This window comes from Rutidosis leptorrhynchoides, chromosome 5 (genome assembly GCF_046630445.1).
Source record: "Rutidosis leptorrhynchoides isolate AG116_Rl617_1_P2 chromosome 5, CSIRO_AGI_Rlap_v1, whole genome shotgun sequence".
In the NCBI taxonomy this organism is placed as follows: domain Eukaryota; kingdom Viridiplantae; phylum Streptophyta; class Magnoliopsida; order Asterales; family Asteraceae; genus Rutidosis; species Rutidosis leptorrhynchoides.
In genome coordinates, this window is record NC_092337.1 from 340,213,427 (window position 1) to 341,366,859 (window position 1,153,433).

The 1,153,433-nt window shown below is 34.3% G+C and overlaps 5 protein-coding genes, 1 long non-coding RNA gene and 1 pseudogene across 9 annotated transcripts; 2 read left to right on the top strand and 5 right to left on the bottom strand.

The window, feature by feature from the left end:
* Positions 1-190,174: 190,174 nt before the first annotated feature.
* LOC139847944 (protein JINGUBANG-like) lies at positions 190,175-191,681 on the bottom strand. Its single transcript, XM_071837680.1, has one exon. It carries the CDS (start codon positions 191,627-191,629, stop codon positions 190,439-190,441), a length of 1,191 nt encoding a protein of 396 aa, XP_071693781.1. The 5' UTR covers positions 191,630-191,681; the 3' UTR covers positions 190,175-190,438.
* Positions 191,682-224,955: 33,274 nt separating this feature from the next.
* On the bottom strand, positions 224,956-226,192 carry LOC139850639 (protein JINGUBANG-like; annotated as a pseudogene).
* A 375,077-nt stretch (positions 226,193-601,269) lies between these two features.
* Positions 601,270-603,189, bottom strand: LOC139849610 (uncharacterized). Its single transcript, XM_071839246.1, has 3 exons — positions 603,019-603,189; positions 601,566-602,595; positions 601,270-601,430 (listed from the first exon to the last, which is right to left on the bottom strand). Exons 1-3 carry the CDS (start codon positions 603,187-603,189, stop codon positions 601,270-601,272), a joined length of 1,362 nt encoding a protein of 453 aa, XP_071695347.1.
* Positions 603,190-713,878: 110,689 nt separating this feature from the next.
* Positions 713,879-719,505, top strand: LOC139848419 (uncharacterized). 4 transcript variants are annotated; one of them, XR_011759949.1, is made up of 5 exons: positions 713,879-714,003; positions 714,170-714,198; positions 717,851-717,877; positions 717,965-718,090; positions 718,211-719,505. XR_011759949.1 is itself a non-coding variant. In XM_071838156.1 (5 exons), exons 1-5 carry the CDS (start codon positions 713,973-713,975, stop codon positions 718,237-718,239), a joined length of 267 nt encoding a protein of 88 aa, XP_071694257.1. In that variant the 5' UTR covers positions 713,879-713,972; the 3' UTR covers positions 718,240-719,505. The 4 variants fall into 4 exon arrangements, 2 of the variants coding, with proteins under 2 accessions (XP_071694257.1, XP_071694256.1); XR_011759950.1 differs by having other exon boundaries at positions 717,968-718,090; XM_071838156.1 differs by having other exon boundaries at positions 717,851-717,902.
* Positions 719,506-721,103: 1,598 nt separating this feature from the next.
* Positions 721,104-725,734, bottom strand: LOC139849611 (uncharacterized). Its single transcript, XM_071839247.1, has 9 exons — positions 725,119-725,734; positions 723,622-724,947; positions 723,447-723,499; positions 723,217-723,358; positions 722,910-723,078; positions 722,259-722,808; positions 721,594-721,704; positions 721,318-721,372; positions 721,104-721,213 (listed from the first exon to the last, which is right to left on the bottom strand). The coding sequence occupies exons 1-9, from the start codon at positions 725,732-725,734 to the stop codon at positions 721,104-721,106; spliced, it is 3,132 nt and encodes a 1,043-aa protein (XP_071695348.1).
* A 26,836-nt stretch (positions 725,735-752,570) lies between these two features.
* LOC139847069 (uncharacterized) lies at positions 752,571-754,455 on the bottom strand. The gene is made up of 3 exons (XR_011759287.1): positions 754,293-754,455; positions 753,461-753,516; positions 752,571-752,923 (listed from the first exon to the last, which is right to left on the bottom strand). It is a non-coding gene; the product is annotated as an uncharacterized lncRNA (long non-coding RNA).
* A 368,449-nt stretch (positions 754,456-1,122,904) lies between these two features.
* LOC139849613 (benzyl alcohol O-benzoyltransferase-like) lies at positions 1,122,905-1,124,716 on the top strand. The gene is made up of 2 exons (XM_071839248.1): positions 1,122,905-1,123,357; positions 1,123,799-1,124,716. The coding sequence occupies exons 1-2, from the start codon at positions 1,122,905-1,122,907 to the stop codon at positions 1,124,714-1,124,716; spliced, it is 1,371 nt and encodes a 456-aa protein (XP_071695349.1).
* Positions 1,124,717-1,153,433: the final 28,717 nt, after the last annotated feature.

Sequence of the window (1,153,433 nt, forward strand, 5' to 3'; positions counted from 1 at the left end):
ATTACACAAATAATTGCAGATTTCTATTAGTATCTACCAATAATAAATACTTCTAGAAGCTGTGTATAATACGGGTAAAAATACCGTATGAATGCGAGTAGAATTCTTGAGGAAATTGAACGAAAATACGAGTATAGCTATCCTTTATATGTATTGGTATATTATAAAGTGTATTCAATAATTGTAAGGATGTATTTACATTCGTAATACATTATATGTAAATACATTTTAACATAAGTAAATTAAGTCGTTTAAATAGTAATATATATATATTGTTTGAAAACTCTTTAAATTAGTAGCATGAAATATATATATATATATATATATATATATATATATATATATATATATATATATATATATATATATATATATATATATAATACTTTGTTAATATACTTAAGGAGATATTTAATTATCGTATTTTCAAGTTAAATATATATAAATCCATATATATACGCAATAATTAAACAATTAAACAATTAAATCAAGTTATGACGTTCGTGAATCGTCGGAATAAAAGGGTGACCAAAAGCTTGTGTAAAACTCTTTTCGGAGGTTCAAGATTTATTAAAATTCATTGCTTATCAAGTCGGAATTATATAAAGATTAAGTTTAAATTTGGTCAAAAATTTCCAGGTCGTCACATTATTATATAATATAAGTATTACATAATTAATGAAATGTAATATTATTTTATTAAATTTAATTACAAGTTAAAATATAGTCATTATATTACTTTCATTATTAATATTGATATTCGTATTATTAATATTATTAATTTAATATAGAAATATGAGATTTAATAAGCATAATTTGTTATATCAATATTATAAGTATTACTCACATTATTATTATTAGTATCATTAAAACTATAATATGAAAGTTGTTACATGTAATCTTTTATATTATTATTAGTATTATTATGATTATTATTATCATTTTTTTTTATTAACAATACTATCATAATGTTATTATCTTTATCAATATTATTATTATTATTATTATTATTATTATTATTATTATTATTATTATTATTATTATTATTATTATTATTATTATTAATATCATTATTATTCTTATAGTTATTATAAAAAAATATAATACATTATCATTATTATTAATATAAGTATTATCATTTTTTTAATTTCTATGAATACTAGTATCATTATTATCTATTATTATTAATATATTTATTAGCATTATTGATAATATTATTATTACTACTACTATTATTATTATTATTATTATTAGTATTTTAATTTTATTGTTATTAATAATATTAACATTATTATTATTATTATTATATTTATTAATTAATAATAATAATATTAATTAAATATAAATTCTAAAGACAAAAATTACGCGTATAATCTGTTTGTGACGACTCCGTCAAAACACTTAACGGCTCCGTCACTTGGTCCCACAGCTTGATCGAAACTCTATATGAATTTAATAAAACAACCTTGCATTCTTTATTTAAAAATGATTTCCTATAAAGGAAATCTACTAAAATGTATAAGTTTAGAAAAACTATACAATAATACTTTAACCAAAAGTTGACCAAAATAAAGTCAACAAACAACCACTTTTTAATGTAACAAAATAGAATGCAAGTTAATGTTTAACAAAAGCTGCCATCATAAATATGCAGACTCTCTAAGCACAGCGGAAGCAATCAATCATGAACCTGAGAATAAAACATGCGAGTAACTGTCAACAAAAATGTTGAGTGAATTATAGGTTTAATATTGCAAACAATATTTAATTTAAACAATAAAAATTTATGTTTGAAAACATAAAACTCCTTTTAAACCACCAAATTATATGCTAGAAAACATATAATAAAACATTATTCCATTTTCCGTGAGCCACCTGGTAACCACTTAACCATTTATTTACCCTTGCCAAACACAATAAATAATATACACCGAACAAGTGTATCTACAACAAAATACGAAGTACTAAACATTCCGATTATAAATTGCTAGCGCGACTAGCTCGAAATGGGGTTGTCAAACCCGATAGATCTATCCATAGGATTCGCGTTCACCAGTAGAAACCAGTGATTACAGTTACCAGACTAGGGAATATTTTTGTTCAACTCACAATGAATAATTTAAACCAACTTCCACATGTGTCCAAAATATAAAATAAATTGCATGTATTCTCATCCCAAAAGATTTAAAATAGAAAAATGGGACTATAACTCACCTTAAATAGCAACTGAAGAAATCTCACAAACAAGCGAACATCACGTAAAGTAAAGTGATCAAGAAAGATCACAACGCCGACCTATAAATAAAGCAGGTCGAAATAAATAACTAACTTAGGCCAAGTCTTAGTATGATAGCTATTGTACATGTTGCAAGTAGGCATAGAACATTACTCAGCAAGCATCGGTTTGATTGGAACAGCATAAGGACACACACTTTCTATTTTTAGAAAGTTTCTATTTTTAGCAGGTTTCCATTTTTGGAAAGTTTTCTATTTTAGGAAAGTTTCTATTTTTGGAAAGTTTCTATTTTTGGAAAGTTTCTATTTTTGGAAAGTTTCTATTTTTGGAAAGTTTTGAAGTTAGGAAAGTTTCCTTATTTAGAAAGTCAACAGAAGTCAACTGAAAGTCAAAGTCAACCGAAAGTCAACTCAAAAGTCAACCTTGGTCAAACATAGTCAACATTAATTTTAAAAGTGTAAGTTATAATAATAACATAGGTTATAATGTTATTTAAAGTCAAAAGTGTATAATACTGTCTTAACATAAGTTTAATTAAATAAAATAAATTATTAAAGTTAATATAAGTTGAAATGTTATAATTAGTATAACATAAGTATTTAATTAATTAATTAAATATCAATCATAATATAAATATTATTAATTTATAATAAATTTTAAATCATATCATAAGTATTATTAATTAATAATGAATTATTAATCATATCATAAGTTTCTAATTAAAATTATTAAATCATAAGTATTTAATAATTAAATCATAATTAAATAATAATTAAGTCTTATAATAATTAAATAATTATTTAATCTTTATTATAAGTCTTATAATAATTTCTCATAATTAAATTTAATACTTATCATAAGTATTTTCCTTTAATAAAAAAAAGTATTACTAATCATAAGTTTAATTAAAATGTTAATTAAATTATAATTAATAATTAAATAATATAATAAATAATTATATTAAAAGTCTTAAAATAAAATAATTACTTCTTTAACATAAGTAATTTATTTAATAATGAAATCCATAAATTTTTATCATAAGTTAAATCATTAACCATAAGTATAAATTTAAAAGTTCGCCGGGTCGTATCTTGAGCCCCGGGTGTCAGTTTCGGGCAAGCCACATATGTAACTTCACCTACTCAAACCACCCGACACATTTATGAACTCAAGAACACTCCAAGAGCAGTCCCTAAGTCGTGCATATCAGCCATGACTTCAATTGGGAAAATCATTTTACTCAAAACGGTAATTCGGGCACAACGGGTGAACCGTGGCTCGGATTTAGGTGACCCGAACATGAATATTCGTCCCACCATCAGTCCTAACCAAATGAGACACCCTAAAGACACCAAGGATGGTCACAAAGTCGGACCCAACCTTGTTCATGCCAAGAACACCTTTCAATCTTTAACAAAAACCAAATTAAGCGTATCTAGGGCTCCGGGAATCGAAACGATATGAATCCGGAGTCTAAAATTAATGTCTTGATGAGAGGAACTCATTTATGTACTTTATTTTAACATTCATATCAGTTATATAGTCAGAATATACGAATCAAACTGCTGTCCAAAATTTACAAACCGAAAACATGAACAAACGAGTAATTCTACGCATTCCAACAACATTACAACAACCTATACATATCATACTAATCATATAACATATAAAATCAGTAATATAATTGAAAAATCAAATAGCTAGGGTTAGGGTTTATACCCTAATCGAGAAACAAAGTAGATGATCGCGTAGAGAACGGAGAGAGGAACACGATTATGCAAACGATTTAATGATCCAAGCTAGCTTTTTGATGAAGATGGTGGTTTATGGTGGTGATGGTGGCGGCACAAAGGAGAGGGGAGAGGAGAGGGTGAGAGCAAAAATTGGATTTTAGGTTTAGGCTTCTTAATTTGTGAAATAAAAATAAAACAAGAAAAATGGAAAAGCAAGGGAGTGCTCCCCCTCCCTAATTCAGCCGAATTCTTTAGTGGGGTGGGCCCCACTTGGTCCATCTCACTTAAATGTAATTTCCTGATGGCCCGAAAGCCCGAACGAAACCCGAAACGCGAAAACACGCTTACGCGATTAAAAATCCGGAAAGATAACAAACGCGCGACGAAAAATAAATATAAATACACCTATTAATAATATGACCTTAAAATATCATATTTAAAATATTTAGGATTTAAAAATCCAGAAAACTCGACCGTTGGTTTAAAAACCGAAAAGATTCGCCGGATAGAAATCCGCGACTCGTAGGAACGTATAATTTAAAATATGAATACAAATATTCATATAACACATAATAATTAATATATTATTACAAAAATAATAATATAGGTCATAGAAATGACGTGGCACGAATAACAATTAACGGTCGTTAAATAGTTAACGGTAAAAGATAACGGAAAAAGTAGGGTCGTTACAGTACCTTCCCGTTACGGAAATTTCGTCCCGAAATTTAAGCAGGTGCAGGGGTTGACTCAGCATTTGGGAACAAATGCGGGTACTTCTTCTTCATCTGATCTTCACGCTCCCAAGTGAACTCGGGACCGCATCCGGTGTTCCCTCTAACTCGAACAATAGGAATTTTACTCTGCTTAAGAGTCTTTACCTCTCGCTCCATAATTTCAACAGGTTCTTCAATAAAATAAAGTTGCTTATCAACATGAAGTTCATCAAAAAGAATAGTTTCATTGGGCTCGGCCAAACACTTCTTTAAATTCGATACATGAAAAACGTCACGAATAGCACTGAGTTCTTGTGGCAATTTCAAACGATAAGCCACTGGTCCAACTCTCTCAATAATCCCAAAAGGTTCAACAAAATGAGGATTCAACTTTCCCCCTTTTACCAAAACGTATCAGCCCTTCCAAGGTGATACCTTCAACATAACACGATCACCGACCTGAAATTCAATATCGTTTCTTCTTTTATTGGCATAGCTCTTTTGCCAACTTCTGGCGATTCTTAATCTTTCCTTAATCTGTGCAATCTTCTAGGTAGTCTCGTGAATGATCTCTGGTCATGTGAGTTGAGCATCCCCAACCTCATTCCAACAGACAGGAGACCTACACTTTCTACCATACAGAGCTTCAAATGGTGCGGCTTTAATACTTGCATGATAACTGCTGTTATAAGAAAACTCATCCAGCGACAAATATTTATCCCACCCATTTCCAAAATCAATAACACACGCTCTTAACATGTTTTCTATGTTTGAATGGTCCTTTCACTCTGACCATCCGTCTGTGGATGATAAGCGGTGCTCATATCCAATTTAGTTCCTAGAGCACCTTGTTAGGACTGCCTCAGTCCAACATAATTGATACGGGAACACCATGTCTCGAAATAATCTCCTTCAAATACAAACGAGTAAACTTCTTCATTGAATATGTTTCCTTAATTGGCAAGAAAAGAGTTGACTTAGCGAGTCGGTAACAATCACCCAAATGGTATCATAACCACCCATAACTCCCGGTAACTTCGTAATAAAGTCCATCTTAATACCTTCCCACTTCCACTCGGGAATTTCAGGTTGCACCAAAAGTCCAGACGGTTTTTGATGTTCAGCTTTAACCTTAGCGCAGGTCAAACACTTAGCCACATACGTAGCCACATCAACTTTCAAATTAGGCCACCAATACAGCTCCTTAAGATCATGATACATCTTTCCTGAACCAGGATGAATAGAGTACCTAGACTTATGAGCCTCATCTAAAACAAGTTTTCGTAGATCACCAAACTTCGGAACCCAAAGGCATCCCGCAAAATACCGAGTACCATCGGTTTGTACCTCTAACTGTTTACTCAAGCCTCGGACCTTCTCGTTACAAAATTTTCCTCCTTCAAGGCTTCTTATTGTGCCTCAAGGATCTGCCTAGCGAGGTTTGTTTGAATTGTCATATTCAAGGCCCTAAACCTGCGAGGTTCAGCCCTTTCTTTACGACTTAATGCATCAGCCACATCATTGGCCTTTCCCGGATGATATAAAAGTTCGCAATCATAATCATTTAACGTCTCAACCCATCTTCGTTGCCTCATATTTAACTGTTTCTGATCAAGAATATGTTGAAGACTTTTGTGATCAGTGTACAATGTACCTTTGACCCCATATAGATAATGTCTGCAAATCTTAAGCGCAAACACAACAGCTCTCAACTCTAAATCATGGGTTACGTAATTCTGCTCGTGAATCTTCAACTGACGTGACGCGTACGCAATAACTTTCTTTCGTTGCATCAAAACACAACCAAAGTCTTGACACGAAGCATCACAATAGATTACCAAATCATCATTACCCTCAGGTGGTGATAATATCGGTGCAGAAGTTAACTTCTTCTTCAGAGTTTGGAAAGCAGACTCTTGTTCACTCTTCCACTCGTACTTCTTCCCCTTATGCGTTAAAGCAGTCAGAGGTTTCGCTACTCGTGAAAAATCTTGAATGAACCTTCTATAATAGCCTGCTAATCCTAGAAACTGGCGAATCTGAGTAGGAGTTTTCGGAACTTCCCACTTTTCAATCGCCTCAATCTTAGCAGAATCAACTTGTATTCCCTATTTACTAACAATATGTCCGAGGAAATTGAATTTCTCTTAACCAGAAAGCACACTTAGAGAACTTAGCGTACAACTCTTCTTTCCTCAACAGATCAAGCACTAACTTCAAATGTTCTTCGCCCTTCATCACTCTTAGAATAAATAAGGATGTGGTCGATGAAAACAGTAACGAATTTGTCCAGATAGGGTCTACACACACGGTTCATGAGGTCCATGAACACAACAGGTGCATTTGTCAATCTGAACGGCATAACAAGAAATTCAAAGTGACTATAACGGGTACAGAAAGCGGTTTTCAGAATATCAGTTTCTTTAGCGCGTAATTGGTGATAACCGGAACGAAGATCAATCTTATAATAAACGGACGAACCTTGAAACAGATCATCAATTCTCGGAAGAGGGTAACGGTTTTTAACAGTAAGCTCGTTCAATTCACGATAATCAATACACAAACGAAATGAACCATCTTTCTTCTCATCGAACAAAACGGGAGCTCCCCAAGGGGACGAACTGGAACGGATGAAATAAAGTTGCAATAATGAAGGAAGAAATAAATATGGAGTAGTCACATCTGTGGCATAGATATTTAAGGCAATTCTCTCAAAGGAGTTAACGAGGATCATGGACTCCAAAGTAAATTTTCATTATATTTCCGAAAGGAAGACGTATGAAAGGTGTGATAATTCAACGAGAGTGAACTTCCGTGTACAATGAGCGAGGAAGTCTAGGATTCATCCATATTCTTAAATTTATGTGCGGATGAAAAGAACGCGAATCATGGGTTATAAAGAATGGCCGACTCCAGGTGAGATGAATCTCCAAAAATAATTTCGTGCACCCTAAAGTATCGAATCCTAGGATTGATGTTTACGAGGGTGTTGCGGTTGACAGCGAAAATTGAGAGTAGAAACTCCTCAAACGGTCTAGAGTAATATATATCCATGATACCCATTATAACAACAGTTGGGGTAGAAACCCACCTAGCGCCTTTTCTACAATAAGGTGACCATCGAGTGTACCCCAGAAACTTGATTTATCGGTCTGCGTTTCGGCCATGTCCAACCATAAGAGGGAAAGTTTTATGAGCGCAAGGACTTTCCAACAATTTTTATAAAACCGAAATCCAAAGTGGTGTAAGAGTTTCTATCAACGAACTTAATGGTAAGTTCCATCCTTAAACGGAGAATAAGAAGAACCGTGATCCAAACACCTTGTAGAGTAATGCGAAAATTCTAATGTAATCAACCAAAGAAGTTTTGAAAAAAAAACTTTAAACGTCTAATGTAACCCCATAAATGGAACGAAGCTCTTAGTAAATTTAGAAGTACGTACAACGTGTACCATTTTACGTAAATCAATTTGAGTTAACCAGACAACTCAATAAGAGTGGTTTTAAAATAATTTTGAAGGTATAAATTAGTGTATACTAGCCAAAATAGGTAAGGGTAAATTTGTCCATTTGAATTCATACGTACATATATGATTTTATAAATAGTATACATGACAAAGTATTTCATTACTTCTATTCGCCCATAAATCTCGTGAGAACCGCCCAATTACACAAATGTGTAAAATTTTTAATGAAAAGCAGGGTATCCGCATCACAGAGGTTATGAGTTGAAGTAAGATCGTTAAAGCTCGGGTGATGGACTTGAATCGTCTCGCGACATCTCTTCAATAAATGCTACGAGGTCATGAAAACCAATGAGTTAAATAATGTCTTGACTTTTATCAGAACACAAGTCCTTGGGTCAAAACTATTCACGTGCGAAGCTGTCACTAACAAGCGAGTTATAAATGATAAAACATGGGGTAGGTAGTTCGGTTAAGATGAGTCTCTCGCATATCAACAAATAAGATAATGAGTATCTTCCTTACTCATGTAATAACGTTAGAATTTCCGAATGAGTGGTGTACAAATTTTCTTTGACTCGCTTTCTATTCCTCATGTCACAATATTGGGACTTCTTTATGAATTAACGTAATATAATCACGTTGGCCTGACGCCATTATATTTCACTAAGTCATAGTTCCATTCCAATAGCACTACATAAGGTCAGGACACGTGGTCAACCTCGAATTTCAACACAATTTCCCTAAAACAATTTCTTAACAATGTGCTAAGGATAGCACAAGAGACAAAGACATCGAAAGTAATGAATAGGAGTAACGATGACATAAAAATGTCTTCGAAGTACCAAGAATCTCTAAAAGTAAGAATGACGTTTTCCGTTTCAACAACCAAAGCACATAGGCACAACGGCACAAATGCACGTAATATAACAAAAATGTTATATACCTAAACATAATAGCTGACATTGAAATGCCGAGCATTTAGAAGTCAAGAATGACATCTCGCGTAATATAACTCAAACGTTATATACATAACCATAATAGATGACATAGAAATGCCGAGAATTCTAGAACACGTAATGTAACTTAAACGTTATATCAATAAACACTAATTATGACATAGAAATGTCGAGAATTCCAGAAGTCAAGAATGACACCCCCTCGGTTTCACTAACCGAGGTGTTCCTTTAAAAGATGAACTCACATGAGTCGGAGAATACGTTTAAATCGGAATGGGAGTTCCTCCCGGATTCAGAACATAATAGAAATGTATGTATGATAACAATATACATACCAACACGACACAAATAATCACATATAATAATATATAATAGGCCGGGCTGTAGACTAGACTCACTAATGCACCCTATTGACCCGGGTAACGACATCAATGCAGCCTAATTCCCTACAACCAGAGCTCTGATACCAACTGTGACGACTCCGTCAAAACACTTAACGGCTCCGTCACTTGGTCCCACAGCTTGATCGAAACTCTATATGAATTTAATAAAACAACCTTGCATTCTTTATTTAAAAATGATTTCCTATAAAGGAAATCTACTAAAATGTATAAGTTTAGAAAAACTATACAATAATACTTTAACCAAAAGTTGACCAAAATAAAGTCAACAAACAACCACTTTTTAATGTAACAAAATAGAATGCAAGTTAATGTTTAACAAAAGCTGCCATCATAAATATGCAGACTCTCTAAGCACAGCGGAAGCAATCAATCATGAACCTGAGAATAAAATATGCGAGTAACTGTCAACAAAAATGTTGAGTGAATTATAGGTTTAATATTGCAAACAATATTTAATTTAAACAATAAAAATTTATGTTTGAAAACATAAAACTCCTTTTAAACCACCAAATTATATGCTAGAAAACATATAATAAAACATTATTCCATTTTCCGTGAGCCACCTGGTAACCACTTAACCATTTATTTACCCTTGCCAAACACAATAAATAATATACACCGAACAAGTGTATCTACAACAAAATACGAAGTACTAAACATTCCGATTATAAATTGCTAGCGCGACTAGCTCGAAATGGGGTTGTCAAACCCGATAGATCTATCCATAGGATTCGCGTTCACCAGTAGAAACCAGTGATTACAGTTACCAGACTAGGGAATATTTTTGTTCAACTCACAATGAATAATTTAAACCAACTTCCACATGTGTCCAAAATATAAAATAAATTGCATGTATTCTCATCCCAAAAGATTTAAAATAGAAAAATGGGACTATAACTCACCTTAAATAGCAACTGAAGAAATCTCACAAACAAGCGAACAGCACGTAAAGTAAAGTGATCAAGAAAGATCACAACGCCGACCTATAAATAAAGCAGGTCGAAATAAATAACTAACTTAGGCCAAGTCTTAGTATGATAGCTATTGTACATGTTGCAAGTAGGCATAGAACATTACTCAGCAAGCATCGGTTTGATTGGAACAGCATAAGGACACACACTTTCTATTTTTAGAAAGTTTCTATTTTTAGCAGGTTTCCATTTTTGGAAAGTTTTCTATTTTAGGAAAGTTTCTATTTTTGGAAAGTTTCTATTTTTGGAAAGTTTCTATTTTTGGAAAGTTTCTATTTTTGGAAAGTTTTGAAGTTAGGAAAGTTTCCTTATTTAGAAAGTCAACAGAAGTCAACTGAAAGTCAAAGTCAACCGAAAGTCAACTCAAAAGTCAACCTTGGTCAAACATAGTCAACATTAATTTTAAAAGTGTAAGTTATAATAATAACATAGGTTATAATGTTATTTAAAGTCAAAAGTGTATAATACTGTCTTAACATAAGTTTAATTAAATAAAATGAATTATTAAAGTTAATATAAGTTGAAATGTTATAATTAGTATAACATAAGTATTTAATTAATTAATTAAATATCAATCATAATATAAATATTATTAATTTATAATAAATTTTAAATCATATCATAAGTATTATTAATTAATAATGAATTATTAATCATATCATAAGTTTCTAATTAAAATTATTAAATCATAAGTATTTAATAATTAAATCATAATTAAATAATAATTAAGTCTTATAATAATTAAATAATTATTTAATCTTTATTATAAGTCTTATAATAATTTCTCATAATTAAATTTAATACTTATCATAAGTATTTTCCTTTAATAAAAAAAAGTATTACTAATCATAAGTTTAATTAAAATGTTAATTAAATTATAATTAATAATTAAATAATATAATAAATAATTATATTAAAAGTATTAAAATAAAATAATTACTTCTTTAACATAAGTAATTTATTTAATAATGAAATCCATAAATTTTTATCATAAGTTAAATCATTAACCATAAGTATAAATTTAAAAGTTCGCCGGGTCGTATCTTGAGCCCCGGGTGTCAGTTTCGGGCAAGCCACATATGTAACTTCACCTACTCAAACCACCCGACACATTTATGAACTCAAGAACACTCCAAGAACAGTCCCTAAGTCGTGCATATCAGCCATGACTTCAATTGGGAAAATCATTTTACTCAAAACGGTAATTCGGGCACAACGGGTGAACCGTGGCTCGGATTTAGGTGACCCGAACATGAATATTCGTCCCACCATCAGTCCTAACCAAATGAGACACCCTAAAGACACCAAGGATGGTCACAAAGTCGGACCCAACCTTGTTCATGCCAAGAACACCTTTCAATCTTTAACAAAAACCAAATTAAGCGTATCTAGGGCTCCGGGAATCGAAACGATATGAATCCGGAGTCTAAAATTAATGTCTTGATGAGAGGAACTCATTTATGTACTTTATTTTAACATTCATATCAGTTATATAGTCAGAATATACGAATCAAACTGCTGTCCAAAATTTACAAACCGAAAACATGAACAAACGAGTAATTCTACGCATTCCAACAACATTACAACAACCTATACATATCATACTAATCATATAACATATAAAATCAGTAATATAATTGAAAAATCAAATAGCTAGGGTTAGGGTTTATACCCTAATCGAGAAACAAAGTAGATGATCGCGTAGAGAACGGAGAGAGGAACACGATTATGCAAACGATTTAATGATCCAAGCTAGCTTTTTGATGAAGATGGTGGTTTATGGTGGTGATGGTGGCGGCACAAAGGAGAGGGGAGAGGAGAGGGTGAGAGCAAAAATTGGATTTTAGGTTTAGGCTTCTTAATTTGTGAAATAAAAATAAAACAAGAAAAATGGAAAAGCAAGGGAGTGCTCCCCCTCCCTAATTCAGCCGAATTCTTTAGTGGGGTGGGCCCCACTTGGTCCATCTCACTTAAATGTAATTTCCTGATGGCCCGAAAGCCCGAACGAAACCCGAAACGCGAAAACACGCTTACGCGATTAAAAATCCGGAAAGATAACAAACGCGCGACGAAAAATAAATATAAATACACCTATTAATAATATGACCTTAAAATATCATATTTAAAATATTTAGGATTTAAAAATCCAGAAAACTCGACCGTTGGTTTAAAAACCGAAAAGATTCGCCGGATAGAAATCCGCGACTCGTAGGAACGTATAATTTAAAATATGAATACAAATATTCATATAACACATAATAATTAATATATTATTACAAAAATAATAATATAGGTCATAGAAATGACGTGGCACGAATAACAATTAACGGTCGTTAAATAGTTAACGGTAAAAGATAACGGAAAAAGTAGGGTCGTTACACTGTTCCCCATCTCTATCAGTTCATTTTTTATTCCTGCCTTCTGTTTGCTCGTGAAAATTTTTGGTCGATTTGTATCATTATAAGATACTCCATGAATCATTCAATCAGTCCACAATTATCATCAATTATTAAATTTCAGTGATTGAATGAATAAAAAAAAAGGGTAGAATACTCTGTACGCGTAAACTCTTTTATCAAAAGCCAGAATTCAAATCAATTTTCAAAATCAAAAATTGCAAAGTTGTTAGGAATCATATGTTCAATCTTTCTGCAAAGTTTCAACTCTCAATTCCTTAAATTGAGTATGAATTTCGAGGTCAAAGTTTTAAAGAAAAAAGTCAACTTTTGTTCTTCAATCGAATTCGAACTTTCTGTGATGATTAAAGTTAAATTAACGATTCCAATAGTTTCTAGGGTTGTTTTGCAATATATTTCGTGTTATAATCATTGTCTAAAACATCCTCAAAAATGAAATCATTTTTTTTCTTCCTTTATGAGCTGCGACAGCAGCACTCTTTTTTTTTTTTTTTTTTATTTCAATCCATTTGATGTTAATTAAATGTTTTTGTTTCGATTATGTTTTAAATAAAACTGCAAATTTTGGTTATGGTTGTTACCTCTTAGATGTCGATCAATCTTTGGAGAAGAAAGGGATTAAGGGAAAATAGAAACGGGTTTTATTATATTAAGTTAGAATAATATCAGAAAAATAAAAGATGGAGGAATGGTTTAGAGGGATTACATATAAGCGGGAGGTCTCGGGTTCGAGCCCGGTTCAGGGCGATTCTTTTTACAAAAAGCTTTTAAAGGGGTATACACTCCTATTTTTATTTCTACCATTATTATTATTAGTTATTATTATGTTATTTATTATTATTATTGTTATGATTATTATTGTTATTGTTATTATTAGTAATATATGAAATGTCCCGTTCATATCGATTTATAAACGTTCCATATTAATTGATTTTGTTGCGAGGTTTTGACCTCTATATGAGACGTTTTTCAAAGACTGCATTCGATTTTAAAACAAACCATAACCTTTATTTTATCAATAAAGGTTTAAAAATATTACGACGATTATCAAATAATGATAATCTAAAATATAGCGTTTTCACACGATTATTACATAATGGTTTACAATAATATTACACGTCAATTTAAGTCTTCGAATGCAGTTTTAAAACAATATTATACAAGCATGCTGACTCCAACTCTTGTCCATAAATTAGCATGCAACAGCGGAAGCTCTTAATAATCACCTGAGAATAAACATGCTTTAAACGTCAACAAAAATGTTGGTGAGTTATAGGTTTAACCTACATATTTATTAAATCGTAATAATAAACCACAAGATTTCATATTTCCATTTCTCATAAACAACATGCAATCTGCATAAAAATCATTCATATGATGAACACCTGGTAACCGACCTTAACAGGATGCATATAGAATATCCCCATCATTCCGGGACTCTCATCGGACATGATAAATCGAAGTACTAAAGCATCCGTAACTCGGATGAGGCTTGTTGGGCCAAATAGATCTATCTTTAAGATTCGCGTCAATTGGTGGCAATTATAATAAACACCAATTCTTAGGCTACCAAGCTAAAAATGGGCATATTCGGTTCGATAATTCAACATAGAATGTAATTTTGATCACTTGTGTCTATTTTGTAAAACATTTATAAAACTGCATGATTCTCATCCCAAAAATAATAGATTTTAAAAGTGGGACTATAACTCACTTTCACAGATTTTTACTTCGTCGGGAAATAAGACTTGGCCACTGGTCGATTCACGAACCTATAACAAATATGTACATATATATCAAAGTATGTTCAAAATATATTTACAACATTTTTAATACATTTTACTGTATTAAGTTTATTAAGTCAGCTGTCCTCGTTAGTAACCTACAACTAGTTGTCCACAGTTAGATGTACAGAAATAAATGGATATATATTATCTTGAATCAATCCACGACCTAGTGTATACACGTCTCAGGCTAGATCACAACTCAAAGTATATATATTTTTGGAATCAACCTCAACCCTGTATAGCTAACTCCAACATTACTGCATATAGAGTGTCTATGGTTGTTCCAAATAATATATATACATGGGTCGATATGATATGTCAAAACATTTGCATACGTGTCTATGGTATCCCAAGATTACATAATATATTAGAATACATGTATAATACTGATGTCGTACGAGGTGTATATAAAATAGTTTATATTTTACTAGGAAAACACTATTAAATACGATACAATTTTACACAAGATATTTATTTATTTATAGAATGGATATACTTAAACCTTGCTACAACACAATAGGCAGTGTACCTAGTCGCGGAGTAGTATAGTTTTTAGTAAGTTCGGTTCGTTCCACAGGGAGACGGGCTTATGAAACACTTATTTTTATATAATTATATTTGTACAAAAATATATAAATATATATATAATAATATATAAAAGTGGGGGTTTTACCGTTTAATGACCGGTTTGTCGATTTATATTTTAAGCGAAGCGTATAGTAAATGACGATATTTAAATAACAATATAAAATAAATAACAATAATTGAAATGACAATAAATAAAAGTACGAGAAAAAATGAAATAAAATATATTATGCTTATTTAAACTTCCGTAACCATGATGGTTGACGTGTTGATTTTAGTTTTATGCCCATGGGTTAATTGTCCTTTGTCCTGGATTATTTAATATGTCCGTCTGGTTTTTGTCCATAACAGTCCATCAGTCATAAATATAAAGTGCGAGTGTCCTCGTCAAATTATTATTATACCCGAAGTTAAATATTCCAACTAATTGGGGATTCGAATTGTAACAAGGTTTTAATACTTTGTTTAATGAATACACCAGGTTATCGACTGCGTGTAAACCAAGGTTTTACTACTTTGTAAACAATTTCACCAATTACCCTTGAATGTAATTTCACCCCTGTTTTAATTATTCTAGTGGCTATTAATCCATTCCCGTGTCCGGTTAAATGAACGATTATTCGTACATATAAATACCCCGCCCATCGTGTCCGATCGAGTGTATATGGTAATTTATAGGGATGCCCAATTGTAAATCTTTATATTAACATTAACAAACTATCATTTAGTTAAACAAATATAAAACCCATTAATAGCTCATAGTCTAATTTCCACAAGTGTCGTTCTTTTGTCCAAACCCCAATTATGGTACAAAGTCCAATTACCCAATTTTAGTAATTAGCCCAACATCATGATTACTTCGGATTAAATAAGCATAATAATAACTTAAGTACGAGACATTAATTTAAAAAGGAGAACATAACTTACATTGAGTATTTATCGCGTAGTGTTACACGGACAGAATTTCGACTTCAAAACCCGTAAAAATAACTTTTACATAACCCAAACTAATCTAATATAACACTAATCTATACTATATTTATTTATATATTATAAATTTATTATTATTATTACATTATTCTTACGGAGTATTATTATGTATATGTGTGTGGTGTGTGTAAAAACGAACGAAAACTGGCAAATTTATAGACCAGGCCTGATTCTGATCCTCATGCGACTCGCATGGGAAATAGCCTTCTGGCCATGCGACTCGCATGGCCACCAGAATCCAGCTCAATCATTTTTGTTTTCTTGTTCGTCGACATAATTTAAAATAAATATAAATATATAAATAATTAATATAATTATTTATATATTATATTTTATTCTTGTGCATAGTAGACTTGATATTTTTGGTCCGTTGCGTCGGGCGTTTCTTCTTGGCTCGGGTCCCGGTTCCGGATTTTCGGACGTCTTCGCGTATTATTTTATATCGTGTACTTTGCGTTCCGCAACTTGTACTCTTGTCATTTTTAGACGTTCTTCATCAATAATTTGAACCACTTTAATTGTATCTTTGTACATTTGAGCATTTTGGACCTTTCCGTCTTCAATTCTTCATTTTCGCCTTTTGTCTTCGCACTTATTAAATATAAACGAATATTACTTGAATATGGAACAATTACAACTAAATAATTTACATATTGGGAGGATATTGCTACTAAATATATGTTCATTTGGAGCACTATCAAATACAATATGAGTTAGCTAGGATATGATTAATATAGATTTGTTACCAATTTTCACGTAGTTACAACAAGCAAAAATATCCAATCTTGTTTTACCCATAACTTTTTCGTTTTAAATCCGTTTTGAGTGATTCAAGTTACTATGGTTTCATATTGAACTTAATTTTATGAATCTAAATAGAAAAAGTATAAGTTTATAGTGGTAAATACATATTACAAGTTATTTTTATAAAGGTAGTCATTTCAGTCGAAAGAACGACGTCTAGATGACCATTTTGGAAAAACATACTTCCACTTTGAGTTTAACCATGATTTTTGGATATAGTTTCATGTTCATAAGAAAAATCATTTTCCCAGAAGAACAACTTTTAAATCAAAGTTTATCATAATTTTTAATTAACTAACCCAAAACAGCCCGCGGTGTTACTACGACGGCGTATATCCGGTTTTACGGTGTTTTTCTTGTTTTCAGGTTTTAAATCATTAAGTTAGCATATCATATACATATATAATATGTGTTTAGTTGATTTTAAAATTCAAGTTAGAAGGATTAACTTTGTTTGCGAACAAGTTTAGAATTAACTAAACTATGTTCTAGTGATTACAAGTTTAAACCTTTGAATAAGGTAGTTTTATATATATGAATTGAATGATGTTATGAACATCATTACTACCTCAAGTTTAGTAGGTAAACCTACTGGAAATGATGAAAATATAACTTGAGCTTCAAAGGATCTTTGATGGCTTGGAAGTTCTTGAAATATAATCATGACACAAAAACAAGTTCAAGTAAGATTATTACTCGAATTAAGATAGTTATAGTTATAGAAATTGAATCAAAGCTTGAATATGAATATTACCTTGATTTAGAAAGATAACCTACTATAAATAACAAAGGTTTCTTGATCTTAGATGATTTCTAGGAATGGATTAGGAAACTTGGAAGTAAACTTGTAAACTTGAAAGTGTTCTTGATGTGTTCTTGAGTAATTATTTTTATGATGATTAAAGGTAATAACCAAAGCTTGTATTTGATGATTTTTGCTGGAAAAATAGTAACTTAGACGTTCATGGAAGAGTGTGTGTGTTTTGAGAGAGATTTGGGAAGAAAATTGGAAGTGAAATGGAGTAGGTGGTGAGTGGTGAAGGTGAGTGGGGTTAAAAGGAGTTCTTGTTTTTGTTTTCTTGCTCATAAGTCATGCTAGATGTTAAATGATGGTTCCCACATGGTTAGGTGACTCACATGGGCTGCTAAGAGCTGATCATTGGAGTGTATATACCAATAGTAAATACATTTAGAAGCTGTGTATTGTACAAGTATAAATACGAGTGCATACGAGTATAATTGTTGATGAAAATGAATGAGGATGTAATTGTAAGCATTTTTGTTAAGTAGAAGTACTTTGATATGTGTCTTGAAGTCTTTCAAAAGTGTACTAATACATCTAAATACACTACATGTATATACATTTTAACTGAGTCGTTAAGTCATCGTTAGTCATTACATGTAAATGTTGTTTTGAAACCTTTAAGTTAACGATCTTGTTAAATGTTGTTAACACATTGTTTATTATATCTAATGAGATGTTAAATTATTACATTATCATGATATAATGATGTATTAATATATCTTAATATGATATATATACAGTTAAATGTCATTACAACGATAATCGTTACATATATGTCTCGTTTCGAAATCCTTAAGTTAGTAGTCTTGTTTTTACATATGTAGTTCATTGTTATTATACTTAATGATATGTTTACTTATCATTTAACATGTTTATATATAGTGTATCAATATCTTAAAATGATTCATATGTAATGAGTAAGACGTTGTTATAACGATAATCGTTATATATACCGTTTTCAAGTTTCTTAAATCAATAGTCTCATTTTTATGTATATAACTCATTGTTAAAATACTTAATGAGGTACATACTTATCATAATATCATGATAACTATATATATATATATATATATATATATATATATATATATATATATATATATATATATATATATATATATATATATATATATATATATATATATATATATATATATATATATATATATATATATATATATATCCATATGTATGTCATCATATAGTTTTTACAAGTTTTAACGTTCGTGAATCGCCGGTCAACTTGGGTGGTCAATTGTCTACATGAAACTCATTTCAAATAATCAAGTCTTAACAAGTTTGATTGCTTAACATGTTGGAAATATTTAATCATGCAAATATAGTTTTCAATTAATATATAATCATGGAAAAGTTCGGGTCACTACAGTACCTACCCATTAAATAAATTTCATCCCGAAATTTTAAGCAGTTGGAGGTGTTGACGTATCTTCCGGAAATAGGTGCAGGTATATCTTCTTCATCTGATCGTCTCGTTCCCAGGTGAACTCGGGTCCTCTACGAGCATTCCATTGAACCTTAACAATTGGTATCTTGTTTTGCTTAAGTCTTTTAACCTCACGATCCATTATTTCGACGGGTTCTTCAATGAATTGTAGTTTTTCTTTAATTGTAATCTCGTCTAATGGAATGGTGAGATCTTCTTTAGCAAAACATTTCTTCAAATTCGAGACATGAAATGTATTATGTACCTGTAACAACCCAACCCGTTATCCATCCAAAAACGTGCCAATAAAAAAAAATCTGGGACAGTTCATCTGGACGGCGTCCAGCTATCTAGACGGCGTCCAGCTATCTGGACGACGTCCAGCTCTGAAGGACTGGACGGCGTCCAGCCATCTGGGACGGCGTCCAAATACACTAAAAAGTTCTGATCAGTTTTTCAAACACACGCGAGCGGAAAACCCGCTTCCGGACACTTTTAAACCAAAGCACTTTCACAATATGTTATAATAATTAAAACTAAGAGTTTTCCATAATAAAACCGAGTTTTACAACCCCGAGCTCACATCGACCCAAATTACGACAAGTGACCATTTCGACCCATTTAGTTAAATTCAAAACATAGACCGAGCATGGGATTGGGGATACGCTACCCAATCCTAATCAAATCCAAAAGCACGTCTTCTAAAGCAACTACGCAAGTCCACTAGTCCCACGCTTACCCGAGCCACCGCATCCATGCAATCTATAAAAATGTAAACAACGAGAGGGTAAGCTAATGCTTAGTGAGTGAAAATATACTACATACATATATATGCACAAAATGGACACACCACATAAATAAACAAATACCGCATACCGGAGCATCCAAGCATAAAGGCAAGCTAGTCTAAGCATACCATACGATCACTAAGCAACGAGCTAAAGATACAACAACAAATATAAGTTCACCAATGACGATGTGAACAACGCCAAATAGCTATACCCGGAGGGTTAGCTACATCACAACAATACAACAATATATAACAATATAAATACGTCAAAGGTTAACCCCTTAACCCAATACCGAGAACCGACTAACACAAAGAAGATTGGCCGAACTACACGAGCCTTAGTAATCCGAAACCACACGAGACTACGATCTTCATTAACACAACATCGAGGTTGGGCGAACTGCACGATCCTTAGTAATCCGAAACCACACGAGATTACCACCTCAATAAGATGACCGAACTACATGCGTCATCGTGAATCCGAACTACACGAGATCCACTTCTCCAACTCAAAACCCACGGTCACGGGATTATAAAATCTACCACATCGGGGTTATCCACATCACAACAATATCAACCCTTCGCCATTGGGGTTATGTACTCCACATCACAAACACGTGTGATAACGTACACACAAAAAGTGTACCTCGCCAAAGGTGGTCAACCAAAACACACAACCGTGCTAATTGGACCTATACCCAAGTCCATCAAATCCACCTACATGTGAAGTGAGCTCTATAACCGAGAACCACTTCACCCGACCCGCACCCATCCTACACATACATATGCACATAGGATATTAACACTCACCTTGTCGCCTTGATGAATGCCGCCGAATAAACCGCCACGCTCCAATGGAAAGTACCTATTCCATTATCACAAATACAACAACACAATTAGGGTGGATATACAAATCGACCCAAATTGACAACTACTGCAATTTCGACCCAAATGCACTTCCAAGCACAAACCGCGCCCAAACTAACCAATATTCATTAACACTAGTGAAAATGGTCCTAACACACCGATTAAACCCGAACACAAGTGTTAAACACGTGTCTCACCCATTTCGACACCAAAACCCTAATTTGACCCATTTCAAGATTAGTCAACAAAACACACCCAAAAGTGTTCCAACACTTCCATAATCACTAAACCTAGTGATTAAACTCAAGATCAAAGCCTAATCAAGGCCAAAACGTTAACCAACCCAAAACCCGCCAAGTGACAAGATTAACTAGTCACCAAGAAGCTACTTCATCATCAAAAGGGTTTTACAACAAACTAGCTAAAAACCCTAACTTGAATATCAAATCTAACAAATGAAATTCGGAGTTTGAGCTTACCAGTACTACCACAACGTAGCTAGGAGCGAGATGAACAACTCTAGAACCCGAGCTTTAGCGAGAATCCGACTCCTTCTTCTCCAAATCAAGCTCTCTCTCTCTAAACCCTTACTCTCTCACTGGAACAAGATGAGAGGGTTTGTGTGGGTGATAATGGAGTAAATGAGGCTCCATGAACTGATCTTGTGGCCTTAACTCGTTCCACATGTGAAAATACCAATTTTCCCCTCTAAATATCTTAAAGTAAAACAGCTGGCCGGTAAGAAAAGTTGGACGGCGTCCAACGCTTCATTACTGGACGGCGTCCCCCAAATCTGGACGGCGTCCCACTTAGCTGAACAAAACAGAAACTGAAACAGGGTGTTATAACTCTCCCCCACTTAGAATCGATCACGTCCTCGTGATCTTCGTCACTTAACCCAAACGGACCACACCCCTCGGTCCACAAACATAAGTCCCAATCTGACTTTCCTAAGCAACTCCTCTCAATGAATCATTTTTAACAACTAAAATCGTCACACACGATTTATCAAATCACAATTTGAGCACTAAAACCATGCTCAATCCCGCACATCGGGAGAACTCAACCAATCTCGAACCGAGATATCAATCCCTTAGCGTACCCTTACCGAGTACAATGCTAAAAGCAACCGAGTCTCAACCTAAGGTCAACAACCCGAAACGATGAAGATCGAACCAAACGAATCCTTACGGATAACACCAATCACTAAACATCCCTTGTAGTGCGCAATACGACCAATACGCAACTACCGTAACATCATAACAAACGGTTAAAACCGATAGCGCCCAAAACGACCATGGAAACGCTAATCTCAAGGTGTACAAAATCGACTATCGTCACACCCGTAATATCATGTGAGCGAAACACGGCTATCGCATCACTAATCCCACAACATGGTCCTCACGACCCCACCATCAGTGTATAAAACAACCGATAGATCACACAACACGGTCCTTACGACCCCACCATCGGTGTATAAAACAACCGATAGATCAACAACATGGTCCTTACGACCCCACCATCGGTGTATAAAACAACCGATAGATCACACAACACGGTCCTTACGACCACACCATCGGTGTATAAAACAACCGATAGATCAACATCATGGTCCGTACGACCCCACCATCGGTGTATAAAACAACCGATAGATCACACAACACGGTCCTTACGACCCCACCATCGGTGTATAAAATAACCAATAGATCAAACAACATGAAGGCTGGCCAAAAACACACGCGCCTTAGTGAATCCGAACTACACACGACTCACTACCTTCCTCGTAACAACAATTGGGATTGGCCGAACTACACGCGCCATAGTGAATTCAAACTACACGAGAGTCACTATCCCAAGGGAATGACCGAACTACACGAGTCATTTGTGAATTCGAACTACACGCGACTCACTTCCACAATAAGATGACCGAAACCACAAGTGTCATCGTGAATCCGAACCACACGAGATTCACAACTCAACACCGGATGAAGTCAGCGGACCCCGCCAATGGTCATGCTTCACCGATATAACACATACGCCCATGATGAAGTCAGCGGACCCCGAAGGTCATGCTTCACTAATCACATATTCTCATGATGAAGTCAGCGGACCCCGAAGGTCATGCTTCACCAATCAATAATCCCATGATGAAGTCAGCGGACCCCGAAGGTCATGCTTCACCAATCAACGCCCTTTTGGCCTCGAACAACGAGTAGCGTAACATCGCGCTCTGCTACGCCATAGTGAATCCTAACGTATACCATTAACCATTCACAGAATTGAGCAAGAACCACCTATATCAAACATAGGTACAAAACAATAATTCCCTAAAAGAGAATCCGATACGCACATCCCTTAACCTAGGGATTTTACCTTGATCGCCAAACACGTTCATCATCTCTCAACGAGATTCACCAAATTACCACCTCGGTGATAATTCAAGTCCAAAATTATAAGTACAATTTAACCGAAATTGTACGACCAAAACTAGGTCCCAACACAAGTTTCGGATCTACCATAAGCATTATCCGAATTCTCACCCTAAGGTCTCCTCTTGCGGGAGAGTAACTCCCCCACTTGGAACTACGTTCCATATCCACATCTTGTACAACCATACAATGCTACCAAAGGTAGACTTTACCAACATTTGGGTTCACACGACCCATCATCACATCTTGATCCAACCTTGAGCATACGAAGGATTTCAACCAATCCTTAAACACTTTGAACGAAAAGTGTACCACAATTACACAAACTCTACTCTCGCAATCATCCAATTGCTTTAGTTTGTCAATTTCCACCTAGTCACTCATGTACCTAAGGGTTTCACTTCGGTACCCTAAGTACAATGTAATCACAATATAGTCGGAGTCGAACACCACGCTAGTAGGTATAAAGGAGGCACCTAATGTCGCGTCACGTAGACTCCTTTACCAACATACATCGAGATCCAAAACACTCGATTTCAAGGGTTTCATCCCACCCGTCGAACCTCATGTTTCATCAACTTCTACACACATTCGAACACGCGCTTAACAATCGAACATCAAAACCCATTCCCATGGCTTGGTAAAAACATTTCCCAAATACTAAGGAATGCTTGTTTGCACCAAGTCTTACTCCCTTCGCCCGACAATCAAATGTCACCATAGGGTACTTCCATTAGGAACGTCACCCATAACAACAATATGCACAACACAAGGCATTTAACAATTCAAATTCGAATGACACTTAATAAATAATCAAAGGACATATTTATTAAAACGAAATGTACCTTAACGTCTCCTTGCCGCACCCGTTCCCGCTAACTTGGGACATTCCGACTTACGATGTCCTTCTCCTTGGCAATGGAAGCACACCATGACATCACCCTTTGGTACCGAACATTCCCAAGACTTGTGACCCCTCGTGCCACAATTGTAACATCTAGACTCACTAGAATTAGGTATACCCGTCCGCGTACCACCTGTGCTCACACTCGGACCCTTAGTCCTCTTACTCGGAGCACCATACGAAACAACCCTTCTCTCACTTGAAGGTTCACCAACCTTCGATCGCGAATAAGACTCGAAACCTCTAGTCAAGGCGAATAACTCTTCAAACGATTTCGCTTGACCCCGGCTAATCTTATTCTTCAAGTCATCGTTCAAGGTTCGATAGAAATCTTGCATTAACAAATTATCATTCCCCAAATACTCCGGGTAAAAACGAGCCTTCGCCATAAAGGTCGTCTTGAGAGTATTCAAGTCCATAGAACCTTGTTTCAAATTTCGCAACTCATTACGCATTTTTGACAAATCGGCTGAAGTTCGAAACTCCTCGAAGAACTCTTTCTTAAACTCGTCCCACGATAACGCCATAAACGGTTCACCACCGACAAGATCAATCTTACCATCCAACCAATCCTTTGCCCTACCCAGCAACAAACTAGTAGCGAGTCTTGTCTTTTTCTCGGGATGGCATTCAATAGTACGAAAACACCCTTCGACAACCGAGATCCAAGTTGTGCTCATCAAAGGATCCAGTTTCCCGTCGTACATCGGGGGTTTAGTCCTCATGAAGCTCTTAAGACAATGCTCCATTTCACCACTACTCCGAGATTCGGAATACTTCCTATCCATTTCTTCTCGAAACGCACGCATTTGCTCCGCAACGGCGGCCGCAACTCTAGCGTTAAACTCTAGATCGTTCGTCTCGATCCTGTTTCCCGTCGCCATTCTAAGGAATGCAAAAGCGATTAGATCACGAACGTATAAAGCACACACAATACCGCCCCCATCTTGCTAAACACTCGTCGTACATCACTTGCTAGACACGATTTGCACCCGTAATAAGGTTTGCAAGTCCTTATTACGCACACATGCCGTATCAACTCGTTAGTACAACGGCCGCCTCGCTTGACGATATAAACAAAAACAAACAAAATTCTACGTGATATAAACACACGCAAGAATTATTATCACAACACAATAATATATTAATAATATCCGCATTACTAATATAAATGTTAGTCTACCTACAAAGAAGGCACTAACTATAACCTATTCCGACCCGTAATCCTACAAGTCCAGCAACAATTAAGCACACACAAAAGTCTAAGTCTAGGCACCTATCTCAAGTCACCTAAATCCCTTAGACCATGCTCTGATACCACTTGTAACAACCCAACCCGTTATCCATCCAAAAACGTGCCAATAAAAAAAAAATTATGGGACAGTTCATCTGGACGGCGTCCAGCTATCTGGACGGGGTCCAGCTATATGGACGGCGTCCAGCTCTGAAGGACTGGATGGTGACCAGCCATCTGGGACGGTGTCCAAATACACTAAAAAGTTCTGATCAGTTTTTCAAACACACGCGAGCGAAAAACCCGCTTCCCGACACTTTTAAACCAAAACACTTTCACAATATGTTATAATAATTAAAACTAAGAGTTTTCCATAATAAAACCTAGTTTTACAACGCCGAGCCCACATCGACCCAAATTACGACAAGTGACCATTTCGACCCATTTAGTTAAATTCAAAACATAGACCGAGCATGGGATTGGGGATATGCTACCCAATCCTAATCAAATCCAAAAGCAAGTCTTCTAAAGTAACTACGCAAGTCCACTAGTCCCACGCTTACCCGAGCCACCGCATCCATGCAATCTATAAAAATGTAAACAACGAGAGGGTAAGCTAACGCTTAGTGAGTGAAAATATACTACATACATATATATGCACAAAATGGACACGCCACATAAATAAACAAATACCGTATACCGGAGCATCCAAGCATAAAGGCAAGCTAGTCTAAGTATACCATACGATCACTAAGCAACAAGCTAAAGATACAACAACAAACATAAGTTCACCAACGACGATGTGAACAATGCCAAATAGCTATACCCTGAGGGTTAGCTACATCACAACAATACAACAATATATAACAATATAAATAGGTCAAAGGTTAACCCCTTAACCCAATACCGAGAACCGACTAACATAAAGAAGATTGGCCAAACTACACGAGGTTTATTAATCTGAAACCACACGAGACTACGATCTTCATTAACACAACATCGAGGTTGGCCGAACTACACGAGCCTTAGTAATCCGAAACCACACAAGATTACTACCTCAATAAGATGACCAAACTACACGCATCATCGTGAATCCGAACTACACGAGATCCACTTCTCCAACTCAAAACCCACGGTCACGGGATTATAAAATCCACCACATCGGGGTTATCCACATCACAACAATATCAACACTTCGCCATTGGGGTTATGTACTCCACATCACAAACACGTGTGATAACGTACACACAAAACGTGTACCTCGCCAAAGGTGGTCAACCAAAACGCACAACTGTGCCAATTGGACCTATACACAAGTCCATCAAATCCACCTACATGTGAAGTGAGCTCTATAACCGAGAACCACTTCACCTGACCCGCACCCATCCTACACATACATATGCACATAGGATATTAACACTCACCTTGTCGCCTTGATGAATGCCACCGAATAAACCGCCACGCGCCAATGGAAAGTACCTATTCCATTATCACAAATACAACAACACAATTAGGGTGGATATACAAATCGACCCAAATTGATAACTAGTGCAATTTCGACCCAAATGCACTTCCAAGCACAAACCGCGCCCAAACTAACCAATATTCACTAACACGAGTGAAAATGGTCCTAACACACCGATTAAACCCGAACACAAGTGTTAAACACGTGTCTCACCCATTTCGACACCAAAACCCTAATTTGACCCATTTCAAGATTAGTCAACAAAACACACCCAAAAGTGTTCCAACACTTCCATAATCACTAAACCTAGTGATTAAACTCAAGATCAAAGCCTAATCAAGGCCAAAACGTCAACCAACCCAAAACCCGCCAAGTGACAAGATTAACTAGTCACCATGAACCTACTTCATCATCAAAATGGTTTTACAACAAACTAGCTCAAAACCCTAACTTGAATATCAAATCTAACAAATGAAATTTGGAGTTTGAGCTTACCAATACTACCACAACGTAGCTAGGAACGAGATGAACAACTCTAGAACCTGAGCTTTAGCGAGAATCCGACTCCTTCTTCTCCAAATCAAGCTCTCTCTCTCTCTCTCTCTAAACCCTTACTCTCTCACTAGAACAAGATGAGAGGGCTTGTGTGGGTGATAATGGAGCAAATGAGGCTCCATGAACTGATCTTATGGCCTTAACTCGTTCTACATGTGAAAATACCAATTTGCCCCTCTAAATATCTTAAAGTAAAACAGCTGGCCCGTCAGACAAGTTGGACGACGTCCAACATTTTGGACGGCGTCCAACACTTCATTACTGGATGGCGTCCCCCAAATCTGGACGACGTCCCACTTAGCTGAACAAAACAGAAACTGAAACTTGGTGTTACAGTACCCCGGCGAGTTGTTGCAGTAAGTCAAGTCGGTAAGCTACTGGTCCGACATGATCTATAATCTTGAATGGTCCAATGTACCTTGGATTTAGTTTCCCCCATTTACCAAATCGAAAAACGCCTTTCCAAGGTGAAACCTTAAGCATGACCATCTCTCCAATCTTAAATTCTATATCTTTTCTTTTAATGTCCGCATAGCTCTTTTGTCGACTTTGGGCAGTTTTCAATCTTTGTTGAATTTGGATGATCTTCTCGATAGTTTCTTGAATTATCTCCGGACCCGTAATATGTCTATCCCCCACTTCACTTCAACAAATCGGAGACCTACACTTTCTACCATAAATTGCTTCAAACGGCGTCATCTCAATACTTGAATGGTAACTGTTGTTGTAGGAAAATTCTGCTAACGGTAGGTGTCAATCCCAACTGTTTCCGAAATCGATAACATATGCTCGTAGCATGTCTTCAAGGGTCTGTATCGTCCTTTCACTTTGCCCATCAGTTTGTGGATGATAAGCAGTACTCATGTCCAGACGAGTCCCCAATGCTTGTTGCAATGTCTGCCAAAATCTTGAAACAAATCTGCCATCCCTATCTGAGATAATAGAGAATGGTATTCCATGTCTGGAGACAACTTTCTTCAAGTATAATCGCGCCAACTTCTCCATTTTATCATCTTCTCTCATTGGCAGAAAGTGTGCTGATTTGGTGAGACGATCAACTATTACCCAAATAGTATCAAAACCACTTGCAGTCCTTGGAAATTTAGTGATGAAATCCATGGTAATGTTTTCCCATTTCCATTTTGGGATTTCAGGTTGTTGAAATAGACCTGATGGTTTCTGATGCTCAGCTTTGACCTTAGAACACGTCAAATATTCTCCTACGTATTTAGCAACATCGACTTTCATACCAGGCCACCAAAAATGTTTCTTGAGATCCTTGTACATCTTCCCCGTTCCAGGATGTATTGAGCATCTGGTTTTTTGAGCTTCTCTAAGTACCATTTCACTCATATCTCCAAATTTTGGTACCCAAATCCTTTCAGCCCTATACCGGGTTCCGTCTTCCCGTATATTAAGATTGTAAGACCCGTGTATTTTTCCTTATACATACGTGTGTTTAAGATTCTTGTAGTGGAAGTTTTGTTGTACATGATTAAAATGTAAAAGAAGCTAAACTGGGCATTTGGCGCACCGCGCGGCCTTATGGCGCGCTGCGCCATCACGGGCTGACAGATTCTTCCTTCTTTTTAAATTAGATATTTTGGGGGCAATTTGGTAAAATCACTTTGGGGTCCGACTTTAAGGCCCCAAATCAGTTGTTGGAGTCTTCTTTACTCCATTTCCATCTACCTTATCACTTTCCATTAAATCCTAGAGAGAGAGGAAGTTCTAGAGTGAGAGAGCTCCATTAAAGGAAGAAGGAAGTTGAATCAGGTCCTAGTGCGAGTTCTAAAGTTGTTCATCTAGTAGCTAGCTACGTGGTGATTGTGTTGGTAAGATATAAAACCTAATTTCTTACTTTAATTGTATTAAGGGTTAGGGTTTGGGTTATTGGCACATAAAAACCCATTTGTTAGTGAATTAGGGGTTTTTGGGTGAATTTGGGTCTTGTAGACTCAAAGTTGACTAACTAGGGTTTTCTAAGTACTAATCTATGTTTATGAGCTTAAATGAGTTAGTTAAATCACTAGCACACTTAAATATATGTAAAGGGGTGTTAAGTGGGTTAGTGGATGACCCGAAATGGGAGTATTGACTTTAAATGGTCAAATGGGTCAAAATGGTCCTAAGTGGGTTAATGTATGTGTTTGATGCATAAAACTTGTATTAGAAAGCGTCTTAGGACTTAACTTGGCTAATGATTACGGTTTTGGGGATGTTAACCCAAATATTAGGGTTAGGGTTGCAAATGGGTCAAAATTGCACCATGGGTCAAGATAACCCTAGAACGGAGTTTTAGTGGGTTAACCAACTTGGCTTTGTTATTGATATTATGTATTATGTAATAGGTGCGTTACATTGAAGTTGAAAGCTCGGTTATCTCTCACCAAGGCGTTGAGGTGAGTGGAATAATTATATATGTATGTATATAGTTTATTTACTTGTGGGGTATGGGTTGAAGTCCGATGTTGACGGTACCATGCCCTAGAGTATATTGTGTTGTTAATGAGGGTTTAAAGTTCATTGTTGACGATACCTCACGTATGGAATTAAAGTTCGATGTTGACGATGCCATATGATTATTGTAGTGACGTTGATGAAGGTTTAAAGTTTGTTGTTGACGATACCTCATATGTGGGTTTAAAGTTCGGTGTTGACGATACCACATTAATGTAGGCGAATGGGATTTAAGTTCGATGTTGACGATACCATTCGTTGGGCTAGCCTTGAGATCTTGAGTACTATGGATGTTGTGAACATCATCGTTATATTTGTGTTGTAGCATAGTGTATTATTGTGTTATATGCTTTTGTTATACTAGCTTTGTGTTCGTGGTTCTTAGCGTTATACATGTGAAAGGTATGCTAAATATGTAGCTAGTATGTATACGGATTTGGTGTAAGTGTTTGTAAGTAAGTAAGTTATATATGTATGTGTATAATTATTGCATTCACTAAGCTTTGCTTACCCTCTCGTTGTTTACCTTTTTATAGGTTCGGTTGTGGACAAGGGTAAGGGCATCATCTTGGATTAGAGATCCCGTCATTGCTAGAGAATGCTTTTGGGCTATTTAGCTTTTGGAGTATTGACTGAGACTTGGGTAGTTTAATCCCAAACACCATACTCGTAGTGTAGTTTGGTACTTAAACTTTTGATGGTCGAAACTCATATTTTGAATTAAACTCGTAAAACGGCCGATGTGGGCCCCGCTTCGTAAAACTCATTTTTATTAATGGAATGTGTTAGTTTTACATATTTGAATATGTTGTTAAAAGCGTTTTGCCTAATTATGTCGGGAAGTGGCCAATCTTTTTAGCATTTCAAGACTTTTTGGACATACCAGAATGGCGCGCCGCGCGGCCTTCTCGTGCTGTTCCAGCAACAAAAAAAAATTATTTGTTATTTTTACGCGGGTTGTTTGTGGTTTGGTTTGGGTTGTTACAAGTGGTATCAGAGCATGGTCTAAGGGATTTATGTGACTTGAGATAGGCGCCTAGACTTAGACTTTTTGTGTATGCGCGTTTTGCGGGACTTGTAGGACTTTGGGTAGGATCGGGTCTTGGTTAGTGCATAGGTTTATGTGAACTAATCATGCGCTATTGTTTTGTGTGGTATTTGAAATCGTCCAGCGAGATAGATGTGGTACTAGTGAGTTAATGCGATGTGCTCGCGTAACAATGATTAGCTACCATTGTTACGGGTTCAAATCGTGTCAAACAAGCGATGTACGACGATTGTTGAGCAAGACGGGGTAGTTTGGTGTATATGTATATACTTATGGGTTAAGTCTTTTCGTTTTGTTGCTTAATTTACTTCGTTTTATAGAATGAAGATGAGAAATGGACACGACACCAATGACGGAGGTACGAGTGAGGACGTTGAACTCACGGCCAAGGTTGAGGCCATCTTTAAAAGGCTAAAGAGGGATTTTCTTGACGACGTTTGAAAGGTTTTCCAAGAGTCGGTCGATGGACAAGTGACCGAAATGATCAATGATCGAATGAAAGCCGCAATAGAGGAGGCTTTAGAGGCTAGAAACATTTATCCTCGAGGCGAAGGGGGTGAAGGTAATGGTGGGGGTGGAAGGCGGGACTTCCACTACAAAAATTTCAAGGATACTCAACATCCGATGTTTAATGGGGTACGAGATCCGTTGAAAAGCACGTGTTGGATTTCCGATATCGAGGGGACTTTCCGCACCGCGGAGTGTCCTCCCGAGAAAAAGACAAGGTATGGGTCTAGCATGTTGCGCGAGGAGGGCAAGTTGTGGTGGGACGATAAAATCAATTTATATGGTGAAGAGCAATGCATGAGCTTGACATGGGAGGAGTTTAAGAAGGAATTTTTCCAAGAATACCGAACTTCTTCCGATCTTGATAGAATCCGTGACGAGTTGCACAATTTGCAACAAGGGTCAATGGACTTGGTCACTCTCAAGTCTACCTTCTTGGCAAAGACTCGTTTTTGCCCGGAATATGTGGGTGATGATCACAAGCTAATGAAGGATTTCTACCGTACTTTGAATGATGAGTTCAAGGGTAAGATTAGTCGGGGTATGGCTAAGTCTTTTGATGAGTTATTCGAATTGGCTCGGGGTTTTGAGCCGGAAGTTCCAAGAAAGAGCGATTTCACGTTTTCCAAAAGAAAGTTTGAAGGTTCTAGTCATTCTAACTTTTCAAACAAGAAGAACAAAAACAAGAAGGGTTCCGAAAGTGTCAATAGTGTGAAGAAGGGCGCTACCGGTGGTTTTGGGAACTTTGTCCCTACTTGCTACAATTGTGGGGTACGTGGACATATGGTTCAAGATTTTCCGAAGCCAATTTCAACAAACAAGCTCACTTGTTTTAATTGCAACAAAGAAGGACACCGAAAGTTGGAGTGTCCCGATTTGCGAAACGATAATGTTAAGCGTCTAGAGAAAGCGGCGGGTACGGCTAGGGGTTGCAACTATTTGATGACCAATGATGAAGCCAAACAATCGAACGAAGTTGTCTCAGGTACTTTCATGGTTAATTCTAATCCGGCAAGGATTCTTTTCGATAACGGTGCAAATTTGTCGTTTGTGACTCCTAAATTTGTGCCTAAACTTAATAGACCGTTAGCTAAGTTAAGTCGTCCGGTAGAAGTTGAAATAGTGGACGGCAAGACGGTGCTAGTGGTCGATGTGTGAAAAAATTATGATGTTGTGTTTGGTGCCAAAAACTTTAAGATTGATCTCATTCCGATGACTTTGGGCGACTTTGATATTGTTGTGGGTATGGATTGGCTCGATCGTAATAGAGCCGATATTGCATGCCATGAAAAATTTATTCGTGTGAAGACCCCAAGTGGGGGAGAGTTATTTATTCACGGTGATAAGCGTAGAAGACTTGTGCCGATATGCACTTTTGCACGGGCACGTCGTTTCCTTGTTAGTGGTGGCATGGATTTTCTTGCCCATGTTTTTGATATTCGTGATGAGCCACCACCCATTCGTGAAATTCCGGTTGTTAGTGAATTCGAAGACGTTTTTTCGAACGAGTTACCGAGTGTTCCGGCGGAAAGACAAGTTGAATTTCGCATTGAGTTGCTTCCGGGAGCTATTCCCATTGCTAAAACTCCTTATCGTTTAACGGCGACGGAAATACAAGAGTTGTTAAATCAAACCCAAGAGTTACTTAAGAAGGGTTTTATTCGACCGAGTGCTTCGCCATGGGGCGCTCCGCTTTTATTCGTGAAAAAGAAAGATGGAAGTATGCGGATGTGCATCGATTATCGGGAGTTGAATAAGGTGACGATCAAGAATCGTTATCCATTGCCTCGGATTGACGATTTGTTTGATCAACTCCAAGGTGCGACGTATTTCTCAAAGATTGACCTACGGTCCGGCTATCACTAAATGCGGGTCCGTGAGGAAGATATCGAGAAAATGGCTTTTCGAACACGTTATGGGCATTTTGAATTCGTAGTTATGCCTTTTGGTCTTACGAATGCACCGGAGGCATTCATGGATCTTATGAACTGAGTGTGCCAACCTATGTTGGACAAGTCGGTAATTGTGTTCATTGACTACATGCTAGTCTACTCGAAAAGTATGAATGAACATGAACGTCATTTGCGTGAAGTATTGAAGACTTTACGAAAGGAGAAGTTGTATGCTAAGTTCTCCAATTGCGAATTTTAGCTAAGGGAGGTTCAATTCCTTGGCCACATTGTGAACAAAGACGACACTCAAGTAGATCTGGGGAAGATAGGGACGGTGAAGAGTTGGAGACAACCGACTACGCCTACGGAGGTCCGAAGTTTTCTCGGATTGACTAGTTATTATCGTCGGTTTATCCAAGAATTTTCTAAGATCGCTTCTTCATTGACGAAGTTGACAAGGAAGAACGCGAGGTTTAATTGGGAGAACGAGCAAGAAATTGCTTTTCAATTGTTAAAAGAGAAGTTGTGTCAAGCTCCGGTGTTAGTGTTGCCGGAAGGAGTGGAAGACATGACGGTTTATTGTGATGCATCGTTAAATGGGCTCAGATGTGTTCTAATGCAAAGGGGTAAAGTCATCGCTTATGCCTCGCGATAATTAAAGGAACACGAGACGATATATCCGACTCATGATCTTGAGTTGGCGGCGGTTGTGCATGCGTTGAAAATTTGGCGCCATTACTTGTATGGTGTCAAGAGTACGATTTATTTGGATCATAAGAGTTTGAAACACCTCTTTAATCAACGAGATTTGAATTATCGTCAACGTAGGTGGATGGATGTGGTGAAAGATTATGATTGTGAAATACTTTATCATCCGGGCAAGGCGAATGTGGCCGCGGATGTGTTAAGTCGAAAGAGTCATCACCCGGTGTTACGATTGGGATTGTTACGTATGATTATTACTAACGATTTTCTTGAAAAACTTGGTATGATTCAAATAGAGGCTTACGTTCACAACAAGCATGCGGAGCGAATTGTGGGGTAATCGGAATTCATCACTATGGGCTTGCGTGGTTTGTTGTCTTTTCAAGGAAGGGAGTGGGTGCCTAAGATGGGTGATTATCGACAAGTGCTTGATGAAGCACATAAGTCAAAGTATTCCATTCATCCGGGCGCGACAAAGATGTATCTTGACTTGAGGAAGGATTATTGGTGGCCGGGCATGAAACGTGATGTTGTGAAGTATGTTGAGCAATGCGTCACGTGTTTACACGTTAAGGCCGAGCACCAAAAGCCGTATGGTAAGTTACAACCGTTAGAAATCCCGAAATGGAAATGGGAGCACATTACCATGGATTTCATCACAAAGTCACCTAAAATGGAGAGAACCCAATTTGATTCGATTTGGGTGATAGTTGATAGATTGACGAAGAGTGCTTTGTTTCTTCCCATTAAAGAAGCGATATCGTCGGAGACTTTGGCTAAGTTGTTTATCAAGGAAGTCATCTCTCGACACGGTGTTCCTATATCTATTATTTCGGATCGAGATACTAGTTTTACATCTCGGTTTTGGGAAAAGTTCATGAAGATATGGGTACGCAATTGAAATTGAGCACGGCGTATCATCCTCAAACGGACGGTCAAACCGAACGTACGAATCAAACTTTGGAGGATATGTTACGGGCATGTATTATTGATTTTGGTGGTAGTTGGGACGAGCACTTACCTTTGGTGGAATTCTCGTACAATAATAGTTATCATACTAGTATCGGGATGCCACCTTATGAGATGCTTTATGGGCGAAGGTGTCGAACTCCAATTTGTTGGGGTGAAGTGGGTCAAAGAGAGATCGGGAGTACCGATTTGGTATTGGAGACGAATAGCAAAATTGATGTGATTCGAGAGCATTTGAAAAAGACTCAAGATAGGCAAAAGTCGTATGCCGACAAACGTAGACGAACGATCGAATTTCATGAAGGTGACATGGTGATGCTTAAGGTTTCGTCATGGAAAGGTATTATTCGATTTCGAAAACGAGGAAAGTTAGCTCCTCGGTTTATTGGGCCATTTAAGGTTTTAATTCGTGTTGGTGAGGTCGCGTATCGTTTGGAATTACCCGAAGAGCTTGCGGGGATTCATAATACATTTCATGTTTTCCATCTCCGTAAGTGTCTTGCGGATGATTCATCTTGGGTGCCATTAGACGAGAGTGAGCTAAACAATAAGTTAGAGTATATTGAGGAGCCGATTGCTATACTCGATGAGAAGGTCAAAAGGTTGAGGCATAAAGAGGTTAGGACCTTTAAAGTTCAATGGCGACGGAGTAAGGGTTCCGAGTTTACCTGGGAGCCCGAAGAGTTTGTGTTGGTTTATCTTCCTTCTTTTCATGCGGCTTGAATCGCGAGGACGCAATCCGAATAAGTGGGGGAGAGTTGTAAGACCCGTATATTTTTCCTTGTACATACGTGTGTTTAAGATTCTTGTAGTGGAAGTTTTGTTATACATGATTAAAATGCAAAAGAAGCTGAACTGGGCATTTGGCGCGCCGCGCGGCCAAATGGCGCGCCGCGCCATTACAGGCTGACAGATTCTTCCTTCTTTTTAAATTAGATATTTTGAGGGCAATTTGGTAAAATCACTTTGGGGTCCGACTTTAAGGCCCCAAATCAGTTATTGGAGTCTCCTTTACTCCATTTCCATCTACCTTATCACTTTCCATTAAATCCTAGAGAGAGAGGAAGTTCTAGAGTGAGAGAGCTCCATTAAAGGAAGAAGGAAGTTGAATCGGGTCCTAGTGCGAGTTCTAAAGTCGTTCATGTAGCGACCCGGGAATTTTCGACCAAATTTAAACTTGATCTTTATATGGATTCGACATGATAAGCAAAGTCTGTAATGTTAAGTCTCAAAAGGTTTGAACTGTTTCATATATCAAATTACCCTTTGACTATTCCAGACGATTCACGAACAGTTGTTTGTAAACAAATAAGTATATATATAAATATATATAATTATAAATGTAAGTAGTAGAAATTATATAAAAAAAAATGTTATTAACTCATTAAAACTGAAAATGTAAAATATTATATAAAATAAGATGTTACTAAAATAAATCAATGTATAGGTGAATTCTATAATAATTATTATCATATGTATATTGAAATATATATATATATATATATATATATATATATATATATATATATATATATATATATATATATATATATAAATAAAAGTTATAAATATTATGTGTCGAAATTATTTTAAAAGAAAATAACATATCAAGTAAATAAATATATAATATTTGTAAATATATGACAATTATATTTAAAGAGAGCAAACACTTATTGTATAATGTAGTTATATTAAAATGAATAAATAATATTCAACATATGTTATATGTGGTACAATTATAATGTATAATATGTTAAATATAACTATACATTAAAAATATGAATTTTTTTATTAACATTACTACTATTACTTTTCTTATTATTCTTATTGTTAATATTAATAATAATATTTGTATCATTTATATTATAATTTCTAATACAAGGGGTATATATATATATATATATATATATATATATATATATATATATATATATATATATATATATATATATATATATCATGAAATGTATAATAGAATTTATATATATATATATATATATATATATATATATATATATATATATATATATATATATATATATATATATAAGATACAAATATTATATGTATTACATGTAATTATTAAATATTACATAATTAGTAATATGTAATATTAATATGTTTATAAATTAAAAGATAGCTGCTATTACCTATTAATAATATTAATATCTATATTATTAATATTATATAATGATCGGTTGTATAATTTAAAATATTATATGAATTAGTTGTTAGGATTAATTAGTTACATTATTATACGATATTATTGTATTTATTATCTAAACTGTAAATATATGTATAACTTGGAACCATATTATAAATTTTGTTGTTAGAATTAATGATGTAGAATAATTTGTGTTATATATAAAAAAAAAAAAAAAAAAAAAAAAAAAAAAAAAAAAACTTGTAATCAAAATGTAATTATATATATTGCATTTTGAAATAGGTATTTATATAACTCACAAACGGTGTTTTCTTTATTTAAAATACTAGTTTTATTAACATTAATTTTATTGTTATCAAGATATTTATTAGTTAGTGATAATTATATGATACAAATATATTAAATGTAAACAGATCGTACAGCTTGAGATTTAGGGGATCTACTTTATTTATTTTTTTATCACCTCCTGCTCATGGAGTTTGTTTCTGTGGATCCCCAATCAATATAAAAAGACAACTTCAAATCTAATCTGATAGTTACTTAAATTATTCAATTGCAAGATATTCAACTCTGCTTTTAAATCGTTAAATACAACTGAATATAGGAAGACAGTATGTCATTTTTTTTTCTTCCTTTTCTATCTCTGTTCTTGTCACTTCAAACCAGTGGATCGAATTCAAATCAAATTTTAAAAAAATCCACAAATTTAGAAGTGTTAGAATTACTCCGTTCAAACTTTCTGTAAAGTTCCAAACTCCAAATCCTCATATCTAATTCTAATTTGATGAGTCAAACTTGAAATTCAAAAGTCAATAAAATTGTAAACTTCCAAATTCAAAATCGTTTTGAGTGTTTTAAGTTAAATTGATGATTTATAATGTTTCTAGGAACAATTTACGATCGAATTCATGTTAAAAATTTTGTTTAAAAACGATCCTAAAACTGAAATCAAATTTTGTTCTTAATTTTTTTCTTCTTTCGGTAACAGCAGCTACGCTGTTCTTCTTCTCTTAAGTAATTACTCATTATTATTTTTTTTCTTTTTCCCTCTACACGTTAGCTGTTGCTTTGTTGTTACGTTCGATTTCATGTTCTAATTTTAAGGTGTTGTAGTGAATGGGTTATAAACTGGGTCGACTGGTTCAGAGAAAGAAGAACAAATAGGAAAAAAATAGAAAATAAGAATAAATAAATACGGGTTACGGAATTTAACAGAAAAGAGGTGATAAAGTCATGGTCTTGGGTGTTAGCGGGTGTGCGAGAGGTCACGGGTTCGAGTCTCGTCTGCAACATTTCTTTTTACTCAAGGATTAAAAGGGTATAATTGTTATTTTATTTCTATTATTATTATTGTTGTTATTATTATTAATGTTATTATTATTAATGTTATTATTAATTATTATTATTAATACTTGTATCAAAATTATTATTATTATTATTATTAAGTATTGGTATTGTTATTATTATTTATTATTATTACAAGTATTATAATTATTATTATTAGTAACGCTAAAAATAAATGTTAGTTATTATTATTATGAACAAAATCACAATTATTAATAATATCAATATTATTATCATTTTGTTACCAAGTAACATCATTAAATATTATTAGGGTTATTATTATTAGTATTAGTAATATTGATATAAGTATTATTATGATTAGGACATTATTATTATTATTATCATTAAGTATAAGAATTATTATTATTATTAAGTATTACGAATATTAGTTATTGCTGTTATTAATACTAAGGTAAGTATAACTACCAATTAATATTATTTCCATAACCCTAGTTACCATTATTATTATTATTGTTATTACTATTTTTTAAAATAAGTATTATTATTAAATAAATAATCTCAAAAACTACCTTTTTAAGCAGATAAATATTTTCCACATAAAATATACTTATTACGTATACTATAATTATATTAAAATTTCACATAACTATATATATAACAAACTTACTAATATTATTTATATAAATACTAACAAATAACAAGCGATTGATTTTTAAATATAACCTTAAACAAGTATGGATATATTAGTTTAATTATATAAATATTAACCATTTTGAACTTAAACACAAAAATTAAATAAATAATATATAAATTAAGATATAATAAATTGTTCGATTATGATTATACGTTTTAATATATATACATACAAATGATATAGGTTCGTGAATCCGAGGCCAACTCTGCTTTGTTCAGTTGTTCAATGACGTCATGTGTATTTTTACTACAAAATACAGTATTGTGAGTTTCATTAATCCCTTTTTAAATGCTTTTGCAATATATATTTTTGGGACTGAGAATACATGCGCTGCTTTTATAAATGCTTTTATGAAATAGACACAAGTGATCGAAACTACATTCTATGGTTGGATTATTAAACCGAATATGCCCTTTTTTATTAAGTCTGGTAATCTAAGAATTAGGAACAGACACCCTAATTGACGCGAACTCTAAAGATAGATCTATCAGGCCCAACAAGCCCCATCGAAAGTACCGGATGCTTTAGTACTTCGAAATTTATATCATGTCCGAAGGAGGATCCCGGAATGATGGGGATATTCTTATATGCATATTGTGAATGTCGGTTACCAGGTGTTCAATCCATATGAATGATATTTTTGTCTCTATGCATGGGACGTATGTTTATGAGAAATGGAAATATAAAATCTTGTGGTCTATTAAAATTATGAACTGATTATTTATATTAAACTAATGAACTAACCAACCTTTTGGTTAACACTTTAAAGCATGTTTATTCTCAGGTACGAAAGAAATCTTCAGACGTGCATTTGCTCATCTTAGAGATATTACTTGGAGTCATTCATGGCATATTTAAAAAAACGTTGCATTCGAGTCGTCGAGTTCACCAAGATTACTATCAAGTCAATTATAGTTAGATATATTATGAAATGGTATGCATGCCTGCCAACTTTTGATGTAATGAAAGTCTGTCTTTTCAAAAACGAATGCAATGTTTGTAAAATGTATCATATAGAGGTCAAGTACCTCGCGATGTAATCAACTGTTGTGAATCGTTTATAATCGATATGGACTTTGTCCAGATGGATTAGGACTGGTCTTCACAGTTGGTATCAGAGCGGTGGTCTTAGCGAACCAGGTCTTGCATTAGTATGTCTAACTGATAGCTGTTTAGATGCATTAGTGAGTCTGGACTTCGACCGTGTCTGAATGTCAAAAGTTTTGCTTATCATTTCGTGTCGAAAATTACCTGCTTATCATTCTTAGAGAATCACTTGCTTATCATTCTTAGTCTAGACACGTTTTACTGCATTGACTGCATGAATAGTGTATAGACAAAATTCATATCTTAGCGTATCTGCTACTTCATATCTTAGCGTATCTGTTACTGTAACTTTGCCTGACAACTTCCGTAGAATTCCTCCGTAACTTATGGGATTTTAGTATTATATATGTATATGTAAACTATGTATTGTAGGGTACTAATCTACATCCTATAACCTATTTCTTATCAAAAATCCTTCATCTGATCGTACGAGATGAATCCTGCAACCAGTTCGAGTCCCTCAGATTCCTATAGCTATTCCGATAGTTATTCCGACAGCTATTCCGACATAGTTGTTCACCTAAGCTCCGAAAACAGCGTCATCGGCATGAATCAACCAATCATTCATTATCAATTCATCTGATGGGTTCGTAGTCAACTTAATTAATGGAAACACCCAGAAGGCAATCCCTTCCACCAACCGAATTCACCTCTTGACAATGAACCTGAAGCGTTTACTGGCGAACCTGTTCGAGACACCATTTTCAGTCTCATTTCCAGGGTAACTCGACAAGATTATATTCTATCCACAATTCTGAACCATATTCATCCGCTCGTTCCGACCGACAATCATCCTGGAGTAATAAGTCAACGAACTTCGTGCTCGAATAATCAATTCGGAGAATATGGTGCAAAATGTACCAGCTTCAGCAACATCACCGGCACCAACAGTACAATCAATAACAGCACCAGTACCATCAACAATCCATGCTACAATATCATCATCTGTACTTTGAGTATGATCTTCGTTCTACGTATCGTTCTACCTCATTTATCTTCGTTCAACATGGCGAATATGTAATCTCTAAAGTTTTAGAGATTATTTATTCTAGTTCCACCCGAAAAGCAAATGAGTTTAATATCATATTAACTCATTAAATCCATGAATACATCTGAAGAAAATATATATGTATATATGTTTTCATAAAGATTGTAATTAAAAATTCTCTTGTACAAACTGTTAATGATGAAAATATTTTAACGGGTAGGTAATACCCGAGGACTAGTTAAATTTCACATTAATAAGTTACATTGTACGTTCTTCGAATCTGTTTCAACAGTCATATACTATCCTACTTACATCCACCGATATAAAAATTCGTTCACCACAGAGTAACCATATTCATCCAATTACATATTTGGATTTTGACCTATCAGAATCCAACAAGTGGCATAATGAAGAAATAATGGACACAATAAAAATTGATTAGATTCAGATTAATTAACAATATGAAATTCTATTAAGAATCCACGCTAACAAAATCCTAGCTAACTGTTCCTAGCTAACTGTTATTTCTGTATTACCATTTAATTATCGTAATTTATTTATCGCAATTTAAGTTATCGTGATTTAATTATCGCAATTTTAATTAGCGTCATTTAATTTCTGTTATTTACTTTACGCATTTTATTTATCGTCATTTAATTTTTGTATTTATTTTACGCACTTTAAATATCGGGACACGTATAAAAGGTTTTGACATATCATATCGACGCATCTATATATATTATTTAGAATCACCATAGACACTCTATATTCAGTAATGATTGAGTTCTCTATACAGGGTTGAGGTTGATTCTCAAATAATATATATAGTTTGAGTTGTGATCGAGTCTGAGACATGTACACGGGTCACGATACGTATTAATTAATTTGAATATTATATATTAAACTGTATATAAATTATTGGGCTGTTAACTGTAGACCATCGACTGTGGACGAATAATATTGGACAATTAAAAATGAATTAAAATACTGATTATAACATATGAAACTAAACAATTCTTCAAATTTGCCACTTGATTTCATTTTAAACCTCATTTGTATCTTGACGATTACAATCTGCGTTCAAACTTCTCATGATTCTTGAAAACACCTCAATCGAGAGGATGAACCAACCGCACTTCATCTACGGAAGGAAAGATTTATGCATATAGTATGCACATGAAAAATTCTCGAAAACTGAGTAAACGTTTAACGCGTAGCTGTGCTAATTCCTTTAGCGTTATTATTATCGAAAATAACTTTGCAATCTCTTTCCAAGTTAGTCAATTTTGTCACAGCTCCAGCAAATCAACTTCGATTTTCGTTCGAAACAACCTTATTATAACCTCGATATATAAGTTTGTCGGTCGTCATCGTTACCGGAGAACCGTTTATGTTTCACCACATTAGCAGTAAAATTACCAGCAACTTCAATGAATTTGGACTTTCCAAAAAATCATTATATTCATTGAAACCCCATCTTGTATTCATCTATACGCTGTAACAATAATTGCCATACCAATTACCGGGAATCAGCAATCAGTATTTCGAATCTCGTAGCATTTCTACATCAATAGTTATATGTATACATATGACAATTATCTCCTAGAATTACGATCTTCAATTCTGAAATTTTGAAAAGGCACCCAGTTTACGAATCGATACTCTGAATGTTGAAAAAGCTGAATGAAGCAGCAGAAATTGTAGGCAACCATAAATGACCTTAGTCGTAGGAAGTTGATGACAAAGAATAATATGTTGGAAAAGCTCAGAAACGTTGGAACTGGAAAACAGATAAAGTTAATCATGAAGGAGACCAAGGACAAATACAAGGACCATACTCTATATTCAAAGAATCCAGATAATTCTGGATCCGTTGAAATCTTTAGAGAATATCATGCTCCGATGTCATGTTAAAATCTTGCGGAAAATCTTTCTCCATCAACCATCGAACTTAGAAATTCCAAAATATCATCATTAATATCTTCGATATTTCTGAGGATATTTTCATAAATATTCTCGTCCGAAATTATATACCTCTTCGTGCTTCCTGTGTATCATTATATTGGAAACATTCAAGAGAAAATTTTGAAATGTCCCGTTCTTATTGATTAAAAACGTTCCATATTAATTGATTTCGTTGCGAGGTTTTGACCTCTATATGAGACGTTTTTCAAAGACTGCATTCATTTTTAAAACAAACCATAACCTTTATTTCATAGATAAAGGTTTTAAAAAGCTTTACGTAGATTATCAAATAATGATAATCTAAAATATCCTGTTTACACACGACCATTACATAATGGTTTACAATACAAATATGTTACAACAAAATAAGTTTCCTGAATGCAGTTTTTACACAATATCATACAAGCATGGACTCCAAATCTCGTCCTTATTTAAGTATGCGACAGCGGAAGCTCTTAATAATCACCTGAGAATAAACATGCTTAAAACGTCAACAAAAATGTTGGTGAGTTATAGGTTTAACCTATATATATCAAATCATAATAATAGACCACAAGATTTCATATTTCAATACACATCCCATACATAGAGATAAAAATCATTCATATGGTGAACACCTGGTAACTGACATTAACAAGATGCATATATAAGAATATCCCCATCATTCCGGGACACCCTTCGGATATGATATAAATTTCGAAGTACTAAAGCATCCGGTACTTTGGATGGGGTTTGTTAGGCCCAATAGATCTATCTTTAGGATTCGCGTCAATTAGGGTGTCTGTTCCCTAATTCTTAGATTACCAGACTTAATAAAAAAGGGCATATTCGATTTCGATAATTCAACCATAGAATGTAGTTTCACGTACTTGTGTCTATTTTGTAACTCATTTATAAAACTGCATGTATTCTCATCCCAAAATATTAGATTTTAAAAGTGGGACTATAACTCACTTTCACAGATTTTTACTTCATCGGGAAGTAAGACTTGGCCACTGGTTGATTCACGAACCTATAACAATATATACATATATATCAAAGTATGTTCAAAATATAATTACAACACTTTTAATATATTTTGATGTTTTAAGTTTATTAAGTCAGCTGTCCTCGTTAGTAACCTACAACTAGTTGTCCACAGTTAGATGTACAGAAATAAATCGATAAATATTATCTTGAATCAATCCACGACCCAGTGTATACGTATCTCAGTATTGATCACAACTCAAACTATATATATTTTGGAATCAACCTCAACCCTGTATAGCTAACTCCAACATTCACATATAGAGTGTCTATGGTTGTTCCGAAATATATATAGATGTGTCGACATGATAGGTCGAAACATTGTATACATGTCTATGGTATCTCAAGATTACATAATATACAATACAATTTGATTAAGTTATGGTTGGAATAGATTTGTTACCAATTTTCACGTAGCTAAAATGAGAAAAATTATCCAATCTTGTTTTACCCATAACTTCTTCATTTTAAATCCGTTTTGAGTGAATCAAATTGCTATGGTTTCATATTGAACTCTATTTTATGAATCTAAACAGAAAAATTATAGTTTTATAGTCGTAAAAATAAGTTACAAGTCGTTTTTGTAAAGGTAGTCATTTCAGTCGAAAGAACGACGTCTAGATGACCATTTTAGAAAACATACTTCCACTTTGAGTTTAACCATAATTTTTGGATATAGTTTCATGTTCATAATAAAAATCATTTTCTCAGAATAACAACTTTTAAATCAAAGTTTATCATAGTTTTTAATTAACTAACCCAAAACAGCCCGCGGTGTTACTACGACGGCGTAAATCCGGTTTTACGGTGTTTTTCGTGTTTCCAGGTTTTAAATCATTAAGTTAGCATATCATATAGATATAGAACATGTGTTTAGTTGATTTTAAAAGTCAAGTTAGATGGATTAACTTTTGTTTGCGAACAAGTTTAGAATTAACTAAACTATGTTCTAGTGATTACAAGTTTAAACCTTCGAATAAGATAGCTTTATATGTATGAATCGAATGATGTTATGAACATCATTACTACCTTAAGTTCCTTGGATAAACCTACTGGAAAAGAGAAAAATGGATCTAGCTTCAACGGATCCTTGGATGGCTCGAAGTTCTTGAAGCAGAATCATGACACGAAAACAAGTTCAAGTAAGATCATCACTTGAAATAAGATTGTTATAGTTATAGAAATTGAACCAAAGTTTGAATATGATTATTACCTTGTATTAGAATGATAACCTACTGTAAGAAACAAAGATTTCTTGAGGTTGGATGATCACCTTACAAGATTGGAAGTGAGCTAGCAAACTTGAAAGTATTCTTGATTTTATGTAACTAGAACTTGTAGAATATATGAAGAACACTTAGAACTTGAAGATAGAACTTGAGAGAGATCAATTAGATGAAGAAAATTTAATAATGAAAGTGGTTGTAGGTGTTTTTGGTCGTTGGTGTATGGATTAGATATAAAGGATATGTAATTTTGTTTTCATGTAAATAAGTCATGAATGATTACTCATATTTTTGTAATTTTATGAGATATTTCATGCTAGTTGCCAAATGATGGTTCCTACATGTGTTAGGTGACTCACATGGGCTGCTAATAGCTGATCATTGGAGTGTATATACCAATAGTACATACATCTAAAAGCTATGTATTGTACGAGTACGAATACGGGTGCATACGAGTAGAATTGTTGATGAAACTGAACGAGGATGTAATTGTAAGAATTTTTGTTAAGTAGAAGTATTTTTATAAATGTATTGAAGTCTTTCAAAAGTGTATAAATACATATTAAAACACTACATGTATATACATTTTAACTGAGTCGTTAAGTCATCGTAAGTCGTTACATGTAAGTGTTGTTTTGAAACCTTTAGGTTAACGATCTTGTTAAATGTTGTTAACCCAATGTTTATAATATCAAATGAGATTTTAAATTATTATATTATTATGATATTATCATGTATGAATATCTCTTAATATGATATATATACATTAAATGTCTTTACAACGATAATCGTTACATATATGTCTCGTTTAAAAATCATTAAGTTAGTAGTCTTGTTTTTACATATGTAGTTCATTGTTAATATACTTAATGATATGTTTACTTATCATAGTATCATGTTAACTATATATATATCCATATATATGTCATCATATAGTTTTTACAAGTTTTAACGTTCGTGAATCACCGGTCAACTTGGGTGGTCAATTGTCTATATGAAACATATTTCAATTAATCAAGTCTTAACAAGTTTGATTGCTTAACATGTTGGAAACATTTAATCATGTAAATATCAATCTCAATTAATATATATAAACATGGAAAAGTTCGGGTCACTACAGTACCTACCCATTAAATAAATTTCGTCCCGAAATTTTAAGCTGTTGAAGGTGTTGACGAATCTTCTGGAAATAGATGCGGGTATTTCTTCTTCATCTGATCTTCACGCTCCCAGGTGAACTCGGGTCCTCTACGAGCATTCCATCGAACCTTAACAATTGGTATCTTGTTTTGCTTAAGTCTTTTAGCCTCACGATCCATTATTTCGACGGGTTCTTCGATGAATTGGAGTTTTTCGTTGATTTGGATTTCATCTAACGGAATAGTGAGATCTTCTTTAGCAAAACATTTCTTCAAATTCGAGACGTGGAAAGTGTTATGTACAGCCGCGAGTTGTTGAGGTAACTCAAGTCGGTAAGCTACTGGTCCGACACGATCAATAATCTTGAATGGTCCAATATACCTTGGATTTAATTTCCCTCGTTTACCAAATCGAACGACGCCTTTCCAAGGTGCAACTTTAAGCATGACCATCTCTCCAATTTCAAATTCTATATCTTTTCTTTTAATGTCAGCGTAGCTCTTTTGTCGACTTTGGGCGGTTTTCAACCGTTGTTGAATTTGGATGATCTTCTCGGTAGTTCCTTGTATAATCTCTGGACCCGTAATCTGTCTATCCCCCACTTCACTCCAACAAATCGGAGACCTACACTTTCTACCATAAAGTGCTTCAAACGGCACCATCTCAATGCTTGAATGGTAGCTGTTGTTGTAGGAAAATTCTACTAACGGTAGATGTCGATCCCAACTGTTTCCGAAATCAATAACACATGCTCGTAGCATGTCTTCAAGCGTTTGTATCGTCCTTTCGCTCTGCCCATCAGTCTGTGGATGATAGGCAGTACTCATGTCTAGACGAGTTCCTAATGGTTGCTGTAATGTCTGCCAGAATCTTGAAATAAATCTGCCATCCCTATCAGAGATAATAGAGATTGGTATTCCATGTCTGGAGACGACTTCCTTCAAATACAGTCGTGCTAACTTCTCCATCTTGTCATCTTCTCTTATTGGCAGGAAGTGTGCTGATTTGGTGAGACGATCAACTATTACCCAAATAGTATCAAAACCACTTGCAGTCCTTGGCAATTTAGTGATAAAATCCATGGTAATGTTTTCCCATTTCCATTATGGGATTTCAGGTTATTGAAGTAGACCTGATGGTTTCTGATGCTCAGCTTTGACCTTAGAACACGTCAAACATTCTCCTACGTATTTAGCAACATCGGCTTTCATACCCGGTCACCAAAAATGTTTCTTGAGATCCTTGTACATCTTCCCCGTTCCAGGATGTATTGAGTATCTAGTTTTATGAGCTTCTCTAAGTACCATTTCTCTCATATCTCCAAATTTTGGTACCCCAATCCTTTCAGCCCTATATCGGGTTCCGTCTTCCCGAATATTAAGATGCTTCTCCGATCCTTTGGGTATTTCATCCTTTAAATTTCCCTTTTTTAAAACTCCTTGTTGCGCCTCCTTTATTTGAGTAGTAAGGTTAGTGTGAATCATTATATTCATAGATTTTACTCGAATGGGTTCTCTGTCCTTTCTGCTCAAGGCGTCGGCTACCACATTTGCCTTCCCCGGGTGGTAACGAATCTCAAAGTCGTAATCATTCAACAATTCAATCCACCTACGCTGCCTCATATTCAGTTGTTTCTGATTAAATATGTGTTGAAGACTTTTGTGGTCGGTATATATAATACTTTTGACCCCATATAAGTAGTGCCTCCAAGTCTTTAATGCAAAAACAACCGCGCATAATTCCAAATCATGCGTTGTATAATTTGTTCGTGAATCTTCAATTGTCTAGACGCATAAGCAATCACCTTCGTTCGTTGCATTAATACACAACCAAGACCTTGCTTTGATGCGTCACAATAAATCACAAAATCATCATTCCCTTCAGGCAATGACAATATAGGTGCCGTAGTTAGCTTTTTCTTCAATAACTGAAACGCTTTCTCTTGTTCATCATTCCATTTAAATTTCTTCCCTTTATGCGTTAATGCAGTCAAGGGTTTTTCTATTCTGGAAAAGTCTTGGATGAACCTTCTGTAGTAACCAGCTAGTCCTAAAAACTGGCGTATGTGTTTCGGAGTTTTCGGGGTTTCCCACTTTTCAACAGTTTCTATCTTTGCCGGATCCACCTTAATACCTTCTTTGTTCACTATGTGACCGAGGAATTGAACTTCTTCCAACCAAAATGCACACTTTGAAAACTTAGCGTACAATTCTTCCTTCCTCAATACTTCTAACACATTTCTCAAATGTTTACCGTGTTCTTGGTCATTCTTTGAGTAAATAAGTATGTCATCAATGAAAACAATGACAAACTTGTCAAGGTATGGTCCACACACTCGGTTCATAAGGTCCATGAACACAGCTGGTGCATTAGTTAAACCAAACGGCATGACCATAAACTCGTAATGACGGTAACGTGTTCTGAAAGCAGTCTTTGGAATATCATCTTCTTTCACCCGCATTTGATGATACCCGGAACGTAAGTCAATCTTTGAATAAACAGACGAGCCTTGTAGTTGATCAAATAAGTCATCGATTCTCGGTAGTGGGTAGCGATTCTTGATGGTAAGTTTGTTCAACTCTCGGTAGTCGATACACAACCTGAATGTACCATCTTTCTTCTTGACAAACAAAACAGGAGCTCCCCACGGTGATGTGCTTGGTCGAATGAAACCACGCTCTAAAAGTTCTTGTAATTGGCTTTGCAGTTCTTTCATCTCGCTGGGTGCGAGTCTGTAAGGAGCACGAGCTATTGGTGTAGCTCCTGATACAAGATCTATTTGAAATTCAACGGATCGATGTGGGGGTAATCCCGGTAATTCTTTCGGAAATACATCGGGAAATTCTTTTGCAATGGGAACATCATTGATGCTCTTTTCTTCAGTTTGTACTTTCTCGACGTGTGCTAGAACATCATAGTAACCTTTTCTTATTAGTTTTTGTGCCTTCAAATTACTAATAAGATGTAGCTTCGTGTTGCCCTTTTCTCCGTACACCATTAAGGGTTTTCCTTTTTCTCGTATAATGCGAATTGCATTTTTGTAACAAACGATCTCTGCTTTCACTTCTTTCAACCAGTCCAGACCGATTATCACATCAAAACTCCCTAACTCTACTGGTATCAAATCAATCTTAAATGTTTCGCTAACCAGTTTAATTTCTCGATTCCGACATATATTATCTGCTGAAATTAATTTACCATTTGCTAATTCGAGTAAAAATTTACTATCCAAAGGCGTCAATGGACAACTTAATTTAGCACAAAAATCTCTACTCATATAGCTTCTATCCGCACCCGAATCAAATAAAACGTAAGCAGATTTATTGTCAATAAGAAATGTACCCGTAACAAGCTCCGGGTCTTCCTGTGCCTCTGCCGCATTAATATTGAAAACTCTTCCGCGGCCTTGTCCATTCGTGTTCTCCTGGTTCGGGCAATTTCTAATAATGTGGCCCGGTTTTCCACATTTATAACAAACTACATTGGCATAACTTGCTCCGACACTACTTGCTCCACCATTACTCGTTCCGACACCATTTGTTCCTTTCGTTCTATTAAGTCCTGGTCCGTAGACCTCACACTTCGCCGCGGTATGACCATTTCTTTTACACTTGTTGCAAAATTTGGTGCAGAACCCCGAGTGATACTTTTCACACCTTTGGCATAGCTGTTTCTGATTGTTGTTGTTATTGCGGTTATTATTGTTGTTGGGATGATTGTTGTAGTTGCTGTTGTTGTTGTTGTTATTGTTGTTGTTGTTGTTGTTGTTGTTGTTGGGCCGTTTGTTGTAGTTGCGATTGATGTTGCGATTGTTGGGATAATTGTTGCGATTATTGTTGTAATTGTTGTTGTTGTTGTATTGGTGATTCTTATCACCGTTTTCCTCCCACTTTCTTTTGACTTGCTTCACATTGGCCTCTTCAACAGTCTGTTCTTTAATTCTTTCTTCAATCTGGTTCACTAGTTTGTGAGCCATTCTACATGCCTGTTGTATGGAGGCGGGCTCATGTGAACTTATATCTTCTTGGATTCTTTCCGGTAATCCTTTCACAAACGCGTCGATCTTCTCTTCCTCATCTTCGAATGCTCCCGGACACAATAGGCACAATTCTGTGAATCGTCTTTCGTACGTGGTAATATCAAATCCTTGGGTTCGTAACCCTCTAAGTTCTGTCTTGAGCTTATTGACCTCGGTTCTGGGACAGTACTTCTCGTTCATCAAGTGCTTGAATGCTGACCACGGTAGTGCGTACGCATCGTCTTGTCCCATTTGCTCTAGATAGGTATTCCACCATGTTAACGCAGAACCTGTGAAGGTATGCGTAGCGTACTTCACTTTGTCCTCTTTAGTACACTTACTTATGGCAAACACCGATTCGACCTTCTCGGTCCACCGTTTCAATCCGATCGGTCCTTCGGTTCCATCAAATTCCAAAGGTTTGCAGGCAGTGAATTCTTTGTAGGTGCATCCTACACGATTTCCTGTACTGCTATATCCAAGGTTATTGTTGGTATGTAGCGCAGCCTGTACTGCGGCTATGTTTGAAGCTAGAAAAGTACGGAATTCCTCTTCATTCATATTCATGGTGTGTCGAGTAGTCGGTGCCATTTCCTTCAAAATAGTCAAATGGAACAAGTTAATCATACAGAATATTAAGAGTAGTTAATAGTATTTTGTAGCATAATATGAACTCATTTATAAAAGCTTTTTCTTCATATTAGCGTTTTATAAGTTTAAATTCGGGTAGTACCTACCCGTTAAGTTCATACTTAGTAGCTAATATACAATTCAACTACTACAATTCTATATGAAAAACTGATTATAATAATATTTCGCGTTCAAACTTTTACACAATATTTTACAAACTTACAATACCGCTTATTTTACATATAGCATGAAATATAGCACACAATAAATTTGATACAAGATGGTTGTGAAGATAATTCTAGCTAGTACACAAGTCGTTCAGCAAAGGCAATAAAGACACGTTATTCATACGTCCAGAAATAAGTCATGCATTCTGGTTTTACTAGGATTACTTCCCATCCTTGGTCTTGTGGAACATAACCGTTATGGCCGTTGATAAGACAGCGTGTTGTAACGTCGTCAAAGGGACGAGGGTTACGTAATGTCCAACAGTCCCGTAACAATCTAAAAACCTCATTTCTTACCCCAATTACCGACTCCGTCACTTGTGGAAACGTTTTGTTTAATAGTTGTAGCCCGATGTTCTTGTTCTCACTTTGGTGAGAAGCGAACATTACTAATCCGTAAGCATAACATGCTTCTTTATGTTGCATGTTAGCCGCTTTTTCTAAATCACGAAGTCCAATATTCGGATATATTGAGTCAAAATAATTTCTTAACCCATTGCGTAAAATAGCATTTGGGTTCCCCGCAATATATGCGTCAAAGTAAACACATCGTAACTTATGGATTTCCCAATGTGATATCCCCCATCTTTCGAACGAAAGCCTTTTATAAACCAAGGCATTCTTGGAATGTTCTTCGAATGTCTTACAAACTGATCTCGCCTTAAATAGTTATGCCGAAGAATTCTGACCGACTCTAGACAAGATTTCATCAATCATGTCTCCGGGTAGGTCTCTTAAAATATTGGGTTGTCTATCCATTTTGTGTTTTTATACTGTAAAATAGACAAGAGTTAGATTCATAAAAAAAAAATACTTATTAATACAAGCAATTTTTACATATATCATAAAGCATAAGCACACTATATTACATATATTACACCATATGAATACAACTATCTTATTCCGACTCGCTCATTTCTTCTTCTTCGGTTTTGGTTCGTTTTGCCAAGTTTCTAGGGATATATGATGTTCCCCTAATACGAGCCGTCATTTTCCACATTGGTTTAGAAAAACCTGGTGGTTTAGAGGTTCCCGGGTCATTGTTACAACTTAAGGACTTCGGGGGTTGACGATACATATAAAGTTCATCGGGGTTGGAATTAGATTTTTCTATTTTTATACCCTTTCCCTTATTATTTTTTTTTGCCTTTTTAAATTCAGTTGGGGTAATTTCTATAACATCATCGGAATTCTCGTCGGAATCCGATTCATCGGAGAATTGGTAATCCTCCCAATATTTTGCTTCCTTGGCGGAAACACCATTGACCATAATTAACCTTGGTCGGTTGGTTGAGGATTTTCTTTTACTTAACCGTTTTATTATTTCCCCCACCGGTTCTATTTCTTCATCTGGTTCCGATTCTTCTTCCGGTTCCGATTCTTCTTCCGGTTCTGACTCTTCTTCCGGTTCCTCTTCGGGAACTTGTGAATCAGTCCACGAATCATTCCAATTTACATTTGACTCTTCATTATTATTAGGTGAGTCAATGGGACTTGTTCTAGAGGTAGACATCTATCACATAATATCAAACGCGTTAAGAGATTAATATATCACATAATATTCACATGTTAAAAATATATAGTTTCCAACAAAATTTGTTAAGCAATCATTTTTCAAGTAAACACGGTCGAAGTCCAGACTCACTAATGCATCCTAACAAACTCGATAAGACACACTAATGCAAAATTCTGGTTCTCTAAGACCAACGCTCGGATGCCAACTGAAATGTCCCGTTCTTATTGATTAAAAACGTTCCATATTAATTGATTTCGTTGCGAGGTTTTGACCTCTATATGAGACGTTTTTCAAAGACTGCATTCATTTTTAAAACAAACCATAACCTTTATTTCATAGATAAAGGTTTTAAAAAGCTTTACGTAGATTATCAAATAATGATAATCTAAAATATCCTGTTTACACACGACCATTACATAATGGTTTACAATACAAATATGTTACAACAAAATAAGTTTCTTGAATGCAGTTTTTACACAATATCATACAAGCATGGACTCCAAATCTCGTACTTATTTAAGTATGCAACAGCGGAAGCTCTTAATAATCACCTGAGAATAAACATGCTTAAAACGTCAATAAAAATGTTGGTGAGTTATAGGTTTAACCTATATATATCAAATCATAATAATAGACCACAAGATTTCATATTTCAATACACATCCCATACATAGAGATAAAAATCATTCATATGGTGAACACCTGGTAACCGACATTAACAAGATGCATATATAAGAATATCCCCATCATTCCGGGACACCCTTCGGATATGATATAAATTTCGAAGTACTAAAGCATCCGGTACTTTGGATGGGGTTTGTTAGGCCCAATAGATCTATCTTTAGGATTCGCGTCAATTAGGGTGTCTGTTCCCTAATTCTTAGATTACCAGACTTAATAAAAAAGGGCATATTTGATTTCGATAATTCAACCATAGAATGTAGTTTCACGTACTTGTGTCTATTTTGTAAATCATTTATAAAACTGCATGTATTCTCATCCCAAAATATTAGATTTTAAAAGTGGGACTATAACTCACTTTCACAGATTTTTACTTCGTCGGGAAGTAAGACTTGGCCACTGGTTGATTCACGAACCTATAATAATATATACATATATATCAAAGTATGTTCAAAATATATTTACAACACTTTTAATATATTTTGATGTTTTAAGTTTATTAAGTCAGCTGTCCTCGTTAGTAACCTACAACTAGTTGTCCACAGTTAGATGTACAGAAATAAATCGATAAATATTATCTTGAATCAATCCACGACCCATTGTATACGTATCTCAGTATTGATCACAACTCAAACTATATATATTTTGGAATCAACCTCAACCCTGTATAGCTAACTCCAACATTCACATATAGAGTGTCTATGGTTGTTCCGAAATATATAGATGTGTCGACATGATAGGTCGAAACATTGTATACGTGTCTATGGTATCTCAAGATTACATAATATACAATACAAGTTGATTAAGTTATGGTTGGAATAGATTTGTTACCAATTTTCACGTAGCTAAAATGAGAAAAATTATCCAATCTTGTTTTACCCATAACTTCTTCATTTTAAATCCGTTTTGAGTGAATCAAATTGCTATGGTTTTATATTGAACTCTATTTTATGAATCTAAATAGAAAAATTATAGGTTTATAGTCAGAAAAATAAGTTACAAGTCGTTTTTGTAAAGGTAGTCATTTCAGTCGAAAGAACGACGTCTAGATGACCATTTTAGAAAACATACTTCCACTTTGAGTTTAACCATAATTTTTGGATATAGTTTCATGTTCATAATAAAAATCATTTTCTCAGAATAACAACTTTTAAATCAAAGTTTATCATAGTTTTTAATTAACTAACCCAAAACAGCCCGCGGTGTTACTACGACGGCGTAAATCCGGTTTTACGGTATTTTTTGTGTTTCCAGGTTTTAAATCATTAAGTTAGCATATCATATAGATATATAACATGTGTTTAGTTGATTTTAAAAGTCAAGTTAGAAGGATTAACTTTTGTTTGCGAACAAGTTTAGAATTAACTAAACTATGTTCTAGTGATTACAAGTTTAAACCTTCGAATAAGATAGCTTTATTTGTATGAATCGAATGATGTTATGAACATCATTACTACCTTAAGTTCCTTGGATAAACCTACTGGAAAAGAGAAAAATGGATCTAGCTTCAATGGATCCTTGGATGGCTCGAAGTTCTTGAAGCAGAATCATGACACGAAAACAAGTTCAAGTAAGATCATCACTTGAAATAAGATTGTTATAGTTATAGAAATTGAACCAAAGTTTGAATATGATTATTACCTTGTATTAGAATGATAACCTACTGTAAGAAACAAATATTTCTTGAGGTTGGATGATCACCTTACAAGATTGGAAGTGAGCTAGCAAACTTGAAAGTATTCTTGATTTTATGTAACCAGAACTTGTAGAATATATGAAGAACACTTAGAACTTGAAGATAGAACTTGAGAGAGATCAATTAGATGAAGAAAATTGAAGAATGAAAGTGTTTGTAGGTGTTTTTGGTAGTTGGTGTATGGATTAGATATAAAGGATATGTAATTTTGTTTTCATGTAAATAAGTCATGAATGATTACTCATATTTTTGTAATTTTATGAGATATTTCATGCTAGTTGCCAAATGATGGTTCCCACATGTGTTAGGTGACTCACATGGGCTGCTAATATCTGATCATTGGAGTGTATATACCAGTAGTACATACATCTAAAAGCTGTGTATTGTACGAGTACGAATACGGGTGCATACGAGTAGAATTGTTGATGAAACTGAACGAGGATGTAATTATAAGCATTTTTGTTAAGTAGAAGTATTTTGATAAGTGTATTGAAGTCTTTCAAAAGTGTATAAATACATTTTAAAACACTACATGTATATACATTTTAACTGAGTCGTTAAGTCATCGTTAGTCGTTACATGTAAGTGTTGTTTTGAAACCTTTAGGTTAACGATCTTGTTAAATGTTGTTAACCCAATGTTTATAATATCAAATGAGATTTTAAATTATTATATTATCATGATATTATCATGTATGAATATCTCTTAATATGATATATATACATTAAATGTCTTTACAACGATAATCGTTACATATATGTCTCGTTAAAAAATCATTAAGTTAGTAGTCTTGTTTTTACATATGTAGTTCATTGTTAATATACTTAATGATATGTTTACTTATCATAGTATCATGTTAACTATATATATATCCATATATATGTCATCATATAGTTTTTACAAGTTTTAACGTTCGTGAATCACAGGTCAACTTGGGTGGTCAATTGTCTATATGAAACATATTTCAATTAATCAAGTCTTAACAAGTTTGATTGCTTAACATGTTGGAAACATTTAATCATGTAAATATCAATCTCAATTAATATATATAAACATGGAAAAGTTCGGGTCACTACAAATTTAGTACCGAAAAGCAGATTATGCGAAACTATGAAGAAAGCCGTGGACAAATCACAAAGAATAAGTTTGACTTCAAAGAATCCAAATGATTCAATGTCTGCTAAAGTCTTTAGTGAATATCTTGCTCCTTACTCTAAACCCTTGCAGACAATAGTTTCTATCATCCGCTGATCTTAGACATTCCGAGATATTATCGTATATTTCATTATAAATATCCTCCATATTTCTGGAGATATTTTTTTATAACTATTCTTATCTGAAATCATTAATCTCTTCGTGCTATCAGTATTACATAATATAGAAACTGTTAGTTTCTATATTCTGTAAACTTTCGAGCTTAAAATATGAATGTTATTCAAGTAATGTTGGGAACTGATGCATGAGTTAGTATAATATAATGACACTTAATCAACGTGATTATATTACAGTAAGTCATGCTGAGTTTTAATGGGACGTGATGATTCACAGATCCTAACGTCATCACGTGCCATGTTACATAACTCTTTCATTATGCTTAACTTCTGAACATATCAAGAAAGTATTTTCTTGATAGTTCTATTCTCAGTGATTCTGGTAATTTGATAAATCAAATCGTGCTAATACATTAGTTCTTATTTAGAACACGATGTTTATTCGAAATTCCATACTTACAAATTATGGACCATTACTCGCTTTACTAGAGGTCGGGAGGATAATAAAAAGGCAAAGAGCTCCAAAGTATAAGAGAAAATATAAAGCCCAACAACAACACCGAAATTACAAACCGTGGATATCAGTGCGTATAGCAATATAAAGACACGGGAGGATTATAAATACAATAATCCCTAAAGCATAGTAGAAATAAACGGATTTCTCCGGTGGAAGTTGGAAAAGGAGAATGATTGTTGCGATAATCAGGATAAGGATAAGGATCAGAACTGGATTAAGCATTTCACGATCTTTTGAATTTGGGAATTTAGTATTGAAGTGGTGAAGATTAAATGGAACGGAAAAGGTAAAATTTATAGTGAAAATATCAGACAGAGGAATCGAGGCAGATCACCGCATTTAATTATAGAAATCTAAATTTCCTTATTCGCAGAAGAATCAAATCTTTTAGATTTCGAAGATTTTCTTCAAATCCCTTAAATTCAGGAATTCAACAAAAACAACGACAAAAGTTAAGACGCATCCTGTTTTCTAAATTCAATCGTGACAACGTCAAAAGTTAAGATACATCTTACTTTTAAAAATTCAACACTGACTCTGTCACAAGTTACGACGAATCTTTACTTATCATATTTCAATCTTTTGTGATAATTACACTCGTACGCTTCGAATAATTGAGTTGTTTTTATTCAAATCACCTGATGGTGATAAAAGTTTAATTATTGACTCATACTCGTCATGAAAACATTTTATTGTTAGCCATGATGACCTCACTCAAATTTCGGGACGAAATTTCTTTAACGGGTAGGTACTGTAGCGACCCGGGAATTTTCGACCAAATTTAAACTTGATCTTTATATGGATTCGACATGATAAGCAAAGTCTGTAATGTTAAGTCTCAAAAGGTTTAAACTGTTTCATATATCAAATTACCCTTTGACTATTCCCGACGATTCACGAACAGTTGTTTGTAAACAAATAAGTATATATATAAATATATATAATTATAAATGTAAGTAGTAGAAATTATATAAAAAAAATGTTATTAACTCATTAAAATTGAAAATGTAAAATATTATATAAAATAAGATGTTACTAAAATAAATCAATGTATAGGTGAATTCTATAATAATTATTATCATATGTATATTGAAATATATATATATATATATATATATATATATATATATATAAAAGTTATAAATATTATGTGTCGAAATTATTTTAAAAGAAAATAACATATCAAGTAAATAAATATATAATATTTGTAAATATATAAGACAATTATATTTAAAGAGAGCAAACACTTATTGTATAATGTAGTTATATTAAAATGAATAAATAATATTCAACATATGTTATATGTGGTACAATTATAATGTATAATATGTTAAATATAACTATACATTAAAAATATGAATTTTTTTATTAACATTACTACTATTACTTTTCTTATTATTCTTATTGTTAATATTAATATTAATATTTGTATCATTTATATTATAATTTCTAATACAAGGGGTATATATATATATATATCATGAAATGTATAATAGAATTTATATATATATATATATATATATATATATATATATATATATATATATATATATATATATATATATATATATATATATATATATATATATATATATATATATATATATATATATATATATATATATATATATATATATATATATATATAAGATACAAATATTATATGTATTACATGTAATTATTAAATATTACATAATTAGTAATATGTAATATTAATATGTTTATAAATTAAAAGATAGTTGCTATTACCTTTTGATAATATTAATATCTATATTATTAATATTATATAATGATCGGTTGTATAATTTAAAATATTATATGAATTAGTTGTTAGGATTAATTAGTAACATTATTATACAATATTATTGTATTTATTATCTAAACTGTAAATATATGTATAACTTGGAACCATATTATAAATTTTGTTGTTAGAATTAATGATGTAGAATAATTTGTGTTATATAAAAAAAAAAAAAAAAAAAAAAAAAAAACTTGTAATCAAAATGTAATTATATATATTGCATTTTGAAATAGGTATTTATATAACTCACAAACGGTGTTTTCTTTATTTAAAATACTAGTTTTATTAACATTAATTTTATTGTTATCAAGATATTTATTAGTTATTGATAATTATATGATACAAATATATTAAATGTAAACAGATCATACAGCTTGAGATTTAGGGGATCTACTTTATTTATTTTTTTATCACCTCCTGCTCATGGAGTTTGTTTCTGTGGATCCCCAATCAATACAAAAAGACAACTTCAAATCTAATCTGATAGTTACTTAAATTATTCAATTGCAAGATATTCAACTCTGCTTTTAAATCGTTAAATACAACTGAATATAGGAAGACAGTATGTCATTTTTTTTCTTCCTTTTCTATCTCTGTTCGTGTCACTTCAAAACAGTGGATTGAATTCAAATCAAATTTTAAAAAATTCCACAAATGTAGAAGTGTTAGAATTACTCCGTTCAAACTTTCTGTAAAGTTCCAAACTCCAAATCCTCATATCTAATTCTAATTTGATGAGTCAAACTTGAAATTCAAAAGTCAATAAAATTGTAAACTTCCAAATTCGAAATCGTTTTGAGTGTTTTAAGTTAAATTGATGATTTATAATGTTTCTAGGAACAATTTACGATCGAATTCATGTTAAAAATTTTGTTTAAAAATGATCCTAAAACTGAAATCAAATTTTATTCTTAATTTTTTTTCTTCTTTCGGTAACAGCAGCTACGCTGTTCTTCTTCTCTTAATTAATTACTCATTATTATTTTTTCCCTCTACACGTTATCTGTTGGTTTGTTGTTACGTTCGATTTCATGTTCTAATTTTAAGGTGTTGTAGTGAATGGGTTATAAACCGACTGGTTTAGAGAAAGAAGAACAAAAAAAAAAAAAAAAGAATAAATAAATACGGGTTACGGAATTTAACAGAAAAGAGGTGATAGAGTCATGGTCTTGGGTGTTAGCGGGTGTGCGAGAGGTCACGGGTTCGAGTCTCGTCTGCAACATTTCTTTTTACTCAAGGATTAAAAGGGTATAATTGTTATTTTATTTCTATTATTATTATTGTTGTTATTATTATTAATGTTATTATTAATTATTGTTATTAATACTTGTATCATAATTATTATTTTTATTATTAAGTATTGGTATTGTTATTATTAGTTATTATTATTACAAGTATTATAATTATTATTATTAGTAACGCTAAAAATAAATGTTAGTTATTATTATTATGACTAAAATCACAATTATTAATAATATCAATATTATTATCATTTTGTTACCAAGTAACATCATTAAATATTATTAGGGTTATTATTATTAGTATTAGTAATATTGATATAAGTATTATTATGATTAGGACATTATTATTATTATCATTAAGTATAAGAATTATTATTATTATTAAGTATTACGAATATTAGTTATTGCTGTTATTAATACTAAGGTAAGTATAACTACCAATTAATATTATTTCCATAACCCTAGTTACCATTATTATTATTATTGTTATTACTATTTTTTAAAATAAGTATTATTATTAAATAAATAATCTCAAAAACTACCTTTTTAAGCAGATAAATATTTTCCACATAAAATATACTTATTACGTATACTATAATTATATTAAAATTTCACATAACTATATATATAACAAACTTACTAATATTATTTATATAAATACTAACAAATAACAAGCGATTGATTTTTAAATATAACCTTAAACAAGTATGGATATATTAGTTTAATTATATAAATATTAACCATTTTGAACTTAAACACAAAAATTAAATAAATAATATATAAATTAAGATATAATAAATTGTTCGATTATGATTATACGTTTTAATATATATATACATACAAATGATATAGGTTCATGAATCTGAGGCCAACTCTGCTTTGTTCAGTTGTTCAATGACGTCATATGTATTTTTACTACAAAATACAGTATTGTGAGTTTCATTAATCCCTTTTTAAATGCTTTTGCAATATATATTTTTGGGACTGAGAATACATGCGCTGCTTTTATAAATGCTTTTACGAAATAGACACAAGTGATCGAAACTACATTCTATGTTTGGATTATTAAACCGAATATGCCCCTTTTTATTAAGTCTGGTAATCTAAGAATTAGGGAACAGACACCCTAATTGACGCGAACTCTAAAGATAGATCTATCGGGCCCAACAAGCCCCATCCAAAGTACCGGATGCTTTAGTACTTCGAAATTTATATCATGTCCGAAGGAGGATCCCGGAATGATGGGGATATTCTTATATGCATATTGTGAATGTCGGTTACCAGGTGTTCAATCCATATGAATGATATTTTTGTCTCTATGCATGGGACGTACGTTTATGAGAAATAGAAATATGAAATCTTGTGGTCTATTAAAATTATGAACTGATTATTTATATTAAACTAATGAACTCACCAACCTTTTGGTTGACACTTTAAAGCATGTTTATTCTCATGTACGAAAGAAATCTTCCGCCGTGCATTTGCTTATCTTAGAGATATTACTTGGAGTCATTCATGGCATATTTCAAAAAACGTTGCATTCGAGTCGTCGAGTTCACCAAGATTACTATCAAGTCAATTATAGTTAGATATATTATGAAATGGTATGCATGCCTGCCAACTTTTGATGTAATGAAAGTCTGTCTTTTCAAAAACGAATGCAATGTTTGTAAAATGTATCATATAGAGGTCAAGTACCTCGCGATGTAATCAACTGTTGTGAATCATTTATAATCGATATGGACTTCGTCCGGATGGATTAGGACGGGTCTTCACAGTTCATCTAGTCGCTAGCTACGTGGTGATTGTGTTGGTAAGATATAAAACCTAATTTCTTAGTTTAATTGTATTAAGGGTTAGGGTTTAGGTTATTGGCACATAAAAACCCATTTATTAGTGAATTAGGGGTTTTTGGGTGAATTTGGGTCTTGTAGACTCAAAGTTGACTAACTAGGGTTTTCTAAGTACTAATCTATGTTTATGAGCTTAAATGAGTTAGTTAAATCACTAGCACACTTAAATATATGTAAAGGGGTGTTAAGTGGGTTAGTGGATGACCCGAAATGGAGTATTGACTTTAAATGGTCAAATGGGTCAAAATGGTCCTAAGTGGGTTAATGTATGTGTGTGATGCATAAACCTTGTATTGGAAAGCGTCTTAGGACTTAACTTGGCTAATGATTAGGGTTTTGGGGATGTTAACCCAAATATTAGGGTTAGGGTTGCAAATGGGTCAAAATTGCACCACGGGTCAAGATAACCCTAGAATGGAGTTTTAGTGGGTTAACCAACTTGTCTTTGTGATTGATATTATGTATTATGTAATAGGTGCATTACATTGAAGTTGAAAGCTCGGTTATCTCTCACCAAGGCGTTGAGGTGAGTGGAATAATTATATATGTATTTATATAGTTTATTTACTTGTGGGGTATGGGTTGAAGTCCGATGTTGACGGTACCATACCCTAGAGTATATTGTGTTGTTGATGAGGGTTTAAAGTTCGTTGTTGACAATGCCTCACGTATGGAATTAAAGTTCGATGTTGACGATGCTATACGATTATTGTAGTGACGTTGATGAGGGTTTAAAGTTCGTTGTTGACGATTCCTCATATGTGGGTTTAAAGTTCGGTGTTGACAATACCACATTAATGTAGGCGAATGGGATTTAAGTTCGATGTTGACGATACCATTCGTTGGGCTAGCCTTGAGATCTTGAGTAGTATGGATGTTGTGAACATCATCGTTATATTTGTGTTGTAGCATAGTGTATTGTTGTGTTATATGCTTTTGTTATACTAGCTTTGTGTTCGTGGTTCTTAGCGTTATACATGTGAAAGGTATGCTAAATATGTAGCTAGTATGTATGCGGATTTGATGTAAGTGTTTGCAAGTAAGTAAGTTATATATGTATGTGTATAATTATTGCATTCACTAAGCTTTGCTTACCCTCTCGATGTTTACCTTTTTATAGGTTCGGTTGTGGACAAGGGTAAGGGCATCATCTTGGATTAGAGATCCCGTTGTTGCTAGAGAATGCTTTTGGGCTATTTAGCTTTTGGAGTATTGACCGAGACTTGGGTAGTTTAATCCCAAACACCATGCTCGTAGTGTAGTTTGGTACTTAAACTTTTGATGGTCGAAACTCATATTTTGAATTAAACTCGTAAAACGACCGATGTGGGCCCCGCTTCGTAAAACTCGTTTTCATTAAAGGAATGTGTTAGTTTTACATATTTGAATATGTTGTTAAAACCGTTTTGCCTAATTATGTCGGGAAGTGGCCAATCTTTTTAGCATTTCAAGACTTTTTGGACAGACCAGAATGGCGCGCCGAGCCATATGCTGTTCCAGCAAAAAAAAATTATTTATTATTTTTACGCGGGTTGTTCGTGGTTTGGTTTGGGTTGTTACAAAGATGCTTCTCCGATCCTTTGGGTATTTCATCCTTTAAATTTCCTTCTTTTAAAACTCCTTGTTGCGTCTCCTTTATTTGAGTAGTAACATTATTGTGAATCATAATATTCATAGCTTTTACTAGAATGGGTTCTCTGTCCTTTCTACTCAAGGCGTCGGTTACCACATTTGCCTTCCCCGGGTGGTAACGAATCTCGAAATCGTAATCATTTAATAACTCAATCCACCTACGCTGTGTCATGTTTAGTTGTTTCTGATTAAATATGTGTTGGAGACTTTTGTGATCGGTATATATAATACTTTTGACCCCATATAAGTAGTGCCTCCAAGTCTTTAATGCAAAAACAACCGCGCCTAATTCCAAATCATGCGTCGTATAATTCTACTCGTGAATCTTCAATTGTCTAGACGCATAAGCAATTACCTTCATTCGTTGCATTAATACACAACCGAGACCTTGCTTTAAGGCGTCACAATATATCACAAAATCATCATTCCCTTCAGGTAATGACAATATAGGTGCCGTAGTTAACTTTTTCTTCAACAATTGAAATGCTTTCTCCTGCTCATCCTTCCATTCAAATTTATTCCCTTTATGCGTTAATGCAGTCAAGGGTTTTGCTATTTTGGAAAAATCTTGGATGAACCTTCTGTAGTAACCAGCCAGTCCTAAAAATTGGCGTATATGCTTCGGAGTTTTCGGGTTTCCCACTTTTCAACGGTTTCAATCTTTGCCGGATCCATTTAAATACCTTCTTTGTTCACTATGTGACCGAGGAATTGAACTTCTTCCAACCAAAATGCACACTTTGAAAACTTAGCGTACATTTTTTCTTTCCTCAACAACTCTAGCACTTTTCTCAAATGTTCTTCGTGCTCTTAATCATTCTTTGAGTAAATAAGTATGTCATCGATGAAAACAATGACAAACTTGTCAAGGTATGGTCCACACACTCGGTTCATGAGGTCCATGAACACAGCTGGTGCGTTAGTCAACCCAAACGGCATAACCATAAACTCATAATGACCCTAACGCGTCCTGAAAGCAGTCTTCAAAATATCATCCTCCTTCACCAGCATTTGATGATACCCGAAAAGTAAATCGATCTTCGAATAAACTGATGAGCCTTGTAGTTGATCAAATAAGTCGTCGATTCTCGGTAGTGGATAACGGTTCTTGATGGTAAGTTTGTTCAACTCTCGGTAGTCGATACACAACCTGAATGTACCATCCTTCTTTTTAACAAACAAAACAGGAGCTCCCCATGGTGATGTACTTGGTTGTATGAAACCACGTTCTAAAAGTTCTTGTAGTTGGCTTTGGAGTTCCTTCATTTTGCTGGGTGCAAGTCTGTATGGAGCACAAGCTATTGGTGCAGCTCCTGGTACAAGATCTATTTGAAATTCAACAGATCGGTGTGGAGGTAGTCCCGGTAATTCTTTCGGAAATACATCGAGAAATTCTTTTGCGACGGGAACATCATTGATGTTCTTTTCTTCGGTTTGTACTTTCTCGACATGTGCTAAAACAGCATAGCAACCTTTTCTTATTAGCTTTTGCGCCTTCAAATTACCAATAAGAGTTAGATTTGCGTTGCTATTTTCTCCATACACCATTAAGGGTTTTCCTTCTTCTCGTACAATACGAATTGCATTTTTGTAACATACGATCTCTGCTCTCTCTTTTTTCAACCAGTCCACGCCAATTATCACATCAAAACTCCCTAACTCTACTGGTATCAAATCAATCTTAAACGTTTCGCTAACCAGTTTAATTTCTCGATTCCGACATATTTTATCTGCTGAAATTAATTTACCGTTTGCTAATTCGAGTAAAAATTTATTATTCATAGACATCAATGGACCACTTAATTTAGCACAAAAATCTCTACTCATATAGCTTCTATCCGCACCCGAATCAAATAAAACATAAGCAGGTTTTTCATCAATAAGAAACGTACCCGTAACAAGCTCCGGGTCTTCCTGCGCTTCTTCCGCATTAATGTTAAAAACTCTCCCACGGCTTTGCCCATTATTATTTCCCTAGTTTGAGCACGTTGTTTTGTAGTGGCCCTTCTTTCAGCATCCGAAACAAATAATGTGGGCAGTATTTGTTCTTTTAGTCACTGGTCCGAATGCTTCACACTTCGTTGCAGCATGACCCTTCCTATTACATTTGGTACATACTACTTCATAAAATTTACCCGGATGATATCCTTCACACCTATAGCATGGAATTTTCTGATCGTTGTTGTCATTGTTGTTATTGAGATTACTATTGGGATTGATGTGGTTGTTATTGTTGTTGGGATGTTTGGTGAAGTTATTGTTGTTGGGACGCTTGTTGTAATTGTTGTTGGGATTGCGATTGTTGTTGTTGCGATTGATGTTGCGGTTGTTGGGGTAGTTGTTGCAATTGTGGTTGTGATTGTTGTTGTTGTTGTATGGGTAACTCTTGTCATTGTTTTCCTCCCACTTTCTCTTGACTTGTTTTGTGTTGGCCTCTTCGGCCGCCTATTCTTTAATCCTTCCCTCAATCTGATTTATGAGTTTGTGAGCCATTCAACTTGCCTTTTGTATGGAGGCGGGCTCGTGTGAACTCACATCTTCTTGAATCCTTTATGGTAACCCTTTTAAAAATGCGTCAATCTTCTCCTCTTCATATGCGAACGCTCTTGGACACAATAGGCTCAATTCTGTGAATCGTCGTTCGTACGTGGTGATGTCAAAATCTTGCGTTCGTAATCCTCTAAGCTCTACCTTAAGCTTATTGACCTCGTTTCTGGGACGATACTGCTCGTTCATCAAGTGCTTGAATGCTGACCACGGTAGTGCGTAAGCAGCATCTTGTCCCACCTGCTCGAGATAGGTGTTCCACCATGTTAACGCAGTACCTGTGAAGGTATGCGTAGCGTACTTTACTTTGTCTTCTTCAGTACATTTACTTATGGTAAACACCGATTCAACCTTTTCATTCCACCGTTTCATTCCGATTGGACCCTCGGTTCTATTGAATTCCAAAGGTTTACATGCAGTGAATTCTTTGTAGGAACATCCTACACGAGTTCTTGTGGAATTTGTTCCACTGCTAGAACTAGAGTTATTGTTGTTATTTTGCATTGCAGCTTGCACCGCAGCTATGTTCGCAGGAAGGAAAACACGGAAGTATTCCTCGCTCATGTTCAAGTTCTGACGAGTAGTCGATGCCATTTCCTTCAAAAATAGCCAAAAGAATTAAGTTAATCATATAGAATATTAAGTGTAGTCAATAGTATTTCGTAGCATAATATGAACTTATTTATAAAAGATTTTTCTTCATATTAGCGTTTTATAGTTTTAATTTGGGTAGTACCTACCCGTTAAGTTCATACTTAGTAGCTAATATACAATTCAACTACTACAATTCTATATGAAAAACTGATTACAATAATATTTCATATTCAAACTTATATACAATATTTTGCAAACTTACAATACCGCTATTTTACATATAGCATGAAATATAGCACATAAAAACTTTGCTACTCAGCAGCTATAAAGGTAATTCTAGTTAATACGCAAGTTGTTTAGCAAAAGAAATAAAGACACGTAATTCATAAGTCCAGAAACAAGTCATGCATTCTGGTTTTACTAAGACGACTTCCCATCCTTGGTCTTGTGGAAAGTAACCGTTATGACCATTGGCTAGGTAGCATGTTGTAATGTCGTCAAAAGGATGAGGGTTTCATAATGTCCAATAGCCCCGTAATAATCTAAAAACCTTGTTTCTCACCCCAACTACTGAATCCGTCACCTGTGGGAATATTTCATTTAATAGTTGTAATCCGATGTTCTTTTTCTCACTTTGGTGAGAAGCAAACATCACTAATCCGTAAGTATAACATGCTTCTTTATGTTGCATGTTAGAAGCTCTTTCTAACTCATGAAATCCTATGTTGGGATATGTTGAGTCAAAATAGGTTCTTAACCCGTAGCGTAAAATTGCATTTGGGTTCCCCGCATTTAACGCTTTAAAGAAAACACGGCGTAACTTACGGTCTCCCCAATGCGATATACCCCACCTATCAAAGGAAAGCCTTTTATATAAACTAAGGCATTTCTGGAAAGTCTTTCAAATGTTTGACAAGTTAATTTCGCCATAACTAAATGTGCTGATGAATTCTGACCGACTCTAGACAAGATTTTCTCAATCATATCCTCTGGTAGGTCTTCTAAAATATTCGGTTGTCTACCCTTAACGTCCATTTTGTTTTTATACTGTAAAATAGACAAGGATTAGATTCATAAAAGATAATTAACAAATAATACAAACAATTTTTACATAGAACATAAAGTACAAGCACACTACAATACATATAATACACAACATAATTACAACCCTCTAATCTGAATCACTGGTTTCTTCTTCTTCGGACTTGGTTCGTTTTCCTAATTTTCTAGGGATATATGGTATTCCTCAAATACGAGCCATTGTTTTCCACAATGGTTTAGAAAAACCTGGTGGTTTAGAGGTTTCCGGGTTATTGTTACATTTTAGGAAATATGGATGTTGCCGATACATATAAAGTTCATCGGGGTTGGAATCAGGTTTCTCTATTTTTATACCTTTTCCCCTATTATTTTCTTTTGCTTTATTAAATTGGGTCGAGGTAATTTCTATAACATCATCGGAATCCTCATCGGGATCCGATTCATCAGAAAATTGGTAATCTTCCCAATATTTTGCTTCCTTGGCGGAAACCCCATTGACCATTTTTAACTTTGGTCCGTTGGTTGAGGATTTTCTTTTATTTAATCGATTTACTGTAGGTTTCAAAATTTCTTCCTCCGGAACCTCTTCTTCTTCCGGTTCCTCCTCTTCCGGTTCCTCTTCTTCCGGTTCCTCCTCTTCCGGTTCCTCTTCGGGAATTTGCGAATCTTCCCAAAGTATATTCGACTCTTCATTATTATTAGGTGAGTCGATGGGATTTGTACTAGAGGTAGACATCTATCACACAATATCAAACACGTTAAGAGATTAATATATTTACATGTTAATAATATATAGTTTCCAACAAAAAATGTTAAGCAATCGTTTTTGAAGAAAAATACGGTCGAAGTCCAGACTCACTAATGCATCCTAACAAACTCGGTAAGACACACTAATGCAAAAATTCTGGTTCTCTAAGACCAACGCTCTGATACCAACTGAAATGTCCCGTTCATATCGATTTATAAACGTTCCATATTAATTGATTTCGTTGCGAGGTTTTGACCTCTATATGAGAAGTTTTTCAAAGACTGCATTCGATTTTAAAACAAACCATAACCTTTATTTTATCGATAAAGGTTTAAAAATATTACGACGATTATCAAATAATGATAATCTAAAATATAGCGTTTTCACACGATTATTACATAATGGTTTACAATAATATCACACATCAATTTAAGTCTTCGAATGCAGTTTTTAAACAATATTATACAAGCATGCTGACTCCAACTCTTGTCTATAAAGTAGCATGCAACAGCGGAAGCTCTTAATAATCACCTGAGAATAAACATGCTTTAAACGTCAACAAAAATGTTGGTGAGTTATAGGTTTAACCTACATACTTATCAAATCGTAATAATAGACCACAAGATTTCATATTTCCATTTCTCATAAACAACATGCAATCTGCATAAAAATCATTCATATGATGAACACCTGGTAACCGACCTTAACAGGATGCATATAGAATATCCCCATCATTCCGAGACTCTCATCGGACATGATAAATCGAAGTATTAAAGCATCCGTAACTCGGATGAGGCTTGTTGGGCCAAATAGATCTATCTTTAGGATTCGCGTCAATTGGTGGCAATTATAATAAATACCAATTCTTAAGCTACCAAGCTAAAAAGGGGCGTATTCGGTTCGATAATTCAACATAGAATGTAATTTTGATCACTTGTGTCTATTTTGTAAAACATTTATAAAACTGCATGTATTCTCATCCCAAAAATAATAGATTTTAAAAGTGAGACTATAACTCACTTTCACAGATTTTTTACTTCGTTGGGAAGTAAGACTTGGCCACTGTTCGATTCACGAACCTATAACAAATATGTACATATATATATCAAAGTATGTTCAAAATATATTTACAACATTTTTAATACGTTTTACTGTATTAAGTTTATTAAGTCAGTTGTCCTCGTTAGTAACCTACAAATAGTTATCCACAGTTAGATGTACATAAATAAATTGATATATATATTATCTAGAATCAATCCATGACCCAGTGTATACACGTCTCACGCTAGATCACAACTCAAAGTATATATATTTTTGGAAACAACCTCAACCCTGTATAGCTAACACCAACATTACTGCATATAGAGTGTCTATGGTTGTTCCAAATAATATAAATACATGGGACGATATGATATGTCAAAACATTTGCATACGTGTCTATGGTATCTCAAGATTACATAATATATTAGAATACATGTATAATACAATATGAGTTAGCTAGGATATGATTAATATAGATTTGTTACCAATTTTCACGTAGTTACAACAAGCAAAAATATCCAATCTTGTTTTACCCATAACTTCTTCGTTTTAAATCCGTTTTGAGTGATTCAAGTTGCTATGGTTTCATATTGAACTTAAGTTTATGAATCTAAACAGAAAGACTATAAGTTTATAGTAAGAAATACAGGTTACAAGTCATTTTTGTAAAGGTAGTCATTTCAGTCGAAAGAACGACGTCTAGATGACCATTTTGGAAAATATACTTCCACTTTGAGTTTAACCATGATTTTTGAATATAGTTTCATGCTCATAAGAAAAATACTTTTCCCAGAAGAACAACTTTTAAATCAAATTTTATCATAGTTTTTAATTAACTAACCCAAAACAGCCCGCGGTGTTACTACGACGGCGTATATCCGGTTTTACGGTGTTTTTCGTGTTTTCAGGTTTTAAATCATTAAGTTAGCATATCATATAGATATAGAACATGTGTTTAGTTGATTTTAAAAGTCAAGTTAGAAGGATTAATTTTTGTTTGCGAACAAGTTTAGAATTAACTAAACTATGTTCTAGTGATTACAAGTTTAAACCTTCGAATAAGGTAGTTTTATATATATATGAATCGAATGATGTTATGAACATCATTACTACCTCAATTTTAGTAGGTAAACCTACTGGAAATGATGAAAATATAACTTGAGCTTCAAAGGATCTTTGATGGCTTGGAAGTTCTTGAAATAGAATCATGACACAAAAACAAGTTCAAGTAAGATTATTACTCGAATTAAGATAGTTATAGTTATAGAAATTGAATCAAAGCTTGAATATGAATATTACCTTGATTTAGAAGGATAACCTACTGTAAATAACAAAGGTTTCTTGATCTTAGATGATTGCTTGGAATGGATTAGGAAACTTGGAAGTAAACTTGTAAACTTGGAAGTGTTCTTAATGTGTTCTTGAGTAATTGTTTTTATGATGATTATAGGTAATAACCAAAGCTTGTATTTGATTATTTTTTCTGGAAAAATAGTAACTTAGACGTTCATAGAAGAGTGTGTGTGTTTTGAGAGAGAATTGGGAAGAAAATTGGAAGTGAAATGGAGTAGGTTGTGAGTGGTGAAGGTGAGTGGGGTTAAAAGGAGTTCTTGTTTTTGTTTCCTTGCTCATAAGTCATGATAGATGTTATATGATGGTTTCCACATAGTTAGGTGACTCACATGGGCTGCTAAGAGCTGATCATTGGAGTGTATATACCAATAGTAAATACATTTAGAAGCTGTGTATTGTACAAGTACAAATACGAGTACATACGAGTAGAATTGTTGATGAAAATGAATGAGGATGTAATCGTAAGCATTTTTGTTAAGTAGAAGTACTTTGATATGTGTCTTGAAGTCTTTCAAAAGTGTACTAATACATCTAAATACACTACATGTATATACATTTTAACTGAGTCGTTAAGTCATCGTTAGTCGTTACATGTAAATGTTGTTTTGAAACCTTTAAGTTAACGATCTTGTTAAATATTGTTAACACATTGTTTATTATATATAATGAGATGTTAAATTATTACATTATCATGATATAATGATGTATTAATATATCTTAATATGATATATATATATATATATATATATATATATATATATATATATATACAGTTAAATGTCGTTACAACGATAATCGTTTCATATATGTCTCGTTTCGAAATCCTTAAGTTAGTAGTCTTGTTTTTACACATGTAGTTCATTGTTATTATACTTAATGATATGTTTACTTATCATTTAACATGTTTATATATAGTGTATCAATATCTTAAAATGATTCATATGTAATTAGTAAGACGTTGTTATAACGATAATCGTTATATATACCGTTTTCAAGTTTCTTAATTCAATAGTCTCATTTTTATGTATATAACTCATTGTTAAAATACTTAATGAGGTACATAATTATCATAATATCATGATAACTATATATATAAATCCATATGTGTAGTGACCCGAACTTTTCCATGTTTATATATATTAATTGAGATTGATATTTACATGATTAAATGTTTCTAACATGTTAAGCAATCAAACTTGTTAAGACTTGATTAATTGAAATATGTTTCATATAGACAATTGACCACCCAAGTTGACCGGTAATTCACGAACGTTAAAACTTGTAAAAACTATATGATGACATATATATGGATATATATATATAGTTAACATGATACTATGATAAGTAAACATATCATTAAGTATATTAACAATGAACTACATATGTAAAAACAAGACTACTAACTTAATGATTTTTTAAACGAGACATATATGTAACGATTATCGTTGTAAAGACATTTAATGGATATATATCATATTAAGAGATATTCATACATGATAATATCATGATAATATAATAATTTAAAATCTCATTTGATATTATAAACATTGGGTTAACAACATTTAACCAGATCGTTAACCTAAAGGTTTCAAAACAACACTTACATGTAACGACTAACGATGACTTAACGACTCAGTTAAAATGTATATACATGTAGTGTTTTAATATGTATTTATACACTTTTGAAAGACTTAAATACACTTATCAAAATACTTCTACTTAACAAAAATGCTTACAATTACATCCTCGTTCAGTTTCATCAACAATTTTACTCGTGTGCACCCGTATTCGTACTCGTACAATACACAGCTTTTAGATGTATGTACTATTGGTATATACACTCCAATGATCAGATCTTAGCAGCTCATGTGAGTCACCTAACACATGTGGGAACCATCATTTGGCAACTAGCATGAAATATCTCATAAAATTACAAAAATATGAGTAATCATTCATGACTTATTTACATGAAAACAAAATTACATATCCTTTATATCTAATCCATACACCAATGACCAAAAACACCTAAAAACACTTTAATTCTTCAATTTTCTTCATCTAATTGATCTCTCTCAAGTTCTATCTTCAAGTTCTAAGTGTTCTTCATATATTCTACAAGTTCTAGTTACATAAAATCAAGAATACTTTCAAGTTTGCTAGCTCACTTCCAATCTTGTAAGGTGATCATCCAACCTCAAGAAATCTTTGTTTCTTACAATAGGTTATCATTCTAATACAAGGTAATAATCATATTCAAACTTTGGTTCAATTTCTATAACTATAACAATCTTATTTCAAGTGATGATCTTACTTGAACTTGTTTTCGTGTCATGATTCTGCTACAAGAACTTCGAGCCATCCAAGGATCTGTTGAAGCTAGATCCATTTTTATCTTTTCCAGTAGGTTTATCCAAGGAACTTAAGGTAGTAATGATGTTCATAACATCATTCGATTCATACATATAAAGCTATCTTATTCGAAGGTTTAAACTTGTAATCACTAGAACAAAGTTTAGTTAATTCTAAACTTGCTCGCAAACAAAAGTTAATCCTTCTAACTTGACTTTTAAAATCAACTAAACACATATTCTATATCTATATGATATGCTAACTTAATGATTTAAAACCTGGAAACACGAAAAACACCGTAAAATCGGATTTACGCCGTCGTAGTAACACCGCGGGCTGTTTTGGGTTAGTTAATTAAAAACTATGATAAACTTTGATTTAAAAGTTGTTATTCTGAGAAAATGATTTTTATTATGAACATGAAACTATATCCAAAAATTATGGTTAAACTCAAAGTGGAAGTATGTTTTCTAAAATGGTCATCTAGACGTCGTTCTTTCGACTGAAATGACTACCTTTACAAAAACGACTTGTAACTTATTTTTCCGACTATAAACCTATACTTTTTCTATTTAGATTCATAAAATAGAGTTCAATATGAAACCATAGCAATTTGATTCACTCAAAACGGATTTAAAATGAAGAAGTTATGGGTAAAACAAGATTGGATAATTTTTCTCATTTTAGCTACATGAAAATTGGTAACAAATCTATTCCAACCATAACTTAATCAACTTGTATTATATATTATGTAATCTTGAGATACCATAGACACGTATACAATGTTTCGACCTATCATGTCGACACATCTATATATATTTCGGAACAACCATAGACACTCTATATGTGAATGTTGGAGTTAGCTATACAGGGTTGAGGTTGATTCCAAAATATATATAGTTTGAGTTGTGATCAATACTGAGATACGTATACACTGGGTCGTGGATTGATTCAAGATAATATTTATCAATTTATTTCTGTACATCTAACTGTCGACAACTAGTTGTAGGTTACTAACGAGGACAGCTGACTTAATAAACTTAAAACATCAAAATATATTAAAAGTGTTGTAAATATATTTTGAACATACTTTGATATATATGTATATGTTGTTATAGGTTCGTGAATCAACCAGTGGCCAAGTCTTACTTCCCGACGAAGTAAAAATCTGTGAAAGTGAGTTATAGTCCCACTTTTAAAATCTAATATTTTTGGGATGAGAATACATGCAGGTTTTATAAATGATTTACAAAATAGACACAAGTACGTGAAACTACATTCTATGGTTGAATTATTGAAATCGAATATGCCCCTTTTTATTAAGTCTGGTAATCTAAGAATTAGGGAACAGACACCCTAATTGACGCGAATCCTAAAGATAGATCTATTGGGCTTAACAAACCCCATCCAAAGTACCGGATGCTTTAGTACTTTGAAATTTATATCATATCCGAAGGGTGTCCCGGAATGATGGGGATATTCTTATATATGCATCTTGTTAATGTCGGTTACCAGGTGTTCACCATATGAATGATTTTTATCTCTATGTATGGGATGTGTATTGAAATATGAAATCTTGTGGTCTATTATTATGATTTGATATATATAGGTTAAACCTATAACTCACCAACATTTTTGTTGACGTTTTAAGCATGTTTATTCTCAGGTGATTATTAAGAGCTTCCGCTGTCGCATACTTAAATAAGGACGATATTTGGAGTCCATGCTTGTATGATATTGTATAAAAACTGCATTCAAGAAACTTATTTTGTTGTAACATATTTGTATTGTAAACCATTATGTAATGGTCGTGTGTAAACAGGATATTTTAGATTATCATTATTTGATAATCTACGTAAAGCTTTTTAAACCTTTATTGATGAAATAAAGGTTATGGTTTATTTTAAAATAAATGCAGTCTTTGAAAAACGTCTCATATAGAGGTCAAAACCTCGCAACGAAATCAATTAATATGGAACGTTTTTAATCAATAAGAACGGGACATTTCAGTTGGTATCCGAGCGTTGGTCTTAGAGAACTAGAATTTTGCATTAGTGTGTCTTATCGAGTTTGTTAGGATGCATTAGTGAGTCTGGACTTCGACCGTGTTTACTTGAAAAATGATTGCTTAACAAATTTTGTTGGAAACTATATATTTTTAACATGTGAATATTATGTGATATATTAATCTCTTAACGCGTTTGATATTATGTGATAGATGTCTACCTCTAGAACAAGTCCCATTGACTCACCTAATAATAATGAAGAGTCAAATGTAAATTGGAATGATTCGTGGACTGATTCACAAGTTCCCGAAGAGGAACCGGAAGAAGAGTCGGAACCGGAAGAAGAATCGGAACCGGAAGAAGAATCGGAACCGGAAGAAGAATCGGAACCGGATGAAGAAATAGAACCGGTGGGGGAAATAATAAAACGGTTAAGTAAAAGAAAATCCTCAACCAACCGACCAAGGTTAATTATGGTCAATGGTGTTTCCGGCTAGGAAGCAAAATATTGGGAGGACTACCAATTCTCCGATGAATCGGATTCTGACGAGAATTCCGATGATGTTATAGAAATTACCCCAACTGAATTTAAAAAGGCAAAAGAAAATAATAAGGGAAAGGGCATAAAAATAGAGAAATCTAATTCCAACCCCGATGAACTTTATATGTATCGTCAACCTCCGAAGTCCTTAAGTTGTAACAATGACCCGGGAACCTCTAAACCACCAGGTTTTTCTAAACCAATGTGGAAAACGACGGTTCGTATTAGGGGAACATCATATATCCCTAGAAACTTGGCAAAACGAACCAAAACCGAAGAAGAAGAAACAAGCGAGTCGGAATAAGATAGTTGTATTCGTGTGGTGTAATATATGTAATATAGTATGCTTATGCTTTATGATATATGTAAAAATTGCTTGTATTAATAAGTATTTTTTTTATGAATCTAACTCTTGTCTATTTTACAGTATAAAAACACAAAATGGATAGACAACCCAATATTTTAAGAGACCTACCCGGAGACATGATTGATGAAATCTTGTCTAGAGTCGGTCAGAATTCTTCGGCACAACTATTTAAGGCGAGATCAGTTTGTAAGACATTCGAAGAACGTTCCAAGAATGCCTTGGTTTATAAAAGGCTTTCATTCGAAAGATGGGGGATATCACATTGGGAAATCCATAAGTTACGATGTGTTTACTTTGACGCATATATTGCGGGGAACCCAAATGCTATTTTACGCAATGGGTTAAGAAATTATTTTGACTCAATATATCCGAATATTGGACTTCGTGATTTAGAAAAAGCGGCTAACATGCAACATAAAGAAGCATGTTATGCTTACGGATTAGTAATGTTCGCTTCTCACCAAAGTGAGAACAAGAACATCGGGCTACAACTATTAAACAAAACGTTTCCACAAGTGACGGAGTCGGTAATTGGGGTAAGAAATGAGGTTTTTAGATTGTTACGGGACTGTTGGACATTACGTAACCCTCGTCCCTTTGACGACGTTACAACACGCTGTCTTATCAACGGCCATAACGGTTATGTTCCACAAAACCGAGGATGGGAAGTAATCCTAGTAAAACCAGAATGCATGACTTGTTTCTGGACGTATGAATTACGTGTCTTTATTGCCTTTGCTGAACGACTTGCGTACTAGCTAGAATTATCTTCACATCCATCTTGTATCAAATTTATTGTGTGCTATATTTCATGCTATATGTAAAATAAGCGGTATTGTAAGTTTGTAAAATATTGTGTAAAAGTTTGAACGCGAAATATTATTATAATCAGTTTTTCATATAGAATTGTAGTAGTTGAATTGTATATTAGCTACTAAGTATGAACTTAACGGGTAGGTACTACCCGAATTTAAACTTATAAAACGCTAATATGAAGAAAAAGCTTTTATAAATGAGTTCATATTATGCTACGAAATACTATTAACTACTCTTAATATTCTGTATGATTAACTTGTTCCATTTGACTATTTTGAAGGAAATGGCACCGACTACTCGACACACCGTGAATATGAATGAAGAGGAATTCCGTACTTTTCTAGCTTCAAACATAGCCGCAGTACAGGCTGCGCTACATACCAACAATAACCTTGGATCTAGCAGTACAGGAAATCGTGTAGGATGCACCTACAAAGAATTCACTTCCTGCAAACCTTTGGAATTTGATGGAACCGAAGGACCGATCGGATTGAAACGGTGGACCGAGAAGGTCGAATCGGTGTTTGCCATAAGTAAGTGTACTGAAGAGGACAAAGTGAAGTACGCTACGCATACCTTCACAGGTTCTGCGTTAACATGGTGGAATACCTATCTAGAGCAAGTGGGACAAGACGATGCGTACGCACTACCGTGGTCAGCATTCAAGCACTCGATGAACGAGAAGTACCGTCCCAGAACCGAGGTCAATAAGCTCAAGACAGAACTTAGAGGGTTACGAACCCAAGGATTTGATATTACCACGTACGAAAGACGATTCACAGAATTGTGCCTATTGTGTCCGGGAGCATTCGAAGATGAGGAAGAGAAGATCGACGCGTTTGTGAAAGGATTACCGGAAAGAATCCAAGAAGATATAAGTTCACACGAGCCCGCCTCCATACAACAGGCATGTAGAATGTCTCACAAACTAGTGAACCAGATTGAAGAAAGAATTAAAGAACAGACTGCTGAAGAGGCCAATGTAAAGCAAGTCAAAAGAAAGTGGGAGGAAAACGGTGATAAGAATCACCAATACAACAACAACAACAATTACAACAATAATCGCAATAATTATCCCAACAATCGCAACATCAATCGCAACTACAACAAACGGCCCAACAACAACAACAACAACAACAACAACAATAACAACAGCAACTACAACAATCATCCCAACAACAATAATAACCACAACAATAACAACAATCAGAAGCAGCTATGCCAAAGGTGTGAAAAGTATCACTCGGGGTTCTGCACCAAATTTTGCAACAAGTGTAAAAGAAATGGTCATACCGCGGCTAAGTGTGAGGTCTACGGACCAGGGGTTAATAGAATGAAAGGAACAAATGGTGTCGGAACGAGTAATGGCGGAGCAAGTAGTGTCGGAGCAAGTTATGCCAATGTAGTTTGTTATAAATGTGGAAAACCGAGCCACATTATTAGAAATTGCCCGAACCAGGAGAACACGAATGGACAAGGCCGCGGAAGAGTTTTTAATATTAATGCGGCAGAGGCACAGGAAGACCCAGAGCTTGTTACGGGTACGTTTCTTATTGACAATAAATCTGCTTACGTTTTATTTGATTCGGGTGCGGATAGAAGCTATATGAGTAGAGATTTTTGTGCTAAATTAAGTTGTCCATTGACGCCTTTGGATAGTAAATTTTTACTCGAATTAGCAAATGGTAAATTAATTTCAGCAGATAATATATGTCGGAATCGAGAAATTAAACTGGTTAGCGAAACATTTAAGATTGATTTGATACCAGTAGAGTTAGGGAGTTTTGATGTGATAATCGGTATGGACTGGTTGAAAGAAGTGAAAGCAGAGATCGTTTGTTACAAAAATGCAATTCGCATTATACGAGAAAAAGGAAAACCCTTAATGGTGTACGGAGAAAAGGGCAACACGAAGCTACATCTTATTAGTAATTTGAAGGCACAAAAACTAATAAGAAAAGGTTGTTATGCTGTTCTAGCACACATCGAGAAAGTACAAACTGAAGAAAAGAGCATCAATGATGTTCCCATTGCAAAAGAATTTCCCGATGTATTTCCGAAAGAATTACCGGGATTACCCCCACATCGATCCGTTGAATTTCAAATAGATCTTGTACCAGGAGCTGCACCAATAGCTCGTGCTCCTTACAGACTCGCACCCAGCGAGATGAAAGAACTGCAAAGCCAATTACAAGAACTTTTAGAGCGTGGTTTCATTCGACCAAGCACATCACCGTGGGGAGCTCCTGTTTTGTTTGTCAAGAAGAAAGATGGTACATTCAGGTTGTGTATCGACTACCGAGATTTGAACAAACTTACCATCAAGAACCGCTACCCACTACCGAGAATCGACGACTTATTTGATCAACTACAAGGCTCGTCTTGTAGTGACCCGAACTTTTCCATGTTTATATATATTAATTGAGATTGATATTTACATGATTAAATGTTTCCAACATGTTAAGCAATCAAACTTGTTAAGACTTGATTAATTGAAATATGTTTCATATAGACAATTGACCACCCAAGTTGACCGGTGATTCACGAACGTTAAAACTTGTAAAAACTATACGATGACATATATATGGTTATATATATAGTTAACATGTTTTTATTATAAGTATGTATCTCATTAGGTATTTTAACAATGAGTTATATACATAAAAATGAGACTATTAATTTAAGAAACTCGAAAACGATATATATAACGATTATCGTTATAACAACGTCTTACTAGGTACATATGAATCATATTAAGATATTGATACACTTGGTTAATTATGTTAAATGATAAGTAAATATATTATTAAGTGTATTAACAATGAAATACATATGTAAAAATAAGACTACTAACTTAATGATTTCGAAACGAGACACATATGTAACGATTATCGTTGTAACGACATTTAACTGTATATACATCATACTGAGATATATTATATATCATAATATCATGATAATATAACAATTTAACATCTCATTTGTTATAATAAACAATGGGTTAACAACATTCAACAAGATCATTAACCTAAAGGCTTCAAAACAACATTTACATGTAACGACTAACGATGACTTAACGACTCAGTTAAAATGTATATACATGTAGTGTTTTAATATGTATTCATACACTTTTGAAAGACTTCAAGACACTTATCAAAATACTTCTACTTAACAAAAATGCTTATAATTACATCCTCGTTCAGTTTCATCAACAATTCTACTCGTATGCACCCGTATTCGTACTCGTACAATACACAGCTTTTAGATGTATGTACTATTGGTATATACACTCCAATGATCAGCTCTTAGCAGCCCATGTGAGTCACCTAACACATGTGGGAACCATCATTTGGCAACTAGCATGAAATATCTCATAAAATTACAAAAATATGAGTAATCATTCATGACTTATTTACATGAAAACAAAATTACATATCCTTTATATCTAATCCATACACCAACGACCAAAAACACCTACAAACACTTTCATTCTTCAATTTTCTTCATCTAATTGATCTCTCTCAAGTTCTATCTTCAAGTTCTAAGTGTTCTTCATATATTTTACAAGTTCTAGTTACATAAAATCAAGAATACTTTCAAGTTTGCTAGCTCACTTCCAATCTTGTAAGGTGATCATCCAACCTCAAGAAATCTTTGTTTCTTACAGTAGGTTATCATTCTAATACAAGGTAATAATCATATTCAAACTTTGGTTCAATTTCTATAACTATAACAATCTTATTTCAAGTGATGATCTTACTTGAACTTGTTTTCGTGTCATGATTTTGCTTCAAGAACTTCGAGCCATCCAAAGATCCATTGAAGCTAGATCCATTTTTCTCTTTTCCAGTAGGTTTATCCAAGGAACTTAAGGTAGTAATGATGTTCATAACATCATTCGATTCATACATATAAAGCTATCTTATTCGAAGGTTTAAACTTGTAATCACTAGAACATAGTTTAGTTAATTCTAAACTTGTTCGCAAACAAAAGTTAATCCTTCTAACTTGACTTTTAAAATCAACTAACCACATGTTCTATATCTATATGATATGCTAACTTAATGATTTAAAACCTGGAAACACGAAAAACACCGTAAAACCGGATTTACGCCGTCGTAGTAACACCGCGGGCTGTTTTGGGTTAGTTAATTAAAAACTATGATAAACTTTGATTTAAAAGTTGTTATTCTGAGAAAATGATTTTTATTATGAATATGAAACTATATCCAAAAATTATGGTTAAACTCAAAGTGGAAGTATGTTTTCTAAAATGGTCATCTAGACGTCGTTCTTTCGACTGAAATGACTACCTTTACAAAAACGACTTGTAACTTATTTTTCTGACTATAAACCTATACTTTTCTATTTAGATTCATAAAATAGAGTTCAATATGAAACCATAGCAATTTGATTCACTCAAAACGGATTTAAAATGAAGAAGTTATGGGTAAAACAAGATTGGATAATTTTTCTCATTTTAGCTACGTGAAAATTGGTAACAAATCTATTCCAACCATAACTTAATCAACTTGTATTGTATATTATGTAATCTTGAGATACCATAGACACGTATACAATGTTTCGACCTATCATGTCGACACATCTATATATATTTCGGAACAACCATAGACACTCTATATGTGAATGTTGGAGTTAGCTATACAGGGTTGAGGTTGATTCCAAAATATATATAGTTTGAGTTGTGATCAATACTGAGATACGTATACACTGGGTCATGGATTGATTCAAGATAATATTTATCGATTTATTTCTGTACATCTAACTGTGGACAACTAGTTGTAGGTTACTAACGAGGACAGCTGACTTAATAAACTTAACACATCAAAATATATTAAAAGTGTTGTAAATATATTTTGAACATACTTTGATATATATGTATATATTGTTATAGGTTCGTGAATCAACCAGTGGCCAAGTCTTACTTCCCGACGAAGTAAAAATCTGTGAAAGTGAGTTATAGTCCCACTTTTAAAATCTAATATTTTTGGGATGAGAATACATGCAGGTTTTATAAATGATTTACAAAATAGACACAAGTACGTGAAACTACATTCTATGGTTGAATTATCGAAATCGAATATGCCCCTTTTTATTAAGTCTGGTAATCTAAGAATTAGGGAACAGACACCCTAATTGACGCGAATCCTAAAGATAGATCTATTGGGCCTAACAAACCCCATCCAAAGTACCGGATGCTTTAGTACTTCGAAATTTATATCATATCCGAAGGGTGTCCCGGAATGATGGGGATATTCTTATATATGCATCTTGTTAATGTCGGTTACCGGGTGTTCACCATATGAATGATTTTTATCTCTATGTATGGGATGTGTATTGAAATATGAAATCTTGTGGTCTATTATTATGATTTGATATATATAGGTTAAACCTATAACTCACCAACATTTTTGTTGACGTTTTAAGCATGTTTATTCTCAGGTGATTATTAAGAGCTTCCGCTGTCGCATACTTAAATAAGGACGAGATTTGGAGTCCATGCTTGTATGATATTGTGTAAAAACTGCATTCAAGAAACTTATTTTGTTGTAACATATTTGTATTGTAAACCATTATGTAATGGTCGTGTGTAAACAGGATATTTTAGATTATCATTATTTGATAATCTACGTAAAGTTTTTAAAACCTTTATCTATGAAATAAAGGTTATGGTTTGTTTTAAAAATGAATGCAGTCTTTGAAAAATGTCTCATATAGAGGTCAAAACCTCGCAACGAAATCAATTAATATGGAACGTTTTTAATCAATAAGAACGGGACATTTCAGTTGGTATCCGAGCGTTGGTCTTAGAGAACCAGAAAATTTGTATTAGTGTGTCTTATCGAGTTTGTTAGGATGCATTAGTGATTCTGGACTTCGACCGTGTTTTCTTTAAAAATGATTGCTTAACATTTTTGTTGGAAACTATATATTTTTAACATATGAATATTATGTGATATATTAATCTCTTAACGTGTTTGATATTATGTGATAGATGTCTACCTCTAGAACAAGTCCCATTGACACACCTAATAATAATGAAGAGTCAAATGTAAATTGGAATGATTCATGGACTGATTCACAAGTTCCCGAAGAGGAACCGGAAGTAGAGTCGGAACCGGAAGAAGAGTCGGAACCGGAAGAAGAATCGGAACCAGACGAAGAATCGGAACCGGAAGAAGAATCGGAACCGGTGGGGGAAATAATAAAACGGTTAAGTAAAAGAGAATCCTCAACCAACCGACCAAGGTTAATTATGGTCAATGGTGTTTCCGCCAAGGAAGCAAAATATTGGGAGGATTACCAATTCTCCGATGAATCGGATTCCGACGAGAATTCCAATGATGTTATAGAAATTACTCCAACTGAATTTAAAAAGGCAAAAGAAAATAATAAGGGAAAGGGCATAAAAATAGAGAAATCTAATTTCAACCCCGATGAACTTTATATGTATCGTCAACCCCCGAAGTTCTTAAGTTGTAACAATGACCCGGGAACCTCTAAACCACCAGGTTTTTCTAAACCAATGTGGACAACGACGGCTCGTATTAGGGGAACATCATATATCCCTAGAAACTTGGCAAAACGAACCAAAACCGAAGAAGAAGAAACGAGCGAGTCGGAATAAGATAGTTGTATTCGTGTGGTGTAATATATGTAATATAGTGTTCTTATGCTTTATGATATATGTAAAAATTGCTTGTATTAATAAGTATTTTTTTATGAATCTAACTCTTGTCTATTTTACAGTTTAAAAACACAAAATGGATAGAAAACCCAATATTTTAAGAGACCTACCCGGAGACATGATTGATGAAATCTTGTCTAGAGTCGGCCAGAATTCCTCGGCACAACTATTTAAGGCGAGATCGGTTTGTAAGACATTCGAAGAACGTTCCAAGAATGTCTTGGTTTATAAGAGACTTTCGTTTGAAAGATGGGGGATATCACATTGGGAAACCCATAAGTTACGATGTGTTTACTTTGACGCATATATTGCGGGGAACCCAAATGCTATTTTACGCAACGGGATAAGAAATTATTTTGACTCAATATATCTGAATATTGGACTTCGTGATTTAGAAAAAGCGGCAAACATGCAACATAAAGAAGCATGTTATGCTTACGGATTAGTAATGTTCGCTTCTCACCAAAGTGAGAACAAGAACATCGGGCTACAACTATTAAACAAAACGTTTCCACAAGTGACGGAGTCGGTAATTGGGGTAAGAAATGAGGTTTTTAGATTATTACGGGACTGTTGGACATTACGTAACCCTCGTCCCTTTGACGACGTTACAACACGCTGTCTTATCAACGGCCATAACGGTTATGTTGCACAAGACCAAGGATGGGAAGTAGTCCTAGTAAAACCAGAATGCATGACTTGTTTCTGGACGTATGAATTACGTGTCTTTATTGCCTTTGCTGAACGACTTGTGTACTAGCTAGAATTATCTTCACAACTATCTTGTATCAAAGTTATTGTGTGCTATATTTCATGCTTTATGTAAAATAAGCGGTATTGTAAGTTTGTAAAATATTGTATAAAAGTTTGAACGCGAAATATTATTATAATCAGTTTTTCATATAGAATTGTAGTAGTTGAATTGTATATTAGCTATTAAGTATGAACTTAACGGGTAGGTACTACCCGAATTTAAACTTATAAAACGCTAATATGAAGAAAAAGCTTTTATAAATGAGTTCATATTATGCTAAGAAATACTATTAACTACTCTTAATATTCTGTATGATTAACTTGTTCCATTTGACTATTTTGAAGGAAATGGCACCGACTACTCGACACACCGTGAATATGAATGAAGAGGAATTCCGTACTTTTCTAGCTTCAAACATAGCCGCAGTACAGGCTGCGCTACATACCAACAATAACCTTGGATCTAGCAGTATAGGAAATCGTGTAGGATGCACCTACAAAGAATTCACTGCCTGCAAACCTTTGGAATTTGATGGAACCGAAGGACCGATCGGATTGAAACGGTGGACCGAGAAGGTCGAATTGGTGTTTGCCATAAGTAAGTGTACTGAAGAGGACAAAGTGAAGTACGCTACGCATACCTTCACAGGTTCTGCATTAACATGGTGGAATACCTATCTAGAGCAAGTGGGACAAGACGATGCGTACGCACTACCGTGGTCAGCATTCAAGCACTTGATGAACGAGAAGTACCGTCCCAGAACCGAGGTCAATAAGCTCAAGACAGAACTTAGAGGGTTACGAACCCAAGGATTTGATATTACCACGTACGAAAGACGATTCACAGAATTGTGCCTATTGTGTCCGGGAGCATTCGAAGATGAGGAAGAGAAGATCGACGCATTTGTGAAAGGATTACCGGAAAGAATCCAAGAAGATATAAGTTCACACGAGCCCGCCTCTATACAACAGGCATGTAGAATGGCTCACAAACTAGTGAACCAGATTGAAGAAAGAATTAAAGAACAGACTGCTGAAGAGGCCAATGTGAAGCAAGTCAAAAGAAAGTGGGAGGAAAACGGTGATAAGAATCACCAATACAACAATAACAGCAATTACAACAATAATCGCAACAATTATCCCAACAATCGCAACATCAATCGCAACTACAACAAACGGCCCAACAATAACAACAACAACAACAACAGCAACAGCAACTACAACAATCATCCCAACAACAATAATAACCGCAACAACAACAACAATCAGAAGCAGCTATGTCAAAGGTGTGAAAAGTATCACTCGGGGTTCTGCACCAAATTTTGCAACAAGTGTAAAAGAAATGGTCATAGCGCGGTGAAGTGTGAGGTCTACGGACCAGGGGTTAATAGAACGAAAGGAACAAATGGTGTCGGAATGAGTAATGGCGGAGTAAGTAGTGTCGGAGCAAGTTATGCCAATGTAGTTTGTTATAAATGTGGAAAACCGGGCCACATTATTAGAAATTGCCCGAACCAGGAGAACACGAATGGACAAGGCCGCGGAAGAGTTTTCAATATTAATGCGGCAGAGGCACAAGAAGACCCGGAGCTTGTTACGGGTACGTTTCTTATTGACAATAAATCTGCTTACGTTTTATTTGATTCGGGTGCGGATAGAAGCTATATGAGTAGAGATTTTTGTGCTAAATTAAGTTGTCCATTGACGCCTTTGGATAGTAAATTTTTACTCGAATTAGCAAATGGTAAATTAATTTCAGCAGATAATATATGTCGGAATCGAGAAATTAAACTGGTTAGCGAAACATTTAAGATTGATTTGATACCAGTAGAGTTAGGGAGTTTTGATGTGATAATCGGTATGGACTGGTTGAAAGAGGTGAAAGCAGAGATCGTTTGTTACAAAAATGCAATTCGCATTATACGAGAAAAAGGAAAACCCTTAATGGTGTACGGAGAAAAGGGCAACACGAAGCTACATCTTATTAGTAATTTGAAGGCACAAAAACTAATAAGAAAAGGTTGCTATGCTGTTCTAGCACACGTTGAGAAAGTACAAACTGAAGAAAAGAGCATCAATGATGTTCCCATTGCAAAAGAATTTCCCGATGTATTTCCGAAAGAATTACCGGGATTACCCCCACATCGATCCGTTGAATTTCAAATAGATCTTGTACCAGGAGCTGCACCAATAGCTCGTGCTCCTTACAGACTCGCACCCAGCGAGATGAAAGAACTGCAAAGCCAATTACAAGAACTTTTAGAGCGTGATTTCATTCGACCAAGCACATCACCGTGGGGAGCTCCTGTTTTGTTTGTCAAGAAGAAAGATGGTACATTCAGGTTGTGTATCGACTACCGAGAGTTGAACAAACTTACCATCAAGAACCGCTACCCACTACCGAGAATCGACGACTTATTGATCAACTACAAGGCTCGTCTGTTTATTCAAAGATTGACTTACGTTCCGGGTACCATCAAATGCGGGTGAAAGAAGATGATATTCCAAAGACTGCTTTCAGAACACGTTACGGTCATTACGAGTTTATGGTCATGCCGTTTGGTTTAACTAATGCACCAGCTGTGTTCATGGACCTTATGAACCGAGTGTGTGGACCATACCTTGACAAGTTTGTCATTGTTTTCATTGATGACATACTTATTTACTCAAAGAATGACCAAGAACACGGTGAACATTTGAAAAAGGTGTTAGAAGTATTGAGGAAGGAAGAATTGTACGCTAAGTTTTCAAAGTGTGCATTTTGGTTGGAAGAAGTTCAATTCCTCGGTCACATAGTGAACAAAGAAGGTATTAAGGTGGATCCGGCAAAGATAGAAACTGTTGAAAAGTGGGAAACCCCGAAAACTCCGAAACACATACGCCAGTTTTTAGGACTAGCCGGTTACTACAGAAGGTTCATCCAAGACTTTTCCAGAATAGCAAAACCCTTGACTGTATTAACGCATAAAGGGAAGAAATTTGTATGGAATGATGAACAAGAGAAAGCGTTTCAGTTATTGAAGAAAAAGCTAACTACGGCACCTATATTGTCATTGCCTGAAGGGAATGATGATTTTGTGATTTATTGTGACGCATCAAAGCAAGGTCTCGGTTGTGTATTAATGCAACGAACGAAGGTGATTGCTTATGCGTCTAGACAATTGAAGATTCACGAACAAAATTATACGACGCATGATTTGGAATTAGGCGCGGTTGTTTTTGCATTAAAGACTTGGAGGCACTACTTATATGGGGTCAAAAGTATTATATATACCGACCACAAAAGTCTTCAACACATATTTAATCAGAAACAACTGAATATGAGGCAGCGTAGGTGGATTGAATTATTGAATGATTACGACTTTGAGATTCGTTACCACCCGGGGAAGGCAAATGTGGTAGCCGATGCCTTGAGCAGGAAGGACAGAGAACCCATTCGAGTAAAATCTATGAATATAATGATTCATAATAACCTTACTACTCAAATAAAGGAGGCGCAACAAGGAGTTTTAAAAGAGGGAAATTTAAAGGATGAAATACCCAAAGGATCGGAGAAGCATCTTAATATTCGGGAAGATGGAACCCGGTATAGGGCTGAAAGGATTTGGGTACCAAAATTTGGAGATATGAGAGAAATGGTACTTAGAGAAGCTCATAAAACCAGATACTCAATACATCCTAGAACGGGGAAGATGTACAAGGATCTCAAGAAACATTTTTGGTGGCCGGGTATGAAAGCCGATGTTGCTAAATACGTAGGAGAATGTTTGACGTGTTCTAAGGTCAAAGCTGAGCATCAGAAACCATCAGGTCTACTTCAACAACCCGAAATCCCGGAATGGAAATGGGAAAACATTACCATGGATTTCATCACTAAATTGCCAAGGACTGCAAGTGGTTTTGATACTATTTGGGTAATAGTTGATCGTCTCACCAAATCAGAACATTTCCTGCCAATAAGAGAAGATGACAAGATGGAGAAGTTAGCACGACTGTATTTGAAGGAAGTCGTCTCTAGACATGGAATACCAATCTCTATTATCTCTGATAGGGATGGCAGATTTATTTCAAGATTCTGGCAGACATTACAGCAAGCATTAGGAACTCGTCTAGACATGAGTACTGCCTATCATCCACAAACTGATGGGCAGAGCAAAAGGACGATACAAACGCTTGAAGATATGCTACGAGCATGTGTTATTGATTTCGGAAACAGTTGGGATCGACATCTACCGTTAGCAGAATTTTCCTACAACAACAGCTACCATTCAAGCATTGAGATGGCGCCGTTTGAAGCACTTTATGGTAGAAAGTGCAGGTCTCCGATTTTTTGGAGTGAAGTGGGGGATAGACAGATTACGGGTCCGGAGATTATACAAGAAACTACCGAGAAGATCATCCAAATTCAACAACGGTTGAAAACCGCCCAAAGTCGACAAAAGAGCTACGCTGACATTAAAAGAAAAGATATAGAATTTGAAATTGGAGAGATGGTCATGCTTAAAGTTGCACCTTGGAAAGGCGTTGTTCGATTTGGTAAACGAGGGAAATTAAATCCAAGGTATATTGGACCATTCAAGATTATTGATCGTGTCGGACCAGTAGCTTACCGACTTGAGTTACCTCAACAACTCGCGGATGTACATAACACTTTCCACGTCTCGAATTTGAAGAAATGTTTTGCTAAAGAAGATCTCACTATTCCGTTAGATGAAATCCAAATCAACGAAAAACTTCAATTCATCGAAGAACCCGTCGAAATAATGGATCGTGAGGTTAAAAGACTTAAGCAAAACAAGATACCAATTGTTAAGGTTCGATGGAATGCTCGTAGAGGACCCGAGTTCACTTGGGAGCATGAAGATCAGATGAAGAAGAAATACCCGCATCTATTTCCAGAAGATTCATCAACACCTTCAACAGCTTAAAATTTCGGGACGAAATTTATTTAACGGGTAGGTACTGTAGTGACCCGAACTTTTCCATGTTTATATATATTAATTGAGATTGATATTTACATAATTAAATGTTTCCAACATGTTAAGCAATCAAACTTGTTAAGACTTGATTAATTGAAATATGTTTCATATAGACAATTGACCACCCAAGTTGACCGGTAATTCACGAACGTTAAAACTTGTAAAAACTATACGATGACATATATATGGTTATATATATAGTTAACATGTTTTTATTATAAGTATGTATCTCATTAGGTATTTTAACAATGAGTTATATACATAAAAATGAGACTATTAATTTAAGAAACTCGAAAACGATATATATAACGATTATCGTTATAACAACGTCTTACTAGGTACATATGAATCATATTAAGATATTGATACACTTGGTTAATTATGTTAAATGATAAGTAAATATATTATTAAGTGTATTAACAATGAAATACATATGTAAAAATAAGACTACTAACTTAATGATTTCGAAACGAGACACATATGTAACGATTATCGTTGTAACGACATTTAACTGTATATACATCATACTGAGATATATTATATATCATAATATCATGATAATATAACAATTTAACATCTCATTTGTTATAATAAACAATGGGTTAACAACATTCAACAAGATCATTAACCTAAAGGTTTCAAAACAACATTTACATGTAACGACTAACGATGACTTAACGACTCAGTTAAAATGTATATACATGTAGTGTTTTAATATGTATTCATACACTTTTGAAAGACTTCAAGACACTTATCAAAATACTTCTACTTAACAAAAATGCTTATAATTACATCCTCGTTCAGTTTCATCAACAATTCTACTCGTATGCACCCGTATTCGTACTCGTACAATACACAGCTTTTAGATGTATGTACTATTGGTATATACACTCCAATGATCAGCTCTTAGCAGCCCATGTGAGTCACCTAACACATGTGGGAACCATCATTTGGCAACTAGCATGAAATATCTCATAAAATTACAAAAATATGAGTAATCATTCATGACTTATTTACATGAAAACAAAATTACATATCCTTTATATCTAATCCATACACCAACGACCAAAAACACCTACAAACACTTTCATTCTTCAATTTTCTTCATCTAATTGATCTCTCTCAAGTTCTATCTTCAAGTTCTAAGTGTTCTTCATATATTTTACAAGTTCTAGTTACATAAAATCAAGAATACTTTCAAGTTTGCTAGCTCACTTCCAATCTTGTAAGGTGATCATCCAACCTCAAGAAATCTTTGTTTATTACAGTAGGTTATCATTCTAATACAAGGTAATAATCATATTCAAACTTTGGTTCAATTTCTATAACTATAACAATCTTATTTCAAGTGATGATCTTACTTGAACTTGTTTTCGTGTCATGATTTTGCTTCAAGAACTTCGAGCCATCCAAGGATCCATTGAAGCTAGATCCATTTTTCTCTTTTCCAGTAGGTTTATCCAAGGAACTTAAGATAGTAATGATGTTCATAACATCATTCGATTCATACATATAAAGCTATCTTATTCGAAGGTTTAAACTTGTAATCACTAGAACATAGTTTAGTTAATTCTAAACTTGTTCGCAAACAAAAGTTAATCCTTCTAAATTGACTTTTAAAATCAACTAAACACATGTTCTATATCTATATGATATGCTAACTTAATGATTTAAAACCTGGAAACACGAAAAACACCGTAAAACCGGATTTACGCCGTCGTAGTAACACCGCGGGCTGTTTTGGGTTAGTTAATTAAAAACTATGATAAACTTTGATTTAAAAGTTGTTATTCTGAGAAAATGATTTTTATTATGAACATGAAACTATATCCAAAAATTATGGTTAAACTCAAAGTGGAAGTATGTTTTCTAAAATGGTCATCTAGCCGTCGTTCTTTCGACTGAAATGACTACCTTTACAAAAATGACTTGTAACTTATTTTTCCGACTATAAACCTATAATTTTCTATTTAGATTCATAAAATAGAGTTCAATATGAAACCATAGCAATTTGATTCACTCAAAACGGATTTAAAATGAAGAAGTTATGGGTAAAACAAGATTGGATAATTTTTCTCATTTTAGCTACGTGAAAATTGGTAACAAATCTATTCCAACCATAACTTAATCAACTTGTATTGTATATTATGTAATCTTGAGATACCATAGACACGTATACAATGTTTTGACCTATCATGTCGACACATCTATATATATTTCGGAACAACCATAGACACTCTATATGTGAATGTTGGAGTTAGCTATACAGGGTTGAGGTTGATTCCAAAATATATATAGTTTGAGTTGTGATCAATACTGAGATACGTATACACTGGGTCGTGGATTGATTCAAGATAATATTTATCGATTTATTTCTGTACATCTAACTGTGGACAACTAGTTGTAGGTTACTAACGAGGACAGCTGACTTAATAAACTTAAAACATCAAAATATATTAAAAGTGTTGTAAATATATTTTGAACATACTTTGATATATATGTATATATTGTTATAGGTTCGTGAATCAACCAGTGGCCAAGTCTTACTTCCCGACGAAGTAAAAATCTGTGAAAGTGAGTTATAGTCCCACTTTTAAAATCTAATATTTTTGGGATGAGAATACATGCAGGTTTTATAAATGATTTACAAAATAGACACAAGTACGTGAAACTACATTCTATGGTTGAATTATCGAAATCGAATATGCCCCTTTTTATTAAGTCTGGTAATCTAAGAATTAGGGAACAGACACCCTAATTGACGCGAATCCTAAAGATAGATCTATTGGGCCTAACAAACCCCATCCAAAGTACCGGATGCTTTAGTACTTCGAAATTTATATCATATCCGAAGGGTGTCCCGGAATGATGGGGATATTCTTATATATGCATCTTGTTAATGTCGGTTACCAGGTGTTCACCATATGAATGATTTTTATCTCTATGTATGGGATGTGTATTGAAATATGAAATCTTGTGGTCTATTATTATGATTTGATATATATAGGTTAAACCTATAACTCACCAACATTTTTGTTGACGTTTTAAGCATGTTTATTCTCAGGTGATTATTAAGAGCTTCCGCTCTCGCATACTTAAATAAGGACGAGATTTGGAGTCCATGCTTGTATGATATTGTGTAAAAACTGCATTCAAGAAACTTATTTTGTTGTAACATATTTGTATTGTAAACCATTATGTAATGGTCGTGTGTAAACAGGATATTTTAGATTATCATTATTTGATAATCTACGTAAAGTTTTTAAAACCTTTATCTATGAAATAAAGGTTATGGATTGTTTTAAAAATGAATGCAATCTTTGAAAAATGTCTCATATAGAGGTCAAAACCTCGCAACGAAATCAATTAATATGGAACGTTTTTAATCAATAAGAACGGGACATTTCACGTCTGTTTATTCAAAGATTGACTTACGTTCCGGGTATCATCAAATGCGGGTGAAAGAAGATGATATTCCAAAGACTGCTTTCAGAACACGTTACGGTCATTACGAGTTTATGGTCATGCCGTTTGGTTTAACTAATGCACCAGCTGTGTTCATGGACCTTATGAACCGAGTGTGTGGACCATACCTTGACAAGTTTGTCATTGTTTTCATTGATGACATACTTATTTACTCAAAGAATGACCAAGAACACGGTGAACATTTGAGAAAGGTGTTAGAAGTATTGAGGAAGGAAGAATTGTACGCTAAGTTTTCAAAGTGTGCATTTTGGTTGGAAGAAGTTCAATTCCTTGGTCACATAGTGAACAAAGAAGGTATTAAGGTGGATCCGGCAAAGATAGAAACTGTTGAAAAGTGGGAAACCCCGAAAACTCCGAAACACATACGCCAGTTTTTAGGACTAGCTGGTTACTACAGAAGGTTCATCCAAGACTTTTCCAGAATAGCAAAACCCTTGACTGCATTAACGCATAAAGGGAAGAAATTTGAATGGAATGATGAACAAGAGAAAGCGTTTCAGTTATTGAAGAAAAAGCTAACTACGGCACCTATATTGTCATTGCCTGAAGGGAATGATGATTTTGTGATTTATTATGACGCATCAAAGCAAGGTCTCGGTTGTGTATTAATGCAACGAACGAAGGTGATTGCTTATGCGTCTAGACAATTGAAGATTCACGAACTAAATTATACGACGCATGATTTGGAATTAGGCGCGGTTGTTTTTGCATTAAAGACTTGGAGGCACTACTTATATGGGGTCAAAAGTATTATATATACCGACCACAAAAGTCTTCAACACATATTTAATCAGAAACAACTGAATATGAGGCAGCGTAGGTGGATTGAATTATTGAATGATTACGACTTTGAGATTCGTTACCACCCGGGGAAGGCAAATGTGGTAGCCGATGCCTTGAGCAGGAAGGACAGAGAACCCATTCGAGTAAAATCTATGAATATAATGATTCATAATAACCTTACCACTCAAATAAAGGAGGCGCAACAAGGAGTTTTAAAAGAGAGAAATTTAAAGGATGAAATACCCAAAGGATCGGAGAAGCATCTTAATATTCGGGAAGAAGGAACCCGGTATAGGGCTGAAAGGATTTGGGTACCAAAATTTGGAGATATGAGAGAAATGGTACTTAGAGAAGCTCATAAAACCAGATACTCAATACATCCTGGAACGGGGAAGATGTACAAGGATCTCAAGAAATATTTTTGGTGGCCGGGTATGAAAGCCGATGTTGCTAAATATGTAGGAGAATGTTTGACGTGTTCTAAGGTCAAAGCTGAGCATCAGAAACCATCAGGTCTACTTCAACAACCTGAAATCCCGGAATGGAAATGGGAAAACATTACCATGGATTTCATCACTAAATTGCCAAGGACTGCAAGTGGTTTTGATACTATTTGGGTAATAGTTGATCGTCTCACCAAATTAGCACACTTCCTGCCAATAAGAGAAGATGACAAGATGGAGAAGTTAGCATGACTGTATTTGAAGGAAGTCATCTCCAGACATGGAATACCAATCTCTATTATCTCTGATAGGGATGGCAGATTTATTTCAAGATTCTGGCAGACATTACAGCAAGCATTAGAAACTCGTCTAGACATGAGTACTGCCTATCATCCACAAACTGATGGGCAAAGCGAAAGGACGATACAAACGCTTGAAGACATGCTACGAGCATGTGTTATTGATTTCGGAAACAGTTGGGATCGACATCTACCGTTAGCAGAATTTTCCTACAACAACAGCTACCATTCAAGCATTGAGATGGCGCTGTTTGAAGCACTTTATGGTAGAAAGTGCAGGTCTCCGATTTTTTGGAGTGAAGTGGGGGATAGACAGATTACGGGTCCAAAGATTATACAAGAAACTACCGAGAAGATCATCCAAATTCAACAACGGTTGAAAACCGCCCAAAGTCGACAAAAGAGCTACGCTGACATTAAAAGAAAAGATATAGAATTTGCAATTGGAGAGATGGTCATGCTTAAAGTTGCACCTTGGAAAGGTGTTGTTCGATTTGGTAAATGAGGGAAATTAAATCCAAGATATATTGGACCATTCAAGATTATTGATCGTGTCGGACCAGTAACTTACCGACTTGAGTGACCTCAATAACTCGCGGCTGTACATAACACTTTCCACGTCTCGAATTTGAAGAAATGTTTTGCTAAAGAAGATCTCACTATTTCGTTAGATGAAATCCAAATCAACGAAAAACTTCAATTCATCGAAGAACCCGTCGAAATAATGGATCGTGAGGTTAAAAGACTTAAGCAAAACAAGATACCAATTGTTAAGGTTCGATGGAATGCTCGTAGAGGACCCGAGTTCACCTGGGAGCGTGAAGATCAGATGAAGAAGAAATATCCGCATCTATTTCCAGAAGATTCGTCAACACCTTCAACAGCTTAAAATTTCGGGACGAAATTTATTTAACGGGTAGGTACTGTAGTGACCCGAACTTTTCCATGTTTATATATATTAATTGAGATTGATATTTACATGATTAAATGTTTCTAACATGTTAAGCAATCAAACTTGTTAAGACTTGATTAATTGAAATATGTTTCATATAGACAATTGACCACCCAAGTTGACCGGTAATTCACGAACGTTAAAACTTGTAAAAACTATATGATGACATATATATGGATATATATATAGTTAACATGATACTATGATAAGTAAACATATCATTAAGTATATTAACAATGAACTACATATGTAAAAACAAGACTACTAACTTAATGATTTTTTAAACGAGACATATATGTAACGATTATCGTTGTAAAGACATTTAATGGATATATATCATATTAAGAGATATTCATACATGATAATATCATGATAATATAATAATTTAAAATCTCATTTGATATTATAAACATTGGGTTAACAACATTTAACAAGATCGTTAACCTAAAGGTTTCAAAACAACACTTACATGTAACGACTAACGATGACTTAACGACTCAGTTAAAATGTATATACATGTAGTGTTTTAATATGTATTTATACACTTTTGAAAGACTTCAATACACTTATCAAAATACTTCTACTTAACAAAAATGCTTACAATTACATCCTAGTTCAGTTTCATCAACAATTCTACTCGTGTGCACCCGTATTCGTACTCGTACAATACACAGCTTTTAGATGTATGTACTATTGGTATATACACTCCAATGATCAGCTCTTAGCAGCCCATGTGAGTCACCTAACACATGTGGGAACCATCATTTGGCAACTAGCATGAAATATCTCATAAAATTACAAAAATATGAGTAATCATTCATGACTTATTTACATGAAAACAAAATTACATATCCTTTATATCTAATCCATACACCAATGACCAAAAACACCTACAAACACTTTCATTCTTCAATTTTCTTCATCTAATTGATCTCTCTCAAGTTCTATCTTCAAGTTCTAAGTGTTCTTCATATATTCTACAAGTTCTAGTTACATAAAATCAAGAATACTTTCAAGTTTGCTAGCTCACTTCCAATCTTGTAAGGTGATCATCCAACCTCAAGAAATCTTTGTTTCTTACAGTAGGTTATCATTCTAATACAAGGTAATAATCATATTCAAACTTTGGTTCAATTTCTATAACTATAACAATCTTATTTCAAGTGATGATCTTACTTGAACTTGTTTTCGTGTCATGATTCTGCTTCAAGAACTTCGAGCCATCCAAGGATCCGTTGAAGCTAGATCTATTTTTCTCTTTTCCAGTAGTTTTATCCAAGGAACTTAAGGTAGTAATGATGTTCATAACATCATTCGATTCATACATATAAAGCTATCTTATTCGAAGGTTTAAACTTGTAATCACTAGAACAAAGTTTAGTTAATTCTAAACTTGTTCGCAAACAAAAGTTAATCCTTCTAACTTGAATTTTAAAATCAACTAAACACATATTATATATCTATATGATATGCTAACTTAATGATTTAAAACCTGGAAACACTAAAAACACCGTAAAACCGGATTTACGCCGTCGTAGTAACACCGCGGGCTGTTTTGGGTTAGTTAATTAAAAACTATGATAAACTTTAATTTAAAAGTTGTTATTCTGAGAAAATGATTTTTATTATGAACATGAAACTATATCCAAAAATTATGGTTAAACTCAAAGTGGAAGTATGTTTTCTAAAATGGTCATCTAGACGTCGTTCTTTCGACTGAAATGACTACCTTTACAAAAATGACTTGTAACTTATTTTTCCGACTATAAACCTATACTTTTTCTGTTTAGATTCATAAAATACAGTTCAATATGAAACCATAGCAATTTGATTCACTCAAAACGGATTTAAAATGAAGAAGTTATGGGTAAAACAAGATTGGATAATTTTTCTCATTTTAGCTACGTGAAAATTGGTAACAAATCTATTCCAACCATAACTTAATCAACTTGTATTGTATATTATGTAATCTTGAGATACCATAGACACGTATACAATGTTTCGACCTATCATGTCGACACATCTATATATATTTCGGAACAACCATAGACACTCTATATGTGAATGTTGGAGTTAGCTATACAGGGTTGAGGTTGATTCCAAAATATATATAGTTTGAGTTGTGATCAATACTGAGATACGTATACACTGGGTCGTGGATTGATTCAAGATAATATTTATCGATTTATTTCTGTACATCTAACTGTGGACAACTAGTTGTAGGTTACTAACGAGGACAGCTGACTTAATAAACTTAAAACATCAAAATATATTAAAAGTGTTGTAAATATATTTTGAACATACTTTGATATATATGTATATATTGTTATAGGTTCCTGAATCAACCAGTGGCCAAGTCTTACTTCCCGACGAAGTAAAAATCTGTGAAAGTGAGTTATAGTCCCACTTTTAAAATCTAATATTTTTGGGATGAGAATAAATGCAGGTTTTATAAATGATTTACAAAATAGACACAAGTACGTGAAACTACATTCTATGGTTGAATTATAGAAATCGAATATGCCCCTTTTTATTAAGATAGATCTATTGGGCTTAACAAACCCCATCCAAAGTACCGGATGCTTTAGTACTTCGAAATTTATATCATATCCGAAGGGTGTCCCGGAATGATGGGGATATTCTTATATATGCATCTTGTTAATGTCGGTTACCAGGTGTTCACCATATGAATGATTTTTATCTCTATGTATGGGATGTGTATTGAAATATGAAATCTTGTGGTCTATTATTATGATTTGATATATATAGGTTAAACCTGTAACTCACCAACATTTTTGTTGACGTTTTAAGCATGTTTATTCTCAGGTGATTATTAAGAGCTTCCGCTGTCGCATACTTAAATAAGGACGAGATTTGGAGTCCATGCTTATATGATATTGTGTAAAAACTGCATTCAAGAAACTTATTTTGTTGTAACATATTTGTATTGTAAACCATTATGTAATGGTCGTGTGTAAACAGGATATTTTAGATTATCATTATTTGATAATCTACGTAAAGCTTTTTAAACCTTTATTGATGAAATAAAGGTTATGGTTTGTTTTAAAATGAATGCAGTGTTTGAAAAACGTCTCATATAGAGGTCAAAACCTCGCAACGAAATCAATTAATATGGAACATTTTTAATTAATAAGAACGGGACATTTCAATATGTATGTCATCATATAGTTTTTACAAGTTTTAACGTTCGTGAATCGCCGGTCAACTTGGGTGGTCAATTGTCTACATGAAACTCATTTCAAATAATCAAGTCTTAACAAGTTTGATTGCTTAACATGTTGGAAATATTTAATCATGCAAATATAGTTTTTAATTAATATATAATCATGGAAAAGTTCGGGTCACTACATTATAATCATTATTATAAGTATCAAAATTGTTATTATTATTATTATTATTATTATCATAAATATAAGTATTATATCTATTATTGTTATTACTATGAGTATTACTTATGATATTATTATTAATTTTAAAAACTTTAATATTATTATCATTTTGATGAGAAGGTTTATTATTGTTATTGATATGGCCGAAACGGACGGTTTTTAATTGCGCGGTGTCTTCAAGCCGCGGCTTGCCAGGATCAGCCACTCGTGGGAGAGGGTAATATTTTAAATTTATATTTAGCAGGGCCTAAATCTTACTATTCCTTATAAGTAAGGGAAGTATAACCTAGAGTTGTATTTTTGAGATATCAGTAACATCGAACCTATATTTTAGCCTAAGATAGTTAGGGAGTAGTGAATGTTTATTTTGGGATTTTCTAGTTTATAAGACAGGTAAAGTAAATGCGATAAAATTTGTAATCCAGATAAGGTTAAAGTAAGTGCACACTATGATTTCATCATAACTTTGTTTGAAGTTAATGATGTCATTTTTCAGCTTGGTTTGTTCAGAAGGGGGAAATATGTGGTTAGGAATTTAGTAGCCATCTCCGTCCATGACGTGATGGAATCTTTTTTCAGTCCTTCGAACCAAGTTTGAGCATAATGAGTGAGAGAATAGGGGAACAGGTATAGCCGGACTATATCTTGTCCTATCCCTGGCTGTTTGTAGGAGTTCGAAGGAGATATGAATTTATCAAGGTGAGAATTAGGATCGTCATTCGGTAATCCTTGAAACTGACAGCTATTCTGAATGAGCTGGATGATGTGATGTTTTAACTCGAACGAGTGTCCTTGAATCTCTGGAAATCTGATTGGTCCTCCTCGACCTTCAATCGAGGGTTTGGTATTTTCTGCTAAAGTAACGCGTAACGCCATTTGGTTTCTGATTCGTGCTTCCTTGCGTGTTTTAGAGATTATTGCGTCTGGATCAGGTACGAATAACAATGGCCCTGGTCTAGATCGGGTTTGGGTCATACACTGGGTATGCCTATTTGTTTTTAATTTTTCGCAGATAAGCTAAATTATAATAAGCTAAACTAAACTAATTTAATTCTACGGTAATCTAATTTGATCTAATTGTAACCTAAGTTAATCTAAGGTAATCTAATCTAAGGTAGTCTAAGGTAATCTAAGGTAATCTAATCTAAGGTAGTCTAAGGTAATCTAGAGTGATCTAAAGTTCTTTAACTAATTAACTAACTATCCTACGGTGGAATATGTTTTTGGTTCTGGCTACTAATTCCTGGTATTTCGGTGATAGAGCTCCTCACGAACTATTCAACAAACCAAGTGGCCAGGCCGACTACGGAGAAGCAGGATCCTTTTGGTCCTAATATAATTGGCGACTGTTCGGAAAATCCAATAACCAAGTCCATGTATAATTGTCTTTCTTAGACACCACTAAATGCTTGTGAATAAGTTAGATAGAGAGCAGTATTGCCTGATACCAGTTCCCCAGCACCGGCGCCAAAAACTAGCAACTCTCCTAATATGGCCGAAACGGACGGTTTTTAATTGCGCGGTGTCGTCCGACCGCGGCTCACCAGGATCATTCCCTCGTGGGAGAGGGTACTGTTTTAAATTTATATTTAGCAGGGCCTAAATCTTACTCCTCCTTATAAGTAAGGGAAGTATGACCTAGAGTCGTATTTTTGAGATATCAGTAACATCGAACCTATATTTTAGCCTAAGATAGTTAGGGAGTAGTGAATGTTTATTTTGGGATTTTCTAGTTTATAAGACAGGTAAAGTAAATGCGATAAAATTTTTAATCCAGATAAGGTTAAATTAACTGCACACTATGACTTCGTCAGTTATGTTGCCGAGAGTATGGAATGCTGGCTCATGAATTGGCAGAGGCCTTGTATTCATTACACTAGTCCTAAACGCCCCTGTCATAAGACATGTCACTGGGTACTACGTTAGGCTTGAAGATTCTGAATAGACAGCAACGTCCCTTACCCCCGACGCCCGTGCAGTCTGACTACAGGCATACACGTTCAGACGGCTCATCCAATTGAGCGACTCGGTTGGGTGACGTATTAACATTCCAAAATGTTCTAAACTTTCTTAAGCATAATAGAATACATGGTTTACCATATCCGAGAGACGTGATGTGTTTCAATGCTTTCGTTAATGATTGGTAAAAGATAGTTAGGCCCTTAAAAAGAGTTCAACCATAAAGAACACCATGGCCAAGTCAAGTTGACTTTCATGAACACGTTCGGTTATCCTAACGGTCCAATCCTTTATGTGTCTAAACAAACAATTCCTTAATTAACTAAGAATCCCTCAAGCGGGGTGCAATGCTTGAGACCGCGTTATGGTGCAGTGTACTAGTCAACACTAACCGTGTTCCATGGCCTTACTTAGCAGAGGTACAGCTTACAACAACCGCTGTGCTTCAGCGTGCACGTACGGAGTTTATATGCTCGGTGACTACACTAGCATGGTCTAGGATCGACAATGTACTAAGGGTCTAGTCAGATGTTTCACTACAAAAGAGTCCTCAGTCGGAATCCAAAGCTTGATAGATTTACTACAACCATTGTGCCTCGATCGATCGTACGCTGTATCCGATAGACTTCTCTTACCAAGGGGTGACACAGATAGTGTACTTTGAATCGGGGTTCGCGACTTCCTAATAATAGAGCCTATAACTACGTTCTATTAGTTGGAAAAGCAATTGAGTTTAAAGCATAATCGGAAAGCATTTCGACAGCATACACAAACCATAATATTAATTCGACATTATAACTGCTTACATCATAGCATACACTAAAGATAACTACTCGCTAATCATGGCAACAGTATCATAAAACATTATATAAGATAAAGGATAGAAGAGCCAGTAGATTAAATGAGTTCCGATTATAAAAGTGACAACTTCAAGAATCCAGACCGCTCCTAATACAATCTTCGGCGTTCTTCTCCGGGTACTAGGTTTCCTACACGGAGTCGAAGGCTTTGAGAGTATGACTAATATTGTACAAGAGAGAGAAAGAAGTGAATTGAAGTGTGTATTGGAATGAATGACAAAGACCCTTTAAATAGACTTGGAATTTGCCAGAATACGCCTAGCAGGCCGCATGGCAGGCCGTATGGTGGGGCGTATTTGGCAGGCCGTATTGCTGGCAGACCGCATGGTAGGCTGTGTGTTGGGGCGTATTTGGCAGGCCGTATCCATACAGTCAATTCATATGGCAGCCCGTATGGCAGGCCGGATTTGATGCTGGTCAGCCTTGATTCCCTGGATCGTAACTTGATTTCTTGTCTTTCACCATTTTTGCTCTAGAATCTTCGTTTTAGCTCCGATTCTCTTGATTCTTTTTACACCGCCTTCGTAATTACTTGTTCTTCAATTCTAAACGACGAAGTGGGTATTTTGCCGACAAATTTCGAATCTTTCTTGTTTTTGGGCCTTAATATCGGGGTGAAAATGTGACGTTTTACCCGATATCAAATATCCCACACTTAGACTTTGCTTGTCCTCAAGCAAACTCTCATTTTTTAAGAATCTTTTCGGTGTTTCTTTTCTAATAGCCTAAGCATTTTGCTTTTATTATAAGAGCAAAAAGATAAGGTGAGTCATCTATGTTAGGATTGAAATTATCTCTGCAAGCATGCGAGGAGGTTACATGACATAGGCTAGCTTTCACGGGTCACTCAAATCACTCAAGTGTTTAGGGTTCCCTATAGATCTAAGAAATGAATACACTAATCGCCAGTCATGCTGCACCCATCGTCATAGGCTTGATAAAGACTCAAATCCTTGCTGCTAATGCGAGAATGGTAGTAATCTCAGCTTAATAGGTCATTTGTCAATGATGGGAAAGGAATTTTGGAGTGGTAGTGAAGTTGTTTTTGAAGGGTGAGATAAAAGGGTAATGTAGTCTTTACACAGAGTTTTATTCGGATAGATAGGAGTGCTAAAGTATTTTGAGAAACACTTTTGAACTTTTTCTTCATTTGATAATCATTTTCGATCGAGTTCTCTTCGGCATTTCTCTTATTTAGTTCTGCTCCTTTTTTCAGAACTTGAAAATATCATCATTTTTTTTTTGGAGACTTCATCTCGAGAAACTTTTTTTGCCGGTAAACTTTTTCAAGACCTTTGCCATGATATTTGAGAGGTTTATAACATCGGGTTTTCGGAATGAATCTCATTTTCTAGATTTTTCGAGAGATGGTAAAGGTGATATGGATGTGGTGGTGGAGTAGAAGTAGTGGAGGTGCGGAAGGTTTATGTTTGACAAATGGCTAGCTATTTTGAGTACAACCGAATCGCTTTCTCTGCTTGGAGATGTAGATCTAAAGCAAGTTCTGATTCTGAGCACAGACATCGGCACTCTCAACGGAAAATAGTGAAGCATTAAAGATGAATGCTGGTCTTATTTGGGGTGCCTCACCATAATCAATTTAGGTCGATAATACCTTAGTCATGCAATGCTTTATTAGAAATTTCAATCTAACAAGATTTCCACCCTACTTAAGCCTTATTTTTATTGACAAACGTTTTAGGTTTTCAAAAATACTCTTTCGAAAAGGGTTTCTTTTTGCAAAAAATTTTTAAATTTGGCTTAAGGACTTGGAATCTTCGTAATGGTTTATTATAATACAGCATAAAAAGATACCAACATCCCACACTTAGACGAACATTGTCCTCAATGTTCCTAGTGTATCCCACACTTAGGAGTTTAAGTTGAAGATTTAGGAGTATTTGTCTAGTGTTTTAGTTGGGTGTTATCCCACACTTAGTGAAAAGCTAGGATGTGGCATAGTTTGAATCTTGAGCTAGTAGCGAAAAGAAAGAAATACCCCTAGCAGATGCGGCTGGTTTCCTTGCTTCTTTATCGGCTCATTTATCATCCTTTATTCTTCTACTCTACTTTATTGCACGGGTTACCTCTCGAGAAGCGCTTTTGTTTAAGGTCGTTGGCTCGACCGTAGTGATGCTTCAAAAAGCAAACATTCTCGCTGATGGTTGTGATCTTGGTCTTCTCAAGGGAATGTGAGTCTTGGTGGATAAATCCTGAGAAAGTGTCGGGCCAATAGTGGTAACAGGTCCGGTACTTCTCTTGAACATCTTATGAAATACAAGTAATGCGCAGTTTCGGCTCTTGATAAGTCTTGAAGTCCGATGAGAATATGATCTACAGCCCTGCTGGTTGACCCATGAATGTCAATCATAGAAGCAGTGCTGGTGTTGATGATTTCTCTGATGGGATGCTCATTTCGGAGGTCTTCAAATAATGTCAGAAACTGTATCTTTAGAATTTCGAAGTCTTCAGAATGGTGATCTCCACAGTAGGAGTCGGTTGCTTTGCACAGATTAGTTAAGAGATGAAGCTGGAAAGAAGTGAACAACAATCCTGATCCAAGTATTAATTTCACCGTCTTTGAGTATATCTCCTGACATCCAGCTTTAAATGTGAAACTAGGATCTGTAGACTCGTGGAAGATAGGTGATAGCTGCTTTGTAACATAGGTGGCAATGTTGACTCGATCTGGTTTAAGATGAGAGAACGGATTGTTTCGCCTTGCTTCCTCCATAACAGTGTCTTGTAACTCTTTGATAATCAGATCAGCATGGTGATCAATTGTTACGTAAATCACTAGTCTGTCTGGTGTGCTTTCGAAATTATCTCTATCCAGAAGAGCGAAAAGACTGTGAATATACTCGACCATTTGCAAATCAGAGTGATAAGTCGGGCGTCCGGTGGAAAGATCCATATGCTTCCGGATGAGAGTCAGTAGTGCTCGTTGGTTTCGTGAGAACGGAAGTGCAGATCCGACTAAGGCGTTATAAACCCTAGAGTAAATGATCTTCTGATCTCGACAGAATCTTGTTTCGAGAATAGTGCGAACCACTGAATTATGCTCTCGTTGCCTTTCTTCATGATAGATCTAATCGTGAAGAGAATTAATAAAGTCTTGAATGCGTTCTTCTAGGATTTCAACATCATTGTCTTCTCTTCGGAGATAGAGGTGGTGTTCTTCTCTGATAGCCATAATTCGTTCTATTAAGCGTAGCGAAAAATCAATGGTTGACTTTCGGATGGCTTCGAGAATGTCTTTAAATTCATCAGTATCATTGATGAAGGTGATCATGTCTGCATGTGTAGATATAACCGGAATTCGATCTGAAGAAGAGTCCGGCTCCCTTTGATCTGGTTCAGTTGGAGAGTGTGAGTTATTCAGAATGTCTTCATGTTGCTCTTCTTCGTTATCATCGGTATCTGGTTCCTCTGAGGATGCGTCTGATGAACGAGTTCCTTCAGTATTCTGATTCTTCACTTTGATACTTACAGGATCAATTTCTATATCCTTAACCTCAGCCTTGTCGGTCTTCTTCTTGAAGCGAATGATTAAATTGTGATCTTCCATCTCAAGCCTCATTATTTCTTCATGACGCTCAGTGCTTGGAACGGGTATTGTCGCAGTTTCTTTTACGTCTTCCATTTCCTCTTCCTCCTCAGATTCCTCCTCTTCCTCTATTTCTTCGCTGGGATCCTCTTCTTCCTTTTCTGGGTCGTTTACAGACTGTGATTCGACACCCATCTCGACATCATCGGCTGATGGTAAAGACTCGTCATCGGAAGTGATCCGTCTGGTGGAAATAGCAAACATTTCTGCCTGTTCAGAAAGATCTGTTGGTCGGTCAATTTTGAAGGTAACGCTCTCCCCATGTGATCGTAAGATCAAGGTTTGATTGTACACATCAATGACAGTCCTAGCAGTATTCATAAAAGGCCTTCCAAATACTACTGGGGTGTGTAGGTCTTCCTTGATATCCATTAATATGAAATTTGTAGGGTAAAAGAATTTGTCGACTTTCACCAAGACGTTCTCAACTATGCCCTTAGGATACCGAATTGTATGATCAGCAAGTTGGATTGTCATTTTGGTTGGTGACAAGTCTCCTAACTCTAATCTCTTGTAGAGAGAGTAGGGGATTAGGTTGATACTTTCTCCTAAATCTGCTAGCGCATGAATGGTTCCAGATTGGTAGATTGAACATGGGAAAATGAATCGTCCCGTATCTCCTAGCGTAGGTGGTAGAGAGTTTCTGAGTAATGCAGAGCATTCTTCATTCAGTGGAATTTTGTTAGAGTCTGGTATCCTCTCCTTTGCAGAAAGAAGCCTTCGGATGTATCTCTTCTTGTAGCCTTTGGACATGGTGTCCAGGAATCTTCCATCCAGTTTAAAGGAATCAAGCTTGGATGGTTCTCCTTGTAGCCTTCCAGGATAAGGTACGCGAACTGGAGTTTCAGGGGTCAACTTCTGAGTATATGTCGATTTGTTCTTGAGCCTAGTTGACCTTCTCCGTGGTTCTTCCTCTAGGATTACGGAATCCATTTGCTTTGCCTCTTCTATGTGGGGATTTTGGATAGTATTACTTGGCAATCTTCCCTGCGGTCGGGTTTCAAGGCGTTGTGATAACTTCCCGAGCTGCGTTTCTAAACTTTTGAGTAGAGCCAATTGATTTCTCATTAGTATCTTCGTCTGATCTTGCCTAGCTGCAGTTTTCTGATTTAGCTGTTGTTGTCCTTGGATGAACTGAGTTAACTGATCATCAGCTCCGAGAGTGGGGTTAGCTGCTTTTGTAATCTGGGTGGTAGGGGAATTTTCCTCAACTGGGGGACCAGTGAGTGAAAGTGGTTGATCGTAGGTCAATTGAGATTGTTGGGCTGGGTAAGGTGGATAGCAATAGCGGAAAGGTTGATTGCTTCGCTGAAATTGATTAACACTAGGTGGTTGATTGAATCCGGGATTTGGTGGACGAGCTGGGTATTGGACGTAACAGACTGAACCGTCGGGGTTTTCGTACTCAACTTGATAATCTTCAGTGGGTTACGGGTTGGTACAATTAACACAAGCCTGAGCTTGGTTAACCTGCTGCGGCTGCGTCTTCAATTCTTCGAGTTGTTTAGCAAGAGATTCCATCTTATCCGTGAGGGATTTGATGGCCTCCATTTGATTGTTAAGTGCAGAGAGTGGGGCAGATGATGAAGTTGTTTCACCACTGTTCCAGTCATGATGATGCATCGTCATATTTTCGAGCAATTCCCATGCTTCGCCTGCGGTTTGGTTCATCAGATTCCCTTGAGCTGCTGCATCGATCGCCATCCTATGATTTACCGTAAGACCATTGTAGAAGGTGCAGATTTGGGCTGACCGTTCTAGCTGGTGATTAGGGCATTTCTTCAGCAGGGTTTTGAAACGCTCCCATGCAGTGTAAAGAGATTCATCATAACTTTGTTTGAAGTTAATGATGTCATTATTTGGCTTGGTTTGTTTAGAAGGGGGGAAATATGTAGTTAGGAATTTAGTAGCCATCTCCGTCCATGACGTGATGGAATCTTTTTCCTGTCCTTCGAACCAAGTTTGAGCATGATGAGTGAGAGAATAGGGGAACAGGTATAGCCGGACTATATCTTGTCCTATCCCTGGCTGTTTGTAGGAGTTCGAAAGAGATATGAATTTATCAAGGTGAGAATTAGGATCGTCATTCGGTAATCCATGAAACTGACAGCTATTCTGAATGAGCTGGATGATGTGATGTTTTAACTCGAATGAGTGTCCTTGAATCTCTGGAAATCTGATTGGTCTTCATCGACCTTCAATCGAGGGTTTGGTATTTTCTGCTAAAGTAACGCGTAACGCCATTTGGTTTCTGATTCATGCTTCCTTGCATGCTTTAGAGATTATTGCGTCTGGATCAGGTACGAAAAACAATGGTCCTGGTCTAGATCGAGTTTGGGTCATACACTGGGTATGCCTATTTGTTTTTAATTTTTCGCAGATAAGCTAAATTATAATAAGCTAAACTAAACTAATTTAATTCTACAGTGATCTAATTTGATCTAATTGTAACCTAAGTTAATCTAAGGTAATCTAATCTAAGGTAGTCTAAGGTAATCTAAGGTAATCTAATCTAAGGTAGTCTAAGGTAATCTAGAGTAATCTAGAGTAATCTAAAGTTCTTTAACTAATTAACTAACTATCCTACGGTGGAATATGTTTTTGGTTCTGGCTACTGATTCCCTGGTATTTCGGTGACAGAGCTCCGCACGAACTATTCAACAAAGCAAGTGGCCAGGCCGACTACGGAGAGGCAGGATCCTTTTGGTCCCAATATAATTGGCGACTGTTCGAAAAATCCAATAACCAAGTCCGTGTATAATTTTCTTTCTTAGACACCACTAAATGCTTATGAATAAGTTTGATAGAGAGCACTATTGCCTGATACCAGTTCCCCGGCAGCGGTGCCAAAAACTAGCAATTCTCCTGATATGGCCGAAACGGACGGTTTTTAATTGCGCGGTGTCGTCAGGCCGCGGCTCGCCAGGATCATCCACTCGTGGGAGAGGGTACTGTTTTAAATTTATATTTAGCGGGGCCTAAATCTTACTACTCCTTATAAGTAAGGGAAGTATGACCTAGAGTCGTATTTTTGAGATATCAGTAACATCGAACCTATATTTTAGCCTAAGATAGTTAGGGAGTAGTGAATGTTTATTTTGGGATTTTCTAGTTTATAAGACAGGTAAAGTAAATGCGATAAAATTTGTAATCCAGATAAGGTTAAAGTAAGTGCACACTATGATTTTGTCAGTTATGTTACCGAGAGTATGGAATGCGGGCTCATGAATAGGCAGAGGCCTTATATTCATTACACTAGTCCTAAACGCCCCTGTCATAAGACAAGTCACTGGGTACTGCATTAGGCTTGAAGATTCTGAATAGACAGCAACGTCCCTTACCCCCGATGCCGTGCAGTCTGACTACAGGCATACACGTTCAGACGGCTCATCCAATTGAGCGACTCGATTGGGTGACGTATTAACATTCCAAAATGGTCTAAACTTTCTTAAGCATAATAGAATACATGGTTTACCATATTCGAGAGACGTGATGTGTTTCAATGTTTTCATTAATGATTGGTAAAAGATAGTTAGGCTCTTAAAAAGAGTTCAACCATAAAGAACACCATGGCCAAGTCAAGTTGACTTCCATGAACACGTTCGGTTATCTTAACGGTCCAATCCTTTATGTATCTAAACAAACATTTCCTTAATTAACTAAGAATCCCTCAAGCGAGGTGCAATGCTTGAGACCGTGTTATGGTGCAGTGTACTGGTCAACACTAATCGTGTTCCATGGCCTTACTTAGCAGAGGTACAGCTTACAACAACCGCTGTGCTTCAGCGTGCACGTATGAAGTTTATACGCTTGGTGACTACACTAGCATGGTCTAGGACCAACAATGTACTAAGGGTCTAGTCAGATGTTTCACAACGAAAGAGTCCTCAGTCGGAATCCAAAGCTCGATAGACTTACTACAACCGGTGTGCCTCGATCGATCTTACGTTGTATCCGATAGACTTCTCTTACCAAGGGGTGACACAGATAGTGTACTCTGAATCGGGGTTCGCGAATTCTCAATAACAGAGCCTATAACTACGTTCTATTAGTTGGAAAAGCGATTGAGTTTAAAGCATAATCGGAAAGCATTTTGACAGCATACACAAACCATAATATTAATTCGGCATTATAACTGCTTACATCATAGCATACACTAAAGATAACTACTCGCTAATCATGGCAATAATATCATAAAACATTATATAAGATAAAGGATAGAAGTACCAGTATATTAAACGAGTTCCGAATACAAAAGTGACAACTTCAAGACTCCAGACCGCTCCTAATACAATCTTCGGTGTTCTTCTCCGGGTACTAGGTTTCCTGCACGGGATCGAAGGCTTTGAGAGTATGATTAATATTGTACAAGAGAGATAAAGAAGTGAATTGAAGTGTGTGTTGGAATGAATGACAAAGACCCTTTAGATAGACTTGGAATTTGCCAGAATACGTCTGGCAGGCCGCATGGCAGGCCGTATGGTGGGCCGTATTTGGCAGGCCGTATTGCTGGCAGACCTCATGGTGGGCCGTGTGTTGGGGCTTATTTGGAAGGCCGTATCCATACAGGCAGGCTGTATGGCAGCCCATATGGCAGGCCGGAGTTGATGCTGGTCAGCCTTGATTCCCTGGATCGTAACTTGATTTCTTGTCTTTCACCGTTTTTGCTCTAGAATCTTCGTTTTAGCTCAGATTCTCTTGATTCTTTTTGCACCGCCTTCGTAATTACTTGTTCTTCAATTCTAACTGACAAAATGGGTATTTTGCCAAAAAATTCGAATCTTTCTTGTTTTTGGGCCTTAATACCGGGGTAAAAACGTGACTTTTTACCCGATATCAGTTATCATTATGAAAATAATACAAATTATTATTATGTTCGTAAATATTAGTATTAGTATCTTTTTATAAATAATAGAATTGTTAATATTAACATAAGTATTATTATTTGTATTATCACGAGTATTATTATTATGTAATTACTAAAATCGGTATCATAACTATCATTAACCGTAAAATTAATATTTTTACAATTATAATTATTAATATCATTATTATTATCATTAATAGAATTGTTAACATTATTATCTTATTAGTAATATTAAGTATTATAATTATTATCATTTTTACCACTATTAATATTATTTTAATACATGTAACATAACGAAGATTAATATTTTTATATAACAAAATGAATATAAGAAACATATACATATTATTAATATAAAAAGGATATAACTAATAAATTTATATATATATATATATATATATATATATATATATATATATATATATATATATATATATATATATATATATATATTTGTTCGATTATAACTATGTATATTAATAAATATACAAATGATATAGGTTCGTGAATCCAAGGCCAACTCTGCATTGTTCAGTATCGTCGTATGAATATTTTTACTACAAAATATTGGATAGTGAGTTTCATTTACTCCCTTTTACTCTTTACATTTTTGGGACTGAGAATACATGCGCTGTTTTTATAACTATTTTACTAAATGCTTTGAGATATATTTTTGAACTGAGAATACATGAACTGCTTTTATAAACGTTTGACGAAATAGACACAAATATTCAAAACTACATTCTATGATAGAATTATTTGGATTCAGAGGTTTGATTTCTATAAAGACTGTATTATCGACCATCGGCGAGATGATTTTGTCATTGCACGAACGCATTAGCTCCCGATGTATTGTATTGTATTGTATTGTATTGTATTGTATTGTATTGTATTGTATTGTATTGTATTGTATTGTATTGTATTGTATTGTATTGTATTGTATTGTATTGTATTGTATTGTATTGCATTGTATTCAATTTTTTAGTTAGTAATGGAGAGATGATTTTGTCATTGCACGCACGCATTAGCTCCCGTTTTAGCTACCCTCGGAGAGATGATTTTGCATTGTACGCACGCATTAGCTCCCGTTGTAAAATTATGTTGTATTAACTACCACGGTGAGATAATTTTGCATTGCACTCACACATTAGCTACCGTTGGTGAGTTGTTTTGAAAGGTTCCGGTGTTCTTCATATGAATGATTTTATAGCAGGAATAGACCTGCACAGATTATTTTCCAAATATGAGTATCTTGTGGTCTATTATCTAATTGGAAATGATTGATTATGATAAACTAATGAACTCACCAACCTTTTCGTTGACACTTTAAAGCATGTTTATTCTCAGGTATTAAGGAAATCTTTCGCTGTGCATTTGCTCATTTTAAATATATTACTTGGAGTCATTCATGACCTATTTCAAAAGACGTTGCATTCGAGTCGTTGAGTTCATCAAGATTATTATTAAGTCATTTATAGTTAGATGTATTATGAAATGGTATGCATGTCGTCAACTTTCGATATAATAAAAGTTTGTCTTTTAAAAAAGAATACAATGTTTGTAAAATGTATCATTTAGAGGTCAAGTACCTCATGATGTAACCAAATGTAATGTATTCGTCCAGATGGATTAGGACGGGTCACTACAAATTTTTCGGGTCGTGACACTTATGATGCGGACTAACATGGAAATAGATTGATAAATTATATAAACTATTAAACATCAAGTAGATCAACTCAAGTTACTAGCTGAAAGTTAATTATTACTTGGTTCTCATGCAATCATTAATCAAACACATCCAAACAGAGGATCTTCGACTAAGCCTAACAATATTAAACTCTATTATATAAGCGTAATTCAAATTCAACAAATTTATCACTAACCATGTTGTTTAACTTAATTGCATGCAATCCAATTTAATAAGTTTGATTGATTAGATCTAAACAAGTAGCATGAATCGAATAACAGATCGTTGGATTAAGTACTAATCAATCCTAAAATCAAGTTATCTAATCATTAAGCATGGCAAACAAGCGTATTAAAACATAGCAGATTCAAAACAATTTAAATAATCATTACAAAAAGATAATCATACAGGTCTAGAAACGAACCAGAAACTGCACGAATTGAGCATGAAAGCCGGCGGCTTTGTTTCAGTCAAGCCGGCGGCTTGGTCTAGTGAAGCCGGCAGCTTCATCTTAAATCCCAGATTTTTACAGTTTTCGTCCAAGTAGCCACTATGAACTTTTAGTTCATAGATGGATACGAACAGAAGCAGATAACAGTAAATAAAGACATAATTAAAGAGATACGGGAATAATAAAGTAAAGATACCTTGATTAAATGAAAGAAACTTGAATTCCAATGCAAAATTACAATGTTACATTGAAAAGAAACCCTAAAATACATAATTTCATAACTAGAGAGAGATATAATGAAAAGCTACAATGAAAACTGTAAAATTCGCTCAGTATTTATAGACCTCAAAAACCGTGCCAAGTCGGCGGCTTCGTACGAAGATCCCGGCTTTCCTTGACGGTGACGTTTTCTCCACTCAAAACTTGATCGTTACGCTCAAGAAAACATGTTTTAGGTTCAAGCAGGTGGCTTCGGATGCCAAGCCGGTGGCTTCACTTCAAATCTGAGCTTGGAGGCCAAGAAAAACTTGTACGGCAAAATGTTGACTTTTTTACCGAAGCTGGCGGCTTCCTTGGCCAAGCCGATGGCTTCCATTTAACCAAACCAACGGCTTCCTCCATTTTTTTGTAGATTTTTGTCTTACGGTCGTTTTGACAGATGGCTCGTTGAAAACGGAGTCCGGATGCTCAAGATATGACCAAAACGGTGACAGCACGCAGATTTTCAGCATTTCTTCAATACTTAGTTCCTTTTCCCTGTTTTTAGTCCTGTTTTAACAAATTTCTCAAACAAAACACTAAAAATACATTTTTTCCCGTTTTTACCCATTTTTATATGTTAAAGTACTTAAAATGACTTTAAAATGCCAAAATAACTCCTCAAAATGTATTCAAAAATATGTATATTTTAGGAGTTATCAAATCCTCCACACTTGTTTGTCCTCAAGAAAATAAAGATTTAAACATTTAAAAATATACTTCCTTAGGCATTTTTATCAAACATAATATTTAATGTGATGTTTGAACAATGCTTTTGTTAATCTTGTGTTTTCAGCTGAAAATTATCTTCAAATTTTTTCGAAAGACGAACATTTATTTATGAATTTCACCTAGGTAACGTATCAAAAGAAATATTAAATGGGTAGTTTATATCGGAATTTGGTTTATCGGGGTGGTCATGACACGAGATATAAAATAGGTATAAAAGTGGAAGCAAAATGCAAAGTCAAAAAGATGTCTAATTATTAAAATTTAGTTATTATTATAAGAACTTGTCTGAACCAGACCAAAGAGTACAAGTGGTCCTAATGTTCATTAATCTAGATTTATACAACAGTTGGTCATCATTGGACTCTTTTGTTTTCTAACTAGAGCTGTTTTTTTTTTAAAGTGTGTGGTTCTCATTGGAACTATTTTCTCTCGCTCTCGTCACTCCTTTTGGACTTCATTGGGCTCTTTTGCTTTTCATTTCTTTTGCTTTCATGCTTAGCATTAGCTTTACATTTGGCAATTTTTTTTTGTTGGGCCACATTGGGACTCTTTTGCTGCCTCAGTGGTCCATGCTTATTATGCCATATGGTAGTGGCTATAAGTTTGTAATCGTTTCATAATATTTGACGTTTACTTCCTATCTTAAACAAGTAGTCCGATCTCGAAGTTGAGAGTAGTTCTATTAGCTTTTAAGATTAGATTAATGAAAAGACATATGTTTGACTACGAATTTATACTTTCAAAAATACAGGGTTAGGAATGGGTATTTCGTTTAATTGGGTTATTCCTAAAAAGGTTTAGGTTTCTAATACTATTTGTATCTAGCACACATACGGGGTGCTAACGACCTGGGTAAACTGGCTTAAAAAGGTGTAAAATTAAAAAGGCTAATTTAAAATTCTAAATATTTCCTTATCATTTACATTACCTTAAATTTAGGTGTTTTATATTGCTTTTATAATTTATTCCATCTCAAAATTAAAAAAATTTACCATATAGGGAGTTTTTTTAAAAAAAAAAACTAATTACTTTTAAAGGTTATGAATTATTAATCAAAAAGCAACAATTTTTTTATAATGTAGGACAAAAAAAATCAAGTGTGATTTTTAAATCATAAAAACCTCATTTTATTTAGTATTTCCTTAATAATTTTTAAAAAAAATATCTTAGGTTTTTAATTAAGTGAAGAATTCTCCCCTCCCCCACACTTAAAATCATGCAATGTCCTCACTTGCATGAATTTATACTACAACAATAAAATAAAGGAAGACAAAAATGTAAAAGTAAAAGGGAGCGAAAACATCACCAGGTTTTATGAGCTGTAAGCGAACAAGTGAAAGGATGAGCGTGAAGATCAGCATGCACCGGTCAACTTCGAACACTACTCACAGATGGCCAACATACGAAACATAACACAAAAACATGCTTATTTAATGAGTCTTAAGCTTGACTCAACCCCATGTAAATTTTTCCTTAGTGGGGTTTAACTTTTCCCACACTTATCGGGTGACATGTAAAATCGGTGGAAAATGTTCCACGAGTTAGTAACGTTAACCAATCATTAACACTTCAGGATGTAAAGATATATTTGATTTGCTGTTTGTTCAAAATTTTGAAATTAACCTAAGTGTCAATAAATAGTTTTCCATTTTGTAGGTCTCGCGGCAATAAATTTGTTTTTGTTGCGGGTTCTTGCCAAACCACATCTTTAAATACCATTTAACATCTAATAATTTCTTGAAAATACACGAAGTCTATCGAAGGTATACATATTCCAAGTGGTGTTTCCGGTATAAGTTCTTTCTTAATAAATATTTCAAACAGTTCATTCTTGGATTCATCATTGATGTTGACCTTCATAAACTCGTCAAACTCGGCATCTAGATCTTTATCCTTAATACTTATATGTGTGAAATTCCCCGTGTCTACATCCATTAATTCCCAAAAGTCTTCCTCAAGAGAAGAATCAATATCATCTAACCTTAAAATTGGAGCAGTTTCCACTAACCTAATGTTTTCTAGCAACATATCCTCCTCGAATAACATAGTTGGTGAAATGGTAAGTTGTGGTATTGAAATAGATTTTGTCATTTTCAAACGTTTTAGGAAGTGAATTAAGAGTTTAGGGAATTAAGATTCCAAATTAATATGTAAGGAATAAAGTAATATATGCTAAGATTTAATTAATTATTAAATAATTATAATGAATTTTAATATATATATATATATATATATATATATATATATATATATATATGAATATTTTATAAAACAACTTTTATCGCTTAACAACAAATAATCAAATATAAATCGGCATATTGAATCTTTCAATACTTAAGTGACTGTCAGCGTCTAGGTTCGAGCAGGATCCTTTAAATCGGAACCCCAGCAACCCTCCCGTAAAGGAAGAGCGTCATCACTTATTTTCAAGAAATATCAATAACCAAAATATATCCAATTTCTGTATTTACCGCACTCCCCGACAGCGGCGCCAAAAAGTTGATGTGTCAAAAGTAGGTGTGCAGTAGTGCTTAATTTGCTTTTCAACTTTTAAATTTATAAAAACTTTATTTTACTTTTAACACCCTAACGAGCAACAAGACCCGGTCAGATGTAGTATTTTAGGTTATCGTCCCAAGAGAGCGTGGAAGCATATAAGAGTTGTTGTGTTATTCTTTAGTCCAATTCTTATTAAAGAATTAGAAATATATGTTATGTTTTTTGTTGTTGTTTAAGTTTGAATTATTATCTCTTAGGGAAGAGACAATACGAGGTACGATATGGAAAACTTTTAATAAACTATTAAGGAAAGATAAAATAAAGATTCAAATTAAATAAACAATATTAAAGAGAAGTGATTACAAGGACGTGTGAATCATAAGGGACTTATATTTGATATTTCATTACTTATATTAATTAACAAATAGTAAGATAACATTCATAGACCAATCATTATCCCTAAAAGGTTAAGCTAAATGTCGCATATCATTCAATATGTAGGACTTAAAGCATATGCTAGACACGTGATGTGCATGGCTAACATCTCAATTCTTAGTGTTCAATTCAACTACATGATACATATTAATCTTATGATGCGGACTAACATGCAAATAGATTGACAAATTATATAAACTATTAAATATCAAGTAGATCAACTCAGGTTACTTGCTGAAAGTTAATTATTACTTGGTTCTCATGCAATCATTAATCAAACACATTCAAACAGAGGATCTTCAACTAAGCCTAACAATATTAAACTCTATTATATAAGCGTAATTCAAATTCAACAAATTTATCACTGACCATGTTGTTTAACTTAATTGCATGCAATCCAATTTAACAAGTTTGATTGACTAGATCTAAACAAGTAGCATGAATCGAATAACAGATCATTGGATTAAGTACTAATCAATCTTAAAATCAAATTATCTAATCATTAAGCATGGCAAACAAGCATATTAAAACATAGCAGATTCAAAACAGTTTAAATAATCATTACAGAAACATAATCATACAGATATAGAAACGAACCAGAAACTGCACGAATTGAGCATGAAAGCCGGCGGCTTTGTTCCAATCAAGCCGGTGGCTTGGTCTGGTGAAGCCGGTAGCTTCATCTTAAATCCCAGATTTTCACAGTTTTCGTCCAAGTAGCCACTATGAACGTTTAGTTCATAGATGGAGACGAACAGAAGCAGATAACAGTAAATAAAGACATAATTAAAGAGATACGGGAATAATAAAGTAAAGATACCTTGATTAAATGAAAGAAACTTGAATTCCAATGCAAAATTACAATGTTACATTGAAAAGAAACCCTAAACTAAAGCCTAAACTACAGAATTTCGTAACTAGAGAGAGATATAATGAAAAGGTACAATGAAAACTGTAAAATTCGGCCAGTATTTATAGACCTCAAAATCCGTGCCAAGCCGGCTGCTTCGTACGAAGATCCCGGCTTCCCTTGACGGTGACTTTTTCTCGACTCAAAACTTGATCGTTACGCTCAAGAAAACACGTTTTAGGTCCAAGTCGGTGGCTTCCTCCATTTTGTTGTAGATTTTTGTCTTGCGGACGTTTTGACAGGTGGCTCTTCGAAAATGGAGTCCGGATGCTCAAGATATGGCAAAAACGGTGACAACACGCAGATTTTTAGCATTTCTTCAATACTTAGTTCCTTTTCCCTGTTTTTAGTCCTGTTTTAACACATTTCTCAAACAAAACATTAAAAATACTTTTTTCCCGTTTTTACCCATTTTCATATGTTAAAGTACTTAAAATGACTTTAAAATGCCAAAATAAATCCTCAAAATGAATTCAAAAACATGTATAAATTAGGAGTTATCATCAATGTTTGACTTTTTAAGTCTTTCTTTAATAAATTTAACTTATAATATATTTGTTTCTGTTATGTATTACTTGATGAAATTTATATGAATGTATTGGGCTTTAAATGTGTCTTCATATATATTAATTTTATTAAATAATACATAATACAAACAAATAGATTTTAAGTCAAAGTTAGTAGAAAAAGACTTGAAAGGACAAACAAGGACTATTAGAATGAGACGGAGGGAGTAACATTTATTACAAACTGTCTTTTTTAAATATTCATATTTTTATGTGATCTTAATACTTGAAAAATAAATTTTTAAAAAAAGGAAAAAAAATTACTTCCTCCAAAAAAGTGTTTCCCTCTTGATTAAAACACTATATATATATATATATACATATATATATATGTATATATATATATATACATATATATATATATATACATATATATATATACATATATATATATATATATATATATATATATATATATATATGTATATGTATATATATAGTGTATATATATATATGTATATGTATATATATAGTGTATATATATATATATATATTTATATATCTCTCTATATATATATATATATATATATATATATCACGCAGAAATAAACTTTCACAAACATGATTTTATTCATTCAACTTTTTCACCATACACTAAATAAAATATGATTATGCACACATATACACAACTAGTTTGGTATTTATTAACCAGTTACCAAATGACCATTAATTAACATTATTAACATATATACTAATATCCATGACAAATTTGATAGTTTTAACCAAATTTAAACAGCCAAACGACAATGAAAAAGAAAAACAAAATGTCCCCCAAAACTTTAAACACTATGCAATTTCAACCACCCCAAAATAGGGGTGTAAAACGTAAAATTGTTATTTAAATTAATAAACTCCACCCAAATTTTAAACGGGACATATCTTCTGGCTCGCCATGCATTAAATTTTTCCGGTGCCACTGTGACGATCACTCCAAATCCATATGGACGAATACGTCATTCATTGATTTCATTGCGAGGTATTTGACCTCTATATGATACGTTTTGTAAACATTGTATTCTTTTGAAAAGACACACCATAAATGTATATTTAAATCAAAGGTTTTCGACATCTGATGATTTCTACATATAGACAATCACCGTAATAATAGTTTACAATAGTACTTCCGTTGACAATGCGGTCAAAATAAGATACATGGTGATGATTTGGTGAATGCAACGTTTCCTCAAAAAATATGCCATGTAAGACTCCATGCACATAGCTTGTATAACATATAAGCAAACAGCGGAAGACTTCTAGGAACCTGAGAATAAACATGCTAACAAGTGTCAACACAAAGGTTGGTGAGTTCATAGTTTTAGTGTTTCACATAATCTGTATATAAAAGTGGATCACAAGATTTCAGTTGTTCCATCCAGAAACGTTTATCAAAATATTCTACAAGATTGAGCACCATGGTAGCTAAACTTTAACGTTATAATAAGTACCCCTGTTTTAACATACATGCAACCAACATGTACAATACACGCAAACCAACGTGTACTAAACTCAAATAGCATACTTCTGTTTTATAGTTCAGGCTAGAATTTCTATACCTGGAACAGACGGGGATGTCAAGCCCTATGGATCCATATACTACTACTCGCACCCACCAGTTCTTATAACTGGCAGTTACTAGTTACCAAAGCTAAGGGATTTTCGGTTCAAACTCAGTGTAGAATTTAGTATGTACTTGTATCCATTGCGTTTAAAATAAAGTGCATGTATTCTCAGCCCAAAAATATATTACAAAAGCAATTAAAAAGGGATCAATGAAACTCACCTTAGCAGCACATAAAGTTGTTCATCATAATGTGACCGAAACTCGGATTACCAAATAATCGTAGATCTCAACCTAGAGAACATATGTTGATCAATAAATGTCTATCAAGCTAGGTCAGGTCATAGTGTATCACAATCCTAATGCTCGAGATCGACATACAAAAGTTATCCAAAGTCGTTTCAAAAAGTCAATTTTGACAGTAGTTCAACAAAACGAGATGTACCTTATATAAGGATTCATTTACTCGGTTGGTAATATTCAAAAATCCATTTTATCAATCTCGTAAACAAGTTGTTTAAATCTTAATTGCAGATTCAAAAGCAATTTCAATTAACGTCAATCATAATTCAGTTGATCATATCTTTTAATCCGTTTATCGAAACTATTCGGTGTCTAAAAGAAAAGTTATTGATTTTTCGCCAGCTTTTCAAAAACATGTATATCATATACCTTTTACCAGTAATATATGTATTTAATTCGGAATTCATCATTAACTATTTAATGACGAAATTTAGCATACAAGCTTGTATAAATATATATACTCGAGCACTAGACATGGATACACTATTAGTATATAAAAGATAAAATATAAATGCTTACGTATCAATATTGTGATTCAATATTTTAGAAAAGTACGTAGACGTAACGGAGATGATAAACACTAGGTTTGATTCATAAATATACCCCCGAACATTACCCATAATTTCCTTAGCTCTATCCCGCTTGAAAACCCATTTTGAAAGTGACACGCTCATAACCTCGTCGTAATATTTTATGTATAATACTAATACTACTAATTAAGATTAATAATAATAATAATATTAATCTTAATAATAATAATAATAATAATAATAAGATTAATAATAATAATATTAATCTTAATAATAATAATAATAATAATAATAATAATAATAATAATAATAATAATAATAATAATAATAATAATAATAATAATAATAATAATAATAATAAATAATAATAATAAATATAATACGGAGTAATATAGATAAATATGAGTGTGTAAGAATTAAGCCAGTACTCGATCAATTTATAGAACCTTTTCTGAAAAAGTACCCCATGCGATCGCATGGGATTTGTGCTTCAAGGCCATGCGATCGCATGGCCCTCTGATCCAGCTCACAAACTTTTAACTTTTTGTTTGTCGACATAATTTTATATAATATATATAATATATTTAATTCAAATAATTAATTATATATTATATTAAATTCATGTGCATAGTTGACTTGTAATTTTCATTCCGATGACTCGTACGTTGTCACTCGACTTATGTCCCGGTTCCAGTTTCTCGAACGCATTTTCGTACACTTAGAAAACTCGCAATTTACGTTTTGTGACTCGTACCTTTGTCAAAATATAGTCTTAAATTATCAATAAATTATATCATTCAAAGTGTATCTTAAATTTTCGAGTGTTTTGGTCATTTACTTCTATAAATCATTGTCTCGCTATTTGTTAATATATATATAATAACAAATCATTTTATGACCAAGTTAATATATATTTTCAACATTCATAAACACGTTTTAAATATACATCGCAAGTTATTCATATAATTAATATTCCAACTTATCATATATATTCAAATAAATATTTAAACCAAAAAGTTTAATGTACGGTATAAAACAATTAATACATTGTTACATTTTCAAGTTATAGTATATATATATATATGTATCTATATACATATAATTATTCGCGAATCGTCAAGAACAACCGAAAGGTATTTGAATATATGAAAGTAGTTCAAAAATTTTGAGATTCAGTTTTACAGACTTTGCTTATCGTGTCAAAAATGTTAATCATACAAAGATTAAGTTTAAATTTGGTCAGAAATTTCCGGGTCATCACAGTACCTACCCGTTAAAGAAATTTCGTCCCGAAATTTGAGTGAGGTCGTCATGACTAACAATAAAAATGTTTTCATGACGTATATGTGTTGATAAATAGGGTTTTATCACCGTTGAATAATATGGATAAAACAATCCGATTATTCGAAGCGTATGAGAGAAGTTATCGTAATAGAGTGAAATGGAGACTAGAGATTCGTAGTAACGATTGATTTTCGGAATTTAAGGAATAGAAAATCTTCATAATTTAAATAAGATTTGATTCTTCGGAATTTAAGGAAATTAGGATTTCCTTGATTAAATGCGTAATCTGCCTCGATTGCTATGTCTGATATTTCGCTATAAATTGACCTCTTCTGTTTCATTTATTTTCACCACTCCTATAATCTTCTTCCTTATTTCATACTTCCAAAAGATTGTGAAAATGCTTCATCCAGTTCTGATTCTTGATATACTCCTAACTTTCATATCTGTCATTCTTCTTTTTCATCTACCACCAGAGGAAGTTATTTTCTTCTATCATTACCTTGGGGTTATAGTGTTTTTCATTCTCCCGTGTCTTTATATTGCTATATGCATTGATATACACGGTTTGTAAATTTCGAGTTTGTTATCGGGCTTATATTCTCCTTTATATTTCAGAGCTCCATGTTTTTGATTTCTCTTCTCGACTTTAAGTCAAGCGAATAATGGTCCAGAATTCGTAGGTATGGATTTTGAAATGAACGTGGTTAATGTTCTAAGAAAAAAATTGTAATGACACGATCTTGATTTGTTAAATTAACAGAATATCTTGAAAAGACCGAATCATCAAGAAATATATTTTCTTGATATATTTAGAGATTATATAGAATGAAAGAGTTATGTAACATGGTTCATGATGAGGGTGGGATCTGTGAACCTTTATCACGTTCCATTAGAAACTCAGTATGACTTACTATAATATAATCACGTTGATCAAGTGTTATTATATTATACTAATTCATGCTTCAGTTCCCAACACTACTTCAAAACATTCATATTTTAAACTTGAAGGTTTCAGAATTTAGAAACTAAAATAGTTTCTTTTATGATGTAATACAGATAGCGCAAAGAGATGAATGATTTCAGATAAGAATGGTTATGAAGATATCTCCAGAAATATCGAGGACATTTATAATGAAAGATACGATGATATCTTAGAATTTCTAATATCAGAGGATGATGCGAAAATCTGTCTGTGAAGGTTTAGAATAAGAAGTAAGGTTCTTACTAATGGTTTCAGCAGACACTGAATCATTTGGATTCTTTGAAGGTAGATTTCGTCCTTGTGATTTGTCCACAGCCTCCTTCATAGTCTGCTCAATCTGTTTTCCAGTTCCAAACCTTCTCTTTTTCTCAGCTTTACCACCATACTATTCTTTATCATCAAACTTTTGATTGTTAAGGTCGTTTACAGTTTTTGCTGCTTCATCAGCATTGTTCCAATTTCAGAGAACTAGTTCATAGTTTGGGATGTTTTTCAGAAACTTCACATTCAAAGTATGTAAGTCTAGAAGATAGATGTTATCTATATATAACTTTTGTCGTAGAAAATGTTGCGACATTAAAAATACTGATTGCTAATTCCCGGTAGTTGGTATGACAATTATTGTTAGAAGATGTAGACGAGTACATGATAGGGTTTCAATGAACAATTATAATAGTTTTTCGGAGAGACTTTAAGTCACAGATTAATGAATTTGCTGGTACATTTACTGTTAATGTGGTGGAACATGAAAGGTTCCCCAGTAACAAAAATGTATATGCCAAAGTTACAAGTCTGAAAGGTCGTCGTTGACTGGTTGAACGGTTGATAATACTGGATACTTTTGAAAAGGAATTGCAAGGTTATTTTCGGTAAAAACAATGCTAATGGATCGTGCACAGATTTAAAGTCAAAGTATAGCTTTGAAAGATGTAGAGATCTAAGAATGATGTCACTGGTTCAGAGTTATGACTTGGATTCTGATCCGTTAATAACAGAATATGTAATTGATTTGTATGAAAATGATTGTATATCGTTGTGAGCATTGTTAATAATTTTTGAATCAAAGTTGAAGAATGTATAGTGTAACATATTAATTGCGAACTTATATATTTCCCGGGTATTACCTACCCGTTAAAGATTTCACAATTAATACTTTATACAAAAGAATTTTTTATTACCGTCTTTATGAAAATATATGTATGTATATTTTCTTCAGATGTAACACAGATTTAATGAGTTAATATCATATTAAGCTCATTTAATTTTCGGCTTGACTTAGAAATGATTAATCTCTAAAACATTAAAGATTACATAATCTTTGCGGAGTATTTCGCTAATGTAATCGATACTTCATTATTTATTCTTATTCCTCGATGAAGGATGTTAATGCTCCTGGAATTTTTGTGAACCTTACAAGGCACAGATGATGTTTTCTGGAAAGTTTCGAGTATATCGAAAATGAAAATGTAAAATCAATTATGTAATTGAATAATACACTTGGTTTATTATGAAATGGAATTCATTAAGTTGAAACAGAGATTGTAGTTAACAATGGTTAAGTTGTTAAGGAAGGATGTACATCATTGCATATTAGTAATATGAACTATCCGAGTAGTACCTACCAGTTAAGATTCACACGTAATAGCTTAGTACGAAAAGATTTATTTTTATTTCAAAATTCATTTATATTAAATATACATAAAATTTCTTCAGGGGAAATGAGTTAATACTTCATCGGTTATTGTTGCTGGTATTTCTTGGTAACTACGGTGCGTATGACATTGATGCTCGTGGAACAGATTGTGAAGTTGAGGTTTGCGATGCGAATGTTGTTGGTGGTGGTAATGTTACTGTTGGTGTTGTTGTTGGTGGTACTGTTGCTGCCAGTGATGCTGCTGGTGCTTGTAACCTTTGCACCATATTCTCTAAAGCTACTACCCGAGCGCGAAGCTCGTTGACTTCTTCTACTACACCGGGATGATTGGAAGTTCAGACGAGTGGATGAATAAGATCCAGAATTTGAGATAGTATATTATCGTGACGAGATACTCTAGAAATGAGAGAGAAAATGGTGTCTCGAACAGGTTCGCCAGTAAGTGATTCAGATTCTTCGCCAAGAGGGCAATGTGGTGGATGGAAGGGATCGCCTTCTTCTTGTCTCCAATAATTAAGTAGGCTACGAACCCATCCCCAATTCATCCAGAATAGATGATGGCTAATTGGTTGATCCATTCCGGTTATACTGTCTTCGGAATTCAGGTGAATATCCATATCGGAATAGCTGTCAGAGTTTAAGGAATTTGAACTAGATACGGGATCCATCTTGTATAATTAGGGAGATGATTTTTGATATGAATTAGATTATAGAATTTAGTTTGGTATTCTTCAATACATAATTTACATATGTATATATAATACCAAATTCCATAAATCACGGAGAAATTTTCGGAAGATGTCAGAAAAATTTTACAGTAACAGATACGCTAAGATATAAATTTTGTCTATACACTATTCATGCAATCAATGCAGTAAAACGTGTCTAGACTAGGAATGATAAGCAGGTAATTTCCGACAAGAAATGATAAGCAAAACTTTTGACATGCAGACACGGTCGAAGTCCAGACTTACTAATGCATCCTAAAAACTATCAGTTAGACACACTCATGCAAGACCTGTTTCGCTAGGACCAACGCTCCGATACCAACTGTGACGATCACTCCAAATCCATATGGACGAATACGTCATTCATCGATTTCATTGCGAGGTATTTGACCTCTATATGATACATTTTGTAAACATTGCATTCTTTTGAAAAGGCACACCATAAATGTATATTTAAATCAAAGGTTTTCGACATCTGATGATTTCTACATATAGACAATCACCGTAATAATAGTTTACAATAGTACTTCCGTTGACAATGCGGTCAAAATAAGATACATGGTGATGATTTGGTGAATGCAACGTTTCCTCAAAAAATATGCCATGTAAGACTCCATCCACATAGCTTGTATAACATATAAACAAACAGCGGAAGACTTCTAGGAACCTGAGAATAAACATGCTAACAAGTGTCAACACAAAGGTTGGTGAGTTCATAGTTTTAGTGTTTCGCATAATCTGTATATAAAAGTGGATCACAAGATTTCAGTTGTTCCATCCAAAAACGTTTATCAAAATATTCTACAAGATTGAGCACCCTGGTAGCTAAACTTTAACTTTATAATAAGTACCCCTGTTTTAACATACATGCAACCAACATGTACAATACACGCAAACCAACGTGTACTAAACTCAAATAGCATACGTCTGTTTTATAGTTCAGGCTAGGATTTCTATACCTGGAATAGACGGGGATGTCAAGCCCTATGGATCCATATACTACTACTCGCGCCCACCAGTTCTTATAACTGGCAGTTACTAGTTACCAAAGCTAAGGGATTTTCGGTTCAAACTCAGTGTAGATTTTAGTATGTACTTGTATCCATTGCGTTTAAAATAAAGTGCATGTATTCTCAGTCCAAAAATATATTGAAAAAGCAATTAAAAAGGGATCATTGAAACTCACCTTAGCAGCACATAAAGTTGTTCATCATAATGTGACCGAAACTCGGATTACCAAATAATCGTAGATCTCAACCTAGAGAACATATGTTGATCAATAAATGTCTATCAAGCTAGGTCAGGTCATAGTGTATCACAATCCTAATGCTCGAGATCGACATACAAAAGTTATCCAAAGTCGTTTCAAAAAGTCAATTTTGACAGTAGTTCAACAAAACGAGACGTACCTTATATAAGGATTCATTTACTCGGTTGGTAATATTCAAAAATCCATTTTATCAATCTCGTAAACAAGTTGTTTAAATCTTAATTGCAGATTCAAAAACAATTTCAATTAACGTCAATCATAATTCAGTTGATCATATCTTTTAATCCGTTTATCGAAACTATTCGGTGTCTAAAAGAAAAGTTATTGATTTTTCGCCAGCTTTCCAAAAACATGTATATCATATACCTTTTACCAGTAATATATGTATTTAATTCATAATTCATCATAAACTGTTTAACGACGAAATTTAGCATACAAGCTTGTATAAATATATATACTCGAGCACTAGACATGGATACACTATTAGTATATAAAAGATAAAATATAAATGCTTACGTATCAATATTGTGATTCAATATTTCAGAAAAGTACGTAGACGTAACGGAGATGATAAACACTAGGTTTGATTCATAAATATACCCCCGAACATTACCCATAATTTCCTTAGCTCTATCCCGCTTGAAAACCCATTTTGAAAGTGACGCTCATAACCTCGTCATAATATTTTATGTATAATACTAATACTACTAATTAAGATTAATAATAATAATAATATTAATCTTAATAATAATAATAATAATAAGATTAATAATAATAATATTAATCTTAATAATAATAATAATAATAATAATAATAATAATAATAATAATAATAATAATAATAATAATAATAATAATAATAATAATAATAATAATAATAATAATAATAATAATAAATATAATACGGAGTAATATAGATAAATATGAGTGTGTAAGAATTAAGCCAGTACTCGATCAATTTATAGAATCTTTTCTTAAAAAGTACCTCATCCGATCGCATGGGATTTATGCTTCAAGGCCATGCGATCACATGGCCCTCTGATCCAGCTCACAAACTTTTAACTTTTTGTTTGTCGACATAATTTTATATAATATATATAATATATTTAATTTAAATAATTAATTATATATTATATCAAATTCATGTGCATAGTTGACTTGTAATTTTCATTCCGATGACTCGTACGTTGTCACTCGACTTATGTCCCGGTTTCGGTTTCTCGAACGCATTTTTGTACACTTAGAAAACTCGCAATTTACGTTTTGTGATTCGTACCTTTGTCAAAATATAGTCTTAAATTATCAATAAACTATATCATTCAAAGTGTATCTTAAACTTTCGAGTGTTTTGGTCATTTACTTCTATAAATCATTGTCTCGCTATTTGTTAATATATATATATATATAATAACAAATCGTTTTATGACCAAGTTAATATATATTTTCAACATTCATAAACACGTTTTAAATATACTTCGCAAGTTATTCATATAATTAATATTCCAACTTATCATATATATTCAAATAAATATTTAAACCAATAAGTTTAATGTACGGTATCAAACAATTAATACATTGTTACGTTTTCAAGTTATAGTATATATATGTATCTATATACATATAATTATTCGCGAATCGTCAAGAACAACCGAAAGGTATTTGAATATATGAAAGTAGTTCAAAAATTTTGAGATTCAGTTTTACAGACTTTGCTTATCGTGTCGGAAATGTTAATCATACAAAGATTAAGTTTAAATTTGGTCAGAAATTTCTGGGATCACAGCCACCGTTCAACTCGAAATAATTTTACGAACCCAACACAACTAACTATACGCGAAAAGGATGTTTTTCAGATAACGATAAATATTTAAGGCTATCTTCCATACATATATATACACGTATAATAAACAAACCAAACTAGCTACATCATATCGATGATTATGTTTCCCTTTTTTACGCAATCTTCCCGGCGTTAAAAACGCATAGACCATTATGTATACTAGGTACTAACTTCGTGTATCCAAACACAACCGTAGAAAAGCGTTTTTAATTCGGTAAATACTTAACGCTACGTCAACTATGATATGCAACCCGAAACACCCCGCGACATCGCGCAGGTCACTTTTACTAGTTTCAACCTAAAAAGAACACAATTTCACAAATTACAAGTCAAAGAAGTTTAAAGTCTTTAAAAGTCCAAAAAAAGAACCCAGATTCACAAATTACAAATAGGAAATCATACAACAGGCTTAGATCCATGAATTGATTCTTGAAACCATATCCAACTTGATCTTTTGGACCAATTGCCTGTACAGAACCAGTAGCTACCAAGATAACATCAGGCTTAGTTTTCATATAGCTTACATGTTTGTTAACTTCTTGTTGAGGGTGACTTTTTTTTAAATTTATTAGTTTCAGTTCTTGAAAATGAAAATGAGGAAGTACAAAAATGAAAATATTACCAACCATAACCCACTCTACCATACGAATTATAATCTGCAAGAAAACAAATAAACAGAACAAGAAAACATATATTAGAATTTTAAACAAACCACTATAAACAATAATTAAGACATTAAATTATAATTATTAAAACATTAACCATTTATTAAAATTTCCATCTTGCAGTTACAACAACGATTTAAGTACTCTTTACATATGGATGAAGTAACAGAAATGAAAAACGGGTCAGAAAAACAAACTTCAGGTCAGAAAAACACTTTTTACGTTGAAGCAAACCGAAAGGAATTCGTCATCCTGGTTATGAGGCATTTCGCAAGTGACAACCCCTAATGGCATCTTTAAATTAGGTCAATCAGTTAGTGACTATAGTATGAACATATCAGTTAGTGACTATAGTATGAACATATCAGTTAGTGCACATATGCTCCATGAAGACATACCATAATATTCTTAGATATATCTTTAACATGTGCTCCATCTTTCGATTTATGAACAATATCAAAAAACTCAAGAGGATATGGTTCTCTATTGTTTTTCATCATCTGTAATTAAGGAGACAATTATCAGGGATCAGTAACATATCAGTTAGTGACTATAGTATGAACATGAAGCTTCTCATCTCATCATCAAAACCCATGTATGCAAAGATTTGTAAGTACCCACAACACATATCAGTAACATACCCGAAATTGTAAACCCGGTTTCATTTAGTTACCAAGAATAATGTTTGAGTTGAACAAAAATATAAGCCAAATAGACACTTGTAGTGGGACCAAGAATAATAAATGGTTAATTCAAATGTAACGGAGTACATCATCTAATAATAAAGGCATACCATGGGATAAGGTGCAACATATGGAAATTCTTAAACTCCGTAATGTAATCTATTCATGATAAAAACTAAAGAATTCAATGGATGGATTAGCTAGCTAGGTAGCTAGCACTCATAAAAAAAAGTCATCTGAACACATCAAAAAAGGCTTAAGAGATAGTATATTCACCATATAATAAAATAATACAGTAGTTAAGACGAAAAGGGTCTATGCTATATACTATATCAAGTCCTTAGAAAATAGTGTTGCTTGGCTATTGCAGCCTAAGAAACACTGGTTACAAAACCAATCGGCAAAACATGTAAACGAAGAGACTAGTCAAAACCATTTATTTGGAATTGAACTACCTGATGAACCATTAGAGGTGCATTTAATGTGTGGGCGTAAAAGCTTCGCCAAAGTTTACTCCATTTTTATTGAGGTTATCAGAGTGTTGAGAAAACAAACTTGTCAAGTTCACAATGACTTTAACAACTTACCATTAACACCAAGTATCTCCATTTGAAACTGAACTAGCAATCAATTTAATGCCAAAAATAAAACTAAGTTACTTCCACCAACACAACACATGGCAACTGAAAACAATTCCCTAGCTTCCAGTGATATCCCACACAAACATACAGGTTCTGTTCCATTGTAGATTGCAACATAAAAAATACATAATTTCTAGCACAAATGGTAAACTGGTAGATGCAAAATTACTTAAGCTGAGACCAGAATTAATATTGCAAACTTGTAGATATGTGCAGGTATGCAAAACAATTATTTGATTACTAAAGAGACGATGATTATGCAAATACATATGACATAAAAGATGGTTATAACAAGATAAATATGATATACAGTCCCTCGGTCCCATTATAAGTGCATTTATGCTAAAGTTTGAGCTGAACCTGATTAGCGGCGATTGGTGTGTTGGTTGGGTTGTCGGAGCCCCACACAGCAAGACCACAAGCTACATTCCTTAAACATAAAAACATAATTATTAGTTACAGTTGCCACCAAATTAACTATCGAGTTATTAGATAATGCTAGAATCTTACCAATTGAAACAACCTTCGCACTCTTAATGATTTCTGAAGAACGGCAAATAAGTGAACCTCGAGTATTCCCTACACCATTAATTAAACATGAATTATATCAAAAACTAGCATGTCTTAACTCCCTATCGATGTCAAGCCCATTCCCAACATGAATAATGTCCTCATAAAATTAGGAACTTGTGATCTAGAAAACACAAAAAAATGTTGGGTTTATTTATGTTTCCATTTATGAGGAAGCCCAAACCCAACAAAATAGGCCCAAGATAAAGTTTGACCTGGTCAAAATCTGGGGGCATTAATATCTCAATTGTTTGCAGCTGTATTTATTAAGAGAGATCAGAGAGATAGATCAAGAAAAAGAGTGAAACCCCATTTCCGTCTACAGTGACACTAGACCAGTAAATCGACGATCCCCGGAGATCCGACCGTTGAATCTTCTTCATTTTTAGGCTGTGTCTTCCTGACATCAGTGCCAACATTTTTAACCAATGAATTTGTCTAAAGAGGTCTGTAGGTCGTGATTTTGCTGCTGGAACAGAGGGCAGTTTATTGGTAGTGTTGTTCATCTTTTGTCTTTAATTTCTTCATATACTTGTTGATTATTGTTGTTCAAGAGTATGATGATGTTGTATACCTCCAGTTGAGCTAGAGCAGGATTATTGTATTGCTCTCTTGTTGATGATAGTGAAATTTAAGTGACTTACGAGTCCCGTGATTTTTACTCTCAATTTTGAGAGGTTTTCCACGTAAAAAGTCTCGTGTGTATTGTGTGTGCTTGATTATATTTATTTGCTAATTTGCTACTGATTTGGGGACATATTTGGGTTGGTTTTGGAATAGCTTATTTGTTAGCATCCTCACGGTTTCATACGGGTCGAGAAATGCTTGTCAAACGTGTTTGTTTTCGCTTTGTAGTTTGCCCGTTGTGACCATTTTCCCATCAAAAAACACATAGTAAAAGTACATATTACAGATTATTTGAGTTAGATGTATGTTCAATGAAACCTCAGACCTCATTAATATCATCAAGAACGGGAAAACTATAAGGTATACACTAACATCATTTTCAAGTCTTGATTCACTTACTTCTTCACTATTCAATTGAAAAGAGTTTACATCTATAGCTGATCCGTAAAAGAATTCGAGAAAGAAGCAACGAATTTGGATTGAAGTCTAATTTAAATTAAGCAAGGAATTCGGATTGAAGTCTGATTTAAATTGGAGTTAAATTAAATATGGATTAGTCCTAGTGGAAGGAATTAAATAATATAGTCCTAATTATATATATCCATGTAACCAAGTATAGGATTCAGGCCTCTGTTTTATGTTAGGCAAAAGAATCATAAATATAGAGAGAAACAAATAAACAAATAGCTTCTTCCACATCTGCATTCTATTATCTTCTTATTATATTATTTCACATTATGTTGCTATTCCCCTATTACGTAGAACAACAAAAAATAAACCATACAATTACAAATCGCAATAATCCTTATGATTATCGTTGCGTGTTCAATCTCGTAACTGATCAATAGCATCTCGAATTAGGCCTCTTATGTCATCTTCAATACATAAAGTTTTTTATAGACTAGTAGAATGAGATAGCAGTCAACATCCCTAACAACGTAAACTATTCATCAGCTTAGACTCACACAGATGATTCAACATCCTCATGGAAGCCATCACATAATAAGTTGTAAAATAAAATGTTAGAAAGAACGATGAAGCTAAAGGAATGATATGTAATCCAAAAAATGTTATTCATAAGCATTTGAATAAAATTAAAACGCTGACAACACAAAATCAAAACAAATACCTAAGGGAATGAACATATTGAAGCTAAGAACACTTACAGACCGTGAATGAGCTTGAATGACGACAAAAAATGAAGAACTCTCCTGTAGATATTGTTCTGAAGCCAAAGAAATAAGATTTAGATAAAATCTCAAAAATATTATTCATAAGCAATTGAATCAAATTAAAATGCTAACAACACAAAATCAAAACAAATACATAAAGGAATGAACATAATAAAGCTAGAAACACTTATCGTTGTGAATAGAGCTTTAATGGAAACTACAAATGAAGAAGTATCCTTTAGATATTGTAAACTGAAGCTAAAGGAATCAGATATAAATAATATCTCAAAAATATTATTCATAAGCATTTGATTCGAATGACAATGATGAAATCACAAAATCAAAACAAATACACACGTGAATGAACATATTGAAGCTAAAAACATTTACATATCGTAGTGAATTAAGCTTGAATGGCGAAGAGGAATGAAGAACATGAATAACTGGCTTGAAACTAGGGCACATCCAGTTCATCCCTAACACTACGTCAAATCTAGGAATAGGCAGCACTAAACAGGACATAGCAAGCGGTCTACCATCAATTTCCATACTAGCTCTAGACACATACGTTTTAACTGGAACCGTATTACCATCATCTACCTCTACTCTAACAGGCTCAGGCAACACAGTAGCAGATAACCCTAGCTTAGTACATAAATCTACAGACATAAATGTCCTATTTGCGCCCGAATCAAACAATACTCAAGCAGGTATTGAGTTGATAAAGAACATTGATAATGCTAAAAACGAACATATATTTTATAGCATTATCCTTCAAAGAAGACAAGCTTTTAGTTGCAATTGTTCTATTTACAAGTGATATTCGTTTAAATAATAAAAGGTGAAGACAAAAGACATATTCGACGATTTGAAGACGCAAACGACCAAAAAGCTAAAATGTGCAAAATACAATTCAAGTGGTTTAATTTATTGATAAGAAATGTCTAAAAGTTACAAGAGTACGAGCCGCGAAACGCAAAGTACAAGATATTAAATCGTACGAAAGGTCGTTCGAAAATCCGAAACCGGGACATGATCTAACTATCAACGCGCGACGCAACGGAGCTAAAATGACAAGTCAACTATGCACATGAATATAATATAATATATAAATAATTTTTAAAATTATATATATTATATTATATATTAAAAACCGTCGGCAAACTAGCAAACAAGTGAATGTGGTCTGATCCAGCTGGCCATGCGATCGCATGGCCTGGAAGAGCAATTTCCATGCGATCGCATGGCTGTAATAGTGTGGCCACATCTATAAATTGAAGCATTTTTCGGACGAATGATGGACACAATATAATTCAATCTCTCTCACTCTCTGATATATATTTATATTTATTTTATAATTTTAATTTTAATTTAAGATTAATAATAATAAGGTTATGGTAGCGAATGTTGTAAGTTTGTAAGTCGAAATTCTGTCCGTGTAACACTACGCGATTAATACTCATTGTAAGTTATGTTCAACCTTTTTAAATTAATGTCTTGTAGCTAAGTTATTATTATGCTTATTTAAATCGAAGTAATCGTGATGTTGGGCTAAATATTAAAGATGGGGTAATTGGGCTTTGTACTATAATTGGGGTTTGGACAAAAGACCGACACTTGTGGAAATTGGACTATGGGCTATTAATGGGCTTTATATTTATTTAACTGAATGATAGTTCGTAAATTTAATATAGAGATTTACAATTTGACGTATCTATAAATAACCACATACACTCGATCGGACACGATGGGCGGGATATCTATAAATACCAATAATTGTTCATTTTACCGGACACGGGGATAGATTAATAGTCAATGGACTCGTTGAAACAGGGGTGGATTACATTCAAGGGTAATTGGTGTAATTGATAATAAAGTATTAAAACCTTGGATTGCACACAGTCGATAACCTGGTGTAATCATTAACAATGTATTAAACCTTATTACAGTTTAAGTTCCCAATTAGTTGGAATATTTGACTTCGGGTATAAGGATAATTTGACGAGGACACTCGCACTTTATATTTATGACTGATGGACTGTTATGGACAAAAACCGTATGGACATATCGAATAATTCAGGACAAAGGACAATTAACCCATGGTAATAAACTAAAATCAACACGTCGAACATCATGATTATGGAAGTTTAAATAAACATAATTCCTTTATTTTATATTTCATCGCAATTTTATTTACCGTCATTTTATTTATCGCACTTTTAATTATCGTACTTTTATTTATCGTCATTTACTTTACGCTTTAAATTAAGTTATATTTATTTTTAATATTTTACTTTAGGTTTTAATTGTGACTTAAGACATAAAATCGACAAACCGGTCACTAAACGGTAAAAACCCCCTTTTTATAATAATAATAATACTACTTATATATATATATATATATATATATATATATATATATATATATATATATATATATATATATATATATATATATATATAATATATATTCAAATATAGTTTAAAAATATAGCGTTAAACTTGGCTAGCTCCCTGTGGACGAACCGGACTTAGTAAAAACTACACTACTGTACGATTAGGTACACTGCCTATAGTGTTGTAGCAAGGTTTAGGTATATCCACTCTATAAATAAATAAATAACTTGTGTAAAATTGTATCGTATGTAATAGTATTTCGTAGTAAAAATATAACTATTTCGTATACACCTCGCATAACATCAAGCATTTTTGGCGCCGCTGCCGGGGACTTCAACAACGCCGAAAGCGAAACGCTATAAAAAATTTATTAAGTTTTTTTTTAAAAACTATTTTTGTAAAAATATAAAAAGTTTTAAATATTAAAATTTAAAAACATAAAAAGAAAAATATATTTCTATATTTTTTAGTGTTTAAATAAAAAAGTTTATATTTTTTATATCTTTTGTTAAAAATTAAAACTAATAAGTAATTGTTTTTTTAGTTTTTATTACATTTTATTTTCTATAAAATATAAAACAGAAAAAAAAAGTAAAAAGTATTCAGGCCTACACCGTAGCAGCCCAATATTTGATCTGGAATTCAGGCCCATGCGACCGCATGGATCGGACGACTAAAACTCATGCGATCGCATGAGTTAGTCTGACAGCAAACCTAGTACGCAATAATTACACAGTTAGGGTTTAAATTAATTATTATTATTATTATTAACCTAATTAGGGTTATTTAGTTTATTATTTAGTTTTAGTTTTATTATTTAGTTTTAGTTTTATTATTTAGTTTGTAATTTAAGTTTTATCTAGTTTTATTAATTATATAAAAATTGATATTTTATAAAATAAATAATATAAAAATAATATTTTTATAAAAATAAGTAATTTTATCTTTTTATTAATTGTATATTTTAATAATTTATTTCGTAATTTGTATTTTTATCATTCTTAACTAGTTTTAAGATATAGTTTTTATCGTAGTTATTTTTATTTCTAGATTTTTAGGCTTTGCCGTAAAATCTCTTAAGTACTTTTTCTTTAGACTAAGATTTAGGCGCTTTAGAAATTTACGACATCACTTATCGCTTTAGTTTTAATAGATTTTAGTGCCTTTTAAGTTATTGCCGTTTTGGATATAGAATTCCTTTTAAGTTTTAATACCTTTCGACGTAAGTTTTAATTCTTAGTTTTTAGGCTTTTAAGTTTTGACGCTGCATTTTATTATTATTATTTTTCGACTTTTATTTTTCGACGCTTATTTGTTGACCTTTTATTTTTCGACGTTTTTCGACGCATTCTTTTTCTTTCTTATTTCTCGACGCTCTAGTTTTTAGGACATAGATTTTTTTTCTTCAAAACTTCGACGAAAAAATTATTTTAAGTGGTTAAATTGATAGACATCCAAAATTTTTTGGTTCGTAGTAATAGTTGGATTTGTTAGTGGCGAGTTGTGGGCTTCCGATTTAAAGGGTCCTGGCTACCTGCTGCATCTATTGGCTATTCGAAACGTGGGCAAACTCAGAATAGTCTATTAATTTGATAACTTATATAATTTTTATTTTTATAACTAATAGGATATTCAGTGAATGCACCGATCAAAACGTTCACCACCTTTTATACGTTCACCACCTGTAACTCGATCAAGACATCTAGCCAATATCGTCGCCGTTGATTTTTCTTTAGAATCGTCATCTAGTCGACCAAGTACTCCAATTCAAATTTCCTATAATCCATTTTTTGAACCCGACATCACAATTGAGAATTCGGAGGATATTCATGGACGATTCAGAGATCCTGAACCACTAATTATTCCTCCCGAACCACAAATTACTCATCCAGAGATTGTCGAGGAAGAAACCATTAAATCAGAATCCTCTAGTGATTCAGATTCAACAAATTCTATTATGGAAAATCTGGAACCTCTAAGTATGGAAGACCGAATGAGGGCTAAATGCACTGGCCAAGGTCACGCAATTACTCAACCAGACATTAATACGCCAGATTATGAAATCAAAGAACAAATCCTACACATGGTAACTAATCAATTCCAATTTAGTGGTGCGCCGAAGGAAGATCCAAACGAACATCTTCGAACCTTTAATAGGATTTGTACTCTATTTAAGATCAGAGAAGTTGAGGATGAACAGATATATCTCATGTTATTTCCCTGGACTTTAAAGGTAGAAGCCAAAGATTGGTTAGAATCATTACCTGATGGGGCAATTGATACATGGGATGTCTTAGTTGAAAATTTTCTTAAACAATTCTTTCCGGCATCTAAAGCTGTGAGACTTCAAGGAGAAATAGTTACGTTCACACAAAAGCCAAATGAAACTCTATATGAGGCGTTGACAAGATTTGAAAAGTTGTTGAGAGGATGTCCGCAACATGGTTTAGACACTTATCAAATAGTACAAATATTCTACCAAGGATGCGACATTACTACACGAAAAGACATCGACATAGCAGCTGGTGGTTCCATTATGAAGAAAACCACAACTGAAGCTTACAAAATTATTGATAACACTGCTTCCCACTCACATGATGTGACAACCCGAGAATTTCTAACTAAATTTAAACTTAATCTTTATATGATTTTGATACGATAAGCAAAGTATGTAATGTTGAGTCTCAAAATTTTTGAACTGTTTATATGGATACATTTAACCTTTGACTAATCCCGACTATTCACGAACAATTATTTAGAAATAAATATGTATATGTATTATAAATATAATTGGAATGTATATGTATTATTTAGAAATAAATATGTATATGTATATGCATAATATTTTGATTTAATAAAATGTACATTAATTAATTGGAATTTAAGAAGTATATATAATGTTTTGAAATAATAAAATACAAATTATCATATGAATTAATAATATACAAAATAATCAAGTTGTTATAAAAATGAGTCTATATATGATTCCTGTATACAATATATATATATATATATATATATATATATATATATATATATATATTAAATTACAAGTTATAGATATTATATGTCAAAATTTATATTAATAAAAGAAAATAACAGATCAAGTAAATATATATATATATAATACTTATAAATATATAAGACAATCATATTTAATATATAAACATAAATTGAATAATGTATTTATATTAAAATGAATAAATAATATTCAACATATGTTATATGTGGTACAACTATAATATATACAATTAATATGTTAAATATAATTATACATTAAAAATACAATTTGTTATATTAATATCACTATTATTATTTTCATTAATATTATTAATATTAATATCTGTATCATTAATATTATTATTTCTAATACAAGATATAAATACATATATATATATATATATATATATATATATATATATATATATATATATATGAAATTGGGTATGAATAAGTTGGTATATATAAATTGATATGTTATTATTATTATTAATATTATTGTTATTATTAATGATATTAGTATAATTAGTATTATTGTTATTAACAATATTATTGTTATATATTTATGGTAATTGTTATCATTATAATTAGTAATATTATTTTTACTATTATATTATTATAAATTTATATTATTATTATGTATATTATTAAGAGCATTATTATAGTTATATATATTAATAATATTAATTAAATCTATAAAAATAGATATATAAAGAGATACACATATATAGTGATATATAAATATAAATAGATATATACAGATATATATATATATATATAATGTTATATATAAATATATTTATTAGAAAATCATTATTATTAATCAGTATTATTATTATTATTATTTCTTATCATTATTATTTATGTAATTATTATAAATACTAATATATTTATATTAATTATATAATCTATAAAGAAAAATCGTACGAATTAGGTTAAAAGCATCCATCGAACTGTATTGAAATTTTGTTTTGGTCTTCAATCAGTTACATGTCCATATCAAATTCTCAATATAATCCAAAATCCAGTACAAGCAATATCATTCTTTATTTCTTTTATTTATTTTCTGTGTACGATCGATTCTTTATGTCAATGAATCTTGCTATAAAACAAGGAGCTACACAAAGTTATTACTTCATTCAATCAACATAACATCCTCGCTATCAATTATCAATTTACAGCTTGCAAATGTCGAAATTAAATAAAAATTTAGAAAAAGAAACAGGTATCTGCTCTGTTTCTACTTCGTTTAATTAAGAATACGAATTCGAATTAAAATGCAAAATTTTAAATTGCAGTCATGTTAAGAATCTTCTACTTAAACTATCTGGAAAATCCCAAGGTTCAATTTTATTAATCGAGTTCCAATTTTAGAGTCAAACATCGAATTCAAAAAGTCAAACTATTTAATCATCGCGAAATTTGATTTCCAGTTGATGTTTTAAGTTTAATTGATAGTACAGATAGTTTCTAAAAGAGTTTTTCAATCTACTTTGTGTTATAATCTTAGTCTAAAAACGACTTAATGATTGATCAAGTTTTAAGTATGTTTATTATTCGCGAAGGCTGTACAGCAGGCCTTTTTTCATTTTTTTTATTTAAATCAGCATTCTTTACAGATCAATTCCAACTAAATTTCAAATTCTATTTCAAAGATTTATTAGTTATTTGATTGGGAGATTGGATTCCTGGTCAGTTTAATCGATGAAGATGAAGAAGAAAATAGACAAATAATAAATACGGGTTAAATTTAAAACGAGTGGGCTTAAATCAGAAAAAACGGAAATGGTGTAATGGTTAAGGGGTGTTGCGGGTGAATGGGAGGTCGCAAGTTCGATTCCGGGCAATGGCACTTTTTTTTAGAAAAGGCTTGTAAGGTAGTTCTCATTTGTATTTATTATTATTATTATTGTTATTATTATTATTATTATTACTATTATTATTATTACTATTATTATTATTAATCTGATTATTGTTATTGTTGTATTATTATTTGAATTAAGGTTATTATTATTGCCATCATTATTACTAATAGAAGTAATAAATATTATTTACTTATAATTACAAAAAATGTGTAATCTAGTAAAATAAGTATTAGTATTAACTAATAGTATTATTAGTATTATTATTAGTTCAATTATTATTATTATCATCACAATTATAAGTATCATAATCATTAGTATTATTATTGATATTATGATCATTATTAATTATTGTTATTGTTATAACATGAATTTTATCATTTTAGTTATTATTAAGTAATATGATTATTAATATTACCATTATTAATGAGATTTCTAATATTATTATTATAAGTATTAGTATTAACACTATCATTACTAGTATTATTATTATTTTTATTAAGGTTATTATTATTATTAGTAAAACATTATTATTATCAAAATTATCTTTTTAAGCAGATAAATATTTTGTACATAAAAATATACTTATTACATATACTATAATTATATTAAAATTTCACATAACTATATACATCAAACATACTAATATTATTGATATAAATACTTACATATAACAAACTTTCGGTTTTTAAACATAAATATATTGATATAACTAAAAGAATAAATATTAATTATTTTAAATGTATATATACAAAGTAAATATATATAACATTTAATTTAGGAAATAATATATAAAAACAAAGTATATATTTTAAAATGGAATTTAGTAAATTCTATATAACTACGAATATATAAATAATATATAAATGAAATTATGTAATTTCCATTATATGTTTTAATAGATATACAAATTGATATAGGTTCGTGAATCCGAGACCAACCTTGCATTGTTCAGTATCGTCGTATGAATATTTTTACTACAAAATATTGTAGAGTGAGTTTCATTTGCTCCCTTTTTAAATGATTTTGCAATATATATTTTTGGGACTGAGAATACATGCGCTGTTTTATAACTGTTTTACAAAATAGACACAAGTAATTGAAACTACATTATATGGTTGAATGATCGAAATCGAATATGCCCCTTTTAGCTTGGTAGCCTAAGAATTTGGGAACAGACCCCCAAATTGACGCGAATCCTAAAGATAGATCTATCGGACCCAACAAGCCCCATTCTGGAATTTGGAATGATTTAGTACTTCGATTTTATCATGTCCGATGGGTGTCCTGGAATGATGGGGATATTCTATATGCATCTTGTTAATGTCGGTTACCAGGTGTTCACCATATGAATGATTTTTATCTCTATGCAGTTTGCGAAATGCCTGATAAGAGATGTATATTTATGGAAAAATGAAATCTTGTGATCTATTAAAATTATAGAAATGATTATTATGATAAAACTAATGAACTCACCAACCTTTTGGTTGACACTTTAAAGCATGTTTATTCTCAGGTATGAAAGAAATCTTCCGCTGTGCATTTGCTCATTTTAAAGATATTACTTGGAGTCATTCATGGCATATTTCAAAAGACGTTGCATTCAAGTAGTTGAGTTCAACAAGATTATTATTAAGTCATTGATAGTTTGATATATTATGAAATGGTTTGCATGCCGTCAACTTTTGATGTAATGAAAGTTTGTCTTTTAAAAACGAATGCAATGTTTGTAAAATGTATCATATAGAGGTCAAGTACCTCGTGATGTAACCAAATGTAATGTATTCGTCCTGATGGATTAGGACGGGTCATTAGAGTTGGTATCAGAGTGGTGGTCTTAGCGAACCAGGTCTTGCATTAGTGTGTCTAACTGATGGTTGTTTAGATGCATTAGTGAGTCTGGACTTCGACCGTGTCTGCATGTCAAAAGATTTGCTTATCATTCCTAGTCGGAAATCATCTACTTATCATCCTTAAAAAAATTACCTACTTATCATTTTTAGTCTAGACACGTCTTACTGCAGTTAGTACATCGATAGTGTATAGACAAAATTCATATCTTAGCGTATCTGTTACTATAGACTTCACCTAACAGCTTCCGTAGATTCCTCCGTAACTTATGGGATTTTAGTATTATATATGCATATGTAAATTATGTATTGCAGAGTAATAATCTGCATCCTATAATCTATTTCTTATCGAAAATCCTTCATCTGATCGTACGAGATGAATCCCTTAACCAGTTCGAGTCCCCCATATTCCGATAGCTAGAATAGCTATTCCGACAGCTATTCCAACATGGATATTCACCTAAGCTCCGGAAGCAGCGTCACCAGAATGAATCAACCAATCAGCCATCCTCAATTCATCTGATGGGTTCGTAGTCTACTTGGTTATTGGAGACAAGAAGAAAGTGATCCCTTTCATCCACCACATTGCCCTCTTGGCGATGAACCTGAAGCACTTACCGGTGAACCAGTCCGAAACACCATTTTCACCCTCATTTCTCGAATATCTCACCACGATTATATTCTATCTAAAATTCTAAACCTTATTCATCCGCTCGTTTCGACCGACAATCATCCCGAAATAATAGAATAAGTCAACGAACTTCGTGCTCAAGTAATCAATTTGGAGAATATGGTGCAAAATTTACCAGCTTCTACAACATCACCGGCACCAAAAGTACCATCAATAACTGCACCAGTACCATCAACAATCCATGCCTCAATATCTCATTCTGTACCTCTAGTATAATCATCGTTCTACGTATCGTTCTACATCATTTATCTTCGTTCGACATGGCGATTATGTAATCTTGAATGTTTTAGAGATTATATATTTTGTTCTAACGGCAAATCAAATAAGTTTAATATCATGTTGACTCATTAAATCCATAATTATATCTGAAGAAAATATATATGTATATATGTTTTCATGAAGATAGTAATTAAAAATTCTTTTGTACAAACTGTTAATGGTGAAAATATTTTAACGGGTAGGTAATACCCGAGGAATATTTAGATTTCACATTAATAAGTTACACTGTACATTCTTCGAATCTGATTCAACAGTCATTTACTATCCTACTTACAACCACAGAAGTACGAATCCGTTCATCACAGAATAACCATTTTCATTCAATTTCATATTTGGATTTTGACCTATCAGAATCCAACAAGTGGCATAATGAAGAAAACATTGGACAAAAATAAAACTTGTTAGAAATAAATAATTCAATTATGAGAAGAATTTTGATAAGAATTCACACTAACTGTTCCTAGTTAACTGTTCCTAGCTAACTGATTAATTCCATATTACATTTTATTTATCGCAATTTATTTATCGCAATTTAATTATCGTAATTTATTTCTCGCAATTTAAATTCTCGGAATTTTATTTATCGTCATTTAATTTCTGTTATTTATTTTACGCACTTTAAATATCGGGACACGTAAACAAGGTTTTGACATATCATATCGACGCATCTATATATATTATTTGGAATAACCATAGACACTCTATATGCAGTAATGCTGGAGTTAGCTATACAGGGTTGAGGTTTATTCTATAATAATATATATACTTTGAGTTGTGATCGAGTCTGAGACACGTACATGGGTCACGATACGTATTAATTAATTCGTATATTATATATTAAACTATATATGAATTATTGGACTGATAACTGTGGACTATCGACTGTGGACTAATAACATTGGACAATTAAAATGAATTAAAATATTGATTATAACATATGAAACTAAACAATTCTTCAAGTTTGCCACTTGATTTCATCTTAAACCTCATTTGTATCTCGATGATTACAATCTGCGTTCAAACCTTTCATGATTCTTGAAAAACACCTCAATCGAGAGGATGAACCAACCGCACTTCATCTACGGAAGAAAAGATTGATGCATATAGTTATACACCTGAAAACACTCAGAACCTGAGTAAACGTTAAACACGTATCTGTGTTAGCTCCTTTGGCGTTTTTATTACCGAAAATAACTTTACAATCTCTCTTCAAATTAGCCAATTTTGTCACAGCTCCAGCAAGTCAACTTCGACTTTTCGTCCAAAATAACCTTATTATAACCTTGATATATACGTTGTCTTTTCGCCTTCTTTACCAGAGAACCTTTTATATTCCATCATATTACCATCAGCGTTAACCATCTAAAAACACAATTCTCCTGAAACACCTCGGATTGATAACCGATGATTCAGATATCGTAGCATTAAATGCAGAGGAAACAGAAAAATTGTAGATGGTCTAAACGCCCAAAAGTTTGATGATAAAGAAGGGAGTGTTAGGAACGCTCGATAGAAAATTTGGTACTGAAAAACAAATTGAGCAAACCATGAAGAAGACCAAGGACAAATACAAGGACCAAACCCTGTATTTAAAGAATCCTGATGAATCTGTTTCTGATGAGATCTTTAGCGAATACCTTTCTCCTTAATCGCTCTAAATCATCATGAATGAATTTCTTCATCACAATTTGATTATGAAATTCTAAGATATCATCGTATCTTTCTTTATTAATACCCTCAATATTCTGAAGATATCTTCATAAATATTCTTGTCCGATATTAATTATCTCTCCGCTCTATCTGTGTTATATCATAAAAGAAACGGTTTTAGTTTCTAAATTCTGAAATACTCGAATCTTAATATGAATGTTATTGAAGTAGTGTTGGGGACTGATGCATGAGTTAGTATAATATAATGACACTTGATCAATGTGATTATATTACTGTAAGTCATGCTGAGTTTCTAAATGAAACGTGATGATTCACAGACCATAACATCATCATGTGCCATGTTACATAACTCTTTCATTCTACTTAACTTCTGAACTTATCAAGAACGTATATTCTTGATAGTTCTATTCTCAGTAATTCAGGTAATTTGACAAATTAAATCGTGCGATTACATTCTTTCTTGTTAGAACATTAAGTTCATTCGAAACTCCATACCTATGAATTCTGGACCATTACTTGCGCAAAGAAAACAAAAGCATGAAGCTCCGAAATGGAAAGGGGGTATAAATCGTAGCAAATAAGAGAGAGCTTTAACTGTGAATGACAATGATTATAGAAGACGAAAACAGGGACTCCAAAATATAAGGGAGAATATAAAGCTCGATAACAATACATAAATTACAAATCGTGGATATTAATACGAATAGCAATATAAAGACGCGATATAATTAAGAATAGTATCACCTAAGGTAATATTAGAAGTAAACAGATTTTTCTGGTGGAAGATTGAAAAGAAAGATGACAGAAATGATAACTAAGAAAATATCAAGGATTAGAACTGGATTAAGCATTTTCACAATCTTTTGGATGTATGAACTAAGAAGGAAAGTATAGGAATGGTAAGAATAATAGAAAGGAAGAGTTTAATTTATAATGAAAATATCCGACAGGGCAATCAGGGCTGTTAATCGCATTTAATTATAGAGATCTTAATTTCCTTATTCACCGAAGAATCAAATCTTTTAGATTTCTAAAACTTTCTTTAAATCCCTTGAATTCCGGAATTCAACCAAGACAACGTCAAAAGTTAAGACGCACCTTAAATTCTAAAATCAACCGTGACTACGTCACTGGTTAAGACGAATCTCATTTATTCATTTCACACTTTTGTGATAGCTTCATTCGTGCTCTTCGAATAATCAAATTGTTTTATCCATATTACTCAATGATGATGAAACTCTATTCATCAAATCATATTCGTCATGAAAACATTTTTATTGTTAACCATGATGATCCCACTCAAATTTCGGGACGAAATTTATTTAACGGGTAGGTACTGTGATAACCCGAGAATTTCTGACTAAATTTAAACTTAATCTTTATATGATTTCGATACGATAAGCAAAGTATGTAATGTTGAGTCTCAAAATTTTTGAACTGTTTACATGGATACATTTAACCTTTGACTAATACCGACGATTCACTAACAATCATTTAGAAATAAATATGTATATGTATTATAAATATAATAATGTATAATATTTTGATTTAATAAAATGTACATTAATTAATTGGAATTTAAGAAGTATATATAATGTTTTGAAATAATAAAATACAAATTATCATTTGAATTAATAATATATAAAATAATCAAGTTGTTATAAAAATGAGTCTATATATGATTCCTGTATACAATAAATATTATATCATGATATATATAAATATTAAATAAGTTATTATATAACATAAGTATTACGTAGTTAATAATGTGTAATATATATATATATATATATATATATATATATATATATATATATATATATATATATATTAAATAACAAGTTATAGATATTATATGTCAAAATTTATATTAATAAAAGAAAATAACAGATCAAGTAATATATATATATATATATATATATATATATATATATATATATATATATATATATATATATATATATAATACTTATAAATATATAAGACAATCATATTTAATATATAAACACAAATTGAATAATGTATTTATATTAAAATGAATAAATAATATTCAACATATGTTATATGTGGTACAACTATAATATATACTATTAATATGTTAAATATAATTATACATTAAAAATACTATTTGTTATATTAATATCACTATTAGTATTTTCATTATTATTATTAATGTTAATATTAATATTTATATCATTAATATTATTATTTCGAATACAAGATATAAATACATATATATATATATATATATATATATATATATATATATATATATATATATATATATATATATGGTATGAATAAGTTGGTATATATAAATTGATATGTTATTATTATTATTATTAATATTATTGTTATTATTAATGATATTAGTATAATTAGTATTATTGTTATTAACAATATTATTTTTATATATTTATGGTAATTATTATCATTATAATTAGTAATATTATTATTACTATTATATTATTATAAATTTGTATTATTATTATGTATATTATTAAGAGCATTATTATAGTTATATATATTAATAATATTAATTATAATCTATAAAAATAAATATATAAAGAGATACACATATATGGTGATATATAAATATAAATAGATATATACAGATATATATATATATATATATATATATATATATATATATATATATATATATATATATATATATATATATATATATATATATATATAACGTTATATATAAATATATTTATTAGAAAATCAGTATTATTAATCATTATTATTATTATTATTATTATTTCTTATCATTATTATTTATGTAATTATTATAAATACTATTTTATTTATATTAATTATATAATCTATAAAGAAAAATCGTTCGAATTAGGTTAAAAGCATCCATCAAACTGTATTGAAATTTTGTTTTGGTCTTCAATCAGTTACATGTCCATATCAAATTCTCAATATAATCCAAAATCCAGTACAAGCAATATCATTCTTTATTTCTTTTATTTATTTTCTGTGTACGATCGATTCTTTATGTCAATGAATCTTGCTATAAAACAAGGAGCTACACTGAGTTATTACTTCATTCAATCAACATTAAATCCTCGCTATCAATTATCAATTTACAGCTTGCAAATGTCGAAATTAAATAAAAATTTAGAAAAAGAAACAGGTATCTGCTCTGTTTCTACTTCGTTTAATTAAGAATACGAATTCGAATTAAAATGCAAAATGTAAAATTGCAGTCTTGTTAAGAATCTTCTACTTAAACTATCTGGAAAATCCCAAGGTTCAATTTTATCAATCGAGTTCCAATTTTAGAGTCAAACCTCGAATTCAAAAAGTCAAACTATTTGTTCATCGCAAAATTTGATTTCCAGTTGATGTTTTAAGTTCAATTAATAGTACAGATAATTTCTAAAAGAGTTTTTCAATCTACTTTGTGTTATAATCTTAGTCTAAAGACGACTTAATGATTGAATCAAGTTTTGAGTATGTTTGTTATTCGCGAAGGCTGTACTACAGACCTTTTTTCATTTTTTTATTTAAATCAGCATTCTTTACAGATCAATTCCAACTAAATTTCAAATTCTATTTCAAAGATTTATTAGTTATTTGATTGGGAGATTGGATTCCTGGTCAGTTTAATCGATGAAGATGAAGAAGAAAATAGACAAATAATAAATACGGGTTAAATTTAAAACGAGTGGGCTTAAATTAGAAAAAAAGAAAATGGTGTAATGGTTAAGGGGTGTTGCGGGTGAATGGGAGGTCGCGAGTTCGAGTTTGGGCAATGGCAATTTTTTTTAGAAAAGGCTTGTAAGGTAGTTCTCATTTGTATTTATTATTATTATTGTTATTATTATTATTATTACTATTGTTATTATTAATTTGATTATTGTTATTGTTGTATTATTATATGAATTAAGGTTATTATTATTGCCATCATTATTACTAATAGAAGTAATAAATATTATTTACTTATAATTACAAAAAATGTGTAATCTAGTAAAATAAGTATTAGTATTAAGTAATAGTATTATTAGTATTATTATTAGTTCAATTATTATTATTATCATCACAATTATAAGTATCATAATCATTAGTATTATTATTGATATTATGATCATTATTAATTATTGTTATTGTTATAACATGAATTTTATCATTTTAGTTATTATTAAGTAATATGATTATTAATATTACCATTATTAATGAGATTTCTAATATTATTATTATAAGTATTAGTATTAACACTATCATTACTAGTATTATTATTATTAAGGTTATTATTATTATTATTATTAGTAAAACATTATTATTATCAAAACTATCTTTTTAAGCAAATAAATATTTTGTACATAAAAATATACTTATTACATATACTACAATTATATTAAAATTTCACATAACTATATACATCAAACCTACTAATAGTATTGATATAAATACTTACATATAACAAACTTTCGGTTTTTAAACATAAATATATTAATATAACTAAATGAATAAATATTAATTATTTTAAACGTATATATACAAAGTAAATATATATAACATTTAATTTAGGAAATAATATATAAAAATAAAGTATATGTTTTAAAATGGAATTTAGTAAATTCTATATAACTACGAATATATAAATAATATATAAATGAAATTATGTAATTTTCATTATATGTTTTAATAGATATACAAATTGATATAGGTTCGTGAATTCGAGGCTAACCTTGCATTGTTCAGTATCGTCGTATGAATATTTTTACTACAAAATATTGTAGAGTGAGTTTCATTTGCTTCCTTTTTAAATGCTTTTTCAATATATATTTTTGGGACTGAGAATACATGCGCTGTTTTATAACTATTTTATGAAATAGACGCAAGTAATTGAAACTACATTATATGGTTGAATGATCAAAATTGAATATGCCCCTTTTAGCTTGGTAGCCTAAGAATTTGGGAACAGACCCCCAAATTGACGCGAATCCTAAAGATAGATCTATCGGGCCCAATAAGCCCCATTCTGGAATTTAGAATGCTTTAGTACTTCTATTTTATCATGTCCGATGGGTGTCCCGGAATGATGGAGATATTCTATATGCATCTTGTTAATGTCGGTTACCAGGTGTTCACCATATAAATGATTTTTATCTCTATGCAGTTTGCTAAATGCCTGATATGAGATGTATATTTATGGAAAAATGAAATCTTGTGGTCTATTAAAATTATGGAAATGATTATTATGATAAACTAATGAATTCACCAACCTTTTGGTTGACACTTTAAAGCATGTTTATTCTCAGGCATGAAAGAAATCTTCCGCTGTGCATTTGCTCATTTTAAAGATATTACTTGGAGTCATTCATGGCATATTTCAAAAGACGTTGCATTCGAGTCGTTGAGTTCAACAAGATTATTATTAAGTCATCGATAGTTTGATATATTATGAAATGGTATGCATGCCGTCAACTTTCGATGTAATGAAAGTTTGTCTTTTAAAAATGAATGCAATGTTTGTAAAATGTATCATATATAGGTCAAGTACCTCGCGATGAAACCAAATGTAATGTATTCGTCCTGATGGATTAGGGCGGGTAATTAGACATGAGTGGCATCAAGAAAAAAATATCGTTAGATTATCTAAAGCGGCTAGAGCCGATTCTAGCCATGACTTTGATTCCATTTCCGCAAAGATAGATGCTTTCGAAAGACCAATGGAAAAGATGACTAAGGATATTCACGCAATACGAATTAGTTGTGAACAGTGTGGAGGACCACATTTGAAAAAAAAGATTGTCTCAATATTAAACAAACAATGGAACAAAGAAGGAATGTTTCATACATGAACCAAAGGCCTGGAAATAATTATCAGAATAATTATCAACCGCCAAGACCAATCTACAATCAAAATCAGAATTATAACCTAAATGTTCCATACAACAACCAACAAGGTCCTTGCAATCAACAAGTATCTAACAATACTTACAATCAACAAAGACCTATTTTTCCAATTAAACCACCACAAACCGATGATAAAAAGCCAAATTTAGAAGATATGATGTCGAAGCTAGTTGAATCTTAAACGCAGTTTTTCACATCTCAGAAACAAACAAATGAACAAAATGCTCAAGCGTTTAGAAATCAACAAGCTTCTATCCAAAATTTGGAACAAGAAGTGAGTAACCTAGCAAGGTTAATAGGTAAAAGAAAACCGGGAAGTCTACCTAGCGATACAAATGCTAACCCCCAGAATGAAACAGCTAAAGCCTTTACCACGAGAAGAGGTATTACACTTAAACCACCTGAAATATCTGTAATTTCTGATGACTCTATTCCTACTCCACAAGAACCACAATCTGAGCAAGAAAAGGAAAAAGAACCGGTAGTTGAAAAGGTTAATGAAGATAACACAGTTAAGGCAAAACCTTATGTTAAACCATACCAACCACCACTTCCTTACCCAAGTAAAATGAGAAAAGAAAGACTTGAAGCTGACTAATCCAAATTCTTGGATATGTTTAAACAAATAAATGTAAATCTTCCTTTCATTGATGTGATATCAGGAATGCCAAGATATGCTAAATTTCTGAAAGATCTAATCACAAATAGAAAGAAAATGGAAGAACTCTCGACTGTTACTATGAATGCTAATTGTTCTGCAGTGATGTTGTGAAAGGACTCGTTCATATACATTATAAACGATTCACAATAGTTGATTACATCGCGAGGTACTTGACCTCTATATGATACTTTTTACAAACATTGCATTCGTTTTTAAAAGACAAACCTTCATTTCATCAAAAGTTGACAGGCATGTATACCATTTCATAATATATCTAAACTATAATTGACTTGATAATATTCTTGATGAACTCAATGCCTCGAATGCAACGTCTTTTGAAATATGTCATGAATGACTCCAAGTAATATCTCTAAGATAAGCAAATGCACAGCGAAAGATTTCTTTGATACCTGAGAATAAACATGCTTTCAAGTGTCAACTAAAAAGTTGGTGAGTTCATTAGTTTATTATAAACAATTATTTCTATTAATTTAATAGATCACAAGATTTTTATTTCCATTTCTCATAAATTTACATCCTATGCATAGAGACAAAAATCATTCATATGGTGAACACCTGGTAACCAACATTAACAAATTTGATATAGAATATCCTCATCATTCCAGGACAACCTCGGACATGATAAATTTACCATCATCCCGGGAAAACTTCGGACATGATAAATTCGCCATCATTCCGGGAAAACATCGGACATGATAAATTCGCCATCATTCCGGGAAAACATCGGACATGATAAATTCGCCATCATTCCGGGAAAACACCAGACATGATAAATTCACCATCATTCTGGGAAAACATCGGACATGATAAATTCACCATCATTCCGGGAAAACATCGGACATGATAAATTCGCCATCATTCCGGGAAAACATCGGACATGATAAAAGGGCACATTCGATTTCGATAATTCAACCATAGAATGTAGTTTCAATTACTTGTGTCTATTTCGTAAAACAGTTATAAAAGTATTTCATGTATTCGCAGTTCAAAATATATTTCAAAACCATTTAACAAAACAGTTATAAAAATAGCGCATGTATTCTCCGTCCCAAAAATGTAAAGAGTAAAAGGGAATCAAATGAACTCACCTAATGTATTTTGTAGTAAAAATACATATGAAGACATTGAACAAGTATAGAGTTGGCCTCGGATTCACGAACCTATATCAAGTATATATATTAACACATAAAATCAAATAATTCTATATATATAGTATTTATATATTAGTGTTGTATTTATAAATAAAATTTATACTAATTCTTAATTAAAGTGTATATATTTTATTTACATTTTATATCTTAAATTATATGTTGTCTATATTTATCTTGTATACTTTAAATAAATAATTTATAAAAATATTAGTATAGTTTTATTACATATATTTTATATGACTAACTTTTATTTTATTAATAATAATATAGTGATAATATTAATAATAATAATAATAATAATAATAATAATAATAATAATAATAATAATAATAATAATAATAATAATAATAATAGTGATACAAGTAGTAAAAATGATGATGATAATAATAATAATAATGTGAATTCTAATAATAATAATAATAATAATAATAATAATAATAATAATAATAATAATAATAATAATAATAATAATAATAATAATAATAATAATAATAATAAAATTAATAATAGATTACAACCTTTGAAGACAAGCTTAAAAAAAATAAACGCCTTAGCCTGAGTTCGAACCCGTGACCTCTCGTCCAATAGACACCCTCCTAAACCAATGCTCTGTTTATCATTTTCTGTTTTAATCACTCTTAAAATTCTTTTAATTCATCCCAGTTTATTCATAGCCCAACAACACACAATTACGGCCCAACATAGGAAACATCACTCGGCCCAAAATAAACTTGGCCCAACTGTAAAACAAACACAGCCCGACGAATGATAATGGCCTGCATAGATTAACATTGGGTGCTTTTGCTGCTATAACCCGATCGACAAACTGCAGCCTTTGTTTACCAACATACTATCACATCTATGATTATTATATAAAATCACACGTCATTTTTCCATAAACCATATTCAAAATTGCTAGTTAATTGGCTCCCATCATAATCAATCACGCGTATTGGCTCCCATCATAAACAATCATGCGTGTTATTTTAATGAGTGGCCATTGAGAAAAAGTAAAATCTCGACTCCATATTGATTATAAAACTCTAGTCCATTAATTATAAGTTTCATTGGCTAATTAACACGATAAAAAAAATAAAGGAAAAATTACTTGTTCCTTTTTGGTGTCCAATTGGTCGGCCATAATGTGTTTGTTTATTCCAACTTGATAGTGCTCTCATATAACCTTATTCTACACCCAAGTTGACAGTACTTTTAAATGTGAATATATATTTCGTTCAGTTGTTTCGATCAGTAGGAGAATATAGATACAATAGTAGGTATAGTGGCTCGTAGGGTTTGAGAAAAAAAGGAAGACAAAAGGTGGTGGGTTTATGGGTGGTGTTTGGGTTCTTGGTTTGTTTAATGAAACATATATAAGAAGTATTTGTGTGGCATTCAGTGGATTCGAGCAAAACAAAAGAAACAAGAAGACTCACGATGGTGGTTTGTGTTGGGTTGATCACGATGAAAATGGAACACATTAGTGATGATTGTTTGTGCAAGTGGGTGTGGTGTTCTTTCGTTTCAAACAGACAAGTATAACCCGTTGTGGCGATGGGTTTTTATTGTAGTTGTTTACGGGGTTAAACAAGGATGGTGATGATCGTGGTTTAACACAGAAGAGGGTGAAAGAGACGTAGAGAGATAAGTATTAATCAAGGAAGTAGAAGATGGTGTTGTCGTGATTATGGTATTGTTGATTATGTGGTGTTTCTTGGCGGCTCGATGACGGATGAAGAATGAATTGAGGGTGTTGGTTCGGGTACTTATCAGAAGAAGAGAGAAGAATATGAAAAAGGAAAGGGTTTAGTGTGGTGTCTAATTCTAGTTGCGTATACATTTCTACATATTTAGAAGTATAGGTACTAGAGGATAGATAGATATTAGCACAGATTCTTCAATCAAGAACAGAACATAAGTAAAAATTTCAAACTGTAATAGATTGGTACTATGAAAATGATGTGTAACAACTTGTGAGGATTCGTTTGGTTATATCAGATTGGGAATTGACAGAATAATTGGAGCAGGTAAAAAAATAGAATAAAGACTTGATAGTAATTTGTAACAAACTCATACTGTTAATTGATATTGATGTTAAACGAATTTTGTTTGTGCATGTGACTGAGTCGACAACTTTACAATCAGGAATAAAAGTTTTAGAGATGAAAAGGACGTTAAACTGAATCCAGCTTTATTCATGATTTATATAAAAATTAATTTTAATAATAATAATTCTATTAATACTAAATAATAATACTGAATTTTATTAATAATAATAACATAATAATAAATCTATTAATAATAATTATCCTAAAAATAACAATTTTTAAGAATAATAACACTAATAATTATAATAATGTTCATAATGTTATTGTTATTAATAATATTAATAAGTTGTATTATTTTTATGATAATAATAATAATAATAATAATAATAATAATAATAATAATTATATTAGTATATGATAATAATGATTCTTGATAATTTAAATGGTAATATTAATAATTTTAATGGTTTAGTAATAATACTGAAGATATAATAAGTTACATGTTTCTATAGTAATATTAATATTACTTGTACATATTAAATTTCATATATTTATACATATTTTATATCAAAAATAATAGTACAAATATTAATGTTAATATTAATAGTTATACTGAAAGTAATAATAACATTATTAATATAATATTTATGTTTTATCTTATAATTAAATATAATATAATAATATTACAGTTTATTATTGATGTAATATTTACTAATCATGTAATAACATATAATTACCAATTATATGGAAATCTTATTCATATATGTATCCATTTCAACAACATTATTATCTTGTATATTATTTTACTTATTTATTATTATTTATTATATATACCTACATTATGTAACTATATATATTTGATTGCAACCCATAATTCGTGAATCGTCGGTAATAGTCGAAGGTCAATTGAATATATGAAACAGTTCAAAGTTTTTGAGACTTCAGCATTATAGAATTTGCTTATCGTGTTGAAATTATATAAAGTTAAGTTTAAATTTGGTTGGAAATTTCCGGGTCGTCACAGTACCTACCCGTTAAAGAAATTTCGTCCCGAAATTTGAGTGAGATGGTCATGGCTAACAACAAAAATGTTTTCATGACGAATATGAGTTGATAACTAGAGTTTGATCATTATTGATTAATATGGATAAAATAATTCGGTTATTCGAAGAGTATGAGTGAAGCTATTACAAAATATTGAACTGGGAAAATAAGGTTCTCCTTGACTTTTGACGTAGTCAGGGTTGAATTCCGGAATTCAAGGGATTAAAGAAAATCTTCGAAATCTAAAAGATTTGATTCTTCGGCGAACAAGAAAATTAAGATCTCTATAATTAAATATGATGATCTGCCTTGATTACTCTGTTGGATATTTCCATTATAAATTAAGCTCTTCCGTTCCATTATTCTCACCATTCCTATACTTTCTTTCTTAGTTCATACATCCAAAAGATTGTGAAAATGTTTAATCCAATTCTAATCCTTGATGTTTTCCTAATTATCATTTCTGTCATCCTTCTTTTCAATCTTCCACCAGAAAAATCAGTTTACTTCTACTATTACCTTGGGGTGATACTATTCTTAATTATACCGTGTCTTTATATTGCTATTCGTATTAATATCCACGATTTGTAATTTCTGTGTTGTTGTTGGATTTTATATCTTCCCTTATATTTCGATGTCTCTGCTTCTGTCTCCTATAATCATTGTCATCCACAGTTAATGCTCTCTCCTATTTGCTGCGATTTATACCCCTATTTCTATTTCGGAGCTTCATGCTCTGTTTTCTCTTCTATCCATTAAGTACCACATGTAATGGTCCAAAATTCGCAGGTATGGAGTTTCGAATGAACTTAATGTTCTAAACAAGAAAGAACGTAACAACACGATTTGATTTGTCAAATTACCAGAAGCACTGAGAATAGAACTATCAAGAATATATTTTCTTGATATGTTCAGAAGTTAAGCAGAATGAAAGAGTTATGTAACATGGCACATGATGACGTTATGATCTGTGAATCATCACGTCCCATTAGAAACTCAACATGGCTTACTGTAATATAATCACGTTGATCAAGTGTCATTATATTATACTAACTCTTGCATCAATTTCCATCATTACTTCAAAATCATTCATAATTCAAACTTAAATTTTTAAGAAATTTAGAAACTAAAGTAGTTTCCTTTATGATGTAATATAGATAGCACGAAGAGATAAATAATTTCTGACGAGAATATTTATGAAAATATCTTCAGAAATATCGAAGATATTTATAATGATATTTTGGAATTTCTAAGTTCGATGGTTGATGAAGAAAGATTTTCCGCAAGATTTTAGAGTCAGAAGCAAGGTATTCGTTAATGACTTCAGCAGGTACCGAATCATTTTGATTCTTTGAGGGCAGGTTTAGTCTTTATGATTTGTCCACAGCCTCCTTCATGTTTTGCTTAATCCATTTTCTAGTTCCAACTTTTCTCATATTTTGAGCTTCTTCAGAAATTCAGAATTGAAAATCATAATTCTAGGAGGTGAATGTTATATGTATACTTATAACTGTTGGTGTAGGCATGCTGCGAGATTTCAAAATACTGATTGCTGATTCCCGATAATTGGTATGGTAGTTCTTGTTATAAGATGTGGATGAGTATATGGTAAGGTTTTAATGAAAAATTATAATGGTTCTTCGGAGAGACTTAAGCCAATGAGTAATGAAGTTGTTGGTAAGTTTAATGCTAGTGTGGTGGAATATAAACGGTTTTCTCGGTAACGATGACGAAGGGGCAAACGTATATATCAAAGTTATAATAAGACTTATTCGAATGAAAATCGAAGTTGTCTTGTTGGAGCTGTGACAAAATTGGATAATTTTGAAAAGGAATTGCAAAGTTATTTTCAGTAATAACAACGCCAAAGGAGCTAGCACAAATACGTGTTAAACGTTTACTCAGATTCTGAGTGTTTTCAGGTGTATAACTATATGTATCAATCTTTTCTTCTGTAGATGAAGTGCGGTTGGTTCATCCTCTCGATTGAGATGTTTTCAAGAATTATGAAAGGTTTGAACGCAGATTGTAATCGTCAGGATATAAATGAGGTTTAAGATGAAATCAAGTGGCAACTTGAAGAAATGTTTAGTTTCATATGTTATAATCAATATTTTAATTCATTTTAACTGTCCAATGTTATTAGTCCATAGTCGATAGTCCACAGTTAACTGTCCAATAATTCATATGTAGATTAATATATAATATTCAAATTAATTAATACGTATCGTGACCCATGTACGTGTCTCAGACTCGATCACAACTCAAAGTATATATATTATTATAGAATAAACCTCAACCCTGTATAGCTAACTCGATCATTACTGCATATAGAGTGTCTATGGTTATTCCAAATAATATATATAGATACGTTGATATGATATGTCAAAATCTTGTATACGTGTCCCGATATTTAAAGTGCGAAAAATAAATGACAGAATTCAAATGTCGATAAATGAAATTACGAGAATATAAATTGCGATAATTAAATTGTGATAAGTAAAATGTAATCAGTTAGCTAGGAATAGTTAGCGTGGATTCTTAACAAAATTTTTCATAGTTAATTTGTTTGTTTCTAACAAATTTTGTTTTGTCCAATGTTTTCTTCATTATGCCACTTGTTGGATTCTGATAGATCAAAATCCAAATATGAAATTTGAATGAAAATGGTTATTTTGCGGTGATCGGATACGTATATCTGTGGATGTAAGTAGGATAGTAAATGATTGTTGAATTAGATTCGAAGAATGTACAGTGTAACTTATTAATGTGAAATCTAAATATTCCTCGGGTATTACCTACCCGTTAAAATATTTTCACCATTAACAGTATGTACAAAAGAATTTTTAATTACAATCTTTATGAAAATATACTTTTATATATATATTTTCTTCAGATGTAATATAGATTTAATGAGTTAATATGATATTAATCTCATTTGGTTTACCGTTAGAACAAGAATATATAATCTCTAAAATATTAGAGATTACATAATCGCCATGTCGAACGAAGATAAATGATGTAGAACGTCACGTAGAACGATAATTATACTCGAGGTACAGAATGAGATGTTGAGACATGTGATGTTGAAACTTGGGTTGTTGATGGTACTATTGGTGCCGGTGATGTTGCTGAAGCTGGTAAGTTTTGCACCATGTTTTCTAAATTGATTACTTGAGCGCGAAGCTTGTTGACTTCTTCCATTATTCCGGGATGATTGTCGGTCGGAACGAACGGATGAATAAGGTTTAGAATTTTTGATAGAATATAATCGTGACGAGATACTCTGGAAATGAGTGTGAAAATGGTGTTTCGAATGGGTTCGCCGGTTAATGCTTCAGGTTCTTCACCAAGAGATGAATTCGGTTGGTGGAAGGGATCGCCTTCTTCGCGTCTCCATTGATTAAGTCAACTACGAACCCATCAGATGAATTGGAGATGGCTGATTGGTTGATTCATTCTGGTGACGCTGCTTCCGGAGCTTAGGTGAACATCCATGTCGGAATAGCTGTCGGATTCCGAAGAACTTGAACTAGTGGCGAGTTCCATTTCGTACGATTGAGTAAAGGGTTTTCGATATGTAATGATCTTCGGATATCAGATGATATTCTAATTACATAGAATATCTATATTTAGTACAGAAGATCCCGTAGATTACGGAGGAATTTACAGAATATGCCAGGCAAAGCTACAGTAACAGATACGCTAAGATATGAATTAGCAGATACGCTAAGATATGAATTTTGTCTATACACTATTCATGCAATCAATGCAATAGGATGTGTCTAGACTAAGAATGATAAGCAGATGAGTTCCGACTAGAAATGATAAGCAAAACTTTTTGACATGCAGACACGGTCGAAGTCCAGACTCACTAATGCATCCTAACGACTTATCAGTTAGACACACTAATGCAAGACCTGGTTCGCTAAGACCACTGCTCTGATACCAACTGAAAGGATCCGTTCATATACATTATAAACGATTCACAATAGTTGATTACATCGCGAGGTACTTGACCTCTATATGATAATTTTTACAAACATTGCATTCGTTTTTAAAAGACAAACCTTCATTTCATCAAAAGTTGACAGGCATGTATACCATTTCATATTATATCTAAATTATAATTGACTTGATAATATTCTTGATGAACTCAATGACTCGAATGCAACGTCTTTTGAAATATGTCATGAATGACTCCAAGTAATATCTCTAAGATGAGCAAATGCACAGCGGAAGATTTCTTTCGTACCTGAGAATAAACATGCTTTCAAGTGTCAACCAAAAAGTTGGTGAGTTCATTAGTTTATTATAAACAATTATTTCCATTAATTTAATAGACCACAAGACTTTCATTTCCATTTCTCATAAATTTACGTCCCATGGATAGAGACAAAAATCATTCATATGGTGAACACCTGGTAACCGACATTAACAAATTTCATATAGAATATCCTCATCATTCCGGGACAACCTCAGACATGATAAATTTTCCATCATTCCGGGAAAACTTCGGACATGATAAATTCGCCATCATTCCGGGAAAACGTCGGACATGATAAATTCGCCATCATTCCGGGAAAACATCGGACATGATAAATTCGCCATCATTCCGGGAAAACATCGGACATGATAAATTCGCCATCATTCCGGGAAAACATCAGACATGATAAATTCGCCATCATTCCGGGAAAACATCGGACATGATAAATTAGCCATCATTCCGGGAAAACATCGAACATGATAAAAGGGCACATTTGATTTCGATAATTCAACCATAGAATGTAGTTTCAATTACTTGTGTCTATTTCGTAAAACAGTTATAAAAGTATTTCATTTATTCGCAGTTCAAAATATATTTCAAAAGCATTTAACAAAAGAGTTATAAAAACAGCGCATGTATTCTCAGTCCCAAAAATGTAAAGAGTAAAAAGGAATCAAATGAACTCACCTAATGTATTTTGTAGTAAAACTACATATGATGACATTGAACAAGTATAGGGTTGGCCTCGGATTCACGAACCAATATCAAGTATATATATTAACACATAAAATCAAATAATTCTATATATATAGTATTTATATATTAGTGTTGTATTTATAAATAAAATTTATACTAATTCTTAATTAAAGTGTATATATTTTATTTACATTTTATATCTTAAATTATATGTTGTCTATATTTATCTTGTATACTTTAAATAAATAATTTATAAAAATATTAGTATAGTTTTATTACATATATTTTATATGACTAACTTTTATTGTATTAATAATAATATAGTGATAATATTAATAATAATAATAATAATAATAATAATAATAATAATAATAATAATAGTGATACAAGTAGTAAAAATGATGATGATAATAATAATAATGTTAATTCTAATACTAATAATAATAATAATAATAATAATAATAATAATAATAATAATAATAATAATAATAATAATAATAATAATAATAATAATAATAATAATAATAATAATAAAATTAATAATAGATTACAACCTTTGAAGACAAGCTTAAAAAAAAATAAACGCCTTAGCCCGAGTTCGAACCCGTGACCTCTCGTCCAATAGACACCCTCCTAAACCAATGCTCTGTTTATCATTTTCTGTTTTAATCACTCTTAAAATTCTTTTAATTCGTCCCAGTTTATTCATAGCCCAACAACACACAATTACGGCCCAACATAGGAAACATCACTCGGCCCAAAATAAACTTGGCCCAACTGTAAAACAAACACAGCCTGACGAATGATAATGGCCTGCATAGATTAACGTTGGGTGCTTTTGCTGCTATAACCCGATCGACAAACTGCAGCCTTTGTTTACCAACATACTATCACATCTATGATTATTATATAAAATCACACGTCATTTTTCCATAAACCATATTCAAAATTGCTAGTTAATTGGCTCCCATCATAATCAGTCACGCGTATTGGCTCCCATCATAAACAATCATGCGTGTTATTTTAATGAGTGGCCATTGAGAAAAAGTAAAATCTCAACTCCATATTGATTATAAAACTCTAGTCCATTAATTATAAGTTTCATTGGCTAATTAACACGATAAAAAAAATAAAGGAAAAATTACACGTTCCTTTTTGGTGTCCAATTGGTCGGCCATAATGTGTTTGTTTATTCCAACTTGATAGTGCTCTCATATAACCTTATTCTACACCCAAGTTGACAGTACTTTTAAATGTGAATATATATTTCGTTCAGTTGTTTCGATCAGTAGGAGAATATAGATACAATAGTAGGTATAGTGGCTCGTAGGGTTTGAGAAAAAAAGGAAGACAAAAGGTGGTGGGTTTATGGGTGGTGTTTGGGTTCTTGGTTTGTTTAATGAAACATATATAAGAAGTATTTGTGTGGCATTCAGTGGATTCGAGCAAAACAAAAGAAACAAGAAGACTCACGATGGTGGTTTGTGTTGGTTTGATCACGATGAAAATGGAACACATTAGTGATGATTGTTCGTGCAAGTGGGTGTGGTGTTCGTTCGTTTCAAACAGACAAGTATAACCCGTTGTGGCGATGGGTTTTGATTGTAGTTGTTTACGGGGTTAAACAAGGATGGTGATGATCGTGGTTTAACACAGAAGAGGGTGAAAGAGACGTAGAGAGATAAGTATTAATCAAGGAAGTAGAAGATGGTGTTGTCGTGATTATGGTATTGTTGATTATGTGGTGTTTCTTGGTGGCTCGATGACGGATGAGGAATGAATTGAGGGTGTTGGTTCGGGTACTTATCAGAAGAGGAGAGAAGAATATGAAAAAGGAAAGGGTTTAGTGTGGAGTCTAATTCTAGTTGCGTATACATTTCTACATATTTAGAAGTATAGGTACTAGAGGATAGATAGATATTAGCACAGATTCTTCAATCAAGAACAGAACTTAAGTAAAAATTTCAAACTGTAATAGATTGGTACTATGAAAATGATGTGTAACAACTTGTGAGGATTCGTTTGGTTATATCAGATTGTGAATTGACAAAATAATTGGAGCAGGTAAAAAAAATAGAATAAAGACTTGATAGTAATTTGTAACAAACTCATACTGTTAATTGATATTGATTTTAAACGAATTTTGTTGGTGCCTGTGACTGAGTCGACAACTTTACAATCAGGAATAAAAGTTTTAGAGATAAAAATGACGTTAAACTGAATCCAGCTTTATTCATGATTTATATAAAAATTAATTTTAATAATAATAATTCTATTAATACTAAATAATAATACTGAATTTTATTAATAATAATAACATAATAATAAATCTATTAATAATAATTATCCTAAAAATAACAATTTTTAAGAATAATAACACTAATAATTATAATAATGTTCATAATGATATTGTTATTAATAATATTAATAAGTTGTATTATTTTTATGATAATAATAATAATTATTATATTAGTATATGATAATAATGATTCTTGATAATTTAAATGGTAATATTAATAATTTTAATGGTTTAGTAATAATATTGAAGATATAATAAGTTACATGTTTCTATAGTAATATTAATATTACTTGTACATATTAAATTTCATATATTTATACATATTTTATATCAAAAATAATAGTACAAATATTAATGTTAATATTAATAGTTATACTGAAAGTAATAATAACATTATTAATATAATATTTAAGTTTTTATCTTGTAATTAAATTTAATATAATAATATTACAGTTTATTATTGATGTAATATTTACGAATCATGTAATAACATATAATTACCAATTATATGGAAATCTTATTCATATATGTATCCATTTCAACAACATTATTATCTTGTATATTATTTTACTTATTTATTATTATTTATTATATATACCTACATTATGTAACTATATATATTTGATTGCAACCCATAGTTCGTGAATCGTCGGTAATAGTCGAAGGTCAATTGAATATATGAAACAGTTCAAATTTTTTGAGACTTCAGCATTACAGACTTTGCTTATTGTGTCGAAATCATATAAAGTTAAGTTTAAATTTGGTTGGAAATTTCCGGGTCGTCACATGTTGAATAAGATATCAGAAAAATTATCAGATCCAGGAAGTTTAACAATTCCATGTTTTCTGGGTAGTCTTAGTTCAATAGAAGCATTGGCAGATTTAGGTGCTAGTATAAATTTAATACCATATTCACTATACGCTAAACTAGACCTTGAAGAATTGAAACCAACACGAATAAGGATACAACTAGCCGATCGATTAGTAAAATATCCTAGAGGGATAATGGGGAACATGCTAGTTAAAGTTGGTACTTTAGTATTTCTAGTAGATTTTATTTTTCTGTACATGGAGGAAGATTCTCGAGTTCCTCTTATATTAGGAAGACCATTCTTAAACACGGCTAAAGCAATAATAGACGTGTTTGGTAAGAAATTGACCCTAAGTATAGAGGGCGAGAGTGTTACCTTTTCTATTGATAGAGCCATGCAACAACCACAATCTGCAGATGATACATGTTATTACATTCAAACTATAGATTCACATGCAGAATCGTTAGAAGAATTTCCAGAATTACAAGGAACGGGAGAATGTTATTTAGGAGAAGGAACTGAACCAATTGATGAAGCTGAAATGTTAGCCACACTTATGGCTAATGATTACGAACCAACAACAGAAGAACTTCAAATGCTAAAACAGGAAGATAGATATCGATACAAATCATCGATAGAAGAACTACCGATATTATAGTTAAAGCAACTTCCAAACCATTTGGAATACGCTTATTTACATGGTGAATCTGAATTACCTGTAATAATATCGTCTTCTCTTACGGAAAATGAAAAATCTCAACTCATTTCTGTGCTAAAAGCTCATAAACCAGCTATTGCATGGAAGATTCATGACATTAAAGGTATAAGTCCTTCGTATTGCACACATAAAATCCTTATGGAAGAAGGTCATAAAACGTATGTGCAACGCCAACGAAGACTAAATCTTAATATGCAAGATGTTGTTAAGAAAGAAATTATTAAACTACTAGATGCAGGTTTAATTTATCCAATCTCTGATAGTCCATGGGTAAGCCCATTTCAATGCGTACCTAAAAAGGGTGGCATGACTGTCATCACAAATGAACAAAATGAGCTTATTCCTACTAGGACTGTAACAGGATGGCGTGTTTGTATTGATTATAGAAAATTAAATGACGCCACCAGAAAAGATCACTTTCCCTTACCTTTCATTGATCAAATGTTGGAAAGATTAGCCGGGAATAGTTACTATTGTTTTCTTGACGGTTTTTTCGGATATTTTCAAATTCCAATAGCACCCGAGGACCAAGAGAAAACCACGTTCACGTGCCCTTATGGTACTTTTGCTTACAAACGCATGCCATTTGGACTTTGCAACGCCCCTGCAATCTTTCAAAGGTGCATGATGGCGATTTTTCACGACATGATAGAAGAATGCATGGAAGTTTTCATGGATGACTTTTCAGTCTTCGGTGATACTTTTGAATCATGTCTAGTTAATCTTGAACGAATGCTTATTAGATGCGAACAATCAAATCTAGTTCTTAATTGGGAGAAATGTCATTTCATGGTTAGAGAAGGCATCGTTCTTGGTCATAAAATTTCAAAGGAAGGAATTAAATTGGATAGAGCAAAAGTAGATGTAATTGCTAAACTTCCACATCCCACCAATGTTAGAGGAGTTAGAAGTTTTCTAGGGCATGCCGGTTTTTATCGACGTTTCATAAAAGATTTTTCTAAAATTACCACTCCTATGAATAAACTCCTAGAAAAGGATGCTCCATTCATCTTTTCAGATGAATGCATCAAATCTTTTAATATTCTTAAAGAAAAACTCACTAATGCGTCGATCATGATAACTCCAAATTGGAATCTACCATTTGAACTCATGTGCGATGCAAGTGATTTTGCAATGGGAGCCGTTTTAGGACAAAGGATTGAAAAACGATTTCAACCTATTTATTACGCTAGTAAGACATTACAAGGAGCACAAACGAATTACACAACTACTGAAAAAGAACTCCTTGCTATTGTCTTTGCTTTTGACAAATTTCGTTCATATCTCGTTCTAGCTAAAACGGTGGTCTATACCGACCATTCTGCTCTTAGATACTTATTTTCGAAACAATATGCTAAACTACGATTAATCCGTTGGATCTTACTCTTACAAGAGTTCGATATTGAAATCCGAGACAAAAAGGGAGCAGAAAATCTCGCCGCTGATCATCTTTCTCGTCTTGAAGATCCCGAATTAGAAGGTCTAAATGAATCGGCTATACAAGACAACTTTCCTGATGAATATCTTTTGAAGATCGATTATAATAAAATTCCATGGTTTGCAGACTAAGCAAACTACTTAGTATGTGGATTCCTTGAAAAGGGGTTGTCATACCATAAACGAAAGAAATTCTTTAGTGATATAAAACACTATTTTTGGGAAGATCCACATTTGTTTAAAAGTTGTTCCGATGGAATAATACGCCGATGCGTATTCGGGGATGAAGCCAGTCAAATCTTAAACCATTGTCACACAGGACCAACAGGAGGGCATTATGGGCCTCAACTCACAGCAAGGAAAGTTTACGACGCTGGATTCTATTGGCCTACAATTTTCAAAGACGCATACCTTCTTTGTAGTCAACTTCTTAAAACGTCTTTTTGCTAGGTCGGAACACCGAAAGCTTTAATAAGTGATCGGGGTACTCATTTTTGTAATAATCAACTTGAGAAAGTTCTCAAAAGATATGGAGTAACTCATAAAATCTCAACCGCTTATCATCTACAAACAAGTGGACAAATTGAAAATACCAACCGAGCATTAAAACGTATTCTAGAGAAAACCGTAGGATCAAATCCGAAGGAATGGTCCATGAAATTGGAGGATGCACTTTGGGCTTTTCGAACATCCTACAAAACTCCAATTGGAACCACACCTTTTAAACTTGTTTACGGAAAAGCATGTCACCTTCCAGTAGAAATTGAGCACAAAGCATTTTGGGCTTTGAAGACATGTAATCTTGATTTACATGAAGCCGGACGTCTACGGTTAAGTCAACTAAACGAATTAGAAGAATTAAGACATGAAGCATACGAAAATTCGTTAATATATAAGGAAAAAACGAAGAAATGGCATGATAAAAGAATCAGAAGTTCAAAAGAATTTAAAGAAGGAGACAGAGTTATTCTTTTCAATTCACGATTCAAGCTATTTCCTGGAAAATTGAAATCAAGATGGTCTGGACCATTCATAGTCAAAAGAGTTTTCCCATACGGAACAATAGAGTTAATAAATTCAAATGGGATTGAATTTAAAGTTAATGGTCACAGAGTTAAACATTACATAGATAATCCAATAGAAGTTGAAGATGAAGTTAATCACAATTTCGACACTACAGCTAACTAAGTGTGGAAAGATTCGAATCTTTTAAGGGTAATATGTATTTCTGTTAGAGTTAGATATTCTGTTTTCGTGTAGTTTTCGAAAATGGAATCCGAATGGTCTTTTCCTAGCAGACCCTAAAGAACTAGTCTTCTCCCTTCATTCTGAATTTTTATTTCTTTTAGGTTTTACGAGATGAAGAATTCCTTTGATCTGAACCATGGTCTATTACTACACGCTTTGATTACTAAACGTAATAATAACATCTTACCGAGTGAACTGGTATCATTCATAAGAGGCAAAATGGATGAAGTGAGAAAAGAACTCAGGAAAGATCATCATAAGACACATTTTGGTAAAGGAAAATCAAAATCCGCAACAAAAAGAAGAGCACGACACCTTGAAATATGTCATAAATGCGGAAAATGGTCACATGAAGGTAAATGTTCGAACAATCAAACATATTCAAATACCGAATTTGTTACTCTATGCAGAGAATGACCGTTCATTTGTTTAGAAGAAAAGTTATTGAAGAATCGAGGTTACGCTTATGTAGCTATGGAAAACCAAATCACACGACTCTCCTACGAGTCGGCTAAGGCAAGTCTCTGAGAATTCTATCTCACAGGTAAGTATGTACAGTTTTTATTTTTTTTATGTTATTTTTATTGCTTTTAACCTTTTGATAATAAACACTGAATCGTTTGCTATAAAGTATTAAACTGATATTCAATAAAATTAGGTATGCAAAATCGAAATTATTGATATCATACAAAAATTTATTACATCACTGCAAAATTTACCGTTTATTCTTAAGGTATAAATATCTTTAATCAATCAATTCAAAATATTTCACAAATTCGTCAGGAGTAAAACTAGGTAATATAGCCGAAATTACTTTACCCAAAAGAGGGGCATATATTTTTGATAATATTTGATTGATTAAAGTGGGATAAAAGACCAAAAAGATTTTTATTTTTACCTTGTTTTTAAAATTAATATATAAGTATTAAATTATTATTGTAAATTTTTAAAACCAATATATTTAAGTTTTTTTATATTTTAAAAAATTAATATTTTCAATATAAAGTTTGTAAAATTAATGTATAAAAATATTAATAATATTAATATGAATTTTTAATTTTATGCATTTTAAATTTAAGTTTGGTGTGAATTTAAAAACAAAAATTTACTTTATTTCATTAAGTTAAAAATATAATTTCTAAAATTCGTCCTAAGTTGAAGACTAGGTCGTGAAACCGAAATTGCTTTACCCAGGGGAGGGACGAGAAATTTTATTATCATTATTTTTAATTTTATTGATCTAAAGTATGCCAAAAACATTTAAAAAAACCCAAAAATCTTTGCTTTTAAAACAATCGCTTTAAAATGATAAATTTTAAAATTTTGTCGAGGGACGAACTAGGACAACGATCCGAAACGCCCTCATTCTAAAAGAAAACAAATTTTTAAAATTAATTAATTGTTTCATAAGTAAATGATTTTATAAAAAAAAAAAAAAAAAAACAATTACACCCCATGCGATCGCATGGGGTTTACCTTGCAAAACCATGCGGTCGTATGGCCTTAGAAAACTGGTCAGGCATCAAAAGCAGCACGAGCTTCTCTCTACTCCTCAACACACACATACACACGAACATATACACACATAATCACCAAAAATCATCAATTTTCAACCAAAATTCACGAAATTCGTCACAATAATCCGCTATAATCATGCCTTTCTTCAGATTGGGAAGCAAAAAGGTAGAAATTTCACCCCTAAACTCATAAATTTCCTATTTTTTATGATAATTACAAATATTTTACCTAATTTAATTTTGTTAATTTCTACTGTAATTAGAGTTAAATTTTAGTATATTATGCATGTATAACCTAGATTGATGCTATTTGTCATGATTTGAAGTCAAAAACTTCAAATTTTTTAGAAATCTAGGGTTTGTGTTCTTGAGCAATTTGGGGCTTTTTGATATAAACAGGTTATGGCCGATTTTTGTCATGAATTATTGCTAAATTGAGTAGTGTAACATATTTAGGTTGCTAAATGATCCAAACATTGATCCTAAACATGATTTTTGAGAATTAAAGTGGACTTTTTAAGTCTAAAATTCATGAACTTGATTAATTTGATATAAATGTCATTTGAAACTTGTTTAATTGCTAGTAATGATTATTTTGACATGTTATTTGAGATAAAAGCTTATGAACTTTGTAAACATTTTCATATATGCTTATTTGAAAAATTGTAGAATTAATAAAAATATGAAAATGAGTATAAGTTTAATATGGATTAAACATGTTATTGTAATTGTTTTAATTTGTTATTTTTCTAACACTAATGCATATTTAGATGCACAAATTTTGTGTTTAATGTGTTTTGTAGAGAAATACAGATACGGACGGTGCATCATCGTCTAGGCAACCTGATCCGGAACCACAGCCAGAAATGCAATAACATGAACCGGAACACCAACCTGAACAACAACAACATTATGATCAACACGTACCATACTAAGAGCCGGAGCTACAATTTTTTATTGCCTACGTAGTATTTCCCGTTCACCATATAATAGAACACCCAACAATTCATGAAGAACAGTTGCATCCCAATTTAAGAATTGATAGAAGTTGGAGAGATTACCCGTCGTACCAAAGTAACAAATTTAAGCTTTGGACCAAAAATGTAGAAGTACCCAGGGTAATAGATTGGGAGCCTTTGGAAAGGGTCCACCTAGCTAACCCAGTTAGGCAGCATCTAATCTAAAGGTATGGTAGCTCTTCTTTTACTGATTGAGAACGTTTATTTACCACTCGTAGGCCTGTATATAAAGAGTGGTGTGTTGAGCTAATGAGTACTATAGCTTTTAATAAGGATGTAGATAGGTTAGACGATAAGAGTTTTCTTAGATTTTTTACTTGGCCGTAGGATGTACAGGATGTCCATGCTGGACATGGCCAGGGCTTTACAGATTTACACTCCCGCTGAATTACTATCACCTGATTGTACAAATTTGATTTATCATGGTGAGCGGGTAGATAGGAATTTTGAGCTAACGCCATCTGGAGGCGTATGTCAAATTTTAATGTGTTTACGCGGGGAGGAAGACACTCCTATTTAGATATTAATAAAGCCGAGCTTCGTATAATACATAGATTCTTAGCAAACTCGATTACACAAAGAGGTAACAACAAGGAGAAAATGACCTTACACGATTTATTTTACCTTAAGTGCATTCGAAACACTATAAGCTTTGTTAATATCCCCTACTGTGTTGGTTTTTATCTGTCCAAAATGGTGGAAGGTATACAGGAAGGGGGAATAATAGGAGGATGTATTTTTGTTACTCTCATTGGAGAGTATTTAGGTGTAGATAGGGATCAAGGGGGTCCGATGATGGTATGTAGGGAACATGACGAGACTTTAGGTTTGCAAGTCTATCAAGGTGCAAAGGTATTGACTAGGAGACGCAATCAGGCAGTACAATATTAGGGCTGCCATCCACAAGTAGAGAGAGGTTCGGATGATGAGATGGAGGAAGCAGATGACATCAGGGATGTCAATAGGGATAGTGCTACTGACGTTTTCCAGCGTATAGATGAGGTAGAAATGACTAACGAGGCTAGGCATCGTCGGTATGAGCAGTGGCAAGCCGCGAATGAGTATGAGACTTCCAGACGACGCCAACACGATAGCTGGCAAGTTCATTAGTACCAAATCATGAGCCAGCTATCATATCAGGTACCAAATAACTACATCCCGACTCGACCTGCTTACTATCAACCGTATCAGCCCGACATGCGACCACCCTATGACTTGTACGACCCCAATCAAGCATACCAGAACACATATCACCAACCATGGAACCCAAACGATGATACGAACTGGAACCCCTATCCAAATCAATAGTGTTCCATTGGTGATGTCTTCTTTTTTATTATTTTTATCTATTTATGCTAAACATTTAACATATTGATACTTTAATGTAATGTTTAATATTTTTATTATTTTGTACTAATATTTCATTTTTGTAATTTGAAAGTGGGATATTAAGTCACATTTCAAATTACCATGCATATTTATATTTGTATTGTATGTATTTTATCTCATGTACACAACAGAGTAAAACAACGCATTTTCAAAGACTTGCATTAAGTTCAGCAAAAGCTATTAATTTTGACGACAAAATGAAAAACAAGTGTGATGTAACAACAGACAGAATGAACAAATGATGTGCACCATTTATCATTCAACATAAACAACAATATGTTTGGAAACTTTGGTAAAATTTAATCATTTTTCTACGCTAATCACCCTCAATAATTTAAATTGTTACTGATTTCTTGCAAATGAGGGCATTGCAAGATCTTAAGTGTGGGAAGGGTTAAATTCTTTCGGGTTTTAAAATTTTAATTTAAACACTTGGTTACCATTAAAAATACTAGTAATGCAGTAGTTGTATTAGAATCTAGTGCTCTCTGTTAATAAAGAACAGCCCTACTCTTATATACTGACTACCCAATTCTAGTATATTTTTTAAAATTTTTTCAAATAAATGAATTCAAAATCATGTTTATACATATTTATGAACGATAAAACTAGGTGTTAACACCGAAATTATTGTTACCTCGGAAAGGGCATAAATTGAGAAACAACCCAAAACGCTTGAATTCATTTAAAATGGAATAGAGGAGAATAAAAAGGCAAAGAAAGAAAAATAAAAGCCAAGTGTGGGAAAAATTTACCAAGTTATTTAGAACATATATCACATATTTTTGTACAAATAATTGAAGATACTTTTGTTTTGGACAATTTTAATCAAGTTTTACCCAGTTTATTGTAATAGAATTTAAAAGGAAGTAAAGTCTTCCGAGAATAAGACACGCGCTTCTTGATTAAATACAGGAAGTTGTCGTCCAGACCAGTTGTAGAGTCTAAGAAAAACCTTGAAAAGTTTTCTCGAAAATCAGCTGGAAATCCACGGACCTCAGCATCAAACAGGGTCGCCAAGTGATCAGACTTATCCTAACCATGAGAGGATCTGTCTCGTACAATGGGGACACCGTGCAAATTAGCTTATAAAACTAATGAATCAGATCCCCAGAAAGGATAATCGCCTTAAAAGATAAAAAAATCAGCTTTTTAGACTGATATTACTCAATCCTTGAGATTGACCTTAAAGATTGAGAATTCAAACTCATGAAATTCGATGATATCTAAACTTGAGCTTGAACGAGAAAATATTTTGATCAAATTACAAACCGATTTGTTTTCTGAAAACCCTATTTTCAATACGTTCATTACCATTAAACGTAAAATTCTAAGAATTCACCGTAATTCATTAGGTCACCTGAACCAAATCGGGTGTCAACCGTAAGAACGGTGGTTGCATAGCATGGTCGAAGACAGGACCTTGTGCCAGACCGAAAAACTATAGGGTGATCTTTACTATTGCTCCTACAAAGGATAGTAATTGCATCCGACATGATATAGACCATAATCAAAAGCATATCACGGGACATTGCCTTAACAGTTGCTTGTTCAACGCTTTCCTTTACAACCGGACGGTAGTTTACCGAAAGGTAATATACGGAGCAAGTAAACTGGACGTGTTGCTTTCCCAATACAAGGTTAGCAAGTGGGTGACACAAAATCATAAGTTTTGAGCTAAAATTTTCAAATATGAAACCCACAAAAACAATTTGCAAACACCGGTGAAGGGTTATTCCGGAAAACTTATCTAGGGTAAAAGCTAGATTGAATTTTCAAAAAGATCAAATGTTTTCATAAAGATCCAATTTCCTTAAAGGATCTAAATTTTTATAGTCATGTGGGACTGTAAACCACAACGTTACTATCATTGTTCATACCGCCGTATTAAAATCACTGATGTACAAAGTGTGAAGAATAAAGAAATGATTCTAGTAAAGTTATATTCAAGTTCTATATTGCTTGAGGACAAGCAACGCTCAAGTGTGGGAATATTTGATAATGCTAAAAACGAACATATATTTCATAGCATTATCCTTCAAATAAGACAAGGTTTTAGTTGCAATTGTTCTATTTACAAGTGATATTCGTTTAAATAATAAAAGGTGAAGACAAAAGACAGATTCGACGATTTGAAGACGCAAATGACCAAAAAGCTAAAATGTGCAAAATACAATTCAAGTGGTTCAATTTATTGATAAGAAACGTCTAAAAGTTACAAGAGTACGACCCGCGAAACGCAAAGTACAAGATATTAAATCGTACAAAAGGACGTTCAAAAATTCGGAATCGGGACATGAACCAACTATCAACGCGTGACGCAACGGAGCTAAAATGACAAGTCAACTATGCACATGAATATAATATAATATATAAATAATTCTTAAAATTATATATATTATATTATATATTAAAAACCGTCGGAAAACTAGCAAACAAGTGAATGTGGTCTGATCCAGCTGGCCATGCGATCGCATGGCCTGGAAGAGCAATTTCCATGCGATCGCATGGCTGTAACAGTGTGGCCACATCTATAAATTGAAGCGTTTTTCGGACGAATGATGGACACAATATAATTCAATCTCTCTCACTCTCTGATATATATTTATATTTATTTTATAATTTTAATTTTAATTTAAGATTAATAATAATAAGGTTATGGTAGCGAATGTTGTAAGTTTGTAAGTCGAAATTCTGTCCGTGTAACACTACGCGATTAATACTCATTGTAAGTTATGTTCAACCTTTTTAAATTAATGTCTTGTAGCTAAGTTTTTATTATACTTATTTAAATCGAAGTAATCGTGATGTTGGGCTAAATATTAAAGACGGGGTAATTGGGCTTTGTACTATAATTGGAGTTTGGACAAAAGACCGACACTTGTGGAAATTGGACTATGGGCTATTAATGGGCTTTATATTTGTTTAAATGAATGATAGTTCTACGAATAGCAAGCATGAATAAATGTATGTGACCCTTAGGTCGTTACAAAACATAGTTTCATATGTAATTTAGTTTGAATGCAAGATAAACAGTTCATTCGGTGATAACACTAGAGCAGCGGGTGTCTACGGCAAGACTAGCACGACAGCGGAAGCAAATAACCTTAAGCACCTGAGAAAAACATGCTTAAAAACGTCAATACAAAGGTTGGTGAGCTATAGTTTAAGTATAACAGTATGTAAGGTAGGCCACGAGATTTCACTGCTACAAAGAGCGTTTCAAAACAGTATGATAGAGTATATGTTAACCGTGGGCACTTGGTAACTAACTTAACGTTTATACCCCCTGAAAGTACACTTGGCAAGTGCGTATGTTTACGAAGTATTAAACACTCGTTAAATGCTAGCGCTACTAGCCCGAGTGGGGATGTCAAACCCTATGGATCCATATCTAAGATTCGCGTTCACCGGTTCAAAAACCAATGACTAAACATTACCGAACTAAAGGGAATGTTTATGCCGTTGTATAACCCACACATATATAAGTTTAAGTACTTGTGCCTAGTATGCAAAACATAAAATCCGCATGTATTCTTACTTCCCAAAATAAGTTAAAGTAAAAAGGGAATGCTATAACTCACAATGATAAAGTAGCGATAAAGTATGACTCGGAAAGTAAACAAGTAATGAAGGTTGTCCAAACGGGTCCTCAACCTAAGTCAAATAGTGCTAAGTCAGTAAATCGTCTGAATAGTTTTAAAAGTATGTAAATAAGGTCTTAAGGGTCATCATCATTCATCATCAAACAAAAGGCGTAAAGTAAATTTCGTTCATGAAAGTAGTTTAAAACAAAATCTGATTTCGATCAGTCACCATGGCCTCTACCCTTACTGAAATAAGGTGAGACGAGTGGCCATGGCTCCGTATATGAGTCCTTTAAGTGTGGTAAAATTTACAGAAGCAAAATCGTCTTCGTTTGACCGTGGCGACGGTATAAGTGCGAGTAGGTCAGAAATTTCTGCACAACGTTAAAAGGACATAGTGACGATCGGAGGGCCATAAATCCTAAACCGTAACTCGGATTAAGACGAGTCCTATATGAAAAATTATCTACTCGAAAAGATCTATCTGAAAATCAAGGTTACAATAGCCCAGGTGTACTAGTAAGTTACAGAACCCAGAAAACAGTAGGCAGAAGACAGAAAACAGAAAAATAGGGGGTTCCGGTGGTCTTGGTGCTTGATGCTTATCACGGTTCTCATCCTTGATGCATATAGCTTCAAGTGTAAAACTCTTGATGTGTTTGCATCATCTTAACCAAGGTTTCACCATCATAACACTTGTGCAAGCCCAAGACATGTAGCACAACTCACTTAAGAGTTGTATGAAGTTTGATGAACCAAAGTTACATCAAGGTCTTAGATCTAACACTTACATGAACTTTAAAACTAATAATAAGTTACAAACTTAAAAGTAAACTTATGAAATCAAGATCTTGAGTTGTAGAACATAGTTCTTAGTTTGATCTTGAAGATCCAAGACTCAAAAGTCTAGATCTAACATAAGTGTATAAAGTTATAATTAAAGAAGCTTACTTACATGTTCTTGAACTTTTAAAGTTAACTTTAGTTCAAGATTAATGAGATCAAAGTTAACTAGTAACATTTGACCAATATTAACCAACAAAAAATGAATTTAAAGTGCATAATATGAAGTAATAAACTAAGTAAACAAGTAAATAAGTTCATGGGTTGCATACTTTAAAGATTCAAATCAAAGTTTGATCTTTAAGAAAGTAAACTTTAAAGTTTACTAACATGAATTACAAGTATGATTTACAACACATGAACCTTAAATCTTTTGAAACAATAAATGAAGAACATAAGCTAGAAACTTTATGTTCTTGTATGCCTTGTAAGAACAAGTTAGATGAAGAATCAAACTAACAAGTTTGCTTCTTAGAAAATAGTAAGTAAACAACAACAAAGTTCAAGTAACTTAAATAATAACCAAGTACAAGTAACAAACAAACAACGATGATGATATGAGAGTGATATGGATTGGTTTTACAAAGAAAAGAAGAAGAGAAAAAGTTCAAGTTGCTTACAAGAATGGAGAGAAAAATGAGAGAAAAGTGAGAGAAATGGAAGTATGAAATGAAGAGTATGTGAGAGTGAAGTGTTACTAGTGAATCAAGTAGTAAAAAAAAAAAAATTGAACCCTCCCATTGATCAATGTAGGCCGACGGTTTTTCCACACATGGGGGGGGAGAGGAAAGTCCACAAGATCTTCATGTGTTTGGCTCCAAAAAGATGGTTAATAGGTGTAAGTTCATGGGGACATGGTGTGACTAGATTCCAAGCAAAGTTAACTATCTAGTTTAGTTCTAAATAATACTTACATGAAGTAATGGGCTAATGAATCCATTAAAGTGTAGGGTGGGCTTATAAGCCCAATATCATGAGTTCATAACATTAATAAAAGCCCAAGTTCAATTAATTAACAAATAAATCCAATTAAAGCCCAAGTAACTAACTAATAACCATAGTTAATCAAAATGATTAATAAAACTTAATCATGAATGTAAATAATACTTGAAAATATTATTCGTGTAAGTTTCGTGTGTCACAAAGACGTTTCGGGCAATTAAAATCAAGTACGGTCAATCATGGCAACATGTAAATGTAATAACATACATTCGTTAAATCACACGTATTAATAATAAACATTATTAATAAATAAACGTTGGAAAATCCAGGGTCGTTACATTACCCTGGAATTAATGCTCGAGTGATAACTGTTGTTGTACGAGAATTCGGCGAGTAGCAAATGCCTTTCCCAGGCCTTTCCGAAATCAATGACACATGCGCGCAACATGTCTTCCAATGTCTGAATCGTTCGTTCACTTTGCCCGTCAGTCTGAGGGTGATAAGCAGTACTCATGTCAAGACGAGTTCCCATGGCTTCTTGCAAGGAACGCCAAAATCTAGAAGCAAAACGGGGGTCGCGATCTGAGATGATCGATAAAGGTACACCATGACGAGATACAACCTCTTTGATGTATAATTGAGCAAGTCTCTCCATTGTATCCGTTTCCTTCATCGCTAGGAAGTGTGCAGATTTGGTAAGGAGGTCAACAATAACCCAAATAGTATCGTATCCGCCCACCGTCTTTGGTAGCTTGGTGATGAAATCCATTGTGATCCTTTCCCACTTCCATTGTGGGATTTCCGGCTGTTGAAGTAACCCAGAAGGTCTCTGATGCTCGACTTTTAACCTTCGAGCAAGTCAAACACTTCCCAACATAAGTTGCAACGTCTTTCTTAAGATTCAGCCGCCAATACTGTTCCTTAAGGTCGTGGTACATTTTGCCCGCTCCAGGATGAATCGAATATCTCGATTTGTGTGCTTCATCAAGTATAAGGTTCCGTAGATCTCCATAAAGAGGTACCCAAATTCTTCCGGCATAACATCGGAGTTCAGACTCCCTAACCTAGAATCGAGAGACAAGTATGTTCAAATGTTCATGAGTTATATTCTCCTTCTTGAGAGCCTCATCTTGGGCTACTCTGATCTGGCTATTGAGGTTCGAATGGATGGTGATGTTCAGAGCCCTAACACGAAGAGGTGCCGTCCTCTCCTTTCGGCTCAATGCGTCAGCTACAACATTGGCCTTGCCAGGATGATAACGGAGTTCACAATCGTAGTCTTTGAGCGTCTCGATCCATCGATGCTGTCTCATATTCAGTTGCTTCTGATCAAAGATGTGTTGGAGGCTTTTGTGATCGGTGAAGATAGTGCTCTTAGTTCCATACAAATAGTGTCTCCACAATTTGAGCGCAAAGACAACGGCTCCAAGTTCAAGATCGTGAGTAGTGTAGTTCCGCTCGTGAATCTTCAATTGGCGGGAGGCATAGGCAATAACTTTTGATCGTTGCATCAGTACACAACCAAAACCACTCTTCGATGCATCACAATAAACAACAAAGTCGTCACTGCCCTCAGGAAGTGATAGGATAGGTGCGGTGGTTAACTTCTTCTTCAAAGTTTGGAATGCTGATTCGTGTGCGGGTTCCCAAATGAACTTCTTGCCCTTGTGAGTCAGCGCGGTCAAGGGACGCGCAATCAGAGAAAATCCTTCAATGAACCTTCGGTAGTAACCGGCGAGACCTAGGAATTGGCGAATATGAGTCGGAGTAGTGGAGGTCTCCCACTTGCTGATAGCTTCAATCTTGGCGGGGTCAACTTTGATACCCTGGTCGCTCACAACATGACCCAGAAACTGGACTTCTTTCAACCAAAATTCACACTTGGAGAATTTGGCGTAAAGTTGCTCTTGTCTCAGGAGTTCAAGTACTAATCGGAGGTGTTGCTCATGCTCTTCTTCGCTCTTAGAGTAGATGAGGATATCATCTATGAAGACAATAACGAACTTATCCAAGTATGGCTTGCAGACACGATTCATGAGGTCCATGAACATGGCAGGTGCATTTGTCAACCCGAATGACATCACGAGAAACTCATAATGACCATAACGGGTTCTGAATGTAGTCTTCATCACATCACTTTCCTTCACCCTCAACTGGTGATAATCGGATAGTAAATCGATCTTTGAGTAAACGCTCGATCCTTGTAGTTGATCAAAAAGATCATCAATTCGTGGAAGAGGATACCGATTCTTGATTGTCAATTTGTTGAGTTCACGGTAGTCGATACACATATAGAAGGATCCATCCTTCTTCTTTACAAACAACACATGTGCGCCCCAAGGCGAGAAACTTGGTTGGATAAATCCACAGTCAAGTAGTTCTTGTAGTTGACTCTGTAATTCTTTCATCTTGGATGGTGCGAGTCTATAAGGTGCGCGAGCTACAGGTGCAGCTCCTGGCACTAAGTCGATCTGAAACTCTACTGCTCTCGGCGGCGGTAATCCAGGCAATTCTTCAGGGAAGACATCGGAAAATTCGTTCACAATTCGAACGTCGTTCACGCTCTTCACCTCAGTTTCTACTGTTTTCACATGCGCTAGGACAGCAAGACGTCCCTTCTTCATAATCTTTTGCGCTATCACGCAACTAATGAGGTTCAACTTCGAGGTACATCTCTCTCCATAGATAACCAGTGGCTCACCATCTCCTTGTGGTATACGAAGTGCTTTATCTCCACAGATAATATCAGCCCTTATCTTACTCAACCAATCCATACCGACGATCATGTCAAAACTTCCCAATTTGATGGGTATCAAATCAATTTCGAAATCTGCACCAGCTATGTTAATAATAGCTCCTCGACTAATATGGTCAACTTTCTCAAGTTTTCCTTTGGCGACCTCGACAAGCATACTCTCTTTTAACGGGACTAATGACCAATTAATCTTATCGCAAAAATGTCTACATACATAACTTCTATCCGCACTAGTATCAAACAAGACAGAAGCTAAAAGATTGTTGATTTTGAATATACCTGTCACCAAGTCGGGGTTTTTGCGTGCGTCCCTTGCATTAACATTGAAAGCTCTAGCGCGCGGTGGTCCGCCATCTTTTCTCTTATTTGGACACGTATTTCTGAAATGGCCTGTCTGCCCGCATTTGTAACACTTCCTTGGCCCTGTGGGGTTCGGCTTCCCATTCAAAGTGGTGACTTTGCAGTCTTTTCCAACATGCCCAGACCGTTGGCACCTCTCGCAGACAACATTGCAATACCCAGTGTGGTGTTTGTAACACCTCTTGCATTGAGGTAGGGTTCCCTTATAGTTCGGGCTGGAGTTGGTGTTGTTGTTGGGGTTGGGGTTTCCACCGTTGTTGTTTCCTCTGAAACCCTCATGTCATTTCGCCGGGTTCTGTTCATAGTTTCTTCCCCTGTTGTTGTTGTTGTTGTGGTTATCCCATTTGCGCTTCTCGCTAGTACCCGCTTCAGACTTAGTTTTCTCCGGTTCATCGATGGTTATTTGATTCATTAAAGTGTGCGCCATGCGCATCGCCTCGGGAACATTTGGTGGTTTGGATGCGGTGACGTTTCCCTTAATGCTCTTAGGGAGTCCCCAGAAGTATCTCTCCATTCGCTTGAATTCTGGGGTGACCATTGTCCGACACATCAGGGCTAGTTCCAAAAATCTCCTGTTGTAACCATCAAAGTCGTTCCCAACGGCCTTTAACTGCATGAATTCCATTTCCATCTTTTGGATTTCGGTTCTCAGACAATACTCCTCAATCATGGCACATTTAAATTCTTCCCATGGCGTAGCATACGCCTCATCAATGCCTTGTGCCTGTGCCATTGTGTTCCACCACGTGAGCGCGCTGTCAGATAGCGTGCAAGAAGCAAATTTGGTTTTGCTGTCCTCCGAACAGTTGCTAACTCGGAATACTGATTCAAGTTTCTCGAACCATCTGGTGAGACCAACCCGTCCCTCAGTGCCGCTGAAGTTATGTGGTTTACAGCTCTGGAATTCCTTGTAAGTACACCCATTTCGAACGGGTTGAATAACCGGTGGTGGTGGCGGTGGCGGTGGAGCTTGGGGTTGCATTTCCGCAATGGCTGCGGCTACACGTTCTTGGATCATCTCTTCAATTTGAGCAGCAGTAGGTGTGGATCGACCATTAGCCATGGTGTTCTGTACAAACATTTTGGCTCAAGTCAAAATCCATCATTCAATATATAATAATATAGTATATAACAACCAACATGCAAACAGCACAACACATGTTAATTAAGTAACGCAAGTTGATACAAGTACCGCAAAACACCATACAGTAAAGTAAATAGAACACTTGTGCAAAAAGTAACGTCACAAAGTTTCCATTCATTAATAATAAGTTTCATACATCATGATAGATTCGTACAATACATAAGTGAAATATGAAACTACAACTAGATTACATCATGAAATCTAATACAAAAGGTCCTACGGTGAAGGTGGGTGTAGGATGTCTAAAACCTGAGCCAACTGCTCCTCGAGCTCAGTAATCCGAGTTCGGAGGATTCCCACCTCCCTCCTCAGTTCCTCGTTAGAGGGAGATGGTGGGGCAGGCGGTGCAGGTGGTGCGGGTAGTGTGGGTGGTGCGGGTGGTGCGGACCGCACGAAACGGGGCGCAGACGTTCCGGCTCCAGAAATAGTCAGTACGTAACGGGGTGTCTTACGAACTTGTGGGTCGGCAGGGTACGGCACAAGCGGAATGACGGTGCCATCAAAACGGTACCGCTTCTTCGGCGGGGTGGAGGGTGCCTGTATAGGTACATCAGCAGGGTCCTCATCATCACTGGAGTCGTCTGAGGAAGAGTCATCTAATGAAGAATCGGCAGATGATGAGTCATCTGAATCATGTGGTGGCTGTACGGGTGGCTGAACTGGCCATCCGTGGGCGGCTATCATCTGTCTGTATCTGCCTGGAGGAATCGGCACTAAACGTCCATTTGGAGCGCGTCGGCACGGCATGCGCATATGGTTACGGAATGGCCCTTCCCTGAACTTCACGGGAATCACAACACCACCGATGCGGGCCTGTGGCTCCGAGGGTCCGGGAGCAGATGGAGCTGGAATCTCCGTAGGGTCCACGTGTCCGTCAATAGTAGCCACTGGTGCCGGCGCACTACTACTAGCTCCGGAAGACGAAGCGCCGGGGTCACTCGTGCGTATCGGGATCGGTGTGTTGGCTGCAACAGCAGGTGGGGTGGCTGACGAGTCTAAACTGCCCAAAACAATAGCAGGTGGAACATCCGACATCTGAACAAGGAAAAATAAATTTTCCATGTCAGTAAGTCATAAAGCAAGCACGTATTAGGCCAACAGTTTAAATCATGTATAACAATAAGTAGCATGGCAATAATAACGAATCGTACAGAAGTAGCATGCAATCGAAAGCAAGTAATATCATACAGTAGTGAAATCATGTAATATCATACGGCATATAGCAGTAAAAGTAAGCAGCAGCATGCAGTAAGTTCAGCGGAAACAAGTAAACTAGCAAGTTGTAGATTAGTCCTATTAGTGAATCCTACTCGGGTCGGTCTTAGACTCACTAATGCATCCTAATTCGCTACAACCAATGCTCTGATACCAAATGTGATGCCCCGTACAAAACTATCGTTTACGAATCATCAACAACAGGATCATTACAAGGTTAAGTACTATATGCTGTAATAAAAGAAGTTGCATTCACGATAAAAAGATGACGTCATAACCGACGTCAATTGTTTTACACCAACAGTATGTTTCTACGAATAGCAAGCATGAATAAATGTATGTGACCCTTAGGTCGTTACAAAACATAGTTTCAAATGTAATTAAGTTTGAATGCAAGATAAACAGTTCATGCGGTGATAACACTAGAGCAGCGGGTGTCTACGGCAAGTCTAGCACGACAGCGGAAGAAAATAACCTTAAGCACCTGAGAAAAACATGCTTAAAAACGTCAACACAAAGGTTGGTGAGCTATAGTTTAAGTATAATAGTATGTAAGGTAGGCCACGAGATTTCAGTGCTACAAAGAGCGTTTCAAAACAGTATGATAGAGTATATGTTAACCGTGGGCACTTGGTAACTAACTTAACGTTTATACCCCCTGAAAGTACACTTGGCAAGTGCGTATGTTTACGAAGTATTAAACACTCGTTAAATGCTAGCGCTACTAGCCCGAGTGGGGATGTCAAACCCTATGGATCCATATCTAAGATTCGCGTTCACCGGTTCAAAAACCAATGACTAAACGTTACCGAGCTAAAGGGAATGTTTATGCCGTTGTATAACCCACACATATATAAGTTTAAGTACTCGTGCCTAGTATGTAAAACATAAAATCCGCATGTATTCTCAGTTCCCAAAATAAGTTAAAGTAAAAAGGGAATGCTATAAGTCACAATGATAAAGTAGCGGTAAAGTATGACTCTGAAAGTAAGCAAGTAATGAAGGTTGTCCAAACGGGTCCTCAACCTAAGTCAAATAGTACTAAGTCAGTAAATCATCCAAATAGTTTTAAAAGTATGTAAATAAGGTCTTAAGGATCATCATCATTCATCATCAAACAAAAGGCGTAAAGTAAATTTCGTTCATGAAAGTAGTTTAAAACAAAAGCTGACTTCGATCAGTCACCAAGGCCTCTACCCTTACTGAAATAAGGTGAGACCAGTGTCCATGGCTCCGTATATGAGTCCTTTAAGTGTGGTAAAATTTACAGAAGCAAACTCGTCTTCGTTTGACCGTGGCGATAGTCTAAGTGTGAGTAGGTCAGAAATTTCTGCACAACGTTAAAAGGACATAGTGACGATCGGAGGGCCATAAATCCTAAACCGTAACTCGGATTAAGACGAGTCCTATATGAAAAATTATCTACTCGAAAAGATTTATCTGAAAATCATGGTTACAGTATCCCAGGTGTATTGGTCTGTTACAGAACCCAGAAAACAGTAGGCATAAGACAGAAAACAGAAAAATAGTGGGTTCCGGTGGTCTTGGTGCTCGATGCTTATCACGGTTCTCATCCTTGATGCATATAGCTTCAAGTGTACAACTCTTGATGTGTTTGCATCATCTTAACCAAGGTTTCACCATCATAACACTTGTGCAAGTCCAAGACATGTAGCACAACTCACTTAAGAGTTGTATGAAGTTTGATGAACCAAAGTTACATCAAGGTCTTAGATCTAACACTTACGAACTTTAAAACTAATAATAAGTTACAAACTTGAAAGTAAACATATGAAATCAAGATCTTGAGTTGTAGAACGTAGTTCTTAGTTTGATCTTGAAGATCCAAGACTCAAAAGTCTAGATCTAACATAAGTGTATAAAGTTATAATTAAAGAAGCTTACTTACATGTTCTTGAACTTTTAAAGTTAACTTTAGTTCAAGATTAATGAGATCAAAGTTAACTAGTAATATTTGACCAATATTAACCAACAAAAATGAATTTAAAGTGCATAATATGAAGTAATAAACTAAGTAAACAAGTAAATAAGTTCATGGGTTGCAAACTTTAAAGATTCAAACCAAAGTTTGATCTTTAAGAAAGTAAACTTTAAAGTTTACTAACATGAATTACAAGTATGATTTACAACACATGAACCTTAAATCTTTTGAAACAATAAATGAAGAACATAAGCTAGAAACTTTATGTTCTTGTATGCCTTGTAAGAACATGTTAGATGAAGAATCAAACTAACAAGTTTGCTTCTTAGAAAATAGTAAGTAAACAACAACAAAGTTCAAGTAACTTAAATAACAACCAAGTACAAGTAACAAACAAACAATGATGATGATATGAGAGTGATATGGATTGGTTTTACAAAGAAAAGAAGAAGAGAAAAAGTTCAAGTTGCTTACAAGAATGGAGAGAAAAATGAGAGAAAAGTGAGAGAAATGGAAGTATGAAATGAAGAGTATGTGAGAGTGAAGTGTTACTAGTGAATCAAGTAGAAAAAAAAAATTTGAACCCTCCCATTGATCAATGTAGGCCGACGTTTTTTCCACACATGGGGGGGAGAGGAAAGTCCACAAGATCTTCATGTGTTTGGCTCTAAAAAGATGGTTAATAGGTGTAAGTTCATGGGGACATTGTGTGACTAGATTCCAAGCAAAGTTAACCATGTAGTTTAGTTCTAAATAATACTTACATGAAGTAATGGGCTAATGAATCCATTAAAATGTAGGGTGGGCTTATAAGCCCAATATCATGAGTTCATAACATTTTAAAAGCCCAAGTTCAATTAATTAACAAATAAATCCAATTAAAGCCCAAGTAACTAACTAATAACCATAGTTAATCAAAATGATTAATAAAACTTAATCATGAATGTAAATAATACTTGAAAATATTATTCGTGTAAGTTTCGTGTGTCACAAAGACGTTTCGGGCAATTAAAATCAAGTACGGGCAATCATGGCAACATGTAAATGTAATAACATACATTCGTTAAATCACACGTATTAATAATAAACATTATTAATAAATAACCGTTGGAAAATCCAGGGTCGTTACAATTACATTCAAGGGTAATTGGTGTAATTGATAATAAAGTATTAAAACCTTGGATTGCACGCAGTCGATAACCTGGTGTAATCATTAACAATGTATTAAACCTTATTACAGTTTAAGTCCCCAATTAGTTGGAATATTTGACTTCGGGTATAAGGATAATTTGACAAGGACACTCGCACTTTATATTTATGACTGATGGACTGTTATGGACAAAAACCGTATGGACATATCGAATAATCCAGGACAAAGGACAATTAACCCATGGCAATAAACTAAAATCAACACGTCGAACATCATGATTACGGAAGTTTAAATAAGCATAATTCCTTTATTTTATATCTCATCGTAATTTTATTTACCGTCATTAATTATCGTACTTTTATTTATCGTCATTTACTTTACGCTTTAAATTAAGTTATATTTATTTTTAATATTTTACATTAGGTTTTAATTGTGACTTAAGACATAAAATCGACAAACCGGTCACTAAACGGTAAAAACCCCCTTTTTATAATAATAATAATACTTCTTATATATATATATATATATATATATATATATATATATATATATATATATATATATATATATAGTTTCAAAATATAGCGTTAAACTTGGCTAGCTCCCTGTGGACGAACCGGACTTACTAAAAACTACACTACTGTACGATTAGGTACACTGCCTATAGTGTTGTAGCAAGGTTTAGGTATATCCACTCTATAAATAAATAAATAACTTGTGTAAAATTGTATCGTATTTAATAGTATTTCGTAGTAAAAATATAACTATTTCGTATACACCTTGCATAACATCAAACATACCGGTTATGAGTCATTGGTAGTAGTAGCGGCCTCAATTGTCATCCGAAAGGCCCCTATGCAGTCAGCGGATTCTTTCTCTTCTGTCCACTTGAGGCTGTGGAACCCCTGACAGATGTCAAACGCGCCCCTGACCCTGCCCCAGCCCTGGAACTTACGCCCTTTGACGTCTAACAACTTGTTGTACGGTGACTCGGCTGGTGAAAACTCCAACACACATTCTCTCTTAACGAACACCCCTGGGACTCATGAACCACCATACCACATCTTAAACATCTCCTCGTTACCTCAAAACACGGGCCACTATGAGAAGACTTTCAACCTTTACACAATTCTCTCTTTTTCCAGAACTTCCTTGATTACCCTTACCTTTTCGTTTAAACCCAAACGATTTCTTAGACTTCGAACCTGACTGACTAGTAGCTACTACCTTGTGATACTATGTTCCCCAAACTCATACCCCTTACCACTCTTACGTCACTTTCCACCATCTTTTCCATCACAAAAGCCTGAGATAACGTTGGTGTTGACCTCACAAAAGTCCTGTACTCAGGAAAGATCATGTTCACAAAATACTGGGCCGGCACCCATTATTGCACAAACCTCAACTTCGCCATATATTTCTCAATCACCTCATCAATAGACATTTGTGGCGTCATTCGCATTTCTAAGAACTCCATCTTAATTCTGTTCATGTTGAATTTGGTGCAGTACTTTTCACATACCTTAGAGTGAAACTGCTCCCATGTGATCATTTTAACTTGCTCTTGAGGAATACTAGCTATCAAAGAATCTCACCACACCATTTCTCTATCCTCCAACAATCTGCTGACATAAGTCACCTTCAATTCTGACTCACACTAACATGCCTCGAATGCCCTTTCAACCTCTTGTAACTAATTGAGAGTCACGGTTGGGTCAGAACTTCCTGAGTAGGGAGACAGTCCACAATCTATGAATTATTTAAAAGTGAATTTTTTTTGTGGTTTTTGTTGGAATTGTTGTTGTAGATATGGTTGTTGGTACATGGGTGGCTGAAATTGGTTTATCCTCATTGGACTAAGATACTGGTAGTTAAACTGTGGTGGCATAAAGTACTATGAAATTTGGTTCTGCATTGGGTATTGGGACTGATTTTGGTACATTTGTGGGAGGGTGTGTGAAACAACAGTGGGGACGCATCCCACTCAGTGCCTTCCCAGCTAACCGCCTGGTGACCACTGAGCGTACCTCAGACACTGATTTTACGGCCCGCCTCTCGGCAGTACAGCCAACCCTAATAGGGACCGCGAGGAGTAAGAGCCAATGCTTCATCACAGGTAACACTGTGAGAACCCCCTCTACCATTAACCCGCTAATAAACGGCATTAAACCAGCTCTGATACCAACTGAAAGGATCGCTTCCTAACCATCCGGACGACGTCCATATTGATTATAAACGAATCACAATAGTTGATTACATTGCGAGGTACTTGACCTCTAAATGATACATGTATAAGCATTATAGATTATAAGTATATATATCAAAGAATGTTACGTATAGTTATCGTTTTGAAAACTTAAGTGAGTAGTTTCAAAATATACTTATAACTCATTGTCATTAGTACACAATGAGATGTTAAACCATCCTTAAATCATGTTAAATATATATAAATACATATATATACACAAACGTATAATTATCGTATGTTATATAGTTTGTGATATCATCGGTCATATTGGACGGTCAAACGTTGTGTAAAACTCTTTTCAAAAACACAAGTCTCAACAATTTGGATTGCTTATCATGTTGGTATGGTTTACTTTATGTAAATATTAATCTCACAAGTATAATTTGGTCGAAAAATTCCGGGTCATTACAGTGTGTGACTGATCAGTGGCAAAACGTGGAAATGTTTCCTCATTACCCGACTGCCTTGCTAATTCAAGCTTAGAAAACCCGTCCTGAGCTTCCTTGAGTTTACTTTCAAGCTCATGCAAATATTCCGTCTGGTCAACCTCTACCTCTTCCTACACATTTGGAGCTCTGTATGTTCCGGGGTGGATCGAGTCTGAAACTTTTTCATCTCTATTATCTGCCATCTTTGGTACAAAACACTCGCACAAAAGCTTAGTGGATAACTATTAGCTTACTAAACACTAACATGCACAACATTCTACATTCACTTAGCCCCATCCCACGAACATGTTTGACTTAACTCAGGGTTTAGGAACACATACACGCACGTACTTGCTACTAAACCACGCTCTAAAACCAACTTGTATCACCCTGATTTTTTTTATCCACAACGGAAGTAAAGATAATTACCGAAATAGTCCTAGTTAACGTTTACAAAACCACAACTTATAAAATAACATTGTTAACATACATTACAACGCTACACAAAGACGGTGTTACATAAAAATAGTACAAAACTCTGGTCACAACCAGTTTTAAAACAAAGTAAGAAAACATCATAGTTAAGCTCTCAGTCAAACATGTCTTTTAACCCAACTACAACACATGTCTGACCAGAAGTACCTTAATCTGCAATGGGTGGAAGTGTGGGGAATTAGCACAACTGCTAAGTGAATGGATACTATATAACATATCAAGCATAAGCAAAATGAACATGAAAGGGTCACAATTATGAAAACGTCCTGAACTAGCATACAACAGCCACAAATGACAATATGAGGATCGGCGGCTTGTACGAGCACACGACTTAGCTGATCAGGCTACAGTAACACTATGACCCGACCAAGCTACCACGGTCGACCTAACACAAACCATACCTTGGCGCCTCGGTGGGTTCCCAACCTTGCCGCCTCGGTTGGTGTCTAAACATACAGTGTGCACATAAGATTACAGATAATCAGTCATGCAATCACCCTAACTAGCATAGTAATATCTAAATACGCATGGAAATCATACTGAACATTGCTATAATAAGTAAACATGATAATAAAGAGTCTGAACAAGTAGCGTTCCAGCTACTTAATACTCTATCCGGAGATAAACCTACTCATTGAATACCGAAAACTAGCTCAGATAATCTATTACTGAGCTGCTTCATTTTCCTTATCACCTGAGCATAAGGCAATTCAAGTTATTATAGTGTTCTAATCAAAATTAGACACACGGACAGCATAACGACTAGGCATCAACACTTAGTAAAATTTCAACTGCCAAAGACCCTCGTTCAACTGTCAGAGACAGTCGGCCGACTGTCAACACACACTCGGCCGAGTATCTAGTCACCTGGTCGATGGTCACTTGCAGACACAGTCGTTCAATGGTCGAGACTGTCGGTCGAGTGTCAAGAGACACTCGGTCGACCGTGTTCATCTGCAGATGAAGATGAACACAGTTATGGGTTTCACACAAAATTCAGCAATTCTTGCTCTAGAGCTCGTTTCTTACCCCAAAACTAACCAAATCAAGTATACTAAACATTCAGAAACATAAATCCACAAGGTTTTGACACAAACAACACCTAAATCAAACCATTTTGACCCATTACACTTTTAACAAACTAACACAAAGTCTTCATTTTCTCAATGACTAAAGCTTAAAACACTTGAATTCTTACATCAAAAGCCTCGGTAAATCATAAGGAACAAGATGATATAAATAATTTGTGCTCTAGAATACAGATTAGGAATCTAGAATTTGATGTTAGGAGATGGTGAAGGTACGGGGTGTTGGTGAAATGAAATTGGGTTATGGAACCCTCCCAACACTGTCTTAAGTGTTTTATTAAGTTAAAACACAATACCCCACAATACACGGGTATTTATCAGTAATCTAGCCTCAAACGCACTCGTTTGGCGGCCCAAACAGGATCTAAAACAAATAAACTTAACTGTTCTGGAACCCTGGTCACAAAGTGAATCTAACACCGCTATAAAATAAATACTCATGATAATTAATTAAAAGCACAATTAACGGGGCCTAAGGGCAAAATCACCAACTTATGGCTAGGCCCTGTATGAGGATGTTACACCATATGCGTGAAGAAATTTGCGTGAAGAATCGCCTTATTTGTTGTAGTTGCAACATGGTTTTGTTCAATTCACAAGATGTAGAAAAGAGTTTGCTTTTCGACTCAATTCGTTTATTTCGTTTATTTGGATAAGAAATAGAAGCAGCTTAAATATATAATGGGACGATTGACTTATAAAGTCTTTGTATATTAATTATCTTTTACATTTTATGTTAATGTTATTTCCTAATTAATTAAATATACTCCGTTATCATAACCGTACTACATCTTCTTCGTCAAATTTATCAATATGATTATTTCTCATATTCACATTTTCCCCACCACATGAATCATCTTCGAAACCAAAAGTCCTAATTGGATGTAGCAGTTTAGTTTCAGTGTTTTATCAGTTTATGGCATGATTATGATTGTTTGTTTAGCTACTCTATACCACCAACTAAGGCATTTTATCTTCCATTGATTTTTCATTTGAACGGCAAGATTGCATCAGCGTATCATTTATTTCAACGACACTCATCATTTGCACACACACGCGCGTTCGGGAGGAAACCCGAATCGCATTACAGGAACCCGATCCTTTAGCCATCCCGAGGGGCAGGCGGACCGAGTTTGAATCCTGAATGGATCTGGGGGAAAATCCCCTGGGGTCAATCTGGATATCCATATTTCAGGCAGATTAATTAATAGGATGGGCAGAGCGAGACTCGAACCCATGACCTAACCCCCAGTCCCAACACACAAGGTGAGGGGATGCCGTTGACGCAATGCTTCGTTAGCAATATCTTTCATTGATGGTCTGTATCTTTTCGATATTTCTTAGCACTTTTGTGTTTTTTAAGTGTTTGACTCTTGGTTACTTTTCTTTATAAAATTGTGGATTCAGTTAGACATATTTGTCATATTTGTGGAGGAAAAGACTACTTCTTAAGATAAATTGAAGTCTTTAGTTACTTACACAAACAACATATAGCAATATGTTTCTTTCACATGTGTAACAATTTTAAATATTGAATTATCAATTGTAATTTTCTAACTTTTTATAGTTCATGTCAGATGTGAATTTGGAAACACAGTTTCTTTGGCCTCAATACGTTCATGGGTCAGAAAGAGTCTGGAAAATATAATCAATTGTTTTGGAAAATATAATCAATTTAAAAGTGGAGATAATAATCATAAATAAGTACCGAAATAATAGTGAGTTGTTACTAGCAAGTGGTCCTAGTCATATTGCCATGTCACCGAGTGAATTTATTTGTGTAAAAAAAGTGTGGTTGTAGAATTTCTCTTTACTCAAATTTAACATTTCATACTCAGTATCATTTACATTTACATCCCAAATAAAACAGACTCCCCAAAAACAACTAAAGATCAAAGAAAGGGTACCCAAACTCTCCACACTTTAACATCACAATCCAAACTCCCACTATAAACAACATAAGATGTACCACCATTTCCACCATCCGTACAACTATCCACTGCAGCCATCAAACATTTAACCGGCCCATTATGCCCTTCCAACAACCCAACCCGACTATACTTTTTTCCTTCAATTCCCCATCTCCATATTCTAACCGTTTTATCCGCTGACCCACTTATCACCAAATCACCCACAACCCCAATACACAAAATCGCCATACTATGCCCTCTTAATGCACCCGCTACAACCATATGGGCCCCACCTTTTTCCCACACAATTATGGACCGGTCACACGCGCCCGAATACAAAACCGACCCGTCCGGACTCAACGCCAACGCATTCACTGCTGATTTGTGTTTTTCTAAAGTGTCAACTAATTCATGCTTTTTCTCTACATTTAATTTCCATACTTTTATTTTCTTATCCGCGGAACCCGTGTATACAACCCCATCTGGGCCCACCACGATGGCGTTTATCGCGTCATCGTGTGCATTTTGGACGGATTCCAGACACTTAAAATCAGATGTCCGCCAAACCTTAAACGTCCGATCCCACGAACCGGAGTATATCAAACTCCCGTCACGTGACACCGCCAATGCTGACACGGCATCCACGTGATTCACCCACGTGCTTCTCTTATGCCGTCGTATTTTAACGTAGTTTTTTGCTGACAACATTTTTGTTACGCGATCATTTAACGTCGGTAACGTTGCTACGTATCTCGATTTTATCGTTTTATTATCGTTATCGTTATCGATCTTCCACACGCATATTTTATGATCTTGGTGACCGGTGAACAATTTGTCACCGGAAACCACCATTGATTTCACAGCGGATTCTCCATACGCTATTAAATTTTTTGTTGTTGACTGTACCGGGTCGCGAGGCCAGACCCGGATTTGGTTATCGGAGGAACCGGAAATGAGGTGTTTTCCGGCGAGGGTTAGGGATGATATGGATGATGTGTGTGCTTTATAAGTGGTGATGAGTTGGTGGTTACCAGTGATTGATGACTGATTTGTAGTTAATGAAGAAACTGAAGCTAAACTTTGTTGTGAAGAAAGTGAATTTGATTCCGGTTGATATTCCGGCCAGATTTCGTGATCTTTTGACCAATGACGGTGGCATTGAAGAAGACCCATTTGTTTTTTGTTTTTGTATTTGTTTGCTTGATTGATATTAAAAGAAGTGGATTGTAAGTGTGAGCAACAGGAGTTTGGGTTGAAAGTATATAAATAGCATTTACAAGGGAAGGAGCGTACGGCATATAATATACGGGACTACTAAGTAACATTGTGAAAACTTCATACCATAAATAAAAAATAAAAATTGCTAATATAATTTAAATTATAATTTCTTATATATATATATATATTTCTTATCATATTTTTTATATATAAATATATATAACGAATTCAATCAATAATCAATAACATATATTAAACTGAAAGTAAATGTTTAAGGAAAAAAAAATTACTATTAAAATTAAATTTTTTTTTTTTTTTTGAAAAGCAGAAATTTTATATCACTAAAATAAATTAGATACAGACACGACAACCCAAAAAACGGGAGGGTTGTAAAGGAGACACGAAAGCAGTGGTTGCAAAGGCAGCAAACCAAACTACAGTTACAGACCAACTACAATTACAATCTAATCAATTAAGAGATCCTCAAGTATACGCTTGGATCGTTTAACCATGACAACCACTCGATCTTCTTCTTTTTTAAACGCAGCGAGATCCACTCGAATGATTTAATTTGGATCTCATTGAAAGCCACCGAGACGTTCCAACACTTCCCACGAAACACTTTGTTGTTCCTATTCTTCCATATCAAATAAGCACAAACCCATTCTACCGCTTGCAAAATCTTTTTATCCAAACCCGAGGATGGAGCCAAAGTGTTGCCACGAAGAATCTCGGACATGCTAAGATTAGAAACATGACCGAGACCCCACCATGAATACACTTTACTCCAAAGATCAAAAGCATGCTTACAAAACACCAACGTATGTTCAATCGATTCAATGTCATCGTCACACAACGGGCATCTAATACTATTCAAATCAATTCCCTTTTTGTCAAGCTCGGTCAATGTCGGGAGGCGTCTTTTAACCGACCTCCAAACAAAAACCTCAAGCTTCTTAGGGACTAAGTTGTTACGTAAAGTTTCCGTAGTACTAGAATTACCCGACCCGACTTGGTTCTCAATAATATTGCAAAGATCCTTGACCGAAAAGGCACCATTTGAAAGTGCCCATGAGACCGAAACCTGACCAGAAGCAGCAAAGGAATAATTGGATACCAGATTTTGCAGATTACGGAGCTCATCATCAGTCCTACCCGAGGGTAATCGCGACCAGGAACCAGCGAATGTTACAGCAGCCGTTACCGAATTTTGTCCAGCAGCAGACCTCAAACCGTGACCAGCAGCAACATCAAAAGATAACCTGTCTCTTACAGCCACATCCTTGTCGTTTTTGAGTTGAAACAGTCTTGGAAACAGCAGCCTGAGTTTGGTACCGTTGAACCAAGCATCGTTCCAAAACGAAACCGTTGAGTCAACACTAATCCTTTTCACGAACGAGTTTACAAATTGAACACCAAGATCTTGAATATCATGACCTGCAAGGATAATAGAACGCCAAGTGCTTGGCTTTAAGGCTTGAATTTCTTCGATCCCTAAATCCAAACCTCCATTCGAACCATATATACTTTTAATAACGCTAGCCCAAAGGGAATCGGCTTCGGAGAAAAATCTCCACCACCATTTCCCTAACAAGGCTAAATTCTTGAATTTTAATGAGCCAATATCTAAACCCCCAAGATCATAAGAAGAAATCACATCTTCCCATTTAACCCAAGAAACTTTAGAACCCGAATCGGACCCGCCCCAAAAAAACACTCGCCTCACACCCTCGATTAATTTAATCACACACGACGGGGCACGGAAGAGTGAGAAATAATACAATGGCAAACTCGAGAGGATCGATTTAATAAGAACTAAACGTCCAGCAAATGACAACTTTCTCATTTTCCAACTAGACAACCGGGCCTTTATCTTATCAATTACCGGGTTCCGACTAATTAATTTGCTCATATCCGCACCAATCGGAAGGCCCAAATAGGTGAACGGGAAAGAGCCAACTTGACAATTAAGGGAAAGAGCCATGTTTTGCACATTACTTTCACCAACACCAATCCCGTAAAGGAAGCTCTTGTGAAAATTAACTTTCAAACCCGACACCAATTCGAAACATTTTAGAAGATTTTGAAGACTAAAGGCATTATCCCGATTCCATGTGTAGTGACCCGAACTTTTCCATGTTTATATATATTAATTGAGATTGATATTTACATGATTAAATGTTTCCAACATGTTAAGCAATCAAACTTGTTAAGACTTGATTAATTGAAATAGGTTTCATATAGACAATTGACCACCCAAGTTGACCGGTGATTCACGAACGTTAAAACTTGTAAAAATTATATGATGACATATATATGGTTATATATATAGTTAACATTATATTATGATAAGTAAACATATCATTAAGTATATTAACAATGAACTACATATGTAAAAACAAGACTACTAACTTAATGATTTTGAAACGAGACATATATGTAACGATTATCGTTGTAACGATATTTAATGTATATATATCATATTAAGAGATATTCGTACATCATAATATCATGATAATATAATAATTTAAAATCTCTTTTGATATTATAAACATTGGGTTAACAACATTTAACAAGATCGTTAACCTAAAGGTTTCAAAACAACATTTACATGTAACGACTAACGATGACTTAACGACTCAGTTAAAATGTATATACATGTAGTGTTTTAATATGTATTTATACACTTTTGAAAGACTTCAATACACTTATCAAAATACTTCTACTTAACAAAAATGCTTACAATTACATCCTCGTTCAGTTTCATCAACAATTCTACTCGTATGCACCCGTATTCGTACTCGTACAATACACAGCTTTTAGATGTATGTACTATTGGTATATACACTCCAATGATCAGCTCTTAGCAGCCCATGTGAGTCACCTAACACATGTGGGAACCATCATTTGGCAACTAGCATGAAATATCTCATAAAATTACAAAAATATGAGTAATCATTCATGACTTATTTACATGAAAACAAAATTACATATCCTTTATATCTAATCCATACACCAACGACCAAAAACACCTACAAACACTTTCATTCTTCAATTTTATTCATCTAATTGATCTCTCTCAAGTTCTATCTTCAAGTTCTAAGTGTTCTTCATAAATTCCAAAAGTTCTAGTTTCATAAAATCAAGAATACTTTCAAGTTTGCTAGCTCACTTCCAATCTTGTAAGGTGATCATCCAACCTCAAGAAATCTTTGTTTCTTACAGTAGGTTATCATTCTAATACAAGGTAATAATCATATTCAAACTTTGGTTCAATTTCTATAACTATAACAATCTTATTTCAAGTGATGATCTTACTTGAACTTGTTTTCGTGTCATGATTCTGCTTCAAGAACTTCGAGCCATCCAAGGATACATTGAAGCTAGATCCATTTTTCTCTCTTCCAGTAGGTTTATCCAAGGAAATTAAGGTAGTAATGATGTTCATAACATCATTCAATTCATACATATAAAGCTATTTTATTCGAAGGTTTAAACTTGTAATCACTAGAACATAGTTTAGTTAATTCTAAACTTGTTCGCAAACAAAAGTTAATCCTTCTAACTTGACTTTTAAAATCAACTAAACACATGTTATATATCTATATGATATGCTAACTTAATGATTTAAAACCTGGAAACACGAAAAACACCGTAAAACCGGATTTACGCCGTCGTAGTAACACCGCGGGCTGTTTTGGGTTAGTTAATTAAAAACTATGATAAACTTTGATTTAAAAGTTGTTATTCTGAGAAAATGATTTTTATTATAAACATGAAACTATATCCAAAAATTATGGTTAAACTCAAAGTGAAAGTATGTTTTCTAAAATGGTCATCTAGACGTCGTTCTTTCGACTGAAATGACTACCTTTACAAAAACGACTTGTAACTTATTTTTACGACTATAAACCTATACTTTTTCTGTTTAGATTCATAAAATATAGTTCAATATGAAACCATAGCAATTTGATTCACTCAAAACGGATTTAAAATGAAGAAGTTATGGGTAAAACAAGATTGGATAATTTTTCTCATTTTAGCTACGTGAAAATTGGTAACAAATCTATTCCAACCATAACTTAATAAACTTGTATTGTATATTATGTAATCTTGAGATACCATAGACACGTATACAATGTTTCGACCTATCATGTCGACACATCTATATATATTTCGGAACAACCATAGACACTCTATATGTGAATGTTGGAGTTAGCTATACAGGGTTGAGGTTGATTCCAAAATATATATAGTTTGAGTTGTGATCAATACTGAGATACGTATACACTGGGTCGTGGATTGATTCAAGATAATATTTATCGATTTATTTCTGTACATCTAACTGTGGACAACTAGTTGTAGGTTACTAACGAGGACAGCTGACTTAATAAACTTAAAACATCAAAATATATTAAAAGTGTTGTAAATATATTTTGAACATATTTTGATATATATGTATATATTGTTATAGGTTCGTGAATCAACCAGTGGCCAAGTCTTACTTCCCGACGAAGTAAAAATCTGTGAAAGTGAGTTATAGTCCCACTTTTAAAATCTAATATTTTTGGGATGAGAATACATGCAGGTTTTATAAATGATTTACAAAATAGACACAAGTACGTGAAACTACATTCTATGGTTGAATTATCGAAATCGAATATGCCCCTTCTTATTAAGTCTGGTAATCTAAGAATTAGGGAACAGACACCCTAATTGACGCGAATCCTAAAGATAGATCTATTGGGCCTAACAAACCCCATCCAAAGTACCGGATGCTTTAGTACTTCGAAATTTATATCATATCCGAAGGGTGTCCCGGAATGATGGGGATATTCTTATATATATGCATCTTGTTAATGTCGATTACCAGGTTTTCACCATATGAATGATTTTTATCTCTATGTATGGGATGTGTATTGAAATATGAAATCTTGTGGTCTATTATTATGATTTGATATATATAGGTTAAACCTATAACTCACCAACATTTTTGTTGACGTTTTAAGCATGTTTATTCTCAGGTGATTATTAAGAGCTTCCGCTGTCGCATACTTAAATAAGGACGAGATTTGGAGTCCATGCTTGTATGATATTGTGTAAAAACTGCATTCAAGAAACTTATTTTGTTGTAACATATTTGTATTGTAAACCATTATGTAATGGTCGTGTGTAAACAGGATAATTTAGATTATCATTATTTGATAATCTACGTAAAGCTTTTTAAACCTTTATTGATGAAATAAAGGTTATGGTTTGTTTTAAAATGAATGCAGTCTTTGAAAAACGTCTCATATAGAGGTCAAAACCTCGCAACGAAATCAATTAATATGGAACGTTTTTAATCAATAAGAACGGGACATTTCAGTTGGTATCCGAGCGTTGGTCTTAGAGAACCAGAATTTTGCATTAGTGTGTCTTATCGAGTTTGTTAGAATGCATTAGTGAGTCTGGACTTCGACCGTGTTTAGTTGAAAAATGATTGCTTAACAAATTTTGTTGGAAACTATATATTTTTAACATGTGAATATTATGTGATATATTAATCTCTTAACGCGTTTGATATTATGTGATAGATGTCTACCTCTAGAACAAGTCCCATTGACTCACCTAATAATAATGAAGAGTCAAATGTAAATTGGAATGATTCGTGGACTGATTCACAAGTTCCCGAAGAGGAACCGGAAGAAGAGTCGGAACCGGAAGAAGAATCGGAACCGGAAGAAGAATCGGAACCGGATGAAGAAATAGAACCGGTGGGGGAAATAATAAAACGGTTAAGTAAAAGAAAATCCTCAACCAACCGACCAAGGTTAATTATGGTCAATGGTGTTTCCGCCAAGGAAGCAAAATATTGGGAGGATTACCAATTCTCCGATGAATCGGATTCCGACGAGAATTCCGATGATGTTATAGAAATTACCCCAACTGAATTTAAAAAGGCAAAAGAAAATAATAAGGGAAAGGGCATAAAAATAGAGAAATCTAATTCCAACCCCGATGAACTTTATATGTATCGTCAACCCCCGAAGTCCTTAAGTTGTAACAATGACCCGGGAACCTCTAAACCACCAGGTTTTTCTAAACCAATGTGGAAAATTAAGGCTCGTATTAGGGGAACATCATATATCCCTAGAAACTTGGCAAAACGAACCAAAACCGAAGAAGAAGAAACGAGCGAGTCAGAATAAGATAGTTGTATTCGTGTGGTGTAATATATGTAATATAGTGTGCTTATGCTTTATGATATATGTAAAAATTGCTTGTATTAATAAGTATTTTTTTTATGAATCTAACTCTTGTCTATTTTACAGTTTAAAAACACAAAATGGATAGACAACCCAATATTTTAAGAGACCTACCCGGAGACATGATTGATGAAATCTTGTCTAGAGTCGGTCAGAATTTCTCGGCACAACTATTTAAGGCGAGATCAGTTTGTAAGACATTCGAAGAACATTCCAAGAATGTCTTGGTTTATAAGAGACTTTCGTTTGAAAGATGGGGGATATCACATTGGGAAACCCATAAGTTACGATGTGTTTACTTTGACGCATATATTGCGGGGAACCCAAATGCTATTTTACGCAACGGGTTAAGAAATTATTTTGACTCAATATATCCGAATATTGGACTTCGTGATTTAGAAAAAGCGGCTAACATGCAACATAAAGAAGCATGTTATGCTTACGGATTAGTAATGTTCGCTTCTCACCAAAGTGAGAACAAGAACATCGGGCTACAACTATTAAACAAAACGTTTCCACAAGTGACGGAGTCGGTAATTGGGGTAAGAAATGAGGTTTTTAGATTGTTACGGGACTGTTGGACATTACGTAACCCTCGTCCTTTTGACGACGTTACAACACGCTGTCTTATCAACGGCCATAACGGTTATGTTCCACAAGACCAAGGATGGGAAGTAATCCTAGTAAAACCAGAATGCATGACTTGTTTCTGGACGTATGAATTACGTGTCTTTATTGCCTTTGCTGAACGACTTGTGTACTAGCTAGAATTATCTTCACAACTATCTTGTATCAAAGTTATTGTGTGCTATATTTCATGCTTTATGTAAAATAAGCGGTATTGTAAGTTTGTAAAATATTGTATAAAAGTTTGAACGCGAAATATTATTATAATCAGTTTTTCATATAGAATTGTAGTAGTTGAATTGTATATTAGCTACTAAGTATGAACTTAACGGGTAGGTACTACCCGAATTTAAACTTATAAAACGCTAATATGAAGAAAAAGCTTTTATAAATGAGTTCATATTATGCTACGAAATACTATTAACTACTCTTAATATTCTGTATGATTAACTTGTTCCATTTGACTATTTTGAAGGCAATGGCACCGACTACTCGACACACCGTGAATATGAATGAAGAGAAATTCCGTACTTTTCTAGCTTCAAACATAGCCGCAGTACAGGCTGCGCTACATACCAACAATAACCTTGGATCTAGCAGTACAGGAAATCGTGTAGGATGCACCTACAAAGAATTCACTGCCTGCAAACCTTTGGAATTTGATGGAACCGAAGGACCGATCGGATTGAAACGGTGGACCGAGAAGGTCGAATCGGTGTTTGCCATAAGTAAGTGTACTGAAGAGGACAAAGTGAAGTATGCTACGCATACCTTCACAGGTTCTGCGTTAACATGGTGGAATACCTATCTAGAGCAAGTGGGACAAGACGATGCGTACGCACTACCGTGGTCAGCATTCAAGCACTTGATGAACGAGAAGTACCGTCCCAGAACCGAGGTTAATAAGCTCAAGACAGAACTTAGAGGGTTACGAACCCAAGGATTTGATATTACCACGTACGAAAGACGATTCACAGAATTGTGCCTATTGTGTCCGGGAGCATTCGAAGATGAGGAAGAGAAGATCGACGCGTTTGTGAAAGGATTACCGGAAAGAATCCAAGAAGATATAAGTTCACACGAGCCCGCCTCCATACAACAGGCATGTAGAATGGCTCACAAACTAGTGAACCAGATTGAAGAAAGAATTAAAGAACAGACTGCTGAAGAGGCCAATGTGAAGCAAGTCAAAAGAAAGTGGGAGGAAAACGGTGATAAGAATCACCAATACAACAACAACAGCAATCGCAACAATTATCCCAACAATCGCAACATCAATCGCAACTACAACAAACGGCCCAACAACAACAACAACAACAACAACAACAACAACAACAACAACAACAACAACAACAGCAACTACAACAATCATCTCAACAACAATAACCGCAACAACAACAACAATCAGAAGCAGCTATGCCAAAGGTGTGAAAAGTATCACTCGGGGTTCTGCACCAAATTTTGCAACAAGTGTAAAAGAAATGGTCATAGCGCGGCGAAGTGTGAGGTCTACGGACCAGGGGTTAATAAAACGAAAGGAACAAATGGTGTCAGAACGAGTAATGGCGGAGCAAGTAGTGTCGGAGCAAGTTATGCCAATGTAGTTTGTTATAAATGTGGAAAACCGGGCCACATTATTAGAAATTGCCCGAACCAGGAGAACACGAATGGACAAGGCCGCGGAAGAGTTTTCAATATTAATGCGGCAGAGGCACAAGAAGACCCGGAGCTTGTTACGGGTACGTTTCTTATTGACAATAAATCTACTTACGTTTTATTTGATTCGGGTGCGGATAGAAGCTATATGAGTAGAGATTTTTGTGCTAAATTAAGTTGTCCATTGACGCCTTTGGATAGTAAATTTTTACTCGAATTAGCAAATGGTAAATTAATTTCAGCAGATAATATATGTCGGAATCGAGAAATTAAACTGGTTAGCGAAACATTTAAGATTGATTTGATACCAGTAGAGTTAGGGAGTTTTGATGTGATAATCGGTATGGACTGGTTGAAAGAAGTGAAAGCAGAGATCGTTTGTTACAAAAATGCAATTCGCATTATACGAGAAAAAGGAAAACCCTTAATGGTGTACGGAGAAAAGGGCAACACGAAGCTACATCTTATTAGTAATTTGAAGGCACAAAAACTAATAAGAAAAGGTTGCTATGCTATTCTAGCACACGTCGAGAAAGTACAAACTGAAGAAAAGAGCATCAATGATGTTCCCATTGCAAAAGAATTTCCCGATGTATTTCCGAAAGAATTACCGGGATTACCCCCACATCGATCCGTTGAATTTCAAATAGATCTTGTACCGGGAGCTGCACCAATAGCTCGTGCTCCTTACAGACTCGCACCCAGCGAGATGAAAGAACTGCAAAGCCAATTACAAGAACTTTTAGAGCGTGGTTTCATTCGACCAAGCACATCACCGTGGGGAGCTCCTGTTTTGTTTGTCAAGAAGAAAGATGGTACATTCAGGTTGTGTATCGACTACCGAGAGTTGAACAAACTTACCATCAAGAACCGCTACCCACTACCGAGAATCGACGACTTATTTGATCAACTACAAGGCTCGTCTGTTTATTCAAAGATTGACTTACGTTCCGGGTATCATCAAATGCGGGTGAAAGAAGATGATATTCCAAAGACTGCTTTCAGAACACGTTACGGTCATTACGAGTTTATGGTCATGCCGTTTGGTTTAACTAATGCACCAGCTGTGTTCATGGACCTTATGAACCGAGTGTGTGGACCATACCTTGACAAGTTTGTCATTGTTTTCATTGATGACATACTTATTTACTCAAAGAATGACCAAGAACACGGTGAACATTTGAGAAAGGTGTTAGAAGTATTGAGGAAGGAAGAATTGTACGCTAAGTTTTCAAAGTGTGCATTTTGGTTGGAAGAAGTTCAATTCCTCGGTCACATAGTGAACAAAGAAGGTATTAAGGTGGATCCGGCAAAGATAGAAACTGTTGAAAAGTGGGAAACCCCGAAAACTCCGAAACACATACGCCAGTTTTTAGGACTAGCTGGTTACTACAGAAGGTTCATCCAAGACTTTTCCAGAATAGCAAAACCCTTGACTGCATTAACGCATAAAGGGAAGAAATTTGAATGGAATGATGAACAAGAGAAAGCGTTTCAGTTATTGAAGAAAAAGCTAACTACGGCACCTATATTGTCATTGCCTGAAGGGAATGATGATTTTGTGATTTATTGTGACGCATCAAAGCAAGGTCTCGGTTGTGTATTAATGCAACGAACGAAGGTGATTGCTTATGCGTCTAGACAATTAAAGATTCACGAACAAAATTATACGACGCATGATTTGGAATTAGGCGCGGTTTTTTTTTGCATTAAAGACTTGGAGGCACTACTTATATGGGGTCAAAAGTATTATATATACCGACCACAAAAGTCTTCAACACATATTTAATCAAAAACAACTGAATATGAGGCAGCGTAGGTGGATTGAATTATTGAATGATTACGACTTTGAGATTCGTTACCACCCGGGGAAGGCAAATGTGGTAGCCGATGCCTTGAGCAGGAAGGACAGAGAACCCATTCGAGTAAAATCTATGAATATAATGATTCATAATAACCTTACTACTCAAATAAAGGAGGCGCAACAAGGAGTTTTAAAAGAGGGAAATTTAAAGGATGAAATACCTAAAGGATCGGAGAAGCATCTTAATATTCGGGAAGACGGAACCCGGTATAGGGCTGAAAGGATTTGGGTACCAAAATTTGGAGATATGAGAGAAATGGTACTTAGAGAAGCTCATAAAACCAGATACTCAATACATCCTGGAACGGGGAAGATGTACAAGGATCTCAAGAAACATTTTTGGTGGCCGGGTATGAAAGCCAATGTTGCTAAATACGTAGGAGAATGTTTGACGTGTTCTAAGGTCAAAGCTGAGCATCAGAAACCATCAGGTCTACTTCAACAACCCGAAATCCAGGAATGGAAATGGGAAAACATTACCATGGATTTCATCACTAAATTGCCAAGGACTGCAAGTGGTTTTGATACTATTTGGGTAATAGTTGATCGTCTCACCAAATTAGCACACTTCCTGCCAATAAGAGAAGATGACAAGATGGAGAAGTTAGCACGACTGTATTTGAAGGAAGTCGTCTCCAGACATGGAATACCAATTTCTATTATCTCTGATAGGGATGGCAGATTTATTTCAAGATTCTGGCAGACATTACAGCAAGCATTAGGAACTCGTCTAGATATGAGTACTGCCTATCATCCACAAACTGATGGGCAGAGTGAAAGGACGATACAAACGCTTGAAGACATGCTACGAGCATGTGTTATTGATTTCGGAAACAGTTGGGATCGACATCTACCGTTAGCAGAATTTTCCTACAACAACAGCTACCATTCAAGCATTGAGATGGCGCCGTTTGAAGCACTTTATGGTAGAAAGTGCAGGTCTCCGATTTGTTGGAGTGAAGTGGCGGATAGACAGATTACGGGTCCGAAGATTATACAAGAAACTACCGAGAAGATCATCCAAATTCAACAACGGTTGAAAACCGCCCAAAGTCGACAAAAGAGCTACGCTGACATTAAAAGAAAAGATATAGAATTTGAAATTGGAGAGATGGTCATGCTTAAAGTTGCACCTTGGAAAGGCGTTGTTCGATTTGGTAAACGAGGGAAATTAAATCCAAGGTATATTGGACCATTCAAGATTATTGATCGTGTCGGACCAGTAGCTTACCGACTTGAGTTACCTCAACAACTCGCGGCTGTACATAACACTTTCCACGTCTCGAATTTGAAGAAATGTTTTGCTAAAGAAGATCTCACTATTCTGTTAGATGAAATCCAAATCAACGAAAAACTTCAATTCATCGAAGAACCCGTCGAAATAATGGATCGTGAGGTTAAAAGACTTAAGCAAAACAAGATACCAATTGTTAAGGTTCGATGGAATGCTCGTAGAGGACCCGAGTTCACCTGGGAGCGTGAAGATCAGATGAAGAAGAAATACCCGCATCTATTTCCAGAAGATTCGTCAACACCTTCAACACCTTAAAATTTCGGGACGAAATTTATTTAACGGGTAGGTACTGTAGTGACCCGAACTTTTCCATGTTTATATATATTAATTGAGATTGATATTTACATGATTAAATGTTTCCAACATGTTAAGCAATCAAACTTGTTAAGACTTGATTAATTGAAATAGGTTTCATATAGACAATTGACCACCCAAGTTGACCGGTGATTCACGAACGTTAAAACTTGTAAAAATTATATGATGACATATATATGGTTATATATATAGTTAACATTATATTATGATAAGTAAACATATCATTAAGTATATTAACAATGAACTACATATGTAAAAACAAGACTACTAACTTAATGATTTTGAAACGAGACATATATGTAACGATTATCGTTGTAACGACATTTAATGTATATATATCATATTAAGAGATATTCGTACATCATAATATCATGATAATATAATAATTTAAAATCTCTTTTGATATTATAAACATTGGGTTAACAACATTTAACAAGATCGTTAACCTAAAGGTTTCAAAACAACATTTACATGTAACGACTAACGATGACTTAACGACTCAGTTAAAATGTATATACATGTAGTGTTTTAATATGTATTTATACACTTTTGAAAGACTTCAATACACTTATCAAAATACTTCTACTTAACAAAAATGCTTACAATTACATCCTCGTTCAGTTTCATCAACAATTCTACTCGTATGCACCCGTATTCGTACTCGTACAATACACAGCTTTTAGATGTATGTACTATTGGTATATACACTCCAATGATCAGCTCTTAGCAGCCCATGTGAGTCACCTAACACATGTGGGAACCATCATTTGGCAACTAGCATGAAATATCTCATAAAATTACAAAAATATGAGTAATCATTCATGACTTATTTACATGAAAACAAAATTACATATCCTTTATATCTAATCCATACACCAACGACCAAAAACACCTACAAACACTTTCATTCTTCAATTTTATTCATCTAATTGATCTCTCTCAAGTTATATCTTCAAGTTCTAAGTGTTCTTCATAAATTCCAAAAGTTCTAGTTTCATAAAATCAAGAATACTTTCAAGTTTGCTAGCTCACTTAAAATCTTGTAAGGTGATCATCCAACCTCAAGAAATCTTTGTTTCTTACAGTAGGTTATCATTCTAATACAAGGTAATAATCATATTCAAACTTTGGTTCAATTTCTATAACTATAACAATCTTATTTCAAGTGATGATCTTACTTGAACTTGTTTTCGTGTCATGATTCTGCTTCAAGAACTTCGAGCCATCCAAGGATCCATTGAAGCTAGATCCATTTTTCTCTCTTCCAGTAGGTTTATCCAAGGAAATTACGGTAGTAATGATGTTCATAACATCATTCAATTCATACATATAAAGCTATTTTATTCGAAGGTTTAAACTTGTAATCACTAGAACATAGTTTAGTTAATTCTAAACTTGTTCGCAAACAAAAGTTAATCCTTCTAACTTGACTTTTAAAATCAACTAAACACATGTTCTATATCTATATGATATGCTAACTTAATGATTTAAAACCTGGAAACACGAAAAACACCGTAAAACCGGATTTACGCCGTCGTAGTAACACCGCGGGCTGTTTTGGGTTAGTTAATTAAAAACTATGATAAACTTTGATTTAAAAGTTGTTATTCTGAGAAAATGATTTTTATTATAAACATGAAACTATATCCAAAAATTATGGTTAAACTCAAAGTGGAAGTATGTTTTCTAAAATGGTCATCTAGACGTCGTTCTTTCGACTGAAATGACTACCTTTACAAAAATGACTTGTAACTTATTTTTCCGACTATAAACCTATACTTTTTCTGTTTAGATTCATAAAATATAGTTCAATATGAAACCATAGCAATTTGATTCACTCAAAACGGATTTAAAATGAAGAAGTTATGGGTAAAACAAGATTGGATAATTTTTCTCATTTTAGCTACGTGAAAATTGGTAACAAATCTATTCCAACCATAACTTAATAAACTTGTATTGTATATTATGTAATCTTGAGATACCATAGACACGTATACAATGTTTCGACCTATCATGTCGACACATCTATATATATTTCGGAACAACCATAGACACTCTATATGTGAATGTTGGAGTTAGCTATACAGGGTTGAGGTTGATTCCAAAATATATATAGTTTGAGTTGTGATCAATACTGAGATACGTATACACTGGGTCGTGGATTGATTCAAGATAATATTTATCGATTTATTTCTGTACATCTAACTGTGGACAACTAGTTGTAGGTTACTAACGAGGACAGCTGACTTAATAAACTTAAAACATCAAAATATATTAAAAGTGTTGTAAATATATTTTGAACATACTTTGATATATATGTATATATTGTTATAGGTTCGTGAATCAACCAGTGGCCAAGTCTTACTTCCCGACGAAGTAAAGATCTGTGAAAGTGAGTTATAGTCCCACTTTTAAAATCTAATATTTTTGGGATGAGAATACATGCAGGTTTTATAAATGATTTACAAAATAGACACAAGTACGTGAAACTACATTCTATGGTTGAATTATCGAAATCGAATATGCCCCTTCTTATTAAGTCTGGTAATCTAAGAATTAGGGAACAGACACCCTAATTGACGCGAATCCTAAACATAGATCTATTGGGCCTAACAAACCCCATCCAAAGTACCGGATGCTTTAGTACTTCGAAATTTATATCATATCCGAAGGGTGTCCCGGAATGATGGGGATATTCTTATATATATGCATCTTGTTAATGTCGATTACCAGGTTTTCACCATATGAATGATTTTTATCTCTATGTATGGGATGTGTATTGAAATATGAAATCTTGTGGTCTATTATTATGATTTGATGTATATAGGTTAAACCTATAACTCACCAACATTTTTGTTGACGTTTTAAGCATGTTTATTCTCAGGTGATTATTAAGAGCTTCCGCTGTCGCATACTTAAATAAGGACGAGATTTGGAGTCCATGCTTGTATGATATTGTGTAAAAACTGCATTCAAGAAACTTATTTTGTTGTAACATATTTGTATTGTAAACCATTATGTAATGGTCGTGTGTAAACAGGATAATTTAGATTATCATTATTTGATAATCTACGTAAAGCTTTTTAAACCTTTATTGATGAAATAAAGGTTATGGTTTGTTTTAAAATGAATGCAGTCTTTGAAAAACGTATCATATAGAGGTCAAAACCTCGCAACGAAATCAATTAATATGGAACGTTTTTAATCAATAAGAACGGGACATTGCACCATGCACCAAGGAAAATAGTGTCGTCGGCATATTGGAGGTGAGAGACGACAACATTGTCCTTACCCACCTTGACACCCTTAAAAAGACCCCTTTCGGTAGCCGATTTCGTTAAGATGTTCAAACCTTCCGCCGCAAGAATAAAGAGGAATGGAGACAACGGGTCGCCTTGTCGAATGCCACGACCCAAGGAAAAATTCTTAGTCGGTGAACCATTAACAAGGACCGAGATAGAGGTCGAGCTTAGACACGACAAAATTCACTTTCTCCATTTTTCACCGAACCCCATGCACTTCATTACATCCATTAGAAAATTCCAATTGATGCAATCGAAGGCCTTTTCGAAATCAACTTTAAAAAGTAGACCTTGTTGTTTTGAAGCTTTTAGGAACCGAATTGTTTCATTAACTATTAAAGCACCATCAAGGATAAAATTTAATTTATATTTTGTGTTCACATATGTAGATTGATTTTCGAACATATAAACATTTCACAAACTTAGTTAGGATAGGAAGAGGCTCTAACAACCCAACAAAAAAGAAATTTATAACTCGTGGCGTCCAAATTTTTGAATCAACTAAATTAGAGTTCGTATAAAAGAATATAATGAAAACCGTGACAACATAAAGATTCAATGAGTCTTCACTTTTATGGTCATATCCTTTTCTTGTGAACTCCGATTTAACTAATTTAAAAGTCAAAGTGTTCGTAACTTAAAGAACTATTATATTAATATTCAATTATTCATATATACATTTAAATAACTTAGATAATTATAATTGTGATCTTGAACTCCAAAACAAATATGTTCAACCTTTAATTATAATATAATATAGTTATTCTGGCTCTTCCAGTGAACAAGTTCAAACTCCGTTATTGTATTTGTCAATTTAATAACAACTACGAGTACTATATAATTTGGTGTATTTTCATATATAGAAACATTATTCAGAAGTTATCATGTTTTTTTATATTTCATTTATTTATTATTTATTTTTCTAGAATTAACTAATTGTATATGGAAAGTGGGTAGAGGGACCTACAAGTAGAGTTGAGATTTACTAGTGATGTACGGGTGGATAAAGGTTGGCGAGCTGTGTAGCCGCGTGATAAGGGGTTGGGTCCGGTTCTTGTTCCGGCGCTTTTGGGATTTCCTGGCTTCTTCCTCATACTACACTAATATTTTATATACAGAAATAAATGTATTCCCCGGTCCCATATTTAGTGTTTTCAGATAAAAAAATACATAGTTTAAGAAAAATTGATTGACGCATATATTTTTTCATTTACTTTTTAGCTTTACCCTTACTTTTTACTTATCTTTTTATTTTATATTATAAAATAGAGGCACCAAAAACTTTAACACATTATTCTTTTCTATTTATAGAAGTAGACAATTAATTTGGTGTATCCTAAAAAGGAATACTGGACAATAGAACAGGAACATATGAAGTATATATCATTAGAACGAACATATTGATTTTACCATTTTCATTGCGTCTCTATTTTATTTTATTTTATTTTTATTCAATTTTATTTAATTTCTTTATTTAATTTAATTTTTTAATTCTTTTTTATTTCTTAAAATAAAAATTTTCTACTTTTTGGCCGGAGGTCCACTCGGAAGCAATCTCTCTATTCGTTAAAGGAAGGATTGTCTACATCTCACCTCCCCCATACACCACCTATGTGGTATTGGATTTTGTTGTTGTTGTTGTTGTTGTTGTTGTGTGTGTGTGTGTGTGTGTATATATATATATATATATATATATATATATATATATATATATATATATATATATATATATATATATATATATATATATATATGGGCAGGATCAATGGGGAAGTAACCAATCGGGAGGAAGCGGGGGTAGCAAATTTTATTTTTTTTTCCCTTTTTTTTGAATTTTTTTTCCGGCATCAAGATTACACGAAAATATGAACATTTAGAAGAGACACTTTGTAATGAATGTTATTATTTAGGCGGAAAAACGATCGACAAAAATAACATTCAAGATAATATTGTTCGTGAAGAATATGAACGTTTTTTTTCTTCATGTTTTGTGAAGTAAAATTTATCCCGATTTAGAGTTTAGGATTTAGGGTTTAGGGTTTGGTGTTTTGGATTTATTCCATAAACCCAAAACACCAAACCCTAAACCCTAAACTCTAAACCGTTCGTGTTAAAAACTCAATCTAAATCCTAAATCTAAACCCTAAATTTAAACCCTAAACCCTAAATTTCTAAACCCTAATATTTAAACCCTATAAACCCTAATATCTAAACCCTAATATCTAAACCCCAATAGCTAAAACCTCAAAATACGCTCGAAAAACACGATAATTGTTATATATTACTTCTTCGGGCGTTTTCCCGCCAAAATAAAAACATTTCTCACAAAGTGTCTCTACTAAATGTTCATATTTTCATCTCATCTATAATGTTCGTGAACAAAGTTTTTTCAAAAAATGAAAAAAAGAAGATGTTTTTGCTTCCCCCCGAATGGTTACTTCCCTCTTGATCCTACCACTATATATATATATATATATATAACTTTTTAAGGGGAAGTAATTGTAGCGACCCGACCAAATCATGTTTGACGGCGCCGTCTACGTAGGTCCCATTACATGGTCATAAGTCTTTAAGACAAAGTTTGACCGAAAATATGTCGCATTCATTTCATAAGTGTGGATGTTTCAAAGTTTACAAAAGTAGTTTCCATAACTAGTACATAACGATATTTAAAGTACAAATGAAACATGTGCGACACAGTTTAAAGTAGTCAAAAGACGCTCCACATATGCAAGTATACTCGACATCCAAAGCAAGTATCAAAAAGAATGTGCGGAAGCATGTATCACCTAATGATCAAGGACCTGAGAAAAACATAGGAAATCTGTCAACGAAAACGTTGGTGAAATCATAGGTTTAAATAAGTAAGTGAGTAAATGTAAGTCGAACCACAAGATTTGCAACATTGATGAAATAGTAGTACATTCTAAAAGTTAATATTCACGAGCACCCAATTATCAAGGCTTAACATTCCGTCCGTTGAAACCCATTAATAGTGCTAGAACAACACTGTTTCTCGAAAATATATTTCATCCGTAGACGGTAGCGAACCGTCCGAGATGAGGGTTTGTCAAACCCATATGGCCATACAACATAAGTTCACGCCTACACTTACACACTGCAAGAGTAACTAATGATAATCGAATTGAGGATTTTGTTCTAAACTCGTATGTAGAATGTTTGTTTTCCTCTACTTGTGTTCACTTGGTTAAAAAGAAATGTTTATGTTTTCTCATCCCAAATGTAAGTTCAAAAGAGTAAAAGTGGGACTATGATCTCACCTTGAGTGCACGTATGAAAAGTACTTCACAAAGTAACGTGTGCAATGGATAATGATAATCTTGACCTAAACAAACAGGTCGTATCAATAACGGTAAACACGATAGGTCAAAGATGTTCAATTAGTCCTATGGCTCGTTACGACTCGATTATGTAGCATGTGAATCAATTTGTCAAGTTTCATGCAAGATACAAGTATAGAAACAAGTTAGGAAGGTTGCATAATCATTTGGTTAAGTTTGACAAAAAGTCAAACTTTGGTCGGTCAAAGTCAACGAAAAAGTCAACACGTTTAGGTCGGGTCCCGAACTATTTATCTGAGGTTTTTATTCATATATAAGCATGTTAGAACAAGTCTCATGTGAATCGGAGGTCCATAGCGTGCCAAACATTTTTCTTATTTTGACCAAGGAGGTCAGAACCTGGACACAGCTTAGGTCGCGACGCGACCCAGGATTGCCGCGCCGCGGCATTGGTCGTGTGCTGGTACCTGGTCAGTCTCAATTGTTCAAGTCCCAAATCAAAACTCTTTCAAGCATATTTTACAAACCGCTAACACTTAGAACTCGCACCTTATATCGTTAGAAAGCTAATTTGACAAGGAACCCAACTAAACACATTTCACCAACCGAAAACATTATTTGCAATAATCGACTTTTCAAATCAAATGATCAATCAATGCACACATTTAATGCTTCAAATTTTACAAGTGCACATTTATGATTCGGGCATTTAATGCATACATAAAACACGCCGTTTTGTAGATAATCAAGCATACAATACAACTAACTACTTACTAACAATAATTCATGGCTTTCAATGCATTAAATGTTCACATTCAATTCTATCAAACTCTAACCAACAACATCATAATCACTAATCATGTTTATGAAGTTTTCTAAAACAACCTACGCATCAAATTGAAGCTAGTGATGTTAGGAACACATTTAATACATGCATTTATAACATTTAACATCATTCAAACAACCAAATCACCAAATCAAACACACCAAAGTTTATGTTCATGCTAGTTACTTCAAATAACAAAATCGAACATATAAATCATATATTCATGTTAGACTTGAGCCATAGACACTAATTAACAACTTTATAAGTTAAAAACATCAAGAACACAAAATCTAGTAATTTTAGAAAGTTACCCAAACTTGATGAAATCGGTATGGAATCGATGAGGAAGTTGCAAGGATTCCAAATATGTAATTTGTTTTGTGAGACACCCGCTAGCTTGGATTTAGATGATGATTCTTTTGTTTGGAGAATTGAAAGAAAAATGGAAAGTATGAAGAGAAAAGGAAAAATGAAAATGAAAAAGATGAATGGATGGGAGTGGTTTGACCACTTTGACCTAGTCAAAAGTTTGGTCACATGGCAAGATTGGTCCCTCAAGTTTTAATCGGGTGCGTGAATTACCTAAACGAGATAATTTAAAACGCGTATTAACGGGAGGTGTTATAAACATATAACGGACTTTAAATAATTAAACGGAAAAGTAAACGGAAAAAGGCGGGATGTTACATTACCTACTCCTTAAAAGAAATTTCGTCCCGAAATTTAAGTAGGCGTAGTAGTCGTTGTTTCTTCCTCGGAATCTTGCGTTTCCGGAACTGGGAATAGATGAGGGTATTTCCTTTGCATTTGATCTTGCCTTTCCCAAGTAAACTCGGGTCCTCTTTTGGCGTTCCAACGGACTTTAACAATCGGAATTCGGCTTTGTTTCAATGTCTTGACGGAGGTGTCCACAATTTCAACCGGTTCCTCCACAAAATGAAGTTTGTCATCAATAGTAAGTTCCTCGAGAGGGATGACGATATCGGGTTCGGCAAGACACTTTTTCAAGTTAGATACATGGAAGGTAGGATGAACGGAGCTCAATTGAGGTGGAAGATCTAAACGATAAGCAACGGTTCCAATACGCTCCAAGATTTCGAAAGGACCAATATACCTTGGATTTAGCTTCCCGCGTTTCCCAAAACGGATTACACCTTTCCAAGGCGCGAATTTTAACATTACTCGGTCATCGACTTGAAATTCGAGGTCGTTGCGTCGTTTGTCGGTATAGCTCTTTTGACGACTTCGGGCCGTCCTAAGCCTATCTCGGATTTGAACGATTTTCTCGGTAGTTTAGTGAATGAGTTCGGGTCCGGTGATTTACACGTCGTCTACCTCGGCCCAACAAAGAGGAGAGCGACACTTTCGGCCATATAACGCTTCAAAAGGTGCGGCTTTTATACTCACGTGATAACTATTGTTGTAGGAGAATTCGGCGAGAGGTAAGTGCTTGTCCCAAGCTTTTCCAAAATCGACAACACAAGCTCGTTACATATCCTCCAAGGTTTGTATTATACGTTCACTTTGCCCATCGGTTTGTGGATGATAGGCGGTGCTAATGTCTAAACGCGTTCCCAACGCTTCTTGCAAGGTACGCCAAAATCTAGAAACAAAACGGCCATCTCGGTCGGAGATAATCGATAAAGGTATACCGTGTCGGGCTACGATCTCCTTAATGTAAAGTTGTGCAAGTTTCTCCATTTTGTCCGTTTCTTTCATGGCAAGGAAGTGTGCGGATTTGGTGAGACATTCAACAATAACCCAAATAGTATCATAACCGCCCGTCGTTTTTGGTAGTTTGGTGATAAAATCCATCGTTATCCTTTCCCACTTCCATTGCGGGATCTCGGATTGTTGAAGTAGTCCGGATGGTCTTTAGTGTTCGGCTTTAACTTTGGAACATGTCAAACACTTGGCAACATAAGTAGCTACGTCCCTTTTGATGTTCGGCCACCAATATTGTTCTTTAAGGTCGTGGTACATCTTATTGGCACCGGGGTGAATCGAGTATCGTGACTTATGGGATTCATCTAAAATAAGACTTCGTAGGTCCCCATATCTAGGCACCCAAATCCTTCCGGCGAAATATCGAAGTTCGGTCTCCCTAACTTCGAATCGAGAGATGAGAATATTCAAGAGCTATTGTGAAACGTTTTCATCCTTGAGAGCCTCATCTTGGGCTACTCGAATTTGGCTATTAAGGTTTGTGTGGATGGTGATGTTTAAGGCTCGGACATGAAGAGGCACCGCTCTTTCTTTTCGACTTAAGTCATCGGCTACTACATTTGCCTTTCCGGGATGGTAACGAAGCTCGCAATCGTAATCGTTTAAGGTTTCAATCCACCTTCGTTGTCTCATGTTTAGTTGCTTTTGATCGAAGATGTGTTGGAGACTTTTGTGATCGGTAAAGATAGTACTCTTGGTTCCATAAAGATAGTGTCTCCACATTTTAAGTGCAAAGACAACGGCTCCGAGTTCGAGATCATGTGTCGTGTAGTTTCGTTCATGAATTTTGAGTTGTCGGGAAGCATAAGAAATGACTTTCGTTCGTTGCATCAACACACACCCAAAACCATGTTTCGAGGCGTCGCAATACACAACAAAATCATCGTTGCCTTCAGGAAGTGACAAGATAGGAGCGGTGGTTAGCTTCGTTTTCAAGATTTGAAATGCGGATTCTTGTTCGGGTGCCCAAACGAATTTTCTTCCCTTATGAGTTAACACGGTTAGAGGACGAGCGACCAAAGAGAAATCTTTGATGAATCTACGATAGTATCCGGCGAGACTCAAGAATTGATGAATGTGAGTAGGAGTAGTAGGAGTTTCCCATTTACTAATGGCTTCGATTTTTGATGGATCGACTTTAATACCTTGATCACTTACAACATGACCAAGAAATTGAACTTCCTTCAACCAAAATTCACACTTGGAGAATTTGGCATAGAGTCGTTCTTGTCTTAAAAGTTCAAGCACAAGTCGGAGATGTTCCTCGTGTTCTTCTTCGTTTTTAGAATAGACCAAAATATCATCGATGAATACGATAACGAATTTGTCGAGATACGGTTTGCACACGCGGTTCATAAGATCCATGAACACCGCCGGTGCGTTAGTGAGACCAAATGTCATGACAAGGAATTCATAACTACCATAACGAGTTCGGAAAGCGGTTTTGGAGACATCTTCCCCCTTAACCCTTAATTGATGATAACCCGAGCGAAGATCGATTTTCGAATATACACAAGACCCTTGTAGTTGATCAAAGAGGTAATCGATGCGAGGAAGAGGATATCGGTTTTTAACCGTCAATTTGTTTAGTTCACGATAATCAATGCACATTCGTAGGGATCCGTCTTTCTTTTTACCAAACAAAATCGGAGCGCCCCAAGGTGAATGGCTAGGTTGGATAAAATCACGATCAAGTAGTTCTTGGATTTGACTTTGCAATTCTTGTATTTTAGATGGAGCGAGTCTATATGGTGCACGTGCTACGGGTGCAGCTCCCGGAATAAGATCGATTTGGAATTCAACCGGTCGATGAGGTGGAAGACCCGGCAATTCGTCGGGAAATACATCGGAAAAGTCACTAACAATTGGCACATCATCGATATGCTTCTCATCGGACTCGACTTTCTTAACGTGAGCAAGGATCGCAAAACAACCCTTACGGAGTAGTTTTCTAACTTTAATGTACGAAACGAGGTTGAGTCCGGTGCAACTCTTATCGCCATAAACAATCAAAGGTTCACCATTCTCGATAGGAATTCGGATTGCGTTAAGATCACAAAGAATGTGAGATTTCGTTTTGGCTAGCCAATTCATACCGATTATTACATCGAAGCTTCCTAGTTCCATGGGTATCAAGTCAATTTCAAACTCATTACCCAAAATGTTTAACGTATACCCCCGGTAATATGTGTCGGCACTCAATAGTTTCCCGTTGGCCACTTCAATGGTATAAGTGGTATCTAGTGGAAGTGGTGGAGTGCTAAAAGAATGAGTCAAAGTCTTGGATACAAAACTCTTATCGGCACCCGAATCGAATAAACAAGTAACATAATTGTTGTTGAGAAGAAACGTACCCGTGACTAGTTCATTGTTATCCCGAGCTTCCTCGGTGTTAATGTTGAAGGCTCAGCCGCGTGTGTTGGGGTTGGCCTTCTTCTTCGGGCATTCGTTCCTATAATGGCCCGTTTGGCCACATTCATAACAAGTGACCGTTTTTGGAGGATTGGGCCCCTTTCGAGCGACGGGGGCAACACCTGTGCAATTGTTGGCCTTATGACCAACTCCTTGGCACCGGTGGCAAATTAGCTTGCCGCATTCACCCGAGTGGTGCTTGTGACATTTGTTGCAAAAAGGTTGAGTTCCGGCATAACCTTTCTTGCCGTCGTTGGTGAAAGGCTTTTTGGTGAAGGTGTTGTTGTTGTAGTTGCTTGATGGAGTGGCTTCCCATTTCCTTTTGTTGCCACCAGATTTGTCCCCGACCTTAGAAGCCGGCACTACGATTTCATCAACCGTTTCAATCAATTGGCTGGCCATGTTCAAAGCGGCTTGGTGATTAGCGGGTTTGGAGGACATCACACCTTGTTTGATACTCTTTGGAAGACCATCCATATAGAGTTCAACCCTTTGAGATTCGGGGTTCACGAGGTTGGGACACATCAAGGATAGCTCGGCGAATCGTTGATTGTAGGCCTTGAGATCGTTTCCAACCGCCTTCAAAGTTCTTAGCTCTTGTTCGAGCTTTCGGGTTTCTTCGTGAGGGAAATATTCAACAATCATCTTTTCCCTTAAATTGGCCCAAGAGAGGGCATGAGCTTCATCGGTACCCACCAATTGTACATAGGTGTTCCACCATGTAAGAGCCACACCGGTGAGAGTGTGGGTGGAGTAATTGACCTTATCTTGGTCCCGACAACCGCTTATGCTAAATACGGCCTCCGTTTGTTCGAACCATCGAGTGAGTGTAACCGGTCCCCCGGTTCCATCATAAGTGTGAGGTTTGCACCCCATAAAAGCTTTGTAGGAGCATCCTTCGCTTGAGTTACCGGCTCCTTGATTGTTGTTGTTGTTATTGTTATTGTTGTTGTTGGAGGAGTGACCGGCCATGGCCGCCTCTACGGCGGTGGCCACCATTCGTTGTAGTGCTTGTTCGGGAGTTTCACAGCGTGGCACATGGCGAGGAGGCATTGTTCCTTCAAAACAAAAGAATACCGTTGGTTAGTATTCTAAATAATACTAACCGTGATATGGAATAAAGATAGAGAGAAAATTTTCCTTGACTCGCCTTAAATTCTTTATGTCATAATGTCGGAACGTTCATATGAGTCACCGTAATATAATCCCGGAAATTATATTACCCTAATTCATATGTGCATTCAACATTACTTCATATAGTCAAGGTGGAGTGTCAATCAAATTAGTCAATGTGAGATTAAGGTAGAATAAGAATAGATATGAGTAGGAGAGTTCGAGTATAAATGCACAAGTAGTCAAGTAATTCCTGCGTCAAGTCTATATGTCGGTTGTAGTCTAGACTCACCAATGTACCCTATAACTCGGGGTCGACACCAATGAACTCTAAATCCCTACAACCAATGCTCTGATACCATCTGTAGCGACCCGAACAAATCATGTTTAACGGCGCCGTCTACGTAGGTCCTATTACATGGTCATAAGTCTTTAAGACAAAGTTTGACCAAAAATATGTCGCATTCATTTCATAAGTGTGGATGTTTCAAAGTTTACAAAAGTAGTTTCCATAACTAGTACATAACGATGTTTAAAGTACAAATGAAACACGTGCGACACAGTTTAAAGTAGTCAAAAGACGCTCCACATATGCAAGTATACTCGACATCCAAAGCAAGTATAAAAAAGAATGTGCGGAAGCATGTATCACCTAATGATCAAGGACCTGAGAAAAACATAGGAAATCTGTCAACGAAAACGTTGGTGAAATCATTGGTTTAAATAAGTAAGTGAGTAAATGTAAGTCGAACCACAAGATTTGCAACATTGATGAAATAGTAGTACATTCTAAAAGTTAATATTCACGAGCACCCAATTATCAAGGCTTAACATTCCGTCCGTTGAACCCCATTAATAGTGCTAGAACAACACTGTTTCCCGAAAATATATTTCGTCCGTAGACGGTAGCGAACCGTCCGAGATGAGGGTTTGTCAAACCCATATGGCCATACAACATAAGTTCACGTCTACACTTACACACTGCAAGAGTAACTAATGATAATCGAATTGAGGATTTTGTTCTAAACTCGTATGTAGAATGTTTGTTTTCCTCTACTTGTGTTCACTTGGTTAAAAAGAAATGTTTATGTTTTCTCATCCCAAATGTAAGTTCAAAAGTGTAAAAGTGAGACTATGATCTCACCTTGAGTGCACGTATGAAAAGTACTTCACAAAGTAATGTGTGCAAAGGATAATGCTAGTCTTAACCTAAACAAATAGGTCGTATCAATAACGGTAAACACGATAGGTCAAAGATGTTCAATTAGTCCTATGACTCGTTACGACTCGACTATGTAGCATGTGAATCAATTTGTCAAGTTTCATTCAAGATACAAGTATAGAAACAAGTTAGGAAGGTTGCATAATCATTTGGTTAAGTTTGACAAAAAGTCAAACTTTGGTCGGTCAAAGTCAACGAAAAAGTCAACACATTCGGGTCGGGTCCTGAACTATTTTTCTGAGGTTTTTATTCATATATAAGCATGTTAGAACAAGTCTCATGTGAATCGGAGGTCCATAGCGTGCCAAACATTTTTCTTATTTTGACTAAGGAGGTCAGAACCTGGACACGGCTTAGGTCGCGACGCGACCCAGGATTGCCGCGGCGCGGCATTGGTCGTGTGCTGGTACCTGGTCAGTCTCAATTGTTCAAGTCCCAAATCAAAACTCTTTCAAGCATATTTTACAAACCGCTAACACTTAGAACTCGCACCTTATATCGTTAGAAAGCTAATTTGACAAGGAACCCAACTAAACACATTTCACCAACCGAAAACATTATTTGTAATAATCGACTTTTCAAATCAAATGATCAATCAATGCACACATTTAATGCTTCAAATTTTACAAGTGAACATTTATGATTTGGGCATTTAATGCATACATAAAACACACCGTTTTGTAGATAATCAAGCATACAATACAACTAACTACTTACTAACAATAATTCATGGCTTTCAATGCATTAAATGTTCACATTCAATTCTATCAAACTCTAACCAACAACATCAAAATCACTAATCATGTTTATGAAGTTTTCTAAAACAACCTACGCATCAAATTGAAGCTAGTGATGTTAGGAACACTTTTAATACATGCATTTATAACATTTAACATCATTCAAACAACCAAATCACCAAATCAAACACACCAAAGTTTATGTTCATGCTAGTTACTTCAAATAACAAAATCGAACATATAAATCATATATTCATGTTAGACTTGAGCCATAGACACTAATTAACAACTTTATAAGTTAAAAATATCAAGAACACAAAATCTAGTGATTTTAGAAAGTTACCCAAACTTGATGAAATCGGTATGAAATCGAAGAGGAAGTTGCAAGGATTCCAAATATGTAATTTGTTTTGTGAGACACCCGCTAGCTTGGATTTAGATGATGATTCTTTTGTTTGGAGAATTGAAAGAAAAATGGAAAGTATGAAGAGAAAAGGAAAAATGAAAATGAAAAAGATGAATGGATGGGAGTGGTTTGACCACTTTAACCTAGTCAAAAGTTTGGTCACATGGCAAGATTGGTCCCTCAAGTTTTAATCGGGTGCGTGAATTACCTAAACGAGATAATTTAAAACGCGTATTAACGGGAGGTGTTATAAACATATAACGGACTTTAAATAATTAAACAGAAAAGTAAACGGAAAAAGGCGGGATGTTACAGTAATATACGATATCTTTTTAAGGGGAAGTAATATATATATATATATATATATATATATATATATATATATATATATATATATATATATATATATATATATATATATATATATATATATTACTTCCCCTTAAAAAGTGTTTCACTATTGATTAAAACAATATATATATATATATATATATATATATATATATATATATATATATATATATATATTAAGGGGAAGTAAAATTTTTCCTTTTTTAGAATTTTTTTTATAGTCATGGGTGTTTTACAATAAGGTTACATATTGCTTCAAATATTGTACATATGATCATGAGAGTATTTTATTATAAGATTATACATATTGTTTCATATATTTTATACCTATATACTAAAACTCCCCCAAAAAATCGTAGTTTCACTTCTATCGGATTGTCGTTTTGAGTTTGCGTTCACACTACAAACGGTCCCTTCCGTTCGGGCCAATTTACAAAACGGCCCCTCAAGTTTACACTTTTACAGGGATAGAAAGCGTAAATATATAATTTTATTAAAATAAAAGAAACTAATTCCACCCGAATTTTTAACGGGCCCTATCTTCTCACTCGGTGTGAGTTAAATTTTTCCGAGACCACCGTTCAACTCGAAAAAAATCAGGCGAACTCAACGGGACTAACTATACGCAAAACGGACATCGTTAAAAAAACACTAGATAATGAGCCCTATATTCTCGCTCGGTGCGAGTTAAATTTTTTCGAGACCACCGTTTAACTCGAAATAATTTTACGAACACAACGTGACTAACTATACGGAAACGGACATCGTTAAACAAATATTAAATATTTCGGTCTATATTATATACATATACATACACGTCCAACAAACAACACAACCTACTAGATATATTAGGTACCAAACAACGTATATCCAAATTCGACCGCGCGTCGAATAAAACCGCAGCAACGCGCGGTCGAATTTTTTTTCTAGTTATACAATTAACATGTTATTATTTTTATTAAATATAATTAATTATTTTAATAAAATTATCATGGTGCTTAAAATTTTAATAATATATTTTTGAAATTTTTAAAGTTTGGATAATCATTATCTATAACATAGTCATTATAGAGATTTGTTATATATTATAGATTCAAATGTTGTGGTTGTTTCTATATTTATTGCTTTTGAATTTGAAATTTTATTCCTATTATGTATGTAGCTGTATGTCATTTCCTTATTACATTTTTTTTCTTTATTTTAGAATAATATATACTCTCTCCGTCCCAAATTTATCTTCCATTATTTCATTTTGAGATGTCCTAAATTAATTGTCTAGATTCTTTTTCAATCAATCAAAAGAGGTTATTCTAGAGAGAGAAGATATATTATTGGTGGAGAATGAAGTTAGTGAAATTTCCTAAAACTGCGTATTTTTTGTTTGGAGACAATAGATTTGGAACGGAGATAGTAATAATTATGATTACATAATTAGATTATAACCTTTGTTTGTGAAATTGTAACAGATGTCCTTATTAAGGGGAATTAAAGATCTATTAGGGAAAAAGTTGCATCATAATTTTAAAGCTTTATATATATATATATATATATATATATATATATATATATATATATATATATATATATACACACTAGGTTTTAAAGTTCGTGTGTTGCACGGGTGTGTAAATAATCATGCAAAAATCGTAACAGATTATATCATTCAAGTATGTAAATAGCGAAAGTAAATAAAATGTTATACGCACAGGTGGGTAAGATAATCGTACAAAATTAATTAATTTTTTCAAACCCTAAACCCTAAACCTTAAACCGCTCGTGTTAAAAATTCAATCTAAACCCTAATTTCTAAACCCTAAACCCCAATTTCTAAACCCTAATAGCTAACTTCTAATTTTTGAACCATAATTTCTAAACCCTAATTACTAAACTCTAATTTTTAAACCCTAAAAAAAAACTTAGAAGAATAATATTACTCATGATCCATGTTTTCATTTTTTTTCTTCGAGCGTTTTTCCGCCAAAATAATAACATTTATCACAAAGTGTCTTTTTTAAATATGCATACTTTCACCTAAACTTGATGTCTGAAAAAAATTTCGAAAAAAAAGAAAAAAAATTCACTTCCCCCAAAGAAGTGATTCCCTCTTAATTAAATCAATATATATATATATATATATATATATATATATATATATATATATATATATATATATATATATATATATATATATATATATATATATATATATATATATATATATATATATATATATATATATATATATATATCCTTAAATAACTTTTAATTAGGAGGCGACACGTCAGCTTAACTTTCTCTGAGCCCGTGCGTTGCACGGGTGTGTAAAAATCCGTTCAAAGAATATAATTTGCAGTTCATATTGGTATGTAAATAGCGATACTAACAAAATAGAAAAAAGTATAAGAATTATTTATGAGCCTGTGGTGTTGACAAATTAAAAAATATACGTTGCACGGTGGGTAAAATAATCGTGCAAAATTAATTGATTTTTTCAAACAATTATTATTTAGAGTTTAAGAGCCTGTGGTGTTTACAAATTTTAAAAGTTCTTTTGAGTTTAAGAGCCCGTGATATTAACAAATTTTATAAGTGGTTTTGGATGGAGTTAGTAACTTAATGTCTACAATTTTTTTATCATTATTAAAATCTTTTTAATTATATATAAATTATATACTATGTAATATTTAGAGAAAATATGAGTACATTGAAAATTTATCATGGAACGTAACGTTAATAAAGTCTAAGTTATATTATTTTATAATCATTATATATAATTATTTTTTGAATAAATATGTAACCTGCGAATTTAATTTTGGAAAAATTGTTAGTCATTTCAGCAAAATAATAGTATTTTGGGGAGTCGTCATTTACAATTAATATTATAATAGTTATATTTACGTGTTCATACATATTTTAAGAATTTTAACTATAAATTCAAATCACTTTCATATTTATTGCTAAAAAGAAATGCTCCGTTAGTAGTGCATCGAAGCTTCGTGCCCAATACAGTTATTGCGTTTAATTCGTAAAATTATTTTGAGTTGAACTGTGATGACGGTGGAACCTAACTCGTGGCGAACAGAAAGATAAATTCGTTAAAATTTTTTGATGAGTTTTAATTAGTATATTAATATTAAATAGTTAATTTAAGATCTCCATAATTTCCTTTAAATATTCTCCATCTCTCCCTCATTTATATTTCTACTAGTTTAATACCCGCAACCTTGCGGGTTTCTAATAAGAATTTTATCTATATGTAATGTTTTATGTGATTGATATTACATTTTTTATAGGTTTGAATATTATGCTTTGTATATATATAAAATATATGGTTTTAGAAGGTCACGTATTTTAAATATTACATGAAAGTTAACCCAACCCACTTTTTTAACCAATAGAAGCCATAACTGAGTTTTTTTTTTTTTTTTTTACCTCGAATTAGATATCATTAAATTGTTGTTGATTTTCAGAAAGAAGTAACAACAATTTGGCATTAGTAAAATTTTTGGAATTTAACATGGCCAATCACTTGAGAAAAAAACAAGAAATTTAGCCATATTTTTAACTTCTTATTTTCAGACGGCATAGTCTTCTATTCTGTAACTCGTAATCATCTTTCTTTATATTCAAAAGTTGGAAGGCAACATATTGAGTGTATACTGTATAAGATTTACATGGTGACTGCTTCCCAATAGGTGCCCTTGTTATATGATCTAGTAAATCATATGCATCAACAAGTTCTTTAGCAATGTTTGTCACCTGAAAACTTAAATAATCTACCAGATTGTGGTGCTTCTACACGTACAAACAAAAACAAGGGTGTTTTAAAATTCGAGGTCAACCTAACTCCAAAGGTCATGTTTTAAAATGAACCCATTGTGGCCCGTTACCCAATCCATATGACCTGTCAATTTAGCTACCGTAATGTACAACTCAAAAAGGATGCATACAACTATTTATTTAGATACCTCTTAACGACTTCAATAAAGTCTTCAAGAATAATTGTTTCAATGTAGGATTCTACAAGCTTCAAAAGATGATTCAAACATTCGTTCCATGCACCAAAGCTCCCATGTGTCTTTGTATGTATCTGTAGTCGGACTGCTGCACTTTGAAGCAAACACGGCGTTTAGTACTGCACATGTTAACGCCGTAGGTGTATTTAGTTTGTTTACTTTTGGAATCAATGTGTTGACTTAGAAATTAGTACATGTAAAATGTTTAACTATTTGAATGTTACTTCCTAAAACTACCGTCTACGAAGAACAACCACTAACAAAATTTAAATACAAAAGCCTCCAATATAAAACTCGGCAGTCAAACATGGACTTTTCTGGAGGAGGAAGTATCAACGGTATTATTTAAAATTCATTACCTCCCATGTCGTAAGGCAACCTTTTTCATGTCTAATCACAAACAACGAAAAGAAATGCAATGTTTTCCTTGTTGGAAATTTCAGTCCAGATTTATCAATTTGCCTCTTAAATGATATTTCTATTAATTAAATACGCTACATATATTTAATAGAATAATCGAATGTCAAAGAGCATAAATCATTTGTAACTTAAATCGAATAATATGAGTATAGTAGAAATCTTCAAAGTTAATAGGAGTTTTTTTCTTTATGATCTTTTAACACCACTACTCAGAATTAATGAAAGGGAGAATGTTCGTTGAATTGCGTGAAAGTGACTTACTTTAGGGGCTTGTTGATTATGTTCATCTACTTGAGGGTTCAGTAACTTCGAAGATTTCACAAGAAGTTGAAAAAATGGTCACCTAGCCTTGTACTTTTAGCCTTCTTAAATGCCTGCATTTGTGAATTGTGTGATAACAAATGTGCCAATAAATAAGAAGGTTAATGAAACTACAGTAGATGATGCTAAAATGGTATAAACTTGTAAAGTGTAGTGACCCGAACTTTTTCATGATTACATATTATATGATATCTATATTTACATGATTAAATGTTTTCAACATGTTAAGCAATCAAACTTTTTAAGACTTGAATAATTGAAATGAGTTTTATACAAACGTTTAACCACCCAGTTTGTCTGATGATTCACGAACGTCATAACTTGTGATAATTATATAATCGTTTTATTTTTATGATGTAAGTTTATATATATATATATATATATATATATATATATATATATATATATATATATATATATATATATATATATATATATAAAAGAAGAAACACAATTAAATCAAAGATGTACAAGTAAAACACTATTTGCTACAGTAAAACACTATTTACTACAGTAAAACACTATTTGCTAAATTTTTACTTTGCTACAGTAAAACACTATTTGTTACAATAAAACACTATTTACTACAGTAAACACTATTTTCAACAGTAACACACTATTTACTCGTATTCATTCGGTATTTGTACCCGTATAATACCCAGCTCCTAGATGTACATACTATTGGTATATACACTTCAATGATCAGCTCTTAGCAGCTCTTAATGAGTCATCAAATATGTGGGAACCATCATTTGACAACTAGCATGAAATATCTAACAAAAATACAAACTAATGGAGCCTATATCTTGACCATATTTCACGTGAACTTGCACAACCACAAAAACATTTCCATTTTAATTTTCATGCATCAAATTGATCTCTCTTGTTCTCTCATATTGTTCTAAGTCTGGAAAATATAATCAATTGTTTTGGAAAATATAATCAATTTAAAAGTGGAGATAATAATCATAAATAAGTACCGAAATAATAGGGAGTTGTTACTAGCAAGTGGTCCCAGTCATATTGCCATGTCACAGAGTGAATTTATTTGTGTAAAAAAAGTGTGGTTGTAGAATTTCTCTTTACTCAATTTTAACATTTCATACTCAGTATTATTTATTTACATTTACATCCCAAATAAAACAGACTCCCCAAAAACAACTAAAGATCAAAGAAAGGGTACCCAAACTCTCCACACTTTAACATCACAATCCAAACTCCCACTATAAACAACATAAGATGTACCACCATTTCCACCATCCGTACAACTATCCACTGCAGCTGTCAAACATTTAACCGGCCCATTATGCCCTTCCAACAACCCAACCCGACTATACTTTTTTCCTTCAATTCCCCTTCTCCATATTCTAACCGTTTTATCCGCTGACCCACTTATCACCAAATCACCCACAACCCCAATACACAAAATCGCCATACTATGCCCTCTTAATGCACCCGCTACCACCATATGGGCCCCACCTTTTTCCCACACAATTATGGACCGGTCACACGCGCCCGAATACAAAATCGACCCGTCCGGACTCAACGCCAACGCATTCATAGCTGATTTGTGTTTTTCTAAAGTGTCAACTAATTCATGCTTTTTCTTTACTTCATTTAATTTCCATACTTTTATTTTTTTGTCGGCGAAACCTGTATACAAGAATCCGTCTGGGCACACCACGATGGCATTTATCGCGTCATCATGTGCATTCTGGACGGATTCCAGACACTTAAAATCGGATGTCCGCCAAACCTTAAATGCCCTGTCTCACGAACCGGAGTATATCAAACTCCCGTCACGTGACACCGCCAATGCTGACACGACATCCACGTGATTCACCCACGTGCTTCTCTTATGCCGTCGTATTTTAACGTAGTTTTTCGCTGAGAACATTTTTGTCACGCGATCATTTAACGTCGGTAACATCGCTACGTATGTGGATTTTATCATTTTCTTATCGTTATCGTTATCAATTTTCCACACGCATATTTTATGATCTTGGTGACCGGTGAATAATTTGTCACCGAAAACCACCATTGATTTAACGGCGGATTCTCCATACGCTATTAAATTTTTTGTTGTTGACTGTACCGGGTCGCGAGACCAGACCCGGATTTGGTTATCGGAGGAACCGGAAATGAGGTGTTTTCCGGCGAGGGTTAGGGATGATATGGATGATGTGTGTGCTTTATAAGTGGTGATGAGTTGGTGGTTACCAGTGGTTGATGACTGATTTGTTGTTAATGAAGAAACTAAAGCTAAATTTGTTGTGAAGAAAGAGAATTTGATTCCGGTTGATATTCCGGCGAGATTTCGTGATCTTTTGACCAATGACGGTGGCATTGAAGAAGACCCATTTGTTTTTGTTTTTGTATGTGTTTGATTGATATTGATATTAATGATGTAACGACCCGGCTTTTTCGACTTGCTTCTATGCTTTGTGCTTTCACGAAACTGCGTATTTGTGCGTACTAAGCTAGCTTATGCTCTGGGATCTCTAATCATGGTTAATTACTTTCGTTAATATCTTACAACGTGCTATTAAGTGTGTAATCACTTAACTTGATTCTCGAATGCTTTTACGACCGTTGGTGTCACTTATCGTTTTAAACGAAATACGTACTTGGTACACGTTAAACTTTTGTCGTAATTGGAATATTATGACTGCGTAAACTTGATTGTTATTTATTATAACAATTACTTGGCTTGAGGGCTTATTTAATTAAGCTTAGTGTTTATTAATGCTTACTAGTTACCTTAATGGACTTAACACCGTAATTGACTTTCCATGGCCCGACTTGTCTTTGTGACACATGCTTTTCACGAATAATATTTCGGATATTATTTACATTCATGATTAATTATTATTAATCATTTTTAATTAACTAATGTAACTAGTTAATTACTTGGGCTTTATTTATTTAATTGTTACACACTTGGACTTGGGCCTTTATTAATGGACATGGACTTGGAAGCCCACCCTACTTTCTTAATGGACTTGAAAGCCCACTTTTATGCTAGTAATTTATTAAGACTAAACTAGATTAATTAAGCTAAGTTGGAGACAAAAATGTTTCAAGCATGCAAGACCTCTTTCCCAAACATTTAACTTTAATCCATTTTAAGCTTACACCATCTCCCAATACTTGAAAGATCATTTTTGACTTACACTTTTTAGACTCTAAAACCGTAGTTTTGAATGGGGAGGGAGGTTCCATTTTTCATTTTTTTTGTTACTTATTTACTAGTCTTCATTTCATTTTCCACACACACATACTTGCACTACTCTTTTCTCTCATTTTTTTCTCTCAAACTTTGTAAGTAATAAACTTATTTTCTTTCTTTTCTTTCTTTTGAATTTGAGTTTCATCATCATCATTTACTAGTTACTTGTTGTTTGTTGTTGTTAAAGATCAAGTTCCCTAACTTGTATCTTCTTGTAATCTTGTTACTTCCATCTTTGTTTGATGAGAAAATAAGAACAAGGATCTAAGTTCTATAACTTATGGTTCTACAATTAAGATGTTATAAAGATCAAAAACTCATAAGCCTTGAGAGCTTACTTGTGTTCATGTTTTGTAGACTTGAAGTTTATTTCCTTAAGATCCAAACTTTGATTTGAATCTTCTCAAGTATGAAACAAACATGAACATAATACTTGTAAATTTAGTTTATTTCTTTCTTTTGTAAGTATTTTAATTATTACTTTGGTCAAGTATTACTAGTTAAACTTGATCTCATATTTCTTGAAACTAAAATTTAACTTTGTAAGTTCAAGAACATGGAAGTATAACTTTCTAGTTATAACTTCATTAACTTATGTTGGATCTAAGTTTCTATAGCTTATGGTCTTCCAATTTTATTGTAAACAAGAGCTTATAAGCTTATATACATTTTTCAAGATAAAAATCTAAGTTTCATAATTTATGGTTTTATTAGAGTGAGGATCCAAGTTCTATAATTTAGGATCTAACTTAAGAACACTAGATCTAGACTTTCTAGTCTAGGATCTTTAAGATCTAATTAAGATCTAAGTTCTACAACTTAACATCTTGTTTATTTAGTTTACTTTCAAGTTTGTAGCTTAATATTACTATTAGAACTCATGTATGTGTCGGATCTAAGATTTTGATGTAACTTTGGTACATCAAACTACTTACAACTCTTAAGTGAGTTGTGCTACATATCTTAGACTTACATTAGTGTTATGATGGTCAAAACTTGGTAAAAATGATGCAAACACATCAACGAGTTGTACACTTGAAGCTATACGCATCAAGGATGAGAACCGTGATGAGCATCAAGCACCAAGAACCCACCGGAGCACCTTACCTACTGTTTTCCGGCTCTGATTAATAACCTGGGCTACTGGAAAAGTTGATTTCCAGCTATTTCAGTTCGAGTAGATGATTTTTTGTTTAGACCTCATCTTAATCCGAGTTACGTTTTAGGATTTATGGCCATCCGAAAGTCACTACACCCTTTTAACGTTGTGCTGAAATTTCTGACCTACTCGCACTTATACCGCCGCCACGGTCAAATGAAGACGAGTTTGGTTCTGGAAATTGTTCAGCCTCTAGGGGACTCATATACGGAGCCATGGCCACTGGTCTCACCTCATTTCAGTTTGTATAGAGGTCGTGGCAACTGAACGAAGTCAGCCTTTATTTTAAACTCTATTCTTGATTGAAACTTACTTTACACTTTTTGATTAATGATGAATGATGATGATACTTAAGACATAATTTACATACTTTTAAACCTTTGGGAACAATTTACTGACTTAGTAACTTTTGACTTAGGTTGAGGAGCTTTCGGACCAACCACTTGATTACCTACCGCGTATCGATTTTACTACTTTCCACTGTGAGTTATAGCATCCCTTTTTACTTTAACTATTTTGGGACTGAGAATACATGCGCATTTTACATTTTACATACTAGGCACGAGTACTTAAACTTTATATATGTGTGGGTTATACAACGGCATAAACTTTCCCCTTAGCTCGGTAACGTTTAGTCATTAGTCTTTGAACCGGTGAACGCGAATCTTAGATATGGATCCATAGGGTTTGACATCCCCACTCGGGCTAGTCGCGCTAGCATTTAACGGGTGTTTAATACTTCGTAAACATACGCACTCGCCAAGTGTACTTTTAGGGGGTGATATTTACGTTAAGTTAGTTACCAAGTGCCCACGGTTGAACATATACTTTATCATACTGATTTGAATTACTGATTTGAAACGCTGGTTTGAAGCACTGAATTCTCGTGGCCTACATTACATTACTGATTACAAACAACTATAGCTCACCAACATTCGTGTTGACTTTTTAAGAATGTATTTCTCAGGTGCTTAGACATTGTTGCTTCCGCTGTTAGACTTGCTATCTTGGTGTTACAGACTTGTTGTGTTAGACTTCCGCTGCACTACTTAGAGATGTCTCAATCATGGAACTTTTATTTGCATTCGTAACTTACGTTATTTTCAAACAATGGCTTTGTAACGACCTTTGGGTCACGTACTTATGTTTATGCTTCTATTCATAGGAAGCACGTTATCTTTTTTAAAACGCTATATTTTTCATGAATGCAAAACTGGTTTTCAAACAGCATATAGTGTATGACCTTGTAATGATCCTGTTGTTGATGATCCGTACACGATGGTTTTGTACGGGGCGTCACATTTGGTATCAGAGCGGACCGAGTAGGATTCACTAATAGGACTAATCTATAACTTGCTAGTTTACATGTTTCTGCGGAACTTGCTGCATGTTGCTGCTTACTTTTACTGCTATATGTTGTATACTGCTACTTGTTTTCACTACTGCATGATACTATCTGCTTTCGATTGCATGCTACTTCTGTAGGATTCGTTATTACTGCCATGCTATTTACTGCTGTAGATAATCTAGGCTGCTGTAGTTACTATGCCTGATTACGCTCTTGCTACATGTCTGCCATTCGCTGTACCGACTTGGAGAACTTATCCTACCCAGTTCAGATATTTTTCTGAACTACTATCCCACTCGTCTAACCCTAAGAACTAGTAATGTAATCCACCTGTTACTACTGTTCCACAGTTCCAGAGATCGAAACATTACTTCACGCAATCTAGAAGGAGTACCCCTCGGATTTCGCACCCAATAAAGTTGATCCTCAGAGGAGGAGATATTGGAGGACTTGTTGGAGTAACCGCACCCCGAGCTCACTCTAATTAGCCACATACAACGTATGAATAATAGAAGGTTGTTCAGTTGACATATATCCTGTCCCAAACACTCTTAGGCATTGGAGAAGTCAGGAGGACATCTCTTTTCACATGGACAGAGTACCTTCTATAGATTCTCAACCATACCCAAAGACTTGGGAGTCACCTCGAAACATATCGTATTACTACTTGCTACACGTACAACTCGACGCGAGACCCATATTGAATTTCTAGAAAGGAACCTAACGACATTACCTGAACCAGAACATTTTGAAGAAATTTGGGACATTTAGGCATTGATGCATGATCTACGGAATTTACGCACCCACACCGAAAAACCGTGAGATTAATTATGTAGATTTTGTTTTGAGACAACACAGATGAAGCACTATTAGATGAAATTGAGTAGAACTTAAAGTGATCACATTACATTGACCATATGAAGTGATATTGGAATGAACATACGATTTAGTACAATATAATGATGCCAGGCCAGCGTGATTATATTGAAGTAAATTGTGACGCCCCGTACTAAATCATCAAGTACGGACCATCAACAACAGGATCATTACAAGGTTAAGTACTATATGCGTTTTCAAAATAGAGTTTACATTCATAAATAAAAGTGACGTCATAACATACGTCAATTGTTTTACAAATCAAAAGTATGCTTCGCTAAGTAGAAGCATTAAATAAGTGTACGTGACCATAATGGTCGTTACATAACATAAGTTCATAAGTAAAAAGTTTGAATGCAAGGTAAGTAGTCATGCGATAACAACTCTAGGCAGCGGGTTCTACAGCACGACTAGTAAGATAGCGGAAGCGACTTCAAACACCTGAGAAAATACATGCTTAAAAAGGTCAACACAAAGGTTGGTGAGCTATAGTTTAAGTATAACAGTAATGTAAGTAGGCCACGAGATTTCAGTGCTACAACGAGCGATTCAAAAGTATGTAAAAGTATATGCTTAACCGTGGGCACCCGGTAACTAACTTAACGTTTAATGTACCCCCTTAAAGTGCACTTGGCAAGTGCGTATAACCTCGAAGTATTAAACACTCGTTAAATGCTAGCGCTACTAGCCCGAGTGGGGATGTCAAACCCTATGGATCCATATCTAAGATTCGCGTTCACGGTTCAAAAACCAATGATTAAACGTTACCGAGCTAAAGGGAATGTTTCTGCCGTTATATAACCCACACATATATAAAGTTTAAGTACTCGTGCCTAGTATGTAAAACATAAAATCCGCATGTATTCTCAGTTCCCAAAATAAGTTAAAGTAAAAAGGGAATGCTATAACTCACAATGATTAGTAGTAAAGGTAAGGTAGTAGTCGGAAAGTGGTGTGCAAGTAACGGTCCAAACATCCTCAACCTAAGTCAAATAGCACTAAGTCAATAAGTCGTCTCAAAAGTTTATAAGTACGTAATTAAGGTCATAAGGGTCATCATCAATCATCGTTAAACAAAAGGTAACAAGTAAGACTCGTTTATGAAAGTCGTTTAAAACAAAGGCTGACTTCGGTCAGTCACCACGGCCTCTACCCTTACTGAATTAAGGTGAGACCAGTGGTCATGGCTCCGTCTATGAGTCCCTTAAGTGTGGTAAAATTTACAGAAGCAAACTCGTCTTGGTTTGACCGTGGCGACGGTCTAAGTGCGAGTAGGTCAGAAATTTCTGCACAACGTTAAAGGACATGGTAACGATCAGAGGGCCATAAATCCTAAACCGTAACTCGGATTAAGATGAGTCCTATATGAAAAGTTATCTACTCGAAAAGTTCTATCTAAAAATCAAGGTTAGAACAGCCCAGGTCTACTGGTCTGTTCCAGAAGCAGTAGGTCAGAAACTTTTGGACAGAACAGTGGGTTTTGGAGAGTTCCGGTCGTCTCGGTGCTTGATGTTCATCACGGTTCTCATCCTTGATGCGTATAGCTTCAAGTGTACAACTCGTTGATATGTTAACATCATTTTGACCAAGGTTTGTCCATCATAACTCAAGTGCAAGTGTTGTAAGTGTTTGATGAACCAAGGTTACATGTAAGTTTAGGAACAAGTTCATGAACACTAAGAAAGATCACAACCAAGTGTTGGATCCATGATACTTGCACCAAAGTGTAAGCTCTTGTTGGTTTCATGTCCTTGTTCAAATGTGTAGTAAGCAACTAACAATAAGAAATAAAGAAAATGAATGATAAGCCTAAACCAACCATGAAGGTGGTATTCTAATATCATACAACAACCAAGAACACAAGTAACAATTATAAAGATTATAAACTTTAAATCTTTGAAATAAATAAAGTAGAAAGCTAATCTAAACAAGAAGATGATTCATAGTTGCTCTTACTTTTAAAGATTCAACCCAAGTTGATCTTTAAGTGAAGTAACTTCAAAGTTACTTCAAGAACTACAAGTAAAGAGTTTATACAACTATGAACTTTGATTCTTTGAAACAAAATATGTAGAACATAACTAGAGAGATTATGTTCTTGATGTTCTTGTTAAATACAAGATATAAATGAAGAATCAAAACTAGAAAGTTTGATCTTGTAACTTGGTAAAGAAAGACAAGTAAGTAAGTAAATAATAACTAGTAATCAAGACAAGTAATTAATCTTTAACAAGAACAAGTAATAACAACAAAGATTGATGATGATTGAGAGGTGTTTGAAATCGGTTTTTACAAGGAGAGGAGAAGAGAAAAAGTTCATCATACTTACAAGTATATGAGAGAAAAAGAGAGTAAAGTTTGAGAGAAGTTTCAAGTATTTAGTGTGTGTGTATTTTGAGAGAAGACTTCAAGTGAGTATGTAATGCAAAAAAAATCAATTCACCACTATATGGCCATAAAAATCTCGGCATTCTGCAGCAAAAAGAGGGGAAGAGGAAGTCTTATGGTTACTTGTATGTAAAGCTTGAAAAAGTTGGGTAAAAGGGTGGTGTTCATGGGGATAATGAGCCAACTATATTCCATTTGCAAGTTAACTACTTAGTTTGAGTTCAAGTATTACTTACACTTAAAAGAATGGGCTAAAGGTCCACTAATATAAGTAGGGTGGGCTTGGAAGCCCAAGTCAAGAGTCCACTTCATTAATTAAAGCCCAATTTCAATAAATCCCAAGTTAAACCAAATAAAGCCCAAGTAACTAACTAAAAGCCTTAGTTAATTAAAATGATTAATAAAATTAATCATGAATGTAAATAATATCTTAAAATATTATTCGTGCAAGTTCCGGGTGTCACAAAGACGTTTCGGGCATTTAAAGTTCAAGTACGGGCAATTAAAGCAACATGTAAATGTAATAACATACATTCTTTTAATCAAGCGTATTAATAATAATAATTATTAATAAATAACGTTGGAAAAACCAGGGTCGTTACATTACCCACCTGTTAAAGAAAATTTCGTCCCGAAATTTAAGCTGAAGTAGATGGAGGAGTCGGGAAAAGATGAGGATATTTCCGCATCATTTGATCCTCTCGTTCCCAAGTAAACTCAGGTCCTCGTTTGGCATTCCATCGTACTCGTACAATCGGAATCTTGTTGCGTTTCAAAGTTTTGATCTCACGATCCATAATCTCAACAGGTTCCTCCACAAAGTGGAGTTTGTCATCAATAGTAAGTTCTTCCAAAGGTATGATGAGTTCGGGTGCAGCAAGACACTTCTTCAAGTTTGACACATGGAAGGTAGGATGAACTGAGCTCAATTGTGCTGGTAGATCCAAACGGTAAGCAACTGGTCCAACACGTTCCAAGATCTCGAAAGGACCAATGTATCGTGGGTTCAACTTTCCACGTTTTCCAAAACGGATCACACCTTTCCAAGGTGCAACCTTCAACATTACACGATCACCAACATTAAATTCAAAGTCTTTCCGTTTAAGATCGGCATAGCTCTTTTGACGATCACGGGCAGTCTTAAGTCTAGCTTGAATCTGAGCAATCTTCTCCGTGGTTTCGTGAACTACCTCGGGTCCGGTGATTTGCTTTTCGCCTACTTCGGCCCAACAAATAGGAGATCGGCACTTACGACCATACAATGCTTCAAAAGGTGCAGCATTAATGCTAGAGTGATAACTGTTGTTGTACGAGAATTCGGCGAGTGGCAAATGCCTTTCCCAGGCCTTTCCAAAATCAATGACACATGCACGCAGCATGTCCTCCAAGGTCTGAATCGTTCGTTCACTTTGCCCGTCAGTCTGAGGATGATAAGCAGTACTCATGTCAAGACGAGTTCCCATGGCTTCTTGCAAAGAACGCCAAAATCTGGAAGCAAAACGGGGATCGCGATCGGAGATGATTGATAAAGGTACACCATGACGAGATACAACCTCTTTGATGTACAGCTGAGCAAGTCTTTCCATTGTATCAGTTTCCTTCATCGCTAGGAAGTGTGCAGATTTGGTGAGGCGGTCAACAATAACCCAAATAGTATCGCATCCGCCCACCGTCTTCGGCAGCTTAGTAATGAAATCCATTGTGATCCTTTCCCACTTCCATTGTGGGATTTCCGGCTGTTGAAGTAACCCAGAAGGTCTCTGATGTTCGGCTTTAACCTTCGAGCAAGTCAAACACTTACCAACATAAGTCGCAACGTCCTTCTTAAGATTCGGCCACCAATACTGTTCTTTAAGGTCGTGGTACATCTTACCTGCACCGGGGTGAATCGAATATCTCGATTTGTGTGCTTCATCAAGTATCAGGCTTCGTAGATCTCCATAGTAAGGTACCCAAATTCTTCCGGCATAACATCGGAGTCCAGACTCTCTAACCTCGAATCGAGAGACAAGTATGTTCAAATGCTCGTGAGATACGTTCTCCTCCTTGAGAGCCTCAACTTGGGCTACTCTGATCTGGTTGTTGAGGTTCGAATGGATGGTGATGTTCAGAGCCCTAACACGGAGAGGTGCCGTCCTCTCCTTTCGGCTTAAAGCGTCAGCTACAACATTGGCCTTGCCAGGGTGATAACGGAGTTCACAATCGTAGTCGTTGAGCGTCTCGATCCATCGACGCTGTCTCATATTCAATTGCTTCTGATCGAAGATGTGCTGGAGACTCTTGTGATCGGTGAAGATAGTGCTCTTAGTTCCATACAAATAATGTCTCCACAATTTGAGTGCAAAGACAACGGCTCCAAGTTCAAGATCATGTGTAGTGTAGTTCCGCTCGTGAATCTTCAATTGGCGGGAGGCATAGGCAATAACCTTTGATCGTTGCATCAGTACACAACCAAAACCACTCTTCGATGCATCGCAATAAACAACAAAGTCGTCACTGCCTTCAGGAAGTGATAGGATAGGTGCGGAGGTTAACTTCTTCTTCAAAGTTTGGAATGCTGATTCGTGTGTGGGCTCCCAAAGGAACTTCTTGCCCTTGTGAGTCAGTGCGGTCAAAGGACGCGCAATCAGAGAAAATCCTTCGATAAACCTTCGATAATAACCGGCAAGACCTAGAAATTGGCGAATATGCGTTGGAGTAGTGGGGGTCTCCCACTTGCTGATGGCTTCAATCTTGGCGGGATCAACTTTGATACCCTGGTCGCTCACAACATGACCCAAAAACTGTACTTCCTTCAACCAAAATTCGCACTTGGAGAATTTGGCGTAAAGTTGCTCTTGTCTTAAGAGTTCAAGCACTAGCCGAAGGTGTTGCTCATGTTCTTCTTCGCTCTTAGAGTAGATGAGGATATCATCTATGAAGACGATAACAAACTTATCCAAGTAAGGCTTGCAGACACGATTCATGAGATCCATGAACACGGCAGGTGCATTTGTCAAACCGAATGGCATCACGAGGAACTCATAATGACCATAACGGGTCCTGAATGCAGTTTTCATCACGTCACTTTCCTTCACCCTCAGCTGGTGATATCCGGATCGCAAATCGATCTTTGAATAAACGCTCGATCCTTGTAGTTGATCAAAAAGATCATCGATTCGAGGAAGAGGATATCGATTCTTGATAGTCAATTTGTTGAGTTCACGGTAGTCGATACACATACGGAAGGATCCATCCTTCTTCTTTACAAACAACACAGGTGCGCCCCAAGGCGAGAAGCTTGGTTGGATAAACCCTCGATCTAATAGCTCTTGTAGTTGACTCTGTAATTCTTGCATCTCGGAAGGTGCGAGTCTATAAGGTGCGCGAGCTACAGGTGCAGCTCCTGGCACTAAGTCAATCTGAAACTCTACTGCTCTCTGCGGTGGTAATCCAGGCAATTCCTCTGGGAAGACATCAGAAAATTCGTTCACAATTCGAACGTCGTTCACGTTCTTCATCTCAGTTTCTACCGCTTTCACATGTGCTAGGACAGCAAAGCGTCCCTTCTTCATAATCTTTTGCGCTTTCACGCAACTAATGAGGTTCAACTTCGAGGTACATCTCTCTCCATAGATAACCAGTGGTTCGCCATCTCCTTGTGGTATGCGAAGTGCTTTATCTCCACAGATAACATCGGCCTTTATCTTGCTCAACCAATCCATACCGACGATCGCGTCGAAACTTCCCAGTTTGATAGGTATCAAATCAATTTTGAAATCTGCACCAGCTATGTTGATAATAGCTCCACGACTAATATGGTCAACCTTTTCAAGTTTTCCATTGGCGACCTCGACAAGCATACTTTCCTTCAAAGGAACTAACGACCAATCTAACTTATCACAAAAATGTCTACACACATAGCTCCTATCGGCACCAGTATCAAATAGGACAGAAGCTAAAAGATTGTTGATCTTGAATATACCTGTCACCAAGTCGGGGTTGTCGCGAGCGTCCCTTGCATTAACATTGAAGGCTCTAGCACGTGGTGGTCCGCCATCCTTACGCTTGTTAGGACACTCGTTTCTGAAATGGCCCGTCTTTCCACATTCATAACACTTCTTAGGCCCATTGTTGTTGTGGTTTGGCTTTACATTCAAAGTGGTAACCTTGCAATCCTTGCCAACATGTCCAGATCGTTGGCACTTCTCACAGATAACATTGCAATACCCAGTGTGGTGCTTGTAGCACCTATTGCATTGTGGTAAGGTTCCTTTGTAGTTCGGATTGGTGCGGTTGTTGTTGTTGGGGTTGGTGTTGTTGTTGTGCATGTTGTTGTTTTGCCTAAACCCTTCATGTCGCTTTGCCGGGTTTTGATCATAGTTCCTACCCCTGTTGTTGTTGTGGTTGTTGTCCCATTTCCTCTTTTCACCGCTAACAGTTTCAAACTTAGCCTTCTCCGGCTCGTCAAGGATGATTTGATTCAAGAGAGTATGCGCCATGCGCATAGCTTCGGGAACACTTGGTGGCTTGGATGAGGTAACATTACCCTTGATGGACTTAGGAAGTCCCGAGAAGTATTTCTCCAAACGCTTAAATTCGGGGGTGACCATGGTTGGACACATAAGAGCCAATTCCAAAAACCTACGGTTGTAGCTGTTAAGGTCGTTCCCTACGGTTTTCAATTGCATAAATTCGATTTCCATCTTTTGAATCTCGGTTCTCGGACAGTATTCCTCGATCATAGCACATTTAAATTCTTCCCAAGGCGTAGCATACGCCTCATCAATTAATTTCGCTTGGGCCATGGTATTCCACCATGTGAGCGCGCCATCAGACAGCGTGCAAGATGCAAATTTCGTTTTGTTAGCCTCAGAACAATTGCTAACCCTGAATACCGATTCCAACTTTTCGAACCATCTGGTGAGACCGACGGGTCCCTCAGTGCCACTGAAGTAGTGTGGCTTGCAGTTTTGAAATTCCTTGTAAGTACACCCATCTCGGACGACAGGTGGATTGACAGGCGGTGGTGGTGGAACTTGGGGTTGTCTTTCAGCTAGTGCAGCAGCGACTCGCTCGTTAATCATTTCCTCAATTTGTGCCGCGGTGGGGATAGATCTCCCGTTGGCCATGATGTTCTATACAAACATTTTGACTCAAGTCAAAATCCATGATGCAAATAATAATAGTACATTATATAACAACCAACATGAAAACAGCACAACACATGTTGATTACATAACGCAAGCAGATATAGGTACCACAAAACCATGAGATGATAACGTAAATAGAACACTTGCGCGAGAAGTAAGCAACACAAATTCCATTCATTAATGATAATAAGTTCATACATTACAATAAGTTCGTACATTACATAAGTGAAATATGAAATTACAAAAGAGATTACAATACAGAATCTAGTACAAAGTCCTACGGCGATGGTGGGTACAAGATGTCCAAAACATGAGCCAACTGCTCCTCGAGCTCAGTAACTCGAGTCTGGAGAATCTCAATCTCCCGCCTCATTTCCTCATTAGAGGAAGATGGTGGGGCAGGTGGTGCTGGCGGTGCAGGTGGAGCCGGTGGTGCTGAAGTGGATGGTCCGGCTCTGGGTGGAGACGGTAATATCAGTGGGTCGGCGGGGTACGGCACCAGTCGTTTACGAGCAGTGATCCTACGACGCCGACCATAAGCGTCAGTGACAGTACGACCAGGAATTATGCCAGCGAAGCGATACCGCTTCTTCGGCGGGGTAGAAGGTGCCTGAATCGGTCGGTCAGCGGGATCCTCCTCATCACTGGAGTCGTCAGATGAGGTGTCGTCTGAAGAAGCATCGGTGGAAGAACCGTCGTCTGAATCATGCGGTGGTGGTGCGGGTGGCTCAACGTATCCGAAAGCGGCCAACATCTGTCGGTGTCGGCCTGGCGTAATCACGGCTAAGCGGCCGTCGGCAGTGCGTCGGCAAGGTGTGCGCCAGTGATTACGGAAGGGTCCTTCCCCGAACTCCGCGGGGATCTCCATGCCACCAATGCGAGCCAGTTGCCTCAGGGGTCTGGAAGAAAACGCCGGGATAGGCACACTAGAGCTAGCTCCAGAACTAGAGGCGCCGGGGTCGCCAGTGGGTGTCGGGGCCGGAATGTCGGCAGCAGCAGCAGCAGCAACAGGTGCAGCAGTGGGAGGAACAACGGGGCCTGAGCCGCTCGGGATGTCAGTAGGTGGAACGTCCGACATCTGAACAAGGAAAAATAAATTTTCCATGTCAGTATGTCATAAAGCAAGCAAATAATAGGCCAACAGTTTAAATCATGTATAACAATAAGTAGCATGGCAATATCAGTAATCGTACGAAACTAGCATGCAATCGAAAGCAAGTAATAGCATGCAGTAGTGAAATCACGTAGTAGCATACGGCATATAGCAGTAACAGTAAGCAGCAGCATGCAGTAAGTTTAGCGGAAACAAGTAAACTAACAAGTTGTAGATTAGTCCTATTAGTGAATCCTACTCGGGTCGGTCTTAGACTCACTAATGCATCCTAATTCCCTACAACCAATGCTCTGATACCAAATGTGACGCCCCGTACTAAATCATCAAGTACGGACCATCAACAACAGGATCATTACAAGGTTAAGTACTATATGCGTTTTCAAAATAGAGTTTACATTCATAAATAAAAGTGACGTCATAACATACGTCAATTGTTTTACAAATCAAAAGTATGCTTCGCTAAGTAGAAGCATTAAATAAGTGTACGTGACCATAATGGTCGTTACATAACATAAGTTCATAAGTAAAAAGTTTGAATGCAAGGTAAGTAGTCATGCGATAACAACTCTAGGCAGCGGGTTCTACAGCACGACTAGTAAGATAGCGGAAGCGACTTCAAACACCTGAGAAAATACATGCTTAAAAAGGTCAACACAAAGGTTGGTGAGCTATAGTTTAAGTATAACAGTAATGTAAGTAGGCCACGAGATTTCAGTGCTACAACGAGCGATTCAAAAGTATGTAAAAGTATATGCTTAACCGTGGGCACCCGGTAACTAACTTAACGTTTAATGTACCCCCTTAAAGTGCACTTGGCAAGTGCGTATAACCTCGAAGTATTAAACACTCGTTAAATGCTAGCGCTACTAGCCCGAGTGGGGATGTCAAACCCTATGGATCCATATCTAAGATTCGCGTTCACGGTTCAAAAACCAATGATTAAACGTTACCGAGCTAAAGGGAATGTTTCTGCCGTTATATAACCCACACATATATAAAGTTTAAGTACTCGTGCCTAGTATGTAAAACATAAAATCCGCATGTATTCTCAGTTCCCAAAATAAGTTAAAGTAAAAAGGGAATGCTATAACTCACAATGATTAGTAGTAAAGGTAAGGTAGTAGTCGGAAAGTGGTGTGCAAGTAACGGTCCAAACATCCTCAACCTAAGTCAAATAGCACTAAGTCAATAAGTCGTCTCAAAAGTTTATAAGTACGTAATTAAGGTCATAAGGGTCATCATCAATCATCGTTAAACAAAAGGTAACAAGTAAGACTCGTTTATGAAAGTCGTTTAAAACAAAGGCTGACTTCGGTCAGTCACCACGGCCTCTACCCTTACTGAATTAAGGTGAGACCAGTGGTCATGGCTCCGTCTATGAGTCCCTTAAGTGTGGTAAAATTTACAGAAGCAAACTCGTCTTGGTTTGACCGTGGCGACGGTCTAAGTGCGAGTAGGTCAGAAATTTCTGCACAACGTTAAAGGACATGGTAACGATCAGAGGGCCATAAATCCTAAACCGTAACTCGGATTAAGATGAGTCCTATATGAAAAGTTATCTACTCGAAAAGTTCTATCTAAAAATCAAGGTTAGAACAGCCCAGGTCTACTGGTCTGTTCCAGAAGCAGTAGGTCAGAAACTTTTGGACAGAACAGTGGGTTTTGGAGAGTTCCGGTCGTCTCGGTGCTTGATGTTCATCACGGTTCTCATCCTTGATGCGTATAGCTTCAAGTGTACAACTCGTTGATATGTTAACATCATTTTGACCAAGGTTTGTCCATCATAACTCAAGTGCAAGTGTTGTAAGTGTTTGATGAACCAAGGTTACATGTAAGTTTAGGAACAAGTTCATGAACACTAAGAAAGATCACAACCAAGTGTTGGATCCATGATACTTGCACCAAAGTGTAAGCTCTTGTTGGTTTCATGTCCTTGTTCAAATGTGTAGTAAGCAACTAACAATAAGAAATAAAGAAAATGAATGATAAGCCTAAACCAACCATGAAGGTGGTATTCTAATATCATACAACAACCAAGAACACAAGTAACAATTATAAAGATTATAAACTTTAAATCTTTGAAATAAATAAAGTAGAAAGCTAATCTAAACAAGAAGATGATTCATAGTTGCTCTTACTTTTAAAGATTCAACCCAAGTTGATCTTTAAGTGAAGTAACTTCAAAGTTACTTCAAGAACTACAAGTAAAGAGTTTATACAACTATGAACTTTGATTCTTTGAAACAAAATATGTAGAACATAACTAGAGAGATTATGTTCTTGATGTTCTTGTTAAATACAAGATATAAATGAAGAATCAAAACTAGAAAGTTTGATCTTGTAACTTGGTAAAGAAAGACAAGTAAGTAAGTAAATAATAACTAGTAATCAAGACAAGTAATTAATCTTTAACAAGAACAAGTAATAACAACAAAGATTGATGATGATTGAGAGGTGTTTGAAATCGGTTTTTACAAGGAGAGGAGAAGAGAAAAAGTTCATCATACTTACAAGTATATGAGAGAAAAAGAGAGTAAAGTTTGAGAGAAGTTTCAAGTATTTAGTGTGTGTGTATTTTGAGAGAAGACTTCAAGTGAGTATGTAATGCAAAAAAAATCAATTCACCACTATATGGCCATAAAAATCTCGGCATTCTGCAGCAAAAAGAGGGGAAGAGGAAGTCTTATGGTTACTTGTATGTAAAGCTTGAAAAAGTTGGGTAAAAGGGTGGTGTTCATGGGGATAATGAGCCAACTATATTCCATTTGCAAGTTAACTACTTAGTTTGAGTTCAAGTATTACTTACACTTAAAAGAATGGGCTAAAGGTCCACTAATATAAGTAGGGTGGGCTTGGAAGCCCAAGTCAAGAGTCCACTTCATTAATTAAAGCCCAAGTTCAATAAATCCCAAGTTAAACCAAATAAAGCCCAAGTAACTAACTAAAAGCCTTAGTTAATTAAAATGATTAATAAAATTAATCATGAATGTAAATAATATCTTAAAATATTATTCGTGCAAGTTCCGGGTGTCACAAAGACGTTTCGGGCATTTAAAGTTCAAGTACGGGCAATTAAAGCAACATGTAAATGTAATAACATACATTCTTTTAATCAAGCGTATTAATAATAATAATTATTAATAAATAACGTTGGAAAAACCAGGGTCGTTACATAAATCATGCAGAAGTTCCAATGTTACTACATGAGGAATATGAGGTGATCCAGGGAAAATTTTGGCAGGGATCACTTGAGCATACGCATTATAGTGTGTTAAAGGTAGGGAAGGAATAACCACGTAGCCCAGATACTGTACAAGAAGGGCCTTGATTGCAGAATTGATAACCCGAAAATTTGTTATAGATATCAACACCCTGGACAATTAAGGAAAAAGTTCGCAAATAGGAAAAACTTTGTACTGACTTGCGGTAGAGCAATCGTTATCTTAGTTATGGAAACTCGCATGGATCCTGATTTTAGTTAGGGTACGTTTCATCACAACGTTTTATTGTCCCAAGGTTGTTTAATACTGGAGCGATAGAAACCTTATATCTAAGAATCTTAGTGTTATGACTAATAAGCCATTAACAACCATGAGAGTTAAGTATTCTATAGGATAAGCTAATGGTAAGCTGGCAGAAATAGAGGAATGATTTAAGGTAGTACATTACAAATAACAGGTGGGTCATTTGGAGATGACCTCATGTCAACAAAACTTGGAAGTTTTAATGTAGTAGTTGGAATGGACTTTATGATTAACCTAATACTCATCAGGTTGGGAAGCTTTGAGGAAATAGTTGGAACGGACTGACTTTCAAGGATGAAAGCGAAGGATATTTATAGTAAGAAAATTTTTCATATACCTCGCGAGAATGGTAAGCTAAAATCCATCTGGGTTATTGTTGACCGCTTCACCAAATCTGCTCACTTTCTACCCACAAGAGAAACTGATACAATGGACAAACTTGCGTAACGATACATAAAGGAAATTGTACCCCGTCACTTCAGCGATTCAAATTCTATAGTAAGGACTACCCAAGAATGTTATTTGATACTCATTCTTACGCGACTCTGAATCCTAACTTATTCCGAGAGATTTCTTATTTGATGATAAGCACAACATCATCCTTCTCACTTCGATATTAGTCATACCAGTTCGAAATTTTTCCAAAATCAATGGGTGATTAATTCGCATCCTCGTACTCTCCCATTCGTACCTCACTTATAAGTAACAGCTTCACACTTAAGCATTTTTGGTCAAAGGACTTGTACCCTACTAATAGTCATCAACCACATTTAAATAGTTTTCATTACCTCGTAACATTGTTGCTCAAATATCACCTGAAGTTTTCAAAAATCTTTTACTCGATCCTCATCAATCTTTTTCCAACTTGTAAACTCCGAAATATGAAAATTTTGTTTGCCAAAAATTTTACTCACGCTATTTTACTATGCGATCCCCTCGAAGTTTACGAAAATAAATTTCTTTTATTGCCATTCATACAAATTTTAGAAACTGTATATGTTAAAGTAAATAATTACTTATTTTGACTAGTACACATGAAATTTTACTTTCACTTTTACAAATCAATTCTTTTATTCAAAAGATATTTTTACTTAGAATAGTACATGTTGTACATAACTCTAGTTTACTAAGAACTTCGTTTCTTTTCTTACATTGTCACCTTAAACGATTTCTATAAAATTTTCGTTGCTTGTTATATAAATTTTTTATTTTTTTTCGTTGCTATTCGTATCCAAGTCATCATGAAGACTTTACAACCGTCAAAATCGAGAGATTCATGTGTGTATGTGTTGATGACACTTACTGCCACGTCATTCAGAGCCTTTGGGCATCCACTAACACTTAAACCATTTAAAGTTATTACGTTACCCCAGGGATCTTATTCGCCACACCTGTTGGAACAATGCTCTTTCTTACATAACTCTAAGTCCTGACTTATTCCAAGAGACTCTCATTTAGTGATACTACCACCATCAGTATTCCGACTTAATTATTAGTCATAACCTGTTTGGCATTTTGCAAAGTTAAGAAGCGATTAACTTCTCGTCCTCATGCTCTATCCTTAATACCTCACTTTTTAGCAATGGCTTCGCACGTGAACATTTTTGGCCCAAAGATTTATGTCCTAATAATTATCAAAACTACATTTAATTCATTAGTTTTCATTACCTAGTAACTTGTCACCCGATGATTTAAAGATTCTCCACTCAATCTTTTTCAAACCGCAACCTCTGAAATACGAAAAGCTATGTTTATCAAAATTTTTACACGTTGATTATTCGTTCGGTTCTCATGGGATTTATGGACAAATGAAAAGTAATAAAATTTTTCTGACACTCATGCGATTTATAAAATCATATATGTATGTATAATTAAGTTAATAAAATTACCCTTACTTATTTTGGTTAGTACATACTAAGTTATATCTTCAAATTATTTAAAAATCGCTCCTTTATCGAGTTATTCAACTTAAGTCAAATAGTTTTGTGCAAAATGGTACACGTTGTACCTACTTCTAAATTTACTAAGAAATTCGTTCCGTTTATGTTGTCGCATCAAACGTTTAAAAGTTTTTCAAAACTTTCTTGGTCGATTTTATTAAAGGTTTTCGTATTAGTCTACACCATATATGGATCACACTTCTTCTCGCCCTCCGTTAGGGATGAAGCTTACTATTACGATCTTTGTTAAAAACTCTCGAGCCACTTTGAATGGCAGTTTTATAAAATTTGTTAGAAAATCCTTGTACCCATAAAATGTTCCTTTTAAGGTTAGACATGACAAAAACGCGGGTCACTAAATCAGTTTTCTGAGGTACAATCAGTGGTCACCCTATTGTAGAAAAGGCGCTAGGTGGGTTTCTGTTCTCAACACTTCGAGGAGAATCGTAACACCCTCGTAAACCTCATCTCTGTGAATCTGTATGTAGAGGTACAATAAATCATTTTTGAGATTCTTTTCACTCGGAGTAAACCATTCTTTAGGACCAAGAGTTCACGTATCTTCTCATTCGCACATCCCCCTAAGTATAAGGATAAATTCAAAACGAACCGCTCGAAGAGTTCACTCTCGTTCAAAGATCACACCTTTCGTGCGATTCTCTTTCGAAAATGTAATATAAGATACTTTGAGAATCTATGAATCATGTTATCCTCTTGGGAAGGGACTGCTTAAAACATTTACGACACTGATGTGGATACTCTACATATTCCTTCCTTCGTTGGTTGAAACTATCTGTTATCCTAGTTAATGTTAACCCTAACTTCAACATGTAACTGAAAGGATGAAATTACATTACGGAACTGTGCTTTTATTTCATCCAAAGATAAGTTCACATGCAGTATGGTAAATTGGGTGATATCCTTCATTTTTCGTTCAGACCGTCCTGAAGACACTATAAATAATTATGGCTTGCAAGACCGATTGGTCACTTTCAGCTAAAATTCCAATTCATATATTCAAATGAAATGTTCTTAAATATCGAGTTCTTTATGCCTATGGCCTCCTTCCGAAATCAAGGGGTTAGTAAAATTCGCGGCTAACACTATCCAGACATCAAATCGCATGGTTGTGATCACCATGTTTTCCATTATACCTGTCAGCTTTGTATTGCGACATAAGCGCTCAATGTTTTAGATGAGTTTAGAAACATTCATGATGCATTTCACACATCCAGCTTACTGAAGATGCCCGTAAGGCTAAAAATACCATCTTTCCTTTTGTGGATATATATTCAGATAACATACTCATGTTAAACAGAAACGAAATCAATTTTTCGATCTCTTAGGACAAGAGACTTAATTAATGGCAGGTACCTATTCTTACTTTCATACACCGAAGTACCTTTCAAGGTAAATAACTCACTTCTTAGCCCACGAGTCTCACAGAACTTTGATACGATCCTTCTTATTCAAATACGATACCATTGTTGGTCACTCCTCAAAATTTTGGGATGAAATTTTCTTTAACAGGTGGGTAATGTAACGACCCAACTTTTTCGACTTGCTTTTGTGCTTTGTGCTTTCACGAAACTGCGTATTTGTGCGTACTAAGCTAGCTTATGCTCTGGGATCTCTAATCATGGTTAATTACTTTCGTTAATATCCTACAACGTGCTATTAAGTATGTAATCACTTAACTTGTTCCTCGAATGCTTTTACGACCGTTGGTGTCACTTATCGTTTTAAACGAAATACGTACTTGGTACACGTTAAACTTTTATCGTAATTGGAATATTATGACTGCGTAAACTTGATTGTTATTTATTATAACAATTACTTGGCTTGAGGGCTTATTTAATTAAGCTTAGTGTTTACTAATGCTTACTAGTTACCTTAATGGACTTAACACCGTAATTGACTTTTCATGGCCCGACTTGTCTTTGTGACACACGCTTTTCATGAATAATATTTCGGATATTATTTACATTCATGATTAATTATTATTAATCATTTTTAATTAACTAATGTAACTAGTTAATTACTTGGGCTTTATTTATTTAATTGTTACACACTTGGACTTGGGCCTTTATTAATGGACATGGACTTGGAAGTCCACCCTACTTTCTTAATGGACTAGTAAGCCCACTTTTATGCTAGTAATTTATTAAGACTAAACTAGATTAATTAAGCTAAGTTGGAGACAAAAATGTTTCAAGCATGCAAGACCTCTTTCCCATACATTTAACTTTAATCCATTTTAAGCTTACACCATCTCCCAATACTTGAAAGATCACTTTTGACTTACCCTTTTTGAACTCCAAAACCGTAGGTTTTGAATGGGGAGGGAGGTTCCATTTTTCATTTTTTTGTTACTTATTTACTAGTCTTCATTTCATTTTCCACACACACATACTTTCACTACTCTTTTCTCTCATCTTTTTCTCTCAAAAATTGTAAGTAATAAACTTATTTTCTTTCTTTTCTTTCTTTTGAATTCGAGTTCTTTAACAACCCGTCCTAATTCTCCTGGACGAAGTCATCAACATTTGGTTCCATTGCGATGATCCACGCCAAGTAATGTCCTTATCATGAGCAAATGCACAGCGGAAGACTTAATTCGTACCTGAGAATAACATGCTTTAAAACGTCAACATAAAGTTGGTGAGATATAGGTTTAAGTGCTAGCAGCGTTATAAATATAGACCACAAGATTTCATATATATAATCGTTTTAATAAAAATATTCTAAGTTGTTGAGCACTTGATAACCATACTTAACATTTAATCAATGTCGCATATTCCCTTTATTATGAAATCTTACTACACCGTACCAAGTGTAGTCACCGAAACGAAGTACTGTGCAACCGTTGAATACTGGTCGTCCAGTCCGGTTGGGGTTGTCAGGCCCGATAGATCTATCAACAGGATTCGCGTTTACAATACCACATGTAAATAGTAGTTACCAAGCTACAGGGAAGTATGCCAGTGGTACAACTCAACGTAGAATATTTTTTTTTTATCACTTGCGTCCATAACGTAAATCACAAAATGCATGTATTCTCATCCCGAAATATTTAGAGTTTAAAAGTGGGACTATATACTCACCATATTGTATTTTGTAGTAAAAATACATATAACATCATTGAACATGTGTAGGGTTGGCCTTGGATTCACGAACCTATATTAAATATATATATTAACACTTATACTTATAATCGAACAACTAAAGTTTTAAGTTATGTTAATTATTGATTTGAATATATTTTATTTTATTTTACATAATGTACTACAATGTATAAAGGTTTTCATACATAATTATATTAATATCTTATTATATATATATATATATATATATATATATATATATATATATATATATATATATATATATATATATATATATATATATATATATATATATATATATATATATATATATATATATATATATATATATATATATATATATATATATATATATATATATATATATATTCCTAGAGATGCTTATTTGTTATGATAACATAAAAATAATAATAATAAAGATGCCAATATTAAAAAAATAATGGTACTACTAATAATGATAATAATGATAATAGCAATTTTTAATAAAAATACTAATTTTAGCAAAAATGATAATTTTTAATAGTAATACATTACTTTTTAATAAATATGATAATTTTAATGATGCCTTTTTAAAATAATTTTTAATGTTAAAATAATAATGATAATGATGATAAAAATGACAATACTAATAATATTAATAATAATAGTAATAATAATAATAATAATAATAATAATAATAACAATAATAATAATAAATAAGATTTTTGAAATTAATAACTACCTCAAAAATGCCTTAAAAAAATAGTTGCCACATGTAAAGCTCGAACCCAAGACCACTCGCTAATCAACACACTCCTTAACCATCTGGGCTATGCCTGTTTTCTGATCTATAACCGAATCTGTATCCTTTTAACCCGTTAAAATCCCTATTAACAGTCTGGCCCAACTTAAACTTAGTAAGCCCAAGATACATCGATCCAACAATTAAATTATCTATGTCCAAGACACCAAATCCAATAACATTTAATTTAAATTGGTCCGATGGATTTGTGGAATTCGTCTGGTGATCACAGCATACTATCATCTCGTTCAATCATTAACATCGAGTATTATAAACATCATGGTCCCCTAGAATTTAACCTTATATGTAAACCCCACCCTAGTTTTACATTCCACTAGTTATAATTTAATTGATTATCACCCATCTTTATCTTTATCATCTAAATAAAAAAATATATGTGAAGTTGGTAAAATCCCACTTTGGTGTTGTTTAAATAGATGAAGAATGAAGAATGATGGTGTTATTTTCTTGTGGGTTTGTAAAGAAGAGGACATGGAGAGTGGTTTGTGTTGTTTTTGTTGAGTGTTGGTGGGATGATCGAGTGAGGTGGGTTTGGTTGATGGTTAGATGGTGTATGTTGTTATTTGCAGTTGTTGTACACAGGGCGAAGAAATAAGCATAGAAAATCTTACGTAATAAGATTTGGATTCTTCGGCGATCAGGATCTTCTTTGATTTAATATGGCAATCTGTTTCGATTTCTCTGTCGGATATTTCACTATAAATCTACCCCTTCGTTTCCTTATTTTCCACAACTCACATCTTCTACTCTTTCTCCCTCTACTCATTCCTTAATATGCTCCATCCGATCCTGATTCTTGATATACTCTTAATCTTCACATCTTTCATCCTTCTCTTTCATCTACCACCAGAAGAATCTATTTACTTCTACTATACTCTTGGGTTAATTGTGTTTCTAATTCTCCCGTGTCTTTATATTGCTATATGCATTGATATACACGGTTTGTAATTTCTGAGTGGTTGTTGGGTTTTATATCTTCCCTTATACTTCGATGTTCCTGCTTCTGTCTTCTATAATCATTGTCATCCACAGTTAATGTTCTTCCCTATTTGCTGCGATTTTTACTACAATTTTTATTTCGGAGCTTCATTCTTTTTCTTTTCCTCCTTTTTAACTAAGCATCTCTTGTAATGGTCCGGAATTCACGCCTATGCATTTTGGAATGAACATTGTTAATGCTCTAAGATAGAAATGGTAATGGAACAAATTTTGATTTGTCAAATTACCAGAATATCCTGGAAAAGACCGAATCATTAAGAAATATTTTCTTGATATCTTTAGAAATTGAATAGAATGTAAGAGTCGTGTAACATGATACATGATGATGGTACTGTGAATCATCACATTTCATTAGAAATTCAACATGACTTACTGTAATATAATGACGTTGACAAAGTGTCATTATATTATACTAATTCATGTATCAGTTCCCAACACTACTTCAAAACATTCGTATTTTAAACTCGGAGGTTTCAGATTTTAGAAACTAACACAGTTTCTTTTATATTGTAATGCAGATATTGCGGAGAGATAAATGATCTCAGATAAGAATAGTTGTGAAAATATCTCCAGAAATATGGAGAATATGTTTAACGGAAGATATGAAGATATCTTATAATATCTAAGATAAGATGATGATGAAGAATATCATCTGGAAAGGTTTAGAATAAGGAGTAGAGTTCTTACTAACGGTTTCAGCAGGCACTGAATCAATTGGATTATTTGAAGGCAGATTCAGTCCTTGTGATTTATCCACAACATCTTTCATACTTTGCTCAATCCGTTTTCCAGTTCCAAACCTTCTCTTTTTCTAAGCTTTACCAACACACCGTACTTTATTATCAAACTTTTGACTGCTAAAGTCGTTTATAGTTTTTGCTGCTTCATCAGCATTTCAAGAACTAATCCGTAATTCGGGGTGTTTTTCAGAAACTTCACATTCGGAGTATGAAATTCTTTAGGGATAGACGTCATAGGTATAACTGGAGAATTTCTGCGAGATTTTCAAAATACTAATTGCGGGTTACGCCAAAGAGACAACGAGCTGCTGGTACATCTGTTGATGATGTCGTGGAATATAAAAGGTTCTCCGGTAATGATGGTGAAAAGACAATGTATATATATATATATCGAGGTTTTAATAAGACTAGTCTTACTGAGGAGTCGAAGTTAACTTGCTGGAGCTGTGACAAAATTGGCTACTTTGAAAAGGGAATTGTAGGGTTGTTTTTGCTAATAAATGGTAAAGGATTCAACATAGGTACGTGTTAAGCTACGACTTTGGGTTCAAGAGTTTTTCAAGTGCATAAATATACGCATAAATCCTTCCTTCTGTAGATGAAGTGCGGTTGGTTTAACCTCTCGATTGAGGTATTTCCAAGAATCATGAAAGGTTTGAACGCGGATTGTAATTGTCGAGATACAAATGAGATTTAAGATGAAATCAAGTGGCAAACTTGAAGAATTGTTTAGTTTCATATGTTATAATCAATATTTTAATTCATTTTAATTGTCCAAAGTTAGCAGTCCAATTGTCCAATAGTCCAATAAATTCGTATATAATTTGATATATAATATTCGAATTAATTAATACGTATCGTGACCCTTGTACCGGTTTCAGTATTGATCACAACTCAAACCATATATATATTTTGGAATCAACCTCAACCCTGTATAGCCAACTCCAACATTCACATATAGAGTGTCTATGGTTGTTCCGAAATATATATATAGATGGGTCGATATGATAGGTCGAAACCTTGTATACGTGTCCCGTTATTTAAAGTGCGTAAAAATAAATAACAGAAATTAAATGACGATAAATAAAATTGCGAGAATGTAAGTTGCGATAATATAAATTGCGATAAAATGTAATCAGTTAGCTGGGAACAGTTAGCTAGGAACAGTTAGCGTGGATTCCTAATAGATTTTTTTTTTAATTAATTTGTTTGTTTCTAACAAATTTTTATCATGTCCAATGTTTTCTTCATTATGCCACTTGTTGGATTCTGATAAGTCAAAATCCAAATATGAAATTGAATGAAATTAGTTATTCTACGGTGAACGAATTTGTATCTTTGTGGATGTAAGTAGGATAGTAAATAGCTGTTGAATCAGATTCAAAGGATGTACAATGTAACTTATTAATGTGAAATCTAAATATTCCTCGGGTATTACCTACCCGTTAAAATATTTTCATCATTAATAGTTTGTAAGAAAGAAATTTTTAATTACAATCTTTATGAAAATATATTTGCATATATATTTTCTTCGGATGTAATCATGGATTTAATGAGTTAGTATGATATCAAACTCATCTGATTTACCGTTAGAACAAGAATATTTAATCTCTAAAACATTAGAGATTACATAATTGCCCTGTCGAACGAAGATAAATCAGGTAGAACAATATGTAAAGAGAAGGTAATCGATGTAGAACGATATGAAGAATGAAGATCATACTCAAAGTACAGATGGTGATATTGAGGCGGGTGATATTGATATCCGAGATACAGATTACGATGTTGAGGTTTACGACGCGGTTGTGGTTGAGGGTGTAATGGGTACTGTCGGTGTTGATGATGGTGGTACGGATTATGCTGCTGGTGCTGCTGCCGGTGTTTGTAACCTTCGCACCATATTCTCCAAAGCCGTCACGCGAGCGCAAAGTTCGTTAACTTCTGCTAGTACACCGGGATGATTGGTGGTTGGAGTGAGCGAATGAACAAGATCTGAAATATGGGATAGTATATAATCGTGACAAGATACTCTAGAAATGAGAGAGAAAATGGTTTCTTGAACAGGTTCGCCGGTAAGTGCTTCAGGTTCATCGCCAAGAGGGCAATTTGGTGGATGGAAGGGATCACCCTCTTCTTGTCTCCAATAATTTAGTATATTACGAACCCATCCCCAATTCATCCAGAATAGATGATGGGAGATTGGTTGATTCATTCCGGTGACGCTGCTCTCGGAACCCGAATGGAAATCCATATCGGCGTAGCTGTCGGAGTCGGAGGAATTCGAACTAGATGCGGATTCCATCTTGTATAGTCGGGGAAATGAATTTTTGGTATAGAATAGATTATAGGAGTTAGATTTGGTATTCTTCAATACGTAATTTACATATGTATATATAATACCAAAATCCCGTGAATTGCGGAGAATCTTTGAAAAGATGACAGCCAAAGTTAACAGTAACAGATACGCTATGATATGAATTTTGTCTATACACTTTCGATGCACTAAATATAGTAAGACGTGTCTAGACTTATGAATGATAAGCAGGCAATTCCCTAAGGATGATAAGTAGATGATTTCTGACTAGATATGATAAGCAAAACTTTTGACATGTAGACACGGTCAAAGTCCAGACTCATTAATGTATCCTAACAACTACTGGTCAGACACACTAATGCAAGACCTGGTTCGCTAAGACCACCGCTCTGATACCAACTTTAACAACCCGTCCTAATCCTCCTGGACGAAGTCATCAACATTTGGTTCCATTGCGATGATTCACGCCAAGTAATGTCCTTATCATGAGCAAATGCACAGCGGAAGACTTAATTCGTACCTGAGAATAACATGCTTTAAAACGTCAACATAAAGTTGGTGAGATATAGGTTTAAGTGCTAGCAGCGTTATAAATATAGACCACAAGATTTCATATATATAATCGTTTTAATAAAAATATTCTAAGTTGTTGAGCACTTGATAACCATACTTAACATTTAATCAATGTCGCATATTCCCTTTATTATGAAATCTTACTACACCGTACCAAGTGTAGTCACCGAAACGAAGTACTGTGCAACCGTTGAATACTGGTCGTCCAGTCCGGTTGGGGTTGTCAGGCCCGATAGATCTATCAACAGGATTCGTGTTTACAATACCACATGTAAATAGTAGTTACCAAGCTACAGGGAAGTATGCCAGTGGTACAACTCAACGTAGAATATTTTTTTTTTATCACTTGCGTCCATAACGTAAATCACAAAATGCATGTATTCTCATCCCGAAATATTTAGAGTTTAAAAGTGGGACTATATACTCACCATATTGTATTTTGTAGTAAAAATACATATAACATCATTGAACATGTGTAGGGTTGGCCTTGGATTCACGAACCTATATTAAATATATATATTAACACTTATACTTATAATCGAACAACTAAAGTTTTAAGTTATGTTAATTATTGATTTGAATATATTTTATTTTATTTTACATAATGTACTACAATGTATAAAGGTTTTCATACATAATTATATTAATATCTTATTATATATATATATATATATATATATATATATATATATATATATATATATATATATATATATATATATATATATTCCTAGAGATGCTTATTTGTTATGATAACATAAAAATAATAATAATAAAGATGCTAATATTAAAAAAATAATGGTACTACTAATAATGATAATAATGATAATAGCAATTTTTAATAAAAATACTAATTTTAGCAAAAATGATAATTTTTAATAGTAATACATTACTTTTTAATAAATATGATAATTTTAATGATGCCTTTTTAAAATTATTTTTAATGTTAAAATAATAATGATAATGATGATAAAAATGACAATACTAATAATATTAATAATAATAGTAATAATAATAATAATAATAATAATAACAATAATAATAATAAATAAGATTTTTGAAATTAATAACTACCTCAAAAATGCCTTAAAAAAATAGTTGCCACATGTAAAGCTCGAACCCAAGACCACTCGCTAATCAACACACTCCTTAACCATCTGGGCTATGCCCGTTTTCTGATCTATAACCGAATCTGTATCCTTTTAACCCGTTAAAATCCCTATTAACAGTCTGGCCCAACTTAAACTTAGTAAGCCCAAGATACATCGATCCAACAATTAAATTATCTATGTCCAAGACACCAAATCCAATAACATTTAATTTAAATTGGTCCGATGGATTTGTGGAATTCGTCTGGTGATCACAGCATACTATCATCTCGTTCAATCATTAACATCGAGTATTATAAACATCATGGTCCCCTAGAATTTAACCTTATATGTAAACCCCACCCTAGTTTTACATTCCACTAGTTATAATTTAATTGATTATCACCCATCTTTATCTTTATCATCTAAATAAAAAAATATATGTGAAGTTGGTAAAATCCCACTTTGGTGTTGTTTAAATAGATGAAGAATGAAGAATGATGGTGTTATTTTCTTGTGGGTTTGTAAAGAAGAGGACATGGAGAGTGGTTTGTGTTGTTTTTGTTGAGTGTTGGTGGGATGATCGAGTGAGGTGGGTTTGGTTGATGGTTAGATGGTGTATGTTGTTATTTGCAGTTGTTGTACACAGGGCGAAGAAATAAGCATAGCAGCTGCAAAAACAAACAATAGTAGAAATACTTGTGGTATTGTTTGCAACAGAAATACGATGGTAGCGATGGATGGTAGCATTTAACCGTAAATGGTGGCGGTTATGGAGACTGTGAAGTGGTGTCATGGTGGTGATGATTTCTTTGTTCGAACCATGATCAACACGAGAGAGGAATAGCGAGTAAACAAGGTGGTGTGGATATATAGTAGCACAACCGTAACATTAAACGGGTGTTGTAAGTGATGGGTTATGGTTTGATTGTAATCGTGGGTTCAAGAAGGTGATTATCTGGATTTTAAATCATTCGAAATAAAACATTAAAGTGGAGGTAGTAGTAAACGACTAGTAACAAGTTCAATGAATTTGGGTATGTGTCCCGTAAGCCAAAATAGAAGATGATAGTTGATTTAAAGGTGGTGTTGATGTGGTGATGTTCAAGTGGTTTTTAATAGACATAAGTGGTTTTTCATGATCAACTTTAAAAGAGAGAGGGGTGAAAAAAAAAGTGGCAGTTTTGGTGATATTGGGTGGTATCCGGTGGTGGATTGAATGACGGTTTGTAGAGTGATTCCTGGTGGAGACGGTGGTTGTGATTGCAAGGTGATAATTAAAGTGGTGTTGTGGTAGTTCATTGGTGGGGATCAATAATAAGATGGTGAAGGTGGTGGCTTGTAAAATTTATATGTGTATTAATGTAGCCTATATGCATATGCATATCTATATAAATGAAAAGAAAAGTGTCACGGGTTCAATAGCTAGATAGGAAAAATGAGAAAAGTAGATAATGACTTGTATTAATAATTAATCTTAAATATGTCACATTTAATTTTAACGGTAAATAATAATAATAGATCATATTTATTAATAACAATAATAACATAATTGTTAAAGATATAACAAAAATATTTTCCTAAACATGTGTCCAATAATAATTAACTCTAATGTTAAATAAATTTCTTATGTATATATATATATATATATATAGATTTATAATATATATATATATATATATATATATATATTTATAATATATATATATATATATATATATATATATATATATATATATATATATATAATATTTTTTTTTGTATATATAGATTTATAATAAAAAAAATTTTATTATCTCTTTTATCATCTTATTATTTAAATTATATATTATATCAAACTATATTTCAAAGTATTATATATATATATAATAGTTCATGAATCGTCGGAAATGGTCAGAGGGTAATTGATTATCAGAATATAGATTTTAAACTTTCTAGACTCAACATTACAGATTTTGCTTATCGTGTCGGAAACATATAAAGGTTAAGGTTTAAATTTGGTCGGAAATTTCCGGGTCGTTACAAGTTCCATCATCATCATTTACTAGTTACTTGTTGTTTGTTGTTATTAAAGATCAAGTTCTCTAACTTGTATCTTCATGTAATCTTGTTACTTCCATCTTTGTTTGATGAGAAAATAAGAACAAGGATGTAAGTTCTATAACTTATGGTTCTACAATTAAGATGTTATAAAGATCTAAAACTCATAAGCCTTGAGAGCTTACTTGTGTTCATGTTTTATAGACTTGAAGTTTATTTCCTTAAGATCCAAACTTTGATTTGAATCTTCTCAAGTATGAAACAAACATGAACATAATACTTGTAAATTTAGTTTATTTCTTTCTTTTGTAAGTATTTTAATTATTACTTTGGTCAAGTATTACTAGTTAAACTTGATCTCATATTTCTTGAAACTAAAATTTAACTTTGTAAGTTCAAGAACATGGAAGTATAACTTTCTAGTTATAACTTCATTAACTTATGTTGGATCTAAGTTTATATAGCTTATGGTCTTTCAATTTTGTTGTAAACAAGAGCTTATAAGCTTATATACATTTTTCAAGATAAAAATCTAAGTTTCATAACTTATGGTTTTATTAGAGTGAGGATCCAAGTTCTATAATTTAGGATCTAACTTAAGAACACTAGATCTAGACTTTCTAGTCTAGGAACTTCAAGATCTAATTAAGATCTAAGTTCTACAACTTAACATCTTGTTTATTTAGTTTACTTTCAAGTTTGTAGCGTAATATTACTATTAGAACTCATGTATGTGTCGGATCTAAGATCTTGATGTAACTTTGGTTCATCAAACTACTTACAACTCTTAAGTGAGTTGTGCTACATATCTTAGATTTACATTAGTGTTATGATGGTCAAAACTTGGTAAAAATGATGCAAACACATCAACGAGTTGTACACTTGAAGCTATACGCATCGAGGATGAGAACCGTGATGAGCATCAAGCACCAAGAACCCACCGGAGCACTTTACCTACTGTTTTACGGGTCTGATCAGTAACCTGGGCTACTGTAAAAGTTGATTTCCAGCTATTTCAGTTCGAGTATATGATTTTCCATTTAGACCTCGTCTTAATCCGAGTTACGGTTTAGGATTTATGGCCATCCGAAAGTCACTACACCCTTTTAACGTTGTGCTGAAATTTCTGACCTACTCGCACTTATACCGTCGCCACGGCCAAACGAAGACTAGTTTGGTTCTGGAAATTGGTCAGCCTCTAGGAGACTCATATACGGAGCCATGGCCACTGTTCTCACCTCATTTCACTTTGTATAGAGGTCGTGGCTACTGAACGAAGTCAGCCTTTATTTTAAACTCTATTCTTGATTGAAACTTACTTTACACTTTTTGATTAATGATGAATGATGATGATACTTAAGACCTAATTTACATACTTTTAAACCTTTGGGAACAATTTACAGACTTAGTAACTTTTGACTTAGGTTGATGACCTTTCGGACCAACCACTTGATTACCTACCGCGTATCGACTTTACTACTTTCCACTGTGAGTTATAGCATCCCTTTTTTACTTTAACTATTTTGGGACTGACAATACATGCGCATTTTACATTTTACATACTAGGCATGAGTACTTAAACTTTATATATGTGTGGGTTATACAACGGCATAAACTTTCCCCTTAGCTCGGTAACGTTTAGTCATTGGTCTTTGAACCGGTGAACGCGAATCTTAGATATGGATCCATAGGGTTTGACATCCCCACTCGGGCTAGTCGCGCTAGCATTTAACGGGTGTTTAATACTTCATAAACATATACTTTAGGGGGTGATATTTACGTTAAGTTAGTTACCAAGTGCCCACGGTTGAACATATACTTTATCATACTGATTTGAATTACTGATTTGAAACACTGGTTTGAAGCACTGAAATCTCGTGGCCTACATTACATTACTGATTACAAACAACTATAGCTCACCAACATTCATGTTGACTTTTTAAGCATGTATTTCTCAGGTGCTTAGACATTGTTGCTTCCGCTGTTAGACTTGCTGTCTTGGTGTTACAGACTTGCTGTGTTAGACTTCCGCTGCACTACTTAGAGATGTCTCAATCATGGAACTTTTATTTGCATTCGTAACTTACGTTATTTTCAAACAATGGCTTTGTAACGACCTTTGGTTCACGTACTTATGTTTATGCTTCTATTCATAGGAAGCACATTATCTTTTGTAAAACGCTATATTTTTCATGAATGCAAAACTGGTTTTCAAACAGCATATAGTGTATGGCCTTGTAATGATCCTGTTGTTGATGATCCGTACACGATAATTTTGTACGGGGCGTCACAAAAGAAGTGGATTGTAAGTGTGAGGAACAGGAGTTTAGGTTGGAAGTTTATAAATAGCTTGTACAACAGTACAAGGGAAGTACTTTCTAAGATAAATAAAAAATAAAAAATTGAGAAGATAATTTAAATTATACTGAGTAATTTCTTTTATACTTCGTATATATTACTCTCTCCGTCTCATTTTAATAGTTCATTTTTCCTTTTTCGTCAGTCTCAAATTAATAGTCCATTTCCATAAATGAAAAAGAATAATTGGTTAAAGTACTTTTATACACTTGCCTTATTTAAGTAAGACAAAAGTATATGTAAAAGTAAATGGTAAAACTAGAAAGTAGAAAAAAAGTAGACAAAAAGTACATGTGACAGTTACTTTATCTTAAACTGTGTGTTTTTTGTCTGTAGACTATTAAATTGAGACGGAGGGAGTAGCATATTAGCCCGTCCGCTAGACCGAAGTTCTAAATATACATTTTATCAATGTTGAGTATATAACAATAGCGTAACTACATATTACGGTGAAGTTCTTTAAAGATAGAAATATTGAGTTTTATGAGCTCGTCCATTCACATTTAAAAATTTTAATATGCGTCTCATTCAAGCAGCCCATTTGCTATCACTACTTTTGATTTATAAGCATAAATTAGTTGTTCAGTTGGGTTGTAAAAAATAAAATTAAAGAAAAATATTATAACTTATATGTAAGATTTCATTTTGTGTGTTAATAAAAGTTTACGTTGATCCGCCCGTTAAACGAAAGTCTTTAAAATATGTTTCTAATATATAATAATAGTATAGTATTATACTAATACTATTATTTTCATTTTTAATAAAGATTTTTAGCTCTGAAAAAATAGTAAAACTGAGCAAATTTAATATAAATAACAACAATAATAGATTGAATGATTCATGACACATGGTTTTGACATTCATCAAAAACTTAAGTTATTTGTTTTATGTTGCTTGAAATTTTTTTAATTTTGATTTTGCATATGTTTAATCCGATAATTTAAATATATCTAAATTATATTTATTTTAATTATGAAAACTCTAAATGATATGAAAACTAAAACGACCCTCGAATTGGCCTAAATAGATGCACGAGCCGAGTGCCTGTCAATCCAAGAGACAATCGCCCCTCATAAGCTAAAGCAGTGGACTAACCGGGTATCTTCAGGTTAACAACTAAAACATGGTAAGAGATACTAATTAGCCACAACTCTAAGCTTATAAGAGACCAATACTTTCAATATGTAGCCGATGTGGGACGAGTTGTTACAAATAATTTTGTAATATAAGAAATTTTGAATCCCTTATAAGGTAATTTCCATCTTTATCAAACACAACGCGTTTTGAAGCTACAAGCACAACATATCTCGTTAGAATTTTGCAGTTAAGTGTGCTCGAGCGAGAGTAGTACTAGGATGGGTGACCTCCTTGGAAGACTTCGTGTGGTCACTAAGAAAAAGTCATACGTCAGTGGATAAAGCGGACAATATTGTGATCGTGGTAAGGCGGGATGTTACAGATGGTATCAGAACACTAGCCTCTCGGAGTGTGACGAACACCCGACTCGTGCATCTCCCGAGGTATAGATCCTGGATTCAATTTGTTTCGGCCTGACAAAGACGTCAGGATTCTAAGGGGGAGTTTGTAATACCCCGTCCCACGTCGATTTGTGTAAGAAAGTTTGAATCCCTTATAAGGTAACTTCCATCCTTAGTAGACACAACGCGTTTTGAGGCTACAAGCACAACATGTAAAGACCCGTCCTAATCCATAAGAATGAATACAATAATATATGATTACATCGCGAGGTAATTGACCTCTATATGATACATTTTACAAACATTTGCATTCGTTTTTAAAAGACAAACTTTCTTTACAATGAAAGGTGACGGCATGCATACCATTTCATAATACATTCAACTATAATTGACCTAATAATAATCTTGATGAACTCAATGACTCGAATGCAACGTCTTTCGAAATATGCCATGAATGACTCCCAATAATATCCTTAAAATGAGCTAATGCACAGCGGAAGATTTCTTTCATACCTGAGAATAAACATTCTTTCAAGTGTCAACCAAAAGGTTGGTGAGTTCATTAGTTTATCATAATCGATCATTTTCATCATTTTAATATACCACAAGAATTTCATTTCCATTTCTCATAAATATACGTCCCATGCATAGAGACAAAAATCATTCATATGGATTGAACACCTGGTAACCGACATTAACAAGATGCATATAAGAATATCCCCTATCATTCCGAGAAATCCTTCGGACATGATAAAAACGAATTCGAAGTACTAAAGCATCCGGTACTTTGGATGGGGTTCGTTAGGCCCAATAGATCTATCTTTAGGATTCGCGTCAATTAGTAGATCGGTTTACTAATTCTTAGGTTACCAAGCAAAAAGGGGCATATTCGGCTTCGATCATTCACCCATATAATGTAGTTTCATTTACTTGTGTCTATTTCGTAAAACATTTATAAAATTGCATGTATTCTCATCCCAAAATATTAGATTTTAAAAGTGGGACTATAACTCACCATACTATATTTTGTAGTAAAAATACATATGACATTGAACAACTGAACAATGCAGAGTTGGCCTCGGATTCACGAACCTATATCATTTGTATATATATATATATATTAAAACATATAATCGTAACTGAACAAATTTATATTTTATTATTAGTGATATAATTTTTATATTATTAACTTATATATTTTTCATTATTAAATGTACTCATTTTGTATATAAAGGTATTAATATTGTTAAATTATATATGTTAAGTATATATATATATATATATATATATATATATATATATATATATATATATATATATATATATATATATATATATATATATATATATATATATATATATATATATATATATATATATATATCATTCTTTTGTTGAAACTAAAATTTATAATAATACTGTAATAATATTTGTAATGGTAAAAATGATAATATTGTTAATACTTAATATTACTTAATAAAAATAATAATACTAATAATCTTATTAGTGATAATATAATGATGTTAATAATATTAACTATAAAAATATTAGATTTACTGTAAATGATAGTTTTAAATAATAAATCTTATAATAATGATAATAATAGTAGTTTTTAATAAAATGAAAACTTTAGTATTGATGGTAATGAAAATAATCATGTTAATGATAATAATACTATAATGATAATATTAATAATAATAATAATATTAATAATACTTATAACAATTTAATGATAATAGTAATAATAATAATACTTAAGGATAATACTAAAATGGTAATAATAATATTCATGATACATGATATTGCTCAAAATGAACATATTTTTAGTCGCAATATAAATTCAAAACTAGAGAATTTTAATTATAATTGTGTAATTTCGAGTTGTAATTTGTATAAAATTCTTAAAGTGTTTACGAAGCGTTAAATTGAAGAATTTATCAAGAAATCGTTAAAATGCGAAGAGGTACAAGAAATGGAGCTCAAGGTACAAGATAACAAAGAATGCGAAGTGACTGTCGACCAGATCATTTTTCTAAGTGCATCTCACAAATATGCCACTCATGTTATTATATGATATATTGTTAGGTAAATGTCTATTTTCTAGTTTAATAATGGTGAAATGGATAATGCTGGGAGCAATAATTCAAGAAAGGAGTAAGCAAATTAAAATGTTAGTCAAAGAATTATCTGACACCATTTGCAAATGAATAAACAAAGGAAATAAATAAATAAAAAGCAAAAGAAGGAGTATATTTATAAGACGGAGGGTGGTTACCAAGAAAGGAGAACACACAAGTCGAAATTGTAATACTCCGTAATAGTAATATTTAGTACTTTATTATTTACTCCATAGTACAAAGGGTGAAGGTTTCTAATATTGTTATTATTCAAGTATTGTACGGGTGTTGAATTTGAAGTTTTCTACCACGTTGAATTAATGGAAGCTAAGAACTTTTGTGTAAGTTTTATTTATCTTTTTACCATGTCTAGTAACTAATTTGTTATTATGCTTATTTAACCCAAGTAGTTATGATGTTTGACTAAAAATAGGAAATGAGTTAATTTAATTTGTACAACGGTTAATATTTAGATAAAGAACGACCTTAAGGGAGATTGGGGTTTTAACTATTAATGGATATGGTAAAATAATTAAGTGACAACTTGTTAAATTACCACTATTTATAATTTACTATATGTATAAATAATCACATACGTTGACCGGACACGGAAGACGGGTTATTTATATATATGATAAATTATTCATTGAAACGGACATGTGAATGGATTAATGGTTAAAAGACTAGTTAAAATTAAGGTGGGTTACATTCAGTGACAACTGGTGTAATTATTGACATACGTGACAACCGCGTCAAACCATCTAAATAGTAATTAGTTAGAATATTTAACTGTGGTTACAAGATAAAATGACAAGGACACTCGCATTTGATGCTTGTAATTATAGGACTGCGCTGGACAACTCCAAGTGGACATATTAAATATTCTACGGGTACAAATGAAAATTAACCCAGGGTAAAAAGTAAAAAATAAAAGTCAAACATCATAACTACGGAAGTTAAATAAGCATAATACTCTTTTTATTGTATTTTCATCTCGTTTAGTTAAAGTAATTTTTATTTACCGTAGTAATTTAATTTACTTTATTGCAATAGTCTAGTTTAAATTTATTATCTTGTTGTTTAAATTAAAAAGAAAAGCTAAAAAGACAAACCGGTCGTTAAACGGTAAATCCCCCAAAGTTACTAAAATTAATATATTACTAACTCTAACTTAAATACTTAATTTACTAATTTACCTTAGTAGAGCACCCAATAAAAGTGTCCACGGATCGACCTCCCGGACTTTACCCTAGCTATATTACTATACGATAGGTATACTTGCCTATTGTGTTTTAGTTTAACTTAGGTGATTTCCTGTAGTAAATAATATAAAACTGATCAACCATTTCAAGGAGAAATTGTTACGTTCGCGCAAAAGCAAAATGAAACATTATATGAGGCGTGGACAAGATTTGGAAAGTTGTTGAGAGGATGTCCTAAGCACGGTTTAGACACTTATCAAATAGTGCAAATATTCTACCAAGGATGCGACGTTGCTACACGAAAAGACATCGACACAGCAGCTGGTGGTTCCATTATAAAGAAAACCGCAACTGAAGCTCACAAAATTATTGATAATACAGCATCCCACGCACATGAGTGGCACCAGGAAAAAGATATCTTTCATTCATCTAAAGCGGCTAGAGCCGATTCTAGCCATAACTTTGATTCCATTTCCGCAAAGTTAGATGCTGTCGATAGATGAATGGAAAAAATGATTAAAGATATTCACGCGATACGAATCAAGTGTGAGCAGTGTGGGGGTCCACATTTGACGAAAGATTGTTTCGGTGTTGAGCAAACGATGGAAAAACGTGAGAATGTTTCCTACATGAACCAAAGGCCTGGAAATAATTATCAAAATAATTATCAACCACCAAGGAATAATTTCAACCGACCTTACAACACCCCATGCAATCCAAATGGGCCCAACAATAACTCGTATAACCAACAAGGTCCTAGCAATCAGCAAAGACCCGATTTTCTTAATAAGCCACCACAAACCGACGAGAAAAAGCCAAACCTGGAGGAAATGATGACAAAGCTCATGGAATCCCAAGCACAGTTTGTTGCATCTCAAAAACAAACTAATGAACAAAACTCGCAATCATTCAGACACCAACAAGCTTCTATCCAAAACTTGGAACAAGAAGTAAGTAACCTAGCAAGGTTAATTGGTGAAAGAAAGCCAGGGAGTTTACCGAGTGACACAAATACCAACCCTCGAAATGAAGCAGCCAAAGCAATTACCACCCGAAGTGGTTTGACGCTTACGCCACCTGTTATACCAGTCATTTCCAATTATCCTGTTCCACCACCACAACCAGAACCAGAACCAGAACCAGTAGTTGAGAAAGCCAATGAACAACAAGCTGAAATCCCAGAAGGTTCAGTACGAGCTAAACCATACGTTAAACCATATCAACCACCGCTTCCTTACCCGAGCAAACAAAGAAAAGAAAGACTCGAAGTCGAACAGTCAAAGTTTCTTGACATGTTCAAACAAATAAACGTCAATCTTCCTTTCATCGATGTAATTTCAGGAATGCCAAGATATGCGAAGTTTTTGAAACACCTGATCACAAACAGAAAGAAAATGGAAGAACTTTCAGCTGTCATAATGAATGATGCATGTTCGGCAGTATTATTGAACAAGATACCCGAAAAACTCTCCGACCCCGGAAGTTTCACAATTCCATGTTTAATGGGTAGTCTTGATTCAAAAAGAGCATTGGCAGACTTATGTGCTAGTATTAACTTAATACCTTATTCATTATACGTTAAACTAGGCCTTGAAGAGTTAAAACCAACACGAATAACTCTTATATGTGTCGGATCTAAGATCTTGATGTAACTTTGGTTCATCAAACTACTTGCAACACTTAAATGAGTTGTGCTACTTATCTTAGACTTGCACTAGTGTTATGATGGTCAAAACTTGGTAAAGATGATGTAAACCCATCAACGAGTTGTACACTTGAAGCTATACGCATCAATGATGAGAACCGTGATGAGCATCAAGCACCAAGAACCCACCAGAACACACTTCTTACTGTTTTCTGGAATTGATCATACTACCTGGGCTACTGTAAAGTTGATTTTCAGTTATTTCGGTTCGATTAGATTATTTTCCATTTAGACCTTGTCTTAATCCGAGTTACGGTTTAGGATCTATGGCCTCCCGAAAGTCACTACACCCTATTAACGTTGTGCTGAAATTTCTGACCTACTCGCACTTAAACCTTCACCACGGTTAAACGAAGACGAGTTTGGTTTTGGAAATTGGTCAGTACCTAGGGGACTCATATGCGGAGCCATGGCCACTGGTCTTACCTCATTTCAGTTTGTATAGAGGTCGTAGTAACAGAACGAAGTCAGCCCTTGTTTCAAACCCTAGTCTTGACTTAAAACTTACTTTACACTTTTTGTTTAATGATTAATGATGATGGTACTTAAGACCTAATTTACATACTTTTAAAACTTTGGGAACAATTTACTGACTTAGTAACTTTTGACTTAGGTTGAGGACTTTTCAAACCAACCACTTTGCTTACCTTTCCGCGTATCGACTTTTACTACTTTCCCCTGTGAGTTATAGCATCCCTTTTTACTTTAACTATTTTGGGAACTAAGAATACATGTGCATTTTACGTTTTACATACTAGACACGAGTACTTAAACTTTATATATGTGTGGGTTATACAACGGCATAAACTTTCCCCTTAGCTTGGTAACGTTTAGTCATTGGTCTTTGAACCGGTGAACGCGAATCTTAGATATGGATCCATAGGGTTTGACATCCCCACTCAGGCTAGTAGCGCTAGCATTTAACGGGTGTTTAATACTTCGTAAATATACGTACTCGCCAAGTGTACTATCAGGGGGTTATAAACGTTAAGTTAGTTACCAAGTGCCCACGGTTATACATATACTTTTCATACTATTTTGAAACGTTGTTGAAGCACTGAAATCTCATGGCCTACCTTACATTACTATTATACTTAAACTATAGCTCACCAACCTTTGTGTTGACGTTTTTAAGCATGTTTTTCTCATGTGCTTAAGGTTTGCTTGCTTCCGCTGTACTAATCATGCCTTGTAGACTTCCGCTGTACTTACTAGAGATGTCACCGCATGAAACATTTTTTTATTGCATTCAAACTATGTTACCTTTTGAAACAATGATTTGTAACAACCATTGGTGTCACGTACTATTACAAATTGCTTCTGTGCATTAAAGCATACTTCTGTTGTAAAACATTTGATGTTGGTTAAGACATCACCTTTTATTATGAATGCAAACTTCTTTTGAAACAGCATATAGCATTTGACCTTGTAATGATCCTGTTGTTGATGATTCGTACATGATGGTTTTGTACGGGCCATCGCAATGCATGGAAGTTTTCATGGATGACTTTTTAGTCTTCGGTGACTCTTTTGAGTCGTGTCTTTTAAATCTTGAACGAATGCTTATTAGATGCGAGAAATCAAATCTTGTTCTTAATTGGGAGAAATGCAATTTCATGGTTAAAGAAGGCATCGTTCTAGGTCGTAAAATCTTAAGCGAAGGAATTGAAGTGGATAAAGCAAAAGTTGATGTAATTGCTAAACTTCCACATCCTACCAATGTCAAAGGAGTTAGGAGTTTTCTAGGGCATGCAGATTTTTACCGACGATTCATTAAAGATTTTTCTAAAATTGCCACTCCAATGAACAAACTCCTTGAAAAAGATAATCCATTTGTCTTCTCGGACGAATGTATTAAATCTTTCAACATTCTCAAAGAAAAGCTCACCAATGCGCCAATTATGATAGCTCCAAACTGGGCCCTTCCATTTGAGCTCATGTGCGATGCAAGTGATTTTACAATAGGAGCCGTTTTAGGTCAAAGGATAGAAAAACGATTTAAACCCATTTACTATGCTAGTAAGACTTTACAAGGAGCACAAACGAACTACACAACCACTGAAAAGGAACTCCTTGCTATAGTCTTTTCTTTTGATAAATTTCGATCATATCTTGTTCTAGCAAAAACGGTAGTCTATACCGATCATTCTGATCTTAAGTACTTGTTTTCAAAACAAGATGCTAAACCACGCTTAATTCGTTGGATCTTGCTCCTGCAAGAGTTTGACATCGAAATCCGAGATAAAAAGGGAGCAGAAAATCTTGCCGCCGATCATCTTTCACGCCTTGAGAACCCTGAGCTAGAAACTCTCGATGAATCCGCGATACAGGATGACTTTCCTGATGAACATCTCATGAAGATTGAGATTGAAGAACCATCATGGTTCACGCCAATTGCGAACTATTTGGTATGTGGATTTCTTGAAATGGGACTGTCGTATCAAAAACGAAAGAAATTCTTTAGCGCCATTAAATACTACTTTTGGGAGGATCCACATCTGTTTAAAAATTATCTCGATGGAGTAATACGCAGGTGCGTATTCGGGAATGAAGCTAGAAAAATCTTACTCCATTGTCACACAGTGTAACGACCCGCATTTTTTCGATCATACTATACTTATAAGATTAATATTTACATAAATTAAACCTTGCCAACATGATAAGCAATCCAAATTGTCGAGATTTATATTTCCGAAAAGAGTTTTACGCAACGTTTGACCGTCTAGTTTGACCGATGATATCACGAACTATACAATATATGATAATTATACGTTTGTGTATATATATGTATACATACATATTTAACATGATTAATAAATGTTTTAATATCTCATTTTGTATTAATAACAACAAGTTATAAGTATATTTTGAAACTACTAACTTAAGTTTTCAAAACAATAACTATACGTAATGTTATTTGACATGAATACTTAAGACATATAATGTTTATACATATATCGTATAAGTAATGTATTTAATCACTTTTAAAGACTTAAATACATAAAACCATATAAGTGTATTCACAAAAGATAGCTATATTTGAATCCTCATTCCATTTTTCACAAAATTTCTATACGTATACCTAGAGTATTTGTACTCGTATCATACCAAGCTCCTATACGTATTTACTAATAGTAAATACACATCAAAATCACCACCTAACCAGCCATTATTCATGCCATGAGGGCTAGGTAATTGAACTTGGAAGCAATTAGGACTAGATACATAAAATGATCACTTGAAATTTTTGTCCATATACATCATGAAACACCTTTTTTTGTAGTATATATACAAGAGCATTTTGATTCATTTTTACTACCATTTTCTTATCAAAAACACACACTCTTTCTTACTCTCTAAACTCCATAACAATCCAGCAAATAACCAAGAAGATCTAGCCATAAAAACCATACTAAAACACCATAAGAAAACTCTTACAACAACACTTCAAGAAAACCTTCCAAGAACACCAACTTACTTTCAATCTTTCATCCACTTCTATCACCCTTTTGATTCTAGCTTCTTACTTCTCTCTTACAGCAACTTCATCCAAGGAACTTGAGGTAGAATTTATGTTCATAACCTTATTCGATTCATATATATATAGCTATCTTATTTTGTGGTACAAAAGTTTAACAACAAGAACATAGTTTGAATGTTTTCAAACTTGTTTGCAAACTAAATAGATCCTTCTAACTTAACTTTTAAAATACTTCAAGACATGTAACATAACTTATTTATATGTTAATTTAACAAGGTAAAACTTGGTTTTTCAAAGTATAAGTATTTTTGGAAAAATGGTCATTAAATGATTTTGTTGTAACAAAAATGTTTAACTTCATAAGTTTCACTAAAGTTTGACCTATGCCGTGTGATTTTGAATACAAACTAAGGTATTTACAGTTCATAGTCTTAAAGAGGGACTCGATCCAAGGAGATGGCAAGTTGAATCAACGAAAACGGACTTGTAACGAAGAAACTATGACCGAAACAAAATTGGTTATCCAAGGCTTAAATGACTTCGGGATTCATTGGAAAAATTTACATAAAAACACATACTTTTAAGATAACATGATATTTTATATATATGTACTTATAATTCAATTTTATATGGTTCAGGATCACCCGTAAGCAACACGAGAAGATTAATCATAAGATCCCATGATTGTACGCAACACGTCATTTGACAACACCGGTACCATGGGTCAAGATTAATCTCGACCAATACATATACGATGGGATTTTATTTATTTCGTTGGGGGTTTTATTTATTTCATTGCGGGTATATTAAACATCTAAAAATGAACCATTAAAATTGAATTACTAACATCGGACTGCTAACTACGGACTAAGGAATTATTCAAAGTATTAAAAGTATAACAAGTATATATTTATAACGTTTGTTTAAAAATGAAAACATATTGATATATTATATATGGATAGGTTCGTGATATCAACCGGAAGACCGAGTCAAATTATTTATATCATCAAGACAAGAGTGAGTATATAGTCCCACTTTTAAACTCTAAATATTTCGGGATGAGAATACATGTATTTTATGTTTTACGATATGGACACAAGTAACTGAAAAATATATTCTACGTTGAGTTGTACCACTGGCATACTTCCCTGTAGCTTGGTAACTAATATTTACAGCGGTATTGTAAACGCGAATCCTGTTGATAGATCTATCGGGCCTGACAACCCCAACCGGACTGGACGACCAGTATTCAACGGTTGCACAGTACTTCGTTTTTGTGACTACACTTGGTACGGTGTAGTAAGATTTCATATTAAAGGGAATATGCGACGTGAAAATGTTAAGTATGGTTACCGAGTGCTCAACCACTTAGAATACTTTTATTAAACTGATTATATACGAAATCTTGTGGTCTATATATATATTGCAGCCGGCATTAAACCTATATCTCACCAACTTTATGTTGACCTTTTTAAACATGTCTATTCTCAGGTGATTTCTAAAGCTTCCGCTGCATCATGTTGGATCTAACCAGGATCTTGCGTACGCATGTTTGTGTCAAAAATAAAACTGCATATCCAAGATGTTGTACTGTAAAATATGCTAGAAACCGTGTTGTTGTCATCATTTGTAAAGTTTGTAAGTCGAAGATTATCGCTAAACGTTAATCTTCTTTTTATTGTCTTAAGTTTGTAACAAAAATAATGGTTATGGTTTGTAATGTATAATATATGCAGTTTTCTTTCAAAAATGTCTCATATAGAGGTCAATACCTCGCAATGAAATCATACGTTATCTAACGCGTTCTTATGGTTAAGGACGGGTTATGACATGTGGTATCAGAGCGTTGGTCTTAGCGAACCAGGTTTGCATTAGTGTGTCTAATCGAGAAGTCGTTAGGATACATTAGTAAAGTCTGGACTTTGACCGGGTTTGATTTTAAAAAAAAAAAACCATTGCTTATCAATGTTGGTTAAAATTTATATGTAAATATTATGTAGTACTAATGGGTTAGTTGTTGTGTGATAGATGTCGGGCTCGAAACTTATTATCACATTCAGCGACTCCGAATCAGAACCTTCAGATTGTGTTTCAGTCATTAACATATCCGATGACGAAAGTGGTATTTTTGGGGAAGACTCACAATTTCCGGATGAACCAACTATAGAAATATCGGAAAGTGAACCCGAAGAAGAAAGTGAACCCGAGGAGGAAAGTGAACCCGAAGAGGAAAGTGAACCCGAAGAAGAAAGTGAACCCGAGGAAGAAATACTAGAAATTACGAAAGAAAAATTCGATCAAGGAAAGAAACGAAAAGCGAATGAATTAGAAAATTCAAATCCCGAACTTAGTGAGAATGACGTAGCACCAATTCCACTCAACACTACCACCCCTATTCCCGCTATTCCTATTAGTGCTATCCCCGCATCTAGTTCTTCGGCTCCTCAGCCAAAACGTAGGCAGACAGCTAGGATAAGCGTTAGGCCATTCATTGGAACTAAACGCCCTAGAAAATAGACCGAACGATGCACTGCCGTATTAAGCCATGGAATCATATAATGTTTTGTATAATATTATTAGTGTGGTTTGCTTAAAGTTTGATGTAAGATAAGCATATGTAAAATAGCGAAGTATGAAATGCAATAATTTTCCATGGTTAAGTATTATTTAGATTGTAGTAATTGATTCTGTACTAAGCTATTAAGTATGAACATTAACGGGTAGGTACTACCCAAGATATAATTATAAAACGCTAATAAGAAGAAAAGGCTTTTATAATAATACCTGGTTCATATTATTAACAAGCTATAAATGTACTATAAATATACACTACATCTATAATAATCCATGTGAATAATTATTTTCTTTCATTAGGAAATGGCGCGATTGAACCGAATGACGGAACAAGAAGTCGAGAACTTCATCAACCAGCGAGTCAACGATAGAATGCTATGGGTCGAAGCTGCAAGAGCTACTGCAGTTAATCCAAATCCTCGTGTAGGATGCTCCTACAAGACGTTTCAAGCTTGCAAACCTTCATCATTCAGTGGAACGGAAGGACCTATCGGTTTAACCCGATGGATAGAAAAGATGGAGACGGTGTTCAAAATCAGCGGTTGTGATGAAAAAGACATGACCAAGTATGCATCGTGCACTTTACAAGATAGTGCACTCACATGGTGGAAGAATTATGTGAAGGCGGTAGGAGGAGATGTAGCTTATGATACTCCATGGGAAGAATTCAAAGCAATGATAATCACCGAGTATTGTCCAAGGAATGAGGTTATTAAGTTAGAAGATGAGTTACGAAGTTTGAAGGTGGTTGGTACTGAAATCACCAACTACAACCAGCGATTCATGGAATTAGTTTTACTATGTCCTGAATTGGTCCCAACCGAAGCACGGAAGATTGAAATGTACAAAGGTGGTTTGCCCAAAAAGGTCAAGGCAAACGTTACGGCGTCGAAACCTAAGACAATTCATGAAGCTATAACCATGGCGAACGAGCTAATGGATCAGGTCATTTTGGACAAGAAAGCATTCAATACTGAGGTGAAGGTATTGGGGAACAAGAAAAAGTGGAATGGAGGTTATGATCGAGGTAACCAACAACAACCTTATAAGAAACAAGAAACCACGAAAGGTGCGGGTAGCGGTTCAGGCTTTGGTTACAAAGGACAAAGTCCTTTATGCAACCGTTGTCACAAACATCATTTTGGTTACTGTAGTGTGTTGTGCACCAAATGCAATCGACAGGGACATCTTGCTGAAGATTGTAAGGCTCTCGTTACAAATGGTAACAAGACTCCTGCCACCAACGCAAATAGAACTGCTTTGGCTAACATTACTTGTTTTGGGTGTGGAAAACAAGGTCACTATAAGAGCCAGTGCCCGAATCAGAATGACGGACCTGCACGTGGAAGAGCGTTTGTTATTAATGCTAGAGAGGCACGAGAAGACCCGGAGCTTGTTACGGGTACGTTTACCATTAATAACTTATCAGCATCTATTTTATTTGATACTGGCGCCGATAGAAGTTATGTGTGTAGAAATTTTTACACTAAATTGAATTGTTCATCATTACCTCTGGATGCTAAGTACTTGATTGAGTTAGCTAATGGTAAACTAATTAAAGCCGATAAAATTTGTCGTGGTTGTGAAATAAATCTAGCCGGAGAAACGTTTAAAATCGACTTAATACCCGTAGAATTAGGAGGTTTTGATGTAATAGTTGGCATGGACTGGATGTCCAAAATAGGAGCGGAAGTTGTTTGTGCTAAGAAGGCAATTCGTATTCCTGGTAAGGATAAAATACCGGTGATGATTTATGGAGAGAAGGGTAATTCAAAGCTAAAACTCATTAGCTGTTTGAAAGCCAAGAAGTGTTTAGAAAAGGGATGTTACGCTATTTTAGCACATGTTAATAAAGTCGAAAAGAAAGAAAAGTGCATCAACGACGTGCCTGTGGCAAGAGATTTTCCTGAAGTTTTTCCGGAAGAATTGCCGGGATTACCTCCATTTAGATCGGTAGAATTTCAAATAGATTTAGTACCAGGAGCTGCACCAGTGGCTCGTGCGCCATATAGACTTGCACCGTCCGAATTAAAAGAACTTCAAAGTCAGTTAAAAGAATTATTGGACCGTGGATTCATACGACCAAGTACATCACCGTGGGGAGCTCCAATTTTGTTTGTTAAGAAGAAAGATGGATCTTTTAGGATGTGCATAGATTATCGTGAATTAAATAAGTTAACTATCAAAAATCGGTATCCACTACCGAGAATTGACGACTTATTTGATCAACTCCAGGGATCATGTGTTTATTCGAAAATCGACCTAAGATCGGGCTATCATCAACTACGTGTCAAAGAAGAGGACATTCCGAAAACTGCTTTTCGAACACGTTATGGTCATTACGAATTTTTGGTTATGCCGTTTGGATTGACGAATGCGCCAGCTGTATTCATGGACCTCATGAATCGAGTTTGTAGTCCGTATTTAGATAAGTTTGTTATCGTTTTCATTGATGATATTCTTATCTATTCCAAGAGTGAGCAAGAGCATGAGCAGCATTTAAGGTTGATATTAGAGTTGTTGAGAAAAGAACAGCTATACGCTAAATTTTCTAAGTGTGCTTTCTGGTTGAAAGAAGTGCAATTTCTTGGTCACGTTGTTAATAGCAAAGGAATTCAGGTCGATCCAGCAAAAACTGAAGCTATTGAAAAATGGGAGACTCCTAAGACACCAACACAGATACGCCAATTTTTGGGTTTAGCCGGTTATTATAGAAGGTTTATTCAAGATTTTTCCCGAATAGCTAAGCCGTTGACAGCATTAACACAAAAAGGGAAGAAATACGAATGGACCTCGGAGCAGGAGAACGCATTTCAATTACTGAAGAAGAAGTTAACTACGGCGCCTATTTTATCGTTACCAGAAGGGAACGATGATTTTGAAATATATTGTGACGTTTCGCGACAAGGTTTTGGTTGTGTTCTTATGCAACGAAAGAAAGTAATTGCATTTGCATCCCGACAATTGAAGATTCACGAGCGAAATTATACGACGCATGATCTAGAATTGGGAGCAGTCGTGTTTGCATTGAAGATGTGGAGACACTACTTGTATGGGGTTAAATTCACTGTGTTTACTGATCATAAAAGCCTTCAACATATTTTTGATCAGAAACAATTGAACATGAGGCAACGTAGGTGGGTTGAGTTAATAAACGACTATGATTGTGAAATTCGTTATCATCCCGGAAAGGCGAACGTGGTGGCTGATGCTTTAAGCAGAAAGGAACGAGAACCGATTCGAGTTCGAGCAATGAACATAAAAATTCGTATGAATCTCAACTCACAAATCAAAGAAGTTCAACGAGAAGCACTTACTAAAGAAAATGTAGGAAATGAAATAATGAAGAAGTATGAGAAGCAACTCATTATGCGGGAAGATGGAATTCGATATTTTGCAAATCGTATTTGGGTACCGAAGTTGGGTGGATTAAGGAAGTTGATATTGAACGAGGCACATAAGACAAGATACTCGATACATCCTGGAGTTGGAAAAATGTATCAAGATCTTAAGACACGTTATTGGTGGCCTAATTTAAAGACCGATGTTGCAACATATGTTGGGGAGTGTTTAACTTGTTCTAAGGTCAAAGCAGAACACCAGAAGCCGTCAGGGTTACTTCAACAACCAGAAATCCCAGAATGGAAATGGGATGGTATTACCATGGATTTCATCACGAAGTTACCAAAGACTGCTTGGGGATACGACACCATTTGGGTAATTGTTGATCGTCTCACCAAGTCTGCACATTTCTTGCCTATAAAGGAAACGGATAGAATGGAGAAACTATTACGATTGTATATAAAGGAAGTTGTTTCAAGGCATGGAATACCTATTTCCATTATATCCGATCGTGATAGTAGATTTACCTCAAAATTCTGGCAATCACTACAGGAGGCACTAGGAACTCGGTTGGATATGAGTACCGCATATCATCCACAAACCGATGGACAGAGTGAGAGAACGATTCAGACTCTCGAAGACATGCTCAGGGCATGTGTGATCGATTTTGGAAACGGATGGGATAAATATCTACCGTTAGCAGAATTCTCGTATAATAATAGTTATCATGCGAGCATTGGAGCTGCGCCATTCGAAGCATTGTACGGAAGGAAGTGTAGATCTCCTATCTGTTGGAATGAAGTAGGAGATCGACATTTAACTGGTCCCGAGATCATACACGAAACGACCGAGAAGATAGTACAAATCAAGGAGAGATTGAAAACAGCCCGTAGTCGCCAAAAGAGCTACGCCGATGTTCGAAGGAAACCATTAGAGTTTCAGGTCGGGGACATGGTTATGCTAAAGGTGTCACCTTGGAAAGGTGTAATACGTTTCGGCAAAAGGGGTAAACTGAACCCAAGGTACGTAGGCCCGTTTAAGATCATCGAACGCATTGGACCGGTAGCTTATCGACTCGAGTTACCGCAACAACTCGCCGGAGTACATAATACCTTTCACGTCTCAAACCTTAAGAAGTGTCTTGCAAAGGAAGACCTCACCATTCCTCTTGAAGAAATCCATGTCGACAAGAAACTACAATTCGTCGAAGAACCAATTGAAATCATGGACCGTGAAGTTAAACAGCTCAAACAGAGCAATATACCGATTGTTAAGGTTCGTTGGAATGCTAGAAGAGGTCCTGAGTTTACTTGGGAACGAGAGGATCAGATGAAGCAAAAGTATCCACACTTGTTTCTTGATGACGCAAAATAGGTACAATTTTAAAATTTCGGGACGAAATTTATTTAACGGGGAGGTAATGTAACGACCCGCATTTTTTCGATCATACTATACTTATAAGATTAATATTTACATAAATTAAACCTTGCCAACATGATAAGCAATCCAAATTGTCGAGATTTATATTTCCGAAAAGAGTTTTACGCAACGTTTGACCGTCTAGTTTGACCGATGATATCACGAACTATACAATATATGATAATTATACGTTTGTGTATATATATGTATACATACATATTTAACATGATTAATAAATGTTTTAATATCTCATTTTGTATTAATAACAACAAGTTATAAGTATATTTTGAAACTACTAACTTAAGTTTTCAAAACAATAACTATACGTAATGTTATTTGACATGAATACTTAAGACATATAATGTTTATACATATATCGTATAAGTAATGTATTTAATCACTTTTAAAGACTTAAATACATAAAACCATATAAGTGTATTCACAAAAGATAGCTATATTTGAATCCTCATTCCATTTTTCACAAAATTTCTATACGTATACCTAGAGTATTTGTACTCGTATCATACCAAGCTCCTATACGTATTTACTAATAGTAAATACACATCAAAATCACCACCTAACCAGCCATTATTCATGCCATGAGGGCTAGGTAATTGAACTTGGAAGCAATTAGGACTAGATACATAAAATGATCACTTGAAATTTTTGTCCATATACATCATGGAACACCTTTTTTTGTAGTATATATACAAGAGCATTTTGATTCATTTTTACTACCATTTTCTTATCAAAAACACACACTCTTTCTTACTCTCTAAACTCCATAACAATCCAGCAAATAACCAAGAAGATCTAGCCATAAAAACCATACTAAAACACCATAAGAAAACTCTTACAACAACACTTCAAGAAAACCTTCCAAGAACACCAACTTACTTTCAATCTTTCATCCACTTCTATCACCCTTTTGATTCTAGCTTCTTACTTCTCTCTTACAGCAACTTCATCCAAGGAACTTGAGGTAGAATTTATGTTCATAACCTTATTCGATTCATATATATATAGCTATCTTATTTTGTGGTACAAAAGTTTAACAACAAGAACATAGTTTGAATGTTTTCAAACTTGTTTGCAAACTAAATAGATCCTTCTAACTTAACTTTTAAAATACTTCAAGACATGTAACATAACTTATTTATATGTTAATTTAACAAGGTAAAACTTGGTTTTTCAAAGTATAAGTATTTTTGGAAAAATGGTCATTAAATGATTTTGTTGTAACAAAAATGTTTAACTTCATAAGTTTCACTAAAGTTTGACCTATGCCGTGTGATTTTGAATACAAACTAAGGTATTTACAGTTCATAGTCTTAAAGAGGGACTCGATCCAAGGAGATGGCAAGTTGAATCAACGAAAACGGACTTGTAACGAAGAAACTATGACCGAAACAAAATTGGTTATCCAAGGCTTAAATGACTTCGGGATTCATTGGAAAAATTTACATAAAAACACATACTTTTAAGATAACATGATATTTTATATATATGTACTTATAATTCAATTTTATATGGTTCAGGATCACCCGTAAGCAACACGAGAAGATTAATCATAAGATCCCATGATTGTACGCAACACGTCATTTGACAACACCGGTACCATGGGTCAAGATTAATCTCGACCAATACATATACGATGGGATTTTATTTATTTCGTTGGGGGTTTTATTTATTTCATTGCGGGTATATTAAACATCTAAAAATGAACCATTAAAATTGAATTACTAACATCGGACTGCTAACTACGGACTAAGGAATTATTCAAAGTATTAAAAGTATAACAAGTATATATTTATAACGTTTGTTTAAAAATGAAAACATATTGATATATTATATATGGATAGGTTCGTGATATCAACCGGAAGACCGAGTCAAATTATTTATATCATCAAGACAAGAGTGAGTATATAGTCCCACTTTTAAACTCTAAATATTTCGGGATGAGAATACATGTATTTTATGTTTTACGATATGGACACAAGTAACTGAAAAATATATTCTACGTTGAGTTGTACCACTGGCATACTTCCCTGTAGCTTGGTAACTAATATTTACAGCGGTATTGTAAACGCGAATCCTGTTGATAGATCTATCGGGCCTGACAACCCCAACCGGACTGGACGACCAGTATTCAACGGTTGCACAGTACTTCGTTTTTGTGACTACACTTGGTACGGTGTAGTAAGATTTCATATTAAAGGGAATATGCGACGTGAAAATGTTAAGTATGGTTACCGAGTGCTCAACCACTTAGAATACTTTTATTAAACTGATTATATACGAAATCTTGTGGTCTATATATATATTGCAGCCGGCATTAAACCTATATCTCACCAACTTTATGTTGACCTTTTTAAACATGTCTATTCTCAGGTGATTTCTAAAGCTTCCGCTGCATCATGTTGGATCTAACCAGGATCTTGCGTACGCATGTTTGTGTCAAAAATAAAACTGCATATCCAAGATGTTGTACTGTAAAATATGCTAGAAACCGTGTTGTTGTCATCATTTGTAAAGTTTGTAAGTCGAAGATTATCGCTAAACGTTAATCTTCTTTTTATTGTCTTAAGTTTGTAACAAAAATAATGGTTATGGTTTGTAATGTATAATATATGCAGTTTTCTTTCAAAAATGTCTCATATAGAGGTCAATACCTCGCAATGAAATCATACGTTATCTAACGCGTTCTTATGGTTAAGGACGGGTTATGACACACAGGACCTACAGGAGGGCATTACGTACCTCAACTCACGGGAAGAAAGGTCTACGAGGCTGGATTCTATTGGCCTTCTATTTTCAAGGATGCCCATATTCTCTGTAAATCCTGTGATACATGTTAAAGGATCGGGAGAATAAGTCAATGCGATGAGATGCCACAAAATGTCATTCAAGTTTGCGAAGTTTTCGACATTTGGGGCATTGACTTCATGGGCCCTTTTCCAAAATCTCATAATAATCTCTACATATTCGTTGCTATTGATTATGTGTCTAAATGGGCAGAAGCGCAAGCTCTCCCAACAAATGATGCACGAGTTGTAGTCAACTTTTTGAAACATCTTTTTGCACGGTTCGGAACCCCGAAAGCTTTGATAAGTGATCGGGGTACACATTTTTGCAACGCTCAACTTGAGAAAGTTCTTAAAAGATATGGGGTAACTCATAAGATATCAACAACTTATCATCCACAAACAAGTGGACAAGTTGAGAACACTAATCGAGCATTAAAACGTATTCTGGAGAAAACTGTGGGTGCAAATCCGAAAGAGTGGTCAACAAAATTGGAGGATGCTCTATGGGCCTTTCGACAGGCCTATAAAACTCCAATTGGAACCATCCCTTTTCAACTCGTTTACGGAAAAGCATGTCATCTCCCGGTTGAGATTGAGCATAAAGCATTTTGGGCTCTTAAGACATGCAATCTTGATTTGCATGAAGCAGGACGATTACGTTTAAGCCAGCTGAACGAATTAGATGAGTTAAGGCATGATGCATATGAAAACTCACTCATATACAAAGAAAAAACAAAGAAATGGCACGATAAACGTTTAAACAAAAAAGTGTTTCATGAAGGAGACCGTGTCCTTCTATTCAATTCTAGATTTAAACTATTTTCTGGAAAGTTAAAATCTAGATGGTCAGGATAGTTCAGAGTTACAAGAGTTTTACCTTATGGAACAGTCGAAATAGTGGACTCAAATGATAAACCATTCAAAGTAAATGGACACAGGCTGAAACACTATTTTGATGGACCACGAGAGACTGAAAATGATCTTAATCGTAAGTTCAACACCACAGCTAACTAAGTGTGGGGAGAGTCGAATGTTCTAAGAAAGAGAAAGATCCCGTGTTTGAAATTCTATTCTTGTGTAGTTTTTCAAGAATGGAATCCGATTGGTCTTTCCCTAGCAGACCCTAAAGAACTAGTCTTCTCCCCCCATTCTAAATTTTTATTTTTCTTTCGTGTGTTTTATTTTTGTTTCTATTTGTTTTCAGATGCATAAGTCGCGCACTTCGTTCGATCAAAACCATTCTCTTCTCATATACGCACTGATCTACACCTTACCAATTGATATGGTGTTGGAGATTAGAGAGTAAATGACTGCTATTATAAAAGAGAAAAGGGTAGAACATAACAAAGTTAATTTCGCACAAGGTACATCTAAATCTACTGCAAAACGAAGGGCAAAACAACTCGAGAAATGTTACAAGTGCGGAAAGTGGTCCCACGAAGGAGAATGCCCGAAGAATCAAACACATTCTAATTTCGAGTTCGTAACTTTATGCCGAGAAGGGCCAGTCAGGTGTTTCCAAGAAAAATTACTAAACCCGAGAGGGTACACATATGAAGCTATGGAAATCAACTTGTTCGGCTCGCTTTTAAAGCAATTCGCTCAGGTCATTTTCAAGATGATAATTATGTGAGATTCTGAAATTCTCATAAGTGTGCGAGTGTGCGAGTGTGCAAGTGTGCGAGTGTAATAGTTTGTTGTGTGATTTATTTTAGTGTGTTATTGTGTGATAAACATGTATGATTGTTTGTAAAGAATAATGTATTTGTATTTTAAGTTTGTTTGTTTGTTTAAATGCATTTAATCTTCGGCTTTCAAGCGATAAATCTTCTAATTTAAGTGTTTTGATTGGTAGTCGGTAAAATTAAGTACCTAAAATTGAAATTACTGTTATCAAACAAAAGTTTAAATTTTGAATTAGGGAATATCGTTTATTGAGAAGATATAAATATCTTAAGTCAAATACTTAATATAACGATTTCAAAATATTCATGAGTGAAATTAAGTTCCTGCTGAAATCACGCTAGAACGGAAAATTTTGTTATTATTATTAAAGATAATTTGACTTAAGTGGGATAAAAATTTACTTTTAATTAATAACTTTAAAATGGCGATTGCTACAAATTGGTCGCGAGTTAAGATTAAGTGTTTACACTGAAATTACTTTACCCAAGGGTGGGGCGAGAATTTTGTTATCGTTATTTTATCTTTATTAATTTATAGTATACCAAAAATAAATTTAATTCTTTTGTGTGATTTTATTTTCTATGTATCGACTTGAAATGATAATTATAACAATTTGTCACGGGTAAGAATAGGTGATAAAACCGAAATTACCCTACAAAAGGACGGGGCGCAAATTTTATTATTATTGCAAGTTATTAATTTTAAGTATTGTAAAATAATAAACTAAAAAAATAAAAATAAAAATAATAATATAAAAAAAAATGTGTGTCTTTGTGTGCATTTTGTTTGTTTTGTTTGTTGTGTGAAAATAGGTAAAACAAGACATGTTCATAGACTGACAGTAAGTTCAGCAAAAGTAACTAATTTTTGACGAAACATGTTAACAAGAGAAGATATTGGTAATAAAGAACAATTCAACTCCAAACAGCGCAAGTTAGGGCTTTCTAGCTCTAAGAGGTTTTAACTCCCTTTCTATACTATTTGCCCTCGTGAATTCTAATTTTTGTCTGATTTCATTGCAAATGAGGGCATTGCATGATCTCAAGTGTGGGGAGGGGTTATAATTCTCTCGGTTTATACACTTGGCTTATTCTTTAATTTGTGTGAAAAAATTTAAAGATTTCTAGCTAAATAAATTCAAATCATGTTTATATATATTTATAAACGGTAAAATTAAGTAAAATTTACTGAAACTATCGTCACCTAAAATGGACATAAATTGAGAAACAACACAAATGTTAAATTTATTTAATAGAATAGAGGAGAATAAAAAGGCAAAGAAAAAGCCAAGTGTGGGCAGATTTACCAATCTATTTGTTTAAAACTGCATATCACATGTTTGTGCGAAGTTTTGCAGGTACTTTTGTTGTAATCCATAAAGAACAGTGATTGAAACTGAGACATGGGCCAATTGGAGAACTAAAAGGGCGATCTACACTATAAGGCATAGTGTTGCACCCAAATGACCCTTCGTACAAAATGTTTTTAAAAGATCAAAATGTGTTCATAAAATCTTATTTTCCTTAAGAAAAACATTAATCTTTTAATACACGAGGTCTTCAGGATGAATCAATTCCATCCTTAGAGGAAGTAAAGTCTTCCAAAAAAGAAACGCGCTTCTTGATTTAGGTCAAGAAGTTGTCTTCCAGACCAGCTGTAGGTTGATGAAAAATCTAGAAAAGTCATCTCGAAAATCAGCAGGAAATCCACGGACCTCAGCATCAAACAGGGTCGCCAAGTGGTCAGACTTATCCTATCCATGAGAGGATCTGTCTCGTAGAATGGGGAGGATGCCTTGCAAATCAGCTGGATAAGACTGATGAACCAGATCCCAGAAAGGATAATCTCCTTAAAGATTAAAAATCAGCATTTAAGCCTGATATTACTCAATCCTAGAGATTGACCTTAAAGATTGAGAATTACAAACTCATGGAATTCGATGATATCTATACTCAAACTTGATCGAGAAAATGTTTTGAAAAATAAAAACCGATTTGTTTTCAAAGAAATTATTTTCAGTACGTTCATTACTGTTGAACGTAAAATCCTAGGAATTCACCGGAATTTTTTTAGGTCACCTGAACCAAATCGGGTGTCAACCGTACGAACGGTGGTTGCATAGCATGGTCGAAGATAGGACCTTGTGTCAGACTAAAAACTTCTAGGGTGATCTTTACTATTCCTCCTACAAAGGATAGTAATTGCATCCGACACGATATTGACCATGATTTTATGCAATGTCTTAAAAGACATCGCCTTAACAGTTTCTTGTTCATCGCTCTCCTTTGCAACTGGACGGTAGTTTTCTGTAAGGTAATATACGGAAAAAGTAAACTGGACGTGTGCTTTCCAAACACAGGGATAGCAAGTGGGTACACAAAACAGAAAGTTTTTAGCTTAAAATCAAAAGAATATACGAAACCCACAACCCAAAAAAATATTTATGAAAACTTATACAGGTAATGGGTTAAACCGGAAAACATGTCTAGTATAAAAACTAGCATGCATTTTCAAAACACAAAACGTTTTCATCAGGTTCCTATTTTTCCCTAAGGATCCAAATTTTTCTAAGTCACGTAGGACTTTAACTACGACCCTTAAGTTTCATTAAATTGAAACTTGATTGTTGTTATGAATTGAATTGATGGAACACGCCTCTAGATTAATATCTAGATGTAGTATGAAATTTGTACCGTGGCTTGAAAAATAAAATTATCATTGTATATAGTGTGAAAAATAGAGTGTGAAAAATAAAGGAGTAAATTGTGTGAAGTGTGATTTCTATTACTTCAGAGTATTTTTAGTTCAAGAATTGCTTGAGGGCAAGCAATGTTCAAGTGTGGGGATTTGATATTGCTCAAAATGAACATATATTTAATCGCAATATAAATTCAAAACTAGAGAATTTTAATTATAATTGTGTAATTTGGAGTTGTAATTTGTATAAAATTCTTAAAGTGTTTACGAAGCGTTAAATTGAAGAATTAATCAAGAAATCATTAAAATGCGAAGAGGTACAAGAAATGGAGCTCAAGGTACAAGATAACAAAGAATGCGAAGTGACTGTCGACCAGATCATTTTTCTAAGTGCATCTCACAAATATGCCACTCAGGTTATTATATGATATATTGTTAGATAAATGTCTATTTTATAGTTTAATAATGGTGAAATGGATAATGCTGGGAGCAATAATTCAAGAAAGGAGTAAGCAAATGAAAAAGTTAGTCAAAGAATTATCTGACACCATTTGCAAACGAATAAACAAAGGAAATAAATAAATAAAAAGCAAAAGAAGGAGTATATTTATAAGACGGATGGAGGTTACCAAGAAAGGAGAACACACAAGTCAAAATTGTAATACTCCGTAATAGTAATATTTAGTAGTTTATTATTTACTCCATAGTACAAAGGGTGAAGGTTTCTAATATTGTTATTATTCAAGTATTGTACGGGTGTTGAATTTGAAGTTTTCTACCGCGTTGAATTAATGGAAGCTAAGAACTTTTGTGTAAGTTTTATTTATCTTTTTATCATGTCTAGTAATTAATTTGTTATTATGCTTATTTAACCCAAGTAGTTATGATGTTTGACTAAAAATAGGAAATGAGTTAATTTAATTTGTACAACAGTTAATATTTAGATAAAGAAGACCTTAAGGGAGATTGGGGTTTTAACTATTAATGGATATGGTAAAATAATTAAGTGATAACTTGTTAAATTACCACTATTTATAATTTACTATATGTATAAATAATCACATACGTTGACCGGATACGGAAGACGGGTTATTTATATATATGATAAATTATTCATTGAAACGGACATGTGAATGGATTAATGGTTAAAAGACTAGTTAAAATTAAGGTGGGTTACATTCAGGGACAACTGGTGTAATTATTGACATACGTGACAACCGCGTCAAACCATCTAAATAGTAATTAGTTAGAATATTTAACTGTGGTTACAAGATAAAATGACAAGGACACTCGCATTTGATGCTTGTAATTATATGTGACGACCCGGAAATTTCCGACTAAATTTAAACTTTATCTTTATATTATTCTAACACGATAAGCAATGTTTGTTAAGTTAAATCTCAAGGATTTTAAACTATGTTTATACATTCATTTAAACCTCGACCAAATTCCAATGATTCACGAACCATTAAACAAACATATATGAATATGTATGTATATGTGTATATGTTATAAATTGAAAATATCAACAAAGTATTTAAACGTATAATGCTTTATATGAACGTATTTGTTTCAATATGATTATCGATGAAAAAAAAATATATTAAATGATTGAATTATCAGAAACATTGAATTATGATTACAAATCTCTGTTGAGAGGTCCACTATGATTTGAGAAAATCTATTCCTCATAACGATATTCGGAATAATTTGTAAAGTTATTTATAAATAAAATTAAAAAGTGTCATTTACGAAAGTTAGACAAAAGCTAGTGGAGAATTGGTTTCCATAATATATTAATAATCTATTTTCAAACGTACAAAAACGTTTTCAGTTTAAAAAGAACTTTATTATTAAAACGTATATAACTTTTATAAATATCTAGAATCACTTTTGACAGCTCATTACTTAACCAGTATAATAAATATAACGATATTTATATTTTATTTCATTAAATATATATAACGATTTAAATTAATATTATATATATTTATACGAGTATTATACATACATAGTTTTTATAATTTTAGTATACTTTAACTTTACCTTTACTTTACTTTTACTTTGCTTTAACTTTAATAATTCACTTTAATAATTCATACTTTAATAATTCACTTTAATAATTCATACTTTAATAATTCACTTTAATAATTCATACTTTAATAATTTACTTTAATAATTCATACTTTAATAATTCACTTTAATAATTCATACTTTAATAATTCACTTTAATAATTCATACTTTAATAATTCACTTTAATAATTCATACTTTAATAATTCATACTTCAATAATTCACTTTAATAATTCAAAAATCTATTATAAATAGAATTCAATAGGTTTCATTATTTCATAGAAACTTGAAAATATATTTCTCTAAACTCTCTCAAACAATTTATATATATATATATATATATATATATATATATATATATATATATATATATATATATATATATATATATATATATATATATATATATATATATATATTTGCTCTGTATTATTTCAAGATATTATTAGTATACATAAAATATTACGACGGAGTGATGTCCGAGTGATTTCAAAATAGTTTTTTGAATGAGTCGAAGCTAAGGAAATTATGGGTTATAGCTATGGAGGTGATGTGTATGGTTCATGGGTATGCTCGTGAGGTCAATCTAGTATTTATCATCTCCGTTGCGTCTACGTACTTTCTTGCAATATTGAATCTCAATATTGATACGTGAGCACTCATAACTTAACTTTTATATATCAATAGTGTATCCCTGACTAGTGCTCGAGTATACAGGATTATGCATGCTTGTACATTCGATATTGTCCTTAGATAGGTTTGTTGAATCCTGAATTAGATACATATGCTACTGAGATATGGTATATGATATGCATGTCATTGGAAAGCTAGCGAAAAATTAAGAACTTTTCATTTAGATATCGAATGGTTTCGATGAACGGATTAGAAGTTATAGTCAACTGAATTTTAGTATTATTGTTAAAATGATTATTATTACTATCGTTGTTATTATTTTAATAGAAATATCATTGTTATTATAAAATATCATTATTACTATTATGTTAGTATTATCATTTTATCATAATACCATTTTTAGTAAATATAAATATTGTTATTTTTTTATAGAATAATAATAATTATTATTACAAAATAATACAACTTTTACTTATTATTATTGTGATCAATATTATTTTATCAAATAAAAAGGGGATATAAAGATATTTTTCACCACGCGTAATATAATTACATTAATAATACTTACCACTATAGTTTTACGATATTAAGTGAACTTTATAAATTTTACTACTTAAGATATATAAAAGTATATTTTATCATATATAAACGTTAATATAAATTTTTATTAATAAATGACTTTTATTATTATAAAATCTAATAAATATATTTAAATATATAAAATGACTGTAGTTAAGTTATATAATAAACACGTATAAATTTTAGAAGTCATTTTGGGCCAAGTTGACTTTTGTTGACTTTTGTATATTAGTCTCGAGCATTAGGATTGTGGTACACTATGACTTGACCAAAAATTGTTAGACAAATATTGACCAACATATAAATATATATAATTAATATAGGTTCGTGAATCCGAGGCCAACCTTGCACTTGTTAAATGACGTTATATGTATTTTTACTACGAAATACAGTATGGTGAGTTTCATTACTCCCTTTTTATATATATTTTTGGACTGAGAATACATGCGCTGTTTTATAAATGTTTTACGAAATAGGCACAAGTACTAAAACTAATTCTATATGGGTTTAAACCAGAAATATACCCTTAGCTTGGTAACATTAAACTACTTGACTATGTACGGTAGGCGCGAATCCTAAAGATAGATCTATTGGGCCTGACAAACCCCATCCTGACTATGGGATGCTTTAGTACATCGAGGTTATTTTAAACATACCTGATCTGGTGTACTTCAGAGGGTAAAACATGAACGTTAAGGCTTGTTACCGGGTGCCTATAGCTTATAGAATACTTTTATACACTTGCGAGTGTACATATATATATAAACGGAAATCTTGTGGTCTATTAATATATTGAAATGATTGTTATGATAAACCTATGAACTCACCAACCTTTTGGTTGACACTTTAAAGCATGTTTATTCTCAGGTATTAAAGAAATCTTCCGTTGTGCATTAGCTCATTTTAAGGATATTACTTGGAGTCATTCATGGCATATTTTGAAAGACGTTGCATTCGAGTCATTGAGTTCATCAAGATTATTATTATTTCAATTATAGTTGGATGTATTATGAAATGGTGTGCATGCCGTCAACTTTCGTTGTAAAGAAAGTTTGTCTTTTAAAAACGAATGCAATGTTTGTAAAATGTATCATATAGAGGTCAAATACCTCGCGATGTAATCAACTATTGTGAATCGTTTATAATGTATATGAACGGGTCCTTTCAGTTGGTATCAGAGCGGTGGTCTTAGCGAACCAGGTCTGCATTAGTGTGTCTAACTGATAGTCGTTAGGATGCATTAGTGAGCCTGGACTTCGACCGTGTCTGCATGTCAAAAGTTTTGCTTATCATTTTTGTCGGAAATTGCCTGCTTATCATTCTTAGTCTAGACACGTCTTACTGCATTGATTGCATGAATAGTGTATAGACAAAATTCATATCTTAGCATATCTGCTAATCCATATCTTAGCGTATCTGTTACTGTAAACTTTGCCTGACATATCCCGTAAATTCCTCCGTAATCTACGAAATCTTTTGCGCTATATATATATAGATATTCTATGTAATTAGAATACCACCCGATAGCCGAAAAATCATTTCATATCGAAAAATCCTTTATTCAATCAAACGAAATGGAATTCGTCATTAGTTCAAGTCCTTCGAATTTCGATATGGAATCCCACTCAAGCTCCAAAAGCAGTGTGACCGGAATGGATCAACCAATTAGCCATCATCTATTCTGGATGAATTGGGGATAGGTTCGTAGCCTCCTCAATAATTGGAGACAAGAAGAAGGTGATCCCTTCCATCCACCACATTGCCCTCTTGGCGATGAACCTGAAGCACTTACCGGCGAACCGGTCCGAAACACCATTTTCTCTCTCATTTCCAGAGTATCTCGTCACGATTATATACTACATCAAATTCTAGATTTTATTTATCCGCTCGTCCGAACCGACAATCACCCCGGTGTAATAGAAGAAGTCAACGCGCTTCGCGCTCGAGTAGTGGCTTTAGAGAATATGGTGCAAGGGTTACAAACACCAACAAATAACGAAGTATTAATTTATAATTTCAATTTTATTGAATAAATACTCCGTAAAAGTTATGTAATTTCTAAAGTCTTTAGGGATTATTCAGTTCTAGTTTCAACCGTAAATCAAATGAGTTTAATTTAATATTAACTCATTAAATCTATGTTACATCTGAAGAAAATATGCACATATATATTTTCATAAAGACTGTAATAAAATTCTGTTGTACAAAATATTAATTGTGAAAAAAAAATTTAACGGGTAGGTAATACCCGAGAGATATATAAATTCACAATTAATATGTTACATTTTTCGAATCTGATTAAGCAAATCATCAACTATACTCCCAAAATCTCACAACAATATACATTCTTGTATAGAAATCAAAACAACCATTCTCACTCAAATTTGATTACGCATTCTGATTTTGACAAATCAAAATCCAAGTCATGATTTAACAGAAGACATCACTCTTAGATTCCTACATCTTTCAAAGCTATACTTTGACTTCAAAACTGTGTTAGAACATCATATGTATATTAACGATTACAAACTGTGTTCAAACTCTCCGAAGTTTTCGAAGACACTTCAAACAATGAACAATCGAGATGATGATCCAACCACATATTACCCACATTTATGTACCTAAAAAGCTCTCGAAGCCAAAGTCATAGTTCGACGCGTATCCGTGTCAGACCCTTTGGCATTTATTAGCTAAAATGACTTTTCAATTCCTTTTCAAAGTAGACAGTTTTGTCACAGCTCCAGCAAGTCAACTTCAACTTTTCAGTCGAACTAGTCTTATTATAACCTTGATAGATACGTTGCCCTTTCGTCATCGTTACTGGGGACCTTTCATATCTCGCCACCTTAGCAATAAACTTACCAACAACTTCAATTATCTTTGACTTTTCAAAAAATCATTATATTTATTGAAATCACATCATTTACTCATTCGCATCTTGTAACGAGAATTGTCATACGAATCATCGGAAAACAGTAACCAGTATTTTGAAATCTCGCAGCATGTCTACGACAACAGTTATATGTGTACGTAAAACGTCTATCTCCTGGACTTACATACTTTGAATGTGAAGTTCTGAAAAATATTTTGAACTGCAAACTAGTTCTTGAAATGCTGACAAAGCATCAAAAACTGTAAACGATCTTAACAGTAAAAAGTTTGATGACAAAGAATAGTAAGGTGGTAAAGCTGAGAAAAAGAGAAGGTTTGGAACTGGAAAACGGATTGAACAGACTATGAAGGAGGCTGTGGACAAATCACAAAGACTAAATCTGCCTTTAAAGAATATAAATGATTCAGTGCCTGCTAAAGTCATTAACGAATACCTTACTCTTTATTCTAAACCTTTACAGACAAATCTTCAACATCATCCATCAATATTAGAAATTCTAAGATATTATCATATCTTTCATTATAAATATCCGCGATATTTCTGAAGATATTTTCACAACTAATCTTATCTGAAGTCATTTATCTCTTTGTGCTATCAGTGTTACATCATATATGAAACTATTAGTTTCTATATTCTATAAACTTTCGAGTTTAAATTATGAATGTTTTGAAGTAGTGTTGGGAACTGAAGCATGAGTTAGTATAATATAATGACACTTGATCAATGTGATTATATTACAGTAAGTCATGCTGAGTTTCTAATGGGACATGAAGATTCACAGACCATGCCGTCATCATGTTCCATGTTACACGACTCTTGTATTCTATTTAATCTCTAAAAATATCAAGAATATATTTTCTTGATGATTCGGTCTTTTCAAGGTATTCTGGTAAATTAACAAATCAAGATCGTGCCATTGCCATTTCCTTCTTAGAACATTAACTATGTTCATTCTGAAATTCATATCTGCGAATACTGGACCATTACAAATTTTGCTTAATCGCAAGAAGAAGAAACGAAAGGACAAAACTCCAAAATAGAAATTGGAGTATAAATCGTAGCAAATAGAAGGGAGCATTAACTGTGGATGTCAATGATTATAGAAGACAAAAGCAGGGGCTTTGAAATATAAGGGAAGATATAAAACTCAACAACCACCCAAAAATTATAAACCGTATATATCGATGCATATAGCAATATAAAGACACGGAAGAACTAAAAACACTATAAAACCGAAAGTATACTAGAAGTAAATAGATTCTTCCGGAGGCAGATGAAAAAGAAGAACGACAGATATGAAAGTGAGGAGTATATCGAGAATCAGTACTGGATGAAGCATATTGACAAATACTTTAAAATATGAGTTGAGGGAGAAAGAATAGAAGGTGTGAGTTGTAAGGAAACGAAGGAGGTGGATTTATAGTGAAATAACCGACAGAGAAATCAAGATGGATTATCGTATTAATTCGAAGAGAATCATAATCTCCTTAATCACCGAAGCATCAAATCCAACATAGATTACAAAGATTTTCTTTAAATTCGGAGATCAATTGTGATGACGTCAAAAGATATGACGAATCACTATAATCTTATTTCCTTCATTTACGATAACTTCCCTTATACGCTTCGAGTAATCGAATTATTTTATCCATACTTCTTAGACATGATAAAACTTCATAATTGTCATAATAACATTCTCATTGTTAGCCATAACGACCTCTATCAAATTTTGGGGACGAAATTTCTTTAACGGGTAGGTACTGTGACGACCCGGAAATTTTTGACTAAATTTAAACTTTATATTTATATTATTCTGACACGATAAGCAATGTTTGTTAAGTTAAATCTCAAGGATTTTAAACTATGTTTATACATTCATTTAAACCTCGACCAAATTCCAATGATTCACGAACCATTAAATGAACATATATTAATATGTATGTATATGTGTATATGTTATAAATTGAAAATGTCAATAAAGTATTTAAATGTATAATGCTTTATATGAACGTATTTGTTTCAATATGATTATCGACGAAAAAAAATATATTAAATGATTGAATTATCAGAAACATTGAATTATGATTACAAGTCTCTGTTGAGAGGTCCACTATGATTTGAGAAAATCTATTCCTCTTAACGATATTCGGAATAATTTGTAAAGCTATTTATAAATAAAAATAAAAAGTGTCATTTACGAAAGTTAGACAAAAGCTAGTGGAGAATTGGTTTCCATAATATTCTAATAATCTATTTTTAAACGTACAAAAACGTTTTCAGTTTAAAAAGAACTTTATTATTAAAATGTACATAACTTTTATAAATATTTAGAATCACTTTTGACAACTCATTACTTAACCATTATAATAAATATAACGATATTTATATTTTATTTCATTAAATATATATAACGATTTAAATTAATATTTTATATATTTATACGCGTATTATACATACATAGTTTTTATACTTTTACTATACTTTACCTTTACCTTTACTTTACTTTAACTTTAATAATTCATACTTTAATAATTCACTTTAATAATTCATACTTTAATAATTTACTTTAATAATTTACTCTAATAAGTCATACTTTAATAATTCATACTTTAATAATTCATACTTTAATAATTCACTTTAATAATTCATACTTTAATAATTCACTTTAATAATTCATACTTTAATAATTTACTTTAATAATTCATACTTTAATAATTCACTTTAATAATTCAAAAATCTATTATAAATAGAATTCAATAGGTTTCATTATTTCATAGAAACTTGAAAATATATTTCTCTAAACTCTCTCAATGGATATATATATATATATATATATATATATATATATATATATATATATATATATATATATATATATATATATATATATATATATATATATATATATATATATATATATATATATATATATATATTTGCTCTGTATTATTTCAAGATATTATTAGTATATATTTACGACGGAGTGATATCCGAGTGATTTCAAAATAGTTTTTTGAATGAGTCGAAGCTAAGGAAATTATGGGTTATAGCTATGGAGGTGATGGGTATGGTTCATGGGTATGCTCGTGAGGTCAATCTAGTGTGTATCATCTCCGTTGCGTCTACGTACTTTCCTGCAATATTGAATCTCAATATTGATACGTGAGCACTCATAACTTAACTTTTATATATCAATAGTGTATCCCTGACTAGTGCTCGGGTATATAGGATTATGCATGCTTGTACATTCGATATTGTCCTTAGATAGGTTTGTTGAATCCTGAATTAGATACATATGCTACTGAGATAGGGTATATGATATGCATGTCATTGGAAAGCTAGCGAAAAATTAACAACTTTTCATTTAGATATTGAATGGTTTCGATGAACGGATTAGAAGTTATAGTCAACTGAATTTTAGTATTATTGTTAAAATGATTATTATTACTATCGTCGTTATTATTTTAATAGAAATATCATTGTTATTATAAAATATCATTATTACTATTATATTAGTATTATCATTTTATCATAATACCATTTTTAGTAAATATAAATATTTTTTTTATAGAATAATAATAATTATTATTACAAAATAATACAACTTTTACTTATTATTATTATGATCAATATTATTTTATCAAATAAATAGGGGATACAAAGATATTTTTCACCAGGCGTAATATAATTAAATTAATAATACTTACCACTATAGTTTTACGATATTAAGTGAACTTTATAAATTTTACTACTTAAGATATATAAAAGTATATTTTATCATATATAAACGTTAATATAAATTTTTATTAATAAATGACTTTTATTATTATAAAATCTAATAAATATATTTAAATATATAAAACGACTATAGTTAAGTTATATAATAAACACGTATAAATTTTAGAAGTCATTTTGGGTCAAGTTGACTTTTGTTGACTTTTGCATATTAGTCTCGAGCATTAGGATTGTGGTACACTATGACTTGACCAAAAATTGTTAGACAAATATTGACCAACATATAAATATATACAATTAATATAGGTTCGTGAATCCGAGGCCAACCTTGCACTTGTTAAATGACGTTATATGTATTTTTACTACGAAATACAGTATGGTGAGTTTCATTACTCCCTTTTTATATATATTTTTGGGCTGAGAATACATGCGCTATTTTATAAATGTTTTACGAAATAGGCACAAGTACTAAAACTAATTCTATGTGGGTTTAAACCAGAAATATACCCTTAGCTTGGTAACATTAAACTACTTATCTATGTACGGTAGGCGCGAATCCTAAAGATAGATCTATTGGGCCTGACAAACCCCATCCTGACTATGGGATGCTTTAGTACTTCGAGGTTATTTTAAACACACCTGATCTGGTGTACTTCAGAGGGTAAAACATGAACGTTAAGGCTTGTTACCGGGTACCTACAGCTTATAGAATACTTTTATACACTTGCGAGTGTACATATATTTATAAACGAAAATCTTGTGTTCTATTAATATATTGAAATGATTGTTATGATAAACCTATGAACTCACCAACCTTTTGGTTGACACTTTAAAGCATGTTTATTCTCAGGTATTAAAGAAATCTTCCGCTGTGCGTTAGCTCATTTTAAGGATATTACTTGGAGTCATTCATGGCATATTTTGAAAGACGTTGCATTCGAGTCATTGAGTTCATCAAGATTATTATTATGTCAATTATAGTTGGATGTATTATGAAATGGTGTGCATGCCGTCAACTTTCATTGTAAAGAAAGTTTGTCTTTTAAAAACGAATGTAATGTTTGTAAAATGTATCATATAGAGGTCAAATACCTCGCGATGTAATCAACTATTGTGAATCGTTTATAATATATATTAACGGGTCCTTTCATTATAGGACTGCGCTGGACAACTCCAGGTGGACATATTAAATATTCTACGGGTACAAAGGAAAATTAACCCAGGGTAAAAAGTAAAAAAGTAAAAGTCAAACATCGTAACTACGGAAGTTAAATAAGCATAATACTTTTTTTTATTGTATTTTCATCTCGTTTTGTTAAAGTAATTTGTATTTACCGCAGTAATTTAATTTACTTTATTGCTATAATCTAGTTTAAATTTATTATCTTGTTGTTTAAATTAAAAAGAAAAGCTAAAAAGACAAACCGGTCGTTAAACGGTAAATCCCCCAAAGTTACTAAAATTAATATATTACTAACTCTAACTTAAATACTTAATTTACTAATTTACCTTAGTAGAGTACCCAATAAAAGTGTCCACAGATAGACCTCCCGGACTTTACCCTAGCTATATTACTATACGATAGGTATACTTGCCTATTGTGTTTTAGTTTAACTTAGGTGATTTCCTGTAGTAAATAATATAAAACTGATCAACCATTTCGTACACCCCTAAAACGACATCAAGTTTTTGGCACCGCTGCCGGGGACACTTTTTGTGTCTTTACAGAGTACATCAGTAGTTAAGTTAGAATTTGTAAAAAAAAACAAAAAACTAGCCGGCATTGGAACCAAAAATTAGTGTGTTCGTAAACTAGTTAGATAAAAAAAAAAAAAAACTCCTAACTTTTGTTATTAAAAAATTAGTGTAGGGTAATTTCGATAAAGCAAAAGATAACTTGATAAAGCTTGATAAAGCAAAAGATAACTTGATAAAGCTTGATAAAGCAAAAGATAAAATTAGTTTATTGTAACGAAAAAAAATAAAAAATAAAAAAAAATATATTAAGTAAGATTTTGTCTATAAAATTAAAAAGTGTTTTTAATTTAAGTTTTATTACCTTTAGATTTTTAGATTTTAGTCGCAACTTTTAGTTGTAAGTTTGTAGACGCTAAGCTTTAGACATAAAACTTTAATTTGTAAGTTTATTTTGTTTTTCAACGATTATTTTTTGACCTCTTATTTTTCGACGCGCTTTTTCTTTTTCATTTCTACGCTCTAGTTTTTAGGACATATATTTTTATCTTCTTTAAATTTCGACGAAAAATTATTTTAAGCGATTAAATTGATAGACATTCAAAATTTTCTGGTTCGTAGTAATAGTTGGATTTGTTAGTGGCGAGTTGTGGGTTTCCGATTTAAAGGGTCCTGGCTACCTGCTGCATCTATTGGCTATTCGAAACGTGGGCAAAATCAGAAAAGTCTATTAATTTGATAACTTTAATAATTTTTATCTTTATAACTAATAGGATATTCAGTGAATGCACCGAGCAAAACGTTCACCACCTTTAATACGTTCACCTCCAGTAACTCAATCAAGACATCTAGTCAATATTGTCGCCGTTGATTTTTCTTTAGAATCATCATCCAGTCAAACAAGTACTCCAATTCAAATTTCCGATAATCCATTTTTTGAACCCGACCTCACAATTGAGAACCCGAAGGATATTCAAGGACAATTCAGAGATCCTGAACCACTAATATTTCCTCTGGAACCACCAATCATTCAACCAGAGGTTGTCAAGGAAGAAACCATTAAATTAGAATCCTCTAGTGATTCAGATTCAACAAATTCAATAATGGAAAATCAGGAACCTCTAAGTATGGAAGATCGAATGAGAGCCACACGCACAGGCCAAGGTCACGCCATTGCTCAACCAGACATTAATGCGCAGATTACGAAATCAAAGGACAAATCCTACACATGGTAACAAATCAGTGCCAATTTAGTGGTACGCCAAAAGAAGATCCAAACGAACATCTTCGAACCTTTAACAGGATTTGTACTCTAATTAAAATCAAAGAAATTGAGGATGAACAGATCTATCTCATGTTGTTTCCCTGGACTTTAAAGGGAGAAGCCAAAGATTGGTTAGAATCATTACCTGAAGGAGCGATTGACACATGGGATGTTTTAGTTGAGAAATTTCTTAAACAATTCTTTTCGACATCTAAAGACGTGAGACTTCAAGGAGAAATTGTTACGTTCGCGCAAAAGTGAAATGAAACATTATATGAGGCGTGGACAAGATTTGGAAAGTTGTTGAGAGGATGTCCTAAGCACGGTTTAGACACTTATCAAATAGTGCAAATATTCTACCAAGGATGCGACGTTGCTACACGAAAAGATATCGACACAGCAGCTGGTGGTTCCATTATGAAGAAAACCGCAACTGAAGCTCACAAAATTATTGATAATACAACATCCCACTCACATGAGTGGCACCAGGAAAAAGATATCTTTCGTTCATCTAAAGCGGCTAGAGCCGATTCTAGCCATGACTTTGATTCCATTTCCGCAAAGTTAGATGCTGTCGATAGACGAATGTAAAAAATGACTAAAGATATTCACGCGATACGAATCAGTTGTGAGCAGTGTGGGTGACCAGATTTGACGAAAGATTGTTTCGGTGTTGAGCAAACGATGGAACAACGTGAGAATGTTTCCTACATGAACCAAACGCCGGGAAATAATTATCAAAATAATTATCAACCGCCAAGGAATAATTTCAACCGACCTTACAACACCCCATACAATCCAAATGGGCCCAACAATAACTCGTATAACTAACAAGGTCCTAGCAATCAGAAAAGACCCGGTTTTCTTAATAAGCCACCACAAACCGATGAGAAAAAGCCAAACCTGGAGAAAATGATGACAAAGCTCATGGAATACCAAGCACAGTTTGTTGCATCTCAAAAACAAGCTAATGAGCAAAACTCGCAATCATTCAGACACCAACAAGCTTCTATCCAAAACTTGGAACAAGAAGTAAGTAACCTTGCAAGGTTAATTGGTGAAAGAAAGCCAGGGAGTTTACCGAGCGACACAAATACCAACCCTCGAAATGAAGCAGCCAAAGCAATTACCACCCGAAGTGGTTTGACGCTTACGCCACCTGTTATACCAGTCATTTCCGATTATCCTGTTCCACCACCACAACCAGAACCAGAACCAGTAGTTGAGAAAGCCAATGAGCAACAAGATGAAATCCCAGAAGGTTTAGTACGACCTAAACTATACGTTAAACCATATCAACCACCGCTTCCTTACCCGAGCAAACAAAAAAAAGAAAGACTCGAAGCCTAACAGTCAAAGTTTCTAGACATGTTCAAACAAATAAACATCAATCTTCCTTTCATCGATATAATTTCAGGAATGCCAAGATATGCGAAGTTTTTAAAAGACCTGATCACAAACAGAAAGAAAATTGAAGAACTTTCAGCTATCACAATGAATGATGCATGTTCGGCAGTATTATTGAACAAGATACCTGAAAAACTCTCCGACCCCAGAAGTTTCACAATTCCATGTTTAATGGGTAGTCTTAATTCAATAAGAGCATTGACAAACTTAGGTTCTAGTATTAACTTAATGCCTTATTCATTATACGTTAAACTAGGCCTTGAAGAGTTAAAACTAACACGAATGAGCATACAACTAGCTGATCGATCAATCAAATATCCTAGAGGGATAATGGAGAATATGCTAGTTAAAGTTGGTACTTTAGTATTCCCAGCAGATTTTGTGATTCTGGATATGGAAGAAGATTCTCGAGTTCCTCTTATCTTAGGAAGACCATTATTAAACACAGCTAGAGCAATAATAGACGTGTTTGGTAAGAAATTGACCCTAAGTATAGATGACGAGAGTGTGACCTTTTCTGTTGATAAGGCCATGCAACAACCTCAATCTGCAGATGATGCGTGCTATTATATGCAAACTATAAATGGACATCAAGAATTGTTACAAGAATTTCCAGAATTACAAGGAACGGGCGAATGTTCTTTAGGAGAAGGAATAGAACCAATTGATGAAGTTGAATTATTAGCTACACTCATGGCTAATGAATACGAACCAACAACAAAAGAACTTCAAGTTCTGAAAGAGGAAGACAGATACAGGTACAAATCATCGATTGAAGAACCACCAACATTGGAATTAAAGCTACTACCAAACCATTTGGAATACGCATATTTGCATGGTGAATCTCAATTACCTGTAATCATCTCCTCCTCCCTTTCTGAAAACGAAAAATCTCAATTGATTTCCATGTTAAAAGCCCATAAACCAGCTATTGCATGGAAGATCCAAGATATCAAGGGTATAAGTCCTTCATATTGTACACACAAAATTCTCATGGAAGATGATTTTAAACCTTGTGTGCAACGTCAACGAAGAATAAACCCTAACATGCAAGATGTGGTGAAGAAAGAGATAATTAAACTACTTGATGCAGGTTTAATTTATCCCATCTCTGATAGTCCATGGGTTAGCCCGGTGCAATGCGTACCTAAGAAAGGTGGCATTACCATGATCACAAATGAAAAAGATGAGCTTATTCCTACTCGGACTGTAACTGGATGGCGTGTTTGCATTGATTATAGAAAATTAAATGACGCCACCAGAAAAAATCATTTTCCCTTACCTTTCATCGATCAAATGTTGGAAAGGTTAGCAGGAAACAGTTACTATTGTTTCCTTGATGGTTTTTCAGGGTATTTTCAAATCCCAATCGCACCCGAAGACCAAGAGAAAACCACCTTCACATGCCCATATGGCACTTTTGCGTACAAACGCATGCCATTCGGACTTTGCAATGCCCCTGCAACCTTTCAAAGGTGCATGATGACGATTTTCCATGATATGATATAAGAATGCATGTAACGACCTTGGTTTTTCCATCTTTTATTAATAATGTTTATTATTAATGTTTGCGTTTTAATAAACGTATTCTTATACGTGTTACTTGTTACTGTATTTAACTTTACATGCCCGATTCGTCTTTGTGACACACGAACTTTCCACGAATAATATTTTCGAATATTATTTACATTCATGATTAATTAATATTAATCATTTTTAATTAACGAATGTTAGTAGTTAATTACTTGGGCTTTGTTTATTTATTTGTTACATACTTACATACTTGGGGTTTACAAATGTACATGGACTTGGAAGCCCACCCTACTTCTCTTAATGGATTAATTTGGAGCCCATTTTGTTACTAGTAACCCATTAAGACAAAACTAAATTAGTTAGTGACATGTAAAGACTAGTTACTTGTAAACTTACACCTTATTCCCACACCACTTAACTTTATTACCATTTTGAGCTTCACCTTCTCCCCATACATGAAAGCTAGCTTTTGACCCTCCCTCTTTTGATCTAAAACCAACGGCCAAGCAAGGATAAAGGGAGATCCATTTTTCAATTTTCTTGTTACTTATTTGGTAGTTTCATTTCACTTTTACACACACTTCAAACTTACTTCTCTTTTCTCTATCTTTTTTTTCTCTCTCAAATATTGTAAGTAACAAGCTTTACTTTCTTTCTTTTTCTTCCATTAAAACCACCATCCATCATCATCATTTACTAGTTGTAGTTTGTTGTTACTTGTTGTTGTTTCTTGCTTATGATTAAAGCTCAAGTTTTCTAACTTGTATCTTCATGAAATCTTGTTACTTCCATCTTTATTTGATGAAGTCAAGAACAAGGAATCTAAACTTTCTAGTTTATGGTTTTACACTTAAATGTTTTCAAGATTTAAAGTTCATAAGTTTCATATTCATACTTGTGTTCATGTTTGTAGACTTAAATCCTAAGATTCAAACTTTGATTTGAATCATCCTAAGTATGAAACAAAACATGAACATAATACTTGTACTTTAATTTATTTCCTTCTTTTGTAAGTACTTTAAAGTTTGTGATGTGGTTATTTTGGTCAAGTGTTACTAGTTAATCTTGATCTCATTTTTCTTGAACCAAAGTTAACTTTGTAAGTTCAAGAACATGGAAGTATAACTTTCTAGTAATAACTTCATATACTTGTGTTGGATCTAAGTTTCTATAGCTTATGGTCTTCTAATTTTGTTATAAACAAGAGCTTATGAGCTTACATACACTTTTCAAGATGAAAATCTAAGTTTCATAACTTATGGTTTCATTAAAGTAAAGATCAAGTATTATAACTTAGGATCTAACTTAAGAACTTTAGATCTAGACTTTTGGGTCTAGGATCTTCAAGATCTAACTAAGAACTATGTTCTACAACTTAAGATCTTGTTTATTTAGTTTACTTTCAAGTTTGTAGCTTAATATTACTTTTATAACTCTTGTATGTGTCGGATCTAAGATCTTGATGTAACTTTGGTTCATCAAACTACTTGCAACACTTAAATGAGTTGTGCTACTTATCTTAGGCTTGCACTAGTGTTATGATGGTCAAAACTTGGTAAAGATGATGTAAACCCATCAACGAGTTGTACACTTGAACCTATACGCATCAAGGATGAGAACCGTGATGAGCATCAAGCACCAAGAACCCACCGGAACACCTTTCTTACTGTTTTTTGGAACTGATCAGACTACCTGGGCTAATATAAAGTTTTTTTTTTAGTTAGCTCGGTTCGAGTAGATGATTTTCCGTTTAGACTTATCTTAATCCGAGTTACGGTTTAGGATCTATGGCCTCCCGAAAGTCACTACACCCTATTAACGTTGTGCTGAAATTTCTGACCTACTCGCACTTAAACCGTCACCACGGTCAAAGGAAGACGAGTTTGGTTCTGGAAATTGGTCAGTACCTAGGGGACTCATATACGGAGCCATGGAAACTGGTCTTACCTCATTTCAGTTTGTATAGAGGTCGTAGTAACTGAACGAAGTCAGCCCTTGTTTCAAACCCTAGTCTTCACTTAAAACTTACTTTACACTTTTTGTTTAATGATGAATGATGACGGTACTTAAGACCTAATTTACATACTTTTAAACCTTTGGGAATAATTTACTGACTTAGTAACTTTTGACTTAGGTTGAGGACTTTTCAGACCAACCACTTTGCTTACCTTTCCGCGTATCCACTTTTACTACTTTCCACTGTGAGTTATAGCATCCCTTTTTACTTTAACTATTTTGGGAACTGAGAATACATGCACATTTTACGTTTTACATACTAGGCACGAGTACTTAAACTTTATATATGTGTGGGTTATACAATGGCATAAACTTTCCCCTTAGCTCGGTAACGTTTAGTTATTGGTCTTTGAACCGGCGAACACGAATCTTAGATATGGATCCATAGGGTTTGACATCCCCACTTGGGCTAGTAGCGCTAGCATTTAACGGGTGTTTAATACTTCGTAAACATACGCACTCGCCAAGTGTACTATCAGGGGGTTATAAACGTTAAGTTAGTTACCAAGTGCCCACGGTTATACATATACTTTTCATACTATTTCGAAACGCTGTTGAAGCACTGAAATCTCGTGGCCTACCTTACATTACTGTTATACTTAAACTATAGCTCACCAACCTTTGTGTTGACGTTTTTAAGCATGTTTTTCTCAGGTGCTTAAGGTTTGCTTGCTTCCGCTGTACTAGTCATGCCTTGTAGACTTCCGCTGTGCTTACTAGAGATGTCACCGCATGAAACATTTTTTTATTGCATTCAAACTATGTTACCTTTTGAAACAATGATTTATAACGACCATTGGGGTCACGTACTATTACTAATTGCTTCTGTTCATTGAAGCATACTTCTGTTGTAAAACATTTGATGTTGGTTAAGACATCACCTTTTATTATGAATGCAAACTTCTTTTAAAACAGCATATAGTATTTGACCTTGTAATGATCTTGTTGTTGATGATTCGTACACAATGGTTTTGTACGGGGCATCGCATTTGGTATCAGAGCCAGGTTGTAGGGAATTAGGTTGCATTAGTGAGTCTGGACCGACCCGAGTAGAATTCACTAATAGGACTAATCTACAACTTGCTAGTTTACTTGTTTCTGCGGAACTTACTGCATGCTGCTGCTTACTTTTACTACTATATGCCGTATGCTACTACATGATTTCACTACTGCATGCTATTATCTGCTTTCGATTGCATGATACTTGTCATTATTGCCATGCTACTTACTGCTATACATGATCTAGATTGTCATAATTACCTTGCGTAATACATGCTTGTTTTATGACTTACTGTAACAACCCAAACCAAACCACGAACAACCCGTGTAAAAATACAAAACAAAACAAAAATTTGCTCGTTCAGCAAATGGCGCGGCGCGCCATATGGCCGCGCGGCGGGCCAAACTGGTCTGTCCCAAAAAGTTTGGAATGCGAAAAAGATCGACTAGTTCCCGACATTTTTAGACGAAACGCTTTTAACCACACATTCAAATATGTAAAACTACCACGATTCAAACATAAAAATGATGTTTTACAAGCAGGGCCCACACGACCCAAAATACAAGTTTAATACAATTTATGAGTTTCGACCACCAAAAAGTTTAAGTACCAAACTACACTATGAGCATGGCGTTTGGGATTAAACTACCCACGTCTCGGTCAAACTCCCAAAAGTCAACACATCCAAAAGCGTCCCCTACAATAAAGCGGGATCTCTAGTCCAAGGTAATGCCCTTACCCTTGTCCACAACCGAACCTATAAAAATAGTAAACAACGAGAGGGTAAGCAAAGCTTAGTGAATGCAATAATTATACGAATACATATATAATTATACCTACTTGCATACACTTACACAAACCGCAAACATGCTAACAAACACAATTAGCTTATCGTCACAATAACAAGCTATAAACCTCCAATACCACAAGCTAGCATAACAACCGCATATAAATATAACTCGAATAATATAAAATGCTTACCACACAAATAACCATGGTTAACCAATAGTACAAGGGAACGGCGCTCGCGAAAACGCCATCGGTGTTCACAACATCCGTTAGGGCACTTAACACCTCGCACCACTAACCCCTAGGGTGGCACCTTAACACCTCGGCACATCACCCCGAGTGGCATCTTAACACCTCGATGCATCACTCATAAATTTACGGAGTGGCGTCTTAACACCTCGACACTACACTCCTAGGTGGCATCTTAACACCTCGATGCTACACCCGAGTGGCATCTTAACACCTCGATGCTACACTCTTCACGTGAAACATGGTGTCTTAGCACCTCGACACTACACATTTTGTAGTGACCCGAACTTTTCCATGTTTATATATATTAATTGAGATTGATATTTACATGATTAAATGTTTCCAACATGTTAAGCAATCAAACTTGTTAAGACTTGATTAATTGAAATATGTTTCATATAGACAATTGACCACCCAAGTTGACCGGTGATTCACGAACGTTAAAACTTGTAAAAACTATATGATGACATATATATGGATATATATATAGTTAACATGATACTATGATAAGTAAACATATCATTAAGTATATTAACAATGAACTACATATGTAAAAACAAGACTACTAACTTAATGATTTTTAAACGAGACATATATGTAACGATTATCGTTGTAAAGACATTTAATGTATATATATCATATTAAGAGATATTCATACATGATAATATCATGATAATATAATAATTTAAAATCTCATTTGATATTATAAACATTGGGTTAACAACATTTAACAAGATCGTTAACCTAAAGGTTTCAAAACAACACTTACATGTAACGACTAACGATGACTTAACGACTCAGTTAAAATGTATATACATGTAGTATTTTAATATGTATTTATACACTTTTGAAAGACTTCAATACACTTATCAAAATACTTCTACTTAACAAAAATGCTTACAATTACATCCTCGTTCAGTTTCATCAACAATTCTACTCGTATGCACCCGTATTCGTACTCGTACAATACACAGCTTTTAGATGTATGTACTATAAGTATATACACTCCAATGATCAGCTCTTAGCAGCCCATGTGAGTCACCTAACACATGTGGGAACAATCATTTGGCAACTAGCATGAAATATCTCATAAAATTAGAAAAATATGAGTAATCATTCATGACTTATTTACATGAAAACAAAAATTACATATCCTTTATATCTAATCCATACACCAACGACCAAAAACACCTACAAACACTTTCATTCTTCAATTTTCTTCATCTAATTGATCTCTCTCAAGTTCTATCTTCAAGTTCTAAGTGTTCTTCATAAATTCCAAAAGTTCTAGTTTCATAAAATCAAGAATACTTTCAAGTTTGCTAGCTCACTTCCAATCTTGTAAGGTGATCATCCAACCTCAAGAAATCTTTGTTTCTTACAGTAGGTTATCATTCTAATACAAGGTAATAATCATATTCAAACTTTGGTTCAATTTCTATAACTATAACAATCTTATTTCAAGTGATGATCTTACTTGAACTTGTTTTCGTGTCATGATTCTGCTTCAAGAACTTCGAGCCATCCAAGGATCCATTGAAGCTAGATCCATTTTTCTCTTTTCCAGTAGGTTTATCCAAGGAACTTAAGGTAGTAATGATGTTCATAACATCATTCGATTCATACATATAAAGCTATCTTATTCGAAGGTTTAAACTTGTAATCACTAGAACATAGTTTAGTTAATTCTAAACTTGTTCGCAAACAAAAGTTAATCCTTCTAACTTGACTTTTAAAATCAACTAAACACATGTTCTATATCTATATGATATGCTAACTTAATGATTTAAAACCTGGAAACACGAAAAACACCGTAAAACCGGATTTACGCCGTCGTAGTAACACCGCGGGCTGTTTTGGGTTAGTTAATTAAAAACTATGATAAACTTTGATTTTAAAGTTGTTATTCTGAGAAATTGATTTTTATTATGAACATGAAACTATATCCAAAAATTATGATTAAACTCAAAGTGGAAGTATGTTTTCTAAAATGGTCATCTAGACGTCGTTCTTTCGACTGAAATGACTACCTTTACAAAAACGACTTGTAACTTATTTTTCCGACTATAAACCTATACTTTTCTGTTTAGATTCATAAAATAGAGTTCAATATGAAACCATAGCAATTTGATTCACTCAAAACGGATTTAAAATGAAGAAGTTATGGGTAAAACAAGATTGGATAATTTTTCTCATTTTAGCTACGTGAAAATTGGTAACAAATCTATTCCAACCATAACTTAATCAACTTGTATTGTATATTATGTAATCTTGAGATACCATAGACACGTATACAATGTTTCGACCTATCATGTCGACACATCTATATATATTTCGGAACAACCATAGACACTCTATATGTGAATGTTGGAGTTAGCTATACAGGGTTGAGGTTGATTCCAAAATATATATAGTTTGAGTTGTGATCAATACTGAGATACGTATACACTGGGTCGTGGATTGATTCAAGATAATATTTATCGATTTATTTCTGTACATCTAACTGTGGACAACTAGTTGTAGGTTACTAACGAGGACAGCTGACTTAATAAACTTAAAACATCAAAATATATTAAAAGTGTTGTAAATATATTTTGAACATACTTTGATATATATGTATATATTGTTATAGGTTCGTGAATCAACCAGTGGCCAAGTCTTACTTCCCGACGAAGTAAAAATCTGTGAAAGTGATTTATAGTCCCACTTTTGAAATCTAATATTTTTGGGATGAGAATACATGCAGGTTTTATAAATGATTTACAAAATAGACACAAGTACGTGAAACTACATTCTATGGTTGAATTATCGAAATCGAATATGCCCCTTTTTATTAAGTCTGGTAATCTAAGAATTAGGGAACAGACACCCTAATTAACGCGAATCCTAAAGATAGATCTATCGGGCCCAACAAGCCCCATCCAAAGTACCGGATGCTTTAGTACTTCAAAATTTATATCATATCCGAAGGGTGTCCCGGAATGATGGGGATATTATTATATATGCATCTTGTTAATGTCGGTTACCAGGTGTTCACCATATGAATGATTTTTATCTCTATGTATGGGATGTGTATTGAAATATGAAATCTTGTGGTCTATTGTTACGATTTGATATATATAGGTTAAACCTATAACTCACCAACATTTTTGTTGACGTTTAAAGCATGTTTATTCTCAGGTGAATATTAAGAGCTTCCGCTGTTGCATACTAAAATAAGGACAAGATTTGGAGTCCATGTTTGTATGATATTGTGTAAAAACTGCATTCAAGAAACTGATTTCGATGTAACATATTTGTATTGTAAACCATTATGTAATGGTCGTGTGTAAACAGGATATTTTAGATTATCATTATTTGATAATCTACGTAAAGCTTTTTAAATCTTTATTTATGAAATAAAGGTTATGGTTTGTTTTAAAAATGAATGCAGTCTTTGAAAAACGTCTCATATAGAGGTCAAAACCTCGCAACGAAATCAATTAATATGGAACGTTTTTAATCAATAAGAACGGGACATTTCAGTTGGTATCCGAGCGTTGGTCTTAGAGAACCAGAATTTTTCATTAGTGTGTCTTATTGAGTTTGTTAGGATGCATTAGTGAGTCTGGACTTCGACCGTGTTTACTTGAAAAATGATTGCTTAACAAATTTTGTTGGAAACTATATATTTTTAACATGTGAATATTATGTGATATATTAATCTCTTAACGCGTTTGATATTATGTGATAGATGTCTACCTCTAGAACAAGTCCCATTGACTCACCTAATAATAATGAAGAGTCAAATGTAAATTGGAATGATTCGTGGACTGATTCACAAGTTCCCGAAGAGGAACCGGAAGAAGAGTCGGAATCGGAAGAAGAATCGGAACCGGAAGAAGAATCGGAACCGGATGAAGAAATAGAACCGGTGGGGGAAATAATAAAACGGTTAAGTAAAATAAAATCCTCAACCAACCGACCAAGGTTAATTATGGTCAATGGTGTTTCCGCCAAGGAAGCAAAATATTGGGAGGATTACCAATTCTCCGATGAATCGGATTCCGACGAGAATTCCGATGATGTTATAGAAATTACCCCAACTGAATTTAAAAAGGCAAAAGAAAATAATAAGGGAAAGGGCATAAAAATAGAGAAATCTAATTCCAACCCCGATGAACTTTATATGTATCGTCAACGCCCGAAGTCCTTAAGTTGTAACAATGACCCGGGAACCTCTAAACCACCAGGTTTTTCTAAACCAATGTGGACAACGACGGCTCGTATTAGGGGAACATCATATATCCCTAGAAACTTGGCAAAACGAACCAAAACCGAAGAAGAAGAAACGAGCGAGTCGGAATAAGATAGTTGTATTCGTGTGGTGTAATATATGTAATATAGTGTTCGTATGCTTTATGATATATGTAAAAATTGCTTGTATTAATAAGTATTTTTTTATGAATCTAACTCTTGTCTATTTTACAGTTTAAAAACACAAAATGGATAGACAACCCAATATTTTAAGAGACCTACCCGGAGACATGATTGATGAAATCTTGTCTAGAGTCGGCCAGAATTCCTCGGCACAACTATTTAAGGCGAGATCAGTTTGTAAGACATTCGAAGAACGTTCCAAGAATGTCTTGGTTTATAAGAGACTTTCGTTTGAAAGATGGGGGATATCACATTGGGAAACCCATAAGTTACGATGTGTTTACTTTGACGCATATATTGCGGGGAACCCAAATGCTATTTTACGCAACGGGTTAAGAAATTATTTTGACTCAATATATCCGAATATTGGACTTCGTGATTTAGAAAAAGCGGCTAACATGCAACATAAAGAAGCATGTTATGCTTACGGATTAGTAATGTTCGCTTCTCACCAAAGTGAGAACAAGAACATCGGGCTACAACTATTAAACAAAACGTTTCCACAAGTGACGGAGTCGGTAATTGGGGTAAGAAATGAGGTTTTTAGATTATTACGGGACTGTTGGACATTACATAACCCTCGTCCCTTTGACGACGTTACAACACGCTGTCTTATCAACGGCCATAACGGTTATGTTGCACAAGACCAAGGATGGGAAGTAGTCCTAGTAAAACCAGAATGCATGACTTGTTTCTGGACGTATGAATTACGTGTCTTTATTGCCTTTGCTGAACGACTTGTGTACTAGCTAGAATTATCTTCACAACTATCTTGTATCAAAGTTATTGTGTGCTATATTTCATGCTTTATGTAAAATAAGCGGTATTGTAAGTTTGTAAAATATTGTATAAAAGTTTGAACGCGAAATATTATTATAATCAGTTTTTCATATAGAATTGTAGTAGTTGAATTGTATATTAGCTACTAAGTATGAACTTAACGGGTAGGTACTACCCGAATTTAAACTTATAAAACGCTAATATGAAGAAAAAGCTTTTATAAATGAGTTCATATTATGCTACGAAATACTATTAACTACTCTTAATATTCTGTATGATTAACTTGTTCCATTTAACTATTTTGAAGGAAATGGCACCGACTACTCGACACACCGTGAATATGAATGAAGAGGAATTCCGTACTTTTCTAGCTTCAAACATAGCCGCAGTACAGGCTGCGCTACATACCAACAATAACCTTGGATCTAGCAGTACAGGAAATCGTGTAGGATGCACCTACAAAGAATTCACTGCCTGCAAACCTTTGGAATTTGATGGAACCGAAGGACCGATCGGATTGAAACGGTGGACCGAGAAGGTCGAATCGGTGTTTGCCATAAGTAAGTGTACTGAAGAGGACAAAGTAAAGTACGCTACGCATACCTTCACAGGTTCTGCGTTAACATGGTGGAATACCTATCTAGAGCAAGTGGGACAAGACGATGCGTACGCACTACCGTGGTCAGCATTCAAGCACTTGATGAACGAGAAGTACCGTCCCAGAACCGAGGTCAATAAGCTCAAGACAGAACTTAGAGGGTTACGAACCCAAGGATTTGATATTACCACGTACGAAAGACGATTCACAGAATTGTGCCTATTGTGTCCGGGAGCATTCGAAGATGAGGAAGAGAAGATCGACGCGTTTGTGAAAGGATTACCGGAAAGAATCCAAGAAGATATAAGTTCACACGAGCCCGCCTCCATACAGCAGGCATGTAGAATGGCTCACAAACTTGTGAACCAAATTGAAGAAAGAATTAAAGAACAGACTGCTGAAGAGGCCAATGTGAAGCAAGTCAAAAGAAAGTGGGAGGAAAACGGTGATAAGAATCACCAATACAACAACAACAGCAATTACAACAATAATCGCAACAATTATCCCAACAATCGCAACATCAATCGCAACTACAACAAACGGCCCAACAACAACAACAACAACAACAACAACAGCAACTACAACAATCATCCCAACAACAATAATAACCGCAACAACAACAACAATCAGAAGCAGCTATGCCAAAGGTGTGAAAAGAATCACTCGGGGTTCTGCACCAAATTTTGCAACAAGTGTAAAAGAAATGGTCATAGCGCGGCGAAGTGTGAGGTCTACGGACCAGGGGTTAATAGAACGAAAGGAACAAATGGTGTCGGAACGAGTAATGGCGGAGCAAGTAGTGTCGGAGCAAGTTATGCCAATGTAGTTTGTTATAAATGTGGAAAACCGGGCCACATTATTAGAAATTGCCCGAACCAGGAGAACACGAATGGACAAGGCCGTGGAAGAGTTTTCAATATTAATGCGGCAGAGGCACAGGAAGACCCGGAGCTTGTTACGGGTACGTTTCTTATTGACAATAAATCTGCTTACGTTTTATTTGATTCGGGTGCGGATAGAAGCTATATGAGTAGAGATTTTTGTGCTAAATTAAGTTGTCCATTGACGCCTTTGGATAGTAAATTTTTACTCGAATTAGCAAATGGTAAATTAATTTCAGCAGATAATATATGTCGGAATCGAGAAATTAAACTGGTTAGCGAAACATTTAAGATTGATTTGATACCAGTAGAGTTAGGGAGTTTTGATGTGATAATCGGTATGGACTGGTTGAAAGAAGTGAAAGCGGAGATCGTTTGTTACAAAAATGCAATTCGCATTATACGAGAAAAAGGAAAACCCCTTAATGGTGTACGGAGAAAAGGGCAACACGAAGCTACATCTTATTAGTAATTTGAAGGCACAAAAACTAAAAAGAAAAGGTTGCTATGCTATTCTAGCACACGTCGAGAAAGTACAAACTGAAGAAAAGAGCATCAATGATGTTCCCGTCGCAAAAGAATTTCCTGATGTATTTCCGAAAGAATTACCGGGATTACCCCCACATCGATCCGTTGAATTTCAAATAGATCTTGTACCCGGAGCTGCACCAATAGCTCGTGCTCCTTACAGACTCGCACCCAGCGAGATGAAAGAACTACAAAGCCAATTACAAGAACTTTTAGAGCGTGGTTTCATTCGACCAAGCACATCACCGTGGGGAGCTCCTGTTTTGTTTGTCAAGAAGAAAGATGGTACATTCAGGTTGTGTATCGACTACCGAGAGTTAAACAAACTTACCATCAAGAACCGCTACCCACTACCGAGAATCGACGACTTATTTGATCAACTACAAGGCTCGTCTGTTTATTCAAAGATTGACTTACGTTCCGGGTATCATCAAATGCGGGTGAAAGAAGATGATATTCCAAAGACTGCTTTCAGAACACGTTACGGTCATTACGAGTTTATGGTCATGCCGTTTGGTTTAACTAATGCACCAGCTGTGTTCATGGACCTTATGAACCGAGTGTGTGGACCATACCTTGACAAGTTTGTCATTGTTTTCATTGATGACATACTTATTTACTCAAAGAATGACCAAGAACACGGTGAACATTTGAGAAAGGTGTTAGAACTATTGAGGAAGGAAGAATTGTACGCTAAGTTTTCAAAGTGTGCATTTTGGTTGGAAGAAGTTCAATTCCTCGGTCACATAGTGAACAAAGAAGGTATTAAGGTGGATCCGGCAAAGATAGAAACTGTTGAAAAGTGGGAAACCCCGAAAACTCCGAAACACATACGCCAGTTTTTAGGACTAGCTGGTTACTACAGAAGGTTCATCCAAGACTTTTCCAGAATAGCAAAACCCTTGACTGCATTAACGCATAAAGGGAAGAAATTTGAATGGAATGATGAACAAGAGAAAGCGTTTCAGTTATTGAAGAAAAAGCTAACTACGGCACCTATATTGTCATTGCCTGAAGGGAATGATGATTTTGTGATTTATTGTGATGCATCAAAGCAAGGTCTCAGTTGTGTATTAATGCAACGAACGAAGGTGATTGCTTATACGTCTAGACAATTGAAGATTCACGAACAAAATTATACGACGCATGATTTGGAATTAGGCGCGGTTGTTTTTGCATTAAAGACTTGGAGGCACTACTTATATGGGGTCAAAAGTATTATATATACCGACCACAAAAGTCTTCAACACATATTTAATCAGAAACAACTGAATATGAGGCAGCGTAGGTGGATTGAATTATTGAATGATTACGACTTTGAGATTCGTTACCACCCGGGGAAGGCAAATGTGGTAGCCGATGCCTTGAGCAGGAAGGACAGAGAACCCATTCGAGTAAAATCTATGAATATAATGATTCATAATAACATTACTACTCAAATAAAGGAGGCGCAACAAGGAGTTTTAAAAGAGGGAAATTTAAAGGATGAAATACCCAAAGGATCGGAGAAGCATCTTAATATTCGGGAAGACGGAACCCGGTATAGGGCTGAAAGGATTTGGGTACCAAAATTTGGAGATATGAGAGAAATGGTACTTAGAGAAGCTCATAAAACCAGATACTCAATACATCCTGGAACGGGGAAGATGTACAAGGATCTCAAGAAACATTTTTGGTGGCCGGGTATGAAAGCCGATGTTGCTAAATACGTAGGAGAATGTTTGACGTGTTCTAAGGTCAAAGCTGAGCATCAGAAACCATCAGGTCTACTTCAACAACCCGAAATCCCGGAATGGAAATGGGAAAACATTACCATGGATTTCATCACTAAATTGCCAAGGACTGCAAGTGGTTTTGATACTATTTGGGTAATAGTTGACCGTCTCACCAAATCAGCACACTTCTTGCCAATAAGAGAAGATGACAAGATAGAGAAGTTAGCACGACTGTATTTGAAGGAAGTCATCTCCAGACATGGAATACCAATCTCTATTATCTCTGATAGGGATGGCAGATTTATTTCAAGATTCTGGCAGACATTACAGCAAGCATTAGGAACTCGTCTAGACATGAGTACTGCCTATCATCCACAAACTGATGGGCAGAGCGAAAGGACGATACAAACGCTTGAAGACATGCTACGAGCATGTGTTATTGATTTCGGAAACAGTTGGGATCGACATCTACCGTTAGCAGAATTTTCCTACAACAACAGCTACCATTCAAGCATTGAGATGGCGCCGTTTGAAGCACTTTATGGTAGAAAGTGCAGGTCTCCGATTTGTTGGAGTGAAGTGGGGGATAGACAGATTACGGGTCCGGAGATTATACAAGAAATTACCGAGAAGATCATCCAAATTCAACAACGGTTGAAAACCGCCCAAAGTCGACAAAAGAGCTACGCTGACATTAAAAGAAAAGATATAGAATTTGAAATTGGAGAGATGGTCATGCTTAAAGTTGCACCTTGGAAAGGCGTTGTTCGATTTGGTAAACGAGGGAAATTAAATCCAAGGTATATTGGACCATTCAAGATTATTGATCGTATCGGACCAGTAGCTTACCGACTAGAGTTACCTCAACAACTCGCGGCTGTACATAACACTTTCCACGTCTCGAATTTAAAGAAATGTTTTGCTAAAGAAGATCTCACTATTCCGTTAGATGAAATCCAAATCAACGAAAAACTTCAATTCATCGAAGAACCCGTCGAAATAATGGATCGTGAGGTTAAAAGACTTAAGCAAAACAAGATACCAATTGTTAAGGTTCGATGGAATGCTCGTAGAGGACCCGAGTTCACCTGGGAGCGTGAAGATCAGATGAAGAAGAAATACCCGCATCTATTTCCAGAAGATTCGTCAACACCTTCAACAGCTTAAAATTTCAGGACGAAATTTATTTAACGGGTAGGTACTGTAGTGACCCGAACTTTTCCATGTTTATATATATTAATTGAGATTGATATTTACATGATTAAATGATTCCAACATGTTAAGCAATCAAACTTGTTAAGACTTGATTAATTGAAATATGTTTCATATAGACAATTGACCACCCAAGTTGACCGGTGATTCACGAACGTTAAAACTTGTAAAAACTATATGATGACATATATATGGATATATATATATAGTTAACATGATACTATGATAAGTAAACATATCATTAAGTATATTAACAATGAACTACATATGTAAAAACAAGACTACTAACTTAATGATTTTTAAACGAGACATATATGTAACGATTATCGTTGTAAAGACATTTAATGTATATATATCATATTAAGAGATATTCATACATGATAATATCATGATAATATAATAATTTAAAATCTCATTTGATATTATAAACATTGGGTTAACAACATTTAACAAGATCGTTAACCTAAAGGTTTCAAAACAACACTTACATGTAACGACTAACGATGACTTAACGACTCAGTTAAAATGTATATACATGTAGTGTTTTAATATGTATTTATACACTTTTGAAAGACTTCAATACACTTATCAAAATACTTCTACTTAACAAAAATGCTTACAATTACATCCTCGTTCAGTTTCATCAACAATTCTACTCGTATGCACCCGTATTCGTACTCGTACAATACACAGCTTTTAGATGTATGTACTATAAGTATATACACTCCAATGATCAGCTCTTAGCAGCCCATGTGAGTCACTTAACACATGTGGGAACCATCATTTGGCAACTAGCATGAAATATCTCATAAAATTACAAAAATATGAGTAATCATTCATGACTTATTTACATGAAAACAAAAATTACATATCCTTTATATCTAATCCATACACCAACGACCAAAAACACCTACAAACACTTTCATTCTTCAATTTTCTTCATCTAATTGATCTCTCTCAAGTTCTATCTTCAAGTTCTAAGTGTTCTTCATAAATTCCAAAAGTTCTAGTTTCATAAAATCAAGAATACTTTCAAGTTTGCTAGCTCACTTCCAATCTTGTAAGGTGATCATCCAACCTCAAGAAATCTTTGTTTCTTACAGTAGGTTATCATTCTAATACAAGGTAATAATCATATTCAAACTTTGGTTCAATTTCTATAACTATAACAATCTTATTTCAAGTGATGATCTTACTTGAACTTGTTTTCGTGTCATGATTCTGCTTCAAGAACTTCGAGCCATCCAAGGATCCATTGAACCTAGATCCATTTTTCTCTTTTCCAGTAGGTTTATCCAAGGAACTTAAGGTAGTAATGATGTTCATAACATCATTCGATTCATACATATAAAGCTATCTTATTCGAAGGTTTAAACTTGTAATCACTAGAACATAGTTTAGTTAATTCTAAACTTGTTCGCAAACAAAAGTTAATCCTTCTAACTTGACTTTTAAAATCAACTAAACACATGTTCTATATCTATATGATATGCTAACTTAATGATTTAAAACCTGGAAACACGAAAAACACCGTAAAACCGGATTTACGCCGTCGTAGTAACACCGCGGGCTGTTTTGGGTTAGTTAATTAAAAACTATGATAAACTTTGATTTTAAAGTTGTTATTCTGAGAAAATGATTTTTATTATGAACATGAAACTATATCCAAAAATTATGATTAAACTCAAAGTGGAAGTATGTTTTCTAAAATGGTCATCTAGACGTCGTTCTTTCGACTGAAATGACTACCTTTACAAAAACGACTTGTAACTTATTTTTCCGACTATAAACCTATACTTTTCTGTTTAGATTCATAAAATAGAGTTCAATATGAAACCATAGCAATTTGATTCACTCAAAACGGATTTAAAATGAAGAAGTTATGGGTAAAACAAGATTGGATAATTTTTCTCATTTTAGCTACGTGAAAATTGGTAACAAATCTATTCCAACCATAACTTAATCAACTTGTATTGTATATTATGTAATCTTGAGATACCATAGACACGTATACAATGTTTCGACCTATCATGTCGACACATCTATATATATTTCGGAACAACCATAGACACTCTATATGTGAATGTTGGAGTTAGCTATACAGGGTTGAGGTTGATTCCAAAATATATATAGTTTGAGTTGTGATCAATACTGAGATACGTATACACTGGGTCGTGGATTGATTCAAGATAATATTTATCGATTTATTTCTGTACATCTAACTGTGGACAACTAGTTGTAGGTTACTAACGAGGACAGCTGACTTAATAAACTTAAAACATCAAAATATATTAAAAGTGTTGTAAATATATTTTGAACATACTTTGATATATATGTATATATTGTTATAGGTTCGTGAATCAACCAGTGGCCAAGTCTTACTTCCCGACGAAGTAAAAATCTGTGAAAGTGAGTTATAGTCCCACTTTTAAAATCTAATATTTTTGGGATGAGAATACATGCAGGTTTTATAAATGATTTACAAAATAGACACAAGTACGTGAAACTACATTCTATGGTTGAATTATCGAAATTGAATATGCCCCTTTTTATTAAGTCTGGTAATCTAAGAATTAGGGAACAGACACCCTAATTGACGCGAATCCTAAAGATAGATCTATCGGGCCCAACAAGCCCCATCCAAAGTACCGGATGCTTTAGTACTTCGAAATTTATATCATATCCGAAGGGTGTCCCGGAATGATGGGGATATTCTTATATATGCATCTTGTTAATGTCGGTTACCAGGTGTTCACCATATGAATAATTTTTATCTCTATGTATGGGATGTGTATTGAAATATGAAATCTTGTGGTCTATTGTTACGATTTGATATATATAGGTTAAACCTATAACTCACCAACATTTTTGTTGACGTTTAAAGCATGTTTATTCTCAGGTGAATATTAAGAGCTTCCGCTGTTGCATACTAAAATAAGGACAAGATTTGGAGTCCATGTTTGTATGATATTGTGTAAAAACTGCATTCAAGAAACTGATTTCGATGTAACATATTTGTATTGTAAACCATTATGTAATGATCGTGTGCAAACAGGATATTTTAGATTATCATTATTTGATAATCTACGTAAAGCTTTTTAAACCTTTATTTATGAAATAAAGGTTATGGTTTGTTTTAAAAATGAATGCAGTCTTTGAAAAACGTCTCATATAGAGGTCAAAACCTCGCAACGAAATCAATTAATATGGAACGTTTTTAATCAATAAGAACGGGACATTTCACATTTCACGCTACAACAAATAGATACATTATATACATACGCATATAATTATTCCACTCACCTCAAAGTCTTGTGAAAAGATACCCGAGCTTGCGAAACCTCAAAGTAACGTACCTATCACATTATACATATAATCAAACGCAAACTCAAGTCGGTCAACCAAACCCTTTCACCATTCTAAGCCATTTTGACCCAAGGTGCAATTTCAACCCATTTGCACCCTTAACCCTAAATTGGGTCAACACACACCAAAACCCTAATCATTCATCAAGATGGGTTTAAAACACACATAGGTCACAAGGCTAACTCGTTTTCATACTTGCTAGGCCGCTTAGGTCATTAAAGACTCATTTGACCCATTTCAAAGTCAACACACCCATTTGGGTCATCCATACCCAATAACACCCATTTACATATCATTAAAGTGTTCTAGTACATTAACTAACCAATTAAGTTCATAATCATCAATCTAACACTTGAAAACCCTAGTTAGTCATCTTTGAGTCTTCATGACCCAAATTCATCCAAAAACACCCCATTCACCCACAAATGGGTTTTAAGTTCATCATTAACCCTAACTCTAACCCTTTCACAAATTAAACAAGGAAATCAAGATTAGAGCATACCACTATGATCAAAACGTAGCTAGAGGAAAGACGAACAACTTTAATACCCGCACTTTGATCCGAAATCGCCTCCTTCTTCCTTGATTCAAGCTTTCCCTCACTAAGAATCTCCCTCTCTCTAGAAACTAAATTGGAAGAAGTGAAGTAGATGAAAATGGAGTTATGAGGCTCTCCAAAACTGATCTAGGGCCTTAAGGTCGGCCCTCAAGTGAATTTACCCAATTGCCCTCAAAATATCTAATTAAAAACAAAGTGAGCTGTCAGCCCGTAATGGCGCGGCACGCCAAATGCCCAGTTCAGCTTCTTTTGCCTTTTAATTAAATACAACCTAAACCTCACAACTTGAATAACTTATACATACATAAGTACAATAAAATATTCGGGTCTTACAACTCTCCCCCACTTAGATTGGATCACGTCCTCGTGATCCGCACCAAATACTAGAAGTTAAGCACTCTACCTTGAACATTTCCGTCTCCAATGCGGAATTACACTTGTAGCAATCACTCATCCGGGTTCTCACTTCGTACACTAACGCATCATAATACAACAACCGTACTTCACACTTCCATTCGATCAAAATTCTCACCACTCACTCGGAAATACACCGTGAAAACATCATAATATATCTTTCCAAAAGCCATAGCACACCATCATTTCACGATATCGGGTAATCAACCCACGAGACCCAATAACTACAACTGTTTGCTCTTACGCCGAGTATCCAAACTCGTACCCTACACTCCACAATCGTCCTAAAAGTAGTACAATACACCGACAATCATTGTCGTCACGCCTATCAATCGTGGAATATTCGGGAATCATCCCGACACTTTTCGAAAATCTCTCGTATCCCTCTATCGGGAACTTCGCCATACTGTCTCACGTCGCTAACTACCTTCGCAATTAACTCCAAAGTCCAACTTGGGACTTTTTCGAAGACCATCGAAGCTTTCCTTTCCTAAATGTGCGACACCCGTTCGCTCATCACGTCTACTAGATAGGAACTTTTCCGCATTCTCCGGCGTTGGTCATACTAAATAATCCTTCCAAGGACTCGCTATAAGATATTCGAACCTCGGTTTTTCAAATCATTTGAGTGTCAACGCTCGCTAAACATCACACTATACCACCGTTGTAAATTCGAGTTTCTCACCGGTACCCAAAATCAAAGCAATCACATCATCGGGGTCAAAAGTTACACTAGTAGGTATAAGGAGGCACCTGACGTTGTGTTATCCAACTCCGATTACTAACACCGAGTCTCCCAGACTCGACCCTTACGGGGTCTACTCCTGATGTCACACGTCACCTAACTACACGCGGTCACACAAATCTAACGAACCTTACGGCTCGACACCCATGACTTCCTAGCGGCACCTGCTAGTCACTATCCACCTAGGCCGCATAGCTAGTCTACGTATATTCCATCTCAACACTAAGGAGGCGCTTGGAACACCAAGGCTTACACCTTTCCAACTTGGTCCTAACCATTAACCCGGTTACCTACATACATAAGGATAGTTAACCACCAAGACTCTACTCGCACACGAACGCGATTAACGGAAATGCCTCTAGAACGGCACACCGCGTACACCCCCAAAATCATAAAAGAAAAGAGTGGCCGTCAAGAGCGTACAACACTCGCCACACAATCACAAAACCGCCATTGAAATCGAATCGTCAATTAATCATTAATTCGAAGATTATTCCAATAACTAAATACACACTTGCACGCATTCTGAAATGTGCAATACACACAACATCCGAAGTCTATAATGATCACTTAGAATACGTGAAGTCGTCACGTATTCTTCCAACTTCTCTAGGCAATCATTCTCTAAGAGTCAACATTAATAACCAAATTGTCACCCGCAATTTACTAAAGTCCACAATTCCGAGTGCAAAGTTTGCTCAATCCCTTATATCGGGAAGAACTTAACCGATCTCGTGCCAAGATATCAATCCCCTAGCGTACCCTTACCAAGTACAATGCTAAAAACCACCAAGTCTCAACCTAATGTCAACAACCCAAAAGATGAAGGCCAAGTAAAAATGAATCCTTACTGATAACACCTTCCACCTAACACCCCTCTTAGTACGCATACACGGCTAATACGCATCTACCACAAGTATTTGATCAGAACACGGCTATTGTATCACTAGTCACACAACATGGTCCTCATGACCGAACCACCGGCGTATACAACCAGTAGTTTTCAATACTAACAATAAGAAGGTTATTCAATACAAAACTCAAGGTGTACAAAAACGGCTATCGTGATATATCCGTAGTGCGCAAAAATGGCTATTGCAACACTACCAACAATATGTGTGTGAAACACGGCTACCGCACTATTAATACCAATGTGTGAGTAAAACCGACTATTACTCACAACCATGTGCACAAAACGGCTATGTGCACAATTCCTACGGGCAATTAAAATTGTAAATATACAAGTAACGGTTCTTCCCGAGAGCCGCTTGCCATCCATCACAACCAAGGGTGGTAACGAAGAGTTAATCCTTCCGGATATCCCTCATCACCTATCACAAGTCAAACGCGGTCAACAGAGAGATGACCCCAAATAAACACATATATCTAATTTCCTCGTAGTACACAAAATGGCTATTTTGTAACTACTACCCAAAGTATACGACAATGAGGCATCGTACCCTTTCTCAAATCCCATTACGCTTCCTCGGTAGGAATATAAATCCTAATAAAGTCGACACAATTTCTTTGATGTAACACTACCAACTTCCCAACGTAGAACCTCGTTCCTAAATCAAATCGTCAAGATTACAAAGTCAAACGATTTCGCCATTTACCGTCGTACACGACCATACTTGGCGTCGGTCCCTCTTCCTGAATTCTCGAGAGCTCAATTCGATAATAATAAATACTAACGTCTACCGTCACCCGATTGCGCCACTAAAGTGATGACACAATGTCAACATAACACGTATCCTTTTAGAACGAAATTACCGCTACCCGCAAGGTAGACTTTTCCAACTATCAAATCCTTTCTACCCATTACCACTACGAAAGCATCCGGTCAACGATACACACATGCTCTCAAGGGTTTCACCCCTTTCACTACAAAAGCGAACCCGCGCTCACAACCTAATATCAAAGTCCGTTCTCATGGCCTAGTAGAATCATTTACTCCATCACTAAGAAATGCTTGGTTGCACCAAGTCTTACACCCTTGTCCATCAATACAAACGTCATCATAGGGTGTTTCCATTAGGAATGCCACCCATACTAATACTACGTATTACCGCCATGCATTCGTCCTAAGGGCGCATTTCCACGAGTCAACGACTCTAAAGCTAACCCGGTGCACTATCATCAAAATCGCTAACAAACCGAATCTTCACCGAGTTCACTAATCCCGCACCCTTATGGGTACCTTTGAAACATACACTCACTTGAGACTAATTAGACCACGAAACAAAGTTTAAGTCTCTAATACATACATGAATCCATCGGCACACAATAAACAATAATAAGTCATATTTGTACCAAAGACGAAAATACCTGAAACATCATCGTTGGACCCTTGCGCTTCACTGACCCTCAGATAGTCACGCTCTAACCTCCTAACCCGATCGATAAACGATTCGGAGCACTCCGACTTACAGTGTCCCTTCTTTTGGCAAATAAAGCACTTGATTGTGCTTAAAGGTACACTCGTACAATCCCGTTCCAAATGACCTCGTCCTCCACACCTAAAGCACGTATGCCCATAACCTCCCTTAATCCTCTTCTTCACTTTTTCAACACCTTCGGGCGTACTTCTCGCCCTCTTACTAGGAGCACCTCTTGATTCCAACTTTCTCTTACCCAAAGAGTGATCCGCAAATTTTGGAGCATGAGATTTAATCTCCATAGTTGCTCCTTTGTCACCGACACCTTGAGGTTTAGGAAACCTCTTTTCTAACTCTCCCTTCACGACCTTAGGCACTTGGTCTCGGACCATCTCGGTCACTATTCCCTCGAACGACTCTTGGAGAACTTGTTTAACCTTGTTGGCGAAAATCGAAATATAGCGTTCGAACTCGGCCTCAATCCTTAACGTTAACTCATCCTTCCCTTCGTGAATAGGCTCACTCGTTCCACATCCATCTTCCGTTTTCATTCTAAGGAATGCAAACGATTAGATCACGAGCGTGTAAACCATGCGCATAACACCGTTCCATCTTGCTAAACACTCGTCGTACATAACTTGTTAAACATGATTTGCACCCGTAATAAGGTTTGCAAGTCCTTATAACGCATACACGCCGTATCAACTTGTTAGTACAATGACCGCCCCGCTCGATGATATAAACAAACACAAACAAATTCTACACGACAAATCACACGCGAGAATTATTATCACAACACAATAATATATTAATAATATCCGCATTACTAATATAAACGTTAGTCCACTTACAAACGAGGCACTAACTATAACCCGTTCCGACCCGTAATCCTACAAGTCCCGCAACAAATTAAGCACACACAAAAGTCTAAGTCTAGGCACCTATCTCAAGTCACCTAAATCCCTTAGACCATGCTCTGATACCACTTGTAACAACCCAAACCAAACCACGAACAACCCGTGTAAAAATACAAAACAAAACAAAATTTTGCTCGTTCAGCAAATGGCGCGGCGCGCCAAACTGGTCTGTCCTAAAAAGATTGGAATGCGAAAAAGATAGACTAGTTCCCGACATTTTTAGACGAAACACTTTTAACCACACATTCAAATATGTAAAACTACCACGATTCAAACATAAAAATGATGTTTTACAAGCGGGGCCCACACGACCCAAAATACAAGTTTAATACAAGTTTAATACAATTTATGAGTTTCAACCACCAAAAAGTTTAAGTACCAAACTACACTATGAGCATGGCGTTTGGGATTAAACTACCCACGTCTCGGTCAAACTCCCAAAAGTCAACACATCCAAAAGCGTCCCCTACAATAAAGCGGGATCTCTAGTCCAAGGTAATGCCCTTACCCTTGTCCACAACCGAACCTATAAAAATAGTAAACAACGAGAGGGTAAGCAAAGCTTAGTGAATGCAATAATTATACGAATACATATATAATTATACCTACTTGCATACACTTACACAAACCGCAAACATGCTAACAAACACAATTAGCTTATCGTCGCAATAACAAGCTATAAACCTCCAATACCACAAGTTAGCATAACAACCGCATATAAATATAACTCGAATAATATAATATGCTTACCACACAAATAACCATGGTTAACCAATAGTACAAGGGAACGGCGCTCGCGAAAACGCCATCGGTGTTCACAACATCCGTTAGGGCACTTAACACCTCGCACCACTAACCCCTAGGGTGACACCTTAACACCTCGGCACATCACCCCGAGTGGCATCTTAACACCTCGATGCATCACTCATAAATTTACGGAGTGGCGTCTTAACACCTCGACACTACACTCCTAGGTGGCATCTTAACACCTCGATGCTACACCCGAGTGGCATCTTAACACCTCGATGCTACACTCTTGACGTGAAACATGGTGTCTTAGCACCTCGACACTACACATTTCACGCTACAACAAGTAGATACATTATATACATATGCATATAATTATTCCACTCACCTCAAAGTCTTGTGAAAAGATTCCCGAGCTTGCGAAACCTCAAAGTAACGTACCTATCACATTATGCATATAATCAAACGCAAACTCAAGTCGGTCAACCAAACCCTTTCACCATTCTAAGCCATTTTGACCCAAGGTGCAATTTCAACCCATTTGCACCCTTAACCCTAAATTGGGTCAACACACACCAAAACCCTAATCATTCGTCAAGATGGGTTTAAAACACACTTAGGTCACAAGGCTAACTCGTTTTCATACTTGCTAGGCCGCTTAGGTCATTAAAGACTCATTTGACCCATTTCAAAGTCAACACACCCATTTGGGTCATCCATACCCAATAACACCCATTTACATATCATTAAAGTGTTCTAGTACGTTAACTAACCAATTAAGTTCATAATCATCAATCTAACACTTGAAAACCCTAGTTAGTCATCTTTGAGTCTTCATGACCCAAATTCATCCAAAAACACCCCATTCACCCACAAATGGGTTTTAAGTTCATCATTAACCCTAACTCTAACCCTTTCACAAATTAAACAAGGAAATCAAGATTAGAGCATACTACTATGATCAAAACGTAGCTAGAAGAAAGATGAACAACTTTAATACCCGCACTTTGATCCGAAATCGCCTCCTTCTTCCTTGATTCAAGCTTTCCCTCACTAAGAATCTCTCTCTCTTTAGAAACTAAATTGGAAGAAGTGAAGTAGATGAAAATGGAGTTATGAGGCTCCCCAAAACTGATCTAGGGCCTTAAGGTCGGCCCTTAAGTGAATTTACCCAATTGCCCTCAAAATATCTAATTAAAAACAAAGTGAGCTGTCAGCCCGTAATGGCGCGGCGCGCCATAAGGCCGCGCGGCGCGCCAAATGCCCAGTTCAGCTTCTTTTGCCTTTTAATTAAATACAACCTAAACCCCACAACTTGAATAACTTATACATACATAAGTACAATAAAATATTTGGGTCTTACACTTACTGACATGGAAAAAGTTATTTTTCCTTGTTCAAATGTTGGATATTCCACTTGTCATTATTTTGGACAGTGACACAGACTCATCAGCCACCTCACCTGCCATCGTTGCCGATTCTCAGATCCCGTCGCCGACACCCTCCAGTGACTCAGGCGCTTCGTTCTCCAGAGCTAGTAGCCATGCACCCGGCCCAGTGATTACCTCAGACGGAGCCGAGGACCCACCGGAGATTCCAGCTCCACTTGCCCCAGGACCTCTGGAGCCACAGCACCATTCAGGTGATGCTGTGATTCCCGCGGAACTTGGGGAAGGTCCAGTCCGTAATGAGCATAACCATTGGTGCCGACGCTTCCTGATGGACGTCTCATGTCGATCCTGCCTTTCAGATACCGACTGATGATGGCGCCCGAGGAGAGCCACCCGTGCAGCCACCCCCAGATGATTTCGACGACTCATCATCCGATGACCCATCCTCTAATGACTCTAGTGACGAGGATTCCGATGAGGACCCTGATGAGGCACTCGTGGAGCCACCCTCTACCCCGCCGAAGAAGCGGTATCGTTTTGACGGTACTGTTATTCCTGGGGTTAACGGATGGAGATCATCCGTTAACGCACATGGACTGAGGACTAGAGTCACCGCCCGTAAGCGGATTGTGTCGTATCCTGCTGATCCCTTCATCCGTAAGCCTTACCGCTATGCACTACCGACTTCTGGAGCCGGACCATCTGCACCACCAGCACCAACCGTACAGACTGCACCGCCTGCCCCACCATCTCCCTCTGTCAAGGAACTGACAAGGGAAGTGGAGACCCTCCATTCTCGAGTAACTGAGCTCGAGGACCAGATGTCCCACGTATTGGACATGCTACACCCACCATCACCATAGGACATTTGTAGTAGATTTCATTATGTAATCTCATTTGTAGTTTTATGTTTTACTTATGTATTGTACGAACATATGCGGATGTATGCAACTTTTTATTAATGAAAGGAACTTTGGGTTGTTTAACTTTTGTACGGTGTTCCATTTACGTTACTGTGTGATGACTTTGTGGTATCTGAATCTATTTGCGTTACTTAATTAGCATGTGTTGTGTTGATTCCATGCTAGTTACCATATACTGTATTATTACTATTTGAATACTGGATTTTGACTTGAGTCAAAATTTTGTTTAGAACATCAATGGCCGACGGAAGATCAACATCCACCGCAACCCAAATCGAGGAAATGATCAATGAACGAGTCGCCGCAGCTTTAGCGGAAATGAACTCCCAAGCTCCACCGCCACCGGTTATCTAGCCCATTCGTAATGGGTGTACATACAAAGAGTTTCAAAGCTGCAAGCCCCACAACTTTAGTGGAACTGAGGGGCCAGTTTGTAACACCCCAAACCCGTTATACAAACGATCACGCAGAAATATCGATTAAAAAAAAATTCTTTGTGCAGGGACTTGCGCGGCGCGCCAAGCCATTGCGCGGCGCGCAGAATGGCCTGGACAGGCTGCTGTCCCAAAAAGTCAATTACGCGAAAAAGATTGACCACTTCCCAACATTTTTAGACGAAACGCTTTACACCACATATTCAAATATGTAAAACTAACACGTTCCATTAATAAAAAGGGTTTTACGACACCGCACCCACATATGCCCAAATTACCCCTTTAAGTACAAATACAAGTTTTCGACCACAAGACTTTTAATACAAAATAAAACCGAGCATGGCGATTGGGGATACGCTACCCAATCCTAATCAATCCAAAAGCAAGCCTTCTAAAGCAACTATGCAAGCCACTAGTTCCCACGCTTACCCGAGCCACCGCATCCAAGCGAATCTATAAAAAGGTAAACAACGAGAGGGTAAGCTAACGCTTAGTGAGTGATAATATACTACATACATATATATGTATAAAATGAACACGCCACACAAATATCAAATACCGCATACCGAAGCATCCATGAATAAGGCAACTACACTAAGCATACCGTACGATCTCTAAGCAACAAGCTAAAGATATCAACAAAATATAAGTTCACCAACAACGACGTGAACAACGCCAAATAAGCTACACCCGGAGGGTTAGCTACATCACAACAATACGTCAATATATATATAACCCGAATAATATAATATACTACAATACAACGCGTAATTATGGTTAACCAATAACACAAGGGAATGGTACTTCGAATTTCCCATCGGTGTTCATAACAACAGTTAGTGTACAACGAAATATATCACTAACCCCTAGGCAACACGAACAACGAAATATCCGTTCAAGCAATCATTAGTGTACAACGAAATATATCACTAACTCTTGGGCAATTTGGACAACGAAATATCCATCGTTAGTGTACAACGAAATATATAACTAACTCTTGGTCAATTTGGACAACGAAATATCCATCATTAGTGTACAACAAAATATATCACTAACTCTTGGTCAATTTGGACAACGAAATATCCATCGTTAGTGTACAACGAAATATATCACTAACTCTTGGGCAATTTGGACAACGAAATATCCATCGTTAGTGTACAACAAAATATATCACTAACTCTTGGTGGTATAGACACGTATACCCGGCCCCATCCCCCGCCCTACAAATAGATACATTATATACACACATGTATAATCATTCCACTCACAACCACGTGTGATAACGTACACTGATAATGCTAAAAACGAACATATATTTCATAGCATTATTCCTCAAGAAAGACAAGCTTTTAGTTGCAATTGTTCTATTTACAAGAGATATTCGTTTAAAAATAAAAGATGAAGACAAAAGGCAGATTCGACAAATTGAAGACAAAAAGGTCCAAAGAGCTAAAAAGTACAAGATACAATTAAAAAGGTTCAAAATATTGATGAGGAACGTCTCAAAATGACAAGAGTACAAGTTACAAGACGCAAAGTACGCGATTTAAAATAATACGCGAGGACGTCCGAAAATCCGGAACCGGGACCTGAGCCAAGAAGAAACGCCCGACGCAACGGACCAAAAATATCTAGTCTACTATGCACAAGAATATAATATAATATATATATAATTATATATAATTATATATTATATATATTATTATTATTATATTACGTCGGCAAGAAGAAAACAAATCCATTTGGCTGGATCCAGGGTGGCCATGCGACTCGCATGGCCAGAAGCACAAATCCATGCGAGTCGCATGGAGTGAGATTGCTGGTCAGGTCCTATATAAAGCCAGTTTTCTGCCGAGTTTTTATCATCTTTTTCCTTCCTCTTCATACGTAAATATATTTATATTTATAATTTATATTTTAATTTTAATTATAATTCTAATAATAAGGGTATGTTAGCGAATGTTGTAAGGGTGTAAGTCGAAATTCTGTCCGTGTAACGCTACGCTATTTTTAATCATTGTAAGTTATGTTCAACCTTTTTACATTAATGTCTCGTAGCTAAGTTATTATTATGCTTATTTAAAACGAAGTAATCATGATGTTGGGCTAATTACTAAAATTGGGTAATTGGGCTTTGTACCATAATTGGGGTTTGGACAAAAGAACGACACTTGTGGAAACTAGACTATGGGCTATTAATGGGCTTTATATTTGTTTAACTAAATGAAAGTTTGTTAATGTTAATATAAAGATTTACAATTGGGCGTCCCTATAAACTACCATATACACTCAATCGGACACGATGGGCGGGGTATTTATATGTACGAATAATCGTTCATTTAACCGGACACGGGAATGGATTAATAGCCACTAGAATAATTAAAACAGGGGTGAAATTACATTCAAGGGTAATTGGTGTAATTGTTAACAAAGTAGTAAAACCTTGGTTTACACGCAGTCGATAACCTGGTGTACTCATTAAACAAAGTATTAAAACCTTGTTACAATTCGAATCCCCAATTAGTTGGAATATTTAACTTCGGGTATAATAATAATTTGACAAGGACACTTGCAATTTATATTTATGACTGATGGACTGTTATGGACAAAAACCAGACGGACATATTGAATAATCCAGGACAAAGGACAATTAACCCATGGGCATAAAACTAAAATCAACACGTCAAACATCATGATTACGGAAGTTTAAATAAGCATAATTCTTTTATTTCATATTTAATTTCCTTTATTTTATATTTAATTGCACTTCTAATTATCGCACTTTTATTTATTGTTATTTTATTTAATCGCACTTTTAATTATCGTACTTTTAATTATCGCAATTTAATTTTATCGCATTTTTATTATTCGCAATTTCATTATCGTTATTTACTTTACGCTTTAATTTAAAGTCTTGTATTTATTTTATATTTTACATTAGGTTTTAACTGCGACTAAAGTTTTAAAATCGACAAGCCGGTCATTAAACGGTAAAAACCCCCCTTTATAATAATAATATCACTTATATATATATTTGTATTTTTATAAAAGTAAACTAATATAGCGTTGAGCTTTGTTTAAAGATTTCCCTGTGGAACGAACCGGACTTACTAAAAACTACACTACTGTACGATTAGGTACACTGCCTATAAGTGTTGTAGCAAGGTTTAAGTATATCCATTCTATAAATAAATAAATATCTTGTGTAAAATTGTATCGTATTTAATAGTTTTTCCTAGTAAAATATAAGCTATTTTATATACTACCCCGCTGCACACCAAGTATTTTTGGCGCCGCTGCCGGGGAACGCCGAAGCGAAACGCCATATTTTTAATTTTTAAGTTATAATTAGTTTTGGTAAAATTTATATTTTTAAAAAATTAAAAAAAAAAATATATAGAAAAAAAAAAAAGAGCTTTTAAAATCGAAAAAAAAAAATATATATATTTTAAGTATATTTTTAAGTTTTTCTTTTATTTTACAAAATTATAAAGTATTTTAAGTTTATTTTTAGTTTTTAAAAATTAAGTTTTATTTTAATTATATATATATTTATATTTTAAATATAAAACAGAAAAAAGAAAATAAATATTAAATATTACGTGACCTGTCAAATTGAACCTGTCAATTGAAGCGGTCCAGTTCAGTCATGCGACTCGCATGACCCACCCTCTTAAATCATGCGACTCGCATGAGGGGTCTGACAGGGCCACAACCAAACCCTAAAAACGCATTTATTACGGAGTATAATATATTATTATTATAATTAAACCCTAATTTGATTATTATTAATTAAGTTTTTAGTTTAATTAATTTTAACTACTTTTAATTAGTTTTATTATATTTAAAACTTAATACTTTAATATAATTAATATAAAAATAATATTTTAATAAAAATTGTATTTTTTTTTATCACTTTTTATTTCTTTTAATATTTTGTCCCTTTTTAATCGTTGTAGCGTAATATTTGTATTTTTAGCTCATATTTAATTTTAAACTTAGTTTTTGCTATAGTTATTTTTACTCCTAGATTTTTAGGCTTTGCCGTAGAATTCCTTAAGTGCTTTTTCTTTAGACTAAGATTTAGGTGCTTTAGAATTTTGCGACGCCTTTTTAAGTTTTAGTTTCTTTTTAAGTTATTTCCATTTGGGATTTAGTTTTTCCTGTAAGCTTTAATATTTTTAGACACCTTTTACTATGTACCAATTATCATTCCAATTAGTAATTTCAATTTGCGATTATAATTTTAAGTTAGTTGTAGTAATAAGGTTAGGTTAGTTAAGTATTTTTAAGTTTTTATAAGTTTCTTTTATTTTTCCGTCGTCTTTTATTTTTCAACCATTTTTTCTTTTTCAACCTTTATCGACAAACTCTTTTTCTCTCTTATTTCTCGCTATTCTAGTTTTTAGGACTTAGAATTTTTTTTTTCTACTTCTTATCTAAATTTCTTAAAATTATGAAAATTTATTTTGAGTGGTTAAATTAATAGACATCAAAATTTTCTGGTTCGTAGTAATAGTTGGATTTGTACGTGGACCGGGTTATTGGAGCCAAACAGTCCTCAATTATATTGAGACCAAACGAATCCTGCCCCTCTGCTGCATCTTTTGGCTATTCGAAACGTGGGCAAAATCAGAAAAGTCTATTGATTGGATAACTTATTATAATTTTTCTTTCCTTTTTAAAACTAATAGGATATTCAGTGAATGCACCGAGCAAGACGTTCATCACCTTTTGTACGTTCACCACCTGTAACTAGATCAAGACATCGTTTAACAAATATAACCGCCGTTGATTTTTCTTTAGAATCGTCATCCAGTCGACCAAGTACTTCAGTTCAAATTTCCGATAATCCAGTTTTTGAAACAAACCTCACAATTGAGAATCCAGAAAATATTCAGGAACGGTTCGTAGATCCTGAACCATTAAACTTTCCTCCGGAACCACCAATCATTCAAACAGAGATTGTTGGGGAACGAACTATTAAATCAGAATCATCTAGTGATACCGAGTCAACAAATTCAATTATGGAGAATCTGGAACCTTTAAGTATGGAAGACCGAATGAGAGCTAAACGCACTGGCCAAGGTCACGCAATTACTCATCCAGACATTAATGCGCCAGATTATGAAATTAAAGGACAAATTCTACACATGGTGACTAATCAATGCCAATTTAGTGGTGCGCCGAAGGAAGATCCAAATGAACATCTACGTACCTTTAATAGGATCTGCACACTATTTAAAATCCGAGAAGTGGAGGATGAACAGATATATCTCATGTTATTTCCCTGGACTTTAAAGGGAGAAGCCAAAGATTGGTTGGAATCGTTACCTGAAGGGGCGATTGATACATGGGACGTTTTAGTTGACAAATTTCTTAAACAATTCTTTCCTGCATCTAAAGCCGTAAGACTTCAAGCAGAAATTGTTACGTTCACACAGAAGCCAAATGAAACTCTATATGAGGCGTGGACAAGATATGGAAAGTTATTAAGAGGATGTCCGCAACATGGTTTAGACACCTGTCAAATAGTACAAATATTCTACCGAGGATGCGACATCACTACAAGAAAAGACATAGATATAGCAGCTGGTGGTTCTATTATGAAGAAAACCGAAACTGATGCTTACAAAATTATTGATAATACTGCTTCCCACTCACATGAGTGGCACCAAGAAAAAGATATCATTAGATCATCTAAAGCAGCTAGAGCCGATTCTAGCCATGACTTAGATTCCATTTCCGCAAAGATAGATGCTTTCGAGAGACGAATGGAAAAGATGACTAAAGATATTCACTCAATACGAATTAGTTGTGAGCAGTGTGGAGGACCACATTTGACAAAAGATTGTCTCAGTATTGAATTAACAATGGAACAAAGAGAGAATATTTCATACATAAACCAAAGGCCTGGAAATAATTATCAGAATAATTATCAACCGCCAAGACCGATTTACAATCAAAACCAGAATTATAACCGAAATATTCCATACAATAACCAACAAGGTCCTAGCAATCAACAAGTATCCAATAATACTTATAATCAGCAAAGACCGAATTTTCAAAACAAACCACCACAACAAACCGATGATAAAAAGCCAAATTTAGAAGATATGATGACGAAGCTAGTTGAAACTCAAACGCAGTTTTTCACATCTCAGAAACAAACCAATGAACAAAATGCTCAAGCATTTAGAAATCAACAAGCTTCTATTCAAAATCTGGAACAAGAAGTAAGTAACCTAGCAAGGTTAATAGGTGAAAGAAAACCGGGAAGTTTACCTAGTGATACAAATGCTAACCCCCGGAATGAAACAGCTAAAGCTATTACCACAAGAAGTGGTACAACACTTAAACCACCTGAAATACCTGTAACTTCTGATGAAACTATTCCTACTACACAAGAACCACAACCAGATCAAGATAAGGAAAAAGAACCGGTAGTTGAAAAGGTTAATGAAGATAACACAGTTAAGGATAAACCTTATGTTAAACCATACCAACCACCACTTCCTTATCCGAGTAAAATGAAGAAAGAGAAACTTGAAGCCGAGCAATCCAAATTCTTGGATATGTTTAAACAGATAAATGTAAATCTTCCTTTCATTGATGTGATTTCAGGAATGCCAAGATATGCTAAATTCTTGAAAGATCTAATCACGAATAGAAAGAAAATGGAAGAACTCTCGACTGTTACTATGAATGCTAATTGTTCAGCAGTGCTGTTGAATAAGATACCAGAAAAACTATCTGATCCAGGAAGTTTCACAATTCCATGTTTTCTGGGTAGTCTTAGTTCAATAGAAGCATTGGCAGACTTAGGTGGTAGTATAAATCTAATGCCGTATTCACTATACGCTAAACTAGACCTTGGAGAATTGAAACCAACCAGAATAAGCATACAACTAGCCGATAGATCAATAAAATATCCTAGAGGGATAATGGAGAACATGCTAGTTAAAGTTGGTACTTTAGTATTTCCAGTAGATTTTGTTGTTTTGGACATGGAAGAAGATTCTCAAGTTCCTCTCATATTAGGAAGACCATTCTTAAACACGGCTAAAGCAATGATAGACGTGTTCGGTAAGAAACTGACCCTAAGTATAGAGGATGAGAGTGTTACCTTTTCAGTTGATAGAGCAATGCAACAACCACAATCTGCAGATGATACATGTTATTATATTCAAACTATAGATGCACATGCAGAATTATTAGAAGAATTTCCAGAATTACAAGGAACGGGAGAATGTTCTTTAGGAGAAGGAAATGAACCAATTGATGAAGCTGAAATGTTAGCTACACTTATAGCTAATGGATATGAACCAACAACAGAAGAAATTCAAATGCTAAAAGAAGAAGACAGATATCGATATAAATCATCGATAGAAGAACCTCCGAAATTAGAGTTAAAGCCACTTCCAAACCATTTGGAATACGCTTATTTACATGGTGAATCTGAATTACCTGTAATAATATCGTCTTCTCTTACTGAAAATGAGAAATCACAACTCATTTCTGTGTTGAAAGCTCATAAACCAGCCATTGCATGGAAGATTCATGATATTAAAGGAATAAGTCCTTCGTATTGCACACATAAAATCCTTATGGAAGAAGGTCATAAAACGTATGTGCAACGCCAACGAAGACTAAATCCTAATATGCAAGATGTAGTTAAGAAAGAGATTATTAAACTGCTAGATGCAGGTTTGATATATCCAATTTCTGATAGTCCATGGGTAAGCCCAGTTCAATGCGTGCCTAAGAAGGGTGGCATGACTGTAATTACAAATGAGAAAAATGAGCTTATTCCTACTAGGACTGTAACAGGATGGCGTGTATGTATTGATTATAGAAAATTAAATGACGCCACCAGAAAAGATCACTTTCCCTTACCTTTCATTGATCAAATGTTGGAAAGATTAGCCGGAAATAGTTACTATTGTTTTCTAGATGGATTTTCCGGATATTTTCAAATTCCAATAGCACCCGAGGACCAAGAGAAAACCACATTCACGTGCCCTTATGGTACTTTTGCTTACAAACGCATGCCATTTGGACTTTGTAACGCCCCTGCAACCTTTCAAAGGTGCATGATGGCGATTTTTCACGACATGATAGAAGAATGCATGGAAGTATTCATGGATGACTTTTCAGTCTTCGGTGATACATTTAAATCATGTCTAGTTAATCTGGAACGAATGCTAATTAGATGCGAAAAATCAAATCTAGTGCTTAATTGGGAGAAATGCCATTTTATGGTTAAAGAAGGCATCGTTCTTGGACATAAAATTTCAAAAGAAGGAATCGAAGTGGATAGAGCTAAAGTAGATGTAATTGCTAAACTTCCACATCCCACAAATGTTAGAGGAGTTAGGAGTTTTCTAGGGCATGCCGGTTTTTACCGACGTTTTATAAAAGATTTTTCAAAAATTGCCACTCCTATGAATAAACTCCTAGAAAAGGATGCGCCATTCATCTTTTCAGATGAGTGTATCAAATCTTTTAATATTCTTAAAGAAAAACTCACTAATGCGCCGATCATGATAACACCAAATTGGAATCTACCATTTGAACTAATGTGCGATGCAAGTGATTTTGCAATGGGAGCCGTTTTAGGACAAAGGATTGAAAAACGATTTCAACCTATATATTATGCTAGTAAGACATTACAAGGAGCACAAACGAACTATACAACTACTGAAAAAGAACTCCTTGCTATTGTCTTTGCTTTTGACAAATTTCGATCATATCTCGTTCTAGCAAAAACGGTGGTCTATACCGACCATTCTGCTCTTAGATACCTATTTTCAAAACAAGATGCTAAACCAAGATTAATCCGTTGGATCTTACTCTTACAAGAGTTTGATATTGAAATCCGAGATAAAAAAGGAGCAGAAAATCTCGCCGCTGATCATCTTTCTCGTCTTGAAAATCCCGAATTAGAAGTTCTGAATGAATCGGCCATACAAGACAACTTTCCTGATGAATATCTATTGAAGATAGATTATAAAGAAATCCCATGGTTTGCAGACTATGCAAACTACTTAGTTTGTGGATTCCTTGAAAAAGGATTATCGTACCAAAGACGAAAGAAATTCTTCAGTGATATAAAACACTATTTCTGGGAAGATCCACATCTGTTTAAAAGTTGTCCCGATGGAATAATACGCCGATGTGTATTTGGAGATGAAGCTAGTAAAATTTTAAACCATTGTCACACAGGACCAACAGGAGGGCATTATGGGCCTCAACTAACAGCAAGAAAAGTTTATGAAGCTGGATTCTATTGGCCTACAATTTACAAAGACGCACACCTTCTTTGCAAATCCTGTGATGCATGTCAAAGGGCCGGAAAAATAAGTCAACGTGATGAAATGCCACAAAATGTCATCCAAGTATGTGAAGTATTTGACATTTGGGGTATTGACTTTATGGGTCCATTTCCAAAATCTCATAATAATCTATATATACTCGTAGCCATTGATTATGTATCTAAATGGGCGGAAGCACAAGCTCTCCCAACTAACGATGCACGAGTTGTAGTCAACTTTTTAAAACGTCTTTTTGCAAGGTTTGGAACACCGAAAGCTTTAATAAGTGATCGGGGTACTCATTTCTGTAACAATCAACTTGAGAAAGTTCTTAAAAGATATGGAGTAACTCATAAAATCTCCACCGCATATCATCCACAAACAAGTGGACAAGTTGAAAATACCAACCGAGCTTTAAAACGTATTCTAGAGAAAACCGTAGGATCAAATCCGAAGGAATGGTCCATTAAATTGGAGGATGCACTCTGGGCTTTTAGAACAGCCTACAAAACTCCAATTAGAACCACACCTTTTAGACTTGTTTATGGAAAAGCATGTCATCTTCCAGTAGAAATTGAACACAAAGCATTTTGGGCTTTGAAGACATGTAATCTTGATTTACATGAAGCTGGACGTCTACGATTAAGTCAACTAAACGAATTAGAAGAATTAAGACATGAAGCATACGAAAATTCGTTAATCTATAAAGAAAGAACGAAGAAATGGCATGATAAAAGAATCAGAAGTTCAAAAGAATTCAAAGAAGGAGACAGAGTTCTTCTTTTCAATTCACGATTCAAGCTATTTCCTGGAAAATTGAAATCAAGATGGTCTGGACCATTCATAGTCAAAAGAGTTTTCCCATACGGAACGATAGAATTAATAAATTCAAATGGGATTGAATTTAAAGTTAATGGTCACAGAGTTAAACATTACATACATGGTCCGATGGAAGTCGACAACGAAGTTAATCACAATTTCGACACCACAGCTAACTAAGTGTGGGGAGAATCAAGTCTTTAAAGGATAATATGTATTTCTGTTAGAGTTAGATTGTCTGTTTTCGTGTAGTTCTCGAAAATGGAACACGTATGGTCTTTCCCTAGCAGACCCTAAAGAACTAGTCTTCTCCCCCCATTCTGAATTTTTATTTTTTTTAGGTTTTTACAAAATGAAGACTGCCTGTGAACTAAACCATGGTCTAATGCTACACGCTTTGATCACTAAAAGAAATAATGACATACTACCGAGTGAATTAGTATCAGTAATCAGAGAAAGAATGGACGGAGTTAGAAAAGGATCCAGATGCGAAGATAATAAGTTACAATTTGGTAAAGGAAAATCAAAATCCGCAGCGAAAAGAAGAGCACGACACCTAGAACGATGTCACAAATGCGGAAAATGGTCACATGGAGGTAAATGTTCAAATAATCAAACCTATTCAAATACCGAATTTGTTACTTTATGCAGAGACGGACCGTTCATATGTTTAGAAGAAAAGACAATGAATGCTCGAGGTTACGCCTATGCAGCCATGGAAAATCAATTAAACCGACTATCTTATGAATATAATAGATCATATAACTAAGAAATCTATTTCACAGGTATGTCTGTACAGTTTTTATTTTTATTTTTATTTTTAACCTTTTGATAATAAACGCTAATTTGTTCGCTAAAAAGTATTAAATTGGTATTGAATAAAATTAGGTTTGGCGACCGAAATTATTGATATCATTCAAAAATTTATTACATCACTGCGAAATTTAACGTTTATTCTTAAGGTATAAATATCTTTAATCAATCAACACAAAATATTTCAAAAATTCGTCATGAGTTAAATTAGGTCTTGGAACCGAAATTACTTTACCGAAAAGAGGGGCGCATATTTTTGATAATATTTGATTGATAAAAGTGGGATAAAAAGACAAAAAGATTTTTAAATTTATTTTTACCATGTTTTTAAAATTAATATTTAAATCTTAAGTTAATATTGTAAACTTTGTAAAAACAATATATTTAAAATTGTAAATATTTGAAAATTTTATATAAGTTTGGTGTGAATTTATAATATGAATTTTTAAATTAAGTCTGGTGTGAATTTTTAAAATATGAATTTTTAATTTTATGCATTTCAAATTTTAAGTTTGGTGTGAATTTTTAATATTAATTTTGAATTTTATATTTAAGTTGTGTGAATTTAAAAACAAAAATTTACTTTATCTCATTAAGTTAAGAATATGATTTTTAAAATTCATCGTAAGTTGAAGACTAGGTCTTTGAACCGAAATTGCTTTACCCGAGGGAGGGACGAGAACTTTTATTATCATTATTTTTAATCTTTTTGATTTAAAGTATGCCAAAAAAAAATTAAAAAATCCAAAAATCTAAGCTTTTAAAACAATCGCTTGAAAATGACAAAATTTTAAAATTTTGTCGAGGGACGGACTAGGGCATCGTCCCGAAACGACCTCGTCCTAAAAAGAAACAAAATTTTTAAAATTTTATTTATTTATGTTTTAAAAGTATAAGATTTTATAAAAAAAAAAAAAAAAAAAAAAAAAAAAAAAATAACTGGAATTTAACCCCATGCGACTCGCATGGGGGAAAGGCATAATCCATGCGAGTCGCATGGCCATAAAAAACTGGACAGGATCAAAATTTCCAGCCGAGCTGCTCTTTTTCACAACACACACACATATACACGAACCATCTCCAAAACCCTCTCAAAAATTCATCATTTTTCATCAAAATTCTTGCAAAACTTCACAATAATCATGCCTAGATTCAGTAGTCTCAACCCCTTCAGGAGAAAGGTAAAGATTTCACCCCTAATCTCTTTAAATTCGAATTTTTGTGTTCTTGAGCTAGAAAATTTATATTTTGATTTTGTTAAATTTAGGTGTAATTAGAGCTAAATTGTTGTTATATTATGCATGTATATCCTAGATAGAAGCTATTTAACATGAATTGAAGCTAAAAACTTCAAATTTTTAAGAATCTAGGGTTTGTGTTCTTGAGCAATTTGGGGCTTTTTGATATAAACAGGTTATGGCCGATTTTTGTCATGAATTGTTGCTAAATTAAGTAGTGTAACATGTTTAGGTAGTTAATTGATCCAAACTTTGAGCCTGAACATGTTTTTGAGAATTAAAGTGGACTTTTTAAGTCTAAAAATTCATGAACTTGGATAATTTGATATAAAGGCCATTTGAAACTTGTTTCATTGCTAGTAGTGATTATTTTGGCATGTTATTTGAGATAAATGCTTATGAACTTGATGTACATTTTTCGTATATGCTTATTTGACAAAGTGTAGACTTGACAAAAATATGAAAATGAGCACTAGTTTGATTTGAATGCCATGTAACAAGTGTTTAATTGTTATAATAATTATTGTTGACATGTTTAAGAGTTTAAATGTGATAAAACATTGTACACATTTTCGTATGTAAAAGTATATAATTGTTATTTTTAGGAAAATATGTATAAAATATGTTATGAATTGAACATGTCATCATAATTGTTTCAAGTTATTATCTTGCTAACACTAATGCATATTTGGATGCACAAATTTTGTGTTTAATATGTTTTGCAGAGAGCCGATACTGGAGGTTCAGGAGCATCATCATCCAGGCAACCAGAGCCCGAACCGGAAATGTTTCATGAACAAGAACAACATATGCAACAAGAAGAAGAAGAACAGGAGGAGCAACATATTCCATATCACGATCAAGATCAATTATTCATGAATCAGTTTCGTCAATTCGCTCCACATCAAAGGATTCTGAGCTTAGACATTAATGAAGATCAGTTACACCCAAATCTGAGATTTGATCGATGTTGGATAGAGTATCCAGATTATCAAAAGAACATGCACATTCTCTACTTTAAGGTTGTTGAAATGCCAAGGGCAATTGACTGGGTACCTTTGGAAACAGTTGACCTTGCCGAACCGATTCGGGAATTATTGGTGCAAAGGTATGGTAATTCTCAGTTTAACGATTGGATGCGCCTATTTTCCATTCGTAGAACCATATATAGGGAATGGTGTATAGAATTACTTAGTACTATTAAGTTAAACAGTGATGTTAGGAGGATAGATGATAGAAGCTTTATTAGATTTCTGTTAGGTGGACGCATGTACAGAATGTCCATGATAGATTTAGCTAGGGCCTTACAGATTTACACCCCTGCTGAACTTTTGAGCCCCGACTGTAATAGCCTGATTGCCCAAGGAGAAAGGGTAGATAGGGAATTTGATATTAACGCCGTCTGGAGGCGTATGTCCCACTTTAATGAATTTCACGCCAGTGGAAATCATACATACTTAGATATAGACAGAGCTGAACTCCGGGTGATTCATAGATTCTTAGCAAACACAATTACACAAAGGGGTAGGAATAAGGAGAAATTGACCGTAAACGATTTGTTCTACCTCAAGTGTATTAGAGACCCGAGGAGTTTCGTTAACATTCCCTATTGTGTTGGTTATTATCTCGCTAATGTAGTTTCGGGGATGAAATCGGGGAGTATTATAGGTGGTGGTATTTTCATTACTCTCATTGGAGAGTATTTAGGTGTAGATAAGCACCAAGGGGGTCCAATGAACGAAATAGAGGACGGAGGTGAATCTATAAGTTCAAACCTTTATCACGGTGCAAGGGTATTATTGATGAGACGTGGTCGGGTATATCGATACGAGGGACCTCAGCGACAGGTAGAGAGAGGTTCGGATGACGAGATGGAAGAGGCGAACAACATTATAGGAGTTGTTCGGGAGACTGCTCTTGATTTAGGCGTTCGTATGGAGGATGAATACATGACGAACTATGATAGGCATATACAGTACGAGGCATGGCAACGTCGGAATGACTACGAGCATTCCCGGCAACGAGAGCATGGCCGATGGGATTATCATCAGCGCCAAATTATAAGCCAGTTGCAGCCTGGCGAGATGTATTATCCGACCCGACCCGCATACTATCCCGCACATCAGCCAGAAATGAGACCACCCTATGATTCATATGATTATGACGCAGCATACCAGTTCACCTATAATCAGCCATGGAACCCGGACGCGAACATGAATTGGGATCCATATCCTAATTTTCCTCCTAACCAACCTCCTGATCAGTAGAGATAAGTTGGTAATTTTTATTTTTTTTTTTAAACACTTGACATTTTTATTACGTTTATGTAATATTTGATATTTCTATTATTATTGTGTACTAATATTTTTCTTATAATTTGAAAGTGGGATGCCAAAGTTCCATTTCAAATTGCATGTATGATTATATTTGTATTGTATGTATTTTATGTTATGTCCACAACAGGGTAAAAACAACGCATTTTCAAAGACTGGCATTAAGTTCAGCAAAAGCAAGTAATTTTGACGACAATGATGCAAAATGTATGTGAAATAACAACAAGACGGAATGAACAAATGACGTGCACCATTTATCATTCAGCAAACAAACGCCAATATATTTGGAAACTTTGGTAAAAATTTAATCATTTTCACACAAATCACCCTCAATAATTTAAATTGTTACTGATTTCTTGCAAATGAGGGCATTGCAAGATCTTAAGTGTGGGAAGGGGTTAAATTCTTTCGGATTTTAAAATTTTTACTTTATACACTTGGTTACCATTAAAAATACTAGTAAAGCAGTAGTTGTATTAGAATCTAGTGCTCTCTGATAAAAAAGAACAGCCCTAGTCTTATATACTGACTACCCAATTCTAGTAAAATTTTTCAAAATTTTCAATTAAATGAATTCAAATCATGTTTATACATATTTATGAACGATAAAACTAGGTTTTAACACCGAAATTATTGTTACCTCGGAAAAGACATAAATTGAGAAACAAACTAAAATGTTAAAATTCATTTAAAATGGAATAGAGGACGATAAAAAGAAAAATAAAAAGCCAAGTGTGGGAAAATTTACCAAGTTATTTTAAACATATGTCACATATATCTGTAACAAATAACTGAAAATACTTTTGCTTTGGACTAAACTAAACTGTTTTACCCGATGAAAGAAAAGAAGAGATGGATCTACACGATGAATCAATTCCATCATTAGAAGGAAGTAAAGTCTTCCGAAAAAGACACGCGCTTCTTGATTTAGGTCATGAAGTTGTCGTCCAGACCAGCTGTAGGTTGACGAAAAATCTAGAAAAGTCATCACTAAAATCAGCAGGAAATCCACGGACCTCAGCATTAAACAGGGTCGCCAAGTGGTAAGATTTATCCTAACCATGAGAAGGATTTATCTCGTACAATGGGGGGGCACCATGCAAATTAGCTTGATAAGACTAATGAATCAGATCCCCAGAAAGGATAATCTCCTTAAAGATTAAAAATCAGCTTTTAAGACTGATATTACTCAATCCTAGAGATTGACCTTAAAGATTGAGAATTACAAACTCATGGAATTCGATGATATCTAAACTCGAGCTTGAACGAGAAAATATTTTGATCAAAAATACAAACCGATTTGTTTTCTGAAAACCCTATTTTCAATGCGTTCATTACCATTGAACGTAAAATCCTAGGAATTCACCTGGAATTCATTAGGTCACCTGAACTAAATCGGGTGTCAACCGTAAGAACGGTGGTTGCATAGTGGTCAAAGACAGGACCTTGTGCCAGACCGAAAAAATTATAAGGGTGAGCTTTACTATTGCTCCTACCAAGGATAGTAATTGCGTCCGACACGTTATAGACCATAATCAAAAGCATGTCACGGGACATTGCCTTAACAGTTGCTTGTTCAACGCTTTCCTTTACAACCGGACGGTAGTTTACCGAAAGGTAATATACGGGACAAGTAAACTGGACGTGTTGCTTTCCAAATACAAGGTTAGCAAGTGGGTGACACAAAACCGCAAGTTTTGAGCTAAAATTTTCAAATCTGAAACCCACCAAACCCACAAAAATATTTTGCAAACACCGGTAAAGGGTTATTCCGGAAAACTTATCTAGGGTAAAAACTAGATTTCGAAAGATCAAATGTTTTCATAAAGATCCAATTTCCTTAATGGATCTAAATTTTTATAGTCATGTGGGACTGTAAACCATATCGTTACTTCCATTGTTTATACCGCCGTATAGAAATCACTGATGTACAAAGTGTGAAGAATAAAGAAGTGATTCTAGTATTTCAAGACAATATTGCTTGAGGACAAGCAACGCTCAAGTGTGGGAATATTTGATAATGCTAAAAACGAACATATATTTCATAGCATTATTCCTCAAGAAAGACAAGCTTTTAGTTGCAATTGTTCTATTTACAAGAGATATTCGTTTAAAAATAAAAGATGAAGACAAAAGGCAGATTCGACAAATTGAAGACAAAAAGGTCCAAAGAGCTAAAAAGTACAAGATACAATTAAAAAGGTTCAAAATATTGATGAGGAACGTCTCAAAATGACAAGAGTACAAGTTACAAGACGCAAAGTACGCGATTTAAAATAATACGCGAGGACGTCCGAAAATCCGGAACCGGGACCTGAGCCAAGAAGAAACGCCCGACGCAACGGACCAAAAATATCTAGTCTACTATGCACAAGAATATAATATAATATATATATAATTATATATAATTATATATTATATATATTATTATTATTATATTACGTCGGCAAGAAGAAAACAAATCCATTTGGCTGGATCCAGGGTGGCCATGCGACTCGCATGGCCAGAAGCACAAATCCATGCGAGTCGCATGGAGTGAGATTGCTGGTCAGGTCCTATATAAAGCCAGTTTTCTGCCGAGTTTTTATCATCTTTTTCCTTCCTCTTCATACGTAAATATATTTATATTTATAATTTATATTTTAATTTTAATTATAATTCTAATAATAAGGGTATGTTAGCGAATGTTGTAAGGGTGTAAGTCGAAATTCTGTCCATGTAACGCTACGCTATTTTTAATCATTGTAAGTTATGTTCAACCTTTTTACATTAATGTCTCGTAGCTAAGTTATTATTATGCTTATTTAAGATGAAGTAATCATGATGTTGGGCTAATTACTAAAATTGGGTAATTGGGCTTTGTACCATAATTGGGGTTTGGACAAAAGAACGACACTTGTGGAAACTAGACTATGGGCTATTAATGGGCTTTATATTTGTTTAACTAAATGAAAGTTTGTTAATGTTAATATAAAGATTTACAATTGGGCGTCCCTATAAACTACCATATACACTCAATCGGACACGATGGGCGGGGTATTTATATGTACGAATAATCGTTCATTTAACCGGACACGGGAATGGATTAATAGCCACTAGAATAATTAAAACAGGGGTGAAATTACATTCAAGGGTAATTGGTGTAATTGTTAACAAAGTAGTAAAACCTTGGTTTACACGCAGTCGATAACCTGGTGTACTCATTAAACAAAGTATTAAAACCTTGTTACAATTCGAATCCCCAATTAGTTGGAATATTTAACTTCGGGTATAATAATAATTTGACAAGGACACTTGCAATTTATATTTATGACTGATGGACTGTTATGGACAAAAACCAGACGGACATATTGAATAATCCAGGACAAAGGACAATTAACCCATGGGCATAAAACTAAAATCAACACGTCAAACATCATGATTACGGAAGTTTAAATAAGCATAATTCTTTTATTTCATATTTAATTTCCTTTATTTTATATTTAATTGCACTTCTAATTATCGCACTTTTATTTATTGTTATTTTATTTAATCGCACTTTTAATTATCGTACTTTTAATTATCGCAATTTAATTTTATCGCATTTTTATTATTCGCAATTTCATTATCGTTATTTACTTTACGCTTTAATTTAAAGTCTTGTATTTATTTTATATTTTACATTAGGTTTTAACTGCGACTAAAGTTTTAAAATCGACAAGCCGGTCATTAAACGGTAAAAACCCCCCTTTATAATAATAAAAACCCCCCTTTATTTAAACTTCCGTAATCATGATGTTTGACGTGTTGATTTTAGTTTTATGCCCATGGGTTAATTGTCCTTTGTCCTGGATTATTCAATATGTCCGTCTTGTTTTTGTCCATAACAGTCCATCAGTCATAAATATAAATTGCAAGTGTCCTTGTCAAATTATTATTATACCCGAAGTTAAATATTCCAACTAATTGGGGATTCGAATTGTAACAAGGTTTTAATACTTTGTTTAATGAGTACACCAGGTTATCGACTGCGTGTAAACCAAGGTTTTACTACTTTGTTAACAATTACACCAATTACCCTTGAATGTAATTTCTGTAGTGACCCGAACTTTTCCATGTTTATATATATTAATTGAGATTGATATTTACATGATTAAATGTTTCCAACATGTTAAGCAATCAAACTTGTTAAGACTTGATTAATTGAAATAGGTTTCATATAGACAATTGACCACCCAAGTTGACCGATGATTCACGAACGTTAAAAATTGTAAAAAAACTATATGATGACATATATATGGTTATATATATAGTTAACATGATATTATGATAAGTAAACATATCATTAATTATATTAACAATGAACTACATATGTAAAAACAAGACTACTAACTTAATGATTTTGAAACGAGACATATATGTAACGTTTATCGTTGTAACGACATTTAATGTATATATATCATATTAAGAGATATTCGTACATCATAATATCATGATAATATAATAATTTAAAATCTCTTTTGATATTATAAACATTGGGTTAACAACATTTAACAAGATCGTTAACCTAAAGGTTTCAAAACAACACTTACATGTAACGACTAACGATGACTTAACGACTCAGTTAAAATGTATATACATGTAGTGTTTTAATATGTATTTATACACTTTTGAAAGACTTCAATACACTTATCAAAATACTTCTACTTAACAAAAATGCTTACAATTACATCCTCATTCAGTTTCATCAACAATTCTACTCGTATGCACCCGTATTCGTACTCGTACAATACACAGCTTTTAGATGTATGTACTATTGGTATATACACTCCAATGATCAGCTCTTAGCAGCCCATGTGAGTCACCTAACACATGTGGGAACCATCATTTGGCAACTAGCATGAAATATCTCATAAAATTACAAAAATATGAGTAATCATTCATGACTTATTTACATGAAAACAAAATTACATATCCTTTATATCTAATCCATACACCAACGACCAAAAACACCTACAAACACTTTCATTCTTCAATTTTCTTCATCTAATTGATCTCTCTCAAGTTCTATCTTCAAGTTCTAAGTGTTCTTCATAAATTCCAAAAGTTCTAGTTTCATAAAATCAAGAATACTTTCAAGTTTGCTAGCTCACTTCCAATCTTGTAAGGTGATCATCCAACCTCAAGAAATCTTTGTTTCTTACAGTAGGTTATCATTCTAATACAAGGTAATAATCATATTCAAACTTTGGTTCAATTTCTATAACTATAACAATCTTATTTCAAGTGATGATCTTACTTGAACTTGTTTTCGTGTCATGATTCTGCTTCAAGAACTTCGAGCCATCCAAGGATCCATTGAAGCTAGATCCATTTTTCTCTTTTCCAGTAGGTTTATCCAAGGAACTTAAGGTAGTAATGATGTTAATAACATCATTCGATTCATACATATAAAGCTATCTTATTCGAAGGTTTAAACTTGTAATCACTAGAACATAGTTTAGTTAATTCTAAACTTGTTCGCAAACAAAAGTTAATCCTTCTAACTTGACTTTTAAAATCAACTAAACACATGTTCTATATCTATATGATATGCTAACTTAATGATTTAAAACCTGGAAACACGAAAAACACCGTAAAACCGGATTTACGCCGTCGTAGTAACACCGCGGGCTGTTTTGGGTTAGTTAATTAAAAACTATGATAAACTTTGATTTAAAAGTTGTTATTCTGAGAAAATGATTTTTATTATGAACATGAAACTATATCCAAAAATTATGATTAAACTCAAAGTGGAAGTATGTTTTCTAAAATGGTCATCTAGACGTCGTTCTTTCGACTAAAATGACTACCTTTACAAAAACGACTTGTAACTTATTTTTCCGACTATAAACCTATACTTTTCTGTTTAGATTCATAAAATAGAGTTCAATATGAAACCATAGCAATTTGATTCACTCAAAACGGATTTAAAATGAAGAAGTTATGGGTAAAACAAGATTGGATAATTTTTCTCATTTTAGCTACGTGAAAATTGGTAACAAATCTATTCCAACCATAACTTAATCAACTTGTATTGTATATTATGTAATCTTGAGATACCATAGACACGTATACAATGTTTCGACCTATCATGTCGACACATCTATATATATTTCGGAACAACCATAGACACTCTATATGTGAATGTTGGAGTTAGCTATACAGGGTTGAGGTTGATTCCAAAATATATATAGTTTGAGTTGTGATCAATACTGAGATACGTATACACTGGGTCGTGGATTGATTCAAGATAATATTTATCGATTTATTTCTGTACATCTAACTGTGGACAACTAGTTGTAGGTTACTAACGAGGACAGCTGACTTAATAAACTTAAAACATCAAAATATATTAAAAGTGTTGTAAATATATTTTGAACATACTTTGATATATATGTATATATTGTTATAGGTTCGTGAATCAACCAGTGGCCAAGTCTTACTTCACGACGAAGTAAAAATCTGTGAAAGTGAGTTATAGTCCCACTTTTAAAATCTAATATTTTTGGGATGAGAATACATGCAGGTTTTATAAATGATTTACAAAATAGACACAAGTACGTGAAACTACATTCTATGGTTGAATTATCGAAATCGAATATGCCCCTTTTTATTAAGTCTGGTAATCTAAGAATTAGGGAACAGACACCCTAATTGACGCGAATCCTAAAGATAGATCTATTGGGCTTAACAAACCCCATCCAAAGTACCGGATGCTTTAGTACTTCGAAATTTATATCATATCCGAAGGGTGTCCCGGAATGATGGGGATATTCTTATATATGCATCTTGTTAATGTCGGTTACCAGGTGTTCACCATATGAATGATTTTTATCTCTATGTATGGGATGTGTATTGAAATATGAAATCTTGTGGTCTATTATTATGATTTGATATATATAGGTTAAACCTATAACTCACCAACATTTTTGTTGACGTTTTAAGCATGTTTATTCTCAGGTGATTATTAAGAGCTTCCGCTGTCGCATACTTAAATAAGGACAAGATTTGGAGTCCATGCTTGTATGATATTGTGTAAAAACTGTATTTAAGAAACTTATTTTGTTGTAACATATTTGTATTGTAAACCATTATGTAATGGTCGTGTGTAAACAGGATATTTTAGATTATCATTATTTGATAATCTACGTAAAGCTTTTTAAACCTTTATTGATGAAATAAAGGTTATGGTTTGTTTAAAAATGAATGCAGTCTTTGAAAAACGTCTCATATAGAGGTCAAAACCTCGCAACGAAATCAATTAATATGGAACGTTTTTAATCAATAAGAACGGGACATTTCAGTTGGTATCAGAGCGTTGGTCTTAGAGAACCAGAAAATTTGCATTAGTGTGTCTTATCGAGTTTGTTAGGATGCATTAGTGAGTCTGGACTTCGACCGTGTTTTCTTTAAAAATGATTGCTTAACATTTTTGTTGGAAACTATATATTTTTAACATATGAATATTATGTGATATATTAATCTCTTAACGTGTTTGATATTCTGTGATAGATGTCTACCTCTAGAACAAGTCCCATTGACTCACCTAATAATAATGAAGAGTCAAATGTAAATTGGAATGATTTGTGGACTGATTCACAAGTTCCCGAAGAGGAACCGGAAGAAGAGTCGGAACCGGAAGAAGAATCGGAACCGGAAGAAGAATCGGAACCGGATGAAGAAATAGAACCGGTGGGGGAAATAATAAAACGGTTAAGTAAAAGAAAATCCTCAACCAACCGACCAAAGTTAATTATGGTCAATGGTGTTTCCGCCAAGGAAGCAAAATATTGGGAGGATTACCAATTCTCTGATGAATCGGATTCCGACGAGAATTCCGATGATGTTATAGAAATTACCCCAACTGAATTTAAAAAGGCAAAAGAAAATAATAAGGGAAAGGGCATAAAAATAGAGAAATCTAATTCCAACCCCGATGAACTTTATATGTATCGTCAACCCCCGAAGTCCTTAAGTTGTAACAATGACCCGGGAACCTCTAAACCACCAGGTTTTTCTAAACCAATGTGGACAACGACGGCTCGTATTAGGGGAACATCATATATCCCTAGAAACTTGGCAAAACGAACCAAAACCGAAGAAGAAGAAACGAGCGAGTCGGAATAAGATAGTTGTATTCGTGTGGTGTAATATATGTAATATAGTGTTCTTATGCTTTATGATATATGTAAAAATTGCTTGTATTAATAAGTATTTTTTTATGAAACTAACTCTTGTCTATTTTACAGTTTAAAAACACAAAATGGATAGACAACCCAATATTTTAAGAGACCTACCCGGAGACATGATTGATGAAATCTTGTCTAGAGTTGGCCAGAATTCTTCGGCACAACTATTTAAGGCGAGATCAGTTTGTAAGACATTCGAAGAATGTTCCAAGAATGTCTTGGTTTATAAGAGACTTTCGTTTGAAAGATGGGGGATATCACATTGGGAAACCCATAAGTTACGATGTGTTTACTTTGACGCATATATTGCGGGGAACCCAAATGCTATTTTACGCAACGGGTTAAGAAATTATTTTGACTCAATATATCCGAATATTGGACTTCGTGATTTAGAAAAAGCGGCTAACATGCAACATAAAGAAACATGTTATGCTTACGGATTAGTAATGTTCGCTTCTCACCAAAGTGAGAACAAGAACATCGGGCTACAACTATTAAACAAAACGTTTCCACAAGTGACGGAGTCGGTAATTGGGGTAAGAAATGAGGTTTTTAGATTATTACGGGACTGTTGGACATTACGTAACCCTCGTCCCTTTGATGACGTTACAACACGCTGTCTTATCAACGGCCATAACGGTTATGTTGCACAAGACCAAGGATGGGAAGTAGTCCTAGTAAAACCAGAATGCATGACTTGTTTCTGGACGTATGAATTACGTGTCTTTATTGCCTTTGCTGAACGACTTGTGTACTAGCTAGAATTATCTTCACAACTATCTTGTATCAAAGTTATTGTGTGCTATATTTCATGCTTTATGTAAAATAAGCGGTATTGTAAGTTTGTAAAATATTGTATAAAAGTTTGAACGCGAAATATTATTATAATCAGTTTTTCATATAGAATTGTAGTAGTTGAATTGTATATTAGCTACTAAGTATGAACTTAACGGGTAGGTACTACCCGAATTTAAACTTATAAAACGCTAATATGAAGAAAAAGCTTTTATAAATGAGTTCATATTATGCTACGAAATACTATTAACTACTCTTAATATTCTGTATGATTAACTTGTTCCATTTAACTATTTTGAAGGAAATGGCACCGACTACTCGACACACCGTGAATATGAATGAAGAGGAATTCCGTACTTTTCTAGCTTCAAACATAGCCGCAGTACAGGCTGCGCTACATACCAACAATAACCTTGGATCTAGCAGTACAGGAAATCGTGTAGGATGCACCTACAAAGAATTCACTGCCTGCAAACCTTTGGAATTTGATGGAACCGAAGGACCAATCGGATTGAAACGGTGGACCGAGAAGGTTGAATCGGTGTTTGCCATAAGTAAGTGTACTGAAGAGGACAAAGTGAAGTACGCTACGCATACCTTCACAGGTTCTGCGTTAACATGGTGGAATACCTATCAAGAGCAAGTGGGACAAGATGATGCGTACGCACTACCGTGGTCAGCATTCAAGCACTTGATGAACGAGAAGTACCGTCCCAGAACCGAGGTCAATAAGCTCAAGACAGAACTTAGAGGGTTACGAACCCAAGGATTTGATATTACCACGTACGAAAGACGATTCACAGAATTGTGCCTATTGTGTCCGGGAGCATTCGAAGATGAGGAAGAGAAGATCGACGCGTTTGTGAAAGGATTACCGGAAAGAATCCAAGAAGATATAAGTTCACACGAGCCCGCCTCCATACAACAGGCATGTAGAATGGCTCACAAACTAGTGAACCAGATTGAAGAAAGAATTAAAGAACAGACTGCTGAAGAGGCCAATGTGAAGCAAGTCAAAAGAAAGTGGGAGGAAAACGGTGATAAGAATCACCAATACAACAACAACAGCAATTACAACAATAATCGCAACAATTATCCCAACAATCGCAACATCAATCGCAACTACAACAAACGGCCCAACAACAACAACAACAACAACAACAACAATAACTACAACAATCATCCCAACAACAATAATAACCGCAATAACAACAACAATCAGAAGCAGCTATGCCAAAGGTGTGAAAAGAATCACTCGGGGTTCTGCACCAAATTTTGCAACAAGTGTAAAAGAAATGGTCATAGCGCGGCGAAGTGTGATGTCTACGGACCAGGGGTTAACAGAACGAAAGGAACAAATGGTGTCGGAACGAGTAATGGCGGAGCAAGTAGTGTCGGAGCAAGTTATGCCAATGTAGTTTGTTATAAATGTGGAAAACCGGGCCACATTATTAGAAATTGCCCGAACCAGGAGAACACGAATGGACAAGGCCGCGGAAGAGTTTTCAATATTAATGTGGCAGAGGCACAGGAAGACCCGGAGCTTGTTACGGGTACGTTTCTTATTGACAATAAATCTGCTTACGTTTTATTTGATTCGGGTGCGGATAGAAGCTATATGAGTAGAGATTTTTGTGCTAAATTAAGTTGTCCATTGACGCCTTTGGATAGTAAATTTTTACTCGAATTAGCAAATGGTAAATTAATTTCAGCAGATAATATATGTCGGAATCGAGAAATTAAACTGGTTAGCGAAACATTTAAGATTGATTTGATACCAGTAGAGTTAGGGAGTTTTGATGTGATAATCGGTATGGACTGGTTGAAAGAAGTGAAAGCGGAGATCGTTTGTTACAAAAATGCAATTCACATTATACGAGAAAAAGGAAAACCCTTAATGGTGTACGGAGAAAAGGGCAACACGAAGCTACATCTTATTAGTAATTTGAAGGCACAAAAACTAATAAGAAAAGGTTGCTATGCTGTTCTAGCACACGTCGAGAAAGTACAAACTGAAGAAAAGAGCATCAATGATGTTCCCATTGCAAAAGAATTTCCCGATGTATTTCCGAAAGAATTACCGGGATTACCCCCACATCGATCCGTTGAATTTCAAATAGATCTTGTACCAGGAGCTGCACCAATAGCTCGTGCTCCTTACAGACTCGCACCCAGCGAGATGAAAGAACTGCAAAGCCAATTACAAGAACTTTTAGAGCGTGGTTTCATTCGACCAAGCACATCACCGTGGGGAGCTCCTGTTTTGTTTGTCAAGAAGAAAGATGGTACATTCAGGTTGTGTATCGACTACCGAGAGTTGAACAAACTTACCATCAAGAACCGCTACCCACTACCGAGAATCGACGACTTATTTGATCAACTACAAGGCTCGTCTGTTTATTCAAAGATTGACTTACGTTCCGGGTATCATCAAATGCGGGTGAAAGAAGATGATATTCCAAAGACTGCTTTCAGAACACGTTACGGTCATTACGAGTTTATGGTCATGCCGTTTGGTTTAACTAATGCACCAGCTGTGTTCATGGACCTTATGAACCGAGTGTGTGGACCATACCTTGACAAGTTTGTCATTGTTTTCATTGATGACATACTTATTTACTCAAAGAATGACCAAGAACACGGTGAACATTTGAGAAAGGTGTTAGAAGTATTGAGGAAGGAAGAATTGTACGCTAAGTTTTCAAAGTGTGCATTTTGGTTGGAAGAAGTTCAATTCCTCGGTCACATAGTGAACAAAGAAGGTATTAAGGTGGATCCGGCAAAGATAGAAACTGTTGAAAAGTGGGAAACCCCGAAAACTCCGAAACACATACGCCAGTTTTTAGGACTAGCTGGTTACTACAGAAGGTTCATCCAAGACTTTTCCAGAATAGCAAAACCCTTGACTGCATTAACGCATAAAGGGAAGAAATTTGAATGGAATGATGAACAAGAGAAAGCGTTTCAGTTATTGAAGAAAAAGCTAACTACGGCACCTATATTATCATTGCCTGAAGGGAATGATGATTTTGTGATTTATTGTGACGCATCAAAGCAAGGTCTCGGTTGTGTATTAATGCAACGAACGAAGGTGATTGCTTATGCGTCTAGACAATTGAAGATTCACGAACAAAATTATACGACGCATGATTTGGAATTAGGCGCGGTTGTTTTTGCATTAAAGACTTGGAGGCACTACTTATATGGGGTCAAAAGTATTATATATACCGACCACAAAAGTCTTCAACACATATTTAATCAGAAACAACTGAATATGAGGCAGCGTAGGTGGATTGAATTATTGAATGATTACGACTTTGAGATTCGTTACCACCCGGGGAAGGCAAATGTGGTAGCCGATGCCTTGAGCAGGAAGGACAGAGAACTCATTCGAGTAAAATCTATGAATATAATGATTCATAATAACCTTACTACTCAAATAAAGGAGGCGCAACAAGGAGTTTTAAAAGAGGGAAATTTAAAGGATGAAATACCCAAAGGATCGGAGAAGCATCTTAATATTCGGGAAGACGGAACCCGGTATAGGGCTGAAAGGATTTGGGTACCAAAATTTGGAGATATGAGAGAAATGGTACTTAGAGAAGCTCATAAAACCAGATACTCAATACATCCTGGAACGGGGAAGATGTACATGGATCTCAAGAAACATTTTTGGTGGCCGGGTATGAAAGCCGATGTTGCTAAATACGTAGGAGAATGTTTGACATGTTCTAAGGTCAAAGCTGAGCATCAGAAACCATCAGGTCTACTTCAACAACCCGAAATCCCGGAATGGAAATGGGAAAACATTACCATGGATTTCATCACTAAATTGCCAAGGACTGCAAGTGGTTTTGATACTATTTGGGTAATAGTTGACCGTCTCACCAAATCAGCACACTTCTTGCCAATAAGAGAAGATGACAAGATGGAGAAGTTAGCACGACTGTATTTGAAGGAAGTCATCTCCAGACATGGAATACCAATCTCTATTATCTCTGATAGGGATGGCAGATTTATTTCAAGATTCTGGCAGACATTACAGCAAGCATTAGGAACTCGTCTAGACATGAGTACTGCCTATCATCCACAAACTGATGGGCAGAGCGAAAGGACGATACAAACGCTTGAAGACATGCTACGAGCATGTGTTATTGATTTCGGAAACAGTTGGGATCGACATCTACCGTTAGCAGAATTTTCCTACAACAACAGCTACCATTCAAGCATTGAGATGGCGCCGTTTGAAGCACTTTATGGTAGAAAGTGCAGGTCTCCGATTTGTTGGAGTGAAGTGGGGGATAGACAGATTACGGGTCCGGAGATTATACAAGAAACTACCGAGAAGATCATCCAAATTCAACAACGGTTGAAAACCGCCCAAAGTCGACAAAAGAGCTACGCTGACATTAAAAGAAAAGATATAGAATTTGAAATTGGAGAGATGGTCATGCTTAAAGTTGCACCTTGGAAAGGCGTTGTTCGATTTGGTAAACGAGGGAAATTAAATCCAAGGTATATTGGACCATTCAAGATTATTGATCGTGTCGGACCAGTAGCTTACCGACTAGAGTTACCTCAACAACTCGCGGCTGTACATAACACTTTCCACGTTTCGAATTTAAAGAAATGTTTTGCTAAAGAAGATCTCACTATTACGTTAGATGAAATCCAAATCAACGAAAAACTTCAATTCATCGAAGAACCCGTCGAAATAATGGATCGTGAGGTTAAAAGACTTAAGCAAAACAAGATACCAATTGTTAAGGTTCGATGGAATGCTCGTAGAGGACCCGAGTTCACCTGGGAGCGTGAAGATCAGATGAAGAAGAAATACCCGCATCTATTTCCAGAAGATTCGTCAACACCTTCAACAGCTTAAAATTTCGGGACGAAATTTATTTAACGGGTAGGTACTGTAGTGACCCGAACTTTTCCATGTTTATATATATTAATTGAGATTGATATTTACATGATTAAATGTTTCCAACATGTTAAGCAATCAAACTTGTTAAGACTTGATTAATTGAAATAGGTTTCATATAGACAATTGACCACCCAAGTTGACCGATGATTCACGAACGTTAAAACTTGTAAAAAAACTATATGATGACATATATATGGTTATATATATAGTTAACATGATATTATGATAAGTAAACATATCATTAATTATATTAACAATGAACTACATATGTAAAAACAAGACTACTAACTTAATGATTTTGAAACGAGACATATATGTAACGTTTATCGTTGTAACGACATTTAATGTATATATATCATATTAAGAGATATTCGTACATCATAATATCATGATAATATAATAATTTAAAATCTCTTTTGATATTATAAACATTGGGTTAACAACATTTAACAAGATCGTTAACCTAAAGGTTTCAAAACAACACTTACATGTAACGACTAACGATGACTTAACGACTCAGTTAAAATGTATATACATGTAGTGTTTTAATATGTATTTATACACTTTTGAAAGACTTCAATACACTTATCAAAATACTTCTACTTAACAAAAATGCTTACAATTACATCCTCATTCAGTTTCATCAACAATTCTACTCGTATGCACCCGTATTCGTACTCGTACAATACACAGCTTTTAGATGTATGTACTATTGGTATATACACTCCAATGATCAGCTCTTAGCAGCCCATGTGAGTCACCTAACACATGTGGGAACCATCATTTGGCAACTAGCATGAAATATCTCATAAAATTACAAAAATATGAGTAATCATTCATGACTTATTTACATGAAAACAAAATTACATATCCTTTATATCTAATCCATACACCAACGACCAAAAACACCTACAAACACTTTCATTCTTCAATTTTCTTCATCTAATTGATCTCTCTCAAGTTCTATCTTCAAGTTCTAAGTGTTCTTCATAAATTCCAAAAGTTCTAGTTTCATAAAATCAAGAATACTTTCAAGTTTGCTAGCTCACTTCCAATCTTGTAAGGTGATCATCCAACCTCAAGAAATCTTTGTTTCTTACAGTAGGTTATCATTCTAATACAAGGTAATAATCATATTCAAACTTTGGTTCAATTTCTATAACTATAACAATCTTATTTCAAGTGATGATCTTACTTGAACTTGTTTTCGTGTCATGATTCTGCTTCAAGAACTTCGAGCCATCCAAGGATCCATTGAAGCTAGATCCATTTTTCTCTTTTCCAGTAGGTTTATCCAAGGAACTTAAGGTAGTAATGATGTTAATAACATCATTCGATTCATACATATAAAGCTATCTTATTCGAAGGTTTAAACTTGTAATCACTAGAATATAGTTTAGTTAATTCTAAACTTGTTCGCAAACAAAAGTTAATCCTTCTAACTTGACTTTTAAAATCAACTAAACACATGTTCTATATCTATATGATATGCTAACTTAATGATTTAAAACCTGGAAACACGAAAAACACCGTAAAACCGGATTTACGCCGTCGTAGTAACACCGCGGGCTGTTTTGGGTTAGTTAATTAAAAACTATGATAAACTTTGATTTAAAAGTTGTTATTCTGAGAAAATGATTTTTATTATGAACATGAAACTATATCCAAAAATTATGATTAAACTCAAAGTGGAAGTATGTTTTCTAAAATGGTCATCTAGACGTCGTTCTTTCGACTAAAATGACTACCTTTACAAAAACGACTTGTAACTTATTTTTCCGACTATAAACCTATACTTTTCTGTTTAGATTCATAAAATAGAGTTCAATATGAAACCATAGCAATTTGATTCACTCAAAACGGATTTAAAATGAAGAAGTTATGGGTAAAACAAGATTGGATAATTTTTCTCATTTTAGCTACGTGAAAATTGGTAACAAATCTATTCCAACCATAACTTAATCAACTTGTATTGTATATTATGTAATCTTGAGATACCATAGACACGTATACAATGTTTCGACCTATCATGTCGACACATCTATATATATTTCGGAACAACCATAGACACTCTATATGTGAATGTTGGAGTTAGCTATACAGGGTTGAGGTTGATTCCAAAATATATATAGTTTGAGTTGTGATCAATACTGAGATACGTATACACTGGGTCGTGGATTGATTCAAGATAATATTTATCGATTTATTTCTGTACATCTAACTGTGGACAACTAGTTGTAGGTTACTAACGAGGACAGCTGACTTAATAAACTTAAAACATCAAAATATATTAAAAGTGTTGTAAATATATTTTGAACATACTTTGATATATATGTATATATTGTTATAGGTTCGTGAATCAACCAGTGGCCAAGTCTTACTTCACGACGAAGTAAAAATCTGTGAAAGTGAGTTATAGTCCCACTTTTAAAATCTAATATTTTTGGGATGAGAATACATGCAGGTTTTATAAATGATTTACAAAATAGACACAAGTACGTGAAACTACATTCTATGGTTGAATTATCGAAATCGAATATGCCCCTTTTTATTAAGTCTGGTAATCTAAGAATTAGGGAACAGACACCCTAATTGACGCGAATCCTAAAGATAGATCTATTGGGCTTAACAAACCCCATCCAAAGTACCGGATGCTTTAGTACTTCGAAATTTATATCATATCCGAAGGGTGTCCCGGAATGATGGGGATATTCTTATATATGCATCTTATTAATGTCGGTTACCAGGTGTTCACCATATGAATGATTTTTATCTCTATGTATGGGATGTGTATTGAAATATGAAATCTTGTGGTCTATTATTATGATTTGATATATATAGGTTAAACCTATAACTCACCAACATTTTTGTTGACGTTTTAAGCATGTTTATTCTCAGGTGATTATTAAGAGCTTCCGCTGTCGCATACTTAAATAAGGACAAGATTTGGAGTCCATGCTTGTATGATATTGTGTAAAAACTGCATTTAAGAAACTTATTTTGTTGTAACATATTTGTATTGTAAACCATTATGTAATGGTCGTGTGTAAACAGGATATTTTAGATTATCATTATTTGATAATCTACGTAAAGCTTTTTAAACCTTTATTGATGAAATAAAGGTTATGGTTTGTTTAAAAATGAATGCAGTCTTTGAAAAACGTCTCATATAGAGGTCAAAACCTCGCAACGAAATCAATTAATATGGAACGTTTTTAATCAATAAGAACGGGACATTTCAATTTCACCCCTGTTTTAATTATTCTAGTGGCTATTAATCCATTCCCGTGTCCGGTTAAATGAACGATTATTCGTACATATAAATACCCCGCCCATCGTGTCCGATTGAGTGTATATGGTAGTTTATTGGGACGCCCAATTGTAAATCTTTATATTAACATTAACAAACTTTCATTTAGTTAAACAAATATAAAGCCCATTAATAGCCCATAGTCTAGTTTCCACAAGTGTCGTTCTTTTGTCCAAACCCCAATTATGGTACAAAGCCCAATTACCCAATTTTAGTAATTAGCCCAACATCATGATTACTTCGTTTTAAATAAGCATAATAATAACTTAGCTACGAGACATTAATGTAAAAAGGTTGAACATAACTTACAATGATTAAAAATAGCGTAGCGTTACACGGACAGAATTTCGACTTACACCCTTACAACATTCGCTAACATACCCTTATTATTAGAATTATAATTAAAATTAAAATATAAATTATAAATATAAATATATTTACGTATGAAGAGGAAGGAAAAAGATGATAAAAACTCGGCAGAAAACTGGCTTTATATAGGACCTGACCAGCAATCTCACTCCATGCGACTCGCATGGATTTGTGCTTCTGGCCATGCGAGTCGCATGGCCACCCTGGATCCAGCCAAATGGATTTGTTTTCTTCTTGCCGACGTAATATAATAATAATAATATATATAATATATAATTATATATAATTATATATATATTATATTATATTCTTGTGCATAGTAGACTAGATATTTTTGGTCCGTTGCGTCGGGCGTTTCTTCTTGGCTCAGGTCCCGGTTCCGGATTTTCGGACGTCCTCGCGTATTATTTTAAATCGCGTACTTTGCGTCTTGTAACTTGTACTCTTGTCATTTTGAGACGTTCCTCATCAATATTTTGAACCTTTTTAATTGTATCTTGTACTTTTTAGCTCTTTGGACCTTTTTGTCTTCAATTTGTCGAATCTGCCTTTTGTCTTCACCTTTTATTATTTAAACGAATATCTCTTGTAAATAGAACAATTGCAACTAAAAGCTTGTCTTTCTTGAGGAATAATGCTATGAAATATATGTTCGTTTTTAGCATTATCAAATATTCTCACACTTGAGCGTTGCTTGTCCTCAAGCAATATTGTCTTGAAATACTAGAATCACTTCTTTATTCTTCACACTTTGTACATCAGTGATTTCTATACGGCGGTATAAACAATGGAAGTAACGATATGGTTTACAGTCCCACATGACTATAAAAATTTAGATCCATTAAGGAAATTGGATCTTTATGAAAACATTTGATCTTTCGAAATCTAGTTTTTACCCTAGATAAGTTTTCCGGAATAACCCTTTACCGGTGTTTGCAAAATATTTTTGTGGGTTTGGTGGGTTTCAGATTTGAAAATTTTAGCTCAAAACTTGCGGTTTTGTGTCACCCACTTGCTAACCTTGTATTTGGAAAGCAACACGTCCAGTTTACTTGTCCCGTATATTACCTTTCGGTAAACTACCGTCCGGTTGTAAAGGAAAGCGTTGAACAAGCAACTGTTAAGGCAATGTCCCGTGACATGCTTTTGATTATGGTCTATAACGTGTCGGACGCAATTACTATCCTTGGTAGGAGCAATAGTAAAGCTCACCCTTATAATTTTTTCGGTCTGGCACAAGGTCCTGTCTTTGACCACTATGCAACCACCGTTCTTACGGTTGACACCCGATTTAGTTCAGGTGACCTAATGAATTCCAGGTGAATTCCTAGGATTTTACGTTCAATGGTAATGAACGCATTGAAAATAGGGTTTTCAGAAAACAAATCGGTTTGTATTTTTGATCAAAATATTTTCTCGTTCAAGCTCGAGTTTAGATATCATCGAATTCCATGAGTTTGTAATTCTCAATCTTTAAGGTCAATCTCTAGGATTGAGTAATATCAGTCTTAAAAGCTGATTTTTAATCTTTAAGGAGATTATCCTTTCTGGGGATCTGATTCATTAGTCTTATCAAGCTAATTTGCATGGTGCCCCCCCATTGTACGAGATAAATCCTTCTCATGGTTAGGATAAATCTGACCACTTGGCGACCCTGTTTAATGCTGAGGTCCGTGGATTTCCTGCTGATTTTAGTGATGACTTTTCTAGATTTTTCGTCAACCTACAGCTGGTCTGGACGACAACTTCATGACCTAAATCAAGAAGCGCGTGTCTTTTTCGGAAGACTTTACTTCCTTCTAATGATGGAATTGATTCATCGTGTAGATCCATCTCTTCTTTTCTTTCATCGGGTAAAACAGTTTAGTTTAGTCCAAAGCAAAAGTATTTTCAGTTATTTGTTACAGATATATGTGACATATGTTTAAAATAACTTGGTAAATTTTCCCACACTTGGCTTTTTATTTTTCTTTTTATCGTCCTCTATTCCATTTTAAATGAATTTTAACATTTTAGTTTGTTTCTCAATTTATGTCTTTTCCGAGGTAACAATAATTTCGGTGTTAAAACCTAGTTTTATCGTTCATAAATATGTATAAACATGATTTGAATTCATTTAATTGAAAATTTTGAAAAATTTTACTAGAATTGGGTAGTCAGTATATAAGACTAGGGCTGTTCTTTTTTATCAGAGAGCACTAGATTCTAATACAACTACTGCTTTACTAGTATTTTTAATGGTAACCAAGTGTATAAAGTAAAAATTTTAAAATCCGAAAGAATTTAACCCCTTCCCACACTTAAGATCTTGCAATGCCCTAATTTGCAAGAAATCAGTAACAATTTAAATTATTGAGGGTGATTTGTGTGAAAATGATTAAATTTTTACCAAAGTTTCCAAATATATTGGCGTTTGTTTGCTGAATGATAAATGGTGCACGTCATTTGTTCATTCCGTCTTGTTGTTATTTCACATACATTTTGCATCATTGTCGTCAAAATTACTTGCTTTTGCTGAACTTAATGCCAGTCTTTGAAAATGCGTTGTTTTTACCCTGTTGTGGACATAACATAAAATACATACAATACAAATATAATCATACATGCAATTTGAAATGGAACTTTGGCATCCCACTTTCAAATTATAAGAAAAATATTAGTACACAATAATAATAGAAATATCAAATATTACATAAACGTAATAAAAATGTCAAGTGTTTAAAAAAAAAAAAAAAATTACCAACTTATCTCTACTGATCAGGAGGTTGGTTAGGAGGAAAATTAGGATATGGATCCCAATTCATGTTCGCGTCCGGGTTCCATGGCTGATTATAGGTGAACTGGTATGCTGCGTCATAATCATATGAATCATAGGGTGGTCTCATTTCTGGCTGATGTGCGGGATAGTATGCGGGTCGGGTCAGATAATACATCTCGCCAGGCTGCAACTGGCTTATAATTTGGCGCTGATGATAATCCCATCGGCCATGCTCTCGTTGCCGGGAATGCTCGTAGTCATTCCGACGTTGCCATGCCTCGTACTGTATATGCCTATCATAGTTCGTCATGTATTCATCCTCCATACGAACGCCTAAATCAAGAGCAGTCTCCCGAACAACTCCTATAATGTTGTTCGCCTCTTCCATCTCGTCATCCGAACCTCTCTCTACCTGTCGCTGAGGTCCCTCGTATCGATATACCCGACCACGTCTCATCAATAATACCCTTGCACCGTGATAAAGGTTTGAACTTATAGTTTCACCTCCGTCCTCTATTTCGTTCATTGGACCCCCTTGGTGCTTATCTACACCTAAATACTCTCCAATGAGAGTAATGAAAATACCACCACCTATAATACTCCCCGATTTCATCCCCGAAACTACATTAGCGAGATAATAACCAACACAATAGGGAATGTTAACGAAACTCCTCGGGTCTCTAATACACTTGAGGTAGAACAAATCGTTTACGGTCAATTTCTCCTTATTCCTACCCCTTTGTGTAATTGTGTTTGCTAAGAATCTATGAATCACCCGGAGTTCAGCTCTGTCTATATCTAAGTATGTATCATTTCCACTGGCGTGAAATTCATTAAAGTGGGACATACGCCTCCAGACGGCGTTAATATCAAATTCCCTATCTACCCTTTCTCCTTGGGCAATCAGGCTATTACAGTCGGGGCTCAAAAGTTCAGCAGGGGTGTAAATCTGTAAGGCCCTAGCTAAATCTATCATGGACATTCTGTACATGCGTCCACCTAACAGAAATCTAATAAAGCTTCTATCATCTATCCTCCTAACATCACTGTTTAACTTAATAGTACTAAGTAATTCTATACACCATTCCCTATATATGGTTCTACGAATGGAAAATAGGCGCATCCAATCGTTAAACTGAGAATTACCATACCTTTGCACCAATAATTCCCGAATCGGTTCGGCAAGGTCAACTGTTTCCAAAGGTACCCAGTCAATTGCCCTTGGCATTTCAACAACCTTAAAGTAGAGAATGTGCATGTTCTTTTGATAATCTGGATACTCTATCCAACATCGATCAAATCTCAGATTTGGGTGTAACTGATCTTCATTAATGTCTAAGCTCAGAATCCTTTGATGTGGAGCGAATTGACGAAACTGATTCATGAATAATTGATCTTGATCGTGATATGGAATATGTTGCTCCTCCTGTTCTTCTTCTTCTTGTTGCATATGTTGTTCTTGTTCATGAAACATTTCCGGTTCGGGCTCTGGTTGCCTGGATGATGATGCTCCTGAACCTCCAGTATCGGCTCTCTGCAAAACATATTAAACACAAAATTTGTGCATCCAAATATGCATTAGTGTTAGCAAGATAATAACTTGAAACAATTATGATGACATGTTCAATTCATAACATATTTTATACATATTTTCCTAAAAATAACAATTATATACTTTTACATACGAAAATGTGTACAATGTTTTATCACATTTAAACTCTTAAACATGTCAACAATAATTATTATAACAATTAAACACTTGTTACATGGCATTCAAATCAAACTAGTGCTCATTTTCATATTTTTGTCAAGTCTACACTTTGTCAAATAAGCATATACGAAAAATGTACATCAAGTTCATAAGCATTTATCTCAAATAACATGCCAAAATAATCACTACTAGCAATGAAACAAGTTTCAAATGGCCTTTATATCAAATTATCCAAGTTCATGAATTTTTAGACTTAAAAAGTCCACTTTAATTCTCAAAAACATGTTCAGGCTCAAAGTTTGGATCAATTAACTACCTAAACATGTTACACTACTTAATTTAGCAACAATTCATGACAAAAATCGGCCATAACCTGTTTATATCAAAAAGCCCCAAATTGCTCAAGAACACAAACCCTAGATTCTTAAAAATTTGAAGTTTTTAGCTTCAATTCATGTTAAATAGCTTCTATCTAGGATATACATGCATAATATAACAACAATTTAGCTCTAATTACACCTAAATTTAACAAAATCAAAATATAAATTTTCTAGCTCAAGAACACAAAAATTCGAATTTAAAGAGATTAGGGGTGAAATCTTTACCTTTCTCCTGAAGGGGTTGAGACTACTGAATCTAGGCATGATTATTGTGAAGTTTTGCAAGAATTTTGATGAAAAATGATGAATTTTTGAGAGGGTTTTGGAGATGGTTCGTGTATATGTGTGTGTGTTGTGAAAAAGAGCAGCTCGGCTGGAAATTTTGATCCTGTCCAGTTTTTTATGGCCATGCGACTCGCATGGATTATGCCTTTCCCCCATGCGAGTCGCATGGGGTTAAATTCCAGTTATTTTTTTTTTTTTTTTTTTTTTTTTTTTTTTATAAAATCTTATACTTTTAAAACATAAATAAATAAAATTTTAAAAATTTTGTTTCTTTTTAGGACGAGGTCGTTTCGGGACGATGCCCTAGTCCGTCCCTCGACAAAATTTTAAAATTTTGTCATTTTCAAGCGATTGTTTTAAAAGCTTAGATTTTTGGATTTTTTAATTTTTTTTTGGCATACTTTAAATCAAAAAGATTAAAAATAATGATAATAAAAGTTCTCGTCCCTCCCTCGGGTAAAGCAATTTCGGTTCAAAGACCTAGTCTTCAACATACGATGAATTTTAAAAATCATATTCTTAACTTAATGAGATAAAGTAAATTTTTGTTTTTAAATTCACACAACTTAAATATAAAATTCAAAATTAATATTAAAAATTCACACCAAACTTAAAATTTGAAATGCATAAAATTAAAAATTCATATTTTAAAAATTCACACCAGACTTAATTTAAAAATTCATATTATAAATTCACACCAAACTTATATAAATTTTTCAAATATTTACAATTTTAAATATATTGTTTTTACAAAGTTTACAATATTAACTTAAGATTTAAATATTAATTTTAAAAACATGGTAAAAATAAATTTAAAAATCTTTTTGTCTTTTTATCCCACTTTTATCAATCAAATATTATCAAAAATATGCGCCCCTCTTTTCGGTAAAGTAATTTCGGTTCCAAGACCTAATTTAACTCATGACGAATTTTTGAAATATTTTGGGTTGATTGATTAAAGATATTTATACCTTAAGAATAAACGTTAAATTTCGCAGTGATGTAATAAATTTTTGAATGATATCAATAATTTCGGTCGCCAAACCTAATTTTATTCAATACCAATTTAATACTTTTTAGCGAACAAATTAGCGTTTATTATCAAAAGGTTAAAAATAAAAATAAAAATAAAAACTGTACAGACATACCTGTGAAATAGATTTCTTAGTTATATGATCTATTATATTCATAAGATAGTCGGTTTAATTGATTTTCCATGGCTGCATAGGCGTAACCTCGAGCATTCATTGTCTTTTCTTCTAAACATATGAACGGTCCGTCTCTGCATAAAGTAACAAATTCGGTATTTGAATAGGTTTGATTATTTGAACATTTACCTCCATGTGACCATTTTCCGCATTTGTGACATCGTTCTAGGTGTCGTGCTCTTCTTTTCGCTGCGGATTTTGATTTTCCTTTACCAAATTGTAACTTATTATCTTCGCATCTGGATCCTTTTCTAACTCCGTCCATTCTTTCTCTGATTACTGATACTAATTCACTCGGTAGTATGTCATTATTTCTTTTAGTGATCAAAGCGTGTAGCATTAGACCATGGTTTAGTTCACAGGCAGTCTTCATTTTGTAAAAACCTAAAAAAAATAAAAATTCAGAATGGGGGGAGAAGACTAGTTCTTTAGGGTCTGCTAGGGAAAGACCATACGTGTTCCATTTTCGAGAACTACACGAAAACAGACAATCTAACTCTAACAGAAATACATATTATCCTTTAAAGACTTGATTCTCCCCACACTTAGTTAGCTGTGGTGTCGAAATTGTGATTAACTTCGTTGTCGACTTCCATCGGACCATGTATGTAATGTTTAACTCTGTGACCATTAACTTTAAATTCAATCCCATTTGAATTTATTAATTCTATCGTTCCGTATGGGAAAACTCTTTTGACTATGAATGGTCCAGACCATCTTGATTTCAATTTTCCAGGAAATAGCTTGAATCGTGAATTGAAAAGAAGAACTCTGTCTCCTTCTTTGAATTCTTTTGAACTTCTGATTCTTTTATCATGCCATTTCTTCGTTCTTTCTTTATAGATTAACGAATTTTCGTATGCTTCATGTCTTAATTCTTCTAATTCGTTTAGTTGACTTAATCGTAGACGTCCAGCTTCATGTAAATCAAGATTACATGTCTTCAAAGCCCAAAATGCTTTGTGTTCAATTTCTACTGGAAGATGACATGCTTTTCCATAAACAAGTCTAAAAGGTGTGGTTCCAATTGGAGTTTTGTAGGCTGTTCTAAAAGCCCAGAGTGCATCCTCCAATTTAATGGACCATTCCTTCGGATTTGATCCTACGGTTTTCTCTAGAATACGTTTTAAAGCTCGGTTTGTATTTTCAACTTGTCCACTTGTTTGTGGATGATATGCGGTGGAGATTTTATGAGTTACTCCATATCTTTTAAGAACTTTCTCAAGTTGATTGTTACAGAAATGAGTACCCCGATCACTTATTAAAGCTTTCGGTGTTCCAAACCTTGCAAAAAGACGTTTTAAAAAGTTGACTACAACTCGTGCATCGTTAGTTGGGAGAGCTTGTGCTTCCGCCCATTTAGATACATAATCAATGGCTACGAGTATATATAGATTATTATGAGATTTTGGAAATGGACCCATAAAGTCAATACCCCAAATGTCAAATACTTCACATACTTGGATGACATTTTGTGGCATTTCATCACGTTGACTTATTTTTCCGGCCCTTTGACATGCATCACAGGATTTGCAAAGAAGGTGTGCGTCTTTGTAAATTGTAGGCCAATAGAATCCAGCTTCATAAACTTTTCTTGCTGTTAGTTGAGGCCCATAATGCCCTCCTGTTGGTCCTGTGTGACAATGGTTTAAAATTTTACTAGCTTCATCTCCAAATACACATCGGCGTATTATTCCATCGGGACAACTTTTAAACAGATGTGGATCTTCCCAGAAATAGTGTTTTATATCACTGAAGAATTTCTTTCGTCTTTGGTACGATAATCCTTTTTCAAGGAATCCACAAACTAAGTAGTTTGCATAGTCTGCAAACCATGGGATTTCTTTATAATCTATCTTCAATAGATATTCATCAGGAAAGTTGTCTTGTATGGCCGATTCATTCAGAACTTCTAATTCGGGATTTTCAAGACGAGAAAGATGATCAGCGGCGAGATTTTCTGCTCCTTTTTTATCTCGGATTTCAATATCAAACTCTTGTAAGAGTAAGATCCAACGGATTAATCTTGGTTTAGCATCTTGTTTTGAAAATAGGTATCTAAGAGCAGAATGGTCGGTATAGACCACCGTTTTTGCTAGAACGAGATATGATCGAAATTTGTCAAAAGCAAAGACAATAGCAAGGAGTTCTTTTTCAGTAGTTGTATAGTTCGTTTGTGCTCCTTGTAATGTCTTACTAGCATAATATATAGGTTGAAATCGTTTTTCAATCCTTTGTCCTAAAACGGCTCCCATTGCAAAATCACTTGCATCGCACATTAGTTCAAATGGTAGATTCCAATTTGGTGTTATCATGATCGGCGCATTAGTGAGTTTTTCTTTAAGAATATTAAAAGATTTGATACACTCATCTGAAAAGATGAATGGCGCATCCTTTTCTAGGAGTTTATTCATAGGAGTGGCAATTTTTGAAAAATCTTTTATAAAACGTCGGTAAAAACCGGCATGCCCTAGAAAACTCCTAACTCCTCTAACATTTGTGGGATGTGGAAGTTTAGCAATTACATCTACTTTAGCTCTATCCACTTCGATTCCTTCTTTTGAAATTTTATGTCCAAGAACGATGCCTTCTTTAACCATAAAATGGCATTTCTCCCAATTAAGCACTAGATTTGATTTTTCGCATCTAATTAGCATTCGTTCCAGATTAACTAGACATGATTTAAATGTATCACCGAAGACTGAAAAGTCATCCATGAATACTTCCATGCATTCTTCTATCATGTCGTGAAAAATCGCCATCATACACCTTTGAAAGGTTGCAGGGGCGTTACAAAGTCCAAATGGCATGCGTTTGTAAGCAAAAGTACCATAAGGGCACGTGAATGTGGTTTTCTCTTGGTCCTCGGGTGCTATTGGAATTTGAAAATATCCGGAAAATCCATCTAGAAAACAATAGTAACTATTTCCGGCTAATCTTTCCAACATTTGATCAATGAAAGGTAAGGGAAAGTGATCTTTTCTGGTGGCGTCATTTAATTTTCTATAATAAATACATACACGCCATCCTGTTACAGTCCTAGTAGGAATAAGCTCATTTTTCTCATTTGTAATTACAGTCATGCCACCCTTCTTAGGCACGCATTGAACTGGGCTTACCCATGGACTATCAGAAATTGGATATATCAAACCTGCATCTAGCAGTTTAATAATCTCTTTCTTAACTACATCTTGCATATTAAGATTTAGTCTTCGTTGGCGTTGCACATACGTTTTATGACCTTCTTCCATAAGGATTTTATGTGTGCAATACGAAGGACTTATTCCTTTAATATCATGAATCTTCCATGCAATGGCTGGTTTATGAGCTTTCAACACAGAAATGAGTTGTGATTTCTCATTTTCAGTAAGAGAAGACGATATTATTACAGGTAATTCAGATTCACCATGTAAATAAGCGTATTCCAAATGGTTTGGAAGTGGCTTTAACTCTAATTTCGGAGGTTCTTCTATCGATGATTTATATCGATATCTGTCTTCTTCTTTTAGCATTTGAATTTCTTCTGTTGTTGGTTCATATCCATTAGCTATAAGTGTAGCTACCATTTCAGCTTCATCAATTGGTTCATTTCCTTCTCCTAAAGAACATTCTCCCGTTCCTTGTAATTCTGGAAATTCTTCTAATAATTCTGCATGTGCATCTATAGTTTGAATATAATAACATGTATCATCTGCAGATTGTGGTTGTTGCATTGCTCTATCAACTGAAAAGGTAACACTCTCATCCTCTATACTTAGGGTCAGTTTCTTACCGAACACGTCTATCATTGCTTTAGCCGTGTTTAAGAATGGTCTTCCTAATATGAGAGGAACTTGAGAATCTTCTTCCATGTCCAAAACAACAAAATCTACTGGAAATACTAAAGTACCAACTTTAACTAGCATGTTCTCCATTATCCCTCTAGGATATTTTATTGATCTATCGGCTAGTTGTATGCTTATTCTGGTTGGTTTCAATTCTCCAAGGTCTAGTTTAGCGTATAGTGAATACGGCATTAGATTTATACTAGCACCTAAGTCTGCCAATGCTTCTATTGAACTAAGACTACCCAGAAAACATGGAATTGTGAAACTTCCTGGATCAGATAGTTTTTCTGGTATCTTATTCAACAGCACTGCTGAACAATTAGCATTCATAGTAACAGCCGAGAGTTCTTCCATTTTCTTTCTATTCGTGATTAGATCTTTCAAGAATTTAGCATATCTTGGCATTCCTGAAATCACATCAATGAAAGGAAGATTTACATTTATCTGTTTAAACATATCCAAGAATTTGGATTGCTCGGCTTCAAGTTTCTCTTTCTTCATTTTACTCGGATAAGGAAGTGGTGGTTGGCATGGTTTAACATAAGGTTTATCCTTAACTGTGTTATCTTCATTAACCTTTTCAACTACCGGTTCTTTTTCCTTATCTTGATCTGGTTGTGGTTCTTGTGTAGTAGGAATAGTTTCATCAGAAGTTACAGGTATTTCAGGTGGTTTAAGTGTTGTACCACTTCTTGTGGTAATAGCTTTAGCTGTTTCATTCCGGGGGTTAGCATTTGTATCACTAGGTAAACTTCCCGGTTTTCTTTCACCTATTAACCTTGCTAGGTTACTTACTTCTTGTTCCAGATTTTGAATAGAAGCTTGTTGATTTCTAAATGCTTGAGCATTTTGTTCATTGGTTTGTTTCTGAGATGTGAAAAACTGCGTTTGAGTTTCAACTAGCTTCGTCATCATATCTTCTAAATTTGGCTTTTTATCATCGGTTTGTTGTGGTGGTTTGTTTTGAAAATTCGGTCTTTGCTGATTATAAGTATTATTGGATACTTGTTGATTGCTAGGACCTTGTTGGTTATTGTATGGAATATTTCGGTTATAATTCTGGTTTTGATTGTAAATCGGTCTTGGCGGTTGATAATTATTCTGATAATTATTTCCAGGCCTTTGGTTTATGTATGAAATATTCTCTCTTTGTTCCATTGTTAATTCAATACTGAGACAATCTTTTGTCAAATGTGGTCCTCCACACTGCTCACAACTAATTCGTATTGAGTGAATATCTTTAGTCATCTTTTCCATTCGTCTCTCGAAAGCATCTATCTTTGCGGAAATGGAATCTAAGTCATGGCTAGAATCGGCTCTAGCTGCTTTAGATGATCTAATGATATCTTTTTCTTGGTGCCACTCATGTGAGTGGGAAGCAGTATTATCAATAATTTTGTACGCATCAGTTTCGGTCTTCTTCATAATAGAACCACCAGCTGCTATATCTATATCTTTCCTTGTAGTGATGTCGCATCCTTGGTAGAATATTTGTACTATTTGACAGGTGTCTAAACCATGTTGCGGACATCCTCTTAATAACTTTCCATATCTTGTCCACGCCTCATATAGAGTTTCATTTGGTTTTTGTGTGAATGTAACAATTTCTGCTTGAAGTCTTACGACTTTAGATGCAGGAAAGAATTGTTTAAGAAATTTGTCAACTAAAACGTCCCATGTATCAATCGCCCCTTCAGGTAACGATTCCAACCAATCTTTGGCTTCTCCCTTTAAAGTCCAGGGAAATAACATGAGATATATCTGTTCATCCTCCACTTCTCGGATTTTAAATAGTGTGCAGATCCTATTAAAGGTACGTAGATGTTCATTTGGATCTTCCTTCGGCGCACCACTAAATTGGCATTGATTAGTCACCATGTGTAGAATTTGTCCTTTGATTTCATAATCTGGCGCATTAATGTCTGGATGAGTAATTGCGTGACCTTGGCCAGTGCGTTTAGCTCTCATTCGGTCTTCCATACTTAAAGGTTCCAGATTCTCCATAATTGAATTTGTTGACTCGGTATCACTAGATGATTCTGATTTAATAGTTCGTTCCTCAACAATCTCTGTTTGAATGATTGGTGGTTCCGGAGGAAAGTTTAATGGTTCAGGATCTACGAACCGTTCCTGAATATTTTCTGGATTCTCAATTGTGAGGTTTGTTTCAAAAACTGGATTATCGGAAATTTGAACTGAAGTACTTGGTCGACTGGATGACGATTCTAAAGAAAAATCAACGGCGGTTATATTTGTTAAACGATGTCTTGATCTAGTTACAGGTGGTGAACGTACAAAAGGTGATGAACGTCTTGCTCGGTGCATTCACTGAATATCCTATTAGTTTTAAAAAGGAAAGAAAAATTATAATAAGTTATCCAATCAATAGACTTTTCTGATTTTGCCCACGTTTCGAATAGCCAAAAGATGCAGCAGAGGGGCAGGATTCGTTTGGTCTCAATATAATTGAGGACTGTTTGGCTCCAATAACCCGGTCCACGTACAAATCCAACTATTACTACGAACCAGAAAATTTTGATGTCTATTAATTTAACCACTCAAAATAAATTTTCATAATTTTAAGAAATTTAGATAAGAAGTAGAAAAAAAAAAAAAAAAAATTCTAAGTCCTAAAAACTAGAATAGCGAGAAATAAGAGAGAAAAAGAGTTTGTCGATAAAGGTTGAAAAAGAAAAAATGGTTGAAAAATAAAAGACGACGGAAAAATAAAAGAAACTTATAAAAACTTAAAAATACTTAACTAACCTAACCTTATTACTACAACTAACTTAAAATTATAATCGCAAATTGAAATTACTAATTGGAATGATAATTGGTACATAGTAAAAGGTGTCTAAAAATATTAAAGCTTACAGGAAAAACTAAATCCCAAATGGAAATAACTTAAAAAGAAACTAAAACTTAAAAAGGCGTCGCAAAATTCTAAAGCACCTAAATCTTAGTCTAAAGAAAAAGCACTTAAGGAATTCTACGGCAAAGCCTAAAAATCTAGGAGTAAAAATAACTATAGCAAAAACTAAGTTTAAAATTAAATATGAGCTAAAAATACAAATATTACGCTACAACGATTAAAAAGGGACAAAATATTAAAAGAAATAAAAAGTGATAAAAAAAAATACAATTTTTATTAAAATATTATTTTTATATTAATTATATTAAAGTATTAAGTTTTAAATATAATAAAACTAATTAAAAGTAGTTAAAATTAATTAAACTAAAAACTTAATTAATAATAATCAAATTAGGGTTTAATTATAATAATAATATATTATACTCCGTAATAAATGCGTTTTTAGGGTTTGGTTGTGGCCCTGTCAGACCCCTCATGCGAGTCGCATGATTTAAGAGGGTGGGTCATGCGAGTCGCATGACTGAACTGGACCGGTTCAATTGACAGGTTCAATTTGACAGGTCACGTAATATTTAATATTTATTTTCTTTTTTCTGTTTTATATTTAAAATATAAATATATATATAATTAAAATAAAACTTAATTTTTAAAAACTAAAAATAAACTTAAAATACTTTATAATTTTGTAAAAATAAAAGAAAAACTTAAAAATATACTTAAAATATATTTTTTTTTTTTTTCGATTTTAAAAGCTCTTTTTTTTTTCTATATATTTTTTTTTTAATTTTTTAAAAATATAAATTTTACCAAAACTAATTATAACTTAAAAATTAAAAATATGGCGTTTCGCTTCGGCGTTCCCCGGCAGCGGCGCCAAAAATACTTGGTGTGCAGCGGGGTAGTATATAAAATAGCTTATATTTTACTAGGAAAAACTATTAAATACGATACAATTTTACACAAGATATTTATTTATTTATAGAATGGATATACTTAAACCTTGCTACAACACTTATAGGCAGTGTACCTAATCGTACAGTAGTGTAGTTTTTAGTAAGTCCGGTTCGTTCCACAGGGAAATCTTTAAACAAAGCTCAACGCTATATTAGTTTACTTTTATAAAAATACAAATATATATATAAGTGATATTATTATTATAAAGGGGGGTTTTTACCGTTTAATGACCGGCTTGTCGATTTTAAAACTTTAGTCGCAGTTAAAACCTAATGTAAAATATAAAATAAATACAAGACTTTAAATTAAAGCGTAAAGTAAATAACGATAATGAAATTGCGAATAATAAAAATGCGATAAAATTAAATTGCGATAATTAAAAGTACGATAATTAAAAGTGCGATTAAATAAAATAACAATAAATAAAAGTGCGATAATTAGAAGTGCAATTAAATATAAAATAAAGGAAATTAAATATGAAATAAAAGAATTATGCTTATTTAAACTTCCGTAATCATGATGTTTGACGTGTTGATTTTAGTTTTATGCCCATGGGTTAATTGTCCTTTGTCCTGGATTATTCAATATGTCCGTCTGGTTTTTGTCCATAACAGTCCATCAGTCATAAATATAAATTGCAAGTGTCCTTGTCAAATTATTATTATACCCGAAGTTAAATATTCCAACTAATTGGGGATTCGAATTGTAACAAGGTTTTAATACTTTGTTTAATGAGTACACCAGGTTATCGACTGCGTGTAAACCAAGGTTTTACTACTTTGTTAACAATTACACCAATTACCCTTGAATGTAATTTCACCCCTGTTTTAATTATTCTAGTGGCTATTAATCCATTCCCGTGTCCGGTTAAATGAACGATTATTCGTACATATAAATACCCCGCCCATCGTGTCCGATTGAGTGTATATGGTAGTTTATAGGGACGCCCAATTGTAAATCTTTATATTAACATTAACAAACTTTCATTTAGTTAAACAAATATAAAGCCCATTAATAGCCCATAGTCTAGTTTCCACAAGTGTCGTTCTTTTGTCCAAACCCCAATTATGGTACAAAGCCCAATTACCCAATTTTAGTAATTAGCCCAACATCATGATTACTTCGTTTTAAATAAGCATAATAATAACTTAGCTACGAGACATTAATGTAAAAAGGTTGAACATAACTTACAATGATTAAAAATAGCGTAGCGTTACACGGACAGAATTTCGACTTACACCCTTACAACATTCGCTAACATACCCTTATTATTAGAATTATAATTAAAATTAAAATATAAATTATAAATATAAATATATTTACGTATGAAGAGGAAGGAAAAAGATGATAAAAACTCGGCAGAAAACTGGCTTTATATAGGACCTGACCAGCAATCTCACTCCATGCGACTCGCATGGATTTGTGCTTCTGGCCATGCGAGTCGCATGGCCACCCTGGATCCAGCCAAATGGATTTGTTTTCTTCTTGCCGACGTAATATAATAATAATAATATATATAATATATAATTATATATAATTATATATATATTATATTATATTCTTGTGCATAGTAGACTAGATATTTTTGGTCCGTTGCGTCGGGCGTTTCTTCTTGGCTCAGGTCCCGGTTCCGGATTTTCGGACGTCCTCGCGTATTATTTTAAATCGCGTACTTTGCGTCTTGTAACTTGTACTCTTGTCATTTTGAGACGTTCCTCATCAATATTTTGAACCTTTTTAATTGTATCTTGTACTTTTTAGCTCTTTGGACCTTTTTGTCTTCAATTTGTCGAATCTGCCTTTTGTCTTCACCTTTTATTATTTAAACGAATATCTCTTGTAAATAGAACAATTGCAACTAAAAGCTTGTCTTTCTTGAGGAATAATGCTATGAAATATATGTTCGTTTTTAGCATTATCAAATACTTTTAACTACTTTTAATTAGTTTTATTATATTTAAAACTTAATACTTTAATATAATTAATATAAAAATAATATTTTAATAAAAATTGTATTTTTTTTTATCACTTTTTATTTCTTTTAATATTTTGTCCCTTTTTAATCGTTGTAGCGTAATATTTATATTTTTAGCTCAAATTTAATTTTAAACTTAGTTTTTGCTATAGTTATTTTTACTCCTATATTTTTAGGCTTTGCCGTAGAATTCCTTAAGTGCTTTTTCTTTAGACTAAGATTTAGGTGCTTTAGAATTTTGCGACGCCTTTTTAAGTTTTAGTTTCTTTTTAAGTTATTTTCATTTGGGATTTAGTTTTTCCTGTAAGCTTTAATATTTTTAGACCTTTTACTATGTATCAATTATCATTCCAATTAGTAATTTCAATTTGCGATTATAATTTTAAGTTAGTTGTAGTAATAAGGTTAGGTTAGTTAAGTATTTTTAAGTTTTTATAAGTTTCTTTTATTTTTCCGTCGTCTTTTATTTTTCAACCATTTTTTCTTTTTCAACCTTTATCGACAAACTCTTTTTCTCTCTTATTTCTCGCTATTCTAGTTTTAGGACTTAGAATTTTTTCTACTTCTTATCTAAATTTCTAAAAATTACGAAAATTTATTTTAAGTGGTTAAATTGATAGACATCAAAATTTTCTGGTTCGTAGTAATAGTTGGATTTGTACGTGGACCGGGTTATTGGAGCCAAACAGTCCTCAATTATATTGAGACCAAACGAATCCTGCCCCTCTGCTGCATCTTTTGGCTATTCGAAACGTGGGCAAAATCAGAAAAGTCTATTGATTGGATAACTTATTATAACTTTTCTTTCCTTTTAAAAACTAATAGGATATTCTGTGAATGCACCGAGCAAGACGTTCATCACCTTTTGTACGTTCACCACCTGTAACTCGATCAAGACATCGTTTAACAAATATAACCGCCGTTGATTTTTCTTTAGAATCGTCATCCAGTCGACCAAGTACTTCAGTTCAAATTTCCGATAATCCATTTTTTGAACCCAACCTCACAATTGAGAATCCAGAAAATATTCAGGAACGGTTCATAGATCCTGAACCATTAAACTTTCCTCCGGAACCACCAATCATTCAAACAGAGATTGTTGAGGAACGAACTATTAAATCAGAACCATCTAGTGATACCGATTCAACAAATTCAATTATGGAGAATCTGGAACCTTTAAGTATGGAAGACCGAATGAGAGCTAAACGCACTGGCCAAGGTCACGCAATTACTCATCCAGACATTAATGCGCCAGATTATGAAATCAAAGGACAAATTCTACACATGGTGACTAATCAATGCCAATTTAGTGGTGCGCCGAAGGAAGATCCAAATGAACATCTACGTACCTTTAATAGGATCTGCACACTATTTAAAATCCGAGAAGTGGAGGATGAACAGATATATCTCATGTTATTTCCCTGGACTTTAAAGGGAGAAGCCAAAGATTGGTTGGAATCGTTACCTGAAGGGGCGATCGATACATGGGACGTTTTAATTGACAAATTTCTTAAACAATTCTTTCCTGCATCTAAAGCCGTAAGACTTCAAGCAGAAATTGTTACGTTCACACAGAAGCCAAATGAAACTCTATATGAGGCGTGGACAAGATATGGAAAGTTATTAAGAGGATGTCCGCAACATGGTTTAGACACCTGTCAAATAGTACAAATATTCTACCGAGGATGCGACATCACTACAAGAAAAGACATAGATATAGCAGCTGGTGGTTCTATTATGAAGAAAACCGAAACTGATGCTTACAAAATTATTGATAATACTGCTTCCCACTCACATGAGTGGCACCAAGAAAAAGATATCATTAGATCATCTAAAGCAGCTAGAGCCGATTCTAGCCATGACTTAGATTCCATTTCCGCAAAGATAGATGCTTTCGAGAGACGAATGGAAAAGATGACTAAAGATATTCACTCAATACGAATTAGTTGTGAGCAGTGTGGAGGACCACATTTGACAAAAGATTGTCTCAGTATTGAATTAACAATGGAACAAAGAGAGAATATTTCATACATAAACCAAAGGCCTGGAAATAAGTATCAGAATAATTATCAACCGCCAAGACCGATTTACAATCAAAACCAGAATTATAACCGAAATATTCCATACAATAACCAACAAGGTCCTAGCAATCAACAAGTATCCAATAATACTTATAATCAGCAAAGACCGAATTTTCAAAACAAACCACCACAACAAACCGATGATAAAAAGCCAAATTTAGAAGATATGATGACGAAGCTAGTTGAAACTCAAACGCAGTTTTTCACATCTCAGAAACAAACCAATGAACAAAATGCTCAAGCATTTAGAAATCAACAAGCTTCTATTCAAAATCTGGAACAAGAAGTAAGTAACCTAGCAAGGTTAATAGGTGAAAGAAAACCGGGAAGTTTACCTAGTGATACAAATGCTAACCCCCGGAATGAAACAGTTAAAGCTATTACCACAAGAAGTGGTACAACACTTAAACCACCTGAAATACCTGTAACTTCTGATGAAACTATTCCTACTACACAAGAACCACAACCAGATCAAGATAAGGAAAAAGAACCGGTAGTTGAAAAGGTTAATGAAGATAACACAGTTAAGGATAAACCTTATGTTAAACCATACCAACCACCACTTCCTTATCCGAGTAAAATGAAGAAAGAGAAACTTGAAGCCGAGCAATCCAAATTCTTGGATATGTTTAAACAGATAAATGTAAATCTTCCTTTCATTGATGTGATTTCAGGAATGCCAAGATATGCTAAATTCTTGAAAGATCTAATCACGAATAGAAAGAAAATGGAAGAACTCTCGGCTGTTACTATGAATGCTAATTGTTCAGCAGTGCTGTTGAATAAGATACCAGAAAAACTATCTGATCCAGGAAGTTTCACAATTCCATGTTTTCTGGGTAGTCTTAGTTCAATAGAAGCATTGGCAGACTTAGGTGCTAGTATAAATCTAATGCCGTATTCACTATACGCTAAACTAGACCTTGGAGAATTGAAACCAACCAGAATAAGCATACAACTAGCCGATAGATCAATAAAATATCCTAGAGGGATAATGGAGAACATGCTAGTTAAAGTTGGTACTTTAGTATTTCCAGTAGATTTTGTTGTTTTGGACATGGAAGAAGATTCTCAAGTTCCTCTCATATTAGGAAGACCATTCTTAAACACGGCTAAAGCAATGATAGACGTGTTCGGTAAGAAACTGACCCTAAGTATAGAGGATGAGAGTGTTACCTTTTCAGTTGATAGAGCAATGCAACAACCACAATCTGCAGATGATACATGTTATTATATTCAAACTATAGATGCACATGCAGAATTATTAGAAGAATTTCCAGAATTACAAGGAACGGGAGAATGTTCTTTAGGAGAAGGAAATGAACCAATTGATGAAGCTGAAATGTTAGCTACACTTATAGCTAATGGATATGAACCAACAACAGAAGAAATTCAAATGCTAAAAGAAGAAGACAGATATCGATATAAATCATCGATAGAAGAACCTCCGAAATTAGAGTTAAAGCCACTTCCAAACCATTTGGAATACGCTTATTTACATGGTGAATCTGAATTACCTATAATAATATCGTCTTCTCTTACTGAAAATGAGAAATCACAACTCATTTCTGTGTTGAAAGCTCATAAACCAGCCATTGCATGGAAGATTCATGATATTAAAGGAATAAGTCCTTCGTATTGCACACATAAAATCCTTATGGAAGAAGGTCATAAAACGTATGTGCAACGCCAACGAAGACTAAATCCTAATATGCAAGATGTAGTTAAGAAAGAGATTATTAAACTGCTAGATGCAGGTTTGATATATCCAATTTCTGATAGTCCATGGGTAAGCCCAGTTCAATGCGTGCCTAAGAAGGGTGGCATGACTGTAATTACAAATGAGAAAAATGAGCTTATTCCTACTAGGACTGTAACAGGATGGCGTGTATGTATTGATTATAGAAAATTAAATGACGCCACCAGAAAAGATCACTTTCCCTTACCTTTCATAGATCAAATGTTGGAAAGATTAGCCGGAAATAGTTACTATTGTTTCCTAGATGGATTTTCCGGATATTTTCAAATTCCAATAGCACCCGAGGATCAAGAGAAAACCACATTCACGTGCCCTTATGGTAATTTTGCTTACAAACGCATGCCATTTGGACTTTGTAACGCCCCTGCAACCTTTCAAAGGTGTATGATGGCGATTTTTCACGACATGATAGAAGAATGCATGGAAGTATTCATGGATGACTTTTCAGTCTTCGGTGATACATTTAAATCATGTCTAGTTAATCTGGAACGAATGCTAATTAGATGCGAAAAATCAAATCTAGTGCTTAATTGGGAGAAATGCCATTTTATGGTTAAAGAAGGCATCGTTCTTGGACATAAAATTTCAAAAGAAGGAATCGAAGTGGATAGAGCTAAAGTAGATGTAATTGCTAAACTTCCACATCCCACAAATGTTAGAGGAGTTAGGAGTTTTCTAGGGCATGCCGGTTTTTACCGACGTTTTATAAAAGATTTTTCAAAAATTGCCACTCCTATGAATAAACTCCTAGAAAAGGATGCGCCATTCATCTTTTCAGATGAGTGTATCAAATCTTTTAATATTCTTAAAGAAAAACTCACTAATGCGCCGATCATGATAACACCAAATTGGAATCTACCATTTGAACTAATGTGCGATGCAAGTGATTTTGCAATGGGAGCCGTTTTAGGACAAAGGATTGAAAAACGATTTCAACCTATATATTATGCTAGTAAGACATTACAAGGAGCACAAACGAACTATACAACTACTGAAAAAGAACTCCTTGCTATTGTCTTTGCTTTTGACAAATTTCGATCATATCTCGTTCTAGCAAAAACGGTGGTCTATACCGACCATTCTGCTCTTAGATACCTATTTTCAAAACAAGATGCTAAACCAAGATTAATCCGTTGGATCTTACTCTTACAAGAGTTTGATATTGAAATCCGAGATAAAAAAGGAGCAGAAAATCTCGCCGCTGATCATCTTTCTCGTCTTGAAAATCCCGAATTAGAAGTTCTGAATGAATCGGCCATACAAGACAACTTTCCTGATGAATATCTATTGAAGATAGATTATAAAGAAATCCCATGGTTTGCAGACTATGCAAACTACTTAGTTTGTGGATTCCTTGAAAAAGGATTATCGTACCAAAGACGAAAGAAATTCTTCAGTGATATAAAACACTATTTCTGGGAAGATCCACATCTGTTTAAAAGTTGTCCCGATGGAATAATACGCCGATGTGTATTTGGAGATGAAGCTAGTAAAATTTTAAACCATTGTCACACAGGACCAACAGGAGGGCATTATGGGCCTCAACTAACAGCAAGAAAAGTTTATGAAGCTGGATTCTATTGGCCTACAATTTACAAAGACGCACACCTTCTTTGCAAATCCTGTGATGCATGTCAAAGGGCCGGAAAAATAAGTCAACGTGATGAAATGCCACAAAATGTCATCCAAGTATGTGAAGTATTTGACATTTGGGGTATTGACTTTATGGGTCCATTTCCAAAATCTCATAATAATCTATATATACTCGTAGCCATTGATTATGTATCTAAATGGGCGGAAGCACAAGCTCTCCCAACTAACGATGCACGAGTTGTAGTCAACTTTTTAAAACGTCTTTTTGCAAGGTTTGGAACACCGAAAGCTTTAATAAGTGATCGGGGTACTCATTTCTGTAATAATCAACTTGAGAAAGTTCTTAAAAGATATGGAGTAACTCATAAAATCTCCACCGCATATCATCCACAAACAAGTGGACAAGTTGAAAATACAAACCGAGCTTTAAAACGTATTCTAGAGAAAACCGTAGGATCAAATCCGAAGGAATGGTCCATTAAATTGGAGGATGCACTCTGGGCTTTTAGAACAGCCTACAAAACTCCAATTGGAACCACACCTTTTAGACTTGTTTATGGAAAAGCATGTCATCTTCCAGTAGAAATTGAACACAAAGCATTTTGGGCTTTGAAGACATGTAATCTTGATTTACATGAAGCTGGACGTCTACGATTAAGTCAACTAAACGAATTAGAAGAATTAAGACATGAAGCATACGAAAATTCGTTAATCTATAAAGAAAGAACGAAGAAATGGCATGATAAAAGAATCAGAAGTTCAAAAGAATTCAAAGAAGGAGACAGAGTTCTTCTTTTCAATTCACGATTCAAGCTATTTCCTGGAAAATTGAAATCAAGATGGTCTGGACCATTCATAGTCAAAAGAGTTTTCCCATACGGAACGATAGAATTAATAAATTCAAATGGGATTGAATTTAAAGTTAATGGTCACAGAGTTAAACATTACATACATGGTCCGATGGAAGTCGACAACGAAGTTAATCACAATTTCGACACCACAGCTAACTAAGTGTGGGGAGAATCAAGTCTTTAAAGGATAATATGTATTTCTGTTAGAGTTAGATTGTCTGTTTTCGTGTAGTTCTCGAAAATGGAACACGTATGGTCTTTCCCTAGCAGACCCTAAAGAACTAGTCTTCTCCCCCCATTCTGAATTTTTATTTTTTTTAGGTTTTTACAAAATGAAGACTGCCTGTGAACTAAACCATGGTCTAATGCTACACGCTTTGATCACTAAAAGAAATAATGACATACTACCGAGTGAATTAGTATCAGTAATCAGAGAAAGAATGGACGGAGTTAGAAAAGGATCCAGATGCGAAGATAATAAGTTACAATTTGGTAAAGGAAAATCAAAATCCGCAGCGAAAAGAAGAGCACGACACCTAGAACGATGTCACAAATGCGGAAAATGGTCACATGGAGGTAAATGTTCAAATAATCAAACCTATTCAAATACCGAATTTGTTACTTTATGCAGAGACGGACCGTTCATATGTTTAGAAGAAAAGACAATGAATGCTCGAGGTTACGCCTATGCAGCCATGGAAAATCAATTAAACCGACTATCTTATGAATATAATAGATCATATAACTAAGAAATCTATTTCACAGGTATGTCTGTACAGTTTTTATTTTTATTTTTATTTTTAACCTTTTGATAATAAACGCTAATTTGTTCGCTAAAAAGTATTAAATTGGTATTGAATAAAATTAGGTTTGGCGACCGAAATTATTGATATCATTCAAAAATTTATTACATCACTGCGAAATTTAACGTTTATTCTTAAGGTATAAATATCTTTAATCAATCAACCCAAAATATTTCAAAAATTCGTCATGAGTTAAATTAGGTCTTGGAACCGAAATTACTTTACCGAAAAGAGGGGCGCATATTTTTGATAATATTTGATTGATAAAAGTGGGATAAAAAGACAAAAAGATTTTTAAATTTATTTTTACCATGTTTTTAAAATTAATATTTAAATCTTAAGTTAATATTGTAAACTTTGTAAAAACAATATATTTAAAATTGTAAATATTTGAAAATTTTATATAAGTTTGGTGTGAATTTATAATATGAATTTTTAAATTAAGTCTGGTGTGAATTTTTAAAATATGAATTTTTAATTTTATGCATTTCAAATTTTAAGTTTGGTGTGAATTTTTAATATTAATTTTGAATTTTATATTTAAGTTGTGTGAATTTAAAAACAAAAATTTACTTTATCTCATTAAGTTAAGAATATGATTTTTAAAATTCATCGTAAGTTGAAGACTAGGTCTTTGAACCGAAATTGCTTTACCCGAGGGAGGGACGAGAACTTTTATTATCATTATTTTTAATCTTTTTGATTTAAAGTATGCCAAAAAAAAATTAAAAAATCCAAAAATCTAAGCTTTTAAAACAATCGCTTGAAAATGACAAAATTTTAAAATTTTGTCGAGGGACGGACTAGGGCATCGTCCCGAAACGACCTCGTCCTAAAAAGAAACAAAATTTTTAAAATTTTATTTATTTATGTTTTAAAAGTATAAGATTTTATAAAAAAAAAAAAAAAAAAAAAAAAAAAAAAAAATAACTGGAATTTAACCCCATGCGACTCGCATGGGGGAAAGGCATAATCCATGCGAGTCGCATGGCCATAAAAAACTGGACAGGATCAAAATTTCCAGCCGAGCTGCTCTTTTTCACAACACACACACATATACACGAACCATCTCCAAAACCCTCTCAAAAATTCATCATTTTTCATCAAAATTCTTGCAAAACTTCACAATAATCATGCCTAGATTCAGTAGTCTCAACCCCTTCAGGAGAAAGGTAAAGATTTCACCCCTAATGTCATAACCCGTCCTTAACCATAAGAACGCGTTAGATAACGTATGATTTCATTGCGGGGTATTGACCTCTATATGAGACATTTTTGAAAGAAAACTGCATATATTATACATTACAAACCATAACCATTATTTTTGTTACAAACTTAAGACAATAAAAAGAAGATTAACGTTTAGCGATAATCTTCGACTTACAAACTTTACAAATGATGACAACAACACGGTTTCTAGCATATTTTACAGTACAACATCTTGGATATGCAGTTTTATTTTTGACACAAACATGCGTACGCAAGATCCTGGTTAGATCCAACATGATGCAGCGGAAGCTTTAGAAATCACCTGAGAATAGACATGTTTAAAAAGGTCAACATAAAGTTGGTGAGATATAGGTTTAATGCCGGCTGCAATATATATATAGACCACAAGATTTCGTATATAATCAGTTTAATAAAAGTATTCTAAGTGGTTGAGCACTCGGTAACCATACTTAACATTTTCACGTCGCATATTCCCTTTAATATGAAATCTTACTACACCGTACCAAGTGTAGTCACAAAAACGAAGTACTGTGCAACCGTTGAATACTGGTCGTCCAGTCCGGTTGGGGTTGTCAGGCCCGATAGATCTATCAACAGGATTCGCGTTTACAATACCGCTGTAAATATTAGTTACCAAGCTACAGGGAAGTATGCCAGTGGTACAACTCAACGTAGAATATATTTTTCAGTTACTTGTGTCCATATCGTAAAACATAAAATACATGTATTCTCATCCCGAAATATTTAGAGTTTAAAAGTGGGACTATATACTCACTCTTGTCTTGATGATATAAATAATTTGACTCGGTCTTCCGGTTGATATCACGAACCTATCCATATATAATATATCAATATGTTTTCATTTTTAAACAAACGTTATAAATATATACTTGTTATACTTTTAATACTTTGAATAATTCCTTAGTCCGTAGTTAGCAGTCCGATGTTAGTAATTCAATTTTAATGGTTCATTTTTAGATGTTTAATATACCCGCAATGAAATAAATAAAACCCCCAACGAAATAAATAAAATCCCATCGTATATGTATTGGTCGAGATTAATCTTGACCCATGGTACCGGTGTTGTAACGACCCGCATTTTTTCGATCATACTATACTTATAAGATTAATATTTACATAAATTAAACCTTGCCAACATGATAAGCAATCCAAATTGTCGAGATTTATATTTCCGAAAAGAGTTTTACGCAACGTTTGACCGTCTAGTTTGACCGATGATATCACGAACTATACAATATATGATAATTATACGTTTGTGTATATATATGTATACATACATATTTAACATGATTAATAAATGTTTTAATATCTCATTTTGTATTAATAACAACAAGTTATAAGTATATTTTGAAACTACTAACTTAAGTTTTCAAAACAATAACTATACGTAATGTTATTTGACATGAATACTTAAGACATATAATGTTTATACATATATCGTATAAGTAATGTATTTAATCACTTTTAAAGACTTAAATACATAAAACCATATAAGTGTATTCACAAAAGATAGCTATATTTGAATCCTCATTCCATTTTTCACAAAATTTCTATACGTATACCTAGAGTATTTGTACTCGTATCATACCAAGCTCCTATACGTATTTACTAATAGTAAATACACATCAAAATCACCACCTAACCAGCCATTATTCATGCCATGAGGGCTAGGTAATTGAACTTGGAAGCAATTAGGACTAGATACATAAAATGATCACTTGAAATTTTTGTCCATATACATCATGGAACACCTTTTTTTGTAGTATATATACAAGAGCATTTTGATTCATTTTTACTACCATTTTCTTATCAAAAACACACACTCTTTCTTACTCTCTAAACTCCATAACAATCCAGCAAATAACCAAGAAGATCTAGCCATAAAAACCATACTAAAACACCATAAGAAAACTCTTACAACAACACTTCAAGAAAACCTTCCAAGAACACCAACTTACTTTCAATCTTTCATCCACTTCTATCACCCTTTTGATTCTAGCTTCTTACTTCTCTCTTACAGCAACTTCATCCAAGGAACTTGAGGTAGAATTTATGTTCATAACCTTATTCGATTCATATATATATAGCTATCTTATTTTGTGGTACAAAAGTTTAACAACAAGAACATAGTTTGAATGTTTTCAAACTTGTTTGCAAACTAAATAGATCCTTCTAACTTAACTTTTAAAATACTTCAAGACATGTAACATAACTTATTTATATGTTAATTTAACAAGGTAAAACTTGGTTTTTCAAAGTATAAGTATTTTTGGAAAAATGGTCATTAAATGATTTTGTTGTAACAAAAATGTTTAACTTCATAAGTTTCACTAAAGTTTGACCTATGCCGTGTGATTTTGAATACAAACTAAGGTATTTACAGTTCATAGTCTTAAAGAGGGACTCGATCCAAGGAGATGGCAAGTTGAATCAACGAAAACGGACTTGTAACGAAGAAACTATGACCGAAACAAAATTGGTTATCCAAGGCTTAAATGACTTCGGGATTCATTGGAAAAATTTACATAAAAACACATACTTTTAAGATAACATGATATTTTATATATATGTACTTATAATTCAATTTTATATGGTTCAGGATCACCCGTAAGCAACACGAGAAGATTAATCATAAGATCCCATGATTGTACGCAACACGTCATTTGACAACACCGGTACCATGGGTCAAGATTAATCTCGACCAATACATATACGATGGGATTTTATTTATTTCGTTGGGGGTTTTATTTATTTCATTGCGGGTATATTAAACATCTAAAAATGAACCATTAAAATTGAATTACTAACATCGGACTGCTAACTACGGACTAAGGAATTATTCAAAGTATTAAAAGTATAACAAGTATATATTTATAACGTTTGTTTAAAAATGAAAACATATTGATATATTATATATGGATAGGTTCGTGATATCAACCGGAAGACCGAGTCAAATTATTTATATCATCAAGACAAGAGTGAGTATATAGTCCCACTTTTAAACTCTAAATATTTCGGGATGAGAATACATGTATTTTATGTTTTACGATATGGACACAAGTAACTGAAAAATATATTCTACGTTGAGTTGTACCACTGGCATACTTCCCTGTAGCTTGGTAACTAATATTTACAGCGGTATTGTAAACGCGAATCCTGTTGATAGATCTATCGGGCCTGACAACCCCAACCGGACTGGACGACCAGTATTCAACGGTTGCACAGTACTTCGTTTTTGTGACTACACTTGGTACGGTGTAGTAAGATTTCATATTAAAGGGAATATGCGACGTGAAAATGTTAAGTATGGTTACCGAGTGCTCAACCACTTAGAATACTTTTATTAAACTGATTATATACGAAATCTTGTGGTCTATATATATATTGCAGCCGGCATTAAACCTATATCTCACCAACTTTATGTTGACCTTTTTAAACATGTCTATTCTCAGGTGATTTCTAAAGCTTCCGCTGCATCATGTTGGATCTAACCAGGATCTTGCGTACGCATGTTTGTGTCAAAAATAAAACTGCATATCCAAGATGTTGTACTGTAAAATATGCTAGAAACCGTGTTGTTGTCATCATTTGTAAAGTTTGTAAGTCGAAGATTATCGCTAAACGTTAATCTTCTTTTTATTGTCTTAAGTTTGTAACAAAAATAATGGTTATGGTTTGTAATGTATAATATATGCAGTTTTCTTTCAAAAATGTCTCATATAGAGGTCAATACCTCGCAATGAAATCATACGTTATCTAACGCGTTCTTATGGTTAAGGACGGGTTATGACATGTGGTATCAGAGCGTTGGTCTTAGCGAACCAGGTTTGCATTAGTGTGTCTAATCGAGAAGTCGTTAGGATACATTAGTAAAGTCTGGACTTTGACCGGGTTTGATTTTAAAAAAAAAAAACCATTGCTTATCAATGTTGGTTAAAATTTATATGTAAATATTATGTAGTACTAATGGGTTAGTTGTTGTGTGATAGATGTCGGGCTCGAAACTTATTATCACATTCAGCGACTCCGAATCAGAACCTTCAGATTGTGTTTCAGTCATTAACATATCCGATGACGAAAGTGGTATTTTTGGGGAAGACTCACAATTTCCGGATGAACCAACTATAGAAATATCGGAAAGTGAACCCGAAGAAGAAAGTGAACCCGAGGAGGAAAGTGAACCCGAAGAGGAAAGTGAACCCGAAGAAGAAAGTGAACCCGAGGAAGAAATACTAGAAATTACGAAAGAAAAATTCGATCAAGGAAAGAAACGAAAAGCGAATGAATTAGAAAATTCAAATCCCGAACTTAGTGAGAATGACGTAGCACCAATTCCACTCAACACTACCACCCCTATTCCCGCTATTCCTATTAGTGCTATCCCCGCATCTAGTTCTTCGGCTCCTCAGCCAAAACGTAGGCAGACAGCTAGGATAAGCGTTAGGCCATTCATTGGAACTAAACGCCCTAGAAAATAGACCGAACGATGCACTGCCGTATTAAGCCATGGAATCATATAATGTTTTGTATAATATTATTAGTGTGGTTTGCTTAAAGTTTGATGTAAGATAAGCATATGTAAAATAGCGAAGTATGAAATGCAATAATTTTCCATGGTTAAGTATTATTTAGATTGTAGTAATTGATTCTGTACTAAGCTATTAAGTATGAACATTAACGGGTAGGTACTACCCAAGATATAATTATAAAACGCTAATAAGAAGAAAAGGCTTTTATAATAATACCTGGTTCATATTATTAACAAGCTATAAATGTACTATAAATATACACTACATCTATAATAATCCATGTGAATAATTATTTTCTTTCATTAGGAAATGGCGCGATTGAACCGAATGACGGAACAAGAAGTCGAGAACTTCATCAACCAGCGAGTCAACGATAGAATGCTATGGGTCGAAGCTGCAAGAGCTACTGCAGTTAATCCAAATCCTCGTGTAGGATGCTCCTACAAGACGTTTCAAGCTTGCAAACCTTCATCATTCAGTGGAACGGAAGGACCTATCGGTTTAACCCGATGGATAGAAAAGATGGAGACGGTGTTCAAAATCAGCGGTTGTGATGAAAAAGACATGACCAAGTATGCATCGTGCACTTTACAAGATAGTGCACTCACATGGTGGAAGAATTATGTGAAGGCGGTAGGAGGAGATGTAGCTTATGATACTCCATGGGAAGAATTCAAAGCAATGATAATCACCGAGTATTGTCCAAGGAATGAGGTTATTAAGTTAGAAGATGAGTTACGAAGTTTGAAGGTGGTTGGTACTGAAATCACCAACTACAACCAGCGATTCATGGAATTAGTTTTACTATGTCCTGAATTGGTCCCAACCGAAGCACGGAAGATTGAAATGTACAAAGGTGGTTTGCCCAAAAAGGTCAAGGCAAACGTTACGGCGTCGAAACCTAAGACAATTCATGAAGCTATAACCATGGCGAACGAGCTAATGGATCAGGTCATTTTGGACAAGAAAGCATTCAATACTGAGGTGAAGGTATTGGGGAACAAGAAAAAGTGGAATGGAGGTTATGATCGAGGTAACCAACAACAACCTTATAAGAAACAAGAAACCACGAAAGGTGCGGGTAGCGGTTCAGGCTTTGGTTACAAAGGACAAAGTCCTTTATGCAACCGTTGTCACAAACATCATTTTGGTTACTGTAGTGTGTTGTGCACCAAATGCAATCGACAGGGACATCTTGCTGAAGATTGTAAGGCTCTCGTTACAAATGGTAACAAGACTCCTGCCACCAACGCAAATAGAACTGCTTTGGCTAACATTACTTGTTTTGGGTGTGGAAAACAAGGTCACTATAAGAGCCAGTGCCCGAATCAGAATGACGGACCTGCACGTGGAAGAGCGTTTGTTATTAATGCTAGAGAGGCACGAGAAGACCCGGAGCTTGTTACGGGTACGTTTACCATTAATAACTTATCAGCATCTATTTTATTTGATACTGGCGCCGATAGAAGTTATGTGTGTAGAAATTTTTACACTAAATTGAATTGTTCATCATTACCTCTGGATGCTAAGTACTTGATTGAGTTAGCTAATGGTAAACTAATTAAAGCCGATAAAATTTGTCGTGGTTGTGAAATAAATCTAGCCGGAGAAACGTTTAAAATCGACTTAATACCCGTAGAATTAGGAGGTTTTGATGTAATAGTTGGCATGGACTGGATGTCCAAAATAGGAGCGGAAGTTGTTTGTGCTAAGAAGGCAATTCGTATTCCTGGTAAGGATAAAATACCGGTGATGATTTATGGAGAGAAGGGTAATTCAAAGCTAAAACTCATTAGCTGTTTGAAAGCCAAGAAGTGTTTAGAAAAGGGATGTTACGCTATTTTAGCACATGTTAATAAAGTCGAAAAGAAAGAAAAGTGCATCAACGACGTGCCTGTGGCAAGAGATTTTCCTGAAGTTTTTCCGGAAGAATTGCCGGGATTACCTCCATTTAGATCGGTAGAATTTCAAATAGATTTAGTACCAGGAGCTGCACCAGTGGCTCGTGCGCCATATAGACTTGCACCGTCCGAATTAAAAGAACTTCAAAGTCAGTTAAAAGAATTATTGGACCGTGGATTCATACGACCAAGTACATCACCGTGGGGAGCTCCAATTTTGTTTGTTAAGAAGAAAGATGGATCTTTTAGGATGTGCATAGATTATCGTGAATTAAATAAGTTAACTATCAAAAATCGGTATCCACTACCGAGAATTGACGACTTATTTGATCAACTCCAGGGATCATGTGTTTATTCGAAAATCGACCTAAGATCGGGCTATCATCAACTACGTGTCAAAGAAGAGGACATTCCGAAAACTGCTTTTCGAACACGTTATGGTCATTACGAATTTTTGGTTATGCCGTTTGGATTGACGAATGCGCCAGCTGTATTCATGGACCTCATGAATCGAGTTTGTAGTCCGTATTTAGATAAGTTTGTTATCGTTTTCATTGATGATATTCTTATCTATTCCAAGAGTGAGCAAGAGCATGAGCAGCATTTAAGGTTGATATTAGAGTTGTTGAGAAAAGAACAGCTATACGCTAAATTTTCTAAGTGTGCTTTCTGGTTGAAAGAAGTGCAATTTCTTGGTCACGTTGTTAATAGCAAAGGAATTCAGGTCGATCCAGCAAAAACTGAAGCTATTGAAAAATGGGAGACTCCTAAGACACCAACACAGATACGCCAATTTTTGGGTTTAGCCGGTTATTATAGAAGGTTTATTCAAGATTTTTCCCGAATAGCTAAGCCGTTGACAGCATTAACACAAAAAGGGAAGAAATACGAATGGACCTCGGAGCAGGAGAACGCATTTCAATTACTGAAGAAGAAGTTAACTACGGCGCCTATTTTATCGTTACCAGAAGGGAACGATGATTTTGAAATATATTGTGACGCTTCGCGACAAGGTTTTGGTTGTGTTCTTATGCAACGAAAGAAAGTAATTGCATTTGCATCCCGACAATTGAAGATTCACGAGCGAAATTATACGACGCATGATCTAGAATTGGGAGCAGTCGTGTTTGCATTGAAGATGTGGAGACACTACTTGTATGGGGTTAAATTCACTGTGTTTACTGATCATAAAAGCCTTCAACATATTTTTGATCAGAAACAATTGAACATGAGGCAACGTAGGTGGGTTGAGTTAATAAACGACTATGATTGTGAAATTCGTTATCATCCCGGAAAGGCGAACGTGGTGGCTGATGCTTTAAGCAGAAAGGAACGAGAACCGATTCGAGTTCGAGCAATGAACATAAAAATTCGTATGAATCTCAACTCACAAATCAAAGAAGTTCAACGAGAAGCACTTACTAAAGAAAATGTAGGAAATGAAATAATGAAGAAGTATGAGAAGCAACTCATTATGCGGGAAGATGGAATTCGATATTTTGCAAATCGTATTTGGGTACCGAAGTTGGGTGGATTAAGGAAGTTGATATTGAACGAGGCACATAAGACAAGATACTCGATACATCCTGGAGTTGGAAAAATGTATCAAGATCTTAAGACACGTTATTGGTGGCCTAATTTAAAGACCGATGTTGCAACATATGTTGGGGAGTGTTTAACTTGTTCTAAGGTCAAAGCAGAACACCAGAAGCCGTCAGGGTTACTTCAATAACCAGAAATCCCAGAATGGAAATGGGATGGTATTACCATGGATTTCATCACGAAGTTACCAAAGACTGCTTGGGGATACGACACCATTTGGGTAATTGTTGATCGTCTCACCAAGTCTGCACATTTCTTGCCTATAAAGGAAACGGATAGAATGGAGAAACTATTACGATTGTATATAAAGGAAGTTGTTTCAAGGCATGGAATACCTATTTCCATTATATCCGATCGTGATAGTAGATTTACCTCAAAATTCTGGCAATCACTACAGGAGGCACTAGGAACTCGGTTGGATATGAGTACCGCATATCATCCACAAACCGATGGACAGAGTGAGAGAACGATTCAGACTCTCGAAGACATGCTCAGGGCATGTGTGATCGATTTTGGAAACGGATGGGATAAATATCTACCGTTAGCAGAATTCTCGTATAATAATAGTTATCATGCGAGCATTGGAGCTGCGCCATTCGAAGCATTGTACGGAAGGAAGTGTAGATCTCCTATCTGTTGGAATGAAGTAGGAGATCGACATTTAACTGGTCCCGAGATCATACACGAAACGACCGAGAAGATAGTACAAATCAAGGAGAGATTGAAAACAGCCCGTAGTCGCCAAAAGAGCTACGCCGATGTTCGAAGGAAACCATTAGAGTTTCAGGTCGGGGACATGGTTATGCTAAAGGTGTCACCTTGGAAAGGTGTAATACGTTTCGGCAAAAGGGTTAAACTGAACCCAAGGTACGTAGGCCCGTTTAAGATCATCGAACGCATTGGACCGGTAGCTTATCGACTCGAGTTACCGCAACAACTCGCCGGAGTACATAATACCTTTCACGTCTCAAACCTTAAGAAGTGTCTTGCAAAGGAAGACCTCACCATTCCTCTTGAAGAAATCCATGTCGACAAGAAACTACAATTCGTCGAAGAACCAATTGAAATCATGGACCGTGAAGTTAAACAGCTCAAACAGAGCAATATACCGATTGTTAAGGTTCGTTGGAATGCTAGAAGAGGTCCTGAGTTTACTTGGGAACGAGAGGATCAGATGAAGCAAAAGTATCCACACTTGTTTCTTGATGACGCAAAATAGGTACAATTTTAAAATTTCGGGACGAAATTTATTTAACGGGGAGGTAATGTAACGACCCGCATTTTTTCGATCATACTATACTTATAAGATTAATATTTACATAAATTAAACCTTGCCAACATGATAAGCAATCCAAATTGTCGAGATTTATATTTCCGAAAAGAGTTTTACGCAACGTTTGACCGTCTAGTTTGACCGATGATATCACGAACTATACAATATATGATAATTATACGTTTGTGTATATATATGTATACATACATATTTAACATGATTAATAAATGTTTTAATATCTCATTTTGTATTAATAACAACAAGTTATAAGTATATTTTGAAACTACTAACTTAAGTTTTCAAAACAATAACTATACGTAATGTTATTTGACATGAATACTTAAGACATATAATGTTTATACATATATCGTATAAGTAATGTATTTAATCACTTTTAAAGACTTAAATACATAAAACCATATAAGTGTATTCACAAAAGATAGCTATATTTGAATCCTCATTCCATTTTTCACAAAATTTCTATACGTATACCTAGAGTATTTGTACTCGTATCATACCAAGCTCCTATACGTATTTACTAATAGTAAATACACATCAAAATCACCACCTAACCAGCCATTATTCATGCCATGAGGGCTAGGTAATTGAACTTGGAAGCAATTAGGACTAGATACATAAAATGATCACTTGAAATTTTTGTCCATATACATCATGGAACACCTTTTTTTGTAGTATATATATACAAGAGCATTTTGATTCATTTTTACTACCATTTTCTTATCAAAAACACACACTCTTTCTTACTCTCTAAACTCCATAACAATCCAGCAAATAACCAAGAAGATCTAGCCATAAAAACCATACTAAAACACCATAAGAAAACTCTTACAACAACACTTCAAGAAAACCTTCCAAGAACACCAACTTACTTTCAAACTTTCATCCACTTCTATCACCCTTTTGATTCTAGCTTCTTACTTCTCTCTTACAGCAACTTCATCCAAGGAACTTGAGGTAGAATTTATGTTCATAACCTTATTCGATTCATATATATATAGCTATCTTATTTTGTGGTACAAAAGTTTAACAACAAGAACATAGTTTGAATGTTTTCAAACTTGTTTGCAAACTAAATAGATCCTTCTAACTTAACTTTTAAAATACTTCAAGACATGTAACATAACTTATTTATATGTTAATTTAACAAGGTAAAACTTGGTTTTTCAAAGTATAAGTATTTTTGGAAAAATGGTCATTAAATGATTTTGTTGTAACAAAAATGTTTAACTTCATAAGTTTCACTAAAGTTTGACCTATGCCGTGTGATTTTGAATACAAACTAAGGTATTTACAGTTCATAGTCTTAAAGAGGGACTCGATCCAAGGAGATGGCAAGTTGAATCAACGAAAACGGACTTGTAACGAAGAAACTATGACCGAAACAAAATTGGTTATCCAAGGCTTAAATGACTTCGGGATTCATTGGAAAAATTTACATAAAAACACATACTTTTAAGATAACATGATATTTTATATATATGTACTTATAATTCAATTTTATATGGTTCAGGATCACCCGTAAGCAACACGAGAAGATTAATCATAAGATCCCATGATTGTACGCAACACGTCATTTGACAACACCGGTACCATATGTATTCTCATCCCGAAATATTTAGAGTTTAAAAGTGGGACTATATACTCACTCTTGTCTTGATGATATAAATAATTTGACTCGGTCTTCCGGTTGATATCACGAACCTATCCATATATAATATATCAATATGTTTTCATTTTTAAACAAACGTTATAAATATATACTTGTTATACTTTTAATACTTTGAATAATTCCTTAGTCCGTAGTTAGCAGTCCGATGTTAGTAATTCAATTTTAATGGTTCATTTTTAGATGTTTAATATACCCGCAATGAAATAAATAAAACCCCCAACGAAATAAATAAAATCCCATCGTATATGTATTGGTCGAGATTAATCTTGACCCATGGTACCGGTGTTGTCAAATGACGTGTTGCGTACAATCATGGGATCTTATGATTAATCTTCTCGTGTTGCTTACGGGTGATCCTGAACCATATAAAATTGAATTATAAGTACATATATATAAAATATCATGTTATCTTAAAAGTATGTGTTTTTATGTAAATTTTTCCAATGAATCCCGAAGTCATTTAAGCCTTGGATAACCAATTTTGTTTCGGTCATAGTTTCTTCGTTACAAGTCCGTTTTCGTTGATTCAACTTGCCATCTCCTTGGATCGAGTCCCTCTTTAAGACTATGAACTGTAAATACCTTAGTTTGTATTCAAAATCACACGGCATAGGTCAAACTTTAGTGAAACTTATGAAGTTAAACATTTTTGTTACAACAAAATCATTTAATGACCATTTTTCCAAAAATACTTATACTTTGAAAAACCAAGTTTTACCTTGTTAAATTAACATATAAATAAGTTATGTTACATGTCTTGAAGTATTTTAAAAGTTAAGTTAGAAGGATCTATTTAGTTTGCAAACAAGTTTGAAAACATTCAAACTATGTTCTTGTTGTTAAACTTTTGTACCACAAAATAAGATAGCTATATATATATGAATCGAATAAGGTTATGAACATAAATTCTACCTCAAGTTCCTTGGATGAAGTTGCTGTAAGAGAGAAGTAAGAAGCTAGAATCAAAAGGGTGATAGAAGTGGATGAAAGATTGAAAGTAAGTTGGTGTTCTTGGAAGGTTTTCTTGAAGTGTTGTTGTAAGAGTTTTCTTATGGTGTTTTAGTATGGTTTTTATGGCTAGATCTTCTTGGTTATTTGCTGGATTGTTATGGAGTTTAGAGAGTAAGAAAGAGTGTGTGTTTTTGATAAGAAAATGGTAGTAAAAATGAATCAAAATGCTCTTGTATATATACTACAAAAAAAGGTGTTCCATGATGTATATGGACAAAAATTTCAAGTGATCATTTTATGTATCTAGTCCTAATTGCTTCCAAGTTCAATTACCTAGCCCTCATGGCATGAATAATGGCTGGTTAGGTGGTGATTTTGATGTGTATTTACTATTAGTAAATACGTATAGGAGCTTGGTATGATACGAGTACAAATACTCTAGGTATACGTATAGAAATTTTGTGAAAAATGGAATGAGGATTCAAATATAGCTATCTTTTGTGAATACACTTATATGGTTTTATGTATTTAAGTCTTTAAAAGTGATTAAATACATTACTTATACGATATATGTATAAACATTATATGTCTTAAGTATTCATGTCAAATAACATTACGTATAGTTATTGTTTTGAAAACTTAAGTTAGTAGTTTCAAAATATACTTATAACTTGTTGTTATTAATACAAAATGAGATATTAAAACATTTATTAATCATGTTAAATATGTATGTATACATATATATACACAAACGTATAATTATCATATATTGTATAGTTCGTGATATCATCGGTCAAACTAGACGGTCAAACGTTGCGTAAAACTCTTTTCGGAAATATAAATCTCGACAATTTGGATTGCTTATCATGTTGGCAAGGTTTAATTTATGTAAATATTAATCTTATAAGTATAGTATGATCGAAAAAATGCGGGTCGTTACATTACCTCCCCGTTAAATAAATTTCGTCCCGAAATTTTAAAATTGTACCTATTTTGCGTCATCAAGAAACAAGTGTGGATACTTTTGCTTCATCTGATCCTCTCGTTCCCAAGTAAACTCAGGACCTCTTCTAGCATTCCAACGAACCTTAACAATCGGTATATTGCTCTGTTTGAGCTGTTTAACTTCACGGTCCATGATTTCAATTGGTTCTTCGACGAATTGTAGTTTCTTGTCGACATGGATTTCTTCAAGAGGAATGGTGAGGTCTTCCTTTGCAAGACACTTCTTAAGGTTTGAGACGTGAAAGGTATTATGTACTCCGGCGAGTTGTTGCGGTAACTCGAGTCGATAAGCTACCGGTCCAATGCGTTCGATGATCTTAAACGGGCCTACGTACCTTGGGTTCAGTTTACCCCTTTTGCCGAAACGTATTACACCTTTCCAAGGTGACACCTTTAGCATAACCATGTCCCCGACCTGAAACTCTAATGGTTTCCTTCGAACATCGGCGTAGCTCTTTTGGCGACTACGGGCTGTTTTCAATCTCTCCTTGATTTGTACTATCTTCTCGGTCGTTTCGTGTATGATCTCGGGACCAGTTAAATGTCGATCTCCTACTTCATTCCAACAGATAGGAGATCTACACTTCCTTCCGTACAATGCTTCGAATGGCGCAGCTCCAATGCTCGCATGATAACTATTATTATACGAGAATTCTGCTAACGGTAGATATTTATCCCATCCGTTTCCAAAATCGATCACACATGCCCTGAGCATGTCTTCGAGAGTCTGAATCGTTCTCTCACTCTGTCCATCGGTTTGTGGATGATATGCGGTACTCATATCCAACCGAGTTCCTAGTGCCTCCTGTAGTGATTGCCAGAATTTTGAGGTAAATCTACTATCACGATCGGATATAATGGAAATAGGTATTCCATGCCTTGAAACAACTTCCTTTATATACAATCGTAATAGTTTCTCCATTCTATCCGTTTCCTTTATAGGCAAGAAATGTGCAGACTTGGTGAGACGATCAACAATTACCCAAATGGTGTCGTATCCCCAAGCAGTCTTTGGTAACTTCGTGATGAAATCCATGGTAATACCATCCCATTTCCATTCTGGGATTTCTGGTTGTTGAAGTAACCCTGACGGCTTCTGGTGTTCTGCTTTGACCTTAGAACAAGTTAAACACTCCCCAACATATGTTGCAACATCGGTCTTTAAATTAGGCCACCAATAACGTGTCTTAAGATCTTGATACATTTTTCCAACTCCAGGATGTATCGAGTATCTTGTCTTATGTGCCTCGTTCAATATCAACTTCCTTAATCCACCCAACTTCGGTACCCAAATACGATTTGCAAAATATCGAATTCCATCTTCCCGCATAATGAGTTGGTTCTCATACTTCTTCATTATTTCATTTCCTACATTTTCTTTAGTAAGTGCTTCTCGTTGAACTTCTTTGATTTGTGAGTTGAGATTCATACGAATTTTTATGTTCATTGCTCGAACTCGAATCGGTTCTCGTTCCTTTCTGCTTAAAGCATCAGCCACCACGTTCGCCTTTCCGGGATGATAACGAATTTCACAATCATAGTCGTTTATTAACTCAACCCACCTACGTTGCCTCATGTTCAATTGTTTCTGATCAAAAATATGTTGAAGGCTTTTATGATCAGTAAACACAGTGAATTTAACCCCATACAAGTAGTGTCTCCACATCTTCAATGCAAACACGACTGCTCCCAATTCTAGATCATGCGTCGTATAATTTCGCTCGTGAATCTTCAATTGTCGGGATGCAAATGCAATTACTTTCTTTCGTTGCATAAGAACACAACCAAAACCTTGTCGCGAAGCGTCACAATATATTTCAAAATCATCGTTCCCTTCTGGTAACGATAAAATAGGCGCCGTAGTTAACTTCTTCTTCAGTAATTGAAATGCGTTCTCCTGCTCCGAGGTCCATTCGTATTTCTTCCCTTTTTGTGTTAATGCTGTCAACGGCTTAGCTATTCGGGAAAAATCTTGAATAAACCTTCTATAATAACCGGCTAAACCCAAAAATTGGCGTATCTGTGTTGGTGTCTTAGGAGTCTCCCATTTTTCAATAGCTTCAGTTTTTGCTGGATCGACCTGAATTCCTTTGCTATTAACAACGTGACCAAGAAATTGCACTTCTTTCAACCAGAAAGCACACTTAGAAAATTTAGCGTATAGCTGTTCTTTTCTCAACAACTCTAATATCAACCTTAAATGCTGCTCATGCTCTTGCTCACTCTTGGAATAGATAAGAATATCATCAATGAAAACGATAACAAACTTATCTAAATACGGACTACAAACTCGATTCATGAGGTCCATGAATACAGCTGGCGCATTCGTCAATCCAAACGGCATAACCAAAAATTCGTAATGACCATAACGTGTTCGAAAAGCAGTTTTCGGAATGTCCTCTTCTTTGACACGTAGTTGATGATAGCCCGATCTTAGGTCGATTTTCGAATAAACACATGATCCCTGGAGTTGATCAAATAAGTCGTCAATTCTCGGTAGTGGATACCGATTTTTGATAGTTAACTTATTTAATTCACGATAATCTATGCACATCCTAAAAGATCCATCTTTCTTCTTAACAAACAAAATTGGAGCTCCCCACGGTGATGTACTTGGTCGTATGAATCCACGGTCCAATAATTCTTTTAACTGACTTTGAAGTTCTTTTAATTCGGACGGTGCAAGTCTATATGGCGCACGAGCCACTGGTGCAGCTCCTGGTACTAAATCTATTTGAAATTCTACCGATCTAAATGGAGGTAATCCCGGCAATTCTTCCGGAAAAACTTCAGGAAAATCTCTTGCCACAGGCACGTCGTTGATGCACTTTTCTTTCTTTTCGACTTTATTAACATGTGCTAAAATAGCGTAACATCCCTTTTCTAAACACTTCTTGGCTTTCAAACAGCTAATGAGTTTTAGCTTTGAATTACCCTTCTCTCCATAAATCATCACCGGTATTTTATCCTTACCAGGAATACGAATTGCCTTCTTAGCACAAACAACTTCCGCTCCTATTTTGGACATCCAGTCCATGCCAACTATTACATCAAAACCTCCTAATTCTACGGGTATTAAGTCGATTTTAAACGTTTCTCCGGCTAGATTTATTTCACAACCACGACAAATTTTATCGGCTTTAATTAGTTTACCATTAGCTAACTCAATCAAGTACTTAGCATCCAGAGGTAATGATGAACAATTCAATTTAGTGTAAAAATTTCTACACACATAACTTCTATCGGCGCCAGTATCAAATAAAATAGATGCTGATAAGTTATTAATGGTAAACGTACCCGTAACAAGCTCCGGGTCTTCTCGTGCCTCTCTAGCATTAATAACAAACGCTCTTCCACGTGCAGGTCCGTCATTCTGATTCGGGCACTGGCTCTTATAGTGACCTTGTTTTCCACACCCAAAACAAGTAATGTTAGCCAAAGCAGTTCTATTTGCGTTGGTGGCAGGAGTCTTGTTACCATTTGTAACGAGAGCCTTACAATCTTCAGCAAGATGTCCCTGTCGATTGCATTTGGTGCACAACACACTACAGTAACCAAAATGATGTTTGTGACAACGGTTGCATAAAGGACTTTGTCCTTTGTAACCAAAGCCTGAACCGCTACCCGCACCTTTCGTGGTTTCTTGTTTCTTATAAGGTTGTTGTTGGTTACCTCGATCATAACCTCCATTCCACTTTTTCTTGTTCCCCAATACCTTCACCTCAGTATTGAATGCTTTCTTGTCCAAAATGACCTGATCCATTAGCTCGTTCGCCATGGTTATAGCTTCATGAATTGTCTTAGGTTTCGACGCCGTAACGTTTGCCTTGACCTTTTTGGGCAAACCACCTTTGTACATTTCAATCTTCCGTGCTTCGGTTGGGACCAATTCAGGACATAGTAAAACTAATTCCATGAATCGCTGGTTGTAGTTGGTGATTTCAGTACCAACCACCTTCAAACTTCGTAACTCATCTTCTAACTTAATAACCTCATTCCTTGGACAATACTCGGTGATTATCATTGCTTTGAATTCTTCCCATGGAGTATCATAAGCTACATCTCCTCCTACCGCCTTCACATAATTCTTCCACCATGTGAGTGCACTATCTTGTAAAGTGCACGATGCATACTTGGTCATGTCTTTTTCATCACAACCGCTGATTTTGAACACCGTCTCCATCTTTTCTATCCATCGGGTTAAACCGATAGGTCCTTCCGTTCCACTGAATGATGAAGGTTTGCAAGCTTGAAACGTCTTGTAGGAGCATCCTACACGAGGATTTGGATTAACTGCAGTAGCTCTTGCAGCTTCGACCCATAGCATTCTATCGTTGACTCGCTGGTTGATGAAGTTCTCGACTTCTTGTTCCGTCATTCGGTTCAATCGCGCCATTTCCTAATGAAAGAAAATAATTATTCACATGGATTATTATAGATGTAGTGTATATTTATAGTACATTTATAGCTTGTTAATAATATGAACCAGGTATTATTATAAAAGCCTTTTCTTCTTATTAGCGTTTTATAATTATATCTTGGGTAGTACCTACCCGTTAATGTTCATACTTAATAGCTTAGTACAGAATCAATTACTACAATCTAAATAATACTTAACCATGGAAAATTATTGCATTTCATACTTCGCTATTTTACATATGCTTATCTTACATCAAACTTTAAGCAAACCACACTAATAATATTATACAAAACATTATATGATTCCATGGCTTAATACGGCAGTGCATCGTTCGGTCTATTTTCTAGGGCGTTTAGTTCCAATGAATGGCCTAACGCTTATCCTAGCTGTCTGCCTACGTTTTGGCTGAGGAGCCGAAGAACTAGATGCGGGGATAGCACTAATAGGAATAGCGGGAATAGGGGTGGTAGTGTTGAGTGGAATTGGTGCTACGTCATTCTCACTAAGTTCGGGATTTGAATTTTCTAATTCATTCGCTTTTCGTTTCTTTCCTTGATCGAATTTTTCTTTCGTAATTTCTAGTATTTCTTCCTCGGGTTCACTTTCTTCTTCGGGTTCACTTTCCTCTTCGGGTTCACTTTCCTCCTCGGGTTCACTTTCTTCTTCGGGTTCACTTTCCGATATTTCTATAGTTGGTTCATCCGGAAATTGTGAGTCTTCCCCAAAAATACCACTTTCGTCATCGGATATGTTAATGACTGAAACACAATCTGAAGGTTCTGATTCGGAGTCGCTGAATGTGATAATAAGTTTCGAGCCCGACATCTATCACACAACAACTAACCCATTAGTACTACATAATATTTACATATAAATTTTAACCAACATTGATAAGCAATGGTTTTTTTTTTTTAAAATCAAACCCGGTCAAAGTCCAGACTTTACTAATGTATCCTAACGACTTCTCGATTAGACACACTAATGCAAACCTGGTTCGCTAAGACCAACGCTCTGATACCACATGTCATAACCCGTCCTTAACCATAAGAACGCGTTAGATAACGTATGATTTCATTGCGAGGTATTGACCTCTATATGAGACATTTTTGAAAGAAAACTGCATATATTATACATTACAAACCATAACCATTATTTTTGTTACAAACTTAAGACAATAAAAAGAAGATTAACGTTTAGCGATAATCTTCGACTTACAAACTTTACAAATGATGACAACAACACGGTTTCTAGCATATTTTACAGTACAACATCTTGGATATGCAGTTTTATTTTTGACACAAACATGCGTACGCAAGATCCTGGTTAGATCCAACATGATGCAGCGGAAGCTTTAGAAATCACCTGAGAATAGACATGTTTAAAAAGGTCAACATAAAGTTGGTGAGATATAGGTTTAATGCCGGCTGCAATATATATATAGACCACAAGATTTCGTATATAATCAGTTTAATAAAAGTATTCTAAGTGGTTGAGCACTCGGTAACCATACTTAACATTTTCACGTCGCATATTCCCTTTAATATGAAATCTTACTACACCGTACCAAGTGTAGTCACAAAAACGAAGTACTGTGCAACCGTTGAATACTGGTCGTCCAGTCCGGTTGGGGTTGTCAGGCCCGATAGATCTATCAACAGGATTCGCGTTTACAATACCGCTGTAAATATTAGTTACCAAGCTACAGGGAAATATGCCAGTGGTACAACTCAACGTAGAATATATTTTTCAGTTACTTGTGTCCATATCGTAAAACATAAAATACATGTATTCTCATCCCGAAATATTTAGAGTTTAAAAGTGGGACTATATACTCACTCTTGTCTTGATGATATAAATAATTTGACTCGGTCTTCCGGTTGATATCACGAACCTATCCATATATAATATATCAATATGTTTTCATTTTTAAACAAACGTTATAAATATATACTTGTTATACTTTTAATACTTTGAATAATTCCTTAGTCCGTAGTTAGCAGTCCGATGTTAGTAATTCAATTTTAATGGTTCATTTTTAGATGTTTAATATACCCGCAATGAAATAAATAAAACCCCCAACGAAATAAATAAAATCCCATCGTATATGTATTGGTCGAGATTAATCTTGACCCATGGTACCGGTGTTGTCAAATGACGTGTTGCGTACAATCATGGGATCTTATGATTAATCTTCTCGTGTTGCTTACGGGTGATCCTGAACCATATAAAATTGAATTATAAGTACATATATATAAAATATCATGTTATCTTAAAAGTATGTGTTTTTATGTAAATTTTTCCAATGAATCCCGAAGTCATTTAAGCCTTGGATAACCAATTTTGTTTCGGTCATAGTTTCTTCGTTACAAGTCCGTTTTCGTTGATTCAACTTGCCATCTCCTTGGATCGAGTCCCTCTTTAAGACTATGAACTGTAAATACCTTAGTTTGTATTCAAAATCACACGGCATAGGTCAAACTTTAGTGAAACTTATGAAGTTAAACATTTTTGTTACAACAAAATCATTTAATGACCATTTTTCCAAAAATACTTATACTTTGAAAAACCAAGTTTTACCTTGTTAAATTAACATATAAATAAGTTATGTTACATGTCTTGAAGTATTTTAAAAGTTAAGTTAGAAGGATCTATTTAGTTTGCAAACAAGTTTGAAAACATTCAAACTATGTTCTTGTTGTTAAACTTTTGTACCACAAAATAAGATAGCTATATATATATGAATCGAATAAGGTTATGAACATAAATTCTACCTCAAGTTCCTTGGATGAAGTTGCTGTAAGAGAGAAGTAAGAAGCTAGAATCAAAAGGGTGATAGAAGTGGATGAAAGATTGAAAGTAAGTTGGTGTTCTTGGAAGGTTTTCTTGAAGTGTTGTTGTAAGAGTTTTCTTATGGTGTTTTAGTATGGTTTTTATGGCTAGATCTTCTTGGTTATTTGCTGGATTGTTATGGAGTTTAGAGAGTAAGAAAGAGTGTGTGTTTTTGATAAGAAAATGGTAGTAAAAATGAATCAAAATGCTCTTGTATATATACTACAAAAAAAGGTGTTCCATGATGTATATGGACAAAAATTTCAAGTGATCATTTTATGTATCTAGTCCTAATTGCTTCCAAGTTCAATTACCTAGCCCTCATGGCATGAATAATGGCTGGTTAGGTGGTGATTTTGATGTGTATTTACTATTAGTAAATACGTATAGGAGCTTGGTATGATACGAGTACAAATACTCTAGGTATACGTATAGAAATTTTGTGAAAAATGGAATGAGGATTCAAATATAGCTATCTTTTGTGAATACACTTATATGGTTTTATGTATTTAAGTCTTTAAAAGTGATTAAATACATTACTTATACGATATATGTATAAACATTATATGTCTTAAGTATTCATGTCAAATAACATTACGTATAGTTATTGTTTTGAAAACTTAAGTTAGTAGTTTCAAAATATACTTATAACTTGTTGTTATTAATACAAAATGAGATATTAAAACATTTATTAATCATGTTAAATATGTATGTATACATATATATACACAAACGTATAATTATCATATATTGTATAGTTCGTGATATCATCGGTCAAACTAGACGGTCAAACGTTGCGTAAAACTCTTTTCGGAAATATAAATCTCGACAATTTGGATTGCTTATCATGTTGGCAAGGTTTAATTTATGTAAATATTAATCTTATAAGTATAGTATGATCGAAAAAATGCGGGTCGTTACATTAATGTAACGACCCGCATTTTTTCGATCATACTATACTTATAAGATTAATATTTACATAAATTAAACCTTGCCAACATGATAAGCAATCCAAATTGTCGAGATTTATATTTCCGAAAAGAGTTTTACGCAACGTTTGACCGTCTAGTTTGACCGATGATATCACGAACTATACAATATATGATAATTATACGTTTGTGTATATATATGTATACATACATATTTAACATGATTAATAAATGTTTTAATATCTCATTTTGTATTAATAACAACAAGTTATAAGTATATTTTGAAACTACTAACTTAAGTTTTCAAAACAATAACTATACGTAATGTTATTTGACATGAATACTTAAGACATATAATGTTTATACATATATCGTATAAGTAATGTATTTAATCACTTTTAAAGACTTAAATACATAAAACCATATAAGTGTATTCACAAAAGATAGCTATATTTGAATCCTCATTCCATTTTTCACAAAATTTCTATACGTATACCTAGAGTATTTGTACTCGTATCATACCAAGCTCCTATACGTATTTACTAATAGTAAATACACATCAAAATCACCACCTAACCAGCCATTATTCATGCCATGAGGGCTAGGTAATTGAACTTGGAAGCAATTAGGACTAGATACATAAAATGATCACTTGAAATTTTTGTCCATATACATCATGGAACACCTTTTTTTGTAGTATATATACAAGAGCATTTTGATTCATTTTTACTACCATTTTCTTATCAAAAACACACACTCTTTCTTACTCTCTAAACTCCATAACAATCCAGCAAATAACCAAGAAGATCTAGCCATAAAAACCATACTAAAACACCATAAGAAAACTCTTACAACAACACTTCAAGAAAACCTTCCAAGAACACCAACTTACTTTCAATCTTTCATCCACTTCTATCACCCTTTTGATTCTAGCTTCTTACTTCTCTCTTACAGCAACTTTATCCAAGGAACTTGAGGTAGAATTTATGTTCATAACCTTATTCGATTCATATATATATAGCTATCTTATTTTGTGGTACAAAAGTTTAACAACAAGAACATAGTTTGAATGTTTTCAAACTTGTTTGCAAACTAAATAGATCCTTCTAACTTAACTTTTAAAATACTTCAAGACATGTAACATAACTTATTTATATGTTAATTTAACAAGGTAAAACTTGGTTTTTCAAAGTATAAGTATTTTTGGAAAAATGGTCATTAAATGATTTTGTTGTAACAAAAATGTTTAACTTCATAAGTTTCACTAAAGTTTGACCTATGCCGTGTGATTTTGAATACAAACTAAGGTATTTACAGTTCATAGTCTTAAAGAGGGACTCGATCCAAGGAGATGGCAAGTTGAATCAACGAAAACGGACTTGTAACGAAGAAACTATGACCGAAACAAAATTGGTTATCCAAGGCTTAAATGACTTCGGGATTCATTGGAAAAATTTACATAAAAACACATACTTTTAAGATAACATGATATTTTATATATATGTACTTATAATTCAATTTTATATGGTTCAGGATCACCCGTAAGCAACACGAGAAGATTAATCATAAGATCCCATGATTGTACGCAACACGTCATTTGACAACACCGGTACCATGGGTCAAGATTAATCTCGACCAATACATATACGATGGGATTTTATTTATTTCGTTGGGGGTTTTATTTATTTCATTGCGGGTATATTAAACATCTAAAAATGAACCATTAAAATTGAATTACTAACATCGGACTGCTAACTACGGACTAAGGAATTATTCAAAGTATTAAAAGTATAACAAGTATATATTTATAACGTTTGTTTAAAAATGAAAACATATTGATATATTATATATGGATAGGTTCGTGATATCAACCGGAAGACCGAGTCAAATTATTTATATCATCAAGACAAGAGTGAGTATATAGTCCCACTTTTAAACTCTAAATATTTCGGGATGAGAATACATGTATTTTATGTTTTACGATATGGACACAAGTAACTGAAAAATATATTCTACGTTGAGTTGTACCACTGGCATACTTCCCTGTAGCTTGGTAACTAATATTTACAGCGGTATTGTAAACGCGAATCCTGTTGATAGATCTATCGGGCCTGACAACCCCAACCGGACTGGACGACCAGTATTCAACGGTTGCACAGTACTTCGTTTTTGTGACTACACTTGGTACGGTGTAGTAAGATTTCATATTAAAGGGAATATGCGACGTGAAAATGTTAAGTATGGTTACCGAGTGCTCAACCACTTAGAATACTTTTATTAAACTGATTATATACGAAATCTTGTGGTCTATATATATATTGCAGCCGGCATTAAACCTATATCTCACCAACTTTATGTTGACCTTTTTAAACATGTCTATTCTCAGGTGATTTCTAAAGCTTCCGCTGCATCATGTTGGATCTAACCAGGATCTTGCGTACGCATGTTTGTGTCAAAAATAAAACTGCATATCCAAGATGTTGTACTGTAAAATATGCTAGAAACCGTGTTGTTGTCATCATTTGTAAAGTTTGTAAGTCGAAGATTATCGCTAAACGTTAATCTTCTTTTTATTGTCTTAAGTTTGTAACAAAAATAATGGTTATGGTTTGTAATGTATAATATATGCAGTTTTCTTTCAAAAATGTCTCATATAGAGGTCAATACCTCGCAATGAAATCATACGTTATCTAACGCGTTCTTATGGTTAAGGACGGGTTATGACATGTGGTATCAGAGCGTTGGTCTTAGCGAACCAGGTTTGCATTAGTGTGTCTAATCGAGAAGTCGTTAGGATACATTAGTAAAGTCTGGACTTTGACCGGGTTTGATTTTAAAAAAAAAAAACCATTGCTTATCAATGTTGGTTAAAATTTATATGTAAATATTATGTAGTACTAATGGGTTAGTTGTTGTGTGATAGATGTCGGGCTCGAAACTTATTATCACATTCAGCGACTCCGAATCAGAACCTTCAGATTGTGTTTCAGTCATTAACATATCCGATGACGAAAGTGGTATTTTTGGGGAAGACTCACAATTTCCGGATGAACCAACTATAGAAATATCGGAAAGTGAACCCGAAGAAGAAAGTGAACCCGAGGAGGAAAGTGAACCCGAAGAGGAAAGTGAACCCGAAGAAGAAAGTGAACCCGAGGAAGAAATACTAGAAATTACGAAAGAAAAATTCGATCAAGGAAAGAAACGAAAAGCGAATGAATTAGAAAATTCAAATCCCGAACTTAGTGAGAATGACGTAGCACCAATTCCACTCAACACTACCACCCCTATTCCCGCTATTCCTATTAGTGCTATCCCCGCATCTAGTTCTTCGGCTCCTCAGCCAAAACGTAGGCAGACAGCTAGGATAAGCGTTAGGCCATTCATTGGAACTAAACGCCCTAGAAAATAGACCGAACGATGCACTGCCGTATTAAGCCATGGAATCATATAATGTTTTGTATAATATTATTAGTGTGGTTTGCTTAAAGTTTGATGTAAGATAAGCATATGTAAAATAGCGAAGTATGAAATGCAATAATTTTCCATGGTTAAGTATTATTTAGATTGTAGTAATTGATTCTGTACTAAGCTATTAAGTATGAACATTAACGGGTAGGTACTACCCAAGATATAATTATAAAACGCTAATAAGAAGAAAAGGCTTTTATAATAATACCTGGTTCATATTATTAACAAGCTATAAATGTACTATAAATATACACTACATCTATAATAATCCATGTGAATAATTATTTTCTTTCATTAGGAAATGGCGCGATTGAACCGAATGACGGAACAAGAAGTCGAGAACTTCATCAACCAGCGAGTCAACGATAGAATGCTATGGGTCGAAGCTGCAAGAGCTACTGCAGTTAATCCAAATCCTCGTGTAGGATGCTCCTACAAGACGTTTCAAGCTTGCAAACCTTCATCATTCAGTGGAACGGAAGGACCTATCGGTTTAACCCGATGGATAGAAAAGATGGAGACGGTGTTCAAAATCAGCGGTTGTGATGAAAAAGACATGACCAAGTATGCATCGTGCACTTTACAAGATAGTGCACCCACATGGTGGAAGAATTATGTGAAGGCGGTAGGAGGAGATGTAGCTTATGATACTCCATGGGAAGAATTCAAAGCAATGATAATCACCGAGTATTGTCCAAGGAATGAGGTTATTAAGTTAGAAGATGAGTTACGAAGTTTGAAGGTGGTTGGTACTGAAATCACCAACTACAACCAGCGATTCATGGAATTAGTTTTACTATGTCCTGAATTGGTCCCAACCGAAGCACGGAAGATTGAAATGTACAAAGGTGGTTTGCCCAAAAAGGTCAAGGCAAACGTTACGGCGTCGAAACCTAAGACAATTCATGAAGCTATAACCATGGCGAACGAGCTAATGGATCAGGTCATTTTGGACAAGAAAGCATTCAATACTGAGGTGAAGGTATTGGGGAACAAGAAAAAGTGGAATGGAGGTTATGATCGAGTTACCGCAACAACTCGCCGGAGTACATAATACCTTTCACGTCTCAAACCTTAAGAAGTGTCTTGCAAAGGAAGACCTCACCATTCCTCTTGAAGAAATCCATGTCGACAAGAAACTACAATTCGTCGAAGAACCAATTGAAATCATGGACCGTGAAGTTAAACAGCTCAAACAGAGCAATATACCGATTGTTAAGGTTCGTTGGAATGCTAGAAGAGGTCCTGAGTTTACTTGGGAACGAGAGGATCAGATGAAGCAAAAGTATCCACACTTGTTTCTTGATGACGCAAAATAGGTACAATTTTAAAATTTCGGGACGAAATTTATTTAACGGGGAGGTAATGTAACGACCCGCATTTTTTCGATCATACTATACTTATAAGATTAATATTTACATAAATTAAACCTTGCCAACATGATAAGCAATCCAAATTGTCGAGATTTATATTTCCGAAAAGAGTTTTACGCAACGTTTGACCGTCTAGTTTGACCGATGATATCACGAACTATACAATATATGATAATTATACGTTTGTGTATATATATATATACATACATATTTAACATGATTAATAAATGTTTTAATATCTCATTTTGTATTAATAACAACAAGTTATAAGTATATTTTGAAACTACTAACTTAAGTTTTCAAAACAATAACTATACGTAATGTTATTTGACATGAATACTTAAGACATATAATGTTTATACATATATCGTATAAGTAATGTATTTAATCACTTTTAAAGACTTAAATACATAAAACCATATAAGTGTATTCACAAAAGATAGCTATATTTGAATCCTCATTCCATTTTTCACAAAATTTCTATACGTATACCTAGAGTATTTGTACTCGTATCATACCAAGCTCCTATACGTATTTACTAATAGTAAATACACATCAAAATCACCACCTAACCAGCCATTATTCATGCCATGAGGGCTAGGTAATTGAACTTGGAAGCAATTAGGACTAGATACATAAAATGATCACTTGAAATTTTTGTCCATATACATCATGGAACACCTTTTTTTGTAGTATATATACAAGAGCATTTTGATTCATTTTTACTACCATTTTCTTATCAAAAACACACACTCTTTCTTACTCTCTAAACTCCATAACAATCCAGCAAATAACCAAGAAGATCTAGCCATAAAAACCATACTAAAACACCATAAGAAAACTCTTACAACAACACTTCAAGAAAACCTTCCAAGAACACCAACTTACTTTCAATCTTTCATCCACTTCTATCACCCTTTTGATTCTAGCTTCTTACTTCTCTCTTACAGCAACTTCATCCAAGGAACTTGAGGTAGAATTTATGTTCATAACCTTATTCGATTCATATATATATAGCTATCTTATTTTGTGGTACAAAAGTTTAACAACAAGAACATAGTTTGAATGTTTTCAAACTTGTTTGCAAACTAAATAGATCCTTCTAACTTAACTTTTAAAATACTTCAAGACATGTAACATAACTTATTTATATGTTAATTTAACAAGGTAAAACTTGGTTTTTCAAAGTATAAGTATTTTTGGAAAAATGGTCATTAAATGATTTTGTTGTAACAAAAATGTTTAACTTCATAAGTTTCACTAAAGTTTGACCTATGCCGTGTGATTTTGAATACAAACTAAGGTATTTACAGTTCATAGTCTTAAAGAGGGACTCGATCCAAGGAGATGGCAAGTTGAATCAACGAAAACGGACTTGTAACGAAGAAACTATGACCGAAACAAAATTGGTTATCCAAGGCTTAAATGACTTCGGGATTCATTGGAAAAATTTACATAAAAACACATACTTTTAAGATAACATGATATTTTATATATATGTACTTATAATTCAATTTTATATGGTTCAGGATCACCCGTAAGCAACACGAGAAGATTAATCATAAGATCCCATGATTGTACGCAACACGTCATTTGACAACACCGGTACCATGGGTCAAGATTAATCTCGACCAATACATATACGATGGGATTTTATTTATTTCGTTGGGGGTTTTATTTATTTCATTGCGGGTATATTAAACATCTAAAAATGAACCATTAAAATTGAATTACTAACATCGGACTGCCAACTACGGACTAAGGAATTATTCAAAGTATTAAAAGTATAACAAGTATATATTTATAACGTTTGTTTAAAAATGAAAACATATTGATATATTATATATGGATAGGTTCGTGATATCAACCGGAAGACCGAGTCAAATTATTTATATCATCAAGACAAGAGTGAGTATATAGTCCCACTTTTAAACTCTAAATATTTCGGGATGAGAATACATGTATTTTATGTTTTACGATATGGACACAAGTAACTGAAAAATATATTCTACGTTGAGTTGTACCACTGGCATACTTCCCTGTAGCTTGGTAACTAATATTTACAGCGGTATTGTAAACGCGAATCCTGTTGATAGATCTATCGGGCCTGACAACCCCAACCGGACTGGACGACCAGTATTCAACGGTTGCACAGTACTTCGTTTTTGTGACTACACTTGGTACGGTGTAGTAAGATTTCATATTAAAGGGAATATGCGACGTGAAAATGTTAAGTATGGTTACCGAGTGCTCAACCACTTAGAATACTTTTATTAAACTGATTATATACGAAATCTTGTGGTCTATATATATATTGCAGCCGGCATTAAACCTATATCTCACCAACTTTATGTTGACCTTTTTAAACATGTCTATTCTCAGGTGATTTCTAAAGCTTCCGCTGCATCATGTTGGATCTAACCAGGATCTTGCGTACGCATGTTTGTGTCAAAAATAAAACTGCATATCCAAGATGTTGTACTGTAAAATATGCTAGAAACCGTGTTGTTGTCATCATTTGTAAAGTTTGTAAGTCGAAGATTATCGCTAAACGTTAATCTTCTTTTTATTGTCTTAAGTTTGTAACAAAAATAATGGTTATGGTTTGTAATGTATAATATATGCAGTTTTCTTTCAAAAATGTCTCATATAGAGGTCAATACCTCGCAATGAAATCATACGTTATCTAACGCGTTCTTATGGTTAAGGACGGGTTATGACATGGAAAAACCAAGTTTTACCTTGTTAAATTAACATATAAATAAGTTATGTTACATGTCTTGAAGTATTTTAAAAGTTAAGTTAGAAGGATCTATTTAGTTTGCAAACAAGTTTGAAAACATTCAAACTATGTTCTTGTTGTTAAACTTTTGTACCACAAAATAAGATAGCTATATATATATGAATCGAATAAGGTTATGAACATAAATTCTACCTCAAGTTCCTTGGATGAAGTTGCTGTAAGAGAGAAGTAAGAAGCTAGAATCAAAAGGGTGATAGAAGTGGATGAAAGATTGAAAGTAAGTTGGTGTTCTTGGAAGGTTTTCTTGAAGTGTTGTTGTAAGAGTTTTCTTATGGTGTTTTAGTATGGTTTTTATGGCTAGATCTTCTTGGTTATTTGCTGGATTGTTATGGAGTTTAGAGAGTAAGAAAGAGTGTGTGTTTTTGATAAGAAAATGGTAGTAAAAATGAATCAAAATGCTCTTGTATATATACTACAAAAAAAGGTGTTCCATGATGTATATGGACAAAAATTTCAAGTGATCATTTTATGTATCTAGTCCTAATTGCTTCCAAGTTCAATTACCTAGCCCTCATGGCATGAATAATGGCTGGTTAGGTGGTGATTTTGATGTGTATTTACTATTAGTAAATACGTATAGGAGCTTGGTATGATACGAGTACAAATACTCTAGGTATACGTATAGAAATTTTGTGAAAAATGGAATGAGGATTCAAATATAGCTATCTTTTGTGAATACACTTATATGGTTTTATGTATTTAAGTCTTTAAAAGTGATTAAATACATTACTTATACGATATATGTATAAACATTATATGTCTTAAGTATTCATGTCAAATAACATTACGTATAGTTATTGTTTTGAAAACTTAAGTTAGTAGTTTCAAAATATACTTATAACTTGTTGTTATTAATACAAAATGAGATATTAAAACATTTATTAATCATGTTAAATATGTATGTATACATATATATACACAAACGTATAATTATCATATATTGTATAGTTCGTGATATCATCGGTCAAACTAGACGGTCAAACGTTGCGTAAAACTCTTTTCGGAAATATAAATCTCGACAATTTGGATTGCTTATCATGTTGGCAAGGTTTAATTTATGTAAATATTAATCTTATAAGTATAGTATGATCGAAAAAATGCGGGTCGTTACATTACCTCCCCGTTAAATAAATTTCGTCCCGAAATTTTAAAATTGTACCTATTTTGCGTCATCAAGAAACAAGTGTGGATACTTTTGCTTCATCTGATCCTCTCGTTCCCAAGTAAACTCAGGACCTCTTCTAGCATTCCAACGAACCTTAACAATCGGTATATTGCTCTGTTTGAGCTGTTTAACTTCACGGTCCATGATTTCAATTGGTTCTTCGACGAATTGTAGTTTCTTGTCGACATGGATTTCTTCAAGAGGAATGGTGAGGTCTTCCTTTGCAAGACACTTCTTAAGGTTTGAGACGTGAAAGGTATTATGTACTCCGGCGAGTTGTTGCGGTAACTCGAGTCGATAAGCTACCGGTCCAATGCGTTCGATGATCTTAAACGGGCCTACGTACCTTGGGTTCAGTTTACCCCTTTTGCCGAAACGTATTACACCTTTCCAAGGTGACACCTTTAGCATAACCATGTCCCCGACCTGAAACTCTAATGGTTTCCTTCGAACATCGGCGTAGCTCTTTTGGCGACTACGGGCTGTTTTCAATCTCTCCTTGATTTGTACTATCTTCTCGGTCGTTTCGTGTATGATCTCGGGACCAGTTAAATGTCGATCTCCTACTTCATTCCAACAGATAGGAGATCTACACTTCCTTCCGTACAATGCTTCGAATGGCGCAGCTCCAATGCTCGCATGATAACTATTATTATACGAGAATTCTGCTAACGGTAGATATTTATCCCATCCGTTTCCAAAATCGATCACACATGCCCTGAGCATGTCTTCGAGAGTCTGAATCGTTCTCTCACTCTGTCCATCGGTTTGTGGATGATATGCGGTACTCATATCCAACCGAGTTCCTAGTGCCTCCTGTAGTGATTGCCAGAATTTTGAGGTAAATCTACTATCACGATCGGATATAATGGAAATAGGTATTCCATGCCTTGAAACAACTTCCTTTATATACAATCGTAATAGTTTCTCCATTCTATCCGTTTCCTTTATAGGCAAGAAATGTGCAGACTTGGTGAGACGATCAACAATTACCCAAATGGTGTCGTATCCCCAAGCAGTCTTTGGTAACTTCGTGATGAAATCCATGGTAATACCATCCCATTTCCATTCTGGGATTTCTGGTTGTTGAAGTAACCCTGACGGCTTCTGGTGTTCTGCTTTGACCTTAGAACAAGTTAAACACTCCCCAACATATGTTGCAACATCGGTCTTTAAATTAGGCCACCAATAACGTGTCTTAAGATCTTGATACATTTTTCCAACTCCAGGATGTATCGAGTATCTTGTCTTATGTGCCTCGTTCAATATCAACTTCCTTAATCCACCCAACTTCGGTACCCAAATACGATTTGCAAAATATCGAATTCCATCTTCCCGCATAATGAGTTGCTTCTCATACTTCTTCATTATTTCATTTCCTACATTTTCTTTAGTAAGTGCTTCTCGTTGAACTTCTTTGATTTGTGAGTTGAGATTCATACGAATTTTTATGTTCATTGCTCGAACTCGAATCGGTTCTCGTTCCTTTCTGCTTAAAGCATCAGCCACCACGTTCGCCTTTCCGGGATGATAACGAATTTCACAATCATAGTCGTTTATTAACTCAACCCACCTACGTTGCCTCATGTTCAATTGTTTCTGATCAAAAATATGTTGAAGGCTTTTATGATCAGTAAACACAGTGAATTTAACCCCATACAAGTAGTGTCTCCACATCTTCAATGCAAACACGACTGCTCCCAATTCTAGATCATGCGTCGTATAATTTCGCTCGTGAATCTTCAATTGTCGGGATGCAAATGCAATTACTTTCTTTCGTTGCATAAGAACACAACCAAAACCTTGTCGCGAAGCGTCACAATATATTTCAAAATCATCGTTCCCTTCTGGTAACGATAAAATAGGCGCCGTAGTTAACTTCTTCTTCAGTAATTGAAATGCGTTCTCCTGCTCCGAGGTCCATTCGTATTTCTTCCCTTTTTGTGTTAATGCTGTCAACGGCTTAGCTATTCGGGAAAAATCTTGAATAAACCTTCTATAATAACCGGCTAAACCCAAAAATTGGCGTATCTGTGTTGGTGTCTTAGGAGTCTCCCATTTTTCAATAGCTTCAGTTTTTGCTGGATCGACCTGAATTCCTTTGCTATTAACAACGTGACCAAGAAATTGCACTTCTTTCAACCAGAAAGCACACTTAGAAAATTTAGCGTATAGCTGTTCTTTTCTCAACAACTCTAATATCAACCTTAAATGCTGCTCATGCTCTTGCTCACTCTTGGAATAGATAAGAATATCATCAATGAAAACGATAACAAACTTATCTAAATACGGACTACAAACTCGATTCATGAGGTCCATGAATACAGCTGGCGCATTCGTCAATCCAAACGGCATAACCAAAAATTCGTAATGACCATAACGTGTTCGAAAAGCAGTTTTCGGAATGTCCTCTTCTTTGACACGTAGTTGATGATAGCCCGATCTTAGGTCGATTTTCGAATAAACACATGATCCCTGGAGTTGATCAAATAAGTCGTCAATTCTCGGTAGTGGATACCGATTTTTGATAGTTAACTTATTTAATTCACGATAATCTATGCACATCCTAAAAGATCCATCTTTCTTCTTAACAAACAAAATTGGAGCTCCCCACGGTGATGTACTTGGTCGTATGAATCCACGGTCCAATAATTCTTTTAACTGACTTTGAAGTTCTTTTAATTCGGACGGTGCAAGTCTATATGGCGCACGAGCCACTGGTGCAGCTCCTGGTACTAAATCTATTTGAAATTCTACCGATCTAAATGGAGGTAATCCCGGCAATTCTTCCGGAAAAACTTCAGGAAAATCTCTTGCCACAGGCACGTCGTTGATGCACTTTTCTTTCTTTTCGACTTTATTAACATGTGCTAAAATAGCGTAACATCCCTTTTCTAAACACTTCTTGGCTTTCAAACAGCTAATGAGTTTTAGCTTTGAATTACCCTTCTCTCCATAAATCATCACCGGTATTTTATCCTTACCAGGAATACGAATTGCCTTCTTAGCACAAACAACTTCCGCTCCTATTTTGGACATCCAGTCCATGCCAACTATTACATCAAAACCTCCTAATTCTACGGGTATTAAGTCGATTTTAAACGTTTCTCCGGCTAGATTTATTTCACAACCACGACAAATTTTATCGGCTTTAATTAGTTTACCATTAGCTAACTCAATCAAGTACTTAGCATCCAGAGGTAATGATGAACAATTCAATTTAGTGTAAAAATTTCTACACACATAACTTCTATCGGCGCCAGTATCAAATAAAATAGATGCTGATAAGTTATTAATGGTAAACGTACCCGTAACAAGCTCCGGGTCTTCTCGTGCCTCTCTAGCATTAATAACAAACGCTCTTCCACGTGCAGGTCCGTCATTCTGATTCGGGCACTGGCTCTTATAGTGACCTTGTTTTCCACACCCAAAACAAGTAATGTTAGCCAAAGCAGTTCTATTTGCGTTGGTGGCAGGAGTCTTGTTACCATTTGTAACGAGAGCCTTACAATCTTCAGCAAGATGTCCCTGTCGATTGCATTTGGTGCACAACACACTACAGTAACCAAAATGATGTTTGTGACAACGGTTGCATAAAGGACTTTGTCCTTTGTAACCAAAGCCTGAACCGCTACCCGCACCTTTCGTGGTTTCTTGTTTCTTATAAGGTTGTTGTTGGTTACCTCGATCATAACCTCCATTCCACTTTTTCTTGTTCCCCAATACCTTCACCTCAGTATTGAATGCTTTCTTGTCCAAAATGACCTGATCCATTAGCTCGTTCGCCATGGTTATAGCTTCATGAATTGTCTTAGGTTTCGACGCCGTAACGTTTGCCTTGACCTTTTTGGGCAAACCACCTTTGTACATTTCAATCTTCCGTGCTTCGGTTGGGACCAATTCAGGACATAGTAAAACTAATTCCATGAATCGCTGGTTGTAGTTGGTGATTTCAGTACCAACCACCTTCAAACTTCGTAACTCATCTTCTAACTTAATAACCTCATTCCTTGGACAATACTCGGTGATTATCATTGCTTTGAATTCTTCCCATGGAGTATCATAAGCTACATCTCCTCCTACCGCCTTCACATAATTCTTCCACCATGTGAGTGCACTATCTTGTAAAGTGCACGATGCATACTTGGTCATGTCTTTTTCATCACAACCGCTGATTTTGAACACCGTCTCCATCTTTTCTATCCATCGGGTTAAACCGATAGGTCCTTCCGTTCCACTGAATGATGAAGGTTTGCAAGCTTGAAACGTCTTGTAGGAGCATCCTACACGAGGATTTGGATTAACTGCAGTAGCTCTTGCAGCTTCGACCCATAGCATTCTATCGTTGACTCGCTGGTTGATGAAGTTCTCGACTTCTTGTTCCGTCATTCGGTTCAATCGCGCCATTTCCTAATGAAAGAAAATAATTATTCACATGGATTATTATAGATGTAGTGTATATTTATAGTACATTTATAGCTTGTTAATAATATGAACCAGGTATTATTATAAAAGCCTTTTCTTCTTATTAGCGTTTTATAATTATATCTTGGGTAGTACCTACCCGTTAATGTTCATACTTAATAGCTTAGTACAGAATCAATTACTACAATCTAAATAATACTTAACCATGGAAAATTATTGCATTTCATACTTCGCTATTTTACATATGCTTATCTTACATCAAACTTTAAGCAAACCACACTAATAATATTATACAAAACATTATATGATTCCATGGCTTAATACGGCAGTGCATCGTTCGGTCTATTTTCTAGGGCGTTTAGTTCCAATGAATGGCCTAACGCTTATCCTAGCTGTCTGCCTACGTTTTGGCTGAGGAGCCGAAGAACTAGATGCGGGGATAGCACTAATAGGAATAGCGGGAATAGGGGTGGTAGTGTTGAGTGGAATTGGTGCTACGTCATTCTCACTAAGTTCGGGATTTGAATTTTCTAATTCATTCGCTTTTCGTTTCTTTCCTTGATCGAATTTTTCTTTCGTAATTTCTAGTATTTCTTCCTCGGGTTCACTTTCTTCTTCGGGTTCACTTTCCTCTTCGGGTTCACTTTCCTCCTCGGGTTCACTTTCTTCTTCGGGTTCACTTTCCGATATTTCTATAGTTGGTTCATCCGGAAATTGTGAGTCTTCCCCAAAAATACCACTTTCGTCATCGGATATGTTAATGACTGAAACACAATCTGAAGGTTCTGATTCGGAGTCGCTGAATGTGATAATAAGTTTCGAGCCCGACATCTATCACACAACAACTAACCCATTAGTACTACATAATATTTACATATAAATTTTAACCAACATTGATAAGCAATGGTTTTTTTTTTTTAAAATCAAACCCGGTCAAAGTCCAGACTTTACTAATGTATCCTAACGACTTCTCGATTAGACACACTAATGCAAACCTGGTTCGCTAAGACCAACGCTCTGATACCACATGTCATAACCCGTCCTTAACCATAAGAACGCGTTAGATAACGTATGATTTCATTGCGGGGTATTGACCTCTATATGAGACATTTTTGAAAGAAAACTGCATATATTATACATTACAAACCATAACCATTATTTTTGTTACAAACTTAAGACAATAAAAAGAAGATTAACGTTTAGCGATAATCTTCGACTTACAAACTTTACAAATGATGACAACAACACGGTTTCTAGCATATTTTACAGTACAACATCTTGGATATGCAGTTTTATTTTTGACACAAACATGCGTACGCAAGATCCTGGTTAGATCCAACATGATGCAGCGGAAGCTTTAGAAATCACCTGAGAATAGACATGTTTAAAAAGGTCAACATAAAGTTGGTGAGATATAGGTTTAATGCCGGCTGCAATATATATATATAGACCACAAGATTTCGTATATAATCAGTTTAATAAAAGTATTCTAAGTGGTTGAGCACTCGGTAACCATACTTAACATTTTCACGTCGCATATTCCCTTTAATATGAAATCTTACTACACCGTACCAAGTGTAGTCACAAAAACGAAGTACTGTGCAACCGTTGAATACTGGTCGTCCAGTCCGGTTGGGGTTGTCAGGCCCGATAGATCTATCAACAGGATTCGCGTTTACAATACCGCTGTAAATATTAGTTACCAAGCTACAGGGAAGTATGCCAGTGGTACAACTCAACGTAGAATATATTTTTCAGTTACTTGTGTCCATATCGTAAAACATAAAATACATGTATTCTCATCCCGAAATATTTAGAGTTTAAAAGTGGGACTATATACTCACTCTTGTCTTGATGATATAAATAATTTGACTCGGTCTTCCGGTTGATATCACGAACCTATCCATATATAATATATCAATATGTTTTCATTTTTAAACAAACGTTATAAATATATACTTGTTATACTTTTAATACTTTGAATAATTCCTTAGTCCGTAGTTAGCAGTCCGATGTTAGTAATTCAATTTTAATGGTTCATTTTTAGATGTTTAATATACCCGCAATGAAATAAATAAAACCCCCAACGAAATAAATAAAATCCCATCGTATATGTATTGGTCGAGATTAATCTTGACCCATGGTACCGGTGTTGTCAAATGACGTGTTGCGTACAATCATGGGATCTTATGATTAATCTTCTCGTGTTGCTTACGGGTGATCCTGAACCATATAAAATTGAATTATAAGTACATATATATAAAATATCATGTTATCTTAAAAGTATGTGTTTTTATGTAAATTTTTCCAATGAATCCCGAAGTCATTTAAGCCTTGGATAACCAATTTTGTTTCGGTCATAGTTTCTTCGTTACAAGTCCGTTTTCGTTGATTCAACTTGCCATCTCCTTGGATCGAGTCCCTCTTTAAGACTATGAACTGTAAATACCTTAGTTTGTATTCAAAATCACACGGCATAGGTCAAACTTTAGTGAAACTTATGAAGTTAAACATTTTTGTTACAACAAAATCATTTAATGACCATTTTTCCAAAAATACTTATACTTTGAAAAACCAAGTTTTACCTTGTTAAATTAACATATAAATAAGTTATGTTACATGTCTTGAAGTATTTTAAAAGTTAAGTTAGAAGGATCTATTTAGTTTGCAAACAAGTTTGAAAACATTCAAACTATGTTCTTGTTGTTAAACTTTTGTACCACAAAATAAGATAGCTATATATATATGAATCGAATAAGGTTATGAACATAAATTCTACCTCAAGTTCCTTGGATGAAGTTGCTGTAAGAGAGAAGTAAGAAGCTAGAATCAAAAGGGTGATAGAAGTGGATGAAAGATTGAAAGTAAGTTGGTGTTCTTGGAAGGTTTTCTTGAAGTGTTGTTGTAAGAGTTTTCTTATGGTGTTTTAGTATGGTTTTTATGGCTAGATCTTCTTGGTTATTTGCTGGATTGTTATGGAGTTTAGAGAGTAAGAAAGAGTGTGTGTTTTTGATAAGAAAATGGTAGTAAAAATGAATCAAAATGCTCTTGTATATATACTACAAAAAAAGGTGTTCCATGATGTATATGGACAAAAATTTCAAGTGATCATTTTATGTATCTAGTCCTAATTGCTTCCAAGTTCAATTACCTAGCCCTCATGGCATGAATAATGGCTGGTTAGGTGGTGATTTTGATGTGTATTTACTATTAGTAAATACGTATAGGAGCTTGGTATGATACGAGTACAAATACTCTAGGTATACGTATAGAAATTTTGTGAAAAATGGAATGAGGATTCAAATATAGCTATCTTTTGTGAATACACTTATATGGTTTTATGTATTTAAGTCTTTAAAAGTGATTAAATACATTACTTATACGATATATGTATAAACATTATATGTCTTAAGTATTCATGTCAAATAACATTACGTATAGTTATTGTTTTGAAAACTTAAGTTAGTAGTTTCAAAATATACTTATAACTTGTTGTTATTAATACAAAATGAGATATTAAAACATTTATTAATCATGTTAAATATGTATGTATACATATATATACACAAACGTATAATTATCATATATTGTATAGTTCGTGATATCATCGGTCAAACTAGACGGTCAAACGTTGCGTAAAACTCTTTTCGGAAATATAAATCTCGACAATTTGGATTGCTTATCATGTTGGCAAGGTTTAATTTATGTAAATATTAATCTTATAAGTATAGTATGATCGAAAAAATGCGGGTCGTTACACCTAATCTCTTTAAATTCGAATTTTTGTGTTCTTGAGCTAGAAAATTTATATTTTGATTTTGTTAAATTTAGGTGTAATTAGAGCTAAATTGTTGTTATATTATGCATGTATATCCTAGATAGAAGCTATTTAACATGAATTGAAGCTAAAAACTTCAAATTTTTAAGAATCTAGGGTTTGTGTTCTTGAGCAATTTGGGGCTTTTTGATATAAACAGGTTATGGCCGATTTTTGTCATGAATTGTTGCTAAATTAAGTAGTGTAACATGTTTAGGTAGTTAATTGATCCAAACTTTGAGCCTGAACATGTTTTTGAGAATTAAAGTGGACTTTTTAAGTCTAAAAATTCATGAACTTGGATAATTTGATATAAAGGCCATTTGAAACTTGTTTCATTGCTAGTAGTGATTATTTTGGCATGTTATTTGAGATAAATGCTTATGAACTTGATGTACATTTTTCGTATATGCTTATTTGACAAAGTGTAGACTTGACAAAAATATGAAAATGAGCACTAGTTTGATTTGAATGCCATGTAACAAGTGTTTAATTGTTATAATAATTATTGTTGACATGTTTAAGAGTTTAAATGTGATAAAACATTGTACACATTTTCGTATGTAAAAGTATATAATTGTTATTTTTAGGAAAATATGTATAAAATATGTTATGAATTGAACATGTCATCATAATTGTTTCAAGTTATTATCTTGCTAACACTAATGCATATTTGGATGCACAAATTTTGTGTTTAATATGTTTTGCAGAGAGCCGATACTGGAGGTTCAGGAGCATCATCATCCAGGCAACCAGAGCCCGAACCGGAAATGTTTCATGAACAAGAACAACATATGCAACAAGAAGAAGAAGAACAGGAGGAGCAACATATTCCATATCACGATCAAGATCAATTATTCATGAATCAGTTTCGTCAATTCGCTCCACATCAAAGGATTCTGAGCTTAGACATTAATGAAGATCAGTTACACCCAAATCTGAGATTTGATCGATGTTGGATAGAGTATCCAGATTATCAAAAGAACATGCACATTCTCTACTTTAAGGTTGTTGAAATGCCAAGGGCAATTGACTGGGTACCTTTGGAAACAGTTGACCTTGCCGAACCGATTCGGGAATTATTGGTGCAAAGGTATGGTAATTCTCAGTTTAACGATTGGATGCGCCTATTTTCCATTCGTAGAACCATATATAGGGAATGGTGTATAGAATTACTTAGTACTATTAAGTTAAACAGTGATGTTAGGAGGATAGATGATAGAAGCTTTATTAGATTTCTGTTAGGTGGACGCATGTACAGAATGTCCATGATAGATTTAGCTAGGGCCTTACAGATTTACACCCCTGCTGAACTTTTGAGCCCCGACTGTAATAGCCTGATTGCCCAAGGAGAAAGGGTAGATAGGGAATTTGATATTAACGCCGTCTGGAGGCGTATGTCCCACTTTAATGAATTTCACGCCAGTGGAAATCATACATACTTAGATATAGACAGAGCTGAACTCCGGGTGATTCATAGATTCTTAGCAAACACAATTACACAAAGGGGTAGGAATAAGGAGAAATTGACCGTAAACGATTTGTTCTACCTCAAGTGTATTAGAGACCCGAGGAGTTTCGTTAACATTCCCTATTGTGTTGGTTATTATCTCGCTAATGTAGTTTCGGGGATGAAATCGGGGAGTATTATAGGTGGTGGTATTTTCATTACTCTCATTGGAGAGTATTTAGGTGTAGATAAGCACCAAGGGGGTCCAATGAACGAAATAGAGGACGGAGGTGAAACTATAAGTTCAAACCTTTATCACGGTGCAAGGGTATTATTGATGAGACGTGGTCGGGTATATCGATACGAGGGACCTCAGCGACAGGTAGAGAGAGGTTCGGATGACGAGATGGAAGAGGCGAACAACATTATAGGAGTTGTTCGGGAGACTGCTCTTGATTTAGGCGTTCGTATGGAGGATGAATACATGACGAACTATGATAGGCATATACAGTACGAGGCATGGCAACGTCGGAATGACTACGAGCATTCCCGGCAACGAGAGCATGGCCGATGGGATTATCATCAGCGCCAAATTATAAGCCAGTTGCAGCCTGGCGAGATGTATTATCCGACCCGACCCGCATACTATCCCGCACATCAGCCAGAAATGAGACCACCCTATGATTCATATGATTATGACGCAGCATACCAGTTCACCTATAATCAGCCATGGAACCCGGACGCGAACATGAATGGGGATCCATATCCTAATTTTCCTCCTAACCAACCTCCTGATCAGTAGAGATAAGTTGGTAATTTTTATTTTTTTTTTTTTTAAACACTTGACATTTTTATTACGTTTATGTAATATTTGATATTTCTATTATTATTGTGTACTAATATTTTTCTTATAATTTGAAAGTGGGATGCCAAAGTTCCATTTCAAATTGCATGTATGATTATATTTGTATTGTATGTATTTTATGTTATGTCCACAACAGGGTAAAAACAACGCATTTTCAAAGACTGGCATTAAGTTCAGCAAAAGCAAGTAATTTTGACGACAATGATGCAAAATGTATGTGAAATAACAACAAGACGGAATGAACAAATGACGTGCACCATTTATCATTCAGCAAACAAACGCCAATATATTTGGAAACTTTGGTAAAAATTTAATCATTTTCACACAAATCACCCTCAATAATTTAAATTGTTACTGATTTCTTGCAAATGAGGGCATTGCAAGATCTTAAGTGTGGGAAGGGGTTAAATTCTTTCGGATTTTAAAATTTTTACTTTATACACTTGGTTACCATTAAAAATACTAGTAAAGCAGTAGTTGTATTAGAATCTAGTGCTCTCTGATAAAAAAGAACAGCCCTAGTCTTATATACTGACTACCCAATTCTAGTAAAATTTTTCAAAATTTTCAATTAAATGAATTCAAATCATGTTTATACATATTTATGAACGATAAAACTAGGTTTTAACACCGAAATTATTGTTACCTCGGAAAAGACATAAATTGAGAAACAAACTAAAATGTTAAAATTCATTTAAAATGGAATAGAGGACGATAAAAAGAAAAATAAAAAGCCAAGTGTGGGAAAATTTACCAAGTTATTTTAAACATATGTCACATATATCTGTAACAAATAACTGAAAATACTTTTGCTTTGGACTAAACTAAACTGTTTTACCCGATGAAAGAAAAGAAGAGATGGATCTACACGATGAATCAATTCCATCATTAGAAGGAAGTAAAGTCTTCCGAAAAAGACACGCGCTTCTTGATTTAGGTCATGAAGTTGTCGTCCAGACCAGCTGTAGGTTGACGAAAAATCTAGAAAAGTCATCACTAAAATCAGCAGGAAATCCACGGACCTCAGCATTAAACAGGGTCGCCAAGTGGTCAGATTTATCCTAACCATGAGAAGGATTTATCTCGTACAATGGGGGGGGCACCATGCAAATTAGCTTGATAAGACTAATGAATCAGATCCCCAGAAAGGATAATCTCCTTAAAGATTAAAAATCAGCTTTTAAGACTGATATTACTCAATCCTAGAGATTGACCTTAAAGATTGAGAATTACAAACTCATGGAATTCGATGATATCTAAACTCGAGCTTGAACGAGAAAATATTTTGATCAAAAATACAAACCGATTTGTTTTCTGAAAACCCTATTTTCAATGCGTTCATTACCATTGAACGTAAAATCCTAGGAATTCACCTGGAATTCATTAGGTCACCTGAACTAAATCGGGTGTCAACCGTAAGAACGGTGGTTGCATAGTGGTCAAAGACAGGACCTTGTGCCAGACCGAAAAAATTATAAGGGTGAGCTTTACTATTGCTCCTACCAAGGATAGTAATTGCGTCCGACACGTTATAGACCATAATCAAAAGCATGTCACGGGACATTGCCTTAACAGTTGCTTGTTCAACGCTTTCCTTTACAACCGGACGGTAGTTTACCGAAAGGTAATATACGGAACAAGTAAACTGGACGTGTTGCTTTCCAAATACAAGGTTAGCAAGTGGGTGACACAAAACCGCAAGTTTTGAGCTAAAATTTTCAAATCTGAAACCCACCAAACCCACAAAAATATTTTGCAAACACCGGTAAAGGGTTATTCCGGAAAACTTATCTAGGGTAAAAACTAGATTTCGAAAGATCAAATGTTTTCATAAAGATCCAATTTCCTTAATGGATCTAAATTTTTATAGTCATGTGGGACTGTAAACCATATCGTTACTTCCATTGTTTATACCGCCGTATAGAAATCACTGATGTACAAAGTGTGAAGAATAAAGAAGTGATTCTAGTATTTCAAGACAATATTGCTTGAGGACAAGCAACGCTCAAGTGTGGGAATATTTGATAATGCTAAAAACGAACATATATTTCATAGCATTATTCCTCAAGAAAGACAAGCTTTTAGTTGCAATTGTTCTATTTACAAGAGATATTCGTTTAAAAATAAAAGATGAAGACAAAAGGCAGATTCGACAAATTGAAGACAAAAAGGTCCAAAGAGCTAAAAAGTACAAGATACAATTAAAAAGGTTCAAAATATTGATGAGGAACGTCTCAAAATGACAAGAGTACAAGTTACAAGACGCAAAGTACGCGATTTAAAATAATACGCGAGGACGTCCGAAAATCCGGAACCGGGACCTGAGCCAAGAAGAAACGCCCGACGCAACGGACCAAAAATATCTAGTCTACTATGCACAAGAATATAATATAATATATATATAATTATATATAATTATATATTATATATATTATTATTATTATATTACGTCGGCAAGAAGAAAACAAATCCATTTGGCTGGATCCAGGGTGGCCATGCGACTCGCATGGCCAGAAGCACAAATCCATGCGAGTCGCATGGAGTGAGATTGCTGGTCAGGTCCTATATAAAGCCAGTTTTCTGCCGAGTTTTTATCATCTTTTTTCTCTTCCTCTTCATACGTAAATATATTTATATTTATAATTTATATTTTAATTTTAATTATAATTCTAATAATAAGGGTATGTTAGCGAATGTTGTAAGGGTGTAAGTCGAAATTCTGTCCGTGTAACGCTACGCTATTTTTAATCATTGTAAGTTATGTTCAACCTTTTTACATTAATGTCTCGTATCTAAGTTATTATTATGCTTATTTAAAACGAAGTAATCATGATGTTGGGCTAATTACTAAAATTGGGTAATTGGGCTTTGTACCATAATTGGGGTTTGGACAAAAGAACGACACTTGTGGAAACTAGACTATGGGCTATTAATGGGCTTTATATTTGTTTAACTAAATGAAAGTTTGTTAATGTTAATATAAAGATTTACAATTGGGCGTCCCTATAAACTACCATATACACTCAATCGGACACGATGGGCGGGGTATTTATATGTACGAATAATCGTTCATTTAACCAGACACGGGAATGGATTAATAGCCACTAGAATAATTAAAACAGGGGTGAAATTACATTCAAGGGTAATTGGTGTAATTGTTAACAAAGTAGTAAAACCTTGGTTTACACGCAGTCGATAACCTGGTGTACTCATTAAACAAAGTATTAAAACCTTGTTACAATTCGAATCCCCAATTAGTTGGAATATTTAACTTCGGGTATAATAATAATTTGACAAGGACACTTGCAATTTATATTTATGACTGATGGACTGTTATGGACAAAAACCAGACGGACATATTGAATAATCCAGGACAAAGGACAATTAACCCATGGGCATAAAACTAAAATCAACACGTCAAACATCATGATTACGGAAGTTTAAATAAGCATAATTCTTTTATTTCATATTTAATTTCCTTTATTTTATATTTAATTGCACTTCTAATTATCGCACTTTTATTTATTGTTATTTTATTTAATCGCACTTTTAATTATCGTACTTTTAATTATCGCAATTTAATTTTATCGCATTTTTATTATTCGCAATTTCATTATCGTTATTTACTTTACGCTTTAATTTAAAGTCTTGTATTTATTTTATATTTTACATTAGGTTTTAACTGCGACTAAAGTCTTAAAATCGACAAACCGGTCATTAAACGGTAAAAACTCCCCTTTATAATAATAATATCACTTATATATATATTTGTATTTTTATAAAAATAAACTAATATAGCGTTGAGCTTTGTTTAAAGATTTCCCTGTGGAATGAAAAAAATTACTTGATGTCGAACGAGGTGTATATAAAATAGCTTATATTTTACTAGGAAAAACTATTAAATACGATACAATTTTACACAAGATATTTATTTATTTATAGAATGGATATACTTAAACCTTGCTACAACACTTATAGGCAGTGTACCTAATCGTACAGTAGTGTAGTTTTTAGTAAGTCCGGTTCGTTCCACAGGGAAATCTTTAAACAAAGCTCAACGCTATATTAGTTTATTTTTATAAAAATACAAATATATATATAGGCAATATTATTATTATAAAGGGGGGTTTTTACCGTTTAATGACCGGTTTGTCGATTTTAAGACTTTAGTCGCAGTTAAAACCTAATGTAAAATATAAAATAAATACAAGACTTAAATTAAAGCGTAAAGTAAATAACGATAATGAAATTGCGAATAATAAAAATGCGATAAAATAAAATTGCGATAATTAAAAAGTACGATAATTAAAAGTGCGATTAAATAACAATAAATAAAAGTGCGATAATTAGAAGTGCAATTAAATATAAAATAAAGGAAATTAAATATGAAATAAAAGAATTATGCTTATTTAAACTTCCGTAATCATGATGTTTGACGTGTTGATTTTAGTTTTATGCCCATGGGTTAATTGTCCTTTGTCCTGGATTATTCAATATGTCCGTCTGGTTTTTGTCCATAACAGTCCATCAGTCATAAATATAAATTGCAAGTGTCCTTGTCAAATTATTATTATACCCGAAGATAAATATTCCAACTAATTGGGGATTCGAATTGTAACAAGGTTTTAATACTTTGTTTAATGAATACACCAGGTTATCGACTGCGTGTAAACCAAGGTTTTACTACTTTGTTAACAATTACACCAATTACCCTTGAATGTAATTTCACCCCTGTTTTAATTATTCTAGTGGCTATTAATCCATTCCCGTGTCCGGTTAAATGAACGATTATTCGTACATATAAATACCCCGCCCATCGTGTCCGATTGAGTGTATATGGTAGTTTATAGGGACGCCCAATTGTAAATCTTTATATTAACATTAACAAACTTTCATTTAGTTAAACAAATATAAAGCCCATTAATAGCCCATAGTCTAGTTTCCACAAGTGTCGTTCTTTTTTCCAAACCCCAATTATGGTACAAAGCCCAATTACCCAATTTTAGTAATTAGCCCAACATCATGATTACTTCGTTTTAAATAAGCATAATAATAACTTAGCTACGAGACATTAATGTAAAAAGGTTGAACATAACTTACAATGATTAAAAATAGCGTAGCGTTACACGGACAGAATTTCGACTTACACCCTTACAACATTCGCTAACATACCCTTATTATTAGAATTATAATTAAAATTAAAATATAAATTATAAATATAAATATATTTACGTATGAAGAGGAAGAGAAAAAAGATGATAAAAACTCGGCAGAAAACTGGCTTTATATAGGACCTGACCAGCAATCTCACTCCATGCGACTCGCATGGATTTGTGCTTCTGGCCATGCGAGTCGCATGGCCACCCTGGATCCAGCCAAATGGATTTGTTTTCTTCTTGCCGACGTAATATAATAATAATAATATATATAATATATAATTATATATAATTATATATATATTATATTATATTCTTGTGCATAGTAGACTAGATATTTTTGGTCCGTTGCGTCGGGCGTTTCTTCTTGGCTCAGGTCCCGGTTCCGGATTTTCGGACGTCCTCGCGTATTATTTTAAATCGCGTACTTTGCGTCTTGTAACTTGTACTCTTGTCATTTTGAGACGTTCCTCATCAATATTTTGAACCTTTTTAATTGTATCTTGTACTTTTTAGCTCTTTGGACCTTTTTGTCTTCAATTTGTCGAATCTGCCTTTTGTCTTCACCTTTTATTATTTAAACGAATATCTCTTGTAAATAGAACAATTGCAACTAAAAGCTTGTCTTTCTTGAGGAATAATGCTATGAAATATATGTTCGTTTTTAGCATTATCAAATATTCCCACACTTGAGCGTTGCTTGTCCTCAAGCAATATTGTCTTGAAATACTAGAATCACTTCTTTATTCTTCACACTTTGTACATCAGTGATTTCTATACGGCGGTATAAACAATGGAAGTAACGATATGGTTTACAGTCCCACATGACTATAAAAATTTAGATCCATTAAGGAAATTGGATCTTTATGAAAACATTTGATCTTTCGAAATCTAGTTTTTACCCTAGATAAGTTTTCCGGAATAACCCTTTACCGGTGTTTGCAAAATATTTTTGTGGGTTTGGTGGGTTTCAGATTTGAAAATTTTAGCTCAAAACTTGCGGTTTTGTGTCACCCACTTGCTAACCTTGTATTTGGAAAGCAACACGTCCAGTTTACTTGTCCCGTATTGTAACAACCCAAACCGTAACCGACCAAACACGACGAAATTGCAAACAAAAAAAAATTTCTGGTGCAGACCATCTGCGCGGCGCGCCATATTGCCGCGCGGCGCGCCAAATCCCCTGGACAGCCCGCTGTCCCCGGAAGTCTATTTAACGAAAATGTTTGACTAGTTCCCGACATTTTTAGCCAAAACGCTTTTAACCATACATTCATATATGTAAAACTAGCACATAACTAAGGTTTGAGCGAGTTTTACAAAGTGGGGCCCACACGTGCCCAAAACGCCACTAAGTTCAAAATACAATGTTTAATACAAATTAGAGTTTCGACCACAAAAGTTTAATTGTCAAACGACACAACGAGCATGGTGTTTGGGGTTAAACTACCCAAGTCTCGGTCAAACTCCAAAATCATCACATCCCAAAAGCGTCACTAAACAAGACGGGATCTCTAATCCAACCGGATGCCCTTACCCTTGTCCACACCGGAACCTATAAAAATAGTAAACAACGAGAGGGTAAGCAAAGCTTAGTGAGTAGAACATATATATACATGCATATACAACTTACCCACACGCATCCACGATATCAAATAACACATAACAAATCTCGATAAGCAAGCTAGTATCACCAAACGTATCACTAGCAATAATCATAGCATAAATACTCATAACAATAATCAAATGCTAGTATGAACAACAATAAATCATGGTTAACCAATCTCTTCGCTAGGGAACGACTTCGCGAAATAAGTCATCGATGTTCATAACATTCGTTAGCTTCCAAAAACGGCTATGGCATGCTAACCCCCCGAGGTGTTCCAAAAACGGCTATGGCATCACCCCTCAAGTGTTCCAAAAACGGCTATGGCATCACTTGCTCAATGTGAGTAGAACACGGCTATTACTCACGCTTTCGTACACCAACACGGCTATGTGTACGGGTAACTCAAATAACAACGTGGGAGTAAAACACGGCTATTACTCGCCTCTAAATGCACAAACACGGCTATGTGCCTTAGTACAAAACATGGACTAATACGGCTAAGTCCCACAACCTTGGTCACAAAACGGCTATGTGACACCATCAACACGGTACATAAATCATATACATACATACATAGATATTCCACTCACCTTATGCCGTCGGTGATTACTAAACCAAGCTTGAATTCCGAGGTAACGTACCTATTTCACAAGCACATAATCAATCAATCGACTTGGCCTAAACTCATAACACACATCATCCTAGGTCATCTTGACCCATTTTGACACTTAACCCTAATTTGGGTCATTCTTACCAAAAACCCTAACTCTTGGCACTCAAGGCCTTCATACACTTTAAATCACTAGATTTTAACACAAAACACTAACGTTAACCAATCTTGGTCCATTTTGACCCGTTTGACTCAATAAAAGTCAATACCCCCATTTTGGGTCATTTATACCCAAATCACACCCATTTACACTTCCCTAAGGTGTTCTAGCAAATTATTAGCCAATTAGGGTTTCATAACAACAATTAACACTTCCAAAACCCTAGTTAACTCAATATTGAGTCTATATGACCCAAATTACCCAAGAATACCCAAATTAACCAAAAGTGGGTTTTATGTCCACCTTTGACTCAAACCCTAGCCCTAAATCGAATTAAACAAAGGAATTAAGATTAGAGCATACCACAACTACCAAAACGAAGATAATGACGAGATGAACAACTTTAGAACTTGGGCTTTAGCAAGAAACCCTCTCCTTCCTCTTCAAAGTGAGCTTTCCCTCTCTAAAACTCACTCACTCACTAAAATAAATTGGGAGGTGATAAGGTTGGTGAACAAGGGAGTAAATGAGCTCCCAAACTACTGAACCAAGCATTAAACTCGGCCTTGATGTGAATTTACCAAAATACCCCCAAAATATCTAATTTAAAAAGAGAAAGGGATCTGTCACAGACAGTTGGCGCGGCGCGCCACAAGGCCGCGCGGCGCGCAACCCTGCCAGTTCAGCTCTTTTTGTATTTTAAATACACGCAACAGAACCCCGTTTCAAGTACCGTACATTACACTTATATACACTTATGTACACTATAAATAATCGGGTCTTACAACTCTTCCCCACTTATTCGGATTGCGACCTCGCAATCCATGCCGCATGACAAGCGGGAAGATAAACCAACACAAACTCTTCAGGTTCCCAAGTGAACTCGGAACCCTTATTCCGCCGCCATTGAACTTTAAAAGTCCTAACCTCCTTATGCCTCAACCTCTTGACCTTTTCATCAAGTATTGCAATTGGCTCTTCAACATACTCCAACTTATTGTTTAGCTCAATTTCGTCTAAAGGCATCCATGAAGAATCATCCGCAAGGCACTTACGGAGGTGAGAAACATGAAACGTGTTATGGATCCCCGCAAGCTCTTCGGGCAATTCCAATCGATATGCAACTTCACCAACACGAGCTAAAACTTTAAACGGTCCAATAAACCGAGGACCTAACTTTCCCCGTTTTCGAAATCGAATAATACCCTTCCATGGCGAAACCTTAAGCATAACCATGTCGCCCTCTTGGAATTCGATCGTTCGTCTACGTTTATCGGCATACGACTTTTGCCTATCTTGAGCCTTTTTCAAATGCTCCCGGATAATATCAATCTTGTTATTCGTCTCTAGAACCAAATCGGTACTCCCGATTTCCCTTTGTCCCACTTCTCCCCAACAAATGGGAGTTCGACATCTTCGACCATAAAGCATCTCGTACGGTGGCATCCCAATACTAGTATGAAAACTATTATTGTACGAAAATTCCACCAAAGGTAGATGCTCATCCCAACTACCACCGAAATCGATAATGCACGCCCGTAACATATCTTCCAAAGTTTGGTTCGTACGTTCGGTTTGACCGTCCGTTTGAGGATGATACGCCGTGCTCAACTTTAACTGTGTACCCATATCTTCGTGAAACTTTTCCCAAAATCGAGATGTAAAACGGGTATCTCGATCCGAAATAATAGATATAGGAACGCCATGTCGCGAGACCACTTCCTTGATAAACAACTTAGCCAAGGCCTCCGACGATATTGCTTCTTTAATGGGAAGAAACAAAGCACTTTTCGTCAACCGATCCACTATAACCCAAATCGAATCATATTGAGTTCTCGCCGTCTTAGGTAATTTAGTGATGAAGTCCATGGTAATGTGCTCCCATTTCCATTTCGGGATCTCTAACGGTTGCAACTTACCATACGGCTTTTGATGTTCGGCTTTAACTTGCAAACAAGTAACACATCGTTCAACGTATTTTACAACATCACGTTTCATGCCCGGCCACCAATAATCTTTCTTCAAGTCATGATACATTTTCGTCGCGCCCGGATGAATGGAATATTTCGACTTATGTGCTTCATCGAGTAGCACCCGTCGGTAATCACCCGTCTTAGGCACCCACACCCTTCCTTGAAAGGACAACAAACCCCGCGGACCCATAGTAATAAACTCCGATTGGCCCACAATTCGTTCCGTGTGCTTATCGTGAACATAAGCCTCTATTTGGTCTTCACCCATCTTTTCAAGAAAGTCGTTAGTGATAATCAAACGTAACGATGTTATACGTATCGCCGGATGTTGAGTCTTTCGACTTAACGCATCCGCGACCACATTCGCCTTACCCGGATGGTAAAGTATCTCACAATCATAATCTTTCACCACATCCATCCATCTACGTTGACGATAATTCAAATCCCTTTGAGTAAAAAGGTGTTTCAAATTCTTATGATCCGAATATATCGTACACTTGACACCATACAAGTAGTGGCGCCAAATTTTCAACGCATGCACAACCGCCGCCATTTCAAGATCATGAGTCGGGTACCTCGTTTCGTGTTCCTTTAATTGTCGAGAGGCATAAGCAATGACTTTACCCCTTTGCATAAGAACGCACCCGAGCCCATTTAAGGAAGCATCACAATAAACCACCATGTCTTCGACGCCTTCCGGTAACACTAACACCGGAGCTTGACACAACTTCTCTTTCAATAATTGAAAAGCAATTTCTTGCTCGTTTTCCCAATTGAACTTAGCACTCTTCCTCGTCAACTTTGTTAATGGAGAGGCGATCTTAGAAAAGTCTTGGATAAACCGACGATAATAACCGGCCAATCCGAGAAAACTCCGGATTTCCGTAGGCGTAGTCGGTCGTCCCCAACTCTTCACCGTCTCAATCTTCCCCGGATCCACTTGGATACCGCCTTCGTTCACAATGTGGCCAAGAAATTGGACCTCTCTTAGCCAAAATTCACATTTAGAGAATTTTGCATACAACTTCTCCTTTCTTAATGTCTTCAAAACTTCGCGCAAGTGACGTTCATGTTCGTGCATACTTTTCGAGTAGACTAGTATGTCGTCAATGAACACAATAACCGACTTGTCCAACATAGGTTGGCACACCCGGTTCATAAGATCCATGAATGCCGCCGGTGCATTCGTAAGACCAAAAGGCATAACCACAAACTCATAATGCCCATAACGCGTTCGGAAAGCCGTTTTCTCAATGTCTTCCTCACGGACCCGCATTTGATGATAGCCGGACCGTAGATCGATCTTGGAGAAATACGTCACGCCTTGAAGTTGATCAAACAAATCGTCAATCCTAGGTAACGGATAACGATTCTTGATCGTCACTTTATTTAGCTCACGGTAATCGATGCACATGCGCATACTACCGTCTTTCTTTTTCACGAATAAGACCGGAGCGCCCCACGGCGAAGCACTCGGTCGGATAAAACCCTTCTCTAGCAACTCTTGAATTTGATTCAATAGCTCTTGCATTTCCGTTGGTGCTAAACGATAAGGAGTTTTAGCAATGGGAGTAGCCCCCGGAACCAACTCAATGCGAAACTCGACTTGTCTTTCCGCCGGAACACCCGGTAACTCATCCGGAAAAACGTCTTCAAACTCATTAACTACCGGAATTTCACGAATGGGTGGTGGCTCATTACGAGTATCAACAACATAAGCAAGGAAAGCCATGCCACCGGTAACAACGGAACGACGTGCCCGTGCAAAAGTGCATATCGGCACCGGTCTCCTTCTCTTATCGCCATGAATAATCATTTCTCCCCCACTTGGGGTCTTCACACGAATACACTTATCATGGCATGCAATATTGGCTCTATAACGATCGAGCCAATCCATACCAACAACGATATCAAAGTCGCCCAAGGTCATTGGAATTAGATCAATTTTAAAAGTTTCGGCACCAAAAACAACATCACAATTTTTACACACATCAACCACTAGCACCGTCTTGCCGTCCGCTATTTCGACTTCTACCGGACGACTTAACTTAGCTAGCGGACTATCAAGTTTAGGCACAAATGTAGGAGACACAAACGACAAATTTGCACCGCTATCAAAAAGAATCCTTGCCGGATTAGAATTAACCATGAAAGTACCTGAAACAACTTCGTTGGATTGTTTGGCTTCATCGTTCGTCATCAAGTAGTTTCGCCCTCTAGCCGACCCCGCCGCCTTCTCAATCTTCTTAACATGATCATTATTCAACTCGGGGCATTCCGGCCTCTTGTGCCCCACTTTACCGCAATTAAAACACGTAACCGTCTTGACCGTGCATTCACGGGCGTAATGACCCGACTTCCCACAATTAAAACAAGTGGGCGCAAAAGTACCCGTGCCACCTTTCTTCACACTATTAACGCTCTCGGTGCCTTTCTTAGACTTCTTGTTTGAAAAATTCGAATAGCTCGAACCTTCAAACTTCCTTTTCGAGAAAACAAAATCACTCTTCCTAGGCACCTCCGGCTCAAAACCCCGAGCCAACTCAAACAATTCATCGAAAGTCTTAGCCATACCCCGGCTAATCTTGCTCTTGTAGTCGGCATTCAAAGTACGATAAAAATCTTTCATAAGCTTATGATCATCACCCACATACTCCGGGCAAAAACGAGTCTTTGCCAAGAATGTAGACTTGAGGGTAACTAAATCCATGGAACCTTGTTGCAAATGATGCAACTCGTCCCGAATTCGATCAAGATCGGATGAAGTTCGGTATTCCTTGAAAAACTCTTTCTTGAACTCCTCCCACGTCAAGCCCATGCATTGCTCCTCGCCATACAAATTGATTTTATCATCCCACCACAACTTGCCTTCTTCACGTAACATGCTAGACCCAAACCTCGCCTTCTTCTCGGGAGGACACTCCGCGGTACGGAAGGCCCCCTCGATGTCCGAAATCCAACAAGTACTTTTCAACGGATCCCTCACCCCATTAAACGTCGGAGGTTGAGTATCCTTAAAATTTTTGTAGTGGAAGTCTCTCTTTCCATCACCCCCTTCACCTCGAGGATAAACGTTTCTAGCATCAAGGGCCTCTTCAATAGTGGCCTTCAATCGTTCATTTATCATTTCGGTCACTTGCCCATCGACCGACTCTTGGAAGACCCTTCGGACATCCGCAAGAAAATCCGATTTCAACTTCTTAAAGACGGCCTCGACCTTGGTCGAGAACTCGGCGTCTTCACTTGTACTCCCGTTCTCATGATCAGGACCGTTTCTCGTCTTCATTCTATAAAACGAATTAGGTTAAACTATGAAACGAAAGGACAATTATACCCAATTACATACGTATACACCACACTACCCCATCTTGCTCAACAATCGTCGTACATTGCTTGTTTGACCCGATTTGCACCCGTAGTAATGGTAGCTAGTCATTACCACGCAAGCACGTCGCGCTAACTCGCTAGTACAACGTCCATCTCGCTTGATGATTGCTAAACACAACACAAACAAATAGCGCATGATTAGTTCACATAAACCTATGCACTAATCATACCGATCCGACCCAAAGTCCTACAAGTCCCGCATAAACACGCACACAAAGTCTAAGTCTAGGCGCCTATCTCAAGTCACCTAAATCCCTTAGACCATGCTCTGATACCACTTGTAACAACCCAAACCGTAACCGACCAAACACGACGAAATTGCAAACAAAAAAAAATTTCTGGTGCAGACCATCTGCGCGGCGCGCCATATTGCCGCGCGGCGCGCCAAATCCCCTGGACAGCCCGCTGTCCCCGGAAGTCTATTTAACGAAAATGTTTGACTAGTTCCCGACATTTTTAGCCAAAACGCTTTTAACCATACATTCATATATGTAAAACTAGCACATAACTAAGGTTTGAGCGAGTTTTACAAAGTGGGGCCCACACGTGCCCAAAACGCCACTAAGTTCAAAATACAATGTTTAATACAAATTAGAGTTTCGACCACAAAAGTTTAATTGTCAAACGACACAACGAGCATGGTGTTTGGGGTTAAACTACCCAAGTCTCGGTCAAACTCCAAAATCATCACATCCCAAAAGCGTCACTAAACAAGACGGGATCTCTAATCCAACCGGATGCCCTTACCCTTGTCCACACCGGAACCTATAAAAATAGTAAACAACGAGAGGGTAAGCAAAGCTTAGTGAGTAGAACATATATATACATGCATATACAACTTACCCACACGCATCCACGATATCAAATAACACATAACAAATCTCGATAAGCAAGCTAGTATCACCAAACGTATCACTAGCAATAATCATAGCATAAATACTCATAACAATAATCAAATGCTAGTATGAACAACAATAAATCATGGTTAACCAATCTCTTCGCTAGGGAACGACTTCGCGAAATAAGTCATCGATGTTCATAACATTCGTTAGCTTCCAAAAACGGCTATGGCATGCTAACCCCCCGAGGTGTTCCAAAAACGGCTATGGCATCACCCCTCAAGTGTTCCAAAAACGGCTATGGCATCACTTGCTCAATGTGAGTAGAACACGGCTATTACTCACGCTTTCGTACACCAACACGGCTATGTGTACGGGTAACTCAAATAACAACGTGGGAGTAAAACACGGCTATTACTCGCCTCTAAATGCACAAACACGGCTATGTGCCTTAGTACAAAACATGGACTAATACGGCTAAGTCCCACAACCTTGGTCACAAAACGGCTATGTGACACCATCAACACGGTACATAAATCATATACATACATACATAGATATTCCACTCACCTTATGCCGTCGGTGATTACTAAACCAAGCTTGAATTCCGAGGTAACGTACCTATTTCACAAGCACATAATCAATCAATCGACTTGGCCTAAACTCATAACACACATCATCCTAGGTCATCTTGACCCATTTTGACACTTAACCCTAATTTGGGTCATTCTTACCAAAAACCCTAACTCTTGGCACTCAAGGCCTTCATACACTTTAAATCACTAGATTTTAACACAAAACACTAACGTTAACCAATCTTGGTCCATTTTGACCCGTTTGACTCAATAAAAGTCAATACCCCCATTTTGGGTCATTTATACCCAAATCACACCCATTTACACTTCCCTAAGGTGTTCTAGCAAATTATTAGCCAATTAGGGTTTCATAACAACAATTAACACTTCCAAAACCCTAGTTAACTCAATATTGAGTCTATATGACCCAAATTACCCAAGAATACCCAAATTAACCAAAAGTGGGTTTTATGTCCACCTTTGACTCAAACCCTAGCCCTAAATCGAATTAAACAAAGGAATTAAGATTAGAGCATACCACAACTACCAAAACGAAGATAATGACGAGATGAACAACTTTAGAACTTGGGCTTTAGCAAGAAACCCTCTCCTTCCTCTTCAAAGTGAGCTTTCCCTCTCTAAAACTCACTCTCTCACTAAAATAAATTGGGAGGTGATAAGGTTGGTGAACAAGGGAGTAAATGAGCTCCCAAACTACTGAACCAAGCATTAAACTCGGCCTTGATGTGAATTTACCAAAATACCCCCAAAATATCTAATTTAAAAAGAGAAAGGGATCTGTCACAGACAGTTGGCGCGGCGCGCCACAAGGCCGCGCGGCGCGCAACCCTGCCAGTTCAGCTCTTTTTGTATTTTAAATACACGCAACAGAACCCCGTTTCAAGTACCGTACATTACACTTATATACACTTATGTACACTATAAATAATCGGGTCTTACACGTATATTACCTTTCGGTAAACTACCGTCCGGTTGTAAAGGAAAGTGTTGAACAAGCAACTGTTAAGGCAATGTCCCGTGACATGCTTTTGATTATGGTCTATAACGTGTCGGACGCAATTACTATCCTTGGTAGGAGCAATAGTAAAGCTCACCCTTATAATTTTTCGGTCTGGCACAAGGTCCTGTCTTTGACCATGTTATGCAACCACCGTTCTTACGGTTGACACCTGATTTAGTTCAGGTGACCTAATGAATTCCAGGTGAATTCCTAGGATTTTACGTTCAATGGTAATGAACGCATTGAAAATAGGGTTTTTAGAAAACAAATCGGTTTGTAATTTTTTTTTTTTTTTTTTTTTTTCAAAATATTTTCTTGTTTAAGCTCGAGTTTAGATATCATCGAATTCCATGAGTTTGTAATTCTCAATCTTTAAGGTCAATCTCTAGGATTGAGTAATATCAGTCTTAAAAGCTGATTTTTAATCTTTAAGGAGATTATCCTTTCTGGGGATCTGATTCATTAGTCTTATCCAGCTAATTTGCACGGTGCCTCCCCATTGTACGAGATAAATCCTTCTCATGGTTAGGATAAATCTGACCACTTGGCGACCCTGTTTAATGCTGAGGTCCGTGGATTTCCAGCTGATTTTAGTGATGACTTTTCTAGATTTTTCGTCAACCTACAGCTGGTCTGAACGACAACTTCATGACCTAAATCAAGAAGCGCGTGTCTTTTTCGGAAGACTTTACTTCCTTTTAATGATGGAATTGATTCATCGTGTAGATCCATCTCTTCTTTTCTTTCATTGGGTAAAACAGTTTAGTTTAGTCCAAAGCAAAAGTATTTTCAGTTATTTGTTACAAATATATGTGGCATATGTTTAAAATAACTTGGTAAATTTTCCCACACTTGGCTTTTTATTTTTCTTTTTATCGTCCTCTATTCCATTTTAAATGAATTTTGACATTTTAGTTTGTTTCTCAATTTATGTCCTTTCCGAGGTAACAATAATTTCGGTGTTAAAACCTAGTTTTATCGTTCATAAATATGTATAAACATGCTTTTAAATTCATTTAATTGAAAATTTTGAAAAATTTTACTAGAATTGGGTAGTCAGTATATAAGACTAGGGCTGTTCTTTTTTTATCAGAGAGCACTAGATTCTAATACAACTACTGCTTTACTAGTATTTTTAATGGTAACCAAGTGTATAAAGTAAAAATTTTAAAATCCGAAAGAATAACCAAGTGTATAAAGTAAAAATTTTAAAATCCGAAAGAATTTAACCCCTTCCCACACTTAAGATCTTGCAATGCCCTCATTTGCAAGAAATCAGTAACAATTTAAATTATTGGGGGTGATTTGTGTGAAAATGATTAAATTTTTACCAAAGTTTCCGAATATATTGGCGTTTGTTTGCTGAATGATAAATGGTGCACGTCATTTGTTCATTCCGTCTTGTTGTTATTTCACATACATTTTGCATCATTGTCGTCAAAATTACTTGCTTTTGCTGAACTTAATGCCAGTCTCTGAAAACGCGTTGTTTTACCCTGTTTTGTGCATAAAAGAGAATACATACAATACAAATATAATCATACATGCAATTTGAAATGGAACTTTGGCATCCCACTTTCAAACTATAAGAAAAATATTAGTACACAATAATAATAAGAATATCAAACATTACATAAACGTAATAAAATGTTAAGTGTTTAAAATAAAAATAAAATTACCAACTTATCTCTACTGATCAGGAGGTGGGTTAGGAGGAAAATTAGGATATGGATCCCAATTCATGTTCGCGTCCGGGTTCCATGGCTGATTATAGGTGAACTGGTATGCTGCGTCATAATCATATGAATCATAGGGTGGTCTCATTTCTGGCTGATGTGCGGGATAGTATGCGGGTCGGGTCGGATAATACATCTCGCCAGGCTGCAACTGGCTTATAATTTGGCGCTGATGATAATCCCATCGGCCATGCTCTCGTTGCCGGGAATGCTCGTAGTCATTCCGACGTTGCCATGCCTCGTACTGCATATGCCTATCATAGTTCGTCATGTATTCATCCTCCATACGAACGCCTAAATCAAGAGCAGTCTCCCGAACAACTCCTATAATGTTGTTCGCCTCTTCCATTTCATCATCCGAACCTCTTTCTACCTGTCGCTGAGGTCCCTCGTATCGATATACCCGACCACGTCTCATCAATAATACCCTTGCACCGTGATAAAGGTTTGAACTTATAGTTTCACCTCCGTCCTCTATTTCGTTCATTGGACCCCCTTGGTGCTTATCTACACCTAAATACTCTCCAATGAGAGTAATGAAAATACCACCACCTATAATACTCCCCGATTTCATCCCCGAAACTACATTAGCGAGATAATAACCAACACAATAGGGAATGTTAACGAAACTCCTCGGGTCTCTAATACACTTGAGGTAGAACAAATCGTTTACGGTCAATTTCTCCTTATTCCTACCCCTTTGTGTAATTGTGTTTGCTAAGAATCTATGAATCACCCGGAGTTCAGCTCTGTCTATATCTAAGTATGTATGATTTCCACTGGCGTGAAATTCATTAAAGTGGGACATACGCCTCCAGATGGCGTTAATATCAAATTCCCTATCTACCCTTTCTCCTTGGGCAATCAGGCTATTACAGTCGGGGCTCAAAAGTTCAGCAGGGGTGTAAATCTGTAAGGCCCTAGCTAAATCTATCATGGACATTCTGTACATTCGTCCACCTAACAGAAATCTAATAAAGCTTCTATCATCTATCCTCCTAACATCACTGTTTAACTTAATAGTACTAAGTAATTCTATACACCATTCCCTATATATGGTTCTACGAATGGAAAATAGACGCATCCAATCGTTAAACTGAGAATTACCATACCTTTGCACCAATAATTCCCGAATCGGTTCGGCAAGGTTAACTGTTTCCAAAGGTACCCAGTCAATTGCCCTTGGCATTTCAACAACCTTAAAGTAGAGAATGTGCATGTTCTTTTGATAATCTGGATACTCTATCCAACATCGATCAAATCTCAGATTTGGGTGTAACTGATCTTCATTAATGTCTAAACTCAGAATCCTTTGATGTGGAGCGAATTGACGAAACTGATTCATGAATAATTGATCTTGATCGTGATATGGAATATGTTGCTCCTCCTGTTCTTCTTCTTCTTGTTGCATATGTTGTTCTTGTTCATGAAACATTTCCGGTTCGGGCTCTGGTTGCCTGGATGATGATGCTCCTGAACCTCCAGTATCGGCTCTCTGCAAAACACATTAAACACAAAATTTGTGCATCCAAATATGCATTAGTGTTAGCAAAATAATAACTTGAAACAATTATGATGACATGTTCAATTCATAACACATTTTATACACATTTTCTTAACAATAACAATTCTACACTTTTACATACGAAAATGTGTACAATGTTTTATCACATTTAAACTCTTAAACATGTCAACAATAATCATTATAGCAATTAAACACTTGTTACATGGCATTCAAATCAAACTAGTGCTCATTTTCATATTTTTGTCAAGTCTACACTTTGTCAAATAAGCATATACGAAAAATGTACATCAAGTTCATAAGCATTTATCTCAAATAACATGCCAAAATAATCACTACTAGCAATGAAACAAGTTTCAAATGGCCTTTATATCAAATTATCCAAGTTCATGAATTTTTAGACTTAAAAAGTCCACTTTAATTCTCAAAAACATGTTTAGGCTCAAAGTTTGGATCAATTAACTACCTAAACATGTTACACTACTCAATTTAGCAACAATTCATGACAAAAATCGGCCATAACCTGTTTATATCAAAAAGCCCCAAATTGCTCAAGAACACAAACCCTAGATTCTTAAAAATTTGAAGTTTTTAGCTTCAATTCATGCTAAATAGCTTCTATCTAGGATATACATGCATAATATAACAACAATTTAGCTCTAATTACACCTAAATTTAACAAAATCAAAATATAAAATTTCTAGCTCAAGAACACAAAAATTCGAATTTAAAGAGATTAGGGGTGAAATCTTTACCTTTCTCCTGAAGGGGTTGAGACTACTGAACCTAGGCATGATTATTGTGAAATTTTTGCAAGAAATTTGGTGAAAATTGGTGAAAAATTGAGAGAGTTTGGGAGGTTTTCGTGTATATGTGTGTGTATTGTGAGAAAGAGCAGCTCGGCTGGAATTTTGTATCTGACCAGTTTTTATTATCCATGCGAGTCGCATGGTTTCCTGCCCATCCCCATGCGACTCGCATGGGGTTAATTTCCAGTTATTTTTTTTTTTTTTTTCTATAAAATCTTATACTTTTAAAACATAAATAAATAAAATTTTAAAAAAATTTTGTTTCTTTTTAGGACGAGGTCGTTTCGGGACGATGCCCTAGTCCGTCCCTCGACAAAATTTTAAAATTTTGTCATTTTCAAGCGATTGTTTTAAAAGCTTAGATTTTTGGATTTTCTAATGTTTTTGGCATACTTTAAATCAATAAGATTAAAAATAATGATAATAAGAGTTCTCGTCCCTCCCTCGGGTAAAGCAATTTCGGTTCAAAGACCTAGTCTTCAACTTACGACGAATTTTTAAAAATCATATTCTTAACTTAATGAGATAAAGTAAATTTTTTTTGTTTTTAAATTCACACAACTTAAATATAAAATTCAAAATTAATATTAAAAATTCACACCAAACTTAAAATTTGAAATGCATAAAATTAAAAATTCATATTTTTTTTTAAAAATTAAAAATTCACACCAAACTTAATTTAAAAATTTATAAATCATATCAAACTTATATTAATTTTTTCAAATATTTACAATTTTAAAAATATTGTTTATATAAAGTTTACAATATTAATTTAAGGTTTAAATATTAATTTTAAAAACATGGTAAAAATAAAATTAAAAATCTTTTTGTCTTTTTATCCCACTTTAATCAATCAAATATTATCAAAAATATGCGCCCCTCTTTTCGGTAAAGTAATTTCGGTTCCAAGACCTAATTTAACTCATGACGAATTTTTGAAATATTTTGGGTTGATTGATTAAAGATATTTATACCTTAAGAATAAACGTTAAATTTCGCAGTGATGTAATAAATTTTTGAACGATATCAATAATTTCGGTCGCCAAACCTAATTTTATTCAATACCAATTTAATACTTTTTAGCGAACAAATTAGCGTTTATTATAAAAAGGTTAAAAATAAAAATAAAAATAAAAACTGTACAGACATACCTGTGAAATAGATTTCTTAGTTATATGATCTATTATATTCATAAGATAGTCGGTTTAATTGGTTTTCCATGGCTGCATAGGCGTAACCTCGAGCATTCATTGTCTTTTCTTCTAAACATATGAACGGTCCGTCTCTGCATAAAGTAACAAATTCGGTATTTGAATAGGTTTGATTATTTGAACATTTACCTCCATGTGACCATTTTCCGCATTTGTGACATCGTTCTAAGTGTCGTGCTCTTCTTTTCGCTGCGAATTTTGATTTTCCTTTACCAAATTGTAACTTATTATCTTCGCATCTGGATCCTTTTCTAACTCCGTCCATTCTTTCTCTGATTACTGATACTAATTCACTCGGTAGTATGTCATTATTACGTTTAGTGATCAAAGCGTGTAGCATTAGACCATGGTTTAGTTCACAGGCAGTCTTCATTTCGTAAAAACCTAAAAAAAATAAAAATTCAGAATGGGGGGAGAAGACTAGTTCTTTAGGGTCTGCTAGGGAAAGACCATTCGGGTTCCATTTTCGAAAACTACACGAAAACAGACAATCTAACTCTAACAGAAATACATATTATCCTTTAAAGACTTGATTCTCCTCACACTTAGTTAGCTGTGGTATCGAAATTGTGATTAACTTCGTTGTCGACTTCCATCGGACCATGTATGTAATGTTTAACTCTGTGACCATTAACTTTAAATTCAATCCCATTTGAATTTATTAATTCTATCGTTCCGTATGGGAAAACTCTTTTGACTATGAATGGTCCAGACCATCTTGATTTCAATTTTCCAGGAAATAGCTTGAATCGTGAATTGAAAAGAAGAACTCTGTCTCCTTCTTTGAATTCTTTTGAACTTCTGATTCTTTTATCATGCCATTTCTTCGTTCTTTCTTTATAGATTAACGAATTTTCGTATGCTTCATGTCTTAATTCTTCTAATTCGTTTAGTTGACTTAATCGTAGACGTCCGGCTTCATGTAAATCAAGATTACATGTCTTCAAAGCCCAAAATGCTTTGTGTTCAATTTCTACTGGAAGATGACATGCTTTTCCATAAACAAGTCTAAAAGGTGTGGTTCCAATTGGAGTTTTGTAGGCTGTTCTAAAAGCCCAGAGTGCATCCTCCAATTTAATGGACCATTCCTTCGGATTTGATCCTACGGTTTTCTCTAGAATACGTTTTAAAGCTCGGTTTGTATTTTCAACTTGTCCACTTGTTTGTGGATGATATGCGGTGGAGATTTTATGAGTTACTCCATATCTTTTAAGAACTTTCTCAAGTTGATTATTACAGAAATGAGTACCCCGATCACTTATTAAAGCTTTCGGTGTTCCAAACCTTGCAAAAAGACGTTTTAAAAAGTTGACTACAACTCGTGCATCGTTAGTTGGGAGAGCTTGTGCTTCCGCCCATTTAGATACATAATCAATGGCTACGAGTATATATAGATTATTATGAGATTTTGGAAATGGACCCATAAAGTCAATACCCCAAATGTCAAATACTTCACATACTTGGATGACATTTTGTGTCATTTCATCACGTTGACTTATTTTTCCGGCCCTTTGACATGCATCACAGGATTTGCAAAGAAGGTGTGCGTCTTTGTAAATTGTAGGCCAATAGAATCCAGCTTCATAAACTTTTCTTGCTGTTAGTTGAGGCCCATAATGCCCTCCTGTTGGTCCTGTGTGACAATGGTTTAAAATTTTACTAGCTTCATCTCCAAATACACATCGGCGTATTATTCCATCGGGACAACTTTTAAACAGATGTGGATCTTCCCAGAAATAGTGTTTTATATCACTGAAGAATTTCTTTCGTCTTTGGTACGATAATCCTTTTTCAAGGAATCCACAAACTAAGTAGTTTGCATAGTCTGCAAACCATGGGATTTCTTTATAATCTATCTTCAATAGATATTCATCAGGAAAGTTGTCTTGTATGGCCGATTCATTCAGAACTTCTAATTCGGGATTTTCAAGACGAGAAAGATGATCAGCGGCGAGATTTTCTGCTCCTTTTTTATCTCGGATTTCAATATCAAACTCTTGTAAGAGTAAGATCCAACGGATTAATCTTGGTTTAGCATCTTGTTTTGAAAATAGGTATCTAAGAGCAGAATGGTCGGTATAGACCACCGTTTTTGCTAGAACGAGATATGATCGAAATTTGTCAAAAGCAAAGACAATAGCAAGGAGTTCTTTTTCAGTAGTTGTATAGTTCGTTTGTGCTCCTTGTAACGTCTTACTAGCATAATATATAGGTTGAAATCGTTTTTCAATCCTTTGTCGTAAAACGGCTCCCATTGCAAAATCACTTGCATCGCACATTAGTTCAAATGGTAGATTCCAATTTGGTGTTATCATGATCGGCGCATTAGTGAGTTTTTCTTTAAGAATATTAAAAGATTTTGAGACGTTCCTCATCAATATTTTGAACCTTTTTAATTGTATCTTGTACTTTTTAGCTCTTTGGACCTTTTTGTCTTCAATTTGTCGAATCTGCCTTTTGTCTTCACCTTTTATTATTTAAACGAATATCTCTTGTAAATAGAACAATTGCAACTAAAAGCTTGTCTTTCTTGAGGAATAATGCTATGAAATATATGTTTGTTTTTAGCATTATCAAATATTCCCACACTTGAGCGTTGCTTGTCCTCAAGCAATATTGTCTTGAAATACTAGAATCACTTCTTTATTCTTCACACTTTGTACATAAGTGATTTCTATACGGCGGTATAAACAATGGAAGTAACGATATGGTTTACAGTCCCACATGACTATAAAAATTTAGATCCATTAAGGAAATTGGATCTTTATGAAAACATTTGATCTTTCGAAATCTAGTTTTTACCCTAGATAAGTTTTCCGGAATAACCCTTTACCGGTGTTTGCAAAATATTTTTGTGGGTTTGGTGGGTTTCAGATTTGAAAATTTTAGCTCAAAACTTGCGGTTTTGTGTCACCCACTTGCTAACCTTGTATTTGGAAAGCAACACGTCCAGTTTACTTGTCCCGTATATTACCTTTCGGTAAACTACCGTCCGGTTGTAAAGGAAAGCGTTGAACAAGCAACTGTTAAGGCAATGTCCCGTGACATGCTTTTGATTATGGTCTATAACGTGTCGGACGCAATTACTATCCTTGGTAGGAGCAATAGTAAAGCTCACCCTTATAATTTTTTCGGTCTGGCACAAGGTCCTGTCTTTGACCACTATGCAACCACCGTTCTTACGGTTGACACCCGATTTAGTTCAGGTGACCTAATGAATTCCAGGTGAATTCCTAGGATTTTACGTTCAATGGTAATGAACGCATTGAAAATAGGGTTTTCAGAAAACAAATCGGTTTGTATTTTTGATCAAAATATTTTCTCGTTCAAGCTCGAGTTTAGATATCATCGAATTCCATGAGTTTGTAATTCTCAATCTTTAAGGTCAATCTCTAGGATTGAGTAATATCAGTCTTAAAAGCTGATTTTTAATCTTTAAGGAGATTATCCTTTCTGGGGATCTGATTCATTAGTCTTATCAAGCTAATTTGCATGGTGCCCCCCCATTGTACGAGATAAATCCTTCTCATGGTTAGGATAAATCTGACCACTTGGCGACCCTGTTTAATGCTGAGGTCCGTGGATTTCCTGCTGATTTTAGTGATGACTTTTCTAGATTTTTCGTCAACCTACAGCTGGTCTGGACGACAACTTCATGACCTAAATCAAGAAGCGCGTGTCTTTTTCGGAAGACTTTACTTCCTTCTAATGATGGAATTGATTCATCGTGTAGATCCATCTCTTCTTTTCTTTCATCGGGTAAAACAGTTTAGTTTAGTCCAAAGCAAAAGTATTTTCAGTTATTTGTTACAGATATATGTGACATATGTTTAAAATAACTTGGTAAATTTTCCCACACTTGGCTTTTTATTTTTCTTTTTATCGTCCTCTATTCCATTTTAAATGAATTTTAACATTTTAGTTTGTTTCTCAATTTATGTCTTTTCCGAGGTAACAATAATTTCGGTGTTAAAACCTAGTTTTATCGTTCATAAATATGTATAAACATGATTTGAATTCATTTAATTGAAAATTTTGAAAAATTTTACTAGAATTGGGTAGTCAGTATATAAGACTAGGGCTGTTCTTTTTTATCAGAGAGCACTAGATTCTAATACAACTACTGCTTTACTAGTATTTTTAATCGTAACCAAGTGTATAAAGTAAAAATTTTAAAATCCGAAAGAATTTAACCCCTTCCCACACTTAAGATCTTGCAATGCCCTCATTTGCAAGAAATCAGTAACAATTTAAATTATTGAGGGTGATTTGTGTGAAAATGATTAAATTTTTACCAAAGTTTCCAAATATATTGGCGTTTGTTTGCTGAATGATAAATGGTGCACGTCATTTGTTCATTCCGTCTTGTTGTTATTTCACATACATTTTGCATCATTGTCGTCAAAATTACTTGCTTTTGCTGAACTTAATGCCAGTCTTTGAAAATGCGTTGTTTTTACCCTGTTGTGGACATAACATAAAATACATACAATACAAATATAATCATACATGCAATTTGAAATGGAACTTTGGCATCCCACTTTCAAATTATAAGAAAAATATTAGTACACAATAATAATAGAAATATCAAATATTACATAAACGTAATAAAAATGTCAAGTGTTTAAAAAAAAAAAAAAAAAAAATTACCAACTTATCTCTACTGATCAGGAGGTTGGTTAGGAGGAAAATTAGGATATGGATCCCAATTCATGTTCGCGTCCGGGTTCCATGGCTGATTATAGGTGAACTGGTATGCTGCGTCATAATCATATGAATCATAGGGTGGTCTCATTTCTGGCTGATGTGCGGGATAGTATGCGGGTCGGGTCGGATAATACATCTCGCCAGGCTGCAACTGGCTTATAATTTGGCGCTGATGATAATCCCATCGGCCATGCTCTCGTTGCCGGGAATGCTCGTAGTCATTCCGACGTTGCCATGCCTCGTACTGTATATGCCTATCATAGTTCGTCATGTATTCATCCTCCATACGAACGCCTAAATCAAGAGCAGTCTCCCGAACAACTCCTATAATGTTGTTCGCCTCTTCCATCTCGTCATCCGAACCTCTCTCTACCTGTCGCTGAGGTCCCTCGTATCGATATACCCAACCACGTCTCATCAATAATACCCTTGCACCGTGATAAAGGTTTGAACTTATAGTTTCACCTCCGTCCTCTATTTCGTTCATTGGACCCCCTTGGTGCTTATCTACACCTAAATACTCTCCAATGAGAGTAATGAAAATACCACCACCTATAATACTCCCCGATTTCATCCCCGAAACTACATTAGCGAGATAATAACCAACACAATAGGGAATGTTAACGAAACTCCTCGGGTCTCTAATACACTTGAGGTAGAACAAATCGTTTACGGTCAATTTCTCCTTATTCCTACCCCTTTGTGTAATTGTGTTTGCTAAGAATCTATGAATCACCCGGAGTTCAGCTCTGTCTATATCTAAGTATGTATGATTTCCACTGGCGTGAAATTCATTAAAGTGGGACATACGCCTCCAGACGGCGTTAATATCAAATTCCCTATCTACCCTTTCTCCTTGGGCAATCAGGCTATTACAGTCGGGGCTCAAAAGTTCAGCAGGGGTGTAAATCTGTAAGGCCCTAGCTAAATCTATCATGGACATTCTGTACATGCGTCCACCTAACAGAAATCTAATAAAGCTTCTATCATCTATCCTCCTAACATCACTGTTTAACTTAATAGTACTAAGTAATTCTATACACCATTCCCTATATATGGTTCTACGAATGGAAAATAGGCGCATCCAATCGTTAAACTGAGAATTACCATACCTTTGCACCAATAATTCCCGAATCGGTTCGGCAAGGTCAACTGTTTCCAAAGGTACCCAGTCAATTGCCCTTGGCATTTCAACAACCTTAAAGTAGAGAATGTGCATGTTCTTTTGATAATCTGGATACTCTATCCAACATCGATCAAATCTCAGATTTGGGTGTAACTGATCTTCATTAATGTCTAAGCTCAGAATCCTTTGATGTGGAGCGAATTGACGAAACTGATTCATGAATAATTGATCTTGATCGTGATATGGAATATGTTGCTCCTCCTGTTCTTCTTCTTCTTGTTGCATATGTTGTTCTTGTTCATGAAACATTTCCGGTTCGGGCTCTGGTTGCCTGGATGATGATGCTCCTGAACCTCCAGTATCGGCTCTCTGCAAAACATATTAAACACAAAATTTGTGCATCCAAATATGCATTAGTGTTAGCAAGATAATAACTTGAAACAATTATGATGACATGTTCAATTCATAACATATTTTATACATATTTTCCTAAAAATAACAATTATATACTTTTACATACGAAAATGTGTACAATGTTTTATCACATTTAAACTCTTAAACATGTCAACAATAATTATTATAACAATTAAACACTTGTTACATGGCATTCAAATCAAACTAGTGCTCATTTTCATATTTTTGTCAAGTCTACACTTTGTCAAATAAGCATATACGAAAAATGTACATCAAGTTCATAAGCATTTATCTCAAATAACATGCCAAAATAATCACTACTAGCAATGAAACAAGTTTCAAATGGCCTTTATATCAAATTATCCAAGTTCATGAATTTTTAGACTTAAAAAGTCCACTTTAATTCTCAAAAACATGTTCAGGCTCAAAGTTTGGATCAATTAACTACCTAAACATGTTACACTACTTAATTTAGCAACAATTCATGACAAAAATCGGCCATAACCTGTTTATATCAAAAAGCCCCAAATTGCTCAAGAACACAAACCCTAGATTCTTAAAAATTTGAAGTTTTTAGCTTCAATTCATGTTAAATAGCTTCTATCTAGGATATACATGCATAATATAACAACAATTTAGCTCTAATTACACCTAAATTTAACAAAATCAAAATATAAATTTTCTAGCTCAAGAACACAAAAATTCGAATTTAAAGAGATTAGGGGTGAAATCTTTACCTTTCTCCTGAAGGGGTTGAGACTACTGAATCTAGGCATGATTATTGTGAAGTTTTGCAAGAATTTTGATGAAAAATGATGAATTTTTGAGAGGGTTTTGGAGATGGTTCGTGTATATGTGTGTGTGTTGTGAAAAAGAGCAGCTCGGCTGGAAATTTTGATCCTGTCCAGTTTTTTATGGCCATGCGACTCGCATGGATTTGTGCATACCCCCATGCGAGTCGCGTGGGGTGAAAATCCAGGATTTAAATTTTTTTTTTTTTTTTTTTTTTTTTTTTTTTTTTTTTTTTTATAAAACCTTATACTTTTAAAACATAGAATTAATAAAATTTTAAAAATTTTGTTTCTTTTTAAGACGAGGTCGTTTCGGGACGATGCCCTAGTCCGTCCCTCGACAAAATTTTAAAATTTTGTCATTTTCAAGCGATTGTTTTAAAAGCTTAGATTTTTGGATTTTTTAATTTTTTTTTTGGCATACTTTAAATCAAAAAGATTAAAAATAATGATAATAAAAGTTCTCGTCCCTCCCTCGGGTAAAGCAATTTCGGTTCAAAGACCTAGTCTTCAACTTACGATGAATTTTAAAAATCATATTCTTAACTTAATGAGATAAAGTAAATTTTTGTTTTTAAATTCACACAACTTAAATATAAAATTCAAAATTAATATTAAAAATTCACACCAAACTTAAAATTTGAAATGCATAAAATTAAAAATTCATATTTTAAAAATTCACACCAGACTTAATTTAAAAATTCATATTATAAATTCACACCAAACTTATATAAATTTTTCAAATATTTACAATTTTAAATATATTGTTTTTACAAAGTTTACAATATTAACTTAAGATTTAAATATTAATTTTAAAAACATGGTAAAAATAAATTTAAAAATCTTTTTGTCTTTTTATCCCACTTTTATCAATCAAATATTATCAAAAATATGCGCCCCTCTTTTCGGTAAAGTAATTTCGGTTCCAAGACCTAATTTAACTCATGACGAATTTTTGAAATATTTTGGGTTGATTGATTAAAGATATTTATACCTTAAGAATAAACGTTAAATTTCGCAGTGATGTAATAAATTTTTGAATGATATCAATAATTTCGGTCGCCAAACCTAATTTTATTCAATACCAATTTAATACTTTTTAGCGAACAAATTAGCGTTTATTATCAAAAGGTTAAAAATAAAAATAAAAATAAAAACTGTACAGACATACCTGTGAAATAGATTTCTTAGTTATATGATCTATTATATTCATAAGATAGTCGGTTTAATTGATTTTCCATGGCTGCATAGGCGTAACCTCGAGCATTCATTGTCTTTTCTTCTAAACATATGAACGGTCCGTCTCTGCATAAAGTAACAAATTCGGTATTTGAATAGGTTTGATTATTTGAACATTTACCTCCATGTGACCATTTTCCGCATTTGTGACATCGTTCTAGGTGTCGTGCTCTTCTTTTCGCTGCGGATTTTGATTTTCCTTTACCAAATTGTAACTTATTATCTTCGCATCTGGATCCTTTTCTAACTCCGTCCATTCTTTCTCTGATTACTGATACTAATTCACTCGGTAGTATGTCATTATTTCTTTTAGTGATCAAAGCGTGTAGCATTAGACCATGGTTTAGTTCACAGGCAGTCTTCATTTTGTAAAAACCTAAAAAAAATAAAAATTCAGAATGGGGGGAGAAGACTAGTTCTTTAGGGTCTGCTAGGGAAAGACCATACGTGTTCCATTTTCGAGAACTACACGAAAACAGACAATCTAACTCTAACAGAAATACATATTATCCTTTAAAGACTTGATTCTCCCCACACTTAGTTAGCTGTGGTGTCGAAATTGTGATTAACTTCGTTGTCGACTTCCATCGGACCATGTATGTAATGTTTAACTCTGTGACCATTAACTTTAAATTCAATCCCATTTGAATTTATTAATTCTATCGTTCCGTATGGGAAAACTCTTTTGACTATGAATGGTCCAGACCATCTTGATTTCAATTTTCCAGGAAATAGCTTGAATCGTGAATTGAAAAGAAGAACTCTGTCTCCTTCTTTGAATTCTTTTGAACTTCTGATTCTTTTATCATGCCATTTCTTCGTTCTTTCTTTATAGATTAACGAATTTTCGTATGCTTCATGTCTTAATTCTTCTAATTCGTTTAGTTGACTTAATCGTAGACGTCCAGCTTCATGTAAATCAAGATTACATGTCTTCAAAGCCCAAAATGCTTTGTGTTCAATTTCTACTGGAAGATGACATGCTTTTCCATAAACAAGTCTAAAAGGTGTGGTTCCAATTGGAGTTTTGTAGGCTGTTCTAAAAGCCCAGAGTGCATCCTCCAATTTAATGGACCATTCCTTCGGATTTGATCCTACGGTTTTCTCTAGAATACGTTTTAAAGCTCGGTTTGTATTTTCAACTTGTCCACTTGTTTATGGATGATATGCGGTGGAGATTTTATGAGTTACTCCATATCTTTTAAGAACTTTCTCAAGTTGATTATTACAGAAATGAGTACCCCGATCACTTATTAAAGCTTTCGGTGTTCCAAACCTTGCAAAAAGACGTTTTAAAAAGTTGACTACAACTCGTGCATCGTTAGTTGGGAGAGCTTGTGCTTCCGCCCATTTAGATACATAATCAATGGCTACGAGTATATATAGATTATTATGAGATTTTGGAAATGGACCCATAAAGTCAATACCCCAAATGTCAAATACTTCACATACTTGGATGACATTTTGTGGCATTTCATCACGTTGACTTATTTTTCCGGCCCTTTGACATGCATCACAGGATTTGCAAAGAAGGTGTGCGTCTTTGTAAATTGTAGGCCAATAGAATCCAGCTTCATAAACTTTTCTTGCTGTTAGTTGAGGCCCATAATGCCCTCCTGTTGGTCCTGTGTGACAATGGTTTAAAATTTTACTAGCTTCATCTCCAAATACACATCGGCGTATTATTCCATCGGGACAACTTTTAAACAGATGTGGATCTTCCCAGAAATAGTGTTTTATATCACTGAAGAATTTCTTTCGTCTTTGGTACGATAATCCTTTTTCAAGGAATCCACAAACTAAGTAGTTTGCATAGTCTGCAAACCATGGGATTTCTTTATAATCTATCTTCAATAGATATTCATCAGGAAAGTTGTCTTGTATGGCCGATTCATTCAGAACTTCTAATTCGGGATTTTCAAGACGAGAAAGATGATCAGCGGCGAGATTTTCTGCTCCTTTTTTATCTCGGATTTCAATATCAAACTCTTGTAAGAGTAAGATCCAACGGATTAATCTTGGTTTAGCATCTTGTTTTGAAAATAGGTATCTAAGAGCAGAATGGTCGGTATAGACCACCGTTTTTGCTAGAACGAGATATGATCGAAATTTGTCAAAAGCAAAGACAATAGCAAGGAGTTCTTTTTCAGTAGTTGTATAGTTCGTTTGTGCTCCTTGTAATGTCTTACTAGCATAATATATAGGTTGAAATCGTTTTTCAATCCTTTGTCCTAAAACGGCTCCCATTGCAAAATCACTTGCATCGCACATTAGTTCAAATGGTAGATTCCAATTTGGTGTTATCATGATCGGCGCATTAGTGAGTTTTTCTTTAAGAATATTAAAAGATTTGATACACTCATCTGAAAAGATGAATGGCGCATCCTTTTCTAGGAGTTTATTCATAGGAGTGGCAATTTTTGAAAAATCTTTTATAAAACGTCGGTAAAAACCGGCATGCCCTAGAAAACTCCTAACTCCTCTAACATTTGTGGGATGTGGAAGTTTAGCAATTACATCTACTTTAGCTCTATCCACTTCGATTCCTTCTTTTGAAATTTTATGTCCAAGAACGATGCCTTCTTTAACCATAAAATGGCATTTCTCCCAATTAAGCACTAGATTTGATTTTTCGCATCTAATTAGCATTCGTTCCAGATTAACTAGACATGATTTAAATGTATCACCGAAGACTGAAAAGTCATCCATGAATACTTCCATGCATTCTTCTATCATGTCGTGAAAAATCGCCATCATGCACCTTTGAAAGGTTGCAGGGGCGTTACAAAGTCCAAATGGCATGCGTTTGTAAGCAAAAGTACCATAAGGGCACGTGAATGTGGTTTTCTCTTGGTCCTCGGGTGCTATTGGAATTTGAAAATATCCGGAAAATCCATCTAGAAAACAATAGTAACTATTTCCGGCTAATCTTTCCAACATTTGATCAATGAAAGGTAAGGGAAAGTGATCTTTTCTGGTGGCGTCATTTAATTTTCTATAATCAATACATACACGCCATCCTGTTACAGTCCTAGTAGGAATAAGCTCATTTTTCTCATTTGTAATTACAGTCATGCCACCCTTCTTAGGCACGCATTGAACTGGGCTTACCCATGGACTATCAGAAATTGGATATATCAAACCTGCATCTAGCAGTTTAATAATCTCTTTCTTAACTACATCTTGCATATTAGGATTTAGTTTTCGTTGGCGTTGCACATACGTTTTATGACCTTCTTCCATAAGGATTTTATGTGTGCAATACGAAGGACTTATTCCTTTAATATCATGAATCTTCCATGCAATGGCTGGTTTATGAGCTTTCAACACAGAAATGAGTTGTGATTTCTCATTTTCAGTAAGAGAAGACGATATTATTACAGGTAATTCAGATTCACCATGTAAATAAGCGTATTCCAAATGGTTTGGAAGTGGCTTTAACTCTAATTTCGGAGGTTCTTCTATCGATGATTTATATCGATATCTGTCTTCTTCTTTTAGCATTTGAATTTCTTCTGTTGTTGGTTCATATCCATTAGCTATAAGTGTAGCTAACATTTCAGCTTCATCAATTGGTTCATTTCCTTCTCCTAAAGAACATTCTCCCGTTCCTTGTAATTCTGGAAATTCTTCTAATAATTCTGCATGTGCATCTATAGTTTGAATATAATAACATGTATCATCTGCAGATTGTGGTTGTTGCATTGCTCTATCAACTGAAAAGGTAACACTCTCATCCTCTATACTTAGGGTCAGTTTCTTACCGAACACGTCTATCATTGCTTTAGCCGTGTTTAAGAATGGTCTTCCTAATATGAGAGGAACTTGAGAATCTTCTTCCATGTCCAAAACAACAAAATCTACTGGAAATACTAAAGTACCAACTTTAACTAGCATGTTCTCCATTATCCCTCTAGGATATTTTATTGATCTATCGGCTAGTTGTATGCTTATTCTGGTTGGTTTCAATTCTCCAAGGTCTAGTTTAGCGTATAGTGAATACGGCATTAGATTTATACTAGCACCTAAGTCTGCCAATGCTTCTATTGAACTAAGACTACCCAGAAAACATGGAATTGTGAAACTTCCTGGATCAGATAGTTTTTCTGGTATCTTATTCAACAGCACTGCTGAACAATTAGCATTCATAGTAACAGCTGAGAGTTCTTCCATTTTCTTTCTATTCGTGATTAGATCTTTCAAGAATTTAGCATATCTTGGCATTCCTGAAATCACATCAATGAAAGGAAGATTTACATTTATCTGTTTAAACATATCCAAGAATTTGGATTGCTCGGCTTCAAGTTTCTCTTTCTTCATTTTACTCGGATAAGGAAGTGGTGGTTGATATGGTTTAACATAAGGTTTATCCTTCACTTACTTATAGCAAACACCGATTCAACCTTCTCGGTCCAGGTCTCCGATTTGTTGGAGTGAAGTGGGGGATAGACAGATTACGGGTCCGGAGATTATACAAGAAACTACCGAGAAGATCATCCAAATTCAACAACGGTTGAAAACCGCCCAAAGTCGACAAAAGAGCTACGCTGACAGATGTTCCCCTAATACGAGCCGTAATTTTCCACATTGGTTTAGAAAAACCTGGTGGTTTAGAGGTTCCTGGGTCATTGTTACAACTTAAGGACTTCGGGGGTTGATTTCGTACACGAGAAAGGTGTACTGTACTTAAAAGATATTGCATGTACATTACAGGTGGGTATAGGATTCGGGCCCATTTGTACCATGCAGCATTTAAATCTTGTGGTCTATCAAAATGATGAATTTTATTGTTTATGATAAACTTATGAACTCACCAATATTTTAGTTGACACTTGAAAGCATATTTATTCTCAGGTATGAAAGAAATCTTCCAATTTACATTTAACTCTCCATTATTATTAGGTGAGTCAATGGGACTTGTTCTAGAGGTAGACATCTATCACATAATTATTATTATTATATTACGTCGGCAAGAAGAAAACAAATCCATTTGGCTGGATCCAGGGTGGCCATGCGACTCGCATGGCCAGAAGCACAAATCCATGCGAGTCGCATGGAGTGAGATTGCTGGTCAGGTCCTATACAACACTTTTAATATATTTTGATGTTTTAAGTTTATTAAGTCAGCTGTCCTCGTTAGTAACCTACAACTAGTTGTCCACAGTTAGATGTACAGAAATAAATCAATAAATATTATCTTGAATCAATCCACGACCCAGTGTATACGTATCCTCGTTAGTAACCTATAACTAGTTGTCCACAGTTAGATGTACAGAAATAAATCGATAAATATTATCTTGAATCAATCCACGACCCAGTGTATACGTATCTCAGTATTACAAAAATATGAGTAATCATTCATGACTTATTTACATGAAAACAAAATTACATATCCTTTATATCTAATCCATACACCAACGACCAAAAACACCTACAAACACTTTAATTCTTCAATTTTCTTCATCTAATCTTGTTTTACCCATAACTTCTTCATTTTAAATCCGTTTTGAGTGAATCAAATTGCTATGGTTTCATATTGAACTCTATTTTATGAATCTAAACAGAAAAGTATAGGTTTATAGTCGGAAAAATAAGTTACAAGTCCTTTGTCCTGGATTATTCAATATGTCCGTCTGGTTTTTGTCCATAACAGTCCATCAGTCATAAATATAAATTGCAAGTGTCCTTGTCAAATTATTATTATACCCGAAGTTAAATATTCCAACTAATTGGGGATTATTATATTTCTCATCGTATCTTTATTTACTGTCATTTTATTACTCGCAATTTTATTTACTGTCATTTTATTTATTGTCATTATTTTACGCACTTTCGTAACTAAGTTATTATTATGCTTATTTGAGCCGAAGTAATCGTGATGTTAGGCTAAAATATTAAGATGGGGTTATTGAACTTTGGACCATAATTAAGGTTTGGGCAAAAGACCGACACTTGTGGAAATTGAACTATTGACTATTAATAGATGGGGGGTATTGTCTAATTGAGTGACAACTCATTGGAGTCTGTCGAACCTATCTTCAAATTAATTAACCTAATAATTAATAATGATTATGGTTGTCCTATTTAGTGATGTTCATATGGAATCTGTTATAATCATTTAATTAATCAATTGGGTTGGGTAATTGATTATTCATTCTGATCAAGTGGATGAATTAATATTCATAAACTAATTAAAACAGGGGTGGATTACATACAGTGATAACTGGTGTAATTGTTGACAGAAGTGATAACTGCGTCACAGTTTAAATTCTTAATCAGTTGGAATATTTGACTTCGGGTATAAGAGTAATTTGACGAGGATACTCGCACTTTATATTTATGATCGATGGACTATTATGGACAAAAACCAGATAGACGTATCAAATAAACCAGGACAAAGGACAATTAACCCATGGTAATAAATTAAAATCAACACGTCAAACATCATGATTACGGAAGTTTAAATAAGCATAATTCTTTTATTATATTTCTCATCGTATCTTTATTTACTGTCATTTTATTACTCGCAATTTTATTTTCTGTCATTTTATTTATCGCAATTTATTTTACGCACTTTAATTTTTGTCATTTATTTTTACGCTTAAAATCGACAAACCGGTCATTAAACGGTAAAACCCCCATTTTATAATAATACTACTACTTATTTATATATATATTTTTACAAATAAACTTAATAATATAGCGTTAACTTCACCAGCTCCCTGTGGAACGAACCGGACTTACTAAAAACTACACTACTCTACGATTAGGTACACTGCCTATAGTGTTGTAGCAAGGTTTAGGTATATCCCATCCGTAAATTAATAAAACTTGTGTCATATTTTGTAGTATTTTGTATTAAAAATAATACTACGAGCATTCCCGGCAACGAGAGCATGGCCGATGGGATTATCATCAGCGCCAAATTATAAGCCAGTTGCAGCCTGGCGAGATGTATTATCCGACCCGACCCGCATACTATCCCGCACATCAGCCAGAAATGAGACCACCCTATGATTCATATGATTATGACGCAGCATACCAGTTCACCTATAATCAGCCATGGAACCCGGACGCGAACATGAATTGGGATCCATATCCTAATTTTCCTCCTAACCAACCTCCTGATCAGTAGAGATAAGTTGGTAATTTTTATTTTTTTTTTTTAAACACTTGACATTTTTATTACGTTTATGTAATATTTGATATTTCTATTATTATTGTGTACTAATATTTTTCTTATAATTTGAAAGTGGGATGCCAAAGTTCCATTTCAAATTGCATGTATGATTATATTTGTATTGTATGTATTTTATGTTATGTCCACAACAGGGTAAAAACAACGCATTTTCAAAGACTGGCATTAAGTTCAGCAAAAGCAAGTAATTTTGACGACAATGATGCAAAATGTATGTGAAATAACAACAAGACGGAATGAACAAATGACGTGCACCATTTATCATTCAGCAAACAAACGCCAATATATTTGGAAACTTTGGTAAAAATTTAATCATTTTCACACAAATCACCCTCAATAATTTAAATTGTTACTGATTTCTTGCAAATGAGGGCATTGCAAGATCTTAAGTGTGGGAAGGGGTTAAATTCTTTCGGATTTTAAAATTTTTACTTTATACACTTGGTTACCATTAAAAATACTAGTAAAGCAGTAGTTGTATTAGAATCTAGTGCTCTCTGATAAAAAAGAACAGCCCTAGTCTTATATACTGACTACCCAATTCTAGTAAAATTTTTCAAAATTTTCAATTAAATGAATTCAAATCATGTTTATACATATTTATGAACGATAAAACTAGGTTTTAACACCGAAATTATTGTTACCTCGGAAAAGACATAAATTGAGAAACAAACTAAAATGTTAAAATTCATTTAAAATGGAATAGAGGACGATAAAAAGAAAAATAAAAAGCCAAGTGTGGGAAAATTTACCAAGTTATTTTAAACATATGTCACATATATCTGTAACAAATAACTGAAAATACTTTTGCTTTGGACTAAACTAAACTGTTTTACCCGATGAAAGAAAAGAAGAGATGGATCTACACGATGAATCAATTCCATCATTAGAAGGAAGTAAAGTCTTCCGAAAAAGACACGCGCTTCTTGATTTAGGTCATGAAGTTGTCGTCCAGACCAGCTGTAGGTTGACGAAAAATCTAGAAAAGTCATCACTAAAATCAGCAGGAAATCCACGGACCTCAGCATTAAACAGGGTCGCCAAGTGGTCAGATTTATCCTAACCATGAGAAGGATTTATCTCGTACAATGGGGGGGCACCATGCAAATTAGCTTGATAAGACTAATGAATCAGATCCCCAGAAAGGATAATCTCCTTAAAGATTAAAAATCAGCTTTTAAGACTGATATTACTCAATCCTAGAGATTGACCTTAAAGATTGAGAATTACAAACTCATGGAATTCGATGATATCTAAACTCGAGCTTGAACGAGAAAATATTTTGATCAAAAATACAAACCGATTTGTTTTCTGAAAACCCTATTTTCAATGCGTTCATTACCATTGAACGTAAAATCCTAGGAATTCACCTGGAATTCATTAGGTCACCTGAACTAAATCGGGTGTCAACCGTAAGAACGGTGGTTGCATAGTGGTCAAAGACAGGACCTTGTGCCAGACCGAAAAAATTATAAGGGTGAGCTTTACTATTGCTCCTACCAAGGATAGTAATTGCGTCCGACACGTTATAGACCATAATCAAAAGCATGTCACGGGACATTGCCTTAACAGTTGCTTGTTCAACGCTTTCCTTTACAACCGGACGGTAGTTTACCGAAAGGTAATATACGGAACAAGTAAACTGGACGTGTTGCTTTCCAAATACAAGGTTAGCAAGTGGGTGACACAAAACCGCAAGTTTTGAGCTAAAATTTTCAAATCTGAAACCCACCAAACCCACAAAAATATTTTGCAAACACCGGTAAAGGGTTATTCCGGAAAACTTATCTAGGGTAAAAACTAGATTTCGAAAGATCAAATGTTTTCATAAAGATCCAATTTCCTTAATGGATCTAAATTTTTATAGTCATGTGGGACTGTAAACCATATCGTTACTTCCATTGTTTATACCGCCGTATAGAAATCACTGATGTACAAAGTGTGAAGAATAAAGAAGTGATTCTAGTATTTCAAGACAATATTGCTTGAGGACAAGCAACGCTCAAGTGTGGGAATATTTGATAATGCTAAAAACGAACATATATTTCATAGCATTATTCCTCAAGAAAGACAAGCTTTTAGTTGCAATTGTTCTATTTACAAGAGATATTCGTTTAAAAATAAAAGATGAAGACAAAAGGCAGATTCGACAAATTGAAGACAAAAAGGTCCAAAGAGCTAAAAAGTACAAGATACAATTAAAAAGGTTCAAAATATTGATAAGGAACGTCTCAAAATGACAAGAGTACAAGTTACAAGACGCAAAGTACGCGATTTAAAATAATACGCGAGGACGTCCGAAAATCCGGAACCGGGACCTGAGCCAAGAAGAAACGCCCGACGCAACGGACCAAAAATATCTAGTCTACTATGCACAAGAATATAATATAATATATATATAATTATATATAATTATATATTATATATATTATTATTATTATATTACGTCGGCAAGAAGAAAACAAATCCATTTGGCTGGATCCAGGGTGGCCATGCGACTCGCATGGCCAGAAGCACAAATCCATGCGAGTCGCATGGAGTGAGATTGCTGGTCAGGTCCTATATAAAGCCAGTTTTCTGCCGAGTTTTTATCATCTTTTTCCTTCCTCTTCATACGTAAATATATTTATATTTATAATTTATATTTTAATTTTAATTATAATTCTAATAATAAGGGTATGTTAGCGAATGTTGTAAGGGTGTAAGTCGAAATTCTGTCCGTGTAACGCTACGCTATTTTTAATCATTGTAAGTTATGTTCAACCTTTTTACATTAATGTCTCGTAGCTAAGTTATTATTATGCTTATTTAAAACGAAGTAATCATGATGTTGGGCTAATTACTAAAATTGGGTAATTGGGCTTTGTACCATAATTGGGGTTTGGACAAAAGAACGACACTTGTGGAAACTAGACTATGGGCTATTAATGGGCTTTATATTTGTTTAACTAAATGAAAGTTTGTTAATGTTAATATAAAGATTTACAATTGGGCGTCCCTATAAACTACCATATACACTCAATCGGACACGATGGGCGGGGTATTTATATGTACGAATAATCGTTCATTTAACCGGACACGGGAATGGATTAATAGCCACTAGAATAATTAAAACAGGGGTGAAATTACATTCAAGGGTAATTGGTGTAATTGTTAACAAAGTAGTAAAACCTTGGTTTACACGCAGTCGATAACCTGGTGTACTCATTAAACAAAGTATTAAAACCTTGTTACAATTCGAATCCCCAATTAGTTGGAATATTTAACTTCGGGTATAATAATAATTTGACAAGGACACTTGCAATTTATATTTATGACTGATGGACTGTTATGGACAAAAACCAGACGGACATATTGAATAATCCAGGACAAAGGACAATTAACCCATGGGCATAAAACTAAAATCAACACGTCAAACATCATGATTACGGAAGTTTAAATAAGCATAATTCTTTTATTTCATATTTAATTTCCTTTATTTTATATTTAATTGCACTTCTAATTATCGCACTTTTATTTATTGTTATTTTATTTAATCGCACTTTTAATTATCGTACTTTTAATTATCGCAATTTAATTTTATCGCATTTTTATTATTCGCAATTTCATTATCGTTATTTACTTTACGCTTTAATTTAAAGTCTTGTATTTATTTTATATTTTACATTAGGTTTTAACTGCGACTAAAGTTTTAAAATCGACAAGCCGGTCATTAAACGGTAAAAACCCCCCTTTATAATAATAATATCACTTATAAATATATTTGTATTTTTATAAAAGTAAACTAATATAGCGTTGAGCTTTGTTTAAAGATTTCCCTGTGGAACGAACCGGACTTACTAAAAACTACACTACTGTACGATTAGGTACACTGCCTATAAGTGTTGTAGCAAGGTTTAAGTATATCCATTCTATAAATAAATAAATATCTTGTGTAAAATTGTATCGTATTTAATAGTTTTTCCTAGTAAAATATAAGCTATTTTATATACTACCCCGCTGCACATCATACACCCAAAGTGTGTACTTCGCCAAAGGTGGTCAACCAAAACGCACAACCGTGCCAATTGGACCCATACACAAGTCCATCAAATCCACCTACATGTGAAGTGAGCTCTATAGCCAAGAATCACTTCACCCGACCTGCACCCATCCTACACATACATATGCATATAGGATATTAACACTCACCTTGTCGCCTTGATGAATGCTTCCAAATAATCCGCAACTCGTCAATGGAAAGTACCTATTGCATTATCACAATTACAACAACACACTTAGAGTGGATTTACAAATCAACCCAAATTGACTACTAGTGCAATTTCGACCCAAATGCACTTCCAAGCACAAATCGAGCCCCAACTAACCAATAATCACTAACACAAGTGAGAATGGTCCTAATATGTCAATCAAACCCAAACATAGGTATTAAACACCTATCTTGCCCAAAATGACACTTAAACCCTAATTTTGACCCAAAGGAGTCAACATCGCGCCATTAGCGAGTTTTGCACCAAAACATATTTAACTCGGTTTTATACTTCAACTTAATCCAATTTAAGTTTATAAACCTTATTAAATCGACAATTGGGTCATAATCATCACCAAACCCTAATTTTGACTCAAGTCAAAATTAGTCAACCCAAATTCACCTAAAGTGATTCCAACACTTCCATAATCACTAAACCTAGTGATTAAACTTAAGATTAAAGCCTAATCAAGGCTAAATTGTCAACCAACCCAAAACTCGCCAAGTGACAAGAATAACTAGTCACCATAAACCCATTTCATCATCTAAGAGGGTTTCACTACAAATCAAACTCAAACCCTAACTTGAATATCAAATCTAACAAATGTAATTCGGAGTTTGAACTTACCAATACCACCAAAATGATGCCGTTGACGAGTAGAACAACTTTAAAACCCGAGCTTTGGTGAGAATCCAACTCCTTCTTCTCCAATTCAAGCTCTCTCACTCTAGAACCCTTCCTCTCTCTAGATATGGATGAGAGTGTTTGTGTGGGTGAGAAATGAGCTCCAATGGAGTTCTAGATCAGTTTTGGTGACCCTAAACCGACCCTAAATGAAAAGACCAAAGTACCCCTCATTTAAACCTTTTAAAAAGGCTGAAAATTGCATCAGACGGGATCGGCGTGCCGCGCTAAAGGGTAGAGCGGCGCTCCAACCTACAGGTCAGTTTTCAGAAACTTGTTTTGGCCATAACTTTTTGAACGTAGCTCCGTTTTCGATGAATCAAATATCGTTGGAAACGTAATAAGATTTTCTTTCCAATGGTAAGGCTTTGAAACATCAACACAAACTTTATTTGGGGTTGAAAAGATACGTACACACCTTGTCACTTCAGACAACATCCAGTTTCCTTCGACGTTCGAGCAAGCAACACGTACGTGCTTCGTACACTTCATACATGCATCGTACACCATAAATACATTATGTACAATAAATATTTGGGTCTTACACAGTTGGTCTTACTAGGTGGTTTGAGAAATTAGAATCTGTGTTTCGAGTTAGTAACTGCTCAGAGGCAAATAAAACCAAGTATGCTTCATGTACGCTGTCAGACGGCGCACTAACTTGGTGGAACACATTGGCTCAAGCAAAGGGTATTGATGAGGCGTATGCTATGCCATGGGAAGAATTCAAAGGGGCCATGATTGAGGAATATTGCCCTAGGGCCGAGATCCAGAAAATGGAGATTGAGTTTATGCAGTTGAAGGTTGTGGGAAACGATCTCGATAGTTACAACCGTAGGTATCTAGAATTAGCCCTGATGTGTCCTACCATGGTTACCCCGGAGTTTAAGCGTATGAAAAGGTATTTGTGGGGACTTCCTAAGTCCATTATGAAATGTCCCGTTCTTATTGATTAAAAATGTTCCATATTAATTGATTTCGTTGCGAGGTTTTGACCTCTATATGAGACGTTTTTCAAAGACTGCATTCATTTTAAAACAAACCATAACCTTTATTTCATCAATAAAGGTTTAAAAAGCTTTACGTAGATTATCAAATAATGATAATCTAAAATATCCTGTTTACACACGACCATTACATAATAGTTTACAATACAAATATGTTACAACAAAATAAGTTTCTTGAATGCAGTTTTTACACAATATCATACAAGCATGGACTTCAAATCTCGTCCTTATTTAAGTATGCGACAGCGAAAGCTCTTAATAATCACCTGAGAATAAACATGCTTAAAACGTCAACAAAAATGTTGGTGAGTTATAGGTTTAACCTATATATATCAAATCATAATAATAGACCACAAGATTTCATATTTCAATACACATCCCATACATAGAGATAAAAATCATTCATATGGTGAATACCTGGTAACCGACATTAACAAGATGCATATATAAGAATATCCCCATCATTCCGGGACACCCTTCGGATATGATATAAATTTTGAAGTACTAAAGCATCCGGTACTTTGGATGGGGTTTGTTAGGCCCAATAGATCTATCTTTAGGATTCGCGTCAATTAGGGTGTCTGTTCCCTAATTCTTAGATTACCAGACTTAATAAAAAGGGGCATATTCGATTTCGATAATTCAACCATAGAATGTAGTTTCACGTACTTGTGTCTATTTTGTAAATCATTTATAAAACCTGCATGTATTCTCATCCCAAAAATATTAGATTTTAAAAGTGGGACTATAACTCACTTTCACAGATTTTTACTTCGTCGGGAAGTAAGACTTGGCCACTGGTTGATTCACGAACCTATAACAATATATACATATATATCAAAGTATGTTCAAAATATATTTACAACACTTTTAATATATTTTGATGTTTTAAATTTATTAAGTTAGCTGTCCTCGTTAGTAACCTACAACTAGTTGTCCACAGTTAGATGTACAGAAATAAATCGATAAATATTATCTTGAATCAATCCACGACCCAGTGTATACGTATCTCAGTATTGATCACAACTCAAACTATATATATTTTAGAATCAACCTCAACCCTGTATAGCTAACTCCAACATTCACATATAGAGTGTCTATGGTTGTTCCGAAATATATATAGATGTGTCGACATGATAGGTCGAAACATTGTATACGTGTCTATGGTATCTCAATATTACATAATATACAATACAAGTTGATTAAGTTACGGTTGGAATAGATTTGTTACCAATTTTCACGTAGCTAAAATGAGAAAAATTATCCAATCTTGTTTTACCCATAACTTCTTCATTTTAAATCCGTTTTGAGTGAATCAAATTGCTATGGTTTCATATTGAACTCTATTTTATGAATCTAAACAGAAAAAGTATAGGTTTATAGTAGGAAAAATAAGTTACAAGTCATTTTTGTAAAGGTAGTCATTTCAGTCGAAAGAACGACGTCTAGATGACCATTTTAGAAAACATACTTCCACTTTGAGTTTAACCATAATTTTTGGATATAGTTTCATGTTCATAATAAAAATCATTTTCTCAGAATAACAACTTTTAAATCAAAGTTTATCATAGTTTTTAATTAACTAACCCAAAACAGCCCGCGGTGTTACTACGACGGCGTAAATCCGGTTTTACGGTGTTTTTCGTGTTTCCAGATTTTAAATCATTAAGTTAGCATATCATATAGATATAGAACATGTGTTTAGTTGATTTTAAAAGTCAAGTTAGAAGGATTAACTTTTGTTTGCGAACAAGTTTAGAATTAACTAAACTATGCTCTAGTGATTACAAGTTTAAACCTTCGAATAAGATAGCTTTATATGTATGAATCGAATGATGTTATGAACATCATTACTACCTTAAGTTCCTTGGATAAACCTACTGGAAAAGAGAAAAATGGATCTAGCTTCAACGGATCCTTGGATGGCTCAAAGTTCTTGAAGCAGAATCATGACACGAAAACAAGTTCAAGTAAGATCATCACTTGAAATAAGATTGTTATAGTTATAGAAATTGAACCAAAGTTTGAATATGATTATTACCTTGTATTAGAATGATAACCTACTGTAAGAAACAAAGATTTCTTGAGGTTGGATGATCACCTTACAAGATTGGAAGTGAGCTAGCAAACTTGAAAGTATTCTTGATTTTATGTAACTAGAACTTGTAGAATATATGAAGAACACTTAGAACTTGAAGATAGAACTTGAGAGAGATCAATTAGATGAAGAAAATTGAAGAATGAAAGTGTTTGTAGGTGTTTTTGGTCGTTGGTGTATGGATTAGATATAAAGGATATGTAATTTTGTTTTCATGTAAATAAGTCATGAATGATTACTCATATTTTTGTAATTTTATGAGATATTTCATGCTAGTTGCCAAATGATGGTTCCCACATGTGTTAGGTGACTCACATAGGCTGCTAAGAGCTGATCATTGGAGTGTATATACCAATAGTACATACATCTAAAAGCTGTGTATTATACGAGTACGAATACGGGTGCATACGAGTAGAATTGTTGATGAAAATGAACGAGGATGTAATTGTAAGCATTTTTGTTAAGTAGAAGTATTTTGATAAGTGTATTGAAGTCTTTCAAAAGTGTATAAATACATATTAAAACACTACATGTATATACATTTTAACTGAGTCGTTAAGTCATCGTTAGTCGTTACATGTAAGTGTTGTTTTGAAACCTTTAGGTTAACGATCTTGTTAAATGTTGTTAACCCAATGTTTATAATATCAAATGAGATTTTAAATTATTATATTATCATGATATTATCATGTATGAATATCTCTTAATATGATATATATATGCATTAAATGTCTTTACAACGATAATCGTTACATATATCTCTCGTTTAAAAATCATTAAGTTAGTAGTCTTGTTTTTACATATGTAGTTCATTGTTAATATACTTAATGATATGTTTACTTATCATAATATCATGTTAACTATGTATATATCCATATATATGTCATCATATAGTTTTTACAAGTTTTAACGTTCGTGAATCACCGGTCAACTTGGGTGGTCAATTGTCTATATGAAACATATTTCAATTAATCAAGTCTTAACAAGTTTGATTGCTTAACATGTTGGAAACATTTAATCATGTAAATATCAATCTCAATTAATATATATAAACATGGAAAAATTCGGTTCACTACAGTACCTACCCGTTAAATAAATTTCGTCCCGAAATTTTAAGCTGTTGAAGGTGTTGACGAATCTTCTGGAAATAGATGCGGGTATTTCTTCTTCATCTGATCTTCATGCTCCCAGGTGAACTCGGGTCCTCTACGAGCATTCCATCGAACCTTAACAATTGGTATCTTGTTTTGCTTAAGTCTTTTAACCTCACGATCCATTATTTCGACGGGTTCTTCGATGAATTGAAGTTTTTCGTTGATTTGGATTTCATCTAACGGAATAGTGAGATCTTCTTTAGCAAAACATTTCTTCAAATTCGAGACATGGAAAGTGTTATGTACAGCCGCAAGTTGTTGAGGTAACTCAAGTCGGTAAGCTACTGGTCCGACACGATCAATAATCTTGAATGGTCCAATATACCTTGGATTTAATTTCCCTCGTTTACCAAATCGAACAACGCCTTTCCAAGGTGCAACTTTAAGCATGACCATCTCTCCAATTTCAAATTCTATAACTTTTCTTTTAATGTCAGCGTAGCTCTTTTGTCGACTTTGGGCGGTTTTCAACCGTTGTTGAATTTGGATAATCTTCTCGGTAGTTTCTTGTATAATCTCCGGACCCGTAATCTGTCTATCCCCCACTTCACTCCAACAAATCGGAGACCTGCACTTTCTACCATAAAGTGCTTCAAACGGCGCCATCTCAATGCTTGAATGGTAGCTGTTGTTGTAGGAAAATTCTGCTAACGGTAGATGTCGATCCCAACTGTTTCCGAAATCAATAACACATGCTCGTAGCATGTCTTCAAGCATTTGTATCGTCCTTTCGCTCTACCCATCAGTTTGTGGATGATAGGCAGTACTCATGTCTAGACGAGTTCCTAATGCTTGTTGTAATGTCTGCCAGAATCTTGAAATAAATCTGCCATCCCTATCAGAGATAATAGAGATTGGTATTCCATGTCTGGAGACGACTTCCTTCAAATACAGTCGTGCTAACTTCTCCATCTTGTCATCTTCTCTTATTGGCAGGAAGTGTGCTGATTTGGTGAGACGATCAACTATTACCCAAATAGTATCAAAACCACTTGCAGTCCTTGGCAATTTAGTGATGAAATCCATGGTAATGTTTTCCCATTTCCATTCCCGGATTTCGGGTTGTTGAAGTAGACCTGATGGTTTCTGATGCTCAGCTTTGACCTTAGAACACGTCAAACATTCTCCTACGTATTTAGCAACATCGGCTTTCATACCCGGCCACCAAAAATGTTTCTTGAGATCCTTGTACATCTTCCCCGTTCCAGGATGTATTGAGTATCTGGTTTTATGAGCTTCTCTAAGTACCATTTCTCTCATATCTCCAAATTTTGGTACCCAAATCCTTTCAGCCCTATACCGGGTTCCGTCTTCCCAAATATTAAGATGCTTCTCCGATCCTTTGGGTATTTCATCCTTTAAATTTCCCTCTTTTAAAACTCCTTGTTGCGCCTCCTTTATTTGAGTAGTAAGGTTATTATGAATCATTATATTTATAGATTTTACTCGAATGGGTTCTCTGTCCTTTCTGCTCAAGGCGTCGGCTACCACATTTGCCTTCCCCGGGTGGTAACGAATCTCAAAGTCGTAATCATTCAACAATTCAATCCACCTACGCTGCCTCATATTTAGTTGTTTCTGATTAAATATGTGTTGAAGACTTTTGTGGTCGGTATATATAATACTTTTGACCCCATATAAGTAGTGCCTCTAAGTATTTAATGCAAAAACAACCGCGCCTAATTCCAAATCATGCGTCGTATAATTTTGCTCGTGAATCTTCAATTGTCTAGACGCATAAGCAATCACCTTCGTTCGTTGCATTAATACACAACCGAGACCTTGCTTTGATGCGTCACAATAAATCACAAAATCATCATTCCCTTCAGGCAATGACAATATAGGTGCCGTAGTTAGCTTTTTCTTCAATAACTGAAACGCTTTCTCTTGTTCATCATTCCATTCAAATTTCTTCCCTTTATGCGTTAATGCAGTCAAGGGTTTTGCTATTCTGGAAAAGTCTTGGATGAACCTTCTGTAGTAACCAGCTAGTCCTAAAAACTGGCGTATGTGTTTCGGAGTTTTCGGGGTTTCCCACTTTTCAACAGTTTCTATCTTTGCCGGATCTACCTTAATACCTTCTTTGTTCACTATGTGACCGAGGAATTGAACTTCTTCCAACCAAAATGCACACTTTGAAAACTTAGCGTACAATTCTTCCTTCCTCAATACTTCTAACACCTTTCTCAAATGTTCACCGTGTTCTTGGTCATTCTTTGAGTAAATAAGTATGTCATCAATGAAAACAATGACAAACTTGTCAAGGTATGGTCCACACACTCGGTTCATAAGGTCCATGAACACAACTGGTGCATTAGTTAAACCAAACGGCATGACCATAAACTCGTAATGACCGTAACGTGTTCTGAAAGCAGTCTTTGGAATATCATCTTCTTTCACCCGCATTTGATGATACCCGGAACGTAAGTCAATCTTTGAATAAATAGACGAGCCTTGTAGTTGATCAAATAAGTCATCGATTCTCGGTAGTGGGTAGCGGTTCTTAATGGTAAGTTTGTTCAACTCTCGGTAGTCGATACACAACCTGAATGTACCATCTTTCTTCTTGACAAACAAAACAGGAGCTCCCCACGGTGATGTGCTTGGTCGAATGAAACCACGCTCTAAAAGTTCTTGTAATTGGCTTTGCAGTTCTTTCATCTCGCTGGGTGCGAGTCTGTAAGGAGCACGAGCTATTGGTGCAGCTCCTGGTACAAGATCTATTTGAAATTCAACGGATCGATGTGGGGGTAATCCCGGTAATTCTTTCGGAAATACATCAGGAAATTCTTTTGCAATGGGAACATCATTGATGCTCTTTTCTTTAGTTTGTACTTTCTCGACGTGTGCTAGAACAGCATAGTAACCTTTTCTTATTAGTTTTTGTGCCTTCAAATTACTAATAAGATGTAGCTTCGTGTTGCTCTTTTCTCCGTACACCATTAAGGGTTTTCCTTTTTCTCGCATAATGCGAATTGCATTTTTGTAACAAACGATCTCTGCTTTCACTTCTTTCAACCAGTCCATACCGATTATCACATCAAAACTATCTAACTCTACTAGTATCAAATCAATCTTAAATGTTTCGCTAACCAGTTTAATTTCTCGATTCCGACATATATTATCTGCTGAAATTAATTTACCATTTGCTAATTCGAGTAAAAATTTACTATCCAAAGGCGTCAATGGACAACTTAATTTAGCACAAAAATCTCTACTCATATAGCTTCTATCCACACCCGAATCAAATAAAACGTAAGCAGATTTATTGTCAATAAGAAACGTACCCGTAACAAGCTCCGGGTCTTCCTGTGCCTCTGCCGCATTAATATTGAAAACTCTTCCACGGCCTTGTCCATTCGTGTTCTCCTAGTTCGGGCAATTTCTAATAATGTGGCCCGATTTTCCACATTTATAACAAACTACATTGGCATAACTTGCTCCGACACTACTTGCTCCACCATTACTCGTTCCGACACCATTTGTTCCTTTCGTTCTATTAACCCCTGGTCCGTAGACCTCACACTTCGCCGCGATATGACCATTTCTTTTACACTTGTTGCAAAATTTGGTGCAGAACCCTGAGTGATACTTTTCACACCTTTGGCATAGCTGCTTCTGATTGTTGTTGTTGTTGCAGTTGTTATTGTTGTTGGGATGATTGTTGTAGTTGTTGTTGTAGTTGTTTTTGTTGTTGTTGTTGTTGGGCCGTTTGTTGTAGTTGCGATTGATGTTGCGATTGTTGGGATAATTGTTGCGATTATTGTTGTAATTGCTGCTGTTGTTGTATTGGTGATTCTTATCACCGTTTTCCTCCCACTTTCTTTTGACTTGCTTCACATTGGCCTCTTCAGTCGTCTGTTCTTTAATTCTTTCCTCAATCTGGTTCACTAGTTTGTGAGCCATTCTACATGCCTGTTGTATGGAGGCGGGCTCGTGTGAACTTATATCTTCTTGGATTCTTTCCGATAATCCTTTCACAAACGCGTCGATCTTCTCTTCCTCATCTTCGAACGCTCCCGGACACAATAGGCACAATTCTGTGAATCGTCTTTCGTACGTGGTAATATCAAATCCTTGGGTTCGTAACCCTCTAAGTTCTGTCTTGAGCCTATTGACCTCGGTTCTGGGACGGTACTTCTCGTTCATCAAGTGCTTGAATGCTGACCACGGTAGTGCGTACGCATCATCTTATCCCACTTGCTCTAGATAGGTATTTTACCATGTTAACGCAGAACCTGTGAAGGTATGCGTAGCGTACTTCACTTTGTCCTCTTCAGTACACTTACTTATGGCAAACACTGATTCGACCTTCTCGGTCCACTGTTTCAATCCGATCGGTCCTTCGGTTCCATCAAATTCCAAAGGTTTGCAGGCAGTGAATTCTTTGTAGGTGCATCCTACACGATTTCCTGTACTGCTAGATCCAAGGTTATTGTTGGTATGTAGCGCAGCCTGTACTGCGGCTATGTTTGAAGCTAGAAAAGTACGGAATTCCTCTTCATTCATATTCACGGTGTGTCGAGTAGTCGGTGCCATTTCCTTCAAAATAGTCAAATGGAACAAGTTAATCATATAGAATATTAAGAGTAGTTAATAGTATTTCGTAGCATAATATGAACTCATTTATAAAAGCTTTTTCTTCATATTAGCGTTTTATAAGTTTAAATTCGGGTAGTACCTACCCGTTAAGTTCATACTTAGTAGCTAATATACAATTCAACTACTACAATTCTATATGAAAAACTGATTATAATAATATTTCGCGTTCAAACTTTTATACAATATTTTACAAACTTACAATACCGCTTATTTTACATAAAGCATGAAATATAGCACACAATAAATTTGATACAAGTAGTTGTGAAGATAATTCTAGCTAGTACACAAGTCGTTCAGCAAAAGCAATAAAGACACGTAATTCATACGTCCAGAAACAAGTCATGCATTCTGGTTTTACTAGGACTACTTCCCATCCTTGGTCTTGTGGAACATAACCGTTATGGCCGTTGATAAGACAGCGTGTTGTAACGTCGTCAAAGGGACGAGGGTTACGTAATGACCAACAGTCTCGTAATAACCTAAAAACCTCATTTCTTACCCCAATTACCGACTCCGTCACTTGTGGGAACGTTTTGTTTAATAGTTGTAGCCCGATGTTCTTTTTCTCACTTTGGTGAGAAGCGAACATTACTAACCCGTAAGCATAGCATGCTTCTTTATGTTGCATGTTAGTCACTTTTTCTAAATCATGAAGTCCTATATTCGGATACATTGAGTCAAAATAATTTCTTAACCCGTTGCGTAAAATAGCATTTGGGTTCCCCGCAATATATGCGTCAAAGTAAACACATCGTAACTTATGGGTTTCCCAATGTGATATCCGCCATCTTTCAAACGAAAGTCTCTTATAAACCAAGACATTCTTGGAACGTTCTTCGAATGTCTTACAAACTGATTTCGCCGTAAATAGTTGTGCCGAAGAATTCTGACCGACTCTAGACAAGATTTCATCAATCATGTCTCCGGGTAGGTCTCTTAAAATATTAGGTTGTCTATCCATTTTGTGTTTTTATACTGTAAAATAGACAAGAGTTAGATTCATAAAAAAAAAAATACTTATTAATACAAGCAATTTTTACATATATCATAAAGCATAAGCACACTATATTACATATATTACACCACACGAATACAACTATCATATTCTGACTCGCTCATTTCTTCTTCTTCGGTTTTGGTTCATTTTGCCAAGTTTCTAGGTATATATGATGTTCCCCTAATACGAGCTGTCGTTTTCCACAACGGTTTAGAAAAACCTGGTGGTTTAGAGGTTCCCGGGTCATTGTTACAACTTAAGGGCTTCGGGGGTTGACGATACATATAAAGTTCATCGGGGTTGGAATTAGATTTCTCTATTTTTATGCCCTTTCCCTTATTATTTTCTTTTGCCTTTTTAAATTCAGTTGGGGTAATTTCTATAACATCATCGGAATTCTCGTCGGAATCCGATTCATCGGAGAATTGGTAATCCTCCCAATATTTTGCTTCCTTGGCGGAAACACCATTGACCATAATTAACCTTGGTCGGTTGGTTGAGGATTTTATTTTACTTAACCGTTTTATTATTTCCCCCACCGGTTCTATTTCTTCATCCGGTTCCGATTCTTCTTCCGGTTCCGATTCTTCTTCCGGTTCCGACTCTTCTTCCGGTTCCTCTTCGGGAACTTGTGAATCAGTCCACGAATCATTCCAATTTACATTTGACTCTTCATTATCATTAGGTGAGTCAATGGGACTTGTTCTAGAGGTAGACATCTATCACATAATATCAAACGCGTTAAAAGATTAATATATCACATAATATTCACATGTTAAAAATATATAGTTTCCAACAAAATTTGTTAAGCAATCATTTTTCAAGTAAACACGGTCGAAGTACAGACTCACTAATACATCCTAACAAACTCGATAAGACACACTAATTCAAAATTCTGGTTCTCTAAGACCAACGCTCGGATACCAACTGAAATGTCCCGTTCTTATTGATTAAAAACGTTCCATATTAATTGATTTCGTTACGAGGTTTTGACCTCTATATGAGACTTTTTTCAAAGACTGCATTCATTTTAAAACAAACCATAACCTTTATTTCATCAATAAAGGTTTAAAAAGCTTTACGTAGATTATCAAATAATGATAATCTAAAATATCCTGTTTACACACGACCATTACATAATAGTTTACAATACAAATATGTTACAACAAAATAAGTTTCTTGAATGCAGTTTTTACACAATATCATACAAGCATGGACTTCAAATCTCGTCCTTATTTAAGTATGCGACAGCGAAAGCTCTTAATAATCACCTAAGAATAAACATGCTTAAAACGTCAACAAAAATGTTGGTGAGTTATAGGTTTAACCTATATATATCAAATCATAATAATAGACCACAAGATTTCATATTTCAATACACATCCCATACATAGAGATAAAAATCATTCATATGGTGAACACCTGGTAACCGACATTAACAAGATGCATATATAAGAATATCCCCATCATTCCGGGACACCCTTCGGATATGATATAAATTTCGAAGTACTAAAGCATCCGGTACTTTGGATGGGGTTTGTTAGGCCCAATAGATCTATCTTTAGGATTCGCGTCAATTAGGGTGCCTGTTCCCTAATTCTTAGATTACCAGACTTAATAAAAAGGGGCATATTCGATTTCGATAATTCAACCATAGAATGTAGTTTCACGTACTTGTGTCTATTTTGTAAATCATTTATAAAACCTGCATGTATTCTCATCCCAAAAATATTAGATTTTAAAAGTGGGACTATAACTCACTTTCACAGATTTTTACTTCGTCGGGAAGTAAGACTTGGCCACTGGTTGATTCACGAACCTATAACAATATATACATATATATCAAAGTATGTTCAAAATATATTTACAACACTTTTAATATATTTTGATGTTTTAAATTTATTAAGTTAGCTGTCCTCGTTAGTAACCTACAACTAGTTGTCCACAGTTAGATGTACAGAAATAAATCGATAAATATTATCTTGAATCAATCCACGACCCAGTGTATACGTATCTCAGTATTGATCACAACTCAAACTATATATATTTTGGAATCAACCTCAACCCTGTATAGCTAACTCCAACATTCACATATAGAGTGTCTATGGTTGTTCCGAAATATATATAGATGTATCGACATGATAGGTCGAAACATTGTATACGTGTCTATGGTATCTCAAGATTACATAATATACAATACAAGTTGATTAAGTTACGGTTGGAATAGATTTGTTACCAATTTTCACGTAGCTAAAATGAGAAAAATTATCCAATCTTGTTTTACCCATAACTTCTTCATTTTAAATCCATTTTGAGTGAATCAAATTGCTATGGTTTCATATTGAACTCTATTTTATTAATCTAAACAGAAAAAGTATAGGTTTATAGTCGGAAAAATAAGTTACAAGTCATTTTTGTAAAGGTAGTCATTTCAGTCGAAAGAACGACGTCTAGATGACCATTTTAGAAAACATACTTCCACTTTGAGTTTAACCATAATTTTTGGATATAGTTTCATGTTCATAATAAAAATCATTTTCTCAGAATAACAACTTTTAAATCAAAGTTTATCATAGTTTTTAATTAACTAACCCAAAACAGTCCGCGGTGTTACTACGACGGCGTAAATCCGGTTTTACGGTGTTTTTCGTGTTTCCAGATTTTAAATCATTAAGTTAGCATATCATATAGATATAGAACATGTGTTTAGTTGATTTTAAAAGTCAAGTTAGAAGGATTAACTTTTGTTTGCGAACAAGTTTAGAATTAACTAAACTATGTTCTAGTGATTGCAAGTTTAAACCTTCGAATAAGATAGCTTTATATGTATGAATCGAATGATGTTATGAACATCATTACTACCTTAAGTTCCTTGGATAAACCTACTGGAAAAGAGAAAAATGGATCTAGCTTCAACGGATACTTGGATGGCTCAAAGTTCTTGAAGCAGAATCATGACACGAAAACAAGTTCAAGTAAGATCATCACTTGAAATAAGATTGTTATAGTTATAGAAATTGAACCAAAGTTTGAATATGATAATTACCTTGTATTAGAATGATAACCTACTGTAAGAAACAAAGATTTCTTGAGGTTGGATGATCACCTTACAAGATTGGAAGTGAGCTAGCAAACTTGAAAGTATTCTTGATTTTATGTAACTAGAACTTGTAGAATATATGAAGAACACTTAGAACTTGAAGATAGAACTTGAGAGAGATCAATTAGATGAAGAAAATTGAAGAATGAAAGTGTTTGTAGGTGTTTTTGGTCGTTGGTGTATGGATTAGATATAAAGGATATGTAATTTTATTTTCATGTAAATAAGTCATGAATGATTACTCATATTTTTGTAATTTTATGAGATATTTCATGCTAGTTGCCAAATGATGGTTCTCACATGTGTTAAGTGACTCAAATAGGCTGCTAAGAGCTGATCATTGGAGTGTATATACCAATAGTACATACATCTAAAAGCTGTGTATTGTACGAGTACGAATACGGGTGCATACGAGTAGAATTGTTGATGAAACTGAACGAGGATGTAATTGTAAGCATTTTTGTTAAGTAGAAGTATTTTGATAAGTGTATTGAAGTCTTTCAAAAGTGTATAAATACATATTAAAACACTACATGTATATACATTTTAACTGAGTCGTTAAGTCATCGTTAGTCGTTACATGTAAGTGTTGTTTTGAAACCTTTAGGTTAACGATCTTGTTAAATGTTGTTAACCCAATGTTTATAATATCAAATGAGATTTTAAATTATTATATTATCATGATATTATCATGTATGAATATCTCTTAATATGATATATATATACATTAAATGTCTTTACAACGATAATCGTTACATATATCTCTCGTTTAAAAATCATTAAGTTAGTAGTCTTGTTTTTACATATGTAGTTCATTGTTAATATACTTAATGATATGTTTACTTATCATAATATCATGTTAACTATGTATATATCCATATATATGTCATCATATAGTTTTTACAAGTTTTAACGTTCGTGAATCACCGGTCAACTTGGGTGGTCAATTGTCTATATGAAACATATTTCAATTAATCAAGTCTTAACAAGTTTGATTGCTTAACATGTTGGAAACATTTAATCATGTAAATATCAATCTCAATTAATATATATAAACATGGAAAAATTCGGGTCACTACACATTAAGGGAAATGTCACCTCGTCTAAGCCACCCAATGTCCCGAAAGCAATGCGCATGGTGCATACCTTAATGAACCAAATCATCATCGATGAACCGAAAAAGGCAAAATTCGAAGCGGGTAGTAGTGATAAGCGTAAGTGGGATAACAACAAGGGGAGAGCCTGTGATCAAACCCCCGCTAAGAGGCACAACAACGGTGGAAATCCCAATTCGAACACCAACTCGAACCCCAACTACAAGGGCAGTCTACCACAGTGCAAGAGGTGCTACAAGCACCATACCGGGTACCGTAACGTTGTTTGTGAAAAATGCAAAAAGACCGGGCATATTGGCAGAGACTGCAAGATCACCACCATGGCTGGGAAGCCGAACCCCAATAGACTGAGAAAGTGCTATGAATGCGGACAAATGGGTCACTTCAGAAATGAGTGTCCCAACAAGCGAAAGGACGGCGGGCCATCGCGTGGATGGGCTTTCAATGTAAATGCAAGGGATGCTCGTGAGAACCCTGACTTGGTGACAGGTATATTCACTATCAACAATCTATTAGCTTCTGTCCTATTTGATACTGGTGCCGATAGAAGTTATGTAAGTAGACACTTTTGCTCTAAGATAAATTGGTCATTAGTTCCTTTAAAGAAGAGTATGCTTGTAGAGGTAGCCAATGGAAAACTTGAGAAAGTTGAACAAATTAGCCGAGGAGCTATTATCAACATAGCTGGTGTGGATTTCGAGATTGACTTAATACCCATTAAGTTGGGAAGCTTTGATGTTATTGTCGGTATGGACTGGTTGACCAAGATAAGGGCCGACATTATCTGTGAAGATAAAGCTCTTCATATACCACACGGAGAAGGTGAGCCACTGATTATTTACGAAGAGAGATGTAGCTCGAAACTGAATCTCATTAGTTGCATGAAAGCGCAAAAGATTATGAAAAAAGGACGTCTTGCTGTTTTAGCACATGTGAAAACGTTAGAAATTGAGGTGACGAGCGTGGATGACGTACGAATTGTGAACGAATTTTCTGATGTCTTTCCAGAGGAATTGCCTGGATTACCTCCGCCGAGAGCAGTAGAGTTTCAGATCGATTTAGTACTAGGAGCTGCACCTGTAGCTCGCGCACCTTCCGAAATGCAAGAGTTGTAGAGCTAATTACAAGAACTGTTGGACCGTGGATTTATCCAACCAAGTTTCTCGCCTTGGGGCGCACCTGTTTTATTTGTAAAGAAGAAGGACATATCATTCCGCATGTGTATCGACTACCGTGAACTCAACAAATTGACAATCAAGAATCGGTATCCTCTTCCCCGAATTGACGATCTTTTCGATCAACTACAAGGATCGAGCGTTTACTCTAAGATCGATTTGCGATCCGGTTATCACCAGTTGAGGGTGAAAGAGAGTGATGTGATGAAGACTGCATTCAGAACTCGTTATGGTCATTATGAGTTTCTCGTGATGCCATTCGGTTTAACCAATGCACCTGCCGTGTTTATGGACCTCATGAATCGCGTCTACAAGCCATACCTGAATAAGTTTGTTATCGTCTTCAAAAATGATATCCTCATCTACTCCAAAAGCAAAGAAGAACATGAATAACATCTTCGTCTAGTGTTGGAACTCTTGAGACAAGAGCAACTTTATGCAAAATTCTCCAAGTGTGAATTTTGGTTGAAGGAAGTCCAATTTCTAGGTCATGTTGTGAGTGATCAAGGTATCAAAGTTGATCCCGTGAAGATTGAAGCTATCAGCAAGTGGGAAACCCCAACTACTCTGACTCACATTCGTCAATTTTTAGGTCTCGCCGGTTACTACCGAAGATTTATTGAAGGTTTCTCTCTGATTATGCGTCCTTTGACCGCGCTGACTCACAAAGGGAAGAAGTTCATTTGGGAACCCGCACACGAATCTGCATTTCAAACCTTGAAAAAGAAGTTAACCACCGCACCTATCTTATCACTTCTTGAAGGCAGTGACGATTTCATCATTTATTGCGATGCTTCGAAAAGTGGTTTTGGTTGTGTACTGATGCAACCTACAAAGGTTATTGCTTATGCCTCCCGATAACTGAAGATTCATGAGCGAAACTACACTACGCATGATCTCGAGCTTGGAGCCGTTGTCTTTGCATTAAAACTGTGGAGACACTATCTTTATGGAACAAAGAGCACTATTTTCACCGATCATAAAAGCCTCCAACACATCTTCGATCAGAAGCAACTGAATATGAGACAATGTCAATGGATTGAGACGCTGAATGACTATGATTGTGAACTTCGTTATCACCCTGAAAAGGCCAATGTTGTAGCTGACACTTTGAGCCGAAAGGAGAGGATGGCACCTCTTCATGTTCGGGCACTGAACATCACCATTCATTCGAACCTCAATAGCCAGATCCGAGCAGCCCAAGATGAGGCTCTCAAGGAAGAGAATATATCGCATGAATACTTGAACATCCTCGTTTCTCGATTTGAAGTTAAGGAAACTGGACCCCGATGCTATGCCGGAAGAATTTGGGTACCCCGTTATGGAGATCTACGAAACCTTATATTAGATGAAGCCCACAAGTCGAGATATTCGATTCACCCAGGAGCCGGTAAAATGTATCACGATCTCAAGGAACAGTATTGGTGGCCTAATCTTAAGAAGGACGTTGCAACTTATGTTGGTAAGTATTTGAGTTGTTCGAAAGTTAAGGCCGAACATCAGAGGCCTTCTGGGTTACTTCAACAACCGGAAATCCTCTAATGTAAGTGGGAAAGGATAACAATGGATTTCATTACAAAGTTACCAAAGACGGTGGGCGGATACGATACCATCTGGGTTATTGTTGACCGTCTTACCAAATCTGCACACTTTTTAGCCATGAAGGAAATGGATACGATGGAAAGACTCGTTCAACTATACATAAAAGAGGTTGTATCTCGTCATGGTGTGCCCTTATCGATCATCTCAGATCGCGATCCCTGCTTTGCTTCCAGATTTTGGCGTTCTTTGCAAGAAGCCTTGGGAACCCGTCTCGACATGAGTACTGCGTATCACTCACAGACCGACGGGCAAAGCGAACGCACGATTCAAACTTTAGAAGACATGTTGCGTGCATGTGTCATTGATTTTGGAAAGGCTTGGGAAAGGCATTTACCGCTAGCCAAATTCTCTTACAACAACAGTTATCATTCGAGTATTAATGCCGCACCTTTTGAAGCGTTGTATGGCCGCAAGTGCCGATCTCCTATTTGTTGGGCCGATGTAGGCGAAACACAAATCACCGGACCCGAGATAGTCCATGAAACAACTGAGAAGATTGTCTAAATTCAAGCGAGACTTAAGACAGCCCTTGATCGTCAAAAGAGTTATGCCGACCTTAAACGTAAGGACTTTGAATTCAACGTGGGTGACCATGTAATGTTGAAGGCCGCGCCTTGGAAAGGTATGATCCATTTTGGAAAACGTGGGAAGTTAAACCCACGATACATTGGTCCTTTTGAAATCTTGGAGCGTGTTGGACCCGTTGCTTACCGTCTGGATCTTCCGACTCAATTGAGCCCGGTTCATCCTACCTTTCATGTGTTGAATTTGAAGAAGTGTCTTGCTGAACCAGAACATGTCATACCATTGGAGGAACTTACGATCGACGACAAACTCCACTTTGTGGAAGAGCCTGTCGAAATTATGGTCCGTGAGGTCAAAACTTTGAAACACAACAAGATTCCGATCGCCCGAGTACGATGGAATGCCAAACGAGGACCTGAGTTTACCTGGGAACGAGAGGATCAAATGATGCAGAAGTATCCTCACATTTTCCCAACTCCTCCATCTACCTCAGCTTAAAATTTCGGGACGAAATTTTCTTTAACAGGTGGGTAATGTAACGACTCTGGTTTTTCCATCTTTTATTAATAATGTTTATTATTAATGCTTGCGTTTTAATAAACGTATTCTTATATGTGTTACTTGTTACCGTATTTAACTTTACATGCCCGATTCGTCTTTGTGACACACGAACTTTCCACGAATAATATTTTTGAATATTATTTACATTCATGATTAATTAATATTAATCATTTTTAATTAACGAATGTTAGTAGTTAATTACTTGGGCTTTGTTTATTTATTTGTTACATACTTACATACTTGGGCTTTACAAATGTACATGGACTTGGAAGCCCACCCTACTTCTCTTAATGGATTAATTAGGAGCCCATTTTGTTACTAGTAACCCATTAAGACAAAACTAAATTAGTTAGTGACATGTAAAGACTAGTTACTTGTAAACTTACACCTTATTCCCACACCACTTAACTTTATTACCATTTTGAGCTTCACCTTCTCCCCATACATGAAAGCTAGCTTTTGACCCTCCCTCTTTTGATCTAAAACTGATGGCTAAGCAAGGAAAAAGGGAGATCCATTTTTCAATTTTCTTGTTACTTATTTGGTAGTTTCATTTCACTTTTACACACACTTCAAACTTACTTCTCTTTTCTCTCTTTTTTTCCTCTCAAATATTGTAAGTAACAATCTTTACTTACTTTCTTTTTCTTCCATTAAAACCACCATCCATCATCATCATTTACTAGTTGTAGCTTGTTGTTACTTGTTGTTGTTTCTTGTTTATGATTAAAGATCAAGTTTTCTAACTTATATCTTCATGAAATCTTGTTACTTCCATCTTTATTTGATGAAGTCAAGAACAAGGAATCTAAACTTTCTAGTTTATGGTTCTACACTTAAATGTTTTCAAGATTTAAAGTTCATAAGTTTCATATTCATACTTTTGTTCATTTTTGTAGACTTAAGTCCTAAGATTCAAACTTTGATTTGAATTGTAGTGACCCGAACTTTTCCATGTTTATATATATTAATTGAGATTGATATTTACATGATTAAATGTTTCCAACATGTTAAGTAATCAAACTTGTTAAGACTTGATTAATTGAAATATGTTTCATATAGACAATTGACCACCCAAGTTGATCGGTGATTCACGAACGTTAAAACTTGTAAAAACTATATGATGACATATATATGGATATATATATATATATAGTTAACATGATACTATGATAAGAAAACATATCATAAAGTATATTAACAATGAACTACATATGTAAAAACAAGACTACTAACTTAATGATTTTTAAACGAGACATATATGTAACGATTATCGTTGTAAAGACATTTAATGTATATATATCATATTAAGAGATATTCATACATGATAATATCATGATAATATAATAATTTAAAATCTCATTTGATATTATAAACATTGGGTTAACAACATTTAACAAGATCGTTAACCTAAAGGTTTCAAAACAACACTTACATGTAACGACTAACGATGACTTAACGACTCAGTTAAAATGTATATACATGTAGTGTTTTAATATGTATTTATACACTTTTGAAAGACTTCAATACACTTATCAAAATACTTCTACTTAACAAAAATGCTTACAATTACATCCTCGTTCAGTTTCATCAACAATTCTACTCGTATGCACCCGTATTCGTACTCGTACAATACACAGCTTTTAGATGTATGTACTATTGGTATATACACTCCAATGATCAGCTCTTAGCAGCCCATGTGAGTCACCTAACACATGTGGGAACCATCATTTGGCAACTAGCATGAAATATCTCATAAAATTACAAAAATATGAGTAATCATTCATGACTTATTTACATGAAAACAAAATTACATATCCTTTATATCTAATCCATACACCAACGACCAAAAACACCTACAAACACTTTCATTCTTCAATTTTCTTCATCTAATTGATCTCTCTCAAGTTCTATCTTCAAGTTCTAAGTGTTCTTCATAAATTCCAAAAGTTCTAGTTTCATAAAATCAAGAATACTTTCAAGTTTGCTAGCTCACTTCCAATCTTGTAAGGTGATCATCCAACCTCAAGAAATCTTTGTTTCTTACAGTAGGTTATCATTCTAATACAAGGTAATAATCATATTCAAACTTTGGTTCAATTTCTATAACTATAACAATCTTATTTCAAGTGATGATCTTACTTGAACTTGTTTTCGTGTCATGATTCTGCTTCAAGAACTTCGAGCCATCCAAGGATCCATTGAAGCTAGATCCATTTTTCTCTTTTCCAGTAGGTTTATCCAAGGAAATTAAGGTAGTAATGATGTTCATAACATCATTCGATTCATACATATAAAGCTATCTTATTCGAATGTTTAAACTTGTAATCACTAGAACATAGTTTAGTTAATTCTAAACTTGTTCGCAAACAAAAGTTAATCCTTCTAACTTGACTTTTAAAATCAACTAAACACATGTTCTATATCTATATGATATGCTAACTTAATGATTTAAAACCTGGAAACACGAAAAACACCGTAAAACCGGATTTACGCCGTCGTAGTAACACCGCGGGCTGTTTTGGGTTAGTTAATTAAAAACTATGATAAACTTTGATTTAAAAGTTGTTATTCTGAGAAAATGATTTTTATTATGAACATGAAACTATATCCAAAAATTATGGTTAAACTCAAAGTGGAAGTATGTTTTCTAAAATGGTCATCTAGACGTCGTTCTTTCGACTGAAATGACTACCTTTACAAAAACGACTTGTAACTTATTTTTCCGACTATAAACCTATACTTTTTCTGTTTAGATTCATAAAATAGAGTTCAATATGAAATCATAGCAATTTGATTCACTCAAAACGGATTTAAAATGAAGAAGTTATGGGTAAAACAAGATTGGATAATTTTTCTCATTTTAGCTACGTGAAAATTGGTAACAAATCTATTTCAACCATAACTTAATCAACTTGTATTGTATATTATGTAATCTTGAGATACCATAGACACGTATACAATGTTTCGACCTATCATGTCGACACATCTATATATATTTCGGAACAACCATAGACACTCTATATGTGAATGTTGGAGTTAGCTATACAGGGTTGAGGTTGATTCCAAAATATATATAGTTTGAGTTGTGATCAATACTGAGATACGTATACACTGGGTCGTGGATTGATTCAAGATAATATTTATCGATTTATTTCTGTACATCTAACTGTGGACAACTAGTTATAGGTTACTAACGAGGACAGCTGACTTAATAAACTTAAAACATCAAAATATATTAAAAGTGTTGTAAATATATTTTGAACATACTTTAATATATATGTATATATTATTATAGGTTCGTGAATCAACAGTGGCCAAGTCTTACTTCCCGACGAAGTAAAAATCTGTGAAAGTGAGTTATAGTCCCACTTTTAAAATCTAATATTTTTGGGATGAGAATACATGCAGGTTTTATAAATGATTTACAAAATAGACACAAGTACGTGAAACTACATTCTATGGTTGAATTATCAAAATCGAATATGCCCCTTTTTATTAAGTCTGGTAATCTAAGAATTAGGGAACAGACACCCTAATTGACGCGAATCCTAAAGATAGATCTATTGGGCCTAACAAACCCCATCCAAAGTACCGGATGCTTTAGTACTTCGAAATTTATATCATATCCGAAGGGTGTCCCGGAATGATGGGGATATTCTTATATATGCATCTTGTTAATGTCGGTTACCAGGTGTTCACCATATGAATGATTTTTATCTCTATGTATGGGATGTGTATTGAAATATGAAATCTTGTGGTCTATTGTTACGATTTGATATATATAGGTTAAACCTATAACTCACCAACATTTTTGTTGACGTTTAAAGCATGTTTATTCTCAGGTGAATATTAAGAGCTTCCGCTGTTGCATACTAAAATAAGGACAAGATTTGGAGTCCATGTTTGTATGATATTGTGTAAAAACTGCATTCAAGAAACTGATTTCGATGTAACATATTTGTATTGTAAACCATTATGTAATGGTCGTGTGTAAACAGGATATTTTAGATTATCATTATTTGATAATCTACGTAAAGCTTTTTAAACCTTTATTTATGAAATAAAGGTTATGGTTTGTTTTAAAAATGAATGCAGTCTTTGAAAAACGTCTCATATAGAGGTCAAAACCTCGCAACGAAATCAATTAATATGGAACGTTTTTAATCAATAAGAACGGGACATTTCATGAATCTTCCAAAGTATGAAACAAAACATGAACATAATACTTGTACTTTAGTTTATTTTCTTCTTTTGTAAGTACTTTAAAGTTTGTGATGTTGTTATTTTGGTCAAGTGTTACTAGTTAATCTTGATCTCATTTTTCTTGAACCAAAGTTAACTTTGTAAGTTCAAGAACATGGAAGTATAACTTTCTAGTTATAACTTCATATACTTGTGTTGGATCTAAGTTTCTATAGCTTATGGTCTTCTAATTTTTTTATAAACAAGAGCTTATGAGCTTACATATACTTTTCAAGATGAAAATCTAAGTTTCATAACTTATGGTTTCATTAAAGTAAAGATCCAAGTATTATAACTTAGGATCTAACTTAAGAACTTTAGATCTAGACTTTTGGGTCTAGGATCTTCAAGATCTAACTAAGAACTATGTTCTACAACTTAAGATCTTGTTTATTTAGTTTACTTTTAAGTTTGTAGCTTAATATTACTTTTATAACTCTTGTATGTGTCGGATCTAAGATCTTGATGTAACTTTGGTTCATCAAACTACTTTCAACACTTAAATGAGTTGTGCTACTTATCTTAGACTTGCACTAGTGTTATGATGGTCAAAATTTGGTAAATATAATGTAAACCCATCAACGAGTTGTACACTTGAAGCTATACGTATCAAGGATGAGAACCGTGATGAGCATCAAGCACCAAGAACCCACCGGAACACCTTTCTTACTATTTTATGGAAATGATCCGACTACCTAGGCTACTGTAAAGTTTATTTTTAGTTAGTTCGGTTCGAGTAGATGATTTTCCATTTAGGCCTTGTCTTAATCCGAGTTACGGTTTAGGATCTATGGCCTCCCGAAAGTCACTACACACTATTAACGTTGTGCTAAAATTTCTGACCTACTCGCACTTAAACCGTCACCACGGTCAAACGAAGACAAGTTTGGTTCTGGAAATTGGTCAGTACCTAGGGGACTCATATACAGAGCTACGGCCACTGGTCTTACCTCATTTCAGTTTCTATAGAGGTCGTAGTGACTGAACTAATCAGCCCTTGTTTCAAACCCTAGTCTTGACTTAAAACTTACTTTACACTTTTTGTTTAATGATGAATGATGATGGTACTTAAGACCTAATTTACATACTTTTAAACCTTTGGGAATGATTTACTAACTTAGTAACTTTTGACTTAGGTTGAGGACTTTTCAGACCAACCATTTTGCTTACCTTTCCGCGTATCCACTTTTACTACTTTCCATTGTGAGTTATAGCATCCCTTTTTACTTTAACTATTTTGAGAACTGAGAATACATGCGCATTTTATGTTTTACATACTAAGCACGAGTACTTAAACTTTATATATGTGTGGGTTATACAACGGCATAAAATTTTCCCTTAGCTCGGTAACGTTTAGTCATTGGTCTTTCAATCGGTGAACGCGAATCTTAGATATGGATCCATAGGGTTTGACATCCCCACTCGGGCTAGTAGCGATAGCATTTAACAGGTGTTTAATACTTCATAAACATACGCACTCAGCAAGTGTACTATCAGGGGGTTATAAACGTTAAGTTAGTTACCAAGTGCCCACGGTTATACATATACTTTTCATACTATTTTGAAACGCTGTTGAAGCACTGAAATCTCATGGCCTACCTTACATTACTGTTATACTTAAACTATAGCTCACCAACCTTTGTGTTGACGTTCTTAAGCATGTTTTTCTCAGGTGCTTAAGGTTTGCTTGCTTCCGCTGTACTAGTCATGCCTTGTAGACTTCCGCTGTGCTTACTAGAGATGTCACCGTATGAAACATTTTTTATTGCATTCAAACTATGTTACCTTTTGAAATAATGATTTGTAATGACCATTGGGGTCACGTACTATTACTAATTGCTTCTGTTCATTGAAGCATACTTCTGTTGTAAAACATTTGATGTTGGTTAAGACATCACCTTTTATTATGAATGCAAACTTCTTTTGAAACAGCATATAGTATTTGACCTTGTAATGATCCTGTTGTTGATGATTCGTACACGATGGTTTTGTACGGGGCATCGCAATACATGGAAGTTTTCATGGATGACTTTTCAGTCTTCGGTGACTCTTTTGAGTCGTGTCTTTTAAATCTTGAACGAATGCTTATTAGATGCGAGAAATCAAATCTTGTTCTTAATTGGGAGAAATGCCATTTCATGGTTAAAGAAGGCATCGTTCTAGGTCATAAAATCTCAAGCGAAGGAATTGAAGTGGATAAAGCAAAAGTTGATGTAATTGCTAAACTTCCACATCCTACCAATGTCAAAGGAGTTAGAAGTTTTCTAGGGCATGCCGGTTTTTACCGACGATTCATTAAAGATTTTTCTAAAATTACCACTCCAATGAACAAACTCCTCGAAAAAGATAATCCATTTGTCTTCTCGGACGAATGTATTAAATCTTTCAACATTCTCAAAGAAAAGCTCATTAATGCGCCAATCATGATAGCTCCAAACTGGGCCCTTCCATTTGAGCTCATGTGCGATGCAAGTGATTTTGCAATAGGAGCCGTTTTAGGTCAAAGGATAGAAAAACGATTTAAACCCATTTACTATGCTAGTAAGACTTTACAAGGAGCACAAACAAACTGCACAACCACTGAAAAGGAACTCCTTGCTATAGTCTTTTCTTTTGATAAATTTCGATCATATCTTGTTCTAGTAAAAACGGTAGTCTATACCGATCATTCTGCTCTTAAGTATTTGTTTTCAAAACAAGATGCTAAACCACGCTTAATTCATTGGATCTTGCTCTTGAAAGAGTTTGACATCGAAATCCGAGATAAAAAGGGAGCAGAAAATCTTGCCGCCGATCATCTTTCACGCCTTGAGAACCCTGAGCTAGAAACTCTCGATGAATCCGCGATACAGGATGACTTTCCTGATGAACATCTCATGAAGATTGAGATTGAAGAACCACCATGGTTCGCACCAATTGCGAACTATTTGGTATGTGGATTTCTTGAAAAGGGACTGTCTTATCAAAAACGAAAGAAATTCTTTAGCAACATTAAATACTACTTTTGTGAGGATCCACATCTGTTTAAAAATTGTCTCGATGGAGTAATACGCAGGTGCGTATTCGGAAATGAAGCTAGAAAAACTTACTCCATTGTCACACAGGACCTACAGGAGGGCATTACGGACCTCAACTCACGGGAAGAAAGGTCTACGAGGCTGGATTCTATTGGCATTATATTTTCAAGGATGCCCATATTCTCTGTAAATCCTGTGATGCATGTCAAAGGGTCGGGAGAATAAGTCAACGCGATGAGATGCCACAAAATGTCATTCAAGTTTGCGAAGTTTTTGACATTTGGGGCATTGACTTCATGGGCCCTTTTCCAAAATCTCATAATAATCTCTACATACTCGTTGCTATTGATTATGTGTCTAAATGGGCGGAAGCGCAAGCTCTCCCAACAAATGATGCACGAGTTGTAGTCAACTTTTTGAAACGTCTTTTTGCACGGTTCGGAACCCCGAAAGCTTTGATAAGTGATCGGGGTACACATTTTTGCAACGCTCAACTTGAGAAAGTTCTTAAAAGATATGGGGTAACTCATAAGATATCGACAGCTTATCATCCACAAACAAGTGGACAAGTTGAGAACACTAACCGAGCATTAAAACGTATTCTGGAGAAAACTGTAGGTGTAAATCCAAAAGAGTGGTCAACAAAATTGGAGGATGCTCTATGGGCCTTTCAAACGGCCTATAAAACTCCAATTGGAACCACCCCTTTTCGACTCGTTTACGGAAAAGCATGTCATCTCCCGGTTGAGATTGAGCATAAAGCATTTTGGGCTCTTAAGACATGCAATCTTGATTTGCATGAAGCAGGACGATTACGTTTAAGCCAGCTAAATGAATTAGATGAGTTAAGGCATGATGCATATGAAAACTCACTCATATACAAAGAAAAAACAAAGAAATGACACGATAAACGTTTAAACAAAAAAGTGTTTCATGAAGGAGACTGTATCCTTCTATTCAATTCTAGATTTAAACTATTTCCTGGAAAGTTAAAATCTAGATGGTCAGGACCGTTCATAGTTACAAGAGTTTTACCTTATGGAACGGTCGAAATAGTGGACTCAAATGATAAACCATTCAAAGTAAATGGACACAGGTTGAAACACTATTTTGATGGACCACGAGAGATTGAAAATGATCTTAATCATAAGTTCGACACCACAGCTAACTAAGTGTAGGGAGAGTCGAATGTTCCAAGAAAGAGAAAGATCTTGTGTTTGAAATTCTATTCTTGTGTAGTTTTTCAAGAATGGAATCCGATTGGTCTTTCCCTAGCAGACCCTAAAGAACTAGTCTTCTCCCCCCATTCTAAATTTTTCTTTTTCTTTCGTGTGTTTTATTTTTGTTTCTATTTGTTTTCAGATGCATAAGTCGCGCACTTCATTCGATCAAAACCATTCTCTTCTCATATACGCACTGATCTACACCTTACCAATTGATATGGTGTTGGAGATTAGAGAGAAAATGACTGCTATTAGAAAAGAGAAAAGGGCAGAACATAACAAAGTTAATTTCGCACAAGGTACATCTAAATCTGCTGCAAAACGAAGGGCAAAACAACTCGAGAAATGTTACAAGTGCGGAAAGTTGTCCCACGAAGGAGAATTCCCGAAGAATCAAACACATTCTAATTTCGAGTTCGTAACTTTATGCCGAGAAGGGCCAGTCAGGTGTTTCCAAGAAAAATTACTAAACGCGAGAGGGTACGCATATGAAGCTATGGATAATCAACTTGGTCGGCTCGCTTTCGAAGCAATTCGCTCAGGTCATTTTCAAGATGATAATTCTGTGAGATTCTGAAATTCTCATAAGTGTGCGAGTGTAATAGTTTGTTGTGTGATTTATTTTAGTGTGTTATTGTGTGATAAACATGTATGATTGTTTGTAAAGAATAATGTATTTGTATTTTAAGTTTGTTTGTTTGTTTAAATGCATTTAATCTTCGGCTTTCAAGCGATAAATCTTCTAATTTAAGTGTTTAGATTGGTAGTCGGTAAAATTAAGTACCTAAAACTGAAATTACTGTTATCAAACAAAAGTTTAAATTTTGAATTAGGGAATATCGTTTATTGAGAAGATATAAATATCTTAAGTCAAATACTTAATATAACGATTTCAAAATATTCATGAGTGAAATTAAGTTCCTACTGAAATCACGCTAGAACGGAAAATTTTGTTATTATTATTAAAGATAATTTGACTTAAGTGGGATAAAAATTTACTTTTGATTAATAACTTTAAAATGGCGATTGCTATAAATTGGTCGCGAGTTAAGATTAAGTGTTTACACTGAAATTACTTTACCCAAGGGTGGGGCGAGAATTTTGTTATCGTTATTTTATCTTTATTAATTTAAAGTATACCAAAAATAAATTTAATTCTTTTGTGTGATTTTATTTTCTATGTATCGACTTGAAATGATAATTATAACAATTTGTCGCGGGTAAGAATAGGTGATAAAACCAAAATTACCCTACCTAAGGACGGGGCGCAAAATTTATTATTATTGCAAGTTATTAATTTTAAGTATTGTAAAATAATAAAATAAAAAAATAATAAAAAATAATAATAATATAAAAAAAATGTGTGTCTTTGTGTGCATGTTTGTTTGTTTTGTTTGTTGTGTGAAAATAGGTAAAACAAGGCATGTTCATAGACTGAGAGTAAGTTCAGCAAAAGTAACTAATTTTTGACGAAACATGTGAACAAGAGAAGATATTGGTAATAAAGAACAATTCAACTCCAAACAGCGCAAGTTAGGGCTTTCTAGCTCTAAGAGGTTTTAACTCCCTTTCTATACTATTTGCCCTCGTGAATTCTAATTTTTGTCTGATTTCATTGCAAATGAGGGCATTGCATGATCTCAAGTGTGGGGAGGGGTTATAATTCTCTCGGTTTATACACTTGGCTTATTCTTTAAATTGTGTGAAAAAATTTAAAGATTTCTAGCTAAATAAATTCAAATCATGTTTATATATATATTTATGAACGGTAAAATTAAGTAAAATTTACTGAAACTATCGTCACCTAAAATGGACATAAATTGAGAAACAACACAAATGTTGAATTTATTTAATAGAATAGAGGAGAATAAAAAGGCAAAGAAAAAGCCAAGTGTGGGGAGATTTACCAATCTATTTGTTTAAAACTGCATATCACATGTTTGTGCGAAGTTTTGCATGTACTTTTGTTGTAATCCATAAAGAACAGTGATTGAAACCGAGACATGGGCCAATTGGAGAACTAAAAGGGCGATCTACACTATAAGGCATAGTGTTGCACCCAAATGAACCTTCGTACTAAATGTTTTTAAAAGATCAAAATGTGTTCATAAAATCTTATTTTCCTTAAGAAAAACATTAATCTTTTAATACACGAGGTCTTCAGGATGAATCAATTCCATCCTTAGAGGAAGTAAAGTCTTCCGAAAAAGAAACGCGCTTCTTGATTTAGGTCAAGAAGTTGTCGTCCAGACCAGCTGTAGGTTGACGAAAAATCTAGAAAAGTCATCTCGAAAATCAGCAGGAAATCCACGAACCTCGGCATCAAACAGGGTCACCAAGTGGTCAGACTTATCCTATCCATGAGAGGATCTATCTCGTAGAATGGGAAGGACGCCTTGCAAATTAGCTGGATAAGACTGATGAACCAGATCCCCAGAAAGGATAATCTCCTTAAAGATTAAAAATTAGCATTTAAGCCTGATATTACTCAATCCTAGAGATTGACCTTAAAGATTGAGAATTACAAACTCATGGAATTCGATGATATCTATACTCGAACTTGATCGAGAAAATGTTTTGAAAAATAAAAACCGATTTGTTTTCAAAGAAATTATTTTCAGTACGTTCATTACTGTTGAACGTAAAATCCTAGGAATTCACCGGGATTTTTTTAGGTCACCTGAACCAAATCGGGTGTCAACCGTACGAACGGTGGTTGCATAGCATGGTCGAAGACAGGACCTTGTGCCAGACCAAAAACTTCTAGGGTGATCTTTACTATTTCTCCTACAAAGGATAGTAATTGCATCCGACACGATATTGACCATGATTTTATGCAATGTCTTAAAAGACATCGCCTTAACAGTTTCTTGTTCATCGCTCTCTTTTGCAACCGGATGGTAGTTTGCCGTAAGGTAATATACGGAACAAGTAAACTGGATGTGTGCTTTCCAAACACAGGGATAGCAAGTGGGTACACAAAACCGAAAGTTTTTAGCTTAAAATCAAAAGAATATACGAAACCCACAACCCACAAAAATGTTTATGAAAACTTATACCGGTAATGGGTTAAACCGAAAAACATGTCTAGTATAAAAACTAGCATGCATTTTCAAAACACAAAACGTTTTCATCAGGTTCCTATTTTTCCCTAAGGATCCAAATTTTTCTAAGTCACGTAGGACTTTAACTACGACCCTTAAGTTTCATTAAATTGAAACTTGATTGTTGTTATGAATTGAATTGACGGAACACGCTTCTAGATTAATATCTAGAGGTAGTATGAAATTTGTACCGTGGCTTGAAAAAGAAAATTATCATTGTATATAGTGTGAAAAATAGAGTGTGAAAAATAAAGGAGTAAATTGTGTGAAATGTGATTTCTATTACTTCGGAGTATTTTTAGTTCAAGAATTGCTTGAGGGCAAGCAATGTTCAAGTGTGGGGATTTGATATTACTCAAAATGAACATATTTTTAGTCGCAATATAAATTCAAAACTATAGAATTTTAATTATAATTGTGTAATTTCGAGTTGTAATTTGTATAAAATTCTTAAAGTATTTACGAAGCGTTAAATTGAAGAATTTATCAAGAAATCGTTAAAATGCGAAGAGGTACAAGAAATGGAGCTCAAGGTACAAGATAACAAAGAATGCGAAGTACTGTCGACCAGATCATTTTTCTAAGTGCATCTCACAAATATGCCACTCATGTTATTATATGATATATTGTTAGGTAAATGTCTATTTTCTAGTTTAATAATGGTGAAATGGATAATGCTGGGAGCAATAATTCAAGAAAGGAGTAAGCAAATGAAAACGTTAGTCAAAGAATTATCTGACACCATTTACAAATGAATAAACAAAGGAAATAAATAAATAAAAAGCAAAAGAAGGTGTATATTTATAAGACGGAGGGAGGTTACCAAGAAAGGAGAACACACAAGTCACAATTGTAATACTCCGTAATAGTAATATTTAGTAGTTTATTACTGACAAAATTGCACGGGGGGTCCCTGTGGTTTGTTCGAAATACCAAGTGGAGTCCAAAAGAATTTTTTCACCTTGAGGGGTCACTATGGTTTGCAATAGTTTCATGGGGGGTCCAACAGCCTAACGTCTGTTAATTTTATCAGTTAAATCCATCATGTGCAGTGCATATGAGGGTAAAATGGTCATTACATATGTTTATCATTCATTTCTCTTTTATTTGTTTTCATCTCTTCAGTAACACTCCTGCAACTTTTGCTCTTTAATGTTGAAATCTAATTCTCTTTTTTACTTTAAACATCAAATCCTCTAATCAAATTTATTATACAAATATATATATATATACAAAAACACACACACAAATAATTTATCAAGTATATACATACTGCAGTAATAGGTAGATTCGATTGAACCCACACATACAAATATAAATTTATACAAATATATAAAAACACACACATAAATTATTTATCAAAGTATATACATGATAAATTTAATTTCACAAATTTAAGAACCTGCAAAACTTCAATTCACAAATTTAAATCTAAAAATCAATTCTAATAGCTACTTGATGATTCCTGAATCACAATCAACATAAAATCAGCAAAATCACTCAATTAAAAATTGATTAATATGAACAAAATATAACGAACAGTGATGAACATCAAAATTTATTTCCACGTGGACTAATTAGGTTGTATAGAGATGTATTGCACAGTCTGTTGTTTTTTGATATGAGTACATAACCACAGCATGATATGAGTACAACCACAGCATGATAATCACAACTATATACATATGATGTGCAATCGAATCATATCGATTAATTATTCTAATACATAACCACAGCAAACATCTCTATTTAATTAATCACATAAACTCTCAATCCGTACCTGAAAATCGAAATCAACACATAAATCTAACCACACTCACAAAGAGCAACAATTTCAGCTACAAATCAAATAAAAAACAAATCAGAATCGTTATTAGTACCGTGTCCGACCCAAATGTAAGAAGTTAATTTCGCGACCGGCGGTGGTTGTTCACGGCGGAGATCGGAAGAGGTTTAAGGAAGAGACGGTGGTGGAAGAACACAGAAATCGTGCTTTTATTGAAGTTTATTCCACAAATTGAGAGATGCCTAATTTCGTTGAAGAACACAGAAAATAAGGATGAAGATGAGATCTGGATATGATTTTTGTTTCTGTTTTGTTTAACTTTTATAAACGAAAGTAGATCTATCAGATTTGTTTTGGATTTCCCGTTTTAAGAAATTTTTTAGAGGTTGAAGATGATAGATGATGATGATGACGATGATGATGATGATGATGACTATACGATGGTGAAGCTTTTATGAGGTGAGATAAGGATATGAATCTATTAGGTGAGATAAGGATATGAATGTATGATATTTTGTGAATTTTAATTTTTGATCTGAAAAAGGATTTGGTGGTGACAGTTGTGGATGGTGGGTTTAAATTGAGTTTATGATTTTGTTGGGTATTAAATTAGGGTTAATAATTTGTTGGGTGGATGAAAAATTAGAGTAAAAGAAAAAGAGTTAGGATAAGGTATGAGCTCAGTAAATTTCAAAAAGACTAAAATACCCTCGTGTGCAATCATGTGAAGCTCAAAAACGTTAAATGTTAACAGACGTTAGGCCGTTGGACACCCCATGAAACTATTGCAAACCACAGTGACCCCTCAAGATGAAAAAATTATTTTGGACTCCACTTGTTATTTCGAACAAACAACAGGGACCCCCGTGCAATTTTGTCTTTATTATTTACTCCATAGTACAAAGGGTGAAGGTTTCTAATATTGTTATTATTCAAGTATTGTACGGGTGTTGAATTTGAAGTTTTCTACCGCGTTGAATTAATGGAAGCTAAGAACTTTTGTGTAAGTTTTATTTATCTTTTTACCATGTCTAGTAACTAATTTGTTATTATGCTTATTTAACCCAAGTAGTTATGATGTTTGACTAAAAATAGGAAATGAGTTAATTTAATTTGTACAACGGTTAATATTTAGATAAAGAACGACCTTAAGGGAGATTGGGGTTTTAACTATTAATGGATATGGTAAAATAATTAAGTGACAACTTGTTAAATTACCACTATTTATAATTTACTATATGTATAAATAATCACATACGTTGACCGGACACGGAAGACGGGTTATTTATATATATGGTAAATTATTCATTGAAACGGACACGTGAATGGATTAATGGTTAAAAGTCTAGTTAAAATTAAGGTGGGTTACATTCAGTGACAACTGGTGTAATTATTGACATACGTGACAACCGCGTCAAACCATCTAAATAGTAATTAGTTAGAATATTTAACTGTGGTTACAAGATAAAATGACAAGGACACTCGCATTTGATGCTTGTAATTATAGGACTGCGCTGGACAACTCCAGGTGGACATATTAAATATTCTACGGGTACAAAGGAAAATTAACCCAGGGTAAAAAGTAAAAAGTAAAAGTCAAACATCGTAACTACGGAAGTTAAATAAGCATAATACTCTTTTTATTGTATTTTCATCTCGTTTAGTTAAAGTAATTTTTATTTACCGTAGTAATTTAATTTACTTTATTGCTATAATCTAGTTTAAATTTATTATCTTGTTGTTTAAATTAAAAAGAAAAGCTAAAAAGACAAACCGGTCGTTAAACGGTAAATCCCCCCAAAGTTACTAAAATTAATATATTACTAACTCTAACTTAAATACTTAATTTACTAATTTACCTTAGTAGAGCACCCAATAAAAGTGTCCACGGATCGACCTCCCGGATTTTACCCTAGCTATATTACTATACGATAGGTATACTTGCCTATTGTGTTTTAGTTTAACTTAGGTGATTTCCTATAGTAAATAATATAAAACTGATCAACCATTTCGTACACCCCTAAAACGACATCAATACATATGCTAATACTAATGATAACAATAATTATAATATTTATAAATGTAAATATGATAATAATTATTATAATACTAATAATAACAATAATAATAATAACAATAACAACAACAACAACAATAATAATAATAATAATAATAATAATAATAATAATAATAATAATTATAATAATAATAATAATAATAATAATAATAATAATAATAATAATAATAATAATAATAATAATGCTAGTAATAATAACAATTACTAACAATAAACATAACAATAATAATCATACTAATAATAAAAATGATAATATTAATAATAATAATAATAATAATAATAATAATAATAATAATAATAATAATAATAATAATAATAATAATAATAATAATAATAATAATAATAATAATAATAATAATAATAATAATAATAAGGAGGCTACCTTAAATGTTTTTCCAAAAAGAATGGCTACAACCGGACTCGAACCCATGACCTCCCGCTTAACTCGAAACACCCTAACCACTGATCTGTCACCTGTTTATCTGATAAATCCTATGACCCAATAGATCTATCTTTAGGATTCGCGTCAATTAGTAGATCGGTTTACTAATTCTTAGGCTACCAAGCAAAAAGGGGCATATTCGGCTTCGATCATTCACCAATATAATGTAATTTCATTTACTTGTGTCTATTTCGTAAAATATTTATAAAATTGCATGTATTCTCATCCCAAAATATTAGATTTCAAAAGTAGGACTATAACTCACCATACTGTATTTTGTAGTAAAAATACATATGACATTGAACAACTGAACAATGAAGAGTTGGCCTCGGATTCACAAACCTATATCATTTGTATATATATATTAAAACATATAATCGTAACTGAACAAATTTATAATTTATTATTAGTGATATAATTTTTATATTATTAACTTATATATTTTTCATTATTAAATGTACCCATTTTGTATATAAAGGTATTAATATTGTTAAATTATATATGTTAAGTATATATATATGTATGTATATATATATATATATATATATATATATATATATATATATATATATATATATATATATATATATATATATCATTCTTTTGTTGAAACTAAAATTTATAATAATACTGTTATAATATTTGTAATGGTAAAAATGATAATATTGTTAATACTTAATATTACTTAATAAAAATAATAATACTAATAATCTTATTAGTGATAATATAATGATGTTAATTATATTAACTATAAAAATATTAGATTTACTGTAAATGATAGTTTTAAATAATAAATCTTATAATAATGATAATAATAGTAGTTTTTAATAAAATGAAAACTTTAGTATTGATGGTAATGAAAATAATCATGTTAATGATAATAATACTATAATGATAATATTAATAATAATATTAATAATACTTGTAACAATTTAATGATAATAGTAATAATAATAATACTTAAGGATAATACTAAAATGGTAATAATAATATTCATGATACATATGCTAATACTAATGATAACAATAATTATAATATTTGTAAATGTAAATATGATAATAATTATTATAATACTAATAATAACAATAATAACAATAATAATAATAATAATAATAATAATAATAATAATAATAATAATAATAATAATAATAATAATAATAATAATAATAATAATAATAATAATGATAATAATACTAGTAATAATAACAATTACTAACAATAAACATAACAATAATAATCATAATAATAATAAAAATGATAATAATAATAATAATAATAATAATAATAATAATAATAATAATAATAATAATAATAATAATAATAAGGAGGCTACCTTAAATGGTTTTCCCAAAAAGAATGGCTACAACCGGACTCGAACCCATGACCTCCCGCTTAACTCGAAACACCCTAACCACTGATCTGTCACCTGTTAATCTGATAAATCCTACGACCCAATTATATTTATCCTATGTTACACAGCTTCCCCTTTTCTACTTCATCTTCTCCAAAAATTACATCGACCAGAGTTCAATGATTAATCAAAATAGCGAGTACAAACTTTGGTTTACAATGTGAAATTTAAACAGAACGTCCTGTTGTGTTTGTTTTTGAATCAACAGAAAATAAAAGAAATTAAAATTAAGCAGCAGCAGCAGCTTGAAAACGCGAAGAACAAGCTCAAATCATGATTCAATTATTAAAACGTTTTTAGACTAAGACATCTGAATGAAAGAGGTTGAAAATTTTCTTTATAAACTACCTGAATCATCAATTGATCCAATAATATCAAAACGCCTGTGAATTTTATGATGAACAAAGTAGTTGCCTTTTTTTAAATAAGAGCTTTGACTCTAAAATTCTCACTCGATAGATAAAATTGGGGAATACAACTTTGCAGAAATACTCACTAGAGGATTCCTAACAGACTGCAATTCTACATTTTGAAGTTTGATTCGTTATCAAGGTATTTGAAAATGGAAGCAATAACAGAGCAGGATGCATTTTATTTTTTATATTTTTCTGTTCTAAGTAACGAATTTCAGTGGACTATATATATGGAGTGTTTGAATATATCTTGTAGCTATTATAACTAATCACAATTGTATTACAGTGACAGAGTTGAACGTATAACAGATTAGAGACAAGATTTTGACAGAAAACAAAATATATTGTAAAATAATTAAAGTGTGATCGTGATTAATAGCGAATTTCCCTTAATTTATGGATTGAAATCTGGCTCAAAACACTTTATAGATAGAAACAAATATATCAAAAGTGGATCACGATATTAGACTGATTTGGAATCATCTGTATAATATATTTTATACTTAATATTTATTATTAATTACTATATTAATAATAAATAATAATAATAATAATAATAATTAATAAATCTGGTTTTATCTAATTTAGGAATGCTGATATATAAATATAATTAAATTAATAATAATATGATGTAATCTTGTTATTAATTATTATTAATAATAATAATATCGAATAATTCTACTAATTATAATAATAATGGTCAAAATAATACTGAGAATAAAATGAGAAATTTTAGTAATCTTAAAAATGATAATTTTAATAATAATGATAATATTGATAATGATAATTTGATAATATGATAATTTTATCAATAACAATAATGATAAACATAATAATACTAATAACTAATGGTAATAATATGAGATGATAACAATAATATTATTATTGATAATGCTACTAGTGATTGTTAATTATAAAGAAAATTTTAATATCTAATATTAATACAAATAATAATTAAGATATAACAAGTTATATGTATTTATGTATATATCTGTATCCGTATATCGAATATATAATTATAGTTATATATTAATTATATAAAGAAACATAATAATATAAATATAAATATTTAATATTAATTTTATTATTAATAATGAAACTAATAATAATGATAGAATTATTAATGATTATAATATTAATAACAATACTTGTACATTTCAAGCTTCATACATCTTATATATTTAAATAATAATATTAACAATACAAATGTTAATATTAACAGTTATAATGAAAGTTAGGTTAATAGTATAACTTTTACATTTTTAACATACACCTAATAATAAACATGTACAGAATTCATTTGTTATATTTAATAACAACTATATTTTAATTTGTATTATATATTATTAATTATGTAATATAATCATATATAATATGATAACCTTTATTAAATATTTATTATTTATGAATTATATATATATATATTACAATATACATGTAATAATAATTAGTCATAGCAATCATATTTATTTATATATAGATTCATTTTAAATTTACACTTAACTATTTTTTTAATCCTATTTTACATATTTAATTTTAATGCTTAAATTATATTTAATATACATATACTTACATTTATATATACATACAGACATATCTATTTACAATTAATTGTTCGTGAATCGTCGAAAGCAGTCGAAGGTCAATTGAATATATGAAACAGTTCAAACTTTATGAGACTCAACCTTACAGACTTTGCTTACCGTGTCGGAATTATATAAAGATTAAGTTTAAATTTGGTCGGAAATTTTCGGGTCGTCACACAACAGATCTCGTCAGAAGTCTGCAGTTAAGCGCGCTCGAACGAGTGTAGTAGTAATAGGATGAGTGACCTCTTTAGAAGACCTCGTGTGGTCACCAAGTAAAGGCGTGCCCCAGTGGATAAAGTGGACAATATTGTAATCTACTTTATTATTATCTTATATTAAATTTATAGATATAAATAATAATAGTATTTTGGATAGGATGTAAGTAAAGGAGGTAATGACATGTGACAAATTTAATATAGTGATGGTACGTCATCATATTGTCACGCGCTTTATATAATGTATAGATAGATATTATTATATATATTATATTTATATATTATACATATAAAGCGTATTCAATCAATAATTAACAAGTTTAAACATAAAAATAAAAAAACAAAACAAAATTACCATTAAAATTTAACTTTATTTTGTGTTCGCATAGGTATATTTGTTCGAAACATATAAATATTTTATATTCATGTATAATTACCTTGCAATATGTAAATTTGTAGTAACTTTTACTGTAAGGACAGAGCTTAGTAAGGATTTAGGGAGAGGATTTGACTACCCAACAAAAAAGAAATTTGTAACTTATAGGGTACCAATTTTTGATTCAACTAAATCAGATTCTGTATAAAGAATATATAATGAAAACCGTGACAACACGCAGATTCAGCGAGCCTTCACCTCTTTTGTCATCTATTTTTCTTGTGAACTGCGATCTAGCTAATTTAAAGGTTAAAGTGTTTGTAACTTAAAAAGCTTTTATATTCACGTTCATCTATCTATTCTTTTAAAAGAACTTGGTTAGATATAATCATATAATAGTTATCTTGACCTTCAAAATGAAAATGTCCAAACCTTTGATTATAATATAGTTATTTCGACCATTTCAGTGAACAAGTTCAAGCTCTATCGTTTTTTTTTATGTAAAATTAATTACAACTGGAGTATATAATGTGTTGCAGTGTTGTAAAAAACCCGATTGCTCGCCGATTAATCTCCGATTAATCATTTTTAAGAGCAATCCGTTCCGATTTCTAAAAATCCGTTTAGTTAAACGGTCAACGTCAATTGATGGGTCAAAATCGAATTTGGTAATCAAAGTCGGTCAAATTTAAAAATGGTTAACACTTTAACATGAATTTACACTATAACTTTATAGTTTTTGAGGAAAATGAATAATTTTAGACTATTATTTTAAAGTTTATTTGTATATTTATGGTTCTTTTCTATATTTTCACATATAATTTTTAAAATTCAATATTTATCTGTATAAAGTACAATCCGATTAATCTTCGATTAAACCCCGAATTATCGATTAATCCTTCTAACGTTCCGACCGATTAATCCCCGAATAGTGAATTTTGCAACCTGTGTTGTACATATATAGAAACAGTTTAATTCAAAAGTGTTCATGTTTTTTTATATTTTATTTATTTATTTTTAAAGAATTAACTAACAAAGAAAGTGGGTGGAGGGACCTACAAGTAGAGTTAAGATTTACTAGTGATGTACGGGTGGATAGAGGTTGGCAATCTGTGTAGCCGCGTGATAAGGGGTTGGGTCCGCTTATTGTTCCGGCGCTTTTGGGATTTTCTGGCTTCTTCCTCATACTATACTAATTTTTTATATACAGAAATGAATTTATATCCTTAGAGAACACACACAGACAACTGCTCGTGAGGTAATCGAGTTCGACTCGTTAAAAACTCGATTCGAGCCGAGCCTAAACGAGCTCGAGCCTAAGTTAGAGATCGTTTAAATAACGAGCTCGAAATCGAGCATTAGATGTCGAACTCGATTAGGCTCGCGAGCCTAAACGAGTTTATATATATTTATATATATTTTAATTTATATTATTACATTAAAAATAGGGCAAATAGCGTGAAAAATTAACATATGTTGTCAAATTTGACAATTAAGTTAATTCCCAATTCGCTAATGTCCGAAAGGAATTTTAATTTTAAAAATTCGGAGAAAAGGTAATCATCGTCAAATCCAATAACGATCGTTAGGAAAAGTCATCCCTCTCTTTATTCGGCGGATAGAGAGATTGCTTTCGAGTGAAACTCTGGCCAATAATTAGATAAAAAAATTTAAGAAAATAAAATAAAATTGAGACGCCTTGAAAATAGTAAAATCAAATTTTAATGGGTTTGAAATCATGTCTGAAATTTAATTTAGGCTCTAAGAGTCCGTTAAGTCACCAATAAATCGAAACAAGATGTCGACTCAATAACTAGAGACGTAGTTTGTATATATATATATATATATATATATATACTCATATAATTTATCAAAAATGTTTCTTCTTTTAGAAAAAAAAAAACCTCCATTTTGAATATAATTAGTTGCATTTTGTTCGTAAAATTATTTCGATTTGAATGGTAATGACGGAGAAACTTAACTAATGACGAAAAATAGATAAACCTCTATAAAAATTAGGTGGGTTTTATTTAGTGAATATTATATTAAATAGAAAAGTTACGTTTTAGCCTTCATAAGTTAACCATCATACAAGTTTTACCCCTAAAAAGACACATCATTTACCCCTTATCTATAGATCACTTGACTCAAATTCTCCATAGTCAAAACTACAATTAGCAGGGCATAAAATGACCAAATATAGTCAAAACTACAATTAGCAGGGCATAAAATGACCAAATATTTTGTGACTATTATTTATAGTAGTATATATATAAATATGCAATTTTATATTCAAGCCTTAATAAACTTTTTAAATAACAAGATATGATTGCAAGTTGCCAACTAGGTATTATTCTTCCAATTTCTTGGAATATAATGTGCCTATGGGCTTCGGTACTATCTTCTTCCTACCTTCAATTTGCCACTTGTGGATATAGACATATACAAACATATATGTAAAGGTTTAAAAGGTACTTGGTCCCCTAGTCTAAACCAATAAATTATAAATGTCACAATTAGACCACTTACATTAGTCTTACTCTACTCTAAAGGTGTAGTTTCTGGTCCTGAAAGTAACATTATTATCGAGTATCAGACGTGCTTAGTTGGTCTAAAATTAACTTGAATATTACGTAATGCAGCGATTATAATCAATTTAATTACTTCTATTATGTACGATAGTATATATTTGTTGAATAACATGTTACAATGAACTACTCCGTATTACAGTTAATTACTATATACAAACAACAATCATGAATGATATAAAGATTTTCTCATTATTAAAAAAAAAAAAATAAATAAATTATTACTTGTATCTTAGTTCACAAAGTGATGAGTCCAGTGGCGGAACTTCATATTTTTAATCGAAGGGGCAAAACTAAGAATTCCTAAAATTTAAACTATGCTAGAGTATAATTTGAGAAACATTTGATTTTTTTTTGGGTTAAATAGTGTAATTTTTGTGTTTTTAGTTGGTTGGGTGGGGCAACCTCCCCCCCTAAAGAAGCTTATCTTCCGCCACTAGATAAGTCCAAGTAAATTAGCGTTCGTTGTAGGTAGGTCAATCATTGATGGTGTCCTCATTGCTAACGGGATTGTTGATGCATACAAAAGGAGGAGAAACTTATAATATTTAAACAAGACTTCGGAAAGGCGTTTGACTGCATAGACTAGAATTTTCTTGATGAAGTAATGCCCCAAATGAACTTCTGGTCGATCAACATGGAGAAGATGATTTAGAGGGTGTCCAGAATCGGGGTGGGAACCTTGTCCCATTACTATCTATATTGACAATATAACCACGCATGCTTGCTGATCAATCCTAGATTATCCAATTATGGCTAATCAAGGATTGAGTGCAATGAGGGGGTACAATGGATGTCGATTATGATTTTGGGACCTTATTGTCATATTTCGTTAAGTGCTAAACGATCAACAACCATGTCCCGGTCTTCGTAAATTACCTTAACCAACAAAGATCAAGTCTCGGGCAAAGTCACGAGAGAGATCAATATGGCTAGAGCAATTCTTCCAGAATCAACAACCTAAAATGAGAGGCTACGCTCCCTATTTATAGGTTCAGAACTTACGCGGAAGTAAGATGTGCGGGCACTTAGGCATTCCGCACAAGTACTGCGAGAATCCTTCGCACTCTTTAGTATTCTGCGTAATCCTACCGCATTCATTAAGGTTTACCGCGGTTTAAGTGCGTTGTCCCTTTTCCTTTGAGTGACTTTTCGCACTAAGAATATACATATACATATGTATGTATATGATCAAGTCCCCCCAGTTTATTGTGTTATATTTATGCAGAAAATATAATACAATAAACTCTAAAAAATAAAATTTGTAGTTTGTATGAGATTTAAAAACCATTCGCATATGTACGCAATTTCACATATCATCCAAATGATCCACCCGCATTGTAGTTTTGCACTAAACGGCTATATTTTTATCCGTTGCAATCCCTTCGCAATTTATTAGCCGTTGTTTTATCATCATTACTTGTAAACGGCCTTTTTTTGTAATCTTGTGAGTATAAATATAGGAGGTAGCCGCATATTTCCAGGTTCACTTTCTCTTACTAGTTTCTCTTTCTAAAAAAGTGCATTCATAAATTTCATCGCATTCACCCATTGATAATGCTAAAAACGAACATATATTTCATAGCATTATTCCTCAAGAAAGACAAGCTTTTAGTTGCAATTGTTCTATTTAAAAAGGATATTCGTTTAAATAATAAAAGGTGAAGATAAAAGACAGATTCGACGAATTGAAGACGCAAACGACCAAAAAGCTCAAAAGTACAAAATACAATCAAAGAGGTTCCAATTATTGATAAGAAACGTCTCGAAATTACAATAGTACAAGATTCAAAACGCAAAGTACAAGATATTAAATTGTACGCAAGGACGTTCGAAAATCCGGAACCGGGACCAGAGTCAACTCTCAACGCTCGACGCAACGGACTAAAAATTACAAGTCAACTATGCACATAAATATAATATAATATTTAAATAATTCTTATAATTATTTAATATATTATATTTATTTATAAAACCGTCGGTAAACAAAGAGCCAAACTTGTGTGAGCTGTATTTACAAACTCCGCGACTCGCGGAGTTTGAAGGCAAAAAATGCCGCGAGTCGCGGAGCCCCAATTTCTGAAAATCCCTATAAAGCCAACCGAATTCTGATCGCAAAAATCATTTTTTTTCCTTCTTCTCTCAATATATACGTAATATATATTTATAATTTATATTTTAATTTTAATTTTAATTTTAAATCCTAATAATAAGGATATGTTAGCGAATATTGTAAGGGTGTAAGTCGAAATTCTGTCCGTGTAACGCTACGCTATTTTTAATCATTGTAAGTTATGTTCAACCTTTTTAATTTAATGTCTCGTAGCTAAGTTATTATTATGCTTATTTAATCCGAAGTAATCATGATGTTGGGCTAATTACTAAAATTGGGTAATTGGGCTTTGTATCATAATTGCGGTTTGGATAAAAGAACGACATTTGTGAAAATTAGACTATGGGCTATTAATGGGTTTTATATTAACTAAACAATACCTTGTTAATTTAATATACAAACTTATAATTCGACGTATTTATATATAACCACATACGCTTGACTGGGTACGGTGGGCGGGATATCTATAAATACCAATAATTATTCATTTTACCGGATACGGAACTGGATTAATAGTTAATAGACTTGTTGAAACAGGGGTGAATTACATTCAAGGGTAATTGGTGCAATTGTTAACAAAGTAGTAAAACCTTGGTTTACACGCAGTAGATAACCTGGTGTATTCATTAAACAAAGTATTAAAACCTTGTTACAATTCGAATCCCCAATTAGTTGGAAAATTTTTAACTTCGGGTATAAGGATAATTTGACGAGGACACTCGCACTTTATATTTATGACTGATGGACTGTTATGGACAAAAACCAGACGGACATATTAAATAATCCAGGACAAAGGACAATTAACCTAAGGGCATAAAACTAAAATCAACACGTCAAACATCATGATTACGGAAGTTTAAATAAGCATAATTCTTTTATTTCATATTTAATTTCCTTTATTTTATATTTAATTGCACTTCTAATTATCGCATTTTTATTGTTATTGTATTTAATTGCACTTTTAATTATCGTACTTTTTAATTATCGCAAGTTTATTTTATCGCATTTTTATTAATCGCAATTTCATTATCGTTATTTACTTTATGCTTTAAATTAAGTCTTTTATTTATTATTTTACATTTGGTTTTAACTGCGACTAAAGTTTTAAAATCGACAAACCGGTCATTAAACGGTAAAAACCCCCCTTTATAATAATAATATTACTTATATATATATATTTGTATTTTTATAAAAGTAAACTAATATAGCGTTAAGCTTTGTTTAAAGATTTTCCCTGTGGAACGAACCGGACTTACTAATAACTACACTACTGTACGATTAGGTACACTGCCTATAAGTGTTGTAGCAAGGTTTAAGTATATCCATTCTATAAATAAATAAATATCTTGTGTAAAATTGTATCGTATTTAATAGTATTTCCTTGTAAAATTTAATAGTATTTCGTATACCCCGCTGCACACATCAAGTATTTTTGGCGCCGCTGCCGGGGAACTCTTAAAAGCCGGAAGCGCAACGCTAATATAAAAAAAAAAAATTTAGTTTACTTTTATAAAATTCGTTTTTATAAAAGTACGTTTTAAATATTCGAAAATATAAAAAGAAAAACAAAAATTTATATATTTTTAAGAGTTTGTTAAAAGTTTTATAAGTTTCTTTATTTTTATTTTAGTTTATAAAAATATAAGTTTTATTTAAATATCTTTTATTTATATAAAAACAGAAAATTAGAAAACACAAAAAAAAAAAAGTCAAGTTTTAAACTGTACCAAAGTTGAATTTTGGAACCCCGCGACTCGCGGGATTTGCTGCATCAAATACCGCGACTCGCGGAGCTAACCTGACACGCTGACAGAAGCCCTAATCAGGCATTAATTACGGTGTAATTATTATTATTATTATTATTTAATTAAAAACCCTAAATAGGTTTTATTTATTTATTAATTAGTTTAGTTTATTTATTTAATTTGTTTTATTTAGTTTTAATTAGTTTAATTAGTTTATAAAAGTAATACTTTTATAAAATAAATAATATAAAAATAATATTTTTATAAAAATTGTATTTTTACAACTTTTTGTATATTTTTATATTTTATTCCTTTTTAATCGTTTTAGCGTAATATTTGTAATTTTAGCTCATATTTAGTTTTAAACTTAGTTTTTGCCATAGTTATTTTTACTTCTAGATTTTTAGGCTTTGTCGTAGAATTCCTTAAGTGCTCTTTCTTTAGACTAAGATTTAGGTTCTTTAGAATTTTGCGACGCCTTTTTAAGTTTTAGTTTCTTTTTAAGTTATTTCCATTTGGGATTTAGTTTTTCCTGTAAGCTTTAATATTTTTAGACACCTTTTACCTATGTATCAATTATCATTCCAATTAGTAATCTCAATTTGCGATTATAATTTTAAGTTAGTTGTAGTAATAAGGTTAGGTTAGTCAAGTGTTTTTAAGTTTTATAAGTTTCTTTTATTTTTCCGTCACCTTTTATTTTTCAACCATTTTTCTTTTTCGACCTTTTTCGACGAACTCTTTTTCTTTCTTATTTCTCGCTATTCTAGTTTTAGGACATAGATTTTTATTCTACTTCTTATCTAAATTTCTTAAAATTACGAAAATTTATTTTAAGTGGTTAAATTGATAGACATCAAAATTTTCTGGTTCGTAGTAATAGTTGGATTTGTACGTGGACCGGGTTATTGTAGCCAAACAGTCCTCAATTATATTGAGACCAAACGAATCCTACCCCTCTGCTGCATCTTTTGGCTATTCGAAATGTGGGCAAAATCAGAAAAGTCTATTGATTGGATAACTTATTATAATTTTTCTTTCCCTTTAAAAACTAATAGGATATTCAGTGAATGCACCGAGTAAGACGTTCACCACCTTTTGTACGTTCACCACCTGTAACTAGATCAAGACATTTAGCAAATATTACTGCCGTTGATTTTTCTTTAGAATCGTCATCCAGTCGACCAATTACTCCAGTTCAAATTTTCGATAATCCATTTTTTGAACCCGACCTCACAATTGAGAATCTGGAGAATATTCAGGAACGATTCGTAGATCCTGAACCATTAAACTTTCCTCCGGAACCACCAATCATTCAAACAGAGATTGTTGAGGAACGAACCATTAAATCAGAATCCTCTAGTGATTCCGATTCAACAAATTCAATTATGGAGAATTTGGAACCTTTAAGTATGGAAGACCGAATGAGAGCTAAACGCACTGGCCAAGGTCACGCAATTACTCATCCAGACATTAATGCGCCAGATTATGAAATCAAAGGAAAAATTCTACACATGGTGACTAATCAATGCCAATTTAGTGGTGCGCCGAAGGAAGATCCAAATGAACATCTACGTACCTTTAATAGGATCTGCACACTATTTAAAATCCGAGAAGTGGAGGATGAACAGATATATCTCATGTTATTTCCCTGGACTTTAAAGGGAGAAGCCAAAGATTGGTTGGAATCGTTACCTGAAGGGGCGATTGATACATGGGATGTTTTAGTTGAAAAATTTCTTAAACAATTCTTTCCTGCATCTAAAGCCGTAAGACTTCAAGGAGAAATTGTTACGTTCACACAGAAGCCGAATGAAACTCTATATGAGGCGTGGACTAGATATGGAAAGTTATTAAGAGGATGTCCGCAACATGGTTTAGACACCTGTCAAATAGTACAAATATTCTACCAAGGATGCGACATCACTACAAGGAAAGACATAGATATAGCAGCTGGTGGTTCTATTATGAAGAAAACTGAAACTGATGCTTACAAAATTATTGATAACACTGCTTCCCACTCACATGAGTGGCACCAAGAAAAAGATATCGTTAGATCATCTAAAGCAGCTAGAGCCGATTCTAGCCATGACTTAGATTCCATTTCCGCAAAGATAGATGCTGTGGAGAGACGAATGGAAAAGATGACTAAGGATATACACTCAATACGAATTAGTTGTGAGCAGTGTGGAGGACCACATTTGACAAAAGATTGTCTCAGTATTGAATTAACAATGGAACAAAGAGAGAATATTTCATACATAAACCAAAGGCCTGGAAATAATTATCAGAATAATTATCAACCGCCAAGACCGATTTACAATCAAAACCAGAATTATAACCGAAATATTCCATACAACAACCAACAAGGTCCTAACAATCAACAAGTATCCAATAATAATTACAATCAGCAAAGACCTAATTTTCAAAACAAACCACCACAACAAACCGATGATAAAAAGCCAAATTTAGAAGATATGATGACGAAGCTAGTTGAAACTCAAACTCAGTTTTTCACATCTCAAAAACAAACTAATGAATAAAATGCTCAAGCATTTAGAAATCAACAAGCTTCTATTCAAAACTTGGAACAAGAAGTAAGTAACCTAGCAAGGTTAATAGGTGAAAGAAAATCAGGAAGTCTACCTAGTGATACAAATGATAACCCCCGGAATGAAACAGCTAAAGCTATTACCACAAGAAGTGGTACAACGCTTAAACCACCTGAAATACCTGTAACTTCTGATGAAGCTATTCCTACTCCACAAGAACCACAACCTAATCAAGATAAGGAAAAAGAACCGGTAGTTGAAAAGGTTAATGAAGATAACACAGTTAAGGCTAAACCTTATGTTAAACCATACCAACCACCACTTCCTTACCCGAGTAAAATGAAGAAAGAGAAACTTGAAGCCGAGCAATCCAAATTCTTGGATATGTTTAAACAGATAAATGTAAATCTTCCTTTCATTGATGTGATTTCAGGAATGCCTAGATATGCTAAATTCTTGAAAGATCTAATTTCAAATAGAAAGAAAATGGAAGAACTCTCGGCTGTTACCATGAATGCTAATTGTTCAGCAGTGCTGTTGAATAAGATACCAGAAAAACTATCTGATCCAGGAAGTTTCACAATTCCATGTTTTCTGGGTAGTCTTAGTTCAATAGAAGCATTGGCAGATTTAGGTGCTAGTATAAATTTAATGCCGTATTCACTATACACTAAACTAGACCTTGGAGAATTGAAACCAACCAGAATAAGCATACAACTAGCCGATAGATCAATAAAATATCCTAGAGGGATAATGGAGAACATGCTAGTTAAAGTTGGTACTTTAGTATTTCCAGTAGATTTTGTTGTTCTGGACATGGAAGAAGATTCTCAAGTTCCTCTCATATTAGGAAGACCATTCTTAAACACGGCTAAAACAATGATAGACGTGTTCGGTAAGAAATTGACCCTAAGTATAGAGGACGAGAGTGTTACCTTTTCAGTCGATAGAGCAATGCAAAACCACAATCTGCAGATGATACATGTTATTATATTCAAACTATAGATGCACATGCAGAATTATTAGAAGAATTTCCAGAATTACAAGGAACAGGAGAATGTTCTTTAGGAGAAGGTAATGAACCAATTGATGAAGCTGAAATGTTAGCTACACTTATAGCTAATGGATATGAACCAACAACAGAAGAAATTCAAATGCTAAAAGAAGAAGACAGATATCGATACAAATCATCGATAGAAGAACCTCCGAAATTAGAGTTAAAGCCACTTCCAAACCATTTGGAATACGCTTATTTACATGGTGAATCTGAATTACCTGTAATAATATCGTCTTCTCTTACTGAAAATGAGAAATCACAACTCATTTCTGTGTTGAAAGCTCATAAACCAGCCATTGCATGGAAGATTCATGATATTAAAGGAATAAGTCCTTCGTATTGCACACATAAAATCCTTATGGAAGAAGGTCATAAAACGTATGTGCAACGCCAACGAAGACTAAATCCTAATATGCAATATGTAGTTAAGAAAGAGATTATTAAACTGCTAGATGCAGGTTTGATATATCCAATTTCTGATAGTCCATGGGTAAGCCCAGTTCAATGCGTGCCTAAGAAGGGTGGCATGACTGTCATTACAAATGAGAAAAATGAGCTTATTCCTACTAGGACTGTAACAGGATGGCGTGTGTGTATTGATTATAGAAAATTAAATGACGCCACCAGAAAAGATCACTTTCCCTTACCTTTCATAGATCAAATGTTGGAAAGATTAGCCGGAAATAGTTACTATTGTTTTCTAGATGGATTTTTCGGATATTTTCAAATTCCAATAGCACCCGAAGATCAAGAGAAAACCACATTCACGTGCCCTTATGGTACTTTTCCTTACAAACGCATGCCATTTGGACTTTGCAACGCCCCTGCAACCTTTCAAAGGTGTATGATGGCGATTTTTCACGACATGATAGAAGAATGCATTGAAGTTTTCATGGATGACTTTTCAGTCTTCGGTGATACATTTGAAACATGTCTAGCTAATCTTGAACGAATGCTTATTAGATGCGAACAATCAAATCTAGTTCTTAATTGGGAGAAATGCCATTTCATGGTTAAAGAAGGCATCGTTCTTGGACATAAAATTTCAAAAGAAGGAATTGAAGTGGATAGAGCTAAAGTAGATGTAATTGCTAAACTTCCACATCCCACCAATGTTAGAGGAGTTAGGAGTTTTCTAGGGCATGCCGGTTTTTACCGACGTTTCATAAAAGATTTTTCTAAAATTGCCACTCCTATGAATAAACTCCTAGAAAAAGATGCTCCATTCATCTTTTCAGATGAGTGTATCAAATCTTTTAATATTCTTAAAGAAAAACTCACTAATGCGCCGATCATGATAACACCAAATTGGAATCTACCATTTGAACTAATGTGCGATGCAAGTGATTTTGCAATGGGAGCCGTTTTAGGACAAAGGATTGAAAAACTATTTCAACCTATATATTATGCTAGTAAGACGTTACAAGGAGCACAAACGAACTATACAACTACTGAAAAAGAACTCCTTGCTATTGTCTTTGCTTTTGACAAATTTCGATCATATCTCGTTCTAGCAAAAACGGTGGTTTATACCGACCACTCTGCTCTTAGATACCTATTTTCGAAACAAGATGCTAAACCAAGATTAATCGTTTGGATCTTACTCTTACAAGAGTTTGATATTGAAATCCGAGATAAAAGAGGAGCAGAAAATCTCGCCGCTGATCATCTTTCTCGTCTTGAAAATCCCGAATTAGAAGTTCTAAATGAATCGGCCATACAAGACAACTTTCCTGATGAATATCTATTGAAGATAGATTATAAAGAAATTCCATGGTTTGCAGACTATGCAAACTACTTAGTTTGTGGATTCCTTGAAAAAGGATTATCGTAACAAAAACGAAAGAAATTCTTCAGTGATATAAAACACTATTTTTGGGAAGATCCACATCTGTTTAAAAGTTGTCCCGATGGAATAATACGCCGATGTGTATTTGGAGATGAAGCTAGTAAAATATTAAACCATTGTCACACAGGACCAACAGGAGGGCATTATGGGCCTCAACTAATAGCAAGAAAAGTTTATGATGCTGGATTCTATTAGCCTACAATTTACAAAGACGCACACCTTCTTTGCAAATCCTGTGATGCATGTCAAAGGGCCGGAAAAATAAGTCAACGTGATGAAATGCCACAAAATGTCATCCAAGTATGTGAAGTATTTGACATTTGGGGTATTGACTTTATGGGTCCATTTCCAAAATCTCATAATAATCTATATATACTCGTAGCCATTGATTATGTATCTAAATGGGCGGAAGCACAAGCTCTCCCAACTAACGATGCACGAGTTGTAATCAACTTTTTAAAACGTCTTTTTGCAAGGTTTGGAACACCGAAAGCTTTAATAAGTGATCGGGGTACTCATTTCTTTAATAATCAACTTGAGAAAGTTCTTAAAAGATATGGAGTAACTCATAAAATCTCCACCGCATATCATCCACAAACAAGTGGACAAGTTGAAAATACCAACCAAGCTTTAAAACGTATTCTAGAGAAAACCGTAGGATCAAATCCGAAGGAATGGTCCATTAAATTGGAGGATGCACTCTGGGCTTTTAGAACAGCCTACAAAACTCCAATTGGAACCACACCTTTTAGACTTGTTTATGGAAAAGCATGTCATCTTCCAGTAGAAATTGAACACAAAGCATTTTGGGCTTTGAAGACATGTAATCTTGATTTACATGAAGCCGGACGTCTACGATTAAGTCAACTAAACGAATTAGAAGAATTAAGACATGAAGCATACGAAAATTCATTAATCTATAAAGAAAGAACGAAGAAATGGCATGATAAAAGAATCAGAAGTTCAAAAGAATTCAAAGAAGGAGACAGAGTTCTTCTTTTCAATTCACGATTCAAGCTATTTCCTAGAAAATTGAAATCAAGATGGTCTGGACCATTCATAGTCAAAAGAGTTTTCCCATACGGAACGATAGAATTAATAAATTCAAATGGGATTGAATTTAAAGTTAATGGTCACAGAGTTAAACATTACATACATGGTCCGATGGAAGTCGACAACGAAGTTAATCACAATTTCGACACCACAGCTAACTAAGTGTGGGGAGAATCAAGTCTTTAAAGGGGTTTATGTATTTCTGTTAGAGTTAGATTGTCTGTTTTCGTGTAGTTCTCGAAACTGGAACCCGAATGGTCTTTCCCTAGCAGACCCTAAAGAACTAGTCTTCTCCCCCCATTCTGAATTTTTATTTTTTTAGGAAATGAAGACTGCCTGTGAACTAAACCATGGTCTAATGCTACACGCTTTGATCACTAAATGTAATAATGACACACTTCCGAGTGAAATAGTATCAGTAATCAGAGAAAGAATGGACGGAGTTAGAAAAGAATCCAGATGCGAAGATAATAAGTTACAATTTGGTAAAGGAAAATCAAAATCCGCAGCGAAAAGAAGAGCACGACACCTAGAAAGATGTCACAAATGCGGAAAATGGTCACATGGAGGTAAATGTTCAAATAATCAAACCTATTCAAACACCGAATTTGTTACTTTATGCAGAGACGGACCGTTCATATGTTTAGAAGAAAAGACACTGAATGCTCGAGGTTACGCCTATGTAGCCATGGAAAACCAATTAAACCGACTATCTTATGAATGGGATAGATCATATAACTAAAAAATCTATTTCACAGGTATGTTTGTACAGTTTTTATTTTATTTTTTTTATTTTTAACCTTTTGATAATAAACGCTAATTTGTTCGCTATAAAGTATTAAATTGGTATTGAATAAAATTAGGTTTGGCGACCGAAATTATTGATATCATTCAAAAATTTATTACATCACTACAAAATTTAACGTTTATTCTTAAGGTATAAATATCTTTAATCGATCAACCCAAAATATTTCAAAAATTCGTCATGAGTTAAATTAGGTCTTGGAACCGAAATTACTTTACCGAAAAGAGGGGCGCATATTTTTGATAATATTTGATTGATTAAAGTGGGATAAAAAGCCAAAAAGATTTTTAATTTTATTTTTACCATGTTTTTAAAATTAATATATAAATCTTAAATTAATATTGTAAACTTTGTAAAAACAATATATTTAAAATTGTAAATATTTGAAAAATTAATATAAGTTTGGTGTGAATTTATAATATGAATTTTTAAAATTAAGTTTGGTGTGAATTTTTAATTTTTAAAATATGAATATTATTTTTATGCATTTCAAATTTTAAGTTTGGTGTGAATTTAATATTAATTTTGAATTTTATATTTAAATTGTGTGAATTTAAAAACAAAAATTTACTTTATCTCATTAAGTTAAAAATATGATTTTTAAAATTCGTCGTAAGTTGAAGACTAGGTCTTTGAACCGAAATTTCTTTACCCGAGGGAGGGACGAGAACTTTTATTATCATTATTTTTAATCTTATTGAATTAAAGTATGCCAAAAACATTAAAAAACCCAAAAAATCTTAGCTTTTAAAACAATCGCTACAAAAAGACAAATTTTAAAATTTTGTCGAAGGACGGACTAGGACATCGATCCGAAACGACCTCGTCCTAAATAACAAGGGAAACAAAATTTTAAAATTAATTACTTAATTGTTTTAATTAATATAAGATGTTATATAAAAAATAAAAAATAAAAAACTCCGCGACTCGCGGAGTTTGAAGGGGAAATCCCCGCGACTCGCGGAGGATGCAAAATCCAGAAAAAAAAAATATAAACTGATCGAACTGATCAGTCCACACACCACAAAACCAAACCTGCGAAATAAACCCGAAAATACTGCGAAAATACACGAGAAAACACCCCCAAAATCACAATTTTTAACCGTTAATCATCAAATCTTTTACTAAAATCATGTTGAGAAGGATGCTATCTAGGAATTACTCAAGAAAAACGGTAAATTTCTACACCTAAATACCATTTAATCCGAAATTAGTGTTCTTGAGCAATTTTTTCCCCAATTTGATTTTGATGCTTTTTAGTGTAATTAGGCTTAAACTGTTTATGTATTATGCTTGTATAACCTAGATTGATGCTGTTTAACATGATTAGAAGCCTTAAACTTCAAATTTTGAGTAATCTAGGGTTTGTGTTCTTGAGCAAATTTGGGGCTTTTTGATATAAACAGGTTATGGCCGATTTTTGTCATGAATTGTTGCTAAATTAAGTAGTGTAACATGTTTAGTTAGTTAAATGATCCAAACTTTGAGCCTAAACATGATTTTGAGAATTAAAGTGGACTTTTTCAAGTCTAAAATTCATGAACTTGCTTTTTGAGAGATAATGCCATTTGAAACTTGTTTAATTGCTAGTAATGATTATTGTGACATGTTATTTGAGTTGAATACTTATGAACTTGGCGAACATTTTCGTATATGCTTATTTGAAAAAGTATAGATTTGATAAAAATATGAAAATGAGCTTAAGTTTGATATAAATTGATCAAGTCATTGTAATTATTTTGATTGATGATTTTGCTGAAACTAATGCATATTTGGATGCACAAAAATTGTGTTTGATGTGTTTTGCAGACTGAAAGGGGTGAATCTTCATCCCAAGCTCGCAATGCTCCTGCTGAGAATGCGGAACAACAGGAGGTGGATAACTACTACAAGCAAGATATACCGCATCCAGTCATGACATTTTCTGATATGCACTTGGAAGATTTGCATCCGAACCTGAGATATACCGCATCAAGTATCAAAGGGGGTTGCATACTCTTCATTCTAAAGTTGTTGAGGTACCGAGGGTCATAGAATGGGGACCATTAGAAGCTGTAGAATTGGCCGGGCCAATTAGGGAATTACTTGCACAGAGGTATGGTAATTCTACTTTTAACGACTGGGTACGTTTATTCACCATGCGTAGACCTGTATATAAAGTATGGTGTGAAGAATTGTTGTGTAGTATAGAATTAAATGATCGGGTAGCTAGTTTAACCGATCGATCTTTTATTAGATTTTTGTTAGGAGGTTCGATGCGCCACATGTCTTTACTAGACATGGCTCAGGCTTTACGTATATATACGCCTGAGGAGTTAGCATCTGCCGATTGTAGAGGGTTGATACTAAATGGTAGAAAGATAGATGAAAATTTTGATACACACGGTGTATGGAGTCAAATGACAAGCCATCACCGATTCAAAGGCGGAAATTACTCTTATTTGGATATAGATAGAGCTGAATTAAGAGTGATTCATAGGTTTTTAGCTAATTCGATTACACAAAGAGGTAAGAACAAGGAAAAGGTAAATGAACAGGATTTGTTTTACCATATGTGTATTCGAGACCCACAAAGCGCTGTAAGTATACCTTATTGTGTGGGTTATTATTTATCAGCTATGGTTAGGGGGATGAGACCGCATAGCATAATCGGAGGTGGTATTTTTATTACTTTGATTGGTGAATATCTCGGTGTGGATATAAGTCGGGGGGGATTATTAGTAGAAGAACCAGAACCCCGCGATACTATAGGTTTAAATGTATACCATGGTGCGAAAGTTTTGAAGAGGCGAAATAACGCCGCAGTACAATACCATGGTAGACTTCCACAGGTTGAGAGAAACCAACAGCAAGGTAATGTAGGAGGGGGAAATGAGATGCAAGAAATGCAAAGGTTTATAGCTGCACAGGAGTACGAAAATGCTAGACAGAGAGCATTTGAAGATTGGCAAGTTCATCAAAACCAAATCATAGCTTATTGCCAACATATAGGTAGAAACTATATTCCTACTCCGAAACCCATATTCCCTCCCTGGTCTATAGAGATGCAACCACCGTATCCTACGTATAACCCTGCCGAAGCATTCTATAGCACCTATGGTTATGCTTGGAACCCCTATTGGTATCAGTATCATCCCTAGTCTACTTAGTTTTATTTATTTTGTAATTTGTAATGTTAATACGTTTAATACTTATGTTAATATTGTAATAGTTTTTATAATTGTCTAACTTTTGTTCTTAGATTTTAATAATTTTTGAATGTGGGGTAATATACCAAACTTCAAAAATATGTATATATGTTTGCAGTTTATCTTATATACACAACAGGGTAAAACAACGCATTTTCAAAGACTGGCATTAAGTTCAGCAAAAGCAACTAATTTTGACGACAAGATGCAAAATATATGTGAAATAACAACAAGACGTAATGAACAAATGATGTGCACCATTTATCATTCAGCAAACAAACGCCAATATATTTGGAAACTTTGATAAAAATTTAATCATTTTCACACAAATCACCCTCAATAATTTAAATTGTTACTGCTTTCTTGCAAATGAGGGCATTGCAAGATCTTAAGTGTGGGTAGGGGTTAAATTCTTTCGGATTTTAAAATTTTTATCTTAAACACTGGGTTACCATTAAAAATACTAGTAAAGCAGTAGTTGTATTAGAATCTAGTGCTCTCTGATAATAAAGAACAGCCCTAGTCTTATATACTGACTACCCAATTCTAGTAAAATTTTTCAAAATTTTCAATTAAATGAACTCAAAATCATGTTTATACATATTTATGAACGATAAAACTAGGTTTTAACACCGAAATTATTGTAACCTCGGAAAGGACATAAATTGAGAAACAAACCAAAATGTTAAAATTCATTTAAAATGGAATAGAGGACAATAAAAAGGAAAATAAAAGCCAAGTGTGGGAAAATTCTCCAAGTTATTCAAAACATATATCACATATTTTTGTACAAATAACTAAAAATACTTTTGCTTTGGACTAAACTAAAAAGTTTTACCTGATTTACTGTAAGAAAGATGGATCTACACGATGAATCAATTCCATCATTAAAAGGAAGTAAAGTCTTCCGAAAAAGAAACGCGCTTCTTGAGTTAGGTCATGAAGTTGTCATCCAGACCAGCTGTAGGTTGACGAAAAATCTAGAAAAGTCATCATTAAAATCAGCAGGAAATCCACGGACCTCAGCATCAAACAGGGTCGCCAAGTGGTCAGATTTATCCTAACCATGAGAAGGATTTATCTCGTACAATGGGGGGCACCATGCAAATTAGCTGGATAAGACTAATGAATCAGATCCCCAGAAAGGATAATCTCCTTAAAGATTAAAAATCAGCTTTTAAGCCTGATATTACTCAATCCTAGAGATTGAACTTAAAGATTGAGAATTCAAACTCATGGAATTCAATGATATCTAAACTCGAGCTTGAACGAGAAAATATTTTGATCAAAAATTACAAACCGATTTGTTTTCTGAAAACCCTATTTTCAATGCGTTCATTACCATTGAACGTAAAATCCTAGGAATTCACCTGGAATTCATTAGGTCACCTGAACCAAATCGGGTGTCTACCGTAAGAACGGTGCTTGCATAGTGGTCAAAGACAGGACCTTGTGCCAGACCGAAAAATCATAAGGGTGAGCTTTACTATTGCTCCTACCAAGGATAGTAATTGCGTCCGACACGTTATAGACCATAATTAAAAGCATGTCAGGGGACATTGCCTTAACAGTTGCTTGTTCAACGCTTTCCTTTACAACCGGACGGTAGTTTACCGAAAGGTAATATACGGGACAAGTAAACTGGACGTGTTGCTTTCCAAATACAAGGTTAGCAAGTGGGTGACACAAAACCGCAAGTTTTGAGCTAAAATTTTCAAATCTGAAACCCACCAAACCCACAAAAAAATATTTTGCAAACACCGGTAAAGGGTTATTCCGGAAAACTTATCTAGGGTAAAAGCTAGATTTAATTTTCAAAAGATCAAATGTTTTCATAAAGATCCAATTTCCTTAATGGATCTAAATTTTTATAGTCATGTGGGACTGTAAACCATATCGTTACTACCATTGTTTATACCGCCGTATAGAAATCACTGATGTACAAAGTGTGAAGAATAAAGAAGTGATTCTAGTATTTCAAGACGATATTGCTTGAGGACAAGCAACGCTCAAGTGTGGGAATATTTGATAATGCTAAAAATGAACATATATTTCATAGCATTATTCCTCAAGAAAGACAAGCTTTTAGTTGCAATTGTTCTATTTAAAAAGGATATTCGTTTAACTAATAAAAGGTGAAGACAAAAGACAGATTCGACGAATTGAAGACGCAAACGACCAAAAAGCTCAAAAGTACAAAATACAATCAAAGAGGTTCCAATTATTGATAAGAAACGTCTCGAAATTACAATAGTACAAGATTCAAAACGCAAAGTACAAGATATTAAACTGTACGCAAGGACGTTCGAAAATCCGAAACCAGGACCAGAGTCAACTCTCAACGCTCGACGCAACGGACTAAAAATTACAAGTCAACTATGCACATAAATATAATATAATATTTAAATAATTCTTATAATTATTTAATATATTATATTTATTTATAAAACCGTCGGTAAACAAAGAGCCAAACTTGTGTGAGCTGTATTTACAAACTCCGCGACTCGCGGAGTTTGAAGGCAAAAAATGCCGCGAGTCGCGGAGCCCCAATTTCTGAAAATCCCTATAAAGCCAACCGAATTCTGATCGCAAAAATCATTTTTTTTCCTTCTTCTCTCAATATATACGTAATATATATTTATAATTTATATTTTAATTTTAATTTTAATTTTAAATCCTAATAATAAGGATATGTTAGCGAATATTGTAAGGGTGTAAGTCGAAATTCTGTCCGTGTAACGCTACGCTATTTTTAATCATTGTAAGTTATGTTCAACCTTTTTAATTTAATGTCTCGTAGCTAAGTTATTATTATGCTTATTTAATTCGAAGTAATCATGATGTTGGGCTAATTACTAAAATTGGGTAATTGGGCTTTGTATCATAATTGGGGTTTGGATAAAAGAACGACATTTGTGGAAATTAGACTATGGGCTATTAATGGGTCTTATATTAACTAAACAATACCTTGTTAATTTAATATACAAACTTATAATTCGACGTATTTATATATAACCACATACGCTTGACTGGGTACGGTGGGCGGGATATCTATAAATACCAATAATTATTCATTTTACCGGATACGGAACTGAATTAATAGTTAATAGACTTGTTGAAACAAGGGTGAATTACATTCAAGGGTAATTGGTGTAATTGTTAACAAAGTAGTAAAACCTTGGGTTACACGCAGTCGATAACCTGGTGTATTCATTAAACAAAGTATTAAAACCTTGTTACAATTCGAATCCCCAATTAGTTGGAATATTTAACTTCGGGCATAAGGATAATTTGACGAGGACACTCGCACTTTATATTTATGACTGATGGACTGTTATGGACAAAAACCAGACGGACATATTAAATAATCCAAGACAAAGGACAATTAACCCAAGGGCATAAAACTAAAATCAACACGTCAAACATCATGATTACGGAAGTTTAAATAAGCATAATTCTTTTATTTCATATTTAATTTCCTTTATTTTATATTTAATTGCACTTCTAATTATCGCATTTTTATTGTTATTGTATTTAATTGCACTTTTAATTATCGTACTTTTTAATTATCGCAAGTTTATTTTATCGCATTTTTATTAATCGCAATTTCATTATCGTTATTTACTTTATGCTTTAAATTAAGTCTTTTATTTATTATTTTACATTTGGTTTTAACTGTGACTAAAGTTTTAAAATCGACAAACCGGTCATTAAACGGTAAAAACCCCCCTTTATAATAATAATATTACTTATATATATATTTGTATTTTTATAAAAGTAAACTAATATAGCGTTAAGCTTTGTTTAAAGATTTTGCCTGTGGAACGAACCGGACTTACTAATAACTACACTACTGTACGATTAGGTACACTGCCTATAAGTGTTGTAGCAAGGTTTAAGTATATCCATTCTATAAATAAATAAATATCTTGTGTAAAATTGTATCGTATTTAATAGTATTTTCTGCTAAAATATAAAGCTATTTTATATACACCTCGCGAGACATCACCCATCTTTCTGCGGTTGCTTTACACATCCTTAATCACTTTTCTAAACTTTAATTTACTGATCATTATGTCAACATCACGTTCTACAGTCCCTTCAAGTCCATCCGTAAGTGACTTTGATTCGCTGATTACAGATGAAACACTTGTACAGATCAAGCTCAACTATCCAATGCTTGAATTATTCGAGCCCATTGCACCTGCATCAGGTGTTACTGCTAATAATCCACCGAAGGATTATACTGCCATATATGAAACCTCTTTATATTTAGGTGAAAGGACCCGTTCATATACATTATAAATGATTCACAATAGTTGATTACATCGCGAGGTATTTGACCTCTATATGATACATTTTACAAACATTGCATTCGTTTTTAAAAGACAAACTTTCTTTACAACGAAAGTTGACGTCATGCACACCATTTCATAATACATCCAACTATAATTGGCTTAATAATAATCTTGATGAACTCAATGACTCGAATGCAACGTCTTTCAAAATATGCCATGAATGACTCCAAGTAATATCCTTAAAATGAGCTAATGCACAGCGGAAGATTTCTTTAATACCTGAGAATAAACATGCTTTAAAGTGTCAACCAAAAGGTTGGTGAGTTCATTAGTTTATCATAATCCATCATTTCCGTAATAGTAATAGACCACAAGATTTCAGTTTCTATAAATATCCGTACACTCGCAAGTGTATAAAAGTATTCTATAAGTTGTAGGCACCCGGTAACAAGCTTTAACGTTCATGTTTTACCCTCTGAAGTACACCAGATCGGGTGTGTTTAAAATAACCTCGAAGTACTAAAGCATCCCATAGTCAGGATGGGGTTTGTCAGACCCAATAGATCTATCTTTAGGATTCGCGCCTACCGTACATAGACAAGTAGTTTAATGTTACCAAGCTAAGGGTATATTTCTGGTTTAAACCCACATAGAATTAGTTTTAGTACTTGTGTCTATTTCGTAAAACATTTATAAATCAGCGCATGTATTCTCAGCCCAAAAATATATATAAAAAGGGAGCAAATGAAACTCACAATACTGTATTTTGTAGCAATTATGTATATGACGGCACTGAACAAGTGCAGGGTTTGTCTCGGATTCACGAACCTATATTAAGTATATATATTTATATGTTGGTCAATATCTGTCTAACAATTTAGGTCAAGTCGTAGTGTATCACAATCCTAATGCTCGAGACCGACATGCAAAAGTCAACAAAAGTCAACTTGACCCAAAATGACTTTCAAAATCTATACATGTTTAGTATATAACTTATATATAGTAGTTTTATATATTTAAATATATTTATCAGATCTTATTATACTAAATAATACAAGTCATTTATTAATAAATAAAAATTTATATTAAAATTCATATATGATAAAAATATACTTTTATATATCTCAAGTAATAAAATTTATAAAATTCACTTAATATCATAAAAATATAGTGGTATGTATTATTAATGTAATTACATTACGTGTGGTAAAAATATCTTTGTACGCATATTTATTTGATAAAATAATATTGATAATAATAATAATGATAAAAATAATAAAATGATAGTTTCAATAAAAATATTAATTTTTAGTAATAAAGATAATTTTAGTAATAACATCAACTGATAACAGTTATAATAATCGTTTTAATAATAATATTAAAATTAATGATAATTCAGTTGACCATATCTTTTAATCCGTTCATCGAAACCACACGATTTCTAAATGAAAAGTTATTAATTTTTTTTTCTTCAGCTTTTCAACGACATGCATATCATATAACTTATCTCAGTAGCATATGTATCAAATTCGTGATTTATCATAAACTATTTAACGACGAAACTAAGCATACAAACATGCATAATCATATATACTCGAGCACTAGTCAGGGATACACTATTAATATATAAAAGATAAGATATGAATGCTCACGTATCAATATTGTGATTCAATATTGCAGGAAAGTACGTAGACGCAACGAAAATGATAAACGTTAGGTTGACCTCACGAGCAATACCCTCGATCAATACCCATAACCTTCATAGCTATAATCCATAATTTACTTAGCTATATCCCATTTGAAAACTTATTTTGAAATCGTCTGAATATAACTCCGTCGTAGTATTTTATGTATACTAATAATATCTTGAAATAGTACTAAGTAAATATATATATATATATATATGTAATTCGATTGAGAGAGTTTAGAGAAATATATTTTCAAGTTTCTATGAAATAATGAAACCTATTGAATTCTATTTATAATAGATTTTTGAATTATTAAAGTGAATTATTAAAGTATGAATTATTAAAGTGAATTATTAAAGTATGAATTATTAAAGTTAAAGTAAAGTAAAAGTAAAGTAAAGGTAAAGTTAAAGTATAGTAAAAGTATAAAACTATGTACGTATAATACGCGTATAAAAATATATAATATTAATTTAAATCGTTATATATATTTAATAAAATAAAATATAAATATCGTTATCTTTATCATACTGGTTAAGTAATGAGTTGTCAAAAAGAATAGATTTCTTAAATCACAGTGGACCTCATAACATAGGCCCGTAATCATATCATAATGTATCTGATAATTCAATCATTTGATATTATCTCTTAATTCTGTCGATAAATATATCGAAACAAATATGTTCATGTAAAGTATCATATATCTAATACTTTGTTAATGTTTTCAGTTAATATTATATATTATATATACATATCTATATACACATAATTGTTCGTGAATCGTCAAACACGGTCAAAGGGTAATTGATTACATGAATGTAGTTCCAAACTTTTTAAGATTCAACATTACAAATTCTGCTTATCGTGTCGGAAACATATAAAGGTTAAGTTTAAATTTGGTCGGAAATTTCCGGGTCGTTACAGTACCTACCCGTTAAAGAAATTTCGTCCCGAAATTTGATCGAGGTCGTCATGGCTAACTATAAAAATGTTTTCATGATGAATATGAGTTGATAAATAGAGTTTTATCATTATTGAGTAATATAGATAAAATAATTTGATTACGCGAAGAGTATAAGTGAAGCTATCGCAAGAGAGTGAAATGAGTAAACGTATATTCGTTTTAACCGATGACGTAGTTATGATTGATTTTCGGAATTCATGGGATTTAAAGAAAATCTTTGCAATAAGATTTGGTTCTTCGGCGATTAAGGAAATCAGGATCTTCTTTGATTAAATGCGATAATCTGTCTCGATTTCTCTGTCTGATATTTTACTATAATTCCACCCCCTTCGTTTCTTTATTTCCACATCTCACACCTTCTAGTCTTTCTCCCCAATTCATACTTTAAAGCATTCGTTAATATGCTTCATCCAGTATTGATTCTTGATATACTCTTAACTTTCATATATGTCATTCTTCTTTTTCATCTACCACCGGAGGAAGTTATTTTCTTCTACCATTACCTTGGGGTTATTGTGTTTTTCATTCTCCCGTGTCTTTATATTGCTATACGCATTGATATACAAGGTTTGTAATTTCGGGGTTGTTATCGGGCTTTATATTCTCCATTATATTTCGGAGCTTCATGCTTTCGTTTTCTCTTTCCGACCTTAAGTCAAGCGGATAATGGTCCAGAATTCGTAGATATGAATTTTTGGATGAACATAGTTAATATTCCAAGAAGAAAATCGTAATGGCACGATCTTGATTTGGCAAATTACCAGAATATCCGAAAATATAGAGCTATCAAGATGATATGTTCTTAATATATTTGGAAATTGGGTAGAATGTAAGAGTCGTGTAAACAGTACATGATGACAGTATGTTCTGTGAATCATCACGTTCCATTAGAAACTCAGCATGACTTACTGTAATATAATCACATTGATCAAGTGTCATTATATTATACTAATTCATGCTTCAGTTCCCAACACTACTTCAAAAACATTTCTATTTTAAATTCAAATTTTTTTTTTTTTAGAATTTAGAAACAAACACAGTTTCTTTTTATGTTGTAACGCAGATATTGCGAAGAGATAAAAGATTTCAGATAAGAATAGTTGTGAAAATATCTTCAGGAATATCGAAGATATTATAATAAAAGATACGATAATATGGATGATGAAGAAGATTTGTCTGTGAAGGTTTAGAATAAGAAGTAAGTTGTTTGCTAACGATTTCAGTAGACACTGAATCATTTGGATCCTTTGAAGGCAGGTTTAGTCTTTGTGATTTGTCCACAGCCTCCTTCATGGTATGCTCAATCCGTTTTCCAGTTTCAAACCTTCTCTTTTTCTCAACTTTACCACCATACTATTCTTTATCATCAAACTTTTGACGGTTAAAGTCGTTTACAGTTTTTGCTGCTTCATCAGCATTTTTCCAATTTCGGAGAACTAGTTCATGGTTTGGGATGTTTTTCAGAAAATTCACATTCGAAGTATGTAAGTCTAGGAGATAGACGTTATATGTATAACTTTTGACGTAAAATTGTCGCGAAATTCAAAATACTGATTGCTAATTCCCAGTAGTTGGTGTGACAATTATTGTTACAGGATGTAGGTGAGTACATGATGGGGTTTTAATGAATAAATATAGTGGCTTTTCGGAGAGGCTTAAGTCGAAGGTTAATGAAGTTGTTGATAAGTTTACTGCTAATGTGGCGAGATATGAAAGGTTCTCCGGTAACAATGATGAAGGGGTAATTGTTATAATAAGGTTTATTCGTATAAACAAATGAAGGTGATTTGCTGGAGCTGTGACAAAACTGTCTATTTTGGAAAGAGATTGAAAAATTATATTTGGTAATAAATATCAAAGGATCTGACATGGATACGTGTTAAACTATAACTTTGGTTTCGAGAGCTTTTCAGATGCATGACAGTGGGTAATATGTGGTTGGATCATCATCTCGCATGTCTTTAGGAATTTCGAAGTGTTTGAATACATATTGTAATTGTTAATATACATATGATGTTCTAAGATTTTGAATGATATAAATATTTTTGTGAGTTCCATGAATAGAAATGAGGTTCTAGGACAGTTTTGAAGTCAAAGTATAGTTTTAAAAGATGTAGGAATCTAAGAGTGACGATTTTGGTTATATCTTGAATCGAATTATGAGATTTCAAAATCATAATATGTAATTAGATTTTGAATGAGTATGGTTGTTTTGATTTTTATAAAAGAATGTATATTGTTGTGAAAGTAGGGAGTATAATGGATGATTTGCTGAATCAGATTCGAAGAATGTAACATAATAATTATGAATTTATATATCTCTCGGGTATTACCTACCCATTAAAAAAAATTCACAATTAATATTTTGTACAAAAGAATTTTATTACAGTCTTTATGGAAATATATATGTGTATATTTCTTCAGATGTAATATTGATTTAATGAGTTAATATTAAATTAAACTCATTTGATTTATGGTTAAGGCGAGGATAGATAATGTCTAAACTTTAGAAATTACATAATCGCCGTAGAATGTTTCCCCAGTGAAGTTATGAATCAATACTTCATCGTTGTGGTATTCCTTGGTATCTACATGGCGTATGATGTCGATGCTCGTGGGACAGATTGTGAAGTTGAGGTTTGCGATGCGGTTGTTGTTGGTGGTGGTAATGGTACTGTTGATGGCGGTACTGGTTATGCTGTTGGTGCTGCTGCTGGTGTTTGTAATCTTTGCACCATATTCTCCAAAGCCACTACCCGAGCGCGAAGCTCGTTGACTTCTTCTATTACACCGGGGTAATTGTCGGTTCGGGCGAGCGGATAAATAAGATCTAGAATTTGGTGTAGTATACAATCATGACAAGATACTCTGGAAATGAGAGAGAAAATGGTGTTTCGGACAGGTTCGCCGGTAAGTGCTTCAGGTTCATTGCCAAGAGGGCAATGTGGTGGATGAAAGGGATCGCCTTCTTCTTGTCTCCAATGGTTAAGTAGATTACGAACCCATCCCCAATTCATCCAGAATAGATGATGGCTAATTGGTTGATTCATTCCGGTCACGCTGCTTTCGGAGCTCATGTGGAAATCCATATCGGCATAGCTGTCGGAATCCGAGGAACTCGAACTGGTTGAGGGATCCATCTTGTATGGTCAGGGAAAGAATTTTTTTGGTATGAAATAGATTGTAGAATTTAGATTTGGTATTCTTCAATACATAATTTACATATGTATATATAATACCAAAATCCCATAAATTACGGAGGAATCTTTGAAAGATGTCAGTCAAAGTTCACAGTAACAGATATGCTAAGATAAGAATTCGTCTATACACTATTATGAAATAAATGTAGGAAAACGCGTCTAGACTTAAGAATGATAAGCAGGTAATTTCCTAAGGATGGTAAGTAGATGATTTCCGACTAAAAATGATAAGCAAAAATTTTGACATGCAAACACGGTCGAAGTCCAGACTCACTAATGCATCTTAACAACTATCAGTTAGACACACTAATGCAAGACCTGGTTCGCTAAGGCCACCGCTCTGATACCAACTGAAAGGACCCGTTCATATACATTATAAACGATTCACAATAGTTGATTACATCGCGAGGTATTTGACCTCTATATGATACATTTTACAAACATTGCATTCGTTTTTAAAAGACAAACTTTCTTTACAACGAAAGTTGACGGCATGCACACCATTTCATAATACATCCAACTATAATTGGCTTAATAATAATCTTGATGAACTCAATGACTCGAATGCAACGTCTTTCAAAATATGCCATGAATGACTCCAAGTAATATCCTTAAAATGAGCTAATGCACAGCGGAAGATTTCTTTAATACCTGAGAATAAACATGCTTTAAAGTGTCAACCAAAAGGTTGGTGAGTTCATTAGTTTATCATAATCCATCATTTCCGTAATAGTAATAGACCACAAGATTTCAATTTCTATAAATATCCGTACACTCGCAAGTGTATAAAAGTATTCTATAAGTTGTAGGCACCCGGTAACAAGCTTTAACGTTCATGTTTTACCCTCTGAAGTACACCAGATCGGGTGTGTTTAAAATAACCTCGAAGTACTAAAGCATCCCATAGTCAGGATGGGGTTTGTCAGACCCAATAGATCTATCTTTAGGATTCGCGCCTACCGTACATAGACAAGTAGTTTAATGTTACCAAGCTAAGGGTATATTTCTGGTTTAAACCCACATAGAATTAGTTTTAGTACTTGTGTCTATTTCGTAAAACATTTATAAATCAGCGCATGTATTCTCAGCCCAAAAATATATATAAAAAGGGAGCAAATGAAACTCACAATACTGTATTTTGTAGCAATTATGTATATGACGGCACTGAACAAGTGCAGGGTTTGTCTCGGATTCACGAACCTATATTAAGTATATATATTTATATGTTGGTCAATATCTGTCTAACAATTTAGGTCAAGTCGTAGTGTATCACAATCCTAATGCTCAAGACCGACATGCAAAAGTCAACAAAAGTCAACTTGACCCAAAATGACTTTCAAAATCTATACATGTTTAGTATATAACTTATATATAGTAGTTTTATATATTTAAATATATTTATCAGATCTTATTATACTAAATAATACAAGTCATTTATTAATAAATAAAAATTTATATTAAAATTCATATATGATAAAAATATACTTTTATATATCTCAAGTAATAAAATTTATAAAATTCACTTAATATCATAAAAATATAGTGGTATGTATTATTAATGTAATTACATTACGTGTGGTAAAAATATCTTTGTACGCATATTTATTTGATAAAATAATATTGATAATAATAATAATGATAAAAATAATAAAATGATAGTTTCAATAAAAATATTAATTTTTAGTAATAAAGATAATTTTAGTAATAACATCAACTGATAACAGTTATAATAATCGTTTTAATAATAATATTAAAATTAATGATAATTCAGTTGACCATATCTTTTAATCCGTTCATCGAAACCACACGATTTCTAAATGAAAAGTTATTAATTTTTTTTTCTTCAGCTTTTCAACGACATGCATATCATATAACTTATCTCAGTAGCATATGTATCAAATTCGTGATTTATCATAAACTATTTAACGACGAAACTAAGCATACAAACATGTATAATCATATATACTCGAGCACTAGTCAGGGATACACTATTAATATATAAAAGATAAGATATGAATGCTCACGTATCAATATTGTGATTCAATATTGCAGGAAAGTACGTAGACGCAATGAAAATGATAAACGTTAGGTTGACCTCACGAGCAATACCCTCGATCAATACCCATAACCTTCATAGCTATAATCCATAATTTCCTTAGCTATATCCCATTTGAAAACTTATTTTGAAATCGTCTGAATATAACTCCGTCGTAGTATTTTATGTATACTAATAATATCTTAAAATAGTACTAAGTAAATATATATATATATATGTAATTCGATTGAGAGAGTTTAGAGAAATATATTTTCAAGTTTCTATGAAATAATGAAACCTATTGAATTCTATTTATAATAGATTTTTGAATTATTAAAGTGAATTATTAAAGTATGAATTATTAAAGTGAATTATTAAAGTATGAATTATTAAAGTTAAAGTAAAGTAAAAGTAAAGTAAAGGTAAAGTTAAAGTATAGTAAAAGTATAAAACTATGTACGTATAATACGCGTATAAAAATATATAATATTAATTTAAATCGTTATATATATTTAATAAAATAAAATATAAATATCGTTATCTTTATCATACTGGTTAAGTAATGAGTTGTCAAAAAGAATAGATTTCTTAAATCACAGTGGACCTCATAACATAGGCCCGTAATCATATCATAATGTATCTGATAATTCAATCATTTGATATTATCTCTTAATTCTGTCGATAAATATATCGAAACAAATATGTTCATGTAAAGTATCATATATCTAATACTTTGTTAATGTTTTCAGTTAATATTATATATTATATATACATATCTATATACACATAATTGTTCGTGAATCGTCAAACACGGTCAAAGGGTAATTGATTACATGAATGTAGTTCCAAACTTTTTAAGATTCAACATTACAAATTCTGCTTATCGTGTCGGAAACATATAAAGGTTAAGTTTAAATTTGGTCGGAAATTTTCGGGTCGTTACATTAGGCAATCTTAGATTCCCCTTTACAGATTTTTTTCTGAGTGCGTGTCAATTCTACGCCGTAAGTCTTGGCCAATTCCATCCTAACGCTGTAAGATCCTGAATTTTGTGCATCAGAAAATGTTCCAGAAAATGTGTGCACCAGAAAGCACCACAAAAGGTCTACCTAACACTTATGCATTTTCAGAATTTACATCAGAATCAGGATTAGTCAGAATCAGTCCCTGAACTTCAGAATCGGTTTAAATTCTTGTGCACGTCGCGCACATTCAAGGGTGCGCGCCGCGCACCCCACCTGAGACAGTTTTTCTGTCTTTTCTATTTTTGAGTTAAATGAGGGGCTTTTTGGTCTTTTCACTTGAGGACGGATCTGTGGACATATTGGCAGTTTTAGATCCATTTTTGGATCACTTTCACATCCACAAACACTCTCATCTATCTTAGAGAGAGAGAGAGAGAGAATTCTAGAGAGAGATTTGGGGTTTTGGAGATGAAGAAGCTTGAATCGATCAAAAGCTCGGGTGTTATCGTTGTTCATCTCGTTCTTGGCTACGTTTTGGTAGTGTTGGTAAGCCCTAACTCCGAATTTAATTGTAAGATTCTTGTTTATGTTTAGGGTTTGAGCTTGTAAGGGTTCTAAACCCCATTTCTCATGAAATTGGGGGTTTTTTGTATTGCTAGTGTAAGTGAACCCGATTATTGTGGGTTTAGGGTTAGATGACAAATTTGAAAGTATTTGTCATTGGTTTGGGTGTTAATCACTAGATTGTATATGTATTGGTGACTTAGATGTTCATAAGAACACGTTAGTTGGTTAAAATGAGTGTTAACCTTGATTTGGAGTCAAACTAAGATATGAGGTCAAGATTTGATGAACCAACTATATAAATGTTTGATTTAGGTGTTAATTGGTGTTTTGAAATTATAATCACTAGTCGTTAGTGATTTTGGGCGTTTTCGGGACTTATGTCAAAACGGGTGAAATGAGATGGGTCAAATTTGGTAATGACTTTAATTTTGGATTAATTGGTTAATAAGAAATTTTGTAAAGACCTATATTGGCTTAAATGGAGTCAAGTATAATTTTGGTTAAATTGTACTTGTTTGAATGGGTCAGAATTACCACCCGTTGTGGTAATTGGTGAAGTCCATTTTAGGTGACTAAATGGGCAGGTTGTTGTGTTAGATAGAAACACTCGGTTAAGGGTGTTGGCGTCGAATTCTCTTGCAGAGAATGTATGTTGATTGTGTGTATATCTATATGCGTATTATAGGTAAAGCTTGCTCGTTTGCGTTTGGATGTGAATTACATACATGACTTGTGCGGGCAATCCAAGGTGAGTGGAATAATTATATGCATATGTATATAATGTATTTATTTGTATGCTATGGTATGAACCAAAGAGCCGGTAGTGCCATAGTATGTGCGGGCGTGCTATGATGTGAACCAAAGAGCCGGTAGCGTCATAGTACGTGTGTTGTAGTGTGAACCAAAGAGCCGGTAGCACTATAGCATGATTTGTTAGGGTGTGAACCAAAGAGCCGGTAGCACCTTAGCGTTGTTAGAGTGTGAACCAAAGAGCCGGTAGCACTCTAGCGTGAGTATGACTCGAGTTGTGATGTGAACCAAAGAGCCGGTAGCATCATGACAAATGCGTATGGTGTGAACCAAAGAGCCGGTAGCACCATGACGCGAGAATGGTTAACCATATTGTGTGTGTTGTTTATTTAGCATTTAATATTGTGATGAATATATGCTATTTGTTATGCTAGCTTACAGTATGGGAGATTATTAGGTTTATACTTGCGATGGTATGCTAATTAGATTGCTAGCATGTATGCGGTATTTGTGTAAGTGTTTGCAAGTAAGTAGATTATATATGTATATGTATAATTATTGCATTCACTAAGCTTTATGCTTACCCCTCTCGTTGTTTACCTTTTTCAGGTATTTTGTTATGAGGCTAGCTAGTTGTTAGACTAGTTGCGTAGGAGCGTTTGGGCTCGATGGGGTAGCTTTTGGATATGCGGACGCGGATTGGGGATTTGGTAGTCCCCGGGATTATGCTCTTGGTATCGGGTTGGGTTATAGAGTCCTAACTCGTCTAAGTGTAAATTGGGATTGAAACTTGTATTTTGTACGAAAGTCGTAAAACGGCCGACGTGGGCCCGTGTCGTAAAACTCGTTTTATTATTGGAACGCGTTAGTCTTGTTTATTATAATGTGTTGTGAAAAGCGTTTCGTCTAAAAGTGTCGGGAAGTGGGAGATCTTTAATCAAAATTTGGAAAATCCGGACAGAGGCTGTCAGGCCTTGTGCGCGCCGCGCACCTAAAGGGTTGCGCGCCGCGCACCCTTCTGAAAAAAAAAAAAAATATTTTGATGCGTATTCGATTGGATAACGGGTTGAGTCGTTACAAGTGGTATCAGAGCATAGTCTAAGGGAATTAGGTGACCTTGGAATAGGTGCTTAGTCTTAGACTTATTGGCGGTTATGTATTATTTGCGAGACTTGTAGGAATACGGGTCGGATTGAGATTTGTTAGTGCCTTAGAGTAGGTGACTAACTAGGACTTGTGTTTGTCCAAAGTGTGATTATATGGGGCCTTATTTCGCGAGTAAATTAGTGCCTTAGATAGCTAGTGCCTAATGTAAGCAGGCGAACTTGGACATTGTTTTAGTGATAGTCACCTAGGATGTAGGTTGACTTGTGGCTGCGGTGTACTTGTGTACAATTATTATTATAATGTATATAGGTGTATATATACAGGTACCTTTTGTGCGGTATCCTAGGGATGAATCTATTGGAGAGATTCGTATGTTTGGCGGTTTTGAGTGATCAAGTTCACGATAAGGACTTTGGTCATTCGGGTACTAGGAGTTATCACGTGTTATTTGTGTGAATGTTGCGTCAGTCCGAGTAAAGTACTTTGCGTGACCATGTGGAAATGGTAAGGTACGCATTTGTAATAATGACCGATCACCATTATTACGGAAGTGTATCTTGACACTAAGCATGACATGACAAGTACCGAACGGAGGAAAAGTGGCATGGTTGGGGTAGAACGGGACGGATTAGGAATCTTTTATTGGTTCCTAGGATATAGTAGTCACGTGCGATGTGCTTGTTGTCACAACAGGTTCTTTGTGAGTCGGGAAGTGTACGATGGATCCGGTTAGTTAAGTGAGTGAGCCAACTCACGAGTTCGGCGCATATTTAGTCACCCTACGTAGTGGGTGCATTTTGAGATCGTCATTGGTTGTAGTTACCCATCGTAACTAGGATGACCGATTAGTGTGTATGTGTGTACGACAAGGACTTGAATCCCGTAATGGGATGTAGCAAGTCTAATGATTGTAGAACGAGGTTACACTCGGTAGAGTGTGTGGTTAGAGAATCGTGTTAGGATTCTAATTGTGAGTCGCCTTGGAATTGGCGAATCGAGTAGTCTTAGGGTCATTAAACTCATGGGAGTGGGACCCGTACGACGGTAATTGCGTTAGTGTGTTAGCGTGTTGTGGATTATAGAGTAACATTCCTAACGGAATATCCCTTGTAGTGGTGGATGTGTCGATGTGCGAAAGGGTGTAAGACTTGGTGTTTTCAAGCATCTCTTTAGTGTTAGATGAAAGGTTTCGCGAGGCTATATCGTTTGGCCTTGTGGAAATTGCGGGTAGCGTGTGATCGCTAGGAACTTTAGATAAGATAATAAACCGTAAGGTTGTCGGGTAGGTATGACTTCGAGTCATTATTATAGAGAGATGGGTGACATCGGATGTATGGAACCTAAAGATTTAGATTCTAAAATTCGGTTGATGGTGGTGGGAGTTTGCATGACACTGCGTCAGGTGCCTCTTTATACCTACTAGTGTAATCTTCAACTCCGGTAGTGGTGTGATCACTTTGTGCTTAGGGTGACCGTGAAATACCCTTGGAAGCATCGGAGATTATAATAGTGATCGATGGGTGATAGTAATTCGACGGTTGTGAAAGTCGAAGTTTAAGAGCATTGTGATAAATACTTCTTATGAAGTGACGGATGAGCGAATCTTGTTGCTCTTAAGTGATGGATGGGTAAAGATGACCTGTGAGCCGGTGATGTACTTAATCTTCGGTTAGGCCCAAGATTATGATGAATTGTTGATATTGCGGCCGACGCAATTATTGTGTCGGATTGGTCACTCTTCACCATGAGAGTGAGCCATTGTTGATAAAGGTTCGTTGAGTGGAAGGTCGGGTGATCTTGACTGGGATGCACGACTGATTAAGCGGAGTGGCATATGCCTAGTCGTAGAGGCGTATGTGAGACCTTAGTGGAGTTCGCTATACGAACGATTAAGGACTGTTAATAGTAATTATGGTATGAAGGTGCGATGTTATCGCGTGTACGTCACTTCAAGCGAATGTGTATGTCAGCTCTGAGAGCCCGTAGTGAATTCGTGGTGATTTGGAGTGGATGACCAGTGATGAGAATGGTCATGTGTTTCGTGGAATGCTAATTCCCCAGGATGTTATCATCTTGGCGGTGAGAATGTGGAGCCACATTTCTAAGTGGGGGAGTTTTTACTGCCGCCCAAGGAAGCTCCGGTGGTGTTATAAATAGCGAAGTGTCGGAGTGTACTGTGCTAAGCCTTAATAGGTATTCAGAGTTCCTAACGAGGAAGAGTGACATGTTGTTGATGTCGACTCGAGATCGTGCACTACGACTGTGAGTTACAATTCCGGAATGTTTTCCGTGAAGATTCTGGTGATGAGGTGAAAGGAAGTGTAAGACTCTTATGTAGGGTGGTCGTGTAGTACCAATGTGCGGTACGAGACCAAATGTGAAGTTTGAGATTTCAGAGTGAGAGAGTGAAGCTGTCATTGCGGGTGCTCTCATAGTGGAAATCTAGGTTGTCGTGAACTCAGATAGTATTATTGGGTCGGTACGAGTTCGTTATCGCGAAGGATACTGTATTTTCCCAGTCGGGAAACGTAATCGTGGAGATCGTCAGTGGACTATTCCACTTTATGGACGATTGTGAGGTGGAAAGTTTAGACTCCGATTGTCTCACGTAGAGACACACGGATGTTGTGAAAGTGTGTACCCCAGTGATGTGACCCATAGGTTGCATTGGAATGTCAAGGCCATCCTTAATGGACAGTCTAGGCAGGAGGATTCACCCGGCGTTGGTGAATATTTTGTGGGCCGTGTGGCGAATTGCGAATTTGTTGTGAAAATAATTTGTTGTTGATAGGATTCTAGTACCCGAATAGTTTTCATGCTAGTACTAGGGGGGCCGTCTTGTGTGATCGTGTGGTAGGGTTTGGAGGAGAAACCATGTGTCGAGTGTTGATGTATTGTTTAGCATGTGGTGTATTATTGTCATCCTGGATTAATCCAGCGATGGATGGTCATGTGCGGATCGATTGATGGGAAAGTGGTGTTCCTAAACGGATTATTTTGGGGTACCAAGATTTATTCGTTGAAGGAATAACCAGGTTGTGGAGACGGGGGAAGTTGGTTCTTGAAATAGAGAACATACATGAATAAACGGTCGAGTGGTGCGTTTATGAAACGATAAAGTACTGAGTTTTGACGCGGAATGAATCCTTCTCGATTTGGATTAATGCAAGACTTGGTTCACGGCGTAGTAGACCTAGTAGATCGCGTTGGGTGATATGGTTATGGATGTAGCTTGTTGCGAGTTGTAGCCGAGAGAACTTAAAGGAATATATGGTGTTTTCCGTATTTCCTAATTGGGCATTTTGGACATTGAGCGTATGAGATGCCGCTGGTTGCGGTAATGCATGCTAGCAATTGTTAGCGTGTGGTGAGATATTCGGGTTAATGGAAATTATATGGACATCGAGTTTGGATGTGTGTCGGAGGACCATAGTGTGAGTTTTCGGTGGGTTAAGTGACGGAGATCACGGGGACGTGATCCAGTTTAAGTGGGGGAGAGTTGTAAGATCCTGAATTTTGTGCATCAGAAAATGTTCCTGAAAGTGTCAGAAAATGTGTGCACCAGAAAGCGCCACAAAAGGTCTACCTAACACTTATGCATTTTCAGAATTTACATCAGAATCAGGATTAGTCAGAATCAGTCCCTGAACTTCAGAATCGGTTTAAACCCTTGTGCGCGCCGCGCACCCCACCTGAGACAGTTTTTCTGCCTTTTCTATTTTTGAGTTAAATGAGGGGCTTTTTGGTCTTTTCACTTGAGGACGGATCTGTGGACATATTGGCAGTATTAGATCCACTTTTGGATCACTTTCACATCCACAAACACTCTCATCTATCTTAGAGAGAGAGAGAGAATTCTAGAGAGAGATTTGGGGTTTTGGAGATGAAGAAGCTTGAATCGATCAAAAGCTCAGGTGTTATCGTTGTTCATCTCGTTTTTGGCTACGTTTTGGTAGTGTTGGTAAGCCCTAACTCCGAATTTAATTGTAAGATTCTTGTTTATGTTTAGGGTTTGAGCTTGTAAGGGTTCTAAACCCCATTTCTCATGAAATTGGGGGTTTTGTTGTATTTCTAGTGTAAGTGAACCCGATTATTGTGGGTTTAGGGTTAGATGACAAATTTGAAAGTATTTGTCATTGGTTTGGGTGTTAATCACGAGATTGTATATGTATTGGTGACTTAGATGTTCATAAGAACATGTTAGTTGGTTAAAATGAGTGTTAACCTTGATTTGGAGTCAAACTAAGATATGAGGTCAAGATTTGATGAACCAAGTATATAAATGTTTGATTTAGGTGTTAATTGGTGTTTTGAAATTATAATCACTAGTCGTTAGTGATTTTGGGTGTTTTCGTGACTTATGTCAAAACGGGTGAAATGAGATGGGTCAAATTTGGTAATGACTTTAATTTTGGATTAATTGGTTAATAAGCAATTTTGTTAAGACCTATATTGGCTTAAATGGTGTCAAGTATAATTTTGGTTAAATTGTACTTGTTTGAATGGGTCAGAATTACCGCCCGTAGTGGTAATTGGTGAAGTCCATTTTAGGTGACTAAATGGGCGGGTCGTTGTGTTAGATAGAAACACTCGGTTAAGGGTGTTGGCGTCGAATTCTCTTGTAGAGAAGATATGTTGATTGTGTGTATATCTATATGCGTATTATAGGTAAAGCTTGCTCGTTTGCGTTTGGATGTGAATTACATACATGACTTGTGCGGGCAATCCAAGGTGAGTGGAATAATTATATGCATATGTATATAATGTATTTATTTGTATGCTATGGTATGAACCAAAGAGCCGGTAGTGCCATAGTATGTGCGGGCGTGCTATGATGTGAACCAAAGAGCCGGTAGCATCATAGTACGTGTGTTGTAGTGTGAACCAAAGAGACGGTAGCACTATAGCATGATTTGTTAGGGTGTGAACCAAAGAGCCGGTAGCACCTTAGTGTTGTTAGAGTGTGAACCAAAGAGCCGGTAGCACTCTAGCGTGAGTATGACTCGAGTTGTGATGTGAACCAAAGAGCCGGTAGCATCATGACAAATGCGTATGGTGTGAACCAAAGAGCCGGTAGCACCATGACGCGAGAATGGTTAACCATATTGTGTGTGTTGTTTATTTAGCATTTAATATTGTGATGAATATATGCTATTTGTTATGCTAGCTTACGGTATGGGAGATTATTAGCTTTATACTTGCGATGGTATGCTAATTAGATTGCTAGTATGTATGCGGTATTTGTGTAAGTGTTTGCAAGTAAGTAGGTTATATATGTATATGTATAATTATTGCATTCACTAAGCTTTATGCTTACCCCTCTCGTTGTTTACCTTTTTCAGGTATTTTGTTATGAGGCTAGCTAGTTGTTAGACTAGTTGCGTAGGAGCGCTTGGGCTCGATGGGGTAGCTTTTGGATATACGGACGCGGATTGGGGATTTGGTAGTCCCCGGGATTATGCTCTTGGTATCGGGTTGGGTTATAGAGTCCTAACTCCTCTAAGTGTAAATTGGGATTGAAACTTGTATTTTGTACGAAATTCGTAAAACGACCGACGTGGACCCGGTGTCGTAAAACTCGTTTTATTATTGGAACGCGTTAGTCTTGTTTATTATAATGTGTTGTGAAAAGCGTTTTGTCTAAAAGTGTCGGGAAGTGGGAGATCTTTAATCAAAATTTGGAAAATCCGGACAGAGGCTGTCAGGCCTTGTGCGCGCCGCGCACCTAAAGGGTTGCGCGCCGCGCACCCTTCTGAAATAAAATAAAAAATCTTTTGCTACGTATTCGATTGGATAACGGGTTGAGTCGTTACAAACGCGGTTGCAAAACTCATTTTATTTGAGATGTACTGCAACGCAATCAACAGGCCAGCCTCATTAGACGTTTTCCGCAAATTTTCTAGCTTTCTGACACATGATGCCAGTTGGTTTACGCTTAAATGCCGCAATGGTGTAATGGATACACCAAAAGAAAATGTTGGAAATTGGTAACAATTTTATTTCTTTGTGAAAACCACCGTCCTTCGCGGATATCATAATGTTGACACCTGGGTAACTACATGCTCAGAGAACAGCAAAAACCGTGTTACCCTTGATGAATTTCAAACAGAAACGTTTCAACAAATCACCAACGCGCGCTTACAGATTCGTCCCTATGGGATCGTGCCTCTGCATGTAGGCAGAGTTTCGACGCATTGGTTATGGACTAACCAAATTGGCATTATTAGGGATGCAAATGGTAACGGTATGCGCTTATTATTTTTAGAATTTCAATATAACAAACGCGCACTTTTGCATATTCATTATTATTAACATTTTCGTTATTTTCGCTGAGATTTCACTCGCACAACTTATGCGCGAGAAGGATATCAAGGGATTCACTTCATACCGTCGTTCATTGGAGAGTGACGAAATTACTGACATCGAAGAACCTCTGATTAATGAGAATATTATCGCAGATACGCAAGAGCTCCACAACCAATCCAGCCACATCAGGAAAGAAACGCGCTAAACGCATTGTTCAAGAAGAGTCTGAGGAAGGTATGCGAAATACTTATTGCGAGTATTCTATTTAATATTTACTGCATTCATACTGCGATTATTGTGCATTCATACTGCGTTTGCTTAATAACATTACTTTTAATCTTTCTTATGCAGAACCCACCGACCTTACTAAAAGCTCCCAAGAGGGTCCTCAATTCAACATTTCACAAGAAATTCCGCATAATGTTTTTGACAAGGACTTTACCCTAGCAAGTCCAATAATGTCTGTCAGATTTGATCATCTCCACGAACACGTGGACATTGAACGAGAGACAGCTGCAGACCAATTGAAACAACTTGGATATGCGGTTCCAGAAGATGTTCGTGCAGAGTTTGAGAAAATTGATGACGAAACCATGGAAAGTGCCAGAGTACAGAATCTATACTCTGTAGTATGCTTTCTAGTTGACGATATTCCTCACAGAGACAGATTAGTCACAGAGGTTATGAATCAAACTAAAGCGTTAAAGAAAGCTGACAACAAAATTGCTTGTCTGGAGAAAGAGAACGCAAAGCTGAAAAAATGGCTTGAGACCACGCAGATCGCACTCCAATCAGCCGAAGCTCAAGTTACTATACTTACTACCGCTCTAGAGTCTCAACAGCAATTTGCCGCCACAGATGATCAATTCAAACAGCTCGTCACATATCTACCTGATCTTGGTCATAAGATTATGGATTCCAAACCAGTTTCGCAAATATTCCAAGCTTATCTTAACGCGGTTAACTCCGCGAACGCTGTGAATTTTTATCATTAATCTCAACCGCTTATGGTATTGGGCCGCCATATCCAGAGGTTATTGAGAAGGAAGTATGCGACATGGAGATTGCTAATGATGTGTATACAGAAACCAGTAAGGGTATAGAGCATATTGATATTCCAGATCTTATGGCACTTAGTCAAAAAGAAAATGTCACTGTTAAGGACATTGTAGATCTTAAATTGTAAATTCGCAGTAAATCCGCAATTAAGATTGCGTTCATTTTTTGTAACTCATGACCGCGTTGTTACGCGGTTCTATTAATAGTAAAATGTTTATATCAGTTGCAACTGTCTAATTTTATAGCGCTTTAAGTACTTTATCAATATTCATAATAACTAGCATTGTCCTTTGCAATTTCATTGTTTATTATTGTGCACATAACAAACAATTACTTTATGCGAAACAACCTGTATACGTGTGCTTTTCTGCACATTATGAATCTTCTAAGTCCACCGAAATGATCCTTAGGTAAATATGTGTTTTATGCGAAGCATCCAAGTATTGCCATGTTAAATACTTTGGGAAAATTACAAGTATCTATCCTTTCGCATACACTTTTTATTTATGTATATTAAAAAATAAGTGGGCTTTACCATCACTTATACAATTGCGAGTTTATTACTTTTACAATGTCTCGAACCAATATTTTACACACAAAGTTACACCTTGTATTGTCACTTTTTCCGTACAAAACTATGAACGCGGTTTTACAATGACGATCAACTGAAACAGCTTTATTGTCACAAGATGAATTTCATCATAAATATAAATACCATTGTGCATAAAGTGGTCTTTTCCATCACTTTAATGCTATATTTATTAAGAATTTTCCATTGTTGATGAAATTCTCATGCAGAATTTGTCATATTATATATATGTGTTTCATAATTTCACTCTCATATAATGACGCGTTAACAGAAACTAAAACACTTTATTTATTTACATTGTGTTGCTTCCAAAAAACAACATACAGTGTCTAAACGCATTTGCCACATTCACTTCTAAACAACAACCTGCGCATCTACACCCATACTACCAACATTCACATTAAAACGTCTCAGCGAAATTTCAAAATATCAAACTATTACCATAACTTATGTGTTTGTAACCACTACATGGCCTTCTGTTCCAACATTATCATTCACCATTATAGATGTACATAATGGCTCTTGAACCGTGGATGTAACCGTCGCAATGCCATTAGAAGTTGCAAACTTTACCATCCCATGAATTGGTGATGAAACAATACCCAGCTTACAAACAGCTGTGCGTCCCAGAAGAATGTTATAGCGCGAAACAGTATTCATCACATACAGATCCAGTAGTGTTTTACACGTAAGCACTGCATTATGCTCATCAACAATTTCAATTTCTAATTCTAACTGCCCTATAGGCCACGCAGATTCACCATAAAAGCCTGATAAAGACATTGCGGTTGACTTGAGCTAGGATTGAATATCCTTTGGCAGTTTGCGAAAACACTGATTATACATAACATTAACACTACTACCAGTGTCTACGTGTACTTTCATCACTTGAATACCAAGTCCCGCAATCTTGCATGATATCACAATTAGTTCTTCTAGAAATCCGTAACCTCTTTCTGTTGTGAAAGTTATAGGCTCAAGGTGCCATTTTTCATTACTTTCAAACGATTTGTGCTTCTGTATATCACCATTAGTAGTCACCATATTGATGACTTGAATTTGCTGCAAACTATCTTTTTTGCTAACTACTTTTGCACCTAAGTTTTTAACCGCAGGTGCTTTGTGTTCTTGTTGCACCACTGTATTAACATTTGGCGTTTTTGGAGTAGTTGCCAATGCGGGTACCACCATTGCATCAGTGATGCTTGTTTCTTTATTAATCAAGAGATGATTTAACTTTCCCTGCCCAACCGCATCCGCAATTAACTCAACAAGGTCGCGACATCTATTTGTATCATGCCCATAATCATCATGAAAGATACAAAATTTAAATTTGTCACGCCTATTGTTGTCACTCAACTGCGGTAGGTCTGGAAATGCCCTAGCAACACGTTCCTGCAAAAGTATCTCCTTTGGCGATTTTGACAAGGTTTGGATTACGGCAAAGGAATCATTATTCCATTTTCGCGTATGATTCCTGTCACGGTTATTAAAACCTTGATTACCACCATCTCCATTATTGCGCTGTCGATCATTGCGCCAATTACCACCATTGTTATTCCTTCTTTGCTGACCAGATCTGCGGTTATAATCGCGGTATCCATCCCCGTTACCATCACGATATGTGTCATTATCATCACGCCAACCTCTGTCCTTGCCCCATCCACAATTTTGCACTATATTACTGTCCTCACCACAGAGAATATAATCATATGCTTCTTGCATAACTTTAGCAAAATTACGGCGAACATCTCTGCGAAGGCGTCGCACAAGTGTTGGGTGCCTCTGCGGATTTATCGCATGCACAAAACCAGAAATTTTCTGATCCTCATTGAGATTTGGGATTTTTTGACATTCATAAATGTATCTTGGTAATAAACTTCCCAATGTTTCTTTAAAGCCCTGTTTAATATCATGACACTCGATGTGCGTCTTTTTCTGCGGTAACAAGTTTTGAAACTGCAAAAGAAATTTTTCTCTCAAATCAACAAACCCTGCAATGCTTCTTGCGCTTTGATTATGAAACCATTCACGCGCTAAGCCCTGCAAGACCATTGGGAAAACGCGACAAGCAACCGCCTCATCCCAGTTGTATGTGCTTACAACACCTTCAAATCTTTGCAAAAAATCAAGTGGATCTGTTAGCCCCGAATATACACCCAAAGTTGCAGGCACAATGGGTGGTGTAGTGATTGGATAATCAGATATGTGCTCAACAAATTTGTCTATTGCGAACGTTATTTCAGTTGTCTTTTTAGGCCGCACTTCCTTATTTCTGCGCAATATTCTCAATCATTTGTTGAATAACATCTGGATGCTCAAACTTGTGTTGCATATCTTTTGGTGCCAACTTCTTGAACATATCCGCCAAAAATGTTTGTGCGTTCTCCATTTTCGCAGCCTGAGATGTTTCTCCTTCTTCATAATATCGCGGAACAGGCGTGGAAGGCCTTTTGCGTTTTAACTTCGTAACTTCAACCACTTCAGGATCACTTTCAGAATTTTCAGAATTATCAGAGAAAACTTTAGCACTTCGTGCTTTCTTTAAAATTAACACTGGTGAACCAAAAGCCCTTTGGTCTTGAATTTCATCCCGTATATCCTCATCATGTTGTATTGTTAACCCTTGCGCACTTGGTGATGTTTCATTGAGTGGCCATTCGAAATTACTTGGAATGCGGAGGTCAAAACCTCTTTCCTTTAACAATTGCTTTGCCTCCAAAGGTGTAAGCACTTTTTTTGCAGTCTTTTTTGGCATTCCCTTTTCCGCGGTTTCAGCGCCATTATGCGCATTACCTTCATTATACGAAACTCTATCCTTTTTTGAATGCACACTTGTAGAGGCTGATTTTTACCTCGTTTCTTCCGTATTTTGCTCTTCACCCGTTTGCGCAATATTTCACCTTGCCGCGTTCACTTTTTCAGCCAAAACATTTGATTGTGCGTCTTCAAATGTTTTAGCATTTGCAGATGCTTTTTCAAGCAATTCTTTAGTTTGCAGGCTAACTTCAGGACTTGACTGAAAGTCAAAATTCATAGCATTTTTTGGATCCGACGCACCTATAGTGCTTGTATTCTTCTTTTTATTACACGTAGTCATGTTAATTCAAGAATAACTTGCAGTTTTCACAACTTTTATTAGAGAAATTATGTTTTCCTGCAATATAATAAAGAAAATAACACGATTAGAATTGAAAAATGAGTTTAATAGCTCGATTATAATGAACGCAGATTTCTCATTTCAATTCTATTCGTGTCCCACGGATGGCGCAAATTGATCAATCCTAGATTATCCAATTATGGCTAATCAAGGATTGAGTGCAATGAGGGGGTACAATGGATGTCGTTTATGGTTTTGGGACCTTATTGTCATATTTCGTTAAGTGCTAAACGATAAACAACCATGTTCCGGTCTTCGTAAATTACCTTAACCAACAAAGATCAAGTCTCGGGCAAAGACACGAGAGAGATCAATATGGCTAGAGCAATTCTTCCAGAATCAACAATCTAAAATGAGAGGCCACGCTCCCTATTTATAGGTTCAGAACTTACGCGGAAGTAAGATGTGCGGGCACTTAGGCATTCCGCACAAGTACTGCGAGAATCCTTCGCACTCTTTAGTATTCTGCATAATTCTACCGCATTCATTAAGGTTTACCGCGGTTTAAGTGCGTTGTCCCTTTTCCTTTGAGTGACTTTTCGCACTAAAAATATACATATACATATGTATGTATATGATCACTTGCCTGAGTGGTCACCGAGTTGCCAATGAAGCACATCACCCGAGTAGACCTATGCTGGCTGCACATTACAATTAGTATTATTAATAATTTTTTATCATTATAAAATTCTTAATTACTTAGAGGAGTCAACAGTAATTTTAAACAAAGACGTTCCAGTACATATGAAGGTCTTAACTCACTTATGGTTTTACAAAAAAAAGGTGCAAAGATTCTTTCTGAATGTGATACTTGGCGACAAAATCCCAGAATCTTAACAAGATAGTCAATTTGTTTAGAAGCAGGTGATGATCATTGTACATACTTGAATTGTTGGCGTTTTATTTGTACTAATAGGGCTCGTCCCTTATGAGCCTCGGGTGTTTGTGTGGCAATTGCTTTAGGTGATTTAATAAAAGTCTGACTTAAAAAAACTATTATTTTAAGGTATATTATACATGTATCCATATTATTTGATGTTCGATATAAATATGTCTATTCATTTTTATTTTATTAAATAACATTAGTAAACTAATTATTTTAATTACCTTATGAATTGTTAATACATGTGAAGATGATCTATAAATATTAAAATTATCGGATAAGCTATAAAAAGTAATATAAATAATATTAGCTAACTGATAATGAATTAACTTCTAGATGAGGATATGTATGTAGAAGTTGAGGACGAAGGTTAGTAATGGACAAGGGAAAAGCGAAAATTATTAAGGGGGTAAGTACTCCCGTAACTACTGTTCTAATGAATAGTTTTTCTATCTGGGATATAAGAGGTATGAACTAAATTCTTTAGCAAAATGAGGTTTGTGAATATGTGACGGAGAATAGTTATGTTTAAGTGCTATATTAAGGTCTCATCTGAATGTGAATAGGTTAAACAGCATATGCAATTATGTGTTTTCTAACTGGATGTGTCCCTCGAATCAATCGTGCTACTAGAATATTTTGGTTTGGGATACAGGAATTGTGGACGTGATGGTTATAGCTTCAGAAGAGCAGGTTATGCATTATCGTATAATTAGTGAGAATAAGCACATCTTCATGTCTTTTGTTTATGCCGCTAATACGTATATTCAAAGATGTGTTCTTTAGAGTGAACTATCCTTATATGATAACTTTGTTAGGAGTCATCCGTGGGTAATCATGAGGGACTTTGACGTGTACCTTAATGTTAATATATAAGGATTGCAAAATTCTTGTTGAAAAAGTGAAGAACATGATTATTGATTTGATAAATAAATTTCTTTCTTTTGCTTGGGGAATTTAATTAATCTCTTCAGTTCTTTCATCATTGCTGGTGTATTGCTCCTTAGTTTTTATTGAGACACCGGCCAATTTTTTTTAATAAAAAGCGAAAGTAATTAAACGTTATTAATAAACAAACACAGCCATTTAATTTATTCAAGTAATACAGAAATTCAAGTGTTACTTACTACTTTTACAAACTACAAGGTTTTACAAAATTTAGATCAGAGTTGATTTCATGATAAACATGACACCATCACGCCCGTCAACTCCCTAAAACATGCAACCAGATAAGATAATAAGCTTCAGGGAGAAGATTGAGGGGTTAGCACGAAGCTAAGTGAATTGAATGACATTAAATATCAACACTAGTATATAGCACTGTCATACAACTAAAGCGCACAAACCACTAGTGTTATCACAAGATACTCCAGAGGCCTGGGCAAGCCATTAACCACAGTTGATCAGACTGGGTTTACCGGAAGTTCCTTTGTAACATCCCAAGTTTTCGCTCCTAGCTATGAGCCGCGCCGCGCAGGAAAGGGGCGCGTCGCACCTCAGAACTAGAGCAGAAGGATGATTGTTTGGAAAATGACTGAAGTGAATTCATGCTTTAGGCCGCGCCGCGGGAACACAGGGTCGGGTGCTGATGTCTTTTTTCTAAAATAAATAAATGAAGGGTGTTTTGGACTTTTCACATTGGGAACGAGTTTTAAACCATAAATCTGGTCCCCAAACCTTATCCCTATCCCATTTTTACCTACTTAAACATTTACTTCTAGTGAGAGAGAGAGTTAGAAACCCTAGAGAGAGAAAGCTTGTTTCAAGTGAAGAGGAAGCTAGTTCTCACCATTTGGAGCTTGGATCTTGTTGCATCCATTTTATAGCCATCTTTTGTAAGACCCAAATATTTATTGTACATAATGTATTTATGGTGTACGATGCGTGTATGAAGTGTACGAGACATGTACGTGTTGCTTGCTCGAACGTCGAAGAAAACTGGTCGTTGTTTGGAGTCACAAGGTGTGTACGTACCTTTTCGACCCCAAATAAAGTTTGAGTTGATATTTCAAAACCTTACCATTAGAAAGGAAATCTTATTACGTTTCCAACGATATTTGATTCATCGAAAACGGAGCTACGGTCAAAAAGTTATGGCCAAAACAAGTTGCTGAAAACTGACCTGAAGGTTGGAGCGGCGCTCCACCCTTTGGAGCGGCGCTCCGATCGCGTCTGATGCAATTTTCAGCATTTTTAAAGGGTTAAATGAGGGGTACTTTGGTCCTTTCACTTGTGGACGAATTTGTGACACTTAGAGCAGTTTTAGATCCACTTTTGGATCATTTTGGCATCCACACATCTCTCTCATCTTATCTTAGAGAGAGAGAGAGATTTTTAGGGAGAGATTTGGGGTTTTGAAGAAGAAGAAGCTTGAATCAATCGAAAGCTCGAGTGTTAAAGTTGTTCCTTTCGTTCTCGGCTACGTTTTGATTGTTATGGTAAATTCTAAATCCGAATTTCATTGTTAAGATTATTGTTTGAGTTAGGGTTTGTGTTAGTTAGTGTTATAAACCTATTTTATTGTGAAATTTGGGGGTTTTGGGTAAGATTCAAGTAAGTAAGCCTAAATGGGTGACTTAGGGTTTCGAGTGATGAAATTATGAGTTTGGGTCTTGCGTATGTTGGTTAAACGTTAGAACACTTGTGTTGACTTGGTTTTTGGGTGTAAACCCTAATTTAGGTCAAAACGGGTCAAATGGGTATTTCGGGACAAGTAAGCTTGATTCGGTGTCAAATTAAGTTTTAAGTCAAGTTTTGGTAAATCAAGTAGGTAAATACTTGATTTAAGTGTTAGTGGTTGTCTTGGAAATATAATCACTAGTCGTTAGTGATTTTGGGGCGTTTTATGACTTTGGTCAAAATGTGCAATTTGAATTGGGTCAAAATTGAGGATGACACTAATTTGGATTAATTGGATGTTAAACGCTTTTGTTAAGTGTTAAATGATGCTTTTGATGTAATTACTCGCGAGAAGTGATTTTAGGTTAAAATTTGGTGTTTTAGCAATAAAGTCAAACTTGGTCAACCATGGAATGGGTTTTGTGCAAAATACGAGCTAGTATGCGTTTAAAGGTTAAAGTTGAAATATTTGAGTAATTCGAGAACGCGGGAACTAGTCTCGTTAGTTTTGGACCTTCGGGTAGCGTTAAAAGTGCAAAAGGGTATATACTGAAAGGACCCGTTCATATACATTATAAACGATTCACAATAGTTGATTACTTCGCGAGGTATTTGACCTCTTATGATACATTTTACAAACATTGCATTCGTTTTTAAAAGACAAACTTTCTTTACATCAAAAATTGACAGTCATGCATACCATTTCATAATATCCACTATCCAACTATAAATTGACTTAATAATAATCTTTGATGAACTCAAAGACTCGAATGCAACGTTCTTCGAAATATGTCATGAAAGACTCCAAGTAATATCTTTAAAATGAGCAAATGCACAGCGGAAGATTTCTTTAATACCTGAGAATAAACATGCTTTAAAGTATCAACCAAAAGGTTGGTGAGTTCATTAGTTTATCATAGTCATTCATTTCCATCATTTTAACAGACCACAAGAATTTCATTTTCATTTCTCATAAATATACGTCCCATGCATAGAGACAAAAATCATTCATATGGTGAACACCTGGTAACCTACATTAACATGATGCATATAAGAATATCCCCTATCATTCCGGGAAATCCTTCGGTCATGATAAAAACGAATTCGAAGTACTAAAGCATCCAGTACTTTGGATGGGGTTCATTAGGCCCAATAGATCTATCTTTAGGATTCGCGTCAATTAGTAGACCGGTTTACTAATTCTTAGGTTACCAAGCAAAATGGGCATATTCGGCTTCGATCATTCACCCATATAATGTAGTTTCAATTACTTGTGTCTATTTCGTAAAACATTTATAAAAATTACGCATGTATTCTCAGCCCAAAAATATAAAGGGTAAAAAGGCAAATGAAACTCACCATACTGTATTTCGTAGTAAAAATACATATAACATCATTGAACAAGTGCAAGGTTGGCCTCGGATTCACGAACCTATATTAATTATATATTTATATGTAGGTCAATATTTGTCTAACAATTAAGATCAAGTCATAGTGTACCACATTCCTAATGCTCGAGACTAATATGCAAAAGTCAACAAAAGTCAATTTGACTCAAAATGATTTCCAAAATCTATACATGATTAATATATAGTTTAAATGTCGTCATTTTATATTTTTAAATATATTTAAAAGATTTATTAGAGTAAATAATATAATTCATTTATTAATAAATAAAACTTTAAAAAAATATACTTTTATATATCTTAAGTAATAAAATTTATAAAGTTCATTTAATATCATAAAGATAATATGATAGGTATTATTAAAGAAATTTTATTACACGTAGTAAAAATATGTTTGTATCTCATATGTATTTGATAAAATAATATCTATAATAATAGTAAGTAAAAGTTGCATTATTTTGTAATAATAATTATTATTATTCTATTAATTAAAATAACAATATTCATATTTACTAAAATAAAATGATAATTCTAATTATGATAACATAAATATTTATGATACTTTTTAATATTATCTTTTAAAATGATAATAATAATGATATTTTATAGTAACAATGACATTTCTATTAAAATGGTAATTTTTGTTAAAATGATAGTTTTAATATAACGATACTTTTAATAATAATAGTAATGATAAAAAAATAATAAGAACGATAATTTTATCTAAATTATTATCTTACAATATTTATTTTTCATCATGATAATCATACTCATTATTTCTTAATTGATTCGTTTAATAGCTTTTAATCATCTTTTATATCGTTTTCATGTTAATGATAATAATAGTAATCATAATAATTAAGTGTTACTAATATAAGTTTTAATCATAATAATACTAATGATAATAAATATTATGAATATATTAATGATAATACTAATTATAACTTTAACGATAATAACGATAGTAATAATAATAAAAATAACAATTTTTAATGATAATACTTTTTATAGATAATAATAATAATAATAATAATAATAATAATAATAATAATAATAATAATAATAATAATAATAATTGAATAAAAATTAGGATGACGATAGTAACGAAGATAATAATAATCATTTTTAATAATAATACAAAAATTCAATTGATTATAACTTCTAATCCGTTCATCGAAACCATTCGATATCTAAATGAAAAGTTCTTAATTTTTCGCTAGCTTTCCAACGACATGCATATCTTATACCTTATCTCAACCGCATACGTAACTAATTCAGGATTCAACGTATCCTATCTAATGTCAATATCAAAAGTACAAGCATGCATAATCCTATATTCTTGAGCACTAGTCAGGGATACACTATTAATATATAAAAATTAAATTATGGGTACTCACGTATCAATATTGAGATTCAATATTGCAGGAAAAGTACGTAGACGCAACGGAGATGATAAACACTAGTTTGACTTACGAGCAATACTCCCGAACCATACCCATAACCTCCATAGCCAAAACCCATAATTTCCTTAGCTATATCCCGCTCGAAAAACAATTTTGAAATCACTCCGACAGCACTCCGTCGTAATATTTTATGTATACTAATAATATCTTGAAATAATACGGAGTAAATATATATATGTAAATCGATTGAGAGAGTTTAGAGAAAATATTTTCAAGTTTCTATGAAATAATGAAACGTATTGAATTCTATTTATAATAGATTTTTGAATTATTAAAGTGAATTATTAAAGTATGAATTATTAAAGTGAATTATTAAAGTATGAATTATTAAAGTGAATTATTAAAGTGAATTATTAAAGTATGAATTATTAAAGTGAATTATTAAAGTTAAAGTAAAGTAAAGTAAAAATAAAGTAAAGGTAAAGTTTAAGTATAGTAAAAGTATAAAACTATGTACGTATAATATGCGTATAAATATATATAATATTAATTTAAATCGTTATATATATTTAATAAAATAAAATATAAATATAGATATCTTTATCATACTGGTTAAGTAATGAGTTGTCAAAAGTGGTTCTAGATATTTATAAAAGTTATATACGTTTTAATAATAAAGTTCTTTTTAAACTGAAAACGTTTTTGTACGTTTGAAACTAAATCAAATAAATATGATAATTTTGTTTTCCAAAAATAAATATATTTAAGAATTATTTTGTTTAAAGGTTAAAATAATGAAAATCGTTATATCATAAAACGTTTTAGAAAAGTAGAATCATATATATTTATAATAGGTTTCAAGCTTTTAAATTACAGTCTGTTGGTGAAGCATGGGATAAAGTCCAAAGGTTAAATAAACGTATGAGATCATCTTAATGAAAAATGTCGAGTTACTTAACTTTTTGATATCTATTTCCTAAGTTATCTATATTCCCAAATTTCACTTTCACCCTAAATAATATGAAAGTTAACACATATATAGGAAATTGAACAGTAAACTCCACTAACCCTTGTCTAGTTCTCGTTAATTGACACATTTGTTCTTACTAATAAATCACTTTACCAATTATTCCGAATACCGTTAAAAAGAAATGTTTTCCAAATCAAAGTGGACCTCCTTACAGAGACTCGTAATCGTAATTCAATGCATCTAATAATTCAATCATTTGATATCATCTTTTAATTTCATTGATAACTATTAGAATATATTTTGAAACAAATACGTTTATATAAAGTATTATACGTCTAATACTTTGTTAATGTTTTCAAGTTATAATATATACACATACACATATATAATCATGTTCGTTCATATAATGGTTCGTGAATCATAGAAATTTGGTCGAGGTTTAAATGAATGTATGAACACAGTTTAAAAATCTTTGAGATTCAACTTACAACTTTGCTTATCGTGTCAGGAATATATAAAGATTAAAGTTTAAACTTGGTCGGAAATTTCAGGGTTGTCATAGTACCTATCCGTTAAAGAAATTTCGTCCTGAAATTTGAGTGGAAAGGTCGTGAATGATAATAAGTATGTTTTCATGATGCATACGGGCTGAAAATTAGAGTTTTATCATTAGCGAATAATTTGAATAAACAATCCATTTATATGAAGAGTACGAATGAAGCTAACATAGAAGAGTGAAATGAGTAAGTGTAGATTCTTCTTATCATTTGACGTAGATATGATTGATTTCCAAATTTCAAGGGATTTGAAGAAAATCTTCGTAATAAGATTTGATTCTCCGGTAACCAAGGGAATTAGGATCAACTTTAAATTCGATCATCCATTTTAATTTTTCTATCGGAGATTTTCTTATAAATTCACCTCCTTCGTTCCCTTACAACTCACACCTTCTGTTGATGCATTTTATGCAAGTCCCTAGACATCTACCCACATCCATTGCAGGTACAACAGTTTACAGGCCACCATGATCGCTCGTTATTATCCTATCCGTGTTTGTATGTGGTTGCAGGAACTGCAGGAATGAGATTTGGATGTTTGACTATGTTAGACTTAGTCAGATGTACGAGTAAAGCCTCATTCGTACGGCTGATAGGCTCATACGCACGGTTGATGCTGAGCTAAGTCACAATTACAACCTAAATGAGAAGACACGAGTGAGTGATCACCCGTACGGCTGATGAAGCCAACTCGTACGTGTGATGGATGAATCGTACGGGTGAGTCAACAGCAGGGGTATATAAAGTCTTATGTTCCTCATTTTAGGTTAAGCCTCTCATTTGTTACACACACTCAGATCTGGTGAGCTCCTCCGATTCCCTCTCAACCAAAATCACCCAGGTGGTGAATAATAGCTCTAGGTGTTGATCTAAACACACTTGATTTAGTTGTGGTTTGACTAAATTAATCCCAAAAAGCTTAACCTGTTCACTAGAGGGATTGATTCACTTATTCCGTCATTGTGTGAGTTAAATCTGTTGATTTCTGTGTTCCTAGTCATGTTTCATCACCTTCTATTCTTTCTCCCACAACTTATATTTTAAAGTATTCATCAATATGCTCCATCCAGTTCTGATTCTCGATATATTTCTAACTTTCATATCGGTCATTTTTCTTTTTCACCTACCGCCAGAAGAATCTATTTACTTCTACTATACTCTTGGGTTTATAGTGTTTCTAGTTCTCCCGTGTCTTTATATTGCTATATGCATCGATATATATGGTTTATAATTTCTGGTTTGTTGTTGGGCTTTATATCTTCCCTTATATTTCAAAGTCTCTGCTTCTGTCTTCTATAATCATTGTCATCCACAGTTAATGCTCTCTTTTATTTGCTGCAATTTATACCCCAATTTCTATTTCGGAGTTTTGTCCTTTCGTTTCTTCTTCTTGCGATTAAACACCGCTTGTAATGGTTCAAAATTCGCAGATATGAATTTCGGAATGAACATTGTTAATGTTCTAGAAAGAAAATTGTGATGGCACGATCTTGACTTGTCAAATTACCAGAATACCTTGGAAAAGGCCGAATCATCAAGAAATATTTTCTTGATATTTTAGAGGTTAAATAGAATACAAGAGTCGTATAACATGGCACATGATGATGTTATGATCTGTGAATCATCACGTTCTATTTAGGAACTCAGCCTGACTTACTGTAATATAATCACGTTGATCAAGTGTCATTATATTATATTAACTCATGCTTCAGCTCTCAACACTTCTTCTAAAATATTCCTATTTTAAACTCGAATGTTTCAGAATTTAGAAACTAAAATAGTTTCTTTTATGATGTAATACAGATAGCGCGAAGAGGTAAATAATTTCAGATAAGAATAATTATGAAAATATCTTCAGAAATATGGAGGATATTTATAATGAAAGATACGATGATATCTTAGAATTTCTAATATCAGAGGATGATGAAGGATATTGTCCGCAGGAGTTTAGAGTCAGAAGCAAGGTATTCGTTAATGACTTCAGCAGATACTGAATCATTTGGATTCTTTGAAGTCAGGTTCAGTCTTTGTGATTTGTCCACAGCCTCCTTCATACTTTGCTCAATCCTGTTTCCAGTTCCAAGACTTCTCTTTTTCTGCGCTTTGCTAGCACAATATTCATTATCATCAAACTTTTTACTGTTAAGGTCGTTTTATAGTTTTTGCTGCTTCATCAACATTTCGAGAACTATTCCGCAGTTCAGGATGTTTTTCAGAAACTTCACATCCGAAGTATGTAAGTCCGTTATATGTACACATATAACTATTGGTGTAGACATGCTGCGAGATTTCAAAATACTAATTGCTAATTCCCAATGATTCGTATGGCAATTCTCGTTACAAGATGAGAATGAGTAAATGATGGGGTTTCAATGAATAATTATAATGACTTTTTGGAGAGGCTAAAGTCAAAGGGTAATGAAGTTGTTGGTACATATGCTAATAATGTGGTAGAATGTAAAAGGTTCCCCAGTAAAGATGGTGTATATCTCAAGGTTATAATAAGGTTAGTCTGACTGAAAAGTCGAAGTTGACTTGCTGGAGCTGTGACAAAACTGGCTACTTTGAAAAGGAATCGCAAAGTTATTTTTTGCTAATAAATGCCAAAGAATCTGACGCGGATACGTTGTTTAAACTTTTACTTTGGTTTCAAGAGTTTTTCGGGTACATATCTGTGGGTAACATGTTGTTGGATCATCATCTCGATTGCTCATCATTCGAAGTGTCTTCAGAAATTTTTGAAGGGTTTGAACACAGATTGTAATTGTTAACATACATTTGATGTTCTAACACAGTTTTGAAGTCAAAATATAGCTTTGAAAGATGTAGGAATCTAAAGGTGATGGTAACCAGTTATATCTCGAATTTAATTCTCAGGTTTCAAAATCAGAATATGTAATTGAGTTTGAATGAGTATGGTTGTTTTGATATGAAAGAATGTATATTATTGTGAAAGTAGGAAGTATGGTTGATAATTTGCTTAATCAGATTCGAAGAATGTAACATATTAATTGTGAATATATATATATATATATATATATATATATATATATATATATATATATATATATATATATATATATATATATCTCGGGTATTACCTACCCGTTAAAAAAAAAGTTCACAATTAATATCTTAAAAAAATTTTTTTTACAGTCTTTATGAAAATATATATGTATATATTCTCTTCAGATGTAACATAGATTTTAATGAGTTAATACTAAATTAAACTCATTCGATTTACAGTTGGAACTAGAATTGAATAATCCCTTGAAGGCTTTAGAAATTACATAAGTATTTCTTCAATAATATTGAAATTATGAATCAATACTTCGTTATTTGTTGAGATGTGATGTTGGTTTTCGTTAAATTCTTGTGAACTTCATAAAGTACGAATGATGTTATCTGAAAAGTTTCGGTTACATCAATGATGAAGTGTAAAATCAAATATATACTTGATTTATTAGGAATTGGAATTTGTTGAATTGAGACAGAGATTGTAGTTAAGGCTGGTTAAGTTGCGGCCGAAGGACATACATTATTGCATATTTGTAATAATTAATCGATTAGTTAAGATTCACACACAATAGCTTAGCACGGAAAGATTTATTTTTATTTCAAAATATATATATATATATATATATATATATATATATATATATATATATATATATATATATATATATATATATATATATATATATATATATATATATATATATATATATATATATATATATATATAATTTCTTTAGAAGGAATGAGTTAATTCTTCATAACTCGTTGACACAATATACGCGTTACTGATTCGTAATGATGTCCACAGTGATTCTTGAACTGACGGAGTTTGTGATGTTATAGGTGTTGTTGATTCTGATGTTGACTGTACTGACGATGCTGGTGATGTTGACGGTACTGTTGATGTTGTTGGTAAAATAAGTTTAACTTGTTAATCACACACCATTTTTGTCAGGGTTTCTACTCTTCCTTCTATCATTTTGGTTCGCTTAACTGATTTATGGTTAGGGCTAGATTAGATAATCTCTAAGACTTTAGAGATTATATAATCGTCTCGGAATGTTTCTCCAATGAAGTTATGAATTAATATTTTGTCAATTATTGTTGTTGGTACTCCTTGGTATCTATGGTGCGTATGACGTTGATGCTCGTGGGACAGATTGTGAAGTTTAGGTTTACGACGCGGTTGTGGTTGGAGGTGGTAATGGTACTGTTGGCGTTGATGATGGTGGTACTGGTTATGCTGCTGGTGTTTGTAATCTCTGTACCATATTCTCCAAAGCCACTACCCGAGCGCGAAGCTCGTTGAATTCTTCTATTACACCGGGGTGATTGTCGGTTTGGACGAGTGGATAAATAAAATCTAGAATTTGATGTAGTATATAATCGTGACGAGATACTCTGGAAATGAGAGAGAAAATGGTGTTTCGGACAGGTTCACCGGTAAGTGCTTCAGGTTCTTCGCCAAGAGGGCAATGTGATGGATGGAAGGGATCACCTTCTTCTTGTCTCTAATGATTGAGAAGGCTACGAACCCATCCCCAATTCATCCAAAATAGATGATGGCTGATTGGTTGATCCATTCCGGTCACAATGCTTTCGGAGCTTGAATGGGATTCCATTTCGGAATCCGAGTGACTTGAACTGATGACGAATTTCATTTCGTACGATTGGATAAAGGATTTTTCGATATGAAATGATTTTGGCTAACTGATGGTATTCTAATTACATAGAATATCCATATATATAGAACAAAATATTTCGTAATTTACGGAATATATCAGGCAACGTTTACAGTAATAGATACTATAAGATATGATTTAGCAAATACGCTAAGATATGAATTTTTGTCTATACACTATTCATGCAATCAATGCAGCAAGACGTGTCTAGACTGAGCAGGAAATTTTTCTAAGGGTGATAAGCAGATGATTTTCGGCTAGACATGATAAGCAAAACTTTTGACATGTAAACATGGTCGAAGTCCAGACTCACTAATGCATCCTAACAACTTATCAGTTAGACACACTAATGCAGACCTAGTTCGCTAAGACCACCGCTCTGATACCAACTAAAAGGACCCGTTCATATACATTATAAACGATTCACAATAGTTGATTACATCGCGAGGTATTTGACCTCTATATGATACATTTTACAAACATTGCATTTGTTTTTAAAAGACAAACTTTCTTTACATTGAAAATTGACAGGCATGCATACCATTTCATAATATCCACTATCCAACTATAAATTGACTTAATAATAATCTTTGATGAACTCAAAGACTCGAATGCAACGTTCTTCGAAATATGTCATGAAAGACTACAAGTAATATCTTTATAATGAGCAAATGCACAGCGGAAGATTTCTTTAATACCTAAGAATAAACATGCTTTAAAGTGACAACCAAAAGGTTGGTGAGTTCATTAGTTTATCATAATCATTCATTTCCATCATTTTAACAGACCACAAGAATTTTATTTCCATTTCTCATAAATATACGTCCCATGCATAGAGACAAAAATCATTCATATGGTGAACACCTGGTAACCGACATTAACATGATGCATATAAGAATATCCCCTATCATTCCGGAAAATCCTTCGGTCATGATAAAAACGAATTCGAAGTACTAAAGCATCCGGTACTTTGGATGGGGTTCGTTAGGCCCAATAGATCTATCTTTAGGATTCGCGTCAATTAGTAGATCGGTTTACTAATTCTTAGGTTACCAAGCAAAATGGGCATATTCGGATTCAATCATTCACCCATATAATGTAGTTTCAATTACTTGTGTCTATTTCGTAAAACATTTATAAAAATTGCGCATGTATTCTCAGCCCAAAAATATAAAGGGTAAAAAGGCAAATGAAACTCACCATACTGTATTTCGTAGTAAAAATACATATAACATCATTGAACAAGTGCAAGGTTGGCCTCGGATTCACGAACCTATATTAATTATATATTTATATGTTGGTCAATATTTGTCTAACAATTAAGGTCAAGTCATAGTGTACCACATTCCTAATGCTCGAGACTAATATGCAAAAGTCAACAAAAGTCAATTTGACTCAAAATGATTTCCAAAATCTATACATGATTAATATATAGTTTAAATGTCGTCATTTTATATTTTTAAATATCTTTAAAAGATTTATTAGAGTAAATAATATAATTCATTTATTAATAAATAAAACCTTAAAAAAATATACTTTTATATATCTTAAGTAATAAAATTTATAAAGTTCATTTAATATCATAAAGATAATATGATAGGTATTATTAAAGAAATTTTATTACACGTAGTAAAAATATGTTTGTATCTCATATGTATTTGATAAAATAATATCTATAATAATAGTAAGTAAAAGTTGCATTATTTTGTAATAATAATTATTATTATTCTATTAATTAAAATATCAATATTCATATTTACTAAAATAAAATGATAATTCTAATTATGATAACATAATTATTTATGATACTTTTTAATATTATCTTTTAAAATAATAATTCTATTTAAAATGATAATAATAATGATATTTTATAGTAACAATGACATTTCTATTAAAATGGTAATTTTTGTTAAAAAGATAGTTTTAATATAACGATACTTTTAATAATAATAGTAATGATAAAAAAATAATAAGAACGATAATTTTATCTAAATCATTATCTTACAATATTTAATTTTCATCATGATACTCATACTCATTATTTCTTAATTGATTCGTTTAATAGCTTTTAATCGTCTTTTATGTCGTTTTCATGTTAATGATAATAATAGTAATCATAATAATTAAGTGTTACTAATATAAGTTTTAATCATAATAATACTAATGATAATAAATATTATGAATATATTAATGATAATACTAATTATAACTTTAACGATAATAACGATAGTAATAATAATAAAAATAACAATTTTTAATGATAATACTTTTTATAGATAATGATGATGATGATAATAATAATAATAATAATAATAATAATAATAATAATAATTAAATAAAAATTAGGACGACGATAGTAACGACGATAATAATAATCATTTTTAATAATAATACAAAAATTCAATTGATTATAACTTCTAATCCGTTCATCGAAACCATTCGATATCTAAATGAAAAGTTCTTAATTTTTCGCTAGCTTTCCAACGACATGCATATCTTATATCTTATCTCAACCGCATACGTAACTAATTCAGGATTCAACGTATCCTATCTAATGGCAATATCAAAAGTACAAGCACGCATAATCCTATATTCTCGAGCACTAGTCAGGGATACACTATTAATATATAAAAATTAAATTATGAGTACTCACGTATCAATATTGAGATTCAATATTGCAGGAAAAGTACGTAGACGCAACGGAGATGATAAACACTAGTTTGACTTACGAGCAATATTCCCGAACCATACCCATAACCTCCATAGCTATAACCCATAATTTCCTTAGCTCTATTCCGCTCGAAAAACAATTTTGAAATCACTCGGACAGCACTCCGTCGTAATATTTTATGTATACTAATAATATCTTGAAATAATACGGAGTAAATATATATATGTAAATCGATTGAGAGAGTTTAGAGAAAATATTTTCAAGTTTCTATGAAATAATGAAACGTATTGAATTCTATTTATAATATATTTTTGAATTATTAAAGTGAATTATTAAAGTATGAATTATTAAAGTGAATTATTAAAGTATGAATTATTAAAGTGAATTATTAAAGTATGTATTATTAAAGTGAATTATTAAAGTTAAAGTAAAGTAAAAATAAAGTAAAGGTAAAGTTTAAATATAGTAAAAGTATAAAACTATGTACGTATAATATGCGTATAAATATATATAATATTAATTTAAATCGTTATATATATTTAATAAAATAAAATATAAATATCGATATCTTTATCATACTGGTTAAGTAATGAGTTGTCAAAAGTGGTTCTAGATATTTATAAAAGTTATATACGTTTTAATAATAAAGTTCTTTTTAAACTGAAAACGTTTTTGTACGTTTGAAACTAAATCAAATAAATATGATAATTTTATTTTCCAAAACTAAATATATTTAAGAATTATTTTGTTTAAAGGTTAAAATAATGAAATCGTTATATCATAAAACGTTTTAGAAAAGTAGAATCATATATATTTATAATAGGTTTCAAGTCTTTAAATTACAGTCTGTTGGTGAAGCATGGGATAAAGTTCAAAGGTTAAATAAACGTATGAAATCATCTTAATGAAAAATGTCGAGTTACTTAACTTTTCGATATCTATTTCCTAAGTTATCTATATTCCCAAATTTCACTTTCACCCTAAATAATATGAAAGTTAACTAGTTAACACCTATATAGGAAATTGAACAGTAAACTCCACTAACCCTTGTCTAGTTCTCGTTAATTGACACATTTGTTCTTACTAATAAATCACTTTACCAATTATTCCGAATACCGTTAAAAAGAAATGTTTTCCAAATCAAAGTGGACCTTCTTACAGAGACTCGTAATCGTAATTCAATGTATCTAATAATTCAATCATTTGATATCATCTTTTAATTTAATTGATAACTATTAGAATATATTTTGAAACAAATACGTTTATATAAAGTATTATACGTCTAATACTTTGTTAATGTTTTTAAATTATAATATATACACATACACGTATATAATCATGTTCGTTCATATAATGGTTCGTGAATCATAGAAACTTGGTCGAGGTTTAAATGAATGTATGAACACAGTTTAAAAATCTTTGAGATTCAACTTACAACTTTGCTTATCGTGTCGGGAATATATAAAGATTAAAGTTTAAATTTGGTCGGAAATTTTCGGGTTGTCACATATTTTTCACTTTTTGTTCATTCGGGCGGGTCGAGAGTCCAAATGAGGTTGTATGTTGATTATGTGTATACCTATATGCGTATTATAGGAAAAATCTTGCTCGATCGCGTGTGGTGGGGATTTCGCGCATGGTTTGTAATGCTCGAGTTCACGAGGTGAGTGGAATAATTATATGCGTAGATATATAATGTATTTATTTGTGTAGCGTGAGATGTGAAGTGTCGATGTGCTAAGACACCACGTTCACGTGACGAGTGAAGTGTCGATGTGCTAAGACACCACTCAAAGTGATATGGCGGGTGAAGTGTCGATGTGTTAAGATGCCACCCGGGGTGAAGTGTCGATGTGTTAAGACACCACTCGGAGTGAAGTATCGATGTGCTAAGAATTTTAACGGGTGAAGTGCCGATGTGTTAAGGTGCCACTCGAGGTAAAGTATCAACGTGTTAAGATGCCACCTCAAGTAAAATGAAGAGTGAAGTGTCGAAGTATTAAGACACCACTCGGGGTGAAGTGTCAACGTGTTAAGACGCCACCCAGGGTGAAGTATCGACGTGTTAAGATGCCACCCGTGGGGTTAGTGTACGAAGTGTTAAGTGCACTAATGGTTGTTACGAACTCCGACGGTCTTTAAACACCATTCCCTAGTTCGATTGGTTAACCATGGTTATGTGTTGTAGTTTTAGCATATTAAATTGTGAACTATATGCTTTTGGAGGTGCTAGCTTATGTAAATTGCGAATATTTTAGTATGCATTGTGATTGCATGTTTGTTGAGTTGCTAGCTCGTATGCGGTATTTGTGTAAGTGTTTGCAAGTAAGTAGATTATATATGTATGTGTATAATTATTGCATTCACTAAGCTTTCATCGCTTACCCTCTCGTTGTTTACATTTTTATAGATTCGCGTGGAGGTGATGGCTCGGGTAAGCGTAAGAACTATTGGATTGTGTAGGTTGCTTTAGAGGACGTGCTTTGGATTGATTAGGATTGGGTAGCGTATCCCCAATCGCCATGCTCGGTCTAAGTTTTGTATTAAACTAAAATGGGTCGAAATGGTCACTTGTTGTAAATTGGGTCGATGTGGGCCCGGTGTTGTAAAACTTGTTTTATTATGAAAACTTGTTAGTTTTACTTACTTTATCGTGCTGTGAAAACCGTTTCGTCTAAAAGTGCCCGAAAGTGGACGATCTTTTTGTCAAAAAAGGAAAGAGTGGACAGACCACTTTGGAGCGCCGCTCCACAGTGGGGCGCGCCGCGCCGAATGCTGAACTGGCCAGATTTGATAAAAAAAAATTTAAGCGTTGTCGGTTGGGTAACGGGTTGGGTTGTTACAAGTGGTATCAGAGCATGGTCTAAGGGAATTAGGTGACCTTGGAATAGGTGCCTAGTCTTAGACTTATTGACAGTGGTGTGTTAATTGCGGGACTTGTAGGATTACGGGTCAGATTGAGATTTGTTAGTGCCTTAGAGTAGATGACTAACTAGGACTTGTGCATGTCCAATGTGGAGTTTTGTGGGAACCTATTTCATGTGTAAATTAGTGCCTTAGATCGCTAGTGCCTAATGTAAGTAGGCGAACTTGGACGTTGTTTTAGTGATAGTCACCTAGGTTGTAGGTTGACTTGTTGTTGTGGTATACTTGTGTACGTTTATTATTATTGTATATTGGTGTATATATACAGGTATCTTTTGGTGTGGTGTCCTAGGGACGAATCTATTGGAGAGATTCGCATGTTTGGCGGTTGAGTGATCAAGTTCACGGTAAGGACTTGGGTCATTCGGGTACTTGGAGTTATCGCGTGTTATTTTGTGTGAATGTTGCGTCAGTCCGGGAAAGTACTTTGCATGTCCATGTGGAAATGGTAAGGTACGCATTTGTAATAGTGACTGATCACCATTATTATGAAAGTGTATTTTGACACCAAGCATGACATGACAAGTACAGAACGGAGGAAACGTGGCATGGTTAGGGTAGAACGAAACGAATTAGGAATCTTTTATTGGTTCCTAGGATATAGTGGTCTCGAGTGATGTGCTTGTTGTCACATCGAGTTCTTTACGAGTCAGGAAGTGTTACGGTGGATTCGGTTAGCTAAGTTGAGTGAGCAACTCACGAGTTTGGTGCGTGCTTAGTCACCCTAAGTAGTGGGTGCACTGTTGAGATTGTTATTGGTTTTAGTTACCCATCGTAACTAGGATGACCGATTTACGTGTGCGTGTGTGCGGTGAAGACTTGAATTCCGTAATGGAATGCAATAAGTCTAATGATTGTAGTTTTTAGTTACACTCGGTAGAGTGTGTGGTTAGAGAATCGTGTTAGGATTCTTGTTGTGAGTCTCCTTGGAATTGGCGAGATCGAGGAGTCTTCGGGTCATTAAACTCGTGGGAGTAAGACCCCTATAATGTTGTTTGTGTTAGTGTGTTGTGGGTTATAGGGTAACATTCCTAATGGAATATCCCTTGTAGTAGTGGTTTTATTGAGGTGTGGAAGGATGTAAGACTTGGTGTTGCCAAGCATCTCCTTAGTGTAGGATGAAAAGTTTCGTTAGGCTATATCGATTGGGCTTGTGGAAATTTGCGGGTAGCGTGTGATCGCTAGGAACTTTCGATAAGACGATAAACCGTAAGGTTTGTCGGGTAGGTATGACTTCGGGTCATTATTATAGAGAGATAGGTGACATCGGGTGTATGGAACCTAAAGATCAAGTTTCTAAAAATTCGGTTGATTGTGGTGGGAGTCAGCATGACACGGCGTCAGGTGCCTTCTTATACATGCTAGTGTAATGTTCAACTCCGGTGATGGTGTGATCACCTTGTGCTTAGGGTTCCTATGAGATACCCTTGGAAGCATCGAAGATTTTAAATAGTGATCGATGGGTGATAGTAATTCAACGGTTGCGAAAGTCGAAGTTTAGGAGCATTGCAGTAAATACTTCTTATGAAGTGGCGGATGAGCGAACCTTGTTACTCTTATGTGATAGACGAGTAAGGATGACCGGTGAGCCGGTGATGGACTTAATGGTCGATTAGGTCGAAGGTTATGATGAAGCGTTGATATTGCGGTCGATGCAATTATTGTGACAGATTGGTCACTCTTCTCCATGAGAGTGAGCAATTGTTGATAAAGATTCGTTGCGTAGAAGGTCGGGTGATCTCGACTGTGATGCACGACTGATTAAGCAGTGTGGCATATGCCTAGTCATAGAAGCGTATGTGGGACATTGGTGGAGTTCGCTTTGCGAACGATGAAGAGCTGTTAATTATGATATGTGGTATGACGGTGCGATGTCGTCGCGTGTACGACATCTCAAGTGATTGTACATGTCGGCTCTGTGAGCCTAAAGTGAATTTGCGGTGATTTGATGTTTATGACCAACTGTGAGAATGGTCAGGTGTGACGTGGAATTACAATTCCGCGGGATGTTATCATCTTGGCGGTGAGAATGGAGAGATAAATCCTAAGTGGGGGAGTTTTTACTGCCGCCCGAGGAATCTCCGGTGGTGTTAGATCAAGTGAAGCGTAAGCCTTCTTGTATAAGGTGGTCGTGCAGTACCAAGTGCGGTATGAGACCAAGTGTGAAGTTTGAGATCACGGACGTGAGAGAATGTAACTGTCGTTGCGGGTGCTCTCGTGATGTAAAATTGGGTTGGTGCGAAACCCGGATAATGCTGTTGTGTAGGTACGAGTTCGATTTCGGTATGGATACTTTATTTTCCCTTTCGGGAAACGTGATTGTGGATATTGTCAGTGGATTATTCCACTTTATGGATGATTGTGAGGCGGGGAGTTCTATTTCCGATTGTCTCACATAGAGACACGCGGTTTTTGTTTGTTTGCGAGGGTGCATTCCCTAGTGATGCGACCCGTTAGCCGCATTGAAATGTCGAAACCATCCTTAACGGACGGTCTAGGTTGGAGGATTCACCTGACATTGGTGAATACTTTTGAAGGTCGCGTGACGAATTGCAAATTGTTGGGATGATAATTCGCTATTGACAGGATTCTATTACACAAATAGTTTCCATGCTAGTGCTAGGAAGACGCATTGTATGGATGTGTTGCAGGCTTTAGGGGAGAAACCTTGTGTCGAGTATTAGTGAGTTGTTTGGCACGTGGTGTATTATTGTCGTCCTGGATTAATTCAGAGACTGATGGTTGTGTGTGGATTAATTGATGGGAAAGTTGTGTCCCTAGTGTGATTATTTGGCGATACCAAAATTTCTTCGTCGAAGAAATGACCCGGTGGTGCAGACAGGGGGAAGTAGGTTCTTGATTCATAGAACATTCTTAATTGGTTGGTTTACGAGTCGTTGAAGTCTGGAGGTTTAACGCGACATAAATCCTTCTCGATTTGGATTAATGCAAGACTTGGTTCACGGCGTAGTGGACCTAGTAGATCGCATTGGGTGATCTAGTTAAGGATGTAGCTTGTTTCGAGTTACAGCCGAGAGAACTTGAAGGGATGTTAAGTGGTAAGTGTTATCCGTAAGGATTTACTTTTACTCGGTCTTCGTCGTTTTAGATGTTGACCTTATTGTGGGACGTGGTTACTATTGGCATTGTACTTGTTAAGGGTACACTAAAGGGGTGATATCTCGGTACGAGATTGGTTGAGTTCTTCCCAATGTGAGGGATTGAGCAAGTTTCTAGTGCTCGGATTCGTGGATTTGGTAAATCGCGGATGGAGATTTAAGTTGAAAGGGGGTGATTCATCGGAAGGGTCGCTTAAGTGCGGTGTGAGATCTTCGGGTTGCGGGAAATTTCGTAGACTTCGAGTTCGAAAGTACGTCGATGGACCATAGGGTGTAGGTCCGGATGGGTTGAGTGACGAAGATCACGAGGACGTGATCGAGTTTAAGTGGGGGAGAGTTGTAAGACCCAAATATTTACTGTACATAATGTATTTATGGTGTACGATGCGTGTATGAAGTGTACGAGACATGTACGTGTTGCTTGCTCGAACGTCGAAGAAAACTGGACGTTGTTTGGAGTCACAAGGTGTGTACGTACCTTTTTGACCCCAAATAAAGTTTGAGTTGATATTTCAAAACCTTACCATTAGAAAGGAAATCTTATTACGTTTCCAACGATATTTGATTCATTGAAAACGGAGCTACGGTCAAAAAGTTATGGCCAAAACAAGTTGCTGAAAACTGACCTGAAGGTTGGAGCGGCGCTCCACCCTTTGGAGCGGCGCTCCGATCGCGTCTGATGCAATTTTCAGCATTTTTAAAGGGTTAAATGAGGGGTACTTTGATCCTTTCACTTGTGGACGGATTTGTGGCACTTAGAGCAGTTTTAGATCCACTTTTGGATCATTTTGGCATCCACACATCTCTCTCATCTTATCTTAGGGAGAGAGAGATTTCTAGGGAGAGATTTGGGGTTTTGAAGAAGAAGAAGCTTCAATCGATCGAAAGCTCGAGTGTTAAAGTTGTTCCTTTCGTTCTCGGCTACGTTTTGATTGTTATGGTAAATTCTAAATTCGAATTTCATTGTTAAGATTATTGTTTGAGTTAGGGTTTGTGTTAGTTAGTGTTATAAACCCATTTTATTGTGAAATTTGGGGGTTTTGGGTAAGATTCAAGTAAGTAAGCCTAAATGGGTGACTTAGGGTTTCGAGTGATGAAATTATGAGTTTGGGTCTTGCGTGTGTTGGTTAAACGTTAGAACACTTGTGTTGACTTGGTTTTTGGGTGTAAACCCTAATTTAGGTCAAAACGGGTCAAATGGGTATTTCGGGACAAGTATGCTTGATTCGGTGTCAAATTAAGTTTTAAGTCAAGTTTTGGTAAATCAAGTAGGTAAATACTTGATTTAAGTGTTAGTGGTTGTCTTGGAAATATAATCACTAGTCGTTAGTGATTTTGGGGCGTTTTATGACTTTGGTCAAAATGAGCAATTTGAATTGGGTCAAAATTGAGGATGACACTAATTTGGATTAATTGGACGTTAAACGCTTTTGTTAAGTGTTAAATGATGCTTTTGATGTAATTACTCACGAGAAGTGATTTTAGGTTAAAATTTGGTGTTTTAGCAATAAAGTCAAACTTGGTCAACCATGGAATGGGTTTTGTGTAAAATACGAGCAAGTATGCGTTTAAAGGTTAAAGTTGACATATTTGGGTAATTCGAGAATGCGGGAACTAGTCTCGTTAGTTTTGGACCTTCGGGTAGCGTTAAAAGTGCAAAAGGGTATATTTTGCACTTGTTGTTCATTCGGGCGGGTCGAGAGTCCAAATGAGGTTGTATGTTGATTATGTGTATACCTATATGCGTATTATAGGTAAAATCTTGCTCGGTCGCGTGTGGTGGGGATTTCGCGCATGGTTTGTAATGCTCGAGTTCACGAGGTGAGTGGAATAATTATATGCGTAGATATATAATGTATTTATTTGTGTAGCGTGAGATGTGAAGTGTCGATGTGCTAAGACACCACGTTCACGTGACGAGTGAAGTGTTGATGTGCTAAGACACCACTCAAATTGATATGGCGGGTGAAATGTCGATGTGTTAAGATGCCACCCGGGGTGAAGTGTCGATGTGTTAAGACACCACCCGGAGTGAAGTATCGATGTGCTAAGATGCCACTCCAAGAGATTAACGGGTGAAGTGCCGATGTGTTAAGGTGCCACTCGAGGTGAAGTATCGACGTGTTAAGATGCCACCTCAAGTAAAATGAAGAGTGAAGTGTCGAAGTGTTAAGACACCACTCGGGGTGAAGTGTCGACGTGTTAAGACGCCACCCAGGGTGAAGTATCGACGTGTTAAGATGCCACTCGTGGGGTTAGTGTACGAAGTGTTAAGTGCACTAATGGTTGTTACGAACTCCGACGGTCTTTAAACACCGTTCCCTCGTTCGATTGGTTAACCATGGTTATGTGTTGTAGTTTTAGCATATTAAATTGTGAACTATATGCTTTTGGCGGTGCTAGCTTATGTGAATTACGGATATTTTAGTATGCATTGTGATTGCATGTTTGTTGAGTTGCTAGTTCGTATGCTGTGATGACCCGGGAATTTCCGACCAAATTTAAACTTGAATCTTATTTGGTTTCGGCATGATAAGCAAAGTCTGTATTGATGAGTCTCGAAAACTTTGGAATTATAATCATGTAATCCAATACCCTTTAACTTTGCTTGACGATTCACGAACATTTATGGGTATATAAATATGTATATATATAAATGTATGTATATTTAATAATTCGAAATTATAAAATAAACATTAGAATTAAATATGTAAAATAGGATACAAAATAATTAGGTGTAAATTTAAAATGAATTTACATATAATCATATATGATTTTTTTTATTGATTATTATTATATGTTTAATATATAAATTTATAAACAATAAATATTCAATAAAGGTTATCATATTATATAGAATTATTAAATATTACATAATTAATGATATATGATACAAGTTAAAATATAGTTGTTATATTAATATTAATATCAGAATTATTAATCATATTATATGAAAGTTGATGCATTTGATTTTATTACATCATTATCTATATTATTATCACTGATAATAACAGTATTATAATTAGTAGTGAAATTTTAATTTTAGTTATTAGGAATTATAGATATATTACTCATTAGGATATAATACATATTATATAGTGATAATACATTTAAGTGCAAGATTTAAAATAATTGATATATTAATATTATTATCATTACTTATATAGATATTAAAATTTGTACAAATATTAATATAACTAATAAGATTATATTATCATTTTAAAATTTTTATTATTAATAATATTAATGTTATTATTATTATTATTATTAATTTGGAAGCATTATTATTTCAATTACCATTAACAAAATATTATTAATAATTATTATTTGTATTATTATTATTTAGTATTAATATAATTATTATATTAGTTATTAATATTAATTATATAAAAATTATAAATTTGTACGAATTGGTTACAGGTTCCAATCAAGCTTTATCTAAATTTGTTTTTGGTCTGTAAAGTGGTACGATTTAGTTCCAAAAAGTCACATTAACATCCAAAATCTGTTAGATGTTGTTATCCTGTTTTTATTTATTTATTTATTTATTTTTTTCTTTTGTTCTTGACAGAAAAATTTGTCGACCTACAATCTATATATAATCTAACCAACATCAGTGTTATTCAAGGAATACGACCTACTATCATCCATTAAAAGTTATACATTTAAATTAATTGCTTTCATTTGGGTGAATTTAATCAGGAAACCAAGTCAGAGTTCAAGAAAACAGACCCGGTACCCTGCTTTCTTTTTTTTTTTTTTGCCAAACATCGAATTTGAGATTTATTTTAAAATCTATTAATGTAGTTATGATAGTAATCTCTATTGAAAACTAACTGCAAAAGCTCAAATCTCAACTTTATCTATTGAGTAAGAATTTTCGAGTCAAAGTTTTGGTTTCGAAAAGTCAAACATTTTTCTTGAACAAAATTCGAAGTTTATGTTATGATTCAGGTTAAATTAAAGAATCATATAGTTTACATAAACGATTTACAAACTTTTTCATGTAGAACTCCTGATCTAAAACATCCTAAAAACCCGAAATTGATTTCAAGTTCATACAAGTTTTAAGTCGACAGTTTCAGTAATTTTTTTATATTTTAAATTCTGTTTTAAATGATGTAATTCGTTACAAGTCGTGTTCTGTGACTAAAGGAATCCTAAAAATCCAAAATTTAAATGGTTGTGTCGATTGATTAATCACTGGGTCGATTAGGTTAAAGAGAAGGAGAAGAAGAAATAGAATATAGAAATATTGGGTTAGATAAATTAAAACCTAATACAAAACAGATATACAAGTACAGCTGAACGGTTAAGAGGTAATTCGAGTATGCGAGAGGTCGGGGGTTCGAGTCCCGGCAGGGACAATCTTTTTGTTGTTTTTCTTAAAGGTAGTCTCTTTAATTATTATTATTATTATTATTATTATTATTATTATTATTATTATTATTATTATTATTATTATTATTATTATTATTATTATTATTATTATTATTATGAAGTATTAGTATTATTATTATTGATATGTTAGTATTAACTATTAGTATTAATATTATTAGATATTATGACTATTATGATTTTTATTATTATTAGCATTATTATTATTATTATTAGTAATATCACCATTATTATTATTAGTATTAGAATTAAAATTATCGTTTTGTTATTATTATTACTAATACAAGCAGTAACTATTATTTTTATTATCATTATGATTATAATTAAAAAAAAAAGAATATTATTATTATCATTGTCAAGTTAAGTAATATTATAACCATCGTACTACAATTTATTTTTATCATCATTAGATACAAGTATTATAATTATTGTTAGTATTGTTATTAAGTATTATAGGATTATTATTTTTGTTATGAGAATAACACTGGTTATCATTATTTTCATTACTATTAGTATTAATATTCCTTTTGTAACTATTAGTATCATTAATCTTATAATTAGATAAAGGTATCATTTTTAACAATATCATTATTATTATTAATAGTATTATCACTACTAATTAGGTTATTATTATTATTATTATTATTATTATTATTATTATTATTATTATTATTATTATTATTATTATTAGTAAATCATTATTATCAAAACTTCATTTTATTACAAATAGTTATTTTGTACCTAAAATATACTTTATACATATATTATAGTTATATTAATAGTTGATATACCTACATATCAAACATAATAACGATATTTATATAAGTGCTTTTACATAACAAACTAATGATATTTTTTTTCTATAATACTAACCATATATATATGCAGATATGTTAATATAACTAAAAATATAGATATTAAACATTTTGAAAATATATACAAACTAAATAAGCATAATATATAATTCAAAATAATATATATATATATATATATATATATATATATATATATATATATATATATATATATATATATATATATATATATATATATATATATATGTTCGATTACAATTACGTGTGTTAATATATACACAAATGATATAGGTTCGTGAATCCGAGGTCAACCCTGCATTGTTCTGTTGTTCAATATAGTCATATGTATTTTTACTACAAAATACATTAGGTGAGTTTCATTTACCCTTTTTAATCTTTACGTTTTTGGGCTGAGAATACATGCAAATGCTTTATTAACTGTTTTACAATATTTATATGCGTGAGTTTCATTTACCCTTTTTACTCTTTACGTTTTTGGGCTGAGAATACATGCAAATGCTTTATTAACTGTTTTACAATATTTATATGCGTGAGTTTCATTTACCCTTTTTACTCTTTACGTTTTTGGGCTGAGAATACATGCAAATGCTTTATTAACTATTTTACAATATTTATATGCGTGAGTTTTCATTTACCTTTTTACCCTTTATATTTTTGGGCTGAGAATAAATGCGCAATTTTTATAAATGTTTTACGAAATAGACACAAGTAATCGAAACTACATTATATGGTTGAATTATCGAAATCGAATATGCCCCTTTTTATTTAGTCTGGTAATCTAAGAATTAGGGAACAGACACCCTAATTGACGCGAATCCTAAAGATAGATCTATCGGGCCCAACAAGCCCCATCCAAAGTACCGGATGCTTTAGTACTTCGAAATTTATATCATGTCCGAAGGAGGATCCCGGAATGATGGGGATATTCTTATATGCATATTGTGAATGTCGGTTACCAGGTGTTCAATCCATATGAATGATATTTTTGTCTCTATGCATGGGACGTATGTTTATGAGAAATGGAAATATGAATTCTTGTGGTCTATTAAAATTATGAAATGATTATTTATGATAAACTAATGAACTCACCAACCTTTTGGTGGACACTTGAAAGCATGTTTATTCTCAGGTACGAAAGAAATCTTCCGCTGTGCATTTGCTCATTTTAGAGATATTATTTGGAGTCATTCATGACATATTTCAAAAGACGTTGCATTCGAGTCATTAAGTTCATCAAGAATATTATCAAGTCATTTATAGTTTAGATATATTATGAAATGGTATGCATGTCTGTCAACATACGATGAAATGAAAGTTGTCTTTTAAAAATGAATGCAATGTTTGTAAAATGTATCATATAGAGGTCAAGTACCTCGCGATGTAATCAACTGTTGTGAATCGTTTATAATCGATGTGGACTTCATCCGTATGGATTAGGACGGGTCCTTTCATATGCGGTATTTGTGTAAGTGTTTGCAAGTAAGTAGATTATATATGTATGTGTATAATTATTGCATTCACTAAGCTTTCATACCTTACCCTCTCGTTATTTACATTTTTATAGATTCGCGTGGAGGTGATGGCTCGGGTAAGCGTGAGAACTATTGGATTGTGTAGGTTGCTTTAGAGGGCGTGCTTTGGATTGATTAGGATTGGGTAGCGTATCCCCAATCGCCATGATCGGTCTAAGTTTTGTATTAAACTAAAATGGGTCGAATGGTCACTTGTTGTAAATTGGGTCGATGTGGGCCCGGTGTTATAAAACTTGTTTTATTATGAAAACGTGTTAGTTTTACTTACTTTATCGTGTTGTGAAAACCGTTTCGTCTAAAAGTGCCCGGAAGTGGACGATCTTTTTGTCAAAAAAGGAAAGAGTGGACAGACCACTTTGGAGCGCTGCTCCACAGTGGCGTGCGCCGCACCGAATGCTGAACTGGCCAGATTTGATAAAAAAAAAATTAAGCGTTGTCTATTGGATAACGGGTTGGGTTGTTACATCTTTTGGTGTTGTGGTAAGTTTCAATTTCAAGTTCTAGTATTTAATTTGAGTTATGGCTAAGGTTTTGTTCATGTGTTGGGTGTATGCCCCATTTCTATGATAAAGGGGTGATTTTGGGTATGATTCATGTAAATAAAACTAGAGATTCATAAGCCAGGGTTTATGTTGTGATTTGGGGTTGGTGAGTCTTAAATGTTGATTGAATCACTAGCACACTTTGTGTTAGCGAAATGAGTGTCATTAGGGTTCATGGGTGACCCAAATGCAAGTATTGACCTTGAAATGAGTCAAATGGGTATTGTGTGATCTAACTAGCAAGATGAGGATTTAATTACTTAAAATTTGTGTTAGTTAGTGTATTTAGACTTTAAATCACTAGCCATTAGTGATTTGTAATAGTCTTGACCTAGTGTGGGTGTCATTAATGGCAATAGGTCATAATTGCACCTTGAGTCATTAATGCACTAGGGTTGTGAGTTGGTAGGTAGTCCAACTTAGTTATGTATTAATTGTGCAATTAATGTAATACGTACATTTCGTTGAAGCTTGCGGGATTTTGGTTTTAATTGCACCAAAGTGATAAAGTGAGTGGAATGATTATACGTATATTTATAAAGTGTATTTATTTGTGTGTTATGGTATTATTTTCCATAACATGTGCGATTGGGTGCTATGATTTGAACCAAAGAGCCGGTAGCATCACGGCATGTGTGTTGTAGTGTGAACCAAAGAGCCGGTAGACTATAGCATGAGTTGTTAGGGTGTGAACCAAAGAGCCGGTAGCACCTTAGCGTGAGTATGACTCAAGTTATGATGTGAACTGAAGAGCTGGTAGCATCATGAAAAATACGTATGGTGTGAACCAAAGATCCGGTAGCACCATAGCATGAGTATGGGTAACCATATTATGTGTGCGTAGGTTACATTATCATTATTTTTATTATGTGCTATTGCTTATTGGTTATGCTAGTTTGTGACGTGTTGAGGACTTTAGCTCGTACATTTGAGATTGTATGCTAATTAAATTGCTAGCATGTATGCGGTATGTGTGTAAGTGTTTGCAAGTAAGTCGATGTATAATTATTGCATTCACTAAGCGTTATGCTTACCCTCTCTTTGTTTATTCTTTTTAGAATCGGGCATGGACAAGGTGATAGTGCTCCAAATGAACATATATTTTGGCTCAATATCCTTCCAATATGTAAAGCTTTTAGTTGCAAATTGTTCTATTTTCAAGTAATAATCGTTTAAATAAATAAGTGCGAAGACAAAAGAAGAAAACGATGATTTGAAGACGTAAATGATCAAAAAGCTCAAATGTACAAAATACAATTCAAGTGGTTCCATTTATTGATAAGAAAAGTCTAAAAATTACAAAAGTCCAAGTCGCGAAACGCAAAGTACAAGATATCTACGCGTACGAAAGGACGTTCGAAAATCCGGAACCAAGACATAAACCGAGCATCAACGCGCGAGACAACGAACCTAAAATTACGAGTCAACTATGCACAAGAATATAATATAATATATATAATTATATAAAATTATATATATTATATTATATATTAAAATAAAATGTCGGCAAACTAGAAAACAAAAGCAAGTGTGCTGATCCAGGCTGGACATGTGATCACATGGCCTGGCTGCCTTAATCCTATGCGATCGCATGGCAGGGAAAAGGTGGCCAGGTCCTATAAATTGGCCAGTTTTCTGCGAATTATATACACCTCAATTTTCTTTCTTCCTCTGTAAAGAATTATACTACGTATATATTTATATTTATAATTTAAAGTTTAAATTAAGTTTAATAATAATTGGGTTAATGTAAGAAATGTTTTAAGGTTTTGTAAGACGGAACTCTGTCCGGGTAACGCTACGCGATAAATAATCACTGTAAGCTATGTTCTTCCTTTTTAAATTAATGTCTCGTAACTAAGTTATTATTATGCTTATTTGAGCCGAAGTAATTGTGATGTTGAGCTAAATATTAAGATGGGGTTATTGGATTTTGTACCATAATTAGGGTTTGGACAAAAGACCGACACTTGTGAACATTGGACTATTGACTATTAATAGGTAGGGGGTATTGTCTAATTGAATGACAACTCATTGGAACATGTCGAACCTATCTTCAAATTAGTTAATCTAATAATTATTAAATTAATTACGAATGTCCTATTTAGTGACGTTTATACGACATCGTTTGCAATCATTTAATTAATCAATTGGATTGGGTAATTGATTATTCATTATGGCCAAGTGAATAAATTAATATATCATGGACTAATTAAAACAGGGGTGGATTACATACAAGGGTAATTGGTGTAATTGTTAACAAAGTATTAAAACCTTGAATTATACGCAGTCGATAACCTGGTGTAATTATTAACAAAGTATTAAAACCATGTTACAGTTCGAGTCCCTAATTAGTTGGAATATTTGACTTCGGAAATAAGGTTAATTTGACGAGGATTTTATAATTATGACCGATGGACTATTATGGACAAAAACCAGATAGGTATCAAATAAACCAGGACAAAGGACAATTAACCCGGGTAACAATTAATTAAAATTTAAACGTCAAACATCATGATTACGGAAGTTTAAATAAGCATAATACTTTTATTTCATATTTCATCGTACCTTTATTTACTATCATTTTAATTAATGCAATTAACTTTATCGCAATTTAAATTTTGTCATTTATATTATCGTCATTTATTTTTACGCTTTATTTAAAATCGACAAACCGGTCATTAAACGGTAAAACTCCCCTTTTATAATAATATTACTATATATAATTATATATATTTTATATAAATATAGTTGTTAAAAATATAGCGTTAAACTAAGCTAGCTCTCTGTGGAACGAACCGGACTTACTAAAACTACACTACTCTACGATTAGGTACACTGCCTATAAGTGTTGTAGCAAGGTTTAAGTATATCCCATCTATATAAATAAATAAAACTTCTGTAAATTGTATCATATTTAATAGTATTTCGTAATAAAATATAAAGTATTTCGTATGCACCGCTGCACACATCAAGTTTTTGGCACCGCTACCGGAGACTCGGTGAAAAACGCTATATTAATATATTACTTCTTATTTCGTAAAAATATTTTGTATTTATAATAAGTGTTAAAAATAAAAAAATATATATATAAAAAAAAGAGTTATATTTTTAAGATTTTGTTTATAAAAGTATTTTTATTTTAAGTTTTTAAAATACAAGTTTATTTTTATTTTATAAAATTTAGCTATCTATTATTTTTTTTTTTTTGAAATCAAAATAATTAATAAAATTTGTAATTGGGCCGAGTCAGTTCGAAGCCCGAATAAATTCTGGAAAATTGGGCCATGCGATCGCATGACCCAGAAGACCAATATTCATGCGATCGCATGATGGTCTGACAGGAAAGATACCTCGGACGAAATTAATACCGAAATAGGGTTAAATTTTAATATTATTATTAATATCAATTAGGGTTTTAATTAATTATTTAGTTTTTAATTTTAGTTTTAATATATAATTTGTATTATTAAGTTTTAATATTATTATTAAATTTATAGATTAATATTTTTATAAAATAATAATATAAATATAATATTTTTATATAAAACTTTATTTTTATATCTCTTTATTAATTGTATCTTTTAATCGTATCGTTCGTAAATATAGTTTTAAGTTTAGTATTTTGCCGTAGTAATTCTAGATTTTTAGGCTTTGCCGTAAAATCCCTTAAGTGTTTTTTCTTTAGATTAAGATTTAGGCGCTTTAGAATTTTGCGACGTAGTTTATAGATTTTAGTACTTTTTAAGTAATTGCCGTTTTCCGTTTAGAATTCCTTTTAAGCTTTAATACCTTTAGGTGCAACTTTTTAGATTTAATTTTTAGACTATTAAGTTTCGACGTTTTTCTTTCTTATTTTTTATTTTTCGACGTTTTTCGACGCGTTTCTTTTTCTTTCTCATTTCTACGCTCTAGTTTTTAGGACATAGATTTTTATTTCAAAATTTCGACTAAAAATTATTTTAAGCGATTGAATTGATAGGCATTCAAATTTTCTGGTTCGTAGTAATAGTTGGATTTGTTAGTGGCGAGTTGTGGGCTTCCGATTTAAAGGGTCATGGCTTCCTGCTGCATCTACTGGCTATTCGAAACGTGGGCAAAATCAGAAAAGTCTATTAATTTGATAACTTATATAATTTTTATCTTTATAACTAATAGGATATTCAGTGAATGCACCGAGTAAAACTTTCACCACCTTTCATACGTTCACCACCTGTAACTCGATCAAGACATCTAGCCAATATTGTCGCCGTTGATTTTTCTTTAGAATCATTATCTAGTCGAACAAGTACTCCAACTCAAATTTCCGATAATCCATCTTTTGAACCCGATTTCACAATTGAGAACCCGGAGGATATTCAAGGACAATTCCGAGATCCTTAACCACTAATCATTCCTCCTGAACCACAAACCGTTAAATCAGAATCTTCTAGTGATTCGTATTCAACAAATTCAATTATGGAAGTACCTGAACCTCTAAGTATAGAAGACCGAATGAGAGCCACACACGCGGGCCAAGGTCACGCCATTATTAAGCCAGATGTTAATGCGCCAGATTATGAAATCAAAGGACAAATCCTACACATGGTAACAAATCAATGCCAATATAGTGGTACGCCAAAAGAAGATCCAAACGAACATCTTCGAACCTTTAATAGGATCTGTACTCTATTCAAAATCAGAGAAGTTGAGGATGAACAAATCTATCTCATGTTGTTTTCGTGGACTTTAAAGGGAGAAGTTAAAGATTGGTTAGAATCGTTACCTGAAGGGGCGATTGACACATGGGATGTCTTAGTTGAAAAATTTCTTAAAAGATTCTTTCTGGCATCTAAAGCCGTGAGACTTCAAGGAGAAATTGTTACGTTCGCGCAAAATCCAAATGAAACATTATATGAGGCGTGGACAAGATTCAGAAAGTTGTTGAGAGGATGTCCTCAGCACGGTTTAGACACTTATCAAATAGTACAAATATTCTACCAAGGTGTTGAGGTTGCTACAAGAAAAGACATCGACACAGCAGCTGGTGGTTCCATTATGAAGAAAACCGCAACTGAAGCTCACAAAATCATTGATAACACAGCCTCCCACTCGCATGAGTGGCACCAGAAAAAAGATATTTTTCGTTCATCTAAAGCGACTAGAGCATTTTAGCCATGACTTTGATTCTGTTTCCGCAAAAATAGATGCTTTCGAAAGACGAATGGAAAAGATGAATAAAGATATTCACGCATTACGAATCAGTTGTGAGCAATACGGTGGACCACACTTAACGAAAGATTATCACATCGAGCAAACGATGGAACAACGTGAGAATGTTTCCTATATGAACCAAAGGCAGGGAAATAATTATCAAAATAATTATCAACCGCCAAGGCCAAATTTCAATCGAAATCAAAACATTCTTTACAATCCAAATGGACCCAACAATAACTCGTATAACCAACAAGGTCCGAATAACCAACCAACTCAAAACAACACTTTCAATCAACAAAGACCTAGCTTGTATAAACCACTACAACAAACCGAAGAGAAAAAGTCAAATCTGGAAGAAATGATGGCAAAGCTAATGGAATCCCAAACACAATTTATTACATCTCAAACCCAAACAAATGAGAGGTTTGATCAGTCATTAAGAACCTAACAAGCTTTCATTTTGAATCTAGAAAAACACGTAGGTATTCTTGCTAGTTTAATGACCCGTCCTAATTCATCTGGACGAATACATTACATTTGGTTACATCGCGAGGTACTTGACCTCTATATGATACATTTTACAAACATTGCATTCGTTTTTAAAAGACAAACTTTTATTACATCGAAAGTTGATGGCATGCATACCATTTCATAATATATCCAACTATAATTGATTTAATAATAATCTTGATGAACTCAACGACTCGAATGCAACGTCTTTTGAAATATGTCATGAATGACTCCAAGTAATATCTCTAAATGAGCAAATGCACATCGGAAGATTCCTTTCAAACCTGAGAATAAACATGCTTTCAAGTGTCAACCAAAAGGTTGGTGAGTTCATTAGTTTATCATAAACATTCATTTCCATCATTTTAATAGACCACAAGATTTCAGATATATAATTGTACACGTAACCCGAGTACAAAATAGTACGCATAACCTGCGAATTAAAGGTCATTCATATGGTGAACACCTGGTAACCAACATTAAAAAAAGCATCTAGAATATCCCCAAATATACAGGTACACTCATCTGCATATAAAATCGAAGTACTAAAGCATCCATAACCTGGATGGGGTTTGTTAGGCCCAATAGATCTATCTTTAGGATTCGCGTCAATTAAGGGGTCCGTTCCCTAATTCTTAGGCTACCAAGCTAAAAGGGTAATATCCGGTATAATGATTCAACCATAGAATGTAGTTTCAGTACTTGTGTCTATTTCGTAAAACAGTTATAAAAGCAGCGCATGTATTCTCAGTCCCAAAAAATTATATTGCAAAAGCATTTAAAAAGGGAGCAAATGAAACTCACAATACGATATTTTGTAGTAAAAATATGCATACGACGATACTGAACAATGCATGGTTGGCCTCGGATTCACGAACCTATATTCAATTATATATATTAACATATGTAATTGAAATCGGACAAATTTATATATATATTTATTAATGATATCATTTTTATATTAATAACTTATATGTTTCATTAATAAATTAATTAAATATATTCATTATATATATGTTTAAAAAAATATTAATATAGCTATGTTAAGTATATTATTATATGACTAATTTTTATTGTAATAATAATAATAATATTAATAGTAATATTGATAATAATAATAATAATTATATAGTTATTATAATAATAATGATGATAAAAATAATAATAATATTGATAATAATATTAAAAATGATACTTTTTATAATAATGACAATTTTAATAAAAATGATGATAATAACACTTTTATTCATAATAATATTAATTATAATATTAGTAATAATAACGATTATAGTTTCTGATTATACCTTATAAACATCCTTTTTAACATGTTTTTTTTCCTAATACCAATATCGTTCTTAATACTTAATATTTTAATCGTATCATTAAGCATAATCATAAACATATTTATTATTCATATTAACAATGATAATATTAATAATTAATAATAATAACAATTATGTTAATTTTAAAAATACTTAATAATAATAATAATAATAATAATAATAATAATAATAATTCTAATAATATCAATAATAATAATCACATTAATAATAATAATAATAATAATAATAATAATAATAATAATAATAATAATAATAATAATAATAATATTAATAATAATAATAATAATAATAATAATAATAATAATAATAATAATAATAATCTTAATAATTACTAATAATAATAAGGATAGAAATAAAAGAAAAGAGTGTATACCCTTTACAAGCATTTTATAAAAAGAATGCCCCAAACGGGACTCGAACCCGAGACCTCCTGGATACCCGCTAACACCTCAGACCATCCTGCTATTGCTACTTTTATGTTATTATACCCCATACTAAAATATTTATTCTATATCAATCTGTTTCTCTCTTTCTTCTTCTTTAAATTTTTAGAAATCGACCAAAAATCAAGCTAAAGTATTATCAAGTTTTAAAGTTCAAATTATATCAAAAATTGAAACAGAAACGTCACTTGGTGAATGATTGAATTTATTTAAAACAGAAAAATAAAAAAAATCGAGCTGTAAAATAAAAAAAACTCGATGAACAACTCACCATGTGATTTTGAATTGCAGAAGGTTTTAGCTTTGAATTTCTACATGAACTAGGTCTTAAATCATCTTTAGAAACTTTAGGGACCATCAATTTAATTCAAATCGAAATAGAAAGTTCGAATTTGGCTGAAGAACATTCGTTGAGTTTTTGAAACGTAAACTTTGACTCACAAATTCGAATCCGATATGATAAATTGACATTTGAAACTTTGCAGAAAGTTTAAATGAAGGATTTATAACAACTTTTCATTTATATATTTTTAAATGAGTTTTGAATTCGAGGTTTTGCTAAAAAGGTTCAAGAACGTAGTTAAGGTTTCTGTTTTCTCTCAAATTTACGTTTTTAATTCCTTAATTTCAGAAGTGGATAGCTGTATATAAAGATAGTACTCGAATATTTGCTACAGTATCATGAAGTGATCGATTCTTATTTGTATTGAAAAATTTGATTATGATGGGTAACGAAATCAGACAGGGAGAATAAAAATAAAATAAAAAATTAAATGGATAGTGATGTCTAACGATTCAGTATCCTTTATCTGATATTTTACTATCTAATAATCTGATTTAAATATTAATTTTCATAGTTTTACTAATAAGAATATTAATAACAATAATAACAAATAAATAATAATAATACTGATAATAATATTTATTAATAATAATAATAATTTTGATAATGTTATAAAAATATTAATACTAATAATAACATTAGTAGGATTAATAATAATAATAATTCTATTAATAATAATCATCGTAATAATAGTATTTGAAATAATAATACTAATAATTATAATAATGTTTATAAGGATATTATTAATAATAATATTAATAAATTGCATTATTTTTATAATAATAATAATAATGATAATGTATAATAATAATATTGATTCTCAAAGATAATACTTAATAATAATACTAGTAATATCAATTTACATCTTTAAATTTTTATATCTATAATATTAATATTACTATTAATAATGATAATAAAATTGATATAACTAATTATGCTTATCAATCCCATATATATATATATATATATATATATATATATATATATATATATATATATATATATATATATATATATATATATATATATATATATATATATATATATATATATATATATATTAAATTGATAATATTAATAATTCTAAAATCAATAGTAATAATAAAAGTAATATAATAACTATATTTTAATTTGTAATTAATTTTAACATAATATTATTAGATATTATTAATTATGTAATACTTATTATTATATGATAATATTACTTAATATTTGTATATATTATAGATATATTTGAACATACATGTAATATTAATTGTATACAGGATTCATATATATATTTATATATATTTATCTAATAACATCTTATTTATTTTGTATATTACTTTACACATTTAATTTAAATGATTAAATCGTATAATATTCATTTCAATTAATATATACACTTATATTTTATTTACATATTTATTTACACACAATTGTTCGTGAATCGTCGGGAATAGTAAAAGGTTAAATGAATACATGAACAAAGTTCAAAGTTTTTAAGACTTCAACATTTCAGACTTTGCTTATCGTGTCGAAAACATATAAAGATTAAGTTTAAATTTGGTCGGAAATTTCCGGGTCATCACAGTACCTACTCGTTAAAGAAATTTCGTCCCAAAATTTGATTGGGATCGTCATGGCTGACAATAAGTATGTTTTAAAAATGAAAATGAGTTGATAAATAGAGATTCATTGAGTAATAAGAATAAGATAATTCGATAATTCGAAGAGTACGAATGAAGCTATCACAAAAGAGTGAAATGAATAAATACATGTTTGACTTAGCAGGTGACGTAGTCACGGGTGATATCCGGAATCTAAGGGATTTAAAGAAAATCTTCGAAATCTAAAAGATTTGATTCCTCAGTGAATAAGAAAATTAAGATCTCTATAATTAAATACGGTGATCTGCTTTGATTACTCTGTCTGATATTTCCATTATAAATTAAACTTTTTACGTTCCATTATTTTCACCATTCCTATACTTTCCTTATTAGTTTATACATTTAAAAGATTGTGAAAATGCTTAATCCAGTTCTAATCCTTGATATTTTCCTAATTATCATTTCTGTCATCCTTCTTTTCAATCTTACACCATAAAAATCTGTTTACTTCTACTTTGGGGTGATATTATTCTTAATTCTACCGTGTTTTTATATTGCTATTCGTATTAATATCCACGGTGTGTAACCTCCGTGTTGTTATTGGGCTTTATATTTTCTCTTATATTTTGGAGCTCTTTGCCTTTTTATTCTCTTCTCGACCTCTAGCAAGGCGAGTAATGATCCAGAATTCGTAAGTATGGAGTTTCGAATGAACTTCATGTCCTAAACAAGAAAGAACGTAATAGCTCGATTTGATTTGTCAAATTACCAGAATTTAAGAGAAAAGATAGAACTATCAAGAAATTATGTTCTTAATATGCTTATATATTAGATAGAATGTAAGAGTCGTGTAACATGGTACATGATAACGTTATGATCTGTGAATCATCACGTTCCATTAGAAACTCAGCATAAATTACTGGAATATAATCACGTTGATCAAGTGTCATTATATTATACTAACTCATGCTTCAGTTAGTGTCAAAAACATTCATTATATATATGTTTAAAAAAATATATTAATATAGATATGTTAAGTATATTATTATATGACTAATTTTTATTGTAATAATAATAATAATATTAATAGTAATATTGATAATAATAATAATAATAATAATAATAATAATAATAATAATAATAATAATAATAATAATATAGTTATTATAATAATAATGATGATAAAAATAATAATAATATTGATAATAATATTAAAAATGATACTTTTTATAATAATGACAATTTTAATAAAAATGATGATAATAACACTTTTATTCATAATAATATTAATAATAATATTAGTAATAATAACGATTATAGTTTTTGATTATACCTTATAATATCCTCTTTAACATGTTTATTTCCTAATACCAATATTGTTCTTAATACTTAATATTTTAATCGTATCGTTAAGCATAATCATAAACATATTTATTATTCATATTAACAATGATAATATTAATAATTAATAATAATAATAATTATGTTAATTTTAATAATACTTAATAATAATAATATAATAATAATTCTAATAATATAATATCAATAATAATAATAATCACATTAATAATAATAATAATAATAATAATAATAATAATAATAATAATAATAATAATAATAATAATAATAATAATAATAATAATAATAATAATAATAATAATCTTAATAATTACTAATAATAATAAGGATAGAAATGAAAGAAAAGAGTGTATACCCTTTACAAGCTTTTTATAAAAAGAATGCCCCAAATGGGACTCGAACCCGAGACCTCCTGGATACCCGCTAACACCTCAGACCATCCTGCTGTTACTACTTTTCTGTTATTATACCCCGTACTAAAATATTTATTCTATATTAATCTGTTTCTCTCTTTCTTATTCTTTAAATTTTTAGAAATCGACCAAAAATCAAGCTAAAGTATTATCAAGTTTTAAAGTTCGAATTATATCAGAAATTGAAACAGAAATGTCACTTGGTGAATGATTGAATTTATTTAAAACAGAAAAAAATCGAGCTGTAAAATAAAAAAAACCCGATGAACAACTCACCATCTGATTTTGAATTGCAGAAGGTTATAGCTTTGAATTTCTACATGAACTAGGTCTTAAATCATCTTTAGAAACTTTAGGGACCATCAATTTAATTCAAATCAAAACAGAAAGTTCGAATTTGGCTGAAGAACATTCGTTGAGTTTTTGAAACGTAAACTTTGACTCACAAATTCGAATCAGATATGATAAATTAACATTTGAAACTTTGCAGAAAGTTTAAATGAAGGATTTATAACAACTTTTCATTTATAGATTTTTAAATGAGTTTTGAATTCGAGGTTTTGCTAAAAAGGTTCAAGAACATAGTTAAGGTTTCTGTTTTCTCTCAAATTTACGTTTTTAATTCCCTAATTTCAGAAGTGGATAGCTGTATATAAAGATAGTACTCGAATATTTGCTGTAGTATCATGAAGTGGTCGATTCTTGTTTGTATTGAAAATTTGATTCTGATGGGTAACGAAATCAGACAGGGAGAATAAAAATAAAATATAAAAATTAAATGGATAGTGATGTCTAACGATTCAGTATCCTTTATCTGATATTTTACTATCTAATAATCTGATTTAAATATTAATTTTCATAGTTTTAGTAATAAAAATATTAATAACAATAATAACAAATAAATAATAATAATACTGATAATAATATTTATTAATAATAATAATTTTAATAATGTTATAAAAATATTAATACTAATAATAACATTAGTAGGATTAATAATAATAATAATTCTATTAATAATAATCATCGTAATAATAGTATTTGAAATAATAATACTAATAATTATAATAATGTTTATAAAGATATTATTAATAATAATATTAATAAATTGCATTATTTTTAAAATAATAATAATAATGATAATGTATAATAATAATATTGATTCTCAAAGATAATAATTAATAATAATACTAGTAATATCAATTTACATGTTTAAATTTTTATATCTATAATATTAATATTACTATTAATAATGATAATAAGATTGATATAACTAATTATGCTTATCAATCCCATATATATATATATATATATATATATATATATATATATATATATATATATATATATATATATATATATATATATATATATATATATTATATTGATAATATTAATAATTCTGAAATCAATAGTAATAATAAAAGTAATATAATAACCATATTTAACATAATATTATTAGATATTATTAATTATGTAATACTTATTATTATATGATAACATTACTTAATATTTTATATATTATAGATATATTAGAACATACAAGTAATATTAATTGTATACATGATTCATATATATATTTATACATATTTATTTAATAACATCTTATTTATTTTGTGTATTACTTTACACATTTAATTCAAATGATTAAATCGTATAATATTCATTTCAATTAATATATACACTTATATGTTATTTACATATTTATTTACACACAATTGTTCGTGAATCGTCGGGAATAGTAAAAGGTTAAATGAATACATGAACACAGTTCAAAGTTTTTAAGACTTCAACATTTCAAACTTTGCTTATCGTGTTGAAAACATATAAAGATTAAGTTTAAATTTGGTCGGAAGTTTTCGGGTCATCACAGTACCTACCCGTTAAAGAAATTTCATCCCGAAATTTGATTGGGATCGTCATGGCTGACAATAAGTATGTTTTCATGATGAAAATGAGTTGATAAATAGAGATTCATTGAGTAATAAGAATAAGATAATTCAATTATTCGAAGAGTACGAATGAAGCTATCACAAAAGAGCGAAATGAATAAATACAGGTTTGACTTAACCGGTGACGTAGTCACGGGTGATCTCCGGAATCTAAGGAATTTAAAGAAAATCTTCGAAATCTAAAAGATTTGATTCCTCGGCGAATAAGGAAATTAAGATCTCTATAATTAAATACAGTGATCTGCCTTGATTACTCTGTCTGATATTTACATTATAAATTAAACTTTTTACGTTCCATTATTTTCACCATTCCTATACTTTCTTTCTTAGTTCATACATCCAAAAGATTGTGAAAATGCTTAATCCAGTTCTAATCCTTGATATTTTCCTAATTATCATTTCTGTCATCCTTCTTTTCAATCTTCCACCATAAAAATCTGTTTACTTCTACTTTGGGGTGATACTATTCTTAATTCTACCGTGTTTTTATATTGCTATTCGTATTAATATCCACGGTTTGTAACCTCCGTGTTGTTATTGGGCTTTATATTTTCTCTTATATTTTGGAGCTCTTTGCCTTTTTATCCTCTTCTCGACCTCTAGTAAGGCGAGTAATGGTCCAGAATTCGTAAGTATGGAGTTTCGAATGAACTTCATGTCCTAAACAAGAAAGAACGTAATAGCACGATTTGATTTGTCAAATTACCATAATTTAAGAGAAGAGATAGAACTATCAAGAAATTATGTTCTTGATATGCTTGTATATTAGATAGAATGTAAGAGTCGTGTAACATGGTACATGATGACGTTATGATCTGTGAATCATCACGTTCCATTAGAAACTCAGCAAGTCTTACTGTAATATAATCATGTTGATCAAGTGTCATTATATTATAATAACTCATGCTTCAGTTCCCATCACTACTTCAAAAACATTCATATTTAAATTCGAATTTTTCAGAATTTAGAAACTAAAACAGTTTCCTTTCTGATGTAACTCCGATATCGTGGAAAGATAAATGATTTCAGATAAGAATAGTTATGAATATCTTCAAAAGTATCGAGGATATTTAAAATGAAAGATATGATGATATCTTAGAATTTCTAATATCGAAGGATGATGATGAAGATTTGTCCGTAAAGGTTTAGAGTCAGAAGCAAGGTATTCGATAATAACTTCAGCAGACACTGAATCATTTAGATTCTTTGAAGGCAGGTTTAGTCTTTGTGATTTGTCCACGATTTCCTTCATGGTTTGCTCAATCCGTTTTCCAGTTTCAACTTTTCTAAGCTTTGCCAACATACTATTCTTTCTCATCACTTTCGACTGTTAAGGTTGTTTACGGTTTTTGTTGCTTCATACAACTTTTTCAAAATTCAGAGTATTGATTCGTAGACCGGGTGCTTTTCAGACTTTTAGAATGGAAGATCATAATCCTTAGAGATAATTGTTATATATATACATATAACTGTTGATGTAGACATGCTGCGAGATTTCAAAATACTGATTGCTGATTCCCTGTAATTGGTATGGCAATTCTTGTTACAAGATGCGGAGGAGTATATGATGAGGTTTCAATGAATATATGATTTTTTTCGGAAATTCAAAGATCAATGATGTTACTGGTAAGTTTACTGCTAATGTCATGAGATATAAATGGTTTCTCGGTAATGATGATGAAAGGCAAGCTTATATATTAAAGTTATAATAAAGTTTATTCGAATGAAAAATTGAAGTTGATTTGTTGGAGCTGTGACAAAATTGGCTAATTTGAAAAAGAATTGAAATGTTATTTTTTGGTAATAGCAATGCCAAAGGAGCTAACACAGATACGTGTTAAACGTTTACTCAGGTTCCGAGTGTTTTCAGGTGCATAACTATATGCATCAGTCTTTTCTTCCGTAGATGAGATGCAGTTTGTTCATTCTCTCGATTTAGGTGTCTTCAAGAATTATGAAAGGTTTGAACGCAGATTGTAATCGTCAAGATACAAATGAGGTTTAAGATGAAATCAAGTGGCAAACTTGAATAAATGTTTAGTTTCATATGTTATAATCAATATTTTAATTCATTTTAATTGTCTAATGTCGGTAGTCCACAGTTAGTAGTCCACAGTTAGTAATTTAATAATTCATATATATAATATTCAAATTAATTATTACTTATCGTGACCCATTGTATACATGTCTCAGACTCGATCACAACTCAAAGTATATATATTATTGTAGAATCAACCTCAACCTTGTATAGCTAACTCGAGCATTACTGCACATAGAGTGTCTATGGTTATTTCAAATAATATATATAGATGCGTCGATATGATATGTCAAAACTTTGTATACGTGTCCCGATATTTAAAGTGCGTAAAATAAATAACAGAAATTAAATGACGATGAATAAAATTGCGAGAATTAAAATTGCGATAAATAAATTGCGATAAATAAAATGTAATCAGTTAGCTAGGAACAGTTAGCTAGGAACAGTTAGCGTAGATTCTTAACAAAATTTCTCATAGTTAATTTGTTTGTTTCTAACAAATTTTATTTTTGTCCAATGTTTTCTTCATTATGCCACTTGTTGAATTCTGATAAGTCAAAATCCAAATATTAAATTGAATGAAAATAGTTATTCTGCTATGAACGGATTCGTATATCTGTAGATGTATGCAAGATAGTAACAGACTGTTGAATCTGACTTGAAGAATGTACAGTGTAACTTATTAATGTGAAATCTAAATATTCCTCAGGTATTACCTACCCGTTAAAATATTTTCACCATTAATAGTTTGTACAAAAGAATTTTTAATTACAATCTTTATGAAAACATATATACATATATATTTTCTTCAGATATAATCATGGATTTAATGAGTCAATATGATATTAGACTCATTTGATTTACCGTTAGAACAAGAATATATAATCTCTAAAACATTAGAGATTACATAATCGCCATGTCAAACAAAGATAAATAATGTAGAACGTCATGTAGAACGATGATTATGTTCGAGGTACAGATTGTGATGTTGAGGCTTGTGTTGTTGATGGTACGGGTGCTGTTGTTGGTGGTTCTGTTGACATCGGTGATGTTGCTGAAGCTGGTAAGTTTTGCACCATATTCTCCAAAGCTATTACTCGAGCGCGAAGCTCGTTGACTTCTTCTATTACTCTGGGATGATTGGCGGTTGGAGCAAATGGATGAATAAGGTTTAGAATTGTGGATAGAATATAATCGTGTCGAGCTACTCTGGAAATGAGAGAGAAAATAGTGTCTCGAAAAGGTTCGCCGGTAAGTGCTTCAGGTTCATCACCAAGAGGGCAATGTAGTGGATGGAAGGGATCACCTTCTTCGCGTCTCCATTGATTAAGTCGATTACGAACCCATCCCCCAATTCATCTAGAATAGATGATGAATGATTTGTTGATCCATTCCGGTTATACTGCTTTCGGAGCTCGAGTGAAACTCCATTTCGGAATCTGAGGGACTTGAACTAGTGGCAAATTCCATTTCGTACGATTGAATAAAGGATTTTTCGATATGAAATAATTTCTGGCTATCGGATGGTATTCTAATTATATAGAATATCTATATATATAGAACCAAAGATATCGTAGATTACGGAGGAATTTACGGAATATATCAGGCAAAGTTTACAGTAACAGATACGCTAAGATATGAATTTTGTCTATACACTATTCATGCAATCCAGGCAGTAAGATATGTCTAGATTAAGAACAATAACCAAGTGATCCCCTAAGAATGATAAGTACGTGATTCTCGACACGAAATGATAAGCAAAACTTTTGACATGCAGACACGGTCGAAGTCCAGACCCACTAATGCATCTAAACAACTATCAGTTAGACACACTAATGCAAGACCTGGTTCGCTAAGACCATGCTCTGATACCAACTTTAATGACCCATCCTAATCCATCTGGATGAATATATTACATTTGGTTACATCGCGAGGTACTTGACCTCTATATGATACATTTTACAAACATTGCATTCGTTTTTAAAAGACAAACTTTCATTACATAGAAAGTTAACGGCATGCATACCATTTCATAATATATCCAACTATAATTGACTTAATAATAATCTTGATGAACTCAATGACTCGAATGCAACGTCTTTTGAAATATGTTATGAATAACTCCAAGTAATATCTCTAAATGAGCAAATGCATAGCGGAAGATTCCTTTCAAACCAGAGAATAAACATGCTTTCAAGTGTCAACCAAAAGGTTGGTGAGTTCATTAGTTTATCATAAACATTCATTTCCATCATTTTAATAGACCACAAGATTTCAGATATATAATTGTACACATAACCCGAGTACAAAATAGTACGCATAACCTGCGAATTAAAATTCATTCATATGGTGAACACCTGGTAATCGAGATTAACTAATGCATCTAGAATATCCCCAAATATACAGGTATACTCATCTGTATATAAAATTGAAGTACTAAAGCATCCATAACCTGGATGGGGTTTGTTAGGCCCAATAGATCTATCTTTAGGATTCGCGTCAATTAGGGGGTATGTTCCCTAATTCTTAGGCTACCAAGTTAAAAGGGTGATATCCGGTATAATGATTCAACCATAGAATGTAGTTTCAGTACTAGTGTCTATTTCGTAAAACAGTTATAAAAGCAGCGCATTTATTCTCAGTCCCAAAAAAATATATTGCAAAAGCATTTAAAAAGGGAGCAAATGAAACTCACAATACGATATTTTGTATTAAAAATATGCATACGACGATACTGAACAATGCATGGTTGGCCTCGGATTCATGAACCTATATTCAATTATATATATTAACATATGTAATTGAAATCGGACAATTTATATATATATATTTTGTGACGACCCGAGAATTTCCGATCAAATTTAAACTTAATCTTAATATGATTTCGACACGATAAGCAAAGTCTGTTAAACTGAATCTCAAAAGTTTTGAACTGTTTCATGAAATCATTTAACCTTTGACTATGCCCGACGATTCACGAACCTTTAATCGTAAATAGAAATATATATATATATATATATATATATATATATATATATATATATATATATATATATATATATATATATATATATATATATATATATATATATATATATATATATAGTACTATACATGTAAATAAGTATATGGTAAATTAAATAGATTAATAAACTATTAGGTGATTAGATATTATGAAAGAAAACTTAAACTTAATAATTAAAACATAATTAAAAATAAAGTCATTACATTAATATTATTATTACTTTCATTATTACTATTAATATAAATATCAATATCAGTATTATTAAAATTAAAGTTATAATTATTGTTATAATTACTACTAAGATGATTACTAAAAATTATTAATTTTTATTTAAAATTATTATTACATTTATCATTATTACACTTATCATGATTAATGTTAATAATAATATTATTACATATTATATCATTAACAATATTAGAATCCCTTTTATTATTATTAGTATTTCTATTATTAAAAATCAGTATTATTATTTATTATTATTATTATTATTAATATATTCACATTTAGTTAATATTAAGAAATACACAAATTTTATCATTTGATTCAGTTGCTATCACACTGTTATTCATTTTGTTTTGTGTCTTTAAATTAGTACGATCAAGATTCCAATCCAAGCATCAGACAAATTCAGTTAGGGATCAAATCAAACTTTTCATTTCTTTTTATTTTATTTTCTTTCTTGCCTGTACGATTAAATAATTCTGTGATTTTCCTCCTACTACAATACAACCATTAATCGAATTTTGATACAGAACCAATTCCTTTACTTACATTCTATAAAGACTATGATGCAATTCAAGAAGAAAGGAAAAATAAAAACACCACCATCTACTTCTCCTGAATTATTACTTCAGCAACATTCATCACCTTCAAATATCTCTTTCTTCTTCATTAGTCAACCATTGCAAAAACTTGATCATAAACCATCATCATAATCACTTCAAAATTTCTATTGTTGCTCCCTTTTATTTTTGCTCAAACAAACAGCCTTGACTACCATTTTAAAACTCGTTTTCCTGTTTTCCAATTGTAAAGAACCCACTTGTTCAACCAATCATAACTACCACCATTTTTTTTTAGGTTCGAACCATGAACCACACCATCACCACGACACCATCTCACTCTCTCTCTAAAAACCTTGTTTCATTGAAACCCACTTCATTACCACTACTTCTAACCTCTATTCTTTTAACAACTACCAAACACCACCACTTACCATGATGATAACCGCCACAGACCACTCGGGTTCTACCACCTACATCCACGTAAAAATTACTGCTCGAATGCTATTCTGTTTCTGTTCAAAGCCTAAACCAAAACCTTTAAACCTATATCGACCATCGTATCAAACTACTACACTACTACTCTATTCTGTTGTTGCTGTTTTGATCAAAAACCGCCACTACAATCCACAAGAAGATCATGTACAACCACCTACTATTACACTACCTCTTATTCATTTTTTTCTTTTCTTTTTCCTGTTCAAAAGCCCCACACCACCATGGAACACCACCTATTGCTACTAGTACGTTTTTTTAATTTCTTAAAGATCAAACACAAACCTTGATATTGATATTGATGGACTTTGATGAGGATAATGAAAATAGAAATATGATAATGTACACATACGTAAACCTTTAGGATTATAAAGTGAAGCATGGATTATATTTTCAAAACCCATGACCCACCCTAAAGTTAAAGCTACCGACACCTTGTCTTTCATCTAGGCTAGTGGAGCGATTTTTTTTTAATTGAAGGGCCAAGACCCACTTCCTACAACAACTCCATAATTGAAAACAAACATGAAATTTTTTTTTTGACTTCTCAAAGCTTTGATTGATATGGATTTCGATGACAAGAAATTCAAATTAGACTTAGGTTTACAACTTTTTGATGAAATAATAAGAGTTAAGAAAATTATTGGTAATGACAAAAGATGAGTGTCGGTGATGATGCGAATAAAGACGATGATAAATAGATGAGGTTGTAGACGATTAAGATAGGAAATAGGTAATGAAATGAAGAAGAGTATTGTTATGATTTTATGTGATACATAAAATGATAAAGAAAGTGATAGATGATTTCATGGTGATGATAAATTTAGGATGAAGATGATGAACTATTTGTAATGGATAAATGATTAGAGACGCGAATTATAACCAAAACATACTAACGATTCAGTGGTTTAGTGGGTGCTTTGTAGGCTCTCGTCTTGAGTTCGAATCCAGGCTGCTGTGTTTTAGTATTTATTTTTTCCCCCTAATAACTATACAAGTTGGGCCGAGATCTAATACTAAATTTCAGATGGGCCGAGTGATAAATTCCAGATGGGCCGAGTGATAAATTCCAGTTGGGCTGAGTACTAAATTACGGTTGGTCCGAAATATATGGGCCGAGAGAAGTTGGGGCCAGATGAGTTATAAAAACTAGATGGGGTTATAATTCAGAAAAAGAGTGACAGTGAAATGGTTAGGCATGTTAGGTATAAACGAGAGGTCTTGAGTTCGAGCCTTGCCTGAGGCATTTTCTTTTTAGAAAAAAAAACTTGAAGGTAGTTTTCAACATTATTATTATTGTTATTATTATTATTATTACTATTATTATTATTATTATTATTATTATTATTATTATTATTATTATTATTATTATTATTATTATTATTATTATTATTATTATTATTATTATTATTATTATTATCATTATTATTATTACTACTATTATATTAATATAAATATTATACTTATTATTATTATTATCATTAAAATGAGTATTAGGATTATCATTACTATTATTATTATTATCGTTTATATGATTATTAGTATTATCATTATTATTAAAAGTATTATCATTTTTATTTTTATCATTACTATTATTATTTTAGTATTATTACAATTATTTTCTTTACAAACAAATGTTATCTATATAAAAAATATATTACAAGTCAATTAAGATTACATACTAATATGTTTTAATATACTAACTAATATATTACCATTTATGTTGATATAATATTAATTAAATTATATATCATATATTTATTATAAGTATAATTACATATAAAGATAGCAATTATAATAAAATATAAGTAAACTTAGATGATTAAATGGGATACGTGTTAATATATATGTAATTGATATAGATTCGTGAATCCGAGGCCAACCCTGCATTGTGCAGTATCGTATGAATATTTTTACTACAAAATATTGCATCGTGAGTTTTATTTGCTCGCTTTTTAAATGCTTTTGCAATATATATTTTTGGGACTGAGAATACATGCGCTTCTTTTATAAATGTTTGACGAAATAGACACAAGTAATCAAAACTACATTATATGGTTGGATTATTAAACTGAATATCGCCCCTTCAAGTCTGGTAACCTAAGAATTTAGGGAAATGGCCCCTGATTGACGCGAATCCTAAAGATAGATCTATGGACCTTGACAAGTCCCATTCGGGGTACGAATGCTTTAGTACTTCGAGATTATTATACAGATGAGAGGTTCTGTCACACCCCCAAATAGGGCCGGGGTTATTTGTGACCAATTATATCAAAACAAGTATTGTACATAAACGAGAACGACTCTATATGAGATGTTTTATAAAAGTAAACTTCTTTATTTGCAGCGGAAGTAAATATTGTCTTTACATTGAAATAACAATGTAATAAATGAAACTAAAATAAATGATGATATTATGCAGACTCCATGTAAAGCTAGCAATCCACATTTTCAGCATCTTAATTACCTGAGACAAAACATGCTTTAAAAAGTGAACACAAAGGTTGAGTGATATCATAGGTTTATAATTATTCATGAATTGTTAAGACCATAAGATTTCAATAAAATAGACTGACATTCATCATATCAATCTTTAAAATATATGCCGAATTGTAATATCGAGACTAAACGGTAACCCCAAGGCTCTTTCTGGCCCCAAATCATTATTATGTGTCCACAACCATATGTTAATGGACAGAGGCGTTACCCTCAACAGCGATATTCATAATAAGTAAGCTCACTAAACATAGCAATTAACGATATTACTCTAAGGGGAATTTAATATGACTTAAGCATATAACATGGCATTTTAAGATTTTGTACTTGTGTCTAACATGTAAAACATTTAAAAGATAGCATGTGTCTCACCCCAATATATATAAAAATAGTAAAAGAAAATGGGGCTATGAAATCACCTTAAATAGCACAGAAGAGATATTCCACAAATGAGAGGATTGAACGGACGAACGTGATCGAGATCTCAACCTAGAGATAGAATGCACGATCAGATATTGTCTAATGGACATAAGTATGGTAACTATACTAATGATAATGGTTTTCTAAAAGAGTTCTATTTTTGAAAAGTTACTATTTTTTGGAAAGTTTCCATTTATAGTAAGTTTTCAAATTTAGGAAGTTCGGGTTATAATCTTTCTTAAGATGTTGTACAACTTTACTCAAACTTCGTTGCTATCAAATAACTCAGGAATGACCAGATGTAACCGGGAGCCCAGGACTCTTGACCAGAATCTAAGTCATGGCATTCGAGATCCACAAGCTTACCCATAAATGGCAACCTAGACATCATTCACTTACGACCGTAAGTAGCGGTGAAATTCTCATGACTTGTACGTTATCTTTTGATTAACCTTCACTTTTGGTTTAAGTCATATTATTATATTATAAGTTATATTATACTTATTTATTAATGACTTATTATTCATTTTTAAAATCATACTTATAATAAAGTATTAATAGTTACATTATAATTATTCATTATTAATGTATTACAATGGTTAGTATTATTAATTATTATTAAATTTTAATTATTATATAATATCTAAAGTTTATTAATAAGTTATAATATAATTATTTATTAATAATGTATTATTATTATTATTAACTTATATTATAACATTATACTTATTATTTATTTCCTTAAATTCATTTTTAATTACAATAAATACCAAATAAATATAAATAAAATTTTTATAAGTTTATTTAAGTATTATAAACTGTGTAAAATTTTATAAATATAAATATAGCTCATTTTTATATTTCTTTCATATTTTCTTTATATATACATATTCGATTCATTTTAATTAAGGTTAATTAGTTATTAATTATTAATTCGACCTAAATAAATAATTTTATATTTTTTATAGGTTCTATATTCTGTAAATATGTTATAAAAATTATAATTTCGAATTTTATATACATATATTATTTATTTAATATTTTCTTATCATTTAACCATTAAATTCGGCTTATAAATGATTAAATAAGGTAAATTAATTTAAAATTAATTGTTATAATTTTTAGAGTACCTACACATCCTAATGATTATATAAAAATTTTATATTCTCGGATTTAATACACTTTGGTATTTATTTTGTATTTCTTTTTCTTTTCCTTCTCGGTTTACAATTAAGCACAAACAAATTCGTATTAAATACTAATCGACCTATTTATTTATTTTTTATAATTTTCCCAGATTTATACAGTTATAATAATCTCAGAAAAAAAATTTATAATTATTTTTATTTCTGTTTAATATTTATTACGAATTTCGTATAGTTTTGTATTTAATTAATAAGTAATTCGTATTTAAATATGGGTAATATTCCAAAACTTGTTATAATTATTTTTATGAATAAATCTACTGTTATAAATTATTTCTATTTGAAAATTACTGTTGTGAATATTTTTATTCAATTTAAATTTGTTTTATTCTTTAAACTAATTCGGTAACTATTTAAATATAGGATAAATATATAAATTGTTATTTTAATTAATTTTTCGTATTAAATAATTTTTATATGACTGATAACTTCTGTAAAAAATTATCATAATGAATTACAAGTTTTTATAACAATTACTTTTAATTTTTGCATGTTATACGATGTATATATTCCAATATTACTTAATAATTTGTTTTAAATATTTATAAATTCTATAAATTATTTCTGATCACTAACATGTCATACTATAGTTAAGAAATCTGTAAAAATTATTTTTCTCGATTTTTTATAATTATTGCATATTTACTTCAATTATTCAATCATATATATTATAAATTCGTTTTTAAATGTATTATAAATATAAATCCGAATATATAATTTTGCCACATTCCATATTACTTAAAATTAATTATAGTATGTTCACATGAGTTTTAACATTGTATTTAATTTATTAAAAATATAAAGATGCTATCGGCTAAAAAAAATAAAAAATAAACAGATATGTATAAAAAAAAATTACGAAAATGGGATAGGATAATACCTCAAAGTCTCCTTTGAATTTTGAGAGAATTTTAGTAAGTTGTGAATGATAAATTTTAAAGTGATCTAGTGTTTATTTATAGGTTAAATTTGTTAAAATAAATTAACTAAAAAAAATAAAAAATAAAAGGCAGTAGAAGATGACGAGATTTTGTGGATGGAAGTTTGAATTGTGTTGAACAATTAATTAGTCAAATCCTTTTAAAGTTTTATCCCTTTATGAAAGCTAAAAAAAAAGTTTAAATGCATTCTATCCTCTTTTTTTTACTCGGCCGAACTATATACATATATTTTTTTTTTTTTTAGATTATGAGATGATCATTCTAGAATTTTGATTAATCCATTTTTATTTTTATTTAATTTTTAATTACGAATTTATATTTATTTATTTATATTTTTGGTAATTAACAATATTAAAATTTTATTTTTAAATTGACAACTTATAGTTTTTATTATTTATAGTTGTGTCACATTACATATCATATAATTTTTTTTTTTTTTGTTATTAAGTTAGTTATTAGTACTTTAGTTATTAACAACACTAATATGAGTTACATATATATACATAATATTCATGTACTTAATTAATACAAGAATTAGGGTTTATATTATTAATTACTATTTAGGTTAGGGTTTGAATAATTAGGGTTTATAGTATTAGGGTTCGAGTTATGATTATTAAATGGGTTAGAGTTTTATATTATTAATTAGGGTTAGGGTTTATTTATTACGAGAAATTAATATCTCTTGTCATTTATTATCCGGATAACAACCCTAATGATACAAGACACTGGAACCCTAAGGGTAATTTAGTAAATTCAAAATGAAAAAGTGAGGGTTGTTATAGTACCTCCCCGTTAATTTAAACTTCGTCCCGAAGTTTCAGGAAGACTCCTCCGATGCATCAGCGGTTGGAAAAAGATGAGGATATTTCCGCTTCATCTGGTCTTCACGTTCCCTGGTATACTCGGGGCCTCTTCGTGAATTCCAGCGGATCTTAACAATAGGAATAGTACTTTGTTTCAAGCCTTTAACCTCACGATCCATAACCTCAATCGGTTCTTCAACGAAATGCATTTTATCATCAATGCGGATATCATCCAATGGAATAACAAGTGTGTCATCAGCAAGACACTTTTTAAGATTTGAGACATGAAATACATCATGTACATTATTAAGCTCAGAGGGTAATTCTAATCGATACGCCACAGGACCAATTCTTTCAGTAATCTTGAAAGGTCCAACAAATCGTGGGCTAAGTTTACTTCTCTTGCCAAAACGGACAACGCCCTTCCAAGGAGATACTTTCAACATGACTTTATCACCGACTTAGAATTCTATATCTTTCCGATGAATATTAGCATAGCTTTTCTGTCGGCTACGGGCAGTTTCTAATCGTTTCTTAATCTGAAAAATATTTTCTGTAGTTTCATGTATGATTTCAGGACCAGTTAACTGTCTATCTTCAAGTTCATCCCAGCACAGTGGAGATCTACATTTTTGCCCGTATAAAGCCTCAAATGGTGTAGCCTTAATACTTGAGTGATAGCTGTTATTGTAAGAAAATTCAGCCAAAGGCAAATGTCTATCCTATCCTTTGCCAAAATCGATAACACAAGCACGTAGCATATCTTTCAATGTTTGGATGGTTCGTTCACTTTGACCGTCGGTTTGCGGATGATAAGCAGTACTCATGTCGAGTTGAGTTCCAAGTGCAAATTGTAGAGATTTCCAGAATCTAGAAATGAATCGACTGTCACGGTCAGAAATGATAGAGATAGGTACTCCATGATGGGAGACGACCTCTTTAATGTATAGTTGTGACAATCTCTCCATCTTGTCAGTTTCCTTCATTGGTAAGAAATGTGCAGATTTAGTAAGACGATCCACTATGACCCAAATAGTATCATAGTGATAAAATCCATAGTGATGCATTCCCACTTCCACTGCGGAATATCCGGTTGTTGAAGTAAACCAGACGGCTTCTGATGCTCGGCTTTGACTTTCAAACAAGTCAGACACTTACTAACATACGTAGCAATGTGTGATTTCAGGTTAGGCCACCAATAAAACTCTTTAACATCATGATGCATTTTACTAGAGCCTGGGTGAATAGAATATCTAGTCTTATGTGCTTCATCCAAGACTAGTTCTCGTATGTTTCCAAAAACTGGGACCCAGATTCGGCCACTGAAATAACGTGTTCCGTTTCCCTTGGTTTCAAATTTCTTTTCGAGACCTTTAAGTCCCTCGAGTTGGACATTCTCCTCCTTCAATGCCTCAAGTTGTGCCTCATGGATTTGAGATGTAATATTAGTACGAATACGCACATTCAAAGCTCGAACTCGGATTGGTTTGGCACGATCCTTTCTACTAAGGGCATCGGCTACTACATTTGCCTTTCCAGGATGATATTTAAGCTCACAGTCGTAGTCATTGAACAACTCGATCCAACGCCTTTGCCTCATGTTTAGCTGCTTCGGGTCAAAAATATGTTGAAGACTTTTATGATCGGTAAACACCGTGATTCTAACCCCATAGAGGTAATGTCTCCACATCTTTAATGCAAATACCACAGCTCCTAACTCCAAGTCGTGTGTGGTATAGTTCTTCTCATGTTTCTTCAACTGTCTAGATGCATAGGCGATAACCTTTTTACGTTGCATCAGAACACATCCGAAACCTTGATTTGAGGCATCGCAATAGACTACAAAATCGTCAGTGCCCTCGGGTAATGATAGAATCGGGGTTGTGGTTAATTTATCCTTTAGAATCTTGAAAGCAGATTCCTGTTCCTCGGACCACTCGAATTTCTTCCCCTTGTGAGTTAGCTTGGTGAGAGGTTTGGCTATAAGAGAAAAGTCTTTGATAAACCTTCGGTAATAACCAGCAAGTCCCAAAAATTGACGAATATGCTTCGCACTTCTAGGTACTTCCCAGTTCTGGATAGCGGTGATTTTTGCAGGATCGACATGTATTCCATTACTATCAACTACATGCCCGAGGAATTGTACGGTTCTCAACCAAAATTCACACTTGGAGAATTTGGCGTACAGCTGTTCCTTCTTTAAGAGTTCTAGAATTAATCGCAGATGTTGCTCATGCTCTTTCTCGCTCTTGGAATAGATTAAGATATCATCGATGAAAACGATCACAAATTTGTCAAGATAAGGTTTGCATACACGGTTCATAAGATCTATGAATACAGCAGGAGCATTGGTTAATCCAAAAGGCATGACAAGAAACTCATAGTGTCCATAATGAGTTCGAAAAGCAGTCTTAGAAACATCAGCTTCCTTGACCCTCAATTGATGATAACCCGACCTAAGATCAATCTTCGAATAGACACTTGAACCCTGTAATTGGTCAAACAGATCATTAATACATGGAAGTGGGTAACGGTTCTTAATGGTCAGCTTATTGAGTTCACGGTAATTGATACACATTCTCAACGTGCCATCTTTCTTTTTAACAAAGAGAACGGGTGCTCCTCACGGAGACGAACTAGGACGAATGAAACCTTTGTCTAAGAGTTCCTGGAGTTGGTTGGATAATTCCTTCATCTCCGATGGAGCTAACCGGTATGGTGCCTTTGCAATAGGTGCAGCACCGGGAGTCAAGTCAATCTGAAACTCAACTTGTCTTTGGGGTGGAAGACCAGGGAGTTCCTCAGGAAAAACTTCAGGAAAGTCTCTAACTATCGGTACATCTTTAACTTGTTTCTCATCCGGCTTGACTTCCTTTACATGAGCTAGAATGACTTGGTACCCTTTCATTAGGTACTTCCGGGTTTTGATACATGAAATGAGGTTAAGTTTGGAACCACTCTTTTCTCATTGAATGATTAAGGTTTCATCATTCTTAAGGGGAATGTTAATGGTTTTATCGAAGCACATAATTCCCGCCTTTATTGGGGATAACCAATCCATCCCTACAACTACATCAAAGCTTCCCAACTCGACTGGCAATAAGTCTATCTTAAAGTGTTTGTCGGCTAGAATCAGATCACAATTTTTATAAACACTGTATACTTTCATAAGTTTACCATTTGCTACTTCTACAAGACGCTAAATTTCTAAGGCTTGCGGTTTTTCAGTGAATAAGGCACAAAATTCAGTAGACACATAACTTCTATCAGCACCAGAATCAAATAGAACAGTAGCGTAGAAGTTGTTAACAACGAACGTACCCGTTATCACTTCATCATCATCACGGGCTTCTTCAGTAGTCATGACAAAAGCCCTGCCTTTAGCATTACCAGCATCAGTTTTCTTCTTTGGACAGTTAGGCTTGATATGACCTTTTTCCCCACAACCATAGCAGGTAGGGACATAGGCCTTTGCAGCAGAAGTTATAGCAGCAGGAAGTCTACAGTTTTTGGCAAGATGACCTGTTTTCTTGCAGTTAGTGCATGGTACCATACATCTCCCATAGTGATTTTTCTCACATCGGTTACATCTAGGTTTCCCATCAGCTGGCTTCTTACCTGAGTTCTGGCTGGGACTATTACTCTGATTGTCAAACTTTCTTTTGTTATCCCCTGTCTTTACCTCAGCTGGTTTACTAATTGCCTTCTTTCTTCTAGCAGCCATAACTAAATCTTGGGCTAACAGCATAGCACCCTCAATAGTTTCCTTACCAGCAGATATAACATTCCCCTGGATATCAGAAGGTAGACCCTCAACATACTTTTCTATCATCTTGTATAAGGGGGTGACCATAGATGGACACAAGGATGCTAGTTCCAGAAAACGATGATTGTATGACTCTATGTCGTCATTCTTTACCACGTGTCCATAGAATTCGGCCTCCAATTTCTGGACCTGATTCCTATGACAGTACTTATCGGTCATCATTCTTTTGACGGTATCCCATGGAGTAGCGTTAACAACATCAATCCCCACAGTTTGGCAATGGGCATTCCACCAGGTCAGAGCACTCCTAGAAAGGGTGTGGGTGGCATACTTAACACGATCAGCTTCTAAACAGTTGCTGATGCGAAACACGGATTCAAGTTTCTCGAACCAACGAATCAATTCTATTGGTCCTTCAGTTCCGTTGTAAGATGTAGGCTTGCAATCCATAAAATTTTTGTAGGAGCAAGTAACATTGTGGGGCGGAGCTTGAGCAGCACCACCACCTTGAGCTGCAGCGAGTAGCTGCTAAAATTGTTATGAAGTTAAGGTATAAGTTGGAGTAGCTGGAGCTCGTGGGCGAACTATTTCCTTCAAGAGACATAGACAAATCGAGTTAGATGAATAGAGTGGTAACGTCTAAACATTTTATGACAGGTGATCATTAAGTTCATATAACCCTTGTAGTAATAAATTCAAGGCAAGTCATTAAACACATAACAACTTTTATTAATAAGTTCTAGAGGAAAATCCTCTTTATTACACTGAACAGGAAAAGGAAAATACGCGGGCAAAGCCGTTACAATCAACTATGAATTTAAAATTAACAACTAAGGAATGGAAAAACATGGATAGATATCCTAGTAGACATGACTCCTACTTAGGATCGGGACCCTTCTTCTTTTTGTCCATGAGAGTGTTTTGGGCATCTTTCATGAACTTCTCTACTTTTTCATTCTTTTCCTTCTGCTTATCATCAAGGTACTCAAGGTTGTTATAGAAGTTATCAACCCTGCCCCCGAGCACGTTGAGATGGTAGTCCATCATAGAAAATCGATTATCAACACCGGTTCTCTCCACTTTCATTTTAGCCTCCATGTCCTTTTCAAAATAAGCCATGGACTATTTTCCCCATCGTGTACCACGTTCCTCATTAGCCTTCACCTTCAAGATCTCTTCTCTCAACCCCTTCAAGTTGTTTTGAACAAGCTTCTCTAGTCTCTCAATTTGAGTGGCAAAGGAGTCTATTACGATCTCTTTCAAGACCTTGTTCTCTATCTCCAAACTGTTCAAACGCACTTCAATTCGAGCAACATGGCGACATAAAGCTTTCTTACACTTTTCATTACTGCGCTGAAGGTTTATGAGATCACATTTGTTCAGCACATGCTCCATGTTATTACAGAATGGTGAGCTAGCCCTTTTTGATGGACCGGCTTGATCAGCAGTAGCAGTTTCTGGTTGCTTTCTTTTTAGAGATGCCTCCTTAGGAGTGGGCTCTTCTTCAGGCTCATAGTCTGAGAAGTCACTGTCGTAGTTTGGGAGACTTTTGTAAGCTTCCCACTCAGGAGTACTCATTGGCTTATACTTTGGTGAATCAGCAGAGACTACGGAGTCATTGGAGTGTGGTGGAGTAGCTGGAGAGTACTTAGGAGAGTTAACTGAGTTTCCTGACTGGCTCGACATTCTAAGAAAGAAATAAAGGACGTAAGTATAAGCAGATAACACGTAAATGTGTTAATTAAAAGCACTAAGGTCAAGGAGAGGTATAGTCCTACATTGCTAAGGCACCTATTTGTATAAGGCACACATAAAATGCAATTCTGGTTCTCTATACTCAACCTGGCTCTGATACCAATCTGTCACACCCCCAAATAGGGCCGGGGGTATTTGTGACCAATTATATCAAAACAAGTATTGTACATAAACGAGAACGACTCTATATGAGACGTTTTATAAAAGTAAACTTCTTTATTTGCAGCGAAAGTAAATATTGTCTTTACATTGAAATAACAATGTAATAAATGAAACTAAAATAAATGATGATATTATGCAGACTCCATGTAAAGCTAGCAATCCACATTTTTAGCATCTTAATTACCTGAGACAAAACATGCTTTAAAAAGTCAACACAAAAGTTGAGTGATATCATAGGTTTATAATTATTCATGAATTGTTAAGACCACAAGATTTCAATAAAATAGACTGACATTCATCATATCAATCTTTAAAATATATGCCAAATTGTAATATCGAGACTAAACGGTAACCCCAAGGCTCTTTCTGGCCCCAAATCATTATTATGTGTCCACAATCATAGGTTAATGGACAGAGGCATTACCCTCAACAGCGCTATTCATAATAAGTAAGCTCACTAAACATAGCAATTAACGATATTACTCTAAGGGGAATTTAATATGACTTAAGCATATAACATGGCATTTTAAGATTTTGTACTTGTGTCTAACATGTAAAACATTTAAAAGATAACATGTGTCTCACCCCAATATATATAAAAATAGTAAAAGAAAATGGGGCTATGAAATCACCTTAAATAGCACAGAAGAGATATTCCATAAATGAGAGGATTGAACGGACGAACGTGATCGAGATCTCAACCTAGAGATAGAATGCACGATCAGATATTGTCTAATGGACATAAGTATGGTAACTATACTAATGATAATGGTTTTCTAAAAGAGTTCTATTTTCGAAAAGTTACTATTTTTGGAAAGTTTCCATTTATAGTAAGTTTTCAAATTTAGGAAGTTCGGGTTATAATCTTTCTTAAGATGTTGTACAACTTTACTCAAACTTTGTTGCTATCAAATAAGTCAGGAATGACCAGATGTAACCGGGAGCCCAGGACTCTTGACCAGAATCTAAGTCATGGCATTCGAGATCCACAAGCTTACCCATAAATGGCAACCTAGACATCATTCACTTACGACCGTAAGTAGCGGTGAAATTCTCATGACTTGTACGTTATCTTTTGATTAACCTTCACTTTAGGTTTAAGTCATATTATTATATTATAAGTTATATTATACTTATTTATTAATGACTTATTATTCATTTTTAAAATCATACTTATAATAAAGTATTAATAGTTACATTATAATTATTCATTATTAATGTATTACAATGGTTAGTATTATTAATTATTATTAACTTTTAATTATTATATAATATCTAAAGTATTTTAATAAGTTATAATATAATTATTTATTAATAATGTATTATTATTATTATTAACTTATATTATAACATTATACTTATTATTTATTTCCTTAAATTCATTTTTAATTACAATAAATACCAAATAAATATAAATAAAATTTTTATAAGTTTATTTAAGTATTATAAACTGTGTAAAATTTTATAAATATAAATATAGCTCATTTTTATATTTCTTTCGTATTTTCTTTATATATACATATTCAATTCATTTTAATCAAGGTTAATTAGTTATTAATTATTAATTCGACCTAACTAAATAATTTTATATTTTTTATAGGTTCTATATTCTGTAGATATTTTATAAAAATTATAATTTCGAATTTTATATACATATATTATTTATTTAATATTTTCTTATCATTTAACCATTAAATTCGGCTTATAATTGATTAAATAAGGTAAATTAATTTAAAATTAATTGTTATAATTTTTAGAGTACCTACACATCCTAATGATTATATAAAAATTTTATATTCTCAGATTTAATACACTTTGGTATTTATTTTGTATTTCTTTTTCTTTTCCTTCTCGGTTTACAATTAAACACAAACAAATTCATATTAAATACTAATCGACCTATTTATTTATTTTTTATAATTTTCGCAGCTTTATACAGTTATAATAATCTCAGAAAAAAAATTTATAATTATTTTTATTTCTGTTTAATATTTATTACGAATTTCGTATAGTTTTGTATTTAATTAATAAGTAATTCATATTTAAATATGGGTAATATTCCAAAACTTGTTATAATTATTTTTATGAATAAATCTACTGTTATAAATAATTTCTATTCAAAAATTACTATTGTGAATATTTTTATTCAATTTAAATTTGTTTTATTCTTTAAACTAATTCGGTAACTATTTAAATATAGGATAAATATATAAAATGTTATTTTAATTAATTTTTCGTATTAAATAATTTTTATATGGCTGATAACTTCTTTAAAAAATTATCATAATGAATTATAAGTATTTATAACAATTACTTTTAATTTTTGCATGTTATACGATGTATATATTCCAATATTAATTAATAATTCGTTTTAAATATTTATAAATTCTATAAAAATTATTTCTAATCACTAACATGTCATACTATAGTTAAGAAATCTGTAAAAATTATTTTTCTCGATTTTTTATAATTATTGCATATTTACTTCAATTATTCAATCATATATATTATAAATTTGTTTTTAAATGTATTATAAATATAAATCCGAATATATAATTACCAAAAATGATTTTGTCACATTCCATATTACTTAAAATTAATTATAGTATGTTCACATGAGTTTTAACATTGTATTTAATTTATTAAAAATATAAAGATGCTATCGGCTAAAAAATAAAAAATAAACCGATATGTATAAAAAAAAATTACGAAAATGGGATAGGATAATACCTCAAAGTCTCCTTTGAATTTTGAGAGAATTTTAGTAAATTGTGAGTGATAAATTTTAAAGTGATCTAGTGTTTATTTATAGGTTAAATTTGTTAAAATAAATTAACTAAAAAAAATAAAAAATAAAAGGCAGCAGAAGATGCCGAGATTTTGTGGATGGAAGTTTGAATTGTGTTGAACAATTAATTAGTCAAATCCTTTTAAAGTTTTATCCCTTTATGAAAGCTAAAAAAAAAGTTTAAAAGCATTCTATCCTCTTTTTTTTTTACTCGGCCGAACTATATACATTTTTTTTTTGTAGATAATGAGATGATCATTCTAGAATTTTGATTAATCCATTTTTATTTAATTTTTAATTACGAATTTATATTTATTTATTTATATTTTTGGTAATTAACAATATTAAAATTTTATTTTTTAAATTGACAACTTATAGTTTTTATTATTTATAGTTATGTCACATTACATATCATATAATTATTTTTTTTTTTTGTTACTAAGTTAGTTATTAGTACTTTAGTTATTAACAACATTAATATGAGTTACATATATATACATAATATTCATGTATTTAATTAATACTAGAATTAGGGTTTATATTATTAATTACTATTTAGGTTAAGGTTTGAATAATTAGGGTTTATAATATTAGGGTTCGAGTTATGATTATTAAATGTGTTAGGGTTTTATATTATTAATTAGGGTTAGGGTTTATTTATTACGAGAAATTAATATCTCTTGTCATTTATTATCCGGATAACAACCCTAATGATACAAGACACTGGAACCCTAAGGGTAATTTAGTAAATTCAGAATGGAAAAGTGAGGGTTGTTATAGGTTCTGTTTTGGGGATATTCTATGCATTAAGTTAACGTCGGTTACCAGGTGTTCAATCCATATGAATGATTTTTTTATCTCTATGCAGTTTGCGAAATGCCTGATATGAGAATGATGTTTATGAAATATGAAAATCTTGTGGTCTATTAAAATGATGGAAATGATTATTTATGTTAAACTAATGAACTCACCAACCTTTTGGTTGACACTTTAAAGCATGTTTATTCTCAGGTATGAAAGAAATCTTTCGCTGTGTATTTGCTCATTTTAGAGATATTACTTGGAGTCATTCATGACATATTTCAAAAGACGCTGCATTCGAGTCATTGAGTTCATTAAGATTATTATTAAGCCAATTATAGTTGGATATATTATGAAATGATATGCATGCCGTCAACTTTCGATGTAAAGCAAGTTTTTCTTTTAAAATCGAATGCAAAGTTTGTAAAATGTATCATATAGAGGTCAAGTACCTCGCGATGTAATCAACTATTACGAATCGTCTATAATCAATATGGACTTCGTCCGGATGGATTAGGACGGGTTGTGAAAGTTGGTATCAGAGCGGTGGTCTTAGCGAACCAGGTCTGCATTAGTGTGTCTAACTAATAAGTTGATAGGATGCATTAGTGAGTCTGGACTTCGACCGTGTCTGCATGTCAAAAGTTTTGCTTATCATTTCTAGTCGGAAATCATCTGCTTATCATTCTTAGAAAATTACCTACTTATCATTATTAGTCTAGACACGTCTTGCTACATTAATTACATGAGTAGTGTATAGACAAAATTCATATCTTAGCGTATCTGCTAAATCATATCTTATCGTATCTGTTAATTTAAACTTTGCCTGACATATCCCGCAAATTCCTCCGTAATCTACGAAATCTTTTGATATATATATATATATATATATATATATATATATATATATATATATATATATATATATATATATATATATATATATATATATATATATATATATATATAGAATATCACCCGATAGCCGGAAAATCATTTTATATCGAAAAATCCTTTATCCAATCGTACGAAATGGAATTTGTCATCAGTTCAAGTCCCTCGGATTCCGAAATGGAATCCCACTCAAGCTCCGAAAGCAGTGTGCAGAATGGATCAACCAATCAATCATCATCTATTCTGGATGAATTGGGGATGGGTTCGTAGCCTCCTCAATCATTGGAGACAAGAAGAAAGTGATCCTTTCCATCCACCACATTGCCCTCTTGACGAAGAACCTGAAGCACTTACCGGCGAACCTGTCTGAAACACCATTTTCTCTCTCATTTCCAGGGTATCTCGTCACGATTATATACTATACCAAATTCTAGATCATATTTATCCGCTCGTCCGAACCGACAATCACCCTGGTGTAATAGAAGAAGTCAACGAGCTTCACGCTCGGGTAGTGGCTTTGGAGAATATGGTGCAAAGGTTACAAACACGAGCAGCAGCACCATCAGCATAACCATTATCACCACCACCAACAACAACCGCATCGCAAACCTTAACTTCACAATCTGTCACACGAACATCAACGTCATACGCACCATAGATACCAAGGAGTACCAACAACAATGAACGATGAAGTATTAATTCATAACTTCATTGAAGAAATATTCTGCGAAGAATATGTGGTTTCTAAAAGTTTTAGAGATTACTTATTCTAGCTCAAACCGAAAAACAAATGAGATTAATATCATGTTAACTCATTAAATCCATGATTACATCTGAAGAAAATATATATGTATATATATATTTTCATAACGATTGTAATTAAAAATTCTTTTGTACAAACTGTTAATGATGAAAATATTTTAACGGGTAGGTAATACCCGAGAAATATTTAGATTTCACATTAATAAGTTACACTGTACATTCTTCGAATCAGATTTAATAGTCATTTACTATCCTACTTACATCCACCGATATACAAATCCGTTCACCACAGAATAACCATATTCATCCAATTTCATATTGGAATTTTGATTTATCAGAATCCAACAAGTGGCATAATGAAGAAAACATTTGACAAATTAAAATTTGTTAGAAACAAACAAATTAACTATGAGAAATTTTGTTAAGAATCCACGCTAACTGTTCCTAGCTAATTGTTCCTAGCTAACTGATTACATTTTATTTATCGCAATTTAATTATCGCAATTTATATTCTTGCAATTTAATTTATTGTCATTTAATTTCTGTTATTTACTTTACGCACTTTATTTATCGTTATTTAATTTCTGTTATTTATTTTACGCACTTTAAATATCGGGACACGTATACAAGGTTTTGACATATCATATCGACGCATTTATATATATTATTTGGAATAACCATAGACACTCTATATGCAGTAATGAACGAGTTCTCTATACGGGGTTGAGGTTGATTCTACAATAATATATATAATTTGAGTTGTGATCGAGTCTGAGACATGTACACGGGTTACGATACGTATTAATTAATTTGAATATTATATATTAAACTATATATGAATTATTGGACTGTTACTGTGGACTATCGACTGTGGACTAATAGCATTGGACAATTAAAATGAATTAAAATATTGATTATAACATATGAAACTAAACATTTCTTCAAGTTTGCCACTTGATTTCATCTTAAACCTCATTTGTATCTTGACGATTACAATCTGCGTTCAAACCTGTCATAATTCCTGAAAACACCTCAATCGAGAGGATGAACCAACCGCACTTCATCTACGGAAGAAAAGATTTATGCATATAGTTATGCACCTGAAAAATACTCTGAATCTGATTAAACATTTAATACATATCTGTGCTAGCTCCTTTAGCGTTGTTATTACCGAAGATAACCTTACAATCCCTTTCCAAAGTAGCCAATTTTGTCACAGCTTCAGCAAGTCAACTCCGACTTTTCGTTCGGAACAACCTTATCATCAACTTGATATATATGCATACTCTTTTATTGTTACCAGGGAACCTTTTATATTCTACCATATTACCATCAGTGTTTAATCATCTAAAAACAAAAGTCTCATGAAACCACCTCGGATTAATAACCGATGATTCAGATATCATATCATAGCATTAAATGTAGAGGAAACAGAAAAATTGTAGATGGTCTAAACGGCTAAAAGTTTGATGATAAAGAAGGGAGTGTTAGGAACGCTCGATAGAAAATTTGGTACTGAAAAACAGATTGAGCAAATCATGAAGGAGACCAAGGCCAAATACACGGACCATACCATATATTCAAAGAATCCAAGTAATTCTGGATCTGATGAAACCTTCAACGAATATCTTGCTCCGTACACATGTTAAAATCTTGCGAAAAAATCTTTCTTCATCAACCATCGAACTTAGAAATTCCAAAATATCATCATAAATATCTTCGATATTTCTGAAGATATTTTCATAAATATTCTAGTCCGAAATTATTTATCAATTCGTGCTATCTATATTACATTATAAAGGAAACTACTTTAGTTTCTAAATTTCTTTGGAATTTGAGTTTGAATTATGAATGATTTTCAAGTAGTGTTGGAAATTGATGCATGAGTTAGTATAATATAATGACACTTGATCAACGTGATTATATTACAGTAAGTCATGCTGAGTTTCTAAATGAAACGTGATGATTCACAGATCAAAACATCATCAGCTGTCATGGTACACGACTCTTACATTCTATCTGATCCCTAAACATATCAATAACGTATTTTCTTAATAGTTCTATCTTTTCTCTTGAATTCTGATAATTTAACCAATCAAGATCGTGTTGTTTCAATCTCACTCTTAGAACATTAAACATGTTCATTCGAAACTTCATACTTACGAATTATGGTCCATTATTCGTTTGACTTAAAGTCAGGAAGAGAAAACAAAAGTATGGAACTCCAAAATATAAAGGAAACGAAGAGGGTGGATTTATAGCGAAATATCCGACAAAGCAATCGAAACAGATTATCGCATTTAATCAAAGAAGATCCTAATTTTTAATTACCGAAGAATCAAATCTTATTGCGAAGATTTTCTCCAAATCCCTTAAATGCCAGAAATCAACTGTGACTATGTCACCGGTTAAGACGAACTTGCATTTACTCATTTCATTCTTTTGTGATAGCTTCACTCGTACTCTTCGAATAATCGAATTATCTTATCCATATTACTCAACAGTAATAAATTCTATTTAACAGCTCATATTCGTCAGGAAAACATTCTTATTGTTAGACATGATGATCCCACTCAAATTTCGGGACGAAATTTCTTTAACGGGTAGGTACTGTGATGATCCGAGAATTTCCGATCAAATTTAAACTTAATCTTAATATGATTTCGACACGATAAGCAAAGTCTGTTAAACTGAATCTCAAAAGTTTTGAACTGTTTCATGAAATCATTTAACCTTTGACTATGCCCGACGATTCACGAACCTTTAATCGTAAATAGAAATATTTATATATATATATAGTACTATACATGTAAATAAGTATATGGTAAATTAAATAGATTAATAAACTATTAGGTGATTAGATATTATGAAAGAAAACTTAAACTTAATAATTAAAACATAATTAAAAATAAAGTCATTACAGTAATATTATTATTACTTTCATTATTACTATTAATATAAATATCATTATCAGTATTATTAAAATTATTGTTATAATTACAACTAAGATGATTACTAAATATTATTAATTTTTATTTAAAATTATTATTACATTTATCATTATTACACTTATCATGATTAATGTTAATAATAATATTATTACATATTATATCATTAACAATATTAGAATCCCTTTTATTATTATTAGTATTTCTATTATTAAAAATCAGTATTATTATTTATTATTACTATTATTATTATTATTATTATTATTATATTCACATTTAGTTAATATTAAGAAATACACAAATTTTATCATTTGATTCAGTTGCTATCACACTGTTATTCATTTTGTTTTGTGTCTTTAAATTAGTACGATCAAGATTCCAATCCAAGCATCAGACAAATTCAGTTAGGGATCAAATCAAACTTTTCATTTCTTTTTATTTTATTTTCTTTCTTGCCTGTACGATTAAATAATTCTGTGATTTTCCTCCTACTACAATACAACCATTAATCGAATCTTGATATAGAACCAATTCCTTTACTTACATTCTATAAAGACTATGATGCAATTCAAGAAGAAAGGAAAAATAAAAACACCACCATCTACTTCTCCTTAACTATTACTTCAGCAATATTCATCACCTTCAAATATCTCTTTCTTCTTCATTAGTCAACCATTGCAAAAACTTGATCACAAACCATCATCATAATCACTTCAAAATTTCTATTGTTGCTCCCTTTTATTTTTGCTCAAACAAACAGCCTTGACTACCATTTTAAAACTCGTTTTCCTGTTTTCCAATTGTAAAGAACCCACTTGTTCAACCAATCATAATTACCACCATTTTTTTAGGTTCGAACCATGAACCACACCATCACCACGACACCATCTCACACTCTCTCTAAAAACCTTGTTTCATTGAAACCCACTTCATTACCACTACTTCTAACCTCTATTCTTTTAACAACTGCCAAACACCACCACTTACCATGATGATAACCGCTACAGACCACTCAGGTTCTACCACCAACATCCACGTAAAAATTACTGCTCGAATGCTATTATGTTTCTGTTCAAAGCCTAAACCAAAACCTTTAAACCTATATCGACCATCGTATCAAACTACTACACTACTACTCTCTTCTGTTGTTGCTGTTTTGATCAAAAATCGCCACCACAATCCACAAGAAGATCATGTACAACCACCTACTGTTACACTACCTCTTATTCATTTTTTTCTTTTCTTTTTCCTGTTCGAAAGCCCCACACCACCATGGAACACCACCTATTGCTACTAGTACATTTTTTTTTCCGTTAAAGATCAAACACAAACCTTGATATTGATATTGATGGACTTTGATGAGGATAATGAAAATAGAAATATGATAATGTACACATACGTAAACCTTTAGGATTATAAAGTGAAGCATGGATTATCTTTTCAAAACCCATGACCCACCCTATAGTTAAAGCTACCGACACCTTGTCTTTCATATAGGCTAGTGGAGCAATTTTTTTTTAATTGAAGGGCCAAGGTGCCGACCCACTTCCTACAACAACTCCATAATTGAAAACAAACATGAATTTTTTTTTTGACTTCTCAAAGCTTTGATTGATATGGATTTCGATGACAGGAAATTCAAATTAGACTTAGGTTTACAACTTTTTGATGAAATAATAAGAGTTAAGAAAATTATTGGTAATCACCAAAGATGAGTGTCAGTGATGATGCGAATAAAGACGATGATAAATAGATGAGGTTGTAGACGATTAAGATAGGAAATAGGTAATGAAATGAAGAAGATTGTTGTTATGATTTTATGTGATACATAAAATGATAAAGAAAGTGATAGATGATTTCATGGTGATGATAAATTTAGGATGAAGATGATGAACTGTTTGTAATGGATAAATGATTAGAGACGCGAATTATAACCAAAACATACTAACGTTTCAGTGGTTTAGTGGGTGCTTTGTAGGTGAGAGGTCTTGAGTTCGAATCTAGGCTGCTGCGTTTTAGTATTTATTTTTTTCCCTAATAACTATACAAGTTGGGCCGAGATCTAATACTAAATTTCAGATGGGCCGAGTGATAAATTCCAGATGGGCCTAGTGATAAATTCCAGTTGGGCTGAGTACTAAATTACGGTTGGGCCGAAATATATGGGCCGAGAGAAGTTGGGGCCAGATGAGTTATAAAAACTAGATGGGGTTATAATTCAGAAAAAGAGTGACAGTGAAATGGTTAGGCATGTTAGGTATAAACAAGAGGTCTTGAGTTCGAGCCTTGCCTGAGGCATTTTCTTTTTAGAAAAAAAAACTTGAAGGTAGTTTTCAACATTATTATTATTATTATTATTATTATTATTATTATTATTATTATTATTATTATTATTATTATTATTATTATTATTATTATTATTATTATTATTATTATTATTATTATTATTATTACTACTACTATTATATTAATATAAATATTATACTTATTATTATTATTATCATTAAAATGAGTATTAGGATTATCATTACTATTATTATTATTATCGTTTATATGATTATTAGTATTATCATTATTATTAAAAGTATTATCATTTTTATTTTTATCATTACTATTATTATTTTAGTATTATTACAATTATTTTCTTTACAAACAAATGTTATCTATATAAAAAATATATTACAAGTCAATTAAGATTGCATACTAATATGTTTTAATATACTAACTAATATATTACCATTTATGTTGATATAATATTAATTAAATTATATATCATATATTTATTATAAGTATAATTACATATAAAGATATCAATTATAATAAAATATAAGTAAACTTTGTTGATTAAATGGGATACGTATTAATATATATGCAATTGATATAGGTTCATGAATCCGAGGCCAACCCTGCATTGTTCAGTATCGTATGAATATTTTTACTACAAAATATTGCATCGTGAGTTTTATTTGCTCCCTTTTTAAATGCTTTTGCAATATATATTTTTAGGACTGAGAATACATGCGCTTCTTTTATAAATGTTTGACGAAATAGACACAAGTAATCAAAACTACATTATATGGTTGGATTATTAAACCGAATATCACCCCTTCAAGTCTGGTAACCTAAGAATTTAGGGAAATGGCCCCTGATTGATGCGAATCCTAAAGATAGATCTATGGACCTTGACAAGTCCCATTCGGGGTACGAATGCTTTAGTACTTCGAGATTATTATACAGACGAGAGGTTCTGTTTTGGGGATATTCTATGCATTAAGTTAACGTCGGTTACCAGGTGTTCAATCCATATAAATGATTTTTTATCTCTATGCAGTTTGTGAAATGCCTGATATGAGAATGATGTTTATGAAATATGAAAATCTTGTAATCTATTAAAATGATGGAAATGATTATTTATGTTAAACTAATGAACTCACCAACCTTTTGGTTGACACTTTAAAGCATGTTTATTCTCAGGTATGAAAGAAATCTTTCGCTGTGCATTTGCTCATTTTAGAGATATTACTTGGAGTCATTCATGACATATTTCAAAAGACGTTGCATTCGAGTCATTGAGTTCATCAAGATTATTATTAAGTCAATTATAGTTGGATATATTATGAAATGATATGCATGCCGTCAACTTTCGATGTAAAGCAAGTTTGTCTTTTAAAATCGAATGCAATGTTTGTAAAATGTATCATATAGAGGTCAAGTACCTCGCGATGTAATCAACTATTACGAATCGTCTATAATCAATATGGACTTCGTCCGGATGGATTAGGACGGGTTGTGAAATATTTATTAATGATATCATTTTTATATTAATAACTTATATGTTTCATTAATAAATTAATTAAATATATTCATTATATATATGTTTAAAAAAATATATTAATATAGCTATGTTAAGTATATTATTATATGACTAATTTTTATTGTAATAATAATAATAATATTAGTAGTAGTATTGATAATAATAATAATAATATAGTTATTATAATAATAATGATGATGAAAATAATGATAATATTGATAATAATATTAAAAATGATAATTTTTATTATAATGACAATTTTAATAAAAATGATGATAATAACACTTTTATTCATAATAATATTAATAATAATATTAGTAATAATAACGATTATAGTTTCTGATTATACCTTATAACATCCCCTTTAACATGTTTATTTCCTAATACCAATATCGTTCTTAATACTTAATATTTTAATCGTATCGTTAAGCATAATCATAAACATATTTATTATTCATATTAACAATGATAATATTAATAATTAATAATAATAACAATTATGTTAATTTTAATAATACTTAATAATAATAATAATAATAATAATAATAATAATAATATCAATAATAATAATAATAATCACATTAATAATAATAATAATAATAATAATAATAATAATAATAATAATAATAATAATAATAATAATAATAATAATAATAATAATAATAATAATAATAATAATAATAATAATAATAATAATAATAATAATAATAATAATAATAATAATCTTAATAATTACTAATAATAATAATGATAGAAATAAAAGAAAAGAGTGTATACCCTTTACAAGGTTTTTATAAAAAGAATGCCCCAAATGGGACTCGAACCCGAGACCTCCTGGATACCCGCTAACACCTCAGACCATCCTGCTGTTACTACTTTTCTGTTATTATACCCTGTACTAAAATATTTATTCTATATCAATCTGTTTCTCTCTTTCTTCTTCTTTAAATTTTTCGAAATCGACCAAAAATCAAGCTAAAGTATTATCAAGTTTTAAAGTTCGAATTATATCAGAAATTGAAACCGAAACGTCACTTAGTGAATGATTGAATTTATTTAAAACAGAAAAAAATTGAGCTGTAAAATAAAAAAAAACTCGATGAACAACTCACCATGTGATTTTGAATTGCAGAAGGTTTTAGCTTTGAGTTTCTACATGAACTAGGTCTTAAATCATCTTTAGAAACTTTAGGGGCCATCAATTTAATTCAAATCGAAACAGAATGTTCGAATTTGGCTGAAGAACATTCGTTGACTTTTTGAAACGTAAACTTTGACTCACAAATTCGAATCCGATACGATAAATTGACATTTGAAACTTTGCAGAAAGTTTAAATGAAGGATTTATAACAAATTTTCATTTATAGATTTTTAAATGAGTTTTGAATTCAAGGTTTTGCTACAAAGGTTCAAGAACATAGTTAAGGTTTCTGTTTTCTCTCAAATTTACGTTTTTAATTCCCTAATTTCAGAAGTGGATAGCTGTATATAAAGATAGTTGATGTTATACGAGGTGTATATAAATAGCTTTATTTTTACTAGGAAAAACTATTAAATACGATACAATTTTACACAAGATATTTATTTATTTATAGAATGGATATACTTAAACCTTGCTACAACACTTATAGGCAGTGTACCTAATCGTACAGTAGTGTAGTTTTTAGTAAGTCCGGTTCGTTCCACAGGGAAAATCTTTAAACAAAGCTTAACGCTATATTAGTTTTAATTTATAAAAAATACAAATATATATAAGTAATATTATTATTATAAAGGGGGGTTTTTACCGTTTAATGACCGGTTTGTTAATTTTAAAACTTAGTCGCAGTTAAAACCTAATGTAAAATATTAAAAATAAATATAACTTAATTTAAAGCGTAAAGTAAATAACGATAATGAAATTGCGATAAAATAAAAGTGCGATAAAATAAAATTGCGATAATTAAAAAGTACGATAATTAAAAGTGCAATTAAATACAATAACAATAAATAAAAGTGTGATAATTAGAAGTGCAATTAAATATAAAATAAAGGAAATAAAATATGAAATAAAATAATTATGCTTATTTAAACTTCCGTAATCATGATGTTTGACGTGTTGATTTTAGTTTTATGCCCATGGGTTAATTGTCCTTTGTCCTGGATTATTCAATATGTCCGTATGGTTTTTGTCCATAACAGTCCATCAGTCATAAATATAAAGTGCGAGTATCCTCGTCAAATTATCCTTATACCCAAAGTTAAATATTCTAACTAATTGGGGACTTAAACTGTAACAAGGTTTTAATACTTTGTTTAATAATTACACCAGGTTATCGACTGCGTGTAACCCAAGGTTTTAATACTTTGTTATCAATTATGCCAAGTGTCATTGTACATAATTTCACCCCTGTTTTAATAATTCTAGTGACTATTAATCCATTCCCGTGTCCGGTTAAATGAACGATTATTCGTACATATAAATATCCCGCTCATCGTGTCCGATCGAGTGTATATGGTTATTTATAGGTACATCCAATTGTAAATCTTTATATTAAAATTAACAAACTATCATTTAGTTAAACAAATATAAAGCTCATTAATAGCCCATAGTCTAATTTCCACAAGTGTCGTTCTTTTGTCCAAACCCCAATTATGGTACAAAGCCCAATTACCCAATTTTAATATTTTTAGCCCAACATCATGATTACTTCGTCTTAAATAAGCATAATAATAATTTAGCTACGAGACATTAATGTAAAAAGGTTGAACATAACTTACAATGATTAAAATAGCGTAGCGTTACACGTACAGAATTTCGACTTACACCCTTACAACATTCGCTAACATACCCTTATTATTAGGATTTAAAATTAAAATTAAATTTAATATATATATATATATATATATATATATATATATATATATATATATATATATATACGTTTACATATAGATAGAGAGATTGATATATGGATATATAAAACATTCAGAATGCGCGAGCTTTTATAGGCATTTTTGTCCAGGACAGCTCCGCGAGTTGTGGCATTTTTGCACTACAAACTCCGCGAGTCGCGGAGTTCGTAAATCCAGCTCACAGAAGTTTGGATCCTAGTCTGCCGACGGTTTTAATATATAAATATAATATATATATAATTTATATAATTAATTATATATTATATTATATTTATATACATAGTTAACTTGTAATTTTTAGTCCGTTGCGTCGAGCGTTGAGAGTTGACTCTGGTCCCGGTTCCAGATTTTCGAACGTTCTTGCGTACAATTTAATATCTTGTACTTTGCGTTTTGAATCTTGTACTCTTGTAATTCTGAGACGTTTCTTATCAATAATTGGAACCTCTTTGATTGTATTTTATACTTTTGAGCTTTTTGGTCGTTTGCGTCTTCAATTCGTCGAATCTATCTTTTGTCTTCACCTTTTATTATTTAACCGAATATCACTTGTAAATAGGACAATTGCAACTAAAAGCTTGTCTTTCTTGAGGAATAATGCTATGAAATATATGTTCGTTTTTAGCATTATCAAATATTCCCACACTTGAGCGTTGCTTGTCCTCAAGAAATATAGTCTTGAAATATACTAGAATCACTTCTTTATTCTTCACACTTTGTACATCCGTGATTTCTATACGGTGGTATAAACAATGGTAGTAACGATGTGGTTTACAGTCCCACATGACTATAAAATTTAGATCCATTAAGGAAATTGGATCTTTATGAAAATATTTGATCTTTTGAAAATTAAATCTAGTTTTTACCCTAGATAAGTTTTCCGGAATAACCCTTCACCGGTATTTGCAAATTCTTTTTGTGGGTTTGGTGGGTTTCATCTTTAAAATTTTTAGCTCAAAACTTGAGGTTTTGTGTTACCCACTTGCTAACCTTGTATTGGGAAAGCAACACATCCAGTATACTTGCTCCGTATATTACCTTTCGATAAACTACTATCCGGTTGTAAAGGAAAGCGTTGAACAAGCAACTGTTAAGGCAATGTCCCCTGACATGCTTTTAATTATGGTCTATAATGTGTCGGACGTAATTACTATCCTTGGTAGGAGCAATAGTAAAGCTCACCCTTATAATTTTTCGATCTTAGCACAAGGTCCTGTCTTTGACCATGCTATGCAACCACCGTTCTTAAGATTGACACCCGATTTGGTTCAGGTGACCTAATGAATTCCAGGTGAATTCCTAGGATTTTACGTTCAATGGTAATGAACGCATTGAAAATAGGTTTTCAGAAAACAAATCGGTTTTAATTTTGATCAAAATATTTTCTCGTTCAAGCTCGAGTTTAGATATCATCGAATTCCATGAGTTTGTAATTCTCAATCTTTAAGGTCAATCTCTAGGATTGAGTAATATCAGGCTTAAAAGCTGATTTTTGATCTTTTAAGGAGATTATCCTTTCTGGGGATCTGATTCATTAGTCTTATCTAGCTAATTTGCACGGCGTCCTCCCCATTTTACAAGACAGATCCTCTCATGGTTAGGATAAGTCTGACCACTTGGTGACCCTGTTTGATGCTGAGGTCCGTGGATTTCCTGCTGATTTTAGTGATGACTTTTCTAGATTTTTCGTCAACCTACAGCTGGTCTGAACGACAACTTCATGACCTAAATCAAGAAGCGCGTTTCTTTTTCGGAAGACTTTACTTCCTTTTAATGATGGAATTGATTTATCGTGTAGATCCATCTTTCTTACAGTAAATCGGGTAAAACTTTTTAGTTTAGTCCAAAGCAAAAGTATTTTCAGTTATTTGTTACAGAAATATATGACATATGTTTAAAATAACTTGGTAAATTTTCCCACACTTGGCTTTTATTTTCCTTTTTATTATCATCTATTCCATTTTAAATGAATTCTAACATTTTGGTTTGTTTCTCAATTTATGTCCTTTCCGAGGTAACAATAATTTCGGTGTTAACACCTAATTTTATCGTTCATAAATATGTATAAACATGATTTTGAGTTCATTTAATTGAAAATTTTGAAAATTTTTACTAGAATTGGGTAGTCAGTATATAAGACTAGGGCTGTTCTTTATTATCAGAGAGCACTAGATTCTAATACAACTACTGCTTTACTAGTATTTCTAATGGTAACCAAGTGTATAAAGTAAAAATTTTAAAATCCGAAAGAATTTAACCCCTTCCCACACTTAAGATCTTGCAATGCCCTCATTTGCAAGAAATCAGTAACAATTTAAATTATTGAGGGTGATTAGCGTAGAAAAATGATTAAATTTTACCAAAGTTTTCAAACATATTGGATTTTTTTTTCTTTAACTTATAAAACAAATAATTAATTAATTTTAAAATTTTGTTTCTTTTGTTATTTAGAACGAGGTCGTTTCGGATCGATGTCCTAGTCCGTTCCTCGACAAAATTTTAAAATTTGTCTTTTTGTAGCAATTGTTTTAAAAGCTAAGATTTATGGGTTTTTTTTTTAATGTTTTTGGCATACTTTAATTCAATAAGATTAAAAATAATGATAATAAAAGTTCTCGTCCCTCCCTCGGGTAAAGCAATTTCGGTTCAAAGACCTAGTCTTCAACTCACGACGAATTTTAAAAATCATATTTTTAACGTAGCGAAATAAAGTAAATTTTTGTTTTTAAATTCACACCAAACTTAAATTTAAAATGCATAAAATTAAAAATTCATATTTTTTTAAAAAAATTAAAAATTCACACCAAACTTATATTATATTTTTGTTTTTATACATACAAACTTATATTAATTTTTCAAATATTTACAATTTTAAATATATTGATTTAATTTTAACAAGTTTACAATATTATTTTAATACTAATTTATTAATTTTAAAAACATGGTAAAAATAAAATTAAAAATCTTTTTGGCTTTTATCCCACTTTAATCAATCAAATATTATCAAAAATATACGCTCCTCTTTTCGGTAAAGTAATTTCGGTTCCATGACCTAATTTAACTCATGACGAATTTTTGAAATATTTTGAGTTGATTGATTAAAGATATTTATACCTTAAGAATAAACGTTAAATTTCGCAGTGATGTAATAAATTTTTGTATGATATCAATAATTTCGGTCGCAAGACCTAATTTTATTGAATACCAATTTAATACTTTATAGCGAACAAATTAGCGTTTATTATCAAAAGGTTAAAAATAAAAATAAAAACTGTACAAACTTACCTGTGAAATAGTATTTTTAGTGATATGCTCTAGCCCACTCATAAGATAGTCGGACTAATTGATTTTCCATGGCTACATAGGCGTAACCTCGAGCATTCAATGTTTTTTCTTCTAAACATATGAACGGTCCATCTCTGCATAAAGTAACAAATTCGGTATTTGAATAGGTTTGATTATTTGAACATTTACCTTCGTGTGACCATTTTCTGCATTTGTGACATCTTTCAAGGTGTCGTGCTCTTCTTTTCGCTGCGGATTTTGATTTTCCTTTACCAAATTTTAACTTATTATCTTCGCATCTGGATTATTTTCTTACTCCGTCCAATTTACTTCTGATTAATGATACTAGTTCACTCGGAAGTGTGTCATTATTACGTTTAGTAATCAAAGCGTGTAGCATTAGACCATGGTTTAGTTCACATGAAGTCTTCATTTCGTAAAAACCTAAAAAAAAATAAAAATTCAGAATGGGGGGAGAAGACTAGTTCTTTAGGGTCTGCTAGGGAAAGACCATTCGGGTTCCATTTTCGAGAACTACACGAAAATAGAAAATCTAACTCTAACAGAAATACATATTATCCTTTAAAGACTTGATTCTCCCCACACTTAGTTAGCTGTTGTATTGAAATTGTGATTAACTTCGTTGTCAACTTCCATCGGACTATCTATGTAGTGTTTAACTCTGTGACCATTAACTTTAAATTTAATCCCATTTGAATTTATTAACTCTACTGTTCCGTATGGGAAAACTCTTTTGACTATGAATGGTCCAGACCATCTTGATTTCAATTTTCCAGGAAATAGCTTGAATCGTGAATTGAAAAGAAGAACTCTGTCTCCTTCTTTAAATTCTTTTGAACTTCTGATTCTTTTATCATGCCATTTATTTGTTCTTTCTTTATAGATTAACGAATTTTCATATGCTTCATGTCTTAATTCTTCTAATTCATTTAGTTGATTTAACCGTAGACGTCCGGCTTCATGTAAATCAAGATTACATGTCTTCAAAGCCCAAAATGCTTTGTGTTCAATTTCTACTGGAAGATGACATGCTTTTCCATAAACGAGTTTAAAAGGTGTGGTTCCAATTGGAGTTTTGTAGGCTGTTCTAAAAGCCCAGAGTGCATCCTCCAATTTAATGGACCATTCCTTCGGATTTGTTCCTACGATTTTCTCTAGAATACGTTTTAAAGCTCGGTTGGTATTTTCAACTTGTCCACTTGTTTGTGGATGATATGCGATGGAGATTTTATGAGTTACTCCATATCTTTTGAGAACTTTCTCAAGTTGATTATTACAGAAATGAGTTCCCCGATCACTTATTAAAGCTTTCGGTGTTCCAAACCTTGCAAAAAGACGTTTTAAGAAGTTGACTACAACTCGTGCATCGTTAGTTGGGAGAGCTTGTGCTTCCGCCCATTTAGATACATAATCAATGGCTACGAGAATATAGAGATTATTATGAGATTTTGGAAATGGACCCATAAAGTCAATACCCCAAATGTCAAATACTTCACATACTTGAATGACATTTTGTGGCATTTCATCACGTTGACTTATTTTTCCGGCCCTTTGACAAGCATCACAGGATTTGCAAAGCAGGTGCGCGTCTTTGTAAATTGTAGGCCAATAGAATCCAGTATCATAAACTTTTCTTGCTGTTAGTTGTGGCCCATAATGCCCTCCTGTTGGTCCTGTGTGACAATGGTTTAAGATTTTACTAGCTTCATCTCCGAATTTACATCGGCGTATTATTCCATCTGGACAACTTTTAAACAAATGTGGATCTTCCCAGAAATAGTGTTTTATATCACTGAAGAATTTCTTTCGTTTTTGGAACGACAATCCTTTCTCAAGGAATCCACATACTAAGTAGTTTGCATAGTCTGCAAACCATGGAATTTCATTATAATCTATCTTCAATAGATATTCATCAGGAAAGTTGTCTTGTATGACCGATTCATTTAGAACTTCTAATTCGGGATTTTCAAGACGAGAAAGATGATCAGCGGCGAGATTTTCTGCTCCTCTTTTATCTCGGATTTCAATATCAAACTCTTGTAAGAGTAAGATCCAACGGATTAATCGTGGTTTGGCATCTTGTTTTGAAAATAGGTATCTAAGAGTAGAATGGTCGGTATAGACCACCGTTTTTGCTAGAACGAGATATGAACGAAATTTGTCAAAAGCAAAGACAATAGCAAGGAGTTCTTTTTCAGTAGTTGTGTAATTCGTTTGTGCTCCTTGTAACGTCTTACTAGCATAATATATAGGTTGAAATCGTTTTTCAATCCTTTGTCCTAAAACGGCTCCCATTGTAAAATCACTTGCATCGCACATAAGTTCAAATGGTAAATTCCAATTTGGTGTTATCATGATCGGCGCATTAGTGAGTTTCTCTTTAAGAATATTAAAAGATTTGATGCATTCATCTGAAAAGATGAATGGAGCATCCTTTTCTAGGAGTTTATTCATAGGAGTGGCAATTTTAGAAAAATCTTTTATGAAACGTCGGTAAAAATCGGCATGCCCTAGAAAACTCCTAACTCCTCTAACATTGGTGGGATGTGGAAGTTTAGCAATTACATCTACTTTAGCTCTATCCACTTCAATTCCTTCTTTTGAGATTTTATGACCAAGAACGATGCCTTCTTTAACCATGAAATGGCATTTCTCCCAATTAAGTACTAGATTTGATTGTTCGCATCTAATAAGCATTCGTTCCAGATTAACTAGACATGATTCAAATGTATCACCGAAGACTGAAAAGTCATCCATGAAAACTTCCATGTATTCTTCTATCATGTTATGAAAAATCGCCATCATGCACCTTTGGAAGGTTGTAGGGCGTTGCAAAGTCCAAATGGCATGCGTTTGTAAGCAAAAGTACCATAAGGGCACGTGAACGTGGTTTTCTCTTGATCTTCGGGTGCTATTGGAATTTGAAAATATCTGGAAAAACCATCAAGAAAACAATAGTAACTATTTCCGGCTAATCTTTCCAACATTCGATCAATAAAAGGTAAGGGAAAGTGATCTTTTCTGGTGGTGTCATTTAATTTTCTATAATCAATACATACACGCCATCCTGTTACAGTCCTAGTAGGAATAAGCTCATTTTTCTCATTTGTGATGACAGTCATGCCACCCTTCTTAGGTACGTATTGAACTGGGCTTACCCATGGACTATCAGAAATTGGATAAATTAAACTTGCATCAAGTAGTTTAATAATTTCTTTCTTAACTACATCTTGCATATTAGGATTTAGTCTTCGTTGGCGTTGCACATACGTTTTATGACATTCAGTTCCTTCTCCTAAAGAACATTCTCCTATTCCTTGTAATTCTGGAAATTCTTCTAACAATTCTGCATGTGAATCTATAGTTTGAATATAATAACATGTATCATCTGCAGATTGTGGTTGTTGCATTGCTCTATCAACTGAAAAGGTAACACTCTCGTCCTCTATACTTAGGGTCAGTTTCTTTCCGAACACGTCTATCATTGCTTTAGCCGTGTTTAAGAATGGTCTTCCTAATATTAGAGGAACTTGAGAATCTTCTTCCATGTCCAGAACAACAAAATCTACTGGAAATACTAAAGTACCAACTTTAATTAGCATGTTCTCCATTATCCCTCTAGGATATTTTATTGATCGATCGGCTAGTTGTATACTTATTCGTGTTGGTTTCAATTCTCCAAGGTCTAGTTTAGTGTATAGTAAATACGGCATTAAATTTATACTAGCACCTAAGTCTGCCAATGCTTCTATTGAACTAAGACTACCCAGAAAACATGGAATTGTGAAACTTCCTGGATCAGATAGTTTTTCTGGTATCTTATTCAACAGCACTGCTGAATAATTAGCATTCATAGTAACAGCCGAGAGTTCTTCCATTTTCTTTCTATTTGAGATTAGATCTTTCAGAAATTTAGCATATCTAGGCATTCCTGAAATCACATCAATGAAAGGAAGATTTACATTTATCTGTTTAAACATATCCAAGAATTTGGATTGCTTGGCTTCAAGTCTCTCTTTTTTCATCTTACTCGGGTAAGGAAGTGGTGGTTGGTATGGTTTAACATAAGGTTTAGCCTTAACTGTGTTATCTTCATTAACCTTTTCAACTACCGGTTCTTTTTCCTTATCTTGTTCAGGTTGTGGTTCTTGTGGAGTAGGAATAGCTTCATCAAAAATTACAGGTATTTCAGGTGGTTTAAGTGTTGTACCACTTCTTGTGGTAATGGCTTTAGCGGTTTCATTCCGGGGGTTAGCATTTGTATCACTAGGTAGACTTCCCGATTTTCTTTCACCTATTAACCTTGCTAGGTTACTTACTTCTTGTTCCAAATTTTGAATAGAAGCTTGTTGATTTCTAAATGCTTGAGCATTTTGTTCATTCGTTTGTTTCTGAGATGTGAAAAATTGCGTTTGAGTTTCAACTAGCTTCGTCATCATATCTTCTAAATTTGGCTTTTTATCATCGGTTTGTGGTGGTTTGTTTTGAAAATTAGGCCTTTGCTGATTGTAAGTATTGTTGGATACTTGTTGATTACTAGGACCTTGTTGGTTGGTGTATGGAATATTTCGGTTATAATTCTGGTTTTGATTGTAAATTAGTCTTGGCGGTTGATAATTATTCTGATAATTATTTCCAGGCCTTTGGTTTATGTATGAAATATTCTCTCTTTGTTCCATTGTTAGTTCAATACTGAGACAATCTTTTGTCAAATGTGGTCCTCCACACTGCTCACAACTAATTTGTATTGAGTGTATATCCTTAGTCATCTTTTCCATTCGTCTCTAGACAGCATCTATCTTTGCGGAAATGGAATCTAAATCATGGATAGAATCGGCTCTAGCTGCTTTAGATGATCTAACGATATCTTTTTCTTGGTGCCACTCATGTGAGTGGGAAGCAGTGTTATCAATAATTTTATAAGCATCAGTTTCGGTTTTCTTCATAATAGAACCACCAGATGCTATATCGATGTCTTTCCTTGTAGTGATGTCGCATCCTTGGTAGAATATTTGTACTATTTGACAAGTGTCTAAACCATGTTGCGGACATCCTCTTAATAACTTTCCAAATCTAGTCCACGCCTCATATAGAGTTTCATTCAGTTTGTGTGTGAACGTAACAATTTCTCCTTGAAGTCTTACGGCTTTAGATGCCGGAAAGAATTGTTTAAGAAATTTTTCAACTAAAACGTCCCATGTATCAATCGCCCCTTCAGGTAACGATTCCAACCAATCTTTGGCTTCTCCCTTTAAAGTCCAGGGAAATAACATGAGATATATCTGTTCATCTTCAACTTCTCTTATTTTAAATAGTGTGCAGATCTTATTAAAGGTATGAAGATGTTCATTTGGATCTTCCTTCGGCGCACCACTAAATTGGCATTGATTAGTCACCATGTGTAGAATTTGTCCTTTGATTTCATAATCTGGTGCATTAATGTCTGGATGAGTAATTGCGTGACCTTGGCCAGTGCGTTTAGCTCGCATTCGGTCTTCCATACTTAAAGGTTCTAGATTCTCCATAATTGAATTTGTTGAATCTGAATCACTAGAGGATTCTGATTTAATGGTTCGTTCCTCAACAATCTCTGTTTGAATGATTGGTGGTTCCGGAGGAAAAATTAATGGTTCAGGATCTATGAATCGTCCCTGAATATTCTCCGGATTCTCAATTGTGAGATCGGGTTCAAAAAATGGATTATCAGAAATTTGAATTGGAGTACTTGGTCGACTGGATGACGATTCTAAAGAAAAATCAACGGTGACAATATTAGCTAGATGTCTTGATCGAGTTACAGGTGGTGAACGTATAAAAGGTGGTGAACGTCTTGCTCGGTGCATTCACTGAATATCCTATTAGTTTTTAAAAGGAAAGAAAAATTATATAAGTTATCCAATTAATAGACTTTTTTGATTTTGCCCACGTTTCGAATAGCCTAAAGATGCATCAGAGGGGCAGGATTCGTTTGGTCTCAATATAATTGAGTACTGTTTGGCTCCAATAACCCGGTCCACGTACAAATCCAACTATTACTACGAACCAGAAAATTTTGATGTCTATCAATTTAACCACTTAAAATAAATTTTCGTAATTTTAAGAAATTTAGAGAAGAAGTAGAAAAAAATTCTATGTCCTAAAAACTAGAATGACGAGAAATAAGAAAGTAGCGCGAAAAACGGCGTCGCAAAATTCTAAAGCACCTAAATCTTAGTCTAAGGAATAAGCACTTAAGGGATTTTACGGCAAAGCCTAAAAAGATAGAAATAAAAATAAGCTACGGCAAAAACTAAATTTAACACTAACTACAAACAATAAAAATACAAATATTACGATTAAATAATTAAAAAGAAACAAATATAAAAAGAAGCTAAAAATGATAAGATTACAATTTTTATAGAAATATTATTTTTATATTTATTTTATAAAAGCCTTAATTTTTATATATATTAAAACTAATTATAATTAATTATACCAATTTAATTATAACTTAAACTAATTAATATTAATTAAAAACTTAAACTAAATTATAATAATAATAAAACTAATTAGGGTTTAAATAATAATAATAATTAATTACTCCGTATTAAATGCGAAATTAGGTTTCTGGTTTGGCCTGCCAGGGCGGCTCCGCGAGTCGCGGTTGGCCCGGTTCAATATCTCCGCAAGTCGCGGAGATTGCTGGTTCAAAAGAGACAGGTCAAGTTTCGACAGGTTCAACGTAATTATTTTTTATTTTTTTTATTTTTCTGTTTTTAATTTAATTAATATATTTATATTAATTTTATAAAACTTATATTTTAAAAAATAAAATAAAAATAAAGATACTTATAATTTTATAAATAAAAATCTTAAAAATAAATTTATAAATATTTTTTTTTCGGTTTTTGATTTTATATATATATATATTTTTTTTATATTTAAAAAGTATATATTTTACAAAAACTAATTAAAACTTAATAAGAAAATTTTTTTTTATGTGGCATTTCGCTTCGGCGTTCCCCGGCAACGGCGCCAAAAATACTTGGTGTTATGCGAGGTGTATATAAAATAGCTTTATTTTTACTAGGAAAAACTATTAAATACGATACAATTTTACACAAGATATTTATTTATTTATAGAATGGATATACTTAAACCTTGCTACAACACTTATAGGCAGTGTACCTAATCGTACAGTAGTGTAGTTTTTAGCAAGTCCGGTTCGTTCCACAGGGAAAATCTTTAAACAAAGCTTAACGCTATATTAGTTTTAATTTATAAAAAATACAAATATATATAAGTAATATTATTATTATAAAGGGGGGTTTTTACCGTTTAATGACCGGTTTGTCGATTTTAAAACTTAGTCGCAGTTAAAACTTAATGTAAAATATTAAACATAAATATAACTTAATTTAAAGCGTAAAGTAAATAACGATAATGAAATTGCGATAAATAAAAGTGCGATAAAATAAAATTGCGATAATTAAAAAGTACGATAATTAAGAGTGCAATTAAATACAATAACAATAAATAAAAGTGTGATAATTAGAAGTGCAATTAAATATAAAATAAAGGAAATTAAATATGAAATAAAATAATTATGCTTATTTAAACTTCCGTAATCATGATGTTTGACGTGTTGATTTTAGTTTTATGCACATGGGTTAATTGTCCTTTGTCCTGGATTATTCAATATGTCCGTCTGGTTTTTGTCCATAACAGTCCATCAGTCATAAATATAAAGTGCGAGTATCCTCGTCAAATTATCCTTATACCTGAAGTTAAATATTCCAACTAATTGGGGACTTAAACTGTAACAAGGTTTTAATACTTTGTTTAATAATTACACCAGGTTATCGACTGCGTGTAACCCAAGGTTTTAATACTTTGTTATCAATTATGCCAAGTGTCCTTGTACATAATGTCATAACCCGACCTTAACCATAAGGACGAATACAATAACATATGATTTCATCGCGAGGTATTGACCTCTATATGCGACATTCTTCAAAAACTGCATTCGTTTTTACAATACAAACCATAGCTTTTATTACAAATCAAGGTTTAAACAACTTAATAATGATTATCGTTTAGCGATAATCTTAGACTTACAAACTTTACATGTGATAATAACAATATGACCTCCAACATATTTTACATTACAAATCCTCCGATATGCAGTTTTATTTTTGACACAAATATGCATACTCAAGATCTTGCTTAAATTTAACATGTTGCAGCGGAAGCTTTTAGTTATCACCTGAGAATAAACATGCTTAAAACGTCAACATAAAGTTGGTGAGATATAGGTTTAATACCGGCAGCGTTATAAATATAGACCACAAGATTTCATATATAAACGTTTTAATAAAAATATTCTAAGTTGTTGAGCACTTGATAACCATACTTAACATTTAATCAACGTCGCATATTCCCTTTATTATGAAATCTTACTACACCGTACCAAGTGTAGTCACCGAAACGGAGTACCGTGCAACCGTTGAATACTGGTCGTCCAGTTCGGTTGGGGTTGTCAGGCCCGATAGATCTCTCAACAGGATTCGCGTTTACAATACCTCATGTAAATAATAGTTACCAAGCTACAGGGAAGTATGCCAGTGGTACAACTCAACGTAGAATATATATTTTTAATCACTTGTGTCCATAACGTAAATCATAAAATGCATGTATTCTCATCCCGAAATATTTAGAGTTTAAAAGTGGGACTATATACTCACTATTGCCTTGAAGGTAATAAACACGACTTGGTCTCCGATTGATATCACAAACCTAACCATATATATAATATATCAACATATTTTCTTTTCAAGTAATCGTTACATATATATATATATATATATATATATATATATATATATATATATATATATATATATATATATATATATATATATATATATATATATATATATATAATTTTAATACTTTTAATATTTTCTTAGTCCGTAGTTAGCAGTCCGATGTTAGTGGTCCACAATTAGTTGCTTAAATAAAATAAATAAAGACCCCATCGTATTCGTATTGATCAGAATTAATCTCGACCCATGGTACCATGTTGTCAAGTGACGTGTTGCGTACATAAAGTACCGTGTTGTCAAATGACGTGTTGCGTACAATTATGAGGTCTTATGATTAATCTTCTCGTGTTGTTTACGGGTGGTCCTGAAATATATAAAATCAAATCATAAGTAAATATATATTAAATATTATGTTAATTAGCCAAGATATGATTAATCCGATTTTTTCATAATATAATATATTACAGGTCTTGAAGTGTTTTTAAAAATCAAATTAGAAGGATCTATTTAGTTTGCGAACAAGTTTGAAATCACTCAAACTATGTTCTTGTTGTTAAAATTTTACAACACAAAATAAGATAGCTATATAAATATGAATCGAATAAGGTTATGAATAAGGTTACTACCTCAAATTACTTGGACAAAGCTACTGAAAAAGGTAAGAAAAATCTTAGATTCAAAAGAGTGGTGGAGTGGGATTGAAAGATTGGAAGTAATCTCCTTGAAATCGAATGACTATATTGATACGTTCTTGAGTGGGTAAATGAAGAGAGATTAGGGAGTGAATTAACTTGAAAGAAAATTGGAAATGAAATTGTATGTGTGTTTGTGCAAAATGGCATGATTATGGGATGGATATATAGGAGATTTAGTTTGTTTTCTTGCACAAAAGTCACACATGAGGTTAAATGGCTGGTTCCCACATGTAACATCATGTCTAGTGGCTGATCATTGAAGTTTATTGTTAGTATATACCAATAGTAAATACATATAGAAGCTGGGTATGATACGGTTACATATACCCTAGATATACTTGTAGAAATTTTGAGGAATCGGAACAAGAATTCAAATATGGACGGGTTTATAACTGTAAAAGAGGCTCAAAAACTGGGCTTTTATTTTTTGGGTCAAACCGGGCCAAAATAAAATTTTAAGACATTTTTAATAAAGCAATGTTAGCCCAAAAAAAAATTCGACCCCAGCCAGGGGCTCTGCCCCTTGGACCCCGCCAGGGGTTGCCACCCCTTGGACCCCGCTTATCGGGGGCGCTGCCCCCGAACCCCCGTCATAATCAAGATAAGTTCAAACAAGTGTGCACTCCACACTTCCCCAAACTTGTTCGATATTTATCAAGATTATTTTGGTTACAAATTAATCCCATTACACTTAAATCATATTGGTGACATAGATCACCAACACATTATAGATTGTAAGTATATATGTCAAAGAACGTTACATATAGTTATCGTTTTGAAAACTTAAGTTTGTGGTCTCAAATTATACTTATAACTCATTGTTGTTAGTTCACAATGAAATGTTAAACCATCCTTAAATCATGTTAAATATGTATAGATATGTACATATACATAATCGTATAATTATCGTGTGTTATATAGTTCGTGATATCATCGGTCAAATTGGACGGTCAAACGTTGTGTGAAACTCTTTTCAAAAACATAAGTCTCAACAGTTTGGATTGCTTATCATGTTGGTAAGGTTTATTTTATGTAAATATTAATCTCATAAGTATAAAACGATCAGAAAATCCGGGTCATTACAGTACCTACCCGTTAAATAAATTTCGTCCCGAAATTTTAAAGTTGTACCTATTTTGCGTTGTCGGGAAACAAATGTGGATACTTTTGTTTCATCTGATCCTCTCGTTCCCAAGTAAACTAGGGACCCCTTCGAGCATTCCAACAAACCTTGACGATTGGTATGTTACTCTGCTTGAGTTGTTTAACTTCACGGTCCATGATTTCGACTGGTTCTTCTATGAATTGTAGTTTCTCGTCGACTTGGATATCTTCAAGAGGAATGGTGAGATCTTCCTTTGCAAGACATTTCTTGAGGTTTGAGACGTGAAATGAATTATGTACCCCGACGAGTTGTTGTGGTAACTCGAGTCGATAAGCTACCGGTCCGATGCGTTCGATGATCTTGAACGGGCCTACATACCTTGGGTTCAGTTTACCCCTTTTTCCAAAACGTATTACACCTTTCCAAGGTGACACCTTTAGCATAACCATGTCACCGATCTGAAACTCTAATGGTTTCCTTCGGACATCGGCGTAGCTCTTTTGGCGACTACGGGCTGTTTTCAATCTCTCCTTGATTTGCACTATCTTCTCAGTAGTTTCATGGATGATCTCGGGACCAGTTAATTGTTGATCTCCTACTTCATTCCAACAGATAGGGGATCTACACTTCCTTCCATACAGTGCTTCGAATGGTGCAGCTTTAATGCTCGCATGATAACTATTATTATACGAGAATTCTGCTAATGGTAGATATTTATCCCATCCGTTTCCAAAATCGATCACACATGCCCTGAGCATGTCTTCAAGAGTCTGAATTGTTCTTTCACTATGCCCTTCAGTTTGCGGATGATATGCGGTGCTCATATCCAAACGGGTTCCCAGGGCCTCCTGTAGTGATTGCCAAAACTTTGATGTAAATCTACTATCACAATCGGATATAATGGAAATAGGTATTCCATGCATTGAAACAATTTCCTTTATGTATAATCGTAATAGTTTCTCCATTCTATCCGTTTCCTTTATAGGCAAGAAATGTGCAGATTTGGTGAGACGATCAACTATTACCCAAATGGTGTCATAACCCCAGGCAGTCTTAGGTAACTTTGTGATGAAATCCATGGTAATACCATCCCATTTCCATTCTGGGATTTCTGGTTGTTGAAGTAACCCTGAAGGCTTCTGGTGTTCTGCTTTGACTTTGGAACAAGTTAAACATTCCCCAACATATGTTGCAACATCTGTCTTTAAATTAGGCCACCAATAATGCGTCTTAAGATCTTGATACATCTTTCCAACTCCAGGATGTATCGAGTATCTTGTCTTATGTGCCTCATTCAATATCAACTTCCTTAATCCACCCAACTTCGGTACCCAAATACGGTTTGCGAAATATCGAATTCCGTCTTCCCGTATAACGAGTTGCTTCTCATACTTCTTCATTATTTCATTTCCTATGTTTTCTTTAGTAAGAACTTCTCGTTGAGCCTCTTTGATTTGTGAGTTGAGATTCATGCGAATTTTTATGTTCATTGCTCGTACTCGAATTGGTTTCCGTTCCTTTCTGCTTAGAGCGTCGGCCACTACATTCGCTTTCCCGGGATGATAGCGAATCTCACAATCATAGTCGTTTATCAGCTCGACCCACCTATGTTGCCTCATGTTCAGCTGTTTCTGATCAAAAATATGTTGAAGGCTTTTATGATCAGTAAACACAGTGCATTTAACCCCGTATAAATAGTGTCTCCATATCTTCAATGCAAACACTACTGCTCCCAATTCTAAATCATGCGTCGTATAATTCCGCTCGTGAATCTTCAATTGTCGGGATGCGTATGCTATAAATTTCTTCCGTTGCATAAGGACGCAACCAAAACCTTGTCGCGAAGCGTCACAATATATCTCAAAATCATCGTTCCCTTCAGGTAACGATAAAATAGGTGCTGTAGTCAACTTCTTCTTCAGTAATTGAAATGCACTCTCTTGCTCAGAAGTCCATTCGTACTTCTTCCCTTTTTGCGTTAACGCTGTTAATGATTTAGCTATTCGGGAAAAATCTTGAATAAACCTTCTATAATAACCAGCTAAACCCAAAAATTGGCGTATCTGCGTTGGTGTCTTAGGAGTCTCCCATTTTTCAATGGCCTCAATTTTAGCTGGATCAACCTGAATTCCTTTGCTACTAACAACGTGGCCAAGAAATTGCACTTCTTTCAACCAAAATGCACACTTAGAAAATTTGGCGTATAACTGTTCTTTTCTTAACAATTCTAATACCAACCTTAAATGCTGCTCATGCTCTTGCTCACTCTTGGAATAGATAAGAATATCGTCAATGAAAACGATAACAAACTTATCTAAATACGGACTACAAACTCGATTCATGAGGTCCATGAATACAGCTGGCGCATTAGTCAACCCAAACGGCATGACCAAAAATTCATAATGACCGTAGCGTGTCCGAAAAGCAGTTTTCGGAATATCTTCTTCTTTGACGTTTGATATTAGTTTAAATAATAAAAGGTGAAGACAAAAGATAGATTCGACGAATTGAAGACGCAAACGACCAAAAAGCTCAAAAGTACAAAATACAATCAAAGAGGTTCCAATTATTGATGAGAAACGTCTCGAAATTACAAGAGTACAAGATTCAAAACGCAAAGTACAAGATATTAAATTGTACGCAAGGACGTTCGAAAATCCTGAACCGGGACCAGAGTCAACTCTCAACGCTCGACGCAACGGACTAAAAATTACAAGTTAACTATGTATATAAATATAATATAATATATAATTAATTATATAAATTATATATATATTATATTTATATATTAAAACCGTCGGCAAAGAAGATCCAAAAAGGGATGAGCTGTAAAAGCAAATTCCGCGACTCGCGGAGTTTGAAAGGGAAATATGCCGCGACTCGAGGAGCCCCAAATTACAAAAATGCCTATAAAAGCTCGTGCATACTGAACGTAAAACATATCCTTTTTCTTCTTCTTACATCAAACGTATTATATATATATATTATAATTTTAATTTTAATTTTAATTTTAATTTTAATTTTAATTTTAATTTTAATTCTAATAATAAGGGTATGTTAGCGAATGTTATAAGGGTGTAAGTCGAAATTATGTCTGTGTAACGCTACGCTATTTTTAATCATTGTAAGTTATGTTCAACCTTTTTACATTAATGTCTCGTAGCTAAATTATTATTATGCTTATTTAATACCGAAGTAATCATGATGTTGGGCTAATTACTAAAATTGGGCTTTGTACCATAATTGGGGTTTGGACAAAAGAACGACACTTGTGGAAATTAGATTATGGGCTATTAATGGGCTTTATTTTTGTTTAACTAAATGATAGTTTGTTAATTTTAATATAAAGATTACAATTGGACGTCCCTATAAATAACCATATACACTCGATCGGACACGATGGGTGGGATATTTATATGTACGAATAATCGTTCATTTAACCGGACACGGGAATGGATTAATAGTCACTAGAATTATTAAAACAGGGGTAAAATTATGTACAAGGACACTTGGCATAATTGATAACAAAGTATTAAACCTTGGGTTACACACAGTCGATAACCTGGTGTAATTATTAAACAAAGTATTAAAACCTTGTTACAGTTTAAGTCCCCAATTAGTTGGAATATTTGACTTCGGGTATAAGGATAATTTGACGAGGATACTCGCACTTTATATTTATGACTGATGGACTGTTATGGACAAAAACCAGACGAACATATTAAATAATCCAGGACAAAGGACAATTAACCCATGGGCATAACACTAAAATCAACACGTCAAACATCATGATTACGGAAGTTTAAATAAGCATAATTCTTTTATTTCATATTTAATTTCCTTTATTTTATATTTAATTGCACTTCTAATTATCGTACTTTTATTTTTTGTTATTGTATTTAATTGCACTTTTAATTAACGTACTTTTTAATTATCGCAATTTTATTTTATCGCACTTTTATTTATCGCAATTTCATTATCGTTATTTACTTTACGCTTTAAATTAAGTCTTTTATTTATTTAATATTTTACATTAGGTTTTAACTGCGACTAAGTTTTAAAATCGACAAACTGGTCATTAAACGGTAAAAACCCCCCTTTATAATAATAATATTACTTATATATATATTTGTATTTTTATAAATTAAAACTAATATAGCGTTAAGCTTTGTTTAAAAGATTCCCTGTGGAACGAACCGGACTTACTAAAAACTACACTACTGTACGATTAGGTACACTGCCTATAAGTGTTGTAGCAAGGTTTAAGTATATCCATTCTATAAATAAATAAATATCTTGTGTAAAATTGTATGGTATTTAATAGTTTTTCCAAGTAAAATATAAGCTATTTCATATACACCTCGCATAACATCAAGTATTTTTGGCGCCGCTGCTGGGGACTCAATTTCTTGCTTAAACGCCGGAAGCGCAACGCGATATAAAAAAAATTTATTTTTAGTTTACTTTTATAAAAAAATACGTTTTTATAAAAATACGTTTTAAATATTCGAAAATATAAAAACAAAAACAAAAATATAAATATTTTTAAGAGTTTGTTAAATATTTAAGTTTTATAAAGTTTCTTTATTTTTATTTTATAAAAATATAAGTTTTATTTAAATATTTTGTGTTTATTTAAAACATAAAATCAAAACCGAAAAAAAATATAAATATATAAATCTAGTTTTAAGATTTTTATTTATAAAATTATAAAATATTTCTATTTTTATTTTAGTTTTTAAAATATAAGTTTTATTAAATTTATATAAATATATTAATTAAAAACAGAAAAAAAAAATATATAATTACGAAACCTGTCAAACGAAACCACCTAATCTGAAATTTCATACCCCGCGACTCGCGGAGTTTGTTGCCAGGTGTACCGCGACTCGCGGAGCCACCCTGACACGCGTACACAGAAACCCTAACCAGCATCATTACGGTGTAATTATTATTATTATTATTTTATTTAAAACCCTAATTAGGTTTTTAATTTTTAATTAGTTAATTTAAGTTATTATTTTGTTTAATTAGTTTAATTAGTTTAAATAATTTATAAAATTAATACTTTTATAAAATAAATAATATAAAAATAATATTTTTATAAAAATTGTACTTTTTACAACTTTTAGTATATTTTTATATTTTGTCCCTTTTTAATTGTTTTAGCGTAATTTTTTGTATTTTTCGCTCGTATTTAGTTTTAAATATAGTTTTTGCCATAGTTATTTTTACTTCTAGATTTTTAGGATTTGCCGTAAAATCCCTTAAGTGCTTTTTCTTTAGACTAAGATCTAAGTGCTTTAGAATTTTGCGACGCCTTTTTAAGTTTTAACGCACTACTTTCTTATTTTTATTTTTCGACGCCTTTTACCTATGTATCAATTATCACTCCAATTAGTAATCTCAATTTGCAATTTTAATTTTAAGTTAGTGATAGTAATAAGGTTGGGTTAGTCGAGTGTTTTAAAGTTTTATAGTCATTTTTTTTTCTTTTTCGACGCCTTTTATTTTTCAACCCTTTTCTTTTTCGACCTTTTTCGATGCGCTCTTTTTCTTTCTTATTTCTCGACATCCTAGTTTTTAGGACATATATTTTTATTCCACTTCTTATCTAAATTTCTTAAAATTACGAAAATTTGTATTTTTATAAATTAAAACTAATATAGCGTTAAGCTTTGTTTAAAAGATTCCCTGTAGAACGAACCGGACTTACTAAAAACTACACTACTGTACGATTAGATACACTGCCTATAAGTGTTGTAGCAAGGTTTAAGTATATCCATTCTATAAATAAATAAATATCTTGTGTAAAATTGTATCGTATTTAATAGTTTTTCCTAGTAAAATATAAGCTATTTCATATACACCTCGCATAACATCAACTATAAACACTCTATATGCAGTAATGTTTGAGTTAGCTATACAGGGTTGAGGTTGATTCCAAAATAATATATATACTTTGAGTTGTGATCGAGTCTGAGACTTGTAGACACTGGGTCGTGGATTGATTCGAGATAATATATATTGCTTTATTTCTGTACATCTAACTGTGGACAACTAGTTGTAAGTTACTAACGAGGACTGCTTACTTAACAAACTCAAATCATTAAAACGTAATAAAAATGTTGTAAATATATTTTAAACATACTTTGATATACATGTACATATTTGTTATAGGTTCGTGAATCGACCAGTGGCCAAGTCTTACTTCCCGACGAAGTAAAAATCTGTGAAAGTGAGTTATAGTCCCACTTTTAAAATCTGATATTTTTGGGATGAGAATACATGCAGTTTTATAAATGTTTTACGAAATAGACACAAGTAATTGAAACTACATTCTATGGTTGAATTATTAAACCGAATATGCCCCTTTTAGTTTGGTAGCCTAAGAATTAGGGAACTGGCCCCTAATTGACGCGAATCCTAAAGGTAGATCTACGGTAACTAACAACCCCCATTCTGAAATTTAGCTTGGTAGCCTAAGAATTAGGGAACTGGCCCCTAATTGACGCGAATCCTAAAGGTAGATCTACGGTAACTAACAACCCCCATTCTGAAATTTGGAATGCTTTAGTACTTCGAGTTTATCATGTTTGATGGGTGTTCCGGAATGATAGGGATATTCTATATGTATCTTGTTAATGTCGGTTGCCAGGTGTTCACCATATGAATGATTTTTATCTCTATGCAGTTTGCGAAATGCTTGATATGAGATGTGTTATAAAAATGAAATCTTGTGGTCAATTATTATGATTTGATAATATATAGGTTAAACCTATAACTCACCAACATTTTTGTTGACGTTTTAAGCATGTTTATTCTCAGGTGATTATTAAGAGCTTCCGTTGTTGCATACTAAAATAAGGACCGGATTTGGAGTCCATGCTTGTATGATATTGTGTAAAAACTGCATTCAAGAAACTTATTTCGATGTAATATATTTTTATTGTAAACCATTATGTAATGGTCGTGTGTAAACGGTATATTTTAGATTATCATTATTTGATAATCTACGTAATGTTTTTTTAAACCTTTATCGATAAAATAGAAGTTATGGTTGTTTTAAAAATGAATGCAGTCTTAGAAAAACGTCTCATATAGAGGTCAAAACCTCGCGACAAAATCAATTAATATAGAACGTTTATATTCTATATGAACGGGACATTTCAAGAGAGGATAGAATGACACTTAGTGATGGTGACAAATCAGTCACCTTTGTGAGTCGAAAGGGTAAATCTCCACCAAACAAAACCGTTGAACCAAAAACGATTGGTAAAAACCATATTGTTTTACTAACTCCAACGGTAATGCTTAATAATAATAAAACGCCTAAGTGTGGGGAAAATGAAGTAACACCTAATGATGACTTGATAACAAAGAACCCCGTTGTTGATACGAAATTAAATGACCCCGTTATTAACACTTCAATGAAGAAACTTATTAAACGGATTCGCGATGCTAGAACCAAGGGGAACTTTAAGTTATGTAACCGGTTAGTATCCAATCTATCGCCTAAAGAAAAGGCGAAACTATTTGAATTTGTGGATATTACACAAGAATTCGACCAATGGCTTAAACCTAAAGTCACAGATATGCAAGTTGATTATGGTCCAAGAGAAATTGACGATGAAGTTAATCACAATTTCGACACCACAGCCACCTAAGTGTGGGGAGATTCAAATGTTCTAAAAAGAAAATGCTGTCTAGATTTAATTGTTATGTTCTCGTGTAGTTCCGAGAATGGAATCCGATTGGTCTTTTCCACTAGCAGACACTAAAGAACTAGTTTTCTTCCCCCATTCTGAATTTTTGTTTTGTAGGTTTTGTATAAAATTAATATGCTTTTTAAATTTATGTTTTGTGTGAATTTGAAAACAAAATTTTCTTTATTTCATTAAGTTTAAAAAAATGATTTCTAAAATTCTTCGTGAGTTAAAGACTAGATCATAGAATCGAAATTGCTTTACCCAAAGACGGGGTGAAAAATTTTGTTATCATTATTTTTAATATTACTGATCTAAAGTTTAAAAATAAAAAATTTAAAAAAACCCGAAAATCTTTGTTTTTAAAACAATCTCTTTAAAACGACAATTTTTAAATTTTGTCAAGGGATGAACTAGGTAAACGTACCGAAACTACCTCTGCCTAAAGTAAAAGGAAACAAAATTTTAAAAAATTATTCATTTAAATTGTTTTAATAAATAAAGGTTTTATAAAAAAAAATATTATGTATATATATGTTTGTATTTCATGTTATGTACAAACAGGGTAAAACAGCGCACTTTCAAAGACTGGCATTAAAGTTCAGCAAAAGCTACAAATTTTGACGACAAGACGCAAAATATCAAATGTGATATAAAATAATATGTTTGCAAACTCGGTATTTTTAATCATTTTTCTACGCTAATCACCCTCATGAATTTAAATTTTTACTGATTTCTTGCAAATGAGGGCATTGCAATATATCAAGTGTGGGGAAGGGTTATAAATTCTCTCGGGTTTACACTTAGTTTAATTGCCAAATTTTGTGAAAATTTGAAAAATTTTCAACTAAATGAATTCAAAATCATGTTTATACATATTTATGAACGATAAAACTAGGTGTTAATACCGAAATTATTGTTACCTTGGAGAGAACATAAATGGAGAAACAACCCAAAAAGCTTGAATTCATTTAAAATGGAATAGAAGAGAATAAAAACGCAAAGAAAAGAATAAATAAAAGCTAAGTGTGGGAAGAATTTACCAAGTTCTTTAAAACACATATCACATATTTGGTATAGATTATTGCAGGTACTTTTGCTTTGGACTAAACTAATCAGTTTTACCCGATTTATTGTAATACCTTTGAAAGAATATATGGATCTACACGATGAATCAATTCCATCATTAAAAGGAAGTAAAGTCTTCTGAAAAAGACACGCGCTTCTTGATTTAGGTCAGGAAGTTGTCGTCCAGACCAGTTGTAGGTTGACGAAAAATCTAGAAAAGTCATTTCTAAAATCAGCAGGAAATCCACGGACCTCAGCATCAAACATGGTCGCCAAGTGGTCAGACTTATCCTAACCATGAGAGGATCTGTCTCGTAAAATGGGGAGGGCACTGTGCAAATTAGCTTGATAAGACTAATGAATTAGACCCTCAGAAAGGATAATCTCCTTAAAGATTAAAAAATCAGCTTTTAAGCCTGATATTACTCAATCCTTGAGATTGACTTTAAAGATTGAGAATTACAAACTCATGAAATTCAATGATATCTAAACTCGAGCTTGAACGAGAAAATATTTTGATCAAATTAAAACCGATTTGTTTTCTGAAAACCTATTTTTAATGCGTTCATTACCATTGAGCGTAAAATCCTGAGAATTCACCGAAATTCATTAGGTCACCTGAACCAAATCGGGTGTCAACCGTAAGAACGGTGGTTGCATAGCATGGTCGAAGACAGGACCTTGTGCCAGATCGAAAAATTATAGGGTGATCTTTACTATTTCTCCTACAAAGGATAGTAATTGCATCCGACACGATGTGGACCATAATCAAAAGCATGTCATTAGACATTGCCTTAACAGTTGCTTGTTCAACGCTTTCCTTTATAACCGGACGGTAGTTTACCAAAAGGTAATATACGGAGCAAGTATACTGGACGTGTGCTTTCCTAATACAAGGATTAGCAAGTGGGTGACACAAAACCGTAAAGTTTTGAGCTAAAATTTTAAAATATGAAACCCACGCAACCCACAAAAATATTTTGCAAACACCGGTGAAGGGTTAGTCCGGAAAACTTATCTAGGGTAAAATCTAGCTTAAATTTTCAAAAGATCAAATGTTTTCATAAAGATCCAATTTTCTTAAGGATCTAAATTTTCATAGTCACGTGGGACTTTAAACCGCCATTCAAATGTGCACTTTGCTTTAGAAACCGAAAGTAAATCGGCTATTTGATTGCAAGTGTCGTTGACCTAAACCCGAGGCAACTGTGGATGGCACACCCACCTTTAACCATGGTTCTATTGTTACTATCATTGTTCATACCGTTGTATCAAAATCACTGATGTATAAAGTGTGAGAATAAAAAAGTGATTCGAGTGAAGTGTGATTTTATTTCAAGTTCTGTATTGCTTGAGGACAAGCAATGTTCAAGTGTGGCGATATTTGATGGTGCTCCAAATGAACATATATTTAGGCTCAATATCCTTCCAATATGTAAAGCTTTTAGTTGCAATTGTTCTATTTTCAAGTAATAATCGTTTAAATAAATAAGTACGAAGATAAAAGAAGAAAATGATGATTTGGAGACGCAAATGACCAAAAAGCTCAAATGTACAAAATATAATTCAAGTGGTTCCATTTATTGATAAGAAAAGTCTAAAAATTACAAAATTCCAAGTCGCGGAACACAAAGTACAAGATATCTACGCGTACGAACAAGACATAAACCGAGCATCAACGCGCGAGACAACGAACCTAAAATTACGAGTCAACTATGCACAAGAATATAATATATATATATATATATAATTATATATATTATATTATATATTAAAATAAAACGTCGGCAAACTAGAAAACAAAAGCAAGTGTGCTGATCCAGGCTGGCCATGCGATCGCATGGCCTGGCTGCCTTAATCCCATGCGATCGTATGGCAGGGAAAAGGTGGCCAGGTCCTATAAATTGGCCAGTTTTCTGCGAATTATATACACCTCAATTTTCTTTCTTCCTCTGTAAAGAATTATATATATTTATATTTATAATTTAAAGTTTAAATTAAGTTTAATAATAATTGGGTTAATGTAAGAAATGTTTTAAGGTTTTATAAGACGGAACTCTGTCCGGGTAACGCTACGCGATAAATAATCACTGTAAGCTATGTTCTTCCTTTTTAAATTAATGTCTCGTAACTAAGTTATTATTATGCTTATTCGAGCTGAAGTAATTGTGATGTTGGGCTAAATATTAAGATGGGGTTATTGGATTTTGTACCATAATTAGGGTTTGGACAAAAGACCGACACTTGTGAACATTAGACTATTGACTATTAATAGGTAGGGGGTATTGTCTAATTGAATGACAACTCATTGGAACCTGTCGAACCTATCTTCAAATTAGTTAATCTAATAATTATTAAATTGATTACGAATGTCCTATTTAGTGACGTTTATACGACATCGTTTACAATCATTTAATTAATCAATTGGATTGGGTAATTGATTATTCATTATGGCCAAGTGAATAAATTAATGTATCATGGACTAATTAAAATAGGGGTGGATTACATACAAGGTTAATTGGTGTAATTGTTAACAAAGTATTAAAACCTTGGATTACACGCAGTCGATAACCTGGTGTAATTATTAACAAAGTATTAAAACCTTGTTACAGTTCGAGTCCCTAATTAGTTGGAATATTTGACTTCGGGAATAAGGTTAATTTGACGAGCATTTTATAATTAAGACCAATGGACTATTATGGACAAAAGCCAAATAGGTATCAAATAAACCAGGACAAAGGACAATTAACCCGAGTAACAATTAATTAAAATTAAAACGTCAAATATCATGATTACGGAAGTTTAAATAAGTATAATACTTTTATTTCATATTTCATCGTACCTTTATTTACTGTCATTTTAATTACTGTAATTTACTTTATCGCAATTTAAATTCTGTCATTTATATTATCGTCATTTATCTTTACGCTTTATTTAAAATCGACAAACCGGTCATTAAACGGTAAAACCCACTTTTATAATAATATTACTATATATAATTATATATATTTTATATAAATATAGTTGTTAAAAATATAGCGTTAAACTCAGCTAGCTCCCTGTGGAACGAACTGGACTTACTAAAAACTACATTACTCTACGATTAGGTACACTGCCTATAAGTGTTGTAGCAAGGTTTAAGTATATCCCATCTATATAAATAAATAAAACTTGTGTAAATTGTATCATATTTAATAGTACTTCGTAATAAAATATAAAGTATTTCGTATACACCGCTGCACACATCGCAAGGGCAAGGGAAAGCTTGTGGATTAGAGACCTCCATCTAGTGGGCTGTTAGAGGATATTTTTGGACTCGACCTTTGTTGGGTAGTTTAACCCCAAACGTCATGCTCGTGTTTTGTTTGGAACTTAGACTCTTGGGTCGATGTTATATTTTGGATTGTATTAAACTTTTAATACGCAATGTATTGTACAAAACATTTTAATGATATTAAACTAGTATGGTGGTTGTTTATGTTCCGGAAATGTAACGTGGTGTTGTATAACATTATTAATGTTAAAAAAAATTTGTTCGGGTTAATGACGGGTTGAGTCATTACAAGTGGTATCAGAGCATGGTCTAAAGGATTTAGGCGACTTGAGATAGGTGCTCCAACTTAGACTTTGTTGTGCATGCATTTTTTACGGGACGTGTAGGATACCGGTCGGACCGGGATTGGTTAGTACCTTAGTGTAGGTGAACTAACTATGTGGTGATTATATTGAATTTGTGTTTGCAATTATCGAGCAAGATAGTCGTTGTATTAGCGAGTTGATGCGATGTGCTCACGTAACAATGATTATCTACCATTGTTACAGGTTCAAATCATGTCGAATGAGTGAGGTACGGTGAGTGTTGAGAAAGATGGGGCGGTGTGGTGTGTGTGTGGTTTTTGTTTGCTTCGTTGCTTAACTTATTTCATTTTATAGAATGAAGACAAGAAACGTGTGATGCCCCGTACAAAACCACCGTGTACGAATCATCAACAACAGGATCATTACAATGTCAAACATTATATGCTATTTCAAAATACGTTTGCATTCATGGTAAAAGGTGATGTCTTAACCAACATCAATGTTTAACAACCAAAAGTATGCTTCAATGAATAGAAGCAAGGATAATAGTATGTGACCCATAGTCATTACAAATTATAGTTTCAAAAGTAATAATATTTATGAATGCAAGATAAACGTTCATGCAATGACATCTCTAAAGCAGCGGGTGTCTACAGCAAGACTAGTACAACAGCGGAAGCGGCTAACCTTAAGCACCTGAGAAAAACATGCTTAAAAACGTCAACACAAAGGTTGGTGAGCTATAGTTTAAGTATAACAGTAATGTAAGGTAGGCCACGAGATTTCAGTGCTACAAAGAGCGTTTCAAAACAGTATGATAAATTATATGTTTAACCGTGGGCACTTGGTAACTAACTTAACGTTTATAACCCCCTGAAAGTACACTTGGCAAGTGCGTATGTTTACGAAGTATTAAACACCCGTTAAATGCTAGCGCTACTAGCCCAATTGGAGATGTCAAACCCTATGGATCCATATCTAAGATTCGCGTTCACCGGTTCAAAGACCAATGACTAAACGTTACCGAGCTAAGGGGAAAGTTTATGCCGTTGTATAACCCACACATATATAAAGTTTAAGTACTCGTGCCTAGTATGTAAAACGTAAAATGCGCATGTATTCTCAGTTCCCAAAATAGTTAAAGTAAAAAGGGATGCTATAACTCACAGTGGTAAAGTAGTAGTAAAGTTGAGTCGGGAAGTAAGCAAGTATGTAGGTCCGGAAAGTCCTCAACCTAAGTCAAATATTACTAAATCAGTAAATCGTCCCAATAGGTTTAAATGTATGTAAATTAGGTCTTAAGGGTCATCATCATTCATCATCAAACAAAAGGTGTAAAGTAAGTTTCGTTCATGAAAAGAATTTAAAACAAAGGCTGACTTCGATCAGTCACCACGGCCTCTATACTTACTGAAATAAGGTGAGACCAGTGGCCATGGCTCCGTATATGAGTTCTTTAGTGGTGGTAAAAATTCCAGGATCAAACTCGTCTTTGTTTGACCGTGGCGACGGTCTAAATGCGAGTAGGTCAGAATTTTCAGCACAACGTTAAAAGACATAGTGACACTCGGAGGGCCATAAATCCTAAACCGTAACTCGGATTAAGACGAGTCTTAAATGAAAAGTTATATAAATGACCTGAGAAAACTGAAAATCATCTTTACAGCAGCCCAGGTGGTCTGACCAGTTACAGAAAACAGTAGACAGTGGGTTCCGGTGGGTTCTTGGTGCTCGATGCTTATCACGGTTCGCATCCTTGATGCATATAGCTTCAAGTGTACAACTCGTTGATGTGTTTACATCATCTTTACCAAGTTTTGACCATCATAATACAAGTGTAAGTCTAAGATAAGTAGCACAACTCAATTAAGTATTGCAAGTAGTTTGATGAACCAAAGTTACATCAAGATCTTAGATCCGACACATACATGAACTATAAAAGTAATATTGAACTACAAACTTGAAAGTAAACTAACTAATCAAGATCTTAAGTTGTAGAACATAGTTCTTAGTTAGATCTTGAAGATCCAAGACCCAAAAGTCTAGATCTAAAGTTATTAAGTTAAATCCTAAGTAATAGCACTTGAATCTTTACTTAAATGAAACCATAAGCTATAAAACTTAGATTTTCATCTTGCAAAGTGTATGTAAGCTTACAAGCTTTTGTTTATGACAAAATAAGTAGACCATAAGCTATAGAAGCTTAGATCTTTCATAAGTATTTGAAGTTATAACTAGAAAGTTATACTTCCATGTTCTTGAAATTATAAAGTTAACTTTAGTTTCAAGAAATATGAGATCAAGATTAACTTGTAATACTTGACCATTAAACCAACATACACGAAATTAAACAAGTACAAAATGAAGAAATAAACTAAGTAAACAAGTAACAAGTTCATGGTTGTTCATACTTTAAAGATTCAAGCCAAGGCTTGATCCTTAAGAAAGTAAACTTTAAGTTTACATACATGAATTCAAGTAATGATTTTACAACACATGAACCTTCAATCTTTCAAGACATTAAATGTAGAACATAAACTAGAAAGTTTTGTTCTTGTATGTTCTTGAATAAACAAGATAATATGAAGAATTAAACTAGGTAGTTTGATTCTTGTAACTAGTAAGTAACAACTAACAAAGACAAGTAACTAAACAACAACCAAAGAACAAGTGATAAAACAAACAAATGACGATGATATGAGATGTTTAGCTTCGGTTTTTATTCAAGGAAAAGAAGAGAGAAAATGTTCATATTACTTACAATCTTGAGAGAAAAATGAGATGAGAGGAAAAAGTGTAAGTAAGTGTGTGTTTGGAATGAATGAAGTATGAGTGAATACTAGAAGATAAGTTAACAAAATTTGAAACAAAAAAACACTCTCCAAGGCCATCTAGGCCGACGGTCATCAAAGGGAAAGGGGGAAGGAAAAATCCACAAGGTTCTTACATGTATTTGACTCAAAAGTTGGTAATTAGGGGTGTTTGCATGGGAAAGATGTGTAAGTAACATGTAACAAGATTCTATATGCACAAAACAATCTAGTTTAATCTCAAAGTAATACTTACATAAGTGGTGGGCTAATAAGTCCATTAAGGTGAGTAGAGTGGGCTTCTAAGTCCGCTAACACTAATGAAAGCCCAAGTTCAAGTATTTAACAATTTAAATCCAACAAAGCCCAAGTAATTAACTAGTAACTTTAGTTAATTAAAAATGATTAATAAAAATCAATCATGAATGTAAATAATATCTGAAAATATTATTCATGAAATGTTCGTGTGTCACAAAGACGTGTCGGGCAATTAAAAGGCAATCATGGTAACAAGTAAATGTATAACAATACATTCATTAAATCACAAGTATTAATAATAAATATTAATAAGTAAACATTAGAAAATCCAGGGACGTTACATTACCCACCTGTTAAAGAAAATTTCGTCCCGGAATTTTAAGTTGAGGTAGATGGAGGAGTCGGGAAAAGGTGAGGATACTTCTGCATCATTTGATCCTCTCGCTCCCAAGTAAACTCAGGTCCTCGTTTGGCATTCCATCATACTCGGACGATCGGAATCTTGTTGCGTTTCAAAGTTTTGACCTCACGGTCCATAATTTCAACAGGCTCTTCCATGAAGTGGAGTTTATCGTCAATGGTAAGTTCTTCTGGTGGTATGATGAGTTCGGGTGCAGCAAGACACTTCTTCAAGTTTGACACGTGGAAGGTAGGATGAACTGAGCTCAATTGTGCTGGTAGATCCAAACGGTAAGCAACGGGTCCAACACGCTCCAAAATTTTGAAAGGACCAATGTATCGCGGGTTTAACTTTCCACGTTTTCCAAAACGGATCACACCTTTCCAAGGTGCAACCTTCAACATTACACGGTCACCCACGTTGAATTCAAAGTCTTTACGTTTAAGATTGGCATAACTCTTTTGACGATCGTGGGTAGTCTTAAGTCTCGTTTGAATCTGAGCAATCTTCTCCGTTGTTTCTTGTACTACCTCGGGTCCGGCGATTTACTTTTCGCCTACTTCTGCCCAAAAAATAGGAGATCGACACTTGCGGCCATACAACACTTCAAAAGGTGTGGCATTAATACTCGAGTGATAACTGTTGTTGTAAGAAAATTCGGCGAGTGGCAAATGCCTTTCCTAGGCCTTTTCGAAATCAATAACACATGCACGCAGCATGTCTTCCAGGGTCTGAATCGTTCTTTCACTTTGCCCGTCGGTCTGTGGGTGATAAGCAGTACTCATGTCGAGACAGGTTCCCATGGCTTCTTGTAAAGAATGCCAAAATCTAGAAGCAAAAAGGGGATCGCGATCTGAGATGATCGATAAAGGTACACCATAACGAGATACAACCTCTTTGATGTATAGTTGAGCAAGTCTCTCCATCGTATCCGTTTCCTTCATGGCTAGGAAGTGTGCAGATTTGGTAAGACGATCAACGATAACCCATATGGTATCGTATCCGCCCACCGTCTTTGGTAGCTTGGTGATGAAATCCATTGTTATCCTTTCCCACTTCCATTGTGGGATTTCCGGTTGTTGAAGTAAGCCAGAGGGCCTCTGATGCTCGGCCTTAACTTTCGAGCAAGTCAAACACTTACCAACATAAGTTGCAACGTCTTTCTTAAGGTTCGGCCACCAATACTGTTCTTTAAGATCGTGGTACATTTTTCCTGCTCCGGGATGAATCGAATATCTCGACTTGTGGGCTTCATCAAGTATAAGGTTTCGTAGATCTCCATAACAAGGTACCCAAATTCTTCCGGCATAACATCGGAGTCCGGTTTCCCTAACCTCGAGTCGAGAAACGAGGATGTTCAAGTGTTCGTGAGATATATTCTCCTCCTTGAGAGCCTCATATTGGGCTACTCGGATTTGGCTGTTGAGATTTGAATGGATGGTGATGTTCAGTGCCCGAACAAGAAGAGGTGCCATCCTATCCTTTTAGCTCAAAGCGTCAGCTACAACATTTGCCTTACCAGGATGATAACGGAGTTCACAATCATAGTCGTTCAGCGTCTCGATCCATCGACGCTGTCTCATATTTAGTTGCTTCTGATCGAAGATGTACTGGAGACTCTTGTGATCGGTGAAGATAGTACTCTTAGTTCCATAAAGATAGTGTCTCCACAATTTGAGCGCAAAGACAACGGCTCCAAGTTTGAGATCGTGAGTAGTGTAGTTCCGCTCATGAATCTTCAGTTGACGGGAAGCATAGGCAATAACCTTTGATCTTTGCATCAGTACACAAACAAAACCACTTTTCGAAGCATCGCAATAAATGACGAAATTGTCACTGCCTTTAGGAAGAGATAAGATAGGTGTGGTGGTCAACTTCTTCTTCAAGGTTTGAAATGCTGATTCGTGTGTGGGTTCCCAAATGAACTTCTTCCCTTTGTGAGTCAACGCGGTCAAAGGAAGCGCAATCAAAGAGAAACCTTCGATAAATCTTCAGTAGTAACCGGCGAGACCTAAAAATTGGCGCATATGAGTCGGAGTAGTGGGGGTCTCCCACTTGCTGATAGCTTTAATCTTGGTGGGATCAACTTTGATACCCTGGTCGCTCACAACATGACCCAGAAATTGGACTTCCTTCAACCAAAATTCACACTTGGAGAATTTTGCATAAAGTTGCTCTTGTCTCAAGAGTTCAAGCACTAATCGAAGATGTTGCTCATGCTCTTCTTCGCTCTTGGAATAGATGAGGATATCATCTATGAAGACGATAACGAACTTATTCAGGCATGGCTTGCATACACGATTCATGAGATCCATGAACACGACAGGGGCATTGGTTAAACCGAATGGCATTACGAGAAACTCATAATGACCATAGCGAGTTCTGAATGCAGTCTTCATCACATCGCTTTCTTTCACCCTCAACTGGTGATATCCGAATCGTAAATCAATCTTGGAATAAACACTCGATCCTTGTAGTTGGTCAAAAAGATCGTCAATACGGGGAAGGGGATACCGATTCTTGATTGTCAATTTGTTGATTTCACGGTAGTCGATACACATACGGAAGGATCCATCCTTCTTCTTCACAAATAAAATAGGTGCACCCCAAGGCGAGAAACTTGGTTGGATAAATCCTCGATCTAAAAGCTCTTGTAGTTGACTCTGTAATTCTTGCATCTCGGAAGGTGCTAGTCTATAAGGTGCGCGAGCTACAGGTGCAGCTCCTGGAACTAAGTCGATCTGAAACTCTACTGCTCTCAGTGGCGGTAATCCAGGCAATTCTTCCGGAAAGACATCGGAAAACTCGTTCACAATTCGAACATCGTTCACATTCTTCACCTTGGTTTCTAATGTTTTCACATGTGCTAGCACGGCAAGACGTCCTTTCTTCATGATCTTTTGCGCTTTCACGCAACTAATGAGGTTCAGCTTCGAGGTACATCTCTCTCCGTAAATGATCAGTGGCTCACCATCTCCTTGCGGTATACGAAGAGCTTTATCTCCACAGATAATGTCGGCCCTTATCTTGGTCAACCAATCCATACTGACAATAACATCAAAGCTTCCCAACTTAATGGGTATCAAGTCAATCTCGAAATCTACACCAGCTATGTTGATAATAGCTCCTCGACTAATATGGTCAACTTTCTCAAGTTTTCCATTGGCAACCTCGACAAGCATACTCTCTTTTAAAGGGACTAACGACCAATTAATCTTATCCTAAAAGTGTCTACATACATAACTTCTATCGGCACCAGTATTAAATAGGACAGAAGCTAAAAGATTGTTGATAGTGAATATACCTGTCACCAAGTCGGGGTTCTCGCGTGCATCCCTTGCATTAACGTTGAAAGCTCTATATTATTTGAATGGTTGTCAGTAATGAGACCAAATCATACAATAATGTTGTATAGTTGTTGACAAAATCAAAATAAATAAAATCATAAACACAAATAACATCATGGTTTATACTTTCTTCTTAAACTTTAAGTTTTGTTTCCCATATAAATATATATGCAATCATATATACCACGTAGGATAGTTTTTAGTGAACCTCTCAAACTCAATGCAAAAATTAATATTGTTACATCCATACCTTAAGCTAAATAATACTTACACTTTGAATCTAAACAATATACATATCCATATCACTAATACATTTAAAATAATAATAATACTTGCAAACTCTATCCTCCATTCTCTTCACATTGTTGTATTCCTCTAATCCCCATAACAAATGTTTCAATAAGCCTATATTGTGTCCTTTAACAAATCTTTCGGCCCAATATTCACAACCATTACAGTTCGGGGTGGTCCGCCGTCCTTTCGCTTGTTGGGACACGCATTTCTGAAGTGGCCCGTTTGTCCGCATTCATAACACTTTCTCGGTCCATTGGGGTTTGCCTTCACATCAGGGTGGTGACCTTGCAGTCCTTACCGATATGTCCAGTCCGCTGGCACTTTTCACAAACATTGTTACAATACCCATTATGGAGCTTGTAGCACCTCTTGCATTGTGGTAGGGTACCATTGTAGTTGGGGTTTGAGTTGGTGTTCGGATTGGGGTTTCCACCGTTGTTGTTTCCTCTGAAACCCTCATGTCGTTTCGCCGGGTTTTGATCATAGGTCCTTCCCCTGTTGTTATCCCATTTGCGCTTCTCACTACTTCCCGCTTCAGACTTAGCCTTCTCCGGTTCATCGATGATAATTTGGTTCATTAAAGTATGCGCCATGCGCATCGCTTCCGGGACATTGGGTGACTTGGATGAGATGACGTTTCCCTTAATGGACTTAGGAAGTCCCCACAAATATCTTTCCATACGCTTGAAATCCAGGGTAACCATGGTAGGACACATCAGGGCTAGTTCCAAATACCTACGATTCTAACCATCGAGGTCGTTTCCCGCAACCTTCAACTGCATATACTCAATCTCTATCTTCTGGATTTCGGTCCTAGGGCAATATTCCTCAATCAGGGCCCCTTTGAATTCCTCCCATGGGGTACCAAACACCTCATCAATTCCCTTTGCTTGAGCCAACGTGTTCCACCACGCTAGTGCGCCGTCAGACAGCGTACATGAAGCAAACTTGGTTTTATTCGCCTCTGAGCAGTTACTAACTCGAAACACGGATTCTAATTTCTCAAACCATCTAGTGAGACCAACCGGCCCCTCTGTTCCACTGAAGTTGTGAGGTTTGCAGCTTTGAAACTCTTTGTACGTGCACCCATTATGAATGGGCTGGATAACCGGTAGCGGTGGACCTTGGAGGTTCCTTTCCGCTAAAGCTGCGGTGACTCGTTCGTTGATCATCTTCTCGATTTGGGCTGCGGTAGGTGTTGATTGTCCGTTGGCCATGATGTTCTAAACAAAATTTTGACTCAAGTCAAAATCCAGTATGCAAATAGTAATAATACAGTATATGGTAACCAACATGGGATCAATACATCACATGTTTATTAAGTAATGCAATCCATGTACAAATACCACAGAATCATACAGTAACATAAATAGAACACCGTGCAAGAATTAAATAAAAAGTTCCATTCATTAATAATAATAAGTTGCATACATTCGCATAATTTCGTACAATACATGAGCGAAACATAAAACTACAACTAGATTACATAATGAAATCTACTACAAAGGTCCTATGGTGATGGCGGGTGTAGGATGTCCAATACGTGAGACATCTGGTCCTCGAGCTCAGTTACCCGAGAACGGAGGATCTCCACCTCCCTTGTCAGTTCCTCGATAGTGGGAGATGGTGGGGCAGGCGATGCAGTCGGTACGGGTGGTGCTGGTGGAGCTGGTGGTACAGACGGTCCGGCTCCAGAAGTAGAGGCTGCGAAGCGGTAAGGCTTACGGATAAAGGGATCAGCAGGATACGGCACAAGCCGCTTTCGGGCGGTAACCCTACGACGCTGACCATATGCGTCAGTGAATGCTCGACCTCCATTGATCCCTGAAATGACGGTACCATCGAAATGGTACCGCTTCTTCGACGGGGTGGAGGGTGGCTGTACAGGTGCATCATCAGGGTCCTCCTCATCGGAGTCATCGTCACTAGAGTCGTCTGTGGATGAGTCATCGGATGATGGGTCATCTGAATCATGTGGAGGTGGCTGCACGGGTGACTGTACTGGCTCTCCTCGGGCGGCCATCATCTGTCGGTATCGGGAGGGTCCGATCGGCACGAGATGTCCATCAGGAGCGCGTCGGAACCAATGACGATACTGATTACGGAATGAACCTTCCCCAAATCCTGCGGGAATCACAACACCACTAGGATGGTGCTGTGGCTCCTGAGGTACTGGGGCTAGTGGAGCTGGAATCTCCGGGAGGTCCTGGGCTCCGTCGGCAGTACCCACTGGGGCAGGCGCATGACTACTAGCTCCGGAGGACGAAGCGCCTGGATCACTAGAGTGTGTCGCCGACGGGATCAGGGGATCGGCAACAGTGGCAGGTGAAGTGGCTGAAGTGGCTGAATCGCTGCCCAAAATGATAGCAGGTGGAATATCCGACATCTGAATAAGGAAAAATAACTTTTTCCATGTCAGTAAGTCATAAAGCAAGCATGTATTAGGCAAAGTAACTATGATAGTCTAAATCATGTGTAACAGTAAGTAGCATGGCAATAACGACAAGTATCATGCAATCGAAAGCAGATAATAGCATGCAGTAGTGAAATCATGTAATAGCATACGGCATATAGTAGTAAAAGTAAGCAGCAGCATGCAGCAAGTTCCGCAGAAACAAGTAAACTATCAAGTTGTAGATTAGTCCTATTAGTGAATCCTACTCGGGTCGGTCTTAGACTCACTAATGCAATCAAATTCCCTACAACCAATGCTCTGATACCAAATGTGATGCCCCGTACAAAACCATCGTGTACGAATCATCAACAACAGGATCATTACAAGGTCAAACACTATATGCTCTTTCAAAATACATTTGCATTCATGGTAAAAGGTGATGTCTTAACCAACATCAATGTTTAACAACCAAAAGTATGCTTCAATGAATAGAAGCAAGGATAATAGTATGTGACCCATAGTCGTTACAAATCATAGTTTCAAAAGTAATAATGTTTATGAATGCAAGATAAACGTTCATGCGGTGATATCTCTAAAGCAGCGGGTGTCTACAGCAAGACTAGTACAACAGCGAAAGCGGCTAACCTTAAGCACCTGAGAAAAACATGCTTAAAAACATCAACACAAAGGTTGGTGAGCTATAGTTTAAGTATAACAGTAATGTAAGGTAGGTCACGAGATTTCAGTGCTACAAAGAGCGTTTCAAAACAGTATGATAAAGTATATGTTTAACCGTGGGCACTTGGTAACTTAACGTTTATAACCCCCTAAAAGTACACTTGGCAAGTGCATATGTTTACGAAGTATTAAACACCCGTTAAATGCTAGTGCTACTAGCCCGAGTGGGGATGTCAAACCCTATGGATCCATATCTAAGATTCGCGTTCACCGGTTCAAAGACCAATGACTAAACGTTTCCGAGCTAAAGGGAAAGTTTATGCCGTTGTATAACCCACACATATATAAAGTTTAAGTACTCGTGCCTAGTATGTAAAACGTAAAATGCGCATGTATTCTCAGTTCTCAAAATAGTTAAAGTAAAAAGGGATGCTATAACTCACAGTGGTAAAGTAGTAGTAAAGTTGAGTCGGGAAGTAAGCAAGTATGTAGGTCCGGAAAGTCCTCAACCTAAGTCAAATATTACTAAGTCAGTAAATCGTCCCAATAGGTTTAAACGTATGTAAATTAGGTCTTAAGGGTCATCATCATTCATCATCAAACAAAAGGTGTAAAATTAAGTTTCGTTCATGAAAAGAATTGAAAACAAAGGCTGAATTCGATCAGTCACCACTGCCTCTATAATTACTGAAATAAGGTGAGACCAGTGGCCATGGCTCCGTATATGAGTTCTTTAGTTGTGGTAAAAATTCCAGAAGCAAACTCGTCTTTGTTTGACCGTGGCGACGGTTTAAGTGCGAGTAGGTCAGAATTTTCAGCACAACGTTAAAAGACATAGTGACACTCGGAGGGCCATAAATCCTAAACCGTAACTCGGATTAAGACGAGTATTAAATGAAAAGTTATCTACACGACCTGAGAAAACTGAAAATCATCTTTACAGCAGCCCAGGTGGTCTGACCAGTTACAGAAAACAGTAAACAGTGGGTTCCGGTGGGTTTTTGGTACTCGATGCTTATCACGGTTCTCATCCTTGATGCATATAGCTTCAAGTGTACAACTCGTTGATGTGTTTACATCATCTTTACCAGGTTTTGACCATCATAACACAAGTGTAAGTCTAAGATAAGTAGCACAACTCGATTAAGTGTTGCAAGTAGTTCGATGAACCAAAGTTACATCAAGATCTTAGATCCGACACATACATGAACTATAAAAGTAATATTGAACTGCAAACTTGAAAGTAAACTAACTAATCAAGATCTTAAGTTGTAGAACATAGTTCTTAGTTAGATCTTGAAGATCCAAGACAAGTCTATATCTAAAGTTATTAATTTAAATCCTAAGTAATAGCACTTGAATCTTTACTTTAATGAAACCATAAGCTATAAAACTTAGATTTTCATCTTGCAAAGTGTATGTAAGCTTACAAGCTTTTGTTTATGACAAAATAAGTAGACCATAAGCTATAGAAGCTTAGATCTTTCATAAGTATTTGAAGTTATAACTAGAAAGTTATACTTTCATGTTCTTGAAATTATAAAGTTAACTTTAGTTTCAAAAAGTATGAGATCAAGATTAACTTGTAATACTTGACCATTAAACCAACATACACGAAATTAAACAAGTACAAAATGAAGAAATAAACTAAGTAAACAAGTAACAAGTTCATGGTTGTTCATACTTTAAAGATTCAAGCCAAGGATTGATCCTTAAGAAAGTAAACTTTAAGTTTACATACATGAATTCAAGTAATGATTTTACAACACATGAACCTTCAATCTTTCAAGACATTAAATGTAGAACATAAACTAGAAAGTCTTGTTCTTGTATGTTCTTGAATAAACAAGATAATATGTAGAATTAAACTAGGTAGTTTGATTCTTGTAACTAGTAAGTAACAACTAACAAAGACAAGTAACTAAACAACAACCAAAGAACAAGTGATAAAACAAACAAATCCGTCAGCTCTCTGAAAACCGGAAAAGAACTTCTAGATGAAATCACCCGTCAACAGGAAGGATACAGTCAATCCGATCAGACAAAGCTCGACATAGCGCTCGCAATGTATGAGGACTACTTTCAGAAACCCGATGAACCTCTAAAGGACTGCTATAGACGTTTCTGTAAAGTCATTAATGAGCTAAAGAAGGTTGGAGTGAAAAAGGAAAATCAAGAGCTGAACATGAAATTTCTGAAGAAACTAAATGCCACCTGGACACCATATGGAAACAACTTCCGTGCCTCTAAAAACACCAAGAAGTACAACATCCATGAAGTTGTAGGGAAACTAATGAATCATCAACCTGATGTTCTAGCCGCCCAAAACCCTAATCCAATCTCGCTGAAACCAGTGATCCAATGGCTTTGTTTGTTAACAAAAGCTCCACCAAAACCCCTTCCAACTGCTCCAACTCACTCAAAGCAAAACAAACCATTTCCTCTGATGAGGACACATACTCTGATGTTGATGAAGAACATCGAGATCTCGTCAAGGCTGCCGTAATGTTCAGCAAGCAATTAAATCTCAGGAGATCATCTGGAGGCTTTAGAAAAAACAACAACAATCGAACCTCATCCAGCTCTTCTTACTACAAAAAACCCGAAACATCTACCACTCAATACCGGGCCCCTGACAGCAAGGACCCCGATAATGTTTGTTTCAACTGTGGTAAAACAGGTCACTTTGCACGAGAATGCAGACTACCCAAACGAAAGGATGCCGAGTACTACAAGAAAAAGATGTTGCTCGCCCAAGATGCCGAAAAGGGGAAGGTCCTCAAAGCCTCAGATGATGTTTGGCTAAACTGGTCAGACAGTGAACAGGAGCCCGAACGTGGTAATGTAGTGAAACTCACCAACATGAGCCATGCTCCTGACAGTGTTTCTTCCGATGATGAGGAAGAGGTACAACTTTACACCGACATAATTCATGAATACTATAACTCTGTAAATAATAGTTCAGAATGTGTTTCTGATGTATTGCAAGCAACCTCTAAGAGACCCAATGACCCTTCTATCCAAATTAATGTGCCCATTAGAAATGAACCTGCTTCCCATAATCATGATAAAATGCTCCCTGAATTGCCTGATATATATGTTGACAACTTTGCTAAAATGAGTAAGGACCTTAGATCACTTGCTAGTCAAGTTAGTAGACTACAAAATGAGAACCATAGGTTAAAAGCTGAATTGAAAATCAAAGTGTCAAACAATGCATGCCTAACACTTCAGAAGGATCTAGCTGATAAAGTAACACAATTGAAGGAGCTAGAATCTAGTGTGAGACCGTTACGAATAGAAAGGACAGACTTTAGATTAAGAAATGAAGTTCTTAGTGAGAAAGTAGACAATGTTGAGAAAGAAATTAAGAAACTCACCGCTTCTAAGAAAACTCTCCTAGATACCTTAGAAGAAAAGATAAGAGAACCCCTCTTCCATCTTGCTAAGAAAACCTCTGAATGTTCTAAACTTACTGCATATAATCTAGAGCTTCAAACTCATCCAGGACAATTTGAAGAAAAGATCTACAGGACCGAACAGTCTAAGGTTGTTTTAGCAGGACACATCTCGAATCAAACCCTTTTCATGAATCGACCAAAAGACTCCTTCCGTGAGAACAAAGGCCTAGGCTTTAAAAATCCTCTCACCTTGTCCAAAATGGCCAAAGCTGAGCCCTGTTTGTATGATAATTGATACTTGATGATTGGCCTACCTGCACGACTCACATTTGCATCCAACAGTGAGGTTGAGGAAGCATTGGCTAAAAGATCAACTAAAATGAAACGAGAAATTGCTCTAATCTATGATAAAATCAACGCTCTTTATTTGAAAAAGAAAAACTCATTTTCATATGAAAGCTTACCTGATTTGTTTAATGAAAGTGAGAATTCGGAAGGTCAAAAACGTGTTGTCTATTTACCAACTCTGGTATTAGAAATACATCATCAGTTTAGAAAAGGAACTTTTCGAAAATAATACGAATTCTTTTGACAATGAACGAAAATTTCTGATGATCATAAAAGCCATGCAACACCAAATCTCACTCCATGAGACCACAAATGATCAACTTACTCATGATGTGCATAAACTTCAAAAACAGATTGCTAGTCAAGCGACTACTTTCTGTGAAATGATCTCAAAGTCCAAAGCCCCTCAGGAACCGTCACCCTGCCACCGTATCGAACCCTCAAATGTTCTTGCTGATTCTCTCAGAAAAGAAATCGTTGACTTAAAACTTGAACTAAAAAGATATAAGAAACATGTTGCTCTTATTGAAAAGGACAACATCGATTTGCAAGTAAAAGTTTTAATGAATCGTGATTTTGAAAAAGCCGAAAATAATTTTGGTCCAACATTGTCACAAAACTATTCTCAACAAAAGGAATCAAATTCAACGAAAGAGAAATTTGTACCATGGGTACCCACCTATTCTCAATGAGTTCTCTCCCCACATCACCAAGGCGTTCCTTACACTACTGTAGTGAACTCAAGGAAACCTATCATTCCAGCTGTCACCATACTAAAAAACCCTATTCATGGCTCTCGTTTGGAGATGATTGTCACTAAAAGGGGTGCTGATCCCAAACCACCACATTCCGTAACCTTGATAGGAAGGCGAAACAACCCTGTTTGAAGAATAATCCAAGAACATGGTGTGTATGACCACTCGGCAAGAAAAGCCCACAACCACCCTGCACCGTCTATTCTAGACAGGAGGGGTGGTCCAAGCAGCCACCACGTCCACTAAAATATCAACCACTCTAACTCCTTCCAGAGCAACAGTGGTAGATCATTGAAATACAACCCCGAATCCATCAAACATCCGCAACTACCAAATCTCAACCATGCTGCAAAGCGGATATCTGATGGATTAACCAAGACTCAAAAGCGAAACCGTCGCAAAAGAGCACAAAGGGCTAGACAGTCATTACTTAAAGACATGAATCATTTTCAAACTAGGTCTAAATTTGGTGTTTTAAATTTCACAGGACCTAAAACAAAACAAACCAATTTGAAAGCATGGAAACCCAAGACTGAAACAGTCCAAGCATCCTCAAGTCTTGCTTCTCAGTCCGGGTCATTAAGTTGTAATAGAAGTAAAAGACGTCTATATTTTAGTCATCAAAACCATGATTCGTGTGTTGTAATGAATGTTCAGACCTTGTTGAATGTTTCATCTAATGAACCTAATGCTCTAAATTCTCTGAATGTATCTGCTTACAAGGAACCCGAGATAACTGGGGTCCCTAAACTTGTGCTTAACTCTGTTTTGCAGGTTATCCCAGCATGTGTTTGGTATCTGGATTCTGGTTGTTCCAGAGACATGACTGGTGATAAATCAATGTTGACAAACTATGTCAACAAGTTCCTAGGTACTGTTCGCTTTGGAAATGACGAAATTGCAATAATCGAGGGGTATGGAGATTATGTGTTCAACGGTGTGACCATCAAACGTGTGTCCTACGTTCGTGGACTTGGGTGCTGTCTCTTCAGTGTCAGCCAATTTTGTGACAGTGATCTTCGTGTGATCTTTGAAAGATATATGTGCTGTGTTCAAACCATGGAGGGAGACAACCTACTCGAAGGAAAACGTGAATCCACTCTTTACTCTCTTGCCATGAAAAACATGTCTTCAAACTTACAACCACTCTGCCTGGTTTCCAAAGCTTCCTCTGAAACCTCATGGTTATGGCATCACCGAATGTCACATCTTCACTCTCAGAACCTCAACAAACTTGTCTCCAACAACCTTGTTGATGGTGTTCCACTCATCTCATTCGATACTTCACACGTTTGGCCTTCATGTGCTTTGGGAAATATTCATAAATCCTCCCACAAACAAAAACCGAATTCAACACCTCCAGTCCACTTCATATGCTTCATATGGACCTTTGTAGACCAATGCGTGTTTCCAGTCTTGGTGGAAGAAAGTACATCCTGGTGATAGTTGATGACTATTCACGATACACATGGGTCAGATTTCTGAAAAGTAAGTCTGAAACTCCGAAAATAATCATTGATTTTCTGAAAAGAATCCAATTATCCACCAATATGCTTGTACATACTCTAAGAACTGATAACGGCACGGAATTTCAAAATTCTGTTCTTAACTCTTATCTAGATCATGCCGGTATCACCCATCAAAACTCTACCGCTCGTACTCCACAACAAAATGGAGTTGTTGAAAGATGTAATCGCACCCTTGTTGAAGCAGCAAGAACAATGCTTGTTTATTCCAAGCTACCCCTGTCCCTCTGGGCTGAAGCTGTTAACACTGCGTGCTTCACCCAAAATCGGTCCATTATTAATCGTCGGTTCGACAAAACTCCATATGAACTTCTTTTCAAACGTCGACCCAACGTGAAGTACTTTCGCATATTTGGATGCGTGTGCAATGTTCTAAACGACGAGGACAACCTTGGAAAGTTTGATGTTCGCGGTGATGAAGCAATATTTATTGGCTACTCTCAAGATCGTGTGGCATATCATGTCTATAATTGTCGAACTCGAATCATTAAAGAAAGCACCAATGTCAAGTTTGATGAGATGTCTGGAATGGTGCTCGGTCATAACGGCGCTCACCCTGGACTCAATTCTGATCCTCACTTCCGACATGTTCCACTGGCCACCTCTGATGATCTAGATGTGTTGTTTGAACCCATCATCCCTCCAATGTCGTCAAACCCCACGGTACCCTCTAAACCGGCTCTCCCCGAATCAATCACAATCAGTTCCTCTACTCCAGCGATCGTGGGCGAATCACCATCCAACGAAAGTAATTCCTCCGAATTTCTTCTTCTAGATGACCTTGACACTGGAGTGTCTTCCTCAAACAACGCTCCCGTTTTCAACTCTCATCCTCCAGCTATTGAATCGTCTCCTCTCGAATCTAGTGAAGATACTCCTTCAAATGAAACAGATACTAGGTCTCTAGACACTGCAACCCCTCCCATACTTTCCACCGAACAAAATGCAGATACCCTTGTTCCTCTGTGAGAAGAAAATGCCACCTACCCCACTGATAATGCTAAAAACGAACATATATTTCATAGCATTATCCCTCAAGAAAGACAAGCTTTTAGTTGCAATTGTTCTATTTACAAGTGATATTCGTTTAAATAATAAAAGGTGAAGACAAAAGAGAGATTCGACGAATTGAAGACGCAAACGACCAAAAAGCTAGAAAGTATAAAGTACAATCAAAGTGGTTCAAATTATTGATGAGAAACGTCTCAAAATTACAAGAGTACAAGATGCAAAACGCAAAGTACAAGATATTAAATTGTACGCAAGGACGTTCGAAAATCCGGAACCGGGACCAGAGTCAACTCTCAACGCTCGACGGAACGGACTAAAAATTACAAGTCAACTATGCACATAAATATAATATAATATTTAAATAATTCTTAAAATTATTTATATATTATATTATTATTTAAAACTGTCGGCAAACAAGAAAACAAACGAAGTTGAGCTGGAATCCCAGGCCATGCGATCGCATGGCCAGGAAGTAGAAAAACCATGCGATCGCATGAGCAACTGTACATGGCCATACCCCTATAAAAAGCAGTTTTGGTGATCGAATATCAACATCTTTTTCTTTCCTCTCTTACTCTCAACGTGTGTGTGTGTATATATATATATATATATATATATATATATATATATATATATATATATATATATATATATATATATATATATATTAATTTTAATTTTAATAATAAGGGTATGTTAGCGAATGTTGTAAGGGTGTAAGTCGAAATTCTGTCTGTGTAACGCTACGCTATTATTAATCATTGTAAGTTATGTTCAACCTTTTTAAATTAATGTCTCGTAGCTAAGTTATTATTATGCTTATTTAAGCCGAAGTAATCGTGATGTTGGGCTAAAATATTAAAGACGGGGTAATTGGGCTTTGTACCATAATTGGGGTTTGGACAAAATAATGACACTTGTGAAAATTAGACTATGGGCTATTAATGGGCTTTATATTTGTTTAATTAAATGATAGTTTGTTAATTTAATATAAAGATTTACAATTGGACGTACCTATAAATAACCATATACACTCGATCGGACACGATGGGCGGGATATTTATATGTACTAATAATCGTTCATTTAACCAGACACGGGAATGGATTAATAGTCAATGGACTTATTAAAACAAGGGTGAATTATGTACAAGGACACTTGGCGTAATTGTTAACAAAGTATTAAAACCTTGGGTTACACGCAGTCGATATCCTGGTGTAATTATTAAACAAAGTATTAAGACCTTGTTACAGTTTAAGTCCCCAATTAGTTGGAATATTTGACTTCGGATATAAGGATAATTTGACGACGACACTCGCACTTTATATTTATGACTGATGGACTATTATGGACAAAAACCAGACGGACATATTGAATAATCCAGGACAAAGGACAATTAACCCATGGTAATAAACTAAAATCAACACGTCAAACATCATGATTATGGAAGTTTAAATAAGCATAATTTATTTATTTCATATTTAATTGCACTTTTAATTATCGCAATTTTATTTATTGTCATTTTATTTATCGCACTTTAATTTATCGCACTTTAATTATTGTTATTTACTTTACGCTTTAAATTAAGTCTTTTATATATTCAATATTTTACATTAGGTTTTAACTGCGACTAAAGTTTTAAAATTGACAAACCGGTCATTAAACGGTAAAATCCCCCTTTTATAATAATAATACTACTTATATATATATATATATATATATATATATATATATATATATATATATATATATATATATATTTATACAAATATAGTTTTAAAAAAAAATATAGCGTTAAACTTCGCGAGTTCCCTGTGGACGAACCGGACTTACTAAAAACTACATTACTGTACGATTAGGTACACTGCCTATAAGTGTTGTAGCAAGGTTTAGGTATATCCACTCTATAAATAAATAAATAACTTGTATAAAATTGTATCGTATTTAATAGTATTTTGTAGTAAAAATATAACTATTTTGTACACACCTCGCATAACATCAAGTATTCTTGGCGCCGCTGTCGCGGAATCCTAAACGCCGAAAGCGCAACGCTATAAAAAAAAGATTTTTTTTAGTTTACTTTTACAAAAATACGCTTTTGTAAAAATACGTTTTAAATATTAAAAATACAAAAATAGAAAAAAGAAAAACAAAATATATATATATATATATATAAATATATATATTTAAGAGTTTGTTTAAAATATATAAAGTTAAAAAGTATTTTTATTTCTATTTTAGTTTTTAATATAAGTATTTTATTATTTTATATAAATATTTATTTATACTAAAAACAGAAAACAGAAAAAAAAAAGTAATCGGGCCACTACACTGTAGCAGCCCAACAACTGAACTGGATCTGAGGCCCATGCGATCGCATGGCTGTATAACTAAGATTTCATGCGATCGCATGATAAGAAAAGACAGGTCAGAAACATAGGATCCGACAAAATTAGGGTTTTAATATTAATAATTATTATTAATCAACCCTAATTAGGGTTTTAATATTAATAATTATTATTAATCAACCCTAATTAAGTGATAATTAGTTTTAATAAATATATAAAATTAATACTTTTATAAATAAATAATATAAAAATAATATTTTTATAAAAATTGTATTTTTACAACTTTAAGTTTATTTTTTTATATTTTGTATCTTTTTATTTATTTTAGCATAATATTTGTATTTTTCGTTCGTATTTAGTTTTAAGTCATAGTTTTTGCCATAGTTATTTTTATTTCTAGATTTTTAGGCTTTGCCGTAAAATCCCTTAAGTGCTTTTTCTTTAGACTAAGATTTAGGTGCTTTAGAATTTTGCGACGCCGTTTTAATATTTTAGTACCTTTTTAAGTAATTGCCGTTTTGAATATAGAATTTCTTTTAAGCTTTAATACCTTTAGACGCAACCTTTAATTCTTAGTTTTAGACTTTTAAGTTTCGACGCGCTACGTTCTTTTTATTATTTTTTTACCTTTTATTTTTCGACGTTTTTCGACGCGATCTTTTTCTTTCTTATTTCTCGCCGCTCAAGTTTTTAGGACATAGAATTTTCTATTTCTTCTCTAAAATTTCTTTAAATTTCAACTAAAAATTATTTTAAGTGGTTAAATTGATAGACATCCAAATTTTCTGCTTCGTAGTAATAGTTGGATTTGTTAGTGGCTGAGTTGTGAGCTTCCGATTTAAAGGGTTCTGGCTCCCTGCTACATCTTTTGGCTATTCGAAACGTGGGCAAAAGCAGAAAAGTCTATTAATTTGATAACTTATATAATTTTTTTTATCTTTTATAACTAATAGGATATTCAGTGAATGCACCGAGCAAAACGTTCACCACCTTTTATACGTTCACCACCTGTAACTCGATCAAGACATTTAGCCAATATTGTTGCCGTTAATTTTTCTTTAGAATCGTCATCCAGTCGACCAAGTACTCCAATTCAAATTTCCGATAATCCATTTTTTGAACCCGACCTCACAATTGAGAATCCGGAGGATATTCAGGGACAATTCAGAGATCCTGAACCACTAATCTTTCCTCCGGAACCACCAATCATTCAAACAGAGATTGTTGAGGAACAACCCATTAAATCAGAATCCTTTAGTGATTCAGATTCAACAAATTCAATCATGAAAAATCTAGAACCTCTAAGTATGGAAGACCGAATGAGAGCTAAACGCACTGGCCAAAGTCACGTAATTACTCAACCAGACATTAATGCGCCAGATTATGAAATCAAAGGACAAATCCTACACATGGTAACTAATCAATGCCAATTTAGTGGTGCGCCGAAGGAAGATCGAAACGAACATCTTCGTACCTTTAATAGGATCTGTACTTTATTCAAAATTCGAGAAGTTGAGGATGAACAGATATATCTCATGTTATTTCCCTGGACTTTAAAGGGAGAAGCCAAAGATTGGTTAGAATCCTTACCAGAAGGGGCGATTGATACATGGGACGTTTTAGTTGAAAATTTTCTTAAACAATTCTTTCCGGCATCTAAAGCCATAAGACTTCAAGGAGAAATTGTTACGTTCACGCAAAAGCCAAATGAAACTCTATATGAGGCGTGGACAAGATTTAGAAAGTTATTAAGAGGATGTTCGCAACATGGTTTAGAAACCTGTCAAATAGTACAAATATTCTACCAAGGATGCGACATCACTACAAGAAAAGACATAGATATAGCAGCTGGTGGTTCCATTATGAAGAAAACCGCAACTGACGCTTATAAAATTATTGATAACACTGCTTCCCACTCACATGAGTGGCATCAAGAAAAAGATATCGGTAGATCATCTAAAGCGGCTAGAGCCGATTCTAGCCATGACTTGGTTTCCATTTCTGCAAAGATAGATGCTGTCGAGAGACGAATGGAGAAGATGACTAAAGATATCCACTCAATACGAATTAGTTGTGAGCAGTGTGGAGGACCACATTTGACAAAAGATTGTCTCAGTATTCAACCAACAATGGAACAAAGAGAGAATGTTTCATACATGAACCAAAGGCCTGGAAATAATTATCAGAATAATTATCAACCGCCAAGACCAATCTACAATCAAAACCAGAATTATAACCGAAATGTTCCATACAATAACCAACAAGGTCCTAGCAATCAACAAGTATCCAATAATACTTACAATCAGCAAAGACCTATTTTTCAAAATAAACCACCACAAATCGATGATAAAAAGCCAAATTTAGAAGATATGATGTCGAAGCTAGTTGAATCTCAAACTCAATTTTTCACATCTCAGAAACAAACCAATGAACAAAATGCTCAAGCATTTAGAAATCAACAAGCTTCTATTCAAAATTTGGAACAAGAAGTGAGTAACCTAGCAAGGTTGATAGGTGAAAGAAAACCGGGAAGTCTACCTAGTGATACACTTAAACCACAAGAAGTGGTATTACACTTAAACCACCTGAAATGCCTGTAATTTCTGATGAAGCTATTCCTACTCCACAAGAACCACAATCTGAGCAAGATAAGGAAACAGAACCGGTAGTTGAAAAGGTTAATGAAGATAACATAGTTAAGGCTAAACCTTATGTTAAACCATACCAACCACCACTTCCTTACCTGAGTAAAATGAGAAAAGAAAGACTTGAAGTCGAGCAATCTAAATTCTTGGATATGTTTAAACAAATAAATGTCAATCTTCCTTTCATTGATGTGATTTCAGGAATGACTAGATATGCTAAATTCTTGAAAGATCTAATCACAAATAGAAAGAAAATAGAAGAACTCTCAGCTGTTACTATGAATGCAAATTGTTCTGCAGTGCTGTTGAATAAGATACCAGAAAAATTATCAGATCCAGGAAGTTTCACAATTCCATGTTTTCTGGGTAGTCTTAGTTCAATAGAAGCATTGGCAGACTTAGGTGCTAGTATAAATTTAATGCCATATTCACTATACGCTAAACTAGACCTCGGAGAATTGAAACCAACACGAATAAGCATACAACTAGCCGATCGATCAGTAAATTATTCTAGAGGAATAATGGAGAACATGCTAGTTAAAGTTGGTACTTTAGTATTTCCAGTAGATTTTGTTATTCTGAACATGGAAGAAGATTCTCGAGTTCCTCTCATATTAGGAAGACCATTCTTAAACACGGCTAAAGCAATAATAGACGTGTTCGGTAAGAAACTAACCCTAAGTATAGAGGACGAGAGTGTTACCTTTTCAGTTGATAGAGCTATGCAACAACCGCAATCTGCAGATGATACATGCTATTATATTCTAACTATAGATTCACATACAGAATTGTTAGAAGAATTTCCAGAATTACAAGGAACAAGAGAATGTTCTTTAGGAGAAGGAACTGAACCAATTGATGAAGCTGAAATGTTAGTTGCACTTATGGCTAATGGATATGAACCAACAACAGAAGAAATTCAAATGTTAAAAGAAGAAGACAGATATCGATACAAATCATCGATAGAAGAACCACCAACATTAGAGTTAAAACCACTTCCAAACCATTTGGAATATGCTTATTTACATGGTGAATCTGAATTACCTGTAATAATATCGTCTTCTCTTACAAAAAATGAAAAATCTCAACTCATTTCTGTGCTAAAAGCTCATAAACCAGCTATTGCATGGAAGATTCATGACATTAAAGGTATAAGTCCTTCGTATTGCACACATAAAATCCTTAAGGAAGAAGGTCATAAAACGTATGTGCAACGCCAACGAAGACTAAATCCTAATATGCAAGATGTTGTTAAGAAAGAAATTATTAAACTGCTTGATGCAGGTTTAATTTATCCAATCTCTGATAGTCCATGAGTAAGCCCAGTTCAATGTGTACCTAAGAAGGGTGGCATGACTGTCATCACAAATGAGAAAAATGAGCTTATTCCTACTAGGACTGTAACAGGATGGCGTGTTTGTATTGATTATAGAAAATTAAATGACGCCACCAGAAAAGATCACTTTCCCTTACCTTTTATTGATCAAATGTTAGAAAGATTAGCCGGAAATAGTTACTATTGTTTTCTTGACGGTTTTTCCGGATATTTTCAAATTCCAATAGCACCCGAGGACCAAGAGAAAACCACATTCACGTGCCCTTATGGTACTTTTGCTTATAAACGCATGCCATTTGGACTTTGCAATGCCCCTGCAACCTTTCAAAGGTGCATGATGACGATTTTTCACGACATGATAGAAGAATGCATGAAAGTTTTCATGGATGACTTTTCACTCTTCAGTGATACATTTGAATCATGTCTAGTTAATCTTGAACGAATGCTTATTAGATGCGAACAATGAAATCTAGTACTAAATTGGGAGAAATGCCATTTCATGGTTAAAGAAGGCATCGTTCTTGGTCATAAAATTTTAAAGGAAGGAATTGAAGTGGATAGAGCTAAAGTAGATGTAATTGCGTTCTTGGTCATAAAATTTTAAAGGAAGGAATTGAAGTGGATAGAGCTAAAGTAGATGTAATTGCTAAACTTCCACAACCCACTAATGTTAGAGAGTTAGGAGTTTTCTAGGGCATGCCAGTTTTTACCGACGTTTCATAAAAGATTTTTCTAAAATTGTCACTCCTATGAATAAACTCCTAGAAAAGGATGCTCCATTCATCTTTTCGGATGAATGCATCAAATCTTTTAATATTCTTAAAGAAAAACTCACTAATGCTCCGATCATGATAACTGCAAATTGAAATCTACCATTTGAACTCATGTGCGATGCAAGTGATTTTGCAATGGGACCCGTTTTAGGACAAAGGATTGAAAAGCGATTTCAACCTATTTATTATGCTAGTAAGACGTTACAAGGAGCACAAACAAATTACATAACTACTGAAAAAGAACTCCTTGCTATCGTCTTTGCTTTTGAAAAATTTCGTTCATATCTCGTTCGAGCTAAAACGGTGGTCTATACTGACCATTCTGCTCTTAGATACCTATTTTTGAAACAAGATGCTAAACCAAGATTAATCCGTTGGATCTTACTCTTACAAGAATTCGATATTGAAATCTGAGATAAAAAGGGAGCAGAAAATCTCGCCGCTGATCATCTTTCTCGTCTTGAAAATCCTGAATTAGAAGTTCTAAATGAATAAGCCATACAAGATAACTTCCCTGATGAATATCTATTAAAGATCGATTATAGTGAAATTCCATGGTTTGCAGACTATGCAAACTACTTATTATGTGGATTCCTTGAAAAAGGGTTGTCGTACCAAAAACGAAAGAAATTCTTTAGTGATATAAAATACTATTTCTGGGAAGATCCACATTTCTTTAAAAGTTATCCCGATGGAATAATACGCCGATGTGTATTCGGAAATGAAGCCAGCCAAATCTTAAACCATTGTCACACAGGACCAACAGGAGGGCATTATGGGCCTCAACTCACAGCAAGAAAAGTTTACGATGCTGGATTCTATTGGCCTACAATTTTCAAAGACGCACACCTTCTTTGCAAATCCTGTGATGCTTGTCAAAGGGCAGAAAAAATAAGTCAACGTGATAAAATGCCACAAAATGTCATTCAAGTATGTGAAGTATTTGACATTTAGGGTATTGACTTTATGGGTCCATTTCCAAAATCTCATAATAATCTCTACATTCTCGTTGCCATTGATTATGTATCTAAATGGGTGGAAGCACAAGCTCTCCCAACTAATGATGTACGAGTTGTAGTCAATTTTTTAAAACATCTTTTTGCTAGGTTCGGAACACCGAAAGCTTTAATAAGTGATCGGGGTACTCATTTCTGTAATAATCAACTTGAGAAAGTTCTCAAAAGATATGGAGTAACTCATAAAATCTCTACTGCTTATCATCCACAGACAAGTGGACAAGTTGAAAATACCAACCGAGCTTTAAAACGTATTCTAGAGAAAACCATAGGATCAAATCCGAATGAATGGTCCATGAAATTGGAGGATGCACTCTGAGCTTTTAGAACAGCCTACAAAACTCCAATTGGAACCACACCTTTTAGACTCGTTTACGGAAAAGCATGTCATCTTCCAGTAGAAATTGAACACAAAGCATTTTGAACTTTGAAGACATGTAATCTTGATCTACATGAAGCTGGACGTCTACGGTTAGGTCAACTTAACGAATTAGAAGAATTAAGACATGAAGCATATGAAAATTCGTTAATCTATAAGGAAAGAACAAAGAAATGGCATGATAAAAGAATCAGAATTTCAAAAGAATTTAAAAAAGGAGACAGAGTTCTTCTTTTCAATTCATGATTCAAGCTATTTCCTGGAAAATTGAAATCAAGATGGTCTGGACCATTCATAGTCAAAAGAGTTTTCCTGTACGGAACAGTAGAATTAATAAATTCAAATGGGGTTGAATTTAAGGTTAATGGTCATAGAGTTAAACATTACATAGATAATCTAATGGAAGTAGAAGATGAAGTTAATCACAATTTCGACACCACAGCTAACTAAGTGTGGGAAGGTTCGAATCTTTTTAGGGTAATATGTATTCCTGTTAGAGTTAGATATTTTGTTTTCGTGTAGTTCTCGAGAATGGAATCCGAATGGTCTTTCCCTAGCAGACCCTAAAGAACTAGTCTTCTCCCCCCATTCTGAATTTTTATTTTTTTTAGGTTTTACGAGATGAAGAATTCCTTTGATCTGAACCATGGTCTAATGCTACATGCTATGATTACTAAACGTAATAATGACACACTTCCGAGTGAACTGGTATCATTCATAAGAGAAAAAATGGAGGAGTAAGAAAAGAACTCAGAAAAGATCATCATAAGATACATTTTGGTAAAGGAAAATCAAAATCCGCAACAAAAAGAAGAGCACGACACCTTGAAAGATGTTATAAATGCAGAAAATGGTCACACGAAGGTAAATGTTCAAATAATCAAACATATTCAAATATCGAATTTGTTACTCTATGCAGAGAAGGACCGTTTATATGTTTAGAAGAAAAGATATTGAAGATTCGAGGTTATGCTTACGTAGCTATGGAAAACTAAATCACACGACTCTCCTATGAGTCAGCTAAAGCAGGTCTCTGAGAATTCTTTCTCACAGGTAAGTATGTACAGTTTTTTATTTTTATTTATTGCTTTTAACCTTTTAATAATAAACGCTGAATCGTTCGCTATAAAGTATTAAATTGGTATTCAATAAAATTAGGTAGGCGTAACCGAAATTATTGATATCATACAAAAATTTATTACATCACTGCGAAATTTACCGTTTATTCTTAAGGTATAAATATCTTTAATCAATCAAACCAAAATATTTCAGAAATTTGTCAGGAGTAAAACTAGGTTATGGAACCAAAATTACTTTACCAAAAAGAGGGGCGTATATTTTTGATAATATTTGATTGATTAAAGTGGGATAAAAGACCAAAAAGATTTTTAATTTTTACCTTGTTTTTTTTAAAAAAATTAATATATAAATATTAAATTAATATTGTAATCTTTTTAAAATCAATATAATTAAGTTTGTAAATATTTGAAAAATTAATATTTTTAATATAAGTTTGTATGTATAAAAACAAAAATATAATATAAGTTTGGTGTGAATTTTTAATTTTAATAATATGAATTTTTAATTTTATGCATTTTAAATTTAAGTTTGGTGTGAATTTAAAAACAAAAATATACTTTAATTCACTAAGTTAAAAATTTGATTTTTAAAATTCGTCGTGAGTTGAAAACTAGGTCGTTGAACCGAAATTGCTCTACCCAAGGGAGGGACGAGAACTTTTATTATCATTATTTTTAATCTTATTGAATTAAAGTATGCCAAAAACATTTAAAAAACCCAAAAATCTTTACTTTTAAAACTGCGCTTAAAAATGACAAATTTTAAAATTTTGTCGAGGGACGGACTAGGACAATGATCTGAAACGCCCTCACTCCTAAAAAGGGACAAATTTTTAAAATTTATTAATCTATATTTTAAAAGTATAAAGTTTTTATTAAAAAAAAAAAAACCCTGAGACCCATGCGATCGCATGGGATTTACACTACACCTCCATGCGATCGTATGGAGGCAAAATACTGGACAGAAACAAATACCTAGCGAGCTTGCTCTCTATCTCCACTTCACACACACATAAACACACGAACTCACACACACAAATCACTCTAAATTCATCATTTTAACACCAAAATTCACCAAATTTCTTACTACAATCCGCTCTAATCATGAATTTAATAAGAAGTTTATCAAGAAGGGTAACAATTTCACCCCTAAACCTCTTTAAATTTGATTTTTAGTGTTCTTAAGCTATAATTTTCCTAATTTGATTTTGTTAATTTCTAGTGTAATTAGAGAAAAAATTTTAGTATATTATGCATGTATAACCTAGATTGATGCTATTTAACATGATTTGAAGCCAAAAACTTCAAAAATTTTAGGAATCTAGGGTTTGTGTTCTTGAGCAATTTGGGGCTTTTTGATATAAACAGGTTATGGCCAAATTTTTTCATGAATTATTGCTAAATTAAGTAGTGTAACATGTTTAGGTAGCTAAATGATCCAAACTTTGATCCTAAACATGATTTTTGAGAATTAAAGTGGACTTTTTAGGTATAAAATTCATGAACTTGATTAAATTGATGAAAATGCCATTTGAAACTTGTTTAATTACTAGTAATGGTTATTTTAACATGTTATTTGAGTTGAATGCTTATGAACTTTGTAAACATTTTCATATATGCTTATTTGAAAAAGTGTAGAATTGTTAAAATTGTGAAAATGTGTATAAGTTTAATTTTGATTAAACATGTTATTGTAATTGTTTCAAGTTATTATTTTGCTAACACTAATGCATATTTGGATGCACAAATTTTGTGTTTAATGTGTTTTGTAGAGATTTACTAATACTGATGGTGCATCATCATCATCTAGACAACCTGCTCCAGAACCTGAACCAGAAATGCAATATGAACCAGAGCAACAACAGGAACAACAACAACAACCTAATCAACACGTACCTTATTATGATCCACATCAAGAATATGTTGATGCTTACGTAGTATTTCCGATGCATCCAATAGTACAACACCCAACGATTCATGAAGAACAGTTGCATCCTAATTTGAGATTTGATCAAAGCTGGAAAGATTACCCAACATATCAAAGTAACAAATTCTAACTGGTACCAAAAAATGTAGAAGTGCCAAGGGTAATCGATTGGGAGCCTTTGGAAAGGGTTCAACTAGTTAACTCAGTTAGACAGCATTTGATCCAAAGGTATGTCAGCTCTTCTTTTCCCAATTGGAAACGTTTATTCACCATTCGTAGGCCTGTATATAAGGAATGGTGCGTTGAGCTTATGAGTACTATAACGTTAAATGAGGATGTAGATAGGTTAGATGATAGAAGTTTTCTTAGATTTATACTTGGCCGTAGGATGTACAGGATGTCCATGCTGGACATGGCCAGGGCTTTACAGATATATACGCCCACTGAATTACTACTACCCGATTGTATGAATTTGATTTGTCATGGTGAAAGGGTAGATAGGAATTTTGATGCTAACGCCGTCTAGAGGCGTATGTCAGATTTTAATGTTTTTGGGCGGGCAGGAACACACACCTACTTACATATTCATAGAGCCGAGCTTCGTATATTTCATAGATTTCTGGCTAACTCGATTACACAGAGAGGTCATAACAAGGAGAAAATGACCTTACATGATTTATTCTACCTTAAGTGTATTCGAGACCCAAGAGGCTTTGTTAATATCCCTTACTGTGTTAGTTTTTATTTGTCTAAGATGGTGGAAGGAATACAGGAAGGGAGAATAATAGGAGGAGGTATTTTTGTTACTCTCATTGGAGAGTATTTGGGTGTAGATAGGGATCAAGGAGGTCCACTTTTGGTATGTAGGGAACAGGTTGAGCCTTTAGGATTGAGGGTCTATCAGGGTGCTAAGGTATTAAAGAGCAGACGAAATCAGGCAATACCATATGTTGGTAATCATCCTCAGGTAGAGAGAGGTTCAGATGAGGAAATGGAGGAAGCAGATGACATTAGGGATGTCATTAGGGAGGCTATGACTGACGTCTACCAGCGTGTAGATGAGGTAGAAATGACAAACGAGGAGAGACATAGACGGTACGAGCAGTGGTAAGCCCGGAATGAGTACTAGCATTCCAGGCAACGACAGCATGATAGATGAGACTATCATCAGCGTCAGATCATGAGCCAGCTATTACCTCAGGATCACTACGTACCGGCCCGACCCGCTTACTATCCTCCACACCAGCCCGAGATGAGACCACCATATACTCTCTACGACCCTAACCAGGCCTACCAGTACACCTATCACCAACCATGGAACCCGACCGACGACATGAACTGGAACCCCTATCCAGATTGATATAGTTCCGTTGGTGATTTATATGATTTTTAACTTTTTATTATTTTTATTTATTTATGTTTAAACATACAAATATTGATACTTTTATGTAAGTTTAATATTTTTATTATGTTGTACTAATATTTCATATTTAATTTGAAAGTGAGATTTTAAGTTCCATTTCAAATTACCGTGCATGTTATTATTTGTATGTATGTATATTGTCAATTATACACAACAGGGTAAAACAGCGCATTTTCAAAGACTGGCATTAAGTTCAGCAAAAGCTACTAATTTTGACGACAAAACGAAAAACAAATGTGATGTATCAACAAGACGGAATGAACAAATGATGTGCACCATTTATCATTTAACAAACAAACGCCAATATGTTTGCAAACTTTGGTGAAATTTAATCATTTTTCTACGCTAATCACCCTCAATAATTTAAATTGTTACTGATTTCTTGCAAATGAGGGCATTACAAGATCTTAAGTGTGGGGAGGGGTTAAATTCTTTCGGATTTTTAAAATTTTAACTTATACACTTGGTTACCATTAAAAATACTAATAACGCAGTAGTTGTATTAGAATCTAGTGCTCTCTGATAATAAAGAACAGCCCTAGTCTTATATACTGACTACCCAATTCTAGTAAAATTTTTCAAAATTTTCAAATAAATGAATTCATAATCATGTTTATACAAATTTATGAACGATAAAACTAGGTGTTAACACCGAAATTATTGTTACCTCGGAAAGGACATAAATTGAGAAACAATCCAAAATGTTAGAATTCATTTAAAATGGAATAGAGGACAATAAAAAGGTAAAGAAAGGAAAATAAAAGCCAAGTGTGGAAAAAATTTACCAAGTTATTTAAAACATATATCACATATTTTTGTACAAATAACTGAAGATACTTTTGTTTTGGACAATTTTATCCGTTTTACCCGGTAAATTGTAATATATTTGAAAGAAAAGATGGATCTACACGATGAATCAACTCCATCATTAAAAGGAAGTAAAGTCTTCCGAAAAAGAAATGCGCTTCTTGATTTAGGTCAGGAAGTTGTCGTCCAGACCAGTTGTAGAGTCTACGAAAAACCTTGAAAAGTTTTCTCAAAAATCAGCTAGAAATCCACGGACCTCAGCATCAAACAGGGTCGCCAAGTGGTCAGACTTATCCTAACTATGAGAGGATCTGTCTAGTAAAATGGGGAGGGCGCCATGCAAATTAGCTTGATAAGACTAATGAATCAGATCCCCAGAAAGGATAATCTCCTTAAAAGATCAAAAATCAGCTTTTAAGACTGATAATACTCAATTCTTGAGATTGACTTTAAAGATTGAGAATTACAAACTCATGGAATTCGATGATATCTAAACTCCAGCTTGAACGAGAAAATATTTTGATCAAATTACAAACCGATTTGTTTTCTGAAAATCCATTTTTAATGCGTTCATTACCATTGAACGTAAAATCCTAGGAATTCACCTGGAATTCATTAGGTCACCTGAACCAAATCGGGTGTCAACCGTAAGAACGTTGGTTGCATAGCATGGTCGAAGATAGGACCTTGTGCCAGACCGAAAAACCATAAGGGTGAGCTTTACTATTGCTCCTACCAAGGATAGTAATTGCATCCGACACATTATAGACCATAATCAAAAGCATGTCACGGGATATTGCCTTAACAGTTGCTTCTTCAACGCATTCCTTTACAACCGGACGGTAGTTTACCAAAAGGTAATATACGGAGCAAGTAAACTGGATGTGTTGCTTTCCCAATACAAGGTTAGTAAGTGGGTGACACAAAACCGCAAGTTTTGAGCTAAAATTTTCAAATCTGAAACCCAACAAACCCACAAAAAGATTTTGCAAACACCGGTGATGGGTTATTCCGGAAAACTTATCTAGGGTAAAAGCTAGATTGAATTTTAAAAAGATCAAATGTTTTCATAAAGATCCAATTTCCTTAAGGATCTAAATTTTCATAGTCATGTGGGACTGTAAACCACAACATTACTACCATTGTTCATACCGCCGTATAGAAATCACTGATGTACAAAGTTTGAAGAATAAAGAAGTGATTCTAGTATTTTTATTTCAAGACTATATTGCTTAAGGACAAGCAACGCTCAAGTGTGGGAATATTTGATAATGCTAAAAACGAACATATATTTCATAGCATTATCCCTCAAGAAAGACAAGCTTTTAGTTGCAATTGTTCTATTTACAAGTGATATTCGTTTAAATAATAAAAGGTGAAGACAAAAGACAGATTCGACGAATTGAAGACCCAAACGACCAAAAAGCTAAAAAGTACAATGTACAATCAAAGTGGTTCAAATTATTGATGAGAAATGTCTCAAAATTACAAGAGTACAAGACGCAAAACGCAAAGTACAAGATATTAAATTGTACGCAAGGACGTTTGAAAATCCAGAACCGGGACCAGAGTCAACTCTCAACGCTCGACGCAACGAACTAAAAATTACAAGTCAACTATGCACATAAATATAATATAATATTTAAATAATTCTTAAAATTATTTATATATTATATTATTATTTAAAACTGTCGGCAAACAAGAAAACAAACGAAGTTGAGCTGGAATCCCAGGCCATGCGATCACATGGCCAGGAAGTAGAAAAACCATGCGATCGCATGAGCAACTGTACATGGCCACACCCCTATAAAAAGCAGTTTTGGTGATCGAATATCAACATCTTTTTCTTTCCTCTCTTACTCTCAACGTGTATATATATATATATATATATATATATATATATATATATATATATTTTAATTTTAATTTTAATTTTAATTTTAATAATAAGGGTATGTTAGCGAATGTTGTAAGGGTGTAAGTCGAAATTATGTCCGTGTAACGCTACGCTATTATTAATCATTGTAAGTTATGTTCAACCTTTTTAAATTAATGTCTCGTAGCTAAGTTATTATTATGCTTATTTAAGCTGAAGTAATCGTGATGTTGGGCTAAAATATTAAAGACGGGGTAATTGGGCTTTGTACCATAATTGGGGTTTGGACAAAAGAACGACACTTGTGGAAATTAGACTATGGGCTATTAATGGGCTTTATATTTGTTTAATTAAATTATAGTTTGTTAATTTAATATAAAGATTTACAATTGGACGTACCTATAAATAACCATATACAATCGATCGGACACGATGGGCGGGATATTTATATGTACTAATAATCGTTCATTTAACCGGACACGAGAATGGATTAATAGTCAATGGACTTATTAAAACAAGGTTGAATTATGTACAAGGACACTTGGCATAATTGTTAACAAAGTTTTAAAACCTTGGGTTATACGCAGTCGATATCCTGGTGTAATTATTAAACAAAGTATTAAGACCTTGTTACAGTTTAAGTCCCCAATTAGTTGGAATATTTGACTTCGGATATAAGGATAATTTGACGAGGACACTCGCACTTTATATTTATGACTGATGGACTATTATGGACAAAAACCAGACGGACATATTGAATAATCCAGGACAAAGGACAATTAACCCATGGTAATAAACTAAAATCAACACGTCAAACATCATGATTACGGAAGTTTAAATAAGCATAATTTATTTATTTCACATTTAATTGCACTTTTAATTATCGCAATTTTATTTATTGTCATTTTATTTATCGCACTTTAATTTATCGCACTTTAATTATTGTTATTTACTATACGCTTTAAATTAAGTCTTTTATATATTCAATATTTTACATTAGGTTTTAATTGCGACTAAAGTTTTAAAATCGACAAACCGGTCATTAAACGGTAAAATCCCCCTTTTATAATAATAATACTACTTATATATATATATATATATATATATATATATATTTATATTTATACAAATATAGTTTTAAAAAAATATAGCGTTAAACTTGGCGAGTTCCCTGTGGACGAACCGGAATTACTAAAAACTACATTACTGTACGATTAGGTACACTGCCTATAAGTGTTGTAGCAAGGTTTAGGTATATCCACTCTATAAATAAATAAATAACTTGTGTAAAATTGTATCGTATTTAATAGTATTTTGTAGTAAAAATATAACTATTTTGTACACACCTCGCATAATATCACCCACTGACAACAATGAACGTTTTGGATCCTCATCTTCCTACCGTCTCCTCTCTTAATGATGAATCTACTACACCTCTTCCACATTCCACAAAATGGACTGCGGATCATCCAATTCATCAAATCATTGGTGATCCAGAAGCTCCCGTCCGCACTCGCAAGGCTTCCAACAATGAATGCCTCTTCGCTGCCTTTCTGAGCACGATCGAACCTAAAACTGCCTTTGAGGCCCTCCAAGATCCCGATTGGTCTATAGCCATGCAAGAAGAAATTCATCAATTTGATCGGCTTGAAGTATGGGAACTTATTCCTCGTCCATCTGGAAAAACCATTATTGATACCAAGTGGATTTTCAAAAATAAGAAGGATCCTCACGGCATCATCATTCGTAACAAAGCACGTCTTGTAGCAAAAAGATAGACAACAAGAAGGGATTGAATACGACGAAACATTTGCTCATGTGGCTCGATTAGAAGCCATCCGTCTATTTCTTTCATATGCTGCTCATAAGCGATTCACCGTTTATCAAATGGACGTAAAAACTGCCTTTCTGAACATCATTCTTCAAGAAGAGGTCTATGTCAGTCAACCGGAAGGTTTCGTAGACTCTAAAAACCCCAACCACGTGTATCTCCTTTCCAAGGCTCTTTATGGTCTAAAACAAGTGCCCAAGGCGTGGTATGAAACCCTAACCGCTTTTCTTCTCAAGAACGGCTTCTCACGTGGAACCATTGACACGACTCTATTCATCAGAAAACAGAAAGAACACATCTTGTTAATTCAAGTATATGTTGATGACATCATCTTCGGTTCCACTTCCCTCGCTCTCTGCTATGAGTTTTCTGAACTCATGAAGAACAAGTTTGAAATGAGCATGCTCGAAGAACTCCACTTCTTTCTAGGATTAGAAGTTAAACAACTTCCAAAGGGGATTTTCATTGGTCAATCAAAATACATTTCTGACATGTTCAAAAAGTTTAACTTTCCTGAGATGAAAATCAGCCCCACTCCAATGTCAATCAACATATCATTACATGCTGATCTGGATGGTCAATCTTTCGATCAAACACTCTATAGGAGCCTCATTGGCTCATTGATGTATCTCACTGCTAGTAGACCCGACATCATGTTTGTTGTATGTCTGTGTGCCCGTTTTCAGGCCAACCCTAGGTATTCTCACTACAAGGCTGTAATGAGAATCTTTAGCTATCTCAAAGGCACGTCCAATCTCAGACTCTGGTATCCCTTCGGGACTGGCTTCAACCTTATAGCATTCACGGATGCTGATCATGGTGGTGACCAAGTAAACCGGAAAAGCACCTCTAGTGGTCTCCAATTCCTAGGTAACAAGTTAGTCAGCTGGTCCTCTCACAAGCAGAACTGTATCTCTCTTTCCACTGCTGAATCTGAGTACATTGTAGTTGCAAGCTATTGCTCCCAAGTACTGTGGATGCAGTCCCAACTACTTGACTATGGATTCAGATTCCACAAAATCCCGATCTACTGCAACTCTCAGAGTGCCATTGCTATCTCTAGCAATCCTGTCCACCACTCTCGAACCAAACACATTGACATTCGCTATCACTTTATTAAAGATCATGTTTAGAAAGGGAATGTTGAATTGTATTTTGTATCCACCAAAAGTCAACTTGCTGACTTACTGACCAAGGCACTAGATGAACCCACATTTAAAAATCTAGTTTGTAAAATTGGCATGGTTGATTTCCTTTCCATTTCGGAACCTGGCAAGTGCCTAGGGGGAGTGATGCACTTGCCTAGGGGGAGTATTGGGTTTTTTCAAAATCTGATGCATCACATTTTGAGGGGGAGATGAGAACAATGGCTCTCACATAAATTACAGTGTGAGACCCGGTTTCATAAGTTGATTTTCAAAATCTAAAATAACTTTTACACAAATAACAATGTAAAACTCGCTCTTACGAAACTAACTCTCCTGAAACCGACAACTGTCTAGGGGGAGTCAACATCAAAATGTCAACAAATGACGGAGGATGAGTCTCTGTGACTGCCTCAAAAGGATGTGACTAAATGACTGCCTTAAAACCTCAGTCAACAAATGATGGAGGATGAGTCTCTGTGACTGCCTCAAGAGGATGTGTCTAAATGACTGCCTCAAAATTCTCAGTCAACAAATGACGGAGGATGAGTCTCTGTGACCGTCTCAAGAGGATGTGTCTAAATGACCATCTCAAATTCACAGTCAACAAATGACGAAGGATGTGTCCTTGTGACTGCCTTAAGAGGATGTGTCTATATGACTGCCTCATGGTTCCTGGTCTCAATAATTGTTAAAACCTGAGAAAATTAAATTTTGAAAAATAATTGAAGTTTAAACTATAACTTGATTATTTCACAGAATTTCTTAAAATTCTTAAAGGTCATCATGATGCACCAAAATCCCTTAAAATCCAAATCTGTGTAATGTTTTCGAGCAAAACTCATAGACTGAAGGTTTTCGAGCAACTGTGCATAAAGTGTAACTTCTCGTATAATGCATCTTAACTTATGGGTTCTCGAGCAAAACTGACTAAAAATTAATTTTTCAGTCATCTTGTGTCTATATAAGGTTGAAAGTTCACTTTTTAACCCATCACTTTCAAATCTCTTTAAAAAAAACTACTTTATTCAAGGCCCACTTGCTCTCAGGAACACCCTCGTCACCACCACTGTTCACCTTCTTCAATCTTAAACCAAATCGGTATTTTCTGTTAAATTTCATGTGTTTGTGATTAAATTGCTACTTAGTAGAAGCTTTATAGTTTTTGTAATCACCTAAATACATAAAAATGCCATGTTTTGTATGATTTCGTGATGAATCCCTGATTTGTGTGAATAGGGGTTTCGAACCCTAAGAAATTGTCTGACTAATTTCACCTATCATGCACATCTGTTAGGATAAATTAACTTAGGGTTCATATATGTGATGCTTAGAACATGATTTATTACTCTAATCCATTGTTAGATGCTTGTGCAACTTCGATTTCGAAAAAGGGAGAATTTTAGGGTTCATGTCCAACTATGATCATATCTGATGTTTTGCCTTAATTCATGTTGTTGATTAAGTTAGGATTACCATAGATTTCACTCGTTAAAACTTAATTTGGCCTAATCTGTTGATTTTTCTGCTAAGTGATGAACTTGTATTCAAACAGACAAAGTGCTCGAAAATCTCATGATTTCGAGCGCTCGAAAACATTGCTCGAAAAAGTCTTGACTGAAAATCTTATGTGCTCGAAAAATTAACTGTATGAAAAATTCTCTTGTACCTGAAAAAGTCCTTGACTGAAAAACTTGTGTGCTCGAAAAGTTTTAACTGAAAACCTTACGTGCTCGAAAAACTAACTGTATGAAAAATTCTCTTGTGCTCGAAAAGGTCTGTCTGAAAAACTCTCTCCTGCTCGAAAACGTTGTCTGTCTGAAAACCTTTAACTGCTCGAAAAAGTGTTGTGACTGAAATTCTTTGTTGTATGAAATGCTCAAAATGGTTGCACGAAAACCTTCATGCTCTAAAACCTTTTATTACTCAAAATTGACAAATGCTCGAAAAACAATTCTGTTCAAAATTGCTAAGTGTTGGTACTGTTTCAAATGAACTTTGATAAATCTTAAAATTGAAACAATTGATGCTTTGTCACCATTTTCACAAAAACACCAAATGAACTGTCTTTTCACTAACCATGCTCATGATGTAACAGCGATGTCGAACAATGCCTTTTTCGATGAAGATGTCCCTACCCCATGTGATTACTGGATCCCCATATTACTAAACCACCCAATGCGCAATGTATTCACTGAGTACGAGCATGCTACTGAGAGGCAGCTTCTCTTGATGTGGGACACCATGACTTATCATCCATCCGTTGATGACACCTCTGCCACCTTTTCTTTCCTAGTCACTCGAAACCCTGATCAGAGGGTCTCATTCACTCTAACTGACGTGAGAAGATTCTTAGGCATCCCTGTAAGAGCTGAATATGATGCATTCCCCTTCGAGAATGAGATGTTAGCAGCCGTACAACAACTTGGATATGATGGAGAGGTCACAAAGATAAGAGATTTCAAAAAACAACGTATGGCACCACGATGGGCAGTGCTGTATACATTCGTTAACCAATGTTTCAACCCGATGCAGACTGGATCCGACCACATCACCATTTTCTTGTTAAAGATCTTCTATGGGATCGTGTTCCTGCCAACTGCTGATTTTGGCCGAGTTATCTGGGATCACATGATAGAAATACACTCAGCGCCGCTCCCATCGTACATTCAATTTCAGAGATTCTACGCAAACATTCTCTCAGGCATCGTTGATAACAGTGCCAGAACGCCAGAACCTATACCTATAGATCAAGTTGAACCATTTGTGGAGCAGGAATATATCAAATATATTCAAAAGAAAATAGGGTCCAAGAACGTTCAAGCTCAACTTATACCTGCTCATTTACTAAATCTCGGACAGTGAGACGATCCAAGAATAATGAGATATTTAAGAGAGATAGGAGCTCTTATGGATCCCCTACCACCCGAGGAACCTGCCCAAGGAGCTGATAGGACACCTGGTGAGGGGTCTAGTAAGCGAGGGTCCAAGAAAAGAAAAATTGAGGGGAAAAGAATTGAGGGTGAAAATAGGCCTAACAGAAAATCAAAACCAAAGCAGGTAACCTCTGAACAACTCCAGAAGGTTCTTCACGATATTGATCGGAGTGATAAGGATGGAAATGAGGGTGGGGTTAAAAAATCAAGAGAGATGTGCGGACCGGGAGTGAGATGGGGCAAAAATAAAACGTTAGCCTCCCCCCCCCCAAACATTAGGAAGCCACTCAGATGCACAAACATCTGTTTCATATGAGTTAGAATCGGCATCTCTAGATGAGATTCGTCAAAAATAATTTGAAAATGTGTCAAGTGCTCATAAGGATTTGGTGCAGTCCTATACCGAACGTTCAGTGTCTATAGCTCAGACTGCAACAACAAGCGTAGAGCTTAGAATATCTCCGGAAATTGCTTCTCTAAGATTGCTTGGAAGTCCTGTTTCAGCAGGCCTCACTGCTTAGCTCTCCAGCTCAACAGTGGTGACAACTGAGTTTCTTCAAGAATCTCAGGTTGCTTTCACTAACATTTATTTGCAGGGCTCCATCACATCCTCACCAATTATCTTCATGGCTCTCTCACCACCACGATTAACATCACCACCACCTGATCTCAATGCTTCACCACCACTGTCATCACCTCCAATCATGACATCATCTCCTATCATCTAGACGGTCACCCATCAACCAAATTTCACATACATTCAACAGGAAAACGAATTCCACGTTTATCTTCTCTCAGTTAATCTTTCTGATGGTGACTACATCAGGAAAGCTATCCTTGGTCTTCTCAATTCTCTTCAGCTCATCCCGAATTATCCACCAGTACATGAACCAATCCTGTGTCATACTGATCAACCATCTTCCTCCAGGTGACATGATGACCCCAATTCCGGCGGCCAACAAGAGGGGGAGAATATCGGAGGAAGATCCATTGTGCATTTTACTCAATCTTTTAGTCAAACACAAACTCCACCTGGCTCTTCCAGGAAAGGGAAAAAAATTGTTGATGGCTCTGACATGTCTGAAGGAATAGTCGAAGGGGTTGACTACACAGTAGAAGAAGATGATGTTGCCCCCAAAGGACATGACGTAATCACATTCAACTCTAATGATGAAGATGATTTCGATGAAGTTATGTTTGTTGATGTCAAAGAAGAAGTTGAAACCGAAATTGAAATGTCTGAAGCAGTGGTTACCTCAGCCGAAACCTCCCTTGCAATAGTGGTGTACACAAATCCTGGCGTCGAACCCATCACCTCTCAGTCTGAAACAATCATATCATCCGCACCACAGCTTATCATCCCAAAATCTGAAGAAGAGGAAGAATTTGTCACTAACTTGAAACCCCAACCTACTACGGTCATTGAAGGAGCATTCACCAAAGAAAATTACATAAACTTAGAAGCTCCGGACTAGGAAGAGTTGAATTAATTTGATCGATTTGTCACTCAGGAATACACCGGTGAACCTGCACCAAGGTTTCCCAAACCAACCGCTCCACCACCTCCTGATCAATCCACGTCATCCGATCCTCAACATGGAGAATTCAACAAACACAGATCACTTCCGATCAAACTTGGTGAACCTCAATCTGAAGAAGTATTACAGGGCTGTTGGCTAGAGGAACAAGCTTATAGGATCTTCGTAAGTGAAGATAAACTCAAAAACATGCCAGTAGCTGAAAGGTTCAAACCAATCAGGTGTTATGATTTTCTCAATGACAAAGAAAAGTTGATTATGTACCGTTACCAAATGAGGGTTTTTAAGAACTGGGATGAGTTTGAAATGGAAGACCAGAAAGAGAATCCTATCATCGTCATAAACAGTATGTTCTGCAGATCATTATCTAATAGAGTGTATACTCTATTTTTTAGAGTAATTCGTTTAAACGACCATGAATACATGTTCTCGGAGTATGATCTGATTGAACTCAATCCGGTTGATGTATTGTTTCTGTACAATTGGTTGAGAAACAAAATAAGAAAGACTTGGGTTATTGAAACGGCAATCGAAAGGGTGAGAAGGTTCATGAAAGACAGAATTAAACTGGCTTCTCAATATGATCTGCAGCTAGGTGTCGAATCTATTCGTAAGAAGATTCTGCTCTCCGCACCAAATCAAACCATCGGCGATCTGGATTTGTCTTCTTTTAGGATTTGCTATTGCTTAGACGCCCCTGAAGAAGGTTTCATATTTCGCAACAAGATCAAAAAGCCAATTTTCATCCACAGATCCAAGCTGCCAAAATACTCTGACGGGACTCTCAAGCGTGCACTAAAGTTTTTCGGCATATGCAAGCGAACGGAAAACATTGGGAACTATCAAAAGCTGATGACAAATGAGATATCAAATCACATCAATGAACTTCTTGAATTCAGGCTGTACATGAGGTAGTTTGACACTTCGCTGGGAATCAACAGAAATAAAAACTACTTCACAGGCTCACAATATGTTCCAAGGTTCGAATACAAAATCACCAGCCTCAAAGAGTTCATCATTCCCAAACACTATGAAAGGAATTACACACCGGGAAGTGACGTGATCAAGGCGATGAAAGCTGAGGAAGAAGCAAAGAAAAAGGCCTCAGAAGGTGCCAGTCAAAGCTGATGATTCGGTGATGATATTTTTTGAAAACCGCACACCAAGGGGGAGATTGTTGACATATGTTTATGTAATAGATTAGTGGCGCACGGTTTTATTCTTATTATGTTATGTATTTACGGTTTTTACCATGGTAACAATGTATATTTTGTAACTTAGGAGGTTGTCATATATAAACAACCTCCTCACTCCTTATTCAACTAGTTATCCATTTTACATTAAGTCTCATTAACCTTTCTCTCATGTGTTCTTGATAACTAATACTTCCAACCCACTAATCCACTCACAAAACCGTCAATCTAGGCTTCTTTAGGGACTAACAAAAAGAACGATCGTTATGAGAAGTTTATGAAAGAGTCCCTCGATTCTCAAACCGAAAGGCTAGAGAAACTTGTGAAGGATAACATGGAGAAAGTGATGAAGTAGTTTGAGGATGAGAAGAAGAGATATGAAGACTACTTCAATTTTGACATTTCCTAGTTTATTTTCCTATTTTTCCATCTATGTAAAGGCAATGCCTTAAACTATTCCTATTCCCGAATCGTGTATTAAAAGGCTTATTTTAACACCTCGTTCCTTAATAATATAAAGTGTTTTATTTATATCATGTGATATCAATACTTTATCTTATTCATACTTGTAATTGCTCAACCCTATAACTTGTTAACTTATCCGACTTATGTTCACTTATGTAGCAACATTATGGTTCGTCCAGCTGCACCTACTGTTAACAATATCGTATTGACTACCGAGAAATTCCAACAACTACTCACCACCTCACAAGGCAACAATCACGCTAATAATGTTAATCCTTAACCGAAACCTTGTTCATACAAGGATTTCACAAACTGTAATCCTCCTATTTTTAAGGGAAATGAAGAAGCAGTTGAACTAGTTCGCTGGTTCGAGAATGTGACAACCCAGAAATTTCCAACCAAATTTACACTTTAATCTTTATATGTTTCCGACACGATAAGCAATATTTGTTAAGTTAAATTTCAAGAATTTTAAACTATGTTCATACATTCATTCAACCTCGACCAAGTTCCAACGATTCACGAACCATTAAACGAATATGATTATATATGTATATGTGTATATATGTTATAACTTGAAACGTAAACAAAATATTAGATTAAATACTTTATATGATTGTATCTGTTTCAAAATGTTTATCAATGGAATTAGAAGATAAGATCAAATGATTGAATTATCAGATATATTGAATTATGATTACAAGTCTCTGTTGAAAGGCCCACGTTGATTTGAGAAATCTTTCTATTTTAACAATATTCGGAAAATGGTAAAGTGATTTATAAATAAGAACAAATTGTCAATCATTGAGAACTAGACAAAGGATAGTGGAAGATTGAATCTCATAAAGACTCGATCGATCTATTTAGTTTCAAACGTACAAAAACGTTTTCAGTTTAAAAAGAACTTTTTTATTAAAACGTATATAACTTTTATAAATATCTAGAACCACTTTTGACAACTCATTACTTAACTAGTATGATAAAGATAACGATATTTATATTTTATTTTATTAAATATATATATAATGATTTAAATTAATATTATATATATTTATACGCATATTATACGTACATAGTTTTATACTTTTACTATACTTAAACTTTACCTTTACTTTATTTTTACTTTACTTTAACTTTAATAATTCACTTTAATAATTCATACTTTAATAATTCACTTTAATAATTCACTTTAATAATTCATACTTTAATAATTCACTTTAATAATTCATACTTTAATAATTCACTTTAATAATTCAAAAATCTATTATAAATAGAATTCAATAGGTTTCATTATTTCATAGAAACTTGAAAATATTTTTCTCTAAACTCTCTCAATCGATTTACATATATATATTTACTCCGTATTATTTCAAGATATTATTAGTATACATAAAATATTACGACGGAGTGCTGTCCGAGTGATTTCGAAATTGTTTTTCGAGTAGGATAGGATTAAGGAAATTATGGGTTATAGCTATGGAGGTGATTGAGTATGGTTCATGGGTATTCTCGTGAGGTCAATATAGTGTTTATCATTTCCGTTGCGTCTACGTACCTTTCCTGCAATATTGAATCTCAATATTGATACGTGAGTACTCATAATTTAACTTTTACATACTAATAGTGTATCCCTGACTAGTGCTCGAGTATTTAGGATTATGCATGCTTGTACTTTTGATATTGCCCTTAGACAGGTTAGGTTGAATCTTGAATTAGTTACACTTGCGGTTGAGATAAGGTATAAGATATGCATGTCCTTGGAAAGCTAGCGAAAAATTAAGAACTTTTCCTTTAGATATCGAATGGTTTCGATGAATGGATTAGAAGTTATAATCAATTGAATTTTCGATATTTTTATTAAAAATGATTATTATTATTATTATTGTCGTTTTTATCGTCGTTCTAGTTTTATCTTATTATTATCATTATTATTATCTTTATCAAAAAAAGGGATTTATCATTAAAAATTGTTATTTTTTTTACTATCGTTATTATCGTTAAAGTTATAATTAGTATTATTATTATTATCCAATTATTATTATTATTATTATTATTATTATTATTATTATTATTATTATTATTGGTATTATTATTATTATTATTATCGTTATTAATATATATATATATATATATATCATTATTTAAAAATAGTCATTGTTATTGTTATTATTATTATTACTATATTATCATTAAGATAATTATTAGTATTATCGTTAATAATGTTATAGTAACTATCATTATTAATATTAGTGTGATTAAAACAAATATTTGTAACACCTAATTATTTTGATTACTATTATTATCATTATTATCAACACGATATAAAAGACGTTTACAAGCTATTAAACGAAACGATTAGGAAATAATGGGTAAGAGTTTCATGATGAAATTAAAATATTATAAGATATTTATTTAGATAAAATTATCGTTATTATTATTGTTATCATTACTATTATTATTAAAAATATCGTTAGTATTAAAACTATCATTTTAACAAAAATTATCATTTTAATAGAAATGTCATTGTTACTATAAAATATCAGTATTATTATTATTTTAAATAGAATTATTATTTTAAAGATAATATTAAAAATTATCGTAAATATTAAAGTTATCATAATTAGAATTATCGTTTTATCATAATGTCATCTTAGTAATTATAAATATTGATATTTTTATAATAATAATTATTATTACAAAATAATACAACTTTTACTTACTATCATTATAGATATTATTTTATCAAATAAATATGTGATACAAACATATTTTACTACGTGTAATAACTTACTTTAATAATACCTATCATATTATCTTTATGATATTAAATGAACCCTATAAATTCTATTACTTAAATATATATAAAAGTATATTTTATTATATAAATTGTAATGACCCGGACTTTTTCGATCAATTTATACTTATAAGATTAATATTTACCTAAATTAAACCTTACCAACATGATAAGCAATCCAAATTGTTGAGATTTATGTTTTTGAAATGAGTTTTACACAACGTTTGACCGTCTAGTTTGACCGATGATATCACGAACTATATAATATATGATAATTATACGTTTGTGTATATATATGTATATATACATATTTAACATGATCTAAGGATGTTTTAATATCTTATTTTGTATTAATAACAATAAGTTATAAGTATATTTTGAAACTACTAACTTAAGTTTTCAAAACGATAACCATACGTAACGTTATTTGACATAAATACTTATAACCTATAATGTTTATACATATATCGTATATGTAATGTATTTAATCACTTTTTAAGGACTTAAATACATAAAACAATATAAGTATATTCACAAAAGATAGCTATATTTGAATTCTCATTCCATTTTTCACAAAATTTCTATACGTATATCTAGAGTACATGTACTCGTATCATACCTAGCTTCTATACGTATTTACTATTGGTATATACACATCAAATCACCACCAACCAGCCCTTGTTCATGCCTTATGTATAAGGTAACTCTCTTGTTCATGCCTTATGTATAAGGTAACTACTTTTGATGTTTAGTATGACTAATTACATAAAAATACAACATGAAATTTTGTCCATGTTTTTCCATTAATCATGTTTTTATGGCCTTAAATACATCTTCCATTTACAAATTTTACTACCTCATTTCTTTAACCAAAAACACACTCTTAAGAAACTCCATAACCATTCAGCTAAAATCCATGAAGATCTAGCCATAAAAACATCACTTAATCACCATAAGAAAACTCTTACAAAAACACTTCAAGAATCCTTCCAAGAACACAAGTTTACTTTCAATCTTTCATCCAATTCCATCACCCTTTTGGTTCTAGGTCTTTACTCCTCTTTTACAGCAATCTTGTCCAAGTAACTTGAGGTAGTAACTATGTTCATAACCTTATTCGATTCATATATGTATAGCTATCTTATTTTATGGTATAAAATTTTAACAACAAGAACATAGTTTGAATGTTTTCAAACTTGTTTGCAAACTAAATAGATCCTTCTAACTTAACTTTTAAAATACTTCAAGACCTGTAATATATCATAAATATATTCTAATTTAACAAGGTATAACTTGGTTTTTCAAAGAACACCTTAAAAACTGTTTTTACGACGTCGGAGTGCAACCGGGGGCTGTTTTGGGTTGGATAATTAAAAACTATCTTGAACCTTGAATTGGAGGTTTATTTTCTGGAAAAATGATATTTACTATGAATATGATAACACATAAAAATTTCATGATTTAACTCAAAGTATAAGTATTTTTAGAAAAATAATCATTTAAGGTTGTTTACATGATGGAAAATGATTAACTTCATAAGTTTCACCAAAGTTTGACCTATGACCTGTGATTTCGAATACAAACTAAGGTATTTACAGTTCATATTCTTAAAGAAGGACTCGATCCAAGGAAGTGGCAAGTTGAACCAACGAAAACGGAGTTGTAACGAAGAAACTATGACCAAAACAAAATCGGATATCCAAGACTAGTTTAGCCACGAAAATAATTGGAGAAAATTAAAAAAAATCACATCTTTCTAAAATAACATGATATTTTATATATATGTACTCATAATTTAATTTTATATGGTTCAGGATCACCCGTAAACAATACGAGAAGATTAATCATAAGATCTCATGATTGTACGCAACACGTCATTTGACAACACCGGTACTTTATGTACGCAACACGTCATTTGACAACACCGGTACCGTGGGTCAAGATTAATCTCGACCAATACATATACGATGGGGGTTTTATTTATTTCATTGGGGGTTTATTAAACACCTAAAAATGAACCATTAAAATTGAATTACTAACATCGGACTGCTAACTACGGACTAAGAAATTATTAAAAGTATTAAAAGTATAATAAGTATATATATGTGACGATTGTTTTAAAAAGAAAAGGTATTGATATATTATATATGGATAGGTTCGTGATATCAACCGGAGACCAAGTCAAAATATATATATCTTCAAGGCAAAAGTGAGTATATAGTCCCACTTTTAAACTCTAAATATTTCGGGATGAGAATACATGTATTTTATGTTTTACGTTATGGACACAAGTAACTGAAAAATATATTCTACGTTGAGTTGTACCACTGGCATACTTCCCTGTAGCTTGGTAACTATTATTTACAGCGGTATTGTAAACGCGAATCCTGTTGATAGATCTATCGGGCCTGACAACCCCAACCGGACTGGACGACCAGTATTCAACGGTTGCACAGTACTTCGTTTCGTGACTACACTTGGTACGGTGTAGTAAGATTTCATAATAAAGGGAATATGCGACGTGATTAAATGTTAAGTATGGTTACCAAGTGCTCAACCACTTAGAATATTCTTATTAAAATGTTTACATATGAAATCTTGTGGTCTATATTTATATCGCTGCCGGCATTAAACCTATATCTCACCAACTTTATGTTGACGTTTTAAACATGTCTATTCTCAGGTGATAACTAAAAGCTTCCGCTGCAACATGTTGAATTTAAGCAAGATCTTGAGTATGCATATTTGTGTCAAAAATAAAACTGCATATCTGAGGAATTGTAATGTAAAATATGCTAGAAATCGTATTGTTATCATCACATGTAAAGTTTGTAAGTCTAAGATTATCGCTAAACGATAATCATCTTTATATTGTCTAAAACTTGTATTAAAATAAGAGTTATGGTTTGTAATGTAAAATAAATGCAGTTGTTCTTTTAAAAATGTCGCATATAGAGGTCAATACCTCGCAATGAAATCATACGTTATTTAACTCGTTCTTATGGTTAAGGACGGGTTATGACATAAATTTAATATAAAATTTTATTTATTAATAAATAGATTTTATTATTTACTCTAATAAATCTTTTAAAAATATTTAAAAATATAAAACGACGATATTTAAACTATATATTAATCATGTATAGATTTTTGGAAATTATTTTGAGTCAAATTTACTTTTGTTGACTTTTGCATATTAGTCTCGAGCATTAGGATTGTGGTACACTAAGACTTGACCTAATTTGTTAGACAAATACTGACCAACACATAAATATATATAATTAATTTAGGTTCGTGAATCCGAGGCCAACCTTGCACTTGTTCAATGACGTTATATGTATTTTTACTACGAAATACAGTATGGTGAGTTTCATTAATCCCTTTTTAAATGCTTTTGCAATATATATTTTTGGGACTGAGAATACATGCGCTGCTTTTATAAATGTTTGACGAAATAGACACAAGTAATCGAAACTACATTCTATGGTTGAATTATCGAAATCGAATATGCCCCTTTTTATTAAGTCTGGTAATCTAAGAATTAGGGAACAGACACCCTAATTGACGCGAACTCTAAAGATAGATCTATCGGGCCCAACAAGCCCCATCCAAAGTACCGGATGCTTTAGTACTTCGAAATTTATATCATGTCCGAAGGAGGATCCCTGAATGATGGGGATATTCTTATATGTATCTAGTTAATGTCGGTTACCAGGTGTTCACCATATGAATGATTATTTTTGTCTCTATGCATGGGACGTATATTTATGAGAACTGGAAATGAAATTCTTGTGGTCTATTAAAATGATGGAAATAAATGATTATGATAAACTAATGAACTCACCAACCTTTTGGTTGACACTTTAAAGCATGTTTATTCTCAGGTGTTAAAGAAATTTTCCGCTGTGCATTTGCTCATTTTAAAGATATTACTTGGAGTCTTTCATAGCATATTTCGAAGAACGTTGCATTCGAGTCATTGAGTTCATCAAAGATTATTATTAAATCAATTTATAGTTGGATAGTGGATATTATGAAATGGTATGCATGCCTGTCAATTTTTGATGTAAAGAAAGATTGTCTTTTAAAAACGAATGCAATGTTTGTAAAATGTATCATATAGAGGTCAAATACCTCGCAATGTAATCAACTATTGTGAATCATTTATAATGTATATGAACGGGTCCTTTCAGTTGGTATCAGAGCGATGGTCTTAGCGAACCATGTCTGCGTTAGTGTGTCTAACTGATAAGTCGTTAGGATGCATTAGTAAGTCTGGACTTCGACCGTGTCTACATGTCAAAAGTTTTGCTTATCATTTCTAGTCGGAAATCATCTGCTTATCATCCTTAGGAAATTACTTACTTATCATTATTAGTCTAAACATGTCTTGCTACATTAATTGCATGAGTAGTGTATAGACAAAATTCATATCTTAGCGTATCTGTTAAATCATATCTTATCGTATCTGTTACTTTAAACTTTGTCTGACATATTCCGTAAATTCCTCCGTAATCAACGAAATCTTTTTCTCTATATATATAGATATTCTATGTAATTAGAATACCATTCGATAACCGAAAAATCATTTCATATCGAAAAATCCTTTATTCAATTGTACGAAATGGAATTCGTCATTAGTTCAAGTTCCTCAGATTATGAAATGGAATCCCACTCAAGCTCCAAAAGCAGTGTGACCGGAATGGATCAACCAATCAGTCATCACCTATTCTGGATGAATTGGGGATGGGTTCGTAGCCTCCTAAATCATTGGAGACAAGAAGAAGGTGATCCCTTCCATCCACCACATTGTCCTTTTGACGAAGAACCTGAAGCACTTACCGGCGAACCTGTCCGAAACACTATTTTCTCTCTCATTTCCAGAGTATCTCGTCACGATTATATACTACATCAAATTCTAGATTTTATTTATCCACTTGTCCGAACCGACAATCATCCCGGTGTAATAGAAGAAGTCAACGAGCTTCGCGTTCGGGTAGTGGCTTTGGAGAATATGGTGCAAAGGTTACAAACACCAGCAGCAGCACCAGCAGCATAATCAGTATCACCAACATCAACGTCAACAGTACTATTACCACCCCCAACCACAACCGCGTCGTAAACCTCAACTCCACAATCTGGCCCACGAGTATCAAGGTCATACGTCCTATAAATAACATGGAAGACCAACAACAACAAACGATGAAGTATTAATTCATGACTTCATCGGAGAAATATTTTACGGTGATTATGTAATCTCTAAAATTTTAGAGATTACTTATTCTAGATCTAACCATAAATCAGATGAGTGGACCGAAATGATAAAAGAAATCCTGACCAGAATGGTGCACGATTTACAAACTAGACTTGTTTTACCAACAGCATCAACAGTACCGCCAGCATCACCAGCATCGTCAGTGTTGTCAGCATCAGCATTAGCAGCACCTATAACCTCACAAGCTCCGTCAGTTCAAGAATCACCGCGGACATCATTATGAATCAACAACGAGTATATTGTATCAACGAGTTATGAAGAATTAACTCATTTCCACTGAAGGATTTATATGTATATCTTATATATAAATCTTTAAACCATAATAAATCTTTCCGTACTAAGCTATTATATGTGAATCTTAACTACTCGGTTAATTCATATTACTAATATGCAATAATGCACGTCCTTCGTCCGCAACTTAACTATCGTTAACTACAACCTCTGTCTCAATTCAATAAATTCCAATTCATAATAAAACAAGTGTATTATTCAAATATATGTTGATTTTACACTTTCGTCATCAATGTACTCGAAACTTTTCAGATAACATCATTCGTACTTTGCGAAGTTCACAAGAATTTAATGAAAACCAACATCATGCCCCAACAAATAACGAAGTATTGATTCATAATTTCAATATTATTGAAGTAATACTTATGTAATCTCTAAAGCCTTTAAGGGATTATTCAATTCTAGTTTCAACCGTAAATTAAATGAGTTTAATTTAATATTAACTCATTAAATCGATGTTACATCTGAAGAAAAAATACATATATATATATATATATATATATATATATATATATATATATATATATATATATATATTTTCAAAAAGACTGTAATAAAAATTCTTTTGTACAAAATATTAATTGAGAAATATTTTTTTAACGGGTAGGTAATACCCGAGAGATATATAAATTCACAATTAATATGTTACATTCTTCGAATCTGATTCAGCAATCATCAACTATACTCACTATTTTCTCAAACAATATATATTCTTTTATAGAAATCAAAACAACCATACTCATTCAAAATTTAATTGCATATTCTGATTTTGAAATCTCAGAATTCAACTCGAGATATGATCGAAATCATCACTCTTAGATCCTTACATCTTTCACAAGCTGTACTTTGACTTCAAAACTGTGTTAGAACATCATATGTATATTAACGATTACAATCTGTGTTCAAAACCCTTCGAAATTCCTGAAGACATTTCAAATAATAAACAATCGAGATGATGATCCAACCACATATTAACCACAGTCTTGCATCTGAAAAGCTCTCGAAACCAGAGTCATAATTTAACACGTATCCGTGTCAGACCCTTTGGCATTTATTAGCAAAAATAACTTTGCGATTCCTTTTCAAATTAGTCAGTTTTGTCACAGCTTTAGCAAGTCAACTTCGACTTTTCAGTTGAAACAGTCTTATTATAACCTTGATTTAGACGTTGCCCATTCGTCATCGTTACCGGAGAACCTTTTATGACTCACCACATTAAAAATAAACTTACCAACAACTTCACTGATCTTTGACTTTCCGAAAAGTCATTATATTTATCGAAACCCCATCATTTACTCATCCGCATCTTGTAACAAGAATTGTCATGCCAATTACTGGGAATCAGCAATTAGTATTTTGAAATCTTGCAGCATGTCTCTGCCAACAGTTATAGGTGTATATATAACGTCTATCTCTTAGACTTATATACTTTGAATGTGAAGTTTCTGAAAAACACCCTAAACTGCGAACTAGTTCTCCGAAGTTTGGAAAATGCTGATGAAGCAGCAAAAACTGTAAACGACCTTAACAGTCAAAATTTTGATAATAAAGGATAGTGTGTTGGAAAAGCTTAGAAAAAGAGAAGGTTTGGAACTGAAAAATGGATTAAACAAACCATGAAGGAGGCTATGGACAAATCACAAAGACTAAACCTGCCTTCAAAGAGTCCAAATGATTCAGTGTCTGCTGAAATTATTATCAAATACCTTACTCCTGACTCTAAACCCTTGTGAATAATATTCTTCATCATCCTCTGATCTTAGATATTCTAAAATATCATCATATCTTTCATTATAAATATCCTCCATATTTCTGAAGATATTTTCTTAATTTTTCTTATTTGAAATCATTTACCTCTTCACGCTATCTGTATTACATCATAAAAGAAACTATTTTAGTTTCTAAATTCTGAAACATTCAAGATTAAAATAGGAATATTTTGAAGTAGTGTTGGGAACTGAAGCATGAATTAGTATAATATAATGACACTTGATCAACGTGATTATATTACAGTAAGTCATGCTGAGTTTCTAAATGGAACGTGATAATTCACAGATCATAACATCATCATGTGCCATGTTATACGACTCTTGTATTCTATTTAACCTCTAAAATATCAAGAAAATATTTCTTGATGATTCGGCATTTTCCAAGGTATTCTAGTAATTTGACAAGTCAAGATCGTGCCATCACAATTTCCTTCCTAGAACATTAACAATGTTCATTCCGAAATTCATATCTGTGAATTCTGGACCATTACAAGCGGTGCTTAATCGCAAGAAGAAGAAACGAAAGGACAAAACTCCGAAATAGAAATTGGGGTATAAATTGCAGCAAATAAAAGAGAGCATTAACTGTGAATGATAATGATTATAGAAGACAGAAGCAAAGACTTTGAAATATAAGGGAACATATAAAGCCCAACGATAAACCAAAAATTATAAACCATATATATCGATGCATATAGCAATATAAAGACACGGGAGAACCAGAAACACTATAAACCCAAGAGTATAGTAGAAGTAAATAGATTCTTCAGGCGGTAGATGAAAAAAAGAAAAATGACCGATATGAAAGTTAGAAGTATATCGAGAATCAGAACTGGATGGAGCATATTGATGAATACTTTAAAATATGAGTTGAGGGGGAAAGAATAGAAGGTGATGAAACATGACTAGGAACTTAGAAATTAACAGATTTAACTCACACAATGGCGGAATAAGTGAATCAAACCCTCTAGTGAATAGGTTAAGTTTTTTTTTTTTATTAATTTAGTCAAACCACAGCTAAATCAAGTGTGATTAGATCAACACCTAGAGCTATTATTCACCACCTGGGTGATTTGGATTGAGAGAGAATCGGAGGAGCTCACTAGATCTGAGTGTGTGTAACAAATGAGAGGCTTAACCTAAAATGAAGAATATAAGACTTTATATACCCCTGCTGTTGACTCACCCATACGATTCATTCATCACACGTACGAGTTGGCTTCATCAGCCGTACGGGTGATCACTCACTCGTGTCTTCTCATTTAGGTTGTAATTGTGACTTAGCTTAGCATCAACCATGTGTATGAGCCTGTCAGCCATACTAGTGAGGCTTCACTCGTATGTCTAACTAAGTCTAACATAGTCAAACATCTAAATCTCGTTCCTGCAGTTCCTGTAACCACATACAAACACGGATAGTATAATAACGAGCAATCATGGTGGCCTATAAACTGTTGTACCTGCAATGGACGTGGGTAGATGTCTAGGGACTTGCATAAAATGCATCAACAGAAGGTGTGAGTTGTAAGAAAAGAGGTGAATTTATAAGAAAATCTATGACAGAACAATTAAAATAGACGATCACATTTAAAGCGGATCCTAATTCCCTTGATTACCGGAGAGTCAAATCTTATTAAGAAGATTTTCTTCAAATCCCTTGAAATCTGGGAATCAATCATATCTACGTCAAATGATAAGATGAATCTACACTTACTCATTTCACTCTTCTATGTTAGCTTCATTCGTACTCTTCATATAAATGGATTGTTTATCCAAATTATTCGCTGATAATAAAACTCTAATTTTCAGCCCGTATGCATCATGAAAACATACTTATTATCATTCACGACCTTTCCACTCAAATTTCGGGACGAAATTTCTTTAACGGGTAGGTACTGTGACAACCCAGAAATTTCCAACCAAATTTACACTTTAATCTTTATATGTTTCCGACACGATAAGCAATATTTGTTAAGTTAAATTTCAAGAATTTTAAACTATGTTCATACATTCATTCAACCTCGACCAAGTTCCAACGATTCACGAACCATTAAACGAATATGATTATATATGTATATGTGTATATATGTTATAACTTGAAACGTAAACAAAATATTAGATTAAATACTTTATATGATTGTATCTGTTTCAAAATGTTTATCAATGGAATTAGAAGATAAGATCAAATGATTGAATTATCAGATATATTGAATTATGATTACAAGTCTCTGTTGAAAGGCCCACGTTGATTTGAGAAATCTTTCTATTTTAACAATATTCGGAAAATGGTAAAGTGATTTATAAATAAGAACAAATTGTCAATCATTGAGAACTAGACAAAGGATAGTGGAAGATTGAATCTCATAAAGACTCGATTAATCTATTTAGTTTTAAACGTACAAAAACGTTTTCAGTTTAAAAAGAACTTTTTTATTAAAACGTATATAACTTTTATAAATATCTAGAACCACTTTTGACAACTCATTACTTAACTAGTATGATAAAGATAACGATATTTATATTTTATTTTATTAAATATATATATAATGATTTAAATTAATATTATATATATTTATACGCATATTATACGTACATAGTTTTATACTTTTACTATACTTAAACTTTACCTTTACTTTATTTTTACTTTACTTTAACTTTAATAATTCACTTTAATAATTCATACTTTAATAATTCACTTTAATAATTCATACTTTAATAATTCACTTTAATAATTCATACTTTAATAATTCACTTTAATAATTCATACTTTAATAATTCACTTTAATAATTCAAAAATCTATTATAAATAGAATTCAATAGGTTTCATTATTTCATAGAAACTTGAAAATATTTTTCTCTAAACTCTCTCAATCGATTTACATATATATATTTACTCCGTATTATTTCAAGATATTATTAGTATACATAAAATATTACGACGGAGTGCTGTCCGAGTGATTTCGAAATTGTTTTTCGAGTATGATAGGATTAAGGAAATTATGGGTTATAGCTATGGAGGTGATTGAGTATGGTTCACGGGTATTCTCGTGAGGTCAATATAGTGTTTATCATTTTCGTTGCGTCTACGTACCTTTCCTGCAATATTGAACCTCAATATTGATACGTGAGTACTCATAATTTAACTTTTACATACTAATAGTGTATCCCTGACTAGTGCTCGAGTATTTAGGATTATGCATGCTTGTACTTTTGATATTGCCCTTAGACAGGTTAGGTTGAATCTTGAATTAGTTACACTTGCAGTTGAGATAAGGTATAAGATATGCATGTCCTTGGAAAGCTAGCGAAAAATTAAGAACTTTTCCTTTAGATATCGAATGGTTTCGATGAACGGATTAGAAGTTATAATCAATTGAATTTTCGATATTTTTATTAAAAATGATTATTATTATTATTATTATTGTCGTTTTTATCGTCGTTCTAGTTTTATCTTATTATTATCATTATTATTATCTTTATCAATAAAAGGGATTTATCATTAAAAATTGTTATTTTTTTTACTATCGTTATTATCGTTAAAGTTATAATTAGTATTATTATTATTATCCAATTATTATTATTATTATTATTATTATTATTATTGGTATTATTATTATTATTATTATCGTTATTAATATATATATATATATATATATATCATTATTTAAAAATAGTCATTGTTATTGTTATTATTATTATTACTATATTATCATTAAGATAATTATTAGTATTATCGTTAATAATGTTATAGTAACTATCATTATTAATATTAGTGTGATTAAAACAAATATTTGTAACACCTAATTATTTTGATTACTATTATTATCATTATTATCAACACGATATAAAAGACGATTACAAGCTATTAAACGAAACGATTAGGAAATAATGGGTAAGAGTTTCATGATGAAATTAAAATATTATAAGATATTTATTTAGATAAAATTATCGTTCTTATTATTGTTATCATTACTATTATTATTAAAAGTATCGTTAGTATTAAAACTATCATTTTAACAAAAATTATCATTTTAATAGAAATGTCATTGTTACTATAAAATATCAGTATTATTATTATTTTAAATAGAATTATTATTTTAAAGATAATATTAAAAATTATCGTAAATATTAAAGTTATCATAATTAGAATTATCGTTTTATCATAATGTCATCTTAGTAAATATAAATATTGATATTTTTATAATAATAATTATTATTACAAAATAATACAACTTTTACTTACTATCATTATAGATATTATTTTATCAAATAAATATGTGATACAAACATATTTTACTACGTGTAATAACTTACTTTAATAATACCTATCATATTATCTTTATGATATTAAATGAACCCTATAAATTTTATTACTTAAATATATATAAAAGTATATTTTATTATATAAATTTAATATAAAATTTTATTTATTAATAAATAGATTATATTATTTACTCTAATAAATCTTTTAAAAATATTTAAAAATATAAAACGACGATATTTAAACTATATATTAATCATGTATAGATTTTTGGAAATTATTTTGAGTCAAATTTACTTTTGTTGACTTTTGCATATTAGTCTCGAGCATTAGGATTGTGGTACACTAAGACTTGACCTAATTTGTTAGACAAATACTGACCAACACATAAATATATATAATTAATTTAGGTTCGTGAATCCGAGGCCAACCTTGCACTTGTTCAATGACGTTATATGTATTTTTACTACGAAATGCAGTATGGTGAGTTTCATTAATCCCTTTTTAAATGCTTTTGCAATATATATTTTTGGGACTGAGAATACATGCGCTGCTTTTATAAATGTTTGACGAAATAGACACAAGTAATCGAAACTACATTCTATGGTTGAATTATCGAAATCGAATATGCCCCTTTTTATTAAGTCTGGTAATCTAAGAATTAGGGAACAAACACCCTAATTGACGCGAACTCTAAAGATAGATCTATCGGGCCCAACAAGCCCCATCCAAAGTACCGGATGCTTTAGTACTTCGAAATTTATATCATGTCCGAAGGAGGATCCCGGAATGATGGGGATATTCTTATATGTATCTAGTTAATGTCGGTTACCAGGTGTTCACCATATGAATGATTATTTTTGTCTCTATGCATGGGACGTATATTTATGAGAACTGGAAATGAAATTCTTGTGGTCTATTAAAATGATGGAAATAAATGATTATGATAAACTAATGAACTCACCAACCTTTTGGTTGACACTTTAAAGTATGTTTATTCTCAGGTGTTAAAGAAATCTTCCGCTGTGCATTTGCTCATTTTAAAGATATTACTTGGAGTCTTTCATAGCATATTTCGAAGAACGTTGCATTCGAGTCATTGAGTTCATCAAAGATTATTATTAAATCAATTTATAGTTGGATAGTGGATATTATGAAATGGTATGCATGCCTGTCAATTTTTGATGTAAAGAAAGATTGTCTTTTAAAAACGAATGCAATGTTTGTAAAATGTATCATATAGAGGTCAAATACCTCGCAATGTAATCAACTATTGTGAATCGTTTATAATGTATATGAACGGGTCCTTTTAGAGAAGATGGAGTCCATCTTCCGCATTTGCAACTGTGGTGATAACGATCGAGTAAAGTATGCCACTAGCTCATTAGGTGGTAATGCTTTAACTTGGTGGTCTGCTCATGCCAAGTTCGTAAGAATTGATAATGCTAATGCAATTCCATGGGACGAACTCAAAAGCATGATGATCAACAAATTCTGCCCAAGGAGTCAAGTTCAGAAACTTGAAGCTGAGTTCTGGGAACTCAAGGTGAAGGGTACTGATATTGAGAACTACACCAACCGATTTCTTGAACTCTCTACTCTGTATCCTAAGATATTTCCTACCGAAGCAAGGAAGATAGAACGATATATTGAAGGTCTCCCCAAAGATGTTCAGGGGAATGTTATTGCTGCCAAAAAGGTTACTCTGGATGCTGTGATTCTCATGGCACAAAATCTAATGTTGGCCAAGAGAAGAAGAGCATCGGCCATTAAGCCTGTTGACACTAAGGGTAATGAAGGAAAAAGGAAGTTTGAGCCGTCTCAAGGTTCAACTCAGAATGACAGTAAGAAGCTTGCGGATAGTACGAGGACGAATTATAAGGGTACCTATCCTTTTTGTATTCGTTGTGAGAGACATCACCCGGGGCGGTGCACTGCTACATGTGCGTTATGTAAGAAAGTGAGACACGTAGCTAAGACGTGTAAGACTCCTCCAAAGGTTAAGGTGACTGTTCCTGCTAAAGCTCCTCCAACTTGCTATACTTGTGGAGAAAAGGGACACATTAGTCCAAATTTTCCTAAGAAGAAGGATAATCCCGCTCCTGAAATTAATACTACTGCTGCGAAGGGTCGTACATTTATTCTTACTGCTGTGGAAGCTTGAGATGAGGATGAGGTCATCACGGGTATGTATCTTGTCAATAATTGTTATGCCACTATTTTATTCAATACTGGTGCCGACAGAAGTTACATGTCTAGTGAATTTTGTACCCTATTTACTGAAAAGCCTTAACCCTTAGAAACTAAACGGTTAGTAGAAGTAGCTAATGGGAAGATCATGCAAGTTGATAAAATCTATAAAAACTGCAACCTAATCTTAGCCAATAAAGAATTTAAGATAGACCTTTTGCCGGTCGAGCTCGAAAGTTTTGACGTCGTAGTTGGAATGGATTCGTTATGTCCATTACATGCTGCTATCATGTGTTACGATAAAACTGTTCATGTTCCGTTGAGAAATGGAGAGACTCTCATCATCCAAGGTGAAAAGAGTGGTTCCAATCTCAATATTATCTCATGTATCAAAACCCGCAAATACCTTATGAAAGGTTATCCAGCTATTCTAGCCCACGTTAAGATGATTGAATCGAAAGAGAAGAGTATTGAAGATGTACCAGTGGTTAATGACTTTCCCGATGTATTTCCCGAAGATCTTCCTGGTCTTCCACCTCCTCAAAAAGTTGATTTTCAAATTGATTTAACTCCCGGTGCTGCACCTATTGCTAAAGCTCCATACCGATTAGCACCCTCCGAGATGAAGGAATTATCCAACCAACTCCAAGAACTATTGGATAAAGGTTTCATTCGTCCAAGCTCGTCCTCATGGGGAGCTCCTATTCTGTTTGTTAAGAAGAAAGATAGTACGTTAAGGATGTGCATTGATTATCGCAAACTAAACAAGCTTACTATTAAGAATCGTTATCCATTTCCGCGTATTGATGATCTATTCGACCAACTCCAAGGGTCAAGTGTTTATTCAAAGATTGATTTGAGGTCCGGTTATCACCAACTCCAAGTCAAGGAATCCGATATTCCTAAGACTGCTTTTCGCACTCGCTATGGACACTATGAGTTTTGTGTCATGCCTTTTGGTTTGACCAATGCTCCTGCTGTATTCATGGATCTTATGAACCATGTTTTTAAACCTTATCTCGACAAATTCATCATTGTTTTCATTGATGACATTTTGATCTACTCCAAGAGTGAGGAAGAACATGAGCAACATTTGCGCATGATTCTTGAACTCTTACGAAAGGAATAACTCTATGCTAAATTTTCTAAGTGCGAGTTTTGGCTCAAAATCGTACAATTCCTCGGATATTTTGTTGATAGTGACGGCATACATGTCGATCCAGCTAAGATTACCGCTATTCAGAACTGGGAGATACCAAAGACTGCGAAGCATATTCGTCAATTTTGGGACTTTCCGGTTACTATCGAAGGTTTATAAAAGATTTTTCCCTGCTTGCTAAACCTCTTACGAAGCTAACTTAAAAAGGGAAGAAGTTTGAGTGGTCCGAAGAACAGGAATCTGCTTTCAAGATTCTGAAGGAGAAATTGACCACAGCCCCGATTCTATCTTTACCCGAAGGTACTGACGACTTTGTTGTTTACTGCGATGCTTCGAAGTAAGGATTTGGTTGTGTTTTAATGCAATGTGAAAAGGTTATTGCCTACGCATCTAGACAGTTGAAGAAACATGAAGAGAACTGTACCACACATGACCTTGAGTTAGGTGCTGTGGTATTTGCATTAAAGATATGGAGACATTATCTGTATGGTACCCATTTTACGGTGTACACTGACCATAAAAGTCATCGACACATCTTTAATCAAAAACAGCTGAACATGAGGCAAAGCCGATGGCTCGAGTTATTGAACGATTATCACTGTGAGCTGAAATATCATCCCTGCAAGGCGAATGTGGTTGCCGATGCCCTTAGTCGAAAAGATGACGTTAAACATGTGCGTGCTTTAAACCTGAAAATCAAATCAAATCTTATATCACAAATCTGTGAAGCTCAATCAGAAGCTATTAAACCGACACTTATCGAAGGTGAAGGACCTATTATTTTCGAGAACCAACTTCAAGTGAAAGCCAATGGTACACGGTACTTTGGCAACAGAATTTGGGTCCCTCGCTTCAGTAATCTCTGTGAACTAGTCTTGGATGAAGCACATAAGACTAGATACTCTATTCATCCAGTTCCAGTAAGATGTATCACGATGTGAAGGAATTCTACTGGTGGCCTAACCTAAAAGCCGACATTGCTACTTATGTTAGTAAGTGTCTCACTTGTCTGAAAGTCAAGGCTGAACATCAAAAGCCTTCTGGTCTATTGACTCAACCCGATATTCCGCAGTGGAAGTAGGAATGTATCACTATGGACTTCGTTACTAAGTTACCTAAGACTTCAAACGGTAACGATACTATTTGGGTCGTAGTTGATCGCCATACTAAATCTGCACATTTTATACAAATCAAGGAAATGGACAAGATGGAGAAATTATCACAGCTTTATATTAAAGAAATTGTCTCACGTCATGGTGTTCCTATCTAGATTATTTCTGATCGCGACAGTCGATTCATTTCTAGATTCTTGAAGACTTTACAATCTGCTTTTGGAACTCAACTCGACATGAGTACAGCCTATCATCCGCAAACTGATGGTCAAAGTGAACGAACTATTCAAACCATGGAAGATATGCTACGTGCTTGTGCAATTGATTTCGGCAAAGGTTGGGATAGACACCTACCTTTGGTTGAATTTTCTTACAACAACAGTTATCACTCCAGTATTAAAGCTGCACCTTTTGAAGCTTTATATGGCCGGAAGTGTAGATCCCCTTTGTGTTGGGATGAACTCGAGGACGGACATTTAACTGGTCCTGAAATCATTCACGAAACTATCGAAAAGATCGCTCAGATTAAGCAATGATTAGAAACTGCCCGTAGCCGACAAAAGAGCTATGCCAATAAGAAACGAAAAGACATCGAATACCAAGTTGGAGATAAAGTCATGTTGAAAGTATCCCCTTGGAAAGGTGTTGTCCACTTCGGTAAAAGAAATAAACTCAGTCCACGATACGTTGGACCTTTCACAGTTACTCAAATAGTCGGTCCCGTGGCATACCAATTAGAACTACCAACTGAACTTAGCCAAGTACATGATGTGTTTCATGTCTCAAATCTTAAATGGTGTCTTGCTGATGACACACTCGTTATTCCTTTGGATGATGTCCGCATTGATGAGAAAATGCACTTCATTGAAGAACCTATAGAAATCATGGAAGGAGAGGTCAAACAAACGCGTAAAAGCAATATACCTATCGTTAAAGTCCGTTGGAATTCGCGTAGAGGCCCCGAATATACATGGGAACGCAAAGACCACATGAAACGGAAATATCCCCATCTCTTCTCAACTGCTGATGCAAATGAGGAATCTACCTAAAAACTTCGGGACGAAGTTTTCAATAACGGGGATGTACTATAACGACCCTCATTTTTCCATTCTATATTTCTGATTTTTTCATTCTATATTTTTCCATATTAAATGCCCAACAATATAATTAAACTTAATAGTTAAACTTTAATCGATAATGATTAAGCATTAAGAATTATAAAATATACTAATTAACTTTGTACATTAATTGACAAGTTAATAAAAATAATAAGTTAATTAACTTTTGTGAACAAATAAATAACTTTAAAACTTGTGTACTTAAAATATTTAAACTTGAATAATTAAGGAACCATTTAAGCTAAATTAAAGTTCAAGGTCTAAAGTGAAAAAGTTAAACCCTAACCCTAATAAACTCTAGCCGATTTTAGGGAGGGTAAAATTACCCTTCTACCCCTAAAATTTTCGGCCAATACACCCCTTAATCACCTCCTCATTTGTTTAACTTGTTCCCTAAGTAATTCCTAATTAAACCCTAATTCTAGAATAATCCTAACACTCCTATAAATAGAGGCCTAACCTAAACCTTTTCATTGTACAAAATCACAATTACAACTCTCTCCCAATTCTCTCCCTCTCTCTTATTTTCTGCCCCAAAACCGAAAATACCACCACCACCCCATCGAAAATCATCATCAATCTTCAAGGGTTTTCCAAGTGATCTTCAAGAGTTCTTCGTGTTCTTCAAGAATCTTGGTGTTCTTCAAGTTTTTCAAGGCTTTGATCTTCAATCTTCATCGTGTTCATCTTTTCTTTGTTAGTCATCTTCGAATCTTCAAAGGTATAAACATAAACCCTAAACTATTTACCTAATCTTTGATTTTATTCAATTCATATTCATGATTATAACTCATTCATAAACATAAACATAAACATAAACACACCTAGATCTATATATACATGAAAAAGAAAAAAAGAAAAAAAATATGTATGTATGTATGTCGACTAGAAAAAAAAAGGGGAAAAGGAAAGTTTGATCTTTAAAACCTAGAAGATTAGATAAAGATTTTTTTGTGTTTAATTAAGGAAACAAAATAAATCTACATATATACATATACATATCGACATATATATATATATATATATATATATATATATATATATATATATACATGTAAAAAAAATATTATATATATATATATATATACATATACACGGTTACATATATAAAAAATAAAAATAAAAAAACTATATATATATATATATATATACACATATACGCATATACAATATATATATATATATATATATATATATATATATATATATATATATATACATAAAACCCTAATACTACTTTAATTATTAAAACCCTAATCATTACCTAATAATTACTACATTAGTTAAAACCCTAAACCTAACCCTAATTATTAAAACTCTAATTTATTAAACCCTAATTTACTAAACTCTAAGACATTAATTAAACCCTAGTCATTTATTAGAAACCCTAATCATTTAAAATACTACTTTAATTAACTAACCCTAATTAATGAAACCCTAATACTACTTATACTATTCATTAACATGTATATACTATTACTGTTACTAACACCTATAACCTACTACTTATATTATAACACATAAAAACATTTTGGGATATGTATTAGAGATGTATAGATCTTCGAACTTTCTTGACGAATGGTTTCTACGAAACTCTGGTCGGAAGGGTTTGGATTTTCTGATTTAAAGGATCCTATAGCTCAAGCCCCTAGACCTGAAATGGCCATTCGAAGGGAAAGGGGTGGTTGAAAGCTTATCTAATACGGCAAGTATCCTAAAATGGAAAACACTCTTAAAGTAGAAACTTTCTAGTTATAGAAACTTACTAAAATAAGGAACCTACTAAAAGTGAAAACTTTCTAAAAATATAAACTTACTAGGAAAGGAAAACGAACTATACTTAAAACACTATCATACTTAAACATCTACTTAAACTTGGGCAAAAACACTTACTACTCTTAAATGTCAATAGGTTGACTTTCTGTTCGTTCCAACTTTCTATTCCAAGGAATAATCGTCATCTCTCTCTGCTTACTAAGGTGAATTTCATAGGCCCACTTTATGTTGTGCACAACTTATTTAACTTTTTTGGGGTGAGACACATGCTACTTTTACTTTTTACAATTTAGATACAAGTACCAACTGTTAAACTATGCTATACCCGGCTATGTCCGACTAAGTCCCTACAGTGATATTTTTAATTGCTCGTTGATTGAATGCTTAATTATTGGGGGTAGGCCTATCGGGAGTAACGTCCCCGATACATTTGACTAAGTCATTGTATTACTTAATAATGAAATTAAACCGACAAGTATAAACTACAACTTGTCTTTGGGGCAAACTTGAACGTTTAGTCTAAATATTATGCACTGGCATAACTTTTTGATCTGCGAGATCAACTTTACAAACTAAATCCTGTGGTCTAAAACAACGGTCAAACTTATTTGTTAAACCTATGATTTCACTCAACCTTTTTGGTTGACACTTTAGCATGTTTTGTCTCAGGTGTTGTTTGATTCAAGCTTTCTTTCTTACTGCTTATGTGATGCTACTTGAACATAGGAACAAGAGATATCGCATTATTTACCTTTGCATTGAAACATTTACGTTATTATTATTTCCGACATTGTAACGACATTTCATTTTCCACTGCGTACTCTCAATAAAGTATAATTTTATCATTTAGTATTGTTCTCATATATTATAATATGTTGGTTTATTTGATATTAAGTCACATTCCGCCCAGGCCCTAACTGGGGTTGTGATAATAAGTGTCATTAATACCAATGGGTCATAATTGCACCTTGAGTCATTAATGCACTAGAGTTGTGAGTTGGTAAGTAGTCCAACTTGGTTATGTGTTAATTGTGTAATTAATGTAATAGGTACATTTCGTTGAAGATTACGGGATTTTGGTTTCACTTGCACCAAAGTGATAAGGTGAGTGGAATGATTATACGTGTATGTATATAGTGTATTTATTTGTGTGTTATGGTATGAACCAAAGAGCCGGTAGTGAAATAGCATGTGCGATTGGGTGCTATGATGTGAACCAAAGAGCCGGTAGCATCATGGCATGTGTGTTATAGTGTGAACCAAAGAGCCGGTAACACTATAGCATGAGTTGTTAGGTTGTGAACCAAAGAGCCAGTAGCACCTTAGCGTGACTATGACTCAAGTTATGATGTGAACCAAAGAGCCGGTAGCATCATGACAAATGAGTATGGTGTGAACCAAAGAGCCGGTAGCACCATAGCGTGAGTATGGTTAACTATATTATGTGTGTGTGGGTTACATTAGCATTATTTATATTATGTGCTATTGGTTATGCTAGTTTGTGACTTGTTGAGGAATTTAGCTCGTACATTTGAGATTGTATGCTAGTTAAATTGCTAGCATGTATGCGGTATGTGTGTAAGTGTTTGCAAGTAAGTAGATTATATATGTATATGTATAATTATTGCATTCACTGAGAGTTATGCTTACCCTCTCGTTGTTTATTCTTTTTAGAATCAGGTGTGGACAAGGGCAATGGAAAGCTTGTGGATTAGAGACCTCCATCAAGTGGGCTATTGGAGGATATTTTTGGACTCGACCTTTGTTGGGTAGTTTAACCTCAAACGCCATGCTCGTGTTTTGTTTGGAACTTAAAATCTTGGCTCGATGTTATATTTTGGACTGTATTAAACTTTTAATACTCGATGTATTGTACAAAACGTTTTAATGACATTAAACTAGTATGGTGGTTGTTAATGTTCTGGAAACGTAACGTGGTGTTGTATAACATTATTAATGTTTTAAAAAAATTTTTGGTTGGGTTAATGACGGGTTGGGTCATTACATCCTTCCACATAGCGAATCGTATAAGTCCTCCATACGCAACGAATGCGTCATTCAAACCTATACCGATCCTTCTGCCATAAGGAACCCAACCCCTGAACCTGGTTGATCTCTACCTACCGCTAACTTGATAGGGACGTACTAGGGTTATAACACAGAAAGCAAACACGTATCCACACATAAGTTAGCATTCAATATCCAAGAACAAGAGTAGCATGACAATCCTAACTAGCATGGCACAAGGATAACTAGCTACTCTATACTATGCATTAATGGCTAGTTCCACTCACCGTTTACCAGCAACAACTCGCTTATCTAACTCTGAGCTTCCTCCTTGTTCTTATCACCTGAGAACAATATAAACCAAATTAGTATAGTGCTCTAATCATAATTAGACACACGGGTAACATAACAGCTAGAAAACAACCATTAAACAACAAGTCATGCACTAGTCTACATCTGTATGGTTGCAGATGCACCCGCACGGTTACAGTCTTATTTTACACGGATACAACATGTATCCGTCCGGTTGCAGGTTAAAGCCCGGTTGCACAACACCACTGCATCCGTATGGTTGCAGATGCATTCGGACGGTTGCACAGTGTACCCGCACGATTGCAAGCTGCATTCGTACGGTTGTGTTCTTCAGCAACATCATCAGTTAACTTCGGGTTTTGAGCCAAAATTATCTCAATCTCGTTTTCAGACTTGTTTTGACACGAAATCCACACGCTACAAGTTAGGATAATATTTTGGGACTCAAACCCACAAGATTTACACCAAAACAACTCACGAATTAAACAATTTTGATACCAAAACCCCATTTAACAAACCTAACTAAAAACCACATAAACCCACTGATTTGGACCTGAAAATCATGGATTGTTACCTTGAAATGACCACGAAATCAGTAGTAACACAATTGCAAATCTAAAAAACGAGATTAAAGGATTATGGCTTTCAAGAGGGATGGAGGTGTTAGGTACGAGTGAGTGAAAAGATAAGAAAGAATGAGAGAATCAGCTGGATCACTAACACATATTGAGTTAAAACACAATAACCCTTAACACACGGGTATTTATCAGTTATCTAATATCTTTCATACATAGTTTGACAACCCTAAAGGAGTTCAAATTAAATACACGAACCTGTTCTGAGACCCTTGTCACAAACTGATGTCAACAAAATATTTAAATAATAGAAAGCATTTAATTAAATAAAAGCACAAAGACATAAACTCTAAGGGCAAATTAGTAATCGTACAACTAGGCCCGGTCCGAGGGTATTACATTTATATTACTGTATAAGGTTATCTACGAGATAGAATTACTGTTGTGTTGGTTCATGTTGTTTTAAGGCGATTTGAAATGGGGTAAGGCTAAAGTGAAATGGATGGAGGTTTGTATTTCTAAACACAAAGGAGGGTTAGGGATTAAAAGTTAAAATCATGAAATATACAACTTATGTATTACCATGTTTGGTGTTTGATTACTCAAAAGAAATTGCTTTAGGTAAACTGGATACAACATGTGTGGGAACTCCAACTCGTAAATGATTCAAGCTGGGGATGGAGGAAAATTATTGGCATAAGGGACGGTATTCGTAACCACTTTGTACATCAACCAGGAAATGGGCAAAAAAATATAATGCTTAGTTTGATTCCTGGTGTGATTACGGACCAACAGAATCTCTTATTACGGCTAAAGATAAGTGACTACCTGGTTTTATGCTTGGACTTCAGTCTCTAAGCTTTGCAGTTCTTCAGGCTGATTATGGCCGGATTCTTAGGCCTTAAATTATCTAATGATTCCTAACACCTGACCTCCGAATAACAGTAAGCAAGATGTGATTATGTGACTTCATTTTAATGGAAACTTGCATGAGTTCTCGGTTAAGGAAGTGTGGGTAATGACTAGACTAAGATCTAATTACCAAGTTAATTAGTTTTCGCTGGTTTGATTTTCTCATGGCAGTCTACATCAGTCTTTCTTAGTTTAGTTGTTGATTAAAGAGAAGTTAAAGGCGCAAGATAGCTTATTCCATGAGAGTTTAAAGTATTTATTTCAGTTTTTATTGTTCGCTATGCGGTCTGCGCAACCAGATTCTCAACTTTTTTTTGTAATTGCTCATATGCGAAGCAGGTTTGGAGTAAAGCGATGTCCCCGATTCAGTTTTTAATTAGAATGTTCGACAAAGTCCCTGATTTAGTTTTCAATTAGAATGATCGAATGGAAAGAGATAGTTAGGCATGCTTGTCCTAGTTGCACATAGAAGAGTTTGTCAGGTGGTTATTGCAAAACTTGTTTTTGCTGCTACTATTTATTTATTATATATGGCGGGAACAAATTAATCGCTTATTCAAAGGAAAGTAGATAGCTTCGTATCAGCTATATCAGATTATTTTCCAGGGCAGATTCAGTACGTTGTCACCGGTAGCACATGCTATCAGTAAAAAAAACTCATATAGTGTAATTTTTTGGGGTCTTCAATTAATGATACCTTTCAATTTTGTTAAAAACCCATTTGAGAGTTGCAGGTCTTGAAATGAGAATTGGGGAAGAAGACCTTTCTCATTTCTCACTCATGTACGGAGTATTAAACTAATTTTTTCTTTTGATATCTCATTTTATAGTAAGAGTTACAATTCACTCCTTTCTCATTTTATTTAATGGCCCTCTATTATTATCAAAGTAGGCAGTGTAGCCCTCCATGTTATATCCACATCTCAATCTAAAATCAAAATTTAAATAACACGTGTCCTTTTAATTTATACATATACATATACATATAGATATATATCTCTTTATCTTATAATAATAAAGTTAAAAATAAATTATCTTAAATTCAAATCACTAATCCTAAATTATCTTTAAAAATAAATTATCTTAAATTCAAATCATTAATCCTAGCCTTTCATTGTCATTAACAAGAACATTCAAATTTTCTAATCAAACATTTTATTTTATTTGATGACTAAATTACCTTCTAATAACCAAAAATAGATACTCCGTAATACTAAAATTCACATAAATAATTGCAGATCCAGTCGTAAGGTCACAAATCAATCGTACAAATCAATTGCAGAAATCATCATCTACAATTGTTACCGGTCGATTTGCCCAATCACTATCCGATGTCGAATAATCTTCATTTGCAGATCGCGGGTTAGTAATGCTAAATTTTTGTTTTGATTTTAAGGTTTTACGATTCTCATGTCTGATGTATTGTGTTAAATTATGTATTCTACTGCATCTCATCTTCGATTTAACAATCATACTTATGTGGATTGTATTGTCTTTGTCACAAATCAATCGTACAAATCAATTGCAGAAATCATCATCTACAATTGTTATTCAAAGGTACGTTTATCATTGATTATTTCAATTATGGTTTAGAAACATGTTAAGATATCATAATCGTATGGGTAGCGCACCTGTTAATCCTGCATTTTCTGCTGTTAGGAGTGCTTCAACCTCTTCGTGCTTACTTGACTCTTCCCAACCGCTGGATCAGGGGCCGTCCACGTCTGCTGCATTAAACAGTTCAAACGGTAATTTCATTGCAATATTTTTTTATTATTCCTGTTATAATTAAAATGAGAGATTTGGACTAATCTTTAGGGTATATAAGTGTTGCAATATATTGTTAGGGTCTGTGTTGGTCTACAATGTTATGGATCTACATTCACACTGTGAGGTTAATTTTAATTAATTCATGAAATTGTTATTAAGATCAAGATCAAGATGTTAGTTATTTATTATTTATTAATGATGTCTATAGTGTAGTAATTGATGTGTTAAATTGTAGAGCGACGCACATCGTTCGCCATGGGCTGCAATAGTATATTCTTCAGGCTATGTTCAAGCTTTTTTTCTAGGGCTCGATATACATCAAAGGTGAGGAAATTAAGATTAGTAGAATAAATGTACAGTTACATAATGTTAAAGTTGATCCAATTGCTAGACTTATACGAAGTAAATAATTTTTTTACATTATATTTTATTAATTACTTTTTCACATATAATTACCAGAAGTAAAAGGTCAAGTACGTTTCTTGGATCGATAATTCCAGATTCAGTTGGCGATGCACTTGATGCAACTCATCATCATGTTCTTCATAATGTTGTTGCACCTGGAGTAAAGAGGTAACATTTTTTTTTTTTTTTTTTTTTTTTTTTTTTTTTTTTTGTATTTTAGATGGATCTTAAGAAAACTTTTTAAACTGCTCCATGTTTCCAGATATGATAATTATTTTCTTAGACATCCAAATTTTTTTCATGTGAAATGACTCTATACTATAATCTTTGACTTGTATCTTTGTCTTTCTATGGATCAATTGTACCCAATTAGCTATTTATACTTCATACCGGGTGTATGCAAAGTACCAATTGTTATTATATTTACTTGACTTGTTATTTTTATTAGTAACACATGTAGATTTTATTATAAGTGATTCTTATTACAGTTATGCGGTGATTCGTAAGTTCGCCACATCCGCCTCTGAATCTACTACAATTTACAGGTGAGGATCACCAAACGATCAATTAAATACACCTCCAACAGCTTCGAATGTTGTAAATAACCAAGGAGCATTGATGCAGGTATATAGTATTGTTATCCTTATATACTCTTAGGTCATTAATCATCATTGCTGCTATTATACATAGCATTAAAGAAATATAGCTTCCGCGTCACAATTGGATTCCGCCTTGGCAATAACCTAAATAAGGACTCCAAGAAAATGAGTTGACATAATGTCGATGCACATCCATATGCAGACCATGACACAATCAAAAACTTCTTGGCTCATCAGGTTAGCGTATAACTTTTTTCCCATAGCTAGTGTCATTTTTCTTATATGAACATACATACGGAGATATAGAGATAGATATAGAGAGGTAACTGATGACATAAAATACAAATAGAAATAACTTGAAGTGGTGGAATGTTGGGTGGGTTAAAACTGTTCAATATTAGTATATCAATATGGGTTAGGGTGAGTTGATCCCAAACTTAACCTGATGGGCATTTGCCTAAATTTTTTTAATGATACCTGAGTGCATATTTGGATTCTATACATTAGAAACACACCTCGGGCAACTTTCCGCCAATTTGGGATGATTTATTAAAATGGACATGTTTTATTAAAAGTGGGTCAAATGGGTATGTTTTGTTGATAAAAAGTCAAATGGGTATGTTTTACTTATAATAAGTCAAATGGGTATGTTTTATTGAAACCAAGCTTCACAACAGGTATGTTTTATTATAAATAGGCCAACCAATATTGTTAAATTATAATGATAAAAAAAAAATCTCAAATGGGTTATCTTTATTCTCAAAAAAAGTATAGAATATTTTGTTGTTAAACCATATAGAGCTTAAATTTGGTTAGGTTAAATACACTTATATATATTTACTGTAACTAATGAATATGTCCAGAGTGCTCGCGAATAAGGTGTGCCTTGTGGGTGAACCATGCTACCAATGTGTACGAATTCGTTTCAAACCACATGACCACTACTGATTATGTTTTGGTTCTCATTCATATTTGAAAACTTAGGAACTGAGAGTGTAATACCATTCTTCTTATATATGTTTTTACTCATTTATATTTCAAAATGCTAATTTATATACTACCAAAATATTGTAAATGATAGTAAATTAAATGACAATAGTAATAGTAATATTCACCTACTGTTTTCATGCAGACGAGCTACAAGTCAGCAAACAACAATGAAATTGCAGTGTATACTTGAACGAGGACGTGACCCCCATCAATCACAGCCTAAGTCTTTTATAAGACAATCACTAGCATAGACTTTATTAATTTTGCTATTCATCTTTTTTGACATAACGAAAGTGAGACTGCATCTCATAACGTGAAGTGCTTTTGTTAATGTTGCCTATTCACTAACGGGTAAGTTCATCTTTGTTTTCAAATGTTGATTATATCTAAATGCAAATATTTTCAATTAAAATTTTTGTTTCATACATCGGAGATTGATTATAGGAACAAATCATACGGGATGCTTTTATGTTGATGTTGTAAAGACTCATGTACCTTTCTAATCTCTTTTTTATTTTTGTTGCCATCTATAATTTGACTGGTTACCCTCTTACTTATAATAGAGTATAGGGTATTTTATTAATTTCATATAAGTTAACTCACAAATCACTACACAAATGGGCTCGATCATTATAGCTGAATATCTGAACGGGTTGAAGTTGCTACCTATCAAAATTGCACATAGAAAGTCACGTGTCCATGTTTTATTCATAAGGTATGGTACATACTGGAGCTCTTAAATGCACTCATTGGATTCATTCTCTCATTCAAGAAGGAAATGTTCATCAACTCCTGCTCTTCTCATCGCCAAACTTGAATTCAAGAAACATGGTTGAGAAATGATTCACCCTTATCAAACAATTGTTTAACATCACTTTTCTAACCACTATAATTGTATCATACTTATAGTTGATAGTTGATGGTAAAAGGTAAATTTGAGTCTAACGCTTAGTTGTGTGTTGATCCGTTGATTTTGTCATACTTGCTAAAGCGGTCAGTGAGTGGTAGTGGTACCATGAGAGGGTACATCTCAGCAGATAGACTCCACATACCCATGCATTTTTTAGAATTACATCTATAATTGAATATTACTGACTTAAACCCGCGAATTCGCGGGTCTTAAGCTAGTATATATATATATATATATATATATATACATATTATTTTAATTTGATGATGCTAAATAGGAGTACTAATGAATTAAAAAATATAGAATACTAATTTTATTGCAAAGTATTATGAAGTATTATATTAACTATACTCAATTTATTGTAAAGTATAAACGAGTACGGAGTATTCTTTTAATTTTTTTACAGGGTACTTCATCTGTTCCGTTATAAATGTTCACTATTGACTTTGAAAGTCTTTTTTTCAAAGTTGACTATAATTTTTGTTTGTACTACACAAGACTTGATGAACTACGTTGTTCTGTTGGTTTATTGCAGATTCTGACGTCGTCTACTGATTCTGTGGTAATTATGTTGCTGATCATAATACGTAAGGTAATAATAATTATTATATTTTCTTGTTGATGAGTGAAAGGCTATCGGATAATGCAGTAGACATGGAAGATCATGTTAGTATCCATAAGGTAGTGGAATATTTGGAATATGAAGATGTAAACCCTATGTCTGTTCCACCTCAAGCGCATCGTCTGGAATCTCTCATGCAAAGGTCTCCTACAGGTATTAATTCATCTCCTCTAGGATGTTCTGTGAAAACAAAATCTTATTTGAACGTTGTGTTAGACCTAAAGTTAATAAAAGAGTGAAGTTAACATATTGATTAATAACCTTGTTTTGTAGCTCATGTGATAGTGGCGTGTTTCTTTTAGCGTGAGTTCAGGAGTTCGACTCCCGGGGGTGCAGAAGTGCACACAAGGTTGCCCCCTTAATCCTTGGATTCCACCCAATGGTGCCTTTCGCACATCGCGTTGCGAGGGCAGTGGGGGAGGGGGGTTTTGTTGGTCCTGATTTAAGAACGGAAAGTTTGTAGAGGAGGTGAATACAACTCTTTTTGTTATTTATGATTATTTAACAGTTGAAGCATATAATTAACAATCAATTAAATCAAATTCATAAGTAATATTCAACGTTATTCTTTTATTGAAATAATTTCAAAGAATCGGGGTTATCCTTTGACAGAATAGATAACCGGTTGATACAGATTACACCTAGATAGCTTTCGAACGAATAAAGCTTATACAAGGTTTAGACTCTATCGATCTAATATCCACACTACTAATTATACAATAGTGGATTCCACTATTTATGGAAGCCCTGAAAATCGTGTAATAGATCTATTGTCCACTGGTACAAAGGATGTTTGTACTCGGCCAAAAACTGTGGCAGGAAGCACGTGAACTACGCATGGGTTAAACTTCTGTATTACATTATTGTATTGTAAGGTCACTTGTGAGCCGCCGACACGTGTCCTTTTCTGGTCAACTTCGTATTCTATGTCATTTGAATAGTACCCTTTGATGTAGACAACACATGAAACGATTATGCATGTAATGGAGCGTAATTTGTCATGTTGCGTGCTGCCTCAGACTGTGCTGGTTCTTATGCTGCTGGTTCATCATGTGATATTCTTGGTAGTTCAGCAAGCATAATATACTGGCCGTGAAGAAACCTTGAATCTTTAGCTTTCTTGCGCTGATAGTGTAGGAACCACCAACTCACTTAAACACAACATTCAATGTTGTTGTACATAAATAAACTTATGCTGACATTCACATTACAACTAGTATTTATAATCATGTTTTGCCATAATTAAATCCTTAATTATGTAAGGGACTCAACAGGTTTTACCATCCATGCCCTTGGATTAGGTTGGATTTCCTTCTGGCAACAGTTGGGGGCGGGTTATGAAACCGCGAGAGATGAACGCGTGGATGGTTTAGTCCGCCCTGGTTATTCCAAACTACTGTTAATAAAAACAATTTTTTTTTTTTTGAAAGGCTAATAATAAAAACAATTATTGATTAGTCTTTAAAGTTGGAAGAAGGTATTGACGTGGAAATCCCGCTGGAGACGATGAATGAAGCATCAGATAGGTATCACAATACTCTTTATTCGAAATGGAATGACGTTTTATGTTGTGAAGATTATGCTGTTAATGTTGGTAAAAAAATAGGGAATAGAAAAAATTATTGGAAATGCAATTCTAAATACTTTTTCTTCTTCCAATTTGTTGTAAAAAGTGAGATGTTGGACGTATTGGAAATTGGGCCATGGATGATTCACACTATTCCTATTATTTTGAATAGATGGTATTTGAAAGTTTCACTGATGAAAGAGAATCAATCATACTAATGTGCCAGTCTGAGCAAAGATGCATGATGTTCCGTTAGTTGGTTACACGGGAGTAGGTTTAAGTGTTATTTCTTCTAAATTGGAAAGAACAATAATGCTAGACTCTTTTACTAGCATGGTGTGTATTGAAGCACGGGACGTCCAACCTTTGCACAAACTTTGATTGAGATATCTGTTGAGGCATATTTGAGGGAAACGTTAAAGGTCTCAACTCCAAGTTTGAAGGGTTGTCATAAAAGTGTCGATGAGCTTCGTGTCGAATATGATTGAAATCCACCAAGGTGTTCTTGTTGTGAAGTCTTTGGGCATAAGGATGCTCACTGCTCAAAGACATTCTAAAATCTGTAAGATAAAGAGGTTGTGTTAGAAGATGGTTTCAAGCAGGTGACTCGTAAGAAAGTAAAGGGTATGGTCATTGGAAATCATCGCCAATCGCAACATTTGGACATGCAAGTTGGTAAGGTTGAACCTCAATGGGTGTATAGACCAAAGACAAAGGAAAATGTTGGTAACACTAATTCATAAATGAGTCAAGTTGGGACGAGTAAGGATAAACAACTGAAGATTAATTCATAATTCGTTCGAAGCACTCATTAGTGATGATGATGGGACGCGTACATTTAACCTAGTGGATGAGGCGAGCGATATAGAACATGATGAATATGAAACAACCACATTTATGGCTGAAAAAGATGCTAATAAGGATACAACCGTTCTAAGCGATCCTGGATCGAAGGTCCTTGATGTTTAATCTAGCTTCTTAACTTTGTCTAGTTGTCTAGTTGGTTGTTTTGGTTTTTGTAGTCCTGTTTGTTTCAGATTATAGATTCTAACTTAGTGTGTGGTTGCAAGACTCGCTTGTGGTTGTTCTTTTTTTTCTCTTTTTTCGATTACTAGAAATTTTCATAAATAATATTTTTGTAACTTGGTTTATATAAGTGATGCGAAAGACGATATATACATTGTTACATTGTGTGGGCGTTTTCTTAGCTGAAGATGACGAAACTAGACTATACTCGCATAGGTAAAAAGTTAGTCTCTAAGCTAGTAGTCAAAGGCGTTTTCAAGGCATGTGCAAAGTGTATGGTCAAACACAATCCAAAAATTTTAAAGGTGAAAGACTTATATATTAATCCATCTATTTATACATTGTGACAAAATATCATTAAGATGATGATTTTAAATTATAACGAGGTGCATTGCCCGTGCGTTGCACGAATAACGTTATGGGATGTGGTGACGAAGTCGTTTGACAATGACTAAGGTTGTTGCAGGCTATATAAACTGCATAATAAACATGAAGGATAGGATGCAAAATTTGGTAACCAAAATTGTAGTAGCATTGAAATGTTCAAAAAAAACAACAAAGAACATGTGAATGCTAAAGAGCCGGTGAAGTAGTAGATTTGTTGTAGTTTCCATGCGAATTCTGTACAGCAGGGTCCATAGCTGCTGCTGTGAAGCGTACCTTGACAACAGCCTTAATGCAACCTGTGGGCAATACTTTGCACATTAATTACGCCATCATGAAAGCGGGGTGATATAGTGATTACAATTAGAAATAGTGTTCGAAAAACATGAGATTCAGATAAAACAGTAAAAGCTCATAAGATGATGAGTGTCTACCTCCTGCCCATTCATACTAAAAAACTGTTGGTGTTGCAATAAATAAAACGGGAAAACAAATTATATAGTTAACATAATTATGTGCATACATAAAGTTTATAAATCTCTCTTTTGTAACTAAAAATGCTGAATACAAATTGTCTATCCCTGTTAAAATCTTCGACACTAAAACTTGTGTAAGTCAATTGTTAAAATTCTCAGTTAAAAAATTTCAAACATCAAAGTGTAGAATAAGTTGATTTTACCTGAACATAAAGAAAGGGATGGGAAACCAAATTAGGTGGTAATTCAGAGTCAGCACCTGAGCCTCGGGTCACCACAGGGTTAGCAGCACTTTTATTCTCCCAAATATGTATCTGTAACAAAATCGCATAAACAGAAACCTGGGTATTTTTTATATGTATAGAATATGTAAGGTTATCAAATGGAAAAATATGGTTAGGGTTTAGTAGTACCTTTATAATCTGTGGTTCAAGTTGAAGAAGGTTTCTTTGTAGACGACATTTCTTGTGTGGCCCTTCAAAGTTCGATCATCGTCATCGACCATTACTATTTTCAGGCCGCTCGGGTCAGTGACTCTTGAAAGGTCTACGTACAGTTGACCGTGGCTGAAGACAGGTTTTGGGAGATATAGGCCAACAAATCTTAACGACTGCCCTTGGCTTCTGTTTATCGTCATTGCGTAACATGGTCTGACCGGAAACTGTATTCGTTGCATGATAAAGGGCCACTTTGTTTGGGTTGAAGTCAGGACAATTCTCGGTATGATAACTGATTTCCCTACATGGGAGCCAGTGATTATTCTAGCCTGGAGGACAAATTTTTGGAAGTCGGTTATGATTAGACGCGTTCCATTACACATGCCTGAACTCGGGGATAGGTTTCGTAATAGCATAATGGGTTGGCCTACTTTTAGCTTTAGCTTGTGAGGAGGAACTCCTGGGAAATTTAATTTATTTAAGAATTCTACCGGGTAGGCGTGGTGTTGCTCGATGTTGTCTGTTGAACCCTTGCAAATCTCGTCAGAGATTTTAAACGTCATTGTTGCACCGTTGAGTTTCTTAAACATGTGTTTGTTAATCTGGTCAGCGTCATCATTCCGGGGTGTCAAGATCGCGCGTTCACGCAAATATTCTTCATCTTCTTGTCTTACAGTGTAATATGGGAATATTGTGTCAACAATTGTTTCAATGGGTGATTTTTCGGATCGGACAATGTATTCATCGGGTATCTTTATCCACGTTGGTTCGTCTTCTCCATCTTTACACCTTGCTTGAACTTTACCTTCTCCTACATCCAGCACCCATTTATTGAAGGCGTGCTTTCGGGTATCATGGTGACCGTCAGAATTGTATTCGTTGACGCGCATGATGCGGGAAAGGGTATGCAGCTGGCAGTGTTGCCATAGATCCGTCTCTTGCCTTTTGGTATCACGGGTAGGATTTGCCGGAAGTCTCCTCCTAATAGGATAGGCATACCCCCAAATAGCTTTGACCTGTTTGCGTCATCCTTAGCGCCCAAAATGTCTCGCAAGGTTTTGTCTAACGCCTCGAAAGCAAACCTTTGAGTCATTGGGGCTTCGTCCCAGATGATTAATCTGACTTCCTGAATAAGGGCTGCGAGGTGTGTTTTTTGTTTTATACCACACGTACTGTTTTCCATCAATTCGAGAGGGATTACGAAGCGGCTATGGGCTGTTCGGCCGCCTGGTAACAGAAGGGAAGCGATACCTGCATTTTTTTTGTTAGTGTTCTAAGGGCTTCAATTTATAAATGGATTGAAAGAGTTGAAGTGAGTGTGTTGGGAACATGCCATAACGGAATCTAAGTACAAAATTAACAAAATGAAAAAGAGAAATACAAATATACCCGATGATGCGACCGCAAGGACAATCATTCGTTCAGCTCGTAATTTTGCAAGTACAGCGGTATATAGGAATGTCTTGCCGGTGCCACCTGGACCATATAAGAAGAAAATCCCTCCTTTTTTCTGTGTGACGGCTCCTATGACCTGTTGATAGCAGTTTACAAATGGTCAAGTATTCGTTTTAAAAAAAAGAAAAGGGCATCGGGGTTGAGGAAGGGTTCCCGACCCCCACCAGGAACAGAAAAGGGAAAAATGCCCAAGTTCCTGTGTTGTGGATACCATAACCTGTAGGTAGTATTTTTTTTTAAAAAGTGTATTTAAAAATTTTAAGCAAAGGATGACAACCTGTCTGCAAACGATGACAGATACCTGGTGATAAATAGCAAGTTGTTATGGGTTGAGAGAACTGAAGAGGGTTTCATGTAAAATATGCATGTCCTTTATGTTGTAGTTTAACTCTTCTCGAATCAGCCGGTTGTCCATTTGCGTAAGCATAGATGGGTCGGGTTGTGGGAGGTCAGGGTAATCATCTAATGATTTTCCATTTTTATTTAATATGCCCTGTATTTCGACCAAGCAATAATTCTTAAGCTGTGCGTCGATGAGGATTAGATCGGGAAAGTTGAACAATTTTCTTTTGTTACGAAGAATGTCGTCCGATAACGCCTGCCAATGTGACTCCCATAGTTGTAATGGCTTACTGAAATTGCAAAGCAGTGGCAGCGTGACAAATAATTCGCGAAGTTGGACGCCCGAAGCCCATAATGTCGCCTCTAAGATAGCATGTGACCATTCTCTGTCATCATTTACCAAACCATATGCAAAGCACGCGTCCTTAAAGGTTGGATGTAAGAAACCATCTACTGTGCGTATTTCACCAAATGAACGGGGACCTTTTACTATGTTAAGCAGCATACGTAAATAATAACGTTCACCGGAGGCAGGGTTTGAGTAAACTATACGGCTAATGCTGGTTCTGAGCTTTCTTGGGGTCCACATTTTGGCATCCTGATTCCATACGTAATGTTTAGTGAGTTTGGCGTACGTAAGTGTTCGGGAAAAGTCATCCTGTTTGTTGAGTTCAAACCACTGTGTGAACATTGTTTCCTTAATACTTTCCCTTTTTAATAGGGCAGGGAGTTTTTGTGAATCGCGGAGCGTGATCGATTGCTGATTTGGCAAGTGAAACGACAATTTTATGACCGACGGCTTCGAGTAGTGGATGTCGTACGAAAACAACCTCCAAACTGCCTCACATGGCGATAAATAACGACAATCCAAATAATTCTTTATCTCGTCAACCTCAAATATGTTTTCTGCTCGAGTATCCCCGCCGCTGGGTACCATGTTTTCTTGTATGACAATTGTTGCGCAGTCCGGGCCCTTGTTCAAGTATTTGAATAAATATTTGATTGCCCGAGATCTATTACACCACTCCACATTTATATGTGCATTGTATTTTAGAAGTAGGTATCGGTTGTATGGTACCACAAAACTGTTATCTAGTGGGGTGTTGTTCTTTTTAAATTTGATCCCGTTGTTTCGGCGCCTATAGTTAGCATATCCTTCTTCGTCAATTGTTGTTTCTGCGTAGTAGGGTTTTGGGAAATGTTTAGAACACTGTTTGTCAACAATGCAAGGTGCATCCATGTGCGTTCCACCGCAAGGCCCATGTAACATGTATTCGGTTACAGCCCTAAACCCTTCGGGATCATTTATCTGTGATGGTATTTCTGCTGATATAAGGTCATCGATGTCAGACGGTACTCTGCACTTGTGAGCAGATGTTAACCATATTAACTAATCGTTCGGTTGCAGGCGTGGTGGTATACAGGGTAAAATATATAATAAGCAAAGCCTGCATTTCATCAAGATTGAATATAAATAAATTTTGTTAAAATTACCTGCTTGGGTTGCTCCGAAGATTTGGTTCTTCATTATATCAGTCATCAAGGCATCTAGTTTTTGCTTGAAAACCCTAGATACAATTTCGGGGCGGTCCGTTGATCGCTGACCCTCAATATAGCAGAGCATAGTGTCTATTTCAGGCCATCTAGGGTTAGATGTAAAAGTTATGAATAAATCTGGGTTGTCGTATTCCCGACACAAAGCCATCGCGTCTTGATAGTTTTGCACCATATATCGGGGGCTACCTGTATGGGATGACGGTAAAATTATGCGCTTTCCAATAGAAGCAGCAGATGTGTCGCCCCTGGTTACCGCGTCGCAGACATTACTGTATAGGTCAATGCGTAGCTCGTTTTGGTGGTGCCACATCCACTTTAACCGTTGTTCTTCGACAGCCGTATAAGCATCCACCAAGTACTGTTGGAATAATCGGCCACCCCTTAGGATAGTAGTGGCCTCGCTTTCACGTTGCTGGATGCGGTAACAATAGAATTCTCTCATGGTAACGTGATCCCGGTTTGTTTGTCGCCTTCCACTATTATTGTGGTATGGAATTTCTTCATGATAGTCGGTTTCTCCATAGGGAAACAGTAACGGGTACTGCAATGTCATGTATAACTGGTGCAGTTCCGAAATTCTCTGTGGTGTGCCATTTTTTTTTAGGACAACGATATCCCTTGTTGAATTACAGTGGCCAAAGTCGGTAGTGATGAGTGCAGCCACTTCAACGACAGTGGGTGAATTATATTGGCGGGAGGTGGTTGCCTTCGCGAGCAGGCGGAGCCCGCACTCAGAGCTGGTATTATTAGCTGACCAATCTGGCCATACGAAACGCCTGGGCAACGGCGCTTGATTGATCAAGCATGCTAATGAGATCGTTGGTTAATGCCTCATCGAGTGACCCTATTGAGTCCGTGCCCAGAAATGAAGACAATCGGTTTTTTGCCTCATTTTGGGTGTCGTAGAAATACAATTGTGCATATCGTGGCTGAGCCCCTTCCTCGGGTAGAAGAGAGCCGATTCTATGGTATGTCTGACCACTTATTCGAAAAGTGTATGGACCTCGACCCCGGTTTACAGAATGATCTATCCGAGCCCCGAAAGATGTGAAGGAAAACATGCTGTTATAAATCCGGATCTGTTCTCTAAATTTCGCAGTTCCAGGTTCGTTGTAGTCAAGTAGCATTTTCAGAAGCGGAGGGGGATCCTTCAATTTTGGGCGCAGGACCTTCCCATTTTGGCAACACATGGAGAATAGGGGATTGGAAGTGTTTTTAGGTTTGTTGTTCCTCTCTTCATACCACATCGTTGCGTTACAGTTGCGACATTTGTGAGCTGGAGGGCCGAGATTATGATAAGAGACGGTTGAACCTGGAAAAGTAATCAAACATAATTTTAGATGGGTAGGGTAAATATATAGTTAAACTTGTATGTGTGCTCCAATTGTAGCTAATCAGTTATAATCAGGGTCTCACTGTACAGGGTTTAGCAGCGTAAGCATATAAATATGAGCACGGGGACGAAGCCTGTTTCGTGGTGAGGGAAAACGGGGGGAAATAAATAGAACAGGTAAACTAACCTGATGACTTTGAGGCGATCTTCACAGCAATTTTCCCGCGACATGCCTTCCGTGTAGATGCTAGAGCTCACAAATAAAAATGGAAATGGTTAAACATAGTTCATATTTTAATAAGGCAGGCTTTTAAGTTGTGCAATTCATGGTGAATCTGAATTCAAATCTGGTCAACAATGTTACTTATAAACTTTATATGTACAGTTTATATTGGAAGTGATAGCCAATTATTGGGCACAAATTTGTAGAGTGGTAACATTACCAAAGCCGGAAGACGAAGGTGCAAATTTATAATCTTAGATCAAAGCATAGGTTTCGTTTATCATAACGTGTATGCTTGTAAGTGAATATTGATAACATTAAAATTAAGCTGTATATTTCAATGTAACAGTGATTTGTATAACTAATGACAAAAGGGAAAGTAACCTGATGAGTTTGATGAGTTGTTTGTGACACATGGATGGGTGCTTAACATTAGGCCGGATCTGATGCAGGGTGTATCATTTAATTTCAGAACGCAATATGTCTGGACTTTCCCATTAGCTATAGTTGCTGTTGATGTGTAAATTGTTATAGGACCATTTAATAGGTCTGCGAAGCCTGCGTGTTCTATAGTACCTGCTAATTACAAATTTGTAAAGAGAGGATGCGAAAAGGTAACTAATTATATGAAGTTATAAGGGCCAAACAACATACCTTTGGAGATGCTGCAGATGTTGATGGAATATCAGGTGGGAGGATGTTATAGGTAGGGTGTGAATGTTGCAGGAGCAGGAACTCTTGGTTATAACATGATGGGAACATGAAGGGATGCTACAATAAATGAAAGGAACATCAAGGAATTTGTTTAGAATGTCAAAAGATGTGTATATATATATAGGAATGCACAAATACACACACACACACATACATACATATATATATATATATATATATATATATATATATATATATATATATATATATATATATATATATATATATATATATGTATATGTATGTATATATGTGTGTGTGTGTGTGTATGTATGCATTGTATGACACCATCAGTAAATAAACAGAAATATATATATATATATATATATATATATATATATATATATATACATATGTGTGTATATAGATGTGTGTGTATGTGTATGTCTGGAGTATATATATATATATATATATATGTGTGTGTGTGTGTGTGTGTGTGTGTGTATATAGATGTTTGCGTATGTATACGTATGGAGTGTATGACATCAACAGCAAATAAGCACAAAACTACTCTATTTTATTTTATTAACAAATGACCCATTCCTGACCCACATGGCTGAAAGAAGTTTTTTAAAAAAACCCTACAAAGTTGTATGGCCCAAGGCTGTGTACATGTGGGAAACGACAAACTGGGCTTAAAGTATATTTATACGTATTTGTGTCTGCGTATGAGCGGATAGGCTGTACATGTATATTAAAAAGCCGCGTATCTGTGTGCACGTAAACATGTCAAGGGAAGTATGTATATACATGTATGCTTGCGTGTGTCCGTGGTGGTAGAAAAGTGGACAGCCATTTAAACAGGGTCTAGCGATAAGTAGAAGACGGCTAAAGTGAAGGTAACAAATGCAATAAGTCAGACCGATACTTGGCAAGAATAATTGGGAGAAACTGCTGAGCCCTTTAGAAAATTAGAAAAACTAACCTGAGCATAAACCACCATTTTACAACTACTCTAGATATGTATGTATATGTACAATTGCTTAATAATAATATCCATCCATTTACACATATATGTTGCAAGGGAAAAGAGGGGGCTTGTAATAGCTCTAATATAGATGAACATCATGGTAACGCAAGACTTATTCGCAAAAACTGGTGCAATTTTATTAAACGTGCAGCACATACACATGGAAAACAGAATGCAAACAAACCATGTTTGGAAAGCTAACACGACAAAAGCAACAACTCAACAGGGTGAGTAGTTTATTCATGAACAAAGCAAAACCTAATTTTCGGCGACACACTCTCATTCACATTCTGGTCCTCTTCTCCAATAGCACTTTCATCATCTGAGTCGCTTGTAACCACAAACCTAAACAGCAGCATAAATGAGGTAAGTAAGAATTATATATGTATATATATATATATATATATATATATATATATATATATATATATACACACATATATATACACATATTTATACACATATTTATACACACATATATATACATAAATAAAAACATGCATAAATTAGTTCGTACATACATACAGGCATACACAACCACACACACACACACACACACACACATACACATACATATATATATATATATATATATATATATATATATACACACACACACACATGAGTGTGTTGTTGGGACATAGGAGGGCAGAAATAGATAATAAAGTGGCTAGTTTACTTTTGCCGACGGGAACGCTCCAAATGTTTCGCGGGTGTTGGGACCTTGATGGTTCGCTTCTGCCCTTTGGGGGTCGAGGACGCCGGAGCAAGGGTGACGATTGATGGAGAGGGCTTAGTAGGTATATTTGGTTCCGAAGAAGGTGGCAGGGGGTGGTCGGCTGGATCAGAGTCTGGCGCATAAACTTTTATACAGTTGAAACTCTCATATGTGCCTTGATCATAGTAGGACGTTGCTTTCAAAAGGACCATTCTTGTGGTGCCTACCAAGTTAGCCAGTGCATTAGGCAGGACGGTGTTGCAGGTTTCCTGCACAAAGTCAGACATGTAAGTCGGTTTGTTAGATACGGACTAAATTTGTAAATAGAGGTTCATACCGCATCAACCTCAGCTAGCAGAGCCTTTGCAGTGGTTTGGGTTACAGCCTCAGCAGTCTCATCAAAGAGGACCATGACCGTTGTGGCTGTATCGTCTCTCACGTCGCATATCACGCGGAACCTTTGAAAGTGGTTTGTGTGGAAAATTTAGTGGCAAAAGAGCTACTATGTAACGGAAAACCACATTTTCATAGGCATTTATATGAGAGGGTTATGGCTCAAGTACCCGGTGATTGGTTCGGGGACGTTGTCATTACAGGATTCGCACCAATGTTGGCCAAACCTCCTATCAAGACCCTTTCTCCCTTTGTAGACGCTGCAAGTGTTGTAGTACCAATAGTTTTTCATGCGGATGTTTTGAATCTCCACTGTGCATCTAAATACATCGACCGTCTAAGTGGGGAAGGAAAACAATGGGACGCGAGTTAGTGGGATATGATGCAACGGAGAGTAAGATGGGCACAAATGGCAGGCTACACTTACAATGTTTTTTTTTCCCCTTTACGCGCCATATCCAGGAGTTCACGAAGAGTTCCATCCTTTGGTGGGGGGAGTTGCCAACCGGGAGCAGAAGGCTCGACGGCTATGGGCAATTGAACGCCACTGCCAAAACAGGACAGGTACGCATGACAACCCATAATTAAACATGAAAAATGTATGTAATAAACCTTAGCATAGAATGAAATATAGAAAGAGTGACTATGTAGAAAACCTCATTCTTTCCTTGAAGTCGATAAGGGCGGGGACTTCAGCATTGTCGATAATAAGCGTCGCTGACGTGCTGGAGAGTGAGAGGATGCCTGCCAAGCACATTGTTTAAAATTAGTCACATATAAAGCAGATAGCTAGCAGGCCCAATTGGTAACTGGTACGCATACCGTTGAACCCCTTTTTCACCGACACGGAAGTCAAGACGATGTAGTAATAGGCGGGGGCTGCAGGTTGTCTTTTAAGGAAAGAGTCACCTAAGTCGCCCCATAGTGTCGTCCTAATCGTTTTACCCCTGGAGACGCAAAGAAGGTTAGCACACTAACCATGCGGAAAAACAGACGTATACATAAAACTTAAATGCACGTAGATAGTCGGATAAGATATTTACCGCTCATTTCCCAGGTCAAACTCTAGGATTGCTCTGGCAGATTCCCCCGCGGGGGGGGGGGGGGGGGGGGTGGGGGGGTCGAGTGGCGTTCACAGCATACCCGACAACGTCTAAGGAAATAATGATGCATTAGCTAATCAGGTCAAAGTAATTAGGAGATGCAAATAAATAACACAAACAATTGCAGGAAATCAGACCTACAACAAATTTTCCCAAAGTAGGCTGCAAGTCTTCTATTTGAATACAGTTGAAGGGATGTCGGGCGAACGTGCTCACATCAGCATTTGGCTGTTTCTTCAATAATGTGGACCCATTAAGCTCAATCATCAGGGCATTGTCTTTGAAAATACGATAGTCATCTCTATTCGATATGACATCAAAGTTGTTTAGCAAGTAAACAAAGCCGTCCTTAAGCCGTGGAATGAAGTGGTGGGCCACATTACTTTTAGCAGTTAATTGTATCACATTCCCCTGAGGTATATGTTTGACCAAGATCATACACATGACAAAGAATAAGGCAATTAATATGTGATACATAATGAATATGAAATACATAATGACAAATAAGATTTAAGAAAAGAATTTAATTCTCGAGTTTATTTAAACATATTTAGTCATTGCACCATTTTTTTGTTTAGATTTCGTGATTTAGACAAATCAGACTAATCAAAACTATTCAAGCAATATTTGGCTAGCTATCCTAAATTTGAATTAATGAGAAAATGAGTTTATAATTGTATACCTTTTCATCTGAAGCTATGAATTCGGTCCCCAAATACTTGCCATAAATTGTATGTGTATCCCAACTCCTGCATATCATAACATGCACCTGGGATTGCTTACCTAATTCAAGCTCATTCAGAAACACATATCTTTTGGTTTCAACAGCAGATGTGGATGGTGTCTTGTTCTGAGCCATTGTAAGGAAATCTGATTTTCTGGTTGATACACATAACAATAACACAAGATACCTGAATTTATAATCATCAATGCATGCACCCTATACGGAATCTGTACCATCCCTCCAATTGGGTGATTGAATTGAAATGGGAGTTACAAAACCGAAAACTTTTCTTGCAGCCTGGAATGGGAAGGTGAAGGAAAGCAATTGAATTTCATGAATATGAATTTAATTGTAGTGTACAGCAAACAATTAAAGATCCAGTAATTGGGTAAATTGAAAAGTTTTAGCAACCGCCAGTTACCTAAATCGACAAACAGAGGGAAAAGGGTAGAGAATGAGGGTAACATGTGGGATGAGAGGATGGGAATTAGGGTTGGGGTGAGTCGCGAGAAGAGGAAAGGGGAAGGATAGCGACGATTGAACTAAGGAGGGTAGGCGGTTAGAATCAAAAACATAAATACGGATCATATACGGATAAAATAAGTGGACCCCACTCCAGATCCATGTACGTTAGCGTTCATCAATTTAACTGGGGTTTTTTTTTTTTGGTTTTTTTTAATTATATACAGAGAACTGGATTATTTAATTACCAAAAAAATATTTTTTTTTTTTTACTTTAAAATCAGAATTAACAATTTATATTTGCCTCATTTATGAAGATGGGAGTCAGTTTTTAATTATATATAGATTAGCTAGTTTAAGACCGTGAGATCCAAAAAATTAGTTTATATATATTAAAAAGTATATGTTTGTGAGAGCCATTTTTTATGTCTCGAACATAGACTTTTAAATTAATGGGGCGACCCTGCTTGCAATCATGTGAACAGCGGAAAAAAAAAATGCACGCCACATATGATACTTGACATGTTGCATCAAGAAGCATTAAGCCAAGTAGCAATCCACATTAATCACCACCTTGTAGTATATGAGTGTCTAGGCAACGAGACACGTTGGTTAAAAATAAACCAAAGATAAGTTTATGATATTATTTGGAGCGATTCCAATGAAATAGAAATGTATGGAATGGTACACATGAATTATTACAAGAAGTCAAAGCTCGTAAAGTTCAATTGGAAGACATGGATAAGGTAAAGTATGGGAGATCTTGAAGAAGTACATCATGACAAAGGTAATGTGAATAAAGTAGGACTTTGGTGAGACTCTCGTGGCCTTTAGACTTTCAACACTGAATGTCATATAGCATTCATCTACTTGGGCCGATGTAGTTGAATATTCCGTAACGGCTTTATCATGTACCGTGAAGGTTTCTTTTCTTTTGTACGCCATGACTTACTTTGGTTAAGGATGAAATAGTAATTTGATACACAACTTTTGTCAACGATAATGATCTACGCCGCAAGACATATGACTCATTTCCACGCCGATTAGGATTGCATGAGGTTGGCCGAAATCAAGAATAATTGAAAAAAAGATATATGGAATACAATGTAGGAAATACACAATTTTGTTAATAGAGAACAAAAAGAAAAACAAGAAGATTGTTGCATATAAGCCGAGAAGAAGTGGTATTAAACATGCCTTCTTTCTTTGGGGATTCGGATCATAGAGGCAGCATGTCACTAGGTCGGGAACATACCCGCTCTGTTACTATATTGAAGGATAAAATCATATGGGGGATAATTGTTAAGGATATAAATTTGTGAGGATTATTGTTTTATTAACACGGTATTTATACACAACATGAGAACACTAAAACTTAACTAAACCGTAACGGGACTTTAATCTCACAATCGAACTTATGCAGATTATTGTTTTATTAACACAATATTATACATACAATACATGAGCGGCCCTAAAACTTAAGTAAACCGTAACGGGACTTTAATCTCACAATCGAACTTAGGCCAAAACCTTGTGCGGATTATTGTTTTATTAACATCGTATTTATACACTACATGAGAAACCTCAAAGCTTAATTAACCCTAACATGACTTAAATCTCACAATCGAACTTAAGCCAACCTAAATGAAACGACTCTGACCCGTTATCAGAAAACGAAAAAAATATATTTTTTTTTATACAACATACCGTGCGGCGCGCAGATGCACTGCACCAGACTTCAGCTCATTTTTAATAATATTTTGACTCATGTCAGCACTTCTCAGAAGTTACTATATAACCAACAAAACATGTTTTTAGTCACTAGTTGCATCAGAGTAACACTACAAAACGTTTGACCAACTTACACATCACTCGGGTAATTCACGACCTGTTTCATAACAACAATGTGTAATTTTGACCAAAATTACCTTACAAATGGTTTAAGACTCAACAACCCAAACCGATATCAAGAGCATGATCCCGGGGACTATCTATCCCCGACCCGATTCCAATAAGCCACGAACAATCCCGCCGTAAGCTCAGGCAACATCTAAATATCTAGTCTAGCAACTAAATATTTACGCATCGTCAAACCGGTACCTATAAAAAGTTAACAACGAGAGGAGTAAGCAAAGCTTAGTAAATGCAATAATTATACATATACATATATGATTCACTTACTTGCACCCACTTACACATACAACGCATAATAACGCATATCGACGCATACACCAAGCTAGCATCACCGTTAGCATATAATCAACAAGTAACATGCTATAACACAAACACACACACACACACACACACACACACACACACACAAAAGCAATATGGATCCATATTCACACAACCCGGGAATGGTACTCGCATTTCCCACCGGTACTCGCATTTCCCGATAACGTTATACCGCGCAAATACAACGTTACTCCCAAGGTGAAGTTAGTGGACCGAGTCAACGGCCACAACCAACCCATCGCACATGTCATGACGAAGTAGTAAAACTACCAACACCATGACACACATGTGGCCCCCATCGTACAAAGGGTAGTGAAATCCTCACTCACGGATAACACTATAGTGCAACCTCACGCACGGATACACTAACCACACCCCACACACAAGCAAATAAACTATATACACATACATATAATTATTCCACTCACCTCGGAATCTCTAGCAACATAATATCTATAATTCCACGAGTCGCCATTGTAATCCACCTATTACATTATATCACGAATAATAAGCTAAATATTTCTATTTAGCTAATTATCACACATATAAACACAAATCCCGCCCATAAAGCCAATAAGCACCATAAGTGACTACTAGCTTAATTTCAACCCAATTAAGATTTCGACCAATTTGACTCAAGAAAGACTCGACCCATTACCACTATGAGTGGCAATTCAGGCCCAAACAACAACCTAACAATATAGACACTAATACCAAGCCCAAAATCCCAAACCATAATACTTTGTATAAATTTTACCCATTTTGACATTTGAAACAGCCCTATATTCACAGCAGGTTTTGACCCCAGCTAATTTCCTATTCAGTCCTCAAAAACTTATTCATTGGATAGGATATTCAAAGCCCTTTTCGAGCCCCAAACGAAGCCACGGTTTACAAGATATGACCTCTACAAAATCGAGTTTTGTGCAGTTTTTCCCCACCTACGGGTTTAACACAAAATAACCAATTTTTGACTCACAAATACAACTACAACACCAATTCACTAGTTCTGAGTTATCATTACCAAAATAGACACTTTCCAACAAGATTCATGTTTTAAGACTTTAACAGACAAACCATTTACTTACAAGTTTCATTTTACAAGTTCATCATTAACTAGCTTTTAATCTATAAACCTTAATTTACTAAAAATTCGATTTGAGATTGAAATGAAGTTAAAAACCTCATTTAGACACTAACCCAACCAAATAATTACATAAATTCGGAATTAAAAACTCATAAGTTCATACCTTAGGTTTAGGGTTACAAAATCCCCAAAATCACCAAGATGAAGAAGATAATTTCTCTAGAAATCCTTATACCCAAGGATTTAGACTTCTACTAATTGCACAATTTTATTAGTTACTAGCTCCAATATTGAAGAAAATCAGACCCCTCTTTTCTTCCTTTTCTTTCCTGCTTGACACCTCCCTATGCTCTCTCTTTTCTCTTTTAATTTTTTATGCCTAAATGAGATAAGAAGACTAGATTCTAGATTTTATGTGTTAGGTTTTGAAACTTAACACCTTTAGTCCCTAATCTTTTATAAACTTACACTTTTGATCCCTCCTAAATATCAAGGATGCTACAACTCTCGCCCACTTATATTGGATCACGTCCCAGTGATCTGCACCACTATCATAAAGTAGGTATTACAACGCTAATTCTTCAGCTAACGCACTAACTCTGCATCCCTTTTTATGTTTACACATAACAAACAAATCTCAAATCACACCTCGAATACTCCACTTAGAGTGTACTTATCATCTAACGACATATGAAATGTCCCGTTCATATTGATTATAAACGTTCAATATTAATTGATTTCGTCGCGAGGTTTTGACCTCTATATGAGACATTTTTCAAAGAATGCATTCATTTTTAAAACAACCATAACCTTTATTTTATCGATAAAGGTTTAAAAAGCATTACGTAGATTATCAAATAATGATAATCTAAAATATACCGTTTACACACGACCATTACATAATGGTTTACAATAAGAATATATTACATCAAAAATAAGTTTCTTGAATGCAGTTTTTACACAATATCATACAAGCATGGACTCCAAATCTTGTCCTTATTTTAGTATGCAACAGCGGAATCTCTTAATAATAACATGAGAATAAACATGCTTAAAACGTCAACAAAAAATGTTGGTGAGTTATAGGTTTAACCTATATATTATCAAATCATAATAATAGACCACAAGATTTCATTTTTATAACACATCTCATATCAGGCATTTCGCAAACTGCATAGAGATAAAAATCATTCATATGTTGAACACCTGGTAACCGACGTTAACTTAATGCATAGAATATCCCCAAAACAGAACCTATCGTCTGTATAATAATCTCGAAGTACTAAACCATCCATAACCTGAATGGGGGTTGTTAAGCCCAATAGATCTATCTTTAGGATTCGCGTCAATTATGGGCCATTTCCCTAATTCTTAGGTTACCAGACTTGAAGGAGATATTCGGTTTAATAATCCAACCATAGAATGTAGTTTTGCGTACTTGTGTCAATTTTGTAAAACATTTATAAAGCTGCATGTATTCTCATCCCCAAAAAAAAATATTAGATTGTAAAAGTGGGACTCTAACTCACTTTCACAGATTTTTACTTTGCCGGAAGTAAGACTTGACCACTGGTCGATTCACGAACCTATAACAAATATGTACATATATATCTAAGTATGATTTAAATATATTCACAACATTTTTATTACGTTTTTATGATTTAAGTTTGTTAAGTTAGTAGTCCTCGTTAGTAACCTACAACTAGTTGTCCACAGTTAGATGTATTGAAATAAATCAATATATATTATCTCAAATCAATCCACGACCCAGTGTATACAAGTCTCAGGCTAGATCACAACTCAAAGTATATATATTATTTTGGAATCAACCTCAACCCTGTATAACTAACTCAAACATTACTGCATATAGAGTGTCTATGGTTGTTCTGAAATATATATATAGATGGGTCGATATGATATGTCAAAACATTGTATACGTGTCTATGGTATCTCAAGATTACATAATATGTATCATACAATATAAATTAGTTAGGATATGTTTAGTCTAGATTTGTTAAAAAAATTTCGTAGCTAAAACTAGCAAATTTATCCAATTTTGTTTTACCCGTCATTTCATCGTTTCAAATCCGTTTTGAGTTATTCAAGTTGCTATGGTTTCATAATGAACTGAAATTTATGAAACTAAACAGAAAAAGTATAAGTTTATAGTCGGAAATACAAGTTACAAGTCATTTTTAAAGAGGTAGTCATTTCCGTCGAAAGAACGACATCTTGATGATCATTTTGAAAAACATACTTTCACTTTGAGTTTAACCATGATTTTTGGATATAGTTTCATGTTCATAAGAAAAATCATTTTCCCAGAAGAACAACTTTTAAATCAAAGTTTATCATAGTCTTTAATTATCAAACCCAAAACAGCCCGCGGTGTTACTACGACGGCGTATGTCCGGTTTTACGGTGTTCTTCGTGTTTCCGGGTTTTAAATCATTAAGTTAGCATATCATATAGATATAGAACATGTGTTTAGTTGATTTTAAAATTCAAGTTAGAAGGATTAACTTTATTTGCGAACAAGTTTAGAATTAACTAAACTATGTTCTAGTGATTACAAGTTTAAATTTTCGAATAAGATAGCTTTATATGTATGAATCGAATGATGTTATGAACATCATTACTACCTTAAGTTTAGTAGGTAAACCTACTGGAAGTGACAAGAAATGATCTAGCTTCAAAAGATTCTTGGATGGCTTGAAAGTTCTTGAAGTAGAATCATGACACGAAAACAAGTTCAAGTAAGATTTCTGCTCGAATTAAGATTGTTATAGTTATAGAAATTGAATCAAAGTTTGAATATGAGTATTACCTTGAATTAGAGAGATAACTTATTGTAAGTAACAAAGGTTTCTTGATCTTGGATGATTACTTGGAATGGATTAGAAAGCTTGGAAGTAATCATGCAAACTTGAAAGTATTCTTGGTTTTATGAAACTATAACTTATAGAATATATGAAGAACACTTAGAACTTGAAGATAGAACTTGAGAGAGATCAATTATATGAAGAAAATTGAAGAATGAAAGTGTTTGTAGGTGTTTTTGGTCGTTGGTATATGGATTAAATATAAAGGATGTGTAAGTTTGTTTTCATGTAAATAATTCATGAATGATTTATAATATTTTTTGTAATTTTTATGAGATATTTCATGCTGGTTGCCAAATGATGGTTCCCACATGTTTAATGACTCACATAGGCTACTAAGGAGCTGATCATTGAAGTGTATATACCAATAGTATATACATCTAGAAGCTGTGTATTGTACGAGTACGAATACGGGTGCATACGAGTAGAATTGTTGATGAAAATGAATGATGATGTAATTGTAAGCATTTTTGTTAAGTAGAAGTACTTTGATATGTGTCTTGAAGTCTTTCAAAAGTGCACAAATACATCTTAATACACTACATGTATATACATTTTAACGGAGTTTAAGTCATCGTTAGTCGTTACATGTAAGTGTTGTTTTGAAACCTTTAAGTTAACAATCTCATTTAATGTTGTTAACCCATTGTTTATTATATCTAATGAGATGTTAAATTATTACATTATAATGATATTATGATGTATGAATATATCTTAATATGATATATATACATTAAAATGTCGTTACAACGATAATCGTTACATACATGTCTCGTTTCGAAATCCTTAAGTTAGTAGTCTTGTTTTACATATGTAGTTCATTGTTAATATACTTAATCATATATATAATTATCATTTTATCATGTTAAATATAGTGTAACAATATCTTAATATGATACATATGTATTTAGTAAGACGTTGTTATAACGATAATCGTTATATATATCGTTTCGAGTTTCTTAACTTAGTAGTCGCATTTTTATGTATATAACTCATTGTTAATATACCTAGTGATATACTTACTTATCATAATATCAAGTCTTAACAAGTTTGATTGCTTAACATGTTAGAAACATTTAATCATGTAAATATCAATTTCATTTAATATATATAAACATGGAAAAGTTCGGGTCACTACAGTACCTACCCGTTAAATAAATTTCGTCCCGAAATTTTAAGCTGTAGAAGGTGTTGACGAATCTTATGGAAATACGTGCGGGTATTTCTTCTTCATCTGATCACGCTCCCAGGTGAACTCGGGTCCTCTACGAGCATTCCATCAAACCTTAACAATTGGTATCTTGTTTTGCTCAAGTCTTTTAACCTCACGATCCATTATTTCGACGGGTTCTTCAACAAATTGAAGTTTTTCGTTGATTTGGATTTCGTCTAATGGAATAGTGAGATCTTCTTTAGCAAAACATTTCTTCAAATTCGAGACGTGGAAAGTGTTATGTATAGCCGCGAGTTGTTTAGGTAACTCAAGTTGGTAAGCTACTGGTCCGACACGATCTATAATCTTGAATGGTCCAATGTACCTTGGATTTAGTTTCCCCTGTTTACCAAATCGAACAACGCCTTTGCAAGGTGAAACCTTAAGCATGACCATCTCTCCAATCTCAAATTCTATATCTTTTCTTTTACTGTCCGTGTAGCTCTTTTGTCGACTCTGGGCGGTTTTAATCGTTGTTGAATTTGGATGATTTTCTCGGTAGTTTCTTGTATTATCTCTGGACCCGTAATCTGTCTATCCCCCACTTCACTCCAACAAATTGGAGACCTGCACTTTCTACCATAAAGTGATTCAAACGGCGCCATCTCAATACTCAAATGGTAACTGTTGTTGTAGGAAAATTCTGCTAAAGGTAGGTGTCAATCCCAACTGTTTCCGAAATCGATAACACATGCTCGTAGCATGTCTTCAAGGGTCTGTATTGTCCTTTCACTTTGCCCATCAGTTTGTGAATGATAAGCAGTACTCATGTCTACACGAGTCCCCAATGCTTGTTGCAGTGTCTGCCAAAACCTTGAATCAAATCTGCCATCCCTATCAGAGATAATAGAGATTGGTATTCCATGTCTGGAGACAACTTCCTTTAAATATAATCGCGCCAACTTCTCCATTTTATCATCTTCTCTCATTGGCAGAAAGTGTGCTGATTTGGTAAGACGATCGACTATTACCCAAATAGTATCATAACCACTTGCAGTTCTTGGCAATTTAGTAATGAAATCCATGGTAATGTTTTCCCATTTTCATTCCGGGATTTCAGGTTGTTGAAGTAGACCTGATGGCTTCTGATGTTCAGCTTTGACCTTAGAACACGTCAAACATTCTCCTACATATCTCGCAATATCGGCTTTCATACCTGGCCACCAAAAATATTTCTTGAGATCCTTGTACATCTTTCCCGCTCCGGGATGTATTGAGTATCTGGTTTTATGTGCTTCCCCAAGTACCATTTTTCTCACATCTCCAAACTTTGGTACCCAAATTCTTTCGGCTCTATACCGGGTTCCGTCTTCTTGAATATTAAGGTGTTTCTCCAATCCTTTGGGTATTTCATTATTCAAATTCCCTTCTTTTACGACACCCTGCTGCGCCTCCTTTATTTGAGTAGTAAAGTTAGTACGAATAATTATATTCATAGCTTTTACCTGCATAGGTTCTCTGTCCTTTCTACTCAAAGCGTCTGCTACCACATTCGCCTTCCCCGGATGGTAACGAATCTCGAAATCGTAATCATTCAATAACTCAATCCACCTACGCTGCCTCATGTTTAGTTGTTTCTGATTAAATATGTGTTGGAGACTTTTGTGATTGGTATATATAATACTTTTGACCCCATATAAGTAGTGCCTCCAAGTCTTTAATGCAAAAACAACCGCGCCTAATTCCAAATCATGCGTCATATAATTCTGCTCGTGAATCTTCAATTGTCTAGATGCATAATCAATTACTTTCGTTCGTTGAATTAATACACAACCGAGACCTTGCTTTGAGGCGTCACAATATATCACAAAATCATCATTCCCTTCAGGCAATGACAATATAGGTGCTGTAGTTAACTTTTCCTTCAACAATTGAAATGCTTTCTCCTGCTCATCATTCCATTCAAACTTCTTCCCTTTATGCGGTAATGCAGTCAAGGGTTTTGCTATTTTGGAAAAATCTTGGATGAATCTTCTGTAGTAACCAGCCAGTCCTAAAAATTAGCGTATATGCTTCGGGGTTTTCGGGACTTCCCACTTTTCAAAGATTCAATCTTTGCCGGATCCACCTGAATACCTTCTTTGTTCACTATGTGACCGAGGAATTGAACTTCTTCCAACCAAAATGCACACTTTGAAAACTTAGCGTACAGTTTTTCTTTCCTCAACAACTCTAGCACTTTTCTCAAATGTTCTTCGTGCTCTTGATCATTCTTTGAGTAGATAAGTATGTCATCGATGAAGACAATGACAAACTTTTCAAGATATGGACCACACACTCGGTTCATGAGGTCCATGAACACAGCCGGTGCGTTAGTTAAACCAAACGGCATAACCATAAACTCGTAATGACCGTAACGCGTCCTAAAAGCAGTCTTCGGAATATCATCCTCCTTCACCCGCATTTGATGATATCCAGAACGTAAATCAATCTTCGAATAAACTGACGAACCTTGTAGTTGATCAAATAAGTCGTCGATTCTCGGTAGTGGGTAACAGTTCTTGATGGTAAGTTTGTTCAACTCTCGGTAGTTGATACACAACTTGAATGTACCATCTTTCTTCTTGAAAAACAAAACAGGAGCTCCCTATGGTGATGTGCTTGGTCGAATGAAACCACGCTCTAAGGGTTCTTGTAATTGGCTTTGGAGTACCTTCATTTCGCTAGGTGCAAGTCTGTATTGAGCACAAGCTATTGGTACAGCTCCTGGTACGAGATCTATTTGAAATTCAACAGATCGGTGTGGATGTAGTCCCTGTAATTCTTTCGAAAATACATCGGGAAATTCTTTTGCGACGGGAACATCATTGATGTTCTTTTCTTCGGGTTTGACTTCTTCGATGTGTGCTAGAACGGCATAGAAACCTTTTCTTATTAGTTTTTGCGCCTTCAGATTACTAATAAAATTTAGCTTCGCGTTGCTCTTTCCTCCGTACACCATTAAGGGTTTTCCTTTTTCTCTTACAATGTGAATCGCATTTTGTAACATACGATTTTCGCTCTCTCGTTTTTCAACCAGTCCATGCCGATTATCACATCAAAACTCCCTAACTCTACTGGTATCAAATCAATCTTAAACGTTTCGCTAACCAGTTTAATTTCTCGATTCTGACATATCTTATCTGCTGTAATTAATTTACCGTTTGCTAATTCGAGTAAAAATTTATTATCCAAAGGCGTCAATGGACAACTTATTTTAGCACAGAAATCCTTACTCATATAGCTTCTATCCGCACCCGAATCAAATAAAACATAAGCAGATGTATTGTCAATAAGAAACGTACCCGTAACAAGCTCCGGGTTTTCCTGCGCTTCAACCGCATTAATGTTGAATACTCTTCCTCGGCCTTGCCCATTATTATCCCCTGATTTGGACACACATTTTTGTAATGGCCCTTCTTCCCGCATCCGAAACAGGTAATGTCGGCATAACTTGTTCCGACATTATTTGTTCCCTTAGTCATTGATCCGTAGATTTCGCACTTTGTCGCACCATGGCCCTTTCTTTTACACTTAGTACACACTGTCGTACAGAGCCCCGTCGGATGGCATCCTTCACACATCTGACATGGTTTCTGCCTCTTGTTATTGTTGCGATTGTTGTTGTTGCGATTGTTATTGTTGTTGAAACGGTTGTTGTATTTGTTGCTGGGGTGGTTATTGTTGTTGCGTTTGTTGTTGCTAAAATTGGTGCGATTGTAGTTGTGATTGTTAAAATTGTGACCCTTGTCACTGGTTTCTTCCAACTTTCTCTTGATTTGTTTCGTGTTGGCTTCTTCGGCCGCCTGCTCTTTAACTCTTTCCTCAATCTGATTTATGAGTTTATGAGCCATTCGACTCGCCTTTTGTATGGAGGCGGGCTCGTGTGAACTTATATCTTCTTGGATCCTTTCTAGTAACCCTTTTACAAATGCGTCGATTTTCTCCTCTTCATCTTCGAACGCTCTTGGGCACAATAAACACAACTCCGTGAATCGTCGTTCGTATGTGGTAATGTCGAAACCTTGTGTTCGTAATCCTTTAAGCTCTACTTTGAGCTTATTGACCTCGTTTCTGGGACGATACTGCTCAGTCATCAGATGTTTGAATGCTAACCACGGTAGTGCGTACGCAACATCTTGTCTCACTTGCTCTAGGTAGGTATTCCACCATGTTAACACAGTACCTGTGAAGGTATGCGTAGCGTACTTTACTTTGTCTTCTTCAGTACACTTACTTATGACAAACACTGATTCAACCTTTTCGGTCCACCGTTTCAATCCGATTGGACCCTCGGTTCCATCGAATTTCAAAGATTTACAGGCAATGAATTCTTTGTAGGAGCATTCTACACGATTTCTTGTGGCGTTATTTGTATTGCTAGATTCAGAGTTATTGTTGTTGTTTTGCATTGCAGCCTGTACCGCGGCTATGTTTGCTGCAAGGAAAACACGGAAGTCTTCCTCGCTCATGTTCAAATTCCGACGAGTCGTCGGTGCCATTTCCTTCAAAAATAGCTCAAAAGAATTAAGTTAATCATATAGAATATTAAGAGTAGTTAATAGTATTTCGTAGCATAATATGAACTCATTTATAAAAGTTTTTTCTTTATATTAGCGTTTTATAGTTTTAATTCGGGTAGTACCTACCCGTTAAGTTCATAATTAGTAGCTAATATACAATTCAACTACTACAAATTCTATATGAAAAACTGATTATAATAATATTTCGCGTTCAAACTTTTATACAATATTTTACAAACTTACAATACCGCTATTATACATATAGTATGAAATATAGCACACAATAACTTTGATACAAAACAGTTGTGACAACAATCCTAGTTAATACGCAAGTCGTTCAGCAAAGGCAATAAAAACACGTAATTCATAAGTCCAGAAACAAGTCATGCATTCTGGTTTTACTAAGACTACTTCCCATCCTTGGTCTTGTGGAACATAACCGTTGTGGCCGTTGACAAGACAGCATATTGTAACGTCTTCAAAGGGACGAGGGTTTCGTAATGTCCAACAGCCCCGTAATAATCTAAAAACCTTGTTTCTCACCCCAACTACTGAATCCGTCACTTGTGGGAAGGTTTTATTTAAAAGTTGTAATCCGATGTTCTTTTTCTCACTTTGGTGAGAAGCGAACATCAATAACCCGTAAGCATAACATGCTTCTTTATGTTGCATGTTAGAAGCTCTTTCTAACTCACGAAGTCCTACGTTGGAATATGTTGAGTCAAAATAGATTTTTAACCCGGAGCGTAAAATTGCATTTGGGTTCCCCGCATTTAACGCTTTAAAGAAAACACGGCGTAACTTACGGTGTTCCCAATGTGATATACCCCATCTTTCAAATGAAAGCCTTTTATAAACTAAGGCATGCCTGGAATGTTCTTCAAATGTTCTACAAACTAATTTTGCCATAAATAATTGTGCCGACGAATTCTGACCGACTTTAGACAAGATTTCATCAATCATGTCTCCGGATAGGTCTTCTAAAATTTTTGGTTGTCTATCCTTAACATCCATTTTTGTTTTAATACTGTAAAAATAGACGAGGGTTAGATTCGTAAAAGATAATTATCAAATAATACAAGCAATTTTCACATATAACAAGAAAAGTACAAGCACACTTATTTTACATATTTTCACCTCATGATTACAACTCTTTATTCCGACTCACTAGTTTCTTCCTCTTCGGACCTGTTTCGTTTTGCTAATTTTCTAGGGATATATGATGTTCCTCTAATACGAGCTGTTGTTTTCACAAATGGTTTAGAAAAACCTGGTGGCTTAGAGGTTCCCGGGTTATTGTTACAACTTAAGAAATACGGGTGTTGACGATACATATAAAGTTCATCGGGGTTGGAATCAGGTTTCTCTATTTTGATGCCCTTTCCCTTATTATTTTCTTTTGCCTTTTCAAATTGGGTCGAGGTAATTTCTATAACATCATCGGAATCCTCATCGGGATCCGATTCATCGGAAAATTGGTAATCTTCCCAATATTTTTCTTCCTCGGCGGAAACACCATTGATCATTTTTAACTTTGGTCCATTGTTTGAGGATTTTCTTTTATTTATCTGTTTTTCTATGGTTCCTAATATTTCCTCCTCCGGAACCTCTTCTTCAGGTTCCTCTTCTTCCGGTTCCTCCTCTTCCGGTTCCTCCTCTTCCGGTTCCTCTTCGGGAATTTGTGAATCTTCTCAAACTATATTCGACTCTTCATTATTATTAGGTGAGTCAATGGGATTTGTACTAGAGGTAGACATCTAACACATAATATCAAACACGTTAAGAGATTAATATATCACATAATATTTACATGTTAACAATATATATTCCAACAAAAATGTTAAGCAATCGTTTTCCAAGTAAACACGGTCGAAGTCCAGACTCACTAATGCATCCTAACGAACTCGATAAGACACACTAATGCAAATTTCTGGTTCTCTAAGACCAACGTTCTGATACCAACTGAAATGTCCCATTCATATTGATTATAAACGTTCCATATTAATTGATTTCGTCGCGAGGTTTTGACCTCTATATGAGACGTTTTTTCAAAGACTGCATTCATTTTTAAAACAACCATAACCTTTATCTTATCGATAAAGGTTTAAAAAGCATTACGTAGATTATCAAATAATGATAATCTAAAATATACTGTTTACACACGACCATTACATAATGGTTTACAATAAGAGTATATTACATTAAAAATAAGTTTCTTGAATGCAGTTTTTACACAATATCATACAAGCATGGACTCCAAATCTTGTCCTTATTTTACTATGCAACAGCGAAAGCTCTTAATAATCACCTGAGAATAAACATGCTTAAAACGTCAACAAAAAATGTTGGTGAGTTATAGGTTTAACCTATATATTATCAAATCATAATAATAGACCACAAGATTTCATTTTTATAACACATCTCATATCAGGCATTTCGCAAACTGCATAGAGATAAAAATCATTCATATGTTGAACACCTGGTAACCGACATTAACTTAATGCATAGAATATCCCCAAAACAGAACCTCTCGTCTGTATGATAATCTCGAAGTACTAAACCATCCATAACCTTAATGGGGGTTGTTAAGCCCAATAGATCTATCTTTAGGATTCGCGTCAATTAGGGGCCATTTCCCTAATTCTTAGGTTACTAGACTTGAATGGCGATATTCGGTTTAATAATCCAACCATAGAATGTAGTTTTGCGTACTTGTGTCTATTTTGTAAAACAATTATAAAGCTGCATGTATTCTCATCCCAAAAAAAATAATATTAGATTGTAAAAGTGGGACTATAACTCACTTTCACAGATTTTTACTTTGCCGGAAGTAAGACTTGGCCACTGGTCGATTCACGAACCTATAACAAATATGTACATATATATCAAAGTATGATTTAAATATATTCATAACATTTTTATTACGTTTTTATGATTTAAGTTTGTTAAGTTATCAGTCCTCGTTAGTAACCTACAACTAGTTGTCCACAGTTAGATGTATTGAAATAAATCAATATATATTATCTCGAATCAATCCACGACCCAGTGTATACAAGTCTCAGGCTAGATCACAACTCAAAGTATATATATTATTTTGGAATCAACCTCAACCCTTTATAACTAACTCAAACATTACTGCATATATAGTGTCTATGGTTGTTCCGAAATATATATATAGATGGGTCGATATGATATGTCAAAACATTGTATACGTGTCTATGGTATCTCAAGATTACATAATATGTATAATACAATATAAATTAGTTAGGATATGTTTAGTCTAGATTTGTTACAAAATTTTCGTATCTAAAACTAGCAAATTTACCCAATTTTGTTTTACCCGTCATTTCTTCGTTTCAAATCCGTTTTGAGTGATTCAAGTTTCTATGGTTTCATAATGAACTGAAATTTATGAAACTAAACAGAAAAAGTATAAGTTTATAGTCAGAAATACAGGTTAAAAGTCATTTTTAAAGAGGTAGTCATTTCCGCCGAAAGAACATCTTGATGACCATTTTGAAAAACATACTTTCACTTTGAGTTTAACCATGATTTTTGGATATATTTCATGTTCATAAGAAAAATTATTTTCCCAGAAGAACAACTTTTAAATCAAAGTTTATCATAATCTTTAATTATCAAACCCAAAACAGCCCGCGGTGTTACTACGACGGCGTATGTCCGGTTTTACGGTGTTTTTCGTGTTTCCAGGTTTTAAATCATTAAGTTAGCATATCATATAGATATAGAACATGTGTTTAGTTGATTTTAAAAGTCAAGTTAGAAGGACTAACTTTATTTGCGAACAAGTTTAGAATTAACTAAACTATGTTCTAGTGATTACAAGTTTAAATCTTCGAATAAGATAGCTTTATATGTATGAAACGAATGATGTTATGAACATCATTACTACCTTAAGTTTAGTAGGTAAACCTACTGGAAGTGACAAGAAATGATCTAGCTTCAAAAGATATTCTTGGATAGCTTGAAAGTTCTTGAAGTAGAATCATGACACGAAAACAAGTTCAAGTAAGATTTCTGCTCGAATTAATATTTTTATAGTTATAGAAATTGAATCAAAGTTTGAATATGAGTATTACCATGAATTATAGAGATAACCTACTATAAGTAACAAAGGTTTCTTGATCTTGGATGATTACTTGGAATGGATTAGAAAGCTTGAAAGTAATCTTGCAAACTTGAAAGTGTTCTTGGTTTTATGAAACTATAACTTATAGAATATATGAAGAACACTTAGAACTTGAAGATAGAACTTGAGAGAGATCAATTATATGAAGAAAATTGAAGAATGAAAGTGTTTGTAGGTGTTTTTGGTCGTTGGTATATGGATTAGATATAAAGGATGTGTAAGTTTGTTTTCATGTAAATAATTCATGAATGATTTATAATATTTTTTGTAATTTTTGTGAGATATTTCATGCTAGTTGCCAAATGATGGTTCTCACATGTTTAATGACTCACATGGGCTGCTAAGGAGCTGATCATTGAAGTGTATATACCAATAGTATATACATCTAGAAGTTGTATATTGTAAGAGTACGAATACGGGTGCATACGAGTAGAATTGTTGATGAAAATGAATGAGGATGTAATTGTAAGCATTTTTGTTAAGTAGAAGTACTTTGATATGTGTCTTGAAGTCTTTCAAAAGTGTACAAATACATCTTAATACACTACATGTATATACATTTTAACTGAGTCGTTAAGTCATCGTTAGTCGTTACATGTAAGTGTTGTTTTGAAACCTTTAAGTTAACAATCTCATTTAATGTTGTTAACCCATTGTTTATTATATCTAATGAGATGTTAAATTATTACATTATAATGATATTATGATGTATGAATATATCTTAATATGATATATATACATTAAAATGTCTTTACAACGATAATCGTTACATATATGTCTCGTTTCGAAATCCTTAAGTTAGTAGTCTTGTTTTACATATGTAGTTCATTGTTAATATACTTAATCATATATATAATTATCATTTTATCATGTTAAATATAGTGTAACAATATCTTAATATGATACATATGTATTTAGTAAGACGTTGTTATAACGATAATCGTTATATATATCGTTTCGAGTTTCTTAACTTAGTAATCGCATTTTTATGTATATAACTCATTGTTAATATACCTAGTGATATACTTACTTATCATAATATCATGTTAACTATATATATATATATATATATATGTATATATATATATATATATATATATATATATATATATATATATATATATATATATATATATATATATATATATATATATGTATATATATATATATCATCATATAGTTTTTATAAGTTTTAACGTTCGTGAATCGCCGGTCAACTTGGGTGGTCAATTGTCTACATGACACTCATTTCAAATAATCAAGTCTTAACAAGTTTGATTGCTTAACATGTTGAAAACATTTAATCATGTAAATATCAATTTCATTTAATATATATAAACATGAAAAAGTTCGGGTCACTACAACATACACATTTACTTATTTGGAAAAACACTTATAATAGGGGGACATAGGAGATATTATGGGTCCCCGCAAGTTCCTCTATAACTTCAACTTACACAACATCATCATTAATGATTTCACTACACTATAATTTCCGAAGTCGCAATCCTATGTCAAACTCATATTATCAATTATATGCCAACAGAACAGTCGTCACTTTCCTCCAATAAGAATTTCTTACAAAAATGCTCTGATACAATATAAGACTATGGTTATATTGGAACTTTACTGATGACAATATATCAATCCTGTTCAATCTTAAATGATCTCTAAATCAAGGACAAACTTTCTCTGTAATCACAATCAGGTTACACCTATTCACGGTGGAATCTCGAACATCACCATACAATCCTTATAAGAACACTTACGGTCCCTTCAATCTTGCATACATTTTGTCCCTCCTCGAATTATTTTAGGACAACATCCTACACTACGCTCTGGTCAATACATCACCCCATCACACAACTCACAACATGCCCACCACACCGGACGAGCCTCTCGCCTCGACCGTGCATTAAGGATAGTCTTAGCATTCCATCACTCTAGGGTTCTCATAACTCTAATAACCATATACTCGATATCAAGCAGTAACCGACGGTCTCTATATGAGGCAATCGGAATAGGAACTTCTCGCCTAACAGTCATCCTCACTCATACTGGAGTAATCCACTAATGAGTCTAACGAACACGTTCCTCAAACAGGGGAAAAGATGTAAATTCCTCAACACCACTCATAATCATCTATTTATCACCATAAGGGATTCACGACATCTCAAATCACGAAACAAAGTTACTCCTAATGATATGGTCACACCTCTATTACGGAATTCCAAATGATCACAATATCATATATGGCCTCCTTCCACCTACTGAACTTACGAGGGCTTGTACTTCAATCAAGCCCACTACAACTATCTCCATGCCTAACACTCTCCAAATCGTATCCTAATAATCAAAGCATCCGACCTCGAGTTCAATATTAATTGTCCATCACCATACCTCAATAAGATTTAGGGTCCAACTGAGGTCTAGAACGGTATACTTTAACATTTCTCCTGATATAACATTACTAAAACTTCGGCATTAAAAACTTCCCCACTTAGGATTCAACTTCAGATTCACATCACCAATATGATAACATCTCACGAATTTATAAATTTTCAACTAACTTAACTATTCTCACAGTTAGTCACAAGTGTCAAATTTCCAATAATGCACTTCAGGCCCCTAAAAATGACATACTCAATGACCTTAGTCGTCATACACATTAGTCGAGCTTACTCGATATTCTACTCACTTGACCGTTTAATCACTAATAGTTATTTACTCTCTCTCTCTCTCACTCTCTCACTCTCTCTCACACACACAGGAAAGAGTGACTAATCTAATCAGCGAATGCATCACCCACAATGTCAATACATTATTAGATTATTCGACCTAACTAATCGTCAAGTCCGATATTGCCTCACCATTTAACCTTACACTCCAAGCACATAAGAGCAACGAAGTTTACTCGTCTCATACGCTCCCGAATCTGTGTCAATCATCATCGCTCAGCGGTTGTTCATGGTAATAACCGTAAAATATATTATTGTTCATCCATTCTACACAAGGAATTTATCTCAATGTTTACAAACTCGATCTTCACAACAATCAAATCATTAACACCGATCATTCCACACAATCATTCATCGCTAGTCTTAAAGGTCTCTCACAGGCAAAAACCTAAACAGAACAGTAACTACAAATGAACACAAGCACACCCTTACGGGTTCAATATTGTCCGTGAAAATTACTTCACCGAACCTATCTGTTACACCTAACACTCTACCAATTCTTATACCACCAAGATTATCATTACACAGAATGTTCTGGGAAGGCTCACAAGAATGCCTTAGGCTACTCCGTCACGCGCCGTCGCGAACATCCACACTACTTATATCCCCCAATCCACTTGGTGTATACAAACACCACTCTTAACTACACCACTCGCTTACACGAATGATGATCCAACCTTCAAAACTTACCACTCAACATACCTTACGGTTCACTAGCTTAACAATATTTATAGCGAACGTCATTCCTCACAAGTTTACCAAAGCCAAGATATTTAGCCTTGCTACACTTTCATATACTAATAACGAGATGCTTGGTGACACCAAGTCTTATACCTCTCCGCTCACTGATAACATAATTAACAGAAGGGAATCCCTTAAGGAACATTACCCTATATGCCCCACAACATACTAACGCCTACCAAAATCCACCATCATACGAGTCTTACTCCCGTGAGTTTACAACCCGTAAACACCCCGGTACCCAACCTCTCAAGTTGATTCACGATTGGAATCACTACACGTTTCCCTACCCACACACTCTACCGGGTCGTAACACATTACTACAATCACTAGACTTATTAAATTCCTGTTAAGAAATCTAAGTCTCCACTACACACCCGTATCGGTTATCCTAGTTACGGTAGAAGACTACACTCATATCAATCTCGATGATGCACCCACTACTTAGGGTGACCACACACGCCCAAATCTCACGAGTCCACGTACTCGTCTTAGGTGTCTATATCTACCATAACTCTCAACGTCCCACAATGCACTCAAGATGACGACAAACACATCACCCTAGAGTACCACAATCTAGGAACCTTTACACGGTTCCCTAATCACTGAACATTTCCTAACCATGTCGTGTTCCTCCGCTCGGTACTCAATATGTCATGTTTGGTGTCAAGTTACACTGTTGTAATGATGTTAATCAGGCATTATTACAATCGTGTACTTTACCGCTTTCACATGGCCATATAAAGTACTTTACCCGGACTAGCACAACATTCACACAATACAAGACACATAAAACTCCTAGTACCTCCCGATGATCAAAGTCCCGCCAGTGGGCTTGACCATTCATTCCCTCCAAACAACAAAGTCCCAATTACCGGGTTCGTCCCAAAAACACCGCATACAACATAGATATTATAATATAATATACATATCGCACCCACTAGCCTACCTACTTGCCATAGGCGACTATCTATCTAAGGAACAACATTAAGCAGAAATGAAGGCCCCACAAAATTACACATTGACCACAATCCATACAGTTTAAGTCTAGGGAATCACACTCTACAAGTAAGAACCTATATCCCTTAAACCATGCTCTGATACCACTTGAAACGACTCTGACCCGTTATCAGAAAAAGAAAAAAAAAATTACACAACATACCGTACGGCGCGCAGATGCACTGCACCAGACTTCAGCTCATTTTAGTAATATTTTGACTCATGTCAGCACTTCTCAGAAGTTACTATATAACCAACAAAGCCTGTTTTTAATCACTAGTTGCATCAAAGTAACACTACAAAACGTTTGACCAACTTACACATCACTCGGGTAAGTCACGACCCGTTTCATAACAACAATGTGTAATTTTGACCCAAATTACCTTACAAATGGTTTAAGACTCAACAACCCAAACCGATATCAAGAGCATGATCCCGGGGACTATCTATCCCCGACCCGAGTCCAATAAGCCACGAACAATCCCGCCGTAAGCTCAGGCAACATCTAAATATCTAGTCTAGCAACTAGATATTTACGCATCATCAAACCGGTACCTATAAAAAGGTAAACAACGAGAGGGGTAAGCAAAGCTTAGTGAATGCAATAATTATACATATACATATATAATTCACTTACATGCACCCATTTACACATACAACGCATAATAACACATATCGACGCATACACCAAGCTAGCATCACCGTTAGCATATAATCAACAAGTAACATGCTATAACACAAACACACACACACAAGCAATATGGATCCATATTCACACAACCCGGGAATGGTACTCGCATTTCCCACCGGTACTCGCATTTTCCGATAACGTTATACCGCGCAAATACAACATTACTCCCAAGGTGAAGTTAGTGGACCGAGTCAACGGCCACAACCCACCCATCGCACATGTCATGACGAAGTAGTAAAACTACCAACACCATGACACACATGTGGCCCCCATCGTACAAAGGGTAGTGAAGTTCCCACGCACGGATAAACTATAGTGCAACCTCACGCACGGATACACTAACCACACCCCACACACAAGCAAATAAATTATATACACATACATATACTTATTCCACTCACCTCGGAATCTCTAGCAACATAATATCCGAATTCCACGAGTCGCCAATGTAATCCACCTATTACATTATATCACAAATAATAAGCTAAATATTTCTATTTAGCTAATTATCATACATATAAACACAAATCCCGCCCATAAAGCCAATAGGCACCATAAGTGACTACTAGCTTAATATCGACCCAATTAAGATTTCGACCAATTTGACTCAAGAAAGACTCGTCCCATTACCACTATGAGTGGAAATTCAGGCCCAAACAACAACCTAACAATATAGACACTAATACCAAGCCCAAAATCCCAAACCATAATACTTTGTATAAATTTTACCCATTTTGACATTTGAAACAGCCCTATATTCACAGCAGGTTTTGACCCAGCTAATTCCTATTCAGTCCTCAAAAACTTATTCATTGGATAGGATATTCAAAGCCCTTTCCGAAAAGTTCTCACACGCCCCAAACGGAGCCACGGTTTACAAGATATGACCTCTACAAAATCGAGTTTTGTGCAGTTTTTCTTCACCTACGGGTTTAACACAAAATAACCAATTTTTGACTCACAAATACAACTACAACACCAATTCACTAGTTCTAAGTTATCAATACCAAAATAGACACTTTCCAACAAGATTCATGTTTTAAGACTTTAACATACAAACCATTTACTTACAAGTTTCATTTTACAAGTTCATCATTAACTAGCTTTTAATCCATAAACCCTAATTTATTAAAAATTCGATTTGGGATTGAAATGAAGTTAAAAACCTCATTTAGACACTAACCCAACCAAACAATTACATAAATTCGGAATTAAAAGCTCATAAGTTCATACCTTAGGTTTAGGATTACAAAACCGCCAAAATCACCAAGATGAAGAAGATGATTTCTCTAGAAATCCTTATAACCAAGGATTTAGACTTCTACTAATTGCACAATTTTATTAGTTACTAGCTCCAATATTGAAGAAAATCAAACCCCTCTTTTCTTCCTTTTCTTTCCTGCTCGACACCTCCCTATGCTCTCTCTTTTTTTCTCTTTTAATTTTTTTATGCCTAAATGAGATAAGAAGACTAGATTCTAGATTTTATGTGTTAGGTTTTGAAACTTAACATCTTTAGTCCCTAATCTTTTATAAACTTACAATTTTGATCCCTCCTAAATATCAAGTCAAGGATGTTACACTAAACCATATTGTAATATTATTAAAACAAGCCGCACGCTCCAAAATTTTAGGGCGATTAGGGTTCTCTAATTCCCAATCGTCTTTTCGTCATTCCAGCGTCAAATTCCGACCTGATTATGGGAGGGATATCTGTTTTTCTTCAGCGAGAAGATGGTTGGTTTTATAAGGTACATAATGGTAACCCCAAATCAATCCCTAACCCTTATAAATCTGGTCCATCTTCAACGTCAACCTCTTTTTACGTCACTAACTTACCGGATCGAATGGACCGTAAGGGTCTTTTTTGGATGTTATGCGAATCCTATGGTCAAATCACGGACTCGTGTGTAGCATACAAGAAATCGAAACGAGGCACTAGGTTCGGGTTAGTTAGCCCCACTTTTTTAACTATTTTTATATATTTATTTTGGACTTTTGGGGTGAGAAACATGCTTGCTTTCAAACTGTTTTACGCTTAGACACAAGTACTCGAAAGCTATTTAACTGTGCTGACATGCTTTGTTTCATGCTAAATCCCTGCCATGATATCGTTAATTGCTACTTTGAAACGTAAACTTGGTTATTGTGAGTAGGCCTATTGAGAGCGACGTCTCTAACCAGTTGACCATTGGTCTTTGGTTACATAATAATGATTAAACGACACTGACAGTTCAAGGTATCATGGGGTAACTTTGTTTAGTTCGATATCATAACTTCAGCACTACTTTTGATAACTAAAATCTTGTGGTCTAAAACTATATTAAACCTGTGTTGTTCACTCAACCATTTTTAGTTGACACTTTAAGCATGTTTTGTCTCAGGTGAAGATTGCTAGAGATTTGTTTGCTATTTGGACTTTGCTGCTTTTGGAGTCCACATTTTACATTTACATTATTGCATTAAAACATTTAAGTTTACATTCACATTTTGGATTTACATTTGTAATGACTTATTACTTTTTGCTGCTTTAAATACATTGGTTTTTAATAAAAACGTCTCATTTAGAGTCGTTCTCGCTTTACGCTTGCGTTATGATATTGGTTAGTCACATATGACCCCTGATCCCATTTAGGGGGTGTGACAGATTGGTATCATATCCAAGTTGTTATAGAGAACCAGGATTGCATTTTATGTGTGCCATATGTGTTAGTTAGGGTGCCTTAGCGATCTTTAGGTCTATAACCTTTCCTGTTTTAGTTTTCTAGTGTTTTTCCCTTACATTGTATTTCATGCCTTTACGTCTTCCTTAGAACCTACCTAACTTCGTTCTTTCGTGTCTTTTAGGATGTCTTGCCTTAGCCCGATCATCATCTTCGACAACGAGTCTGAAGGATCCGTTAACTCACCGGTCTATGCACCCGCTACTCCACCCGCATCACCGGTCTATGCACCCGCTACTCCACCCGCATCACCTGTTTACATGCCCTCTACTCCACCATACTCCCCTCCTATGGAAGAATCCCACACAAATTTCAACTATGATGGGGATGACGAGGAGGAAGAGTTTGTGGAAGAGATGATTGAGGAAGAAGTGGAGGAGGGGCCTTCCGAGGAAGAACACGAGGAAGAATCCAAATCCGAGCCCTCTGTTATCTTACCTCCCTCTTTAAAGAGGAAGGAGCCCAAGACCCCCACTAATGATGTCTTACCTCCATCTAAGAAGCAAGACACCACCGACTTGGCAATGATCATTGAATGCCAAGAAAGGTTGGCAAAGGAGCAAGAGAGCATATTTGATGTTATGTCTATTTTTATCAAGGACCAAAAGCAAAAGAACAAAGTGATTGAAGGTTTTATGAAGTTTGTTCAAGATCTCCTATGGGATAAGGAGCAAGCATCTGTTCATGCCCAATTGGCTAAGGTTGAGGAGAGTCAAGACCAATTGGGGAAGATGGTGGCCGACATGAAGGCGCTTCAAGATAAGAAAAATAAAGACTTTGAAGAGTTCATTGAAGAGTATCTTTAGATATTTGTTCTCCTAGCATATGTTTTCCTTTTTCGTATTAGTGTTTCCATTTATTGTAAAGGCTTTGCCTAAAACTACTATCCTAGTTTCATTTTGTGTTTATTCTAGTTTCGTTTAGTGGGTAATAAAAGATGTTAGTTATCTTTGTGATGTTTAATAAAATTTAAGTGTTTTAATACATCTCATTATTTCTCTTATTCCCTATTACATGTTGTGTGAAATTTGTGCATTTACTAAACAAACTTATAATTTACTAGCACCATAACTCTTCAACTAATACTGTTTTGTGTATTGAATATCAATGGATCAATCAACTCGTGGTGCTAACGCTCTTCCAAATATTACTTTGACTCCCGCACAATTTCAACAACTGCTTGCTGCCGCCCAAGGCAACATTAATCAAGGGAAAAACCAAGGAAATCCACCTACATCATGCACCTACAAGCAGTTTATGAACTGTAAGTCTCCATCCTTCAATGGAAATGAGGAAGCAGTCGAGTTGACTCATTGGTTCGAAAAACTCGAATCAATCTTTCGCATCTGTAAATGTGCGGAGGTCGACCGAGTGAAGTATGCCACTCACACACTAGGTGGCCTTGCTTTAACTTGGTGGAACGCCTATGTCCAAATTGTGGGGCTAGATGCTGCTAATGCTATTCCATGGGCCGTTGTGAAAAGAATGATGACTGATAAGTTTTACCCAAGGAACCAAATCCAAAAGCTAGAAGTAGAGTTTTGGGAATTGAAGGTCAATGGTACAAAAATTGAAGCTTATACCAACAGGTTTATAGAGTTGGTTTCATTGTTCCCAGACATGGTACCCACTAAACAAAAGAAGATTGAGCGGTACATGGAAGGTCTTCCTGACGAGATTCAAGGAAATGTTATTGCTGCTAGTAAAGAGACCTTAGATACAGTGATACTTATGGCTCAAAACTTGATGATGGCTAAAAGGATAAATGTCGCGGCTAATAAATAAGCCGAGACTAAGTCTAGTGAGGGAAAGAGGAAGTTTGAACCATCTCAAGGTTCAAACCAAGGTTCAAACAAGAAAGCTGCTGATAGTTCTAGAAGTGGTTATGCTGGGACAAGACCACAATGTAATCGTTGTGATAGACATCATTATGGGAAGTGTATGGCTGAATGCACCAAGTGCAAAAAGGTGGGTCATATAGCTAAGTATTGTAGAGTTTCCGTTACTCCTGCTACAAAGTCAAACGCGATTGTTCCAACTTGTTATGGTTGTGGAGAAGTAGGACATTTCCGCAATCAGTGTCCAAAGAACAAGGGTAATAATGGTAATGCTAAGAGCCGTGCCTTTGTGATGACTGCTGAAGAAGCCCGTGAGGATGATGAAGTGATAACGGGTACGTTTCTTGTTAACAACTTCTATGCTACTGTTTTATTCGATTCTGGTGCTGATAGAAGTTATGTGTCTACTGAATTATGTGCCTTATTCACCAAAAAACACAAGCCTTAGAAATTAAACGTCGTGTAGAAGTAGCAAATGGTAAGTTTATGAAAGTAGACAACGTGTATAAAAACTGTGATCTGATTCTAGCTGACAAACACTTTAAGATCGACCTATTTCCAGTCGAGTTAGGAAGCTTTGATGTAGTCATAGGGATGGATTGGTTACGTCCATTCAGATCTGCAATCATGTGCTACGAGAAAACCATTAACATTCCTTTTGAAAATGGTGAAACCCTAATCGTTCAAGGAGAGACGAGTGGTTGTAAACTTAATATCATCTCTTGTATCAAAACCCGCAAGTATCTAATGAAGGGATATCAAGCCATTTTGGCTCATGTTAAGAAAGTCGAATCAGAAGAGAAAAGTATTGAAGATGTACCGGTGGTTAGAGACTTTCCCGAAGTATTTCCCGAAGAACTCCCTTGTCTCCCTCCCCAACGACATGTTGAGTTTCAAATAGATTTAACTCCCGGTGCTGCACCTATTGCAAAAGCACCATACTGCTTAGCTCCATCCGAAATGAAGGAATTATCTAGCCAACTCCAAGAAATTTTGGAGAAAGGTTTCATTCGTCCTAGTTCGTCTCTGTGGGGAGCACCCGTTCTATTTTTTAAGAAGAAAGATGGCACGTTGATGATGTGTATTGATTACCGTGAACTCAACAAGCTAACCATCAAAAATCGTTATCCACTCCCGCGTATTGATGACCTGTTTGACCAACTGCAAGGGTCAAGTATCTATTTGAAGACTGATCTTAGGTCGGGGTATCATCAATTGAGAGTCAAGGAAGCTGATGTTTCTAAGACTGCTTTTCGAACACGTTATGGACACTATGAGTTTCTTGTCATGCCTTTTGGTTTAACCAATGCTCCTGCTGTATTCATGGATCTTATGAATCGTGTATGCAAACCTTATCTTGATAAGTTCGTGATCGTTTTCATCGATGATATTCTAATCTATTCCAAAACGAGAAAGAGCATGAGCAACATCTGCGATTGATTCTAGAGCTCTTAAAGAAGGAACAACTATATGCCAAGTTTTCCAAGTGTGAATTTTGGCTGCGAACCGTACAATTTCTTGGACATGTAGTTGATAGTGAAGGAATACATGTCGATCCGGCGAAAATCACTGCTATTCGAAACTGGGAAATGCCTAAGAGTGAGAAACATATTCGTCAATTTTTGGGACTTGCTGGTTATTACCAAAGGTTTATCAAAGATTTTTCTATTCTAGTCAAACCCCTCACCAAGCTAACTCATAAGAGGAAGAAGTTTGAGTGGTCCGAAGAACAGGAATCTGCTTTTAAGGTTCTTAATGGTGTATCCTATCGTATACACGCATAAAGGCATAATATTCGCATGAAATTAGCATCAGAAACACTGAGAACAATGGTTTTGTGAAACTGTCCGTCAAGCGTTCTCCGCTATGCAGGCTGCTTCCGTCATGCATAAGCCCTGAAGGTCGCCTAGCGCTTAAGCCCTGACCGGAGAACGTCACATCCAGTGCATATTTCGGATCACGAATAATAGAACGTATCATCATCTGACACGTGTCCCTGAACAGTCCGGTGGATCTATCACTATAAATAGACCCCTTGGGTCGTCATTTTACACATTCAGACACTCTAACAACTTGTGAGCAGAGACTTCATCTCTCTCTCTCTCTCTCTCTCTCTCTCTCTTTCACAGTACTTTCTCTCACTAGAAGTCATCCGACAAACAGCTTAACGCTCAACGGACAAGGATTGATTAAGCCACCCCACAAGTTTCTATACTTGTGAACCGGGTCTGCAGGGATTATTTCTCGAGGGTAAACATCAATTGGAAACACTCCCCCACTTTTAGCTAGATACTTCTAGTATTGTGTTGATACACTAAGCCTTACCTCATAAGGAAATAGGTGTTAAGAATGGCGCCATCCACTAATGTCAAGAACACGCGGAACGGAAAAGGAACGAAAATAACTGAAGCTCCGTCCACAAACGTACTTGAAGCAGTCAACAATCCACTAACTGAAGGCGTGATAACTTATCCGTTAATGCCTTAAGAAGATGTACCAGTTCCACCACCGGAAGGTACGATTGAAGAAACAATAGCTGAAACTGCAGAAAGGCTTAAGCATTTGGCCACTAATCCAGGGAAAAGGTCAATAATTGAAGACACAGCAACCAAAAGTGCAGAAAAGCTTCAAAGTTTCGTTACTAATCCAGAGAAGCGACCATTGATGCAACCACGACGATGTATACCATTTACATCTATTCGACGGACCACGGATGGCAAAAACAAGCAAATCATGAAGAAGCAGTCTATGTCAAAATACAAGTTATCAAGAATACTGGACAAGTTGGGTAGTTTTATTTATGACTCTGAAGATGATAATGAGTTCAGCTATATTGGCATTGATTCTGAAGAAGAGAATGGTGAGAAGGAGGAGTTCATGTCTGAGAAGAAGGCAGCATTACTTTTAAACGGAATCCTTAAGCAAACAGCTCCAGCAAAGTATAAGCAACACTTAGCGTAGCTCGCCATCCGCGCTGTGGCTGTAGATAATTTTTTTTCGTTAATCACTGGAGAGCAAGCTACAAAGCCACCAGCTATGGCAGAGTCTACTCAATGCTTCATTGATCGAATTACTAACTATCCGTTGCCTAGAAATCTTGGCATACCGGCAATTGGAGTTTATGATGGCACTACAGATCCTCCTGAAGATTTTCTTACCATGTTTGAAGGTACAATGAGGTTGCAGCATTGGGATGACAAGGTAGCTTGTCATATGTTTCCAATGGTGTTGCAGAAAATAGCAAGGGAATGGTTTGCTAGCTTACTGTCAAGGAGTATTACAAGTTATTTGGATCTTCGTGCAAAGTTTGTTATGCAGTATCAAAATCTTCGTAGATGTACCTTGACACATCTTGATGCACATGAGATAACGATGCATCATAATGAGTCCTTGAGTAATTTCATGAAGAGATACACGCTTGAAGCGCAAAAAATACCTGATTGTCCAGAGTCACAGCTAGTATCTGGTTTCATTTTCTGTTTGGATCAGCGAAGGTTTAGTGCACTTGTTCATACGTTGAGGTATGACCTGCCAAAAACTCTACACCAGACATTGGAAGTTGCACAAAAGCATGTTCGAGCTGGCAAACGAGGCCCAAGCAAGTTTGATGGTAGCAGCAGTAGTACCAAACCGAACAATGAAGGATGGTACTTTGATCGAAACCAAAGGAGAAATGACAATTCCAATGGCGGATAGAGAGGCAATAATCATCCCAATAATTTTCATCACAACAGGAGGCCCCTAGAGAGACATCCATTGATAATGGTGTTAACCAAAACTCCCAAGGAGATTCTTTTTACTGAACCCATCTGGACTGCTTTCAATCCTCCAGCACCTATGGAGGAAAGAGATGGTCCAAGGAGTGAGTTATGGTGTGACTTTCATGAGGCATGGGGTCATGACATAGATAATTTCAAATCTTTGATGAGAGAAATCATCGCAAAGATCAAGGCAGGGGAGTTAAATCAGTTACTGCCAGGGAAGCAATACAGGAGAAATGATCCTCGTAAGAAATTTGCATGGCAGAAAAATGATGGTGGAAGAGGTCGTCGGGGTGAGAACAGAAGAAGGGAAGAGCATGGCGGAAGAGACAACAGAAACCAGTACGGAGACCGGATAGCGGAGCGTGAACCAACTCCAGATATGGTAATTAAGATGGTGTGGTTTAATGACAGTTGTTGTGAAGATGGTGAGCAGTCAAACAACAATGTGGACAGCTGGAGACATGCTCCAATCATCTTTTAACCAATTCAAAATTGGACTTTATCCATCCAGCCAGTGGTCATATCAGCAGAAATTGCTAATAAGTTCATCAGCCGTATCTACACAGATACAGGCAGTGAGGCTGACATCATTTATTGGCATTGTTTGAGAACTTTCCCAAGGCACATGCAGGATAGGGCTAGGCGGACAAGTCTGAAGGTTTCAGGATTGACAGGAGCACCGGTGAACGCCATGGGGAGAATTCGTTTGGAGGTTGTCATGGGAACATACCCATTGCTGAGGACTAAAATAATTGATTTCACTATTTTGGAAGGCACTTCTCGATTTAATGTCCTTTTTGGAAGGACAGCATTGGCTAAATTTGGAGCAATTACATCCACCGCTCATGCAGAGATCAGATTTCCAACTCCTAATGGAGTAGATGCCATACATTCACAGTATGTGGCACCAACTAGGGAACGATCCAAATTTGAAAATTTGCCAGAAGACAGAGCAAATCGTAGAAGGCGTAATCGATTGTTCAGAGATGATGAAGTTCAGGAGTTTTTTATACCATGATCAAGTGTTCAGGCCAGACAGCGCTAGGCGTATGAAGAACAAATTTCAGCATTTTATGAAGAGCAAAGTTTATTATTTCACTCTATGTTATTGTAGTTATGCTACAATGCCTATGTTTACAACGGCATACATCAAACTGTCATAATATACTAATTAGGCCTGATCCACCTAAATTCATCATGATTTGTTTATGTACTGCTAACTATCAGTTAATAAAATTTTATCTTTTTCTTATGCAAAGTGCTGCCTGTGACAAATGTAAAACATTGCATTTATATCCTGCCCACAGAAGGAGAGTATTTTTATACCTCTGATGGCGGATGCTCTTGTGCCGGCCAGCAAAAGGCATAAGGGATCGGCTAGAAAACGTTAAAGTTTTACTAGAACGCACCGAGGCAAAATAAAAAACTAGATACTTGTCACGACAAACATTATAAAAACTTAATTCACATAATGAATGAAGTTCTTACAATATATGAAGGCTAAAATATTTCACAACTCTTCCTCATAAACTTTATGATGGAAGGCGTATGGCAGAAAGGTTATTCATTCATAACCACTCTTCAAAAATACTTCATAACTATTCCTCATTAATTTTATGACGAAAAGCATATAATGGACTTTAATGTCCTGCAAATTATTTGAGGGCATGATACTTGTAAAAGTAAAATTTCAATATTCAATATGTTATTAATTCAGAAGAAGTTAACAATGCAAAGCATCTTGATAAGAATTACATCAAACACTTTTCAATATGTCTTATTCAGTTATGCAGTATGCAATTATACATGGAAAATATATCATATGCTTAGTGCACAGCAGACTTATTTTAGCAAGAAAACATCAAAATATTTGTAATAAGCATAAAGACAAATATTATCATAAAAGTAGCATGTGTTATTAGCATAAAAAGTAGAAAGGTTTATTACAGACACTGTTCAGAAATTATTACAAAATTCATGTAAAATTCACATCAAGGACATCCTTGGCGGATGATTCTTCCCTACTGCACACATCATCAAACACATCAATCTTGAGGTTTATCAGTTTGTCCTTTGTCTCATTAACTCTCTCCAGAGTTCCAGGACGCATCAGATTAGCAATGGCAGGTGGAAGAGACTGGTTTGGGGTAAGGCATTTGGTCACCTTGTTGGTAACATCAGAAATAGAATGGGTGATAACAGCATCAACATAGTCATTATAAGGAGTCCCAACAAGATGGGATCCAAGAACCTTAGCTATCAACCCTGGTATACCCTTTTTCAACTCAGAAAAGTTACCCTCACCAGCCTCCGCCCTGCGGAGAAGATCAGCAGACTTTTCCTTTTCAGCATTCAGCTGATTCACCAGATCACTAAGCTTCAATCGCTCATCCTCAACCTTTTTCCTCTCAGCTTCAACCATTCTATCCTTCTCCTCTTGCAGAGTAACAATAGCATCTTGAGCACTTTTCAACTCAACTTCTCTAGACTTTAACGCTTTTTGAGTGCCGGTCAAGGCACGTTCAGCCTCAATAGCTCTTTTGCGAGCATTTGCACCTTCAGCCATTTCAGTATAGGCTAATGCAAGAATAGACTCTTGATGTTGTTGCAATTGAAGAGCATTCCTTAGATGATTCATGAACAACATAGCAGATGCAGCAGTTGACTGCCTAAGTTGTTCAGAACGGAGAGCAGCAAAATGGGGATTTAGCTCAGGGATAGCACAACCCTGTAAAAGAAGAATGTTATGATCAAAATCAGCAATTCACATAAATAAATTGTTAGCACAAGTTGTTTTATCATTGGTATCTGAAGAAGAGTCAAAAGATCATTGCACTTAGTGGTAGGGTTATCAATAAATGCCTGCAGCATGCCCAAATGAGCAGGAATTGGTGGTTCAGGAACATTTGATGATGTGACAGCAGGGATAGTGGTACTGGGAGGTGGAGAATGATAAGAAAAGTCGACTTCTGGCCTCAGCTCCTGGAATTCAGCTTCATCAAATGGGGTGAAATTCCGGTCAGGAGTTTTCAAAATTTCATCCTATTGACTTTCGAGGTTCTCCACCGTCCTCTGCTCACCACCTTCAGCAGCCTTTCCTTGGCTATCATCAGAATCTGCTAAAACCACTAACGTAAATAAGTTAGCAAACATAACAGTTATGAACAAAGATATATGCAATATCAAGAAAGGGCAATGTTGACATACTTCTTCTGCGGTTTAGCTTAGGGCTTCCCTCAGTATCTTTTGCTCTCTTAGAGCCTATACTTTTCTTGCGTGTCTTTTTGGTTGCAGGAGGGCCGGAAAGCGTTTCACCAGTAATATCAACCGAGCCTGTTGTTTCCTACTCGATGGTGGTGTCCTCCGCCGTCCGTTCAGTATCGGTCCGTTCAGACTCAGACTCACTATCTGAGCTACTATCGCTGCCTTCTCCATCTTTTTCAGCGTTAGCAGCAGCAGCAGCAGCCTTAGTTTCAGCATCAACCCTTTCTGCCTCTATCTCGGCAGGGGTTTTATCACGAGCAGTGATCTCCACATCATCCTCAATGTCGAGGGATAAGATATCAGAACGAACAAGCATCTCGGAATTTTCTGCAAAAATTAAACAAGAGCAAAAATAGCAACATAAGCAATAATGACAAAAAAAAAGATAGACATATATATATATATATATATATATATATATATATATATATATATATATATATATATATATATATATATATATATATATATATATATATATATATATATATATATATATATATATATATATATATATATATATATATATTAGGATGATCATATCACATCCTACCCCGATTTTTCTGGAGGAGTACTGGCACAGAAGTACTTGGCCATTCTTGGATCACTTTACATAGAACAAGAATCCCCTCATACTTCTCATATGATCTGGGCGGAAGGCGGAGAGCTTTAAGATGACTCACTATTTGCTTCTCCGCAGCAGTTACCTTAACGGCCTTTGCTACGCCAGCATCTATGAATTTCCATTTACGGACAACGGCAAATTCTTCCGGAATAACTCCTTCGTCAACAAAGAAAAATGGACTCTTCTAGTCCTTCAAGTTTGAAACTTTATTTTTCCCAACAAAATATGTATTTCGTTTATAGTCAATGGTAAGCCAGCAATGGTTAATCGTTCAAATTCTAAAAAGAAAGATAAAAATTTAAGGCAAGGCTTAATATTGCTGGCATTTCAATACATTTCAAAAAGGATAATTTTTTGAAGGCCGTGGGGATGGATTTGGCTCAGGCAGGCTCTATAGTATCTAAGGATGTGGAGAAGAAATTTAGTAAGAGGAACACAGAGGTTGCCGTGAGTAAGTTGTAAAGCATACAAAGTAATTTTTCCGGCAGGAGGTTTGTTGGCCGTTTGCCTATTAGTAGGAAGAATAGGGTTGTATTGGTTTAAATGATGAAAGGCAATCTTCAAGCTGTCAAAATGACTCTCAGATAACGATGACGCTATCGTGCTAACCTCAGGAAGGTCGGTTGTTTCTGAAGAAGAAAGCTCAACGTTCTCTTGGCCAGTACTCGACACAGAAGCCATGGTAATAATATGAACAGAAAAAGTGAAAAAGAAACAACAGCGAGGTAAAGTGCAACTGACCTTGAAAGATGAAAAACCTTAAATAGTTGAAAGTAAAGCTTGAAGAAAGCGATGAAGATTTGTGCAGAAATGTGCTTTTTGGATCTTGAGCAAAAGTAAAAAAGTGAAGGTAAAAGGTTATGACGGTTTATATAGAGATTCATCAATGTATTTTTTATGGACACTATAGTGACACGTGTATGGGCAAGTTTAAAAGTGGGGTATGAAGAAACGCTTTTTACAGCTGGTGGCGCGTGAAGAATATCAACCATTTAAAAGTAATCATCACAAAGTCAGTAAAATTCGTCTGTAATTAATGCCTGTAATGTTTTCCCCGATGCAAATGGGAAATGTGATGACTTGTTTGGGATGCGTTAGTAGAAGTTTAACAACTTAACCATTTTTCAAATGCTTAAGTCATTAAACTGGGGGGACTCAATGGTGTATCCTATCGCATACACACATAAAGGCATAATATTTGCATGAAATTAGCATCAGAAACACTGAGAACAATGGTTTTGTGAAACTGTCCGTCAAGCGTTCTTCGCTGTGCAGGCTGCTTCCGTCATGCATAAGCCCTGAAGGCCGCCTAGCGCTTAAGCCCTGACCGAAGAACGTCACATCCAGCGCATATTTCGGATCATGAATACAGAATGTATCATCATCTGACACGTGTCCCAGAACAATCCGATGGATCTATCACTATAAATAGACCCCTTGGGTCGTCATTTTACACATTCAGACACTCTGACAACTGGTGAGCAGAGACTTCATCTCTCTCTCTCTCTCTCTATCACAGTACTTTCTCTCACTAGAAGTCATCCGGCAAACAGCTTAACGCTCAGCGAACACAGATTGATTAAGCCACCCCACAAGTTTCTATACTTGTGAACCGGGTCTGCAGGGATTATTTCCTGAGGGTAAACATCAAACGGCAACACTCCCCCACTTTTAGCTAGATACTTCTAGTATTGTGTTGATACACTAAGTCTTACCTCATAAGGAAATAGGTGTTAACAGTTCTAAAGGATAAATTAACCACAGCCCTGATTCTATCATTACCCAATGGCACCGATGATTTTGTAGTCCATTGTGATGCCTCGAACCAAGGTTTCGGATGTGTCTTAATGCAATGTATCAAAGTTATAACTTATGCATCTAGACAATTGAAGAAACATGAAAAGAACTATACCACGCATGACCTGGAGTTAGGAGCTGTGGTATTCGCATTGAAGATGTGGAGACATTATCTCTACGGGATAAAATTTACGGTGTTTACCGATCATAAAAGTCTTCAACATATATTTGACCAGAAGCAACTGAACATGAGACAAAGGCATTGGGTCGAGTTATTAAATGACTACGACTGTGAGCTTAGATATCATCATGGTAAGGCGAATGTAGTTGCCGATGCCCTTAGTAGAAAGCATCGTGCTATACCGATCCGAGTCCGAGCTTTAAATATACGTATTCGTACGAATCTTACATCTCAAATCCGTGAAGCACAACTTGAGGCATTGAAGGAAGAGAATGTACAACTCGAGGGACTAAATGGTCTCGTAAAGCAACTTGAACTTAAGGGAAACTGAATAAGGTATTTCAATAACCGAATCTGGGTCCCAATCTTTGGAAATCTTCAAGAACTAGTCTTGGATGAAGCACATAAGACTAGGTATTCTATTCACCCGAGCTCTAGTAAAATGTATCACGATGTGAAAGAGTTTTATTGGTGGCCTAATCTTGAATATGATATTGCTGATTATGTGAGCAAGTGCCTTACTTGTTTGAAAGTTAAAGCCGAGCATCAAAAGCCGTCTGGTTTACTTCAATAGCCGGATATTCCGCAGTGGAAGTAGGAATGTATCACTATGGATTTCAATACTAAGTTGCCCAAGACTTCAAACGGCAATGATACTATTTGGGTCATAGTGGATCGTCTTACTAGATCTGCACACTTCTTACCGATTAAAGAAACTGACAATATGGACAAATTATCACAACTTTATATCAAAGAGATTGTCTCACGTCATGGAGTCCCTATTTCAATCATTTCAGATCGCGACAGTTGATTCATTTCTAGATTTTGGAAAACTTTACAATCTGCTCTTGGAAATCAACTCAACATGAGTACTGCCTATCATCCACAAACCGATGGTCAAAGTGAAAAAAACCATTCAAACATTGGAAGATATGCTTCGTGCTTGTTTTATCGATTTCGGCAAAGGTTGGGTTTGACACTTGCCTTTAGCTGAATTTTCTTACAACAACAGCTATCACTCAAGTATTAAGGCTGCACCTTTTAAAGCCTTGTACGGATAATGTAACGACCCGGCTTTTTCGACTTGCTTTTGTGCCTTGTGTTTTTGTGAAACTGCGTATTTGTGCGTACTGTGTTACTTTATACTCTGGAAACTTGATTTACGTGGTTTACTTCCATTTATATGTTAAAACATGCCTTAGAGTACGTAGGATACATAACTTGATCATTGGAAGCCTTTATAACCGTTAGTGTTATTTGACGTTTCGAATAAACCGCGAACTTGCGCGCACGTTTAACTTTTGTCATAATCGGAATATTATGACTGCGAAATATTAATTATTATCTTATAATAATAATTACCTGGGTTTTTGGATGCTTAATTACGCGTAGTAATTTAATTATGCACAATAGTTAGTCTTGTTGGACTTTCTACCTTGTTGGGCTCAAGCCCACCCTACTCTAGCTAGTGACCCAATTAATTAGCCCTTGTCCATGTCATCAATCCTTGTCAAATTCCTTGCTTATAAATACTAGCCCTTGTCCATGTCATCAATCCTTGTCAAATTCCTTGCTTATAAATACTAGCCCTTGTCCATGTCATCAATCCTTGTCAAATTCCTTGCTTATAAATACTAGACCTTGTCCATGTCATCAATCCTTGTCAATTTCCTTGCTTATAAATACTAGCTATTTACCTCTCATTCAAATCACTTGCTCATTTGGTTTTCACACACACTTGTTCTTTTTTTCTTCCCTTTCTAGTATTGCTTGTAAGTCTTCTTTTTCTTCTTCTTTTCCTTTCATTTTTGTGGCCATCATCATCATATTATGGAGATCAAAGTTCCTTTTAGCTTTGATCTTGCTTATATCTTGTTGATTCAAGCATGAATCTTTCAAGAACATGGAAGATTCAAGCTTTCTAGCTTTGAATCTTCACCAACTTTGTAGATTCATCTTTCTTTTACTTTAATCTTGTTATTTTGTGATAAAGATTCAAACTTTTGTTTGTTATCTTCATATATCTTAAAGATCCAAGCTTTATGCTTCAAGATCTTCAAGAACACTAAAGGTTCAAGCTTTCTAGCTTTGTGACCTTATAAATTGTGTGAAAGGGATCCAAGCTCTCTAGCTTAGGGTTCCATCACCTCTTTTGACTTGGATCATGTTCATACTTGTTTGATTGATGTAAAGTTTGTAACTTTGTTTGTAAATAGGACTTGTAATTGTGTTAAGACTAAGGATATGATGTAACCTTGGTTCATCATCCATCTAAGACTCTTAAATGAGTTGTGTTACCACTTGGTCTTAACATATTGTGTATTGATGGTAGAATCTTGGTCAAAAGTGATGCTAAACCATCAACGAGTTGTACACTTGAAGCTACAAGCATCAAGGATGAGAACCGTGATGAGCATCAAGCACCAAGAACCTCACCGGAGCACTTGTCCACTGATTTTCGTATCTTATCAGACCACCTGGGCTACTGGAAAGCTGATTTTCAGATATTTCGGTTCGATTATATGATTTTCCGTTTAGGCCTCGTCTTAATCCGAGTTACGGTTTAGGATTTATGGCCCTCCGAGAGTCACTACACCCTATTAACGTTGTGCTGAAATTTCTGACCTACTCGCACTTAAACCGTCGTCACAGTCAAACGAAGACGAGTTAGGTTCTGAAAATTGGTCATCGGTTAGGGGACTCACATACGGATCCATAGCCACTGACTATGCATCTTTTCGATTTACGTAGAGGTCACAGCAGCTGACTGAAGTCAGCCTATTGTTTCGATCTCTATTCTTGTCGAACTTACTTAGCTTTTATGATGATGAATGATGACACTTAAACTTATTTTATGCACTATTAGAATTTATAAAAACAACCTACTGACCTAGTAACCCTTGATTTAGGTTGACGACCTTTCGGACCGACTTACTACTTGCGTACTTTCATTACCGACTTTACCGCTTTTATCACTGTGAGTTATAGCATTCCCTTTGTACTTTAACTATTTTGGAAACTGAGAATACATGCGCATTTTATATTTTTACATACTAGGCACGAGTACTTAAACTTATATATGTGTGGGTTATACAACGGCATAAACTTTCCCTTTAGCTCGGTAACGTTTAATCATTGGTTTTTGAACCGTGAACGCGAATCTTAGATATAGATCCATAGGGTTTGACATCCCCACTCGGGCTAGTCGCGCTAGCATTTAATGAGTGTTTAATACTTCGTAGACATACGCACTTGCCAAGTGTACTTTCAGGGGGTATAAACGTTAAGTTAGTTACCGAGTGCCCACGGTTATACATATACTTTATCATACTGATTTGAATTACTGATTTGAAATGCTTGTTTGAAGCACTGAAATCTCGTGGCCTACATTACATTACTGAATACAAACAAACTATAGCTCACCAACATTCGTGTTGACTTTTTAAGCATGTATTTCTCAGGTGTTTAGACGTTGTTGCTTCTGCTGTTAGCCTTGCTGTTCTAGTCTCGGTGTATAGACTTGCTGTGTTAGACTTCCGCTGCATTACTTAGAGATGTCTCAAGCATGAAACTTTTACTTTGCATTCCCAACTTATGTTATTTTCAAAACAATAGCTTTGTAATGACCTTAGTATCATGTACTCATGTTAATGTTTCCTATTCATCTTTTGTAAAACGTTATCTGTTCATGAATGCAAAACTGGTTTTCAAACAGCATATAGTGTTTGACCTTGTAAAGATCCTGTTGTTGATGTACCGTACACGATGATTTTGTACGGGGCATCACAGTTGGTATCAGAGCATTGGTTGTAGGGAATTAGGTTGCATTAGTGAGTCTAGGACCGACCCAAGTAGGATTCACTAATAGGACTAATCTACAACTTGCTAGTTTACTTGTTTCTGCGGAACCTGCTGCATGCTACTATGTTATATTACTAAATGTTACTGCTTACTACTACTGCATGCCACTGCTTACTTTTACTACCATATGAACTTACTGCATGCTACCGTTTCCTTTTACTGCTATGTAAACTCGCTGCATGCTTTTGCTTATTCTAGCTACTGCATGCTACTATCTGCTTTCGATTGCATGTTACTTCTGTTTAGTACTGTTAATATTGCCATGCTATATACTTCTGTAAACGAGCTAGGTTGCTGATAAGGCTAAAAAGGAACATATATTTTATAGCAATATCCCTCCTAAATAATAGGTTTTCATATGTAATTGTATTATATTTTCATTGTAATTGTTTAAATAAATAAGTGCGAAGACAAAAGGCGAAAATGAAGATTTGAAGACACAAACTTCCAAAAAGCTCAAATGTACAAAATACAATTCAAAAGGTTCAATTTATTGATGAGAAACGTCTCAAAATGACAAGAGTACAAGTTACAAAACGCAAAGTACAAGATATTAAATTGTACGCAAGGACGTTCGAAAATCCGGAACCGGGACATGAGTCAACTATCAACGCCCGACGCAATGGACCAAAAATTATGAGTCAACTATGCACAAGAATAAAATATAATATATAAATAATTATATAAATTATTTATATATTATAAATATATATATAATCATGTCGACAAGCTATGAGACAAAGGATCCTGAGCTGGATTTTCAAACTCCACGACTCGCGGAGTTTGAAGGCCAAAAACTCCACGACTCGCGGAGCTGCCAAATTCCAAAATGGCTATAAAAGGTCACGAATTCTGCGAGTAAATATATAATAAATAATAATAATAATACTCTGTAATAAATAAATAAATAAATATATATATAATATATATAGTATAGGGTAGTTTTATATTAGATTAGTTCGGGTTATGTAAAGGTTATTTTACGGGTTTTTGAAGTCGAAATTCTGTCCGTGTAACGCTACGCTATTTTTAATCATTGTAAGTTATGTTCAACCTTTTTAATTTAATGTCTCGTAGCTAAGTTATTATTATGCTTATTTAATCCGAAGTAATCATGATGTTGGGCTAATTACTAAAATTGGGTAATTGGGCTTTGTACCATAATTGGGGTTTGGACAAAAGAACGACACTTGTGGAAATTAGACTATGAGCTATTAATGGGCTTTATATTTGTTTAACTAAATGATAGTTTGTTAATGTTAATATAAAGATTTACAATTGGGCGTCCCTATAAATAACCATATACACTCGATCGGACACGATGGGCGGGGTATTTATATGTACGAATAATCGTTCATTTAACCGGACACGGGAATGGATTAATAGTCACTAGAATTATTAAAACAGGGGTGAAATTATGTACAAGGACACTTGGCATAATTGATAACAAAGTATTAAAACCTTGGATTACACGCAGTTGATATCCTGATGTAATTATTAAACAAAGTATTAAAACCTTGTTACAGTTTAAGTCCCCAATTAGTTGGAATATTTGACTTCGGGTATAAGGATAATTTGACGAGGATACTCGCACTTTATATTTATGACTGATGGACTGTTATGGACAAAAACCAGATGGACTTATCAAATAATCCATGACAAAGGACAATTAACCCAGGGTAATAAATAATCAAAACGTCAAACATCATGGTTACGGAAGCTTAAATAAGCATAATATATTTTATTTCATTTTTCCTCGTACTTTTATTTATTGTCATTTTATTTATTGTTATTTATTTTATATTGTTAGTTAAATATCGTCATTTACTTTACGCTTCGCTTAAAATATAAATCGACAAACCGGTCATTAAACGGTAAACCCCCTTTTATATATTATTATATATATATATATTTATATATTTTGTACAAATATAGTTGTTTAAAAATATAGTGTGCAATAAGCCCGCTCCTTGTGGAACGAACCGGACTTACTAAAAACTATACTACTCTACGATTAGGTACACTACCTATAGTGTTGTAGCAAGGTTTAGGTATATCCATTTTGTAAATAAATAATTAAAACTTGTGTAGTTTGTATCACTTTTCGTATAAAAAATATATAGTATTTCACGTACACCTCGCACGACATCAAGTTTTTGGCGCCGCTGCCGGGGAAGTTGGCGAAACTCTATATTTTTAATTTATTTTTGTATAAATATATATATTTTTAGAAAAACAATATAAAACTTAAGTTAAAAAAAAAAAAAAAAAACCGAAAATGCAAACTCCACGACTCGCGGAGTTTGCAGGCTTAAAATGCCGCAACTCGCGGAGCTGCTCTGACGCGCTGACAGAAACCCTATTTTCGATTTAATTACGGAGTAATATTATTTATTATTATTTTTAAACCCTAATTAGTTTATTAATTTAATATAATTAGTTTTAATTTTTAATTAAATTGTATTTTAAATTTTAATTAGTTTTATTTATATATAAATTAATACTTTTATAAAATAAAAATATAAAAATAATATTTTTATAAAAATTGTACTTTTTACAACTTTAAGATTATTTTTATATTTTGTATCTTTTTAGTTATCAAAAGTATGTTTTGTCTCAGGTGAAGATTGCTAGAGATTTGTTTGCTATTTGGACTTTGTTGCTTTTGGAGTCCGCATTTTACAGTTACATTATTGCATTAAAACATTTAAGTTTACATTCACATTTTGGATTTACATTTGTAATGACTTATTACTTTCCGCTGCTTTAAATACATTGGTTTTTAATAAAAATGTCTCATTTAGAGTTGTTCTCGCTTTACGCTTGTGTTATGATATTGGTTTGTCACATATGACCCCCGGTCCCATTTAGGGGGTGTGACAAACATGCCAATGTCTGCAAGGTGACCAAGCTTATCAAAGCTAAGGAAGCAATGAGAACTATGACTCAACATCTGATGATGATTAGGTACAATTTACTGAAATCCCAACTGATTTTGTGAACATTCAAAATACATTGATAAAGAATTTAGTCTTGATCACTCAAAAGGTTAAAGGTTTGAAAACTGAAAACAAAGCTTTAAAAGATAAAATCAAACAACATGAGACTAAATCTTCATCATCATCCAATTCACAATCGAAAGTGAATCATTTGAGAACCCAACTCAGCTCAATGGATACTGAGTTGGAAGAATTTAAGAAGTCAATTATTCCGATTAAAATTGAAAGAACGGATTATCGTTTGAAATCTGAACGTCTTCCGGAGAAAGTTCAATTTTTTAAAAAAGATCTTTCCGACCTAAAAGAACAACATGAACCTACGATTTCCAAGTTAAACAAGAAGATTATTTGATTGGAAGAAATCTTAATTAAAAAGAAAGCAGAAATGTCACTATTCAATAAAGATGCTCTTCAGATGAAAGCTCAACTTGTTCGATATGAGGAAAAACTATATCGAACAGAGCAATCAAAAGATATAATTAACATGGAACTTTCAAAGCAAACAATCTTTATGAATAGACCAAAAATAATTCATGGTGATAAGTAGGGGGGTTGGTTATGAAGATCCCAAGATGTTGGATGATATTTCAAAAAATATTCCAGGCTTATATCATTCTGATTATTTTCAAGATGGTTTACCCTATCATTTTGTTCATGCTTCTGATGCTGATTTTGATGATATTATTGTTAATCGTTCATCTAAGAAATATTATAAAATTAGCTTGATGTATGAAAAGATTAATGCAAAAATGGGAAAACCTAATCCTAGTTTCTTACAAGAGCTAGTTGAACATGAACATAATATGCAAAATGCTGATTATGTGCGTACACGTAGATTGGTTTACATTCCAACACTCATGCTAGAAAAGTACATTTTAATGCTTGAGAATGAATTTTTTGGTAAACCTAGTTCTAGCATTACCATATATGAGGTGTTTGATCAACCTGCTATTGAAGCAAGACAAGTTCTACCGGCCTTAACTGCATGTCCTGTTTTAAAAGTCAAAATCAGTGAAGACCTAGCACATGAACTAAATGACTTAACCAACAAGTTTGCAACTAAATTAGATAACATGGAAAAGAAGTTGAAACTTTCTAAGTCAAAATCACTAGGTCACAAGGCTTTAGATGAAAAGGTAGAACCTAAGATAGAACCAAAAGTTAAACCTAAGGTAGAACTAACTGAAGCAAAGCCTGAAAAGATAGATTTGAATCATCTAGTTGACACACTTGAGAAAGAAATGTTGAATTGCAACTTAGATGTCAATCTTTGAAAAAAATGCTTAAAATGTGTGATAAACTGCCTCCACTTTCTAAGAAAGAATGTACTTATGCTTTTAGGGAAAGTGAAGTCGTAGTTTCTGCTGAGGACTTATGTCTTGAGATTAAGAGCTTAAATCGTAAGATAGTTCTACTAAAGCAGGCTAACACACATAAGAAAGATTCTCCAAAAGCACACACAACACACATTGCATCTGTTTGTGTGACAAAGCTTTTGAATGTGCTGGTGAGATTGATAAGAAAGTTAAGGGGACCACCCAATCTAATGCTTCTAAACCCATTACTATTTTTAAAATCCTTTACGCTCTAACTTGGGGAAAAGTGTTTCGAATGATTCACCTTCGAAGAAATTTATTGTTAAGAAGGTTCATTATCCAGATGGTTCTTATTATATTAAACAACTTCTTATGATGCTAATGTCAAATCATACAAAGGAAAGTCTTTTAAAGAAACTGGTGAAGTCTTTAAAACAACTCACGAGTCCAAAAATCTGATTTGGGTGAGTATGATGCAAAGGAATGTAAAATTAAAATGGAAATTATGGAAAGACAATCATCTCACATGTCAACTGAAAAGTTTGGACGTCTAACTAATAAAGGTGTTTTCCGTGTCACGGGTTATAATCCATACTTGAATTACAAGTCTAAATGGGTACCTAAGTAATGCTATAAGCAAGTAGCAAACACCAACCAAGAAATCTGCTAGATGACCTAGGAAACCATCTCATGTATTTCATTTTACTTCTGTGAACAAAACATCTTCTTGGAATAAGTTGTGTGTTAAGACTTCTGATAATCGTGTAAAACTTAAGATGTCATATGATGATGCTACATGTAATGTGCTTTTGAATGATGCTTTAAAGTCTACATTGCATAATGCTTTACGTGTTACATATATATGTGATCAAAAGTTTGTTGCTGGTACTAACCGTAGACAACCCAAGCAACTTTGGGTACCAAAAATGTTTACAGGGTTTCGACATTTATGTGTGGTACATCGACTTCGGTTGTTCTCGACACAGGACAGGTGATAAATCCTCGCTTGTCAATTTTGTTGACAAATTCTTAGGAACAGTTACTTTTGGGAATGATGAAATTACGGCGATAAAGGTTTATGGAGATTATGTGAAAAATGGCATAACGATCAAACGGGTCTCATACGTTGAAGGCCTGGGTTGTAATTTGTTTAGTTTAAGTCAATTCTGTGATGCAAATCTCAAAGTCTTATTCAAACGTCTTTAGTGTTCTGTACAATTAACCGATAAAAATGATCTCCTTATTGGAAAACGTTGTGCTTCACTATATACTATTGACCTTAGTGATGGCCCAACACATGGTAATTTGTGTTTGGTTGCACGTTCGACAAAAGAAAATTTGTAGTTATGGCATCACTGGATGTCATACCTGAATTACAAGGGAATTAATCGACTAGTCTCTAAGGACTTAGTTGATGGTATTCCTAGCTTTCATTATGATAAGCATCATGTATTCATGTGTGTCCATCATGTGCAATGGGTAAACTTATCCGGGCTAATCATCCGCTTAAGCAAGTTCCTAGTACTTCAACTTCTTTGCAATTATTGCATATGGACTTATGTGAACCCATGAGGGTTTCTAGCATCGGTGGTCGAAAACATGTGCTTGTCATTGTAGATTACTATACACGGTTTACATGGATTTTTCTTTTGAGAACTAAATCTGAGACACTCACCATTATCATTGAGTTCATCAAGAAAACTCAACACTCTTTTAACAACATGTTAAGAGCATCAGACCTGATAATGGGACAAAATTTAAGAATGAATCGCGTGATAGTTGCTTAAGAGACCAAGGCATTGAACATCAGTTCTCTGCTGCATGAACCCCCCTCAACAGAATGGAGTAGTAGAACAATGTAATAGTAAGTTGTGCGAGGCAGCACGAACGATGCTTGCCTACTCCAAACTACCTCCGAAAATATGGGGTGAGGCCATTTCAACTGCATGTTATACCTAAAATCGTTGTATCATAAAAAAAAGTTTTGATAAAACTTGTTATGAGTTGTTATATGGTAGACACCCGAACGTTAAATATTTCCATTTATTTGGTTGTATAGGATATGTTCTTAAAAACTTTGATAGCCTCGGAAAGTTTGATGCTCATGGCGATCAGGCCATATTTCTCGGATACTCGTCAAACAAAGTTGCGTATCGTGTTTATCACAAAAGAACAAGGATGATAAAGGAAAGTATTAATGTTCGTTTTGATGAGTTATCAGGAATGGCTTTTGAACAACTCAGTTCAAAACCCGATCCGAACCTGGTTACTACTTCTTCTATACGTAACTCAATTTTCTCGAAAAAGGGTGTTCCTACGATAACTACAGAGGAACTTGATATCTTGTTTGATACTCCTTACTCTCCTCCACGGAACTCTGAAGTTCATGTTGTACCAGTTACAGCAACTCAATCAATTACCATGGGGATACAACCTAGTCTCTATGATGAAGATACAACACCAACTAATTCACTTGTTGTTTCTTCATCCTCCCTCCCACCTCCTGATGTTACTCTTGATCCGGTTCAAGATACATCACTTGATTCTATTCATGTTGTTTCTCCAGAAACTCAAACAGACCCATTAGACAATGTTACATCAGAACAAGGGGCTCGTGGCTCAAATTCAACAACGATTGATCTTTTACTTGACAATACTGATCCTGAACCTCTTCCACATACCAACCGATGGACTAAAAGTCATCTGATTGATCTTATCATTGGTGATTCTACTGCTCCAGTCACAACTAAAAGGGCTACTCGGAACATGTGTTTGTATAGTGTGACACCCCATACAAAATTAATGTGTACGGATCATCAACAACAGGATCATTACAAGGTCAAACACTATATGCTGTTTTAAAATGAGTTTGCATTCATAAAAAGGGGTAACATCTTTACCGACGTCAAATGTTTTACAAATGATAGTGTGCTTCTACGAGTAGGAAGGAATAACATAAGTACGAGACTCAAAGGTCATTACAAATTCATTGTTCAAAAGTAACATAGATTGTGAATGCAAAGTAAATGTTTCATGCATAGACATCTCTAAACAAGCAGCGGGAGTCTACACAGCAAGTCTAACAGCAAGACTACTACAGCGGAAGCATCAAACGTCTAAGCACCTGAGAAATAACATGCTTAAAATTCAACACGAATGTTGGTGAGCTATAGTTTAATTGTAATAGTAATGTGAGGTAGGCCACGAGATTTCGTATTTCAAAACAGTATGAAAAGTATATGTTTATCCTTGGGCACTTGGTAACTAACTTAACGTAATATCACCCCCTAAAAGTACACTTGGCGAGTGCGTAAGTCTACGAAGTTTTAAACACCCGTTAAATGCTAGCGCGACTAGCCCGAGTGGGGATGTCAAACCCTATGGATCCATATCTAAGATTCGCGTTCACCGGTTCAAAAACCAATGACTAAACGTTACCGAGCTAAGGGGAAAGTTTATGCTGTTATATAACCCACACATATATAAAGTTTAAGTACTCGTGCCTAATAAGTAAAACATAAAAAGCGCATGTATTCTCAGTCCCAAAAATAGTATACGTAAAAAGGGAAGCTATAACTCACAGTGAAAGTGCGGTAAAAGTCGATACGAGATAAGTAAGCAAGTAAGTCGGTTCGAAAGGTCCTCAACCTAGGTCAAAAGTTACTAAGTCCGTAAATTGTTCCCAAAGGTTTAAAAGTACGTAAGTTAAGTCTTAAGTATCATCATCATCATCAACATCATACGTAAAAAGTAAAGTAAGTTTTCAATCAAGGATAGAGACCGAAACAAAGGCTGACCTCGTTCAGCGGCTACGACCTCTATACAAACTGAAATGACGTGAGGCCAGTGATCATGGCTCCGTATGTGAGTCCTCTAACCGCTGACCAATTTTCAGAACCTAACTCGTCTTATTTTGACCATGGCAACGGTTTAAGTGCGAGTAGGTCAGAAATTTAAGCACAACGTTACAAGGGTGTAGTGACTTTCGGAAGGCTATAAATCCTAAACCGTACATCGGATTTAGGCGAGGCCTAAACGAAAAGTCATCTACTCAAACCGAACTATCTGGAAATCAGCTTTTTCTAGTAGCCTAGGTGAAATGTCCCATTCATATTGATTATAAACTTTCCATATTAATTGATTTCGTCGCAAGGTTTTGACCTCTATATGAGACGTTTTTCAAAGACTGCATTCATTTTAAAAAAAAAGCATAACCTTTATTTTATCGATAAAGGTTTAAGAAGCATTACGTAGATTATCAAATAATGATAATCTAAAATATACTATTTACACACGACCATTACATAATGGTTTATAATAAGAATATATTACATCAAAAATAAGTTTCTTGAATGCAGTTTTTACACAATATCATACAAGCATGGACTCCAAATCTTTTCCTTATTTTAGTATGCAACAGCGGAAGCTCTTAATAATCACCTGAGAATAAACATGCTTAAAATGTCAACAAAAATGTTGGTGAGTTATAGGTTTAACCTATATATTTATCAAATCACAATAATAGACCACAAGATTTCATATATCAATATACATCCCATACATAGAGATAAAAATCATTCATATGGTGAACACCTGGTAACCGACATTAACAAGATGCATATAAGAATATCCCCTATCATTCCGGGAAATCCTTCGGACATGATATAAACGAATTCGAAGTACTAAAGCATCCGGTACTTTGGATGGGGTTCGTTAGGCCCAATAGATCTATCTTTAGGATTCACGTCAATTAGTAGATCGGTTTACTAATTCTTAGGTTACCAAGCAAAAGGGGCATATTCGGCTTCGATCATTCAATCATATAATGTAGTTTCATTTATTTGTGTCTATTTCGTAAAACATTTATAAAACTGCATGTATTCTCATCCCAAAATATTAGATTTTAAAAGTGGGACTATAACTCACTTTCACAGATTTTTACTTCGTCGGGAAGTAAGACTTGGCCACTGGTCGATTCACGAACCTATACAAATATGTACATATATATCAAAGTATGCTCAAAATATATTTACAAATTTTTTAATACGTTATAATGTTTTAAGCTTATTAAGTCAGCTGTCCTCGTTAATAACCTACAACTAGTTGTCCATAGTTAGATGTACAGAAATAAATATAAATTATCTTAGATCAATCCACGACCTAGTGTATACAAGCCTCGGGCTAGATCACAACTCAAACTATATATATTATTTTGGAATCAACCTCAACCCTGTATAGCTAACTCTAACATTACTACATATAGAGTGTCTATGGTTGTTCCAAAATATATTATATAGATGGGTCGATATGATATGTCAAAACATTGTATACGTGTCTATGGTATCCCAAGATTACATAATATATATTAGAATACATGAATAATACAATATAAGTTTGTTAAGTTATGATTTGTATAGAATTGTTACAATATTTCCCGTAGCTACAACAATAAAAAAATATCCAATCTTGTTTTACCCATAACTTCTTCGTTTTAAATCCATTTTGAGTGAATAAAATTGCTATGGTTTCATATTGAACTCTATTTTATGAATATATACAGAAAAAGTATAGGTTTATAGTCAAAAATATAAGTTACAAGTCGTTTTTGTAAGAGGTAGTCATTTCAGTCAAAAGAACGACGTCTTGATGACCATTTTGAAAAACATACTTCCACTTTGAGTTTAACCATGATTTTTGGATATAGTTTCATGTTCATAAGAAAATCATTTTCCCAGAAGAACAACTTTTAAATCAAAGTTTATCATAGTTTTTAATTATCAAACCCAAAACAGCCCGCGGTGTTACTACGACGGCGTATGTCCAGTTTTACGGTGTTTTTCGTGTTTCCAGGTTTTAAATCATTAAGTTAGCATATCATATAGATATAGAACATGTGTTTAGTTGATTTTAAAAGTCAATTTAGAATGATTAACTTTATTTGCGAACAAGTTTAGAATTAACTAAACTATGTTCTAGTGATTACAAGTTTAAATCTTCGAATAAGATAGTTTTATATGTATGAATCTAATGATGTTATGAACATCATTATATGTATGAATCGAATGATGTTATGAACATCATTACTACCTTAAGTTTAGTAGGTAAACCTAATGGAAGTGACAAGAAATGATCTAGCTTCAAAGGATCTTGGATGACTTAAAAGTTCTTGAAGTAGGATCATGACACAAAAACAAGTTCAAGTAAGATTTTTACTCGAATTAAGATAGTTTATAGTTATAGAAATTGAATCAAAGTTTGAATATGATTATGACCTTGAATAAGAAAGATAACCTACTATAAATAACAAAGGTTTCTTGATCTTAGATGATTACTTGGAATGGATTAGAAAGCTTGGATGTAAACTAGTAAACTTGAAAGGATTTTCGAAGTGTTCTTGAATTTTCTTCCTAAGATGATTATAGCTTGATTCTTGAAGTAATTTTTGATGAATACGATGATTAGCTACTGGAAAAATTCGTTCATAAGTGTGTGTGTGTGTGTGTGTGTGTGTGTTGAGAGAGAATTAGAAAGAGAATTGGAAGTGAAATGGAGTGAATGATGAGTGGTGAGTGGTGAGTGGGGTTAAAAGGAGTTCTAGTTAGTTGACTAGTTCATGGTAGAAGTTAAAATTGATTAGTCATACATGACATAATCAAGAGTGGAATCCCATGCTAGTTCCTATTGGTATATACCTACAGTAAATACGTCTAGAAGCTGTGTATAATACGGGTATGAATGCGACTAGAATTCTTGATGAAAAAAGAATGGGAATGTAACTGTACCCATTTTCATTAAGTATTAGTGTTTTGATATATGTCTTGAAGTCTTCCAAAAGTATATTAATACATCTAAATACACTACATGTATATACATTTTAACTGAGTCGTTAAGTCATCGTTAGTCGTTACATGTAAGTGTTGTTTTGAAACCTTTAAGTTAACAATCTCATTTAATGTTGACCCATTGTTTATTATATCTAATGAGATGTTAAATTATTATCTTATCATGATATTATGATATATTAATATATCTTAATATGATATATATACATTTAAATGTCGTTACAACGATAATCGTTACATATATGTCTCGTTTCGAAATCCTTAAGTTAGTAGTCTTATTTTTATGTATATAACTCATTGTTAATATACTTATGGAGATACTCACTTATCATAATCTTATTTTAACTATATGTGTATCCATATATATATCGTCATGTCATTTTTACAAGTTTTAACGTTCGTGAATCGCCGGTCAACTTGGGTGGTCAATTGTCTACATGAAACTCATTTCAAATAATCAAGTCTTAACAAGTTTGATTGCTTAACATGCTGGAAACATTTAATCATGTAAAAATTAATTTCATTTAATATATATAAACATGGAAAAGTTCGAGTCACTACAGTACCTACCCGTTAAATAAATTTCGTCCCGAAATTTTAAGCAGTTGGAGGTGTTGTCGTATCTTCTGGAAATAAGTGCGGGTATTTCTTCTTCATCTGATCTTCTCATTCCCAGGTGAACTCGGATCCGCTACGAGCATTCCATCGAACCTTAATAATTGGTATCTTGTTTTGCTTAAGTCTTTTAACCTCACGATCCATTATTTCGACGGGTTTCTCGATGAATTGAAGTTTTTCGTTGATTTGAATTTCGTCTAACGGAATAGTGAGATCTTCTTTAGCAAAACATTTCTTCAAATTCGAGACGTGGAAAGTATTATGTACATCCACGAGTTGTTGAGGTAACTCAATTCGTTAAGCTACTGGTCCGACACGATCAATAATCTTGAATGATCCAATATACCTTAGATTTAATTTCCCTCGTTTACCAAATCGAACAACGCCTTTCCAAGGTGCAACCTTAAGCATGACCATCTCTCCAATTTCAAATTCTATATCTTTTCTTTTAATGTCGGCGTAGCTCTTTTGTCGACTTTGGGCGGTTTTTAACCGTTGTTGAATTTGGATAATCTTCTTGGTAGTTTCTTGTATTATCTCCGGACCCGTAATCTGTCTATCCCCCACTTCACTCCAACAAATCGGAGACCTGCACTTTCTACCATAAAGTGCTTCAAACGGCGCCATCTCAATGCTTGAATGGTAGCTGTTGTTGTAGGAAAATTCTGCTAACGGTAGATGTCGATCCCAACTGTTTTCGAAATCAATAACACATGCTCGTAGCATGTCTTCAAGCATTTGTATCGTCCTTTTGCTCTGCCCATCAGTTTGTGGATGATAGGCAGTACTTATGTATAGACGAGTTCCTAATGCTTGCTGTAATGTCTGCCAGAATCTTGAAATAAACCTGCCATCCCTATCAGAGATAATAGAGATTGGTATTCCATGTCTGGAGATGACTTCCTTCAAATACAGTCGTGCTAACTTCTCCATCTTGTCATCTTCTCTTATTGGCAGGAAGTGTGCTGATTTGGTGAGACGATCAACTATTACCCAAATAGTATCAAAACCACTTGCAGTCCTTGGCAATTTAGTGATGAAATCCATGGTAATGTTTTCCCATTTCCATTCTGGGATTTGGGGTTGTTGAAGTAGACCTGATGTATTGAGATCCTTGTACATCTTCCCCGTTCCAGGATGTATTGAGTATCTGGTTTTATGAGCTTCTCTAAGTACCATTTCTCTCATATCTCCAAATTTTGGTACCCAAATTCTTTCAGCCCTATACCGGGTTCCGTCTTCCCGAATATTAAGATGTTTCTTCGATCCTTTGGGTATTTCATCCTTTAAGTTTCCCTCTTTTAAAACTCCTTGTTGCGCCTCTTTTATTTGAGTAGGAAGGTTAGTGTGAATCATTATATTCATAGATTTTACACGAATGGGTTCTCTGTCCTTTCTGCTCAAGGCGTCGGCTACCACATTTGCCTTCCCTGGGTGGTAACGAATCTCAAAGTCGTAATCATTCAACAATTCAATCCACCTGCGCTGCCTCATGTTCAGTTGTTTCTGATTAAATATGTGTTGAAGACTTTTGTGGTCGATATATATAATACTTTTGACCCCATATAAGTAGTGCCTCCAAGTCTTTAATGCAAAAATAACCGCGCCTAATTCCAAATCATGCGTCGTATAATTCTGTTCGTGAATCTTCAATTGTCTAGATGCATATGCAATTACTTTTGTTCATTGCATTAATACACAACCGAGACCTTGCTTTTAGGCATCACAATATATCACAAAATCATCATTCCCTTCAGATAATGACAATATAGGTGCTGTAGTTAACTTTTTCTTCAACAATTGAAACGCTTTTTCTTGTTCATCCTTCCATTCAAATTTCCTCCCTTTATGCGTTAATGCAGTTAAGGGTTTTGCTATTCTGGAAAAGTCTTGGATGAACCTTCTATAGTAACAAGCTAGTCCTAAAAACTGGCGTATGTGTTTCGGAGTTTTCGAGGTTTCCCACTTTTCAACGGTTTCAATCTTTGATGGATCCACCTGAATACCTTCTTTGTTCACTATGTGACCGAGGAATTGAACTTCTTCCAACCAAAATGCACACTTTGAAAACTTAGCGTACAGTTTTTCCTTTCTTAACAACTCTAGCACTTTTCTCAAATGTTCTTCGTGCTCTTGGTCATTCTTTGAGTAAATAAATATGTCATCAATGAAAACAATGACAAACTTGTCAAGGTATGGCCCACACACTCGGTTCATGAGGTCCATGAACACAGCTGGTGCATTAGTTAAACCAAACGGCATAACCATAAACTCATAATGACCGTAACGTGTCATAAAAGCAGTCTTCGGAATATCATCCTCCTTCACCCGCATTTGATGATACCCGGAACGTAAATCGATCTTCGAATAAACCGACGAGCCTTGTAGTTGATCAAATAAGTCATCGATTCTCGGTAGTGGGTAGCGGTTCTTAATGATAAGTTTGTTCAACTCTCGGTAGTCGATACACAACCTAAATGTACCATCCTTCTTCTTGACAAACAAAACAGGAGCTCCCCACGGTGATGTGCTTGGTCGAATGAAACCACGCTCTAAAAGTTCTTGTAATTGGCTTTAGAGTTCCTTCATCTCACTGGGTGCAAGTCTGTATGGAGCACGAGCTATTGGTGCAGCTCCTGGTACAAGATCTATCTGAAATTCAACATATCGGTGCGGAGGTAGTCCCGGTAATTCTTTCGAAAATACATCGGGAAATTCTTTTGCGACGGGAACATCATTGATGTTCTTTTCTTTAGGTTTAACTTCCTCGATGTGTGCTAGAATGAAGTAACAACCTTTTCTTATTAGTTTTTGCGCCTTAAAACTACTAATAAGATTTAACTTCGCGTTGCTCTTTTCTCCGTACACCATTAAAGGTTTTCCTTTTTCACGCATAATGCGAATCGCATTTTTGTAACAAACGATCTCTGCTCTCACCTTTTTCAACCAGTCCATGCCAATTATTACATCAAAACTCCCTAACTCGACTGGTATTAAATCAATTTTAAACGTTTCATCCCCCAGTTTAATTTCTCTCTCCCGACATATATTATCTGCTGAAATTAATCTACCGTTTGCTAATTCGAGTAAAAATTTACTATCCAAAGGCGTCAATGGGCAACTTAATTTAGCACAAAATTCTCTACTCATATAGCTTTTATCCGCACCCGAATCAAATAAAACATAAGCAGATTTATCATCAATAAGAAACGTACCCGTAACAAGCTCCGGGTCTTGCTGTGCTTCTGCCGCATTCATGTTGAAAACTCTTCCATGGCCCTGCCCATTAGTATTCCCCTGATTCGGGCAATTTCTAATAATGTGGCCCGGTTTTCCACATTTATAACAAACAGCGTTGGTATTACTTGCTCCGACACTATTCGTTTCGGCATTACTTGTTCCGACATTATTTTTTCCTTTAGTTCTGTTAAACTTTGGTCCGTAGACCTCACACTTTGTCGGCTATGACCATTTCTTTTACACCTGTTGCAAAATGTCGTGCAAAACCCCTGATGATTTTCTTCACACCTATGACATGGCTGTTTTTGGTTTTTGTTGCCGTTGTTATTATTGAGGTTATTGTTGGGATTGTTATTGTTGTTGAAATGGTTGTTGTAGTTGTTGTTGTTGTTGGGATATTTTTTGTAGTTATTGTTAGGATTGCGGTTATTGTTGCGATTGTTGTTGCGGTTGTTGGGATAGTTGTTGCGATTGTTGTTGTAATTGTTGTTGTTGTTGTACTGGTGACTCTTATTACCGTTTTCCTCCCACTTCCTCTTGAGTTTTTTCGTGTTGGCTTCTTCGGCCGCCTGCTCTTTAATTCTTCCCTCAATCTAATTTATGAGTTTATGAGCCATTCGACTTGCCTTCTGTATAGAAGCGGGCTAGTGTGAACACACATCTTCTTGAATCCTTACTAGTAACCCTTTTACAAACACGTCGATCTCCTCTTCTTCATCTTCGAATGCTCCCAGACACAATAGGCACAACTCTGTGAATCGTCGTTCATATGTGGTAACGTCGAACCCTTATGTTCGTAACTCTCTAAGTTATGCCTTGAGTTTATTGACTTCGTTTCTAGGACGGTACTGCTCGTTCATTAATTGCTTGAATGCCGACCACGGTAGTGCGTAAGTAGCATTTTGTCCTACCTGTTCAAGATAGGTGTTCCACCACGTTAATGCAGTACCTGTGAAGGTATGCGTAGCGTACTTAACTTTGTCCTCTTCAGTACACTTACTTTTGGCAAACACCGATTCGACTTTCTCGATCCACCGTTTCAATCCAATTGGTCCTTCGGTTCCATCAAATTCCAAAGGTTTACAGGCATTGAATTCTTTGTAGGTGCATCCTACACGATTTTTTGCGCCGTTAGCTACATTGCTAGATTCAGAGTTATTGTTGGTATGTAGCGCAGCTTGTGTAGAGACCCGTCCTAATCCATCTGGATGAAGTCCATATCGATTACAAACAATTCACAATAGTTAATTACATCGCGAGGTACTTGACCTCTATATGATATATTTTACAAACATTGCATTCATTTTTAAAAGACAAACTTACTTTACATCGAAAATTGACGACACGCATACCATTGCATAATATGTTCAACTATAATTGACTTAATAATAATCTTGATGAACTCAACGACTCGAATGCAACGTCTTTTGAAATATGTCATGAATGACTCCAAGTAATATCTCTAATATGAGCAAATGCACAGAGGAAGATTTCTTTCGTACCTGAGAATAAACATGCTTTCAAGTGTCAACCAAAAGTTTGGTGAGTTCATTAGTTTAACATAAAAAATCATTTCCATCATTTTAATAGACCACAAGATTTTCATATTTCCATTTCTCATAAACATACGTCCCATGCATAGAGACAAAAATATCATTCATATGGATTGAACACCTGGTAACCGACATTCACAATATGCATATAAGAATATCCCCATCATTCCGGGATCCTCCTTCAGAAATGATATAAATTTCAAAGTACTAAAGCATCAGGTACTTTGGATGAGGCTTGTTGGGCCCGATAGATCTATCTTTAGAGTTCACGTCAATTAGGGTGTCTGTTCCCTAATTCTTAGATTACCAGACTTAATAAAAAGGGCATATTCGATTAGATAATCCAACCATAGAATGTAGTTTCGATTACTTGTGTCTATTTCGTAAAGCATTTATAAAAGCAGCGCATGTATTCTCAGTCCCAAAAATATATATTGGAAAAGCATTTAAAAAGGGAGCAAATGAAACTCACGCATATAAATATTGTAAAATAGTTATTAAAACATTTCATGTATTCTCAGCCCAAAAATGTAATGAGTAAAAGGGAGCAAATGAAACTCACCTAATATATTTTGTAGTAAAAATACATATGACAACATTAGACAAACTGAACAATGCAGGGTTGGCCTCGGATTCACGAACCTATATCATTTGTATATATATTAAAATGTATAATCGCATTCGAACAAGTTTATATATGATAACTTGAATTATATTTTATACTTATTTAGTTTGTGTATATATTTTAAATGTTTAATATCTATATATTTGGTTATATTAATATATCTATGTACATATATATGACCAGTATTATATGAAAATAATCTTAATTCGTTATATATAATTATTTATATAAATAATGTTATTATAATTGGTAGGTGATATATAAACTATTAATATGATTACAATATATGTATTAAGTATATTTTAGGTACAAAATATTTATTTGTAACGAAAATGATAGTTTTGATAATAATGATTTACTAATAATAATAATTTTCTTAATATTGATAATACTAATATAAATAACGATATTGTTAAAAATTGATACATATGTTAATAATAATATTAGTAAAACTAATAATTACGAAAATGATATTTATACTAATATTAGTGAGAGTAATAATAACTTGTATTGTTTTATAACAATAATAATAATCCTAAACATATTCATAATAATAATAGTACTAAAAAAATGATACAATTACCAATATTTACAAAAAAATAATAATAATAAGTAGCATTATTTTGTCACTAATTATAATGTTTATAATGAAAGTTTTATTATGTTCCTAATAATGATAATAATAATAATAATAATCCTAATACTTAATAATAATAATAATAATAATAATAATAATAATAATACTGAGTAGTTATAATAACATTAGTAATAATAACAATTATAACAATAATAATTAGTACTAACAATAACAATAACAATAATAATAATAACAATAACAATAGCAATAACAATAACAATAACAATAATAATAATAATAATAATAATAATAATAATAATAATAATAATAATAATAATAATAATAATAATAATAATAATAATAATAATAATAATAATAATAATAATAATAATAATAATAATAATAATAATAATAATAATAATAATAATAATAATAAGTCATAAAAAGAAACTACCTTCAAGTAAACCGCCCAAAAAATAATTTTCTGCCTCACCAGGGTCTCGAACCCGTGACCACCCTTTAACCAACACACATCACGACCACTGGGCTATGACCGTTTTTCTGATATGTGAGGACCCTTCCTAATCCACCTGGACGAAGTCATCAACGTCTGGTCCCATTGCGAGGTACTGACCTAAATATGACATGAAGGACTCCAAGTAATGTCTTTAAAATGAGCGAATGCACAGCGGAAGATTTCTTTCATACCTGAGAATAAACATGCTTTAAAGTGTCAACCAAAAAGGTTGGTGAGTTCATAGGTTTATCATAACAATCATTTCAGTGTATTAATAGACAACAAGAATTCATAAACACAAACGATTTAATAAAAATATTCTAAGTGGTTGAGCACTTGGTAACCATACTTAACATTTAATCAACGTCGCATATTTCCTTTATTATGAAATCTCACTACACTGTACCAAGTGTAGTCACGAAATGAAGTACTGTGTAACCGTTGAATACTGGTCGTCCAGTCAGGTTGGGGTTGTCAGGCCCGATAGATCTATCAACGGGATTCGCGTTTACAATACGACATATAAATAATAGTTACCAAGCTATTAGGGAAGATATGCAGGGTGGTACAACTCAACGTAGAATATATTTTAAGTACTTGTGTCTATTTCGTAAACATTTGTAAAAGCAGCGCATGTATTCTCAGCCCAAAAATATATTGTAAAAGGGAGCAAATGAAACTCACCATACTGTATTTTATAGTAAAAATACATATGACGTCATTTAACAAGTGTAGGGTTGACCTCGGATTCACGAAATATATCATGTATATATATTAACACATATATTTATAATCAACTAAATTTATATCGTATTAGGACTAATGTCCTTATATATTTTCGTATTACTACTTATAATCTGTTATAGTATGTACATAATATAAATAATATTATTTTAGTTAAAAACATGACTTATGTAATATTAGTATTTTTATGATATAGGTAATGACTATATTTTTGTATAAAAATATTTGTTGTACTAATAATAATGATATTAGTTATTATAATAATAATCTTTAATAATGAAAAGAATTAGTTTGAATAATGATAATGATAATTTCAAAAATGATAATAATAATGATAATAATAATAATAATAATAATAATAATAGTAATAATAATAATAATAATATGTATACCTAACATAAGTCCATTAAGATAGTAGTCCAAGTATGTTTGAAAGGAGCCCAAGTTAATGGCCCATATGGATGTTTAATTGGATCCAGCAGCCCACCACCAGACTCAAGCTTTCACACTAGCCCAGCCAGCTTTTTAGAAAAAAAATGTTTATATGCAATCGCCCAGTTTCGAACCCTCAACCTCCCGTTAAACACCAACACCCTGAACCATTGCTCTGTTGCTTAATTTCCATTATAATATCGATTTTAATATCTTTTATCCCATATTTTCTGTTTTCCTCTCCACCTTACTTTCGCTTACGATATCATTAACATAATCATCTTAATCCAACTATCATCGTAAATCATTTATCATCTAATCATCATACCATTCTGATCATCATCGTGAAATTACTAACTCCATTAGTCTTCATCTTGATTTTATAGAAATCATTATCATTATCAACCTCAAAAAAATAAAAAAAATATACATATATAAATAAATGTCACTCTCATATTTGTCCATGAAGTTGTGGATTGTCCCACTTGGATAAATTTAACTGTTAAATTAACGATCCCTTTTTGTTACTTTAATTGCTTGACCCATATTATAATCACAGGTTGCACATTTTATAAAGAGTTGGTATTTTCCCTTGTCCCACTAATGAATATGATAGCCCATGTGTACCCTTTTGCTTTAAGAAAAGTGTCAGCCATGGTTATGGTTTGTCCCACAAATGATTCGCCTAATGTTCTGTTGGAAATTCGAACACATAAAAAAATATACGCATATATATGCTATCAACAAAAGAACAGAAGTAGTGGTTTGCAAACATTTTGGGTTTTAAAATGGAATACAGAAAAATATAAGGTAGCAGTTGCAGTGAAGACGTTATAATAGTAGCAGGTTACCATTTAATGGTAATGATCTGTGGCTGTTAAATTTGATCACGACATAAAAAAATGGAACAGGTTCGATGATGACTATAGTGACGACTTTATTTCCAACAGAAAACATATATGCGGTATGTTGTGGTTGATTGGGTTGAGAAAGATGATGAGGGTGGTTTGTTTACATCGACATAACAGAAAGTAAACAAATGGGTTTCAAATAAATAAAGGTGGTGATTGGTAACCGAAATAGAAGAGGAGAAGATATGGGTGATTATTTGATGTTCTTGGCTGGTGGAGGTGATGATTAAGAAAAGAAAGAAAAAAAAATGATAAAAGTGATGGTTGCTCTGTAGCATATATAGGGTTGTTGATTTGCATATTAGTTGAATTGATCAATTATGAAGAGAATGTGTTCTTCGAATTTTTCTCAATCAGACAAGTTAGAACATGAAATTTTATATAAAGAAAATTAAATCGTACACCACCTTTCTCTGATTGGTACTTTGATAAAGATAGGGAAAATCAATCTAATACAGTGTGACAACGATCTAAAACTAATTTTGGATCCTTATGTGTATATTTGTGAATATATGATCATATTTATGTGTAGTTATACAAGTATACATTATCGTGTATATATATGTATATCTGTATATACATCTATATATGAATTTATATTATTATTTTTTTGACTGTATTATATAAATATCCATAATTATTTATATATCTATTTTATATATGTATATATACATATGCCTATATTATATTAAGTTTTGTAATATTTCTTAATAATATAAATCTATAATAAATTTGAGAATGTTTTATTTTACATAGATAAATTTTGGTAACAATAACATACAATATTTCGAAATTAGATTTTTAATTATTATATATATATATATATATATATATATATATACACACACACATATCAAGTTACAATTAATTGTTCGAGAATCGTCGGAACTGGTCAAATGTTAAATGATTTCATAACGTAGTTCAAAATTTTTGAAATTTAATTTACTAGACTTTGCTTATCATGTCGAATCAAATAAAAATTAAGTTTAAATTTGGTCGGAAATTCCCGGGTCGTTACAGTACCTACCCGTTAAATAAATTTTGTCCCGAAATTTGAGTGAGGTGGTCATGGCTAACAATAAAAATATTTTTCATGACGAATATGAGTTGATAAATAGAGTTTTATCATTATTGAGTAATATGAATAAAACAATTCGATTATTTGAAGGGTACGAATGAAGTTATCACAAAAGAGTGAAATGAGGAAAATAAGTTTCGTCATAACTTTTGACGTAGTCATGGTTGATTTCCGGAATTCAAGGGATTAAAGAAATCTTCGAAATCTGACTGAGATTTGATTCTTCGGTAAATGAGCAAATTAGGACCTCTTTAATTAAATGCGATGATCTACCTCGATTGTTCCGTCTGATATTTCACTATAAATTTACCTTCTTCTGACAATAGCTTCTATCTTCCTCCTTTTTCATTTATCACCGGAGGAATCTGTTAACTTCTACCATTACCTTGGGGTTATAGTGTTTCTCATTCTCCCGTGTATTTATGTTGCTATCCATATTGATATACACGGTGTAGTGACCCGAACTTTTCCATGTTTATATATATTAATTGAGATTGAAATGTACATGATTAAATGTTTCCAACATGTTAAGCAATCAAACTTGTTAAGACTTGATTAATTGAAATATGTTTCATATAGACAATTGACCACCCAAGTTGACCGGTGATTCACGAATGTTAAAACTTGTAAAAACTATATGATGACATATATATGGATATATATATAGTTAACATGATACTATGATAAGTAAACATATCATTAAGTATATTAACAATGAACTACATATGTAAAAACAAGACTACTAACTTAATGATTTTTAAACGAGACATATATGTAACGATTATCGTTGTAAAGACATTTAATGTATATATATCATATTAAGAGATATTCATACATGATAATATCATGATAATATAATAATTTAAAATCTCATTTGATATTATAAATATTGGGTTAACAACATTTAACAAGATCGTTAACCTAAAGGTTTCAAAACAACACTTACATGTAACGACTAACGATGACTTAACGACTCAGTTAAAATGTATATACATGTAGTGTTTTAATATGTATTTATACACTTTTGAAAGACTTCAATACACTTATCAAAATACTTCTACTTAACAAAAATGCTTACAATTACATCCTCGTTCAGTTTCATCAACAATTCTACTCGTATACACCCGTATTCGTACTCGTACAATACACAGCTTTTAGATGTATGTACTATTGGTATATACACTCCAATGATCAGCTCTTAGCAGCCCATGTGAGTCACCTAACATATGTGGGAACCATCATTTGGCAACTAGCATGAAATATCTCATAAAATTACAAAAATATGAGTAATCATTCATGACTTATTTACATGAAAACAAAATTTCATATCCTTTATATCTAATCCATACACCAACGACTAAAAACACCTACAAACACTTTCATTCTTCAATTTTCTTCATCTAATTGATCTCTCTCAAGTTCTATCTTCAAGTTCTAAGTGTTCTTCATATATACTACAAGTTCTAGTTACATAAAATCAAGAATACTTTCAAGTTTGCTAGCTCACTTCCAATCTTGTAAGGTGATCATCCAACCTCAAGAAATCTTTGTTTCTTACAGTAGGTTATCATTCTAATACAAGGTAATAATCATATTCAAACTTTGGTTCAATTTCTATAACTATAACAATCTTATTTCAAGTGATGATCTTACTTGAACTTGTTTTCGTGTCATGATTCTGCTTCAAGAACTTCGAGCCATCCAAGGATCCGTTGAAGCTAGATCCATTTTTCACTTTTCCAGTAGGTTTATTCAAGGAACTTAAGGTAGTAATGATGTTCATAACATCATTCAATTCATACATATAAAGCTATCTTATTCGAAGGTTTAAACTTGTAATCACTAGAACATAGTTTAGTTAATTCTAAACTTGTTCGCAAACAAAAGTTAATCCTTCTAACTTGACTTTTAAAATCAACTAAACACATGTTCTATATCTATATGATATGCTAACTTAATGATTTAAAACCTGGAGACACGAAAAACACCGTAAAACCGGATTTACGCCGTCGTAGTAACACCGCGGGCTGTTTTGGGTTAGTTAATTAAAAACTATGATAAACTTTGATTTAAAAGTTGTTATTCTGAGAAAATGATTTTTATTATGAACATGAAACTATATCCAAAAATTATGGTTAAACTCAAAGTGGAAGTATGTTTTCTAAAATGGTCATCTAGACGTCGTTCTTTCGACTGAAATGACTACCTTTACAAAAACGACTTGTAACTTATTTTTCTGACTATAAACCTATAATTTTTCTGTTTAGATTCATAAAATAGAGTTCAATATGAAACCATAGCAATTTGATTCACTCAAAACGGATTTAAAATGAAGAAGTTATGGGTAAAACAAGATTGGATAATTTTTCTCATTTTAGCTACGTGAAAATTTGTAACAAATCTATTCCAACCATAACTTAATCAACTTGTATTGTATATTATGTAATCTTGAGATACCATAGACACGTATAAAATGTTTTGACCTATCATGTCGACACATCTATATATATTTCGGAACAACCATAGACACTCTATATGTGAATGTTGGAGTTAGCTATACAGGGTTGAGGTTGATTCCAAAATATATATAGTTTGAGTTGTGATCAATACTGAGATACGTATACACTGGGTCGTGGATTGATTCAAGATAATATTTATCGATTTATTTCTGTACATCTAACTGTGGACAACTAGTTGTAGGTTACTAACGAGGACAGCTAACTTAATAAACTTAAAACATCAAAATATATTAAAAGTGTTGTAAATATATTTTGAACATACTTTAATATACATGTATATATTGTTATAGGTTCGTGAATCAACAGTGGCCAAGTCTTACTTCCCGACGAAGTAAAAATCTGTGAAAGTGAGTTATAGTCCCACTTTTTTAAATCTAATATTTTTGGGATGAGAATACATGCAGGTTTTATAAATGATTTACAAAATAGACACAAGTACGTGAAACTACATTCTATGGTTGAATTATCGAAATCGAATATGCCCCTTTCTATTAAGTCTGGTAATCTAAGAATTAGGGAACAGACACCCTAATTGACGCGAATCCTAAAGATAGATCTATTGGGCCTAACAAACCCCATCCAAAGTACCGGATGCTTTAGTACTTCGAAATTTATATCATATCCGAAGGGTGTCCCGGAATGATGGGGATATTCTTATATATGCATCTTGTTAATGTCGGTTACCAGGTGTTCACCATATGAATGATTTTTATCTCTATGTATGGGATGTGTATTGAAATATGAAATCTTGTGGTCTATTATTATGATTTGATATATATAGGTTAAACCTATAACTCACCAACATTTTTGTTGACGTTTTAAGCATGTTTATTCTCAGGTGATTATTAAGAGCTTCCGCTGTCGCATACTTAAATAAGGATGAGATTTGGAGTCTATGCTTGTATGATATTGTGTAAAAACTGCATTCAAGAAACTTATTTTGTTGTAACATATTTGTATTGTAAACCATTATGTAATGGTCGTGTGTAAACAGGATATTTTAGATTATCATTATTTGATAATCTACGTAAAGCTTTTTAAACCTTTATTGATGAAATAAAGGTTATGGTTTGTTTTAAAATGAATGCAGTCTTTGAAAAACGTCTCATATAGAGGTCAAAACCTCGCAACGAAATCAATTAATATGGAACGTTTTTAATCAATAAGAACGGGACATTTCACACGGTTTGTAATTTATGTGTTTGTGATCGGCTTTGTATTTTCCTTTATATTTTGGAACTCCATGCTCTTGTTTTCTCTTCCCGTCTTCAGGTCAAGCAAATAATGGTCCAGAATTCGTAGGTATGAAGTTTCGATTGATCATAATATTCTAAGCAGGAAGGAACGTAATAGCACGATTTGATTTGGTTAATTACCAGAATTACAGAAGATAGAACTATCAAGAATATATTTTCTTGATATGTTCGGAGGTTAAGTTATAATAAAAGAGCAGTGTAACATGGTACATGATGAGGGTGTGATCTACTGTGAACCATCATCACGTTCCATTAGAAATTTAGCATGACTTACTGTAATATAATCACGTTGGCCGAGCGTCATTATATTATACTAATTCATGCTTCAATTCCCAACACTACTCCAGATACATTCATAATTCATACTTAGATTTTACAGAAGTTTCCAATATAATGAAATACAGAAAGGCATGAAGAGATATATAATTTCGGACAAGAATATTTATGAAAATATCCTCAGAAATATCGAAGATATTTTATGATGATATCTTGGAATTTCTAAGTTCGAAGGTTGATAAAGAAAAATTTTTCGCAAGATTTTAACATGACTCTGGAGCAACATATTCTCTAAAGATTTCATAGGATCTATAATTACCTGAATTCTTTGAATATAGGGTTTAGTCCTCGTATTTATCCTTGGTCTTCTTCATGGTGTGCTCAATCCGATTTTCAGTACCAAATTTTCTATCGAGCGTTCCTAACACTTCCTTCTTTATCATCATCGTTTGGCCATTAAGACCATCTACAACATGCTGCTTCGTCAGCATTTTCAAAGTTAGCAGATCTGGGTCATCGGTTATCAAACCGAGGTGGTTTCAGGAGAATTGTGTTTTTAGATGATTAAAAGCTGATGGTAATATGGTGGAATATAAAAGGTTCCCCAGTAACAATAAAAAGTACGCATATATATCAAGGTTATACTAAGGTTGTTTCGGATGAAAAGTCGGAGTTGACTTGTTGGAGCTGTGATAAAAGTTTCTATTTTGAAAAAGAACTGCAAAATTATTTTGGGTAATAATAACACTAAAGGAATTAGCACAGCTACGTGTTAACGTTTACTCAGTTTCCGAGAGTTTTTCAGGTGCATAACTATATGCATAAATCTTTTCTTTAGTGGATGAAGTGCGATTGGTTCATCCTCTCGATTGAGATGTTTTCAAGAATCATGAAAGGTTTGAACGCAGATTGTAATCGTCAAGATACAATGAGGTTTAGGATGAAATCAAGTAGCAATCTTGAAGAATTGTATAGTTTCATATATTATAATCACTATTTTAATTCATTTTTAATTGTCCAATCTTGATAGTCCACAGTCGATAGTCCACAGTAACATCCAATAATTCATATATAGTTTAATATATAATACTCGAATTAATTAATACGTGTCGTGACCCGTATACGTCTCAGACTCGATCACAACTCAAATTATATATATTATTGTAGAATCAACCTCAACCCTGTATAGCTAACTCCAGCATTACTGCATATAGAGTGTCTATGGTTATTCTAAATAATATATATAGATGCGTCGATATGATATGTCAAAACCTTGTATACGTGTCCCGATATTTAAAGTGCGTAAAATAAATAACAGAAATTAAATGACGATAAATAAAGTGTGTAAAGTAAATAACAGGAATTAAATGACGATAAATAAAATTGCAATAATTAAATTGCGATAAATAAACTGCGATAAATAAAATGTAATCAGTTAGCTATGAACAGTTAGCTAGGAATAGTTAGCGTGAATTCTTAACAAAATTTCTCATAATTAATTTGTTTGTTTCTAACAAGTTTTATTTTGTCCAATGTTTTCTTCATTATGCCACTTGTTAGATTCTGATAGGTCAAAATCCAAACATGATATTGAATGAAAATGGTTATTCTGCGGTGAACAGATACGTATATCGGTGGTTATAAGTAGAATAGTAAACGACTGTTGAATCAGATTTGAAGAATGTACAGTGTAACTTATTAATGTGAAACCCAAATATTCCTCGGGTATTACCTACCCGTTAAAATATTTTCATCATTAACAGTTGGTACAAAAGAAGTTTTAATTACAATCTTTATGAAAATATACATACATATATATTTTCTTCAAATTTAATCATGGATTTAATGAGTCAATAAGATATTAAACTCATTTGATTTATCGTTCATACTAGATTACATAATCTCTAAAACTTTAGAAATTACATAATCGCCATGTCGAGCTAAGATAATCGATGTAGAACGATATGTAGAATGAAGATAAAGTAGATAGAATGATACGTAGAACAATGATTATGCTCGAGGTACAGAATGAGATGTTGAGACATGTGATGTTGAAACTTGGGTTATTGGTGGTACTGGTGTTGATGTTGGTGGTGTTGTGGGTGCCAATGATGTTGCTAAAGCTGGTAGGTTTTGCACCATATTTTCCAAAGCTACAACTCGAGCGCGAAGTTCGTTGACTTCTTCTATTATTCCGGGATGATTGTCGATTGAGACGAGCGGATGAATAAGGTTTTGAATTGTAGATATTATGTAATCGTTGCTAGTTATCCTGGAAGTGAGAGTGAAAATGGTGTTTCGAACTGGTTCGCCGGTAGTGCTTCAGGTTCTTCATCAAGAGGTGAATTCGGTTGGTGGAAAGGATCGTCTTCTTCTCATCTTCATTGATTAAGTCGACTACGAACACATCAGATGAATTGGGAATGGCTGATTGGTTGATTCATTCTGGTGATGCTGCTTCCAGAGCTTAGGTGAACATCCATGCCGGAATAGCTGTCGGGTTCCAAAGAATTTGAACTAGTGACGAGTTCCATTTCGTACGATCAGATGAAGGATTTTCGATAAGAAATAGATTATAGGATGTAGATTAGTACCCTGCAATACATAATTTACTTATGTATATATAATACTAAAATCCTATATGTTACGGAGGAATCTACGGAAGCTGTCAGGCAAAGGTAACAGTAACAGATACGCTAAGATATGAATTAGCAGATACGCTAAGATATGAATTAGCAGATACGCTATCTATCAGATAAGTGCAGGAAGTTGTGTCTAGACTTAGGAATGCTATGCAGGAAATTTTCCACTAGGAACGATAAACAATACTTATAATATGCAGCTAAGGTCAAAGTCCAGACTTGCTAATGAATCCTAACAACTATTAGTTAGACACACTAATGCAAGACCTGATTCACTAGGACCAACGCTCTGATACCACCTGTGAGGACCCGTCCTAATCCACATGGACGAAGTCATCAACGTCTGGTCCCATTGCGAGGTACTGACCTAAATATGACATGAAGGACTCCAAGTAATGTCTTTAAAATGAGCGAATGCACAGCAGAAGATTTCTTTCATACCTGAGAATAAACATGCTTTAAAGTGTCAACCAAAAAGGTTGGTGAGTTCATAGGTTTATCATAACAATCATTTCAGTATATTAATAGACCACAAGAATTCATATACACAAACGATTTAATAAAAATATTCTAAGTGGTTGAGCACTTGGTAACCATACTTAACATTTAATCAACGTCACATATTCCCTTTATTATGAAATCTCACTACACTGTACCAAGTGTAGTCACGAAACGAAGTACTGTGCAACCGTTGAATACTGGTCGTCCAGTCCGGTTGGGGTTGTCAGGCCCGATAGATCTATCAACAGGATTCACGTTTACAATACCATATATAAATAATAGTTACCAAGCTATTAGAATATATTTTAAGTACTTGTGTCTATTTCGTAAACATTTGTAAAAGCAGCGCATGTATTCTCAGCCCAAAAATATATTGTAAAAGGGAGCAAATGAAACTCACCATACTGTATTTTCTAGTAAAAATACATATGACCTCATTTAACAAGTGTAGGGTTGACCTCAGATTCACGAACCTATATCATGTATATATATTAACACATATATTTATAATCAACTAAATTTATATCGTATTAGGACTAATGTCCTTATATATTTTCGTATTACTACTTATAAGCTGTTATAATATGTACATAATATAAATAATATTATTTTAGTTAAAAACATGACTTATGTAATATTAGTATTTTTATGATATAGGTAATGACTATATTTTTGTATAAAAATATTTGTTGTACTAATAATAATGATATTAGTTATTATAATAATAATCTTTAATAATGAAAAGAATTAGTTTGAAAAATGATAATGATAATTTCAAAAATGATAATAATAATGATAATAATAATAATAATAAAAATAGTAATAATAATAATAATAATATGTATACCTAACATAAGTCCATTAAGATAGTAGTCCAAGTATGTTTGAAAGGAGCCCAAGTTAATGGCCCATATGGATGTTTAATTGGATCCAGTAGCCCACCACCAGACTCAAGCTTTCACACTAGCCCAGCCAGCTTTTTAGAAAAAAATGTTTATATGCAATCGCCCAGTTCGAACCCTCAACCTCCCGTTAAACACCAACACCCTGAACCATTGCTCTGTTGCTTAATTTCCGTTTTAATATCGATTTTAATATCTTTTATCCCATATTTTCTGTTTTCCTCTCCACCTTACTTTCGCTTACGATATCATTAACATAATCATCTTAATCCAACTATCATCGTAAACCATTTATCATCTAATCATCATACCATTCTGATCATCATCGTTAAATTACTAACTCCATTAGTCTTCATCTTGATTTTATAGAAATCATTATCATTATCAACCTCAAAAAAAAAAAATATACTTATATAAATAAACGTCACTCTCATATTTGTCCATGAATTTGTGGATTGTCCCACTTGGATAAATTTAACTGTTAAATTAACGATCCCTTTTTGTTACTTTAATTGCTTGACCCATATTATAATCACAGGTTGCACATTTTATAAAGAGTTGGTATTTTCCCTTGTCCCACTAATGAATATGATAGCCCATGTGTACCCTTTTGCTTTAAGAAAAGTATCGGCCCTGGTTATGGTTTGTCCCACAAATGATTCGCCTAATGTTCTGTTGGAAATTCGAACACATAAAAAAAAATATACGCATATATATGCTATCAACAAAAGAACAGAAGTAGTGGTTTGCAAAAATTTTGGGTTTTAAAATGGAATACAGAAAAATATAAGGTAGCAGTTGCAGTGAAGACGTTATAATAGTAGTAGGTTACCATTTAGTGGTAATGATCTGTGGCTGTTAAATTTGATCACGACATAAAAAAAATGGAACAGGTTCGATGATGACTATAGTGACGACTTTATTTCCAACAGAAAACATATATGCGGTATGTTGTGGTTGATTGGGTTGAGAAAGATGACGAGGGTGGTTTGTTTACATCGACATAACAGAAAGTAAACAAATGGGTTTCAAATATATAAAGGTGGTGAGTGGTAACCGAAATAGAAGAGGAGAAGATATGGGTGATTATTTGATGTTCTTGGGTGGTGGAGGTGATGATTAAGAAAAGAAAGAAAAAAAAATGATAAAAGTGATGGTTGATCTGTAGCATATATAGGGTTGTTGATTTGCATATTAGTTGAATTGATCAATTATGAAGAGAATGTGTTCTTCGAATTTTTCTCAATCAGACAAGTTAGAACAGGAAATTTTATATAAAGAAAATTAAATCGTACACCACCTTTCTCTAATTGGTACTTTGATAAAGATAGGGAAAATCAATCTAATACGGTGTGACAACGATCTAAAACTAATTTTGGATCCTTATGTGTATGTTTGTGAATATATGATCATATTTATGTGTAGTTATACAAGTATACATTATCGTGTATATATATGTATATCTGTATATACATCTATATATGAATTTATATTATTATTATTTTTTTAACTGTATTATATAAATATCCATAATTATTTATATATCTGTTTTATATATGTATATATACATATGGCTATATTATATTAAGTTTTGTAATATTTCTTAATAATATAAATCTATAATAAATTTAAGAATGTTTTATTTTACATAGATAAATTTTGGTAACAATAACATACAATATTTCAAAATTAGATTTTTAATTATTATATATATATATATATATATATATATATATATATATATATATATATATATATATATATATATATATATACACACATACACACATATCAAGTTACAATTAATTGTTCGAGAATCGTCGGAACTGGTCAAATGTCAAATGATTTCATAACGTAGTTCAAAATTTTTGAAATTGAATTTACTAGACGTTGCTTATCATGTCGAATCAAATAAAAATTAAGTTTAAATTTAGTCGGAAATTCCCGGGTCGTTACATGATATAACCTCAATCTATTTAATTATATCCCCTCACTCCTGTTCTTATTTCATCTTCTACATATATATGATTCAATCGATCAGAGTAACTCAAATCCTTACAATAACGATTTTTTTTATACACCAGATAAATTAATAACAATCACTAACCATGTATGAATTAAAAGAAAAAAAATATATTTTAAATAAAAAAAAGAACCTGCTGTATCGTAAAAAAAAAATAAACTCAAAGCATGAATTCGATTTTTATAACGTTTTAGAAAAAGGTTTCAACATGAAAAAGGTTCCAAGTAGTTATTAGAAACTATCTGGATTATCAATTTTACTTAAATCAAAACAGCAAACTCGAATTTTGCTATTGAACAATCTTTGACTTTTAAATACATAAACTTTGACTTCAAAATTCTCGATTAATATGAAGAATTGGAACTTTATACTTTGCAGAAAGATTTTTTAGAGTAATCCTAACAAAAATGCATCAATAGTTTCTGAAATAGAATTGAATTCGAGTTTTTCATTTAAATGAGGCAAGAACAGAGAATGGCTACGGTTTAAATTTGTACAACTTGCAGATAGAAAATGAAATTTTATACAGTTTGATGGTTACATTAAACGGATTTGATTCCATTCTTTGATTTTTAAATATATAATATATAAATAATATTAGTAATTAGTAAATATAATTTTATAAATAATAATAATAATAATAATACTAATAATAATATATATAAAAATTAAATGATTTCTGTTAAATAAAAATAATAATAATAGAAGTAATGATAATATTTATAATAATAATATTAATATCAAAATAATACTAAGAATGATACTAATAATAATATTAATTATAATTGATAACACTAATAATATTAATAATAATATAACAACTTATATATATAAAATTTCCTATATATAATAATAGTATTAAAAATATTAATATAAATATTAGCATTAATAATAATAATGATAATAATGATAATAATCTTAATATAACATTTATATTTTTGCCTGTAATTACATGTATTAGTATTTATTGATTATGTAATATTTACTCATATAATTTATATTATGTAATAACTTATACTAAATTCTTATATATATATACATAGATTTATTTTAATAATAACTTGTTTATCTTGTTTATTATTTTATGTATTTAATTCTTATGATTAAATAATATTATATCAATTCAAATTAATATATATATATATATATATATATATATATATATATATATACATACATATATATATATATACATATATATATATACATATACATACGTATATACATATATATATATATATATACATACTTATATTTACATATATATATATATATTTATTCACATATTTATTTGTACAAAATTGTTCGTGAATTGCCGGGAACAGTCAAATGGTAATTGAATATATGAACATAGTTTCAAAGTTTTCGAGACTCAACATTATAGACTTTGCTTATCGTGTCAGAATCATAGTAAGGTTAAGTTTGAAATTTGGTCGGAAATTCCCGGGTCATCACAGTACGTACCCGTTAAAGAAATTTCGTCCCGAAATTTGAGTGAGGTTGTCATGGCTAACAATAAAAATGTTTTCCTGACGAACATGAGTTGATAAATAGAGTTTTATCATCATTGAGTAATATGGATAAAACAATTCGATTATTCGAAGCGCACGAATGAAGCTATCATCAAAGAGTGAATTGTAGAAATAAAGTTTCGTCTTAACTTTTGACGTTGTCTTGGTTGAATTTAGAAATTAAGGTGCGTCTTAACTTTTGACGTAGAGGGTTGAATTCCGGAATTCAAGGGATTAAAGAAAATCTTCAAAATCTAAAAGATTTGATTCTTCAGCGAATAAGGAAATTAAGATCTCTATAATTAAATACGGTGATCTGCCTCGATTACTCTGTCTGATATTTCCATTATAAATTAAACTTTTTCTGTTCTATTATTCTCACAATCCTATACTTTCTTTCTCAATTCATACATCCAAAAGATTGTGAAAATGCTTAATCCCATTCTAATCCTTGATATTTTCCTAATTATTATTTCTGTCATCTTTCTTTTAAATCTTCCATCAGAAGAATCTATTTACTTCTACTATTACCTTGGGGTGATACTATTCTTAATTATACCGTGTCTTTATATTGTTATTTGTATTAATATCCATGGTTTGTAACCTCCGTGTTTTTATTGGGCTTTATATTTTCTCTTATATTTCGATGTCCTTGCTTCTGTCTCCTATAATCATTGTCATCCACAGTTAATGATCTCTCCTATTTGCTGCGATTTATACCCCCTTTCTATTTTGGAGCTTCATGCTTTTGTTTTTTTTTCGCAAGTAACGGTCCAGAATTCATAGGTGTGGAGTTTCGAATGAGCTTAATGTTCTAAAAAAAACGTAATAGCATGATTTGATTTGTCAAATTACCAGACTCACTGAGAATAGAACTATCAAGAATATATTTTCTTGATGTGTTCAGAAGTTAATCAGAATGAAAGAGTTATGTAACATGACACATGATGATGTTATAATCTGTAAATCATCATGTTCCATTTAGAAACTCAGCATGACTTTTTGTAATATAATCACGTTGATCAAGTGTCATTATATTATACTAACTCATGCATCAGTTCCCAACATTACTTCAATAACTTTCATATTTTAAGCTTGAAAGTTTACAGAATATAGAAACTAACAGTTTCTATATGATGTAACACTGATAGTACGAAGAGATTAATAATTTCAGATAAGAATAGTTATAAAATATATCCAGAAATATGGAGGATATTTATAATGAAAGATACGATAATATCTCGGAATATTTAAGATCAGAGGATGATAGAAACTATTGTCTGCAAGGGTTTAGAGTAAAGAGCAAGATATTCACTAAAGACCTTAGCAGACATTGAATCATTTGGATTCTTTGAAGTCAAACTTATTCTTTGTGATTTGTCCACGGCTTTCTTCATAGTTTCGCATAATCTACTTTTCGGTACTAAATTTTCTATTGAATGTTTCCAATATAATGATACACAGGAAGCACGAAGAGGTATATAATTTCGGACGAGAATATTTATGAAAATATCCTCAGAAATATCGAAGATATTGATGATGATATTTTGGAATTTCTAAGTTCGATGGTTGATGGAGAAAGATTGTCCGTAAGATTTTAACATGACTTCGGAGCAAGATATTCTCTAAAGATTTCGACGGATCCAGAATTATCTGGATTCTTTGAATATAGGGTATGGTCCTTGTATTTGTCCTTGGTCTCCTTCATGGTTAACTCTATCCGTTTTCCAGTTCCAACGTTTCTGAGCTTTTCCAACATATTATTATTTATCATCAAACTTCCGACGACTAAGGTCGTTTACGGTTGCCTACAATTTCTGCTGCTTCATTCAGCTTTTTCAACATTCAGAGTATCAATTCGTAAACTGGGTGCCTTTTCAAAATTTCAGAATTGAAGATCGTAATAGGAGATAATTGTTATATGTATACATATAACTATTGATGTTGAAATTCTACGAGATTCGAAATACTGATTGCTGATTCCCGGTAATTGGTATGGAAATTATTGTTACAGGGTATAGATGAATACAAGATGGGGTTTCAATGAATATAATGATTTTTTGGAAAGTCCAAATTCATTGAAGTTGCTGGTAATTTTACTGCTGATGTGGTGAAATATAAACGGTTCTCCGGTAATGATGACGACGGGAAAACTTATATATCGAGGTTATAATAAGGCTAATTCAAATGGAAGTTGAAGTTGATTTGTTGAAGCTGTGATAAAATTGGCTAATTTGAAAAAGAGTTGCAATGTTATTTTTGCTAATAAATGCCAAAGGATCTGACGCGGCTACGTGTTAAACTTTTACTCAGTTGCCGAGAGTTTCTCAGGTGCATAACTATATGCATAAATCTTTTCTTCCGTAGATGAAGAGAGGTTGATTCATCCTATCAATTGAGGTGTTTTCAAGAATCATGAAAGGTTTGAACGCAGATTGTAATCGTGATGATTCGAATGGGGTTTAAAAATGAAATCAAGTGGTAAACTTGAAGATTTGTTTAGTTTCATATGTTATAATCAATATTTTGATTCATTTTGATTGTCCAATGTTGATAGTCCTCGATTGATAGTCCTCAGTTAGCAATTCAACAATTCATATATAATTTAATATATAATATTCGAATTAATTAATACGTATTGTGACCCGTGTACATGTCTCAGACTCGATCACAACTCAAATTATATATATTATTGTAGAATCAACCTCAACCCTGTATAGAGAACTAGATCATTACTACATATAGAGTGTCTATGGTTATTCCAAATAATATATATAGATGCGTCGATATAATATGTCAAAACTTTGTATACGTATCCCAATATTTAAAGTGCGTAAAAATAAATAACAGAAATTAAATGATGATAAATAAAATTGCAAGAATGTAAATTGCGATAATTAAATTGCAATAAATAAAATGTAATCAGTTTGCTAGGAACAATTAGCGTGGATTCTTAAACAAATTCTTCTCATAGTTAATTTGTTTGTTTCTAACAAATTTTATTTTGTCCAATGTTTTCTTCATTATGCCACTTTTTGAATTCTGATAAATCAAAATCCAAATATGAAATTGAATAAAAATGGTTATTCTGTGGTGAATGGATTCGTATAACTGTGGTTGTAAATAGGATAGTAAATGACAGTTGAATCAGATTCGAAGAATGTACAGTGTAACTTATTATTATGAAATCTAAATATTCTTCGGGTATTACCTACCCGTTAAAATATTTTCACCATTAACAGTTGTACAAAAGAATTTTTAGTTACAATCTTTATGAAAATATACTTGCATATATATTTTCTTCGGACGTAATCATGGATTTAATGAGTCAATGTGATATTAAACTCATCAGATTTACGGCTAGAACTAGAGTACATAATCTCTAAAACATTAGAGATTACATAATTACCATGAAGGATGAAGATAGTTTATGTAGAACGATTCGTAGAACGATGATTATGCTTGGGGTATAGATTGCGTGGTTGAGATGTGTAATGATGTTGTTGTTATTGGTACTGATTTATGCTGCTAGTGCTGCTGATGGTGGTACTGTTGCTGTCGGTGCTGCAAGTGTTGTCGGTGCTGAGGTTGATGATGATGTTGGTGATACTGTTGGTGTCGTTGATGTTGTTGAAGCTGGTACATTTTGCACCATATTTTACAAGGCTACAACTCGGGCGCGAAACTCATTGACTTTATTACTCCGGGATGATTATAGGTATGAACGAGCGAATGAATAAGGTTATGAATCTGACTTGTGATATAGTCGTGGCAAGATACTCTGGAAATGAGAGAGAAAATGGTGTTTCGGATTGGTTCGCCGGTAAGTGCTTCAGGTTCATCGCCAAGAGGTAAATTCGGTTGGTGGAAGGGATCGCCTTCTTCGCTTCTCAATTGATTAAGTCGATGTAGCGACCCGACCAAATCATGTTTGACGGCGCCGACTACTTCGGTCCCGTTGCGTGGATATAAGTCTTTATCATGACGTTTGACCAAAATATGTCGCATCTATTTCATAAGTAAAAGGATGTTTCAAGTTTACAAATGTAGTTCAAAGACTAGTTACATTACAATGTTTAACGTACGAATGAAACCTATGCGACACAATTTAAAGTAGTCAAAAGACGCTCCAACTATGCATGTATACTCGACATCCAAGCAAGTATCAAAAAGAGTGCGGAAGCATGTATCAAGTAGCTTTCAAGGACCTGAGAAAACATATAGAAAACTGTCAACGAAAACATTGGTGAAATCATAGGTGTTTTAGTAAACGTTGCATTTGAACCACAAGATTTAATATAATATGATTATCAAAATCATTTGCATTCCAAAGTTCTTATTTGTTTCACGGGCACCCAATTATCAAACTTAACTGTTTTGCACCCTTTGCGTAGTGTTAGAACATACACTAGACCCGAAAATATATTTCATCCGCTAACGGTAGCGAACCGTCCGAATGAGGCTCGTCAAGCCCATGTGATCACATAATATAAGTTCACATTTACACCCTGCAAGTGTAACTAATGATAATTGAATTGAGGATTTTTGTTCAAACCCGTACGTGGAATGTTCGTTTTCGTACTTGTGTTCAATGGATAAAAGTATGATACGTATGTTTCTCATCCCATAGTTTAAAGCATAAAAGTTGTTTGAAAGATGGGACTATGATCTCACCTTGAGTGCACGTACGAAAAGTACTTCACAAAATAACGTGTGCGAAGGATAGTGCTAGTCTTGACCTAAACAAATAGGTCGTATCAATAACGGTAAACACGATAGGTCAAAGATGTTCAATTAGTCCTATGGCTCGTTACAACTCGATTATGTAGCATGTGAAATCAAATTGTCAAGTTTCATGCAAGATACAAGTATAGAAACAAGTTAGGAAGGTTGCATAATCATTTGGTTAAGTTTGACAAAAAGTCAAACTTTGGTCGGTCAAAGTCAATGAAAAAGTCAACACATTCGGGTCGGGTCCCGAACTATTTTTCTGAGGTTTTTAATCATGTATGAGCATGTTAGAACAAGTTATGTGTGAATCGGAGGTGCGTAGCATAGCAAACATTATTCAAAAATCGACAAAGTTGGACAGACCCCTTTGGCGCGCCGCGCGGGTATATGGCGCGCCGCGCCATTACCTGTGCAGAGAATTCTGGCAGTTTTTATGTTTTATGCACGAACCTAACTTCAACCAATCACCATTTATGACCCGCAAACAACCAAATCATGTATCTTATATCATCGGAAAGGTATTTTGACAAGGAAAACAACTAAACACATTTCACCCATCACATTTACTTTTACAACAACCAAAACCACATTCAAAGCTCCTCATTAAATGCACTCAAGTTGATAAATGAAATTCGATGATTCAGCAACCAATTTACATGAATGATATGCCATTTCGAAGGTGATCAAGCATACAATACAACCTAACACTTACAAATAACATTTCATGTCATTCAAAGCATCAAAAGTTCATTTCAAGTTCATCAAACCCTAACCCAAATCCACCAAAACCAATAATCAAGTTTATGAAGTTTTCTAAAACAAATTACACATCAAATTGAAGCTAGTGCTACTAGTAACACATTTAATACTTGCATTTTACCATAACAACAACATTTAAGTAACCAAATTACCAAATCAAACACACCAAAGTTTATGTTCATGCTAGTTACTTCAATTAATAAAGTCGAACATATAAATCATATATTCATGTTAGAATTGAGCCATAGACACTAATTAACAACTTTATAAGTTAAAAACATCAAGAACACAAAATCTAGTGATTTTAGAAAGTTACCCAAATTTGATGAAATCGGTATGGAATCGAAGAGGAAGATGAGAGGATTCCGAATATGCAATTTGTTTAGATGGATGCTTGCTCGATTTGATTTGGATGATGAATCCTTGAAGTGGTGTTTGAGAGATTGGATTAAAGTATTAGAGAAAATGGAAAAAGAAAAGGAAATAAATGAATGGATGAGGGTGAAGGGTTGACTACTTGACCTAGTCACCTCTTTGCTCTCTTGGCAACAATGGTCCCTCTAGTTCGGTTGCGGGTGCGTGAATTACCTAAACGAGATATTTTAAAACGCGTATTAACGAGGGATGTCATAAACATATAACGGACTTTAAATAGTTAAACGGAAAAGTAAACGGAAAAAGGCGGGATGTTACATTACCTACTCCTTAAAAGAAATTTTGTCCCGAAATTTAAGTAGGCGTAGTAGTCGTTGTTTCTTCCTCGGGATCTTGCGTTTCTGGAGCCGGGAATAAATGAGGGTATTTCTTTTGCATTTGATCTTGCCTTTCCCAAGTAAACTTGGGCCCCCTTTTGGCGTTCCAACGGACTTTAACAATCGGGATTCGGCTTTGTTTCAATGTCTTGACGGAGGTGTCCACAATTTCAACCGGTTCCTCCACAAAATGAAGTTTGTCATCAATAGTAAGTTCCTCGAGAGGGATGACGATATCGGGTTCGGCAAGACACTTTTTCAAGTTAGATACATGGAAGGTAGGATGAACAGAGTTAACGATAAGCAACGGTTCCAATACGCTCCAAGATTTCGAAAAGACCAATATATCGCGGATTTAGCTTCCCACGTTTCCCAAAACGGATTACACCCTTCCAAGGTGTGACTTTTAACATGACGCGGTCACCGACTTGAAATTCAAGGTCGTTGCGTCTTTTGTCGGTATAACTCTTTTGACGGCTCCGGGCCGTCCGAAGCCTATCTCGGATTTGTACGATCTTCTCGGTGGTTTCGTGAATGAGTTCGGGTCCGGTGATTTGCACGTCGCCTACCTCGGCCCAACAAAGAGGTGAACGACATTTTCGGCCATATAGCGCTTCAAAAGATGCGGCTTTAATACTCGCGTGTTAACTATTGTTGTAAGAGAACTCGGTGAGAGGTAAGTGCTTGTCCCAAGCTTTTCCGAAATCAACCACGCAAGCTCGTAACATGTCCTCTAAGGTTTGAATTGTACGTTCGCTTTGTCCATCGGTTTGAGGATGATATGCGGTGCTCATGTCTAAACGCGTTCCTAACGCTTCTTGCAAGGTACGCCAAAATCTAGAAACAAAACGGCCATCTCGGTCGGAGATAATCAATAAGGGTACACCGTGTCGGGCTACGATCTCCTTGATATAAAGTCGTGCAAGTTTCTCCATTTTGTCAGTCTCCTTCATGGCGAGAAAGTGTGCGGATTTGGTGAGACGGTCAATGTAGTGACCCGAACTTTTCCATGTTTATATATATTAATTGAGATTGATATTTACATGATTAAATGTTTCCAACATGTTAAGCAATCAAACTTGTTAAGACTTGATTAATTGAAATATGTTTCATATAGACAATTGACCACCCAAGTTGACCGGCGATTCACGAACGTTAAAACTTGTAAAAACGACATGATGATATATATATGGATATACATATGGTTAACATGAGATTATGATAAGTAAGTATCTCCATAAGTATATTAACAATGAGTTATATACATATAAACAAGACTACTAACTTAAGGATTTCGAAACGAGACATATATGTAACGATTATCGTTGTAACGACATTTAAATGTATATATATCATATTAAGTTATATTAATATATCATAATATCATGATAATATAATAATTTAACATCTCATTAGATATAATAAACAATGGGTTAACAACATTAATTGAGATCGTTAACTTAAAGGTTTCAAAACAACACTTACATGTAACGACTAACGATGACTTAACGACTCAGTTAAAATGTATATACATGTAGTGTATTTAGATGTATTAAAATACTTTTGAAAGACTTCAATACACTTATCAAAATACTTCTACTTAACAAAAATGCTTACAATTACATCCTCGTTCAGTTTCATCAACAATTCTACTCGTATGCACCCGTATTCGTACTCGTACAATACACAGCTTTTAGATATATGTACTATTGGTATATACACTCCAATAATCAGCTCTTAGCAGCCCATGTGAGTCACCTAACACATGTGGGAACCATCATTTGTCAACTAGCATGAAATATCTCATAAAATTACAAAAATATGAGTAATCATTCATGACTTATTTACATGAAAACAAAATTACATATCCTTTATATCTAATCCATACACCAACGACCAAAAACACCTAAAAACACTTTCATTCTTCAATTTTCTTCATCTAATTGATCTCTCTCAAGTTCTATCTTCAAGTTCTAAGTGTTCTTCATAAATTCTACAAGTTCTAGTTACATAAAATCAAGAATACTTTCAAGTTTGCTAGCTCACTTCCAATCTTGTAAGGTGATCATCCAACCTCAAGAAATCTTTGTTTCTTACAGTAGGTTATCATTCTAATACAAGGTAATAATCATATTCAAACTTTGGTTCAATTTCTATAACTATAACAATCTTATTTCAAGTGATGATCTTACTTGAACTTGTTTTCGTGTCATGATCCTACTTCAAGAACTTTCAAGCCATCCAAGATCCTTTGAAGCTAGATCATTTCTTGTCACTTCCAGTAGGTTTACCTACTAAACTTAAGGTAGTAATGATGTTCATAACATCATTCAATTCATACATATAAAGCTATCTTATTCGAAGGTTTAAACTTGTAATCACTAGAACATAGTTTAGTTAATTCTAAACTTATTCGCAAACAAAAGTTAATCCTTCTAACTTGACTTTTAAAATCAACTAAACACATGTTCTATATCTATATGATATGCTAACTTAATGATTTAAAACCTGGAGACACGAAAAACACCGTAAAACCGGATTTACGCCGTCGTAGTAACACCGCGGGCTGTTTTGGGTTAGTTAATTAAAAACTATGATAAACTTTGATTTAAAAGTTTTTATTCTGAGAAAATGATTTTTATTATGAACATGAAACTATATCCAAAAATTATGGTTAAACTCAAAGTGGAAGTATGTTTTCTAAAATGGTCATCTAGACGTCGTTCTTTCGACTGAAATGACTACCTTTACAAAAACGACTTGTAACTTATTTTTCCGACTATAAACCTATAATTTTTCTGTTTAGATTCATAAAATAGAGTTCAATATGAAACCATAGCAATTTGATTCACTCAAAACGGATTTAAAATGAAGAAGTTATGGGTAAAACAAGATTGGATAATTTTTCTCATTTTAGCTACGTGAAAATTGGTAACAAATCTATTTCAACCATAACTTAATCAACTTGTATTGTATATTATGTAATATTGAGATACCATAGACACGTATACAATGTTTCGACCTATCATGTCGACACATCTATATATATTTCGGAACAACCATAGACACTCTATATGTGAATGTTAGAGTTAGCTATACAGGGTTGAGGTTGATTCCAAAATATATATAGTTTGAGTTGTGATCAATACTGAGATACGTATACACTGGGTCGTGGATTGATTCAAGATAATATTTATCAATTTATTTCTGTACATCTAGCTGTGGACAACTAGTTGTAGGTTACTAACGAGGACAGCTAACTTAATAAACTTAAAACATCAAAATATATTAAAAGTGTTGTAAATATATTTTGAACATACTTTAATATACATGTATATATTGTTATAGGTTCGTGAATCAACAGTGGCCAAGTCTTACTTCCCGACGAAGTAAAAATCTGTGAAAGTGAGTTATAGTCCCACTTTTTTAAATCTAATATTTTTGGGATGAGAATACATGCAGGTTTTATAAATGATTTACAAAATAGACACAAGTACGTGAAACTACATTCTATGGTTGAATTATCGAAATCGAATATGCCCCTTTCTATTAAGTCTGGTAATCTAAGAATTAGGGAACAGACACCCTAATTGACGCGAATCCTAAAGATAGATCTATTGGGCCTAACAAACCCCATCCAAAGTACCGGATGCTTTAGTACTTCGAAATTTATATCATATCCGAAGGGTGTCCCGGAATGATGGGGATATTCTTATATATGCATCTTGTTAATGTCGGTTACCAGGTGTTCACCATATGAATGATTTTTATCTCTGTGTATGGGATGTGTATTGAAATATGAAATCTTGTGGTCTATTATTATGATTTGATATATATATAGGTTAAACCTATAACTCACCAACATTTTTGTTGATGTTTAAAGCATGTTTATTCTCAGGTGAATACTAAGAGCTTCCGCTGTTGCATACTAAAATAAGGACAAGATTTGGAGTCCATGTTTGTATGATATTGTGTAAAAACTGCATTCAAGAAACTGATTTCGATGTAACATATTGGTATTGTAAACCATTATGTAATGGTCGTGTGTAAACAGGATATTTTAGATTATCATTATTTGATAATCTACGTAAAGCTTTTTAAACCTTTATTTATGAAATAAAGGTTATGGTTTGTTTTAAAAATGAATGCAGTCTTTGAAAAATGTCTCATATAGAGGTCAAAACCTCGCAACGAAATCAATTAATATGGAACGTTTTTAATCAATAAGAACGGGACATTTCAGTTGGTATCAGAGCGTTGGTCTTAGAGAACCAGAATTTTGCATTAATGTGTCTTATCGAGTTTGTTAGGATGCATTAGTGAGTCTGGACTTCGACCGTGTTTACTTGAAAAATGATTGCTTAACAAATTTTGTTGGAAACTATATATTTTTAACATGTGAATATTATGTGATATATTAATCTCTTAACGCGTTTAATATTATGTGATAGATGTCTACCTCTAGAACAAGTCCCATTGACTCACCTAATAATAATGAAGAGTCAAATGTAAATTGGAATGATTCGTGGACTGATTCACAAGTTCCCGAAGAGGAACCGGAAGAAGAATCGGAACCGGAAGAAGAATCGGAACCGGATGAAGAAATAGAACTGGTGGGGGAAATAATAAAACGGTTAAGTAAAAGAAAATCCTCAACCAACCGACCAAGGTTAATTATGGTCAATGGTGTTTCCGCCAAGGAAGCAAAATATTGGGAGGATTACCAATTCTCCGATGAATCGGATTCCGATGATGTTATAGAAATTACCCCAACTGAATTTAAAAAGGCAAAAGAAAATAATAAGGGAAAGGGCATAAAAATAGAGAAATCTAATTCCAACCCCGATGAACTTTATATGTATCGTCAACCCCCGAAGTCCTTAAGTTGTAACAATGACCCGGGAACCTCTAAACCACCAGGTTTTTCTAAACCAATGTGGAAAACGACGGCTCGTATTAGGGGAACATCATATATCCCTAGAAACTTGGCAAAACGAACCAAAACCGAAGAAGAAGAAACAAGCGAGTCGGAATAAGATAGTTATATTCGTGTGGTGTAATATATGTAATATAGTGTGCTTATGCTTTATGATATATGTAAAAATTGCTTGTATTAATAAGTACTTTTATTTTATGAATCTAACTCTTGTCTATTTTACAGTATAAAAACACAAAATGGATAGACAACCCAATATTTTAAGAGACCTATCTGGAGACATGATTGATGAAATCTTGTCTAGAGTCGGTCAGAATTCTTCGGCACAACTATTTAAGGCTAGATCAGTTTGTAATACATTCGAAGAACGTTCCAAGAATGCCTTGGTTTATAAAAGGCTTTCGTTCGAAAGATGGGGGATATCACATTGGGAAATCCATAAGTTACGATGTGTTTACTTTGACGCATATATTGCGGGGAACCCAAATGCTATTTTACGCAATGGGTTAAGAAATTATTTTGACTCAATATATCCGAATATTGGACTTCGTGATTTAGAAAAAGCGACTAACATGCAACATAAAGAAGCATGTTATGCTTACGGATTAGTAATGTTCGCTTCTCACCAAAGTGAGAACAAGAACATCGGGCTACAACTATTAAACAAAACGTTCCCACAAGTGACGGAGTCGGTAATTGGGGTAAGAAATGAGGTTTTTAGATTGTTACGGGACTGTTGGACATTACGTAACCCTCGTCCCTTTGACGACGTTACAACACGCTGTCTTATCAACGGCCATAACGGTTATGTTCCACAAGACCAAGGATGGGAAGTAGTCCTAGTAAAACCAGAATGCATGACTTGTTTCTGGACGTATGAATTACGTGTCTTTATTGCTTTTGCTGAACGACTTGTGTACTAGCTAGAATTATCTTCACAACCATCTTGTATCAAATTTATTGTGTGCTATATTTCATGCTATATGTAAAATAAGCGGTATTGTAAGTTTGTAAAATATTGTGTAAAAGTTTGAACGCGAAATATTATTATAATCAGTTTTTCATATAGAATTGTAGTAGTTGAATTGTATATTAGCTACTAAGTATGAACTTAACGGGTAGGTACTACCCGAATTTAAACTTATAAAACGCTAATATGAAGAAAAAGCTTTTATAAATGAGTTCATATTATGCTACGAAATACTATTAACTACTCTTAATATTCTGTATGATTAACTTGTTCCATTTGACTATTTTGAAGGAAATGGCACCGACTACTCGACACACCGTGAATATGAATGAAGAGGAATTCCGTACTTTTCTAGCTTCAAACATAGCCGCAGTACAGGCTGCGCTACATACCAACAATAACCTTGGATCTAGCAGTACAGAAAATCGTGTAGGATGCACCTACAAAGAATTCACTGCCTGCAAACCTTTGGAATTTGATGGAACCGAAGGACCGATAGGATTGAAACGGTGGACCGAGAAGGTCGAATCGGTGTTTGCCATAAGTAAGTGTACTGAAGAGGACAAAGTGAAGTACGCTACGCATACCTTCACAGGTTCTGCGTTAACATGGTGGAATACCTATCTAGAGCAAGTGGGACAAGACGATGCGTACGCACTACCGTGGTCAGCATTCAAGCACTTGATGAACGAGAAGTACCGTCCCAGAACCGAGGTCAATAAGGTCAAGACAGAACTTAAAGGGTTACGAACCCAAGGATTTGATATTACCACGTACGAAAGACGATTCACAGAATTATGCCTATTGTGTCCGGGAGCATTCGAAGATGAGGAAGAGAAGATCGACGCGTTTGTGAAAGGATTACCGGAAAGAATCCAAGAAGATATAAGTTCACATGAGCCCACCTCCATACAACAGGCATGTAGAATGGCTCATAAACTAGTGAACCAGATTGAAGAAAGAATTAAAGAACAGACTGCTGAAGAGGCCAATGTGAAGTAAGTTAAAAGAAAGTGGGAGGAAAACGGTGATAAGAATCACCAATACAACAACAACAGCAATTACAACAATAATCGCAACAATTATCCCAACAATCGCAACTACAACAAACGGCCCAATAACAACAACAACAACAACAACAACAACTACAACAATCATCCCAACAACATTAATAACCGCAACAACAACAACAATCAGAAGCAGCTATGCCAAAGGTGTGAAAAGTATCACTCGGGGTTCTGCACCAAATTTTGCAACAAGTGTAAAAGAAATGGTCATAGCGCGGCGAAGTGTGAGGTGTATGGACCAGGGGTTAATAGAACGAAAGGAACAAATGGTGTCGGAACGAGTAATGGCGGAGCAAGTAGTGTCGGAGCAAGTTATGCCAATGTAGTTTGTTATAAATGTGGAAAACCGGGCCACATTATTAGAAATTGCCCGAACCAGGAGAACACGAATGGACAAGGCCGCGGAAGAGTTTTCAATATTAATGCGGCAGAGGCACAGGAAGACCCGGAGCTTGTTACGGGTACGTTTCTTATTGACAATAAATCTGCTTACGTTTTATTTGATTCGGGTGCGGATAGAAGCTATATGAGTAGAGATTTTTGTGCCAAATTAAGTTGTCCATTGACGCCTTTGGATAGTAAATTTTTACTCGAATTAGCAAATGGTAAATTAATTTCAGCAGATAATATATGTCGAAATCGAGAAATTAAACTGGTTAGCGAAACATTTAAGATTGATTTGATACCAGTAGAGTTAGGGAGTTTTGATGTGATAATCGGTATGGACTGGTTGAAAGAAGTGAAAGCAGAGATCGTTTGTTACAAAAATGCAATTCGCATTATACGAGAAAAAGGAAAACCCTTAATGGTGTACGGAGAAAAGGCCAACACGAAGCTACATCTTATTAGTAATTTGAAGGCACAAAAACTAATAAGAAAAGGTTGCTATGCTGTTCTAGCACACGTCGAGAAAGTATAAACTGAAGAAAAGAGTATCAATGATGTACCCATTGCAAAAGAATTTCCCGATGTATTTCCGAAAGAATTACCGGGATTACCCCCACATCGATTCGTTGAATTTCAAATAGATCTTGTACCAGGAGCTGCACCAATAGCTCGTGCTCCTTACAGACTCGCACCTAGCGAGATGAAAGAACTGCAAAGCCAATTACAAGAACTTTTAGAGCGTGGTTTCATTCGACCAAGCACATCACCGTTGGGAGCTCCTGTTTTGTTTGTCAAGAAGAAAGATGGTACATTCAGGTTGTGTATCGACTACCGAGAGTTGAACAAACTTACCATCAAGAACCGCTACCCACTACCGAGAATCGACGACTTATTTGATCAACTACAAGGCTCGTCTGTTTATTCAAAGATTGACTTACGTTCCGGGTATCATCAAATGCGGGTGAAAGAAGATGATATTCCAAAGACTGCTTTCAGAACACGTTACGGTCATTACGAGTTTATGGTCATGCCGTTTGGTTTAACTAATGCACCAGCTGTGTTCATGGACCTTATGAACCGAGTGTGTGGACCATACCTTGACAAGTTTGTCATTGTTTTCATTGATGACATACTTATTTACTCAAAGAATGACCAAGAACACGGTGAACATTTGAGAAAGGTGTTAGAAGTATTGAGGAAGGAAGAATTGTACGCTAAGTTTTCAAAGTGTGCATTTTGGTTGGAAGAAGTTCAATTCATCGGTCACATAGTGAACAAAAAAGGTATTAAGGTGGATCCGGCAAAGATAGAAACTGTTGAAAAGTGGGAAACCCCGAAAACTCCGAAACACATACGCCAGTTTTTAGGACTAGCTGGTTACTACAGAAGGTTCATCCAAGACTTTTCCAGAATAGCAAAACCCTTGACTGTATTAACGCATAAAGGGAAGAAATTTGAATGGAATGATGAACAAGAGAAAGCGTTTCAGTTATTGAAGAAAAAGCTAACTACGGCACCTATATTGTCATTGCCTGAAGGGAATGATGATTTTGTGATTTATTGTGACGCATCAAAGCAAGGTCTCGGTTGTGTATTAATGCAACGAACGAAGGTGATTGCTTATGCGTCTAGACAATTGAAGATTCACGAACAAAATTATACGACGCATGATTTGGAATTAGGCGCGGTTGTTTTTGCATTAAAGACTTGGAGGCACTACTTATATGGGGTCAGAAGTATTATATATACCGACCACAAAAGTCTTCAACACATATTTAATCAGAAACAACTGAATATGAGGCAGCGTAGGTGGATTGAATTATTGAATGATTACGACTTTGAGATTCGTTACCACCCGGGGAAGGCAAATGTGGTAGCCGATGCCTTGAGCAGGAAGGACAGAGAACCCATTCGAGTAAAATCTATGAATATAATGATTCATAATAACCTTACTACTCAAATAAAGGAGGCGCAACAAGGAGTTTTAAAAGAGGGAAATTTAAAGGATGAAATACCCAAATGATCGGAGAAGCATCTTAATATTCGGGAAGACGGAACCCGGTATAGGGCTGAAAGGATTTGGGTACCAAAATTTGGAGATATGAGAGAAATGGTACTTAGAGAAGCTCATAAAACCAGATACTCAATACATCATGGAACGGGGAAGATGTACAAGGATCTCAAGAAACATTTTTGTTGGCCGGGTATGAAAGTCGATGTTGCTAAATACGTAGGAGAATGTTTGACGTGTTCTAAGGTCAAAGCTAAGCATCAGAAACCATCAGGTCTACTTCAACAACCCGAAATCTCGGAATGGAAATGGGAAAACATTACCATGGATTTCATCACTAAATTGCCAAGGACTGCAAGTGGTTTTGATACTATTTGGGTAATTGTTGATCGTCTCACCAAATCAGCACATTTCCTGCCAATAAGAGAAGATGATAAGATGGAGAAGTTAGCACGACTGTATTTGAAGGAAGTCATCTCCAGACATGGAATACCAATCTCTATTATCTCTGATAGGGATGGCAGATTTATTTCAAGATTCTGGCAGACATTACAGTAAGCATTAGGAACTCGTCTAGACATGAGTACTGCCTATCATCCACAAACAGATGGGCAGAGTGAAAGGACGATACAAACGCTTGAAGACATGCTACGAGCATGTGTTATTGATTTCGGAAACAGTTGGGATCGACATCTACCGTTAGCAGAATTTTCCTACAACAACAGCTACCATTCAAGCATTGAGATGGCGCCGTTTAAAGCACTTTATGGTAGAAAGTGCAGGTCTCCGATTTGTTGGAGTGAAGTGGGGGATAGACAGATTACGAGTCCGGAGATTATACAAGAAACTACCGATAAGATCATCCAAATTCAACAACGGTTGAAAACCGCCGAAAGTCGACAAAAGAGCTACGCTGACATTAAAAGAAAAGATATAGAATTTGAAATTGGAGAGATGGTCATGCTTAAAGTTGCACCTTGGAAAGGCGTTGTTCGATTTGGTAAACGAGGGAAATTAAATCCAAGGTATATTGGACCATTCAAGATTATCGATCGTGTTGGACCAGTAGCTTACCGACTTGAGTTACCTCAACAACTCGCGGCTGTACATAACACTTTCCACGTCTCGAATTTGAAGAAATGTTTTGCTAAAGAAGATCTCACTATTCCGTTAGATGAAATCCAAATCAACAAAAAACTTCAATTCACCAAAGAACCCGTCGAAATAATGGATCGTGAGGTTAAAAGACTTAAGCAAAACAAGATACCAATTGTTAAGGTTTGATGGAATGCTCGTAGAGGACCCGAGTTCACCTGGGAGCGTGAAGATCAGATGAAGAAGAAATACCCGCATCTATTTCCAGAAGATTCGTCAACACCTTCAACAGCTTAAAATTTCGGGACGAAATTTATTTAACGGGTAGGTACTGTAGTGACCCGAACTTTTCCATGTTTATATATATTAATTGAGATTGATATTTACATGATTAAATGTTTCCAACATGTTAAGAAATCAAACTTGTTAAGACTTGATTAATTGAAATATGTTTCATATAGACAATTGACCACCCAAGTTGACCGGCGATTCACGAACGTTAAAACTTGTAAAAACGACATGACAATATATATATGGATATACATATGGTTAACATGAGATTATGATAAGTAAGTATCTCCATAAGTATATTAACAATGAGTTATATACATATAAACAAGACTACTAACTTAAGGATTTCGAAACGAGACATATATGTAACGATTATCGTTGTAACGACATTTAAATGTATATATATCATATTAAGTTATATTAATATATCATAATATCATGATAATATAATAATTTAACATCTCATTAGATATAATAAACAATGGGTTAACAACATTAATTGAGATCGTTAACTTAAAGGTTTCAAAACAACACTTACATGTAACGACTAACGATGACTTAACGACTCAGTTAAAATGTATATACATGTAGTGTATTTAGATGTATTAAAATACTTTTGAAAGACTTCAATACACTTATTAAAATACTTCTACTTAACAAAAATGCTTACAATTACATCCTCGTTCAGTTTCATCAACAATTCTACTCGTATGCACCCGTATTCGTACTCGTACAATACACAGCTTTTAGATATATGTACTATTGGTATATACACTCCAATAATCAGCTCTTAGCAGCCCATGTGAGTCACCTAACACATGTGGGAACCATCATTTGTCAACTAGCATGAAATATCTCATAAAATTACAAAAATATGAGTAATCATTCATGACTTATTTACATGAAAACAAAATTACATATCCTTTATATCTAATCCATACACCAACGACCAAAAACACCTACAAACACTTTCATTCTTCAATTTTATTCATCTAATTGATCTCTCTCAAGTTCTATCTTCAAGTTCTAAGTGTTCTTCATAAATTCTACAAGTTCTAGTTACATAAAATCAAGAATACTTTCAAGTTTGCTAGCTCACTTCCAATCTTGTAAGGTGATCATCCAACCTCAAGAAATCTTTGTTTCTTACAGTAGGTTATCATTCTAATACAAGGTAATAATCATATTCAAACTTTGGTTCAATTTCTATAACTATAACAATCTTATTTCAAGTGATGATCTTACTTGAACTTGTTTTCGTGTCATGATCCTACTTCAAGAACTTTCAAGCCATCCAAGATTCTTTGAAGCTAGATCATTTCTTGTCACTTCCAGTAGGTTTACCTACTAAACTTAAGGTAGTAATGATGTTCATAACATCATTCGATTCATATATATAAAACTATCTTATTCAAAGGTTTAAACTTGTAATCACTAGAACATAGTTTAGTTAATTCTAAATTTGTTCGCAAACAAAAGTTAATCCTTATAACTTGACTTTTAAAATCAACTAAACACATGTTCTATATCTATATGATATGCTAACTTAATGATTTAAAACCTGGAAACACGAAAAACACCGTAAAACTGGATTTACGCCGTCGTAGTAACACCGCGGGCTGTTTTGGGTTAGTTAATTAAAAACTATGATAAACTTTGATTTAAAAGTTGTTATTCTGAGAAAATGATTTTTATTATGAACATGAAACTATATCCAAAAATTATGGTTAAACTCAAAGTGGAAGTATGTTTTCTAAAATGGTCATCTAGACGTCGTTCTTTCGACTTAAATAACTACCTTTACAAAAACGACTTGTAACTTATTTTTCCGACTATAAACCTATACTTCTTCTGTTTAGATTCATAAAATAGAGTTCAATATGAAACCATAGCAATTTGATTCACTCAAAACGGATTTAAAATGAAGAAGTTATGGGTAAAACAAGATTGGATAATTTTTCTCATTTTAGCTACGTGAAAATTGGTAACAAATCTATTCCAACCATAACTTAATCAACTTGTATTGTATATTATGTAATCTTGAGATACCATAGACACGTATACAATGTTTCGACCTATCATGTCGACACATCTATATATATTTCGGAACAACCATAGACACTCTATATGTGAATGTTAGAGTTAGCTATACAGGGTTGAGGTTGATTCCAAAATATATATAGTTTGAGTTGTGATCAATACTGAGATACGTATACACTGGGTCGTGGATTGATTCAAGATAATATTTATCGATTTATTTCTGTACATCTAACTGTGGACAACTAGTTGTAGGTTACTAACGAGGACAGCTAACTTAATAAACTTAAAACATCAAAATATATTAAAAGTGTTGTAAATATATTTTGAACATACTTTAATATACATGTATATATTGTTATAGGTTCGTGAATCAACAGTGGCCAAGTCTTACTTCCCGACGAAGTAAAAATCTGTGAAAGTGAGTTATAGTCCCACTTTTTTAAATCTAATATTTTTGGGATGAGAATACATGCAGGTTTTATAAATGATTTACAAAATAGACACAAGTACGTGAAACTACATTCTATGGTTGAATTATCGAAATCGAATATGCCCCTTTCTATTAAGTCTGGTAATCTAAGAATTAGGGAACAGACACCCTAATTGACGCGAATCCTAAAGATAGATCTATTGGGCCTAACAAACCCCATCCAAAGTACCGGATGCTTTAGTACTTCGAAATTTATATCATATCCGAAGGGTGTCCCGGAATGATGGGGATATTCTTATATATGCATCTTGTTAATGTCGGTTACCAGGTGTTCACCATATGAATGATTTTTATCTCTGTGTATGGGATGTGTATTGAAATATGAAATCTTGTGGTCTATTATTATGATTTGATATATATAGGTTAAACCTATAACTCACCAACATTTTTGTTGATGTTTAAAGCTTGTTTATTCTCAAGTGAATACTAAGAGCTTCCGCTATTGCATACTAAAATAAGGACAAGATTTGGAGTCCATGTTTGTATGATATTGTGTAAAAACTGCATTCAAGAAACTAATTTCGATGTAACATATTGGTATTGTAAACCATTATGTAATGGTCGTGTGTAAACAGGATATTTTAGATTATCATTATTTGATAATCTACGTAAAGCTTTTTAAACCTTTATTTATGAAATAAAGGTTATGGTTTGTTTTAAAAATGAATGCAGTCTTTGAAAAACGTCTCATATAGAGGTCAAAACCTCGCAACGAAATCAATTAATATGGAACGTTTTTAATCAATAAGAACGGGACATTTCAGTCAACAATAACCCAAATGGTATCATAACCGCCCGTCGTTTTTGGTAGTTTGGTGATAAAATCCATTGTTATTCTTTCCCACTTCCATTGCGGGATTTCGGGTTGTTGAAGTAATCCGGACGGTCTTTGGTGTTCGGCTTTGACTTTGGAACATGTCAAACACTTGGAAACATAAGTAGCTACGTCCCTTTTGATGTTCGGCCACCAATATAGTTGTTTAAGGTCGTGGTACATCTTATTGGCACCGGGGTGAATCGAGTATCGTGACTTATGGGCTTCATCTAAAATAAGGCTTCGTAGGTCCCCATAACTAGGCACCCAAATCCTTCCGGCGTAATATCGGAGTCCGGTCTCCCTAATTTCGAATTGAGAGACGAGAATGTTCAAGAGCTCGTGTGAAAGGTTTTCATCCTTGAGAGCCTCATCTTGGGCTACCCGAATTTGGCTATTAAGGTTGGTGTGAATTGTGATGTTTAAAGCTCAGACACGAAGAGGCACCGCTCTTTCTTTTCGACTTAAGGCATCGGCTACTACATTTGCCTTCCCGGGATGGTAACGGAGCTCGCAATCGTAATCGTTTAAGGTTTCAATCCACCTTCGTTTTCTCATGTTTAGTTGCTTTTGGTCGAAGATGTGTTGGAGACTTTTGTGATCGGTAAAGATAGTACTCTTGGTTCCATAAAGATAGTGTCTCCACATTTTAAGTGCAAAGACAACGACTCCGAGTTCGAGATCATGTGTCGTGTAGTTTTGTTCATGAATTTTGAGTTGTCGAGAAGCATAAGCAATGACTTTCGTTCGTTGCATCAATACACACCCAAAACCAAGTTTCGAGGCATCGCAATATACAACAAAGTCATCATTGCCTTCGGGAAGTGACAAGATAGGAGCGGTGGTTAGCTTCGTTTTCAAGATTTGAAATGCGGATTCTTGTTCGGTCGCCCAATTGAATTTCTTTCCCTTGTGAGTTAAAGCGGTTAGAGGACGAGCAACCAAAGAAAAATCCTTGATGAATCTACAGTAGTATCCGGCGAGACCCAAGAATTGACGAATGTGAGTAGGAGTAGTGGGAGTCTCCCATTTACTAATGGCTTCGATTTTCGTTGGATCGACTTTAATACCTTGGTCACTTACAACATGACCAAGAAATTGAACTTCCTTTAACCAAAATTCACACTTGGAGAATTTGGCATAGAGTTGTTCTTGTCTTAAAAGTTCAAGCACAAGTCGGAGGTGTTCCTCGTGTTCTTCTTCGCTTTTTGAATAGACCAAAATATCATCGATGAACACGATAACGAATTTGTCAAGAAACGGTTTGCACACGCGGTTCATAAGATCCATGAACACCGCCGGTGCGTTAGTGAGACCAAATGGCATTACAAGAAATTCATAACTACCATAACGAGTTCGGAAAGCGGTTTTGGAGACATCTTCCCCCTTAACCCTCAATTGATGATAACCCGAGCGGAGATCGATTTTTGAATATACACAAGACCCTTGTAGTTGATCAAAGAGGTCATCGATGTGAGGAAGAGGATATCGGTTTTAACCGTCAATTTGTTTAGTTCACGATAATCAATGCACATTCGTAGGGATCCGTCTTTCTTTTTAACAAACAAAATCGGAGCGCCCCAAGGTGAATGGCTAGGTTGGATAAAACCACGATCAAGTAGCTCTTGGATTTGACTTTGCAATTCTTGCATTTCGGATGGAGCGAGTCTATGTGGTGCACGTGCTACGGGTGCGGCTCCCGGAATAAGATCGATTTGGAATTCAACAGGTCGATGAGGTGGAAGGCCCGGCAATTCGTCGGGAAATACATCGGAATAGTCACTAACAATTGGCACATCATCGATGTGCTTCTCATCGGACTCGACTTTCTTAACATGAGCAAGGATCGCAAAACAACCCTTACGAAGTAGTTTTCTAACTTTAATACACGAAACGAGGTTGAGTCCGGTGCAACTCTTATCGCCATAGACGATCAAAGGTTCACCATTCTCGATAGGGATTCGGATTGCGTTAAGATCACAAAGGATGTGAGATTTCGTTTTGGCTAGCCAATTCATACCGATTATTACATCGAAGCTCCCTAGTTCCATGGGTATCAAGTCAATTTCAAACTCGTTACCCAAAATGTTTAACGTACACCCCCGGTAATATGTGTCGGCACTCAATAGTTTTTCGTTGGCCACTTCAATGGTATAAGTGGTATCTAGTGGACGTGGTGGAGTATTAAAAGAATGAGTCAAAGTCTTGGATACAAAACTCTTATCGGCACCCGAATCGAATAAACAAGTAACATAAGTGTTGTTGAGGAGAAACGTACCCGTGACTAATTCATTGTCATCTCGGGCTTCCTCGGTGTTGATGTTGAAAGCTCGTCCGTGCGTGTTGGTGTTGGCTTTCTTCTTCGGACACGCATTTCTAAAATGACCCGTTTGGCCACATTCATAACAAGTACCCGATTTTGGTGCATTGGGCACCTTTTGAGCGACGGGGGCGGCACTTCTACAATCGTTGGCCACATGACCACCCCTTTGGCACCGGTGGCAAAATATATTGCTACATTCACCATAGTGGTGTTTGTTGTAGTGACCCGAACTTTTCCATGTTTATATATATTAATTGAGATTGATATTTACATGATTAAATGTTTCCAACATGTTAAGCAATCAAACTTGTTAAGACTTGATTAATTGAAATATGTTTCATATAGACAATTGACCACCCAAGTTGACCGGTGATTCACGAACGTTAAAACTTGTAAAAACTATATGATGACATATATATGGATATATATATAGTTAACATGATACTATGATAAGTAAACATATCATTAAGTATATTAACAATGAACTACATATGTAAAAACAAGACTACTAACTTAATGATTTTTAAACGAGACATATATGTAACGATTATCGTTGTAAAGACATTTAATGTATATATATCATATTAAGAGATATTAATACATGATAATATCATGATAATATAATAATTTAAAATCTCATTTGATATTATAAACATTGGGTTAACAACATTTAACAAGATCGTTAACCTAAAGGTTTCAAAACAACACTTACATGTAACGACTAACGATGACTTAACGACTCAGTTAAAATGTATATACATGTAGTGTTTTAATATGTATTTATACACTTTTGAAAGACTTCAATACACTTATCAAAATACTTCTACTTAACAAAAATGCTTACAATTACATTCTCGTTCAGTTTCATCAACAATTCTACTCGTATGCACCCGTATTCGTACTCGTACAATACACAGCTTTTAGATATATGTACTATTGGTATATACACTCCAATGATCAGCTCTTAGCAGCCCATGTGAGTCACCTAACACATGTGGGAACCATCATTTGGCAACTAGCATGAAATATCTCATAAGATTACAAAAATATGAGTAATCATTCATGACTTATTTACATGAAAACAAAATTACATATCCTTTATATCTAATCCATACACCAACGACCAAAAACACCTACAAACACTTTCATTCTTCAATTTTCTTCATCTAATTGAACTCTCTCAAGTTCTATCTTCAAGTTCTAAGTGTTCTTCATAAATTCCAAAAGTTCTAGTTTCATAAAATCAAGAATACTTTCAAGTTTGCTAGCTCACTTCCAATCTTGTAAGGTGATCATCCAACCTCAAGAAATCTTTGTTTCTTACAGTAGGTTATCATTCTAATACAAGGTAATAATCATATTCAAACTTTGGTTCAATTTCTATAACTATAACAATCTTATTTCAAGTGATGATCTTACTTGAACTTGTTTTCGTGTCATGATTTTGCTTCAAGAACTTTGAGCCATCCAAGGATCCATTGAAGCTAGATCCATTTTTCTCTTTTCCAGTAGGTTCATCCAAGGAACTTAAGGTAGTAATGATGTTCATAACATCATTCGATTCATACATATAAAGCTATCTTATTCGAAGGTTTAAACTTGTAATCACTAGAACATAGTTTAGTTAATTCTAAACTTGTTCGCAAACAAAAGTTAATCCTTCTAACTTGACTTTTAAAATCAAATAAACACATGTTCTATATCTATATGATATGCTAACTTAATGATTTAAAACCTGGAAACACGAAAAACACCGTAAAACCGGATTTACGCCGTCGTAGTAACACCGCGGGCTGTTTTGGGTTAGTTAATTAAAAACTATGATAAACTTTGATTTAAAAGTTGTTATTCTGAGAAAATGATTTTTATTATGAACATGAAACTATATCCAAAAATTATGGTTAAACTCAAAGTGGAAGTATGTTTTCTAAAATGGTCATCTAGACGTCGTTCTTTCGACTGAAATGACTACCTTTACAAAAACGACTTGTAACTTATTTTTCCGACCAGAAACCTATACTTTTTTTGTTTAGATTCATAAAATAGAGTTCAATATGAAACCATGGCAATTTGATTCACTCAAAATGGATTTAAAATGAAGAAGTTATGGGTAAAACAAGATTGGATAATTTTTCTCATTTTAGCTACGTGAAAATTGGTAACAAATCTATTCCAACCATAACTTAATCAACTTGTATTATATATGATGTAATCTTGAGATACCATAGACACGTATACAATATTTCGACCTATCATGTCGACACATCTATATATATTTCGGAACAACCATAGACACTCTATATGTGAATGTTGGAGTTAGCTATACAGGGTTGAGGTTGATTCCAAAATATATATAGTTTGAGTTGTGATCAATACTGAGATACGTATACACTGGGTCGTGGATTGATTCAAGATAATATTTATCGATTTATTTCTGTACATCTAACTGTGGACAACTAGTTGTAGGTTACTAACGAGGACAGCTGACTTAATAAACTTAAAACATCAAAATATATTAAAAGTGTTGTAAATATATTTTGAACATACTTTGATATATATGTATATATTGTTATAGGTTCGTGAATCAACCAGTGGCCAAGTCTTACTTCCCGACGAAGTAAAAATCTGTGAAAGTGAGTTATAGTCCCACTTTTAAAATCTAATATTTTTGGGATGAGAATACATGCAGGTTTTATAAATGATTTACAAAATAGACACAAGTACGTGAAACTACATTCTATGGTTGAATTATCGAAATCGAATATGCCCCTTTTTATTAAGTCTGGTAATCTAAGAATTAGGGAACAGACACCCTAATTGACGCGAATCCTAAAGATAGATCTATTGGGCCTAACAAACCCCATCCAAAGTACCGGATGCTTTAGTACTTCGAAATTTATATCATATCCGAAGGGTGTCCCGGAATGATGGGGATATTCTTATATATGCATCTTGTTATTGTCGGTTACCAGGTGTTCACCATATGAATGATTTTTATCTCTATGTATGGGATGTGTATTGAAATATGAAATCTTGTGGTCTATTGTTACGATTTGATATATATAGGTTAAACCTATAACTCACCAACATTTTTGTTGACGTTTTAAGCATGTTTATTCTCAGGTGATTATTAAGAGCTTCCGCTGTCGCATACTTAAATAAGGACAAGATTTGGAGTCCATGCTTGTATGATATTGTGTAAAAACTGCATTCAAGAAACTTATTTTGTTGTAACATATTTGTATTGTAAACCATTATGTAATGGTCGTGTGTAAACAGGATATTTTAGATTATCATTATTTGATAATCTACGTAAAGCTTTTTAAACCTTTATTGATGAAATAAAGGTTATGGTTTGTTTAAAAACGAATGCAGTCTTTGAAAAACGTCTCATATAGAGGTCAAAACCTCGCAACGAAATCAATTAATATGGAACGTTTTTAATCAATAAGAACGGGACATTTCAGTTGGTATCCGAGCGTTGGTCTTAGAGAACCAGAAAATTTGCATTAGTGTGTCTTATCGAGTTTGTTAGGATGCATTAGTGAGTCTGGACTTCGACCGTGTTTTCTTTAAAAATGATTGCTTAACATTTTTGTTGGAAACTATATATTTTTAACATATGAATATTATGTGATATATTAATCTCTTAACGTGTTTGATATTATGTGATAGATGTCTACCTCTAGAACAAGTCCCATTGACTCACCTAATAATAATGAAGAGTCAAATGTAAATTGGAATGATTTGTGGACTGATTCACAAGTTCCCGAAGAGGAACCGGAAGAAGAGTCGGAACCGGAAGAAGAATCGGAACCGGAAGAAGAATCGGAACCGGATGAAGAAATAGAACCGGTGGGGGAAATAATAAAACGGTTAAGTAAAAGAAAATCCTCAACCAACCGACCAAAGTTAATTATGGTCAATGGTGTTTCCGCCGAGGAAGCAAAATATTGGGAGGATTACCAATTCTCCGATGAATCGGATTCCGACGAGAATTCCGATGATGTTATAGAAATTACCCCAACTGAATTTAAAAAGGCAAAAGAAAATAATAAGGGAAAGGGCATAAAAATAGAGAAATCTAATTCCAACCCCGATGAACTTTATATGTATCGTCAACCCCCGAAGTCCTTAAGTTGTAACAATGACCCGGGAACCTCTAAACCACCAGGTTTTTCTAAACCAATGTGGACAACGACGGCTCGTATTAGGGGAACATCATATATCCCTAGAAACTTGGCAAAACGAACCAAAACCGAAGAAGAAGAAACGAGCGAGTCGGAATAAGATAGTTGTATTCGTGTCGTGTAATATATGGAATATAGTGTTCTTATGCTTTATGATATATGTAAAAATTGCTTGTATTAATAAGTATTTTTTTTTATGAATCTAACTCTTGTCTATTTTACAGTTTAAAAACACAAAATGGATAGACAACCCAATATTTTAAGAGACCTACCCGGAGACATGATTGATGAAATCTTGTCTAGAGTCGGCCAGAATTCTTCGGCACAACTATTTAAGGCGAGATCAGTTTGTAAGACATTCGAAGAACGTTCCAAGAATGTCTTGGTTTATAAGAGACTTTCGTTTGAAAGATGGGGGATATCACATTGGGAAACCCATAAGTTACGATGTGTTTACTTTGACGCATATATTGCGGGGAACCCAAATGCTATTTTACGCAACGGGTTAAGAAATTATTTTGACTCAATATATCCGAATATTGGACTTCGTGATTTAGAAAAAGCGGCTAACATGCAACATAAAGAAGCATGTTATGCTTACGGATTAGTAATGTTCGCTTCTCACCAAAGTGAGAACAAGAACATCGGGCTACAACTATTAAACAAAACGTTTCCACAAGTGACGGAGTCGGTAATTGGGGTAAGAAATGAGGTTTTTAGATTATTACGGGACTGTTGGACATTACGTAACCCTCGTCCCTTTGATGACGTTACAACACGCTGTCTTATCAACGGCCATAACGGTTATGTTGCACAAGACCAAGGATGGGAAGTAGTCCTAGTAAAACCAGAATGCATGACTTGTTTCTGGATGTATGAATTACGTGTCTTTATTGCCTTTGCTGAACGACTTGTGTACTAGCTAGAATTGTCTTCACAACTATCTTGTATCAAAGTTATTGTGTGCTATATTTCATGCTTTATGTAAAATAAGCGGTATTGTAAGTTTGTAAAATATTGTATAAAAGTTTGAACGCGAAATATTATTATAATCAGTTTTTCATATAGAATTGTAGTAGTTGAATTGTATATTAGCTACTAAGTATGAACTTAACGGGTAGGTACTACCCGAATTTAAACTTATAAAACGCTAATATGAAGAAAAAGCTTTTATAAATGAGTTCATATTATGCTACGAAATACTATTAACTACTCTTAATATTCTGTATGATTAACTTGTTCCATTTAACTATTTTGAAGGAAATGGCACCGACTACTCGACACACCGTGAATATGAATGAAGAGGAATTCCGTACTTTTCTAGCTTCAAACATAGCCGCAGTACAGGCTGCGCTACATACCAACAATAACCTTGGATCTAGCAGTACAGGAAATCGTGTAGGATGCACCTACAAAGAATTCACTGCCTGCAAACCTTTGGAATTTGATGGAACCGAAGGACCGATCGGATTGAAACGGTGGACCGAGAAGGTTGAATCGGTGTTTGCCATAAGTAAGTGTACTGAAGAGGACAAAGTGAAGTACGCTACGCATACCTTCACAGGTTCTGCGTTAACATGGTGGAATACCTATCTAGAGCAAGTGGGACAAGACGATGCGTACGCACTACCGTGGTCAGCATTCAAGCACTTGATGAACGAGAAGTACCGTCCCAGAACCGAGGTCAATAAGCTTAAGACAGAACTTAGAGGGTTACGAACCCAAGGATTTGATATTACCACGTACGAAAGACGATTCACAGAATTGTGCCTATTGTGTCCGGGAGCATTCGAAGATGAGGAAGAGAAGATCGACGCATTTGTGAAAGGATTACCGGAAAGAATCCAAGAAGATATAAGTTCACACGAGCCCGCCTCCATACAACAGGCATGTAGAATGGCTCACAAACTCGTGAACCAAATTGAAGAAAGAATTAAAGAACAGACTGCTGAAGAGGCCAATGTGAAGCAAGTCAAAAGAAAGTGGGAGGAAAACGGTGATAAGAATCACCAATACAACAACAACAGCAATTACAACAATAATCGCAACAATTATCCCAACAATCGCAACATCAATCGCAACTACAACAAACGGCCCAACAACAACAACAACAACAACAGCAACTACAACAATCATCGCAACAACAATAATAACCGCAACAACAACAACAATCAGAAGCAACTATGCCAAAGGTGTGAAAATAATCACTCGGGGTTCTGCACCAAATTTTGCAACAAGTGTAAAAGAAATGGTCATAGCGCGGTGAAGTGTGAGGTCTACGGACCAGGGGTTAATAGAACGAAAGGAACAAATGGTGTCGGAACGAGTAATGGCGGAGCAAGTAGTGTCGGAGCAAGTTATGCCAATGTAGTTTGTTATAAATGTGGAAAACCGGGCCACATTATTAGAAATTTCCCGAACCAGGAGAACACGAATGGACAAGGCCGTGGAAGAGTTTTCAATATTAATGCGGCAGAGGCACAGGAAGACCCGGAGCTTGTTACGGGTACGTTTCTTATTGACAATAAATCTGCTTACGTTTTATTTGATTCGGGTGCGGATAGAAGCTATATGAGTAGAGATTTTTGTGCTAAATTAAGTTGTCCATTGACGCCTTTGGATAGTAAATTTTTACTCGAATTAGCAAATGGTAAATTAATTTCAGCAGATAATATATGTCGGAATCGAGAAATTAAACTGGTTAGCGAAACATTTAAGATTGATTTGATACCAGTAGAGTTAGGGAGTTTTGATGTGATAATCGGTATGGACTGGTTGAAAGAAGTGAAAGCGGAGATCGTTTGTTATAAAAATGCAATTCGCATTATACGAGAAAAAGGAAAACCCTTAATGGTGTACGGAGAAAAGGGCAACACGAAGCTACATCTTATTAGTAATTTGAAGGCACAAAAACTAATAAGAAAAGGTTGCTATGCTGTTCTAGCACACGTCGAGGAAGTACAAACTGAAGAAAAGAGCATCAATGATGTTCCCGTCGCAAAAGAATTTCCTGATGTATTTCCGAAAGAATTACCGGGATTACCCCCACATCGATCCGTTGAATTTCAAATAGATCTTGTACCAGGAGCTGCACCAATAGCTCGTGCTCCTTACAGACTCACACCCAGCGAGATGAAAGAATTACAAAGCCAATTACAAGAACTTTTAGAGCGTGGTTTCATTCGACCAAGCACATCACCGTGGGGAGCTCCTGTTTTGTTTGTCAAGAAGAAAGATGGTACATTCAAGTTGTGTATCGACTACCGAGAGTTGAACAAACTTACCATCAAGAACCGCTACCCACTACCGAGAATCGATGACTTATTTGATCAACTACAAGGCTCGTCTGTTTATTCAAAGATTGACTTACGTTCCGGGTATCAACAAATGCGGGTGAAAGAAGATGATATTCCAAAGACTGCTTTCAGAACACGTTACGGTCATTACGAGTTTATGGTCATGCCGTTTGGTTTAACTAATGCACCAGCTGTGTTCATGGACCTTATGAACCGAGGGTGTGGACCATACCTTGACAAGTTTGTCATTGTTTTCATTGATGACATACTTATTTACTCAAAGAATGACCAAGAACACGGTGAACATTTGAGAAAGGTGTTAGAAGTATTGAGGAAGGAAGAATTGTACGCTAAGTTTTCAAAGTGTGCATTTTGGTTGGAAGAAGTTCAATTCCTCGGTCACATAGTGAACAAAGAAGGTATTAAAGTGGATCCGGCAAAGATAGAAACTGTTGAAAAGTGGGAAACCCCGAAAACTCCGAAACACATACGCCAGTTTTTAGGACTAGCTGGTTACTACAGAAGGTTCATCCAAGACTTTTCCAGAATAGCAAAACCCTTGACTGCATTAACGCATAAAGGGAAGAAATTTGAATGGAATGATGAACAAGAGAAAGCGTTTCAGTTATTGAAGAAAAAGCTAACTACGGCACCTATATTGTCATTGCCTGAAGGGAATGATGATTTTGTGATTTATTGTGATGCATCAAAGCAAGGTCTCGGTTGTGTATTAATGCAACGAACGAAGGTGATTGCTTATGCGTCTAGACAATTGAAGATTCACGAACAAAATTATACGACGCATGATTTGGAATTAGGCGCGGTTGTTTTTGCATTAAAGACTTGGAGGCACTACTTATATGGGGTCAAAAGTATTATATATACCGACCACAAAAGTCTTCAACACATATTTAATCAGAAACAACTGAATATGAGGCAGCGTAGGTGGATTGAATTATTGAATGATTACGATTTTGAGATTCGTTACCACCCGGGGAAGGCAAATGTGGTAGCCGATGCCTTGAGCAGGAAGGATAGAGAACCCATTCGAGTAAAATCTATGAATATAATGATTCATAATAACATTACTACTCAAATAAAGGAGGCGCAACAAGGAGTTTTAAAAGAGGGAAATTTAAAGGATGAAATACCCAAAGGATCGGAGAAGCATCTTAATATTCGGGAAGACGGAACCCGGTATAGGGCTGAAAGGATTTGGGTACCAAAATTTGGAGATATGAGAGAAATGGTACTTAGAGAAGCTCATAAAACCAGATACTCAATACATCCTGGAACGGGGAAGATGTACAAGGATCTCAAGAAACATTTTTGGTGGCCGGGTATGAAAGCCGATGTTGCTAAATACGTAGGAGAATGTTTGACGTGTTCTAAGGTCAAAGCTGAGCATCAGAAACCATCAGGTCTACTTCAACAACCCGAAATCCCGGAATGGAAATGGGAAAACATTACCATGGATTTCATCACTAAATTGCCAAGGACTGCAAGTGGTTTTGATACTATTTAGGTAATAGTTGATCGTCTCACCAAATCAGCACACTTCCTACCAATAAGAGAAGATGACAAGATGGAGAAGTTAGCACGACTGTATTTGAAGGAAGTCGTCTCCAGACATGGAATACCAATCTCTATTATCTCTGATAGGGATGGCAGATTTATTTCAAGATTCTGGCAGACATTACAGCAAGCATTAGGAACTCGTCTAGACATGAGTACTGCCTATCATCCACAAACTGATGGGCAGAGCGAAAGGACGATACAAACGCTTGAAGACATGCTACGAGCATGTGTTATTGATTTCGGAAACAGTTGGGATCGACATCTACCGTTAGCAGAATTTTCCTACAACAACAGCTACCATTCAAGCATTGAGATGGCGCCGTTTGAAGCACTTTATGGTAGAAAGTGCAGGTCTCCGATTTGTTGGAGTGAGGTGGGGGATAGACAGATTACGGGTCCGGAGATTATACAAGAAACTACCGAGAAGATCATCCAAATTCAACAACGGTTGAAAACCGCCCAAAGTCGACAAAAGAGCTACGCTGACATTAAAAGAAAAGATATAGAATTTGAAATTGGAGAGATGGTCATGCTTAAAGTTTCACCTTGGAAAGGCGTTGTTCGATTTGGTAAACGAGGGAAATTAAATCCAAGGTATATTGGACCATTCAAGATTATTGATCGTGTCGGACCAGTAGCTTACCGACTTGAGTTACCTCAACAACTCGCGGCTGTACATAACACTTTCCACGTCTCGAATTTGAAGAAATGTTTTGCTAAAGAAGATCTCACTATTCCGTTAGATGAAATCCAAATCAACGAAAAACTCCAATTCATCGAAGAACCCGTCGAAATAATGGATCGTGAGGTTAAAAGACTTAAGCAAAACAAGATACCAATTGTTAAGGTTCGATGGAATGCTTGTAGAGGACCCGAGTTCACCTGGAAGCGTGAAGATCAGATGAAGAAGAAATACCCGCATCTATTTCCAGAAGATTCGTCAACACCTTCAACAGATTAAAATTTCGGGACGAAATTTATTTAACGGGTAGGTACTGTTGTGACCCGAACTTTTCCATGTTTATATATATTAATTGAGATTGATATTTACATGATTAAATGTTTCCAACATGTTAAGCAATCAAACTTGTTAAGACTTGATTAATTGAAATATGTTTCATATAGACAATTGACCACCCAAGTTGACCGGTGATTCACGAACGTTAAAACTTGTAAAAACTATATGATGACATATATATGGATATATATATAGTTAACATGATACTATGATAAGTAAACATATCATCAAGTATATTAACAATGAACTACATATGTAAAAACAAGACTACTAACTTAATGATTTTTAAACGAGACATATATGTAACGATTATCGTTGTAAAGACATTTAATGTATATATATCATATTAAGAGATATTAATACATGATAATATCATGATAATATAATAATTTAAAATCTCATTTGATATTATAAACATTGGGTTAACAACATTTAACAAGATCGTTAACCTAAAGGTTTCAAAACAACACTTACATGTAACGACTAACGATGACTTAACGACTCAGTTAAAATGTATATACATGTAGTGTTTTAATATGTATTTATACACTTTTGAAAGACTTCAATACACTTATCAAAATACTTCTACTTAACAAAAATGCTTACAATTACATTCTCGTTCAGTTTCATCAACAATTCTACTCGTATGCACCCGTATTCGTACTCGTACAATACACAGCTTTTAGATATATGTACTATTGGTATATACACTCCAATGATCAGCTCTTAGCAGCCCATGTGAGTCACCTAACACATGTGGGAACCATCATTTGGCAACTAGCATGAAATATCTCATAAGATTACAAAAATATGAGTAATCATTCATGACTTATTTACATGAAAACAAAATTACATATCCTTTATATCTAATCCATACACCAACGACCAAAAACACCTACAAACACTTTCATTCTTCAATTTTCTTCATCTAATTGAACTCTCTCAAGTTCTATCTTCAAGTTCTAAGTGTTCTTCATAAATTCCAAAAGTTCTAGTTTCATAAAATCAAGAATACTTTCAAGTTTGCTAGCTCACTTCCAATCTTGTAAGGTGATCATCCAACCTCAAGAAATCTTTGTTTCTTACAGTAGGTTATCATTCTAATACAAGGTAATAATCATATTCAAACTTTGGTTCAATTTCTATAACTATAACAATCTTATTTCAAGTGATGATCTTACTTGAACTTGTTTTCGTGTCATGATTTTGCTTCAAGAACTTTGAGCCATCCAAGGATCCATTGAAGCTAGATCCATTTTTCTCTTTTCCAGTAGGTTCATCCAAGGAACTTAAGGTAGTAATGATGTTCATAACATCATTCGATTCATACATATAAAGCTATCTTATTCGAAGGTTTAAACTTGTAATCACTAGAACATAGTTTAGTTAATTCTAAACTTGTTCGCAAACAAAAGTTAATCCTTCTAACTTGACTTTTAAAATCAAATAAACACATGTTCTATATCTATATGATATGCTAACTTAATGATTTAAAACCTGGAAACACGAAAAACACCGTAAAACCGGATTTACGCCGTCGTAGTAACACCGCGGGCTGTTTTGGGTTAGTTAATTAAAAACTATGATAAACTTTGATTTAAAAGTTGTTATTCTGAGAAAATGATTTTTATTATGAACATGAAACTATATCCAAAAATTATGGTTAAACTCAAAGTGGAAGTATGTTTTCTAAAATGGTCATCTAGACGTCGTTCTTTCGACTGAAATGACTACCTTTACAAAAACGACTTGTAACTTATTTTTCCGACCAGAAACCTATACTTTTTTTGTTTAGATTCATAAAATAGAGTTCAATATGAAACCATGGCAATTTGATTCACTCAAAATGGATTTAAAATGAAGAAGTTATGGGTAAAACAAGATTGGATAATTTTTCTCATTTTAGCTACGTGAAAATTGGTAACAAATCTATTCCAACCATAACTTAATCAACTTGTATTATATATGATGTAATCTTGAGATACCATAGACACGTATACAATATTTCGACCTATCATGTCGACACATCTATATATATTTCGGAACAACCATAGACACTCTATATGTGAATGTTGGAGTTAGCTATACAGGGTTGAGGTTGATTCCAAAATATATATAGTTTGAGTTGTGATCAATACTGAGATACGTATACACTGGGTCGTGGATTGATTCAAGATAATATTTATCGATTTATTTCTGTACATCTAACTGTGGACAACTAGTTGTAGGTTACTAACGAGGACAGCTGACTTAATAAACTTAAAACATCAAAATATATTAAAAGTGTTGTAAATATATTTTGAACATACTTTGATATATATGTATATATTGTTATAGGTTCGTGAATCAACCAGTGGCCAAGTCTTACTTCCCGACGAAGTAAAAATCTGTGAAAGTGAGTTATAGTCCCACTTTTAAAATCTAATATTTTTGGGATGAGAATACATGCAGGTTTTATAAATGATTTACAAAATAGACACAAGTACGTGAAACTACATTCTATGGTTGAATTATCGAAATCGAATATGCCCCTTTTTATTAAGTCTGGTAATCTAAGAATTAGGGAACAGACACCCTAATTGACGCGAATCCTAAAGATAGATCTATTGGGCCTAACAAACCCCATCCAAAGTACCGGATGCTTTAGTACTTCGAAATTTATATCATATCCGAAGGGTGTCCCGGAATGATGGGGATATTCTTATATATGCATCTTGTTATTGTCGGTTACCAGGTGTTCACCATATGAATGATTTTTATCTCTATGTATGGGATGTGTATTGAAATATGAAATCTTGTGGTCTATTGTTACGATTTGATATATATAGGTTAAACCTATAACTCACCAACATTTTTGTTGACGTTTTAAGCATGTTTATTCTCAGGTGATTATTAAGAGCTTCCGCTGTCGCATACTTAAATAAGGACAAGATTTGGAGTCCATGCTTGTATGATATTGTGTAAAAACTGCATTCAAGAAACTTATTTTGTTGTAACATATTTGTATTGTAAACCATTATGTAATGGTCGTGTGTAAACAGGATATTTTAGATTATCATTATTTGATAATCTACGTAAAGCTTTTTAAACCTTTATTGATGAAATAAAGGTTATGGTTTGTTTAAAAACGAATGCAGTCTTTGAAAAACGTCTCATATAGAGGTCAAAACCTCGCAACGAAATCAATTAATATGGAACGTTTTTAATCAATAAGAACGGGACATTTCATTTGTGGCATTTGTTGCAAAAGGGTTTATTTCCGCCATAACTTTTCTTGGCGTCGGAGGTGAAAGGCTTTTTGGTGAAGTTGTTGTTGTAGTTGTTGCTTGATTGGGGGGCTTCCCATTTTCTTTTGTTGCCGCCCGATTTATCCTCGGCCTTAGGTGCCGGAACTACGATTTCGTCAACCGTTTCGATCAATTGGCGGGCCATGTTCAATGCTTGTTGTAGGTTAGCGGGTTTGGATGACATCACCCCTTGTTTGATGCTCTTTGGAAGACCATACATATAAAGTTCGACCCTTTGAGATTCGGGGTTCACGAGGTTGGGACACATCAAGGATAGTTCGGCGAATCGTTGATTATAGGCCTTGAGATCGTTTCCGACCGCCTCTAAGGTTCTTAGCTCTTGTTCGAGCTTTCGGGTTTCTTCGCGAGGGAAATATTCGATGACCATCTTTTCCCTTAAATCGGCCCAAGAGAGGGCGTGAGCTTCATCGGTACCCACCGATTGTACATAAGTATTCCACCATGTAAGAGCGACACCGGCGAAGGTGTGAGTGGAGTATTTGACCTTGTCTTGGTCTCGACAACCGCTTATGCTAAAGACAGCTTCCGTTTGCTCAAACCATCGGGTGAGCACGACCGGTCCCCCGGTTCCATCAAAAGTGTGAGGTTTGCACCCCATGAAGGATTTGTAGGAGCACCCTTCGTTTGAGTTACCGGCTCCATTGTTGTTGTTGTTGTGGTTGTTGTTATTGTTGGAGGAGTGATCGGCCATGGCCGCTTCCACGGCGGTGGCTATAATTCTTTGTAGAGCTTGTTCGGGAGTCTCATGGCGTGGCACACGACGAGGAGGCATTGTTCCTTCAAAACACAAGAATACCGTTGATTAGTATTCTTAATAATACTAACCATGATATGGAATAAGGATAGAGAAAAATTTTCCTTGACTCGCCTTAAATTCTTTATGTCATAATGTCGGAATGTTCATATGAGTCACCGTAATATAATCCCGGAAATTATATTACCCTAATTCATATGTGCATTCGACACTAATTCATATAGTCAAGGTGGCGCGTCAATTAAATTAAGTAACGTGATATTAAGATTGAATAAGAATTTGATGTGATAGACGAGTTCGAGTATAATGCACAAGTAGTCAAGTAATTCCTACTTCAAGTCTATATGCCGGTTGTAGTCTAGACTCACCAATGTACCCTATGACTCGGGGTTGACACCAATGAACTCTAAATCCCAACAACCAATGCTCTGATACCATCTGTAGCGACCCGACCAAATCATGTTTGACGGCGCCGACTACTTCGGTCCCGTTGCGTGGTCATAAGTCTTTATCATGACGTTTGACCAAAATATGTCGCATCTATTTCATAAGTAAAAGGATGTTTCAAGTTTACAAATGTAGTTCAAAGACTAGTTACATTACAATGTTTAACGTACGAATGAAACCTATGCGACACAATTTAAAGTAGTCAAAAGACGCTTCAACTATGCATGTATACTCGACATCCAAGCAAGTATCAAAAAGAGTGCGGAAGCATGTATCAAGTAGCTTTCAAGGACCTGAGAAAACATATAGAAAACTGTCAACGAAAACGTTGGTGAAATCATAGGTGTTTTAGTAAACGTTGCATTTGAACCACAAGATTTAATATAATATGATTATCAAAATCATTTGCATTCCAAAGTTGTTATTTGTTTCGCGGGCACCCAATTATCAAACTTAACTGTTTTGCACCCTTTGCGTAATGTTAGAACATACACTAGACCCGAAAATATATTTCATCCGCTAACGGTAGCGAACCGTCCGAATGAGGCTCGTCAAGCCCACGTGATCACATAATATAAGTTCACGTTTACACCCTGCAAGTGTAACTAATGATAATTGAATTGAGGATTTTTGTTCAAACCCGTACGTGGAATGTTCGTTTTCGTACTTGTGTTCAATGGATAAAAGTATGATACGTATGTTTCTCATCCCATAGTTTAAAGCATAAAAGTTGTTTGAAAGATGGGACTATGATCTCACCTTGAGTGCACGTACGAAAAGTACTTCACAAAATAACGTGTGCGAAGGATAGTGCTAGTCTTGACCTAAACAAATAGGTCGTATCAATAACGGTAAACACGATAGGTCAAAGATGTTTAATTAGTCCTATGGCTCGTTACGACTCGATTATGTAGCATGTGAAATCAAATTGTCAAGTTTCATGCAAGATACAAGTATAGAAACAAGTTAGGAAGGTTGCATAATCATTTGGTTAAGTTTGACAAAAAGTCAAACTTTGGTCGGTCAAAGTCAACGAAAAAGTCAACACGTTCGGGTCAGGTCCCGAACTATTTTTCTGAGGTTTTTAATCATGTATGAGCATGTTAGAACAAGTTACGTGTGAATCGGAGGTGCGTAGCATAGCAAACATTATTCAAAAATCGACAAAGTTGGACAGACCACTTTGGCGCGCCGCCCGGGTATATGGCGCGCCGCGCCATTACCTGTGCAGAGAATTCTGGCAGTTTTTATGTTTTATGCACGAACCTAACTTCAACCAATCACCATTTATGACCCGCAAACAACCAAATCATGTATCTTATATCATCGGAAAGGTATTTTGATAAGGAAAACAACTAAACACATTTCACCCATCACATTTACTTTTACAACAACCAAAACCACATTCAAAGCTCCTCATTAAATGCACTCAAGTTTATAAATGAAATTCGATGATTCGGCAACCAATTTACATGAATGATATGCCGTTTCGAAGGTGATCAAGCATACAATACAACCTAACACTTACAAATAACATTTCATGTCATTCAAAGCATCAAAAGTTCATTTCAAGTTCATCAAACCCTAACCTAAATCCACCAAAACCAATAATCAAGTTTATGAAGTTTTCTAAAACAAATTACACATCAAATTGAAGCTAGTGCTACTAGTAACACATTTAATACTTGCATTTTACCATAACAACAACATTTAAGCAACCAAATTACCAAATCAAACACACCAAAGTTTATGTTCATGCTAGTTACTTCAAATAACAAAGTCGAACATATAAATCATATATTCATGTTAGAATTGAGCCATAGACACTAATTAACAACTTTTTAAGTTAAAAACATCAAGAACACAAAATCTAGTGATTTTAGAAAGTTACCCAAACTTGATGAAATCGGTATGGAATCGAAGAGGAAGATGAGAGGATTCCGAATATGTAATTTGTTTAGATGGATGCTTGCTCGATTTAATTTGGATGATGAATCCTTGAAGTGGTGTTTGAGAGATTGGATGAAAGTATTAGAGAAAATGGAAAAAGAAAAGGAAATAAATGAATGGATGAGGGTGAAGGGTTGACTAGTTGACCTAGTCACCTCTTTGCTCTCTTGGCAACAATGGTCCCTCTAGTTCGGTTGCGGGTGCGTGAATTACCTAAACGAGATATTTTAAAACGCGTATTAACGAGGGATGTCATAAACATATAACGGACTTTAAATAGTTAAACAGAAAAGTAAATGGAAAAAGGCGGGATGTTACAGTCGACTACGAACCCATCAGATGAATTGAGGATGACTGATTGGTTGATTCATTCTGGTTATACTGCTTTCGGAGTTCGAGTGGAAATCTATATCGGAATAGCTGTCGGAATAACTATCAGAATAGCTATCGGAATCTGAGGGACTCGAACTGGTTGAGGGATTCATCTCGTACGATTAGCTAAAGGATTTTCGATAAGAAACAGATTATAGGATGTAGATTAGTACCCTGCAATACATAAGTTACATATGCATATATAATACTAAAATCCCATAAGTTACGGAGGAATATACAGAACATATCAGGCAGAGTTTACAGTAATAGATATGCTAAGATATGAATTAGCGGATACGCTAAGATATGAGTTTTGTCTCTACACTATTTATGCAATCAATGCAGTAAGATGTGTCTAGACTAAGAATGATAAGCAGGTAATTTCCTAAGGAGGATAAGCAGATGATTTCCGACTAGAAATGATAAGCAAAACTTTTGACATGCAGACACGGTCGAAGTCCAGACTCACTAATGCATCCTACCGACTTATCAGTTATACACACTAATGCAGACCTGGTTCGCTAAGACCACCGCTCTGATACCAACTGTAGAGACCCGTCCTAATCCATCTGGACGAAGTCTATATCGATTACAAACGATTCACAATAGTTGATTACATCGCGAGGTACTTGACCTCTATATGATATATTTTACAAACATTGCATTCGTTTTTAAAAGACAAACTTACTTTACATCGAAAATTGACGACACGCATACCATTGCATAATATGTTCAACTATAATTGACTTAATAATAATCTTGATGAACTCAACGACTCGAATGCAACGTCTTTTGAAATATGTCATGAATGACTCCAAGTAATATCTCTAATATGAGCAAATGCACAGCGGAAGATTTCTTTCGTACCTGAGAATAAACATGCTTTCAAGTGTCAACCAAAAGGTTGGTGAGTTCATTAGTTTAACATAAAAAATCATTTCCATCATTTTAATAGACCACAAGATTTTCATATTTCCATTTCTCATAAACATACGTCCCATGCATAGAGACAAAAATATCATTCATATGGATTGAACACCTGGTAACCGACATTCACAATATGCATATAGGAATATCCCCATCATTCCGGGATCCTCCTTCGGACATGATAAAAATTTCGAAGTACTAAAGCATCCGGTACTTTGGATGAGGCTTGTTGGGCCCGATAGATCTATCTTTAGAGTTCGCGTCAATTAGGGTGTCTGTTCCTTAATTCTTAGATTACCAGACTTAATAAAAAGGGAATATTCGATTAGATAATCCAACCATAGAATGTAGTTTCGATTACTTGTGTCTATTTCGTAAAGCATTTATAAAAGCAGCGCATGTATTCTCAGTCCCAAAAATATATATTGCAAAAGCATTTAAAAAGGGAGCAAATGAAACTCACGCATATAAATATTGTAAAACCGTTATTAAAACATTTCATGTATTCTCAACCCAAAAATGTAATGAGTAAAAGGGAGCAAATGAAACTCACCTAATGTATTTTGTAGTAAAAATACATATGACAACATTAGACAAACTGAACAATGCAGGGTTGGCCTCGGATTCACGAACCTATATCATTTGTATATATATTAAAATGTATAATCGCATTCGAACAAGTTTATATATTATAACTTGAATTATATTTTATACTTATTTAGTTTGTGTATATATTTTAAATGTTTAATATCTATATATTTGGTTATATTAATATATCTATGTATATATATAAGACTAGTATTATATGAAAATAATCTTAATTCGTTATATATAATTATTTATATAAATAATGTTATTATAATTGGTAGGTGATATATAAACTATTAATATGATTACAATATATGTATTAAGTATATTTTAGGTACAAAATATTTATTTGTAACGAAAATGATAGTTTTGATAATAATGATTTACTAATAATAATAATTTTCTTAATATTGATAATACTAATATAAATAACGATATTGTTAAAAATTGATACATATGTTAATAATAATAATAAAAGTAAACTAATAATTACAAAAATATTATTTATACTAATATTAATGAGAGTAATAATAACTTGTATTGTTTTATAACAATAATAATAATCCTAAACATATTCATAATAATAATAGTACTAAAAAAATGGTACAATTACCAATATTTACAAAAAAAAAAATAATAATAATAAGTAGCATTATTTTGTCACTAATTATAATGTTTATAATGAAAGTTTTATTATGTTCCTAATAATGATAATAATAATAATAATAATAATACTGAGTAGTTATAATAACATTACTAATAATAACAATTATAACAATAATAATTAGTACTAACAATAACATTAACAATAATAATAATAACAATAACAATAACAATAACAATAACAATAACAATAACAATAACAATAACAATAACAATAATAATAATAATAATAATAATAATAATAATAATAATAATAATAATAATAATAATAATAATAATAATAATAATAATAATAATAATAATAATAATAATAATAATAATAATAATAATAATAATAATAATAATAATAATAATAATAATAAAAGTCATAAAAAGAAACTACCTTCAAGTAAACCGCCCAAAAAATAATTTTCTGCCTCACCAGGGTCTCGAACCCGTGACCACCCTTTAACCAACACACATCACGACCACTGGGCTATGCCCGTTTTTCTGATATAACCTCAATCTATTTAATTATATCCCCTCACTCCAGTTCTTATTTCATCTTCTACATATATATGATTCAATCGACTAGAGTAACTCAAATCCTTACAATAACGATTTTTTTTATACACCAGATAAATTAATAACAATCACTAACCATGTATGAATTAAAAGAAAAACAAATATTTTAAATAAAAAAAAGAACCTGCTGTATCGTAAAAAAAAAATAAACTCAAAGCATGAATTCGATTTTTATAACGTTTTAGAAAAAAAGTTTCAACATGAAAAAGGTTCCAAGTAGTTATTAGAAACTATCTGGATTATCAATTTTACTTAAATCAAAACAGCAAACTCGAATTTTGCTATTGAACAATCTATGATTTTTAAATACATAAACTTTAACTTCAAAATTCTCGATTAATATGAAGAATTGGAACTTTATACTTTGCAGAAAGATTGTTTAGAGTAATCCTAACAAAAATACATTAATAGTTTTTGAAATAGAATCGAATTCGAGTTTTTGATTTAAATGAGGCAAGAACAGAGAATGGCTACGGTTTAAAAAAAAAACTTTCTGTTTTTCAGTTTTAATTTGACAGGATACAGATTGATAGAGTGGTTGATACATAGTGTAGTAGATTTTATTGTTTTAGTGTTGTTTTATAGCAATTTCAGTCGACATCTTAATTTCAATCAGATAGAAAATTGAATGAATTAAAAATCACGATTGACTCTGATTTGTACTGGTTTTGTTTGTTAATGTAATTGATTGGAATCATTTGTACAACTTGCAGATAGAAAACGAAATTTTATACAGTTTGATGGTTACATTAAACGGATTTGATTCCATTCTTTGATTTTTAAATATATAATATATAAATAATATTAGTAATTAGTAAATATAATTTTATAAATAATAATAATAATACTAATAATAAAATATATAAAAATTAAATGATTTTTGTTAAATAAAAATAATAATAATAATAATAGAAGTAATGATAATATTTATAATAATAAAAATAATAATATCAAAAATAATACTAAGAATGATACTAATAATAATATTAATTATAATTGATAACACTAATAATATTAATAATAATATAACAACTTATATATATCAAATTTCCTATATATAATAATAGTATTAAAATATTAATATAAATATTACCATTAATAATAATAATGATAATAATCTTAATATAACATTTATATTTTTGCCTGTAATTACATGTATTAGTATTTATTGATTATGTAATATTTACTCATATAATTTATATTATGTAATAACTTATACTAAATTCTATATATATATATATATATATATATATATATATATATATATATATATATACATATATTTATTTTAATAATAACTTGTTTATCTTGTTTATTATTTTATGTATTTAATTCTTATGATTAAATAATATTATATTAATTCAAATTAATATATATATATATATATATATATATATATATATATATATATATATATATATATATATACTTATACTTATATATATATATATATATATATATATATATATATATATATATATATATATATATATATATATATATATATATATATATATATATATATATATATATATATATATATATATATATATTTATTCACATATTTATTTGTACAAAATTGTTCGTGAATTGTCGGGAACAGTCAAATGGTAATTGAATATATGAACATAGTTTCAAAGTTTTCGAGACTCAACATTATAGACTTTGCTTATCGTTTCAGAATCATAGTAAGGTTAAGTTTGAAATTTGGTCGGAAATTCCCGAGTCGTCACATACAAATATTCTTCAAACTTACAACTTCGCTATATTACATATAACATTAAATATATTACACTTTGATACCTGACAATTTTGAAGATAAATCTAGTTAATATGCAAGTTGTTCAGCAAAGGAAATAAAGACACGTAATTCATAAGTCCAGAAACAAGTCATGCATTCTATTTTTACTAAGACGACTTCCCATCCTTGGTCTTGTGGAAAATAACCGTTATGACCATTGGCTAGGCAGCATGTTGTAATGTCGTCAAAAGGACGAGGGTTTCGTAATGTCCAACAGCCCCGTAATAATCTAAAAACCTTGTTTCTCACCCCAACTACTGAATCCGTCACTTGTGGAAAGGTTTTATTTAAAAGTTGTAACCCGATATTATTTTTTTCACTTTGGAAAGAAGCGAACATCACTAACCCGTAAGTATAACATGCTTCTTTATGTTGCATGTTAGAAGGTCTTTCTAACTCGCGAAATCCTATGTTGGGATATGTTGATTCAAAATAGTTTCTTAACCCGTAGCGTAAAATTGCATTTGGGTTCCCTGCATTTAATGCTTTAAAGAAAACACGGCGTAACTTACGGTCTCCCCAATGTGATATACCCCACCTATCAAAGGAAAGCCTTTTATAAACTAAGGCATTTCTGGAAAGTCTTTCAAATGTTTGACAAGTTAATTTCGCCATAACTAAATGTGCTGATGAACTCTAACCGACTCTAGACAAGATTTCCTCAATCATATCCTCTGGTAGGTCTTCTAAAATATTCGGTTGTCAACCCTTAACATCCATTTTGTTTTTATACTATAAAATAGACAAGGATTAGATTCATAAAAGATAATTAACAAACAATACAAGCAATTTTTACATAGAACATAAAAGTACAAGCACACTATAATACATAATATACACAACATGATTACAACTCCCTAATCTGAATCACTGGTTTCTTCTTCTTCGGACTTGGTTCGCTTTTCTAATTTTCCAGGGATATATGGTGTTCCTCTAATACGAGGCGTCGTTTTCCACAATGGTTTAGAAAAACCTGGTGGTTTAGAGGTTCCCGGGTTATTGTTACACTTTAGGAAATACGGATGTTGCCGATACATATAAAGCTTATCGGGGTTGGAATCGGGTTTCTCTATTTTTATACCTTTTCCCTTATTATTTTCTTTTGCTATATTAAATTGGGTCGAGGTGATTTCTATAACCTCATCGTAATTCTCATCGGGATCCGATTCATCGAAAAATTGGTAATCTTCCCAATATTTTGCTTCCTCGGCAGAAACACCATTGACCATTTTTAACTTTGGTCCGTTAGTTGAGGATTTTCTTTTATTTAAACGATTTACTATAGGTATCACTATTTCTTCCTCCGGAACCTCTTCTTCTTCTGGTTCCTCCTCTTCCGATTCATCCTCTTCTGGTTCCTCTTCTTCTAGTTCCTCCTCTTCCGGTTCCTCTTCCGAAATTTGTGAATCTTCCCAAAATATATTCGACTCTTCATTATTATTAGGTGAATCAATGGGATTTGTACTAGAGGTAGACATCTATCACATAATATCAAACACATTAAGAGGTTAATATATCACATAATATTTACATGTTAATAGTATATAGTTTCCAACAAAAGTGTTAAGCAATCGTTTTTTTAAAGAAAACACGGTCGAAGTCCAGACTCACTAATGTATCCTAACAAACTCGATAAGACACATTAATACAAATTTCTGGTTCTCTAAGACCAACGCTCGGATACCAACTGAAATGTCCCGTTCATATTGATTATAAACGTTCCATATTAATTGATTTCGTCGCGAGGTTTTGACCTCTATATGAGACATTTTTCAAAGACTGCATTCATTTTTTAAAACAAGCATAACCTTTATTTTATCGATAAAAGTTTAAAAAGCATTACGTAGATTATTAAATACTGATAATCTAAAATATACTGTTTACACACGACCATTACATAATAGTTTACAATAAGAATATATTACATCAAAAATAAGTTTCTTGAATGCAGTTTTTACACAATATCATACAAGCATGGACTCCAAATATTGTCCTTATTTTAGTATGCAACAGCGGAAGCTCTTAATAATCACCTGAGAATAAACATGCTTAAAACGTCAACAAAAATGTTGGTGAGTTATAGGTTTAACCTATATATTTATCAAATCGCAATAATAGACCACAAGATTTCATATTTCAATATACATCCCATACATAGAGATAAAAATCATTCATATGGTGAACACCTGGTAACCGACATTAACAAGATGCATATAAGAATATCCCCTATCATTCCGGGAAATCCTTCGGACATGATATAAACAAATTCGAAGTACTAAAGCATCCGGTACTTTGGATGGGGTTCGTTAGGCCCAATAGATCTATCTTTAGGATTCGCGTCAATTAGTAGATTGGTTTACTAATTCTTAGGTTACCAAGCAAAAGGGGCATATTCGGCTTCGATCATTCAACCATATAATTTAGTTTCATTTACTTGTGTCTATTTCATAAAACATTTATAAAACTGCATGTATTCTCATCCCAAAATATTAAATTTTAAAAGTGGGACTATAACTCACTTTCACAGATTTTTACTTCGTCGGAAAGTAAGACTTGGCCACGGGTCAATTCACGAACCTATACAAATATGTACATATATATCAAAGTATGCTCAAAATATATTTACAACATTTTTTAATACGTTATAATGTTTTAAGCTTATTAAGTCAGCTGTCCTCGTTAATAACCTACAACTAGTTGTCCATAGTTAGATGTACAGAAATAAATATAAATTATCTTGGATCAATCCATGACCCAGTGTATACAAGCCTCAGGCTAGATCACAACTCAAACTATATATATTATTTTGGAATCAACCTTAACCCTGTATAGCTAACTCCAACATTACTGCATATAGAGTGTCTATGGTTGTTCCAAAATATATTATATAGATGGGTCGATATGATATGTCAAAACATTGTATACGTGTCTATGGTATCCCAAGATTACATAATATATATTAGAATACATGAATAATACAATATAAGTTTGTTAAGTTATGATTTGTATAGAATTGTTACAATATTTCCCGTAGCTACAACAATAAAAAAATATCCAATCTTGTTTTACCCATAACTTCTTCGTTTTAAATCCGTTTTGAGTGAATCAAATTGCTATGGTTTCATATTGAACTCTATTTTATGAATCTATACACAAAAATTATAGGTTTATAGTCAGAAATATAAGTTACAAGTAGTTTTTGTAAGAGGTAGTCATTTCAGTCAAAAGAACGACGTCTTGATGACTATTTTGAAAAACATACTTCCACTTTGGGTTTAACCATGATTTTTGGATATAGTTTCATGTTCATAAGGAAAATCATTTTCCCAGAAGAACAACTTTTAAATCAAAGTTTATCATAGTTTTTAATTATCAAACCCAAAACAGCCCGCGGTGTTACTACGACGGCGTATGTCCGGTTTTACGGTGTTTTTCGTGTTTCCAGGTTTTAAATCATTAAGTTAGCATATCATATAGATATAGAACATGTGTTTAGTTTATTTTAAAAGTCAAGTTAGAAGGATTAACTTTATTTGCGAACAAGTTTAGAATTAACTAAACTATGTTCTAGTGATTACAAGTTTAAATCTTCGAATAAGATAGTTTTATATGTATGAATCAAATGATGTTATGAACATCATTACTACCTTAAGTTTAGTAAGTAAATCTACTGGAAGTGACAAGAAATGATCTAGCTTCAAAGGATCTTGGATGGCTTGAAAGTTCTTGAAGTAGGATCATGACACAAAAACAAGTTCAAGTAAGATTTTTACTCGAATTAAGATAGTTTATAGTTATAGAAATTGAATAAAAGTTTGAATATGATTATTACCTTGAATAAGAAAGATAACCTACTGTAAATAACAAAGGTTTCTTGATCTTAGATGATTACTTGGAATGGATTAGAAAGCTTGGATGTAAACTAGTAAACTTGAAAGGATTTTTGAAGTGTTCTTGAACTGTTCTTCCTAAGATGATTATAACTTGATTCTTGAAGTAATTTTTAATGAAGATGATGATTAGCTACTGGAAAAATTCGTTCATAAGTGTGTGTATGTGTGTGTGTGTTGAGAGAGAATTAGAAAGAGAATTGGAAGTGAAATGGAGTGAATGATGAGTGCTAAGTGGTGAGTGGTGAGTGGGGTTAAAAGAAGTTCTAGCTAGTTGACTAGTTCATGGTAGAAGTTAAAATTGATTAGTCATACATGACATAATCAAGAGTGGAATCCCATGCTAGTTCCTATTGGTATATACCCACAGTAAGTACGTCTAGAAGCTGTGTATAATACGGGTATGAATACGACTAGAATTCTTGATGAAAAAAGAATGGGAATGTAACTGTACCCATTTTCGTTAAGTATTAGTGTTTTGATATATGTCTTGAAGTCTTCCAAAAGTATATTAATACATCTAAATACACTACATGTATATACATTTTAACTGAGTCGTTAAGTCATCGTTAGTCGTTACATGTAAGTGTTGTTTTGAAACCTTTAAGTTAACAATCTCATTTAATGTTGTTAACCCATTGTTTATTATATCTAATGAGATGTTAAATTATTATCTTATCATGATATTATGATATATTAATATATCTTAATATGATATATATACATTTAAATGTAGTTACAACGACAATCGTTACATATATGTCTCGTTTCGAAATCCTTAAGTTAGTAGTCTTGTTTTTATGTATATAACTCATTGTTAATATACTTATGGAGATACTCACTTATCATAATCTCATGTTAACTATATGTATGTGACGACCCGGAAATTTCCGACCAAATTTAAACTTTAATCTTTATATTATTCTGACAAGATAAGCAAAGTTTGTTAAGTTAAATCTCAAGAATTTTAAACTGTGTTCATACATTCATTATAACCTCGACCAAATTCCGACGATTCACGAACCTTTATATATAAATAGATATGTATATGTATATATATATATTATAACTTGAGAATATTAATAAAGTATTAAACGTATAATACTTTACACGAACGTATTTGTTTCAATATGATTTTCGACGAAATAAAAAAATATATTAAATGATTGAATTATCAGAAATATTGAATTATGATTACAAGTCTCTGTTGAGAGGTCCACTATGATTTGATAAAATCTATTCCTCTTAACGATATTCAGAATAATTTGTAAAGCTATTTATAAATAAAAACAAAAAGTGTCATTTACGAAAGTTAGACAAAAGTTAGTGGAGAATTGGTTTTCATAATATTCTATTAATCTATTTTCAAACGTACAAAGACGTTTTCAGTTTAAAAAGAACTTTATTATTAAAATGTATATAACTTTTATAAATATCTAGAATCACTTTTGACAACTCATTACTTAACCAGTATAATAAATATAACGATATTTATATTTTATTTCATTAAATATATATAACGATTTAAATTAATATTATATATATTTATACGCGTATTATACATACATAGTTTTTATACTTTTACTATACTTTAACTTTACTTTTACTTTACTTTTACTTTACTTTAACTTTAATAATTCACTTTAATAATTCATACTTTAATAATTCACTTTAATAATTCATACTTTAATAATTCACTTTAATAATTCATATTTTAATAATTCACTTTAATAATTCATACTTTAATAATTCATACTTTAATAATTCACTTTAATATTTCATACTTTAATAATTCACTTTAATAATTCAAAAATCTATTATAAATAGAATTCAATAGGTTTCATTATTTCAGAGAAACTTGAAAATATATTTCTCTAAACTCTCTCAATCGATATATATATATATATATATATATATATATATATATATATATATATATATATATATATATATATATATATATATATTTGCTCTGTATTATTTCAAGATATTATTAGTATACATAAAATATTACGACGGAGTGCTGTCCGAGTGATTTCAAAATAGTTTTTTTGAATGAGTCGAAGCTAAGGAAATTATGGGTTATAGCTATGGAGGTGATGGGTATGGTTCATGTGTATGCCCGCGAGGTCAATCTAGTGTTTATCATCTCCGTTGCGTCTACGTACTTTCCTGCAATATTGAATCTCAATATTGATACGTTCGTGAATACGAGGCCAACCTTGCACTTGTTAAATGACGTTATATGTATTTTTACTACGAAATACAGTATTGTGAGTTTCATTTGCTCCCTTTTATATATATTTTTGGGACTGAGAATACATGCGCTGTTTTTATAAATGTTTTACGAAATAGGCACAAGTACTAAAACTAATTCTACGTGGGTTTAAACCAGAAATATACCCTTAGCTTGGTAACATTAAACTACTTGTCTATGTACGGTAGGCGCGAATCCTAAAGATAGATCTATTGGGCCTGACAAACCCCATCCTGACTATGGAATGCTTTAGTACTTCGAGGTTATTTTAAACACACCTGATCTGGTGTACTTCAGAGGGTAAAACATGAACGTTAAGGCTTGTTACCGGGTGCCTACAACTTATAGAATACTTTTATACACTTGCGAGTGTACATATATTTATAAACGGAAATCTTGTGGTCTATTAATATATTGAAATGATTGTTATGATAAACCTATGAACTCACCAACCTTTTGGTTGACACTTTAAAGCATGTTCATTCTCAGGTATTAAAGAAATCTTCCGCTGTGCATTAGCTCATTTTAAGGATATTACTTGGAGTCATTCATGGCATATTTTGAAAGACGTTGCATTCGAGTCATTGAGTTCATCAAGATTATTATTAAGCCAATTATAGTTGGATGTATTATGAAATGGTGTGCATGCCGTCAACTTTCGTTGTAAAGAAAGTTTGTCTTTTAAAAACGAATGCAATGTTTGTAAAACGTATCATATAGAGGTCAAATACCTCGCGATGTAATCAACTATTGTGAATCGTTTATAATCGATATGAATGGGTCCTTTCAGTTGGTATCAGAGCGGTGGTCTTAGCGAACCAGGTCTGCATTAGTGTGTCTAACTGATAGTCGTTATGATGCATTAGTGAGTCTGGACTTCGACCGTGTCTGCATGTCAAAAGTTTTGCTCATCATTTTTGTCGGAAATTACCTGCTTATCATTCTTAGTCTAGACACATCTTATTGCATTAATTGCATGAATAGTGTATAGACAAAATTCATATCTTAGCGTATCTGCTAATTCATATCTTAGCGTATCTGTTACTGTAAACTTTGCCTGACATATTCCGTAAATTCCTCCGTAATCTTTGAAACCTTTTGCTCTATATAATTAGAATACCACCCGATAGCTGGAAAATCATTTCATATCAAAAAAATTCTTTATTCAATCGTACGAAATGGAATTCATCATTAGTTCAAGTCCCTCGAATTCCGAAATGGAATCCCACTCAAGTTCCGAAAGCAGTGTGACCGGAATGGATCAACCAATTAGTCATCATCTATTCTGGATGAATTGGGGATGGGTTCGTAGCCTCCTAAATCATTGAAGACAAGAAGAAGGTGATCCCTTCCATCCACCACATTGCCCTCTTGGCGAAGAACCTGAAGCACTTACCAGCGAACCTATCCGAAACACCATTTTCTCTCTTATTTCTAGAGTATCTCGTCACGATTACATACTACACCAAATTCTATATTTTATTTATCCGCTCGTCCGAACCGACAATCACCCCGGTGTAATAGAAGAAGTCAACGAGCTTCGCGCTCGGGTAGTAGCTTTGGAGAATATTGTGCAAAGGTTACAAACACCAGCAGCAGCACCAGCAGCATAAACAGTACCACCATCAGCAACACCAACAGTACCATCACCACCACCAACAACAACATCCACATCCCACACCGCAACATCACAATCTGTATCTCAAACATCAACGTCATACGCCCTGTAAATATCCAGGAAAATCAACAACAACAAACGATGAAGTATTAATTCATAAACTTCATTGAAGAGATATCTCTGCGGCAGTTATGTAATCTCCAAAATCTTAGAGATTATTTAATTCTGACCGTAAATCGGATGAGTGAACGAAGATGGTAGAGTAGAAACTTTGATCGAAAATGGTGTACGATTTACAAGCTAGAATTGTTTTACCAACAGCATCAACAGGACCGTAGCATCATCAACACAGTCAGTGCCGTCAGTATCGTCAGAATCAACAGCACCTGTAACATCACAAAATCTGTCAGTTCAAGAATCATTGTGGACATCATTACGAATCAACAACAAATATAGTGTATCAACGAGTTATGAAGTATTAACTCATTTCCAATCGGAAGATTTATATGTATATTTTATATGTATAAATTTTTAAACCATAATAAATCTTCCCGTACTAAGCTATTATGTGTGAATCTTAACTACTCAGTTAATTCATATTACAAATATGCAATGATGTACGCCCTTCGTCCACAACTTAACCATCGTTAATTACAATCTCTATCTCAATTCAATAAAAAAAATCTAATTCATAATAAATCAAGTGTATTATTCGAATATATGTTTGATTTTACACTTTCATCATCGATGTACTCGAAACTTTTCAAATAACATCATTCGTACCTTGCGAAGTTCACAAGAATTTCACGAAAACCAACAAATAACAAAGTAATGATTCATAATTTCAATATTATTGAAGAAATACTTATGCAATTTATAAAGTTTTAGGGATTACTCAATTTTAGTTCTAACCATAAAACAAATGAGTTTAATTTAATATTAACTCATTAAATCTATGTTACATCTAAAGAAAATATACACATATATTTTCATAAAGACTGTAATAAACTTCTTTTGTACAAAATATTAATTGTGAAAATTTTTTTAACGGGTAGGTAATACCCGAGAGATATATAAATTCACAATTAATATATTACATTTTTCGAAACTGATTCAGCAATCATCAACTATACTCCCTACTTTCACAACAATATCCATTCTTTCATATAAATCAAAACAATCATACTCATTCAAATTCAATTACATATTCTGATTTTGAAATCGCATAATTCAATTCGAAATATAACCAGTATCATCACTCTTAGATTCCTATATCTTTCAAAGCTATACTTTGACTTCAAAATTGTGTTAGAACATCATATGTATTAACGGTTACAATATGTGCTCAAACCCTTCGAAATTCCTGAAGACACTTCAACTAAGGAACAATCGAGATGATGATCCAACCACATGTTACCCACAGTTATACACCTGAAAAAAAAAAAACTCTCAAAACTCAAGTCATAGTTCGACACGTATCCGTGTTAGACCCTTTGGCATTTACTAGCTAAAATAACTTTTCAATTCCGTTTCAAAATGGACATTTTTGTCACAGCTCCAGCAAGTCACCTTCGACTTCTCAATCAAAACAGTCTTATTATAACCTCGATAGATACGTTGCCCTTTCGCCAACGTTACCGGGGAATCGTTTATATTCACCACATTAGCAATAAACTTACCAACAACTTCACTGATCTTTGACTTTCCAAAAAAAAAAAAATATTATAATTATCGAAACCCTATCATATACTCATTCGTACCTTATAACAAGAATTGTCATACCAATTATTGAGAATCAGCAATCAGTATTTTGAAACCTCGCAGCATGTCTACATCAACAATTACATATACACACAACGTCTACCTCCAAGACTTACATTCTTTGAATGAGAAATTTCTGAAAAACACCCTAAATTGCGAACCAGTTCTCGAAATTTTGAAAAATGCTGATGAAGCAGCAAAAACTGTAAACGACCTTAACAGTAAAAAGTTGGATAATAAAGGATAGTATATTGGCAAAGCTCAGAAAAAGAGAAGCTTTGGAACTGGAAAACGGATTGAGCAAAGTATGAAGGAGGCTGTGGACAAATCACAAAGGCTGAACCTGCCTTCAAAGAATCCAAATGATTCAGTACTTGCTGAAGTCATTAACGAATACCTTACTCCTGACTCTAAACCCCTGCGGACAATATCCTTCATCATCCTCTGATATTAGACATTCAAAGATATCATCGTATCTTTCATTATAAATATCATCCATACTTCTGAAGATATTTTTATAATTATTCTTATCTGAAATCATTTACCTCTTCGCGCTATCTGTATTATATCATAAAAGAAACTATTTTAGTTTCTAAATTCTGAAACATTCGAGTTTAAAATAAGAATATTCTTGAAGAAGTGTTGGGAGCTGAAGCATGAGTTAGTATAATATAATGACACTTGATCAACGTGATTATATTACAGTAATTCATGCTGAGTTTCTAAATGGAACATGATGATTCACAGATCATAACGTCATCATGTGCTATGTTACACGACTCTTGTATTCTTTTTGATCTCTAAATATCATGAAAATATTTCTTGATGATTCGGCCTTTTCCGAGGTATTCTGGTAATTTGACAAGTCAAAATCGTGCCATTACAATTTTCTTCCTAGAACATTAACAATGTTCAATCAAAATTTATATCTGCGAATTCTAGACCATTACAAGCGGTGCTTAATCGCAAGAAGAAGAAACGAAAGGACAAAGCTCCGAACTAGAAATGGGAGTATAAATCATAGCAAATAGAAGATAGCATTAACTGTGGATGACAATGATTATAGAAGAAGCAAGGACTTTGAAATATAAGGGAAGATATAAAACCCAACAACAACCCAGAAATCACAAACCGTATATATCAATGCATATAGCAATATAAAGACACGGGAGAACTAAAAACACTATAAAACCAAGAGTATAGTAGAAGTAAATAGATTCTTCTGGAGGTAGACGAAAAAGAAGAACGACAGATATGAAAGTGAGGAGTATATCGAGAATCAGCACTGGATGAAGCATATTGACGAATAATTTTAAAGTAAGAATTGAGGGAGAAAGAATAGAAGGTGTGAATTAAAAGGAAATGAAGGAGGTGGATTTATAGTGAAATATCCGACAGAAAAATCGAGATGAATCATCGCATTAAATCGAAGAGGATCATAATTTCCTTAATCACCGAAGAATCAAATCCTATATAGATTACAAAGATTTTCTTTAATCCGGAGATCAACCGTGATGACGTCAAAAGATAAGATGTATCCCTATTTTCTCATTTCATTCATTTACGATAACTTCACTCACACGCTTCGAGTAATCGAATTATTTTATCCATGCTTCTTGAACATGATAAAACTCTATAATCATTATAATAACATTCTCATTGTTAGTCATGACGACCTCTATCAAATTTCGGGGACGAAATTTCTTTAACGGGTAGGTACTGTAACGACCCGGAAATTTCCGACCAAATTTAAACTTTAATCTTTATATTATTCTGACAAGATAAGCAAAGTTTGTTAAGTTAAATCTCAAGAATTTTAAACTGTGTTCATACATTCATTATAACCTCGACCAAATTCCGACGATTCACGAACCGTTATATATAAATACATATGTATATGTATATATATATATATATATTATAACTTGAGAATATTAATAAAGTATTAAACGTATAATACTTTACACGAACGTATTTGTTTCAATATGATTTTCGACGAAATTAAAAAAAAATATATTAAATGATTGAATTATCAGAAATATTGAATTATGATTACAAGTCTCTGTTGAGAGGTCCACTATGATTTGATAAAATCTATTCCTCTTAACGATATTCAGAATAATTTGTAAAGCTATTTATAAATAAAAACAAAAAGTGTCATTTACGAAAGTTAGACAAAAGTTAGTGGAGAATTGGTTTTCATAATATTCTATTAATCTATTTTCAAACGTACAAAGACGTTTTCAGTTTAAAAAGAACTTTATTATTAAAATGTATATAACTTTTATAAATATCTAGAATCACTTTTGACAACTCATTACTTAACCAGTATAATAAATATAACGATATTTATATTTTATTTCATTAAATATATATAACGATTTAAATTAATATTATATATATTTATACGCGTATTATACATACATAGTTTTTATACTTTTACTATACTTTAACTTTACTTTTACTTTACTTTAACTTTAATAATTCACTTTAATAATTCATACTTTAATAATTTACTTTAATAATTCATACTTTAATAATTCACTTTAATAATTCATACTTTAATAATTCACTTTAATAATTCATACTTTAATAATTCACTTTAATAATTCATACTTTAATAATTCATACTTTAATAATTCACTTTAATATTTCATACTTTAATAATTCACTTTAAAAATTCAAAAATCTATTATAAATAGAATTCAATAGGTTTCATTATTTCAGAGAAACTTGAAAATATATTTCTCTAAACTCTCTCAATCGATTTATATATATATATATATATATATATATATATATATATATATATATATATATATATATATATATATATATATATATATATATATATATATATATATATATATATATATATATATATATATATATATATATATATATATATATATATATTTGCTCTGTATTATTTCAAGATATTATTAGTATACATAAAATATTACGACGGAGTGCTGTCCGAGTGATTTCAAAATAGTTTTTTTGAATGAGTCGAAGCTAAGGAAATTATGGGTTATAGCTATGGAGGTGATGGGTATGGTTCATGTGTATGCCAGTGAGGTCAATCTAGTGTTTATCATCTCCGTTGTGTCTACGTACTTTCCTGCAATATTGAATCTCAATATTGATACGTTCGTGAATACGAGGCCAACCTTGCACTTGTTAAATGACGTTATATGTATTTTTACTACGAAATACAGTATTGTGAGTTTCATTTGCTCCCTTTTATATATATTTTTGGGACTGAGAATACATGCGCTGTTTTTATAAATGTTTTACGAAATAGGCACAAGTACTAAAACTAATTCTACGTGAGTTTAAACCAGAAATATACCCTTAGCTTGGCAACATTAAACTACTTGTCTATGTACGGTAGGCGCGAATCCTAAAGATAGATCTATTGGGCCTGACAAACCCCATCCTGACTATGGGATGCTTTAGTACTTCGAGGTTATTTTAAACACACCTGATCTGGTGTACTTCAGAGGGTAAAACATGAACGTTAAGGCTTGTTACCGGGTGCCTACAACTTATAGAATACTTTTATACACTTGCGAGTGTACATATATTTATAAACGGAAATCTTGTGGTCTATTAATATATTGAAATGATTGTTATGATAAACCTATGAACTCACCAACCTTTTGGTTGACACTTTAAAGCATGTTTATTCTCAGGTATTAAAGAAATCTTCCGCTGTGCATTAGCTCATTTTAAGGATATTACTTGGAGTCATTCATGGCATATTTTGAAAGACGTTGCATTCGAGTCATTGAGTTCATCAAGATTATTATTAAGCCAATTATAGTTGGATGTATTATGAAATGGTGTGCATGCCGTCAACTTTCGTTGTAAAGAAAGTTTGTCTTTTAAAAACGAATGCAATGTTTGTAAAACGTATCATATAGAGGTCAAATACCTCGCGATGTAATCAACTATTGTGAATCGTTTATAATCGATATGAATGGGTCCTTTCAGTTGGTATCAGAGCGGTGGTCTTAGCGAACCAGGTCTGCATTAGTGTGTCTAACTGATAGTCGTTATGATGCATTAGTGAGTCTGGACTTCGACCGTGTCTGCATGTCAAAAGTTTTGCTCATCATTTTTGTCGAAAATTACCTGCTTATCATTCTTAGTCTAGACACATCTTATTGCATTGATTGCATGAATAGTGTATAGACAAAATTCATATCTTAGCGTATCTGCTAATTCATATCTTAGCGTATCTGTTACTGTAAACTTTGCCTGACATATTCCGTAAATTCCTCCGTAATCTATGAAACCTTTTGCTCTATATAATTAGAATACCACCCGATAGCTGGAAAATCATTTCATATCAAAAAAATTCTTTATTCAATCGTACGAAATGGAATTCGTCATTAGTTCAAGTCCCTCGAATTCCAAAATGGAATCCCACTCAAGTTCCGAAAGCAGTGTGACCGGAATGGATCAACCAATTAGTCATCATCTATTCTGGATGAATTGGGGATGGGTTCGTAGCCTCCTAAATCATTGAAGACAAGAAGAAGGTGATCCATTCCATCCACCACATTGCCCTTTTGGCGAAGAACCTGAAGCACTTACCAGCGAACCTATCCGAAACACCATTTTCTCTCTTATTTCTAGAGTATCTCGTCACGATTACATACTACACCAAATTCTAGATTTTATTTATCCGCTCGTCCGAACCGACAATCACCCCGGTGTAATAGAAGAAGTCAACGAGCTTCGCGCTCGGGTAGTGGCTTTGGAGAATATGGTGCAAAGGTTACAAACACCAGCAGCAGCAGCACCAGCAGCATAAACAGTACCACCATCAGCAACACCAACAGTACCATCACCACCACCAACAACAACATCCACATCCCACACCGCAACATCACAATCTGTATCTCAAACATCAACGTCATACGCCCTGTAAATATCCAGGAATATCAACAACAACAAACGATGAAGTATTAATTCATAAACTTCATTGAAGAGATATCTCTGCGGCAGTTATGTAATCTCCAAAATCTTAGAGATTATTTAATTCTGACCGTAAATCGGATGAGTGAACGGAGATGGTAGAGTAGAAACTTTGATCGAAAATGGTGTACGATTTACAAGCTAGAATTGTTTTACCAACAGCATCAACAGGACCGTAGCATCATCAACACAGTCAGTGCCTTCAGTATCGTCAGAATCAACAGCACATGTAACATCACAAACTCTGTCAGTTCAAGAATCATTGTGGACATCATTACGAATCAACAACAAATATAGTGTATCAACGAGTTATGAAGTATTAACTCATTTCCAATCGGAAGATTTATATGTATATTTTATATGTATATATTTTTAAACCATAATAAATCTTCCCGTACTAAGCTATTATGTGTGAATCTTAACTACTCAGTTAATTCATATTACAAATATGCAATGATGTACGTCCTTCGTCCGCAACTTAACCATCGTTAATTACAATCTCTATCTCAATTCAATAAAAAAAATCTAATTCATAATAAATCAAGTGTATTATTCGAATATATGTTTGATTTTACACTTTCATCATCGATGTACTCGAAAATTTTCAAATAACATCATTCGTACCTTGCGAAGTTCACAAGAATTTCACGAAAACCAACAAATAATCCCCATAATACATCAATTTCCAAATAATACACACGTGACGTAACAGTCGAATATAATACATGACAAAAGTTTTATTGAATGCAACACTTCATTTAAAAAAAACATGTGACTCTATGCACAACTTGCTCAGATAATGCAACAGTGGAAGACTTTCTTAAGGACCCGAGAATAAACATGCTTAAACAGTCAACACAAAGGTTGGTGAGATATGTAGGTTTAGCATCGATATAAATATAGACCACAAGATTTCATAGTTATAAATATTTCAATAAAGATATTCTATAAGTTGTTGAGCGCTTCGGTAACCATACTTAACCATAAATGTCGCATATTCCCTTTATTATGAAATCTCCCTACACTATACCAAGTGTAGTAAAAACGAAGTACTATGCAACCGTTTACGATACTAGAGCGACTAGCCCGGTTGGGGTTGTCAAACCCGATAGATCTATCAATAGGATTTGTGCTTACATGTTCTTACAACATGTAAATATTAGTTACCAAGCTATTAGGGAAGATATACAAGGTGGTACCTGTGACGACCGGGAAATTTCTGACCAAATTTAAACTTAATCTTTATATAATTCCGACTTGATAAGCAATGAATTTTAATAAATCTTGAACCTTCGAAAAGAGTTTTACACAAGCTTTTGGTCACCCTTTTATTCCGATGATTCACGAACGTCATAACCTGATTTAATTGTTTAATTATTTAATTATTGTGTATATATATGGATTTATATATATTTAACTTGAAAATATGATAATTAAATATCTCATTAAGTATATTAACAAAGTATTATATATATATTTTCATACTACTAATTTAAAGAGTTTTCAAACAATATACATGTTACTATTTAAACGACGTAATTAACTTATGTTAAAATGTATTTACATATAATGTATTTAGAGTGTAAATACATCCTTACAAGTATTGAATACACTTTATAATATACCAATACATATAAAGGATAGCTATACTCGTATTTCCGTTCCATTTTCTCAAGAATTCTACTCGCATTCATACGGTATTTTTACCCGTATTATACACAGCATCTAGAAGTATTTACTATTGGTATATATCAATAGAAATCTGCAATTATTTGTGTAATATGTCATCCATGACCTAATAAATTTAATATGTCATGCATGACTTAATACAATTTAACTTATCTTAGATATTTTCACTAAAAGCCAAAATTATAAGCTTATAAATAAGGACCATTTTAACTCATTTTTACTCCACATTTTCTTAAACTAAAAATACACACTTGAATGCTCTCATATCATACTTAAATCTCAGCAACTTTCCTCTTCATAATCAAGGTAAAATACTTCTCAAAATCCTTATTCAATTCCTTGTATAGTTGCTATCTTATTATACTTATAAAACTTGTAAAAACTAGAACTTGTTTTGATGAACACCAAGCTTGTTTGAAAAATTAATCTAATCTTTCTAACTTAAATCTAATAACACTTATTTATATGTATTTTGATGTTATATTAAGTTAATATAAAAACTTATAACTTGTACATATGAAGAACACCTTGAAACTTAACATATATCCTTTAATCTCCATTCGGTAAAAAGCGGGCTGTTTTGGGTTGGAAATTAAAAACCTATCTTAGAATTTGAGTTCGAGACTAAGACTTTGGAAATATGTTAATATATGTAAATAAGACTTCCGGTATTTTTTCATAATTTTAGACAAAGTGGAAGTATTTTATCAAAAATCATATATTGGGTGGATGCCGAGATTTTTTCAAATCTGTCCACCGACACAAAAAGAGGGTAAAGCTCTAAAAATTACTACTTTGAATGAACTTTTCAAATTTGTTTTGTAAAATTTACTTCATAATGAATCCGTAGAAATTTGATTAATTTTAAACGGAGTTGTAATGAATATTTGGCGAGCAAAACAAATCTGCTAAAATTAACGTTGTATGGACGAAATTTATATTATAAAAACTATATTAACCATATCCTTGTTAACTTTTCCTATATCCTATATATATTTGGACATTTTATCAGTAGTATAACAAAATATTATAATCTTGGTTAATTCTGTGATTGTATATATGTATAATAATATTCTTGGTACGTCCTAACACAATAAGTATACAATATGTTTTGATAAATCCTAAGACAATACGTACACAATACGTCTTAGTTAATTCTAAGACAATACGTATATAATACTTCTCTGGGTTGATACAAAGACAATACGTATAAAATACGTCGTGGGGGTAATTCTAAGATTATATATATATATATATATATATATATATATATATATATATATATATATATATATATATATATATATACCGATTATTGGACTGTTGGACTTTTTGAACTATTTTGGACTACTAAAAAAGGACTACTAACAATGGACTACTAACATAAAATGTTAAAAATTATTATATAAGTATTCTATGAACTTGCTTTATTTTATTCATATGTCGTATTATTATCTGAATCGTTATTATTGTTATAGGTTCATGAATCCAAGGACGACGGTCATATTTTTAATAAGTTGAAAACTTATTATTAATATACTTTTACTACTGTGAGTATATAGTCCCATTTTTAAACTCTAAAAATATTTTGGGATGAGAATACATGCATTTTATGTTTTACGCTATGCACACAAGTACTTAAAATATATTCTACGTTGAGTTGTACCACCTTGCATATCTTTCCTAATAGCTTGGTAACTAATATTTACATGTTGTAAGAACATGTAAGCGCGAATTCTAATGATAGATCTATCGGGTTTGACAACCCCAACTGGGCTAGTCGCTCTACTATCGTAAACGGTTGCATAGTACTTCGTTTTTACTACACTTGGTACAGTGTAGGGAGATTTCATAATAAAGGGAATATGCCACATTAATGGTTAAGTATGGTTACCGAAGCGCTCAACAACTTATAGAATACTTTTATACACTTGCGAGTGTACATATATTTATAACTATGAAATCTTGGGGTCTATATTTATATCGATGCCAAACCTGTATATCTCACCAACCTTTGTGTTGACTGTTTAAGCATGTTTATTCTCAGGTCCTTAAGAAAGTCTTCCGCTGTTGCATTATCTGAGCAAGCTATGCATGGAGTCTCATGCTTTTGTTTAAATGAAATGTTGCATTCAATAAAACATTTGTCATGTATTAGATTCTACTGTTATATCACGTGTGTAGTATTTGGAAACCGATGTATTATGGGGATTATTTCTTAAATAATCGCCCACTTGTTTAAAACATGCATTGTGTATAATAAAGTGTACTTTTTATGAAACGAATGCAATATTTTCTAAAATGTATCATATAGAGGTCAAATACCTCGCTATGGGACCAATGAATAACGTACCACGTTTATAGTAATATGGACGAGTCATTTCAGTTGGTATCAGAGCGGTGGTCTTAGCGAACCATGTCTTGCATTAGTGTGTCTAACGGATAGTTATTAAGATGCATTAGTGAGTCTGGACTTCGGCCTTAACTGCATGTCAAAAGTTTTGCTTATCATTTCTAGTCGGAAATCATCTGCTTATCACCCTTAGAAAATTACATGCTTATCATTCTTAGTCTAGACACATCTTACTGCATTGATTGCATAAATAGTGTATAGACAAAGTTCATATTTTAGCATATATGCTAATTCATATCTTAGCGTATCTGTTACTGTAAACTTTGCCTAACATATTCCGTAAATTCCTCCGTAATCTATGAAATCTTTTGCTCTATATATATAGATATTCTATGTAATTAGAATACCATCTGATAGCCAGAAATCATTTCACCTCAAAAAATCCTTTATTCAATCGTACGAAATGGAACTCTCCACTAGTTCAAGTCCCTCGAATTCTGATATGAAGTTTCACTCGAGCTCCGAAAGCAGTGTGTCCGGAATGAACCAACCAATTAGTCATCACCTCTTCTGGATGAATTGGGGGTGTGTTCGGTGACGAATTAATCAATTTAGACAATAAGAAGGCGATCTGTTTCATGAATCTAATTCGCCTCTCGGTGGAGAACATGAGGCACTTACCGGCGAACCCGTTCGCAACTCCGTTTTCTCTCTCCTTTCCAGGATATGCCGCAACGAGTATAATATTACTAATATTATTGAGGCTATCCGACCTTTACTCCGTATCTTGCATGGTGAATTATTTAGTAAAAAAAATAATTTACTGTTATGAAAAGCAAAACTTCATTAGAAAGTGCATCCTACATCATTTCATTCCCTTTATAAAGCTCTTGACCTCTCTTTTTATTCAAGAAACTTTAAACATCTTCTTTCACAATACAAAACAAAACAAATTCTCATCATCTATACTCACATCAAACCACTACCAGCACCAGCAGTACCAACAACATCACAAGCCTCAACATCGCAAGCCGCATTACGAGCATCAACATCATACGCATCGCAGGCACTGAGGGATACCAACAATAATGAGTGATGAAGTATTAATTCATTATTTCATTTACGTTGAAGAAATATTCCGCGGCGATTATGTAATCTCTAAAGTTTTAGGGATTATTCATTTCTAGTTTCAACCGTAAACCAAATGAGATTAATATAATATTAACTCATTAAATCCATATTAGATCTGAAGAAAATATACATACATATATTTTCATAAAGACTGTAATAAAAATTCTTTTGTACAAAATATTACTTGTGAAATTTTATTTTAACGGGTAGGTAATACCCGAGAAATACTTAAGTTCACATTAATATGTTACACTGTACATTTTCAATGATGTTTCGACAATCGTTAATTATACTCTCTCCTTTCATAGCAATATACATCATTTCACAAAATTCAAGACAACCATTTTCCATACCAATTCAATTACATATTCTGATTTTGACAGATCAAAATCCAAGTCAAGATTTAAGAAGTGCCATCAATCTTAAATTCCTACATCCTTCAAAATCATACTTTAAATTCAAACTATACTAGAACATCACTTTCATTCACAGAACTCATAAAGATATTCGTATCATTCAAGATTCACGACGAATTCATTATACAGATATTGACGATGACAACCTGCGTCTAAACCCTTCAAAATTCTTGAAAACATCTCAACTAAGGAACAATCGAGAGAATGAACCAATCATACGATACATACGAAGAATATATGCATATAGATATGCATTCGGAGGACACTTGAACCTAAGCAAAGGTTCAACACGTATCCGTGTCAGATCCTTTAGCATTATTATTACCCAAAATAACTTTACAATCCCTTTTCAAAATAGCGAATTTTATCACAGCTCTAAAAAGACAACTTCGACTTTTCATCCGGAGTAGCCTTATTATAACCTTGATATATACGTTGTCTTTTTGCCATCGTTACTGGGGAACCTTTTATATTCCACCACATTAGTAGTAAGCTTACCAGCAACTTTATTGCTCTTTGACTTAAATCTCTATGAAAGATCACTATAAAACCTTGTCATGTACCCATCTACATCTTGTAACAATAATTGTCATACCAAACCCCAGGAAGCATCAATAATTATTCTTGAATCTCACATCATTTCTGCATATACATATAACGTTATTTCCTGGAATTATAATTCTAAAATCCGGAATAGCACTTCAGCCTACGAATCAGTACTATGAAGTTTTGAAAAAGCTGAATGAAGCAGCAGAAACTGTAGACAACCGTAATAGTTAAAAGTTGATGATAAAGAATATTGTGTTAGCAAAGCACAAAAACAGAGAAGGTTTAGAACTAGAAAATAGATTGACCAAACCCTGAAGGAGGCTGTGGAAAAATCACAAGGATGAAATCTACCTTCAAAGAATCCAAATGATTCGGTGTCTGCTAAAATCCTTAGCAAATACCTTGCTCCTTACTCTAAAACACTTGCGAACAATATTCTTCATCCTCCTCTTATCTTAAATATTGTAAGATATCATCGTATCTTCCATTATAAATATCCTTCATATTTCTGAAGATATTTTCATAACCATTCTTATCAGAAATCATTTATTCCTTCGCGTTATCTGTATCACATCATAAAGAAAACTGTTTTAGTTTCTAAATATCTGAAACCTCTGAGTGTAAAGTATGAATGTTTTTGAAGTAATATTGGGAACTGAAGCATGAGTTAGTATAATATAATGATACTTTATCAATGTGATTATATTACAGTAAGTCATGCTGAGTTTCTAAATGGAACGTAATGATTCACAGACCATAACGTCATCATGTGCCATGTTACATGACTCTTACATTCAATCTAATCTCTAAACATATCAAGAACATATTCTATTGATAGTTCTATCATTTCCTTTGGATTTTGGTAATTTCACAAGTCAAATTGTGCTATTACAATTTCTCTCTTAGAGCATTAGCTATGTTCATTCCGAATTTCATATCTATGAATTCTAGACCATTATTCGCTTGACTTGAAGTCGGGAAAAGAAGACGGAAGCATGAAACTCCAAAATATAAGGAAAAATATAAGCACGAAGACAACGCAAAAATTACAAACCGTGTATATCGATGCGTATAGCAATATAAAGACACGGGAAAACTAAGAACACTATATGTAACGACCCTGGATTTTCCAATGTTTATTTATTAATAATTGTTATTATTAATACTTGTGATTAAACGAATGTATATTATTACATTTACTTGTTGCCATGATTAACCGTACTTGACTTTGAATGCCCGAAACGTCTTTGTGACACACGAAACTTTCACGAATAATATTTTTAGAATATTATTTACATTCATGATTAAGTTTTATTAATCATTTTAATTAACTAAGGTTATTAGTTAATTACTTGGGCTTTGTTGGATTAACTTGTTAAATACTTGGATTTGGGCTTGATTAATGTAATGGACGCTTAAATATGGGCTTATAAGCCCACCCTACTTCTTAGTTGGACTATTTAGCCCATTCTCACATGTAAGTACTATTTTAGAATGAAACTAGATGGTTAAACACTTAAGGAATCTAGTTCCACCATAATCCTCATGCAAGCACACCTAATAACCAAACTTTTAAGGCTTTTCATGCAAGTGACCATTAAACATTTCCCTTCCCTTTTTCTTGCTGCAGGCCGTCGGCCAATATGGGAGGCAAGGGAGTCTATTTTTTTAAACCTTGTTATTTGTTACTTGTATTTCTCTCCCATTTTACACACACTTTTACTTGCATCTTGTTTTCTCTCTTTATTCTCTCTAATTCTTGTAAGTAACAAGCTTCTTCCTCCCTTCTTTTCTTTGACCAAACCGAAACCAAACACCCTTAATCATCATCATCATCATTTGTTATTTGATACTTGCTCTTGTTGTGATTAATTACTTGTTCTTGTTTATGGTTACATACTTGTAATAGTTGTTGTTCCTTACTAGTTTCAAGAATCAAACTTACTAGTTTCATTCTTCTTTTATCTTGTATTACAAGAACACTCAAGAACATAAACTTACTAGTTTATGATTCTACCTTTATTGTTTCAAAGATTGTAAGTTCGTGGTTGTAAATCATACTTGAAGTTCATGAAGTAAACTTTAAAGTTTACTTTCTAAAGATCAAGACTTAGGCTTGAATCTTTAAAGTATGCAACCCATGAACTTATTAACTTGTTTATTTAGTTTATTACTTCATTCTTGCACTTTAATTTCATGTTTGTTAGTTTAAATGCTCAAGTATTACAAGTTAGTCTTGATCTCATTCTTTCTTGAACTAAAATTAACTTTAAAAGTTCAAGAACATGTAAGTAAGCTTTCTTTATTTATAACTTGGTACACTTATGTTAGATCTAGACTTTTGGGTCTAGGATCTTCAAGATCTAACTAAGAACTATGTTCTACAACTTAAGATCTTGATTTTATAAGTTTATTTTCAAGTTGAAACTTAATATTAGTTTTAAAGTTCATGTATGTGTTGGATCTAAGACTTTGATGTAACTTTGATTCATCAAACTTCATACAACTCTTAAGTGAGTTGTGCTACATGTCTTAGACCTACACTTGTGTCATAATAGTCAAAACTTGGTTAATATTACTTTTATAGTTCATGTATGTGTTAAATCTAAGACTTTGATGTAACTTTGGTTCATCAAAACACTTGCAACACTTAATTGAGTTGTGCTACTTATCTTAGACTTACACTTGGGTTATGATGGTCAAAACTTGGTAAAGATGATGTAAACACATCAACGAGTTGTACACTTGAAGCTATATGCATCAAGGATGAGAATCGTGATAAGCATCGAGTACCAAGAAACCCCGGAACCTACTGTTTTACTGTTTTTGTGTCTGACCCGTACGACCTACGCTACTGTAATTATAATTTTCAGATATCTCTGTTCGAGTAAATAACTTTTCATATAGGACTCGTCTTAATCCGAGTTACGGTTTAGGATTTATGGCCCTCCGATCGTCACTATGTCCATTTAACGTTGTGCTGAAAATTCTGACCTACTCGCACTTAGACCGTCGCCACGGTCAAACGAAGACGAGTTTGCTTTCGTAATTTTTACCACAACTAAAGGACTCATATACAGAGCCATTGCCACTGGTCTCACCTTATTTCAGTAGGTATAGAGGCTGTGGTGACTGACCGAACTCAGCCTTTGTTTTAAACTCTTTTCATGAACGAAACTTACTTTACACCTTTTGTTAGATGATGAATGATGATGACCTTTAAGACCTTATTTACATAAATTTAAACCTATTGGGATGATTTACTGACTTAGTACTATTTGACTTAGGTTGAGGACTTTTCGGACCTACACACTTGCTTATTTCCCGACTCGACTTTACCGCTACGTTATCATTGTGAGTTATAGCATTCCCTTTTTACTTTAACTTATTTTGGGAACTGAGAATACATGCACATTTTACGTTTTACATACTAGGCACGAGTACTTAAACTTATATATGTGTGGGTTATACAACGGCATAAACATTCCCTTTAGCTCGGTAACGTTTAGTCATTGGTTTTTGAACCGGTGAACGCGAATCTTAGATATGGATCCATAGGGTTTGACATCCCCACTCGGGCTAGTCGCGCTAGCATTTAACGAGTGTTTAATACTTTGTAAACATACGCACTTGCCAAGTGTACATTCAGGGGGTATAAACATTAAGTTAGTAACCAAGTGCCCACGGTTAAACATATACTTTATCATACTGTTTTGAAACGCTCTTTGTAGCACTGAAATCTCGTGGCCTATCTTACATACTGTTATACTTAAACTATAGCTCACCAACCTTTGTGTTGATGTTTTTAAGCATGTTTTTCTCAGGTGCTTAAGGTTGCTTTCGCTGTGTTACTAGACTTGTTGTAGACACCCGCTGCTTTAGAGATGTCAACTGCATGAAACACTTTATCTTGCATTAAAACTTTAATACTTTTGAACTATGATTTGTAACGACCTGAGGGTCATGTACTATTATCTTTGCTTCCGTTCATAGAAGCAGACTTTTGATGTAAACATTCGACGTTAGTTATGACGTCACCTTCTATCTTGAATGCAAACTTGTTTTGAAAACACATATAGTGTTCGACCTTGTAATGATCCTGTTGTTGATGATTCGTACACGATGGTTTTATACGAGGCATCACATTTGGTATCAGAGTATTGGTTGTAGGGAATTAGGTTGCATTAGTGAGTCTAAGACCGACTCGAGTAGGATTCACTAATAGGACTAATCTACAACTTGCTAGTTTACTTGTTTCCGCTGAACTTACTGCATGCTGCTGCTTACTTTTACTACTACATGCCGTATGCTACTACATGATTTCACTACCGTATGATATTACTTGCTTCCGATTGCATGCTACTTCTGTATGATTCGTTATTATTGACATGCTACTTATTGTTATACATGATTTAAACTGTTGGCCTAATACGTGCTTGCTTTATGACTTACTGACATGGAAAAATTTATTTTTTTCCTTGTTCAGATGTCGGATACTCCACCTGCTATCATTTTGGGCAGTTCAGACTCGTCAGCCACCCCACCTGCTGCTTCTGCCGACACACCGATCCCGCTACCCACGAGTGACCCTGGCGCTTCATCTTCCGGGACTAGTAGCCAGGCGCCTGCCCCAGTGGTTACTGCTAGCGGAGCCTAGGACCCTTTGGAGATTCCATCTCCATCTGCCCCCGAACCCTCAGGATCACAGCCCCGCTCCGGTGAGATTGTGATTCCCGCGGAGTTCAGGGAAGGTCCGTTCCGTAACCGGTATCGCCAATGGTGCCGACGCGCCCCTGATGGACGTCTCATTCCGATCGGACCCGCTAGGTACAGACAGATGATGGCCACTCGAGGAGAGCCAGTTCAGCCACCAGTGCAGCCACCACCGCATGATTCAGATGATTCTTCATCTGATGATTCATCTACAGGCGGCTCTAGTGATGATGACTCCGACGAGGAGGACCCCGATGCACCTGTTCAGCCACCCTCCACCCCGCCGAAGAAGCGGTATCGCTTCGACGGTACCATAATTCCGAGGATCAACGGAGGACGAGCCTTCACTGATGCGTTTGGTCGGCGTCGTAGGGTTACTGCCCGTAAGCGGCTTGTGCCGTATCCTGCCGACCCACTCGTGCGTAAGGCACCCCGTTACGTACTGACTATTTTTGGAGCCGGACCATCTACATTGGCACCACCTGCACCGCCAGCACCGCCTGCCCCACCATCTCCTACTGTCAAGGAATTGACAAGGGAGGTGGAGATCCTCCGAGCTTGAGTTGCTGAGCTAGAGGACCAGATGGCCCATGTTATGGACATCCTTCACCCACCTTCACCGTAGGGCTTTTGTATTTAGATTTCGTTATGTAATCTAGTTGTAGTTTTATGTTTCACTTATGTATTGTACGGACTTATTCAGATGTATGCAACTTATTATTATTAATGGAACTTTGCGTTATTTAATTCTTGCACGATGTTCTATTTACGTTACTGTATGATTCTGTGGTATTTGTACCTAGATGCATAATTTAATAAACATGTGATGTGTTGATTCCGTGTTAGTTACATATACTGTATTATTATATATTGAGTGCTGGATTTTGACTTGAGTCAAAAATTTTGTTTAGAAAACCATGGCCAACGGACGATCAACACCTACCACCACCCAAATCGAAGAGATGATTGCCGAAAGGGTAGTCGCAGCCATTGCGGAAATGCAACCCCAAGCTCCACCGCCACCGCCACCACCACCGGTTATTCAACCCATTCGTAATGGGTGTACTTACAAGGAATTCCAGAGCTGTAAACCACATAACTTCAGTGGCACTGAGGGACCGTTTGGTCTCACTAGATGGTTCGAAAAGCTAGAATCAGTATTCTGAGTTAGCAACTGTTCGGAGGACAGCAAAACCAAATTTACTTCTTGCACGCTGTCTGACGGCGCGCTCACGTGGTGGAACACAATGGCACAGGCACAAGGCATTGATGGGGCGTATGCTACGCCATGGGAAGAATTTAAGTGTTCCATGATTGAGGAGTATTGTCCGAGAACCGAGACACAAAAGATGGAAATGGAGTTCATGCAGTTAAAGGCCGTTGGGAACGACCTTGATGGTTACAACAGGAGATTTTTGGAATTAGCCCTGATGTGTCCGACAATGGTCACCCCAGAATTCAAGCGAATGGAAAGGTACTTCTGAGGACTTCCTAAGAGCATTAAAGGAAACGTCACCTCGTCCAAGCCACCAAATGTCCCGGAAGCGATGCGCATGGTGCATACTTTAATGAATCAAATAACCATCGATGAACCGGAGAAAACTAAGTCTGAAGCGGGTACTAGTGAGAAGCGCAAATGGGATAACAACATGGGACAGACCTATGAACAGAACCCGGCGAAACGACATGAGGGTTTCAGGGGTAACAACAACGGTGGAAACCCCAATCCGAACACCAACTCAAACCCGAACTACAAGGGAACCTTACCACAATGCAAGAGGTGCTATAAGCACCATACTGGATATTGTAACGTTGTTTGTGAAAAGTGCCAACGGACTGGGCATATCGGGAAAGACTGCAAGGTCACCACTTTGAATGGGAAGCCGAATACCAATGGACCTAAAAAGTGCTACGAATGCGGACAAACAGGCCATTTCAAAAATGCATGCCCCAACAAAAGAAAAGATGGCGGACCACCCCGTGGTAGAGCTTTCAACGTTAATGCAAGGGATGCACGCGAGAATCCCGACTTGGTGACAGGTATATTCACTATCAACAACCTTTTAGCTTCTGTCCTATTTGATACTGGTGCCGATAGAAGTTATGTATGTAGACATTTTTGAGATAAGATTAATTGGTCATTAGTCCCATTAAAAGAGAGTATGCTTGTCGAGGTCGCCAATGGAAAACTTGAGAAAGTTGACCATATTAGTCGAGGAGCTATTATCAACATAGCTGATGCAGATTTCGAAATTGATTTGATACCCATCAAATTGGGAAGTTTTAATGTGATCGTCGGTATGGATTAGTTGAGTAAGATAAGGGCCGATATTATCTGTGGAGATAAAGCTCTTCGTATACCATAAGGAAACGGTGAGCCACTTATCATCTACGGAGAGAGATGTACCTCGAAGCTGAACCTCATTAGTTGCGTGAAAGCGTAAAAGATCATGAAGAAGGGACGTCTTGCTGTCCTAGCGCATGTGAAAACGGTAGAAACCGAGGTGAAGAATGTGAACGACGTTCGAGTTGTGAACGAATTTTCTGATGTCTTCCCTGAAGAATTGCCTGGATTACCGCCGCCAAGAGCCGTAGAGTTTCAGATCGACTTAGTGCCAGGAGCTGCACCTGTAGCTCCCGCACCTTATAGACTCGCACCTTCCGAGATGCAAGAATTACAGAGTCAACTACAAGAGCTGTTAGACCGTGGATTTATCCAACCAAGTTTCTCGCCTTGGGCCGCACCTGTTCTGTTTGTGGAGAAGAAAGATGGATCCTTCCGTATGTGTATCGACTACAGAGAACTCAACAAATTTACGATCAAGAATCGGTATCCTCTTCCCCGCATTGATGATCTTTTTGACCAACTACAAGGATCGAGCATTTACTCCAAGATCGATTTGCGATCCGGCTATCACCAGTTGAGGGTGAAAGAAAGCGATGTAATGAAGACTGCATTTAGAACTCGTTATGGTCATTATGAGTTTCTCGTGATGTCATTCGGATTAACCAATGCACCTGCCGTGTTCATGGATCTCATGAATCGTGTCTGCAAGCCGTACTTGGATAAGTTTATTATCTTCTTCATAGATGATATCCTAATCTACTCTAAGAGCGAAGAAGAGCATGAGCAACATCTTCGATTAGTACTTGAACTCTTGAGACAAGAACAACTTTACGCCAAATTCTGCAAGTGTGAATTTTGGTTGAAGGAAGTTCAATTTGTGGGTCATGTTGTGAGCGACCAGGGTATCAAAGTTGATCCTGCCAAGATTGAAGCTATCAGCAAGTGGGAGACCCCCACTACTCCGACGCATATTCGCCAATTCCTAGGTCTTGCCGATTATTACCGAAGGTTTATCTAAGGTTTCTCTCTGATTGCGCGTCTTTTGACCGCACTGACTCACAAAGGCAAGAAGTTTATTTGGGAACCCGCACACGAATTAGCATTCCAAACTCTGAAGAAGAAGTTAACCACAGCACCTATCCTAACTCTTCCTGAAGGCAGTGACGATTTCGTCATTTATTGTGATGCATCGAAGAGTGGTTTTGGTTGTGTACTAATGTAACGATCAAAGGTTATCGCTTATACCTCCCAACAATTGAAGATTCACGAGCGGAGCTACACTACTCACAATCTTGAACTTGGATCCGTTGTCTTTGCGCTCAAATTGTGGAGACATTATTTGTATGGAACTAAGAGCACTATTTTCACCGACCACACGAGCCTCCAGCACATCTTTGATCAGAAGCAACTGAATATGAGATAGCGTTGATGGATCGAGACGCTCAACAACTACGATTGTGAACTTCGTTATCATCCTGGCAAGGCCAATGTTGTAGCTGACGCTTTGAGCCGAAAGGAGAGGACGGCACCTCTTCGTGTTAGGGCTCTAAACATCACCATTCATTCGAACCTCAACAGCCAGATCAGAGTAGCCCAAGATGAGGCTCTCAAGAAGGAGAATATAACTCATGAACATTTGAACATACTTGTCTCTCGATTCGAGGTTAGGGAATCTGGACTCCGATGTTATGCCGGAAGAATTTGGGTACCTCTTTATGGAGATCTACGGAACCTTATACTTGATGAAGCACACAAATCGAGATATTCAATTCACCCCGAAGCGGGCAATATGTACCACGACCTTAAAGAACAGTATTGGTGGCCGAATCTTAAGAAGGACGTTGCGACTTATGTTGGTAAGTGTTTGACTTGCTCGAAGGTTAAAGCCGAGCATCAGAGACCTTCTGGGTTACTCTAACAACCGGAAATCCCACAATGGAAGTGGGAAAGGATCACAATGGATTTCATTACCAAGCTGCCAAAGACGGTGGGCGGATACGATACCATTTGGGTTATTGTTGACCGCCTTACTAAATCTGCACATTTCTTAGCGATGAAAGAAATAGATACGATGGAGAGACTTGCTCAACTTTACATTAAAGAGGTTGTATCTCGTCACGGTGTACCTTTATCGATCATCTCCGATCGCGATCCTCGTTTTGCTTCTAGATTTTGGCGTTCTTTGCAAGAAGCCATGGGAACTCGTCTTGACATGAGTATTGCTTATCACCCTCAAACTGACGGGCAAAGTGAACGCACAATTCAGACTTTGGAGGACATGCTGCGTGCATGTGTCATTGATTTTGGAAAGGCTTGGGAAAGGCATTTGCCGTTAGCCGAATTCTCATACAACAACAGTTATCACTCAAGCATTAATGTTGTAACATCCCGCGTTTTTTTCCGTTAAATTTATTTTTAACACCGTCTTTTTCTTTTAAATAATACCTTTCGTTATTTAAATTCGTAGTTTCCGTTGACTAACGTTCATAATAATTCCGTCATTTAATTATAACATCTCTCGTTAACTTGCGTTTTAAAAATATTCGATCGGTTAAATCCCGCACCCGCTTTGAAACTCGAGGGACCGGAGTTGCCAAATGGGCAAACTAGTTGACTAGGTCAACTAGTCAACCCATTTCATCCATTCCATCATCTCCCTCATCCCTTTTCTCTCCATCTCAAGAACACACACACAAACCCATTCCATTCATTCATCATCTAAATTCAACCTTGGAAGCTCACAACAAATCCGATTACATATTTGGAATCCTCTCTTCATCCTCTACAATTTGATACCAACTTCATCTCGTTTGGGTAACATTTCTAAAACTCTAGATTTCTCTAAATTCGTGTTTTTGATTTGAAATGGTGTTAGTTAGTGTCTATGGCTCGAGTCTAACATGAATATATGTTTGGTTTGCTCGATTTGTTGTTTTTGGAGTATCTAGCATGAACTTGAAATGGGTGTGCTTAATCCTTGATTTTGGATGAGTTAATGTTGTTAGATTGTTAAAGTGCATGTTTTGATTGTGTTGCTAGTATCACTAGCTTCGTTTTGATGCGTAGGTTGATTAAGAAAACTTCAAAAACATGAATATTGATTTTGTGATGTTTGACTAGGGTTTGATAGTTCTTGACATGAACTTTTGATGCTTGAATGCCATGGAATGTTAATTGTTAGTGATTAGTTGTAATGTATGCTTAATTACCTTCGAAACGGCATATCGTATGTGTAAATTGGATTCCCGAATCATAAAATACGTTTTACGAACTTGAAACTTTGAAAATAAACCTTTCTTGATCAATTGACGAGTTTTCGGTTATTGTAAATGAGGTTTTTGATTGATGAGATGTGGTTAGTTGTATTCCTCGTCAAAATACCTTTCCGACGATATATAGTATGCATTTTGGATGTTTTCGGTTCATAAAATAGGTTAATTTGAGTTTTGGTTCGTGACTTGGTCTTTTTCTGCAAACTGCATGTTTCCCAGGTATTGCGCGCCGCGCATATGCCCGCGCGCCGCGCAAAATTAGCAATCCCAGATGTTTGCCTTTGTGGTTAAGTTCTGACCAGGATTTACACTTGGGTGCGCGCCGCGCAACCCTTTGCGCGCCGCGCATATGCCCAGCTCATTTTAGTTTTTATTTTTCCTTTCACAAAATGTTTCCCGCTTAACCGTAACTCTGATTAACATGAAACTTGGCCATTCTGCTCATAAATGATTTCTCATCATGAGAAAATTGTCGGACACCCGATCCGACCCCGTTGACTTTGACTTTGACCAAGTTTGACTTTTAGTCAAACTTAACCAAACAATTATACGATCGTTCTAACATGCTTAGTTACTTGTATCGTGCATGAAACTTGACTAGTTGATTCACATGCTACATAATCGAGTCGTAACGAGCCATAGGACTAATTGAACACCTTTGACCTATCGTGTTTACCGTTATTGATACAAACCTATTGTTTAGGTCAAGACTAGCATTGTTCTTTGCACACGTTTACTTGTCGAAGTACTTTACTACTCGTGCACTCAAGGTGAGATCATAGTCCCACTTTTAATCACTTTTATTCTTTACATCGTGGGCTGAGAAACACATACATTTCACACTTATTTACTTTTCATGCTTTTACATTGTGAACAAATACGAATACAAGGATGCATACGAGTTTGAACAAAAGTCCTCAATCCAATTATCATTAATTCCACTTGCAGGGTGTAAGTGTAAGCGTGTAATTATGTTGTGTGGCCATACGGGTTTAACAAACCCTCATTCAGACAGTTCGCTACCGTTAGTGAATGAAATATAATTTCAACAATGTATAGTGTAAGTTCTAACACTAAATTCAAAATTCAGAGGGAAGATTCAGTTAAGCCTTGATAATTGGGTGCTCGTGATACAAATACTATTTTGGAATGTGAATGATTCTGGTTGAGCAATTCTTAAAGAACCTTGTGGTTCAATACAATTTATTTACTAAACCTATGATTTCACCAACGTTTTCGTTGACAGACTTCTATGTTTTTCTCAGGTCTTGCACGATATGTGAAACATGCTTCCGCTCATTATTTGATACTTGCTTTGGATGTCGAGTATACATGCTTTTCATGGAGCGTCTTTTGACTTTACTTTAAACCGTGTCGCCTAGATTTCATTTGTACTTATAACCTTGTAACTTAACTTTTGGTTGAACAATTCTTGTAAACTTTGAAACAATCTTTATTTTGAAATGAAGGCGACATATTTTGGTCAAACGTTATCTTAAAGACTTATAATCAGGTAATGGGACCCACGTAGCCGACGCCATCACTTGACGATTTGTCGGGGTCGCTACAAGTGGTATCAGAGCTTTGGTTGTAGGGATTTAGAGTTCATTTGTGTCCACCCCGAGTCATAGGGTACATAGGTGAATCTAGACTACAACCGGCATATAGACTGAAGTAGGAATTACTTGACTATTTGTGCATTTATACTCGAACTCTTCTATCATATCTAGCTCGTATTCGATCTTGATCTTACGTTAATAAATTTTGTTGACGCGCCACCTTGACTTTATGAAGTAATGTTAAATGCACATGAGAATCAGGGTAATATAATTTCCGGGATTATATTACGGTGATTCACATGGACGTTCCGACATTATGACATAAAGAATTTAGGGCGAGTCAAGGAAAATTTTCTCTCTATCCTTATTCCATACTCCGGTTAGTATTGTTGAAAATACTAACCAACGATATTCTTGTGTCATGAAGGAACAATGGCTCGTCGACGCGCTCCTCCCGAAACTCCCGAACAAGCCCTCCAACGTATGATAGCCACTGCCGTGGATGCGGCCATGGCCGGTCACTCCTCCAACAACAACAATAACAACCACAACCACAACAACCATGGAGCCGGTAATTCAAACGAGGGTTGCTCCTACAAAACTTTCATGGGGTGCAAACCTCACACCTTCGATGGGACCGGAGGACCGGTCGTGCTCACCCGATGGTTTGAGCAAACAGAAGCCGTTTTTAGCATAAGCGGTTGTCGGGACCAAGACAAAGTCAAATATTCCACCCATACTTTTGCCGGTATCGCCCTCACATGGTGGAATACGTATGTGCTGTCGGTGGGTATCGATGAAGCCCACACACTCTCATGGGCCGACTTAAAGAAAAAGATGATCACCGAATACTTCCCGCGCGAAGAGACCCGTAAGCTCGAACACGAACTAAGAACTTTAAAAGCGGTCGGGAATGACCTAAAGGCATATAATCAACGATTCTCCGAACTTGCTTTGATGTGCCCAAATCTTGTAAACCCCGAATCTTTAAGGGTTGAACTTTACATGGATGGTCTCCCCAAGAGCATCAAACAAGGAGTAATGTCATCCAAACCCGCAAACCACCAAGAGGCTTTGAATATGGCCCGTCAATTGATTGAAACAGTGGACGAGATTGAAGTGCCGGCACCTAAAGCCGAGGATAAGTCGGGTGACAACAAAAGAAAATGGGAAGCCCCCCAATCAAGCAATTACAACAACCTCGCCAAGAAGCCCTTCATCCCCAACGGCAAGAAAGGTTATACCGGACATCTACCGTATTGTAACGAGTGCTACAAACATCATTTAGGCGAATGTGGCAAACCATTTTGCTTGAAGTGTCAAAGAAGTGGCCATGTAGCCCACGATTGTAGGAATACCGCTTCCGTCGCTCAAAAGGAGCACAATGCACCCAAGACGGGTGTTTGTTTTGAATGTGGCCAACCGGGTCATTTTAGGAGTGCGTGCCCAAACAAGAAAATCAACCCCAACGCACGCCGTTGAACTTTCAACATCGACACCTAGGATGCCCGAGACGATGATGGACTAGTCACGGGTACGTTTCTTCACAACAAACCGTATATTTCATACTTATTCGATTCGAGTACCGTTAGACGTTTTATAACCACGGATTTGACTCGTGCTCTTTATATTCCACCTTTTTCCGCTAGACACTACTTAGGCAATTTAAGTGACCAACGGAAAATATTGTGTGCCTATAAATTTTATTGGAGGATATACGTTAAGACTTTTGACTTGACACCTATAGAACTAGGGAGCTCGGAACCTATTCGTTTAAAAAAAAAAAAAAAAAAAAAAAAAAATGTTTCCCCATCATCTTGTATAGGTTATTGTGAACTGAGTAATTTTCGGTTGGAAACCGATACCCTCTCCCTCGCATCCATGACCTCATGATTATTTGCACGAATCCCGTATGTTCCAAATCGACCTCCGTTTCGGTTATCATCAATTGGGGGTTAAGTGAGACGATGTCTCCTAAGCCACTTTCCGAACTCGCAACGTTAGTTGTAAAACTCTCTTAGTACCGTTTGATTTATTTAGGGCTCGCCCGTATCCATAAACCTCTTGAACCGCGTATGCAAATTCATATAGACTAATCTGTTATCGTATTTATAGATGACATCTTAACTTATTTAAGTAAAGAAGGAAAACGAACAACATCACCATCTTACGCTCGAACTTTTGAGAAAAGAGCAACTCTATACCAAATTCTCCGAGTGAGAATTTCTGTTGAACGAAGTCCAATTTTCTAGACCATGATGTCAATGGTCAAGGCATTACAATCAATCTCGAAATCAAGCCACATGTAATCAGGAAACTCTACCAACTCGGACTTGTATTCGTAAAAATCTTAGATCTCGTCTGTTATTACCGAAGATTCATTTCTGACTTTTCTCGTGTTACACTACTTTTAAACTCGTTAACTCACTAAGGAAAACTCTAAACCTCTCCGTGTTCGAACCTTGAGCGTGATTCTTCACACCAACATTTCTAGTTAAAATCGTATAGCAACAGAGGGAACTCGAACATGGAAATATTTTCATTTGAACGCCGAAAGGCATACTCTCTCAAAAAAAAAAAAAAAAAAAAAAAAAAAAAAAAAAAAAAACTAAAATTCGTTATTTTACACGAAGAATTCGAATACTAAATTGTGGATCCGAGCAAACTTCTCGTCATCACGTACCACACTACATACCTCTATTATTTCACCGTTACCGTCTGATATTACTGGAAATTAAGATAACACGCAATCCAACGATACTTCACTCTTCTTTGACTTAACGCCCTTGTGTTTCTGATAATCGGTCAACTATTATTCAACCCCGAACTATACAACTACGTGTACTACCTCGTTTCTCTTTTAGACTTTGACTTTTGACAACTAGAGGCACGTTATGGCAACCTCGAGATGTAAACTCATCCTATTCTAAGTCCTCATTTCATTACTATCTTTACCGTTCGCATTTCCGTTTAAAGAAACTCCTTGTAACATTTCTCCATGGATAGAGAAACTCCTCATATTACATAAGTATTCGCCACGAGGGTGAATAGTCCTAACGAACATTTTTCGAACCCTAACTAACTTGTTCAAACGTATCTTAAGAGATTCTATTCCAACACGGTGTATCTTTGTCAATTATTCCGTATCGAAATACTCGTTTCACTTCTAGTTTTACAAGAAACCTTGGGAACCCGCTTAGACATGAGTACCGCGTACCACCCACAAACTGACGAACCGAGCAGACGAACGATTTACGTTTTGGAAATGACATGTCACAAACTCGTATTGTCACCTTTAGTAGATCACTCTTACAACAGTAGTTACCACTCGTGTGTTCACGCGCACTTTCCGAAACCTTATATGACCGCTAATGTCATACCTCTGTTCATTTAACCAAAGCATCAACCACCGAAATCTGAACTCCATCAAGAAACAACAATTGAGATCGTTCAAGTCCGAGAGGGGCTCGAGACAACCCATTGTCGCCAGAAGAGTTATACCAAACTTAGAGGAGAACCTCACCAAACCCAGTGTGTAACCGCGTAATATTGGGAAACCGCACCTTGGAAGGGTGTAATCCATTTTGGGAAATCGAGAAAGACTATATCCGCAATATTGAACCTTCTGAAACCTTGGGGCGTATTGGAACCGCTTCCTACCGTTTAGAACTCCCGACTCAATTAAGTTTCCGTTTACCCTACATTTCGTGTAACAAACTTAGAAACGTGTCCTGCGGAATAGGAGCGTGCAATCCTGCTAGATACATCAACTATCGATGACAACTTCTCTTCATAGGAAAACCAGTTGAAATCGGGGATCGTAAAACCAAACCTTAATACAACGTAAAACCCTGACTATCCAGATTCATGAGAACACTCAAGGACGTACCTACACTTATTCATATTATGAACAACGTAAAGTCTCGAGTAAGAGATATCGACTACTACTTCCAATTAAATTTCGGGACGAAATTTCTTTTGAGTTGTGGATAATGTAACATCCCGCGTTTTTTTCCGTTAAATTTATTTTTAACACCGTCTTTTTCTTTTAAATAATACCTTTCGTTATTTAAATTCGTAGTTTCCGTTGACTAACGTTCATAATAATTCCGTCATTTAATTATAACATCTCTCGTTAACTTGCGTTTTAAAAATATTCGATCGGTTAAATCCCGCACCCGCTTTGAAACTCGAGGGACCGGAGTTGCCAAATGGGCAAACTAGTTGACTAGGTCAACTAGTCAACCCATTTCATCCATTCCATCATCTCCCTCATCCCTTTTCTCTCCATCTCAAGAACACACACACAAACCCATTCCATTCATTCATCATCTAAATTCAACCTTGGAAGCTCACAACAAATCCGATTACATATTTGGAATCCTCTCTTCATCCTCTACAATTTGATACCAACTTCATCTCGTTTGGGTAACATTTCTAAAACTCTAGATTTCTCTAAATTCGTGTTTTTGATTTGAAATGGTGTTAGTTAGTGTCTATGGCTCGAGTCTAACATGAATATATGTTTGGTTTGCTCGATTTGTTGTTTTTGGAGTATCTAGCATGAACTTGAAATGGGTGTGCTTAATCCTTGATTTTGGATGAGTTAATGTTGTTAGATTGTTAAAGTGCATGTTTTGATTGTGTTGCTAGTATCACTAGCTTCGTTTTGATGCGTAGGTTGATTAAGAAAACTTCAAAAACATGAATATTGATTTTGTGATGTTTGACTAGGGTTTGATAGTTCTTGACATGAACTTTTGATGCTTGAATGCCATGGAATGTTAATTGTTAGTGATTAGTTGTAATGTATGCTTAATTACCTTCGAAACGGCATATCGTATGTGTAAATTGGATTCCCGAATCATAAAATACGTTTTACGAACTTGAAACTTTGAAAATAAACCTTTCTTGATCAATTGACGAGTTTTCGGTTATTGTAAATGAGGTTTTTGATTGATGAGATGTGGTTAGTTGTATTCCTCGTCAAAATACCTTTCCGACGATATATAGTATGCATTTTGGATGTTTTCGGTTCATAAAATAGGTTAATTTGAGTTTTGGTTCGTGACTTGGTCTTTTTCTGCAAACTGCATGTTTCCCAGGTATTGCGCGCCGCGCATATGCCCGCGCGCCGCGCAAAATTAGCAATCCCAGATGTTTGCCTTCGTGGTTAAGTTCTGACCAGGATTTACACTTGGGTGCGCGCCGCGCAACCCTTTGCGCGCCGCGCATATGCCCAGCTCATTTTAGTTTTTATTTTTCCTTTCACAAAATGTTTCCCGCTTAACCGTAACTCCGATTAACATGAAACTTGGCCATTCTGCTCATAAATGATTTCTCATCATGAGAAAATTGTCGGACACCCGATCCGACCCCGTTGACTTTGACTTTGACCAAGTTTGACTTTTAGTCAAACTTAACCAAACAATTATACGATCGTTCTAACATGCTTAGTTACTTGTATCGTGCATGAAACTTGACTAGTTGATTCACATGCTACATAATCGAGTCGTAACGAGCCATAGGACTAATTGAACACCTTTGACCTATCGTGTTTACCGTTATTGATACAAACCTATTGTTTAGGTCAAGACTAGCATTGTTCTTTGCACACGTTTACTTGTCGAAGTACTTTACTACTCGTGCACTCAAGGTGAGATCATAGTCCCACTTTTAATCACTTTTATTCTTTACATCGTGGGCTGAGAAACACATACATTTCACACTTATTTACTTTTCATGCTTTTACATTGTGAACAAATACGAATACAAGGATGCATACGAGTTTGAACAAAAGTCCTCAATCCAATTATCATTAATTCCACTTGCAGGGTGTAAGTGTAAGCGTGTAATTATGTTGTGTGGCCATACGGGTTTAACAAACCCTCATTCAGACGGTTCGCTACCGTTAGTGAATGAAATATAATTTCAACAATGTATAGTGTAAGTTCTAACACTAAATTCAAAATTCAGAGGGAAGATTCGGTTAAGCCTTGATAATTGGGTGCTCGTGATACAAATACTATTTTGGAATGTGAATGATTCTGGTTGAGCAATTCTTAAAGAACCTTGTGGTTCAATACAATTTATTTACTAAACCTATGATTTCACCAACGTTTTCGTTGACAGACTTCTATGTTTTTCTCAGGTCTTGCACGATATGTGAAACATGCTTCCGCTCATTATTTGATACTTGCTTTGGATGTCGAGTATACATGCTTTTCATGGAGCGTCTTTTGACTTTACTTTAAACCGTGTCGCCTAGATTTCATTTGTACTTATAACCTTGTAACTTAACTTTTGGTTGAACAATTCTTGTAAACTTTGAAACAATCTTTATTTTGAAATGAAGGCGACATATTTTAGTCAAACGTTATCTTAAAGACTTATAATCAGGTAATGGGACCCACGTAGCCGACGCCGTCACTTGACGATTTGTCGGGGTCACTACAAATGTCGCACCTTTTGAAGCATTGTATGGCCGTAAGTGCCGATCTCCTATTTGTTGGGCCGAAGTAGGCGAAAAGCAAATCACCGGACCCGAGGTAGTCCATGAAACCACTGAGAAGATTGCTCAGATTCAATCTAGACTTAAGACAGCCCGCGATCATCAAAAGAGTTATGCCGATCTCAAATGTAAAGACTTTGAATTCAACGTTGGTGACCATGTAATGTTGAAGGTTGCACCTTGGAAAGGTGTGATCCGTTTTGGAAAACGTGAAAATTTAAACCCACGATACATTGGCCCTTTTGAAATCTTGGAACGTGTTGGACCCGTTGCATACCGTTTGGATCTACCAGCACAATTGAGCTCAGTTCATCCTACCTTCCACGTGTCAAACTTGAAGAAGTGTCTTGCTGCACCCGAACTCATCATACCACTTGAAGAACTTACAATTGATGACAAACTCCACTTTGTGGAAGAACCTGTTGAAATTATGGATCGTGAGATCAAAACTTTGAAACGCAACAAGATTTCGATCGTCCAAGTACGATGGAATGCCAAACGAGGACCTGAGTTTACCTGGGAGCGAGAGGATCAAATGATGCGGAAGTATCCTCACCTTTTTCCGACTCCTCCATCTACCTCAGCTTAAAATTTCGGGACGAAATTTTCTTTAACAGGTGGGTAATGTAACGACCCTGGATTTTCCAATGTTTATTTATTAATAATTGTTATTATTAATACTTGTGATTAAACGAATGTATGTTATTACATTTACTTGTTGCCATGATTAACCGTACTTGACTTTGAATGCCCGAAACGTCTTTGTGACACACGAAACTTTCACGAATAATATTTTTAGAATATTATTTACATTCATGATTAAGTTTTATTAATCATTTTAATTAACTAAGGTTATTAGTTAATTACTTGGGATTTGTTGGATTAACTTGTTAAATACTTGGACTTGGGCTTGATTAATGTAATGGACTCTTGAATATGGGCTTATAAGCCCACCCTACTTCTTAGTTGGACTATTTAGCCCATTCTCACATGTAAGTACTATTTTAGAATGAAACTAGATGGTTAAACACTTAAGGAATCTAGTTCCACCATAATCCCCATGCAAGCACACCTAATAACCAAACTTTTAAGGCTTTTCATGCAAGTGACCATTAAACATTTCCCTTCCCTTTTTCTTGCTGTAGGCTGTCGGCCAATATGGGAGGCCAGGGAGTCTTTTTTTTCAAACCTTGTTATTTGTTACTTGTATTTCTCTCCCATTTTACACACACTTTTACTTGCATCTTATTTTCTCTCTTTATTCTCTCTAATTCTTGTAAGTAACAAGATTCTTCCTCCCTTCTTTTCTTTGACCAAACCGAAACCAAACACCCTTAATCATCGTCATCATTTGTTGTTTGATACTTGCTCTTGTTGTGATTAATTACTTGTTCTTGTTTATGGTTACATACTTGTAATAGTTGTTGTTCCATACTAGTTTCAAGAATCAAACTTACTAGTTTCATTCTTCTTTTATCTTGTATTACAAGAACACTCAAGAACATAAACTTACTAGTTTATGATTCTACCTTTATTGTTTCAAAGATTGTAAGTTCATGGTTGTAAATCATACTTGAAGTTCATGAAGTAAACTTTAAAGTTTACTTTCTAAAGATCAAGACTTAGGCTTGAATCTTTAAAGTATGCAACCCATGAACTTATTAACTTGTTTATTTAGTTTATCACTTCTTTCTTGCACTTTAATTTCATGTTTGTTAGTTTAAATGGTCAAGTATTACAAGTTAGTCTTGATCTCATACTTTCTTGAACTTAAATTAACTTTAAAAGTTCAAGAACATGTAAGTAAGCTTTCTTTATTTATAACTTGGTACACTTATGTTAGATCTAGACTTTTGGGTCTAGGATCTTCAAGATCTAACTAAGAACTATGTTCTACAACTTAAGATCTTGATTTTATAAGTTTATTTTCAAGTTGAAACTTATTATTAGTTTTAAAGTTCATGTATGTGTTGGATCTAAGACTTTGATGTAACTTTGAGTTCATCAAACTTCATACAACTCTTAAGTGAGTTGTGCTACATGTCTTAGACCTACACTTGTGTCATAATAGTCAAAACTTGGTTAATATTACTTTTATAGTTCATGTATGTGTTAAATCTAAGACTTTGATGTAACTTTGGTTCATCAAAACACTTGCAACACTTAATTGAGTTGTGCTACTTATCTTAGACTTACACTTGGGTTATGATGGTCAAAACTTGGTAAAGATGATGTAAACACATCAACGAGTTGTACACTTGAAGCTATATGCATCAAGGATGAGAATCGTGATAAGCATCGACTACCAAGAAACCCCAGAACCTACTGTTTTACTGTTTCTGTGTCTGACCCGTATGACCTAGGCTACTGTAATTATGATTTTCAGATATCTCTGTTCTATTAGATAACTTTTCATATAGGACTCGTCTTAATCCGAGTTACGGTTTAGGATTTATGGCCCTCCGAGCGTCACTATGTCCATTTAACGTTGTGCTGAAAAATTCTGACCTACTCGCACTTAGACCGTCGCAACGGTCAAACGAAGATGAGTTTGCTTCTGTAATTTTTACCACAACTAAAGGACTCATATACGGAGCCATGGCCACTGGTCTCACCTTATTTCAGTAGGTATAGAGGCTGTGGTGACTGACCGAACTCAGCCTTTGTTTTAAACTCTTTTCATGAACGAAACTTACTTTACACCTTTTGTTAGATGATGAATGATGATGACCTTTAAGACCTTATTTACATACATTTAAACCTATTGGGACGATTTACTGACTTATTACTATTTGACTTAGGTGGAAGACTTTCCGGACCTACACACTTGCTTATTTCCCGACTCGACTTTACCGCTACGTTATCATTGTTAGTTATAGCATTCCCTTTTTACTTTAACTTATTTTTGGGAACTGAGAATGCATGCGCATTTTACGTTTTACATACTAGGCACGAGTACTTAAACTTATATATGTGTGGGTTATACAATGGCATAAACATTCCCTTTAGCTCGGTAACGTTTAGTCATTGGTTTTTGAATCGGTGAACGCGAATCTTAGATATGGATCCATAGGGTTTGACATCCCCACTCGGGCTAGTCGCGCTAGCATTTAACGGGTGTTTAATACTTCGTAAACATACGCACTTGCCAAGTGTATATTCAGGGGGTATAAACGTTAAGTTAGTTACCAAGTGCCCACGGTTAAACATATACTTTATCATACTGTTTTGAAACGCTCTTTGTAGCACTAAAATCTTGTGGCCTACCTTACGTACTGTTATACTTAAACTATAGCTCACCAACCTTTGTGTTGACGTTTTTAAGCATGTTTTTCTCAGGTGCTTAACGTTGCTTCCGCTGTGTTACTAGACTTGCTGTAGACACCCGCTGCTTTAGAGATGTCAACTGCATGAAACACTTTATCTTGCATTAAAACTTTAATACTTTTGAACTATGATTTGTAACGACCTGAGGGTCACGTACTATTATCTTTGCTTCCGTTCATAGAAGCAGACTTTTGATGTAAAACATTCGACGTTAGTTATGACATCACCTTTTATGTTGAATGCAAACTTGTTTTGAAAATGCATATAGTGTTCGACCTTGTAATGATCTTGTTGTTAATGATTCGTACACGATGGTTTTGTACGGGGCATCACACTATAAACCCAAGAGCATAGTAGAAATTAACGGATTCCTCCGGTGGAAGATGAAAAACAAGAATGACAGATGTGATAGTCAAGAATATATCAAGAATTAAAACTGGATGGAGCATATTGACGAATGTTTTGGAAGTACGAAGAAAGGAAGAAAGTATAAAAGATGGGAGATGTGAAAATAAGGAAACGTAGGAGGTTGATTTATAGTAAAATATCCGACAAAGAAATCGAGACAGATTATTGCATTAAATCGAAGAGGATCATAATTTTCTTAATCGCCGAAGAATCAAATCTTATATAGATTACAAAGATTTTCTTTAATCCAGAGATCAACCGTGATGACGTCAAAAGATAAGACGAATCCCTATTTTCTCATTTCACTCTTTTACGATAGCTTCACTCATACGTTTCGAGTAATCGAATTATTTTATCCATATTTCTCAATCATGATAAAACCCTATGAATCAACTTATATTCGTCATAATAACATTCTTATTGTTATCCATGACGACCTCGATCAAATTTCGGGACGAAATTTCTTTAACGGGTAGGTACTGTGACGACCCGGAAATTTTCGACCAAATTTAAACTTAATCTTTATATAATTCTGACTTTATAAGCAATGAATTTTAATAAATCTTGAACCTCTGGAAAGAGTTTTACACAAGCTTTTGGTCACCCTTTTATTTCGACGATTCACGAACGTCATAACCTGATTTAATTGTTTAATTGTTTAATTATTGTGTATATATATATATGGATTTATATATATTTAACTTAAAAATATGATAATTAAATATCTCATTAAGTATATTAACAAAGTATTAAATATATATTTTCATACTACTAATTTAAAGAGTTTTCAAACAATATATATGTTACTATTTAAACGACGTAATTAACTTATGTTAAAATGTATTTACATATAATGTATTTCGAGTGTAAATACATCCTTACAAGTATTGAATACACTTTATAATATACCAATACATATAAAGGATAGCTATACTCGTATTTCCGTTCAATTTTCTCAAGAATTCTACTCGCATTCATACGGTATTTTTACTCATATTATACACAGCTTCTAGAAGTATTTACTATTGGTATATACCAATAGAAATCTGCAATTATTTGTGTAATATGTCATCCATGACCTAATAAATTTAATATGTCATGCATGACTTAATACAATTTAATTTATCTTAGATATTTTCACTAAAAGCCAAAATTATAAGCTTATAAATAAGGACCATTTTTACTCCACATTTTCTTAAACTAAAAACACACACTTGAATACTCTCATATCATACTTTAATCTCAGCAACCTTTCTCATGATAATCAAGGTAAAATACTTCTCAAAATTTTTGTTCAATTCCTTGTATAGTTGCTATCTTATTATATTTATAAAACTTGTAAAAACTAGAACTTGTTTTGGTGAACACCAAGCTTATTTGAAAAACTAATCTAATCTTTCTAACTTAACTCTAATAACACTTATTTATATGTATTATGATGTTATATTAAGTTAATATAAGAACTTATAACTTGTACATATGAAGAACACCTTGAAACTTAACATATATCCTTTAATCTCCATTCGGTAAAAAGCGGGCTGTTTTTGGTTGGGAATTAAAAACCTATCTTAGACTTTGAGTTCGAGGCTAAGACCTTGGAAATATGTTAATATATGTAAGTAAGACTTCCAGTATTTTTTTCATGATTTTATACATAGTGGAAGTATTTTATCAAAAATCATATATTGGGTGGATGCCGGGATTTTTCCAAATCTGTCCACCGACACAAAAAGAGGGTAAAGCTCTAAAAATTACTACTTGGGATGAAATTTTTGAATTGGTTTTGTAAAAATTACTACTTGGTTTTAAATTGAATCAAATTTCTATGGATTCACTTTGAATCAAATCTGCTACGAATTGGTCCTTATTTATAAGCTTATAATTTTAGCTTTTAGTGAAAATATCTAAGATAAGTTAAATTGTATTAAGTCATGCATGAAATATTAAATTGATTAGGTCATGGATGACATATTACACAAATAATTGCGGATTTCTATTGGTATATACCAATAGTAAATACTTCTAGAAGCTGTGTATAATAAAGGTAAAAATACCGTATGAATGCGAGTAGAATTCTTGAGGAAATTTAATGAAAATACGAGTATAGCTATCCTTTATATGTATTGATATATTATAAAATGTATTCAATACTTGTAAGGATGTATTTACACTCGTAATACATTATATGTAAATACATGTTAACATAAGTTAATTACGTCTTTTAAATAGTAACATATATATATTGTTTGAAAACTCTTTAAATTAGTAGTATGAAAATATATATAATACTTTGTTAATATACTTAATGAGATATTTAATTATCATATTTTCAAGTTAAATATATATAAATCCATATATATACACAATCATTAAACATTTAAACAATTAAATCAAGTTATGACGTTCGTGAATCGTCGAAATAAAAGGGTGACCAAAAGCTTGTGTAAAACTCTTGCCGGAGGTTCAAGATTTATTAAAATTCATTGCTTATTAAGTCAGAATTATATAAAGATTAAGGTTAAATTTGGTCGGAAATTTTCGGGTCGTCACATGATGAACCAAAGTTACATCAATTCCTAGTTTCAACACAATCACAAGTTCTATTAAGCTATAAACTTTAAATCAAACTAAATAAGCAAGACCTTAAGCTAGAGAGCTTAGATCTTAGCAAAATATTAAAGACCTTAGACTACAAAGTCTAGATCTCATGTTCTTGGTGAAACCCTAAGTCATAACACTTAGACTTTCAACTCTTACACAACCATAAGTTAAAAAACTTAGATCTTGTAAAGTAAGTGATCATAAGCTAATAAGCTTTCTCTTAAAAAAAGTAGAAGATCATAATTTACACAACTTAGATCAACCACAAAAATGAAACCCTAAGCTAGAGAGCTTGGATTCCTAACAACACTTATGAGATCTCAAGCTAGTAAGCTTACTTCTTTTGTTTCTTGAAAACACAAGTCACAAATCTAAACTACAACAAACAAAAGAAGATCATAAGTTAACAAACTTTGATCTTATCTTAACTTTTTGTAGAAACATCAAGCTAGTAAGCTTGTATTTCAAACTTTCTTGAAGATCCATAAAGTAAAGTGTTGGATCTTCAAGTTACATGAAGATCATAAACATGAGTTTTGATCTTTAAACATAAATAAAGAGATCTTAAGTAAATAGACTTAGATCTAGCAAGATTATGAAGATTCAAAGCTAAGAAGCTTTAATCCATCATGTTCTTAAAAGCTTTTCAAAACAAAGTTTAAATCAAAAAAAGTTATGAAGATTCAAGTTACAAACTTGAATCTTTGTTCATGATGATGATGATTTATGAATTAAAGTTAAGAAAAGAAAGAAAAGAAGTAAGTTTTCAAACTTACAATTTGAGATAGAATTCTAGAGTGAGAAAGTAGAGAGAAGTGTGTGTTTGAGAAAATGAATGAAGAATGAGAGAAGTGGATGAAGTGTTGGTATTTATCAAAGAAAGAAAAAGAAAAAAAATTGGTGGGGATGGGGGTGGTGGCTGACGGTCATGGGGGCAAGGGTGGGGGGACCATCTTGGCCTTATGTGGTGTTGTGCATGGTGGTAGTACATGTGATGGTGACATGTTGGGTGGTTTGAGACATCATGCAAGCCTTGGTACATAAGCATGCATAATACTTGTCTTATGATTTCATGGGCTAAATCTTAATCATATGGGTTAATTAGTCCACTAACTAGTCCACTAAGTTGGGTGGGTTGGGCCATAGAAGTCCATTAAGGTGTTAAGTCCAATAAGGTAACTAGTAAGCCTTAGTAAACACTTAAGTATAGGTAAGGAACCATAAAACTAAGTAATTGCCATTAATAAGTAACAATTACTTTTACTAGCCATAGTATCCCAATTATGGCAAAAGTTTAACGTGTACCAAGTTCGTAGCTCGCTTGAAACAATAAGTGACACTAACGGTCGTAAATGCAATCAAGGATCACGTTAAGTAACTAAGTACCTAAAAACACTTTGTAAGGCATTAACGAATGTAATTAACATAACTAATGATCCTAGAATATAATCTATCTCGGTACGCACAAGTACGTAGTTTCGTGAAAGAAATAAACATAATTAAAAGTCGAAAAATTCGGGTCGTTACATTACCCACCTGTTAAAGAAAATTTCGTCCCGAAATTTAAGCTGAGGTAGATGGTGGAGTCGGGAAAAGGTGAGGATACTTCTGCATCATTTGATCCTCTCGTTCCTAGGTAAACTCAGGTCCTCGTTTGGCATTCCAACGCACTCGGACAATTGGAATCTTGTTACGTTTCAAGGTCTTGACCTCACGTCCATAATTTCAATGGGTTCTTCCACGAAGTGGAGTTTGTCATCAATCGTAAGTTCTTCTAGTGGTATGACAAATTCCGGTTCAGCAAGACACTTCTTCAGATTCGATACGTGAAAGGTAGGATGAACGGAGCTCAATTGTGTTGGAAGATCCAAATGGTAAGCAACGGGTCCAATACGCTCCAAGATTTCAAAAGGACCAATGTATCGCGGATTTAACTTTCCACGCTTTCCGAAACGGATTACACCTTTCCAAGGTGCTGCTTTCAACATCACGCGGTCGCCCACTTGGAATTTGAAATCTTTACGTTTAAGTTCGGCATAGCTCTTTTGACGATCACGGGCCGTCTTGAGCCTCGCTTGAATTTGAACAATCTTCTCGGTGGTTTCATGAAGGAGTTCGGGTCCGGTGATTTGCTTCTCACCCACTTCGGCCCAACAAATAGGAGAACGGCAATTGCAGCCATACAATGCTTCGAAAGGTGCGGCATTAATAATCAAATGATAGCTGTTGTTGTAAGAAAATTCGGCTAGCGGCAAATGCTTTTCCCAAACTTTTCCGAAATCAATAACACAAGCACGCAACATGTCCTCCAAAGTTTGAATCATGCGTTCACTTTTTCCGTCGGTTTGCGGGTGGTATGCGGTACTCATGTCGAGACGTGTTCCCAAAGCTTCTTTTAGGGAGCCAAAATATAGAAGCAAAATGGGCATCTCGGTCTGAAATAATCGATAAGGGCACACCATGGCGAGATACAATTTCCTTTATGTATAGCTGAGCGAGTTTCTCCATTGTATCAGTTTCTTTCATGGTTAGGAAGTGTGCAGATTTAGTAAGACGGTCAATGATAACCCAGATGGTATTGTATCCGCCCACCGTCTTTGGTAGTTTCATAATGAAGTCCATCGTTATCCTTTCCCACTTCCATTGTGGGATTTAGGGTTACTGAAGTAACCCGGATGGCCTTTGATGTTCGGCCTTAACTTTTGAACAAGCCAAACACTTCCCAACATAAGTAGCAACATCCTTCTTAAGATTAGGCCACCAATATTGTTCCTTGAGATCGTGGTACATCTTACTGGCTCCTGGATGAATCGAATATCTTGACTTGTGGGCTTCGTCTAGAATAAGGCTTCCTAAATCCCCATAACTAGGCACCCAGATTCTTCCGGCAAAGTACCGGAGTCCAGTCTCCTTGACCTCAAATTGAGAAACGAGGATGTTCAAATGTTCTTGAGAAATATTCTTCTCTTTGAGAGCCTCATCTTGGGCTACTCGGATTTGGCTATTGAGATTCGAATAGATGGTGATGTTCAAGGCTCGGACACGAAGAGGTACCATTCTTTCCTTTCGGCTCAAAGCATCGGCTACAACATTTGCCTTGCCAGGATGGTAACGAAGTTCACAATCGTAGTTGTTCTGCGTCTTGATCCATCGTCGATGTCTCATGTTTAGTTGCTTCTGATCAAGGATGTGTTGCAGGCTTTTGTGGTCGGTGAAGATGGTACTCTTTGTTCCATAAAGATAGTGTCTCCATAGTTTTAATGCAAAGACAACGGCTCCAAGTTCGAGATCATGAGTCGTGTAGTTTCGCTCGTGAATTTTTAGTTGACGAGAGGCATAAGCAATAACTTTCATTCGTTGCATTAGTACACACCCAAACCATTTTTCGAGACATCGCAATAAACAACAAAATCATCACTACCTTCGAGGAGGGATAGGATAGGTGCTGTGGTCAACTTCTTCTTCAAGGTTTGAAATGCTGACTCTTGCTCGGTTGCCCAAACGAATTTCTTCCCTTTGTGAGTCAGTGCGGTTAATGGGCGTGCAATCAGAGAGAAACCTTCAATGAACCTTCAGTAATAACCGGCGAGGCCTAGAAATTAGCGGATATGAGTTAGAGTAGTGGGGTTTCCCACTTGCTGATAGCTTCGATCTTTGCGGGATCAACTTTAATACCCTGATCGCTCACAATATGACCCAGAAATTGGACTTCCTTCAACCAAAACTCACACTTGGAGAATTTGGCATAAAGTTGCTCTTGTCTCAAGAGTTCTAGTACGAGTCGGAGATGTTGCTCATGTTCTGCTTCACTTTTAGAGTAGATGAGGATATCATCTATGAAGACGATAATGAACTTGTCCAGGTATGGTTTACATACGCGATTCATGAGATCCATGAACACGGCATGTGCGTTGGTTAAACCGAATGGCATCACGAGAAACTCATAATGACCGTAACGGGTTCTGAACGCAGTCTTCATCACATCGCTCCCCTTCACCCTCAACTGGTGTTAACTGGATCGCAAATCGATCTTAGAGTAAACGCTTGATCCTTGCAGCTGATCGAAAATATCGTCAATCCTGGGAAGGGGATACCGATTCTTGATCGTCAATTTGTTGAGTTCGCGGTAGTCGATACACATGCGGAAAGATCCGTCCTTCTTCTTTACGAACAAAACAGGAGTACCCCAAGGTGAAGAGCTTGGTTGGATAAATCCACGGTCTAACAATTCCTGTAATTAACTCTGCAACTCTTGTATTTCGAAAGGTGCAAGTCGATAAGGTGCGCGAGCTACAGGTGCAGCTCCTGCTACTAGATCAATCTGGAATTCCACTGATTGCGGCGGCGGTAATCCAGGTAACTCTTCTGGAAAGACGTCGGGAAATTCATTTACAATTCGTACATCATCGACGCTCTTCTCCTCGGTTTCTAACCTCTTCACATGTGCTAAAATAGCAAAACGTCTTTTCCTCATTACTTTCTGTTCCTTCATGCAACTAATAAGGTTCAGTTTTGGGCTACCTTTCTCTCCGTATACAATCAATGGCACACCGTCCTCGCGAGGTATACAGAAAATCTTCTCTCCACAAACAACTTCTGCTCTTACTTTGGACAACCAATCCATACCAACTATCACATCGAAACTTCCCAACTTGATGGGTATCAAATCAATCTCAAAGTTCACACCAGCTAGGTTTATTATACCTCCTCGGCCAATTTGGTCAGCTTTCTCAAGTTTCCCATTGGCTACTTCAACAAGAATACTCTCGTCTAAAGGTACTAACGACCAGTCTATCTTAGAACAAAAATGTCTACATACATAACTCCTATCAGCACCGGTATCAAATAAGACAAAAGCAAATAGGTTATTGATAGTGAATGTACATGTGACCAAGTCAGGATCCTCACGGGCATCCCTGGCGTTCATGTTGAAAACCCTTCCACGTGCCGGTCCGCCTTCCATCTTCTTGTTCGGGCATTCATTCCTGAAGTGGCCCTGTTGATCGCACTCAAAACACTTTCTTGGTCAAGTAGGGTTTGTCTTCACATCTGGGGTAGTGATCTTGCAATCTTTGCCAATGTGCCCAGTCCTCTTACACTTTTCACATACCACATTGCAGTACTCAGTATGATGCTTGTAGCATCTCCTGCACTGCGGGAGACTACCCTTGTAGTTAGGGTTCGAGCTAGGGTTCGGGTTGGGGTTCCTCCAGTCGTTGTTTCCCTTAAAACTCTCATGCCTCTTAGCTGAGTTTTGATCAAAGACCTTTCCTTTGTTTCCTTCCTACTTACGCTTCTCATTACTAGCTCCTGATTCTGATTTCGCTTTCTCTGGTTCCTTGCGGGTGATCTGGTTCATCAGGTTGTGCGCCATCCGCATAGCTTCCGGTACATCTGCCAGTTTCGAAGAGGTAACATTTCCCTGAATGGTCTTGGGAAGTCCCCACAAATACCGTTCCATTCGCTTAAATTCAGGGTTAACCATCGTGGGGCACATCAAAGCTAACTCCTAGTACCTGTGGTTATAGCCATCAAGATCAGTCCCTACAACTTTCAGTTCCCAAAACTCCGCTTCCATCTTCTGAATTTTGGTTCTGGGGCAGTACTCCTCGATCATAGCACTTTTAAACTCCTCCCATGGTGTAGCATAAGCATCGTCAATTCCATTAGCCTGAGCAAGTGTGTTTCACCAGGTTAAAGCGCTGTCCGACAATGTGCAAGAGGCGTACTTAGTTTTGTTTTCTTTGGAACAGTTACTCACGCGGAAAACAGCTTCCAACTTTTCGAACCATCTCGTTAATCCAACCGGCTCCTCAGTGCCACTGAAATTGTGGGGCTTGCAGCTCTAAAATTCCTTATAGGTGCACCCATTCTGAATGTTTTGGTTAGCTGGTGGAGCTTGGGGGTTGACATTCGCCATTGCTATGGCTACTCAAGCAGTTATCATTTTCTCAATCTGTGCCGCTATGGGCGTTTCCCTTGGAACTCTTCCATTTGCCATTGATCTTCTAAACAAAATTTCGACTTAAGTCAAAATCCAGCATTCAATAAGTCATAATATTATAGCATGTGGTAACCAATATGGAATCAACACAAAACACGACAACTAAACATGGCAAACAGCAGCAGATTGCACAAAAGCCAACATGCAATAACTTAAATAAACATCGTACAATAATTAAACAATATTAAGTTCCATTCATTAATAAGAAAGTTGCATACATCCGCATAAGGTTCGTATAATACATGAGTAAAACATGAAACTACCAACGGGATTACATAATGAAATCTTATACAACAGCCCTATGGTGATGGTGGGTAAATGATGTCCATCAGGTGGGTCATCTGGTCCTCGAGCTCAGTCACCCGAGCACGGAGGGTATGCACTTCCCTCGTCAGCTCCTCGACGGTGGGAGACGCTGGTGGGGCAGGTGGTGCAGATGGTGCAGGTGGCACCGGTGGTGTAGACGGTGCAGTTCCAAAAGTAGAAGGCGCATAACGTGTGGCCTTACGTACGAATGGATCAGCAGGATATGGCACAACCCGCTTACGGGCGGTAACCATAACCAACTGTCCACGTGCGTCCACGAATGGTCTAACTTCATTAATCCCTGGGATAACAGTACCATCGAAATGATACCACTTCTTCGGTGGGGTAGAGGGAAGCTGCACAGGCTCTTCCTCAAGGTCCTCCTCGGAATCATCCTCGGAATCCTCCTCGCTGGTGTCATCGGATGATGAACCGTCTGAATCATCTGAAGGTGGATCTGCCCATCCGGTGGTCATAAGTCGATATCTGCCAGGTGGGATCGGCATGACACGTCTATCAGCAAGGCGTCTAGCCCAATGTCCATGCTCATTACGGAAAGGACCGTCCCCATTTCCACCAGGAATTACAGTACTACCGGAATGGTGCTGTGGCTCCGGGAGTCTAAGGCTGGGTGGAGCTGGAATCTCCACGGGATCCTCGTCTCCGTCTGAGACGTCCATAAGGTCAAGCACAAGTCCACTGGAAGGTGAATCACCAGAGTCGTCGGAGGGTAGCGGTGACAGGATCTGTGAGTCAGCAACAATGGTAGGCGATGCAGCGGACGAATCTGAGTCACTCTCTAAATCAACGATAATGGGCGGTATGTCCGACATCTGAACAAGGAAAAATAACTTTTTTCATGTCAGTAAGACAGATACCAAGCACGTAATTAGGCACTACAGCATCCTAGCAGTACATAGCATGGCAATATTAACAGTATTAAATAAAAGTAACATGCAATCAAAGGCAGATAGTAGCATGCAGTAGTGAGAATGAACAGTAGCATACGGTAAGCACTCATAGTAGTAAAAGTAAGCAGTAGCATGCAGTAAGTTTCGCAGAAACAGGCAAACAAGCAAGTTGTAGATTAGTCCTATTAGTGAATCCTACTTGGCTAGGTATAGACTCACTAATGCAACCTAATTCCCTATGACCAATGCTCTGATACCAAATGTGACGCCCCATACAAAATTAACGTGTACGGATCATCAACAACAGGATCATTACAAGGTCAAACACTATATGCTATTTTAAAATGAGTTTGCATTCATAAAAAGGGGTAACGTCTTTACCGACGTCAAATGTTTTGCAAACGATAGTGTGCTTCTACGAATAGGAAGCAACAACATAAGTACGAGACTCAAAGGTCATTACAAATTCATTGTTCAAAAGTAAATGTTTCATGCAAAGACATCTCTAAACAAGCAGCGGGAGTCTACACAGCAAGTCTAACAGCAAGACTACTACAGCGGAAGCATCAAACGTCTAAGCACCTGAGAAATAACAAGCTTAAAAGTCAACACGAATGTTGGTGAGCTATAGTTTAATTGTAACAGTAATGTGAGGTAGGCCACGAGATTTCGTATTTCAAAACAGTATGAAAAGTATATGTTTATCCGTGGGCACTTCGTAACTAACTTAACGTAAAATCACCCCCTAAAAGTACACTTGGCGAGTTCGTAAGTCTACGAAGTATTAAACACCCGTTAAATGCTAGCGCGACTAGCCCGAGTGGGGATGTCAAACCCTATGGATCCATATCTAAGATTCGCGTTCACCGGTTCAAAAACCAATGACTAAACGTTACCGAGCTAAGGGGATAGTTTATGCCGTTATATAACCCACACATATATAAAGTCTAAGTACTCGTGCCTAGTAAGTAAAACATAAAAAGCGCATGTATTCTCAGTCCCAAAAATAGTATAAGTAAAAAAGGGAAGCTATAACTCACAGTCAAAGTGCGGTAAAAGTCGATACGAGATAAGTAAGCAAGTAAGTCTGTCCGAAAGGTCCTCAACCTAGGTCAAAAGTTACTAAGTTAGTAAATCGTTCCCAAAGGTTTAAAAGTACGTAAGTTAAGTCTTAAGTATCATCATCATCAACATCATACGTAAAAAGTAAAGTAAGTTTTCAATCAAGGATAGAGACCGAAACAAAGGCTGAGTTCGTTCAGATGCTACGACCTCTATAAAAACTGAAATGATGCGAAGCCAGTGTCCATGGCTCCGTATGTGAGTCCTATAACCGCTGACCAATTTTCAGAACCTAACACGTCTTCGTTTGACCATGACGACGGTTTAAGTGCGAGTAGGTCAGAAATTTCAGCACAACGTTACAAGGGCGTAGTGACTTTCGGAAGGCTATAAATCCTAAACCATACATCGGATTTAGGAGAGGCCTAAACGAAAAGTCATCTAATCAAACTGAAATATCTGGAAATCAACATTTCCAGTAGCCCAGGAGCCTGATCATATCCTGAAAATAGAAAACAAGTGCTCTGATGGGTTTCTCGGTGTTTGATGCTCATCACGGTTCTCATCCTTGATGCGTATAAGCCTCAAGTGTACAACTCTTGATGTTTTAGCATCACTTTTACCAAGGTTTAACCATCAACACACAAAATTAAGACTAGGAAACAAATAACAACTCATGTATGAGTTTGAGCAAGATGATGAACCAAAGTTACATCAATTCCTAGTTTCAACACAATCACAAGTTCTATTAAGCTATAAACTTCGAATCAAACTAAATAAGCAAGACCTTAAGCTAGAGAGCTTAGATCTTAGCTAAATATTAAAGACCTTAGACTACAAAGTCTAGATCTCATGTTCTTGGTGAAACCCTAAGTAATAACAATTAGACTTTCAACTTTAACACAACCACAAGTTAGGAAACTTAGATCTTGTAAAGTAAGTGATCATAAGCTAATAAGCTTTCTCTTAAACAAAGTAGAAGATCATAAGTTACACAACTTAGATAAACCACAAAAATGAAACCCTAAGCTAGAGAGTTTGGATTCCTAACAACACTTATGAGATCTCAAGCTAGTAAGCTTGCATCTTTTGTTTCTTGAAAACACAAGTCACAAATCTAAACTACAACAAACAAAAGAAGATCATAAGTTAAAGAACTTTGATCTTATCTTAACTTTTTATAGAAACATCAAGCTAGTAAGCTTGTATTTCAAACTTTCTTGAAGATCCATAAAGTAAAGTGTTGGATCTTCAAGTTACATGAAGATCATAAACATGGGTTTTGATCTTTAAACATAAATAAAGAGATTTTAAGTAAATAGACTTAGATCTAGCAAAATTATGAAGATTCAAAGCTAAGAAGCTTTATTCCATCATGTTCTTGAAAGCTTTTCAAAACAAAGTTTAAATCAACAAAAGTTATGAAGATTCAAGTTACAAACTTGAATCTTTGTTCATGATGATGATGATTTATGAATTAAAGTTAAGAAAAGAAAGAAAAGAAGTAAGTTTTCAAACTTACAATTTGAGAAAGAATTCTAGAGTGAGAAAGTAGAGAGAAGTGTGTGTTTGAGAAAATGAATGAAGAATGAGAGAAGTGGATGAAGTGTTGGTATTTATCAAAGAAAGAAAAAGAAAAAGAAAATTGGTGGGGATGGGGGTGGTGGCCGACGGTCATGGGGGGCAAGAGTGGGGGGACCATCTTGGCCTTTTGTGGTGTGGTGCATGGTGGTAGTACATGTGATGGTGACATGTTGGGTGGTTTGAGACATCATGCAAGCCTTGGTACATAAGCATGCATAATACTTGTCTTATGCTTTCATGGGCTAAATCTTAATCACATAGGTTAATTAGTCCACTAACTAGCCCACTAATTTGGGTGGGTTGGGCCATAGAAGTCCATTAAGGTGTTAAGTCCAATAAGGTAACTAATAAGCCTTAGTAAACACTTAAGTATAGTTAAGGAACCATAAAACTAAGTAATTTCCATTAATAAGTAACAATTACTTTTACTAGCCATAATATCCCAATTATGGCAAAAGTTTAACGTGTACCAAGTTCGTAGCTCGCTTGAAACAATAAGTGACACTAACGGTCGTAAATGCAATCAAGGATCACGTTAAGTAACTAAGTACCTAAAAACACTTTGTAAGGAATTAACAAATGTAATTAACATAACTAATGATCCCAGAATATAATCTATCTCAGAATGCACAAGTACGCAGTTTCGTGAAAGAAATAAACATAATTAAAAGTCGAAAAAGTCGGGTCGTTACATATAGTGCCTTTCTTAGTAAAATTGAACGAACTTCGGTTTCTCAAGCCTTACTTGATTCTAAATGGGTGATCCCTATGCAAGAAGAGATATGTCAATTTGAACGTTTGAAAGTATGGCAGTTAGTTCCAAGACCAACAGGTCAACGACCAATCGAGGTTAAGTGGATATTCAAGAACAGAAAAGATTCTGATGGGGTTGTGGTTAGAAATAAGGCACGTCTTATGGCTAAAGTATATCCACAACAAGATGGTATTGACTACGATGAGACATTTACTCTGGTTCTAAGGATTGAGGCTATTCATCTTTTTCTTTCTTATGCTTCTCATATGAAGTTCATGGTGTTTCAAACGGATTTCAAAATTGCTTTTCTGAATGGAAATCTTCAAGAGGAAGTCTACGTTGATAAACCAGAAGGATTTGTCAATCCTATTCATCCGAACCACATTTACTACTTGGAGAAAGCTTTGCATGGTCTAAAGCAAGCACCGTGTGCATGGTACGAGACCTTGACAAAGTATTTTCTGGAAAATGGCTTCTCTTGTGGAACAATTGACACAACGCTCTTCATCCATAAAAACCACAGTCACATTCTTTTAGTTCAAATTTACGTTGATGATATTATTTTGGGTTCCACGTCCTCGGCCCTATGAAAAGAATTTGGTGACCTTATGGCCAACAAATTCGAAATGAGCATGCTTGACCAGCTCAATTTCTTCTTGGAGTTACAAGTCACACAATTACCAAATGGCATTTTTATCAGTCAAACTAAATACAATAGCGATATGCTAAAACGTTTTAAAATGACTGGTTTGTGAACAATGTCAACCCCAATGAGGACTTTGCTGAATGCTAATGAAAATGGGGAACCCTTTGATATAACTCTTTATCGAAGCATGGTTGGCTCTCTCATGTACTTGACTGGAAGTAGACAAGACATTACACTTGATGTAACTGTCTGTGCTCGATTTCAGTCCAACCCTAAGAAATCACACTCCAAAGCGGTGGTTAGAATTTTCTAATACCTTAAAGGTACACCTAACCTTGGAATCTGGTATCCTCATGGATCTGATTTCAATCTCACTGCTTATACGGATGCGGATGATGGTGGTTGCCACGTTGATAGAAAAATCGCATATGGATCCATTCAGATGTTGGGGAATAGATTAGTTGGTTGGTCATCCAAGAAACAAAACTTTGTTTCATTGTCAACAGCTGAGTGTGAGTACATTGCTGCAACTCACTGTTGTTCTCAAGTTTTGTGGATGCAAACTCAAATAATAGACTATAGTTTTAAGATCACTAAGACCCCAATATAATGTGATTACCATAGTGCCTAGCAACCTGGTTCAACACTCTAAGATCAAGCACATATATATCCTTTATCACTTTATCAAGGACCATGTAAAAAAGGAAGATATAGAATTATACTTTGTGCCTACAAAAGTACTATTAGTCGACATGTTCACTAAACATTTGGATGAGGTTAGGCTAAAGTTCCCGGTTCAACAAATAGGCATGGTGGAGTATAATTCTTAATTTCCTTACTACATGTGCTACTTATACCCGAGATCTTGTGTTTAGGGAGAGTATATACTTTTAGGGGGAGCAACTAAACTTCAAATGCCTTAGATATTATCTTTCTAGGGGAAGTCTTTAGATTCTTTTCCTGCATTTAATTTTCAATAGTTATGATAGGGGGAGGTAACTGATTGATATCTTGATTCAAGGGGGAGTTTATAATTTTCTTTAGGAATGATCAAAATGTTGATTTACTTAATTGTATATCATATTTTGAGGGGGAGAAAGGGAGAAAATGAAAAAGAAAATTGTTTTTCAAAAAGTGGATTCATAAAAACTTGTGTTTTATTTTATAAAATTCACTTTGGCTTGTATACATCTCCAATATGCAACCCGTTTAACAATTGGTATCACTGGAAATTTATACATTGTTCAAAATCAATAAGTACAAATATTATTTTTGTAAAATCCAAAAAAATTAGAAAAGTTTAAAATTTGAAAAGATTTGATTTTCTTAAATAAATGCTATTTTTAGCATGTTACCGAATCTGACAACCAAACAGTGCAGATTCGTTATGTTCCAAAATGGTCAGATTCACTCATCTTAAAATTTAATGAAAAAATTATAAACTTGTTCTTAAATTCATTCTGATTCACCAAGGTTTCAATTAAAAATTAAATGAGAACACTTAGTGGACTGACATTCGGTTTCTTAGGGCCCATTCAGTATCAATTTGGTTAGGCCCAAGTTTGACCCAGATTCGGTGTATAAATATAAGAGTCAAAGTTAAAAATGTTTACTTTTCATATTTCAAAGCAAACCGAATATGAGCCTAATCTACCGAATTCGAGTGTATTTTCATTCAAATCTTTAGTAAATTCTCTTTTTAATCAAGTTTGTTTGTTAAAATACATAGATCTAAGTTGAATATATGTTTCTAAATCAAAATAGATCACTGTTTTCATGAGTAAGATAACTAGATGATTAAATCTTCGAAAAACCAAATCTGATAATATGTTTTTAAATCTTTAAACCGAATCAAATTTGTGTGCTTTTGTGATGATATCTTGAGTCTAAATGATGACTGATAAGTAGATCTTTCATGTAAATGACTTAGATTTCATGTGCATGTTTAATTCTAGTTTAATGGATTCTGTACATACCGAATTTGTTTAAGCTACAGTTACCAAATTTGTTCTAACTGTTACATGCTTATCTGATATTTCAGAATTTAAAAGTGATTTTGATTATGAACTTAATGACAATATGACTAGAGATGCATGAATAGAGTATTAACTTGATACCGAATCTGGTGACTTTTGGTTAGATTTCAAACATTATACTTATGATTTGAATTTGAATAATGTAGCATGCTAATCTAGTTCATGAATGTAAAGGGATAAGTATATATTTTAACCGAATCTGAGGAATTTAGTAGTTACCGAATCTAATTAATGTTGTGAACAATAACTAAGTGTTGTTAGCATTTTGGTTAATTTATTTGTTTAATCATGATCAATCCGTATCTTGCATGATAATACTTGATGTGTTTGAATCTTAAATGTTTAACACGGATTTCATGGTGGTCAGACACTTGTAAATATTTGGAATAAAAGTTTGGGTTAAAGCTATAAATAGGCTATATACTTTCAGTTTTGTCCCAATGTAGGCTATATACCCCAAAAAATACCAATGTAGGTTATATACTCTTAAAAATTGTATCGATGTACACAAATTTAACTAGTTACCTGCTGAACCGGTAAAGTTAATTATTTAACATTTTTTTTTTGCATTTTATATGGCTACAAATAGATCATATACTTTCCGTTTTGTTCTGATGCAGGCTATATACTTTCAGTTTTGTTCCGATGTAGGCTATGTACTTTCAGTTTTGTTCCGATGTATCACCAACGTCATTCTCCACGTATGATGTCACATCATCGTTTAGTTGTTTATCCGGTTAATAAGTTTTGTTCGTTCACATTAGTACACTTTATGAAAGTATATAGCCTACATTGGTATTTTTCGGAGTATATATCCTACATTGGGACAAAAATGAAAGTATATGGTCTATTTATGACTTTAACCCTAAAAGTTTTTATAATTTATAAAATCCATAAAAATTTATAAACTTGGAAAATGAAAAAGATTTCAAAGGAAATAAAAATGAAGACATGTGATTATTCTTAACATGTTGTGGTCTTTTATTCTTATCAGGCAGCTAATGGAAAATAATTACTTCATCAATTCTGAGACTAATATTCCTGGTAACTACTGGTTGGCCATACTGGAAAGGCATCAACTCTGGCCCATCTTTACACATACAAGTCCCATCCGTACGGATTTGAACCCCATGTTTACATTTCCCCTATCCGTATGGTTACACCCATCCGTACGGATTCAAGACCTATCTGTACGGATACAATCTGCATCAGTACGGATGCAGTTCATCTGTGGCAACATCAGGTTTTGGAGCTTAAACACCCTAAATCTCATTTTTGCAATGCTTTAACACCGAATCTTGTACAGAAAACATATATAAATCATATGTAAACGTTTCCTAACATATATGGTGTTTACAATGCCATCAATTCCAAATTTTAGTTCAAAATACACATTTATACAAAACTAGATAAAAACCTAAATTTGAATCAGATTTTTAACATGAAATTGGTTGTAATTTATCTTAAAACATTTCAGAAAATACGTCCAACGATTTATTCTTTCAATTGAGATTAAAATCACAAGATTTGAGATTAGTGTTTATGAAATATCGTGTGTGTACATGTTCTGTGTTTCGCAATGTTTCCAAAAGAGGAAACTTAAAAGAAGCAGGTGTTTTAAGGCTCAAGAGGTTCCCATCATGGGAGGGAAATCACTTCCATCATTCACACGGGTATTTACCAAATATCTAAAATCTTGACACATCATTAAACAGCCCTAACGAGGTCCAATTTTAATAAACAAACATGTTCTGCGACCATTGTCACAAAGCACACTTAACTGACAAGTCAAATAGTTATAGACATATAATTATAGAAATACTAATATTAATAAATTAATATTAGTCGAGGGTAAAATGGTCAATTACCGCTAGGCCCAATGTGAGGTTGTTACAACTCTACCCCCTTAAGGAGATTCCGTCCTTAGAATCTAGTCATGGTCAACAAGTAAGGGTAACGAGTTCTCATAAGTTCCTCTATTTCCCAAGTTGGGTTGGCTCCTAGACTATGCTTCCACTCTATCAATACCATCGGTATCTGGTTATGATGTAACTTAGTAATCATCCTACTTATAATTCTTACAGGCACCTCCACTAACTTTTTACTCATATCAACTTGTAATCTTGCAGTGGTAGAATCTGACTTTCATCGTCTACTTTGCACTTACGAAGATAACACACGTTGAATATATTATGAATACCAACTAACTTTATAGATAGATCTAACACTACCATTTGATCATTCAGCACTTGTCGAATATTAAAAGGCCCAATACACCTTGGTACTAACTTGACACTTTTACCGAAACGAATAACGCCCTACCATGGTGACAGTTTCAAATACACATGTTCACCTATTGTGAAGGTAACCGATCACCTGTGTGGATCTGTGTACATTCTCTACCTATCTCTTGCAGCTTTCAACTTTTCACGTGAAATAACCACTTTTTCTGCAGTCTGTTGTACTATTTCTGGACACACAAATTGTTTCTTTCCGGCATCTAACCAACAAGTCGGAGTTCTACATCTGCGACCATAAAACATTTCATACGGTGGCGTGTCTATACTGGAGTAGTACGAGTTATTTTAGGTGAATACAATCAGAGGTAAATGAGAATCCCACGATCATTCATAATCTAATACGCAAGCTCTTAGCATATCCTCTAAAGTCTGAATAATGTGCTTGCTTTGACCGTCTGTCTGAGGATGATATGATGTGTCGAGATTAACACGAGTACCCAAATTCTGTTGTAGACTCTGTAAAAAATTGGACACAAACCTTGAGTATCTGTCTGACACTATTAATAGAGGTATCCCATGTCGAACTACAATCTCATTTACATATAATTGAGCTAATTTACTTAATGAATATGTATCACTTGCAGCTAGAAAATACACGCTTTTAGTCAATCTGTCAACTATCACCCGAATCATGCCATGACCTTTCTGGGTTTGGGGTAACTTTATTTCAAAATCCATCGTTATGTGCTCCCACTTTCATTCAGGAATCTTAAGTTGACGTAACGATCCGTAAGATTTCTGGTGTTCTGCCTTTGCTTGAGCGCATATATGACACTTTTCCACAAATGCGCAATGTCTTTCTTCATGGTTGGCCACCAATACACAGGTTTCAAATCATGATATATTTTCGTTCTTCTAGGATGAATAGATAATCTTGATTTGTGCGCTTTAGTTAAGAACTCCCTCAAATCGACAAAGTAACAGAACCTAAATTCTATTATTAAAAGTCTTTAATCCACAAGAATCTTTAATTAAATCCACTTTTTGTTTCATTAGAATTTCAGATTTCGGGTGTTCATCCCTCATAGCTTATATTTGAGTTATTTTCAAGCGTTCAATTAGATCTGATACAATCTCAATTCTCAGGAACTTCAAATTGTCATTGGATTTCTTTCTACTCAAAGCGTCAGCAACCATATTTGCTTTACCTGGATGATAATGAATCTTACCATCGTAATCCTTGATTAGCTCTTGCCAATTTCCCATGCGCATTTTCAATTCTTTCTGAGAGAAAATATGTTGAAGACTTTATGATTGGTACAAATCATACAAAAAGTGCCGTAATTTCAATGCAAATACAACTGCAACCAATTCTAAATCATGTGTTGGATAATTTCTCCCATGTGTTTTTAGTTGTCTTGAAGCATAAGCTATTACTTTATCTCTTTACATTAACACACAACCCAAACCCGCTAATGACGCGTCGCTATATACAATAAAATCATTTGAACCCTCAGGCAACGCTAATATTGGAGCTTGACATGTTTAAATTTCTGAAAGGCATTCTTCTGTTCATTACTCATTCGAAAGGTCACATCTTTTTTGGTCAACTTGGTCAAGGGACTTGCAATTTTTAAGAAGTCTTTGATAAATCTACGGTAATACCCTACTAAACCAATAAAACTATTGATCCCAGTTGGAGTCTTCGGTGAACTCTAATTCATTACTGCTTCTATTTTGGATGGATCCACTTTGATATCATCTTTACAGATACCGTGACCCAAAAATTGAACTTCTCTTAACCAGAACTCATACTTAGAAAACTTGACGTACAACTTTTCCTATTTCAGTTATTCTAACACTTGTAGCAGTTGCGTAGCATGCTCTGATTATGTTTTTGAATAAAGTAGTGTATCATCAATAAACACTATTACAAATTTTTCAAGAAACTATCGACACACTCGATTCATCAGATCCATAAACACTGCCGAAGCATTCTTTAACCCAAACGGCATAACCAAAAACTTATAATGGCCGTATCTTGTACGAAAAGTAGTCTTTGGAATTTCGTTCTCAGTTACACGAACTTGATGATAACATGATCGTAAATCATTCTTGGAGAAGTACGATGATCCCTGTATCTAATCAAATAAATCATATTGTCATAACCCGTCCTTAACCGTAAGAACGTGTTAGATAACGTATGATTTCATTGCGAGGTATTGACCTCTATATGCGACATTTTTAAAAGAAAAACTGCATATATTATACATTACAAACCATGATTCTTATTTTTTTATACAAGATTTGGACGAAATAAAGATGATTATCGTTTAGCGATAATCTTCGACTTACAAACTTTACAAATGATGATAACAACACGATTTCTAGCATATTTTACAACACAAGTTCTTGGATATGCAGTTTTATTTTTGACACAAATATGCGTACGCAAGATCCTGCTCAAATTCAACATAATGCAGCGGAAGCTTCTAATTATCACCTGAGAATAAACATGTTTAAAACGTCAACATAAAGTTGGTGAGATATAGGTTTAGTGCCGGCAGCAATATATATATATATATAGACCACAAGATTTCATATATAAACATTTTCATAAAAATATTCTAAGTGGTTGAGCACTTGGTAACCATACTTAACATTTAATCACGTCGCATATTCCCTTTAATATGAAATCTTACTACACCGTACCAAGTGTAGTCACAAAACGAAGTACTGTGCAACCGTTGAATACTGGTCGTCCAGTCCGGTTGGGGTTGTCAGGCCCGATAGATCTATCAACAGGATTCGCGTTTACAATACCGCTGTAAATATTAGTTACCAAGCTACAGGGAAGTATGCCAGTGGTACAACTCAACGTAGAATATATTTTCAGTTACTTGTGTCCATAACGTAAAACATAAAATACATGTATTCTCATCCCGATATATTTAGAGTTTAAAAGTGGGACTATATACTCACTTTCGTCTTGAAGATATATATAATTTGACTTGGTCTCCGGTTGATATCACGAACCTATCCATATATAATATATCAATACCTTTTCTTTTTAAACAAACGTCACATATATATACTTCTTATACTTTTAATACTTTTAATAATTTCTTAGTCCGTAGTTAGCAGTTCGTTGTTAGTAATTCAATTTTAATGGTTCATTTTTAGATGTTTAATATACCCGCAATGAAATAAATAAAACCCCCAACGAAATAAATAAAACCCCATCGTATATGTATTGGTCGAGATTAATCTTGACCCACGGTACCGGTGTTGTCAAATGACGTGTTGCGTACATAAAGTACCGGTGTTGTCAAATGACATGTTGCGTACAATCATGAGATCTTATGATTAATCTTCTCGTATTGTTTACGTGTGATCCTGAACCATATAAAATTAAATTATGAGTACATATATATAAAATATCATGTTATTTTAAAAAGATGTGATTTATTTAATTTTCTCCAATTATTTTCGTAGCTAAACTAGTCTTAGATATCCGATCTCGTTTTGGTCATAGTTTCTTCGTTACAACTCCGTTTTCGTTGATTCAACTTGCCACTTCCTTGGATCGAGTCCCTATTTAAGACTATGAACTGTAAATACCTTAGTTTGTATTTGAAATCACAGGTCATAGGTCAAACTTTAGTGAAACTTATGAAGTTAATCATTTTCCATCATGTAAACAACCTTAAATGATTATTTTTCTAAAAATACTTATACTTTGAGTTAAATCATGAAATTTTTATGTGTTATCATATTTATAGTAAAAATCATTTTTCCAGAAAATAAACCTCCAATTCAAAGTTTAAGATGGTTTTTAATTATCCAACCCAAAACAGCCCCCGGTTGCACTCCGATGTCGTAAATTCAGTTTTTAAGGTGTTCTTTGAAAAACCAAGTTATACCTTGTTAAATTAGCATATATTTAAGATATATTACAGGTCTTGAAGTATTTTAAAAGTTAAGTTAGAAGGATCTATTTAGTTTGCAAACAAGTTTGAAAACTTTCAAACTATGTTCTTGTTGTTAAACTTTTATACCACAAAATAAGATAGCTATATATATATATGAATCGAATAAGGTTATGAACATAGATTCTACCTCAAGTTCCTTGGACAAGGTTGCTGTAAAAGAGGAGTAAGAACCTAGAACCAAAAGGGTGATGGAAGTGGATGAAAGATTGGAAGTAAGTTGGTGTTCTTGGAAGGATTTCTTGAAGTGTTTTTGTAAGGTTTTCTTATGAGGTTTAAGGGTTGTTTTTGAAGCTAAATGATGGAGAAAATGTTTGGAGATGATCAAGTATGAAGTTAAGAGTATTTTGAGAGAGAAATGGAAGTGTAAGTATGAGAAAATGGGGTGAAGAAATGGTGTGCATGCATAAAAACGTTTTTAGGTTATAAAGGAAAAAAAAGATACCTAACTTTGTTTTCTTGCTAAATAATTCATGCTACTTGACAAATGGTTGGTTCCACATGTTTCTTAATCATTTAAGGCTGCTAAGGAGCAGATTTTTATTGGTATATACCAATAGTAAATACATCTAGAAGCTGCGTATGATACGGGTACACATACCCTAGGTATACGTATAGAAATCTTTGAGAAAACGGAACGAGGATTCAAATATAGCTATCTTTTGTAAATATACTTATATTGTTTTATGTATGTAAGCCATTTAAAAGTGATTAAATACATTACTTATACGATATATGTATAAACATTATAGGTTATAAGTATTTAAGTCAAATAACGTTACGTATGGTTATCGTTTTGAAAACTTAAGTTAGTAGTTTCAAAATATACTTATAACTTATTGTTATTAATACAAAATGAGATATTAAAACATTCTTAGATCATGTTAAATATGTATATATACATATATATACACAAACGTATAATTATCATATATTGTATAGTTCGTGATATCATCGGTCAAACTAGACGGTCAAACGTTGTGTAAAACTCTTTTCGAAAACATAAGTCTCAACAATTTGGATTGCTTATCATGTTGGTAAGGTTTAATTTATGTAAATATTAATCTTATAAGTATAGAACGATTGAAAAAGTGCGGGTCGTTACATTACCTCCCCGTTAAATAAATTTCGTCCCGAAATTTTAAAATTGTACCTATTTTGCGTCATCGAGAAACAAGTGTGGATACTTTTGTTTCATCTGATCCTCTCGTTCCCACGTAAACTCAGGACCTCTTCTAGCATTCCAACGAACCTTAACTATCGGTATGTTGCTCTGCTTGAGCTGTTTAACTTCACGATCCATGATTTCGATTGGTTCTTCGATGAATTGTAGTTTCTCGTCGACATGGATTTCTTCAAGAGGAATGGTGAGATCTTCCTTTGCAAGACACTTCTTAAGGTTTGAGACGTGAAAGGTATTATGTACTCCGGCGAGTTGTTGCGGTAACTCGAGTCGATAAGCTACCGGTCCAATGCGTTCGATGATCTTGAACGGGCCTACATATCTTGGGTTCAGTTTACCCCTTTTTCCGAAGCGTATTACACCTTTCCAAGGTGACACCTTTAGCATAACCATGTCCCCGATCTGAAACTCTAATGGTTTCCTTCGGACATCGGCGTAGCTCTTTTGGCGACTACCGGCTGTTTTCAATCTCTCCTTGATTTGTACTATCTTCTTAGTCGTTTCGTGTATGATCTCGGGACCAGTTAATTGTCGATCTCCTACTTCATTCCAACAGATAGGAGATCTACACTTCCTTCCATACAATGCTTCGAATGGTGCAGCTTTAATGCTCGCATGATAACTATTATTATACGAGAATTCTGCTAATGGTAGATATTTATCCCATCCGTTTCCAAAATCGATCACACATGCCCTGAGCATGTCTTCAAGAGTCTGAATCGTTCTTTCACTCTGCCCGTCGGTTTGCGGATGATATGCGGTACTCATATCCAAACGAGTTCCTAGTGCCTCCTGTAGTGATTGCCAGAACTTTGAGGTAAATCTACTATCACGATCGGATATAATGGAAATAGGTATTCCATGTCTTGAAACAATTTCCTTTATATACAATCGTAATAGTTTCTTCATTCTATCCGTTTCCTTTATAGGCAGGAAATGTGCAGACTTGGTGAGACGATCAACAATCACCCAAATGGTGTCGTATCCCCAGGCAGTCTTTGGTAACTTTGTGATGAAATCCATGGTAATACCGTCCCATTTCCATTCTGGGATTTCTGGTTGTTGAAGTAATCCTGACGGCTTCTAGTGTTCTGCTTTGACTTTGGAACAAGTTAAACATTCCCCAACATATGTTGCAACGTCTGTCTTCAAATTAGGCCACCAATAATGCGTCTTAAGATCTTGATACATCTTTCCAACTCCAAGATGTATTGAGTATCTTGTCTTATGTGCCTCATTCAATATTAACTTCCTTAATCCACCCAACTTTGGTACCCAAATACGGTTTGCAAAATATCGAATTCCATCTTCCCGCATAATGAGTTGTTTCCCATACTTCTTCATTATTTCATTTCCTATGTTTTCTTTAGTAAGAGCTTCTCGTTGAGCCTCTTTGATTTGTGAGTTGAGATTCATGCGAATTTTTATGTTCATTGCTCGTACTCGAATTGGTTCTCGTTCCTTTCTGCTTAAAGCGTCAGCCACCACATTCGCTTTCCCGGGATGATAACGAATTTCACAATCATAGTCGTTTATTAACTCGACCCACCTACGTTGCCTCATGTTCAGCTGTTTTTGATCGAAAATATGTTGAAGGCTTTTATGATCAGTAAACACAGTGCATTTAACCCCATACAAGTAGTGTCTCCATATCTTCAATGCAAACACGACTGCTCCCAGTTCTAGATCATGCGTCGTATAATTCCGCTCGTGAATCTTTAATTGTCGGGATGCGTATGCAATAACTTTCTTCCGTTGCATAAGAACGCAACCAAAACCTTGTCGCGAAGCGTCACAATATATTTCAAAATCATCGTTCCCTTCTGGTAATGATAAAATAGGCGCAGTAGTCAACTTCTTTTTCAGTAATTGAAATGCACTCTCCTGCTCGGAAGTCCATTCATATTTCTTCCCTTTTTGCGTTAACGCTGTCAACGGCTTAGCTATTCGGGAAAAATCTTGAATAAACCTTCTATAATAACCGGCTAAACCCAAAAATTGGCGTATCTGCATTGGTGTCTTAGGAGTCTCCCATTTTTCAATGGCTTCAATTTTTGCTGAATCAACCTGAATTCCTTTGCTACCAACAATGTGGCCAAGAAATTGCACTTCTTTCAACCAGAAAGCACATTTAGAAAATTTAGTATATAGCTGTTCTTTTCTCAATAACTCTAATATCAACCTTAAATGCTGTTCATGCTCTTGCTCACTCTTGGAATAGATAAGAATATCATCAATGAAAACGATAACAAACTTATCTAAATATGGACTACAAACTCGATTCATGAGGTCCATGAATACAGCTGGCGCATTCGTCAATCCAAACGGCATGACCAAAAATTCGTAATGACCGTAGCGTGTCCGAAAAGCAGTTTTCGGTATATCTTCTTCTTTGACACGTAATTGATGATAACCCGATCTTAAGTCAATTTTCGAGTACACACATGATCCTTGGAGTTGATCAAATAAGTCGTCAATTCTCGGTAGTGGATACCGATTCTTGATAGTTAACTTATTTAATTCACGATAATCTATACACATTCGGAAAGATCCGTCTTTCTTCTTGACGAATAAAATTGGAGCTCCCCACGGTGAAGTGCTTGGTCGTATGAATCCACGGTCTAGTAATTTTTTTAACTGACTTTGAAGTTCTTTTAACTCGGACGGTGCAAGTCTATATGGAGCACGAGCCACTGGTGCAGCTCCTGGTACTAAATCTATTTGAAATTCTACAGATCTAAATGGAGGTAATCCCGGCAACTCTTCCGGAAATACTTCAGGAAAATCTCTTGCCACAGGCACGTCATTGATGCACTTCTCTTTTTCTTTCTTTTCGACTTTATTAACATGTGCTAAGATAGCATAGCACCCTTTCTTCAAGCACTTTTGAGCTTTCAAATAACTAATGAGTTTTAGCTTTGAGTTACCCTTCTCTCCATAAATCATTACTGGCGTTTTATTCTTACGAGGAATGCGAATTGCCTTTTTGGCGCACACAACTTCAGCTCCTATTTTGGACATCCAGTCCATGCCGACTATTACATCAAAACTTCCTAATTCTACGGGTATTAAGTCAATTTTAAATGTTTCTCCGGCTAAATTTATTTTACAATCACGGCAAATTTTATCGGCTTTAATTAGTTTACCATTAGCTAACTCAATCATGTACTTAGCATCTAGAGGTAATGATGAACAATTCAATTTAGCGTGAAAGTCTCTACACACGTAACTTCTATCAGCACCAGTATCAAATATAATAGATGCGGATAAGTTATTAACGGTAAACGTACCCGTAACAAGCTCTGGGTCTTCACATGCCTCCCTAGCATTAATAACAAATGCTCTCCCACGTGCAGGTCCGATATTCTTCTCTGGATTCGGGCACTGGCTCTTATAGTGACCTTGTTTTCCACACCCAAAACAAGTAATGGTAGCCAAAGCAGTTCTATTTGCATTGGTGGCAGGAGTCTTGGTACCATTTGTAACGAGAGCCCTACAATCTTCAGCAAGATGACCCTTTCGATTACATTTGTTGCATACCACATTACAGTAACCAGAGTGATGTTTGTGGCATCGGTTGCATAAAGGATTTTGTCCTTTATAACCAAAGCTTAAACCACTACCCGCACCTTGCGTGTTTTCTTGTTTCTTAAAAGATTGTTGTTGGTTACCTCGATCATAATTTCCATTCCACTTTCTTTTGTTACCTGATACCTTCATATCAGTATTGGATACTTTCTTATCCATGATGACCTGATCCATTAGCTCGTTTGCCATGGTTATAGCTTCATGAATTGTCTTAGGTTTCGATGCTGTAACATTTGCCTTGACCTTTTTGGGCAACCCATCTTTGTACATTTCAATTTTCCGTTCTTCGGTTGGAACCAATTCAGGACATAGCAAAACTAATTCCATGAATCGCTGATTGTAGTTGGTGATTTCAGTACCAATAACCTTCAGACTTCGTAATTCATCTTCCAACTTCCTAACCTCGTTCCTTGGACAATATTCGTTGATTAACATTGTTTTGAATTCTTCCCATGGAGTATCATAAGCTACATCTCCTCCTACAGCCTTCACATAATTTTTCCACCACGTGAGTGCACTATCTTGTAAAGTGCACGATGCGTATTTGGTCATGTCCTTTTCAACACAACCACTGATTTTGAACACAGTTTCCATCTTTTCTATCCACCGGGTTAAACCGATCGGTCCTTCTGTTCCACTGAATGATGAGGGCTTGCAAGCTTGAAAAGTTTTGTAAGTGCACCCCACACGAGGATTTGGGTTAACTGCAGCACCTCTTGCAGCCTCGACCCATAACATTCTGTCGTTCACTCGCTGATTGATGAGTTCCTGGATTTCTTGTTCCGTCATTCGGTTCAATCGCGCCATATTCTTCTATAAGAATGAAAAGAAAATAATTATTCACATGGAATATTATAGATGTAGTGTATATTTACAGTACATTATAGCTTATTAATAATATGAACCAGGTATTATTATAAAAGCCTTTTCTTCTTATTAGTGTTTTATAATTATATCTAGGGTAGTACCTACCCGTTAATGTCCATACTTAATAGCTTAGTACAGAATCAATTACTACCATCTAAATAATACTTAACCATGGAAAATTATTGCATTTCACACTTCACTATTTTACATATGCTTATCTTACATCGAACATTAAGCAAACCACACTAATAATATTATACAAAACATTATATGATCCCATGGTTTAATACGGCAGCGCATCGTTTGGTCTATTTTCTAGGACGTTTAGGTTCAAAGAATCGCTTAACGCTTATCCTGGCTGTCTGCCTATATTTTGGCTGTGGGACTGAAGAACTGGATGCCGGGATAGAACGAATAGGAATAGCGGGAATAGGGGTGGTAGTGTCTTGTGGAGTTGGTGCCACATCATCCTTATTAAACTCAGGATTTGAATTTTCTAATTCATTAGCCTTTCGTTTCTTTCCTAGTTCGAACTCTTCTTTTGTAATTTCCTGTATTTCTTCCTCGGGTTCACTTTCCTCCTCGGGTTCACTTTCCTCCTCGGGTTCACTTTCCTCCTCGGGTTCACTTTCCTCCTCGGGTTCACTTTCCGGGTTCTCTATAGTCGGTTCATCCGGAATTTGTGAGTCTTCCCCAAAGATATTATTTTCGTCATCGGATAGGTTAATGACTGGAACACCATCTGAAGATTCTGGTTCGGAGTCGCTGAATGTGATAACAAGTTTTGAGCCCGACATCTATCACACAACAACTAACCCATTAGTACTACATAATATTTACATATAAATTTTAACCAACAATGATAAGCAATGGTTTTTAAATCAGACCCGGTCAAAGTCCAGACTTACTAATGTATCCTAACGACTTATCAGTTAGACACACTAATGCAAACCTGGTTCGCTAAGACCACCGCTCTGATACCACATGTCATAACCCGTCCTTAACCGTAAGAACGTGTTAGATAACGTATGATTTCATTGCGAGGTATTGACCTCTATATGTGACATTTTTAAAAGAAAAACTGCATATATTATACATTACAAACCATGATTCTTATTTTTTTATACAAGCTTTGGACGAAATAAAGATGATTATCGTTTAGCGATAATCTTCGACTTACAAACTTTACAAATGATGATAACAACACGATTTCTAGCATATTTTACAACACAAGTTCTTGGATATGCAGTTTTATTTTTGACACAAATATGCATACGCAAGATCCTGCTCAAATTCAACATAATGCAGCGGAAGCTTCTAATTATCACCTGAGAATAAACATGTTTAAAACGTCAACATAAAGTTGGTGAGATATAGGTTTAGTGCCGGCAGCAATATATATATATATATAGACCACAAGATTTCATATATAAACATTTTCATAAAAATATTCTAAGTGGTTGAGCACTTGGTAACCATACTTAACATTTAATCACGTCGCATATTCCCTTTAATATGAAATCTTACTACACCGTACCAAGTGTAGTCACAAAACGAAGTACTGTGCAACCGTTGAATACTGGTCGTCCAGTCCGGTTGGGGTTGTCAGGCCCGATAGATCTATCAACAGGATTCGCGTTTACAATACCGCTGTAAATATTAGTTACCAAGCTACAGGGAAGTATGCCAGTGGTACAACTCAACGTAGAATATATTTTCAGTTACTTGTGTCCATAACGTAAAACATAAAATACATGTATTCTCATCCCGAAATATTTAGAGTTTAAAAGTGGGACTATATACTCACTTTCGTCTTGAAGATATATATAATTTGACTTGGTCTCCGGTTGATATCACGAACCTATCCATATATAATATATCAATACCTTTTCTTTTTAAACAAACGTCACATATATATACTTGTTATACTTTTAATACTTTTAATAATTCCTTAGTCCGTAGTTAGCAGTTCGTTGTTAGTAATTCAATTTTAATGGTTCATTTTTAGATGTTTAATATACCCGCAATGAAATAAATAAAACCCCCAACGAAATAAATAAAACCCCATCGTATATGTATTGGTCGAGATTAATCTTGACCCACGGTACCGGTGTTGTCAAATGACGTGTTGCGTACATAAAGTACCGGTGTTGTCAAATGACATGTTGCGTACAATCATGAGATCTTATGATTAATCTTCTCGTATTGTTTACGGGTGATCCTGAACCATATAAAATTAAATTATGAGTACATATATATAAAATATCATGTTATTTTAAAAAGATGTGATTTATTTAATTTTCTCCAATTATTTTCGTAGCTAAACTAGTCTTAGATATCCGATCTCGTTTTGGTCATAGTTTCTTCGTTACAACTCCGTTTTCGTTGATTCAACTTGCCACTTCCTTGGATCGAGTCCCTCTTTAAGACTATGAACTGTAAATACCTTAGTTTGTATTCGAAATCACAGGTCATAGGTCAAACTTTAGTGAAACTTATGAAGTTAATCATTTTCCATCATGTAAACAACCTTAAATGATTATTTTTCTAAAAATACTTATACTTTGAGTTAAATCATGAAATTTTTATGTGTTATCATATTTATAGTAAAAATCATTTTTCCAGAAAATAAACCTCCAATTCAAAGTTTAAGATGGTTTTTAATTATCCAACCCAAAACAGCCCCCGGTTGCACTCCGATGTCGTAAATTCAGTTTTTAAGGTGTTCTTTGAAAAACCAAGTTATACCTTGTTAAATTAGCATATATTTAAGATATATTACAGGTCTTGAAGTATTTTAAAAGTTAAGTTAGAAGGATCTATTTAGTTTGCAAACAAGTTTGAAAACTTTCAAACTATGTTCTTGTTGTTAAACTTTTATACCACAAAATAAGATAGCTATATATATATGAATCGAATAAGGTTATGAACATAGATTCTACCTCAAGTTCCTTGGACAAGGTTGCTGTAAAAGAGGAGTAAGAACCTAGAACCAAAAGGGTGATGGAAGTGGATGAAAGATTGGAAGTAAGTTGGTGTTCTTGGAAGGATTTCTTGAAGTGTTTTTGTAAGGTTTTCTTATGAGGTTTAAGTGTTGTTTTTGAAGCTAAATGATGGGGAAAATGCTTGGAGATGATCAAGTATGAAGTTAAGAGTATTTTGAGAGAGAAATGGAAGTGTAAGTATGAGAAAATGGGGTGAAGAAATGGTGTGCATGCATAAAAACGTTTTTAGGTTATAAAGGAAAAAAAAGATACCTAACTTTGTTTTCTTGCTAAATAATTCATGCTACTTGACAAATGGTTGGTTCCACATGTTTCTTAATCATTTAAGGCTGCTAAGGAGCAGATTTTTATTGGTATATACCAATAGTAAATACATCTAGAAGCTGCGTATGATACGGGTACATATACCCTAGGTATACGTATAGAAATCTTTGAGAAAACGGAACGAGGATTCAAATATAGCTATCTTTTGTAAATATACTTATATTGTTTTATGTATGTAAGCCATTTAAAAGTGATTAAATACATTACTTATACGATATATGTATAAACATTATAGGTTATAAGTATTTAAGTCAAATAACGTTACGTATGGTTATCGTTTTGAAAACTTAAGTTAGTAGTTTCAAAATATACTTATAACTTATTGTTATTAATACAAAATGAGATATTAAAACATTCTTAGATCATGTTAAATATGTATATATACATATATATACACAAACGTATAATTATCATATATTGTATAGTTCGTGATATCATCGGTCAAACTAGACGGTCAAACGTTGTGTAAAACTCTTTTCGAAAACATAAGTCTCAACAATTTGGATTGCTTATCATGTTGGTAAGGTTTAATTTATGTAAATATTAATCTTATAAGTATAGAACGATCGAAAAAGTGCGGGTCGTTACACATATATTCTCTGTAATGGGTACTTGTTCTTCATTGTTTTCTTGTTTAATTCACGGTAATCATTACACATACGGAGCGTTCCATCTTTCTTCTTTACGAATAATCATGGAGCACCCCAAGGTGAAGAACTCGGTCAGATAAACCTACGATCTAACAACTCTTGAATTTGTGACATCATTTCATGAATTTCGGATTGAGCTAACTGGTATTGAGATATAGCAACTGGCATGGATTCTGGCAACAATTCAATTTTTTATTCTAATTCCCTAACTTGTAGCAAACCCGACAATTCATCTGGGAATACTTCTGGGAAGTCGGATACTACTGGGATGTTAGATATTTTCTTTTTCTATTTCTTTGCATCAATAACATATGCAAGAAATGAATCACATACTTTGTTAACAATTTCTTGTCCTTCATCATTGAGATTAACAGAAAACTATATCCACCTAGTTCCCCTCGGGCCGCAACACGAGTTCCATCGGTTACATGAAAGGTAATAATTATTCTACCACACTTAATGATAGCCCTAAGTGGGCTCAACCACTCCATTCCTAACACTACGTCAAAACTAGGAATGGGTAACACCAAACAAGTCATAGGATATGACTTCCTTTCAATCTCAATACAAACCGCAAACACAAACGTTGTGACGGGTGTGGTCTTACGATCAGCTACTTCTACACTAACCTTTCTGGCAAACACAGTAGCATGCAAGTTTAATTTAGCACAAAAGTCTGAGTACATAAAAGACCTATTTGCACCATAATCAGAAAATACTCTAGTAGGTATTGAGTTGATTAAGAACATACCGGTGATAATATCGTCGGTTTCGTAGATGCGTCTACCGACATTTAGAAGGCTCTTGCTTCAAGCACTGGAGGATTCTTTCACTTTTGTCTGGTTGTAGAAGCTGAGGATCCTCCGAATGACATCGTTCTAGCTCCTGGCCCTACCTCAGAGCTTGCTCTCTTAGTGGTTGGATAATCAACTGATCTGTGCCCTGATTTCTGACAATTCCAACAGACATTTTCCTTGAATGATCAAAGATGAACATCGTGACTCAATGCTCCACACCTTATACACCTTTTTTCAACTCTGAACAAGGGCTAATGTGTGATGACCTACACATATTACACCACGCTTTCTGGCTCAGGCTACCACCACCCTGACAGGATGATAATTGCGATGAGGTTTCTTTAAATTATAACTTGTCTGACTTTGACTTTTCTGACTCTGACATGTCTCTTGATTTGGCTACGAAATCTGTTCCCTTTGTTTATTTCAAGTTACTTTCACATCTCATTCCAGCATCTTTGCAATTGTAAACGCTTGCGAAAAAGTTGTTGCTGCAAGTATCGATATTCTAGAAGTATCATTTCCACAAACTGATCAATTCTGGATTGTTCATCGGGAAGCCATTGCTGAACAAAACGGAGCTTGTCAGTGTATTGTTCAATTACCTCATCAATAGTCATTTGGTTTGTCATCTTCAAAATCATAAACTCCATTTTCATTCTGTAATGTAAGGATAGCAGTATTTTAGTACACCTTTGCAGAGAATTGTACCCATGTTACTTGACTTGACTATTCTTTGGAAATTTGGGAAGCCAGTGAATCACACCAGCCCATGGCTTTCTTTCTTCTTTAGAATTCTGCTGGCATAAGTAACACGTAGCTAAGGTTCACATTGTCAAGCATCCAATACTCGTTCTACTTCTCTCAGCCAATCAAGGGTTTCTATTGAGTTTGAACTTCCTAAATATTCTGAAGGTTTACAATCAAGAAACTATTTGAACGTACACTTTTTCTTGGTTTCTGTTGATGGTTGCTGGAACATTTGGATTGTTTAAGGATAAACATTTGGTTACGAAACTGAATGGTGTTTGGTTTTATGGTGAAACTTGATACTGAGGGGGTTGTGGAAATTGCGGCTATGGTTGTGATGAACTTCCACCAGGTACAGATCTAAACTAAGGTGATGGAAATCCTGGAGGCAGAGTTTCAACATTTACTGTTGGAGTAACTGTAGGAGGGGCGTTTTCTAGTTTAGTAACTCTGTCACGAGCTTTTTTTAATTCACTTTTCAACTGTAGTATATAATCTTGTTGTTCGTCATTTGATTATTCACCCTCTACAGGAGCTCTGAAGATTTTGGGTGTCGGAGGAGCTTGAATGTTTTGGTGTCTGTCTGTCATTCTTTAACATGTACTACACATCATCCCACCAAAGTTTCATGGATAACTTGTTAGTGCCTACAGACTAACATACATAACCACTGCATTCACTCAACTTGCCCCACTGATATGTTTGACACATCCTAGTTTAGGTATGGGAACATGGCATCCACATGTACATGTTGCCAAACCTAAGATCTGATACCAACTTGTAACACCAGCCTTTTTTTTATAAAATCACATGAAAGGTATTTATTATATTAACAAACCATAATTAAGTAATTAACTGAACACATAGTTATTACAGTAATCCATATGCTACGTTATTACGAAAATCTTAGTCTATAAAACAGTATTAAAACACAATCATCAGAGTTAGCTATGCCAATAATATCTGGCAAACCAGCTTCTCCCAAAACTTTAACAACTTACTGATCTGATTTCACATTGTACGGCGGATCGCGCAAAGTTTCTGCGCGCCGTGGAGATTTGGCAGAACTGGAGGGGTATTTTGTAAATAAAAAAATAAGATTGGGGACTAAATGGAAATTTTTACATGAACGTCCATTGGGTCTAAAGGACATAGTCAACCATTCTTATCACTTCCAACTCCTTTCAAACACACACACTTAGTGAGAGAAAGAGTTAGAGTGAGAGAGCTTGGTTCTTGTGAAGAATGAGCTTGTTCAACCCCAAATTGAAGCCTTAAGTTAGTGTAGCTACTCTCTAGTCTTGTTCTACACAAGAGATATAACCTAAATCTAAATTTATGTTGTTTAATTTCAAGTTTAGGTTAGGGTTTGGATTCGTGTTGAGTTTAAAAATCAATTTCTTGAGAAATTAGGGTTCTTGAGGTGTAATTGGGTGTGTAAACCCTAAGATTTCAACCTAGGGTTTGGTTGACAAATTTGTGAAATTTAAGTCTTGCATGTGATTGATTAATCACTAGAAACTTGTGGCATGGTGATTTTGGTGTTGTATCAAGTATTTGTAAACTTGATCTTGAGTCTTTACTTTGAAAATGGGTTTTCGAGTATTTTGGTACTTTAAGTACTTGATTTGTGTATAAATGGTGAGGTTGAAGCTTAATCACTAGCTATTAGTGATTAAGTGTATATGGGTCATGGGTTTAACTTAGTCATGGTAGTTAAGTGCAAAGTGAGTTGATATTTGCACTTTTGTGTTTTGGGTTGCAAGCTAGAGTTGATTATAGCTTGTTGTGTGTACTAATTGCATGGGTGAATTGCATATTGGTTGATTCGGATATTAGCTTATTAACTACTCCTAAAGAACCGAGGTGAGTGGAATGATTATATGTATATGTATATAATTTGTTTGCTTGCGGGTGAAGTGGCGAGTGTGTTTCATACGTCAGGATTCACTTTTTGTCGGCCACATATGGTGACGTGGTAAGTGATATCTATACATGTGGAACTCACTCTTTACCGGCCATGTGTTGGGATGTGGGGAGTGTTATCCGAACGTGAGGATTTCACTTTTCGTCGGCCACATTTGCATTGCGATATATGGTGAGTGCTATCCGTAAGGATTTCACTCTTCGTTGGCCATATATGGAAGGTGGGTGTGATCGATTTATCGATCACTTTAGTTCGGGTGTACGATACCACCTTTGGTGAGTAATGTTATATCATATGATGTATAACATTATTGCTTATGGTTAAGCATATTATCTGTTGTTTATTTAGCATGTTATATTGTGGTTATATGTTATTTGGATTGTTAGCTTGTTTATACTGTTATGCTTGGTTGTGAAAGTGTATGCAAATTCAAGCGTTTTGAAGAAAAAAGGTAAGGGCGTGGATTAGCTTATTGGCTTGTGGAAATTTGTATTTTGAAGACTTGCATTGAGTAGATGGTCCCGATGGTCATGCTCATTGTGTGTCATGGTTAAATGTAAATGGGTTGAAATTGTGATTTTTCTTGTAACAAGTGATCGAACCCACTTTACCAATAACTATTATTGGAACTGAATCTTGAACCCATTTTGAAGTGATTAATGTGTGTGAACAGGTTTGGGTCAACATTGACATGTATTGGGTCAATTCAGGCACTTTAAAAAAAAATTGGAATCTGGTTTAGCGGTAAATTTGCTGACTGATTCCAAAAACAGTTATAAAGTGCGGCGCGCAGATGGGCGGGATTTGGACACCAGGTTTAGGTAAACATCTGTCTTAAAAACCAGTGTTAAATCTCGACGCTCAAGTAATTTGAGCGGCGCACAAACTTTCTGGAAATAAAAATTGGTAACTTTTTCGCAAAAGCATTCGAGTCGTTCCAAAAACCCAATTTTACATAGTGTAACCTGCAAAGGAGGAAGTATGGGGATTTGCCCAACGATAAGTGAATGGAAACATCCTAACAGCTATAGGCATCTAGAATCAAGCTAAGTACAGTTGCATAACATCAACTAAACAACAACCCGATAATAAAAGGATCGGCGACTTGTACGGGCCATCAACTACTAGCTGATTGGGCTAGATTTTATCGATAGTTTATGTTACTAACTCATGCGCATATTAATCCGGATGCAGGGGAGGCATCATTCAAACTATATTACACGATCAGTAACACTTGAACCCGACAAAGACATCATGGCCAACCTCCTACACAGCTTTTACAAAGCTGGTTGCCATCTAGACATCATAATCGAAAATATCAATGTGCACATATCATCACATGAGCATAGTACATCATATACTATCAAATCATGTATAACATGGCAGGACAACAGTAGCATAACTCGCTACTACATACATATAACAGTTCGAACAGTCCCACTCACCTGATGTCGGCAAGAACTCAGAAGTCTTATATTACTGAGTCTTCTTCTTCTCTTTATCACCTGAGGACAGTATAAACAAAGTTATTGAAGTGTTCTAATTATCCATTAGACACACGGGTAACTCAACGATTAAAAACAGCAAAATAATGTACTGCACTCTATTTTTGTCCAACCGTACGGATTTGGCCCAACCGTATGGATACAAGTCCCATCTGTACGGATTGGAACCCTATCCGTACGGTTCCCCTATCCATACGGTTACACCCATCCGTACGGATCCAAGACCTACCCGTACTGATAGAATCTGCATCCGTACAGATGCAATTCATCTGCAGCATTAAGTTTTCAAGCTTAAACACCCTAAATCTCATTTTTGCACCATTTTGACACCAAATATTGTACAGAAAACATATATAAATCATATGTAAACATTTCCTAACATCTGTTGGTGTTTACAACGCCAACAAATCCAACTTTTGGTTCAAAATACATTTTTATACAAAACTTATTTTGAATCAGATTTGGACATGAGATTGATTTTAATTTACCTTGAAACGTTTCAGAAAACACAAGCAAAGATTTATGCTTTCAATTGAGATGAAAATCACAAGATTTGAGATTTAAGGTTTATGAGATATGGTGTGTGTACGTGTTCTGTGTTTTGCAAAGTTTCCAAAAGACGAAACTGAAAAGAAGCAGATGCTTTAAGGCCCAAGAGGTTTCCTTTATGGGAGGGAAATCTCTTCCGTGATCCACACGGGTATTTACTAATCATCTAAAATCTTGACACCTCATTGAACAGCCTTAACGAGGTCCAATTTTAACAAGCAAACATGTTCTGTGAACCTTGTCACAAAGTACACTTAACTGGCAAGTCAAATAATTATAAACGTTTAATTATTGAATTACTAATATTAATAAATTAATATTAGAAGGGTAACATGGTCAATTACCGCTAGGACCATTGTGAGGTTGTTACATTCTTCACGTAAAGTCCACATCTCTAATTTCATGTACTAAAGAATTATTACGAGAGTAACCCTAAACCTATATGTAAGAGTGTAACCACTAAATACTTATTACGATATTGGCTTAATATCAAAGATGGAGAAGTGAACCTTCAATGCAGATCAAATTTCAAATGATATTATTTAAGTTATGTTTGTTGCTCAAGCCCCTACAGCGAGTGCATTGACATGGATTCGGAACTGCACTAATCCTGAAAGGATGTCTGTTCTAACACTTATAGCTCTATTAGTATCGGAAGTCATTCTTATGGAAGCGTAAATTTGATGAAACCGTGATAGCAAAATTTTGTATTGACATGATCTAATTTTATTGTTTTATATCTATCTATAATGATTTAATTGTGCCAATGAATCTTCATGGTTATTGGTATGAAAGTTAGAAGTTACAAATTACTACTGTATTTGACTGCTTATAACCTTCTAAATTGTGATATTGAATATATTTGGATGACTATTTATGTTTTATTGGTTTTATAATAAGAATTTAGGTTTTAATTATCTATAAAGAATTCAAAGGGTATACACATGTTAGCATATCAATACAATTTAACTTGGCTCACTGCTAAGTGTTTGGGTTTATGTTTTTGCCTAATATGACCATTATATGTGACCATAAAAATAATTTAATTTAATTTCTTGATTTATTTATGGTGGTATCAGATGTTGAAGTGCGTTAGGTTGATGTCACAATGGGCTGATGGTTACTTTCATGGTTACTTTCAGAGTGCATAAAATCATGAAGTTTACGTTCAGAATGCAATATTGGCCCCTTTCATCCCATTTGACCATAGTCATCTTTTTAATGTATGTAAAAAAAGCATAAGTGCGTAACCCGCCTTGATAGATTTAGAAGTGATCTGCTCTACTTGAATTCATAGTAAAAGGCTGTAGTGACATTTGAAACTATGCTTTATCATAAGTTGTAATTGTAGCTTTGTTGTTCATCATTCAATTCTCAAAAAAAAAAAAAAAAAAAAAAAAAAAAAAAAAAAAATTAAGATGTAGATTTTGCCGATGCAAACCATTTTTTAGATTTTATTAGACCGGAAGGGATCAAGATGCGTACATGACGACAAAATATGTGTAAAAACTTTGATGTGATAGTCCTGTGAATTTGCGGATTATAATTTAGTAATTAATTAAAATAAGACTCAAAACTGTTATTGCATCTAACTTTCTCTTGACCACTGTTGTAAACGGCCTCCGTTGCGTCCGCTGCGACGCCCGTTGCGGCGTTTTGGTGACTAAACCGTTTCGACCCCGTCCCGTTTTCTTATAAGCCGGTCAACGGTCAAAAGTCACGTCAAATGCAGGAAAAATTGGGTCAACGCAGGTCAAAAGTCAGAAATTCTGTTAAAATCGGTCATAAGTCGGTCAAATCAATCAAAATTGACTTAGTTTAGTATTGCATTTTGTATTATATTAACGCTAATAGCAACTATAGGTACAAATGTCAACGAAGGTTTTTTAGCTCTAAAATATGTGTAAATATATATTTATATATGTAAAAGTCAACATTAGTCAACATCCGTTTCGACCACGTCTCGGCCCCGTTTTTTCCGTTGCGACGTTTTGAGGTCGCTACCGTTTCGGCCCCGTCTCGCGTCTTTTTCAACCTTGCTCTTGACCGATATTCTCTTACCCTTCCCTAATAATGTTACTGATGAATAAATACTAGAAATTAGATAGAAAAATCGATTTAAAATTTAAAAATAATACTCGTGGATAAGAACATGAATTAAACGCATGGCTTAGCTGCTTTTCCAAATTAATAATCCGGCCCATGATCGAATCTTTGGCCCTGCAGCATAGTCTGCATCTTGTCTATCCCACTCCCACTCGCACAAAACCAAGCCCACATACAAGAATTTGTAAGTAATCATGGAGCCCAATATTTGTTAGCACGTTCCCAAGCTCACTCAATCCTTCATCATAAGACCATATTCAACCCTCACAATGATATCACATGTAGTTTGGTAAAAAAGTGCAAACTGACTGTGATTAGGCATTGACATTTTTTAACCGGTGTGTCAGTTTTTTGTGTCAAATATTAAGTAGGGTGATATGTTAAAATCTGATTGAAAATGTGGTGAAAAAAGTTAATTAAAAATAAAAATATATATAATGAAAAATTGTGATTGGTGGGACAAAAAACTGACGGATCCTTCATCTTGGGTCACGTTCGTGACTGACGGACGACATCCAAACTAACTAACGCCCCGTTAGGGGCCCTCAGTTTCCGTCATGATTGGCAATGTAGGACTGACAGAGTAAAACTCACGCCCGGATGGAAATGGTCTAATATGCAAGACCATACGTTATCGGCGTTTTAGCCTCTCTTTTTTTATATATTAAAAAATCCATCCACAACACTTGTTATCGACATTTTCACGTTTGATTCGAAGCTTATTTTATCCGGAGTTCGAATTCGATGATTTAAGTATTGTTCAAGTTTGAACTAGATTCTTATTAAATATAAAATAATTTTGTTTTCAAACTAGTTATTAAGTTTATAAGGGTTATTTAGAATATCGATCCTGATAAGCTCATTAATGGATCAAAATTTAATTATTTAATGCGTAGAAAATATTGTATAAATTGGAATTTGAAGCTTTTTTAAGTTAGTTTAAATTAAAAAATGTTGCACTAAATGAGTATTAAAATTAAAACATAAGTGATTTGTTCGGTAATATATTAATAGAGTTTTTATTTTATGTAAATATTATTATTATTTCAATTTCAATCAGCAATGTGGCATATAAAAGAAAGTTGATTTGTCCCGGATAAAATTGAGTATCTGGATTCTCACACGAGAGTGCCAACGTTTTTTTTTTTTTTTTTTTTTTTTTTTTTTTTTTTTTTTTTTTTTTGCGTTTTTAAAAACATTCTTATTATTGGTATTGTTTATACGATTATTGGTTTTGTTGGTACTACCGTTTCTTCCTTTTATTTGTTTTTTTGGCAGAGGAGAAAGTCTCAAATGGTTTGAGGGGTTTCTTTAAGGGTATATTTGACACGCGAGCTTGTGGGAGCTTATAAGAGCTTATATAAGTTTGAGTTTATGATTTTAATAAGCTTCAAATCATAAGCTTTGTTTGGTAAGCAAAAAAAGTAGAGCTTATGAAAATCACAAACTCTTAAAAAATAAGCTACTTGTAGTAGCTTATGAAAAAAAAAAACAGAGCTTATGAATTGAAAACTAATCTCCAGCTAGTTTACCAAACACTTATAAAATATAATAAGCTCCAACTACCAGTTTCATAAACAAGCTCCAGCTCCAGCTACAAGCTCCAGTTCGTTTTATCAAAACACACCCTAAATGGTGAATGGATCATGGATCGAGGTCAATAAAATATGTTTTTCTTGATTTCTTTGCGAAAAAATTTGATAAAGTGGAAGTTTCGGTTGCTGATCCAGATCTACATCGGGATGTTGTTTTAAATTCAGATGACCGCTTGGCTCTTGAATGTTGTGTAACAGAAGATGAGGTTAAAAAACAATTTGGGAGTGCGGTAGTAGTAAGGCTCTAGGCCCGAACGGATACTCTTGATCGTTCATCAAACGATAATGTGATGACATAAAGGAAAACTTGGTTAATACAGTTGAAATGTCCCGTTCTTATTGATTAAAAACGTTCCATATTAATTGATTTCGTTGCGAGGTTTTGACCTCTATATGAGACGTTTTTCAAAGACTGCATTCATTTTAAAACAAACCATAACCTTTATTTCATCAATAAAGGTTTAAAAAGCTTTACGTAGATTATCAAATAATAATAATCTAAAATATCCTGTTTACACACGACCATTACATAATGGTTTACAATACAAATATGTTACAACAAAATAAGTTTCTTGAATGCAGTTTTTACACAATATCATACAAGCATGAACTCCAAATCTCGTCCTTATTTAAGTATGCGACAGCGGAAGCTCTTAATAATCACCTGAGAATAAACATGCTTAAAACGTCAACAAAAATGTTGGTGAATTATAGGTTTAACCTATATATATCAAATCATAATAATAGACCACAAGATTTCATATTTCAATACACATCCCATACATAGAGATAAAAATCATTCATATGGTGAACACCTGGTAACTGACATTAACAAGATGCATATATAAGAATATCCCCATCATTCCGGGACACCCTTCGGATATGATATAAATTTCGAAGTACTAAAGCATCCGGTACTTTGGATGGGGTTTGTTAGGCCCAATAGATCTATCTTTAGGATTCGCGACAATTAGGGTGTCTGTTCCCTAATTCTTAGATTACCAGACTTAATAAAAAGGGGCATATTCGATTTCGATAATTCAACCATAGAATGTAGTTTCACGTACTTGTGTCTATTTTGTAAATCATTTATAAAACCTGCATGTATTCTCATCCCAAAAATATTAGATTTTAAAAGTGGGACTATAACTCACTTTCACAGATTTTTACTTCGTCGGGAAGTAAGACTTGGCCACTGGTTGATTCACGAACCTATAACAATATATACATATATATCAAAGTATGTTCAAAATATATTTACAACACTTTTAATATATTTTGATGTTTTAAGTTTATTAAGTCAGCTGTCCTCGTTAGTAACCTACAACTAGTTATCCACAGTTAGATGTACAGAAATAAATCGATAAATATTATCTTGAATCAATCCACGACCCAGTGTATACGTATCTCAGTATTGATCACAACTCAAACTATATATATTTTGGAATCAACCTCAACCCTGTATAGCTAACTCCAACATTCACATATAGAGTGTCTATGGTTGTTCCGAAATATATATTGATGTGTCGACATGATAGGTCGAAACATTGTATACGTGTTTACGGTATCTCAAGATTTCATAATATACAATACAAGTTGATTAAGTTATGGTTGGAATAGATTTGTTACCAATTTTCACGTAGCTAAAATGAGAAAAATTATCCAATCTTGTTTTACCCATAACTTCTTCATTTTAAATCCGTTTTGAGTGAATCAAATTGCTATGGTTTCATATTGAACTCTATTTTATGAATCTAAACAGAAAAAGTATAGGTTTATAGTCGGAAAAATAAGTTACAAGTCGTTTTTGTAAAGGTAGTCATTTCAGTCGAAAGAACGACGTCTAGATGACCATTTTAGAAAACATACTTCCACTTTGAGTTTAACCATAATTTTTGGATATAGTTTCATGTTCATAATAAAAATCATTTTCTCAGAATAACAACTTTTAAATCAAAGTTTATCATAGTTTTTAATTAACTAACCCAAAACAGCCCGCGGTGTTACTACGACGGCGTAAATCCGGTTTTACGGTATTTTTCGTGTTTCCAGGTTTTAAATCATTAAGTTAGCATATCATATAGATATAGAACATGTGTTTAGTTGATTTTAAAAGTCAATTTAGAAGGATTAACTTTTATTTGCGAACAAGTTTAGAATTAACTAAACTATGTTCTAGTGATTACAAGTTTAAACCTTCGAATAAGATAGCTTTATATATATGAATCGAATGATGTTATGAACATCATTAATACCTTAAGTTCCTTGGATAAACCTACTGGAAAAGAGAAAAATGGATCTAGCTTCAACGGATCCTTGGATGGCTCGAAGTTCTTGAAGCAGAATCATGACACGAAAACAAGTTCAAGTAAGATCATCACTTGAAATAAGATTGTTATAGTTATAGAAATTGAACCAAAGTTTGAATATGATTATTACCTTGTATTAGAATGATAACCTACTGTAAGAAACAAAGATTTCTTGAGGTTGGATGATCACCTTACAAGATTGGAAGTGAGCTAGCAAACTTGAAAGTATTCTTGATTTTATGTAACTAGAACTTGTAGAATATATGAAGAACACTTAGAACTTGAAGATAGAACTTGAGAGAGATCAATTAGATGAAGAAAATTGAAGAATGAAAGTGTTTGTAGGTGTTTTTGGTCGTTGGTGTATGGATTAAATATAAAGGATATGTAATTTTGTTTTCATGTAAATAAGTCATGAATGATTACTCATATTTTTGTAATTTTTATGTGATATTTCATGCTTGTTGCCAAATGATGGTTCCCACATGTGTTAGGTGACTCACATGGGCTGCTAAGAGCTGATCATTGGAGTGTTTATACCAATAGTACATACATCTAAAAGCTGTGTATTGTACGAGTACGAATACGGGTGCATACGAGTAGAATTGTTGATGAAACTGAACGAGGATGTAATTGTAAGCATTTTTGTTAAGTAGAAGTATTTTGATAAGTGTATTGAAGTCTTTCAAAAGTGTATAAATACATATTAAAACACTACATGTATATACATTTTAACTGAGTCGTTAAGTCATCGTTAGTCGTTACATGTAAGTGTTGTTTTGAAACCTTTAGGTTAACGATCTTGTTAAATGTTGTTAACCCAATGTTTATAATATCAAATGAGATTTTAAATTATTATATTATCATGATATTATCATGTATGAATATCTCTTAATATGATATATATATACATTAAATGTCTTTACAACGATAATCGTTACATATATGTCTCGTTTAAAAATCATTAAGTTAGTAGTCTTGTTTTTACATATGTAGTTCATTGTTAATATACTTAATGATATGTTTACTTATCATAGTATCATGTTAACTATATATATATCCATATATATGTCATCATATAGTTTTTACAAGTTTTAACGTTCGTGAATCACCGGTCAACTTGGGTGGTCAATTGTCTATATGAAATATATTTCAATTAATCAAGTCTTAACAAGTTTGATTGCTTAACATGTTGGAAATATTTAATCATATAAATATCAATCTCAATTAATATATATAAACATGGAAAAGTTCGGGTCACTACAGTACCTACCCGTTAAATAAATTTCGTCCCGAAATTTTAAGCTGTTGAAGGTGTTGACGAATCTTCTGGAAATAGATACGGGTATTTCTTCTTCATCTGATCTTCACGCTCCCAGGTGAACTCGGGTCCTCTACGAGCATTCCATCGAACCTTAACAATTGGTATCTTGTTTTGCTTAAGTCTTTTAACCTCACGATCCATTATTTCGACGGGTTCTTCGATGAATTGAAGTTTTTCGTTGATTTGGATTTCATCTAACGGAATAGTGAGATCTTCTTTAGCAAAACATTTCTTCAAATTCGAAACGTGGAAAGTGTTATGTACAGCCGCGAGTTGTTGAGGTAACTCAAGTCGGTAAGCTACTGGTCCGACACGATCAATAATCTTGAATGGTCCAATATACCTTGGATTTAATTTCCCTTGTTTACCAAATCGAACAACGCCTTTCAAAGGTGCAACTTTAAGCATGGACATCTCTCCAATTTCAAATTCTATATCTTTTCTTTTAATGTCAGCGTAGATCTTTTGTCGACTTTGGGTGGTTTTCAACCGTTGTTGAATTTGGATGATCTTCTCGGTAGTTCCTTGTATAATCTCCGGACCCGTAATCTGTCTATCCCCCACTTCACTCCAACAAATCGGAGACCTGCACTTTCTACCATAAAGTGCATCAAACGGCCCATCTCAATGCTTGAATGGTAGCTGTTGTTGTAGGAAAATTCTGCTAACGGTAGATGTCGATCCCAACTGTTTCCTAAATCAATAACACATGCTCGTAGCATGTCTTCAAGCGTTTGTATCGTCCTTTCGCTCTGCCCATCAGTTTGTGGATGATAGGCAGTACTCATGTCTAGACGAGTTCCTAATGCTTGCTGTAATGTCTGCCAGAATCTTGAAATAAATCTGCCATCCCTATCAGAGATAATAGAGATTGGTATTCCATGTCTGGAGACGACTTCCTTCAAATACATTCGTGCTAACTTATCCATCTTGTCATCTTCTCTTATTGGCAGGAAGTGTGCTGATTTGGTGAGACGATCAACTATTACCCAAATAGTATCAAAACCACTTGCAGTCTTTGGCAATTTAGTGATGAAATCCATGGTAATGTTTTCCCATTTCCATTCCGGGATTTCGGGTTGTTGAAGTAGACCTGATGGTTTCTGATGCTCAGCTTTGACCTTAGAACACGTCAAACATTCTCCTACGTATTTAGCAACATCGGCTTTCATACCCGGCCACCAAAAATGTTTCTTGAGATCCTTGTACATCTTACCCGTTCCAGGATGTATTGAGTATCTGGTTTTATGAGCTTCTCTAAGTACCATTTCTCTCATATCTCCAAATTTTGGTACCCAAATCCTTTCAGCCCTATACCGGGTTCCGTCTTCCCGAATATTAAGATGCATCTCCGATCCTTTGGGTATCTCATCCTTTAAATTTCCCTCTTTTAAAACTCCTTGTTGCGCCTCCTTTATTTGAGTAGTAAGGTTATTATAAATCATTATATTCATAGATTTTACTCGAATGGGTTCTCTGTCCTTCCTGCTCAAGGAATCGGCTACCACATTTGCCTTCCTCGGGTGGTAACGAATCTCAAATTCGTAATCATTCAATAATTCAATCCACCTACGCTGCCTCATATTCAGTTGTTTCTAATTAAATATGTGTTGAAGACTTTTGTGGTCGGTATATATAATACTTTTGACCCCATATAAGTAGTGCCTCCAAGTCTTTAATGCGAAAACAACCGCGCCTAATTCCAAATCATGCGTCGTATAATTTTGTTCGTGAATCTTCAATTGTCTAGACGCATAAGCAATCACCTTCGTTCGTTGCATTAATACACAACCGAGACCTTGCTTTGATGCGTCACAATAAATCACAAAATCATCATTCCCTTCAGGCAATGACAATATAGGTGCCGTAGTTAGCTTTTTCTTCAATAACTGAAACGCTTTCTCTTGTTCATCATTCCATTCAAATTTCTTCCCTTTATGCGTTAATGCAGTTAAGGATTTTGCTATTCTGGAAAAGTCTTGGATGAACCTTCTGTAGTAACCAGCTAGTCCTAAAAACTGGCGTATGTGTTTCGGAGTTTTTGGGGTTTCCCACTTTTCAACAGTTTCTATCTTTGCCGGATCCACCTTAATAGCTTCTTTGTTCACTATGTGACCGAGGAATTGAACTTCTTCCAACCAAAATGCACACTTTGAAAACTTAGCGTACAATTCTTCCTTCCTCAATACTTCTAACACCTTTCTCAAATGTTCACCGTGTTCTTGGTCATTCTTTGAGTAAATAAGTATGTCATCAATGAAAACAATGACAAACTTGTCAAGGTATGGTCCACACACTCGGTTCATAAGGTCCATGAACACAGCTGGTGCATTAGTTAAACCAAATGGCATGACCATAAACTCGTAATGACCGTAACGTGTTCTGAAAGCAGTCTTTGGAATATCATCTTCTTTCACCCGCATTTGATGATACCCGAAACGTAAGTCAATCTTTGAATAAACAGACGAGCCTTGTAGTTGATCAAATAAGTCGTCGATTCTCGGTAGTGGGTAGCGGTTCTTGATGGTAAGTTTGTTCAACTCTCGGTAGTCGATACACAACCTGAATGTACCATCTTTCTTCTTGACAAACAAAACAGGAGCTCCCCACGGTGATGTGCTTGGTCGAATGAAACCACGCTCTAAAAGTTCTTGTAATTGGCTTTGTAGTTCTTTCATCTCGCTGGGTGCGAGTCTGTAAGGAGCACGAGCTATTGGTGCAGCTCCTGGTACAAGATCTATTTGAAATTCAACGGATCGATGTGGGGGTAATCCCGGTAATTCTTTCAGAAATACATCGGGAAATTCTTTTGCAATGGGAACATCATTGATGCTCTTTTCTTCAGTTTGTACTTTCTCGACGTGTGCTAGAACAGTATAGCAACCTTTTCTTATTAGTTTTTGTGCCTTCAAATTACTAATAAGATGTAGCTTCGTGTTGCCCTTTTCTCCGTACACCATTAAGGGTTTTCCTTTTTCTCGTATAATGCGAATTGCATTTTTGTAACAAACGATCTCTGCTTTCACTTCTTTCAACCAGTCCATACCGATTATCACATCAAAACTCCCTAACTCTACTGGTATCAAATCAATCTTAAATGTTTCGCTAACCAGTTTAATTTCTCGATTCCGACATATATTATCTGCTGAAATTAATTTACCAGTTGCTAATTCGAGTAAAAATTTACTATCCAAAGGCGTCAATGGACAACTTAATTTAGCATAAAAATCTCTACTCATATAGCTTCTATCCGCACCCGAATCAAATAAAACGTAAGCAGATTTATTGTCAATAAGAAACGTACCCGTAACAAGCTCCGGGTCTTCCTGTGCCTCTGCCGCATTAATATTGAAAACTCTTCCGCGGCCTTGTCCATTCGTGTTCTCCTGGTTCGGGCAATTTCTAATAATGTGGCCCGGTTTTCCACATTTATAACAAACTACATTGGCATAACTTGCTCCGACACTACTTGCTCCGCCATTACTCGTTCCGACACCATTTGTTCCTTTCGTTCTATTAACCCCTGGTCCGTAGACCTCACACTTCGCCGCGCTATGACCATTTCTTTTACACTTGTTGCAAAATTTGGTGCAGAACCCCGAGTGATACTTTTCACACCTTTGGCATAGCTGCTTCTGATTGTTGTTGTTGTTACGGTTATTATTGTTGTTGGGATGATTGTTGTAGTTGCTGTTGTTGTTGTTGTTGTTGTTGTTGTTGTTGTTGGGCCATTTGTTGTAGTTGCGATTGATGTTGCGATTGTTGGGATAATTGTTGCGATTATTGTTGTAATTACTGTTGTTGTTGTATTGGTGATTCTTATCACCGTTTTCCTCCCACTTTCTTTTGACTTGCTTCACATTGGCCTCTTCAGTAGTCTGTTCTTTAATTCTTTCTTCAATCTGGTTCACTAGTTTGTGAGCCATTCTACATGCCTGTTGTGTGGAGGCGGGCTCGTGTGAACTTATATCTTCTTGGATTCTTTCCGGTAATCCTTTCACAAACGCGTCGATCTTCTCTTCCTCATCTTCGAATGCTCCCGGACACAATAGGCACAATTCTGTGAATCGTCTTTCGTACGTGGTAATATCAAATCCTTGGGTTCGTAACCCTCTAAGTTCTGTCTTGAGCTTATTGACCTCGGTTCTGGGACGGTACTTCTCGTTCATCAAGTGCTTGAATGCTGACCACGGTAGTGCGTATGCATCGTCTTGTCCCACTTGCTCTAGATAGGTATTCCACCATGTTAACGCAGAACCTGTGAAGGTATGCGTAGCGTACTTCACTTTGTCCTCTTCAGTACACTTACTTATGGCAAACACCGATTCAACCTTCTCGGTCCACCGTTTCAATCCGATCGGTCCTTCGGTTCCATCAAATTCCAAAGGTTTGCAGGCAGTGAATTCTTTGTAGGTGCATCCTACACGATTTCCTGTACTGCTAGATCCAAGGTTATTGTTGGTATGTAGCGCAGCCTGTACTGCGGCTATGTTTGAAGCTAGAAAAGTACGGAATTCCTCTTCATTCATATTCACGGTGTGTAGAGTAGTCGGTGCCATTTCCTTCAAAATAGTCAAATGGAACAAGTTAATCATACAGAATATTAAGAGTAGTTAATAATATTTCGTAGCATAATATGAACTCATTTATAAAAGCTTTTTCTTCATATTAGCGTTTTATAAGTTTAAATTCGGGTAGTACCTACCCGTTAAGTTCATACTTAGTAGCTAATATACAATTCAACTACTACAATTCTATATGAAAAACTGATTATAATAATATTTCGCGTTCAAACTTTTACACAATATTTTACAAACTTACAATACCACTTATTTTACATATAGCATGAAATATAGCACACAATAAATTTGATACAAGATGGTTGTGAAGATAATTCTAGCTAGTACACAAGTCGTTCAGCAAAGGCAATAAAGACACGTAATTCATACGTCCAGAAACAAGTCATGCATTCTGGTTTTACTAGGATTACTTCCCATCCTTGGTCTTGTGGAACATAACCGTTATGGCCGTTGATAAGACAGCGTGTTGTAACGTCTTCAAAGGGACGAGGGTTACGTAATGTCCAACAGTCCCGTAACAATCTAAAAACCTCATTTCTTACCTCAATTACCGACTCCGTCACTTGTGGGAACGTTTTGTTTAATAGTTGTAGTCCGATGTTCTTGTTCTCACTTTGGTGAGAAGCGAACATTACTAATCCGTAAGCATAACATGCTTCTTTATGTTGCATGTTAGCCGCTTTTTCTAAATCACGAAGTCCAATATTCGGATATATTAAGTCAAAATAATTTCTTAACCCATTGCGTAAAATAGCATTTGGGTTCCCCGCAATATATGCGTCAAAGTAAACACATCGTAACTTATGGATTTCCCAATGTGATATCCCCCATCTTTCGAACGAAAGCCTTTTATAAACCAAGGCATTCTTGGAACGTTCTTCGAATGTCTTACAAACTGATCTCGCCTTAAATAGTTGTGCCGAAGAATTCTGACCGACTCTAGACAAGATTTCATCAATCATGTCTCCGGGTAGGTCTTTTAAAATATTGGGTTGTCTATCCATTTTGTGTTTTTATACTGTAAAATAGACAAGAGTTAGATTCATAAAAAAAAATACTTATTAATACAAGCAATTTTTACATATATCATAAAGCATAAGCACACTATATTACATATATTACACCACACGAATACAACTATCTTATTCCGACTCGCTTGTTTCTTCTTCTTCGGTTTTGGATCGTTTTGCTAAGTTTCTAGGGATATATGATGTTCCCCTAATACGAGCCGTCGTTTTCCACATTGGTTTAGAAAAACCTGGTGGTTTAGAGGTTCCCGGGTCATTGTTACAACTTAAGGACTTCGGGGGTTGACGATACATATAAAGTTCATCGGGGTTGGAATTAGATTTCTCTATATTTATGCCCTTTCCCTTATTATTTTCTTTTGCCTTTTTAAATTCAGTTGGGGTAATTTCTATAACATCATCGGAATTCTCGTCAGAATCCGATTCATCGGAGAATTGGTAATCCTCCCAATATTTTGCTTCCTTGGCGGAAACACCATTGACCATAATTAACCTTGGTCGGTTGGTTAAGGATTTTCTTTTGCTTAACCATTTTATTATTTCCCCCACTGGTTCTATTTCTTCATCCGGTTCCGATTCTTCTTCCGGTTCCGATTCTTCTTCCGGTTCCGACTCTTCTTCCGGTTCCTCTTCGGGAATTTGTGAATCAGTCCACGAATCATTCCAATTTATATTTGACTCTTCATTATTATTAGGTGAGTCAATGGGACTTGTTCTAGAGGTAGACATCTATCACATAATATCAAACGCGTTAAGAGATTAATATATCACATAATATTCACATGTTAAAAATATATAGTTTCCAACAAAATTTGTTAAGCAATCATTTTTCAAGTAAACACGGTCGAAGTCCAGACTCACTAATGCATCCTAACAAACTCGATAAGATACACTAATGCAAAATTCTGGTTCTCTAAGACCAACGCTCGGATACTAACTGAAATGTCCCGTTCTTATTGATTAAAAACGTTCCATATTAATTGATTTCGTTGCGAGGTTTTGACCTCTATATGAGATGTTTTTCAAAGACTCCATTCATTTTAAAACAAACCATAACCTTTATTTCATCAATAAAGGTTTAAAAAGCTTTACGTAGATTATCAAATAATGATAATCTAAAATATCCTGTTTACACACGACCATTACATAATGGTTTACAATACAAATATGTTACAACAAAATAAGTTTCTTGAATGCAGTTTTTACACAATATCATACAAGCATGGACTCCAAATCTCGTCCTTATTTAAGTATGCGACAGCGGAAGCTCTTAATAATTACCTGAGAATAAACATGCTTAAAACGTCAACAAAAATGTTGGTGAGTTATAGGTTTAACCTATATATATCAAATCATAATAATAGACCACAAGATTTCATATTTCAATCCACATCCCATACATAGAGATAAAAATCATTCATATGGTGAACACCTGGTAACCGACATTAACAAGATGCATATATAAGAATATCCCCATCATTCCGGGACACCCTTAAGATATGATATAAATTTCGAAGTACTAAAGCATCCGGTACTTTGGATGGGGTTTGTTAGGCCCAATAGATCTATCTTTAGGATTCGCGTCAATTAGGGTGTCTGTTCCCTAATTCTTAGATTACCAGACTTAATAAAAAGGGGCATATTCGATTTCGATAATTCAACCATAGAATGTAGTTTCACGTACTTGTGTCTATTTTGTAAATCATTTATAAAACCTGCATGTATTCTCATCCCAAAAATATTAGATTTTAAAAGTGGGACTATAACTCACTTTCACAGATTTTTACTTCGTCGGGAAGTAAGACTTGGCCACTGGTTGATTCACGAACCTATAACAATATATACATATATATCAAAGTATGATCAAAATATATTTACAACACTTTTAATATATTTTGATGTTTTAAGTTTATTAAGTCAGCTGTCCTCGTTAGTAACCTACAACTAGTTGTCCACAGTTAGATGTACAGAAATAAATCGATAAATATTATCTTGAATCAATCCACGACCCAGTGTATACATATCTCAGTATTGATCACAACTCAAACTATATATATTTTGGAATCAACCTCAACCCTGTATAGCTAACTCCAACATTCACATATAGAGTGTCTATGGTTGTTCCGAAATATATATAGATGTGTCGACATGATAGGTCAAAACATTGTATACGTGTCTATGGTATCTCAAGATTTCATAATATACAATACAAGTTGATTAAGTTATGGTTGGAATAGATTTGTTACCAATTTTCACGTAGCTAAAATGAGAAAAATTATCCAATCTTGTTTTACCCATAACTTTTTCATTTTAAATCCGTTTTGAGTGAATCAAATTGCTATGGTTTCATATTGAACTCTATTTTATGAATCTAAACAGAAAAAGTATAGGTTTATAGTCAGAAAAATAAGTTACAAGTCATTTTTGTAAAGGTAGTCATTTCAGTCGAAAGAACGACGTCTAGATGACCATTTTAGAAAACATACTTCCACTTTGAGTTTAACCATAATTTTTGGATATAGTTTTATGTTCATAATAAAAATCATTTTCTCAGAATAACAACTTTTAAATCAAATTTTATCATAGTTTTTAATTAACTAACACAAAACAGCCCGCAGTGTTACTACGACGGCGTAAATCCGGTTTTACGGTATTTTTCGTGTTTCCAGGTTTTAAATCATTAAGTTAGCATATCATATAGATATAGAACATGTGTTTAGTTGATTTTAAAAGTCAATTTAGAAGGATTAACTTTTGTTTGCGAACAAGTTTAGAATTAACTAAACTATGTTCTAGTGATTACAAGTTTAAACCTTCGAATAAGATAGCTTTATATATATGAATCGAATGATGTTATGAACATCATTACTACCTTAAGTTCCTTGTATAAACCTACTGGAAAAGAGAAAAATGGATCTAGCTTCAACGGATCCTTGGATGGCTCGAAGTTCTTGAAGCAGAATCATGACACGAAAACAAGTTCAAGTAACATCATCACTTGAAATAAGATTGTTATAGTTATAGAAATTGAACCAAAGTTTTAATATTATTATTACCTTGTATTATAATGATAACCTACTGTAAGAAACAAAGATTTCTTGAGGTTGGATGATCACCTTACAAGATTGGAAGTGAGCTAGCAAACTTGAAAGTATTCTTGATTTTATGTAACTAGAACTTGTAGAATATATGAAGAACACTTAGAACTTGAAGATAGAACTTGAGAGAGATCAATTAGATGAAGAAAAATGAAGAATGAAAGTGTTTGTAGGTGTTTTTGGTCGTTGGTGTATGAATTAGATATAAAGGATATGTAATTTTGTTTTCATGTAAATAAGTCATGAATGATTACTCATATTTTTGTAATTTTATGAGATATTTCATGCTAGTTTCCAAATGATGGTTCCCACATGTGTTAGGTGACTCACATGGGCTGCTAAGAGCTGATCATTGGAGTGTATATACCAATAGTACATACATCTAAAAGCTGTGTATTGTACGAGTACGAATACGGGTGCATACGAGTAGAATTGTTGATGAAACTGAACGAGGATGTAATTGTAAGCATTTTTGTTAAGTAGAAGTATTTTGATAAGTGTATTGAAGTCTTTCAAAAGTGTATAAATACATATTAAAACACTACATGTATATACATTTTAACTGAGTCGTTAAGTCATCGTTAGTCGTTACATGTAAGTGTTGTTTTGAAACCTTTAGGTTAACGATCTTGTTAAATGTTGTTAACCCAATGTTTATAATATCAAATTAGATTTTAAATTATTATATTATCATGATATTATCATGTATGAATATCTCTTAATATGATATATATACATTAAATGTTTTTACAACGATAATCGTTACATATATGTCTCGTTTAAAAATCATTAAGTTAGTAGTCTTGTTTTTACATATGTAGTTCATTGTTAATATACTTAATGATATGTTTACTTATCATAGTATCATGTTAACTATATATATATATCCATATATATGTCATCATATAGTTTTTACAAGTTTTAACGTTCGTGAATCACCGGTCAACTTGGGTGGTCAATTGTCTATATGAAATATATTTCAATTAATCAAGTCTTAACAAGTTTGATTGCTTAACATGTTGGAAACATTTAATCATGTAAATATCAATCTCAATTAATATATATAAACATGGAAAAGTTCGGGTCACTACAACAGTGGTAAATGCTTTCATGGATTGTCGTATGCCTAAAAGGGAGGGATCCTCGTTTATCACTTTAATTCCTAAGGTTTCTAACCCTTCAGGGATTAACGATTTTCGTCCTATCTCTCTCACTGGTGTAATTTACAAAATTATCACTAAGATCCTAGCTTCCCGTTTTGCTAGGATAATCGATAAGATCATATGTAGAGAACAAACGACATCTATTCGTGGTAGACAAATTTTGGATGGTCCGCTTACTTTGAATGGAACCACTGATTGATATAAGAAAAAGAAAAAGAAAAAGAAATTAATGTTTTTGAAGGTTGATTTTTAATATGCCCAAATCGGACGATTTATTTATGCGGTGTCGTTAGGTCGTAAAACATCAATTCAAGATATCAACAGAAGAAGTTGATTGTTTAATTTATATATGCTGGGCCTAAATCTATTATTCCTTCCTATGGGTTAGCAAGGGCAAATATGACCTACGGTCGCTCCTTGAGCGGTCGAATTTTAAGCGGAGCTAATTCAGATAATTCAGTGATTAAGATTGGGTTTATACACAATTTAGTATCCAAGACTAGTGGCCAGGTACACATTTTGTGGAGAGGCGGGATTCTTTTGGTCCCAATAAATTGGCGACTGTTCGAAAAATCCAACAACCAAGTCCAACCGGTTTATTTTAGACACCATTTTATTCGAAATATCAAATTATGTAAAGGCAATAGTTGGGTTGAATAGTTTATATAATTGTAATTAAGATAAGAAATCAATATAATTAAAATAAGCTAGCTAGCATGCAACAGCTAAGGACAGAGAAGACGTGGTTCACCATGATTTAAGATAACGTAGTGTCGGGATGATTGCGAGACACTCATTGGATAAATATACCTTAGTGTAAACACTAGATTCCCTACTAATTGATTTCTCGATTAGCATGTCACGAGGAACTAGGCTATCGTGATTCTAATCGGATGGACCATGCTCAACTCCCGATGCTTTATCCGGTTTAAGGATATAAGCGGCCCATCTTGGATGCAATGCATACCTTAGGTGCACGAATAAAGTAGCATAGCCATGTATATAATATTCAAACTTTCTTAACACCTTAGTGTATCACCCAAGTGAGTGGTTATGATTGTGTTTCGAATTCCTTTCTGTCAATGGTTTGGTAAAATCTAAGGGTTTATAGACAAATTAGAACCTCTGATAGTTCTTAGTCATCTTTAAAGATTTATAAGCTTAGTTTGTATTGTGGTGCGTTAAATTCTCATTTATGATTTAAACCAGCCCTTACTTAAATCTACCCAATAAATCTCTTAGTTATCCACCATGTACTACACTTATAGTGGTTCCATAGCTTCTAACCTTGACCATGCTCAAGTGGTCCTATAGTACATTAACAATGTACTCTACTATTGCAACAGTATTTCCTCTAGTGTTATACCCTTGACCAATGTCTTGATCTGGTCCTACGGTAATTCCACATGTACTTTATAGTATTTCCGATGGGTTCATCCCTTGACCAATGTATAAACATAGATAATTAATAACCTTATAATTGTCGACTTTATAAAAGGTTTTAATCACGTTTATTGGTAGAAGGACGATAATAATGAGGTTTAATATCATAGACAGAAAGCGAGTACGAAACGCTAATCATCCCTAACTAACATTATTAAATCATAGCAAACAATCAAGCAATTACCCACACATCATGGCAACAAGCATTTCTAATATTAATAAATCATAAACATTGAACAAGAATATTATAATAAATTAATAAAAGAAAGGATAGATATTACCGAATAATGTCGGCAGAATAACACTTGTATTTATTCATAATATCCATAGCATTACAATGCTTGATAGCTTCTACTACTAAATACATTCTAATCTCCTATTGATCACTAGAGAGCGACAATAGAGAGATAATTATTTTTCTAATCTATGTACTTTTCTCTCTCTAGAATCTAGAGAGAGAAAGTAGAGAGAGAACTAATCTCCTACTGATCACTAGAGAGCGACAATAGAGAGATGTTTTAGAGAGAGAAGTGAAGGTGTGTGTTGAAATGGTGGGATGTGCCACCTATTTATAGGAAAGGCTTGATGGCAACGTTATAAATAAATGGGCTTGGTGACTAAGCAAAGCATCTTGAGAATTTAGTGGCCAAGGTGGCCTTAAAGACCAAGTATTTTTGAATTGTTGACCTTGAAGAGCAAGTATAACTTGGAGAGCAAGCACATTCTAGATTATTCCAAGCATTTAATCAACATGGACTTGAAGACCAAGCACATGGGTTTGGGCTGAGATTAAGGACATCTTGGGCTTGTTACGGGCATGTTTTAGGCCGAATTTCAGGCCTTTAAGTCTTGGATTTTGGCCCAACTTCGTGTACGCATGTTCGTAATTTATTTGATCCTTGTTTTCGCTCTAACTTCTTCATTACTTGTCCATTTTTGACTATTCTTGCGCCCACGCGTTCGTAATTAAATATCCTACAACATAAGATGAAGTAAATAAACTTTTCCAAAAAATATAAAATAATTTATTTAAACGCGAGTTAATCTTCTTAGCCGGTTTTACTCATTTTTTCTCGTTTTTCATCCGTTTTTAGTGATTCGTGAAACATAGCGTTCGTAATGACATAATCTTCCAAATAAAGCAAATAAATACTTATTTAGTCAATTATTTTATCATAAATGGGGCTAATATCGGTGGTAATAACGTGACATTTTAGCCGATATCAAATACCCCACACTTAGACTTTGCTTGTCCTCAAGCAAACTCCTCATTTATTTTGAGTTCAAGGATACTTCTGAGATCTCCGTTCTATATGTCAAGTGGATTGTTCTTTATTATAAGAGCAAAGTCAAACAAACTGTCTTCTAAAAGGGGTAGAAACTATCTCTACAAGCATGAGAGGAGGTTACATGACTTTGCTTCCTTACACGGGTCACTCAAATCACTCAAGTGTTTGGGGTTCCCTATCAATCTATGAATTCGCTCATAGCCAGTCATGTTGTAAGTATTGTCATAGGCTTGACCAAGAATCAAATCTCCGCCGGTTAGATAAGGACGACACTGATCTTCTCCCTAATCATTATTTCAAGAGGAAGAGCGGGTTTAAAGGTTGGTTTGCGGAGAAAAGCGAAGGTTTTGATATGGCGAAAAGGGTGATTTTGAATTATTGAAATTTAGAGAGATTCGATAGATTTCGGTTTCAATGAGGATATACTTCTCTAGGAAAGATGATACTCTATTTTTGTTGAAGAGTTTCTTTAGAGGGTGCTGATTTTCAGCGAAGACTTTGCTTCTTTTCTGCAATACTCCTGGTCACAATCTTCATTTTCTTGGGGGATTTATGCTTTTATTTGATGACTTTTGTTTTCTTTATTTTTGAGACTTTGCTCAACTATTTTATTTATTAATTTTTTTACTTCATAACTTTGTCTATTACTTCTTGTGCCCAGAGAGAACGGTATTTCACTAGAAATAGGTCTTTTTGACCTATCAAAAACAGTTTGGAATTTCGGAATTTTTCGACAAGTGTTTGAAAGAAACTTGGTCGATCTATCTCTTTGAATTTCTAGATTTTGGAAATGAGAAAGGAAAGAGGGTGGAAAGGGTAACATATTTGATAGTGAATTTGGGGGTGAGTATTTTCTGATTCATCAACTCTTTTGCGTGAGTTGGTTGGTTTAAATGCGTGGAGTGGAAACAGAAACAGATGGATTTTTGTCTTCTCTATTTAGAATGATTTCGGAAGGAGTATCGCACCTACACCACGTATGGCGCTTACTACCATTGGCCTCAAAATGTATGTCAAGGTCAAGTTCTAACTCTAAATGCTAACATCGGCACTCTTAACGAAAAAGATAGTGAAGAATTAAAAATGAATGATTGGGCCATTTTTGGGGTGCCTCACAACAATTATATTGGGTCGATAATGCCTAATCATGCAATGCTCTTTTAGAAAATCGGTTCATCATTAAGAAGATTTATGTCCTCATTTGTCTTAATTTTAGAACAAACACGCTTGATTTTCAAAAGTACTTTTTTAGAAAGTATCATTTAGTTAAAAATTTTGAAAAATTTACGTTGAGGACAAAGAATCTAAATAGTAGGTATACTCGAAAAGCTTAGTAAAAGTTTAAGTTAAGAACATTTTTCGAACATTCTCTAGCTAATTACGGTGTACTACACCGCTATCCCACATTTAGAGGAACATTGTCCATAATGTTCATTCTTAGATTTTAGGGAGCTAAAATCCCACACTTAGAGTTTGAACATGTCGGAAAATGTATCTAAGCTCAATATTGGGTTGGAATCTCACACTTAGTGATAAGCTTAGGATAGGGTATAGTTTAAGGATATAACGAAGCAAAATAAATAAAAGAAGAGAAAGAAACGAATTACTCCCCTTTGGTGCGGCTGTGAGCTTAGGATCTGAAGGTAGACTGAGTCGGTACCATCTTCTGTTGGATTCGAATCGGTCTTCTTGAAGTGTACTCGAGCTCATTAGGACGTTCTCATCCTCCATACACCATCCACCAATAACTTGCAATGAAATAATCAACAGGTTTCCTTGTCGTTTCATCATTATTCAAAGAGTCTCCACCACAGGCATCAATAACTGTCTATTACTTGTAAAAATGGAGAATATCAATCCTAGACAGGTGATTAAGCTTTAGGCCATAGACTCACTGATTTGCGTTTTGATGAAAAAGTTATTTGAAAACTTGAGGGTTTCAAAATTAGGTTTTTGAAAATTAAACAAATCAGTGTATGACTAAACAGCTTAATCCCACACTTAAAGTGTTGACTGCCTTTAATTTTAAGACTTTTGAAATAATGTAGCAATTAAATCACTTAAGCCCAAGAGAGTAGGAGAAGTGAATTCATCTTAAGAAACGTTGAAAATTTTATTTTAAATTTCACTTTTCACTTTATTCACTTAACCTAATTATCTTAATCTAACTACTACTAAAGCTATAGAAAAATAAACACATGGGTTGCCTCCCGAGAAGCGCTTGTTTTTGTTCGAGTCACAAGCTTGACTCTAGCCTTATTTCTCAGAAAATCTAGGAGGCTCCCTTGCATCTATCAGTAGACATAAGAGGTAATATTGGAATATACCGATGGCATCGAATCGGACATAGAATAAGGTATGTGCAATGAAAGGAGAAGGTGGTTTGAAGTGAATGCTTTGTTTAACTTGAGTCACGAGCCTGACTATAGCCTTATTTCTCAGGAAATCTAGGCGGCTCCCTTGCATCCATCAGTAGACACAAGAGGTAATATTGAAACATACTGATGGGATCGAATCGGACATAGAATAAGGTATGTGCAATGAGAGGAGAAGGTAGTTTGAAGTGAATGCTTTGTTTAACTTGAGGTATAACAAAGCTATCAACTTCTTTTACCTCTTTTATTGGTGCGGGTTGGTCAAAGGGGTCCTCATCACTCCATGATGTGTATGTCATTATATATTTGAGTGATGGTTTATAGGGTAGACCTGATGCAACTTAGTGACTTCAGGTTGGTCGTAATGTTGTATTCTAAGGATAGAGGTGGGACGATGTCCATTGACGTCTCCAATATGGTTACAACATTAGCAACTACTCCGGTGCTAGAATCCTCCATCTCTTTCTTTTCATCCGGGCTTTCCATTTCTATTTCTTCATCCACCTCCTAGTCACTCTAGTCGGGAGATTTAAGTATAATTGGTTCAGAGAGTTCTTCTAGAACGAAATTCTCTCCAGTCATTAAAAGATCAAAATAAGGTGGGAGTGAAGATTAGGTAGGTGTGGAGTAGTTTTTTTCTTGTCTTCTACTTCTATCTTCTTCTCTTCATTCTCAGAATAAAAGGTGACTTCCCTAGTGGAGATGGTATTTATTTCGCCGTTCCCATCAGAAGGACATACAGACTTGTCGATCATGAAAGTGACCTCTTCTCCACGGGCTCTCAAGGTGATAGTCCGTGAATAAACGTCAATGATCGCTTTGGTTGTATTAATGAAAGGCCTTCCTAAAGTGATAGGGGTTTTCATGTCTTCTTTATAGTCCATAACCACAAAGTCAGTCGAAAAGAGGAATTTGTCGACCTTAAACATGACGTTGTCAGCTATTCCCTTAGGATATCTAGTGGATTAGTCGGGTAGCTGGATGCTCATTTTGGTAGGGTTAAGGTTTCTAATTTCGAGTCTCTGAAAAAGTGAGTACGGCATGAGATTGATGCTAGCACCAAGGTCAACGAGAGAATAGATAGTACCAGACTGGTATATAGAACAAGGAAGGGTAAATCACCCGGTATTCCCTAGTTTTTCAGGAAGAGTAATTAAGAGAATGGCTGAACAATCCGCGTTCAGTAGGACATTGGGTACTTCGGGTACCTTATCCTTGGCTGATAGGAGTTTCCTAAAATACTTCTTACTAAGAGAATTTTTAGACACAATGTCCAAAAATTTACCGTCAAGCTTGAAAGATTTCATCTTGTTGTGTCTTAGCTTGAGACAGCCCAGGAATGGAATGGGTGCTTTCCGAGTAGGTTTAGGTGATGACTACTACCGAACGGGTATTAGTTAGTTTCTTCTCCTTAGAAGAAACTGAAGGTTGGATATGTGCAACCTTTGAGTCATTTTTAGGACAACCTAGAGAATTGAGACGTTGATTTAGATGGCTTATATGATCTTCAAGACTACTTAAGTGATTAGTCATGACTAAGTCAGCTGCATCTTGTCTTGCTGTGATCATGTGGATGATTCGCAGTAGGACATCGTCTGGACTTTTCTCTGGTGGGGTAGTGGGTTTGGTAGGTTGGTTATGCGAATGAGCTAGGATCTTATCAGAGTAGACAACAGTGTCCTCACATTCAGCCTCGTATACCGGGTCAGTACAATTCTGGTATAATTTCATTTGAGACACATGTTGCGGGAGTTTCTTTAGCTCTCCTACTTCCTTGGTGAGGTTTTCTATTTGGTCCGAGAGAAATTTGACGGTTTTATTTTCGATAGGATCGGAGGCGGAAAGCGGTGTTGCTGATGAAATGTGCTCTTCCGTGTTCCAATCTTGATGGTGCATAGTCATCTCCCCAATCAATCTCCGGGCCTCGTCAACAGTGAAGTTCATGAAGTTACCTTGAGAAACAACATCAAGAGTAAACTTGTTGTCCCGATTCAGACCTTTGTAGAAAGTCAAAATTTGAACAGAGCTCTCAAGACGGTGGTTCGGGAATCTTCAAAGCAAATGTTTGAATTTTTCCCATGCAGTGTAGAGTGATTCATCGTATGCTTGTTGAAAGTTTACGATATCATTCCTAAGTCTGATTTGTTTTTATGGGTGAAAGTACTTGATTAAGAAAGTTGTTGCCATTTCCTCCCATGAGGTGATAGAGTTGGGTTCTAACCCCTCAAACCAGGTTTTTGCATGAAGAGTTAAGGAATAGGGGAATAGATATACACGAACTACATTTTGTTCAACTCCATTTTGATTATATGAGTTGGATAAGGAGAGGAATCTGTCTAAGTGAGAGTTGGGATCGTCTATTGGTAAGCCGTGGAACTGGAAATGCTTGTGAATTAGTTGTATGATGCTATGCTTAAGCACAAAAGACACTCCAACCTCTGGGTAGAGTATTGGTCCTCCTCGTCCTTCTAACGAGGGTTTGGTGATTTCAGCGAGAGTGATGCGTGCGACCATCGTCAACCTATCGGTAGGTAAGTGTGAATCTCGTCGGATGGGTACAATGTATGATATCGGATAGAAGAAAGGATGTGTCGGAAGAATTCTTAGTGGTCTAAGTAGGTTAAACCATCCTAAAGGTTCACTAATAAGGAAGTCCATTTTAAATGTTTTAAATAATCTTAATTAAGCTAATATAATCTAACCTAACTATGGTAAACTAGTAACTTCTGACAAAGCTAGTCTCAGTCAAAAGGGTCTCTTAAAACTAACTAATCTAAACAGGCTCCAAATCGTACTACCGCTCCCCAGCTGCACCGCCAAAAATTAACTCACCCGTAATATGCCCAAATCGGATGGTTTATTTATGCGGTGTCATTAGGTCGTCAGTTCAGGATATCAACAGAATAAGTTGATTGTTTAATTTATATATGCTGGGCCTAAATCTATTATTCCTTCCTATGGGTTAGCAAGGGAAAATATGACCTAGGGTCGTTCCTTGAGCGTTCGAATTTGAAGCGGAGCTTATTCAGATAATTTAGTGATTAAGATTGGATTTGTACACAATTTAGTAACCAAGACTAGTGGCCAGGTATACCTTCTGTGGAGAGGCAGGATCCTTTTAGTCCCAATAAATTGGCAACTGTTCAGAAAATCCAACAATGAAGTCCAACCGGTTTATTCTAGATACTACTTTATCCGGAATATCAAATTATGTAAAAGCAATAGTTGGGTTGAATAGTTTATATAATTGTAATTAAGATAATAAAGCAATATAATTAAAATAAGCTAGCTAGCATGCAATAGCTAAGGACAGAGAAGACATGTTTCACCATCATTTAAGATAACGTAGCATCGGGATGATTACGAGACACTCATTGTATATATATACCCTAATGTAAACACTAGATTCCCTACTAATTAATTTCTGGATTAGCATGTCACGAGGAACTAGGCTATCGTAATTCTAATCGGATGAACCATGCTCAACTCCCGACGCTTTATCATGTTTAAGGATATAAGCGACCCATCTTGGATGCAATGCATACCTTGGGCGCACGAATAAAGTAGCATAGCCATATATATAATATCCAAGCTTTCTTAAAACATTAGTGTATCATCCAAGTGAGCGGTTATGATTGTGTTTCGAATTCCTTTCTGTCAATGGTTTGGTATAATCTAAGGGTTTACAGACAAATTAGAACCTCTAATAGTTCTCAGTCATCCTTAAAGATTTATAAGCTTAGTTTGTATTGTTGTGCGTTAAATTCCCATTTATGATTTAAACCAGCCCTTACTTAAATCTACCCAATAAATCCCTTAGTTATCCACCATGTACTACACTTATAGTGGTTCAACAACTTCTAACCTTGACCATGCTCAAGTGGTCATATAGTACATCAACACTGTACTCTACTGTTGCAACAGTATTTCCTCGAGTCTAATACCTTTGACCAATGTCTTGATCTGGTCCTACGGTAATTCCCCATGTACTTTATAGTATTTCCAATGGGTTCATACCTTGACCAATGTATAAACACAGATAATTAATAACCTTATAATTTTTGACTTTATAAAAGGTTTTAATTACGTTTATTGGTAGAAGGACGATAATAATGAGGTTTAATATCATAGACAGAAAGTGAGTACGAAACGATAATCATCCCTAACTAACATTATTAAATCATGGCAAACAATCAAGCAATTACTCACACATCATGGCAACAAGCATTTCTAATATTTTAATAAATCATAAACATCGAACAAGAATATTATAATAAATTAATAAAAAAATTATAGATATTACCGAATAATGTCGGCAGAATAACACTTGTATTTCTTCATAATATCCATAGCGTTACATTGCTCGATAGCTTCTACGACTGAATAGATACTAATCTCCTATTGATCACTAGAGAGCGAAAATAGAGAGATAATTATTTTCCAATCTCTATACTTTTCTCTCTCTAGAATCTAGAGAGAGAGAGTAGATAGAGAACTAATCTCCTACTGATCACTAGAGAGCGACAATAGAGAGATGTTTTAGAGAGAGAAGTGAAGGTGTGTGATGAAATGGTGGGATGTGCCACCTATTTATAGGAAAGGCTTGATGGCAACGTTATAAATAAATGGGCTTGGGGACCAAGCAAAGCATCTTGAGAATTTAGTGGCCAAGGGGGCCTTGGAGACCAAGTATTTTTGAATTGTTGACCTTGGAGAGCAAGTATAACTTGAAGAGTAAGCACATTCTAGATTATTCCAAGCATTTAATCAACATGGACTTGAAGACAAGCACATGGGTTTGGGCTGAGATTAAGGACGTCTTGGGCTTGTTACGGGCATGTTTTAGGTCGAATTTCAGGCCTTTAAGTCTTGGATTTTGAAATGTCCCGTTCATATTGATTATAAACGTTCCATATTACTTGATTTCATCGCGAGGTTTTGACCTCTATATGAGACGTTTTTCAAAGACTGCATTCATTTTTAAAACAACCATAACCTTTATTTTATCGATAAAGGTTTAAAAAGCATTACGTAGATTATCAAATAATGGTAATCTAAAATATACCGTTTACACACGACCATTACATAATCGTTTACAATAAGAATATATTACATCAAAAATAAGTTTCTTGAATGCAGTTTTTACATAATATCATACAAGCATGGACTCCAAATCTTGTCCTTATTTTAGTATGCAACAGCGGAAGCTCTTAATAATCACCTGAGAATAAACATGCTTAAAACGTCAAAAAAAATGTTGGTGAGTTATAGGTTTAACCTATATATTATCAAATCATAATAATAGACCACAAGATTTCATATTTCAATATACATCCCATATATAGAGATAAAATTCATTCATATGGTGAACACCTGGTAACCGACATTAACAAGATGCATATAGAATATCCCCATCATTCCGGGACACCCATCGGACATGATAATTTTGAAGTACTAAAGCATTCCAAATTCCAGAATGGGGCTTGTTGGGCCCGATAGATCTATCTTTAGGATTCGCGTCAATTTGGGGGTCTGTTCTCAAATTCTTAGGCTACCAAGCTAAAAAGGGGCATATTCGGCTTCGATCAATCACCCATATAATGTAGTTTCATTTACTTCTGTCTATTTAGTAAAACATTTATAAAATTGCATGCATTCTCATCCCAAAATATTAGATTTTAAAAGTGGGACTATTACTCACTTTCATAGATTTTTACTTCGTCGGGAAGTAAGACTTGACCACTGGTCGATTCACGAGCCTATAACAAATATGTACATATATATCAAAGTATGTTCAAAATACATTTACAACATTTTTAATACATTTTAATGTTTTAAGTTTATTAAGTCAGCTATCCTCGTTAGTAACCTACAACTAGTTGTCCACAATTAGATGTACAGAAATAAATTGATATATATTATCTTGAATCAATCCACGACCCAGTGTATACACGTCTCAGGCTAGATCACAACTCAAAGTATATATATTTTTGGAATCAACCTCAACCCTGTATAGCTAACTCCAACATTACTGCATATAGAGTGTCTATGGTTGTTCCAAATAATATATATACATGGGTCGATATGATATGTCAAAACATTTGCATACGTGTCTATGGTATCCCAAGATTACATAATATATTAGAATACATGTATAATACAATATAAGTTAGCTAGGATATGATTTGTATAGAATTGTTACAATATTTCTCGTAGCTACAACAATCAAAAATATCCAATCTTGTTTTACCCATAACTTCTTCGTTTTAAATCCGATTTGAGTGAATCAAGTTGCTATGGTTTCATATTGAACTTAAGTTTATGAATCTAAATAGCAAAAGTATAAGTTTATAGTCAGAAATATAGGTTACAAATTATTTTTGTAAAGGTAGTCATTTCAGTCGAAAGAACGACGTCTAGATGACCATTTTGGAAAACATACCTCCACTTTGAGTTTAACCATGATTTTTGGATATAGTTTCATGTTCATAAGAAAAATCATTTTCCCAAAAGAATAGCTTTTAAATCAAAGTTTATCATAGTTTTTAATTATCAAACCCAAAACAGCCCGCGGTGTTACTACGACGGCGTATGTCCAGTTTTACGGTGTTTTCGTGTTTCCAGGTTTTAAATCATTAAGTTAGCATATCATATAGATATAGAACATGTTTTTAGTTGATTTTAAAAGTCAAGTTAGAAGGATTAACTTTTGTTTGCGAACAAGTTTAGAATTAACTAAACTATGTTCTAGTGATTTCAAGTTTAAACCTTCGAATAAGGTAGTTTTATATATATGACTCGAATAATGTTATGAACATCATTACTATATCAAGTTTTGTGGATAAACCTATTAGAAATGAGAAGAATAGATCTAGATTTAAAGGATCCTTGGATGGCTTGAAAGTTCTTGAAGCAGAATCATGACACGAAAACAAGTTCAAGTAAGATTTCCACTCGAAATAAGATTGTTATAGTTATAGAAATTGAATCAAAGTTTGAATATGAGTATTACCTTGTATTAGAAATATATCTTACTGTAAATAAGAAAGATTTCTTGAGGTTGGATGATCACTTTACAAGATTGGAAGTAAGCTAGCAAACTTGGAAGTATTCTTGATTTTATGAAACTAGAACTTATAGAATTTATGAAGAACACTTAGAACTTGAAGATAGAACTTGAGAGAGATCAATTAGATGAAGAAAATTGAAGAATGAAAGTGTTTTTAGGTGTTTTTGGTCGTTGGTATATGGATTCGATATAAAGGATGTGTAATTTTGTTTACATGTAATAAGTCATGAATGATTACTAATATTTTTTTAATTTTATGAGATATTTCATGCTAGTTGCCAAATGATGGTTCCCACATGTATTAGGTGACTCACATAGGCTGCTAAGAGCAGATCATTGGAGTGTATATACCAATAGTACATACATCTAAAAGCTGTGTATTGTACGAGTACGAATACCGGTGCATCTGAGTAGAATTGTTGATGAAACTGAACGAGGATGTAATTGTAAGCATTTTTGTTAAGTAGAAGTATTTTGATAAGTGTCTTGAAGTCTTTCAAAAGTGTATGAATCCATATTAAAACACTACATGTATATACATTTTAACTGAGTCGTTAAGTCATCGTTAGTCGTTACATGTATATGTTGTTTTGAAACATTTAGGTTAACAGTCTTGTTAAATGTTGTTAACCCATTTTTTATTATATCTAAAGAGATGTTAAATTGTTTCATTATCATGATATTATGATATATAATATATCTTAGTATGATATATATACAGTTAAATGTCGTTACAACGATAATCGTTACATATATGTCTCGTTTCGAAATCATTAAGTTAGTAGTCTTATTTTTATATATGTAGTTCATTGTTAATACACTTAATGATATATTTACTTATCATTTAACATAATTAACCAAGTGTATCAATATCTTAATATGATTCATATGTACTTAGTAAGACGTTGTTATAACGATAATCGTTATATATATCGTTTTCGTGTTTCTTAATTCAATATTCTCATTTTTATGTATATAAATCATTATTAAAATACCTAATGAGATACTTACTCATCATAATATCATGTTAACTATATATATAACCATATATATGTCATCATATAGTTTTTACAAGTTTTTAACGTTCGTGAATCACCGGTCAACTTGGGTGGTCAATTGTCTATATGAAACCTATTTCAATTAATTAAGTCTTAACAAGTTTGATTGCTTAACATGTTGGGAACACTTAATCATGTAAATAATAATTTCTTTTAATATATATAAATATGGAAAAGTTCGGGTCACTACAGTACCTACCCGTTAAATAAATTTCGTCCCGAAATTTTAAGCAGTTGGAGGTGTTGACGTATCTTCTAGAAATAAGTGAGGGTATTTCTTCTTCATCTTATCTTCTCATTCCCAGGTGAACTCGGGTCCTCTACAGGCATTCCATCGAACCTTAACAATTGGTATTTTGTTTTGCTTAAGTCTTTTAACCTCACGATCCATTATTTCAATGGGTTCTTCGATGAATTGAAGTTTTTCGTTGATTTGGATTTCGTCTAACGGAATAGTGAAATCTTCTTTAGCAAAATATTTATTCAAATTCGAGACGTGTAAAGTGTTATGTACAGCTGCGAGTTGTTGAGGTAACTCAAGTCGGTAAGCTACTGGTCCGACACGATCAATAATCTTGAATGGTCCTATATACCTTGGATTTAATTTCCCTCGTTTACCAAATCGAACAACGCCTTTCCAAGGTGCAACCTTAAGCATGACCATCTCTCCAATTTCAAATTCTATATCTTTTCTTTTAATGTCGGCGTAGCTCTTTTGTCGACTTTGGGCGGTTTTCAACCGTTGTTGAATTTGGATGATCTTCTTGGTAGTTTCTTGTATTATCTCTGGACCCATAATCTGTCTATCCCCCACTTCACTCCAACAAATCGGAGACCTGCACTTTCTACCATAAAGTGCTTCAAACGGCGCCATCTCAATGCTTGAATGGTAGCTTTTGTTGTAGGAAAATTCTGCTAACAGAAGGTGTCGATCCCAACTGTTTCCGAAATCAATAACACATGCTCGTAACATGTCTTCAAGCGTTTGTATCGTCCTTTTGCTCTGCCCATCAGTTTGTGGATGATAGGCAGTACTCATATCTAGACGAGTTCCTAATGCTTGCTGTAATGTCTGCCAGAATCTTGAAATAAATCTGCCATCCCTATTAGAGATAATAGAGATTGGTATTTCATGTCTGGAGACGACTTCCTTCAAATATAGTCGTGCTAACTTCTCCATCTTGTCATCTTCTCTTATTGGCAGGAAGTGTGCTAATTTGGTGAGACGATCAACTATTACCCAAATAGTATCAAAACCACTTGCAGTCCTTGGCAATTTAGTGATGAAATCTATGGTAATGTTTTCCCATTTCCATTCTGGGATTTCGGGTTGTTGAAGTAGACCTGATGGTTTCTGATGCTCAGCTTTGACCTTAGAACACGTCAAACATTCTCCTACATATTTAGCAACATCGGCTTTCATACCCGGCCACCAAAAATGTTTCTTGAGATCCTTGTACATCTTCCCCGTTCCAGGATGTATTGAGTATCTGGTTTTATGAGCTTCTCTAAGTACCATTTCTCTCATATCTCCAAATTTTGGTACCCAAATTCTTTCAGCCCTATACCGGGTTCCGTCTTCCCGAATAATAAGATGCTTCTCCGATACTTTGGGTATTTCATCCCTTAAGTTTCCCTCTTTTAAAACTCCTTGTTGCGCCTCCTTTATTTGAGTAGTAAGGTTAGTGTGAATCATTATATTCATAGCTTTTACTTGAATGGGTTCTCTGTCCTTTCTGATCAAGGCGTCGGCTACCACATTTGCCTTCCCCGGGTGGTAACGAATCTCAAAGTCGTAATCATTCAACAATTCAATCCATCTGCACTGCCTCATGTTCAGTTGTTTCTGATTAAATATGTGTTGAAGACTTTTGTGGTCGGTATATATAATACTTTTGACCCCATATAAGTAGTGCCTCCAAGTCTTTAATGCAAAAACAACTGCGCCTAATTCCAAATCATGCGTCGTATAATTCTGCTCGTGAATCTTCAATTGTCTAGATGCATAAGCAATTACCTTCGTTCGTTGCATTAATACACAACCGAGACCTTGCTTTGAGGCGTCACAATATATCACAAAATCATCATTCTCTTCAGGTAATGACAATATAGGTGCCGTAGTTAACTTTTTCTTTAACAATTGAAACACTTTCTCTTGTTCATCCTTCCATTCAAATTTCCTCCCTATATGCGTTAATGCAGTCAAGGATTTTGCTATTTTGGAAAAATCTTGGATGAATCTCCTGTAATAACCAGCTAGCCCTAAAAATTGGCGTATGTGTTTCGGAGTTTTTGGGGTTCCCACTTTTCAACTGTTTCAATCTTTGCCGGATCCACTTGAATACCTTCTTTGTTCACTATGTGACCGAGGAATTGAACTTCTTCCGACCAAAATGCACACTTTGAAAACTTAGCGTACAGTTTTTCTTTCCTCAACAACTCTAGCACTTTTCTCAAATGTTCTTCGTGCTCTTGATCATTCTTTGAGTAAATAAGTATGTCATCGATAAAAACAATGTCAAACTTGTCAAGGTATGGTCCACACACTCGGTTCATGAGGTCTATGAATAAAGCTGGTGCGTTACGGCATAACCATAAACTCGTAATGACCGTAACGCGTCCTGAAAGCAGTCTTCGGAATATCATCCTCCTTTACCCGCATTTGATGATACCCAGAACGTAAATCAATCTTCGAATAAACTGACGAGCCTTGTAGTTGATCAAATAAGTCGTCAATTCTTGGTAGTGGATAATGATTCTTGATGGTAAGTTTGCTCAACTCTCGGTAGTCGATACACAACCTGAATGTACCATCCTTCTTCTTGACAAACAAAATAGGAGCTCCCCACGATGATGTGCTTGGTCGAATGAAACCACGCTCTAAAAGTTCCTGTAACTGACTTTGTAATTCTTTCATTTCGATGGGTGCGAGTCTGTATGGAGCACGAGCTATTGGGGCAGCTCCCGGTACAAGGTCTGTTTGAAATTCAACAGATCGGTGTGGAGGTAGTCCCGGCAATTCTTTCGGAAATACATCAGGAAATTCTTTTACGACGGGAACATCATTGATGTTCTTTTCTTCGGAATTGACTTTCTCGACGTGTGCTAGCACAGCATAGCAACCTTTTCTTATTAGTTTTTGTGCCTTCAGGTTACTAATAAGATTTAACTTCGCGTTGCTCTTTTCTCCGTACACCATTAAGGGTTTTCCTTTTTCTCGTATAATGCGAATTGCATTTTTGTAACAAACAATTTCTGCTTTCACTTCTTTCAACCAGTCCATATCGATTATCACATCAAAACTCCCTAACTCTACTGGTATCAAGTCAATCTTAAATGTTTCGCTAACCAGTTTAATTTCTGGATTCCGACATATATTATCTGCTGTAATTAATTTATCATTTGCTAATTCGAGTAAAAATTTATTATCCAAGGGCGTCGGTGAGCAACTTAGTTTAGCACAAAAATCTCTACTCATATAGCTTCTATCCGTACCCGAATCAAATAAAACATAAGCAAATTTATTGTCAATGAGAAACGTACCCGTAACAAGCTCCGGGTCTTCCTGCGCTTCTGCCGTATTAATATTGAAAACTCTTTCGCGGCCCTGCCCATTAGTATTCCCCTGATTCGGGCAATTTTTAATAATGTGGCCCAGTTTTCCACATTTATAACAGACTACGTTGGCAGTACTTGCTCCGACACTACTTGTTCCGACATTACTCGTTTCGGCATTATTTGTTCCTTTAGTTCTGTTATACATTGGTCCGTAGACCTCACACTTTATCGCGCTATGACCATTTATTTTACACCTGTTGTAAAATGTTGTGCAGAACCTCGGGTGATTCTCTTCACACCTTTGGCATTGCTATTTCTGATTATTGTTGTTGTTGCGGTTGTTATTGTTGTTGGGACGTTTGTTGTAGTAGTTGTTGTTGGGATTGCGATTGTTGTTGTTGCGATTTATGTTGCGGTTGTTGGGATAGTTGTTGCGATTGTGGTTGTAATTGTTGTTGTTGTTGTTGTACTGGTGACTCTTGTCACTGTTTTCCTCCCACTTTCTCTTGACTTGTTTCATGTTAGCCTCTTCGGTCACCTGCTCCTTAATCCTTCCTTTGATCTGGTTCACTAATTTGTGAGCCACTCAACTTGCCTTTTGTATGGAGGCGGGCTCGTTTGAACTCACATCTTCTTGAATTCTTTCCGGTAACCCTTTTACAAATGCGTCGATCTTCTCTTCTTCGTCTTCGAACGTTCTGGGACACAATAGGCACAATTCTGTGAATCATCGTTCGTACGTGGTGATATCGAAACCTTGCATTCGTAATCCTCTAAGATCTACCTTGAGCTTATTGACCTCGTTTCTGGGATGATACTGCTCGTTCATCAATTGCTTGAATGCTGACCATGGTAGTGCGTAAGCAGCATCTTGTCCTACCTGCTCGAGATAGGTATTCCACCATGTTAACGCCGTACCTGTGAAGGTATGCGTAGCGTACTTAACTTTGTCCTCTTCGGTACACTTACTTATGGCAAACACCGATTCGACTTTCTCGGTCCACCGTTTCAATCCAATTGGTCCTTCGGTTCCATCAAATTCCAAAGGTTTGCAGGCAGTGAATTCTTTGTAGGAGCATCCTACATGATTTCTTGCGAAATTAGTTCCACTGCTAGATCCATAGTTATTGTTATTTTGCATCGCAGCCTGCACTGCGGCTATATTCGCAGCAAGGAAAACACGGAAGTCTTCCTCACTCATGTTCAAGTTCTGACGAGTTGCCGGTGCCATTTCCTTCAAAAATAGCCAAAAGAATTGAGTTAATCATATAGAATTTAAAAGTAGTCAATAGTATTTCGTAGCATTATATGAACTTATTTATAAAAGATTTTTCTTTATATTAGCATTTTATAGTTTTAATTCGGGTAGTACCTACCCGATAAGTTCATACTTACTAGCTACTATACAACTCACTACTACGCTTCTATATGAAAAACTTATTACAATAAAATTTTGCGTTCACACTTTATATAATATTTACAACTTACAATACTGCTATTATACATTTAGGATGAAATATAGCACATAATAACATTGCTACTCGGCAGCTATAAAGGCAATTCTAGTTAATACACAAGTTGTTCAGCAAAAGAAATAAAGACACGTAATTCCTAAGTCCAGAAACAAGTCATGCATTCTGGTTTTACTAAGACGACTTCCCATCCTTGGTTTTGTGGAAAGTAACCATTATGACCATTGGCTAGGCAGCATGTTGTAATGTCGTCAAAAGGATGAGGGTTTCGTAATGCCCAACAGCCCCGCAACAATATAAAAACCTTGTTTCTCATCTCAATTACCGAGTCCGTCACTTGTGGGAAGGTTTTATTTAAAAGTTGTAACCCGATATTCTTTTTCTCACTTTGATATGAAGCGAACATCACTAACCCGTAAGTATAACATGCTTCTTTATGTTGCATGTTAGAAGCTCTTTCTAACTCACGAAATCCTATATTGGGATATGTTGAGTCAAAATAGGTTCGTAACCCGTAGCGTAAAATTGCATCTCGGTTTCCCGCACTAAATGCCTTAAAGAAAACTTGGCGTAACATAAAGTCTCCCCAATGTGATATACCCCATCTTTCAAAGGAAAGCCTTTTATATACTAAGGCATGCCTGGAATGTCTTTCAAACGTTTTACAAACTAATTTTGCCGTAACTAATTGTGCTGATGAATTCTGCCCGACTCTAGACAAGATTTCATCAATCATATCTCCTGGTAGGTCTTCTAAAATTTTTGGTTGTCTATCCTTAACGTCCATTTTGTGTTTTTATACTGTAAAATAGACAAGGATTAGATTCGTAAAAGATAATTAACAAACAATACAAGAAATTTTTACATAGAACATAAAAGTACAAGCACACTACATTACATATAATACACATCATGATTACAACCCTCTAATCTGAATCACTGGTTTCTTCTTCTTCGGACTTGGTTCGTTTTCCTAATTTTCTAGGGATGTATGGTTCTCCTCTAATACGAGCCGTCGTTTTCCACAATGGTTTAGAAAAACCTGGTGGTTTAGAGGTTCCCGGGTTATTGTTACAATTTAGGAAATACGGACGTTGCCGATACATATAAAGTTCATCGGGGTTGGAATTAGGTTTCTCTATTTTTATACCTTTTCCCTTATTATTTTCTTTTGCTATATTAAATTGGGTCGAGGTAATTTCTATAACATCATCGGAATCCTCATTGGGATCCGATTCATCGGAAAATTGGTAATCTTCCCAATATTTTGCTTCCTCGGCGGAAACACCATTGACTATTATTGACTTTGGTCCGTTGGTTGAGGATTTTCTTTTATTTAATCGATTTACAGTAGGTATCAATATTTCTTCCTCCGAAACCTCTTCTTCTTCCGGTTCCTCCTCTTCTGGTTCCTATTCTTCCGATTCCTCTTCTTCCGGTTCTTCCTCTTCCGGTTCTTCCGGTTCCTCTTCGGGAATTTGTGAATCTTCCCAAAGTATATTCGACTCTTCATTATTATTAGGTGAGTCGATGGGATTTGTACTAGTGGTAGACATCTATCACACAATATCAAACACATTAAGAGGTTAATATATATCACATAATATTTACATGCTAATAATATATAGTTTTCAACAAAAGTGTTAAGCAATCGTTTTTAAAGAAAATACGGTCGAAGTCCAAACTCACTAATGTATCCTAACAAACTCGATAAGACACACTAATGCAAATTTCCGATTCTCTAAGACCAACGCTCGGATACCAACTGAAATGTCCCGTTCATATTGATTATAAACGTTCCATATTAATTGATTTCGTCACGAGGTTTTGACCTCTATATGAGACGTTTTTCAAAGACTGCATTCATTTTTAAAACAACCATAACCTTTATTTTATTGATAAAGGTTTAAAAAGCATTACGTAGATTATCAAATAATGATAATCTAAAATATACCGTTTACACACGACCATTACATAATGGTTTACAATAAGAATATATTACATCAAAAATAAGTTTCTTGAATGCAGTTTTTACATAATATCATACAAGAATGGACTCCAAATCTTGTCCTTATTTAATTATGCAACTGCGGAAGCTCTTAATAATCACCTGAGAATAAACATGCTTAAAACGTCAACAAAAATGTTGGTGAGTTATAGGTGTAGTGACCCGAACTTTTCCATGTTTATATATATTAATTGAGATTGATATTTACATGATTAAATGTTTCCAACATGTTAAGCAATCAAACTTGTTAAGACTTGATTAATTGAAATAGGTTTCATATAGACAATTGACCACCCAAGTTGACCGGTGATTCACGAACGTTAAAACTTGTAAAAACTATATGATGACATATATATGGATATATATATAGTTAACATGATACTATGATAAGTAAACATATCATTAAGTATATTAACAATGAACTACATATGTAAAAACAAGACTACTAACTTAATGATTTTTAAACGAGACATATATGTAACGATTATCGTTGTAAAGACATTTAATGTATATATATCATATTAAGAGATATTCATACATGATAATATCATGATAATATAATAATTTAAAATCTCATTTGATATTATAAACATTGGGTTAACAACATTTAACAAGATCGTTAACCTAAAGGTTTCAAAACAACACTTACATGTAACGACTAACGATGACTTAACGACTCAGTTAAAATGTATATACATGTAGTGTTTTAATATGTATTTATACACTTTTGAAAGACTTCAATACACTTATCAAAATACTTCTACTTAACAAAAATGCTTACAATTACAACCTCGTTCAGTTTCATCAACAATTCTACTCGTATGCACCCGTATTCGTACTCGTACAATACACAGCTTTTAGATGTATGTACTATTGGTATATACACTCCAATGATCAGCTCTTAGCAGCCCATGTGAGTCACCTAACACATGTGGGAACCATCATTTGGCAACTAGCATGAAATATCTCATAAAATTACAAAAATATGAGTAATCATTCATGACTTATTTACATGAAAACAAAATAACATATCCTTTATATCTAATCCATACACCAACGACCAAAAACACCTACAAACACTTTCATTCTTCAATTTTCTTCATCTAATTGATCTCTCTCAAGTTCTATCTTCAAGTTCTAAGTGTTCTTCATAAATTCCAAAAGTTCTAGTTTCATAAAATCAAGAATACTTTCAAGTTTGCTAGCTCACTTCCAATCTTGTAAGGTGATCATACAACCTCAAAAAATCTTTGTTTCTTACAGTAGGTTATCATTCTAATACAAGGTAATAATCATATTCAAACTTTGGTTCAATTTCTATAACTATAACAATCTTATTTCAAGTGATGATCTTACTTGAACTTGTTTTCGTGTCATGATTCTGCTTCAAGAACTTCGAGCCATCCAAGGATCCATTGAAGCTAGATCCATTTTTTTCTTTTCCAGTAGGTTTATCCAAGGAACTTAAGGTATTAATGATGTTCATAACATCATTCGATTCATACATATAAAGCTATCTTATTCGAAGGTTTAAACTTGTAATCACTAGAACATAGTTTAGTTAATTCTAAACTTGTTCGCAAACAAAAGTTAATCCTTCTAACTTGACTTTTAAAATCAACTAAACACATGTTCTATATCTATATGATATGCTAACTTAATGATTTAAAACCTGGAAACACGAAAAACACCGTAAAACCGGATTTACGCCGTCGTAGTAACACCGCGGGCTGTTTTGGGTTAGTTAATTAAAAACTATGATAAACTTTGATTTAAAAGTTGTTATTTTGAGAAAATGATTTTTATTATGAACATGAAACTATATCCAAAAATTATGGTTAAACTCAAAGTGGAAGTATGTTTTCTAAAATGGTCATCTAGACGTCGTTTTTTCGACTGAAATGACTAACTTTACAAAAACGACTTGTAACTTATTTTTCCGACTAGAAACCTATACTTTTTTGTTTAGATTCATAAAATAGAGTTCAATATGAAACCATAGCAATTTGATTCACTCAAAACGGATTTAAAATGAAGAAGTTATGGGTAAAACAAGATTGGATAATTTTTCTCATTTTAGCTACGTGAAAATTGGTAACAAATCTATTCCAACCATAACTTAATCAACTTGTATTATATATTATGTAATCTTGAGATACCATAGACACGTATACAATGTTTCGACCTATCATGTCGACACATCTATATATATTTCGGAACAACCATAGACACTCTATATGTGAATGTTGGAGTTAGCTATACAGGGTTGAGGTTGATTCCAAAATATATATAGTTTGAGTTGTGATCAATACTGAGATACGTATACACTGGGTCGTGGATTGATTCAAGATAATATTTATCGATTTATTTCTGTACATCTAACTGTGGACAACTAGTTGTAGGTTACTAACGAGGACAGCTGACTTAATAAACTTAAAACATCAAAATATATTAAAAGTGTTGTAAATATATTTTGAACATACTTTGATATATATGTATATATTGTTATAGGTTCGTGAATCAACCAGTGGCCAAGTCTTACTTCCCGACGAAGTAAAAATCTGTGAAAGTGAGTTATAGTCCCACTTTTAAAATCTAATATTTTTGGGATGAGAATACATGCAGGTTTTATAAATGATTTATAAAATAGACACAAGTACGTGAAACTACATTCTATGGTTGAATTATCGAAATCGAATATGCCCCTTTTTATTAAGTCTGGTAATCTAAGAATTAGGGAACAGACACCCTAATTGACGCGAATCCTAAAGATAGATCTATTGGGCCTAACAAACCCCATCCAAAGTACCGGATGCTTTAGTACTTCGAAATTTATATCATATCCGAAGGGTGTCCCGGAATGATGGGGATATTCTTATATATGCATCTTGTCATTGTCGGTTACCAGGTGTTCACCATATGAATGATTTTTATCTCTATGTATGGGATGTGTATTGAAATATGAAATCTTGTGGTCTATTATTATGATTTGATATATATAGGTTAAACCTATAACTCACCAACATTTTTGTTGACGTTTTAAGCATGTTTATTCTCAGGTGATTATTAAGAGCTTCCGCTGTCGCATACTTAAATAAGGACGAGAATTGGAGTCCATGCTTGTATGATATTGTGTAAAAACTGCATTCAAGAAACTTATTTTGTTGTAACATATTTGTATTGTAAACCATTATGTAATGGTCGTGTGTAAACATGATATTTTAGATTATCATTATTTGATAATCTACGTAAAGCTTTTTAAACCTTTATTGATGAAATAAAGGTTATGGTTTGTTTTAAAATGAATGCAGTCTTTGAAAAACGTCTCATATAGAGGTCAAAACCTCGCAACGAAATCAATTAATATGGAACGTTTTTAATCAATAAGAACGGGACATTTCAATAGGTTTAACCAATATATTATCAAATCATAATAATAGACCACAAGATTTCATATTTCAATATACATCGCATACATAGAGATAAAATTCATTCATATGGTGAACACCTGGTAACCGACATTAACAAGATGCATATAGAATATCCCCATCATTCCGGGACACCCATCGGACATGATAATTTCGAAGTACTAAAGCATTCCAAATTCCAGAATGGGGCTTGTTGGGCCTGATAGATCTATCTTTAGGATTCGCGTCAATTTGGGGGTCTGTTCCCAAATTCTTAGGCTACCAAGCTAAAAAGGGGCATATTCGGCTTCGATCAATCACCCATATAATGTAGTTTCATTTACATATGTATATTTCGTAAAATATTTATAAAATTGCATGTATTCTCATCCCAAAATATTAGATTTTAAAAGTGGGACTATAACTCACTTTCACAGATTTTTACTTCGTTGGGAAGTAAGAATTGGCCACTGGTCGATTCACGAACCTATAACAAATATGTATATGTATATCAAAGTATGTTCAAAATATATTTACAACATTTTTAATACGTTTTAATGTTTTAAGTTTATTAAGTCAGCTGTCCTCGTTAGTAACCTACAACTAGTTGTCCACAATTAGATGTACAGAAATAAATCGATATATATATTATCTTGAATCAATCCACGACCCAGTGTATACACGTCTCAGGCTAGATCACAACTCAAAGTATATATATATTTTTGGAATCAACCTCAACCCTGTATAGCTAACTCCAATATTACTGCATATAGAGTGTCTATGGTTGTTCCAAATAATATATATATATGGGTCGATATGATATGTCAAAACATTTGCATACGTGTCTATGGTATCCCCAGATTACATAATATATTAGAATACATGTATAATACAATATAAGTTAGCTAGGATATGATTTGTATAGAATTGTTACAATATTTCCCGTAGCTACAACAATCAAAAATATCCAATCTTGTTTTACCCATAACTTCTTCGTTTTAAATCCGTTTTGAGTGAATCAAGTTGTTATGGTTTAATATTGAACTTAAGTTTATGAATATAAACAGAAAAAGTATAATTTTATAGTCAGAAATACAGGTTACAAGTCATTTTTGTAAAGGTAGTCATTTCAGTCGAAAGAACGACGTCTAGATGACCATTTTGGAAAACATACCTCCACTTTGAGTTTAATCATGATTTTTGGATATAGTTTCATGTTCATAAGAAAAATTATTTTCCCAGAATAATAGCTTTTAAATCAAAGTTTATCATAGTTTTTAATTATCAAACCCAAAACAGCCAGCGGTGTTACTACGACGGCGTATGTCCGGTTTTACGGTGTTTTTCGTGTTTCCAGATTTTAAATCATTAAGTTAGCATATCATATAGATATAGAACATATATTTAGTTGATTTTAAAAGTCAAGTTAGAAGGGTTAACTTTTGTTTGCGAACAAGTTTAGAATTAACTAAACTATGTTCTAGTGATTTCAAGTTTAAACCTTCGAATAAGGTAGTTTTATATATATGAATCGAATGATGTTATGAACATCATTACTATCTCAGGTTTTGTGGATAAACCTACTGGAAATGAGAAAAATAGATCTAGCTTCAAAGGATCCTTGGATGGCTTGAAAGTTCTTGAAGCAGAATCATGATACGAAAACAAGTTCAAGTAAGATTTTCACTCGAAATAAGATTGTTATAGTTATAGAAATTGAATCAAAGTTTGAATATGAGTATTACCTTATATTAGAAAGATATATTACTATAAATAAGAAAGATTTCTTGAGGTTGGATGATCACTTTACAAGATTGGAAGTAAGCTAGCAAACTTGGAAGTATTCTTGATTTTATGAAACTAGAACTTATGGAATTTATGAAGAGCACTTAGAACTTAAAGATAGAAATTGAGAGAGATCAATTAGATGAAGAAAATTGAAGAATAAAAGTGTTTGTAGGTGTTTTTGGTCGTTGGTATATGGATTAGATATAAAGGATGTGTAATTTTGTTTACATGTAAATAAGTCATTAATGATTACTAATATTTTTGTAATTTTATGAGATATTTCATGCTAGTTGCCAAATGATAGTTCCCACATGTGTTAGGTGACTCAAATGGGCTGCTAAGAGCTGATCATTGGAGTGTATGTACCAATAGTACATACATCTAAAAGTTGTGTATTGTACGAGTACGAATACGGGTGCATCCGAGTAGAATTGTTGATGAAACCGAACGAGGATGTAATTGTAAGCATTTTTGTTAAGTAGAATTATTTTGATAAGTGTCTTGAAGTCTTTCAAAAGTGTATGAATACATATTAAAACACTACATGTATATACATTTTAACTGAGTCGTTAAGTCATCGTTAGTCATTACATGTATATGTTGTTTTGAAACCTTTAGGTTAACGGTCTTGTTAAATGTTGTTAACCCATTGTTTATTATATCTAAAGAGATGTTAAATTGTTTCATTATCATGATATTATGATATATAATATATCTTAGTATGATATATATACAGTTAAATGTCGTTACAACGATAATCGTTACATATATGTCTCGTTTCGAAATCATTAAGTTAGTAGTCTTATTTTTATATATGTAGTTCATTGTTAATACACTTAATGATATATTTACTTATCATTTAACATAATTAACCAAGTGTATCAATATTTTAATATGATTCATATGTACTTAGTAAGACGTTGTTATAAAGATAATCGTTATATATATCGTTTTCGTGTTTCTTAATTCAATAGTCTCATTTTTATGTATATAACTCATTGTTAAAATACCTAATGAGATACTTACTTATCATAATATCATGTTAACTATATATATAACCATATATATGTCATCATATAGTTTTTACAACTTTTTAACGTTCGTGAATCACCGGTCAACTTGGGTGGTCAATTGTCTATATGAAACCTATTTCAATTAATCAAGTCTTAACAAGTTTGATTGCTTAACATGTTGAGAACACTCAATCATGTAAATAATAATTTCTTTTAATATATATAAACATGGAAAAGTTCGGGTCACTACAGATTTCGGCCCAACTTCGTGTACGCATGTTCGTAATTTATTTGATCCTTGTTTTCGCTCTAACTTTTTTGGGTAAAGGGTTACCCCGGCGAAGCTTTTATTAATGATAATAAAAGAATAAAGAATTACAATGAAGCGCAAGAGCTATAAGTGAGCCTTAAAGCAACAAAAAAAAAACCAACCAAAGCAAACAAAAACCTCCAACAAGCTAAAGAAAGCATGAAACACCAACAACCCACAAGAACTAATTTAACTTCCACGCAATCTTAATCTGTCAAACTTGTCTTGAATCTTTAAATCTGACTGTCATGATCTTCATACGAACTGTAGAATAAATATCTTCAAATACTCTGTCTTTTGAACGCACTTTCCCTTTGAATAACCTGTCGTTCCGCTCTTGCTAAATAAAATACACCGAAGCAGCAAACATTAATTTAGCCACCACACCCGAAGCACTATTAATCGAAACATTAGCTAACTCGTTAGAGACAAGCTGCCAATCATAACTGCTACTCATATTAAGCATCATTTGTTGCACTTTGTCCCATACCTCTCTAGAGTAACAACAATCAAAAAACAGATGAGCGTGTGAGTCTGGGCATAACTTACACAACGGGCATAAAAGAACTTGATTATGAACCTCCCAAGCTTTCATCTTATCATGAGTCTTAAATTTTTCTCTCATTAGAAGCCACGCTACAAAAGCATGCCGAGGAATAGATTGGGTGAACCAAATAACTCTGAATCAATTCACTTTAACAGCCCTTGGACGAATGTCTTCATAAAAAGTTGCAACTGAAAAATCAGACAACGACCCATCTACTCCTCTCCATTTGATAGAATCATGTGTATCAGTCAACACAGGCACATGAATTTGAAGGAGTTGAGGGTATTTATGGTACCAAAAAATAGGCCAAGACCATTATTCATTTAAAGTAATATCACTGACCTTTGAATAAGGATAAAATCCAGCTCCATTTATGTCGCGCCATGACACAAAATTAAAAAGAGGACCTGCTACATCCCAAACATCAAACCATGCAAGAGAGTCTTGGCCATTCTCAATCTTATGAAAAAAATGCTTATGAATCATGTTTTGTGTCATTAAAATCTTTCTCCAACTCCAACTAACATCCGGTTTAATAGGGACCTCCCAAAACGATTTATCTTTTAAATGATAAACATGAACCCATTTCACCCACAACGATTCCTTGTGGTGTAAAATACGCCAAACATGAGTTGCCATAAGAGCAATGTTCCAATATTTCAATCTTTTAATTCCCAAACCACCTTCATCTTTTGGTAAACACAAGTCATCCCATTTTACTTTTCCCTTTCCTTTCTTCATATCTCCCTGACACCACAAAAAACTGCGAAGCAATTTTTCAATATCTTTGATAATAGCATCGGGCAATATGAAAACCGATGACCAATAAACTTGCATCGAGGTAAGGACCGAAATAATAAGTTGAACTCTCCCGGCAAAGGACAAAAACTTATTTTTCCAATCATCAACCTTTTTCTTCACTCTCTCCACCAAAACTTTACAGTCCCGATATAGGTTTTGCTCTAACTTCTTCATTAGTTGTCCGTTTTTGATGATTTTTGCTCCCATGCGTTTGTAATTAAATATCCTACAACATAATATGAAGTAAATAAACTTTTCCAAAAATTATAAAATAAGTTATTTAAACGCGAGTTAATTGTCTTAGCCGGTTTTGCTCTTTTTTCTTCGTTTTTCATCCGTTTTTAGTGATTCTTGAAATATAGCCTTCGTAGTGACATAATCTACCAAATAAATCAAATTAATACTTATTTAGTCAATTATTTTATTATAAATGGGGCTAATATCGGTGGTAAAAATGTGACTTTTTAGCCGATATCAATTTCGAAAAAGCTTATGATACAGTTAGATGGGATTTTCATGATTATATGTTGTGGACCCTTGGTTTTGGTGATACTTGGAGGTCGTGGAATAGGATTTGCCTTCATTCAGCCCAAACTTCTATCTTGGTTAACAGCGACCCTTTAAGACTTTTTCTTCTCTCATTGTTATGGAAAGTCTTCATTTGTTTGTGAAAGAGAAGGTTAATTCGGGCATTATTCGTGGGGCCATTGTTGGTAATTCTTCTCTTTTGTTATTGATCGGGGTCGAAGGGCCGGTCAAAAATGAACTAAATACTCGAGATTAGCTAGTGTAAGTAGGATTCGTTCCACGAGAAATAATGGTTGAGCATAAGCAATTTTCAGAATTTTGGTTGTTTGTTTAACTACTAAGTAACTAAGATTAACCAACTAATTTGAAACTTGAATACTTAAACTAAGAGCACAATTGAAAGATTAAAATGTAAACAATAAGATTAAAGGCCTTTATCCCTTCACAATCCCAATCTAACATGCATTCATTCAAACAAGTATTATGCTCATCAAGTATTGATCAAATCTCATAGACAAGATTTCTTAGGTCTATCAATTCTAACTATCTTGAGATTAAACTATGCAACCTAGACACTATGTCTTTATTCATAATCTAATTAACACTAAGTTGGATCAAGAACACAATATTAAATCACTATAATTCAACTTGAAATAATCAAAATCAATAATACTTGTGTTAACAATAGGTTTATAACATCATAATCCAAAAGACATAAGTTCTATAACATTACAAACCACATAAACTTGAATGAAAAGAACACATGTATCAATTGTTCATGAAAGGAATAAAGATAAAGAAACTAGCCACTCATGTTGGAGATAATGAGCATGATAATTTCTTGAAGTAGCATGAAGAACACCTCCTTAATCTTGACTTGAATCTTGAATAATGATATTTTGTGATGTGATTTGGTGTGTTTAGGGCTCCAAGAACTGACGTGAATGATGATAATTTTGTAGCTTAGGGTTTTCTATTTATAGGGATGAAGTAAAGTGTTTCTCAAGTAGAAAATCCCCCAAATTCGGCCTCAAATTTTAACCAAAAGTAGTTCCAGCCGCAAATTGCGATTGCACCTCTCGGCCGCAATTTGCGGTCAGACGGCAAATTTCATGACCCGTCCTAATCCATCTGGACAAATACATTATATTTGGTTACATCGCGAGGTTCTTGACCTCTATATGATACATTTTACAAACATTTCATTCGTTTTTAAAAGACAAACTTTCTTTACATTGAAAGATGACGACATGCATACCATTTCATAATATATTCAACTATAATTGACTTAATAATAATCTTGATGAACTCAACGACTCGAATGCAATGTCTTTTGAATTATGTCATGAATGACTCCAAGTAATATCTTTAAAAAGAGCAAATGCACAGCGGAAGATTTCTTTCATACCTGAGAATAAACATGCTTTAAAGTGTTAACCAAAAGGTTGGTGAGTTCATTAGTTTAACATAAATAATCATTTCCATTATTTTAATAGACCACAAGATTTCATTTTCCCATAAATATACATTTCATATCAGGCATTTCGCAAACTGCATAGAGATAAAAATCATTCATATAGATTGAACACCTAGTAACTGACGTTAACTTAATGCATAGAATATCTCCAAAACAGAACCTCTCGTCTGTATAATAATCTCGAAGTACTAAAGCATTCGTACCCCGAATGGGACTTGTCAAGGTCCATAGATCTATCTTTAGGATTCGCGTCAATCAGGGGCCATTTTCCTAAATTCTTAGGTTACCAGACTTGAAGGGCGATATTCGGTTAATAATCCAACCATAGAATGTAATTTTAAGTACTTGTGTCTATTTCGTAAAACATTTATAAAAGCAGCGCATGTATTCTCAGTCCCAAAAATATATATTGCAAAAGTATTTAAAAAGGGAGCAAATGAAACTCACAATAATGTATTTTGTAGTAGAAATAAATATGACGACATTGAACAACTGATTAATGCAGGGTTGGCCTCAGATTCACGAACCTATATCATTCATATATATATTAACACATATACTGGGAATCAAAAATTTTTATTTATATATTATAAGTAAATATTTGTAGTTATTTAGCATTTATTCTAATTTCTATTTAAAATATATACATTATATATATATATATATATATATATATATATTATATCTTAAATATTATATTATATATATTTATTTTGTATATATTTAAGATATTTATTATCTAAACATTTAGTTATTTTATTATATATATATATATATATATATATATATATATATATATATATATATATATATATATATGATTAGTATTATTTAAAAAATCAGTAGTTTGTTGTACGTAAAAATATGTTATTATGTTTGATATTTAGTTATATGAAATGTTAACATAATTATTGCATATATAATAAGTATATTTATTTATCTGTTATAATGATACTCATAATACAATATTAGTCATAATAATAGTAATGATGTAAATAAGTATAATACTTTGAAAAAAAATAAATTCATAACCATAATTATTTTGTATCATAATCATATTCATGTTCACGTTCAAAGTATAACCTATGATTTTATCTATTATCTTTTTATAAAAAAAAAAGAATCTTCGTAATACATCTATTATTTTACGTTCATGTTCTAATTCTTAAACATTTTATAATCCTTTATAACATGACTCATAGTCTTAGTTATATACGTAACTAATTCATAATACTTATTATCTTATATTATCACAATCTCGCTAGTAATATTACAATTATACTTAATCAATTCCTAAAATGGTGATTATCATTTTATAATAACAATAATAATTGTAGTAATAAATAAAAAAATGATACCCAATAATAATTTTATTACAAATCCTAATATTAATACTAATACTAATAACAATAACAATAACAATAACAATTTATAATAATAATAATAATAATAATAATAATAATAATAATAATAATAATAATAATAATAATAATAATAATAATAATAATAATAATAATAATAATAATAATAAATTAAAAAAGGAACTACCTCATTGAGCTTTCAAAAAAAATATGTGTCTCAACTCGGATTCGAACCCGAGACCTCTCGCTCACACAAACACCCTTAAACCATCCACTCCATTTAGTTTTTCTGATTATAACCAAACCCAATCTTACTTAACCTCTTATCAGTGTTCATCATCTTCAATGAAATCAACCCAAACTTAAACCAATTCCTATCCGTGAATTACATAATCGAATTAAGGCTTAACAACCAATATATAAACACTTATTGTGAGTAATTGGTTTGAAAAAAAAAAGAAGAAGAGAACTTACTGCTGCTGCTCATCGCTAGTAAGTGAGGAAAAGAAAAAATTGACTTTGATTTGTGGTACGTTTTAGCCAAAGGTTACAACATCAATTACTTTTCAAATTACTCCCAGAATCTATCTCAATCATCAATTGAACCCGAAACCTTAAAAACGAACTTGAATTTCATCAAGAACAAAACTGTTGACTTTTTACACAAGAACTTTGACTCTAAAATTTGAATTCGTTATAAGGAATTGGAACCTGGAAATTTAAGGAAACAGTCACGACGTGATTTGGGATACTTCTATATTTTTAATTTTTGCAAAATCATTTGAATTCATGGTTTGAGTAAAAAGACTATGCGTACAGAGGTAGCGAGCTGGGTTATCTCTCTTTTTTTTTTTTACAATTCGCAGCAGGTGATCCAAATATAACGCGTATTGAAGGAATAATACAGAAAAAAATGATTAAGATTGTTTGGTAGTGTTGATTAGTCGACAGCAATCCACGAGCATAACAGAAGGAAGAAGAAAAAAAATGACAGGATTGGGATTAGGTAACTAGGCTTTTTATCTTTATTTATGTGCTTACATATCATATAGAGTATTATAATTAATAACTGTATTATCTAATAATAATATTATTAATATTATCAAAAATAATAAAAATAATAATAATAAGTAACAATAATAATAATAATGTAAATGATACTAATAACATTATTATTGGTAATAATACTACTGGTTACATTAATAATAAGGATCATAATATTAGTAAAAATAATAATGTAACAATTGATCAAATTTCATAATTATATGTTATATATTTAAATAATATTATTGAATTGTATATTTTTTATAATAATAATAATAATAATAATAATGATTCTTAATGATAATTCTTGATAATAACACTAGTAATATTAAATTACATTTTTAAATTTTTATATCTATATTTTATATAATACAATAATATTACAATTTCAAATAGTAATATTAATATTAATATTAATAATAACAATGACAGTAACACTAATAATATTGATATAACAATTTATGCTTATCAAATCTCATATATATTATTAATAATATTAATAATACTGATGTCAATATTATTAATGAAAGTAATATAATAACTATATTCTAACATGTAATTGGATTTACTATAGTAATATTACATATTATTAATTATGTAATACTTATTTTATAACATAACAAAGTTGAATATTTATTATTTATATATATTATGTATATTACAACTTACATATTAATATTGTATAGAAAATCATATATATATATTTATATATGTTTATAATATCCTATTTATTTTGTATATTACTCTACATATTTAATTCAATTGTTTAATTGGTATTATATTAATTTCTAATTAGTATAAACACTTATTTTTATATTTACATATATCTTTATTTACATATTTATTTACACACAATTTGTGATGCCCCGTACAAAACCATCGTGTACGAATCATCAACAACAGGATCATTACAAGGTTAAGTACTATATGCGTTTTCAAAAAGAGTTTGCATTCATTAATAAAGTGATGTCTAAACCAACATCGAATGTTTTACAATCCAAAAGCATGCTTCACTAAGCAGAAGCAAATAATAAGGTTATGTGACCACAACGGTCGTTACAAGTCATAGTTCAAAAGTACTAATGTTTGAATGCAAAGTAAAGTAGTTCATGCGATAACAACTCTAAGCTGCGGGTGTCTACAGCACGACTAGTACACAGCGGAAGCTAACCTCAAGCACCTGAGAAAAACATGCTTTAAAATGTCAACACAAAGGTTGGTGAGCTATAGTTTAAGTATAACATTATGTAAGGTAGGCCACGAGATTTCAGTGCTACAAAGAGCGTTTCAAAACAGTATGATAAAGTATATGTTAACCGTGGGCACTTGGTAACTAACTTAACGTTTATACCCCCTGAAAGTACAGTTGGCAAGTGCGTATGTCTACGAAGTATTAAACACTCATTAAATGCTAGCACGACTAGCCCGAGTGGGGATGTCAAACCCTATGGATCCATATCTAAGATTCGCGTTCACCGGTTCTAAAACCAATGACTAAACATTACCGAGCTAAAGGGAATGTTTCTGCCGTTATATAACCCACACATATATAAAGTTTAAGTACTCGTGCCTAGTATATAAAACATAAAATCCGCATGTATTCTCAGTTCCCAAAATAAGTTAAAGTAAAAAGGGAATGCTATAACTCACAATGATAATGTAGTCGTAAAGTCGAGTCGGGAAAAGTGTGCAAGTAATTGGTCCGAAAGTCCTCAACCTAAGTCAAATAGTACTAAGTCGGTAAATCGTCCGAATAGGTTTAAAAGTATGTAAATAAGGTCTTAAGGGTCATCATCATTCATCATCAAACAAAAGGCGTAAAGTAAGTTTCGTTTATGAAAGTAGTTTAAAACAAAGGCTGACTTCGATCAGTCACCACGGCCTCTACCCTTACTGAATTAAGGTGAGACCAGTGGTCATGGCTCTGTATATGAGTCCTTTAAGTGTGGTAAAATTTACAAAAGCAAACTCGTCTTTGTTTGACCATGGAGACGGTCTAAGTGCGAGTAGGTCAGAAATTCCTGCACAACGTTAAAGGACATAGTGACGATCGGAGGGCCATAAATCCTAAACCGTAACTTAGATTAAGACGAGTCCTATATGAAAAGTTATCTACTCGAATAGAGCTATTTGAAAATCATAACCACAACAGCCCAGGTCTACTGGTTTGTTACAGAAACGGCAGAACAGTAGGCTGTAAACAAAAACAGAAAGATAAATGGGTTCCGGTGGGTTTTGGTGCTTGATGTTCATCATGGTTCTCATCCTTGATGCCTATAGCTTCAAGTGTACAACTCATTGATGTGTTTGCATTATTTTCACCAAGGTTTGACCATCATAACCCAAGTGTAAGTCTAAGACATGAAGCACAACTCACTTAAGTGTTGCAAGTGTTTTGATGAACCAAAGTTACATCAAAGTCTTAGATCCAACACATACATGAACTATAAAAGTAATACTAACTAAGTTTTGACAATTATGACACAAGTGTGAGTCTAAGACATGTAGATCAACTCACTTAAGAGTTGTATGAAGTTGATGAACCAAAGTTACATCAAGGTCTTAGATCTAACACTTACATGAACTTTAAAAGTAAAAACAAGTTACAAACTTGAAGTAAACTTATGAAATCAAGATCTTAAGTAGTAGAACCTAGTTCTTAGTTAGATCTTGAAGATCCAAGACTCAAAAGCCTAGTTCAAGCATAAGTGTACAAAGTTATAGTTAAAGAAAGCTTATTTATGTGTTCTTGAACTTTCAAGTTAACTTTTAGTTCAAGATTAATGAGATCAAGACTAACTTGTAGTACTTGACCATTTAACTAACAAACATGAAATTAAAGTGCATGATATAAAGAGATAAACTAAGTAAATAAGTAAAAGGTTCATGGTTGTTCATACTTTTAAAGATTCAACCAAAGTTTGATCTTTAAGTAAAGTAAACTTTAAGGTTTACTAACATGAATTACAAGTATGTTTTCACAACACATGAACTTACAAACTTTTGAAACAATAAATGTAGAATCATAAACTAATAAGTTTATGTTCTTGTGTTCTTGAAAATTCAAGATATTATGAAGAATGAAACTAATGAGTTTGATTCTTGTAACCAAGTAAGTAAGTAACAAACAACTACTAGTAATCAACACAAGTAACAAAAGATTGAAACAAACAAAGAATGATGATGATTAAGGGGTGTTTGTAATTCGGTTTAGACAAGAGAAAAAGATGAGAGAAAGAACTTGAAAGTAACTCACACTTGAGAGAAAAGTTGAGAGAAAAGTAATTTCAAGAGAAAAAGATGAGAGAAAGAACTTGAAAGTAACTCACACTTGAGAGAAAAGTTGAGAGGAAAGTAATTGCAAGTTTGTGTGTGTGTTTGAATGAGAGAATGCAAGTAAAAAAGTAATGAGAAAATGAACACAAAACTCCCTCTAATGGCCTAGAGGCCCACGGCCAGCTGCAGAAAAAAAGAGGGAGGGCTTAGTTCTTTGGTCACTAGCATGTAAAGCTTGAAAAAGTTGGTTAATGGATGGCCATGCATGGGGATTAAGAGCTAACAATATTCCAATTGCTTTAACTAACTAGTTACATGTTCTAAATAATACTTACAAGGAAGAGTGGGCTAGTTATGTAGTGACCCGAACTTTTCCATGTTTATATATATTAATTGAGATTGATATTTACATGATTAAATGTTTCCAACATATTAAGCAATCAAACTTGTTAAGACTTGATTAATTGAAATAGGTTTCATATAGACAATTGACTACCCAAGTTGACCGGTGATTCACGAACGTTAAAACTTGTAAAAACTATATGATGACATATATATGGTTATATATATAGTTAACATGATATTATGATAAGTAAACATATCATTAAGTATATTAACAATGAACTACATATGTAAAAACAAGACTACTAACTTAATGATTTTGAAACGAGACATATATGTAACGATTATCGTTGTAACGACATTTAATGTATATAAATCATATTAAGAGATATTCGTACATCATAATATCATGATAATATAATAATTTAAAATCTCTTTTGATATTATAAACATTGGGTTAACAACATTTAACAAGATCATTAACCTAAAGGTTTCAAAACAACATTTACATGTAACGACTAACGATGACTTAACGACTCAGTTAAAATGTATATACATGTAGTGTTTTAATATGTATTCATAAACTTTTGAAAGACTTCAAGACACTTATCAAAATACTTCTACTTAACAAAAATTCTTACAATTACATCCTCGTTCAGTTTCATCAACAATTCTACTCGTATGCACCCGTATTCGTACTCGTACAATACACAGCTTTTAGATGTACGTACTATTGGTATATACACTCCAATGATCAGCTCTTAGCAGCCCATGTGAGTCACCTAACACATGTGGGAACCATCATTTGGCAACTAGCATGAAATATCTCATAAAATTACAAAAATATGAGTAATCATTCATGACTTATTTACATGAAAACAAAATTACATATCCTTAATATCTAATCCATACACCAACGACCAAAAACACCTACAAACACTTTCATTCTTCAATTTTCTTCATCTAATTGATCTCTCTCAAGTTCTATCTTCAAGTTCTAAGTGTTCTTCATAAATTCCAAAAGTTCTAGTTTCATAAAATCAAGAATACTTTCAAGTTTGCTAGCTCACTTCCAATCTTGTAAGGTGATCATCCAACCTCAAGAAATCTTTGTTTATTACAGTAGGTTATCATTCTAATACAAGGTAATAATCATATTCAAACTTTGGTTCAATTTCTATAACTATAACAATCTTATTTCAAGTGATGATCTTACTTGAACTTGTTTTCGTGTCATGATTCTGCTTCAAGAACTTCGAGCCATCCAAGGATCCGTTGAAGCTAGATCCATTTTTCTCTTTTCCAGTAGGTTTATCTAAGGAACTTAAGGTAGTAATGATGTTCATAACATCATTCGATTCATACATATAAAGCTATCTTATTCGAAGGTTTAAACTTGTAATCACTAGAACATAGTTTAGTTAATTCTAAACTTGTTCGCAAACAAAAGTTAATCCTTCTAACTTGACTTTTAAAATCAACTAAACACATGTTCTATATCTATATGATATGCTAACTTAATGATTTAAAACCTGGAAACACGAAAAACACCGTAAAACCGGATTTACGCCGTCGTAGTAACACCGCGGGCTGTTTTGGGTTACTTAATTAAAAACTATGATAAACTTTGATTTAAAAGTTGTTATTCTGAGAAAATGATTTTTATTATGAACATGAAACTATATCCAAAAATTATGGTTAAACTCAAAGTGGAAGTATGTTTTCTAAAATGGTCATCTAGACGTCGTTCTTTCGACTGAAATGACTACCTTTACAAAAACGACTTGTAACTTATTTTTCTGACTATAAACCTATACTTTTTCTATTTAGATACATAAAATAGAGTTCAATATGAAACCATAGCAATTTGATTCACTCAAAACGGATTTAAAATGAAGTTATGGGTAAAACAAGATTGGATAATTTTTCTCATTTTAGCTACGTGAAAATTGGTAACAAATCTATTCCAACCATAACTTAATCAACTTGTATTGTATATTATGTAATCTTGAGATACCATAGACACGTATACAATGTTTCGACCTATCATGTCGACACATCTATATATATTTCGGAACAACCATAGACACTCTATATGTGAATGTTAGAGTTAGCTATACAGGGTTGAGGTTGATTCCAAAATATATATAGTTTGAGTTGTGATCAATACTGAGATACGTATACACTGGGTCGTGGATTGATTCAAGATAATATTTATCGATTTATTTCTGTACATCTAACTGTGGACAACTAGTTGTAGGTTACTAACAAGGACAGCTGACTTAATAACCTTAAAACATCAAAATATATTAAAAGTGTTGTAAATATATTTTGAACATACTTTGATATATATGTATATATTGTTATAGGTTCGTGAATCAACCAGTGGCCAAGTCTTACTTCCCGACGAAGTAAAAATCTGTGAAAGTGAGTTATAGTCCCACTTTTAAAATCTAATATTTTTGGGATGAGAATGCATGCAGGTTTTATAAATGATTTACAAAATAAACACAAGTACGTGAAACTACATTCTATGGTTGAATTATCGAAATCGAATATGCCCCTTTTTATTAAGTCTGGTAATCTAAGAATTAGGGAACAGACACCCTAATTGACGCGAATCCTAAAGATAGATCTATCGGGCCCAACAAGCCCCATCCAAAGTACCGGATGCTTTAGTACTTCGAAATTTATATCATATCCGAAGGGTGTCCCGGAATGATGGGGATATTCTTATATATGCATCTTGTTATTGTCGGTTACCAGGTGTTCACCATATGAATGATTTTTATCTCTATGTATGGGATGTGTATTGAAATATGAAATCTTGTGGTCTATTGTTACGATTTGATATATATAGGTTAAACCTATAACTCACCAACATTTTTGTTGACGTTTAAAGCATGTTTATTCTCAGGTGAATACTAAGAGCTTCCGCTGTTGCATACTAAAATTAGGACAAGATTTGGAGTCCATGTTTGTATGATATTGTGTAAAAACTGCATTCAAGAAACTGATTTCGATGTAACATATTTGTATTGTAAACCATTATGTAATGGTCGTGTGTAAACAGGATATTTTAGATTATCATTATTTGATAATCTACGTAAAGCTTTTTAAACCTTTATTTATGAAATAAAGGTTATGGTTTGTTTTAAAAATGAATGCAGTCTTTGAAAAACGTCTCATATAGAGGTCAAAACCTCGCAACGAAATCAATTAATATGGAACGTTTTTAATCAATAAGAACGGGACATTTCAAGTTAGTCCACTTAAAAGGTAGGGTGGGCTTATAAGCCCAATATCAAGAGTCCATTACACTAATAAAGCCCAAGTTCAATTAATTAACAAATAAATCCAATTAAAGCCCAAGTAACTAACTAATCACCATAGTTAATTAAAATGATTAATAAAATCAATCATGAATGTAAATAATACTCTAAAAATATTATTCGTGAAAGTTTCGTGTGTCACAAAGACGTTTCGGGCAATTAAAGTTAAGTTCGGGCAATCATGGCGACAAGTAAATGTAATAACATACATTTTTTTAATCACACGTATTAATAATAATAATTATTAATAAATAAACGTTAGAAATCCCAAGGTCGTTACATTACCCACCTGTTAAAGAAAATTTCGTCCCGAAATTTAAGCTGAGGTAGATGAAGGAGTTGGGAAAAGGTGAGGATGCTTTCGCATCATTTGATCCTCTCACTCCCAAGTAAACTCAGATCCTCGTTTGGCATTCCATCGTACTCGGACGATCAGAATCTTGTTACGTTTCAAAGTTTTGATCTCACGATCCATAATTTCAACAGGTTCCTCCACAAAGTGGAGTTTGTCATCAATTGTAAGTTCTTCCAGTGGTATGATAAGTTCAGGTGCAGCAAGACACTTCTTTAAGTTTGACACATGGAAGGTAGGATGAAATGAGCTCAATTGTGCTGGTAGATCCAAACGATATGCAACGGGTCCAACACGTTCTAAGATTTCAAAAGGACCAATGTATCGTGGGTTTAACTTTCCACGTTTTCCAAAATGGATCACACCTTTCCAAGGTGCAACCTTCAACATTACACGGTCACTAACGTTGAATTCAAAGTCTTTACGTTTAAGATCGACATAACTCTTTTGGCGATCGCGGGCAGTCTTAAGTCTAGCTTGAATTTGAGCAATCTTCTCCGTTGTTTCATGGACTACCTCGGGTCCGGTGATTTGCTTTTCGCCTACTTCGGCCTAACAAATAGGAGATCGGCACTTGCGGCCATACAATGCTTCAAAAGGTGCAGCATTAATGCTAGAGTGATAACTGTTGTTGTACGAGAATTCGGCGAGTGGCAAATGCCTTTCCCAGGCCTTTCCGAAATCAATGACACATGCACGCAACATGTCTTTCAACATCTGAATCGTTCGTTCACTTTGTCCGTCAGTCTGAGGGTGATAAGCAGTACTCATGTCAAGACGAGTTCCCATGGCTTCTTGCAAAGAATGCCAAAATCTAGAGGTAAAACGGGGATCGCGATCTGAGATGATCGATAAAGGTACACCATGACGAGATACTACCTCCTTGATGTATAATTGAGCAAGTCTCTCCATTGTAACTGTTTCTTTCATCGCTAGAAAGTGTGCAGATTTAGTAAGGCGGTCAACAATAACCCAAATAGTATCATATCCGCCCGCCGTCATTGGTAGCTTGGTGATGAAATCCATTGTTATCCGTTCCCACTTCCATTGTGGGATTTCTGGTTGTTGAAGCAACCCAGAAGGTCTCTGATGCTCGGCTTTAACCTTCGAGCAAGTCAAACACTTACCAACATAAGTCGCAATGTCCTTCTTAAGTTTCGGCCACCAATACTGTTCTTTAAGGTCATGGTACATTTTGCCCGCTCCAGGATGAATCGAATATCTCGATTTATGTGCTTCATCAAGTATAAGGTTCCGTAGATCTCCATAAAGAGGTACCCAAATTCTTCCAGCATAACATCGGAGTCCAGACTCCCTAACCTCGAATCGAGAGACAAGTATGTTCAAATGTTCATGAGATAAATTCTCCTCCTTGAGAGCCTCATCTTGGGCTACTCTGATTTGGTTGTTGAGGTTCGAATGGATGGTGATGTTCAGAGCCCTAACACGAAGAGGTTCCGTCCTCTCCTTTCGGCTTAAAGCGTCAGCTACAACATTGGCCTTGCCAGGGTGATAACGAAGTTCACAATCGTAGTCGTTGAGCGTCTCGATCCATCGATGTTGTCTCATATTCAATTGCTTCTGATCAAAGATGTGCTGGAGACTCTTGTGATCGGTGAAGATAGTACTCTTAGTTCCATACAAATAGTGTCTCCACAATTTGAGCGCAAAGACAACGGCTCCAAGTTCAAGATCGTGAGTAGTGTAGTTCTGCTCGTGAATCTTCAATTGGCGAGAGGCATAGGCAATAACCTTTGAGTGTTACATCAGTACACAACCAAAACCACTTTTCAATGCATCACAATAAACAACAAAGTCGTCACTGCCCTCAGGAAGTGATAGGATAGGTGCGGTGGTTAACTTCTTCTTCAAAGTTTGGAATGCTGATTCGTGTGCGGGTTCCCAAATGAACTTCTTGCCCTTGTGAGTTAGCGTGGTCAAAGGACGTGCAATCAGAGAGAAACCTTCGATAAACCTTCGGTAATAACCGGCGAGACCTAGGAATTGGCGAATGTGAGTTGGGGTAGTGGGGGTCTCCCACTTGCTGATGGCTTCAATCTTGGTGAGATCAACTTTGATACCCTGGTCACTCACAACATGACCCAGAAATTGTACTTCCTTTAACCAAAATTCACACTTGGAGAATTTGGCGTAAAGTTGCTCTTGTCTCAAGAGTTCGAGTACTAGTCGGAGGTGTTGCTCATGCTCTTCTTCGCTCTTAGAGTAGATGAGAATATCATCTATGAAGACGATAACGAACTTATCCAAGTCGGCTTGCAGACACGATTCATGAGGTCCATGAACACGGCAGGTGCATTTGTTAAACCGAATGGCATCACGAGAAACTCATAATGACCATAACAAGTCCTGAATGCAGTCTTCATTACATCGCTTTCTTTCACCCTCAACTGGTGATAGCCGGATCGCAAATCGATCTTTGAGTAGACGCTCGATCCTTGTAGTTGGTCAAAAAGATCATCAATTCGTGGAAGAGGATACCGATTCTTGATAGTCAATTTGTTGAGTTCACGGTAGTCGATACACATACGGAAGGATCCTTCCTTCTTCTTCACAAACAGCACGAGTGCGCCCCAAGGCGAGAAACTTGGTTGGATAAACCCTCGGTTAAGTAGTTCTTGTAGTTGGCTCTGTAATTCTTGCATCTCGGAAGGTGAGAGTCTATAAGGTGCGCGAGCTACAGGTGCAGCTCCTGGCACTAAATCAATCTGAAACTCTATTGCTCTCTGCGGCGGCAATCCAGGCAATTCCTCTGGGAAGACATCGGAAAATTCGTTCACAATTCGAACATCGTTCACACTCTTCTCCTCAGTTTCTACCGCTTTCACATGTGCGAGGACAGCAAAACGTCCCTTCTTCATAATCTTTTGCGCTTTCACGCAACTAATAAGGTTCAACTTCGAGGTACATCTCTCTCCATAGATAACCAGTGGTTCGCCATCTCCTTGTGGTATGCGAAGTGCTTTATCTCCACAGATAATATCGGCCCTTATCTTACTCAACCAATCCATACCAACGATCACGTCAAAACTTCCCAGTTTGATAGGTATCAAATCAATTTCGAAATCTGCACCAGCTATGTTGATGATAGCTCCTCGACTAATATGGTCAACTTTCTCAAGTTTTCCATTGGCGACCTTGACAAGAATACTCTCTTTTAACGGGACTAACGACCAATTAATCTTATCGCAAAAATGTCTACATACATAACTTCTATACGCACCAGTATCAAACAAGACAGAAGCTAAAAGATTGTTGATTTTGAATATACCTGTCACCAAGTCGGGGTTTTCGCGTGCGTCCCTTGTTTTAACATTGAAAGTTCTAGCACGCAGTGGTCCGCCATATTTTCGCTTATTTAGACACGCATTTCTGAAATGGCCTGTCTGCCTGCATTCGTAACACTTCCTTGGCCCTGTGGGGTTCGGCTTCCCATTCAATGTGGTGACCTTGCAGTCTTTTCCAACATGCCCAGACCGTTGGCACTTCTCGCAGACAACATTGCAATACCCAGTGTGGTGTTTGTAACACCTCTTGAATTGAGGTAGGGTTCCCTTGTAGTTCGGGTTGGAGTTGGTGTTGTTGTTGGGGTTGGGGTTTCCACCGTTGTTGTTTCCTCTAAAACCCTCATGTCGTTTCGCCGGGTTCTGTTCATAGTTTCTTCCCCTGTTGTTGTTGTTGTTGTTGTTGTGGTTATCCCATTTGCGTTTCTCACTAGTACCCGCTTCAGACTTAGTTTTATCCGGTTCATCGATGGGTATCTGATTCATTAAAGTATGCGCCATGCGCATCGCTTCGGGAACATTTGGGGGTTTGGATGAGGTGACGTTTCCCTTAATGCTCTTAGGGAGTCCCAAGAAGTATCTCTCCATTCGCTTGAATTCTGGGGTGACCATTGTCGGACACATCAGGGCTAGTTCCAAAAATCTCCTATTATAACCATTAAGGTCGTTCCCAACGGCCTTTAACTGCATGAATTCCATTTCCATCTTTTGGATTTCGGTTCTCGGACAATACTCCTCAATCATGGCACACTTAAATTCCTCCCATGGCATAGCATACGCCTCATCAATGCCTTGTGCCTGTGCCATTGTGTTCCACCACGTGAGCGCGCCGTCAGATAGCGTGCAAGAAGCAAATTTGGTTTTGCTGTCCTCCGAAAAGTTGCTAACTCGAAATACTGATTCAAGTTTCTCGAACCATCTGGTGAGACCAACCGGTCCCTCGGTTCCACTGAAGTTATGTGGTTTGCAGCTCTGGAATTCCTTGTAAGTACACCCATTTCGAACGGGTTGAAAAACCGGTGGTGGTGGCGGTGGAGCTTGGAGGTTTCTTTCTGCTAGGGCTACGGCTACACGTTCTTGGATCATCTCTTCAATTTAAGCAGCAGTAGGTGTGGATCGACCGTCAGCCATGAGGTTCTATACAAACATTTTGACTCAAGTCAAAATCCAGCATTCAATATATAATAATATAGTATATAACAACCAACATGTAAACAGCACCACACATGTTAATTAAGTAATGCAAGTTGATACAAGTACCGCAAAACACCATACAGTACGTAATTAGAACACTTGCGCAAAAAGTAACATCACAAAGTTTCCATTCATTAATAATAAGTTTCATACATCACGATAGATTCGTACAATACATAAGTGAAATATGAAACTACAACTAGATTACACCATGAAATCTAATACAAAAGGTCCTACGGTGAAGGTGGGTGTAGGATGTCTAAAACCTGAGCCAACTGCTCCTCGAGCTCAGTAACCCGAGCTCGGAGGATTCCCACCTCCCTTGTCAATTCCTCGACAGTGGGAGCTGGTGGGGCGGGCGGTGCTGGTGGGGCGGGCGGTGCTGGTGGTGCAGGTGGGGCCGGTGGAGCGGATGGTGCAGACCGCACGAAACGGGGTGCAGATGTCCCGGCTCCAGAAATAGTCAGTACGTAACGGGGAACCTTACGTATCTGTGGGTCGGCAGGGTAGGGCACAACCCGTTTACGGGCAGTAACCCTCCGACGCCGACCAAAAGCGTCAGTGAAAGTACGACCTCCATTCACCCCTGGAATGATGGTGCCATCAGGACGGTACCACTTCTTCGGTGGGGTGGAGGGTGCCTGTATAGGTACGCCATCAAGGTTCTCTTCGTCGGAGTCACTGGAGTCATCTGTAGAGGAGTCATCGGATGAAGGATCATCAGAATCATGTGGTGGTGACACGGGTGGCTGAACTGGTCGTCCATGAGCGGCCATCATCTGTCTGTATCTGAATGGCGGAATCGGCACTAAACGTCCATCTGGAGCACGTCGGCACGACATGCGCATATGGTTACGGAATGGCCCTTCCCCGAAATCCGCGGGGATCACAACACCACCGATGCGGGGCTGTGACTCCGAGGGTCCGGGAGTAGACGAAGCTGGAATCTCCGTAGGGTTCACGTGTTCGTCAATAGTAGCCACTGATACAGGCAGCTGGCTGCTAGTCCCGGAAGATGAAGCGCCGGGGTCACTCGTGCGTATCGGGATCGGTGGATCGGCAACGGTGTTAGGTGGAGTAGCTGACGAGTCTAAACTGCCCAAAACGATAGCAGGTGGTACATCCGACATCTGAACAAGGAAAAATAAATTTTCCATGTCAGTAAGTCATAAAGCAAGCACGTATTAGGCCAACAGTTTAAATCATGTATAACGGTAAATAGCATGGAAATAACAAGTATCATGCAATTGAAAGCAGATAATAGCATGCAGTAGTGAAATCATGTAATAGCATACAGCATATAGCAGTAAAAGCAAGCAGCAGCATGCAGTAAGTTCAGTAGAAACACGTAAACTAGCGAGTTGTAGATTAGTTCTATTAGTGAATCCTACTCGGGTCGGTCTTAGACTCACTAATGCAACCTAATTCCCTACAACCAATGCTCTGATACCAAATGTGATGCCCCATACAAAACCATCATGTACGAATCATCAACAATAGGATCATTACAAGGTTAAGTACTATATGCGTTTTCAAAAAGAGTTTGCCTTCATTAATAAAGTGATGTCTAAACCAACATCGAATGTTTTACAATCCAAAAGCATGCTTCACTAAGCAGAAGCAAATAATAAGTGTATGTGACCACAACGGTCGTTACAAGTCATAGTTCAAAAGTACTAATGTTTGAATGCAAAGTAAAGTAGTTCATGCGATAACAACTCTAAGCAGCGGGTGTCTACAGCACGACTAGTACACAGCGGAAGCTAACCTCAAGCACCTGAAAAAAACATGCTTTAAAATGTCAACACAAAGGTTGGTGAGCTATAGTTTAAGTATAACAGTATGTAAGGTAGGCCACGAGATTTCAGTGCTACAAAGAGCGTTTCAAAACAGTATGATAAAGTATATGTTAACCGTGGGCACTTGGTAACTAACTTAACGTTTATACCCCCTGAAAGTACACTTGGCAAGTGCGTATGTCTACGAAGTATTAAACACTCATTAAATGCTAGCACGACTAGCCCGATTGGGGATGTCAAACCCTATGGATCCATATCTAAGATTCGCGTTCACCGGTTCAAAAACCAATGACTAAACGTTACCGAGCTAAAGGGAATGTTTCTTCCGTTATATAACCCACACATATATAAAGTTTAAGTACTCGTGCCTAGTATGTAAAACATAAAATCCGCATGTATTCTCAGTTCCCAAAATAAGTTAAAGTAAAAAGGGAATGCTATAACTCACAATGATAATGTAGTCGTAAAGTCGAGTCGGAAAAAGTGTGCAAGTAATTGGTCCAAAAGTCCTCAACCTAAGTCAAATAGTACTAAGTCAGTAAATCGTCCGAATAGGTTTAAAAGTATGTAAATAAGGTCTTAATGGTCATCATCATTCATCATCAAACAAAAGGCGTAAAGTAAGTTTCGTTTATGAAAGTAGTTTAAAACAAAGGCTGACTTCGATCAGTCACCACGGCCTCTACCCTTACTGAATTAAGGTGATACCAGTGGTCATGGCTCCGTATATGAGTCCTTTAAGTGTGGTAAAATTTACAGAAGCAAACTCGTCTTCGTTTGACCGTGGAGACGGTCTAAGTGCGAGTAGGTCAGAAATTCCTGCACAACGTTAAAGGACATAGTGACGATCGGAGGGCCATAAATCCTAAACCGTAACCTGGATTAAGATGAGTCCTATATGAAAAGTTATCTAATCGGATAGAGCTATTTGAAAATCATAATCACAACAGCCCAGGTCTACTGGTTTGTTACAGAAACGGCAGAACAGTAGGCTGTAAACAAAAACAGAAAGATAAATGGGTTCCGGTGGGTTTTGGTGCTTGATGTTCATCATGGTTCTCATCCTTAATGCCTATAGCTTCAAGTGTACAACTCATTGATGTGTTTGCATCATTTTTAAAAAGGTTTGGCCATCATAACCCAAGTGTAAGTCTAAGACATGAAGCACAACTCACTTAAGTGTTGCAAGTGTTTTGATGAACCAAAGTTACATCAAAGTCTTAGATCCAACACATACATGAACTATAAAAGTAATACTAACTAAGTTTTGACAATTATGACACAAGTGTGAGTCTAAGACATGTAGATCAACTCACTTAAGAGTTGTATGAAGTTGATGAACCAAAGTTACATCAAGGTCTTAGATCTAACACTTACATGAACTTTAAAAGTAAAAACAAGTTACAAACTTGAAGTAAACTTATGAAATCAAGATCTTAAGTAGTAGAACCTAGTTCTTAGTTAGATCTTGAAGATCCAAGACTCAAAAGCCTAGTTCAAGCATAAGTGTACAAAGTTATAGTTAAAGAAAGCTTATTTATGTGTTCTTGAACTTTCAAGTTAACTTTTAGTTCAAGATTAATGAGATCAAGACTAACTTGTAGTACTTGACCATTTAACTAACAAACATGAAATTAAAGTGCATGATATAAAGAGATAAACTAAGTAAATAAGTAAAAGGTTCATGGTTGTTTATACTTTTAAAGATTCAACCAAAGTTTGATCTTTAAGTAAAGTAAACTTTAAGGTTTACTAACATGAATTACAAGTATGTTTTCACAACACATGAACTTACAAACTTTTGAAACAATAAATGTAGAATCATAAACTAATAAGTTTATGTTCTTGTGTGTTGGTCCCTTAATAACAACAGGAGTATTGTAGAGGGGGGGGGGGTGAATACAATTCTTTTCTTAATTAACTAGTCAGTTAAACACGTTTAGTATTCTGTAGTAAATAAGATAGAGTCACAGGTAATTTTCAACGGTTATTATTTATTGATTAAATCAGAAAGAATCACAACTATCCTTGGCGGAAATGATAGTTGGTTGATACAGATTTCCTAGATTATAGCTAAGAGATAAACTAAAGCTATTACACGGTTTGGACTCTAACAGATAAACCCACACCACTGGTTTTTACAATAGTGGATACAACAATATATATAGTAGTTCTATTAACCGTGTAATTGATCTATTGTCCACTGGTACATAGGATGTCTGTACTTGAGGGGACAATTGTGTAAGGAGGCGTGCTCCCTTTCTTTCCTCTTTAGTAGCTATTTGCAGGAACACCCCAATTCGGTTTGGCACCACTATTTGATTAAACAAATAGAATGTTGTGTTCCCTAGGTGTTGACAACGGATAACTTATGTCTGCACATAAGTTAAACTTCTGCATTCCCATGCGGTCTTGTAAGGTCACTTGTCAGCCGCCGACGCGTGTCCTTCTCTGTTCAACTTTGTCTTCGACTTCTGTTGAATAGTACATTTGATGTAGACCACTCAGGGAAACTTATCATGCTTGTAATGGAGCATGGTTGTCTTGTGTTGTATGCTGATATCCAGACTTACTGGTCCTTCATATGCTGAGTCACTTGATATTCTTGATTTGCTGGGTGCACATCCTGTGCTGATTCGAAGAATACATTTCTACCTTGTGCTGATAGACTAGAGCAGCATACTAAACACTCGACACAGCTATATTAGCTGACTATACATAAACAAACTTGTGCTGGCTGCACATAACACTTTAGTGCAAATAAATATTGTTTTGTCATAATTAAATCCTTAATTATTTTGGGGACTCAACAATCTCCCCCTATTTGATGATGACAAAACCTATGACTTGAAGAGAAAACACTAAAGCCAGCACTTAGGGACCTAGTGAGAGTAGACAGTAAATTCGTCCCTTTAAGTTTGTTTTGGGATCTTTTGCTGAGTTATCTATATCTTATAATTTGATATGATTTTGAAGATAAACTCACTTTACTTTCATTACATCAGATATATACAATAATTACAAGATAATTCGTAATGAAAAGTAAATTACAAAAGATACAAGTTAAGCACATAGGAGACTATCTATCTTTATCCCTTTCTCTTTCTCTTTCTTCATCAGATAGCTCCTCTTGTTTAATCTTCCAGGCTTCAGGGAACAGGAGAGGTAATTCAGCAGGGTCATAAACAGGGATGAAAGGAGGTAGAACTATTCGGCTTCTCCCAGTTGGTCCTTCACCAGTAGGTTGCTTCCCTTTAGGCTTTTGAGCAAGAAATTCATCAACATCAACTACTGGTGCATTCCCAAACTTAGTTGCCTTCTTGAACAGCTGTTGGAGTTCAGTCTTAAGAGCACTCTTGATAGCACTCTCACCTTTACCAATGAAATACTCCAAGATTTCTATCCATTCACTGAATCCAAGAGTTCTTAAGTCATCAAAACTAATCCTTTCTTGAACATTGTTATCCCTGACAACATTGAAAGCCCTTTTTGTCCCTCTGTTTACCTTGATAATTCTGCAGGGATTAGATCTTCTATTCATCACATTACCATACCTGCTCTTATAATAAGTATCAGGAAACTCAATATTGTGATCAGGTACTACAGGAGCAGTGGTAGGTACTTTCTCAGCAGCTTCTATCTTATCAAAAACCTTATCCTGTTCTTTGACAATGGCTCTGGCTAGTTTGAGGGACTCAGCCTGTTGCTTTCTGTCAGCAGCCAATCTGTCTTCAATATCCTGAAGCCTTGATCGTTCAGCAAGTTCAGCATCAGCAGCTTCTCTGGCTTCCCTTTCAGCAGCTAAACCCAACAGATAATCATCATAAGAAATGTTCAAGAATCTTACTGCTTCAATCATCTTTCTACCCTCTTCAGTACTAAGGGCAGCACAATACTCCCTTATATCCATACCCAGCTGGAGAGCATCTTCAAAATGAATTCTTTCATCAGTAGTGGAGAGCCTGAGACCACTGTTATTGCCAAAGGTTAGTGCAGCAATATAGTGTGGCTGATCAAGAGGATGATGCAGCAGCCTGACTTGACGAATTCTTTCATTAAGCTCAATTTGTCTTTGTTCAAGCAGCTCTGGAATAGTGATCTGAAGTCTGTAGGCTTCTCTTTCATCTGGGTTCATTTTTCTGATGTTCGGCTCACCATGGGTTACTGAGTCATCTTCCCAAGTGATATGTTTGTCATGAACCCTTGGGGAAGATGGAGGATACATAGATGATTCATAGCTGCCAGATGAACTAACTGGATGCGGATTGACCCAGTTATCCTGTGTTCTATCAAAGTAAGCTTGAATCTGGGGAGGAAGAGGAGATAGAATAAATGTTTGGCCGTCTCTTCCCCAGACTGTGAAGTCAGCAGGATCAACCGTTTCATCATCTACTTGTTTAGCACCCAGCTCAACCGACTTTGCTGGGTCTTCAACACTTGTACTACCCAGCAGCACACTTCTGGCTGGGTCTTCTATCACAGCACTCCTTGCTGTGTCTTCAATGCCAGCTGACTGATTAGTATCAGCTGGCACAACCACTTCAGTACCTTCATCAGCTGCCTCGAATAGGGGTCCTTTCCTCAGGGGATGATTGTCCCTAGGAGCAGATTTCACCCTGTGTTTGTCAATAGGCCTGGGTTCAGCTGATGGTTCTTGTGTTGATACTGGTTGAATAGGAGGCAGGTAAGGAACAATAGCAAGATGCTCCCCCTGACTAATAACATCATCATCATCAAGGATGATTGTTTCTGTTGGCTGTGTTTGTTGTGTAGCTGGCTGAGCAGCAGATGCTGGTTGAGGAGTAGAGCTGGCTTCTAACATAGCATCAACCCATTTCATGAAAATATCAGCTCTAACTCCACCAGTTGACTCAGTAGAATCAAGGTAATCCTTCATCTCAGCAGGAGTCATGTTCCTGATTCTTTCTGCTCTCTGTGCATACAGCTTTGCTCTCTGTTTGTCGTATTTGACCATGAACTTGGCATTTCTTTTTCTTGCCTCTTTTCTGTGTTTATCAAAGGCAGTCAGGTCATCATCGATTGCCATTGCTTTTGGACTCAGCCATCTTCTGTGCATAATCTTACGATGTTTAAGTTCAGCAAAGGCCTCAAACTTGGCATTGAAGGCATCATCTAGTTCCTGCTGTCGCTTTTGATGTCTCTCTAACTTCCTCTTCATTTTACCTTCAATAGATTGAGACAGCACAAAAGCTTTAGCTACAGCCATATCAGAAACATCACTGGGCTTACTGCCAGAACCAATATCATCCACTGGTGTGGCAGACACACTGGGTTGAGTACCACCAGTTGCCTGTGCACCACCAGCTTCAGTATGAGCGTTGCTGGGCTTAGGGCCAGTGTCTTGACCATCACCATCACCATCTCCATCTCTCCTGGGGTGTTTAGGAGCCTTTTCATGTTCATGCTCCCCCTCAGACTGTTTTCTCTTTTTAGATTTCTTTTTGGACTTTTTCTCCCCCTTTTTGTCATCAGCACGGGCGGTAGGGTGAATAGTAGGGGAGACAGTAGCATCAAGATCACTGTCTGACTGAGGAGCAGAGAAGGCAAAATTGTTCCACTCAGCAACATCTGGAGTAAGATGGGCACCAGGATCCACACCAAATTGTCTTAGCAGAAGATTGGAGGATCTAACTTCATTCCTGGCTACACCCATAGCCATTTGTTTAACGATGGCTCGAACATCACCTTGCAAAGCAGCCATTCGTTGCATGTTTTCAACCATCTGAACATAGGCAGCAGCAGGAATCATGTTAGCCATTTGAGCTTCCTGCGATTCCAATCTCCCATGTAACACCCTGTTCTCCTCATTTAAGAAAGTATTTCTGCGGTTAGCAGCATCCAAATCAGCTTGGAGTCGGGTGATATTTTCACAGTACTCATTGTGAGAGATAATTCGCCTTTCAAGCTCCTCTTCATCTTCGTGGTGCTTTGTGATTGCTTCGACTGCCACATCAGCAAAAGCACACACCTGCTGGAGTTTAAGATCAATAGGAGTTGTAACAGCCTCTCCAGCAGATATGACAGCAGCAGAGACACTATCAACAATAGCTCTGCGAATAGTTTCCTCCAAATTTGGTGTGATCCCTTGCAGTGTCTTATAGACAGCAAAGGTGGAAATATCATCAACCTCATCTGCATTGAACTTTAAGTATGCAGAGGTTGAAGGTTGGTCAGCACCAGCTAATAGAGGAGTATCACCGTGGGGTGGTGGAGGTGGAAGGTCAGGAGCTGACTCATCACCATGATCACCATCGTTTTTACCTTCGCTCGAAGGCTTAGAACCACTGATATCCTTGTCAGCATTATTATCAGCATTGTCATCAATAAGATCCACTGGTTTATCTTTGGAACCAGTCACGTTATCATGAATGACTGGTTCGCCCTTACCAGTACCTTCATCAGCATCCCCATCAGAAGAAGATGATGAGGAAGAAGCTGAGGAAGAAGAAGGTACTGGCGAATCAGGGACATTTTGCATAACACACTTACCAGTAGTAGGATCGATGACAAACTTGAGAGGCCTCCATGTACCAGGAAATGGCGAAGCAGCTGGAGGCATACCAAAAACATGATAGTAAGGTTGTTCATTGATTTGCTCCAGCAGGGCTATCCTCTCATAAATTTCTTCTCTAGCTGGTCTATCAAGCTGAGATAATAGCTCAACCATCTCTTCATGAGGTAATCTGCTGGCTGAGACTATTGCAGATTCGGGATCAATGGTCAGCTGATCGACCAGCATAGCAATCTTGGGAGAGATTGAAGCTCCCTTGAAAATGAAGTTAGGAACAACTTCATCTGGATCTGGTACCTGCACAACATATGGCTTTTTTTCCTCAGTAACAGGAGCCTTAGTCGAATCAGTAGTTGTGTCAGCAGAGGTACCAGCATCCTTAACATCAGCAACCTGTGCACCAGTATCAGAAGGAAAAGTAGCACTAGTACCAGCATCCATAGCAGAATCAGATGGAAACGTAGCACTAGCACTAGCATCAGCTGTAACAATACCAGAATCAGAACCAGGAATGACAATAACATTAGCTGCATTCGGCTGAATGGTTTCAAACTCCATCTCAGCAGTTGGTTCAGTGGCAACCAAAATTGGACCAATAGGATGACGAACTGCAGATTCTGTAAGAACTTGACGTTCCATAGTAGAAGAATCAGAAGAATCAGCAGGCTCATCAGACATTAATGCAGAGTCCACTCTTGGCTGGGTGACAGGTTCATCAAGAAGAACATCCTTGACAATATTGTCAATAACCTTCTCAAGAACAGGAGGTTCTTCCATGATAACATCTTCCACATCATGCTCAGTAGTGGAAGTAGTGGTACTGAGAGTTTGAGGAGGAACAGTAGTAGCAGTAGTATCAGTATCCATCTCCTCAGTAACAACAGTTGGACCAGTAGTAGTGGCCAACTCCTCAGTAACACCAGCAGCAGCAGAATCAACAGTACCAGCATCAGCACCACCAGTAACAGAATCAGTGGCACCAACACCAGTAGCAGAGGCAGCAATATCACCAGTAGGAATAACAACATCTTTATTTTGCTCCCCCTCTACCTGTTCATCTACCCTGCTAAGAACTGAAACAATAGAACAAGTTATGTTAGCAACTGTAGAACCAAATAAATTTGACTCAACAATTGCATCTGTTTTTGGTCTCTAGGGACAGACTTGTGATTTGGTCAGCCCTTCGAATGAGACAGAAGAAGGTGTCTGTAAGTACAGCGGTGACTCTGCTGACTCATTGGCAACACATGTTGACCCAGATAGTGTAAGAGATCTGGCTGGTAATGATGTAGGAGTGTGACTCTTATCAGTATCCGAGTAACATACTGGCTGTGCAGTCACCTGAGCTGGTTCAACACGATGAAGACCCAGCTCAAGCCTGCTTTGGGGGTCAGTTATGTTCTCTGCTGGTTGTACTATCAGCAGAGAGTATTGCATTAAGTTCATTTCAGAAAAATGTGGAAGTGCCTGGTTAGAAGAGTATGGGTTGCTACTCTTCTTGACACCTGTTTTAAAACCAGTCAGCTTGGGAGCCAGGGTTATACCTTTAACTCCCTCAACATTTTTCAAGTCAGCAATTAAAAAATTTTCAATTAAGTTAGATTGTTCTGCTGTTTGGTCTAGAAACGCACCAGGTTCCATAGCTACATCCTTTGCAGGAGCAGCAGCTGAGACTGGTGCAATCTCCCCTGTGGTTCGCTTGGAGCCAGCTTTAGCACGCTTAGGTTTGCCTGTTACCAAGAAATAGATGAGCAACGGATTCCAACACTAGAATTGGGTAGTCAGTATATAAGACTAGGGCTATTCTTTATGATCAGAGAGCACTAGATTCTAATACAACTACTGCTTTACCAGTATATGAGACGGTGGCTGTACTAGTTGAGGTAGCTGGCTGCTTCCTTCGCGTTGCTGGCTTTCGCTGAGGACCCTCCCCCTCAGCTGGTGCAGAACCAGAGGCAGTCGATTGGGTGGCTCCACGACGAGCAGCAAGATACTCGTTCATTGCTAGTGTCAACTCAGCATATGGAGCAGCAGGTACATCCTTTGGCATGCCCCCTTGTTTTACTGGGACCTCAAATGATTGATCAGCAATTTGCTAATAAGCTTCACCCAGTTCACTTTCAAATACCAGGCTTAAGAATCGTGGAAATGGAATCAAGTTGGTTCTTACTCTAGCAGTCACCATTTCCCTTAGCCTCAAATAAATTTCAAGGGCGTAATCGATGTTCCTGTTGAACAACAACCCATGACCAAGCTTGAGCTCAAAATCTGAGCATTGGTCAAAGCTTCCTGACTTTTGACTCATGCACTGAGTCATCAACCCAAAGAAGTAGTACCACAGTGGTGGCATATGCTTTCTCAATGGTGTATGTGCCACTGGTCCAGCAAACCCAATGGTCTCTAACACCTCCCTTCTGAATTCGTCACTAGTAGGTGAATCAACAAATGGTCCACCGGGCAATTGAAGAGCACGTCTAATAGCTTCGACGGTGACAGAGCAATTTAGGGTTTCAGTCACCATGCCACGAATACATGGAACGTTGCCGGGAGTGGTAGCAACAGTGGTAGTATACCAAAATCGTGCCAAACAGGCAGCATAGAATCGAGAAGGTACACCGGTGATGGCTCTTGCCAGAGGTGATTGACGGATATATTCGATGAGGGCCTCATACCCTTTGTTAACCTTCGATTTGGGGATAGATAGGGCATGTGCAACATTGCCTCTAGATAGGCGAATCAGTGAGTGATCAGGTGCATTGGGAGCCCTAATCAGGTTGGGGTGGAGATTGAACATTGGTCCTTGAACGACTTATTCTTGAACCACCGGTTCCTCCGGTGCCGGTTGCGGTTGTGGGGCAGGTTGTGGTTGCTGTTGTGGTTCGACTGTTTGAGGTTGTTGTTGCTGTTGTTCCTCTTGCTGGCTTGCAGCACGTGGTGATTGTTGTTGTTGTTCTACCATTGATGAATGTAGGATGAAGATTTGAAGATTGAAGATTGAAAAGATTTTGAGAGTAAAAGTGTGTGTGTTTTGAATAATGAATAACCGAAGGTTATTATGGAAGATGAAACACACTTTTATCCGTTGTGATTGGGTGAAAAAGTGCAGGAGATAGAAAATTACTGTCATCTGCAGGCGCGTGGGCAGATGTGACAGACTGGCACGTTTTCAAGGGGACACAGACTGTTGACATGACATTTATACGGCTTAAACACTCATTCCTCCCATTCAGCATTAAATGCATCAGATTTCATTTCAAACAAATTGATTTAAAACCTCAAAAATAATTTTTGTATTAAATACAAAATACTTTTGTTACATTTAATATGTCATGAATTTAATTTAAATCATTGGAAGTAAATGAGTTTCCAGTTTTAAGGAATCATTAAATTTGGAGAGCTATTTATTATTTCATTGAAAACATTTAAGTAACCAAAATATAAAAGACCTTGATGTGCTGGTTGTTTGACATGTAGGCAGTAAGTAAATAAATGTGACTTACTGGTTTGCCCTACACGTTGTAGAGCCAGCACACCAACAAAAGTTGCCTTTTATTTAAAGTTCAAGCATACCCAGCTCAGAGATGAGATAGTTAAAACGTTTCTCATCTAATGGCTTTGTAAATAGTTCTGCTAATTGCTGGTCTGTAGAAATAAAATGTAACTCAACATCACCCTTTTGAACATGATCCCTTATGAAATGATACCGAACATCGATGTGCTTAGTCCTTGAGTGCATCACAGGATTGTTGGTGATAGAAATTGCACTGGTGTTGTCACAGTAGATTGGAGTTTTTGTAACATGAACACCATAGTCCTTTAGCTGGCTTTGCATCCACAGTACTTGAGCAGTACAACTACCAGCAGAGACATATTCTGCCTCAGCAGTAGATGTGGACACAGTATTTTGCTTTTTGCTTGTCCAGCTGACTAGCCTACTACCCAGTAACTGGCAACCACCAGTAGTACTTTTCCTGTCTATTTTACACCCTGCAAAGTCAGCATCTGAATACCCAATTAGTTCAAAATCCTGGTCTTTGGGATACCAAAGACCACGTTTAGCAGTACCTTTTAGGTATCTGAATATTCTTTTTACTGCCAGCAAGTGTGACTCTTTAGGATCAGCTTGATATCTGGCACAGAGACATGTGGCGAACATAATATCTGGTCTGCTGGCTGTGAGATAAAGTAGGGATCCAATCATACCTCTATATTCAGTGATATTGACTGGTTCACCATTTGGATCAGCATCTATTTTAATGGATGCTGCCATTGGAGTCCCTATGTCTTTTAAACAGGTCAGACCAAATTTCTTTAACATATCTTTGATATATTTATCTTGACTTATAAATATTCCATCATCAAGTTGTTTGATCTGCAATCCTAAAAAGTATTGCAGATCTCTTTGTAAACTCATTTCATATGCCTTTGACATACGTTTTGAAAAATCTTGACAATGTTTTTCATTTTTAGAACCATAAATAATATCATCCACATATATCTGTACCAACAAGAGATCACCATCTATCTCTTTTGAGAATAGAGTGGTATCAATTGTTCCAACTTTAAAACCTATACCAGTGAGATACACATGAAGTGTCTCATACCATGCTCTTGGAGCCTGTTTAAGGCCATAAAGAGCTTTGTCTAACTTGTAGACATGGTCTGGATATTTACTGCTTACAAAACCAGGAGGCTGTTTGACATAAACTTCTTCTTGCAGCTTCCCATTCAAAAATGCAGATTTAACATCCATTTGAAATACTCTAAAGTTCATCCTAGCAGCATATGCTAAGAACAATCTGATAGCTTCCATCCTAGCCACTGGTGCATAAGTTTCCCCATAATCCAATCCTTCTTCCTGTCTAAACCCTTGAGCAACCAATCTTGCTTTGTTTCTGATAATGACACCATCTTCATCCATCTTGTTTTTAAACACCCACTTAGTACCAATGATCTTCTTTGTCTTATCCTCAGTTTCAGGTACCAATGTCCACACTTTGTTCCTATCAAACTAAGTAATTTCTTCTTGCATTGAACCAACCCAGCTAGGATCTTGAAGTGCTTCCTCAGGACACGTGGACTCAATGGTAGACACAAAATTAACATGCATACAAAAGTTGCTGGTTGCATGCCTCCGTGTTTTAACACCACTCGCAAGATTACCAATAATCTGCTCAATCGAATGCTCCCTTGTCCATTTGGTGTTATGAACTGGTGAGCTGGTTGTAGAACACACAGCATCTTGATCATCAGCTGGTTCAGCTGAGTGAGCAGCAACAGAAGGTTGCTGATCAATATCAGTAGAATCAGTACCAGCTTGTGATCTCTCAGAACCAGCAGACCTAGGCTCAAGTTGCAGCACTTCAGTAGAGCCAGTAGGTCCACTTTGTTTAGACACAGATGGAACAGAATGTTCCATTTCATCATCAGAGAACCCAGCAGCATGGATTGGTAAGGGTTGTGCTGCTGGCTCTTCATCATCAAGAGCTTGCTGAGTAGGCTCTTCAAACAGTAACACTTCATCTTCACGATCAGTAGATGAAGCAGAGGCAGTTTCATCGAATGTAACATTAATGGATTCTTCAAAACAACCCCTTCTTTTGTTGTAGACCCTATATGCCTTTGACATGTTGGAATATCCAAGGAATATACCTTCATCAGCTTTAGCATCGAATTTGCCCAGCTGATCCCTATTATTTAGAATGTAACAGGGAGTGCCAAATACATGAAGAAATGAAATTGAGGGTCTTCTTCCTTTGAGAACTTCATAAGCAGTTTTCTGATGTCTTTTCACAATAAGAGATCTATTCTGGGTAAAACAGGCAGTATTCACAGCTTCTGCCCAGTAGGAATTCTTCAACCCAGACTCAGCCAACATAGATCTTGCTGCTTCAATGAGAGTTCTGTTTCTTCTTTCTGCAACACCATTTTGCTGAGGTGTTCTCACAGCAGAGAAATTTTGGGAAATACCTTTGTCAGCACAAAATTCTTCTACTGTAGGATTTCTGAATTCTGTACCATGATCACTTCTTAGTTGCTTCACCAGTTGCCCATTCAAAAGCTCCATTCTTTTGATAAAATTGATGATTTCATCAGCAGCTTCACTCTTTTGCCTCAAAAAGAACACCCAAGTGTATCTCGAGTATTCATCAACAATAACCAGTGTATACTTCTTCCCACTACAGCTGGCCACATTCACTGGACCAAATAGATCCATATGAAGTAAGTGAAATGGTTTCTCAACAGATGAGATTTGCTTTGATTTGAACGAGGCATGGTGATGTTTCCCCTTTTCACAACCAGGACACAATCTGTCCTTCACATAAGACATTGTGGGTAGCCCAGACACCAAACTTCTACTGGATAATTTGTGAATATCTTTGAAGTTGAGATGTGAGAGTCTCTTGTGCCATAACCACTTCAGGTTGTCTGCTGCCTTCGAATAGAAACAAGTATCAGTTGTTGTGACTGCTGTGTTCATGTCAATTTGATACATGTTTTCATGACGTTTTGCAGTCAGCAGTGGCTTCCCTGTCTTATCAAAAATAGTACCAATTTTCTTTCTGAATTGGACTATCTTATTCTTGCTTGTCAGTTGGCTTATGCTGAGTAAGTTATGTTTAAGCCCAACTACATATGCAACATTTGAGAACGTGACATTCCCATTTGTCAAAGTACCAAAACCCTTTGTGTAACCCAACGAATTATCTCCATACGAAACAACTGGACCATCCTTTTCCTGATAGTCCATCAGCAGGGACTTACTTCCGGTCATATGTCTCGAACAACCACTATCGAGATACCAGATTTGCTTGTTTTGAATGCCCTGCACAATAGCTTAGAGATTAGTTCTTTTTGGGAACCCATCCAAGGATGGGTTCTGAAGGAGTCACCGTTGATGACTTCTTCTTTTCTACTGGCTTGCTAGAAGAAGCAGCAGATGGGGTTTGGGTTTGAGTACACTGGTTAGCCAAGTGAGCTTTGCTGCCACATTTGTAGCATTTTCTCACTTTTGGCTTTTGTGGCTGGTCATGCACAGATCTAATAGGGGCAGTAAGATCGGGTCGACTTTTGGTTACTGCCTCAATTAGCTGGTCAAGCTTGACTGTCATTATCTCAGTGATAGACAGCTCATCAGTAGAGTCAATTTTTGCTTTTCCCTTATGGGCAGCTTTCCTTTTGGAACCAGTACCATGCCCATGGCGAACTGTCTTTCCTTTATCATTTGACAAGTTAGTGTGGGAAGTTGTTGGCTTGTCTTCTGATGCTGATGAACCAGTAGGTATCTTAACTGATGCCTTAGATTTGCCAGTATTTCGTTTCACTGGCTTGTCTGCAGCTACTGGTAGAACTCGTTTCACTGGGTGACCAGTAGATTGGTCATCAGCTGGCTTAGCACTGGTAGAACTCGAACACGAAGGGGAATCAGTTGGTTTAACTTTTCTCAAATTATTTTCAGTGATTTCCCTTTTAATACGTCTTTCTTTCGGAGTCATGTAGTAGATGCTTGAGGGGTCAGTAGTCTCATCAATTGAGTTACTGGCTTCTCTTGCTCTAACTTCATCCTCCAAAATTTCTTTCATGGCAGGTGGTGGGGACACAGTAGGTCTAACAAATTTGTTTGTCACAACCTTTTTACCTTCAACTATCTTGGCAAAAGTATTTGGCAAGATAGCTTCAGGATCAGTTTCAAGAATCGGGTCCATGAAAGTAACTTCTGCAATAGCAGCAGCAGCAGCATAGTCACCAGCAAAGAAGGCTTCAACTTGGGCAGGCACCTGCTCGTTAACACATTTAGCTGTGCGTTGAGCAGATGTGCACCATGAAGCAACAACTCTTTTAAGATTGTCCAGCTGGGTCTTGACTTCTGCTGCCTCAACGTGAAGAGTTTCTAAAGCAAAGTTTTGTTTTTCAAGTTTGGAAATTGTATCTTTTAAGATCTTAATTTCATCATTTTTGCCTTTGAGTTTTTCATTTAAAGATTTGTTACTAGATTTCAAACTCTCTTCACGTTTGCAGCTTCTGCATAAGTCAATTCTTAGGTAGTCAAACATTTCAGCTTTTTCATCATCAGTATAAGTTCGAAAATTATCAACCTTATACATCATTTCAGTTTTCCATTGAGGAGAATCTCTGTTTTGATCAGCTTCCCTCATATCAGCCAAAAACGTACTACCACCATCATCCTCATCAGACTCCTCGACCTCTTTGGCCATCAAACACAGCTTTTTACCAGTAGCGTAACCAGCACCATCATCATCAGTATCACTATCAGAAGATGAAGACGTGCTGGCTTCATCCCAGTCATGATGTTCAGCAACTAGAACCTTTTCTGGCTGTTTACCCTTCTTGTCAGTCTTTGCACTTTCCTTCATCTGAGCTTTCATAGCTTTGTACTTGTTTTTGTACTTATCAGCTTTTGAGAAAGAGTTAGCATGTGACGTGGAAGGTTTCTTGGACATGCATTCAGTAGCAAAATGTCCAACCTTCCCACAATTAAAGCACTCAGATTTAGGACCCTTGACTGACTTGCTGTTGTACCTAGCACTTGGCTTTTTGCTCCCTTTGTATGACTTGCTGGTTCTACTACGATTGAACCTTTTGAACTGCCTAGCCAGTAGAGCCATACCTTCAGCAAACCCTTCTACATCACTTTCATCAGTACTGCTTTCTTCAGACCCAGTACCACTTTCCTCAACACTATCAGCTGACTCTTGTTCTGCCAGTAACTTTTGAACCAGTAAAGCTTTTTGAGCTTTCTTTAATTTAGCAGCAGCAATAAGAGCAGTATCATCATTTTTAGATGATTTTGAAGTGGTGGGGGCAGACCTAAAGTTTTCTTTCATGTTAAGTTCAAACTTGGCTTCTGCCTTCTCATGATTCCAAAAGGAACTGTAGAGAGAAGACAGGTTAAAGTTCTTTAGGGTCTGTGTGGTTCTTAATGGGTCAGTAACAGGTCTCCATTTACATGCCAGTGCATCAATGAATTTGTTCACTTGTTCAAATTCAGTGTAGGTCACATTTAAAGTGATCAGGTCTGCTATCAAAGAGTTAAACCTAATGAAGGTTTGCTTAAGGGTTTCATTCTTATAGGCAAAGAACATTTCATATTCTCTTTTAAGAGCAATCATCCTGTTCTGCCTAACTTCTCCCATACCCTCATAGGTGACATCTAGGTAGTCAAGCATAAGCTTAGCATTTTCTTTTCCCTTGATCAGTTTGAACAGTGGGTTAGGCAAAGTTATGGCTAACAGGGTTCTGATTTTAGGGTCAAGACCAACTCGACGTTTATTCTCATCATCCCATCTAGAGGGAGTGAGAATAACCTCTCTGCCAGGGATGGCAGGAGTGTCAGCTGTTGCTGGTGCACTACCAACTGTCTCAGTGGGAACAAAAGGGCCATCTTTGGCAATTCCAGGCATGAGTGGATCCACAGACTCAAGATGGAGCATGAACCTTGCCTTCCAGGTTTCATACTCATCTTCATCAAACTTAGGTGGTCTGTTAGACGAGCCATTCTCAAGGTAAGATGAGTTTGAATACGAAGCCATAAGAGAATTCAGATCCAAGATATTAATTATCAAGACTGATGCTCTGATACCAGTTGTTGGTCCCTTAATAACAACAGGAGTATTGTAGAGGGGGGGGGGGGGGTGAATACAATTCTTTTCTTAATTAACTAGTCAGTTAAACACGTTTAGTATTCTGTAGTAAATAAGATAGAGTCACAGGTAATTTTCAACGGTTATTCTTTATTGATTAAATCAGAAAGAATCACAACTATCCTTGGCGGAAATGATAGTTGGTTGATACAGATTACCTAGATTATAGCTAAGAGATAAACTAAAGCTATTACACGGTTTGGACTCTAACAGATAAACCCACACCACTGGTTTTTACAATAGTGGATACAACAATATATATAGTAGTTCTATTAACCGTGTAATTGATCTATTGTCCACTGGTACATAGGATGTCTGTACTTGAGGGGACAATTGTGTAAGGAGGCGTGCTCCCTTTCTTTCCTCTTTAGTAGCTATTTGCAGGAACACCCCAATTCGGTTTGGCACCACTATTTGATTAAACAAATAGAATGTTGTGTTCCCTGGGTGTTGACAACGGATAACTTATGTCTGCACATAAGTTAAACTTCTGCATTCCCATGCGGTCTTGTAAGGTCACTTGTCAGCCGCCGACGCGTGTCCTTCTCTGTTCAACTTTGTCTTCGACTTCTGTTGAATAGTACATTTGATGTAGACCACTCAGGGAAACTTATCATGCTTGTAATGGAGCATGGCTGTCTTGTGTTGTATGCTGATATCCAGACTTACTGGTCCTTCATATGCTGAGTCACTTGATATTCTTGATTTGCTGGGTGCACATCCTGTGCTGATTCGAAGAATACATTTCTACCTTGTGCTGATAGACTAGGCAGCATACTAAACACTCGACACAGCTATATTAGCTGACTATACATAAACAAACTTGTGCTGGCTGCACATAACACTTTAGTGCAAATAAATATTGTTTTGTCATAATTAAATCCTTAATTATTTTGGGGACTCAACATTGTGTTCTTGAAAATTCAAGATATTATGAAGAATGAAACTAATGAGTTTGATTCTTGTAACCAAGTAAGTAAGTAACAAACAACTACTAGTAATCAACACAAGTAACAAAAGATTGAAACAAACAAAGAATGATGATGATTAAGGGGTGTTTGTAATTCGGTTTAGACAAGAGAAAAAGATGAGAGAAAGAACTTGAAAGTAACTCACACTTGAGAGAAAAGTTGAGAGGAAAGTAATTGCAAGTTTGTGTGTGTGTTTGAATGGGAGAATGCAAGTAAACAAGTAATGAGAAAATGAACACAAAACTCCCTCTAATGGCCTAGAGGCCCACGGCCAGCTGCAGAAAAAAAGAGGGAGGGCTTAGTTCCTTGGTCACTAGCATGTAAAGCTTGAAAAAGTTGGTTAATGGATGGCCATGCATGGGGATTAAGAGCTAACAAGATTCCAATTGCTTTAACTAACTAGTTACATGTTCTAAATAATACTTACAAGGAAGAGTGGGCTAGTTAGCCCACTTAAAAGGTAGGGTGGGCTTATAAGCCCAATATCAAGAGTCCATTACACTAATAAAGCTCAAGTTCAATTAATTAACAAATAAATCCAATTAAAGCCCAAGTAACTAACTAATAACCATAGTTAATTAAAATGATTAATAAAATTAATCATGAATGTAAATAATACTCTAAAAATATTATTCGTGAAAGTTTCGTGTGTCACAAAGACGTTTCGGGCAATTAAAGTCAAGTTCGGGCAATCATGGTGACATGTAAATGTAATAACATACATTTGTTTAATCACACGTATTAATAATAATAATTATTATTAATAAATAAACGTTGGAAATTCTAAGGTCGTTACACAATTGTTCGTGAATCGTCGGGAACAGTCGAAGGTCAATTGCATAAATAAAACAGTTCAAAATTTTAAGACTTGGTTTAACAGACTTTGTTTATCGTGTCAGAATCATATAAAGATTAAGTTTAAATTTGGTCGGAAATTTCCGGGTCGTCACAGTACCTACTCGTTAAAGAAATTTCGTCCCGAAATTTGATCGAGGTTGTCGTAGATAACAATAAAAATGTTTTCATGATAAATATGAGTTTATAAATAGAGTTTTATCAACATTGAGTAATATGAATAAGACAATTCGATTACTCGAAGAGTGCGGGTGAAGCTATCACAAAATGGTGAACTGAGGAAAATAAGATTCTTCTTGACTTTTGACGTAGTAAGGTTGAATTCCGGAATTCGAGGGATTCAAAAGAAATCTTGGAAATCTATAAGATCTGATTATTCGAGAATTGAGAAAATTTAATATCTCTTTAATTAAATGCGATGATCTATCCCGATTACTACCTCTCATATTTCCATTATAAATTTACCCTTTTCCGTTCCATTAGTTTTCACCACTTCTATACACAATTCCCAAATTCAAAAGATTTTGAAAATGCTTAATCCAGTTCTGATCCTTGTCCTTATCCTGAATATTGCAACAATCATTCTCCTTTTCGAACTCTCACCAGAGGAATCTGTTTTCTTCTACTTTGCCCTTGGGGTTATAGCATTTTTAATTCTCCCGTGTCTTTATGTTGCGATAAACATTGATATACACGGTTTGTAATTTATGTGTTGTTATCGGGTTTTATATCTTCCCTTATATTTCGATATCCCTGCTTCTGTCCCCTATAATCATTGTCATACACAGTTAATACTCCCTCCTATTTGCTGCGATTTATACTCTAATTTCTGTTTCGGAGCTTTGTCCCTCCGTTTCTTCTTCTTACGATTAAGCACCGCTTGTAATGGTCCAGAATTCGTAGATATAAGTTTTAGGATGAACATTTTTAATGTTTTAGGAAGGAGATGGTAAGAATATAATTTGACTTATCAAATTACCAGAATTCAAGGAAAAGATAGGACTATCAAAAATATGTTCTTAATATGTTTATAGATTAGACAGAACGTAAGGGTCATGTAACATGGCACATGATGACGTTAGAGTCTGTGAATCATCACGTTCCATTAGAAACTCAACATGACTTACTGTAATATAATCACGTTGATCAAGTGTCATTATATTATACTAACTCATGCATCAGTTCCCAACACTACTTCAAAACATTCATTAGTACTTTATACAGAAGTTTCCAATATAATGTAATACAGAAAGCACGAAGAGATAACTAATTTCGGACAAGAAGAGTGATGAAAATATCCTCAGAAATATCGAAGATATTTATGATGATATTTTGGGATTTATAAGTTCGATGGTTGATGAAGAAAGATTTTTTTTCGCAAGATTTTAACATGAGTACGGAGCAAGATATTCGTTGAAGATTTAATCGGATCCAGAATTACCTGAATTCTTTGAATATATGGTGTGGTCCTGGTATTTGGCCTTGGTCTCCTTCATAGTTTGCTCAATCTGTTTTTCACTACCAAATTTTCTATCTAGCGTTCCTAACACTCCCTTTCTTATCATCAAACTTTTGGCCGTTTAAACCATCTACAATTTTTTTCTGTTTCCTCTGCATTTAATGCTACGGTATCTGAATCTTGGGTTATCAATCCAAGGTGGTTTCAGGAGAATTGTGTCTTTAGATGATTAAACGCTGATGATAATATGATGGAATATGAAAGGTTTCCCGGTAACAATAAGAGAACACGCATATATATCAAAGTTATAATATGGTTGTTTCGAACAAAAAGTCGAAGTTGTCTTGTTGGAGCTGTGACAAAATTTGCTACTTTAAAAGGAATTGTCAAGTTATGTTGGGTAATAATAACACTAAGGAATTAGCACAACTACGTGTTAAACGTTTACTCAGTTTCCGAAAGTTCTTCAGGTATATAACTATATGCATAAATCTTTCCTTCTGTAGATGAAGTGTGGTTGGTTCATCCTCTCGATTGAGGTGTTTTCAAGAATCATGAAAGGTTTGAACGTAGATTGTAATCGTCAGGAAACAAATAATGTTTAAGATGAAATCAAGTGGCAAACTTGAAGAATTGTTTAGTTTCATATGTTATAATCAATATTTTAATTCATTTTTTAATTGTCCAATGTCATTAGTCCACAGTCGATGGTCCACAGTTATCAGTCCAATAATTCATATATAATTTAATATATAATATTCAAATTTATTAATACGTATCGTGACCCATGTACATGTCTCAGACTCGATCACAACTCAAACAATATATATTATTGTAGAATCAACCTCAACCCTGTATAGAGAACTCGATCATTACTGCATATAGAGTGTCTATGGTTATTCTAAATAACATATATAGATGCATCGATATGATATGTCAAAACCTTGTATACGTGTCTCGATATTTAAAGTGCGTAAAATAAATAACAGAAATTAAATGACGATAAATAAAGTGCGTAAGTAAACAATAGAAATTTAATGACGATAAATAAAATTGCGAGAATTAAAATTGCGATAATTAAATTGCGATAAATAAATTGCGATAATTAAAATGTAATACGGAATTAATAGTTAGCTAGGAACAGTTAGCTAGGATTTCGTTAGCGTGGTTTCTTAACAAAATTTCTTATTATTAATTAGTCTGTTTCTAATCAATTTTTATTGTGTCCATTATTTCTTCATTATGCCACTTGTTGAATTCTGATAGTTCAAAATCCAAATATGAAATTGAATTAAAATGGTTATTCTGCGGTAAACGGATACGTATATCTGTGGATGTAAGTAGGATAGTAAATGACTGTTGAATTAGATTTGAAAGAATGTACAGTGTACTTATTAATGTGAAATCTAAATATTCCTAAGGTATTACCTACCCGTTAAAATATTTTCACCATTAACAGTTTGTACGAAAGAATTTTTAATTACAGTCTTTATGAAAAAAATATATATACATATATATTTGTTTTAGATGTAATCATGGATTTATTGAGTCAATATGATATTAAACTCATTTGATTTACCGTTAGAACAAGAATATATATATAATCTCTAAAACATTAGAGATTACATAATCGCTATGTCGAACGAAGATAATTGATGTAGAACGATTCGTAGAACGATGATTATACTCAAGGTATAGAATGAGATGTTGAGGCATGGATTGTTGATAATACTGGTGCTGTTGCTGATGGTACTGTTGGTACCGGTGATGTTGCTGAAGCTGGTAAATTTTGCACCATATTCTCCAAATTTATTTCTCGAGCGCGAAGTTCGTTGACTTCTTCTATTATTCTGGGATGATTGCCAGTCGGAACGAGTGGATGAATATGGTATTGAATTTGAGATAGTATATAATCGTGGCGAGATATTCGGGAAATGAGTGTGAAAATGGAATTTCGAATGAGTTCGCCGGTAAGTGCTTCAGGTTCTTCGCCAAGAGTGCAAGTTGGTGGGTGGAAAGGATCGCCTTCTTCTCGTCTCCATCGGTTAAGTCAACTACGAACCCATCAGATGAATTAGGGATGGATGATTGGTTGATTCATTATGGTGACACTGCTTTCGGAGCTTAGGTGAAAATCTATATCAGAATAGCTATCGGAATAACCATCGGAATAGCTATTGAAATCTGAGGTACTCGAACTGGTTGAGGGATTCATCTCCTACTATCAGATGAAGGATTTTCGATAAGAAATAGGTTATAGGATGTAGATTAGTACTCTGCAATACATAATTTACATATGCATATATAATACTAAAATCCCATAAGTTACGGAGGAATCTACGGAAGCTGTCAGGCAAAGTCTACAGTAACAGACATGCTAAAATATGAATTAGCAGATACGCTAAGATACGAATTTTGTCTATACACTATTCATGAAATCATTGCAGTAAGATATGTCTAGACTAAGAATGATAGGCAGGTAATTTCCTAAGGATGATAAGCAGATGATTTCTGACACGAAATGATAAGCAAAACTTTTGACATGCAGACACGGTCGAAGTCCAGACTCACTAATGCATCCTAACAACTATCAGTTAGACACACTAATGCAAGACCTGGTTCGCTAAGACCACCGCTCTGATACTAACTTTCATGACCCGTCCTAATCCATCTGGACGAATACATTAATTTGGTTACATCGCGAGGTTCTTGACCTCTATATGATACATTTTATAAACATTTCATTCATTTTTAAAAGACAAACTTTCTTTACATTGAAAGATGACGACATGCATACCATTTCATAATATATTCAACTATAATTGACTTAATAATAATCTTGATGAACTCAACGACTCGAATGCAACGTCTTTTGAATTTTGTCATGAATGACTCCAAGTAATATCTTTAAAATGAGCAAATGCACAGTGGAAGATTTCTTTCATACATGAGAATAAACATGCTTTAAAGTGTCAACCAAAATGTTGGTGAGTTCATTAGTTTAACATAAATAATCATTTCCATTATTTTAATAGATCACAAGATTTCATTTTCCCATAAATATACATCTCATATCAGGCATTTCGCAAACTGCATTCATATGGATTGAACACCTGATAACCGACGTTAACTTAATGCATATAATATCCCCAAAACAGAACCTCTCGTCTGTATAATAATCTCGAAGTACTAAAGCATTCGTACCCCGAATGGGACTTGTCAAGGTCCATAGATCTATCTTTAGGATTCGCGTCAATCAGGGGCCATTTCCCTAAATTCTTAGGTTACCAGACTTGAAGGGCGATATTCGGTTAATAATCCAACCATAGAATGTAATTTTAAGTACTTGTGTCTATTTCGTAAAACATTTATAAAAGCAGTGCATGTATTCTCAGTCCCAAAAATATATATTGCAAAAGTATTTAAAAAGGGAGCAAATGAAACTCACAATAATGTATTTTGTAGTAGAAATACATATGATGACATTGAACAACTGATTAATGCAGGGTTGGCCTCGGATTCACGAACCTATATCATTCATATATATATTAACACATATACTGGGAATCAAAAAATTTTATTTATATATTATAAGTAAATATTTGTAGTTATTTAGCATTTATTCTAATTTCTATTTAAAATATATACATTATATATATATATATATATATATATATATATATATATATATATATATATATATATATATATATATATATATATATATATATATATATATATATATATATATATTATATCTTAAATATTATATTATATATATTTATTTTGTATATATTTAAGATATTTATTATCTAAACATTTAGTTATTTTATTATATATATATATATATGATTAGTATTATTTAAAAAAAATTCAGTAGTTTGTTGTACGTAAAAATATGCTAATATGTTTGATATTTAGTTATATGAAATGTTAACATAATTATTGCATATATAATAAGTATATTTATTTATCAGTTATAATGATACTCATAATACAATATTAGTCATAATAATAGTAATGATGTTAATAAGTATAATACTTTGAAAAAAAAAATTCATAACCATAATTATTTTGTATCATAATCATATTCATGTTCACGTTCAAAGTATAACCTATGATTTTATCTATTATCTTTTTATAAAAAAAAGAATCTTCGTAATACATCTATTATTTTACGTTCATGTTCTAATTCTTAAACATTTTATAATCCTTTATAACATGACTCATAGTCTTAGTTATATTCGTAACTAATTCATAATACTTATTATCTTATATTATCACAATCTCGCTTGTAATATTACAATTATACTTAATCAATTCCTAATAGGGTGATTATCATTTTATAATAACAATAATAATTGTAGTAATAAATAAAAAAATGATACCCAATAATACTTTTATTACAAATCCTAATATTAATATTAATACTAATACTAATAACAATAACAATAACAATTTATAATAACAACAACAACAACAACAACAACAATAATAATAATAATAATAATAATAATAATAATAATAATAATAATAATAATAATAATAATAATAATAATAATAATAATAATAATAATAATAATAATAATAATAATAATAATAATAATAATAATAATAATAATAATATAATAATAATAATAAATTGAAAAAGGAACTACCTCATTGAGCTTTCAAAAAAAAAAATGTGTCTCAACCCGGATTCGAACCCGAGACCTCTCGCTCACACGAACACCCTTAAACCATCCACTCCATTTAGTTTTTCTGATTATAACCAAACCCAATCTTACTTAACCTCTTATTAGTGTTCATCATCTTCTTCAATGAAATCAACCCAAACATAAACCAATTCCTATCCGTGAATTACATAATCGAATTAAGGCTTAACAACCAATATATAAACACTTATTGTGAGTAATTGGTTTGAAAAAAAAAAAAGAAGAGAACTTACTGCTGCTGCTCGTCGCTAGTAAGTGAGGAAAAGAAAAAATTGATTTTGATTTGTGGTACGTTTTAGCCAAAGGTTACAACATCAATTACTTTTCAAATTACTCCCAGAATCTATCTCAATCATCAATTGAACCCGCAACCTTAAAAACGAACTTGAATTTCATCAAGAACAAAACTGTTGACTTTTTACTCAAGAACTTTGACTCTAAAATTAGAATTCGTTATAAGGAATTGGAAACTGGGAATTTAAGGAAACATTCATGACGTGATTTGGGATACTTATGTATTTTTAATTTTTTCAAAATCATTCGAATTCACGGTTTGAGTAAAAAGACTATGCGTACAGAGGTAGCGAGCTGGGTTATGTCTTTTTTTTTTTTTTACAATTCGCAGCAGGTGATCCAAATATAACGCGTATTGAAGGAATAATACAGAAAAAAAATGATTAAGATTGTTTGGTAGTGTTGATTAGTCGACAGCAATCCACGAGCATAACAGAAGGAAGAAGAAAAAAAAATGGCAGGATTGGGATTAGGTAACTAGGCTTTTTATCTTTATTTATGTGCTTACATATCATACAGAGTATTATAATTAATAACTGTATTATCTAATAATAATATTATTAATATTATCAAAAATAATAAAAATAATAATAATAAGTAACAATAATAATAATAATAATGTAAATGATACTAATAACATTATTATTGGTAATAATACTACTGTTTACATTAATAATAAGGATCATAATATTAGTAAAAATAAAAATGTAACAATTGATCAAATTTCATAATTATATGTTATATATTTAAATAATATTATTGAATTGTATATTTTTTATAATAATAATAATAATAATGATTCTAAATGATAATTCTTGATAATAACACTAGTAATATTAAATTACATTTTTAAATTTTTATATCTATATTTTATATAATACAATAATATTACAATTTCAAATAGTAATATTAATATTAATATTAATAATAACAATGAGAGTAACACTAATAATATTGATATAACAATTTATGCTTATCGAATCCAATATATATTATTAATAATATTAATAATACTGATGTCAATATTATTAATGAAAGTAATATAATAACTATATTCTAACTTGTAATTGGATTTACTATAGTAATATTACATATTATTAATTATGTAATACTTATATTATAACATAACAAAGTTGAATATTTATTATTTATATATATTATGTATATTACAACTTACATATTAATATTGTATAGAAAATCATATATATATATATATATATATATATATATATATATATATATATATATATATATATATATATATATATATATATATATATATATAATATCCTATTTATTTTGTATATTACTCTACATATTTAATTCAATTGTTTAATTGGTATTATATTAATTTCTAATTAGTATAAACACCTATTTTTATATTTACATATATCTTTATTTACATATTTATTTACACACAATTGTTCGTGAATCGTCGGGAACAGTCGAAGGTCAATTGCATAAATAAAACAGTTCAAAATTTTAAGACTTGGTTTAACAGACTTTGTTTATCGTGTCGGAATCATATAAAGATTAAGTTTAAATTTGGTCGGAAATTTCCGGGTCGTCACAGCAAAAACCCGGCGCAAAAAGGCGCTGCTTTTCTACCTGACAGGAATTTTGCACAGCCTCAGGCGCAATTTACGCCCCAGCCGCAAATCCCTTTTTTCGACTTTTTTTCGTTTAAACTCCTTATTTGGCACTTTCAGCTCGAATCATTACCCGTTATAAAAACCTCATGAAAAAGCATTTAAAATCTCAAATACACACATAAGATTCAACCCTTAACATCAATAATGATCGGCGTTTATGACCAGATCAGTTATCTCATTTATTATATGCCGATGATGCTATTTTTATTGCCAACTAGGACAGGAAAAGTTTAGACGGTTTAGTCTAGGTGCCGAATTTATGCCATGATTGCTCGGGTCTAAAGATTAATTATGACAAGTCTCAGCTCTATGGTATTGGCGTGGAGGATTTCGTGTTGGAAGAGTATGCCAATTTGATAGGTTGTATAAAAGGGAGTTGTCCTTTTACTTATTTAGGTGTCCCGATGGGATGCAACATGACTCGAGTTAATAATTGGGATAATCTTGTGGAGCGGTTCAACAAAAAATTATCATGATGGAAAGGTAATTTACTATCTATTGGTGGTCAGTTAACCCTCATCAAGTCGGTTTTAGTTAGCTTGGCTATTTATTTCTTTTCGTTTTACAAATGCCCGAAAACCGTTATTATTTGCTTGAGTCGATTCGAGCTAAATTTTTTTTGGGGTCAATCTAATGGCACTAATAAGATTCATTGGGTGAGATGGAACCAAGTATTACATTCGTACGATAATGGAGGATTACAAGTTGGTAGCTTACAGTCTTTTATCATGCGTTATTGATGAAGTGGGTTTGGAGTTTTACGTTTCAACCAAACACTATGTGGGCTACAACTATAAGGGCAATACATGGTCCAGATAGGGGTATCAGCAGTTCCAACATTCGGGGTTCAAGTACTTGGTGTAATATCGTAAGGTTGTATGCGAAGCTTAAAAGAAAAGGTGCCTTACCTAATAATGTGCTACGGTTACGAGTAGGCAACGGTTTATCTTCCAAGTTTTGGGTACACAATTGGAAAGGTGGAGTAGTTTTGAATTTAAATATGGCAGATTGTCATTTAGACAACAATGAAGTTTGTTATATAGCAGAACGTATTGGGTCAAATAGGTGGGCATGGGATTGGTCCTCACCCGACATTGGGCCTCGCAACATGGATCTCTTTAATAATCTAGAAAATGAGTTGGGCATTGTTAATTTATCGAGTAGGGATGATGAGTGGGAGTGGATAGTTTCAGACGATGGTTCATTCTCGGTTAGTTCAATGCGCAACTTCTTGGATGACCATTTGTTACATAGTTAGGAGGTAAAAACACGATGGCATAGGTAATTACCACTTAAAGTTAACATTCTATTATGAGGTATTTCGTTAGATAGACTCCCTACTAGATTTAATTTTTCAAGAAGATATATGAAGATTGAGGATATTAGTTGTGCTATGTGCGACCATATGGGGGAATCCATGGATCATATCTTCTTTATTTGTCCTATTTCTTGTGACATATGGCGAAGGATAAACTCATGGGTCGATGTGCATTGGCCGAGGCTTGATCTTGGGTCGAGTGGTTAGCATGGTTTGATAGTTGGCACGCTTCGTCGATTGTTAAAAGTAAGTTGTACGTGATTGTAGCTACTACCTTATGGCACATATGGAGACACGGGAACGTTATCATTTTTACATGTCCGTTTATGAAGAAGGAGCTTATTTTTTATTCTTATATGCAACTTTGCTTTTAATTGGTTTTGTAATAGAAGTAATAATTGTATTGGATGGGACGAGTGGCTTATAAAGCCATTGTAGCTGTTTTATGTTTGGCATTTTAGCTATTATATGTTGGTTGGTGGCCTTTTCCTAGCTGCTCGCTAGGGGGTTGTTTGTTAATAAAATCTCTGCAGTTCGAAAAAAGGTTTATAAGTTACTATGGATCTCATTGGATAGTAATTGTTTGGGGGTTTTTGTCGTTGCCTCTGGCCACAGGTGCGAGAGCTTCTGATGGCTCGAGGCCCCTGAAGATCAATCACGGGTCTATCAAAATCTCATTTGGGATAACGTTGATGCCTAGCAGTGGGAGGGGGCAAAGAAGAAATGAGGGGAGAAGAAAATTTTAGATATTAGTAAAATATTATGAATGAAATTAAGCTAAAGGTACTACTTCATATATCATATTCTAGTTTTTCTTTGTAAAATATAAAAGTTTAAAACTTTAGTGTATATATATATATATATATATATATATATATATATATATATATATATATATATATATATATATATATATATATATATATATATATATATATATATATATATATATATATATATATATATATATATATATTGTAAAGGTTAAATACAGAGACAATATAGTGCCTATAATTTTATAGGTCGTTGGACTCGATTTACTCGTTCAATATGAAGAAATAAATGAGCTTTCGATTGAGTCGAGCCGAATATTAATGCTTTTAAGCTCAGCTCGTTTAATTGATCCAACAATTAATTAGTTCGAATACAAGTCAATTTTAAGGTGTTCGAATTTGAAATCAACGAGCTCGAACTCGAGTAATTCGTCAAATGCTCAGTTCGTTAACAATCCTAATTATGGAGATGTGGAGCTCACAGTTCAACGGATCAAGAATTTTTTAATTATATTTTAGTTGAAAAATGTTGTTTTCAATTGCCAGAAACTCAAATTTATTAATTTAAAATTAAATTATACATTATACAAAAAAGTGAATACAAGAGTCACTGATCGCTCCCATTGACTCTTGTTTACTATTCACAATCACACCAAAAATTCACCCATTTTCTTTTTAAAAAAAAATTTCCCTTAAAAAAACCCTTCCTTTTAATACTCTCAAATTCTCCCATTTTCCCTTCCTCCTTACACTAACAAATAATAAACTAAATAAAAAAAATCATGAATGGTTTTTTTTTTTTTTTTTTTTTTATAATTTTCTTTCTTTTTATACTACTTTTCCTTCCTCTTTATACTAACAAATAATAAATTAAATATAAAACCCATCAATTTTTTTTTTATTTCTTTCCTTTTTGTACTACTAAATTTTCCCAACTTTCCTTTCTCCGTATAGTAACAAATAATAAACTAAATAAAAAAAAATTATCAATTTTTATTTTAATTTTTTTTAAATTTCCTTCCTTTTTATAGTATTAAATTTTCCCAACTTTCATTTCTCTTTATACTAACAAATAATAAATTAAATTAAAAAAACCCATCAACTAATAACTTAATTCATTTCTACGTAACGCTAAAAAAAATTACAAGAACACAACTACTCGATATATATTTTAATCTTATTATAAAAAAAGCTTTTATGTTAAATTTCTACATATTTATTTATTATTTATTTTTTTCATTTTTTATTCTTTTTAAATTATTAAATCATTCCCTGCAAAGTGGGCAACCCCACAATTCTTGTTCTTAACTATAGAGTATAGATACATACACATATTTTACAGATCATTAAGATTTAATCACAACACGATCTCTTCATCTCTATTTTAATTTGTTTAGTTATCTTTTGAATTCTACGCAAAGCGCCCCTAGCCTCGAAAGCCCAAAGAAGGTTTTTGTAATAAACCTCCTTATTAGTCCTGTCAGATTGGCTCTTTTATAGTTGGTTTGTATGTTTGTTTAGTTGATGGTTTGTGTTTCGTTTTCTTTGTTGTGATTTTCAGTTTTTGTGTTTAGTTGAGCTCCTTGATTGTAATTTGGAATTTCGTCTTTTTATTGAAAATTTTCCATGTGGTTATATAGTTCTTAGATTTTACGTCGCATTATTTAAAAATATCACAGAATGCGTTTAGAAAGTCCTCACTGCAACGAAGGGGCGGAAATGACATGAAGCAAATGGGGTCACCCGACCTCAGTGAATTTTTTTTTTTAGTACAAAAAATTTAGATTTTTTCGTTTCGAACCCAGTGAAATTTTGTTTGACTAAAAGTCTTCATATTTTGTCCCTAAAGTCTCAAGATTTTGCCCCAAATCCTTCAATGTTTGCTCAAAAGCCTTCAAATTTTGCCCAAAAACTTTCAAATTTTGCAAAAAAAACTTCAAATTTTGCCTAAAAACCTTCGTATTTTGTAAAATAAAAATGCTACGCTTTTGAAAAATTTTGCCCCCAGTGAAAAAAGTGTCTATTTTCGCTACTGCTGTGACGAGATGGTATAATATTATCTTATTCTTATACTTCTTACCTTATTATTCTAATTTTAGTATAGTATTTAATAATTAATATTAATATATATTAACTAGTTTAAGACCTTCAAGATTGACATGTTTCAGGAATAAAATTACAAATATAATATATTATTTATGAGCACATCAATAAAATCGATAAAAATTGTGTATAAGATACAAATCAAGGCAAGACATGAAGTTGAACAAAAATGTAGATATAAATTAAATATTATAAAAATACTTAATATCACTAAAGTTTAAACAATTAATAAGAAAAAGAAAATTGATAACTCCACGTCGGATATTGTAACGACCCAAACCTCGTTATACCAAAAATACGACCCCAAAAAAAATTTGTGAGACAGCACATCTGGACGGCGTCCAGTACTGAAGACCAGGACGGCGTCCAACCAATTGGGACGGCGTCCAAATGAACTGTAACATTCTGACCTCGGGGTCCAACTTGCGCGAGCGAAAAACCCGCTTCCCGACATTTTTAAACGAAACCACTTTCACAACACAATAGTATAAATAAAACTAAGAAGTTTTCACAATAAAATCAAGTTTTACAACATCGGGCCCACGTTGGCCGTTTTACGAATTTCGTTTAAAAATACAAGTTTCGACCATAAGAGTTTAATTTCCAAACGACACCTAGAGCATGGTGTTTGGGGTTAAACTACTAACATCTTGGCTAAACTTCAAAAGTTAAACATCCCAAAAGCGTCCCCTTATCGGAACAAAGCGGGAGGCCACTAATCCAACCGAACACCCTTACCCTTGTCCATGCCGGAACCTAAAAAGAGTAAACAACGAGAGGGTAAGCAAAACACTTAGTGAATGCAATAATTATACACATACATATATAACCTACTTACTTGCAATCACTTACAACAATTACCGCATACACGCTAGCAATATAGTTAGCATACCATCACAAAGTATAAGGCTAAATCTCCAATACCCAAGCTAGTACAACAGCAGCATATAATTCGAACAATATAATATGCTACACTTACAATACAAACCATGGTTAACCAATCGTACAAGGGAATGGCGCTCGCGAAAGACCATCGGAGTTCATAACGTGCATTAGTGTACTTAGCACCTCCTATCACTAACCCCCGGGTGGCATCTTAACACATCGATACTTCACCCCGTTATATTACGGAGTGGCGTCTTAACACCTCGACACTTCACCCCTAGGTGGCATCTTAACACCTCGATGCTTCACTTGTCACATGAAACGTGGTGTCTTAGCACCTCGACACTTCACATCTCACACTACAACAAGTAAATACATTATATACCTACACATATAATTATTCCACTCACCTTAATGCCTTTGGTGAGTTAATCAAGCTCGCAACCTTCAACGCGAAGTATCTATTACATCATGCATATAATCAATTATACAATCGAGTTGGTCAACCAACTTACTCACCATCCTAGTGACATTTTGACCCATAGTGCAATTTCGACCCATTTGCAATCTTAACCCTAATATTAGGTCAACTTCGTCAAAACCCTAACACTAGCCAATTAGGGTCTTAATACACTTTAACGCAAGGTTATCGCATTTTCATATTCATTGAACAACCTAGGTCACCCAAAACTCATTTGACCCATTTTGTGGTTAACACACCCATTTGGGGTCACCCACATACCCAAATAACACCCACTTACATAATATCTAGGTGTGCTAGTAATTAACTAGCCAATTTAAGACTCATAAGCTCAATTTATCATTTCAAAATCCCATGTTAGTCATCTTTGAGTCCTCATGACCCAAAGTTACCCAAAACCCCCAAATCACTAAACAAAGGATTTTATGTTCAACACTAACCCAAACCCTAACCCTTAAACTAACTTAAAGTAAGGAACTCAAGATTAGGACTTACCACAACTATCACGACGTAGCTAGGGACTAGACGAACAACTTTAAAACCCGCGCTTTGGCCCGAAACAACCTTCTTCGTCCTTGATTTGAGCTCTCTCACTCTAGAACTCTTCTCTCTCATTCTAGAATTTAAGTGGAAAGATGAAGGTAGGTGATAGTAGATCCAAGGTTACACGTTCTTGGATCATCTATTCTCTCTCATTCTGCTAGGGCTGCAGCTACACGTTCTTGGATCATCTCTTCAATTTGAGCAACAATAGGTGTGGATCGACCGTTAGCCATGATGTTCTATACAAACATTTTGACTCAAGTCAAAATCCAGCATTCAATATATAATAATATAGTATATAACAACCAACATGTAAACAGCACAACACATGTTAATTAAGTAACGCAAGTTGATACAAGTACCGCAAAACACCATACAGTACGTAATTAGAACACTTGCGCAAAAAGTAACATCACAAAGTTTCCATTCATTAATAATAAGTTTCATACATCACGATAGATTCGTACAATACATAAGTGAAATATGAAACTACAACTAGATTACACCATGAAATCTAATACAAAAGGTCCTACGGTGAAGGTGGGTGTAGGATGTCTAAAACCTGAGCCAACTGCTCATCGAGCTCAGTAACCCGAGCTCCGAGGATTCCCACCTCCCTTGTCAATTCCTCGACAGTGGGAGCTGGTGGGGCGGGCGGTGCTGGTGGTGCAGGTGGGGCCAGTGGAGCGGATGGTGCAGACCGCACGAAACGGGGTGCAGATGTTCCGGCTCCAGAAATAGTCAGTACGTAACGGGGAACCTTACGTATCTGTGGGTCGGCAGGGTATGGCACAAGCCGTTTACGGGCAGTATGTAGTGACCCGAACTTTTCCATGTTTATATATATTAATTGAGAATGATATTTACATGATTAAATGTTTCCAACATGTTAAGCAATCAAACTTGTTAAGACTTGATTAATTGAGATATGTTTCATATAGACAATTGACCACCCAAGTTGACCGGTGATTCACGAACGTTAAAACTTGTAAAAACTATATGATGACATATATATGGATATATATATATATAGTTAACATGATACTATGATAAGTAAACATATCATTAAGTATATTAACAATGAACTACATATGTAAAAACAAGACTACTAACTTAATGATTTTTAAACGAGACATATATGTAACGATTATCGTTGTAAAGACATTTAATGTATATATATCATATTAAGAGATATTCATACATGATAATATCATGATAATATAATAATTTAAAATCTCATTTGATATTATAAACATTGGGTTAACAACATTTAACAAGATCGTTAACCTAAAGGTTTCAAAATAACACTTACATGTAACGACTAACGATGACTTAACGACTCAGTTAAAATGTATATGCATGTAGTGTTTTAATATGTATTTATACACTTTTGAAAGACTTCAATACACTTATCAAAATACTTCTACTTAACAAAAATGCTTACAATTACATCCTCGTTCAGTTTCATCAACAATTCTACTCGTATGCACCCGTATTCGTACTCGTACAATACACAGCTTTTAGATGTATGTACTATTGGTATATACACTCCAATGATCAGCTCTTAGCAGCCCATGTGAGTCACCTAACACATGTGGGAACCATCATTTGGCAACTAGCATGAAATATCTCATAAAATTACAAAAATATGAGTAATCATTCATGACTTATTTACATGAAAACAAAATTACATATCCTTTATATCTAATCCATACACCAACGACCAAAAACACCTACAAACACTTTCATTCTTCAATTTTCTTCATCTAATTGATCTCTCTCAAGTTCTATCTTCAAGTTCTAAGTGTTCTTCATAAATTCCAAAAGTTCTAGTTTCATAAAATCAAGAATACTTTCAAATTTGCTAGCTCACTTCCAATCTTGTAAGGTGATCATCCAACCTCAAAAAAATCTTTGTTTCTTACAGTAGGTTATCATTCTAATACAAGGTAATAATCATATTCAAACTTTGGTTCAATTTCTATAACTATAACAATCTTATTTCAAGTGATGATCTTACTTGAACTTGTTTTCGTGTCATGATTCTGCTTCAAGAACTTCGAGCCATCCAAGGATCCATTGAAGCTAGATCCATTTTTCTCTTTTCCAGTAGGTTTATCCAAGGAACTTAAGGTAGTAATGATGTTCATAACATCATTCGATTCATACATATAAAGCTATCTTATTCGAAGGTTTAAACTTGTAATCACTAGAACATAGTTTAGTTAATTCTAAACTTGTTCGCAAACAAAAGTTAATCCTTCTAACTTGACTTTTAAAATCAACTAAACACATGTTCTATATCTATATGATATGCTAACTTAATGATTTAAAACCTGGAAACACGAAAAACACCGTAAAACCGGATTTACGCCGTCGTAGTAACACCGCGGGCTGTTTTGGGTTAGTTAATTAAAAACTATGATAAACTTTGATTTTAAAGTTGTTATTCTGAGAAAATGATTTTTATTATGAACATGAAACTATATCCAAAAACTATGATTAAACTCAAAGTGGAAGTATGTTTTCTAAAATGGTCATCTAGACGTCGTTCTTTCGACTGAAATGACTACCTTTACAAAAACGACTTGTAACTTATTTTTCCGACTATAAACCTATACTTTTATGTTTAGATTCATAAAATAGAGTTCAATATGAAACCATAGCAATTTGATTCACTCAAAACGGATTTAAAATGAAGAAGTTATGGGTAAAACAAGATTGGATAATTTTTCTCATTTTAGCTACGTGAAAATTAGTAACAAATCTATTCCAACCATAACTTAATCAACTTGTATTGTATATTATGTAATCTTGAGATACCATAGACACGTATACAATGTTTCGACCTATCATGTCGACACATCTATATATATTTCGGAACAACCATAGACACTCTATATGTGAATGTTGGAGTTAGCTATACAGGGTTGAGGTTGATTCCAAAATATATATAGTTTGAGTTGTGATCAATATTGAGATACGTATACACTGGGTCGTGGATTGATTCAAGATAATATTTATCGATTTATTTCTGTACATCTAACTGTGGACAACTAGTTGTAGGTTACTAACGAGGACAGCTGACTTAATAAACTTAAAACATCAAAATATATTAAAAGTGTTGTAAATATATTTTGAACATACGTTGATATATATGTATATATTGTTATAGGTTCGTGAATCAACCAGTGGCCAAGTCTTACTTCCCGACGAAGTAAAAATCTGTGAAAGTGAGTTATAGTCCCACTTTTAAAATCTAATATTTTTGGGATGAGAATACATGCAGGTTTTATAAATGATTTACAAAATAGACACAAGTACGTGAAACTACATTCTATGGTTGAATTATCGAAATCGAATATGCCCCTTTTTATTAAGTCTGGTAATCTAAGAATTAGGGAACAGACACCCTAATTGACGCGAATCCTAAAGATAGATCTATTGGGCCTAACAAACCCCATCCAAAGTACCGGATGCTTTAGTACTTCGAAATTTATATCATATCCGAAGGGTGTCCCGGAATGATGGGGATATTCTTATAAATGCATTTTGTTAATGTCGGTTACCAGGTGTTCACCATATGAATGATTTTTATCTCTATGTATGGGATGTGTATTGAAATATGAAATCTTGTGGTCTATTGTTACGATTTGATATATATAGGTTAAACCTATAACTCACCAACATTTTTGTTGACGTTTAAAGCATGTTTATTCTCAGGTGAATATTAAGAGCTTCCGCTGTTGCATACTAAAATAAGGACAAGATTTGGAGTCCATGTTTGTATGATATTGTGTAAAAACTGCATTCAAGAAACTGATTTCGATGTAACATATTTGTATTGTAAACCATTATGTAATGGTCGTGTGTAAACAGGATATTTTAGATTATCATTATTTGATAATCTACGTAAAGCTTTTTAAACCTTTATTTATGAAATAAAGGTTATGGTTTGTTTTAAAAATGAATGCAGTCTTTGAAAAACGTCTCATATAGAGGTCAAAACCTCGCAACGAAATCAATTAATATGTAACGTTTTTAATCAATAAGAACGGGACATTTCAGTTGGTATCAGAGCGTTGGTCTTAGAGAACCAGAATTTTTCATTAGTGTGTCTTATCGAGTTTGTTAGGATGCATTAGTGAGTCTGGACTTCGACCGTGTTTACTTGAAAAATGATTGCTTAACAAATTTTGTTGGAAACTATATATTTTTAACATGTGAATATTATGTGATATATTAATCTCTTAACGCGTTTGATATTATGTGATAGATGTCTACCTCTAGAACAAGTCCCATTGACTCACCTAATAATAATGAAGAGTCAAATGTAAATTGGAATGATTCGTGGACTGATTCACAAGTTCCCGAAGAGGAACCGGAAGAAGAGTCGGAACCGGAAGAAGAATCGGAACCGGAAGAAGAATCGGAACCGGATGAAGAAATAGAACCGGTGGGGGAAATAATAAAACGGTTAAGTAAAAGAAAATCCTCAACCAACCGACCAAGGTTAATTATGGTCAATGGTGTTTCCGCCAAGGAAGCAAAATATTGGGAGGATTACCAATTCTCCGATGAATCGGATTCCGACGAGAATTCCGATGATGTTATAGAAATTACCCCAACTGAATTTAAAAAGGCAAAAGAAAATAATAAGGGAAAGGGTATAAAAATAGAGAAATCTAATTCCAACCCCGATGAACTTTATATGTATCGTCAACGCCCGAAGTCCTTAAGTTGTAACAATGACCCGGGAACCTCTAAACCACCAGGTTTTTCTAAACCAATGTGGACAACGACGGCTCGTATTAGGGGAACATCATATATCCCTAGAAACTTGGCAAAACGAACCAAAACCGAAGAAGATGAAACGAGCGAGTCGGAATAAGATAGTTGTATTCGTGTGGTGTAATATATGTAATATAGTGTTCTTATGCTTTATGATATATGTAAAAATTGCTTGTATTAATAAGTATTTTTTTATGAATCTAACTCTTGTCTATTTTACAGTTTAAAAACACAAAATGGATAGACAACCCAATATTTTAAGAGACCTACCCGGAGACATGATTGATGAAATCTTGTCTAGAGTCGGCCAGAATTCCTCGGCACAACTATTTAAGGCGAGATCAGTTTGTAAGACATTCGAAGAACATTCCAAGAATGTCTTGGTTTATAAGAGACTTTCGTTTGAAAGATGGGGGATATCACATTGGGAAACCCATAAGTTACGATGTGTTTACTTTGACGCATATATTGCGGGGAACCCAAATGCTATTTTACGCAACGGGTTAAGAAATTATTTTGACTCAATATATCCGAATATTGGACTTCGTGATTTAGAAAAAGCGGCTAACATGCAACATAAAGAAGCATGTTATGCTTACGGATTAGTAATGTTCGCTTCTCACCAAAGTGAGAACAAGAACATTGGGCTACAACTATTAAACAAAACGTTTCCACAAGTGACGGAGTCGGTAATTGGGGTAAGAAATGAGGTTTTTAGATTATTACGGGACTGTTGGACATTACGTAACCCTCGTCCCTTTGACGACGTTACAACACGCTGTCTTATCAACGGCCATAACGGTTATGTTGCACAAGACCAAGGATGGGAAGTAGTCCTAGTAAAACCAGAATGCATGACTTGTTTCTGGACGTATGAATTACGTGTCTTTATTGCCTTTGCTGAACGACTTGTGTACTAGCTAGAATTATCTTCACAACTATCTTGTATCAAAGTTATTGTGTGCTATATTTCATGCTTTATGTAAAATAAGCGGTATTGTAAGTTTGTAAAATATTGTATAAAAGTTTGAACGCGAAATATTATTATAATCAGTTTTTCATATAGAATTGTAGTAGTTGAATTGTATATTAGCTACTAAGTATGAACTTAACGGGTAGGTACTACCCGAATTTAAACTTATAAAACGTTAATATGAAGAAAAAGCTTTTATAAATGAGTTCATATTATGCTACGAAATACTATTAACTACTCTTAATATTCTGTATGATTAACTTGTTCCATTTAACTATTTTGAAGGAAATGGCACCGACTACTCGACACACCGTGAATATGAATGAAGAGGAATTCCGTACTTTTCTAGCTTCAAACATAGCCGCAGTACAGGCTGCGCTACATACCAACAATAACCTTGGATCTAGCAGTACAGGAAATCGTGTAGGATGCACCTACAAAGAATTCACTGCCTGCAAACCTTTGGAATTTGATGGAACCGAAGGACCGATCGGATTGAAACGGTGGACCGAGAAGGTCGAATCGGTGTTTGCCATAAGTAAGTGTACTGAAGAGGACAAAGTAAAGTACGCTACGCATACCTTCACAGGTTCTGCGTTAACATGGTGGAATACCTATCTAGAGCAAGTGGGACAAGACGATGCGTACGCACTACCGTGGTCAGCATTCAAGCACTTGATGAACGAGAAGTACCGTCCCAGAACCGAGGTCAATAAGCTCAAGACAGAACTTAGAGGGTTACGAACCCAAGGATTTGATATTACCACGTACGAAAGACGATTCACAGAATTGTGCCTATTGTGTCCGGGAGCATTCGAAGATGAGGAAGAGAAGATCGACGCGTTTGTGAAAGGATTACCGGAAAGAATCCAAGAAGATATAAGTTCACACGAGCCTGCCTCCATACAACAGGCATGTAGAATGGCTCACAAACTCGTGAACCAAATTGAAGAAAGAATTAAAGAACAGACTGCTGAAGAGGCCAATGTGAAGCAAGTCAAAAGAAAGTGGGAGGAAAACGGTGATAAGAATCACCAATACAACAACAACAGCAATTACAACAATAATCGCAACAATTATCCCAACAATCGCAACATCAATCGCAACTACAACAAACGGCCCAACAACAACAACAACAACAACAACAACAGCAACTACAACAATCATCCCAACAACAATAATAACCGCAACAACAACAACAATCAGAAGCAGCTATGCCAAAGGTGTGAAAAGAATCACTCGGGGTTCTGCACCAAATTTTGCAACAAGTGTAAAAGAAATGGTCATAGCGCGGCGAAGTGTGAGGTCTACGGACCAGGGGTTAATAGAACGAAAGGAACAAATGGTGTCGGAACGAGTAATGGCGGAGCAAGTAGTGTCGGAGCAAGTTATGCCAATGTAGTTTGTTATAAATGTGGAAAACCGGGCCACATTATTAGAAATTGCCCGAACCAGGAGAACACGAATGGACAAGGCCGTGGAAGAGTTTTCAATATTAATGCGGCAGAGGCACAGGAAGACCCGGAGCTTGTTACGGGTACGTTTCTTATTGACAATAAATCTGCTTACGTTTTATTTGATTCGGGTGCGGATAGAAGCTATATGAGTAGAGATTTTTGTGCTAAATTAAGTTGTCCATTGACGCCTTTGGATAGTAAATTTTTACTCGAATTAGCAAATGGTAAATTAATTTCAGCAGATAATATATGTCGGAATCGAGAAATTAAACTGGTTAGCGAAACATTTAAGATTGATTTGATACCAGTAGAGTTAGGGAGTTTTGATGTGATAATCGGTATGGACTGGTTGAAAGAAGTGAAAGCGGAGATCGTTTGTTACAAAAATGCAATTCGCATTATACGAGAAAAAGGAAAACCCTTAATGGTGTACGGAGAAAAGGGCAACACGAAGCTACATCTTATTAGTAATTTGAAGGCACAAAAACTAATAAGAAAAGGTTGCTATGCTGTTCTAGCACACGTCGAGAAAGTACAAACTGAAGAAAAGAGCATCAATGATGTTCCCGTCGCAAAAGAATTTCCTGATGTATTTTCGAAAGAATTACCGGGATTACCCCCACATCGATCTGTTGAATTTCAAATAGATCTTGTACCAGGAGCTGCACCAATAGCTCGTGCTCCTTACAGACTCGCACCCAGCGAGATGAAAGAACTACAAAGCCAATTACAAGAACTTTTAGAGCGTGGTTTCATTCGACCAAGCACATCACCGTGGGGAGCTCCTGTTTTGTTTGTCAAGAAGAAAGATGGTACATATTGGTTGTGTATCGACTACCGAGAGTTGAACAAACTTACCATCAAGAACCGCTACCCACTACCGGGAATCGATGACTTATTTGATCAACTACAAGGCTCGACTGTTTATTCAAAGATTGACTTACGTTCCGGGTATCATCAAATGCGGGTGAAAGAAGATGATATTCCAAAGACTGCTTTCAGAACACGTTACGGTCATTACGAGTTTATGGTCATGCCGTTTGGTTTAACTAATGCACCAGCTGTGTTCATGGACCTTATGAACCGAGTGTGTGGACCATACCTTGACAAGTTTGTCATTGTTTTCATTGATGACATACTTATTTACTCAAAGAATGACCAAGAACACGGTGAACATTTGAGAAAGGTGTTAGAAGTATTGAGGAAGGAAGAATTGTACGCTAAGTTTTCAAAGTGTGCATTTTGGTTGGAAGAAGTTCAATTCCTCGGTCACATAGTGAACAAAGAAGGTATTAAGGTGGATCCGGCAAAGATAGAAACTGTTGAAAAGTGGGAAACCCCGAAAACTCCGAAACACATACGCCAGTTTTTAGGACTAGCTGGTTACTACAGAAGGTTCATCCAAGACTTTTCCAGAATAGCAAAACCCTTGACTGCATTAACGCATAAAGGGAAGAAATTTGAATGGAATGATGAACAAGAGAAAGCGTTTCAGTTATTGAAGAAAAAGCTAACTACGGCACCTATATTGTCATTGCCTGAAGGGAATGATGATTTTGTGATTTATTGTGATGCATCAAAGCAAGGTCTCGGTTGTGTATTAATGCAACGAACGAAGGTGATTGCTTATGCGTCTAGACAATTGAAGATTCACGAACAAAATTATACGACGCATGATTTGGAATTAGGCGCGGTTGTTTTTGCATTAAAGACTTGGAGGCACTACTTATATGGGGTCAAAAGTATTATATATACCGACCACAAAAGTCTTCAACACATATTTAATCAGAAACAACTGAATATGAGGCAGCGTAGGTGGATTGAATTATTGAATGATTACGACTTTGAGATTCGTTGCCACCCGGGGAAGGCAAATGTGGTTGCCGATGCCTTGAGCAGGAAGGACAGAGAACCCATTCGAGTAAAATCTATGAATATAATGATTCATAATAACATTACTACTCAAATAAAGGAGGCGCAACAAGGAGTTTTAAAAGAGGGAAATTTAAAGGATGAAATACCCAAAGGATCGGAGAAGCTTCTTAATATTCGGGAAGACGGAACCCGGTATAGGGCTGAAAAGATTTGGGTACCAAAATTTGGAGATATGAGAGAAATGGTACTTAGAGAAGCTCATAAAACCAGATACTCAATACATCCTGGAACGGGAAAGATGTACAAGGATCTCAAGAAACATTTTTGGTGGCCGGGTATGAAAGCCGATGTTGCTAAATACGTAGGAGAATGTTTGACGTGTTCTACGGTCAAAGCTGAGCATCAGAAACCATCAGGTCTACTTCAACAACCTGAAATCCCGGAATGGAAATGGGAAAACATTACCATGGATTTCATCACTAAATTGCCAAGGACTGCAAGTGGTTTTGATACTATTTGGGTAATAGTTGACCGTCTCACCAAATCAGCACACTTCTTGCCAATAAGAGAAGATGACAAGATGGAGAAGTTAGCACGACTGTATTTGAAGGAAGTCATCTCCAGACATGGAATACCAATCTCTATTATCTCTGATAGGGATGGCAGATTTATTTCAAGATTCTGGCAGACATTACAGCAAGCATTAGGAACTCGTCTAGACATGAGTACTGCCTATCATCCACAAACTGATGGACAGAGTGAAAGGACGATACAAACGCTTGAAGACATGCTACGAGCATGTGTTATTGATTTCGGAAACAGTTGGGATCGACATCTACCATTAGCAGAATTTTCCTACACAACAGCTACCATTCAAGCATTGAGATGGCGCCGTTTGAAGCACTTTATGGTAGAAAGTGCAGGTCTCCGATTTGTTGGAGTGAAGTGGGTGATAGACAGATTACGGGTCCGGAGATTATACAAGAAACTACCGAGAAGATCATCCAAATTCATCAACGGTTGAAAACCGCCCAAAGTCGACAAAAGAGCTACGCTGACATTAAAAGAAAAGATATAGAATTTGAAATTGGAGAGATGGTCATGCTTAAAGTTGCACCTTGGAAAGGCGTTGTTCGATTTGGTAAACGAGGGAAATTAAATCCAAGGTATATTGGACCATTCAAGATTATTGATCGTATCGGACCAGTAGCTTACCGACTAGAGTTACCTCAACAACTCACGGCTGTGCATAACACTTTCCACGTCTCAAATTTAAAGAAATGTTTTGCTAAAGAAGATCTCACTATTCCGTTAGATGAAATCCAAATCAACGAAAAACTTCAATTCATCGAAGAACCCGTCGAAATAATGGATCGTGAGGTTAAAAGACTTAAGCAAAACAAGATACCAATTGTTAAGGTTCGATGGAATGCTCGTAGAGGACCCGAGTTCACCTGGGAGCGTGAAGATCAGATGAAGAAGAAATACCCGCATCTATTTCCAGAAGATTCGTCAACACCTTCAACAGCTTAAAATTTCGGGACGAAATTTATTTAACGGGTAGGTACTGTAGTGACCCGAACTTTTCCATGTTTATATATATTAATTGAGAATGATATTTACATGATTAAATGTTTCCAACATGTTAAGCAATCAAACTTGTTAAGACTTGATTAATTGAGATATGTTTCATATAGACAATTGACCACCCAAGTTGACCAGTGATTCACGAACGTTAAAACTTGTAAAAACTATATGATGACATATATATGGATATATATATAGTTAACATGATACTATGATAAGTAAACATATCATTAAGTATATTAACAATGAACTACATATGTAAAAACAAGACTACTAACTTAATGATTTTTAAACGAGACATATATGTAACGATTATCGTTGTAAAGACATTTAATGTATATATATCATATTAAGAGATATTCATACATGATAATATCATGATAATATAATAATTTAAAATCTCATTTGATATTATAAACATTGGGTTAACAACATTTAACAAGATCGTTAACCTAAAGGTTTCAAAATAACACTTACATGTAACGACTAACGATGACTTAACGACTCAGTTAAAATGTATATGCATGTAGTGTTTTAATATGTATTTATACACTTTTGAAAGACTTCAATACACTTATCAAAATACTTCTACTTAACAAAAATGCTTACAATTACATCCTCGTTCAGTTTCATCAACAATTCTACTCGTATGCACCCGTATTCGTACTCGTACAATACACAGCTTTTAGATGTATGTACTATTGGTATATACACTCCAATGATCAGCTCTTAGCAGCCCATGTGAGTCACCTAACACATGTGGGAACCATCATTTGGCAACTAGCATGAAATATCTCATAAAATTACAAAAATATGAGTAATCATTCATGACTTATTTACATGAAAACAAAATTACATATCCTTTATATCTAATCCATACACCAACGACCAAAAACACCTACAAACACTTTCATTCTTCAATTTTCTTCATCTAATTGATCTCTCTCAAGTTCTATCTTCAAGTTCTAAGTGTTCTTCATAAATTCCAAAAGTTCTAGTTTCATAAAATCAAGAATACTTTCAAATTTGCTAGCTCACTTCCAATCTTGTAAGGTGATCATCCAACCTCAAGAAATCTTTGTTTCTTACAGTAGGTTATCATTCTAATACAAGGTAATAATCATATTCAAACTTTGATTCAATTTCTATAACTATAACAATCTTATTTCAAGTGATGATCTTACTTGAACTTGTTTTCGTGTCATGATTCTGCTTCAAGAACTTCGAGCCATCCAAGGATCCATTGAAGCTAGATCCATTTTTCTCTTTTCCAGTAGGTTATTCCAAGGAACTTAAGGTAGTAATGATGTTCATAACATCATTCGATTCATACATATAAAGCTATCTTATTCGAAGGTTTAAACTTGTAATCACTAGAACATAGTTTAGTTAATTCTAAACTTGTTCGCAAACAAAAGTTAATCCTTCTAACTTGACTTTTAAAATCAACTAAACACATGTTCTATATCTATATGATATGCTAACTTAATGATTTAAAACCTGGAAACACGAAAAACACCGTAAAACCGGATTTACGCCGTCGTAGTAACACCGCGGGCTGTTTTGGGTTAGTTAATTAAAAACTATGATAAACTTTGATTTTAAAGTTGTTATTCTGAGAAAATGATTTTTATTATGAACATGAAACTATATCCAAAAATTATGATTAAACTCAAAGTGGAAGTATGTTTTCTAAAATGGTCATCTAGACGTCGTTCTTTCGACTGAAATGACTACCTTTACAAAAACGACTTGTAACTTATTTTTCCGACTATAAACCTATACTTTTCTATTTAGATTCATAAAATAGAGTTCAATATGAAACCATAGCAATTTGATTCACTCAAAACGGATTTAAAATGAAGAAGTTATGGGTAAAACAAGATTGGATAATTTTTCTCATTTTAGCTACGTGAAAATTAGTAACAAATCTATTCCAACCATAACTTAATCAACTTATATTGTATATTATGTAATCTTGAGATACCATAGACACGTATACAATGTTTCGACCTATCATGTCGACACATCTATATATATTTCGGAACAACCATAGACACTCTATATGTGAATGTTGGAGTTAGCTATACAGGGTTGAGGTTGATTCCAAAATATATATAGTTTGAGTTGTGATCAATACTGAGATACGTATACACTGGGTCGTGGATTGATTCAAGATAATATTTATCGATTTATTTCTGTACATCTAACTGTGGACAACTAGTTGTAGGTTACTAACGAGGACAGCTGACTTAATAAACTTAAAACATCAAAATATATTAAAAGTGTTGTAAATATATTTTGAACATACGTTGATATATATGTATATATTGTTATAGGTTCGTGAATCAACCAGTGGCCAAGTCTTACTTCCCGACGAAGTAAAAATCTGTGAAAGTGAGTTATAGTCCCACTTTTAAAATCTAATATTTTTGGGATGAGAATACATGCAGGTTTTATAAATGATTTACAAAATAGACACAAGTACGTGAAACTACATTCTATGGTTGAATTATCGAAATCGAATATGCCCTTTTTATTAAGTCTGGTAATCTAAGAATTAGGGAACAGACACCCTAATTGACGCGAATCCTAAAGATAGATCTATTGGGCCTAACAAACCCCATCCAAAGTACCGGATGCTTTAGTACTTCGAAATTTATATCATATCCGAAGGGTGTCCCGGAATGATGGGGATATTCTTATATATGCATTTTGTTAATGTCGGTTACCAGGTGTTCACCATATGAATGATTTTTATCTCTATGTATGGGATGTGTATTGAAATATGAAATCTTGTGGTCTATTGTTACGATTTGATATATATAGGTTAAACCTATAACTCACCAACATTTTTGTTGACGTTTAAAGCATGTTTATTCTCAGGTGAATATTAAGAGCTTCCGCTGTTGCATACTAAAATAAGGACAAGATTTGGAGTCCATGTTTGTATGATATTGTGTAAAAACTGCATTCAAGAAACTGATTTCGATGTAACATATTTGTATTGTAAACCATTATGTAATGGTCGTGTGTAAACAGGATATTTTAGATTATCATTATTTGATAATCTACGTAAAGCTTTTTAAACCTTTATTTATGAAATAAAGGTTATGGTTTGTTTTAAAAATGAATGCAGTCTTTGAAAAACGTCTCATATAGAGGTCAAAACCTCGCAACGAAATCAATTAATATGGAACGTTTTTAATCAATAAGAACGGGACATTTCACAGTAACCCTCCGACGCCGACCAAAAGCGTCAGTGAAAGCACGACCTCCATTCACCCCTAGAATGACGGTGCCATCAGGACGGTACCGCTTCTTCGGTGGGGTGGAGGGTGCCTGTATAGGTACGTCATCAAGGTTCTCTTCGTCGGAGTCACTTGAGTCATCTGTAGAGGAGTCATCGGATGAAGGATCATCAGAATCATGTGGTGGTGACACGGGTGGCTGAACTGGTCGTCCATGAGCAGCCATCATCTGTCTGTATCTGAATGGCGGAATCGGCACTAAACGTCCATCTGGAGCACGTCGGCACGGCATGCGCATATGGTTACGGAATGGCCCTTCCCCGAACTCCGCGGGGATCACAACACCACCGATGCGGGGCTGTGACTCCGAGGGTCCGGGAGCAGACGAAGCTGGAATCTCCGTAGGGTTCACGTGTTCATCAATAGTAGCCACTGGTGTAGGCGGCTGGCTGCTAGTCTCGGAAGATGAAGCGCCGGGGTCACTCGTGCGTATCGGGATCGGTGGATCGGCAACGGTGGTAGGTGGGGTAGCTGACGAGTCTAAACTGCCCAAAACGATAGCAGGTGGTACATCCGACATCTGAACAAGGAAAAATAAATTTTCCATGTCAGTAAGTCATAAAGCAAGCACGTATTAGGCCAACAGTTTAAATCATGTATAACGGTAAATAGCATGGCAATAACAACAAGTATCATGCAATTGAAAGCAGATAATAGCATGCAGTAGTGAAATCATGTAATAGCATACGGCATATATCAGTAAAAGCAAGCAGCAGCATGCAGTAAGTTCAGTAGAAACACGTAAACTAGCAAGTTGTAGATTAGTCCTATTAGTGAATCCTACTCGGGTCGGTCTTAGACTCACTAATGCAACCTAATTCCCTACAACCAATGCTCTGATACCAAATGTGATGCCCCATACAAAACCATCGTGTACGAATCATCAACAATAGGATCATTACAAGGTTAAGTACTATATGCTTTTTCAAAAAGAGTTTGCATTCATTAATAAAGTGATGTCTAAACCAACATCGAATGTTTTACAATCCAAAAGCATGCTTCACTAAGCAGAAGCAAATAATAAGTGTATGTGACCACAACGGTCGTTACAAGTTATAGTTCAAAAGTACTAATGTTTGAATGCAAAGTAAAGTAGTTCATGCGATAACAACTCTAAGCAGCGGGTGTCTACAGCACGACTAGTACACAGCGGAAGCTAACCTCAAGCACCTGAGAAAAACATGCTTTAAAACGTCAACACAAAGGTTGGTGAGCTATAGTTTAAGTATAACAGTATGTAAGGTAGGCCACGAGATTTCAGTGCTACAAAGAGCGTTTCAAAACAGTATGATAAAGTATATGTTAACCGTGGGCACTTGGTAACTAACTTAACGTTTATACCCCCTGAAAGTACACTTGACAAGTGCGTATGTCTACGAAGTATTAAACACTCATTAAATGCTAGCACGACTAGCCCGAGTGGGGATGTCAAACCCTATAGATCCATATCTAAGATTCGTGTTCACCGGTTCAAAAACCAATGACTACACGTTACCGAGCTAAAGGGAATGTTTCTTCCGTTATATAACCCACACATATATAAAGTTTAAGTACTCGTGCCTAGTATGTAAAACATAAAATCCACATGTATTCTCAGTTCCCAAAATAAGTTAAAGTAAAAAGGGAATGCTATAACTCACAATGATAATGTAGTCGTAAAGTCGAGTCGGGAAAAGTGTGCAAGTAATTGGTCCGAAAGTCCTCAACCTAAGTCAAATAGTACTAAGTCAGTAAATCGTCCGAATAGGTTTAAAAGTATGTAAATAAGGTCGTAAGGGTCATCATCATTCATCATCAAACAAAAGCCGTAAAGTAAGTTTCGTTTATGAAAGTAGTTTAAAACAAAGGCTGACTTCGATCAGTCACCACGGCCTCTACCCTTACTGAATTAAGGTGAGACTAGTGGTCAAGGCTCTGTATATGAGTCCTTTAAGTGTGGTAAAATTTACAGAAGCAAACTCGTCTTCGTTTGACCGTGGAGACGGTCTAAGTGCGAGTAGGTCAGAAATTCCTGCACAACGTTAAAGGACATAGTGACGATCGGAGGGCCATAAATCCTAAACCGTAACTTGGATTAAGACGAGTCCTATATGAAAAGTTATCTACTCAAATAGAGCTATTTGAAAATCATAATCACAACAGCCCAGGTCTACTGGTTTGTTACAGAAACGGCAGAACAGTAGGCTGTAAACAAAAACAGAAAGATAAATGGGTTCCGGTGGGTTTTGGTGCTTGATGTTCATCATGGTTCTCATCCTTGATACCTATAGCTTCAAGTGTACAACTAATTGATGTGTTTGCATCATTTTTACCAAGGTTTGACCATCATAACCCAAGTGTAAGTCTAAGACATGAAGCACAACTCACTTAAGTGTTGCAAGTGTTTTGATGAACCAAAGTTACATCAAAGTCTTAGATCCAACACATACATGAACTATAAAAGTAATACTAACTAAGTTTTGACAATTATGTCACAAGTGTGAGTCTAAGACATGTAGATCAACTCACTTAAGAGTTGTATGAAGTTGATGAACCAAAGTTACATCAAGGTCTTAGATCTAACACTTACATGAACTTTAAAAGTAAAAACAAGTTACAAACTTGAAGTAAACTTATGAAATCAAGATCTTAAGTAGTAGAACCTAGTTCTTAGTTAGATCTTGAAGATCCAAGACTCAAAAGCCTAGTTCAAGCATAAGTGTACAAAGTTATAGTTAAAGAAAGCTTATTTATGTGTTCTTGAACTTTCAAGTTAACTTTTAGTTCAAGATTAATGAGATCAAGACTAACTTGTAGTACTTAACCATTTAACTAACAAACATGAAATTAAAGTGAATGATATAAAGAGATAAACTAAGTAAAAGGTTCATGGTTGTTCATACTTTTAAAGATTCAACCAAAGTTTGATCTTTAAGTAAAGTAAACTTTAAGGTTTACTAACATGAATTACAAGTATATTTTCACAACACATGAACTTACAAACTTTTGAAACAATAAATGTAGAATCATAAACTAATAAGTTTATGTTCTTGTGTTCTTGAAAATTCAAGATATTATGAAGAATGAAACTAATGAGTTTGATTCTTGTAACCAAGTAAGTAAGTAACAAACAACTACTAGTAATCAACACAAGTAACAAAAGATTGAAACAAACAAAGAATGATGATGATTAAGGGGTGTTTGTAATTCGGTTTAGACAAGAGAAAAAGATAAGAGAAAGAACTTGAAAGTAACTCACACTTGAGAGAAAAGTTGAGAGGAAAGTAATTGCAAGTTTGTGTGTGTGTTTGAATGAGAGAATGCAAGTAAACAAGTAATGAGAAAATGAACACAAAACTCCCTCTAATGGCCTAGAGGCCCACGGACAGCTGCAGAAAAAAAGAGGGAGGGCCACTAGCATGTAAAGCTTGAAAAAGTTGGTTAATGGATGGCCATGCATGGGGATTAAGAGCTAACAAGATTCCAATTGCTTTAACTAACTAGTTACATGTTCTAAATAATACTTACAAGGAAGAGTGGGCTAGTTAGTCCACTTAAAAGGTAGGGTGGGCTTATAAGCTCAATATCAAGAGTTCATTACACTAATAAAGCTCAAGTTCAATTAATTAACAAATAAATCCAATTAAAGCCCAAGTAACTAACTAATCACCATAGTTAATTAAAATGATTAATAAAATCAATCATGAATGTAAATAATACTCTAAAAATATTATTCGTGAAAGTTTCGTGTGTCACAAAGACGTTTCGGGCAATTAAAGTCAAGTTCGGGCAATCATGGCGACATGTAAATGTAATAACATACATTTGTTTAATCACACGTATTAATAATAATAATTATTATTAATAAATAAACGTTGGAAATTCTAAGGTCGTTACACAATTGTTCGTGAATCGTCGGGAACAGTCGAAGGTCAATTGCATAAATAAAACAGTTCAAAATTTTAAGACTTGGTTTAACAGACTTTGTTTATCGTGTCAGAATCATATAAAGATTAAGTTTAAATTTGGTCGGAAATTTTCGGGTCGTCACAGTACCTACCCGTTAAAGAAATTTCGTCCCGAAATTTGATCGAGGTTATCGTAGATAACAATAAAAATGTTTTCATGACAAATATGAGTTGATAAATAGAGTTTTATCAACATTGAGTAATATGAATAAGACAATTCGATTACTCGAAGAGTGCGGGTGAAGCTATCACAAAATGGTGAACTGAGGAAAATAAGATTCTTCTTGACTTTTGACGTAGTAAGGGTTGAATTCCGGAATTCGAGGGATTCAAAAGAAATCTTGGAAATCTATAAGATCTGATTCTTCGAGAATTGAGAAAAGTTAATATCTCTTTAATTAAATGCGATGATCTGTCCCGATTACTACCTCTCATATTTCCATTATAAATTTACCCTTTTCCGTTCCATTAGTTTTCACCACTTCTATACACAATTCCCAAATTCAAAAGATTTTGAAAATGCTTAATCCAGTTCTGATCCTTGTCCTTATCCTGACTATTGCAACAATCATTCTCCTTTTCCAACTCTCACCAGAGGAATCTGTTTTCTTCTACTTTGCCCTTGGGGTTATAGCATTTTTAATTCTCCCGTGTCTTTATGTTGCGATAAACATTGATATACACGGTTTGTAATTTATGTGTTGTTATCGGGTTTTATATATTCCCTTATATTTCGATGTTCCTGCTTCTGTCCCCTATAATCATTGTCATACACAGTTAATACTCCCTCCTATTTGCTGCAATTTATACTCTAATTTCTGTTTCGGGGCTTTGTCCCTCCGTTTCTTCTTCTTACGATTAACCACCGCTTGTAATGGTCCAGAATTCGTAGATATAAGTTTCAGGATGAACATTTTTAATGTTCTAGGAAGGAGATGGTAAGAATACAATTTGACTTATCAAATTACCAGAATTCAAGGAAAAGATAGGACTATCAAAAATATGTTCTTGATATGTTTATAGATTAGACAGAACGTAAGGGTCGTGTAACATGGCACATGATGACGTTAGAGTCTGTGAATCATCACGTTCCATTAGAAACTCAACATGACTTACTGTAATATAACCACGTTGATCAAGTGTCATTATATTATACTAACTTATGCATCAGTTCCCAACACTACTTCAAAACATTCATTAGTACTTTATACAGAAGTTTACAATATAATGTAATACAGAAAGCACGAAGAGATAACTAATTTCGGACAAGAAGAGTGATGAAAATATCCTCAGAAATATCGAAGATATTTATGATGATATTTTGGGATTTATAAGTTCGATGGTTGATGAAGAAAGATTTTTTTTGCAAGATTTTAACATGAGTACGGAGCAAGATATTCGTTGAAGATTTAATCAGATCCAGAATTACCTGAATTCTTTGAATATATAGTGTGGTCCTAGTATTTGGCCTTGGTCTCCTTCATGGTTTGCTCAATCTGTTTTTTACTACCAAATTTTCTATCGAGCGTTCCTAACACTCCCTTTCTTATCATCAAACTTTTGGCCGTTTAAACCATCTACAATTTTTTTCTGTTTCCTCTGCATTTAATGCTACGGTATCTGAATCTTCGGTTATCAATCCAAGGTGGTTTCAGGAGAATTGTGTTTTTAGATGATTAAACGCTGATGATAATATGATGGAATATGAAAGGTTTCTCGGTAACAATAAGAGAACACGCATATATATCAAAGTTATAATATGGTTGTTTCGAACGAAAAGTCGAAGTTGTCTTGTTGGAGCTGTGACAAAATTTGCTACTTTAAAAGGAATTGTCAAGTTATTTTGGGTAATAATAACACTAAGGAATTAGCACAACTACGTGTTAAACGTTTACTCAGTTTCCGAAAGTTCTTCAGGTACATAACTATATGCATAAATCTTTCCTTCCGTAGATGAAGTGTGGTTTGTTCATCCTCTCGATTGAGGTGTTTTCAAGAATCATGAAAGGTTTGAACGTAGATTGTAATCGTAAGGAAACAAATGATGTTTAAGATGAAATCAAGTGGCAAACTTGAAGAATTGTTTAGTTTCATATGTTATAATCAATATTTTAATTCATTTTTTAATTGTCCAATGTCATTAGTCCACAGTCGATGGTCCACAGTTATCAGTCCAATAATTCATATATAATTTAATATATAATATTCAAATTTATTAATACGTATCGTGACCCGTGTACATGTCTCAGACTCGATCACAACTCAAACTATATATATTATTGTAGAATCAACCTTAACCCTGTATAGAGAACTCGATCATTACTGCATATAGAGTGTCTATGGTTATTCCAAATAACATATATAGATGTGTCGATATGATATGTCAAAACCTTGTATACGTGTCCCGATATTTAAAGTGCGTAAAATAAATAACATAAATTAAATGACAATAAATAAAGTGCGTAAGTAAACAACAGAAATTAAATGACGATAAATAAAATTGAGAGAATTAAAATTGCGATAATTAAATTGCGATAAATAAATTGCGATAATTAAAATGTAATACGGAATTAATAGTTAGCTAGGAACAGTTAGCTAAGATTTCGTTAGCGTGGTTTCTTAACAAAATTTCATATTATTAATTAGTCTGTTTCTAATCAATTTTTATTGTGTCCATTATTTCTTCATTATGCCACTTGTTGAATTCTGATAGGTCAAAATCCAAATCTGAAATTGAATTAAAATGGTTATTCTGCGGTAAACGGATACGTATATCTGTGGATGTAAGTAGGATAGTAAATGACTGTTGAATTAGATTTGAAAGAATGTACAGTGTACTTATTAATGTGAAATCTAAATATTCCTAAGGTATTACCTACCCGTTAAAATATTTTCACCATTAACAGTTTGTACGAAATAATTTTTAATTATAGTCTTTATGAAAAAATATATATATATATATATATTTTCTTCAGATGTAATCATGGATTTATTGAGTCAATATGATATTAAACTCATTTGATTTACCGTTAGAACAAGAATATATATAATCTCTAAAACATTAGAGATTACATAATCGCTATGTCGAACGAAGATAATTGATGTAGAATGATTCGTAGAACGATGATTATACTCAAGGTATAGAATGAGATGTTGAGGCATGGATTGTTGATAATACTGGTGCTGTTGCTGATGGTACTGTTGGTACCGGTGATGTTGCTGAAGCTGGTAAATTTTGCACCATATTCTCCAAATTTATTTCTCGAGCGCGAAGTTCGTTGACTTCTTCTATTATTCTGGGATGATTGCCAGTCGGAACGAGTGGATGAATATGGTATTGAATTTGAGATAGTATATAATCGTGGCGAGATATTCGGGAAATGAGTGTGAAAATGGAGTTTCGAATGAGTTCGCCGGTAAGTGCTTCAGGTTCTTCGCCAAGAGTGCAAGTTGGTGGGTGGAAAGGATCGCCTTCTTCTCGTCTCCATCGGTTAAGTCAACTACGAACCCATCAGATGAATTGGGGATGGATGATTGGTTGATTCATTATGGTGACACTGCGTTCGGAGCTTAGGTGAAAATCTATATCAGAATAGCAATCGGAATAACCATCGGAATAGCTATTGAAATCTGAGGGACTCGAACTGGTTGAGGGATTCATCTCATACTATCAGATGAAGGTTAAAGGATCCCATAAGTTACGGAGGAATCTACGGAAGCTGTCAGGCAAAGTCTACAGTAACAGACATGCTAAAATATGAATTAGCAGATACGCTAAGATACGAATTTTGTCTATACACTATTCATGAAATCATTGCAGTAAGATGTGTCTAGACTAAGAATGATAGGCAGGTAATTTCCTAAGGATGATAAGCAGATGATTTCTGACACGAAATGATAAGCAAAACTTTTGACATGCAGACACGGTCGAAGTCCAGACTCACTAATGCATCCTAACAACTATCAGTTAGACACATTAATGCAAGACCTGGTTCGCAAAGACCACCGCTCTGATACTAACTTTCTTGACCCATCCTAATCCATCTGGACGAATACATTAATTTGGTTACATCGCGAGGTTCTTGACCTCTATATGATACATTTTATAAACATTTCATTCATTTTTAAAAGACAAACTTTCTTTACATTGAAAGATGACGACATGCATACCATTTCATAATATATTCAACTATAATTGACTTAATAATAATCTTGATGAACTCAACGACTCGAATGCAACGTCTTTTGAATTATGTCATGAATGACTCCAAGTAATATCTTTAAAATGAGCAAATGCACAGCGGAAGATTTCTTTCATACATGAGAATAAACATGCTTTAAAGTGTCAACCAAAATGTTGGTGAGTTCATTAGTTTAACATAAATAATCATTTCCATTATTTTAATAGATCACAAGATTTCATTTTCCCATAAATATACATCTCATATCAGGCATTTCGCAAACTGCATTCATATGGATTGAACACCTGATAACCGACGTTAACTTAATGCATAGAATATCCCCAAAACAGAACCTCTCGTCTGTATAATAATCTCGAAGTACTAAAGCATTCGTACCCCGAATGGGAAATGTCAAGGTCCATAGATCTATCTTTAGGATTCGCGTCAATCAGGGGCCATTTCCCTAAATTCTTAGGTTACCAGACTTGAAGGGCGATATTCGGTTAATAATCCAACCATAGAATGTAATTTTAAGTACTTGTGTCTATTTCGTAAAACATTTATAAAAGCAGTGCATGTATTCTCAGTCCCAAAAATATATATTGCAAAAGTATTTAAAAAGGGAGCAAATGAAACTCACAATAATGTATTTTGTAGTAGAAATACATATGACGACATTGAACAACTGATTAATGCAGGGTTGGCCTCGGATTCACGAACCTATATCATTCATATATATATTAACACATATACTGGGAATCAAAAAATTTTATTTATATATTATAAGTAAATATTTGTAGTTATTTAGCATTTATTCTAATTTCAATTTAAAATATATACATTACACATATATATATATATATATATATATATATATATATATATATATATATATATATATATATATATATATATATATATATATATATATATATATATATATATATATATATATATATATATATTATATCTTAAATATTATATTATATATATTTATTTTGGATATATTTAAGATATTTATTATCTAAACATTTAGTTATTTTATTATATATATATATATGATTAGTATTATTTAAAAAAAATTCAGTAGTTTGTTGTACGTAAAAATATGTTAATATGTTTGATATTTAGTTATATGAAATGTTAACATAATTATTGCATATATAGTAAGTATATTTATTTATCAGTTATAATGATACTCATAATACAATATTATTCATAATAATAGTAATGATGTTAATAAGTATAATACTTTGAAAAAAAAAATTCATAACCATAATTATTTTGTATCATAATCATATTCATGTTCACGTTCAAAGTATAACCTATGATTTTATCTATTATCTTTTTATAAAAAAAAGAATCTTCGTAATACATCTATTATTTTACGTTCATGTTCTAATTCTTAAACATTTTATAATCCTTTATAACATGACTCATAGTCTTAGTTATATTCGTAACTAATTCATAATACTTATTATCTTATATTATCACAATCTCGCTTGTAATATTACAATTATACTTAATCAATTCCTAATAGGGTGATTATCATTTTATAATAACAATAATAATTGTAGTAATAAATAAAAAAATGATACCCAATAATACTTTTATTACAAATCCTAATATTAATACTAATACTAATAACAATAACAATAACAATTTATAATAACAACAACAACAATAATAATAATAATAATAATAATAATAATAATAATAATAATAATAATAATAATAATAATAATAATAATAATAATAATAATAATAATAATAATAATAATAATAATAATAATAATAATAATAATAATAATATAATAATAATAAATTGAAAAAGGAACTACCTCATTGAGCTTTCAAAAAAAAAATGTGTCTCAACCCGGATTCGAACCCGAGACCTCTCGCTCACACGAACACCCTTAAACCATCCACTCCATTTAGTTTTTCTGATTATAACCAAACCCAATCTTACTTAACCTCTTATCAGTGTTCATCATCTTCTTCAATGAAATCAACCAAAACTTAAACCAATTCCTATCCGTGAATTACATAATCGAATTAAGGCTTAACAACCAATATATAAACACTTATTGTGAGTAATTGTTTTGAAAAAAAAAAAGAAGAGAACTTACTGCTGCTGCTCGTCGCTAGTAAGTGAGGAAAAGAAAAAATTGATTTTGATTTGTGGTACGTTTTAGCCAAAGGTTACAACATCAATTACTTTTCAAATTACTCCCAGAATCTATCTCAATCATCAATTGAACCCGCAACCTTAAAAACGAACTTGAATTTCATCAAGAACAAAACTGTTGACTTTTTACTCAAGAACTTTGACTCTAAAATTAGAATTCGTTATAAGGAATTGGAAACTGGGAATTTAAGGAAACATTCATGACGTGATTTGGGATACTTATGTATTTTTAATTTTTGCAAAATCATTCGAATTCACGGTTTGAGTAAAAAGACTATGCGTACAGAGGTAGCGAGCTGGGTTATGTCTTTTTTTTTTTTTTTACAATTCGCAGCAGGTGATCCAAATATAACGCGTATTGAAGGAATAATACAGAAAAAAATGATTAAGATTGTTTGGTAGTGTTGATTAGTCAACAGCAATCCACGAGCATAACAGAAGGAAGAAGGAAAAAAAATGGAAGGATTGGGATTAGGTAACTAGGCTTTTTATCTTTATTTATGTGCTTACATATCATACAGAGTATTATAATTAATAACTGTATTATCTAATAATAATATTATTAATATTATCAAAAATAATAAAAATAATAATAATAAGTAACAATAATAATAATAATGTAAATGATACTAATAACATTATTATTGGTAATAATACTACTGTTTACATTAATAATAAGGATCATAATATTAGTAAAAATAAAAATGTAACAATTGATCAAATTTCATAATTATATGTTATATATTTAAATAATATTATTGAATTCTATAATTTTTATAATAATAATAATAATGATTCTTAATGATAATTCTTGATAATAACACTAGTAATATTAAATTACATTTTTAAATTTTTATATCTATATTTTATATAATACAATAATATTACAATTTCAAATAGTAATATTAATATTAATATTAATAATAACAATGAGAGTAACACTAATAATATTGATATAACAATTTATGCTTATCGAATCCAATATATATTATTAATAATATTAATAATACTGATGTCAATATTATTAATGAAAGTAATATAATAACTATATTCTAACTTGTAATTGGATTTACTATAGTAATATTACATATTATTAATTATGTAATACTTATATTATAACATAACAAAGTTGAATATTTATTATTTATATATATTATGTATATTACAACTTACATATTAATATTGTATAGAAAATCATATATATATATATATATATATATATATATATATATATATATATATATATATATATATATATATATATATATATATATATATATATATGTTTATAATATCCTATTTATTTTGTATATTACTCTACATATTTAATTCAATTGTTTAATTGGTATTATATTAATTTCTAATTAGTATAAACACCTATTTTTATATTTACATATATCTTTATTTACATATTTATTTACACACAATTGTTCGTGAATCGTCGGGAACAGTCGAAGGTCAATTGCATAAATAAAACAGTTCAAAATTTTAAGACTTGGTTTAACAGACTTTGTTTATCGTGTCGGAATCATATAAAGATTAAGTTTAAATTTGGTCGGTAATTTCCGGGTCGTCACAGCAAAAACCCGGCGCAAAAAGGCGCTGCTTTTCTACCTGACGGGAATTTTGCACAGCCCCAGGCGCAATTTACGCCCCAGCCGCAAATCCCTTTTTTCGACTTTTTTTCGTTTAAACTCCTTATTTCGCGCTTTCGGCTCGAATCATTACCCGTTATAAAAATCTCATGAAAAAGCATTTAAAATCTCAAATACACACATAAGATTCAACCCTTAACATCAATAATGATCGGCGTTTATGACCAGATCAGTTATCTCATTTATTATATGCCGATGATGCTATTTTTATTGCCAACTAGGACAGGAAAAGTTTAGACGGTTTAGTCTAGGTGCCGAATTTATTCCATGATTGCTCGGGTCTAAAGATTAATTATGACAAGTCTCAGCTCTATGGTATTGGCGTGGAGGATTTCGTGTTGGAAGAGTATGCCAATTTGATAGGTTGTATAAAAGGGAGTTGTCCTTTTACTTATTTAGGTGTCCCGATGGGATGCAACATGACTCGAGTTAATAATTGGGATAATCTTGTGGAGCGGTTCAACAAAAAATTATCATGATGGAAAGGTAATTTACTATCTATTGGTGGTCAGTTAACCCTCATCAAGTCGGTTTTAGTTAGCTTGGCTATTTATTTCTTTTCGTTTTACAAATGCCCGAAAACCGTTATTATTTGCTTGAGTCGATTCGAGCTAAATTTTTTTTGGGGTCAATCTAATGGCACTAATAAGATTCATTGGGTGAGATGGAACCAAGTATTACATTCGTACGATAATGGAGGATTACAAGTTGGTAGCTTACAGTCTTTTATCATGCGTTATTGATGAAGTGGGTTTGGAGTTTTACGTTTCAACCAAACACTATGTGGGCTACAACTATAAGGGCAATACATGGTCCAGATAGGGGTATCAGCAGTTCCAATATTCGGGGTTCAAGTACTTGGTGTAATATCGTAAGGTTGTATGCGAAGCTTAAAAGAAAAGGTGCCTTACCTAATAATGTGCTACGGTTACGAGTAGGCAACGGTTTATCTTCCAAGTTTTGGGTACACAATTGGAAAGGTGGTGTAGTTTTGAATCTAAATATGGCAGATTGTGTCATTTAGACAACAATGAAGTTTGTTATATAGCAGAACGTATTGGGTCAAATGGGTGGGCATGGGATTGGTCCTCACCCGACATTGGGCCTCGCAACATGGATCTCTTTAATAATCTAGAAAATGAGTTGGGCATTGTTAATTTATCGAGTAGGGATGATGAGTGGGAGTGGATAGTTTCAGACGATGGTTCATTCTCGGTTAGTTCAATGCGCAACTTCTTGGATGACCATTTGTTACATAGTTAGGAGGTAAAAACACGATGGCATAGGTAATTACCACTTAAAGTTAACATTCTATTATGGCGTATTTCGTTAGATAGACTCCCTACTAGATTTAATTTTTCAAGAAGATATATGAAGATTGAGGATATTAGTTGTGCTATGTGCGACCATATGGGGGAATCCATGGATCATATCTTCTTTATTTGTCCTATTTCTTGTGACATATGGCGAAGGATAAACTCATGGGTCGATGTGCATTGGCCGAGGCTTGATCTTGGGTCGAGTGGTTAGCATGGTTTGATAGTTGGCACGCTTCGTCGATTGTTAAAAGTAAGTTGTACGTGATTGTAGCTACTACCTTATGGCACATATGGAGACACAGGAACGTTATCATTTTTACATGTCCGTTTATGAAGAAGGAGCTTATTTTTTATTCTTATATGCAACTTTGCTTTTAATTGGTTTTGTAATAGAAGTAATAATTGTATTGGATGGGACGAGTGGCTTATAAAGCCATTGTAGCTGTTTTATGTTTGGCATTTTAGCTGTTGTATGTTGGTTGGTGGCCTTTTCCTAGCTGCTCGCTAGGGGGTTGTTTGTTAATAAAATCTCCGCAGTTCGAAAAAAGGTTTATGAGTTACTATGGATCTCATTGGATAGTAATTGTTTGGGGGTTTTGTCGTTGCCTCCGGCCACAGGTGCGAGAGCTTCCGATGGCTCGAGGCCCCTGAAGATCAATCACGGGTCTATCAAAATCTCATTTGGGATAACGTTGATGCCTAGCAGTGGGAGGGGGCAAAGAAGAAATGAGGGGAGAAGAAAATTTTAGATATTAGTAAAATATTATGAATGAAATTAAGCTAAAGGTACTACTTCATGTATCATATTCTAGTTTTTCTTTGTAAAATATAAAAGTTTAAAACTTTAGTGTATATATATATATATATATATATATATATATATATATATATATATATATATATATATATATATATATATATATATATATATTTGTAAAGGTTAAATACAGAGACAATATAGTGCCTATAATTTTATAGGTCGTTGGACTCGATTTACTCGTTCAATATGAAGAAATAAATGAGCTTTCAATTGAGTCGAGCCGAATATTAATGCTTTTAAGCTCAGCTCGTTTAATTGATCCAACAATTAATTAGTTCGAATACAAGTCAATTTTAAGGTGTTCGAATTTGAAATCAACGAGCTCGAACTCGAGTAATTCGTCAAATGCTCAGTTCGTTAATAATCCTAATTATGGAGATGTGGAGCTCACAGTTCAACGGATCAAGAATTTTTTAATTATATTTTAGTTGAAAAATGTTGTTTTTCAATTGCCGAAAACTCAAATTTATTAATTTAAAATTAAATTATATATTATACAAAAAAGTGAATACAAGAGTCACTGATCGCTCCCATTGACTCTTGTTTACTATTCACAATCACACCAAAAATTCACCCATTTTCTTTTTAAAAAAAATTTCCCTTAAAAAAACCCTTCCTTTTAATACTCTCAAATTCTCCCATTTTCCCTTCCTCCTTACACTAACAAATAATAAACTAAATAAAAAAAATCATGAATGGTTTTTTTTTTTTTTTTTTTTTTTTTTATAATTTTCTTTCTTTTTATACTACTTTTCCTTCCTCTTTATACTAACAAATAATAAATTAAATATAAAACCCATCAATTTTTTTTTTATTTCTTTCCTTTTTGTACTACTAAATTTTCCCAACTTTCCTTTCTCCGTATAGTAACAAATAATAAACTAAATAAAAAAAAAATTCAATTTTTTTTTTTTTTTTTTAAATTTCCTTCCTTTTTATAGTATTAAATTTTCCCAACTTTCATTTTTCTTTATACTAACAAATAATAAATTAAATTAAAAAAACCCATCAACTAATAACTTAATTCATTTCTACGTAACGCTAAAAAAAATTACAAGAACACAACTACTCGATATATATTTTAATCTTATTATAAAAAAGCTTTTATGTTAAATTTCTACATATTTATTTATTATTTATTTTTTTCATTTTTTATTCTTTTTAAATTATTAAATCATTCCCTGCAAAGTGGGCAACCCCACAATTCTTGTTCTTAACTATAGAGTATAGATACATACACATATTTTACAGATCATTAAGATTTAATCACAACACGATCTCTTCATCTCTATTTTAATTTGTTTAGTTATCTTTTGAATTCTACGCAAAGCGCCCCTAGCCTCGAAAGCCCCAAGAAGGTTTTTGTAATAAACCTCCTGATTAGTCCTGTCAGATTGGCTCTTTTATAGTTGGTTTGTATGTTTGTTTAGTTGATGGTTTGTGTTTCGTTTTCTTTGTTGTGATTTTCAGTTTTTGTGTTTAGTTGAGCTCCTTGATTGTAATTTGGAATTTCGTCTTTTTATTAAAAATTTTCCATGTGGTTATATAGTTCTTAGATTTTACGTCGCATTATTTAAAAATATCACAGAATGCGTTTAGAAAGTCCTCACTGCAACGAAGGGGCGGAAATGACATGAAGCAAATGGGGTCACCCGACCCCAGTGAAATTTTTTTTTTGTGCAAAAAATTTAGATTTTTTCGTTTCGAACCCAGTGAAATTTTGTTTGACTAAAAGTCTTCATATTTTGTCTCTAAAGTCTCAAGATTTTGCCCCAAATCCTTCAATGTTTGCTCAAAAGCCTTCAAATTTTGCCCAAAAACTTTCAAATTTTGCAAAAAAACTTCAAATTTTGCCTAAAAACCTTCGTATTTTGTAAAAAGAAAATGCTACGCTTTTGAAAAATTTTGCCCCCAGTGAAAAAAGTGTCTATTTCCGCTACTGCTGTGACGAGATGGTATAATATTATCTTATTCTTATACTTCTTACCTTATTATTCTAATTTTAGTATAGTATTTAATAATTAATATTAATATATATTAACTAGTTTAAGACCTTCAAGATTGACATGTTTCAGGAATAAAATTACAAATATAATATATTATTTATGAGCACATCAATAAAATCGATAAAAATTGTGTATAAGATACAAATCAAGGCAAGACATGAAGTTGAACAAAAATGTAGATATAAATTAAATATTATAAAAATACTTAATATCACTAAAGTTTAAACAATTAATAAGAAAAAGAAAATTGATAACTCCACGTCGGATATTGTAACGACCCAAACCTCGTTATACCAAAAATACGACCCCAAAAAAAATTTGTGAGACAGCACATCTGGACGGCGTCCAATACTGAAGACCAGGACGGCGTCCAACCAATTGGGACGGCGTCCAAATGAACTGTAACATTCTGACCTTGGGGTCCAACTTGCGCGAGCGAAAAACCCGCTTCCCGACATTTTAAAACGAAACCACTTTCACAACACAATAGTATAAATAAAACTAAGAAGTTTTCACAATAAAATCAAGTTTTACAACATCGGGCCCACGTTGGCCGTTTTACGAATTTCGTTTAAAAATACAAGTTTCGACCATAAGAGTTTAATTTCCAAACGACACCTAGAGCATGGTGTTTGGGGTTAAACTACTAACATCTTGGCTAAACTTCAAAAGCTAAACATCCCAAAAGCGTCCCCTTATCGGAACAAAGCGGGAGGCCACTAATCCAACCGAACACCCTTACCCTTGTCCATGCCGGAACCTAAAAAGAGTAAACAACGAGAGGGTAAGCAAAACACTTAGTGAATGCAATAATTATACACATACATATATAACCTACTTACTTGCAATCACTTACAACAATTACCGCATACACGCTAGCCATATAGTTAGCATACCATCACAAAGTATAAGGCTAAATCTCCAATACCCAAGCTAGTACAACAACAGCATATAATTCGAACAATATAATATGCTACACTTACAATACAAACCATGGTTAACCAATCGTACAAGGGAATGGCACTCGCGAAAGACCATCGGAGTTCATAACGTGCATTAGTGTACTTAGCACCTCCTATCACTAACCCCCGGGTGGCATCTTAACACATCGATACTTCACCCCGTTATATTACGGAGTGGCGTCTTAACACCTCGACACTTCACCCCTAGGTGGCATCTTAATACCTCGATGCTTCACTTGTCACATGAAACGTGGTGTCTTAGCACCTCGACACTTCACATCTCACACTACAACAAGTAAATACATTATATACCTACGCATATAATTATTCCACTCACCTTAATGCCTTTGGTGAGTTAATCAAGCTCGCAACCTTCAAAGCGAAGTATCTATTAAATCATGCATATAATCAATTATACAATCGAGTTGGTCAACCAACTTACTCTCCATCCTAGTGACATTTTGACCCATAGTGCAATTTCGACCCATTTGCAATCTTAACCCTAATATTAGGTCAACTTCGTCAAAACCCTAACACTAGCCAATTAGGGTCTTAATACACTTTAACGCAAGGTTATCGCATTTTCATATTCATTGAACAACCTAGGTCACCCAAAACTCATTTGACCCATTTTGTGGTTAACACACCCATTTGGGGTCACCCACATACCCAAATAACACCCACTTACATAATATCTAGGTGTGCTAGTAATTAACTAGCTAATTTAAGACTCATAAGCTCAATTTATCATTTCAAAATCCCAGGTTAGTCATCTTTGAGTCCTCATGACCCAAACTTACCCAAAACCCCCAAATCACTAAACAAAGGATTTTATGTTCAACACTAACCCAAATCCTAACCCTTAAACTAACTTAAAGTAAGGAACTCAAGATTAGGACTTACCACAACTATCACGACGTAGCTAGGGACTAGACGAACAACTTTAAAACCCGCGCTTTGGCCCGAAACAACCTTCTTCGTCCTTGATTTGAGCTCTCTCACTCTAGAACTCTTCTCTCTCATTCTAGAATTTAAGTGGAAAGATGAAGGTAGGTGATAGTGGATCCAAGGTTACACGTTCTTGGATCATCTATTCTCTCTCATTCTGCTAGGGCTGCGGCTACACGTTCTTGGATCATCTCTTCAATTTGAGCAGCAGTAGGTGTGAATCGACCGTTAGCCATGATGTTCTATTCAAACATTTTGACTCAAGTCAAAATCCAGCATTCAATATATAATAATATAGTATATAACAACCAACATGTAAACAGCACAACACATGTTAATTAAGTAACGCAAGTTGATACAAGTACCGCAAAACACCATACAGTACGTAATTAGAACACTTGCGCAAAAAGTAACATCACAAAGTTTCCATTCATTAATAATAAGTTTCATACATCACGATAGATTCGTACAATACATAAGTGAAATATGAAACTACAACTAGATTACACCATGAAATCTAATACAAAAGGTCCTACGGTGAAGGTGGGTGTAGGATGTCTAAAACCTGAGCCAACTGCTCTTCGAGCTCAGTAACCCGAGCTCGGAGGATTCCCACCTCCCTTGTCAATTCCTCGACAGTGGGAGCTGGTGGGGTGGGCGGTGCTGGTGGTGCAGGTGGGGCCGATGGAGCGGATGGTGCAGACCGCACGAAACGGGGTGCAGATGACCCGGCTCCAGAAATAGTCAGTACGTAACGGGGAACCTTACGTATCTGTGGGTCGGCAGGGTACGGCACAAGCCGTTTACGGGCAGTAACCCTCCGACGCCGACCAAAAGCGTCAGTGAAAGCACGACCTCCATTCACCCCTGGAATGACGGTGCCATCAGGACGGTACCGCTTCTTCGGTGGGGTGGAGGGTGCCTGTATAGGTACGTCATCAAGGTTCTCTTCGTCGGAGTCACTTGAGTCATCTGTAGAGGAGTCATCGGATGAAGGATCATCAGAATCATGTGGTGGTGACACGGGTGGCTGAACTGGTCGTCCATGAGCAGCCATCATCTGTCTGTATCTGAATGGCGGAATCGGCACTAAACGTCCATCTGGAGCACGTCGGCACGGCATGCGCATATGGTTACGGAATGGCCCTTCCCCGAACTCCGCGGGGATCACAACACCACCGATGCGGGGCTGTGACTCCGAGGGTCCGGGAGCAGACGAAGCTGGAATCTCCGTAGGGTTCACGTGTTCATCAATAGTAGCCACTGGTGTTGGCGGCTGGCTGCTAGTCCTGGAAGATGAAGCGCCGGGGTCACTCGTGCGTATCGGGATCGGTGGATCGGCAACAGTGGTAGGTGGGGTAGCTGACGAGTCTAAACTGCCCAAAACGATAGCAGGTGGTACATCCGACATCTGAACAAGGAAAAATAAATTTTCCATGTCAGTAAGTCATAAATCAAGCACATATTAGGCCAACAGTTTAAATCATGTATAACGGTAAATAGCATGGCAATAACAACAAGTATCATGCAATTGAAAGCAGATAATAGCATGCAGTAGTGAAATCATGTAATAGCATACGGCATATATCAGTAAAAGCAAGCAGCAGCATGCAGTAAGTTCAGTAGAAACACGTAAACTAGCAAGTTGTAGATTAGTCCTATTAGTGAATCCTACTCGGGTCGGTCTTAGACTCACTAATGCAACCTAATTCCCTACAACCAATGCTCTGATACCAAATGTGATGCCCCATACAAAACCATCGTGTACGAATCATCAACAATAGGATCATTACAAGGTTAAGTACTATATGCGTTTTCAAAAAGAGTTTGCATTCATTAATAAAGTGATGTCTAAACCAACATCGAATGTTTTACAATCCAAAAGCATGCTTCACTAAGCAGAAGCAAATAATAAGTGTATGTGACCACAACGGTCATTACAAGTCATAGTTCAAAAGTACTAATGTTTGAATGCAAAGTAAAGTAGTTCATGCGATAACAACTCTAAGCAGCGGGTGTCTACAGCACGACTAGTACACAGCGGAAGCTAACCTCAAGCACCTGAGAAAAACATGCTTTAAAACGTCAACACAAAGGTTGGTGAGCTATAGTTTAAGTATAACAGTATGTAAGGTAGGCCACGAGATTTCAGTGCTACAAAGAGCGTTTCAAAACAGTATGATAAAGTATATGTTAACCGTGGGCACTTGGTAACTAACTTAACGTTTATACCCCCTGAAAGTACACTTGGCAAGTGCGTATGTCTACGAAGTATTAAACACTCATTAAATGCTAGCACGACTAGCCCGAGTGGGGATGTCAAACCCTATGGATCCATATCTAAGATTCGCGTTCACCGGTTCAAAAACCAATGACTAAACGTTACCGAGCTAAAGGGAATGTTTCTTCCGTTATATAACCCACACATATATAAAGTTTAAGTACTCGTGCCTAGTATGTAAAACATAAAATCCGCATGTATTCTCAGTTCCCAAAATAAGTTAAAGTAAAAAGGGAATGCTATAACTCACAATGATAATGTAGTAGTAAAGTCGAGTCGGGAAAAGTGTGCAAGTAATTGGTCCGAAAGTCCTCAACCTAAGTCAAATAGTACTAAGTCAGTAAATCGTCAGAATAGGTTTAAAAGTATGTAAATAAGTTCTTAAGGGTGATCATCATTCATCATCAAACAAAAGGCGTAAAGTAAGTTTCGTTTATGAAAGTAGTTTAAAACAAAGGCTGACTTCGATCAGTCACCACGGCCTCTACCCTTACTGAATTAAGGTGAGACCAGTGGTCATGGCTCTGTATATGAGTCCTTTAAGTGTGGTAAAATTTACAGAAGCAAACTCGTCTTCGTTTGACCGTGGAGACGGTCTAAGTGCGAGTAGGTCAGAAATTCCTGCACAACGTTAAAGGACATAGTGACGATCGGAGGGCCATAAATCCTATACCGTAACTTGGATTAAGACGAGTCCTATATGAAAAGTTATCTACTCGAATAGAGCTATTTGAAAATCATAATCACAACAGCCCAGGTCTACGGTTTTGTTACAGAAACGGCAGAACAGTAGGCTGTAAACAAAAACAGAAAGATAAATGGGTTCCGGTGGGTTTTGGTGCTTGATGTTCATCATGGTTCTCATCCTTGATGCCTATAGCTTCAAGTGTATAACTCATTGATGTGTTTGCATCATTTTTACCAAGGTTTGACCATCATAACCCAAGTGTAAGTCTAAGACATGAAGCACAACTCACTTAAGTGTTGCAAGTGTTTTGATGAACCAAAGTTACATCAAAGTCTTAGATCCAACACATACATGAACTATAAAAGTAATACTAACTAAGTTTTGACAATTATGACACAAGTGTGAGTCTAAGACATGTAGATCAACTCACTTAAGAGTTGTATGAAGTTGATGAGCCAAAGTTACATCAAGGTCTTAGATCTAACCCTTACATGAACTTTAAAAGTAAAAACAAGTTACAAACTTGAAGTAAACTTATGAAATCAAGATCTTAAGTAGTAGAACCTAGTTCTTAGTTAGATCTTGAAGATCCAAGACTCAAAAGCCTAGTTCAAGCATAAGTGTACAAAGTTATAGTTAAAGAAAGCTTATTTATGTGTTCTTGAACTTTCAAGTTAACTTTTAGTTCAAGATTAATGAGATCAAGACTAACTTGTAGTACTTGACCATTTAACTAACAAACATGAAATTAAAGTGAATGATATAAAGAGATAAACTAAGTAAATAAGTAAAAGGTTCATGGTTGTTCATACTTTTAAAGATTCAACCAAAGTTTGATCTTTAAGTAAAGTAAAGTTTAAGGTTTACTAACATGAATTACAAGTATGTTTTCACAACACATGAACTTACAAACTTTTGAAACAATAAATGTAGAATCATAAACTAATAAGTTTATGTTCTTGTGTTCTTGAAAATTCAAGATATTATGAAGAATGAAACTAATGAGTTTGATTCTTGTAACCAAGTAAGTAAGTAACAAACAACTACTAGTAATCAACACAAGTAACAAAAGATTGAAACAAACAAAGAATGATGATGATTAAGGGGTGTTTGTAATTCGGTTTAGACAAGAGAAAAAGATGAGAGAAAGAACTTGAAAGTAACTCACACTTGAGAGAAAAGTTGAGAGGAAAGTAATTGCAAGTTTGTGTGTGTGTTTGAATGAGAGAATGTAAGTAAACAAGTAATGAGAAAATGAACACAAAACTCCCTCTAATGGCCTAGAGGCCCATGGCCAGCTGCAGAAAAAAAGAGGGAGGGCTTAGTTCCTTGGTCACTAGCATGTAAAGCTTGAAAAAGTTGGTTAATGGATGGCCATGCATGGGGATTAAGAGCTAACAAGATTCCAATTGCTTTAACTAACTAGTTACATGTTCTAAATAATACTTACAAGGAAGAGTGGGCTAGTTAGTCCACTTAAAAGGTAGGGTGGGCTTATAAGCCCAATATCAAGAGTCCATTACACTAATAAAGCTCAAGTTCAATTAATTAACAAATAAATCCAATTAAAGGCCAAGTAACTAACTAATCACCATAGTTAATTAAAATGATTAATAAAATCAATCATGAATGTAAATAATACTCTAAAAATATTATTCGTGAAAGTTTCGTGTGTCACAAAGACGTTTCGGGAAATTAAAGTCAAGTTCGGGCAATCATGGCGACATGTAAATGTAATAACATACATTTGTTTAATCACACGTATTAATAATAATAATTATTAATAAATAAACGTTGGAAATTCTAAGGTCGTTACACAATTGTTCGTGAATCACCGGGAACAGTCGAAGGTCAATTGCATAAATAAAACAGTTCAAAATTTTAAGACTTGGTTTAACAGACTTTGTTTATCGTGTCAGAATCATATAAAGATTAAGTTTAAATTTGGTCGGAAATTTCCGGGTCGTCACAGTACCTACCCGTTAAAGAAATTTCGTCCCGAAATTTGATCGAGGTTATCGTAGATAACAATAAAAATGTTTTCATGACAAATATGAGTTGATAAATAGAGTTTTATCAACATTGAGTAATATGAATAAGACAATTCGATTACTCGAAGAGTGCGGGTGAAGCTATCACAAAATGGTGAACTGAGGAAAATAAGATTCTTCTTGACTTTTGACGTAGTAAGGGTTAAATTCCGGAATTCGAGGGATTCAAAAGAAATCTTGGAAATCTATAAGATCTGATTCTTCGAGAATTGAGAAAAGTTAATATCTCTTTAATTAAATGCGATGATCTGTCCCGATTACTACCTCTCATATTTCCATTATAAATTTACCCTTTTCCGTTCCATTAGTTTTCACCACTTCTATACACAATTCCCAAATTCAAAAGATTTTGAAAATGCTTAATCCAGTTCTGATCCTTGTCCTTATCCTGACTATTGCAACAATCATTCTCCTTTTCTAACTCTCACCAGAGGAATCTGTTTTCTTCTACTTTGCCCTTGGGGTTATAGCGTTTTTAATTCTCCCGTGTCTTTATGTTGCGATAAACATTGATATACACGGTTTGTAATTTATGTGTTGTTATCGGGTTTTATATATTCCCTTATATTTCGATGTCCCTGCTTCTGTCCCCTATAATCATTGTCATACACAGTTAATACTCCCTCCTATTTGCTGTGATTTATACTCTAATTTCTGTTTCGGAGCTTTGTCCCTTCGTTTCTTCTTCTTACGATTAAGCACCGCTTGTAATGGTCCAGAATTCGTAGATATAAGTTTCAGGATGAACATTTTTAATGTTCTAGGAAGGAGATGGTAAGAATACAATTTGACTTATCAAATTACCAGAATTCAAGGAAAAGATAGGACTATCAAAAATATGTTCTTGATATGTTTATAGATTAGACAGAACGTAAGGGTCGTGTAACATGGCACATGATGACGTTAGAGTCTGTGAATCATCACGTTCCATTAGAAACTCAACATGACTTACTGTAATATAATCACGTTGATCAAGTGTCATTATATTATACTAACTTATGCATCAGTTCCCAACACTACTTCAAAACATTCATTTGTACTTTATACAGAAGTTTACAATATAATGTAATACAGAAAGCACGAAGAGATAACTAATTTCAGACAAGAAGAGTGATGAAAATATCCTCAGAAATATCGAAGATATTTATGATGATATTTTGGGATTTATAAGTTCGATGGTTGATGAAGAAAGATTTTTTTTCGCAAGATTTTAACATGAGTACGGAGCAAGATATTCGTTGAAGATTTAATCGGATCCAGAATTACCTGAATTCTTTGAATATATGGTGTGGTCCTGGTATTTGGCCTTGGTCTCCTTCATGGTTTGCTCAATCTGTTTTTTACTACCAAATTTTCTATCGAGCGTTCCTAACACTCCCTTTCTTATCATCAAACTTTTGGCCGTTTAAACCATCTACAATTTTTTTCTGTTTCCTCTGCATTTAATGCTATGGTATCTGAATCTTCGGTTATCAATCCAAGGTGGTTTCAGGAGAATTGTGTTTTTAGATGATTAAACGCTGATGATAATATGATGGAATATGAAAGGTTTCCCGGAAACAATAAGAGAACACGCATATATATCAAAGTTATAATATGGTTGTTTCGAACGAAAAGTCGAAGTTGTCTTGTTGGAGTTGTGACAAAATTTGCTACTTTAAAAGGAATTGTCAAGTTATTTTGGGTAATAATAACACTAAGGAATTAGCACAACTACGTGTTAAATGTTTACTCAGTTTCCGAAAGTTCTTCAGGTACATAACTATATGCATAAATCTTTCCTTCCGTAGATGAAGTGTGGTTGGTTCATCCTCTCGATTGAGGTGTTTTCAAGAATCATGAAAGGTTTGAACGTAGATTGTAATCGTAAGGAAACAAATGATGTTTAAGATGAAATCAAGTGGCAAACTTGAAGAATTGTTTAGTTTCATATGTTATAATCAATATTTTAATTCATTTTTTAATTGTCCAATGTCATTAGTCCACAGTCGATGGTCCACAGTTATCAGTCCAATAATTCATATATAATTTAATATATAATATTCAAATTTATTAATACGTATCGTGAACCGTGTACATGTCTCAGACTCAATCACAACTCAAACTATATATATTATTGTAGAATCAACCTCAACCCTGTATAGAGAACTCGATCATTACTGCATATAGAGTGTCTATGGTTATTCCAAATAACATATATAGATGCGTCGATATGATATGTCAAAACCTTGTATACGTGTCCCGATATTTAAAGTGCGTAAAATAAATAACAGGAATTAAATGACGATAAATAAAGTGCGTAAGTAAACAACAGAAATTAAATGATGATAAATAAAATTGCGAGAATTAAAATTGCGATAATTAAATTGCGATAAATAAATTGCGATAATTAAAATGTAATACGGAATTAATAGTTAGCTAGGAACAGTTAGCTAGGATTTCGTTAGAGTGGTTTCTTAACAAAATTTCATATTATTAATTAGTCTGTTTCTAATCAATTTTTATTGTGTCCATTATTTCTTCATTATGCCACTTGTTGAATTCTGATAGGTCAAAATCCAAATATGAAATTGAATTAAAATGGTTATTCTGCGGTAAACGGATACGTATATCTGTGGATGTAAGTAGGATAGTAAATGACTGTTGAATTAGATTTGAAAGAATGTACAGTGTACTTATTAATGTGAAATCTAAATATTCCTAAGGTATTACCTACCCGTTAAAATATTTTCACCATTAACAGTTTGTACGAAAGAATTTTTAATTACAGTCTTTATGAAAAAATATATATACATATATATTTTCTTCAGATGTAATCATGGATTTATTGAGTCAATATGATATTTAACTCATTTGATTTACCGTTAGAACAAGAATATATATAATCTCTAAAACATTAGAGATTACATAATCGCTATGTCGAACGAAGATAATTGATGTAGAACGATTCGTAGAACGATGATTATACTCAAGGTATAGAATGAGATGTTGAGGCATGGATTGTTGATAATACTGGTGCTGTTGCTGATGGTACTGTTGGTACCGGTGATGTTGCTGAAGCTGGTAAATTTTGCACCATATTCTCCAAATTTATTTCTCGAGCGCGAAGTTCGTTGACTTCTTCTATTATTCTGGGATGATTGCCAGTCGGAACGAGTGGATGAATAAGGTATTGAATTTGAGATAGTATATAATCGTGGCGAGATATTCGGGAAATGAGTGTGAAAATGGTGTTTCGAATGAGTTCGCCGGTAAGTGCTTCAGGTTCTTCGCCAAGAGTGCAAGTTGGTGGGTGGAAAGGATCGCCTTCTTCTCGTCTCCATCAGTTAAGTCAACTACGAACCCATCAGATGAATTGGGGATGGATGATTGGTTGATTCATTATGGTGACACTGCTTTCAGAGCTTAGGTGAAAATCTATATCAGAATAGCTGTCGGAATAACCATCGGAATAGCTATTGAAATCTGAGGGACTCGAACTGGTTGAGGGATTCATATCGTACTATTAGATGAAGGATTTTCGATAAGAAATAGGTTATAGGATATAGATTAGTACTCTGCAATACATAATTTACATATGCATATATAATACTAAAATCCCATAAGTTACGGAGGAATCTACGGAAGCTGTCAGGCAAAGTCTACAGTAACAGACATGCTAAAATATGAATTAGCAGATACGCTAAGATACGAATTTTGTCTATACACTATTCATGAAATCATTGCAGTAAGATGTGTCTAGACTAAGAATGATAGGCAGGTAATTTCCTAAGGATGATAAGCAGATGATTTCTGACACGAAATGATAAGCAAAACTTTTGACATGCAGACACGGTCGAAGTCCAGACTCACTAATGCATCCTTACAACTATCAGTTAGACACACTAATGCAAGACCTGGTTCGCTAAGACCACCGCTCTGATACCAACTTTCATGACCCGTCCTAATCCATCTGGACGAATACATTACATTTGGTTACATCGCGAGGTTCTTGACCTCTATATGATACATTTTATAAACATTTCATTCATTTTTAAAAGACAAACTTTCTTTACATTGAAAGATGACGACATGCATACCATTTCATAATATATTCAACTATAATTGACTTAATAATAATCTTGATGAACTCAACGACTCGAATGCAACGTCTTTTGAATTATGTCATGAATGACTCCAAGTAATATCTTTAAAATGAGCAAATGCACAGCGGAAGATTTCTTTCATACATGAGAATAAACATGCTTTAAAGTGTCAACCAAAATGTTGGTGAGTTCATTAGTTTAACATAAATAATCATTTCCATTATTTTAATAGATCACAAGATTTCATTTTCCCATAAATATACATCTCATATCAGGCATTTCGCAAACTGCATTCATATGGATTGAACACCTGATAACCGACGTTAACTTAATGCATAGAATATCCCCAAAACAGAACCTCTCGTCTGTATAATAATCTCGAAGTACTAAAGCATTCGTACCCCGAATGGGACTTGTCAAGGTCCATAGATCTATCTTTAGGATTCGCGTCAATCAGGGGCCATTTCCCTAAATTCTTAGGTTACCAGACTTGAAGGGCGATATTCGGTTAATAATCCAACCATAGAATGTAATTCTAAGTACTTGTGTCTATTTCGTAAAACATTTATAAAAGCAGTGCATGTATTCTCAGTCCCAAAAATATATATTGCAAAAGTATTTAAAAAGGGAGCAAATGAAACTCACAATAATGTATTTTGTAGTAGAAATACATATGACGACATTGAACAACTGAGTAATGCAGGGTTGGCCTCGGATTCACGAACCTATATCATTCATATATATATTAACACATATACTGGGAATCAAAATTTTTTATTTATATATTATAAGTAAATATTTGTAGTTATTTAGCATTTATTCTAATTTCTATTTAAAATATATACATTATATATATATATATATATATATATATATATATATATATATATATATATATATATATATATATATTATATCTTAAATATTATATTATATATATTTATTTTGTATATATTTAAGAATTTATTATCTAAACATTTAGTTATTTTATTATATATATATATATATATATATATATATATATATATATATATATATATATATATATATATGATTAGTATTATTTAAAAAAAATTCAGTAGTTTGTTGTACGTAAAAATATGTTAATATGTTTGATATTTAGTTATATGAAATGTTAACATAATTATTGCATATATAATAAGTATATTTATTTATCAGTTATAATGATACTCATAATACAATATTAGTCATAATAATAGTAATGATGTTAATAAGTATAATACTTTGAAAAAAAAAATTCATAACCATAATTATTTTGTATCATAATCATATTCATGTTCACGTTCAAAGTATAACCTATGATTTTATCTATTATCTTTTTATAAAAAAAAGAATCTTCGTAATACATCTATTATTTTACGTTCATGTTCTAATTCTTAAACATTTTATAATCCTTTATAACATGACTCATAGTCTTAGTTATATTCGTAACTAATTCATAATAATTATTATCTTATATTATCACAATCTCGCTTGTAATATTACAATTATACTTAATCAATTCCTAATAGGGTGATTATCATTTTATAATAACAATAATAATTGTAGTAATAAATAAAAAAATGATACCCAATAATACTTTTATTACAAATCCTAATATTAATACTAATACTAATAACAATAACAATAACAATTTATAATAACAACAACAATAATAATAATAATAATAATAATGATAATAATAATAATAATAATAATAATAATAATAATAATAATAATAATAATAATAATAATAATAATAATAATAATAATAATAATAATAATAATAATAATAATAATAATAATATAATAATAAATTGAAAAAGGAACTACCTCATTGAGCTTTCAAAAAAAAAATGTGTCTCAACCCGGATTCGAACCCGAGACCTCTCGCTCACACGAACATCCTTAAACCATCCACTCCATTTAGTTTTTCTGATTATAACCAAACCCAATCTTACTTAACCTCTTATCAGTGTTCATCATCTTCGTCAATGAAATCAACCCAAACTTAAACCAATTCCTATCCGTGAATTACGTAATCGAATTAAGGCTTAACAACCAATATATAAACACTTATTGTGAGTAATTGGTTTGAAAAAAAAAAAGAAGAGAACTTACTGCTGCTGCTCGTCGCTAGTAAGTGAGGAAAAGAAAAAATTGATTTTGATTTGTGGTACGTTTTAGCCAAAGGTTACAACATCAATTACTTTTCAAATTACTCCCAGAATCTATCTCAATCATCAATTGAACCCGAAACCTTAAAAACGAACTTGAATTTCATCAAGAACAAAACTGTTGACTTTTTACTCAAGAACTTTGACTCTAAAATTAGAATTCCTTATAAGGAATTGGAAACTGGGAATTTAAGGAAACATTCATGACGTGATTTGGGATACTTATGTATTTTTAATTTTTCAAAATCATTCGAATTCACGGTTTGAGTAAAAAGACTATGCGTACAGAGGTAGCGAGCTGGGTTATGTTTTTTTTTTATTTTTACAATTCGCAGCAGGTGATCCAAATATAACGCGTATTGAAGGAATAATACAGAAAAAAAATGATTAAGATTGTTTGGTTGTGTTGATTAGTCGACAGCAATCCACAAGCATAACAGAAGGAAGAAGAAAAAAAATGGCAGGATTGGGATTAGGTAACTAGGCTTTTTATCTTTATTTATGTGCTTACATATCATACAGAGTATTATAATTAATAACTGTATTATCTAATAATAATATTATTAATATTATCAAAAATAATAAAAATAATAATAATAAGTAACAATAATAATAATAATGTAAATGATACTAATAACATTATTATTGGTAATAATACTACTGGTTACATTAATAATAAGGATCATAATATTAGTAAAAATAAAAATGTAACAATTGATCAAATTTTATAATTATATGTTATATATTTAAATAATATTATTGAATTGTATATTTTTTATAATAATAATAATAATGATTCTTAATGATAATTCTTGATAATAACACTAGTAATATTAAATTACATTTTTAAATTTTTATATCTATATTTTATATAATACAATAATATTACAATTTCAAATAGTAATATTAATATTAATATTAATAATAACAATGAGAGTAACACTAATAATATTGATATAACAATTTATGCTTATCAAATCCAATATATATTATTATTAATATTAATAATACTGATGTCAATATTATTAATGAAAGTAATATAATAACTATATTCTAAATTGTAATTGGATTTACTATAGTAATATTACATATTATTAATTATGTAATACTTATATTATAACATAACAAAGTTGAATATTTATTATTTATATATATTATGTATATTACAACTTACATATTAATATTGTATAGAAAATCATATATATATATATATATATATATATATATATATATATATATATATATATATATATATATATATATATGTTTATAATATCCAATTTATTTTGTATATTACTCTACATATTTAATTCAATTATTTAATTGGTATTATATTAATTTCTAATTAGTATAAACACCTATTTTTATATTTACATATATCTTTATTTACATATTTATTTACACTCAATTGTTCGTGAATCGCCGGGAACAGTCGAAGGTCAATTGCATAAATAAAACAGTTCAAAATTTTAAGACTTGGTTTAACAGACTTTGTTTATCGTTTCGGAATCATATAAAGATTAAGTTTAAATTTGGTCGGAAATTTCCGGGTCGTCACAGCAAAAACCCGGCGCAAAAAGGCGCTGCTTTTCTACCTGACGGGAATTTTGCACAGCCCCAGGCGCAATTTACGCCCCAGCCGCAAATCCCTTTTTTCGACTTTTTTTCGTTTAAACTCCTTATTTCGCGCTTTCGGCTCGAATCATTACCCGTTATAAAAACCACATGAAAAAGCATTTAAAATCTCAAATACACACATAAGATTCAACCCTTAACATCAATAATGATCGGCGTTTATGACCAGATCAGTTATCTCATTTATTATATGCCGATGATGCTATTTTTATTGCCAACTAGGACAGTAAAAGTTTAGACGGTTTAGTCTAGGTGCCGAATTTATTCCATAATTGCTCGGGTCTAAAGATTAATTATGACAAGTCTCAGCTCTATGGTATTGGCGTGGAGGATTTCTTGTTGGAAGAGTATGCCAATTTGATAGGTTGTATAAAAGGGAGTTGTCCTTTTACTTATTTAGGTGTCCCGATGGGATGCAACATGACTCGAGTTAATAATTGGGATAATCTTGTGGAGCGGTTCAACAAAAAGTTATCATGATGGAAAGGTAATTTACTATCTATTGGTGGTCAGTTAACCCTCATCAAGTCGGTTTTAGTTAGCTTGGCTATTTATTTCTTTTCGTTTTACAAATGCCCGAAAACCGTTATTATTTGCTTGAGTCGATTCGAGCTAAATTTTTTTTGGGGTCAATCTAATGGCACTAATAAGATTCATTGGGTGAGATGGAACCAAGTATTACATTCGTACGATAATGGAGGATTACAAGTTGGTAGCTTACAGTCTTTTATCATGCGTTATTGATGAAGTGGGTTTGGAGTTTTACGTTTCAACCAAACACTATGTGGGCTACAACTATAAGGGCAATACATGGTCCAGATAGGGGTATCAGCAGTTCCAATATTCGGGGTTCAAGTACTTGGTGTAATATCGTAAGGTTGTATGCGAAGCTTAAAAGAAAAGGTGCCTTACCTAATAATGTGCTACGGTTACGAGTAGGCAACGGTTTATCTTCCAAGTTTTGGGTACACAATTGGAAAGGTGGTGTAGTTTTGAATCTAAATATGGCAGATTGTGTCATTTAGACAACAATGAAGTTTGTTATATAGCAGAACGTATTGGGTCAAATGGGTGGGCATGGGATTGGTCCTCACCCGACATTGGGCCTCGCAACATGGATCTCTTTAATAATCTAGAAAATGAGTTGGGCATTGTTAATTTATCGAGTAGGGATGATGAGTGGGAGTGGATAGTTTCAGACGATGGTTCATTCTCGGTTAGTTCAATGCGCAACTTCTTGGATGACCATTTGTTACATAGTTAGGAGGTAAAAACACGATGGCATAGGTAATTACCACTTAAAGTTAACATTCTATTATGGCGTATTTCGTTAGATAGACTCCCTACTAGATTTAATTTTTCAAGAAGATATATGAAGATTGAGGATATTAGTTGTGCTATGTGCGACCATATGAGGGAATCCATGGATCATATCTTCTTTATTTGTCCTATTTTTGTGACATATGGCGAAGGATAAACTCATGGGTCGATGTGCATTGGCCGAGGCTTGATCTTGGGTCGAGTGGTTAGCATGGTTTGATAGTTGGCACGCTTCGTCGATTATTAAAAGTAAGTTGTACGTGATTGTAGCTACTACCTTATGGCACATATGGAGACGCAGGAACGTTATCATTTTTACATGTCCGTTTATGAAGAAGGAGCTTATTTTTTATTCTTATATGCAACTTTGCTTTTAATTGGTTTTGTAATAGAAGTAATAATTGTATTGGATGGGACGAGTGGCTTATAAAGCCATTGTAGCTGTTTTATGTTTGACATTTTAGCTGTTGTATATTGGTTGGTGGCCTTTTCCTAGCTGCTCGCTAGGGGGTTGTTTGTTAATAAAATCTCCGCAGTTCGAAAAAAGGTTTATGAGTTACTATGGATCTCATTGGATAGTAATTGTTTGGGGGTTTTTGTCGTTGCCTCCGGCCACAGGTGCGAGAGCTTCTGATGGCTCGAGGCCCCTGAAGATCAATCACGGGTCTATCAAAATCTCATTTGGGATAACGTTGATGCCTAGCAGTGGGAGGGGGCAAAGAAGAAATGAGGGGAGAAGAAAATTTTAGATATTAGTAAAATATTATGAATGAAATTAAGCTAAAGGTACTACTTCATATATCATATTCTAGTTTTTTTTTGTAAAATATAAAAGTTTAAAACTTTAGTGTATATATATATATATATATTTGTAAAGGTTAAATACAGAGACAATATAGTGCCTATAATTTTATAGGTCGTTGGACTCGATTTACTCGTTCAATATGAAGAAATAAATGAGCTTTCGATTGAGTCGAGCCGAATATTAATGCTTTTAAGCTCAGTTCGTTTAATTGATCCAACAATTAATTAGTTCGAATACAAGTCAATTTTAAGGTGTTCGAATTTGAAATCAACGAGCTCGAACTCGAGTAATTCGTCAAATGCTCAGTTCGTTAACAATCCTAATTATGGAGATGTGGAGCTCACAGTTCAACGGATCAAGAATTTTTTAATTATATTTTAGTTGAAAAATGTTGTTTTCAATTGCCAGAAACTCAAATTTATTAATTTAAAATTAAATTATACATTATACAAAAAAGTGAATACAAGAGTCACTTATCGCTCCCATTGACTCTTGTTTACTATTCACAATCACACCAAAAATTCACCCATTTTCTTTTTAAAAAAAATTTCCCTTAAAAAAACCCTTCCTTTTAATACTCTCAAATTCTCCCATTTTCCCTTCCTCCTTACACTAACAAATAATAAACTAAATAAAAAAAATATGAATGTTTTTTTTTTTTTTATAATTTTCTTTCTTTTTATACTACTTTTCCTTCCTCTTTATACTAACAAAAAATAAATTAAATATAAAACCCATCAATTTTTTTTTTATTTCTTTCCTTTTTGTACTACTAAATTTTCCCAACTTTCCTTTCTCCGTATAGTAACAAATAATAAACTAAATAAAAAAAATTATCAATTTTTATTTTAATTTTTTTTAAATTTCCTTCCTTTTTATAGTATTAAATTTTCCCAACTTTCATTTCTCTTTATACTAACAAATAATAAATTAAATTAAAAAACCCCATCAACTAATAACTTAATTCATTTCTACGTAACTCTAAAAAAAATTACAAGAACACAACTACTCGATATATATTTTAATCTTATTATAAAAAAGCTTTTATGTTAAATTTCTACATATTTATTTATTATTTATTTTTTTCATTTTTTATTCTTTTTAAATTATTAAATCATTCCCTGCAAAGTGGGCAACCCCACAATTCTTGTTCTTAACTATAGAGTATAGATACATACACATATTTTACAGATCATTAAGATTTAATCACAACACGATCTCTTCATCTCTATTTTAATTTGTTTAGTTATCTTTTGAATTCTACGCAAAGCGCCCCTAGCCTCGAAAGCCCCAAGAAGGTTTTTGTAATAAACCTCCTGATTAGTCCTGTCAGATTGGCTCTTTTATAGTTGGTTTGTATGTTTGTTTAGTTGATGGTTTGTGTTTCGTTTTCTTTGTTGTGATTTTCAGTTTTTGTGTTTAGTTGAGCTCCTTGATTGTAATTTGGAATTTCGTCTTTTTATTGAAAATTTTCCATGTGGTTATATAGTTCTTAGATTTTACGTCGCATTATTTAAAAATATCACAGAATGCGTTTAGAAAGTCCTCACTGCAACGAAGGGGCGGAAATGACATGAAGCAAATGGGGTCACCCGACCCCAGTGAAAAAAATTTTTTAGTGCAAAAAATTTAGATTTTTTCGTTTCGAACCCAGTGAAATTTTGTTTGACTAAAAATCTTCATATTTTGTCCCTAAAGTCTCAAGATTTTGCCCCAAATCCTTCAATGTTTGCTCAAAAGCCTTCAAATTTTGCCCAAAAGCCTTCAAATTTTGCAATAAAAACTTCAAATTTTGCCTAAAAACCTTCGTATTTTGTCAAAAAAAATTAAAAATGCTACGCTTTTGAAAAATTTTGCCCCCAGTGAAAAAAGTGTCTATTTCCGCTACTGCTGTGACGAGATGGTATAATATTATCTTATTCTTATACTTCTTACCTTATTATTCTAATTTTAGTATAGTATTTAATAATTAATATTAATATATATTAACTAGTTTAAGACCTTCAAGATTGACATGTTTCAGGAATAAAATTACAAATATAATATATTATTTATGAGCACATCAATAAAATCGATAAAAATTGTGTATAAGATACAAATCAAGGCAAGATATGAAGTTGAACAAAAATGTAGATATAAATTAAATATTATAAAAATACTTAATATCACTAAAGTTTAAACAATTAATAAAAAAAAGAAAATTGATAACTCCACGTCGGATATTGTAACGACTCAAACCTCGTTATACCAAAAATACGACCCCAAAAAAAATTTGTGAGACAGCACATCTGGACGGCGTCCAGTACTAAAGACCAGGACGGCGTCCAACCAATTGCGACGGCGTCCAAATGAACTGTAACATTCTGACCTCGTGGTCCAACTTGCGAGAGCGAAAAACCCGCTTCCCGACATTTTTAAACGAAACCACTTTCACAACACAATAGTATAAATAAAACTAAGAAGTTTTCACAATAAAATCAAGTTTTACAACATCGGGCCCACGTTGGCCGTGTTACGAATTTCGTTTAAAAATACAAGTTTCGACCATAAGAGTTTAATTTCCAAACGACACCTAGAGCATGGTGTTTGGGGTTAAACTACTCACATCTTGGCTAAACTTCAAAAGCTAAACATCCCAAAAGCGTCCCCTTATCGGAACAAAGCGGGAGGCGACTAATCCAACCGAACACCCTTACCCTTGTCCATGCCGGAACCTAAAAAGAGTAAACAACGAGAGGGTAAGCAAAACACTTAGTGAATGCAATAATTATACACATACATATATAACCTACTTACTTGCAATCACTTACAACAATTACCGCATACACGCTAGCAATATAGTTAGCATACCATCACAAAGTATAAGGCTAAATCTCCAATACCCAAGCTAGTACAACAACAACATATAATTCGAACAATATAATATGCTACACTTACAATACAAACCATGGTTAACCAATCGTACAAGGGAATAGCGCTCGCGAAAGACCATCGGAGTTCATAACATCCATTAGTATACTTAGCACCTCCTATCACTAACCCCCGGGTGGCATCTTAACACATCGATACTTCACCCCCGTTATATTACGGAGTGGCGTCTTAACACCTCGACACTTCACCCCTAGGTGGCATCTTAACACCTCGATGCTTCACCCCGAGTGGCATCTTAACACCTCGATGCTTCACTCGTCACATGAAACGTGGTGTCTTAGCACCTCGACACTTCACATCTCACAATACAACAAGTAAATACATTATATACCTACGCATATAATTATTTCACTCACCTTAATGCCTTTGGTGAGTTAATCAAGCTCGCAACCTTCAACGCGAAGTATCTATTACATCATGCATATAATCAATTATACAATCGAGTTGGTCAACCAACTTACAAACCATCCTAGTGACATTTTGACCCATAGTTCAATTTCGACCCATTTGCAATCTTAACCCTAATATTAGGTCAACTTCGTCAAAACCCTAACACTAGCCAATTAGGGTCTTAATACACTTTAACGCAAGGTTATCGCATTTTCATATTCATTGAACAACCTAGGTCACCCAAAACTCATTTGACCCATTTTGTAGTTAACACACCCATTTGGGGTCACCCACATACCCAAATAACACCCACTTACATAATATCTAGGTGTGCTATTAATTAACTAGCCAATTTAAGACTCATAAGCTCAATTTATCATTTCAAAATCCTAGGTTAGTCATCTTTGAGTCCTCATGACCCAAACTTACCCAAAACCCCCAAATCACTAAACAAAGGATTTTATGTTCAACACTAACCCAAACCCTAACCCTTAAACTAACTTAAAGTAAGGAACTCAAGATTAGGACTTACCACAACTATCACGACGTAGCTAGGGACTAGGCGAACAACTTTAAAACCCGCGCTTTGGCCCGAAACAACCTTCTTCGTCCTTGATTTGAGCTCTCTCACTCTAGAACTCTTCTCTCTCATTCTAGAATTTAAGTGGAAAGATGAAGGTAGGTGATAGTGGAGTTATGACACCCCACTAACTGATCTTGTGGCCTTAAATTCGTCCCAAGTGTGAAATTACCAAGATGCCCCTTTTAATATCTAAAAATAGGACAGCTGACCCGCTGTAACATCCTCAATCGGGCCTAGATGTAAGATTACTAGATTGTCCTTAAGTTTGTATTGCGTTATTATATGCTTTTACTTTTAATAAATAGTTATTATTAAATAATGATGTGGTTAGGACCAGTTTGTGACAAGGGTCACAGAACAGGTTTGTTTATTTAATTTGGACTTCAAAATCGGCTCCTCAACATACTCTAACTTGTTGTTTAGCTCAATTTCGTCTAAGGGCATCCATGAAGAATCATCCGCAAGACACTTACGGAGATGGAAAACATGAAATGTATTATGGATCCCCGCAAGTTCTTCGGGTAATTTCAAACGATACGCAACTTCACCAACACGAGCTAAAATTTTAAATGGCCCAATAAACCGAGGAGCTAACTTTCCCTGTTTTTGAAAACGAATAATACCCTTCCATGGCGAAACCTTAAGCATCACCATGTCACCCTCTTGGAACTCAATCAATCGCCTACGCTTGTCGGCATACGACTTTTGTCTATCTTGAGCCGCTTTCAAATGAGTCCGAATTATCTCAATTTTGCTATTCGTCTCCAAAACCAAATAGGTACTCCCGATTTCTCTTTGACCCACTTCACCCCAACAAATCGGAGTTCGATACCTACGCCCATAAAGCATCTCGTAAGGTGGCATCCCGATACTAGTATGATAACTATTATTGTACGAGAACTCCACCAATGGTAAATGCTCATCCCAACTACCACCGAAATCAATAATACACACCCGTAGCATATCCTCCAATGTTTGGTTCGTACGTTCAGTTTGTACGTCCGTTTGAGGATGGTATGACGTGCTCATTCTCAATTGTGTACCCACATTTTCATGAAACTTATTCCAAAACCGAGATGTGAAACGAGTATCCCGATCCGAAATAATAGATATAGGAACCCCTTGTCTTGATATCACCTCCTTGATAAACAACTTTGAAAAAGCCTCCGACGATATCGTTTCCTGAATGGGAAGAAACAAAGCACTTTTCGTCAACCGATCAACTATCACCTAAATCGAATCAAATTGGGTTCTCGCCGTCTTTGGTAACTTTGTAATGAAATCCATGGTAATGTGCTCCCCTTTTCCATTTCGGGACTTCCAACGGTTATAACTTACCATACGGCTTTTGGTATTCGGCCTTAACTTACAAACATGTGACGCATTGTTCAACATACTTTACAACATCACGTTTCATGCCCGGCTACCAATACTCTTTCTTCAAGTCAAGATACATTTTCATCGCGCCCGGGTGAATGGAATACTTGGACTTATGTGCTTCATCAAGTAGCACTCGTCGAAAATCTCCCATTCTACGCACCCACACTCGTCCTTGAAAGGACAATAAACCATGCAGGCCTAGGGTAATGGACTCCGTCTGCCCCACGATTCGTTCTTCGTGCTTGTTATTAACAAAAGCTTCAATTTGAATTTCACCAAGCTTTACAAGAAAATCGTTAGTAATAATCATGCGTAACGACCCTACTCGTATTGTTAGATGTTAACTCTTTCGACTCAACGTATCCGTGACCACATTCACCTTACCCGGATGATAAAGTATTTCACAATCGTAGTCCTTTACCACATCTATCCACCTGCATTGACGATAATTCAAATCTCGTTGGTTAAAAAGATGTTTCAAATTCTTATGATCCGAATAAATCGTATACTTGACACCATACAAGTAGTGGCGCCAAATTTTCAACGCATGAACCACCGCCGCCAATTCAAGATCATGAGTCGGGTATCTCTTTTCGTGCTCCTTTAATTGTCGAGAGGCGTAAGCGATGACTTTGCCCCGTTGCATTAGAACACACCCGAGTCCATTTAATGAAGCATCACAATAAACCGTCATATTTTTGTAAGACCTCAATATTTATGGAACACAGAGCTTTAAATGATGTACGTATAGTGGATGAAGCATAGTGTAAAAGTTAAAAGGTCAGAATCTGCCCAGACATGGGTGTGACGACCCGGGAATTTCCGATTAAATTTAAACTTAATCTTTATATGATTTCAACACGATAAGCAAAGTCTGTAAAGTTGAGTCTCAAAAATTCTGAACTGTTTTCTTATATTTAATTGATCTTCGACCTTTCCCGACGATTCGCGAACTTGTACTTTTAAATAAATATGTATATATATATATATATATATATATATATATATATATATATATATATATATATATATAAATGTAATATATATAAAATGTATAAGTATCAAATATTTAAATAATGTTATCATATAGTAAATGATATAATTACATAATTAATAGATTGTAATATTAATATATTAAATGTAGTTACAAGTTAAAATATAATTGTTATACTAATATTATTATTACTTTCATTATTAATATAAAAATTAGTATTAGCTATTTTATTATTTTCAATATAAAATATATGAAAGTTAACACATGTAATTTGTTATATCATTATTATTACTAAAAATTATCATTTTTATTTCAAAATTATTATTATTATTATTATTATTATTATTATTATTTTTATTACTTCTAATCATTAATACTTGGATATTGTTAATATTATTATTATTACTATACCTAATTATTTGTTAATACAAATTATATATAGTAATGAAATATAAATACAGATATATGTATATACAGATAAAAAAACAAATATATATATATATATATATATATATATATATATATATATATATATATATATATATATATATATATATATATATATATATACTGTTACAGATACATATTAGGAATCAGTATTAATGTATTAATTATACGAATTTATACAAAAGTCTGTTTCACGTTGCAATCAGATTAGATACAACTTTGTTTTCTGTCTCCTAAATTGATACACCTCATAATCATTCGTACCAATCTATTCCATTTCAAATCAATTTTTGTATTTGGTAATATTCCTGATTGAAATTTCTGTAAATTTGATATCTCCTTTATCTGTTTCACATCTCCATCGAACTGTATAAGATTCTTGTTCCCGTCTGCAAGATTGTATCCATCGATCTCCATACTACAGGAATTTGTTAGCAGCCGAGATCAATTCACATTACAAAAACAAAATTTTGTTACCTATCGATATCAAACAATCAAATTCATTCAACTTGTATATATGTATATATTTTTATGTGTACCCGATTGATTCTTCTGTCGACTCAATCAAAGCTACGAAACAATTTGCAATCGAATCTTGTACTGTATATATCGTACGAATCTGTTACACTTCATTTTCTACTTTATGTATCTTTGTTTGTTTCTTCTTGGCTCGAATACTTCGATCGACAACCATCACCACCTTTTCCCCTATATATGATATGCACATATGTTACATTACAGAGAGAGGTAGAGAGTTATAGAAATTACAATTACCATCACCATCAAATCATTCTTGTTTCTGTTATTATTAGATGAAGGTCACATTCCATTCACAAACCATCACCTACGCCACCTTCATCAAACACCTTCACCATTATGAACCCATGAACCCATCAACCAAGAACACGCTCACTATATGTTTCTTTGTTTCGTTTGATATCCAATTAGCCACCATGATCATCAAAACCTCCATTAACTATACGCCCATCTTGTCCCTTCGGTTACTAATCCAACAACACAAGAATCCATCGACACACACAATCCCACTTCAATAACCACTTCACCACCCTTACAACCACCACCAAGCCACTTCAATCCACCATTGATTATTCCTGTTTAAAGTTCGAAGAATAAATTACTACATACATCCTCCTCCAGTTTAAAATGGTCTTGAGTCACAACTATCACCGTCACACAACATTATGTGTGACAAGTTGGGAAATAAATAAATTATAATATGAGTATGCGTGTTTTAACAATTGTGAATACAAGTTCACGTAAAAACTCTATTTAAATGAGTTTTACACCTTACAAACTTCTCATTTAAATTACCTTTCTCAAAAGTTCGGACCCACCCATTGTGTTAGTGGATTTCACTACAAGTAGTTAAGTTATTTGTTATTTACATGGAACGTGAAACCAGGGATCGTGGCCGACCAGTGGACCCATATGGGTATCACATGAGATAATGTTTATAATTCTTTTTGAGTTATTTGCGAAGGATGATGATGATATTATACTATTATTCCTGCTACGCCTCTTGTCTGCAACCCAATTTGACGCACAACCATCACTGCTACTGCAGCCATAAACCGCCACCACCTCAATTCTTTTCACCTTCGTACCTGCAGCCCATGATGTATATACTATCAAATTAAACTACTAATGGGTTCTTTTCTTTTCCTTACCCAACACATACAAACCATACAACCCCACTTCACCCTTTAAGTCTTGTTCTATTTGAAAGAAATGAGCACTTATAAAGTATGATTTATGCTTTAGCATTAATACTAATACTAAATTAGGAGTGGGTCATCTTGATATCATCATACATATAATGGAATAATGAAGTGGGCATTGGAATGATTATCAAACAATACATGGGTGGGCAAACATATGCACGAGATGTCTTCTTAATAGAATGGATTATTTTTTTTACAAAAAGAGTTCATTGAAGTATAAAGTTATTGGGGTATTTTTTTTTTTACTTCTTTGCATGGCCACTCCGTTAGTTGTGGTCCTGTGATGTGAAATTCATGCACGTATTCATGCAACTCAATACCGAACATCGAATGAAGACAACGACTCAGCAAACCATCAATTATGGCTGTTTTGTTTCGGTTCCTGTTCCGATCATGAGCAACCCCACCGAACATCACCTGTATCTATGATGATAAGATGGTGACGTTAATGAATGAAAATGATAAATAATGAAGGAATAATGTTTCTTTAAATCATGGAAATGGTGACTAGTTGGATTAGATAATACATGAGTGATACGATGATAATGAGATGGGTCTCTTAGTTTAAAGAAAATAATGAAAGAAACAGACACACTAGTTATATATTTATTTACGGGAATTAAATTAGAAAGGGAAGTGCAGCGTGATGGTTAGGGTGTGTTGGGTTTAACCGAGGGGTCTCGGGTTCGAGTCCGGGCTAGGACAATAATTTTAAGCCATTTCCTTTTTGAGGTATAATTTCTATTTAATATTATTATTATTATTATTATATTATTATTATTATTACTTTTATTATTATTATTATTATTATTATTATTATTATTATTATTATTATTATTATTATTATTATTATTATTATTATTATTATTATTATTATTATTATTATTATTATTATTATTATTATTATTATTATTATTATTATTATTATTATTTTTACATTAATATTATTATTACATTACTATCATTTTTACTAATTATTAGTATCATTATCATTATTAACATTATAAGAACTATATTATTATTATTAACTATATTACTATTAATATTATTATATCATTATTACAATAAATTGTTATTAAAAATACTTATATAAAACATATATAAAAGTATACATATAGAGATAATAATATAAACAATTGAAATAATATACATATTAAAATATAACTTGTTCAATTATGATTATATGTGTTAATATATAATTGATATAGGTTCGTGAATCCGAGGCCAACCTAGCATTGTTCAGTTCTGTCGTATGCATATTTTTACTATAAAATATCGTATTGTGAGTTCATTTGCTCCCTTTTACTCTTTACGTTTTTGGGCTGAGAATACATGCAAATGCTTTATTAACTGTTTTACAATATTTATATGCGTGAGTTCATTTGATTCCTTTTTACTCTTTACATTTTTGGGACTGAGAATACATGCGCTGTTTTTACAACTGCTTTATTAAATGATTTTGAAATATATTTTGAACTGCGAATACATGAAATGCTTTTATAAATATTTGACGAGATAGACACAAGCAAACCATTCCTCGACTAAATTATTATGCAGATAGAAGTTCTGCGGATTATTATTGAATTATGTGGACATGATAATTGCCACCATTGAATTATGTGGATATGATAATTGCCACCATTGAATTATGTGGACATGATAATTGCCACCATTGAATTATCTGGATATGATAATTGCCACCATTGAATTATGTGGACATGATAATTGCCACCAATTGATGTGAATGTTATGTATCAAGAGAATGATTTTATACACAGGTTATGTGTATGTTATTTTTGTACACGAGATATGTGTACGGTTACTAAAATTTATGAAAGATGATTTCGTACACGAGAAATGTGTACTGTATTTAAAAGATATCGCATGTACATTACAGGTGGGTATAGGATTCGGGCCCATTTGTACCATGCAGGATTTAAATCTTATGGTCTATCAAATTGATGAATTTTACTGTTTATGATAAACTTATGAACTCACCAACCTTTTGGTTGACACTTTAAAGCATGTTTATTCTCAGGTATGAAAGAAATCTTCCGCTGTGCATTTGCTCATATTACATGGAGTCGTTCATGGCATATAGAGGTCAGAACCTCGCAATGGGACCAACTGTTGAAGACTTCATCCAGATGGATTAGGACGGGTCACTACAGGTGGTATCAGAGCGCTGGTCTTAGCGAACCAGGTCTTGCATTAGTGTGTCTAACTGATAGTTGCTTAGATGCATTAGTGAGTCTGGACTTCGACCGTGTCTGCATGTCAAAAGTTTTGCTTATCATATCGTGTCGAAAATTACCTACTTATCATCCTTAGGAAAGTACCTGCTTATCATTCTTAGTCTAGACACATCTTACTTCAATGATTGCATGAATAGTGTATAGACAAAATTCATATCTTAGCGTATCTGCTAATTCATACCTTAGCGTATCTGTTACTGTAAACTTTGCCTGACATATTCCGTAAATTCCTCCGTAATCTACGAAGTCTTTTGTTCTATATATACGGATATTCTATGTAATTAGAATACCAGTCGATAGCCGAAAATCATTTCATATCGAAAAAAAAATCCTTTATTCAATCGTAGGAAATGGAACTCGCCACTAGTTCAAGTCCTTCGGAATCCGACAGCTATTCCGACATGAATGATCACCTAAGCTCCGAAAGCAGCGTCACTAGAATGAATCAACCAATCATCCATCCCCAATTCATCTGATGGGTTCGTAGTCGACTTAATCAATGGAAACGAGAAGAAAGCGGTCCTTTCCATCAACCAAATTCACTTCTTGGCGAAGAACCGGGAGCACTTACCGGCGAACCAGTCCGAAACACCATTTTCACTATCATTTCCAGAATAGCTCGCAACGATTACATAATATCTTCAATTCTAAACCTTATTCATACGTTCGTCCCAACCAACAATCATCCCGGTGTGATAGAAGAAGTCAACGAACTCCGCGCTCGAGTAATCAATTTGGAGAATATGGTGCAAAACTTACAAGCTTCAGCAACATCACCAGCATCAACATTACCACCAACAACTCAAGTTTCAACATCACATGCCTCAACATCATAACTTATACCTCGAACCTAATCATCGTTCTACCTATCTTTCTACGTCATATATCTTCGTTCTATCTGACGATTATGTAATCTCTAATGTTTTAGAGATTATGTACTCTAGTTCTAACTGTAAATCATATGAGTTTAATATCATATTAACTCATTATATCCATGATTACATCTGAAGAAAATATATATGTAAGTAAATTTTCATAAAGTTTGTAATTAAAAGTTCTTTTGTACAAACTGTTAATGGTGAAAATATTTTAACGGGTAGGTAATACCCGAGGAATAATTAGTTTCACATTAATAAGTTACACTGTACATTCTGCGAATCTGATCCAACAATTGTTTACTATCCTACTTACATCCACAGATATACGAATCCGTTCACCACAGAATAACCATTTTTATTCGATTTCATATTTGGATTTTGATTTATCAGAATCCAACAAGTGGCATAATGAAGAAAACATTGAATAATTAAAATGAATTAAAATATTGATTATAACATATGAAACTAAACAATTCTTCAAGTCTGCCACTTGATTTCATCTTAAACCTCATTTGTATCTTGACGATTCCAATCTGCATTCCAATATTTCATAATTCTTGAAAACACTTCAATCGAGAGGATGAACCAACCACACTTCATCTACGGAAGAAAAGATTGACGCATATAGTTATGCACCTGAAAATACTCGGAACCTGAGTAAATGTTTAAGACGTATCTGTGCTAACCCTTTAGGAATTGTTATTACCAAAAATAACTTAGCAATCCCTTCTCAAATTAGCTAATTTTGTCACAGCTCCAACAAGTCAACTTCGACTTTTCATTCGAAAAAACCTTATTATAACCTTGATACGTGCTCTTTTATTGTTACCTGGGAACCTTTTATATTTCACCATACTACCATCAGCGTTTAATTATCTTAAAACACCGCAGATTGATAACCGACGATTTAGATATGGCTGCATTAAATGCAGACGAAACAGTAAAATTGTAGATGGCCTAAATAGCCAAGAGTTGATGATAAAGAATGGGGTGTTGGGAACGCTCGATAGAAAAAGTTGGTACTGAAAAACGGATTGAGCTAACTATGAAGGAGACCAAGGACAAATACAAGGACCATACCATATATTCAAAGGATGCAGGTAATTTCGGATACGATGAAACCTTCGACGAATACCTTGCTCCGAAGTCTTGTTAAAATCTTGCGGAAAATTTTTCTCCATCAACCTTCGAACTTAGAAATTCCAAAATATCTTCGATATTTCTGAGGATATTTTCATAAATATTCTTGTCCGAAATTATCTACCTCTTCGTGTTTTCTGCATTCCATTATATTGAAAACTTCTGTAAAATCTAAGTATAAATTATGAATGAATTATGGAGAAGGGTTGGGAATTGAAGCATGGGTTAGTATAATATAATGACGCCCGGCCAACGTGATTATATTACAGTAAGTCATGCTAAGTTTCTAATGAAACGTGATGATGGTTCACAGTAGATCATACCATCATCATGTGTCATGTTACATAACCCTTTCATTCTACTTAATCTCTAAGCATATCACGGAAATATTTCCTTGATATATCCGTTCTTCCGTAATTCTGACAGTTTACTAATAAATCGTGCGATTACATTTTCTTTCTGATTAGAAGATTTCTTTAAATTCCTTGAATTCCGGAATTCAATCATGACTACGACGAAACTTGTTTACCTCATTTCACTCTTTTGTGACAGTTTCACTCGAACGCTTCACATAATCAAATTGCTTTATCTATATTAATCAATAATGATGAAACTCTATTTATCAACTCATATTCGTCATGAAAACATTTTTATTGTTAGCCATGACGACCACATTCAAATTTCGGGACGAAATTTCTTTAACGGGTAGGTACTGTGACGACCCGGGAATTTCCGATTAAATTTAAACTTAATCTTTATATGATTTCAACACGATAAGCAAAGTCTGTAAAGTTGAGTCTCAAAAATTCTGAACTGTTTTCTTATATTTAATTGATCTTCGACCTTTCCCGACGATTCGCGAACTTGTACTTGTAAATAAATATGTGTGTATATATATATATATATATATATATATATATATATATATATATAAATGTAATATATATAAAATGTATAAGTATCAAATATTAAAATAATGTTATCATATAGTGAATGATATAATTACATAATTAATAGATTGTAATATTAATATATTAAATGTAGTTACAAGTTAAAATATAATTGTTATACTAATATTATTATTACTTTCATTATTAATATAAAAATCAGTATTAGCTATTTTATTATTTTCAATATAAAATATATGAAAGTTAACACATGTAATTTGTTATATCATTATTATTACTAAAAATTATCATTTTTATTTCAAAATTATTATTATTATTATTATTATTATTATTATTATTATTATTATTATTATTATTATTATTATTATTTTTATTACTTCTAATCATTAATACTTGGATATTGTTAATATTATTATTATTACTACACCTAATTATTTGTTAATACAAATTATATATAGTAATGAAATATAAATACAGATATATGTATATACAGATAAAAAAACAAATATATATATATATATATATATATATATATATATATATACACTATTAAATACAGATACATATTAGGAATCAGTATTAATGTATTAATTATACGAATTTATACAAAAATCTGTTTCACATTGCAATCAGATTAGATACAACTTTGTTTTCTGTCTCCTAAATTGATACACCTCATAATCATTCGTACCAATCTATTCCCTTTCAAATCAATTTTTGTATTTGGTAATATTCCTGATTGAAATTTCTGTAAATTTGATATCTCCTTTATCTGTTTCACATCTCCATCGAACTGTATAAGATTCTTGTTCCCTTCTGTAAGATTGTATCCATCGATCTCCGTACTACTGGAATTTGTTAGCAGCCGAGATCAATTCACATTACAAAAACAAAATTTTGTTACCTATCGATATCAAACAATCAAATTCATTCAACTTGTATATATGTATATATTTTTATGTGTACCCGATTGATTCTTCTATCGACCCAATCAAAGCTACGAAACAAGTTGCAATCGAATCTTGTACTGTATATATCGTACGAATCTGTTACACTTCATTTTCAACTTTATCTATCTTTGTTTGTTCCTTCTTGGCTCGAATACTTTGATCGACAACCATCACCACCTTTTCCCCTATATATGATATGCACATATGTTACATTACAGAGAGAGGTAGAGAGTTATAGAAATTACAATTACCATCACCATCGAATCATTCTTGTTTCTGTTATTATTAGATGAAGGTCACATTCCATTCACAAACCATCACCTACGCCACCTTCATCAAACACCTTCCCCATTATGAACCCATGAACCCATCAACCAAGAACACGCTCACTATATTTTTCTTTGTTTCGTTTGATATCCAATTAGCTACCATGATCATCAAAACCTCCATTAACTGTACGCCCATCTTGTCCCTTCGATTACTAATCCAACAACACAAGAATCCATCGACACACACAATCCCACTTCAATAACCACTTCACCACCCTTACAACCACCACCAAGCCACTTCAATCCACCATTCATTATTCCTGTTTAAAGTTCGAAGAATAAATTACTACATACATCCTCCTCCGGTTTAAAATGGTCTTGAGTCACAACTATCACCGTCACACAACATTATGTGTGACAAGTTGAGAAATAAATAAATTATAATATGAGTATGCGTGTTTTAACAATTGTGAATACAAGTTCACGTAAAAACTCTATTTAAATGAGTTTTACACCTTACAAACTTCTCATTTAAATTACCTTTCTCAAAAGTTCAGACCCACCCATTGTGTTAGTGGATTTCACTACAAGTAGTTAAGTTATTTGTTATTTACATGGAACGTGAAACCATGGATCGTGGCCGACCAGTGGACCCATATGGGTATCACATGAGATAACGTTTATAATTCTTTTTGAGTTATATGTGAAGGATGATGATGATATTATACTATTATTCCAGCTACGCCTCTTGTCTGCAACCCAATTTGTCGCACAACCATCACTGCTACTGCAGCCATAAACCGCCACCACCTCAATTCTTTTCACCTTCGCACCTGCAGCCCATGATGTATATACTATCAAATTAAACTACTAATGGGTTCTTTTCTTTTCCTTACCCAACACATACAAACCATACAACCCCACTTCACCCTTTAAGTCTTGTTCTATTTGAAAGAAATGAGCACTTATAAAGTATGATTTATGATTTATGCTTTAGCATTAATACTAATACTAAATTAGGAGTGGGTTATCTTGATATCATCATACAGATAATGGAATAATGAAGTGGGCATTGGAATGATTATCAAACAATACATGGGTGGGCAAACATACGCACGAGATGTCTTCTTAACGGAATGGATTATTTTTTTTTACAAAAAGAGTTCGTTGACGTATAAAGTTATTGGGGTATTTTTTTTTACTTCTTTGCATGGCCACTCCGTTAGTTGTGGTCCTGTGATGTGAAATTCAAGCACGTATTCATGCAACTCAATACCGAACATCGAATGAAGACAACGACTCAGCAAACCATCAATTATGGCTGTTTTGTTTCGGTTCCTGTTTCGATCATGAGCAACCCTACTGAACATCACCTGTATCTATGATGATAAGATGGTGACGTTAATGAATGAAAATGATAAATAATGAAGGAATAATGTTTCTTTAAATCATGGAAATGGTGACTAGTTGGATTAGATAATACATGAGTGATACGATGATAATGAGATGGGTCTCTGAGTTTAAAGAAAATAATGAAAGAAACAGACACACTAGTTATATATTTATTTACGGGAATTAAATCAGAAAGGGAAGTGCAGCGTGATGGTTAGGGTGTGTTGGGTTTAACCGAGGGGTCTCGGGTTCGAGTCCGGGCTAGGACAATAATTTTAAGCCATTTCCTTTTTGAGGTAGAATTTTTTTTAATATTATTATTATTATTATTACTTTTATTAATATTATTATTATTATTATTATTATTATTATTATTATTATTATTATTATTATTATTATTATTATTATTATTATTATTATTATTATTATTATTATTATTATTATTATTATTTTTACATTAATATTATTATTACATTACTATCATTTTTACTAATTATTAGTATCATTATCATTATTAGCATTATAAGAACTATATTATTATTATTATTAACTATATTACTATTAATATTATTATATCATTATTACAATAAATTGTTATTAAAAATACTTATATAAAACATATATAAAAGTATACATATAGAGATAATAATATAAACAATTGAAATAATATACATATTAAAATATAACTTGTTCAATTATGATTATATGTGTTAATATATAATTGATATAGGTTCGTGAATCCGAGGCCAACCTAGCATTGTTCAGTTCCGTCGTATGCATATTTTTACTACAAAATATCGTATTGTGAGTTCATTTGCTCCCTTTTACTCTTTACGTTTTTGGGCTGAGAATACATGCAAATGCTTTATTAACTGTTTTACAATATTTATATGCGTGAGTTCATTTGATTCCTTTTTACTCTTTACACTTTTGGGACTGAGAATACATGCGCTGTTTTTACAACTGCTTTATTAAATGATTTTGAAATATATTTTGAACTGCGAATACATGGAATGCTTTTATAAATATTTGATGAGATAGACACAAGCAAACCATTCCTCGACTGAATTATTATGCAGATAGAAGTTCTGCGGATTATTATTGAATTATGTGGACATGATAATTGCCACCATTGAATTATGTGGATATGATAATTGCCACCATTGAATTATGAGGACATGATAATTGCCACCATTGAATTATCTGGACATGATAATTGCCACCATTGAATTATGTGGACATGATAATTGCCACCAATTGATGTGAATGTTATGTATCGAGAGAATGATTTTATACATAGGTTATGTGTATGTTATTTTTGTACACGAGATATGTGTACGGTTACTAAAATTTATGAAAGATGATTTCGTACACGAGAAATGTGTACTGTATTTAAAAGATATCGCATGTACATTACAGGTGGGTATAGGATTCGGGCCCATTTGTACCATGCAGGATTTAAATCTTGTGGTCTATCAAAATGATGAATTTTACTGTTTATGATAAACTTATGAACTCACCAACCTTTGGGTTGACACTTTAAAGCATGTTTATTCTCAGGTATGAAAGAAATCTTCTGCTGTGCATTTGCTCATATTACATGGAGTCATTCATGGCATATAGAGGTCGGAACCTCGAAATGGGACCAACTGTTGAAGACTTCGTCCAGATGGATTAGGACGGGTCACTACAATGGGTGCGCCGCGCACGTGGCCTGCGACAGAATTCAGCCTTTTTCTATTTTAAGTTTAATGAGGGGCTTTTTGGTCTTTTCACTTGAGGCCAAATCTCAGGCCTTATTAGCTGGGTTGGATCCACTTTTGGATCATATTTCACAACCACAAACACTCTCAAGTATCTTAGAGAGAGAGGGAGATTTCTAGAGAGAGATTTAGAGTTTTGGTGAAGAAGGAGTTCGAAGTGATCAAAAGCTCGCGTTTTAAAGTTGTTCACCTCGTTCCTAGCTACGTTTTGGTTGTTGTGGTAAGTTCTAACTCCGAATTTCATTGTTTTATTTTGATATTCAAGTTAGGGTTTGAACTTAAATTGTTGAGAAACCCATTTTAACTCATGAAGTGAGTTTAGTGATGCTAGTAATCGGGTTTATTGTTATTGTTGGTGGATTTTGGGTTGGTGAACAAATTGGCCATGATTAGAACTTGTAATTGAGATTAATCACTAGGTTAGTGATTATGGAAGTATTAGAACCCATTTGGTGTGTTTGAAAGACTAATTTTGAATTGAGTCAAAATTAGGGTTTATGGGTGATTTTGAGAATTTTAAGTGTTTTACATTTATGATTGGGTTAATTTGGCATATTAGGACCATTATCACTAGTGTTAGTGATTATTGGTTAGTTTGGGTGTGTTTTGTGTTTGTTAGTGCAATTGGTCGAATTTGCACTAAGTGTCAAATTGAGTTGGTTGTAAATCCACTCTAAGTGTGTTGTTGTAATTGTGATAATGGAATAGGTACTTTCCATTGACGACTTACGGATTACTTAGAAGAATTCATCAAGGCGACAAGGTGAGTGTTAATATCCTATGTGCATATGTATGTGTAGGATGGGTGCGGGTCGGGTGAAGTGATTCTCGGCTATAGAGCTCACTTCACATATAGGTGGATTTGATGGACTTATGTATAGGTCCAATTGGCACGGTTGTGCGTTTTGGTTGACCACCTATGGCGAGGTGCACGTTTTGTGCGTACATTATCACACGTGATTGTGATGTGGATAATATAACCCCAATGGCGAAGGGTTTTGGATATGGAGTAGTGAGTTGCGTGTGTATTCGGATTCACGATGATGCGTGTAGTTTTGGTCATCTTATTGAATTGTGAAAGTGAATCTCATGTAGTTCGGATTCACGGTGACGCGTGTAGTTCGGTCATCTTATTGAGGTAGTGATCTCGTGTGGTTTCGGATTACTAAGGCTCGTGTAGTTTAACCAACCTCGATGTTGTGTTGTTGAAGAGAGTAGTCTCGTGTGTATGCGGATTTACTAAGGCTCGTGTAGTTCGGCCAATCTTCATTGTGGTAATCTTTTGGTTTTCGTATACGGGTTAAGGGGTTAACCTTGGGCGGTTTACGCCTTGTTGTATATTGTTGTATTATTGTGATGTAGCTAACCCTCTGGGTGTAGCTTGTTGGAATCGTTCATAGCGTCGTTGGTGAACTTACTTGTTGTTGTTAGCTTGTTGCTTAGTGATCGTACGGTATGCTTAGCTTAGCTTGCCTTTATGCTTGGATGCTCTGGTATGCGGTATTTGTTTAATTGTGTGGCGTGTCCATTTTATACATATATATGTATGTAGTATATTATCACTCACTAAGCATTAGCTTACCCTCTCGTTGTTGACTTTTTTTTATAGATTTGCATGGATGCGGTGGCTCGGGTAAGCGTGGGACTAGTGGGCTCGCATGGTTGCTTTAGAAGATCTTGCTTTTTAATTGATTAGGATTGGGTAGCGTATCCCCAATCGCCATGCTCGCTCTTTATTTTGTGTTAGAAATCACGTGGTCAAAAACTTGTATTTTTGTACGAAAGTCGTAAAACGGCCGATGTGGGCCCGATGTCGTAAAACTAATTTTATTATTGGAACGTGTTAGTTTTAACGAGTATTAAATGTTGTGTAAACCATTTCGTCTAAAAGTGTCGGGAAATTGAAGATCAATAAACGAAAAATGGAAAATCCGGACAGAAGCTGCCAGGCCTTGTGCGCGCAGCGCACTAGGTTTGGTGCGCTCAGCGCACCCTATTGTTATAAAAAAAAAAAATTTTATTCCACATTTTTGGTTGGTTAACGGGTTGGGTTGTTACAAGTGGTATCAGAGCATGGTCTAAGGGATTTAGGTGACTTGAGATAGGTGCCTAGACTTAGACTTTTATGTGTGCTTAATTTGTTGCGGGACTTGTAGGAGTACGGGTCGGAATGGGTTATAGTTAGTGCCTTCTTTATAGGTTGACTAATGTTTATATTAATATGTGGATATTATTAATATATTATTGCGTTGTGTTTTGTTTAAGTTTGCGTTGCATATATCATCGAGCGAGGCGGTCGTTGTACTAACGAGCCGATACGGCGTGTATGCGTAATAAGGACTTGCAAACCTTATTACGGGTGCAAATCGTGTGTAGTAAGTGATGTACGACGAGTGTTTAGCAAGATGGGGCGGTGTTGTGTGCATAACTTTTTACGTTCGTGATCTAATCGCTTTGCATTCCTTAGAATGGCGACGGGAAACAGGATCGAGACAAACAATTTGGAGTTTAACGCTAGAGTTGTGGCCGCCGTTGCGGAGCAAATGAGTGCGTTTCGAGAAGAAATGGATAGGAAGTATTCCGAATCTCGGAGTAGTGGTGAAATGGAGCGTTGTCTTAAGAGCTTCATGAGGACTAGACCCCCGATGTATGATGGGAAACTGGATCCTTTGATAAGCACAACTTGGATCTCGGACGTCAAAGGGTGTTTCCGTACTATTGAATGCCCTCCCGAGAAAAAGACGAGACTCGCTACTAGTTTGTTGCGGAGTAGGGCGAGGGATTGGTTGGATGGTAAGATTGATCTTGTCGGTGGTGAAACGTTTATGGCTTTATCGTGGGACGAATTTAAGGAGGAATTCTTCGAGGAGTTCCGAACTTCAACCGATTTGTCGGAATTGCGTAATGAGTTATGAAATTTGCGACAAGGATCTATGGATTTGAATACTCTCAAGACGACCTTTATGGCGAAGGCTTGTTTTTGCCCGGAGTATTTGGGGAATGATCGTTTGTTGATGGGGGATTTTTATCGGACCTTGAATGATGACTTGAAGAGTAAAATTACCCTGGGTCAAGCGAAATCGTTTGCGGAATTGTTCGACTTGGCTAGGGGTTTCAAGTCATACTCGCGATCCAAGAAGGGTGAACCTTCAAGTGGGAGAAGGATTATTTCGTATGGTGCTTCGAGTAAGAGGACTAAGGGTCCGAGTGTGAGCACGGGTGGCACACGGATGAGTATATCGGGTTCTAGTGCAGCTAGATGTTACAATTGTGGCGTGAGTGGTCACAAGTCATGAGAATTTTTGGTGCCAAAAGGTGAGGGCACGATGTGTTTCAATTGCCAAGAAGAAAGACATCGTAAGTCGGAATGTCCCAAGTTAGCGGGGACGGGTGCGGCCAGGAGACGTTAAGGTACGTTTCGTTTTAATAAATATGTCCTTTGATTATTTATTATGTACCGTTGAGTTTGAGTTGGTTAAATGCATTGTGTTGTGCATGTTATTGATGTGGGTGATGTTCCTAATGGAAGTACCCTATGGTGACATTTGATTGTCGGGCGAAGGGTGTAAGACTTGGTGCAACCAAGCATTCCTTAGTATTTGGGAAATGTTTCTACCAAGCCATGGAAATGGGTTTTGGTGTCGGTTGTTAAGCGCGTGTTCGCTTTTGTGTCGAAGTGGATGAACCATAAGGTTCAACGGGTGGGATGAAACCCGAGAAATCGAGTCTTTTGGATCTCGATGTATGTTGGTAATGGCGTCAACATGATGCGACATTAGGTGCCTCTTTTATACCTACTAGCGTGGTGTTCGACTCCTTTTGTGTTGCGGTTACATTGTACTTAGGGTACCGAAGTGAAACCCTTAGGTACATGAGTGACTAGGTGGAAGTTGATAAACTATAGCAATTGGATGGTTGCGAGTGTAAAGTTTGTGTAGTTTGTGGTACACTTTTCGTTCGAAGTGTTTGAGGATTGGTTGAAATCCTTCGTATGCTCAAGGTTGGAGCAAGATATGGTGATGGGTCGTGTGAACCCAAATTATTGGTAAAGTCTACCTTTGGTAGCATTGTACGGTTGTACGAGTTGTGGATATGGAACGTAGTTCCAAGTGGGGGAGTTACACTCCCGCACGAGGAGACCTTAGGGTGAGAATTCGGAAAATTCTTTTAGTAGATCCGAAATTTGTGTCGGGACCTAGTTTTGGTCGATTTGTGGTAGAGTACAAATTCGGTTAAATTGTACTTATGATTTTGGATTTGAATTATCACCGAGGTGATAATGTGGTAAATCTCGTTGAGAGATAATGGACGTGTTTGGCGAGCAAGGTGAAATTCCTCGGTTAAGGGATGTGCGTGTCGGGTTCTCTTTTGGGGAATTGTTGTTTTGTACCTATGTTTGATATAGGTGATTCTTGCTCGATTGTGTGAATGGTTAGTGGTATCCGTTAGGATTCACTATGGCGTAGCAGAGCGCGATGTTACACTACTCGTTGTTCGAGGCCAAAAGGGCGTTGACTGGTGAAGCATGACCTTCGGGGTTCGCTGACTTCATCATGGGTGTAGTGTTATATTGGTGAAGCATGACCTTCAGGGTCCGCTGACTTCATCATGGGAGTGGTGTTATATCGGTGAAGCATGACTTTTGGGGTCCGCTGACTTCATCCGGTGTTGAGATTGGGAAGTGGATCGCGTGTGTTTGAGGATTCACGATGACACGTGTAGTTTCGGTCATCCTATTGTGAAAGTGAGTCGCGTGTAGTTCGGATTCACAAGTGACGCGTGTGGTTGCGGTCATTCTATTAGGATAGTGACTCTCGTGTAGTTCGGATTCACTAGGGCGCGTGTAGTTCGGCCAATCCCGATTGTTGTTGCGAGGAAGGTAGTGAGTCGCGTGTAGTTCGGATTCACTAAGGCGCGTGTAGTTTTCGGCCAGCCTTCGTGTTGTGTGATCTATCGGTTGTTTTATACACCGGTGGTGGGGTCGTAAGGACCGTGTTGTGTGATATATCGGTTGTTTTATACACCGGTGGTGGGGTCGTAAGGACCGTGTTGTGTGATCTATCGGTTGTTTTATACACCGATGGTGGGGTCGTAAGGACCGTGTTGTGTGATCTATCGGTTGTTTTATACACTGATGGTGGGGTCGTGAGGACCATGTTGTGTGTTTAGTGATGCGATAGCTGTGTTTCGCTCACATGTTGTTACGGGTGTGACAATAGTCGATTTTGTACACCTTGGGATCTAGCGTTTCCATGATGTTTTGAGCGCTATCGATTTTAACCGTTTGAATATGAAGTTACGGTAGTTGCGTATAGGTCATATTGCGCACTACAAGGGATATTTAGTGATTGGTGTTATCCGTAAGGATTCGTTTGGTTCGTTCTTCATCATTTCGGGTTGTTGACCTTAGGTTGAGACTTGGTTGCTTTTAGCATTGTACTCGGTAAGGGTACGCTAAGGGATTGATATCACGGTAAGAGATTGGTTAAGTTTTCCCGATGTGAGGGAATGTGTAAGGTTTTAGTGCTCGAAATTGTGATGTGATAAATCGCGGGTGACGATTTTAGTTGTTAGAGGTGATTCATTGGGGGAAGAGTTGCCTAGGAAAGTCGGTTTGGGACTTATATTTGAGGACCGTGGAATGGTCCGTTTGGTTAAGTGACGAGGATCACGAGGACGTGATCGATTCTAAGTGGGGGAGAGTTGTAAGACCTCAATATTTATGGCACACAGAGCTTTAAATGATGTATGTATAGTGGATGAAGCATAGTGAAAAAGTTAAAAGGTCAGAATCTGCCCAGACATGGGTGCGCGCCGCGCACCATAAGGTGTGCGCGTCGCTCACATGGCATGCGACAGAATTCAGCCTTTTTCTATTTTAAGTTTAATGAGGGGATTTTTGGTCTTTACACTTGAGGCCGGATCTCAGGCCTTATCAGCTGGGTTGGATCCACTTTTGGATCATATTTCACATCCACAAACACTCTCAAGTATCTTAGAGAGAGAGGGAGATTTCTAGAGAGAGATTTGGGGTTTTGGTGAAGAAGGAGTTCGAAGTGATCAAAAGCTCGGGTTTTAAAGTTGTTCACCTCGTTCCTAGCTATGTTTTGGTTGTTGTGGTAAGTTCTAACTCCGAATTTTATTGTTTGATTTTGATATTCAAGTTATGGTTTGAACTTAAATTGTTGAGAAACCCATTTTAACTCATGAAGTGAGTTTAGTGATGCTAGTAATCGGGTTTATTGTTATTGTTGGTGGATTTTGGGTTGGTGAATAAATTGGCCATGATTAGAACTTGTAATTGAGATTAATCACTAGGTTAGTGATTATGGAAGTATTGGAACCCATTTGGTGTGTTTGAAAGACTAATTTTGAATTGAGTCAAAATTAGGGTTTATGGGTGATTTTGAGAATTTTAAGTGTTTTACATTTATGATTGGGTTAATTTGGCATATTAGGACCATTGTCACTAGTGTTAGTGATTATTGGTTAGTTCGGGCGCGTTTTGTGTTTGTTAGTGCAATTGGTCGAATTTGCACTAAGTGTCAAATTGAGTTGGTTGTAAATCCACTCTAAGTGTGTTGTTGTAATTGTGATAATGGAATAGGTACTTTCCATTGACGACTTGCGGATTACTTGGAAGCATTCATCAAGGCGACAAGGTGAGTGTTAATATCCTATGTGCATATGTATGTGTAGGATGGGTGCGGGTCGGGTGAAGTGATTCTCGGCTATAGAGCTCACTTCACATGTAGGTGGAGTTGATGGACTTGTGTATAGGTCCAATCGGCACGGTTGTGCGTTTTGGTTGACCACCTTTGGCGAGGTGCACGTTTTGTGTGTACATTATCACACGTGGTTGTGATGTGGATGATATAACTCCAATGGCGAAGGGTTTTGGATATGGAGTAGTGAGTCGCGTGTATATGCGGATTCACGATGACGCGTGTAGTTTCGGTCATCTTATTGAATTGTGAAAGTGAATCTCGTGTAGTTCGGAATCACGGTGATGCGTGTAGTTCGGTCATCTTATTGAGGTAGTGATCTCGTGTGGTTTCGGATTACTAAGGCTCGTGTAGTTCGGCCAACCTCGATGTTGTGTTGTTGAAGATAGTAGTCTCGTGTGTATGCGGATTTACTAAGGCTCGTGTAGTTCGGCCAATCTTCATTGTGGTAATCTTTTGGTTTTCGTATTCGGGTTAAGGGGTTAACCTTGGGCGGTTTACGCCTTGTTGTATATTGTTGTATTATTGTGATGTAGCTAACCCTCCGGGTGTAGCTTGTTGGAATCGTTCATAGCGTCGTTGGTGAACTTACTTGTTGTTGTTAGCTTGTTGCTTAGTGATCGTACGGTATGCTTAGCTTAGCTTGCCTTTATGCTTGGATGCTCCAGTATGCGGTATTTGTTTAATTGTGTGGCGTGTCCATTTTATACATATATATGTATGTAGTATATTATCACTCACTAAGCATTAGCTTACCCTCTCGTTGTTGACTTTTTTTTTATAGATTTGCAGGGATGCGGTAGCTCGGGTAAGCGTGTGACTAGTGGGCTCGCATGGTTGCTTTAGAAGATCTTGCTTTTGGATTGATTAGGATTGGGAAGCGTATCCCCAATCACCATGCTCGGTCTTTATTTTGTGTTAGAAATCACGTGGTTGAAAACTTGTATTTTGGTACGAAAGTCGTAAAACGGCCGATGTGGGCCCAATGTCGTAAAACTCATTTTATTATTGGAACGTGTTAGTTTTAACGAGTATTAAATGTTGTGTAAACCGTTTCGTCTAAAAGTGTCGGGAAGTCGAAGATCATTAAACGAAAAATGGAAAATTCGGACAGAAGCTGCCAGGCCTTGTGCGCGCAGCGCACTAGGTGTTGTGCGCTCAGCGCACCCTACTGTTATAAAAAAAATAAAAAATTTATTCCGCGTTTTTTGGTTGGTTAACGGGTTGGGTTGTTACAATTTTCTACACCTTCTGGTAACACCAAGACCGGAGCTTGACACAGTTTCTCTTTTAATAATTAAAAAGCAATTTCTTGTTTGTTCTCCCAATTGAATCTCACGTTCTTCCTCGTCAACTTCGTCAAGGGAGAAGTGATTTTAGAAAAGTCTTGGATAAACCGACGGTAATAATCGGCCAATCTGAGAAAACTTCAGATTTCTATAGGCGTAGTCGGTCGTTCCCAACTCTTCACCGTCTCTATCTTCCCCGGATCCACTTGAATACCATCTTTGTTCACAATATGACCAAGGAATTGAACTTCCCTTAGCCAAAATTCACACTTGGAGAGTTTAGCATACAACTTCTCCTTCCGCAACGTCTTCAACACTTCACGCAAATGGAGTTCATGTTCCTTCATACTGGTAATGCTAAAAATGAACATATATTTCATAGCATTATTCCTCAAGAAAGACAAGCTTTTAGTTGCAATTATTCTATTTACAAGTGATATTCGTTTAAATAATAAAAGGTGAAGACAAAAGACAGATTCGACGAATTGAAGACGCAAACGACCAAAAAACTAAAAAGTACAAAGTACAATCAAAGTGGTTCAAATTATTGATGAGAAACATCTCGAAATTACAAGAGTACAAGACGCAAAACGCAAAGTACAAGATATTAAATTGTACGCAAGGACGTTCGAAAATCCGAAACCGGGACCAGAGTCAACTCTCAACGCTCGACGCAACGGACTAAAAATTACGAGTGAACTATGCACATAAATATAATATAATATTTAAATAATTCTTAAAATTATTTATATATTATATATATATTTATAAACCGTCGGCAAGATGCAAACAAAGACATGTGAGCTCTCCCAGCTGGCCATGCGATCGCATGGCCTAGAAGAGTAAAATCCATGAGATAGCATGGCCCCATTTTGAGGGTCAGGTCCTATAAATTCGCTGTTTTGGTTGATCAAAATCACATCTTTTTCTCTTTCTATCTATCAACGTATATATATATATATATATATATATATATATATATATATATATATATATATATATATATATATATATATATATATTAATTAAAATTTTAATTTTAATTTTAATAATAATAAGGGTATGTTAGCGAATGTTGTAAGGGTGTAAGTCGAAATTCTGTCCGTGTAACGCTACGCTATTTTTAATCATTGTAAGTTATGTTCAACCTTTTTAAATTAATGTCTCGTAGCTAAGTTATTATTATGCTTATTTAATGCCGAAGTAATCGTGATGTTGGACTAAATATTAAAATTGGGTAATTGGGCTTTGGACCATAATTGGTATTTGGATAAAAGAACGACACTTGTGGAAATTAGACTATGGGCTATTAATGGGCTTTATATTAACTAAATGATACCTCGTTGATTTAATATATAGACTTATAATTTGACGTATTTATATATAACCACATACGCTTGACTGGGTACGGTGGGCGGGATATCTATAAATACCAATAATTGTTCATTTAACCGGGCACGGAACTGGATTAATAGTTAATAGACTTGTTGAAACAGGGGTGGATTACATTCATGGGTAATTGGTGTAATTGTTAACAAAGTAGTAAAACCTTGGACTACACGCAGTCGATAACCTGGTGTATTCATTAAACAAAGTATTAAGACCTTGTTACAATTCGAATCCCCAATTAGTTGGAATATTTGACTTTGGGAATAAGAATAAGTTGACGAAGACTTCCGCATTTTATGATTATGACTGATGGACTATTATGGACAATACCGTATGGACATATCAAGTAATCCAGGACAAAGGACAATTAACCCATGGGAATAAACTAAAATCAACACGTCAAACATCATGATTACGGAAGTGTAAATAAGCATAATTTCTTTATTTCATATTTAATTGCACTTTTAATTATCGCACTTTTATTTACCGTCATTTTATTTAATTGCACTTTTAATTATCTTACTTTTTAATTATCGCACTTTTATTTATCACAATTTCATTATCGTTATTTACTTTAAGCTTTAAATTAAGTCTTTTATATATTTAATATTTTACATTAGGTTTTAACTGCGACTAAAGTTTTAAAATCGACAAACCGGTCATTAAACGGTAAAAACCCCCTTTTATATAATAATACTACTTATATATTTATATATTTACAAATATAGTTTTAAAAAAATATAGCGTTAAACTTGGCTGAGTTCCCTGTGGACGAAACTTACTAAAAACTACACTACTGTACGATTAGGTGCACTGCCTATAAGTGCTGTAGCAAGGTTTAGGTATATCCATTCTATAAATAAATAAATATCTTGTGTAAAATTGTATCGTATTTAAGAGTATTTCCTTATAAAAATATAACTATTTTGTATACACCTCTACGCACATCAAGTATTTTTGGCGCCGCTGCCGGGAACTTGCTTAAACGCCGGAAGCGAAACGCTATATATAAAAAAAAAGATTTTTTATTAAGTTCTTTGTATAAAAAAATATACGTTTTAAATATTAAAAATACAAAAATATAAAAAGAAAAACAATATATATATATTTAATAGTTATTCAAAAATATATAAAATTATAAAATATTTCTATTTCTATTTTTAGTTTGTAAAAATATAAGTTTTATTTAATTTATATAAATACTATTTATAAATATTAAAACAGAAAATTAAAACAGAAAAAAAATATATATATATAAAATTACTCGGCCTGGTACTGTAGCAGCCCAACTTCTGGCCCGAAACCCTAACCCATGCGATCGCATGAATCCGAAGGCAAAATTCCATGCGACCGCATGAGGCATCCTGACACGCAACATCTGAACATCGTACAACATTAATTACGGTTATTATTAATAATTATTATTATTAAACCCTAATTAGGGTTATATTTAATATTATTTAGTTTAGTTTTATTATTTTATTTATATTTAGTTTAATTAGTTTTATTAATATATAAAAATTAATACTTTTATAAAAAATAATATAAAAATAATATTTTTATAAAAATTGTATTTTTACAACGTTAAGTTTTATTTTTATATTTTAGTATCTTTTTGTTTGTTTTAGCGTAATTTTTGTATTTTTCGCTCGTATTTAGTTTGAAGTCATAGTTTTTGCCATAGTTTTTTTTTTGTATTTCTAAATTTTTAGGCTTTGCCGTAAAATCCCTTAAGTGCTTTTTCTTTAGACTAAGATTTAAGTGCTTTAGAATTTTGCGACGCCGTCTTTATAATATAGTACCTTTTTAAGTTATTGCCGTTTTAGGATATAGAATTTTTTTTAAGCTTTAATATCTTTAGACGTAAGTTTTAATTTTTAGTTTTTAGTCTTTTTAGTTTCGACGCGCTACTTTCTTATTTTTATTTTTCGACGCCTATTATTTTTCGACCTTTTCTGACGCGCTCTTTTTCTTTCTTATTTCTCGCCGCTCTAGTTTTTAGGACATAGAATTTTCTATTTCTTCTCTAAAATTTCTTTAAATTTCAACGAAAAAATTATTTTAAGTGGTTAAATCGATAGACATCCTAAATTTTCAGGTTCGTAGTAATAGTTGGATTTGTTAGTGGCGAGTTGTGGGCTTCCGATTTAAAGGGTCCTGGCTACCTGTTGCATCTATTGGCTATTCGAAACGTGAGCAAAATCAGAAAAGTCTATTAATTTGATAACTTATATAATTTTTGTATTTTAAAAACTAATAGGATATTCAGTGAATGCACCGAACAAAACGTTCACCACCTTTCATACGTTCACCACCTGTAACTCGATCAAGACATCTAGCAAATATTGTCGCCGTTGATTTTTCTTTAGAATCGTCATCCAGTCGACCAAGTACTCCAATTCAAATTTCCGACAATCCAGTTTTTGAACCCGACCTCACAATTGAGAATCCGGAGGATATTCAGGGACAATTCAGAGATCCTGAACCACTAATCTTTCCTCCGGAACCACCAATCATTCAAACAGAGATTGTTGAGGAACAACCTATTAAATCAGAATCCTCTAGTGATTCAGATTCAACAAATTCAATCATGGAGAATCTGGAACCTCTAAGTATGGAAGAACGAATGCGAGCTAAACGCACTGGCCAAGGTTACGCAATTACTCAACCTGACATTAATGTGCCAGATTATGAAATCAAAGGATAAATCCTACACATGGTGACTAATCAATGCCAATTTAGTGGTGAGCCGAAGGAAGATCCAAATGAACATCTTCGTACCTTTAATAGGATCTGTACACTATTTAAAATAAGAGAAGTGGAGGATGAACAGATATATCTCATGTTATTTTCCTGGACTTTAAAGGGAGAAGCCAAAGATTGGTTAGAATCGTTACCTGAAGGGGCGATTGATACATGGGATGTTTTACTTGAAAATTTTCTTAAACAATTCTTTCCGGCATCTAAAGCCGTGAGACTTCAAGGAGAAATAGTTACGTTTACACAAAAGCTAAATGAAACTCTATATGAAGCGTGGACAAGATTTGGAAATTTATTAAGAGGATGTCCGCAACATGGTTCAGACACCTGTCAAATAGTACAAATATTCTACCAAGGATGTGACATCACTACAAGAAAAGACATAGATATAGCACCTGGTGGTTCCATTATGAAGAAAACAGCAACTGACGCTTACAAAATTATTGATAATACTGCTTCCCACTCACATGAGTGGCACCAAGAAAAAGTTATCGCTAGATCATCTAAAGCAGCTAGAGCCGATTCTAGCCATGATTTTGATTCCATTTCTGCAAAGATAGATGCTGTCGAGAGACGAATGGAAAAGATGACTAAAGATATTCACTCAATATGAATTAGTTGTGAGCAGTGTGGAGGACCAAATTTGACAAAAGATTGTCTCAGTATTGAACTAACAATGGAACAAAGAGAGAATGTTTCATACATGAACCCAAGGCCTGGAAATAATTATCAGAATAATTATCAACCGCCAAGACCGATCTACAATCAAAACCAAAATTATAATCGAAATGTTCCATACAACAATTAACAAGGTCCTAGCAATCAACAAGTATCCAATAATACTTACAATCAGCAAAGACCTATTTTTTAAAACAAAACACCACAAACCGATGATAAAAAGCCAAATTTAGAAGATATGATGTCGAAGCTAGTTGAATCTCAAACTCAGTTTTTCACATCTCAGAAACAAACTAATGAACAAAATGCTCAAGCATTTAGAAATCAACAAGCTTCTATTCAAAATTTGGAACAAGAAGTAAGAAACCTAGCAAGGTTGATAGGTGAAAGAAAACCGGGAAGTCTACCTAGTGATACAAATGCTAACCCCCGGAATGAAACAGCTAAAGCCATTACCACAAGAAGTGGTATTACACTTAAACCACCTGAAATACCTGTAATTTCTGATGAAGCTATTCCTACTCCACAAGAACCACAACCTGAGCAAGATAAGGAAAAAGAACCGGTAGTTGAAAAGGTTAATGAAGATAACACAATTAAGGCAAAACCTTATGTTAAACCATATCAATCACCACTTCCTTACCCGAGTAAAATGAGAAAAGAGAGACTTGAAGCCGAGCAATCCAAATTCTTGGATATATTTAAACAGATAAATGTTAATCTTCCTTTTATTGATATGATTTCAGGAATGCCTAGATATGCTAAATTTTTGAAAGATCTAATCACAAACAGAAAGAAAATGGAAGAACTCTTGGCTGTTACTGTGAATGCTAATTGTTCTGCAGTGCTGTTAAATAAGATACCAGAAAAATTATCAGATCCAGGAAGTTTCACGATTCCATATTTTCTGGGTAGTCTTAGTTCAATAGAAGCATTGGCAGACTTAGGTGCTAGTATAAATTTAATGCCATATTCACTATACGCTAAACTAGACCTTGGAGAATTGAAACCAACACGAATAAGCATACAACTAGCCGATCGATCAGTAAAATATCCTAGAGGGATAATGAAGAACATGCTAGTTAAAGTTGGTACTTTAGTATTTCCAGTAGATTTTTGTTATTTTGGACATGGAAGAAGATTCTCGAGTTCCTCTCATATTAGGAAGACCATTCTTAAACACGGCTAAAGCAATAATAGACGTGTTCGGTAAGAAACTGACCATAAGTATAGAGGACGAGAGTGTTACCTTTTCAGTTGATAGAGCCATGTAACAACCGCAATCTGCAGATGATACATGTTATTATATTCACACTATAGATTCACATGCATAATTTTTAGAAGAATTTCTAGAATTACAAGGAACAGGAGAATGTTCTTTAGGAGAAGGAACTGAACCAATTGATGAAACTGAAATGTTAGCTACACTTATGGCTAATGGATATGAACCAACAACAGAAGAAATTCAAATGCTAAAGGAAGAAGACAGATATCGATATAAATCATCGATAGAAGAACCACCGACATTAGAATTAAAGACACTTCCAAACCATTTGGAATATGCTTATTTACATGGTGAATCTGAATTACCTGTAATAATATCGTCTTTTCTTACTGAAAATGAAAAATCTCAACTCATTACTGTGCTAAAAGCTCATAAACCAGCTATTGCATGGAAGATTCATGACATTAAAGGAATAAGTCCTTCGTATTGCACACATAAAATCCTTATGGAAGAAGGTCATAAAACGTATGTGCAACGCCAACGAAGACTAAATCCTAATATGCAAGATGTTGTTAAGAAAGAAATTATTAAACTGCTAGATGCAGGTTTAATTTATCCAATCTCTGATAGTCCATGGGTAAGTCCAGTTCAATGCGTACCTAAGAAGGGTGGCATGACTGTCATCACAAATGAGAAAAATGAGCTTATTCCTACTAGGACTGTAACAGGATGGCGTGTTTGTATTGATTATAGAAAATTAAATGACGCCACCAGAAAAGATCACTTTCCCTTACCTTTCATTGATCAAATGTTATAAAGATTAGCCGGAAATAGTTACAATTGTTTTCTTGATGGTTTTTCTGGATACTTTCAAATTCAAATAGCACCTAAAGATCAAGAGAAAACCACATTCACGTGCCCTTATGGTACTTTTGCTTACAGACGCATGCCATTTGGACTTTGCAACGCCCCTGTAACCTTTCAAAGGTGCATGATGGCGATTTTTCACGACATGATAGAAGAATGCATGGAAGTTTTCATGGATGACTTTTCAGTCTTCGGTGATACATTTGAATCATGTCTAGTTAATCTTGAACGAATGCTTATTAGATGCGAACAATCAAATCTAGTTTTTAATTGGGAGAAATGCCATTTCATGGTTAAAGAAGGCATCGTTCTTGGTCATAAAATTTCAAAGGAAGGAATTGAAGTGGATAGAGCTAAAGTATATGTAATTGCTAAACTTCCACATCCCACCAATGTTAGAGGAGTTAGGAGTTTTCTAGAGCATGCCGGTTTTTACCGACGTTTCATAAAAGATTTTTCTAAAATTGCCACTCCTATGAATAAACTCCTAGAAAAGGATGCTCCATTCATCTTTTCAGATGAATGTATCAAATCTTTTAATATTCTTAAAGAAAAACTCACTAATGCGCCGATCATGATAACTCCAAATTGGAATCTACCGTTTGAACTAATGTGCGATGCAAGTGATTTTGCAATGGGAGCCGTTTTAGGACAAAGGATTGAAAAACGATTTCAACCTATTTATTATGCTAGTAAGACATTACACGGAGCACAAAAGAATTACACAACTACTGAAAAATAACTGCTTGCTATTGTCTTTGCTTTTGACAACTTTTGTTCATATCTCGTTCTAGCTAAAACGGTGGTCTATACCGACCATTCTGCTCTTAGATACCTATTTTCAAAACAAGATGCCAAACCACGATTAATCCGTTGGATCTTACTCTTACAAGAGTTCGATATTGAAATCCGAGGTAAAAAGGGAGCAGAAAATCTCGTCGCTGATCATCTTTCTCGTCTTGAAAATCCTGAATTAGAAGTTCTAAATGAATCGGCCATACAAGACAACTTTCCTGATGAATATCTATTGAAGATAGATTATAATGAAATTCCATGGTTTGCAGACTATGCAAACTACTTAGTATGTGGATTCCTTGAAAAAGGGTTGTCGTACCAAAAACGAAAGAAATTCTTTAGTGATATAAAACACTATTTCTGGAAAGATCCACATTTGTTTAAAAGTTGTCCCGATGGAATAATATGCCGATGCGTATTCGGAGATGAAGCTAGTCAAATCTTAAACCATTGTCACACAGGACCAACAGGAGGGCATTATGGGCCTCAACTTACAGCAAGAAAATTTTACGATGCTGGATTCTATTGGCCTACAATTTTCAAAGACGCACACCTTCTTTGCAAATCCTGTGATGCTTGTCAAAGGGCCGGAAAAATAAGTCAACGTGATGAAATGCCACAAAATGTCATTCAATTATGTGAAGTATTCGACATTTGGGGTATTGACTTTATGGGTCCATTTCCAAAATCTCATAATAATCTCTACATTCTCGTTGCCATTGATTATGTATCTAAATGGGCGGAAGCACAAGCTCTCCCAACTAACGATGAATGAGTTGTAGTAAATTTTTTAAAACGTCTTTTTGCAAGGTTCAGAACACCGAAAGCTTTAATAAGTGATCGGGGTACTCATTTTTGTAATAATCAACTTGAGAAAGTTCTCAAAAGATATGGAGTAACTCATAAAATCTCAACCGCTTATCATCCACAAACAAGTGGACAAGTTAAAAATACCAACTGAGCTTTAAAACGTATTCTAGAAAAAACCGTAGGATCAAATCCGAAGGAATGGTCCATGAAATTGGAGGATGCACTCTGGGCTTTTAGAACAGCCTACAAAACTCCAATTGGAACCACATCTTTTAAACTCGTTTACGAAAAAGTATGTCATCTTCCAGTAGAAATTGAACACAAAGCATTTTGGGCTTTGAAGACATGTAATCTTGATTTACATGAAGCTGGACGTCTACGATTAAGTCAAATAAACGAATTAGAAGAATTAAGACATGAAGCATACGAAAATTAGTTAATCTATAAAGAAAGAACAAAGAAATGGCATGATAAAAGAATCAGAAGTTCAAAAGAATTTAAAGAAGGAGACAGAGTTCTTCTTTTCAATTCACGATTCAAGCTATTTCCTGGAAAATTGAAATCAAGATGGTCTGGACCATTTATAGTCAAAAGAGTTTTCCCATACGGAACAATAGAGTTAATAAATTCAAATGGGATTGAATTTAAAGTTAATGGTCACAGAGTTAAACATTACATACATGGTCCGATGGAAGTTGACAATGAAGTCAATCATAATTTCACCACCCAAGAAAACCTTCAAAATGAAAAAATAAATATGTTATCAACAACATATGAAAAATCAAAATTGGAAAATAGGGAGGATTCAAATTGGAGTGATGAAGAAGAATTCTTATACAAACCTCCCATTCCAAGAAACGAAGAAAAATGTGAACAAGAAGTTCAAATAGAAGTGAAAGAACCAAGAAAAGAACACCCAAAAAAGGTTTACAAACCAACTCGACTTACTAAAGCAGGAGACCTGGGCGAATTTATCATTTCTTGCTTGCTTAATGATGGTGCTATATATAATGAACTCGCAGATTTAGGAGCAAGTGCAAATATTATGCCTCTTTCCTTATACAAAAGATTAGGTATGGGTAAATTAAAACCAACCAAAATAGGTGTTCCATCATTTGACCTAACCATTAAGCACCCGGTTGGAATAGCAAATAATTTACTTGTTAACGTGGGAAGTTTGACCTTTGTTGCAAACTTCATAGTTATTAATATGGAGGAAAACCTTGATATTCCTCTAATTTGAGGTCGCCCATTTTTAGCAACCACCGAGGCGTTCATTGATGTAAGAGAAGGTAGAATGACACTTAGGGATGGTGATAAATCGATCACCTTTGTGAACCGAAAGTTTAGATCTCCACCAACCAAAACTGTTAGACCAATAAAAACGCATAAGTTTGGGGAAGATGAAGAAACACTTAATGATGATCCGATCACAAAGAACCCCGTTGATGATACGAAATTAGATGAACCCATTTTTAACAGTTCAACGAAGAAACTTTATAAACGGATTCACGATGCTAAGATTAAGGGAAACATTAAGTTATGTAACCGATTAGTATCCAATTTATCACCAAAAGAAAAGGCAATGTTAGTTGAATTTGTGAAAGTTACGGAGGAAATCAACAAATGGATTGAAGCAAAGGTCAGAGATATACAAGTTGTCGATGATCCAATTGAAAATAACGTTAATTACAATTTCAACACCACATCTAACTAAGTGTGGGGAGGTTCGAATCTTTTTAGGGTAATATATATTTCTGTTAGAGTTAGATTTTCTGTTTTCGTGTAGTTTCCGAGAATGGAATCCGAATGGTCTTTCCCTAGCAGACCCTAAAGAACTAGTCTTCTCCCCCCATTCTGAATTTTTATTTTTTTTTAGGTTTTACGAGATGAAGAATTCCTTTGATCTGAACCATGGTCTAATGCTACATGCTATGATTACTAAACGTAATAATGACACACTTCCGAGTGAACTGGTATCATTCATAAGAGGCAAAATGGACGGAGTAAGAAAAGAACTCAGAAAAGATCATCATAAGATACATTTTGGTAAAGGAAAATCAAAATCCGCAACAAAAAGAAGAGCACGACACCTTGAAAGATGTTACAAATGCGGAAAATGGTCACACGAAGGTAAATGTTCAAATAATCAAACATATTCAAATACCGAATTTGTTACTCTATGCAGAGAAGGACCGTTTATATGTTTAGAAGAAAAGATATTGAAGATTCGAGGTTATGCTTACGTAGCTATCGAGAACCAAATTACACGACTCTCCTATGAGTCGGCTAAAGCAGGTCTCTGAGAATTCTTTCTCACAGGTAAGTATGTACAGTTTTTTATTTTCATTTTTATTGCTTTTAACCTTTTGATAATAAACGCTGAATCGTTCGCTATAAAGTATTAAATTGGTATTCAATAAAATTAGGTATGCGTAACCAAAATTATTGATATCATACAAAAATTTATTACATCACTGCGAAATTTACCGTTTATTCTTAAGGTATAAATATCTTTAATCAATCAACCCAAAATATTTCAGAAATTCGTCAGGAGTAAAACTAGGTAATATAGCCGAAATTACTTTACCGAAAAGAGGGTCGTATATTTTTGATAATATTTGATTGATTAAAGTGGGATAAAAGACCAAAAAGATTTTTAATTTTATTTTTACTTTGTTTTTAAAATTAATATTAAATTATTATTGTAAACTTTTTAAAATTAACATATTTAAGTTTGTAAATATTTAAAAAATTAATATTTTTAATATAAGTTTGTATATATAAAAACAAAAATATAATATTAGTTTGGTGTGAATTTTTAAAATTTTAATAATATAAATTTTTAATTTTATGCATTTTAAATTAAAGTTTGGTGTGAATTTAAAAAAAAAATTTACTTTATTTCGTTAAGTTAATAATTTGATATTTAAAATTCGTCGTGAGTTGAAAACTAGGTCGTTGAACCGAAATTGATTTACTCGAGGGAGGGACGAGAACTTTTATTATCATTATTTTTAATGTTATTGAATTAAAGTATGCCAAAAAAAAAAAATCCCGAAAATCTTTGCTTTTAAAACTGCGCTTAAAAATGACAAATTTTAAAAATTTTGTCGAGGGACGGACTAGGACAACGATCCGAAACGCCCTCATCCTAAAAAGAAACAAAATTTTAATTTTTAATTAATTATTTGTTTTAAAAAGTATAAGGTTTTTATAAAAAAAATAAACTAAAAAATAAAAAAATAAACAACAGTACCCGAACCCCGTGCGATCGCATGAGTTTTGGCCTTCAGAGCCATGCGATCGCATGGAGCTGAAAATCTGGCCAGGATTAAAAGTCTCAGCGAGTCTGTCTTCACCACAACACACACACAAACACACGAAAATAACCCAAAAACCTCTCTAAAATTCGCAAATTTTCACCGTAATTCGTCAAATTTCTTGCTCTAATCATGCCTAGATTCGGATTTTTCAACAAGAAGGTAAAAATTACACCCCTAAACTCTTAAATTTTCTAATTTTTGTGATATTTACCAATATTTTTCCTAATTTAATTTTGTCAATTTCTAGTGTAATTAGAGTTAAATTGTTAGTATATTATGCATGTATAACCTAGATTGATGCTATTTAACATGATTTGAAGCCAAAAACTTCAAAATTTTTAGAAATCTAGGGTTTATGTTCTTGAGCAATTTGGGGCTTTTTGATATAAACAGGTTATGGCCTATTTTTGTCATGAATTATTGCTAAATTAAGTAGTGTATCATGTTTAGGTAGCTAAATGATCCAAACTTTGTTCCTAAACATGATTTTTGAGAATTAAAGTGGACTTTTTAAGTCTAAAATTCATGAACTTGATTAATTTGATATAATTGCCATTTGAGACTTGTTTAATTATTAGTAATGACTATTTTGACATGTTATTTGAGTTAAATGCTTATGAACTTTGTATACATTTTCATATATGCTTATTTGAAAAAGTGTAGATTTTGATAAAAATATGAAAATGAGCATAAGTTTAGTATAGATTAAACATGTCATTGTGATTGTTTTAAGTTGTTATTGTGCTAACACTAATGCATATTTGGATGCACAAATTTTGTGTTTAATGTGTTTTGCAGAAATATACTGAAATTGGAGGTGCATCATCATCATCTAGACAACCACAACCGGAAACTGAGCCAGAATTGCAATACGAGCCAGAACCCGAACAAGAACCACAACAGGAACAACAACATCAACCTGATCAACACGTATCTTATTATGATCCGCTACAATTTGTTGATGCCTTCATAGTATTTCTGATGCATCCACCAGTAGAATACCCAACGATTCCTGAACACACGTTGCATCTTAATCTGAGATTCGATAGAAGCTGGAGAGATTACCCAACATATCAAAGTAACAAATTCAAACTGATACCGAAAAATGTAGAAGTGCCAAGGGTAATCGATTGGGAGCCTTTAGAAAGGGTCCAACTAGTTAACTCAGTTAGGGAGCATCTGATCCAAAGGTATGGCAGTTCTTCTTTTCACGATTGGGAACGTTTATTCACCATTCGTAGACCTGTATATAAGGAATGGTGTATTGAGCTTATGAGTACTATAGCGTTAAATGCAGATGTAGATAGATTAGATGATAGAAGTTTTCTTAGATTTATACTTGGTCGTAGGATGTACAGGATGTCCATGCTGGACATGGCCAGGTCTTTGTAGATATATACTCCTGGTGAATTACTACTACCCGATTGTATGAATTTGATTTATTGTGGTGAAAGGGTAGATAGGAATTTTGACGCGAACGCCGTCTGGAGGAGTATGTCAGATTATAATGTTTTTACGCTGGGAGGAAAACACTCCTACTTACATATTAACAAAGCCGAGCTTCGTATATTTCATAGATTTTTGGCTAACTCGATTACACAGAGAGGTCACAATAAGGAGAAAATGACCTTACATGATTTATTTTACCTAAAGTGTATTCGAGACCCAAGAAGCTTTGTTAATATCCCTTACTGTGTTGATTTTTATTTGTCTAAGATGGTGGAAGGAATACAGGAAGGGGGAATAGTAGGAGGAGGTATTTCTGTTACTCTCATTGGAGAGTATTTGGGTGTAGATAGGGATCAAAGGGATCCACTTTTGGAATGTAGGGAACAGGTTGAGCCTTTAGGATTGAGGGTCTATTAGGGTGCTAAGGTATTGAAGAGTAGATGCAATCAGGCAATACCATATGTTGGTAATCATCCTCAGGTAGAGAGAGGTTCAGATGAGGAAATGGAGGAAGCGGATGACATTAGGGATGTCATTAGGGAGGCTATGACTGACGTCTACCATCATGTAGATGAGGTGGAAATGACAAACGAGGAGAGATTTAGTCAGATGGAGCAGTGGCAAGCCCGGAATGATTATGAGCATTCCAGGCAACGACAGCATGATAGATGGGACTATCATCAGCGTCAGATCATGAGCCGGCTGTCACCTCAGGATCACTACGTACCGACCCGACCCGCTTACTATCCTCCACACCAGCCCGAGATGAGACCACCATATACTCTCTACGACCCTAAACAGGCCTACCAGTACACCTATCACCAACCATGGAACCCGACCGATGACATGAACTGGAACCCCTATCCAGATTGATATAGTTCTGTTGGTGATTTTTATCTTTTTATTATTTCTGTTTATTTATGTTTAAACATATAATATTATGATACTTTTATTGTAATGTTTAATATTTTTATTATGTTGTACTAATGTTTTATATTTGATTTGAAAGTGGGATGATAAGTCCCATTTCAAATTACCATGCATGTTTATATTTGTATGTATGTATATTGTCAATTGTACACAATAGGGTAAAACAACGCATTTTCAAAGACTGGCATTAAGTTCAGCAAAAGCTACTAGTTTTGACGACCAAACGAAAAACAAATGTGATGTAACAACAAGACGGAATGAACAAATGATGTGCACCATTTATCATTTAGCAAACAAACGCCAATATGTTTGGAAACTTTGGTAAAATTTAATCATTTTTCTACGCTAATCACCCTCAATAATTTAAATTGTTACTGATTTCTTGCAAATGAGGGCATTGCAAGATCTTAAGTGTAGGAATATTAAATGGGGTTAAATTCTTTCGAATTTTTAAAATTTTAACATATACACTTGGTTACCATTAAAAATACTAGTAACGCAGTAGTTATATTAGAATCTAGTGCTCTCTGATAATAAAGAACAGCCCTAGTCTTATATACTTACTACCCAATTCTAGTAAAATTTTTCAAAATTTTCAAATAAATGAATTCAAAATCATGTTTATACATGTTTATGAACGATAAAACTAGGTGTTAACACCAAAATTATTGTTACCTCGGAAAGGACATAAATTGAGAAACAACCCAAAATGTTAGAATTCATTTAAAATGGAATAGAGGACATTAAAAAGGCAAAGAAAAGAAAATAAAAGCCAAGTGTGGGAAAAATTTACCAAGTTATTTAAAACATATATCATATATTTTTGTACAAATAACTGAAGATACTTTTGTTTTGGACAATTTTATCAGTTTTACCCAATTTCTTATAATATATTTGAAAGAAAGATGGATCTACACGATGAATCAATTCCATCATTAAAAGGAAGTAAAGTCTTCCGAAAAAGACACGCGCTTCTTGATTTAGGTCATGAAGTTGTCGTCCAGACCAGCTGTAGGTTGAATAAAAATCTAGAAAAGTCATCACTAAAATCAGCAGGAAATCCACGGACCTCAGCATCAAACAGGGTCGCCAAGTGGTCAGACTTATCCTAACCATGAGAGGATCTGTCTCGTAAAATGGGAAGGGCGCCGTGCAAATTTGCTTGATAAGACTAATGAATCAGATCCCCAGAAAGGATAATCTCCTTAAAGATCAAAAATCAACTTTTAAGACTGATATTACTCAATCCTAAAGATTGACTTTTAAAGATTGAGAATTACAAACTCATGGAATTCGATGATATCTAAACTCGAGCTTGAACGAGAAAATATTTTGATCAAATTACAAACCGATTTGTTTTCTGAAAACCTATTTTTAATGCGTTCATTACCATTGAACGTAAAATCCTAGGAATTCACCTGGAATTCATTAGGTCACCTGAACCAAATCAGGTGTCAACCGTAAGAACGGTGGTTGCATAGCATGGTCGAAGACAGGACCTTGTGCCAGACCGAAAAACCATAGGGTGAGCTTTACTATTTCTCCTACCAAGGATAGTAATTGCATATGACACGTTATAAACCATAATTAAAAGCATGTCAGGGGACATTGCCTTAACAGTTGCTTGTTCAACGCTTTCCTTTACAACCGGACGGTAGTGTACCGAAAGGTAATATACGAAGCAAGTATATTGGACATGTTGCTTTCCCAATACAAGGTTAGCAAGTGGGTGACACAAAACCGCAAGTTTTGAGCTAAAATTTTCAAATCTGAAACCCACCAAATCCACAAAAACAATTTGCAAACACCGGTGAAGGGTTATTTCGGAAAACTTATCTAGGGTAAAAGCTAGATTGAATTTTCAAAAGGATCAAATGTTTTCATAAAGATCCAATTTCCTAAAGGATCTAAACTTTCATAGTCATGTGGGACTGTAAACCACATCGTTACTACCATTGTTCATACCGCCGTATAGAAATCACTGATGTACAAAGTGTGAAGAATAAAGAAGTGATTCTAGTATTTTTATTTCAAGACTATATTGCTTGAGGACAAGCAACGCTCAAGTGTGGGAATATTTGATAATGCTAAAAACGAACATATATTTCATAGCATTATTCCTCAAGAAAGACAAGCTTTTAGTTGCAATTGTTCTATTTACAAGTGATATTCGTTTAAATAATAAAAGGTGAAGACAAAATACAGATTCAATGAATTGAAGACGCAAACGACCAAAAAGCTAAAAAGTACAAAGTACAATCAAAGTGGTTCAAATTATTGATGAGAAACGTCTCGAAATTACAAGAGTACAAGACGTTCGAAAATCCGGAACCGGGACCAGAGTCAACTCTCAACGCTCGACGCAACGGACTAAAAATTACGAGTTAACTATGCACATAAATATAATATAATATTTAAATAATTCTTAAAATTATTTATATATTATATATATATATTTATAAACCGTCGGCAAGATGCAAACAAAGACATGTGAGCTCTCCCAGCTGGCCATGCGATCGCATGGCCTGGAAGAGTAAAATCCATGCGATCGCATGGTCCCATTTTGATCAAAATCACATCTTTTTCTCTTCCTATCTATCAACGTATATATATATATGTATATATATTAATTTTAATTTTAATTTTAATAATAATAAGGGTATGTTAGCGAATGTTGTAAGGGTGTAAGTCGAAATTCTGTCCGTGTAACGCTACACTATTTTTAATCATTGTAAGTTATGTTCAACCTTTTTAAATTAATGTCTCGCAGCTAAGTGCTTATTTAATGCTGAAGTAATCGTGATGTTGGACTAAATATTAAAATTGGGTAATTGGGCTTTGGACCATAATTGGTATTTGGATAAAAGAACGACACTTGTGGAAATTAGACTATGGGCTATTAATGGGCTTTATATTAACTAAATGATACCTCGTTGATTTAATATATAGACTTATAATTTGACGTATTTATATATAACCACATACGCTTGACTGGGTACGGTGGGCGGGATATCTATAAATATCAATAATTGTTCATTTAACCTGACACGGAACTGGATTAATAGTTAATAGACTTGTTGAAACAGGGGTAGATTACATTCAAGGGTAATTGGTGTAATTGTTAACAAAGTAGTAAAACCTTGGACTACACGCAGTCGATAACCTGGTGTATTCATTAAACAAAGTATTAAGACCTTGTTACAATTCGAATCCCCAATTAGTTGGAATATTTGACTTCGGGAATAAGAATAATTTGACGAAGACTCCCGCATTTTATGATTATGACTGGTGGACTATTATGGATAAAACCGTATGGACATATCAAATAATCCAGGACAAAGGACAATTAACCCATGTGAATAAACTAAAATCAACACGTCAAACATCATGATTACGGAAGTTTAAATAAGCATAATTTTTTTTTTCATATTTAATTGCACTTTTAATTATCGCACTTTTATTTACTGTCATTTTATTTAATTGCACTTTTAATTATCGTACTTTTTAATTATCGCAATTTTATTTATCGCACTTTTATTTATCACAATTTCATTATCGTTATTTACTTTACGCTTTAAATTAAGTCTTTTATATATTTAATATTTTACATTAGGTTTTAACTGCGATAAGTTTTAAAATCGACAAACCGGTCATTAAACGGTAAAAAACCCCTTTTATAATAATAATACTACTTATATATTTATATATTTACAAATATAGTTTTAAAAAAATATAGCGTTAAACTTGGCTGAGTTCCCTGTGGACGAACCGGAGTTACTAAAAACTACACTACTGTACGATTAGGTGCACTGCCTATAAATGCTGTAGCAAGGTTTAGGTATATCCATTCTATAAATAAATAAATATCTTGTGTAAAATTGTATCGTATTTAATAGTATTTCCTTGTAAAAATATAACTATTTTGTATACACCTCTACGCACATCAAGTATTTTTGGCGCCGCTGCCGGGGACTTGCTTAAACGCCGGAAGCGAAACGCTATATATAAAAAAAAAGATTTTTTATTAAGTTCTTTGTATAAAAAAATATACGTTTTAAATATTAAAAATATAAAAAAATAAAAAGAAAAACAAAATATAAATATATATTTAAGAGTTGTTCAAAAATATATAAAATTATAAAATATTTCTATTTCTATTTTTAGTTTGTAAAAATATAAGTTTTATTTAATTTATATAAATACTTTTTATAAATATTAAAACAGAAATTTAAAACAGAAAAAATATATATATAAAATTACTCGGCCTGGAAATCCAACTTCTGGCCCGAAATCCAAACCCATGCGATCGCATGAATCCGAAGGCCAAATTCCATGCGACCGCATGAGGCATCCTGACACGCAACATCTGAACATCGTACATCATTAATTACGGTTATTATTATTAATTATTATTATTAAACCCTAATTAGGGTTATATTTAATATTATTTAGTTTAGTTTTATTATTTAATTTTTATTTAGTTTAATTAGTTTTATTAATATATAAAAATTAATACTTTTATAAAAAAATAATAAAAAAATAATATTTTTATAAAAATTGTATTTTTACAACTTTAAGTTTTATTTTTATATTTTAGTATCTTTTTGTTTGTTTTATCGTAATTTTTGTATTTTTCGCTCGTATTTAGTTTTAAGTCATAGTTTTTGCCATAGTTTTTTTTTTTTGTATTTCTAGATTTTTAGGCTTTGCCGTAAAATCCCTTAAGTGCTTTTTCTTTAGACTAAGATTTAAGTGCTTTAGAATTTTGTGACGCCGTCTTTATATTTTAGTACCTTTTTAAGTTATTGCCGTTTTAGGATATAGAATTTCTTTTAAGCTTTAATATCTTTAGACGTGGTTTAATTTTTAGTTTTTAGACTTTTTAGTTTCGACGCGCTAATTTCTTATTTTTATTTTTCGACGCCTATTATTTTTCGACCTTTTATTTTTCGACGTTTTCCGACGCGCTCTTTTTCTTTCTTATTTCTCGCCGCTCTAGTTTTTAGGACATAGAATTTTCTATTTCTTCTCTAAAATTTCTTTAAAGTTTAACGAAAAAATTATTTTAAGTGGTTAAATCGATAGACATCCTAAATTTTCTGGTTCGTAGTAATAGTTGGATTTGTTAGTGGCGAGTTGTGGGCTTCCGATTTAAAGGGTCCTGGCTACCTGCTGCATCTATTGGCTATTCGAAACGTGAGCAAAATCAGAAAAGTCTATTAATTTGATAACTTATATAATTTTTATATTTTAAAAACTAATAGGATATTCAGTGAATGCACCGAGCAAAACGTTCACCACCTTTCATTCGTTCACCACCTATAACTCGATCAAGACATCTAGCAAATATTGTCGCCGTTGATTTTTCTTTAGAATCGTTATCCAGTCGACCAAGTACTCCAATTCAAATTTCCGACAATCCAGTTTTTGAACCCGACCTCACAATTGAGAATCCGGAGGATATTCAGGGACAAGTATGTCGTCAATGAACACAATTACTGACTTGTCCAACATAGGTTGGCACACTCGGTTCATAAGATCCATGAATGCCGCCGGTGCATTTGTAAGACCAAAAGGCATAACTACAAACTCAAAATACCCGTAACGCGTTCGAAAAGCCATTTTCTCAATATCTTCCTCACGGACCCGCATTTGGTGATAGCCGGATCGTAAGTCAATTTTAGAATATAAGTCGCGCATTGGAGTTGATCAAACAAGTCGTCAATCCGAGGCAATGGATAACGATTTTTGATCGTCACTTTATTCAACTCCCGATAATCGATGCACATCCGCATACTACCATCCTTCTTCTTTACAAATAAAACCAGAACACCCTATGGCGAAGCACTCGGTCGAATAAAACCCTTTTCAAGAAACTCTTGGGTTTGATTTAACAACTCTTGCATTTCCGTTGGTGCTAAATGATAAGGAGTTTTAGCAATGGGAGTAGCACCCGGAACCAACTCGATGCGAAATTCAACTTGTCTTTTTGCCGGAACACCCGGTAATTCATCCGGAAAAATGTCTTTGAATTCACTAACCACCGGAATTTCACGAATGGATGGTGGCTCTTCACGGGTATCAACTACATGAGCAAGAAAAGCCATGCCACCACTAACAACAAAACGACGTGCCCGTGCATAAGTGCATAATGGCACAAGTCTTCTTCGTTTTTCGCCATGAATAATTAACTCTCCCCCACTAGGGGTCTGCACACGAATAAACTTTTCATGGCATGCAATATCGGCTCTATAACGATCGAGCCAATCCATAGCAACGAAGATATCGAATTCACCCAAGGTCATCGGGATAAGATCAATTTTAAATGTTTCGGTACCAAACACAATGTCACAATCATTACAAACATCAACCCCTAGCACCGTCTTACCATCCGCTATTTAAACTTCTACCGGATGACTTAACTTAGCTAGCGGCTTATCAAGCTTAGACACAAATCTTGGAGAGACAAACGATAAATTAGCACCGCTAACAAATAGGATCCTTGCTGGATTAGAGTTAACCATGAAAGTACCTGAGATAACTTCGTTGGATTGGTTGGCCTCATCATTAGTCATCAAATAATTTCGTCCTCTAGCCGTACCCGCCGCTTTCGCTAACTTTTTCACTTGATCACCATACAAGTCGGGACATTATGTCTTTCGATTTCCTAGCTTTTGACAATTAAAACATGTGAGTTTGTTTGTGGAAGATGGGTTCGGACAATCACGAGCCATGTGACCCGTTTGTCCACAATTGTAACACGTCTAAGAAAAACCCCCGGAAGCACTCTTCTTCACACTATTAATGCTTTTGGAACCCTTCTTGTTCTTCTTGTTGGAAAAATTCGAATTACTCGAGCCTTCAAATTTTCTCTTAGAAAAAGAGAAATCACTTCTTTTTGGAATCTCCGGCTCGAAGCCCCGGGCTAACTCAAACAATTCATCAAAAGACTTAGCCAATCCCCGACTAATCTTACGCTTCAACTCATTGCTTAGTTTATGATAAAAATCTAGCATCAACATTTGGTCATCACCTACATACTCCAGACAAAAACGAGTCTTTGACAAGAAGGTAGACTTGAGAGTAACCAAGTCCATCGAACCTTGTCGCAAATCGCGCAACTCGTCCCAGATTTTGTTAAGGTCCGATGGAGTCCGATATTCATCAAAGAACTCCTTTTTAAACTCATCCCACGTCAAGCTCATACATTACTCTTCACCATACAACTTAATCTTATCTTCCTACCACAACTTAGCCTCTTCACGCAACATACTAGAACCGTATCTCGTTTTCTTCTCGGGAGGACATTCGACGGTACGGAGAGCCCCCTCGATGTCGGAGATCCAACATGTGCTTTTCAACGGATCCCTCACCCCATTTAACATAGGAAGTTGAGAATCCTTGAAATTTTTGTAATGGAAGTCCCGCCTTCCATGCTCACCATTACCATCACCCCTTCGCCCTGAGGAAAAATGTTTCTAGCTTCTAATGCTTCTTTGATTGCGGCATTCATTCGCTCATTGATTAACTCGGTTACTTGCTCATCAACCGATTCTTGGAAAACCTTTCGGACATCCTCAAGAAATTTCGCTCTTTGCTTTTTGATGATGGCCTCAACCTTGGCCGTGAATTCGAAGTCCTCGCTCGGGCCTCCATTTTCTGTATCATGCCCGTTTCTCATCTTCATTCTACAAAACGAAATAGGTTGAACTACGAAACGATAACACATGACACATACATGCCACACCGCCCTATCTTGCTCAACAATTGTCGTACATCGCTTGCTTGATACGACTTGGACCCGTAACAATGGTAGCTAATCATTGTTACGCGAGCACGTCGCATTAACTTGCTAGTACAACGTCTATCTCGCTTGATGATTGCAAACACAATATAAAACAATTAGCGCATAGTTAGTTCACCTAAACCTAGGCACTAACAAATCCCCGTTCCGACCCGTCTCCTACAAGTCCCGCATAAAGCCCATACACAATAAAGTCTAAGTCTAGGCACCTATCTCAAGTCGCCTAAATCCCTTAGACCATGCTCTGATACCACTGTAACAACCCAAACCTCGTTATACCAAAAATAAGACCCAAAAAAAAATTTGTGAGACAACACATCTGGACGGCGTACAGTTATCTGGACGGCGTCCAGTACTGAAGACCAGGACGGCATCCAACCAATTGGGACGGCGTCCAAATGAACTGTAACATTCTGACCTCGGGTCCAACTTGCGCGAGCGAAAAACCCGCTTCCCGACATTTTTAAACGAAACCACTTCCACAACACATTAGTATAAATAAAACTAAGAAGTTTTCACAATAAAACTAAGTTTTACAACATCGGGCCCACATTGGCCGTTTTACGAATTTCGTTCAAAAATACAAGTTTCGACCATAAGAGTTTAATTTCCAAACGACACCTAGAGCATGGTGTTTGGGGTTAAACTACCCACATCTTGGCCAAACTTCAAAAGCTAAACATCCCAAAAGCGTCCCCTTATCGGAACAAAGCGGGAGGCGACTAATCCAACCGAACACCCTTACCCTTGTCCATGCCGGAACCTAAAAAGAGTAAACAACGAGAGGGTAAGCAAAACACTTAGTGAATGCAATAATTATACACATACATATATAACCTACTTACTTGCAATCACTTACAACAATTACCACATACATGCTAGCAATATAGTTAGCATACCATCACAAAGTATAAGGCTAAATCTCCAATACCCAAGCTAGTACAACAATAGCATATAATTCGAACAATATAATATGCTACATTTACAATACAAACCATGGTTAACCAATCGTACATGGGAATGGCGCTCGCGAAAGACCATCGGAGTTCATAACGTCCATTAGTGTACTTAGCACCTCGTATCACTAACCCCCGGGTGGCATCTTAACACCTTGATACTTCACCCCCATTATATTATGGAGTGGCGTCTTAACACCTCGACACTTCACCCCTAGGTGGCATCTTAACATGCATCACTCCGAGTGGCATCTTAACACCTCGATGCTTCACTCGTCACATGAAACGTGGTGTCTTAGCACCTCGACACTTCACATCTCACACTACAACAAGTAAATACATTATATACCTACGCATATAATTATTCCACTCACCTTAACACCTTTGGTGAGTTAATCAAGCTCGCAACCTTCAACGCGAAGTACCTATTACATCATGCATATAATCAATTATACAATCGAGGTGGTCAACCAACTTACTCACCATCCTAGTGACATTTTGACCCATAGTGCAATTTCGAACCATTTTCACTCTTAACCCTAATATTAGGTCAACTTTGTCAAAACTCTAACACTAGCCAATTAGGGTCTTAATATGCTTTAACGCAAGGTTATCACATTTTCATACTCATTGAACAACCTAGGTCACCCAAAACTCATTTGACCCATTTTATGGTTAACACACCCCTTTGGGGTCACCCACATACCCAAATAACACCCACTTACATAATATCTAGGTGTGCTAGCAATTAACTAGTCAATTTAAGACTCATAAGCTCAATTTATCATTTCAAAACCCTAGGTTAGTCATCTTTGAGTCCTCATGACCCAAACTTACCCAAATCCCCCAAATCACTAAACAAAGGGTTTTATGTTCAACACTAACCCAAACCCTAACCCCTAAACTAATTTAAAGTAAGGAAGTCATGATTAGGACTTACCACAACGATCACGACGTAGCTAGGGACTAGAAGAACAACTTTAAAACCCTCGCTTTGGCCCAAAACAACCTTCTTCCGCCTTGATTTGAGCTCTCTCACTCTAAAACTCTTCTCTCTCACTCTAGAATTTAAGTGGAAAGATGAAGGTATGTGATAGTGGAGTTATGACACCCCACTAACTGATCTTGTGGCCTTAAATTCGTCCCAAGTGTGAAATTACCAAGATGCCCCTTTTAATATCTAAAAAATAGGACAGTTGACCCGCCAGTTCATCTGGACGGCGTCCAGAATACTGGACGGCGTCCAGTCCTTCAAAACAGGACGGCGTCCCTCCTTTTGGACGGCGTCCCAAACATCTGGGAAAAACAGGATCTTACAGATATTTTGTGGTAGTTTGAGTGTTTGATAATAGACCGTCGTCCTTTAGCTGAATATTTATCTGACGGCTTTTTATAGATTACTCAATGCAATGAATCGTTTGATGTAGTCATTTAATGTCAACCTTGAAGTTTACGTATGCAGATACAAATCTCGCCATTCCGAACCAGTAGGTATGAATATGACACTGATTAGAAATGACATAATACTATTCTTCGTTAGGCTCATCATACGAACCATACCCCTAATCAAATTAAAAGAAGTTACTACTACATGATTTCACAACCATTTATCAAATTGAAAGGGAAATCATTTAGTTGTATTTCATGAAGAATCATTAATTAAACATCGGTATTTTTACTTTTATGAAACATTTAGCATATCTTGAAAATATGTAGCGAAATTATTATTTATAAGCTCACATGAAAGCAACAATAAATGTCACAAAGAACTGGAGTTATGTGCTAAGTACATATAAAATTTATAGCTTTCATGTTCCGATCATTCTAACTAGCTAAAACGACTCACTCAAAAAAACATGTTTCGTAAAAATAGTTTCCAAGACTTAAGATTTACCTCACTTAACCATGCTAGATGATCAAACTCTACATCAGTTTAAACAGGACCTGATAATTTACCAGAATAGCTCGGTAAATGACTTGTTGCATGATATTAACCCGTTATTAATTTAAAATTAATTTCTTAACTATAAATACATACACATATTTTACAAATGATTAAGATTTAATCACAACACAATCTCTTCATCTCTATTCTAATTTGGTTTGTAGTTATCTTTTGAATTCAACACAAAGCGCCCCTTGCCTCGAAAGTCCCGAGAAGGTTTTCATAATAAACCTCCTAATTAGTTCTCACAAAATTGTCATATTGGCTCTTATATAGCTGGTTTGTAAGTTTGCTTAGTTAATCGTTTGTATTTCATTTTCTTAAATTTGTTGTGATTTTCAGTTTTCGCGTTTAGTTGAGCTCCTTGATTGTAATTTGAAATTTCGTCTTTTTAACAAAATTTTTTCACCTGATTTTAAAGTTCTTATATTTTACGTGAAAAAAACAAACAATACTGGCGCATTATCTAAAACTGTCACAGAATGCGTTAGAAGGTCGTCACTGTAACGAGATGGTATAATATTATCTTATTCTTATACTTAATTAGTACCTTATTATATTAATATTAATATGTCAATGCACATGGAAATCGAGAAATGATAATTGAGATTGAGATCATATTAATAATTAATAATATAATAATAATAAACATATTAATATGTCAATGCACATGGAAATCCCAAAATGATATATGAGCTGGTCGTCATCAATTTTGTTAATTTAAATTAAATAGTAAAGATTCTTATGCAGCTTCCATCTTCGATCTTCTTGAAGTTTATAAATACATAAAGTATCGTTATAAGTTCTCCATCATATCTCATACGGAGATACAAGTCACCAAAAAAGCAAAAAACACAAACAGAAACAACAAACGAAATTAAACACTAGTAGTAGATATATATGGCCCAAATCAACAACATTAAGCCTTTAACTTTTACTGTCCGAAGGAGAACACCGGAGCTGATTGTCCCTGCTAAACCCACACCACAAGAACTAAAGCCTCTATCCGACCTTGATGAATCACAAGTCTCACGAGTCCAGGTCTCATCAATTTATTTTTATCGCGGTGATCAAAAGATGAGAAATAAGAATCCGGCAAGTGTCATAAGGGAGGCTCTAAGTAAACTACTAGTATTTTATTATCCGTTTGCTGGCCGTCTAAAGGAAGGTCCAAAAGGGAAGCTGATGGTTGATTGCTCTGGCCAAGGCGTGATGTTTATCGAGGCGGAAGCAGATGTTACGCTAGACCAATTTGGGTATCCGCTTCTTCCTCCGTTTCCTTGTTTGGACGAGCTTCTTTACGACGTTCCTGGATCTTCGAGTATCCTTGACTCCCCATTACTGCTCATGCAGGCAAGTGAAAACTTCTCATTTTCATTTTTTAATATATATTAGTAATTAGTAATGTCAAAAAGAGTTTCATATGAGTAGATAATTTTGATTATGTATAATCAATTTCTTAAATTTTTTTTATATTAACTAGTTATTAGAAAGGAAAAAATGGAAAAAATATTAGACGGTTTTTCCCTGTTCGGGTAGGCTACCCGAGAAAGGCTAGTAATCTGATCTCATACTTTGATGTAGGCAGCCCAGCATGATTACTCACTGGCTGTTTCCAACCCTTCCATGAACACCACAAAATATTCGTCCTAGGCAGGATTCGAACATGAGATCTTTTGCAAGAAACTCAGTGCCTAACCTCTAAGATATCTTGTGATGGTTTAATTATTAGTTAGAAATTAAGTTAAATTAAACATGTAAATATGTATACGTGAAACGTACGTATTTTTTTAGGTGACACGACTCTTAAATGGGGACTTTGTGTTTGCTCAACGTCTCAATCACACCATGGGTGATGCAAAAGGGATCACCCAATTCAACTTAGCATTAGGTGAAATAGCACGGGGTGCATCCACACCATCGATATTGCCTGTATGGCAAAGAGATTTTCTTTGCACCAGAGATCCACCACGCATCACATGTACACATCATGCTTTTGATGAAGTTGTTGGCGCGGGAGAAAATTTCATCCCACAAAAAGACATGGCATATAGAACATTTTTCTTTGGACCAAATGAGATGTCAAATATTCGTAAGCTTGTTCCATCACACCTTAAAAATTGTTCCACCTTTGATGTGCTAACTGCCTACCTATGGCATTGTCGTACCATTGCTCTCCAACCAGATCCAAAAGATAATATGCGTATCATATTCCCCGTTGATGCACGTTCAAAGCTTAAATCATTTATCCCGGTGGGATATTATGGTAATGTTGTTGGTATAGCAGCAGCCACCTCAACAGCTGAAGAGCTAACCAACAAACCATTAAGTCACGCGCTAGAACTTGTTATGAAGGCCAAATTCGATGTCACTGAAGAGTACATGAGATCTCAAACCGACTTTATGGTAATCAAGGACCGACCTCAATTCACAATTGTAGGAGGCTTCATTGTCACAGACTTAACACGTGCTGAAATGAATATAGTTGACTTAGGGTGGGGAAAGCCAGCATATGGAGGGCCTGTTGCAGGGGCCATGTATTTTACTAGTGGCTATTTGCCGTTCGTAAACAATAAGGGTGAATCTGGTACTGCGGTTGCTATATGTTTGCCGATTGCGGCCATGGAGAAATTTGTGGAAGAGATGAATAGCATTTTGGCGCAAGACAACAACAATCAAGATTATAACTTACCGGTTCTTTCCATACTATAATTTTTCATTTTTCTGTTTTTTAAATCAATAAGTGAACGCACATATGTATTAGTTTATGATCATCTGTTTTGAAACTGAATATGTATAGTTAAGTATTTGTATGACTCTCTTATTATGTGTTGGTGCATAATCCTGAGTTCTATAATTGTAATATGTTCTATTCGTATTGTCTTTATTGTTTCAGTCGTGTAAGAATATTGTCATTGATACATTGTGTTTAAGTTGATTAATCAAATGACATGAAATGGTTTAGAGCTGATTGGTTGGCAGCTCAGGCCATCGACCGATGGTAAGAACCATCGATCGAGGGACAAATGTAGTGACCCGAACTTTTCCATGTTTATATATATTAATTGAGATTGATATTTACATGATTAAATGTTTCCAACATGTTAAGCAATCAAACTTGTTAAGACTTGATTAATTGAAATATGTTTCATATAGACAATTGACCACCCAAGTTGACCGGTGATTCACAAACGTTAAAACTTGTAAAAACTATATGATGACATACATATGGATATATATATAGTTAATATGATACTATGATAAGTAAACATATCATTAAGTATATTAACAATGAACTACATGTGTAAAAACAAGACTACTAACTTAATGATTTTTAAACGAGACATATATGTAACGATTATCGTTGTAAAGACATTTATTGTATATATATCATATTAAGAGATATTCATACATGATAATATCATGATAATATAATAATTTCAAATCTCATTTGATATTATAAACATTGGGTTAACAACATTTAACAAGATCGTTAACCAAAAGGTTTCAAAACAACACTTACATGTAACGACTAACGATGACTTAACGACTCAGTTAAAATGTATATACATGTAGTGTTTTAATATGTATTTATACACTTTTGAAAGACTTCAATACACTTATCAAAATACTTCTACTTAACAAAAATGCTTACAATTACATCCTCGTTCAGTTTCATCAACAATTCTACTCGTATGCACCAGTATTCGTACTCGTACAATACACAACTTTTAGATGTATGTACTATTGGTATATACACTCCAATGATCAGCTCTTAGCAGCCCATGTGAGTCACCTAACACATGTGGGAACCATCATTTGGCAACTAGCATGAAATATCTCATAAAATTACAAAAATATGAGTAATCATTCATGACTTATTTACATGAAAACAAAATTTCATATCCTTTATATCTAATCCATACACCAACGACCAAAAACACCTACAAACACTTTCATTCTTCAATTTTCTTCATCTAATTGATCTCTCTCAAGTTCTATCTTCAAGTTCTTAGTGTTCTTCATAAATTCTACAAGTTCTAGTTACATAAAATCAAGAATACTTTCAAGTTTGCTAGCTCACTTCCAATCTTGTAAGGTGAAAGGATCCGAAACTAATCATCCGGACGTTGTCCATATTGATTACAAATGAATTACAATAGTTGATAACATTGCGAGGTACTTGCCCTCTATATGATACATCTTACAAACGTTGCATTTATTCTTAAAAGACAATCTATAGTTACATCCATAATTGACATATTCGCCTGACATTTCATAATATTCAAATGACCTAAACCGCCATTTACTTAATAATAGTCTCTATGAACTTCAATGACTCGAATGCAACGCCTTATGATATAAGTCCTTAATGGCCTCAAGTAGTATCCTTAGTACGAGATAATGCACAGCGGAAGACTTAATTCATACCTGAGAATAACATGCTTTAAAATGTCAACATAAAGTTGGTGAGATATAGGTTTAATGTCGACAGCGATATAAATATAGACCACAAGATTTCATATATAAACATTTTAATAAAAATATTCTAAGTGGTTGAGCACTTGGTAACCATACTTAACAATTAATCACGTCGCATATTCCCTTTAATATGAAATCTTACTACACTGTACCAAGTGTAGTCACGAAACGAAGTACTGTGCAACCGTTGAATACTGGTCGTCCAGTCCGGTTGGGGTTGTCAGGCCCGATAGATCTATCAACAGGATTCGCGTTTACAATACCGCTGTAAATATTAGTTACCAAGCTACAGGGAAGTATGCCAGTGGTACAACTCAACGTAGAATATATTTTTCAGTTACTTGTGTCCATAACGTAAAACATAAAATACATGTATTCTCATCCCGAAATATTTAGAGTTTAAAAGTGGGACTATATACTCACTTTCGTCTTGAAGATATATATAATTTGACTTGGTCTCCGGTTGATATCACGAACCTATCCATATATAATATATCAATACCTTTTCTTTTTAAACAAACGTCACATATATATACTTGTTATACTTTTAATACTTTGAATAATTCCTTAGTCCGTAGTTAGCAGCTCGTTGTTAGTAATTCAATTTTAATGGTTCATTTTTAGATGTTTAATATACCCGCAATGAAATAAATAAAACCCCCAACGAAATAAATAAAACCCCATCGTATATGTATTGGTCGAGATTAATCTTGACCCACGGTACCGGTGTTGTCAAATGACGTGTTGCGTACATAAAGTACCGGTGTTGTCAAATGACGTGTTGCGTACAAACATGGGATCTTATGATTAATCTTCTCGTGTTGTTTACGGGTGATCCTGAACCATATAAAATTGAATTATAAGTACATATATATAAAATATCATGTTATCTTAGAAATATGTGATTTATTTAATTTTTCCCAATTAATCCCGAAGTTAAACAAGTCTAGGATAACCAATTTTGTTTCGGTCATAGTTTCTTCGTTACAAATCCGTTTTCGTTGATTCAACTTGCCATCTCCTTGGATCGAGTCCCTCTTTAAGACTATGAACTGAAAATACCTTGGTTTGTATTCAAAATTACACGGCATAGGTGAAACTTTAGTGAAACTTATGAAGTTAAACATTTTTGTTACAAAAAAATAACACTTAATGACCATTTTTCTAAAAATACTTATACTTTGAATTAAATCATGAAATTTTTATGTGTTATCATATTCATAGTAAAAATTATTTTTCCAGAAAATAAACCTCCAATTCAAAGTTTAAAATGGTTTTTAATTATCCAACCCAAAACAGTCCCCGGTTGCACTCCGACGTCGTAAAAATAGTTTTTAAGATATTCTTTGAAAAACCAAGTTATACCTTGTTAAGTTAGCATATATTTAAGTTATATTACAGGTCTTGAAGTATTTTAAAAAGTTAAGTTAGAAGGATCTATTTAGTTTGCAAACAAGTTTGAAAACTTTCAAACTATGTTCTTGTTGTTAAAATTGTATACCACAAAATATGATAGCTATATATATATGAATCGAATAAGGTTATGAACATAGATACTACCTCAAGTTCCTTGGACAAGGTTTCTGTAAAAGAGGAGTAAAAAGCTAGAACCAAAAGGGTGATGGAATTGGATGAAAGATTGGAAGTAAGTTTGTGTTCTTGGAAGGATTTCTTGAAGTGTTTTTGTATGGTTTTCTTATGGTGTTTAAGTAAGGTTTTTGAAGCTAAATGATGGGGAAAATGTTTGGAGATGATCAAGTATGAAGTTAAGAGTATTTTGAGAGAGAAATGGAAGTGTAAGTATAAGAAAATGGGGTAAAGAAATGGTGTGCATGCATAAAAACGTTTTTAGGTTATAAAGGAAAAAAAAATACCTAACTTTGTTTTCTTGCTAAATAATTCATGCTACTTGACAAATGGTTGGTTCCACATGTTTCTTAATCATTTAAGGCTGCTAAGGAGCAGATTTTTATTAGTATATACCAATAGTAAATACATCTAGAAGCTGCGTATGATACGGGTACATATACCCTAGGTATACGTATAGAAATCTTTGAGAAAACGGAACGAGGATTCAAATGTAGCTATCTTTTGTAAATATACTTATATTGTTTTATGTATTTAAGTCTTTAAAAGTGATTAAATACATTACTTATACGATATATGTATAAACATTATAGGTCATAAGTATTTAAGTCAAATAACGTTACGTATGGTTATCGTTTTGAAAACTTAAGTTAGTAGTTTCAAAATATACTTATAACTTATTGTTATTAATACAAAATGAGATATTAAAACATTCTTAGATCATGTTAAATATGTATATATACATATATATACACAAACGTATAATTATCATATATTGTATAGTTCGTGATATCATCGGTCAAACTAGACGGTTAAACGTTGTGTAAAACTCTTTTCGAAAACATAAGTCTCAACAATTTGGATTTCTTATCATGTTGGTAAGGTTTAATTTATGTAAATATTAATCTTATGAGTATAGAACGATCGAAAAAGTGCGGGTCAACTTTAGGGTTTTTGCTTATCGTGTCGGAACCATATAGAGATTAGAGTTTAAATTTGGTCGGAAATTTCCGGGTCGTTACAGTACCCACCCGTTAAAGAAATTTCGTCCTCGAAATTTGGTAGAGGTTGTCATAAATAACAATAGGAATGTTTTCATGACGAATATGAGGTAATAATTAAATTTTATCATTATTGAAAGATTTAGATAAAACGATTCGGTTATGTGAGACGCACGAGCGAAGCTATCACAAAAGAGTGAAATGAGTAAATATAGAATTGTTGTAACCGATGACGTGATTATGATCGATTTCCGGGATTTAAGGGTTTTAAAGAAAATCTTATGTAATAAGATTTAGTTTTGCGGCGATCAGGATCTTCTTTGATTTAACGCGGCAATCTGTTTTGATTTCTTTTTCGAATATTTCACTATAAATTTACCTCCTTCCCTTTCTTTCTTCCCACATCTTCTATTCTTTCTCTTTAGTTCCTACTTTAAGACATTCGCTAATATGCTCCATCCCATTCTAATCCTTGTTATATTTCTAACTTTCATATCTTTCATTCTTCTTTTTCATCTATCACCAGAAGAATCTATTCTCTTTTATCCTTTCCTTGGAATTATAATGTTTTTAATTCTCCCGTGCCTTTACGTTGCAATACGTATTGATATGCACGGTTTGTAGTTTCGGGGTTGTTGTTAGGTTTTATACCTTCCCTTATATTTCGATGTTCCTACTCCCGTCCCTTAAAATCATTGTCATCCACAGTTAATGCTCTCTCTTATTTGCTGTGGTTTATGTTCCTATTTCTATTCTGAGGTTTTGTCCCTTCGTTTCTTCTTCCTGTCCTCGAGCCAAGCGAACAATGGTCCGAAATTCGTAGGTAGGAAATTTGGAATGAACCTAGCTATTGGTTTTAGAATGAAATTGTAATGGCACGATCTTGATTCGTTAAATTACTCGAATATTCCGGAAAAATAGAACTATCAAGGTGATACGTTCTAATATGTTTGGAGACTTGATAGAATGTAAGAGCCGTGTAACATGGCACATGATGACGGTACTGTGAATCATCACATTCCATTAGAAACTTAACATGACTTACTGTAATATAATAAAGTTGATCAAGTTTCATTATATTATACTAATTCATGCATCAGTTCCCAACACTACTTCAAATCATTTATATTTTAATCTCGGAGGTTTCAGAATTTAGAAATTAACACAGTTTCTTTTATATTGTAACGCAGATGTTACGGAGAGATAAATGATCGCAGATAGGAATAGTTGTAAAAATATCTCCAGAAATATGAAAAATATGTATAACGAATGATATGAAGATATCTTATAATATCTAAGATAAGATGATGATGAAAAATATCATCCGGGCAAGGTTTTGAATAAAGAGTAGGGTTCTTACTGACGGTTTCAGGAGGTACGGAATCGTTTGTATTCTTTGAGAGCAGGTTCAGTCCCTGTGATTTATCCACAGCCTCTTTCATACTTTGCTTCATCCGTTTTCTAGTTCCAAACTTTTTTTTTTTCAGCTTTACCACCTTACTATTCTTTGTCATCAAACTTTTGACCGTTAAAGTCGTTTACAGTTTTTGCTGCTTCGTTAGCATTTCAAGAACTATTTCATAGTCCCGGGTGTTTTTCAGAAACTTCACGTTCAGATTATGAAATTCTTAGGGATAGACATTATAGATATGATGGAAGAAGTTCCGCGAGATTTTCAAAATAATGATTGTTGATTTCGCCAAAAGGATAACGATCTGCTGGTGCACCTGTTGATGTTGTCGAGAGATATAAAAGGTTTTCCAGTAATGACGGCGAAAGGACAAGGTATAAATATCATGATTATAATAGAAATAATCTCACTGAAAAGTCGAAGTGGAGCTGTGACAAAATTAGCTTCTTGAAAAGGAATTGTAGGGTTGTTCTTGCTAATAAATGGCAAAGGATTCAATACGTTATGTGTTAAATTATGAATTTGGGTTCGAGAGTTCTTCAGGTGTATAACTGTATGTATAAATCTTCATTCCGTAGGCGAGGTGCGGCTGGTTCAACTTCTCGGTCGAGGTGTTTTCAGGAATCATGAAAGGATTTGAATGCGAATTGTAATCGTCAAGTTACGAATGAGGTTTAAGATAAAATCAAGTGGCAAGCTTGAAGAATTGTTTAGCTTCATATGTTACAATCAACATTTTAATTCATTTTAATTGTCCAGAGTTGGCCGGAACAGTTAGCGTGGAATCCTTAATAGATTTTTAATTAGTTAAATCGTGTGTTTCTAACAATTTTTTTTTTTATTTTGTCCAATGTTTTCTTCTTTATGCCACTTGTTGGATTCTGGTAGGTCAAAATCCGAATATGAAATTTGATTGAAAATGGTTATTCTGGGGTGAGCGGATACGAATATCGGTGGTTGTAAGTAAGATAATAGATAACCGTTGAATCAGATTCAAGAATGTACAATATAACTTATTAATGTGAATTCTAAATATTCCTCGGGTACTACCCACCCGTTAAAATATTTTCATCATTAATAGTTTGTACGAAGGAATTTTTAATTACTATCTTTATGAAAATATACTTGCATATATATTTTCTTCAGAGATAATCATAGATTTAATGAGTCAATAAGATATTAAACTCATTTGATTTATCGTTAATTCTAGGTTACATAATCTCTAAGACTTTAGAAATTACATAATCGTCATACGATACGTAAAGCGAAGATAATCGATGTAGAACGATATATAGAACGAAGATCATACTCGAAGTACAGATATTGAGTCGTGTGATGTTGATATTCGAGATACAGATTGTGATGTTGAGATTTAAGGCGCGGTTGTGATTGGGGTGATAAAGGTACTGTCGGCGTTGACGATGGTAGTACGGATTATGCTGCTGGTGCTGCTGTTGGTGTTTGTAACCTTCGCACCATATTCTCCAAAACCACTACCCGAGCACGTAGTTCGTTGACTTCTTCTATTATACCGGGATGATTGACGGTTGGAACGAGCGAATGAACAAGATTTGAAATATGGGATAGTATGTAATCATGACGAGATACTCTAGAAATGAGCGAGAAAATGGTGTTTCGAATAGGTTCGCCGGTAAGTGCTTCAGGTTCATCGTTAAGAGGACAATTTGGTGGATGGAATGGATCACCTTCTTCTTGCCTCCAGAAATTTAGTATATTACGAACCCATCCCCAATTCATCCAGAATAGATGATGGGAAATTGGTTGATCCATTCCGGTAACGCTGTTCTCGGAACTCGAATGGAAATCCATATCGGCGAAGCTATCGAAGTCGGAGGAATTTGAGCTGGATGAAGAATCCATCTTGTATGGTCGGAGAAATGAATTTTTGGTTTGGAATAGATTATAGGAGTTGGGTTTGGTACTCTTCAATACATAATTTACATATGTATATATAATATCAAAATCCCATGAATTACGGAGAATCTTTGAAATACGTCAGGCAATGTCTATAGTAACAGATACGCTAGGATATGAATTTTGTCTATACATTATCGATGCACTAAATGCAGTAAGACGTGTCTAGACTTAAGAATGATAAGCAGGCAGTTCCCTAAGAATGATAAGCAGATGATTTCCGACTAGGATTGATAAGCAAAACTTTTGACAGGCAGACACGGTCAAAGTCCAGACTCACTTAATGTATCCTAACAACTACTAGTTAGACACACTAATGCAAGGCCTGGTTCGCTAAGACCAACGCTCTGATACCAACTGAAAGGATCCGAAACTAATCATCCGGACGTTGTCCATATTGATTACAAACGAATTACAATAGTTGATAACATTGCGAGGTACTTGCCCTCTATATGATACATCTTACAAACGTTGCATTTATTCTTAAAAGACAATCTATAGTTACATCCATAATTGACATATTCGCCTGACATTTCATAATATTCAAATGACCTAAACCGCCATTTACTTAATAATAGTCTCTATGAACTTCAATGACTCGAATGCAACGCCTTATGATATAAGTCCTTAATGGCCTCAAGTAGTATCCTTAGTACGAGATAATGCACAGCGGAAGACTTAATTCATACCTGAGAATAACATGCTTTAAAATGTCAACATAAAGTTGGTGAGATATAGGTTTAATGTCGACAGCGATATAAATATAGACCACAAGATTTCATATATAAACATTTTAATAAAAATATTCTAAGTGGTTGAGCACTTGGTAACCATACTTAACAATTAATCACGTCGCATATTCCCTTTAATATAAAATCTTACTACACTGTACCAAGTGTAGTCACGAAACGAAGTACTGTGCAACCGTTGAATACTGGTCGTCCAGTCCGGTTGGGGTTGTCAGGCCCGATAGATCTATCAACAGGATTCGCGTTTACAATACCGCTGTAAATATTAGTTACCAAGCTACAGGGAAGTATGCCAGTGGTACAACTCAACGTAGAATATATTTTTCAGTTACTTGTGTCCATAACGTAAAACATAAAATACATGTATTCTCATCCCGAAATATTTAGAGTTTAAAAGTGGGACTATATACTCACTTTCGTCTTGAAGATATATATAATTTGACTTGGTCTCCGGTTGATATCACGAACCTATCCATATATAATATATCAATACCTTTTCTTTTTAAACAAACGTCACATATATATACTTGTTATACTTTTAATACTTTGAATAATTCCTTAGTCCGTAGTTAGCAGCTCGTTGTTAGTAATTCAATTTTAATGGTTCATTTTTAGATGTTTAATATACCCGCAATGAAATAAATAAAACCCCCAACGAAATAAATAAAACCCCATCGTATATGTATTGGTCGAGATTAATCTTGACCCACGGTACCGGTGTTGTCAAATGACGTGTTGCGTACATAAAGTACCGGTGTTGTCAAATGACGTGTTGCGTACAAACATGGGATCTTATGATTAATCTTCTCGTGTTGTTTACGGGTGATCCTGAACCATATAAAATTGAATTATAAGTACATATATATAAAATATCATGTTATCTTAGAAATATGTGATTTATTTAATTTTTCCCAATTAATCCCGAAGTTAAACAAGTCTAGGATAACCAATTTTGTTTCGGTCATAGTTTCTTCGTTACAAATCCGTTTTCGTTGATTCAACTTGCCATCTCCTTGGATCGAGTCCCTCTTTAAGACTATGAACTGAAAATACCTTGGTTTGTATTCAAAATTACACGGCATAGGTGAAACTTTAGTGAAACTTATGAAGTTAAACATTTTTGTTACAAAAAAATAACACTTAATGACCATTTTTCTAAAAATACTTATACTTTGAATTAAATCATGAAATTTTTATGTGTTATCATATTCATAGTAAAAATTATTTTTCCAGAAAATAAACCTCCAATTCAAAGTTTAAAATGGTTTTTAATTATCCAACCCAAAACAGTCCCCGGTTGCACTCCGACGTCGTAAAAATAGTTTTTAAGATATTCTTTGAAAAACCAAGTTATACCTTGTTAAGTTAGCATATATTTAAGTTATATTACAGGTCTTGAAGTATTTTAAAAAGTTAAGTTAGAAGGATCTATTTAGTTTGCAAACAAGTTTGAAAACTTTCAAACTATGTTCTTGTTGTTAAAATTGTATACCACAAAATATGATAGCTATATATATATGAATCGAATAAGGTTATGAACATAGATACTACCTCAAGTTCCTTGGACAAGGTTTCTGTAAAATAGGAGTAAAAAGCTAGAACCAAAAGGGTGATGGAATTGGATGAAAGATTGGAAGTAAGTTTGTGTTCTTGGAAGGATTTCTTGAAGTGTTTTTGTATGGTTTTCTTATGGTGTTTAAGTAAGGTTTTTGAAGCTAAATGATGGGGAAAATGTTTGGAGATGATCAAGTATGAAGTTAAGAGTATTTTGAGAGAGAAATGGAAGTGTAAGTATAAGAAAATGGGGTAAAGAAATGGTGTGCATGCATAAAAACGTTTTTAGGTTATAAAGGAAAAAAAAAATACCTAACTTTGTTTTCTTGCTAAATAATTCATGCTACTTGACAAATGGTTGGTTCCACATGTTTCTTAATCATTTAAGGCTGCTAAGGAGCAGATTTTTATTAGTATATACCAATAGTAAATACATCTAGAAGCTGCGTATGATACGGGTACATATACCCTAGGTATACGTATAGAAATCTTTGAGAAAACGGAACGAGGATTCAAATGTAGCTATCTTTTGTAAATATACTTATATTGTTTTATGTATTTAAGTCTTTAAAAGTGATTAAATACATTACTTATACGATATATGTATAAACATTATAGGTCATAAGTATTTAAGTCAAATAACGTTACGTATGGTTATCGTTTTGAAAACTTAAGTTAGTAGTTTCAAAATATACTTATAACTTATTGTTATTAATACAAAATGAGATATTAAAACATTCTTAGATCATGTTAAATATGTATATATACATATATATACACAAACGTATAATTATCATATATTGTATAGTTCGTGATATCATCGGTCAAACTAGACGGTTAAACGTTGTGTAAAACTCTTTTCGAAAACATAAGTCTCAACAATTTGGATTGCTTATCATGTTGGTAAGGTTTAATTTATGTAAATATTAATCTTATGAGTATAGAACGATCGAAAAAGTGCGGGTCAACTTTAGGGTTTTTGCTTATCGTGTCGGAACCATATAGAGATTAGAGTTTAAATTTGGTCGGAAATTTCCGGGTCGTTACATAAGGTGATCATCCAACCTCAAGAAATCTTTGTTTCTTACAGTAGGTTATCATTCTAATACAAGGTAATAATCATATTCAAACTTTGGTTCAATTTCTATAACTATAACAATCTTATTTCAAGTGATGATCTTACTTGAACTTGTTTTCGTGTCATGATTCTGCTTCAAGAACTTCGAGCCATCCAAGGATCCGTTGAAGCTAGATTCATTTTTATCTTTTCCAGTAGGTTTATCCAAGGAACTTAATGTAGTAATGATGTTCATAACATCATTCGATTCATACATATAAAGCTATCTTATTCGAAGGTTTAAACTTGTAATCACTAGAACATAGTTTAGTTAATTCTAAACTTGTTCGCAAACAAAAGTTAATCCTTCTAACTTGACTTTTAAAATCAACTAAACACATGTTCTATATCTATATGATATGCTAACTTAATGATTTAAAACTTGGAAACACGAAAAACACCGTAAAACCGGATTTACGCCGTCGTAGTAACACCGCGGGCTGTTTTGGGTTAGTTAATTAAAAACTATGATAAACTTTGATTTAAAAGTTGTTATTCTGAGAAAATGATTTTTATTATGAACATGAAACTATATCCAATAATTATGGTTAAACTCAAAGTGGAAGTATGTTTTCTAAAATGGTCATCTAGACGTCGTTCTTTCGACTGAAATGACTACCTTTACAAAAACGACTTGTAACTTATTTTTCCGACTATAAACCTATACTTTTTCTGTTTAGATTCATAAAATAGAGTTCAATATGAAACCATAGTAATTTTATTCACTCAAAACGGATTTAAAATGAAGAAGTTATGGGTAAAACAAGATTGGATAATTTTTCTCATTTTAGCTACGTGAAAATTGGTAAAAAATCTATTCCAACCATAACTTAATCAACTTGTATTGTATATTATGTAATCTTGAGATACCATAGACACGTATACAATGTTTCGACCTATCATGTTGACACATCTATATATATTTCGGAACAACCATAGACACTCTATATGTGAATGTTGGAGTTAGCTATACAGGGTTGAGGTTGATTCCAAAATATATATAGTTTGAGTTATGATCAATACTGAGATACGTATACACTGGGTCGTGGATTGATTCAAGATAATATTTATCGATTTATTTCTGTACATCTAACTGTGGACAACTAGTTGTAGGTTACTAACGAGGACAGCTGACTTAATAAACTTAAAACATCAAAATATATTAAATGTGTTGTAAATATATTTTGAACATACTTTGATATATATATGTATATATTGTTATAGGTTCGTGAATCAACCAGTGGCCAAGTCTTACTTCCCGACGAAGTAAAAATCTGTGAAAGTGAGTTATAGTCCAACTTTTAAAATCTAATATTTTTGGGATGAGAATACATGCAGGTTTTATAAATGATTTACAAAATAGACACAAGTACGTGAAACTACATTCTATGGTTGAATTATCGAAATCGAATATGCCCCTTCTTATTAAGTCTGGTAATCTAAGAATTAGGGAACAGACACCCTAATTGACACGAATCCTAAAGATAGATCTATTGGGCCTAACAAACCCCATCCAAAGTACCAGATGCTTTAGTACTTCGAAATTTATATCATATCCGAAGGGTGTCCCGGAATGATGGGGATATTCTTATATATGCATCTTGTTAATGTCGGTTACCAGGTGTTCACCATATGAATGATTTTTATCTCTATGTATGGGATGTGTATTGAAATATGAAATCTTGTGGTCTATTATTATGATTTGATATATATAGGTTAAACCTATAACTCACCAACATTTTTGTTGACGTGTTAAGCATGTTTATTCTCAGTTGATTATTAAGAGCTTCCGCTGTCGCATACTTAAATAAGGACGAGATTTGGAGTCCATGCTTGTATGATATTGTGTAAAAACTGCATTCAAGAAACTTATTTTGTTGTAACATATTTGTATTGTAAACCATTATGTAATGGTCGTGTGTAAACAGGATATTTTAGATTATCATTATTTGATAATCTACGTAAAGCTTTTTAAACCTTTATTGATGAAATAAAGGTTATGGTTTGTTTTAAAAATGAATGCAATCTTTGAAAAACGTCTCATATAGAGGTCAAAACCTCACAACGAAATCAATTAATATGGAACGTTTTTAATCAATAAGAACGGGACATTTCAGTTGGTATCAGAGCGTTGGTCTTAGAGAACCAGAATTTTGCATTAGTGTGTCTTATCGAGTTTGCATTAGAGAACCAGAATTTTGCATTAGTGGACTTCGACCGTGTTTACTTGAAAAATGATTGCTTAACAAATTTTGTTGGAAACTATATATTTTTAACATGTGAATATTATGTGATATATTAATCTCTTAACGCGTTTGATATTATGTGATAGATGTCTACCTCTAGAATAAGTCCCATTGACTCACCTAATAATAATGAAGAGTCAAATGTAAATTGGAATGATTCGTGGAGTGATTCACAAGTTCCCGAATCGGAACCGGAAGAAGAGTCGGAACCGGAAGAAGAGTCGGAACCGGAAGAAGATTCGGAACCGGAAGAAGAATAGGAACCAGATGAAGAAATAGAACCGGTGGGGGAAATAATAAAACGGTTAAGTAAAAGAAAATCGTCAACCAACCGACCAAGGTTAATTATGGTCAATGGTGTTTTCGCCAAGGAAGCAAAATATTGGGAGGATTACCAATTCTCCGATGAAACGGATTCCGACGAGAATTCCGATGATGTTATAGAAATTACCCCAACTGAATTTAAAAAGGCAAAAGAAAATAATAAGGGAAAGGGCATAAAATAGAGAAATCTAATTCCAACCCCGATGAACTTTATATGTATCGTCAACCCCCGAAGTCCTTAAGTTGTAACAATGATCCGGGAACCTCTAAACCACCAGGTTTTACTAAACCAATGTGGAAAACGACGGCTCGTATTAGGGGAACATCATATATCCCTAGAAACTTGGCAAAATGAACCAAAACCGAAGAAGAAGAAACAAGCGAGTCGGAATAAGATAGTTGTATTCGTGTGGTATAATATATGTAATATAGTGTGCTTATGCTTTATGATATATTTAAAAATTGCTTGTATTAATAAGTATTTTTTTTATGAATCTAACTCTTGTCTATTTTACAGTATAAAAACACAAAATGGATAGACAACCCAATATTTTAAGAGACCTACCCGGAGACATGATTGATGAAATCTTGTCTAGAGTCGGTCAGAATTCTTTGGCACAACTATTTAAGGCGAGATCAGTTTGTAAGACATTCGAAGAACGTTCCAAGAATGCCTTGGTTTATAAAAGGCTTTCGTTCGAAAGATGGGGGATATCACATTGGGAAATCCATAAGTTACGATGTGTTTACTTTGACGCATATATTGCGGGGAACCCAAATGCTATTTTACGCAATGGGTTAAGAAATTATTTTGACTCAATATATCCGAATATTGGACTTCATGATTTAGAAAAAGCGGCTAACATGCAACATAAAGAAGCATGTTATGCTTACGGATTAGTAATGTTCGCTTCTCACCAAAGTGAGAACAAGAACATCGGGCTACAACTATTAAACAAAACGTTCCCACAAGTGACGGAGTCGGTAATTGGGGTAAGAAATGAGGTTTTTAGATTGTTACGGGACTGTTAGACATTACGTAACCCTCGTCCCTTTGACGACGTTACAACACGCTGTTTTATCAACGGCCATAACGGTTATGTTCCACAAGACCAAGGATGGGAAGTAATCCTAGTAAAACCAGAATGCATGACTTGTTTCTGGACGTATGAATTACGTGTCTTTATTGCCTTTGCTAAACGACTTGTGTACTACCTAGAATTATCTTCACAACCATCTTGTATCAAATTTATTATGTGCTATATTTCATGCTATATGTAAAATAAGCGGTATTGTAAGTTTGTAAAATATTGTGTAAAAGTTTGAACGCGAAATATTATTATAATCAGTTTTTCATATAGAATTGTAGTAGTTGAATTGTATATTAGCTACTAAGTATGAACTTAACGGGTAATTACTACCCGAATTTAAACTTATAAAACGCTAATATGAAGAAAAAGCTTTTATAAATGAGTTCATATTATGCTACGAAATACTATTAACTATTCTTAATATTCTGTATGATTAACTTGTTCCATTTGACTATTTTGAAGGAAATGGCACCGACTACTCGACACACCGTGAATATGAATGAAGAGGAATTCCGTACTTTTCTAGCTTCAAACATAGCCGCAGTACAGGCTGCGCTACATACCAACAATAACCTTGGATCTAGCAGTACAGGAAATCGTGTAGGATGCACCTACAAAGAATTCACTGCCTGCAAACCTTTGGAATTTGATGGAACCGAAGGACCGATCGGATTGAAACGGTGGACCGAGAAGGTCGAATCGGTGTTTGCCATAAGTAAGTGTACTGAAGAGGACAAAGTGAAGTACGCTACGCATACCTTCACAGGTTCTGCGTTAACATGGTGGAATACCTATCTAGAGCAAGTGGGACAAGACGATGCGTACGCACTACCGTGGTCAGCATTCAAGCACTTGATGAACGAGAAGTACCGTCCCAGAACCGAGGTCAATAAGCTCAAGACAGAACTTAGAGGGTTACGAACCCAAGGATTTGATATTACCACGTACGAAAGACGATTCACAGAATTGTGCCTATTGTGTCCGGGAGCATTCGAAGATGAGGAAGAGAAGATCGACGCGTTTGTGAAAGGATTATTGGAAAGAATCCAAGAAGATATAAGTTCACACGAGCCCGCCTCCATACAACAGGCATGTAGAATGGCTCACAAACTAGTGAACCAGATTGAAGAAAGAATTAAAGAACAGACTGCTGAAGAGGCCAATGTGAAGCAAGTCAAAAGAAAGTGGGAGAAAAACGGTGATAAGAATCACCAATACAACAGCAATTACAACAATAATCGCAACAATTATCCCAACAATTGCAACATCAATCGCAACTACAACAAACGGCCCAACAACAACAACAACAACACCAACACCAACAACAACAACAACAACAACAACAACAACAACAACAACTACAACAATCATCCCAACAACAATAATAACCGCAACAACAACAACAATCAGAAGCAGCTATGCCAAAGGTGTGAAAAGTATCACTCGGGGTTCTGCACCAAATTTTGCAACAAGTGTAAAAGAAATGGGCATAGCGCGGCGAAGTGTGAGGTCTACGGACCAGGGGTTAATAGAACGAAAGGAACAAATGGTGTCGGAACGAGTAATGGCGGAGCAAGTAGTGTCGGAGCAAGTTATGCCAATGTAGTTTCTTATAAATGTGGAAAACTGGGCCACATTATTAGAAATTGCCCGAACCAGGAGAACACGAATGGACAAGGCTGCGGAAGAGTTTTCAATATTAATGCGGCAGAGGCACAGGAAGACCCGGAGCTTGTTACGGGTACGTTTCTTATTGACAATAAATCTGCTTACGTTTTATTTGATTCGGGTGCGGATAGAAGCTATATGAGTAGAGATTTTTGTGCTAAATTAAGTTGTCCATTGACGCCTTTGGATAGTAAATTTTTACTCGAATTAGCAAATGGTAAATTAATTTCAGTAGATAATATATGTCGGAATCGAGAAATTAAACTGGTTAGCGAAACATTTAAGATTGATTTGATACCAGTAGAGTTAGGGAGTTTTGATGTGATAATCGGTATGGACTGGTTGAAAGAAGTGAAAGCCGAGATCGTTTGTTACAAAAATGCAATTCGCATTATACGAGAAAAAGGAAAACCCTTAATGGTGTACGGAGAAAAGGCCAACACGAAGCTACATCTTATTAGTAATTTGAAGGCACAAAAACTAATAAGAAAAGGTTGCTATGTTGTTCTAGCACACGTCGAGAAAGTACAAACTGAAGAAAAGAGCATCAATGATGTTCCCATTGCAAAAAAATTTCCCGATGTATTTCCAAAAGAATTACCGGGATTACCCCCGCATCGATCCGTTGAATTTCAAATAGATCTTGTACCAGGAGCTGCACCAATAGCTCGTGCTCCTTACAGACTCGCACCCAGCGAGATGAAAGAACTGCAAAGCCAATTACAAGAACTTTTAGAGCGTGGTTTCATTCGACCAAGCACATCACCGTGGGGAGCTCCTGTTTTGTTTGTCGAGAAGAAAGATGGTACATTCAGGTTGTGTATCGACTACCGAGAGTTGAACAAACTTACCATCAAGAACCGCTACCCACTACCGAGAATCGACGACTTATTTGATCAACTACAAGGCTCGTCTGTTTATTCAAAGATTGACTTACGTTCCGGGTATCATCAAATGCGGGTGAAAGAAGATGATATTCCAAAGACTGCTTTCAGAACACGTTACGGTCATTACGAGTTTATGGTCATGCCGTTTGGTTTAACTAATGCACCAGCTGTGTTCATGGACCTTATGAACCGAGTGTGTGGACCATACCTTGACAAGTTTGTCATTGTTTTCATTGATGACATACTTATTTACTCAAAGAATGACCAAGAACACGGTGAACATTTGAGAAAGGTGTTAGAAGTATTGAGGAAGGAAGAATTGTACGCTAAGTTTTCAAAGTGTGCATTTTGGTTGGAAGAAGTTCAATTCCTCGGTCACATAGTGAACAAAGAAGGTATTAAGGTGGATCCGGCAAAGATAGAAACTGTTGAAAAGTGGGAAACCCCGAAAACTCCGAAACACATACGCCAGTTTTTAGGACTAGCTGGTTACTACAGAAGGTTCATCCAAGACTTTTCCAGAATAGCAAAACCCTTGACTGCATTAACGCATAAAGGGAAGAAATTTGAATGGAATGATGAACAAGAGACAGCGTTTCAGTTATTGAAGAAAAAGCTAACTACGACACCTATATTGTCATTGCCTGAAGGGAATGATGATTTTGTGATTTATTGTGACGCATCAAAGCAAGGTCTCGGTTGTGTATTAATACAACGAACGAAGGTGATTGCTTATGCGTCTAGACAATTGAAGATTCACGAACAAAATTATACGACGCATGATTTGGAATTAGGCGCGGTTGTTTTTACATTAAAGACTTGGAGGCACTACTTATATGGGGTCAAAAGTATTATATATACCGACCACAAAAGTCTTCAACACATATTTAATCAGAAACAACTGAATATGAGGCAGCGTAGGTGGATTGAATTATTGAATGATTACGACTTTGAGATTCGTTACCACCCGGGGAAGGCAAATGTGGTAGCCGATGCCTTGAGCAGGAAGGACAGAGAACCCATTCGAGTAAAATCTATGAATATAATGATTCATAATAACCTTACTACTCAAATAAAGGAGGCGCAACAGGGAGTTTTAAAAGAGGGAAATTTAAAGGATGAAATACCCAAAGGATCGGAGAAGCATCTTAATATTCGGGAAGACGGAACCCGGTATAGGGCTGAAAGGATTTGGGTACCAAAATTTGGAGATATGAGAGAAATGGTACTTAGAGAAGCTCATAAAACCAGATACTCAATACATCCTGGAACGGGGAAGATGTACAAGGATCTCAAGAAACATTTTTGGTGGCCGGGTATGAAAGCCGATGTTGCTAAATACGTAGGAGAATGTTTGACGTGTTCTAAGGTCAAAGCTGAGCATCAGAAACCATCAGGTCTACTTCAACAACCCGAAATTCCGGAATGGAAATGGGAAAGCACTACCATGGATTTCATCACTAAATTGCCAAGGACTGCAAGTGGTTTTGATACTATTTGGGTAATAGTTGATCGTCTCACCAAATCAGCACACTTCCTGCCAATAAGAGAAGATGACAAGATGGAGAAGTTAGCACGACTGTATTTGAAGGAAGTTATCTCCAGACATGGAATACCAATCTCTATTATCTCTGATAGGGATGACAGATTTATTTCAAGATTCTGGCAGACATTACAGCAAGTATTAGGAACTCGTCTAGACATGAGTACTGCCTATCATCCACAAACTGATGGGCAGAGCGAAAGGACGATACAAACACTTGAAGACATGCTACGAGCATGTGTTATTGATTTCGGAAACAGTTGGCATCGACATCTACCGTTAGCAGAATTTTCCTATAACAACAGCTACCATTCAAGCATTGAGATGGCGCCGTTTGAAGCACTTTATGGTAGAAAGTGCATGTCTCCGATTTGTTGGAGTGAAGTGGGGGATAGACAGATTACGGGTCCGGAGATTATACAAGAAACTACCGAGAAGATCATCCAAATTCAACAACGGTTGAAAACCGCCCAAAGTCGACAAAAGAGCTACGCTGACATTAAAAGAAAAGATATAGAATTTGAAATTGGAGAGATGGTCATGCTTAAAGTTGCACCTTGGAAAGGCGTTGTTCGATTTGGTAAACGAGAGAAATTAAATCCAAGGTATATTGGACCATTCAAGATTATTGATCGTGTTGGACCAGTAGCTTACCGACTTGAGTTACCTCAACAATGTACATAACACTTTCCACGTCTCAAATTTGAAGAAATGTTTTGCTAAAGAAGATCTCACAATTCCGTTAGATGAAATCCAAATCAACGAAAAACTCCAATTCATCGAAGAACCCGTCGAAATAATGGATCGTGAGGTTAAAAGACTTAAGCAAAACAAGATACCAATTGTTAAGGTTCGATGGAATGCTCGTAGAGGACCCGAGTTCACCTGGGAGCATGAAGATCAGATGAAGAAGAAATACCCGCATCTATTTCCAGAAGATTCGTCAACACCTTCAACAGCTTAAAATTTCGGGACGAAATTTATTTAACGGGTAGGTACTGTAGTGACCCGAACTTTTCCATGTTTATATATATTAATTGAGATTAATATTTACATGATTAAATATTTCCAACATGTTAAGCAATCAAACTTGTTAAGACTTGATTAATTGAAATATGTTTCATATAGACAATTGACCACCCAAGTTGACCGGTGATTCACGAACGTTAAAACTTGTAAAAACTATATGATGACATATATATGGATATATATATAGTTAATATGATACTATTATAAGTAAACATATCATTAAGTATATTAACAATGAACTACATATGTAAAAACAAGACTACTAACTTAATGATTTTTAAACGAGACATATATGTAACGATTATCGTTGTAAAGACATTTAATGTATATATATCATATTAAGAGATATTCATACATGATAATATTATGATAATATAATAATTTAAAATCTCATTTGATATTATAAACATTGGGTTAACAACATTTAAAAAGATCGTTAACCTAAAGGTTTCAAAACAACACTTACATGTAACGACTAACGATGACTTAACGACTCAGTTAAAATGTATATACATGTAGTGTTTTAATATGTATTTATACACTTTTGAAAGACTTCAATACACTTATCAAAATACTTCTACTTAACAAAAATGCTTACAATTACATCCTCGTTCAGTTTCATCAACAATTCTACTCGTATGCACCCGTATTCGTACTCGTACAATACACAGCTTTTAGATGTATGTACTATTGGTATATACACTCCAATGATTAGCTCTTAGCAGCCCATGTGAGTCACCTAACACATGTGGGAACCATCATTTGGAAACTAGCATGAAATATCTCATAAAATTACAAAAATATGAGTAATCATTCATGACTTATTTACATGAAAACAAAATTTCATATCCTTTATATCTAATCCATAAACCAACGACCAAAAACACCTACAAACACTTTCATTCTTCAATTTTCTTCATCTAATTGATCTCTCGCAAGTTCTATCTTCAAGTTCTAAGTGTTCTTCATAAATTCTACAAGTTCTAGTTACATAAAATCAAGAATACTTTCAAGTTTGCTAGCTCACTTCCAATCTTGTAAGGTGATCATCCAACCTAAAGAAATCTTTGTTTCTTACAGTAGGTTATCATTCTAATACAAGGTAATAATCATATTCAAACTTTGGTTCAATTTCTATAACTATAACAATCTTATTTCAAGTGATGATCTTACTTGAACTTGTTTTCGTGTCATGATTCTGCTTCAAGAACTTCGAGATATCCAAGGATCCGTTGAAGCTAGATCCATTTTTATCTTTTCCAGTAGGTTTATACAAGGAACTTAAGGTAGTAATGATGTTCATAACATCATTCGATTCATACATATAAAGCTATCTTATTCGAAGGTTTAAACTTGTAATCACTAGAACATAGTTTAGTTAATTCTAAACTTGTTCGCAAACAAAAGTTAATCCTTCTAACTTGACTTTTAAAATCAACTAAACACATGTTCTATATCTATATGATATGCTAACTTAATGATTTAAAACCTGAAAACACGAAAAACACCGTAAAACCGGTTTTACGCCGTCGTAGTAACACCGCGGGCTGTTTTGGGTTAGTTAATTAAAAACTATGTTAAACTTTGATTTAAAAGTTGTTATTCTGAGAAAATGATTTTTATTATGAACATGAAACTATATCCAAAAATTATGGTTAAACTCAAAGTGGAAGTATGTTTTCTAAAATGGTCATCTAGACGTCGTTCTTTCGACTGAAATGACTACCTTTACAAAAACGACTTGTAACTTATTTTTCCGACTATAAACCTATACTTTTTCTGTTTAGATTCATAAAATAGAGTTCAATATGAAACCATAGCAATTTGATTCACTCAAAACGGATTTAAAATGAAGAAGATATGGGTAAAACAAGATTGGATAATTTTTCTCATTTTAGCTACGTGAAAATTGGTAACAAATCTATTCCAACCATAACTTAATCAACTTGTATTGTATATTATGTAATCTTGAGATACCATAGACACGTATACAATGTTTCGACCTATCATGTCGACACATCTATATATATTTCGGAACAACCATAGACACTCTATATGTGAATGTTGGAGTTAGCTATACAGGGTTGAGGTTGATTCCAAAATATATATAGTTTGAGTTGTGATCAATACTGAGATACGTATACACTGGGTCGTGGATTGATTCAAGATAATATTTATCGATTTATTTCTGTACATCTAACTGTGGACAACTAGTTGTAGGTTACTGACGAGGACAGCTGACTTAATAAACTTAAAACATCAAAATATATTAAAAGTGTTGTAAATATATTTTGAACATACTTTGATATATATGTATATATTGTTATAGGTTCGTGAATCAACCAGTGGCCAAGTCTTACTTCCCGACGAAGTAAAAATCTGTGAAAGTGAGTTATAGTCCCACTTTTAAAATCTAATATTTTTGGGATGAGAATACATGCAGGTTTTATAAATGATTTACAAAATAGACACAAGTACGTGAAACTACATTCTATGGTTGAATTATCGAAATCGAATATGCCCCTTCTTATTAAGTCTGGTAATCTAAGAATTAGGGAACAGACACCCTAATTGACGAGGATCCTAAAGATAGATCTATTGGGCCTAACAAACCCCATCCAAAGTACCGGATGCTTTGGTACTTCGAAATTTATATCATATCCCAAGGGTATCCCGGAATGATGGGGATATTCTTATATATGCATCTTGTTAATGTCGGTTACCATGTGTTCACCATATGAATGATTTTTATCTCTATGTATGGGATGTGTATTGAAATATGAAATCTTGTGGTCTATTATTATGATTTGATATATATAGGTTAAACCTATAACTCACCAACATTTTTGTTGACGTTTTAAGCATGTTTATTCTCAGGTGATTATTAAGAGCTTCCGCTGTCGCATACTTAAATAAGGACGAGATTTGGAGTCCATGCTTGTATGATATTGTGTAAAAACTGCATTCAAGAAACTTATTTTGTTGTAACATATTTGTATTGTAAACCATTATGTAATGGTCGTGTGTAAACATGATATTTTAGATTATCATTATTTGATAATCTACGTAAAGCTTTTTAAACCTTTATTGATGAAATAAAGGTTATGGTTTGTTTTAAAAATGAATGCAGTCTTTGAAAAATGTCTCATATAGAGGTCAAAACCTCGCAACGAAATCAATTAATATGGAACGTTTTTAATCAATAAGAATGGGACATTTCAACAAACACCACCGGCCGAAGGTCAGAGACCACCGCCCGATGGTCATTGTAATTATATATATAGGGATGTCGGGTGTCATTGTTACATTACACACCCTACACCCTCTAGCCGTCGTTTATCGCTATTGCAGTTGTCCTAGACCATACCCCAACCGAATGCACTCTCTAAGGCATCGATTATATCAACGATTCGTTGGTTAGATTGATCCCAAGGTGAACTAGTATTCGATTCATCCTAGATTAGTGATTTCCGCCTCTAATCTAGTTATAACGTTTGATCTAAGATCCGTAGTACGTCTACAAAGTGGTATCAGAGCTTTGGCTTGTTGATTTAAACGTTTTTGAGTCTAATTCATAGTTTTTGATATTAGGGTTTTGGTCAAAACGTGTTCTTGATTCAAAGTTGTAATCTTTACGTGTTAATCTTGTGTTTTTGTGGTTTTTAGTGTTTCTGGGTGAGTTTTCTAAGCTTCTGACTGTTTAGTTTGGGTTTTGAATGTCAAAATTCTGTCAAAATCGAAGTTTATGGTGAAAACTCTAGCTTTTTCTGCCCAATTATCGTAAGAACTACCCTCGGACGATCGTCTTTGACCATCAACCGTTAGTCTCGACCATCGACCGTTAGTCAACCTTGATACGACCGATCGTCTCATACAGAACCGGAGGACAGTTTATCATAACTTAGAGCAGTTTGTCTTTACCTAAGGCCGTTCGTCTTAAGACCGTCGACCGTTCGTCAGCTACCATCGACCGATTGTAACTTCCATCGACCGGAGGACTCACAACTGACATACTGCTTAATCATACTCTACCATCGTCTGACCGTCACTGACCATCGACCGATAGTCATAGTCCATCGACCGACTGTCTTTTTAATCAGAAACTTAATTTTCATTTAATTCTCACATAATTAATTAAAATGTCAGACACTAATGAACAAGTGGCTAATGAACTCAGTGTGACGACCCGGAAATTTTGAAAAAATTTAAACTTAATCTTTATATGGTTTCGACACGATAAGCAAAGTCTGTTAAATTAAATCTCAAAAATTTTGAACTGTGTTCATGTATACATTTGTCCTATGACTATTCCCGACGATTCACGAACAATTATGTGTAAATAAATATATACATAAATATATATATATATATATATATATATATATATATATATATATATATATATATATATATATATATATATATATATATATATATATATATATATATATATGTATATATATATATGTGTGTGTGTGTGTGTGTGTGTGTGGAAATATAAAAATATAAATGAATAAATGTATCATATAGAGGTCAAGTACCTCGCGATGTAACCAAATGTAATGTATTCGTCCAGATAGATTAGGATGGGTCCTTTCAGTTGGTATCAGAGCGGTGGTCTTAGCGAACCAGGTCTTGCATTAGTGTGCCTAACTGATAGTTTTTTAGATACATTAGTGGGTCTGGACTTCGACCGTGTCTGCATGTCAAAAGTTTTGCTTATCATTTAGTGTCAAAAATTATTTTCTTATCATCCTTAAAGTCTAGACACATCTTACTGCCTCTATTGCATAGACAGTGTATAGATAAATTCATATCTTAGCGTATCTGTTATTGTTACCTTTACCTGGCAGCTTTCGTAGAATCCTCCGTAACTTATGGGATTTTAGTATTATATAGCATATGTAAATTATATATTGCAGGGTACTAATCTACATCCTATAATCTATTTCTTATCGAAAATCCTTCATCTGATCGTACGAGATGAATCCCTCAACGAGTTCGAATTCCTCGGATTCCGACAACTATTTCGATATGGAGTTTCACCTATCAGCGTCATCAGAATGAATCAACCAATCAGTCATCCCCAATTCATCTGATGGGTTCGTAGTCGACTTAATCAATGGAGACGCGAAGAAGGCGATCCCTTCCACCAACCGAATTTACCTCTTGGCGATGAACCCGAAGCACTTACCGGCGAACCTGTTCGTAATACTATTTTCTCTCTCATTTCCCGAATATCTCGACAAGATTATATTCTATCTAAAATACAAGATTATATTCTATCTAAAATTCTAAACCTTATTCATTCGCTCGTTCCAACCGACAATCATCCCGGAGTAATCGAAGAAGTCAACGAACTTCGCGCCGGAGTAATGATTTGTGGAGAATATGGTGCAAAATTTACCAGCTTCAACAACATCAACGGCACCAACAGTACCATCAATAATAGCACCAGTACCATCAACAATCTATGCCTCAACATCTCATTCTGTACCTCAAGTATAATCATCGTTCTACGTATCGTTCTACATCAATTATCTTCGTTCAGTATGGAGATTATGTAATCTCTAATGTTTTAGAGATTATATATTCCTGTTTTAACAATAAATCAAATGAGATTAATATCACATTAACTCATTAAATCCATAATTATATCTGAAGAAAATATATATGTATATATATTTTCATAAAGATTGTAATTAAAAATTCTTTCGTACAAACTGTTAATGGTGAAAATATTTTAACGGGTAGGTAATACCCGAGAAATATTTAGATTTCACATTAATAAGTTACACTGTACATTTTTTTTCGAATCTGATTCAACAGACATTTACTATCCTACCTACATCCACAGATATACGAATCCGTTCACTACAGAATAATCATTTTCATACAATTGGCATAATTAAAAAAACATTGGACAAAAATAAAAATTTGTTAGAAAAAAACAAATTAACCATGAGAAAATTTTGTTAAGAATCCATGCTAACAAAATCCTAGCTAATTGTTCCTAGCTAACTGATTACATTTTATTTATCGCAGTTTATTTATCGCAATTTAATTATCGCAATTTTATTTATCGTCATTTAATTTCAATTATTTACTTTACGCATTTTATTTATCGTCATTTAATTTCTGTATTTATTTTACGCACTTTAAATATCGGGACACGTATACAAGGTTTTGACATATCATATCGACGCATATATATGTATATATATATATATATATTATTTGGAATAACCATAGACACTCTATATGCAGTAATGATCGAGTTCTCTATACTGGGTTGAGGTTGATTCTATAATAATATATATACTTTGAGTTGTGATCGAGTCTGAGACATGTACACGGGTCATGATACGTATTAATTAATTCGAATATTATATATTAAACTATATATGAATTATTGGACTGTTAACTGTGGACTATCGACTGTGGACTAATAATATTGGACAATTAAAATGAATTAAAATATTGATTATAACATATGAAACTAAACATTTCTTCAAGTTTGCCACTTGATTTCATCTTAAACCTCATTTGTATCTTCATGATTACATTCTGCGTTCAAACCTTTCATGATTCTTGAAAACACCTCAATCGAAAGGATGAACCAACCGCACTTTACCTACGGAAGAAAAGATTAATGCATATAGTTATGCACCTGAAAACACTCAGAACCTGAGTAAACGTTTAAAACGTATTTGTGCTAGCTCCTTTGACGTTGTTATTCCCGAAAATCACTTTACAATATCTTTCCAAATTAGCAAATTTTGTCACAGCTCCAGCAAGTCAACTTCGACTTTTCCTCCAGAGTAACTCTATTATAACCTTGATGTATATGATTACCCTTTCCATCATTGTTAACGGGGAACCGTTTATATTCCGACACATTAGCAGTAAACTTACCAGCAACTTCATTACTCATTAACTTAAGTCACTCCGAAGAACTATTATATTCGTTCATTAAAACCCTATCATATACTCATCCGCATTTTGTAACGATAATTGCCGTACCAGTTACCGTGAATCAGCAATCAGTATTTTGAAATCTCGCAGCATGTCTACATCAACAGTTATATGTATACATATAACATTTATCTCTTAGAATCATGATCTTCTATTCTGAAATTCTGAAAAGCACACAGCCTACGAATCAATACTCTGAATTTTTAAAAAGCTGAATACTGCAGTAAAAACTGTATACGACCTTAACCGTCGGAAGTTGGAGATAAAGAATGGTATGTTGGCAAATCTCAGAAAAGTTGAAAGTGGAAAATGAATTGAGCAAACCATGAAGGAAGCTGTGGACAAATCACAAAGACTAAATCTGCCTTCAAAGAATCCAAATGATTTTGTTTCTGATGAAATCTTTGACGAATACCTTACTCCCGACTCTAAACCCTTGCGGACAATATTCTTCATCATCCTCTTAGCTTAAATATTCAATGATATCATCGTATCGTCCATTATAAATATCCTCGGTATCTCTGAAAATATTTTCATGACTATTCTTATCTGGAATCATTTATCTCTTCGCGCTATCAGTGTTACATCATAAAAGAAACTATTAGTTTCTATATTCTGTAAACTTTCGAGTTTAAATTATGAATGTTTTTGAAGTAGTGTTGGGAACTGATGCATGAGTTAGTATAATATAATGATACTTGATCAACGTGATTATATTACATTACGTCATGCTGAGTTTCTAAATGGAACGTGATGATTCACAGATCATAACGTCATCATGTGCCATGTTACATAACCCTTTCATTCTTATTAACCTTTGAACATATCAAGAAAATATATTCTTGATAGTTCTATTCTCAGTGATTCTGGTAGTTTGACAAATCAAATCGTGCTATCACGTTCTTTCTTGATTATAACATTAAGTTCGTTCGAAACTCCATACCTACGCATTCTTGACCATTACTTGCTTTATTTAAAGTTGAGATGAAGAAACAAAAGTTTGAATTGAGGGAGAAAGAATATAAGGTGTGAATTGTGAAGGAAGAGCATTTATAGTGGAATTACCGGACAAAGCAATCAAGACAGATGACAGCATTTAATCAAACAGATCCCAATTTCTTTAATCACCGAAGAATCAAATCTTATTCACATCACGAAAATTTTTTGTAAATCCCTTGAATTCCGGAATTCAACCATGACTAGTCAAAAGTTATGATGAAACTTGTCTTTCTCAGTTCACTATTTAGTGATAGCTTCATTCGTACTCTTCGAGTAATCGAATTGTTTTATCCATATTACTCAGTGATGATAAAACTTTATTTATCAACTCTTATTAGTCGTGAAAACATTTTTATTGTTAGCTATGACCACCTCACTCAAATTTCGGGATGAAATTTCTTTAACGGGTAGGTACTGTGACGACCCGGAAATTTCGACAAAATTTAAACTTAATCTTTATATGGTTTCCACACGATAAGCAAAGTCTGTTAAATTAAATCTGAAAAATTTTGAATTATGTGTAAATAAATAAATATATATATATATATATATATATATATATATATATATATATATATATATATATATATATGTATATATGTATGTGTGTGTGTGTGTGTGTGTGTGTGTGTGGAAATATAAAAATATAAATGAATAAATGTATCATATAGAGGTCAAGTACCTCGCGATGTAATCAAATGTAATGTATTCGTCCAGATGGATTAGGACGGGTCCTTTCACTCAGTGCTTTAGTGATTTCACTAGGACTTTACAAATTATTACTTTCCGAGAATGAGCCTGGAACTACCAATAAGGTTCCCAAGCTTGATA

What these genes read in the sequence shown, in the direction of transcription:
- LOC139847944 (XM_071837680.1), bottom strand. Translation starts at nt 191,629, where the DNA reads ATGGGTCTTCTTCAATGCCACCGTCATTGGTCAAAAGATCACGAAATC.
- LOC139849610 (XM_071839246.1), bottom strand. Translation starts at nt 603,189, where the DNA reads ATGGCTTATTTTGAAAAGGACATGGAGGCTAAAATGAAAGTGGAGAGA. An exon ending in AGAAGGAAAAGAATGAAAAA is followed by an intron (nt 602,596 to 603,018) that starts GTAGAGAAGTTC and finishes CAATTTTAGCAG; the next exon opens with CTACTCGCTGCAGCTCAAGG. An exon ending in TGATTCTGGTGCTGATAGAA is followed by an intron (nt 601,431 to 601,565) that starts GTTATGTGTCTA and finishes ATCTGATTCTAG; the next exon opens with CCGACAAACACTTTAAGATA.
- LOC139848419 (XM_071838155.1), top strand. Translation starts at nt 713,973, where the DNA reads ATGTCGAATAATCTTCATTTGCAGATCGCGG. An exon ending in TCTTCATTTGCAGATCGCGG is followed by an intron (nt 714,004 to 714,169) that starts GTTAGTAATGCT and finishes AATCAATTGCAG; the next exon opens with AAATCATCATCTACAATTGT. An exon ending in TCTACAATTGTTATTCAAAG is followed by an intron (nt 714,199 to 717,850) that starts GTACGTTTATCA and finishes GGTTTATTGCAG; the next exon opens with ATTCTGACGTCGTCTACTGA.
- LOC139849611 (XM_071839247.1), bottom strand. Translation starts at nt 725,734, where the DNA reads ATGACATTGCAGTACCCGTTACTGTTTCCCTATGGAGAAACCGACTAT. An exon ending in TTTACATGAAACCCTCTTCA is followed by an intron (nt 723,500 to 723,621) that starts GTTCTCTCAACC and finishes TACTACCTACAG; the next exon opens with GTTATGGTATCCACAACACA. An exon ending in CTCACAAGCTAAAGCTAAAA is followed by an intron (nt 721,705 to 722,258) that starts GTAGGCCAACCC and finishes ATTTTGTTACAG; the next exon opens with ATACATATTTGGGAGAATAA.
- LOC139849613 (XM_071839248.1), top strand. Translation starts at nt 1,122,905, where the DNA reads ATGGCCCAAATCAACAACATTAAGCCTTTAACTTTTACTGTCCGAAGG. An exon ending in CCCCATTACTGCTCATGCAG is followed by an intron (nt 1,123,358 to 1,123,798) that starts GCAAGTGAAAAC and finishes GTATTTTTTTAG; the next exon opens with GTGACACGACTCTTAAATGG.